Here is a 939,056-nt window from a genome sequence, read left to right on the forward strand (position 1 = left end):
TATGCAGAATAGGTGCGGCAAGTGATAGCAGGTAAAGGGCATGTGGGGAAGATGTCTTTGCCCGGCTTTCGCGTCTAGGACACACCGGTACTTAAGTGGGGAAACAATACCAGACATGAACCGACTTAGGGTCGTAGAAGCGAGAACAACTAGGGATTTTGTTGGTAGTATGGAATCCTTTGTTTAGATTTTTTGAGATTAAAAAAATTTCTAAATATTGTCTTTAGAAAAAATGTCATTAAAATTTTGTTTATAAAAAAATCATTACAATTTCATCTGTAAAAGTAAAATTATTGAAGTTTTGTCTTAAAAATATTTCAAGGGGGCTTGTGCCAAATTTTTTATTAGAAAAATTTACACTAAAATTTGTTCTTTTGAGAACATTTTATTGAAATTTTATCTTAAGAGAAAATTTCTTTGAAAATTTGTCTTAAGAGGAAATTTCCTTTAAAATTTGTCCTTAGAGAAGAGTTCATCAAAATTTTGTTTTTAATGAATATTTATTGAATTTTGCCTTAAAGAAAATTTCGTAACAATGTTGTCAGCAAAATTTAATAAAGTTTTTCTCTTAAGAGATAATTTAATTTAAACTTTTTCATTTATTAAGCATTCTTTAGAATATGATTTATGGCTACGTCGGTGGTCACCGGACTACGTTTTTGGTATGGTCCCTGAAGCCTAACCAGTCCACTTGGATTGGTTGCCGTATGTTCGGTCGTCAGAAACTACGAAGCGTTCGGTCGATAGAGCTCTATGATTATAGGAAGGTTGTTTAGATGTAGGTGACAGTCGTTCGCCATGTCGTGAAGTTTATCAGACTTGTGCCGACTGTCTTGATGTCCGGCGATCTAGAGAAATCTCCCATTATCTTTGCTGCGCTCTCTTCATTTAATGTACAGCAAAAGAAGTCATCAATTTATTCTGCAAGTTTGGCGCCTCTCTGCTTGTCCCTAAGACCCAAGTGCCAGAGGCCCTTTATTACTAGGGCTTGCTTGGTGTGATATGTAAAACAAAAATTTCTGGCGACATCTTTAACCAAGTGGTTTAAAAAATTTTCGTTTGGTGCTTCGCAATAGCCCTCTAGCGGTCAATAGCGACGGTGCCGTTGACGTTTATCATTGACACAAACCATATTATAATTCTCAAATACAGGGCAACATAAATTAGTTAAATTAATTAATTTTGAAAGAAAATGTCGCTGGCCGAACATATGACGACAAAAAATATATAAAGAGACACACTCATTCTGGAGTTGGCCTTTTTGAGAGCTACCAGTTATTTTGTGCGCAGTTTGGTTTGCCACTTCATAATGAATAAACGTACAACTGGCAAACGGCTGAATGCGATGCACAGTGGGATATAATCGAAAAAAAAACTAGTAAAAAATATGCTAATGAGAACAGATAGAGCTAATTGAAGTTTGAAATGGTTAGAGCTAAGGTGTTATCGAGATTTCAAGGCCCTAGGTGATTCGGTCAACTCTTGGCAGAGCCCTAAAGTTGGTCACCTCGGCATTTCGAAAAATTGTTCGGACTGCCACATTTTCATTTGCTGTCAAATTTTCAACATTTTTTTGCTGGATTGCAAATTTCAAATAGTTGTCTCTATCCGTTCTCAAATTACATAATTTTACTAATATTTTCGATTCTTTCCCACTGTGTGACCATTTGTTTGGTTGGTCTGTTAGCGCATTCTGTTTTGGTCTTCAAAATCTTCTTACGATTCCACGCAGGAAATTTGCAAGGCAAACCAATGCACTAAGCTCAAAGGTCTGGGCTACAGTAGCGGTGTAAGATATAACTGAAGCCAACTAGAGCCACCCTTTACCACAGACGAAGTTTCTCAAAAGTTTTACCATAAACAAGGTGACACTAACATCAAAAAGTAGAAATTTACGACCAATGTTAAACATTGCAAGAAAAATATTATTCGCCCCATTATTCGCTCCACCATAGTTCATTCCTTGTGCAACACATCTAAATATACATCTCCGGTCCTATAAAGTGTATATATTACTGATGGTCGAAAAAATCTAATACCATTTATCAACAAAGTCCGTTCATTCGACCACGATTGTTGGCATCCAAATTTCGGACCAGTCGAAATCATATAAATACTGGGTTATTTAAACTTTTGATGACAATTTAGGGAAATTTTTATTTTGTTTTTCTAGTATCCACCTGGGAATTGTTGTCTACAACTTTTTCTCAAAGTAAAATACAAATAAGGTAATTATTCAAATTTAAATCATAAGAATACTGATTAAAATAATTTGTGAATGTAATAAGCATAACAATAATACGTTTAAGGAAATTAATTGCATACATATACTAATATCTATAGTAATTTGGCTTGAATGGACCAGATCTGTTAAGACCCAAATATTTGGCTTGTTCATCGGACAGCTCCGTTAGATGGGCATCAAAGGTGGGCAAATGTAAACTGGCCACATATTCGTCTATTAGAGAAAGACAACAATGGTTAGCATTCATATATGTACATATGTATATTTTTGATTATGACCTACCCATTTTCTTTGGTAGCAGATAAACATCAGATTTATAACGTCCCTGGACGGCATTATAGAGCTCAATTAGAGCAAGGGCTTGTGTGGCAGCAGCCACAGATACCACAAACGATGGAACTGTTGAGCAAGACATATTGACCAACCTTCCCTCGGCCAGGAGGATAATCATGCGGCCATCTGGCCAGATAATGTGATCGACCTGCGACCTAACAGTTTCCCACCTCAATTCAGGGGTATGTATGCTATTCTAAAAAATAAAAGAATCACATTGGTTAAAATATTTGCAAAACAAAAAAATATTTGCCAGAAAATATATATAAAATATTATTAATAAAAAAATAATTAAAGGATTAAAATTAAACTACAGCCAATTAATTTTTTTATTTATGTGTTATTATTAAATAAATCTTAAAATGTTAGGGAAATAAGCAAACAGTTCGAAATTCATCAGTTTGCTCAATATATGATCACTTTTAAATTTACTAAAGTGTCAAAAGGACAATTGATCCTAGGACTCACTTTTGCCAATAGAATATCACAACTAAACCAATCTTATCATTTTAGAGCTTAGATACTCGAACTATAGAACTATATTTGGTGTTTGACATAATTGCTAAATAACTTACCACATCGATTTCTGAATTGGAATGTCCCATATTGCAGACAATACATCCATTTTTCATGCGATCCATATGCTCTCGAGTGACAACATTTTTATTTCCAGTTGCTGTAACAACAACATCAACACTACGAATCACTTCATTTAATGTTACAACGCGATGACCATCCATGCTGTAAAAATATAAAATGTTTATATACAGTACAAAGGCAACAATTGAAAATTTAATTGAATTGTAGCTTAACAAATGCATCTAAATTGATGTTTCATTACAAAATACAATTCATTGTAAGTACAAAACTGAAGCAGGTGACCACCACAGCATTTGATGCCCAAACATACATAAGTTCAAATGTGTAACTTCACTTTGTTTATGATAAACCCTTTAAGAACTTCGTCTGCGATAAAGGGTGAGAGAGCGTCTTTCAAGTGAAAATTCAAAACTTCTTCTAAACCAAATATGATTCATTTACAGCAAAAGATGCTATGTTACACGAAATAATGATTCGTTTGATTGGTTTATCCTCGAAATATTCCTCTTAGACCCCATAAAGTATATAAATTCTTGATCGTCTCGACGTTCTGACTCTAGCCATGTCCGTTCGTCCGTCTGTCCAAATCACGATAGTGGTCGAACGCGTAAAGCAAGCCGCTTGAAATTTTGCACAGATACTTAATATTAATATAGGTCGTTGGGGATTGCAAATGGGCCATATCGGTTCAGATATATATATAGCTCCCATATAAACCGATCTCCCGATTTGACTTCTTAAGTCCTTACAAACCGCAATTTTTGTCCAATTTGGCTGAAATTCAGCATGTAATGTTCCGTTATGACTTCCAATAACTGTGCTAAGTATGGTCAAAATCGGTCTATAACCTAATATAGCCTCCATTTAAATCGAATTACCGATTTGACTTCATGAGTCCTTCCAAGCCGCAATTTTTGTCCGATTTCGTTAAAATTTTGCATATAGCGTTCTGTTATGACTTCCAATAACTCTGCCAAGTACGGTCTTAATCGGTCTATAACCCATTGCCCGATTTGACACCTTGAGCCTTTACAAGCCGCAAGTTTTGTTCGATTTGGCTGAACTTTTGCATGTGATTTTCTGTTAACACTTCCAACAACTGTGTCAAGTAAAGTTTAAATCGGTTCATAACCTGATGTAGGTCTCATATAAACAGAGTTCCCGATTTGACTTCATGAGTCCTTACAGGCCGCAATTTTTGTCCAATTTGGCTGAAATTTAGCATGTAGGGTTCTATTATGACTTCCAACAACTGCGCTAAGTACAGTCCAAATCGGTTTATAACCTGATGTAGCTCCCATATAAACTGAGTTCTCAATTTGACTTCATGAGTCCTCACAAGCAGCAATTTTTATCCAATTTGACTGAAATTTAGCATTTAGTGTTCTGTTATGACCTCCAACATCTGTGCCAAGTACGGTCCAAATCAGTTTACAACCTGATATAGCTCCCATATAAACCTCTCTTTCTCGATCATCCTTGTTCGGTTCCTAGAAGCTTTATGTTTTTCTGGTTTGACAGAAGTTTGGTATGAGAATTAAATTATGCCCTTCAACTAAATTTATTTTCATTTTCAAGATAGCAACACACACCAACCACTATGGGACGCGCTTCGTCTTTGACTAGAAGACTTTTCAACCATATTAGGTGTAATGGCTTCAAGGGCCGTGCATTGGTATGTTGTATTTGAATCGTATTAATAGCGAAAACGCATTTATGATACAATTATCACATTAACCACGTTCGATAACCCTGTATATTAGCTGTACTTTTTCCCAACTTCAAACAGATGCACAAAATCATGTGTAGTACGGAAGAAGTGTAATTTGCCACAGACAGAATGTCTGTCATTACACAAAAATACATGCATTGGGAAAAAGTACAGCTAATAGACAGCGTTGTCGAGCGTGGTTAATGTGGTAATTGTATCATAGTTGCGTTTTTGTTATTAATACGATTCAAATCCAACATACCCACGCACGGCCCTTAAAACCTTCACACCTAATATGGTTGAAAAGTCTTCTAACTGAAGACTATTCTAGACATCCAACCTTTAGTATGAGGCACCCACTGCGGTATGAGACTCAAGGTGGTGGGAAAATGGACAGAAGAATGGAGCAATTCATACCATCACGGTATAATCGAGCCCACGATAGGAAATCTGGATGGATTGGAAGAGGTTTCAGATCGGACACCTATGACGACACTTGAGACCGAATGCGAAACACTGCTACCAGCGTCTCGGTCTTGGATTGACAGAATTCCAGTGTTGTCATTTGGTAAATCAAAGCTAGGTAGCAGAATGGGTCTGGGGCTCAGGGGAACCCAGGAACTGAGATCTGTATTCGCCTGCCTGACCATAACACGGCACTGGCATTTAAGCGAGCATGTCGAGTGTGAACATCATTTCGGAGAGTTAGGCTATCAGGGCTATAAGAACCAGGACGGTGAGGTCACGGACGGACTTGGATGTTAGAAGGAGATTAACGCCTTCTCTAAGGATGGCACAATCTGCATGGATTGCCGGGATATAGCGGTGTTAAGGGGAATAAATGGACCATTTAGTTATGAGTCTAGGGGACTGCCAACAGCAAACTTGGGGAATACGTAGCCTTTCGTAGCGACGAAGTCCGAGTTAAGGCCGTGGGAAACGAACGCTACATGCGCACTGTGGAAGAATGAAACGGTCGGTAAAGACAAAGCTAATTCTAAAAGAAAGTAAAAATGAGATCACTATAACTTTCGATATAATTACGGTACATATAGGACAAGGGGTGCACTTATACAAAATAGGAGCGAATAGTGAAAGCGTGTGTAGCAGGAACGTAGCCAGGATTTTATTTTGGAGGCCCATATATGAACTACAAAGCAATAAGTACGTGGTGCGATTTGAATATCATAAGGCGCCCTTCGCGTTTCTGTTCTTGGGATTGTACTGAGCAAAAAAGTCCCCTACACCAGACGTTTACGGTGAAAATCGAGTCTCCAGATTTTAACTTGCAGTTTTTTCTCAGACTTTTGTCTCATGTTTTTGGGTATTTTGCAAAGCAAAGATGCAAAAAAATGCCCACCTTTTATAAAAAAATCCTCATACCATATATTTTAAAGGCCTTATTCACAAAACTTTATGTAGCCTTAAAATAAGTTTATTTGTCAGTTCTATAAAGGAAATATGTCAAATAAACCTATTTCAAATCTACATTAAGTTTTCTGAATAAGGCCATAAAAGTGTAAATCGCAATCCAATATATTAGTTTCTTACCTTGCTTGCAGTGCGCAAATTGGATCAATCTCTGTAACATATACAATGCATCCTTGGGCCTTAAGACTTTTGGCGCAACCCTTTCCCACATCACCATAGCCACAAACAACTACTTGTTTGCCTCCAAACATAATGTCCGTAGTACGTTTAAGGCTGCAACAAATAAAAACCAATATAAGCCCAAAATAAAAAAAAAATCAAAAGAAAATTAACTCTTACCTATCTAATATAGCATCCTGCATACTGTAAAAGTTATCGAATTTCATTTTTGTCACCGAGTCATTTACGTTTATGGCTGGCACAGTCAATTTGCCATTTTTTGACATATGGTAAAGGCGATGAACTCCAGTCAGACTTTCTTCCACAATGCCTTTGATTTCCTTAAATAGTTCAGGATATTTTTTCCACATCAAGTGAGTGGCATCACCTCCATCATCGAGTATCAAATTGGGTTGCCAATTATTGGCACTGATACACTTATCCAAACACCACCAGAAATCTTCTTCGGTTTCACCGCGCCAAGCATAAATGGGTATGCCAGCTTCGGCCAAGGCAGCAGCCACAGCATTCTGAAAAATTTAAGACTGCATATGACATTTTACCTATCGAAATATAGGATTGTTTTATTACCTGTGTCGAGTAAATATTGCAAGCTGCCCAGCGCACTGATGCTCCCAATTCTACAAGCGTTTCAATGAGTACCGCAGTCTGGGCATTGATATGGGTGCAACCAACAATTTTCGCATTCCTCAAAGGTTTATCCTCGCGTGCCCTCTTTCTCAAAGTCATAATTCCTGGCATTTCCTGTTCGGCTATATCGATTTCCCTACGGCCAAATGCATATTGAGCGTTAATATTTTTAACGCAGAAATCGGTGAAACCCGTAGTGCTACGCTGTGTCTTGTCACGCGGCGAAATTTCCTCCTCATCAGAACTTCCAGTGAAACAAGCTAAAGGGTACACAGAAGAGGATATTAAAATGTTTTTTTTTTTATAAGTCACTTTATTTTTATTGTTACCTGAACTAAATGAGCATGTTGATGCTGCTGAGGAACGTCTTCGGGTATGTACAGCTTTCTTCAGAGCCTCCGGCTGGGCTGATTCTTGCTGCAATGATGTATAAACAAAATACGTAAATATGTATATGCAAATTTTTTTACAAACTTTTATTCATTTATTGACTTAAATGGTACATAGTGTGACTTTTCCTAACTCAAGTTTTGTAAAACGGTCAAAGCATAATATTTTCAATCTATTTTCATTAAGCGCAGATATTAAAAAAATAATTAAAATACGATGGAGGCCACCGTAGCGCAGCGGTTAGCATGTCCGCCTATGACACTTAGCGCCAGGGTTCGAATCCTGGCGAGACCATCAGAAAAAATTTTCAGCGGTGGTTTCCCCTCCTAATGCTGGCTACATTTGTGAGGTACTATGACATGTAAAACTTCTCTCACTGCGGCACGCCGTTCGGACTCGGCTATAAAAGCTTTAACTTGAATCGGACTGCAATCATTGATATGTGAGAAGTTTGCCCTTGTTCCTTAGTGAAATGTGTATGGGCAAAATTAGCAATTTTTGTTTAAACAAGTAAAAGTTCGGTCAGGCAGAATCTTGGGAACGGTTTCTATCAGAGCAACCACCCAACCACCTACATCTATAAGAAGTATCAGTGCAAAATTTCCATCACCTAGCTTTTTTGTAAATTGAACAGACGGGCGGACAAGGCTAGATCAACTTAGATTGTCAAGACGATCAAGAATATATATTTACTTTATGAGGTCGCAGATCAATATTTCGTTGTGTTACAAACTGAATGACGGGATTCAATGGTAGTTGATCCGTCCTTCTGGGGAAATCAAGATAGCATATAAGTGAACAAAACCAACTCACTTTATCGTTGGGGATTGTTAATGGGCAAAGTCGGTTGATAATTAGATATGGCTCACATATGCGGATATTGCGTTTATGATATCAAATCGAAGTACCGCTTTATATGGAAGCTAAATGAACCTATATGGCCCATATTCAGTCCCCAACGGCATTCATCATTAAGAAGTATTTGTGCAAATTTCAATTGGTATCTTTATTCGTCCTAACGCTATCATAATTTCTACAGACGGAGAGACTGACTGAATGGCTAGACCGACTAAGAATGGCAAGGCGATCAAGAATATGGAGACTTTATGGGGTCGCAGATCAATATTTCGAGGTGTTACAAACGGAATGACTTTATTAGTATATCGTCCTATGGCAGTGGGCATAAAACCGGATTTCAATTTATAAATATACATCCACCAGATGCAAATGCATTGATCACAAATGATTTAATGTTGTTGTTGTCCTTACTATCAGCAGTGGATAGTAAGCAAAATAATGTTGTTGCAGTCAGTGCGTTGTACACATACATATATATGTAGCCTATAAAAAGGAAAAAATGATGGCATAAGCAGATTTAAGGAAATTTTATGAATAAAACATTGATCAGAAGTCAAACGAAGATATATATTCCAGTGAATATTGCAGTCAATGCAATGCTCATATAGTCCGAAAAAGAATAAATTTTGGCAAAGGTAAATTATATGGAGTTTCATGACTGAGATATTGACCAGTAGGCAAATGAAGACATGGGTCCCAATGGATGTTTACACTCCAATTGTTTTTATATCCACCACCGAAGAATTGTTGAATATTCATTTTGCTATTCCGTTTGCCACACATCGAAATATCCATTCCCCACCATATAAAAAATATATATTCTTGATCGTCTTAAAAATCTAAGATGCCCTTCCGTCCGCTGAAATCACGCTATAGTCTTAAAAAAAACTAAGATATGGAGCTGAAACTTTGTACAGATCCTTTTTTTCATAGGCACATTAGATTCGAAGATGGACTATATTTCGATATGGCACCCATATTTACCGATCTTAGGTCTTAGGCAAATAGAAGGTACATTTGTTACTCGATTTCGTTGAAATTTTGAATAGTGAGTTGTGTTGGGCCCCTCGACATCCCTGTTCATTACGGTCTGTATTTGGATATAGCTGCCACATAGACCGATCTCCCGATTTATGGCATTAAGGCCAAAAAAGGCATTAATTATGCGACTTCGCTAAAATATGGCACGATGAGTTGCGTCAGGCCTCTCAATTTTCGCACCGAGTATAGTAAAGATGTTATATATACCGGTCTTCCCATTTAAGGTCTTAGGCGCATAAAAAATGCATTTATTATCTGATTTCGCTGAAATTTAGCATTATGAGTTGTGTTTGGCGCCTCGACATTCGTACCGAGTATGGTCTCGGTCGGGTTATATTTTGATATATCTGCCATAAATACCGATCTCCTTATCTAATTACTTGAGCCCATTAAAGTAGGGTTTATTATTTCGTTGAAAGTGTGCTCTACTAGCCTCTTCGACATCACTGGTCTAGATTGGTCTATATTTGGATCTAGCTCCCATATAGACGAGTTGGGCCCACAAAAGGCGCATTTATTAACTAATTTTGCTGTAATTAGAAACTATGAAATGTATAGGACCCTTGCATAACCTTCCCGAATACGGAGGAGATCGGACTATATTTAGATAAAGTTGCATTATAGACAAATATTCTGTTTTGCCGTATTCTACCCTCGACATCCGTGCCGAGTTTTTTCCAAATGTGATCAAATTTTGATAAATGTTATGGGTTCATAAATAATGCATTTTTTACCGGATTATGACGAAAGGTGGTTAATATTTATTTATCCGAGGTGGTGGGTATTCCAAGTTCGGCCCTGCCGATCTAAATGCCTTTTTACTTATTTTCTTATAACATAAAGCGTGACTTTTTAGCTATTATCTTTTTGGCAACACTGGTTTAAACATCTCACGCACGTTTCGTGTTTTGTTTCACTATCAAACATCTTCTGTTTGGTCTACAATTTAACCATGAATCATCTTACAATCGTACAACGCTTGCAAATTAATGAATTTTATCATCAAATTGCGCGATCTGTTAAGAAAGTTCATCGGGCGCTTCTTCCATTGAGCAACGAAGCTCATATTTGACTCAATAGGTAAGTAAATAAGCACAATTGTCGATTTTGGAGTGAAGGTCAGCCAGAAGCATTGCAAGAGCAATCAATGCATCCAGAAAAAGTCATAGTTTATGGGCTGGAGGCATCTTTGGACCGTACTTCTTCAAAGTTTGTCCGAATCGTAACATAACTGTGAATGGTGAGCGCAACAGTGAGATGATATCCAACTTCATTTCCAAAATGCAAGAGCTTGCATTACATGTGGTTTCAACAAGAGGGTGCCACATGCCTCATAGCTCGAGTAACAATGGACTTATTGAGAGGCGAGTTCGGTGAACATTTTATTTCACGTTCGGGGCCGCCTAGATTGTGCGATTTAACACCTTTAGACTATTTTCGGTGGGGCTATGTTAAATCCATGTCTATACAGATAAGCTAGCTTCAATTAACGCATTGGAAGACAACAATGATGCATTTATTCGTGAGATCTCAACCGAAATGTTGGAAAGAGTATGCCCAAATTGGACTAAGCGGATAGATCATTTGACGCGCAGTCACGGTCAACATTTTCACGAAATAGTCATCAAACATTAAATTATATGGACAATACTATCGATTTAAATAAAGATTTCATGCATTTTTCTGAATTCTATGCCTTTTTTTTCTATTGAAAAACTTTCCTATAACTCTTTAAAAATCACCCTTCAAAAAAAATTACAATAAAAATGAGCCCCAAAAGTGATAGTCATGACAGTAATTAGGATATTAGCAGAGCAATAAAACTGACGAGAGAGTTAAGCCACCTTTCGAAATGTATACCAACCCAGCGTAAAACTCGAGGGGGACTCACATTTGGAATCCTTCCATAAGACCTATAATTCAACTTCAAACAAAGAGAAACAAACTGTAAACGGCCTTCCAAATGTTGCCATTATTTAAGACCTTTGCATTCAATCTTTTCCAGTTTCCAAATTCAAATCTTTTGAATTATGGTCCGATTCGGATAAAAATTGCCCCCAAATCGGATAAGAATGGCCCCCTCTGGTGGCTCAAGAAGTCAAAATCCATGATCGGTTTTTATGGCAGCTATATCCAAACATAAACCGATATGGTCCATTTACAATTCCAACGGACCTACACTGATAAGAAGTATTTGTGGAAAATTTCGAGAGGCTAATTTTACTCCTTCGAAAGTTAGCGTGCTTTCGACAGACAGACGGACGGGCATGGCTAGATCGACTTAAAATGATGATCAAGAATATATATACTTTATGGGATCTTAGACATATATTTCGAGGAGTTACAAACAGAATGACGAAAATAGTATACCCCCATCTTATGGTGGAGAGTATAAAAAAGAATTGTCAGTTTAGCTGTAATACGTCTTCAGATTTTTTAATTTAAAACATTTTGTTAGTTGAAATTGCACACAAAAACGTATACTAAAGGAGTAGCCCTATATTTACTGAAACAGCAGTCATAGTTGTTTATTCTATGCTATTCTGCATTACTTCTCAAGATGTAGGAAAAGAACAAACTTTGTCGCTTTGTACAGAAAATTCTGTTCTTTTAGAATTCCTATTTAGTTTGCTGGGATGATAATTGACTATGTGACGAGATATACTTTAGACTGTTGGGATCATTTCAAACTTTTATTTTAAGTAAAATCGACGTAGAACTTTTTTGTTAGTGTGAAACTTAATAAAAATAATCACTATATTGGTCTTAAGATAATGGGGTGTTTTGATATCGTTGATATCGAAATGAGTCAATTTCGCATTGAAAACTTTGCTTAATACCTCCGCTTTATGAAAATGAAAGCGAAAAATCACAACTCACGAAAAAAATCACGACCCACGAGAAAAATCACGATTAACGAAAAACTTGAGGATCACAGTTGAAAAAATATTTTTCCATGAGGAGAATAATAATTTTTTGTGCAAACGTCGGCGAAAAGTAGGAGAAAAATAAGCGAAAAAGTTGTACTCACTCATAGTTAGGAAAGTGGCATAAAAAAAAATTATATTAGCAACCCTTAAAATCATTATGGCTACCATTGCCGGCATAATTTTTTTATTTTATTGGTTTCCGAAACAGAATAGAATTTTTTTGTGAGTCGTGAAATCTCGTGGTTCGTGATTTTCTAGAGAGTCGCGATTAGCGTTGTGAGTCGTCATTCACACAGGAAAAATTTTAATTTAATCACGCTCACGCACGATCACGTGATTAGATCTGAATTTCACTCACGAATCACGTGACTCACGCGTGAATCCCACGGCTACTCACGTGCGCACCTCTAATGTTACCGCTATTATATCCAAAGATTAGAAACCCTTCAGGGAAAAAGGAGTATATTTAATGGAAAACTTTGCCAATTTTGAAGTTGGCTCGAAATTTAAGATTTTTCCTGGAGTTTTGCAATAATTACTAGCCAAAGAACCAAAACTTTAAAATAAAAATGCTATCTTAAAATTTCAGTTGCCATGTACTTACGGACACAATTGTACACTTCGAATTTCGATAGCTCATTGATTATCATTTTACTTCACAGATGACTTCCAATTATTAATTTAAAAAAAACATGTTTTATATTTATTGAAAAACAACATTTAAGGACGTTCTTGTTTGTAAAGCAATTCCCCGTTTTTAACTAAGGTACCTCGTCGCTTTTCCCAAAGTTCATTTCCAAACCTTCAACGCATTCTTATCTTCATAGAAGGATTTGTGTCTTTAATAACAAGGCGAAAAGGTTAAGATCTATTAATCTAAAATTTGAAATAAAAAATTCTTAATATCAATATCAATTAATATCCTTAAAAATTGGAAAATTGGTATTCAAATATAGTTCTTAAACTTTGGCTCAAATTTATTTATTTTTATTTATTTATGGATCACGTGTTTAGATTTGGATCTCACTCACGAATCATGTGATTCACGCGTGAATCACACGTCTACTCATGACTCACGTGGGCACCTTTAATGATTACGCTTTGATAGCCAAAGGTTAGGGAAAAAGGAGTATCTTTCATGGAAAACTTAGCCGATTTTGAAGTTGGCTCGAAATATAAGATTTTTCCTTACTCGAAAGATTTTTGCAATAATTACTAGTTGGCATATACATACGGACACAATCATCCATTTAGTATTTCGATAGCTCATTGATTATCATTTTACTTCACAGATGACTTCCAATTATTAATTAAAAAAATACATGTTTTAAACTTACTATATTTACTAAAAAAACACAACATTTAAGGATGCTCCTATTTGTAAAGCAATTCTATGTTTTTAACTAAGGTACCACGTCGCCTTATGTTTCCTTAAAAAACTGGAAAATTGGTGTTCAAATTAAGTTCTTGATCTTTGACTCAGAACTTTAGAATTAAGCCAAATATTTTTGTCAGTGCACGCTTCAATTACTTCATTCTTCAACAACACATTGTTCAATCATAACAAAACAATTTATTTTTGATTTAACAATTTTGTCTCCACTCTACATTCTCATCAGAGAAGGATATCCATTATTGTGATATTCACACCCTTGTGTTATTTCCACCATGCCGCATTTAGGAAAATTTCGCTGGGTATTTATGGATAAATAGCAAAACAAATTTACATAAAGCATGACAATAAAAAATCTAGTTTAAATCTAGTTTTCACAAATTGTACATATCTAACATTTTGCAATTAGCCGATGTGCTATAAATTAATTAACATTGATCTGCTAATGGTCGTATTTGATGACAAACAAAAACCAATTCGAACAATGTGGCAGTATTTTGTTCGTACATGAATTGAATCACCATTGTTCAATATCTGATTAATAAATACTTTAGCATTGATTCTTAACACAGAAAATTTCCGATTTGCATTGAGGATTAATCACGTGCCTGTATCTTTAACTGACACTGTCATACACACTTAAGTTGTTATCTCTACATGTTAGAAGAAGTAAAAAAAAAAACTGAAAACAATATTTTAGGTGGTAAAAAATATTGTCGTCATTACTTTGGTTTTGTTATTACTATGTATAATTCCAAGTACTTTTTAGATTTGTATGTCTAGATTTGAAATTTTGTTTTTTTTTTGAGCGAAAGAGCTTCAATTTACAGTGACACATTTGTGCTACGCTGAGGTTCTACATTGTACTTCAAATCTATAAATTTAGGAGCATGTAAAGTGATAACTTGATTCCAGGAAATGCTCAAATGAACATACTTAGACATACTTATAGTAAGATACAAGGTGTACGAGTATTATTAATAATTCTCACGTGATAGTTGTATTACAATTGTACTCTGCCAAGTGATTCCCTTTTGTGCAGTATTGCCTAACCACAATTCATTTTGCATTTTGTTAACTAACATTTCGTCGATGTTCTGCAGCAATTTTAAAGTAAAGGGTGATTTTTTAACTATTATTTTTTGGCAAGACTGGTTTAAACAACTCGCGCATGTTTCGTGTTTTGTTTCAATGTCAAACAACTTAAGTTTGGTCTATAATTTAACTATGAATCGTCTTACAAACGAAAAACGCTTGCAGATTTGAATTTTATTATCAAAATGCGTGCTCTGCTAAGAATGTTCATCAGGCGCTTCATTCATTTTTTGGACGAAGCTCATTGTTGGCTTAATGGGTACTTGAATGAGCAGAATAATCGATTTTGGAGTGAAGATCAGCCAGAAGCATTGCAAGAGCTACCAATGCATCCAGAAAAAATCACAGTTTGGTGCTGTTTATGGGCTGGTGATATCGTTGGACCGTTCTTCTTCAAAGATGATGCGAATCGAAAGGTAACTATGAATGATGAGCGCTACCGTGAGGTGATATCCAACTTTTTTTGCCCAATATGCATGTCATATGGTTTCAACAAGACGGTGCAACATGTCACATAGCACGCGTAACAATGGACTTATAGAGAGGCGAGTTCGGTGAACATTTTATTTCACGTTCGGGACCGGTCAATTGACCTCCTAGATCGTGCGATTTAACGTCTTTAGACTATTTTTTGTGGGACTACGTTAAAGCTTATGTCTATGCAGACAATCCCGCCTTAATGTACGCATTAGAAGTCAACATTGAAGCATTTATTTATTTTTATGCCAAAATTGGACTGTAAAAAAATTACTATTCAAGATGTATAAAATGGTATAACATCCATTAAAAACAAGATGAAATTTCATTCGAAACGAAAGCGTACTCGATCTCATATGCGGTAATTCGGCCCTTGGAAATAGATTTTGAGAAAAGCCAAGGCTCCCACACAACCATAATGCAATCAACTACAGATATATGGTTTATAACCGCGACTTAAATTCATTTCCTATAGTTTACTGGAGTTTTAACTAGAACGAGGGTTGCTGGAGTCCAACAATAAAATTCACCCTGAAAATCAAAATATATTTTCACATGCCCAAACTTAGTTTTCAATCTTCGAAGAAATGCTTAGCTCGGTGAGATAGAATTGGAAAAACTAACTCGAAAAAAATTCGCTGTTTGTGATAACTCGTTGAACTGTTGAATGTTTAAAAGGTGTAAACGAGGTCATATGCAAATGGGCCTGGTGCCCCTTGGCAGAATGCCTTCATTTGTGGTCCGATTCAATCAGTTGATTGCGGTTTTTGAGGTCTCAAAAAGTCGTATCGGTTAAGCAATATTTAAGGGGCCTATATGTGTATGAAGACCGAGCCGGAAAAAGTCCATTTGAGGTCTACAATACATCTACCGGTTTCGGGAATATTGTACTTTTAACTTTGAGTTAAGTTTCATATTTTGCAATTTACGAAGGCATTTGTAGTTTGATTTTCATGTTGATGCATGATTTGGATTAGTGAAAAAATTTACAACGACTTTGCCACAAAAAAATGTGCACATCCGATTACTCAGTTAAAAGCTATACAGTTTGAAAATTAAAAATTTAAAATGAGGTCGGGACCCAAAATATTAACTTCAACCCTGGTATGTGAACAATATTGAGTCATATTAATTCATACAATTTCAGCATCAAACAAATGGCCACGAAATTGCCCAGTAACATATTGAAGGGCATGAGACGAATTTCTTACCGCCAAGTCAAGAAGTTTAATAAGATTTGGTTTACCCTTAATTTCCTCTCGATATTTTAGTGTACATCTAATAGTTACCTTAACACCAAATCCCAAGTCACAGATTGGCGTTTCTGAATTTTTCATCATATTTGTTTTCCAGAGTTAGCGACCTAGAATGATAAAAGATAATTGGCAAATTTTAATAACATTTTTTATGTTAATAAATTCATTTGAAAAAATTGGAAGTTTAAACCGCGGTCAGACATATAATGCTATATGGTGTCGTGGTCTGGTGGACGGCGCTTCAAAAGTCCAACTACTGTTCAATACTCAGCCGGATTCAAAAGATGACCTGTTTGTGCATCACAGCTGAACTAAAGACGACACCATCTGATGCACTGATTTGAAACAATGCCCGATGTTCCATGCAGTGTGCCGTCTTCATATTTCCCAATATTCCTATTGCAACTGATTGGAACTATAACAGTCATGGCAATTAAATGTACGTAGGCTTCCAAACTAGACAACCATGTGGGCTAAAATATAATATCATACCGTCGATTGACATAAATATCTTCTCAGACAGTCATTGAATCTCTAGGGAATGTATTTCTGAATTCAGAAACTGTCGGAGATCTATCAAGGAAAAGGCTGAACAGTTTAAAATGCACCTATTCTGGGTGCCGGGCCACAGAGATATACCAGGGAATTATATAGGAGACAAGCTCGCGAGAATAGGAACTTACTAACATACTTAAATTGGCTAGGACGGAACATTTGTCCCATTAGCCGAACGGTGAATAGCGCTCCAATCGCCTCGATCTTCTGCGCTCCTTCTAAAGTCTATGACACCAATTAACACATGCAGTTTTTCTGTTTCAGTCAAATTGGATAAAAGTAGCGCCCTTCAACTATATAAAAACATGGATTGATATTGTCCATTCGATCTATCCCAATAAGAAGAATTTGTGCAATATTTCAAGCGCTTAACTTTATTATTTTAAAAGTTTGGGTGCTTTTGATAAACAGAATGGCGGACGGGCAAGGCTAAATCGACTTAGAATGTCAACTTGTTGGATCTCAGATCAATATTTCTATGAGTTACACAAAAAAAGGACCAACTACCAAATTTTGTAAGTGAAACAGTTAATTCTCTACGAATTTTAGCATTGAATATAAGGCATTAATTGTTGAAGTGGGTTTGTAGAGTAGGGTTTCAACATCGCGCCATTCATGATTCGCAAAGCCAGCTTCAAATCCCCCGGTCGGTCACAACATTTATTATTCTTTTGACTTATTTTAGAGAATTCGGCTAAAAAAATTGTGCATTTGTATTAAAAGATGTTTTTAAATGTGGCTTTAATTTTTTTTTATAGTTGAATTTAATTGAGAAATTTATTACCGTCGAGTAATTCTTATTGAGTTATTTCATCATCAACAAAGTTATCATGAGTTAAAATCTCTGAGTCCAAATCTGAACCGTTTTTGATGAAGTTCAGCTTTAAGGTAGGCATTTAAACAATCCAAATCAAATTTTGTACAAATCGATTGAAAATTGTAGAAATTACGCCCTTATAAGCGTAAATTGGGCGATCTTTATATATAGCAGCTATTATAAAACTGAACTGATTTTTACCGTTTGTCTTTGGACAAAAAAAGTGATAAGTGCAAATTTCGTGATGATTGGGTAACAAATGTGATCTCTACCTCAATTTCACAAAAACGACAGACGGACTATCAGCACAGAAAAGATACGCTAACAGACGGACATAGATCAGCCTAATCAAAAGAAATTTTTGAGTCAAACTAAACATTTTACCACAGCCAGAGTAGTGGTGGAAGGCACAGATTGTATTTTTATAATGCACTAGCCGAATCGGGTTCGCTCCGCAGTCCTTTCTTTCATCCTCACCTTTTACTTGAGCCCTATATTGTAATGGTCGATACATAAGTCCTTTAGTAGAATTTTAAAATGGTTCAAAAAATCGAATGTGGATATCGAATTCGTGTTATTGAAGCGCAGAGTAAGCAATGATGCTAAGCGCGTGAATTCAAATCCTGGCGACAACATTGGACACATTTTAAGTAGTGGTTATCCCTTCCTAATGTTGGCGACGTGAAAACTTCTCTCCATAGAGGTGTCGCACTGCGGGAAGCCGTTGGGACTCGGCTATAAAAGGGAGATCCTTTATCATTGAGATTAAATTTAAATCGGACAGCATTCATTGACATGTTTGCCCCCGTTCTTTAATGAAATGTTCATGGGCAAATTTTTGCTCTACTCCCTTATACCTTTCTTTGGACTCCTATATGGTAGTGGTTAAATACGTCCGGTTTGGGCTGTATTTTGGGAGTGAGGTGACCACCCAGACACTAGGCCTTAAAGTAAATATAAGCTTCGTACTATACTCTTAAATACTTTTTATATCAGCCCCATATAAGCATAGTCGGTAAATAAGTCCTGTTTCATTTGAACCCTATATTGTCATTAAAGGTCGTTATATCCATTTGACGGGGAGTGATTTTTGGGGGTGGAATGGTACCTCAAACATTTCTTCTATATATATATATATATATATATATATATATATATATATATATATATATATATATATATATATATATATATATATGTCAAATTCGTGCTCTACTCCCAAACACCTTTCATTTAGTTCCATAATTGGCATGGTCGAGAAATATGTACGGTTTGGAGGGCGTTTTGAGTATTAGGCTACCACTCCGTCACTTTGCCCTAAAAATAGGTATCAAAATCGTTCTTTACTCCAAACACCTTCTATATGAGCCCCACATTGATATGTTTGGGATATAAGTGCAAATTAGGTGGTGCTTTGGGGCTTACCCACAAACACTTGGCCCCAAAACTGGATTCCTGTTCTACTCTCAAATGCCATTCATTTGAGTCCCGTATTGTCATGATGGGTCATATAACCTATTTGAGGTGTTTTAAGAAGGTTAAACACCATCTTGGTTCTTTGACACACATTTAAATGTTATTTTCCGAATCTACTACCAAATTGCTTTCATTTGAGTCCTATGTAGCCATGGCCGGCTAATATGCCCACTTGGGCGGTTTTGGTGGTGCGAACACCTCCCATTACATGGACTCTATTTTTTTTTTTTTTGCCATATTCGTAATCTACTCCCGAATACCTTTCATTTGAGTCCCATATTGACATGAACGACCAATATGCCTGTTTGGGGGAGTTTTGGGGTTAGGCGGCCCGCTGGGTATTTAGACACAAATTTTAATACCATATTCGTATTCTACTCTCCAATACCTTACATTTAATACCCATATTATTCCGATCGGTTCACTTTCGATTTTGGGCGGCGTTTTTTGGGTATGGGGAAGGGTGCTCCCCCTTTATTATATTAAATTATATAGCCTATGTTGCTTTCCAGACCAACCTACACAATCTGTGAAAATTTTAAAAAGTCGGTTCTGTCGTTTTTGATTCTGTACGAATCAAACAAACGAACCGAATTCCATACAGTGATTATGATGATGCACATTTGGGGCGTTTGTTGGTGGGGTGGGGTGACCGCCTATACTTCGACCTGATTTTGAATGCCAAATGCGAAATCTACTAAAGAATAACTTTCGTTTGAGTCCCATATTGACATGAACGTCCAATATGCCTGTTTTTGGGGAAGTATTGGGCTTGGGCGGCCCGCTGGATATTAGGACTCAAATGTTAATACCATATTCCTATTCAATTCTCCAATACATTTCATTTGATACCCATATTGTTCCGAGTGGTCCACTTTTGATTTTGGGTGGTGTTTTTTGTGTAAAGGGAAGGGTGCTTCCCCTTCCGATATCAAAAAATTATATAGCCTATGTTTATTTCCAGACCAGCCTACACAATCTGTGAAAATTTCGAAAAATCGGTTCAGCCGATTTTTAATCTATACGAAACAAACAAACAAACAATACACCCTACACCACCACTGTGGTGCAGGGTATAATAAGTTTGTGCATTTGTTTGCAACGCTTAGAAGGAGGAGAGCTAGACCCACTGATAAGTATACCGATCGACTTAGAATCACTTTCTGATTCGATAGGATGAACGCTATTGATTTTGGTAAAAATCGGTTCAGATTTAGATATAGCTGCCAAATATATGTATGGCCCGATTTCCACTTAAATGACCATTGCAGCTACAATTTTCAACATATCCGCGGGATTTCATAAAAATCGGTTCAGATTTGGATATAGCTCCAATATATATGTATCGCCCGTTTTGCACTTACATGACCATAGTAGCTACAATTTTCAAACGATCTACACAAAATTTGGCATGAATCCTAATATATCTGCTGAATTTCATCAAAATCGGTTCAGATTTAGATATAGCTCTCATATATTGCCCGAATTTATAATTGTGGGGTAGGTGTAGGTTATTATAGTATAGTATATAGTCAGCTCCGCCCGAATTTTGAGCTTCCTTACCGGTTATATATAAGATTTCATGTAACTTAGTAGTCCGTTTGTAAATTTCATGCTAGTACCTAAAATACTCAACTGGATAGCTAAGAAATCACTACATACAACTTTGGAGGTCGTGGCGACACGGACTACGTTAACAGATCTCCATAATATTTCGTATTTTATTTATCGGGATCAAAAGGAATAAAAAATGGAGGATATGCTTTCAAGAAAATACTTTTTGTCAAGTAATGCTTGTAAGTAATGCTTGTTGACTGATAAGGATAAGACAGGTGTCAAATGAAAGGTTATTGGGAGTATAGTGTGTGTCTGACAGCCCAAAAATAGATATGTGTCGTGTAACCCTATCGGAGGGATTCTGACAATTCAAATTTGGTGTCAAGGCATGTACGGGTTAAAAATAAAAGTCATTGGTAGGTTTTTCCAATATATAAAAACCAAGATAATTACTGAAAAAATCGGCGGATATATCCGAAAATTATTTCACTTCTTGTCGTTTCTGTGTATTCGGTAACGTTAATTCCCTTTTATAATACTTTCAAATCCCATTTATCATCCCTGATAGAGAAACCAAATTCACCACGACGACTGAAAGAAATGCTTAAAGAAATTATTTCGCTCTTTTGGTTTTTGAAGACTTCCTGAATTGTCAAACCAAATGATTTATATCGCCACGACATAAGATAAAAAGACAACTTATAGTCCGATTCGGACCATAAATGAATGCTGGACATTGTTGAGGTCATTGTGTAATATTTCAGTTCATTCGGTTTGGAATTGCGCCTTGTAGGGGCTCTAGAAACAAAATCGGGAGATCGGTTTATATGGGAGCTGTATCAAGCTATTGATCGATTCAGACCACATTAGACACATATGTTAAAGGTCATGAAAGAAGCCGTTGTACGAAATTAGTATACCCCCATCCTATGGTAGAGGGTATAATAATTAAATTTCTTGCCCAAAAAATCATTGCTTCGTAAGTTGTGTGACAATCGGCACTACGCTGTCGGAACAATATATCATTCATGATCATATCCTTATTTCAAGTAATCATCAGACAAAAACTGTTTTTTTTTAATAACTTTTTTGCTATTTTCAAAAACGTATTCGTTAAGTGTAGTTAATTCGTCTTTGTACATCGGAACAATCAATGACTAATATACATTTTAGAATCTTAGACCAATATTTGGATGAGTTACAAATCAAATGATGCAGATGGTGAACACCACATCCTAAGATGAAGGGTAGGTACACAAATTTTCATATTTATAAGACAAATATGCAGTCCACTGATCCACTTTGATAATAGCCAAAGAATGACGGAAACGTTTAGCACTAATTTGATTTAAACTTGGAAAATTACATATCTCTTGTTTTACGCTCAATGTGGCAGACTGTAGAACTTTGCCAATTACATTGACATGCCATTACTGCCGTTTAAATCACTAGATTTCCTATTTAAACTTTTCATTCGTTATTCAGTAAGAGATTTTGGCGCCAAGTTTAATAAATTTAACTGACTTTCGGGGAAGTATGTCACCATTGACAAAAAAAAACATGCAGTCAATGTGATAACCAGTTTCTGAAAGCCGGACCTGTTCCAGCGCCAGATATTTATAAAAGTGTTTACATCAAAATAAAAGCCATAAAACATTACACCAGGATTTGCGCAATCGAATAATGTTCAGTTCAAAGACCTGTCTTAACGCTGACAGATGTTGGAAAACAATGATTTACAATGGGCAGCTAGCCATATGGGGATTGCCTTTATCCACTGATTGGTTATGAGAACAAAGCACTCCGGCCACAAAGTCACTTGTTGAGAGTTACATTTCCCTTCAAATGTGCACACGTACTACAAAAACCTTGATGATAAAGGTTTTTTTTTATCAGGATCAGCAATAAAAGGTGACGCGATTCCACGTACAAAGTGTGTATTACGTCAAAATTAATTTTTATTTTAAGAATATTTTGATATGGACGTCTTAAAAGCAATCAGTTGAACGAATAAATGCTGTGTTTATTTTTTACTCATGTTGATCATGTGAGAGAATCACAATCTTCTTTAGCCGCTCATAAGAAGACACAATTCACATAATGTTCATTTAATGAATAATTCACTTAAGTTATTGTTCTTTCAGAAATAATAAACAAAAAACGAAATCAGCAACTACAAAAAATTATTCAAGATTAATAGGCGACAATTGTTTGCTACGTTTGGAAAGCTAAATCAATACAGATAAGATGAAATTTTTTGTGACTTGCGTGGGTTTGCGAGGGGGCATAATTAAATTCCACTCTTCTGGCATTTAAAAGTACATTTGCAACATTGATGGAAGATTAATAACAAATTTATTGCCAAAAAAGGGTTATGCCACAAGCAATCAAAATTTAATTTACCCTGGTTTCAATATCTCTGCAGTCAACTTAGCAATATTGCGCGTGGTACGGTACTAATACTTTTAACATTTCCAAAATGGTATGCACAACCACCATAGATTAATGAAATGTGAATTAAGTAGCTATACAATTATACTTTATTATATAATTTTAGGCTATTGAAAACACCTTTAAACCTTCGTTTTCCACTCCCATGTAAACTGAAAAAAATGTTTTCATAGCCAATCCCATAAAAACGATGTTAAATATAAACTTTCGGACAAAATAAAATGCGATTGTGTACCCTTCTTCAATAATCCTCAATATTTGTATACCCACCACCGAAAGATGGGGGTACATCCATTTTGTCATTCCGTTTGCAACATATCGAAATATCCATTTCCGACCCTATGAAGTATATATAATCTTGAACCGCGTAAGAATCTAAGACGATTTAGCCATGTCCGTCCGTCGGTCCGCTTGTCTGTTGAAATCACGCTACAGTCTTTGAAAATAGAGATACTAAACTGCAACTTTGCACAGATTCTTTTTTTGTCCACAATCAGGTTAAGTTCGAAGATGGGCTATATCGGACTATATCTTGATATAGCCCCCATATAGACCGATCCGCCGAATAAGGGTCTTAGGCCCTTAAAAGCCACATTTATTATCCACATTATTTTGCTGAAATTTGGGACAGTGAGTTGTGTTAGGCCCTTCAACATCTTTCTTCAATTTGGCCTAGATCGGTCCAGATTTGGATATAGCTGCCATATAGACCGATCTCTCAATTTAAGGTTTTAGGCCCATAAAAGGCGCATTTATTGTCCAATGTCGCAGAAATTTGGGACAGTGGGTTGTGTTTGGCCCTTCGACATTTTTTTTGCAACTTGGCCCAAATTGATCCAGATTTGGATATAGCTGCTATATAGACCGATATCTCGATTTAAAGACTTGGCCCCATAAAAGACAGATTTATAATCCAATTTCACTGAAATTTGACACAATGACTTATGTTAAGCTTTTCGACATCCATGTCGTATATGGTTCAAATGAAATATAGCTACTAAAAACACCAATATTTTGTTATACACAATTTGGTTCGGTATAGCTGCTATGGGGCATAAGGTATGCATTTCTCACGTGATTTTGACGAAAGGTGGATTATATATACCGAGGAGGTGGGTATTCAAAGTTCGGCCCGGACAAACTTATCGTCTTTTCACTTCTTATAATATTTATTAGAGAAGTGTTACTTTATTTTGTCACTTGAAATTCCGTAGTTTGTATTATAAATAGAAAACAACAAATATATGTTTCAATAAAAAAAATTCAAAATATTTAAAACCGCATTTTTTTGTCCGACAGCAGACAAGTGGAACCACCGTAGCCGGGAAAGCGATGATGAACCCCTGCTAGTGTTGGCGACACATTTGATCTATTTGCCTTAGGTAATCCGCCTTGTAAACATCAATACAAAATGGTGTCGCTCTGCGGCACGCCGTTCGGACTCGGCAATAAAAAGGAGGTACCTTTCATTGAGTGTAAGCTGGCATCGGAAAAAATACATTAATGTTCAAGAAGCATGCCCGCTGTTCCGAAATGAAATGATCATGGGCAAATTTGCAATTTTTAGACAATGAAGTGTAATAAACAAGAGATGAATGCTATCTGCCAAATAATTTGTCGGATGTTTGTTTTTTTAGTACGGGGTCTCATCTGAAAACCTATGATTATTGAAACTAATAAAATTCGAAATAGAAACAAGTAAAGGCATGCTAAGTTCAGCCGGGCCATTGAATCGCAAATGTCAAGTTCTTTGAATGGCTTTTTAAAATATATATGAGCTATATCCAATTATTGACCCTATATCGATATGGACAATAAAATTAGAAGATCGGTCTATAAGACAGCTATATCTATATAGTCTGATCTGATTCATATTTGAGTCGGATGTCAAGAGGGTTAAAACAACTCACCATTTCAAATTTCAACGAAATCGGGTAATAAATAAAGCTTTTATGGGCTTCAGATCCTTAATCTGCATATCGGCCTATATGACAGGTATATCTAAATATCGTCTGATATTAACAATATCTGGGTCAGATGGCGGGAGGCTTAAAAAAAATCACTGGCTCAAATTTCAGTGAAATCGGGTAATTATTAAAGCTTTTATGGGCGTCAGGCCCTTAATCGGCATATCGGTCTATATGACAGCTATATCTAAATATCTGTACCATATTCAGGTCGGATGACGGGAGGCTTAAAACAATTCACTGATTCACATTTCAGTGAAATCGAGTAATAAATTAAGCTTTTATGGGCTTCAGACACTTTATCGGCAGATCGGTCTATATGGCAGCTATATCTAAATATAGTCCGATCTGAACCATATTAAGGTCAGATGTCGGGAGGCTTAAAATAATTCACTGTTTGAAATATCAGCGAAATTCGGAAATAAATGAAGCGTTTATGGACTTTAGACACTTTATCGGCAGATCGGTCTATATGGCAGCTATATCTAAATATATTCCGATCTGAACCATATTTGGGTCAGATGTCAAGAGGCCTAAGACTACACACTGCTTCAGCGAAATCGGATAAAAAATAAAGCTTTTATTGGCTACAGACGCTTTATCAGCAGATCGGTCTATATAGCAGCTATATTCAAATATAGTCCGTGTTGGCCTGTTCAAGAACTTAAACTATGTGCAGCAAAAAGACGTATCTGGCAAAATTCCAGCTCAATATCTCAATTTTTGAAGGCTGTGGAGACACACGGACATGGTTAAATCGTCTTGGAATTGTACGACCATCCGAAAATTGATATTCGATGTGTTGCAAACGGAATGACAAAATGAATATACCCCCTATCCTATGGTGGTGGGTATTCAAATAATGAGTAGGTGGAAGCATGTAATCTTTCGTTGACATCGCAATATCATGAGCCCCCTGGCAAAGGGCGAAATCGTGATCATTGCAGCCCGCTCCTTATACAATTAACACACCACAATTGCTTGGACTCTAAAGTGTTTTTGTTGTTTTTTTTTTGAAACAGAAGCAAGAAATAAAAACAAATTGGTCGAAGCTGGTTAATCCAACAACAATAAGAAGTATTTGTACAAAATTTCAAGCGGTTAGCTTTACTCCTTCGAAAGTTAGAAAGTTTCTACAGACGGTAGGACATGGCTAGATCGTTTTAAAATGTCATGACGATCAAGAATATATTGGGTTGCCCAAAAAGTAATTGTCGGTATTGTAGTCGGCGTTGACAAATGTTTTCAACGGCTTGTGACTTTGTAATTGCATTCTTTCTTCTGTCAGTTATCAGCCGTCACTTTTAGCTTGCTTTAGAAAAAAAGTGCGCGAAATTTTGTTTATATATGTTTGTTTGGCGTCAATTTTAATATGGGTACCACATGTATTGAAAGAAATTCATTTAACAAACCGAATCAACGCTTGTGATATCCATCTTAAACGCAATGAATTCGATTCGTTTTCAAAACGAATCATAACTGGAGATGAAAAATGGATTGTTTACAACAACGTTAGTCGAAAACGATCATGGTCCAAGCATGGTGAACCAGCTCAAACCACTTCAAAGGCTGATGTCCACCAAAAGAAGGTTATGCTGTCTGTTTGGTGGGATTGGAAGGGTGTGGTATATTTTGAGCTGCTTCCAAGGAACCAAACGATTAATTGGGATGTTTACTGTCAACAATTGGACAAATTGAATACAGCCATCAAGGAGAAGCGACCAGAATTGGTCAATCGTAAAGGTGTCATATTCCACCAGGACAACGCTAGACCGCACACATCTTTGGTCACTCGCCAAAAACTGAGTGAGCTTGGCTGGGAACTTTTGATGCATCCACCATATAGCCCTGACCTTGCAACATCAGACTACCATTTATTTCGATCTTTGCAGAACTCCTTAAATGGTAAAACTTTCGGCAATGATGAGGCTATAAAATCGCACTTGGTTCAGTTTTTTGTAGATAAAGGCCAGAAGTTCTATGAGCGTGGAATACTAAATTTGCCAGGAAGATGGCAAAAGGTTATCGAACAAAATGGCAATTATATATTTGATTAAAGTTCATTCTAAGTTTTATTAAAAATGCATTTACTTTCTTTTAAAAAATCCGCAATTACTTTTTGAGCAACCCGATATATATGTATATATTTTATGGGGTTTTCGATGAATATTTCGAGGAGTTACAAATAGGATGGCGAAATTAGTATACCCCCATCCTATGGTGGAGGGTATAATAATGGCACGTCGCCACCGAATGCACTTGTTTTGATCGTTCAGATGTTGATTTGGTTAACCAATAAAAACGCCTAGGTTCAAATCCCGGGTAGAGCTTCAGAAAAAATTGTCAGCGGACAATGTTTTGGACATTAACAATGACAAACGACCATTTGTTTGAAAGGTTCACATTTTAAAGACACGCCAATTTGTTATATCAAACCGTTAAAATTGAATAGTGAAAATAAAGAGTGATTTTTTTAGCTATTATCTTTTTGGCAACACTGGTTTAAACAGCTCGCGCACGTTTCGAGGTTTGTTTCACTGTCAAACATCTTCAGTTTGGTCTATAATTTAACCATGAATCGTCTTACAAACGAACAACGCCAGCAGATTATTTATGGGCTGGTGACATCATGGAACCGTACTTCTTCAAAGATGATGCGAACCGTAACATAACTGTGAATGGTGAGCGCCACCGTGAGATGATCTCAACCTTTTTGTTGTCCAAAATGCAAGAGCTTGACTTGCATTACATGTGGTTTCAACAAAAGGTGTCACATGCCACACAGCACGCGTAACAATGGACTTATTGAGAGACGAATTCGGTGAACATTTTATTTCACGTTCACGACCGGTCAATTGGCCGCCAAGATCGTGCGGTTTAACGCGTTTAGACTATTTTTAGGTGTTATGTTAAAGCTCGTGTCTATACAGACAAGCCCGCTTCAATAGACGCACTGGCAAACCACATTGAAGCATTTATTCGTGAGAAACCGGCCGAAATGTGCCAAAATTGAACCAAGTGGATGGACCAATTGGGGCGCAGTCACAATCATCATTTGCATGATATAATCTTCAAACTTTTTCTTTCTTTAATTGGCTATGACAGAATATTTGTTCCACTAGCCGAACGTAGAATAGCGTTCCAAGCGCCTCGATCTTCTGCGCTCATTCTAAAACCTCTGACAACAAGTTTCGAGGTGTCTTCCACAAAATAATCTTCAAACATTATAATATATTCACTGTACTGTCATTTCAAACAAAGATTTCATGCCTTTTTCTGAATTTTATGTTCTTAAAAAATCATCCTTTATTATAAAAACCCATCAAAATTTTTACGTTACCATATGGCTACACCAGGGCAAACTGGTTTAATGCTTGCAACATTTATGGTGTTATCAGCCATTTATGACTTTTCTACGGAGAGGTGTGGTTAAGCCGTTCGGACTCATAAGAAGTGATCCATGATCATTGGCCTGTTGATATGGACGACCAATTTGTCTGCTTTTCGATATTTTGGGGTTCTGGGTACTTGAACACAATTTTTAATATCATATCCGTATTCTACTCTTCAATACTGTTCATTTGATATCCATATTGTCTTTATCGGTCCAGTGATTTTGGGCGGTATTTTTGGGGTAACGGGGAGGGTCCGCCCCTTCCAATATCAACAATTTAAAAAGCATTTTTCTTCTTCCTGACCATATTCGTAATATACTCCCGAATACCTTTCATTTGAGTGCCATATTATCATGCTCGTCCAAGGAACCTATTTTGGAGTTGGGGCGGGCCCCCAGTTTTTTGGACCCAATTTTTAATATGAAATTCGTATTCTACTCCTGAATACCTTACATTTGAATCCCATATTGTTCCGATCGGTACACTTTTATTTTTGGGTGGTACTTTAGGGGTATGAGGGATGGTCCCAACCCTTCCGATATCAAAAAATTATAAAGACTAAGTTTCCTTCCAGACCAACCTACACAATCTGTGAAAATTTCAAGATAATCGATTCAGACGTTTTTGAGTCTATATGGAACAAACATACAAACTGACAAACAAATCGACAAACAAACACAGACAAATTAATTATTATGCATAAGATAAAATGTTTCCACAGTGGAACTTTACTGTAAATATTTATTTTAATATTCCCTTGACGTTTGCCATTAGATTAACGGAATTATCAATATGGGACTACTTAATAACAATGTTTTTTTTTTTTAATTTGAAAGTTTTGGAAAAGAACATTTTAGTTTACTCCTAAAATATTCAATTGAATGAATTGTGAAGGACAAAGCTTGAACAATAAGTTATTGAAAACTTCTAAAAACGCACTTTATTTGACCCGGCGGAATGTTATACACCATCTATCACGAATCAGAATTTTATTTACAGTTCAGTATGTTCAATTCATATGCTTTAGACCGATAGCAATAGCAATCAGGTTAAAGGCCGAATCGGACCATGCTTGGCATAATATTAAATTCATTGAAAGGTTCCTGTATATTTCCATACTTTTTATGTTTTGTTTTTGAACCACTATATGATTACGGGTAAACAACTTGAAAAAATTCCACGTGACACACTTTTTTTAAATGTTTCTTACAATACATTGAAATGGGCTCTCCAAATTATATTTTTTTTAATTATTCTATTGATATTGACGAGCAAAGGTGCTCCAATTGAAATTGTGTTCAATATACTCCAAGATAATATTTGTCACATAAGCCATAACCTGCTTCAAATATGAAATTAAAAATATAGATTGGCTGATTCAAATAGTTCAATTGAAAAACGTGTATAAAATGCACACAAAGTATCTATGAACATTAATGTGGGTCTGACGTAATACAACAAGCCAAGTTGAAGTGATATTTCAGTTCGGCTATCTCCATTTGATAGTCTCAGGCTTAGAATCGTCCACGCTGACTTTAGCTGTAATAAACTTGTGAACAATCACTTGGAACACCATCAACTGCCATAAACCCATTTCAATGTACAGCCTTCTATTTACATATAATTAATTGACAAGCGATAATCTAAATACATATCTCTGTTTGTTCGTCCATACTATGTATGTATGTATGTATGTATGTATGCATGTGGTTCCATGTGTACATTGTCATATCATCGAAGTGATAAAACGTTTAATTCTAACAAAATTCATGATGAAAATTGACGACAAATCTGTTGGAAGTGCCATACACAGCCATAACTAACAATTTAATAGCTCTGAATTGGTGGCTATTTAAATTTATTACACGCTCGATCATTGTTGGATGCATGGATCTGCGATTATAGCCAGTCAGTATATAATAAATTATTCGCTTATATAGTTTTGCGCTGTTTTTCTAAACGCCAAAAGTGTGTGCAGGCAAATTTTCTTTCGATGGCAATGCAAAAATTTACAGTGTGCAAATATTTGTAAGGCGTCCATTGCCAACGGTGAATAGAGCAGCTTCCAATCAAACGAGCTCGAAAACGTGCAAAATGTTAATATTTATTCAAATGTTATTATTTTTAATTTTAACTAATTATAAAAGTGTGTCGTTGTAGTGTGATAGGTAAAATGGACGTGTGCCACATTCAAAGTCCCAATGAAGGACTTATCGACTCTGGCTTCTAAACATTTTTAGTAAAATTGCTGAAAATCTATAATGTTAGTTAGTGGTTTTTGTGATTTGGCTATTTGGGCCATCTGGCTGTGGGTTACAAGTATTTAATGAAAAAAAAAACTTGACGTGAAGTTCATCTGTGCCACATCTTACAAATTCCTGTTTTGTGAAATCTGTGTGTGGGCAATGGAAGACGTAAAATACTTAGCTTGCATTTGGATCTGAGTTGTGACCTTCAAGGAATCCAGATGCGTCGGGATCACAGAGGCACTGAAATCCGTACCGCAGGCAGGTCTGGAGGCGATGCCGGAAATGAAGCCCATTGAGGCATATATTCGGAACTACGCCATTGCGGCTTGCCGAAGGAGGAAAGGGGCGGCCACAATTCCATTGGATTGGATGCAGAGAGTAGACTTAGGAGGATCTCCGACTGTTTGGCACCGGTGCCTGTTGTGATTAGTTCATTCAGGATTCGTTGTCTCAGGAGGGATGAATGGAGGACGAATTCAGCGTTTGAGGAAGATAAGACCTCGATCTTCATTTATAGCTCCTAGATGGAGCCAACCACCGGATTGGGCGTCTACTCCGACGCACTCAATATCGGTATGTCTCTGGGACTACCAGACGAGTGTACATTCTTTCAGGTAAAGGTCTGTGACATTGCAATAGCCGCAAGAGAAATTCTGGTAAGGGACTTACCACCCTCAAAACTGAGGATTTATGTGGACGGTATGGAGGCGACCAAGGCCTTGTGTTCGAGGACGATGAGGTGAAGGGGTTTGGTGGATTGTATAGGCTCCGGGTCCTCGATGTGACTCTGATATGGGTTCCCGGACAAGAAGGGATTACAGTAAACGAATACCCCAAGATGGGTTAGTCTGCGCCAGGCGAACCAGTCACCGGTCTTGCCTACGTGCCATGTAGTAGATGAGATGGGATCCAAAGCCAGGTTGGTGGCAAGATGGAACTCGGCGGATGGTTCCCGAACTGCCAAGGCGCTGTGCATTGTCATTGACCTGAGGAGGACGAAAGAGTGAAGGGCGTCCAATAAGAGGACGCTGAGCACCTTGACAGTGGTCATAACCGGACTCAGTGCCATAGAACGCATGGGAATACCGCAAAATGACTTCTGCAGGAGTTATATTGATGAGAATGTGAAGAAGACTATCGAGAAGGAGACGGACTCAGGCTCTCTTTTTCTGCGTGGGCGGATCTTCTGCGATCTGGGTGGTATTGTGAGTAGACCTCTGTGAGGTCTACTGATATTTGTTAACGGGTCGGGATGGTTCCGACGTAGGCTAAGATCCGGCGAAGGCACATGCGTGAGGCATAGGCCTTTAAATTCACTCCCCCCTCCCTCTTTGGATTACCATGCTTCCTGTTTATTTTATCCGTGTATAACCTCCACTCTTTCTTTCTGTCAATGGGCCAAACTGGCCTACGTGTAAACTTACCTATAGTGAGGAACCCAATCAACCTAACCTTACCTAGGAACTATATTAGGATATCATATTTAATTTATCCAATGGATGTCGCTTATGATGATGACGTGTTCGAAACTTGGCACGAACATTATAATTATTTATCATCTGCACGGTGGTTAAAAAATTAATTTTACTCAACACAACCATAATATTTCCTCATTACCTATATCAAAAACTTTAAACAATTAACGACGAATGGGTAGAAATATACCCAAAAATAGAGCTGTCTTAGAAAAATTCTAAATACATTTGAGGAATACAATTAAGAAATATTTTAAACAATTTTTTGTATACCCGTAAAAAAAACCTAGCACTGCGTTGACATATTGATCACTTTGCACTGTGGGCCACTACTTTGGTACAAGGTATTATAACTTAATGCATTTGTTTGTAACACGCAGAAGAAAGAGAGCTAGACCCATTGATAGGCATACAGATGGACTCAGAGCCACTTCCTGATTCGAGAAGCTGAGTACGTCTGTCTGTCTGTCCATGTTAATTTGTGTAGAAAATATAAATATTGAATAGTCGACAATAGGAAAGCTGGAAGGAAGGGAAAAGTTTACCTATCGAATACCTGAAATGAACCTTTAGGTCGAGTGCGAGGCACTGCTGCCAGCGGCACAGTCTTGGATTGACGGAACCCTAGTATTGCCATCTGGAAGATCATGTTACACGGATGGATCAAAGCTAGAGGACAGAGTGGGCTTGGGGGTCTACATAGAGAACCCAGGGACTGAGATCTGTTTTAGGCTACCTGACCATAATACGGTCCTGCAGGCGGAGATTCCGGCGACTTGGAGCTTTTACTTTGTCATTGCCCGGCTTTCGCGTCTAACAGACACCGGTACTTAGGTGGGGACACTATACCAGACATGAACCAACTTAGGGGAGTGGCATGGAAAACAATTAAGCATTTTGTAAGTAGAACGGAATTCCTTACTTAGATTTTTTCGAGGTTAAATTTTTGTATTTGGAGCGCACAACAAGCCGATTACTGGCTTAGGTGTATGCCCATAGTGGCATGGGGCACTTTTTTGGCATCTACTGCGATATCTTAAGAGTTTGATCAACATCGGTTTAGATTTAGATATAGCTCCCATACATATGTTCGTCAGATTTTGGGTAATTTACAATAATGTTGGCATTTGTTAACCGTAATTATTAAAGCGACGGAATTCTAGTTAAAAATTTCTAGTTAAAACTTAATAAAGGAACCCTTATCCAATTATGCTTCAACATACTATTCTGTGTATATAAGAAAGTAGGCACTTAAAGACTTTAGATCAATTGAGGAGGAATACAGTAGTTTTATTCCGAATGTTAAATAGAACTAAATTTTAGGAAGCAGAAGAAAGACATTTTAAGCCCTCCAAAAGTATGTAGCTTCCAGAGACAGGAAAACTCTTTTTATTGCAAGGCGACACTTATCACTGAAGTTCCTTATATCCCCAATTGTATGTGATTCAAGTCTGAATTGTAAATATATATATATATATATATATATATATATATATATATATATATATATATATATATATATATATATATATATATATAGAACTATATGCAAATTCCAATTTTACGGTTGTTCAACTAAAATTGCAATTTCTGATTTTTGCTTCAGTTTGAAACACTATTTATTTTATTGTACTTCAAGCTGTGTCCATTTTAATAATTTTTTTGAAAATCACATACTCAATAGTAAGCAAAATTCGTCCATATGTGCTCCAAAAAAAGGTGTTCTTTTACGCCTCTCTCTCCTTCTTCCTTCATTGCATGCATGGCCATATTCCCGCCTTGCGCTGTACATATACCAACAAATGTCTATTGGTCGATAAAGCGCTAAGATTTAAAGAAGTAATTGCCCCTGTCTCTCGTTCAGCAACCAAAATCTAATAGTCGATTTCTATCAGTAATTGGTAATGCCCTAACAACTGGTATTTTGTCTCTACTATTATAAATAAGCAGTTAATTTTTAAGGCGGTCTCGTGAAACATTTTCTGCCCAACCTATTGTTAATGCAAATTTCTTTACAAATTAGACCAACTCCGTCTTAAAATACGAACTAACTACCTAAAATGACGAGTGGATTCAAATTTTAACAAATAAATGCGGTTTTTATTGTGTCAACGATAAAGCAAAATGGTCAAAATTTCTAAAAAATCTCCAATGTAGACAAGAAACAAACAAATAAATACGATCTAAGTGAGACCGCGACGAATCTTGATTACCCACCAACATGAATTCTGCTAAAAATGTATACTAATTAATTAAGCCAATATTTAAATTAGTTTAAAGAAATTCAATTGGATACTGATTGAGGTGTCTAGGACCTGAAGAAGCCAATTTGTTGAATTGGATTAAATGGGGGCTATATCTTCTTATGGCAAAAAAACATGGTAGTTAGCAACACCAGATTTCAACATAAAACAAGTGAATGTGCGTTAAGTTCAGCTGGGCCGAATCTCTTTTACTCTCCACAATGGATGGCATGTGACAAGTTTTTTGAATGATTATTTCAAATATATAAGAGCTATATCAAGTTATCGACCGATATGGGCCGTCGTTGTCATGGCTGTTAGAAGTCTTTAAACATACCAACCTCAAAATTGCATGCAAAATGAATAATAATTTAATATGGGTGCTATATTAGTTATTGGAAGTCATGGTAGAACAATACGTGCAAAATATCAGTCAAATCGAGCGGTAATTGCGCCCTCTAGAGGCTCAAGAAGTCAAATCGGGAGATCGGTTTATATGGCAGTTATGTCAGATTATGGACCTATTTAGACCATACATGGTGTAGTTGTTGGGCTCAAGAATCAAAATCCGAAAATCGGTTACTGTGGCATCTGTATCCGATTTAGACCATCCTTACCACAGTTATTGGAAGTCGTAACAAAACACCACGTGCAAAATGTAAGCCAAATCGGATAATAATTGCGCTCTTTAGAGGCTCAAGATACTATACTTGGCACAGTTGTTAAAAGTCATAACAAAACACCACGTACAAAATTTCAGCTAAATCGGATAAAAATTGCGGCCACTAGAGACTCAAAAAGTCAAATCAGGAGATCGAGATATATTCATCCATAAATATATTTCCCCTTCAAAGTAATCCCCCCAGGAGCACCAAAACACGACTAACATTTTTATGTGTCAAAAACAAACTGACAGTCCAAAATGGCTGATATTACCTATATATATAAAAGACATGTGTACCCCCATAAAAAAATGCGAAAATCGAACACATGTAACTCACGGAATATGGGGTATAAAAATTCACAAAGCCACTTAGTTGTCCCCAGATCAAGAAGTAAGGAACCATATTTTATAATAGATGAGAGGCATTCATTCAGCGTTTAGATTTACAATCGGTACGAGTTGCAGCAAAGATTCACACCCGTTTAAGCGTGGCGAGAAAAATGCGATATGACACTGCACGGAAGCTGAACATTGATAGGCTGCAAACAATTCCTTGTACCGATGATGTAACGGCGCAGTGGCACACCATTGCCCACTTCATGGAAAATACCGCGAAATCCGGACTTAAGCGCCAGAAGCCTCCCACAAGAAACCCATGGTACGACTGAGAGTGTCGAAATGCAATGCAAATTTGCAAATTTTGCCCATGAACATTCCTTTAAGGAACAGGGACAAACTTCTCACATATCAATGAGTGCCGCAGTGCGACACCTCTTTGGAAAGAAGTTTTACATGGCATATTACCTCACAAATGTTGCCACCACTAGGAAGAGAAAACCACCGCTGAAAATTTTTTCTGATGGTCATACCAGGTTTCGAACCTTGGCGTTCAGCGTCATAGGCAGACATGCTAACCTCTGCGCTACGGTGGCCTCCGAAATGCTACTGAAGCCAAAAATACAGCATACAGAGCAACCCCCCAATCAGTATCAACCAGAGCCGGCCACATATTGATGGAACTATCGATATTTTATTTTTTGTCTGAAAATCGATTGATATTTTTTCGATTTTAATTTTTTTGACAAAATCTAGCAAAAATAAGCGATTTGACACAGAATATATCCTTTAAAATACATTGCGCCTATAGAGTGCGCAATTTTTATCCCATTGGTTCAAATTTTTTTACAATAATATCTCTCATGACTTCCAACTGACTTTATTAAATTTTGTTATATTTGGTCTGTGCATTGATAATTGATCTCCTGATTTGAACTTCTCATTTTCGTTTGATATATAGGCGATGGGAAATTAACGATTGTATCGATACTATGTAACGCATGAAGGAGAGGTATCGCAAAAAAGAAAAGGGGTGAAACATCAACTCCGCAGAAAGAAAAAGGAAATGGATAAACGTGAGTGTGAGCGAATTGAGATGTACAGGAGACAGAATGAAGTACGGAAATGGCTCCAAAGAATCAAATATCAAACCGATGGCTTTGATACAGCCACATCCTCCTACAGAGACAATGAAGGAAATCTGGTAACTGATGAAGATTGTGAGGCTACATGCTGATAAGGCATATGCGTCAGCTCCTCTGCGCAAACTGGCTAGAATAATGCATACCCGATGATTGGAACCTCAATATACTATGTGCCGTACTCAAGAAAGGAGACAAACAAGTCTCCTCCCCATCACATACGTGAGACTCGAGAGCGTACTACATGAAAGATTAAAATCTATAGCCAATGAGACAATTGGTCCCTATCAATGCGGCTTAAGAGCTGGTAAATCCTCCATAGACTAGATATTCACCCTGCGCCAAATTCTGGAAAAGACCAGAGAAGGACAGGTCGACTCTTGCCAACTCATTGTTGACTACAAAGCCGCTTTCGATTGTACTATACATCCAAATGGATGTATTTCAAGCCATGCCTGAGTTTAGTGTCCCTGCACATTTAATAAGACTGCAGGATGATGCTTGTTGATAAATGTTACTCTTACTGAGTAACATTTATCAGCAAGCGGAAAGAATCTTTCCTAACCATTCAATACCAAAGGAGGCAGCATATCGTGTGATCTCTACTCACAAGAGAATACATGCTCTTCGTCTATGCCGGCGACATCGTTATCATGGATCGGTCAGCGGAAAAGTAACTGCAGCCTTTGAAACAATCGAAATAGAATTATTGAAAGTGGGTCCGGCAATAAATGGAGATAAGACAAGATGGATGGTATCAACTACCACAACGTCTTGTACACCCGAGTAGATAAAGAAAATGGAGAAAGTTGGCAACCACAACTTTGAGATATGCAGAAGCTTAATTTATCTCGGCACCGTCGTAAACGAAACGAATGACACCTATTTTGAAATAAAGCAAATAGTATTTGCAAATAGATGCTACTTTGGATTAAGCAAGCAGTTTAGGAAAAAGACCACCTCTTGGCAGACGAAAATGACACAATACTCGTACATGACACTGATACTATCCGTGTTGTTATATGGTTCGTAAGCATGGGTATTTGTGAAAGCAGACGAAGCAATGCTTGGAATGTTTAAGAGAAAAATTATTCGATAAATTTAAGGACCAGTTTGCATTAATGGAGAACATCGACGTCGCACGGTGGGAAGAGAAAAAAAATATTCGAAAAAAATCTGCCATTTGTAAACGGATAAAGATATCTCCACAAAATTTTATATGTTAGCCAGATTTGTGCACAACTTCAGGGTAATTTTTTTTGTCAAAAAAACGTAATTTTATTATTTCGCCTCTATAAAGAAATTTTGCTTCTTGAGCCCCTACAAGGCGAATTTCTTATCCGAATGGGCTGAAATATTACACAAGGGCTCCTACTATGGCCTTCAACATTCAATTCACTTATGGTCCGAATCGGACTATAACTTGATATATCTCCAATAGCATAAAAATTCTTATCCATTATACTTTGCTTGCCTAAAAAGAGATACCGCGCAAAGAGCTCGACAAATGCGATCCATGGTGGAGGGTATATAAGATTCGGCCAACGATTGAAGTGGGTCAGTGAATCGCCTGTGAGACAAGAAACAGCACTGCGTCTTCTGTGCGTTAAAGTCTACTCTGTTCATTCTACCCCACTCGTAAATGGCCAACAAATCCTGGGAGATCGTCTCATCCATAATGCGCCCCCTGTCCACAATATTTTGAGGACTAGGCCTATGGTCGAATGAATATGAATGACACAGACTACTGTCATCGGCAAATGAGAAGACTGGATTCGAAGTCTGACCCAATAGATCGTCAATGAAAATAAGAAAAAGGGAAGGGGAAAGGACAAAGCCTTGTGGTACACCTGCGGTCAATGTATACTCATCTGATGACAACAACTCGTATAGTGCGATCTCTGAGAAAGCTCAATATAAATCGAACGAAGTTATTACCGACACCAAATACAATGCGACCCTTCACCTTTTTTTAAAGAAAGAAACAAACGGAACAGAAAGGAAGCATCGACAGGCGGACATGGTTAAACCGAATCTGGAAGAGTTTCTGAGTCGAGCAGTATACTACATCACTGTCACAGAAAGGGTACAGGGTTAAATGCCCTACATATGAATACTTTGTTTATAAGTGCTCTACGACCTAAAATCCTTAACTGGATTCCTTAGAAAGTCTACATGCAACTTTAGACACCGCGGCCACGGGTTATCGTTAACTGGTCGCCATATTTTTGCCTACACTGTTATTTTTGACGTTTAAAAAAACCCTTTTGGTTTTTTGTACAGTGACAAATTTTATTAATGAGACACAAAACAAGATATGCATTTTGTAGTTTAAATTAATTAAACAAAAGTTGACTACTGGTCTTGTGGGTCACCGAGGCACACCTAAACCTTCTGTCACTTGAAGTCATATTTTTCTTAATTTTATACTTTTGTATAAACATTGATTGTATGATTCATACGTTTGTTAATTTGTGTCCTTATTAAGCAACAGCTTTTGTTAAAGACTTCTCTCATAGTGTAGTTAGTATAACAATTCTTTTGTTCAGGTTAAATTCAGGACCATTGCTTAACTTAATAGTGTTTATTTTTTCCTCATTCCATATTTTTTTTTCATATTTATCACTAAACACTTTTTAGTATATTTCGTAAAAATTATGATAACTTGTTTATGACCAAATTGCTATATATGGGAACACATTGATGATAGGTTGCAGTTGTTTGATAAACAATTCAAGCCGAATATATTCGAATTCATGGTCACAAAATATCATTTTCTCACGTTGAAAAATATTGAAAAATGCATTTAATGTTTCCCAAAGCAAGTGAGTAAAATGTGTTATCGACATTTGCTACGATCACTCAATCTGTCCCACTTTCGCAGGATTGGCAGATAGCAGTTTTATTTAACTTTGTTTACATTTTTTTTTTCATTTCGTTTGCGGCACAACCGAAATTCAATTCAACTCACTTTGGAGGCAATAAAAAATTAAGCTTTATTCACGACAAACGTATATGGCCAGTCCCACTCAAAACGCTTTTAAGCACTCACGTCTGCACTCGTCTGGAGCGAGAACACAACTGATTAGTGGGCCATGGGAGAGTGATCATATGTATGTGGCGCATAGGCAAATACCGAATGAGCCGAATTTCGTTTTGCTGCCCGCCAGCACGCCTGGGGTGCTCTGTTTGATTGGAAATATTGGGGGGAAGACGAATGGCTGGCTGCATGGATGATGGCTAGAGATGGGTTTCTACCGGGTAAATACCCAATGCTTAGGTATTTATTGAGTATTTATAATTTTGCAGATATCTTAAGTATAAAAACATTTTCCAAACAATTTTTGATGATTTCGCATTCTTTGTATGTAAACCCGATCTTCTGATCTCATTAAATGGGAACTTAGTTATATATAAACGCAATATAGACCGATCTCCAGACTTAAAGATTTGAGGCAATAAATTGATAGTTTTTCATTCGATTTCGATGAAATTTGGCACAGTGAGTTCTGGTAGACCCTTACCCATTTGTGTGAAGTGCGGTACAGATTGGACCAGATTTGAATATAGCTGCCCTATAGATCGACTGCCCGATCTCCCGATATAATGCATGAGCCCATAATGGGAGCATTTTTTTCATTTGATTTGGATGCAATTTGAAACAACACGTTTTGGTACCCCTCTTAACCTTTTTGTTGAATATCGTCAAGATCGGACCATATTTGGATATAGCTGCCATATAGACCGATCTCCCTATAAAGAGTATTGAGCCCATAAAAGGAGCATTTGTCATTCGATGAAATTTAAAACAGTATTAGTAGACCTCTACACCTTTTTTTTAATGTGGCCCAGATCGGACCATATTTGTATATACAATAGCTCCCATAGAGACGGTCCATAATATGAGCATTTTCTGCCCGATTTCGAAGAAATTTGAAACAGTAAGTTTTGGTAGACCCCTACACATATTTTATTCATTAATCAACAATATCCATTAACAACTATATCCACACAGGGAAATATTTTATAAGCTCAAGAATTGAAATTGTAAAATCGACACGGTAATTCTGAAATAAGTTTCGTCAAAATCGAATGAAATGTGTTCTCGTTATGATCTCAATACTCTATATCGGGAGATCGATCTATATGGCAGCTATATCCAAATATGATCCGATCTGGACGATGTTCAACAGAAAGGTTTAGAGGGTACCCAAACGCACTGTTTCAAATTTCACCAAAATTGGATGAAAAATACATTTTTTAATGGGCCTAATACTATATATCTGGAGGTCGACTTATATGGCAGCTATATCCAAGTATGGTCCGATCTGGACGATATGCAACAAATAGGTGGAGGGGTCTTCCAGAACTCGCTGCGCCAGATTTTATTGAAATCGGATGAAAAATGCTCCTTTTATGGGCTCAATACACTATATCAGGAGATCGGTCTATATGGCAGCTATATCCAAATATGGTCCGATCTGAACCACATTTGACAGGAGTGGGTACGGGTCTATCAGAGCTCGCTGTTCCAAATTTCGTGTAATAAATGGATCTTTTACCCTATATTGGGATCACTCAATCTGTCCTATATTGGGAGATAGGGCGATTGGTCTATAGGGCAGCTACATCCAAACATAGTCCGATCTGGACCACACTTCACAGCTATGGGTGGGGATCTATCAGAACATACTGTGCCAAACTTCATCGAAATCAGATGAAAAATTAGCAATTTATTGCCTCAAGACTTTAAGTCTGGAGGTCGATCTATATTGCGGCTATATATAACTAAAATCCCATTTAATGAGACCAGAAGATCAGGTTTATATACAAAGAATACAAAATCATCAAAAATTGTTTTGGAAAATGTTTTTATACCCAAGATATCTGCAAAACTATAAATACCCACCGTTTGGATATAAATGGGTAAATACCCGGGTATTTAACCAATTTACCGGGTAAATACCTTTTGGGTATTTACACATCGCTCATCTCTAATGATGGCTGGATGGATGCGACGTGTTCGTACATATTTTGAACGTCAACGACGTCGACAACAATAACAACACAAATAATTTTACAATTCACAATTGTGATCGTTATCTCGCTGTTATCGCGCTTCTTTCTTGCCAATTTGTTTGAACACTTTTGGTGGAATTGCTTGTTAATGAACATTTTGACGCTGTATGGGATATGTTTGGCTTGATGAATAACTGGGTGAATGTGGCTCTTTACCAAAAGACCAGCATACGCAAGTGTTTGATTGTTTTCATGTACATCCACTTGCATACTTCTTATCATGGTTATCATTATTTTAGAGTAGGATTTATCATACCTGGAATCATGGGGGACGTATACGAATATATGAGCCTTTATGTGTGTATTATTGCCTTTGTTGTTTCCAGGTTAGAGATAAGCCGGCAGACGGTATGAACCCAATGACTCGATTTAGAGTGCCGAGAAGTCAAAAAAAGCTCATTTAACAGCTTCAATTAATCTTTTTTTTAATTTTGTAATTTTTATAGGGCTTAACAGCCCTATAATTTAATCGATGTGCTTTTATTTGACTAGTCGATTTATTGCAGATATAAAGTAAATAGGGTGAATTGAATTGGTTTTAACATTAAATAGTTCAGGCTATCATATAGTTATGATTTTTTTCCCGGGGCCTAGACCTTATTTTACTTTAGTTGGTCGTTACAGAATATTTATTCCTCTAGTCGAATGCATAATTGATTTCCAGGCGCCTCTATCTTCTGCCCTTATCCTCTCTGACCCGCAATTTCGAGGTATCTTTCTCCACTTAGTCATTCCATAGCAGTTTTTGTTTTCCCGTTTTACGTGTTCTATTATGGTCACCTTCAAGTGAATTCTTCGCTTCTTCATCCATTCTAACAATAGCACCTAACCAACGCAACTGTTGTATTTATTTTGATGCGTTTTACTATGCCATCGTCGTCGTACAGCTTCTCGTCCATACGACGCCTATATTCTCCATCAACACAGGCAGGTCCATATATTTTACGAAGGATTTTCCCTTATCTATTTTACCAAGTACCCATGCTTCGGAGGTATACAACAGGACGGGTAGTGTCAGTGTCCTGTTTAATGTGATTTTCGCCCCCGAACTGTTTATTTAATCGAAAGTAGCATCTGTTAGCCAACTGTGAAAATAGAGTAGTTTTTTCTCAGATTTTTGTCGCGTTTTTTTATACCCACCACCGAAGGATGGAGGTATATTCATTTTGTCATTTCGTTTGCAATACATCGAAATATCCCTTTCCGTCCCTATAAAGTATATACATTCTTGATCAGCGTAGAAATCTAAGACTATCTAGCTTGTCCGTCCGTCAGTCCATCTGTCTGTTGAAATCACTCTACAGTCTTTAAAAATAGAGATATTGAGCTGAAATTTTGCACAGATTCTTTTTTTGTCCATAGGCAGGTTCGAAGATGGGCTATATGGGACTATATCTTGATATAACCCCCATATAGACCGATCCGTCGATTAACGGTCTTAGGCCCATAAAAGCCACATATATTATCCGATTTTGCTGAAATTTGGGACAGTGAGTTGTGTTAGGCCCTTCGACAGCGAAAACGTATAGTCTTGTGGACTTTTTGCACAGTACAATCCCAAGAATCAGAAACGCGATTCTTTTTTTCCTTCCATACTAATCGCCTCACCCTAATGATTACTATTCATTTATTGGCAAATATTGAAACCTCATGATATGCTTAAATGGGATACACATTTTTCAATGAATTGCTCCTTCAAAAAGTATCTGTGAAAAATTTCAAGTCGATATCTCTCTCCCTTTTATGTTACTGTGATTTTATTTAAAGACGGACGGACATATTTTTGAAGCGGTTAAATCAGAAAAGTGACTATATCAGCCAAAAGTGCACAAATTCCTTTCGCTGTATGGTATAGGAGACTTTGCTGAAGATATTTAACTTAAATTTTAGTTAACGGTCGGTGACGCTAAGCGGCTACAGAAGAAATTTTTCAAGTTATTTTAGAATATCGGAGCAAAAACAAGTAAAAGCGTGCTAAGTTCGGTCCGGCCAAATCTTGTATAACCTCCATCATGGATCGCATTTGTCAAGTTCTTAATCCGGTATCATATTATGGATAAACAATTCAGACCAATTGGAGTGCATAGAAGAAGTCACTGCAAAATTTCAACCAATCGTATAAGAAATGCGCCCTTGAGGGAGTTAAGAAGTAAAGTGGGAAGATCGGTTTGCATAGGAACTACATCAAGTTATGGACCGATTCAAACCATATTTGGCACGTATATTAGAAAGCTTAGAAGAAATAACTGTGCAAAGTTTCAGCCCCTTCTAGGGGCTCAAAAAGTCAAATCGTGAGGTTGATTTATATGGGAGCTATTGTATATCAGGTTTAAGACCGAATCAAACCATATTTAGTACATCCATTAAATGTCATAGAAGACGTCATTGTACAAATTTTCAAATCCTATAAGAAATGCGCCCTCTAGAGAGTCAAATCGGGAGGTCGGTTTATATGGGAGATATATGAGGTATTGTGCCCATTTGAACCATACTTAGCACGTAAGTTGGAGGTGGAGGAGGTGAAAATCATTGGGCAAAATTTCAACAAAAACGGATAAGAATTGCGCCCTCTAGAGGCTCACGTAGTACAATCCGGAGATCAGTTTATATGGGAGCTATATCTAGATATGAACCGATATGACCCATTTACATTCCCAACCGACCTACACTAAAGTATTTTGTGTAAAATTTCAAGCGCCTAGCTTTACTCCTTCGAAAGTTAGCGTGCTTTCCACAGACAGACAGACGGACGGACATGGCTAGATCGACTTAAAATGTCAAGACGATCAAGAATGTATATTCTTTAAGGGGTCTAAAATCAAAATTTCGAAGTGTTACAAACGCGAAGTTAGTATACACCCATCCTTTGGTGGAGGGTATGAAAGGGGTTTTGAAAAAAACACCAATTTTTACCCCAAAGCAAATTTCTATATGAAAAATAAATTAAAAAAAAAATTCAAGATTAAGTGGAACAAAAGATGTAAAAATATTAATTATTAAAATTAATGTATAGCGACGTAAAATCCTCAGAATTTGTAAAGTTTTCAAAAAAAAATTTGGGGAATTTTCATGTTGAATTTTGGACTCTCATTGACCAAACTTACTGTCAATATATATCGTTCATATTTTGGAATAAGGAGCTCAATGTGTGCCTTATGCAATTTCATAAGCTAAATGACACATCCAAAACTTAAATTATTGGCCGTTTTTTTCTAAAGGGTGATTTTTTTGAGGTTAGGATTTTCATGCATTAGTATTTGACAGATCACGTGGGATTTCAGACATGGTGTCAAAGAGAAAGATGCTCAGTATGCTTTGACATTTCATCATGAATAGACTTACTAACGAGCAACGCTTGCAAATCATTGAATTTTATTACCAAAATCAGTGTTCGGTTCGAAATGTGTTCATTCACCGTAACGTTGCGTCCAACAGCATCTTTGAAAAAATACGGTCCAATGATTCCACCAGCGTACAAACCACACCAAACAGTGCATTTTTCGGGATGCATGGGCAGTTCTTGAACGGCTTCTGGTTGCTCTTCACTCCAAATGCGGCAATTTTGCTTATTTACGTAGCCATTCAACCAGAAATGAGCCTCATCGCTGAACAAAATTTGTCGATAAAAAAGCGGATTTTCTGCCAACTTTTCTAGGGCCCATTCACTGAAAATGATTTGCAAGCGTTGCTCGTTAGTAAGTCTATTCATGATGAAATGTCAAAGCATACCGAGCATCTTTCTCTTTGACACCATGTCTGAAATCCCAAGTGATCTGTCAAATACTAATGCATGAAAATCCTAACCTCAAAAAAATCACCCTTTATTTCCGCTCATAGTGCGGCGGTACCAAGGTAAATAAAATTGCTGACTATTTCATCTTTAAAGAAGTACGGTTCAATGATGCCACCTGCCCATAAACCGCACCAACCTGTGACTTTTTCTGGGTGCATTGATAGCTCTTGCAATGCTTCCGGCAGATCTTCGCTCCAAAATTGACAATTCTGCTTATTTACATACCCATTGAGCTTCGTCCATAAAATGGAAGAAGCGTTCTCTTACAAGAGCTCGCATTTTGATAATAAAATTCAATAATTTGTAAACGTTGTTTGTTTGTAAGACGATTCATGGTTAAATTATAGACCAAGCTGAAGATTTTTGACCGTGAAACAAAACACGAAACGAGCGTGAGCTGTTTTAACCAGTGTTTCCAAAAAGATAGTATCTAAAAAATTACCCTTTAGTTTCCAAATTTCTCAATTTCCTTCATCTGCTAGGATATACTGGGCTTTGTGGTAGTTGATACCATCCACTTTGTCTTAAGCCCATTTACTGTCAGACCGACATTTGTTGATTCCATTTCGTTACTTTCAAAGGATGCAACTGCTTCTTCCGGTGACCGACCATTGATGTGAAGGTCGTCGGCATAGGCGAGTAGCATGAGTTCTCTTGTGATTAGTGTGCTATATCTATTCACATCTGCATCTCGTATAATCTTCTCCAGCAGGATATTGAAGAGATCAGAGATCGGAGAGGTTCCTTCCTTTTTTTTTGTGGATCAGCAGCAAGCGTCACCCTGCAAAGTCGAATCAGTTTTACAGGGATACTGAACTCAGATATTGCTTGAAATACCCTTGAACGTATACGACAGTCGAAGCCGGTTTTGTAGTCATAGAAAAGATGGCAGGTGTTGATTTGTCCTACTCGGGTCGTTTCCAGGGTTTGTCGCAGTGTAAATATCTGGTCTATGGTGGATTAACCAGGTCTAAAGTCGCACTGATACGGGCTCAGTTATTTCGTTAACTTAAGACTTTAATCTTTCACAGTACGCTCGATAATATCTTGTATGCGATGGGGAGGGCCCTTATTCCTGTAATTGGCACATTACGTCTTGTCTCCTTTCTTGTGTGCGGGTCTTAGTATGCTGATGTTCCAATCATCGGGTTGCGTTCTTCTAGCCAGATTGCGTAGATAAGCTAATGCTTACGCCTGATCAGTGTGTCGCCTGCTGTCTTGAACAGTTCATCCGATTACACATCTGCTCCTGCTGCCTTATTGTTACTGCTACGTGGACCTCGTTCCGACTAGGTGGTACATATTCTATCATCAGGCATTGGTTTTGTTGTATGATACCAGCAGCTGATCATTAGATACCAGCAGCTGGGAAAAGTGTTATTTCCATATCCTCAGCACACTATCTGTGTCTGTTAACATATTTCCTTCCTTGTCTCTGCAGGAGGATAATTCTTTGGTAGAACTTTCGGATTTACTTCTGGCTCGTGAACAGGTATATACATTTCCTTCTTATTCTTCCCGAAGAGACGTTTCTGCAAACTGTAAAGTTACCCTTTAAGTCGCATTCTCGGCTTCAGTAGCCATTTTCGTACCATGGGTCTCTTGGGGAGGCTTTTGGTACCCAAGTGAGGATATAGCGGCTCTTTCCATGGAGTAGACAATCGTTTGCCATTGCCATGATAAACTATCGAAACAGGGAGTGTTTTCTTCAAACAATTTGGGGCAGCTGAGTGGAGTATGCCGTTGCCAACTTGTGTGTTTACAGCTTTTCAATGTCCAGCTTCCGTGCAGTGTCAGATCGTATTTTTCTCGCCACACTAATACGGTTGCGGACCTCTGCCGCAACGAGGTAATGATCCAAACCTATGTTCGCCCCTCGAATCGATCGTACATCTAACACGCCGATTGAATGTCTTCCATCTATCACAACACGATCTATTTGGTTTCTCGTGTTTAAATGTTGTTTTGTTTACAAATAAAAGGTTAGGGCCATTTGTAATCAGACTCGCTTAGATATTTAAGACAATTGTGAAATCACAAGAATAGAAGAAGGAATATGGCTTCTATTCCTACCGTTTAAGTATGCACATCGCTTTAAACCTAACAACTTGCGAAAGTTCACATCCGCTAACTCAGACACTTCTGCTTGTCTGTGCGGAATACACACACAGAAGATGTTCTATAATTTCCTCTTTTTTTCGCAATTCTCACAGCTTTTGCAGTGGTCGTCTTTCAGCATATTTTCCGATCAGACAGCGACCTGTTATGAAGAAACAATAAATGAGACCTCTGGTCTAGACAACGACAACAAAACGGCCGACCTCTTCAAATCTAGATTGGGTCGCATAATTTTATAGCGTTCACAACCCACACTTTGTGACCACCTGAGTGACCTACTTCACATTACGTTAGAGGCATTTTCACAGACTTCAGATTTCCTTTAATGTGAAAGGAAGCTCCTCATCTCGCAAACAATCTGCTCTACATTCCGTGGATATATCTGAGGCTCGGCACCCAGAACCAGGGATTTGGAGCAGAGCAGGTCTATTTTTGCGGAGCAGTTGCGAAATTTTTTAACCTGAGGCGGAACAGCTGCCAAGCTCAAAATCCGCTCCGCTCCGATAAAATTTGGTTTTCGAACTTGTTATTTGGCAAATGAAACAAAAATTTAAAATTATTGATTTAACACGAAATAACTTTAGGGTTAACTTTTGTTAAATCATTATTGAAATCATATTAGAGAACCGATTTCAACCAATTTTAAAAGTCTCATCTTAAACTCAAAACAAGTAAAACCGAGCTTAGTTCGGTCAGGCCGAATATTGTATACCATACACTAATTATCGCATTAATCAAGTGCTTTGCACGGGTTCTTTTCATACTAATTATCTTTGTACACTAATTATCGCATTAGTCAAGTGCTTTCCACGGCTTCTCTTTATAGGCAGAAACTTGACTGAATCAAGCAACAAACTCTATGGATTTTTTTTTATTATATTTTTATACCGACCGGAAATAGATATTTCAATATACTCCTATATTGAAATATCTATTTCCGGTGCTACAAAGTATATTCTAGATGGTCGTAAAATTCTAGGATGATTTAACGATGTCCGCTGTAATCACTCTAAATCCTTAAAAATGGAGATATGGAAGTTTGGAACAGATTCGCATTTTTTTGTAAGCAGGTTAAGAACGTGATATACGGACTATGTTTGGATATAGCTGCCATATAGACCGATCTCCCGATTAAGAGTCTAAAACCCATAAAAATCGCTTTTATTTTCCGATTTGGCTGGTTTCGCATATCCGAGCCGAATATGGTTCATATCGAGTCGTAAATAGATATTAACTGTCATATAGACCGATCTACCGATTTAGGGTCTTAAGCCCATAACGGGCGCATTTATCAGCCAATTTTATTGGCATTTAGAATGCGTATGGTTCAGATCAGACTATATTAAGATATAGTTGGCATATAGACCAGTCTGTCTATTAAGGATCTTAAGACCATAAAAGCCTCTTTTATTGTACAATTTCGCTAATATTTTGAGCCCGTCGACTTCAAACCGAATATGGTCCAAATCGGTTCATATTAGAATATTTCCGATTTCGCTGAAATTTAAAACAGTGAGCTGCACTAGGCTTCTCGTTGTCCGAACTAAACATGGTCCACATAGGACCATATTAGGATATCATATAGATCGATCGGATCGAATTAGGGTTTTAAGCCCATAAAAGCCCCATTTATTACGCTCTTTCGCTGTAATTTGGAACAGTGATTTGGACTAGGCCTCTCGTTATACGCATGCTCCATATCAGACCATATTAGTTGTAGCTGCCATCTAGACCGATCTGCCAATTTTGGCACTTAAGCAACTAAAAGCCGTATTTCCCTATTTCGCTGAAATTTATAATAGTAAGTTTAACTAGTTTTCCAGTTGTCCTAACCAAATTTTGTCCAGATCGGATCATATTTTGATATAAATTTGGAACATGGAGGTGCACTAGGCGGAACCGCGTGTGGTCCATAACAGACCATGTTTGGATATAGCTGTCATATGGACCGATATGTGATCTTAAGGCATATAGTCCTCAATTATAACACGATTTCTCTGAAATTTAAAACTGTGGCACCTGAATCGAATATTATCCAAATTGAGCCATACTTGGTCATTAATATGGACATAGTAGGTTTATAATTAAATAGGATAATAAATGAATGGTTATCCAAACTTCAGCACGGCGGAACTTAACGCGTTTCAAGAAGAAATTTGAAAAATAAAAAGTCAATTTAAATGTAAACAAGTGGGAGTAGAGCGAAAAAACTTGCCGGAGTGGAGCGTGGAGAGGAGCGGAAAAATTTTGCCGAAGCGGAGCATAAAAAAATACACCCGCTCCGGATCCCTGCCCCGAACAGGTGGATTTTGAACTGTCTCTATCTCTCTGAGATATCTTCGACAGTCGAGGGTGGTTTTTAAATTCAGAAGTACACATCCGGCTGTCTAAGAAGATATTTATCCCAATCGTCTTTAAGACATAACGGTCGTGTTACCTTCTTGATATAACCACAGTCTTGAACCCCATACAGAATGTATGTATATTGTAGTTCCAATCGGTCCTATCAGAATAGCGAGTAGCGGCTCTGGCAATATTTACGCCCGGAAATTGGGCATTGTATCAAATATAACACAATGTCCGTAGCCGCCTCATAAACAAAGAAAAAGCTCCTTTACCCTCATAAAAGTGGTCGCACCAGTGGTATAGCATTAAATTCAATGCACAAGATGGTGTCGTCGTTAGTTGGACTATAATGCAGAAACAAGTCATTCTTTAGATCCGACTGAGTATTGAACAGAAGGTGGACTTTTAAAGCATCGTCCACCAGATCACAATAGCATACAGCATTGAATGCCTGACAACTGCTGCCAGGAAACTTTCCCTTAGAAGAATATGACCAGGTCATCAGCATTAGCAACCACTTTATTTTACTAATGGCTACATTACAAACTCGTTGGAAACAAGCTCCTCCTTGAGGAGACCCTCTGCTGACCCATCTTTGCAGATCTACAGATCCCATGATTTTTTTAGTTAGTAAGTTATTAATGAACTCTCTAGTTATATTGATGCCTCGAGTCTTCCCGGTTCTCTCATGATTGACGTCGGCTTTACGTTATTGAAAATACCCTCAATGTCAAGAAATGCTACCCTTGTTTATTACTTTACAGCGAGAGAGCCCTCCTGTTCTGAGCCTTTTTAACTCACCCTTATATTTTCTTTGCCCAGGTTCCAGTCGTGTGGTGTCCTTATGGCTTTCGTCCTATTGAAGAATTTACTGCAACCCATCCTGGGTTTCACCATGGCGGTAGCTGTTTGCCCCTAGGTTTAGTTCTAGGACATGCAGGCTTATGCCAATTATTCAGAGCATTCGTGATCTGCCGACTATTATATCAATGTTCTCCGCAGTTTCCACTTCCTATTCAGTTCTACTAGGGTAAAAGGTATACAAATATATAACATTGAGAGAATAAAATACTTCATTAAACACTTCTCTTGAACAGTATACTAAAGCATTATGCCACCTATATGGAAAATTTACACATATTGAATATTTTCAATATAATAACTTCATTGTTCATTTGTATTAACTTTATGCAAACAAGAAATTCATTGGCAAAACTATGCACCCTCAAATGTTCACATGATTCGATTTATCACTCTCTTGTAGTAATTTCATAATGTCGTTCGAACTTCATTTAGTTCAGGCGAACTTGACAACATCTTTGTTTATTTTTTACATCCACAACGCCATGCAAAAATATACAACCAGCTTTATCAACAGACGATAACTGAAGGTATCCAAAACTAAGGAGGCAATAAAACAATTGCATTGAGGTCTCGTCAGCATTCGCGAATATAATCTTATCTGAACTTATGGAAAAACTATATTCATGACAAAAACACCACAGACTAGGAAAGATACTATTCAGGCAAATGTGATTGCATAATATACAAGAGATTCAGATCGATATATTAAAGTTGAAATTGTAACGCATAATTAATAATTTTTCTTATAAACTGCAACAAAACATATCTTCAATATGTTTTGAAAAATCGATGACAAAAATAATTTACATACATACATATATTTAAATTTTAGACATCTTTCCCGAGAACATTGGAAATTACTCAAAAACTCTCGCATGCCATAGAAAAACGATTTACGACTAGGACCATTAACCATTTTTCTCTCATTAGTTCGCCAATACGTCGAAATCAGCTGTTTTCACTAAATGAAGTCAGCTGATTTCGATAAATTGGCATGGGCTGCCTGAAGTTAGTGCAGATTAACCTGCAACACTCCGAGGCTGCCACAAATGAGTTGCTGAGAGCTGTGGGGAGAGATGGCACTAATCTGGCCCTCGTTCAGGAACCGTGGTTACGATGTAACAAGGTTAGTGGACTCAGATCACGAAATCTGAATCTCATCTCCCCCCCAGCAGAAGGTAAGATTAGAAGCTGTATCGTAACCAGTAGGGATCTAAACCTAAGTCTGATTTCTCGTTTTAGCGATGGAGGCTTAACGGTAATGGCCTTGGAACGACCGCTCAAACCATTACTGCTCCTGGCCTCCATATAACTGCCTTACAATGTAGAGAACCCCCCTACAGACACAGTCCGGTGCCTGGTCAGATGGTGCGAGGAGAAGGGCATGCGCTTCTGCTAGGGGGTGACGCCAATGCGCACCACAGTCTATGAGGAAGCACGGATGCCAACGAGAGAGATGAGTCACTTTTTGATTAAATTGTTTTCCAATAGGGGTAACGCCCCCACTTTCTACACCCGGATCAGGGAACAGGTTATAGACATAACGCTTGTGACGAACAGTGACTCGGTGAAGGTCTTGGACTGGAACGTCTCCACCTAGTGTTTCTTTTCGGATCACTACAGAATAGGTTTTCAGGTCGAGCACGATATGGAAAGGAGGATCGCATGTTGGACCCTCTAGGGGACCCCTAGAGTACACAAGGAAACTGGAGGCCGCAGTGGGTCTTGTAACGGGATGCCTTAACGAGGCAATTCCCGAATGAGTTCCGCCGCTTAAATCCAGCCATTCATGCTGGTCAGCGGAGCTGAAGATGCTCAGAAGGGGGTGTAGTAGGCTTTTTAATAAGGCCAAGAGGAAGAACACGGCAGGGCTGGAGCGAATATCGCCATGCTCTTAGCAAGTTCAAGAAGAAGACGAGGAGGGTGGAGTTCCTGGGCGTAATTCTGTGGAGAATTGGAATTGGGCAGTCCGCACTTTCCGGCCATTTAGGTCGACCGAACCTGACGGTGTTATCTCGGCACTGCAACAGGAGTTCCTTGGAGTCACACTGCCTTGGCTTAAATTGATTTTCCGTGCGAGTCTGCCATGGTTCTATATACCAAGGGCATGGAGTGAGATCAAGGTGGACTTTATCTCCAAGGCGGAAAAATAAATCACAGCACGACGAAGGATTACAGGCCTATTTGTCTGTCTTCGTTTTGGCTGAAAACACTGGATGTTGGATATGTAGACCATCGGGCTCTATATTCATACCTGCGCCGCCAAGGTCGCGCCATGGCTGAAGGAACTCGGCATGCTGAAGAAAGACAAGTGCGGCCACAGTTCAATTCTGGATGTTATGGATGCGAAGGGTAAGCTGAGGAGGATCTCCGACTAACTGGCACCAGCACCGACTGGGATATGGGCTTTGAGGATTAGTTTTCCTAGAAGGGATGAATGGAAGGCGAATGCTGTGTTCGATGAGGCCTCGATCTTCACCGATGGCTCCAAGATGGAGTCAAGGACTGAATTGGGGGTCCAACGCACTTAATATCTGTCGTCTTTGAGACTGCCGGACAAGTGTACAGTTTCTCAGGCAGAGCTCTGTGCCATTACAGTAGCCCCAAGATAAACTCTGGTAAGGGAATTTACCACCCTCAAAACTCAGGATTTATGTGGACAGTATGGCAGCGCTTAAGGCATTGGAACCGAGGACGGTTAGGTCACGGTGCGTAACGGATTGTTTGGAGACCATTGATAGGCTCGGAGTCCATGATGTTACGCTGACATTGGTTCTCGGACATGAGGAAATGAGGGGGTGGACGAATGCGCCAGGAGTACTTCGTCCGCGCCTGTCGAACCAGATAGCGGTCTTGCCTAGGTACTTTCATTTGTCTAGCTACTGAAGAGATGGTCAGAGCGGCTTCGGTGTCGAGTTTTGATTCGGCGGATGGTTGCCGGACCGCTGGGCGATCTGGCCTGTTATCGACCGGAGGAGGACGAGGGAGTTGCTGGCGTACATTAAGAAGTCGTTGAGTACCTTGACAGGGGTCACAATCGGACACTGTGCCATAGGCGCATGGCTGCTAGCATGGAAATACCGCATAATGACTTCTGCAGGAATTTCCTCGATGACAATGAGGAGGAGACTGTGGAGCACTTGCTATGTTCATGTCCGGGTCTGCAGGAAAGCAGGCTCTCTTCTCTGGGGAGCCGATTCTTCTGCGATCTGGGCGAACTTACGAACGTACCTCTGGGAGATCTCCTGAGATTTGTTGACACTATGGGATGCTTGCGTGCTTGCGTGGGGATGGGCGTTTTTCAGCCCCCGCTTCGACTTTCCACTCCTCCAGTTTCTTTTTCATTCGTGTATAACCTCTGGATTTAGTGCGTGGAATCACATCTTTTTTATTTTCCCTTTCTTTGTGATACCCCAAACAAAGGACCAAACTGGCCTCGGAGTGGACTAACCTATGGTGGGCTACCCATTCAAACTAACCTAACCTGGCTTAATATTATTAGTCCTGACATTTATTGTTATTTTCCTGTAGTTGACAAATACGCTTCTGTCAAAATTTGTTGGGATGGTACTATTATGCTCTGATTTCAATTATTGTTATGCAAACGCTTACCATTCCGCGTAACCAAAATATATTTAAATAGATCTGCTAGCAATAGCTCAGCGGCTCCTGCTATATAATTATCTTTATTGTTTTTGTTACCCCAATATTTAGCCTTATCTCGTTATTGTATATCTCCTTTAAAAGGCAAAGTTTCAAAAATTCTATAGATTTCTTATTTAAATTTTATTCAAAAATGCAACAAATTTGCTATGCTTCTACTATACTTTCAAAATGCTTAAAACAGCACTCAGAATCGAAAAAAAACACAATAGTCTCAATGTAAGTCTCGTAGTAATTATTGCTGAATAACTCCGGTTTGAATCACTTCTCCATTTAAAGATCATTTTGTCTCTTACTCATCTAAGTACTTAAATTTAAATACTCTTCCACTTAACACAATAACTTGTCTATGAAACGAAATGCTCAAGTGTAAGTAAACCATTTCCACTTGAAAAAATCCAAGTTCAAATAACTTTTATGTGAAATTTTCGGATGAAAGTTTGTATAAGTATTCCTCATTTTTAAATACTATCAATATCATGCGAATTTAGAAAAGTGTTCTTCAAATATTTCAAGTAACCATTTTCTATTTTAGGGAACAGGTTCTTTAAGAGCAACTCCAACTATGCTGCTGTTTTCATGAAACTAGCTACCATCAAACATTCAACCAAAAAAAGAACAGCTATGCGACTAGCTGGGAAAGTAATCCAAGTCAATTTCATATCCACCACCGAAAGATATTCATTTTGACATTCCGTGTGCAACACTTCGAAATATCCATTTCAAACCCTATAAAGTATACGAGGGTTGCCTTTTATATTTCGCGATTAGAGAAAAAAACAAACATTAATAATCGAAAATCGCTTTATTGTTTTTCAAAATAGTCCCCATTAAGATCCATACAATTTTGCATGCATTTGAACCAATCGTCGAAGTACTTTTGCCACTCTGATTGATGTATCTCCAAAACAAACATTCTGAACACATCAACGGCTTCTTCAGGTGTCGAAAAACGTTGACCTCTCGTTTTATTTTTTACGTTCGAGAATAAAAAGAAGTCATTCGGTGCTAATTCAGGACTATACGGCAGATGACTTATCAAATCGATGTTTAGATTCCTCAAAAAGTTGTTTGAGCTTATGTGTGAGAGCTCGCATTGTCGTGACAACTGGCAAACAACTGAGTCCAGTTTTTCCAAAAAATCTGGCAATCATTTGCTTGGAAATGCTCCGTTCGCGAGCAACTTTTGTTGAATTTGGATCATCTTGAAACACCTACAGCGGTCAAAAAAAGTATTCATCATTCAATGTTTTTTTTTAATAAGTCTACAAAAGACAATTGGAATAAAAACATATTAAACTAATGATGCAGTAGTGCTTGTGTGATATATATGTACACAATTTCATTGTTTTTAAAGAAAAAAATAGTATTTATTGGAACAAAAAGGGCCATTTTACAGCTGAACACAAAAAATTAAACAAAAAAAGTATTCATCATTGCAAAAAAAAACAAAAAAATAAATAACATAATTTAAAAAAATTAATACTTTGTTATTCGACCACCACGTCTTATAACTTCTTTTAAAGGGTTTGACATCGATTGGACTAATTTAGCGGTTATATTTTGGTCTATATTAGTCCATTCCTCCATTATCACCTGTTGCATTTGACTCTTGCTCGAAAAATTGCGCGTTCTCAATTTGCGTTCGAGATGTTCCCAAAGATGTTCAATTGGGTTCAAGTCGGGACTTTGAGGAGGAGTTTTAATGACTTTGGGGCAGTTATACAGCATCCACATCTTGGTATTTAAAGCAGAATGTTTGGGGTCATTATCTTGATAATATTGAAAGTTATTACCAAGCCCAAGTTTTACAGCACTATCTTTTAAATTCCTCTTTAAAATGTCAATGTAATACTTATGATCCATTACTCCATTAATAATTTCAAGATTTCCCGCTCCTGAAGCCGCCATACACCCCCAAACCATTAAACCACCTCCACCATGTTTTACAGTAGCAACTGTGTTTCGTTCTTCAAGCTCTGTATTTGGTTTTCTGTACACTATGACCTTTCCATCGCACCCAAAAAGATTAAACTTGCTCTCGTCTGCAAAAATGACTGTTTTCCAAAATGATTCGGGCTGTTTTACATACATTTTTGCGAAGTTTAGCCTTTTCACTCGGTTTATTTTATTTATAAAGGGCTTCTTACGTGCAGTTCTATGAAACGAAATGCTCAAGTGTAAGTAAACCATTTCCACTTGAAAAAATCCAAGTTCAAATAACTTTTATGTGAAATTTTCGGATGAAAGTTTGTATAAGTATTCCTCATTTTTAAATACTATCAATATCATGCGAATTTAGAAAAGTGTTCTTCAAATATTTCAAGTAACCATTTTCTATTTTAGGGAACAGGTTCTTTAAGAGCAACTCCAACTATGCTGCTGTTTTCATGAAACTAGCTACCATCAAACATTCAACCAAAAAAAGAACAGCTATGCGACTAGCTGGGAAAGTAATCCAAGTCAATTTCATATCCACCACCGAAAGATATTCATTTTGACATTCCGTGTGCAACACTTCGAAATATCCATTTCAAACCCTATAAAGTATACGAGGGTTGCCTTTTATATTTCGCGATTAGAGAAAAAAACAAACATTAATAATCGAAAATCGCTTTATTGTTTTTCAAAATAGTCCCCATTAAGATCCATACAATTTTGCATGCATTTGAACCAATCGTCGAAGTACTTTTGCCACTCTGATTGATGTATCTCCAAAACAAACATTCTGAACACATCAACGGCTTCTTCAGGTGTCGAAAAACGTTGACCTCTCGTTTTATTTTTTACGTTCGAGAATAAAAAGAAGTCATTCGGTGCTAATTCAGGACTATACGGCAGATGACTTATCAAATCGATGTTTAGATTCCTCAAAAAGTTGTTTGAGCTTATGTGTGAGAGCTCGCATTGTCGTGACAACTGGCAAACAACTGAGTCCAGTTTTTCCAAAAAATCTGGCAATCATTTGCTTGGAAATGCTCCGTTCGCGAGCAACTTTTGTTGAATTTGGATCATCTTGAAACACCTACAGCGGTCAAAAAAAGTATTCATCATTCAATGTTTTTTTTTAATAAGTCTACAAAAGACAATTGGAATAAAAACATATTAAACTAATGATGCAGTAGTGCTTGTGTGATATATATGTACACAATTTCATTGTTTTTAAAGAAAAAAATAGTATTTATTGGAACAAAAAGGGCCATTTTACAGCTGAACACAAAAAATTAAACAAAAAAAGTATTCATCATTGCAAAAAAAAACAAAAAAATAAATAACATAATTTAAAAAAATTAATACTTTGTTATTCGACCACCACGTCTTATAACTTCTTTTAAAGGGTTTGACATCGATTGGACTAATTTAGCGGTTATATTTTGGTCTATATTAGTCCATTCCTCCATTATCACCTGTTGCATTTGACTCTTGCTCGAAAAATTGCGCGTTCTCAATTTGCGTTCGAGATGTTCCCAAAGATGTTCAATTGGGTTCAAGTCGGGACTTTGAGGAGGAGTTTTAATGACTTTGGGGCAGTTATACAGCATCCACATCTTGGTATTTAAAGCAGAATGTTTGGGGTCATTATCTTGATAATATTGAAAGTTATTACCAAGCCCAAGTTTTACAGCACTATCTTTTAAATTCCTCTTTAAAATGTCAATGTAATACTTATGATCCATTACTCCATTAATAATTTCAAGATTTCCCGCTCCTGAAGCCGCCATACACCCCCAAACCATTAAACCACCTCCACCATGTTTTACAGTAGCAACTGTGTTTCGTTCTTCAAGCTCTGTATTTGGTTTTCTGTACACTATGACCTTTCCATCGCACCCAAAAAGATTAAACTTGCTCTCGTCTGCAAAAATGACTGTTTTCCAAAATGATTCGGGCTGTTTTACATACATTTTTGCGAAGTTTAGCCTTTTCACTCGGTTTATTTTATTTATAAAGGGCTTCTTACGTGCAGTTCTTCCTCTGTAACTATGCCTTTTGAGTGTATTTCGAATTGTTTGTGTAGTAACTTCCTTCCCTAAATATTCCATAGTGTTTTTACGAAGAATGGTCGCATTTGTCTTCGGAGTTTTCTGAACTTGCCGCACTAGCCAACGCACATCTCCAACTGAAAGTGCTTTTGGTCGACCAGATCTTGGTTTATTGTCAACAGTTTTCGTTTCTGTCCACTTTCTGATGATGGATTGTATAGTAGATCGTGGTCTATTTAATATTTCACTGATAGTTTTTTGAGTTAAACCATTCCTGTGGTGTTTTATTATCAAAACTTTTACCTCATCAGAAACCTCGTTTTGCTTACGACCCATTTTGACAAAAACTATATTTTCAATGAAATTAAATATTTGCTGTCAAGGGCAAAGCCTCCTTTACTAAATAAAACAGAAAAGGGGGATTCCCAAATAATATTTGAATTTGACTTTGATGATAGCACATCAATGATGAATACTTTTTTTGTTCTGTTTTTGGTGTTATTATATAAAATTGCATTTTTTGCGCTAATTAAATTTATTTTTTGAATTTATTTTAAAACATATTACGAAAAATAAACTATTGCATAAAACTGCATTATTTGTTTACTTTAAATTTTCTTCAATTACCCAAAATAAGTGAATTTATTATCAATTTTGCTAATGATGAATACTTTTTTTGACCGCTGTATACAGTCGACTGGTGTTTACTTTCGGGCTCATACACGTAAATCCACGGTTAATCACCTGTAACGATGTCATAGACGCGTTTCGAAGCACCGCGATCGTATTTTTGGGGAATGTCTTTCGACCAATCGAAACTAGCCTTTTTTGAGCGATTGATAAATTGTATGATATTCAACGCGAACAATTTTTGACTATTCATGCAATATTGAATGTATGCTGATCCCACTAATGCCTAAGGTTGTCTCAATCTCACGATAGCTCACATGACGATCTTGCAATATCAGTTGGCGCACAGCATCAATGGTTTTTGGAACAACAACTGATTTTGGACGGCCTTCACGAAATTCGGCTTGGAGTGAACTACGACCTCGGTTGAATGCACCTTACCATCGATAAACACTGGTCCTTGATGGAGCTTCATCGCCAAAAATTGAATTAAAAATTAAAATCTTTTAAGTTACTGTAAACAACACAAATAGCGCTCATATGTCAAAACGTTCTGTGTACGTATAATCTCAAAAATGTCAAGCTTTACGATAGAGCTGTCAATTGGCAGATTGCAACACCAGGGTTGTCCAATCCCGAAATAAAGGGTGATTTTTTGAGGTTAGGATTTTCATGCATTAGTATTTGACAGATCACGTGGGATTTCAGACATGGTGTCAAAGAGAAAGATGCTCAGTATGCTTTGACATTTCATCATGAATAGACTTACTAACGAGCAACGCTTGCAAATCATTGAATTTTATTACCAAAATCAGTGTTCGGTTCGAAATGTGTTCATTCACCGTAACGTTGCGTCCAACAGCATCCAATGATTCCACCAGCGTACAAACCACACCAAACAGTGCATTTTTCGGGATGCATGGGCAGTTCTTGAACGGCTTCTGGTTGCTCTTCACTCCAAATGCGGCAATTTTGCTTATTTACGTAGCCATTCAACCAGAAATGAGCCTCATCGCTGAACAAAATTTGTCAAAATTTGAACACATTTCGAACCGAACACTGATTTTGGTAATAAAATTCAATGATTTGCAAGCGTTGCTCGTTAGTAAGTCTATTCATGATGAAATGTCAAAGCATACTGAGCATCTTTCTCTTTGACACCATGTCTGAAATCCCACGTGATCTGTCAAATACTAATGCATGAAAATCCTAACCTCAAAAAAATCACCCTTTATAAAAGGCAACCCTCATATATGTACTGTTCGTCGTATGGCGATCTAACCATATCCGTTCGTCTGTTGAAATCACGCTACAGTTTTCAACAATAGAGATATTGAGTTGAAACTTTACACAGTTTTTTGTCCGTAGGCGAGCTAAGTTGGAAAATGAGCTATATCAGACTATATCTTGATATAGCCCCCATATATACCGATCTACAGATTTAAGGTCTTAGGCCCATAAAAGACACATTTATTATCCGATTTTGCTAAAATTTGAGACAGTGAGTTATGTTAGGTCACTCGACATCCTTACGAATGTTCACATCCACTTAATCAGAAAAGTTCTCAAAGAAATGAGAACCTTAACTGGAACTCCTTCTGACTGCCAGTGTGGGGCACACATACAGCCAATGTTCTATAGTCTCCTCTTTATCAATATCGATGGCACTTTCGAAATTTAATTTATTGACTAATCGCAAAATATAATTTTTTTTGCAAAACTAAACAAAAATTAACAATCCTACACTGAATGTATCCTTTAAGATACATTGCGCCTATAGAGGGCGCTATTTTCATCCGATTAGGCTAAAATTTTGTGCAATGATTTCACTCATGACTTCCAACTGACATTATTAACTTTGGTTCGTCATTTTCCTTTGAAATATATGTGATTATTAAAACAATCGAAAATATCGAATGTTGCGTTTTCGATAGTTTGCCAGCTCTATAAGATGATCGATATGTTAAGGCAAGTTATTGGCGCCGTTTAGTCCCAATTGTCATCATGTTCCCGCAAGCTTGCTTAATTATAGGAGCTTGACGCGGATCGCTACCTTCCTCACATGCAAATGTGGCTCCTTCAACAACAGGTTTACCGAATAATTTTTTTCAAAAAATCCCCGAATTTTTTATTTTTTTCTATTAAAAATTATAACTAATATTTAAAAAAAATCAACTTTTAGTATTATAGCATAAGAGTGTAAACTACTATGAGTTTTTTTTTATTGTCGAGCTCTTGCCACGGTATCTCTTTTTAGGCAAACAAAGGATATAAGAAAATAATTGCTACGTTATTGGAACAATATGAAGTTATGGTTCATTTCGTACCAAAAAATTAACTGAGAAGAAGTCATTGTGTAAAATTCAGCCAAATCTAGTAAGAATTGCGCACTTAAGGGGCTGAAGAAGTAAAATAGGGAGATCGGTTTATAGGGGATCTGTATTAGGCTATAAACCGATTCATGCCATATTCGACAAGTATGTTAAAGGTCATGAGAGAAGAAAATTTCAGCCAAATCGGATAATACTTGCGCCCTTTAGAGGCTCAAGAAGTCAAGACCCCAGATTGGTTTATAAGGCAGCTATATCAGGTTATGGACCGATTGGAACCATTTTTAATACAGTTGTTGGAAGTCATAACAAAACACGTCATGCAATATTTCAGCCAAATCGGATAGGAATTGCGCCCTCTATAGACTCAAGAAATCAAGACCCCAGAACGGTTTATATATTAGGTTATGGACCGATTTGAACTATTCTTAGAACAGTTGTTGAAAGTCATAAAAAAACATCTCATGCAAAATTTCAGCCAAATCGGATAATAACTGCGTCCTCTAGTGGCTCAAGAAGTCAAAACCCCAGATCGGTTTATATGGCAGCAAATTGGATAGGAATTGCACACTCTAGACGCTCAAGAAGTCAAGACCCTAGAGAGGTTTATATGACAGCTATATCAGGTTATGGACCGATTTCAACCATACTCAGTACAGTTGTTGGAAGTCATAATAAAACACCTCATGAAAAATTTCAGCCAAATCGGATAGGAATTGTGTCCTCTAGCGAATCAAGAAGTCAAGATCCCAGATCGGTTTATATATAGCCCATTTACAATCCCAACCGACCTACACTAATAAGAAGAATTTGTGCAAAATTTCAAGCGTCTAGCTTTACTCCTTCGAAAGTTAGAGTGCTTTCGACAGACAGAAGGACGGACGGACGGACATGGCTAGTTCGACTTAAAAAGTCATGACGATCAAGAATATATATATATGATGGGATCTTAGACGAATATTTCGAGTAGTTAAAAAACAGAATGACGAAATTAGTATACCCCCATCCTATGGTGGAGGGTATAAAAAAATGTGGAGGGTATATATAAAAAACTGTATTGAAAAAGATCAAATTGCATAAAGCCCACCCTACGGTAGAACACCATGCTACATTTAGATGGAAATTAAATATCTTGGTGACCACATAAGGGTTAAAGAGAATAATAAATCTGTTAGCGCCTAAAAGCATGCTACAAATTTTGAACAGCTTAAGTTAACTAGAAAAAATAAGCACTCGCTATATTCTTTGGAAGTGAGATAACTACAAATGCAAATTTGACCAAGAACATCCCATTAGGGAGCAGGAGATAAGTAAAACCAAAACGAATTCTACTGCTTAATTTCGGTCGCCATTGGTTTGGGCACCAAATAATCTCATATTAAGCTGCCTGATCGAAAGAGTGCTTTACATTGGAGGGGCTAGAACCTATGGAAATTTAATAACAGAAGCCAATTAAAAAAAAGGGTATTATTGATATCCTAGGGGTGGCTGAGCATTCCCACTCTTTATGAGACATTCGATGCTTATGACACATTGCCAGGGTTGTGAGTTGCTTGAAAAGCGAGAATCTATACACATTTTCAAGAAAAATGCTCTGCGGAATAAGTGATACTATAAGCACTTTCTAAAAAACAAAATTTTGGATTTGCAAACCTTTTTTGAGTTTTAACTGTATTTAACAAATTTCAAGTAGGGATATTTTAACTCCACAATTCACATTGACTTCAAAGCAGACTTTATATTCAAATTCGTTAAAAAAAAAACGAATAGTAAACGATAAAAAAGAAACAGTCCAAATCTTGCTAACGTAACAGTTAAAACGGTTGTAAATCGTTTTAAAATTTAATGACTCAATAAATTGTAAAATGACTTAATTGAATTTATTGTGCTTAAATTACCTATTTTGCCGCAAAATTAAAAGAAATTCTAATTTCCTACTTCTACTAAGGGCACCACATTTATAGCAGTGTAAATTTGTTAACAACATCGAAAGGCAATTTTAAAAATTCGTCATTTTAATGCAATGAACCATTTTGATTAGAATGGATATAAAATTTGTTTGACAAGCAATCATTTTGTGTCTACTAGGGATGATTATCATCAGGCTGTTGATGTCACAGCATCCAAGGGTGGTTGACGGTATCCAATGAAGGTGAAACGGAATATGACATGTCAGTACAAAAACAAAGAGTTGAACACAAAATGGAGGAAAGGAAAGGAGAAAAAACATGGTACATTGGTCTGTATCACCCTCTTTGCATTACTTTAAATTTATAGTTAAATTTTAAAACTAAAACAAATGTTTAAGACTATTCTATGAAAGTACTTCTGCACTATTCAATACGATATTTTTATACCCTCCACCATAGGATGGGGGTATACTAATTTCGTCATTCTGTTTGTAACACCTCGAAATATGCGTCTGAGACCCCATTAAGTATATATTGGGTTGCCCAAAAAGTAATTGCGGATTTTTCATATAGTCGGCGTTGACAAATTTTTTCACAGCTTGTGACTCTGTAATTGCATTCTTTCTTCTGTCAGTTATCAGCTGTTACTTTTAGCTTGCTTTAGAAAAAAAATGTAAAAAAAGTATACTTGATTAAAGTTCATTCTAAATTTTATTAAAAATGCATTTACTTTCTTTTAAAAAATCCGCAATTACTTTTTGGGCAACCCAATATATTCTTGATCATTTTAAGTCGATTTAGCCATGTCCGCCCGTCTGTCTGTCCAAAGCACGCTATCTTTCGAAGGAGTAAAGCTAGCCGCTTGAAATTTTGCACAAATACTTTTTATTAGTAGGTCTTTGATATAGCTGCCATATAAACCGATCTTGGGTCTTGACTTCTTGAGCCTCTTGAGGGCGCAACAACTGTGTTAAGTATGATTCAAATCGGTTGATAATCTGGTATAGCTGTCATATAAACCGATCTTGGATCTTGACTTCTTGAGCCAATAGAGGTCGCAATTCTCTTCCGATATGGCTGAAATTTTACATGAGGTGTTTTGTTTTGGCTTCCAATAACTGTCCTAAGTATTGAGCAAAACGGAACAAAACCGGATATAGCTCCAATAGCATAAAAGTTCTCGACAAATGCGATCCATGGTGGGGGTATATAAGATTCGGCCCGGCCGAACTAAGCACGTTCTTACTTGTTTTAATTGCTAACGAACAAGCATGTGCATAATGGTGATGCAAAAACCATGAATGGTATTTTCGTATTGCTTCTCGCAAGCGGTTCATAACTTACAAGATTATACTCCCTTTTATACCCTACACCACAACTGTGGTACAAGGTTTTTGTTTGTAACATCCAGAAGGAAGAGATAGACCCATTGATACGTATACCGATTAACTCAGAATCACTTTCTGATTCGATTTAGCTATGTCCGTCTGTCCATGTTAATTTGTGCACAAAGTACAGGTCACAGTTTTCGGCCGATCGTCTTAAAATTTGGTACAGGAATGTTTTTCGACCTAGAGGCGAAGCCTATTGAAATTGGAAAAAATCGGTTCAGATTTGGATACAGCTCTCACATATATGTTCGCCCGATTTGCAGTAATAATGCAATAAAATTGTCATTTGTTAATCGATTCTCTCGAAATTTGACAGGAAGGATCTCTTGACTCTCGACATTGCTAGTAAATTTCATGAAAATCGGTTCAGATTTAGATATAGCTCTCATATATATAAATCGCCCGATTTTAACTCCTAAAGTCACAGCAAACGCATTTAATGACCAATCTTGCCAAAATTTTACACATCGCTTTTCTCGACGCCTTCCACAATATCTGAGAAGTTTAGTCGAAATAGGTTCAGATTAAGATATAGCTCCCGTATATATGTTCGTCAAATTTTGGGTAAATTGCTATAACGTTATTTTTCAACCGAAGTTATTACAGTTTGAACATATTTACTCTGCTGTTTACTGTGAGGAATAGAAGCATTCAGGGATCAAACTGAAGTAAAACCAATTAAGAACGGGCTAAAGTTGGGCAAAGCAGACTTTTCGAAACCCTACACCACATTTGGTTTGCAGGTTGCTTAAATTTGAAATGTAGAATTTCGACCTAAATCCGGACACATTGTAGGAGTTATAGAAAAAATCGTTGTGTAAAATATTGAGAAGATCGGTTGATAAATGCGTCAGCAAAGGCCTTAAAAGTGAAAATTGGGAGATACACATATATGGCAGCTATTTCTAAATCTGAACAGATTTCTATGAAATTTACCAGTAGAAAAGTCATAAGAGAATCCTTAGTGACAATTATCGGTTAACATATGATTAAATTATTGCAATATTAGTTAAAATCGGACAAAAATATATATCAGAACTATATCTAACTCTTAACAGATTTTAACCAAAATCGGCATACATATTTAAAATTATAGAAAATAGACATTGTGCAAAATTTAGAGAAATAAATTTTAAGAAATACGCTGACAAAGGCTCTAGAAGTGAAAATCGGTTGATAAAGTAGTAAAGTGAGAGCGGTACCGAGGTGGTGGTTCCTGTGAAGGATTACTTTTTATAGTGCGCTATCATTGCGTATATTAAAAACAAGATAATACTGTGGAACCACTTCCGGGTCTATATCCATGTCATTTTTCATCATTCTTTTTTATTATTTATTTATTTTTTATAAAATTCACCAAACGAAGAACTTAACGTTGAATTTATCATGTTATTACGGACGAATATATATAAACGAGAGCTATATCCAAATCAGAACAGATTTCGACCAAAATCCGGACGTTTCGTGGTAGTCGTAGAAGAAGTTGAAATCGGGCGATAGATATACTTTACTTTACTGTAATTGGCATTTGTCCCATTAGCCGAACGTAGAATAGCGTTCCAAACGCCTCGATCTCCTGTGCTTATTCTAAAATCTCTGACATCAAGTTTCGAGGTGTTTGGTGGTGGTGTTTGGTCGTCCCGGTTTTACGTGTACCACCGTGATTGCCTTCAAAAGGCTTCTTTGCTGGAGCTTCTTTATCCATTCTGGCGACATGACCTAGCCAACAGTCTTATTTTGATCCGTGTAACTATCTCGTGATTCATACGTCGCCTATATTCTTCATTAACGCAAGCTAGTCCAAGCACTTCTTCGCTTCGCTTTCACAAGTACCCATGCCTCGGATGATGTGATGAGTGACTTGGGGATGTTGGAAACCAAGCAACGGTTTTAATTGGTTTTGAGTTGGAAAAGTCTAGGCTTATCTTGGACACAAACGTCCTCTCCTACCTCCCCACTACCTTAAACATCCGTTAAACTAAATGTGTCACGAGTTCACCTATAGAACGATAAAAAGATAGTTTGGGGTGTTGGGTTAGTAACCCATCACCCAGAATACCTAAAAGAATTATTTTGAAAAATCTAAGAAGAAACCAGTAAGGAAGGGCAAAAGTCGCGCCGTGCCGACTGTATAATAACCTACACCTACCCTATAAGTACAATGTGGGAGCTATATCCAATTCTGAACCAATTTTGATGGACCTCGGCGGATATTTTCAAATGGGTTATTAAACAATCCGTATCACATTTCGAGCAAATATGTTCAAACTGTAATAACTACGGTCGACAAATGACAACATTATTGCAAATAACTCAAAATCTGATGAACATATAAATAGAAGCTATATCTAAATCAGAACCGATTTCGAGCAAATTCTCAGATATTGTGGTAGTCGGCGAGGAAGGCGTTGTGCAAAATTTTGTCAAGATTGGTCAATAAATGCGCGTGCTGTGATATATATATGTGAAAGCTATATCTAAATCTGAACGGATTTCACAAGAAATGTCGAGTCAAGAGAAAATCCTTCTTGCCAAATTTCGAGAGAATCGGTTTACAAATGACAATTTTATTGCATTATTACTGCAAATCGGACGAACATATATATGGCAGCTATATACAAATCTGAACCGATTTTTTTCCAATTTCAATAGGCTTCGTCTCTTGGCCGAAAAACATGTCTGTACCAAATTTTAAACTGTAGTGTATAAAAGCGATAGATATATATGGGAGATATGTCTGTATTTGAACCGATTTCTATCAAATTCACCAGTGATATCGAGACTTATAAGAGAACCGATTTTTTCCAACTTCAATAGGCTTCGTCTCTAGGCCAAAAATGATGCCCGTTTGAAATTTAAATACGATCGGATGAAAAATACGAATGGGCCCAAGACCTTAAATCGAGAGATCTGTCTATATGGCAGCTATATTCAAATTTGGACCGATCTGGGCCAAATTGAAGAAGGATGTTGAAGAGCCTAACACAACTCACTGTGCCAACAGCAAAATCGGATAATAAATGTGGCTTTTATGGGCCTAAGACCCTAAATCGACGGATCGGTCTATATGGGGGCGTTATCAAGATATAGTCCGATATAGCCATCTTCGAACTTAACCTGCTTATGGACAAAAAAAAAATCGGTGCAAAGTTTCAGCTCAATATCTCTATTTTTAAAGACTGTAACGTGATTTCAAAAGACTGACGGACGGACATGGCTAGATCGTCTTAGATTTTTACGCTGATCAAGAATATATGTACTTTTTAGGGTAGGAAATGGATATTTCGATGTGTTGCAAACGGAATGACAAAATGAATATGCCCCCATCTTTCGGTGGAGGGTATAAAAATTTTATTGTTGCCAAATTTCGCTCGCGAAACAATTAAAAATGTTAGCGACTTTAGCAGAATAGAATACCAACTCTAACTAGTGATTTTCTTATAAGTCGAGATATGTATATCGTAGTTCGTGATTTTCTCGTGAGCTGTGATCAGCGTTGTGGGTCGTGATGCATGCTCACGCACGAAGAATTTTTATTGAATCACGCTCATGCAGGATCACGTGATTGGATTTGGATCTTACTCACGAATCACGTGTCTCACGCGTGACACGACTACTCACGTACACACCTCTAATATAACCGCCTTAAAATAAGATGCGCCCATTCATTAATACCTATTAGTAAAATATTGAAAAATACGAAGTATAAATAGGTGGTCATATATCGGTTTGTGTCATTCAACAAGTTCAGACAAACTTGAATAACGGCAATGCATTTTGCATTCAAGTTATTGAATACAATACAACACGTCATCCAAAAAAAGCTCTTTTAAAACTGAGAAGAACCAGGACACCTGGACAATGAAACTAGCCCAGTTTCAAGCACCATCAAGAAGATGACAGAGGCAATTGTAGATACCATTAAGTGAACGGAGTCGCATGCTACCAAAAAACCTAGACATTGGACACTCCAAATCTCTTAAGTCCACTAGGAAAGAACGGAGATAGAGGATCGATCTAATTGCTGTAGAGCTTTAATCCCTATGGAGCAAACCATTGAACTTCCCGCATAAATCTGATCAAGCTATTTTGCGAAACTAACAAAACTTCTGAAATGCAACGAGGGCTGCAGGAAAAAAACAAAACTTTCATTTATTAAAGGAATACTTTGATAACCAAGGTAAAAGCCAAATGGATGTGCAACGAAGGTGAGAACTTCTACAAACTACAAGTTGAGACCAAAGCCTGGGTTGGCTATTATAGCGGCAAACCTGCTGTTGCCAATACCATCCACCTATTCAAGCAAAAAGGGGGAAATTGGAGCGATTGTTTCCACACTTACATATTCAGCGATATTTGATTGCGCCGAAAATAGCACAGACTCATTCAACAACAGTACAGATGGTCTTTGGAAGGATTACAATGCAACATCAACGAGAAAAGGAAGCATAATCCAACAGGCATTGCAAAACGACTTGTTACAAGGTCAAAGATGTCGTCCCTCGGAGCAGCAACGGTCTGCCATCAGCTTTTCACTGAGGGCATTGCAATCCCAACTCCATGTCAGTCAGGAATCCACAAGGCTGCATACCAAGAAGCTGTTTGGGTTAATAGGTATTTGGTAAGTAGGTACTTACCAAATACCTATTCATGCATACTTATTTAGCCTTCAAAATGCGCATTAGTATGCTAGAATATTTTCATATTGCTTCCAAGACAGGAACAATTTTTTGCTGGGAGGCTTTATCTGGAGCATGCCCTTTGGCGGCAAACACTTTGAGACCTTTGAATATCAGGCCATAGTCCTCAAAAATTTAATCCAAAGAAATTAAGTTGACTGCGCTCAAATTAAAAGAAAGGCAGCTCAAACGATCGCAGAAGGACCACAGAATGTGTTAGATGTATCAATTGTGATGTTTGTTGCCGATACAACATGCGTGAATACCGGCAAAAAGACAGGTGTTTTAGTTCGAATGTGGCATATGTTCGAAGTGAAAGGTCAGCCCACACCAAAGTTCATCATTTGCCAGCATTATGTGCTGGATCGCGTTCTTCGCGTTGTAATGGAGGATGAGCTCTATGGATCAACTAAACATCTAGTACTTTTTTGTGCAGGAATTGATGGACAATTGTGATGAATTGAAAGCAACCTTCAGTTATGGATTAAGGGAACTGGCAGCTGAAGAGACGACATGAAGGTTCTCTTCCACCTCACTCGTGTCTTCCATCACTTCACCGAGAGGAGTGAATTCCCTTTTGTAAAGTTTAACCAGATCCCAAAACATCTACAATGCACGCCATTTTAGCTCGATTCACCTTTAATAAAAGATTTATCTCATCTTAAATAAAAAATGATCAAAATATGATAACAATACAAACATAATAAAAAATATGGAATACCCCATCTTATTGTTGATAGGGAACTTCTACAGGTGTTTCTCATATAATCCCACGTTTCTGTTCTGTAAACAATATTTTAAAAGACTTTGATTTGTATAAAAACAATTTCATACAGCAATATATGACTGTTCACAATCAGTTAAACAATTAAGTAATTCTAGGGATTAAACGAAATATAAAACAAAAATGTTTTAGTATATTAATTATTTAATATATTTACCTACGGCGTATGTTCCCCCTGTAGATAGCGATAACAATTATAAGCTCTTATTTTTTTGAGTCGCATATTGAACTTTAAAGCAACTTGTTGGAATATTTTTGTGAAGGTAAACAAATCATACGCACTAATAACATCATGATCCTTAAGAAAATGCTATATGCAAAATTGCGTGAATATCGGTTAACAAATATTCGCAATTTTATAGCACGTTTACATTGAAATATGTATGATATGGATTTAACTAATCCAAAAACAAATCCCCTTCGTTTACATTGCGTTTTGGGGGATTTAAGTGACACAGATGAATGTGCATATCACACACATCCATACACAACTCTTGAAAAAAGTTGCGTATTTTGGTACCTGTATCGATTATTCAGCCATGAAATCGGGTTTATTTGGGATTTAAAAATAGATCCTGCAAAAATGGGATTTATTTTTGCATGGTAAAATCTGAAAACTAAAACACAGGATTTATCACTTAAATCCCAAAAAGGTCATAAATCCAGAATTAGGAACAAATGTAAACATACTTTTAATCCAAATCGGACAAAAAATTATTTGGAGCTATATTTCCAAATACTTATTTATCTCCTTTTCTTTTCGGTGTTACAAAGAGATCAACAAAATTGTAATAACCAGTTCCATTTACTTAAGATTTGGAAGACAAGGATCCTAGTATTGAAATATCAGGCAGTACGGGGAATGGAAACTCGATAAAGCCATACGAAAAGGACCCGACGATGGACCATTACTGACTTTATAAAGATTGAAAGACTTGGATAGGCAAAGAACCTAATACGATGACATCAGGCAGTGCAGTGATAGGAAAGTCAATGCAGTTTAAAGAACAGACGATGAGAACATCACCTACTCCGAATAATTGAGGTAATCCAGATAAAAATCCACCGGAGCGAGACTGCTACACACGCTCTGATGGAAAAAATTAGCAAAGGCAAGATTCATATTGCCTTAATTCAGGAGCCATGTACGAACCGGAACAAAGTTTTTGGACTGAACCATATCAACTACCAATTATTATACCCTCCAGCATAAGATGTAACTCCTCGAAATATTCGTCTAAGACCTCATATAGTATATATATTCTTGATCGTCATGATATTTTAAGTCGATCTAGCCATGTCCGTCCGTCTGTCTGTCGAAAGCACGCTAGCTTTCGAAGGTGTAAAGCTAGCCGCTTGAAATTGTGCACAAATACTTCTTATTAGTGCAGGTCGGTTGGTATTAGAAATGGGTCATATCGGTCCATGTTTTGATATAGCTGCCATATAAACCGATCTTGTATCTTGACTTCTTAAAGTCACTAGAAGGCGCAAATCCTATCCGATTTGGCTGAAATTTTGCATGACGTGTTTTGTTATGACTTCCAACAACAGTGTAAAGAATGGTTCAAATCGGTTCATAACCTTATATAGCTGCCATATAATCCAATCTGGGATCTTAACTTCTTGAGCCTCTAAAGTGCGCAATTATTATCCGATTTAGCTGTTTTGTTATAACTTCCACCAACTGTGCTAAGTATGGTTCAAATCGGTATATAACCTGATATAGCTGCCATATAAACCCATCTGGGATCTTGACTTCTTGAGCCACTAGAGGGCGCAAGTATTATCCGATTTAGCTGAAGTTTTGTACAACGGCGTCTCCCACGACCTTTAACATACGTGTCGAATATGGTCTGAATCGGTTTAAAGCCTAATACAGCTCCCCTATAAACCGATATCCTATTTTACTACTTCAGCCCCTAAAGGCGTAATTCTTACAAGATTTGGCTGAAAGTTTACACAATGACTTCTATTATGGTATCCAATATTCAATTCAATTATGCTCCGAAATTAATAATAACTTGTTCCATGTTAACACTGGCACTCGGCCAAGGACCTGCGTTATTTGTCATAAAAATTTGAATTATATATTTATCCCAGAGTTGTCAACGTAGGATGCAACAGTGGTGAGACAGGGAGACGGTGGAGCATACCTGGCATCACTTTATCTGCCTTTCGACTCTCCCACACCGCCACGCGCATCGGAGCTGCAACGGCTGGTGAATAAAGCAAAACAAACGAGGTACTAATAGGGTGCAATGCGAACTCTCACCACATTTCGTGGGGTAGTACCAATCCCTGGCAGAGTTCTTGAATACTAACGACCTAATAACACTTTATATTGGTAACATCGCTACCTTTGTTTATGGGATTAGGGAGGAGGTATTAGATGTGACGATATGTTCGGAAAATCTATTCCATGAGGTTCAGGAATGAAGGGTCTCCATGGAACACTCTTTCTCTGACCATCGCTACATTAGGTTTAGAATAGCACGGCCAGCGCCGAATCCGATAAGCTTCCGGAAAAGGTTGAAAACCAACTGGACAAAATTCGGAAGGCTACTCCTAAGAAGGCTTGGGCAAGATAATTTAGATTGTCCAAGCATAGAAGACATTGACGAAAGTGTCAACAGGATTACGACTGCACTGGTGGGGTCCTTCGAAGATACTTTTCCTCTTCGGGAAAGGAAATCCGCCCAAGAAAAACCCTGGATGACCGGGGAGATTCGCAATATTGGGTAAGAGGTCCGCAGACTTTTTAACAGAGCACGTCGTAAAAAGGCGGAAGTTTATTGGGAATTGTATTATACACGGCTCAAGGAATACAATAAGATTACCGGAGCGGCAAAACGTGCCTACTGGAAGCTTTTCTGCGAACCGGTCGATAGCGTTAATGACGCCGCCAAGATAAAAAGTTTCTCTCAAAAACCCATGTGCAAACTGAAACTTTAGTAGACGGCATGGGAGTGAGAGCAGAGACAACGGAGGACATTTTGAGGCTTTTGATGAAACCCCATTTTCCAAAGGATACGATGGGACTCTCGGAGACACCGAAATCTTGGAATAATGATGTTGATCGAAGGTTTATAATTAAAGAATTTATGGTGAAGGAATCCATCACGTGCTTCAAACTATTTAAGTCACCCGGACCTGATGGAATATTTCCGGCGTTACTACAGAAGGAGGCAGACTATCTGGCGCCCCACCTTGGCAATATTTTCCCAGCGTGCCTGAGACTTGCATATACTCCGAAAGCCTGGCAGAAGGCAAGGGTGGTATTTATTCCCAAGCCCAGCAAGGCAAGTTATGCGACGCCTAAGGCCTACATACCCATAAGCCTTACGTCCTTTCTATTCAAAACCATGGAACGCATTGTGGACACCGTGATGAAGAGTAGGACATCCAGCGAACTGCTCAAATACAAACAGCATGCCCATGTCAAGGGAAGGTCGGCGGAGACTGCCCTACACGAGGTTGTGCATAAAAAAGAAGAATCCTTCGATGCCAAAACGTACACCCTGGTGGTATGCATTGACATCGAGAGGGCGCTTTTAACAATTTGCGGACCGACACACTGATCCAATCCTTAGACCAGTACCAGGTGGATCCGGTCCTTTAAGACTGGATAAACCATATGCTAAGGATCAGGTGGATAAATTGTGTGTCCCATGGCTTAAATATAAGGAAGAAAGTGGCTCATAGCACGCCACAGCGGGGCATTTTATCGCCACTACTATGAGTGACCACCATCAATGACCTATTACGGATGCTGACTGAGGAGGGATTTAAATCCGTCTGCTACGCAGACGATGTTATAAAACTTCTAAGCGGTAAGGATCCAAACGATCTATGGAGAAGGGCCGAAAGGGTCTTGCATATGGCCTGTGACTGGGCTTGACCCAAAGGTCTCAATGTTAACCCAGAAAAGACTGAAATATGCCTGTTCACGAGGAAGACGAAGGAGGGTCAATTTAACGCACCACGTTTCCTCAATAAGAAGATTTCGATATCTGACAAGTTCATATACTTAGGTGTAATCTTGGACAGAAAACTAATTTGGAAGTGTCACATTCAGAAGCGTACTGAGATGGCTCACAGAAGTTTGGCACTATGTAGACGGGCCGTAGGCTCGAAATGGGGTCTGAACCCGAGGATAGTCCACTGGCTCTACATGAGCGTGATTAGACCAATACTTACTTACGCCTCATTAGTCGGGTAGACTGCTATGGAGAAAAGGTACAACGTAAGGACCATACAACAAGTTCAGAGAACATATTGTCTCGGCGTAGGTGGAGCGATGAAGACCACGCTCACTAGATCATTGGAGACTATTCTAAATATCCGACCCATTGACATACTGATTAAGTATGAAGCAGCCACTACGGCGATGAGACTTAAGGCAATGGGAGAATGAATTGAGGATGGGAGCAACTCATACTATCGCGGTATAATCGAGGCGACGGTAGGAAACCTGAAAGGAAGGGAAGAGGTTTCCAATCGCATACCTGAGATGAACCTTGAGGTCGAGTGCGAGGCACTGCTGCCAGCGGCATATTCTTGGATTAACGGAACCCTAGTATTGCCATCTAGAAGATCATATTACACGGATGCATTAAAGCTAGAGAACAGAGTGGGCCTGAGGGTATACATTGAGAACCCAGGGACTGAGATCTGTTTTAGACTGCCTGACCATAATACGGTCCTGCAGGCGGACATCCGGGCGATCACGGAATGCGTAAGTGGTGTGGTGCAAACGCGAGAACGTCGAGTGTGAACATCTTTACGGGCAGTAAAATTGTCATAAAGGCAATAACAACCAGGACGGACGGTAAGGTCACGAACAGTCTTACAGTGTAAGAAGGACATTAACGCCTTCTCTGAGGATGGCAAAATCCGCACCGTTTTGGTGCCGGGCCATAACAGAGTAAGGGGGAATGAAAGGGCAGACGATTTGGCTATGAATTAACTTGGTTAACCCGAAGCCTTTCGGGTCGACGCAGTCCGAGTTTGGAGCGTGGGCGACGAATTCGCATGCGACCATGTGGAACAGCGAAACGGTCGGTAGGACGGCGAAAATCCAATGAAAGCATCCAGGTCATGAGAAGACGAGGTTATTACTAAAATGAAGTATGAAGGAGGTCAGTATGGCTATTGGTATCATAACGGTGCGGCAAGTGCATGCATGTGGGGAAGATGATGAGACGTTGGAGCATTTACTTTGTCATTGCCCGGCATTTGCGTCTAACAGATACCGGCTCTGAGATGTTCACACAATACCAGACATGAACCAACTAAGGGGCGTGGAATGGAAAACAGTTAAGGATTTTGTAAGTAGCACGAAATTCCTAACTTAGATTTTCTTTTTCGAGATTTCTTTTTAGAGCTCGCGACAAGCCGATTGCTGGTTTAGGTTTATGTCCATAGTGGCACGGAGCGGAATAACATCCGCACCTTCCTTTCAATCTAACCTAATCTATTCCATAGTAGTGGTGTGGAAATACTAAAGGGCGAAATTTTAGCTATTATCTTTCTGGCAACACTGGTTTAAACAGCACGCACGTTTCGTGATTTGTTTTACTGTCAAACATCTTCAGTTTGGTCTATAATTTAACCACAGATCGTCTTACAAACGAACAAAGCTTGCAAGTTATTGAATTGTGTTGTCAAAATGCTCGCGCGCTTCTTGCATTTTATGGACGAAGCTCATTTTTGGCTCAATGGGTACGTAAATAAGCAGAATTGTCGATTTTAGAGTGAAGATCAGCCAGAAGCATTACAAGAGCCACCAACGCATCCAGAAAAAGTCACAGTTTGGTGCGTTTTATGGGCTGGTGGTATCATTGGATCGTACTTCTTCAAAGATGATACGAATCGAAACGGAACTGTGAATGGTAAGCACTACCGTGAGATGATATCCAACTTATTTGCCCAAAAGGCAAGAGCTTGACTTGCATGACATGTGGTTTCAACAAGACGGTGCCACATGCCACACAGCAAGCGAAACAATGAACTTATTGAAAGGCGAGTTCGGTAAACTTTTATTTCACGTTCGGTACCGGTCAATTGGCCACCTAGATCGTGCGATTTAACGCCATTAGACTATTTTTTGTGGGGTTATGTTAAAGCTCGCATCCATACAGGCAATCCCGCCTTAATGTACACATTGGAAGACAAAATTAAAGCATTTATTCGTGAGATACCGGCCGAAATGTGGGAACGAGTATGCCAAAATTGGACTAAGCGGATGCATCATTTGAGACGCAGTCACGGTTAACATATGCATGACATAGTCTTCAAACATTAAATTATATGGACCGTACTATCGATTCAAATAAAGATTTCATGTATTTTTATACCCACCTTCGTAGGATAGGGGGTATATTCACTTAGTCATTTCGGTCCATATTTAGCTATAGCTACCATATAGACCGATCTCCCGATCAAGGGTCTGAAGCCAATAAAAGTTTTATTTATTACCCGAATTCGCTGAAATTTAAAACAGTGGGTTATTTAAAGCCTCCCGATGTCTGACCTTAATATAGATTAGATCGGTCTATATTTAGATATAGCTACCATATAGACCGATCTCCCGATAAAGTGTCTGATGACTATTAAAGCTGATTTCGCTGAAATTTAAAACAGTGGGTTATTTTGAGCCTCCCGACATCTAACGTAAATATGGTTCGGATTGGACTATATTTAGATATAGCTGTCATATAGACCGATCTCCCTATTAAGGGTCTGAAGGCCATAATAGTTTTATTTACTACCCGATTTCCCTGAAATTTAAAACAGTGAATAAACTATGAATAACTATTCAGATCGGACTATATTTAGATATAGCTGCGATATAGACCAATCTCCCGATAAAGGTCTGAAGGCCATAAAAGTTTTATTTTTATTTATTTATTTTTTTATTATTTGAAATAGTGCGCAGTTTTAAGCCCCCCAACATCCGACCCAAATATGGTACAGATCGGACTATATTTAGATACAGCTGTCATATAGACCGATCTGCCGATAAAAGGTGTTAAGCCCATAATAGCTTTTTTTACCGATTTCGCTAACATTTCAAACAATGAGTTATTTTTAGTGTCCTGATACCCAACCTAAATATGTTTCAGATCGGACTATATTTAGATATAGCTGCCATATAGACCGATCTGCCGATAAGTGGTCTGAAGCCAATAAAAGCTTTATTTATTACCCTGAAATTTGAAACAGTGAGTGGGTTAAGACCTCCCAACATCCGACCTAAATATGATTCAGATTGGACTATATTTAGATATAGCTGTCATATAGACCGATCTGCCAATAAGGGGACTGAAGCCCATAAAAGCTTTATTTATTACCCGGTTTTCTGAAATTTGAAACAGTGAGCTTTTCTGAGCCTCACGATATCCAATCTTAAAATGGTTCAGATCGGTTTTTTGGCAGATATATCCAATTATAATATATCTGCCAAAAAGACCAATATTTTGTTCTACAAAATTGAATAGTGACATATATATTAGACCCTTCAATGTCCGTGCCGATTTTGGTTGCTTAAGTTAGCCAATTTTCACCGGATTGTGACGAAATGGGATTTACATATATACCCGAGATGGTTCGGCCGGGTCGAACTTAATGCCTTTTTACTTGTTTTTTTTTTAATTTTATGTGTTTTTTTTCGAAAAACTTTGCTGTATCTCTTAAAGAATAAACCTTTATATCATTGGTGCTGGATAACCAAAGTACGAACTTGAAGCTACTTCACTAGTTACGCATGGTATATATTTTGTTAAATAAACTTCAATAAAGTACAACTCAGCCTTGTCTGCGAAACGCATTACAAAGTGTAAAACTTGCTGTCTAGAAGAGCTGTTAACACAGTTAGCAATTTGATAAAATACAGCATGGAAATTTTTTAATTACTCATTTCCTCTTGATAATTTCCATTCAATAGTTGCAAATAGCTACCTTCGCTGCCAATTTAAACTTTGCACAGAAAAGTCATATATAATGGGGTTTTTTATTTGTATTTATATAGGGATTTGTGAGCTTGTCATATTTTACAATTCTGGGCAGTTCGAACTTAAACTAATAATTAATTCTAAACTTTACTATCTTATACAAATAATAATGAAACAAAATACACAAATTATCAATTTGAGGTTTTGCAACATTGTTTGTTATTTACAAAACGGTTTAATAATATCCAGGAAAAATAGTAAGATAATAACGAAATTTATAAAACAAAAACAAAATTTGAATACCAAAATGCTTTAAGCGAATAGAATCAAATACTTATTTAGATTTTTAATAAAATACAACTGCAAATTATAAATTTTCATCAACATGTAGCCTAGAAGCAATGACTTTTGTATTAGAAAAACTGTTATAAAAATCGAGATATTATTCTTATTTTTTTTTTAATCTTTGTTTTCTTATTTACAGACTTAATAGTATAAATCTATCAAAAGTTTTTCTTTTACTTGCAATGTTGCCAAATTTATTCACAAGTTCGATTGATCATTGCAATGTGATCAAGACTTACCTTAAATCATTAAAGTCTCATACATACTCAGACGTATTTTATATACTAAGTTTTGTAAAATAGAAATACATACATATTTGGACATATATATATTTACAAACAGATATTTACATAACTAGGTTACTTCCATCACAGATACATCTCAATCTTTAATTATAGCTAATAAAAGTCACATAAACCTTAACTCTTCAAAGTAGTTGTCATGTTCCTTTTTTCCTAGACACCATATATGAAAATACGTATAAAATACTAAACTAAGCATATCTTTAAAAGATTAATATCTTGATGGGAAATCCATTGATCCTACCTATGGTGCTATTACATCTACTATATGCTAGTTTACCAGTTCTGATATTTCCATTTTTGGTTGCGTATTTCATGTTCTAAAAACTGCCTGCCTTCTCCATTAAATACCAGGGTAGAAATACACTAACTGCCACCGCTGCCACACAAGTGGCGCACATAACCACGGTGGATGATATATTTCCCAGTGATAGGCCACTCTCATGGAAATCGCAATCCTCATGTGGATGTTTTTCGAATTCCAAGACCTCTACGTCGAACCGAAATCTTATGCGGGATTTGGGTGATTCTTTGCGCCATACCAGATGACCGGAAGACTCACGGCGTTCCAGGCTCCATTTGGGATCATGTATTCCACCAGTCATATCCATTGTGTTGCAATTGGCAGATTTAAGGTTAGTTTGAGGAAAAGCAGGGTATGTGTCTGAAAATGAAAACAAATGTGCAAAATTTGTAAGAAATAAGAAGCATAGGCAAAACTTAATTTATAAGCACAACAATAAATGTCTTAGCTGCGTTGCAGTGCTTTGAAAAAAGGCAATAATCACTTTGTTTTTTTTTTTAATTAAAAGTCCTTTTTGGAAATATTCCTTGTTTTCAGTTTGAACTAAATATTGGGTTCTCTAACTAGATCACTAAATGTTTAAATCTTCCAATGTTTTTAATGAATAATAGCTATGGAGATAATGGAAGCTAAGAATCTAACCCCAGAGGAGAAGTTAGTATATCCGCCTATGACGCTAAACGCCTGGTTTCGCATTCCAGAGGAAATCATATCTGTCATTATGCCTCAAGCGACATACAAACGTTAACTTAGAGAAAAGGTCGGAACGGCAATGTATGATCACAAATTTCAACTCCGTGATCAAGACTTTTTGAATTATCCAATAAGAACATTCGAACGAAATTGCACTTCCTTAGCTGGTCTTATTAATTCAATGGTAGGAACTTGAGGACATCGTCAGTTTTGGTTGTTGTTGTAGAAGTTACTTGTGTTCTATCTTTCGTCTGCTTGATTCTGTTAAGTGTCAAGATCCAGGAACTCTGCGACTAAGATGGGGTGCGTCCAGAGGGATCTGTGTGTGAGTCGAGTCGGTCTGGCTGGGCAGTTAAACAGGTGACTTGTATCGCATGGCAGCCGGTTATACGCACCGGATTGGCACGTTGGCATCCGTCATCGGCAAAGGCAGCCGTGTTCGTGTTCGTCAGTTTTGGTGATGTGATATCGTAATGAACTCAGTTGACCAAGTAAATCTTTTTACAGACTGTCACTTTAATCTAACCCATACCCAACCTAAAATCAAACAGAGCAACAAGTTTTTTAGCTACTCCACTACCACTACAGCTTCAGAGAACATGTTGTCTTGGCATAGGCGGAGCGATGAGGAACACGCTCACTAGTGCACTTGAGAATATTCTAGATAACCGACCCATAGGCATACAGATTAAGTGTGAGGCAGCCACTTCGGCGATGGGGGAATGGATAGAGGATAGAAGCAGGTCATACCATCGAAGTTTAATCGAGGCAACGATAGGAAACCTGGAAGGAATGGAAAAGGTTTCCGATCCGATACCTGGGACGAAACTTGAGGTCGAGTGCAAGGCACTGCTGCCATCTGGAAGTTCATCCTACACAGATGGATCAAATCTGGTGGACAGAGTGGGGCTGGGAATCTACTTTGAGAATTCAGGAACTGAGATCTGTTTTCGACTGCCTGACTATAATACGGTCATGCAGGTGGAGATTCGAGCGATCACGAAATGCGTGAGGTGGTGTGGTACTAAAGCTAGTACGACGAATATGAGCATTTTTACTAACAGTAAAATGGTCATAAGAGCAATAACAACCAGGAAGTCTTGGAGTGTAAGAAGGAGATTAACGCCTTTTTGAGGATGGCACGATCCGCATTGATTGGTTGCCGGGTCATAGCGAAGTAAGGGGTATGAAAGAGCAGACCATTTGGCAGTGAGGGTCAGAGGACTGCCGTCAGTGAGGGTCGCAGGACTGCCGTCAATTAAGTTAGTTAAACCGAACCCTTTGGGTCGACGCAGTCTTAGTTAAGGGCGCATGCGATGAACCCACATGTTACACTATGGAACAGCGAAACGATCGGTAGGGCGATGAAAATTCTATGCGTAGATCCAGATCTTGAGAAAACTGAAAGGAAGTAAGAAGAAGGTCAGTATAGCTTTCGGTATCATAAAAGGATACATAGGACTACGAGCACACTAATGCAAAATCGCTGCGGCAAGTTATAGCATCTATGTTTTTTTTTCACGTAACCAACACGCAGTGGATGTCCCCTATATATGCAGTGCATTGCGTTGGCAATTGGGAATGTTTAGGGTTGGAGGGGTGAGAGAGGGAGTAGTGTGTTTTAATATTCGTTTTAAATTTCTGACCGTCAATGTCGGTGGGAAAGACATTAGCCGGAAGTCAATTCCACATACGAATGGTTCGTGCAAAAAAGGAATTTTCTCGGTAATGCATGGTTCGGTCGACTGGCCAATCAATTACAAACGAGCGAATGTTGGACCATTTCTTGTGTTATTACACGGATTTCGCGGCCAACAGACACCTGTACTTGGGTGGGGATAGAATGCCAGACATGAAACAACTTAGAGACGTGACATGGAAAAAACTTATGATTTTGTAAGTAGCACGCAATCCCATAGATTTTCTTTTCCATGCAAAATAAGTCGATTACTGACTTAGGTTTATGTCCATAGTTTCAACCCAACCTAGCCTTACCTCCTCCACTACCAGAATAACGAAAATCTCACCCAATGGTCCAGTGTTTCTTATAAAATTGTCAAGCTGTAATTTTGTAAATATAGAATTTTTCACCTTAAAATCTGGTACTATTTATGTTCGCTTTTTACGAAGAAAATCAATAGCTTTTCGCGATTCCTTTCTTTAAATAATAGGTTTTGAGGCAGAAAAACTTGCTGAGTTCATTTATTAGGACATTCATTACTTAATGAAATCGACAGTTTTTTTGCTTCAAAAAAGTAGTACCAGCCTTAAACAGAAAACATTGAAAGTGGGCAGTAAAAAGTGTCCTTAGAACTAGATCTCTGGGGTTATCTTTTTGAAGAACAAAAGCGTATTATTCTTCCAGTTTTATTTATTTTTTAATAAAATTAAACTTATTGTAAATATAAGAATAATGTTAAGATAGCAATGGCAACATGAGCCATCAGCTAGCTTCTACTTTTGATGAAATTAAATGTTGAAAATTGTGCACTCGTGGTGGTGTCATATTTTAGACATTTTTGGAGATAGACGATCTTTAACGATCGTTCTTAAAAAATGATTGCCCTGATGTTTTAACTCTTCTTATTCCACCAAATACATGTCTAACTCACATTCGGCGTAAGTAAAATCACCCAGTGGGAACAGGGACTTATTAGGTCTTTCACCAAAATAAAGGCAAAAAAAGAATAGCCGAATCAATATTTTTGTCTGGTGACGCTTACTAATGAATTTCCGCAAAATCTTGCGTAGGTTGTTTGCCAACCCCAATCATGTATGTTATACCTCTTTTCAGTCTTGTTTACATTTTCTTAAGTAACAGGTTAATTATTATATAGAGCACGTCGAAAAAGAAGACGAAGTTGCCCACTCTGGTATTCCGCTTTATGTTTTGACATGGTGCTACCAAATCAATTCAAATAATTGACCAACTATGTACATTTTGAGACACCAATAAGAATTCTAAGAATACATTTGAAGTGAATTTCTATACAATTACTTTCAGCCATTTCATATAATAAGGCTACTTATTGTATATTAACATACCAATCAAATACATTCAATGAATACTAAATAGTAAGGGCTTTAAATAGATCATGCAAATTAGGAAAATAATTTAAGCAATGGTACAATGGAAAGTAAATTTGCATAGACTTTGGACAACAGCGATATTGTTAAGGGCGGTTGGGGAAAATAAAAATAGAAAAAGTGAAATTCACGTGGAATTTAATTATTCTTAAATGCCTTTATCGGGTAAGTACAATAATTTAAGTAATGCGTAATTCGTAGTTGCAAGGTGGAAACAAGTAGATCTATCACTTTACAAGTTGTAAGCGATGGAGATATTATAAGGTATGTTTAGGATTGTTGATTGATAAATTCATGTATGTGGCATAATCTAAAAAAGGCCTAATTAGTCAGGTCAATTATAAATCCTAAAATGCTTTCAATTCCTTAAGACTCATAATATTTGGGCAAATTTGCGTTTGGTTTGCCTAATATTTGCAACACTTGATGTTAATTTGTTTACATTTTCATATCGTACTATTTTCATTAAAAAAATCCCAATTAATATTCAATATATATATATACGAGCAGTGATGTCGGTGATTCTTACTATAATGGCATTATCATCTCATTCGTTGTCAATAGCTATGTAACTGCTATTATTAAATAATTTTCAGCGACCCATTATTTAACTGGCATCCAAGTGAAATGGCATGATATGCGGTAATATTTTGTTGTTCCTCTTTTGTATTCCTTTTATCACTTGGCGTATTTATACATACGACAAAAGTTGTAAATATTTCTTGAACCTACCACAAATTTTTATCACACGCCAATTCTATTTGCCTTTGCATTTTCTTTTTCGGTTATAGTAGGTATAAAGTTTTTTTGCATTTAAATGCTTAAGGTTGCTCGCCAAGCACCTAAAAGGTTTAAATGTGTACTGCAAACGATTATATGTATATTAAATTTTTTTCAGAAAAAACCACATTAACTCTCATGAACTTGAAAGTATTCTACGTAGAATATATGCATATTATGATGGCAGAAAAGCCGCAAATGATTTTGCTTGACTTTGGCTTTATTGATTAAAAAAATTCAATTGCAAAATTGTATCAATTTACAGGGCTACTTTCTCAGTATCTTAATTAAGCTTGTGTGCGCAATACAAGGCGTAGAGCAGAGGTTATCATGTCCGTCTATGACACTGAACGCCTGGGTTCAAATACTGGCGAGACCATCAGAAAAAATTTTCTGCGGTGGTTTTCCCCTCTTAATGCTGACAACATTTGTGAGATACTATGCCATGTAAAACTTTTCTTCAAAGAGGTGTCCCACTGTGGCACACCGTTCGGACACGGCCATAAAAAGGAGGCCTCTTATCATTGAGCTTAAACTTGAATTGGACTGCACTCATTGATGTGAGAAGTTTGACCCTGTTCCTTAGTGGACTGTTCATGGGCAAAATTTGTATTTTGCTCAATATAAATAGATTCAAGACTAGCGTAAAATCGTTTAATATTAATATATTTGGACTACCACGGTGGCATTTAATCTAACCCTCTGAAATAATTTAGTCCACTTTCCTTACGCGTACCACTAAAGAAAAACGTAAATTCTACCATTTCAAACCTTTTTTCCTAGAAATTAGAAGTCGTAGTATGACTTCTATTGTCAACTTATAACGATACCTCGTGTTAAATAAAATGAACTGATAATGTGACTGGCGCGACTTGTTTCCCTATAATAAGGTCTTTTAGATGCTCTGCCGACTGCAAGATGTTACTGCTCAATAGTTTTAATATTAACGTGTGTTCATCCATTTATTTCCTAAAGGTGATAATTGCTAAATGATTCCCCACCATTTAAACTTTTCGCAACAGAAAAATCCCTTACATAAGTCACAATTTTGGTTTCGCAGAAATTGCAGTTTTGTATTTTATGGCAATTTGTTATTCAGTTGTTTTACTACAACAATAAGCACTTTAACACAATAGAAGGCAATTCTTACCTCGCAGCTTATGACATAAAAATGTATAATAATATAATTGCCTTATTTGTAATAATTCCCCTTTTAGTAATGAGTCATTTCCTAAGCCAATGTCCGTTTGACAAACCATTTTTCAAATTGAAGAACAACAACAATCATCTATCTACTACCTCCTTTTGACGCTGATTGGAAACCAATTAATGTCTCCTACTCCGAAAATGTTCGTTTCGAGGACGAGGTCAAAGTTTTATTGATTGTCCCATTTAGACAAGGTCACATACTGTCTGAACACGCAATGCGTTTGGTAATCCTGTCTAACATACAAATTCGACAGGTGTTCCCTGGCAAAAAAGCAAACATTTCAACAGCAACATTTGAATATCACTAATGAATATTTCGATGTGGAAATGGAAAGCAAAATGTGACACTGTTTGAAGACGTATTTTGAAAAACTGTACCCAAATGTTTACATAACATAAAACGGTTTCAAAAAATAATAAATACTAATTCTTAAGTTGAGTATGAGTTAAACGAAAAAAATAATAATGAGTGGAAATAATTTTTTTTTTCTAAGCCAATTCAAAGAAGTATGTGCATAATATTAAGGTTTGTTTATTGACCTAAAATTTTCCAATTACAATAACTATTAATCAAAATTGGTAAAGTGGCTTATTTTTCTTCAAATATACTAAGATATTAATAAGTCATGACATAGGACTTTCTAAAAAAATTCGTTGTATTATATGCTATGTTAGGTTCGTATTACTATATGCTTTTGAAACATATAAAAAAAAACAGCTGACGAAAAAATTGGAGACTTTTGTAAAATGGATGTACTTATGAATGTAGTAGATCCCATGGACTGCTCGAGTTCCTAACGACGACATACTACGAAGAATTAAATCTGACCGGCAGATAATGAGAAATATAAAAAAGAAAATATACCTACGACACATTATGAGGAACCATAAATATAGGATTTCCCAAGCAACTATCAAAGGTACAGTTGAAGAAAGACTATCCAGACGAAGAAGAGAAATCTTATGGTTGAGAAATATAGAGGAATGGACCGACTATACTGATAAAAAAAAGTCTCTTTAATTATAAAATAAGTGTCAATAACTTAAATTGTAAATTTTTTAATGAAAATGTATGACCGTGATTTGGCTAACTTTATACCACTTGACGAAGGAGCTACAGGCATACTTAGTTCTTTATATAGGATCACAAAGGAGATACAGACACTTTAAGTTATTTCAATGTGGTAAGGAATTAGCACTTTATGCTATCTACAACTAATAATTCACGTCAACGAAAAATTGGCAAAACCGCTGGGTTTGTGACAAAATTTTATCTCCCCTAAATAATCAAATTCGGTCAAACTTTGCGGGATATCTAACTAAACCTAAACCTTTTACGACTTTAATAGTTGAGTCAATTGTGATTCCACAGTAGCTACAGGCCAAAGCCTCTGGTTGAAACCCCCGCACTGGCAATCCGAGCATGGTATCAACTCCATTACCAGAGCGCTGAAGTTACGTACTAAGCGGTTCTACATTCAGGAAAGGTTATACGGCTTTAAACAGACTCTCTTAGATAATTTTAGTACAATGTTATACCACAGTAGCGACAGCCCAAAGCCTCTGGTGTAAATCAAACCCCTGCACTGGTGATCCGAGAATGACATCAACTCCGTTACCAGGGCGCTGAAGTTATATACTAAGCGGTACTGAATTCGGGAAAGGTTCTAGCACTCAACAAATGTGAAGTTAGACAATTTGTGATATAAGTTCAAAGAAGATTTTTAAGTATAAGCGCATGGCAGCTATGAGTACCACGCCATCTATAAATCGGTTATTAGTGAGTTTTTAAACTCACGAGTTTAGACTTACCTACAATGATTTAATATTTATATTTTACGACAATTTCTTGAATAACTATACTTTACTACAGTACAATCAAGAGTTAAGAATTTCGTTACATCATGGAGTAGAAATTGAACCACTTACTTCAATGCATTAATTATTTGCAGCAATTAATTTTTGCCAAACATACAGTCAACTGATACAGCGTACATCGGTACAAAGCACCATTTTTTTCTTCCTCATCCCCCAGCGTTCGGCCCGATTCCATCTCTGTAAACCCCAAGAGTGAGAGTTACAATAATAACGGATAACAAATATAAAAGTTTCTAATCTATTTTTTTCTATTTCAAACGAAAACGAGAAATAAAAATCAGGAAATCGATTTATATAGAAGCAATATCAATGCAAAGACCACATAAAACCAAGGTAAATAAAGTCATTTGGAAGTCATGAGAGAAATTGTTGTACAATATGTTAACCTAATCGGATGAAAATTGCGCCCTCTATCGGTGCAAAGTATCTTAAAGAATACACTCAGTGTCGTATTGCTTATTTTTGTATTTTTTTTTTTTTGAAAAAAAATTAATTAATATGCGATAGTTACCATCGGAAAAATATCAACCGATATTCGATAGTGCCATCAAAATTTTGCCAGCTCTAGTGTGATGTCGAATAGAAGAGATACAGTGGTCTGATGGATAAAGCCTGGCACAATTTCTATCTGGAAACTGCTGCTATTAGGCAGATGCCTCCAGACTAAGCATTATCTCGCGTAGTGGCTGGACTGGGTGACTGCACGGCAGATTGATCGAATTCCCAGATAGTCTGCCGGCTCTGCAAGTTGAGTAATCACAGAAAAAGCACACAGTCTAGCAATGAAAGCCAAAGAGTTTTGGACAATAATCTTTGAGAATGCGAAGCATTTCAAAATATAGGCAAGAAACCATCAGGATACCGCCGATGATCCTACGGGACTATCCGGGCTGTAACAAAACGAATCTTATACTGGGGAAATAATAGAAAGATGATGGGCCAAAGGTATGATTATGACAAGCGACAGTAAGTGTAGAGCATGCCGAAAAAACTGTAAGATCACTTCCTAACTTTCACAAGAGATAGATCCAACTAATTGGAATTGAACACTTCAAAGGTTTCCAAGCATTGGTTTTAAAAGAGGTTTCTTTGTTTTTTAGAGAGTTTAGCTGTAAGTAATCACATTCCATCTTTTTCGTTACAATTTTCCTAAATTTTTAATCGATTGAAAGTAACAGATAAAACATATTTTCGCTTCTATTCTTAAAGTAAGAACCGAAGGGTTATTGTTTTAATCTATGAGCGCAGTCTAATTCAAATTTCGGCTCCATTTTAGAGCCAAGCCCTAACAGCACACTGCAATGCGACACCGCTTAGTATGTCGAGAAGTTGAACAAGGCTCATGAACACTACCAGAATTAAATAGGTGATAACTACCGTTTTTCTGGAGCTCTCACATGGATTCGAACCTAGTCGTTCGACGTCTAGTTTCTTTTCAATTAGCAGCGAAGGGAATTCAGACATTTAAGGTTATTTTTTATTTGATCAAGCATGTATAGCAGAAGTTTGCATGTCCGCCTGTGGCGTTAAATGTGTGGGTTCGAATCCTGGCAAGAAAAAATTGTCGGCGATGGTTCACCCCCTCCTAATGATGGCAGCAATTACGAGGTACTTAAAATACTTCCTTAGATAAAATAACAGACAAAACTGCTATTTGGTTTTCCAAACTAAGGTTTTGTTTTTAATTGTTTTTTCATTTTTTTTAATATACCTATCTATTACAGTCATGTTGTCATGCCTTACGATTAAATAGCGTAATCGTAGGACATGACAACACCCTTTACTTGCACTATGATGCATATATTAATTAAATGCATTAATTAATTACCACTAATTACTCCTATTTTTAATTTTCAAATCTGAATAAAATTTTTGCGCTTCACCAAAATAATAAGCTTAGCGTACATCATTTGTAGTTTCTCGAAATTTCTGGTTTAATTCTAGATTGATATTCAAAATACGATTAAGTATAACCGGCTTTTTAAAATTTAACATTATTTAGAGGTGCGATAAAATAAGAAACTTTCAACACCAAAACACATGCAAGACAACCGGTTTCGAAAGCAGAACTCAGAATAGTCAACGTAATCTAAAATGCATTCAAGTTTTCAATTTACAAATCTACATACGAGTATTATACAAATGCCTACCAACATACTTAATATAAAAAACTCAACCTTTTGGAAGAAGTTCAACATGTCGCCTTGCCCTTTTGCTTGTTTACACAAAATAACCCAAGGTTTTGGCATGTTTACAAAGTTTTCCAAAAAAAATAGTATTTATTGCAGGTTCTACGTTGGATTTCAGTAATGTGTTTAGTTTACACTCATATATGTATGTATGTAAATAAGAAAACAGCAAACCTTTAAAATGTTCTGCCTTAATATTAAATTCATACAATTTAGGTTGAAACGTGCCTTCTTGTCACGAAAGAAGAGCGAACAACATAGGGATGACCAAATTTGATACAAATTTTCATAAATGGGATATAAGATCCACAATATGGAGCGTTTTCATATGAGCCCCATATTTACAGAGGACGACCCCCAAACACTTGGTCGCACATTTGGATATCAGATTCGTATTTTACTCTCAAGTACCTTTTAATAGAGCCCCATATCGCCATGTTCAGCAAATAAGTCCTATTTGGGGGTGTTTTGGGGAAGGGATGAAACCCCAGACACTTGGTCCCACATTGGGATATCAGATTCGTATTCTACTCGCAAATACCTTTCATTTGAGTCCCATATTGCAATGGTCGGTATATATGTCCGATTTTGAAGTGTTTTGGGGGATGGGGTGTTCCCCTCAACACTCTGTCGGCAATTGTACAGCAGATGAGTTTTGTAATCTTAAATATCTTTCATTTGTGTCGCATATTGTCGTGATTGGTGCATATATAAATTTGGTAGAATTTGGGGTGGAGTGTGGTACCCCCCAGGTACCCCATCCAAAATTTGGATTCCAAATTTTTGTTTTTAGGTTACCATAAGACAGCACAGAAAATTTCGCTTAAATCGCTCCACCATCTCCGAGATCTAGCGTTTCTGAAAAATAGGGTAAGGTGGAGGGAAAATGGGTTCAGCCATTTTCGATTTGTATATATAAGAAGAAGATTTTAGTAATATGATCATCGCTGAATGTTATAAAAACGCATATGAACTGTATGCTGTAGTTGTCAGATAGTATAGATAAGATGCACATGCAAATTTTCCCATGAACATTCCCTTGAGGAACAGGGTCAAATATGGATAATATGGCTTCTATATATCCAAATCCGCCTCTTCTTTTTTGCGTTGAGTCAATTTTTTAACATATTTTTCCGATTTTACATCTTAAGCCCCAAGAAGCTACAACTCTCATTCGATTTGTAATACTTAAATTAAATTTCTACTTATTATTTTTCTCATCCGTCATCTCTTGGCATTCATCTCAATGAATCATTAGAAAGTATACTCTGCTTTATTGCGCAGTACAACAAACTTTCTTATCACACATGATAAAAAACAATGCAAATGTTTCAGTTAATTTTATTTCCTTGTTTGGTCGGCGATGCTTTGGCATTTTACTGAACAATATACATTGTTGACATTTGCAAAAACTAGAACATACAAATGATTATCAATATGGAGCTTTAGTACAATGGCATTTATGAGATCTGCAGCATTAAAATTTGTAACACTTAGGAATAAATTCAAAGCAATTATCATATATATGTCAACATTTCATCTATACTTTGAATAATTGTTTTGAGGGCATTCCAAATAACAAAAAGAATATAGTTTAGTGGTGCAATAATATGAACCAATTTTTCGAGTTCGTCTTAAATTGAGCTTCACCCAAAAACACTCCACATACTTTCTAAGTGTCCTCATGATGATGTTAGTATTTTTTTTTTATATTAATCAGTCTTTTTGGGGTCTCCATTAATTTGTGTCAATGATTTGACGTCACAGCAAACTATTATTTTATTATTTGCGATTAGAATTGACAATGCTGATAACATTTCCACAAGCGAAAATATTCATGAAATATTACTTATTTGATGTGACGTTTTCCTATGTTTGTACTTTCCACCAAGGAAAGTGGAAGGAAGGTAGATCAATATAAGCAGTTATGCTTCATGAGAAACTTAATGTCTTGGCGAATATGTGAAATCAGTAAGCAGTTGGCTTTAATAACTGTTTTCCAATGGTAAAAAATCTTTAGAATATGCTATCTTTGAGACGCAAATGATATATTTAAAAGCGTAAATACGATTTTTGTAGTTTTTTGCATGCTATTAAAATTGTTACAAAATTATCAAATATGAAAATTTTATTCTTTAATTTACCCTAATTTAAATATAAATAAGATGCATTGTAAAAATGTTGATGTTTTATACATTTTTAAACAACTTTCAACTTTTTACAATCTGAAAACTGCAGAAAAGATTTGCTGTTTTATCAAAAATTAATGATGTTCTGCAGATTTTATTTTGTTAAGTTAGGTTAGTTTGAAAGGAGGTTGTACGCTTTAAATACTAGAAAGAAACCTCGAAAAAGAAAATCTAAGTTAGGAATTCCGTTCTACTTACAAAATCCTTAATTATTTTGCGTACCACACCCCTCAGTGGGCTCATGTCTAGTATTGTGCCCCCACCTACTTACCGCTGAACGCCCAGGTTCGAATTCTGGCATGACCATCAGAAAAATGTTCAGCGGTGGTTATCTCCCCTCCTAATGCTGGCAGCATTTGTGAGTTATTTTGCCATATAAAAACTTCTCCCCAAAGAGGTGTCGCTCTGTGGCACGACGTTCGGACTCGGCTTTAAAAAGGAGGTCCCTTATCATTAAGCTTAAAATTGAATCGGACAGCACTCATTGATTTGTATAAAGTTTGCCCCAGTTCCTTAATGGAATGTTGATGGGCAAATTTGCATTTGCACCTACTTGCCGGTGTCTGTTAGCCGCGAAAGCCGTGCTCCAACTTCTCATCATCTTCCCCACATGCCCTACATATGCTACACTTACCGCACCGATTTTGCATATTTGAGCTCGTACTCCTATGTGTCCCGATATAATACCAAAAACTATACGGAGCTGCTTCATCCTTCCTTTCAATAATAGCCTAGTTTCCTCACAATCCGGATCTCCCCATAGGTTTTTCGCCGTTCTATCGACCGTTGCGATGTTCCAAATGGTTGCATGCGCATTAGTCGAACACGCCCTTATCTCGAGCTGGGTCGACCCGAATGGTTTCGGGTTCACCAATTTTAACGACGGCAGTCCTCTGGCCTTCACTGCCAAATCGTCTACTCGTCGGAAGGCGTTAACCTCCTTCTTTCACTCCATGCAGTTTGAAATCTTACCGTCCTAGTAAGATGGACAGTTTACTATTCGTATAGATGTTCTTATACTCGAAGTCCTCCCGTGAACACCACACCACCTTACGCATTCCGTGATCGTCCGGATTTCTGCCTGCAGGATCGTATTATGGTCAGGTAGTCGAAAACAGATCTCAGTGCTTGGGTTCTCAATGGTGTCTACATTGAAAACCACTCTGCCATCTAGCTTAGATAGATATATAGCACGATCTCCCAAATGGCAATACCAGAGTTCCGTAAATGCAACATTGGCAACAGTGTCTCGAACTCGACCTCAAGTTTAATCTCAGGTATCCGCTCGGACACTTCTTCTAATCCCTCCGCGTTTCATATCGTCGCCTCGATTATACCACATGTTCCATGTCTCCGAGTAAATCCAAAGAACAGATTTTTTTCACAATGGTATCAATGCTTTGATCTGTCTGACAGACGGATGAACACCGGTACATCTTCTTGGGATTTCAGGACGATCATATTTCGAGGCACAACAAAAGAAATAACAAAGTAAGTACATCCCATCCTAATTTAGAGTGTAACAAAGTTGCAACATACTCAAAAGAAAACAAAATAAATTAAAAATTAATTTTTTTCATGAAACAAATTTTGAACATCAGCACAAGTAAAAAATATCTAAATTAGGTTCATTTAGCACTAAAGAACAATTTTCTCATTATGAGTTCAGCAATTAACTAGCATATCAATTAGAAACTGTTATTCCCTCCACCATTGGATATGGGTATACTTCCATAGTTATTTCGTTTGTAAATTGTCGAAATAATGATCTGAGCCACAACACAGTATATTTATTTTATTCTTGATCGTCTTGACATTCTAAGTCTATTTAGCCATGTCCGTCCGTCCATCTGTCTGTCTATCGAAAACACGCAAACTTTCGAAGGAGTAAGGCTAGGTGATTGACATTTTGCACAAATACTTCTTATTAGTGCAGGTCGCTTGGGATTGTAAATGGGTCATATTATGATATAAACTGATCTCGGATCTTGACTTCTTGAGCCTCTAGAGGGCCAATTCATATCCGATTTGGCTGTAATTTTTGTTTTAACTTCTCACAACTGTGGCAAGTGTAGTCCGAATCAGTATAAGCCCTGATATAGCTCCCATATAAACCGATCTCGGATCTTGACGACAAATTGTCCATTAAACCCATCAAAATTGCACTTTCATTCCATCACGCTCAACTATACTAGAGATGCGTAGGTAAGAATCGACCTTATCACCCCTTCGTAGGGCCAATCTTGGGATTCCATCCCCATTTCAAGCCGAGCTATAGACATAGTGAACAACATCGATGAACCTTCTTCTCCTCAATTTGGTAATGTACTTCCAGGAGGCCTGTTGAAGATAACTCAGGTTGATCTTGACCTGGCCTTTAGCTATATCCAATAGTGAGAACGCTCTATGTAAGAAGCGTGAATCCTCGTATTCACCAATTTTCATCTTTCTAGTGAATAGACAGATCTCGGTTTTCTCGGGGTTGACGTTGAGGCTCAAGGGTCTCAGCTTTCCCGCATAAAATGTTTGGATCCCTTCCCCTCAGAAGTATTATAACAATTTTTACGCCGTGGATTGGTTCAAATCCCTCGTAGACGAGGGTCCACAGCAGACAATTTATAGAATTTACCCTCATGAGCAGTAAGACCAGTAACGCGCATATTCTCAATTTTGCACAATTCACACAACAATACACACTTGACAACATAGTTGTTTAAGAAAATGCACTCTAAACTTGACTGGATTGCTGAATGGAATATAAAATCCTACAACATTCGATTTTAATGATTACAAATACAACCATAAATTGATTTCATAGAGATGGGTAGAGGCTACATGTATTTCTCAGAAAAAATGGCGCGAGGTGATCCGATTCATTGATGAGAACTTTTGTTTTTATTTTATTTGACTATCAAACTAATATGTGGCTATACCTTATCATTTAATTAGTGAAGAACCCAGGGGGAGTTTTTGTTTTTAAATTCTAACACACCCATCTATGTTTTTTACTAACGAGGTATGTACATACTTTATGAGAGGCTGATAGTTGACGGCACAGTTGGCAAATTCTAGAAAATAATCCACACAATGCTCTTGAAAATTCATACAATAAAAACCACCAAGGGGTCTACAATGTTACCAATGAAATCTAATCGTAATTTATGAAAGCCTCTACATACGTACATATAAAATACCCAGCGAACATTTGTACACAATTTTACTAGTTGCTTTATTTGTCTAATTATTGTATTATCATTGATAATTGTTGTTAGTATTATTGTTAATATTAGTTTTTGATAATATTTCTGTTATTTTTAAAAAACATTTGGACAAAGACATATTTGTCTTTACTCAGCAGTCTACGAATCGTATGACTGTGAATTTTTGCTTGGAAATGGGTTCTGTCTGTGATGTATGAGATGATAATTTTAGGTGCAATAGATGCACATCTAAATGATAAGTTTAATAATGACCATATTTTGAGATTCTGAAAATTATAAATCCATATGGGTACTGTATTGAAAATTGTAAATCAATCTTAGACAAGACAGTCGATTGTAGCACTATAAGAAAAATAAATGAATTATGCCTCCTAGCAAACAAATCAACAAAGAAATGGGAAGCTTATGTAAGGAATTCCCACAAAGCTTATGTTTAACAGCTTTATCCTGCTCGACGCCCTCCCATTTTCTGGAGTAATCTTTCCTTACCATATTCTCCCAGTTCTATGAACAACCATGGAGGTCGCTGTTTTGTTCTAGAACATCTAGGACATTCCCACTTTAACAAGCATTTACCAAAAAACCAACCAATTTTAACAATCAATCAATGTTTTCATGTGTTATAGAAATAATCACTATAATTATTTTACAGCTTTGGTCAAAACTGTCCTGGAAATACCACCAAATGTTGACAGCTGGGCCTTCGAAATAAATAGACAGCAAATAAATTTACCCCTCACCTATTTGGTTCAATAGCAACTAGTGCAGAAATCAATAAATTATAATGTATATTTTCACAAGTGATTCTTACGCCACGTTCAGAGAGTGTGGTGTGGTGTGGTGTGGTGCTATACTGTTATACTTTATCAATTATTCATTCCAATCGATTCCATTTGGTTCAATCAATTAAGGCAAAGAAAATGAAAAGTTCAAAATGAAATCAATTTAATTAAATTTAATCGAATAAAACAAAAACAAAACGCAATATGCGACTCAACAAAGAAAATGCTATCGTTTATGTGTTATTGTTGTTGTTAATGTTCTTGGCTTTCTTTAGTATATGCAGATAGTACATAGTAGTATTAAGAAAATACTTATTCATATTTGTGTATGTGAATAATGGCATATGTTAACATATGCAAAACTGTATAACAATGACACTAATTTCTTTCATTTGAATTATCAAAGCACATGACTTTACATTCCACGAAAATTAGCAATATTATGATAAAAGCAACATATTTGCTGTTAAAGTACTATACTCACGATAAAAACATGCGAAAGTATCTATTCCCAGTCGATGTGAAATATAACACAATTTTCAAAGTTGCGTAAAACAAGAACTAGAGAGAAAAAACCTAATACTTGAAGCTAGTGGATACAATAAAGTACGTATTAGGAAAAGCGAAAGCCTTTCTACTGCTACTTTAGAACAATATGCTTAGAAAACAAAATCAACATCAGAATTTACACTAATGGGATGAATAGAAAACACCAGGTCATATTTTATAGGCAACGGCATACTAAAGCCGAATTTTAGTCCAATATTAAGGATAGACTTGAGGATGTTGGACACCAAGCAACGATTCTGATTGGTTTTAACTTGGCAAAATCCAGGCTTATCACAAATGTGAACTCGGGCCTCCCCACGCTTTCAGCTAACTTTAACATCCGTTAATGGTATTGGAAAAATTCATCTCTAATACAAATTTGTCCATGAACATTCCATTAAGTTACTAACAGGGGCAAAGCGGCAAACGAGTTCACCTGTAGAACGATTAAAAGATGGGTTGCGGCATTGGGTTAGTAGCCCATCATCCGAAAAACGTAAACGTTTTAAGGACCATGATTTGCGTATCTGCACCTGAAATGTCCACACTCATAATAGGAAGGGCGCAGTATACGCACTGGTGTTCCCGATGGCTGGAGGTGATGCCATGAAACGAGCTAAGAATTTGGATGTGGATTTGTGGTTAGTCGTAGGCTGAGACAGCCACAATCCCCATAAAGGCCAAATTCATTAGGTTAGGATTTTCGTCGTCCTACCGACAGTTTCGCTATTCCACAGTATTACATGCGAATTCGTAGCCCACGCTCTTAACACGGACGGCATCGACCCGAACGATTTCGGGTTAACCAAGTTTATTGACAGCAGTCCTCTGGCCTTCATTGCCAAATCGTCTGCTTTTTCATTCCCCTTTACTCCGCTATGACCCGACACCCAAACGATGCGAATCGTACCATCCTCATAGAAGGCGTAAATCTTGGTAAATTCCACAGTATTACATTCGTATTCGTAGCCCACGCTCTTAACACGGACTTGCCTTGCCGGGCTTGGGTATAAATACCACCCTTGCCAGGCTTTCGGAGGTTAGGTTAGGTTGAAAAGAGGGTGCAGATATTAATCCGCTCCATGCCACTATGGACATACACCTAAGCCAGTAAGCCGATTACAGTTGTACGCTCTAAAAAGTAAACCTCCAAAAAGAAAATTTTAAGTTAGGAATTTCGTGCTACTTACAAAATCCTTAATTGTTGTCAATACCACTCCTCTAAGTTGGTTCATGTCTGGTATTGTGTCCCCACCTAAGTGCCAGTCTCTATTAGACGCGAAAGCCGGGCAATGACAAAGGAAATGCTCCAACGTCTCATCATTTGCCGCACCGATTTTACATATGTGAGCACGTAGTCCTATGTGTCCCGTTATAATACCAATAGCTATACTAACCTCCTTCTTACTTCCTTTCTGTAATAGCCTCGTCTTCTCACGATCTGGATCCGCCATAGGATCTTCGCCGCCCTACCGACCGTTTCGCTGTTGCTTGGGGTTAAGCAAGTTTATTGACAGCAGTCCTCTGGCCTTCACCGCCAAATCGTCTGCCCTTTCCCCCTTACTCCGTTATGGCCCGGCACCCAAACGATGCGGATTTTGCCATCCATAAAATGCAGCACCATAAAAATGCTTAATTACAAACTAGGAATAAAGGTTTTATGATGCCTTAACCCATTTCGTCAAATGTTCGCTTAACGCCATTATATAACAGGTAAACAAATTTCTTCGGGTTTTTATACCCTCCACCATAAGATGGGGGTATACTAATTTCGTCATTCTGTTTGTAACTCCTCGAAATATTCGTCTAAGACCCCATAAAGTATATATATTCTTGATCTTCATGACATTATGAGTCGATCTAGCTTTCTCCGTCCGTCCGTCTGTCTGTCGAAAGCACGCTAACTTTCGAAGGAGTAAAGCTAGCCGCTTCAAATTTTACACAAATACTTCTTATTAGTGTAGGTCGGTTGGGATTGTAAATGGGTCATATCGGTCCATGTTTTAATATAGCTGCCTTAAAAACCGATCTGGAGTCTTGATTTCTTGAGCCACTAGAGGGCAAAATTCCTATCGGATTTTGCTGAAATTTTGCAAGATGTATTTCATTATGACTTTCAACAACTGTGCTAAGTATTAGATCGGTCCATAATAGGTCCATAACCGTCATATAAACCGATCTAGGAACTTAACTACTTGAGCCTCGAGTTTTTACTTGTTAGATGTTAAAAGTGTCTTCTTCAAAGGCTACAAATTTGTAATTTAAAATCGGCAGACAGTGTTTGCATATATCAGCAAAGTTTAAAGGTCCTTCGGATGCCAGGAGGTTTTAGTTTTGTTCTTATCTAGGAACCATGGGATGCTTGGTTGATAGATTAAGAATTCCTGGATTCAAATTACTAAGTGTAGTATAGAATTTTCTTTAAGCAAGTGAAAGCTTGCGGATGAAGATTGAATTGTGCGGTATTCTATTCCGGCACTAATTGTTGTGTTTCGACGTCAATATACTTACTTAGCTTTTTATACAAAATGTTCACTATATTTAATAACTTCACTATTCTTTGTCAACACTATAGCCTCTCATATTCAACAAGCACAATAATATTATTTACCAAATTTTTTCACAGAAATCTTTTACGCTGTATTCTTGTTAATGTTTTCAAACTTATCCAGCTGCTTTGACTGCTGCAAATAAATAAACAAATTATGTTTTTTTAAACATTCTATAAGGTTGCCAAAATTCTAAATTTAATCTTTCAGCCACACAAAAACAGGTTTTAAATTGAATGCGCCATAAATCAAAAGCAAATTGAAAAATTTTATCTAAAACAAAACAAACAAAAAAACGCAATAGAACAAGCCTGATAGATATTTAATTAATGGCATGAAATCATCCAGACCAACAGTGATTTGGGGGAAACCGCCACTTGGACGTTTTTGGCAATATCCACGCAAAATTGATCGTTTTAGGGTTATACAAGCATACGAACACTCATTATTGCCAATGGCAATGTTCATTCACTCAATGTGATTGTGATTTTGAATTAAGATCGTTCGTTGTCTTCTATGGTAGAAAGACAAGCAGCACACCCACCCACCCATATCTAAAGTGTCTTATAATATGCATTAAAAAACACATGAGATGGGCATACGTAAGATGTGCTCTAAAAATAGTCTTTAAATTGGCGTTGTCCAGAGCAAAACAAAAAGTTCAAAGTATTCTAGTCATGATCATCGTTCGCATACATACAACAATTCATTCACAGTTCAATAGACTTTCAAAAGACAAATAATGCCGTTACATTCGATTTCCGGTTTGTTGTTGATTAATACCAACATATGTATTTGTATTTGAAACACAATTAAAAAAGTATGGCATTATTTTTGTGAATGGCAAAGCATGCTTCTATATTTTCCTAACAGAAATTCACACCTTCGTCATAGATATATGGCTTTTGTATCGCCCCATTATGAGATTTGCAGTTGTGTTTATTTTGAAAATATTCAAATGACATATGGAAGGTGTTTTGCTGTTTGCAAAAACATGCAATTATAAACAGTTCTTTTTTTGTCTTATTTTAAAACAAACAAAAAAAACCTCCACAGATAATAGATTTGAAATAAAATCTAGTCTAGACAGTTAACAACGATTAATAGGTATAGACCTTTTTTTATTCCTTTGCAGTTAGTCTGCAGATAGTCTTGATTACAATCTTTTTGTTTTATGCACAACAACAATGATCAATCGCATTGAGAAAATATAAAAAATAACACGTGATGTCGTAATGCCCATTCTGTGAAACAAATAGATTATCTATTATTTGCGGTAGTGATGAGGTTATTGAATTGTATCTCAAATGGAGGTGTCTGTTATTTGGAAATAAATGAGGAAGAGGAAGTGTTTAGCAGATCTACTGAATAAATTGTTCGGTAATTTTACAATAGAGTGAGTGTTTGCTTATATTCATCATTGAATTGTTGATATGCTAAACATCTGCAAAATAACTGTTATGGGTAGAACAAATCAAGGTTTTATTTTTAAGATGTTATTTAATAAGCGAATTAATTATTTCATTCATCAATAAGTGAATTAATTACATATTGAATAATTATTCCATTGTACGAACTCAAAGTTATATGAATTATAGCTAGTTGTTATTAGAGGGGTTTGACGTTCTGGACACTCCACGTTAGTTTGCAGTGTACAGATTTTAGATAAATACTTTGAAATCATCCTCTGACTAGAATATTTGTAAAGGTAATAGGTTAAGTTGAAAAGAGGGTGCAGATATTAATCCGCCCCATGTCACTATGGACATACACCTAAGCCAGAAATCGGCTATAAAGTAACCTCTAAAAAGAAAATTTTAAATTAGGAATTCCGTGCTACTTACAAAATCCTTAATTGTTTTCAATACCACTCCCCTAAGTTGGTTCATGTCAGGTATTGTGTCTCCACCTAAGTGCCGCTATCTGTTAGTTAGAAGGAAATGCTCCAACGTCTTATCATCTTCCCCGCTTGCTCTACACATACTATTACTTGCCGCACCAATTTACATAAGTGAGCTCGTAGTCCTATGTGTCCCGTTATGATACCAATAGCTATACTGACCTCTTTCATGCTTCCTTACAGTAATACCCTCTTCTTCTCACGATCTGGATCTTCCCATAGGATTTTCGTCGTCCTACCGATCGTTTCGCTTTTCCACAATGTTACATGCGCATTCGTCGCCCACTCCCTTAACGCGAACTGCGTCGACCCGAAAGGCTTCGGGTTAACCAAGTTTATTGATGGCAGTCCTCTGGCCTTCACCGTCAAATCGTCTACCCTTTAATTTCCCCTTACTCCGTTATGGCCCGGTACCCAAACGATGCGGATTTTGCCATTCTCAGAGAAGGCGTTAATCTCCTTTTTACACTGCAAGACGGTTCGTGACCTTATGGCAATTTTACTGTCGGTAAAGATGTTCACACTCGACTTCCTCGCGTTAGCACCACTCCACCACACGCATTCCGTGATCGTCCGGATCTCCCCTGCAGGACGGTATTGTGGTCAGGCAGTCTAAAACAGATTTGAGTCCCTGGGTCCTCAATGTAAACCCCTAGGCCCCCTCTGTCCTCTAGCTTTGATCCATCCGTGTAACATGACCTTCTAGATGGCAATACTAGGGTTCCGTCAATTCAAGACTGTGTCGATGGCAGCAGTGCCTCGCACTCCACTTCAAGGTTCATCTCAGGTATCCGATCGGAAACCTCTTCCCTTCCTTCCAGGTTTGCTATCGTCGCCTCGATTATGTCGCGATGGTATGAGCTGCTCCCATCCTCAATCCATTCTCCCATCGCCTTAAGTCTCATAGCCGCAGTGGCTGCCTCACACTTAATCTGTTTGTTAATGGGTCGGATATCTAGAATAGTCTCCAATGCCCTATTGGACGTGGTCCTCATTCAGGCCCGAATTCGAGCCTACGGCCCGTCTACATAGTACCCAACATCTGTGATCTGTAAAGATAATAAATCCATGCAGTTTGGGTTTTACACAGAAATTCTTCCTGATTTGGAAAAAAATTTGGGTATGTGTATCAAAAAAAGGCTGTTGGTTTTTTGAGACATTCTTGACTTGGATTAAGAGTTCAATCAGGAGATCAGTTTTTATGGAAGCTATATAGACCGATTCAGATCATACTTAGTATGGTTAGGATAGATTTAAGTGACAGTCTGCCGTCTTAGTGAGTCTAGACGTTTTCGTCCATTGTGATATAAAAGTCCAGATCCGTTGAACCATCCAGATTGCTTTAAAAAGCCCAACAACTTGCGAACGTTCACTTCCACTAAATCAGACAGATTCTCAAAAAAATGAGAACCTAAAGTGGAACTCCTTCTGACTGCCAGTGCGGGACATACGCACAGAAGGTGTTCTATAGTGTCTTCTTTTCGATGACCTCACAGCTTCTGCAAAAGTTGTTGCTGGCAACCTTCAGTCTGTCAGCATGTTTTCCGATTAGTCAGTGACCTGTCATGACGGACACAATGGCTGAGATGTCTGTTATAGCCAATGACAGCAAAGCGGTAGACCTCTTCAAATCTAGATTAGGCCACATAGTTTTGGAATTCTCACAGCCCCCTCTTTGTGACCATCTATCATTCGTTGTGCTTCGGGCCTGATCCTGAAAACTTAGCTTACATATCGCTAGAGGCATACTGTTCAGCCATCTCGTTCAGAGATGTACGACAGTCGAGGGCTGTTTTTGTGTTCAGAAATACGTTATCCAGGGATTTAATGGCTGTCTGAGAATATATTTATGCCAATCGTCGTTACGACATCATATCTTAGTCATTCCACCACTTCCTTAATTGCAAGGATCTCCGCTTTATACACACTGAAGTGGTCGGGTAAACTCTTCCATATGACCAGTTCTAGATCTTTTGAGTACAACCCAAAGCCCACCTGGTCGTTTAGTTCGGAACCATCCGCATAGAAGTATATGTCACTTCTGTAGCCAGGGATATCGTAGTTCCAATCGGTTCTATTAGGAATAGTGGTACTGTACATTTTATCAAATAGCGGCTCAGGTAGGATGTAATCCACACTGCCTGGAACATCGGATATTATATCAAGGATAGCACAGTATCCGTAGCCGCCACATGAACAAAGAGGAAGCTTTCTTAGTCTCACGGCAGTAGCCGCAGCAATTTGTCTAGCCACAATGTCCAGAGGAACTAGAGGTAGCATTTAATTCAGTGCATCAGATGGTGTCGTCCTCAATGCGGCTGTGATGCACAAACATGCCATCCTTTGGATCCGGTTGACTATTGAACGTAGGTGAACGTTTAAAGCGCCGTCCAAGAGACAACAACACCATATAGCATTATAGGTCTGACACGTGCAGTACATACCCAGGGCATGAGGCGCGGTCTAAACCCTCAACTTTTCCAATGGCTCTCTTGCAGGTGTATAGGGCAAGAGTTACCTTTATTGCCCTTTCCAAAATGTTGGATTTGAAGTTCAGTTTCCTGTCCACCAAAATACCCAGGTATTTTGCGCTTTCTGTAAATCGAAGGATACAGATGCCACTGCAGGTAATTTGTATTTCCTGGTGAAAAGAACTACTTCTATATTCTGTACCCCTTAAAACATTTTCTTTAGGCACCTTTAACATTCTGTGTGACCAAAACCACGCAATTCTTTGCCCAGTTACTAAGAGGCTTTGCATTTCATTAGGCCAGTATACAATTTATCAATTGCCACATTTAGCTACAGTGAAATGCATATGTCAAGTGAATGACATGCCATCAATACGTGTTCCAATGCCAGCTTTATTTTTAGACTGACTCACGTAATTGCAGCCCATATGCTTGTGGGGTTTCTTGAAATATTCATAATAATCTTTTTTCGCCTTTTTTATATGAAAAATTCACACAAGATAAGATTGTTTAAGTGGGTGGTATTTTTGCAATTCTTATCGTCAAGTGTCTCAGTTTTGCCAAATTACTTTGAAGCATGGAACCAAAGGTAAAGTTTCAGCTGGGATCTTAAAATCAAATGCTTGTTATTGATTTTTTCCTATGCTAATTAATCATATGATATTTATAAAATTTATTTAGATACACAAAAAAATACTTTGTGTGAAGGCCTTTCAAGTTTCATCAAATTTTTATGAGACTTGGCGTGTTCTTACGCTTCGCTTTGCTTCACTTTAATTTTTTATTCGATTCAATAGTGCGCATATATTGCTATTATTAACAACAATAAGTACTTCCAAAAATTCATAAGTAAATACTATGTGATTCTTTGCTTGAATACTAAGTGAAAAATCGCAAATGAATAATAATCGATACTAAATCGAAGTATGTTAATAATAGCTGAATGGAAATGTTAATACATTAGGGGTATTCACGTATTTTTGTATTAATAACTTATACATATTGCAAAGCGATCAAGTTCATTGACTTGAAGATTCCCCTAAGAAATATTGCTGCTGGCGGCAGACAGTTATCAAGTTATTCCAAAGGTGATGGGGCGAAAAAAATTGCTTCTACGTCTACAAATAAAATTATTGCAGTCTACCTTTTGTCAATTTCTAATCAGTTTGAATGATTGTAGTAAAACTGTTCTTGAATAATAAACTGCAAATGACGACTGTAGACGGGTTACAAGAAATTACAACCGAGCAATGATTAATGTCCCCGGAAGAGGATCGTTGGATTTTTTCCCAGCCGAAACCAACAGAGTTTTTGTTTCCATTAAGAACAGAAAAATGAAATAAAAACCCTTTTTTAAAAAAGTTTTAGCCAAAATGTGACCATAGGTATGTCAGTGGAAATAGTAACTGCAGCCTTTGAAAAAATCGAAAGAGTGTCAGTGAAAATAAGTCTGGCTATAAATGGAGGTTGGACGAAATGGGTGGTTTCAACTCACAAAACGCCTGGTACAACCGATCAGATAATGAAAATGGAGAAAGTTGGGAACCACAACTTTCAGATAGTCAGCATGAACGAATGACAACAGTTTTGAAATAGTGCGAAAAATAATACTGACAAACAGATGCTACTTTGAATTAAGTAAGCAGTTTAGAAACAAGGCCACCTCTCGACAGACGAAGATTACACTATACAAGACACTGATACTACCCTTGTTATTATTTGGTTCTGAGGCATTGGTATTTGTGAAAGCAGACGAGGCAGTGCTTGGAGTCAGGTTCAGCAGGTTCTTGACCGATTAAGACCGAACTTGGCACAGTTGTTTGAGTCACAGTCACAGCAAAACACTATGTGCACAATTTCAGCCAAATCGGATGAAAATTGAGGCTTCCAGGGACTCAAGAAGTCAAATCGGGTGATCGGTTTATATGGGAGCTATATCCAAATCTGAACCGATATAGCCCATTTGAAATCCCCTACATCAATATTAAGTATCTGTCCAAAATGTCAAGCGGCTAGTTTAGCGCGTTCGACCGCTATCGTGATTTCGACAGACGGACGGACGAGCATTGTGTGAGTGTCAGAAGTTATAAAACGAGCGCAGAAGATCGAGGCGCTTGGAACGCTATTGTACGTTCGGCTAGTCAAACAAATATTCTGTCATAGCCAATTAAAGTAATGTAAGCCATATCATTTTTTCAAATGACATAGTTCCTCACAAATGTCTTCAGCAATAACCACCGATGAAAATTTTTTTTCTGAAGTTCTGAGGTAATTTTTGAAATTAAAAAAATTGGATGTAACCGTTATTTCTTAAGAAAACTTTAACCCCTTTTTTAAATTTAGAAATAAATCTTTAATTGAAGAACAAATTCGATCTACATATGTCTATTTTCGATGCGGAGACCACATCGATATAGCGGTATAGAACTTTGGGTATCCAACACCTCGGGTGCATAAAAACAACAGTTCCTTGAAGGTTCCGGTTGAAAAATAAACGATTCTAAGCCTATAGCAGCTATATCGAAATATGGTCCGAACTGGACCAAAGTCGCCACAATTCAAATGAGTCTTATATGAGTTTAAGACCTTAATCAGGAGATCAATGTATAAAGCAGCTATATCCAAATATGATCCGATCTGGACTATATGTGTAGGGGTTTAACATAGCTCACTTTACTTAATTTCAGCAAAATCGGGTAATAAATACGATATTTGTTGGAGAAAGACCATAAATAGGGATCTCGTTGTATATAGGTGCTGTACCCAAAAAAGATCTGATGTAAGCTATACTCGACACGAACCTCGAAGGGCCGAACACAGCTCACTGTGTTAAATGACAACGAAATCGGACAATTAATGCGGTTTTTATTAGCCTGAGACCTTAAATCGGGAGATCGATTCCCTTCGACTAAGTTCTTGTGTATACATTTTTAGCGGAATCCATGGAGGTGGGTTCCCTTGATTCGGCCCGAACGAACTTAGAGCTCTCTACTTCTTTTAAATAATCCACATCAGTTCGTCAGTGTGAACTATTTGTATATGTTGTATGCAGAATCCATGGTGGTGGTTACCCAAGGTTCGACCAAGCCGAACTTGGCGCTATTTTGTTTTCTTTGTTTTTACCCTTATTTTTCAACTGAACAAAGATGATCTTTCGAATTCAACTTATGCCAGCATGAATGCGCCTATTTAATTTGTCACTCAACTATTATGCAGTAAATCATTGAATTATGAGCAGATTGTTGTAGGTATTTGTTTTGTGTTTATTGTAAATGCAAACATACATACACATACTTGAACAATAAATACAAAAGTATGTATGTATGTTGCTTTTTAAATTTGGTGGGTATATTTCATTGTATCTATTTTCAATTTGCCCGAGCACTTACTTGATTTGTATCCAAATGTTTACTGCTTAAAGGGGAGGTTGGGGGGTTGACGTATACTCCTGTTTTTATAGTGGTGTGGTTGTTTCACACTCGTTATCTGAAGTTTGGAATTTCGCACTAAAAGCTCAATGTCCAGTGTTATGAACGCAAACTATGAATAATTTTTGTTGTTTGAGTCTAATGACGAAGTGCCGCACGATGCGTTGTTTTTGGTTCTATTTATCGCTTAGAGCCAACGGATGGATGAAGAATATTGTTGTTGCAGCTGTTGTTGTTCAGCAGCAGTTGTAGTTTTATACCAGAAATGGACGATCGTAAAGTTAGTTGTTTAGTTTTTTCTATTGTTGTTGTGATATTGTTGCTTTAATATGTATTTTCAGAGCTAAACTTGCTTGGTCAGTCACTACAAGCTCACAGATTTTTTTTTTACCGTATTGTAGGTATTTTTCAAAAGTTAAGCACAATAAAATTGTATTTACAGCTTCAAATGATGTTGTTTCTTCATTTAAATGCCACCAAAATGAAACGCCACGACAATGACACTTGAAATAAGTTGTTTTGTTTATTTATTTAGTAATATTCGTCTTCTTCGTTTATGCCTTTCATTCACAACACTTCAAACTCACAGAGCAAACTAAAAGACGTAAAACCGTAGCTTAACGACCGTTAAATAAAATCGACAACTATCGTAGTCTAGGCATTAAAGCACACTAACTAGTTGTAGGTTTGCGAAAATCTAGCTGAGCTCCCCTTTCATTCAGAAGCGAACAGCAACGCGCACAGAACGACCTACTCTACTACCGAAGCTTTGTTGTTGTTTTCTTTATTGCCATATTGTATTGTATTGTATTGTGCTGGTCGTTTGTGTGTGTTGTGTCTTTTGGGGCATTTTCTACTACGATGTACATGAGTAAACAGTGGCAACGTACGGCTTTTGTATTTACTTGTCTAGTTGAAAACAAAAGCAACCGCTCACTTGGCTTGATTGTTGTACTCACACCAATACCGTCTCACACCCATCGCTGTGACTGACCGAGTTGTTAGTAATAACAGCAATTAAATAAGTGTGGAAAGCTTGATTTAGGCAATAACGAATCATACATACCCTACTATGTATTACGAAAAATAAACAATAGAAAATGTAATAAAGGGTGTTTTTTAAGCATACTTTTTTTCAACTCTTATAAAACACTTACAAAACTTAACGTAAATTTGAAAAAGGTTTCTTTGACAGATTTTCTTTATAGAACTGTCATTAAGGCTTCATTAAGTTTCCGGAATACGGTCGTCAAATTTTCATAATGTATTCAACATTTTTTTTGGAATCGATTATTTGGTCTTTGCCATTTACTTTTCAACAATAACTTCATGTAAATGTTTCCCGCTGCTCTCGTTCAAATTGAGCACCCACGTCTTTGAAGAAAAATGAATAAATGTTGCCACCAGCCAATAAACAACTGTCTTTTTTCGACATATATGGCATATGGCATTTCAACGTTGAATAAACATAATTTTTTTGTTCCACCTCGAATGCAAAATATCGTTATTTAAATAAAAAATTAGTTTACATAGGTATTCATTTTAATGAGTTTTTATTATGAAACAAATGGATTTAAAACAAGTAAAAACTAATGAAATCCTGTCGAGTCGAAATTTGGGTACTCGGATATAACATATTGATATTTCTTATAACATTGACCTATGGCCGTTAGTCTACTGTTGAAATATTATAATTCTGTGGTTGATTTTTATAGTTTAGAAGTTGAACTCGAGCAGCGATTGTTCTCTGTGTTAAACACAAATTTTTGTAAAGCTTGCTAAGGATTTCCAATCAGTTATGAAACCATTTAAAATGCAAATTAGATCATTCTTATCAAGCGAAACCTTTTGGAAGTATTGAATTCGAAATTCCCTTAAACCGGGACATCGACATAAAAAATTTTGCAAATTTTCATTTTCGTTTATGTTACACATTGTGCATCGAGGATTTGAGAAGTTTACATTCAGTTTTATTATGTTGCTACATCTTGGGTATAACAGTTGTTCAGGTATAACTGACCTACAGACGGATCAAGTTTACCAAAGAATCTTCTCGTTTCATTTGCCACCAATGTGTTTTGACCGAAGGTATTTTAATAAGCGCTCACTACCTTGGACCCAAGTATGACTTGAGTTGCAGTCCAAATGCTCCATATTGTATTCCAACATAAGTTCATTTATTTTCTTGGATATATATCTGAGGCCGAAGACATTAAGTCGAGAGGTGTATCTATATGGAAGTTCAATCCAAAAGCGAAATAAAAGGGAAATAAAAAACCTTTAACGGCAAAGGATCTTTAATAGGTAGATCCGCCTAATCTGGGCCATTGCTCTAAATTGAGGATTAATTGCGTAATAAATATGCTTTTTATGGACCCAACAACTTAAATAGCGATGCCTATATGGCAAATAATCCACCGTGGTCCTATCAGAACCATATTCAACAAGGGGTCTAGACCCCTTGACCACAACTCATAGTTCCATATTTCGGAGAAGTTGGTAAAATCGCCATATCAAAATATAATTCGCGCTGTAACTTATCCAACAAATAATACAAGTCATTGTTTCAAATTTATGCTAAATGGGGTCATAAATGCTCAGGAGATCGGTCAATCTGGCAGCTATATCCAAATATTATCCGATTTGGCCCGTTCAAGAACTTGGCTTGTGTATGAAAAAACATGAATTTGTACCAAATTTCACATGAATACATCATTTCATTATGTATTCATCAGATTAGTCAATAAATGGGCAGCATACATATTCGCACATAAATTTCTATGCGAATATAAGCATACGGACAGTGTAAACAACTTCGTGTGGTTTCGTTTGACTACCCCTATTTCATTTAGTTGATTCTTAATGAAACTTAAACAAACACAGTTTGACCTTTTCAACAGTGTTAGTGTGCCCTTCACTGGTTTAGTCACACTTCACTTCACATCCCATTTAGTAAACCCAATAATATTCATTCTGTAAAACTTCTTTCCAGAATCAAAACCATGTAATTTTCCCTTTCCATTGGTTTCAAACCCGTATGGGAGGTTTCCAATTAAATCCAAATCCATTCTAAAGAAATGTTAACTTTGAATAGAAATTGAGCACCTGGAACATGATAGCACTATCAATTTGTTTTGTCAAAATTATATGTAACTAGCTGAACCGGGCCCGCTCCGCTGCGCCTTCTTTTACTTTGTATGGAACAAAATTATCCTTTGAATATTTATTTTCGTCAATTAAAGAGCTTTTAGTGAAATACCATGCTATATCGCAAAAGCATAACAATATAAATGCCTTATCTGAATCCCATATGATCTTTACTGGTCTATGAATTCGCTCGCAGGGTTTAAGGTCACTAACGTTTGGGTGTTAGATAGACTTCTTTATTAAAAGTCTTAATTTCAGCTCGATATTGTCATTATGTCCTATTTAGGGGTGTTTTCGGGGGTGAGGTGGTTCCTTAGACTCTTGGCCCAGAAAAAAATACCAGCATCGTGCTCTTCTCTCAAATACCATTTATTTAAACCCCATATTGCCATTGGTTTAAGGGGAGTTCATGGGATGAGGCGTCCTCAAACATTTGTCCCCAAATTTGTACTCTTTGGGGGTTGTTTTGGGAAAGGCGCGGTGACCCAAATACATGGTCATATATTTGGATATCAGATTCGTATTTTACTCCGAAATTTGAGCCCCATATTGCGATGGTCAGTAAATAATTGTTGTTTGTGGGGTGTTTAATAAAAGGGGTAGACCCCCAATACCTTTCATTTGAGCCGCACATTGACGTGGTTGGTAAAATATGCCCCATTTAGGGGTGTTTTGGGGAGAAGGGTGGTCCCCCAAACAAATATAATTTATTTGAACCCCATTTTGCCGTTGGCCTCAAAATTGGATATCAAATTCGTTTTCTAATCTCAAATACCTTTAATTTAAACCCCTTATTGCAAAAGTCAGCAAATATGTCCGGTTTTGGGTATGGGCCCTTAAAACGATCAATATCGAGATCTACTCCCTTTAAGACCCAAATTGTCATGGAGAGCAAATACGTCCTATTTGGGGGATGTCCCCTAGGCAGCCCCATATTTCCATAGTCGGCAAACATGATCGGTTTGGGGGTATTTTGGGGGATGGGACGGCCGTTCTGTGACTTGGAGCTGAAAATATATATCAGATTCGTGTTCTATTCTAAAATACCTCTTATTACAGCCCCATATTGAAATGGTCAGCGAATATGTACCCCATACACACTTTTCCCGAATATTGATATAAGATTCGTGCTTTACTTCCAAATACCTTTCATTTGCGCCCCATATTGCTATTGTAGGTTTGGAGGTTGTTTTTGGAAGGGGCGGCCCCCCATAAACTTGGTCCCACATTTAGATATCAGATTCGTATTCTACTCTTATATATACACTATATATATATATTTGGTAGGTTTTGGGGGAGGGTGGTTTTTATTTTTATGTTACTTTAAGAGTGCACATAAAATTGGAACAAAATTCACAAATTTTTATTTAAAAAAAGATATGGAACAAACTTAGAACTCAATATCTCGAAAACTAAGGAACTTGCCTTAAAACCCTAAAAACTGGTCCTAACTCAAAAAGGGCGTATATATAACCTAAGGCCGGTACGTAGTGCCTTTTTCTCTCTTAGTAGTGCGTGTAATTCCAAACCGTGCCAAGCTTATACTAGATGTAGCTCCTTATCACTCATCTGCTTAGCGCGCTCGAATTTCCATGTCCTCCAGCGGAGTGCAACTTGCCTCGTAGCATCGAGATGTCTTCTTTTGCGCATTGTTGCAATTTTACATAGCTACATCCCTTAGTTGATCGTTCGTTAGTTTCTTAACTGTTCTAAATCATATTTGTGCTTCCTAAAAAGGAACGTCTTGAGTACGCAAACATTAATCTATACTCGTATATATAAAAGAGTTGAGTGACTGTCTGATTAGTAACTGAATGACAGACTGATCATAGGCTAAAGCTAGAATCATGAAATTTTGCACGAATGTTGGTATTGGGTCATAGGCAGTGATAAGGCTGGATTTTGTGATATTCGTCCGTTTAGGTACTAAAAAGTACTAAATGGTACATATTTGCCCAGCGCGAACGGAAAGGGCTAGAACTTTGTTCTTGAGCTCAAAAATACATCATAAAAAAATGAGGTTTGGTTAAAAGAATTTGGAAAATCGTACCGGAAGTGGGAGACATAGTACGTATAGTACCGCAGTTGGTACTATTTGGTACTTTCTTTCTAGATTGAATTTGAGCTCCGAATTTTGAAGCTTGGGTGCACTATGGCAACCTTAATTGGGTGACTATAAGAGTTTTTGGAAATTTGTACATCAAGGTACTTAAAAGTACCAAAAAGGTACGCAATGGGTGAACTTTGTCCAAGGCGAATGGATAGAGGCATGACATAATTACCAGGTAGTGTACCGTAAACAGCTGAGTAACTAATAATATACACAAAATCAGAGTTGCACTAATCACTCATTTTGACAGATAGTGCACTCAACATTTTGTTGTTGGGCAACTGCCACTACCTGTATATGAATATATCTTGGATAGAGGTAAAATTTCAAAATTTGACTTAAAAGATATCTGATGTAAAAGGATGAGGGTAAAAAGAAAAAAATGGAAAAATAGTACTGGTAACGTTTAGTACCGCAGTTGGTACCATTTGGTACTTTCTTTACAGATGGAGCTTGAGATCTGAAATTTGGCATGCAGGTACAACTAAGAAATATATGATGGGGTGACTATGATCTTTTTACAATTCGTACATTTTTATACCAATATTGGTACCATTTGGTATGTTCTGTGCAGATGAAGCTAGAGGTCTGAAATTTGGCATGTTGGTAAAACTTAAAAATATATGATATGATAAGTTCAAATATTTTGTATGGTTTCATAAAAAGTTCAAAATTTGCTGATATCAGTAGACTAATTTCTCTTGGTGCATATGTGTATAAACCCATCATCCCATTTATTGAGTTATAGACGCTCATTTTTAAACAATGTAACTGAAACTTAAACCAATCCCCTGATTTAACTTTTTAAAACTCCAAAGGCCTGAATTTTTTCCAATTTGGTAGAAGTTTGGTATGTAAAGAATGCTCAAGCCATCTAACACACACCAAGTGCATTCCAGATAGGTTCTTAAAACTGAAGCTTTAATGCGCAGGCGCCCCCCTAGCCGAGTTGGTAGCGTGCTTTGATTGCCAGTGCGGGTGTTGTGGGTTCGATTTCCACCAGAGGCCTTGGTATGTCGCTTCTGTTGTATCACAATGGACTTAAATTGTCTAAGTGAATCTGAAGGACTGCCACTTCAACTTAACCTAACCTAAACAAGCTTTAACCCTCTTATGAAATGATTCTCCGATTTGACTTCTTGAGTCACTTAAGGTCTGAATTTTTTCATGTTTGGATGAAATTCAGTATTTGGTACTCCATTGACTTCCAACACCTGCACCAAATGCAATGTATAACCACGCCATGGTTGTGATTTCTCAGGGTTCAGCCCCATCCACCTCATCCTCGTTTTTACTTTTTTTTTATTTTCACTTTTCTCACAACCATTAATACCAACATATGTAATTTAGAAACTAAACGAAAAAATTTTCTTTAATATACCTATTTCTGATGTTCAGCCGACTGCTACGCTCCAAGCGAATTGACGAATCTAACATACAGTCCTAAGTGTATCTGAATATGCGCTAATATGACAACACATGGTGAGTGACCTTAACCATAACGTGATTCTCTCATTTAAATACTCACATACTTGCTCACACAAAAATGTTTGGACACAAGTAAGAATTCCGCTCTCAATTGTGTGGTGGTATATGTCAAATGTATTCGCTGTGAATTTTCAAGTCTTCGTTGCTACGACCACTACCGCTACTACAACAAAACTATTATTCAAGTACATGGGGTGGTATGAATTATTAAAGTGGTCGTCACAAGCCCCCCGCAAACTTAGGACAAGTGACAAGCCCTATTAATTAAACATACGAACAAACACACACATAGCATGTTCATCATACTTTGAAATCGTATTTCAGTGAGCTTTTCAACGATCATTGCAATTTCTGTAAGAAAAACTGAGAGAGGGATTTAGTAAGTGTGAGTGTAAGTGCTGAGTTACTGTGGGGCCGCTACCGTATGGCATATTCATGATATTGTGTGGGAGCTTTATTTTGTTATTGTTTGGAAATGTGAAAAGAATTTTGTTTTGATTTATACAAAATGGTTTGGTTGTGGTTGCTGGTATTTATATTAGGGAGTTGCCATATGTTTGACCTATAACTGATTACTTACTTGTCGTGTTATAACGTATTTTTAAATCTTTTACGTATGTACATTTTGAAAATTTCTTCATACTGATGAAATACACACCCAGAGAAATATCTTGGAGAAACCTCTTTAAATTCTTTGACAATCAAAGCGACAATTAAAGTATTTGCTACAAGTACGATTTAACTCGTAAATTTTTAAATGAGAGGCACACATACTTATGCTTTTAGTAGTTATTTTATATGCTATTAATTGAAATCGTTAAAACGTTATCAAATTTTAGAGAACTAAAAACTGTAACGTTATATTCCTTTAAAATTAAATAGTAAAATCTAACAAACACCTTATCATTGGAAAATAGCAGAAAAATTTTGTGTTTTAGCAAAAAAAAATCTATTTTAATCATTTTCAACAAATACACAAAACCTTTTTGTGAGAGAATCAACGAAATATTTGGTACTTATCAATGTGACTTTAGACCTGATAAATCTACACTAGGCCAAATCCTGGAAAAGACCCAATCGAGGCAGATAGGCACCTACATTTTTTCTTCGGCAACAAATTCTCTTTCGACCACCCCATGGTTAGGTTAGGTTAAGAATAAGTTGCGGATTGCACTGAAAGACAAAATTGATACCGTGGGTATTGATAGCGAATTAACTCCGCTTTTTGTGAAAACCATACCGTATGGTATAAATGATGTAAAGCGTTCATCTATACCATATGCCCTTTACTCGGACTACATCGTCCTGAAAAACATCGTATTCGTGGAGGTCACTGATGGCAGACATCTGATTTGTCGACATTTGGCCAAGTCGTCTGCTTTATCATTTCCCCTTACTCCGCTTTGGGTCGGCACCCAAACAATGCGGATCCTGCCATTCTCAAAGCAGGCACTTATTTCCATCTAACTCTCCAAGACCGTCCGTGACTATGGTTGCTATCGCTCTATTGATCAACAGTGGTAGCTTTTCTTGACATTGAAAGTGCTTTCAAATGAGACGCCTTACGGCGGGCTTGGGATCCGTAGATCAAAAAAGATGGGAGTGCAGAGGAACACCTCAAGGAGGTGTACTGTCTCCTCTACTTTGGAATATAGCCATTAACAATATATTATTGTCTCTGGAAGAAAAGGGCGTAAAAGTGGTCGCGTGTGCTGATGACGTGGCAATTGGGGTTTAGGGAAAGTTTCCCAGCACTCTAAGAGATATACTTTAGATAGCTCTACCTGCGATAGCAATGTGGGCTACCGGAAGTGGTCTAGGCTAAATACTTGTAAGTCAGAAGTAGTTCTTTGCATCATTAGATGCAAGTTACCTAAATTGGCACTTGTCTCCTTAGAAGGGGAGAATGTTTCATTCACTGAAAACGCAAGCTAGACAGGGAATTGAACTTCAAATTAAACATTTTGGAAAGAGCAAGAAAGACAACTATTGCCTTATACACCTGCAACATAGCATTGGAATAAGTTGAGGGGTTTAAACCGCGTGTTATGCGCTGGGTATATACTGCAGTTGTCAGACCTACAATGCTTTATGGTGTTGTGGTCTCTTGGACGGCTCCTTAAACGTCCACCTATTGTTCAATACTCAGCCAGATCCAAAGGATGGCTTGTTTGTGCACCCATCTGATGCACTGAATATAATGCTATATCTTATGCCTCCGGACATTGTAGCTAGACAAATTGCTGCGCTGTGAGTCCAAGAGAACTTTCTCTTTGGTCATGTGGCGGCTACGAACTGTGTTATTTTTGATACAATGCCTGATGTTATCTGAGCCGCTTTTTGAACCGATTGGAACTATGATGTCCCTGGGAATAGAAGTTACATAGACTTCTAAGCGCATTGTTCCAAACTTAACGAGCAGGTGGGTTTTGGGGTGTAATCTAAAATCTAGAACTGCTCATATCGAAAGGGTTACCCCACCACTGCAGTGTGTATCAAGCGGAGATCCTTGCAAATAAGGAAGTGGTGGAATGGCTAAGCTATAATGTCATAACGACGATTGGCATAAATATCTTCTCAGACAGCCATTAAATCCCTGGAGAACGTATTTCTAAACACAAAAACAGCCCTCGACTGTCGCAAATCTCTCAATGAGATGGCTGAACAGTTCGAAGTTCACCTGTTTTGGGTGCCGGGCCACAGAGATATCCCAGGGTATTGTAAAGCGGACGAGCTTGCGAGACTAGGAACAACCCTACAAATCCACGGATACTGTAATCTGTGGGTAAACCTCTAGCGATATGTAAGCTAAGTTTTCAGGACCAGGCCCGAAGTACAAAGAATGATAGATGGTCGCAAAGAGGGGGCTGTGAGCACTGTGAAGCTGTGAACACATCGAAGAAGAAGAGACTCTAGAACACCTTCTGTGTATGTGTCCCGTACAAGCAGTCAGAATGAGTTTCCCATTTTTTTGAGCTTTTTAAAGCTATCTGGATGGTTCAACAGTAGGAACTAGAAGGCATCTTCCTTCTTTTGTCCCTGTGGTATCACAATGGACGAAAACGTCAAGCGATTCTGATGGCAGACTGCCACTTAAACCTAACCTAACCAACCAATGCATGATACGCGATTTAAACCACACGGAGATCCGGGCGATCACGGAATGCTTAGGTGGTGTGGTGCTAAAGCCAGGACATCGAGTGTAAACATCTTTACCGTCAGTAAACTGGCCATAACGGCAATAACAACAAGGACTGTAAAATCACTAACAGTCTTGGAGTGTAAGAAGGGGATTAACGCCTTCTATGAGAATGACACGATCTGTATCGTTTGGGTGCCAGGCCATAGCGGAGTAAGGGGAAATGAAAAAGCAGACGATTTGGCAGTGAAAGCCAGAGGACTGCCGTCAATAAACTTGGTTAAGCCGAAGCCTTTCGGGTCGACGGTCTCCGAGTAAAGAGCGTGGGCTACGAACGTAACACTGTGGAATCAAAACGGTCGGCAAGACGACGAAAATCCTATGGGAATATCCGTATTGTGAGAAGACGAGGCTATTACTGAAAGGAAGCAAGAAGGAGGTCGGTAAAGTTTTCGGTATCATTACAGGACACATAGGACTACAAGCCCACTTATACAAAATTGGCGCGACAAATGATAGCATGTGTAGGGAATGTGGAGAGATAGCATGTGTAGGGAATGTGGAGAGAATGATAAGACGTTGGAGCATTTCCTATGTCATTGTCCGGGCTTTGCGACTAACAGATATCAGTACTCAAGTGGGGACACAATACCACCAACCAAATTAGGGGCGTGGCATGGAAAACAATTAGCATTTTTTAAGTAGCACGAAATTCCTAACTAAAATTTTCTTTTTCGAGGTTACTTTTTAGTATTTAGAGCGCACAACAAGACGTTTACTGGTTTGAATGTATGTCCACAGTGGCATGGGACTGATTAATACCCGCATCCTCTTTTCAACCTAACCTAACCTAACCTAACTTAAGGCGGCATCTCTGAATCGTGTGTCATATATAAAGAAGCCAGCGTGTAATGAGACTTATGTATTTAAAGGCTGGCTACTACTAAATCTTCAGTGCTAGCGACGGAAGATGAAAAACATTTAGACTACTCTTTGCAAGAATACGGGCTATGTATCTCCCATTACCCGTACCCTTCAGTAGTTCAAATCCATGATGTCTTTGTTCATTGACCATTCCTCCACACACCCATGGTGCCTGGATAAGAACAATCAGATGGACCTTAGTGCCACCGAAGCGGTCTTACAATGGTGAGAATTTTCCACCACTCTGTAACTTTTTTCTGTTTCCTGAACGAAAGAGCGAGGCGTTAAGAAGTCCAAATCAACCCCATTATTGCATGTCAAAATCCGCTTCAAAGATTGAAAAAAGTGTACGAAATAATGTTAAGGGACAAATATAAATTAACTAGCTGAACCGGACCCGCTCCGCTGCGCCTTCTTTTACTTTTGTATGGAACAAAAATTTCCTTTGAATGTTTATTTTTGACACTTAAAGAGCTTTTAGTGAAATACCTTCCCAATACCTTTCATTTGAGTTCCACATTGACGTGGTCGGTAAATATGCCTGATTTAGGAGTGTTTTGGGGAGTTGGGTTATCCCCCACTTAGCCCTGAAAATATATCAACATCGTGCTGTATTCTCAAATATCGTTTATTTGAACCCCATACTACCATTGGCCTCAAAATTGAACATTTAATTCGTTTTCTAATCTCAAATAACTTTCATTTAAACCCCTTATTGCAAAAGTCAGCAAATATGTCCGGTTATGGGTATGGGCCCTAAAAACGATCAATATCGAGATCTACTCCCTTTAAGACCCAAATTGTCATGGAGAGCAAATACGTCCTATTTGGGGGATGTTTTGGGGTGGGATGTCCCCTAGGCAGCCCCATATTTCCATAGTCGGCAAACATGACCGGTTTGGGGGTGTTTTGGGGGATGGGACGGCCGTTCAGTGACTTGGAGCTGAAAATATATATCAGATTCGTTTTCTACTCTAAAATACCTCTTATTACAGCCCCATATTGGAACGGTCAGCAAAAACGTCATATATGGGTGATGTTATGGGGGTGGGATGGCCCCATAGACACTTTTTTCGGAATATTGATACCAATTTCGTGCTTTACTCCCAAAGTCCTTTCGTTTGAGCCCCATATTGCTACGGTCGTAAATTTGTCCTCTTTGGGGGTGTGTTTGGGGAGAGGCGGCCACCAAATACTTGGCCCCGTATTTGTATATCAGATTCGTATTCTACACTCAAATACCTTTTATTTAAGCCCCGTATTCCCATGGTCAGTAAATAAGTCCTGTTTGGGGGCTGTTTTGCGGAAGGCGTGGATCCCCTGAAACTTGGTCCCACATTTGGATATCTGATTCGTATTCTACTCGCAAATACCTTTCATTTGAGTCCCATATTGCCATGGTCGGTAAAAATGTCCGATTTCGGGGTGTTTTGGGGGTTGGGATGGTCCCCCTAACAGTTGGTCCCCCTAACAGTTGGTCCCCCTATCAGTTGGTCCAACAATTGGATATCAGATACGTTTTCTTATCCTAAATACAATTCATTTGAGTACCATATTGTCGTGATTGGTCTAAATATATATTTGGATACCAAATTTTTATTTTTAGGTAACTATAAGAGAGCACACACAATTCGCTTAAATTGCACCACCCATCACCGAGATCTGGCGTTTCGAAAATTAGGATAAGGGGGAGGAGATTTTTATATATTAGGGTGTGGGGGGGGGGGAGATTTTTATATACAAGATATGTATTTATGTATGCATATGTATTTCTGGAAATATTAAATTTGTCCTTTGGTATTGAACAGACCTCGCACATCTCTTCATTTTATATTGGAAAAACAACTTTAACAAACAAAAAATAGATATGCCTTAATAAGATCGATCAACATCCTCTACTATTGAATGTTATTATTTTTATTTTATTATTGACATTTACTTCCACTTAGTGAACAATCAAATAAATAAACAAATGAAAATAGTACATGCTAGATGCGTCTTACAAAAACAAAAATATCATAAAATTGTTTACATTGCGATAAGGAATGGATGTTTGGATTCGATTCAGATTTGAGTGCAATAAACGTCGTAACAGCCACACGCATCCAACATAACCGCTTACAATTATATTTTGCGATTTTATTCGTTTGGACATGCATATGCGTAAACACCTCAATAAACATCCTGAATTTGCAAATTAATTTCCTTTTTTAAACGTTCGGTCAAGTTGTTAAACACTCATTTGATTAGAAGGCAACTGTCAATAAATGCAGAATGCAATTTCCCTAGTATCTCGAATGTTTTATTACAGTCCAAGGCATTGCAAGTCATGATGCTCCACATTCTGCCGGTCGATCGACAGACAGACAGATGTGCTGCTTAGACTGACAAAGAGAATTCATGGACGGCGCAAAAATACTTGAGCTAAGTTGCTATATTGCTAAATGTATGGTATGGTTCACTTTGTTCTTCCTTCGGAGTTTTGATCTTCCACTTCTACGTTTGCCATCAATACTTCTTTCAAAAAACTTTCTACCAAGCCCCAGATAGATTTTACCAAGCCCCTGGTTATTTCTCTGATTCATAAATTTTACCAAAAATCTTTCTTTCGAACACTACTAGTAACGCCTCGCTGTCGTAAGTCCCCATGCTTTGGATATTACACAGAAAAAAAAAAATCATAGAAAAAACCAACTACCAAATTTGTATGTGAAACTTTAAAAATAAGCGTTCTACCATGTAGAGCACAAAACTCCCACGCCATTCATGACTTGCAAATTCAGGATAGAGTCCCCCGGCCGGCCAAAAAAAAAATGTTATTTTTTATACCCTCCACCATAGGATGGGGGTATACTAATTTCGTCATTCTGTTTGTAACACCTCGAAATATGCATCTGAGACCCCATAAAGTATATATATTCCTGATCGTCATGTCATTTTAAGTCGATCTAGCCATGTCCGTCCGTCTCTCTTTTGAAAGCACGCTAACTTTCGAAGGAGTAAAGCTTGCCGCTTGAAATTTTGCACGAATACTTTTATTAGTGTAGGTCGGTTGGGATTGTAAATGGGCCAAATCGGTCCTTATTTTGATATAGCTGCCATATAAACCAATTTTGGTTTATATGGCGCAATTCTCGTCCGATTTGACATAAATTTTGCACGTGGTGTTTTGGTATTACTTTCAACGCTATGTATGGTTCAAAACGGTCCATGTTTTGATATAGCTGCCATATAAACCGATCTTGGGTCTTGACTTCTTGAGCCTTTAGAGGGCGGAATTCCCATCCGATTTGTCTGAAATTTTGCGCGTTGTGTTTTGGTATCACTTCCAACAACTGTGTCGGTTCATAATCTGGTATAGCTGTCATATAAACCGATCTTGGATCTTGACTTCTTGAGCCAATAGAGCGCACAATTCTCATCAGATTAGGCTGAAATTTTGCATAAGGTGTTTTGTTATGACTTCCAATAACTGTACTTAGTATGGCGCAAATCAGTACATAACCTGATATAGCTGCCATATAAACCGATCTGGGATCTTGACTTCTTGAGCCTCTAGAGGGCGCAATTCTCATCCGATTTGGCAGAAATTTTTTACAACGGCTTCTATAGCCAATAGCAGCTCATATAAACCTATCTCCCATATAAACCTATCTCCCGATTTTGCTTCTTGAGCCCCTACAAGGCGCAATTCTTATCCGAATGAACTAAAATATTACACAATGACTTCTACAATGTTCAGCATTCCGAATCGGACTATAACTTGATATAGCTCCAATAGCATAGCAGTTCTTATTCAATATTTTTTGTTCGCTTAATAAGAGATACCGCGCATAGGACTAGACAAATGCGATCCATGGTGGAGGGTATATAAGATTCGGCCCGGCCGAACTTAGCACGCTCTTACTTGTTATTAATTAAACTTATTTTAAAAAATTCAGCATAAAAAAATATGAATTTCGTATTCAGAAAAAAAATTTAGAGTGATTTTTATGATTAATTTAATTAATTGAGACACTTATTACTGTGCAGCACTGCCAATTGATTTAGGAAGATGATGTCGGTAGGCTAGAGGATGCGTACAAGACTACCAACAAAACATGAGATCATAAGTTCAATACTCTGCGGCACCAAAATTATTAAAATTTGTTTTTAAGGGTAAAAGCAGAGAGTGACGGAGGAAACTAGAGAGCAGCAGTAAAACGAACGAGACAAAGCAGCGCGAGCCGAACAAAGAAAACAAAGCACCACCACCCGAAGTAAAGCATATGCGTTGCCTGGTTAGCTGGTTTTTTGTCTTGCTTATGTATATATTGTTGTTGTTGTTATATGCTGGCTTGCAAAGAGTGCCTTTCAACAAAAAATTTGTACTTTGGGTCGTTGAGATTCAAAATAAATTGTTGCAGGAAAATTAACAACTTTCGTAGTTGTTTTTTCGACCAAAGTTGTTGTTTTTCAAAATTATTTTTATCTGTGTATCAATGAATTGTATAGTGTAAATTTTGTCTGTTGAAAGATGGCTGAACTGCATGCACCTTTAGTCAATATAATTTCGTATCGTTTATGGTGATGCCAAGGTAAATAAAATTGTTGACTCTTTTATGTTTATAGTTCGCAAATTTTTTTTAACTGACTGTTTTTCGATCTTCTCAGTTTCTGATTTATATTTGTGACCCCATTTTGTGAATGTGTGCCCTCTCTATAATCTCCTCCAGCATAATATTAAATAGAGCACAAGGTATGTTATGTTACTGTCTAAAACGTAATATGTCAAGATTCCAAGATTCAAAATTATGTGGCCTCGTCTAGACTTGAAGAGGTCTAGCGCTTTGCTGTCGATGGCTAGAAAGGCCATCTCAGTCAAGGTGTCCGTCATGACAGGTCACTGTCTGATCGGAAAACATGTAAAAAGACTGAAGGTTGCCAGTTACGACTGAAGATGTGAGGACGCCGAGGAAGAAGACACTATAGAACATCTGCTGTGCGCGTGTTCCGCACTGGCAGTCAGGCGAAGTTCCACTTTAGTTTCCCATTCCTTTGAGAATTGTCTGTGATTGTATGAACATTGGCAAGTTGCTGGCCTTTTTAAAGCGATTTGGATGCTTTAACGGTAGGAACTAGAAGACTTCTTCCTTCTCCTGTTCCAGTGGTATCACAATGGATGAAAACGTCTAAGTGAGTCAGACGACAGACTACCACTTAAACCTAACATTCCAAGGCGTATTGCCATGGAGCTATTTGACGTCATTTATGGAGCTATTGAAACTTGTTGACGAAATTGCCAATATTCAGTATTCGAACGTTTGAAGAATTCTACTTACTCGATAGTTCTCTATAGATTTCCATTTTAACCTCGCTTCCTTACTGGTTGTTGTAGCACTATTTTGTGTCTTTATCCTTAATTCGTTTGCAAAGGTAGGTTGCCAATCGCTTCACTCGGAGACCCCTGTTCCATCTTGTACGTCCTAGAAAGAAAAGAAAAAGGAGAGAAGAGAGAAATGAAAGCCTTTCGAAATATATGATTAGAAACTAAAAGCCGGCATAAAGGGCTGAAGAAGTCTCACCGACTAGAGGGCCATCAGACATCACAAACACTTGCAGAATTCCAGAATTTCTCGGGGGTCGAGAGAATGTAGAGAGCTCAGTGAAGAGAAGAGGTGTTCACCCATATTCCTACACCTTCTCTCCGTCATCGCGGGGCACCGGCACAGCAGAAGCTCAACCTTCTCATCCCCAAAGACCCTGCAGAAACCCTTATCTTCCTAAACCCATTGCCTCGACCTGACATTACAGTGGCCGGTCATAACTCTCACCAACAATCCAAAGTCACGCTTCTCCAGCTCAAGAACAATCGACGTCCTCGTTCCGGAGAACGTCGGTCACACCGCCTTGGCAACCCTATAGCCTACAACGCTAGCCCACGCCGAGTCAGCACGTTCGTTAGCCGTTTCGTTACCCATAACACCTCGATGGCCCAAAACCCAGCACAATCTGACAGCAGCCCCAAAACGTCCGAGAGGCTCCTTGCATCTCCCGACAAATCTCGCTTTTATGAGATCCGCAGCCAGGGCCTTTAGCACCGCCTGACTATCCACATAAATCGAGACAGTCGAAGAAGGCCGCCGCTACTGACTCAGAATCACATCCAAGGCCCTCATGATCGCGAAAATTTCTGCTTGAAAGACACTGCATCCACCCACAAGTCTAGGTGACTCCCAATCCCTAGGAATTCAATAAAAACTCGTGCCCTGGTGCCCGCATCCAGCTTGGACCCATCCGTGTAAACAGAGGGATCCTAGAATTGCGGGACAAGACCAAAGCTCCCTCCCAAGAAGACAACCTTCAGGTCGCCATCGAAGAACCATCTGTCCGGCACATAGTCCGTCGAGGCATCAATGTCACGTAGTCGTTCCACGCCAGCAGCGTGGGCGCAATCCTCCTCGCCCCCGATATCAGCACCGCCGCAAAACCCTTCACCTTCTCCAACATAGCTGGATCGGCCTAACCACAAAAGTGTAAACCCAGTGGACCGTACTCCGCGTTAAGTCCCCAACTAGCGTTTCGTTTGCTATGTTCTGCCAACATTCTAGATCCAGGAAGCTTCTGTTCGAACGGCGTGCCGCATAGCGACCCACTTGGCAGAGATGTTTTAACAAGGCAGGATACCTAACAAATGTAGCCAACATTAGAAAAATAATAACTACAGCTGAAAAATTTTCTGATGTTCACGCTGGGATTTGAACCCAGGCGTTCTGCCGGGAGAGGTTAACTACCAACCGTTATCCATAGCAACTGAATAACTATGGATAACGGTTGGTACCAATTCACTTCCCATTCACTCGGTAGCTTTTCACCGCTTCCACTACCATATCGTCGTGAATGCTTCTTAGATCCGCCTGCTACGCTGCTTGATCTAGTGATTCTCTAATAATGCTGAACTTCTCATTGTAGATTATGTAGCACCAACCGCATATCTCTGGGCGTTGAATGCCAATCAACAAGATGGTGAATTTAATGGCTGCTGTGGTAACAGCCAAGAAGATAGAGCTTAGATAGCATAGTCTATGCCCGAGCAGGATCTCTGGTTCCTTATGGAGGTAGCCAAAGTGAGAACCAAGGAGACAGATCATAACAGTTTGTAGAGCAGGATTCTGGCAGGTCTGAATCTGGTGAGTTCACTTCGCCGTTTCAAAGTCACGTCTGACAGACAATTGATTTTTATGTAGCCAACAAAGTTTCTTTGTAAGGACCGCAATAACGCCAGAAAGTGAGTTGAGGACCTGGTTTCTTACTTCTGACTTAATAATAAATTGCATTAGCATGTGCAAATGACATGTACAATGTGGTTGAAGATTTTTTTGGTGCATATCTTAAAGTTCTGAATTTAATGGCTGCTGTGGTAACAGCCCAGAAAATAGAGCTTAGATAGCATAGTCTATGCCCGAGCAGGATCCCTGGTTCCTTATGGAGGTAGCCAAAGTAAGAACCAAGGAGACAGATCATCACAGTTTCTAGAGCAGGATTCTGGCAGGTCTGAATCTGGGGAGTTCACTTCGCCGTTTCAAAGTCACGTCTGACAGACAATTGCTTTTTATGTAGCCAACAAAGTTTCTTTGTAAGGACCGCAATAACGCCAGAAAGTGAGTTGAGGACTTGGTTTCTTACTTCTGACTTAATCATGAATTGCATTAGCATGTGCGAATGACATGTGCAATGTGGTTGACGATTTTTTGGCGCATATCTTAAAATTCTGAACCATATATTTCGAGTTTGAACAACATAAGAACAGCTTTAAAGAAAAAAATTTTAATATAGACCTTAAAAGATGTTATATTCAACTTTGCTTTCAATCTCAATTGAGGTTTTTACCTCAGTTATTATGTTATTCCCTCACAAGCCCTTCCTATATACAGCCCTCCACCACACAACAGACCAATATGTCATTATTGGTAGTTAATCATCTATAGATCAACTCCCCACTTCTCACCTAACATTACTATCCTGCAGAAGTAGGTGTGCTTTCTTCTTCTTTCTTTCTTCCTCTTACTTCTTTCCTTGTTATTCCAAGTATAGAAGATACGCCGTATGCTTAGAGTTTTAGTAAAACCTTATTCACAGTGTCGTGGAACCCGGAGGATCCGGACTGTCTCGTCGGAGAAGGTGGGCACAATGTGCTGGCGGGCGCTGGCTGTTGGCGTTTAAAGCACCGGCTGTGGCTCAGTCTGGGCGAGGTTTTTGCCAACACACCATGTTCGGAGACAGCTGACAAAAAAATCAAATATAAACGAGCTCTGGATGAAACAGAAAAACAGGGTCACACACACTGATTAAGGCAGTTACATTGAAACTGTTCCCGCTCGTACTTACCGCCTTGATCTGCTCTTCATTGGGTAATGAGATACCCTTCACCAGGGCACTGGACGGCCCACCCCAACCATGGTATCCGATGTCCAACCGTTTTGGATACCCCGGAGTCGTCCCACTCATCCCCCTCTAAAGCATAGTGCACTAACCCTTTCTTACCTTAACAACTACTCTTCCATTGTGGAATGAGAACTATCCAAAGCTGAATTTCATTTCAACGTGAGTATTTATTAGGATAATGCAAAATTCATAGCTAAATTCCAATGACAAATAAAAGCAGGCAAAAAACAAAACAACTGATGGCATAACAATAGCAATTCAAAATTCCAATAATTCTAATCTCAATTTATAATAAAAACTACAAAGAAAATAATATTAATAAACTTCCGCTTCTTTCTTTGCAGGCCCAGGCGGTCTTCCTGGAATATTGATCTTCCTTTTGGCAACGGGTATTTCACCGGCGTCAGCACTGAAGCGGCTGATTGATGCCAACGCCTTCTCTCTTGTCTGTCCGTCCGCCTAGTTGTGGTAAGTATGTGTATTCCGTCTGTATTGTGTTTTCCGTAAATAAAAGTATTTCTCTTTCTGTTTTATATGTTCATACTTCTTCCTCCAAAGCAAGAAAGCGAACACCACATGCAGTAGGGGCTCCTTTTCGCCCAAAAGCTAGAACTGATACTCCCCTGGCCCTAGGTTGAGCTCGCCCTAACAGCTGAGAACAACGCATATTTACTCTCGCGACGTTTAAAAAAAAAAACTAAAGGTAAGTATATGGTGTTTGCCTGCCTAGCCGCATGATTAATAAATTTTCTTTTCTTTATTTTATTCGAAGGAAATTAAACTGTCTACAAGTCCTGTCCGCCCGTAAGAGTCTTCGTATATTTACCGTAAATGTATGTAAGAAGAAAGGGGTACCTGGCCCACTGTCGGTTGACCAGTGCCTTTGATGTCACCTAGTAGTCAGATGTTCCCACGATGGGCAGCGGAGGTGGATAATCTTATATTTTGGCGTTTGAGTTATTTAGCTTTTGGGTGTTTTCATAGGTTGAATTTTATTCAGCAGTCTTTGGCTTCAACTCTATTTGCTTAACATTTCAGTTTAATATCTTCTTAGTTTTTTGTTTCTTTTCAGGTTTTAATAACTTTCAGTTCTTTTTGATTGTTTTCGGGTTTTTTTTTTAATTTTTTTTAGACCTTTTACTTTCAACCACATAAGCTTTTATTGTTTTAACCTTTAAGGTTTTAAAACTGTTTGTAATTCTTACAAACAGTTGTAATCTTAAGCCTTTTTATTTTTACACATTTAACCACAAAAGTCTAATAAAACTATTTTAAACCTTTGATGTTCGTTTTTTCTGGGTTGTGTAGACACCAATTCCACCTCCTTTACTCTGCTGGGTACAAACCAAAAAAGGACGCTTCATCTAGAGGGCTCTAGCCAGCTTGGCTTTGGTTGACCTCCATCATGAAGTAGGTCTTCCAGTCGGCACCAACAAAACGTATGGGGCAGCCATAATGACAGGTTGGTGTCACCTGGTTATCTCCCTGAAGGGGCCAAACATAGCCAGCAGGTGTCGCTGGAGTCATATTAGTGACATAAAGGTGGCGCTGGGTATGTACATTAGGCCACACACTACAAGAAATTAAAGTTAACATTTTGAAACTTCATATCTGCGATTAAAAAGTATTAGTTCACTTCTTCATATTCGTATCTAGTTCGTTTATCGTTGGCCAACTGAAGACTATCCTCATATTTTAGATGTTACAAATCGTTAAGAAAAAATTTTCCTCTTTACGATGCCATCCGTATATTCGATAAATTTCCTGGTTACTGCTATTGTTTTAGCATAAAACCGTAAGTAATGAACTAACTGCTTGGAAATTATTGAAAATAAATGTGCTCTGGACATTCTCAAGTGAGTGACGACCAGCAAGCTTTCTATACTGTCCATGGTTGCAGATGGTTCAGAACTCTGTATCTCGAACAGTAAAGAAAGGAATTGTGATAATTTCTCAAATTTAAATAGAAGACAAATTAAAATAATAAAAAAAAAATCCACTTAGAGAGTTGGCCGAATGACACTTAGTGCATATGCTAAAATAAGACCTTTTGATTTACCATCTACCTATAATTCTGGTTTTTCCTAAACTGTCAATTTATCTCCTAATCTGCCGTTTATTGCAATTACCTTTAGAAACTGTTAGTTGTTGTTTATAACCATCTCATTGTTATTGTCAGGGGCATTGTCATTATCTTTTACCTGAACGAATAGAAATACAGTTACCCTGCACATGTGTATTTTCCTATCAGAAGAGATCAAATTTCAAACAATGTCTGCTCAACAGCCTCAATTCTCTTATTTTCATCTGTTAATGTCAAGAGTATGTGTGTGATATTGAAATGGCAAAAGCAAGGGGGATAAACAAACAAGAAACAAAGATCACAACGCACGAGCGCAAAAATTTTAAAAACAATGGGACATTCATCTCAATCTCTTTCGTATGGTAAGTATTCTGGTTAAATGCACTCAACACTTGATTAATAAAAAGCACCCCAATAGGAAAAGTTTTGATTCAGAGGGCTAGTATAATGCCAAAGAAGAATTTATATCTCAATTTTTCAACGGCTCATGCACAAGCATCTGTGATAAAAATAGCCAGACTCATAATGTTGTTGTTGTTCTGTGGCCCAGTGGCGATTATGGACTAGTCCGCCAAGGACACTTGTTCATCGCCAGTTACTTCGAGAGTTAAGGGCCATCACATTCCATTATGGGTAACTAAACTCTAGCACGAGATTTAATCAAGACTTCTGGGCCGGGATCAGTCTCAAGCCGATATCTTCCCACACATTGCAAACCTTCTCCAGAAAACGTTTTAAGAATTCATACAAGTATGTTTACAAATCCAACATTTTGGAAAGGGCAAGAAAGGTAACTCTTGCCCTATACACCTGCAAGAGACCCACTGGCAAAAGTTGGGGATTTAGACCGCGCTTCATGCATTGGGTATATACTGCAGATGTCAGACCTATAATGCTATATGGTTCTCTTCTCAATACTTTACCGGATCCAAAGGGTGACTTGTTTGTGAATAGCCGCACTAAGAACGACACCATCTGATGCACTAAATTTAATGCTACATCTTATGCCTCTGGATATTGTGGCTAGACAAATTGCTGCGACCACTGCCGTGAGTTTCAGGGAGCTTTCTCATTGGTCATGTGGCGGCTACGGATACAGCGTTATCCTTGATACAATATCCGATGTTCCAGGCAGTGTGGATTATATCCTACCTGAGCCACTTTTGATAAAAAGTACTGTAACACATAGGACCGGTTGGAACTACGATACCCCTGGTAACAGAAGTTACATAGACTTCTCTACGGATAGTTCTAAACTAAATGACCAGGTGGGCTTTGGAGTGTGCTCTAAAAATCTAGAACTGGTCATATCGAAAAGGTTACCCGACCAATGGAGTGTGTATCAAGCGGAGATACTTACAATCAAAGAAGTAGTGAAATGGCTAAGATATAACGTCATTACGAAGATTGATATAAATATCTTCTCAGCCAGCCAGGCAGCCATTAAATCCCTGGAGAACGTATTTCTGAACACAAAAACCGCACTCGACTGTCGCAGATCTTTCTACGAGATGGATGAATAGTTCAAAATTCTCCTATTCTGTGTGCCGGGCCACAGAGATATCCCAGGAAATTGTAAAGCGGATGAAAGCTTCGTTTGATATTCCGTACATAGGACGGACTTTGTATTAAAACCGTTGCAAACACCACTTTAGAGGTTGAAGGGCTTCGAGGTTCTGGATGATAAAAATTCATCCTCAGTTAAGTTGCAACCGAGGTATTCATATATTTGTTTCAATTGGTTTACTATTTTGCTTCATTTCGTTTCCACGAGTGACCCAAAAAGGTTTGAACCGTCGTAGGTAGAGGTGGCACTAGGCATTAAAATCTAGCACATGCCCTGAAAGAACCCAGCTTTTTCCAAAACCGGTTAATACTCAGCACAACTCTTTCCCCACCTTTATCAAAAATTCTGTGCCGATTGCCCTAGAATATAAAATTTCATTCGCCATTTCCGCGATTATAACCTCGTGAATATTATTTAGATCAGCCTGATACGCTGCTTGATCTAGATGTTCCCTTTTATAACACTGAACTTCTCGCTCCAAATTGTGAAGATTAAACCTGATGTCTCGGGGCGGTGGTTGCCTAGGCACAAGAAGATGATACGGAAGGCTGCAGGCATAATGATTCAGTGATAGTGAAATACAGGATACAGCACATAGGGATGAGTATAGTCACATTCTTGTAGGTGAGGGAAGCAATTTTTTGCAGCTACCTTTGGGGAACAAGCGTTGCATAGACCGGATCACTGAGGGAATCTCAAGCTTCCTAGCGAAAAAAATTAAATCAGTCTATACCATTCTTCCTTTCTTGAATCCTTTCCTGTCTACAGTAACGGGAACATTCTGCCCATTTTCAAGACATCGGGAACTGAACTTTAAGGGTGTCCAGAGTCAGTTGGAGGACCTTGGTTATGTACTCGATTCTTGGTACACCCAGGTTCTTAAGCACCTGTGCTGCGAAGATTCCGTCAGACAGTCTGTGCAAGTAAGAACTTCCGCTGAAGTTGTGAGGAAATTGTGGAAGAGGAGACTATAGAACATCTGCTGTGTGTACGTCCCGCACTGGCAGGCGGAAGGAGTTTCATTTTAGGTTCTGATTTCTTTCTGAATTAGCGTATGTGAAGATTCGCTAATTGTTTGGCTTTAAAAGCGATCTGTTCTAGAGTCAGGATGTGAAAAAAACTTGCAAAAAAATGTGTTTTTGCTTCACGGAAAAACATTATTTCAACCACGAGCCATGAGTTTTGTGTGAATCGCGATTTTCTTGTGCATCGCGATTTTCTAATAAGTCTTGTGACCGCGAGAGGAATATTTACTTGCTTCTAAATTAATAATTTTTGCTGAAAGGGATATCCTTACAATGCTTCGGTAAACATATTAACCAGATTTTCCCAAAATTGGAGTGACCCATGAAAATAGTAGCTAGAGGACATAAAAACCGAAAAGTTCAGAAAGCTCGAGCCAAAAGTAAAAAGCGATGGGAAGTTTAGTGAAAGGAACAAAATAGAACCAAATGAATTTATATTTGTGAATAACTGAACTGTGGTACAGGGTATTTTAACTCTGTGCATTTGTTTACAACTCTTAGAAGGAAAAGAACTAGACCCAATGATAAGCATACCGATGGGCTTAGAATCACTTCCTGATTCGATTTAACTATGTCTGTTTGTCTGTCCATGCATACTTGTGATCAAGGTACAGGTCGCATTTGTCATCCGATTGTCATGACATTTTACACAAGCCACTTTTTTGGTCTAAGGATGAACGCTATTGATTGCAAACACAATCGGATATCTATGTATTTATATATAGCTCCCATATACAACTTTCATTCGATATGGTCTTTTAAAGCAGTAATATGCATAATAGAGGACAGAGTGGGCCTGGGGTTATACATTGAGAACCCAGGGACCGAGATCTGTTTTAGACTGTCTGACCATAATACGGTTCTGCAGGCGGAGATCCGGGCGATCACGGAATGCGTGAAGTAGTGTTGTGCTAACGCGAGGACGTCGATTGAGAACATCTTTACCGACAGTAAAATTGCCACAAGGGCAATAACAACCAGGACGGCAAGGTCACGAACAGTCTTGCAGTGTAAGAAGGAGGTAAACGCCTTCTCTGAGGATGGCAAAATCGGCATCGTTTGGGTGCCGGGCCATAACGGAGAAAGGGGAAATGAAAGGGCAGACGATTTGGCGGTGAAGGCCAGACGACTGCCGTCAATAAACTTGGTTAACCCGAAGCCTTTCGGGTCGACGCAGTCCTAGTTAAGGGAGTGGGCGACGAATACGCATGCAACATTGTGGAACAGCGAAACGATCGGTAGGACGACGAAAATCCTATGGGTGGATCCAGATCGTGAGGAGACGAGGCTATTACTGAAAGGAAGCATGAAGAAGGTCAATATATTGGGTTGCCTAAAAAGTAATTGCGGATTTTTTAAAAGAAAGTAAATGCATTTTTAATAAGACTTAGAATGAACTTTAATCAAATATATAATTGCCATTTTGTTCGATAACCTTTTCCCATCTTCCTGGCAAATTTAGTATTCCACGCTCATAGAACTTCTGGCCTTTATCTGCAAAAAACTGAACCAAGTGCGATTTTATAGCCTCATCATTGCCGAAAGTTTTACCATTTAAGGAGTTCTGCAAAGATCGAAATAAATGGTAGTCTGATGGTGCAAGGTCAGGGCTATATGGCGGATGCATCAAAAGTTCCCAGCCAAGCTCACTCAATTCTGGTCGCTTCTCCTTGATGGCTGTATTCAATTTGTCCAATTGTTGACAGTAAACATCCGAATTAATCGTTTGGTTCCTTGGAAACAGCTCAAAAATATACCACACCCTTTCAATCTCACCAAACAGACAGCATAACCTTCTTTTGGTGGATATCAGCCTTTGAAGTGGTTTGAGCTGGTTCACCATGCTTGGACCATGATCGTTTTCGACTAACGTTGTTGTAAACAATCCATTTTTCATCTCCAGTTATGATTCGTTTTAAAAACGGATCGAATTCATTGCGTTTAAGGTGCATATCACAAGCGTTGATTCGGTTTGTTAAATGAATTTCTTTCAATACATGTGGTACCCATATTAAAATTGACGCCAAACAAACAAATGTAAACAAAATTTCGCGCACTTTTTTTCTAAAGCAAGCTAAAAGTAATAGCTGATAACTGACAGAAGAAAGAATGCAATTACAGAGTCACAAACCGTTGAAAAAATTTGTCAACGCCGACTATATTACTACTATTTTACCGACAATTACTTTTTGGGCAACCCAATAGCTATTGGTATCATAACGGGACACATAGGACTACGAGCTCATTTATGTAAAATCGGTGCGGCGAGTGATGGCATGTGTAGGGTATGCGGGGAAGATGATGAGACATTGGAGTATTTCCTTTGTCATTGCCCGGCTTTCGCCTCTAACAGATAGCGGCACTTAGGTGGAGACACAATACCAGACATGAACGAACTTAGGGAAGTGGTACTGAAAACAATTAAGAATTTTGTAAGTAGCACGGAATTTCTTACTTAAATTTTTGTTTTTAAAGGTTACTTTATAGTTTAGAGCGCACAACAAACGGATAACTGGCTTAGGTGTATGTCCAGTAACATGGGGCGGATTAATATCTGCACCCTCTTTTAAACCTTACCTAACATAATAGGCACAATAATTTTTATTTTATTCGACGTCCCAATAGGTGTTTATTCGACGTCCCAATAGGTGTACAAATTCTATACAAATCTGTCCAGATTTAGATATAGCTCCCATACATATATTTTATCTGATATGAACTTTTAAGGTTGTAGTAGCCAAAATTTTGGTCCGATCTTTACAAAATTTTGCATGAGATATTTTTTTGGGTGTCCCAATATATAGTCCAGATATAGTTCCCATATATATCTTTTCGATATTTTCTTTTTAAGGCAAGATTGTGTTGGTACCAAAAATTTCCTGTAATTATATTTAACAAAAAAAGGTTATTTTGTTAAAGTTTTTCAGAACTATTCCGAAAGCAGAACCGAGTACTCCTCTGCTTAACACTATTATTATCTATCTGCCTAGAAAAGGTTAATTGCCTTACTAGAGACTGGTGACAATTGACTACACTATGCACCGGTGGAGATGGCAGTACGCACACTAACTCACCGAAACGAAGAGATTAAAAATAAAAAACAAAACGCATTTCTCATTTCTTCCACTTAACTCCCTCCCAATTGACATTTCAGTTGACTATTCGATAGTGGCGAATGCAGACCTTTAGCACACACAACAGTTCTTCTTTTTTTTTAGCTCGCTCAGAGAAGATCTCTTGCAACGGCCAACAAGAAAACAACAATAATCACATTTAAAAGAAAAAATAAATAAATAAAAATCTCCGTGATAAGCTCTCGTGAAAATCTAGTATTCCATGTCACTTCTAGGCTTGTGTCAACAATTTCATCGTCAGTTGAGAAAATAATGCTGTCGCCTTAGCATCCAACCATCCATTCCTCTACACTAAGAAAATTACGCGTGTCCAGTTTTAAAACGAAAACAATCGCACAAAATTTCAACTTTAAATACAGCGGCGGGAAAACAAAAATTGGAAATAAGTTAAAAATAAAGCTAAGCTTTACAAACACCGCACAGTAAAATTTGTGATACTAGTGATACATTACATAAAAACCTGATACGCATTGCGTATGTCGACATTAACAAATTATGTCGGATTCTTTTGAGATAAACAATATTGAGGAAAATAGGTGAGTGTGAAAACAAAGTGCATAGTACATACATACACATATATATGGTTGTGTGTACATCCCATTGTGATTTAGTGAAGTGTTTCTAAAGTGCATATTAACTTAAAGAAAGATAATGATGTCCGTACATAAACATGCCATGTGTAGTTTTGTCATAAAATTTATTTAATTAAAAAAAAATAAAACATTGCAAACAGTATTTCAATGTTTGGGCAATATTATCTTCAAAAAACCAGTTTATATGTTGCACAGTGTGGTGAAATCGAATAAGTGAAAACAAATAAAAATGTGCTAAGTTCGGACGAGCCGAATTTTGGGAACCCACCACAATGGACTCTGCAAAAAATTCCACAAATGAAGACATATGTGTATTTTACGTACCAATTTTGCGAAAATCAGACACAAATTATTTCTACGAGCAGTAAAAGACTAATCGGGAGATCGGTTTATTTGGAAGCTGCATCAGGTTATAAGCCGATACTTGGCGTAATTGTTAGAAGTCTAACAAAGCACACCGTGCAAAATTTCATCCAAATCGAATAACAATTGCTGCTACTAGGGGCTCAAGATATCAAATCATACTTTGCAGAGTTGTTGGCAGTCATAACAAAATACTCCTTGCAAAATTTCAGCCAAATTGGATAACAATTGCGAATTCCAAGGGCTCAAGATGTCAAATTGGGAAATCGGTTTATATGGGAGTTACATATATCTTGTTATTGACCGGTTTAGACCGTACTTAACACAAATGTTGGAATTCATAACAAAACACAGAGCAAAATTTCAGCCAGCTCGGATAGCAATTGCCTCTATCATGGGCTCATGAACTCCACAACGACCTACATCAATAAGAAGTCTCTGTGCAAAATTTCAAACAGATATCTTTTTTCGTTAGACCGCTATCGTGATTCCGACGGACGGACAGGGCTAGATCAACTTAAAATGTCAAAACGATCCAGAATATAAATGGGTGAATTCTGCGTGACGAATGCTACATTCGTACGCGTTTTCGAATTCGATTTACATGAATAGTTTGATGATACGAAAGAGATTTCTTCGAAACCGTAGCGCAGAGGTTATCATGTCCGCCTATGAAGATGAACGCCTGGGTTCGAATCCTGGCGAGAATCCTCCTAATGCTGGTAAAATTTGTAAGGTACTATGCCACGTAAAACTTCTCTCCAAAGAGGTGTCGCACTGTGGCACGCCGTTCGGACTCGGCTATAAAAAGGAGGCACCTCATCATTGAGCTTAAACTTGAACCGGACTGCACTCATTGATATGTGGAAAGTTTGTCCCTGTTCCTTAGTGGAATGTTCATGAGCAAAATTTTCATTTCTTTACTTAAAGTGCAGAGAGGGGTTTATAACATGGAATGAAGATTAGAATACGATATTTCCAAATTTGCATAAATTACCTTAATATTTGTTTGTGGTTTCTTGTTAGAGCCGCGAACCCTAGGTGACGCCCGCTAAGTGACGAACGCTACACTATGTGCGCTTGATCATAAATGAAAAAAATAGTTGTTTTAACAGAATAATGTATCTATCGGAGGTCACCATAGCGTAGAGGTTAGTAAGTCCGCCTATGACGCTGAACGCATGGGTTCGAATCCTGGCAGGAACATCAGAAAAATTTCAGCAATGGCTGTCGACATTTGTGAAGTACTTTGCTATGTAAAAACTTCTCTCCAAAGAGGAGTCGTTATTAACTCCGATTTTGAGTATGTTAGTAGTTCGCGCCATTTTTCGTTGTTTGCGTGTATTGTTATTAACTATTGGGTTGCCCAAAAATTAATTGCGGATTTTTCATATAGTCGGCGTTGACAAATTTTTTCACAGCTTGTGACTCTGTAATTGCATTCTTTCTTCTGTCAGTTATCAGCTGTTACTTTTAACTTGCTTTAGAAAAAAAATGTAAAAAAAGTATATTTGATTAAAGTTCATTCTAAGTTTTATTAAAAATTCATTTACTTTCTTTTAAAAAATCCGCAATTAATTTTTGGGCAACCCAATATTTTTTTTTAATTGAAAGAGCACTTGAAGCGTGATTTTAAACAATATATAATTTGTAAAATACATTTTTTTGCACTCAAAAATTAAAAAAACAATTAAAAAGGCGTTTGGTTCGGTCGGGCCGAACTTTGGGTACCCACTTTTCGTCAATATCCGATGAAAAATGTATACCTTATGCCACATTGCAGTTGTTTCGAAATATGTTCCGATTTGGACCAAATACTAATAAGTACAAGTCATTGTTCAATTGTGTTTAACAAAATATTGATCTTTTTAGTAGCTATATTTAAATATAAATCGAACTGAACCATATACGACACGGATATCGAAATGCCTACCATAAGTCACTGTGTCAAATTTCAGTGAAATCGTATTATAAATGCGCCTTTTATGGGGCCAAGACTTTAAATCGTGATATCGGTCTATATGGCAGCTTTATCCAAATCGGACCGATATAGGTCAAATTACAGAAAATGACGAACAGCCTAACGCAACTCACTGTTCCAAATTTCGGCGAAATCGGACAATAAATGCGCCTTTTATGGCTCCAATGCCTTAAATCGAGAGACCGGTCTATATGGCAGCAATATCCAAATCTGGACCGATCTGAGCCAAATTGATAAAGAATGTTCAAGGGCCCAACACAACTCACTTTCCTAAATTTCGGCGAAATCGGAAAATAAATGCGCCTTTTATGGGCCCAAAACCTTAAATCGAGAGATCGGTCTATATGGCAGCTATATGCAAATCATGATCGATCTAAACCAAATTAAAGAAGGATGTCGAAGGTCCCAACACAACTCACAGTCCTAAACTTCGGCGACATCGGACAATAAATGCGCCTTTTATGGGCCCAAAATCTTAAATCGAGAGATCGGTCTATATGGCACCTATATCAATATCTTTATCGATCTGTGCCATATTGCAGAAGTATGTCGAGGGGCTTAACACAACTCACTTTCCAAAATTTCAGCGACATGGGACAATAAATGCGCCTTTTATGGGCCCAAAGCCTTAAATCGAGAGATCGGTCTATATGGGAGCTATATCCAAATCTGAAACGATCTGGTCCAAATTGAAGAAAGGTGTTAAATGCCTAACACAACTCACTGTCCCAAATTTCAGCAAAATCGGATAATAAATGTGGTTTTTATGGGCCTAAGAACCTAAATCGGCGGATCGGTCTATATGACAGCTATATCCAAATCTGGACCGATCTGAGCCAAATTGAAGAAGGATGTCGAAAAGCCTAACATTACTCACTGTCCCAAATTTTAGCAAAATCGGATAATAAATGTGGCTTTTATGTGCCTAAGACCCTAATCGACAGATCGGTCTCTATGGGGCTATATCAAGATATAGTCCATCTTCGAATTTAACCTGCTTATGGACAAAAAAAAAGAATCTGTGCAATGTTTCAGCTCAATATCTCTATTTTTAAAGACTAGCGTGATTTTAACCGACAGACGGGCGGAGATGGCTAGATCGTCTTAGATTTTTACGCTGATCAAGAATATATACACTTTATAGGGTCGAAAATAGATATTTCGATGTATTGCAAACAGAATGACAAAATGAATATACCCTCATCCTTTGGCAGTGGGTATAAAAAACGTATTTTACGTGACGCCCGCTACAATGCATAGTCCTAACTTTGCGTGTCTTATATTTATGTTTCTAAAATAATAAACTTATTTATTTTTTTACTAAACTGAAATATTTTTTTAAGTCTGGTCCATCTATGTTGACTTTATTAGAGTAAACGAACACGCAAAAACAGGTTAATTTTTGTAATAATATAGGACTTAAGGTAGGGTAGAATTAATTTGAACATGATTTCTGTATTAAAAATTATCAAAGTTAACATTTTTTTATAGATATTAAAGTTCAATATCTAGGCTAACATTGTGTTAACCAAAAAATTAATTTGAATTTATTTGAAATTTTTTGGCTGGTAATGGTTTCGCAGATTAATATTTCGAGGTGCTACAAACGGAAGGACTAGGTGGTAGATATAAAAGCAAATAAAATCGATATTCAATTCTCCAACGCCGAACCTTGGATGCAAGAATCCATGCATTTTACAAATAGCAAAGCTTATAGCAGTTGTCTTAAGGCTGTTGTCTAATGGGTCGATTTTTTTGGAGGCCACCGTAGCGCAGAATGCCTGGGTTCGAATCCTGGCGAGACCATCAGAAAAAAAATTTCAGCGGTGGTTTTGCCCTCCTAATTCTGGCAACATTTGTGAGTTACTATGCCATGTAAAACTTCTCTCCAAGGAAGTGTCGCACTGCGGCGCGCCGTTCGGACTCGGCTATAAAAAGGAGGCCCCTTATCATTTAAATTAAAGTTGAATCGGACTGCACTCATTGATATTTTTTCATTTTATTGCCGAGTCCGAACCGCGGAGAAGTTTTTACATGGCATAATTCCTCACAAATTTTGCCAGAAAATCGAGAGGAAAACCACCGCTGAAAATTTTCTGATTATCTCGCCAGGATTCGAACCCAGGCGTTTAGCGTCAGGTGGACATGCTAACCTCTGCGCTACGGTGGCCTCCCAAAATTTCTATTTATATTTATTTCATGGTTTTATTCATGTTGAGTTGCAATTCAAAATCCATCCTTAAGTCTATCATTCCAATCCAACCTATACATCTTCCTCTATGAATCCCATTCGGCAAGTTCCCATGATATAAGAGCCGCGCACTGTTAGAATGTTTAACTTGTATCCTTAAAGACGAGTTGGAACTTGCTTTGCATGAATGTTCGATGTTATAAATACCAGCCAAACAAACAATGGTGGCCTTTTCACACAAAGTTTGTTAAGTTTCAGCTTTAAATTAGGCAAAAGGGGAAAACGACTGACTGTTTTAGTCTAACAAGCTTCTAATTTATGCCAAATCCTATTCGTGCAACATAAACCCAATGTTAACCGTTTGAATGCAATTCTAATTTAACACATAAATTAGGTCGTTAAAATAACACTTCAATCGCCCGACCCTGTAAATATTAGTTAATCTGTAGTCACTGCAGTTTTAATACATAAAGACAATTTTTTTGATACCAAATCAACCCCCAACACCTTAAAGAAACACTGAGTGTGGCATGCATTGTTTTCACATGGGCAATAACTTTTACCAAATTCTCCCATGACGCCCACTTTTAGAAACTTTGCAAACAATAATGCTCGTTTATATGACCAGTTATTAGTGGTACTAAAAGTTTTATCTTAATTTTATATTAACTAATATACCATCATATACCATGACAAAATATACCATCATTTACCTATGGTCTTGCTGTCTGTTGATAAGAAAATCGGTTAACACTTAAAATATTCAAAATGAAATAGTTCTGCAACAGAAAATTTCAGGTAGGTACAAATTTCAGATAGGTACACATGCAAGACGAATGTGAGCCAATTTGACGTTTCATGTTTTCTCAACAGAACGTTTTTGATATCAAACAAGATCGAATATTTAGGAGTGATCTTGGACAGGAAGCTCTACAGGAGCGTGATTAGACTAATACTAAGTTACGCCTGAGTAGTTCGGTAGACTGCGATGTAGAAAAAGTACAACATAAGGACTATATAGCAATGCAGGCGGGGCGATTAACCCACCCGTCCATTGGACACTTTGGCACAGTCTTGGATAGACGGAACTCTGAGTTGTCCTCGGAAGTTCATGCTAGACGGATGGATCAAAGCTAGAGAACACAAAGAACCTAGGGGTCTATATTAAGGTCCGAGGGACTGAGATCTGGTTCCGACTACCTAACCGTTGTTGTTGTTGTAGCAGTGTGTTGTACACTGAGACGGCAGCCCTTGCCGATGGAGAATTCCATCGGGTCAAACCGGTACGTACAACTGGCTGCCATGGGATTGTTAACCGTAGTACGGTCTTGCGGGCAGAGATCCGGGCGATAGCCGAATGTGTGAGGTGGGTATAGCGATAACGCGAGGCCTTCGAGTCTGAACATATTACGGACATATTTCATTACAAGGCTGTCAGGGCTATAACAACTACTACGCTAGGGTCACGGACAGCCTTGGAGCGCCAATTAACGCCTTCTCTTAAAATAGCTCGACCAGTACCGGGCCACAGCATAGTAGGGAGAATTGAAAGGACAGACGAATTGGTCGGAGGTTTACTTTTCCGTTTTTGAGACGTGGTGGCAAATTTTGACGATGTAGACAGATCGTTAAAATTTGCCGCGTCTCAAAACAGAAAAATAAACCGTTAGAAATGATATGGGTCTCGAAAGAAAGGTAGTTGAAAACAGAATACAAATATATTATCAAAAATTTTCACCAAATATTAAAGCCCCGCCGCACCGGACGGGAAAAGGTGTTTGATCGGCGTAATATGGAACTCGATTTAAAACTCTTCGAGTAAAGACTAAAAATATGGTTTCTATATTCGAGACCTAATGTGGAGGATTACACAACTTTCAAATTAGATTTAGATTATTTATTCAAACATGTAATCGAAGCCATTTGGCCCAATTGAGCATTACAATTTTAAAGTACAAAGAGATCGTAATTACTCTCAGCACACTAGCTAAAACTTTAAGATCCGATCTCTGTAATGTTCATCGTTATCTTGAGAAGTTCAGCTGAAAGTTACTGGGCACATCCACAGGTTGTGGATAGTGTGGTGCTCCATACGGAGCAGCTGCAACTGCAGTCGCGGACAATCAGCGGTATCGAGTGCGAGTCCGGAAGGCAAAAGGCTTTGAGAGTAAAGTGCGAAACTCACAGACGAATTTGAGAACATGTACCCCCCTCACAGACATGCAGGCCGATCAGGGCAACATAAGACTCAATAATTGGGTTTTGAGAATAGAGTACGAATAATGGGACAAATGTTCTGTCGTAGTAAGTACGAATCATCGAAATCCAAATTTGGATAAGCCGGGAAGGGCGTGCGGAACTTTAAATCACGATAAAAATTTAAGAAATATTTATTTTTAAAATGCCACTCTAGGGTGTAGCGCAGCACACTGGACCAACTTGTACGATATATAACCTAATTCTCTTAATTCTTTATATGATTTCAGTGCTCTATACCAATTGTTAAAGAATTGTGTCAACCTTCAATCATACGATAGTCTACCAATTGAAGATTTCAACGACGTATGCGCAGCTGCCGATTACACAAGCACAATTTACTTGGATAACTACCCGAAAATGATATCGACTAATAATGTTTACTCAGTTAGCGGGAATCTTTCGAATGGCAGTAGTTATACCAGCGACGATTCATTGAGCGATAATATTCTGGAGGAGAACGGTAGAATATCACTGGCCTATGAAAATTTGCGCACCATACCGAGACGTATAGCGGAAAAATTCGCATTACAAACAAAATTTCTAGATTTAAGTTATAATAATTTTCAGAATCTATCATTTCTAACATTCTTCGAAGACCTACACACATTGATTTTGGATCGCAATAGTAATTTGGAAGTCAATTCGTTGCCCTATTTGCCTAATTTAAAAATATTGTGGTAAGTTAAGAGTCAGATAGATGATTTGGTAACGAATACATTCACATTAACCCTTTTCTTATTTTCACCAGGATCAATAACTGTGATATTAAAAACATTGTAGATTGGATACAACGAATACATTCACAATGTCCATCCTTGGAATATTTATCGCTTATGGGAAATCCTGGCGTTAAAGATTTCAATGGCTGCACTTTGCATAATATGTACACCATGGACTCACTGATATTGCCCACCGGCTTAATTACCGACTACAGAGAGTATATTTTGCAAATGCTACCCAATCTGCAATATCTGGATGGCATTCCCAGGGAAGGCTGTCATCAGCATCCCATGGTAAATGGTTGTGTCAACAACAACAATAATGATATACCCTCATCACCGGCCAGCTCTAGGGGGAATGGCTCCTCGTCACAAAGTCATGGCAATCGCAAAATTTCCCCCACCCTAAGTTTCAAGGATCTCTTTAGGTTAAACCTTCGCAAGAAGTCATACCCAAGTTCTTCAACCAACTGATGAACTTGAATGGATGGGAATGCAATGGAAAAGTTTTCTAGGAGTTTAATGACACCACATAGCCATCACACAAAACATCACATCACTTCGGAAAATAATTATAATAATAATGAGCCTTATCATGTCGTACATGATGAACTATTGTACGTACGTGCGTAGTATAGTTGCTTGGTACCTAGTAACTGCTGTATTTGTTACATAAAATGTTGATTTTCTTCTTTGCAAAGATTATAACTATTTTTAATGTTGTCCCACCATGCTTATCTTTTTTTATATTGTATTTTTTATGATCTTTCTCTACTCGTATATATGAATATAATTATTATTATTATTATTTTTATGTACTATTATTTTGTTTTAATGGTATTAAATGTAAATACTGTGATTGTTTCTTAAAATATGATGATAATAAATTTTGTTGTTGTTTCTTCAATCTTCAATTACTTTGACTTGGGCCATTGTGACTGCTGTTGATGGTGTTGGTGCTCCTACTGCTGACTGTTGCTCCTATCTATCTGTCTATAATAAATTAAAATTCATATTTGAAAAATTCGAAGTGTTTGCCTTCCTAAACACCAATGGAAAACGTTTGCATTGTCTATATTCAATACTAGACTGTCGCAAACAACGACTGACTGACTGGTGGACCGTACAATGTCCCCATCAATTTTAAAGTGAAAATCAAAAGTATTTCTGATTTCGTTTTTTTTTGTTCGTTCATTTATTTAAATAATAAAATTGTTGTTATATTTGATTTGTTTTCATCATATCATAATATACGAAATACACAAGCAGCTGTCTTCTCTAATACAAATAATATTCTTATACACATTGACCCAATAAATATTGGCCATTATTTTTATTATTATATATTTATAGACATCTTATCTCTGTGCAAGATTGTTTTTCCATAACTCTGTTCACCATGTCTCCCATAAACAAACAAATAAGGTACTAGACAAACCTGCCGAAAAAATAAATTCCTATACAAAATACAAATAATCCAAATAGATGAAAAACACCACCCATATATCATCGATCGTTCTAAACAATAATAAAAATCGAGAAATTTAACTATTGAACCAATTCAAAGAATTGGATATTGCTAATTACTTTATAATAACAATTTGACCATAAATATTGTTTTCTTTTGCTTCCGTTTCCGTATTACATTTATGTTGTATGTAGTATGTCTTACGTTTGTCGTCTTTGTCGCTTCTTTGGACTCTTTTTGTTTTATTTTGTTACGCTATAGACATGTACGTATATTTATATATATGTAGGTGTTTCAATGTATGTAGGTTGTAATTATACGTGAATGTATATATGTGTGTGTTTATGTGGGTGGGTGTAAATCTAACTTTACACCGATTCTTCTTGTTAACATTTTCTTTAATTTTTTTTGGGACATTCATTGACATAAAAGGCTTTTACAAATAAATGCTCTTGAGGTCGGTCATCGTTCTGGTCAATAGGATTTAATTTCCAAATGTCCAAACGCACTTTCGAGCGAGGCAATTATCTTATCATTGTTTTCTATTTTGGACACCTGTGAAGTTAGTTTGTTGGCCTGCTCCAAAGACCATTGGGCCATTTTATAGGCTTCTTTACGTTTTGAACCTAACGCTCTTGAATTGGCTATGCTGCTGCAACACTGTAAAGTATAAAAGTATACCACACTAGTTAAGCAGAAATAAAATGTATATCTTTAGGTAACTTACCAAATATATACCATAAAGTGCTCTCAAGTTGTTTGGATTAAGTTTTAATGCCTGTGAATAATAGGTTCGGGCAGCGTCTATATTTTCTGCTCCGCCCTGTAAAGAAAAACATGTGTGTTACTGGTAGGAATCAAAGTAAATCTTTAAGGGTTTAATAGCTTGTATCAGCATCTAGCCATTTAGGCCAAAATTCCAGAATGCCAAGTAAAGGGGTGGAAAGAAATCGAAGCAGGATATAAGTTATCGCCAGTATTCTATATCTCAATACTGGTAATTGATTTTTTCTGTTCTTTATCCTTGGGGAAGTCAATAAATCGGCACACCAGTAAATTGGCCAGGCAGGGGATAGCTGCTGGCAATACACAGGCTGGAACTTTTAGGTCCGATCTGTGTCGTGTTCATCGTTGTTATGAGAAGATAAGCTGCAAGCTACTGGGCGCGTCCACAGGTTGCGGATAGTGTTATGCTATATACGGAGTAGTTGCAACGGCAGTCGCGGGCAATCACCGGTATCGAGCGGAGTCTCAGTGAGAGGCCGAGTGGTTCCGGCTCCTGCATAAGTACTGAGTTTCTATGGTGCTCGATATGACAAAGCGAGTTATTGGCGCCTTTAACCAATGGCCACTCTGATCCCGCGGCGATCGGTCCTTTGGACCGGAACGAGATTGCTCATCTACAGGAGCTTGACGACGATCGGTTGGTTGGACATCAACAACCAGTAATTTGGCATGGGATGGCTGTGAGCATCACAAGGGATGGAACTCTGACCTCCGATTTGTGGGGTGTTCATCGTCATTACGAGAAGCTCAGCTGAAACCTACCAAGCGCATTTACAGGTTGCATTAAAGTGGGATGGTTCGTATGCGGAGTAGCTATAATGTTTCCACAGCGATCGGTCCAATGGACTTAAATGAGCTTGCTCACCTATGGATCTTGACAAAGACCTGGCAAACTATCGATAAACGCAACATTCGATATTTCTTATAATAAATATCGATAGTACCGATATTATCGTTAATTTGCCATCATCTATATTTCAAGCAGAAATGAGAAGTAATTATCAGGATATCGATTTTTTAAAACAAATAAATATCGATACTATCATTCGATTACAGAAAATAATAGCCAGTTACTTGTCATTTGAACTGTATAGTACTGAAATAAATGTTTATCAAAAATTACTATAAAAATATTAAAGGTAAAAAAAAATTTTGAACAGAAAATTGCTCCCCAAAAATCCCCAATTTTTAATCCGAATCCTTGAAAAAATCTCCAAGTCCCCAAGTTAATAATTTAGTCCTCATTTTCGTTTTTTCATTTCGTCATTTCCCAAATATTGTCAACACTGACCTTCACATACAGAAATGTGGCTACAACAACAACAAAAACAACCACCAGTAAGTTGAAAACAATCGCATAAAATATAGCTTTATAGTCTAAAAGTCCTAGATCGGTACAGAAATCGTACCTGCAAACGGCATATTTTTCTATATTATAGGTACATATGAGAAATCGTCATCTACGCTCAATCGTGTCATGCCGTCAAAACAAAACGGTATCCCATAAAACTCTGGGATCAAAAATCCAATTATTTGAATGATGCCCCGAAAATTTAATTTACTTAGTTTTTATTGAATCAAATGAACGTTCCATGAAATTTGCGTGGGCATTTCGAAATTACTTGAACGATGGCGCGGGCATCATAAAACCTTCTAAATTATTTTCGCCAGATGAAAGATGTACATAAGTAATAATAATCAAACGTTATATATTTGGAAGAGTAGAGTACGAATCGGGTGTTTAGATTCAGAGCTAAATATCTGAGGGGCGCCCCACCAATAAGCAACCCGCTAAAGGGACATATTGGTCGTTCGGGACAATATTGGACTCAAATGAATAGCCTTTGGCAGTACAGTTCGAATCTAATATTAAGAATTGAGTCCACCAAATAACCCCATGCGGACAAATGGACATCACATTTTCAAATTTATTCATTTATTTTACTGAAATTCAATACATAGAAAGCCAATCAAGGCCTATTATATATGTATTGCGGAAATAAACTATGCTCAACAGGAAAAAAAAATAAATTTAAGATATTGGTAAATAACTTAAACTAAAACAATGTAATTATTAAATGGAAGAAGGAATTTTGGGAATATCAATTTTAACATTTAGGGAAGAATTTAAAAATGAAAAATTATTTACTAAGATTGTAAGATTATTATTACAATTTGGAGATCAGTCTATACGACAGTTACATAAAAAAGCCCAACCTGGGCCATGTTCAGAAAGTGTGTCGAGAGTCCTAACAGAAATATGTTCCAAATTTCAGCGAAATCGGATAACAAATGCGCCCCGTATTGCCATCTGAGAGATCTTGCTACACAGAAAGATCAATGCTAAGGGAGAGAGTGGGCCTGGGGTCTACATTGAGAAAACAGGGAATGAGATCTTTTTTAGACTGCCTGACCATAATATGGTCCTGCAGGTGGAGATCTGGGATACTAAATCGGTAGCTCGGTCTATATGGCAGCTTTATCCAAGTATGGTCGGATATGAACGAAATTTAGCACAAATATACGTTTGATTTTGTGGTACACTGAGTCAGCTCTTGTTGATGAAGGATTCCGGTACGTACAACCGGCTGCCATGAAATTGCGTACGTTTGTAGTATGGCTCTCTGTTCCAAATCGCATTAAAATTAAGACTTTGGCACTTAACTACAAATTACTTAAAACGAGATCACCCACGTGATAGCGAAAAAGATGTAGTGACAAAAAACCGTTATCGTTATTTAAATGCACACAATTTTTTGAGGTGTAACCGGTACATGGAGTGGGTACATTTCCGATCTTGCTCTGGCCTAGATTCACTACGGGAGTATAGTCATACTGGCTATGTCGCAAGGTGCTGTGCGAACATAGCCAGCAGTGGGTCACAAGCGTCGTCGTCGTCGCCTTCGGCGTTCCCGTCGTCGGACTATGTGACCCCCCCGGCCTCTCCCGTACGGCAATTTATGCAACGGCAGCATCCTAGTCCTAATATTGCCAGGCCAGTGCCGGGAAATGTATCTTTCTTGCAGTTAAAATGCAACGGTCTTCGTGGCAAGATCGATGAGATCGTCGCATATTGGTCGCAGCGATCCAGGAGACAAAGCTGACCAACACCTGCAGCTTGCACAGTTGTCACGGTTACAATGTGCTACGTAAGGATCGCTCAAAGAATGGAGGTGGGGGGATTGGCCTTCGTTATACACCATTCCGTACAGTATAGACCTATATAGCCTGCGCTTGACGCTAGTGACCCCTACATGGAATGCATGGGGATAGCAGTCAGGTCTGGTATTGCCGAGATAGAGATATACAACGTGTATATACCGCCGATTGGTAGCTGTGTCCCGATTAATGGCCAGGCTTACAACCCCGACATAAGTGGGTTGCTATCTGGCCATAATCGTCTGGTTCTAGGGGACTTTAATGCGCATCACACGTCATGGCATTCTTCCCTAGGTAACGACCAGCGTGGCATAGCTTTGGCAGAGCAGATAGATAGCTCCACGTTTTTCAAGGGTGAATGAGGATGCCCCCACTAGGATTACGAGGAGGTACAGCAGCTCGCCAGACATCTCAATTTCATCCCCTGATCTCCTGAGTGACGTATCCTGGCACGCCGTCATGTCTTTGGGGTCAGACCACCTCCCCATAATTCTCACCATCGACCGACCACCCGACTTCATAACCTCTGAGCGCCGGACGTTTATCAATTATAAGAAGGCCGTTTGGACTGGCTTCAGAGAGTATACCAATCGCCGCTTCAGTGAACTGCCACCCCCCTCTGATGTGCTTGTGGCCGAGAGGAAATTCCGAGACATCATTAACGAAGCAGCCGCTCGCTTTATACCAGCCGGTCGGATACCCAAGTGCGGCCCAATTTCCCGGCGCAAGCAGTGGTACTCGCAGACGAGCGTGAAGGGATTCGTGCTATGGACCCCGCTAACCCCAGAATCAGCGAGCTGAATCTGGAAATAAATAGGGTAGTCAACGAACATAAGCGGAATTTGTGGCTGGAACACTTGGAGCAATGTAACTTAGGCACCGGTGTAGGAAAACTGTGGGCCACTGTTAAGTCACTCTCGAACCCCGGTAGACGGGATCACAGAACTTCAGTCACTTTTGGCGAGATAACCATGACTGATCCTAAGAGATGCGCCAGATGGTTCAACCGTCAATTTATTGTGCATCCCGAGAGAGACAGGGCAAGGAGGAGAGCCATTCGCCGTATTCGTGGTCTCCGAGCCGATGAACAGCCATCACAATTCACCGTGGGCGAAGTTACGAATGTCATCCGTGGCGCCAAATCTTCTAAGGCGTTGGGCCCCGACGGAATCTCTACATTGATGTTGAAGAATCTGGATTCACCTGGAGTTGAGTACCTTACCACTGTCCTCAACCTGTCATTGAACACTCTTATAGTTCTCGATGTCTGGAAAATGGCCAGAGTAACCCGCCACTGAAGCCTGGAAAAGACCCGAGTTTGGGGGAGTCGTACAGACCGATCTCCCTTCTCTCACCAGTGGCAAAGACGCTTGAGGCATTACTCATCCCGAGCCTCGTAGGAGAATTTCCATTCGCCGAGCATCAACATGGATTTCGGAGACTGCACAACAACATTTTTGCATGCCATCACCACACACAATTGCCGTGGCTTCAATCAGCCCAGGCCATTTGATAGGACGGTCCTCGTGGCACTGGACCTATCGAAGGCATTCGACACGGTCAGCCATGCCAAATTATTTGAGGACATCGCCAACACGTCCCTCCAGCCAGACCTGAAACGATGGGTCGCGAATTATCTGTGTGGTCGCCAGTCATTTGTGGAATTTAGGAATAAGAAGTCGAAACACCGTAGAATAAAACATGGAGTTCCCCAAGATGGGATGATATCTCCGGCACTGTTTAATCCCTACCTATCCTCCATTCCACCCCCTCCAGAGGGCATAGAGATTGTATCATATACGGACGATTATACGATCATGGCATCAGGGCCCCCACCCATTGTTGACATTTGCGATAGGTTGAACGTCTACCTCAACGAGCTTGCCTCATATTTCGCTGCAAGAAATCTGAAGATATCCGCCACCAAATCTTCAGCCACATTGTTCACTACAAATACGCGTGAGGTGAATACTGAGCTGACTGTGATGGTCGATGGAGAAATGATTCCGACAATCAAGTGTCCCAAAATACTTGGCGTCACATCTGACAGCTCTTACACATTCTCCCCACATGCCACAGCAATCTGCAATAGAGTCAAAAGTAGAAACAAGGTCCTCAAGTCACTTGCTGGAAGCACTTGGGGTGCAGACAAATAAACCTTGATGGTAAGTTATGCAGCGCCAGTGTGGTCTCGTCAACTTTGTGACACGCAGTGGAATAATATTCAGATCTGTCAGAATGCCGCCCTCCGAACTGCGACGGGCTGTCTCCTCAGTTCTCATGTGGACCACCTCCATCAGGAGACAAAGATCCTACCAGTACGAAGACATAACTACATGCTGTCCAAGCAATACCTTTTGGGCTGTTATCGCAAAAACCATCCAAATCATCATCTTGTGGATAGATATCCACCGCCCAGAAGCCTTAAGGTAGATCTACACGATCTAGAGCATGAGGTTCAGCGCTACAAGAGAGAACCTCTAGATAAAGCGGCACATCAAGCGGCTCTAAACAACAATGTAGTCCTTGGAGAACGACCGCCACCCATTGCACCCGAAGAAATCGACCTCCCCCGGCAAACCACAGTGGTTCTGGCTCAATTATGTTCCGGCAGATGCAGCCGCCTCAATTCCTACAGAGCTAGGATTGATGCCGACGTGCAAGATGTATGTCCCGGTTGTAACCAGGGACCGCACGATACACGTCACCTGTTTAACTGCTCGGCCAGACCAACTCGACTCACACCCAGATCCCTGTGGACGCACCCCATCTTAGTCGCAGAGTTCCTGGGTCTTGACACTCAACAGAAGCAAGCAGACGAAAGATAGAACACAATAAACTACTACATCAACAACAACTTTCCCGGCCGCTTAAACATGTTTATAGTTCTTATCGCGACACATGTTAGCTCACCAACTTTAGATTAGCTCACTGTCCTACTGTCCTTTATTATTAAATATCGAATTTAATTTCTTTCAGCCAACAAATAAGTTTACAATTCGTTAACCTTTCAAATATGCCTAATCATTGAATTTGATATCTTGTCATAACCTCATTTTCGATTTATTTGAAGTTAACCCATTAGTGCATAAAGCTCTCTAGCACAGTTTATTCAAAAATGTTACAATTCTTAAAATTATATTATGACCAATAAACGATTCTGAAAATTATTTTTTTCTATAAAAGCGGAAACTTAATTTTTAAGAGCGTTAGAATATGCCTAATCATTGAATTTGATATCTTGTCATAACCTCACTTTCGATTTATTTGAAGTTAACCCATTAGTGCATAAAGCTCTCTAGCACAGTTTATTCAAAAATTGTAAAATTCTTAAAATTATATTATGACCAATAAACGATTCTGAAAATTATTTTTTTCTATAAAAGCGGAAACTTAATTTTTAAGAGCGTTAGAATATGCCTAATCATTTAATTTGATATCTTGTCATAACCTCACTTTCGATTTATTTGAAGTTAACCCATTAGTGCATAAAGCTCTCTAGCACAGTTTATTCAAAAATTGTAAAATTCTTAGAATTATATTATGACCAATAAGCGATTCTGCAAATTATTTTTTTCAATAAAAGCAGAGTGCGCCTAATTAGAAGTCAAACTACTTAATATTCATCATAATTTGAAATCACATGTTGATAGGATTTGTCTCCAAATATTGGTCCGTTAACGTACCATGAGTTTCAAGTACGTTTTCCTTGCTTTCATTTACCTGCCACCTTGGTTTTTTGGTGTCTTTTTCAATTTTTTCTGTTTTTTTTTAGTAAACAAGAACTTTAAAGTTGAAACTTGATCATGGTTATAGAACAACCGTGAATTGTAATACGTTTCAACTTTTTTGCCACATGATTTTTCAAAATATTCATATAAATGAAAACCGATAAAACAGACACTATGCACTAATGGGTTAAGGTAATTTTAGAATGTCTTAAAGATTACAAATTTTATGGGATAAACCTGTTAATTACCTTATTATTGGCTAATTGTACCAAAGAAATGTAAATGCATATAAATAGTACTCACCATAGTGTAACGAATATCTGCGAGTCTTTGATGTATTAAATGGCTATGTGGATTGTGTAAAAGAACTTCTTCCATACAAAAGGCAGCTTTGGAATAATCACCTTCAGCCAGATACAGATTACACAACTCCTGCCAAGCTTCTTGATCTATCATGAATCTAAAAATTAACAGCATAAGTGCTAGAATGCACATTTTGGTAATGCAAGTATGGCTTACTTTTTCAGATATTCATTCAGTTCCTTAATGGCATCGATGCGACGACCTTTGGCTTTAAGTATGGCAATTTTGCGCTTTCTCGGTGCAGCGTTAGTCTCATCTTTGGCAATAATAGCATCTAAAACTTCAACAGCTTCTGTGTAGCGTTCCATGGCTTCAAGGCGCATTGCCTTAAACTTCATGACCCGCATACTGCCCGGAAACTCCACACTCAACTCCTTAATACACCTGCCAGCAACATCAAAGCGTGAGGTATCCAAGGCTGCCAAGATAACCTGTTCCAATATTAAATGTCTTTCATTGCCGGTTTTTGCCACTTTATCTTCTAGTATAGCTTCCCAAAGCTGAATAACATCATCGCTGCGCCTTTCATTGTCTTCCCTCCATTTGCGAAAATGATCGCGCACATCTAAAACAAATGTAGGGGAAGCAAATAAAATTTAAATTTAGGTCACATAGATAAATATTTCATTTTCCACATCCGGCATTCAATTATAATTTCTAATTCATATGGTGGTCACCGATTTGTGCCAGCCAATCGGGGTGAAAAATTCAACATTGTCTTCCCAAGGTTTCTCACCTCTCCAACTCATTTCTTCGTAATTTAAACTCATATCGACTGCCGATTTTACACTTATTGTCTGTCTATTTATATTCTTTCATTAATTTCAGAAAATTCTTCAAAAATTATTGTAAATGACCAAGAAATGTCCAATTGAAGAAACACGACAGAAAAATAATTTTTTTTACCAACTACTCAAATATAATTGTGATGAGAATGTATTTAGTAGTTGATTTGGGAGATACTTAGACTGCTATTACACGATATGTTTTCTTTCCAAGATAGCAACTCTTGAAAGCTTCACACATCGTGTGATACGTACGAAACATTAGCTGTATTCGGGAACTCTAAAATTTGTGCACAAATTTTTACTGGAAGTCGTTCGCGTACTTTATTTGCCAGCAGAAGAGAGCTCGATAGAGAGCAAATTTTGACAGTTAGAAAATAGAGAACTGCAAATTTCTACTGAGACTTTTTTTGCCATCAGAAATTTGCAACTTTAAACATATATTTTGTAAAGGTCAGCTGTTTTATGAAAAACAGCCGTTGCATAAAAATACAGAAGCTAACGCCAAAATGAATGAAAAAAGCAGAGGCAAGCAAAAAATATATATATTATTTATTGGTAATTATTGAATTTGTTTCATTTTTATTCACTTTTAATGAAGATTCATGGCACCAGCTAGTGTTCAGGTACAGAAAACTCGACAAATAAAGTCGTAATTTCAAGTCGGGTGTTCTCCATTAGAAGGTCAGTGCAAAATTTGCGGAATTATTTGGAATATCTAAAAAAAACGTTATATCCTTCCAGACACCAAGAAAGAGCAATTATCGGTTTCTTAAGTGTTTTGATGGAATCATCCTCCTGGGAGAGCTACGATGAAACCAAGCCCGTTTCTTTAAATTTCTTAAGGAGGGAAGATGCTGCCATGGGATTGAGTGAGTCTAGCTGATCAGTTTAAGTGACGCACAGTGCAAATTAGTCTGTCAATTGTGAACGGATACAGAAATCTTCAATGATAACAAAGTGTCCGTAGCCGCCACATGACCAAATAGAAAGCAATTTATCTGGAATTTTCACTGGAAGTCGTTCCTGTACTTTTGTTTGCAAATTTTTTAAAGAGGGTAAAGTGAATCTTACACTTCTGCAAATTTTTACTGGAAAATTACGCGAACAGATCTATTTACAGACTTGCACCAGGATGCACTTATAAGGTGAGGTCATGTGAACAGTTGAGTACAATTTTTTAACTTTTTGTTTTGATTTTGTAATAAATCTAAATGTCAAAGGTTTAATAACACAGCTGTGATTTTTTCTAAAATCTTGAAAAGATGTTCTATTTGATTCGATATTCCACACATAAGCAACAAAACAGTGTCAGAATTGCACTAATCACTGATTTTGGCAGATAGTGCACTCAATATTTGCATTCTCTTTGTTGTTATATTCTTTCTCGCATATTCTCTGCTCATTTGCGATCACGTATACACACACAAATTTATTTGTGTGTGTGTTGGCAAAACGTCGATCAGCTTGATGACAAGATGGCGGATTTCACCATATGATTTGTGGTTGTTTTACAAACAACCATTAATTGTTTCGCCATGCTACTAAAGGTAGTTTCATTTGGGGGAAGATTTTTGTTGTTGTGCTAAAGACGCTACCTCTTAGTTATACCATGACTGGTACTAAAGCTGGAGTTACATTCTACGCGAAGCACTTATGCTTGCTTAAGCAATCAGTTGCGCCCACATGCATTCTTTGGGTTGAGTAAAGGTCAGGATTCACTAGTAGAAGGTAAGGTCACTTTCGCAAACATAAAGTGGATAGGCCCCATGAACATAATTAAGGATGTCAAATCTGCCGATTGAAAATGTTATCAAATAGGAGAAAACGCAAACAATGAATTAATGTAAAAAGAGAACAAGTTGACATCCTCAATGCTAAGTACTGACAAAAAAATTATATCAGCTGATCCCTTGGCTAAACTTTATTCAGTGAATCCTGAGTTAAGGTGTAGTTACATACATAGCGCAGCACTTATGCGTACTTAAACCCCGTTAACACTGCTCTTTAGATCCGGATTTAATGGCTCGATCATCTGTTTTCCCTTTATGAAATCAGCTGGCGAGAGCCTTATCCGGATATAATTAGCAGTGTAAACGGGGTTTTACGAGTGCATGTCAGAAAAAACTATATGTTGTGCAAGTCAATCTCTTGCATTTTGGGCAAAAAAATCGTTGGATATCATCGCACGATAGCGGTAACCATTTACAGTTACCTTACGATTCGCATCATCTTTGAAAAAGTACTGTCGAATTATGCCACCAGCCCATAAACCGCACCAAACTTTTTTGAATGCATTGGCAGCTCTTGCAATGTTTCTGACTGATATTTCAAGATTAAAAATTCTGCTTATTTACGTACCCATTGAGCTTATTTACGTACCCACTGAATGAAATCAACAAGTTTTTTTGCTTTAATATTTATTATTTAAAAATAATAATCACGAAAAACTTCGCGAAAAGCGAACATAGTACCGCCCAAGATATATTCATTTACAGGTAGTGGCAGTTGCCCAAAAACAAAATATTTTGTGCACTATCTGTCAAAATAAGTGATTAGTGCAACTCTATTTACAGTTTACAAAGAAATGTGTAATCATTAACTTATAGATATGGAAAACACGTTCTGTTCCAAATAAAGTTATAAAATGAGAAATAAAGTATGAAAAATTAAAAAAAAAATCAATGGAAAGATAAAGTCGGTGTGCCGTGTTTAAAAGCTGTTATCAACACGTAACCACAATGAGTACGATCTTGATTTGCCGTCTAAAAGGATCATAAAAGCAATACGACACGAAACCAACTAATTTTGGCTAAAGTTGTCAGCATTGCGCCTTGACAGTTTTGCGCATTGTTATTTTCCCGCCAAACCGCCCATTGTATTGTTTGCTTTGCTTCAACGCAACGCTAGTGAATTTGTTTTGTGTGAATTATTTTTTTCCATTTGCCGTATTATTTTCCGTAAAACGCTTGAAGCGTGCACATCGCAGGAGCTGGTTTCTTTTTGTTTACATATTGCGTCAGTTATATTTTGGTTGGAGCTAAATGGCGGAAGCAGAACAATACATTAAAGACATACAACGCGAGTACGTTGATTTCTTGGACGATGAGGAGGATCAGGGCATTTACTCAGGGCATGTCAAAGACATGGTTGCAGAGAAAAGTAGGCGCCTCATAGTGAACATTAATGACTTGAAGAGAAAAAATCCCCAACGTGCCGTGGGATTGTTAAGCAATGCCGCTGATGAGCAATTGGCATTTGGCAGGGCGTTGAAGGAGTATGTTTCCACTGTGGATCCAAGCTACGCCAAGGAGCACGAGGAATTTTTTGTGGGGTTTGAGGGTTGTTTTGGAAATCGCCATGTAACCCCTCGTTCCCTTACATCAATGTAATTTTTTTTATATCGAAGATGTTTAGATGCCATTTATACATTTCTTCATTTTCAGGTACTTGGGAAATATGGTTTGCGTGGAGGGTATCGTGACAAAAGTTTCTCTCATCCACCCTAAAGTTGTGCGCTCTGTCCACTACTGTCCGACTACACGAAAAGTTTTGGAACGCAAATATACCGATTTTACTTCATTTGAGGCTATGCCTTCTAGCTCTGTGTATCCAACCAAAGACGAAGATGGCAATTTACTCGAAACTGAATATGGACTTTCGGTTTATAAGGATCATCAGTCATTGACCATACAAGAAATGCCAGAGAAGGCGCCTGCTGGCCAATTGCCGCGATCAGTGGATATAGTTTGTGACGATGATTTGGTAGACCGTTGTAAACCTGGTGATCGTGTGCAAATTGTTGGGAGCTACCGCTGCCTCCCTGGAAAGTATGGCGGTTATACTTCAGGCACTTTTCGCACCATCTTGCTGGCTAATAACATATCCCTCCTAAGTAAGGAAAACAATCTGGACATTAGTCGTGAAGACATTATTTTATGTAAGAAGTTGGCTAAAAACAATGACATTTACGAATTGCTTTCCAAAAGTTTGGCGCCTTCTATACATGGCCACACATTTGTGAAACAGGCAATTCTTTGCCTTTTACTCGGTGGAGTGGAGAAATTGTTGCCCAATGGCACACGTTTGCGTGGTGACATTAATGTCCTGCTGATCGGTGACCCTAGTGTAGCAAAATCACAATTGTTGCGTTACGTTCTGAATACAGCACCTCGAGCCATTCCTACTACTGGTCGCGGATCTAGTGGTGTGGGTCTGACAGCTGCCGTCACAACTGATCAAGAGACAGGAGAACGTCGTTTGGAAGCTGGTGCTATGGTTTTAGCTGATCGTGGTGTTGTTTGTATCGACGAATTTGACAAAATGAGCGACATTGATCGTACTGCCATTCACGAAGTTATGGAACAGGGGCGTGTAACTATTTCAAAAGCTGGTATCCATGCTTCGCTGAACGCTCGTTGCTCGGTGTTGGCTGCTGCCAATCCTGTCTATGGTCGCTATGACCAGTACAAGACGCCTATGGAAAATATCGGTCTTCAAGATTCTTTGCTTTCTCGTTTTGATTTGCTTTTTGTTATGTTGGATGTTATCGATAGTGACATTGATCAAATGATTTCCGATCACGTTGTGCGTATGCATCGATACCGCAATCCCAAGGAAGCTGATGGAGAGCCACTTTCCATGGGAAGCACCTATGCTGATTCACTATCGTTTAGCACCAATGGAAATGAGAAAAAAGAAACTGATGTTTATGAAAAGTATGATGCATTGCTTCATGGAAAGTCTCGTAAGCGACACGAGAAGATTCTATCTGTGGAATTTATGAGAAAGTACATACATATTGCCAAGTGCATGAAACCAAAATTGAGTGAGCAGGCTTGTGAAGCCATATCAAATGAATATTCTCGTTTGCGTTCGCAGGAAAGCGTCCAAAGTGATGTAGCCCGTACACAACCTGTAACAGCTCGTACTTTGGAAACTCTTATTCGTTTATCCACTGCCCATGCCAGAGCTCGCATGTCTAAGACAGTAACGGCCGATGACGCTCAAGCCGCAATCGAGCTGGTGCAGTTTGCATACTTCAAAAAAGTTTTGGAAAAAGAGAAGGGCAGTAAACGTAGACGAGCTGATGGTGGATCTTCGGATGAAGAGGCTGATACCGAGAATGCAAGCGAGAGATCACCATCTCGCCGCAGTAAACGCACGCGAGTAGAAACAACACAAGATCCCGGTGTAGACAGTGATGATGAAATTGAAACCCCACAACCGGATGCTGGTGATTTGACACGTCGCGATACTCGCCGGTCATTGCCTGCCAAAAAACCCGCCACAAATGGTATAACACAGTCCGAATCGCAAACTTCAATGGATACAACTTCTGCTTCTGCCTCCACTCCTGCATCTATAACGGATGCCCGGTTGGGCGTATTTAAGAATAACCTTCAACGCCTCTTCCGTGAAGCCCGCGAACAAAGTCTCTCCTTGGCTCGCATTACAGCTGCAATCAATGAGAACAATGTGGAGCCATTTACTGATGGTGAAATAGAGGCAGCTGTAACTCGTATGACAGACGATAATCAAATTATGGTAGCCGATGGCATTGTTTTCCTTATTTAAATTTAGAGCTTAAGAGGTTGCATTTTTTCATTCAATTTATATACATACACACAACTGTAAAGCCGAATACATTTGCCACAATTATTTTTAATATTACCACGTATTTTTATAATTACTCCGTTACTTGTTTTGAAGCAGTTATTCCCAATGGTTTTAATAAATGATAAAAAAAATTGGAAGCAAATGGAGGAAAAGTTTGCACATTTCTGTAATTGATATGCCTAAGGGTTGGCGTAATTTTCAGTTGGTTGTAGCAGTGCAGCTCTTTCCGATCAAAGAGTTCATCGGGTCAATCTGGTACCTACAACCGGCTGCCATGGGCTTGATATACATATTGTCCCCGGCACGGCACGGGATGGCTATGAACTCTGTGATCCGATTTGTGTGGTGTTCATTGTCATCACGAGAAGATCACCTGAGCGCTACCGGGCGCGTCCACAGGTTGCGGATAGTGAAATGCTTCATTTAAGGAGAAGCGGCAATTGCATTCTCGGATAGTCAGCGATATCGAGTGGAGGGTCTCAGTTAGAGGCCGGGCGGCACCGGCTCTTGCTTAAATACTAAGTGCCTTTGATTCTCGATGTGACAAGGCGAGTTATTGGCGTCTTTAAATAACCAATGGTCATAACATTCCCGCGGCGATCGGTCCTATGGATCGGATCGAGCTTGCTCACCTATGGAATTTGACAAGGTTCGCTACGTCTACATACCAATGTGGCTACAACAAGTTAGGGGTTTTTCGGGGGAGGCCCGACTACTGAGGTCTATCTGTACTCTTCTTATTGTTTGGATGGAGGTCCAAGTGGAACGACCAGGGACTGAGGTTTGCTAGACGGGTGCCTTCTACCTAATCTAACGCTTTACAAAATAAATATGTTTCTTCTCAAAAAGTGTTATTTTTATTAACTAAAAGTGATTCAATATAAATATGTACATACTATAAATATTACACAAAAAAAAAAAAAAATAATACGCTGCAAAGCAAAAAGTTTTCGACTTAATATCCCTTACGATTTTGCCACAGTTTCAGGTTCAACTGTGGTATAGATTTGCAAGGCACCAAAACATTTCTAGAAGTAAATAAAGAAACCTTTAGTATCACTCGCAAGAACAATTCTGGTCCATACTTACTCATCATCGGGGAAAACAAACACATTCGATTGTATACACTTTAAGTTGATAGTATTGGCACAAAATAATCCAGCTAAAGTTACTTTCCTAATTTCAGCCAATTGTTCTGTAAAGAAAAGGGCAGAAAGATGTTCAAATTATTATATTAACTCCTTTGGGATAAAGGTAGCATAACAATAAAAGATTCTAAAAACAAGTAAAAAAGCGTTAAGTTCGGTCAGGCCGAACTTTGGATACCCACCACCTCGGGTATATATGTAAACCGAACGAACATTGAGTGGTATAATAAATACAAGTAATTCTTCACTTTTGTAAAACAAAATATTGGTGTTTTTGGAAGCTATATACAAATAAAGACCCATCTGAAGCATATATGATACGAGTGTCGAAAAGCCTAGCATAAGTCACTGTGTCAAATTTTAGCGAAATCGGATTATAAATGCGCCTTTTATGGATTTAAGACTTTAAAGCGGGAGATCGGTCTATATGGCAATGGCGATGGCTATATCCAAATGTGAACCGATCTGGGCCAAAATCCAAAAAGATGTAAAAGGGCCCAACACACAACCCACTTTCCTAAATTTCGGCGAAATCAGACAATAAATGCGCCTTTTATGGGCCCAAGACCTTAAATCGAGACATCGGTTTATATTGCAACTATATCTAAATATGGACCGATTTGAGCCAAATTGAAGAGGGTCAAGTGGCCTAACGCAACTCACTGTCCCAAATTTCAGCAAAATCGGACGATAAATGTGGCTTTTATGGGTCTAAAACCTTAAATCGGAGGATCGGTCTATATGGGGGCTATAGCAAGATATATATTAGGGGCAAAAAAATAATCTGTCCAAAGTTTCAGGCCAATATCTCTATTTTTAAAGATTGTAGCGTGATTTCAACAGACAGACGGACGGATCGTATTAGATTTTTACGACGATCAAGAATATATATATACTTTATAGGGTCGGATATTGACATTTCGGTGTGTTGCAAAAGGAATGACAAAATGAATATACCCCTCGGTGGTGGGTATAATTAACGAACCTATAGGCCAATAAGTCAATCAGACTGAACATTATATATGATAAAGGCAGTAATAAAGAGCCACAGTGGCCCAGAAGTTAGCATGTCCGCCTATGACGCCGAACGCCTGGGTTCAAATCCCGGCGTGAACATCAGAAAATTTGTCATCGGCGGTTATCTAATGCCTTACTAATGCTGGCTTCATTTGTAAGGTATCCTCCCATGTTAAAACTTCTCTATCAGGCTAAAATACTGTGCATGGCGATTAAATCAGCAAACATTGCAAACAACGTTATATTGAAAATTCTGGGGGCGGGGATTCTAAAACTTTTCTGGGGTGCTAAGCCTACCCTCCACAGGCCTTTCTATGGTTATGATGGCTAGGTTAGGTTGGGTTTAAGTGGCAGTCTGCCATCAGACTCACTCATACGTTTTCGTCCATTATGATACCACAGGAACAGAAGAAGGAAGATGCCTTCTACAATAGTTCCTACCGTTGAACCCTCCGGATCGCTTTAACAAGCTCAACAATTTGCAAATGTTCACATCCTGCAAATCAGTCAGGTTCTCAAAGAAATGAGAACCTAAAGTGGAACTTCTTCTTCGATGTCCTCACAGCTTTTGCAAAAGTAGTTACTGGCAACCTTCAGTCTCTCAGCATGTTTCCGATTAGACAGTGACCTGTCATGACGGACACAATGACTGAGACGTCTGTTCCTGCCAGGAACAGTTGATAGTTGGTACCAACTAGTAAAAATTATAATGAGAAAGTAAAAACATCCTAAATTCGGCCGGGCCGAATCTTGGGAACCCACCACCATGGATTCTGCTAAAACTTTTTACCAAATCTACATTAGGTCATAAACGAATTCGAACCATACTTTGCACAATTGTTGGGAATCGTAACAGAACACTACGCGCAATTTCAGCTCAATCGGACATTAATTGCGGCTTTTAGGGCTCAAGAAGTCAAATCAGGAGATCGGTTTAGATAGAAGCTATATCCAAATCTGAACCGATATGGCCCATATGCAATCCCTACATCAATAAGAAGTATTTGTGCAAAATTTCAAGCCTCAAGCTTTACGCGTTCGACCACTATCGTGATTTCCACAGACGGACGGACATGGTAAGATCCACATAAAATATCAAGACGATCAAGAATATATATACTTTGTGGGGAATGAACTGCACTCATTGATATGTGAGAAGTTTGCCCCTGTTCCTTAGTGAAATGTTCGTGGGCAAAATTTGCAATTTTACCATACGACAATATCCAAGAAAGAAAGGCTGTTTTGTGTGCTTAAATAGCAGCATATACTTACCAGGTGTGAAACCACTATGCGCATCATCATGCTCAAAAAAGAAACGATCGGATACACGGGTCGTCAGAAATTGGCTCGTCATAATACATTGAAAGGTTGGTCCAAATATAGCTTCGGGGCTATGTCCCTCCAAGGAACCACCAACGTTTAAGTCCACATCATCTGGCGAAGCATAGAATTTTTGCATTAAAGAAATTTTCTAAAAAAAAATGAAATAAAAAGAAACCAATTTTAAAAAGGTGTTCGACAAAATCTTACATTGTTATATGTACCTCTTGGGAAATTTCAGTTGCAAAGTCGGACCATTTGTATGCCCTAGGTAAACCACAATATTCCCTATAATCATTGTAACTGGCCAGACCGAAATCTCGACCACGCTGAATATCTATAGCCTTCAGATCCATGCCAAACTCATGCAAAACATTTCGACCTAAATAATATTTTATCTTTTTTAGGAAAAATTGAGCCTCTATGAAGCACATGGCCTAGTACGTAGAGTTATTGCGCCTTACCTCCTTATCCATATTATCATCGGCTCGTTTTTGCAGCTGGGTTATTAAACCTCTTACCAAAGCATCAAAATTGCCGTCCATCTGCACCATATCCAGTATGCCTTGGCGCTGGAAATAATTGCTCAACCGCAGCGTCTTGTTATGTAAGCGGTCGGATGAAACTAACCTTGATGAAGAAATTGTTGAATACATTTAATAACACATCTTGAACATACAATACATAAATGCGTCCTCTGACTTTCGGGGTCAAACTTACGAAAACCATCCCGGAATTTGATTGTGCGCATATCGGAAGGCAGCTCCTGCATTTTCTGCAAGTGCTGCAGGGTCAGAGCTTTCGTCATAGTCATTCACATGATCACGAGGCTCAACATCATAGATTAAACCGCTTGAATAGCTGTGCATGCCACCCAAAAGCAGAGGCAACCAGTCGTAATAGGAAATTTTCTGGTACTGGGCTATATTGATTTTTCGTGCGAGTTGAAAGAGTTTCTCGTCCGTATATAGAGGATTTAACTGGGCCAATTCGGTAGCCAGGCGATTGTGTTCTCTCACCAAAATGGTGTGAATGACGGCAATAGTGGGTGTAAACTGATTCCGTTTGTCGGGAATGTCATAGCAATGGTCAACCTTCGACCGACATTCCCCATTAACATTGGGTGTTATGGGTAAGAATTGCTGATGATTGTACCAAACTGTTTTCAACAGTCCCCCTTGATATGTGCGAGTTTTTAGACTGTACTCCAGAGAATTGCCGTACAGAGATGATAAATCCATGTATGGTGTAGTTTTTGAGATTTTTTCGGCATATGGCAAATCACTTTTGGGACAGGAAATATCGGCATCACTTAAGCCACGTGCAAAGCTCATGCAGGTCTTACCCGTTGACAATGTAATGGGACCCTGGGCATGTAATGGTATGGAATAGCAAAGCTTGTGGTTGGGATTTTCGCAGCAGTCACCTATAAAAAGACGATTGGATTTAGGCTATAAAAATTTTTCTTCTCAAAATAAAATGTCGGGCCTTGAAGTCTAACACCGGTTGGTTAAAGTAGGTTTATTTGACAGTAAACATACATTAAAATATAGCTATAAAGAAGGTTTATAGTACTCCCAAATAAACCTGAGTTATGATATAAAAACTGAATTCACTAACGCCGAAATATTTACAACGGCTGAAAAATGTCGAAGAAAAACGAACAAAGCTTCTAAATGTTTGTTTAAATAAAAAGTAACAGTTGAGTAGAGCGAAAATGTTTCCATTTCGCTCCTCACATATATCTACATCACGGAAAAGGATTACATATTACGCATACATTTTAAAACCTTTCAGTTCAAAACCGACTCCAAAGACCCAACAGCTGCGGTGGTGGCGTAAGACCGTAGCATGTTGTCCGCCACTCTTATAGATGTGGGTGCCTTGGCACCTGTAGTTGAGAGCAATGCTTCAAGCGTTCAACCAGTCGGCAGACTAACGAATGAGGAGGAGACGGATAACCCAGAGGGACGCGAAGTTCGTCCTCAGTCTTAAGAAAAGTTGATGATTCCGATGAAGTCATCGCAGCCGAATCGAGAGATGAAGTCAGCTGGATGACGGCAGTAGTGAGCTAATTTCACAAGAAGACCGAAAAAGCAATCCGTACACGACGGAAGAGACAGAGGAGTATCCACCGACAGCACAATCGGGCGAAAGTGCAAGATGCTGGTAAAAAAAAAATTGACATTCCAACCACTTCTACGGAAGCTAGAAAGAGAGTTAGCTCTCCCGAAGAGCATAATAGTGCTAAAACGTTTTCAATAACTCTGAGAAAACCAAGTCAACCCCTCCTCAATGGAGACTCCACAAAGTCGGAACAGGAACGAAGGAAGCGCGCACGGACACTGAGTCTTCATGGAGGACTGTGACTTCCAAAGGGACCCCAAAGCCATCACGGAAGTGGAAGATAGTCGCTGAAAAAGGCAAGGAGCCGCCCTCTTGCTTGAGCACAGAAGAGACGAGCTTTCGTATGCAGTCATCGATATCAACAGTGATTCCGGTAGGATTTCACCAGACCATCGGTCCCAAGGAGACAATCTGGTTAACAAGCGTATTATGGAACATGTGTTGAACTCTAAGAAGGGTCCACACATACAATAAATGAGCTGCGAGTGTAGAGGTCACATTTTGATGCTGCGTCAAAAACCGCGTTGGAACTATCCACACTCTCTGGGAGGGATCAATTCTCGACCTGTTGTGAAAGACGGCGACGGTCTTCACCATAGGATGGGACAGGAAACTTGTGACGGAAAGCATTATGAAAGTCGAATAAGTTTGGTCATGTTGAAAAGAGTGTGCGGGTACTAATCCGCCCCATGCTACTATGGACATACATCTTAGCGAGTAATCAACTTTTTGTGTGGTCTAAATACTAAAAAGTAACCTCGGTACTTAGGTGGAGACACAATATCAGACATGAACCAACTTAGGGGAGTGGTATTGAAAACAATTAAGGATTTTGTAAGTAGCACGGAATTCCTAAATTAAAAGTTTCTTTTTAGAGGTTACTTTCTAGTTTTTAGAGCGCACAACAAGCCGATTACTGGCTTAGGTGTATGTCCATTGTAGCATGGGGCGGATTAATATCTGCACCCTCTTTTCGATCTAACCTAACCTCGAAAAAGAAATCTAAGTCAAGAATTCCGTGCTACTTACAAAATTCTTGTTTTCCATACCACGTCTCTAAGTAGGATCATATCTGCTATTGTTTCCTCACCTAAGTGCCGGTGTCTGCAAGCAATGACACAAGAAATGCTACGACGTCTCATAATCCTCCCCACATGCCCTACACATGCTATCAATTTACACAAGTGAGCTCGTAGCCCTATGTATCCCCTTATGATACCGAAAGCTATATTGACCTCCTTCTTACTTCCTTTCAGTAATAGCCTTGTCTTCCCACGATCCAGATCTCCCACATGTACACTGATCCCAAGTGTAACATGCATCTTTTACCAAGTCTCGATCTTATATTGCCCATCGTCAGAGCCGCCCATATACATAGTCCGATCACGCATCAGCTCCCGCACCGAAATAGATTTCAGTTTCTGCAGAACAACAAAGAGCTCCGACTGAAAGACGGTACAAACGTCCAGAAGCCTAATTACTCCCTGATTCCAAGAAACTCAATGAAGACTTCTGCCCCATGAAAATTAGGCCCTTTCTTGTATACAGAAGGTTCCGGTAAAGGTGGGGTATATATAATCAATCGTCTCTCTCGGGGCACCCAAAGATCAGCACCGCCGCGATACCCTGTATTTCCACCATCATCCTGAGGAGAGTAGAGTTAAACACAGTCCGCTGCCACAATAAACAATCATAGCTAAGAATCGGCAGAAAAATCGCCGCAAACACTTTGTTGTTGTTGTCACATTTTCATATGTAGGTGGCGATTGTCGTCAAGCTTCCGTAGATAAGCAAGCTCGTTCCGGTCCAAAGGAACGGTGGCCATTGGTCATTTAAAGGCGCCAATAAGTCGCATTTCATATCGAGCATCATAGGCACTCAGCATTTATGCAAGAACCGGTGCCGCCCGGCTTCTCACTGGGACTCTCCCCCCGATACAGCTAATTGTCCGCTACTGTCGTTGCAGCTACTCCGTATGGAACATTCCACTATCGGCAACCTGTGGACGCGCCCGGTATCTCGCAGCTAAGCTTCTCGTGACAGCGATGAACACCACACAGATCGACCTTCAAAGTTCCAGCCTGTGTGACGCTCACAGCTATCCCTTGCCGTAACCACCTTCAGTCTCATTTCAATCAATATTTACCAAATTTCAGAACTAGAGCTCCATCTGTAAAGAAAGTACCAAACGGTACCAAGTGCGGTACTTAACGTATGGTTTTCTCCCGTTACCAGTACTATTTTTTCATTTTTTCTTTTCACCCTCATCATTTTGCACCAGATGTCTTTTGAGTAAAATTTCAAAATTCTGCCTCTATTCATCCGCCCTGTACAAAGTTCATCCATCTCGTACCTTCTTGTCACTTTTTTTAGTACCTTAATGTACAAATTTCTAAAAACTCTTATAGCCCCATAATTTAGTTTGCCATAGTGTACAAAAGGTTCAATATTCAGAGCTCTAGTTCAATTAACAATGAAAGTACCAAATAGTATCAATTGCGGTACTAAACGTTCTTCCGTACTAAGATTTTCCAATTTTTTTTTTTACCAAACCTTATTTTTTTCGAGACGCCTTTTAATTTGAGAACATAGTTCTAGACCTATCCATTAGCGTTAGCAAATATGTACCATTTCGTATTTTTTAGTATCTAAACGTACGAATATCACCAAATCCAGCCTAATCTCGTGCCTACGACCCAAGAACAACATCCGTTTGGGCTGGGCGATGATCAGTCAATCAGTCAGTCACTCAACTTCGGGCGCACCTCTTCCGATTTGCAGACTTCCTAGATCTAGATATTTTAGCAGATCGCAGCAAGCAAATTAGGGATAAAAATAAAACACACTTTCTTTGAATTCAAGGCCATATAATACCTAAGTTTTAAGAATGTAGTGTTCCTTGCCAGGATGTCGATTACTTTATAGGATAGCCTCAACACTGTGTTGAGGTAGAGTACGCCAAAGAGACTTTTATGAAGATTGAGTTGTTAACATCTGCAAACTATATCCAGAAAAATACTGTCTGCTTTTTTTTAAATATTTTTTTTTAAACCATAGCAAATTTTTCAACTTCTAAACGAGAATTGTTACATATTTGCTATTATATGCTTTAATCAAAATTTAGGTTAGTGAAGATCATATCTGGCTTAGGGTTTGTCCGATATAGCCCACCTTCGAACTTAACCTGCCTACGGACAAAGAAAAAACCTGTGCCAACTTTCAGCTCAATATCTTAATTTTATATGATTATATTTATATTTAGTCATGTCCGTCCGTCCCTCTGTCCGTCTGTGAGTCCATGTATTCTTGTAATCAAAGTGCAGGTCGTAATTGTTGTTCAATCATCACGAAATTTTGGACATATCACAGCCCAAGGACGGACGCTATTGATTTTGGTAAAAATCGGTTCAGATTTAGATATAGCTCCCATATATATGTATCGCCCGATTTTTACTTAAATGGCCGTAGTAGCTAAAATTTTCAACCGATCTGCACAAAATTCAGCATTGACAGTTTTGTTATTGATCTTAACATATCTTCGAAATTTTATAAAAATCGGTTCAGATTTATATATAGCTCCCATATATATGTATAGCTCGATTTGCACTTAATGGCCGTAGTAGCTACAATTTTCAACCGACATGCACAAAATTTAGCAAGGACAGCTTTGTTTCAAATTTGGATGTAGCACCCATGCATATTTATCGCCGAAAGTACTCTTATATGGCCGTAGTAACAACAATTTTCAATCAATCTGTTTGAAAGCAGGTTCAGATTTAGATATAGCTCTCATATACATATATATTTATATACTGCCCTTATTTGTAATTGTAGGGTAGGTGTAGAGTATTATATAGTCGGCTCCATCCGACTTTTGCCTTTCCTTACTGGTTTAAAGTAAATTTTTTGAACTTTGGAAGGAAACCATAGAACATTTTATAGCCACCACCATTGGGTAGGGGTATACTAATCTAGTCATTCCGTTTGTAACACCTCGATATATTGATCTAGGACCTCATGAAGTATATGTATTCCTGATCGTCTTGACATTTTGGGTCTATCTAGCCATGTCCGTTCGTCCGTCCGTCTGCCGAAATCACGACAGTTTTCGAACGCGTAAAGCTAGCAACTTAAAATTTTGAACAGATACTCAATATTGGTGTAGGTCGTTGGATATTGCAAATGGGCCGTATCGGTTCAGATTCGGACATAGCTTCCTTATAAACCGATCTCCCGATTGGACTTCTTGAGCCCCTGGAAGCCGCAATTTTTGTCCGATTAGTCTTAAATTTAGAATGCATTGTTTTGTTATGTTTTCAACAACTGTGCCAAGTACGGTCCAAATCGGTCTATAACCTGATCCCTTACAAGCCGCAATTTTTGTCCGATTAGTCTTAAATTAAGAATGCATTGTTTTGTTATGTATTTCAACAACTGTACCAAGTACGCTCCGAATCGGTGTATAACCTGATATAGCTTCAATATAAACCGATCTACCGAGTTTACTTCCTGAGTCCTTACAAGCCGCAATTTTTCTCCGATTCGGCTGAAATTTTGCATGCGGTGTTCTGTTACGACTTCCAACAACTGTGCCAAATACGGTCCAAATCAGTCTATAACCTGATATATCCCTATGTAAACCGGTCGATCATCCTTGTTCGGTTCCTAGAAGCTTTAATTTTTGCTGGTTTGACAGAAGTTTGGTATGTAGAATAAAATTATGCCCTTCAACTAAATTGTGTAAATTTTTAGAAGAATTCATGGTGGTGGGTTCCCAAGATTCGGCCCGGCATAAACACGTTGTATAATAAATTTTTTGAATCTTGGAAGGAAACCATAGAGAATTGTTAAATGTTTGCTGTTTTAACTGTCTTTAACTGCTTTTATCAAAATTTAGGTCAATTTAGATCATATCTGGCATGGGGTTTGAAGGGTCTAACACAAATAACTTCCTCATGTTACAGCGAAACTCTACTCGACTAATAGTGCCGTTGCTAGGATATCGGTCAATAGCAGGCTTTTCACATCTCCTTTATGAGTCTCAATTACTCTTCAAAATAATGTTCGTTAAGATACACATATATTTTTCACTTACCCAAACGTGCGTGACTCATAAAATCACTTATGTCGTGGGCCACAAATTGACCCCACTGCATTGTTAGCACTGTTCGGAAGCTATCCAAATAGGTTTCATCACCATAAAGAGATAACGATAGAAGGTGAGCGTTTGGCAGTGCTTCGCCAGATGATGATTTAGGAGGTAGGTATTTGCCATCACTGTATTTCGGATTTAAAATTCTGGAATATCTCGAATTTGCCATACCATAGCCCGGATAAGCCAGATTATTACATGAACCATCGAAGCTCCGATAGGCCAGGGTTTCATTTGCACATGTCTTCGGTGGAAAAGCACATTCCAATCTTACACTTCTCTGAATGAAACTGTTAAGAGTCAACTCATCGTATCGATTATCGTCAGATGGTCTATAATTTTGGCCATTTTCAGGCAGTAAGTTTTGTGTGTGAAAGAGATCTTCCCCTGGCTTTGGCTTTATCAAATTTCGGCTATTTTCCAATTTGTCTAGGTATGGTCTGAGTTCGCCGCCAGCTTCATCTTCACTGATAGCATTTGTTGCCAACGCATGCAGTTCCCCTCCAGAGAATGGGCTGTGAGTGCATTAAATGTGGTTTAAATTTCAATTTCAATTTCGTATTAAGTGCTTACTTACCATCTTTGCTGATAGCTTAACTTTATTATAACTAACAACAATAAACAATTTGCTGGCCAATGCATAGTTTCAAGTTTACGCTCAATGTAAGACGAATGAAGACAATAATGCCGTTATCAGCAACCCACTCTTGTATTTTATATAGACTTTTGATCGTTTTGTCTTACCCTTCGTGTGCTTACAGTCCATAGTAGCTCAGTCTAAGATTCTACGGGAATAGTACTTACAGATCACGTTTTAAAATGTATGCGGAAAACAAGTTAATGGCTGGCGCATTTCTGGGAACCTTCAAAGAGTTCATAAGATTTGCACTGTTTTTTCTATAGAATATCTGTTTTGCAAACTTTTGTCATACACTAGTCGACTTGAAGTTCGCCGGCCGTATTTAAAAAACTTCCTGAAGCCTTAAAAAAGAGTTTATTTGAAAGTTCTATAATGGAAATCTGTCAAATAAACCTATTTCAAGGCTACATTAAGTTTTGTGAATACCAGTGTAAATTTCAACCACATGAAAAAATAATATAAAATCGGAATTATTAAACGAATAAAATCAGAGGAAAATTAATTTTAAACAATTTCTTCTTGTTAGGTATTTATTAATTTAAACATAACTTCTAACTAAACTAAATTTTCCCATGAACATTTCATTAAGGAATACTTCTGTCCTATTAATGACCCCAGTACGATTAATGTTTAAGCTGAATGATAAGGGGCCTCCTTTTTATTGCCGAGTCCAGGGAAAAACCACCGCTGAAAATATTTCCGATGTTCAACGTCATAGGCGGACATGCTAACCTCCGCGCCGTGATCCATTCTTTGAGAATTCTTAGGTTTAAGAAACACACCCTACCATGAAAAAGCACCCCAAAACCATTGTATAGCCTTCATAAGGCCTTTGGAGTATACCTAGGGTCAAGTTGGATGATAACAAATACATACGACGTCTCCAAAGAAGAAACATCAGTCTCAGTGCACTTTAAAGGCTACATAAAGGTGATGAAGGCTACATAAAGTTTTAGGGTGCATTTTCATCGTGTGGTATAGTCTAAACCTAAGAATTCTAATAATGATCCAAAACTTGCCGCTAGGGCCGTAAACCTTGGTTTTTTCTATTTAAAACATAGATTTATTGGTCTCATCGTATTAAAAACCATTAAAAAACTGTCGGAAGATTTCGAGAAAAATGTGGAAGATTTGATGAGTTTTCCAAAATGTATAACAAAATACTTATATATATCTCCCAGGTGTGTGGAGGCCACTGTGGCGCAGAGATTAGCATGTCCACCTACAATGAAAAAATGTTTGTCCTAATCTCAAAGATTCTAGCCAAAGAATAGCAAACTTATTTTGAAGATGATCCATTTTCTAAAGAGGGAACATTCTCTGTGGTGAAGAATATTTCCTTCATATTAAGGATTGTTTTTATTTTAAACTAGCTGGACAGGCCCGCTCCGCTGCGCATTTTTTCACTCTCTTATTTTATCCGAGCCTTATACTGGTACGGTCAGGAAATAAGTCTTGTTTTGGGGTGATGGTACGGCCTTTCAGATATTCGGCCTAATGTGGATATCATATTGGTGCTCTACTCCCAAAAGACCATTCATTTGACCCTTATATTTCTATGGTGAGTGAATATGTCAGGAATGGGGGTGTTTTTGGGTGTGAGGTGGACCTCCATGTATCAGATTCGAGCTCTAGTCTAAAATACCTTTTATATGAGCCTAATATTGTCATTATGGTTTAAATTTCCATTTGGCGGGTTTTGGAGGTGTGGTGGCTGCCCTAGACATCCCACCTTAAATAAGTATACCAAATTTCTGTTTTTGAGTTATTATAAACAAACTAAATTTCGCGTAAATAGACCCACCCATCTCCGACTCTGGTGTTTGTGAAAATAGGTTGAATAGGGAGGGTCCGCCCATTAAAGTTTGTTAGATCTATTTAATTCTCTTGGTTTTGTTGGTGGATTGAAGTTGTCAAACCCTTTGGCCCGAAAACCACATTTGAGCTCCATATTACCTTGAGCCTTGAGTTTAGAGGGCGGACCCTAAAATAATATCAGCATCTAGAGCACGATTTTGTTTGAGCCCCATAATGTCAAGCATTTTGAAGGTGGCGTTTAAGATATTCAGGGCTTCGGGTGTCGTTCAGATCCACACTAATTTTTTTTTTGTATTGGTTATCTACATTCAAGATCATATTTCGAAGCTACCACTTGGGATACTACATTTTTAATGATCCATAGGTCCTCCTGTATCTATCCCAATTTGAGGGTAAAAAGTGTACTCTCCTACCAAAGACTTTTTATTGCAGTCATATTCTATCCTGATCGGCCTTCATATACAATATTATTTTTAATTCCTTTTTTTGGGTAGGATGGGGGGAGGGCGATTGCGCTCTGAAACATCTTTTCGTTTGTTTTTATTGGGGGGAGAATGTCGAGATCTACATGTCCCGCTGAACTGCAGGACGGCAGGCCGTGAACCAAATACTTGAATCCTTAAACCAACATTAGTTATGAAAGCCCCTCACACCCCGAGGAATACGTTTTTATGTCAGATTTGTACTCCACTTTAAATACCTTTCATTTGATACCCTTATGCCCAAAGCAGTAAAAGAGTCCTGTTGGGTGGTGTTTTTGAGGGTGGGGAACCCCCTCGACACTTAAGGTGAGATTTTTATGCCAAGTTCGTACTCTTCTCTTAAATACCTCTCATTTGATACCCATGTTGCCCAAAGCGGAAAAAGTGTCCTGCTGGATGGTGTTTTTGGGGGTGGGGAACCTCCCGACGCTTAAGGTGACATTTTTATACCAAGTTCGTACTCAACTCTTGAATACCTCTCATTTGATACCCATATTGCCCAAAGCGGTAAAAGTGTCCTGTTGGATGGTGTTTTTGGGGGTGGGGAACCTCCCGACGCTTAAGGTGACATTTTTATACCAAGTTCGTACTCAACTCTTAAATACCTCTCATTTGATACCCATATTGCCCAAAGCAGTAAAAGTTTCCTGCAGGGTGGTGTATTTGGGGAGTGTCGGGGGGCACTTAGTGTGACATTTTTATGACAAGTTCGTATTATGCTCTTAAATACCTTTCATTTGATACCCATATTGTCGCAATCGGTAAACATGTCCACTCGCGTGGATTTTTGGGATGGAGCGTCCCCCAGGTTAATTGACCCCAAAATTGTATACCAATTTCGTTTCTTAGGTAACTATAAGGTGGCATACAAAATTATCAAGTAATAGAAAGTTGGAAAAATGTTGCTCTATGTCCTTAAAATTAAAAGATAAAATGCAATACAGATACAGATTTCTTAAGTATTTCTTACATTTGTAGGCTATTTTCAAATTTTTACCTTTCTAAAAACAATGTTTGCTGTTTTAGCAGAAAATTACCGCTGTCCCATTTTCAGCTAATTTTGTAAGAAATATCTAAAATATGGACTACGAACTGTATAAGCTATACGCCGACATTAACATGGTACACTCAGAAAAATGCTTTTAGTAAATAGGAGTCAATTACGTAATACTCGTTAGTTCATGATATTTATCCACATTAGTTAAAAATTCCTAAAGAGTGAGAACATAAACGCAGCACGAATAAAACAAACTACTGCGTAGAGCGTCTGCTTTGTAAACAAAAGGTTCTTGGTTCAATACTCGGCTGGGACAAAAGGTAAAGTTTTATTTAATTATACCCTCCACCATAGGATGGGGGTATACTAATTTCGTCATTCTGTTGGCAACATTTGAAATATGCGTCTGAGACCCCATAAAGAATATATATGCTTGATCGTCATGTCATTTAAAGTTGAACTGGCCATGTCCGTCCGTCTGTCTGTCGAAAGTACAATTTCGAAGGAGTAAAGCTAGGCGCTTGAAATTTTGCACAAATACTTTTTATTAGTGTAGGTCGTTTGGGATTGTAAATGGGCCAAATTGGTCCATATTTTGATATAGCTGCCATACAAACCGATCTTGGGTCTTGACTTCTTGAGCCTCTAGAGGGCGCAAATCTCGTTCGATTTGACTGAAATTTTGCACGTAGTATTTTGGTGTCACTTCCAATAACCGTGCTAAGTATGGTTTAAAACGGTCCATGTTTTGATATAAAGGGTGATTTTTTTGAGGTTAGGATTTTCATGCATTAGTATTTGACAGATCACGTGGGATTTCAGACATGGTGTCAAAGAGAAAGATGCTCAGTATGCTTTGACATTTCATCATGAATAGACTTACTAACGAGCAACGCTTGCAAATCATTGAATTTTATTACCAAAATCAGTGTTCGGTTCGATACCACGAATACATCCCTCATATCTGCCATTAAACCAATCTAGGGTATTGACTTCGTGAGCCTCTAGAGGGCGCAATTCTCGTCTGATTTGGCTGAAATTTTGCAGGTTGTGTTTTGGCATCACTTTTAACAACTGCATAAGGTATAATTCAAATCTGTTAATAGTCTGGTATAGCTTTCATATAAATCGATCTGGGATCTTGACTTCTTGAGCCTCTTCGGGCGCAATTCTTATCCGATTTGGAAGAAATTTTGTACAACGACTTCTCTCATGACCTTCAACATTCTAATATGGTCTGAATCGATTTATAGCTTGACACAGCTCCCATATAAACCAATCTCCCGATTTTGCTTCTTGAGCCCCTACAAGGCGTAATTCTTATCTGAATAAACTGAAATATTACACAATGACTTCTACAATGTTTAGCATTCATTTATGGTCCGAATCGGACTATAACACGATATAGCTCTAATAGCATAACAGTTCTAATTCAATATTCTTTGTTTGCGTAAAACAAGATACCGCGCATAGAACTCGACAAATGCAATCCATGGTGGAGGGTATATAAGATTCGATACGGCCGAATGTTTCATGTTTCAAATTAAATTTGTATTACTGAGCAATTGATAGCAAGGGATTTGAGACAGGCGGAAATAAATGGGTTTAGTAATTAAGATATGTCCAATTGGATGCTTCGGAATGTTTGGAAAAAGTGATTTTTTTCAATAATTTTATCTTTTATTTTCAATGCTCTTTAGTTCATATATTACCTGTGGGAAGTTGAAAGTGGACTAATACTATGTATAAACAATTTCGTAGCTATAAAGAAATTATTGAACTCGCAACGAGCATGTTATTCTTTAGCGCCATAGGAAGTTCAATATGTACCAACTTTAGTTCATACTAAATAGTGTTGAGGTTCAAAATTTTTTGAGTTTATTATGTCCCCAAAATTAACAGATAAAATGCAATATATACATTTTTGAAGTATTTCTCACATTTACAGGCTATTTTCAAATTTTTACCTTATGAAAACAGCAGAAAATGTTTGCAGTTTTAGCATAAAATTACTTCTGTCCCATTTTCAGCTCACTTTCTGTTCTGTGACAGCAAACAGTTTTTGCTATTTTTTACACCCTTCTCTTAGGGTGTAAGAAATGGTAAAGCGTAACTAAACTTGTTTTCATTGGTTCTTTATTTTGTTGTCTAGTGTTATAGTTGCAAAAAAAACTGATTTAAAGATATTTTAAATGGCGATATACAAAACTTTACGACTGTGTTATATTATCGCTTTGTTATAAAGATGTCTTTGTCATTTTAAATACGAGAAAATTTTTTATAGTTTCAAAGCGCCATGTTGTCTAGTTTGTTAGCATTCAAAAGTAAACTACTCATATTTTATAAACGTAAATTTTAAAAAAAAAAATTGTTTTTCCAAAATCTCATTTTCGGAGTTTTGTAAAAAATTTTGCCATTTTCTACACTAAGAGAAATTGATTTATTATTATAATCAAACAATGCCTGCTGATAAAAATTTGAATTTATTATCTTGTTTTTTTTTTTTTTAATTATTTAATTACTAAATGTAAAGGGTGATTTTTTTGAGGTTAGGATTTTCATGCATTAGTATTTGACAGATCACGTGGGATTTCAGACATGGTGTCAAAGAGAAAGATGCTCAGTATGCTTTGACATTTCATCATGAATAGACTTACTAACGAGCAACGCTTGCAAATCATTGAATTTTATTACCAAAATCAGTGTTCGGTTCGAAATGTGTTCAAATTTTGACAAATTTTGTTCAGCGATGAGGCTCATTTCTGGTTGAATGGCTACGTAAATAAGCAAAATTGCCGCATTTGGAGTGAAGAGCAACCAGAAGCCGTTCAAGAACTGCCCATGCATCCCGAAAAATGCACTGTTTGGTGTGGTTTGTACGCTGGTGGAATCATTGGACCGTATTTTTTCAAAGATGCTGTTGGACGCAACGTTACGGTGAATGAACACATTTCGAACCGAACACTGATTTTGGTAATAAAATTCAATGATTTGCAAGCGTTGCTCGTTAGTAAGTCTATTCATGATGAAATGTCAAAGCATACTGAGCATCTTTCTCTTTGACACCATGTCTGAAATCCCACGTGATCTGTCAAATACTAATGCATGAAAATCCTAACCTCAAAAAAATCACCCTTTATGTCAATGCATTTTTAATGTATTTGTATATATCTTTTTGGAAATGTTAAATATACACCCAACGATATTTGTTACACAATATGGCAAACAAAATTGTTAATGTATACAAAAGTTTCTTCAGCTCAAAAATGAGAACTGATTTAGCAAACATCATTTTTATCAGAAAACATTTTACTCTACGACATTGCAAATTTTCTCATGTATGTTCCATTAAGGAGTACCAGGAATACATCCCTCATATCAATGAACGCTATCCGATCCAAGTTTAAGCTTAATGATAAAGGACGCGTGCCGCAGAAAGCGTGCCGCAGAGCGACACCCAGTGTGTTCAGATTAGGGTAAATTACCCCAAACAGGGGATTTTTTTTCAAGATTGGGGAAAATTTTTTCTCATTTTAGGTACGAGGATTTTGATGAGGAAAAAGTTAAAATTGGGCAGCATAGATTTAAAAATAATGTTCTTGTTTATACGAATTTTCCTTATGTTTAGTGCTGGCCAATACGAGGGTTGCCTTTATATTTGGGGATTGGACAACCCTGGTGTTGCAATCTGCCAACTGACAGCTCTCTCGTAAAGCTTGATATTTTTGTGGTTATAAGTATTCAAAACGTTTTGACGCTTTTTGTGTTGTTTACAGTAACTTAAAAAAATCATCTCACCCAAAAAATGAAATTAAATCGTGAACATCGCAGTATAAACTATGATCGGATACCTGAGACGACACTTGAGGTCGAGTGCGGTGTAATGCTACCAGTAGCACAGTATTGGATTGGCGGAACCCTAGTATTGCCATCTGGAAGACAATGTTACACGGATGGATCAAAGCTAGAGAACAGAGTGGGCCTAGGGGTCTACACTGAGAACCCAGGAATTGAGATCTTTTTTAGACTGCCTGACCATAAAACGGTCCTGCAGGTCGAGATCCGATCACGGAATGTGCGAAGTGGTGTGGTGCTAACGCGAGGACGTTGAGTGTGAACTTCGTTATGGACAGTAAACTGGTCATAAGGCCAATAACAACCAGGACGGTATAATCACGAACAGTTTTAAAGTGTAGGAAGGAGAATAACGCTTTTTCTAAAAATGCCACGATCCGCATCGTTTGGGTGCCGGGCCATAGCGAAGTAAGAGGGAATGAAATAGTAGACGACTTGGCAGTGAAGGCCAAAGGTCTGCCGTCAACAAACTTGGTTTACCCAAAACCTTTCGGCGTGGGCTTCGAAGGCGCACGTAACGCCTGGAACAGCGAAACGGTCGGAAGAACGAAAAAATCCTATGGGGATTTTCGAAGTGTAGCCTATTACTGAAGAGAAGCAAACAGGAGGTCGAAGCGAAGCGAAGCTTTTGGTATCATAACAGAACACATAGGACTACGAGCTCCATTTTGTAAAATCGGTGCGGCAAGTGATAGCATGTGTAGGGCAAACGGGGGAGATGATGAGACGTTGGAGCATTACCAATGTCATTGTCTGGCTTTCGCGGCTAAAAGACACCGGCACTTAGGTGGGGACACAATACCAGACTTGAACCAACTAAGGGGCGTGGTATGGAAAACAATAAGGGATTTTGTAAGCAGCACGGAATTCCAGACATACATTTTCTTTTTAGAGGTTACTTTTTAGAGCGCACAAAAAGCCGATTATTGGCTTAGTTGTATGTCAATAGTGGCATGGGTCGGATTAATATCCGCATTCTCTTTTCAACTGATATTGCTGTACTATCAAAACCGTATGCCCATAAGGGCAATATAGCCCTTATGGCCATACCAAACGTGGAATGATCACGTTTGGTATCAATTTTCTCTGGGTGTATGTGGCTACAACAAAATCAAATTTATTTGAGTGTAATTAAATAAAAAAAAAACTTTGTACGTTTTAAAGAATTCTTAATTTAGATGTACCATGAGCATCAAATTAGAGTCAACACCCATTGAACTGTAAGATTGTGGTAGACATGGACATATTTACCTATTATACTTAGGCAAATGTGTATTTAATAATATTCTTGCAAACTTATAATATAAAAATAAAATAAATAATGTAATAGTAAAAACTGCTTTAGGACGTACAAGAATTGTACATAGGACGTACATTCTTGCAAAAATCCTAACAAAACCAAAAATTGCACATGTGTTGACACACTTTTGACACTCATTGTAGATTTCGGAAGCTTTGTAAAGTGTAATTAAGCACGAGACTTGGCTTAATTGTGCTATGCAAATACCGATCATAGGGCCATTTGTAAAGTCAAGAACAAATCTTAGCCATTGCCGTTCTTTTCCGCATGAACGTATGTGTAAAACGTGATGTTTGTAAAATGGTTTAATGCAGCTTCAAAAGAATTGGGTGGCAAAAGATAGCACAGCAAAAATGCATTGCTGTGCAATTAAAAATTGGACTATATAAGATATGTATACAGCTGTTTTAGGTATCATTTCCAATTCCCCGCTGTGGTTGGATATCGGCCAAATCATGCGCTGTCTAATAGGTTATACTTTGTTTTTGACAATTTTGAAATTGAGTCAATCGGGATGGTAAGTTGTAACTTGGCAATTGATAGGAATCCACAAGAAAATTAATGCTATTTTATCCTTCCATAGCCCTTATTCCGATATGATGGCTGCTGCAAGCACAAGTGCAGCTAGTGGGGCAGTTGCATCTAGCGGAAATGGCGGATATCCCATGCCAATGATGGATTCCGTTTACGGCCCACATCCCGAAGGCTATGATGGTGACCACGGTTATCCTCATCATGGCGATGAATATTCCGATCACTCCAGAAATAGCATTTTCCGTTCTTTTGAGGGAACAGCTAAAATGGAATGTGCTGTTCCTCCCATGACTTGTGGCAATGACTCGTCCCTAATTTATTATCGTTCCTTCGATGGCTCCTGCAACAATCTGGCCCATCCCGGTTACGGTATGGCAAATTCCAGATATGGCCGTCTTTTGAAACCACGTTATGGTGATGGCAAATACACCCCCACCAAATCTGTTACCGGAGCTGCTTTGCCCAATGCCCGCGTTCTTTCGTTGTCTTTGTTTGGTGAGATGACCCGTCCCGATTATGGTCGCACCATGATGACAATGCAATGGGGTCAACTTGTTGGTCACGACATGGGTCAATTAATGCAGCCCGATCAGGGTAAGTTGAAAACAGGATATGCTAACTTTTGTAACATTTGAACATTGAACATTTCTACCATCGCGGAAAATTTATTTGCCACTCTATAAAGTATATATGTATAAATGTGAGAGTGGTCAAATTCTTAGACGGTTTAGCGGCGTCTAAATGTTTGTCTATATGTCTGTCTGCTTGTTGTAAATAACGAGAGCGGCTAAATCATTCAGGAGCTATGGGCAGCGGAACGACATTCATTCGGTAGCTGCTCACTACTTCCACTACCATATTGTCGTAGAAGATTAGCATCAGTTGCTGTGTCTACGAACAGAAATGATCTTTATCTACAAGTGAAGAGAGAGAGAGAGAGGGGGGCAAGATCGACCTTGGACCTTGGACTCGGCTATAAAAAAGGTCCATTATCGTTGAGTTTAAACTTGAATCGGAATCAGGCGGCCACCGGCACTTGGAAATTACTGAAATTAGATACCAAATTCGTTCTTTATTCCCAACGAAAATGAAGTTCACTTAAGGGGGTGCTTTAGGGCGCAACCCCAAAACACTTGGTTCCAAAATTGGATATCAAACTCGTTTACTACTCTCAAATACCTTTCATTTGAGTCCCATATTGTCATAATGGATCAAATAACCCATTTGACATATCTTAAGGAGGAAAAGCGCCACCTAGACTTGAACGCAAATTTTAATGTAATATTCGTAATCTACTCCCTAATACCTATCGTTTGAGTCCCATATAGCCATGGTCGGCTAATATGCCCATTTGGGGGTATTTGGGGGTGGGCGACTTCCCATTACTTGGACCTAATTTTTTATGTCATATTTGTAATCTACTGTCGAATACTTTTCATTTGAGGCCCACATTGATGTGAACGTCCAATATGTCTGTTTGGGGGAATTTTGGGGTTGGGGCGGCCCGAAGAGTACTTAGACCCAAATTTTAATATCATATTTGTTTTCTACTTGCCAATACCTTTCATTTGATGTCCATATTGTCATGATACGTCCACTTTTGATTTTGGGTGGTGTTTTTGGATAATGTGGGAGGGTACGCCCCCTTCCGAAATCAACAAATTATAAAGCCCATTTTTCCTTCCTGACCATGTTTGCAATCTATTCCTGCGTACGTTGCATTGTCATGATCGTCTAAAAACCCTATTTTAGGGGGTATTGGGGTTGGGGCGGACCTCCAGTTACTTGGATCCAATTTTTAATATGAAATTCGTATTCTACTCCTGAATACATTTCATTTGAGTCCCATATTGTCCCGATCTGTTGACTTTTATTTTTGGGTAGTACTTTTGGGGTAGGGGGGAATGTCCACCCCCTTCCGATATCAAAAAATTATAAAGCCTATGTTTCCCTCCAGACCAACCTACACAATCTGTGAAAATTTCAAGGTAATCAGCCGTTTTTGAGTCTATACGGAACAAACCGATAAACGAACACAAATTGAATTTTATTGGGTTGCCCAAGAAGTAATTGCGGATTTTTTAAAAGAAAGTAAATGAATTTTTAATAAAACTTAGAATGAACTGTAATCAAATATACTTTTTTACACTTTTTTTCTAAAGCAAGCTAAAAGTAACAGCTGATAACTGACCGAAGAAAAAATGCAATTACAGAGTCACAAGCTGTGAAAAAATTTGTCAACGCCGACTATATGAAAAATCCGCAATTACTTTTTGGGCAACCCAATATATAAATGTATTAAGTGCTCCTAAAGTATAAACAACATTTTGTCTCTTGCGAAATTGGAACAAAACTGCTATTTATATTATTTTTTTTATTGTTTCTCTTCCCCAGATGACTGCTGTGAAAATCCCGATAGCAAATTCTGCTATAACATTCCATTGCACGTCTATGGCCCCATTACCTTAGGTACAGGTAAAACTTGTCAGAGTTTTACGCGTGCTGTAAGTGATGTGGATATCTCTTGCCCCTACAGCACCTTGGGCTATGCCGAAAAACTCTCCCGACAGACCTCATTCTTGGACATGGGATCCATGTACGGCAATTCTCTAGAGCAAAGCATTAAAGTGCGCTCATATCAAGGTGGTCTCTTGAAAACCGTTTGGAATGGTAATCAAGAATTATGTCCAGTCATAACCAACGAGCAAGGAGAATGCTCAAATGAAGTGGGAAGTTGCTTTGCCGTTCCAGATGCCCGTAATCAATTCACTCCTTCAGCTATTGCCGCACACACTCTGTTTGTTCGTGAACACAATCGTTTGGCCAAAATTTTGGCTAAATTGAATCCCCACTTCTCGGATGAGAAACTCTTCCAAGTTGCTAGAAAAATCAACGTTGCCCAATACCAGAAAATCTCCTATTACGAATGGTTGCCACTGCTTTTGGGTTCCTCCCATTGCTACGAAAATCACCTGACCCACAATGTAGGATCATACGATTATGTGAATGACTATAACGAAAACTGGCATCCTGCTACATATGCTGATTCTGCCATAGGCGCTCTACGTTACGGACACACCACTGTGCCCGGTTGGTTCACGTAAGTTTGATGAACATATTTATTTTTAATGAAAGTTATGAAATATTAAAGCTGCTGATTTTGAATTTTTTGCCCAAAAGGGACATCCGCTTTTAAAAAAATAACAAAAATAAACTTTCAGCAGACATTATTTACCACGCTTAGTTCCAACATTTTGTTTTACATTTTTTCACCTTTTTCACTTCCTATTTATAGACTGTTCGCTGCTGATCGTTACCACAATCAATCCCTGCGTCTTTCAGACTACTTCCAAAGAGAAGAAACCGTTCAATTCTTCCAGAATAGTAACTCTTTCGATCCTCTGGTAAGAGGCTTGGTAACACAAATGGAAAAACGTGCCGATGGCAACGTCGATAAGGAAGTGAGTACAATTCGTTTTATTTTAACAAAATTTTCTCAATTTCATATTATCATCTGTAAAAAAAATAGCTTAAACATTACTTGAATCGTCAAAATGTCGATGAATTTGGTGTTGATTTGAAAGCCATTGACATTCAACGTGGACGTGACTTTGGTCTTCCCAGCTACAACGATTACAGAGAATTTTGTGGTCTTCCCCGAGCTTATCATTGGTCTGATTTTGCTCATACTATGGATCCCCAGGTATGTATATACAAACTATTTGTTCTTTTTTTTCAATTTATTAAAAACAACGGCTAAATTCGTAATTGCATCTGTATTCCAGAAAATTGCCTTGCTTCAGAAATTCTACGCTTCCCCCAATGATGTGGATCTGAATGTTGGTGGTGCTTTGGAACATCATGTTGGCGATTCCTTGTTTGGACCCACATTCCAATGCTTGGTTACCAAACAATTCCAAACTGCTCGTAAATCTGATCGTTTCTTCTTTGAGCATAATAACATGAATGCCGGATTTACACCAGGTAAGTGTGATGAACATTAAAATCGTTTTATTTTTTTATTTTTCTAAAATCCCATCTGTGTCGCTTTTTCATTATGCATCTACAGAACAATTGGCCGAAATCCGTAAGGTTACTTTGTCCAGCGTTGTTTGCGCTAATTCTGGCTTAAAACAAATCCAACCAAATGCTTTCCGTTATCCCAACGAAGAGTGAGTATTAAACATTATTTTAAATTACAAAAAAAAAAAACATAACCCACTCATTGTCTTCCGTTTCAGAAATAATTTGGTTTCTTGCCAGTCCATTCCTCAGATGAACCTAAAAGTGTGGCAAGAGCATGGTGGATATTAATCCAAACAACATTTTCATTTATAAAAAACAAGAAACAAATATTTCATCACTTTCACTTGTTATGTTAAAAGAATTTTATACTTTTTTATATCTCTATATATTAAATAATTTTTGTATTTTTTTGTAATAAATAATCTTTCCAATTTATTTTTATTTTATTTTTATTTATTTCCCTATCGAGTTGGGTTGCTTTTTATATTTCTAGTCCATCAATAAAGCGTTGATTTTAATTAAACTTGATTCGAAAACCTAGTTAGACCAGTGCCCGCTAGGCTGCGCCTTCTACAAAATGTGTACTAAAACTTTCTTTGGTATATTTGAAATCTACGTTTCATTAAAGCGTCCGTCCATATTGCATAATACTTGAACGCAAAAAAAAAGATTAGAAAATCTTGGCATCAAACAAATCTGTTTTATTGGGGAAGTACTTTTGGAAACCTCATCTATGGTAAAAGATGTCTCTTTAAATCGAATATTTAAAAAACTGTTTGTGTTGTATAGAAAAAGCCGCTTTGTTACACGGGAAGCTGATTCATTTGATTTTTTATCTCTTGTGTCGCTCTTAATTTTTATATCCTCCACCATAGACTGGGAGTATACTAATTTCGCCATTCTGTTTGTAACTCCTCGAAATACTCGTCTAAGAGCGCATAAATTATATATATTCTTGATCGTCATGACATTTTAAGTCGATCTAGCCATGCCCGAAGGCGAAAGATAGAACACAACAATCTGCTACAAGAACTCCAGGTTCATCGAAATGGGTCACTGGATCCACAAACCCGTCAAAGCAGTTGCGACCCGTTTCATGGCTTTGAAAGCTATGACGAATTCTTTACCAACTCTCTGCAGCCACCGTGTAGTAAATGTTAGCATGACCGCCAATGACGCTAAACGCCTGTGTTCGAATCCTGGTGAAAACATCACAAAAATTTACAATGGTGGTTATGCCCTCCTAATGCAGGCGTCATTTGTGAGGTACTATGTCATGCATAGAAGCCGTGTAAAAACTTCACTCCCGATTTCATTTCTCTCCACAGCTTAAGGTGTTAATACACGACATGTTGTTGTTGTTGTTGTTGTTGTTGTTGTAACCCCATTTGTATGTGGTGGTGGCCACCGTCGTCAAACTCGCGTCCATAGGTTGCGCATAGTGGAATGCTCCATCCGAAGTAACTGTAACTGCAGTCGCGGACAATCAGCGGTATCGAGCGGAGAGTCTCAGTGAGAGGTAGGGTGGCACCGGCTCTTGCACAAATACTGAGTGCCTACGATGCTGGATATGACAAGACGAGTTATTGGCGCCTTTTAATAACCAATGGCCACACTGTTCACCCACAGGAGCTTGACGAGGATCGCCCCGTGTAGTGCGCACAGTCTTCCCGTGCCGGGATTACACGATATGTGTTTTACATATGTTCTGGCACTTTCTGTATCCAGAAAAGTTTTCTATAGTAAGTCAAATACAAATATTGGGTAGCCCAAAAAGTAATTGCGGATTTTTTAAAAGAAAGTAAATGCATTTTTAATAAAACTTAGAATGAACTTTAATCAAATATACTTTTTTTACACTTTTTTTCTAAAGCAAGCTAAAAGTAACAGCTGATAACTGACAGAAGAAAGAATGCAATTACAGAGTCATAAGCTGTGAAAAAATTTGTCAACGTCGACTATATGAAAAATCCGCAATTACTTTTTGGGCGACCCAATAGAACGCGCTTTAATCGGTATGTATTCTCATATGTATTGTATCTTTTTATATACATGTGCCAATATCGAAAGAAATCCATATTTTTTACTAAATCAATTTCGAACCACGGCGTTAACATCAGAAAAATTTTCAGCGATGGTTATCCCCTTACTAATGCTGACTACATTTGTGAGATATTCTGCCTTGTTAAAACTTCTGTACCAAGTGGTGTCACTATGTGGCACGCCGTTCGGACTTCCCATAAAAAGGAGGCCCCTTATCGTTGAGCTTAAAATTTAATCAGACTGCACTCATTAATATGAGAGAATTATTCCTTTTTCCTTAATGGAATATTCAGAGTTGCCATTTTTGAAAATACATATGAGAATATTATCTAATACCACCTTGAGTATTCAACCGATGACGTCGTCCTCTGAGACATATCCGCAAAAACAGCTAAGCGGTCTTCGTAGATCATTCGCTCTTCCCTTTTCTCTGTAAAAATTACATAAATTGTATATTTGAATTTGCATAATTATAATTCTCTCTTAAATGGTAATGGTTAGTCTTTTCTTTCTCCTTATTGGAATATTCAGAGAATTTCTACTCTTCGAAGGTATTACGTATACAAATTCAATTTTCGTATAAAAATGTCCTTTAATTTCAATAAATATTTTAATAACTAACAATATATATTATCATCATATATGTAAAAATGCGGTAAAATTTGTACATTAAAATTCTGTTAAAAATTAATTCGTATTTAATTTTGAAATATTTTAAAAATAATGTCCAAGACCTTTAGCAAATCTTTACCAAACTTGATTTTTGCATTGCTCTCTTCCATGAGACTTGTTAGTGCATCTCGTAGTAGTCGTAGCTGCTTTGCTAATTTCGTTCCTCGGATCATGGCCACAAATTTAGCACCGCCACATATGAGTTTCCATAGAGCAACACATATGGCTAGTTGTTCCTCAACAGAAGACTTGGCGGATAAAGTTTGTGAAACTATCTCGTTTGCAGTGTAGATAAAATCAGTTGAAGTTAATAGGATCGAACGATTGCTATTGAGGAAAGTCACATTTCGTAAAATTCGAAGGCACAAGATACGCGTTTCTCCCTTGCAACGGTTAATCACGGCACACAACGAATTCAAATGATGCACTTGAGCACCTTCTTCATAGCGCGACAGCGTTTCCCAGAATGTTAACCAAGCAATTACAATGTCCGACTTGAGACGTGCTGCTTTGTTGTTGAACGGATACAGACTGTCGAAAATATCCGTAACATGAGCTTTGTTTAAGGCATTTCGGCCTTCCACCGAACTGCAGCAATTTATTAAAACTCTCAGACCAGCTGAAATAACCGCATAACTGTCCGTGCTGGATGTTTTGATCTTTAATGTATCTGCCATCATAAGCTTGGTGGTCAACTGTAGGACGGAATGAGCAAAGGAGCTGTTGTTTATGGTAGAGAAACGTTTACACACTACCAGCGATCGTTCGCAGAAAAATGCTGTGGCTTGCAGAACAGCTAATTTCAGTTCTCCGGAATGTGCCATCCAAGGCCATATTTGTATAATCAGTTTACTGTATTCTATGGCCAAATTATCGTCGGTTATGACCATTGTCGGTGAAGAGTGCCAATTCAGTAGGAAATTAAACAAAAGTTGCATATTCTTGACAACCGCGGATTTCTTGTGTTCTCCATACCGTTTTACATATGTTGTACAAGAGGTTGTTGCAAACTCTTCGAAAAATGTTTTGAAAATATTCACCACTTGTTCGTTTAATTTGAGGTTGCGAGCAGTTTCTTGGGCATTTGGTGAAACTTTTAATATTAACGAGAGCGTTTCCACAACCTGCTGTTGATTTTCACTTGGCAACGTAGTGAATTTACAAACCTTCAAGGGATAAAGGTGTGTGAATAGGCGTATTAATAGAATACATATATGCTCCGATATGCTTGAAGTGGTAGTTGTTTTTGCTGCAAAGGATAAACAATTAAAAAATTAACACAATTTTTTTTCATAAGGCAAACTATTTTGCCTTTCCGTTAACATCAAAAAATTCTAGATGATTTGGCCAGAAATATGTTTAATTGCGGTAGTACAAGAGAAGCTACAATTGCACTAACTGGTCTTTAGAAAAAATTGCCTTGGAGTTCATCTCATATGTAAACACTACCTCCCCATAATGCATTGACCGAAGGTCGGATTTCATGACACCTCGGGTCAGAAAATACCAGACATAAGCGAACATAGAGGCGTGGTATGGAAAAAAATTGGGGATTTTGTAAGTAGCATGGAATTCCGAACATAGGAGGTTCTTTTTTGGAGCGGATAATATCCGCACATTCTTTTTAACCTATCCTAATATATTTGTGTGATCGCTATATGCTATCCATTGGGGTCATATCGTGTGCCGGCGATTCTATTATAATGGCATCAGACGCTCACGAGCTGCAAGAAATTGTAAAAAACTCGCCGCAAAATATTCAGTCGCATTCTTCTTCTATGTACTTCTGTTGTGCTCGCTGGCAGTTGAATGTAAGAGGCGATGGTGTCAAAATTTCGACCACCAACTATCCAAAAATACTAAATCCCGCACCAAACAAACTGGAATGTTGAGGTCCGATCTGTGTGGAGTTAATTGCTGTCACGAGATGCTTAGCTGCGAGATACCGGGCGCGCCCACAGGTGGAATGCCCCATACGGAGTAGGTGCAACGGCAGTCGGGGACAATCAGCGGTATCGAGCGGAGAGTCTCAATGAGAGGTCGGATGGCACCGGCTCTTGCACAAATACTGAGTGCATATGATGCTCGATATGACAAGGAGAGTTATTGGCGCCTTTAAATAATCAATGTCTACCTTTTTTCCGCGGCGATCGGTCCTTTGGACCGGAACGAGCTTGCTCACCTACAGAGCTTGACAAGGATCGCCCCCTCCACTTACAACAACAACAACTACATCTTAAATTGCATAACTTTTCCTCCGCCCACCCATTGCCATTTGTGAGGAGAGTGGATTCCTCTGGTCACTCTCCGGTAGCACTTGGGCAGAAACCTTTTTGACTACATGTAAGACAAGAGAAAGGTGAGTGGTAAACTGTGTAACGTCAGTGCAATGCAAATTTGCCCATGAATATTTGATTAAGAAATAGAGGCATTAAGGAAAGTAGTCCGATTCAAGTTTAAGCTCAATGATAAGGGGCCTACTTTCATTAGTCGAGTCCGAACGGTGTGTCACACTCCTTTGGGATAAAGTTTAACATAGCAAATAACCTCACAAATGTCGTCAACATTAGCAGGGGATAACAACCGCAGAAAAAATTGTTCTGATTTTTTGGCCAGGATTCGAACCCAGGCGTTAAGAGTCATTGGCGGACATGGTATCCTTTACGATACGGTGGCCTCCGCAAGTGAGGTTTCGCCAATTAAACGATTTTCAGTGCAATGAGATCCAGATCCTCTATGAACTGCTATAGGCTGTCTTGTTAGCAAAGATCCTTCTACTGCAATGACATATTTAATTGTTTACTAAGTGGTATATACTCGACTGGTTTACAGCAGCCATTCATTCACGACCTTGCTCACATATAGCAGCTACTACTACAAAGACAATAAATCCACCTAGTAGATAGGCAACTACCGCACAGAGACAAGTTCGATCTCCTTGATCTAAAGTTCGATTTTAAGCGCTGCAAAAGAGATGCTCGAGATCAAGTAGCGAATCAGACAGTTTCAAATAGATTCAATGAGGATACGGCAGGGGCAAACAAATATCGAATGACTTTTTTTAAAGGACATCCCTCGCACATCTGAAGAAGTTAATCTTGTAAGACAATCCAGAGCAAATGCAAATTTGCCCACGAATATTCCATTAAGGAACACGGGCGAACTTCTCACATATTAATTAGTGATGTCCGAATCAAGTTTAAGCACAATGAGTTTATAGCGGAGTTCGAACGGCGTGCCCCAGTGCGACAACTCTTTGGGAAGAAGTTTTTACATGGCATAGTACCTCACAAATGTCGCCAGCATTAGGAGGGGATAATCACCGCTGACATTTTTTTCTGATGTTATCGCCAGGATTCGAACCCAGGTGTTCAGCGTCATAGGCGGACATGCTAAACTGTACGCTATGGTACCTTCCAGACAATTGACGAGGATCGCTACATACAAATGTGGCTAAACAGGAAAAACAATATATCTGTCCAGCCAATCTTCCTCAACTTAAAATCAGATCACTCTTGACTCCACCAAAACTGAAAAGTTAGAAATTATGAATAAAGACAAATAATCACACAACATCAAATGTGTCCTTGAATAAACCCCGATAGTACCGATTTATGGGGGTTAATCCTTAGAGTTGACAGTTTTCTGTGAGGTTTTCCGTCGGTAGAGAGCTCGAAATGACAAAATATAGCAAATTTGGTTGAAATTTTGGGGGACTCTAATATTAACTATTATTTGCAACAAGGCGAGATAGGGACAAAAAATGCAAAAATTCGTACAATATGGTTTAGCGCGAGCTCCCAAGCGTGATTGATTGAAATCTGGGTTTTTATCTATCCCTACGGCCATAATACAGCCAAGACCTTCAAACTACATGAAACGATGTAGTAATTTTCTATGAGGGCTATACCAAAACATGGGTTAAAATTATAAAGGAGGTTTTCAGCTGCATAATGTGGCTTATACCTTCAAAACACATAAAAACTAGGAGGCACCCTTATATGGGAGGTATACCGAAACGAGGACCAATATGGCCTATTTTCATTATCATAAATTTCAGAAATAAAAATTAAACTAATTTTTGCAAAGGAATGTAAAAAGATTTTGGGGTTTGGCTTTACTGATCTTGTACATTCACCTTAAATTGCTAATCAAAACCAAGAGTTTTTAATATATTTGCCTTATAACACACAAAGTAAGGAAAATCGACTTTGAATATTTTTCACGAAAACCATTCTACAATACAAGCAGTATAAAGTTTTTGTACAATTTCCTACCTTTTTCATTAGACTTGTTGACTTTCTTTTTGATATTTCCATTTTGATTCTCCTTGTCTTCCCGTATAACTTCGGCGTAGGCCTCCGTGCAATTATCATTATCGATGTTAGAGCCATTAATAAGCAATAGGATATTACAACTAAGTTCTCCTCCTATTTCTGGCTGGGCTTTTATGCAAAGCAAACTCAGAAATGATAGCATACAGCGTTGCAGCATAGTTCCAAGACGAACAATGGCAATTGTGTATTGGTACAGCCTTACGATATCAGAACTGTACTCCAACATTTGGGTGGTGAGGTGCTCTAAGGCGGTGGGATCTTTAATTAAAACCATAAGCAGCTGCATAATATCGACAATTTTAAATGGTTCAATGCTGGAGTATTCTATTGAAAACATAATTTTACAAAAGCTATTTAACCACACGGGATCACGGCAAATCGTACGCTGTAGAAATATAAAATTATTGGTGTTGCATATGGCATAGAGGCGACAAATCATGGCAATCATATCAATGTAGCCGGTAGAGTTGTTGGTCATGGATGCTATGGGATGTTTGAATATTTCGTACAATTTAAACATAAATGGACGGGTGCAAATTTCTTCAAGAAACATGGGCGACCTCAAGGACATCTCAATGCATATGCGAGTGTAAGAGGTTAATAGATCGCAGGTGGTAATATTGGTATTAGAAGCATCTAGTCCTTGGGGCAATTCATCGCTTAAGACACAAACATCTTTATTAACAGCTTCACCGGCAGCATTTAAAAAGCCATATTGTTCCAACAATTGCTCAAGGGTTTCAGTGTTTTCTTGGCCGCGTTGTATTAAATTGGCAAACAATTGACCAGCCAATTGCCGGACCTGAACTATCTCGTTGTTATCCATAGCGGAGCTGATACAACAGGCCATAAAACCTCCAGGTAGGAAGGATAATTCATTCAATAATAATTGCGGTCCTGAGCAATCTGAACTCTTTGCTTCTTTTCCATCTTCGGGTGGCAGTGCAACTGTCTCCGAAATAACATACAATATACTCCACGCTAAACCCCTTACTTGACCATTTATGTGTGCGCAGAGTCCACTTATGTACTTTACTACACCTGCTGTTAAACGAAAACTGTGTTGCGGAGCTTCCATTTGGCGGCTTAATTGTAGGATGGATTTCAAACAGGCATAGTGCCATTGTGAGCCAGTTTGTGTAAAGGATTTCAAACCCAAGGAGAGTTGTAAAAATCGCCGACAGTAATAGAAAAGAATCTTGTCGGACATGTCCAAGTGGCACGAAGATAGGGCTAGCAGTAGAGATAGCAAACAACGGACTCTTTGCAAATCCCGTGCTTCAAAAAGCTGAAGACAACGCTCCATAAGCAAATCGAAAAGTTTGCTAAAGAAGTTACTTCTTTCCGATGCGGTTAAAATGTGTTCGAAAGCTTCCCGGCAATGCTCAACCAGATATTGCATTATTCGGGCTATTTGACAATAAATATTCAAAGGAATATCCTCTTGTTGGGTTGTAATCAGTGTAATGAAAGCATGCCGCACATCTTTGTGCAGCATTTTTATGAATTCCGAAGCCACATGGATCAAGGGAATTCTTAGGCAATTCATGAGAACGCCAACCAAATATCCATATAGCTCCAAATCATTGTTGTTACTTGGCTGCAATTGTAGATATTTATTAAGCATGTTACTTAACATTTCCATCGAGTCTGTGTCCACTGTAAATGTGTGCTGGAGCCTGGGTAAAAGAAGCTGTTGATTCAGCATGGAACATGCATGCATTAAAGACCTATGGTCAGTTGCGTTTGATGTAGCCCTGGCCAAGCGTTGCAAGGAAACACCAGGCTGTGTAGCTCGTATTAACCTGATGTCTTGACTTGTTAACTTAAGATCTTCCCTGATATCCAGCTGAGATTGTTTCCCCGCAGACTTTTGGTTAATGCTGTGAAGGCCGTTGCAGGAAGCTTCAGCTATGACAAAACGCCAGTACTGGATTTCTTTAGAGGCAGAGCCGAATATGGAGCATATGATCCGTAACTCGGCCTCGTCCTGGTTGTTACATGCGAAAGCTGAGCGCAAACTTACATCCAAAGGCATATGAATATTGCCCAATACCAAAGGACCTTCCACGCTCTTCTCGGTGACCACTAAATGGTGAGCGAATATCAGCTGGAATAAACACATTGTGGCATCCTGCCTCACTTGAATGTCATTATGGAACATCATTAGAGCTCGAAGAAGCAGAACGTAAATATTTGGCGTTTCCGACAGTTCACAGCGTAATGAGGTATCGTATAAAAGGATCTTGTTTAGAATACTTATGGCCGGTATGCAAGTGTCTGGATAGTCAACAAAGCAATTGTTTTGAAGAGAATTTTCCATCGCTTGCAGTATCAGATAGGAGGCACCAGCACTGCAAAGTTCGCCTGTAACGTGCCAGTTGGAACACAACACATTTATTTGCATAAGCGTAGTCTTGCGTATTAAGGGCTCCACATCGGGCGAATCCAGCAATTGAAAGAGGCTGTTCAGTGTGACAATGGCATCACTTCTCATAGGTGCTATATCGTTAAAAACATGCCGATATTCTCTGGGTGCGGTCAGCAAGCAGATATCATTGGGCAAAGTGTCACTTATCTGCATAAGTTTGGGCATATATTTGTCGGAGCAATTCAAAGAGTTCAGTGTATACAAAAGTCTTGTAAGAGCTTCCGATCGCCTATCTGCATTGGCATGCAAGAGGAAACAAACATTTCCTTGCAATACATTAACATATGGCAAGTGCCTGTTGTCGGGATCGTAGAGCTTCAATAGCAGTTCCATTATTCTTTTTGAATCAGTGCAACAGCTGAGAAGAGGCAATAAGGGAATTAACTTGGGTAAAAATTGACTCCATTCGCTACCAAATAAAGTCTCCGACTGCAGCAATAGCTCTAAAATTTTAAAGCAACAACTCTTTATCCTCTGCTCGGGACTTTCGAAACCCTTGTTCAGAATATGAAGCAATAACTTGGTGTTAAAAGGTACACCTATGATAGCGTTCGCCAAAAGGCACGCATTTGAACATACAGCCATGTAACTTTCGCCATTCATTAGACAACCTATGTGACGCTTAAAGGCACTAATTACTTGTTCATACATGTACATTTGCAATGGCATACATTCTATGTTAAGCAATTTAATCAGAAAATCTATGGCTTCCTCCTTTAGTTCAGCATTAGACACATACAAGGGTGTAGAATCTTGTAGAGCTTTGAATAAGGCATCCATCATCTGCCTACTTTGAAGCCTTTCTAGGACCAACGGTATTTCAGAACTTTGTTTTATGAGTTCCACACCACAGACGGGAGATCCACTTATCATTTGTATGGCTTCGCGAAATGAGTGCTCGAACTTATTCAGGGGTTTGTATTTCTCCTTCAAGCTACTGTCATTTCGAAATAAGGTATTTTCCAGTCTATGGTGACGTTCCGGATACAAACACTTCAATGGATAATCGCGTAAAATAGGTTCAAACACGGCCACTGAATACAGAGGCTTGTAACAGCCATTCATCTCAGCTATGTCCTGCAATAGGAATATTAGCTGCATTTGATATATTCGCAGACGAGTGCACTGGTCCGTTTCTGAATACCTTAGTTGTAGATGAGACACAACCCTTGCCAACATTTGCAAATGCACATCATGAATTTGTCTTTTGAGAATTCCATGTAAAAGCAACGTTTTAAAAACCATTTCCCACACTATTGGTGAGGCAATACCATGCTCCGATTTTATATCAAAGTAGGATATGCAAAGGCCAAATAAATCATTTAGAGCTTTTTCTACCCTGAGCTGGCAAGGTTTAGGCAATTCATTGTCATTTGTGGTGCTTGTGGGTGGATAGTTGCAAGACTTCTTTCTAAACTCCAAGCGAGTCTCTAGACATTTCAAAAATTCGCACAAAACCAATGCGGTCATATCAATTGAACATTGGTCATAATCCTGAGTGTGCTGAGCCTCGAACAATTTTAGAAGATTTCGAAAAATATTTGGAGCTTGTAACATATACTCGGCCGGATAGTCTTTCATGGTGATTTGCAAATGTTGCATTGCATGCAGCAATTCGACCGGTTTGGATGAAGGATTTTTTATAATATCTGCCAAAAACTTCATGGATGTATAGTCACTGCTGCTGGGAGTACTCCAGGGTACCTCATAGTGTTCAAGTTTGTAATCTTCTGGCGTGTCAGGTTCGCTTTTCAAGCTCAGGCGTTCTGTAGCTGCCATTAGCTCATCAATGGTGTTGTTACCTTCTTTTTGTTCAATAGCAGAGCTTATCTCATGTTTTTTAAGCACATCTATAATTTCCCTTACCACACTTATCTCCTGACTTTCATGTTCCAACAATATCTTCACTCTACGCAACTCCTTCCTCAAACGTTCGACTCCTAATCGTTTGATAACCTTCTCTCCGTAATTGTCCGAAAGGAGCAAACCTTTGAGCAGATTCAAGACCTTCATAGGTACCCTTATGGGCGAGAAACCGAACCACCGAATTAATTGCTTGCACAATTCGACAGGCTTAAATTCAACTTTTTCATTCAGCTCCAAGGCTCGTTCCAATTTATTGACAATTTGATCCAATGTCCTTAGACGTATTTCTGTCGACTCGTGGGTGAGTTTTTGCAGCATGCTGCTATTTATTTGGAGTGTTGACATGTTGGTTTTCTATGGATAAAAAATATATTATTCGTATACTTATATTTTTCAATATTTGGTAATGTTTTCAAAAATATTTACCACTGCGCTCACCCCGCGCTTTGTTAATGTAAACAATACAAAAAAATAGAGATGACACCCTTTCGATTGCTTTCGATAACAAAATCTTGCTAGCATTTATCGATAATTTCTCCTTGACCTAAATAAAAGCTTCGAACGGAAATTATTAGCTAGTCTTGAGGTATATCGTTCAACTTCGCTGAATAGCGGCCACACCAACAAAAGCCTAATACCAGGATGCACTTATAGTGCGAAGTGCATTATCTTTCAACGAGTTTTGGTTGTATGTGTGCATTATAGTTAAGTCCCATAACACTTACTTTACTTAAATTGGCTATGACAGAATATATGTTTCACTAGCCGAACCTAGAATAGCGTTCCAAGCGATTAGATCTTCTGCGCTCATTCTAAAATCTCTGACACCAAGTTTCGAGGTGTCTACCACCACTTGATCTTACCTTCGGGCTTTTGGTCTTCCCGGTTTGCGTGTACCACCGTGTTTGCCTTCAAAAGACTTTTTTGCTGGAGCTTCTTCATCCATTCTAACAACATGACCTAGCCAACGCAGCCGTTGTATTTTGATGCGTGTAACAATGCTATTGTCGTCATACAGCTCATGGTTCATACATCGTCTATATTCTCCATTAACGCAAACTGGTGCATATATTTTACGAAGAATCTTTCTCTCAAATACTCCAAGCACTGCCTCATCTGCTTTCACAAGTCCCATAACACATACAAAGAAAAATGGCGCGAACTAGTAACATTCTCAAAATCAGAGTTGCACTAAACACTGATTTTGACAGATAGTGCACTACCTGTAAATGAATATATCTTGCTCTATTCGGCTTTTTACGTGAACAACTGTAAAACTCCATAAAAAAAACGTACTTAAAAACAATTAATCCTGGTGTAATATGAATGTAAGATTGAGTAAGTGCACAAAATTACATATTATTATGTTCAAAAATTTTATGATTTTTTGTTAAAGTTTTTTTCGCAACAACTCCGAAAGCTGAACAGAATACTCTGCTAAGGCTTATACTTTTCACAGTTGAAAGCTCATGTTTTTCGTGTTTCTTTTTTTTTTTTAACTGCACAAATATCAATGATAAAATTAAAATTTTACCATAAGTACGAAAAAAATATAAACCTAAATTTGACCGATTAAACATGGCATTGACTTATAAAAATCCTTTCAAACAAAATGTTAACTGCTTTCATTATTTTTGATAAAAAAAATCTATATTTTTTTATCACGGCAATTGATTGGTAAAAAGGCATACGTTGAATATATTTTTAACTGTACGAATTAAATTGTTATTTAAAAGTATAAAAAAATTACATAATTACCAGGTAGTGTACCTTAAACAGCTGAGTAAAATTTTTTTCACGAAGTGCACTATTTGTCAACGAGTTTTGGTTGTGTATGTATTATAGTTTAGAACTATAACACACACAAACAACGAAAAATGACGCGAACTAGTAACATACACAAAATCAGATTTGGACTTATCACTGTAGCCGTCACATGACCAATGAGAAAGCTCCCTTAACCTCACGGCAGTGGTCGCTGCAATTTGGGTAGCCAGCCACAATGTCCAGATGCATAAGATGTAGCATTAAATTCAGTGCATCAGATGGTGTCGTCCTCAGTGCGGCTGTGATGCACAAACAAGCCAGCCTTTGGATCTGGTTAAGTATTTTGTAGGAGGTGGACTTTTGGAGCGCCGTCCACCAGACCACAACACCATATAGCATAATAGGTCTGACAACTGCAGTATCTACCCAATGCATGATACGTGGTCTAAACCCCCAACTTTTGCCAATGGCTCTCTTGCAGGTGTACAGGGCAAGAGTTGCTTTCTTGCCCTTTTCAAAATGTTGGATTTGAAGTTCAATTTCCTGTCCAGCAAAGCACCCAGGTATTTTGTAAGTACGTAAGTAAGTACGGCCTTTACTCTCTTTTGCTAATTATTTGAATTAAACACATGATTTTCATAAAACAGCTGTTCAATGTTGCGAATTTCTGATGGGAAAGAACCTCCAGTAGAAATTATCAAGCTGTCAATTACCAAACTCTCAAAATATAGCTTGCTCTCACGTGATAAAATACAACACAAAGGTATAGAGGGGTCTGATTCAACTCATTGTACCAAATTTCAAAAAAAATATGGGTTCTATAGGTTTAAAATCTCAAATCAGCAAATCGGTTTAGTCAGCTATATGCATATTTTGAATTTCAGCGAAATCGGATAATAAACGCTGCTCTTATGGGCTTAAGATCCTAAAACGACAGATCGGTCTATATCCAAATGTAGCCAATTTGAAACAAAATATGGGTCTGTTCCAACTTTCAGCTCAATAACATACAGACACACACACGGGCATCGTTAAATCGTCTAACAATTTTACGACGATCAAGAATATATGTATTTTCTAGGGTCGGAAATTAATATTTGAATGTGTTGCATTTGGAATGACTAAATGAAGTTGGTGGTGGGTATAAACATACAATTTCGCTAAAAATGTACCAAAAAATCTTACCAATTTTTTTAGAAACAGCCTACAACGGCAGCGCTGCTAGCAAATAAAGTACGCGAATGACTTCCAGCAACCATTTGTGTAAATTTGCAAAAATTATTGAGTGCACGAACACACTTAATAATAGTTCTACCTGTTACTAACGGAATGACGAAGTTTATGATTAACCATCCCTTAGAGGCCACCGTAGCCCAGAGGTTAGCATGTCCGCCTATGACGCTGAACGCCTGCGTTCGAATCCTGGCAAGACCTTTGAAACTTCTCTCCAAAGAGGCATCGCACTGTGGCACGCCGTTCGGACTCGGCTATAAAAAGGAGGCCCCATATCATTGAGCTTAAAACTTAAATCGGACTGCACTCATTGATATGTGAAAAGTTTGCCCCTGTTCCTTAGTGGAATGTTCATGGGCAAAATTTGCATTTGCATTCCTTATTATTGTATGAGGGGCATAAAAATACAGTTATTTATGAATTACATGATGAAGAAAAATAATGCTATTCTAGTGTACATCACTCTTTCCGTTCATTCGCCTTACGATAGACTTTAGTTTTTGTTAAAAAAAACCCATTCCCACTAGTTCATGCTACTTACCACTAGATGGCTTCGAGTATTGAATTTATTCAGACATCATCTATTTGTAATTAAGTTCAAGTTTTATTTGTTGAATTGCTATAAACGTTACAACTTACTTGACTAAAATATTAAATATTTGTGGTTGTTTTTATACATCCAGGGTTGGTAATAATACTTTTGTTAATACATTCATTTTATAAATACTTGATTATTTGTTTTTAAGTTTAAACAAAAACACATTTTAACATTCTCTTCTATTTAACAGTGTCTTTGGTTGGGTTTTATTTTAGTACTAAATAGGGCAGTGCAATGAAATTTGTATGAACATGACATCTATCCAGCACAATGAAGTTCTGTACTATATAGTACTAAAACAAAACACACCCTTTTTATTGAAGTTATTTTGGTTAATGGAAAATAAATGGTATGTAGATGAATGATGGTGATGAAAATGATGTTGTTAAAGGAGTAATTGGTTTGGAACATGAGATGTTGGTTTTGGCAACAATGAGCGATGTATTCATGTACAATGGTAAATGATTTTAGTTTTGTTGTTGAGTAGATAAATGGAAGTATGTGGATGTTGTAAGTTTGATTTATGAGATGTCGTAATGTTGAATGTTTTCTCGTAAATGTTTATGATATGCTAATGACTAAAATTGCTTTTTTTTCTTATATAAATTAAAATTTATTTGTTTTTTCAAAATATTTTTCTTGGAAGATAAATATGTATATATAGAAATCTTGTTTTTTTTTTTAATATCATGCTTATGTTGTCTTTCTTACTTGTTCTCTTTCTTCAAAAGTTTTAATTTTCGAAATTAGTTTTTTTCCCTTTTCGGATGGACGACTTTGAAGATATCTTGTTCTTTTTTTTTCTTGGGGGGTGGGGTGCCTTCCCTAAACAATTACATACTACAAATGGTTATATTTATGGCTTTGCATAAATTTAAAAAAAAATCAATTCCAAATATTTATGATATATAAAATGCAAATTTGGGTGAAATTCAAAGTGGTGTTGTGTGTGGTGATTTCTATAGTCTTCAATAATGTACTTTTTATATGTATGTTTGTTCTTAACCTTATATTGTGTATCTTCATATTGGTTAATATAAAATCGAATTGACTATTATATTTACACTATTTGAGAAATATTTGCTTTAATATCGTCTAAAGTTGTGTGTCTTATCTATTCAAGTTTTTTTTTTTAATTTCATGCCCATTCAGAGATTCAATTCAGTCTTTGTGTGTATGTGTGTTGTCCTTTTCGTTTGACTAAGATTGCAACAGAATTTTACTAAGAACAAATTTCGGTGTGGGAGAAGAGGGATATGCTGTGAATGAATAAATATTTATATATATATATGTTTTTTGGATGTTATTAATAGATGGAGCTTTAAGTTAACAAATTCAAACATTAAAATCAATGGCAAATAAAATGAGATAAAATACAAAAGGTTTTTGATTTTGGTCTTGCCGAATCCTATCCTTCATCATGAATTGTCTATTGCCAAATCCTTTGAATGATTTTATTCTATAGGCAGAGACTTAAAGTACATATTTGGAGGTAAAAAGAACCGAGTCCTGCAGATGTACAAGGGTTAATTGAGATGCTCGGTTTACAAGGGAGTTATACACGGCTGTGGAACGTTTTGGAATGGATAACAGAATTCATAACAAAACTCAACCTGCAAAGCTTCAACTGGATCGAATAGGAATTGCGTTTTCTAGGGGCTCAAGTTGTGAATTCTGTTGGTTGGTTGGTTTTAATGAAAGCTACTTCAGGTTTTGGATTTATTCAAATTATACTTAGCATAGATGAGCTATATCAGAACTAATGGATCTATTATGGATTGTATGAATTTGCCAATGGTCAAATTTGTAATAGAAATCTTCATTTCTGTAATGAATTGCATACTTTTTATACTTACAAATAACTTAGTAGTTGAACCTTCAAAACACTAATATTGATTGTTACAGATAAAAATTTCCTTCTTTATACTAAGTTTTTTTTAGATTTGCAATCCATAATCGCCCATGAATGTTTTTTTTACCATACTAGAAAACACCGCGGAATGTTAGATGTTTATTGTTGGATTTTTAAAACGATCTGGATGGTTCAATGGTAGGTACAAGACGGCATCTTCCTTCTCCTCTTCCTGTGGTATCACAGTAGACGAAAACGACTGAGTCTGATGGCAGACTGCTACTTAAACCTTACCTAGACTTGATACAGTAATGAATGTTTTTTTTACCATACTAATAAACACCGTGGAATGTTAGATGTATATTGTTGGATTTTTAAAACGATCTGGTTGGTTCAGCGGTAGTTACAAGGCGGCATCTTCCTTCTCCTCTTCCTGTGGCATCACAGTAGACGAAAACGACTAAGTGAGTCTGATGGCAGACTGCTACTTAAACCTTACCTAGAGGTTTATACGGCTTCCCCTTTTTTTATTAAACAAGTAAGAGCGTGCTAAGTTCGGCCAGGCCGAATCTTATATACCCTCCGCCATGGATCGCATCTGTCGAGTCCTTTGTGCAGTATCTCTTTTTAGGTATACAAATAAAATTGAGATAAAAAAAACAAAAAAAACTCAAATAATATTTTTAAATAAATCCTTTATTACTAAACATTTTTTCAGTGATGCAGAAAAAAATTAATTAGCAACTTTTCACAATGTTTAATAAAATTTAAACTTAAATAAAAGTTAAATAATAAATACATGTATATATAAATTTATCAAAAAAAAAAAAAAAAAAAAAGAATGGAAAATAATTCAACTTGTTTTCATAAAGCTCATCTGCAAGCTTTTGCATGTTGAAAAAAAAACTTTCTTCGAAAACAAATTTTCAAACTAAATCTAATGAACGAAAATTGTTAATATATACATAAAAAAAACTTAAAAATTATATATAAGTTGTTTTATACATTTTTCAAATTAAACAGTGTTGGTGTACATAATGTAAAGAAAATTAATTAGCAAATATACAGGGTGGCTGATGAATATTGCTACAATGATGAATATTGCTACATTTTTTTTTCGGTGTATGGAATACATTTTTCTTTTATTCATGTTAAATTAAATTATTAAATTAATTATTAAATTATTATTAATTAAATTAATTAATTAATTAATTAAATTAATTATTAAATTATTATTATTAAATAGAAAAAAAGTTATTACATTTTTTTTTGGTAGCGGCTTTCATCAGCCACCCTGTATATATATATATATGTTACTAATTATTATCGCTAAATATATATTTTATAATAAGCATATAAATGGTCAAAATATTTTGGGGTATATCCTTAAGATGGTTTTTTCTTCCTTCTTTTTTGAATCTTTAATCTTACAACCCCTTTTTGCTAATAATACTAAGATGAAGAAAAACTCAATTAAAAAAAATTAAGACTTATGGTTTTGCTTTAATTCTTGTTTCAATAATATAAATTAAGAGTACATTTACTCTGAACTAAAGTTCATATTTCATAATTTAATCGTCATCTTTTGTTGTTAAATTGTTATTTTTTCCATAATATACACATATAGTAATATTTTTGTTTAATTTAAAATTAATAAAGTATATATATGTATATACAGTTTTTTTCGTTATCAATAAAAAACAATGATTTACGCATATTTTAAGGATAATAAATAATTTTCCAATAGCTTTGCCATTATTTTCGTTTTTTTTTTGTTTTTATAAATTATAAGTTTTTTCAAAGTTACATGAATAAAGGAAAAAGTTTTTTAGTTTTCTTAGTTTTTTTTATTTAAATAATACATTTTTTTACTTATGTTTTGATAAACAATTAAGATTTTGTGTTGTAAAAAAGAAAGGACTAGTTTCCTAAAATATATATGTATATGTAGGCTTGCATGTTGACAAAGAAACTTTAATTTTATTTTTTTTTGCAAGTAATTAATTACATATTGGATTAATTTTAAGGGGATTTTAATAAATATTTTTTTTTTCTTTAATTTTGTTTTTACAAAATAAATAAATTTTGGCATTTTAGTTTAGTTATGAAACATATTATAAATTTTTAGAATTTTGCGATCTGTTTACATTTGGAAAGGGCCCAATAATCGAATTTTTCTTTGCTGTACTTCCATTTTAAATAAAATTTTCATTAATTTTTCTCCAAGTGATTTACCATATCTACATATGGTAATTACATTAATCGACGATGATTATAGATCGCAATCAATTGTTGTGTTTACTTCAGTACTGCTAAATTAGAAATCACGTGTTATTTGCTGTTATTACCTGACATTAAGAAGTATACTGCTCTACTTTGTACTGGAAATCTATCTAACTTTACCTCTGACTTGCACTAGATAGAGCTAAACAAGTAAGAGCGTGCTAAGTTCGGCCGGGCCGAATCTTATATACCCTCCACCATTGATCGTATCTGTCGAGTTCTATGCGCGGTATCTCTTTTTAGACAAACAAAGAATATTGAATAAGAACTGTTATGCTATTGGAGCTATATCAAGTTATAGTCCGATTCGGACCATAAATGAATGCTGAGCATTGTAGAAGTCATTGTGTAATATTTCAGTTCATTCGGATAAGAATTGCACCTTGTAGGAGCTGAAGAAGCAAAATCGGGAGATCGGGTTTGTATGGGAGCTGTATCAAGCTATTGATAGATTCAGACCATATTAGACAAGTATGTTGAAAGTCATGAGAGAAGCCGTTGTACAAAATTTCTGCCAAATTGGATGAGAATTGCGAACTCTAGAGATCAAGTCAAGATCACAGGTCGATTTATATGGCAGCTATATCAGGTTATATACCGATTTGCGCCATACTTAGCACAGTTATTGGAAGTCATAACAAAACACCTCATGAAAAATTTCAGCCAAATCGGATGAGAATTGAGCGCTCTATTGGCTCACGATCCAAGATCGGTTTATATAACAGCTATACCAGATTATGAACCGATTTGAATCATACTTAGTACAGTTGTTGAAAGTCAAAACCAAACACCTCATGAAAATTTTCAGCCAAATCGGATGAGAATTGCGCGCTCTATTGGCTTACGATCCAAGATCGGTTTATATAACAGCTTTACCAGATCATTATCCGATTTGAATCATACTTAGTACAGTCGTTGAAAGTGATACCAAAACACTACGTGCAAAGTTTCAGTCAAATCGGATGAGAATTGCGCCCTATAGAGGCTCAAGAAGTCAAGACCTAAGTTCATATGGCAGCTATATCAAAACATGAACCGATTTGGCCCATTTACAATCCCAACCGACCTACACTAATAAAAAGTATTTGCGTAAAATTTCAAGTGGCTAGCTTTACTTCTTCGAAAGTTAGCGTGTTTTTGAAAGACAGACGGTCGGACATGGCTAGATCGACTTCAAATGACATGACATGATCAAGAATATATATACTTTATGGGGTGCAAGATGCATATTTCGAGTTGTTACAAACAGAATGATGAAAATTGGTATACCCCCATCCTATGGTGGAGGGTGTAATAACAATGCTTTGTACTCTTTAAAGTTCGATAAAATAACTGCGACATTTCAAAATACGGTTTTGCTAATTTTCTTGATAACACAAATTTTTCCAAGTCCAGATGGTTTCCTATGGAAACATTTTTTTTTCACTTATGCGATTTCATGTTCCCAAAAAAAAGTAATTTGGGATGTAACAAACTTTTCAGTTTAGCGGTAGTTTCATTTAAACGATTTTTCACTAAAGCAAATTCAATTGCATTGAATACTACCAAAACTTTGGGGCTCTTTCCATCATGTTTCACTTAAGCGGGATTTTAACTTAAGCGACTTTTTTCACTTAAGCATATTGCAGTTATTTAGTGTAGTTCGGATAAGTGAAATTAGTTTCTACTTTAGCGATAAAAGCATCAATGCAAGCGAATTTTCACGTTGATGATGTATGAAATAACATGAGTAGAAAAAGAACAATGCTCTGTAGAACTCTTTGAAGTTCGATAAAATAACTAGCGACATTTTAAAATACGGTTAAGCGAATTTTCTTGATAACGCAAAAAAGTCCAGATGGTTTCCTATAGAAATAACTTTTTCACTTATGCGATTGAAGTTCCTAAAAAAAACGGAATTTGGGGTGTAAAAATGTGTTCAGTTTAGAGGTATTTTCAGTAAAACGATTTTTCACTTAAGCCAATTCAATTGCTTTGAAAACTACCAAAAATGTACGGCCCTTTCCATCATGTTTCACTTAAGCGGGATTTTCGCTTAAGCGACATTTTTCACTTAAGCGTATTGCATTTATTTAGCGTAGTTCTGATAAGTGAAATTAGTTTTTACTTTAGCGATAACAGCATAAATGCAAGCGAATTTCCACATTGATGTACTAATTATGTATGAAATAACATTAGTAGAAAAAGAACAATTCTCTGTAGAACACTTTAAAGTTTGAGAAAATACTAGCGACATTTAAGAATACGGTGCAGAGCATTTTCTTGATAACGCAAATTTTTTCAAATCCAGATGGTTTCCTATAAAAATAACTTTTTCACTTATGCGATTTCAAGTTCTTAAAAAAAACGGAATTTAGGGTGTAAAAACTTTTTCAGTTTAGCGGTATTTTTTGTTAAACGATTTGTCGCTTAAGCCAATTCAATTGCTTTGAAAACTACCAAAAATGTACGGCCCTTTCCATCATGTTTCACTTAAGCGGGATTTTTACTTAAGCGACAGTTTTCACTTAAGCGTATTGCAGTTATTTAGCGTAGTTCGCATAAGTGAAATTAGTTTTTACTTTAGCGATAAAAGCATAAATGCAAGAGAATTTCCACGTTGATGTACTTATTATTATCTTTTTAAAGTTCGATAAAATAACTAGCGACATTTCAAAATACGGTTTCGCGAATTTTCTTCATAACGCAAATTTTTGCATGTCCAGATGGTTTCCTATAGAAATTACGTTTTCATTGATGCGATTTCAAGTTCCCAAAAAAAAACGGAATTTGGGATGTAAAAACTTTTTCAGTTTGGCGTTAGTTTCATTTAAACAATTTTTTAACTAAGCGAATTCAATTGTACTGAATACTACCAAAAATGTACGGCTCTTTCCATCAAGTTTCACTTAAGCGAGATTTTTCAATTAAGCATATTGCAGCTTTCTTTGTTTCACTTAAGCGGGATTTTTCAATTAAGCGTATTGCAGCTATCCGTTTTCGGCTGTATATACTCGTTGATACGTTTTCCACTTCACATTCATCAATAGCCAAATATGGTATATGTAAGCAGATGATCATGTAATATTTTTCTATCAATGACACTTTGTAACACCAATCCACAAATTTTCTATAGAAAATTACTTTTTAGGACAAATCGTAGTAATCGATTGGTTTTTTTTTTAAATTTTATTGCTGCAGCAGAAATTATTATATATTGCTCTCATGATAGGACACTGATATCCTGTGCAAATATTCTTCAAATGTAAACAGTTCACTGTATTAGCCAGATAAAGGGACTTTCGATTTTGATTCAATATCCCGTTATATTTTTATAAAACATGTAAGAAAATATTTCTTTTTTTTTCCAAAATACAACTTTCGAAACTTTGTTTTATTTAGATATATGCCTTAAATTTAGATAAGCTACAAGTAACAAGTAAGTTATGATTACAGCAACAATGCAAAGAAGGGAGGAAAATAAATATTTTAAACAATTTGAAGAAATAATAATAAATAAAGAGCATGTGCCGTAGATAATGTTGTGAAATACTCGTATTTTAAGACCGAATCACACCTACATATGTATTTAGTTAGTTTAGTTGGGTAAAACATAAGGGAAGTGAAAGGAAAAAAACAAAACAAAACTTAACATTAATTCAATGTATATTTTTTTTAATTCTTCTTGATAAAACAAATTAAGGAAAGTATATCGAAGTTATTCATTTGTGTACATTACCAAATTTTTATTAAAAAAAAAACCGGATAAAGAAAAACATCAGAGGGCGGGCCGCCAAGGAATAAAGCTTATTGCCCAACAATTCAGTCGTCTCTGTGGCATAATAAGTGGGGGGGGATATATAGAGGGGGATATAGGAACAGAACAAGTTAACAACTGGGTAACTGTGAAGGGGAGTGCGAGCCGGGGACTTTAACCCCCACTGTTTGTTTGTGAACATATTGCTGTCGTTGCTGTTGTACTAGTAGGACTTTGAGTTGGGGTCACCGGTGAACCTGTGGAAGCCGTCACTGCGGACGAAGTCGTTGTTGTTGTGGCCGCTGTGGATGGCATCGTTGCCGATGCCATCATGGCATTGCTACAATTCGCGGCATGTATTGAACTTGTAGCCGTACATGTTGGCTGATGCTTGAGCTTGTCGAATATCTGCAATTTCGATTTAACCGCTCCTTCGCATACCATAAGACGGGCCTGCGATGGCTTCTTATCCAAATCGAAGCAGAAAGCTTCATAGTCAGAGTTAATAGCTGCATGTCTCTTAAAGTCCGAATAACGTCGCGACTCATAGGATAGATAGGAAGAGCCCAAGGCTGAGGCAGCCACTGCTGCGGCCATAGAGGAAGAGGATGACGTTGAGCCACTGCCCGTTGCCGAAGAATGTCCGCCACCAGCACTTCCAGCGGCCCCTCTGGGCGGCGGTATACTATCAGGTACTTGACGCTTACGTTCGAAATACTCGACAATTTTGGCAATTTGTGCTGAACGTGTACTGGGTGGATAGGCGAATGAGCGTTCATCCCACAGCAGAGAATCGGATCCGGCCAAGCTGCTGATGTCATCCGAACTATCGGTGTATATGGAGGAGGTACGATTTTTGCAATACAACAACTGATTGGTGGCAAACGGACTACATTGCATCAGCGCATGTAATTCGGAGTCCAAGGCCAGGCGATTGATAAGGCCTGTAGTGGCGGCCAAATTTGGATCATTTTGATTGCCAGCACTCAAAAGATGATGGTGACAGGTGTAACGTCTATGATTTCGCGCTGCATCGGGCAATTCCAGATCATCGAACGAGCGTAGAGCGGCTGCGCTTGACGAGGTATTTATGCCGCTACTGGTAGGTTCGTCGATCAATAGCACCGATGAGGATGTAGAAGAAGAATCGTTAAGTAGCTGGTGATGATGTCCGCCATTTGTCGAGGTTGAACCGTAATAGCAACAGCGACATAAACTGGCCAATTTATCACTAAAACAAATAGAGAGCAAGATTTCTAATTAAAATAAAAGCACACAATTTTTGAAAACAAAAAAAAAAAAAAAAAAAAACATCAACCTCTCTTACAACTATGTCAAATATCATGCAAAGTGGTCCACTTTTTGATATAAACTCCTTAAACGCTATTTTCTTAATATCACAAATATGCCCAAGCTATCCGTCGCCTCTCATTTTTTTTTTGGACGGTATGGTTGACACAATGGGAAAAGTCGTCCCTTAATCATAATTTTAACGACATATTCACGAACTTGGAACCTTTGTCTGGCGGTACTCCATCTACGCCATGTAAGAATACTACAACAGGTTCAGAGAACATGTTGTCTAGGAATAGGCGGAGCGATGAGGGCAACGCGCTATAATCGAGGCGTCTATTGGAAACCTGGCTGGAATAGAAGAGATTTCCTATCGGATACCTGAGACGAGACTTGTGGTTGAGTGTGAGACACTGATGCTAAAGGCACAGTTTTGGATTGACAGAACTCTGGTATTGCCATCTGGAAGATCATTCTACACAGATGGATCAAAGCTAGAGGACAGAGTGGGCCTCGAGGTCTACATTGAGAACTCAGAGACTGGGATCTGTTTTCGACTGCCTGACCATAATACGGTCCTGGAGGCGGAGATCCGGACGATCAGGGAAAGCGTGAGGTGGCGTGGTGTTAACGCGAGCACGTCTTTACGAACAGTAAACTGATCATCAGAGCAATAAAAACCAAGACCAAGAAGTAGATCAACGCACGAACCGCAACGGAGTAAGGGCGAATGAAAGAGCAGACGATTTGGCAGTGAAGGCCCGAGGACTGCCGTCAATAAACTTGGTTAACCCGAAACTTTTCGCATGTAACCCTGTGTAACAGCGAAACGGTCGGTAGGACAATGAAACCCCTATGGGGAGATCCGGATCGTGAAAAGACGAGGCTATTACTGAAAGGAAGTAAGAAGGGGCGCAGTAAAGCTTTCGGTATCATACCGGGACACATAGGACTACGAGATCATTTAAGAAAAATCAGTGCGGCAAGTGATAGAATGTGTAGGAGATCGTAGAACCGGAGAATCTATTGAGTTCTTACAGGATATTACAAGACTCTAGTGATCGTCAGGACATTTTGCAGATTCTCGAAAGACATTTGTCGGGATAGCTGTCAACCACACACGCTATATGTTGTTGCTGTTGTAGCAGTGTTGTACACTGAGGCTGCAGCCCTTGCCGAAGAAGCAATCCATCGGATCAATCCGGAACGTACAACCGGCTGCCATGGGATTGACAGATTGACTCCATGTGTCGGACAACACTGAAGGCTGAGGGTTTGGGTAAGGTGATATCAAAGCTCCTAGTGAATATAAAGTAGTATCTTCGAATTATTGCAAACGATATCAGGCTATGCTACTGCTCCGCAATTTCTAAGGCTGATAGGCAAAGAGATTTTCTGAGGAAGCACATAGGTAACTGATAGGGATACTGGCTGACTTATTGCAATGTTTTATTGCATACATTGCACTGGACGCACGAAACATTTCCAGGATTGGTGAGCATTAGTTGGAAGCGCCCCACCGGTTTTTATTTTCCCGGCCTGCCGGAAAGTAATCACAGAGAAAAGGCTTAACACCTGATTGGATTCGTTCCAGCCACTCAGTCCTCTTGTCATTCTTGACTACTACAGGCACCTAAAACAGTTTGTACGGGAAAACACAAAATAAAGTTGACAGGGGTTATCCTAGACAGCCAATCCTCTATTAATACTTACAAGCTGAATATTTTCCTATTATCAATTGGCATCAGACAGGCTGAAACTTTGAACTTCAATCTGTGTGGTGTTCTTCGTCATCACGAGAAGCTCAGCTGCGAGCTATCGGGCGCATCTACAGGTTGTGGATAGTGGAATGCTGCATATGGAGTAGCTGCAACTGCAGTCGCGGACAATCAGCGGCATCGAGTGGAGAATCTCAGTGAGAGGCTGGGAGACACCGGCTTTTCCTTGAATACTGAGTGCCTATGATGCTCGATACGACAAGATGAGCTATTGGTGCCTTCAAATAACTAATGGCCATCATGTTCCCGCACCCATCGGTGGTATAGACCGAAACGAGCATGCTCGCCTATAAGAGCTGAACGAGGATCGCCAACTTCAAATGCAAATGTGGCTGCAACCACAACACTATGATGCAAACTCTATTTCGTCACCTTTACTATTTGGGGCAATCATAATAGACCAATGATTTCTAGGTGGATCGGCTGACAATCGCTGTCGTTAAGAGCTTCTTCTTCAAGGTTTGGTTAATTGGCAGTCTGCCTTTAAACTCACTTAGACATTTTCGTCCATTGAGATACCACATGAACAGGAGAAGGAAAATGCCTTCTAGTTCCTACCGTTGAACCATCTAAAACGCTCTAAAAAGCCCAACAACTTACGAATGTTCACGTCCGCTAAATAAGACAAGTTTTCAAAGAAATGAGAACCTAATGTGGAACTCCTTCTGACTGCCAGTGCGAGACACACACACACAGCAAATCTTCTACGGTCTCTTCTTGCTCGACGTCCTCACAACTTCGGCAAATGTCGTTACTGACTACCTGCAGTCTGTCAGCATGTTTTTCGATCAGACAGTGACCTGTCATGATGGACACAATGACTGAGACGTCCGTTCTAGCAAGCGACAGTAAAATGGTAGACCTCTTCAAGTCTAGACCAGGTTACATAGTTTTGGAAAGCCCATGTCTATAACCATCTATCATGAGTTACCCATCGGGCCTGATCCTGAGGACTTAGCTTACATGTCGTTGTGCTCCATGTTTGTTCTTCAACCAAACCCCAACCTAGTTGTTGTTGATGTTATTGTAGCAGTTTCTAATACATTGAGTCGGCAGCCCTTGCCGGTGAAGAACTCCATCGGGTCAATCCGGTACGTACCACCGGCTGCCCAACTTAGTGATCCACAATGTTGAAAAAACGTCATCAAATTGTTTAAGTTTAACATTCAAGTAATCGAATTTTAAAATTTTATTCCAATAAAGACCCGTTATTTTTTTAATTTTTTTGAAAAAAAAAGTAGAAATGGACTTTTTGGATTGAATTTGAACCGATGATATCACTATTTTTCTTATATCAAAAAGTGGGCCCGTTCAAAGTTTCTATATACTCTTAGAGCTTCGAACTTGGACGTTCAGCTTAGGTATTTTAAGCTAGGAGAGCCTTGTGTTAAGTGTTAAATGCCACAATTAAGCACAAAATCTTCTCTTACCTCAATTCTCCATTGGCACCAACATCCAGCATTAGTTGTGACTTTAGCTGTTCAAAACAACAATTACTACCGCCACCACAGCCACCCAAGCCCAGCGACGATACACCAGCACCATTGAATTGACGAAATGTGGTAGCAGCATCTGACTCCTCATTAAAACACGAATAGAAACCACTCTCTATGGAGTCGCGACGTGTTAATGAACTTTTTGTGGGCAGAAAATCACTGGGTTTTATATCGTTCATATCGAAATCCGGACATGAAGACAATGAGGCGGGAGTAGCCACCATGGGCGCTGACTGTGTTACTGGCGGCGTGGGGGGCGAAGGTGTAGAAGCCGATATCGGTAGGTCCTTGGATGTTTTCAGTGCTCCATCGCAACCATCCTCGGAGGAGTTGCAATCATCTGCAGCTACCGGTGATGTCCCAGCACTTTGGGTGGCCATGGCCATTGTTGAACATGGTTCGTCGTTTGGTGTCTTGGCGCTACTACTGCTTCCATTGCCCCGAAACAGGGGGTGTGTAAACAATGAGTTGGCCCTATACTTTCTTGCCACTGGATTTGGGGCAGGCCGTTCGGCTGAATCATCGCTACTGGACTCGGCATCGGCACAGTTCCCACCCCCATCAGCATCTTGTTCTGCATCCGAGTCTTCAACACAATCATCGTCATCCACCTCTGCGGCACAGCAACGGGGTAGTGGCAAGGTAGGCGATAGTTTCAATTCAATTGCACTGTATTTTCGCGACAATTGAGGTGAAGTCGGTAGACTCTTTGGTTCATTGGGGGAAGTAGCTGCCATCGACGCCGCACCTACTGCTTTGCCACCCTCTTCGGCTGCCGCACCATTGATGGGCTTTTGCTGTAGCGCAGCCATTTCCTTAAAGAAGGGGGCACACATTTCAAAGCAAGAACTAAACAAGTCGCCCACTCCAGCGGCATAGGTTTTGGGATTAGCGCCAAGGATCTTTTTCACTCGTCTCAGCTGAGCCAAAGCGGTAAAGGGATTAGATTTCACTCCGTTGTGGTCAGCCCGTATGGGTTTGTACAGGGCATCTTTGAGGCACATCGTTTCCGCCACCTTCCTTAGCGTAAGCACTGGGGGCGGCGATTCACGAGCAATTTGGTTTTGTGCCGCCCCATTTGCGGTGGCACTTGCTGAAGAACCTCCAAATGGCGGTGGGGTAGGGGAATGGGTAGAGGATCGCTGGCGATTCATTTGATGACACCTGGCCTTGTCACTGGGTGTGGTGTGCAACGGAAAATGGATGATGTTCTCACTCAGAGAACGTCGATGTTGTTGCTGCATCAGAAGTTCCGCTGCAGCTTCGTATTTTTTGGTGGCTCTTTTGACGCGATTCGTGATAATGCGACTCTCATCCACATCCACCTGTGAGGAGGGAGAACCATTGGCTATGGAATTACTTCGATTCACCTGATCCGGAAACAGGAAACCATTCTCGCTGACTTCTCTCAAATGACGCGGCGTCAATTGGCCTGTTGGCGCCGTAGTAATACAGGGAATGGCCAATGACTTTTTTGTGGTCAGGTGGCGAGTGCAGCCATTTTTATGGTAACTCGCTTGGCACATGTTTTCCGCATCACTGCCATTGGGAGAACATGAGGACATCTCTAATGAACTCATAGGACTTGAACTACCACTAATGGCCGAGGAGGAGGAGCAGGAGGATGCTACATTATTACCATTTGCACCGTTTGGATCATGCTCATATTTTTCCAAAAGTAAGGTAAGTTTCTTGGATGCATCATGAAACGTGGGCCTACTTTTGGGATCATACTAAAAGAAAAACAAAGTGTCAATGTAATGTGTGTTAGCCGAGGTTGGACTGTTTGACTTACTATACAACAATAAAAAGCCAGTCTTAAAAATACAGGTGGTGTATCCATAGGACACAAATCAACAAACGCCAGATAATCTAGGCCAAAGGAATCACTACGTGGCATAATATCGGGATCTGCTTCGATGCGAGCAATGATCTCGCAACATATAATACCAAAGGAGAAGACATCGCTGCGCTCATCGTAAAATTGATTCTTCAAACACTCAGGACTGACCCAATACGGTGAGCCAACATAGTCCAAACGTGTTTTGACCCTGAAAGCACAAATAAAAATTTAATATTCAAATAGTTTGTAAATATAAAAAAAGGTATTGACTTACTTTTTATCTGGGATTTTTGTAGCTAAACCAAAATCTCCAACGACAGACTCAAATTTCCCACCAGGCAGATTTCGTATTAAAACGTTCTGAAACGAAAGATTTTAAATTATTTACTGTCATTTCATATTTTTTGGTAAGGTTTGTAGCTTACTTTGCTTGTTAGGTCTCGATGGAATATGCCTGCATCATGAACATAGGCCATACCTCTTGCTACGCCTAATGCCAGTCTTATTTTTGCCGCAGCTGTCAGCTCAACTTCCTTTTTGGCCAACAACTGTTCCAGTGAACCACCATTTATGTATTCGGTCAGCGCATGCAATTGGCCTTCTTGCACACATACACCCATAAAACTATAAGGAAAGTATAAAAATGATGTCATTTATTAATTTAAGTTTAAAAATATAAACTTAACTAACATTTGAGATAATTCATATTTGGGTAAAAACATAATAAATCAAGAAGTGTTGATTTCTTGAACGCATATTTATTGCTACGCAGCATTTGATACTATCTCTCTTTTTTTCAACAAATAAAAACCCTTACCGCAGCAAACTTTTTGCTATTTACCGACTAATTTCTTCGAGTGTACTACGTTTGTCAAGCTGACAGCGTACCACCTGAATCAAAATTGTTCCCGTCATTATGCCGATTGGATTGGCTATCCGGCTAAAATTTTATATTGGGTTGCCCAAAAAGTAACTGAGGATTTTTTAAAAGAAAGTAAATGCATTTTTAATAAAACTTAGAATGAACTTTAATCAAATATACTTTTTTTTACACTTTTTTTCTAAAGCAAGCTAAAAGTAACAGCTGATAACTGACAGAAGAAAGAATGCAATTATAGAGTCACAAGCCGTTGAAAAAATTTGTCAACGCCGACTATATGAAAAATCCGCAATTAATTTTTGGCCAACCCAATATATAAAAATCAATTTGTGTTTGTTTGTATGTTTGTGTGTTCCTTATAGACTCAGAAACGTCTGAACCGATTTTCTTGAAATTTTCACAGGTGGTCCATAATGGTCCCGTGGTGAAAATAAGTTACTACATTTTTGATATCTGAAGGGGGGCAGACCCCTTACCCTAATTTTCAGAAACGCCAGATCGGAGATGGGTGGTGCGATTTAAGCGAAATTTTGTGTGCTCTCATATAGTATCCTTAAAATTAAAATTTGGTATCCAAATTTCGGATGGGGTACCTAGGGGGGCTGCCCCAACCTAAAACCTACCAGACATATATTTAGACCAATCACGACAATATGGGACTCAAATGAAAGGTATTTAGGATAAGAAAACGTATCTAATATCCAACTGTCGGACCAAGTGCTAGGAGGACCACCCCAAGCCCCAAAACATCCCTCAATCGGACATATTTACCAACCATGGCAATATGGGACTCAAATGAAAGGTATTTACGAGTAGAATATGAATCTGATATCCAAATGTGGGACCACGTTTCTGGGGGTCCACCCCTTCCCCAAAACACCCCCAAACTGGACTTATTTACTGACCATGGGAATATGGGGCTTAAATAAAAGGTATTTGAATGTAGAATACGAATCTGATATCTAAATATGGGACCAAGTGTTTGGGTGGCCGCCTCTCCCCAAAAACATCCCCCAAAGGGCACAAATTTACGACCATAGCAATATGGGGCTCAAATGAAAGGTCTTTGGGAGTAAAGCACGAATGTGATATCAATATTCGGGAAAAGTGTCTATGGGACCACCCCACCCCGACAACACCACCCAAATAGGAAGTATTTGCTGACTATTGCAATATGAGGCTCAAATAAGAGGATTTTTAGAGTAGAACACGAATCCGATATACAATATATTTTGAAGGCCAACTCATTGAGTGGCCGCGCATCCCCCAAAACACCCCCCAAGCCGCTCATGTTTGCCGACTATGAAAATATGGGGCTCAAACTAAAGGTAAGTGGGAGTAGACCACGTATCTGCTATCAAAATTAGGGGCCAACTGTCTAGCGGACGCCCCACCACCATAACAACCCCAAAATAGGACGTATTTTATCACCAACACAATTTGGGTCTTAATGAGGAACTAAATATTTATAGTTTTAAGGGCCAATAACCCAATGGCTATATGGGGTTCAAATAAATGATATATAAATATATGAGAATAGAGCACGTTGCTGATATATTTTCCGGGCTTAGTGTTTGGGCGACCTCTCCAATCCCCAAAACACCCCTAAATCGGGCATATTTACCGACCATGTCAATGTGGAGCTTAAATTGCAAATTTTACAGCGTGCCAAGTCTACGGTGGAAATGTTGAACTTTAAATCAGCGGCTATAATTCAGCAAATTTTGTTTCAACAGAAGAGGAAAAAAACAAAATTTTTGAATGTTTCAAAAAAGTGAGAATCTTGGAAACCCATCATCATGGATTCTGCTAAAAACTTAGTTGAAGGGCATAATTTAATTCTACATATCAAACTTTGGGTCAAACCTGCAAAAGTTAAAGCTTCTAGGAACCGAAAAAGGATGATCGAGAAACTGGTTTATATGGGAGCTATATCAGATGAAAGACTGATTTGGACCGTAATTGGCACAGTTGTTGGAAGTCGTAACAGAATGCTACATGCAATATTTCAGTCAAATCAGAACATTGCGGCTTGTAAGGATTCAAGAAGTCAAATCGGGAGAGCGGTTTATATGGGAGCTATATTAGGTTATAGACAGATTTGGACCGTACGTGCCACAGTTGTTAAAAGTCATAACAAAGCATTACATGCTCAATTTCAGCCAAATCAGGCAAAAATTGTGGCTTTCGGGGCCTCAAGAAGTCAAATCGGGAGAACGGGGTTAATATGGGAGCTATATCACGTTATAGACCGATTTGGATCGCACGTGGCAGAGTTGTTGAAAGTCATAACAAAGCACTACATGCAAAATTTCAGCCAAATCGGACAAAAGCTGTGGCATCGAGGGGCTCAAGAAGTCGAATCGGGAGAACGGTTACTATGGGAGCTTCAAGTCTGAACCGATATGGCCACTCAATAGGAAGTATCTGCGCAAAATTTCAAGCGGTTAGCCGTAGTTTCGATCGCTATCGTGGTTTCGACGGACGGACGAACAGGGCTAGATCGACTCAGAATGTCGAAACGATCCGGAATACATATATTTTATGGGGTCGCAGATCAATATTTCAAGGTGTTACAAACGGAATGACTAGATTGGTGTACCCCATCCTATGATGGTGGGTATAAAAAGGTTACAATTCATCGAAAGTAAATAAATAAATAAAAAAAAAATAAAAAAAAATTAATAAACAAAATACCTAAAAGATCGCAGAGAGAGGGTAACAGAAAGCAAAACAAGAGTTAAGCCTGAATGCAGTGCATTGCGTTGGTGAGAGGAAATTAGGAATTGGAGGGGGGAAAAGGATGTAGTGCTTATTGACATTTGTCTTAAATCTTTGGTATCAAAGTGGGTGGGAAAAACATTAGCCGGAAGTCGATTCCACATACGAACGCTTCGGGCGAAAAAAGAATTCTCTACATAATGCATTGTGCGGTCCGCTTGCCAATCAATTACAAACGGGTGTGAGTTCCTGTAATGTCTAGTATCCCTGACATACATCCTTACATCAGGAATGAGAAGACGAATATCAGACGAACACACACCAAAAAAAAACAAAGGATTAATATGAGAATAAATAGTACATCTACAATTAAAAGAATTATGTCATGCGTGTTAGTTAAACTGAACGATGTATTAACACACAGTCAAAATTCGAACATTTTATTCCATCTATTGTATTGAGTTCAGTTCAAATTATCTTTCACTATTGTTCATCGTACATAGTGAAAAAAGACTAATTTAGTTACATTTATTTAACGTTGAACAATAACGAAGATCATGTGATGTAATTATATTTTCGAAATGCATTAACTAAAAACGAATAAAATTGTCCTTAGCGCTATATAAAAATCAACTTCATTAGAAAGGAGTTAATTTAACCCAACCATTCTTTTTGAGTGTAGATTCGAACCTACATAAATATGGATCTACTGAAGATACTTCCACCACGGAATATCCCGTTTCACTTTGAACAAAACCTAGTTTAACTCACTACTAGCTCATGGAGAGCTATTAGCAGTGTCTGAAAGGCCGCGTTACAATACACAGAAAACAAACTTACAAGAAAGGATCTTTCTCCAGGTGCCCTATATGTAAGATACTCAATGCTTTCTCGGTGATCCTAGTAATATGTGGTTTCGAATGGTAATTTGTAATCCAACATTACTCTTTAGTACTTAGGCTGTTTTCCTATGGCTATAGTATGTCTATCCATCTTTTTCCAAGGGTAGTCAAATCTACACCTCCGTGTTGATAGACATATTATCAGCATATCCTACCAGTTCGTGCCTTTTGGAAGGCTCTGATTTTTTACCACTTGTTTCATAATCTTATGTTATGTTGTACTTCCTTTGCCATAAATTGCACTAAATACATATTACAAAATTTATGCAATAACTCCACTTTGGAGAAACAATAATAACTTAAATTTACGCAATAATTCTTCTTTAGAATGCAGAAATTCCTCCACGTAATTTGGATATATTTATGTATTTGAAAATAAAGCATTTGTGAATGGCATATTAATTTGTAAGATTTTAAAAATAACACCTTTAAATGTCAAAATTTACAAAACATCTTGTGTTTCACACATTAAAGACATAAAAATAAAAAAAAAAACTTTTGCGAAAAAACGTGTTCAGCTTTAATTTTTTCGGTCAATAATCGTCAAACTAATCCGCCGGCAAGCAGTTTCATATGTTATGTAAACGATTAAAGCCCATTAATATTGCCGATTTGTATGTGGTTCTTTAATAGCGCAATATTCATTTCTGTTAATCGAAATCCCTGTCAATATTTTATTATCACAATAAAGAAGAAGTACAAGAACGCGTTATCACCATTTATGTGCTAGTGAATTAAGGTCCGCTCGACTTTACGCCTGTCGGCTAAGTTTTATGTCGGTAATTTGTGATTTACTCAAAGGCCGATAAGATACACTGGCACTATTTTCTTACTTTTTAAGGTTTTTTGTTTTCATAAAAATGGTAATAAAGTAAAGTACACATGTAGTTCAATACAGGCAAAACTCGAAAAAATGAATCTTCAAATAATTCACTAGTCTGTACATATTAAACTTGGATAAACCAATCTATTGATACATTATATAGTGCGTATCAGGGCAAGAAATTACATTCAAATGAAATCTTTTGGAAGCAACATATAAATCTGAAAGAATTTCCAGAAAATATCATCATGTATGTTACGATAGCTTCCTAAAATGGGTCATATCTGTTCATATTTGGATAATGCCCCCATAAAAACTATCCTCCGAATTGACTTTTATAACCGTTGGAAGTTCAAAAATGGTTTAAACAAATCCATGACTAGAAATGGTCCCCATATAATCCGATCTTCAGATTTGACACCTGAGACCATAGATGCTCTAGTTATCTCATTTTCAGAAATCTTGGATCGCGATATTCACAACTCAATTAAACCCTCCTCTGTGCGAGCTTCTTGGCAGGGTGAACTTTTTCTATGATAACCGCATGATGCATGATTGCTTATTGTTGCTTATTAGAGTTAAAGCCCTAGGGTTCCGCTGGCATGGGATTCGACCTCTTTTTTGGCGGAGTGGCGTCGCTCAAATTTGTTCATATAAAGAACTTTTAAAATTTTATATTAAACTAGCTGAACCGGGCCCGCTCCGCTGCGCCTTCTTTTACTTTATATGAAACAAAATTATCCTTCGAATATGAATTTTCGACAATTAAAGAGCTTTTAGTCAAATACCATGCTACGAAAATAGTATATGCATATCGCTTAACTAACAGTATAACAATATAATTGCCTTTACCTGAATCCCATATGATCATTATTGGACTACGAATTCGCTCGGAGGATTTATTGTCATTTAAGTTTGGATGTTAGATGTACTCCATTCTTAAAAAACTTTATTTCATCCCGATATTCTCATGATGTCCCATTTAGGGGTGTTTTCGAGGAACGGTGCCCCAAAAACATGGCCTCACATTTGAATATTCGTATTCTACTCCCAAATACCTTTATTTGAGCCCCATATTGCAATGGTTAGTAAATAATTGCTGTTTGTGAGATATTTTGGGAAAGGGGTAGACCCCCGGAAAACTGCTCTCGAAAATGGATATTTATTTCGTGCTCTACACCACAATACCTTTCATTTGAGCCCCACATTGACATGGTCGGTAAATATGCCCAATTTAGGGATGTTTTGGAGAGTGGGGTGGTCCCCGAAACACTTAGCCCTGAAAATATATCAGCATCGTGCTCTATTCTCATATATCTATATATCATTTATTTGAACCCCATATTGCCAGTGGCTTCGAAATTGAATATCAAATTCGTTTTCTAATCTCAAACCTCTTATTGCAAAAGTCAGCAAATAAGTCCAGTTTGGGGTATGGGCCCTAAAAACTATCAATATCGAGCTCCACTGTCTTGAAGACACAAATTGTCTTGGTGAGCAAATACGTCCTATTTGGGGATTGTTATGATATAATATTCCTGGTCTACTTCTAAATACCTTTCACTTGAGCCCCATATTCCCATAGTCGCCAAACATGACCGGTTTGCGGCTCTTATTACAACCAATATTGGAATGGTCAGCAAATACGTTCTATATGGGCGTCGAGGGAAAAGTCTTTGGGAGCAAAGCAAAAATGTGATATCAATATTCGGGAATAAGTGTCTATGAGGCCAAGACACTTTTTCCCGAATATTGATATCACATTTTTGCTTTGCTCCCAAAGATTTTTCCCTCGAGGCCCATATTGCTATGGTCGTAAATTTGTCCTCTTTGGGGAGCGTTTTTGGGAGGGTCGGCCCCCAAAACACTTGACCTCACACTTGGATATCAAAGTCGTATTCTACACTAATATATACCTTTTATTTAAGCCCCATATTGCCATGGTTAGTAAATAAGTCCAGTTTGGGGGTGTTTTGGGGAAGGGGTCGACCCCTAGAAATTTGGTCCCACATTTGGATATCAGATTTGTATTCTTCTCGCAAATACGTTTCATTTGAGTCCCATATTGCCATGGTCGGTTAATATGTCAGATTTAGGGGTGTTTTGGGGGTTTGGGATGGTACCCCTAACACTAGGTTCGACAATTGGATATCAGATACATTTTCCTGCCCTAAATACCTTTCCTTTGAATCCCATATTGTCGTGATTGGTTTAAATATATATTTGGTAGGTTTTAGGGTGGGGCGGCACCCCTAGGTACCCTATCCGAAATTTGGATACCAAATTTTTATTTTTGGGTTGCTATAAGACAGCACATAAAATTTCGCCCAAATCGCTCCACCCATCATCGAGATCTGGCCTTTCTGAAAATTAGGGTAAGGAGGAGGGTCCGCCCCTCCCTTCAGATATCAAAAAATATAGTACCCTATTTTCACCACGGTATCATTGTGCACTATCAGTGAAAATTTCATAAACAACAACACAAATTGATTTTTATATACAAAAATATTATTACAAATGCTAATTTGTCCATGAACACTCCTTTAAGGAACAGGGACAAACTTCTCGCATATCAATGAGTGCTGTCCGATTCAAATTAAGTTCAATGATAAGGGGCCTCATTTTTATAGCCGAGTCTGAACGGCGTGTCGCAGTCCGAAACCTATTTGGGGAGTTCCATGGCATAGTAACACACAAATGTCGCCAGCATTAGGAGGGGATAACCACCGCTGAAAATTAATTCTGAAATTCTCGCCAGGATTCGTACCTAGGCGTTCAGCGTCATAGGCGGACAAGCTAACCTCTGCGCTGCGGTGGTCTCCAATAGTAATAATAATTCAATTTCTTTTATTTTCTGAAGATTTTTGTTCATTTTATTGTTGATACAGGGTGGCTGATGAAAGCCGCTACCAAAAAAAAATGTAATAACTTTTTTTCTATTTAATAATAATAATTTAATAATTAATTTAATTAAATAATTAATTAATTTAATTAATAATAATTTAATAATTAATTTAATAATTTAATTTAACATGAATAAAAGAAAAATGTATTCCATACACCGAAAAAAAAATGTAGCAATATTCATCATTGTAGCAATATTCATCAGCCACCCTGTATAATTCTACTTTATTCAGTTTTCTAGACATAAGGAGGTTCTACTGTATTCCAGTTTATAAGCTTGCATATTGTTTTGGTGAAACCTCATTTTTGTTGTTATTACAGTTCAAGTAAAACAATTTTTACACACTGACAGCTACGGCGGCAACGGCAATGACAAGGATGATGATATCAATTATCACCCATATACATTCAATCACTCATGCATAATTCATTTAATTTATAAATTTTGGATATACTTCCTGCGTAGCTAGCAAAGTTGTGGTTGTTACATTGTATTTTGCGGAGCAATAAATCAATTAGACAAATGGGAGACACTTTAAATTAGCAATGAAGGTAACAAAAGACGATTCATGTAGAAAAATTGTGCGTTGAAGTACAGTTCATTTAAAATTTGAATATGACAATTATGAGTACAAATAAAGAAATGCGATGATTGAAAAGCAAAGTCCAACAACAAAAGGGTATAATATATTTTGCGAAAGTTCAAAAATGTATTTTGTAATTTTCTAACAAATTTCAAATATTTAACAAGTAAGTACAAACTAAACTCGAATATAGTCAATCTATTCTATTATGACGCCGAACGTCTGGGTTGAAATCGCGATGTGAACATCAGAAAAATTTTCAGCTGTGGTTATCCCCTTACTAATACTAGCTACATTTGTGAGGTATCCTGCCATGTTAAAACTTCACTACCAAGTGGTGTCTCTATGCGGTATGCCCTTCGGACTCGGCATAAAAAAGAGGCTCCTTATCATTGAGCTTGAACTTTAATCCGACTGCACTCATTGATATGAGAGAAGTATCCACTGCTACTTAGTGGAATGTTCATGGGAAATTTAGTAGCATTAGTATTTTACGCTACAATAGTATTATGGCATAATAATAAAATTAACACAAATAATGATTGTGCAAGATTCATATTGTATAATTCTGAAATAGTTTCTAGAAAAATTCATGTGCGTTACGATAACGTCCTAAAATATGCAATATTGATTCATTTTTGGATAAGACTCCCAAATAAACTATCCTCCGATTTGACTTTTTGAACCCATGGATCCCTCAAAAATGAGTAAAACATGAGCCCCTAGAAGCTCCATACATCTAAGCAGAAATTTAGTACCTAAAGTACGTTAATCCGCTCTAGTAGCAGTAGTAGATGGACAGAATGTAATATACATTCCATTATTGATTGCGTTCAGAAAGTTCTTTTGACATGACATTAATTTTGGTAATCAGTACAGAAGGTCAAATGCACAGTTCATTTAACATGTGTATGAATTATGAAACGTTTTGTTGAGATCGGTTTATAAAGGAAATAAATCAGGGCTGTACTTAGTATGGAGTATTATGGTTATGGCATTCCAGTTACAAATGGAATCTGATACGGAATACGAATAACAATCGCTCATTCAAGAGTGCTTCGTGGTTTATTTCTCAGTATTTTACTGTAAGCGAGCAATTGGCATCTGTCTTTATACCCTCCACCATTCCGTTTGTAACTCATTGAAATGTTGGCATAAGACTCCATAGAGTATGTATCGACAGCTTAATATGAAAAGGGCCTTACTCGATTTTTTGTTATTTTACAAGACAATGAAAACACTTGACTTTGAATATCGTCATCTTTTGAATATCTTTAGAAATCTATTATATCCACCAACAATGGCAAGGTGCGTCTGTCGTTTGTCTTCCAGAATAAACAAGAAAAGTTATTTTGGAAAAAATTGAGTAAGTCCCTTATTAAGCCATTAATCCCTGGAGAACGTATTTCTGAACACAAAAACCGACCTCGACTGTCGCAGATCTCTCAACGAGATGCGTGAACAGTTCACAATTCACCTGTTCTGGGCGCCAGGCCGAGCTTGCGAGACAAGGAACTCCCCTTCACATTACAGGGATACTGGAATCTGTCGGTATGCCTCTAGCGACATGTAAGCTAAGTTTTCAGGACCAGGCCCGAAGGACAACCAATGATAGATGGTTACAAAGAGGGGGATGTGAGCACTCCAAAACTAAGTGGCCTATCTAGACTCGAAGAGGTCTACCGCTTTTTTGTCATTGGCTAGAACCGATGTCTCAGTCATTGTGTCCGTCATGAAAGGTGACTGTCTAATCGGGAAACATGCTGACAGTTGCCAGAAACGACTTTTGCAGAAGCTGTGAGGACATCGAAGAAGAAGAGACTATAGAACACCTTCTGTGTGTGCGTCACGCACTACCAGTCAGAAGGGTTTCCACTTTAGGTTCTCATTTCTTTGAGAACCTGTCGCAAGTTATTGTGATTTTTAAAGCGATCTGGATGGTTCAACGGTAGGAACTAGAAGCCATATTTCTTCTTCTCTTCCTGTGGTATCACAATGGACGAAAACGTCTAAGTGAGTCTGATGGCAGACTGCCTAACCTCACCTAACCTAACCTATTAAGCCATCGAAGGGCGCCCCGGTAGCCGAGTTGGTAGCGGGCTTGGATTACCAGTATAGGGGTCGTGGGTTCGATTCCCGCCAAAACCCTTGGTCTGTCACTACTGTGGTATTACAATGGACTTAAAATTGTCTAAGTGAGTCCTGAAAAGACTGCCACTCTTACCTAATCTAAACTAAGCCATCGATATATTCTTGATCGCCATGACATTTTAAGTCGATCTTTGGAAAGCACACTAATTTTCGAAGGAGTAAAGCTAGGGTCTTGAAATTTTGTAAAAATATTTCCTATTAGTGTAGGTCGGTTAGGATTGTAAATGGGCCATATCGGTACATGTTTTGATGTAGCTCTCATATTAAACTGATCTTCCGATTATACTACTTGATCGTCTAGAAAGCGCTTTTCTTATCCGATTTGGCTGAAATTTTTGGACTCCGACTTTTCTATGGCATTAAATAGATGCGCCAAGTATGGTCCGAATCGGTCCCAAAGCTGACAAAGCTCCCATATAGACCAATCTCCTGATTATACTTCTTGAAATTCTATAAAGCGCAATTGCTATCCAATTTGTCTTAAATTTTCCTCATTTACTTTTCATATGTCCCCAACATAGGTGTTAAGTATGGTTTGAATCGACCTGAAACCTGGCATAGCTCTAAAATAAACCAATCTGCTGAATGCACCTCATGAACCCTTAGAGGGCGCAGTTCTTGTCTGATTTAGCTGAAATTTTGCACAACGACTTCTCCTCCGCCCTCCAACATAGAAGCCAAATATGGTCCAAATCGCTTCATAGCCTGACATAGCTCACATATAAACCGATCTCCCGATTTTACTTTTTAAGCCCCTTTGGGCGCAATTCTTATCCGATTTTGAGTTTCAAATTTTGCAAAATGACATCTACTAAGGTCTCGAGCATCCACGCCAAGTATGGCCCGAATCGGTCCATAACCTTATATAGCTCTAATAACATAGAGATACCGGGCAAAAAACTTGACAAATGCGATCCATGGTGGAGGGTATATAAGATAAAGGCTCAAGAAGTCAAGATCCCAGATCTGTTTACATGGCAGCTATATCAGGTTATAGACCAATTTAAAGCATATTTGGCACAACTGTTGGAAGTCATGACAAAACACTTCTTGCAAAATTTCAGCCAAATCGGATAGGAATTGCGCCCGTTAGAGGATCAATAAGTCAAGATCCCAGATCGGTTTATATGGCAGCTATATAAGGTTATGAACCAATTAAAACCATATTTGGCACAACTGTTCGAAGTCTTAACAAAACACTTCTTGCGCTCTCTAGTGTCTCAAGAAGTCAAGATTCAAGATCGGCCTGGGATAAAAACTTTGTTCAGCAGACAGATGCCAAGTTCAAATAAGAATAATGTACATATCCTTATACATTAAAAAAAAAAATAATAAATAAACAATGTCCAAATAAATGCAATTGCAATTTAACGTTAATTAGAAAGAAGCAAAAAACCTAGAAAAAAAGAAGAACAAAAAATGTATAACTTTCAAATTAGAATTTAACTCAAGGGAGTTCATACAGAAAAACTCAAGTTGCGCCTAACAACAGACAGCTGCAGACACAGGTATGAAACGAATGAACATACACATGAGGAGAAAAGTATGATAATAAAGAAATAACTTAAAACTTTTATAACAAGGGAAGAATATTAAATAAAAGTAATTGAAAACAGTTTGAATGTTCATGGGAAATTTGCATTCGCAAAAGTGTGTTGTGGTCTGGATAATTAAACCCATAACAAAATTCCACGCCAAAGAGATATCGGATGTCATAAAATCCATTAAAATATGACTTGAGTTCTATGGAATAAATACCAAGATATACAATACAAAACAGAAGGGGGAAACCCAATTAAATCAAAAAGAAGGCCTTGCGAAAATTAGTGTATATCGCATCGATCTTACATCCCTAACATAAGAACTTTAGTAGTCATTCACCTCCCTTTTAAAAAACCCCATGTTAAGATGTACAATATTTCGAACTAAGCATATGAACAATTTCTCAAACAGTTTTGAAATACCACTATGTTTTGTGACTGCTCTATAATTCATCCATACTTCTGAGGTTGTATAATATGACTATTATTCCACAATAAGAAATATATTTATAGACCAAGGAGGCCACCGTAGCGCAGAGGAAAGCATGTCCGCCTATGACGCTGAACGCCTGGATTCGAATCCTGGCGAGACCGTCAGCGGTGTTTTTCCCCTTCTATGTAAAACTTTTATCCAAAGAGGTGTCACACTGTGGCATGCCGTTCGGACTCAGATATAAAAAGGAGGCCCCTTGTCATTGAGCTTAAACTTGAATCGGACTGCACTCATTGATACGTGAGAAGTTTACCTCTGTTCCTTAGTGGAATGTTCATGGGAAAAATTTGCATTTGCATTTATAGACCAAAGAAAAGTTAGGCAAATCCTTCAGGAGAACATACAACAAAGGTGCACAGTTTCTCAAATTTTCCAAAGTTTAAATTTTCTCTTTGATGCATCACACTTTTACCCCCTACTGTATGTCTGCAGCAGGAAACTAAATGTAGCAAGCATGAAACGAAAACTTCTTTTTTCGTTTAACACCTGCCATCTTTATTGGTCATCGGAGCAAAATACGATACACCAGACAATTTTGCAGAAATATACTCGTAGAGGCAAAAACAAAGAGAAAAACTTTTCAGCAAACCAAATTAGAAGCAAACTGTAAAATGAAAATAAACGAAGACGCTAACGGATGAAAATATTGGTGGAGTAAACAGTAGCTATCTTTCATAAGGTGTATGAACGGATATACAAAATCAGCAGACAGAGATTGTAATCTCTAGAAAGCTTGGAATCTAGGAAGAAAAAGCAAACTAGTGAGTATAGAATGGAGAACAAAGCAACTGAAGTGGTCTGTCTGCCATGAGGAGTGATGAATGAGCCAATGGCCATAGGAAGTAGTTGATAGTATGTCGATATTTGGGAAACAAGTGAAAGACGTTTAAAAGGCGTTTAAATAAAAATTAAATACGAGATAGATACCAATTATTTTTATTTAGTTTAAAAAATACAACTAACACTAATCACAAAACATATACTGAGTCTTATATATGCAAATTTGCCCATGCATTAAAGAACAGGGTAAACTTCTCACAAATCTATGAGTGCTGTTTGATTCAATGCTATGGGACCTCCTTTTTTATAGCCGAGTCTGAACGGCGTGTCGCAGTGCGGCATTACAAAGGGTGTCCCTTATCATTGAGCTTAAACTTGTATTGGACAGCACTCATTAATATGAGAGAAGTATCCTCGCTGTTCCCTATTGGAATTTTCATGGGCAAATTTGCATAAATCAAATTAATATATCAAAATAAATACGAGGTAGATATTTTGAAAAATGTGATTTTATAATTTAATGTCACGTTTCATTGTTAGTGGATGTACGAATATGAATTTTGCGTACTGTATCTTCCTCAGTGGTTCAGAGTGTTATACAATATAATCGGCTCCGCAAAACTTTTACGTTGGATTATGTGTTTTTCCTATGGATGAAGATGGGCTGTATCAAAAAATATAGCAAAAATTGGAATCTTATGCTCAGTGTACAAGAAACACGGCAAGGCAATACATGATAAATAGAGAGAAACTAGTTGAACCGGGCCCGCTCCGCTGCGCATTCTTTTACTTTATTTGGAAGAAAATTATCCTTTGAATATTTATTTTCGACAAGAGCTTTAAGAGCTTTTAGTGAAATAATATGCTACGAAAATAGTATATGTATATCGCTGGACTAACAGTATAACAATATAAATGACTGTATCGAATCCCGTATGCTCTTTATTGGTCTATGAATTCGCTCCGAGGGCTTAGGGTCATTAACGTTTGGGTGTTAGATACCCTCCTTTCTTAAAAGTCTTTATTTCAGCTTTTATTTATTATCACGATTTAGGGTTGTTTTCGGGGGCGAGGTGGTTCCCTAGACACTTGGCCCTGGAAAAAATATCGGCATCGTGCTCTTAAGGGAGTTTATGGGATGGGGCGTCCTCAAACACTTGGCTCCAAAATTTTTACTCTTTGAGGAGTGTTTTAGAAAGGGGCGGTGCCCCAAATACATGGTCCCACATTTGGATATCAGATTCGTATCTACTCCCAAATACCTTTATTTGAGTCCCATATTGCTATAGTCAGTAAATAATTGCTGTATCTGGGTGGTTTGGGAAAGGGGTAAACATCCGAAAAATTGGTCCCAAAAGTGGGTATCAATTTCGTACTCATCTCCTCAATATCTTTCATTTGAAGCCCAAATTGACGTGGTCGGTAAATATGAGCGATTTAGGAGTGTTTTGTGATCCCACTCCACTCCCCCTAACATTTAGCCCTTAAAATATATCAGAATTGTGCTCTACTCTCAAATACCATTTTTTACCCCATATTGCCACTGGCCTCAAAATTGGATATCAAATTCGTTTTCTAATTTCAGATACCTCTCATTTAAACCCCTATTGCAAAAGTCAGCAAATATGTCCGGTTTGGGGTATGAGCACTAAAAACTATGAATATCGAGATCCACTCCCTTTAAAACTCAAATTGCCAGGGTGGGCAAATATGACCTATTTCGGGGTTGTTATGGGGGTGGGACGTTCCCTAGGCAGTTGGTCCCAAATATTGATATCAGATTCGTGGTCTACTCCCAAATACCTTTCATTTGAGCTCCATATTTCATAGTAGGCAAACGTAATCGGTTTGGAGGGTGTTTTGGGGGATGGGGCGGCCCCATGGACACTTCTTCCCGACTATTGATATCAAATTCGTGCTTAGCTTCCAAAGACCTTTCATTTGAGCCATATATTGCTATGGTCATAAATATGTCCTATTTTGGGGGATCTTCTAGGCGATGGTCAGTTAATAAGTCCTGTTCTTCGACGATGACGAAGCAAACCTCTATACTACTCACTAAAGTAGTTCTTCCCAAAAAGGATGCGGTATATTCAGCCACCTAAACTCCTTTTGCCAAGGGAAAACGCCAAGGTGCACGATGTGGGCCTCGCACGCAACCAGGGACAACACCACACAATTAATTTAACTATCTGTCCACCAGACCACTATGGAAGCAACTTATTTTGGCCAACAATTGTTGGATGAAAACGAAAAGTTGTTATCACCAGCGTTACCGTTGGCAAAATTTTGAGAAAGGGCCACAAAAAGTAGCACAATTTTTCTAGAAAGGTGGCACAAAAGTGGCATATTCAATATAGGCATAAAGTTCGATTAAGTCTATTCGTTTGCATCATCGACTATGCATTACAAGATTTCTGGACGATTTCTCTCACTCTGGAGAGCATTGCATGATTATTGAAAGCCATAATAGTACAGCATTTGGACAATTTAAGTCAAATTTAATAAGAATTTGCTCTCCTTTGCTCGGGATAGCGGCACTTAGGGGCCTATATCACCATATTGACCGATTCGTATAAAACTTGGTACTAATGTTGTAAGTCAAAAGATTGGGTTTTGTGCCAAATTTCAGACAAATCGGATGAAAATTGAGGCTTCTAAGGGCTCAAGAATTCAAATCCGGGGATCGGTTTATATCGGAGCTATATCTGTTTATAGACCGATTCGGATCATATTTGGCTTGGATGTTGAAAGTTATAACTCAAGTCTATGTTCCAAATTTCAGCCAAATCCGATGAAAATTGATGCTTCAAAGGGCTCAAAAGCCCAATCCGGGGTTCGGTTTATATGGGGGCTAAATCTATTTATAGACCGATTCGGATCATATTTGGCATGGATGTTAAAAGATATAACTCAAGTCTTTATTCCAAATTTCAGCCAAATCGAAAAAATTGAGGCCTAGGGGCTGAAGAAATCAAATCCGGGGATAGGTTTATATGGGGGCTAAATCTGTTTATAGATCTATTCGGATCAAACTGTGCATGGATGTTGAAAGTTATAACTCAAGTGTTTGTTCTAAATTTCAGTCAAATCGGAAGAAATTTGTGGCTTCAAAGGGCTCAAGAAGTCAAATCCGGGGATCGGTTTATATGGGGGCTATATCCAAATCTGGACCGATACAGCCCAAGTGCATGGCTAGATAGACTCAGAATGTCGAGATGATCCAGAATATATATTTATGGGGTCGCAGAGCAATATTTCGAGGTGTTACAAACGGAATGACTATACTATGGTGATGGGTATGAAAATTGATGCAGTTTCGGTAAACAGCTTTTAGCATACGGTCGGACAGCAACAAAATTTCTAAATGGATTGGTTTTTTCGACCATATTCGGCAAGAATGTAAAATGCAAATTTGCATCAAGGAACGGAGAGCAAACTTCTCATATTTCAATGAGTGCAAATTCTCGAGCAGCCTTTCTCGTGTTTCGAGATATTGACGGACGAATTGACGCCACTAAGCCTACTCAGAACGATCGACATAATATATACACGATCACTATTTCGATTAGCTACAAGCTCAAATATGAAAAGAGAACGATAAGAACGATCGACATAATATATACACGATCACTATTTCGATTAGCTACAAGCTCAATTATGAAATAAGAATGACCCCAATGGGTGGGTATGAATAGTTGCTAATGAAAGTATTCCTATGAACATTCATGGTTTAACCCAATAAAAGGGGACCTTCAATATATAGTCAAATCTGAACAACATGTCTCTAAGAGATACCTCTTCGTAAAAATCATTTTTTGAAGAGGTGTCGCCATCAATTGTGATGGGAGTACCATCTCTGGAAAAAAACTTTAGATACTTACGTCAAGATTCGAACTATATACCAAGGTTATTTGAGTGAAAACCAATAATAAAAGAATGATTTTTGAAAAGTGACACAGGGGAGTGGCCCAAAATAGGAAGATTTTATTTGAAGGAGAAATTAATTCCCTGCGAGTTTATTCCCAGAGAGTTTTAAGAATCTTTTACAATAAGCATAGTGCATCTCTAATTTAGTACAACAAATAGAACACTGATTTTTATTTATTTAAAATTTTTAACATTCTTCCACAGAACACAGCATTCTTTTCTTAAACAGTTGATTGCCAGTTGCTATTCATTTCCTAAAATAGAGTACAACGGCTGAGTGCTAACCCCAACTCCTTCAAATTGTGACCAGCCAGACAATTTCCTGTTTTACTTCAAAAGCACTCACAAGTACTTACGGTTAAGCTACAGGAAAACCCTAAATAGAGTCAACTGAAGATTTCATCTTGATGTTGGCAGTTGTTGTAGGAGTAGCAGCTCTAGCAAAGGATGGAGTAGGTGTTGAATCTTGTTCTAAGGTAGACTAGACATTTAAGGTATATTGCCTGCATAGGTATTTGCATGTCTGTATATAACTGTATGCAATTCTCATATAGGTGTTTTTAACCCTTTTGTAGTAATGTTAATAATAAGGTGGAAAGAAATGTGAAGTAAAGTATGAGTATTTAAAACAAAGTCAATCGCATGTTATGAAGGTGATGTGCACATATTTAAAATATTGCTTCAGAGTCGGTATACATGATGAAACAGTCAATCCATGTATAAAATTTATATACATCTTACAATCGGTTATAGTTGGGCTGCTATCATCCTGCAGGAGTAAAAAGAGCACAGTGCCTTACGGCTTCGGAGAGACGTCTCGACCTCCTGTACCACCTAGTGAGGGGCCGTCTCAACCGACCTGTCTTTGAGGTATGCATGTTGTGCCCTACTCAAGTTCTGCGGCGTCAGTATGACAGACTAATAGGCCTGTCTCAAAAGTTTTACTCAAAAGATTTCCATGGAAAATTTAGTGGAGTAGATGTAATAGAGAAATACATTCATTCGTCTAGCTTATAATATAGTTTAGTTTATAGTTTATACTGATAAAGTAAAAGTTGAACAACTTCCGTAGGTGATGTTAAACAATTATTGATCAACAAAATCGGTCCACCTTATATGAATTACACCCGCTAAACACAAAAAACGCACAAAAGTGACACGTGTATTTATATCTTCTTTATCTAAGTTCTATGGCCTTTGAATAGGTATTATGTTTCATATAGAGATAGGGCGGTTCACGTAAAAAATATATATTCTATAATTGAAATAAGGTTGTTGTGTCTCAACGAAAAAAATTCTACTATTTTTGCTCGTTTCACAGTTAAAATCATAAGTCCTTGTCTTTGAGTCTATTAAATATTGAATTGAATATTTCAATGGATTAATATTTCAAAAAAATAAAGAAAATTTTTATCATCCTGTCCCAAAAGTTTTCGATTTCTACATCTTTAAGGAAATATATTGAAACACTTCTAAGATTTATATATACAACAAAATGAGTACTCGTAACAATAGATTTTAATTCTGTGAAGCACATTATTATTAACTCTACTATGTTGGGAATATCACAATAAACAAACGACGAAAACAGCGATGCAACAACACCAACAGTAACACAATCTAACATAGAACTTCAAGTTGAAGTTCACATAAGTAAAATTTAGACTTTAGCTTGCGTATGGGAAGTAGAAATATAAAAGTACCATAAAAAATATTTTAAGAAGAACACATAAAAAACACCACAAAATCTAAACAACATTGAGCTGTGTAGGAGGAGGCGCAGTAAAATGAGCTGAAGGTGAAGGAGCCAAAGAAGAAGGGTCTGGGTGGACACTTTTGTGTGCAAGAAAAAAATTAACAACTTCCGCATTAAAAAAAGTATCACATGAATCGGGGAAACATATGCATATACCTATATTCAAAGCGATGGGGTATTAAGAGACAAACATACCCATACGACATGTTATTATATGGGAATATAGGTACAGAGAGCTCCATTAAAATATTTATAGCCAAATAATACTTGTATTATTATACAATAGAATACAATACTACAATACAATAGAATACAATACTTGTATTTAGGTATAATTTAGTGTAAGAAAACGAATTTTGTGTGCATATCTTAAAAATGCGAAATATATGCAAACTGTACGAACCAAAATAGATACATTTAGAATTTTAAAAAACTTAACGGTTACGTTTTTAAGTATTTTTATGGATATAAAAGTGATCTTTATGTCCGTTTCATCTAATTATCCTTCACGCCTCCTTCGGACCCGCCACGTCCAATTTTGTACTAAACTCCCGATTTAGTGTCTTAGGCATATAAAAGCCGCATTTTTTTTTTTGCCCGATTTCGCTGAAATTTGGCGTAAACCGTTGTATTAAGTGCATTGATATCAGTGCCGAATATGGTTCAGATCGGCCTATATCTTAATACAGCCCCAAATATAGCCCGATCTCCCAATTTAAGGTATAAGGCCAATAAAAGCCGCATTTTTTATCTGATTTCGTTGAGATTTGACACAACCCGTTCTATAAAATCCTTAATATAAGCGCCGAATATGGCGCCGATCGGTCTAACATTACCCCCATATAGACCGATCTCCCAATTTGAGGTATAAGGCAAACAAAAAGTTGAATTTTTTCGATAACGATGAAATTTGGCACAATCCGTTGTTTAAAAATCCCTAATATATGTGCCGAATGTGGTTGAGATCGGTCTATATCTTAATATAGCCCCCATATAGACCGATCTCCCGATTTGCGGTATTAGACCAATAATAGACGCATTTTGTATCCCATTGCGCTGAAATTTGGCACAAACCGTGGTATTAAGTTTTTTTATATATCTGTTGAATATGTTTCAAATCAGTCTATATCTTAATATAGCCGCCATATACACCGATATTACGATTTTAAGAATAAGGCCAATGAAAGCCGCATTTATTAACCGATTTCGCTGAAATTTGGCGCAACCCGTTGTATTTAGTTCCTTGATATCTGTGCCGAATATGTTTCAGATCGGTCCATATCTTAATAAGCCCCAAATATAGACCGATCTTCCGATTTGAGATACAAAGCCAATAAAAACCGCATTTTTTATCTGATTTCGTTGAGATTTGGCACAACCCGTTCTATAAAATCCTTAATATAAGCACCGAATATGATGCCGATCGGTCTACATCTTAATATTGCCCCCATACAGACTCCCGATTTGAGGTAAATGGGCAATAAACGCTGCATTTTTTAGTCCGATTACGATGAAATTTGGAACAATCCGTTGTTAAAGAGCCTTGATATATGTGACGAATGCGGTATTAGACCAATAATAGACGCATTTTTTATCTGATTGTGTTGAAATTTGGCACAACCCGTGGTATTAAGTTTTTTGATATCTTTGCTGAATTTGCTTCAGATCAGTCTATATCTTTATATAGCCACCTTATACACCGATCTACCGATATGAGGTATAAGGCCAATGAAAGCCGCATTTATAATCCGATTTCGCTGAAGTTCGGCACAACCCGTTATATTAAGTTCCTTGATAACTGTGCTGAATATGCTTCAGATAAGTCTATGTCTTAATATAGCATCCTTAAATTTCATGGTAAATATGGTCCAGTTACGGTCGATATCTTAATTTAACCCCCGAACTCAAAAAATTGTGAACCTCAACACTAGTTTAAATGAATTAAATTTGGGAAATGTTGAATTTCCTATGGCGCTAAAGAATAGTATGCTCGTTGCAAGTTCAACAATGTCTTTATAGCTACGAAATTGTTTATATAAAGTATTAGTCCACTTTCAACTTCCCACAGGTAAAATATGAACTAAAGAGCTTTGAAAATTAAAGACGAAAATATTGAAAAAATCGCTTTTTGCGATCACTCTGGACCAGTGCTTATTAAATTGTTCTTAATTTTAAGTATGTATTAGTGAACTCAAGAAGTGGGAATCTTTATTTCTTTCAGTAGTTCATTCAGTAATAAATTTCAGAAAAGGTATTGTCAACGATGATATGCTTTTGCCAATGTTAAGTAAAATTCTCGCTTATTTTAAAAATAATCGTTTAAGAAAAATTACTAACTCCACTATTTTGTAAGCATTGTAAGCTATTTTATCTATACTAACGAGTAGTTAGTTTTATTCGCAGAACGTTTATTTTCTCACTCCTTAGGAATTTTTAACTTATCGTGAATAAATATCATGGACTAACGAGTATTATGTAATTAACTTCTATTTACGAAAAGCATTTTTCTGAGTGCATATAGACCGATTTTCCGATTTAAGTTCTTAAGCCCATAAAAGCCGTAAAATTTTAAAGAATGAGTTATACTAGTTTACTCGACATCAAACGAATATGGTCCATATCAAACCTTTTTTCCAATTTCGCTGAAGTATTGTATTATTCCTCTCAACACCCAGTGTTCCAAATTTCACACAAATCGAGTAATAAATGATCCTTTTATGAACTGAAAACTTTAGTATAAAGTTGGAAATTTTTATCAATTTCATTCAATATCAGTGTTTTTTAAGTTCAGTTACTAAGAAATTTGTAGAAAAGTACGTAACTCAATAAAAAAATTAAAATTTTTGTTCCAAATTTGGCCGTTGCAAGTTGGGTTGCCATCCATAATCGTCGCATTATTAAGTTGAATGGACGCTTAAAAAATTTTGCGAAGGCGTTTTAAAAGTTTCAACTATTCTTTTTCTGTATTTGTGATACTTATAATACCTAATTAATTAAAATTTTAATCAAATGCTTCAACATATATTACCAAAATACTATCTATTTTAAAATTAAGTCGCTTTCATGCTTAATAGTCAAAAACCATAATTATTTCACTTTTAGTAAAACTTATAAATGTGGTTTATTCCCCACTTTTTATTTTTTTTTATACTTCGGTAATGTCCATACTTATCACTTATATGCAACCGTTTCGTTACAGAGCCAGTTCGCACAAGACATCAAACTAATGATAATTTATCTTTAAACTGTCCTTATTGTCGTGGACGTTTCCTATACGTCTTGCTCATTTACCTCATGGGAGGATTCAACATCAGTCAATGTATTTTTATACCCACCACCGTAGCATAGGGGGTATATTCATTTAGTCATTCCGTTTGCAACACATCGAAATATCAATTTCCGGCCCTACAAAGTATATATATTTCAGATCGTCGTAAAATTATAAGATGATTTAACGATGTCCGCGTGTCTGTCCGTCCGTCTGTTGTAACCACTCTACAGTTTAAGTTCTTGAACTGGCCAAATCGTACCATATCTGGATATAGCTGCCATATAGATCTATTTTCCGATAAAGGGTCTTATGCCCATCAAAACTTTACTTTATATGGTTTTATATGGTTCAGATCCGACTATATTTAGATACAGCTACCATATAGACCGATCTCCCGATAAAGGGTCTGAAGACCATAAAAGCTTTATTTAAAACAGTGGATTATTTCAAGCTTCCTGACATCTGAACCAAAAATGCTTCAGATCGGATTATATTTAGATATAGCTGCCATACAAACCGATCTCTCGATAAAGGGTATGAAACCCATAAAAGGTTTATTTTTATCCGATTTCGCTGAAATACAAAATTCAACAGTGACTTATATTTATTAGACCACTCAATATCCGTGCCGAATTTGGGTGCATAAGTTATCCAAATTTCACCAGATTGTGGCGAAAGGGGGTTTCCATATCCACCCGAGGTGGTGGGTATCCAAAGTTCGGCCTGGCCGAACTTAATGCCTTTTTACTTGTTTGTGTATCATATGCAGTGATGTCCGCTTATTTCACACAAATCACTCTACATTCAATTTGGCGTTTTCAAACCCTTAACATTAACAGATTAACAAATTATTGGGACACTTACTAAATTTGTTAAAACATATTATGTGTTTCAATTCAACATGTCCTCATTTTTGTCACTCTCTGTGTAAATCCTTATGAGAACTTCTAATGTTCTTGGCCAAAATACACATGTCTGTTAAATGTTAAACGACATACTGTGTACTGTGTGGTTCATTGTCATGGGTTCCCAAGTTGATTGTCTTGCTCCTTGTCCTCAATGGTGTTTTGTACTCTAGCTGATGTGTACTCGCAAACAAAGTTCTATGTGAAAAGATACTCTTGATTTAAGCAGCTTATTTTCCAGATACTTTAAAAAGGCTCACTTACATGCACTGAGATTTATACGATATGTGTGCGTTTCTTATTACGGCGTTGTAATGATAACAAAAACACTTCAGAGGCCTATATAAACAATGAACCCAATAAATGGATATGGGTCGTTCCGAATGAGAAAAGGGTTAAAGGCAATAGGTTACAGGCAACATCCCATTAGGGAGGAGGATTTAGTTACGCTCAATTACAAGAAGCCTCCTTTCCATAGCCAAATTCAAATGACTTGAGTAGAGATGCTTTACTTATTGAAATTCTTACTGTAGTAGGATCAAGCGAAGATCCTTGCAATAAAAGTGGGAAAATGACTACGGTATACTAATGCATTAATAACATTATGCCTTCAGAAATTCGTTTTTCATTAAATCTCTGGAGAACTTATTTCTGAATTTAAAAACCGCCCTCGACTTTTGTACATCCCTCAAATAGATGGGTGAACAGTCTAAAATGCCCATATCTTGATTGCAGGCTGCAAACTTGACGAAGTCTAACACTTTGCTGTCATCGGCTAGAACAGAAGTCTCACTCATTGTGACTGTCTGAATGGAAAATATGCTGAATGGACTAAAGGTTTCAAGTAAAGATATCCGCAAAAGTTGAGATGATAATGAGGATGAGAAAAATACAAAATATCTAATGTGTGCGTTATTTCTCTGGGGACTTGTTTGATTTGCGGATGTGAACCTTCGCAAGTTATAAGGCTATTTAAAGCCACCTGGCTGATTTAAGGGCAGAAATAAGAAGGCATCTTATTACCTTATTATACCCTCCGCCATAGGATGGCGGTATACTAATTTCGTCATTCTGTTTGTAACACCTTGAAATATGCGTCTAAGACCCCAAAAAGTATATATATTCTTGATCATTATGACATATTAAGTCGAAGTAACTATGCCCGTTCGTCTGTCCGTCCGTCCGTCTGTCTGTCGAAAGCACGCTAACTTTTGAAGGAGTAAAGTTAGCAGCTTGAAATTTTGCACAAATACTTCTTATTAGCGTAGGTCGGTTGGGATTGTAAATGGGCCAAATCGGTCCATGCTTTGGTATAGCTGGCATATAAACCGATCTTGGGTTTTGACTTCTTGAGCCTCAAGAGGGCGCAATTCTCGTCCGATTTGACTGAAAAATTTCTGTGCTAAGTATGGTCCAAATCGGTATATAATCTGATATAGCTGTCATATAAACCGATCTTGGGTCTTGACTTCTTGAGCCTCTAGAGAGCGCATCCGATTTGACACAAATTATGTACAACGGATTCTCCCATGGCCTTCAACATACGTGTGCAATACGGTCTGAATCGATCTATAGCTTGATACAGCTCCCATATAAACCGATCTACCGATTTTGCTTCTTGTGCCCCGAATCGGACTATAACTTGATATGGCTCCTCCTCCGTCCGTATTCATTATTTTGTGTTTTCCTACAAAAAGATACTGCGCAACAAACTCGACAGTTGCGAACCTTGGTAGAGGGTATATAAGATTCGGCCTGGCCGAACTTAGCACGCTCTTACTTGTTTCTCCCGTTCTTGTGGCATTTCAATTTACTAAAATGATGCAGACTGATATCAATATTTCGATGTATTTCGGACGTTGTACTCCCCGTCCTACGGAGTTGGGAGAACATACTATTAAAATAAATTGTAGTATAAAAGTGTGTAGTGGCTATAACTAAGTAACTATATTATATATTGAAAAGATAATAGTTAAAAATGTGCTAAGTTCGGCGGGCCAAATCTTACGGATATATACCCTCCACCATAGATCGTAACTGTCAAGTTCTTTCCACGGCTTCTCTTTATAGACAAAAGCCGAAAACGGAAAACTGTTAGGTCATGCAACAATTCCCATGGATTTTTTATGTATTTGGATAAGAATTGCACCCTTTAAAGGCTCAAGAAGTACAATCAATAAGGGAGTATAAGAAGTATAATCAGGAGATTAGTTTATACGGGAACCATATCAGGTTTCAGACCATACTGGGCACGGATGTTGGCAGATCGGTTTATATGGGGCATATTATGCTAGAAATGAGTGAGGTCAAAATATATCAGTATTCAGGTGGTTGACAATCTGATACTGCTAAAAGGGTAGTTTGGCATAAACAATTCCTTATTAAACAATCTATCCTTAAACCTTACAACCAAATTCCTTTAAGGTAAAACTTTCTGGCGTTAAAATAAAAGCAATTGATATTGATTATTTCATCATTAAATCCAAAACACTTTCGTTATTTACTTTTTTGCACTTTACAATGGAATTGTCCATATAAATACAATAGCAAACAAATCATGTTGTAGGAGTTGTTCCTTAGGAGTAACAAGACGAAAAGAAAAAGGATTTTTTTATACGCTTTTTACTGCTTCTGATATACCCTTTTGTTATAGACTTCGGTAGGTTCCGCTTCTGCTGCTTTGTGTTAACAATGCTGCTGTTGATTTAAGTGCGATCTTAAGTGACAGGAAAAGGAAGTGAATTGTGCATCGGAGCGGAGACGGTGTCATCATTGTCAGCATCGGTGTTATTTTCCAGATTAAATCTGAGATATTATCCAATAAGGACATCTGTCAAAGCTCATTAAATAAAATTATGCATGATTTATGTTTGTTCCTTTTGCTTTTGTTTGGAATTACTTTAACCATAAATTGCAAAGTGTATTTGTTTTGGAGAATCGTATCACTTTTAAATGGAAATGACAAATAAATTGAATGTTCTTGGCAGGCATAAAATGAAAAAAAAGGTTATAAAATGAATAACAACTAAATAATAAAAAATATTATAATAACTACATTTTGAGAAACCGCAATATTGTTTGAAAATGTAAAAATATAAAAACATGTATTTTTAAAATACGCAACGCAACACTTAGACAGGACATGAAGCCCGAGCAGGACAATATGGGATTCAGAATGAAGTTATGTAGGTGTAGAGAACAAATCTAACATCGAAATTTTGGAGCCAAATTTCCCTCAAAACATTCCAACAGTTTATATAGACCTATTAACTGGTTTAGCCCTGACCTTTGATTCCTTTTTCCGATTATGATGAAAATTAATATACATTAGCTATTTAAAGCAAAAAGTAAAACAATCTTCAAATTTTCTTAACATTATCGAAGGAAAGGGATAATGGGTGTCATAAAAACGTAGCTGTTGTCAAAGTAGTAGGCTTATCGCCATAAATTAGTTTTTAAATACAAGCAATCAAATGCAACAAGACTTCAAAACAGCTTCCAAAAATTTCAGATTTTTTTGTTTGAATTTTTGAGCTATAAAAAATGATGTGAACAATTTTATTTGACTAGTTTTATTTGTGCATTTTACGCTTATCCAAACTGCATTGAGATACCTCTTTCCTAACTTGAGCTAGAATAATTGAGCGATCATTATTTTTGAAGAGCCAGTCAGTATATTGAGCTGCTCGGAAATTAACAATTTCTGAAATTTTGCCTTAAGTAGAAAAATGCTTGTAAAGGGTGATTTTTTTGAGGTTAGGATTTTCATGCATTAGTATTTGACAGATCACGTGGGATTTCAGACATGGTGTCAAAGAGAAAGATGCTCAGTATGCTTTGACATTTCATCATGAATAGACTTACTAACGAGCAACGCTTGCAAATCATTGAATTTTATTACCAAAATCAGTGTTCGGTTCGAAATGTGTTCATTCACCGTAACGTTGCGTCCAACAGCATCTTTGAAAAAATACGGTTCAATGATTCCACCAGCGTACAAACCACACCAAACAGTGCATGGCTACGTAAATAAGCAAAATTGCCGCATTTGGAGTGAAGAGCAACCAGAAGCCGTTCAAGAACTGCCCATGCATCCCGAAAAATGCACTGTTTGGTGTGGTTTTTACGCTGGTGGAATCATTGGACCGTATTTTTTCAAAGATGCTGTTGGACGCAACGTTACGGTGAATGAACACATTTCGAACCGAACACTGATTTTGGTAATAAAATTCAATGATTTGCAAGCGTTGCTCGTTAGTAAGTCTATTCATGATGAAATGTCAAAGCATACTGAGCATCTTTCTCTTTGACACCATGTCTGAAATCCCACGTGATCTGTCAAATACTAATGCATGAAAATCCTAACCTCAAAAAAATTACCCTTTATATCCAAAACCAAAAGCCATTAGAGCAACAGACAAATGGCGTCAGATACAAGAATGCACAACAAGAATTTCTAAGGCGCATACATAGTATGTTAGGTATTTAAATGGGCGAGAGCAACAATTCCCATACGTAATTTTTTGTTTAACTTATAGAACAAGGAATACAGCAGATCATAAAACAAAGCAAAAATGGATCTATTTGGAAATTGAGTTTGAGCTACTGAAATCTGATTATAATTGGTAAAACTTTGATTTTGTAAAATAATTTAAATTCTGGTTGGTATAATCCTGATTCCACTACTTTGGAACATAGTCATTAACAACATATTATTGTCTCTGGAAGAAAAAGGTGTAAAAGAGGTCGCGTATGCAATTGTGGTTACGGGAAAAGTTTCCCGGTACTCTAAGAGAATACTTCAGGAAGCTCTACGTACCCCAGCAAAGTGGGCTACCTACAGTGGCACCTGTCTTCTTAGGAGGAGAGAATGTTCTGTGTGGGAGGAGAGAATGGTCCATTTACTGAAAGCGAAAAATACCTGGGTGTTTTGCTGGACAGGAAATTGAACTTCAAATCCAACATTTTGAAAAGGGCAAGAAAGGTAAATCTTGCCTATGTACCTGCAATAGAGCAATGGAAAAAAATAGGGCTTTAAATCGCGCGTCATGCATTGGGTATATATGGCAGTTGTCAGACCTATAATGCTATACGATGTTGTCTTCAAAAGTTCTCATACTGTTCAATACTAAACCGGATCCAAAGGATGGCTTGTTTGTGCATTACAGCCGCACTGGTGCACTGAATTTAATGTTACACATAATGCCATTAGATATTGTGGCGATACAAATTGCTGCGACCACTGCTGTGAGGCTAAGGGAGCTTTCTCTTTGGTCATGTGACGGCTAAGGACACTGTGTTATCCTTTGATACAATATCCGATGTTCCAAGCTGTGTGGATTACACCTTGCCTGAGCCGCTTTTTGATAAAAATAATAAAATACGATATACCTGGTAATAGAATTAACATAGACTTCTATACGGATGGTTCCAAACTAGACGACCAGGTGTGCTTTGGGGTTTACTCTGAAAAACTAGAACTGATCATATCGAGGGTGTATTCTGAAAAACTCTTAGGAGTGTACTCTGAAAAACTAGAACTGGTCATATCGAGAAGGGTTCCCGACCACTGCAGTGTGTATCGAGGAATTAAAAAAGTAGTGGAATGTCATAACCACAACTGGCATAAATATTTATACAGACAGCCAGGCGGTAGCCATTAAATCACTGGCGATCATGTTTCTGAATTCAAAAACCGCCCTCGACTGTCGCAGATCTTTCAACGAGCTGGCTGAACATTTCAATATTCACCTGTTCTGGGTGCCGAGCCACAGATATATCCCAGGGAATTGTAAAGCGGACGAGCTTGTTAGACTACGTTACACATTCTAGGGGAACTGTAATCCGAGGGTATGCCTTTAGCGATATGTACGCAAAGTCTTCAGGATCAGGCCCGAAGAGAAACGAATGGTAGATGGCTGTGGGCATTCAAAATTATGTGGCCTAATCTAGACTTGAGGATCAGGCCCGAAGAGCAATGACTGGTAGATGGCTGTGGGCATTCAAAATTATGTGGCCTAATCTAGACTTGAAGAGTTCTACCGCTTTGTTACCACTGGCTAGGATAGACGTCTCAGTCATTGTGTCCTTCATGACAGGTCACTGTCTGATCGGAAAACATGCTGACAGTCTGAAGGTTGCCAGTAACAACTTTTGCTGAAGCTGTAGGCACGTCCTGTGTGTATTCTGCGCTGGCAGTCAGAAGGAGTTCCACTTTAGGTTCTCATTTCTTTGAGAACTTGTCTGATTTGGCGGATGTGAACATTTGCAAGTTGAAGGCTTTTTTAAAGCAATGTGGATGGATCAAAGGTAGGAACTGGAAGGCATCTTCGTTCTCCTGTTCCTGTGGTATTACAATGGACGAAAGCGTCTAAGTCTTACGGCAGATTGCCACTTTAATTTAACATAACCTAATTCGGAATTGTGTCTACGTCAGCTGTTGTACCATTATAAAATCGGCTGATGTTAGCCATAAATCAAAAATTTTGGGAATTATACAAGATATTCGGACTGCTTGCAAATTGCAAAATTTGCCCATGAACATTCCATTAAGGAACTAAAGCAAATGTCTCACAAATCAATGAGTGCTGTCCGATTCAATTTTAAGCTCTATGATAAGGGACCTCCATTTTATAGCCGTGCCCAAACAACTTGCCGCAGAGCGACACCACTTCGGGGAGAAGTTTTTACATGACAAAGTACCTCACAAATGTCGCCAGCATTAGGAGGGGATAACCACCTCTGAAAAATGTTCTGATGTTTCTGCCAGGATTCGAACCCAGGCGTTTAGCGTCGTAGGCGGACATGCTAACCTCTGCGCTATGGTGGCCTCCAAGATTGCTTGGTCTTCCTAATATCGTAAAAGTGACAAAGTTTAGCTTCATGCAAGTTGGCATGCTGAATGCTTCATTTTTATTAATTCCTCTTTGGAATACAAAGAGGAATTGATAAATAAATGTCTTCTATATCTGTCGACATCGTTTATAGCAAGTTTAAAGGACCATTTTTTATTTAATGGAAAAATTGCAAAATGTGATCATCATACCACAAGTAAAACATGGCAGTTACCCACATGTTTGATCATAAGGGAAATTTTCATGAATTTTTTTAACACTTCCATTTTAAGGAACTTTTTAACTAAACCTTTAGTGAAATCTTTTAATTATTTTTCAATCTTAATACAGATATATTTAGGGCGATAAACTGAAACTCTTCTACTCCTGGCGCATTGAGACAAATTCATTTTACAATTTTGTTTTGTCAATCCCATGGCAGCCGGTTGTACGTACCGGATTGACCCGATGGAATATTCATCGGCAAGGGCTGCCGCCTCAGTGTACGTGTTCGTCTTTTTTCGTCATGGGAGAGGCACATCCCGGAGTGCCTTCTCCGTATGCTTTTGGTCCGTGCCGGGATTGAAAAGAACCCCGGACCCTGGTTCTGTTCCGTTTGCCAGAACCGCCTTCATCATCGGTCAGTGTCGGTGAGGTGTAACAGGTGCTTGGAGTGGGTACATTTCCGTTCTTGCTCTGGCCTAACTTCGCTACGGGAGTATAGTCATACTGGCTATGTCGCTAGGTGCTGTGCGAACACAGCCAGCAGTGGGTCACAAGCGTCGCCGTCGTCGCCTTCGGCGTCCTCGTCGTCGGACTATGTGACCCCCCCGACCTCTCCCGTACGGCAATTTATGCAAAGACAGCACCCTAGCCCTACTATTGCCAGGCCAGTGTCGGGAAATGTATCGTTCCTGCAGTTAAACTGCAATGGACTGCGAGGCAAGATTGATGAGATTGTGGATTTTATGAGTCGGAAGAGCATATCGGTCGCAGCGATCCAGGAGACAAAGCTGACTAACACCTGCAGCTTGCACAGTTGTCACGGCTACAATGTGCTACGTAAGGATCGCTCAAGGAATGGAGGTGGGGGATTGGCCTTCGTTATACACCATTCCGTGCAGTATAGACCTATCTCGCCTGCGCTTGACGCTAGTGACCCATACATGGAATGTATGGGGGTAGCAGTCAAGTCTGGTACTGCCGAGATAGAGATATACAACGTGTATATACCGCCGGTTGGCAGCTGTGTCCCGATTAATGGCCAGGCCTACAGCCCCGACATAAGTGGGTTGCTATCTGGCCATAGTCGTCTGGTTCTGGGGGATTTCAATGCACATCACTCGTCATGGCATTCTCCCCTAGGCAACGACCAGCGTGGCATAGCTTTGGCAGAGCAGATAGATAGCTCCACGTTTTGCACGGTGAATGAGGATGCCCCCACTAGGATTACGAGGAGGTGCAGCAGCTCGCCAGACATCTCAATCGCATCCCCTGATCTCCTGAGTGACGTATCCTGGCAAGCCGTCATCTCTTTGGGGTCAGACCACCTCCCCATAATCCTCACCATCGACCGACCACCCGACTTCATAACCTCTGAGCGCCGAACGTTCATCAACTATAAGAAGGCCAATTGGACTGGCTTCAGAGAGTATACCAATCGCCGCTTCAATGAACTGCCACCCCCCTCTGATGTGCTTGTGGCCGAGAGGAAATTCCGAGACATCATCAACGCAGCAGCCGCTCGCTTTATACCAGCCGGTCGAATACCGCAAGTGCGACCCAATTTCCCGGCGCAAGCAGTGGTACTCGCAGACGAGCGTGATGGGATTCGTGCTATGGACCCCGCTAACCCCAGAATCAGCGAGCTGAATCTGGAAATAAACAGGGTAGTCAACGAACATAAGCGGAATTTGTGGCTGGAACACTTGGAGCAATGTAACTTAGGCACCGGTGCAGGCAAATTGTGGGCCACTGTTAAGTCTCTCTCGAACCCCGGTAGACGGGACGACAGGACCTCAGTCACTTTTGGCGAGTTAACCGTGACTGATCCGAAGAGATGCGCCAGGTTGTTCAACCGTCAATTTATCGTGCATCCCGAGAGAGACAGGGCAAGGAGGAGAGCCATTCGCCGTATTCGTGGTCTCCGAGCCGATGAACAGCCATCACAATTTACCGTGGGCGAAGTTACAAATGTCATCCGTGGCGCCAAATCTTCCAAGGCGTTGGGCCCCGACGGAATCTCTACATTGATGCTGAAGAATCTGGATTTACCTGGAGTTGAGTACCTTACCACTGTCCTTAACCTGTCATTGAACACTCTTATAGTTCCCGATGTCTGGAAAATGGGCAGAGTGATCCCGCTACTGAAGCCTGGTAAAGACCCGAGTTTGGGGGAGTCGTACAGACCGATCTCCCTTCTCTCACCAGTGGCTAAGACGCTTGAGGCATTACTCCTCCCGAGCCTCGTAGGAGAATTTCCATTCGCCGAGCATCAACACGGATTTCGGAGACTGCACAGCACAACAACAGCTTTGCATGCCATCACCACACACATTTGCCGTGGCTTCAATCAACCCAGGCCATGTGATAGGACGGTCCTCGTGGCATTGGACCTATCGAAGGCATTCGACACGGTCAGCCATGCCAAATTATTTGAGGACATCGCCAACACGTCCCTCCAGCCAGGCCTTAAACGTTGGGTCGCGAATTATCTGTGTGGCCGCCAGTCATTTGTGGAATTTAGGGATAAGAAGTCAAAACACCGTAGAGTGAAACAGGGAGTTCCCCAAGGCGGGGTGATATCTCCGGCTCTGTTTAACCTCTACCTTTCCTCCATCCCACCTCCTCCAGACGGCATAGAGATCGTATCATATGCGGACGACTGTACGATCTTGGCATCAGGCCCCCCACCCATTGATGACATCTGCGATAGGCTGAACGTCTACCTCAACGAGCTTGCCTCATATTTCGCTGCAAGAAATCTGAAGATATCCGCCACCAAATCTTCAGCCACACTGTTCACTACAAATACGCGTGAGGTGAATTCTGAGCTGACTGTGATGGTCGATGGAGAATTGATTCCGACCATCAAGTGTCCCAAAATACTTGGCGTCACATTTGACAGCTCCTACACCTTCTCCCCACATGCCACAGCAATCTGCAATAAATTCAAAAGTAGAAACAAGGTCCTCAAGTCACTCGCCGGCAGCACTTGGGGTGCAGACAAAGAAACCTTGTTGACCACGTACAAAGCAATTGGCCGGTCTGTGGTAAGTTATGCAGCGCCAGTGTGGTCACGTCAGCTTTGTGACACGCAGTGGAATAATATTCAGATCTGTCAGAATGCCGCCCTCCGAACTGCGACGGGCTGCCTCCTTAGTTCTCATGTGGACCACCTCCACCAGGAGACAAAGATCCTACCAGTGCGAAGACATAACTACATGCTGTCTAAGCAATACCTTTTGGGCTGTTATCGCAGAAATCATCCAAATCATCATCTTGTGGATAGATACCCACCGCCCAGAAGCCTTAAGGTAGATCTACATGATCTAGAGCGTGAGGTCCAGCGCTACAAGAGAGAACCTCTAGATCAAGCGGCATATCAAGCGGGTCTGAACAACATTCATGCAGACACGGTAGCAGACGCGTTAACTGGCTACCGGGTGAATGTAGTCCTTGGAGTACGACCGCCACCCATTGCACCCGAAGAAATCGACCTCCCCCGGCAAACCAGAGTGATTCTGGCTCAATTACGTTCCGGCAGATGCAGCCGCCTCAATTCCCACAGAGCTAGGATTGATGCCGACGTGCAAGATGTATGTCCCGACTGTAACCAGGGACCGCACGATACACGTCACCTGTTTAACTGCCCGGCCAGACCCACTCGACTCAGACCCAGATCCCTGTGGACGCACCCCATCTTAGTCGCGGAGTTCCTGGGTCTTGACACTCAACAGAATCAAGCAGACGAAAGATAGTACACAATAAACTGCTACAACAACAACAACAACAACAACAATTTTGTTTTTGATGTTATCGCATAAAATCATCTTTAATTAAAGTAAACAATGTAAATATGATGGGAGATGTTTGGAAACAAAATCATTTTGCCAAGCTTTCACTTTCCTTTTATGTACAGTAAAAAAATTTTAAGAGGAGGAAAAGGAGATAAATTCCCTTTCGATGGCAATCTTTTTTGCTTTTTGGCTATGGGCCATGGAAAATGAATTTTTTTCATATCTCTCGTTACACCACACATGACAGCAAATGAAGTGAAATGAAACAAACCGACTGACTTCCAGAATAATCATAATAATCAAAAAACCAACTAAAATACACCAAGTCATCCACTCATGGTTTTATGGAACGGAACCCTTCCTATTGTGCCGCCAATGAAGTTTTAATGCGAAAATACTCGTATTGAGGCTAGGGATTTGATGAAATTAAGGCACCATGCAGTGCTTGGTAATATGATGCAGTGCCGCATCATAAAGTTTGTTTTTAGGATCGCATTTTTGGTGTGGCCATTTTTGGGTGAAAAATGTGCCAAATATCTAAGAGTTACACAATTTGCCCCACTTTTTATAATTTCATGGAATAGCAAACAATTGAGGACTGTCCAAAAACTAAGTAGATGAAGGATTTTCTAAAAACAAATACCCAATAAATACCTTTTTTGGTAATTTATAATTTTGAAGATATCTTGGGTATAAAAACATTTTGCAAACTATTTTTGATGATTTCATATTCTTTGTATATAAACCTGATCTTCTGATCGCATAAAATTGGATTTTAGTTATATATAGCCGCTATATAGACCGATCTCCAGACTTAAAGTCTTGAGACAATAAATTGGTAATTTTTATTCAGATTTCGATGAAATTTGGCACAGTGAGTTCTGGTAGACCTCAACGCAACAAAAAGGTTAAGAGGGGTACCGGAACTCATACCACGAGCTGTATGAAGATGATAGCATAGTTACACGCATCAAAATACAACGGCTGCGTTGGCTAGATCATATTGTCAGAATGGATGAAGAAGTCTTTTGAAGGCAAACACGGTGGTAAACGCAAACCGGGAAGACCAAAAACCCGATGGAAAGATCAAGTGGTGGGAGACACCTCGAAATTTGGTGTCAGAGATTTTAGAATGAGCGCAGAAGATGGAGGCGCTAGGAACGTTCGGCTAGCAGAACAAATATTCTGCCATAGCCAATTAATGTAAGTAAAGTAAGTTTACATTGTTTTGTAATATTTGTGCGATAATTAAATATCGATCCTAATGTAGGTTTTAAAATTTACGAAAAGAACAACTCCCATAAGTAATTTTTTGTTTTATTTATAGCATAATGAATACAGCAGATCATTATAAAAAACCATAGTACAGTTATGCGAAAACGGAAGGCTTTTAATATAATTGTGTACCATAATATCGCAATAAATCCAATTTAATTCTAAAAGAGTTGGGCTACCTGCGATCTGCTTATAATTGGTCAAATTATTTGAATTATTTTACAACATTAAATTGAACCTTTTCAATATGCAAAATATATTTTGAAATAAAAAAGTATTGGGTTGCCCAAAAAGTAATTGCGGATTTTTTAAAAGAAAGTAAATGCATTTTTAATAAAACTTAGAATGAACTTTAATCAAATATACTTTTTTTACACTTTTTTTCTAAAGCAAGCTAAAAGTAACAGCTGATAACTGATATGATGCAATTACAGAGTCATAAGCTGTGAAAAAATTTGTCAACGCCGACTATATGAAAAATCCGCAATTACTTTTTGGGTAACCCAATACATACATATACATAAGCATGACGTTAGGTTTGCTTGTCGAAAATTTCTTTATGTGAAACGAATTATTTTTTGCGTGTATATAAAAGCTGTATAAATTGTGGATCAATACAGTTTAGAAGTTCCAGGTGGACTTGATTTTTGTGATTTCAAGAAGTAAAATCGAAAGCTAGCGATACTCTTATATAAAAATATGAATCGGCAAAATATTGACAGACAATTCAGCTGGAAATGAATAAAAATGTCTGTTGGCCCAAGAAATAATACAGAAATAAATAAAATATAAAATAAAAAACCACTTAATGTCTTTTGGAAGATGAAAATGTGTTAAAGAAAAACAAGAAATAATAATATCCTACCATGGACAAGCCTTGGCCAAAGTCAGATAAATCAATGCAAATTGAAAGCTGTTCAAAATAAATCTCATATTAATCTCAAAAGCCGATGTAAGAGACCTTAACAACCAAACCACCAATGTATGTATGTAAAAGAAACAATATCAATTTAATACCATATTCTTATTGACAGCCAAAAATGTGTGTGGGTGTGTCCGTCTGTCTTTCTCAATCAGAACTCGGCAAGACAAAGCAACAAATGTTCCAAAATCTAAATTAAGTTGTTACAGGACCTCTGCTAGCATTTGTGGTCTGTTTTCATATGAAGTATATCATTGCGTATTGTTGCCAAGTTGTCAATGACAAACGTCGGAGGAGGTTTGTAGGTGATATTTAAAACTTACTTAAAGTATCCCATAACAAACATGTCTTAACAGCAGCCAACAGTGCTACAAGACAAATTCTCCTTTAGGGCACAAACTCAAAGTAATTGACCAGGCAGTCTGGCGACAGCAAAACTCAAAGCATCTGGCCACTGCTTTGTGTTTCCGTCCGTCAGTGCGACCATCCATTCTGCTGAAGCCTTTGTCTGTCCAACTGTGTATTTAGATATGTGTTAGCATATTTTTAGCACACACAGCCCACTGCACAACATATCGCTACGAATGCAGATTTATAGTCCTGAATGGAGAATTTTTGGTCCTCACATAGTTACACATATAGAGTGCTACATATGGTGATAATAAACATGCTCAAAAAAAGCAGTAGATCTCATTTTTTTTGTGCGCATGTTAATGGTCATGAGCATAATTCCGTAATATTAGAAAAATTGGGAAAATAGAGTAAAAACGAAAGTTATACAATTGATTTTAAGAAAAATTATTATGATTCTCAAAAAATTAAAACTAAGATTCGAAATGCTGAACGAGTTAGTTTGTGATCGGTAAAGGCATTTGTTGATAGATTTTTTTTAAACATGGATTTTTTCGGAATAGGAAAGAATCTCTCCGAACCATTTAATACCAAAAAAGGTTTCAGACAAGGAGACAGCCTATCGTGTGATCTCTTTAATATCCTGTTGGAGAAGATTATACGAGATGCAGATGTGAATAGATATGGCACACTAATCACAAGAGAACACATGCTACTCGCCGACGACATCGATATTATATTGGGTTGCCCATAAAGTAATTGCGGATTTTTCATAAAGTCGGCGTTGACAAATTTTTTCACAGCTTGTGACACTGTAATTGCATTCTTTCTTCTGTCAGTTATCAGCTGTTAGAAAAAAAGTGTAAAAAAAGTATATTTGATTAAAGTTTATTCTAAGTTTTATTAAAAATGCATTTACTTTCTTTTAAAAAATCCGCAATTACTTTTTGGGCATCCCAATAGCTCGGTCACCGGAAGTAGTAACTGCAGTCTTTAAAAGAATCAAAAGAGAGTCAGTGAAAATGGGTCTGGCAGTAAATGGAGATAAGACGAAAAGGATGGTTCCAACTCCCAAAAAGCCTTGCACAACCGAGCAGATAAAGAAAATGAAGAAAGTTGGGAACCACAATAGTCAGTAACTTTATCTACCTCGGCACCGCCGTAACCGAAACGAATGTCACCAGTTTTGAGATTAAGCGAAGAATAATGCTGGCAAACAGATGCTACTTTGGACTAAGTAAGCAGTTTAGAAACAAGGCCACCTCTCGATAGACGAAGATTACACTATACAAGACAAGATGATACTACCCGTGCTGTTATATGGTTCTGAAGCATGGTTACTTGTGAAAGCAGATGAGGCAGTGCTTGGAGTATTTGAGAGAAAGATTCTGCGTAAAATATATGCACCAGTTTGCGTTAATGGAGAATATAGGCGACGTATGAACCACGAGCTGTATGAGTTACACGCATTAAAATACAACGGCGGCGTTGGCTAGGTCATGTTGTCGGAATGGATGAAGAAGCTCCAGCAAAGAAGTCTTTTGAAGGCAAACACGGTCGTACATGCAAACCGGGAAGACCAAAAGCCCGATGGAAAGATCAAGTGGTGGGAGACACCTCGAAACTGGGTGTCATAGATTTTAGAATGAGCGCAAAAGATCGAGGCGCTTGGAACGCTATTCTACGTTCGGCTAGTGGAACAAATATTCTTTCATAGCCAATTAAAAGTACTTATTCGGTATGCTGATAAGACTGTACTAAATTTTAACCCCGCCATATGTCAATGCCTCATTCTCTAGATAAAGTTATGCGGCTTAGACTTAAACAAGTTAAAGTGTGTTAAGTTCGGTCGGACCGAAAATTATATATCCTCCAGCATAGATCGCATTTATCAGTTTTTCTTTATGGGCAGAAACTAAAAAGGATAAAGGGAGGTCATAACCAGAAAGCCCCATAGATATTTTTTGTATACGTACAAGAATTATTTCCCATAAATGCACAAGAAGTCAAAACGAAAGATTGGTTTATATGAGAGCTATATCAGTTCATGGACCGAATCGGGTAAGAAGTGCGCCCTCTAGATTAGGAATATTTGTGGTAAATTTCAATAGTGTTTATCGATGATATGGTGAATTCAACCGGGTCGTAGTTGACTCCAAGACGAATTTCGTGAAGGTCGTCCAAATTCAGTTGTTGTTCCAAAACCCTTTGCTGCTGAGCGCCAACTGATATTGAAAAGATCGTCATGTGACCTATCGTGAGATTGAGACAACCTTAGGCATTAGTGGGAGCAGCATATATTCGATATTGCATGAGCATTTGACCGCCATGCTCCAAAGATACGAAACAACTGCATTTTTGAGCCGTCAAAACAACGATTTGATGAGTTATCCGCCATATAGTCCTAACTTGGCACCGAATGACTTCTTTTTATTCCCGTAAGTAAAAAATAAAATAAGAGGTCAAAGTTTTTCGACACCTGAAGAAGCGGTTGATGCAATCAGAATGCATGTTTTGGAGTAACCTCAATCAGAGTGAAAAAAGTGCTTCGAAAATTGGTTCAAACCCATGCAAAAGTATATAGATCTTAATGGGAAATATTTTGAAAAACAATAAAGCAATTTTAGACGATTAATATTTGTTTTTGTGTTCTCTAATCCCGAAATACAAAAGGCTACCCTCGTACAAATATTTCACAGAATTCTCATACAATACTTTGTGGCTTTCGTCACATTTCGTTTGAAATTCTGCATATTCTGCATTTATTTTTCACTATGTGTGATTTCTCCAGGAGTCAAGTTAACATTCCTTCAACATACGTGCATTAAAGTCAAAAGTTTGAAACTTTTCCCAAGGGACAGCATATTATGATGTAGACTTTGTTGAAGCTTACTTTGTAGCCCATCAAATACATACCGCTGGCAATGGCTGTTAAGGTGCTATCAGACGATATATATTTGTCATATGACATGCCACTGTCAGATAAGAAGAATCTAGCGCATAAATCGGCATGTATCTGTCATATGTATTGTACTTTTTTTTATTCACATGTTCGTATGTTCAATGAAAATAGAGACATTCCGACGTCAGTTTTGCATATAAAATGTTTCATATGTACCAGACGATGTGTATAACTCAATTAGGCATGTCATATGAGAAATTCATTTCATCTGATAGCACTTTTAGTTAAGCTTTTAGACTGAATTAGGAAAGACTTTTTGCAAAAAAAAAAAAAAAATATATACAAATTTCACACATATCACACACCAACTGCCACTTAGGCTTTATGCTAAGTAAAATAACAAACTATGTGCATGGCAGCATAGCCAATTCGCAAGAATGAGATTTCCAAGTTACTTTTGTGTGCAATGAACGCGGCAAAGAGAGTGTGTTAGATGGGATTTGATACAATGTATGAATATAAACTTTTAAGTGCCTTTGTCAGATGGACGGAGGGAAGAATAAAACGGACAAAATGGCAGTGATTGTTACAGATGCTGGTAGAAAAGCTTGGGTTAGGTGTTAATTTTTATGCCCTACACCACCACTGTGGTACAGGGTATTATAAGTTGGTGCATTTGTTTGCAACGCTAAGGAGGAGAAGAACTAGACCCATTGATAAGTATACCGATCGGCTTATAATCACTTCCCGATTCGATGTAGCTATTTTCGCCTGCCAGTCCAAGTATTCTTGTGATCAAGGTACGGGTAGAGCTGGCAAAATATCGATGGGACTATCGATACTACCGATATTTAATATTTTGACTGAATATCGATTGATATTTTTCCGATGGATACTATTTTTGGGAAACTAAACAAAAATAAGCTATTCGACACTGTATCCTTTAAGATACATTGCGTCTATAGAGGGTGAAATTGCATCCGATTAGACTAACATTTTGTACAATGATTTCTCTCATGACTTCCAACTGACCAAATAAAACCAAAGTTAATAACTTTGGTTTTATTTGGTCTGTGCATTAATATTGCTTCTATCGAAATCGATCTCCTGATTTTTTTTTCATTTTCGTTTGAAATATAGGTGTTGGGAATTTAGCGATAGTATCGATATTTATTATTAAAACTATCGAAAATATCGAATGTTGCGATTATCGATTGTTCGCCAGCTCTAGGTAAAGGTCGCATTTATTGTCCGATTATCATGAAATTTCGCAAGTCTCTTTTTTGGCCCAAGGACAAACTCTTTTGATTTTGAACAAAATCGGTTCAGATTTAGATGTAGCTTCCATATATTAATGTTTCATCCGATATGGACTTTTAAGGCGACAGAAGACACAATTTTGTCAAATCTTTACGAAATTTGGCATGAAGTGTTTTATTTGACGTCCTCATACGTGTGCAAAATTTCGTTAAAATTGGTCCAGATTTAGATATATATAGCTTTCATACGATATGGAATTTTACGGCTGCAGCAGCCACAATTTTGGTCCGATCTTTAAGAAATTAGCATGAGCTATTTGATTTGACGTTCCAATTTGTGTACAAAATTTTTTAAAAATAGGTGTAGAATAAGATATAGCTCACATATATATCTTTTATCCGATATGGTCTCTTAAGGCTGTAGAAACCACAATTTTAGTCCGATCTTTAAAAAAATTTGGTATGAGGTGCTTTTTTTGACGTCGTCATATGTGGACAAAATTTCATAAAAATCGGTTCAAATTTCGATACACCTCCCATATATATCTTTCATCCGTTTAGGACTTTTAAGGCAGCAGTAGGCATAATTTTGATCCGATTTCTACAAAATGACGCGTGAGGTGTTTTAATTAAAGTTCCAATGCGAGTGCAAAATTTCATAGAAATCGGTCCAGATAAAGATATAGCTCCCATATGTATCTTTTATTCGATATGGTCTTTTAAGGCTGTAGAAGCCACAATTTTAGTCCGATCTTAAAAAAATTTAGTACGAGGTGTTTTATTTGGGGTCTTATTTCGTGTACAAAACTTTATAAAATTCGGTTAAGATAGGTCCCAGATATATCTTTAATCCATTATAGACTATAAGCCTGAAGAAGCTACAATTTTCGTTCGATTTTGCATGAGACGTTTTTTTTGACATTCCAATACGTGCGCAAAATGTCATTAAAATCGGTCCTGATTTAGATATAGCTCCCATATATTTATCATCCGATACGGATTTTAAGGCAGTAAAAATCATAATTTTGATCATATCTCTACAATATTGGGTGTGAGATATTCTATTTGACGTCCCAGTATGTGTTCAAAATTTCATCAAAATTGGCACAGGTTAAGATAATACTCTCCTACAATCTATTATCCGATATGGCTTTTTAAGGCTATAGAATTCCAAATATTGTGTCCTATCATAAGAAAATCTAACAAGGTTCTATTTCATATTTCAATAGGTATGCAAAATTAAAGTCTGACTAGATTTGGAGACAAGTTCTATATATTAAAGATACTATGTACACTAGGTGGTGTATGGTATTATATAGTCGGCTCCACCCGACTTTTGCCTTTCCTTACTGGCTTCTCTTAGATCTGGCGACATAAGGAAACATTTCTAAAAAAGCGGAATTGTATGAGTTCGTTACATTAAGCTCTAGGCTATAAGAAGAGAATTTCCATATGCGAATGTAGTTTTGTGGAAGCATTAAAGTTTTCCCTACACAGTCCATTCTTCGTTTTTTTGCTTTGAGGTGTAAATAAACGATTTCCTTGAAAATCAGATACGTGTCTTTCATTAGCTGTACTCGTATACTGCAGTTGTTAGACCTATAATGCTATTTGGTGTTGTGGTCTGGTGGACGGCGCTCCAAAAATCCACTTGCTTAGACAAAGTTTCTCTTTGGTAAAGCAGTGGCTTGAACACGTTGTTATTCATGTCAAGCTCATAACCTTGGAATTAAAGAAGTGTTCGATATATTGGATTAACAATAGTTGGCAAAAACATCTTCTCAGACACTCAGGCAGCCGTTAAATCTTTGGTAACTTCTTCAGTAACTTCTTTAGTAATTTTCATTCAACGATTATTTTTGAAATAAGCGAGATTTTTACTAAACATTGGCAAAAGCTAATCATCGTTGACAATACCTTTCTTAAATTTATTACTGAATGAACTACTTAAAGATATAAAGATTTTTAGTTCAATATAACTAAAACGTTCATTCCCATTTCCATTTCTTGACTTCACTAATACATGCTCGAAATTAAGAACAATTTAATAAACACACATCTAATGGTGAGACATTGTCATTGTGGCTGTTGACTGTCTTTAAATGGAACATGACAAACTGAACAAAAGTAAGCATGACCTTCTTTGAAGAAAAGAAGTAAGAAAATGTTTTGCTTTTGTGTTGTTAGTAAATGTTGAAAAGGGAAAATTATCGAAGACTAAAACAATACTGATGTGGATGAATGCGATTGTTCTGAAAAAGCGATTTTTTCAATAATTTTATCTCTCATTTTCAATGCGCTTTAGTTCATATTTTACTTGTGGGAAGTTGAAAGTGAACTAATACTATGTATAAACAATTTCGTAGCTATAAAGAAATTATTGAACTCACAACGAGCATGTTATTCTTTAGCGCTATAGGAAGTTCAATATTTCCCAAATTTAGTTCGTTTTAACTAATGTTGAGATTAAAATTTTTGAGAGTATAGAACAACAATTGTTTGCGTGTCCCGCACTGGTGGCAAGAAGAAGGTGTTCTACTTTAGGTTCCTATCTTTACGAAGACTTGTTTGAAATAACAGATGTGGTATGCAACTAAGTAAGTATACTTTAAAGGGTCATAACTCGAGGAATAACAAACGGAATTAGTATAACTCCGTCCTATGGTGGACGGTACAAATATCAGAAAAAATTTTCTATACACCTAAAATTTTGACGAAATTTTCTTTGCGGAACTCTAAAACTAGCCACTCTTCAAACTAGTTACACAAAAAGCTTGTTATTGTAATAAAAAAATACAAAATCCACACGCATTATTTAATAAAACTCACTGGCATTGCTGCTAATACTGGCGTAACCGGGCAACAAGTCATAGAGAAACACAATTTTATATCCTCAACGCTGCAAAATACATCATCGTTGGTGGGGATCTTCCAACTGTCAAAGCGAAAAGCAATTAACCTTATCACTAGCTGACTTTACCCTGCTGGCTTATGGGAGTCTTGCAGGCGGCACACAATTCCTCAAAGTGCAGGAGATACTGAGCTGTTGTCATTGTGGCTGTTGACTGACTTTGTGCCTCTAGTGTCTGTCGCCACTGACTTCTAGTAGCTCCTATTCATGCTCATGTGCGTGAGTTCACAGGATTTACTTTAGATTTTATTTGTAATTTGGTTGGCATTTTGAGTAAATTTAAAATTCAGCCATAGATGGCATGCTTTCCTATTATCCTCTCACATTATGTCAGAGCATCAAGCATGGAAAAAAAGACAAATGAAAAAAATCGATTTAAGCAACAGTAGACCTTGGGTGTCTGACGCCTAACCAAAGTCAACGAAGACAGTCAGGCGAGTCGTACATGTCCAATTGGCCAATTAAATGGATTACAACTATAATTCAAGGTAGACAACAAAGAGTTGCCATACTTATTGTTGCTTTAAGGTTTGTACATTTAAAATTGAAAATGCAGCGTTACATGTATATGAGTACAACATATAAATCTGAAACGATTTTTATAAAACTTATAAGTTGGAGAGTCTTAATTGCTTTGAATTTCAATAGGCTTTGACTTTAGTTGAAACTGGTGTTTGGGCCAAATTTCAAGTCAGTCTGATCAAAAATGTGACCTGTACATTGTACACAAATTAACTGACTGACAAACGGACATGCTTAAATAGAATCAGGAACTGAATCTAAATCCATTGGTATACTTAACATTGGGGTTATCTCTTCCACTTTTGGGTGTTACAAACAAATTCACTAAGCTACCTTGTAAGGTAGTAGTGATGAAGTGTATGAAAATGGCAACACTGGCCAAAACACATCTAAGCTGTGGCTAGACACAACAGACCAAATCCTAATTAAACGAAATTGAATTGTACTTTTAATGTCTGTTCGTGGTTTCGTTTATGCTTTAAAGCTGTGCTCCCTCCTTCGTCTAAACGCAATACCTCAAGAAGTGATAAATACGCACCTTAAGATTTATGAAAGAAATTATTCTTTAGAGTTGTTTTTCGCCCTCCATTTGCCTGTTTTACCTAATCCCTGTGGTTGCGTTTTGCCGCCTTCCATCTCATGGCAAAAGGCGTTTGCTTTAACTGAAGTTATTGTGCGCAAGGTAATGATTGTTGGTCTAGCTGAAGATGGGGATTTAGCAGGAATGAATGAGTCTTTTGATCTGCGACGTTGAGTGTAAAAACCCATTAAGAATCTAAGCCTTTAACACCTTTGAAGTTTGTCCAATTGCAGACGCTTAAGTCGTCGTCTAAAATTGCCTTAAATTCTCATAGGTAATTATTAGGGACTTTTTGTTATCATTTTGGATGGCAACAATGGGCCGTTGAACCGTAAAAAGGAATACATTTTAAAATTGCAGAATGATGGAGAAATTCAGTTGCTTTTATTTGAATTATTATGAACCGAGAGTACACAATTTGTTTGACAAGGGTTTTCGAAGAGATGAGGAACAAATAAAGAGTGATTTTTTAAGAGCTATAGGAAAGCTTTAAAAAACACATAAAATTCAGAAAAATGCATGAAAATCTTTATTTGAATTGATAGTACGGTCCATAGATTTTAAGGTTTGAAGATTATTTCAGGAAAATGTTGACCCTGACTGCGCCTCAAATGGTCCATCCGCTTAATCCAATTTTCGCATACTCTACATTTTGGCCGTTATCTCATGAATAAATGCTTCAATGTTGTCTTCCAATGCGTAGATTAAATCGGGCTTGTCTGTATAGACATGAGCTTTAACATAGCCCCACAAAAAATAGTCTAAAGTCGTTAAATATAGGCGGCCAATAGACCGGCCCGGAATGTGAAATAAAATGTTCACCGAACTCGCCTCTCAATAAGTCCATTGTTACGCGTGCTGTGTAGCATGTGGCACCGTTTTGTTGAAACCACATGTCGCACAGTGGGCCAAATGGCAAAAAAATTGGAAATAAGTCTACAACTTTTTATCTGTTGATTTTAGCCATACAAAATGTTCTAGACATTTGTAGAGGAGGACATAGGCTTTCAGAAAAGTGCTGTTGTTGGTCCATATCTTTAATACAGGGTGAGCTACAGGGTGTCAAAGTTGACCACTTTTGACTTCTCCAAGCTTCTGGGGGCCATAACTTTTGATCTACTCAACCGATTTACATGATTTAGGACTCTAGAGAAAGAGCTTGACAAGATCTAAAAAACTTATGCATAAAGTACCATGCCATCGTGTACTGTTAAGGAGTTATGAATTGTTTAATTTTAAAATATGAAAATTTGGCCTTGGTTTTTTTCAGTGTTTTTTAAATAACTCCGTCAATTTTAAAGCTATAAACTTCATACTTCACACAAATTATGCCAGCATATGTGTCCATAAAATACAAAAGGAATCACGTGAATATCTTTGGCGGTTTAAAAATGGCATCGTTTTCAATATGAAAAATATTTTTTTTGTCAAAAAATTGCAAAATTTTTCAAAAAAGATACTCCCATTTCCTTTAAGTTTTCGCAAACTTTGGCCATCAAAGCATTATCATTTCTTTCCATTTTCACAAAGTCGAGGTATTAAGAAAAGTTTTAAGTGCTAATTTGGCTAATTTCGATATCAAACAACACCGTTATCTTAAGACCAAAATGGCCAATTTTTTTACTAAACTTCAAAAGTTTCTCACTGGAAAAAAAGTTCCACGGGGATTTTTTCGCTTTTTTTGAACTTAAATGAAAGCTTAAAATGTTCCCAACATTTTAAGGTATGTCTCGCCATATCCTAGCCATAAATGAGATCGTAGCGATCAAAATACTGAAAAAAGTCAATTTTCAAGTAGTGCTATATTCATTGCTAAAAAACAAGTATTACGTCACATTTTATTGCAAAGATGTTAAATAAACTTTTATTTGGTAACACTTCTTCTACAAAACACAAAAAGAATCATGGAAATATCTCTATTCTATTCCATTTTATGGAACCGGCAATAAAAAAGTCAATTTTTCAAAAAAGTCGAATTTCCCAAATTTTGTTTTTGTTGTCCTAATTGCACATGACACACTATAGCCATATTTACGCAACATACCTTATCGTAAAGGAAATTTTCATACCTTTCCAACGATGTATAAAACATTTCTCAACTCGGATTCTATCTACTCTAAAATTCATTTACACTTCATTAAACTCTATATAAAAATGTCTATTTGTGAAATGGAACCTTATATGGGGCCTACACTAAAACATTGATAGATTTGCCCAGGGTTTACAATACAAATGTGTTAGAATAAAAAAAGGTCTCCTGCCAAAGTTTAAAAAAATTGGAATAAAAATATGTGTTTTAGAGCGAAAACACTTCGCATCGGCGTGCGTTTGTATAGTACCTACATCTATTTTTAATGTAAGCTGATGATTTTTGAATAAAAAGTAACCTAGAAATATACCTGCATATATATATATATTTGTGTTAAGATTTGATGCAGACAAATGTTACCTGTTTCGCTATGTCGAATTCCCAGGAAATCCACCGTATCAATGAATGTGAAAAAACCTACCCATAAAAAATTCATTGTCATTTTTTTTAACCAAATTCGAGTCCAGGTAAATAATTATAGAAGAGTAAGTAAAAAGAGGCACTTTGGACCCCTTTTTACGATTGCGTCTGATACCTGAAATGGGTCATTAATTGTGAATATATTGCATAAATATTTGAACAAAATCCAAATTTTCTTCATTATATTTTGTAGAGGCGTAAAGGACATTTATAAGTTATGGAAGTCATACTGAAGTATTCCACTCTTTCGAAAATTGTATGGGACATCAAAAATGATTCCAAATCATACACGGAGTCATTTAAGGAACTTGTTTACACTTTGGACCACATATATGGAATAAGGCTAAATAAAGACGCTTTAGACAAACTTGAAAAATTCTACAAATCATTTGAGAGAAGGTTGCCAGAATGTTCATTCGCAAAAATCAAGTTTTTCAAAATGTATGAGAAGTGGCTGAAATCGGATCTACTTATTGAAATTAAACCGCTGATTCCCGGCCGGCCTAGCAAAGCATACGACGAAGTTACGGAGAAAACCAAAAAGAAAAAACAAGAGGAACTATTGGCGGCACATCCGCCAAATTTAATAAAAGATACGTTCAAAACAGCATTGTTAAAAACACAACCAAAAAATGTTGGACGAATTGTCGATGTTTTACCATTAGCATCTCCGAAAAGGGTAAAGAGAATGGTAGAAAGTATTCCAACTCCAAAATCGACTACAGAATTCACGGAGGAAGATGCACTGGCCCTGATTTTGAACCTAGGCCTCTCAAGAAACAAATACTCAACAATGAGGAAGGCTCTTCGTGAAAAAGGATGGGGTTGTTTACCCTCAAAACATAAATTGTACAACACCAGGACGAAAATGGTGCCATCAAATATATACGTGGACGAATTAAAAGCAAGAGTGAAACTTGCTGATCTTGTTGAAAATACAGCTGTTAGAATTATTTCTAATTTTACTGAAGAACAGTTGAACACATGTAATAATTCCGAAGTGGTTTTGATCAGCAAATGGGGTTGTGATGGATCATCTGGATTTTCCGAATATAAGCAACAAACAGAAATAGATACCAACTTCGCATCAATTTTCATGGCATCATTAGTACCATTGAGAATGAGATTGTACAAGGACCAATCTTCATCATCGAAAGAAAATGCATTTCAAGATATATGGATAAATAGAACACCTGGGTCAAAATATTTATGTCGCCCAATTCGGTTTGAGTATACAAAGGAAGACCGGAACACAACACGATCTTTGGTGAACGAAATAAAGGAAGAAATTGCTGCATTACCCATGATTGTTATAAACCAATTGGGAAGAAATATAAAAGTTTCGTTTCAACTACAACTCACTATGATCGATGGAAAGGTGGCAAACGCATTAACTGGCGTTATGTCCAATTGGAGATGCAATATTTGTGGCAAGAAGAATGGGCAATTCGAGGACAAGTCTGATGAAAATTTAGTAAACGAAAATGCGCTCAATTTCGGTATTTCGCCCCTGCACTGTAGAATTCGATTCATGGAGTATTGTTTGCATTTATCGTATGACCTTAAATATCGGACTAGCCCTGGAAACCGCGATGTCTCTGCTAGAAACAACCAAGATCTTCACAAAATGAGGCAGGAAGAGAAGAATCGAATCCAGTTGGAGTTTAAACAAAAGGGACTTATAATAGATAAACCTCTTTACGGATACGGAAGCACAAATGATGGCAACTCGGCAAGGCGGTTTTTTGAGGACCCCGTATCGACATCTAAAATAACCGGTCTTGATGAACACTTGCTAAGACGATTCAAAGTGATTTTGGCTGTAATCAATAGCAAAAAGATGATAAATTCAACCAAATTTGAAGCTTATAGTAATGACACAAAAAAACATTTTATCTGATTTATATTCGTGGAAAGCTTTAACACCGACAGTACATAAAGTCTTACATCATGGCAAGGAAATTGTGGAATACAACATACTTCCGTTAGGAGAACTTACAGAAGAAGCTCAGGAATCCCGTAATAGAGATGTTAAACAGTTCCGGCTTTTCAATACCCGAAAGAGCACCAAATTTAACCAAAATTATGATTTACTTCAATATTTATTGTTATCGTCTGATCCGGTACTATACAGCATCAGAACTAAATGGCTACCAAAAATATGTGACGATATAGATAAGGACGATCCCGATGCCATTCAAATTAAAGAGCTTTTAAATTTTGATACCTTAGATTATTTGGTAGAGAATAAAATCAAATAATACAAAACTAAAATGCTTTTTTATTTTGGGAGTAGCTAATATACATATAAACGCACGCCGATGCGAAGTGTTTTCGCTCTAAAACACATATTTTTATTCCAATTTTTTTAAACTTTGGCAGGAGACCTTTTTTTATTCTAACACATTTGTATTGTAAACCCTGGGCAAATCTATCAATGTTTTAGTGTAGGCCCCATATAAGGTTCCATTTCACAAATAGACATTTTTATATAGAGTTTAATGAAGTGTAAATGAATTTTAGAGTAGATAGAATCCGAGTTGAGAAATGTTTTATACATCGTTGGAAAGGTATGAAAATTTCCTTTACGATAAGGTATGTTGCGTAAATATGGCTATAGTGTGTCATGTGCAATTAGGACAACAAAAACAAAATTTGGGAAATTCGACTTTTTTGAAAAATTGACTTTTTTATTGCCGGTTCCATAAAATGGAATAGAATAGAGATATTTCCATGATTCTTTTTGTGTTTTGTAGAAGAAGTGTTACCAAATAAAAGTTTATTTAACATCTTTGCAATAAAATGTGACGTAATACTTGTTTTTTAGCAATGAATATAGCACTACTTGAAAATTGACTTTTTTCAGTATTTTGATCGCTACGATCTCATTTATGGCTAGGATATGGCGAGACATACCTTAAAATGTTGGGAACATTTTAAGCTTTCATTTAAGTTCAAAAAAAGCGAAAAAATCCCCGTGGAACTTTTTTTCCAGTGAGAAACTTTTGAAGTTTAGTAAAAAAATTGGCCATTTTGGTCTTAAGATAACGGTGTTGTTTGATATCGAAATTAGCCAAATTAGCACTTAAAACTTTTCTTAATACCTCGACTTTGTGAAAATGGAAAGAAATGATAATGCTTTGATGGCCAAAGTTTGCGAAAACTTAAAGGAAATGGGAGTATCTTTTTTGAAAAATTTTGCAATTTTTTGACAAAAAAAATATTTTTCATATTGAAAACGATGCCATTTTTAAACCGCCAAAGATATTCACGTGATTCCTTTTGTATTTTATGGACACATATGCTGGCATAATTTGTGTGAAGTATGAAGTTTATAGCTTTAAAATTGACGGAGTTATTTAAAAAACACTGAAAAAAACCAAGGCCAAATTTTCATATTTTAAAATTAAACAATTCATAACTCCTTAACAGTACACGATGGCATGGTACTTTATGCATAAGTTTTTTAGATCTTGTCAAGCTCTTTCTCTAGAGTCCTAAATCATGTAAATCGGTTGAGTAGATCAAAAGTTATGGCCCCCAGAAGCTTGGAGAAGTCAAAAGTGGTCAACTTTGACACCCTGTAGCTCACCCTGTATTAAAGATATGGACCAACAACAGCACTTTTCTGAAAGCCTATGTCCTCCTCTACAAATGTCTAGAACATTTTGTATGGCTAAAATCAACAGATAAAAAGTTGTAGACTTATTTCCAATTTTTTTGCCATTTGGCCCACTGTGTGTCGTGCAAGTCAAACTCATGCATTTTGGGCCAAACAGTCTCACGGTAGCGCTCACCATTCACAGTCACGTTACGATTCGTATCATCTTTGAAGAAGTACGGTCCAATGATGCCACCAGCCCATAAACCGCACCAAGCTGTGACTTTTTCTGGATGCGTTGGTAGTTCTTGCAATGCTTATGGTTGATCTTCACTCCAAACTCGACAATTCTGCTTATGTACTTACACATTGAGCCAAAAATGAGCTTTGTCGATGGAATGGAAGAAGCGCGCGTAGAACTTTCTTAAAAGAGCACCTTTTTTGATATTAAAATTCATTAATTTGCAAGCGTTGTTCGTTTGTAGGACGATTCATGGTAAAATTATAGACCAAACTGAAGAAGTTGATGTGTTTTTTTTGAAAATCTTACCTATAGCTCTTAAAAAATCACCTTTTAAGAATATATTGTATATAAATATTCTTTTTTTTAGTAATCTTTTCAATTAATATTATAAAACAGTTCCATTGCGGAAAATTGTCCGGCTTTAGACCATTGTTTAATGCTTTCTAGTCAAAGAACAGTATATCAAAAAACAAGTAAAAGCGTGCTACGTTCGGCCGTACCGAATCTTTTATACCCTCCACCATGGATCGCATTTGTCGAGCTCTTTCCGCGGTATCTCTTTTTAGGCAAACAAAGGATAAAAAAAGAATTGCTATGTTATTGGAACAATATCAAGTTATGGTTCATAATTGAACTGAATATTGGAGACCATAGTAGAAGTCATTGAAAATGTCAGCCAAATCTAGTAAGAATTGCGCACTTTAGGGGCTGAAGAAATATAATAGGGAGATCGGTCTATAGGGGAGCTGTATTAGGCTATAAACCGATTCATGCCATATTCGACACGTATGTTAAAGGTCATGAGAGAAGCCGTTGTACAAAATTTCAGCTAAATCGGATAATAAAGTGGCTCAAGAAGTCGAGACCCCAGATAGGTTTATTTGACAGCTATACCAGGTTATGGACCGATTTCAACTATACCCAGCATAGTTGTTGGAAGTCATCATAAAACATCTCATGCAAAATTTCAGCCCAATCGGATAAGAATTGCGCCCTCTAGCGGCTCAACAAGTCAAGATCCCAGATCGGTTTATATGGCAGCTATATCAAAACGTGGACCGATATAGCCCATTTGCAATCCCAACCGATCTACACTAATAAGAAGTATTTGTGCAAGATTTCAAACGGCTAACTTTACTCCTTCGAAAGTTAGCGTGCTTTCGACAAACAGACGGACGGACGGATAGACGAACGGACATGGCTAGTTCGACTTAAAATGTCATGACGATTAATAATATATACTTTATGGGGTCTTAGACGAATATTTCGAGGAGTTACAAACAGAATGACGAAATTAGTATGCCCCCATCCTATGGTGGAGGGTATAAAAACATTTAAAATTAAACAAAAGTGTGTTGTTCCTAGAAGCATTTGACTGGTTATCCCGTATCTCGATTTCAATTTCGACCAAGAAATATCATCTGCAGAGGATGTCAAACAGATCATGGTGCTTTACAACCATCCTAATTAGAGTGTGTGATTTACAATATCCTCTAGTTGGTATGTTTGTAAAGCACCATAATCCATTTGACATCGCCCGCTTATGATATTTCTTGGTCGAATTTGAAATCGTGATACGAGGCCACCGTAGCGCAGAGGTTAGCATGTCCGCCTATGACGCTGAAAGCCTGGGTTCGAATCCTGGCGAGACCATCAGAAAAAAATTTGCAGCGGTGGTTTTCCCCTCCTAATGCTGGCAACATTTGTGAGGTACAATGCCATGTAAAACTTCTCTCCATAGAGGTGTCGCACTGAGGCACGCCGTTCCGACTCGGCTATAAAAAGGAGGCCCCTTATCATTGAGCTTAAACTTGAATCGGACTGCACTTATTGATATGTGAGAAGTTTGCCCCTGTTCCTTAGTGGAATGTTCATGGGCAAAATTAACATTTTGATATGAGATATCCAGTCGAATGCTTCTAGCAATAACACACTTTTGCTGACTTTTAAATGTTTTTTTTTTTGCTATACTATGCTTTTAATATAAGCATTAAACAAAGGTCTAAAGCTGGACAATATCCTGCAATGGAATCTCAATAATTTCAAAATTGTTAATCAATAATACAAATTCCTTTATTGGACCGATTTTAGCAAATTTGAATGTAGACATTTTTTAATTGAACTTAGTTTTAAATTTTTTGTGTACAGCTCACAATGTTTACAATTTAATTTTGTTGCTTTAGGCTTGGAAGCGCTCTTCTCTATTTTATCTGAGGAATATATATATATATATATATATATATATATATATATATATATATATATATATGAATTATATATGTCACTGGAATATCCCCCAATGAATTGTTTTCTGAGGTTCTTGCCTGTATTTAAATCCAGACGTTTATACGGACTTGCCAAATTTTGACATTATTCTGGTTCTTGTAGACTTTCAACAAGTATTCAACCATATTTTTACCAAAAAAAACATAGAATTACAAACAACTGGCAATAAGAACTCATTAGTTCTATACATTCAATAATTGTTGCTTTATTTATGGCCTTGCATTTGACTTAAAGTGATATTTTCTTCCGATTTAGATGTAGAAGAGTGCGACTTTGCATTTGCAGTCTATCATACTGCACTATACTATGTGAATAACGAAGAACATAATTGTAATAAAAATCTTACCGTTGCATATTTGAGGAATTGTAAGAATAGGTGACGTACCTGAAAAACATTAATTGAAAATTTTATTTAATACAAATCTTTTATTTTTTTGATAAATAAAACTTAAATAGGTTTATATAATGGATTAACAATATTAATTCCATCCATATATTTCAAAATTGTAACTACACTCTGCTCACTAGTTGTAGGCAGTGTTGCCACTCTGGAAAATTATTTCCTATCAAAATTTAAGGAAAATCCTACTAAAATTAACGAAATGTTCTACAAGCCGAAAATGCAGTATATGTTTTTATACCCATCACCAAAGAGTTCGCCATTTTGGAATTCTATTTGCAACACAGAAAATTTTCCATTTCAACTCTACAAGATCGTCGTCACATTCATAGACGTTATAGACATGTCCGTCCGTCTTCTGATTGAAATCACTCTACAGCCTGAAGCTCAAATATGACCTATATCTCGATATAGCGCCCTTTATAGCGATGTCCCAATAAGAAATCGCAATTTTGCCCCAATTTCAATGAACCACCGCGCCGAGTTTGAATAAGGGATCTCCCGATTTAAGTGTTTTAGCCCAGAAATGCGCTTTCGCAAATGCAAATTTTGCCCATAAACATTCCACTAAGGAACAGGGCAAACTTCTCACATATCAATGAGTGCAGTCCGATTCAAGTTTAAGCTCAATGACAAGGGACCTCCTTTTTATAGCCGAGTCCGAACGGCGTGCCGTAGTGCGACACCTATTTGGAGAGAAGTTTTACATGGCATAGTACCTCACAAATGTTGCCAGCATTAGGGGGGAAAACCAGCGCCGAAAATTTTTTTCTGATGGTCTCGCCAGGATTCAAAGCCAGGCTTTCAGCGTCATAGGCGGACATGCTAATCTCTGCGCTATGGTGGTCTGCGCTTTTACTACCCATTTTTGCCGTTACAGTGAGTTGCATTGACCCCCCCAGCATCTGAGTATGGACCAGATTTGACCATATTTGTATGCAGCTCCCACATAGCCCTGTTTTTCAATTGAAGCACCCCTTGTAGCAATATTTATTCCCTCAACATCCATTTTTTTAATCTGTCCTTTTCACGAATAAACCGAAACAACAAGAAGTAAATTAATTTTGAGTTATCTCCAGCGATTATTTAGTAATTAACTTGGTAATTATGTGTTGGAAAAATCTACCAAAAATTGTGGTCAGCCTACCAAGAGAATTTGGTAGGAAACTACCAAAAACGTTGTAGATATGACAAATCGTGAACATAGATTGGCAATCAAGAAATCGGGATCAGCGGAGAGCCATTCAAATGCTTTAAGAACAACACACTCTTGCCTTCGACGATCTAGCCATGTCCGTCCGTCTGTCGGTCTGTTCGTCTGTCTGTTGAAATCTTTCAGGTGACCAGTCGGGAACCGTTTTGGGTTCAACTGGTAGTAGCTTCGGCTACGAGGTCTGACCGGAGTCCTTAATCTGGTACCACGGGAGTCGGGGGCCACTGGGATTTCGATTCCAGCCCGACTATGGTGAGGCCCCAGTGGGGGGTAACGTGGTGGCGGTGGTTTGGACCCAAATCGCGGGTAGAGCGCAAACTCAATGTGGAGTTGCATTGCAACCGGGTGCCGCGACCCATAGATCGGAAGGAGTTTTAGATAGTGCTCCGCCCCTAACCAAGGGGGAGAACATGTCCAGACAACGTGAACACGAATTGATACCCATGCATAGCTTAGGCTATGTGTGGGGGCGTTGGTGGACGCATTATATTCACCCGTGGTTAAGAACCCTGCAGGATTAGGCCAACACGGCAGGTGCCTGCATTAAACACCACTAGTACTTGTCTGTTGAAATCATTCTACAGTCTTTAAAAATAAAGATATTGAGCCGAAATTTGTACTCATTCTTGTTTTGTCCATAGGCAGGTTAAGTTCGAAGATGGGCTATATTAGACTATATCTTGATATATCCCCTATATATACCTATCTGCCGATCTAAGGTCTTAAGCCAATTAAAGCCACATTTATTAGCTGATTTCGCTGAAATTTTTGACAGTGTGTTGTGTTAGGCCTCTCGACGGCCCAGATTTTAATAAAGCTGCGATATAGACCGATCTCTCGATTTAAGATTTTTGGCCCATAAAAGGCGCACTTATTGTCCGATTTCGCTGAAATTTGGTAGAGTAAGTTATATTAGACTCCTTGATTAGTTCAAATTTGAATTTAGCTGCCATATAGACCGATAAGTCGATTTAAGGTCTTGGGCCCATAATAAGAGGATTTATGGTCCCATTTCGCCGATATTTGACATAGCAAGTTGTATTAGGCTCCTCAACATCCCTGTTCAATACGGCCCTGATCGGTCCAGATTTGGATGTAGCCCTATATATCGACCTCCCAATTTAAGTTCTTGGGACAATAAAATCACGTTTAAATCGATTTCGTTGAAATTCGACACAGTGTGCTCTTCAACATTCGTGCTCAATATATTGGGTTGCCCAAAAAGTAATTGTGGATTTTTCATACAGTCGGCGTTGACAATTTTTTTCACAGCTTGTGACTCTGTAATTGCATTCTTTCTTCTGTCAGTTATCAGCTGTTACTTTTAGCTTGCTTTAGAAAAAAAAGTGTAAAAAAAGTATATTTGATTAAAGTTCATTCTAAGTTTTATTAAAAATGCATTTACTTTCTTTTAAAAAATCGGGCAACCCAATATTTCAGATCGGTCTATATTTTGTTATAGCTATCATATACATATCCCAATCTCCCGATTTAAGTTCTTAGGCCCATAATAGCTGTATTTTTTAACCGATGAATTTGGTACAATGAGTTGTGTTAGACCCTTACTCTCTGGAACGCTATTCTAGAAAATGGTGGAGATCGGACTATATTTAGATATAGTTAGCTATAGGTTTATAAAAATTATGCATTTTTCACCGAATTATGACGAAAGGTGGTTAATATACATATATATCTGTGGTGGTGGGCACCCAAAGTTCGGCCAAGTCGAAATTAATACCTTTTTACATGTTTAAGAGTTTTTTGAGTGGAAGCATTGAACTTGGTGCTGAATAATATTGGTTTGATATGCCGAAATAGACTAATAGAGTCAATCTCCAATAAGGCGTGTCAGGAGGTGGTGGATAGGGGTATGGGATCAGCAGGGTACTTCACCGCAGCTGGCTTTCGCAGAGATGAAGTGTCGCCCTTAACTTCTTACACAGATAAAAATAATTTTGAAAAACAACAACTTTGGTCGAAAAAACAACTACGAAATTTGTTAATTTTTCTGCAACAATTTATTTTGAATCCAACGAACCAAAGTACAAATTTGTTGTTGAAAGGCGCTCTTTGCAAGCCAACATATAATAACAACAATATATTCATAAGCAAGGCAAAAAACCATCTAACCAGCCAACACATTCGCTTTGCTTCGGGTGGATGTGTTTCATTTCCTTGGTTCGGCTCGCGCTCTTGGGTTTTCCTCTGTCACTCTCTACTATTACCCTTAATAACAAATTTTAATAATTTTTGTGCGGCAGAGTATTGGATGTCATGATCTTATGTTTGGTAGTCGTGCACGCATTCTCTAGCCTACCGGTATTATCTTCTTTATGATGAAATAAATCAATAAGTACTGCTGCACAGCAATAAGTGTCTCAATTAATTAATTTAAAAAAGGTTAAAACCACTCTAAAAAATGTTTTTCTGAATATGAAATTCATATTTTTTTATGCTGAATTTTCTAAAATAAAAAAAATTGAATTTGGGTTTCCAAGTCATGAATGGCATGGAGGTTTTGTGCTCTACATGGTAGTACGCCTATTTTAACAACTACCTCAACTATGGAATTTGTTGAAAGTCCACAAAATTCCAATAATTGTGTTTGTCAAGTCTCTTGTAGAGACTTACTTACGTACTTCAACAAATAATGTCTTCGATTCAATGATAAAATTCGTTGAGAATTTAAAATTTTACATACAAATTTGGTAGTTGGTTTTTTCTAAGAGTTATTTTTTTCTGCATAGGAAAACTTATTTCCCACGTTTACAAAACATGGCAAAAAAAACATCATAGAACATAAGCATGAGGAGGCTCATCCCACAAGTCGGAGAGATCGAGCTTCTGTAGGTGTAAGTGCCTTGGCACCGAAAATGGTCAATATATTTTTTCCTCCAATACTTTGGAGGTCGGTTAAAGCATTTCTGGAAAGTCCTTGGCCCTTATAATAAATGCACAAGCTGTGATGCATTTTTTAAGTCCGCCAGAGTAGGCTCATCATTCTCTAGAATATCACTCGTTACACATGTCGACAATATTTTCAACAACGCTTGTGTATGATGGCACCATTGGTGCATGAATTTGCAGCTTTTTTCTGTTAGTTTTGCTGTTTGCTTATCTGGCCAGCATTCTTAGCAACCCTTAAACAAGGTCCAGAATAACAGAGAGACAGCGGTCACCGTTCATGATGAAGACTTTCCACTTGACAAAGCAACAAAATAGGGGGTAATATCCCTAATTGCAGAGATCCTCTAGTCTAATCGAGCCCTTCACTAGCGATAAAATGATAATTCAATTCAACAGAAGAATGAGGATACTTATATCCAGCATAGAGCTATGTATAACAACTTCTAACACGGTATTCATAGCAACTTCTAACGCGGTGAAGGCCGCCAAAGTGAAGTCGCTCTTTTCCAAATTCTCTTCGATTTAGCAAATGATATCATTAATGGCACAATATCTGCATATTGAGTTATTTCTCCAGAGAATTTAAGGCGAAAGATGAGACACTAATTGACATTTAGTCTTTTTGAATGGCGTGGAGAATTTGTGTAAAGATTAGAATATGGCTGGGACCAGGATAGTATGAAAATTTTTTTTTTATATTTCAACTATTGCAATAAATTCAAATAATCAAGCTCACGGTGTCCGTGTTCATTTAATATTCGTTTATTTACTGATATTTCGCAAATTCATTGTTCCTTCTGAATAGGCTGAAAGGAAGTCAGAAACAACGGTTATACAGTGTTTTAATGAATTACAACTTTCAGTAGTAAAATACATTGAATGTTTGAATATTTTTAATTTAAACTTTTCATAGAGTTCATCGTACATATTTGTATACAAGGATAAGTCTAATTGAAATACAACCCGATTAATCCATTTTTTAGTGCAACTCAATACGATTGAAGTCAAAATGTATTCAAGGTGAGCCTGACTGTTACAATCCTGAAAACTGACTTCAATTGCGTCTTAAATACCATGTCTTCAGAACATAGAAAACGTCTCAAATTTCCTTCTATCCAGCTATACAAAATATTTCAAATCAAAGATTCCATCAACTGAGTCATTACATGAAATGAAGTGTAAAAATGCTTGTCACAATCAATGTCGACTCGGAATTGGTTCTATGGTGTTAATAAAGCTATTACCTGAGGTATGACAACCACTCGTGTGAGTGTGTGGAAATCCCTTCGGGGCCATAATTGCATGACTTTGCATTGCGACAAAAGTTCTAATCGAAGCATAGATGAAGGCGGACGGAGCCACAAGAGCAACAAAACACCACATCCAAGTCATATGGACAATTTTAACTCTGGACTGTTGGAACCCGTCAATGAACTAGAGAACAACAACAAGACAAATCCATGGCAAGTAAACGGGAGACGACGTGGCACACCTTATCGTTGTTGCTCAGGCATTTTTATACACTCCAATGGATAGATATATCTGCCCGCCCACACATGTTCACATTTGATCAATTATTATGGGGTACAAACATCAAAAGCAACCTCCAGCCACCGCCGTCATAGTTGGCGAAACGCAACACAGCACCATATACGATTCACACCTTATATTCGTTGTATGAATACTGCAGAATGCCATCAAATGGGAAACGTATGAGATATTCGTGTGTGTTTGTGTGTTAAAAACAACGCAAAATGCATTCCATCCGTCAATTCTGTCCATTCATCCATCCATCACATCACATTCTCGCTCTCACACACTACTCAGTGAGATTGGCTGCGGGCTGATGATGAGTGAGAAAAATATCGAGCTCATAAAGTCATGCTGTCAGAGATGGAAATGTTGGTATTTTAGTACTTTTATGCGCAGTACCATAGTATTTCCGCAAGCCATGAAGCACTTTTTTAGCCTTCACCTTCGGAGGATGTGTACAAGTTTGTACATTTTTTGATTAATCGAGCAGGAAATTTGGATTTCATTGTGACTAGTCTAAAAATTGATAAGCAGGTACACGGCTAAGATTTGCCCATAATAATAAATACAGTTCATCCTCGATTATCCGGTTCGCTCGGGACCGTGCTTAGCCCGGAAAATCGAAAACACGGTTAATAGAGGTTTTTTAAAATTTCATTATTTATGTAATTTTATGTATGTACATTGGCTTCATATGGCTCTGAATTTTCTAGACTACAATTGTTTTCAAAAATTCCAATAGAACACTGTATGACTCTATTGCTTGAGGTAATGCGGAGTTTCTGGGTCCTTCGTCAGAATTTTTGAAATTCCCAATTGCTCGTAGTCTTAGTTTTTGTTAGCCGTATGTATTATGGCATCAGATTCTATAGCACAGGATGCGACATCATCATCGCACTCCCTCTAATTTGAGAGCTCATGAATTGAACATCCAGGCTTTATTGCAATGTTTCAGAAGCATAATTCGCCTTTTCGTTATTTTGGAACAGCAGGTTGTTCCAAACATTACGTTTAACTTGTTGTTACATTGTCGCAAGATATACCAGCTATCCACAAAGCTGTCTTGATATTCAGAGACTTGATGAAATTAAGTTCGCTTTCTGAAGCCAAACGTTTTTGGATGATTAATTTACCGAGTTTGTAGCTTTGGATTGCTCCTTGATCCATAGGCTGAATTAAGCATGTGGAATTCGGTGGAAGAAATATCATTGTAACTTATTCAGATAATAAACTAATTATATCTGGTTGTGGTCTCATCAAGAAGCAAAAGCACATTGCGTTCATTAAGCCAATGATTTGTAGAATTTGTCGTACTCGCTTTTTTCAAACCATCAATAGATTCACTTCTAAAGGCATATTTGAAAATGTTTTCCCTCTTTTCCATTAAAATGCGTAAAGTTTGTTTGCCTACATCATATTTTTCTGATTACAAACCAACCGAGATTTGTATTTACTGTGATCTTGAATCAGTTCTAATTGTTCCTGAATTGAAAGAACTTCATGTGCTCTTCTTTTCTCTTTTGTTGTTGGAGCCATTTTCGAACAATCACTTTGACTTGCCATTTTTCAATTACAGACTGACAGATAGAACTTTTACTCTAAAGTGGAGTCTTAGAATTTTAAATCAATCATGTGTGTGGTGCACGGATAATAGAGGTAAGTACGAATTCATTGTCAAATGACCTTTGAATCCTATTGATAAGCAAAAGCCACAGAAGAATGGATAATATCCCTAATTGCAGAGGTCCTAGTCTAATCGAGCCCATCACAAGTCTAATCGAGCCCTTCACTAACGATGAACTGATAATCCAATTCAACAGAAGAATGAGCATCCTTATATCCAGCGTAGAGTAATAAATAGACCACACATTATTTATAGTCTCTTTTAAGAGGGAGAAGGCCGCCAAATGAAGTCGTTTTTTCCAAATTCTCTTCGATTTACCAAACGATACAATGAAGGGCACAGTATTTGCATATAGAGTAATTTCTCCAGTGAAATTAAGGGGAAAGATGAGAGGAAAGTGTGCTAAGTTCGCCCGACTGAATCTTTGGTATCCACCGTAATAGATTCTACTGAAACCTTAAATAATAAACTTAGTTGAAAGGCACATGTGTACTCTTGAGGTCATAGAAGACTATGGGAAGAACGGTTTATATAAGAGCTATATCAGGCTATAGGCCGATTCGAGCCATACTTACCACGGATACTGAAAGTCATAACAAAACACTACGTGAAGAAAATCAGCCAAATCAACAATTGCGGCTTTCAGGGGCTCAAGACCTTAAATCTTGAGATCCATGAATATAGAAACTATATCAAAGTATTGACCGATTTGGATTGTACTTGGCACGATTGTTGGAAGCCGCAAGAGTCGTAACACTGCGGGCAAATTTTCGCCAAGTCGGAAAACAATTCCAGGGGCTTAAGGGGCTCAAATCGGGAGATCGGCTTGTATGGGAGCTGTATAAGGTTATAGACCAATTTGGACCATACTTATCACGGATGTCGGAAGTCATGAAAAAACTACTACATACAAACCGGATAATAATTGGGGATTTTAGGGGCCCACGAACCCAGGTCAAATGAATGGGAGTGAAAGCTTTATTCAAATCTGGGCCGATATGGCCCATTTGCAATTCTCGCCAACTTACATCAAGAAGAAATAAACCGCAGATCTTGTTCTAATTACGTTATTTAATTTTTGTTTGTTTCTCTTTCGAGACGAGCTCAATGATCGGCGATTGAAAAAGGAAAGCCAAAGATAGCAACACACACCAAACACTATGGGACGCGTTTCGTCTTTGGTTAGAAGACTTTTTAACAATATTAGGTGTGATGGCTTCAAGTGCTATGCGTTCGTATGTTGTATTTGAATCGTATTAGTTGCGAAAACGCATATATGATACAATTACCACATTACCCAGGCTCTAAAACCCCTATCTATTAGCTGTACTTTTTCCCAATGCATGTATTTTTGTGTAATGACAGACTTTTTTTCTGTGGCAATTAAACTTCTTCCGTACTACACATGATTTTGAGCATCTGTTGGAAGTTGTATTGATGGCGTCGAACGCTAGACAATGGCAACGGCTCTCGCTGTTGCTCCGTGTCCTAAGGTTCGAATCCCAGCCGAGCTCTGCCGAATTTTTTAGTTTTTTGCCTGCTAGGGCGAAGATCATTATATTTTAAAATTTTTGTTTGTTTATCTTTCGAGACGAGCTCAATGATTGGAGATTGCAAAAGAAAAGCCAAAGATAGATTTTCTGTTATTCAAATAGCATATAAATATTATTGATCGAAATGTCTTCCAAGTCGGTCTAGTGATATGCGCTCATACGCCCACATGTTTTTCAAATCAAAAAAATAAAGATTTCTCTTTTAAATTTGGTTAAAATTTTGACCAAATTAAAATTTTCATTTTTCCATCTCTGTTACAGACCGAAGAAACAAAGGGAAAACTTTATATGTTTGAAAAATGTATAATAAAATGCATTAAATTGCGCTCTAATCACGCATTGTACATTCTCTTGTATTGGGTATATAATGAAAATGCAATGTAAACCTATGAAAAATTGCCACGGATTGGGAAAGAAGGGAGTAATAATTTATAATAATTTTGTGTAAGCCCCGACAAGAGAATTTCATTAAATTTAAACGGTGATCAAGTTAATTGTCATGACGACTAATGGATTTGTTGATGCACTTAATAATGAGAAATGATGAAAAGTATGACATATTGACTGGTAGAAACAAAGAGAACTATAAATTCAATATGGGAAATGTGATGTCATAGCAGTGTGACATTTTTGACAGAGTAGAGGTTAACGAATTGATTGGATAACAGCCATGAGGAAGAGAAGCCATGAGAATACATTCAAAGCCTTAAAATACCATATCGGATAAAATATATGGGAGCTATATCTAAATCTGAACCAATTTTATTGAAATTTTGCACATATACTGGGACGTCGAATAAAACATCTTATGCCCAATATTGTAAAGTCAAAATGGTGACTTCTACTGCCTTAAAATTCCATATCGGACGAAATATATATATGGGGGATATATCTAAAAAAGAATAGATTTAAATGAAATTTTACGCATGTACTGGGACGTTAAATAAAAAGTCTCATGCTTAATTTTGTAAAGATCTGACCAAAACTGTGGCTGACAAAAAATAAATATGTTGCTTCTACAGCCTTAAAAGGCTATATCGCATGAAAGATATATGTGGGAGCTATGTCTAAATCTGATACGATTTTAATGAAATTTCGCACACATATAAGGACGTCACAAATAACACTTCATGCCGAATTTTTTAAAGATCATATCAAAATTTTGGCTTCTACAGGAGCTTTATCTAAATCTAAATCGTTTTCTTTTAATCAATAGCGTTCGCTATTGGACCCAAAAAGTGAGTTGTGCAAAATTTTACGACAGTCGGATAACAAATGCGACCTGATGTGAGGTAAAGATAAATTCCGAATTTAACTAGTGGAGACACAAACCACTAATTAAAAGCCCTCTGTTCCTGACAATAGCAGATCACTGTTAAAAATTTTGACACATTTTTAAAATTAAATTAAATCTGAAAAAAATCATTTATTAATAAAAAATTTAATTTAAAGCGCAACAAAAAAGCCAAAATACTATATAGCAAATAATAAAAAAAAGCAAAATAAAAAAAACTTATTTCCCTTAATATCAATAATATGCTCTAACAAGACCAAGAATATTTCAAAAGTGGTTAAACCATTGCGAAAAAATGGAAAAAGTTGATACGTTGATGCATTGAGTTTCCCGTCAATGCACTGCTTGATGTGTTAATATTAGGATCTTTGCCTATTCCAGTATTATCTTGAGAAAGTCGGTAATGGTTCCATCATCGGGTCGCTATTCCTAAGGCTGTATTGAGTCTATCGTCCCTGCACTGCCTGATGTTTCAGCATTAGGATCTTTATCCATCCTAGTCTTCCTAATCTTGGGAAAGTCGTTGATGGTTCCGTTGTCGGGTCCCTGTTCGTTAGGCTGCATCAGGCCTCTGCACTGCCTGATATTTCAGTATTAGGATCTTTGCTTATCCTAGTCTTCCCAATATGGAAAATGTTAGTGATTATATCGTCGTCGGTCTCCTGTCAGTTAGGCATTATTGAGCGTCCCGCCACTGCACCGCCTGATGGCTCAATATGAGGATATTTGCCTATCCTTGTCTTCCCAATCTTGCTAAAGACGGTCATTGCCCCGTAGTACGCCATGCCTTTATTTTTAGCCAAACTTCTCACGGAGACTTGATCAATGCCCACTACAAGGAGAGTTCCATCGTCCTTCTCCTCCCATTTCTCCACGGTCAACTCTTGGATTTGTTTGTTTAAGACTTTAAGACGATTTCGCCGCCCAGATTCTTGATGAAGACCGTCGAGCTTAGCGCCCCAAGGAGTGTGTATACTTCCAATGAGCATTCGACGGTATCAATAAATTCCGATGACACATAGCGCGGTGTTAAGATGTCCCTCTATACTCACAGTTCATAATACGTATGGATGGACCCACTTCAGAGTACAATACAGTAGACTCCGCTTTACTGGAACTAAAAAAAAATCCATATTTTGTTTCAGTTATCCGATATTTTCTCTAAAACGAAGTTCGGATTACTGAAATTTATTTCAGTAAAGCAGTACATTACCCCAAAAAAAAACTCTTAACTTTTTTCACATAAAATCTATATACTTTTTAAGTATTTGTCATTGAATTAAAAAAAATTATAAATAAAAGTATTTTGTAAATGTAAAAATAAAACTTTAAAACAGAAATTAAAAGAACTCTGTCTTCAAAAAAAAAAATAAATAAAAAATAATAATAATAATAATAAATTAGCAATTCAGTCTCTCATTAATAAAAATAAAAAAATATATATAAAAATTCAGTCTCACAATACAGTCGATATTAAAAATCAAACATTATGTCCTTTAAAATAATCTTTAATTTGACTTTGAGTCATTTTTTTTAAATTTGTATGGGCTATTTTATTTTCAAGCTCATTAAGCAAGTTGCTTGCTTCAAAATTATCCGAAAAAAAATCTTTCAATTGGCATATTAACTTATACGCTTCTGGAACAGTTGGTTTCGGAAAAGCCTCATCCATTTCAATTTCTTCATTTTCTATAACAGCTTCACGACCAATTATTTGTTCAACTATTTGTTCTTCAGTCAAATCCTCGCAACACTCCAAATCCTTTTCTATTTCAATGAAGTTTTCTATTTCATTTCCGATTTCATTTAATATAGAATCCTCTTCTTCAACCGTTTCCAGTACTTCCCCAGTAACAAAGCCAGCCTTTCGGAAACAATTCTTAACTGTTTCGGAATGTACAGTTGACCATGCATTTTTTACCATGCTTAAGGCTTCAAAAGCGTCAATTTTCTTCCAAAAGTTTTCTAATGTGCCAGAGCATTCAAGATGTAAAAGTTGCTTCGAAATAATAAGCTTCCTATAGAAGCAATTGAATGACCTTATTATGCCTTGGTCCAATGGTTGAATAATTGACGTGGTGTTTGGAGGTAAATATTCAATTCTTATGTTTTTTAATGTAACGTCATCGGATATTTTATGACAGGCAGCATTGTCAATAAACAAAAGAATGTTTTTATTTTTTTTCTGAAACTTTAAGTCAAGTTCTTTGATAATTTCTGTCCATAAAATACTTGTCATCCAAGCTTTCTTATTAGCAGAATAATTTACAGGCAAGTTATTTCCTTTAAAGCATCTAGGGTTTGAAGATTTACCAACACTGAAGACGTATTTATCACTTCCCGTAGAGTTTGTTATAAAAAGAAGTGTGATTCGGTCTTTCGAAATTTTGCTGCCTGATGGCTGATCGGACCTGTTTGCTAAAGTTCCACCTGGTAGAGCTTTATATAAAAGAGCTGTTTCATCCGCATTATATATGTCATCTTCCGAGTAGTTTTTCAACAACTCGGGCAATATGTTCTTAATCCATTCCATTGCTGCAACAGTATTCGCTGAGTTTTTTTCTCCATGCAGCTTTTTAAAGTGAATGTTTTCTCTTTTCTTCTAACGCTCTAGCCACCTCTAGGTAAAAAATCTATATTCATAATATGAGCCAAGTCTTTCGCCTTATGCATAATAATAGGCCCTGATATTGTTGCTTCCTTTGAGCTCATATTAGTAAACCAGAGATGTAAAGCCTCTTCTACTTGCTTATTTGAACCTCCTCTAATGCGTTTCATAAGAATGTTCTTATTTGTTGTGGTAATGTTCGAAATTGATTTCTCATTTTTTAAAATTCTGCAAACCGTTGCTGCGCTACAATCAAACTGTTCGTAAATGATCTTTCTCGGCACTCCTGCTTTAATTTTCTCAATAATTTCAAGTTTCTTTTTCATAGTCAGGCATGTGTATTTTGAAGAATTTCTCTATTTAAAATATACAATAATAATAAAATAAATAAATTTGTGGTAAATAATTAAACTTGTTTCCTATTTCTACCTTTGTTCCAGACATTTTATTTATTCCGTTTTTATATCTGCAGTAAGCTTTATGCCAAAAATATAGGACACACATAAATTACGTCTGCTTCTGTTCGCATTTCAAAACCAACTAATATAACTTAATATGTACAAACACACAATACAAAGGCATACACATTGTATACGTTTTGTTGTTAGATGTTTATTCAGAATTTCTGTATATGTATTGTGTCAATGCATTTTTTAACGGACAAACATGCAAAATTTCTTCAGCCTAAAGTTATGTATCGATTTCCAAAAAATTAAGATTTTATTTTTTTTTTCACAAAAGCGAAGTAGGTTTCATGCAAAACGTAGATTTGAATGCACTTTTGTTTTTCAGTAATGCGATATTTTCAGTAAACAGATGTTTCACTAAAGCGAAGTGAATAAGACTAGATGATGTGAAAATTGGTGCGGGGATTTGTGTCGTTTTCAGTAATCCGAAATTTTTCAGTAAAGCGTGTTACGCTAAAGCGGATTCGACTGTACATGTTCGATAACCCGATCATTTACCAAATGCCAAAGGATGCCAGCCGATATCGATGATTGCATAAGTCAAACCGTCATAAGAGGTCGGCTCCTTACCTTTCTAAGCGACCATGTTCCTCTTCCGTGGTGGTTGTGGCATCCTTTTAGTCCTCCATGAAGACTGTGCGAGCTTATTTCATTGCTATTCCGACTTTGTCTCCCTCAACAGGACACTTTCTGGTGTCTCCATTGCAGGGAGACAGGCTTGGTCTTCTGAAGACTAGTTGTGCGCTTGAAGCATTACTCTCGACTATAGGTGCCAAGACACCCACACCTATAGGAGGGGAGGACAACAAGCTGTGGCCTGATGCCACCACCGCAGCTGTTGGGTCTTTGGAGTTCATTTTGAGCCTACTTAAAAAAAGGCTTTAACATTTTTCGTAATAGGTAGTACCTATTCCAATTTATGGATATTTTTCTTTGAGGAGCGAAATGAAAGCTCGTCGACTCCACTCAACGGCTACTTCCAGGATTCAAGTCAGAAATTTACATTACTATTTTATTTTTTTCTTCTAACATCCCTTTATAATTAAGCGGCAATCATTTTCAGCAAACAATGACTTTTCAGCAGTAAGCCTGCAGTACTACTGCTGTAATAGCAGAACTACTGCTACAATAGCAGCAAAATTAACTACTAATATCAGCAGACTGTGTTTGCTATCTTCAGTTAACTTTTTTCTATGAGTTTAGGCTATATCCAAATGTTAACCGATATGGCCCATTTGTAGAGATGGGCGATGGGTAAATTCCCAAAAAGGAATTAACCCGGCAAATGCCCAGAAGGTATCTACCCGGTAAATTGGGTAAATACCTGGGTATTTACCATTTATACCCAAAAGCTGGGTATTTATAATATTTTCCAAAATTTTTTGATGATTTCGTATTCTTTGTATACAAACCTGATATTCTGATCACATAAAATCGAATTTTAGTAATATAGCCGATATATAGACCGATTGGTGATTTTTTTCATTACATTGGTAATTTTTCATCCGATTTCGATGAAATTTGGCACAGTGAGTTCTGGTAGACCTCTACCCATTTTTTGTGAAGTGTGGTTCAGATCGGACTACATTTGATTACAGTTGCCCTTGGACCGACCGTCTGATCTCCCGATATATGGTATTGAGGCCATAAAAGATCCATTTTTTACCCGAATTCGATGAACAGTGTGTTCCAGTAGACCCTTACCCATTCCTGTCAAATGTGGTCCAGATCGGACCATATTTGGATATAGCTGCCATATAGACCGATCTTCCGATATAGTGTAGTGAGCCTATAAATTGAGCATTTTCTGGTACCCCTCTAAACCCTTATGTTGAATATCGTCCAGACCGGACCATATTTGGATATAGCTGCCATATAGACCGATATCCCGATATGGAGTATTGATCTTATAAAAGGAGCATTTTTCATCCGTTTTTGATTACCAAACGTTGGGTATTTACCCGGTAGAAATCCATCTCTACCCATTTGCAATCCCCCCTTGTATACATCATCTGTGTGCGCTTTTTACAGTGGTAAGATTTTGAAGATTTTTCTGAATTAGCAGATATTCGCTTTTGAAGGATGGAATATTTTTTCTCCTGTTCCTATCGTGCACAATTGATTTCAAGGTCTAAATGAATGAGTGTGATTGCAGACTGCTCCAAAAAATTTATATAGCTACCTTTTGGGCAGCTGAAATTCTCTTAAACATTTTCTACTTCAATATATCTTCACACCATCATATTTTCCATGCAACTAAGTGTTAAGCGCTCCTGTCAAACAAACATAAAACCCATTATGCATAACCTTTTTGATTTCTACGTGACATGATACAAATGACCTCAACTATGCCAGCCGTTTCCCATCTATATGGATCCCATCCAAATGAAGTGAATGCAAGAAAAGGGAGAAGCGCGTATCAATACATCTCCATAATAATAAGATCACGGACCGACAACAGCAACATGTCACTCAAAGACATCAAAGTGATGATGCGTGCCATCTTCCTTTTGTCTGGGCTGCTCTGCCTGTCATGTCGTGAGAATGTTACAACAATTAACACAGAATCCATTTCAAAGAGAAATGGAAATGCATTTTTTAGTTCCCAATTTTATTTGTAACGCCGCCTCAATCCATAATGCACCAGACCATTTCCATTATGCAATCACTGGTTGAGTTGTCTGCCTAGAACAATTCCATTCTTGTCGACGCATTAGAGTGCAGTGTGAATTTTTAATGAATTCATTCATAATTGTTGGAAGCATTGAGAAACTATGCCGAGAAAATTTCCTACATGTCTATGGAGTTTGTCTGTTGGCGAGATGATATAATTATTGTATGTTTGATTACACAAAGATGAAGTTTTAAAGGAATTTTTTTTGTTAAACGTTGGAAAAAGAAAAGTCTGCATTATTTTTGCTTTATTAATAGAAAAATGTTTAATTGATAAACGATAGAAAAACAATCAACAAGCGACATGCTTAAACAAAAGAAAATTGCTAAGATTTTTTGCTTTTTATGTGATTTCGGATAAACATGATTTTAATTGACCCACTACGATAAACGGAGGCACATAAATTTTAAAGCGGCAAAAACTTCAGCAGCCATTTGCGTTAATAGAAAAACGGCCAGCCATAGCCACAACCGTAGCGGCAATATTGTTCCGTGGTCAACAAAGCAGCGTACTGCAAGCAACTTCCTAAATTAGCCAGCCAGATCTCGGAGAAATATTGGTGTTGCTGATCCGCATTTGCAGCGGACTGCATCTACCATTGCTATAGAGGCATGCGTCGTTGCAGTTGCAAAAAGTTATACTCGACCTACATTTGCAGCTTTAACAAATATCAGCTAGCCATGCATTGATAGCAAAACGTTTTCAGAGACTTCATTTAGATACGTTCAAGTATCTTACCAATTGGCAAAGACACTTCAAAGGTTTTTTACATATGAGTAGTTAGATTTTATTTTGCTTTAAGATAAAAAATTGACAAATTTAATAAATATAACGATCCAATGGAATTTTAAATGAGTCATTAAAAGATCATAAAACTGCAAATTTGTGCAGTGGTGTTGAATTAAGAGACAAGCGTGATAAAATTCATAGTTATTGAATAAAATTCTAGTTGCACAACTCACATTTGTGCAGATTTTGCAACACTCAACTTCGTATTATTTCAACTTCATATAAATCATCTAAGCAGTATTATGCTTAGCTAAGGATAAACTAGATTCAAATGGTAGTCTGAAATCAGATTCACTTTTTTTCTTCAATGGAATGAACCTGAGAACGAATTAAAATCATACAGCCATAAATCCTTATTACCGATGATATCGAAAATCTTTGAAAAACTTCTGTTAAAAAGACTTCAGCCTATTATAACTCAAAAAAACTAAATCCCTGAACACCAATTTGGTTTCAGAAACCTGACCAGCCGTACAGCAAGTACATCGGATAATCGATATTGCAGAAAAGGCTATAGAAAACAAACAAATGTGCTCTTCTGTATTCCTTGCTATAGGACAAGCTTTCGATAAAGTATGACACACTGGATTGCTGTTTAAACTGTATAACGATTTCCCAAAAGAATTTTATGAAATACTGGAGTCCTAACTTAACTGAGTTCTCCAAACGCAAACCTATAAATGCAGGCGTACCACAAGGAGGTGTCCTTTGGGCCAGTTGTATATCCTTTATATACCAGAGATATTCCAATCCCTACCCACACTTCAATCATAGCTACATTCGCAGATGACACCGCAATCCTATGTACTGCAGATACTGAAAAAGAAGCTGTGCAAACCTTCAATCCACTTTGTCAGAGAATACATCTTAATGATAATAAATCAGTTCACATGATATTCACAAACAAACACATATCACCAATGCCTTATGCAAATACCGTAGCGCAGAGGTTAGCATGTCCGCCTATGACTATATGCTATGCTGCCAACATTTGTGAGGTACTCTGCCATGTAAAACTTCTCTCCAAGGAGGTGTCGCACTGCGCCACGCCGTTCGGACTCGGCTATAAAAAGGAGGCCCCTTATCATTGAGCTTAAACTTGAACCGGACTGCACTCATTGACATGTGCGAAGCTTACCCCTGTTCCTTAGTGAAATGTTCATGGGCAAAATTGCATTGCATTATGCAAATATAGCCAAATACCCTTGATACCAAAATTAGGTGGAAGAAACATGTAAAAAATTAATAAGTAAAAGGGTGCTAAGTTCGGCCGGGCCGAATCTTATATACCCTCCACCATGGATCGCATTTGTCGAATTCTTTTCCCGGCACCTTTTCTTAGGCAAAAAACAAAAGGATAAAATAAAGGATTTGCTCTGCTATTAGAGCGATATCAAGATATGGTAAAATGTTAGCCAATTCGAATAAGAATTGCTCTCTTTGGGGGCTCAAAAAGTAAAATAGAGAGATCGATTTATATGGAAGCTGTATCAGGCTATAGACCGATTTAGACCATAATAAACACGTATGAGAGTATCCGTCGTACAAAATTTCAGGCAAATCGGATAATAATTGCGACTTCAAGAGGCTCAAGAAGTCAAGATCTTAGATCGGTTTATATGGCAGCTATATCAGGTTATGAACCGATTTAAACCTTACGTCATGCAAAATTTTAGCCAAATCGGATAAGAATTGCGCCCCCTAGAAGCTCAAAAAGTCAAGTCCCCAGTCGGTTTATATGACAGCTATATCAGGTTATGGACCAATTTGAACCATACTTGGCACAGTTGTTGGATATCATAACAAAATATTTCGTGCAAAATTTCATTCCAATCGGATAAGAATTGCGCCCTCTAGTGGTTAAATTAGTTAAGATTAAAGATCTGTTTATATGGCAGCTATATCAGGTTATTGACCAATTTGAACCTAAGTAAGCATAGTTATTAGAAGTCATAGCGAAACACGTCGTGCAAAATTTCATTCCAATCGGATAAGAATTGCGCCCTTAAGAAGTCAAGACCCCAGATCGGTTTATATGACAGCTATATCAGGTTATGGAGTGAAAATCGGGCGATATATTTATATATGAGAGCTATATCCGATTTCCATGAAATTCACCAGTAATTTCGAGAGTCATTAGAAAATCCTTCCTGCCAAATTTGGAGAGAATCGGTTAACAAATGACCATTTTACCGCAGTATCACTGCAAATCGGACGAACATATATATGGCATCTATATCCAAATCTGAACTGATTTTTTCCAATTTCAACAGGTTTCGTCTCTAGTCCGAAAAACATGCCCATACCTAATTTGAAAACGATCGGATGAAAATTGTGACTCGTAGTTTGTACAGAAATTAACATAGACAGACAGACGGGCATAGCTAAATCGAATCTGAAAGTGATTCTGAGTCGATCAGTATACTTATCAATGGGTCTATCTCTCTTCCTTTTGGGTGTTACAAACCAAACTAATTCACTAAGTTATAATACCCTGTACCACAGTAGTAGTGTAGGGTATAATTATTGGATGATTATGACTCAGTTTTAATAAATAAAATGAAAAAAAAAGAACTGGAATACAATGACCCTTGCACTTGCAGTCCGAGCACACTACCAACTAAGCTACCGCCGAGGAGATTCATACAAATCCCTTTCATTAAAAAATCTAAAATTTCCCATGTACAACCAAACAAAACCCTAAAAATGCATATCTTTATAACGACTCTATTTTTTCCTGCTAAACGATGTAAATAATTGAAAAATTACTAACAATATAAAGCATAATTTCAGACAATTTTTCAATTTAACATGGCCAACAAATGGTAGGTCGTTTTTGTTTTGGTAATAAGGCCAGTGAAATGAACAAAAAATACAATTGAAAGTTATGCGAATTGAACTGAAAAGGAAAAGAAAACGACAGCGAAAAAGTTGGCAATGCATTATTTTGGCCCATTTGAGTGGCTGTAACACAGAGGCACTGTAATGGTACAGACACGACCTACCATCACCCCATCATAACAACGAGCCAATTGGGCACAATAACAAATGAAACTGAAAATATTGGAGATTTGTTTGTTTGTTTTGCTGCTAGAAAATTGTTAAATTTTCCATGGATGGTTAATAGGATTTCATGATTTTATGCTATTTGCAAAATATCATCATTCTTTGTGTGTTGCCTGGCTAAAGCCAAATTGGGGCCAGGAAGCATTGAACAGTGGTTGAATGAACAAAAAAAATGAAAAGTCATAGCTTAACATAAAGTGCAAATGTGTAGCTTGAAGTTTTAACAAAAAATGGACCAATATGAATTTTATTGATATGAATGGACATTAAATGATATGAGTTTTAGTTAAACGTCCTCAAGGGTGCAAAAGACACCAAAGATCAATATATGAGACAAGTATATCGAACTAAGCATTAATTAGTTAGTAGTTTAGAAGGTGTATTAGGGTCAGCAGCCACACTTTAACCCATTAGGGGCCTTACCACTTTTGGTAATGAATCTTAACAGCTAAATATTAATTAATAAGAACTAAAACTATGAACTATAGTTTCCGATATATCGAAAACAGATCTTCCGAAGGATTAATGGAATACAAATGGATTTTTTCACTTTCAAATACAATGCTGCTGCTGGCCAGAACTGCCTGGGAGGCCACCGTAGCGTATTAGCATTAGAATGCCATGCCATAACGCTGAACGCCTGGTTTCGAATATGGCGGAAACATCAGGTGTAGAGGTATGAACGTGAGTCATGAGTTATCGTGGGATCTAATGATGTGATTGTGCGTGACCGTGATTAATGTCTAATGCTGGCGACTCATGAGGTATTCACGAGAAAATCACGACTAACCGCTAAAAAATTCGAAAGTTTTTTGCATGTGTCTCAAATTATACGGTATTTTAACGTACGAATTCAGACATGCTGTCACTATTGGAAAATTATGGAAGAAGTAAAAAAATATTCTGTCTACAAATGCAAATAAATGGTTTTGCAGGGGTAAAATGTTTCACCCCATTATATAGGTACCGCATAATTTGAGACGCTTGGAAAGAAATATTATTCGTTTCTTATTTTTCTAGGGAGTGTCTCGTGAGTCGTACGTGTCTTGTGAGTCGTAAGTGTCTCGTGAGTCGTAAGTGTCTCGTGAGTCGTAAGTGTCTCGTGAGTCGTAAGTATGTCCTGAGTCGTATGTGTCTCGTGAGTCGTAAGTGTCTCGTGAGTCGTAAGTGTCTCGTGAGTCGTAAGTCTCGTGAGTGTTTCGTGAATCGTGAATGTTTCGTGAATCGTGATTTTTCTCGAAGGTCGTGATTTTTCTCGTGAGTGTTGCGTGAGTACAATTTATGGCTCATGAGCGTGCCTGAACATAAAAACAAAGAACGTCGACATAAAAAATCGTGCGTGAGTAACATTATTTCTCGTGAGCGTGCCTGAGCATGAGTGAAAATTCACTCATTTGTGAGGTACCATACTATGTTAAAAATTATCCCCAAAGAGGTGTCGCACTGCGAAGTTTGCCCCTATTCATTAGTGGAATGTTTATGGGCACGTTTGCAATTTGGTGCTCAAATCTTAGTAACATTAAACTGAGCGTTGATCTTGGCAAAAAAAAATCGTTTGAAATGCTGACACTGAATGATACATTGCGCCTACAGGGGGAGTTAATGATACATTGCGCCTACAGGGGGAGCAATTTTCATCAGATTGGGCTAAAATGTTGTGCAATGATTTCTCTCATGACTTCCAACTGACTTTATTAAACTTGGTTTTATTCGGTATGTACATTGGTTCTAAACTTGGTTTTATTCGGTATGTAAATGTTTTGAAGCTCCTCAAGTCTTTCTTTGCCATAAATTCTGTAATGAATTATTATTCCAAGATTCAAGTGTCTCTGTGAGTCCTGTCGTATCCTGTGGAAAATGGGTTTTCATCAAAAACCTCAAGTCCTCCTCCGTTGTCTCTGCTATCACTCCCATATCGTCTACCAAAGATTCAGTTTGGACATGGGTTTTTGAGAGAAACTTTTTATCTTGGCGGCGTCATTAATGCTAACGATCTGTTCGCAAAAGGTTCTGACAATTTTATTGTATTTCTTGAGCCGTGTGTAATGGATATCCCAAAAACTCTTACGACGTGCCCTGTTATACGACGTGCCCTGTTATAAAGTCTGCGACCTCTTTCCCGATGTTGCGAATCTTCTCGGTGATCCAGGGTTTTTCCTTGGCTTATTACCTTTATCGAAGAGGACAACTATCTTCGAAAGACCCCACTAGTGCAGTCGTAATCCTGTTGACAATGTCGTCAATGCTTGGACAATCTCAGTCAATTGATTTTAAAAGAATTAATATTTTCGGAGAATTCCCTAGATCGGCGTCGAAACTGCGGGATTGGAAAATGAGCGTCCATGTATTGGAGAATCCAACAAATCATTATTGATCGGACTCAACGTAGTACTATCTTTGCTTACATTTTATCATTATTATTCCACAATATTATTGTGCGCCTTCTTTTACTTTATATGGAACAAAATTTTTCTTGGAATATTTATTTTCGACAATTAAATAGCATTTTGTTAAATACCATGCTACGAAAATGGCATATCGCTTGACAAACAGTTTAACAATATAAGTGCCTTTATCTGAATCCCATATGATCCATATTGGTCTACCAATTTAAGTTTGGATGTAGGGTGTACTCCATTCTTAAAATACTTTATTTCAGTCCGATATTCTCATGATGTCTGATTTAGGGGTGTTTTCGGGGGTGAGGTGGTCCCCCAGACTCTCAAATTCCATTTATTCAAACCCTATATTGCAATTGGTTTTTAGGGCAGTTTACAGGATGAGGTGGCCCCCAAGATTGGTTATCAAATTCGTTTTATAATCTCAAATACCTTTCGTTTGAGCCACATATGGGCATGAACGAAAAATTTTTACTCTTTGGGGGGTGTTTTGGGGAAGGGGTGATGCCTTAAATACATGGTGTTACATTTTGATATCAAATTCGTATTCTACTCCCAAATACCTTCATTTGAGCCCCATATTGCGATCAGTAAAAAATTGCTTTTTGTGGGGTATTCCCCCAGGAAATTTGTCGCAAGAGTGGGTATCAATTTTTGGTCTACCCCCCAATTCGTTTCATTTAAGCCCCATATTGACATGGTCGGTAAATATGCCCGATTAAGGAGTGTTTTGGGGAGTGGGGTGGTCAGCCAAACACTAAGCCCTGAAAATATATCAGCAACGTGCTCTATTCTCATATATTTGAACCCCATGTTGCAATTGGCCTCAAAATTGGATATCAAATTCGTTTTCTAATCTCAAATACCATTCACTTAAACCCCTTATTGAAAAAGCCAGCAAGTATGTCCGGTTTGGGGTATGGGCCCTAAAAACTATGAATATCGTGTTATGGAGATGGGGTGGCCCCATAGACACTTTTCTCGAAAATTGCTATCAGATTTGTGCTTTACTTCCAAAGACCTTCCATTTGAGCCCCATATTACTATGGTCGTAAAGTTGTCTTCTTTGGGGGATGTTCTCGGGAATGGGCGGCTCCTCAAACACTTTTTCCCACATCTGGATATCAGATTCATATTCTACATTCAAATACCTTTCATTTAAGTCCCATATTGCCATGGTCAGTAAATAAGGCCTGTTTGGGAGTGTTTTGGGAAGGGGTGGACCCCCAGAAACTTTGTCCCAAATTTGGATATCAGATTCGTATTTTACTCGCAAATACCTTTCATTTGAGTCCTATATTGCCATGGTCGGTAAATATGTCCGATTAGGGGTGTTTTGGGGGTAGAGGTGGTCCCCCAAACATTTGGTCAGACAATTGGATATCAGATACGTTTTCTAATCTTAAACACCTTTCATGTGAGTCCCATATTATCGTGATTGGTGTATATATAATAAACCCCGCCAAAAGTACTACTGTGCATCTGGTGTATTCCGCTTAAACGAAATCAACATTGCTAACTTCATCATCGTCATTGGTATGGGGTTACCAAAGGTGGCAGCTGTATTGGCCTAAAAGAAACACCACTGAACGTGGTGCTAGTCTTATGTTGCACTTTTTTCCCCAGTATGACCCGACTGTTGACCTTTTTCCCTCCATCAACGCCATAATATTTCTGGGGTGGTAGGCTGGCTGCAGCAAACACTAATAAGATGTAGTTTACATTTTTCTTAAGACAATTGGAGCGCAGAAAAAACCTACCCAACTGCAAGTAGTTTTGAAGCACAACTACTACGATTTCTTAAGATTTTCAGGAAAATGAAGAAGCTTCATAGAAAACGGTGAAGTCAACTATGTAAATATGCAACTGAATGCAGGGAACTACGCTTGCATGCCAATCCCAACAAAAAAAAAGAGCTCAACTTCTTGGTGGCATATAAACGGACAAAGGTGTAAAACTGGAGTAGAATGATCTGTTATGCTATGTGAAAGGCAAAAGAGTCACAAACAACTCTTGAATGGAGTTTCTTTGGGTGAAAAACAAAAGAATAATAGAAACGAGAAGAGTGCTTTTGTTTAGTTTTTTTTCCTCAAAGGTTGTGGAATTTCTATTTATAGACATAAAAAGGAATTTAGAAGGGACTTAAAGAAACCACTTTGATAGAAAGCTGTAAGATGACGCCGTTTTTTCTCTAACACATCGAATTATTACTATGGGACTTAATAAAGTCTATATATATTCTCGTTCTTCATGACATTACAAGTCGATCTAGCCATGTCCGTCGTTGGTGCTCGGTATTTTCACACACCCACACTTCCTATTGCTATCGTATGGATGGCCTAAAAAAAATGGCCTAATCGGCTCACATTGAGTAAAAGCTCTCATATATAAAGATCTTTAGATTTAACCTCTCGACCATGTACACTAGGGGAATTCTTATCCGAGTATGAAAAAATTTTTCATGTGGACTGCCGTTATGACCTCCAGTTATTTTTTTTTTAGTTCCAGTTTATAGGAAACACCAATCCTGTGAACTTGATAGAAGTGATAACACATTATTACGGTTTATTTGATTGCATGTATCTTCTTCTTAAATTGGGTTGCCCAAAAAGTAATTGCGGATTTTTCATATAGTCGGCGTTGACAAATTTTTTCACAGCTTGTGACTCTGTAATTGCATTCTTTCTTCTGTCAGTTATCAGCTGTTACTTTTAGCTTGCTTTAGAAAAAAAGTGTAAAAAAAGGATAATTGATTAAAGTTCATTCTAAGTTTTATTAAAAATGCATTTACTTTCTTTTAAAAAATCCGCAATTATTTTTTGGGCAACCAATATATAAAAATTAATTTGTGTTTGCTTGTAGGTTTGTTTGTGTGTAGACTCAGAAACGGCTGAACCGATTTTCTTGAAACATCCACTGATGGCGCATAATGATCCCGTGGTGAAAATAGGGTCTACATTTTTTGATATCTGAAGGGGGAGCGGACCCTCCCCCTTACCCTAATTTTCAGAAACGCCAGATCTCGGAGATGGTAGGTGCGATTTAAGCGAAATTTTGTGTGCTCTCTTATAGTAACCTACTAACAAAAATTTGGTATTCAAATTTTGGATGGGGTACCAAGGGGGGACGACCCACCCCAAAACCTACCAAATATATAGATACAACAATCACGACAATATGGGACTCAAATGAAAGGTATTTAAGATTAGAAAACGTATCTGATATCCAATTGCCAGATCAAGTGTTTGGGAGGCCACCCCAATCCCCAAAACACCCCTAAATCGGACATATTTACCGACCATGGCAATATGGAACTCAAATGAAAGGTATTTGCGAGTAAAGTACGAATCTGATATCCAAATTTAGGAAAAAGTTTCTTGGGGTCCACCCCTTTCCCAAAACACCCCCCAAACAGGACTTATTTACAGACCATGGCAATATGGGGCTTAAATAAAAAGTATTTGAGTGTAGAATACGAATCTGATCTCCAGATGTGGGACCAAGTGTTTGGGGGGGCCGCCCATCCCCGAGAACATACCCCAAAGAAGACAAATTGACGACTATAGCAATATGGGACTCAAATGAAAGGTCTTTGGAAGTAAAGCACGAATCTGATATCAAAGTGCGGGAAAAGTGTCTATGGGGCTACTCCACCCCCATGAGTCTCAAATAAGAGGTACTTTAGAGTAGAACACAAATCCAGTCACTGAGTGGCCGCCCCATACCCCAAAACACCACCCAAACCGGTCATGTTTGCCGTCTATATAAAAATGGAGCTCAAATGAAGGATATTTGAGAGTAGACCATGAATCTGACATCAACATTCAGGAGCAACTGTCTGGGAGACGTCCCACCACCATAACAACCCCCAAGTAGGACGAATTTGCTAAACAATATAATTTGGATCCCACTCCCCAAAACACCCTTAAATCGGGCATATTTACCGACCATGTCAATGTGGGGCTTAAATGAAAGGTATTGGGGGGTAGGGGAAGAATTGATACCCACTTTCGGGACCAGTTTTCTGGTAATCTACCCCTTTGCCAAAATACCCCACAAACAGCAATTTTTTACTGACAATCGCAATATGGGGCTCAAATAAAGGTATTTGGGAGTAGAATACGAATTTGATATCCAAATGTAGGACCATGTATTGGGTGATGCCCTACCCTTCCCCAAAACACCCCCCAAAGGGTAAACATTTTTCGACCATGCCAATATGTGGCTCAAACGAAAGGTATTTTAGATTAGAAAACGAATTTGATAACCAATCTTGGCGCCATGTGTTTGGGGGCGCCTCATCCTGTAAACTCCCCCCAAAACTAATTGCAATATGGGGTTTAAAAAAAATGGTATTTGAGAGAAGAGCACGACGCTGATATTTTTTCAGAGCCAAGTATCTGGGCGACCACCTTACCCCCGAAACACCCCTAAATCAGACATCATGAGAATATCAGGCTAAAATAAAGTATTTAAAGAATGGAGTACACCTTACATCCAAACTTAAATTCCTAGACCAATAAAGATCTTATGGTATTCAGTTAAAGGCACTTATATTGTTAAACTGTTTGTCAAAAAAGTATATTTGATTAAAGTTCATTCTAAGTTTTATTAAAAATGCATTTACTTTCTTTTAAAAAATCCGCAATTACTTTTCGTAGCATGGTTTTTCACTAAAAGCTCTTTAATAGTCGAATATAAATATTCCAAGGAAAATTTTGTTCCATATAAAGTAAAAGAAGACGCGGCGGAGCGGGTCCGGTCCAGATAGTGATTATATTAAAAATCATTTTCTAATATTTCCGGCAATATGAAACTTAAAATACGACTTACCAAAGGCTAATGAAAAGCTTACCAGCTTGAACATTTTTTTTACAATATTTACCTGTAATGATAAAAAACAAAATAAAAAATATTATTAAAAAACTTGGTTGCAAATGTTTGAAGTTCATGTAAAATTAAACCTGTATTATCATCAATTATGTTGCTGTACTTCATTCATTTTAATTAAAATTTCCTTAAAAACAACTGACAATGCATATAAAACAAACAAATAAGAATAAATCATTTAATTAATACCATGGCACAGGCGGTAAACATTTTAATGAAGACATGAATGCAAAAAAAAAAGAAAAAACAGCACCATAAATAAAAAAGTAAACAAACACAAAAGGCAGCCAAACCGCAAAGGTAGTGAGGCACAAAAATGAACATTTTTAAAATTATTACGGCCAAATAAAAATGGGTGATGGATGGTGTTGCCAAATATGTGAACAGTTCAACGACTCTTTTAGCCCAAAAACTTGGTGGCAATCAAAGCCTATAGTCGAATGTTCTGTAACCAAAAACAAAATGGTGAACATTTAAATTTAGGCCATTGAGTAGTACACTTAAAAAAAAGTAGCCAAAACTGCGGCTCTATGAAAAAAGTCCCCATGAAATAACCCTCCAAAATCGAAAATTAAATAAGTCCCCAAAATGCGCTATGGAAAGCAAAAAAAACTATTTTTGGGGAGTTATTTAGATTTTTGGGTAATTATTTTTTATTCATTTTTGGGGAGTTATGTCATTATGGAATAACTTTAGCTTGTTTTATAACACTACAAAAAAAATTGGAGAAATTATTAGTGGTCGAAGGCGTAACAGTGAGCAACTGTACTTGATAGATCAAAAAAATGATTTATCAACGTGATAGGTCAAAAATTGATATTTCTCTCAACGTGATAGATCGAAAAATGATCAATCAACATAAGTTTTCTTACCAAGAAGTGGTTAAATATGAGTACAGATTGTAATCTTGCAAAGCCGGGGTGAATTAGATTCCTGACGTCAAGTGTGTTTTAGCAAAGATTACGAGGAGTACAACCAAGAAAATGAGGAAAATTATTCTTTAGAGTTAAAGCTCTGAAAGCAATCAAAGACGACCCCAAAATTCCGATAGTAGAACATTTGCGGCGTACCGCGGTATACTACTACATATCAAAGAAAGTATTTTTGACAGGAATCCAAAAGAGTTTATTACGCACTGCGACACGCCATTCGGACTCGGCTTAATAAGGAGACTCCTTATCATTGAGCCTAAACTTGAATCGGACTGCACTCATTGATATGTGAGAAGTTTGCCCCTGTTCCTTAGTGGAATGTTCATGGGCAAAATTTTCAATTTTACTTATAACAATGAACAGTTATAAATGGATTATTAAATTGAGATTTAGTGAAATCTTTTGAATTCGTAATGAGAGAAAGTGGACTGAAAGCTTTAAAAAAAGTTATATTAGTAGCTAAAAAAAGAATTGTTGAGTGTATAATACTAGAGATCTAAAAAATTCGCTAGAATGTTTGAGAAATTTCCCAAAATCTGTTTCAATCTTTAAAAAATGAAATAAGACCCCAAAAATTATTGGGGGGTTATTTCTTTAAAAAATGAAATAAGACCCCAAAAATTATTGGGGGGTTATTTCAATTGGGGACTTATTTCATTTATTCGGGAATTATTTATTTTTAATTTTAAAAATGAAAATTCCCAGTTTCGGGGTTTAATTTCATTTCCAGTTTTGGAGACTTATTTCATGGGAAAAATGCAGTAAACGTTCTAATTTTTTTTTTCTTCTTAATATTTAATTTTCTATTTAAAATAAAGGAATTGAAGGTGGTAAATGAAGTCAAATCGGGAAATTGTCGAGCGGAGCCGACTATATAATACCCTATCCAAATATTGTCAGACTTTATTTTTGCACATCGGGTAGAACCTTCTAGGATTTTCTTACGATGCACAGTGGGCCAAATGGCAAAAAAATTGGAAATAAGTCTACAACTTTTTATCTGTTGATTTTAGCCATACAAAATGTTCTAGACATTTGTAGAGGAGGACATAGGCTTTCAGAAAAGTGCTGTTGTTGGTCCATATCTTTAATACAGGGTGAGCTACAGGGTGTCAAAGTTGACCACTTTTGACTTCTCCAAGCTTCTGGGGGCCATAACTTTTGATCTACTCAACCGATTTACATGATTTAGGACTCTAGAGAAAGAGCTTGACAAGATCTAAAAAACTTATGCATAAAGTACCATGCCATCGTGTACTGTTAAGGAGTTATGAATTGTTTAATTTTAAAATATGAAAATTTGGCCTTGGTTTTTTTCAGTGTTTTTTAAATAACTCCGTCAATTTTAAAGCTATAAACTTCATACTTCACACAAATTATGCCAGCATATGTGTCCATAAAATACAAAAGGAATCACGTGAATATCTTTGGCGGTTTAAAAATGGCATCGTTTTCAATATGAAAAATATTTTTTTTGTCAAAAAATTGCAAAATTTTTCAAAAAAGATACTCCCATTTCCTTTAAGTTTTCGCAAACTTTGGCCATCAAAGCATTATCATTTCTTTCCATTTTCACAAAGTCGAGGTATTAAGAAAAGTTTTAAGTGCTAATTTGGCTAATTTCGATATCAAACAACACCGTTATCTTAAGACCAAAATGGCCAATTTTTTTACTAAACTTCAAAAGTTTCTCACTGGAAAAAAAGTTCCACGGGGATTTTTTCGCTTTTTTTGAACTTAAATGAAAGCTTAAAATGTTCCCAACATTTTAAGGTATGTCTCGCCATATCCTAGCCATAAATGAGATCGTAGCGAGCAAAATACTGAAAAAAGTCAATTTTCAAGTAGTGCTATATTCATTGCTAAAAAACAAGTATTACGTCACATTTTATTGCAAAGATGTTAAATAAACTTTTATTTGGTAACACTTCTTCTACAAAACACAAAAAGAATCATGGAAATATCTCTATTCTATTCCATTTTATGGAACCGGCAATAAAAAAGTCAATTTTTCAAAAAAGTCGAATTTCCCAAATTTTGTTTTTGTTGTCCTAATTGCACATGACACACTATAGCCATATTTACGCAACATACCTTATCGTAAAGGAAATTTTCATACCTTTCCAACGATGTATAAAACATTTCTCAACTCGGATTCTATCTACTCTAAAATTCATTTACACTTCATTAAACTCTATATAAAAATGTCTATTTGTGAAATGGAACCTTATATGGGGCCTACACTAAAACATTGATAGATTTGCCCAGGGTTTACAATACAAATGTGTTAGAATAAAAAAAGGTCTCCTGCCAAAGTTTAAAAAAATTGGAATAAAAATATGTGTTTTAGAGCGAAAACACTTCGCATCGGCGTGCGTTTATATGTATATTAGCTACTCCCAAAATAAAAAAGCATTTTAGTTTTGTATTATTTGATTTTATTCTCTACCAAATAATCTAAGGTATCAAAATTTAAAAGCTCTTTAATTTGAATGGCATCGGGATCGTCCTTATCTATATCGTCACATATTTTTGGTAGCCATTTAGTTCTGATGCTGTATAGTACCGGATCAGACGATAACAATAAATATTGAAGTAAATCATAATTTTGGTTAAATTTGGTGCTCTTTCGGGTATTGAAAAGCCGGAACTGTTTAACATCTCTATTACGGGATTCCTGAGCTTCTTCTGTAAGTTCTCCTAACGGAAGTATGTTGTATTCCACAATTTCCTTGCCATGATGTAAGACTTTATGTACTGTCGGTGTTAAAGCTTTCCACGAATATAAATCAGATAAAATGTTTTTTTGTGTCATTACTATAAGCTTCAAATTTGGTTGAATTTATCATCTTTTTGCTATTGATTACAGCCAAAATCACTTTGAATCGTCTTAGCAAGTGTTCATCAAGACCGGTTATTTTAGATGTCGATACGGGGTCCTCAAAAAACCGCCTTGCCGAGTTGCCATCATTTGTGCTTCCGTATCCGTAAAGAGGTTTATCTATTATAAGTCCCTTTTGTTTAAACTCCAACTGGATTCGATTCTTCTCTTCCTGCCTCATTTTGTGAAGATCTTGGTTGTTTCTAGCAGAGACATCGCGGTTTCCAGGGCTAGTCCGATATTTAAGGTCATACGATAAATGCAAACAATACTCCATGAATCGAATTCTACAGTGCAGGGGCGAAATACCGAAATTGAGCGCATTTTCGTTTACTAAATTTTCATCAGACTTGTCCTCGAATTGCCCATTCTTCTTGCCACAAATATTGCATCTCCAATTGGACATAACGCCAGTTAATGCGTTTGCCACCTTTCCATCGATCATAGTGAGTTGTAGTTGAAACGAAACTTTTATATTTCTTCCCAATTGGTTTATAACAATCATGGGTAATGCAGCAATTTCTTCCTTTATTTCGTTCACCAAAGATCGTGTTGTGTTCCGGTCTTCCTTTGTATACTCAAACCGAATTGGGCGACATAAATATTTTGACCCAGGTGTTCTATTTATCCATATATCTTGAAATGCATTTTCTTTCGATGATGAAGATTGGTCCTTGTACAATCTCATTCTCAATGGTACTAATGATGCCATGAAAATTGATGCGAAGTTGGTATCTATTTCTGTTTGTTGCTTATATTCGGAAAATCCAGATGATCCATCACAACCCCATTTGCTGATCAAAACCACTTCGGAATTATTACATGTGTTCAACTGTTCTTCAGTAAAATTAGAAATAATTCTAACAGCTGTATTTTCAACAAGATCAGCAAGTTTCACTCTTGCTTTTAATTCGTCCACGTATATATTTGATGGCACCATTTTCGTCCTGGTGTTGTACAATTTATGTTTTGAGGGTAAACAACCCCATCCTTTTTCACGAAGAGCCTTCCTCATTGTTGAGTATTTGTTTCTTGAGAGGCCTAGGTTCAAAATCAGGGCCAGTGCATCTTCCTCCGTGAATTCTGTAGTCGATTTTGGAGTTGGAATACTTTCTACCATTCTCTTTACCCTTTTCGGAGATGCTAATGGTAAAACATCGACAATTCGTCCAACATTTTTTGGTTGTGTTTTTAACAATGCTGTTTTGAACGTATCTTTTATTAAATTTGGCGGATGTGCCGCCAATAGTTCCTCTTGTTTTTTCTTTTTGGTTTTCTCCGTAACTTCGTCGTATGCTTTGCTAGGCCGGCCGGGAATCAGCGGTTTAATTTCAATAAGTAGATCCGATTTCAGCCACTTCTCATACATTTTGAAAAACTTGATTTTTGCGAATGAACATTCTGGCAACCTTCTCTCAAATGATTTGTAGAATTTTTCAAGTTTGTCTAAAGCGTCTTTATTTAGCCTTATTCCATATATGTGGTCCAAAGTGTAAACAAGTTCCTTAAATGACTCCGTGTATGATTTGGAATCATTTTTGATGTCCCATACAATTTTCGAAAGAGTGGAATACTTCAGTATGACTTCCATAACTTATAAATGTCCTTTACGCCTCTACAAAATATAATGAAGAAAATTTGGATTTTGTTCAAATATTTATGCAATATATTCACAATTAATGACCCATTTCAGGTATCAGACGCAATCGTAAAAAGGGGTCCAAAGTGCCTCTTTTTACTTACTCTTCTATAATTATTTACCTGGACTCGAATTTGGTTAAAAAAAATGACAATGAATTTTTTATGGGTAGGTTTTTTCACATTCATTGATACGGTGGATTTCCTGGGAATTCGACATAGCGAAACAGGTAACATTTGTCTGCATCAAATCTTAACACAAATATATATATATATGCAGGTATATTTCTAGGTTACTTTTTATTCAAAAATCATCAGCTTACATTAAAAATAGATATAGGTACTATACAAACGCACGCCGATGCGAAGTGTTTTCGCTCTAAAACACATATTTTTATTCCAATTTTTTTAAACTTTGGCAGGAGACCTTTTTTTATTCTAACACATTTGTATTGTAAACCCTGGGCAAATCTATCAATGTTTTAGTGTAGGCCCCATATAAGGTTCCATTTCACAAATAGACATTTTTATATAGAGTTTAATGAAGTGTAAATGAATTTTAGAGTAGATAGAATCCGAGTTGAGAAATGTTTTATACATCGTTGGAAAGGTATGAAAATTTCCTTTACGATAAGGTATGTTGCGTAAATATGGCTATAGTGTGTCATGTGCAATTAGGACAACAAAAACAAAATTTGGGAAATTCGACTTTTTTGAAAAATTGACTTTTTTATTGCCGGTTCCATAAAATGGAATAGAATAGAGATATTTCCATGATTCTTTTTGTGTTTTGTAGAAGAAGTGTTACCAAATAAAAGTTTATTTAACATCTTTGCAATAAAATGTGACGTAATACTTGTTTTTTAGCAATGAATATAGCACTACTTGAAAATTGACTTTTTTCAGTATTTTGATCGCTACGATCTCATTTATGGCTAGGATATGGCGAGACATACCTTAAAATGTTGGGAACATTTTAAGCTTTCATTTAAGTTCAAAAAAAGCGAAAAAATCCCCGTGGAACTTTTTTTCCAGTGAGAAACTTTTGAAGTTTAGTAAAAAAATTGGCCATTTTGGTCTTAAGATAACGGTGTTGTTTGATATCGAAATTAGCCAAATTAGCACTTAAAACTTTTCTTAATACCTCGACTTTGTGAAAATGGAAAGAAATGATAATGCTTTGATGGCCAAAGTTTGCGAAAACTTAAAGGAAATGGGAGTATCTTTTTTGAAAAATTTTGCAATTTTTTGACAAAAAAAATATTTTTCATATTGAAAACGATGCCATTTTTAAACCGCCAAAGATATTCACGTGATTCCTTTTGTATTTTATGGACACATATGCTGGCATAATTTGTGTGAAGTATGAAGTTTATAGCTTTAAAATTGACGGAGTTATTTAAAAAACACTGAAAAAAACCAAGGCCAAATTTTCATATTTTAAAATTAAACAATTCATAACTCCTTAACAGTACACGATGGCATGGTACTTTATGCATAAGTTTTTTAGATCTTGTCAAGCTCTTTCTCTAGAGTCCTAAATCATGTAAATCGGTTGAGTAGATCAAAAGTTATGGCCCCCAGAAGCTTGGAGAAGTCAAAAGTGGTCAACTTTGACACCCTGTAGCTCACCCTGTATTAAAGATATGGACCAACAACAGCACTTTTCTGAAAGCCTATGTCCTCCTCTACAAATGTCTAGAACATTTTGTATGGCTAAAATCAACAGATAAAAAGTTGTAGACTTATTTCCAATTTTTTTGCCATTTGGCCCACTGTGCGATGGTAGGAAAATTGTGACCTCTACAGACTTAAAAGTCGAAATGCATAAATGATATATATGGGAGTTTTATCTAAATCTGATTCGATTTTGATGACATTTTTTCATGAAGTGCGACGTCAAATAAAACATCTCCTGCAAAATTTTTTAAGGATGGGACCGAAATTGTTGCTGCTATAGCTTTAAAAGGGCATATTAGATGAAAGATATATATGGGAGCTGCATATAAATTTGATCCGATTCTGATGAAATTTTGCACACATACTAGGACGTCAAAAAAAGCACTTCGTGCCAAATTTGGTAAAGATCGGACCAAAATTGTGTCTTCTACAGCCTTAAATGACCATATCGGATGAGAGATATATATGGGAGCTATATATAAATCTGATCCGATTTCGATGAAATTTTGAACACACATTGGAATGTCACAAAAAGCACTTCGTGCCAAATTTGGTGAAGATCGGACCAAAATTTTGCCTTCTACAGCATTAATAGGTCAAATCGGGTGAAAGTTGTATATGAGAGCTATATCTAAATCTGAACCGATGAAATTGTACACACGTATTAAGACGTCACACGAAACATATCATGCTAAATTTAGTAAAGATCGGTCTAAAATTGTGGCTTTCACAGCTTTAAAAGTGCATATCGGATGAAAGATATATATGGGAGCTATATCTATCTAAATCTGGATCGATTCCAATGAAATTTTGCACAAATATTAGGACGTCCAAAAAAACACTCTGTGTCAAATTTTGTAAGGATCGAATTAAAATTGTGGCTTTTACAGCTTTAAAAGTGCACATCGGATGGGGGCTATATCTAAATCTGGACCGATTTTTCAAAATCAATAGCGTTCGTCCTTGGACCAAAAAAGAAAGCTGTGCAAAATTTTGTGAAAATCAGACAACAAATGTGACCTGTACCTTGATTACAAGAACACATGGACTGGCAGCCAGACGGACATGACTAAATCGAATCAGAAAGTGATTCACTGGAGATGGCACGATCCGCATTGTTTGGGTGCCGGGTCAAATGGGAGTAAGAGAGATTGAAAGTGCGGATGATTTGGCCAGAGGACTGCCGTCAGTAAACTTGGCTAATCCAAAGCCTTTCGGGGCGACGCAGTTCGAGTTATGGGCGTGGGCGACGAAAGCGCATGTAACACTGTTGAACAACAAAACGGTCGGTAAGACGACAAAAGTGAGAAGATCCGGATCGTGAGAAGACGAATCTATTACTGAAAAGGAAGTAAGAAGGAGGTCAGTACATCTTTCGGTATCGTAACGGGACGCATAGGACTACCATCCCACTTATGCAAAATCGGTTCGGCAAGCGATAGCATGTATGTGGAGAACACCGGCACTTAGGTGGCGACGCCAGGCATGAACCAACTTAGGAGCGTGGTATGGAAAACAATTGGGGATTTTGTAAGTAGCACGGAATACCTGACCTAGATTTTCATTTCGAGGTAACTTTTTATTATTGAGAGCAAACAACAAACCGTTTACTGGCTTGGGTGTATGTCCATAGTGACGCACCTATTTACCATAAATATACGCACCCTATTTTTAAACCTCGACTAAAACTTACCTAAAGCGTTATAAGTTTCACTGTGTTCTCTGATGAAAAAAAATCCTAACTGAGCAATTTGTAAACTCCAAAAATGATGGTGTTTACTTAACCCAGCGCACGTACGAGAATTTAAGCCTACGAACGGCCACCCAAAATAAAATTCCATCTCCAGTTATGGGTTATGAAACTGTGACCGTCGTTGCTCATTCTTCAACTGTTTTAATCGAGTCTGGCGCTAAAGTGAATGTAACTCACTATCGGGAAAACTTTTTGGAAGCAGCTATGAGCACACAAATATATCGGCCGTAGACCTTGGACTTACCAACAAGACTCATTACCTGCAGATAAAGAACGTGTCTTCCATTATTAATGGCTAAAAAATCATTTTCCGCACTTCATTTCGTCCACACGTTGGCTGTCCAATTTGTTTAATGCCAATCCGATGGACTTTTCCATTTGGGCGGAAATAGCGGAAAATTCAAGCAAAAGTGAATGAATTCTGAAATTTTAATTACTTACATTTTTGTCAAACGATAAAAATTATGTTCACAAAAAAGTGGTCATTTGAATTGGTAACACTTCGTGTCAGCCACCTGCTATAAAAAAATATAAGATTTTTCTGCCAGTGTAGCGCCTTTATGGCAAATGCATGCAAGTGCATAAAAATGGTCATACTAGGTCAGACCAATATTGTGTGGTGTTTGGTAGTTTTAGCCAACCATGGCAATTCAACAAACCACATATCTATATGGGCGGTGGCATTGGACTCAAGTCTTGGGATCGACTTCCTTTCTGTGAGTTCACATCATTAGAGTTTTAATTAACACCAATTAGGGAAGATGGCTAATGCGCACGTATGAATGAGCGGCGGCACCCTCTTGCTTAGTAAGTGACTTAAAAATAACTGCGATACCTGTTACACGACATTGCAAATATTTGCCCGTAAAATGAAATGAAATGAATTCAATTCAGGCGCACATTTTCAAGGCCACCATCACCACCGATGGTGCTGACGGGCGGTGATGGCAACGACCGTTGCTTGATGCTAGAAAGAAATGTGAAGGTGACAATTTCTGTAGAAACATTTCAGGGCTACACCAAAAGTTGCTAAGAAAGAAATTTCTAGTATATCGAAATCATTAAGTTTTTAAAAATTAAAAAAAGAATATATAAAAATTTTCTGAAATTCTGCCAAATTTAATAGAATGATATTGCGCAAACTTGGCTATTACAACATCTTGTAAGCAAATCTTATATATTTTGCATGCTCAATTAATAAATATTTGCATATGCAACGAAAAGTATATATGTTAGCGACATGATGAATAATCTAGACATTTAATTATTTTTATTCGCTTAGAAACTGAGAAAAAATGTTTCCACATGTAATGGAATAAGGAGCAAGTCAAATTAACAATAAAGCAATTCTCGAAAAATAATCATCAAATAGGCGAAAGGCACTTAACAATGTCACCTTTCCGATTCTAGCCTTTAAACATAGTACGAAAGGGGAAAGGGTAAGGGTAGAGGTTAACAAAAGTATGGACAATGGCTAGTAAGCCAACACTAGAACTACTTGTGGATACACATTTCCTGGGATACACTCCAACATACATCGAGGTATTTTTCCGTCGAAATTATCGAGAAATTGGTGTCAGAGTCTATAATCTTTGGGACGACCAAAGATTCTGAGCAAATTTGCTAGGACTAGACACATGTCACAAGCAGAACTACAAGCTGTATCCGATAGAGTGGCTCCTTGGCTTAGGAATTACTCTACTTGTAAAAGCATGTCGTATACACCTGCGGGATGAAGGGATAAAAAGGCAATTTTCATTCCAAAATCATTAAAACCGAATCATTAGGCTAGGTTAGGTTGAAAAGAGGGTGCAGATATTAATCCGCCCCATGCCACTATGGACATACATCTAAACCAATAATCGGCTTGTTGTGCGATATAAAAACTATAAAGTAGCCTTTAAAAAGAAAATTTTAATTTAGGAATTCGGTGCTACTTACAAAATCCTTAATTGTTTTCAATATCATTCCCCTAAGTTGGTTCATGTCTGGTATTGTGTCTCCACCTAAGTTCCGGTATCTGTTAGACGCGAATGCCGGGCAATGACAAAGGAAATGCTCCAACGTCTCATCATCTTCCCCGCATGCCCTACACATGCTATCATTTGCCGCACCGATTTTACATAAGTGAGCTCGTAGTCCTATGTGTTCCGTTATGATACCAATAGCTACACTGACCTCCTTCTTACTTTCTCGCCCCATAGGATTTTCGCCGTCCTTCCGATCGCTTCGCTGTTCCACAATGTTGCTTGCGCATTCGTCGCCCACGCCCTTAACTCGGACTACGTAGACCTGAAAGGCTTCGGGTTAACCAAGTTTATTGACGACAGTCTTCTGGCCTTCACCGTCAAATCGTTTGCCCTTTCATTTCCCCTTACTCTGTTATGGCCCGAAACACAAACGATCTGTTAGACGCGAATGACGGGCAATGACAAAGGAAACGCTCCAACGTCTCATCATCTTCGCCCTACACATGCTATCACTTGCCGCACCGATTTAACATAAGTGAGCTCGTAGTGCTATGTGTTCCGTTATGATACCAATAGCTATACTGACCTCCTTCTTGCTTCCTTTCAGTAATAATCTCGTCTTCTCATGATCTGGATCCCCCCAACAATGTTGCATGCGCATTCGTCGCCCACGCCACTAACTCGGACTATGTAGACCTGAAAGGCTTCGGGTTAACCAAGTTTATTGACGACAGTCTTCTGGCCTTCACCGCCAAATTCCCCCTTACTCCGTTGTGGCCCGGCTCCGATGCGGATTTTGCCATCCTCAGAGAAGGCGTTAATCTCCTTGTTACACTGCAATACCTGTTCGTGACCTTACCGTCCTGGTTGTTATTGCCCTTATGGCAATTTTACTGTCAGTAAAGATGTTTACATACGACGTCCTCTCGTTAGCACCACACTACTTCATGCAGTCCGTGATCGCCCGGATCTTCGCCTGCAGGACCATATTATGGTCAGGCTGTCTAAAACAGATCTCAGTCCATGGGTTCTCAATGTAGACCCCCAGGCTCACTCTGTCCTCTAGCTTTGATCCATCCGTGTAACATGATCTTCCAGATGGCAATACTATGGTTCCGTCAATCCAAGACTGTATCGATGGCAGCAGTGCCTCGCACTCGATTTCAAGGTTCGTCTCAGGTATCCGATCGGAAACCTCTTCCCTTCCTTCCAGGTTCCCTATCATCGCCTCGATTATACCGCGATGGTATGAGCTGCTCCCATCCTCAATCTATTTTCCCATCGCCTTAAGTCTCATAGCCGCTGTGGCCGCCTCACACTTAATTTGTATGTCAATGGGTCGGATATCTAGAATAGCCTACAGTGCCCTACTAGGCGTGGCCCTCATCGTGTTCTCTGAACCTGTTGTATGGTCTTTATGTTGCACTTTTTCTCCATAGCAGTCCATCAAACTACAGAGGCGTAAGTAAGTATTGGTCTTATCACGCTCCTGTAGAGCCAGTGGACTATCCTCGGATCTACATATTACCCAACATCTGTGAGTCTTCACAGTACGCTACTGAATGAAACCGAACCATTAGTCTTCCATCTTTAATGTGGAAACCTCTAGAGAGGTTGATGGAAACATAGAGGGCGACGATTTACAAGATCGACTATCTCGAAAACAACATGCTTTTGGTAAAGGGGAATATCTACTGAAACACCCCTTCAAAAGCTAGTTGGATACATAGACGGCTCACTGTCTCTCTCTCTCTCTCTCTGTCAAAGAATATTCAAGAAATGATTGGACCAATATTACGTGGCAGAATCTAAACTTGAAGAGGTCTAGCGCTTTGTAGCCGTTGTCTAGAACATAAGTCTCACTCATCGAGTTTATCATGTCAAGTCACTGTCTGATAACCGGACAATTGGTCTGTAAGCAGATAGGCAGTAAAGATTTTAAAAAGCCCAATTTGCCTACGAACATGTGTTCAAGGAAAAATACCTCACAAATGTTCGCAGCATTAGAAGGGGATAATCATCTCTGAAAAAATTTCTGATGTTCTCGCCAGGATTTGAACCAAGCGTCGTAGGCCAACATGCTAATCTCTACGCCACGGTAACCTTCTGAAGATTTTCCCGTTTCAAATTTCATTTAAAATCGGAAAATAAATAATTGTATGCGCTACTGACAAAAAGAGGAAATTCATATTTCGATATGTTACAACCGGAATGACAAGATGTATAAACCCCCATATTTTGTTTGTTGACATAAATCTATTAATTTAAATTTATTTGGGCTTATGGTATGGAACAAATGTATTTCACACATTTTTTATTATAATCATTGCTCTTATCTATGTCTAAGTCTAATAAATAAATTATTGGCAGATAAACCATTATAACACTTTATATGTATGCTCAGAAGTTCAATGATTCCAAAATATGGCCAAGGAACTGGTTCGGCCAGATTCCTGAGGCTATCAATGAGGTGTTCACAACTTAACTGGCGCTCACTTCTACAGTTAGTCACAGAAATCAAACTTATCTGCTAAAGTAAATAATCACTGTCAAAGTAAGTGATAGGCACAGTGGAATGATTGGGATAGCAAAGTCCATCTCTAATAAATCATGTGACTTAAAACAAGTAAAAGCGTGCTAAGTTCGGCCGGGCCGAATCTTATATACCCTCCACCATGGATCGCATTTGTCGAACTCTTGCCACGGTATCTCTTTTTAGGCAAACAAAGGATATAAGAAAAGAATTGCTATGTTATTGGAGCAATATCAAGTTATGGTTCATTTCGCACCATAATTGAACTGAATATTGGAAAGCATAGTAGAAGTCATTGTGTAAAACTTCAGCCAAATCTTGTAAGAATTGCGCACTTTAGGGGCTGAAGAAATAAAATAGGGAGATCGGTTTATAGGGGATCTGTATTAGGTTATAAACCGATTCATGCCATATTCGACACGTATGTTAGAGGTCATGAGAGAAGCCGTTGTAGAAAATTTCAGCCAAATCGGATAGGAATTGCGCTCTCTCGACGCTCATGAAGTCAAGACCCCAGATAGGTTTATATGACAGCTATTGTATATCAGGTTATGCACAGATTTGAACCATTCTTAATACAGTTGTTGGAAGTCGTAATAAAACACCTGATGTAAAATTTCAGCCAAATCGGATAAGAATTGTGGCCTCTAGCAGCTCAAGAAGTCAAGATCCCAGATCGGATAATATATGACAGCTATATCAGGTTATGGATCGATTTGAACTTTTCTTAACATAGTTGTTGAAAGTCATACCAAGACTCCTCATGCAAAATTTCAGCCAAATCGGATAATAATTGCGCCCTCTAGAGGCTCAAGAAGACCCCAAGACCCCAGATAGGTTTATATGACAGCTAATCCGGTTATGGAACGTTTTCAACCATACTCAGCACAGTTGTTGGAAGTCATAATAAAACACCTCATGCAAAATTTCAGCCAAATCGGATAAGAATTGTGGCCTCTAGCGGCTCAAGAAGTCAAGATCTCAGATCGGTTTATATGGCAGCTATATCAAAACGTGGACCGATATAGCCCATTTACAATCCCAACTGACCTACACTAATAAGAAGTATTTGCACAAATACAAATACAAATTTCAAGCGGCTAGCTTTACTCCTCCGAAAGTTAGCGTGCTTTCGACAGACAGACGGACGGACATGGCTAGTTCGACTTAAAATATCATGACGATCAAGAATATATATACTTTATGGGACCTTAGATGAATATTTCGAGGAGTTACAAACAGAATAACGAAACTAGTATACCCCCATACTATGGTGGAGAGTATAAAAAGAAACATGTTTTAGATGGCTGAACAGTTCAAGATTGACCTGTTCTGGGTGCCGGGCCACAGAGATATCCCAGGGAATTGTAAAGCGGACGAGCTCGCGAGACTAGAAACTACCCTACACATTCCAGGGAAACCGGAATCTGTGGGTATGCCTCTAGCGACATGTAAGCTAAGTTTTCAGGACCATGCCCGAAGGGCAACGAATGATAGATGGTCACAAAGATGGGGCTGTGAGCATTTCAAAACTATGTGGCCTTATCTAGACTTGAAGAGGTCTACCGCTATGCTATCGCTGGCTAGAACAGACGTCTCAGATTGAAGGTTGCCAGCAACGCCTTTTGCAGAAGCTGTAAGGACATCGAATAAGAAGAGACTATAGAACTTCTTCTGTGTGTGTGCCCCGCAATGGCAATCAGAAGGTGTCCCACTTTAGGTTCTCATTTCTTTAAGAACCTGTCTGATTTAGCGGATGTGAACATTTGCAAGTTGTTGGGCTTTCAAACGATCTGGATGGTTCAATGGTAGGAACTAGAAGGCATCTTCTGTTCCTGTAGTATCACAATGGACGGAAACGTCTAAGTTAGTCTGATGGCAGACTACCACTGCAACCTAACCTAGAAACAAATTAGAGTTGTCCCATTTTCAACAGACTTTTTGCTGTTACAGCAAACATTTTTGCTATTCTCCTAGCAATTTTCTCTTAGTGCGGATGGCTTAAAATAACGTGTCTTGTGGGAAACCCCTTTAAAATTAAGAGATATGAGGAATTTTCATGAATGTGATATTAACTAAATAGTACGTAAAAACTTGATATGTTCATGGGCAAAATTTACAAAATTTATTTGACCATGTCATTATTATTTTGAAAAAATGCAATTTGGAATGGCTTAAGTACTTTTCATGTCAAAATTTCTAAAAGTATATTTTTTGTTAGAATTCTGAAAAAATTAACTAAAACAATGGACGCCATTTAGGATATGATAGGACAAAGCGTGGACATGTTGCATATAACTGGTGGAGAAACTTGGTCCAAATGAATGGAAGAATGGATGAAAATAGAATATTAATACATTTTTAACTAAATTTCACATCCCTGTAGTGATAAGATTTATTGGCGACTCACTTATTTTACTATTAGGTTATGCCAAATTCATTAGACTGGTCGCCACCAAGTCCACATCTAAAATTTTTACAGGTCTAATTCAAGCATAAACGCTGCAATTTAGTGACAAACGCTTAAAAAGCTACAATGGCGGAATTGAAGCTTTGCGATAAAATATCGCAATTTATTTTAATAAAACTATCGTAAAATCCACTCCAAACAATCGTCTAAGACCACGCTCACTCTTCTAAGCTCTATTCAATTAATTTGATCATCATAAAATTAATTAAGGATGGTTTGAAAAAAGCCAGAAGTAAGACAAATTCTACAAAAAATTGGCTTCGAAAAGGAAGGCCAAGTGCTTTTGCTTCTAGATGAGATGTAAAAGTTACATTAATATTTCTTCCACCGAATTCCACATGCTTAGTTCAGCCTATGCATTAAGGAGCAATCCAAAGCTACAAACTCCGTAAATTAATCATCCAAAAACTTTCGGCTTCAAAAAGCAGACAAAGTCTCTGAATATCTAGACAGCTTTTTGTATAGCTCGAATATCTTGTGGCAATGCAACACAACAAGTTAAACGTAATGTTTGGAACAACCTGCTGTTTCAAGATAACGAAAAAGCCTGGAACGCCTGGAAGTTCCCGTAATGGCTTCTCAAATTGGAGGGAGCGCGATGATGATGTCGCATGCTGTGCTATAGAATCTGATGTCATATAATACACATGGCTAACAATAGCGAAGAATATGAGTAATTGGGAATTTCGAAGAACAAGACGAAGGACCCAGAAACTTCGCATTAGCTCAAGCAATAGAGACTATTAGTGTTCTATTGAAATTTTGGAAAACATTAGTAGTCCAGAAACTTCAGAGCCATATGTAGCCAGGTACATACATAAATAATGAAATTTGAAAAAAAAAACTCTCTAGTGCTTTCGATTTACCGTTCTAAGCTCGGGCCCGAGCGAACCGGATAATCGAGGTTTACTTGTATATATATTCCTGATCGTTGTTTACATTTCATGCCGATTTCCAGTCCATTCGTCTATCGAATTCACGATAGCGGTCGAACGAAAAAGATATCCCCTTGAAATTTTCCACAGATACTTTTTATTGATGTTGATGATTGGGGAATGCAAATGGGCAATATTGGTTTAGATTTGTATACAGCTCCGAAATTAACCGACCTTCCGATTTAAGCCCCTAGAAGCCGCAAATGTTATTCTAAATTTTGCACTAGTGTTTTGTTCTATTCCAGTATGCGTGGGAAGTATGGTTAAATCGGCCAAAGTTGATATAACTGGTTAGTCTCCTGCGGCCCCACGAAGCTTAAATTTTTTGTTGATTTGGCAGAAATTTCGAACGTGAAGTACATATGTGCCCCTCAACTAAATAAGTTTTTGTAAATTTTTAATTAGAATCCAAAGAAGTGGGTTCCCAAAATTCGGCTCGGCGGAACTTTGCATGTTTTTACTTGTTAATGTTATCCTAAGCCACTGTGCAACATTAGACAACAGTAAACAACACCATGCTTCAAAGTTCTCGTCTCATTAATCATATGTCAGCTAAAAGGACAGACACAAAAAAAACTTAATAAGAATTCAGCTTTGGGATGCGCCGAACGCTAGGAACTAAATATTTTGCCACACCGCGTGTGTTTATGTTGTTGTGTGCTTACATTCCATCAGCAATAAAAAAATTCGTGGCACGTTTTATGCGTCGTCTGGCAATAGCAGAAACATCATCACTCACATCAATAGGTTTCCCGATGCCTGTTGCCTAACATGTATGGCTTTTTCATGCCGCCTTCTTATGGCATAATTACTCGCCTAGCAATTACCAAGAAACTAAATGTGGCTTGAGATCATTTTGCACAGGGAAACAAGATAACCTGACAAGAAACGAGACCAAATTGGAATTTAATGGAAAAAGGCAATTAAATATTCCACTTCCACGGCTGACCGCTTGTGTTCCTTGATTTTATAATATCAGGCGGACAGAAATGTAATGATGTATTACTTAAGAACAACAAAAAGGAGTTGATAATTTTGAGCAGAGTTTCGTTAAATTAAACATCATAACTTTTATAGCACATCTCAATGATGATATGTTTATTAGGTGATTGTTAATTATGAAAAAAAATATGTAAGGTAATAGTAAAACTTTGTGTAAGATGTAAATTGTGATGCATATTTTATTGGAACACTACATCTTTGTCTTCTTGGTTAGGCTCGATGTCACTGAACAATTTACAAAAACAGGTTTTGGTGTTTTATTTGTAATTTTTACCAATATTTCGACCGCCGTCGGTGATCTTCGTCAGGGTTTTAACTATAAATTTAACAAACAAGTAATTTAATAAAAAATTAAAAAAAAATTTATAAATTTGAAAATAATTACATTTTTAAACAAAACAATCGACTTTTGCTTTACAGCGCACAAGTTTGATTAAAGCTCTCTCATTTTTGTTTGCATTTTTGTACCAAATTCCTGTAAATTTGTTCATACGTTTCTTTGTAGGGGTGTCAATAATATGTAAAATTTCTAAAATAAATCGGCTTTTCTGATTGGATTCTTGTGCTAGAATGTCTACGTCTTTAAAATTTGGTGTATGCCGTGTTAAAGTGCAATGTGCGGCAAGTGCAGTTTTTTGTTCTAAAGGTTTGTCTTTCATTTTCTGGTCAGATCTAGGAGATGATAGTTTTGTTTTTATACCATCCACCATAGGATGGGGTATACTAATTTCGTCATTCAGTTTGCAACTCCTCGAAATATTCGTCTAAGACCCCATAAAGTATATATATTCTGGATCGTCATGACATATCCGTCCGTCTGTCTGTCGAAAGCACTCTAACTTTCGAAGGAGTAAATTTTGCACAAATACTTCTTATTAGTGTAGGCCGGTTGGGATTGTAAATAGGCTATATCGGTCCACGTTTTGATATAACTGCCATATAAACCAATCTGGGATCTTGACTTCTTGAGCCGCTAGAGGGCACAATTCTTATCCGATTTGACTGAAATTCAGCATGAGGTGTTTTGTTGTGACTTCCAACAACTATGCTGAGTATGGTTGAAATCGATCCATAACCTGATATAGCTGTCATATAAACCGATCTGGGGTCTTGACTTCTGGAACCTCAACAGGGAGCAATTCCTATCCGAAATATGGCTGAAATATTGCATGACGTGTTTTGTTATGACTTCCAACAACTGTATTAAGAATGGTTCAAATCGGTCCATAACCTGATATAGCTGCCATATAAACCGATCTGGGGTTTTGACTTCTTGAGCCTCTAGAGGACGCAATTATTATCCGATTTGGCTGAAATTTTGCATGAGGTGTTTTGTTATGACTTTCAACAACCGTGCTAAAATCGATCCATATCCTGATATAGCTTCCATACAAACTAGAGGGCGCAATTATTATCCGATTTAGCTGAAATTCTGTACAACGGCTTCTCTTGTGACCTTTAACATACGTGTCGAATATGGCATGAATCGGTTTATAGCCCAATGCAGCTCCCTTATAAACCGATCTCCCTATTTTACTTCTTCAGCCCCTAGAGTGCGCAATTCTTACTAGATTTGGCTGAAATTTTACACAATGACTTCTACTATGGTCACCAATATTTAGTTCAATTATGATCCCACATGAACCATAACTTGATATTGTTCCAATAACATAGCAATTCTTTTCTTATATCCTTTGTTTGCCTAAAAAGAGATACCGTGGCAAGAGCTCGACAAATGCGATCCATGGTGGAGGGTATATAAGATTCGGCCCGGCCGAACTTAGCACGCTTTTACTTGTTAATTTTGTTTTGGTTGTTCCTACATATGTCATTTAATTTCAAAATATATCGTCCATGTATTTGGTCAGAAATCTTGGGTTTGTTGTAATTTTTTCAATTGAAGTGTCTAGTAAGGTTTTCATTACAATATCGGCGATAATCGGAGAGATGGGCGAATCCATTGGCATAACTTTTTTTTGCTCATACAATTTCTCATCATAAGTAAAATATCTAGAATCCTTTATGCATAGTGTCAACAATTCTATAAATTAATCCTTTGGTATCTTTGTGTGTTCCTGGATGTCATTCCACTTTTCGGTTATAGTGTTTATGGCTAAATTAACCGATATGCTTGGAAATAGAGACACAAAGTCGAAAGATATTAATACCTCATTGTCTCTAATTTCCTTGTTATTGATTTTTGATTTGAATTCTATCCCGTCTTTTATGTTGTATTGTGAATCTCTAGTCAAGTTATTTAATACGTCTGTTAGATATTTCGATAGTCCATATGTTGGAGAATTAATTGATGAACAAATCGGCCTGAGTGGTGTTCCCTCCTTGGGGATTTTGGGTAAGCCATAAATTCTTGGAGCAATAGCGGTATAATCAACAAATTCTTGTTCGTTATGCTAATTATATTCATATTGCATAGTTTGTCTGCTAATTTGTTGCTTTTGCCTCAAGTCCTGAAGTGGGATCCCTTTTCAGACGTTTGTATGAACATACAGGGTGGCTGATGAATATTGCTACAATGATGAATATTGCTACATTTTTTTTTCGGTGTATGGAATACATTTTTCTTTTATTCATGTTAAATTAAATTATTAAATTAATTATTAAATTATTATTAATTAAATTAATTAATTAATTAATTAAATTAATTATTAAATTATTATTATTAAATAGAAAAAAAGTTATTACATTTTTTTTTGGTAGCGGCTTTCATCAGCCACCCTGTATGTCCCCCAGTATACCTCGCTTTTTTGTATCGTAGTGATTTTTTCGCAATGCTACGGTTTTGCCTCCTTTACCTGCTGACAAAAATAAAATATCTTTATTTGCCTTTAAAGGAAGGAACTTCATATTGTGTTGCCCACTAATATAATTAGGTGATTAAAAGTTGTTCCCATATTTAGTGGTATGATTACATTTTATGATGCCTAACACTTTCAATATATGTGTGTTAGATATGACAAATCAAATACAATAAGATTTAAACAAAACAAATATAATTTAAACAATTTTTTTATTGTATTTAAGGAAAAAAAAAACTGAACAGCAAATAAAATATTAAATAAAATCATTTAGTCTCATTCATTTAAGTCTTATATTACAAGTACTTTTTAAATGCAAACAAAATGAAGCAATTATCTCTATCTATTCATTAATGCACCTTTTACAAATATAGCACTTCTTGTTTGCATTGTGGAAGAAGCAATCAAGGCTTAATATGATTTCATTTCGTAAATAATTATGTTATAGCTTCTCCGTCGTTGCATTACTCAAATGTTTTCATAGTCGATTAAATGGAGCATAATTTATTATTGTGCACATATTGCTGTAGGTGGCAGTGTCCATATCAGTGTCCTATTTTGTCTACATTATTGTTGCAAAGTGTGCCATATGCGCACTTTGTCTGTCTTATGTATTTACCGCTCCAATTAAAGAATACAATTTAATATTCAGGCCTCCGGCGGCCTTCGAAGAAGAAAAGGTTATACAAACATTCGAGACTTGTGCACTCAACTAATCAAATCGGGGCAAATGGTATATGTGGGTATTTTAAGGAATGACCAACGGTAAGTTTTTCCTACCAATAAGAGGAATAAATTATCTCTTACATAACGTTTGGTCTAATAAAAATGAAAATGAATAAATCATCTCTTATATAACGTTTGGTCTAATGAAAATTAAACTCTTTAGATGTGTATGAAAAGTATGTCGTAGAGAAATATAATACTTGAAAGTGTATAAGAACACAAAAACAAATATTAATCATCGAAAATCGCTTTATTGTTTTTCAAAATATTCTCCATTAAGATTTATACACTTTGAACCAATTGTCTAAGTACTAAATATATGAATGATTAATGTCTTGCAAAAGTAAACATACTTTGTCATGTAAAAACTTCTCCCCAAAGAGGTGTCGCTCTGCAGGCACGCCGTTCGGACTCGGCTATAAAAAGGATGTTCCTTGTCATTGAGCTTTAAATTGAATCGGACAGCACTCATTGATTTATGAAAAGTTTGCCCCAATTCCTTAATGGAATGTTCATGGGCGAATTTGCATTTGCAAAAGTAAAAATAATGTAAGAAATTTTAAAATTTTCTAAGGGTTTATTCAACAAAAATCATTGCTTTTTTAAATAAAAAACAGAACAATGATGTGTATACTCCTTCGGATTTCAAATGTTGCTGTTTCAACAATGACTGAAACAAAGAGCATAAGAATCCATGTGACTTGTCATCAACGCTGCCGTATAGCGCTGAACATCGCTGCTCTAGTATAACTGAGACAATAGAAACCCTATTTTGTTTCTCGTCTGAAGAAGAATACACTCAACTAAATTTGTTATTCAAAACAGCAAACATTTTTGTTAAAACAGCAGTTTTTGTTTCCTGAAAATGGGAAATCAGACCTTACTGCTGTTTTAGCAAGCACAGGGCTGCTGTATTAGCAAACATTTCTTACTGCTATTTCAACTAACGACATCTGCAGTTCTGAGTAAACAAGTCTGGTGGAAAAAAATTGTATGCTACTTTTTATGGTTTTATTTTAATTTGTGGAATATTAATATCAAGAAGCTAACTTATTCATCTACTGGTATAAACTTCGAAATGTGGATGAGCTAGCTCGCATTTTTATACCCTCCACCATAGGATGGGGGTATAGTGATTTCGACATTCTGTTTGTAACACCTCGAAATATGCGTCTGAGACCCCATAAAATATATATAGCTGTCATATAAACCGATCTTTGATCTTGACTTCTTGAGCCAATAGAGGGCACATTTCTCATCCGATTTGGCTGAAATTTTGCATTAGGTGTTTTATCATGACTTCCCATAATTGTGTTATGAATGACACAAATCGGTACATAACCTGATATAGCTGCCATATAAACCGATCTGGGATCTTCTTCTGGGATTTCTTGAGCCTCCAGACGGCGCAATTCTCATCCGATTTGGCAGAAATTTTGTACAACGGCTTCTCCCATGACCTTCAACAAACATGTCTAATATGGTCTGAATCGACCAATAGCTAGATACATCTCCCATATAAACCAATCTCCCGATTTTCCTTCTTGAGCCCCTACGAGGCGTAATTATTATCCGAATGAACTGAAATATTACACAATGACTTCTACAATGTTCAACATTCATTTATGGTCCGAATCGAACTATAACTTGATATAGCTCCAATAGCATAACAGTTCTTATTCAATATTCGTTGCTTGCCTTAATAGAGATACCGCGCATAGAACTTGACAAATGCGATTCATGGTGAAGGGTATATAAGATTCGCCCCGGCCAAACTTAGCACGCTCTTACTTGTTTGTTACTGCTCTGGTAAAGTGAGCATGACTGGCATGGCCTTTCGTATCCAAATTTAGAGAAAAAAACATTATGGCAAGTATACATTCAGTGGTGATTATAAGCATCCACTGAGACACACATTTAGGTTAGGTTAGTTTGAAAAGAGGGTGCAGATATTACTCTGCCCCATGCCACTATAGACATACACCTAAATCAATAACCGGCTTAGTGTGTTCTCTTAAAACTAAAAAAAAAACTCAAAAACAAAATTAAGTTAGGAACTCGTGCTACTTACAAATTCCTTCATTGTTTTCCATATCAATGAGTGTAGTCCGATTCAAGTTTAAGCTCAATGATAAGGGGCCTCCTTTTTATAGCCGAGTCCGAACGGCGTGCCGCAGTGCGACATCTCTATGGAGAGACGTTTTACATGGCATAGTACCTCACAAATGTTGCCAGCATTAGGAGGGGACAACCACCGCTAAAAATTTTTTCTGATGGTCTCGCCAGGATTCGAACCCAGGCGTTGAGCATTATAGGCGGACTTGCTAACCTCTCCGCTACGGTGGGGTGGTAGTGATTTGATATAGCTCCCATATAAACCGATCTTGGGTCTTGACATCTTGAGCATCTAGAGGGCGCAATTCTTATCCGATTTGGCTGAAATTTTGCACGTGGTGTTTTAGTATCACTTCCAAAAACTGTGCTAAGTATGATTGGTCCATAACCTGGTATAGCTGCCATATAAACCGATCTTGGGTCTTGACTTCTTGAGCCACTAGAGGGCGCAATTCTCTTCCGATTTGGCTGAAATTTTGCATGTAGTGTTTTGTTATGACTTCCAACAACTGTGGTAGGTATGGTTTAAATCGTTTTATAACCTGATATAGCTGCCTTATATACCGATCTTGAATCTTGACTACCTGTGCCGATAGAAGACATAATTCTCATCCGATTTGGCTGAAATTTAATTTAAGTTATTTATTAAGACTTCCAACACTTGTGTTAAGTATGGTTCAAATCGGTCTATAACCTGATAAAGTTGCCATATAAACTGATCTTGGATCTTGACTTCTTGAGCCACTAGAGGGCACAATTCTAATCCGATTTGGCTGAAATTTTGCATTAAGTACAATATTTTGTTGTGACATCCAACAACTTCGATAAATATGATTCAAATCGGTACATAACCTGATATAGCAGCCATATAAACCAATCTGGGATCTTGACTTCTTGAGCCTCTAGAGGGCGCAATTCTTATTCGATTTTGCTGACATTTTGTACAAGCTCCCATATAAACCGATCTCTCGATTATGCTTTTTAAACCCCTACAAGGCGCAATTCTTATCGGAATGGACTGAAATACTACCCAATGACGTCTACCATGGTCTTCAACATTCAATTCACTTATGGTCCAAATCGGACTATAACTTGATAGATCTGCAATAGCATAACAATTTTAATCCATTATTTTTTGTTTGCCTAAAAAGAGATACCGCGCAAAGAACTCGTCAAATGTGATCCATGGTGGAGGGTATATAAAATTAGACCCGGCCGAACTTAGCACGCTCTTACTTGTTAGTTTCTCTGAGCGAAGTTAAGTGGATGTTGATATCTTGTTGCTGACGCTTTTAGCAACAACATCAGTATTTTCGGGTGAGCGCACAGACTGCAACCATAGTCTTACCTAACCTAACACCATATAAACGTAATATTGCTCTTCCTGTATTTATTCTTGATCTTCGTAATAAAATTCTGTTTGACGAAAACACACCATAATGAATGCCACAATCTTCCAGAATCTTTAAATGGATAGTTTTTATTGATGCAGGTCGATTTTGGTTGAAGTTCTCTGAAATCGAAAATGTTTTTCCAAATCCAAAAATTCTAATTTAATTTTCTGAAATTATGCATATAGTCCATCGGCCTTATTTGCAAACTACATTTTCCGTGAAGAGGGTATTGGGTATGCATTTTAACAATATAGAGTTGTAAAATTCAACATAATGACAAAAAATAGGAAAAAGTTAAAAATAAAAACAAATTGAAAAAACAACAATCTATGAAGAACTCTGGAAGTATTACGTTAGATTGAATAGAACACAATCATGAAAATTTAGGTCAAGCCAATTACAGCTACACGTCGACTTGTATATTGTGAATGCAGCAACAGTAGTAGCAGCATTGTTTGCCACAGTTGCTATCATAGCGAAAATATTGTTGCATCGACAATGATAGTGTTGATGTGCTTGATATGCGGCGGTGACTACCAATGATGTATGTCTATGGTTGTTTGCACCATCTTTACACTGATTTACACTCATAAATGCAAGTAAACCTCCACGTCGGAGGTGGTACAGAGATTCACTGGAGTGCATACACCTCCATGATTAAGCTCGGCGGGAATGGGATGTTCATTAAAAGTTGACAGAATGACATGGTTTTTGTTATGAAAAAAATAAATAATTTTTATAGTTTTATATGCCAGACTAATGTTGTCAGCAGGCATTACTAAGTGCTGCTGCATGAAGAATATGACATAAAAATTGCACCGATAGGTCTATGACAAATACGTACGTATATATGTGGGGAGATTTATGCTGAGATACGGCATTCAAAGCCCTAGTTGAGATGATGGATTTAAATAAAATGAAAATTAAGCATGCATACTTAATAAGGAAAGACAAATTATGCCGAGATGAAAATGTGTTGAAAAATAGACTTCTATTTAAAGCAATGAGTAAAATTAGATAACATCATAACACAAGAAATTGGCATTTGAAAAATGAATTCTAAAATCGATTCAAAGTATCGGGATGTTATTTTATTTGAAACAAGTAAAAACGTGCTAAGTTCAGCTGGGTCGAATATTGGGTACCCACCACCATGGATTCCGCTAAAAATTTGACGATATCTGACAAGGTCACATACTTAGGGGTGATCTTGGACAGGAAACTAAATTGGAAGTGTCACATTCAGGAGCGCACTGAGAAGGCTCATAGATGTTGGGCACTATGTAGACGGGTGGTAGGCTCGAAATGGGGTCTGCATCCGAGGATAGTACACTGGTTCTACAGGAGCGTGATTAGACCAATACTTACTTACGCCTCCGTAGTTTAGTGGACTGCTTTAGAGAAAAAGTGCAACGAAAGCATCATACAACAGGTTCAGAGAACGCGCAGAATTCCTAACTTAGATTTTCTTTTGCGAGGTTACTATTTTTTGTAGTTAGAGTGCACAACAAGCCGATTACTGGTTTAGGTGTATGTCCATAGTGGTATGGGGCAGATTAATATCTGCACCCTCTTTTCAACCTAATCTAAGTCATTTTGTGTTGAGGGTTCTGAAGTTCAAGAAGTCACATCTGAGGGGCTATATCAGTTTATAGGCCGATTCGGATCATACTTGGATTTTGCAAGCCAGAATACAAGTTTTTGTGCTAAATTTTAACCAAATTAGGGGAAAATTGAGGCATATAGGGGCCTTCAAGAAATCAAATCCGGGGATCGGTTTATATGGGAGCTATATCAGTTTGTAGACCCATTCGGATCATACTTGGCACGGATAATGAAATTCATAACAGAATCAAATTTCTGCAAAATCAGATGAAAATTGAGGCTTCTAGGGGTTCAAAAAGTAAAACCCGGGGATCGCTTTATATGGGGGCTATATCCAAATCTGAACAGATATGGCCCATTTGCAATTTCCAATGACCTACACCAATAAGAATTATCTGGGCAAAATTTGGTGCTAGCTTTACGCGTTCGATCGCTATTGTGATTTCGACAAACGGAGGGAAGAACGGACTTGGCTAGATCGACTCAAAATATCGAGACGATCAATAACAATATACTTTATGGGGTCGCAAATAAATATTTCGAGGTGTTACAAACGGAATAATTAGATTAGTATACCTCCATCCTGTGGTGTATAGAAATGTTTTGCTTTACTAAATTGATTGGATTGATAGATCGGTCTATATGGAACCTATGGCTAAATATATATGCAGCTATATGTCAAATGGCCCGATTTGGTATATTTATTGTTAGAATATCGAAGGGTTTAGTGCATATCTAACAAAATTTTGCATGAACATTCCATTTAGGAACTGGAAATACTTCTCTCATATCAATGAGTGCAGGCCGATTATAGTTTTAGCTCAATGACAAGGGGCCTCCTTTTTTATGCCGAGACCGAACGGCGTGCCAATTTTTAGAGAAGTTTTAACATGGCAGGATACCTCACAATTAAAGCTAGCATTAGTTAGGGGCTAACCACCGCTGACATTTTTTCTGATATTCACGCTGGGAACATCTCACTGTTCTAAATTTTGATGAAAGCGACTTTTATGGGCTTAAGACCCTAAACCGGGAGATCGGTCTATATGGCACCTATTTCCAAATATGGACCGATATGGTCCGTTCAATCTAAATCTCAGTTTGAATTAAATAAGGATTCACATCTCCATTTTGAATGATTGTACCGTATTTACAACTTACAGACAGATACCGCTTAGTGGTCTCAGACGATCCGAAGTATATGATAAGGATCTAAAATCGGTATAAAGATATATTGCAAACGCAATATGCCCTTTCCGGGTATAAATGGAAAGTAGCCCTTTAAGTGAGTAAAGCATTTGTGATGTGGTGGGCTATGTTAGTCCAAATTTATACCCTACACCACCATATGATACAGGGTATTATAACGATGTGCATTTGTTTCCAACGCTAACAAGGATAAGAGCTAGACCCATTGATAAGTATACCGATCGACTTACAATCACTTTCTGATTCGATTTAGCTATGTCCTTCTGTACGTCTATCTGTCCATGTATTCATTTCATAAAAATCGGTCCAGATTTAGATATAGTTCCAGTATATATATCTTTCAGCTGATATGAACTTTTAAGGCTGTAGAAGACTAATTTTTGGTTCGATCTTCACAGAATTTAGCATGAGGTGTCTTACTTAACGTCTTCAAAGATGCGCAAAGTTTCGTTAACATCGGTCCAGATTTAGATATAGTTCCCATGTATTGTATATTTTTCATCCGATATGGAGCTTTAAAGTTGCAGCTGCCACAATTTTGTTCCGATCTTTACAAAAGTTTGCATGAGGTGTTCTAAAGGGTGATTTTTTTGAGGTTAGGATTTTCATGCATTAGTATTTGACAGATCACGTGGGATTTCAGACATGGTGTCAAAGAGAAAGATGCTCAGTATGCTTTGACATTTCATCATGAATAGACTTATTAACGAGCAACGCTTGCAAATCATTGAATTTTATTACCAAAATCAGTGTTCGGTTCGAAATGTGTTCATTCACCGTAACGTTGCGTCCAACAGCATCTTTGAAAAAATACGGTCCAATGATTCCACCAGCGTACAAACCACACCAAACAGTGCATTTTTCGGGATGCATGGGCAGTTCTTGAACGGCTTCTGGTTGCTCTTCACTCCAAATGCGGCAATTTTGCTTATTTACGTAGCCATTCAACCAGAAATGAGCCTCATCGCTGAACAAAATTTGTCAAAATTTGAACACATTTCGAACCGAACACTGATTTTGGTAATAAAATTCAATGATTTGCAAGCGTTGCTCGTTAGTAAGTCTATTCATGATGAAATGTCAAAGCATACTGAGCATCTTTCTCTTTGACACCATGTCTGAAATCCCACGTGATCTGTCAAATACTAATGCATGAAAATCCTAACCTCAAAAAAATCACCCTTTATTTGACATCCTAGTATGTGTGCGAAATTTAATAAAAAGCAGCACAGACTTAGATATTGCTTCCATATATATATTTTATCTGCTTTGGCCTTTAAAGGCTGTAGAAATACAAAATTTTTGTCCTATCTTCAGAAAATCTTACAAGTTTCTATTCGACATTTCAATATGTATGAAGAAACAAGTAATAACGTGCTAAAGTCGGGCGAAGCCTCGTGCAAAACTTCGAGAGAATCGGTTTTCAAATGAGTAGAGATGGGTAGATTTATCCAAATATGTTCTGATCTGGACGATATTCAACGAAAAAGTTTAGAGGGGTACCAGAACTCTTAAAAATCGGATGAAAAATGCTCCTTTTATAGGCTCATTACAATATATCGGGAGATCGGTCTATATGGCAGCTATATTCAAATATGGTCCGATCTGGACCACATTTGACAGGAATGGTTAGGGGTCTACCAGAACACACCGTGCCAAATTTCATCGAATTCGGGGAAAAATGGATCTTTTTTGGCCTCAATACCATATATCGGGAGATCGGGCGGTCGGTCAGATATATCCAAATATAGTCCCATCTGAACCACACTTCACAGAAATGGACAGGGGTCTACCAGAAACCACTGTGCCAAATTATATCGAAATGGTAAGAAAAATTACCAATTTATTGCCTCAAGTGATCGGAGGTCGGTCTATATAGCGGTTATATATAACTAAAATCCGATTTTATGAGATCAGAAGATCAGTTTTATATACAAAGAATAGAAATTAATCAAAAATTGCTTGGAAAATATTTTTATGTCCAATATTTCGGCGAAATTATAAATACCCAGCTTTTGGGTATAAATGGGTAAATACCTAGGAATTTACCCAATTTACCGGGTAAATACCTTATGAGTATTTACTCATCGCCCATCTCTACAAATGAGGTATAATTGCAATTTTAGTTCACATCGGACGAACATATATATGGAAGCTATATCCAAATCTGAACCGATTGTGCCAAATTTGAAGACGATCGGATGAAAATTGCGACCTGTACTGCTATGTACACAAATAAGCATGGACAGACGGACAGACAGACAGTTGGACATATTTAAATCGAATCAGAAAGTGATTCTGAGTCGATCGGTATACTTATAAATGGGTATATCTTTCTTCCTTGTGGTTTTTACAAACAAATTCACAAAGTATGTAGTAGTGGTGTAGGGCATACAAATGTTGGTAAGTCTGACTAGAATTGGAGATAAGCTCTATATATAAAAAGTATTGGGTTGCCCAAAAAGTAATTGCGGATTTAAAAAAAAAAGGAAATGCATTTTTAATAAAACTTAGAATGAACTTTAATCAAATATACTTTTTTTACACTTTTTTCTAAAGCAAGCTAAAATTAACAGCTGATAACTGACAGAAGAAAGAATGCAATTACAGAGTCACAAGCTGTGAAAAAATTTTTCAACGCCGACTATATGAAAAATGCGCAATTACTTTTTGGGCAACCATAGAATGTAGACTAGGTGGTGTAGGGAAATATATATTCGGCTTCGATCAACTTTTGCCTTTTCTTACTTGTCCAAATCAACACTTTTAGCACATGAATGTATGAACGCCATAGCACGGTGATATAATGACTTTTGATAGACAAAAAATATTGCAGTCCTCTAGACCTCTAAAGCCAAAAGTTTGAACTCTGGCATTTGGCACGACAGCCCGACACTCTAAGTTATGAATCAAGTTTGCTAACGATACAGAAGTATGGAATTTGTTTTACCAATCCTTGATGTGTCAATATAACCATGTTGTTCTAAGATCTCTGAGATTCATACTCTTTAAAGTAAAGGGTGATCCACTTGATCCCTTGTTATCCTTTTGTTACTATGGTATTCAGGGAGCTCCTTGAGATTTTAAGAAATTTCAGCTTTGCTCGTCTCCTTTTCATGGCATGCAAACAAGTCTCAATGCTTGGCAATGAATTGCATCTTTGCAAGGCTATTTCAGTTTGCAAGACAAAGTCATAATTTTTTAAGGGTCGCAATTTACATATCTCAACCACCATCCCATAAATCCCTTTTGGCGGCTGTTCAATAGTTAAAAGAAAATGGTGCATATACAAAACAACATTTCTTGTCAATTGTCAAGACTTTTTCTTTGTCGACATTGTCTTTTATTTTGAAAGTTTCCAGTAACATCATAATTCGCCATGAAGACAAAGGTTGAACACCTTTGAGAGGTATGATAATATCCGCATATGCATGTATTTATGTGCAAATAATGGCATGCCTTTCATTTTTCGCATTTTTGCAGCAAGACAAGTACCAAAAGTTGAACACTGAGGTGGGACGCAGAGCTGGAGAGTATACTTTTTTGGAACAGTGTAAGAGCTGTGTACTAGGGTTAAACCTGCTAAGGCGAAACTGGTACTACTCTTAAGAAGACATAAAGCCCTTACTGCAACAAACTACGGTTGAATCATATGATGGATCCAAGCCTTGGATAGAAGAGGGTTGGGGAATATATTCCTAAAAACTAAATTTGAACCTAACCATTAGACACACAATTATTCCAGCAGTTCCTTAGCATATGGTTTATCCAGTCTCTAAGGGCCGGGTAGACCAGTACCGGGTGGACCCAGTCCTTTGAGTTCAAATGTAGTTATTTGGAATATATTTCCCAACCTTCTTCTATACGAGGCTTGGCATAAATGTAAGGGAGCAAGTGGCACAGGGCACGCCACTCCTATGGGTGACCACCATAAATGACCTTTTACGGATGCTCACTGAGAAGGGATTTTAACCCGTTTCCACGCAGACGATGTTTTAATACTGCTAAGGGGTAAGGATCCAAACGAGCTATGCAGAAGGGCCGAAAGGGTCTTGCATATAGCATATGACTGGACTAGACCCAGAGGTCTGAATGTTAACTCAGAGAAGACTGAAAAATACCTGTTCACGAAAAAGACGAAGTTGGGCCAATTTAACACACCACGTTTCCTCAATAAGACGATTTCCATATCTGACAAGGTCAAATACTTATGTGTGATCTTGGACAGGAAACTGAATTGGAAGCGACACATTCAGGAGCGTACTGAGAAGGCTCATAGATGTTGGGCACTATGTAGACGGACCGTAGGCTCGAAATGGGGCTTCATTTCTAGGATAGTCCACTGGCTCTACAGGAGCGTGATTAGACCAATACTTACATACGCCTCAGAAGTTTGATGGACGGATTTGGAGAAAAAGTGCAACGAAACGACCATACAACAGGTTCAGATAACATGTTCGTCTTGGCATAGGGGGAGCGATGAGGGTCACGCTCACTAGGGCACTGGAGACTATTCTAGATATCCGACCCATTGACATATAGATTAAGTGTGAGGCAACCACTGCGGCTATGAGATTTAAGGCGATGGGAGAATGGATTGATGATGCGAGCAGCTCATACCATTGCAGTAAAATCGAGGCGACGATAGGAAACCTACAAGGAAGGGAAGAGGTTTCTGATCGCATACCTGAGACGACACTTGAGGTCGAGTGCGAAGCACTGCTGCCATTGGCACAGTATTGGATTGACAGAACCCTAGTATTGCCATCTGGAAGATCATGTTACACGGATGGATCAAAGCTAGAGGACAGAGTGGATCTGGGGGTTTACATTGAGAACCCAGGGACTGAGATCAGTTTTAGACTGCCTGATTACGGAATGCGTGAAGTGGTGTGGTGCTAAGACGAAGACGTCGAGTGTGAACATCTTTACCGACAGTAAAATTTGCCATAAGGGCAGCAACAACCAGGACGGTAAGGTCACGAGCATCGTTTGGGTGCCGTGCCATAACGGAGTAAGGGGAAATTAAAGGGCAGACGATTTAGCGGTGAAGGCCAGGGGACTGCCGTTAATAAACTTGGTTAACCCAAAGCCTTTCGGGTCGACGAAGTCCGACGAATGCGCATGCAACATTGTGGAACAGCGAAACGATCGGTAGGATGGCGAAAATCCTATGGGGGATCCAGATCGTGAGAAGACTAGGCTATTACTGAAAGGAAGCATGAAGGAGGTAAGTATAGCTATTGGTATCATAACGGGACACATAGGACTACGAGCTCATTTATTGGGTTGCCCAAAAAGTAATTGCGGATTTTTTAAAAGAAAGTAAATGCATTTTTAATATAACTTAGAATGAACTTTAATCAAATATACTTTTTTACACTTTTTTTCTAAAGCAAGCTAAAAGTAACAGCTGATAACTGACAGAAGAAAGAATGCAATTACAGAGTCACAAGCTGTGAAAAAATTTGTCAACGCCGACTATATGAAAAACCCGCAATTACTTTTTGGGCAACCCAATATGTTAAATCGGTGCGGCAAGTGATTGCATGTGTAGATGATGAGACTTTGGAGCATTTCCTTTGTTATTGCCCGGCTTTCGCGTCTAACAGATACCAGCACTTAGGTTGAGACACAATACCAGACATGAACCAACTTAGGGGAGTGGTATTGAAAACAATCAAGAATTTGGTAAGTAGCACGGAATTCCTAACTTAAAATTTTCTTTTTAGAGGTTACTTTATAGCTTTAAGAGCGCACAACAAGCCGATTACTGCCTTAGGTGGCATAGTGGCATTGGGCGGATTAATATCAGCACTCTTTTTTTAACCTAACCATTAGATTGACGAATTACTTAAGTGTCATTCAAGCAATATACGAAGACGTCATATACGATCTGCATTATGGAAGATACGATACAGGCATCTTGATTTTAAAGAGTATTACAGCATTATGATTGCTGGAGAACACATATGAACGAATAGCACGACGGAACCTTATCTTAGGACCCAAAGGAGCTTGGTATGGAAAGACTGCCAATTTAACTTTCTACCTCCAAAATTGTCAGCGCTCATTATCCGCTTGGTCTTCTTTATGAAGAAGTCTCGCTTGGACTGAAGCTATTCGGACTCGGCTATGAATTTCCAGCCCTCGTAAGTTCATCGTTAATGAATCGTTATAGGTTTTAACGTTGAATTTTCGATACAAGAATACTCCTAAGTATTTTCATTTTTTAAAATTAAGAAATTCTTGTTTTCACTGCTATGTATTAGCGACCCACTCTATTTCACTTTTCCATATCCATAAATTCCACCATGAAGAAAATGCATACATCAAGCAAACCGCAAAAGCCTCAAAGATATTTAACCTTAAACTTCTTTCCAAGCGTATATTACAAGTACCACACAATGCCAGACATTCAGTCAGGCATATAACCGCCGTTCCAGCCGATCAAAACCAATCAGCCTGTCAATATTTAACACAAGAAAAAATTCTTTCACTACCAAACAAAATAAAAGCAGCTCCATCAAGATGAAAACCCCATGAAGTGAACACAAAGACATTAAATAAATATGACAGACTTTGTGTGGCTACATGCCCAATGATAATTTCTTACGCAAATATATACGAAGAAAAAAGGATAATAAGGAAATCTCTTGTGAAAACAACGATAATATATGGAAAATTTGTGAATGTGAGCTCATGTGTAGCAACAAAACAAAATTTATCGATAATTTATGATAAACCAGCAGCCTTCAGTGGCATAAGCCAAAGAGACGTAACAAACACTCAATAGACTAGGTCTTCTTTGAATGCCAATAACAGAAGATGGCAAAGCAAAAAAATTGGCAACACTTTTAAGCGCCATTCTGGCGTCTAGAAAAAGTTAAAATAATATAAGCAACGATAGGAAAAAAAGGAAAAATTCTAAAGAAAAATAAAGAGAAAAACAAAGACCTGGCAATGATATCCTATGGAATTGCAGCAACGAAAAAAAAAACGAATCGAGTACTTAAAAGGGCAGACAATTATTCTTGAGCTTTCAGCGCCAGGCTAAATGAACGAGGGAGGTTAAAAAAATGTGGAAATAATTTTTTGTACCTTTCACAGTAGGAAGGAGTATACTATCTCATGGAAGTATTGACCTGAGACCCAATAAGATATATAAATTATTGATCGTCTTGATATCCTAACTCGTTTAAACCATGTCCCTCCATCTGCCTGTTTGTCAAATTCACGCTAACTTTCGAAGTAGTACAGCTAAGCACTTGAATGTTTGCACAAATACTTCTTATAAGTGTTGGTCAGTTGGAATAATAAATGGGCCTAACCCTCTGTGCAAAATATCAAGCGAATATGTTTATTCGTTCGACTACTATTGCGATTTCCGCAGTCGTGCGGACAGAAGGACGAACGGAAGGAGGTAATCTAAATTTCAGAATCCATTCACTATTGCTCGTCTGTTCCTCCGAATTGGTAAAAAAATTAAATGAGTTGCAAGCTGCACGAATGTAATCTGCTGGTATTTTGGTCCATTCCCGTACAATGGCTTTTTTTCAGCGCATATTGGAATGCTGGCATATTTCTTAATCTTTACCTTGCTCTCTAAAACGGCCCAAATACAATAGAAAAGTTCATCGGATTGGCATATAACGACTTAGACAGTAACTGTGAGAACCAAATGAAGAGCCGAACATGATTTTTTGGCATTCATGGTTGGTCCGACATCCAAATACAGGCTCCGAAACAGTTTCCAAAAAGTTTTCCAGATATTAAGTCGCATACATGTTGATGCCAGGCTTGAACAAAACGGCAACCGGCGGTCACAGTTGCCCATATCATCAGTTGAAATGGAAAATTACTTCGGATGGCCCTTAAAGGCTCACATATTCGTACGGGCGCTCGGTTATGTAAACACGATCATTGTGGGATATTACGAGTTGTTCTATTTGGAAATTTTTCGCGATGTACAGAAATTCATAACATCCGCGCAAGCGCCGCAAATCCTTTACTCTTTCAAAGCTAACTTTATATTGCTTTGGTGTAAGATCTTGTGCCTTTTGAAACTTGTAAGGCTTTACCTTGAACTCGTTTAACAACATACATATGTTGCATTCTTTAACGGTATAATTTCAGATTCTTCAACGGTATAATTTCAGATTTCCATTTGATTTCAACTACGGCGTGGATTTCGTAGAATTCGAGCCTTCATTAGCAGAGAGCTTCCACCATCACTATAACTATTTATGGTGCGATATCAAACATTTTGTTCACTTTGAGGTGTTTGAGTTTACCAACAATAGCCGGTTGTGGGTTTTCAATCAAATGATTAGGCTTGAACTCGATTACGAATAAATTTCTTTTAAAATAAACGTAAATAGCTGCCATTTTTAGTTTGACAAATATACCAAGTGAAGATGGTAACACTTTGCTACCTTGTAGATAACAAACCAGTTAGTGGATTTTTTTATTTTTAGAATAAAATGGATTTTATTAATTTCTTACTTACAATAATATTATAGACGACAGCGAAATAGATTTTTTTGCAATTACCTGTAATGAAAAGAGTAAAATTAGAAATTAGTTGCTATCAAATTTTTATTTAGAAAAAATTCCATAATGATTAACCTAAAATAATTTGAATCAATAAAAATACATTTGGGATGATAACGACTAGGTTAACATTAATTCACATCGAAATTGTGGCATGATTTCTAATTTAGGAAATGATTATAAGAAAATAATGTTAAGAAATCTAAACGATTTCATATAGAAATGGACAAAGGAGACAATTTAAGTTCGTTGAAGAATAGAAATAAACGTCGAAAAACAATATTCTAAATTCATCACAAAAATTAAGTAAAACCAGTAAGGAAGGACAAAACTCGGGCGGTGCCGACTGCATAATACCCTACACATAAATTTTAAGTACAATATTGGAACTATATTCAATATTGAACCAATTTTGATGGACCTCGGCGGATCTTTTCAGATGGGTTATTAAACAATCCCTATCAAATTTCGACCAAATATGTTCAAACTGTAATAACTACGGCCGACAAATGACAACATTATTGGTTATTACCCAAAATCTAACGAACATATATATGGGAGCTATAACTAAATCTGAACCGATTTCGAGCAAACTTCTCAGATATTGAGGTATTCGTCAAGGAAAGGGTTGTAAAAAATGTTGGCAAGATTGGTCAATAAATACGCTTGCAGTGGCTCCTGGAGTGAAAATCGGGCGATATACATATATGAAAGCTATATCTAAATCTGGGCCGATTTCTATGAAATTCATCAGTAATGTCGAGAGTCATAAGAAAATCATTCCTTCCAAATTTCGAGAAAATGGGTTAACAAACTAGCACTTTATTGCAATATTTCTCAAAATCGGATGAACATATATATGGAAGCTATATCTAAATCTGAACCGACTTGGAGCACACTTCTCAGATATTATGGTCGTTATCGAGGAAAGCGTTTGGTCAATAAATGCGCTCGCCGTGGCTCTAGAAATGAAAATCGGGCGATACACGTATAAGAAAGCTATATCTAAGTCTGAACCGATTTCTATGAAATTTACCAGTAATGTCGAAAGTCATTAGAAAATCCCTCCTGCCAAATTACGAGAGAATCGGTTAACAAATGAGCATTTTATAACAATGTTTCACAAAATCTGACGAAAATATATATGGGAGCTATATCTAAATCTGAACCGATTTCCATGAGAATCAACTGTATGTCGAGTGTCAAAAGAAAATCCTTCCTGCTGAAATTCGTGAGAATCGGTTAACAAATTACCATTTTATTGCATTATTTTTACCGAAAATCGTTAGTACATATATATTGGAGCCATATACAAATCTGAAGCGATTTTTCCAATTTCAATAGAATTCGTCTCTAGACCAAAAAACATGCCTGTACCAAATTTTTTGACCATCGGATGACCTGTCCACAAATTAACATGAACAGACGGACAGACAGACAGACGGACATAGCTAAATCGAATCAGAAAGTGATTCTGGATCGATAGGTATACTTATCAATGGGTCTATCTCTCTTCCTTCTGGGTGTTACAAACAAATACACTAAGTTATAATACCCTGTACCACAGCAGTGGTGTAGGGTATAAATATGTCAAGTTCGCTGGGACTTAATCTTAATACCATGCTGTAAAGTGGGGTGGATTTTGAAAATCAAAGCGGGGAAAATTTCAATCAAACCGGATAAGAATTGCGTACTTCCAAAAAGCCAAAGGAAACTATTTAGGGAGATGTTTTTTGATGGTGTTCTATAAAAATGACGAAATTATTTTCCCGATATGGTAATAAACATTTCTATTGTAATATAGTAATATAATGTTTTAGTAAAGATGTTTTTAACTTCAATTTCAATGAAACATATTTTTTATTGAAACAAATTCCCATTTTACCATCATTATCAGATTTTCTTATGAAAACAATAACTTTACAAAGCATTACTAAATAAAACGTGAAGCTAATATAACACTCCTTCAAAAAGAATGGTTCATCGTTGCCGGTAAAGTAAGTCAGCCTGTCTATCATTCTCTAAATTCGTCTGTGCCTCCAACCAACCATACATCGATAAGTGCACGTCTGTTGAAAGAAATATGGTGCACATGTGCAGCAATTGCGGGCCACCATCATCCCTCTCTGTTCTTCTTTGCTGAAGACTCGAATCTGAGCAAGTAGGAAAATAATTTGCAGATAATAAATACATAGGTCCTTCTTTTTCTCTGCACTCAATGAAATGGCTAAAATAAGTGTCTTGTTAACCCGATCAGTTTGTAGGCTGCTCTGGAATGTTGTTAGCAATGATGACGAAAGTGTATGCCGGTGTTGGTGTGGTGACCAAGATTAGTTGGAAGCCTATGACGATAATGATGATGTTGATGAAGGTAGAAAGAACATACCTCTGGATGAGCTGTTGCGGTTGATTTTTGCCTTTTGTTGCAAAACATGTCTAAAGTGTGGTTTTGCTTAAATGAATGAAATAGAAAAAAAAATTCCATTAACCACATAAAGACTACCAGACGAAAGACCTATGCACAGCTAGAAGAGTAAGAGGGTCTAAGGCATTTGCCGCCTATCGCTGGGATGGGAGAGGAAGCTGCCTCATCATCACAGCACAAATATTCACATAGACAACAAAAATGACAAGGTTGTTAACGTTGTTTGCCATCCATATGGCTTTGGCAAAGATTAAATAATCAGCACAGACTTAAGGCAAAGTCCATGAAGGAGAGAATGTAGTGTGTCACACTGTGACCAACCATAACAATGAAAGGCAAACTAGGCTGTCGCATGATTGGGGAGGGGTAATACGACTGACTGGTGGTCTTTCTGGCAGGCAGGCTGGCTGGTTAGTTGGCTAGCAATGGAATGCGTAAAAATGCATAACTCCGCATTGGCGCAATTTATCAGTGACATAATCTTCATGTTCACGGGTGGTCGTTTGACCAAGTGGAAACACACTCACTCACTCACTCACTCTCATAGACACATTTCAATGAGCATGGACACTCATCATAGAATACCAATTGAGGGAGTAAGTGAGCGAACGATTGTAACTGTCGAGTAGTGATTGTTTGCATACAATCAACATTCATAATTCATTGCCAATTTGAGGGGCTCAAATGCAATAACTGGCAACGGCCTAATAGACAAATTCGTTAACAACAATTGTTTGTAAATAACGAACAAGGTACAGTATCAGAGCAAAACATTGGAATTAGAACATGTTTTGGAGAAGTAATCAGATGTTTACAACATTTGGAACACTTTTAATGACGACGCAGTCATCAGAAAGCCCAAATATTTAGAAAAATAAGTAAGAGCGTAATAAGTTCGGCTGGGCAGAATCTTATGTCTTATATATCGAATCTTATATATATACCATGGATCGCATTTGTCGAGTTTTATGAGCGGTATCTCTCTTTTGAAAAAGGACTGTTATGCTATTGGAGCTATATCAAATTATAGTCCGATTCGGACGATAAATGAATGCTGAACATCGAGAAGTCATTGTGTAATATTTCAGTTCATTCGGATAAGAATTGCGCCTTGTAGGGGCTTAAGAAGCAAAATCGGATGATAGGTTTATATGGGAGCTGTATCAAGCTATTGATCGATTTAGACCATATTAGACACGTACGTTGAAGGTCGTGAGAGAAGCCGTTTCAGCCAAATCGAATGAGAATTGTGCCCTCTAGAGGCTCAAAAAGTCAAAATCCCAGATCGGTTTTTATGGCAGCTATATCAGGTTATGTTCCGATTTGCGCCATACTTAGTACGGAAGACATAACAAAACACCTCATAACAAAACACCTATTGGCTCAATAAGTCAAGATCCAAGATAGTTTTATATGACAGCTATACCATATAATGAACCGATTTGAATCATACTTAACATAGTTGTTGGAAGTGATACCAAAATACGTGCAAAATTTCAGTCAAATCGGATAGAAATTGCGCCCTCTAGAGGCTCAAGAAGTCAAGACCCAAGATCGGTTTATATGGCAGCTATATCAAAACATAGACCGATTTGAACCATACTAATCGCAGTTGTTGGAAATGATACCAAAACAAAACGTGGAAAATTGCATTCCAATCGGATAAGAATTGTGCCATCTACAAGCTCAAGAAGTCAAGATCCAAGATCGGTTTATATGGAGCTATATCAAAACATGGACCGATTTGGCCCATTTACAATCCCAAGCGACCTACACTAATAAAAAGGATTTGTGCAAAATTTTAAGCGCCTAGCTTTACTCCTTCGAAAGTTAGCGTGCTTTCGACAGACAGACAGACGGACACGGCTAGATCGGCTTAAAATGACATGACGATTGAGAATATTATTACTTTATAGGGCCTTAGACAAATATTTCGAGGAGTTACAAACAGAATAACGAAATTAGTATACCCCCATCCTATGGTGGAGGGTATAAAAATATGTAAATATATAAAAATATTTTAAAATATGCCCGAAAATTTCTCAATTTGGAGAGAGATTTTTCTGTACATTCTCGTCTAATCAAACATTCGGAAGACCTTAAAGAAGTGAAAATTAGTCTGAAAGTCGTTAAGTCCTTTTAACAGTACAATAAGCTTAAATGAAAGCTTTAGGTAAAATTATCTTTATAGAAACGAAACGATGAAATTGTCATTTTTAATAAAAAATGCCTAAAACTACATTTTTCACATTTTTTAATTTGAAACTTGAATAACATTTGACTGAAGAATCGGGCCTTAGCATATATTGCAGCATAAATATAGGAAAAATTTTCAGCTATCCAAATCAGTCAAAACAAAATTGTAAATCGGTTCAGATATGTCTTCCCAAACAACAAAATAAGGGAACAGCCTCTGCGATAATTAAACAAAATTAGTTGAATACTGGACTTTATAAAAGATATCCCACACACAATACGCTTTCCAATGCCAAAATTGTAAATCGGTTGCGATTTTGGCAGCCCGCACAAAATTTGTTATTTTGTTCTGAGTTCTAACAGACATTACAGGTAGGGTTTCTTAGCATGATATAAATGATAGACTTATTTGAAGAATTTAAACTCATTTAAATAATTTGCAAATTGGGCCTGGGCGAATATAGCGCTCTTTAACTTCTTTATACATGAACTTGCATAAATTCAAACATTAAACATAAGTCATATGTAATAATATTTCAATATTAAACCCACAATAAATGCCTCCGGAGTACTTATATCTCAGGTAGTCTACTGTATCTGTTAAAAACATAAACAGGGTCAGTACAAAATATTCCATGTTATTTTTTGTTTCAATGAAATGTGAATAGTAGCTGCAACAAATCAAACCACAGCAAATTCAAAAACTTGGCAACTAAATACCAGCAAGCGATGCCATGATGTGAAGGTATCTCGCTATAGCCCCCAGTTTGGCATTCCATTTTCGTCTATAGCATTTTTATTATCATTTAACGCCATCTCTCCTGCTCACTTAAGAGTGTTTCTCATTTTGTTTGGCCAGCAATTTCATCTGAGATCATTCATGCATTTCACGATCAGATCACTTACAAACAGCCAAGTTGCGCCTGCCTGCCTAAAGGGTTATTGATGTAATGTTATTCCAATGTGGACAGCAGTTACTGGTGATATGCTTGATGATGATATGCTTAGATGGAAACTTTCGATCGGATATTGTCAGTGATAGTCGTTGTAGCGAGACTGTTAATGTGTTTTCTTCTTGATTTGTTATTGCAATGCATGAGCTGTTAACAGATGCATTAGTTAAGCATCATTTAAGCTGTCTTTAGAACTTGGATTTTATTTCATTTGGTCATTGTGTTTACAATGTAAATAGAAGTAAGAGTATTGTTTTTATAAAATATACGATATAAGATGTAGACAATTTGATAAAGATGAAAATTTTGGTGACTTTTGTGAATTTGGAGTGGCATTAACTTAAAATCTGGAAGAGCTACAGGTCTCAAACTTATTATGAAATATTTGAAGATTTGAAGAATATATGTAGTTATCTTCTTATGTCCGAATTCCTAAAATTCTCCTCTACTTTAGCTGTTGTTTAATGAATAAAATATCACAGTAGTTGTTCTACGAATTCCCATCTTCATAAAAATGTGTTTATTTGGAAAAATAATAACAAACCGACAAATGGTCCACTTCCTTTTAAAACTTATTAGGAATTCTGGAGAAGAGCATCATGAGCTTCATGTTGCCAATTATGAAATGTTTTACACACAATATAAACATATTTCATAATACGAGTACCTACATATTTCATACAAATATATTTTCAATTCTCAGAAAGAAATAAACGAATCGTAGATAATTCCATTTGATGGGTCTGTCAATTAAGTCAACAACAAAAACACAAGAACAGAAGCGAATTAGAAACCATAAATGTTCTATTATTCGCAATCTCCAGCCTCCATTCATCACCATCATTCATTCATCAACCATTTGTGGGTAGCAGGAAAACAAAAGCAAACAAAAAAAAAAAGAATGCTGTGTGATGCCCCTTTCCCACCTCATATGGATGAACACCAGTGGACCTTTGCATGGGAACTTTTTCCGCAAAATAATTCTCTGTATGATCTCTGACATAGCCAGCAACTGTGTTGTGTGACATGATGGACTGTCCTCATCATCATCGCAACATTGCCGCCACTGCTTGGTCACTAAGCAGATGTCAAAATAAATTGTACCCAAGCGTGCCTTGCAAAGTTTCAATTTCATTGCCCTGCGAGTCCATCATTCCATTCTCAATGAAAGTTTTGTGGGCTTTGCCACTTTAAGATTAGACCTTGAACTAACACTAAACATTTATAACTTTTGGCTTGCCTTTGGAGTTGTGGTCGCATTAAATAGGGTCCATGGCATTCCCAACTAGATATCACACCCATGTTGAGCTGAGATGACATCATAAATTCTTAAAACGAATGAATTTTAAAGTTGCTCATGATGTAGGCACATAAAAGAATTCACCACATTGTAGTTGAAGTTCAAAATAATAAGGATTTAAAACGAGGGTGTTGTGATGAATTGGGAAATATTTTATAGTCACAACCATAGAAATAGGAGTTTTCACAAACATTGATGTGAGATCCTTAGAATTATCTACGTACATCATTGATCGTGGTATAACTCTAAAACTATTCAGCTATTTCCTTGTATCTGTGTCTATATGGCTGTTGTATTCTATTTACGCTACAGTTTTTAGAAATAAAACCATTTGGAAATTGGTACAGAGAATTGTCTTATGCATAGAAGATGGGCAATATCGATCTTTATTCTAATATTACCTTTACCGAGCCCGCTCCGAAGTGCCTTTTTTCAGTTTCTAATTTCTATTATTTGAGCCTTATATTGTTTTGGTGTGAAAACAAGTTCCACTCAGACATTTTGCTCGAATATGGATATAAGTTTCATGTAAGGCAGTGCCCCAAGCTATCCCATCCTAAATCCTAAGAGTGCAAAATTAATTTCCCTTTAATCACCTAACCCATCTCCAAGATCTGTCATTTTCGAAAATTATGGTAAGGGGGAAGGTCCGACCTCTTTAGATATCGAAAAGTTTAGTACCCCAGAAGAAAATAGGTTCAGTCGTTTACGAGTCTATTTGGAGCATACAAACACACAGATATAGATTGATTTGTATATATAAGAATCGCTGTACACGGCTAGATCTGCTGCGCCTTCATTAGCACTAAAAATATGTTTCTTACTTTCTTCCAAATGTTTCTCTCCAGTACAGTTTGTTTATCTACTATCAAATTGCTTTTATGGGACCATATAGCCATGATAGACAAATATTCATAATTTTGAGAGGTGTTTTAAGGAGTAGGCAACCTCCAGTGACTTGAACCTCATTTTTACACCCTCCTCCATAGGATGGGGGGTATACTAATTCCGTCATTCTGTTTGTAACTACTCGAAATATTCGTCAGAGACCCCATAAAGTATATATACTCTATATCGTCGCGACATTTTATGTCAATCTAGCCATGTCCGTCCGTCTGTCTGTCGAAAGCACGCTAACTTCCGAAGGAGTAAAGCTAGCCGCTTGAAATTTTGCACAAATACTTCTCATTAGTGTAGGTCGGTTGGTATTGTAAATGGGCGATATCGGTCCATGTTTTGATATAGCTGCCATATAAATCGATGTTGGGTCTTGACTTCTTGAGCCTCTAGAGTGCGCAATTCTTATCCGATTAAAATAATTATGCACCACGTGTTTTGTTATGATATCCAACAACTGTGCCAAGTATGGTTCAAATCGGTCCATAACCTGATATAGCTGCATATAAACCGATCTTGGGGCTTGACTTCTTGAGCCTCTAAAGTGCGCAATTCTTATCCGATTGAAATGAAATTTTGTACGAGGTGTTTTGTTATGATATTCAACAACTGTGCCAAGTATGATTCAAATTGGTTCATAGCCTGATATAGCTGCCATATGAACCGATCTGGGATCTTGACTTCTTGAGCCTCTAGAGGTCGCAATTATCATCAACATACGGGTTTATTATGGTCTGAATCGGTCTATAGCCCGATACAGCTCCCATATAACTCGATCTCTGTATTTTACTTCTTGTTTTTTGCCTAAGAAGAGATGCCGGGTATTCTAATTCCAAATACCTTTCATTAGAGTCCCATATCGCCGCGATCGGTTCACTTTTGATTTTGGGCGCAACTCTTGCGGCAGTTTTGGGGCTGGGGCGACCCCCTAGGTACTTGGACCCAATTTTTTATGTCATATTCGTATTCTACTTTCAAATTCCCTTCATTTAAGTCCCATATCGTTCCGATCCGTTCACTTCTGATTTTCGACGGTACTTCCCTACGTACTTAGACCCAATTTTTAATATCATTTTATACTCTTCTTCCGAATACCATTAATTTAAGTCCCATATTGTCCTCATCGGTCTACTTTTGATTTTTGGTTCGAGCGCGTTACTAGTTTACAAATTCCTAATTTGTCCATGAACATTCCATTACGGACAGGGGCAATCTTCTCAAATATCACTTCTTCTTCTTTTCTTCTTTTTCTGATGTTCTTCAGGATTCGAAAACAGGCGTTCGGTGTTGTAGGTGGACATGCTAACGTCTGCGTAACGGTGGCCTATAGGTTCGGCAAATTTTTTATGAGCCAAAGCCATTTATACATATTCGTCCATTGTGATACCACAGGAACAGGACAAGGAGGACGCTTAAAGCGACTACCGTCGACCTATCAGACCGCTTTAAAAAGCCCAATAAATAATGTTCACATCATCCAATTTAGACAAGTCCTTGAAGAAAGGAGAAGTGAAACTCTGTCTACCTGCCAGTGCGGGCATCCACAGAAAAGCTGTTCTAAAGTGACCCCTCCTTTGAAGTCCTTACAGCTTCTACAGAAGTTGTTACTTGCAATCTTCACTACATCAGCATGTTTTCAAAACAGACTATGACCCATAAAGACGGACACCATGACTAAGACTTCTGTTCTACCCAACGATAGCAAAGCGGAACCCTTCAGGTGTAGATTGGACCACCATAGTTTTGTAGTTTTCACAAACCACGTTTTTTTATCATCTGTCATCCGTTGCCCTTCGGTCCTCATCCTGAAGAATTTGCTTACTTGTCGCTAGAGGCATACCCACGTATTCCAGTTCCCCTAGAATGTGCAAGGTAGCATGATCTTCCAGATGAAAATACCAGACCATGCCGTTGGCAGCACTACCTCGCACTCCACCTTAAGTGTCGTCTGAGGTATCCGATCGGGAAGCTCTTCCTTTTCTTCGCGGTACGCTCCCGAATGTGATCACTTCTAAGTATTTCGTATTGAAATCGTTCTGTTGAGCAAACGTGGTGCTTCAAATTGGCCCAAATCCATCTTTTTCGTGAACAGGCAGATTTCAGACTTCTTGGGTTAGCATTGAGATCCCTAGGTCTAGCCCAGTCGTATGCCGTCTGCAAGAGCTTTTCGCCCTTCTGCATAGTTGTTCGGATATTTACCCCTTAGAAGTATCATAACATCGTCTGCGTAGCAGACGGATTCAATTCCCTCCTCAGTCAGCATCCGTAATGGGTTATTTATGGTGGTCACCCATAGGAGTAACGATAAAATTCCCTTGACATAGGCATGCTGTTTGTATTTGAGTAGTTCGCTGGATGTCCTACTCCTTACCATTGTGTCCAAAATACGTTCCATTGTTTTGAGTAGAAAGGGCTCAAGGCTTATAGGTCTGTAGACACTTAGTGTCGCATGGCTTGTTGGGCTTGGGTATAAATACCAAAATTGCTTCCTGCCAGGCTTTCGAAGTATATGCAAGTCCTAGGCACGCTTTGAAAACAGTGGTCAAAAGGGGCGGCAGATAGTCGAACTCCTTCTGTAGTAGCGTCGGAAATATTCTATCAGGTCCGGGTGACTTAAATGACGATACTATTAAGTAGAGAAGGTTCCATGACAATCTAACATATGTATGTACCACGGTGGTCCCATAATTTAGATATCCGTATGGAAACATTTTCGGAATCGGCCATAGTGATTTATACCAACCGATTCTACTTCTGTGCTTAGTACGACACATAAAGGATGCAGCGCCCTATATAAATAGATCTTCCAAGCTGATTTCTTGACACCATGGATAGTAAAATTTTCATCCAGCTAAGTATATGAGGGATGAATGAAGATTACTGCTGGTGTGTTTACCAATTTTTGATCTTACATTACTTTCCATTCAAAGCATTGATCGCTGTTTGGTAATTGGTAGTAGGCCACCGTAGCACAGAGGTTAGCATGTCCACATATCGAGAACATCGAAAAAAAATTTTTCAGATATAATTATCCTCTGCTTATGCTGGCGACATTTGTGAGGTACTATGCCATGTAAAAACTTCTCGCCAAAGAGGTGTCGCACTGCGGCACGGCGTTCGGACTCGGCTATAAACAGGAATTTTGAATCGGACAGCACTCATTGATATGAGAGAAGTTTGCTCCTGTTCCTTTATGAAATGTCCATGGGCTAATTTGTATTTGCAGTATTTGAAGAAATCTTGGTTTATACAATTTTAAAATATGTTTTAAAAATTTTTCTATCTTGAATAACTCTAAATTAACACTTCATCCTCATACTTTAATTTAAAGTTCATGGTAATTAATTTCGTTTTATTCGCGTTTAGCATGCAAAAGAAAATACAAACTTCGCTGGCCATTTGCTTAATGGACGCGAATAATTTAAAAGGGGAAAAAATTGTTTTGCAGTACAAAAATTTATTTAATAACGGCATTTTATGACCCGAGACGTTTCCGTCAAAGCAGCATGAAGTTGTTGTTGTTGACGACAACAAGAGCAACAGTAACTGCTTCAGCTACAATGGCAACATGCAATTCAACATGGAATGCAAAGGCTGACAGGCAGGCCAAGACGATGTGTTTGGCGACTTTGACACTTGAAGTTAAAACAAAGGTCAAGTTCACGACTAGAGGCTACAATAATAGCTACAATGTATGAAAATTACAAAAACAAAAACAACTTAATGTTGTTGGCTTAAGATAAGTTGTTTTGTGGCAACAGTGGGCATTGCATTTAAGGGTTGTGCAATTTTATGTATTTTGATACCCCTTACCATAGAATATGTCATACAGTTTGCAACATATATTAATATAGGTCTAAAATCCTTTAGGTCTATGGACCTATGTATTAAAGACTCGAAAGGTGAATGTGAGTTGGCCAAATTGTTAAATGTTTAGACATATCGTCCACCTCAATATATCTCTAGATTTCATTGAGAATCTAGAGAGCGCAATTTTTCTACTTTAGAGGTTGCAATTTTTATTCCCAAGAACACAGCTTTATATACTGGTCTACAACTTAGAAGGGCAATTTATATACAACTTGGCTGAAGTATTGCTCGGCGTCTATCGCTTTGATTTCCAATATAAACAACAAGTATAGCACGCATCGATCCACTGCTTGATATATTTTCAAATTTTGCCTGTGAACATTCCACTAAGGAACATGGGTAAACTTCTCACATATCAATGAGTGCAGTCCGATTCAAGTTTAAGCTCAATGATAAGGGGGCTCCTTTTAATAGCCAAGTCCGAACGGCGTGACGCAGTGCGACACCTCTTTGGAGAGAAGTTTTAGATGGATTAGTAACTCACAACTGGTGTCAGCATTAGGGGAGGAAAACCACCGCTGAAAATTTTTTCTGATGGTCTCGCCAGGATTCGAACTCAGGCGTTCAGCGTTATAGGCGGACATGCTAATATCTGCGCTACGGTGGCCTCCGGTGATGGCTTGATATATTTGGTGAAGAATATTTTATTGACTGCTGAAGGATCCCACACCGGGGACCATTTAGGAGAAAAGTTTATAATAGCTCTCCGCCACGGTCTGAAGTGGAATATTGAAGCTACCCAGGTATTGTGTTGTTTTTGGGGTTTCCTTAGCAATTGATGTCTTAGATGGGAGCAGCTCATACCATTGCGGTATAGTCGAGGCGACGATTGGAAACCTGGAAGGAAGGGAAAAGGTTTCCGATCGGATACCTGTGATTAACCTTGAAGTCGAGTGCGAGGCACTGGATTGACGGAACCCTAGTATTGCCATCTGGAAGATCTTGTTACACGGCTGGATCAAAGCTAGAGGACAAAGTGTGCCTTGGGGTTAACATTGAAAACCCAGCGACTGAGATCTCTTTTAGACTGCCTGACCATAATACGTTCCTGCAGGCGGAGATTCGGGCGATCACTGAATGCGTGAGGTGGTGTGGTGCTAACGCGAGGACGTCGAGTGTGAACATCTTTACCGACAGTAAAATTGAGAAGACGAGGCTATTACTGAAAGGAAGCAAGAAGGAGGTCGGTATAGCTATTGGTATCATAACGGGACAGATAGGACTACGAGTTCACTTATGTAAAATCGGTGCGGCAAGTGATAGCATGTGAAGGGCATGCGGGGAAGATGATAAGACGTTGGAGGATTTCCCTTGTCATTGCCCGGCTTTCGCGTCTTACAAATACCGGCACTAAGGTGGAGACACAATGCCAGACATGTGTTAACTTAGCGGAGTGATATTGAAAACAATTAAGGATTTTGTAAGTAGCACGGAATTCCTAACTTAAAATTTTCTTTCAAGCCGATTATTGACTTTGGTGTATGTCCAAAGTGGCATGGGGCGGGTGCAGAACCCTCTTTTCAACCTAACCTAATTGATTTCCTGGGTACGACACAACGTTGTATGAAAAGCTGTGTAATCATAGTGTATGTGGAGTTTGATGGGGATGGTAGGAAGGACGGGAGACTTCCTCTCCCGGGGAAGGAAGTTGGTGTGGCGATGACGGGAAATGTGTTGGAACGACGGTTGGATGAGCAGTTAGTAGGCTGCATCGAAAAGGTCGGTGAGCTGAAGGCGACTGGACCATGAAGTTTCGGAACTGGTCAAAAGAAAGTGGATGTGGTGATGTATGGGTGAAGCGATATGTCGATGGATGTATGAGTGGTTGGTAGGCCACATCGGCAAGGACAGTGAGCTGAAGAAGGCTGCACAATGAAGTATGTGAGGTGGTCGAGTGGGTTTGTGTGAAGTTCTGATGTTTTGAAAGTTTTAACACGTTGTCCCAGTTATTCCTTGTGAATAACATGCTATATGCCGTGTGTGTATATGTTTCGATGGCACTTCTGTTTAGGCTCAGACTTGTGCTGAGTCATTTTGGGTTATGCCACCTAATTTCTGACTGTTTCTGAATGACGTGTTGCTACGGAATGGAGCTTGCATCATCCCATTAGGTGACCAGTCTGGAACTGTCTGGAGTTCAAAAGGTAGTAGTTGGACTAAGTGGTCGAACCAGAGTCCATAATCTGGTACCACGGAAGTCAGGATCCCCTGGAACTTCGGTTCCAGCCTGACTATTGGTGTGGCCCCAGTTGGAATCAACGTGGTGGCTGTGGTTTAACACCTAAAAACGCAGGAAGGCATTTCGATGCACGGTGTAGAGTTGCATGTACTCCACCGGGTGCCGTGACCCATAGAACGGAAAGAGTTTGAATACCAGGGGGGAGGACACGTTCAGACAACGTAAACTCGAATTGGTACTCATGCCAGCTTCGGCTATGTATGGGGGCGTAGGTAGACGTATCGTTTTCACCCAGGATTAAGCCATCGTGGCAGGTGCCTGCATAAAACACCATTTGAACTTGACTGCTAGAGGATATTTTATAATTCATTTATTTGGGCTTATATTGCATTTTAAGCATTATTTTTTTTTTTTTTGAATAGTATGTTGTGTTCTTCCCAGTCGCAAATTAACCTTGTCCCACTGTTTATGTATTGTTTTGTGATAAACCCCAGGCGCCATTGTCATTGTACGAGTATGTCTTATTATATCTAAGTTGAGTTCATTTCTTTGCCAATGACTTCAATGACTGTGTTTCACCTCCTCCTATTAACCCTCTCTGTTAGTTCGACTCTCTCTCCCTATATCATTCACATTGTTCAGTTTAAAATTCAAGTGCATAATATGAATGAATGTTAAGTACGAGTCGATGTCATCGCAGTTGTAGCTGTATCTAAAGTTACGTTATAAGCCTAACGATCATATTTTGCAATTGAAAACCTGGTTCGGGGGGAAGTTGGTTGTCGCCTACCCTATCTCCTGTGTGTGTATGTGCTTATGTAGGCTTGCGTCTGGGATATGGGAGATGATGCCATAACTCCAACCATATTGCAGTTTTTTTTTTTTTTTTTTTTGTAAAATTTTTGCATAGTTTTTCAGGTGCATTTCAATCGATTTTCCCAAGGGGATGTATGCGGCTGGGAAGACATGAATGAAATAGTAATAGAATGTTACGAGGGAGGTGCCAAAAAAGCCTAAGCAACACAAAGGCGGAAACACACCTTTAGCAAAATGGTTCTGAGGTTTAAACTATGTATCAGATCGTGTAGGATAGTCTGAAAGGAATAATAGGTTGCAAAGAGTTCTAAAGGGTGATTTTTTTGAGGTTAGGATTTTCATGCATTAGTATTTGACAGATCACGTGGGATTTCAGACATGGTGTCAAAGAGAAAGATGCTCAGTATGCTTTGACCTTTCATCATGAATAGACTTACCAACGAGCAACGCTTGCAAATCATTGAATTTTATTACCAAAATCAGTGTTCGGTTCGAAATGTGTTCATTCACCGTTCAGCGATGAGGCTCATTTCTGGTTGAATGGCTACGTAAATAAGCAAAATTGCCGCATTTGGAGTGAAGAGCAACCAGAAGCCGTTCAAGAACTGCCCATGCATCCCGAAAAATGCACTGTTTGGTGTGGTTTGTACGCTGGTGGAATCATTGGACCGTATATTTTCAAAGATGCTGTTGGACGCAACGTTACGGTGAATGAACACATTTCGAACCGAACACTGATTTTGGTAATAAAATTCAATGATTTGCAAGCGTTGCTCGTTAGTAAGTCTATTCATGATGAAATGTCAAAGCATACTGAGCATCTTTCTCTTTGACACCATGTCTGAAATCCCACGTGATCTGTCAAATACTAATGCATGAAAATCCTAACCTCAAAAAAATCACCCTTTAGAACCAAAGGTGAAGCGAATCTATTAAAACTGCCTTTATACCCCAAAACAGCAATTGAAAATCTAAATGTGGGACAAGGCGAACGCTCCATCCCAAAACCCCTCTAAATAGATTTGCAGACCGATCGAAACTGCATGAGTCCAAAATAAGTAAGAGCTTACCAAATTCGGCCGGGCCGAATCTTCTATACCCTCCACAATGGATCGCGTTTGTCGAGTTCTTTTTCCGGTATCTCTTTTTAGGCACACAAAGGATAAAAGAAAAGAATTGCTATGCTATTGGAGATATATCAAGTTATGGTCCGATTTAGACAATAATTGAATTGAATGTTGGAGACCATAGTAGGGGTCAATCTGTAAAATTTCATCCAATTCGAATAAGAATAAGAATTCGAAGGGCGCACCCTTTAAGGGGTCATGAAGTAAAAAAGGGAGATCGTTTTGGAGCTGTATCAGGCTATAGACCGCTTCAGACCTTATGGACACGTATGTTGAAGGTCATGGGAGAAGCTGTTGTACAAAATTTCAGCCAAATCGGATAAGAATTGCGCACTCTAGTGCCTCAATAAGTCAAGATTCAAGATAGGTTTATTTGGCAGCTATATCATATTATCGACCGATTTGAACCATACATAGCTCAGTTGGAAGTCATAACGGAACACGACTTGCAACATTTCAGCCAAATCGTATAGAAATAGCGCCTTCTAGAGGCGCAAGAAGTCAAGACCCCAGATCGGTTTATTTGACAGCTATATCAGGTTACTGACCGATTTCAACTATACTTAGCAAAGCTGTTGGAAGTCATAACAAAACAGCTCATGCAAAATTTCAGCCAAATGGGATAAGAATTCCACACTATAGTGGCTCAAGAAGTCGTATGTGTAGGTAGTTTGATGTCTGGCGAAATCGTAACTCCTATAACGGGCAGAGCTGGGTGAAACTTTAGCTCAAACAAAGGGGTCTATCGACCTCGTTTCTTTAAAACGCCGCAGTTATTAGCTTGGGCGCTTGAGCAATTCTCTCTAAGGCAGTGGACACATAGGACACCATATAATGGATCTGCATAAAACCCCGTTAACAGTGATGATTGATGATTGATTGAGCCATTAAATCCGGATTTAAAGAGCAGTGTAGATGGGGTTTTGCCCTATTTTTTAGACCAGCAGAGCGAATTTCTTTTTAAAAAGTTCTTTCTTTTAAAAGTCTCTAGTGAATATGGCAAGCCATTCCTCCAAAAGTTATGTGATATTTTCCTTTCGAATACTTCCCTGAACCAGCAGAACCTCTGTCCATTTATTTCCTCCTCCCCACCACAACAAGTGTTGGGACATTTTCATATGATGAAGAAACTCGAGGAAAACTGATGTAATTGCCGTTGTGCTGCTTTGTTTGCTGTGTGATTTGTTCAGACGACACCGGCTTGGTGAGCTTGCTTCATTAGTTGTGTGCGCTGTTCTGTAAGACTTGCAGCTTTTAAAGGCAAAGGCAAATCATTTGGAACATACGCGGTCATGTATTAACCATTATGTATTCGGCAGCAGCCACCAAACAACCAACGACAACACCGGCCGGCAATGACGATGACGATGATGACGGTGATGGTGATGGTGGCGGCGCGGATGAAGGCAACCATTATTATGATGATGATGCTCTTTAAAATTTCCACATCACGTGATGTAAACAACTGTGGGGACAGCGACAGAGGCAGGACCAACAATCACAAAGGCATCAAGCCTTTAGCTCCTCCACTAGTTTATGGAATGATCACCTGGAATGGTGGACAGGTTTTTTGGGGTTGTTCAAATCCGCCGCATATTTCTCAAGTTAAATATACATTTTGACAATGATTCACATATAAATAAAAATAATGTGCGAAAATTTAAGTTTTTTTTTAGGGAGATAGAGAGAGAGCTACAACAAAATTGATGATGATGTAGCTTTGGGGAATTTACACAAAATACAGGTGCGTGAATCCATATATTTTTTTTTGCAAAGTTTTTGGAAATTTTAAATGTTTTCATTATTCATTGTTTCCCATATTTGTTTCTTATGGGACTTTGACTAGCTGAATTTTGTGACAATGTTGTAAGGTCTTTAATGATGCTGGACATTGGTGATTAAACACAATTATAACACCTGGCTTAAATTATACAAAAGAAATACCTAATAATAATATTTGCTGTTACATGTGGAAGCATTCATTACAAAGTTTTTTTCATTTAAATGTTGTGAAGAGTTGATCTAGAAGAAATCATAGGCTTTACCATTTTTCGAAATCCGAAACGGAGCGGAGCTTCTCCCAATACCTTAATTTTCAAAAACGCCATATCTTGGAGATGTATGGATAGTTTATGCAACATTTTGCAATGTGGTGATAACACAAAAACACGAATTCGTTAAAAAATTGTGGGGTCAAATGGTCGGGGAGGAACACATCACCCCAAAAACCCCACCCAAACGAACATGTTTACCGATGGAAAAAAATGGGTATCAAATAAAGGGTATTTAAAAGAAAACTACAAGTCTAATAAAAATTTTGACCCTAATGTCTGGGGGTCGGCCATCCTTGAAACCAAAGCTGCCAGACTTGAGGATTTTACGTCATATTGACGATTTTTTGGCCAAAATCTGGCTTTTTGACGCTTGACCATTTTTGCACGCAGTCCCTTTATGTTTCGAGGATTTTTTCTTACATAATAATGACATAATTATTTAAGTCACGAGGTCGATATTGAAAAACTGAGTGCGTTTTTTCTGAATATAGTAGTATATCTCGGTATTTGTGCCAAAAAGGCCCGTCTTTTTTTAACATTGAAATTGAAAAAAAAAAATTAGAATTTATTTTGCCTACCATTTTTAAAACTTTGCCTTTAATCAACATTTCATTGAAATTTTGTCCTTTGAGAAATTTATAAAAAATGTAATTGAAAATTTTAGTTAAATTTTGTCTTTGGAGAAAATTTCTATAAAATTTGACTCTACAGATGATTTCATTAATATTTTGTGCTTGAAGAAAAATTTAGATGTGACGATTTTATGACGTTTTTTCACAAATTTTTTTTAAAAATTTGACGTTTTTATACCCTCAACCATGAGATGGTGGAGGGAGTTCTGTTTGTAACTCCCCGAAATATTCGTCTAGACCCAATAAAGTATATATTCTTGATCGTCATGACATTCTAAGTCGATCTAACTATGTCCGTCCGTCTGTCTGTCGAAAGCATGCAAACTTTCGAAAGAATAAAGCTAGCCGCTTGAAATTTTGCACAAATACTTCTTATTGGCGTAGGTCGGTTGGGATTGTACATAGGCGTTATCGGTGCATGTTTAATATAGCTGCCATATAAACCGATCTTGGATCTTGACATTTTGAGCCACTAGAGGGCGCGATTCTTTTCCGATTTGGCTGAAATTTTGCATGAAGTGTTTTGCTATGACTTCCAACAACTTTGCCAAATATGGCTCAAATCGTTCCATAACCTGATATAGCTGCCACATAAACCGATCTGGGATCTTGACTTTTTGAGCCTCTAGAGGGCGCAATTATTATCCGATTTGCCTGAAATTTTGAACAACGGCTTCTCGTATGACCTTCAACATACGTATAAAATATGGTCTGAAGCGCTCTATAGCCTGATACAGCTCTTATATAAACCGATCACAATATATTTCTTCTAGAGCCCCTAAAGGGCGGAATTGTTATTATAATTGGTCGAAATTTTACACAATGACTTCTACTATGGTCTCCAACATTCACCATTCATCTGAATCGGACCATAACATGATATATCTTCAATAACATAGAAATTCTTTTCTTTTATCCTTTGTTTGCTATAAGAAAAAAACTTGACAAATGTTATCCATGGTGGAGGACATATAGGATTCAGCCCGGCCGAACTTAGCACGCGTTTACTTGTTTATACTCAATTTTTGACGATTTTTCGCGAAATAGACCTGACAGCACTGCTTGTAATCTCTCTTTCCAAATGAACATGTAGACCGATCAAGGCCGGATGGGTCTGAAATGGAAGGTCTTCGACGATAAGTTACGTATCTTGTTTTAAAGAATAAAGTATTTTGGGGGTTTTGCCCCATCCTCAAAAAAGACGCAACAGAACACGAATCCGACATTATTATTTAGAGCCAAGAGTGTGAAATATGTACTAAAGCGGCTGATCCAAACAAAATAGGAATCCTATGAAAGGCCTTCGGGAGAAGATTTCCAATTCTTGAATCAAGTTTGCGGTAACGTTGCCACAGGAAGGACCTATGACATGTAGGCCCATCGAAGCAAAATAGTTCTCCAATGAAGGGTATTTGAGAGTAGGTTTCAAAATTTGTACCAAATTTGCGGCAAAGTTACCGCAGGAAGGACCTATGAATTTTTTTTATAACGTTTCATTCGATGTGGTACCTTTATCATATGGCTTTGGAATAGATAGCAAATACGCCTATTATACGGTGGCCTGCGGCCTTAAATGTCTTAATAATTGTTGGCTCCAGACTCAAAATAAGGAATAATGAAGAATAATCTATTAGAGCCATTTACGCTAAAGCAAAGTACACTAACAAAATAAAATATGAAAAAAATTGGAACTTTGACGGATACTTAATTGAATACTCAGAATCTGATAGTAATCTTGGATTTATATTCTCCATCGCTCTTTCCTAGAATCGATATTAAGAGTCGATGATCGGTCAGGTTTACGGGATGCTAAGAAGCCTATGGCAATTACAACCCTTTACTTCTAAGCAAATATGTCGGCTAATTGGCAAGACTTACCTCATACCGAAACTCTTATATGGCTGTGAGTTTTCTCGAACTGTGACTAAGACCACAAGCAGAGGTTAAAGGTGTATGAAAATATCGGTATTGTTGTTGTGTAATTTTTTTATGAAAACAAGTTTGATTTTCTTGAACATAAAAAAATTACTTTTGGTTTTCTTCAGGGATCCGGAGCGAATAACTTTTTTCCGGTAATTTCTTTTTCGCTGCGCTCCGATCCACGTTCTCTTACATTTAAATTCGCTTTATTTTTCACTGCTCCATAGGGCAAGTGATATTCATATTAATGTTGTCATTACGTTTACAACATCAAGTAATATTCAAATCCAATTACATATATTCTTGAACGCCGTCTTCATGAGCCTCTAGAGGACGCAAAACTCGTCCGATTTGATTAAAAATGTACAAACCTGTTTCTTTTATAATCTTCAAGATTCTTGTCAGGTATAGTCTTCCATATTAACTGATCTAACGTTTATACTTCTTGAGCGTGTAGAGAGAGCAATTCCTATCTGGACAATATTATTATAAAGCCCCCATATAACCCAATCACTCAATTTGACTTCTTGAGCGATTCTCATCCGATTTGGTTAAATTTTGCAAACTAGTTTCTTTAATGACCTTCAACATTTTTGCCAGTTATACTCTGAAGCGGTCTTTAATCTGATACAACTCCAAAATAATCCGACCTCCCGATATGCCTGTTACATATCACTGTTACTTCTCCATAAAGTTGTGTATAGAAGTTATTTATTTATTGATTTTCTTATATTACAAATAGGGACTTGACAACTTTGAATTTAATTTGTGAACGCACTTTTTCATCTTGGTAAAGTTCACGAGCGAACAACGTCTGTAAATCATAAAAATTTACTACCGAAATTCAGAGTCGGTGACCGCTACTTTGAGAGCAAAATCATCTTTAGCGACAAAGCTCATTTTTGGCTTAATTGGTTCTTCAATAAGCAAAATTTGCATTATTGGTCAGATGAAAATCCACATGTGCTTCACAATCAATCCACAAAAAATAACTATTTTCGGTTCGGTTTGCATGCCGGCGGCTTCATTGGGCCATACTTCTTCATCGGCGATGCCAATCGTCAAGTTACCGATAATGGGTAACGCTACCACACAATGCTCACTGATTCATTTTTGCCTGAATTGAAAGATATGGACCTGGACGGCATGTGGTTTCAAAAGGACGGTGCCACAAGCCACACAGCACATGTTACAATCGATTTATTGAAGAGTAAGTTTGATGAAATTGTTATCTCAAGAAATGGCTAAGCCGATTGGCCGCCTCGCTCGTGCGATTTTACCCCTCTAGACTATTTTCTTTGGGGCTACGTCATACCAACAAGCCGACGACTTTGGAAGAACTCAGAACCAACATTGAACGGGAAATAGCGACCGTTTCGGTTGAAATGTGTGGCCGAGTCATCGAAAATTGGGTCCAACGTATTGACAGATGCAAACGTGCCGGCGATGGCCATATCAACGAAGTCGAGTTCCATTCTTAAATGTTTCGATAGTACTTCCAGCTGATAATAAAGCTTTTCAAATTGTTTGCGTTTTATATGAAAAAGTTGTCATCCATCCTTATTGAAAAACTCGATACATAAATATTTTCTAACCACTTTGCTAAGAAAGAACCGGTACATACAAAATCCCCTGACAGGTAGTCCGTCTACAAATCGGTCAAATACGGGTTTATCGTATACTGGCATGTCTTCGCCATTTATGTCATATATATCCTTGTGTGTTAAACAGTTGCAGAATAATCTCCAAGATTTTTCCATTTCGAAACACAGCGATCAGGTAAAAAGCCTTTCCCATTTTAGTGTAAACAATTTTTATACATTTTTGAATAGGTTTTGCATGCACAACAACTAATGAAGTAATTACATTGCGCAACTCTTTGCATTGTCTTTAACCAAAAAAAAAAAATATTTCCAAATTTATTCCTTCAAGATGTGGCTATAAATTTGAGCAATGAAAAAAATGCGACACCAAGCAAACATGAAAAAGTAGGTGTTACTTAATCCCACATCACACATGTTCCTTCCACTGCACTATCTCCAACTTGACAGGCAGGAAGATAAAGGCACGACCTGCAAAATGGCATATTTTTTTCCATCGTTTTGGAATGCCAGTTCGTACATCGTACAGCTTCGAACAGCTCAACTTACATCAACTAGACGCCTACCAATCTTCAACGCCAACTCCTTGTTTGCTTTATGCAGCCAAGTGAATTTTTTTTCGCTTTGCCAAAGGAATTTTAATCGACTGATGATCCATGAGAGCCATAAAATGTGATGGATTTATACAAAAACCAAGGTGGATTTATGTTCGAGTGAACACATATATGGTGGGAAGTTGAAAGGCTTTTAAAGGAAACGAATGTATAAAAAATGTTTATGGTTATCAATTCTATACGTTGAATTATTTTCATAAGAATTTCTAGTTCTAAATATTAATGAACGAAAGAAAAACCATTTATGTCAGCAATACAACTTAATCGAGAGTATCAGTTTCCCATGGCTTTGAAAATACTTTAAAGAAGAAGACTGAAGGTATTTGAAAAAGTCATGATACATTAGAGTTACATCCAGGGCTGCAGCGTCGAGTAATTTTGACTCGACTCCCACTCCAGGCAAATTGCTCGACTCCGACTCAGACTACGGAGTCGACTCCGTGCACTTAAAAATTCTATATTTTATACCCATCACTAAAGAATGGGGGGTGATAGCTAAACTATGCAATATGGGTATCAAATGAAAGGTATAAGCGAGTAGATTACGAATACGTAAAAACAAAGCAATAACAAATAAAAATGCATTAAGTTCAGCCGTTCCGAACTTTTCATACCCTCCACCATGAATATATATATTATCAAAGTTTATTATAACACTACTATATCCATATTAATATCCAAGTATAGTTCGATCATAATCATATTTCGTTCAGGTGCCGAGGCGCTATAAACAAATAACAGTTCGAAGTTTCAGCAAAATCGGGTAATAAGTGCACCGTCATGTGATTAAGCCCTAATTCGGATGATCGATCTATATGAGAGTTATATCCAAATATGGTCCGATTTGGACCATATTTGGGTTGGATGATGGGAGTCTAATGCAGCTCACTGTTTAAAATTTCAGCAAAATCGGAGCGCATTTCATCATGGTTAGAAGAACGCATACCCGATGATTGGAACCTCAGCATACTATGTCCCGTACACAAGAAAGGAGATAAGATGGAATGTGCCAATAAGTCTTTGCCCCATCGCATACAAGATACTCTCAAGCTTACTGTGTGAAAGATTAAAACCTCAAGTCAATGAGAAAATTGGCCCTATCAATGCGGCTTTAGACCTGGTAAATCCACCCTGGACCAGATATTCACACTGCGCCAAATCCTGGAAAAGACCCAAGAAGGACAAATCATCACCTACCATCTCTTTGTTGACTACAAAGCCGCCTTCGATACTCCTTTACGTTCAAAGGTATTTGGAGCCATGTCTGAGTTTGGTATCCCTGCAAAATTAATAAGACTATGCTGGATGACACTTGCTGATACGCGTTCCTCAGTAAGAATAGGAAAGAATCTCTCCGAACAATTTAATACCAAACGAGGTTTCAGACAAGGAGACAGCCTATCGTGTGATCTCTTTAATATCCTGCTGGAGAAGATTATACAAGATGCAGATGTGAATAGATATGGCACACTAATCACAAGGGAACAGATGCTACTCGCCTATGCCGACGACATCGATATCATAGCTCGGTCACCGGAAGTAGTAACTGCAGCCTTTGAAAGAATCGAAAGAGAATCAGTGAAAATGGGTCTAGCAGTAAATGGAGATAAGACGAAATGGATGGTTTCAACTCCCAAAAAGCCTTGCACAACCGAGCAGATAAAAAAAATGGTGAAAGTTGGGAACCACAACTTTGAGACAGTCAGTAATTTTATCTACCTCGGCACCGCCGTAACCGAAACGAGTGACACCAGTTTTGAGATAAAGCGAAGAATAATACTGGCAAACAGATGCTACTTTGGACTAAGTAAGCTGTTTAGAAACAAGGTCACCTCTCGACAGACGAAGATTACACTATACAAGACACTGATACTACCCGTGCTGTTATATGGTTCTGAAGCTTGAAGTATTTGAGAGAAAGATTCTTCGTAAAATATATGGACCAGTTTGCGTTAATGGAGAATATAGGCGACCTATGAACCACGAATTGTATGAAGAAGCTCCAGCAAAGAAGTCTTTTGAAGGCAAACACGGTGGTACACGCAAACCGAGGAGACCAAAAGCCCGATGGAAAGAACAAGTGGTGGGAGACACCTCGAAACGTTCGGCTAGTGGAACAAATATTCTGTCATAGCCAATTAAAGTAAAAGTAAGTAACCTATGATGGTGGGTATAAAAAATTGAGCCTTTGCCCCAGAAACGGACTTTAGAATCTTGTTAATGGGCTCAGAACTAGGGGGTATAAAGTCAATTTTTTCACCAAATCTCCAAGAATAAAGATTCTTAATTGTCCGAGTATTCAAAGTCAATCTAGCCATATCCGTCTGCTCGTTCAACAGGTAGACGAAATCACCTTACTGTCATAACGAATGAGACTTTCCCCATGAAATTTTACATAGATACTTCTTATTGTGGGTCCAATATTGATTACGAATATGGTCAGGAAGAAGGAATAGGCTTTATAATTTATTGATAATGGAAGGGGACGGACCCTCCACCGTTACTCCAAAAACACCACCCAAAATCAAAAGTGGACCGATAGAGACAATATGGGTATCAAATGAAATGTATGAGGCAGTAGATAACGAATATGGCATACAATTTCGTGTCGAAGTATAGGGGTCACCCCGCCCCCACAAAAACGCCCAAAATGGGCACAATAGCCTATCACGCATATGTGGGGTTCGGTTTGTTTGTTCCGTATAGACTGAAATACGGCAGAACCGATTCTCTCGAAATTTTCGCATATTATGTAGGTTGGTCTGGAAGGAAACATAGGCTATATAATTTTTCGGTATCGGAAGGGGGACGACGGACCCTCCCCCTTATGCCAAAAACACAATCCAAAATCAAAATTGGACCGATCGGGACAATATAAGTATCAAATGAAAGGTACTGGAGAATAGAATACGAATATGGTATTAAAATTTTAACCATCGGGCCGCCCCAAGCCTAAAACTCCCCCAAACATACATATTGGACGTTAATTTCAATATTGGGCTCAAATGAAAGGTATTCCGGAGTAGATTTCGAATCTGGCATACAAAATCAGACCGAAGTATAGGCCACCCTTTAAAGCCGCCATTAGACCCATTATGACTATATGATACTTGGATGAACCGATTTTCTTAAAATTTTCATAGATTGTGTACGTTTGTCTGGAAGGAAACATAAGCTATATAATTTTTAGATATCGGGTGGAGGCGGACCCTCCCCCTTACCCCCTAAACGCCACCCATATCCGAAAGTGGTTCGATGTGCACAATAACGATATCAAATGAAAGATATTGGAGACCAGAAAACGAATATGGTATTAGAATTTGGGTCCAAGTACCCAGCCAACATTAAGAGGGGATAAAAACCGCATTGTCCGATGTTCTCGCCGGGATTCGAACGCATTTGGCGTCATAGGCTACAATGGCACGAATTCGATAACCGCGAAGTGTCCCCTCCATTAGAGAGTTAAAGAAGGCGCAGCGGGGCGGGCCCGGTTCGGCTAGTACACGATAAAAGTAACCACCATTACATTCATTCAATTTATGCATATCAGCATGTAATTTACATCTATAGCAAAAAGTTTATCTATTAGAAGCCCTTATTTTAAGAATTTATTAATTTCAAGGGAACAATAACTACACAGAATTGCTGATGATTGTTATAACCTACTTTGCTTATGGAAATCATATATGCGCAATGAAATTATTAATAAAATAATTTAGAGCTACCTTGACCTGGTTTAAAGAAATTCCCACAACAAAATGCCATTACAACCATAAATAACAACAAAGAGTCCGATTTTCATTGTCCAAGGTCTTTAATTTTCATTTCGAAAATCCAATTATCAAATTTATCAATTATTTAGTGTCCTACTTGAATATGTCCCACATCAAGAAACACTTGTTCCACTTTCCCTAGGTCCTCCCACAAAAAGCACAAAGCTATTAGAGTGGTAAAACGCAAACAATCTTAATGCCTCATTCCATGAAAGTCAAACATACCAAACAAATATGTGTGGAAGCAGGGTGGCATGCCTAACACCAACTGACCCAATTTCTACAAAAAACATTCCGAATGTAGAACAAATGCACAAAATGTTTTTGTTTGTGGACTATTCTATGTCTCCCGCCTTCTGCCACATTCTCCTCCGTTCACCAAAGAAATAAACAAAACCATTTGATTTGTTTTCTAAACAAAGACAAAGAAAGTGCGTTGGATAGCAGCAAAAAGGGCCAAAGGAGGAATAAACAGTTTCAAAGTGAAACCCCCTCCGAGATTTATTGAAATTACACAAAACACACAAAAAATATGATGAAGAAATATATAAACGATTTATTTTTACTTAAGGTCTTTGTTAAACAAAAAGCATTTGTAATGTGTCCCCTCGGAAATCAGGTGTTTGTGTAATGGCATTAGTTTTTGTGTATGTTAGGAAATTCTGTGGCATTAGGAAATAGAAGATGTGATATAAAATCAAATTTTTATGGGGTCTTTGGTTTTGTGGTGTAATGAAATTTATTTTGTAAAATACTAAACCACCAATCCATCATAAATATAAACAATTTGCCGAACAGGGCCCGCTCCGCTGCGCCTTCTTTAACTTTCTAATGGAGGGGACACTTCGCACTGAATTCCTGCCATTGTACCCTATGAAGCTGAATGCGTTGGAATCCTGGCGAGAACATCGGACAAAACAGTGATTATCCCCTCTTTATGTTGGCTAGGTACTTGGACCCAAATTTTAATACCATATTCCTTTCCTGGTCCCCAATATCTTTCATTTGATACCCTTATTGTGCCCATCGGATCACTTTCGGATATGGGTGGCGTTTGCGGGGTAAGGGCGAGGGTCCACCTCCTTCCTTTATCAAAAAATTATATTGCCTATGTTTCCTTCCAGACAAACGTACACAATCTAAGAAAATTTTAAGAAAATCGGTTCATCTAAGTATCATAAATTCATAATGGGTCTAATGGCGGCTTTGAGGGGTGGCGTGACTCTCCAAACTTCGATCTGATTTTGTATGCCAGATTCGAAATCTACTCCCGAATACCTTTTATTTGAGCCCCTTATTGAAATTAACGTCCAATATGCCTGTTTGGGGGAGTTTTGAGGTTGAGCGGCCCGATGGGTACTTAGACTCAAATTTTAATATTCTACTCTCCAATACCTTTCCTTTGATATCTATATTGTCCCGATCGGACCGCTTTTGACTTTGGGTTGCGTTTTTGGCATTAGGGGGTGGGCAGGTGCCCCTTCCGATACCAAAAACTTATATAGCCTATGTTTCCTTCCAGACCAACCTACACAATATGCGAAAATTTCGAGAAAAACGCTTCTGCCGAATTTCAGTCTATACGGAACAAACAAATCGAACCCCATATATCCGTGATTGGCTATTGTGCCCATTTTGGGCGTTTTTTTGGTGTCGGGGTGACCCCTTATACTTCGACATGAAATTGTATGCCAGATTCGTTATCTACTTCCGCATAATTCTCATTTCATACCCATATTGTCCTTATCGGTCCACTTTTGATTTTGGGTGGTGTTTTTGGGGTAACGGTGGATGGTCTGCCCCCTTCCGTTATCAATAAATTATAAAGCCTATTCATACTTCCTGGCCATATTCGTAATCTACTCCCGAATACCCATCATTTGAGTCCCATATTGTCATGATCGTCAAATAAACCTATTTTAAAGGGTTTTGGGGCTGGAGCGGTGGAGCAGGTACTTGGACCCAACTTTAATTATAAAATTCGAACTCTTCTCGTGAATACCTTTCATGTGTCAGTTCGCTCAAGCGGTGATTGGTGTACTCTCTGAAGCCGACCAATCGGTCTTCTTTTGATTGATAAACGTAGGTCGATAGTGAGAATTATGGGGAGGTTGTCTGACCCCAAAGAGATGACGGCTTACTAGGATACGTGACTAAGGAGATCAGGGGATGCAATGGAAATGTCTGGCGAGCTGCTACACCTCCTCGTAATTCTAGTGGGGGCATCCTCATTCATCGTGCAAAACGTGGAGCCTTCAATCTGCTCTGCCAAAGCTATGCCTCGCTGGTCGTTACCTAGGAGAGTATGCCATGAAATGTGGAGCGCGGTGATGGGGAGGGGGTCTGGCCCCAAAAGAGATGACGGCTTACCAGGATGCGTCGCTAAGGAGATCAGGGGATGCAATGGAAACGTCTGCGAACTGCTACACCTCCTCGTAATCCTAGTGGGGGCATTCTCATTCATCGTGCAAAACGTGGAACCTTAAATCTGAACTTCCAAAACTATTCCTCGCTGGTCGTTACCTAGGGGAGAATGCCATAAAATGTGATGAGCATTAAAGACCCATATAACCAGACGATTATGGCAATATGTCACACACTTATGTCGGGTTTGTAGCTTGGCTATTAATTGGGACACAGCTACCAACCGGCGGTGTGTACACGTTGTATAACTCTATCTCGACAGTACCGAACCTGACTGCTATGCCCATGCACTCCATGTAGGAGTCACTAGCGCCAGGCGCAGGCGAGATGGGTCTATACAGCACGGAATGTTGTATCACGAAGGCCAATTCCCTACCTCCATTCCTTGAGCGATACTTACGTAGTACATTGTATCCGTGTATTGAGGCTGGTATGCTGCTTTTGCGTATTTTGGGGTACGGGAGAGGTCGGGGGGTCACACAGTCCGACGACGACGCTTGTGCTGCGCACTGCTGTCTATGTTCGCACAGCACCTTGCAACATATTCAGTATGACTATACTCCTGTGATGTGAATAGATATGACACACTAATCACAAGAGAACACATGCTACTCTTCTACGCCGATGACATCGACATCATAAGTCGGTCATTGCAGCCTTTGAAAGAGAGTCAGTGAAAATAGGTCTGGCAGTAAATGGAGATAAGACGAAATGGATGGTTTCAACTCCCAAAACACCTTGTACAACCGAGCAGATAAAGAAAATGGAGAAAGTTGGGAACAACATCTTTGAGATAGTCAGTAACTTTATCTACCTTCCACCGCCGTAACCGAAACGAATGACACCAGTTTTGAGATAAAGCGAATAATACTGGCAAAAAGATGCAACTTTAGACCAAGTAAGCGGTTAAGAAACAATGGCACCTCTCGATAGACGAAGATTGCACTATACAAGATACTTGATACTACCCGTGCTGTTATATGGTTCTGAAGCATGGGTACTTGTGAAAGCAGATGAGGCAGTGCTTGGAGTATTTGAGTGAAAGATTCTTCGTAAAATATATGGACCAGTTTGCGTTAAAGGAGAATATAGGCTACCTATGAACCACAAGTTGTATGACGACGATAGCATAGTTACACGCATTAAAATACAACGGCTGCGTTGGCTAGGTCATGTTGTCAGAATGGATGAAGAAGCTCCAGCAAAGAAGTCTTTTGAAGGCAAACACGGTGGTACACGCAAACCGGGAAGACCGAAAGCCCGATGGAAAGATCATGTCACTTGGTGTCAGAGATTTTAGAATGAGCGCAAAAGTTCGAGGCGCTTGGAACGCTGTTCTAAGCTCGGCTAGTGGAAAAAATGCTCTGTCATAGCCAATTAAAGTAAAAGTAATACTCCTGTAGTGATGTAAGGCCAGAGCTAGAACTGAAATGTACCACTCCGCGCACCGATTACACCTCACCGACACCGACCTATGATGGAGGCGGTTCTGACAAACATAATAGAACCAGGGTCCGGGGTTTTTTTTAATATCGGCACGGGCCAGAAGCGTGCGGAGAAGGCAATCGGGGATGTTCCTCTCCCAATGCGAATAAAGGACGAACACGTACACTGAGGGCAGCCCTTGTCAATGAAGGATTCCATCGGATCAATCCGGTGCGTACAACCGGCTGCCATGGAATTTTGGATTTGTAAAGTATATATATTATTTATCATTACGTCTATTTTATTCGGACCAGCGAAATGACCTTTTAGATATTCTAATTTAATATAAATATATTTTAAATAACTATATTCTTATGTTCGGTATATGTTCTAATGGTTGCCCAAAAAGTAATTGCGGATTTTTTAAAAGAAAGTAAATGCATTTTTAATAAAACTTAGAATGAACTTTAATCAAATATAATTTTTTTACCCTTTTTTCTAAAGCAAGCTAAAAGTAACAGCTGATAACTGACAGAAGAAAGAATGCAATTACAGAGTAACAAGCTGTGAAAAAATTTGTCAACGCCGACTATATGAAAAATTCGCAATTACTTTTTGGGGAACCCAATATACACTTTGCCATACCTTAAAGAAATTATGAAGCACTTGATTTGCATATTCTTTGGACATCCACCCTCTCATATAATAATACCAATTAATGCTAAAATATACGTTTGTGGTATTTTCTTGCTAGACTTTGGCAATATTTAATCATTTATTGTATTTTTATAGCCGAGTATGTGAAACCTATAATTAAAGAGATTTATCACAAAGAACAAATACTACAATGCCATTTCAAACTATAATTTTAAAGTCAAGTTTACATATTTGAAAACCATAAGCCATTAAAAGTACATTCATTTAATTATAGTACTGCAATTACTACACCATAATTAAGTAGTCGGAATTTTGAAAGAATGTGCCAAGTTTACCAAAGAATGAAAATTAAATACGAATTGGAGGAAGCAAATGAAAACTTACTAATATGCACATATTGCAATGAAGTATCACAAATATATAATGTAATAATTACAATGACAAACGTAGCTTATAGCTTAGTAACCAACATGACTGAATATCTGTTAGATTACCTGCAGATCAATATATGTAAAATTTTCTTTTAATAAGAATTGACTTAGTCGCTTTTACCTTTGCATGGACCGTTTGCAAAAAATATTTCTTCAATGGAATGTGCACCCGGTACAAAAACCATTTGTTAAATGATCTTTTAACTTTTGTAGTCAATTAAAAAGTTAATAGAGTGCGCCACCACATAACAGCGGCTACAGTTACCGAATATCATTGGCCGCACTGACTGACGGCAAACCCCATTGCCGGTCTACAGCTGGCATCAAAGCCATTCACAAGTGGATAAATGACATACTAAACCACATTAACAGTATTTTGAGATATTATTATAACATAAACTTAGACTAAAAAAAGCAACTAAAAAAAACCCTAATTAAACATACAAATATCTGTGGCATTCTTTACAGTTGCTAAGTTAAGCTTTAGTTATATATAAACTTAATAAATGTTGTTTTTTATACCCTCCACCATAGGATGGGGGTATACTAATTTCGTCATTCTGTTTGTAACACCTCGAAATATGCGTCTAAGACCCCATAATGTATATATATTCTTGATTGTCACGTCATTTTAAGTCGATCTAGCCATGTCCGTCCATCTGTCCATCCGTCCGTCTGCCTGTCGAAAGCACGCTAACTTTCGAAGAAGTAAAGCTAGCCGCTTGAAATTTTGTACAAATATTTTTTATTAGTGTAGGTCGGTTGGGATTGTAAATGAGCCAATGTCCATGTTTTGATATAGCTGCCATATAAACCGATCTGGGGTCTTGACTTCTTGAGCCTCTAGGGGTCGAAATTTCGGTCTGATTTGACTGCAATTTTTCTTGAGGTGTTTTGTTATGACTTCCAATAACTGTGCTATGTATTGCGCAAATCGGTACATAATTTGATATAGTTGCCATATAAACCGATCTGGGATCTTGACTTTTTGAGCCTCTAGATGGCGCAATTCCTATCCGATTTGGCAGAAATTTTGTACAACGGTTTCTCTCATGATCTTCAACATACGTGTTCAATGTGGTCTGAATCGATCAAAAGCTTGATACAGCTTCCATGTAAACCTATCTCCCGATCTTGCTTCTTGAGCCCCTACAAGGCGCATTGTAAATGGACTGTATTGGTCAATGTTTTGATATAGCTGCCATATAAAACGATCTTGGATCTTGACTTCTTGAGCCTCTAGAGGACGCAATGATTATCCGATTGGAATGAAATTTTGCATGAGGTGTTTTATTATGACTTCCAACATAACCTGTTATAGGTGTCATGTAAACCGATCCGGGGTCTTGACTTCTTGAGCGTCTAGAGGGCGCAATTCTTTTCTGATTTAGCTGAAATTTTGCGACGTGTTATGTTATGGCTTCCAACAACTGTGCTAAGAATGGTGTAAATCGATCCATAACCTGATATAGCTACCATATAAACCGATCTTGAATCTCCACTAGAGGGCGCAATTCTTATCCGATTTGGCTGAAATTTTGCATGACGTGTTTTGTTAGGACTTCTAATAACTGTGACAAAAATGGTTAAAATCGATTCATAACCTGATATAGTGTCCATATAAACCGATCTGGGATCTTGACTTCGCAAACATAATCCATTTTGTCTGAACAACGGCTTCTCCCATGACCTTCAACATACCCGTCAAATATGGTCCGAATCGGTTTATAGCCTGATACAGCTCCCATATAAACCTATCTCCCGATTTAACTTCTCGAGCCCCTAAAGGGCGCAATTCTTACTCGAATTGGCTGATATTTTACACAATGACTTCTACTATGATCTTCAACATTCAATTCATTCCGAATCGGACCATAATTTGATATAGCTCCAATATTACTTACTTTCTTTTACTTTAACTGGCTATGACAGAATATTTGTTCCACTAGACGAACGTAGAATAGCGTTCCAAACGCCTTGATCTTCTGCGCTCATTCTAAAATATCTGACACCAAGTTTCAAGGTGTCTCCCACGATTTGATCTTTCCATCGTTCTTTTGGTCTTCCCGGTTTGCGTGTACCACCGTGTTTGCCTTCAAAAGACTTCTTTGCTGGAGCTTCTTCATCCATTCTGACAACATGACCTAGCCAATGCAGACGTTATACTTTGATGCGTGTAACTATGCTATGCAGCTCATACAGCTCGTGGTTCATAGGTAGCCTATATTCTCCATTAACGCAAACTGGTATTTTACGAAGAATCTTTCTCTCAAATACTCCAAGCACTGCCTCATCTGTTTTCAGAACTACCCATGCCTCAGAACCATATAACAGCACGAGTAGTATCAGTGTCTTGTATAGTGTAATCTTCGTCTGTCGAGAGGTGGCCTTGTTTCTAAACTGCCTACTTAGTCCAAGGTACCATCTGTTTGCCAGTATTATTCTTCGCTTAATCTCAAAACTGGTGTCATTCGTTTCGGTTACGGCGGTGGAAGGTAGATAAAGCTACTGTCTATCGCAAAGTTGTGGTTCCCAACTTTCTCCATTTTCTTTATCTGCTCGGTTGTGCAAGGCTTTTTGGGAGTTGAAACCATCCATTTCGTTTTATCACCATTTACTGCCAGATCCATTTTCCCTGACTCTCTTCCGATTCTTTCAAAGGCTGCAGTTACTACTTCCGGTGACCGAGCTATGATATCGTAGTCGGCATAGGCGAGTAGTATGTGTTCCCTTGTGATTAGTGTGCCATATCTATTCACATCTGCATCTCGTATAATCTTCTCCAGCAGGTTATTAAAGAGAACACACGATAGGCTGTCTCCTTGTCTGAAACCTCGTTTGGTATCAAATGGTTCGGAGAGATTCTTTCCTATTCTTACTGAGGAACGCGTATCAGCAAGTGTCATCCTGCAGAGTCTCATTAATTTTGCAGGGAAACCAAACTCAGACATGGCTTCAAATACCTTTGAACGTAAAGGAGTATCGAAGGCGGCTTTGTAGTCAACAAAGATATGGTAGGTGTTGATTTGTTCTTCTCGGGTTTTTTCCAGGATTTGGCGCAGAGAGTATCTTGTATGCGATGGGGAGGAGACTTATTCCTCCGTAGTTGGCACATTCCGTCTCGTCTCCTTTCTTGTGTACGGGACATAGTATGCTGAGGTTCCAATCATCGGGTATGCGTTCTTCTAGCCAGATTGCGCAGATAAGCTGATTCATACGCCTTATCAGCGTGTCGCCTCCGGCCTTTAATAGTTCAGCGGGTAACCCGTCGGCTCCTGCTGCCTTGTTGTTCTATAGTCGGGTCACTGCTACTTTGACCTCATTCTGACTAGGAGAAAAACATTCTATACCATTATCAGGGATTGGTTCTGCGGTATCCTCTTCGCCGCCAACGTCGCACACTAGCAGTTGGGTAAAATGTTCTTTCCATATCCTCAGCATGTTACCTGTGTCAGTTACCAGATTTCCTTCTTTGTCTCTGTAGGAGGATGTGCCTGCACCAAAGCCATGGGTTTGATGTATAATTCTTTGGTAGAATTTCCGGACTTCATTCTGACTCCTGTATATCTCAATAGACGTTTCTCCTCTCTCCTTTTCTCCCGAAACCACCAAAATTATAGCAATTCTTTTCTTTTGTCATTTGCTTGCCTAAAAAGAAATATCGGGAAAAGAACTCGACAAATGCCATCTATAGTGGAGGGTATATAAGATTCGACCTGGCCGAACTTGGCCCGCTTTTACTTGTTTTTAATTCGAATTAATTTTTTTGTGAACTCTGAAACACTGATTTGTTGAATGTAAAATCACACGGAAAACACAATCAAAATCAATTTTGTTCACAATAATAACTGAGGCTAAGCTCCTATTTTGTCACCCTATTTTGTTTAAAATAGCCACTAGTCAATTGCAGTGGTATAATTAGCACACAGCGATCGTGTGCCCGTTTGTTTGTTTGCATGGATTTCTATTTTAGGTCACTTTAGTGTACACTGTCTGTATTGTTATTTGCCAAGTGTCTAATTGTATTTATCAATTGACATAATAAACAATAAAATGAGGTAATAAAATAAATAAAAAAAAAAACTGAAAAACTGATTAGATTTACAGTCAGAAATAAGATAATTATGGCTGAAAAAATTCAAGAAAATTTCATAGGTGAAATATTGAGGCGGGTGGTATTTATACCTAAGCCCGGCAAGGCAAGTCATGAGAAATCAAAGGCCTACAGACAACAGAAGGCCACCGTGGCGCAGAGGTTAGCATGTCAGCACATTACGCCGAACGCCTGGGTTCAAATCCCGGCGTGAAAATTTTCACCGGTGGATATCTTCTTAAAATGCTGGCAACATTTATGAGGTATCCTGCTATGTAAAAAACTTCTCTAGTAAGTGGTGTCGCTATGTGATACGCCGTTCGGATTCAGTATAAAAAAGGCGGCTCCTTATCATTGAGCTTAAACTTTAATCGGACTGCACTCATTGATAATCCCCCGTTCCCTAATGGGAACGGGGGATTATGGTCCATGGGAAATTTAGTATTTAGTAGTTAAGGTCCACAGACCTACAATTCGTTCGTCCTCTCTACTCAAAACCAAAACCAAAGGCTTTTAATAATGTGAGGAACGACACACTGATCCAACCCTTAGTAGAGCTGGCAAAATATCGATGGCACTATCGATATTTATTTTTTGAGAAAATAAGCAATTCGACACTAAATGTATCCCTTAAGATACAATGCGCATATAGAGGGCGCAATTTCCATCCGTTTAGACTAACATTTTGTACAATGATTTCTCTCACTACTTCCAACTGACTTTATTATAATTGGTTTTATATAAATCGATCTCCTGATTTATACCCTCCACCATAGGATGGGGGGTATACCAATTTCGTCATTCTGTTTGTAACTACTCGAAATATTCGTCTCAGATCCGATAAAGTATATATATTCTTGATCGTCGCGACATTTTATGTCGATCTAGCCATGTCCGTCCGTCCGTCTGTCTGTCGAAAGCACGCTAACTTCCGAAGGAGTAAAGCTAGCCACTTGAAATTTTGCACAAATACTTCTTATTAGTGTAGGTCGGTTGGTATTGTAAATGGGCCATATCGGTCCATGTTTTGATAAAGCTGCCACATAAACCGATCTTGGGTCTTGACTTCTTGAGCCTCTAGAGTGGGCAATTCTTATCCGATTGGAATGAAATGTTACACGTTGTATTTCGTTATGATATCCAACAACTGTGCCAAGTATGGTTCAAATCAGTCCATAACCTGATATGGCTGTCATATAAATAGATCTGGGGACTTGACTTCTTGAGCTTCTAGAAGGCGCAATTCCTATCCGATTTGGCTGAAATTTTGCATGACGTATTTTATTCTTACTTTCAACAACTGTGTCAAATAAGGTTCAAATCGGTTCATAACCCGATATATATATCCGATTTGCCTGAAATTTTGTACGACGGATTCTCTCATGACCATCAACATACGTGTTTATTATGGGCTGAATCGGTCTATAGCCTGATACAGCTCCCATATAAATCGATCTCTGTATTTTACTTCTTGAGCCCCAAAGGGCGCAATTCCTAATCGAGTTGGCTGACATTTTACACAGGTTTCCAACATATAATTTAATTGTGGTTCAACCCGGACCATATCTTGATATCGCTCTAATAGCAGAGCACATCTTTTCTTATATCCTTTTTTGCCAGGGTGGAGGGTATATAAGATTCGGCCCGGCCGAACTTAACGCCTTTTTACTTGTTAGTTCTCATTTTCGTTTGAAATATAGGTGATGGGAAATTAACGATAGTATCGATACTATCGATATTTATTATTAAATCTATCGAAAATATCGTATGTTGCGATTATCGATAGTTTGCCAGCTCTAATCCTTAGACCAGTTTCGGGTAAGCGAAAAAGAGGCACAAGGCACGCAACAGAGTGACATCTTATCGCCACTTCTAAAAAGCCTTTTATGGAGGCTAACTGAGAAGGGATTTGAGCCCGTCGATGATACAATACTTCTAAGGGGTTAGAATCCGAATCAGCTATGCACAAAGGCCGAAAGGGTCTTGGAGGTAGCATATTACTGGGATAGACCTAGGGGTCTCAATGTTAACCCAGAGAAGACTGAATATGACGAACCACGTTTCCTCAATAAAACTATTTTGATATCTGACAAGGTCGAATATATAAACGGGTCGTTGGCTCAAAGTGGAGCCTGAATCCGAGGAGAGTCTACTGGCTCTCGAGCAGCGTGATTAGATCAATATATACGGACGTCTCAGAAGTTTGGTGGACTGCGATGGAGAAAAAGAGCAAGGTAAGGATAATTTAACATGTTGCCTTGACATTGGCGGGACGATGAGAACCACTCCCGCTAGGACACTATTCATGATATCCAACCCGGGATAAACAGATTGATTTGAGGAAGTCACAGCGGCTCAAAGCGATGGGAGAAGAGATAGACGTTAGGAGCAGGTCCACCTGGAAATGAAAAAGACCTGGAAGAAATGAAAGAGGCTTGCGATGGGATTCATGAGACGGCACATGAGAGGGAGTGCGAGGCGCAGCTACCAGCGACACAGTCTCGGATTGGCGGAACCCTGGTATTGCCATCTGGAAGATCATGCTACACAGATGGATCAAAGCCAGAAGGCAGAGTGGGCCTGTGGGTCTACACTGGAAACACAGTGATTGAGATCTGTTGTCAATTGCCTGGCCATAGTATGGTCTTGCAGGCGGAGATTCGAGTGATCACGAAATGCATGAGGTCGTATAAACTGACCATTAGCGCAATAACAACCACGACTGTAAGGTCAAGAACAGTCATGGAGTGCAAGAAGGGGATTAACGCCTTTTCTGAGTATAGCACGTTCAGCATCGTATTTGTGTAGGGCCACAGCTGAGTAAGGGGGAATGAAAGAGCAGACGTTTTGGCATTGAAGGTCAGAGGACTGCCGTCAAAGGACCTGGTAAACCCGAAGCCTTTCGAGGCGACGCAGTCTGAGTTAAGGGCGCGGACAACGAAAGCGGTTCGGCGGAGCGACGAAATTCTATGGGCAGATCCGGATCGTGAGAGGATGAAGCTATTAGTGAAATGAAATAAGAAGAGGTCAGTATTGCTTTCGGTATCATAATAGGCCACATAGGACTACGAGCTCACTTATGCAAAACCGGTGCAACAAGTGATAGCATGTGTAGCTCATGTGGAGAAGATAATGAGATATTGAGTCATTTCATGGCTAACAGACACCGGTACTTAGATGAGGCACAATAGAAACCTTAAACCGACAAATACGGAAAAAATTTATGCAATCACGAAATTAATTGATCCAATTAATTTTTAAATTGATACTGCTTCAATCAAAATATCAATGATAATATCAATCACAGTTTTTGAAAAAGTAAATGAAAATTTTTTATTAAAAATATTGTATATGCTATTAAAAAAAATGATTGAAATTTTTGAAATTTTTAATTAATATTTTAATTGATCCACTTAAAAAAATTATTGAAATCTTCAATTTTTGATCCAATTAAAAAATGATTAAAATATTTTAAAAATTCCAATTAATTTCTATATTTGGTGCACTGATGTTTACCTGCTGAAACATGACCTTGAAGTGCGATGTTTGGGCAATAGTTCGTGGGCACACGTATGAAAAAAACTCCACTCGCGGGACTGGGACTGGGTTTTGTCTGACACGTAAAACCGGCTACCATGGTATTGCTATAAATTTGTCGAAATGTGGGACATATAGGCCTTTAAAATTGCCTTCTGTTTATACAATAAGGGACAAAATTGCCTTTAATTGAATTCACTTAAGCACCATATTTGAAAATTTTTTAAGATTCGATTTATAAATGATTGAATCAATAAATTTTTCACTTAAAAATTACAAAATTCTCAATCACGATTGTGATTGAAAAAATTTTCAGATTCCATTAAAAAAAATAATTGAATCAATTTTTTAATTGAAAATGGCAAAAATTTCAATCACGACTGTAATTGAAAATAATCATATTCAAATCAATTAATTTCTTAATTGAAAACGATTTAATTTTCTTGTTTGTTTCTCTTTCGAGACGAGCTCAATGATCGGAGATGCCAATGGAAAAGGAGAGCCAAAGATAGCAACACACACCAACCACTATGGGACGCGTTTCGTCTTTGGTTAGAAGACTTTTCAACCATATTAGGTGTGTTGTATTTGAATCGTATTAACTGCGAAAACGCATCTATGATACAATTACCACAATAACCAAGCTCGACAACCCTGCTTATTAGCTGTACTTTTCCCAATGCATGTATTTTTGTGTAATGACAGACATTCTGTCTGTGATGAATTACACTTCTTCCGTACCACACATGATTTTATTCATCTTTTGGAAGTTGTATTGATGGCTTCGAACGCTAAGACAACGGCAATGGATCTCGCTGTTGCTCCGTGTGCCCAGGTTCGAATCCTGGCCGGCCTCTGCCGAATTTTGAATTTTTAAAGTTTTTTGCCTGTTAGGGCGAGATCATTAAATTTTACATTTTTTTTTGTTTGTTTCTCTTTCGAGACGAGCTCAATGATCGGAGATGCAAATGGAGAAGGAATTTTCATTTAAATTGTTAACTGACATTTTTTTGCGATTTTTTTTTCTTTGTAGGGCGTTAAATGGAGAACAATCAGAGATTCCACAATAAGCCAATTACTGGCTTAACTCTATGTCCATGGTGGCATGGGATGGATTAATATCCGTACCCACTTTTGAACCTACTTTAACTTAAGTATAGGTGCATTCTATTAATTTCATGTAATGAAGGCATAATCAGACATGTAAAAGCGTCCTAAGTTCGGCCGGACCAATCTTATACATCATGGATCGCACTTGTCAAGTTTTTTGCCCGGTGTCTCTTTATAAGCAAATAAAGGATAATATTTAGATAAAAATTGCCTTGCTATTGGAGCTATATGAGATTATAAATACATTCGAACCACATTTGGCTTTCAGGGCTCGACTGTTTTGCTTTTTCCAAACTCGAAACCGCCACATAAAGCAGGTTTAAGCCAAGAATGTCTAAAAAATCTTGTTCCATACTTCATTTCGTCTACACAGTGGCTGTCCAATTTACCCATTTCTACCTTTTAGAGAACAATTTAAGGGCTCAAAAAAATATGCCAATATAGATGCGCTAAAGCAAGCCATTGTCCGGGTACGGAACAAAATGTCGTGAAACTCAGAGAAGTTTTCAAGGCAAATGGTGCTATATCGAGCAAAAGTGAACGGCTTCGGAAATTTAGAATACTTCCACTCATTTTTGTAATTTCAATCAATAAAAAAATATGGCCACAAAAAAAAGTGGTCGTTTTAATTGGTTACACTTGTGTCAGCCAACCTTTACATACATAAAATATTCCTTCTCTTACAAACCTTATAACATCCATAGTATCATAGTATTATTATACCCAAAATGACCTTAATATTAGGAAAATCATCAATTTTTCTTTTGTCTCTTCCAAATATCCGATTCCTGTTCAATACAATGTTAGCTAATGGCTCATGAATGGATTCAATATCGACCTCAATAAATATAACCGCATTATATATGACTTCACCATTACAGTTTAAATGTGGCAAAGCCAACACCTTAATGAAACAGAGCCTCATTTGTGGTTTCATTAATTTGTACTTTTCATTTTAATTGCATTGCATTGTTTGTAGTTAATTTCTTAATTTTCTCTAACTAACAAAATAATTATTCCAATTAATGTCTTTATTGTAGCAATCATTTGGCATCCCACTGTCTGCATGGATTTTCGAAAACCACAAAATTGGTTCAGCCTTTATGATTAGTCCCACTGTGTGGTGGTGGTGGTGGTGGCGGTAAACAACGGGAAACAATGTGAAATAAATAAATAAACAAAAAAAATTAAAATAGAATTTATTTGAATTAAATGTAAACATTGCTGTTGCTATTGTTGTAGGTCAGTGCCATTATTTTATTACTGGCTTTGATTATCGTTGCTGTTTGCTTTGTGTGGATGTGTATTTGGGATGCTCAGACTAGCTGATGCATGGATTAGTCAGCCAGATGGACAGACAGACAGGCTGATAGATGGCCAGATTCGAGAGACTCACGTTCACAATGGCCCACTTTGTGATCAATGTATTGAAATCCTATTTTAATACAAACTGACTTCTTTGGAATATGGGCAATACACACCAATGTATTTATTTATTTCGCAATCACTTCAAGAATGGAATATCTCAACATTGATTGGTTTCTTCATAAGTTATCTAGCTACAAACATAAGATTCGCAGCCAATGCTATTGGGTTGCCCAAAAAGTAATTGCGGATTTTTTAAAAGAAAGTAAATGCATTTTTAATAAAACTTAGAATGAACTTTAATCAAATATACTTTTTTTACACTTTTTTTCTAAAGCAAGCTAAAATTAACAGCTGATAATTAACAGAAGAAAGAATGCAATTACAGAGTCACAAGCTGTGAAAAAATTTGTCAACGCCGACTATATGAAAAATCCGCAATTACTTTTTGGGCAACCCAATATATATCTTATGCTATTCTTGTTTTTACTATAAGCTAAGTATCTATTAAATAAATAAGTAACATCATATAACTTTTTACAATATATAATTATTCAAAAATAGTTTTTGATTTTTTGCCAAAATCGTTTTACTAGTGTTTTTAAGTTTCCCCCAATTGTTTAAAAAAAACGCAATATTTTGAGTTATAGCACTTTTGCTATAAATGGTTAATACTTTTAATAGATACAAAATGGTTATTCGTAAGTTTTTAAAAAAAAATTTCAATCTATAGGAAACAATAGCCTTTGAATTTGTGTAAATATGTGATTATTATTTGTAGAGTCTGGATTCATTTCGAACAAATAAGTAAAAACAATCAAAGATTGCTGCACAAATGTCTGAGAATTGAATGATTCACCTCCTAGTAGGATTTAATTTTGGTGAAGAGTTCACAATAAATTTATGTATGTAATAAACCTGCTGGACAATAATTTGTTAAAAGACAAATAGATTTTAATAAAATATTAAATTAACAAGTTAAAAAAAAAAACTAAACAAACTAATTCAGAATATTGAAAAGCCCAAGAAGTCAAATCAGAGGATCCGTTTTAATGGGGGTTAAATCCATATGTTGTTTATAATGAAGTGTATTGTATGGTGAGGTCAAATCACGTCAAAGAATTTGAATTTTATTCTCTTTTTTATAATATTTTTTTTTGTTCGGGAACTTGCAAGGCAGCTCGCGAGTACTGTCCTCCGAATGGTGTATGCCACAATGACTGTATACATAATTTATTTTATTTTACGGTATATTTGATTTACTTTTACATCAGTGCCTTCCAAAAATGAAAACCAGATCAATGTTCCGCTAAGTGGCTTTATTAAAAAAGAGTTGGCGCAGAAATGAAAATTTTACAATAGTTGTTCTCATTTAAATAGGCTTTACAAGAGCCATAATATTGATCCACATTCATATTTCACAACAACAAAAAATGCATATATAAAACCACATGCATCACGTGTCTAACATTAAAATATATAACTAAGAACAGAGCATGCATTAAAACAGGTGAGTTAAAAGAGTTCCGACAGAACGGTGATCATTTGCATGGTGACAGCATTCTTACACGAATCTAGTTAAATATCACTGTATTTGTTAGATAGAAAGCTTAAACGATGGTGTGAGATAAGCATCTCCCGATGTCATTGACGTTGTTGTATAACAGTTTATAACTAGAGATGGTAAATACCCAAAAGTTATTTACCCGGTAAATTGAGAAAATACCCGGGTATTTACCCATTCATACCCAAAAGCTGGGTATTTATAATTTTGCAGATATCGTGGGTATAAAAACATTTTTCAAATTTTTTTTGATGATTCCGTTTTCTTTGTATATAAACCTGACCTTCTGATCTCATAAAACCAGAACACGCTTGGCACAGTGTCCATACATACAGATCGGACCATATTTGGATATAGCAGCCATATATACCGATCTCCTGATATTGTGTAATGAGCCTATGAAAGGAGCATTTTTAATCCTATTTCGATGAAGTTTGGCACAATGAGTTCCGAAAGACTTCTAAACCTTTTTGTTGAATATCATCCAGATCGGACGATATTCGGATATGGCTACCATATAGACCGATCTTCCGAAATAGAGTTTTGAGCCCATAAAAGGACCAGTTGATGAAATTTAAAACAGTGCGTTTTGACACCCCCCGGAATATCGTCCAGATTGGCCATATAAGGAATGTGCACCAGATACTCTACACAATATTCTATACAATACTCTATATTGCGAGAACGGTCTATATGGCAGCTATATCCAAATATGGTTCGATCTGAACAATGTTCAACAAAAAGGTGTAGAGGTCTTACTGTTTGGTGTAAAAAATTAATCTCAGCTTTGCATTTTGAGAATTCGGGGTTTTTACAATTTTTGAAGAAAAAAAATTGCCTATTTTGAACTTTACATACCACCTGCTTAAGTTGACTTCACTTAAAACGCATCTACAATATGTCTTCTTTGAAAAAGAAAAAAAAAGTAAAGATATTTAAGCAACTATTTTCAATAAAGACTTATAAATGAAAATCCTTTTTCTGACCAAAAAATGCAAAAAATACGCTTTTTCGCTTTTTTTAATTCCAAACTGTATAACTTTTAACTGAATTATCGTATGAAGACGCATACCGCAGCATAGTCATTGTAAATTTTGTCACCAATCCAAATCATGTACCAAAATTAAAATCGATGCACAAAGGCGATCTTGCCGTAATGCAAGATCGCCATGTGATACCATGAGACAGAGGCATCCTGAGGCATTTCTTCCACAAGCATAAATCTGATATTGTATGAACACTTTGCCGTTAAGGTTAAAAGTTTATTATCGTTGGATTCCGCACAATTTGACAACCGCTCAAACAGAGGATCGTGCAGACAAGAAATGTTAAAAAAATATGATCACGGTGCTTGAAAATACGTTTATAAGATCAACAAAGTTGGCGATCATAACGTAGAATTGTTGGCCGATCAAAACGTCGGATTAATGGGTCATCCGCTGTACAGCCCTGACTTGGCACCCAATTGGCCGCACATTAAAATAAGAATGCGTAGTCAACAATTTTCGTCGCTAGAAGATGCTGTCAAGGCATACAATACACATGTTTTGGAGGTGTCTCAATCGGAGTGGAAAAAGTGCTTCGATAATTGGTTTGAGTGCATGCAAAAGTATATAAATTGCTGGACCGAATCTTATATACCATCAACCATGGATCGCATTTGTCAAGTTTTTTAAATGACTTTTTCCAATAAAAAAACACCAGTCATAGAAAAACACCACCTCCAAAATTTTAGGCAAATCGAGTAATAAATGCTCCATTCAGAGTCTCAAAAAGTCAAACTGGGAGATCGGTTTATATGGCAGATATATCAGGTTATATACCGATTTAGATTTAACATACTTGGAACAGTTGTTGGAAGTCATACCAAAACGACATATGCAAAATTTGAACCATATTGGATAAGAATTGTGCCTAGCGCTTCTAGAGGCTAGAAGTCTAATCGAGAGATCGATTTATATGGTGGCTATATCAGGATATGGACTGATCTAGACCATACTTGACACAGTTGTTGGAATTCATAACGAAACACGTCATGGAAAATTTCAGCCAAATCGGATAAGAATTTCGCCCTCTAGAAGCTCAAGAAGTCAAGACTCAGCTCAATTGTTGGAAGTGATATTAAAACACTATGTGCAAAATTTCAGTCAAATCGGAAGAGAGTTGCGCCCTCTAGAGGCTCAAAACAAAATCCAAAAAGAACAAAACTAAAACAAATAATTGTCATTTTTTACATTGTCACAGCCGTTTTTTATGGTTTCGATGCATAGGTACTTGGAAAGGCAGTCGAGGGGATGATTTGAGTGTTTGAGAGAAAGATTCTTCGTAAAGTTTCTGGATTCATCTGCATTGGTGAAGAATATCGTCGTCGTATGAACGACGGGCTGTCTCTAGTGATGTAAATTGTTGGGGAGCGGTGTTAAAAAGGAAAAAGGTATCAAAAACCGATGACCTCCGGGAGACTGATAAATTTTAATACGACACATCCCCGGCGTATGAAGTTCACGAGAGAGGGAAATAGTTGGATGAGAAATTTGGTTTGGTACTCTGAAAATGACCCAACCGAAAATTGTCTATTGTTGTTAAACTACAAAGGTCATAAGGATAAATGGGTACGTCTTACTTATATCAGAGAATATCAATCATTTGAATTGTATTGATAACCGTATGGTGGACACCGTGGCGCAGAAGTGTGGATGTCCTCCTATGATGCTGAACGCCTGGGTCCAATTTGACTGTAGCCTCAACTTAAACATATACGCATTGGCGCTATGCCATTTGAATCGCTATAACGAGATTTTTTTATACAAAATATGTTTCACATTGTTACAATGTTGTTACTTAATCCTCATGTATGTCAATATGATTTCTTAAACCCCTAAAAGGTGCAGTAAAATAGTGGCCTTCTAGGTTCATTTATTTGTTTTCTAACACAAGACCAAGAAATCAATTGTACTAACTGAAATTAAAAGATTGAACCAATTATGGTGGCTGTAGCACGACACAATATTTCGTGCTTACAGTCGAAATCGCATAACTGTAATATGCTTTATTGAAAAGTACCACTCAACTGAAATTTGATGGAAAGAGCCATTCATTTTAAGTGTTATTCAATGCAAAGTGAAATATCGCTTAACTGAAAATGCCGCATAGCTGCAAAAGCTTTGACATCTCAAATTTTGTTTTAATATGAAACTAAATCGTACCAATGTGAAAGTTTTTTCTATGGGAAATTATCTGAAATTGGAAAAATTCACGTCTTCAATAAAAATTAAAAAAGAAAACATATCTCGTCATTTCGCTAATTATTTTGCATGACTTGAAAGAGTTTTACATAGCGTTGCTAATATCCATTTCAAGATATTTCCTACATAATTAGTAGAGAGCGGATATACAATATATGCACTTTTTGTTTATGGACCGATGTTGACCAAAATTTGTATTTAGGCATTATTTGGTGTAAGAAAACTAATTTTGTCGTCATATCTGATATATGCAAATTGTGTGCAAAATGTACGAGTCAAAATAGATACGTTTAGAACCTTAAATGATTTAATTGTTTGGGTTCTAAGTACTTTTGTGGGTATACATGTCCTCTTTAAACTCATTTTTCTCTAATTGTATCCTAAGAACCTACTAGGCCCAAATTTGTACCGGTCTTCCGATTTAGGCTCTTAGGCCTAAAAAAGCCACATTTATTATCCGATTCGGCTGAAATTTGGCACAACGAATTGTGTTAAAATCCCAGATATCTTTGCTAAATATGGTTCAGATCGGTTTATATCTTAGTATAGCTCCTATATAGACTGATCTTATTATTTAAGTTGATCAGATTTTTTAAAATTTGCGTTCCGCATTTGTAATGTATCGTGGTTTTGGTCCTACTTGGAGCAAATTTAAGGTTTTTAGACCATAAAAGCCGTATTTATTACCCGATTTGGCTGAAATTCGGCACAACGAGTTGTGTTTAGATATCTGTGCCGAATATGCTTTAGATCGATCTTTATCTTAGCATAGCTCCCATATAGACCGATCTCCCGATTTAAGGTATTTATTTTCCGATTTCGCTGTAAATTGGCACAACGAGTTGTGTTTAGATTGTTGATATCTGTGCCAAACATGGTATAGATCGGTCTATATCTTATCATAGCTCCCATATAGACCGATCTCCCGATTTAAGGTTTTAAGCCCATAAAAGCCGTATTTTTTACCCGCTACATACATTTTTGAACAAAAAAAAACATATTTGTACGACCTGTTGGTCTTTCTAGTGCTAAACAATATCTAAGTATTCTGTAGAGCCAAATTTTAGATACCCATCGGTCAAGTCTAGATGACATGTGTCCAAATACCTTACATTTGAATCAGATATTGTCCCAATATATCAAAGTCCTTTTGGGTTGGGCGGTTCACCTCAAACTTAACATCAGGTTCCTATTTTTGAGTTATTATAAGGCTTAAATCGGTTAAGCCATCTTCGATTACTGGCGTTTTTTAGTCAACAAATATGCACAAAATATGTGCAAAATATGCAAAATATATGCAAAATATGCAAATATATGCAAAATATGGAAACATATGCAGTTTGCATAAGATATGCAAACATTTTTTAGCGTTTTCTAAACCTACATTCGATGAAACGAATATCTGTGTTTTCAAATTTCTTTTCCGATTCTCCAAAAAATATATATGAATTTGCATATGTATTCGCACTCTAATAATTCTTCCGCATTATCGCTTAACCGGAAACTGCACTTATTTCTGGCAGTTAGCCCCGCTTCAATCTACGGTGGTGGTAATAATAACTATAAACTTTAAATAGCAAATAGAGAACGGTCAAGTCCCTAGATTTCCTCTTTTGCTAACAGTTTCTTGCAATTCTTTTGTTTTTCTTGTTATAAGAAAAATGATTGCGGGCAAGTATTACCAGATGTATTTTTAAAATTACTTGCACACATTGTGCATCATTTAAGCCTATAATAGTTATTATAGTAACATTAATTTAAAATTACGGCACAACAACTTGTAGATCAACTCAGTGATCAGATTAATAAGTATGTCCTTGGAATTATCACATATTCTGGCGGTTTCTTATCATAAAATTAAACTTGTAACAATTTTCTTCACCATATCAAGGATGACCTCAATACATTTTTAATATATGAACGTACTAAAATCTTATCTAGCATCCTCTTGCATCTTTCTACCACATATACCAATGATCCACTTGCAAATGCACTTATATTTGCAATTATTTGTTGTTATTTTGTTCATTTAATCCATATCAAATATAAACAACTGAGTCAGTGAAGAACACATCAATAAACTTGTGCCACTTACTTCAGCGCCTATAGGCAGCAAATAAACAAATCACATTTATTCATTATCAACATAAGTTAAAAAATAAATGAAAAAATAAAACTTTCGTTTAACACTTATGTGAGAATTTTAACATCAAATTTGAAAAATGTGATTATTTATTTGCATACAATTTGTATGCTCTAATTTTAGATAACCTTGAGCACGTCCAGCGTTGAGGAGATTTTAAATAGAGTGTAATGAGAGCATAATCAACAAAGGGGGTTTAATTTAACAGTTATTTAGTAAAAACGAAAGATAAAGGTCATGAAGGTAAACGATCTTCAATAAATAAAAGGATTTGTATTACCTTGAAGTTTTACGTGCACATAAAGGGTGAATTTGTAAGTTTTCATCTTATTGGCAACACTGGTTTGAACAGCTCACGCTGTTGTTTCACTGTCAAATATCTTCAGTTTGGTCTATAATTTAACCATGTATCATCTTACACACGCAGAATTTCTGATGGATGAGATCTTGGAAAGTTGACCGAAGATCCACTTTTTTTATCGAAAAATTGTGTTCAGCGACAAAGCTCATTTTTGGCTCTATGGGTACGTAAATAAGCAGAATTGTCGTTTTTGGAGTCAAGATCAGCCAGAAGCATTGCAAGAGCTGCCAATGCATCCAGAAAAAGTCACAGTTTGGTGCGGTTTATGGGCTGGTGGCATCATTGGACCGTACTTCTTCAAAGATGATGCGAATCTGTGAATGATCAGCACTATCGTGAGATGATATCAAACTTTTTGTTGCCCAAAATACAAGATCTTGACTTGCATGACATGTGGTTTGAACAAGACGGTGCTACATGCCACACAGCACTCGTAACAATGGACTCATTAAGAGGCGAGTTCAGTGAACATTTTATTTCACGTTCGGGACCGGCCGCCTAGATTATGCGATTTGACGCCTTTAGCCTTTTTCTGTGGGGCTATGTTAAAGCTCATGTCTATACAGACAAGCCCGCTTCAATTGACATATTGGAAGACAACATTGAAGCATTTATTCGTGAGATACCGGCCGAAATGTTGGAAAGAGTATGTCAAAATTGGACTAAGCGGATGAATCATTTAAGGCGCAGTCACGTTCAACATTTGCATGAAATAATCTTCCAACATTAATTACAGGACCGTGGTATCGACTCAAATAAAGATTTCTGCATTTTATGTGTTCCTCCGAAAAACTCGCCTATAGCTCTTAAAAAAATCAAACTTTATTTGCGCAAATGTTAGAGGGTGAAAGTCTTACAAATATTGTTAGAAGCCATTTCCTCGTTAAGTACGAGTTTTTGAAGTGATCGGATCAAGTAACAAAAGCAAAATCACTTTCTTAATATTTTTATTATTTTTTTTTTATGGACATTTTTGGATATTCAAGGTATACTGTGTAAAGAATATTTCTTCCGATTGGACTCAAGACGTACAAATTATAGATACATATAGCTCCCCTATAAACCAATCTCCCGAATATAATTCTTGAGCCTTTAAAGAGCACAATTCTTATCCAAGCATATAAAAAAATCATGGGGATTATTTGTAATGACCTCCCATTATTCTTTTTTAGTTTCTGCCTATAAAGAGAAAACGTCCAAAGAACTTGACTAAGCAATCCCTGATGGAGGGTATATAAGATTCGGCGCAGCCGAACTTAACACGCTTTTACTTGTTTTTTTTTATATTTTTTGTAACACCTCGAAATATGCGTCTGAGACCTCATACAGTATATATATTCTTGATCGTCATTTCGTTTTAAGTCGATCTAGCCATGTCCTTCCGTCCGTCCGTCTGTCTGCCGAAAGCACGCAAACTTTCGAAGGAGTACAGCTAGCCGCTTGAAATTTTGCACAAATACTTTTTATTAGTGTAGGTCGGTTGGGATTGTAAATGGGTCCATGTTTTGATATAGCTGCCATACAAACCGATCTTGGGTCTTGACTTCTTGAGCCTCTAGAGGGCGCAATTCTCGTCCAATTTGACTGAAATTTTGCACGAAGTGTTTACTGTGCTAAGTATGGTTTAAATCGGTCCATGTTTTGATATAGCTGCCATATAAACCGATCTTAAGTCTTGACTTCTTGAGCCTCTAGAGGGCGCAAGTCTCGTCCGATTTGACTGAAATTTTGCACATGGTGTTTTGGTACCATTTCCAACAACCGCGCTAATTATGGTTTAAATTCGTCCATGTTTTGATACAGCTGACAATAAACCGATCTTGGGTCTTGACTTCTTGAGCTTTTATAGGGCGCAATTCTCATCCGATTTAACTGAAATTTTGCACGTGGTGTTATGGTATCACTTCCAACAACTGTTCCAATTATGGTGTAAATCGGTCCATGTTTTGATATAGCTGCCATATAAACCGATCTTGGGTCTTGACTTCTCGAGCCTCTAGAGGGCGCAATTCTCGTCCGATTTGACTGAAATTTTGCATGTGGTGTTTTGGTATCACTTTCAACAACTGCTCCAATTATGGTGTAAATCGGTCCATGTTTTGATATAGCTGCCATATAAACCGATCTTGGGTCTTGACTTCTCGAGCCTCTAGAGGGCGCAATTCTCGTCCGATTCGACTGAAATTCTGCACGTAGTGTTTTGGTATCACTTCCAACAACTGCTCTAATTATGGTGTAAATCGGTCCATGTTTTGATATGGTTGCCGTATAAACCGATCTTGGGTTTTGAATTCTTGAGCCTCTAGAGGGCGTAATTCCAGTCCTATTTGGCTGAGATTTTGCACGTGGTTTTTTGGTATCACTTTCAACAACTGCTCTAATTATGGTGTAAATCGGTTCATAATCTGGTAGAGCTGCCATATAAACCGATCTTGAATCTTGAGCCGCTAGAGGGCGCAGTTCTTATCCGATTTGTCTGAAATTTTGCACGAAGTGTTTTGATATGACTTCCAAAAACAGTGCTTAGTGTGGTAAAAATAGGTTCATAACCTGGTCTAGCTGCCATATAAACCGATCTTGAGTTTTGAGTTCTTGAGCATCTAGAGGGCGCAGTTCTCATCCGATTTTGCTGAAATTTGGCATGAGGTGTTTTGTTATGACATCCAACAACTGTGTTGAGTATGGCGCAAATCGGTACCTAAACTAATATAGCTGCCTTATAACCGATCTTGGGTCTTGACTTCTTGAGCCTCTAGAGGGCGCAATTTTCGTCCGATTTGGCAGAAATTTTGTACAATGGCTTCTCTCATGACGTTCAACGTACGTGTCTAATATGGTCTGAATCGATCAATAGCTTGATGCATCTTCTTTATAAACCTATCTCCCGATTTTGCTTCTTGAGCCCCTACAAGGCGCAATTCTTACCCGAATGAACTGAAATATTCTTGAGCATCTAGAGGGCGCAGTTCTCATCCGATTTTGCTGAAATTTGGCATGAGGCGTTTTGTTATGACATCCAACAACTGTGTTGAGTATGGCGCAAATCGGTACCTAAACTAATATAGCTGCCTTATAACCGATCTTGGGTCTTGACTTCTTGAGCCTCTAGAGGGCGCAATTTTCGTCCGATTTGGCAGACATTTTGTACAATGGCTTCTCTCATGACGTTCAACGTACGTGTCTAATATGGTCTGAATCGATCAATAGCTTGATGCATCTTCTTTATAAACCTATCTCCCGATTTTGCTTCTTGAGCCCCTACAAGGCGCAATTCTTACCCGAATGAACTGAAATATTACACAATTACTTCTACGATGCTCAGCATTCTTTTATGGTTCGAATCGGACTATAACTTCTTTCTTTGTTTGCGTGAAAGGAGATACAGCGCATAGACAAATGCGATCCATGGTGGAGGGTATAGAAGATTCGGCCCGGCCGAACTTAGCACGCTCTTACTTGTTTTTTAATAAGCTAGTCAATTGATTTTTGTTTCCAACGCAAATACCTTTTTTGAGATTGCCATTACTAAAATTCCCATACGTTTTTTGTGAATGACTCATACCACGTATTTTTCCAAGTTAAATTTGTAATTATTTTTTGTTTTAACGTTTAACTTTATAACACTCACCTTAATACATTTGGATGTGACAATTTGTTGAGAAGTTGTACTTCTCTCAGCATATTTGGTCGATTCGCTCGTAATTGATTCATTTTCAAGACCATAACTTGCCCCGTTGTACGATGTGTGACCTAAAAAGACAAAATAATAATCATAATAATCGGTGAAAAAATTGAAAACTAACAAAAATCAAAAAAACAAAAAGTTAATTGTTTTAGTTATGAGAACTGCTTGTCATGAACAAATTCAAAAACTCAAAATAAAAACAAAAAACAATTTGAAAAACAACTTCACAGCCAGCAATTGTCAATGTCGAGGTCATTGAAACGCAACACTTGTTAAAATAAATAAACATTTAATAGACAATAAATGAAAGGTGGCGGCGGTGGTGTAGCACAAAATTTATGCAGAACTCACAAAAAAAAACACCATAAACATAGACAACATCGTGCTGTCTATGACAACAAAAAAGTTTACAAAAACAATTGTTTGATTATAAAATATAATTAACAAATGATTCATATCGCACATATGTCATAAGCGCAAAATTACGCGGACCATGATCATCGTTCGAAGAGAAAAAGATTGTTAAACGGCCAGTTTATCAAGTGAAAGTGTCAATGACATTGGCCTTCGAAAGGGAGACAAAATACTGGTTTGTATTAGAAAATTAAAAAAAGTTTTTAATAAAAAAGCTTTATCCAGAGTCGGAAATTTTTTGGGAAAAATTATTTAGCACATAATTTAATGTATTTATTACTTCAATATTCAATAAGATATACTTCAGAAAGCTCTATGTGAAACAGTAAAGTGGGCTACCGAAAGTGGTTTAGGTAAAAATCAGTGCAAGACAGAAGTAGTTCCTTTCAGTAGGAGATACAAGTTGCCTACAGTGGAACCTGTCTCCTTGGGTGGAGAGAATGTTCCATTTTCAGAAAGCACAAAATACCTGGATGTTTGACAGGAAATTGAACTTCAAATCCAACATTTTGGAAAAGGCAAGAAAGGCCACTCTTGCCCTATACGCCTGCAAGAGAGCCAATGGCAAAAGTTGAAGATTTAGACCGCGTGTCATGCATTTGGCATGTACTACAGTTGTCAGACCTCTAATGCTATATAGTTTTGTGGTCTGTTGGACGGCGCTTCAAAAGTCCATCTACTGCTTAATACTTAACCGGATCTAAAGGATGGCTTGTTTATGCATCAAAGGCGCACTGAGGACGATACTTGTCAGACCTATAATGCTATATGGTGTTGTGGTCTGGTGGACGGCGCTTCAAAAGTCCACCTACTGCTCAATACTTAACCGGATCCAAAGGATGACTTGATTATGCATCAAAGGCGGACTGAGGACTACACCATCTGATGCACTGAATTTTATGTCACATCTCATTGGCATAAATATCTTCTCAGACAGCCAGGCAGCCATTAAATCTCTGGAGAATGTATTTCTGAACACTTAAACCGCCCTCGACTGTCGCTGATCTCTCAACGAGCTGGCTGAACAGTTCAAAATTCACCAGTTCTGGGTGCCGCGCCACAGAAATATCCCAGGAAATTCAAAGCAGACGAGCTTGCGAGACTAGGAACTACAAATTGAAGGGACACTGGTATCTGTGGGTATGCCTCTAGCAACATGTAAGCTAAGTTTGCAGGACCAGTTCCTAAGGACAACGAATGATAGATGGTCACAAAGAGGGGGATGTGAGCATTCCAAAACTATGTGGCCTCATCTGGACTTGAAGATGTCTACTGCTATGCTGTCATTGGCTTGAACAGACGTCACAGTCATGGTTTCCGTCATGACAGGCGAAAGCGATATGGAACCTACAAAATCTTCCTTTCTTGTTCTAAGCAATTGCGCTCTGAGGGTTTAGACTAGTAACGTAGAAATATAGACCATATTAAATATTGAAACATTCATTAAAGGAAGATCTGCGTCTTCTGTATAATTGTTGACCACAAGAAAGTTTTCGAAGGTCCATTACGTTCAACGGAATTTTTTTATCATGTCTGAAGTTGGTATCCCTGCAAAATATGTAAGACTTTGGATAATAAACAGACAGATGTATGCTTTGCACATACATCGCAGTGATCGGGGACACTACTTGAACAGACAGATGTATGCTTTGCACATATATCGCAGCGATCGGGGACACTACTTGGCAGGTCTCAGCCAGTTCAAGTTGTGTTAGGACGGCCCTCGCGACTCTTCATATATGGAAGGCTTTCGGTATGGTTAGTCAGCCCAAGCGAAATAAACTAGAAAAATATATTCCATTGTAGAACGGATAGAGATAACGTTTTTAAATAACTAGAGCTGAGATGTTTTCGAGATCATGTTCCTAATTTCAAGGAACCAACTAGGTCCGCGCGCCTCTTGGCAGGTCTCTGAAGTTTGTCACCTCGTCATTTCGAAAAATTGTTGAGGCTGCCAAAGTAGATTTTTTGCATTTTTTTTTCAAAAAAAGGATTTTCATTGATTAGTCTTTATTAAAAAAACTAGCTTTAATACCGAAATTTTCTTTTTTTCTTGTAAAGCGGACATATCGTAGATGCGTTTTCATAGTGAAATTTGGACACGATATATCAATCTAAACGGTAAACGGTCAAATAGGTATTACAAAATTGAAAAAAGACCTCGAGTTCTCAAAACACAAAGCCCAGATCCCCAGTTAAGGCTTTTTTATACCCACCACCGAAGGATGGGAGTATATTCATTTTGTCATTCCGTTTGCAACACATCGAAAAATCAATTTACGAGCCTATAAAGTACATATATTCTTGATCGTCGGTAAAAATCTAAGACGATCTGGCCATGTCCGTCTGTCTGTCTGTTGAAAACACGCTACAGAAGATATATAGATACTCGGCTATAAAAAGGAGGCCGCTTATCATTGAGCTTAAACTTGAATCGGACTGCACTCATTGATATGTGAGAAGTTTATCTCTGTTCCTTAGTGGAATGTTCATGGGCAAAATTTGCATATCGGACTATATCTTGATATAGCCCCCATATAGACCGATTCGCCGATTTAGGATTTTAGGCCAATAAAAGCCACATTTATTATCCGATTTTCTGAAATTTTGGACAGTGAGTTGTGTTGGGCCAATCAACATCCTTCACCAATTTGGCCCTGATCGTTCCAGATTTGGATATAGCTGCCGTATAGGCCGATCTCTTCATTTGAGGTTTTGGGCCCATAAAAAGGTCATTTATTGTCTGATGTCGCCGAAATTTGGGACAGTGAGTTGTGCTAGGCCTTCTTTCTGCAACTTGGCCCAGATCGGTCCAGATTTAGATATAGCTGTCATATACACCAATCTCTCGTTTAAGGTCTTGGGCCCATAAAAGACGCATTTATAGTCCGATTTCGCCAAAATTTGGTACAGTGAGTTATGTTAGGACCTTCGACATCCTCTTCAATTTGACATAACTCCCAGATCGATCTATATTTGGATATAGCTACCAAAAAGACCAATATTTTACAATTAAAAATTGAACAATGACTTGCACTTATTCGTATTAGACCACTCAATGTCCGTGACGAATTTGGTCCAAATCGGATCATATTTCGATATAGCTGCTATGGGGGCATAAATTACGCATTTTTCATTGGATTATGACGAAATGTGGTTTACATATATACCCGAGGTAGTGGGTATCCAGAGTTCGGCCCGGTCGAACTTAATGCCTTTTTACTGGTTTTACTTTATGTGTAGAAAAATGCTGATATGTATTATAACAGATACCCGAACAAATAACAAGAATTTCTATGGCCCATACCTACATTGTTGGGTAGGTATTTAAATGTGCGAGAACAACTACTCCCACAAGAAATTTTTTTGTTTAACTTATAGCATAAGGAATACCTTCATTTGTTCATTTAACCAAGCGTACGTACAAGAATTTGAGTCTATAACCGCCCATCTGAAGTAATTTTCCATCTCAGTGATGGCATTAGAAGCTGTAACCGCTGATAATCTCTCCTCCAATCGCTTTTATCGAACCTAGCGTTAGAGATAATACAACTTATTATCGGGAAAATATTTTGGTAGCTGCTTTGGAGCCGTGGGCGTGGTGCCAACAAGACCCGGCATTGTCGTATAAAGCACGTATAAACGAAGAATGCCTAAAAAATCATGTTTTCCATTTCATTTCTTCATTTTGCAACTCGTTTTTTGACCGACTCAGATCAATAGTCAAGATAAAAGCAAATCGAACAAAAGTGAATTGATTATTATCATACATTTTTTACATTTAAATCATTCAAATAAATTTTCAGTTACGCTGCAGATGTTTGTCATGTCACACATTACATGTTCATCTGCCCAGCCAATTTTATTCGACCAAGTAGCAAGCTTTCTAGATCTGGATATTTAACAAAATCCGGCAAACAAATTAAGGATAAAGATAAGTATTATCCAAAAACCCTAGCCGAGAGTTACCAGCAAATGTTTCGCCATCTCTCTGGAGGACAGCAGAATCCATTGCAGAAGTAATAGGAGAAAAAAAGCTTAGCATCGTCGGCATACATTAAAACTCGGCAGGTGCTGATAGGTCATTAAGATATAGTGCGAATAGAATCGGCTCTATATGACTTCCCTTAGGAACACCACATGAGGCAAATATAGGATGGGATAAAATTCCTTTATAAACAACTTTTTAAATCCTTTAGGATATATATGATGATACCCAGTTCAAAAGGGAAGGTGTAAACCCCAATTTGTCAATTTTGAAAATCAGAAGGCCGTGACTTATCAAAGGCTTTTCTGAAATCGGTGAATATCGCATCGATTTGATACTGTATAGTGTCGCCGCGAAGAATTGCTAAAACATCCGCAAACACAATGGATTGCCCAATGATATCGTAGAAGAGTGTTTCACGACTCAAACGGAAGTTCAATTGCGTAAAAATCTTTCAGAAAATGTTGTTATTCATCGCGGACACCAAAGTTCTTCCAAAATTATGAAAATGTTTGTAGACAAGAATATTTTTTGAATAATGTATGTGTAAGTGTATTACGTATGAAACTAAACCAAATCTATTTATAGAATTTTTTAACTCATAATTTAAACCAACGCCAGAAAAACTTCCCTCCACGAGTTTTAAAACATATATGAAAACATGGAAAAATGAAACATAAAAATAAAAAAAAAACCGTGAAAATCATAAATTTTCCGTAAATGTTCATACCTGTCTGGGCACGAGTTCATGAATGAACGTTCACAGCAAACATTGGACATTGAACAAATGTGAGGGTCAGAGTAGCAAAATTTATAAAAGGAAAACAAAAACGTATATAAAAATAATAATGACCTTAGGCTGAAATCATAAATATGTGGTGCTTGGAAAGGAGTTTCGATGGAAAACGCAACAAAAACCATCAACTGATCTTTCAACATGTGTTGGCATGTATGTTTATAACAACAACAACAAAATATAAGCAATTTAGTCAAAACAAAGATTTGTTGTATTTCATTAAAAACAATAGCGAAAATACTCGTTGACGAACTTTCTAATAAATATAAAAAAAACGCCTGTGTGTGAAAAATGTTTCAGTGCCATAGAAATACTCAAGTCTTTCATCATCACAATTGTTATGGCTTTAAAACTGAAAATACGGATGCATTTCTATGGAATGCCGTAATCTATTGAATGTAGACATAATCTGCAATAGAAAGCAGCAGGAGTAAAATGTTGCAGACATACTGAGGCGAGAGATAATTGTAGTCAAATTTTCCATAGCAGAGATTTTACAGTCTACAAAGCAATTATCCTATCCATTCATCATATAAACATTAACAAATGTATTGAGAGAAATATTTGTTCAGTATTTTAAAACCATACAAAAATTCGTCTGTAACACAACATTTTTTCCGCAGGTGTAATTGCGGATTTTTCATATAGTCGGCGTTGACAAATTTTTTCACAGCTTGTGACTCTGTAATTGCATTCTTTCTTCTGTCAGTTATCAGCTGTTACTTTTAGCTTGCTTTAAAAAAAAGTGTAAAAAAAGTATATTTGATTAAAGTTAATTCTAAGTTTTATTAAAAATGCATTTACTTTCTTTTAAAAAATCCGCAAATACTTTTTGGGCAACCCAATATATGGTAGTCATGATGGCAAATGTCCCCTTAAGATGGGATGTAATTGTGTGCTTTGCTATACACCTGCAAGAATGTTATTGACAATCGTTGGAGGTTAAACTACATATCAGATCTTAGCTTTATACTGCAGTTTTCAGTCCCATTATGGTAAATGATGTTGTGGTCTGGTGGACGGCATCTCAAAAATCCATCTACAGATCAATACCTAGCAATACTCTACAGCCATACTGAGAAATACACCATCGATAAGTTAACATCAGAATTTTAGTATGTGAAGTCCATTTATGCCCTCCATCACCCATGCAAAATACGGTTCAGACGGTTCCATAAGTAAATATAAACCCTTATAGACCGATTTTACTTCTTGATCTCTCAGAAGATTTTAGAAGAATATTAGTATTGCTGAAAAGAGATATGTTTTTTTTTTAATACTAAATAATTTATATTTAAATCTGTGAAACATATATGAAAACAGAAGTAATGACACAAATATATGTATCCACAAATTTATATTTTTTACATAGGAGTACATTTCTTCAATGTATTCTCTAATGGATCTATCCACTGAGTCTTCCCGGGGAAGGGGTTAGCAGCTGTGGTTGCTATAGAGGCAGTCACATATTGTGTTCATATCGACCAAATCATCGACAAGTGCTTTCAATTTTGATTTTATCCAATCGAATGACAGCCAAACAAGCATGTGGCACATACCATCAGTCCATGATAGTGAGAGTGGGAGTAAGAGTTTAGGGGATAAAGGAACCAGTCTGGTACTGTCATTATTGGTTTTGAAGCCTTTACATTTTTTTCTATGACAATCGAAATGGTAGACAGTGAGTAAACACAATGGTCCAACAAAATAGAAAAAAAAGAAAAACGAAAGCGAAAAAACTAAAATTAAACATTTTGTCCAGACACTTAGTTCAATGCCAGTGGTCAACCAAACCAGATTGCTGTCTGTCAGTCTGGCTATTAAAAGCTATCACATGTGTACATTCACACTGAGGTTAAAATCCATCACATACACACATATATACATCATGATCCTTTGAGTCTATGGTCCAGCAAATTGATTTTAAATCCACTCGGCTACATCACAATAGTTGAAATTTTATCGATTTAAAAATCAGGTCTAGCCTTTGATGTTCATCTGTAAAAATATCAGCAGCAGCAACAGCAATAGCAACATTAAAATAAATATTTCATTAATCTCTAGACTGTGGCAAGCATTCACTGTCAATATTTGATGTTGTGCCAATTAAAATGTTATTGTATTTTATTAAACCAATTCAAAAATTCTACTAAATATGGCTAAATCGTACCAGGGAGAAACTCTATTTTTAAAAATTGCATATTAAAGAAAATGGAATGATTTTGTATTTTCGTATTGCAAATATCGAAGCAAGTAATACATGCATAGGGAACATCTCCAGGGTGTTGGTTGAATTCAAAAATAAGTGAACCATTATCAAAAACTTTTTAAATAGTTAAACAATATTTTTTTTTTTAATTCGAGAAATAAAACAAAACAAGAGAACGGCGACACTAAATATAATTCCCTAAATAGATATGAACCCTTATAGACTCAATACGGCTGAACAGATGGTTTAGAATGATCCCGTAGTGAAATTTTCTGAAGTTCTTTTTTTATATCTAAAAGGGGACGGAACCTCCCCCTTACTCTAATTTTAAAAAACGCCAGATCTTGGAGATTTTTTGGACGATTCTAGGGAAGGTTGAACTCTTATAATAACGAAAACCGCCCTACCTCCAAAACCCACCAAATGGATATATATAACATTTTCTACAATAGGGGGTTCAATGAAAGTTATTTGAGAGTATAAAATAAACCTGCCACCCATCCTAAAAACCCTCCAATCGTACATATTTACCTACCATGGTAATATGAAGTTCAAATGAAAGCACTTTAAGAGTAAACAGCGTAATTGATACCCACTTTTGGAATCAAGTCTCAAGAGTTCCAACTCACCCCCAAAACACCCCATAAACAGGAATTATTGTCTAACCATGGTAATATGGGGCTCAAATTCGAGGTATTTAAGAGTAGATCAAGATTTTTACATCTACTTTTATGCCAGGTGTCTGGGTGGCCACCCCACTACCAAAGTACTCCCAAACAAGGCATTATGTCATTATGTATGGATATATGAGGTTCAAAGGAAAGGAGGATTTAGGAGTAGGAAATGACGAAGTAACTGAGGGGCCGTGAAAGAAGAAGAGTGAAAGAAGGCACAGCGGAAAAGGTCCGGTCCAGCTAGTCTGTAAAGTAACTTAAGATATTAAACTCCGAAACCATAAAAATTACCATATGCACCACAAAAATTCACTATTTGCATTTTTGGGCCCCCAAAAAGTTTTCTTCAATTAAATAATTTGTAATATTTAAACCAATTAATATTTAATTCTGATTAAGCAATCGAAATAAACGGAAAGTTTCTGTATATAAACTATATACACCAGGAATGTCATTGTTTAACTGCCATCACGCCCTATATATGCAAGGCCCAAGGGTGAATACAATTCGTCTATCAACGCCCCGCAGTTATAGCAACCCGCATATGAATGTCAATTCGATAATAGAGGTTCATCTCTTTGTCGAGAAGTGGAGTACTAATTAAAACTCCTTTTGATCTATGTTTCATGGCGCGAGACCCACATCGAAGAAGTTGCGTCTAGTACTAAGATTAGCGGATCGCTACTCGCAGGAAATAGCACAGTGCTTAATCTTCGATAGATGCTAGTCAAGCAAAACTTTTCACAATCTCCATTCTACAAAAATGAAAACTCCATGCTGGCTACAGCTTCCCACGTGCCGCTTCTATCTACGATTATAACAAAATAAATCTGATATGTCAGGAAATACTCGCATCTACTCGGTAATTTGAGACACTATCATACACGGCATAGATTTCCTAAATCAGCGCGACCGAGCAATCAGTCCTCCGTCGCTCTTGCATTACAGCCTACTGTCAATTAGGTTAGGTTGAAAGTAGGTGCGGATATTAATCCGCTCCATGCCATTCTAAATACTAAAAATTAAGTTAGGTTCAGTTTAGTTTAGGTGCCAGTCTGTCATCAGACTCACTTAGACGTTTTTCGTCATTGTGATACAGCAGGAACAAGGGAAGAAAGATGTCTTCTAGTTCCTACCGTTGAACCATTCTAGATCGCTTTTAAAACCCAACTTGCGAATGTTCACATCCGCTAAATCTGAAAAGTTCTTAAAGAAATGAAAACCTAAAGTGGTACTCCTTCTGACTGCCAGTGCAGAACATGCACACAGCAGATTTTCTATGGTATCTTCTTCCTCGTTGTCCTCACAGCTTCTGCAGAAGTCGCTACTTGGAACCTTCAGTCTGTCAACAAGTTTTCCGATTAAACAGTGGCCTGTCATGACGGAGATTGGGCCACATAATTTTGGCCCAATCTCGGTCGTACTTTATGACCATCTGTCATTCGTTGACCTTCGGGCCTGATCCTGAAAACTTAGCTTTAAAGTCGCTAGAACCATATCCCCAGCCTTGTCTGCTTTACAATTCCCTGGGATGTCTCTGTGAATTCCAAAAATGTTTGCCATCTCGTTGAGAGATCTGCGATATTAGAGGGCGATTCTTGAATTCAGAATATGTTCCCCAGAGATTTAATAACCATGTTTTTTGACGACAGTGCTCTGACCTTCACTGCCAAGTTCATTCCTCCATATTCCGTATGTGGATCGTATCACTCTCAGAAAATGCGTTAATCTCTTTTTACGCTACAAGACTATTCGCGACCTTACCGTCCTGATTGTTACAGTCGGAATGACCAGTTAACTGGTTGTAAATATGTTTACTCTCAACGTCCTCGTGTTAACACCATACCATACCATGCATTCCATGATCGCCCGTACCTCCGCCTGCAGCGCCGTATTATGGTCAGGCAGTCGGAAACAAATCTCAGTTTCTTGGTTCTCAATATATACCCCAGGCCCACTTTGTCCTCTAGCTTTGATCCATCCGTATAGCATGGACTTTCAAACGGCAATATCAGAGTTCCGCCAATTCAAGACAGTGCCTCTGGCAGCACTGCCTCGCAATCGACCTCAAGTGCCATCTCAGTTATCCGTTCCGGACATTATCCAATTCTTTGCAGGATTCCTATTATCGCCTTGATTATTCAGCGATGGTGTAAGCAGGTACATGTAGTTAAATACGCGCGCGATCGCCTTAGCCAACAAACGCGAACATATCAGGCGCGAACTGGAGATTATTATATTGTCTCGCGGTAGAACTAGCCGTTCCCAAAATAAAGTGGGTTTGGACAACTCAAGGCCTAATGTCCACTAAACTACACCGACAGCAGATCCCGATATTGCAATCACGCTATCTATGGTCAAAGCCCATAGACCGAACACTGTGTTTGCTTGCGCTCCCTGAACCAAAACCACATGATATGGGCATCCTCTTCAAACAACTAATTCGTCATCCTCGAATTACACTTCAGGGTGCGTGAAGAGTATCAACTTTGGGCTTCCGTGCGCGCACTAATCAGCTGTACCGACTTCCTAAGCTGCTCGACGCTCATCGCCGTCTTCCCGTTGAGCTAATACGACTTCATCATGAACTCACCCGGCCTTAAATCCGAATGGAGAATGCGAAGTTTGCTGAGGTTGAGCTTGAGTTGGCGGTTAATAACAAGCCTGGTCCGCGGGTAGTTCTGCTGTGTAACCACCAAGGCAGGATCAAGCTTGTCGTCGACCACCACGTTAAACCCGACCTAAAGAAAATTTGCGTTCTGCTTCATATAATCCCTCTAAGCACACTTTGAGTCCTCACAAAAAGTATAGGGTCCACCTCCTCAACCACGTTCTTCATTACTTCAGCGGTCATCGACATCCCCCTTTTGTTGTCCATGCCAGCCCACGTGGCCACTGGTTTTGCAACCGGCAGAAGTGGAACAGCCTCTAAACATTTGTACCACCGACAACCCCATCAGCTATATTCATACCAGTTGTCACTCCACACTCATAGAAAAAAATCTGCTGATAATAGCAAACCGTATCTGCTGACTCTTCGTAGTTAATATTGCTTCTATTTCAGCAATGGTTGAGCTAGTATAGCTATAGCATTTAAGATCGATCGTTGTACCGAAGAAAGTTGATGTCGTGTGTAAACTTATAATGCAAGATCTTCATGTGACATACCGTAAAAAATAGGCATCCTTTGGCATTTCTTGCATATATTCGATATGGCATGAACACCTTGCCGTAAAAAAAGGTGTGTTTTCGTTGGATTCCGCATAATTGACAATCGCTCAAAAAAAGTGTCTAGGAACTTATCGCCACGATTAGTTCAAGGAAATGTTGAAACAATACGAGCGCGGTGCTACAAAATACGATAATAAGAACGTCACAGGTTGCGAATCGTGGATCTATACGTATGAGCACGAAACAAAACAACAATCGACCGTTTGGGTCTTCGAAGATGAAGCCTGCTTCTTCAGCAAAACTGGTGACTGGTACGCCTTATTTCGGTCGGTCAATTTTGAGCGGTGCACCACAATTTATTTTCCTGGAGTCTACCGATAAATTCGAATATCGAACAAGAGAAGATGAATCATTGCTCACCATGACAATACGAGCTCTCACACATCCGCACAATCCGCGCCTTTTTGACCGGTCAAAATGTCGAACCAATGAATCATACGGCGTACAGCCCTGACTTGGCACCCAATGACTTCTTTTTATTTCTGCACATTAAGATAAAAATGACTGATCAATGATTTTGGTTGCAGAAAAATGCTGTTGAAGCGTTCAAAACCCATATTTTGGAGGTGTCTCAATCGGAGTGGTAAAAGTGTTCAGAGAATTAAATTGAGCGCATGCAAAAGTGTCTTGCAAATATTTGCATTTTCATTATTAGACCAGCAACTTATATAGTAGCCCTCGTATACCTTTCAATGGTTGAATTTGTTTAACATTATATATTAGCAGAACAATTTGTTTGCTATCTTAGCAAATGTGGGTTGTCGGTTTAGCTGATATATTCGTTCGATTTGCCAAAACAGCAGTCAAATGTTTGCCAAAACAGCAGACATGTCTGCTTTCACACTTTCCCACATGCAAAAATAACAAATTTATTTAAGTGCAAAAGCGGATCCACCATCAACGCCACCAACAACTCCTGCCTTGCTCAATGGCACTAATGGACACCTCCAACTCAAAATGTCCAGCCTTCCAACAACTGCCTCCTGCACAAGTTGAAAAGTTTCATATTTTAATATTTTTTCATTCCTTGTTTATTCCCACCTCTGTGTTGGAATACTTTTTTCTTTCCTTACTAAATGAAATGCGTGAAAAGAAGACCCCGTTTCCCTTTATCCTTGCTGCACTATATATCATTCCTGAAATTGCACAATCTATGAAAATTTATTAGCATCTATTTGCAATGATTTGTTTATATGGTCAAATTAAATATTCCAATCACTTAGAAATACTTAACGCTGAAGGGGATATCTGCTCCTCCACCCACCAAGCAGCCAAAAAGGCATTAAATTTGAGAAATAAATACTTGAGTAGTTGCCTTAAAAGCTCCAACGTAGTACTGCACATGAGAAAGGCATAGCCAAAGATAGTGAGGTGGAGGGAGGTTCAATACAAGTGCCATACTTAACCCAAGTAAATATATCAATGTGAGATAGGCGTGGGCACTTGTGGAGGAGGGGGCATGCAACTTGGATATATATGAAGGAGTTGGCTCGTAAATTTTTCAATATTTGTTGTGGCAATATTTTTAACAACAATCTTGTGGGACTGGCGCCACAATTATTCATTGAATGGCGTTGAGTCGCGCAGTTTTCTTGTTGCCCATTGTCGTTTGTCGATGATGCGAAGAAATGCACAAAAATCCATAGAAATAGAAGTTGTTGCACAAAAACAAAAAAGAAGACTCCTGATTTGGCATTGCACAGTTTTCGTAATCGAATCTAGCCAAGGAGAGCTGGTGTTAAAACAAAAGAATCAGAAAATTTCGTTGTAAGTCCAGAGCAATAACGCCTAGCCAGAGGGTGTTGAATTTTCTATGGCAATCAGGGCGAGCATGCTTTTTTGTTTTTTTGGTTTGCTGTGCCACCAGACAGGTATGGTTTGCAAATTTCAACAACCTATGCTTTGAAAAATGTTGCATATATTTTGAGAATACTTGGAAGGTCAGTGATGGTCGTGTCAGGCTTGCAAAATATTTTGGGTTGATTAGTTGCTTTAAACCAACTGGCATGAAATCAATGGCTCAGGACTAAAATCTACAGTTATTTGCTGCTGGTTTTTATATCTACGGTGTTTCAACACCTACCCGATGGACGGGGCATATTCATAATATCGTCTCACTATAAAATACATATATTCCTGATCGATTTTAACGTCTAAGAAGATCTATCCATATCCATCTTATAGTCTATAGAAATAAAGATAGTGAGCTGAAATTTTGCACTAATATCTTTTACCATAGGCAAGTTAAATTCAAGAATGTGTTTTATAGGACTATATCTTGATAAAGCCCCAATATGAACCTATCTTCTTGAGCGTTAAAAAACACGCGATTATGTTCCGATTTCGCTGAAATTAGGATTGCATTAGACCTTCGACATCTGTGCCGAATATGTTCTATATCGCAACATATTTGGATATGTGTAGCTGCCATAGAGACCAAAATTTCAATTTAGGGTCTAACAGCAAATGACTATAGTACTTTTGGTTAAAATTTATCTTTCTGTAGTTATAATTCTAGTAGACACTGTTGTGGTTTAAATATCTCTTCCTGTGGTTACAACTCACGAGCATACTGCTGTACCCAAAACTTTACGTAGACATTTCAAGCAGCACCCAAGTGTTTATGCGTCAATAATTTGTGGTAGACAATACGAACGCCAAAAAACCGGCAACTCAAGTGCAGTTATATATCTGGCGAGGTTGTTGATGCAGAATTGTCACGCTTTAACGCCGCTATTGTTTTTGAGTAATTTACAGTATGATAACAGAAGAGATAATGAAGTGAAATAACACTGACATAACAAATAAGTCAAATTGATTAGGATGTACTCTAATGAACTAAACACTAAAAACATTAGAACACTGTTAAGCGGAACAGGAGATTAAATGCATGATAGGTTATGGCAGCTATTTGGAATCAAACTTGCGTTAACTTATTCGTTCATTGCGATACCCTAGCAACAACATTATATACACACACAAGACATTGGGGGTATGCATAGACATCTAGCGGCTTTCAACAATGTTCGGACAGACACACTGATCGAATCCATAGACCAGTACCGTGTGGACCGAGTCCTTAAAGACTGGATAAACCATACTCTAAAGGAACAGGTGAGAGAGGAGAGAAAGTGCCACTGTTAATGTCCGTGAAGACACAAACCTGTCATTTTAACAGAGATATGTTAAGTGTTTAACAGAGCACTGTTAACTAATTTTCTTTTATATTTTAAATAAAAAAAAATCATTTTTAGCATTTTCTCACCTAATATTTCCGAAAATCACTTGCTAAAGAATTTATCTACAACTATAAAATGCTTAATGATAACCAAACCCTCAAACCTCTAAGCCAAAAATATTTTTTGGAGACCTATATGACTCATTTTTAAAACGGTATTGCAGTGAAATTTCGCCACAAACGTTTTATGTTAATGGTTCACTGTGCTGGACTGGTCATTGATAGGTGACAGAAACTAATACCAGAATTAGCCTCTACCAAGAGCTTTAAGAATCAGAAGTACCCATATTCAAATTGTACTTCAGATCGGAGAAATTTCGCCCCAAAAGTTGTATTTGAATTTATCATAATGGCCTACGGTGCTGGACTGATTATAGGTAGGTGATACAAACTAATACCAGAATTAGACCCTACCAAGAGCTTTTAGAATCAGAAGTCCCCATATTCAAATTGTATTTCAGATCGGAGAAATTTCGCCTCAAAAGTTATATTTGAATTTAACATAATGGCCCACTGTGCTGGACTAGTCATAGATAGGTCATAGGTAACTTTTAGGGCGAAATTTGTCCGATCTGAAATACAATTTGAATACCTATTACTGATACTGTGTATTACTCTAGTTCGTTTCATACTCTGCATGTTTAATATATATTATACCCACCACCATAAGATGGGGGTATACAAATCTAGTCATTCCGTTAGTAACACCTCGAAATATTCGTCTAAGACCCCATAAAGTATGCATATTCTTCATCGTCTCGAAGTTCTGAGTCGATCTAGATATGTTCGTAAGACCGTCCGTCTCTCGAAATCACGATAGCGGTCGAACGCAAAAAGCTAGCCACTTGAAACTTTACACAGATACCTAATATTGATTTTGATTGTTGGGGATTGCAAATGGGCCATGTCAGTACAGATTTGGATTTAACTCCCATATAAACCAATCTCTCGATTTGCCTTCTTGAGCCGCTAAAAGCTGCAATTTTTGTCGGATTTGGCTAAAATTTTACATGTTGTATTCTGTTATGACTTCCAACAACTGTGCCAAGTACGGTCCAAATCAGTCAAGAACCCATATAAACAGATCTCCCGATTTGACTTCTTGAGCCCTTACAAGCCACAATTTTTGTCCGATTTGGATGCAACTTTTCACATAGTGTTCTGTTATGAATTTCAACAACTGTGTCAAGTACGTTTAAAATCGGTTAATAACCTGATATAGGTCCCATATAAACCGATCTCCCGATTTGACTTCTTGAGCCCCTGGAATCCTCAATTTTCATCCGATTTTGCTAAAACTTTTCACATAGTGTTCTGTAATTACTCTCAACAGGTACGGTCCAAATCGGTCAAAAACATGATATTGCTCCCATATAAACAAATTTCCCGATTTGGCTACTTAAGCCCCTGGAGGCCACAATTTTTGTCCAATTTGGCTAAAATCTTAAACATAGTATTCTGTTATGACTTCTAACAATTGTGCCAAGCACCAAGTACAAATCGGTTCGTAACCTGGTGTAGCTCCCATATAAACCGATCTCCCGATTTTACTTTTTGAGCCTTTATAAGCCGCAATTTTTGGTCCAATTTGGCTGAAATTTTGCATGTGGTGTTTCGTTATGTCTTCCAACAACTGTGTCAAGTACGATCCAAATCGGTGTATTACCTGGTATAGCTCCCATATAAACCGATTTGATTTCTTCAGTCCTTACAAGCGGCAATTTTTGTCCGATTTGGCAGAAATTTTGCATATAGTGTTCTTTTACGACTTTCAACAACTGAGTATGGACTAAAACGGTCTATAAACAGGCCCGGCCGAACTTTTCCTTTTTTTTACTTCATATGTCCCTTAAGAACAACAAATTTTACCCATGAACATTCCACTAAGGAACAGGGACAAACTTCTCACATATCAATGAGAAGTTTTACATGGCATAGTAACTCACAAATGTTGCCAGCATTAGGAGGGGAAAACCACTGTTAAAAAATTTTCTAATGGTTTCGCCAGGATTCGAACACAGGCGTTTAGCGTCAAAGTAAGCTTGATTTTGACAGACGGACGGACAAACGGCTAGATCGACTTAGAATGTCAAGACGATCAAGAATATATGCGAGATCTGATCAAATCATTATGTATCATTATGCATTATTAATTATCTTGTCCCCTTCAAAGTAATATTAACTTTGTCCTTCCATTTTTAAGTCATCAAAGTAATGATCTGAGATCCAACAAAGTATACGAGGTCTGATCCAAAAGAAATCGCAATTTGAAAAGTTTTCAAAAAGTATTTATTTATTCATCAAATACTACCTTATCCCCTTCAAAGTAATCCCCCTGAGATATTTTTCCGTTTTTTCCCATTTTTCCAATCCTCGAAACACTTCTGAAACGCGCTTTTTGGTTACACAAAACTTAATAAAGTTTCTTTGATCCCTATAATCGAATAGTAAAAAATCGAAGAACACATCAATCCACAACGAACCTTTTTATCTGTCAAAAACAAACTGACAATCCAAATGATTAATATTACCAACATATGTAATAGACATGTGTTTCAATATAACGGAAAAAAATCGAACATACTTAACTCAAGAAATTCGAAAATAACGGTTATTTTTTGATCAAGTGTTAAAAATGGAATGGTGGTGAATATACCAATTGGCCGTATAGACTAGAGCTGCCAAACTATCGATAATTGCAATATTCGATATTTTCGATAGTTTTAATAATAAAAATCGATAGTATCGGTACTATCGTTAATTTCCCATCACCTATATTTCTAACGAAAATGAGAAGCAAACATCGGGAGATCGATTTTAACAGTAGCAATATCGATTGCATAGACCGAACAAACCAAATCTAAAGTCGATTGGAAGTTATGAGAGAAATCATTGTACAAAATTTTAGCCCAATCGGATGAAAATTGCACCCTCTGTAGGCGAAATGTATCTTATAGGAAGTCAGATCGCTAATTTGTGTTCAATTTTGCAAAAAATTTTACTTTGCCAAAAGTATCGGTAGGGAAAAATTCAATTGATATTTAGACAAAAAATAATATATCGACAGTGTCATCGATATTTTGCCAGCTCTTATATAGACACACTATGATTTGTAAAATTCCTAATGTTTGAAGAAAATATGGTGTGCAGAATCACTTGAACACAATGCTCATCCACTTAGAGAAAATGTCAATATCGTCAAAGATTATCAAGTTCACTAACAAGAAATCAATAATTTTCTCACTCATATCTATTGGGTTGCCCAAAAAGTAATTGTCGGTAATAAAGTAGTAATATAGTCGGCGTTGACAAATTTTTTCAACGGCTTGTGACTCTGTAATTGCATTCTTTCTTCTGTCAGTTATCAGCTGTTACTTTTAGCTTGCTTTAGAAAAAAAGTGCGCGAAATTTTGTTTACATTTGTTTGTTTGGCGTCAATTTTAATATGGGTACCACATGTATTGAAAGAAATTCATTTAACAAACCGAATCAACGCTTGTGATATGCACCTTAAACGCAATGAATTCGATCCGTTTTTAAAACTAATCATAACTGGAGATGAAAAAAGGATTGTTTACAACAACGTTAGTCGAAAACGATCATGGTCCAAGCATGGTGAACCAGCTCAAACCAATTCAAAGGCTGATATCCACCAAAAGAAGGTTATGCTGTCTGTTTGGTGGGATTGGAAGGGTGTGGTATATTTTGAGCTGCTTCCTGTTTACTGTCAACAATTGGACAAATTGAATACAGCCATCAAGGAGAAGCGACCAGAATTGGTCAATCCTAAAAGTGTCATATTCCACCAGGACAACGCTAGACCGCACACATCTTTGGTCACTCGCCAAAAACTGAGTGAGCTTCGCTGGGAACTTTTGATGCATCCACCATATAGCCCTGACCTTGCACCATCAGACTACCATTTATTTCGATCTTTGCAGAACTCCTTAAATGGTAAAACTTTTGGCAATGATGAGGCTATAAAATCTCACTTGGTTCCGTTTTTTGCAGATAAAGGCCAGAAGTTCTATAAGCGTGGAGTACTAAATTTGCCAGGAAGATGGCAAAAGGTTATCGAACAAAATGGCAATTATATATAGGGTGATTTTTTTGAGGTTAGGATTTTCATGCATTAGTATTTGACAGATCACGTGGGATTTCAGACATGGTGTCAAAGAGAAAGATGCTCAGTATGCTTTGACATTTCATCATGAATAGACTTACTAACGAGCAACGCTTGCAAATCATTGAATTTTATTACCAAAATCAGTGTTCGGTTCGAAATGTGTTCATTCACCGTAACGTTGCGTCCAACAGCATCTTTGAAAAAATACGGTCCAATGATTCCACCAGCGTACAAACCACACCAAACAGTGTATTTTTCGGGATGCATGGGCAGTTCTTGAACGGCTTCTGGTTGCTCTTCACTCCAAATGCGGCAATTTTGCTTATTTACGTAGCCATTCAACCAGAAATGAGCCTCATCGCTGAACGGTGAATGAACACATTTCGAACCGAACACTGATTTTGGTAATAAAATTCAATGATTTGCAAGCGTTGCTCGTTAGTAAGTCTATTCATGATGAAATGTCAAAGCATACTGAGCATCTTTCTCTTTGACACCATGTCTGAAATCCCACGTGATCTGTCAAATACTAATGCATGAAAATCCTAACCTCAAAAAAATCACCCTTTATTTGATTAAAGTTAATTCTAAGTTTTATTAAAAATGCATTTACTTTCTTTTAAAAAATCCGCAATTACTTTTTACGCAACCCAATAGTTGGCGGCAAAATGTTGTTGTTGTAACAGTTTGTTGTGTTTTATCTTTCGTCTGCTTGATTCTGTTGATTATCCAGATCCAGGAACACTGCGTCTATGATGAGTTGATGTACAAGGGCTTTGCTAAATATCTAACAATTTGCATATGAATATTTTTCATGACAACATGTTTGAAGACTAATGGAGAAGTGAGTAAGTCAGATGAAGATATAACTTTTAGTCCAGCCCATTTTATACAACGAATATGTATAAAACCATACCATAAACATTTATTAAATCACATACCACATATTTAGTAATTCAAGAAAGGTAGGTCACTAAGTGCCACGGAAGTGGCAACAAAAAACCATAGCAAACAAATTTTGAAATATGGCTTTTAAAACTCATAGCAACAATCATAGGCATAAGACCTTATCATGATGAATAACAAATATTTATTAACGTTTAGGAACTTTCACAAGATTATTTTCGCTTAATCGAAAAAAGCTTTGAACTATACCAAGTTTTCATAACAAATCTGATTTTCGTTGTGGTTTTTTTTTATCGAATGCCAAATTGTTAAATTTTATGCAAACTGCGGTTATTATTTAAAATCGCCAAACGAGCAATGTTTGAGTGACTAATGCGATTATATTTTGAGAGCATGTTATCTAAAGTACTTAAAGGTTTTGCTTCATTTGATATAAACAATTCTTATAAAGAGGAAGTTATTCGTTTGGAGTGGCAGTTGTCAATTGGTACTACGTACTAAAAGCCATATTTACTATGAGTTATGAACTGTATTGGGGTATAATGAAAACTGTTTCTATAAGAAATAGTTTTTCATTGAAAACTTTCCATATCTAATCATCGTGCGTGTTAATATTCGACAACCTTCAAGGCATGCCGTATATTTAGCAACAAAGAATGAAATAAACCAATGGAGAAGATGGAGAATAAAAAATTGCGCAATTTGTGTGCTGGGTTTTATTTCAGGTTAGGTTAGGTTTAAGTGGCAGTCTGCCATCAGACTCACTTAAACGTTGGACGAACCATTGTGATACTACAGAAACAGAAGAAGGAAGATGCCTTCTAGTTCCTACCGATGAACCATCCAGATCGCTTTAAAAAGCCCAACAACGGGCGAACGTTCACATCCGCTAAATCAGACAGGTTCTCAATGAAATGAGAACCTAAAGTGGAACTCCCTCTAACTGCTAGTGCTGGACACACACACAGAAGGTGTTCTATAGTCTCTTCTTCTTCGATGTCCTCACAGCAAAAGTCGTTGCTGGCAACCTTCAGTCTGTCAGCATGTTTTCCGATTAGACAGTGATCTGTCATGACGGACACAATATCTGAAATGTCTGTTCTAGCCAATGACAGCAAAGCAGTAGACCTCTTCAGGTCTAGATTAGGCCACATAGTTTTGGAATGCTCACAGCCCCCTCTTTGTGTCCATCTATCATTCGTTGCCCTTAGGGCCTGGTCCTGAAAACTTAGCCTACATGTCGCTAGAGGCATACCCACCGATTTCAGTATCCCTGGAATGTGTAAGGTAGCTCCTAGTTTTACAAGCTCGTCTGCTTGGGAATTCCCAGGATATCTCTAAGGCCAGGTGAATTTCTGTTTTCTAAGTTTCATATCTCTAAAAATTTTGGTTTCTGCACTGAGTTCCTTGGCGATTTTATTTAAAAGTGTCTTGTATGACGGATATCTAGTTTGCTGCCATTTCTCACGTATTTTACAGTTCAGTTGAATTTAATATATACCGGGTAGCTGTTTTTCAGAAGCAGTGATTCGATAATTAAGAGTACTTTGCCATGTGGCTTTCTGAATAGTTGTAGTTAGTATTTCCACATCATTTTCCTAATCGTCTATAGAGATTGGTGCTTCGTCGTTTTAAATCTGCATTCCACAAGATTAAATTCAAATATTGCCAGTCGTAAATTTATTTATCAAAAAGGGTGGAGGTTCTCTTGTAGGAATTTTTTCAAAAAGTGTATAGAAAATTGGTTGTTGTTGTAGCAGTGTGTTGTACACTGAGGCGGCAGTCCTTGCCGATGAAGAACTTCATCAGGTCAATTAGGTACGTACAACCGGTTGACTTAGGATTGGTGAGTGGTCTGAGCTTGGATCAAAACCAAATGTCAAAATACCCATACACATTCCACTAAGAAACAGGGGCAAACTTCTTACATATCAATGAGTGCAGTCCGATTCAAATTTAAGCTCAATGATAAGGGGCCTCCTTTTTATAGCCGAGTCCGAACGGCGTGCCGCAGTGCGAAACCTCTTTGGAGAAAAGTTCAACATGGTATAGTACCTCACAAATGTTGCCAGCATTAGGAGGGGAAAACCACTGCTGACATTTTTATTTGATGGTCTCGCTAGGATTCGAACCCAGACGGACATGCGGCCTCTGCGCTACTGTGGCCTCCATCATTTTTATTCGTGAATTCGTTAATCGGGATCCCCAGTGGGTATGTTTGGCATTAAAGTTACCTCCATTTATATTGTGTTTTTAGGTAGCCTGAAAATTTTCCGTTCTTATGTCCTCTTCTTCTATATGCTCTTCTCTTCTTCTATATGGACTTCGTAACTATAACTGATTTTCGTTATGACATCCAGTTATATTTTTTTAGTTTTCGCTATGCTACGCGGCGCCTATGACAACGAACGCATGGGTTCAAGTCCCGGCGTAAACATCAGAAAAATGTTCAGATGTTTTTCCCCTTATTAATGCTGGCAATTTTTGTGAGGTATCCTGCCATGTTAAATCTTCTCTACCAAGTGATGTCGCTATGCGGCACGCCGTTCGGACTCGGCATAAAAAAGGAGACCCCTTATCAATGAGCTTAAACTTTCATCGGACTGCACTCATAGATATGAGAGAAGTATCCTTTGTTCTTTAATAGAATGTTCATGGGAAATTTAGTTTAGTATGCTACGCGGCTGAGCAAAGGTGAATAGCAGGTGACAGCCAAATACAATTATTCCTAGACTTCCAAATATAAAACCCAAAAGGTTTGATTTATTTTCTAAAAGACCTTTGCTTAGCTTTACAAAGCCACCAAAAGATAAACTTCTACTAAATACAGCTTCTTTGGCACATTCTAATAACCGCCCAATGTGGCCATTACCGTAGCGCGTGCCTCTAATATGTTTTAGCACTACGCCCATACTTTGACATTTTGGAATTTAAATCTTGTAGCTAAATCTGTTACTGGTTGTCATGTCGCATTATTGTTGTTGTCATGTTTCTGGTGTACACGAAGTACACAATTATGATTGACAGCCTTTAATTATTTCTAGAATATCGAGTTTTTCTTACAAACATCGCTGCCATTTTTTTGCGGCTGCGGCTGCGGCCTCCGCCTTCTCAGAGTTATCTGTTTTGCATTAACTGAGCGAGTGTTTTGTAAACAAATTAAATGTTACCATTTTGTGCTGTTTGTGAGTTGTTCCAATCGCTACGCATAATTTGTTGACTTTACAAATTGTCTAAGACACGCCAAAGGCAGGCATAACGAAAATGTTAACAAGTCTTTTGGTGAATATGACAACATAGAGAATGTTGGCTTGTTATGTGTTCTTTCATTTCGTGCGATTTTGACGAGGTTGATTGACAGGTGATGAAATGTCCATATATATATTTTTTTTAAATCGGCACGCAATGTAGACATTTTTCAAAAAAAAATATTGGCAACACTACATTTAAATATAGATTGCATTTGAATTAACAGACCTTTTCTCCTAGGCACAAGGATGAGGTGCTAGATGTTACCTTTGTGAAGGAGAATATATGCGCAAGAATATGTGAGTGGAATGTCTTGGATGCCAATAGCTTTTCTAATCATCGTTACATTAGCTTCAGCCTTGGTTGAAACACTGCTGAAGTAGTCCCTTGCAAAACGGGCGGAAGGCGTATGCTATAAGTTTCGGCACACATTTCCTCCCTTTTAAAGCTGAAAAGGAAGTGAAAACTGCTAAGGACCTTGATATGAAGGTAACTTTTCAGCTCCGCGAAAGATACCTCTGTGGTCTCTAAGCTACGGAAGATACTAGCATTCACACCTTTTGTGGTATGGTACATTCGGAAGACAGGTGAAAGGAAGATGTCTTGCAAGGTAACACCAGATCGAATCGCGAATACATATTTCCAGAGAAAACTTCCAACGATCAGCGTGGCGCCGTTGGATTCGTTGGGGATTGTTGATGACATTATGTCTGAGTTGAAGTTTCGGCTCCTTTATAAGTTTCGGCTTCTTCAAATTGTCAGATGAATTAAAAACTCTGATTTTCTGAGGCAGATATATTCTGCTTGGAACATGAGGGGCATTTTCAATCCAAAACCAGGAAAACGGTACCAAATGAAAGCAATATTGGGATACAACTCAAAGTGAACGAATTGTTTGTGTTTCGAACCATCGTTGATACTGGTGGCGATGTCAACCACCATGATTCGACCACCCAACCTCTGAGCGTTGTACGTTTATCGATCAAGACAATGCCGATTGGGTCGACTTCAGAGAGTACACTAGTCGCTGCTTCAGTGAGCTGACATCCCCTCAAATGCGCTAGTTGCCAAGAAGAGATTCCGAGAAATCATTAACGCAGCGCTCGCTTTATACCAGCAGTTCGAATACCCCAAGTGCGGCCCAATTTCCAGGCGCACACAGTGGCCCTCGCAGACGAGCGTGATGGAATTCGATGCGTGTACCTAACTAACCCCAGCATCGGCGAGCTGGATCTGGAAAAAAGGAGGGTAATCAACGAACATAAGCGGAATATGTGGCTGGAACGCTTGAAGCAATGGAACTCGGGTACAGGTTTAGGCAAGCTGTGGTCTACTATTAAGTCATTTTCGAACCCCGCTAGGTGGCATAAAAGAACCTCAGTTACTCTTGGCGACGTATCTGTGACTGGCTGAAGAGATGCGCCAGTTGTTCAACCGCCAATTTATTGACCATCCGGAGAGTGGCAAAGCTAAGAGGAGAGTCATTTGTCGTATCCGTGGTCTTCGAGCCGATGGACAGCCATCATATTTTACCGTGGACGAAGCTACGAGTGTCATCTCTGGCGGCAAGTCATCCAGGGCGTTTGACCCCGACGGAATATCGACGAGTCGAGTACCTTATAATTGTCCTCAACCTGTCTTTGAGCCCTCTTTTAGTACCCGATGTCTGAAAGATGGGCAGAGTGATGCCGCGACCGAGCAAAGGGGAGTCGTACAGACCGATCTCCCTTCTCTAACCAGTAACCAAGACGCTTGAAGAACTACTCCTCCCGTGCCTCGATGAAGAATTTCTATTCGCCGAGCATCAGCATTGATTCTTTGAAATCACATCACAGCACAACAACTGCTTTGAATGCCATCACCGCACATATTTGCCGTGGCTTCAATAAGCCCAGACCATGTGATAGGACGGTCCTCGTGACACTGGACCTCTCGAAAGCATTCGACACGGTCAGCCGTGCCAAATTTTTCGAGAGCATCACCAATACTGAACCTATCGAAAGCATTCGACTCGGGCAGACATGCCAAACTATTTAAAGGCCATCGCCAGTACGCCACTCCAGCCAGGCCTGAAACGCTTGATTACGAATTATCTGTGTGGTCGCCAGTCGTATTTGGAATTTAGGGATTCGAATTCGAAAGACCGTAGAGTGAAGAAAAAAGTTCCCCAATGCGGGATGATAACTCCGGCACTGTTACATTTCAACTTATCCTCTATTCCACCCAAACCAGCATAGAGGCCATGTATAGAGACAGATTTCTACAGGGTAAATACCCGAAGCTTAGTATTTATTGGGTAAATGCCCAATAAATACCTTCTTGGGTATAAAATAATTTTCCAAACAAATTTTGATGATTTCATATTCTTTGTATATAAACCTGACCTTCTGATCTCATAAAGTCGGATTTTAGTTTTATATAGCCGCTATATAGACCGATCTCCAGTCTTGAGGCAATACATTGGTAATTTTTCATATGATTTCGATGAAATTTGGCACAGTGAGTTCGGGACCTCTACCCATTTTTGTAAAGTGTGGTTCAGATCGGACTATATTTGATTACAGTTGCCCTTAGACCGACCATCCGATCTCCCGATATATGGCATTGAGGCCATAAAAGATCCATTTTTACCCGAATTCGATGAAATTTGGCACAGCGTGTTCTGGTAGACCCTTACCCATTCCTGTCAAATGTGATCCAGATCAGACCATATTTGGATATAGCTGCCATATAGACCGATCTCCCGATTTAATGTAATGAACCTATAAAAGGGGCATTTTTCATCCGATTTCAATGAAATTTGGCACAGCGAGTTCTCGTACTCGTCTAAACCCTTTTGTTGAATATCGTCCAGACTGGACCATATTTGGATATAGCTGCCATATTGACCGATATCCCGATATGGAGTATTGATCTCATAAAAGGAGCATTTTTCATCCGATTTTGATTACCAAGCGTTGGTTATTTACCCGGTAGAGTATGGAGCCCATAAAAGGAGTATTTTTCATCCGATATGGATGAAATTTGAAACAATGCGTCTTGGCACCTCTTCAAATCTTTTTGCTACCGGAACTCGCTGTGCCAAATTTCATCGAAATAGGATGAAAAATGCTCCTCATTACACAATATAGGGAGATCAGTATATATGGCAACTATATCCAAATATGGTCCGATCAGTACCACATTTCACAGGAATGGGTACGGGTCCACCAGAACACACTGTGCCAAATTTCATCGAATTCGGGTAATAAATGGATCTTTTATGGCCTCAATACCCCATAACGGGAGATCGGGTGGTCGGTCTAAGGGCACCTATATCCAAATGCAGTCCGATCAGAACCGCACTTCACAGAAATGAATAGGTGTCTACCAGAACTCACTGTGCCAAATTTCATCGAAATCGGATGAAAAATTACCAATTTATTGCCTCAAGACTTTAAGTCTGAGATCAGAAGATCAGCTTTATATACAAAAAATACGAAATCATCAAAAATTTTTTGAAAAATGTTGTTATACCCAAGATATTTGCAAAATTATAAATACTTAGCTTTTGGGTATAAATGGGTAAATACCCGGGTATTTATCCAATTAATGGGGTAAATACCTTTTGGGTATTTACCTATAGCCCATCTCTAGTCATATAATATGCGAATGATTGTAAGATCATAGCATCAGATCCCCACCCATGTGAAATGATATTCAGATCTGTCAGAATGCCGCCCTTCGAACTGCGACGGACTGTATCCTCAATTCTCGTGTGGATCACCTCCATCAGGAGACAAAGATCCCACGCGTGCGAAGAGACAACTACATGCTGAATATGCAATACCCTCCGGGCTGTTATTGCGGGGACCGTCCAAATCATCATCTTGTTGATAAATACCCCTCACCCAGAAGCCTTAAGGTGGATCTACATGATCTAGAGCGATAGGTTCAAAAGAGAACCTCTAGATCAAGCGGGTCTAGATGACATTCATGCAGCCACGATAGCAGATGCGGTGAATAGCTACCGGGTGAATGTGGTCCTTGGAAAACGACCACCTCGCATTGCACCTGTAGTAATTAACTTCCCAAGGTGGTTCTGGCTGAATAACAATCTGGCAGATGCGCCGCGTCAACTCCTACAGAGCAAGGATTGATGCCAACGTGCAGGATTTGTGTCCCGATTGTGATCTGGGACCACACGACATACGTCACCTGTTTAACTGGCCAGCCAGACCCACTTGACTCCGACCCATATTCCTCTGAACACACCAACCTTAGTTGCACATTTCCTGGATCTGCATATTCAACAGAACCAAGAACAACACACTTCTACAGCAACAACAACTCTCTATAATGTAATACATACTTACCGGTTTTCCTTTTTTTTAAATATTTAACATAGAAACATACCTGAAAATAAGGAAAAAAATTAAGATTAAAAATCAGCCAAACACAATATATTTTTAAAATATGTTATTTAATTACATATTGGGATATTTCTATACATTTGGGGTGGAAGTATTAAATTTAAAAACTTCTTCTACGATTTAATTAAACCTGATCTTTGTTTTATGTATTATTTAGGTATCTATCTTTATACCTTTGCCCATTATATATAAGACATTAATTTACTGATCTCAAATGTTTTGTCAACATTAGTTTAATGAAGCAATGACCCCAACATTGTTTACTCAGAAATTTGAGTTCCCTTTGTGTTGTAACAATGATGTATAAGGAGACAATTATTGCTCTTGACTTTGACTCTGCTGCATATTTTCCCATGTTCATTTCACCTAAGCATCAAGTAGTAATTTTTAATTATTACCAACATCATGTCTGGCCAAGTTTGTTAGTCCTCTTTAGGATTTATCGCAACTGGCAATGGTAGTGCAGAACATTTTTAAGCCATTATCCATAATTATTAGAAAGAACAACATTTATGTTTGTGCCATTTAAGAATTTGATTTGATTTAATTGCTCGGCTGATTTCCTCTCTCTTTTTTTTTGTTTCGTTTAGGTATAGCTTTCTCGGGAACAAGTGTTGTTCCCAATTGGTGACATTTATAACATTTCATCTTGATGTCATTGAAATATAGCCGCCACAATAATGTGGCACCATTCGATCCATTTGTTACAGCTGCTGCGGCTGCTCCTGCTTTTCTTTGATATTCGCTGACTGACTGACGGACTGACGTTCATTCAATCAAAGCATTCATCTATGTCCAGTATGTCGTCGTCGTCAAAGTAAAGTCCAGTTTGATTTAATCGAAATGGCGGTGACGGTGACGGTTCTTTCAATTATTTGTACGCGGAGATGTGTCAATAATTGATTTTCAGTTTCTTTAATGTTTGGCATGGTTTTGACTTTGTTTTTACGTATTAATGTGAGACGAAAATAGTTTCATATGAAATGCAATTTAATGGTGACACGATAATCTTGGGACGTATGGAAAGTTGGAAGGAGAAAGTGCCCAAAAGCGACTCATGAATGTGAGAACATTTTTGCATAAAAAAGAATATAGTGTTGTTCAAATTTATAATTGTACACAAAGCAAACTCCTTGCAATCTAGAGAAGGTTTTTTGAAGGAAGTTAGAAGGCAAGAGTCTCTTTAAGCCCAGCGAAAAAGGTTGAAACATTCCACATTAGGTCCATAAAGCTTAATACTTCTTTTACACCAGCTCGCTAGATTAGCTATAAGACTTCCAATTCTGGAAGTCTTATCTGTCGACATCCCATATAAGTATTAGTATATTGCTTCAAATTTTTTGAAAGACAGAACTTAGATTTGGAGACGACTTCAACTGGTACAAAGTCTGTAATCCAGACAAAACGTCTTTAGTAAGCTACCTCAAGAACGATAGGATTATATCGAGAAGATATCAAACAGTTATTATTCCTCTATGACTGGGTTATTGTAAATTCACATGAACACATCATACACTCAAAAAGATTTTAAACTCAACACTAGTTAAAATAAACTAAATTTGGGAAACATTGAACTTTCTATGGCGCTAAAGAATTATATGCTCGTTACGAGTTCAATGACTTCATAACAGCTACGAAATTTTTTTTAACAAACTGTTAGTTCAATTTTAACTTTCCGCTGGTAAAATATAAACTAACGAGTATTGGAAGTGGAAGGTAAATTATTGAAAAAATCGCTATTTTCGAACTCTTCGGACCATCCAATTGGAGGTTGGCGGACACACCTTAATTCCACAAACCATTTAGTTCCACATGTCTCCCACCCCCGCACTCTCAATCGCTGAGCTGTTTTGAAGAATATAAATTTAATATGAAATATTGCAATTATAAATTTACTAGCAGCCCGGTGGTCCGCTTCGCTACCCCCTTTTTGATACCCTCTTTTAAGTGCACTTCCGAAAACCTAGGTAATTACTCAGTAGATAAGAATAGTTCCGAAAACCTAGGTAATCACTCTCAGTTGATAAGAATTTAAATTTTTTTGTAATATTTGCTTATAAAGTGTCAGAAATCTGTCCCCCTTTTTCAAAAAAGTACCAAACAGTACCAGGACTTTTTTCGTACCTAAATGTACGACTTTGAAAAGAAAAATCTTCTGATCGTGCAAAATTTATAGTCCGGGTGTAGCTGTATCCCAATTTTAAGAGCTTAAAATCATTTCTATAGCATAGCTCAATATACCAAAAAAATATCTTCTTTTATATATACATTCATGATACCAATTACACCAAAATTGCAACGTTTTCTTCCATATGTTGTATTATTGTCAAGATTGCGATGATGTTTTTCAACTTGCTTGATTTTTTGTTGTTGTAGGCGAAGATAAGCTATTTCGTACTATTTTGCACTTTTTGGTACCAAAATGTTGAATCGATCCTGTAGTCATCCATGATTTACTTCTAAATTGTACATACATGCCAATTTTGGGACCTATCGCTCCATCTATAAAGAAAGTAGCAAATAGTACCAATTTTGGTACCAAAATATTCGAATTGTAAAAGTCCTTTAGTCGCCCATCATATATTGCTAAATTATGCAAAATTTCAGACCGCTTGCTCCATCTGTAAGGAAAGTACCAAATGGTACCAAAATGTATGCATTTTTAATAGATTATTTAGTCACCCATTATATACATCTTAGTTGTGCCAAATTTCATACCTCAAGCTCCATATGAACAGAAAATACAATATGGTACCAATTTTGGTACCAAAATGTACGAATTTTGAATAAACAATTTGGTCATTCATCATTTATTTCTTAGTTGTACCTACATGAGAAATTTCGGACCTCTAGCTCCACCTATAAAGAAAGTGCCAAATAGTACCAATTGATACTAAAATGATTGAATTGCGGAAAAACCATTTAGTCGCCCATCATATATTTCTAAGTTTTACCTACAAGCCAAATTTCAGATTTCTAGCTCCATCTGAACAGAAAGTACCAAATGGTACCAAAATGAACGGATTGTAAAAAGGTCATAGTCGCCCATCATACATTTCCCAGTTTTACCTGCCCGCCAAATTTCAGGCCTGTAAAAAAAGTACCAAATAGTAGCACAATGTACAAAATTTTGAATAGATCATTTAGTCACCTATCATATATTTCCTAGTTTTACCCACATGGCAAATTTCAGACCTCTAGATCCGTCTGTAAAGAAAGTACCAAACGGTACCAATTGCGGTACTAAACGAACGTTTTCTCAAGTTACCAGTACTATTTTTCCATTTTTTTCACCAATATCATTTTGCACCAGATATCTTTTAAGTCAAATTTCAAAATTCTACCTCGATCCATACACCTGTACAAGGTTTAGCCATTTCGTACCTTCTTGGTACTTTTTTTAGTAAATAGAGTTACAAATTTCCAAAAATCTTAAAGTTGCCATAGTGTACCTAATTTCTAAAATTAAGAGCTCTAGCTCATTTTACAAAGAAAGGACAAAATATTACCAATTGAGGTACCGAACGTACTATTGCTCTCACTTACGGTACGAACATTTCCAACATTTTTTTACCAAACTTTATTTTTTCGAGACGCTCTTTAATTTGAGCCCAATAACAAAATGTTGGGCCTTTTTTTTCGCGCTGGGCAAATATGTACCGTACTTTTTGGTACTTTTTAGTACTTAGACGTACGAACCCAGCCTTATCCCGTGCCAACATTCGTGCAAAACTTCATGATTCTAGCTTTAGCCGTTTGGGCTGGGCGATAATCAGTCAGTCACGCAACTCTTTTATAAATATAGATAAAACTTTACCTTTTGTCGAAGCCGAGAGTTGAATGAAGTAACTTTTGTTTACAAAGCAGACACTCTGCGACTTTATCCACATCACTTTTAGTTGAGTCTTCGACAATTTTCTCTTTCAATATTTGCTAACAACACAAAAGTAAAACATTTTCTAACTCTTTTCCATCAAAAGTGGCTAAGCTCTTTTGTTTAGGTTTGACATATTCAATTTATAACCACAATGTTATCAGCAGTGGAAGTGAGCATAACATTTAGCCAAAAAATGTGTAGAAGCTTTTGTGGCACAGAGCAAGTCATTCTGCTTCTCAGTACAAAGGTTCCAAGTTCGAGTCTCGAACCAGCAAAATATTTTTGAATTTTTTCATACTTTAAAATTAAGTCCCACATTGATTCCCGCGTTCATGTGGAGCCAAAAAAAAAAAAATAATAAAATATATTTTTGGAGTTGACTATGTCACAGCCACCAAATTCAATTTTAGTTCAATACTAACTAACAGTAATTATATTAGCCTTACTTCCAAACATGTTATTGTGAACTCAAGAAATAAAAATTGTTAACATTTTAGTTACAAATATTGAACTAAAACTCCAAATTTTTTTGAATAGTTCATTCAGTAATAAGTTTCAGAAGAGATATCTTCGATGATAATATGCTTTTACCCATGTTTGGTAAAGTGCTGGCTTGTTCCAAAGAAAATAGTTTAAGTAAAATTACTAACAATACCTGAGTTTTTAACTTAAGTGAATTTTTTAACCCTTTACGAATTTTTAATTAAACATAAGTAAGATTATGAACTAATGTGTATTATGTAATCACTCGTATTTACGATAAACAATTTTCTGACTGTAAACAGACAAAAAGAAAAATTCTGTGGCATGTGAAAGTCGATTACATTGAATATAAAAGTTCTCATTTTGTTGTGTCCCCCAAAAAAATTTACTTGAACAAAAACTCTTAACTGACGAAAGTTTACTCAACCTGTTGCAAAACTTAAATCATAATTCCAATAAAGGTTATAAGCTAAATTATAACTTAAATGAGAAAAAAGCTATGACTACAGAGGTCCTAAGCTTAAAAAAGTAAGTGGGGAAAAATACCTTAATATATAAAGATGTTTAAACATTTTGAAGATGAAATCGAAAGCAATGATGCAATTAAATATAATTATAAAGGTTTAAGTTAAATTTTGCAACAGGTCAAGTAAACCTTCGTCAGTTAAAAGTCAGCGTTCAAGTACCATTTTTCGGGGACACGACGAAATTAGGTATTTTATATTCAATGTAATCGACATGCATATGACACAGCATTTGTCTGTCTGTGGCGTGGTCATGTGTGAACTTAAAGATGTAATAAATAAAACAAATTAAAGAATTCTTTCACAATCGAAGGAAGTCCAAGCCCTCCTCAAAGTATTCTTTATCAGGTATAGTGCACTTTTTTCTTAGTTTTTCAATTCTCGGTGCCGTTCTGACAAGTACCTTGGTCTTGAACTTTTCAAAAAATTGCAACACAATTTCATTTTTATCTTAAATTTTTGGAATAGGCAAAATCGCATGGGAACAAATTTAACTAAAAGCGTTGTTATCCAAAGCCAATTTGAGCCAATGATAAAGAAATAAAGTAAATTTACAAATACAAATTTTGACGATGAACATTCCACTAAGGAACAGGGGCAAACTTCTCACATATCAATGAGTGCAGTCCGATTCAAGTTTTTAAGCTCAATGATAAGGGGCCTCCTTTGTATAGCCGAGTCCGAACGGCGTGCCGCAGTGCGACACCTCTTTGGAGAGAAGTTTTACATGGCATAGTACTTCGCAAATGTTGCCAGCTTCAGGAGGAGAAAACCTCCGCTGAAAATTTTTTCTGATGGTCCCGCCATGATTCGAACCCAGGCGTTCAGCGTCATAGGCGGACATGGTAACCTCTGCGCTACGGTGGCCTGCGTGAAGTAAAGTAAATTTACCTTTTCTCTAACTTTGGATGGAAATATTTCCTTTGCTGAAAGAATTTTTTTTTACTTGCTCTTTTTGACTCTGAGATTTCTCATTTTCTAAAAAGTAATGATGCATTTTCTCGAAAAGTTTATAATCTTTGTAAATACTTCTCTGACTTAGAGGACAATTTCAACATTGTAAGTGCTGTCTGTTTGTGCTTTATTTTTTCCGTCTTAAAATCTTATTGCCGGATATTGTTCGGCTTTAGACAATTGTTTAATGCTTTATATTCAAATAATAGTATGGCAAAAAATATTTAAAAGTCAGCAAAAGTGTGTTGTTACTAGAAGAACTGACTGGTTACCCGTATCGCGATTTCAATTTCGACCAAGAAATAGGATCAGTTGGCGATGTCAAACAGATCATGGTCTAAAGCCGGACAATATCCTGCCTTCTTTAAGTAGAAAGCATAAAGCCGGACAATATCCCGCAATGGAATCTCAATTTAAAGTACTTTGGAAATTTCAATTAAATTTCATCCAAATTGTTTGATCTATTTTATCGACAGCAAAGAAAAACGGCTAAAACATATATGTGGAAGAATGGTGGCAACACTTACATGTAATCCAGAAAATTACAAAAACACCTTGTATACTGTCTTGTCTCCCTGCTCCAGTTCCAATTCAAGTTGTACGAAAATCCAGAGATAAATGTTGTAAGGGTGAGGAATAAATGAAACCTGCGGTAAACCATCGGGTCTTGCTGCCCTATCACAGTTCAGCAAGGTTACTGATATTATTCTCCGTTCTAAATAATCTTCCAGACGTATCTCTATGAAGTCTTGTTCTATAGTCTCTTCTTCTTCGATGTCCTCACAGTTCTGCAAAAGTCGTTGCTGGCAACCTTCAATCCGTCAGCATGTTTTCCGATTAGACAGTACCTGTCATGACGGACACAATGACTGAGACATCTGTTCTAGCCCATGACAGCAAAGCGGTAGACCTCTTCAAATCTAGATTAGTTTTGGAATGCTCACAGCCCCCTCTTTGTGGTCATCTATCATTCGTTGTCCTTCGGTACTAATCCCGAGATTACATATGGCTAGAGGCATACCCACAGGTTCCAGTATCCCTGGAATGTGTAGTGTAGTTCCTAGACTCGCAAGCTCGTCCGCTTCCCTAGGATATCTCTGTGGCCCGGCACCCAGAACAGGTGAATTTTGAACTGTTCAGCCATCTCGTTGCGAGATCTGCGACAGTCGATGTCGTTTTTTGTATTCAGAAAGACATTCTCCAGGGATATCATAGTTCAGCATTGTAACTGATATTATTCTCCGATCTAGTAATCTTCCAGACGTATCTCTAAGAGGTCTATTTAGAAGAAGAAAAAAATATATTCTCCGAAAAAGACTTCGTCTTCTTATAAATGGCATATTCTTTTTTTATACAATGTAATGTTTGTTGGCAATTTTACCCGAGAGATTAAATGTCTGATGTCAGACAAATCTGAACAAATTCTGAAGTCTTCGGACAAGATCTTAACGTGCTCGTTCCGAATTCTGCTCGATATTTTGCTCGGAATTTTTGTTCCGACAGTTTTGAAAGAATTCTGAACGAATTCTTACCGTTTTTTCGTATGTTTTTTTCTAATTTTGAATTATTTCTGCACAGTTTGTCTTTAGGATTTATTTCCGACAGATTTGAAAGAATTTTGACCGTTTTTGCATTTTTTTTTTTAATTTTCTTCCGGTAGTTCGCAAGGAATTCTGAACGACGTTTAAACTCCGTGTCGGATATTTTTGTCTTTGTTGTGCTTGCTTTTTCACATATAAATTTGTTTAAAGCGTTAGGAATTTTTGTTCCCATAGTTCTAATGGGAATTGGATTTTATGGCACATTTTTTTACCGGTAGAAATTTTTTCCCGACAGTTCGGAAGAATTTCTAAATGATATCTGAATTCGTTGTCGAATGTCTTTGTCTCTTTTGTGCTTATTTTTGTTTGGAGACCACCGTAGATCAGAGGTTAACATATTCACGCTGAGTAACTGTGTTCGAATCCGAACGAGAACATCAGAACAAATTTTTAGTCGTTAGTCGTCATGACATTTTAAGTCGATCTAGCCATGTCCGTCTGTCTGTCGAAAGCACTCTAACTTTCGAAGGAGGCGCCTGAAATTTTACGCAAATACTTATTATAAGTGTAGGTCGGTTGGGATTGTAAATGGGCCAAATCGGTCCATATTTTGATGTAGCTGCCATATTTTTGTTATGACTTCCAACAACTGTGCTAAGTATGGTCTAAATCAGACTAGAACCTGATATAGCCGCCATATAAACCGATCTGCCGATTAGTCTTCTTGAGCCCCCAGAGGGCGCAATTATTATCCTATTTAGTTGAAATTTTGCACATGTCATTTTGGTATGACTTCCAACAACTTTGTCGAGTATGGTCCAAATTAGCCTATATCCTGATATAAACCGATTTCCCGGTTAGACTTCTCGAGCTTCTAGAGGGCACAATTCTTATCCGATTTGGCTGAAATTTTGCACACATCGTGTTGGTATGACTTTCAACAAATGTGTCAATTATGGTCCAAATCAGTCCATATCTTGATATAGGTGCCATATAAACCGATCTCCCGATTAGACTTATTGAGCCTCTAGAGGGCGCAATTATTATCCAATTTGGGTGAAATTTTGCACATGTCGTTTTGGAATGACTTCCAGCAACTGTGTTAAGTATGATTTAAATCTGTCTTTAACCTGATATAGCCGCCATATAAACCGATCTCCTAATTAGACTTATTGAGCCCCTAGAGGGCGCATTTATTATCCAATTTGGTTGAAATTTTGCACATGTCGCTTTGGTATGACTTCCAACAACTGTGCTAAGTATGATCTAAATCTGTCTATAACCTGATATTGCCGCCTTATAAATCAATCTCCTGATTAGACTTCTTGAGCTTCTAGAGGGCACAATTCTTATCCGATTTGGCTGAAGTTTTGTGTGAGGTGTTTTATTATGACCTCCAACAACTGCGCTAAGTATGGTCAAAATCAGTCCATAACCTGATATAGCTGCCATATAAACCAATCTCTCGATTTGACTTTCTGAGCCTCTTGAGCCTCTGAGAATCGAAAGGGAGTCAGTGAAAATGCGTCTGGCAATAAATGGAGATAAGACGAAATGGATGGTCTCCACTCCCAAAAAGCCTTGCACAACCGAGCAAATAAAGAACATGGAGAAAGTTGGGAACCACAACTTTGAGATCAGTAACTTTATCTACCTCGGTACCGCCGTAACCGAAACGAATGACACCAGTTTTGAGATAAAGCGAAGAATAATACTGGCAAGCAGATGCTACTTTGGACTAAGTAAGCAATTTAGAAACAAGGCTTGACAGACGAAGACTACGCTTTATAAGACACTGATACTATGGTTCTGAAGCATGGGTACTTCTGAAAGCAGATGAGGCAGTGCTTGGAGTATTTGAGAGAAAGATTCTTCGTAAAATATATGGACCAGTTTGCGTTAACGGAGAATATAGGCGACATATGAACCACGAGCTGTATGAGCTGTATGACGACGATAGCATAGTTACATGCATCAAAATACAACGGCTGCGTTGGCTAGGTCATGTTGTCAGAATGGATGAAGAAGCTCCAGCAAAGAAGTCTTTTGAAGGCAAACACGGTGGTACACGCACCGGGAAGACCAAAAGCCCAATGGAAAGATCAAGTTGTGGGAGACACCTCGAAACTTGGTGTCACAGATTTTAGAATGAGCGCAGAAGATCGAGGCGCTTGGAACGCTATTCTACGTTCGGCTAGTGGAAGAAATATTCTGTCATAGCCAATTAAAGAAAGAAGAAGAAAGAAAGAAAGCCTCTTGAGTGCGTAATTATTACTCAATTTGCCTGAAATTTTCGAGGTGATATTTTTCTATGACTTGTACGGCATGGCAAGTACGGTCCATATCAGTCAATAACTTGATATAGCTCATATATAGATTTGAAAAAGTAATTCAGGGAACTTGACAAATGCGATCCATGGTGGAGGGTATATAAGATTCGGCCCGACCGACCTTTCCACGCTTTTAGTTGTTTATTATTGTTTTTCATTTTTTAATTAGAGTTCATTTAGCTGATTTGAGTTTAATTAATATCACTTTTTTCTTTTTCATTTTTAATTGTCTTCAAAATTTTTTTTTTTTTATATATACTTCAACCATTTTTCTCATACCATCCTCGTAAGTAAACAGTTTTTGATAAATGCCGCCGCAGAAATAATTGTCTTCTTATACCGTGTATACAGCAAGTGTTTAATTACCCAGATCTTGGAACAGTAATCTTTAGAACAATTAATTAAAATGGCAAAAACACTATGCTGAATGAAACACAACACAAACAATTGTGTGTGTGTGTGTAAGGATGAAACCAATTTGTTTAAACAAATTTAAAAGAATTAAAAAAAAACATGACAAAACAACTTGGATCTAATTAAAATCGCCATACATTCGGTTAGCATGTACTCGTACATAGAACCTCATTTAAAGTGTGACAGCAGCGACACTTAAGTCGATATTGTTTTTTTATTGACTCGAATGAACTGAAACCTTGATTTCAATTTTTTTTTTGTGCACAAAAAAAACAGCGAGAACAATAACAACAACGGTATTAACGAAAATAAAAAATAACGAAAAAAACAGAACACCAGTAAATCCAATTAAAGGCACTTTTTTTACTAAAAGCCATTTCTGTGTTTCATTTTCTGAGGGGTCGTTTTTTAAAACCGCCAAAACCAACAACAAACGCTAAACCCCAAAAGCCGAAAGGTAAACAAACTTATAATGGCAAAAAACCAGAATAACAAAAACAAAGTGGCCAAATAAACAAACAAACGAACCCAGAAAATGGCCAAAATCAACAACTAACCTGGTTCACACGGTCTGGGGTGGCGGCGTCCACATTAGTGTCAGCCATTGCCGGCATTTACAAGAAAATACAAAGTCGTGATTTTGGAAAACCCTCTCTCTCTCACTTCACCGCCCATAAATCGGGTATAATAAACAAATTAAATTGATTTTATTATTTTAGTACGAGAATCAATGCCTAAGGCGCCCAATTCATTGTTTGCTTAACCATAAAAAAAAAATCATTTGGATTATCTAAGGCTTGTTAATGGCTTCGTTTTATCGTTAGTTAATCATTAATTATGCAGCAGCACCAGTCAATATGGGTGATTGATGGCGGTTACCGATTTTTCGATATTATTTTTTGGGTGCAACAACGCATAAAATGTTAATTAAAATATTTAAGGCAATGTTTTTGGTTAGCTTTTGATTTAATTTTATTTTTCTTTTTTTTTGGAAACTATAAGGCTTGGTGCGCATGCGCAAAACCATGTAAGCTGCTCCCATTGAACCACAACAAAAAGGGATTGGGCATATTTAATATCATTTAACAAGTTCAAAAGTCAATTGAAAGAACAATCGCTAAAGTTGATATATGAGCTGAGAGGTATTGCCAAAAAAAAAGAAACAAATATTTAAACTTTTATTTAGTTCAAGGTCTTTGAAGGCAATTTGTATCAATTAAGCAAGTGAAAGCAAAATCGCTTGAGATTTTAAGTTCCACTTTATTTGAAGTTACAGCATTTTATTCTGCAAATTTAATTCGTTGGGAGAAATCTCTGGAAAGATATTAAAAATTATACTTAAGCCTATTTCGAGAAAAAAGTATTCCCAAATGCAGGGTAATTTTTAAGCTATTTTCTTTTTGGCAACACTGATGCAGGGTAATTTTTAGCTATTTTTTTTGGCAACACTGATTCAAATAGCTCACACACGTTTCGTGTTTTGTCCCACGGTCAAACATTTTCAGTTTGGTTTATAATTTAACCATGTATCGTCTCACAAACGGATAACGCTTGCAAATGATTACATTTTATTAACAAAATGCGTGCTTTGCTAAGAGAGTTCATCGCGCGCTTCTTTCATTCAGCGACGAAGATCATTTTTGGCTCAATGGGTACGAAAATAAGCAGAATTGTCGATTTTGGAGTGAAGATCAGCCAGAAGCATTGCAAGAGCTACTAATGCACCGAGAAAAAGTCACAGTTTGGTGCGGTTTATGGGCTGGTGGGATCATTGGACCGTACTTCTTCAAAGATGAAGCGAATCGTAATCACCATTCACTATAAATAGTGAATGGTGAGCGCTGCCGTGAGATGATATCCAACTTTTTTTTGCCCAAAATGAAAGAGCTGGACTTGCATGATGGTTTTAACAAGTCGGTGCCACATGCCACACAGCACGCGTAACAATGGACTTATTGAGAGGCCAGTTCGGTGAATATTTCATTTTACGTTCGGGACCGGTCAATGGCCGCCTAGGTCGTGCGATTTAACGCCTTTAGACTATTTTTATGTGTTAAAACTCATTGTTGAAGACAACATTGAATCATTTATTCGTGAGATACCGGCCGAAATGTTGGAAAGTGCGAAATGTTGGAAAGTATGCACAACTTTGACTAAGCGGTATTTTATTTTTTTGAAAAACTTTCCTATAGCTCTTAAAAAATCACCCTTTATAGGCAGTGAGACTCGTAGATAAGCGTTATGGCTTTCTTGGACCAATCCAAATGACCACATTAACTAGAAACTGAATCTTAAAATTCCTAGGGTGGTAAACGACCATAGGTTTTAGTGGCAGTTTGAGGGTCTTGTAATCGGACTTTCTTAGACAATTTTGTCCATTGTGATATCATAGGAACAGGAGACGGAAGATGCTTTCTATCTCCTATTACTGAACCAGGCAAATCGATTTAAAAAAAAAAAAACAAAAGACAAACATAAGACAAATCTTCAAAGAAATAAGACAGTGCGAGACACGCATCACGAAAAATTTTAATATTAAAAATGTAAATGAAAATACAAATGTTTTCAATTAAAAAATTATTTTAATCAATCGTTTTTTAATTGAATCGTGAATCGTGAAAAAATTAACAATTTCAATCATATTTATACCCTGCACCACCACTGTGGTACAGGGTATTATAGATTTGTGCATTTATTTGCAACGCCAAGAAGGAGAAGAGCTAGACCCATTGATAAGTATACCGATCGACTCAGAATCACTTTCTGATTCGATTAAGCTATGTCCGTCTGTGAGTCCCTGTATTCTTGTAATCAAAGTGCAGGTCGTATTTGATATCCGATTGTCACGAAATTTTGCACATGTTACTTTTTCGGCCCAAGAACAAACGCTATTGATTTTGAAAAAAATTGGTTCAGATTTAGATATAGCTCCAATATATATCTTTCATCCGATAAGGCTTTTTAAGGCTGTAGAAGCCACAATTTTTGTCCGATCTTCACAAAATTTGGCATTGGGTATTTTATTTGAGGTTTCATAAACATCGGTTTGGATTTAGATATAGCTCCCATATATATATCTTTCATGCGACATGGACTTTTATGGCTGGGATGCCACAGTTTTAGTCCGATCTTTACAAAATTTGGCATGGAGTGTTTTACTTGACGTCTCCATATGAGTGCAAAATTTCATAAAAATCGGTCCAGATTTAGATATAGCTCCCATATATATGTATCGCCCGATTTGCACTTAAATGGCCGTGGTAGCTACAATTTTCAACCGACCTGCACAAAATTTGGCACGGACTGTTACTGATCTTAATATATCTGGAAAATTTCATTAAAATCAGTTCAGATTAAGATATAGCTCCCATAGATATCTTTCATCCGATTTGAACTATTAAACCTCTAGAAGCCACAATTTTGGTCCGATCTTTACCAAATTTGGTGTGGAGTGTGGTCTCAATGTATGTGCAAAATTTCATAAAAATCGGTTCAGATTTAGATATGGCCCCCATAGATATCTTTCATCCGATTTGAACTATTAAGGCTGTAGACGCCACAATTTTGGTCCAATCTTCACCAAATTTGGCGAGTCATTTTTGTGAAGTCTCAATGTATGTGCAAAATTTCATAAAAATCGGTTCAGATTTAGATAAAGTTCCCATATATATCTTTCATCCGATTTGGATGAAAGATATATATGGCTTCTGTAGAAGCCACAATTTTGGTCCGGTCTTTACAAAATTTTGCATGAGGTGCTTTATTTGACGTCTTTATATGTATGCAATTTCATAAAAAACGGTTTAGATTTAGATATAGCTCCCATATATATCGCTTATCCGATGTTGCTTCCATATATATCGTTCATCCGATATAGCTCCCATATATATCGTTCATCCGATATGGTTTTTAGGGTGTAGAATCCTCAATTTTCGTCCGATTTTGCATGAGACGTTTAAATTGACGTTCCAATACGTGCGCAAAATTTCATTGAAATCAGTCCTAATTTAGATATAGCTCCAATGTGTATATTTTATCCGATATGGACTTTTATGGCTGTAAAAACCACAGTTTTGGTCACATCTTAATGACACATACTGGGACGTCAATCTCTATTTGGCGCCCCAGTATGTGTCATTAAAATTGGCACAGGTTCCGATTTAACTCCCATATAATATTGTATCCAATATGGCTTTTTAAAGATGTAGAAATCCAAATCTTTTGTCCTATGGTAGGATAATCTTACAAGGTTCTAAATTGCTATTTCTATTGGTATCCAAATTAAAGTCTGACTAGATTTCGAGATAAGTTCTACATATAAAAAGTACTACATGCACTAGATGGTGTAGGGTATTATATAGTCGGTACCGCCCGACTTTTGCCTTTCCTTACTGGTTTTAATTGAACTTTTTCATTTACGACCGTGATTGAAATTTTTGTAATTTCCAATTAAAAAGTTAATATTTTTTTTAATTGAATCTAAATCTTTGTTTTTTTTGCGATTGTGATTGAAATTTTTGTCATTTTCAATTAAAAAATTAATTGATTCAATTATTTTTTTTTAATGAATCTTAAAAATTTTTATATGTAAATGTGATTGAGAATATTATCATTTTCAACTAAACAACAACGACCAAAACCACTAACTCTTTTTGTCAATCGATTCTTTCGCCAATTTATTGAAAACAGCTGATTTTATAAAGAAAAAAACAGCTATTGTCATTGAATTGGCGAACGAATCGAGTAACATTTCATATCTACAACATTGAGAATATGTAAAAGTAGATGATCGTTTGATCATGGATTCAAACTTCCAGGTAGTTTGAATTTTGCAGATTCAGCCATTTTGCAGATTCATCCATGTACAGCGGATGTAGTCCTGGACGAACTTATTCCATTTCTGAAAATTTAATTTTAAGGGTTTCAAAAAAAAAAAAAAATGAACGTATGCCAGGACCCAAGCTTTTAGGATCCGAAAATATGTATATTCAAAATTTACCACTTCTTTCAAAAACATTTTATTTTTTTTTGCATTTTTATATTTACATAAATTATTTAAAAAAAATCTATTCAAAATTGTAGACTAATTGTTTATAAAATTTAAAACGGATCAGATAATATACAACATTTCAGCACCCTACATAGTCAGAAGTCTATTGGTGGCCTTCACCTAAACTGAAACTTCGCTTCAGCTATTGTAGTGCATTTCCATAAGCGTTAGTCACTGTCTTAAAAAAGTTAAATAACTAAGTAAAAGAGCCTTGATTAAGCATCTTAATACAAAATTCAAATCTGTAGTAACGTAAGATTAGTCAAGTTATATAATTTACTATTAATGACTATTATCACTGCAGGCTGAAGCAATTAGACCAGCTCATTAAGTCCCATTAAATAAAAAAAGACAAAAACATCAGCAGTTCTTTGTCAATCAAGAAATGAAAATAAAAAGAAGAATACAAACAACCCAAACAACAATTATTGTAAAAACGGAAAAAGTGCACAAAAACTGGAGTCAGCTTGAAAAGAGCACCACGAATATGCATCCATCGATGAGTTTCCGTGTTGGTCAGGAAACATAAAGCGTCCAACCACCACAATGACAAGTCTACAACGAAACAGTGAGTAAAAAAAATTAAAAACGTTTTATTCAATAAAAACTAGGTTAATAACCAGCCAATACAAAGTAAACTGGGCAAAAAACAAAAATAAACTTACCTCTACTTTGAGTAGACCTGACTCTGAGCACCAACTTTATGGAAAATATGACATACTATAGAGAGCGACGCGACGCGACATGACGCGACTAAACTGCCAAATTGAAAAGAAAAAAAAAAAAACCCATGCACCAACTCTGTTACACTTTTCACATTCCATACTCCGGAGATGCAACATGAACAGGTGGTGACAAAAAGCCAACAAAAGTTGTAGCGAATAAAGCAAGTTTTGTATGCAGCATTCAAGTATTCTCTTTCTTTTTTTGCTTAACAGCAAACGAGCAGAAATAAAGCCATAGCTTTCAGTAGCAGTGTTTTGTTGACAAAACTGGAAGAGCTATAGTTTATCGAAGTGTCAAAAGATAGTGACATAAACCAGAGTACTACATTGCCTTACGATGTGGCTGTTGAAAGTTATTGGCGGTATAGTATTTTCTTCTCTTTTTCGGTCTTTTTTTGAGTTTTTTTGCATGCAATTGTTTTGTTTTACTCTCAGTTTGTCGTCCGATGCCTACAGTATTGGCATGTTTGTTATAATATGCCAAGCATTAACTGGAATCAAAGTTTTAACCAAATTAGCTACATACGCACTTCTCTCTAACGTAGCAGTAGGGGATCGATGAAATACTACGTTACAAAAAAATTTTACTATAGAGAAACTAACAAAAATTAGGTTAAGTGTAAAAATAGTGTAGTGCAAATAAAGTGCAAAAATAAACTAACATGCACGCAAACAAAAAATAAAACGTTTGGGAAATTTTTACGACAAACAAATTGCTTTTATCACGAACTTTTGCTTTTATTATAACCGTGTAACGTTTCGCTTCAACATATCAAACGTTAGCCGCAATCGTAGTACTATTGAACGTAACATACTTTGTTTATTGTAAATCCTTTAGCAGCTTCGTTTACTTTAATGTTAGACCTTCAAAAACACTATCTATGGACAGCGCAAACGATTATTAGTGTACCGAACCAATAATTATTCTCTTGTATCTCTCCTACTAGAGAAATGTGAAATGTGAAAATGTGAGTAATTGAGCGCATACACCAGTGATTGGAAAAATTCTCACTCTATTGCACATTGCACCCATAGACTTGCAAATAATTCGGAAAGAGGAAATTTTTAAAGTTTTGATACAAAAATGTTGGTATGTCCAATGACAAAAATCATTAGAGCAACATACAAATGGCTGCCAGGTACAAGAACTTCTAAGGCACATACATTGTTTGATAATATTTATGCGATAACGGAATATCCATAACAAAGTAGGTATTTAAATGTACGTAAACAACAACAACAATTTTTTGGTTTTATTTATAAATAATGGATTGTGCGAAAATGGAAAGCTTTCAATATAATTGTGTATCATAACCAATGTTTGCGTTTTTGGTAGGTTCCTACAAAAATTGGTAGGTTTTTATACTCTTGGTAGGTTGGTAGTCTGATCTCAATTTTTGGTAGGTTTTTCCAATACATATACGTACATACCAAGTTAATTACTGAAAACCCCGCCGGGAATAACTTAAAACTAATTAACTTTATGTCTTTTCTGTGTATTCGTTAGGAGTGCAGGAAATTTCAGGAAAAGGGCGTAAGTTTTATTGTAATATTTACCTTAACTGGTACGAGTGTTAAGGGATCTCTTCTAAATTTAGTAACTCTGGGGAGGAACTGCCGGTTTTGTGCGTTAAATGCCTTCAGTTGGAAAACAGGCATATGTGACAGCTGCATACAAATATGGCCAAATCTGGTCCATACTTAAGGTCATTCAACTCAGTGTAACGCCGAAAATGGGTAGTAAAAGCGCCTTTCTGGACTCAAACACTTAAATTGGGAGATCGAGAAAGTGGGGTAGATATATGACTTTATGATCAGTCTAAAGGGATTTATATCAAGATATAGACCAATTTTTGAACATAAGTCTGTAGAGTGATTTTAACAAACAGACGAACGCATATGTCTAGATCCTCTTTGAATAACGACGATCTAGTACTTTGTAGAGTTGAAAATGTATATAATGTCAGAATGATCAACTGTTCGGCGTTTACTAAAAAAAACACTTTAACACATTTTCATCTTGTAGAACATTTGGAAGGTTTTGGTCTGGTTTGGTAGGATTTTTCTTCAATTTTGGTAGGAAATAATTTTCTTGAGTGGCAACACTGATCATAACATCGAAATAAAATCGAATATACTTTGAAAGTATTTGAACTACCAACTGAGATCTGATTATAATTCTTAAAAATTTGAATTTTAATCGTGTTAAAACGTTAAATTGAATATGCAGAATTCATTTTAAACGTTTGACGTGAAATAACTTTATAAAAAAAAGAAGAACTAGTAAAAATCCCTAATAAGATGTTCTATATATCAAGAATGAAAGGTATTGTCAGGGTGAAAACTTTATATTTGTCACAAATTCCTGCAAGAATTTATCGTAAAAATCATGCACTTTTATCTCAAACAAAGCCCAACGTTTTCAGAAAATAAGTTTAGTTGGCGAAAATTTCCTTTATATCAAACGAAATATTTTTTTGCGTGTGTGTATATGAATAAACGAAATTGCATTCTTATTTGGCTGAGACCTATGAAGTGATTTTCATTTGTTTTTGCCAAGTTCGGACGGGCCGAAATATGGATCGCATTTGTTTAGTTCTTTTCCCGATATCTCTTTTTAGAAAAACAAAGGATAAAATATAAGAACTGTTATTCTATTGGAGCTACTTCAAGTAATTGTCTGAACCGGCCCATAATTGAATTGAAGGTTGGAGATCTACTATGGTCAATGTGTAAAATTTTAGCTAATTCGATAAGAATTGCGCCCTTTAGGGGCTCAAGAAGTAAAAAAGATAGATCGGTTTATATGGAAGGCAACAGGCTTATTCAGACCATACTTAACACGTATGTTGAAGGTCATGGGAGAAATTGTTGTACAAAATTTCAGCCAAATCGGATAATAGATACGCCCTCTAGATGCTCAAGAAATCAAGATCCCAGATCGGTTTATATGACGGCTATATCAGGTTATGGACCGATTTGAACTATATTTAGCACAGGAAATTCATAACAAAACACGTCATGCCAAATTTCAGCCAAATCGGATAGGAATTGCGCCCTCTAGGGCCTTAAAAAGTCAAGATTCCAAAATTTATATAACAGCTATATCAGATTATCAACCGATTTCGACTATACTTACCACAGTTGTTGGAAGTCATAACAAAACACGCCATGCCAAATTTCAGCCAAGTCGGATAGGAATTGCGCCCTACAGAGGGTTAAGAAGTCAAGATCCCAGTTCGGTTTATATGGCAGCTATATCACAGTTGTTGGAAGTCATAACGAAACACGACGTGCCAAATTTCAGCCAAATCGGATAGGAACTGCACCCTCTAGAGGCTCAAGACCCCAGATCGGTTTATATGACAGTTATATCAGGTTATGGACCGATTAACACAATTGTTGTAAGTCATAACAAAACATTTCACGCCAAAATTCAGCCAAATCGGATAGGAATCCAGAGGATTAGGAAGTCAAGATCCCAGATCTGTTTATATGGCAGCTATATCAGGTTATGGACCGACTTGAACCATACTTAGCATAGTTGTTGGAAGACATAACTTAACATGTCATGCCAAATTTCAGGTAAATCGGATAAGAATTGCGCCCCCTTGTGACTCAAGAAGCCAAAATCCAAGATCGGTTTATATGGCAGCTATATCAAAACATGGACCGATATGGCCCATTTACAATCCCAACCAACCTGCAATTATAAGAAGTATTTGTGCAAAATTTAAAGCGGCTAGCTTTATTCCTTCGAAAGTTAGCGTGCTTTCGACAGACATGGCTGTCCGGACGGACATGGCTAGATCGACTTAAAATGCCATTTCGATCAAGAATATATATACTTTATGGGGTCTTAGACAAATATTTCGAGGAGTTACAAACAGAATGACGAAACTAGTATACCCCCATCCTATGGTGGAGGGTATAAAAAGAGAAGAAAAACTATTAAGTGGCACACTGCTTCGAAACTGCATAAAAGTTTTGTAATAGCCAAAATTCCAAATTCCTGGGCCACATTTTTCTTTGAAAGCCTTCATCACCTTTGGATGTAATATGGCACTTTCTTCAATATTAAACCCTTTAAGTTTTTGCCATATTTTGTTTGTCGTCTGATCACTACACAACTTATTTTATCTGATATTTTTTAAAAAAATTTAAACTGATATTTTTCCTATGTTGTTTCCAATTTTCCAATCAACCTTCTGTGGAGATTATCGAAAATAGCCACCGAAGTTATGAATTGTAGTCTAATTAATTTGTTCTACATCTTAAACCAAGCAACTTATTTATATTTCCTTCACAATTAACATTTTAATAAGAAATTTTGCAGATGGAAAAATTCCCCTAAATAAAATCTCCATCTCTCAGAGGAGTGTTTTACAAAATTAACTATCCTCTCACTGTGGTCCAAAACAAAGTTAGCATAATCCAGAAAAAATGTTGCAGTTAATTGAGCATGGCTAAAAACACATAGCCAAGTGTGATTTTGCAGTTATTATCAACTCGAAAAATACCGTTTAGATTGTTTTTAACCAACCACTTAGCCATTATAAGTATTAGTTGTCAAACAACACTCCAGTGGGCTGGTCAAAGATGATAGACCACTTTTTATGTACGAAACTATGAATCGATTCATCGATCGATAGCAGGAACGTGTTGAGCTTTTGTCTATTGGTCGGTCCAACCATCCTACCATCCCACTTGATAAAAGGCGAATAGCAAGCCGTGTTTTGTTTCGTTGTGGCATTGTGGCGTTGCAACATTCATACCATTTAAATTAATGCAACAAGATTCTCTAAAAGGGGCTTAGAAAAGATAAAATTAAAATTGAATTTTGCAACAAATTCACAAAATGTCTATCATGTAATCCCCGATGTCTAATTATTTATGGCTTTTCTATATATGGTTAGGCAAAAAATTTAGGCATGCAATTGAATGTAGGCAAAAGAATGGGAATTGAAAGTCTATAGAAAATGTTTGGCTTACATTTAATCAAACATCTGCTTTGGTTTCTGATGCAATTAAATTTCGATAGGAAATGTGAATTTGTGGTTAGTTTGGAGGGCTTCAGCATTAATGAAAGTTCCCTGCAAACATTTTCGATTGCCAAACAATCTTCTGTGAATCTTCTAGATGTTGGTTATGATCGCGGACAAGCAAGTCTCAGAGTTGTAGACGGCTCCACAGTTGTGAGGAGTTGTGTCCTCAAGACAACTCTTCAGGAAGAGTATTCCGCGAATCTTCCATATGAATTGCTAACCAGTAAGACAGAAGAGTCTTGGAAGATCTAAGAATCGTATAACAAATGACGATGTAAATGTGATGAGTAACAAGTGAGTGTTTTGGAACATTTAGAAAATACTCTTCTAGAAGAATTGCGCATTACTCGCCTGGAGGAGAAACAAATAAGTGTTTTGTTGTTGTATTTTTTAAATATTATTTTTTAACAGTTGTCCGTTAATCGCTTGGAAGATCTAAAAATGCATATCAAGACTAGATTGTTAATCGAAAACGCAATAACTACGAAAAAAACTTTGAGCTGAGTAATAATCGTCTCGAAGGGTTGCTAGAGTTTCAACACTCATACATACGATTATAACGCAATGGATTGTAAAAGAATCGACGCGAAGAGTTGCCATAACTTCCGCACACGCAATGGATTGACCAATTACTTCCTAGAAGAAAAAAATCTTCCGACCATTCTTTTATTCATCGAGACGAGGAACGCACTTCCAAGATTATGAAAAATATTTGTAGGAGTATCCAATATCGTAAATGATGATAGCATTCATAAACTTTCGAAAATTTATTGGATTGAAGTTTTCCTCGGAAATATTCAGGAAATGCCCTCTACTATTTGTTCATCGATTGCTTGTTTAGATAGTTGACCCCAAATTTCCCATTCTTATCGAATGTTCTTCGTATTATAACTTTGTAGTAAATTTCCTTTTTTGATTGTTACAAAAATATATATGACACGTTTTATACATGTATGTATTGACTGATGTCCACTTTGCAGCATTTGATGTTGAAGTCAACACCGCCAGTAGCAAGAAAAAAGAGAACAGTGGGGTGTTTTGGATTTAAGTATACGATATAATGCCACATGCTATTCAGACCAACAATTTGGAAGTCACAATAGCGCATAAAAAGCTCCCATATAAACCGATCTCGTGATTTGATATCTTAAGCCCCGAGAAACCGTAATTTTTAATTCAATTATTTAGTTTCTGTTTTATTCCTTCCTCTAAATCCCCCAAGGTGTTGAGGCAATCACAATACCTGAATCATATGTAACACAATGGCCGCTCGTTTGTGTTGCGATCATGCATTGGGGCATAAATATTTATGGACTTTTGCCAAAAAATAATGGCAGCGGCAAGAAAATGCGCAATTTTTGTGGCATATTTCATTTAATTCGCGAATATCGCATATTTAAACCTGTTCCTCTTTCCTCATTTGGGGGCATAGCTTTTGGGCCAGGCCAAAAATGCAAAGCCGGTAATCATGTGTTAAATTTTTCTTTCTTTCGTTTCGATTTTTTCTTGCAACTAAAAAAAAACAACAAAATACCTGACGAATGGCAACAAAAAAGGATATATCGGCTGTTGAGGTACGTTTTTTACAAGTCCATTTAAAACAACAACGTTTGTTTTTGGGCAGGCGGCAGTTGGTCATTTTTCTTTACTTTTGGTTGCATCTGCAACACCAGACGTAGGTAGTATAGAGCCAAACAGATTTGGTCATTACAATTGAAAATAAAGAAAAGATGACTGTGCAAAACAAAAACTGTTTCGAAAGTGAATTGTTTGAAATTGGTGAGACCAACACAAAAATATACATATTCCCCATGTTGACATAACCACCATCACATGTCCATCCATCCATTTATTCATGCACTTGCCTCGCCACATCATTATCGCTAAATTCATTGCGCCACCATCATTCCATTAACTGATCATCAGTGAGTCTTGTTAGCTGAGATTCGTCATTACGATCAACACATGCCAACAGGTCGGCAAAACATTTCACCCAACTAGTCACGGAAATGCCCATCTCCGCTTTGCTGCAGATGATTAGGCGTATTCAGGAAAGAAATTTCTTTACCACTCATTTGGAAAAGACCTTGAGGGAAAATGGCCAATGTTGTAAAACTGCAGTAATGTGAGTAAAATTACACTCTAAAACAGGTGTGAAAGGATTAACCCATTAATGTCTGGCGATCGATTTCCTAAAGGTTGGCCCTGGACTTCTAAAACAAGTATGGTCCAGATAGGACCATAGAACTTTAATATAAAAGGGTCATAAATTACCCGATTTTATGGACATTTGGAACAATACGGGTAAATTCTATTAGGCTCCTCAACATGCATACCATTTATGGTTTAGTTCGGAATAAATTTGGATATAGCTTGCTACCATATAGACTAATCATCCGATTTAATATTTTTAGCTCGGAAAAGTCACAAAAAAGCCAAATTTGTTGCAGTGTGTTATATTGGACCATAAATGGGCAACAACACACAACCGCACATGGAAAAGTGTTAGCCAGCTCTTGTGCCTTCGTTCCGTCGATGCATTGTTGCTATTTGCATTGGGCCCCCATCAAAACAAATTCTGTTATTTTCAACTGTGTTAGTGTGCCCATCACTGTTTTGGACACTTTGACACCTTTGACTCATATGGTCTAGTAGAATACATTTTGATACAGAATATCAGGAAAATTTTTTCAGCGGATCTCAACCCTCCCTAATGCTGGCGACATTTGTGAGGTACTTTGCCATGCAAAAACTTCTCGGACTCGGCTGTAAATAGGAGGCACCTTATCATAGAGCTTAAACTTGAATCGGGCAGCACTCATTGATATGTGAGAAGTTTGCCCCCGTTCCTTATATGAATGTTTATGGCCTATAGACTAGCTCCTTGGCATAGGGAGCTTCAATCCTTCGAAAGTTAGCGTGCTTTCGACAGACAGACGGACGGACAGACGGACGGACATGGCTAGATCGACTTAAAATGACATGACGTTCAAGAATATATATACTTTATGGGGTCTCAGAAGGATATTTCGTGGTGTTACAAACAGAATGACGAAATTAGTATGGGTAGAAGGGTATGAAAAGTATATATCAGTTAGTCAATATTTGGATGTATTACAAATGGTACGACAAAATTAGAATATCCTGCACTGCCCCTAAAAATTCTGCGAACGAAAATGTGTCTTTTTTAATTGGATTTTTAATCAATGATGTTTACATGTCAACGTATTTATCAATAATCAATCAATAATTTGTTATTAGGTGATAACAAAACTTTGTTGTTAGAAATCAGAAGCTCGATTTTGATTTTGACCTCAAGGTTTCTTTGGCAAAAATTTCACCGAATTTGTCGTAGATTACGATTCTGATAACTGGCTGAACCTTCAGAACAATATAAAAGTAAAAAGAACGGTAGTTGAGTAAACTATGAAACTGATATCTGAATTTTTGGTAAGTGTCTGGAGAGAGAAGTTAAAAAGCCCCCAAAAAAACATTAAAGGAATTAGGTGAACCCGTGAACTGCCTGTTTTATGCTTTATGTCACTTTGACAAATACGCAAAATAACTGGAACAACGTAATAAAAGAAATGCTCAAAGTCTCTTACGCATCTTTTTAGGGCATATCGAAGCAAATCGTATTAGCTAGTTCTGCAAATTTAAAGTTTTATTTAAATCCGGTGTATAACTACAACAGTAAGGAAAGGCAAAAGTCGGGCGGTGCCGACTTTATAACACACTACACCTACCGTACAATTATAAATTCGGATAATATATAAATATATTTGGATATGAGAGCTGTATCTAAATGTGAACCGAATTTTAAACAGATCGTTTGAAAATTGTTATGCAAATCTGGCGATAAATATGTAGGGGTGCTACATCCAAATTTGATCCGATTTTGATGAAATCTCGCAGATATGTTAAGATCCGTAACAAAACAAACCGTGCCAATTTTTGTGCAGATCGGTTGCAAATTGTGTTTGTTACAGCCTTATAAGTGTAAATCGGGCGATACATATATATAGTGGAGCTATATCCAAATGTGAACCGATTATGGTGAAATTTTGCAGATATGTTAAGATCAGTAGCAAAACAATCCGTGCCAAATTCTGTGCAGATTGATTGAACATTTAAGCTACTATGGCCATTTAAGTAAAAATCGGACGATACATATATCCAAATGTGAACCGATTATGGTGAAATCTCGCAGATATGTTAAGATCAGTAGCAAAATAATACGTGCCAAATTTTGTGCAGATTGATGGAAAATTATAGCTATTACAGCCATTTAAGTGAAAATCGTGTGATATATAAATATGTATATATATATGGATATATATATATATATATATACACTTTGATTACAAGAATACATGGACTCACTGATGGACAGACGTACATGGCTATATCGACTCATATTCCAACGTAGAGGAGACAGTACACCTCCGTGAGGTGTTCCTCTGCTGACCCATCTTTTTAGATCCACAGATCCCAAGCCTGCCGTAACGCACCTTTTAGTAAGTAAGTTATTAATAAACTTTCATCCATGCGGGAAACTTCGGTGTGTAAAAAAATGTTGTGCAATCATTTTTAAGAGTATGGGCTGATAAATGTATTTTGAACGGCTCTTAAGGTGATTAAGGTTTGAGCGATACATCTATTGGGTTGCCCAAAAAGTAATTGCGGATTTTTCATATAGTCGGCGTTGACAAAATTTTTCACAACTTGTGACTCTGTAATTGCATTCTTTTTTCTGTCAGTTATCAGCTGTTACTTTTAGCTTGCTTTAGAAAAAAAGTGTAAAAAGTATATTTGATTAAAGTTCATTCTAAGTTTTATAAAAATGCATTTACTTCCTTTTAAAAAATCCGCAATTACTTTTTGGGCAATCTAATATAAACTATTTCAATCAAAATCCAGGAGTAATGTCATGAATCGTACGAGAATTTACACCTGTACCAAAGTGGTGGCGTAGGGTATGAAGAATGCTCATAAATATTTACAACATATTTAACAACCACTCAAATAAGTTTTCACAAAAAACATGCGTAAACTCTTGTTAATCGATTTAACTCTCTAACTTTTTTATTACTTTACATAGTCAACAATTCATATGCGTTAAATGCGAATAAGAAACTAATCGTAAATCAAAACCTGCTTAAGAAATTATCACAAAAAACTCTCTATTAACAACAACAATACCAACTGACTTATGCAGTGAATTACAATAGATACGCACGATTCCATTTGGTTGCAGATATTTGCGAATATTTGAAGACTACAGAAGTCGTTTCCAATGGCAATCGAAAACCATAACATTTATTATGTTAAAAAAAAATTACAAAATATTCAGCAATACAATAAATGAAAATAATGAAAGCGGATCATTAAAGCTTTAATTAAAAATGTATCAAAATTTTCCAGTTTGTTGCAAAAGGAAAGCACAACATTGTTACAACTATATTTTATTTACAATATACAAGGAAGATGGTTATAATGTTGCACATATTTATTATTCATAATTAGTAATGCAGAGAGACCATATTGTGATCAATTCGTCATGCATTATATATGAATATTGTGGTAATGAAAAATTTGCATTTTTATTGCCACAAAAAGTTCATTGACTAAATAAAATTTGCCGGAACAAACAAACATTTATTAGAGTTGTGATTAGCAATAGGAGCAAATCGTATTTGCGTAATTTTAAAAATTCAAGATAAGATACAACTTATCACTGAATTATACAATAAACTACAATGTGTTATAACCAAATTCAATGAATTGAAATCATTGACGAATTGGCTGAGTAATCATTAACATTTAACGTTGATAGGCATGTGATCCATATTAAACAAACAAACAAAAATTCAAATTCTAAAGTGTTTAAAACGCTAATATGTGCCAAAATAAAAAAACCTTGGGAATAAATTTTCACCATTTGCATTTAGCACATTTATTGTAAAATCGAGTGCTACGGAACAAACCTTGACATTTTAAATTTACATTTTGAATTCCCATATAAATGTATGAACAAGTGTTCTAAATTACCGTAATTTGTTATACCATTCATGCCAATATTACCTGCAATGAAAATGAAGAAAAAGAGTTTATTAGAATCGTACAATTTTTTGGCTATGAAACTAAACAAAATAGGTAAAGTTTTATATCTTGTGCTTAAAATCTAGAGAGGCCTTTTCAAATTTATCGGTAAGGCTTATCTTATCATAGGCGATGTCGACAGACCAGTAGATTCAATGTGTTTGGGTGGGTAACAACAGTATTGGTATTGCAATGCACGTGAAAAACGCTATACTTCATAACTGCAATGTTATCAAGTGCCTTGCATCAGTAACGTGACTCAAATTATAGTACGCACAATCATAGGATGTGGGATATACCAAAAAAATATTTACTTTAACTTTAATTAGCTATCATAAAACATTTGTACCTACAGCCGAACTTAGAATGGATTTACAAGCGCCTTGATCTTCTACACTCCTTCGCTAATCTCTGACACCAAGTTTCGAGATGTCTTTCATCACTTGATCTTTACATCAGAGCTTGATTTAAAAACACTTCATCGCTGGAGTTTCTTTATTCATTGTGACAACATGGCCTAGCCAAAGCAACAGTTGTATTTTGATAGGTTAGGTTAGGTAAAGTTAGGTTGAAGTGGCAGTCTGCTATCAGACTCACTTAGACGTTGGACGAATCATTGTGATACAACAGAAACAGAAAAAGGAAGATGCCTTCTAGTTCCTACCGTTGAACCATGCAGATCTCTTTAAAAAGCCCAATAACTTGCAAATCAGGCAGGTTCTCAAAGAAATGAGAATCTAAAGTGGAACTCCTTCTAACTGCTAGTGCGGGCTACACACACAATACTGATACTACAGAAACAGAAGAAGGAAGATGCCTTCTAGTTCCTACCGTTGAACCATGCAGATCTCTTTAAAAAGCCCAATAACTTCCAAATCAGGCAGGTTCTCAAAGAAATGAGAACCTAAAGTGGAACTCCTTCTAACTGCTAGTGCGGGACACACACACAGAAGGTGTTCTATAGCCTCTTCTTCCTCGATGTCCTCACAGTTACTGCAGAAGACGTTGCTGGCAACCTTCAGTCTGTCAGCATGTTTTCTGATTAGACAGTGACTTGTCACGACGGACACAATGACTAAGACGTCTGTTCTAGCCAATGACAGCAAAGCAGTAGACCTCTTCAAGTCTAGATTAGGCCACATAGGTTTGGAATGCTCACAGCCCCTCTTTGTGGCCATCTATCATTCGTTGTCCTTCGGGCTTGGTCGTGAAAACTTTGCTTACATGTCGCAAGAGGCATACCCGCAGATTCCAGTATCCGTGGAATTTGTAGTTCCTAGTCTCGCAAGCCTATCCCCTTTACAATTCCCTGGGATATATGTGTGGCCACCGTAGCGCATGTCTTAGCATGTCCGCCTATGACGCTGAACGCATGGGTTCGAATCCTGGCGAGATCATCAGAATAAAATTTTCAACGGTGGTTTTCCCCTCCTAATGCTGGCAACATTTGTGAGGTACTCTGCCATGTAAAACTTCTCTCCAAAGAGGTGTCGCACTGCGTCACGCCGTTCGGACTCGGCTATAAAAAGGAGGCCCCTTGTCATTGAGTTTAAAACTTGAATCGGACTACACTCATTGATATGTGAGAAGTTTGCCACTATGGAAAGTCTACATTCAGTGGTGATTATAAACATCCATTGAGACACACATTTACATTATTTACATTTATTTTTTCTTCTAACATCCCTTTCATAATTAAGCAGCAGTTATTTTCAGCAAACAACAGATTTTTCAGCAGTAAGTCTTCTGCTCTGAAATTGAATAAATACTGCTGTAATAGCAGAACTACTGCTACAATGGCAACAAAATTAACAACTAATATTCAGCAGAAAGTGTTTGCTATTTTCAGCAAACTTTTTTCTATGAGTGTATATTTGTGTTACAAACGAAATGACTAAATATATATGACCAAATATATCGGCAGACTTACCGAAATAGTCAAGAGAAAAGGTGGTCATATCAAGCAAACCTAAATAGATTCTGAATTTCAGATGACTTCCACTTTTTAAATTTTTTCACATTTAAGTCAATTAAAATATAATTTCACAGAAGAAAAGAAGTGGTTGTTTGAATTGGTAACATTTCGATTCAGCTGCACTGTAAATGAATTCACGCCAAATCAGTTTAGATTTATTATAAAATTATGAAAAAGCTTCAGCTAAGCAGTTTCAGCATATCACCAAATCAACTTCAGCATATTAAATTGCTTAAAAAAACATATGGAAATAAAAGAGTCATCCGGTATAGTCTTAATATATTTTTTTGTGGAAATATAATGGAAATGATTTACTATACACAATAAATTGCTTATATTCACGGTCAAGATGTTTAAATAGTAAACATATTTAAAACAATAGAAATTATTTCCCACATTGAATGACTTAACAATAAGGAAGAAAATTATAAACAAGTTGTTTTGAATGGTTGTAAAAATATAGTTTTGGCAAAAGAGTTTCAAAAACAATAATCCAGTCTGCTCCTGTTGCCACAATGGCACAGCTGCAAGGCCACTTATAATTTTAAAAATTCAAAATACTCATTTCCTATTTTAAAGTAATTTTAAAGAAAATTGGGTTTGCTTTTCTTGAATGAAATAATAACTTCAAATATGGAACAATAAAAGCAAAAGAAGCCTAAGCTATTGGAAACCCGAAAGCAAATAGTTTGAGGATTCCAAAACAACTTAATGTAGACATAAACCTTTGAGTTGAATTTTAGGAAGAAGTTTCCAGAACCAAAAGATACACTAGTATCTCCAAGAAAATAAATCGTATTCGCACTAATTTTGGGAACATGTCAGAATATCAGTATCTTTTTATAGGTAAACAAAGGATAATGGATAAGAATTGCTATGCTATTGGAGTTATATAAGATTATGGACGGATGAAGGCTGTAGGAGACCATAGTAGAAGTCATTGTGTAACATTGCCGGATCGGATAAGAATTGTGCCCGCTTGAGGCTTAAGAAGTAAAATCGGAAGATCGGATGATGATAGACCGATTCAGACCATATTTGGCACGTATATATGTTGAAGGTCATAGGTTAAAAAATAAAGTTTTTTGTTTTTCTATTTTAATAGAAACGGAAAGCCCCACGGTCTGCAACCGCACAATATCCGATTATATGTCATAGGAGAAGTAGTTATGGAAATTCATCCAAATCAGAAAATACCTAGGGGTTCAAGAAGTTCAATCGGGAAATCAGTTTATATAGGAGCTACCTTAAGTTTTAGACCGATTCAAGCCATATTTGCCACGTATGATGGATGTCATAGAAGTTGTTGTGCAAAATTTCGGCCAAATCGGATAAGAATATATTAAAACATTTAAAGATATGGCCCATTTAAAATCTCAACCGAATAGAAAGAATTTGTGCAAAAGTTGAGCCTAGCTTTACTTTTCGAAAGCTTGCGTGCTTTCGACAAACGGACGGACGGACATGGCTAGATCGGTATCAAATGCGATCAAGAATGTATATATATAGCGTACGATAGAGAAACCTTCTTATTTGAAAAGCTAATAAAAACAAAAAAAAAACTTGTTATTGTTTAAATTCTTTTTTTATTTGAGAATACTATATCCCAATATTTTTTTTCATGCTATTTTGAAAATGACATCGGATAAATTGCAACCCCAATAGCGTATACACCGATTAAGTCGATTTTTGAAATTTGTGTCCACTTTTGTAGAATATTAATCGGCAGCGTAAATGTTATTCTCCAGGTGTGCTATTGATCGATATAAACCAAGGACTTCAAATAACCCCGTAAAAATCCAAGACAATCTAGCCATGTCCGTCTGTCTGTCCGTTGAAATAGAGATATTGAGCTGAAACTTTGCAAAAATACTTTTTTTTTTGTCTATAGGCAGGTTAAGTTCGAAGATGGGCTATATTGGACTATATCTTGATATAGCCCCATAAAATCCACATTTATTATCCGATTTTGCTGAAATTTGAGACAGTGAGTTGTGTTATTCCCTTCGACATCCTTCTTCAACTTGGCCCAGATCGGTTCATATTTGGATATAGCTTCCATATAGACCGATCCGCCGATTTAAGGTCTTAGGCCCATAAAAGCCAAATTTATTATCCGATTTTGCTGAAATTTGGGACAGTGAGTTGCGTTAAGCCCTTCAACATTCTTCTTCAATTTGTCCCCGATTGGTCCAGATTTGGATATAACTGCCAAATAGACCGATCTCTCGAATTAAAGTCTTGGGCTCATACAAGGCTCATTTATTGTTCGATTTTGTCAAAAGTTGGGACAGTGAGCTGTGTTAGGCCCTTCAACATCTTTCTTCAATTTGGCTCAAATCGGTCTAGATTGGGGTATAACTGTCAAATAGACCGATCTCTCAATTTAAGGTTTTGGGCCCATAAAAGACGCATTTATAATTTGATTTCGCTGAAGTTCGACACAGACTTATGTTAGGTTTTTCGACATCCGTGTCGTATATGGTTCAGATCGGTCTATATTTGGATATAGCTGCCATATAGACCGATCTCTTAATTTAAGGTCTTGGGCCCATTAAAGACGCATTTATTGTCTGATTTCGCCGAAATTTGGGACAGTGAGTTGTTTAAGGCCCTTCGTTTTCCCTCTTCAATTCGGCCCAGATCGGTCAAGATTTGGATATAACTGCCATATAGAGCTATCTCACGATTTAAGGTTTTGGGCTCATAAAATACGCGTTTACTGTCCGATTTTGCCAAAAGTTGGGACAATGAGTTGTGTTAGCCTCTTCGACATCTTTCTACAATATGGCTCAGATCGGTTCAGAATTGAATATAGCCGTCATATAGACCGATCTCTCGATTTAAGGTCTTGGACCCATAAAAGACGCATTTATTTTTAGATTTCGCCAAAATTTGGAACAGTGAGTTATGTTAGGCCCTCCGTTGTGCCTCTTCAATTTGGCCCAGATCGGTTCAGATTTGGATATAGCTGTCATATAGACAATTCTCTTGATTTTAAATTTTTGGCTCCATAAATGGGGGTATTTATAATCCAATTCCGCTGAAATTTGACAGTGTGTTATGTTAGGCTTTTCGACAATCGTGTAGTATATGGCTCAGATTTGTCTGTATTTGGATATAGCTACCAAAAAGGCTAATATTTTGTTCTTTTGTTCTTACCTAAGCAAGATACATAGACGGAAAATCTATAGTTCGACAAATATTCTGCATGAAATCCCAAGAAGATAAAATTTTTATAAAATTTAAATTTCTGATTAAAAATGCTAGTAGGTTTTACTTGGAATAAGTCATTTATGCCCTCAACATCTATTTGTTGCAAGTCAAACATATATACTAGTGCCTGTTGCAGCAACATTTGTTATTTGCTGCCACACATTGAAAAACCATGACAAGCTAAAACAAAAGCTGTAAAATCAGTCTTCAGCTGCTACTTTCGTTTGAGGAATGGCATATTTTTTTACCATATTTTTTTTACAACAACAGAGTGCTACGAATATTCCTTAATTTGCAAATAAACGGGAAATTCAGCATATTTTTAACAATAAAATCAGGCAACCATTGCCACACTATCATCATCATCATCATAGCTATTCCCCCTTTTTACTGCATTGCATGCAACGGCACCAGCTACATAGACAGCCAAATGCAGAAGAAAAAAATCCACTTTTTGGGACGTACCATTTGAAAAATGATCGAACAACAACAATACTCAGCTTGGTTTCTGCATCAGCAATTGGAAGACATGAAATCATCGGCATTAAACTTGCACTTGAAATTGTTTTGTTGTAACATTTTTATAGTCGTTGCAACAGAAACTCCAGAGTTTAAAGAAAAACCAAATGTACCAAAAATTTTGTTTCAAGGAAACGATTTTATCGGTTTATTATTTATATCCTATTGATTGTTATACTGACGCAATAGACGGATTTATTTGTCTTTTGTTTAAAATTTTGTAATTTTTTATCCAGTGTTAGTAATATCCAAATTTCGTATGATTAATAACAAGTAATAAGGAGTTAAGTTCGGCCGGGCCGAACTTTGGATATCCACCACCTCGGGTATATATGTAAACCATCTTTCGTCATAATCCTGTGAAAAATGCATAATTTAATTTATGCCCCCATAGCAGCTTTATCGAAATATGTTCCGGTTTGGACCAAATTCGACACGGATATTGAGAGGACTAATAAGTAAAAGTCATTGTTCAATTTTGTAGAACAAAATATTGGTATTTTTGGTTGCCATATCCAAATATAAACCGATCTGAAACATATACGACACGGATGTCGAAAAGCCTGTGTCAAAGTTCAGCGAAATTGGATAATAAATGTGCTTTTTGCGGGGCCAAGACTTTAGATCGAGAGAACGGTCTATATGGTCTGAACCGATCTGGGCCAAATTGAAGAGAGACAACGGAGGGCCTAACACAACACACTGTCCCAAATTTCGGCGAAATCGGACAGTAAATGCGCCTTTTACGGGTCCAAAACCTTAAATCGAGAGATTGGTCTATATGGCAGCTATGTCACAATCTGGACCGATCTGGACCAAATTGCCGAAAGTTGTTGAAGAGCCTAACACAACTCACTGTTCCAATTTTCGACGAAATCGGACAATAAATGCGCCTTTTACGGGTCCAAAGCCTTATATCGAGAGACCGGTCTATATGGCAGTTATATCCAAATCTGGACCGATCTGGGCCGAATTGCAAAAAGATGTCAAGGGGCCTCACACAACTCACTGTCTCAAATTTTGGCAAAATCGGACAATAAATGCCCCTTTTATGGGCCCAAAACCCTAAATCGAGAGATCGGTCTGTATGGCAGCTATATCCAAATCTGGACCGATCCGGACCAAATTGAAGTGAGATGTCGACTGGCCTAACACAACTCAATGTCCCAAATTTTAGCCACAACATATGGGCCTAAGGCCCTAAATCGGCGGATCGGTCTATATAGGGGCTATATCCAGATATAGTCCGATATAGCCCTTCTTCGAATTTAACCTGCTTATGGAGAAAATAGAATCTGTGTCAGCTCAATATCTCTATTTTTAAAGTCTGTAGCATGATTTCAACAGACAGACGGACGGACATGGCTAGATCGTCTTAGATTTTTACGCTGATCAAGAATATATATACTTTATAGGGTCGGAAATGGATATTTCGATGTCTTGCAAACGGAATGACAAAATGAGTATACCCCGCATCTTTCGGTGGTGGGTATAAAAATACATTAAAATTTCCCACGCACATCCCATTCTGGTACAAAAGGAATTTTCTTTCACGGCAGAGAGAATGTGGTCCGATTCAACATGCCGATCGGGACAAAATGGGACTCATATGAACGTTGTTTCATAGTAGAGTACTACGCTGATATTATTGGGTTGCCCAAAAAGTAATTGCGGATTTTTCATAGTCGGCGTTGACAAATTTTTTCACAGCTTGTGACTCTGTAATTGCATTCTTTCTTCTGTCAGTTATCAGGTGTTACTTTTAGCTTGCTTTAGAAAAAAAGTGTAAAAAAGTATATTTGATTAAAGTTCATTCTAAGTTTTATTAAAAATGCATTTACTTTCTTTTAAAAAATCCGCAATTACTTTTTGGGCAACCCAATAATATTAGGAACCAGGTACCTGGGGCCGCTTGACATGCATAAAACGGCCCAAAACATATGGAACTGAAATGAGATAGTATGAGACTCAAATGAACGGGACATATAGGCTGGTAGGGACTATAAATGCTCAATTTGGTACAATGATCATGGTGTCGCCAGTCCCCCAAAAAAACCCTTAACGAACATGTAGGCCGATGAAAATACAAAAAGGACTTCAATAAAAGCTCTTTTGGCGTAGAGTCCTAAACTCTCGAAATTTTGTGTTAAAAAGGAGACGTGGGATATTCGTTTGGCTATTCACGAGTTGAATATGTCACATCGCTGCTGTAGACTTTTCAGGACGCCTGAGTTACATGATGCCTTTCGCTCAGCACGAGACCACGTCAATAAGTTGATTAAGATAGCCAAGAAAGACTACTATTACAAACACTTCACTTCTGCAATAGACTTCAAGAGAACTTGGAACGTTATTCGAGACCTAGGAATTGGGAAAGATACTAATAGATGTTCAACAAACTTGGACATCAATGGGCTTAATGATGCCTTTGTTAATGTCTCACAGATCCCAGTTGATCCCATTTTCTATGGCTTCAATATCTCCCCTCTCTCGATGACGACTCTGGTTTTGGCTTCAGCTGTATTGGTTCCGCCGATGTCATTGAGTGTGTCGCCTGTCGACTGTAAAGTCTAATGCTGTCGGATCTGATGCTATTGATCCTAGATTTGTAAGACTGTTGCTCCCCCTTATTATTCCTCATGTAACCTATGTTTTCATTAGGATTTTGACCACGAGTTATTTTCCATTACCGTGAAAGCATGCCAAGGTCATTCTAATGCCTAAGAATTCCAAAGAATATAGACCAATTGCGATTCTTTGTTACTTGTTAAAGATCTTTGAGAAATTGCTGTATTTGCAAGTAACGTCTATGGTCAACGAGAACTCTTTGTTATATGTGAGACAGTCCGGGTTTCGTCCTAACCACAGCTGCGTAACTGCCTTGGCAGAGGTCACTGAGAGGATCAGGGTCAATTTGGAGAAGGACAAGATAAATTTCCTTGTTCTTCTTGACCATTCTAAGGCATTTGACACTGTGGATCATTGCTTGTTATGTGATAAGATGAGACATCTTTACAATTTTTCTTCTATGTCAGTTTGTCTTATTTTGTCGTACCTGTCACACCGCCCTCAGTCCATCAGTTATAAATCTTCTGTATCGTTGCTTCTGTTTGTTTTAAAAGGTGTTCCTCAGGGATCAATTTTGGGTCCTCTCCTCTTTTCATTGTACAGTAATGACTTGGCGAGTCAATTATCTTATTGTGAGGTACATATGTACGCTGAAGATGTACAGATATATATCGGCAGTTCGAGGGATGAGATTGCTAAAAACATACGTCTGCTTAATCATGATCTGTCAAGAGTCAGCACGTGGGCAAAAGCCAATGGCCTGTGTCTCAACCCTGTAAAGTCCAAGTGTGTTGTTATCAGAAACAGGTTGTCTCGTTTTTCATGTGATGTCGGTATATTCATTAACGACGCTAGATTGGAAATCGTTCCTCATGCAAAGGACTTGGGCGTGGTTATTAATAGCACTCTGACTTGGAGTAATCATATCGACTCTGTCGTTGGTCGGGGATATTCAAAATTGTGTGTTCTCTGGGCCACTCAGTCGGTTAGGTCTGTCTTGGCAAAGACTTATCTTGTTCCTGAAATTCTCTACGGCTGTGAGTTGTTTGCTAATTGCGACTCGGTAAGTAGACGTAAGCTAAACAACTTTTTTAATAGCGTTACTCGTTGCGTATTTGGCTTGAGGCGCCGCGACTCCATCTCTGAATACCCTATATCCCTATATGGCGTCTCCTTACAGCACTTGTGGTACCTGAGGTCGCTTACTTTTCTGCATAAATTGATATACACGCAGGCACCACAATAGCTGTATGGATTCATTGATTTCGCCAGATCTATTAGAGGTAAAAAATCATTCCCAAAATTCATCGGAGGCTTGTTTCTGAATGGCATACGTTCATATTCGCTGTACGTCTCTGGAACTCACTTCCTAACGATCCAATTACTCAGTAACTCGGCAACATTTAAAACCAGACTTTGGAAACATTTTACTGCATTAAGTTGATGAATGTAAGACTCATTTATTTACATATTTTTATTCTTATATATTGGGTTGCCCAAAAAGTAATTGCGGATTTTTTAAAAGAAAGTAAATGCATTTTTAATAAAACTTAGAATGAACATTAATCTAATATACTTTTTTTACACTTTTTTTCTAAAGCAAACTAAAAGTCATAGCTGATAACTGATAACTTTTATCCTTTTTTGCCTAAGAAGAGATGCCGGGAAAAGAACTCGACAAATGCGATCCATGGTGGAGGGTATATATTGTAAGATTCGGCCCGGCCGAACTTAGCACGCTTTTACTTGTTTTACTTCACTTGCCTCTTCATGGTTAACGGAAGTTTGGGATTATGTAAAATGAAAAGTTTTGGCATTTTTATAAGCTTTAAAATTGCATTCCATTTAATACAAAGCCTGCATGTTAAACCAACCGAAATTTAACAAACGAATTGGGTGCGGATGTATGAAAATAACGTGTCGCTTTTCCCGCTTCTGAAAAAGTTAGGTAAAGTTTCCACTTTTTAAGTTTTGTGGCTTATGTGGATAATCGCAATACAAATAAGTGGAGATGGGCGATGGGTAAATACCCAAAAGGTATTTACCCGATAAATTGGGTAAATACACGGGTATTTACCTATTTATACCCAAAAGCTGGGTATTTATAATTTTGCAGATATATTGGGTATAAAAACATTTTTCGAAAATTTGTTGATGATTTCGTAATCTTTGTATATAAACCTGACCTTCTGATCCCATAAAATCAGATTTTAGTTATATATAGCCGCTATACAGATCGATCTCCAGACTTAAAGTCTTGAGGCAATAAATTGGTAATTTTTCATCCGATGAGATTTGACACAGCGAGTTCTGGTAGACCCCTATTCATTTCTGTGAAGTGCGGTTCAGATCGGACTATATTTGGATACAGCTGCCCTTAGACCGACCACCCGATCTCCCGATAGAGGGTAATGAGGCCATAAAAGATCCATTTATTACCCGAATTCGATGAAATTTGGCACTGTGTGTTCTGGTAGACCCCTAACCGTTTTTGTCAAATGTGGTACAGATCGGACCATATTAAGATATAGCTGCCATATATACCGATCTCTCGATATTGTGTAATGAGCCTATAAAAGGAGCATTTTTCATCCTTTTTCAATGAAATTTGGCGCAGAAAGTTCCGGTACCCCTCTAAACCCTTTTGTTGAATATCGTCCAGATCGGACAATATTTGGATATAGCTGGCATATAGACCGATCTCCCGAAATGGAGTATTGAGTCCATAAAACGAGCATTTTTTATCCGCTTTTGATGAAATTTGAAACAGAGCGTTTTGGTACCCCCCTAAATCTTTTGGTTGAATATCGTCCAGATTGGGCCATTTAGGGAATGTGGACCAGATACTCTACACAATATTCAATACACTACTCCATATTGGGAGATCGGTCTATATGGCAGCTATATCCAAATATGGTCCTATCTGGACGATATTCAACAAGCTAGTGTAGAGGTCTATCAAATCGCCCTGTTTCAAATTTCATCAAAATCGGATAAATAATGCTCGTTTTATGGACTCAATGCTCTATTTCGAGAGATCGGTCTATATGGCAGCTATATCCAAATATGGTCTGATCTCGACGATTTTCACAAAAAAAAGGTTTAGAGGGGTACCGGAACTCGTTGTGCCAAATTTCATCGATATCGATCAAAAGGTCAGGAAGAATACAAAATCATCACAAATTGTTTGGAAGATTTTTTCATACCCAAAATATCTGCAAAATTATAAATACCCAAAAAAGGTATTTATTGGGTATTTACCCATAAATACCCAAGCTTTGGGTATTTACCCTGTAGAAACCTATCTCTAAGAATAAGTAAAAGCGTGCTAAGTTCAGCTGGGCCGAATCTTATATAGCCATGGATCGCATTTGTCAGCTTTTTCCCTCGTCTTTCTTTACAGGGAAAAAAAGGTTATGTTAATGAAGCTATATCATGTTATGGACCCATTCGGGGCATACTTGGATTGGTAGACGTCTTTGTGCAAAATTAAGCCCTATATAGGAGCTATATCAGGTTGTGAACCGATTCGGACTATACTTGGCACAGTTGTTGGAAGTCACTACAAAACACCTTATAGAAGATTGTAGGCAAATCGGATTGCTACAGAACTGCGCCCTCTGGAGGCTCAAGAAGCGGCATCTTCAGTGCGCAAGTGTATGTGGTCCTCATCGCGCCGCACAGTGGGTTATTTAGTGTTCAAAATGGCTTAGAAACGAAAAATATTAAAATTAGAAAAAATCGGTTCAGATTTAGATATAACTCCCACGTATATATTTCATCCTATGTGTGCTTTTATGGCTGTGGTAGCCACAATTTTAGTCCAAGCATTACCAAAATTGGTAAGAGATGTACTATTTAATGGCCAAATACGTCGGTAAAATTTCATCGAAATCAGTTCATATTTAGCTATAGCTCCCATATATCCCATACCATGAATCGTTTTACAAGCAAAAAACGCTTGCAAATTATTGAATTGCTTTTATCAAATTAGGTGCTCTGTTAAGAAAGTTCATCGCGCGCTTCTTCCATTCAGCGACGAAGTAATTTTTGGCTCAATGAGTACTTAAAAAAGGAGAATTGTCAATTTTGGAGTGAAGATTAGCCAGAAGCATTGCAAGAGCTACCAAAGCATTCAGAAAATGTCACAGTTTGGTGCGGTTTATAGGCTGGTGGCATCATTGGAACGTACTTCTTCAAAGATGATGCGAATCGTAACGTAACCGTGAATGGTGAGCGCTATCGTGAGATGATATCCAATTTTTTTTTTTTGCCCAAAATACAAGAGCTTGACTTGCATGTGATATGGTTTCAACAAGACGGTGCCACATACCACACAACACGCGTACCAATGGACTTATTGAGAGGCGAGTTCGGTGAACATTTTATTTCACGTACGGGACCGCTCAATTGGCCGCCTAGATCGTGCGATTTAACGCCTTAAGACAATTTTTCTGGGTCTATGTTATAGCTCATGTCTACAGACAAGCCTGTTTCAATCGACGCATTGGAAGACAACATTGAATCATTTATTCGTGAGATTCCGGCCGAAATGTAAATTGGACTAAGCAAATGAACCATTTGAGTCACGATCAATATTTGCATGAAATAATCTTCAAACATTAAATTATATGGACCGTACTATCGATTCAAATAAATATTTTATCAATTTTTCTGAATTTTATGTGTTTTTTTTTTGAAAAACTTTCGTATAGCTCTTAAAAAATCACCCATTAGTATGCTGAGATTCCAATCCTCCGGTATGCATTCTTCTAGTCAGATCGCGCAGACAAGCTGATGCATACACCTCCGGTCTTAAATAGTTCAGTGGGCAAACCATCGGCTCCTGCTGCCTTATTATTTTTCGGCCGGGTTACGGATACGTGGGCCTCGTTCTTATTATGTGATACACATTTCAAAAATACTTAGCTTTTGACTTCCAGCAGTTTGTATTTGGATTTAAATTTTGTTGTTTCCCACCAAGACAATTTCGCACTTATTCGCAATACTTTAATAACCTTACCACTAAACTTTCAACAAGATCAAAGAATAAGAAATTCTTGTAAATCATGTGCTTCTTAAAAAGTTTCTATTCAAATCATTGTTGGTGCGATTTCAAAAGTTAAGTCATAAAATAAATTGGTTTCTTTTTGCCCAATTTCTTTAAAATCCCTTATGTTGCCGCCAAAAACAGTAAGAGCAATGGAAATTTTATTTTCGTCACAGTACACATTGTCACGATTCACGAATTCTAATCCTGCCGCATGAAAGCCCACCTCAAACTCCCACCAAAACAGAAAAAAAACCAAAGAAATTGCAACCATACAACCAAACCTCCTATGTGAGGAGGGGGCAAATGTCGTAGTAACACCGCATACAGCTACAGACTTTGAGCATAGAATTTGGCCATGTTCAAATGACAAAGCCCCAATACCAAAGTTTGCTTTAAAATGGCCAAGCCTTTGTAGCAACTCAACAGCAAAACAAGAAGTTGACATGTAAAGTTGTCCAAAAATGAAACACAAACGACACCGACTAAGGCAATGGAGACAGTGACGACGCCAAACTTCCCCAGTTTTTGGTTTGATCAAAACCGTCTGCAAATGTTGCAGAATCGCTATTTGGTTTTTTGTGTACAGACATAAGGTAGAATGGAGCACAATAAAATCCTTCGAGAGAATTGTGACCAAAACCATAAAAATTAAAATTAAAAATTGCCAACTACCAGCACAATTGTGTACCAGCAAATGCTACAGCCATAGCCATTGTATTGCCTTATTTTGTTGGAATATAATTTGCATTGTAAAGGGAAGTCCATCTCTTTGCCTACCTCCAGTCGACAACATCATTTGGATTGAATTGTGGTAGGATGAGCATTAATGTGGTTAGAGAAAGTGAAACCTTTGGATAAAGGTTTGTGACGTACACTGAAAGAAATTAATACAAAAATGATTTCTAAGATTGATGGTCGTTTTGTCTAGAAACCCAACAATTCGGCGGCGGTTATCCCCTCCTAGTGGAGACCCTTTACCTAAGGTAATCGGAAAGCACTTATTCATATGACAGAAGTATCATGGGAAAATTCGCATTTTTGACTATTACCACAGGAGATCCAAATCAAAAATTACGGAGAAATCCAAATTTTTTTTTTCTTTTTATATTTTCCGGAAATGCTAAGATTGTGGGTATCTAGTGCGTCCAACGATTGACAAAAACAAGTAAAAAGGCGTTAAGTTCGGCCGGGCCTAACTTTCGATACCCACCACCTCGAGTATATATGTAAACCACCTTTCATCAAAATCCGGCGAAAATGCTTGCCTTATGCCCCATAGCAGCTATAGCGAAATGTGTTCCAATTTGGCCCAAATACTAATAAGTAAAAGTCATTATTCAATTGTGTTTAACAATATATTGATCTTCTTAGTTGCTATATCTAAAAATAAACCGATCTGAACCATATACGACTCGAATGTCGAAAAGCCTAACATTAGTCTCTGTGTCAAATTTCAGTGAAATCGGATTATAAATGCGCCCTTTATTTGGCCAAGACTTTAAATCGAGATATCGGTCCATATGGCAGCTATATTCAAATCTGGACGGTTTTGGGCCAAGTTGCAGAAAAATGTCGAAGAGCCTAACACAACTCACTGTACCAAATTTCGGCGAAATCGGATTATAAATGCGTCTTGTATGGGCCCAAAAAAATCGAGAGATCGGTCTATATGGTAGCTATATCCAAATCTGCACCGATCTAGACCAAAATGAAGAAGGATGTGGAAGAGCCTAACACAAATCACTGCCCCAAATTTCAGCAATATCAGACAATAAATGTGGCTTTTATAGGCCTCAGACCCCAAATCGGCGGATCGGTCTATATGGCAGCTATATACAAATATAGACCGATCTGAGCCAAATTGAAGAAGGACATTGAAGGGCCTAACCCAACTTACTGTTCAAAATTTCAGCAAAATCGGATAATAAATGTGGCTTTTATGGGCCTAAGACCCCAAATCGGCGGATCGGTCTATATGGCAGCTATATACAAATATAGACCGATCTGAGCCAAATTGAAGAAGGACATTGAAGGGCCTAACGCAACTCACTGTCCCAAATTTCAGCAAAATCGGATAATAAATGTGGCTTTTATGGGCCTAAGACCCTAAATCAGCGAATCAGTCTATATTGGGGGCTATATGAAGATATAGTCCGATATAACCCATCTTCGAACTTAACCTGCTTATGGACAAAAAAAGAATCTGTGCAAAATTTCAGCTCAATATCTTTATTTTTAAAGACTGTAGAGTGATTTCAACAGACAGACGGACGAACATGGCTAGATCGTATCAGATTTTTACGCTGATCAAGAATTTATATATTCTTTATAGGGTCGGAAATGGATATTTCGATGTGTTGCAAACGGAATGACAAAATGAATATACCCCCATCCTTCGGTGGTGGGTATAAAAAATCGGGGAAATAATATATCTTGGGTGTATAAAACATTGCCCTACTTGCGGGCTATATCTCGATTAACAAAATTTTACTTAAAAAAATTTTACTAAAAAAAAATTTACAAAATTTTACAAAAAATAATCATGGCAAATAATGAAACAATAACTGTTTTTTTGGACAAATATTGTTTTTTAGGTGTACTTTATACACATAAAATTTTTCAGGGATGCAAAGTTGGTTAGATGCCGCAGTGAAATAAATTATGGATGAATTTTGCCGTTTAATTGAGTTTCCTTGCAATTAGAAGCTCCATAATCAAGGACTTCTTTAAATAGCACCGAAGCATAACTTTTGGATTGTGGTCAGATGAGTACTTTATTGATGACAAAAAAGTTTAAAATTTTTAAAAATTAAGCTGAACAAAATGATGCGTGCAGTAAAAACAAAGAAACAGAATTGATTCTTATACTTTGCGCTTATTATACCATTTATCATTGAAAGAGGAACACTAATTTCGTCATTCAGTTTGTAATTTTTTCGAAACATTGATCCAACAAGGTACATATATATATCCTTAGTGGTCTTGATATTCTAATTCGTCCGCCGGGCCAAATCGCTCCATTTTGTTATATAACTGTCATATAAACCGATCATCCGATTTGATTTCTTAGACCTCTAGGGGGCGCAATTGATATTCGGGGCTGAAATTTTCCAGGTGCCGTTTTATTATGACTTCCAACAACTGCGCCAATTATGGTCTAAATCGATCAATACCTTAAATAGCTCCCATAGTAACCGATCTTCCGATTTGACTTCTAGAGCCTATGAGGAGGCAATTCTTATCCGATTTTGAATTTTGAACGTGGCGTTTTGTTATGACCTGCAACAACTGTGCCAAGTATGGTCCAAATCGGCTCATAACTAGAGACGGCAGATTGGTCTATATGGCAGCTATATCCAAATATGTTCCGATCTGGACGATATTTGACAAAAAGGTTTAGAGGGGTATTAGAATTCGCTCTGTTCTGATCTGGATCACATTTGGCAGGAATAGGTAGGGGTCTTCCAGAACACGCTGTGCCAAATTTCATCGAATTCGGATAAAAAGTTTGATCTTTTATGGCCTCAATACCATATATCGGGAGATCGGGCGGTCGGTCTAAGGGCAACTATATTGAAATATAGTCCGATTTGAACCACACTTCACAGAAATGGGTAGAGGTCTACCAAAACTCACTGTGCCAAATTTCATCGAAATCGGATGAAAAATGACCAATTTATTGCCCCAAGACTTTAAGTCTGGAGATCAGAAATCCAATTTTAAGATATCAGAAGTTCTGGTTTATATACAAACAATATGAAATCGTCAAAAATTGTTTGGAAAATATTTTTATGTCCAAGATATCGGCAAAATTATAAATACCCCAATTAATTCCCAAAAAAGGCAAATATTTCTATGTCCTAGATATCTGCAAAATTATAAATACCCCAATTAATTCCAAAAAAAGGTATTGATTGGGTATTTACCCGGTAGAAACCCATCTCTACCCATAACCTATTATATGTGCCATAGTAGCCAAACTACCGAATTGACTTTTTGAGCCTGTAGTGGGCGTAACTCGTGCCCAATTGGGCTGAAATTGTGCGCGTAATGTTTCGTTATGACTTTCAACAACTGTGCCATGTTTGGTTTATATGGCAGATCGGTTTATATGGCAGCTATATCAAAACATGGACCGATAAGGCCCATTTACAATCCCAACCGACCTACACCAATAAGAACTGCGTCTCCTAGTGGCTCAAGAAGTCAAGATTCAAGATCGGTTTATATGGCAGCTATTTCAGGTTACGGACCGATTTGAGCCATACTTGACACAACTGTTGGAAGATGTAAAGAAACGCGTCATGCTAAATTTCAGCCAAATCGGATAAGAATTGCGTCCCCTAGTGGCTTAAGAAGTCAAGACCCCAGATCGGTTTACATGACAGCTATATCAGGTTATGGACCGGCTTGAACCATAGTTGGCATATTTGTTGGAAGTTGTGACGAAACGCGTCATGCAAAATGTCAGCCAAATCTGATAAGAATTGCGCCTTCTAGAGGCTCAAGAAGTCAAGACCCCAGATCGGTTTATATGGCAGCTATATCATGTTATGGACCGATTTGAGCCATACTTGGCACAGCTGTTGAAAGTTGTGACGAAACGCATCATGCAAAATTTCAGCAAAATCGGATACGAATTGCGCCTTCTAGTGGCTCCAGAAGTCAAGATTCAAGATCGGTTTATATGGCAGCTATATCAGGTTATGGACCGATTTAAACCATACTTGGCATAGTTGTTGGAAAATTTTAGCCAAACCGGATAAGAATTGCGCCTTCTAGAGGCTCAAGAAGTCAAGACCCCATATCGGTTTACATGACAGCTATATCAGGCTATGGACCGGCTTGTACCATAGTTGGCATAGTTGTTGGAAGTTGTGACGAAACGCGTCATGCAAAATGTCAGCCAAATCTGATAAGAATTGCGCCATCTAGAGGCTCAAGAAGTCAAGACAACAGATCGATTTATATATTATATCGATCGTGTTATGGATCGATTTAAGCCATACTTGGCACAGCTGTTGGAAGTTGTGACGAAACGCATCAAACGAAATTTCAGCTAAATCAGAATTGCGCCTTCTAGTGGCTCAAGAAGTCAAGATTGGTTAATATGGCAGCTATATCAGGTTATGGACCGATTTAAACCATACTTGGCATAGTTGTTGGAAGTGATACCAAAACACCACGTGCAAAATTTCAGTCAAATCGGAGTAAAATTGCGCCCTCTATTGGCTTAAGAAGTCAAGACTCAAGATCGGTTTATACGGCAGCTATATCAGGTTATGGACCGATTTGAACCATACTTGACATAGTTGTTGGAAATGATACTAAAACACCACGTGCAAAATTTCAGTCGGAGTAAAATTACGCCCCTCAAGAAGTCAAGACCCAAGATCGGTTTATGTGGCAGCTATATCAAAACATGGATCGATATGGCCCATTTACAATCCCAACCGACCTACACTCATAAGAAGTATTTGTGCAAAATTTCAAGCGGCTGGGTTTATTCGTTCGAAAGTAAGCGTGCTTTCGACAGACAGAAGGACGGACGAATGGGCGGACGGACATGGCCAGATCTATATAAAAGGTAATGACGATCAAGATCATACTTTATGGGGTCTGAGACGAATATTTCGAGGAGTTACAAACAGAATGACGAAATTAGTATACCTCCATGCTATGGTGGAGAGTAAAATGGCATAAACAATGTCAGTTTCTTCAAATGTAACCTTGATATTAATTTACACGATTTTACAAACCTAAAAAGCATTAAACGGGATTTTACCTTCCAAGGAAATTACTTAATTGACTTGTCGCACTAAATTGCACCCTATATGGAGAATTCTATTTTGATAGTCAATTGTTCTCTTTATTAACTTTTATTAGAAAATTTACAAAAGCTTCCTTTTTCCCACAACAATTAAAAGATATTTTTGCTGAAAGCAAAAAAGAACCCAATGACACAAAACATTTGAGATGATAACGAGCTAAAATTGATTTTCAATTTAACTCAATTGATAATTAAGGCGCGCGCTCAAGTGACTTCTTTATTAATTCCTAATAAAAATCGGAATTGTGTGAGTGTGTGTGTGTGTGAGTTGTGAAATGCATGATCAGAGCGCTTCCCTGAGAATAATCGATCGTCGTCACTATAAAAGTGAAAAAATGCCATAAAACGGAAGTGCCTTGTCGGCGACAATTTCTTTTTACACTTTTACCCAGGCACTGTGTGTTTCAGAGACGACTAGTTTAGCCCCAGCAACGCATAGAGAAATGCTGTTAATGGACAAATGTTTATGCTTAACACGTTGCGGGTAATAACATTTAATATTTGGAATTTAATTACTTTTATCGAATTTTAAACAAAACTCGCTGCTACTGCACGTGTAATAGATGACACACTTGAAGCTCCTCCACAACCAAAGACATGTTATATACACCCTGCCTACTCCTTGAAGTTATTGAGAGAGCAATGGCGAGTTAGTCAGCTGGTCATACTCATACTTGTCTGATTTCTAGCACTCCCTTTTGGGGTATTACGAAAAGAATTTTCCCTCTACACCACACACTCCTTTGATAGAGACACGGTGACAGTTTGAGGTGATGGTGGACTGTTCACCACATTTTGCTGCCGCCCCTATGCATTTTGCGTCTTATGCTTCCCCCTTCGGCCTGCGCCCTCAAGTACTTGAAGTCAATTTCATTGTCAATGTAGGAATGTGAAATAATAATAAAACCCAACGAAATGGCAAAACACATGATACGGGCCCATATAGCGAGGGACGGGTACGTCGGCAGCTACCTTCTCACATGCTTAGCCATCATTCATTGCCGTCAATTGCTTGGCTTAGATGGATGAAATGGACAGTCAGAGTCAGTCAGCTCCAACCATAAATTGATGTGTGCACACACACGTTCCATCGTTGTATGCCCCGCATTAATTGTATCGCCGCACTATACCTTCTACGTTGTTGTTTTGTTTTGTTTTTTTTTTGTTTGGAATTCTTTACCCTGTGTTCTGAAGGGCAGTTTTTAAATGGGCTTTAACAGTGTTAATATTTAATGGGGGATTTTCCTGCATAATTCGTTATCAGATACGCTTGGCGTTTTTATTACAACACTTGGAGTTAAACTTTGTTTAGAGGGTTACATTGATGTCTCGAAGGTAAGAGTGAGATTTTCAACGTGAAAAGGCTTTAATTAATATAAGTGAATTACCTCCCAAATTAGCTATTAAATGGATCTGAATATATTTTGTGGACAAACAAAAAAAAAAGAGTATATAAAAACATAGGAAGCTATTGGGTTGCCCAAAAAGTAATTGCGGATTTTTCATATAGTCGGCGTTGACAAATTTTTTCACAGCTTGTGACTCTGTAATTGCATTCTTTCTTCTGTCAGTTATCAGCTGGTACTTTTAGCTTGCTTTAGAAAAAAAGTGTAAAAAAGTATATTGTATTAAAATTCATTCTAAGTTCTATTAAAAATGCATTTACTTTCTTTTAAAAAATACGCAATTACTTTTTGGGCAACCCAATAAATAAAACAAATAAAAAGGTGTTAAGTTCGGCCGGGTCGAATTTTGGATACCCACCACCTCGGGTATATATGTAAACCACTTTTCATCAAAATCCGGTGAAATTTGCCGATTTGGACCAAATACTAATAAGTACAGTAGCTATATCTTAAAATAAACCGATCTGTACAATATACGACACGGATGTAGAAAAACCTAACATAAGTCACTATGCATGTTTGGGGTAGGGACCCTAGAAACTATCCATATCGAGCTTCACCCTCTTTAAGACCCAAATTGCCACGATGAGCAAATACGACCTGTTTGGGGGTGGGACGTCCCCTAGACAGTTGGTCTCAAATGTTGATATCAGATTCGTGGTCTACTCTCAAATAGCTTTCACATGTCCGTGACTTGGCCTAGAAAATATATATCAGATTAGTGTTCTTCTCTAAAATACCTCTTATTTGAACCCCATATTGCAATGGTCAGCAAATATGTCCTATTTGGGTGGTGTTATGGGGGTGGGGTGGTCCCATAGACACTTTTCCTGAATATTGATATCAGATCAAAGATCTTTCATTTGAGCCCCATATTGCTATAGTCGTAAATTTATCTTCTTTGGGGGGTGTGTTTGGAGAGGAGCGGCCCCCAAACGCTTGGTCGCACATTTGAATATCAGATTCTTTTCTACTCGCAAATACTTTTTATTTAAGCCCCATATTGCCATATACATATTTTTTTTTTGTAGGTTTTGGGGGTGGGGCGTCCCCCCCCCCCAGATACCTGTCACAAATTTAGATACCACCCATACCCATCCATCTCTGAGATCTGGTGTTTTTCAAAATTAGGGTAAGGGGGAAGGTCCGCCCCCCTTCATGTTTCAACAAATTTAGTACCCTATTTTCACCACGGGATCATTGTCCATCATCTGTGACAATCATTTGTAAAAATCGGTTCAGCCGTTTTGAATCTATATGGAACATACATACATTATATATACGATTAAAAATTGGAGGTCATTGTGGCGCAGAGGTTAGCATGCCCGCCTATGACGCCGAACGTCTGGGTTCAACCCATGCGTGAACATCAGAGAATATTTCAGCGGTGGTTATCCCCTTACTAATTCTGGCTGCATTTGTCATCTTAAAACTTTTCTACCAAGTGGTGTCGCTATACGGCACGCCGTTCGGACTCGGCATAAAATAGGAGACCTCTTATCATTGAGGTTTAATTTTAATCGGACTGGTCTCATTGATATGAGAGAAGTATCCCCTGTTTCTTAGTGAAGTGTTCATGGGAAATTTACTAATAGTATATAAAATTATGGTCCGATTTAAACAAACTCAGTATAGGTTTTGAAGGTTTTTTGAAACAAAACACTACGGCAAACTTTCAGCCAAAACGGATAATAACTGCGCTCTCTTGAAGTTTAAGAAGTAATCTCAGGCGATAGGTTCATATGGGAGCTATATTAGGTTATAAAACGATTTGGACCATATGCAATTAATTATACCCTCCATCATAGGGTGGAGAAAATAATTGAAACCACATGTCATGCAAGTCAAGTTCTTGCATTTTGGGCAAAAAATGTTGGATATCATCTCACGATAGCGCCCATAATTTACAGTTACGTTACGATTCGTGTCATCTTTGAAGAAGTACGGTCCAATGATGCCACTAGCCCATAAACCGCACCAAACTGTAACTTTTTCTGGATGCATTGGTAGCTTTTGGAATGCTTCTGGCTGATCTTCAGTTCAAAATCGACAATTCTGCTTATTACGTACCCATTGAGCCAAAAATGAGCTTCTCATAAACACAATTTTGACGCCTTGAACTTTCTTAATAATATATTCAATAATTTGCAAGCGTTGTCCATTTGTAAGGCGATTCATGGTTAGGTAAGGTTGAAAAGAGGGTGCAGATATCAATACGCCCCATGCCACTATGGACATACACCTAAGCCAGTAATCGGCTTGTTGTGCGCTCTAAAAACCATAAAGTAACCTCTGAAAAAAAATTTTAAGTTTGAAATTCCGTGCTACTTACAAAATCCTTAATTGTTTTCAATGTCACTCCCCTAAGTTGTTTCATGTCTGATATTGTGTCTCCATCCAAGTGCCGGTATCTGTTACGCGAAAGCCGGCAATGACAAAGGAAATGCTCCAACGTCTCATCATCTTCCCCGCAGGCCTCACACATGCTATCACTTGCCGCACCGATTTTATATAACTGAGCTCGTAGTCCTGTGTCCTGTTATGATACCAATAGATATTAATCCGCCCCATGTTACCATGGACATACACCTAAGCCAGTAATCGGCTTGTTGTGCGCTCTAAAAACTATAAAGTAACCTCTAAAAAGAACATTTTAAGTTGGGAATTCCGTGCTACTTACAAAATCATTAATTGTTTTCAATACAACTCCCCTAAATTGGTTCATATCTCATCATCTTCCCCGCAAGCCCTACACATGCCATCACTTGCCACACTGGTTTTACATAAGTGAGCTCGTTCTCGTATGTGTCCCGTTATTATACCAATAGCTATACTGACCTCCTTCTTGCTTCCTTTCAGTAATAGCCTCGTCTTCTCACGATCTGGACCTCCCCATAGGATTTTCACCGTCCTACCGACCGTTTCGCTGTTCCACAATGTTGCATGCGCATTCGTCGCCCACTCCCTTAACTCGGACTGCGTCGACCCAAAAGACTTAGGGTTAACCAAGTTTATTGACGACAGTCCTCTGGCCTTCAGCGCCAAATCGTCTGCCCTTTCATTTCCCCTTACTCCGTTATGGCCCGGCACCCAAACGATGCGGATTTTCCCATCCTCGATTCATGGTAAAATTATAGACCAAACCGAAAATGTTTGACAGTGAAACAAAACACGAAAAGTGCGTGAGCAGCCATTAAAACCAGTGTTGCCAAAAAGATAATAGCTAAAAAATCATCCATTAGAAACTTTTTATCGCCCAAAGCATTTATGACTTTTAAGCATCATTTGTAAAAAAAGAACGCTTCTTTTTTAGAAGGAACTTTTTTGAATTCCTATTGAAACCGTCATGGATTTGAAAAACCCAGTTGAAGGAAGATGCAAGTCACAACAATATTGCGTCGCTTGTTACATCAACTTTTCCATAAAAATACTTTAAGGAATATATGCATTAAAGTTGCTTTTTAAATTTCAAATCTATAACCTCGAAATATCCTATTGCTCCTTTGAATCTGTGCCCTTTATTTATTGAATAATGAACTTAGAATAGTAGGCCTTTTCTCGCTTTATACCCATTGGACACGAGTTTGCGATAATCAATCAATAATACCACAACTGACCATGAATTTGAAATTGAATACATGCCGGCAAATTACTGAGACCTTCCTTCATGCCATAACAATGTTGCCTTTTGCGACGCCATCATCGCCGCCGCCGCCATCAGGGCAATGTTGGTACTTCTTAGTCCACAAAGTCACGTGCCAATCATTAAGAGGAACACGTACACCATCAACTCTACCTTCTCCTGCTTCACCATGGGTTCGTTCGTACGATCAGCACAACGCTAAAATTCTCCAACATAAAATTGTGTTTTCAACGTTTAAATAACATTCAGAGGAATGAACGATTTTGTTAATACTTAAAGATCACGATCGCCGATCGTTACATCGCCGCAAATGCCAACAGAAGGCCCGTCCGTTTGTTCCTCTTTTCATGCGATTGAATCACAATTATGTTGAACAAAAATTCTGGAGCCGATTACACATTGTATGGAAGTAGTCATCATTCATTGAACTTTTATTCTATATCAACAAATGGTTTGTGAAGTAACAGCCATATGAGGTATGGGCGAGAGAGAGAAAGGGAGCCATGGGCAGATGATTACCAACTATGAATTCCATTCTCTGTTTCCCACCACATCTCTAAAGTTACACGGGGAATTGAATTTCATTAACTAAAGTATTAAATAACTACGATTTTTCTGTTGGCAATTAATGAACCTAGGCGAGACATCACCATTTAAGGCAAATAAAAAGCAGAGATTATTTTCAAGTTTCCGCTGGTTTAAGACTCAATTAAAATTACAATTATTACAGCCTACGCTGATAGTAAATCAAAAATAATATGCTTTTAATAAACCATAAAATTTGATTTAGCAATTTTTCAGCAAGTGTAGATTTACTTTTTAATTTTTCTCTAAATTCTTTGCAAAATGTAATGATGTCCATTCAATTTCAAGCATTTTTAGTTTTTATTTTTTTATTTTATCGTATATGAAGTGTCCCCAAAAAACCGTTAACAATCCATTCGGTATAGTCAGGTTTATATAAAATATCATATTAAAGTAGGTTAAGTAAACACAAAGTCATCATCAAAAACTTAACAAACAAACAAAAGATCCATCATCAGAGTCTCATTGTCATCGGCAATGATGATGGGGATGATGATGATGATGACCAAAAAAGCGAAGATCGATTAGTTACATTGTTGTCATCAGAAAGGAAACAACAATTTTTGGAACAAATGGATTTGCGCTTGCAAAGGTGTGTTGATCTTCCCGGAGAATTTTTTTATTAAAAGATTTTTTTGTATTGCTGAACCCGAAATATCAATAACAAACCTCGTACCACCTTATTTTATTGTTCATTGTGCTTAATAGATGTGATAATTGCAAAAATATGGATTCTTACAAATTTTTTTCTTAGAAACGATTGAATACGAAAATGGCTCGTGAAATTCCTTTATTAGCAGAAGATAAAGGAAAACAAGTTATAGTCCGATTCGCACGATAAATGAATGCTGAACATTGCAGAAGTCATTGTTGAAGGTCATGAGAGAAGCCGATGTACAAAATTTCTGTCAAATCGGATGAGAATTGCGCCCTCTAGAGGCTCAAGAAGTTAAGATCCCAGATCGGTTTATACGACAGCTATTCCAGACTATGAACCGATTTGAATCATACTTAGCACAGTTGTTGGAAGTGATATCAAAATATTACCTGCAAAATTTCAGTCAAATCGGATGAGAATTGCGTCCTCTAGAGGCTCAAGAATTAAAGACCCAATATCGGTTTATATGGCAGCTATATCAAAACATGGACCGATTTGAACCATACTTAGCGCAGCTATTGGAAGTAATACCAAAACACCACGTGCAGAATTTCAGTCAAATCGGATAAAAATTGCGCCCTTTAGAGGCTCAAGAAGTCAAGACCCAAGATAGGTTTATATGGCAGCTATATCAAAACATGGACCGATTTGGCCCATTTACAATCCCAACCGACCTACACTAATCAAAAGTGCATTCGTGCAAAATTTCAAGCGGCCAACTTTACTCCTTCGAAAGTTAACGTTCTTTCGACAGACAGATGGACGGACGGACACGACCAGATCGACTTAAAATGACGCTAACTTTCGAAGAAGTAAAGCTAACCGCTTGAAATTTTGCAGAAATACTTCCTATTACGGTAGACCGGTTGGGATTGTAAATGGGTCATATAAATCGACCTTGGATCTTGAATTCTTGGGCACAATTCCTATCCGATTTGGCTGAAATTTAGCATGAAGTGTTTTTTATGACTTCTAACAAATGTGCTAAGTATGGTCTAAATCGGTATATAACCTGATATAGCTGCCAAATAAACCGATCTTGAATCATGATCCTCTAAAGGGCTTAATTCTTATCCGATTTAACATGACATGCTTTGTTATAACTTCCAACAACTGTGTTAAGTATGGTTTAAATCGGTCCATAACCTGATATAACTGTCTCATAAACCGATCTGGGGTCTTGACTTCTTGAGCCTCTAGAGGGCGCAATTCTTATCCGATTTAGCATGACGTGGTTTGTTATGACTTCCAAGAATTGTGCCAAATATGGTTTAAATCGGTCAACAACCTAATATAGCTGCCATATGAAAGGATATGGGGTCTTGACTTCTTTAGCCTCTAGAGGGCTTACGGTCTGAATCGGTCTATACAAATGCAAATTTTGCCCATGAACATTCCATTAAGGAACAGGGCCAAACTTCTCACATATCAATGAGTGCAGTCCGATTAAAATTTTAAGCTCAATGATACGGGGCCTCCTTTTTATAGCCGAGACCGAACGGCGTGCCGCAGTGCGACACCTTTTTGGAGTTGCCAGCATTAGGAGGGGAAAAGAACAGCTGAAAATTTTTCTGATGGTCTCGCCAGGATTGGAACACAGGTGTTCAGCATCATAGGCGAATATGCTAACCTCTGCGCTGCGGTGGCCTCGGTCTATAGTAGAGTTGGCTAAATATCGATGGCACTATCGATATTTAATTTTTTGATTGAATATCGATTTTGATATTTTTCCAATCGATACTATTGCAAAGGTTGAATTTTTTGGAAAACTAAACAAAAATAAACAATCCGACACTGAATGTATTCTTTAGGATACATTTGGATGCGCCCTCTATAGACGCAATTTTCATCCGATTAGACTATCATTTTGTACAAGGATTTCTCTCATGGCTTCCAACTGACTTCATCCTAGCCAGAATTTACGAAATTTGGAAGAGATACCTTAACATTCGTATCAGTTACGTAAATTTCAGATTTTACTGCCTTTTTACCGAAATTTGAAGCAGTGAGACCCCTTGTAACTGTATTTGGCCCATGGTTTTGTTCTGCGCTCTTAACGAATACACAGAAACGAATTTTAAGTTATCATCGGTGATTTTTTCAGTAATTAACTGAGTATTTATATGTTGGAAAAACCTACCAAAAATTGAGATCAGCCTACTAACCTACCAGGACAATAAAAACCTACCAATTTTGGTAGGAACCTAGCAAAAGGGCAACACACACAATTTTGCATTTTAAATTCTTCCTAATAAATCCTTTTTTTGCAAATGCAAAGAAATGATTACAACTTCATCGCAAAATGTTAGGAAAACTCATAGGTAATAGATTATTATTAAGAAAATTTTGGACACCAAGTCGAAGCGTCTACTTTTTGCATAAATCGACTTTGATAAAGTCGAAAAGTCGACTTTTCCTATTTTGATTAAAGTCTCAAAGTCTAAAAGTCGACTTTTCGTGCCAACTTGGGATTCCGTAAATAAAAACCGAACGAAATAAGCCAACATTTTAGGTTCTCCTTTCCCCTGGCTTATATTACAACTAAAATTATCTTTGGAGGTTATGTAGAAATGTTGAAATTATCATTGTTGGAAATTGATGAAAAATTAATGGGCCCGGACATAATTTTTTAGCAGGATTATGCAAAATCTACAAGCATGCCACAAAAAACCGTGTCTTTCTTCCAAAAAATATTGAAGTTTAAATTGACCCACACTTAGTCCAGATATAAATCCCATCAGAGTCCTATGGGGAACGAAAACTTTTTACCAATGGAAAGCAGTACGAAATTACCTCCGAACTAAAACATGTCTTAAGAACCCCATAGGCCGAAATACCGACAGAAGTTTTTTAAATGTTGGTCCACTCGATAAAAAATTCTACATTCGATTAATCGACTAATTCTAAAATTTGTTCAGACCTTTGTCGAATTTCTTGAATTTATATTTATTTAACACCAAATCTTCTGAAATTAAGGTTATGTTTATGTAAATAACTAATACGCTCTTCAAAACTAAAGAATTGTAAATCAATTTCTTGCATTTTCGCTTTTTTCAGTGTATTTTTGGGTGAACCTATGTTCATTTCGCGCACTGTATTATTACCACCTTCCAACAGATTAGGGAAAAAATAACTATTTACCAATATGGTCCTCCAAAGTTAATATCAAGTTGTCTTGGCTTATGAAGGTTTTTTTTTTCTTTTTTTTTAATTTGGTTGAAAATACAGTCAGAAATATTCCACTTTATTGCCTTTTAATACATTTTTTAAATTGTTTCTTTTATTATTATTATTTTAAAGTTTTGTTTTCTTAAGCATTATTATTTTTGTTTATAACAACTGAAATTTGCAGTGATTTTTTTCTATTCCATCTTCACTATTTTAAAAAAATCGACACGGTTAAGTTGTTATTGTATTTTCAAGGCATTTCCGTGACTTTAATATCATATTTGAGCCTCATTCCCAAGAGCGGGAATTAGTTCGTTTGTTGTTGTTATTTTTTGCGCAATAATTTGCGGACCATTGAGTGTATTTAATAAGTTTGTATTTTTTTTCTTTTTCTCCGCACCACCTCACATATAACAGACATGAATTAACAGTTTTCTTTTTTTGCCGTTTCTTCTCTTTGATAACTCATTAACTTATTTTGTTGCCAATTGTTTATTTTTATAACAATCAAATGGAATTTTTTATATAAATATTTGGGGTGAATATGAAAATAAAAACTTTTAACAAAATGTTCGCAACTATACTGCGCCTATAATTTCGAAATTAATGTTATTGTTGTATTTTAAAGAAGATAGAATATAATTCAACTGATGTTTAACGAAATTTGAGATTTAATTGCAATAAACAATTAAATTATAAATTATAAAAAAATGCATTAAGTTTAAATTCGGCCGGGCCGAACTTTAAATACCCACCTGGAGTATATATAAACCACAATTCATTAAAATCCCGTGAAAAAGTATGATTCTAAACCTATAGCAGCTACAAGCAAAACATGATCCGATCTGGACTAAATTCGACGCAATTCACTTTCCAAATTTCAGCAAAATCTGGTAATAAAATAGTCTTATATGGGTTCAAGACTTTAAATCGGGAGATCGATACATATTTCAGCTATATCGAAATACGATCCGATCTGCGCCATATTCGAGGAGGATATGTAAGGGCTTAACATAGCTCTACCTAATTTCAGAAAAATCGCGGAATAAACACGCTATTTATGGTGAAAGACCTTCAATTCAAAAAATGATCCGATCTATACCATACTCGACACGTACGTCGAAGGGCTGAACACAGTTCACTGTGGTCAATTTCAGCCAACTAGGCCAATAAATGCGGTTTTTTGGCCTGAGGTCTTATATCGGCAGATCGGTCCTTATGGGGGCTATATTAAGATAAGCACCGATTTAATGTCGAGGATCCTAACACAAATAATTGTGCCAAATTTCTGCCAAATAGGGTAATAAATGCAGCCTTTATGAGCCTAAGACACTAAATCGGGAGATCGGTCTATACTAAGATATAGTCCCGCCTTCGAACTTAAACTGCCTTAAAAAAAGAATCTGTGCACTTTCAGCCCAATATCTTCGTTTTTAAAGACTTTGGTGTGATTTCAACTGACAGACGGACGGACGGACATAGCCAGATCGCCTTGAATTTTTACGAGGACCAAGAATTTATATACTTTATAGGGTCGAAAATTAATATTTCGATGTGGTGGGTATAACAATAGCTAACAAGAGTTTAAAGTTAATGTTTGGAAAGCAAACAAGTAAAAACGTGCAAAGCTCGGCCGGGACGAATCTTGGGTACAACCGCCACAATGAATTCCGCTAAAAATTTTTCTTTTGCACTCAGTTTGTATTAGAATTATTTTATTGTACAACAACAAAATCGGAAATTGTTTGCGGCTACTGTGGGCTCACGTAAGGGGCCTATATCAGTATACAGACCGAATCGGATCATACTTGGCATGGGCGCTGGAAGCCATAGCCGAAGTCTTTGGACAAATTGCAGTCAAATTAAATAAAGGACTTTTGGAGCTCCAAAGTCTATTCCAGGGATCGGTTTATATGGGATCTATATCAGTATATAGACCGATTCGGATTATACTTGCCATGGAAGTGTAAAGTTCAAGCAGAAGTCTTTGTAGCAATCCGGGAATCGGTTTATATGGGGATATAGCAGATTATTGGCCGATTTGGATTACATTCGGCAATGATGTTGGAAGTCCTTGTGCGAAGTTTCAGATAAATTGGATGACAACTGAGGCTTTTATGGGTTCAAGAAGTCCAATCTAATCGGTTTGTATGGGGTCTATACCTTTTTATAGACCGATCCAGATTATACTCAAAACTGATATTGGAAGTCAGAACCCAAGTCCTTAAGACAAATTTCATCCAAATTGGATAAAAATTAATGGCAATTACAATCCCGAACGATCTATATCTATAAGAAGTATCTGTACAAAATTTCCGTTCCGTGGCACTATAGAGATACGTCTAAGCCAATAATCGGCTTGTTGTGCGCTCTCAATACTAAAAAGTAAGTTCGAAAAAGAAAATTTAAGTCAGCAAAAACTCTATTATTGTTTTCCATACCAAGCCCCAAGTCGGTTCATGTCTTGCATTGGGTTTCCCAACTAAGTACTGGAATCCGTTAGCCGCGAAAGCCGGGAAAGGCTCCAACGTCTCATCATCTTCCGCACATGCCCTACACATGATATCAGTTGTCGCATCTTTTTGCATTAGTGAGCTCGTGACTACTATGTGTCCTATTATGATGTCGAAAGATGTACTAACCTCCTTCTTACTTCCTTTCAGTAATAGCATCACCTTCTCATGATCTGTATCTCCCCATAGTCCCCGAAGCCCTTAACTCGGACTGCGTCCTCCCGAAAGGTTTCGAGCCAACCAAGTTTACTGACAGCAAAAATTTTCAAAAATTCAAAAACTTTGATTGTATTTATTCAAAAGTTCAAAATTTTTAAATTTATCAGTGTTTGCTGGTATCAGCAGATTAATTTTTCTGCGTGTAGTCTTGCAAATTTTGTCTATTTGCTTTTCAACTTGTTACGGAAGCTTATCGCATTCGACGATGACCTAATACGGCAATGGTCTGAGAAGAAGTGCTTCACGACGACCCCAAATCATAAGCCTCATCGATTAGGTTTTCCGAACATATTGATAAATCTAAAAGCTTCTCCCTATTGTCAAATCAAAAACCTTCTCTCAAATCTAAAAGCTTCTCCCTAATGCTGGTAACAAAGGTAGCAGTGTTACCAAAATTAAGTTTTATTAGGTCATTACTATTCAAGAATTCGGACAGGACTTGATCCTGCTTATTAATGTTAATACTACCTCACGAAATGTAGAGGAAGTTCGCATCGCTTTCTTTTAGTACCAAAATTTCTGTCTGTTAGGCCTTCGTCACCAGTCGGTGCAGCCTTCTTTACCAGTCGATAGGCAGTCAAAGTGATGCCAGGTGTTCCACCCACTCCCTATCTTATCCGACGTTGACAACTCTGGGGAAAATATATTTCTTAAATGTTCATATCCAATAACGCAGGTCCTTGGCCGAGTTCCCGCGTTAGCTTAGAATAAATGTTAGTTGATATGGTTCATTCCATGGCTCGTGAATAAAGGCACTATCATTCGAACCCAGGCGTTCAGCGTCATAGGCGGACATGCTTACCTCTGCGCTACGGTGGTCTCCGTTTCGATATTAGTAAGATACTACTTTCGATATTAGTATCTTTGCCTTTCCTGGTCTACCGAATCTTGAGAAAATCGGTGATGGTTCCAACGTCGTCTTCAGTGCCGCCTAACGCACTGAGTCCACTGTCCCAGCACTGAGTTCGAATCCTGGCGAGAACATCAGAAAGAGAAATGTTTCTCTTCTGAAGCTGGCGACATTTGTGAGGTATTATACCATGTACAAATCTTCTCCCCAAAGAGGTGTGGGAGACTCGGCTTTAAAAATTAGGCCCCTTGTGATTGAGATGAAACATGAATTAGACAGCACTCAATGATGTATGAGAAGTTTGCCCCTCTTCCTTAATGGTATGTTCATTGGCAAATGAACCTACATTGAGAAAGTCGCTGATTGTCAAGTCGTCGATCTTTTGTTCGTTAGGTGGTATTAAGTCAATTTAAATGATAAAAATCAAATAATTCTATAAGTAAACTAAAGCAAATCCTAAACCTTTTTTTAAATATGAAACAAATTACGACAAACAAAAATTCCCATAAGTATGCAGAGGGTGCAGTTATTACTCAACATCAATATACACTTGAGGTAAATGCAATATTTCGAAAGTAAGCAAACTGCAGGCAATAGCATAAATGATTATTTTTTTTTTGCAAACAAATTTATCATATTTGACAAATTGCCCGCATAATATTGCATTATGGCCCGAAAATACAAATAATTTTCAGATCCGTTTTTTAGTTTTTTTCTTTGAGAAAATTGAATTTGCAAGCCACAAAGATAAGGCCGCCAGCAGGCCAACAACTTTGGCAGTAGCGGAATGAATAACAACAAAAGATTGTGTAATAAAAAGCGAAATCAAACAACACAAAACAGCACAGCAACACCATGGGGGCGACAGACACGACAACCAGCAACATAAAATCACACAATGATAAACATCAAAACAAGCAGCAACGTTTGTTGGCGGCCCTAACAACTTAACCCCAGTGCCAAGTTGGGTTCTTTTGCGCGTGCGTCGAGCACTTTTTTATTCAAAGCACAAAAGGCCAGAAAAAAAATAATTCAATAGCGGCAATTTAAACGACAGTCGGAAGAAAAAACTACTAAAATAATAACGCCGCCAATCCACAGAGAAAACGGAGGAAATTGTTTAAGTTTAACTAAAATGTAAGTTTGTATGTAAGATGCTGCCATCAACAAAAACAGGACCGTAGTGTAGGCTACATTTGAGAGAGGTAGTATCGCGTTTCTTGAGATAAAGCTCTCCCGCAAACCAGCGTATATTGCAAATGCAAATTTTGCCCATGAACACTAAGGAACAGAGGCGAACTTCTCACATATCAATGAGTGAAGTCCGATTCAAGTTTAAGCTCAATGATAAGGGGCCTTCTTTCTATAGCCGAGTCCGAACGGCGTGCCGCAGTGCGATACCTCTTTGCAGAGAAGTTTTACCTGGCATAGTACCTCACAAATGTTGCCAGCATTAGGAGGGGAAAACCACCGCTGACAATTTGTTCTGATGGACTCGCCAGGATTCGAACCCAGGCGTTCAGCGTCCTAGGCAAACATGCTAACCTCTGCGCTACGGTGGCCTCTTCTTGATATATAAAATGTTATTCGGAGTTTCAAATAGTTTTTCTTTATTTATAATATATGCATATTGAAAAGGATGCTAAGTTCAATCTTATGTTGTAACATAATTCAAACTCAAATTTTTACTAATTATAAGCCGATCTCAGTTGGTAATTCAAACTCTTTCAGAGTATATTTAGATTTATTTCAATGTTATGATACACAATTATATTAAAAACCCTTCATTTTTTCAAATCCCATTACTATTTTGTATTGTGATCTGCTGTATTCGTTACGCTATAAAGAAAGCAAAATAAATTGTTGTTGTTGTTTTCGCACATTTAAATACATACTTTTGGATGAACATTTCTCTATCGCGTATATATTACCAAACAATGTATGCGCACTCGTCCGAGCTACTCAATACGCTGACTGCTCTTGGCTCAAACAAAACAAAAAAAAAGAAAAAATGTTGTGCGTGAGAATGTGTCTATACTAGTGACGAGCACACGATTGCAATTATTTGCAAGCCTATGGGTCTGGTTGGGGTTATTTTCTTGTGTACGTACGAATTAATGTGCAAAAGAGAGAGTATTGCGAAACACTGGCCTATACCCTCAAATACTTATTCTTTCTCTCAAGTAGGTGAAATACAAGAGAATAATTATTGGTTCGTTGCACGAAAAATCGTTGCGCATATCGAATCACTTTTGAAATTAAAGAGTTTTCGGTTTTGCAACACCAGAAAGGTACTTTACCGTAGGCGAAGTTGCTAAAGGGTTTACAAAAAACAAAATTAGTTACATTCGATAATACTACGTTTATGGCAAAGTTTGATATGATGAAGCGAAACGTTACATAGTAACATAAAAAGAAAAACATAGTAATAAAAGTATTTTGTTTCTCGTAAAAATATCTCAAACGTTTTATTTTTTTGCGTGTACAAAATAAAAAAGGATAATATCAAGAAACCCTGTGGATTTTTTATATTCTTGGATAAGAATTGCGCTGTTTAGGAGCTTAAGAAGTATATACGGGGGATCGGTTTATATGGGAGCTATATTATGTTTTGGACCGATTGGAACCATACTCGGCACTTATGTTGGAGGTCATGGGAGAAGTCCTCGTGCAAATTCGGATAAGAATAGTCTCAAGAAGTATATTCGGGAGATAGGAGGTCATCAGCAAAGTCATCGTTAAAAATTTCGGTAAAATCGGATAAGAATTGCATCCTATATAGGCTTAAGAAGTATATTCGGTTTATATGGGAGCTGTATGGGAGAAGTCCTCGTGCAAAATTCTAGCCAAATCAAATCGGATAAGAATAGTCTCAAGAAGTATATTCGGGAGATCGGTTTCTATGGGTTCCTCTTGGTACATCTATTGGAGGTCATTGGTAAAGTCATCGTTCAAAATTTCAGCAAAATCGGATAAGATCGGTTTACTTGGGAGATGTATCAGGTTTTGACCGATTGGAACCATGTTCGGTACAATTGTTGAAGGTCATAGGAAAGGTCCTCGTGCAATATTTCAGCCAAATTGGATAAGATTTGCGTCCTCTATAGCCTTAAGAAGTATATTCGGGAGTCTGGTTTATATGGGAGCTATATCTGGTTTTGAATCGATTAGAACCATACGTGAACCGATTTGAACCATTTACAATCCCAACCGACCTTTGTTAACAAGAAGTAATTATGCAAAATTTCAAACACCTAGCTCTACTCCTTCGAAATTTAGCGTGCTTTCTACAGAAGGACGGCCGGACGGACGAACATAGCTAGATCGACTTAGAATGTCATGACGATCAAGAATATATATATACCTTATGAGATCTTAGACGAATATTTCGAGGTGTTACAAACGGAATGATGAAATGAGTATACCCCCATCCTATGGTGGAGGGTATAAAAACTGTTAGAACTCATAAAAATTTTTGGGTTGTCATATGGCAACACCAGGGTGAACTGAGTTAATAGGCACTTAGTTCTCTGTATTTACTTTGAGTGAATTCTGAAAAATCGCACACCCGACTGCTGTGGACATCGACTTACTTATTTGTCTTATCTTCCAGTGTATGCTTTTGTCGAACGACTTTACGCAGACGCAACAACATCAACGCACCAATTCATCCCATTACGCATCAACTTCATCTTTTGGCATGGAGCCAACGAACATGTCGCCAATGTTAATGTCTGCACAATTTTCAACTTGATGATATTTATCATCAACAACAAACCACTTTTATTCTTCAAGTTAGTACAGCGAGACATTCACTTTAACACAAGAGACAATGCAACAATTGTTATCCAGCACAAAGCGTTCACCCGACTGGTCATCTCATCTGATCTCATCTAGTCTGTTAATATATTAACTCTTTTTTATGTATATTTTTTTAACTTCTTTTGTTGTTGTTGTAATTCTTTATTAACATTTTCCAATGATTGATTTGAAAAATAAATAATGACAAACAAATGTCATAATCAATTAACAGCGAAGTATTTCCTCTAATAAGGTGTTGTAGAATTTTTACACTTCATTAGAGGAGAGTTCTCTGACATTCCTTTGTTCATGATGATGATGATGATGAGTTCATATTTCAAATATGTGTTTGTAATTTTTTATATTAATTCTAAAGGTTTGCAATGGCTTATTTTGGGAACTGAACAGTTGTTAACATTTCGGTGCTCATAAGGTACGGATGCATCCTCGGTTTATTACCGAAGATTTTCAGAAGGATTAAAAATAATACAATAAATAAATAAAATAATGGGACCTTGGAGTTTCAAAGCAAAATAATAAAATTTTATAAATTACGATTGGTGTCCAACATTTCAGGGTCCTTGATTTTCTGGGGTCTATAAGGAGAGAACTCTTGAGAACGCTGCTGAAATAGCAAAAATTTTTACTACTTACAGTCAGTAGCCAATGTCTGGTATTATCAGCAGTCTATTTTCTATGAGTATACTAAAAATTCCAAATAATGCTACTTATGGTATATCATATTAACATTATGTCATGACGGACACAATGACTGAGGCGATTGTTGTAGCCAGCGATGGCAAAGCGGTAGAAATTGTTAAGTCTAGATTGAACCGCATAATTTTGGAAAGTTCACAAAACGCACTTTTTGACCATCTGCTATTTGTTGCCCTTCGGGTCTGATCCTGAAGACTTAGCTTCTATGTCCTAAGAGGCATACCCACAAATTCCAGTTCCTCTGGAATGTGTTAGTTAGTTCCTTGTCTCGCATGCTCGTCTGCTTAACAATTTCTTGGGGTATCTCTGTGGCCCGGCGCCAAGAACAGGTGAATTTTGAACTGTTCAACCATCTCGTTGAGAGTTCTGCAAAAGTCGAGGGCAGTTTTTGTGTTCAGAAATCAAGAGATTTAATAGCTGCCTGGCTATCTGATATTATATATTAGCCATTCCATTATAAAGGATCTCCACTTGATACACACTGCAGTGGTCGATATGACCAGTCCTAGTTCTTCTTTTATTATCAGGGACATCGTGGTTCTAATCGGTTCTATCAGGAATAGTAGTACAGTATTTTTTTTATGACAAAGCGATTCAGGCAATGTGTAATCCACATCGGGCCTGGAACATAGGGCATTATATCATGGATAATCCAGTCTTTGTAACCGCCTCATGACCAAAGAGAAAGCTCCCATTTGCCAATGGCTCTCTTGCAGGTGTATAGCGCAAAGGTTGCCTTTCTTGGCCTTTTCAAAATGCTTGATTTTAAGTTCAATTTCCTGTCCAGCAAAACACCCAGGTATTTTGAGCTTTCTCTTCCCAAGGAGACAGGTGCCACTGTAGGAAACTTGTATTTCCTGCTGAAAAGAACTACCCTAACTTACCCGGATTCACGTCTAGACAACTTTTGATAGCCCAATTCGCTGTTGTACGTAGACCTTCCTGAAGTATCTTAGAGAGCTTGGAAACTTCTTCCTTAACAATATGCATGATTTTGCCGAGACCGGCGTTCCACAGGGATTTTTGGCCTGAGATATGTTTCTATCAACCTCTCTAGAGTCTTGAGCATAAAGTATGACAGACTAATAGGACGAAAATCTTTCGCCTTCGTGAGGTAAGTTTTTCCTGTTTTCGGAATGAAAATACCTTTGTGTCCCTCCATTCCACAGGTATAAATGAAATGCTGATAGAAGCAAAGTATATCTCTCTAAGCTAAGGAACCAGTCTATCAGACACAGATTGTAATTCAACCGGTGATACATCATCAGGACCTGGCGACTTAAAGGAGTCGAAACTTCTTATCGCCCATAGAATTTTCAGCTCAGACACAATTTCCGACGAATGCATACCTGTGACAACATCTTCTGTCGCCACATTGTCCATTGGAGAATTTCCCGGGAGATGTGTATCAACGGGTGGTTCTAGTGTTTCCTCACTAGACATTGTCCATACATTCTTTGACTTCTAAATATACCCCACTGTTAAAGGTCTAGAGGACAGAATCTTTCTTAACCTAGAGGGGTAAGATTAGATTTCTCCTCCACGAAGCTACAGAATTCCATCAAGGATTTGTTCTAAACCTTTTTCAACTTGCCCTTGTATTTTCTTAGTTCAGCCTTGGTATTCGCCTCATCGCAGTTTTCTGCACCCTTTCCTTACACCATCCAGTTCGGGGGTCACCATGGCGATCGCTGTTTGCCCCTTGTCTTAGCTCAAGACATGCCGTCCCAAGCAAGTCATTCAGGGCCTTCAGATTTGCTTGACCATTATGTCTATATCCTCTGCAGTTTCCACTTTCTTTTCAGGTCTAGAAGGGATAAACGTGCAGAATGTGTGCCGAAATCTATCCCAATTCGCCTTTCTTCTGTTTAGCCAAGGAACCACTTCTGCAGTATTTTTTCCAAGGCTGAAACTAATATAACCAAGATCAGAGAAGCTGTTATCATCCAACACTTCCCAGTCGCATATTCTTACGCCTATATCTTCCTCTGCGTCACCGTAGCGCAGAGTTTAGCGTGTTCGCCTATGACGTTGAACGCTTGGGTTCGAATCCTGGCGAGACCATGAGAAAAAATTTTTCAACGGTGGTTTCCCCTCCTAATGCTGGCAACATTTGTGAGGTACTATGCCATGTAAAACTTCTCTCCAAAGAGCTGTCGCACTGCGGCAAGCCGTTCGGACTCGGCTATCAAAAGGAGGCCCCTTATAAATGAGCTTAAACTTAAATCGAACTGCACTCATTGATATGTGAGAAGTTCGCCCCTGTTTCTTAGTGGAATGTTCTTGGGCAAAATTTGCAATTTGCAATGTTTTCCGATCCCTCTTTACAAATTGCAACTCTTTACAAATTGCAACTCTTTACAAATTTCAACTTATAATATATTCGATAAGCAGCTCACCCCTTTCGTTGACATCCGAACTTTCCCATATCTGATGATGTGCATTAGCATCACCTCTTCTTCAGACTCTTTTCCCTGCAGAAGCGGCCTCAACCAGCAACTCAAGGCTAGAAGGCGTCATCTTTGAACCGTGTGCCATATATAGGGAAGCCAACCAGTAATGAGACTTGTATATTTCAAGGCGGGGTACTATTGAATTTAAAGTGCTTAACGACGGTAGAAGAAAAATATTTACACCATTCTTTGAAAGAATACAGGATATGTGCCTTCCATTCCCCGTACTTTTGAGTAGTTCAAATCAAGGAATACTTAGTCCACGAATCATTCCTAGACACATATATGGTTCCTGGATAAGAACCACATCAAATCCTCCTGTCATCATAAGGACCTTTAGTGTTGCCGAAGCGGCCTTGCAATGGTGGAGATTTATCTGCAGAAAACGGACCATAGTCAGGATTCTGAATTTACACCACTGTTGCGTTAACCTCGTCGTATAGTCTGTGAGGACAATTTTATACTCTAAGCTCTAAGAAATCCCGTCATAGAGTCTTGGTCAGAGTCTAGCGAGTTCAATAGTTCAAAACTTTGTATTGCACAAAAATATTGACTAGTCTTTGAGTGTATCAGTGACAATTTATTTTGTTAAAACGTTGTATTTTGAAGAGTTTTCCGAGATACATACTTGTATCTAATGAATGATTGTCTATTGAAGATTTATGTAAGGTTTCCTTCACCAATCTGTTAAAAAGCAAGCACTAGAAGCTTAAGTTTAAGCAGATAAACTTGAAGTACAAAAAAAAAATAACATGCAGCAGGATTCTTAAAATGTATTAAACATTTTATATCTCCAAATTATTTGTAGTAGTTGTAAATGATTTCATATTTTAGCGATGAATTATAAAAATAAAAAATTAAGTAACAACAACTAAGGCAGATCTAGACATGACAGAACTCGTAATTTTTAACCCTTTTGAACATTTTAAAAACCTTTATACCATGTCAGTCATAACAAAATCTTTGACTTTTTGTTCTTCTCTGTTTGGTTCAGAGTTCCATTTTGTATCCCCTATAACCTTCAAATGTACTAAAACGGCACATTTTACTCAAAATACCTTTTTTCATATTTCTTTAAACTTGGATTTCGTTATGACTTCCCCTTCCAACGCCACACCACAAAGTAGTAACACAATGTTACTTCACAGGTTCTTGTTGAAGTAACTATCTTGATATTACAGTTGGTGAAGTAACTACTTGAAGTACTGTTAGACACCCATTGTGGTCAAAGCACACAAAAGACGATTAGTGAGTGCGACGTCTGCCCGCCTCTAAACAATCGCATCCGGATGATGGTGTTGTTGGAAGCGCCAACAGGTGGTGTTCTTTGTTTTATTTCAAGTACACGCTGGAGGTGATATGCGTGAGAATATTATTAGACCGCCGCTTTTTGTTCTACTCTCAGATTGTTTACTTTTTTTGTTGGTTTTTGAAACTTCTGGTGATATTTTGCTTTTATGTTTTTGTGTAGTTTATTAAGCTCCGAAGTATTTTGAATGAAATCGTTTATTTGTACAAAATGTATGGAAAAAAACTTGTTTTGATCTTTTCATAATTGAGGAATGTTGTTTTTTTGTGAGCCCCAGATTATGTGGCGTTGTTGAACTTAATTCACAATGAGGACTCTTAAAACGTGCTGACTTAAACTATAATAGAACTGTCGTTTCAATAAGAATAAAATAAAGAATGAATAAAAAATAGTTTAATATATCAACCTATGAGTAAAGCAGCTAAACTCTCATAATTTTGTTAAGTGTGTCTGGTGGTTAAGATATCGATGAAAGGAATTTTTGAGAAATAACATTTGTAGCTTCCTGAGAAAAATTTTTATTTCTATACACAGGAAAACAAATAAAAATCGGTTTCAATTACGAAAATAATTGATCCAATTAATGTTTTAGTTGAAACTGCTTCAATCACAAAAATGATAGTTTAATCACAGTTTTGAAAAAAGATGATTGAAACAAATTTCAATTAAAAAAATTGCATTTTTAATTAAAAAATTAATTTGTTAATAAATCAATTAAAAAAATGATTGAAAGTTTTGAAAATTTCAATTAAATTTTTAATTGTTCCAATTAAAACAAGTAAAAACGCATTAAATTCGGCCGAGCCGAATTTTTGATACTCATCAAATATAATCCGATTTCAATCATATTTGGTTCAGATGACGAGAAGCTCTATACAAGTAACAGTTCGAAATAAGTGCGCCGTTCATGTTATTAAGCTCTAAATCGGGTGATCAATCTATATGACAGCTATATCTGGGCCATATTTGGGTTAGATGTCGGAAGTTTTAAAGCAGCACACTATTTCAAATTTCAGCAACATCGGAGAATAAAGGCGCCTTTTACGGTCTTTAGGCTTAAAGCTGAAAATTGGTCTCTATTTCAGCTATGTATACTTAAATATATCCCGATCTGGACCATTTTCGGGACAGATGTTGGGAGTCTTGATACAACTCACTGTTTCAAATTTCAGAGAAGTCAGGTATTAAATGCGTCTGTTATAGGCCTCAGACTCAAAATCGGCAGATTGGTCTATATGGCAGCTATATCTAAATATGTTCCGATATTGACCATTTTTAGTTCGGATATGGGCGGGTCCACTAAATCTCACTTTGCCAAATTCCAGCGAAATCGGGTAATAATTGTACATGTTATAGGCTTCAGACCATAAATTGTCAGATCCGTCGGGTAATAAATGCGCCTGTTATAAGCCTAAGACCCAAACATCCGATTCATTCCGATCTGGACCATTTTTGATTCGGATATCGACGCGCCTAATAAAACTCAATGTTCTGAGTTTCAGCAAAATCGGATACTAAATGCCCCTGTTATAGGCTTAAGACCCTAAAACGGCATATCGGCAGCTATATGTAAATATGGTCAGATATACACCATATTTAGGTCGAATGTCGAGGACCCTAGTGAATATCACTGCTTCAAATTTCAGCAAAATCGGAGAATAAATGTGCCTTTTATGGTCTTTAGACCCTAAAGATCGGTCTCTATGGCAGCTATTTCTAAATATAGTTCGATCTGGACCATATTCGGGACAGATGTTGGGAGTTTTCATGCATAGTGTGATTTGGCCCATTCAAGAATTTAACCTGCGTATAGAAGAAATACGAGTCTGTGTAAAATTTCAACTCAATTTTTAAAGACTGTAGCGTGATTACACGCTTTATATGGAAGCCGTATTAAGCTATAGATCGATTCTGAACATATTGTACACGTGTTTTGCAGATCATAGGAGAAGTTGTTGTACAAAATTTCTGCCAAATCTGATGAGAATTGCGTCCTCTAGAGGTTCAAAAAGTCAAGATCCCAGATCGGTTTTTATGGCAGCTATATCAGGTTATGTACCGATTTGCGCCATACTAAGCACAGTTGTTGAAAGTCATAACAAAACACCTCATGCAAAAAATAGATATTTATGGCAAAAGAAAATTTTTTAACTCAAAAACCTTCAATTACCTGAAAACAAGTTCGCAAATTTTCCATATTTTATTGAAGATTTTTGTGTTAAATAATTTAGCCACGGTATGTTGTATTGCTTCATCTGACTAGATTCTCATTGTTTTTAAGTATTTTTTGAGGGAATTTTGTTTATGCCAAAGCTAGAATATACTTACACCTGCCTTTTATACACATACAAAACATTAATGTTGCATCCCAACACAAATCTCCTCTTGAGCTACATGCCAACCAAAACTCACCTGGAAAGAGATTAGAAGAAAAAAACTGATTAATGATATGCTCAGAAAATGTCAAAATGTTTACATAAATTCATACAAATATTTAACTTTCATTTACAACATAACGGTAAAGAAATGACAAACAAACAAAAATCGCAGCATCTATTTTTGGGGAGAATTTCACTCAAAATTGTAACTGACTGGCTGGCAGGCGGCTACCTTTCAGGCAATATTCAATATTTGAGGAACAATGCAAACATAACATGCAGCGGCAATTAGTAATACTTCAATTTAAATACATGGGACAAGCGGGCGCGATAAAGATGTTCAATGTGTGATTTGAACAATTTGTGTTTTTGTTTGATTTGGAAAAAAAAACTGTCAAAACTAGTCACAAAGACACAAAAATCCATTTAAATGTCAACACTGACACTTCGACTAATGAAGTTAACGAGCAAATAGACAGGTCAGCCAACATACATACATACAGACGGACGTGGAGATAGATGAAGAGTGAGAGAGGAAAAGTTAAATAAAACATAAACAACAAAACCATTGACTTGTCAAAACGACACAAAAATATTTGCAATTTGTCAAAATAGCAGAGCGAGCGAACTTTACACTCGAAGCGTTGGCAAAATGAATGACATGTTATCAGATTACAATGCAGAAAAGGCGACAACACCGACTTACGAATGGAAGAATGAACAAATATTTTTTTCTCGAGGGGAAAGAAGAAAAATACAGAAAACACCAAAGAGCGAAGAAAAGGTTCAATGAACTCTGCTGCCATCCATTGTATTGAAAAACTATGATAGTTATGAAGAAATAAACGCTGCAAGAAATGAACTTTGGCTTAGCTGCTGAACAGATGCGGGGGAGGAAGCATAAATGCAGAGTTGCCGTTGCCATTTTTTTAAAATGTAAAGAAAAAACATAACCGACTACAAATACTTTTACTCCAAATTATCTTTATGAAAAAGATTTTGGCATTTTCTATGAAAAAAAAAAAAATTTAAGGAAAAAAATTTTTGATAAAATTTTTTAGTCTTTCTTTCCAAAAAATTTTATATGGAGAAAAAATGATACGGAATATTTCATAGACAAAATTTTTACGAAAAACAAAATTTTTCAAAACCATCTATAGGAAAAATTTCAATAAAATTTTCTTTACCAACAAAAAAATCAACATATCTTTTGAAAAATGTTCATTGTTTTTTGAAGACAAAAATTTTGACAGTATATATTTCTTCTTTAGAAAATCTGTACGAATTTTCTTTTGGTAAAATTTATGAAATTTTTTTCTATAAAAAATATTGTCTGTTTGCGCTTCCTTTTCTGGTCTTAAGATCTTATTGAGATTCCATTGCAGGATATTATCCGGCTTTAGACCATTGTTTAATGCTTACTATTCATAGATTAGTATAGCAAAAAACATTTAAAAGTCAGCAAAAGTGTGTTGTTGCTAGAAGCATTTGACTGGTTTCCTTTATCGCGATTTCATTTTCGACCACGAAAAATCATCAGCAGGAGATGTCAAATGGATCAAGGTGCATTGCAACCATTCCAACTGGAGTAAGTTGTAAAGCACACATCTGAATTTGGACAGGGCTCTTTAAGACGACTTGATTCATAAGAGCCCTGTTCACAAAAAATAAATTCACTAAATCTTACATATAAAAAACCATATCGGAACGGGGCAGGACCCTCCCCCTTACCCCAAAAGTACTACACAAAAATAAAAGTGTGCCGATCGAGACAATATGAGAGTCAAATGAAAAGTTTTCAGGAGAAGTGCACGAATTTCATATTAAAAATTGGGTTAAAGTAGGGGGGGGGCCGCCCCGACCCCAAAACTATCTAAAATAGGTTTATTGCACTATCATGACAAAATGAGACTCAAATGAAAGGTTTTCCAGAGTAGATTACGAATATGGTTAGGAAGGAGGAAAAGACTTCAAATTTGCTGATATCGGAAGGGGGCGGACCCTCCCCCGTTAACCCAAAAACATTACCCAAAATCAAAAGTGGACCGATAAGGACAATATGGGTATCAAATTAAAAGTATTGAAGAGTAGAATACGAATATGTTCACAAAAAAAAATCCACTATATCTTTTATATAAAAAACCATATCGGAACGGGGAAGGACCCTCCCCCTTACCCCAAAAGTACTACACAAAAATAAAAGTGTGCCGATCGAGACAATATGAGACTCAAATGAAAGGTTTTCAGGAGAAGTGCACGAATTTCATATTAAAAATTGGGTCAAAGTAAGGGGGGGCCGTCCCGACCCCAAAACTACCTAAAATAGGTTTATTGGACTATCATGACAAAATGAGACTCAAATGAAAGGTTTTCCGGAGTAGATTACGAATATGGTTAGAAAGGAGGAAAAGACTTCAAATTTGTTGATATCGGAAGGGGGCGGACCCACCGATAAGGACAATATGGGTATCAAATTAAAAGTATTAAAGAGTAGAATACGAATATGGTATTAAAACTGGTTCCAAGTACCCAGGAAGTCGCTCCAAAACTCTTCTAACCAGACAAATTAAATGTTCATATCAATATAGGGCTCAAATGAAAGGTATCCGGGGGTATATTACGAATCACCCACCAAATGGGCATACTAGCCAATCACGACTATATGGAACTCGGTTTGTTTGTTTGTTCCGTATAGACTCAAAAACGGTAGAACCGATTCATGATGATTCATTGGCGGACTTGCGTTCCTCTGCGCTTCAATGATACGAATTCGATATCCACATTCGGGCTGAAATTTCCCCATCTTAAAACTACTAAAACAGGACCTATATATCGACCATTGCAATATAGGGCTCAAATAAAAGCAAACAAAACAAAAACAAAAAAAATCAATAAAAACAAGTTTTGAATAAAAATTCTATAAAAAATTTTAAGCGAAATTTCATACGACATTTTCTCTATATAAAATTTAGAAGAAATCCTCTGCAGAAAAAATTTCAACGAAAAAGAAACATATTTTGAAATTTTCTATTAAAAATTTGTTTTCTATAAAACATAATTTTCCACAGACAAAATTTGGGAGAAATTCTCTTCAGAAAAAAAATATCCAAAAAAAACAAAAAAAAAAAAAAAACAAAGACATTTCTTTAGTTTTTTTTTCTCCAAAGTAGAGGCGAGTCTTATGACCATGAGAATTATCTTAAGCACAAAGATCGGATTTTGAAAAGTTACTGAAAAGTAAATGCCTGATTAACAGATACTTGGACATAGACATAGCAGCCACTGGCATACGTTCCGTTTCTGCGAAATTTCTTATAGAAGAAAATTTTTACCAAATTTTCAGTAGAAAAAAAAACAAAATTGGGAATTTTTTATAGAAAAAATTAAAAAAAAAATTTAGGAAATTTTCTATAGAAAAAATTCTGTAACGAAAAAAAAATTATATGATTTTATTTTTTTAAATAAACAAAAAAAAAATTGGAAATTTTCACAATTTCCATAGAAAAAAATTTCTAAAACACAAATTTTCCTTTGCAATAAATAAAAAACGTCCCCGAAATTTTCTATAGGAAAAGTTTTGAAAAAATTCTTGATAGAAAAGTTTCAATGAAATTTATTAAAAAAAAAAAATCTCAACGACATTAAAAAAAAATATCTAAAAAATTTTTCAATAAAAAAAAATCTCGACAAAATTTTCTACAGAAACAAATTTCTTAAGAAAATAGACAAAAATTTCCTCAACGTTTTCTATGGAAAAAATAAAAGAAATCAAATGTTCCTAGAAAAAAATTAAAAAAAAGGAAATTCCACAAAATCAGAAATAAATTATAAGGATACTTTCTATAGAAAAAATCCCCCAAATTTTCGATGCATAAAAATATCTACAGCAAAAAAACAATATACAAAAGAAAAAATGAGGACAAAATTCTCTAAAGAAAATAATTTTGACAAAATTTTCTATAGCAATCAAATTTTGACATAACTTTCTTAAGAAATACAATATTGACGAAATTTTCAATAAAATGTTAATAAGAGAGACCACAAAATTTCTCCAATTATTATAACCACTGGCAATACTGGCGGCAGGGCGTGATGAAAAAACCTGCATACTTTCCCATATAATTTTCCTTTGCGGAAAATAAAACAACAATGTGATATTGGATTATTTTTATTTGTATAGTCGTTGATACATTAAGACAATAGAGTCCATAACATGACGAATTTAGTTTTGGCGCATTTCCACCCCCCCCAAAAAAAAAACAACACAAAGCCCTCTTCCCTCCACCATCCAACCAGACGACAGACAGCCACAACCCACTTAATTATGATAGCAGCAGCAGCAAAAAATGCAGACATTTTGGTGGTATTAAATGAGAAAAATCATGGCAAAAATATTTACTTAACAGACGAAGCGGCAGACATCTCCCCTCTGTCTTTCAAAACAATGTGGGCAAACGGACAGTTGGACGGACAAAACCAGCAAAATGGACGTACAATATAAAAGTGATTTCCATCGAAGCCAGCAATATCAACAATACGAAAACTACAACTAAAATAAGTTCATTCAACCCGTAAATAAATACAGCTGAATTGAAAAAACAAAAAAAAATGAGAAAATTTTTTGGAATGCATTTGGCATGACATGTTCAGAGATACACGCCATGCCTAGCCACCCCACTCACTCATTTATTCACTTATTGGTTTTACGCGGCGGGCCCGTTTCATTCACTCAGCTGCGCCGCACCAACTGCCAAATGCAAGACATTTCTGCTGTGATAAAAGTCCAAAGATTGGCATTAAAAAAAATGCCATTACATTAATAGTCATTCATGTGAAATGCAAAATGTTAAAAAATGCGAGAGTCGTTGCGAAAATTTTCGAAAACATATTTACCATATTTTTGGGGAGATACCTGGCATTCATTATGATTGAAAAGAAAGAACTACAAATGTAGTTCTTCCACACACATTCCCTTAAGGAATGGAGGGAAAAATTACCACATATCAATCAAGTTTTTCCATTCAAGTTTTTAAGCTGACAAGGGAGCTCCTTTTTATAACCGAGTCCAAACGCCGTGATGACTTTTCTTTCGGGAACATTTTTTTACATGGCTGCTATACCATTTTTTTGAATGGCATACCACCGCAGAATATATTTTCAGATGTTCTCTCCAAGATTCGAACCCAGACATGCTAACCTCTCCTCCACTAAGGTTTTTATGCCTACCACCATAATATTGGGGTATACTAATCTAGTTATTCCGTTTGTAACACCTCGAAATATTCGTCTAAGACCATATAAAGTATATATATTCTTGATCGTCATGACATTTTAAGTCGAACTAGCCATGTCCGACCGTCTGTCTGTCGGAAGCACGCTAACTTTCGAAGGAGTAAAGCTAGCCGCTTGAAATATTGCACAAATACTTCTTATTAGTGTAGGTCGGTTGGGATTGGTCCACGTTTTGATATAGCTGCCATATAAACCGATCTGGGATTTTGACTTTTTGAGCCGCTAGAGCCACAATTCTTGTCCGATTTGGCTGAAATATTGCACGACGTGTTTTGTTACGACTTCCAACAACTGTGCTAAGAATAGTTCAAATCGGTCCATAACCTGATATAGCTGTCTTATAAACCGATCTGGGGTCTTGACTTCTTGAGCCTCTACAGGGAGAAATTCTTATTCGATTTGGCTGAAATTTTGCAAGTCGTGTTTTGTTAGGACGTCCAATAACTGTGCTAAGAATAGTCCAAATCGGGCCATAATCTGATATAGCTGTCCTATTAACCAATCTGGGGTCTTAACTTCTTGAGCCTCTACAGGGAGAAATTCTTATCCGATTTGGCTGAAATATTGCATGATGTATTTTGTTATGACTTCCAACAACTGTATTAAGAATGGTTCAAATCGGTCCATAATCTGATATAGCTGCCATATAAACCAATATTGGATCTTGACTTCTTGAGCCTCTAAAGGGCGCAAGTATTACCCGATTTGGCTGAAATTTTGTATAACAGCCTTACTTATGACCTTTAACATACGTGTCGAATATGGCATGAATCGGTTTATAGCCTAATACAGCTCCCCTATAAACCGATCTCCCTATTTTACTTCTTCAAACTCTAAAGTGCGCAATTCTTACTAGATTTGGCTGAAATTTTACACAATGACTTCTACTATGGTCTCCAATATTCAATATTCAGTTCAGTTATGGTCCGAAATGAACCATTACTTGTTTATGTTATTGTTGTAGCCACATTTTCAATAGTGGCGGCGATCCTTGTAGATGCGGCGATCCTCGTAGAGGCGGCGATCTTCATAAAGGCGGCGATACGCGTAGAGTCGGCGATCCTCGTAAAGGCGGCGATCCTCGTAAAGGCGGCGATCCTCGTAGAGGCGGCGATCCTCGTGGAGGCGGCGATCCTCGTAGAGGCGGCGATCCTCGTAGAGGCGGCGATCCTCGTAGAGGCGGCAATCCTCGTAGAGACGGCGATCCTCGTAGAGGCGGCGATCCTCGTAGATGCGGCGATCCTCGTAGAGGCGGCAATCCTCGTAGAGACAGCGATCCTCGAGCATCATAGGCACTCAGTATTTGTGCAAGAGCCTGTGCCTCCCGATCTCTCACTGGGACTCTCCACTCGATATTGCAGCTACTCCGCAACCTGTGGACGAGCCCGGTAGCTCGCAGCTTAGCTTCTCGTGACAGCAATGTATATATTACATATTACATATATTACGAGCTCTGCTTAAATTACAGATACCAAGTCCTCCTGGAGTGCATCGAATCAAATGTTCAACTTCATACTTTCACTTCAACCCTCGTATTTTCTCAGCCACCACAAGTCACAAGATGTGGTCGAGCCTAGTTTTTGTTGTTTGTCATAAAGGTAATAGGGGCCGAATGCACTCGACTGACTAGTTAGGATGGATAAAATGCACATGGCTTCTTAGCCTTGAAAATTATTGCAACAAATGCAAAAAAAAACCATGCCAGCAGACAGGCAGCAGTCACGCAATTTAAGCTGCAGTAGTAGAAAAACCAAAGAAGAAAATAACGAAAAGAAATTTAGTTTAATATGCATTTAACAGCATACCAAAGTGTCATCATTGCATTACAAGCGAAAAGAGACACACTCAAAGTCGTCACAGCCATAATACCTCCACAAAATCTCCCCCATCCCCCCCCCATTACGTTATGGGAGGATTGTAAAGCGTTATTCATAAAAATGCAACAGTAGCTGAAATTGAGGATGACGCCGCCGCCGCCGCCGCTGTGCTTGTTGGCTTCATACAAGACATGAGTCTTCTCCAAGGCATTTAGCAGCAATGAATTCTAGAAATATTGTAGTAAAATATTTATTCCCTCCAAATCCTAGCTGTCTATCTCTGTATGTGCTTTACGGCCTGCTGGTAAAATTTGTGTCGCTGGCAAAGGGGATCCACTGCAGAAAAAAGAGGGACACATAAAAATTGAAATTGTTTTTACAGTTAAAGCCTTTGGCTATTTTTCCGCCTTCCGTTGTGTGTTTCATAAATGGTGTATTTTTGTGTGCTATTTTCCTTCCTTCAACAAATCATAAACAAATGACAGACAGATGTCTTCCTCCTCATTAGAAATCTTGCGAAAAACGATGCACACATCTAGAGACGAGAAACATTTTGCGTTTATTATTTTTTTGCTAGTTAAGAGGTGCAGAAGGAATTTTTTGGCAGACGGCACTATTATCAATGCTGTCAAATTCGCATTCTTAATATTTTTGTACACGGTGAAAAAGGCGAAAATGGTTGATTGCAAGGCGAATATATAAACAAGTAAAAGTGTGTTAAGTTCGGCCGGGCCGAATCTTTTATGCCCTTTACCATGGATCGCATCCGAGTTCTTTTCCCGGTATCTATTTATTCCCCGCACCACTACTGTGGTACAGGGTATTATAACTTAGTGCATTTGTTTGATAAGTATACCGATCGGCTCAGAATCACTTTCTGATTCGATTTAGCTCTGTCCGTCTGTCTCTCCGTCTGACCATGTAAATTCGTGTACAAACTACAGGTCGCAATTTTTATCCGATCGTCTTCAAATTTAGTACGGAAATGTTTTTCGGCCTGAAGACGAAATCTATTGAAATTGGGGAAAATCGGTTCAGATTTCCATATAGCTCCCATATATATGTTCGTCCGATTTGCAGAAATACAGCAATAAAATGGTCATTTGTAAACCGAATCTCTCGAAATTTGGCAGGAAGGATTTTCTTATGACTCTCGATATTACTGGTGAATTTTATAGAAATCGGTTCAGATTTGGATATAGCTCCCATATATATGTTCGTCCGATTTGCAGTAATACAGCAATTAAGTGGTCATTTGTAAACCGAATCTCTCGAAATTTGGCAGGAAGAATTTTTTTATGACTCTCGATATAAGTGGTGAATTTCATAGAATTCGGTTCAGATTTCGATATAGCTCCCATATATATGTTCGTCCGATTTTCAGTAATACAGCAATAAAATGGTAATTTGTTAACCGATTCTCTCGAAATTTGACAGGAACGATTTTCTTATGACTCTCGATATGTGTGGTGAATTTTATAGAAATCGGTTCAGATTCAGATATAGCTCTCATAAATACATATATATCCCCCGATTTTAACCAATCTTCCCAAAATTTTGTGCAACGCTTTCCTCGACGACTTCCACAATATCCATAAAGTTTGATCGAAATCGGTTCAAATTTAGATATAGCTCCCATCTATATGTTCGTCACAATTTGGGTAATTTTTGTCATTTGTCAACCGTAGTTATTACATTTTGAACATATTTGCTTTGCTCGAAATTTGATACAGTAATTTTAATAACCTATCTGAATACATCCGCCGAAGTCCATCAAAATTGGTTCAGAGTTAGATATAGCCCCACTTTTGTATTCATAGGGTAGGTGATGTAGGGTATTATAAAGTCAGCACCGTCCGACTTCTGTCTTTCCTTACTGGTTTTTAACAAACAACGGATAAAAGAAAGGAATTACTATGCTATTAGAGCTATATCAAGTTATAGTCCGATTCGGACCATAATTGAACTGGAGACCATGGTAGAAGTCATTGTGTAAAATTTCAGCCAATTCGAATAAAAATTGCGCCCTTTAGAGGCTCAAGAAGCAAAATAGGGAGATTGGTTCATATGGGAGCTGTATCAGGCTATATACCGATTCACACCATATAAGACATGTATGTTAAGGGTCATGGGAATAGTAGTTGTACAAAATTCAGCCAAATCGGATAAAAATTGCGCCCTCTAGAGGCTCAAGAAGTCAAGATCCCAGATCGGTTTATATGACAGCTATATCAGGTTATGGCCGACTTAGGTTAGGTTAGGTCGAAAAGAGGGTGCAGATATTAATCCGCCCCATGCCACTATGGACATACGCCTAAGCCAGTAATCGGCTTGTTGTACGCTCTAAAAAGAAAACAAACAAAATCCTTTATTGTTTTCAATACCACTCCCCGACTTAATACCTGGACAGACTTAAACAATATTTGGCACAGATGTTGGAAATCATACAAAAAACTAAGTGCAAAATTTTGATTTACGCCGAGGAATACATTTTTATATCAGATTCTTACTCTACCTTAAAAAACCTTTCATTTGATAACCATATTGTCCCAATTGGTAAATATGCCCTGCTGGGGGGTTTTGGGAGTTGGAGAGGCACCTCAGACACTAGGGAATAAATTTTTATATCAAATTCTTACTCTACTTTCATTTGATATCCATATTTTCCCAATTGATAAATACGCCCCCCTTAGGGGCGATTTGTGGGGTGGGGAGGCCCTTCAGATACCAAGGAATACATTTTTATGTGAAATTTGTACTCTACTTTTAAATGCCTTTCATTTGATACCCATGTTGCCCAAAGCGGTGAAAGTGTCCTGTTGGGGGATTTTTTGGGGATGGGGTACCCCCCCGAACACTTATGGTGAAATTTGTATACCAACTACGTACTCTACTCTTAAATAATATATAATATATTTCATTTGATATCCATTTTGTCCCAACCCACCGTTCGGGTGGGTTTTGGGATGGCGTTCCCCCCTCAGGTTATTGATCCAAAATTTTATACCAGCTTCGTGTTTTTGGGCTACCATTGTGGCATACAAAATTTCGCTTAAATCTGTGCCCACTTTTCCGAGATCTGGCGTTTTTGAAAATTGTGGTAAGTGTGAGGGTCCGCCCCCTTCGGATATCGAAAAATGTAGCATTCTATTTTCTCAAACCCTACCATCTGTGAAAATTTCATGAAAATCGGTTCAGCCGTTTTTGAGTCTTTATGGAACAGACAAACAAACTAACAAAGCGCAAGAGTTTAATTTTTAAAGAGTGATTTTTTAAGAACTATAGGAAAGTTAAAAAAAACACACACACACATTAAATTCAGAAAAATGCATGAAATCTTTATTTGTATCGATATTACATCAATGTTGTCTTCCAATGCGTCAATTGAAGCGGGCTTGTCTATATTAACATAACATTTTTAATTTTTTAATTGTTTCCATTAAAATTGCATTCTAAACGACGTTTCATTAACAATCGTCCACTTAAAAGCAACTAAAGGTTTTAAAACATCTTTGGTAAACGACATATTGATACTAACAAATCAATCGATAAAATACTTCTACACTTTACAATTGCTGATATACTCGTATTGAGTAAATAAATGACAATGGCCATTGTGTGTTACCAAAATTAGAACAAAATACTCCATGCGAATAAACGCTCCCCCATTTTGAGACTTTTTGTTCGACGCTTATTTTATTTGAGTTGCCATTGTAAAACATACTCAACATAAGACTTTTGTTGTATAGCACAATTGCGTTATACCATTGGGTTTTCTATGGAAATAATTTCATGGGTTGTGTTAAACAAATGTTGGAGAATGACAAAGTTTTGCAACAATTCTCCAAACAAATAAATCAACCGCAACAACAATAAAAAAAGTATAAGAAATATACATATTGAAAATCGAAATGTTGTTTTTAAAGTTGTAGCAAACAAACAACTCATCATGGGATCATGGGAATTCCTTCCGCATTAGTGTGTTAGAAACATGTAACAGATGAATATAGTCGCCTGAAAAACACTGGATGGCTTTGCAGCCTATGAATGAATTACGAGTATTAGTTATTCTGTTATTTTTTTGTTCCTCTAATTAAAAATAAAAATTATCCCAAAGAATAATAAAATAAAATTTAAGTTAAAGAGTTTAGTGTCCCACGTCAGAACCAATTGGTAAAGATTCGATTGCATAATGAGAATCGTTGTAATAGCAACAAGTAACAGCATGCTAAGTTCGGCCGGGCCGAATCTTGGGAACCTACCACCATGGATTCTACTAATAATTTTATTTCATAAATTTTATACATAACTGGCTGAGCCGGGCCCGCTCCGCTGCGCCTTCTCTTACTTTATATGAAAGAAAATTTTCCTTGGAATATTTATTTTCGACAATTAAAGCGCTTTAGTAAATACCATGCTACGAAAATAGTATATCGCTTGACTAACAGTTTAACAATATAATTATCTGAATCCCATATGATCTTTATGAATTTAAGTTTGAATGTAAGGTGTATTCCATTCTTAAGGTGTATTCCATACTTTATTTCAGCCCGATTTAGGGGTGTTTTCGGTGGTCGGTGAGGTGGTCCCCCAGACTCCCTGAAGAAATATCAGCATCGTGCTCTTCTCTCAAATATCATTTATTTAAATCCCATATTGCCATTGCTTTTGAGGGGTCCCAAATTTGGTAATCAAATGCATTTTCTAATCTCAAATACCTTTCATTTGAGTCACATATTGGCATGGCCGAAAAATTGTTAATCTTTGGGGGGTGTTTTGGGGAAGGGGTGATCCCCTAAATACATGGTCCTACATTTGGGCATCAAATTCGTATTTTACTCCCAAATACCTTTATTTGAGCCCCATATTGCGATGGTCTGTAAGAAATTGCTGTTTGTCTGGTATTTTGGGAAAGGGATAGACCCCCAGAAAATTGGTTCCGAAAATGGGTATCAATTCATTTAAGCCCCACATTGTCAAGGTCGGTTAATATACCCGATTTAGGGGTGTTTTGGGGAGTGGGGTGGCCCCACAAATTCTAAGCCCTGAAAATATATTAGCAACGTGCTCTATTCTCCTGTATCTATATATCATTTATTTGAACCCCATATTGCCATTGGCCTCAAAATTGGATATCAAATTCGTTTTCTGATCTCATTTAAACTCCTTATTGCAAAAGTCAGAAAATATGTTCGGTTTGGGGTATGGCCTAAAAACTATAAATATTTAGTTCCACTCTCCTGGTGAGCAAATACGTCCTATTTAGGGGTTGGTATGGTGGTGGGACATCCCCTAGACAGTTGGACCCTAATATTGATATCAGATACGTGGTCTCCTCCCAAATACTTTTAATTTAAGCCCCATATTTCTATAGTTGGCAAACATGACCAGTTTGGGGGGAGTTTTAGGGGATGCACGGCCACTCAGTTACTCGGCCTTGAAAATATATATCAGATTCGTTTCCTACTCTAAAATACCTCTTATTTGAGCCCCATATTGCAATGGTCAGCAAATACTTCTTATTTGGCTGGTGGGGCTGGGTTGGACCCATAGACACTTTTCCCGAATATTGATATTAGATTCGTGCTTTACTTCCAAATACCTTTCATTTGAGCCCCATATTGTTATGGTCTTAAATTTGTCCTCTTTGGGGGATGTTTTTGAGGAGAGGCGGACCCCAAACACTTGGTCCCATATATGGATATTAGATTCGAATTCTACACTCAAATACCTTTTACTTAAGCCCCATATTCCCATGGTCAGTAAATAAGTCCTGTTTGGGGGGTGTTTTGGGAAAGGGGTGGACCCCCAGAAACGTGGTCCCACATTTGGATATTAGATTCGTATTCTACTCGCAAATACCTTACATTTGAGTCCCACATTGCCATGGCCGATAAAAATGTCCGATTTAGGGGTGTTTTGGGGTTGGGGTGGTCTCACTAACACTTGGTCCGACAATCGGATATCAGATACATTTTCTTATCCTAAATACAATTCATTTGAGTCCCATATTGTCGTGATTGGTCTAAATATATGTTTGCTAGGTTTTGGGGTGGGGCGGGCCCCCTAGGTACCCCATCCGAAATTTGGATACGAAATTTTTATTTTTAGGGTACTATATGAGAACACACAAAATTTCGCTTAAATCGCACCACCCATCTCCAAGATCTGGCGTTTCTGAAAATTAGGGTAAGGGGGAAAAACGGAAAAACGGAATGAAAAACGGAAAGGCTAGATTAGTATACCCTCATCTCAAGGTGGTGGGTACAAAAATAATGATTAGCGGTTCTAAACTGATAACCACCGCGCATTCAATCAAAGGAAGTGGCGAATAGCTACGCCAGAGGCACGGAAAGTAAGAAAACATTCACTAAACATTTTTATACCCTCCTCCATAGGATGGCGGTCTAGCAGTGTCCGTCCGTCTGTCTGTCGAAAGCACGCTAACTTTCGAAGGAGTAAATCTAGTCGCTTAAAATTTTGCAAAAATACTTCCTATTAGTGTAGGTTGGTGGGGATTGTAAATGGGCCAAATCAGTTCATGTTTTGATATAGCTACCATATAAACCGATCTTGGGTCTTGACTTCTTGAGTCTCTAGAGGGAGCAATTCTCGTCCGATTTGATTGAAATTTTGCACGACGTGTTTTATTATGATATTCAACAATTGTGATAAGTATGGTTCAAATCGGTCCATAACCTAATATAGCTGCCATATAAACCGATCTTGGGTCCTGACTTCTTGAGCCTCTAGAGGGCGCAATACTCGTCCGATTTGTGTGAAAACGTGGTGTTTTGGTATCACTTCCAATAGCTGTGTTTAGTATGATTTAAATCGTTTCATAATCTGGTATAGCTGTCATATAAACCGATCTTGGAGCTTGACTTCTTGAGCCAATATAGCGCGCAATTCTCATCCGATTTGGCTGAAATTTTGCATGAGGTGTTTAGTTATGACTTCCAATAACTATGCTAAGTATGGTGCAAATCGGTACATAATCTGACATAGCTTTCATATTAACCGATCTGGTATCTTGACTCTTGAGCCTCTAAAAGCGCGATTCTCATCCGATTTGGCAGAAATTTTGTACAACGCCTTCTCTCATGACCCTCAACATACGTGTCTAATATGATCTGAATCGATCAATAGCTTTATACAGCTCATATATAAACCTATCTACCGATTCTGCTTCTTGAGCCCCTACAAGGCGCAATTCTTATCCGAATGAACTGAAATATTATACAATAACTTCTACAATATTCAGCATCCAATTGTGGCCCGAATCGGACTATAACTTGATAAAGCTCTAATAGCATAACAGTTCTTACTTATTATTCTGTTTGCCTAAAAAGAGATACCGCGCATAGAACTCGACAAATGCTATCCATGGTGGAGGGTATACAAGATTCGGCCCGGCCGAACTTACCACGCTCTTACTTGTTTTAGACTTTATCAAAGATCAATTTCAAATAGTCTAAAGGGATGAGTAACTCGAATTGTGAGTGAGTGATTATTGAACTATTGGAATGAAAAAATCAATGATGACTCGAAGTGCGTATTTAGATCACCAATTATATGTTGAAATATACCAAATGGAAATTGAGGTTATTGTGCGCTAAGAGGGCCATGCTGAGATCGATTTGTATGAGGCTAATCAAGTGGACACTGTTCGGTTCATTTCGCCAACTTACAACCCAAACGTGGTATAAGTAGCATTAGTAGTTCAAAACTTCAAGCAGCTAGCCCTACTTGTTCCAAAAGATAGATGGAAGTACCCGAAAGATCTAGATCAACTCAGAATGTAATGAGGATCAGGAATATATAGTCTAAAGGTTCTAAGATATAGCGAGGTATCACAAACGAAATAAAAGTTAGAATATTAAAAATTCCCTATTGCAATTTTCAGATCAATAGCTCACTGGCCAAGAGCATGATTTTAACATTGCTTACTTTCGTTCTTTCCCCCTAAATGCTCCTGAATCGTTCCTAAGCTGAACAAACTTTGAATAAAGGATAGGGCAAAAAATTTCTTATTTACGTTATTATTTTTTCTCAAAGGGGGAGAGATTGGAGCTAAAATTTCTGTTGTCGCAATTTCAGGTATTCTTTTCTCTATGTCAAGTCACAAGTTCTATTTTTCTCCGAATAAACGATCATATAAAACGCAAAATACCAACAATTCACTTGACGCCTATATTTTTCATGAACATCTGGATTGGCATAAAAGTTACAAAGTCACGTAAACGACAGCGCGCAAACATCAACGGCATGGCAATAAAATGCGTAAATATAAAAAAATTAATCATTTGAGAATAGAGAATAGCAAAAGGCAGCTTGGTCACACATAGTTCCATTACATGAATATGTGGCATGTGACACACTAAAATAAATTCAAAATAATTGACACAAAATAAGGTGCAGTTGAACTGTTGTCATTGGGTGTAGGTACACAGTACACTTTGCTATTACTGGAGTAACGTAACGTAGTAACGCAGCAATAGCCAATGAAATGTGTATGACAACAAATAAATTGTGTTGACTCAGTCATGTTATTGCATCGAATAACGGCTAAGGTTAGCCGACAAGGAAAAGCCGCCGAGGAAAAATTGGCGCTATATACAGTGGAGAGCAAAATATAGATAATTCGAAAAATCTGAGAAATTTTTGATAGAAAAGGCAATTAAAAACAATTTTCTTATGGGTCAAATAGGAGGTTTACTTGAGAACTATAAGAGGTTGTAGACCAATTTTGACCATACTTTGTAGTGAACATTGGAACTCTTAGGGCTCAAAAAATAAAATCGGAAGAACTATTTAAAGATTTATTTTGACCATATTTGGCAGAATAATGGAAGTCATTGTGCAAAATTTCATCCAAAATCAAAAAGATAATCTTTAAATATAATGACGTTCAAGAGAACACAGGGTAGCTAACACGAAGTTATACTAAGTTCACACTTGTCTTTCCGTCAAACTCCCAATGGCAACATTATTTTTACTTAATTAGGAGCGTATTATATTGTCTATAAGCCAACAACATTTGGCTGGCAAATCAAAACCGGCTATTGTTGGCGAACTCAAATACCTCAAAGTGACCAAAATGTTTGTGTATGGCCTCATAAATCTTTATAATCATATTGGTAGCGTTGTCAAACGCCATGGTGGTGGTCCAAACAAAGAAGCAACACTGCTGAAATGGTTCGTCATGTGAAGGTTCGAATTCAACGAAATCCACGACATAGTGTCAATCAAATGGCTCAAGATCTGAAAATACCCCAGGAAAGGGTTATTTTTTTACCAAGTTCCAAAAGGCACTCAGTCTTACGTCAAAGCAAAAAAGTTGGACTCCAAAATAAGTTGCTACAAACGTGGTGAATTTTCGAACAACTTGTTCTCTGACGAGAAAAATTTTCCAATTGAGCAATTTATAAACTCAAAAAGTGATCGTGTATACCAAACCGAATTTGAGCCTACGAACGCCGACCCGAAGTAATTTTCCATCTCCAGTGATGATATGCGCAGCTGTGAGCGACAATGGCCGCTCTTCAATCATTTTCATCGAGCCTGGCGTCGAGTTGAAAGCGACTTATTATTCGAAAAAACTTTTTTGTAGCTGCTTTTGAGACGTAGGCACGCAAACATTTTGGTCGTAGATTACAAATGCACTAACAAGACTTGAGCTCTGTCACATAAAGCTCTAATAAACCAAAAATGGCTAAAAATCATATTCTGCACTTCATTTCGTTCACACAGTGGTTCAATTCGCCAGATGCCAATCCGATGAACTTTTCTATTTACGCATTTTAGAGGGCAAGGTAATGACTACACAACTGCTAAGATCGGCCGGGCTGAATCTTGGCAACCCAGCCCTTGGATTTTACTAAAAAATTTATAAAAACTAACTTTGGTGAAGGACATATGTGCACATTGCGCACCAAATTTCTGCCAAAAACTAAAGCTTCTTTGGGCCTTAGATGACTTATCAGGAGATCGTTTTATATGGGAACTATATGACATTATACAACGGTTTGAACCATACATACCACTTATGTTGGAAGTAATAACACAATATTACGTGCAAAATTTCAAACAAAGCGGATAACAATTGCGGCTTCCGGAAGAAAACAAATTTCAAATCGGTGTAAATGAGAGCTATATCACATCGATTTGGACCGTACTAGGCACATTTGGTCGTAACAGAACCCTCTGTGTACAATTTCAGCCAAATCGGAGAACAGCTTAAATGTGAAATTGGTTTATATGGAAGCTTTATCAGTTTATATACCGATTTGGATCGTTGTTATCGTAACAGAACACTACATGCAAAATGTCAGCCAAATAGGACAACAATTGCGGCTTTCAGCAGCTCAATATTAAAAATCCGCATTTCGGTTTATATGAAAGCAATATCAAAATCTGAACCGATATGGCCAATTTGCAATATCCAAAGACCTACACCAAGCAGATATCATTACTCGTTCGGCCGCTATCGTGATATCGACAGACGAACGGACATTACTAAATCGACTTATAATGGGAAGACGAAAAAATAAACTTAATAGGTTTTCGACCCCATTTTATGGTTGTAGGTATAAAAATATGCCATATACATCAGTATAAGAATTGGGAATGGGTCAAAATAGGGAAAGGGTCAAAATACCGGCAGAATACTGCAGCTAGCAACTCATCTTTTGACGGACTCAGAGCAATAGGGGGAGGCAACGGTAGCGCAGAGATTAGCATGGCAGCCTTTGACACTGAAAGCCTGGGTTCAAATCCTGGCGAAAAAATCAGCAAACATTTTCAGCGGTGGTTATCCCCTCCTAATGCTGGCGACATTTGTGAAGATACTCTGCCATGTAAAAAACTTCTCCACAAAGATGTGTCGCACTGCCACACGCCGTTCGGACACGGCTATAAAAAGGAGGTCTTCTATCATTCGACTTTAAAACTTGAATTAGACAGCACTCATTGTGAGAAGTTTGCACTTGTTCTTTAATGGAATGTTCATCGGCAAATTTGCATTTGCAAAACCAGCAGAAACTAAGTAAGCTTATATCATTATCCATTGGATTACCAGTAATCAAAATCTTATTACTCGTTAGAATACATAAGTTTAAAAAATAATGAGTTACCTATAATAAAGTTAAATAATTTGTTGAAAATAGCAAACGCCGTGTGGTGAATATTAGTAGTTAATTTTGCTGTTATTGTAGCAGTAGTTCTGCTATTACAGCAGTGGTTTTGCTATTACAGCAGTAGTACTGCAATTTCAGAGCAGCAGGCTTACTACTCAAAAGTCAGTTGTTTGTTGAAAATGACTGCTGCGTAATTATGAAGGAGAGGTTAGAAGAAAAATTAGAACACATATGTAAAGGTGAGCCTCAGTAGATATTTATAATACCCACTAAATATATACTTTCCATAACAATTTTTCTTTCAATTTAGATACAAAAGGCCATGCCGGTCATGTGCACATTAGTATAGCAATTACAAAAAATGCGAGCTAGCTCAGTCACATTTCGAAATGTATACCAATTGATAGATCAGATAGCTCCTTTACATTAATATTCCACAAAACAAAATCATCTCTTGCAACAATATTTCTAAAAAATGCCAAAAGTAATCAAAACAAGTAACAGGCAAGCATTTTTTTTTTCAGCAAACTTGTGTTCTCCAAACAGCAGACTTTGTTAAGAAATGTTTGCTAATACAGCAGCCCTATGTTTGCTGAAAAAGCAGTAATGTCTGCTTTCCCATTTTCAGCAGACAAAAACTGCTGTTTTAGCAAACATTTTTGCTGTTTTGAATAACAAATTTGGTTGTGTGTACATGAGCCGGCCCCTACCCCTGATACTCTCCACTCGATACCGCTGATTGTCCGCGACTGCAATTGCCGCTGCTCCGTATGGAGCATTCCATTATGCGCAACCTGTGGATGCGCTCGGTAGCTCGCAGTTATGATTCTCGTGATACTTATGAACATCACATAGATCGGAGCTCAAAGTTACAGCTTTTGCGGTGCTCATAGTTAATCCGTGCCAGGAGCTACTCGATATGTCCAGTTTTTGTTTCTCAGTACATATCAAAGTCTATTTGATCGGCTAGTCTGGAATTAACCAAAGATTTCTTTGTATTTTCTATTAAGTAGCTCTGATCGGCTCGGGTATAGTGTAACAGTACTTTTAATCAAACAGCTGCTCAGACAACTTGTAATCCACACTTAAATTCCTGTCATTGCGTAAATGTTTACTTATTCATACTTTCGCTGCCTTAAAATTGTACTCCCAAGTAATCTATAATTTTTGCACATTTTCTCGTTAGCATCTCAGCCCTAACTTGGATTTGAAGTTCGTATGCCTGTCTAGCAAAACACCCAAGTGCGCTTTCAGTAAATGGGTAATTCTCTCTCAGGTGCTACCGTGCGTACTTTGTAGTAAAAACAAGACTGATTTATTCTTGTTGACTGACCAATATATTCTCAAAAAACTCAAATTTTCTAAACTTCCAACTTTTTTGAGTTAATATTACTCCGAAATGTGCATAACTAAATACTTATGCTCCTCACTGTATATCTCAAAAATTGCAATCGTTAGCAATCTAAAACTGTTGCTGGCGGCAAAAACAACGTCCAACGAGATTTAATGTGTGTAGCTGCAGTTTAGATCACTAAGGCTGTCCTGTTATTATTTTGTCTGTCTTTACTTTTCTCAAATATTACTCATATGTACGTTGAATATAAATTTGTTTTTATTACAGCAACAATTGTTGTTGCTGTCATATAGCAACAGCAACAGTTTAATGCTGTCATATCGTTGCAATTCACGTAAATATTTGTGATTTGAATATGCGAAATGTGCCGTCCGTGCCAATGGATGAATGGCTCATCTCAAGGCAGTGAGGAGAAGCATCAGCAACAGATAAAGTCATCAGGCTATGAATGCACGGTGCTGTAACTATTGCTGCTGTCATCCCCAGACCGTATGAATGAGTCCATCACGTATTCAGTGCAAGTAAATAATGGACCTCAAAGTATGAGTACTGTATATATGTGAGTGCACGCTGCAGCACTCTTTAATCAAAATTACAACGATTTAATGACTCTAAGATCAAGGCTGTGTCAGAATAGATTTATTTTCCACTTTTCAATGAAGAGAAATGGTTTCAATGAATGAAATTTGAAATACATGCACTTCAGCAGTTGCATGACGTTGATAGTGCAAAGAAACAGTGATTCAATATGTAGAGAGACAAAATAAAAAAGAATTAAAGGAATAATTAAAAAAAATGTAAAATATATATAATTGTTATTTCTTTAGATTTATTATATAACCCAGGGTAAACAAGTTAAAGAGTGCTAAGTTCGGCAGAGCCGAATCTTGGTAACCCACCACTACGGATTCTGCTAAAATATGGGAACTATATCTGCCTATAGACCGATTTGGACCGTACTTGGCATAGCTATTGGAAGTCATAACAGAACACTATTTCATTCAAATCGGACGAAAATTGTGGCTTTCAGGGGGTCAAGAAGTCAAATCGGGAGATCGGTTTATATGGGAGCTATATTAGGCTATAAACCGATTTGGACCGTACTTTGCACAGTTGTTGAGAGTCATAACAGAACACTATGTGCAAAATGTCAGTCAAATCGGATGAAAATTGAGGCTTGTAAGGGATCAAGAAATCAAATCGGGAGATCGGTTAATATGGGATCTTTATCAGTTTATAGGCCGATTTTGACCGTACTTAACACAGTTGTTGGAAATCATAACGGAACACAACGTGCAAAATTTCAGTTAAATCGGATGAAAATTGCGGTTTGTATGGGCTCAAGACTTCAAATTGGGAGATCGGTTTATATGGGAGCTATATCAGGTTATAGACTGATTTGGACCGTACTTGACACAGTTGTGGAATTATCGAGAGTTATAACAGAACACTTCATGCAAATTGGACAAAAATTGCGGCTTGTAAGGGCTCAAGAAGTCAAATCGGGAGATCGGTTTATATGGGAGCTAGATCCAAACCTGAGCCGATATGGCACATTTAAAATCCCCCACGACCTACATCAGTAGTTAGTATCTGTGCAAAACTTCCAACGGCTAGCTTTAGGCGTTCGACCGCCATTCTGATTTCGACAGACATTCGGACGAACAAGGCTAGATAGACTCAGAACCTCGAGACGATCAAGAATAGATATACTTCATATATATATAGTCAAATCGGGAGATAGGTTTATGTTATGTGGGAGCTTTATCATGTTCTTGACCAATTAGGACCGTTCTTGGCACAGTTGTTGGAAGTCGTAACAGAACACTATTTGCTAAATTTCAGCCAAATCGGATAAAAATCGCGGCTTGTAAGGGCTCAAGAAGTCAAATCGGGAGATCGGTTTGTATGGAAGCTATATCAGACTATAAACCGATTTGGACCGTACTTAGCACAGTTTTTGGAAGTTATAATAGAACACTATATGCAAAATTTCAGCCAAATTAGACACAAATTGCGGCTTGTAAGCGCTCAAAAAGTCAAATCGGGAGATCGGTTTATATGGAAGCTATATCCAAATCTGAACCGAGATAGCCCATTTGAAATCCCCAACGACCTATATCAGTAGTTAGTATCTGTGCAAGATTTCTGACTGACTGACATGGCTATATCGACTCAGAACGCCGAGACGATCAAGAATATATATACTCTATGTGGTCTTAGACGAATATTTCGATGTGTTACAAACGGAATGATTAGATTAGTATACCCCTAGTCCTAAGGTAGTGGGTATAACAAAATCAGCCTATGAAAAATAAAAAGCCAAAAGCTAACTTTCACATCTGTTTAGTCCACTTAGGAATAGGGGCAAAATTCTCACATATTAATGAGTGCTGTTCAATTCAAGTTTAAGTTCAGGGATAAGGATACTCCATTTTCTAGACAATAAAGAACTGCGTACCGCAGTGTTACACCTCTTTGGAGAGAAATTTTTACAAGGAATAGTACATCAAATTGATATGTTGTCCCCTACAAAACATCAATCTCAGATATAATGTAATTTTACAACATATCAATAAAGCAATTCTGATTATTTATCCCTAGGTTAGGTTAGGTTAAAGTGGTAGTCTGCCATCAGTCTCGCTTAGACGTTTTCGTCCATTGTGATACTACAGGGACAGAATAAGGAAAAAGCCTTCTAGTTCCTACGGTTGAACCATCCAGATTGCTTTGCAAAGCCCAACAACTGGCGATCGTTCACATCCGCCAAATCAGACAGATTTTCAAAGAAATGAGAACCTAATGTGGAACTTCTTCTGATTGCTAGTGCGGGACACACACACAGAAGGTATTCTAGTGGCAATCTGCCATCAGTCTCACTTAGACGTTTTCGTCCATTGTGATACTACAGGAACAGAATAAGGAAGATGCATTCTAGTTCCTGCGGTTGAATCATCCAAATTGCTTTGAAAAGCCCAACAACGGGCGAACGTTCACATCCGCCAAATCTGACAGGTTCTCATAGAAATGAGAACCTAAAGTGGAACTCCTTCTGATTGCTAGTGCAAGACACACACACAGAAGGTGTTCTATAGTCTCTTCTTCCTGGATGTACAGCTTCTGCAAAAGTCGTTGCTGGCAACCTTCAGTCTGTCAGCATATTTTCCGATTAGACAGTGACCTGTCATGATGGACACAATGACTGTGACGTCTGTTCCAGCTAATGACAGCAAAGCAGTAGACCTCTTCAAGTCTAGATTAGGCCACATAGTTTTGAAATGCTCACAGCCCCCTCTTTCTGACCATCTATCATTCGTTGCCCTTCGAGCCTGTTCCTGAGATTCCAGTGTCCCTGGAGTGTGTAAGGTCGTTCCTAGTCTCGCAAGCTCGCCCACCTTAGAATTCCCTGGGATATCTCTGTGGCCCGGCATCCAGAACAGGTGAATTTTGAACTGTTCAGCCATCTCGTTGAGAGATCTGCGACAGTAGAGGGCGATTTTTGTGTTTAGAAATACATTCTCTAGGGATTAAAGGGCTGCCTGGCTGTCTGAGAAAATATTATATCTTAGCCATTCCACCACTTCCTTAATTGCACGGATCTTTTCTTGATACACACTGCAGTGGTCGGGTAACCTCTTCGAAATGACCAGTTCTAGAACTTTAGAGTACACCCCAAAGCCCACCTGGTCATTTAGTTTGGAACCATCCGTATAGAAGTCTATGTTACTTCTGTTACCAGGGATATCGCAGTTGCAATCGGTTCTATCAGGAATAGTGGTACATGAATTTTTATCAAAAAGCGGCTCAGGTAGGGTGTAATACACACTGCCTGGAACATCAGATATTGTATCAAGTATAACACAATGTCCGTGGCCACTACATAATCAATGAGAAAGGTCCCTTAACCTCACGGCAGTGGTCGCTGCGATTTGGGTATCCACAATGTCCAGTGACATAAGATGGAGCATTAAATTCAGTGCATCAGATGGTGTCGTCCACAGTGCGTCTGTGATGCACAAACAAGCCTTTGGATCCGGTTAAGTATTGAGCAATAGATGGATTTTTGAAGCGCCGTCCACCAGACCACAACACCATATAGCATAATAGGTCAGACAACTGCAGTATATACCGAATGCATGACACGCGGTCTAAATCCCCAACTTTTGTCAATGGCTCTCTTGCAGGTATATAGGGCAAGAGGGGCCTTTCTTGCCCTTTCCAAAATGTTGGATTTGAAGTTCAATTTCCAGTCCAGCAAAACAACCAGGTATTTTGCGCTTTCTGTAAATGGAACAAGGAGACATGTGCCACTGTAGGCAACTTGTATGTCCTGCTGAAAAGAACTACTTCTGTCTTGCACGGATTTATACCCATACCACTTTCGGTAGCTGCTGGGCTACCCATCAAAGTGGGTATCCTTAAAACAAAGAAAAATTGTGGCATGAGTCAGCAGATATGGAAACATTCGCTACAACTTCTCTTACAGTAATTTTCTTCTGTTTGTAAACTTTTTTATTGGGGTATTTAAGTAATTTACCTTCCAGGACGTACATTGCCTTCTTCTTAAACTTTTTTGAAAAACTCCGGAAAATTGCAACATGGACCATCTCTTGTACATCATGCTTTTCTATCATTCTGTCTCCATGTATAACAAATTGATTTGCATCTCTTATAACTACTGTGCAACTTGTTGATTATTACAGCATGAGGGACAGGAAACAGTCAGCCAACTAGCCCGCCAGTCAGTCAATCAGCTATAGCTACAACTGTAAATGTTTTAAAATCTGAACTTTGGAATAGCTTCATTTATACTAAAACACATGGAAAGGGTAATGAATGGGGAGGAGTAGTAATTGTCTGCAACTAATGAATTAGTACTTATCTGTAGTTAGCGTAGAAAAAGATTTGCACAATTCTAGAATTGTGAGTGACTTGCTTTTATGTTTTAATTAAATTCTACTTTTATCTGCTCATCTATTAATCAATTATATTGATTTTAATTGCATTTTCCGTACAGACTAAAGTCTATGGTTCCTAAGGGAAATAATAAATAAAATGGCTATAAAAATACGCAAAAGCCCTGCCTACATTTTTTTAAGCAAGAAAAAAATAGAATGACGTATTTCTCTGTGCAAAGGTTACTTTATCCAATGTTTTTAATGTCAAATAGTGAAAATACTCCATAGTAAAAATAATTGATAACAAGAAATATATATAGGAGATACATCTGCAGATACAGTTGCCCCGTTGTCCATCATGACTATTAAAAGTCAAAAAAAAAAAAAAAAAAAATACCACGTTTAAAATTTCAGCCAAACATTTGCGCCCTCGGACGGTAAGGAAGTTATATCGGGCGATCGGTTTATATGGGAGCTACATTAGGATATAAACCTATTTAGACCAGAAATTTCGGCCAAATCGGATCAGAACTGAGCTTTATAGAGGCTCAATTTGGACCATTCTTGGCACAGTAATTGGAAGTCAAAACCAAACAGCTGATAAATTTCAGCCAAATCGAATAAGAATATATATGTTAAAACATGGACTGATATGGCCCATTAACAACCTCAAGCTACACTAATAGAAAGAATTATTGTAAACTTTTAAGCGTCTAGTTGTACTCCTTCGAAAGTTAGCGTGCTTTCGACAGACAGACGCACTCGCCTAAATCAACTTGGAATGAGAAGTCGATCAAATATATATTTAATTTGTGGATCAGATCAATACTTCTATGTGTTACAAACGGAATGGCCATATTAGTATACCCTCATCCTATGGAGGAGGGTATATAAATGTTAACTTAACGAATTGGACCGTGCTTGTCGGTGTCATAACAAAGTCGTTTCCAATCCGCAGCTACCGACATCAATGAGAATTATCCATTCAATATATATCTTTATACGTTCGAACACTATCGCTTTCGACAGACGGTCAAGATCATTATTCAGTAGTTTTACCAACGGAATGACTGTAAAAGATTTGCTTTGCTATTAGAGCGATATTAAGATATGGTCCGGTTTGGACCACAATTAAATTATATGTTGGAGACCTGTGTAAAATGTCAGCCAATTCGAATAAGAAATGCGCCCTTTGGGGGCTCAAGAAGTAAAATAGAGAGATCGATTTATATGGGAGCTGTATCAGGCTATAGACCGATTCAGACCATAATAAAAACGTATGTTGATGGTCATGAGAGGATCCGTCGTACAAAATTTAAGGCAAATCGGATAATAATTGCGACCTCTATAGATCAAGTCAAGAAGTCAAGATCCCAGATCGGTTTATATGGCAGCTATATCAGGTTATGAACCGATTTGTACCTTACTTGACACAATTATTGAAAGTAAGAATAAATTATGGAATGCAAAATTTCAGCCAAATCGGATAGGAATTGCGCCCTCTAGAAGCTCAAGAAGTCAAGTCCCCAGATCTGTTTATATGACAGCTATATCAGGTTATGAACCGATTTGAACCATACTTGGTGCAGTTGTAGGATATCAAAACAAAACACGTCGTGCAAAATTTCAGTCAAATCGGACCAGAATTGCGCTCTCTAGAGACTCAAGAAGTCAAGACCCAAGATCGGTCTATATGGCAGCAATATCAAAACATGGACCGATATGACCCATTTGACCGACCTACACAATAAGAAGTATTTGTGCAAAATTGCAAGCGGCTAGCTTTACTCTTTTGAAAGTTAGCGTGCTTTCGACAGACAGGCGGATGGACGGACGGACGCACATGGCTAGATCGACATAAAATGTTACGACGATCAAGAATATATATACTTTATGGGGTCTCAGACGAATATTAGTTTAGTTTAGTATACCCCCATCCTATGGTGGAGGGTATAAAAAGGAGCTCAAAGTAAAGCCTTATAAGTTACAATAGGCACACAGTCTTACACCAAACCTAAAAAGGTTTAATCAAAGCAGCAAAGGAGCTGCAGTGAGGTGAATGTTCGAACATCGTGTTCCCAGACAAGAAAAGTTTTTCAATTGTAATTGCACTCGGTTAAGTATACACCATCACTCCCAAAGTGATGGTGTATACTTAACGGAGTGCATGTAAGAAAAAATAGAGACTAGGAACGTCCATCTGAATTCATTTTTCATTTCAAGTGATGGTATGGGCAGCTGTGCCCGCCGATGGCTGTTCTTCAATCATTCGTTTTTGTCGAGCCTGGCGTCACTTATTATCTAGAAAACATTCTGATAATTGCTTTGGAGCCACATAAAGCACGTGTACCAAGAAAGGTTAAAAGCCAATCCGGCGGACTTTTCTATTTGGAGCATTTCATCTGAGCTGGCCTCAACAACAAGGTTATATTGCAGCATAATAATTCTCAGCCACATGCTGCGGCATCATGTAAAACTTACTTGGTAACAATTGGTAAGAGTGAGGGTTCACTATTTCTCCCCTCGGATATTAAAGGAGTAAAAACGTGGTAAGTTCGCCCGAGCCATATCTTGGGAACCCACCAAAACTTGTTAAAATAAAAAAATTCCACAAAATAAATTTAGTTAAAGCGCATAGTTTTACTCTACGTACCAAAATTCTGACAAACCGGGCTTCATTTTTACCTGGGCTAGGCGTCAGACAAGGATAATCGAAAGATGGGTTTATATGGGAGCTATATCAGGTTATAAACCAATTTGGACCGTACTTGGCACAGCTATTGGAAGAATATTGCGTGCAGGACAACAATCGCGACTTCCATGGGCTCAAGACGTGAAATCGCAAGACCGGTTTACAAGGGGGCTACATCAAGTTATAGACGGATTTGAACCGTACTTGATACGGTTGCAGAAAGTCGCAATAGATTACTACATTCTAAATCTTAGCCAAATCGGACAAAAATTACGGCTTCCAGGGTCTCAATATATCAAATAGGAAGATCGGTTATAAAATGAGCTACACTCATATCAACAGCAAAAATGTTTGCTAAAACAGCAGTTTTTGTCTGTTCAAAATGGGAAAGCAGAAATTATTGCTGCAAACCTATGCACCAACATAGGGCTGCTTTATTAGCGAACATTTCGGTCAGCTAAATAAGCAAACAACATCTGATGTTTTAAATACAAAAATCTACTGAAAAAAAAGTTATGCTATTTTTATGTTTGCCTGTTACTTGTTTTGATTATTTAGGCATTTTTTGACATTTCTTCAGAAATTTCGTTGGAAGAGATGATTTATTTTAATTTAGGGAATATTACTGTAAAGAAGCTACCTGATTTATATTTTATTTTTTTTCTAACATCCCCTTCACAATTAATCAGCAGTCATTTTCGGCAAACAACAGATTTTTCAGCAGTCAGCCTGCAGCTCTGAAATTGCAGAATTACTGCTGTAATAGCAGAATTACTGCTATAATAGCAGCAAAATTAAGTACTAATATTCAGCAGACAGTGTTTGCTATTTTCAGCAAACTTTATTCTAGTGTACTTTAGCTTATAGACCGATTTTTAACCGTACTGGACAAGGTTGTTGCGAGTCGTAACTAAACACTCCATCCAAAATTTTGGTGAAATTGAATAACAATTTCGGCTTTCAGAAGCTTAAGATATCAAATCGGGAGATCTGTTGATATGGGAGCTATATCAGGTTGTGGACCGATTTGGACCGTACTTGGGGCAGTTGTTGTAAGACATAGCAAAACACTCCGAGCCAAATCGTGTAACAATTGAGGCTTGCAGGGGCTCAATACGTCAAATCGGGAGATCGGTTAATATTAGAGCAACATCAGGTTATAGAGCGATTTAAACCACGCTTGGCACGTTAAATAGAATCCGTCGCAGAACCATCCATCCAAAATTTCAGCCTAATCGGATATTTGCTGCTTGTAGAGGCTCAAGAAATCAAGTTGAAGGACCACTTTATAAGGGAGATATGTCCAAATGGAAGCTATATCCAAGTTCATAAAAATGCTTTTATTTTTAAAACTCATTACACATAAATTATTTATGTTTTTTATTGTGTTTCCAGTCTTTTAGTAAAATCAAAAATTTTATATTTTCATTGTTTGCACCTTGCTCTTGAAATGTCAAACTTAGTAATTAACCGTTGAATGATTTCCATGATATATTTCGACAAAACAACAAAACCAGCAACAACTTTTAAGCATCATTAATAATGTATGAGAAAAAAAAAACAAATAATAAAACATGTATGTAAGTATAATAAGAAAAACATCAGCAACAACAATAACAATTAATAATAATTAATGCAATATTTCAAAAGGTATTGTGATAAAGTCATTCACCTTCAAAACAAGAAAAAAACAATCAGTGTGATCTTCACTTTGAAGACTCCCCCCTCGCTTTCACCTGTAACAAAAAGTGCATCATAATTGATGTAATTAATAGTCTTCGTCATAAAAATCTTAAAAATACTTGTGAGATGCCCAGCTTTTCTTTAGGCCTCTTTCTCACTCTCACACTCTCTCCTTGTATTTCATTCTCTCGAGTTATTAATTAATTACCTCCATAATTTTCAACAATATATTGTATGTATGTAAGCTTTTCTATACTTCATACTCTGTAGCTGCTACCATGGGATTTTCGAATTATTGGGAAAATGAAGAGAGAGAGAGGCCTGTGACTTGCCTTTGTGTTGGCTTGTGAAAATCGTGAATTATGAAAATGAAGTCATTACGCTGTAGATTTATTTGATAGTTATGCATGAAGCAATTTACTGGGTTTGAAAGATACAAGAGATTTAAAAAGAAAATTTTCGGATTTTCTTGATTACAAATTTTATGGCAAACATTAAAATATAACTTTAAAGTCTTATCATCATTTGAGCATATGCCTAAGGTGCATTGGAAAGCGGTGATAAAAGATTTTAGATAATCAAGCAAATAGGCATGAGGTTGCAATAAGGCAATTCACTAACATTGGTCAAAAGTTTCTACCAAGCTTTGAGTTCAAAGTAGAGAGATGTGTTCAAAATCAGGCAAACACTTTGCAACATTGAAATACAATGAAACCAATCCATTTTTTTGGAACTAAAATATCAGCATACGTATCCAATCGAGAATGTATACCAAAATTTGTAGGTTTTAGTGGCTGTTTGTAATCTGAGGAACTAGACGGAATTTTTCTTCTCCTACTCCAGTAGTCTCAGAAAGGACTAAATTCTTTCTGATTGAAGACTGCAACTAAAACCTACCTTAAAGTGTAAGTTAAATTACTTTAACATTTTAAGCCATTGTAAGACCGCAGTAACAGCAGATGGAAAATAATTTCTAGTTCTAAACATTGAACAAGCCAGATCGCATTAAAAAGCTTAAAACTTGCGAATGTTCACATCGAGGCTAGTCCTCGTATTCAAATTTTTATACTCTCCACCATAGGATGGGGGGTACACTAATTTTGTCGTTCCGTTTGCGACACATCGCAGCCGGTTGTACGTACCGGATTGACCCGATGGAGCTCTTCATCGCCTAGGGCTGTCGCCTCAGTGTACAACACACTGCTACAACAACAACAACACATTAAAATATTGAAGTGAGACCCAACAAAGTATATATATTCTTGATTGTCTTGACATTCTAAGTCGGTTTAGCCATGTCCGTCCGTCTGTCTCTCTGTCGAAAGCACGCTCACTTTTGAAGGAGTAAAACTAAGCGCTTGTAATTTTGCCGATTTGTCTGAAATTTTGCACGAGATGTTTTCTTATGACTTCCAACAACTGGGCAAGTGTGGTCAAAATCGGTTCACAACCTGATATAGCTGCCATACAAACCGATCTTGGATATTGAATTCTGGAGTCTCTGGAGTGCTTCTAAGTGGTGTGGCTTTGCGGCAAGTCATTCGGTTAAGCTCCCTTATCATTGAGCTTAACCTTATAACGGACAGCACTCATGGGTAAGAGATAATTTTGCCCGCAGTTTCTTAATGGCATTTTCATCAATACCAAGGTTATAATAATGATTTCTTTCTATTATTACAAATAAGTGCTTATTCTTGAGCTTCATCGAATGTTGTATGTAATGACATTTGTACTACCAGCAACACAGATGGCATTCCTGTTGATAACTCGTTATATTTTAGCAGCTATTAAATCTAATGATAATGAGTTATCCATTGCTTTACATGCCAAAAATAATGACATGTACTTACCAAGTTTTTGCTGAGTATCGGCTATACTTGAATGATGTTTATGTTAATTGACGTGGATTCCAAATTTTTTAAGCATTGTTCATTCTGTTTTAGGGACAAAGCCACTCACACGTTGTAATATATCATGTATGCATACATAAGCATGCCGTTAAATTAATTTGTAAATAAAGAAAAACAAGTGGAAGCCCCGAATACCATGTTTTGCATAGCAAGAACGAACGAACGAAATTTTTTGGGTTAAAAAAACTTTATCTTTGTCACAAACTCTTTAAAAGAATTTATTACAACAAAATGCATTTTCATCGTAAACAAAGTCCAACATTTTTCGCAATAAAAGTTTGCTTGTCGAAAATGTCGTTTATGTGAAACGAATGTGTATTTTGAAGATTCTATACTGAGATGATTGGAGGCCACCGTAGCGCAGAGGTAAGCATGTCCGCCTATGACGCTGAACGCCTGGGTTCGAATCCTGGCGAGACCATCGGAAAAAAAAATGTCAGCGGTGGTTTTCCCCTCCTAATGCTGGCAACATTTGTGAGATACTATGCCATGTAAAACTTCTCTCCAAAGAGGTGTCGCACTGGTGCAGAATTTATCACAACGAAATGCACTTTCATCGTAAACAAAGTGCAAAATTTTTCCCAATAGAAGTTTGCTTGTCGAAAATGTCTTTTATGTGAAACGAATGTGTATTTTGAATATTCTATAGTGAGATGATTGGAGGCCACCGTAGCGCAGAGGTTAGCATGTCCGCCTATGACGCGGAACGCCTGGGTTCGAATCCTGGCGAGACCATCAGAAAAAAAACTTCAGCGGTGGTTTTCCCCTCCTGATGCTGGCAACATTTGTGAGGTACTATGCCATGTAAAACTTCTCTCCAAAGAGGTGTCGCACTGCGGCACGCCGTTCGGACTCGGCTATAAAAACGAGGCCCCTTTTCATTGAGCTTAAAATTTAAATTGGATTGCACTCATTGATATGTAAGAAGTTTGCCCCTGTTCCTTAGTGGAATGTTCATGGGCAATATTTGCATACTGAGATGATAACGGCGTTAAGTAGTCTGAAATCTTCTATCTGTCACATTTAAGAAGGAAATATGGCCATATTGAGTTAAATTTTAAATTTTCTGTGAGCGGCAATTTGATTCAATTGGATTTAAAATATTAAATTGCAAATTGAACAGTTAAACCATAACTTTTTGCAGCTGAACATTCTTCCATAAAGTGTATAAATTTGAGCAATTTTTATATATAATGATTTATTGTTTTAATGCTGGTAAGTATCAAATTAATCTAAACAAAGACATGTTCCCAAGACTTTTTCTTAATTGTGATGCTAACAAATGTGTATGAGCGTTATTTTAACATGATTTAAGTTGTTGATAATATGAAAGGAGAAAACCATTTTTGTGGCAAATACAAGCGTCAGTAATAAGGTACCAAATAAAATTGTATTAAAACAAAATTCAAATGGTATAACTTTCATTTTCTTTTGTGGCAACGCAAAGCCAAAATAAAAACAAGACAATAATAATAACAAAAGAAAAACAATTTGCTTAGACAAAGATTTTTATCGCACAACGCTCTGAAGCTCCATCACCATCACCACCACCACTCACTGGAGGAGCGTGTTCAACAAACATAATTTACATACTTTCAAATGCGACTACACACAGTCAAGCAAACAATCAACCATATCTTATGGGCCAAGTATTGTTTTGAAACAAGCCATGGCACAAGTAACAAGGCTTAATTGTATTTTGTTTTACTTCGTCATATAGCGTTTTTTTTTTATACCCACCACCGAAGGATGAGAGTATATTCACTTCGTCATTCCGTTTGCAACACATCGTAATATCAATTTCCGACCCTATAAAGTATATATAGTCTTGATCAGCGTAAAAATCGAAGACGATTTAACGATGTCCGTGTGTCTGTCCGTCTATCCGTCTGTCTATTGTTATCACTTTACAGGCTTAAAAACTGAGGTATTGAGCTGAAATTTGGCACAGATACGTCTTTTTGAAGCATGCTGGTTAAGTTCTTGAACGGGCCAAATCGGTCCATGTTTTGATATAGCTGCCATATAAACCGATCTTGGGTCTTGACTTCTTGAGCCTCTAGAGGGGGCAATTCTCGTCCGATTTGACTGAAATTGCACGTGGTGTTTTGGTACTACTTCCAATAACTGCGCCAAGTATGATTCAAATCGATCCATGTTTTGATATAGCTTCTATATAAACCGATCTTGTTCGATTTTATTGAAATTTTACATGTACTGGTTTGGTAGCACTTCCAACAACTATGCTAAGTATGGATCAAATCGGTCCATAACCTGATATAGCTGCCATATAAACCGATCTTCGGTCTTGACTTCTTGAGCCTCTAGAGGGCGCAAATATCGCACGTGGTGTTTTGGTATCACTTCCAACAACTGTGTTAAGTATGAGTCAAATCGGTTCATAATCTGGTATAGCTGTCATATAAACCGATCTGCGTTCTTGACTTCTTGAGCCAATACAGCGCGCAATTCTCATCCAATTTGGTTGAAATTTAGCATGAGGTGTTTTGTTATGACTTCCAAAAACTGTGCTAAGTATGGCGCGAATCGGCACATAACCTGATATTGCTGACATATAAACCGATCTGGGATCTTGACTTCTAAAGCCTCCATAGAGCGCAATTCTCATCCGATTTGGCAGAAATTTTGTACAACGGCTTCTCTCATGACCTTCAACATACTTGTCTAATATGGTCTCAATCGATCAATAGCTTGATACAGCTCCCATATAAACCTAAATCCTGATTTTGCTTCTTGAGCCCCTACAAGGCACAATTCTTATCCGAATGAACTGAAATATTACGCAATGACTTCTACAATGTTTAGCATTCATTTATGGTCCGAATCGGACTATAACTTGAAATAGCTCCAATAGCATAACAGTTTTTATTCAATATTCTTTGATTGCCTAAAAAGATGTACCACGCATAGAACTCGACAAATGCGATCCATGGTGGAGGGTATATAAGATTCGTCTAGGCCGAACTTAGCACGCTCTTACTTGTTTTATATTTTTTTTTTTGGTAAAACTCCAAATCAAGTCAGCTGCTTGTAATGGCATAGGCGCGCATGCGCAAATGAAAACAAAAGCTGCGGCTTCTTGTTCATCCAATTACTTTGGAAAATAAATGAAATCTAACACTCAAATTAATCTTTCCAAAAGCTGCTCAACAAATGAATACCAAATTTATGGTGGGGGGTTTTTTGTTTTATCGCAAAAAACGAAAAAACAAACCTCCGCTGAAATTGAATTGCATTGTTTACAGATAGTCGCGTTGTTGTTAATTACGAATATAAACAATTCGAACAACGTCCAACACATATCCAAGCAATTGCTCGACAGCTTGCACGGTCTGCCTCAAATATCTGATTGCTGCTGTTGCAGGCATTCATCAGCTGCCCCCATCCAATGTGGTGCGAATCTTTTGGGCTGCAAATAATTTTTGTTTATTGCTTTTTGGCTCTTTCTGGCTCTCCTGTTTTGCAAACTTGGGCATTTGAATGCTGTGTTGTCTGCGGATATTTTCTTTGCTTAGGTCTTTAACATTTGCTCCACATTCTCCCACGAATATTAAATTATTACAAATATTATTTTACGCTTTATTGTTTGTTGTTCAAAACAAGCAACATACCCCACCACTTTGCTTGGTTATCAAAATGAGTGATGATGGTGTTGGTTGCACTTTTACATGCATGTAATGACAATGTAATTGTATTATGTGGCAGATTCGTAGATATACTGCAGATCCTTTTATTCGTTTTTATTTACAGATGAAGACTTAGATGAAATTCATTAAAATGTTGTTTCAAACCATTTTTTGCAGAACATTTTATTTTATGAGAAATGAATTTTTGTTTTTTTTTTCAAAATTTGATTTATCAAAATCAAAATTTGATATATGTAGAAATTTTTGTAAAAAGTTAATTGTATGCAAAACGTTTGGTAGAATTTATGAAAATATATTTTTCAGAATTCATTTCATATTTGAACCAAATATGACTTTCTGGACATCGTGACTAGACAAACTGTTGCGACAACTTATGTCAAGTTTCAGGTGTTATCCTCGATACTTTGATTGAAAAAAACTGCAATTTTTAGTCATTGCCCACAAGAACCGCTTAGAACTATGGGAGATTCTGGCATAAAGAAAACTTTTAGTGACAATATTTCCCATTGCTAATTTATCATCCCGATGATTGATTACCACTTGAAGTCTTGGTAATTTATTTTACATTTGAAATACTCAGTCTTGTCTTCACCTGGGATTATCACTGGTATATATAGTCATGCGAATATCATTTCCCATATTTTACGTACGATTAATAGAAACATTTGAGGAAAATATTTCCCAAGCCTTTTGCACAAACGGACGCAATAACATGTAAACCAAATAAAAAACAAGAAGGAGTTCATTACACCATGCGGTAGGTTTTTTGTCCATTTTTTTTTTTGTATTGTATTTTTTTTTTTTCAAATATCATTTCATACATGTTAATATCGTGTTTTTCTCTTTACATTCATATTTCCCATATTAATTTCACTGAAATCGAAAAGCGAATGGTTGCTGCTGTGAAGACAAGAAAACGCGATGAAATGCACGCCAAAACTATGGCTCAACAGCTTTTATCGCCCCAACTGGGGCTCTAGGTGTGCATGTGTGTGTGTGTGTTCAATATGACTCTAGTCAACCGTTCAAGAGTCATCCAAACCATTTTCAATGCGAAGTTCGGGACACAACAGCAACAACTTGGAAAAAAAAAGTAGGAAAATCAAATCAAGTTTACACTACTCGCTATTAATATACTACACAGGAAAAAACAACTGAAAATATGGGGTTAAAGTCTGGAGTATAAATGTTTCATGGAAAATTAGAATATTTTGTAAAAAATTTGCTTTTAGAGGAAATTTCTTGAAATTTTGTGTTTAGAAAAAATTTCTTGAAATTTTGTCTTTAGAGAAAATTTCTTGAAATTTTGTCTTTAGAGAAAATTTCTTGAAATTTTGTCTTTAGAGAAAATTTCTTGAAATTTTGTCTTTAGAGAAAATTTCTTGAAATTTTGTCTTTAGAGAAAATTTCTTGAAATTTTGTCTTTAGAGAAAATTTTTTGAAATTTTGTCTTTAGAAAAAATTTTGTGAAATTTTGTCTTTAGAAAAAATTTTGTGAAATTTTGTCTTTAGAAAAAATTTCTTGAAATTTTGTCTTTAGAGAAAATTTCGTGAAATTTTGTCTTTAGAGAAAATTTCGTGAAATTTTGTCTTTAGAGAAAATTTCGTGAAATTTTGTCTTTAGAGAAAATTTCGTGAAATTTTGTCTTTAGAGAAAATTTCGTGAAATTTTGTCTTTAGAGAAAATTTCGTGAAATTTTGTCTTTAGAGAAAATTTCGTGAAATTTTGTCTTTAGAGAAAATTTCGTGAAATTTTGTCTTTAGAGAAAATTTCGTGAAATTTTGTCTTTAGAGAAAATTTCATGAAATTTTGTCTTTAGAGAAAATTTCGTGAAATTTTGTCTTTAGAGAAAATTTCTTGAAATTTTGTCTTTAGAGAAAATTTCTTGAAATTTTGTCTTTAGAGAAAATTTCTTGAAATTTTGTCTTTAGAAAAAATTTCATGAAATTTTGTCTTTAGAAAAAATTTCGTGAAATTTTGTCTTTAGAAAAAATTTCGTGAAATTTTGTCTTTAGAGAAAATTTCTTGAAACTTTGTCTTTAGAGAAAATTTCGTGAAATTTTGTCTTTAGAGAAAATTTCGTGAAATTTTGTCTTTAGAGAAAATTTCGTGAAATTTTGTCTTTAGAGAAAATTTCGTGAAATTTTGTCTTTAGAGAAAATTTCGTGAAATTTTGTCTTTAGAGAAAATTTCGTGAAATTTTGTCTTTAGAGAAAATTTCGTGAAATTTTGTCTTTAGAGAAAATTTCGTGAAATTTTGTCTTTAGAAAAAATTTCGTGAAATTTTGTCTTTAGGGAAATTTTCTTGAAATTTTGTCTTTAGAGAAATTTTCTTGAAATTTTGTCTTTAGAGAAAATTTCTTGAAATTTTGTCTTTAGAGAAAATTTCTTGAAATTTTGTCTTTAGAGAAAATTTCTTGAAATTTTGTCTTTAGAGAAAATTTCGTGAAATTTTGTCTTTAGAGAAAATTTCTTGAAATTTTGTCTTCAGAGAAAATTTCTTGAAATTTTGTATTTAGAGAAAATTTCTTGAAATTTTGTCTTTAGAGAAAATTTCTTGAAATTTTGTCTTTAGAGAAAATTTCTTGAAATTTTGTCTTTAGAGAAAATTTCTTGAAATTTTGTCTTTAGAGAAAATTTCTTGAAATTTTGTCTTTAGAGAAAATTTCTTGAAATTTTGTCTTTAGAGAAAATTTCTTGAAATTTTGTCTTTAGAGAAAATTTCTTGAAATATTGTCTTTAGAGAAAATTTCTTGAAATTTTGTCTTTAGAGAAAATTTCTTGAAATTTTGTCTTTAGAAAAAATTTCTTGAAATTTAGAGAGAAATCTTTAGAGAAAATTTCTTGAAATTTTGTCTTTAGAGAAAATTTCTTAAAATTTTGTCTTTAGGGAAAATTTCTTGAAATTTTGTCTTTAGAGAAAATTTTGTTGAAATTTTGTCTTTTGAAAAAATTCTAAAGCTTTTTAAGGCCAAAAGCTATTTAAGGCCTATTCCTGATCTTATGACTGATTTCAATCATAGAAATTTGCTTAAAATTGTTTCCAGTGTAAGCAATAGTACCCATGAATCCAAGTCATTTTCAGTTGCACATTTTCAGTTCAGCTGCCGTTGCGAATGCAGATGTTGTTTGGCGCGTTAAGTCGTTTGAAGTTAATGACTTGTTTTCCCCTCCTCCATTTGATTTGGCCACAAAACTCTACGTTGGAGTTTTCAATTGTTTCTAAGATTTTCAATTCAATTGCTCATTGGCTTTTGTTTACATTTGCCATATGACGAGCATGGTTTTGTAGTTATTAACTAAGACCTTACAGCATGGCATGGCCAGGAAGGAAGGCAGATAGGTAGGTGGTCGCAGTTCACCTTACCCTCTAGAAATACAAACGAACCCAAGATGGCTGGTTGCTTTGCCAGAGATGTTGGTTCAAATGGAAGATCATTACACTGTTCACTGCAGTTTCGTGGCTTTCAAAGTCATCATCAAAAAAATATTACTTGGAATAAGTTTTGCTTTTTTGACAATGACTGCGGTGGTGGTGGTATTGATAACAGTCACGTTTAGGCCATCAACGTTTGGTGGGTTTTTTTTTTCGACGATTTTTCTTTCATATTTCTTGACTTTGGCTGGCAATTTATCCATTTCGTTGAGCATTCGTCGTACATGACTCTCTTATTGGATTTCTAAGGAATTTCAAATCGACAATGGCAACCGCCAAAGTCATCAAGCCAGCCAGTCAGCCAGTCAGCCAGCCAGCCAGCCACCTCCTACTTTACCAATCGCTGCACTCAAGTCATTTGTACTTGAGTTTGAAGATCATCTTTAGCGAGATTCGTGCAAATGCGTATTTTCCTCTTCTTCTGCTGCGTCTTCTTGCAGCATGCCATGTTATTATTAATAACATCGCTCAATACAATCCGTGAAAACCACAAATATCAGGAAGTAAAAACTATGCATTTTAATAAGTTAAGGAAAATGGGAAAAATATGGGAAGCAACAAAAAACCAAACAAAAACAGCCAAGGAAAACTCATTATCAGTGTTTAAGATAAATGAAGAGTCTGTACAAAATATGGGCAGGAAAATGCAAAAAGTTCAACCATTAACAAATAGCGGAGAGACTTATTTTAATGAACATTTGCAACGACAACATGGAGATTATCTCACCTGCCAATCATCAAAGGGAAAAAACCTTTGGGAGATAAAAAGTACGTTAGTAATTCTAGGAAGGCAATGTTGATAGATGGATCTCAACCGTTTTAGTAAGGAAAAGTCTTTTGAGTGGTCTCTTAAAAGTATTAAAAGAAAACCAAATAAAAACGCATGCAGTTCGGCCGAGCCGGGAGTTCGATATATATAATCAAATAATTAAATATAAATCGCTCTGAACCATAAAGGATACGGATGCGGATCTTGCCTTATACAGCTCTCTATGTCACATTTCAAGAAAATCTGTTAATAAATGCATCTGTTAAGGGTCCAAGAACTCAAAATGGGGGGATCGGTATATATGGCATCTATATCCAAATAAAGCCCGATGTGGGCTATATTCGTTACAAAAGTCAAGGGACTTGACACAACCCATTGTGCCGAATTTCAGCAAAATTGGTTAATAAATTCACTTTTAATGGGCCTAAAACCTTCATTCGGGAGATCGGCATAATGGCAGCCATATCTGAACTGATCTGGGCCGTATTCATCGGGGATGTCGAAGGGCCTAACACAACTAATTGTCCTAAATTTCAGCGTAATAGGATAATAAATGTGGCTAAAATGGCCCAAGACTTTAAATCAGCAGATCGGTCTATATGAGGGCTATATCAAGATAAAGTCAAGATAAACTGTCTATGGAAAAAAAAATCTGTGAAAGTTTCAGCTCAATATCTATATTCTTAAAGACTATAAAGTGATTTCAACAAACCGACGTACTGCATGGCTAGATCGTCTTAGATTTTTATACTTTATAGGGTCGGAAATGAATAAGTGTTACAAACGGAATGACAAAATGAATATACCCCCATCCTTCGGTGGATAGTATAAAAAGAAGTCAGCAAAAAAAAAAATTGGGAAAATTTTTTTTCAAATATTGAAATGTATGACCACTTATGAGCACTTATATTCACTTATAGGGCCAAAGTGTAAGAGATGGGCTAAGAGAAAATATGTAGTAGCATGCTATGATGGGTAGCCTTAGAAGGGAAATATCCTCTAGCGGAAGAGGTTATACTACTACTTATCGGCTCTACTTTTGAGAACCCAGGGACTGAGATCTGTTTTAGACTGCCTGACCATAATACGGCCCTGCAGGCGGAGATCCGGGCAATCACGGAATGCGTGAAGTGGTGTGGTGCTAACACGAGGGCGTCGAGTCTGAACATCTTTACCGACAGTAAAATTGCCATAAGGGCTATAACAACCAGGACGGTAAGGTCACGAACAGTCTTGCAGTGTAAGAAAGAGATTAACGCCTTCTCTAAGGATGGCTAAATCCGCATCGTATGGGTGCCAGGCTATAACGGAGTAAGGGGAAATGAAAGGGCAGACGATTTGGCGGTGTAGGCCAGGGGACTGCCGTCAATAAACTTGGTTAACCCGAAGCCTTTCGGGTCGACGCAGACCGAGTTAAGGGAGTGGGCGACGAATGCGCATGCAACATTGTGGAACAGCAAAACGGTCGGTAGGACGGCAAAAATCCTAAGGAGAGGGGATCCAGATCGTGAGAAGACGAGGCTCTTACTATTACCAATAGCTATCATAACGGAACACATAGGACTACAAGCTCACTTATGTAAAATCGGTGCGGCAAGTCATAGCATGTGTAGGGCATGCGGGGAAGATGATGAGACGTTGGAGCATTTCCTTTGTCATTGCCCCACTTTCGCGTCTAACAGATACCGGCACTTAGGTGGAGACACAATATCAGACATGAACCAACTTAGGAACTGGTATTGAAAACAATTAAGAATTTTGTAAGTAGCACGGAATTCCCAACTTAAAATTTTCTTTTTAGAGGTTATTTTATAGTTTTTAGAGCGCACAATAAGGCGATTACTGGCTTAGATGTGTCCATAGTGGCATGGGGCGGATTAATATCTGCACCCTCTTTTCAACCTAACCCTAACCTAACCTAACGGCTCTACTGCGTTAAAAAATAGGGTATTTTGACACTCAAATCAACGAAACATATATCATGTTGTGATACCCTTCTTCCCTACGAAGCACTATGGCATACAATCGAAACAAGTAAAAAATCTGCGGAAAAATGAGTAAAAAAACTGCTATTTGAGAACGGGTAGAGATTGGTTTTTTCCGATTCTATCCCACTGTGCGGCCCTATATATATTTGTATTGTTATTTCCACTTACTTTATTACTACTTTCAGCAATTTTGTTAAGTATAGATTTTAGAATTGTTCACTGCACTTTACATATAGAAGATCTTAGAGAACAACTTACCAGGTTTTATAAACCGCATTAATTATATAATTGTTCAAGTAAACGTACCTGGAAATGAGAAAAAATAAGGTTAATTCTTTTTAACTGGTTCTTAGGGTTGGTCTTATAAATTATAAATATAAAATAATACAAATGTTAAACATATACAAGTAAAAGCATGTTAAGTTCGGCTGGGTTAAATTTTATATATCCTCCATTATTGATCGAATTTGTCAAACGGTTTCTTTTTATAGGCAGAAACTAAAAAAGGATATGGGAGGTCATAACAAAAATCCCCATGGATTTTGTATGTATGTTTGGATGACAATTGCGCCCTCTAGAGGCTCAAGAAAAATATTCGGGAGATCGGTTCATATGGGAGCACCGATTGAAACCAAACTTGGTACTTCTTTTGGAGGTTATAGGAAAAGAATAAGAGTTGCGGGCTCTACAGGCTCAAAAAGTAAATTCGGGAAATAGGTTTACATGGGATATCAGTTCTTGGACCGATTGGAATCATACTTCGGATGTTTGTTGGAGTTCGTAGCAAAAGTCATATTGCAAATTTTCAGCCAAATCGAAAAGAGTTGCGGTCTCTAATGGCTCAATGTAATCTGGGGATTGGTTTCTATGGGAACTACTACATCTAACGTGGACCGCTTTACATACTTTACGGGGCCTTAGTGGAATATTTCGAGGTGTTACAAAAGGAATGACAAAATTAGCATACCACAAATTGAAGAAAATTGAACTCTCTTTGCGTACAGACGTGTTTTTGAAACGCTCCTCAAAAATAAATTATTTCAAATGTTTAAAAGTGTTTTTTAACTGACAAAGTTTAATTTTTGTTAATTTTTGTTCATACTGTTTGCTTGGCAAATCACCGTCGTGTTATTTACAAAAAAGAATACAACACAGGCTTCAAATACAAATTCAAAACAAAACAAAACCACATATCAAAGTGCTAAACTAGAAAAAAGTGAAGAACTAAAACAACAACAACAACAATTAACCCTGAGAAACATTAAAGTTAACTCATCATGTCTGAAGTGCCATCAGTGAAAATAATATCTTCATCCAACAACAATATTTCTCCTGGAGAGTCTCTGTTGTTGGCGCCAAAACGAATGAGAGAGGGGATGAGCATAAGTGAGGAAAGTGTCAACAAAACTCCGCGGCTTTCAAATTATGACTCTCCACACCGAATGCTTATGTTAATCGATAAGAGATTTGAGAAGCAAACAGAGCTTTTAAAATCTCTTTTATCTGAAACTGAGTCGCGTCTCTTAGCTGTCATAGATAAGAGTATGGCCGACATCAAGTGCGAGATATCTAAATTAAATGAAAAATATGTGAAACTCAATGAAAGGGTTGACAAAGTAACAACAGTCGTGGACAAAATTGATGGTATGGAAAATACAATGACTGAAATGAAAAATCAAATTCAATTACTGAAAGCAAATCAGCAAAAATTTGAAAACAACCAAGTGGCTTGCGATCTGAGAATAAATGGCATACCTTCCGAAAATGGGGAGAACCTGTACCAAATTTTTGCAAATATTTGTGACACAATTAACATAGCGATCCCAACGATTAGAGCTATGTACCGTCTGGACAACGTTCGTAACCAGAATAACTCTTCAGACTCTGTAATTATGGTTCATTTAGCAACGCCATTTGACAAAAACTTTGTCTTAAAAAATATTGCGAGGTTTAGAAAATCAATTAATTCAAACCTGGTATTGAGTCATGCAGGTTTTGACTCTAATAAACCGTTCTATATAAATGAGAACCTGACAAACCATAATTACAAAATTTTTCAAAATGCACTGAAGCTTAAGCGACAAAAACATCTGGAGTCTGTTTTTTCGCTTCGTGGCCTTGTTTATGTAAGACGGCCTGGATCTGATTCCCCTACGCTTGTTGAAAACATAGAGCAACTTACCAATCTCTTTCGTGAAACACCTGAAAGACCAGTTGCTCATATTGAGTCCTGAAATATTTTGGTGTCATATTAAATTTAATATAATAATTTTAATTGTATGTTACTATATATTCGCTTTACTATGCCTTTTTCTATGTTATCATATATATGTTTTGCCTCTATTTAAATCGAATTTCCTTAATACAGCTCAGCACTTAAGTCAACTATACATACTGTTAGCATTGCTTATGCGTATTACATATGACAAGTGACACTTCTTGCGGTTCCAGAGATAATCTCAAATTGATGCTGAAGATTTTTAAGAACCAAATGCCTGGGCTTACAATTGTTCATATAAATGCACAAAGTTTGAACAATAAAATGGATGAATTTCGAGATACTTTTGTGAATTCTGCTATAGATGCCATATGTGTATCTGAAACTTGGTTTCGCCCGGATATATGCGATAATATATATACCTTACCAGGATATAACATATTTAGAGCCGATAGGCAAAGTCATGGTGGCGGTGTTGCTATATTTTTGAAATCTGGACTACATGCGACTGTTAAATGTATGTCATCACAAGGTGACAGCATTGAATACCTATTTCTAGAAATAAACTGTTATTCAAATGAGAAGATGCTGATTGGCTGTGTTTACAGGCCCCACAACAATATACCATATGACATGCTCCTATCTTGTATCGAAACAATCTCGTTTTCTTACAACAATATAGCTATAGCTGGTGACTTTAATAGCAATATATTGTCTGAATCTCATTTTTCCAGTTCGATGGAGCTGTTGGGCTTAGTACCAACTAACACTTCTGTGCCCACCCATTTTACGAGTCATTCATCCAGCCTTCTGGATATATTTTTTGTTAACAATGTTGCAAATGTTTTGTTTTATGACCAACTTGCTGCACCTGGTTTTTCTAAACATGACCTACTGTTTCTAACATATAACTACGTCATGACCTATCAAGACAACAGAATTACCTACCGCGATTTTAAGAAAATAAACTACAATTTACTGAATCACCTTACTGATGAAGTACCGTGGGACTCAATTTATCATTTTGACTCTGCGGATGAACAAACATCATTTGTTCAAAATCATATCTGTTCAATATACAATCGATGTGTTCCAGAGAAAACAATAACAATTAAATATTCACAACCACCTTGGTTTAACCAGCGAATAAAAACTTTGATTGATGAAAGAAACTTTTCATATAGACGTTGGAAACGTTTTAGAACCTCACAACTACATGAACATTTTAAAAATGCTAGAAGAGCTGTTGGAAAGTGTATAACTGAGGCAAAGACATTGTATTTTCATAATAAATTTCAGAATGCTGTTAATAGTCGCTCTAAATGGAATGAGATACGAAAAATTGGCGTTGGAGAAAAACGCAATACTCAGCTGGAACCCAACATGAACAGAAATGAACTAAATGAGAATTTTGTTTCAATAAACACTGTCTATCCTACTGAAAATATATATGAAAATATGTGCATGGTAGCTGTTGAAAATCCTTTTTCCTTTCGCTGTGTAAATGAAACTGAGGTTCTACACAGCATTCTGTCCATTAAATCTAATGCGATCGGAACTGATGAAATAAATCCACGATTTATTAAAATAATTGTGCCAAAGATTCTGCCATATTTAACATATATATTTAACACTGTTCTAACTAAATCCACTTTTCCGCTTGAATGGAAACATGCAAAAATTGTACCTATTCGCAAATCAAAAAATGAGTACCGTCCCATCGCCATTTTACCATACCTGTCTAAAGCACTGGAACGCATAATGGCTAACCAAATTGAGCATTTTCTGAAATCTGAAAATTTGTTATCTAACTGGCAATCTGGATTTAGAAAGAAAAGAAGTTGTACCACTGTTCTGATTGATGTAATTGAAAACCTTCGTCAAAGTATGGATAACGGAATGATATCCTTTCTCCTTCTTTTGGATCACAGTAAGGCCTTTGACACTGTAAACCATAATATTCTTGTCCTAAAACTTATGAAATTATTTAATTTCTCCGAGACGTCTTGCAAGCTGATATCATCATATTTGACGCAAAGATCGCAGTCTGTTTTTTATAACAATAGTTGGTCTAACTCTCTGAATGTCCTTAAAGGAGTACCTCAAGGTTCTATCCTTGGCCCTCTTTTATTTTCCATGTATATAAATGATCTGCCTGATGTGCCTGCAACATCTAAAATCCAAATGTATGCTGACGATGTCCAACTTTACACATACTGCAAACTGAAAGATATCCAAACCTGTGTGTCTAACATAAATATTGATTTAGACTTAATACATTGTTGGGCTGTTAATAATGCATTATGTTTAAATCCATCCAAAACCAAACTGATTCTGATAAGTAAAAGAAATGTGACAATAACTGATGATCTCGTTGTGAAAATTGGTAACTCTGTAGTGAATCTTGTACAAGTAGCCACAAATTTAGGATTGACTTTTAATTCAACCCTAACGTGGACAAATCACATTAATGCAACAGTTGGCAAAGTACGTGGGATGCTGCGAAATTTATGGACTGTTCGCTTGTCAACTCCTTTTCACATCCGAATGTTACTTGCAAAAAGTTATTTAATTCCCACACTGTTATATGGATGCGAGATATTTGCGAATTGTGATGCAGACACCAGTAGAAAGCTTAATGTTGCTTACAATGATATTGCAAGATATGTGTTTAACAAAAGTCGACAAGCTCGTATATCACAATTTACATACCAAATATTTAACTTAACTTTTTCAAACTTACTGAATGTCAGATGTCTACTTCTTCTGCACAAGGTAATCTACACAAAAGAACCTGAATACCTACACAAACATCTGAAATTCGCCAGATCCAACCGTGGCCTAAAACTCATTCAACCACGATTTGCCACACAAACCTCTGAACGACAGTACATTGTACATAGTACGCGTCTCTGGAACAACCTACCTCCCAACATACAGAGCATAAGCAATGCAACTTCATTCAAAAATGAGCTATTTAAATTTTTTAAATGAACTACGAATTATTTTTCTTTAAATGTCCTTAATATTTACTACTATAATTTAAAATGTTAAGATTAGTTAATATCCTTTTAAAAAGAATAATCATTATTTTATATACTCTATTGCGAATCAGCACATTAACATATAAGATATAATCTTGTTGTGCTGGTGTTACACTCAATAAACAAACAAACAAACAAACCATTCTATGGTGGAGTCGATAACAAGTAAATATGAGCTACGTTCAGTCGGGCCGAATTTTGGGAACACACCAGAAGAAAGAGTAATGTCATTGTGATTTGTCTAAAATCTCAAGTTGTTCAAATGGGGGGGAAAATGTTGCGGAAGTTGATTCCCTATACGAACGGTTCGAGCGAAAAAAAATTCTGGAAAGTCTAGTTTTTCTGAAAAACATCCTTACATCAGGAATAAGAAGGGGAATATCCGATGAACATACGCCATAAAAGTACCGACAGAATAGCTGCAGGCAACCCACATTACGACGATGTAAAGGGTAATTTTTTTAAGAGCTACAGGAAAATTTTTCAAAAAAAAAAAAAAACACAAAATTCAGAAAAATGCATGAAATTCTTATTTGAATCGATAGTACGGTCCATATAATTTAATGTTTGAAGATTATTTCATGGAAATGTTAACCGTGACTGCGCCTCTAATGGTCCATCCGATTAGTCGAATTTTGGCATACTCTTTCCAAAATTTCGGCCCATATCTCACAAATAGATGCTTCAATGTTGTCTTCCAATGCGTCTATTAAAGCGGGGTTGTCTGTGTGGATATGAGCTTTAACATAGCCCCACAAAAAATATTCTAAAGTCGGCCAATTGATCAGTCCCGAACGTGAAATAAAATGTTCACCGAACTTGCCTCTCAATAAGTCCATTGTTACGCGTGCTGTGTGGCATGTGGCACCGTCTTGTTGAAACCACAAGTCATGCAAGTCAAGCTCTTGCATTTTGGGCAAAAAAAGTTGGATATCATCTCACGGTAGCGCTCATCCATTCACGGTTACGATTCGCATCATCTTTGAAGAAGTACGGTCCAATGATGCCACCAGTCCATAAACCTCACCAAACTGTGACTTTTTCTGGATGTCCAAAATAGACACTTCTGCTTATTTACGCACCCATTGAGCCAAAAATGCGCTTCGTCGCTGAACACAATTTTTCGATGAAAGTGCGCGATGAACTTTCTTGCAGAGCACGTATTATGATAATAAAATTCAATAATTTGGAAGCATTGTATTTTTGTAAGGCGATTCATGGTTTAATTATAGATCAAACAAAAGAGTTTTGACCGTGAAACAAAACACGAAACGTGCGTGAGCTGTTTAAACCAGTGTTGCCAAAAAGATAATATCTAAAAAATCACCCTTTATAAGAGAGGGAATAGAGTTGGATACTATACCATCTCCCATCAACGCCATTGATCTCGTCTGGACACGGTCAAGCAGCTATAAGGATGATTATGAAGCCTCAGTAAGTAACGCGCTGGTGCGCGTTATTATATAATTATATACCATCCGGACCCGGGGACCCAGGGATTTACATCGAGATCCTCAAGAGCCCTACTTTCCCTCGTTCGAAAGAATTTTTGGAGTACTAGAAACGCTTTTAACCATAGAGGGAGCGTGATTGCTTTCCGGCATCACCCAAGAAGAATTTTCTTTAAATATTTCAGCCAAGATGTTAGCCTTTTCAACCGGCTTAGTGAATATCTGGTCATATTTCACTAGAGTCGGGATTGTCGACCAATTTCCTTTTACTCTTTTTACAAAAGATAAAAAGGTCTTACTTCCCCTTAGAGAAGCAAAAACCTGGGTATGCATATAAGGGTGGTTTTATCTCAAAGGGAACAATTCGCTGTCGATTTGACTTTTTTTGGCTTCACCACCGTTTTTAATAAAAATTGGCAGAGGCATTCAGAATGGTAATACAACATTCCATACCAAATTTTATGCATATCCTTCCAAAATTATCATAACTACGCTCTTTTAAGTTTAAATCGGGCGAATTATGTAGATGCCACATGGTGATTACGCGACGTATGCTTTGGTAGAACATAGCTCTACCTTCTTTCCGTTTGAGCAACCCAAAACTTGGAAACGTGGTCTAGTACATGTAAACCTTTGTCGTTTTTCTTCGTCGTATTTTCCTATAGCAAAAATTGGCTAAGACTTTGTCTAAGGACACAAGCACTAGAGAATCCGTGGCAACCATAGTAATCCAAATCGATTTCCTTCTGTGTTGCGGTGATAAGACTTCGGTGTACCGAACTCCAACTCACCATCGGTTTCTTTTATGATCCACTACCACCCATTATCATCCTGGTATCTCACCTTTTCAGGCTGAAATGCAACAATCGTGGCAAATATGGTTCAGATCGGTCTATAACCTCACATAGCTCCCATATAAACCGATATCACGATTTGACGTCTTAAGTCCCTGAAAGCCGCAATTTTTATCGGATTTGGCTGAAATTTTGCACGTGTTGTTTATTATTTACAATGACAAAATTAAAATGAACCAATCCTTTGGTTATGGGCATAGAACCCAAATTTTTATAAAAAAATCTTTATTCAATAAATCTTTTTCTTTGCGGTGTTTTGAATAGGAGAAAAACATATAAATTATATAATCCAAGTAACTCTACCAATTCGAGTACCGGCAGCAACCCACTACTACAGAAGCCATCTTCATTAAAAAATGAAACAGTGGATTATTTTCAGCAACAAATGATACACATGACCCACTTTTGAATAAAGCCTTCATAAAACCCAATCTTCCGATTTGATTTATTGAGGCTACGGAGAAGTTAGCGTTCAAATTAATATAGTCTCCATATTAATATAGCCGTTATATAAAACATTCTTCTGATTTGGCATTCAAATAATTTTCGCTGAAGAAGGACGGTGATAAGTATAAAGAAATTCGGCTGGTCAAACTAACTTCATTTAACTCTTAAAACTCTTTTATTAAAAAAACAACAACATTTTAATGATTTTTTTTTCGTAATCCCTTATATTACTATAAATCTTGTTTACCCAGTGTTTGCTTATAATTTACACCGTCTGAATTGTTTCCTTGATTGAAATTAATTCCTGTTGGCTCACAAATTGTGCTCATCATTGTAATAATGAGAGGTCAAGTCATGAATAATGAGACCTTCCGTATGTTATTAACTGCCATTACAGCAACATTGTTCATGCTTTTCTATTAGAAAGAACATAACCTTCTGTGAGTTCGTGGCTAACTCCGCCAACTATCTTTTACAATTCTGTTTTTTTTTAGCTGTACATACCTCCCAACGCTGGTGTTTATTTGTTGCAAGGCGGCAATTATCATTTATCACTTGCGAATGTCATTGCCCCATGTTGGCTGAATGGCTGGCTAGCTAGCTAGTTGGCTATTTGGCTAGCTGACTGCCTGGTTGTCTTTCATTGGCTATTGACTGTGGTTCTACCGGGCGGTGTTACTGCGATTCTTAGCTTCAATGTTTAATCTGATGTTGTCTTAAACATGAATGTCAACGTTTATCGTCAGTGACTTAAAATAGGTATAGCACTTTACCATGGCCACCGCCACTGCCACCACCGAGGGACTATGCCAATTGGTAGCAGAAATGGCAGCAAGCAACCTAAGTAGTAGTAGTAGTCATCACAGAGTATAAAAGTCACGACAACAAACTGGCGAAATCGCAATAATACCCTTTTAACGATTATTGCCGAAGATGCCATAAGAAAAGCAGCAACACCACGGACAACTTCAATAGAATCTTCTTAATATGATCCTTTTGTAGTTTCTGGGTTTTTTTTATTTTTTATGTTGCTGTTAACAATACAATGCCACTTTTAAGTTCACCAACTCCCCCCTACTGCTCTCAACTAGCTATGGAGGATGAGGATGACGATACTGCTACCAAATATCCAGCATGATGATGCCAACTGAGTTTAAGGTGAAGGATATGATGAGCATGCCACCTTAGCATCATTTGGGCGGCTGCTGTCGCTGACTACCATGGGAAAATTCATCATGTTGTCGCAGCACACATTGCCACCCAAAATGCGGTAACAACATTTATGGCTGCCACCAAGATGGGGGCAGCAACATCATCACAGTCGGTAAACACTTCGCCGAAACACAAGTCTTCTCGGATTTCTACTTGTTGACCATTTGTCTATCTACTCTTTCAATTCTATACCCCCCACCCATTTGTTGCGCCTTCTCATGAATTTCAGAGGGCATAACATAGAGGACTAAGCATTTATTTTTTTTATGCTCATGTTTCGTTTGAGTATATTTTTCTGTTAAATCAGCTTTTGTTCATTTGATTTATCAATCTTTGGGGATTTTTTTGCAAAAAATACTTTGCAGCTATCCTTGTCGACTTTGTGGATATTGAATGGCGAATTCTTTTAGCTTTTGCTATATGCAATATCGTAAAACGTTAAAAAAGGAACATTTACAGATGGTTTATAGCAGGAAACCGTACATCAACATAGATTTTCGATCTGAAAACGGAATTGGCATTGAAATTTAAAATAATTATTTTAAAGACAATCTTAAAAAAGTAATGGTGAAGGATCTTTGCAATGGCAATAAAATTGAAGAAAATAATTATTTAAATGACCAAAGTAATGAATGGATGGATTTTATTACAGGCAAAAGTATGAAAAATTAAAAATAAAAAAAGTAAAAAGGCATTAAGTTCGGATGGGCTGAACATTGAATACCCACCACCTCGAGTATATATATTGGGTTGCCCAAAAAGTAATTGCGGATTTTTTAAAAGAAAGTTAATGAATTTTTAATAAAACTTAGAATGAACTTTAATCAAATATACTTTTTACACTTTTTTCTAAAGCAAGCTAAAAGTAGCAGCTGATAACTGACAGAAGAAAGAATGCAATTACAGAGTCGTGAAGATGTGAAAAAATTTGTCAACGCCGACTATATGAAAAATCCGCAATTACTTTTTGGGCAACCCAATATAAACAACATTTCGTTGGAATCCGGAAAAAATTCATGAATCTGAACCTATAGCAGCTATATCGAAATATAGTCCGAACTGCAACATACTTGCTACAATTCACTAATCCAAATATCAGCAAAATAGGGTAAAAAATGAGTCTTATATGAGTTCAAAACCTAAATCGGGAGACCGATATACATACCCAAATATGATCCGAAACGTCATATTCGAGGAGGATGTTTAACTTAATTTCATCAAAAGCTGGTAATAAATGCACTATTTATGGACGAAAGACCTTCCATCGGGAGATCGCTCTATAAGGGCGCTATATCCAAAAATAGTTCGATGTAAACTATACTCGATGACGGAATGCGTGAGGAGGTGTGGTGCTAACGCACCACACTCGAGTGTGAACATCTTAACGGACAGTAAAGTTGCCATAAGGGCAATAACAACCAGGACAGTGTAAGAAGGAGATTAATGCTTTCTCTGAGGATGGCTAAATCCGCATCGTTTGGATGCCGGACCATAACAGAGTAAGGGGAAATGAAAGGGCAGACGATTTGACGGCGAAGGCCAGAGGACTACCGTCAATAAACTTAACCCGAAGCTTTTCGGGTCGACGCAGTCCAAGTTAATGGAGTGGGCGACGAATGCGCATGCAAACCTGTGGAACAGCGAAACGGTTGGTAGGACGGCGATAATCCTATAGTTGGATCCATTACGAGGCTATTACTGAAAGGAAGTATGAGGGTGGTCAGTATAGCTATTGGTATCATAGCAGGACACATAGGACTACGAGCTCATTTATGTTAAATCGGTGCGGCAAATGATAGCATGTGTAGGGCATGCGGGGAGGATGATAAGACGATGAAGCATTTCCTTTGTCATTGTCCGGCTTTCGCGTCTAACAGACACCTACACTTAGGTGGGGACACTATACCAGACATGAACCAAATTAGGGGAGAGGCATGGAAAACAATTAGGGATTTTGTTAGTAGCAAGGAATTCCCAACGTAGATTTTCTTTATCGATGTTACTTTTTTCTGTATTTAGAGAGCACAACAAGCCGAATACTGGCTTAGGTGTATGTTCGTAGTGGCATGGGACACATTTATACCTGCGGTTTTATATCTTTTCAACCTTACCTAACCTAAACTATACTCGATAAGGAAGTCAAAGGGCCGAACACAGCTCGCTGTGTTAAACTTCAGCGAAATCAGATAATTAATGAGGCTTTTATAGGCCTACGACCATAAATCCGCCATATGGGGACCATATCAAAATAAGAATCTGTACAAAGTTTCAGCTCAATATGTTTATTTTTAAAAACTGTAGCGTGATCAACAGACAGACGGACGGACATAGCTAGATGATCTTAGATTTCTACGAAGACCAAGAATATACAAACTTCTTATCTATAACAAGTAAACGCGTGCCGAGTTCGGCCGGGCCGAATCTTATATGCCCTCCACCATGGATCGCATTTGTCGAGTTCTTTTCTCGGCATCCCATCTTAGGCAAAAAAAGAATAAAAGAAAAGATTTGCTCTGCTATTAGAGCGATATCAAGATATGACCCGGTTCGGACCACAATTAAATTATATGTTGGAGACCTGTGTAAAATGTCAGCCAATTCGAATAAGAATTGCGCCCTTTGGCGGCTCAAGAAGTAAAATAGAGAGATCGATTTATATGGGAGCTGTATCAGGCTATAGACCCCTACAGACCATAATAAACACGTATGTTGATGGTCATGAGAGGATCCGTCGTACAAAATTTCAGGCAAATCAGATAATAATTGCGACCTCGAGAGGCTCAAGAAGTCAAGATCCCAGATCGGTTTATATGGCAACTATATCAGGTTATGAACCAATTTGAACCTTATTTGGTACAGTTGTTGAAAGTTATAATAAAAAACGTCATACAAAATTTCAGCCAAATCGAATAAGAATGGCGCCCTCTAGAAGCTCAAGAAATCAAGTCCCCAGATCGGTTTATATGACAACTATATCAGGTTATAGGCCAATTTGAACTATACTTGGCACAGTTGTTTGATATCATAACAAAATACTGTTACAAAATTTCATTCAAATCGGATAAGAATTGCGCCCTCTAGTGGCTGAAGAAGACAAGATTCAACATCGGTTTATATGGCAGCTATATCAGGTTATGGACCGATTTGAACTTGGCGCAGTTATTGGATATCATAACATGTCGTGCAAAATTTCATTCCAATCGGATAAGAATTGCGCCCGCTAGAGGCTCAAGAAGTTATAGAGCAACATGGCCCATTTACAATCCCACCCGACCTACACTAATAAAAAAAAGTATTTGTGCAAAATTTCAAGCGGCTTGCTTTACTCCTTCGAAAATTAGCGTGCTTGCGACAGACAGACACGGCTAGATCGATATAAAATGTCACGATGATCAAGAATATATATACTTTATGGGACCTCAGACGAATAATGCGAGTAATTACAAACAGAATGAAGAAATTAGTATACCCCCATCCTATGGTGGAGGGTATACAAATCAATTTGTGTTTGTTTGCCGGTTTGTTTGTTTGTGTGTTTCTTATAGACTCAAAAACGGCTGAAAAGATTTTCTTGAAGTTTTCACAAATGCTGAATAATGACCCCGTGGTTAAAATAGGGTGCTAAATTTTTTGATATTTGAAGGGGGGATGGTGGGGTGGGGGGGGCAGACTCTCCCCCTTACCCTAATTTTAAGAAACGCCAGATCTCACAGATGGGTGGTGCGATTTAAGCAAAATTTTGTGTACTCTCTCATAGTAAACTAAAAACAAAAATTTGGTATCCAAATTTCGAATTGGGTACCCCACCCCCAAAACCTTCCATATATATATATATAGACCAATCACGACAATATGAGACTCAAATGAAAGATAATTAAGATGAGAAAACGTATCTGATATCCAATTGTCGGATCAAGTGTTTGGGGACTACCCCAACCCACAAATCTGACATATTCACCGACCATGGCAATATGGGACTGAAATGAAAGGTATTTGCGAGTAGAGTATGAATCTGATATCCGAATGTGGGACCAAGCTCCTAGGGGTCCACCCCTTCCCCAAAAACATCCCCCAAAAAGGACAAATTTACGACCATAGCAATATGGGGCTCAAATGAAACGTCTTTGGGAGTAAAGCACGAATCTGATATCAATTTTCGGGAAAACGTGTCTATGGGGCAACCCCACCCCCATAACACCACCCATATAGGAAGTATTTGTTGACCATTGCCATATAGGGTTTAAATAAGACTTATTTCATTTAAATGCTAATTTATATCATTTTTATTGTTTTTCAAAGTATTCTCCAGCATGATTAATGCACTTTTGTATGCGATCAAACCAATTGTCGAAGCACTATTTTCACTCCGTTGGAGACGCCTCCAAAACATGGTTATTGAACTCTTCAACAGCATTTTCTGGCGACCAAAATCATTGACCACACATTTTTATCCTAAGTACGGTAATCAAAAGAAGTCATTGGGTGCCAAGTCAAGTCTGTACGGCGGATGGCCCATCAATTCGACGTTTTGACCGGCCAAAAAGACGTTCGTCTGAGCCAATGTGTGAATTAAAAGAAGTCCTTGGTTGACAAGTCAGGGCTGTACGGCGAATGACCCATCAATTCGGTGTTTTGGTTGGTCAAAGAAGTACTGCACAGTGTTGCCAAATTTCTTTCGTTTAAGCCTTTTATTGCTATGGTCGGTATATATGTCCGGTATGAGGGTTTTTGGCGGTTAGGTGAACCCCCTGTATCAGATTCGTGCTCTAGTCTCAAATACCTTTCATTTGAGCCAAATATTATCATTATTGGTTTAAATGTCCATTTGATTGGCTTTGGGGTGGGGCCGCCGCTCTAGACATCCCAAATTTCGCGTAAATCGCCCCATCCATCTCCGAGATCTGGCGTTTTTGAAAAAAGGGTAAGGGGACGGTCCGCCCATTAGAATCTGGATGTTAGTTCTACTATATTCTCTTGGTTTTTTGTGGTGGATTGGACTAGCCAAACCCTTTACCCAGGAAGTGGACCTTATTGCCATAGTAGGCAAACATGGCCGGTTTGAAGGGAAATAATATCAGCATCGTGCTAGAGCACGATTTGGTTTGAGCCCCATAATGTCAAGCATTTTGAAGATGGCGATATTCAGGGCCACTGGTCTCTTTTAGATCCACACTAATTGTTTTTTTTTTCTATTGGTTATCTACATTGGGGTACCACATTTTTAAACATCCTGAGGTCCTCCTGTTTCTATGCCAATTTGAGGGTAAAAAGTGTACTCTCCTACCAAAGACTTTTTATTGATGTCCTACTCTATCCTGATCGGACTTCATTTGTTATTTTTAATTCCTTTTTGTTTTTGGTAGAATGGGGGAGGGGATTGCCCTCTGACACGTTCTATCCTTTGAATACAATATATTCTCAGTCGTCCCACATTACGCCAAGGAATACATTTTTTTATCACATTCTCACTCTACTTTTAAATACCTTTCATTTGATATCCAAATTGTACCAATTGGTAAATATGTCCAGCGGGGGGTTTTGGGTGGGTTAGTAGACCCCTCAGACACCAAAGAATACATTTCTATGGCAGATTTGTACTCTACTCTTAGATACCTCTCATTTGATACCCAAATTGCCCAAAACGGTAAGTGTGCTGTTAGGAGGGTAAAATTGTTTGCCAATGTCGTGCTCTACTCCTAGATACCTTTCATTTGCTACCCATAATGTTCCAGTCGGTAAACAAGTCCGTTCGGATGTGTTTTGAAATGGGGCGTCCCCCCGGTTTGTTGGCCTCAACATTTTATACCAATATCGTGTTTTTTGGGTACGATTAGGTGGCATGCAAAAGTTCGCTTAAATCGGTGCGCCCATCTCCGAGATCTGGCGTTTTTGAAAATGATGTTATGAGAAGCGTCCGCCCCCTTCCCATATATCCGTCGAACTAGAAATGACAACTTCATGATATTTGTTTTATTGGCAGCTCATTATATTATTTACAAGCCACCAAAAGCATTTGCTTTTCAGTTGGCGAACCCAAACAGCTTAAAGTGAACAAAATGTTTGTGTATTTAACCATAAATCGTTATAACGATACTGGTTACGTTGCCAAACACCATGGTGGTGGCCCAAAACACATCGTTTAAGTACTCTATATATGGTTAGCAGTCACATGAGTTAATGAAGGTCACACATGACCCAATGACGAAGTACAACCTCCTAATGCTCCCATGAATTATTTAATGAAATAACTTCTACCATGGCAAGAATCTTTTAACTTTGTACGATAATTGCTAATAAATAAACCATTCACATGTTCCCAAATTATAAGTTGTTCTCACAGAGTTCTTGATGCAGACGCCACCGCCATATCCATCGTCTTTGCCGTTCACGCCCCCAAAACGACAACAGTCATCAACGTCTTTCAAAAGTGAATTAAAATTCAATTCTTATGACACACCACAAAATTTCCAATTCTAATTTTTTGTATACTTTTTTTCCAAACCAAACCTTAAAAATCTAAAAAACATAAACAAAAAAATATTCTGGATTTACAAAGCTAATAAAAACAGATTGACAGATGGAGACGACAAGCCCATGAGTGCTCTCTCACCCCCATGCCGATTTCCTAAAACAAAACAAAAAGAAAAACCATTTGAAACAAGATGTTACCCTTAAAATAATGTCGATGTTGCCAATGTCGATATCAGTATCGATGTCGATGCGATGTTGTTGCAAAAATACGACTAAAGGGTGTGGGCGTGTGAATCATATGCTCGAGAATCCCAAACGAAACCATAGACAAACGAAATGGCAGCAGGCGTCTATGTTTTTGGATTCTTGCTGGGGAGGTTATGGGGAAAGGGAAAACACACAAAAGACTACTAAATTTGTAATATTGATTTCTGCCTTGGCAAATGTTCTTTTAATAGCATTTAGGTAGCAAGCTCAGTCTCATGCCACCTCATGACATGTTTCACCGAAATTTGCCTTTCATTCGCAATGATTTGCTAACAAGAGTATCTTTTGAAAACAAGTTAAGACCAAAACTAAACTAAAGGCAAAGTTAAAATTTCAATACCCTACACAGCATATACCCAAAGAACTTTGTTAGAAAAAAAGCAAATAAATTCCATGAACAGGTTTTGTCTGCTAAACATAAGGAAAGCAGTCGCCTTTTATTTTGTATCTTGCTGGTTACAATTTCAGCTCTCTGATGCATTGGATATTAATGATGGGCTTTTCTGTTCTGTTATTCTGTCCTAAAATATGTCGCTAGCCCGAATGGACTTGAAATCAATCCACAAAAGACAGAGCAGCCTATCATTTTGGTTAATTCTACAGGTCTGACTTTGCATGAGGTGAAATTGAGACTTGTCGCAAAGGCCAAATATCTTGGTGTTCTTCTGGAACTACTTCGGAATAGAAAAAGGAGCAGAGAGACATGCCCGCGCTGAAGAACTGGCAGCCTTGGTCAAGTACCATAAACTGGATACACAGCCAATGTACATCTTATTTTAACATATGACCCCATGGTATGGTGACAGACTACTGATAATGGTAGAGTAAGGTTGAAAAGAGGATGTGGATAGTAATCCAGCCCATGCCACTATGGACATAACCCTAAGCCAGTGTGATATCGAAAGTAATACTGATCTCCTTCTTACTTCCTTTCAGTAGTAGCCTCGTTTTCCCATGATCCAGATCTTCCCAATAGGATTTTATAACCCTATGCCAGTAATCGGTTCAAAACTAAAAAGTTACCTAAAAAAATGTAAGACAGGAATTTCGTGCTAATTCTAAAATCCTTCATTGTTTTCCATAAGGCGCCCATAAGTAAATTCATGTCTGGTATTGTGTCCCCACCATTGCCCCGAAAGCCCGGCAATGCTATAAGAAATGCCCTAACGTCTCATCATCTAACCCACATGCCCTCACTTGTCGCACCTATTTTGTATAAGTGAGCTCGTAGCGCTATGTGTCTCGTTTTGATACCGAAAGTTGTACTGACCTCCTTCTTACTTCCTCGATTTCCCATGATCCGGATCTTCATAATAGGATTTTCGTCGTCCATCGATCGTTTCGCCGTATTACATGCGCCGACCACGCATTGAGCTTTGTTTTTAAGCATCACGTTGCAAAAATGCAACTCTGCACACAAATCCCACAAAAGTAACGCGGAAAAGTAAAAACTTTTCAAATTTGCCGCTTGAAAGTGAGCGTAATTCTTTGCTGCCACACATGAAGTAGTGGTTTTAGTCGCCAAAGTTAAAATTTGTTAAACTTTTGCGACATGATTTTTTGACATTTGTTTGCAGACTTGCATTTTTCAAAGCGATGCTCCTCGGACTGCGTCGACCCGAAAGACTTCGTGTTAACCGAGTCCATTGACGGGTTTCCTCTGTCTTCACTGCCAAATCGTCTACTCCTTCATTCCCACTTACTCCGCTGTGGCTCGGCACCCAAATGATGAGGATCGTGCCATGTTCAATGTAGACCCCCAGGCCCACTCTGTCCTTTGGCTTTGATTCATCCGTCAATCAAGAATGTACCGCTGGCAGCAGTGCATCGCACTCATTCCCAAGTGTCGTCTCAGGTATCCGAAAGGAAGCTTCTTCAATTTCTTCCAGGTTTCTCATCATTACCTCGACTATCCGCGATGGTGTGGCCTGCTCCTATTCTCTATCCATTCTCCCATCGCCTTAAGTCTCATAGCCGCAGTGGTTGCTTCGCGCCTAATATGTATGTCTATGGGTCAGATATCTAGAATAGTCTCCAGTGCTCTAGTGGCCGTTATCCTCATAGCTCCGCCCATATCAAGACAACATGTTCTTTGAGCCTGTTATGTTATCCTTACGTTGCGCTTTTTCTCTACTGATTACTGATAATAGTTAGCGGATCAAGACTTTGAAGAAGCTCTAAGGCCTAGCCTAGCGATCTTTATGATGTATACAAGGAAAAATATACTACAATACATTAGGTGCAGGATCAGGAAGTGTGCGATTGTCCATTGAGAGGAAGACGACAAAGCAGGTTTGAATTTTCCCTACGTCAGGGGAAGTCTCTTGTGTCAAAGATTAGCTTTCAGTTGAGAGTGATTAGTCACCCTCTTTCTGCTTAAGGTCGGACTCGCTTTTCTCGACAAACCTTCGTAGATAAGACTAATCCCGTTGAAGGGCTGTCTTTTGGGTTTTTGATCTATGACTTGTTCATTGCACTCTGCCTTGCAAGAACAAATTCATTTTCCGATTGCTCGTTAATTCTCTTATCGGTTGCGGGTCCCTTTTGAGATGCCGGACCCGCGGCTCCCTTTTGAGATGCCGGACACGCCATGGCGGTAGCATGGAGAGGACTCCAGCTTCGCTAGTTTTGTAGATCCCTATTTTTCAGAAGAGAGGTACCGTAGCGCATAGGTTTGCATGTACTCATGACGCATGGGTTTAAATCCTGGCGAGAACTACAGAAACATTAGCAGCGGTGGTTATCAACTTTAAAGAAATATCGCCCGAAGACTCGCCGTTCTGACTTAAGTAGACAGCACTTGCTGATCTGTGAGAAGTTTGCCACTTATTCCTCAATAGAGTTTTCGTGGGCAAATTTGCAAATGTAAGCAAAGAAAGATCTAGGATCACAGTGAATTCCATATTCTTATCTGATAGGGTCAAATCCCCCATCACGCCTATTCGGACATTTCCTGAGTGAGCCCGAAGCATAACTCATGGTACCTAAAATCTATTAGACGCTTGTCAAGCTCATAGTACTGTTCGAGGAACAAGCAGGATCGATTTTTTACCTACTTCAGTCCTCTTGTGTCAAAGAATCACTACCCAGTTGAGACAAACCTTTGTATAGGTAAGACCAATTCCTTCGAAAGGTTGTCTTCGGTTTCTTGGTATATGACTTGTTCAGGGCGGGTGCTCTTCACTTGAAACCTCAAGATTCAATGTACTCTGCCTTGTGAGAATAAAGCCTCCATATTCCGATCGCTTGGTAATCCTCTGATCGGTTACCGACCCCTTTTGATGCCGGTCCATCCATGACAGTAGCATGTATCTACAAACACGGAGAGGATTTTCGCTTCGTGGCTAGCTTCCAGTTCAACGTTTCAAGGTCCTCCAGGATACGGGACTTCCTCTTTCAAGCAAACGAACCATGGATAGGGTGGGAATTATACCTTTAGATTAAATTTTTTCGGACGGAAGTGTCGGACGTCCACTGTGGGAAAAAATCAAAAAAAAGTAGTAAAAATATCCCGTATGAGAACGGGTGGAGATATCTCTATGCAAAAATTTTTTTCCACCAACAATAATACTAAAATTGCTTATTACTAAAAACGCCGATTTTGAAACCACAAAATTTGAAGTTGAAGTGGTTGAAGATTTTTGTAAAAAAATTTGGGCAGAATGTATTTCTAGTTTTTAAGGAAATCGAAGCACAAACGAAGATTTGGCAGCCCAACCAATTTTCGAAATATTGAGGTGGCCATCTTTAAGGGCCTGCCAAAATGCGCCCGAACAAATTAGGGCCTTTAAATCTCCCACGGCATATTTTTTACTAGTTTTTTCGATTTTCTTCCATTCTGCATTGTGAGACGATATCAGTGGTCTCCCCAGCACTACGTGCCTTCTCATAGACTTGTGTCTTTTCAAAAATCATAGATGTATCTAAATTCTCTTTATCTTCATAACAGCCACCATACGATATGGGGTGTTTAATCTAGTCATTCCGTTAGTAATACCTCGATATATTCATCGGAGACCCTATAGAGCATATATGTTCTTCAAAGTCTTAACTTTCTGAGTCGTTATAGACATATTCGTTCGTCTGTCTGTCGAAGATACGATAACGTTCACACGAATAAAATGCACCGATAATTCTTATTGATGAAGGTTGATGGGGATTGCATATGGGCCATATCGGTTCAGATTTGGATATAGCCGTCATATACACCGATTGCAGGTTATGACTTCTTGAGCCCTTAGAGGTTTCAAATTTCATCCGATTTGGCTAGAAAGACTTGTGTTTTGACTTTCAACAATGGTGCCAAGTATAATTCTAAACGGTCTATAGGCTGATATAGCCTCCATATAAACTACTCCCGGCATTTGAAATCTTGAGGCCCTAAGAGTCTCAGTTTTCCCCTGATTTGGCACAAAGACTTCTGTTGCGACTTGCCCAACGTGTGCCCTTTATGATCCGAATAGGTCTAAGCCTAAATTTTCAACCGATTTGGTTGAAATTTAGCACAAAGACTTCTGCTTTAACTTCCAACATCCGGACCAAATGTGTTTCGAAGCGGTTCTTAGATTGATATAGCTGATAGATTTTTTTCAGCCCCTATATGCCTCAATTTTCATCCGATTTGGATGAACTTTGGTAAATAGAGTATACATATGCCCCCCATTACTCACCTCAAATCCAACCCAGATAGGATCATAAATATATATAGCCACCATATAAACCGATCTCCGGTTTGACTTCTTGTGATCCTACAACCTGAGACTATATCATTTTTTTTTTTTTCATAAATAGATATAGTCTATTTAAAACCCGATGCCCCACGACATGACTCCTTGAGATCATGGAAGCCTAAATCCATACCCGATTTAATTGTTTCAAATACGGGTAAATATGGGTAAATTTTTAGTAGAATCCATTTTGGGAGATTCGTAAGAGTTGACCCGGCCGAATTTTGCACGTTTTTACTTATTATTGATGTTTTCGATATTTTGTTCCCTGGATGCCACCGTAGCGCAAAGGTTAGCATGTCCGCCTATGACTGAAAAAATTTTCAGCGCTGAAAAAATTTTCAGCGCTGGTTTTCCCCTCCTAATGCTGGCAACATTTGTGCGATACTATGCCATGTAAAACTTCTCTCCAAAGAGGTGTCGCACAACGGTACGCCGTTCAGACTCGGCTATAAAAAGGAGACTCCTTATCATTGAGCTTAAACTTGAATCGGACTGCACTAATTGATGTGTGAGAAGTTTGCCCCTGTTCCTTAGTGGAATGATCATGGGCAAAATTTGCAATTTGCATTTGCACTGAAAAGAAAAGTAGGTACATCGCAACATAGTCCCTTCTACCGGGACTGCCGCTCCGCTAAAAGCTGGCATAAACCATCAGCCGATAACAATATTGTAGCTATTCTCTAATCTGGAGGCAACTGTGGCGCTCAGGTTAGCATGTCCGCCAATGACGCCGAACGCCTGGTCAAATCCCAGCCAGAGCATCAGAAGAATTTTTAGTGGTGGTAGTCCCCTTACTAATGCTGGCTACATTTGCGAGGTATCCTCCCATGTTTAAACTATTCTATCAAGCGAGCGGCCCGTCCTACGGACTCGGTATAAAAAGGAGGACCCTTATCATTCAGCTTACCTTTAATCGGACTGCACTAATTGATATGGGAGAAGTATACCCAGTTCCTTAATGGAATGTTTGTTGAGAAATTTAGTTAGGTAGCTAACTAGGTACCTACTACGAGGTGCGCATATTCTTGCAGAGCTAAGTTAATATTCTCTCCGTTCAACGGTTCAAATAATCTGTTTCAGCTAAGAAAATAAAGGAATCTTGCTATCTTTTGTTGGTAGCAAAAAAACGCATCTATTACAACATACCATTGCAGTTTCACAGTAGTAAGGTAGGGTATAAAAACCAAAACAATGAAACACCCACCTAAGTATCTCGAAGCAACGCAAAAGGTCTGTACGGAACTCAATTCACAAGTAACATATGAGAAGGAGCAGCTTAGTTGGGCGTATAGTATGAACAGCAACATTAGTAAGGAAGCTCTGTCAACAACAATGCTGCTCATTGTCTGTTGCCCTTGAAGCGTGCTTGAGGGTGGTTTATGATGTTGTTAGTTGCAACAAATGTTGCAATCGTTATTTAGCCTGGTTTAGTTTTGACTTTAAGCTTTTTAGGTAAGAAAATGGAAAAATTAAAAAAAAAAACATAAGGAAGAATTTTTTTAAGGTTTGAAAGTAAAGATATTTTAAAAAATGGTCTGCTTATTAAGCTATGGAACAATTATAACAACTTGCAAGAAAATGCCCTTGGCTGCTAATCAAAATGAATGAGAGCAGTGTTGTTAAGGGCAATGTCAAATTACTTAAGTGAAATTATTTTTTCCCAATTACCATAAGAATTTGCTTAATAATCACAAATTTTAGCGCCCACATTTCTTTGCCTTCACGAGGGTGTAACCTTGCGTGACACAAGCACTAAAAATTAACTAGTGCCGTAGCTGCCGTCTCTGCCAACTCTATCACTTAGAATAACGAGCTAAACGAAAAGACACCTTTGACAAGCGAAAAAAAAGAAAAGCAATAACATTTTCATGTCAATTAACCACCAGAAACCAAATTAGAACATAAAACAATTACAACTAATCTCACAGTGTATGGTGCAAGGGTGCAGCACACAATGGAAGACACCAACTAGAATCAGAGCAGGGAATGGGAGCAAAGATAAATACGTGCAAATACCAATTATTGTTTCAAATAATGCCCCACGAAACGAAACGTGTTGAAATAATACCCCACGAAACACCGCCGCCGTCGTCGTCGTCATTACCGTTACCGCCTTCTATGTGGTGTTTGTTTTTTGATTAGCACTACAAGTTTTTGGGGAGAGTGCACAGAACAACCTGGCAATTAGTGTAAGACCAAACAAGCCTTAACATCTCAAATAACAAGTAACTAGTATCTAGAACCATTGTTGTTAGACATTAGTGAAGCTAAAATGTTATGTAAAAGAAATAATGTCCCTACAATTACAATTGAAGGATTTAATTGGACTAAACAACTTCCGTATTTCCCATCTAACAAAAAGAATTAGAGATTCTAGTTGCAAAAATAAATCCTTAGGCTTACATATGCAAATCAAGGGTGATCACCTTGAATGTTGTATAGTTGCAAGAGAAGAAGATGAAACATAAAAATCTCTAGATGTTCCTGGTTTGAGATGTTCAGGCACAACATGGCCCATATGTCATTTAACAGGTATGAACATCGAAGGGTTCTACACAAAGACTCAACAACTGTTGTTATAAGCTGAAGGAACTTTTGATTTTGAGTTCACTTAAAATAAAAATTATTCGTGAGTTCAAGTGTAATGGTGTGAATGGGTTATAAAGGATGATTTTTTGGCTACTATCTTTTTGGGAACAGCTCTCTCACGTTTCGTGTTTTGTTTCATTCTCAAACATTTTCTGTTTGGTCTAAAATTTAACCATGAATCGTTTTACAAACGAACAACGCTTGCAAATTATTGAATTTTAGTATCAAAAAGGCATGCTCCGTTAAGAAAGTTCAACGCGCGCTGCTTCTGTTCAGCGACGAAGCTCATTTTTAGCTCAACTGGTTCGTAAATAAGCACAATTGTCGATTTTGGAGTGAAATGGAATCAGCCAAAAGCATTGCAAGAGCTAACAATGCATCCAGAAAAAGTCACAGTTTGGTGCGGTTTATGGACTGGTGGCGTCATTGGACCGTACTTCTTCGAATCTTAATGTAACTGTGAATGGTAAGCGCTACCGTGAGATGATATCCAACTTTTTTTTTTGCCCAAAATGCAAGAGCTTGACTTGCATGATATGTGGTTTAAACAAAACTGTACCACATGCCACATAGCACGCATAACAAGGGACTTATTGAGTGGCGAGTACTTCTTCAAAGATGTTGCGAATCGTAATGTAACTGTGAATGGTGAGCGCTACCGTGAGATAATATCTAACTTTTTTTTGACCAAAATGCAAGGGCTTGACTTGCATGATATGTGGTTTGAACAAGACGGTACCACATGCCACACAGCACGCATAACAATGGACTTATTGAGAGGCGAGTTCGGTGAACATTTCAGTTCACGTTCAGGACCGGTCAACTGAACGCCTAGATTGTGCGATTTAACACCTTTAGACTATTTTTTGTGGGCCTATGTTAAAGCTCATGTCTATTGAACAATTGAAAAAATTATTCGTGAGATACCAACCGAAATGTTGGAAAGAATTTGCCAAAATTGGACTAAGCGGATGGACCATTTGAAGCGTCATGGTCACGGTGAACATTTGCATATAATATTCAAACCTTAAATTTTATGGAACGTTCTATCCATTCAAATAAAGATTTCACGCATTTTTCTCAATTTTCCTATAGCTCTTAAAAAATCACCCTCTATTTGGCTGGAAAATTATTGTAGCCGAACTCAAACACATCACACTGAACAAAATGTTTATGTATTACACCATAAATCAATATAATGCCAAACGCCGTGATAGGGGTCCAACTGCAACAACACCTGAAATGGTTCGGCGAGTAAATGCTAGAAGTCAACTAGTAAAGCCATTTGATTGGCTAGATATCTGGAACATCATTGTCAATGAGTAGAGAAGAGCGATGGATAAATAGCCGAAAGGTATTTACCCGGCAAAGGGTACCGGAAATCGCTGTGACAAATTTCATCGAAGTAGAATGAAAAATGCTCCTTTTATAGGCTCATTACACTATATCGGGGGATCGGTATATATGACAGCTATATCCGAATTTGACAGGAATGGGTAGGGATTTCCCAGAACATGCTGTGCCAAATTTCATCGAACTCGGTTAATAAATGGATCTTTTGTGACCTCAATACCTTATATCGGGAGATCGTGTGGTCGGGCAGCTATATCCAAATATAGTCCGATCTGAACCGCACTTCACAGGGGGATCACTTATTGTGCCAAATTTCATCGAAATCGGATGAAAAAATTACCAATTTATTGCTTCCAGACTTTAAGTCTGGAGATCGGTCTATATAGTGGCTATATATAACTAAAACCCGATTTTATGAGATCAGAAGGTCAGGTTTATATACAAAGAATACGAAATCGTCAAAAATTATTTGGAAAATTTTTTTATACCTGAGATATTTGCAAAATTATAAATACCCAAAAAAGGGGATTGGGTTTTTACCCAACAAATATCTAAGCGTTGGGTATTTTCCCGGTAGAAACCCATCTCTATCAATGAGCAATTCGTAATGGTGTATACTTAACCTAGCGCACATACTAGAATTTGATCCTACGAACGTCCACTTAAAGTACTATTCCATCTCAAGTGATGGTATGAAAGTGTGACTGCCGTTGGCAGCTCTCTTATCGTTTTCATCAAGTCGGGCATCAAAGAAAGCACTTGTAAACCATAAATGGCTAAAAGATCAAGTTCCGCACTTTATTTTGTCCACGTAGTAGGCTGGCAAAATATCGGTCTTTTCTTGCAAAATGTAATAAAAATAAGCCATCCGACACTGAATACATGAATAAGGTGCTTTGCGACTATAGAGGGCGCAAATTTCATCCGATTGTACCAAATTTTGGGCAATAATTTCTCTCATGTTTTACAACTTACTTTACTAAATTTGGTTTTTTCGGTCCGTGCATTGATATTGCTTCTATATAAATCGATTTCGGGATATTTACATCTCATTTTTGTTTGAGATATAGGTGACGGAAATTAGTAGAATTAGGATTTAGTAGAAATATTGAACGTTGCGATTATCGATAGTTTGCCAGCTCTACCAAACAGTAACTGTCGTATTCGCCAAATGTCAAGTCGATGGACTTTTCTATTTGGGTCATTTGAGAGAAATTTAAGGACTTAAAACTATGAATGCCAGTATGGATGCGCTGATGAAATCCATCGTACGGATATGGGCCAAAATAGCGGCAAATTACATTCATACAGCTTACAACTCGTATTTTGACCGACTCAGGGCAATATTCAAGGCAAATCGAGTAAAAGTGAATCATTTGAATCAATAAAAATTAAATTCACACAAAAAAATGTGGTTATTTGGATTTGGAATACATAGAGTCAGCTACTCTGTAGAGTACACGCAAATTTTGCCCATGAACATTCCACTAAGGAACAGGGGCAAACTTCTCACATATCAAAGAGTACAGTCCGATACAAGTTTAAGCTCAATGATAAGGGGCCTCCTTTTTATAGCCGAGTTCAAACGGCGTACCGCAGTGCGACACCTCCTTGGAGAGAAGTTTTACATGGCATAGTACCTCAAATTTTGCCAGCATTAGGAGGGGAAAACCACCGCTGAAATTTTTTTTCTGATGGTCTCGCGAGGATTTGAACCCAAGCGTTTAGCGTCATAGGCGGACATACTAATCTCTGCGCTACGGTGTCTACTCTGTAGAGAAGACATTCAAATATGAGCTTGGCATCAAGTAACACCCCTGAATCATTAAATAGGTCCATATTATCCAGATGGTGTCTGCCAATAAAATACGAGGTAGTCAAAGCAGGCCTTCTTTCTTTAATTTATTCAGGTTAAGACTTAGGGTATTCGTAAAGCTCCAAATTGCCAACTAGTCAAAATCCCTCTGAAGGAATGCAACAATTTATTAGTTAATTGCAAATTGTTTCCACAAACATTTCATTAAGGAACAGGGGGCAAACTTCTTACGTGCTGTCCGATTCAAGTTTATGCTCATTGATAAAAGAGCTCCTTTTTATGGCCGAGTCCGAAAGGAGTGTCTCAGTACGACACCTTTTGGCAGAAAAGTTCTTACATGGCTGCCATAGCAGAACATCAAAAATGTAGCCAGTATTAGGAGGGGATAACCAGCATTGACATTTTTTATTGTTTTTGATGTTCACATTTGGATTCGAACCCAGGCCAACGGCATCATTGGCAGACATGCAAACCTCCGCACCACGGTCCATCAAATGAATGAAATCACAGGGAAAAAAGCTTAAAATCATACGGATACATCATATTTGACTTCCCTGTGAGGAACCAGATGTAACAAATATTGGACAAGAAACCTATTTCTGAACACAAAAACCGCCCTCAACTGTCTCAGATCTCTTAACGAGATGACCGAACAGTTCAAAATTCACCTGTTCTGAGTGCCGCGCCACAGAGATATCCCAAGGAATTGTAAAGCGGATGAGCTTGCGAAACTAGGAACTACCCTACATTCCAGGGATACTGGAATCTGCTGGCATGCCTCTAGCGACATGTAAGCTAAGTTTTCAGGACCAGGCCCGAAGGGCAACGAATGATAGGTGGTCACAAAGAGGGGGCTGTGAGCATTCCAAAACTATGAGGCCTTATAGAGATTTGAAGAGGTCTACTGCTTTGCTGTATTTGCCTAGAACAGACGTCTCAGTCATAGTGTCCGTCATGAAAGGTCACTGTCTAATCGGAAAACATGATAACAGACTGAAGGTTGCCAACAACGACTTTTGCAGAAGCTGTGAGGACATCGAAGAAGAAGAGACTATAGAACACCTTCTGTGTGTATGTGTCCCGCACTAGCAGTTAGAGGGAGTTCCACTTTAGGTTCTCATTTCTTTGAGAACCTGTCTGATTTAGCTGATGTGAACATTCGCAAGTTATTGGGCTTTTTAAAGCGATCTGGATGGTTCAATGGCAGGAACTAGAAGGCATCTTTCTTCTTCTGTTCCTGTGGTATCACAATGGACGAAAACGTCTAAGTGAGTCTGATGGCAAACTGCCACTTTACCTAACCATAGCTTTTAAAAGATCGTCCTTTTTAAAAGGTCGCTGTGTCAGGTTGTGCTAGTTTTTAAAATATTATGGACATTTTGTCAAAAAATATAAACAATTCAAATTTGGAATTATTTCTCAGCTAATATTGTTACCATATGCATATGTAGTTCTATTGTATGAAAAAAGCCTTTCCCTCGCTCTACAACTTACAAAATTCGTTTATCACTTTTTTTCACGGAGATATTGACTTTTTTCTGACAACACCTTTCTTCTTCTTCTCTTTCAACGCTGAAAATGGACCGATATGTCTCATTTACATTCCCGACCGACCTACTCTAATAGGAAATGTTTGTTATAAATTTCAAGTGTCTAGCCTTACTCCTTTGAGAGATAGCGTCCTTTCGATAGACGGATAAACAGAAAGACGCACGGTCTTGATCTTGTGTTCAATATGCTTAAGACTAAATCGTGAAGATTCTTTTATATAAATATAGTATATAATAGTTTATGATGCTGAACTAAGAAATGACTTTCAAAAATGTACCAGTAAAGCAAGGGCGCTGCTTGCGAGTGTTTCAAGTATCAAGTCTTCAATTCGGACATTGTACTTCTTTTCAAGTCACAATTTTATGAAAGAGTTCGAGCAAAATACCACAACGAATACTCGAAAATCCAGACAGCACCAGACAGCTCCAAATCAGAAATAGAACAAGAACATAATGGATCAATGATCAACAATTTTTCATACTCAATCAACAAAGAAACCATCATTGAACTTTAAATTCGAATTACAAATATAACAAAGGATAGATCAAAATATATAGATAAAATAGCCATTGTTAAATCACATACCAGACTCATGTTCACTCAAGTAAGTTCAAATATTTATGTATTCATAATGAAAAAGATTTTTCCATGAAAAATGAGAGGAACAACCGAGCTTTTCCCTTCCTTATGCGTCAACAGATAATATGTTTATGCATTATACTTATATCATACATCACCATCATCTACGGTGTACATTACTGGTCAATGATCCAGGAACTTGAATATTCCCATTAAAATCAAAATCATCAATCAGTATAATTTATGAATATATAATATATATATAAAATAAAGACGAAATCATTTTGTCATTGTTTTATGAATGAAAACTGAGATTTTCAAGTGAAAGAGTTTAAAAAGCTCAAAAGTGAAAATAAAAAAGACAATATAACTAAGAGATCAACGATCCTGTGTGATTTATAAGATAACCTTTGCAAAATAAAGTGTTTTGTACAAAAATGTGGCGTTTTTGAGAGAAGACTATAAATCAAAAATTAAAAAAATATATATATATTGTAAAAAAAATCCTTTGTAATTTACATATGATAGTACAAAAAAATTTCCAAGATGTAAAGATATCCAAATACCCACAACATACATAATAATTATCATGGGCATTTCTTTAGATATAGTTTATGATCTATGTTATATATCACAAATGTTTTAAGAAAACCAAACCTCTCCAATTTTATTTTCACGGAAAAAAGAACGCTGGTACACAAATGGAGTCTACTATTTGTTCAACTCGTAAAGCAAAAGTGAATAAAGTAATATGGCTTCTTACAACTCAATTCTTTGATTTATTTTTTATTATTGCTGTAGTCTCTTAACATGTGATGAAGATAAACAAAAAAATCTACAAGACTTGGAGTGTTTATCCGATAAGAATACCCAAATTTATGATCTGCATTTGACTTTAGAACAATTGAAAATGTGTCGAAGAAGCTATATTGATAATCATGGACACTTAAGGCCACTTGACCGATAAGATCTTAAATAAATTGAAAATAAACTCGAAATATTTTTACATTGGGTTAATAATAAAATGTAATTAAACAAAAATAAAAAGTAATAATGGCACAAGGTAATGAAAAGATTATATAGGTTAACTCACGGATAAAATGCGCAATACATTCTCTAAATAACCAGACCTTAACAAATGTTGTCCAACCTTTTAAATGTTAGCCAAGATAATTAACTTAAACTAAATATGACCAATTACCTAATTTTTTAAAGAAGATTTATGTTTGTTTAAAAATTTTAGGAAATTGGCTAAGTATCGATGTTGGAATTCATAAAAGAAGTCATCGTGAAAATTTTAGTCCAATCGGATAAGAATTGCGTTCACTAGAGGCTCAAGAAATCAAGCCGATTAATTGATACACATTTATAGGAACTGTATCCGGCAAGGGCTTAGATTAGAGCCAAACTTGTATTGATGTCAGGGGTCTTAACAACAACAATCGTGCTAAATAAAGGTCAAATTAAATTACAATTTTGCCCTCTAGAGGCTCAAGAAGTCGAATTGTGATAACGGTTTAAATAGGAGCTTTATCTAAATATGAACCGATCTAAATATGAACCGATTGTACAGAATGCTCGATATTCTGATAGCTAGCGTGTTTTCGATATTCACATAGACAGACAGGACTACGCCGACTTATAATGTAATAGACATTAACAATATGTGACCAATACTTCGGGTAGGATCGCCTCATCCTACAGAGGAAAAAAGGGCAATTAACTTTTTATTTGGCCCAATTAAACTAATTTGTCTAAAGCGACACGAAATTGAACTTTAAACATTTTGGAAAGGGCAGAAAAGGCACTTGCAAAGACCCATAGCGAAAGTTGGCGTTTAAAATGAATGTCATGCACTGGCTATATACTGCAGTTTTCAGCCCTAAAAGATCACCAACGCACAGTGGAAGAAAATCGAAAAAAAACTTGTAAAAAACAAATGCTAAGGCCGAATCTTATATACTTTCCACCATGGATCGCATTCGTCACGTTCTTTGCTTGGTATCTCTCTATGGGCAAACAAAGAATAATGGATAAGAATTGCTATGCTATATCAAGTTATGATCCGATTCCACCACAGCTGGTTTGGATATTTGCGACCATAGTAAAAATCTTTGTGATAAATTTGAGCCAAATCGAATAAGATTTGCGCCCTATAGGAGCTTAAGAAGTAAAATCAGAATATCGGTTTATATATATATATATATATATATCAGATGGACTACATCTGGCACGTATGTTGAAGGCTATAAGAGAAGTCGTTGTACAAAATTTCAGCAAAATCGGATAAGAATTGCGCCCTCTAGAGGCTCAAGAAGTATAATAGGGAGATCGGTTTATATGGCAGCTATATCAGGTTGTGAACTGATTTAGACCATACTTGGCATAGTCGTTGGAAGCCCTAACAAAATACCTTGTACAAAATTTCAGGCAAATCGGATAATAATTGTGCACTCTAAAGGCTCAAGAAGTCAAGAGACCCAATATCGGTTTATATGACAGCTATATCAGGCTGTGGACAGATTTGAACCATACTTACCACAGTTGTTGGAAGCTGTAACAAAACACTTCATACAAAATTTCTGTCAAATCGGATAAGAATGGCCTTTAGCTATATGTAAGCTAAGTTTTTAGGATCAGGCCCGAAGAGCAATGCTGGCTAGAACAGACGTTTCAGTCATTGTGTCCATCGTTACTGATCACTGTCTGATCGTTAAATATGCCGACAGACCGAAAGTCGAGGGAGAGGTGACTTTTGAACATCAGCTGTTTGTGTGCTGCACTGATAGAAGGAAGAATTTTTTAGGTTCTTATTTCTTTGCGAGCTTGTCTAAAGCAATCTGGATGGTTGAACGGTAGGTGCCAGAAGGCATCTTTCTTCTTCTCTTCCTTTCCTATCATAATGGATGACAACGTATAAGTGTGTCTGATGACAGACTGCCATAAACTAAACCTAACTCTGCCTACTTCAATCACGAATATGAAAATTTTGCAAAAGTTAATTGAAAAAAAAAAATCAATCAATAGTTAGTAAATAGTAAAATTTTCAAAAGAAATAGTAAAACTCTCAATTACTTTTTTAAACAAAATAAATCATGTACTATTAAAATGTAATTGAATCAATTAATTTTGTAAAATTGTTTAATTTTCAATTAAATTTTAATTTGAGCAAATTTTTGTAAACATCTTATACCCACCACCATAGGATGGGACTTGAAAATATTGAGATGCGTCCCCATAAACTATGTATATATTCTTGATCGAGTTGACTTTTTTAGTCGATCTAGCCATGTCCGTCTGTGGAAATCACGGTAGCGGCCATATCGGTCCAGATTTGGAGACTCGTATAGCTCCCATATAAATCGCTCTCCCGATTTAAGATCTTCAGCCCCTTGAAGTCTCAATTGTTTGGCTGCAATTGTTATCCGATTTGGCTGACACATTGCACGAAATGTTTTATGACTTCCAACAACTTTACGTAGTACGGTCCAAATCGATCTATAACATGATATAACACCCATATAACCCGATTTGCCGATTTGACATCTCGAGCCCCTCGAAGCTGCAATGTTATCCGATTGGGCTGAAATATGACACAAGGGGTTTCGTTATGACTTCCAACAGCCGTGACAAGTACGGTCCAAATAGGTCAATAACATGATATAGCTCCCATGTCACACGGTCTCCCGATTTGACTTCTTGAGCCCTTGGAAACCGCAATTGTTATTCGATTTGGCTGAAATTTCGCACGGAGTGTTTTTTTTTTTTTTTTGACTTGCAACAACTGTACACAGTACGGTCCAAATCGGTCAATAACCTGATATAGCTCCCATATAAACCGATCTCCCGATTGGACATCTTGAGTCCCTAGAAGCCGCAATTGTTATACGATTGGATTGAAATTTGACACAAAGTGTTCCAATAATAATTCTGTGTCCGTCCTCTGCGGAAAGATTTCTCTTAAATATTTGCACGGTCACTTCTTATTGATGCAGGTCTTTGGGAATTGCAAATGGGTTAAATCGCTCTTTTATTTTGATATATTGGTTTGCCCAAAAAGTAATTGCGGATTTTTCATATAGTCGGCGTTGACAAATTTTTTCTTTCTTCTGTCAGTTATCAGCTGTTACTTTTAGCTTGCTTCAGAAAAAAAGTGTAAAAAAGTATATTTGATTAGAGTTCATACTAAGTTTTATTAAAAATGCATTTACTTTCTTTTAAAAAATCCGCAATTACAACAAATGCATTTACTTTCTTTTAAAAAATCCGCAATTACAACAACCCAATAGTTCCCATATAAAATGCTTCAACTTCAGCACTTGGAGGCCGCAATTGTGCTATGGCGACTTCCAACATCCATGGTAAGTATTGTCCAAATCACTCTATAATTTGATATAACTCGCAATATAAACCGATCTCCCAATTATTCTTCTATATCCCCTAAAAAGTTCAATAATTGGTTGATTTGATAGAAATTTGGTACGTAAACTACACATATGGTCATCAACCAAATTCATTGAAGTAAATTTTTAGCTCAATCTATGGTAGTAGATTTCCAAGATTCGGCCCGTCCAACTTAGCACATTTTCATTTGATTTTGCTTCTTTCACTCGATATCATTTCCAAAAGCCTTTGGACAAGGAAAACTCTGATATTTGTGGAAATATTTCCTTTTTGTACATGCGTTACTGTTATCATCCCAGAAGACCCCATTAAACAGAAATCTTGTAAAGATTTTTATAGTGTGGCTCACAAAAAATGGTTCAAACGCTGGATGGGACACCCCATATACTTTATAGTATCATAGATAGACATTTCGATAAAAAAATGTTATTTACCATAGTTTGGTTGGGTTTACCCCTAAATACAGTCTTTATGGAATAGTTACTATTCTCCAAGAATCTTTTCCTATGTTCCCCCTGAATTTCACCGTCAAATGTTTTTCAAAAGACTCCAGAAAAGGCTTCTTCTTCTGCTGGGTTGTTGTGTTTATTATCTCCCCATTTCCATACAATTTATGGCCATGATAGTACATGTAGTCATTGTAACAACTACGGACATGTTATAGATACCTAGCCGAGCCTCCATAACCAGCCGTCACCCTTCAGATAATAGCATGGCCATTTCAATGTTTTTCAAGTTTTAATTAACAGAAAACAAAAGTTTGAACGACAAACTCCTTCGAAGATTCGTGGTTGCTTAGCTTTCACATATTGTCGCAAGGCAAAAGGGAAGCATTGTGGAGCAAATGCAAATAAAAGAAGTGTCAACCCTACACTCTATGGCTTCGCCTTCATTAATGCTGACATTGTGTGCTAGTGAAAATTCACAAAACTGGGCTTAGGTTTTCTTGCAATGGTGGTTGCTCTTTTCCCCTTGCAATTTTGCATTTGAAAATGGCACAAATGATCAGCAACCAGAGGGGCTGACATTCTTGGATTCCGAAAAGGCGACTACATGCAATCCACAGCATAGATCCGCTCTTGGGGTCTGTGCCACACACCACACATTTGACGATAAGCGTGAAAAGCCAGCGAAATAAGAACATATGCAAGTTGTGATGATTGTATTCCAGAATTGAATGAATTGAATGGCCTCGTCGTCGTCGTCGTCGTCTCCTACAATTCAAGCAAGACACGCAAAGCGTTAAACAATTCACAGAGCTTTGCAATATACTACATGGTGGAAATGAACTCAATTCGGTGGCAACGAATTGAAAATTGATGATAACTTGCCACAGAATAGTAGTTGGTGAAGAGATGCCAATGAGATTTTTTCCCAAAAAGAACAACGAAATTTTTGAACCCAGGTGTGAAGAGTTTTAAAATTTTTTTAGGGCAATATATGGGCATTACATTCAGTGGTTACATCTTCCTGAGAACTTAGAATTTTTTATAATTTTCATATAAACAAATTTTAAATAAATGAGGGCTTTTGGCAACACTGGCTTAACAAATGTAGTGTTACTGTTAGTTTAGCTTTGGCAAAAATAAATGTACAGGAGATAAATTTACTACGACACCAATTCCCTTCAATAGAATTAATTTGGAACAAGCCAACAACATATCAGCGAATATTGAAGTGTACTACTACTCAAGCATGATGTGAAAGAGGAAATGTTGTAACCTCATAAAACCAGATAAAAACCAGAACTTCCTTGGATGGCACCCCATAAGATAGGCACAGCAATAAATAATAATACAATGAGTACTATTTATACCCTACACCATTACTGTGCTACAGGGTATTATAACTTAGTGAATTAGTTTGTAACACCCAAAAGGATGAGAGATAGACTCATTGATAAGTATACCGATCGACTCAGAATCACTTTCTGATTCGATTTAGCTATGTCCGTCTGTCCATGTTAATTTGTGTACAAAGCACAGGTCGCAGCTTTCATCCGATCGTCTTAAAATTTGGTATGGGCATGTTCTTCGGCCTAGAGACGAAGCCTACTGAAATTGTAAAAAATCGGTTCAGATCTCGATATAGCTCCCATATATATGTTCGTCCGATTTTCAGTAATAATGCATGTTCGTTCGATTTTCAGTAATGAAATTTGGCAGGAAGGAAGGATTTTTTTACGACTCTCGCAATTGCTAGTGAATTCCATAGAAATCGGTTCAGATTTAGATATAGCTCTCACTCCTAACGCCACTGCAAGAACATTTATTGACCTATCTTGCCAAAATATTGCACAACAATTTCATCGACGACTACCACAATATACATAGAGTGTGGTCAATATCGGTTCAGATTTAAATATAGCTCCCATATATAGGTTTGTCCGATTTTTAGTAATAATGCAATAAAATGGCCATTTGTTAACCGATTTTGTCGAAATTCGGCAGGAGGGATTTTCTCTTGACTCTCAATATTACTGGTGTATTTCATGGAAATCGGTTCAAATTTAGAAAAAGCTAATATAGTCACAGCAAGCGCATTTATTGACCCATCTTGTCATAATCTTGCAAAACTCTTTCCTCGACGACTGCCACAGTATCTGAGGAGTTTGCTCGTAATCGGTTCAGACTGAAGTATAGTTACCATATATTGGTTTGCCTAAAAAGTAATTGCCGATTTTTTAAAAGAAAGTAAATGCATTTTTAATAAAACTTAGAATGAACTTCAATCAAATATATAATTGCCATTTTGTTCGATAACCTTTTGCCATCTTCCTGGCAAATTTAGTATTCCACGCTCATAGAACTTCTGGCCTTTATCTGCAAAAAACTGAACCAAGTGCGATTTTATAGCCTCATCATTGCCGAAAGGTTTACCATTTAAGGAGTTCTGCAAAGATCGAAATAAATGGTAGTCTGATGGTGCAAGGTCAGGGCTATATGGTGGATGCATTAAAAGTTCCCAGCCAAGCTCACTCAGTTTTTGGCGAGTGACCAAAGATGTATGCGGTCTAGCGTTGTCCTGGTGGAATATAACACCTTTACGATTGACCAATTCTGGTCGCTTCTCCTTGATGGCTGTATTCAATTTGTCCAATTGTTGACAGTAAACATCCGAATTAATCGTTTGGTTCCTTGGAAGCAGCTCAATATATACCACACCCTTCCAATCCCACCAAACAGACAGCATAACCTTCTTTTGGTGGATATCAGCCTTTGAAGTGGTTTGAGCTGGTTCACCATGCTTGGACCATGATCGTTTTCGACTAACGTTGTTGTAAACAACCCATTTTTCATTTCCAGTTATGATTCGTTTTAAAAACGGATGGAATTCATTGCGTTTAAGGTGCATATCACAAGCGTTGATTCGGTTTGTTAAATGAATTTCTTTCAATATATGTGGTACCCAAATATCAAGCTTTTTCACCACTCCAAGACTTTTTATGTGATAATGAACGGTTGATTTTGGTATATTTAACTTCTCTCCTATCTCACGCTCAGTCACATGACGATCCAATTCGATTAATGCTTAAAATTTGCTTGAAATTTGTCAACGCCGACTATATGAAAAATCAGCAATTACTTTTTGGGCAACCCAATATATGTTTGTCCGCTTTTGAGAAATATTGCAAAAAAGTGCTCATTTGTTAATCGATTCTCTCGACATTTTGCAAGAAGAATTTTCTTATGACTCTCAATATAACTGGTGAATTTTGTAGAAATCGGCCCAGATTTAGATGTAGTTGTCATATATGTATATGGCCAGATTATCACCCCAAAAGACACTGCAAGCGCATTGTTTGACCAATCTCTGAGAAGTTTGCTCGGAGACGGTTTATAATTAGATATAGCTCCCATATATACGTTCGTCAGATTTTGGGTAATTTGCCATAATGTTCTCATTTGTCAACCGTAGTTATTACAGTTTCAACATATTTGCTCGCCGAGGTCCATCAAAATTGGTTCAGAATTGGATATGGGTCCCACATTGTTTTTACAGGGTAGGTGTAGGGTATTATACAGTCGGCACCGCCCGACTTTTGCCCTTCCTTACTGGTTTATACTTACAAAAGGCCATCAATAAATAATAGTTTGTATTTTCCAAACTTACCTGAAATAAGATAAACAAAAATTACAAGATTAGTGATATGCAATGAAAAAATTAAAAAAAAAGTCTAAGCACCACAAACCATCTGTAGCCTCAGCAAACTTTTTTCAGATATATTTATTGACAAAAAAAGTTACATAGATAATATTACCAGCGACAAAGTGAATGACCACAAAGCCATCAATCAAATTACATTCATCAATGAAAAAAAAAACCTGTGTATGTATATAAACAAGCATTTAAAAGAAAACGCATGAATGATTTGTTAAATGAAAATCTTTTTTTCTTCAAATGAAAAAGAAACCCAGCTCACCAAACACAATAGTTTGTGAATTCCATAACTTTAGTGAAGAGAAAATTATAGCCTAAACGCAATGAAGTGAAAACTACCCATCCCAAAAATTAAAAAAAAAAAATAAAACAAAAAAGACTAACGATCTTGAAATACGCAATCAAGCATAGTTTTTCACAAAATTTAACAAATTTGGTGACAATAAAAATGGATAAGCGAAACATAAAATTTTTAATTATTTTTATATTCACCACCATAGAATCGAAGGTATACTAATCTGGGCATTTTTTTTTTAATACCTCGAAATATTGATCTGTGACCCCATAAGGTAGATATATTCTTGGTCGTCTTGACTTTTTGAAACGATCTAAACGTGTCCATTCGTCCTTCTGTCGAAATCACGATAGCGGTGAAATGAATAAAATTATCCACTTGAAATTTTGCACATATGCTTCTTTTTGATCAAGATCGTTGGGGATTGCAAAAGTGTCACATTGGTTCAGATATTAATAGGCTCCCTTATAAAACGGTCCTTCGACTTGACTTCCTGAGACCCAAGAAGACGCAATTGTTATCCGATTTGAATGAAAAAATGTCTCTCAAAACCCCATGTCCAAACTGGAGCGACATGGGAGTGAGATAATGGAACCATTACCGACTTTCTCAAGATCCGGAAGACAACGATATGCAAAATCCTTATATTAAAACATCAGGCAGTGCAGTGATGGGAAACTCAATGCTGCCTAAAGAACAGAGAGCCAACGATGAGATCACAACCTACTCCCAAGAAGCCCATTTACTCAACATTTGGAAGACTAGTATAGGCAAAGATCCTAATGTTGGAACATCAGGCAGTGAAGGGACGGTAGACTCAATACAGCCTAACGAACACGGACCCGTTGATAAAACCATTATGAAAAGATCCTAATGCAGCCCAAAGAACAAAGAGCAGACGATAAGACCATCACCCACTTCCAAGAAGACCATCTAATGATGGACCAATGATTAAAGTCATCCAGATAAACCTCCATCGGAGCGAGACATCAACTCACACCCTGATGGAAAAAATCAGCAAGGGCAAGATTCATATTGCCTTAATTCAGAAGCCATGGACGACGCCCAACAAAGTTTCTGGACTGAACCAAATCAATTACCAATTTTTCTATGCTAACATTGGTACTCGGCCGAGGTCCTTCTTTTTTTTGTCATAAAATTTTGAATTATGCATTTTTCCCAGAGTTGTCAACGTCGGATGCGACAGTGATGGGAGAGGTGGAGCATACCTGGCATCATTTTATCTGCCTTTCGACTCTCCGACATCGTCATCTACGTCGGAGCTGCAACGGTTGGTGAGGAAGGCAAAATAGACAGGAAATGAGGTAGTAATAGGGTGCGATGCGAGCTCTCTCCACATCTCGTGTGGCAGTACAAACATTAATAAACGGGGCCAAGTCCTGGCAGAATTCTTGAATTCTAACCACCCAAATTCCAAATTTTGTCCATGAACACTCCACTAAGGAACAGGGGCAAACTTTTCACATATTAATGAGTGCAGTCCGATTCAAGTTTAAGCTCAATGAAAAAGGACCTCCTTTTTATACCCTCCACCATAAGATGGGGGATATACTAATTTCGTCATTCTGTTTGTGACTACTCGAAATATTCGTCTGAGACCCCATAAAGCATATATATTCTTGATCGTCGTGACATTTTATGTCGATCTAGCCATGTCCGTCCGTCTGTCCGTCCGTCTGTCCTTCCGTCCGTCTGTCTGTCTGTCGAAAGCACGCTAACTTCCGAAGGAGTAAAGCTAGCCGCTTGAAATTTTGCACAAATACTTCTTATTAGTGTAGGTCGGTTGGTATTGTAAATGGGCCATATCGGTCCATGTTTTGATATAGCTGTCATATAAACCGATCTTGGGTCTTGACTTCTTGAGCCTCTAGAGTGCGCAATTCTTATCCGATTTGAATGAATTTTGGCACGACGTGTTTTGTTATGATATCTAACAATTGTCCCAAGTATGGTTCAAATCGGTTCATAACCTGATATAGCTGCCATATAAACCGATCTTGGGTCTTGACTTCTTGAGCCTCTAGAGTGCGCAATTCTTATCCGATTTGAATGAATTTTGGCACGACGTGTTTTGTTATGATATCTAACAATTGTGCCAAGTATGGTTCAAATCGGTTCATAACCTGATATAGCTGCCATATAAACCGATCTTGGGTCTTGACTTCTAGAGCCTCTGGAGTGCGCAATTCTTATCCGATTGGAATGAAATTTTATACGACGGATTCTCTCATGACCATCAACATCGGTCTATAGCCTGATACAGCTCCCATATAAATCGATCTCTCTATTTTACTTCTTGAGCCCCCAAAGGGTGCAATTCTTATTCGAATTGGCTGACATTTTACACAGGTCTCCAACATATAATTTAATTGTGGTCCAAACCGGATCATATCTCGATATCGCTCTAATAGCAGAGCAAATATTTTCTTATATCCCGTTTTGCCTAAGAGATGCCGGGAAAAAAACTCGACAAATGCGATCCATGGTGGAGTGTATATAAGATTCGGCCCGGCCGAACTTAGCACGCTTATACTTGTTATAACTGAGTTAGAACGGTGTGCCGCTGTGCGACACCTTTTTGGAGAGAAATTTTACATGGCATAGTACCACACAAATGTTGCCAGCATTAGAAGGGGAAAATCACCGTTGAAAATTTTTACTGATGGTCTCGCCAGGACTCGAACCAAGGCGTTCAGCGTCATAGGCGGACATGCTAACCTCTGCGCTACGGTGGCCTCCGTAACCTTTTTAATTAAAAAAAAATTAATTGATTCAATCATTTTTTTATTGAATATGATTTTCCCCAATTAAAGTCATGTTTGAAATTTTTGCAATTTTTTATTTCTATCTGAAAGGATTTTCATTCACAATCGTGATTGAAATTTTTTTAATTTTCAATTAAAAATTCATTTAATTAATGATTTTTTTAATTGATTCGAAAAATGTTTGAATGACAAATTGGTCTTAGACCCGATATCCTTGCTTTTATGTTCTTGTTGCTGAAGCAGTGTTTTGTTCATTGAGGCGCCAGACCTTGCCGATGAAGGACCCCATCGGGTCAAACCGATACATAAAACCGGCTGCCAAGGGATTGTCTTCCTCTGTAATATCTGCACTGTCGCCTTTAATTGATTTTACTAAAGCACCATGTTACATATCGTTGCCCACAATATAACTGTAAGGAGATTTCAAAGGCTCATACGTCCCACATTTTTGTAAATTTGTAGCAATCCCATAGCAGCCGGTCCTACGAACCGGATTTCAAAGATAGTTGCAAAAAATTTAATCATTTTTTTAATGGATCAATTCAAAAATATAGAGAAAATTTTAATAATTTTTTTAATTGAATATGCATCGTTTTTAATTGAACATTTTTTCAATCACTCCTTCAAAACCGGTGATTATTATTATATTCGTGATTGAAGCGTTTTCAATTAAAAAATTAATTGGATCAATTAATTTCGTCATTAAACCGATGTTTATTTTTGTGTGATCAATTTGATTTGTCACTTCTTGATCTGGGGACAACCACGTGGCTTTGAGTTTTCTTTTTTATGTTGCAATCGTGTTTTTTGCCGCGGCGAAGTCTATTAGTCCCGACCCGTTATCGGACGTTATCTCGTTGGAGCTAAATTTTCCCACTCTTGGACCAAAGAAAGTTTTCCTTCCCTAGATTAGGTAAGGTTAGGTTGAAGAGAGGGTGCGGATAGTAATCCACCCCATGCCAATATGGGCATACACCTAAGCCAGTAATCCTTCCCTATCTTCGCAGTAAAAACTCTCAGAACGATTTTAATAAAGGGTGATTTTTTTGAGGTTAGGATTTTCATGCATTATTATTTGACAGATCACGTGGGATTTCAGACATGGTGTCAAAGAGAAAGATGCTCAGTATGCTTTGACATTTCATCATGAATAGACTTACTAACGAGCAACGCTTGCAAATCATTGAATTTTATTACCAAAATCAGTGTTCGAATCGAAATGTGTTCATTCACCGTAACGTTGCGTCCAACAGCATCTTTGAAAAAATACGGTCCAATGATTCCACCAGCGTACAAACCACACCAAACAGTGCATTTTTCGGGATGCATGGGCAGTTCTTGAACGGCTTCTGGTTGCTCTTCACTCCAAATGCGGCAATTTTGCTTATTTACGTAGCCATTCAACCAGAAATGAGCCTCATCGCTGAACAAAATTTGTCAAAATTTGAACACATTTCGAACCGAACACTGATTTTGGTAATAATATTCAATGATTTGCAAGCGTTGCTCGTTAGTAAGTCTATTCATGATAAAATGTCAAAGCATACTGAGCATCTTTCTCTTTGACACCATGTCTGAAATCCCACGTGATCTGTCAAATACTAATGCATGAAAATCCTAACCTCAAAAAAATCACCCTTTACCATGGTGGGGGCAGCGGTCGAATTCTCTCTCTAAGCGCTCGCAACAATTATCTGCTCGTCTGCTCGTCCTTTTCTTCCATCGAGGCATGGCCACAAATAAGGCTAATGTTGAAGAATTTAGACTTTATGCGGATAGTGGCTAGCCTCTCATCCACCGGAGTAAACTTTGAGACAAGGTGTTTCAGTCTTTGACTAACCACATATCCACAGCCAATTTCATGCATCGTGTCATGGCAGAGTTGGTATAGTTCGTCACTGTTTGGTTTTATTGTGGCGCCTTTCCCGTTACATCGCACTTCCTATAAGGCGGTAATATCTGCCTTGTACTTTTTTTCATGTGCGGGGGTAGTAAACGTTAGGGTGAGGGTTCCATGTTCACTATTTTTTTTTGTTTCTCATGGTAATCTTTTTAGTTTTCCGGGTGCGGTTTACTGCTCGGTATTGCGCATGTATCTCTCGATATCGCGAGCCGCTTGCTTCAAGATCCGACGCTAGGTTCCATCCGCTCCTAACCTGGGACCAGAATCTGATATGGGCCATTGGTTATGTGAAGTTGCCCATAACTCGCCTTGTCATTTCGAGTACCATTGGGACTCAATATTTTAGTAAGATTTAGTGCCACCTAACCCCTCACTGAGAATCTTCTCTCGAAATAGCTAACTGCCCGCGCCAACATTTGCAGCTACTCCGCATAAATACAAAGCTTTCCACTATCCTCAGCCTAGGAACGCTGGGTAGCTAAAAAATTAGCTTTGCGTAGTAACGATGAACACCACACAAATCGGAGCCCAAAGTTCCAGGGGATAATCTGATATAGCTCCCACATAAACCGATGTTCTGATTAGTTATCTACGACTTTTTCCAGATTTGTGCTAGCGACACTTGTGAGCTATTGGTTGCCCAAAAAGTAATTGCGGATTTTTCATATAGTCGGCGTTGACAAATTTTTCACAGCTTGTGACTCTGTAATTGCATTCTTTCTTCTGTCAGTTATCAGCTGTTACTTTTAGCTTGCTTTAGAAAAAAAGTGTAAAAAAAGTATATTTGACTAAAATTCATTCTAAGTTTTATTCAAAATGCATTTACTTTCTTTTAAAAAATCCGCAATTATTTTTTGGGCAACCCAATATTTACAAATACAAATACGAATATTGCCCATGAACATTCCACTATGGAACAGGGGCAACCCGTAACGCAGAGGTTAGCATGTCCGCCTACGACGCTGAACGTCTGGGTTCGAATCCTGGCGGGACCATCAGAAAAATTTTCAGCGGTGGTTTTCCCCTCCTAATGCTGGTAAAACTTGTGAGGGAATATGCCATGTAAAATTTCTCTGCAAAGAGGTGTCGCACTGCGGCACGCCGTTCGGACTCGGCTATAAAAAGGAGGCCCCTTATCATTGAGCTTAAACTTGAATCGGACTGCACTCATGGAAATGTGAGGAGTTTGCCCCTGTTCCTGAGCTATTTACCTTAAGGTAATCAGCCATGTAAACTACTCTACCAAGTAGTGTCGCTCTGCGGCACGCCGTTCGGAGTCGTCAATAAAAAGGAGAAGCCTTATCATTGAGCTTAAACTTGTAATGGACATCATTCATTGATATGAGAGAAGAATCCTCGCTGTTCCTTAATGGAATGTTCATGGGCAAATTTGAAAATTTAACATAAGAAGTCCTTCACGTTCTAATATCTTTAAAGTCTATTTCTCCAAGTGTAAGTAAGATAAGTTCCTTATCGCAACTTTGTATAAAATACGTTCACTCAATAGGTGTTACGAGTTAAGAGCCATGTACTCGTAAGTACTTTAATATCATAGCTCTTGGTTTTATTGTTGTTATCATTTCAGTTATCGTAGGCGCAACATTACTCTATAATCATAATAATGTACTCATTTCAATTGAGCTCCGCGTCTGCACATAACGTCTATCTGTCGATGGCGACAAAAAATAGAAGACAGCTCGAATTGTTTTCCTTCAGGCTATATGGCGTTTGAATATAGATCTTTATAGATTTTATGACAACACAAAGTAATTACATACATGTTTATGTCATCATCACCAAATCAGCAACGAACGAACAAGGCAACACTACTCCAGCAACCACATTCTTGAATTCACATTCTGATTATAGGCCAAAATCTTACAACCAGTCGAAGCAACGTAGAACGAAAATTTATTCAAATGTTTTTTTGGTTTTTTATTCCAATGGAAATTTTCTCGCCTTGTATTATAGCTGGAAGGAAGATAAAAGAGAAAAACAAATCTGGCATCTTTTGCAACAATGTTGCTGGAAAATCTTGTTTTTTTTATTTGGCGCATCAGCGATGGAGCCTTAAAGCCTTTGGGAGAAATAGAAACATAAAATAATGTTGTGTGGGTTGTTGTATTGCTGCTGATAGACAAACATGCACGAATAGTGAAAAGCCATAGAATAGGAAATATGTGCCTATATTGTGACAAAAAGATACCAAAATATTTTTTCTAAGGCTTGTCCAGGTTTTATAGGACGGTGGCGACATTCGAGGCAGGTTCTTAAATTCAGTAATATATTGAGATTTATTTAAACTAAACTATCGTCATGAAGACATTATGTCTTAGCTACACCCCCAAGAAGAGTTTGGTTTCTGGATCTACAATAAAGGCACTCACACCTCGTCATGAAGACATTGTCTTAGCTACACCCCCAAGAAGAGTTCGGTTTCTGGATCTACAATAAAGGCACCCACACCTGCTCTCTCTGATAATTTTCAACCATCTGTGTAGCAGAAGCTACAAGTTGGCATCTGTGCTCTGCATTAGCTTTGAACTTTGGTGTATATGCCAAGCATAGCCATGCTATGAATATGGCGACAGGATGAAGCTCTAGAAAGGCTACCTTCTTCTGTAGTAATGACGGAAATATTTCTACAGGACCTCGTGACTTAATGGCGAAATGCGTCTCTCTTTGCCTCTTTCACAATCACGTTCTTCACAACGAACTCTCAATTGGACCCACTGTCCACAAATCCGAAATTTCTCCTTGTGGCCTGCGGAGAGTGGGTGTTTATCGTGTCCTTCAAAGTCTAGGACTTTTCACCTATGTCGTCTTTCAATGTTTCGGGTTGGATATGAGTCATCGAGAGAATCATTTTAATCTTACCAGCATCATAGACGTTGTGGAACTGTTCGTAGAAAACTTCCAAAAGCAACAGAAATATTGGTCGAGGTCTTCCCATAGAATCTTCGCCTTCCTTAATTCCTTCTACCACGCTTCTCAACCATATACTTAACAAGAAAAGCCATACTGTGAAAGAATTTACGTTTACTAAGTTTATCGTGCAAACTTCCGCCTTTTTATTCCCTGTTACCCCTTTTTGCCATACATTTAAATAAGACAGATTTTCCTATACAAGTTTAGGTAAGGTCGCAAAGAGTATGCATATAATAATCCGTCCCATGCCACCATAGACATACACCAAAGCCAGTACTTGGATTGTTCTAAGCTCTAAAACTGAAAAGTGACTTCGAAAAAGAAAATCTAAGTTAGGAATTTCGTTAAAAAATCCGTTTCGTTAGTTCATGTCTGGTATTATGTCCCCACCTAAGTGCCGGTGTCTGTTAGCCGCGAAAGCCGGGCAAGGACATTGGAAATGCAACACCTTTCTCACGTGCCCGACCGTTTCGCTCTGGCCTTCATTGCCAAATCGTCTACTCTTTTAATCCGCCTTACTCCGTTAGGGCCCGGTACTTTAGCGATTCGGATCTTTTATTCCCCTTACTCTGCTATGACCCAGCACTTTAGCGATTCGGATCGTGCCCACAGGCGTTAATCTCCTTCTTACATTTCAAGACTGTTCGCGACCTTACCGTCCTGATTTTTATTGCCCTGATTGCCTATTTACTGTCCGTAAAGATGTTCACACTTGACGCTCTCGCGTTAGCACCACACCACCTCAAGCATTCCGTGATCGCCCGGATCTCCGCCTGCAGGACCGTAGTATGGTCTGACAGTAGGAAACAGACCTCAGTCCCTAGGTTATCAATGTAGATAACCAAGCCCACTCTCTATTCTAGCATTGACCCGTTTGTGTAGCACAAACTTCCAGATGGCAATATCAGAATCCTAGACTGTGATGCTGTCAGCAGTGTCTCGCTATCGACCTCCAGTATTTTCTTAGGTATCCGATCAGAAACCGCTTTCATTTCTTCCAAGTATCCTTTCGTCTCCTTGATTATGCCGTAATAGTGTGACCTGCTCCTATCCTCTGTCAATACTCCCATCGCCTCAAGCCCATCATAGCCGCAATGGCTGCATCAAACTTGATCTGTATGTCTATGGAAATCTAGGATATCTAGAAAAGTCTCCAGTGCCTAAGTGGGTGTGATGCTCATCGCTTCTACGCCTTATCTTAACGTTAGTAAGTTTTAGTCTTATCACGCTTAGTCTTATCTGAGGGCCTTCTCGGTAAGCTCCTGAATGTGACATTTTCAATTCAGTTTCCTGTCCTAAATCACTCCTAAGTATTTGACCTTGTCTAACGTTCCACTTTTTCTTCTTCGCACTGAGGCGTAAGTAAGTATTAGTCTTATCACGCTCCTGTAGAGACAGTGGACTATCCTCGGATTCAACCCCTATTTCGAGTCTACGGCCCGACTACATAGTGCCCAACATCTGAGAGCCTTCTCAGCACGCTTTTGAATGTGACACTTCCAATTCATTTTCCTGTCCTAAATCACTATCAAGTATTTGACCTTGTCAAATATCGAAATCGTGTTATTGAGGAAACGTGGTGTGTCAAATTGGCCCACCTTCGTCTGAACAGGTTAACATTGAGACCCATAGATCTAGCTCAGTCGCATGCCATCTCAAAGACCCTTTCTCGCCTTCTGCATAGCTGATTCGGGCACAAATCACTCCTCAGACAGCATAGGTTATTTATGGTGGACACCTATAGAAATTGCAATAAAATACCCCCATGTGGAATGCCCTGTGCCACTTTCTCCCTTATCTTCATGTCATGCGACCTACAATTTATCCACCTGTTCCTTAGCATATGGTTCGTCTAGTTTCTAAGGACCCGGTCCACTCGGTACTGGTCTAAGGATTGGATCAGTGCGTCGGTCCACACATTTTAAAAGTCCCCTCGATATCAATGCATACCGCCCATGTGTACGTCTTGGCATCGAAGAATTATTCTATTTTATGCAAAACCCAGGGAGGGAAGTCTCCTCTGACCTTCCCTTGACAAAGGCATTCTGTTTGTATTTGAGCAGTTCGCTGGATGACACTCTATGTCATGGCGTCCGCTATAGGTTCCATAGTATGGAGTGGAATAGACGTAATGCTTATAGATCTGTAGGCCTTTGGTGACCTATTACTTGCCTTGCCGGGCTTGGGAATAAATACCACCCTTGTCTTCTTTGAGGCTTTCGGAGTATATGTAAGTCCTAGGCAAATGCAAATTGCAAACTTCTCACATATCAATGAGTGCAGTCCAATTCAAGTTTGAAGCTCAATGATAAGGGGCCTACTTTTTATAGCCGAATCCGAACGTCGTGCCGCAGTGCTACACCTCTTTGGAGGGAAGTTTTAAATGGCATAGTACCTCACAAATGTTGCCAGCTATCCCTCCTAATGGATAAACCACCGTTGAAAAATTTTCCCGATGGTCTCGCCGGGATGCGAACCCAGGCGTGCAGCGTCATAAGTGGACATGCTAGCCTCTGCGCTACGGTGGCCTCCTAGGCAAGTCCTAGACACGCTGTGAAAATAGTGGCCGTATGGGGCTCCAGATAGTCGGCCTCTATCTGTAGTAACGCCGGGTTTATTCAATCAGATCCAGTGGATGGTTGGTAGCTCCTCAAATCTTCCTTTGCCATAAACTCGAATGATAAGCCTTCTATTAACCTTATTAGCTAGCAGCTAAGGTTTTCTTAACAACAATGAACATCACACAGATCGGAGCTGTGCGGTCTTGGGATTGCAGACTATCGATTCTTTCGAGCTGTTTATGATTTGAACGCTTGATTAGAATCTCAATGAGATCTACGGCTTCTGCTATATGTTCATGTATAGCACATTTAAAATTGTTTGTTTCATATTGACTCAGAAATTTTCTTAAATTGTCCCAGTATAAAATCAATTCTTTAAGGTTGGACGGAAATCGCGGAACGACTTATTGTTTTAATCTATATACACATGTATTTAGTAATAGAAAAGACAAATCTTATATCGAAACACATGTATTAAGTAACAGAAAAGACAGATCTTATATCGAAATATGTGGTCAAGTAGGGGGAGCGTCCCACCCAATCGGGCGAGTAGTCAGACGGGAATAAAATGAGCCTCAATGAAAGATATTTGGGAGTAAGGTACAAATACAAATTTGAAGCCTGTCTCACCACCATTAAAAAACGCACTAAGTAGTCAAATAGACTGATTGAGACAATATGACACTCAAATAAAAGATATTTCATACATAAACGAATAGTTGTTCTATTCCAAATTTTTTCTACCACTTTTGAGGTGCAGCAGTTGTTTCTGCGCCTAACACAAATTTTTTTTAAACCTCAGGTCCACAAATTGAAATTGCCTTCTTAATAATAATCCATTCGAAATTGTCACCAATAATCGGTTACCAGCACTCCCAAATAACCAACTGGTACTTTATATGCATATGCTAAGGAATAAAACGAAAGATCAGTTTGTTGGTTCGTTCGTAAAGGGTGATTTTTTTGAAGTTAGGATTTTCATGCATTAGTATTTGACAGATCACGTGGGATTTCAGACATGGTGTCAAAGAGAAAGATGCTCAGTATGCTTTGACATTTCATCATGAATAGACTTACTAACGAGCAACGCTTGCAAATCATCATCAATCATCAAATCATTTTATTACCAAAATCAGTGTTCGGTTCGAAATGTGTTCAAATTTTGACAAATTTTGTTCAGCGATGAGGCTCATTTCTGGTTGAATGGCTACGTAAATAAGCAAAATTGCCGCATTTGGAGTGAAGAGCAACCAGAAGCCGTTCAAGAACTGCCCATGCATCCCGAAAAATGCACTGTTTGGTGTGGTTTGTACGCTGGTGGAATCATTGGACCGTATTTTTTCAAAGATGCTGTTGGACGCAACGTTACGGTGAATGAACACATTTCGAACCGAACACTGATTTTGGTAATAAAATTCAATGATTTGCAAGCGTTGCTCGTTAGTAAGTCTATTCATGATGAAATGTCAAAGCATACTGAGCATCTTTCTCTTTGACACCATGTCTGAAATCCCACGTGATCTGTCAAATACTAATGCATGAAAATCCTAACCTCAAAAAAATCACCCTTTATTAAAAATGCATTTACTTTCTTTTAAAAGATCCGCAATTACTTTTTGGGCAACCCAATATATGTTCATGTATAGCACCTTTAAAATTGTTTGTTTCATATTGACTCAGAAATTTTCTTTAAATTGTCCCAGTATAAAATCAATTCTTTAAGATTGGACGGAAATCTCGGAACGACTGACTGTTTTAACCTATATACACATGTATTTAGTAACAGAAAAGACAAATCTTATTTATATTTAGTAACAGAAAAGACAAATTTGTGGTCAAGTAGGGAGAGCGTCCCACCCAATTGGGCGTGTAGTCCAACGTGAACAAAATGAGCCTCAATGAAAGATATTTCGGAATAAGGTACAAATCTGGCATACAAATTTGAAGCCTGCCTCACCACCATTAAAAATCGCACTAAGTAGTCAAATAGACTGATTGAGACAATATGACACTCAAATAAAAGATATTTCATACATAAACGAATAGTTGTTCTATTCCAAATTTTTTCTACCACTTTTGAGGTGCAGCAGTTGTTTCTGCGCCTAACACAAATTTTTTAATAATAATCCATGCGAAATTGTCACCAATAATCGGTTACCAGCACTCCCAAATAACCAACTGGTACTTTATATGCATATGCTAAGGAATAAAACGAAAGATCAGTTTGTATGGTTCGTTTATACGAATATGGAACCAATCTGGATGTTGGAAATGATAACTAAACATAATTGTCCAATTGCAACCCAATTATTTACTGTGCCCTTAATGTGCTTAAGAAGTCCAATGAGAAGATCTGGTTATACAGGAGCTATACAATGTCATGGACATCGTTTACTGTACTTGGGACAGATGATGGGAATCATCACGGAACATCATATGCTAAGTTGCAACTACATTGGATAGAAACTGCACTCTCCAGTTACTCAAGTAACATGGAGCGGTGGCTCTATGTTATTCCAAACGTTTTGTGCAAGATTCTAAGCGGTTAGTGTTGCTACTTTGCAAGTTAGTATGCTTTCGACTGACATACGCTTAAGGATATGCAACGGCACAGAAAAGTCTACATACGCTCAAACAATGTGTAACACAAAATTCTTGAACGATAACTTTATTCATCCAAATATTGAATATTGCTAAATTGATTTACCATGTTGAAAAAGTTACAATTAGTTGAAATTTATTAGGCAAAATTATATCCTAACAACGTAATTGTCAGTTTATTTAGCTGCCACTTGACATTTATGTGCCACTGTATATACACATATAAGGACAATATTGTGATTAGAAGTATTTGAGTTGAGTTCAATAAGAAGGAAAATCATTTTCATTATCTTAAGTGTTGAACGATTTTTTGATTTTTTCTATGCCAATTCAATTCTGAGAACAATTTTATCGAATACTAACATTTATAAGTATTTAGTTGACCAGTGTCATTCGTTCTTTATTTGGACATTGCGTGCAAGAAAGGCATTTGTCGTTTCCTTTTAAATTTCTATGCTACTGAAGTTGAAAATTTATAGCAAAAATTTAACTTCGTTTAGTGGATTTTTAAGTTCAATTTTAAACAAACCCTTTCCATCCTTGGTAAATTTGATAAAGAGTCCAATAATTTATCTAAGATTGCGTGTTTAATGGTACTTATTGGGAAATTAAAGTGGAATTTACCTTGGAGTTCTTGTAAAGCACCTACTTCAAATAGGTGCTACACAAGACATAAGAAAAGTTGGAAAAATTGTGTGCTTCGTGGATAAATTACACACCAAAAAAATCACTGAAATTACATAAATATACAGTAGCGTCGGTAGAGGGTGATCTAATTGCCAGGCCTGTTCTATTTATTTAGAAAGTTCACTTTACTCAGGTTGGAAGAAACGAAATCACCGTGGCGCGGAGGTTACCAAGCTTGGCGAGAACATCAAATGCTGTCGTCATTTGTGTGGTACTACGCCATGTAAAAACTTCATCCTAAAGAAGTGTCCTTTTGCGGAAAAATGTTAATAATATAATTTATGTATTTAAATGAGACCACCGTGGCGCATAGTTTAATTTGTATGCCTATGACGCCGAATGCCTAGTTCAAATCCCGGGTTGAACATCAGAAAAATTTTCAACGGTGTTTATCCCCTTTCTAATGCTTTCTTCATTTGTGAGGTATTCCACCATGTTAAAACTTATCTACAAAGTGGTGGCGCTATTCAACAAGCCGTTCGGAATCACCCATATCTAAAAACTTAAAAATGTAATCGGACTGCACTAAATGATATGAAAGAAGTATACTCTGTTCCTTAATGGAATGTTCATGGAAAATTTAGTTAGTTTAAGTAAATATTTTATTGAACTAAAACTATTTTGGTACGACTAAAGAACAACAAGGCAGCAGCAGCCGACGGGTTACTCGCTGAACTATTTAAGACCGGAGGCGACACGCTGATAAGGCGTATGCATCAGCTTATCTGCGCAATCTGGCTAGAAAAACGCTTACCCGATTATTGGATCCTCAGCATACTATGTCCCGAACACAAGAAAGTAGACAAGACGGAATCTGCTAACTACAGAGGAATAAGTTTCCTCCCCATCGCATACAAGATACTCTCGAGCGTACTGTGTAAAAGATTAAAACCTAAAGTCAATGAGGTAATTGGGCCCAATCAATGCGACTTTCGACCTGGTATATCCACACTGGACCAGATATTCACACTGCGCCAAATCCTGGAAAAGACCCGGCAAGGACAAATCAACACCTACCATCTCTTTGTTGACTACAAAGCCGCCTTCGATACTTCTTTACGTTCAAAGGTATTTCAAGCCATGTCTCAGTTTAGTATCCCTGCAAAATTAATAAGACTTTGCAGGATGACACTTGCTGATACGCGTTCCTCCGTAAGAATAGGAAATATTCTCTCCGAACCATTCATTACCAAACGAGGTTTCAGACAAGGAGACAGCCTATCGTGTGATCTCTTTAATATCCTGTTGGAGAATATTATACGAGATGCAGATGTGAATAGATATGGCACACTAATCACAAGAGATAACATGCTACTCGCCTATGCCGATGACATCGATATCATAGGTCGGTCACCGAAAGTAGTAACTTCAGCCTTTGAAAGAATCGAAAGAGAGTAAGTGAAAATGGGTCTGGCAATAAATGGAGATAAGACGAAATGGATGGTTTCAACTCCCAAAAAGCCTTGCACAACCGAGCAGATAAAGAAAATGGAGAAAGTTGGAAACCACAACTTTGAGATAGTCAACAACTTTATCTACCTCGGCACCGTAACGAATGACACCAGTTTTGAGATAGAGCGAAGAATAATACTAGCAAATAGATGCTAATTTCGACTAAGTAAGCAGTTTAGAAACAAGGCCTCCTCTCGACAAACGAAGATTACAAAATGCAAGACACTGATACTACCCTAGTTGTTATATGGTTTTGAGATGAGGCAGTGCTTGGAGTATTTGAGAGAAAGATTCTTCGTAAAATATATGGACCACTTTGTGTTAATGGAGAATATAGGCGACGTATGAACCACGAGCTGTATAGGCTGTATGACGACGATAGCGTAGTTACACGCATCAAAATACAACGACTGCGTTGGCTAGGTCATATTGTCAGAATGTATGAAGAAGCTCCAGCAAAGAAGTCTTTTGTCTTTCTTCCTTTTCAGACTGGGAAGACCAAAAGCCCGATGGAAAGATCAAGTGGTGGTGTATAAGCTGTATGATGACGATAGCGTAGTTACACGCATCAAAATACAACGACTGCGTTGGCTAGGTCATATTGTCAGAATGTATGAAGAAGCTCCAGCAAAGAAGTCTTTTGTCTTTCTTCCTTTTTAGACTGGGAAGACCAAAAGCCCGATGGAAAGATCAAGTGGTGGCAGTCACCTCGAAACTTGGTGTCAGAGATTTTAGAATGAGCGCAGAAGATCGAGGAACTTGGAATGCTATTCTACGTTCGGCTAGTGGAACAAATGTTCTGTCATAGCCTATTGAAGTAAAGTAAGTAAGTATCCCCTTACTCATGCTGGCTACATTTGTGAGGTATCCTACCATGTTTTAAACTTATCTACCAAGTGGTGTCGCTATGCAACAAGCCGTTCGGACTCATCTTAAAAAAAGAGGCCCAATAAGAGAGAAGTATTCCCTGCTACTTAATGGAAGGTTCATGAAAATTTTAGTTAGGTTTAGTAAATATTTAATTCAACTAAAAATATCATGATTTATGGAAATTCTTATGATTTTAATTTTATTTTCATTTACTTTTTCAATAAAAATATACAAAAAAAAATTATTAACATCCAAAAAATAGAATTGAAAAAATATACAATTTAACCCTCAAATCGTTCAACGAGTTTATTAAACCAATAAAAGTTCTTATCGAAATCGTTTTCATGTAACTTTTATTTTCCCCTGTAATTTTACCCCTCAATTAATCAATAATTTTCTAACTTCTTCGATAGGAAGTTTTATGGCTGTTGGTATCTCCCTAGTGTTTCATATGGAACCACAACCATGAAACATTGATAATGGCTTATAAAGCAAAAAACGCCACTGAATTTTTTTCTTCTGGTAATTACTGGTTATTCCTCTGTGTTTATTTTACTTTGTTCAGCTATGGTGGTAGCTCTACAGTAACCTTAAAATTTAATCTCAAGTATTTGCTATGTAGAACGACATATGAATGGATTATGTTAGGCCCGTCCGTAATTAACGATAGCTGTTAGAAGTGTTACATCTATCAAACACTCACCCTGAAAGTAAATACACGGGCATATTGTTCAGCTTGATATTAATTAATAAGGCCTGCATTAGAATCGTTGGAAAATTTAAACCCTGATATTTGTGTATTAGCTGAGAGATAATCAGACGGTTTTCTTAATTAAGAAACCGATGAATGACCAAAAGGGATGTTGCATGTTTGCTGAATAATGCTTTTCAGAGAAATGAAGATTAAAAGAGTTTGAAATGATAGTCTTTATTAATGTTAACTTTTTATTAGCAAAAGAGAAGATGCCCATAGTAGTGGTTATACTACTATGGCTCGCCTGTTTGGAAAACCTTACGAAAAATCTATGTGGAATAGGTCTACAAGGCCACCAAATTGGAGAATATTTAGATGGATGCTGATGGGGGATAAAAACTAAACGAAATATTTGACTTCAACAAAATGTCCAAAGACGAGTTATGTAAGAACATGACATTTAAACCATTACACCTAAACCATGTTTACTGATCGTGCATACAAATGGCGTTTTATGCCAAGCGGGTATATATACTGATCAGTCCAAAAAGGGACAAATCTCTTGATGGTCGTCACACTTGACCAAAATCATATTGCCAAAATCCTTCAGTGGAAAATTGAATCAATCAAGACAACATTGTCTTAATATGGAAGGTTTTTGGAATTAAAGTACGAGTCTGACAATCATACCACCCTAAAGTAAAATCATTCAGTTCGAAAACCAGAAAATTCATGGACTAAATCTAACCTAGAAAAAGCTGCAACAACATCTCAAAGATGTTTTTACTCCAAATTCCACTGAAGAAACTCCAATATAAATTTTTTTATTATTCTTAAGTCTATAGAAACATATTTCCTTACAGACTAATATAAATATACATATATACAAACAACATTGATATTTAACTAGGATTTAAGTATAATACAATTTTTCTTTTTAATGAGTATCTATCCTCAGTAAGATGAAAAAGGATGATAATATTTATTAAAATCTAAACAAATACGCCGAAAAGTATCATCATTAGCAAAATCGCTTTGATGATATTGAATATTAAGCAGTTGAAAATTTCTCATTGCTCTTGAAGGAACGTTAATATTAAGACGCTCTACAAAAATTCGGACTTCAAATTCCCGTGTAAAACATTTGAGATGAAAATGATGTTCAACATTTCCCTGATTCCAAATAACGGATCCATATTCAAGTGTACTTCGGACAAGAGAAATATATTGTATAAGTTCTTAGAAACTGAAGGATCTTCAAATTCTTTACTCCATCTTTTCATAAATCCCAGAGAGCTAAAAGATTTATTCACCATCATAGAAATTTAGTTTAGGATTCAAGAAATCCTCTCAGAGCCCCATCAACTTAAATTGTCTATCAAAAAGTTTACAAAGTTAAAAGTTCAGAACTCAATAAGATGTCTAACTATCAAGAAAACCCCAGAATATGATTTGATAACCCCAAAAATTCTAAAAGGAATTACCTAAAGAAGGGATAGATCTGATAACATTCATATTTAATGCTTGCCTTATACACAGCTTTGTTCCACCTCAATGGAAAGTGGCACAAATCAGAATGGAAAATATGATCTGATAACTCCAAAATTTCTAAAGGAATTCCCTAAAGAAGGCATAGATCTGATAACATTAATATTTAATGCATGCCTTATGCACAGCTTTGTTCCACCTTAATGGAAAGTAGCACAAATCCCAATGATTCTTATCCCAGGAAAATCAACCTAACAAGTAAAATCTTATCGGCAAATAAGTTTGTTACCCGTGCTTTCAAAAGTCCTAGAAACATTTTTCCCTGCTCGTATAACCCCAATTGTTGATCAAAAACACCGTTTAGTTGAACGGATTAATACATCCTTTGAGACAAATCAGTACTGCATGGCAGCCTTCATCGATATCTCTTAAGCTTAATGGATAGTATGGCATAAAGGCTTATTATATAAAATTAAAAAGCATCTTCCAATGTTCATTAAATCATGTATACTAAATCGGCATTTCTATGTGAAAGAGGCAGACGAAATAAGTCAAATGGAGAGTATTTCTGCCGGAGTCCCCCAAGGAAGTGTGCTCGGCCAATTACTTTATGTACAATATTATATACAGCGGATCTTCCCCTAAGTCAAACCAAACTAATAGGAACCATTGTAGACGACACAGCTGTACTAGCCGTTAACAAGAATGTCAAAACATCCAATGCCAAAACAGCAAAAGCTTGGTAAGTACATATCATTATTTTTGGCATGAAAAATAATGGATAACTCATAGTCCTTAGATTTACTACCTGCTAAAATATAACGAGTTATCAACAGGAATACCATCTGTGTTACTGGTAGTGTAAATGTCATTACATACACCGTTCAATGAAGCTCAAGAATAAGCACTTATTTGTAATAATAGAAAAAAATTATTATTATAACCTTGGTATTGATAAAAATTCCGTTAAGAAACTGCAGAAAAAAGTTATGTCATACTCATGAGTGCTGTCTGTTACAAGGTTAAACTCAATAAACGTTCAACTAAGATAACATGTCATTATTTTTTGACAACTTGTATGCTTGTTAAAGTAATTAGAACCAATGTCTAAAAATAAGTAGTTATTAGTTTTTGAATGAGCTTACCTTTCTGGTTATTTGGTAATGAGAGTTTTTGCTATGCTACGCTAGCATATATGCTTAATCGTCATTTTAATTGTTAAAAAATGTCGAATAAAGGCAAATGAAATGAAATCAACTCACGTAACTTTTAGTTTAAAGCAAACAATATGCCCCCGGTTCTTTTGAACCAAACTCGAATTTCCCAACATACGGATGTCTGGTATTCTAGGTAGGAAATTGAAAAGGTAAAAACACATCGAGACAAAAAGAAAGGCAAAGCTTTCTCTCGAAAACAAACTTCTCATCTACAAATGCATTATAAAACCAATGTGGACCTATGGCATATAACTATGGGGAATAGCTTCCAACACTAACATAAAAATTCTGCAACAATTCCAAAACAAAACTGAGAGAAATTGCCATGGCACCAAGCTACATAACAAACAGAACGTTTCACGAAGAACTTAACATCAGAACAGTAAAATAAGGAATAATATCTCTGAACCGATTTTCTTAAAATTATTGCAGATTGTATAAGTTTGTCTGGAAGGAAACATAGGCTATGTAATTTTTAGATATGGGAAGAGGGCGGTCTCTCCCCCTTACCCCAACAACGCCACCCAATACCAAAAGTTGACCGATAGGCACAATATGGGTATTGGTGACTGGAAATTAATATCGTATTTATCGTATTAAAATTTGGGTCCAAGTACCGAGTGGGCCTCCCCAACCTAAAAGCTCATCTAAACAGTTATATTCGACGTTCATGTCAATATGGGACTCAAATGAAAAGTATTCGACAGTAGATTACAAATATGGCATAAAAAATTAGGTCCAAGTAATGGGAGGTCGCCCCAACCCCAAGTACCCCCAAATGGGCGTATAAACCAACCATGTATAAATGGGATTCAAATGAAAGATATTTGGGAGTAAAATATGACATTAAAATTTGTGTTCAAGTCTAGGTGGCGCTATTCCTTCCAAAAATAAGTCAAATGGGTTGATTAACCCATTTTGACAATATGGGACTCAAATGAAAGGCATTTGAGAGTAGAAAACGAATTTGATATCCAATTTTGGAGCCAAGTGTTTGGGGGCACCCCCTTAACTGAACTTTCTTTCCGATTATGTTAATATGAAGCTCAAATCAACGGTATTTGGGAGTAAAGAACGAATTTGATATCTTTTTCAGGGCAAAGTGCCGGGGGCCCCCAGCCCCAAAACACACTGCAAACAGTTCATACGTACCGACCATGACAATTTGCGGCTCACATTAAATCGATTTGGGAGTGCAGCACGAATTTGATATCCATATTTGAGTCGAAATGTCTGAGTGCCATCCCTCCCCTAAAAAGCACTTCTCATTATCCTCATTTTCAAAACCACCTGATCTCGGATATTGGTAATGCGATTCGTTCGAAATTGTATTTGCACTCTCACAGACAAAACAAATCATGGTTTCTATTGTTGGGATCGGGGACCGTCCAAAACCTTTTAAATGGGTATATAGATCAATGACGACAATATAGAGCTCAAACGAAAGATGCTTGAGAGAAAAAACCAACTTGATATCCAATTGAAGAGCCATGTGTTTAGGGAACTGCTCCACCCGAAAACACCTCCCTATTATATAAAAGCTTTTTATACCCTCCACCATAGGATGGGGTATACTAATTTCGTCATTCGATTTGTAACGCCTCGAAAAATGCGTCTGAGACCCCATAAAGTATATATATTCTTGATCGTCATGTCATTTTAAGTCGATCTAGCCGTGTCCTTCCATCCTTCTGTCTGCCGAAAGCACCATACTTTCGAAGGAGTAAAGCTAGCAGCTTGAAATTTTGAACAAATACTTTTTATCGGTGTACCATATCAGTAAATGGGCCATATAAACCGATCTTGGGTCTTGACTTCTTGAGCCTTTAGAGTGCACAATTCTGGTCCGATTTGAGTGACATTTTGCACGTAGTGCTTTGGTATCACTTCCAACAACTGCGCTAAGTATGATTCAAATCGGTCCTTGTTTTGATATAGCTGCCATATAAACCGATTTTGGATCATGACTTCTCGAGCCTCTAGAGGGCGCAATTCTCGTCCGATTTGACTGAAATTTTGTGCGTAGTGTTTTGGTATCACTTCCAACCACTATGTTTAGTATGATTCAAATCGGTTCACAATTTGGTATTGCAAATTGCAAATTTTGCCCATGAACATTCCACTAAGGAACAGGGGCAAACTTCTCACATATCAATGAGTGCAGTCCGATTAAGCTCAATGATAAGGGGCCTGCTTTTTATAGCCGAGTCCGAACGGCGTGCCACGATGCGACATCTCTTTGGAGAGAAGTTTTACATGGCATAGTATCTCACAAATGTTGCCAGCATTAGGAGGAGAAAACCACCGCTGAAATTTTATTTTTTGAGGGTTCAGCGTCATAGGCGGACATGCTAACCTCTGCCATACGGTGGCCTCTACAATAGCTTTGGTATTTGGTAATTCGGTATAGCTGTCATATAAATCGATTTTGATTCTTGACTTCTTGAGCCTCTAGAGGCGCAATTCTTGTCCGATTTGGCTGAAATTTTGCATGAGGTGTTTTGTTATGACTTCCAATAACTGTGCTAGGTATGGCGCAAATCCTGATATAGCTGCCATATAAACCGATCTTGGGTCTTGACTTCTTGAGCCTCTAGAGGGCGCAATTCTTATCCGATTTGGAAGAAATTTTGTACAACAGTCTCTCTAATGACCTTCAACATACATGTCTAATATGGTCTGAATCGATCAATAGCTTGATACAGCTCCCATATAAACCGATCCCCCGATTTTTCTTCTTGAGCCCCAACAAGGCGCAATTCTTATTCGAATGAACTGAAATATTACACAATGACTTCTACAATGTTCAGCATTCTTTTATGATCCGAATCAGACTATAATTTGTTGATGTTAAAATTGGTTGATTTTCGGGAAATCAAACCTTCAGACAGAATTTATTTATCGATCATGCCATTATGGGGCTATTATAAGGAACCGAAAAGGGGCACACTTCTCACATATCAATGAAAGCTTTCCGTTTCAAATTTAGACTCAATGATAAGGGATTTTTTTTATAGCCGAGTCCGAATGGCGTGCTGCAATGCTACATCTCTTTGGGGAGAATTTATTACATGTAGAAAGCGCACAGAGCCTTACGGCTTTTTTCCTCGGTGTTCCTCTTCCAGGACTGTTTCGAATCGAGGACCATGCCTAAGTACTTGGCCCCCTTTGACAGCCCAGGACGGCAGTCTGAAATCCGGTATCTTATATCTACGCGTAAAGAGCACCAGCTCCGTCTTCCCTGGGTTGGTCCTCAACCCATTTCTGGTAGCCCATCGCAGGTTTGATATATAATTTGTTGATGTTAAAATTGATTGACTTTCGGGAAATCAAACCTTCAAACAGATTTTTTTTATCGATCATGCCATTATGGGGCTATTATAAGGAACCGAAAAGGGGCACACTTCTCACATATCAATGAAAGCTTTCCGTTTCAAATTTAGACTCAATGATAAGGGATTTTTTTTTATAGCCGAGTCCGAATGGCGTGCTGCAATGCTACATCTCTTTGGGGAGAATTTATTACATGTAGAAAGCGCACAGAGCCTTACGGCTTTTTTCCTCGGTGTTCCTCTTCCAGGACTGTTTCGAATCGAGGACCATGCCTAAGTACTTCGCCTCCTTTGACAGCCCAGGACGGCAGTCTGAAATCCGGTATCTTATATCTACGCGTAAAGAGCACCAGCTCCGTCTTCCCTGGGTTGGTCCTCAACCCATTTCTGGTAGCCCATCGCAACAACTTCCTCAGTGACCCTTTCATGATATCGCTGATCGTCGACAGATCGTCGACGTCTTGCTCTGATCAGGATTTCATTAATCATGAGGTTCCATAGAATCGGTGAGAACACACCTCCCTGGGGCGTTCCTCTGGTCACCCGCCTTCTGACCACACTATCACCCAGGTTCGCTTTAATAATCCTGCCATAAAGCATATTATTTGTCCATTGGGAGATTAAAGGGTGAATCCCCGTGCGGTCCAGTGCGGCGACTATCGCCCCAATCTCCACATTATTGAAAGCCGGAGAGAGGCTTCAACCTCCTTTTTGTCCGATGTTATGGCCAGGATTTGAACGCATGCGTTCAGCGTTATAGGCGGACATAGGCTACAGTGGTACGAATTCGATATACACATTCAGGGCGAAGTGTCCCAAGCCTAAAAAGATATTAGAGAGTTAAAGAAGGCACAGCGTAGCGGCCACGGTTCGGCAGGTAAGATCTTATAACAGGTGAAATGACGGTTGAAAAAAATCGGAAAGGACAAAATGCTATTTAGCTGGATGACATGAAAAGGTGTATTGATACGAATATTCTTGAACAACTATAGATCGAGTTCCAGTTAGCAATAATTGTTTTCGTTGCCCAACCAGAGAGTCGTAATAAAACTATTTTTATATCGCATGTAAACACTCACATTTGCAAAAACAAAAATTCCAAACGACATTCTCTAATAATTCTTTCAAAACGGCACAAGGCACATATTTTTGTAAAAACAATTTCAATAAGAAAAATATCATACTTAAAATTACTTTTCAAAACGAAGAATTTCCTAAGGGTCACATAGCGTTAGATTTTTTTTCACCTCGGCAGAACCAAACTACGCATTCATTCATACATTGCAATGTAATCACCACTTACATTTGCACTCTCCATGGCACAACAACTCGTTTAATAACAACTATCCAAAGTGAGTGTAAGGCGTAAGTACTTACTCACATACGTGCTTATTTGACTGCCCATATTAACTTTTCCACCCTAACAATGAGCGTTTACATTATTTGAAAGATAAACCCAAGGGGGGGTCGTTTCATTGGGGGAAAGAAATAATAAAGATAGACACCTAGTGTTCAGTGTTAAGTAAATATTTGTTACACAAAAAAAGAACACAACGAAGGAAAAGAATATCTCCATAAAAAGTGGATAATATGGAACGGTTAGAGTAGAGTTGTTTGTCTAGAGACGTTTAATTGAGGAGAAAAAAGTGGTTTACAATACTAAGAATAAAATGCTTAATAACAAATAAAGGGGGAGTAAAGGCAGCTTTGGACAATTTAGAGTAGACCTGAGTTGTTTTTTTTTTTTGGGTTTTATAAGTATTAAAAATCACAAAAGATTTTTACGTCACCAAAAAGTCTAATATTAAAAATAAATCTTCAAGAAAATATTTCAAACGTAATATAGCTGGATTTTGTTAAATTCTATACAACTTTCGTTATTGAAATTATCGGTTGAGTTAGAATCTTAAATCCAGAAGCCAAGTATGGTTTTTGTATGGATCAAAATGAAAGGAACTTTAGAATACGAATGCAACTGCATATTTTCCCATGAACATTCTATTGGGTTGCCCAACAAGTAATTGCGGACTTTTTATATAGTCGGCGTTGACAAATTTTTTCAACGGCTTGTGACTCTGTATTGCATTCTTTCTTCTGTCAGTTATCAGCTGTTACTTTTAGCTTGCTTTAGAAAAAAAGTGTAAAAAAGTATATTTGATTAAAGTTCATTCTAAGTTTTATTAAAAATGCATTTACTTTCTTTTAAAAAATCCGCAATTACTTTTTGGGCAACCCAATATATAGGAAGTGGTAAACTTCTCACATATCAATGAGTTCTGTCTGATTCAATGTTTAAGCTCAATGATAAGGGACCTCCTTTTCATAGCCGATACTGAACGGCGTGTCGCAGTGCGACACGTTTTTTGAGAAGTTGTACATGGCAAAGTTCTAAATAGCGCGCCTCGCTGTTCTTGGGCATAAACACCACCCTTGTTTCCTGCTAGGCATTTGGAGCATATGCAACTCCCAGGCTCGCTTTGAATGTAGCGGACAGATAAGGCGCCACGTAGTTCGCCTCCTTTGACCTCTTTAGACTTTGCGGCAATTTTGATATCTTATTCGTATAATTTCATGATGGTCCCGGCAGGATTCGAACCCAGGCGTTCAGCGTCATAGGCGGACACGATAACTTCTACGTTACGGTGGTGTCATGAATAAGATACCAACATTTGTCGCCAAGTTTAAGGAGGTCAAAGGAGTCGAACTACCTGGCGCCTTATTGGGCCGCTACAATCAAAGAGTGCCTGCGGCATGCATATACTCCGAAAGCCTGGCAGGAAACAAGGGTGGTGTTGATACCCAAGGCGCGCTACGGAGGCACAAAAGGCCTACAGACATATAAGATTTACGTTCTTTTTAATCTAAACCATGGAGCATATAGTGAATGCCATGCCAGTAGGACATCTGGCGAACTGTTCAGATGCAAACAGCATACCTATGTCAAGGAAAAGTCTGTGAAGACCGCCTTGCATGAAGTTGAGCATAAAATAGATGCTTTATTCGATGACAAAATGTACACTTTGTATGTATTGACAACGAAGGGGCTTTTAACAATGTGAAGATCGACTACTCATCCAATCCGTATATCAGATCCTTGGGGACTGGAAACTACATGTAGGGTCCACAATATAAAAATAAGGGATAGGGTGGCACAGGGCATGTCACAGAGGCGCATTTTATCGTGACTTCTATAGTTGATCACAATAAATAACCTATTACGGATCATGAATGAAGAGGGATTTGAACCCATCGAAAAAGTTGCAGCTCTTTTTAGAATAGGAGTTCGCATTAGCTATACAGAAGGGCTGAAAGACGAAGGTGGGCAAATTAAGTCGACATGTATTCTTAATGGAACGATTTCGACATCCCACAGTGATCGTGGATAGAAAATTGAATTGAACGTGCCACATCTAGCATCGTACTAGGAAGGCTCTTAGATATTGGGCACAATGTAGACAGATTATAAAAACCACGTCCACTAGAGCACTATTCTAGATATCCCATTCATAGACATAAGGTTTAAAAGTTAGGCAACCACTACGGTTATGGAACTTAATGCGGTGTGAGAATGGATAGAGTATCGGGGCAAGTCATCGCGGTATAATTGAGGCGACGTCAGGAAAGCTGAATGGAATGGATCGGATACCTGGGACAATACGTGCGAGGTACTCTTGCCAGCACGGTCTTCGATTGACGCAACTCTGGTATTGCCATCTGGAAGCTCATGCTGCAATAGATCAAAGCAAGAGGACAGAGTGGGTGTCAACATTGAGAACCGACTGCCTGACCATAATACCGTCCTGTAGGCGGAGATCCAGGCGATCACGGAATGTTGGAGGTGGAATGGTGTTAATGCGAGGACGATGAGTGTGAACATCATTGAGGTCATCAGGGTTTTAAAAATAAGGAGGGCAAGATCACGAACAGTCTTGGAGTGTAAGAAGTGGATTAGCGCCTTTTCTGAGGAAGGCACATTCCACAATGTTTGGGTGCCAGGTCATAGCCGAGTAGGGAGAATGAAAGGGCCGACAAACTGGTCTTAGGGAAACAAACGCGTAGACAGCACTGTGGTATAGAGAAACGGTATGTGAGAAGGCAAGGCTATTACTGAAAGAAAGTGGGAAGAAGGTCAGTACGAGCTTCGGAATCATGACGGGTCACATTGGCTACGGGCGCACTTTTGCAGGTTGCGGGTGGCAAGTGACATAGTGTGTAGGGCATGTGGGGAAGATGATGAAAAGTTGGAACATTTCCTATGTCAATGATCGACTTTTGCAGTGGACAGACTCCTGCACTTGGGTGCATATACGACACCAGATTTGAACCAGTTCAGTAACATGGATTTTATGAGCAGCGTCAAATTGCAGACATAGATCTTTTCGAGGTTATTATACCACCACCATAAAATGGGGATATACTAATATAGTCATTCCGTTTGTAACACCTTAAAATATTGATCTGCGAAACATAAAATATACATATTCTCGATCCTCTGGACATTTTGAGTCGATCTAGCCATGTCCATCCGTCAGTAGAAATCTCGATAGCAGTCGAACGCATATAGCTAGCCGCTTGAAATTTTGCACAGATACATGTTATGTTATTGATGCAGGTCGTTGGGGATTGCAAATAGGCCATATTGGCTCAGATTTGGATATAGCTCCCATATAAAATCATCTCCCGATTTGACATATTTAGCCTCTAGAAACCGCAATCGATATCTAATTAGTCTAAGATTTTGCATGTAGTGTTCTGTTACGACTTCCAACAACTGTGCAAAGTACGTTTGAAATCGGTCTATATCCTGACATAGCTCCCATATAACCCGATCTCCCGATTTGACATCTTGAGCCCCTGCAGTTCGTAATTTTTGTCCGAATTTTGTCCCCATATCCCGTTCCCCAATCCGTTGTTGAGTTATCCGTAAGTAATTGGAAATGTCATAATAAATTAAAATTCTGTCATGGTCTTGGTGCCGGGAAGCCAGTGTCTATTGTACCCAAAATGGAATCACGGCCGTACCTGTCTTCCCTGTAAGTCTTCAATGTGTCTTATATTCTGCATAGCTCCAATCCAGTTTGTGGAATAGACCTCCATTTCTTGTACTCGCAAAGCTCTGAGTGGATCTCCCGAACAACATAGCTTTTCGTCTTTTCTTTGTTTTTGTCACAGAAAATGTCACAGCAATTTATTTTAAAAGAAAATTTCATGCAAATTTTTACTTTGGAAGAAACTTTTTGGAAATTTTGGTTTACTGAAAATATTACGTCTGTTAGTAAGAATTTCATTTTATAGTTAGAAAAAATGTAATCGAAATTTTGTCTTTAGAGAAAATTTAATGGAAATTTTGTCTTTAGAGAAAATTTTTCATGGAAATTTTGTCTTTAGAGAAAATTTTATGGAAATTTTGTCTTTAGAGAAAATTTTATGGAAATTTTGTCTTTAGAGAAAATTTCATGGAAATTTTGTCTTTAGAGAAAATTTCATGGAAATTTTGTCTTTAGAGAAAATTTTATGGAAATTTTGTCTTTAGAGAAAATTTTATGGAAATTTTGTCTTTAGAAAAAATTTTTCATGGAAATTTTGTCTTTAGAAAAAATTGCATGGAAATTTTGTCTTTAGAAAAAATTTTATGGAAATTTTGTCTTTAGAAAAAATTTTATGGAAATTTTGTCTTTAGAGAAAATTTCATGGAAATTTTGTCTTTATGGAAATTTTGTCTTTAGAGAAAATTTCATGGAAATTTTGTCTTTAGAGAAAATTTCATGGAAATTTTGTCTTTAGAGAAAATTTCATGGAAATTTTATCTTTAGAGAAAATTTCATGGAAATTTTGTCTTTAGAGAAAATTTCATGGAAATTTTGTCTTTAGAGAAAATTTCATGGAAATTTTGTCTTTAGAGAAAATTTCATGGAAATTTTGTCTTTAGAGAAAATTTCATGGAAATTTTGTCTTTAGAGAAAATTTCATGGAAATTTTGTCTTTAGAGAAAATTTCATGGAAATTTTGTCTTTAGAGAAAACTTCATGGAAATTTTGTCTTTAGAGAAAATTTCATGGAAATTTTGCCTTTAGAGAAATTTTAATGGAAATTTTTCCTTTAGAGAAAACCCTAATCGAACCGTATGCTTGTATGCAATAAAAAACCAGAAATTGGCCAACAAGCATTATAACCCAAATTCATATCAGCACCCACCCTACTGCCTCCCTTTGGAAATGCAGTTTTCTGACAATTTAAATAAAATCTAATTTAATTAGATAGCAAACGAAACTAAATTAACTAACTTTCGCTGGGCAAGCAATTTTGTGGCGCAGACATCACACAATGCCAACCAACAAGAAAGAAAACGATCCAACACCAAAACAAAACTGCAGGAAAATTATGCACAAAAAAACTTAATGTGAACACGACATTCAAAATAAACTAAAAACCTAAAAAGGTAACTAGAAAACAAAAATTAAATTGCAGGCCAAAATGAAAAGAAAAAAACAAAAACAAACTCAACACTAAGAAAAATTCATCAGAAACAAAAAACCCTATGACTGCCACCAAAATAGATGGCAGACCCACAGCAACGAAGCGGAGCAATGGCTCAACTCAATGCAGTCAATGGCGAGGCGCCCGGCGGCGAAGGCATAAGTTTTAAGACTATTTGTTGATAATGCTCAGCCAACGAGCTAGCCATGGATATGCTGGGTGGAGGTGATGGAGGTGGTGCAACTCAAGTTGGGTGTCCACATGGAAGTGAGGCGCCCTAGAAACCTAGTGCTCTCCTCTAGAGTCTCAGGCGGAAAATTCATAAATAAAAACCACCATACAGTAAGAGTACACACACACACACACATAGACACACTCGTAGACGTGGTATTATAACGGGGAAAACAAATGAAAATGCAAGAGAAATGGAAAAACTAGTCAACAACTGCCAGCAGAAATCGAAATGAAATTTCCCTTCGTTAAATTGAAGAACCAAAACAACATTTAGGCCAATTTTCCTTTACAAATGAAAAAAAAGACAAAAACAAAAAGAAGTAACTCTGCATATAAAATGGGAAATATGTTACCACAATCAAGCCATGGCTGTGGACAAAGTTTTGCTGTAATCCCTAGGTTGGAGACCCCCCACCCCACCACCATTGCTGTCCCACTTTTCTCAAGTCTTCCTATGCGGAATGACCAACAATCGTTAGCATGGAGTTAACATTTCCCCAGGTCATAAAACACCACGGATTTGCTAGCATATCAAAACAACACCCATATATGTAACTAAATTCCATGGCACTAGACTTTTGACCAACAAAATGGAAACCCTGCAGAAGACCACTTTAGCTAAAAAGTTGTAAAAACTTACATTGTGGTTAACTTTGTAGCTTGGCAAACTACAACAACAACATAATTGTGTTTGTTTTTTATTGTTTAACTATTAAAATACTTTTCGAAAAAAAAACACCTTAGTGCCAGCCTTACCAACAACGTCTTGATTAACAAATGTGCTTTCGTTCATAACCTCGTACATGGAAAGTGTAATTTACGAGGCTCACTCCACTATTATTGTCGAATGATTTTTATCGGCCAACTGTCGTAGAACTACACAGAGGCGGTGGAAACCTCGAAACGGAAATGAAGCGAAATGGGATAATGAACAAGTGTTTTGTTATACGAGCAACACATAGCGGGAGTTTTTGTAGGAGTTAAATAAGAATACTGTTTTAATTAAAAACAAGTAAAAGCGTGCTAAGTTCGGCCGGGCCGAATCTTATATACCCTCCACCATGGATCGCATTTGTCGAGTCTGACAACTATATCAGGTTATAGACCGATTTGAACCACACTTTGCACAGTTGTTGGAAGTCATAGCGAAACACGTCGTCCAAAATTTCATTCAAATCGGATAAGAATTGCGCCCTCTTGAGGCTCAAGAAGTCAAGACCCAAGATCGGTTTATATGACAGCTATATCAGGTTATGGACCAGTTTGAACCATACTTGACACAGTTGTTGGATATCAGAACAAAACACGTCGTGCCAAATTTCATTCAAATCGAATACGAATTGCGCCCTCTTGAGGCTCAAGATGTAGAGACCCAAGATCGGTTTATATGAGAGCCATATCAGGTTATTGACCGATTTAAACCGTACTTAGCACAGTTGTTGGAAGTCATAGCGATACACGTCGTGCAAAATGTCATTCCAATCGGATAAGAATTGCGCCCTCTAGAGGCTCAAGAAGTCAAGATTCAATATCGGTTTATATGGCAGCTATATCAGGTTATAAACCAGTTTGAACCATACTTGACACAGTTGTTGGATATCATAACAAAACACGTCGTGCAAAATTACATTCCAATCGGATAAGAATTGCGCCTTCTTGAGACTCAAGATCGGTTTATATGGCAGCTATATCAGGATTGACCGATTTAAACCATACTTATCACAGTTGTTGGAAGTCATAGCGAAACATGTCGTGCAAAATTTCATTCCAATCGGATAAGTATTGAGCCCCCTAGAGGTTAAAAAAGTAAAGACCCAAGATCGGTTTATATGGTAGCTATATCAGGTTATTGACCGATTTGAACCATACATAGCACAGTTGTTGAAAGTCATAGCGAAATACGTCGCGCAAAATTTCATTCCAATCGGATAAGGATTGCGCCTTCTAGAGGCTAAAGAAGTCAATACACAAGATCGGTTTATATGGCAGCTATATCAGGATATGGACCAATTTGAACCATACTTGACACAGTTGTTGGATATCATAACAAAATTTCATTCCAATCGGATAAGAATTGCGCCCTCTAGAGGCTCAAGAAGTCGAGATCAAAGATCGGTTTATATGGCAGCTATATCAGGTTATTGACCGATTTGAATCGTACGTAGCACAGTTGTAGAAAGTCATAGTGAAAGACGTGCTTTTGACAGACAGACGGACAGACGTACGGACATGGCTAGATCGTCTTAAAATGACATGCAAATTGCAAATTTTGCCCATGAACATTCCACCAAGGAACAGGAGTAAACTTCTCAGATATCAATGAGTGCAGTCCGATTCAAGTTTAAGCTCAATGATAAGGGGCCTCCCGTTTATAGACGAGTCCGAACGGCGTGCCGCAGTGCGACACCTCTTTGAAGAGAAGTTTTACCTAGCATAGTACCTCACAAATGTTGCCAGCATTAGGAGGGGAAAACCACTACTGAAAATTGTTTCTGATGGTCTCGCCAGGATTCGAACCCAGGCGTTCAGCGTCATAGGCGGACATGATAACCTCTGAGCTACGGTGGCCTCCCTTTAAAATGACATGACGATCAAGAATATATATACTTAATGGGGTCTCAGATGCATGTTTCGAGGTGTTACAAACAGAATGACGAAATTAGTATACCCCCATCCTATGGTGGAGGGTAGAACAAGTAAAAGCGTTCCACTGGGCCGAATCTTGTATACCTTCCTCCATTGATCGCATTTGTCAACTTCTTTGGACGGTATCTCTTTATAGGCAAAAAAATCCCCATGGCTAAGAATTGCGCCGTTGAAAGACTCAAGAAGTATATACGGGAGATTGGTTTATATGGTAGCTAATTCAGGTTTTGGTCTGATTGAAACCATATTTGGTAAATCCGTTGGAGGTCATAGGAAAGGTTCTCGTGAAATATTTCAACCAAATCGGTTAAGAATTGAGTCCTCGAGTGGCTGAAGAAGCATATTCGGGAGACCTTTTTCTATGGGAACTTTATCAGGTTTTGAGCCGATTGAAACCATACTTGGCACATATATTGGAGGTAATATGCAAAGTCATCGTGCAAAATTTCAAAAACATCGGATAGGTTAGGTTAGGTTGAAAAGAGGGTGCAGATATTAAACTGTCCCATGCTACTATGGACATACAACTAAGCCAGTAATCGGCTTGTTGTGAGCTCTAAAAACTATAAAGTAACCTCTAAAAAGAAAATTTTAAGTTAGGAGTTCCGTGCTACTTACAAAATCTTTAATTGTTTTCAATACCACTCCCCTTAGTTGGTTTGTGTCTGGTAATGTGTCTCCACCTAAGTGCCGGTATCTGTTACTCTACCACTATTCCCGACAGAATCGATTGGACCTACGATATCCCTGGTAATGGAAGTTACATAGCCTTCTATACGGATGGTTCCAAACAAGACGACCAAGTGGGCTTTGGGATGTACTCTAAAGATCTAGAATTGGTCATATCGAAAAGGTTAGCCGACCACTGCAGTGTGCATCAGGGGGAGATCTTCTTAGACAGCCAGACAGCCATTAAATCCCTGGAGAACGTATTTCTGAGCACAAAAACCGCCTTCGACTGTCGCAGATCTCTCAATGAGATGGCTGAACACTTTAAAATTCACCTATGTCAAGCCACAGAAATATCTCAGGGAAATGTAAAGCGGAAGAGCTTGCGAGACTAGTAACAACCCTACACATTCCAGGGATACTGGAATCTATGGGTATGACTCTAGCGACATGTAAGATAAGTTTTCAGGACCAGGCCCGAAGGACAACGAATGATAGATGGTCACAAATAGGGGGCTATGAGCATTCCATAACTATGTGTTAAGCGAAAACGCCTAAATGAGTCTGTTGGAAGACTGCAACTTTAAACTAACCTAACCTAATAGTTCAAATAGTTGAGCAAATAGTAATTTTCCCATTTTCAACAGATAAAAAAAAATTGTTGTATTCTATGGAGGTCACCGTAGCGCAGAGGTTAGCATGTCCGCCTAAAACGCTGAACGCCTGGGTTCGAATCCTGGCGAGACCATCAGAAAAACAAATTTCAGCGGTGGTTTCCCCTCCTAATGCTGACAACTCCAAAGAGGTGTCGCACTGCGGCACGCCGTTCGGACTCGGCTTTAAGAAAAAAGGAGGCCCCTGATCATTGATCTTAAAACTTGAATCGGACTGCACTGCACATTGATGTGTGAGAAGTTTGCCCCTGTTCCTTAGTGGAGTGTTCATGGGCAAAATTTGCAATTTGCATTTATTTCTATTTTAAACAAAAAACCCCTCATAATAATTCCTGAAACTCTGTCCATAACTTATTTCGCCAAATAACACACGTAAATATTTGATCAAAAATAGCCGCTTGAAATTTTCTAATTCATACGAATTCTAGTTACAACATTTTTGATTAATGTGCCCCTTTTCTTTGACCTACAAAAAAAAAGGTTTCGAAACTCGTTAGTGATAAAATTCCATTTCTCATCGAGGTGTTATTCAAATTAGACAAAAATCCAGATATTAATTTACTATAAAATATTAATAATAATATTCTTGGGCGGTTGAGACATCCAAAAATAAACTTCTAAGCATTTGTAAGGCTTTCAAAAGTGGCACCGTTTCGCATTGGGTATTGTTGCTCCGCTTTGAAATGAAATACATTTTTAACTAAGCATCACTGGCAAGTGACGTTATAATTTATTCATAAATAAGAAACAATTCTACAAGTTGTCTGTCGCTCTGCTTTTGTTATTACGAGTGCTGTTCTGCGTCTCAATGGAATGACTAAGTAAATACCTATGGGCGATCATCGACCATCCCCACTAGAAGCGTGCTTGCTCCACAAAGACGACCGGCATTCTCTTATATTGAAATTTTGCCAAATCTTTTCACGGTATATTTATACTGTTATATCGTTAATAAAATAAATATGTGTTGTGTTTTTTTTTTTGCTTGACATTTCTTGTTATGCTTGGTTTGGACATCAACTGAGTTTGAGGAATATTCTATTATGAAATATACGAAAAATTGGGAAATTTTATTTAATACATTATAGTAAGACCAAAAAGATGGAATGGTACAAAAACAAAACCAAGAAATTTTATGGGAATTTTTAAAACAACAAATTAATGTGTATGCAGTCATCTCATATAGCATTAATTAAAATTTTACAGATTTCTATAGCATATATTAAAAAATGTCAATACTGACCAAAATAATATAAGCTAATCTTTAATAGGAGGCGTCCGGTCCCTTATTATTAAACTTGAATCGGAAATATCTCCCTGTTCCTTAATGGAATGTTCTTGTACCAATTTACTTTACTGAAATCTGCAACAGACGACACTTTGTCTCTTCCAATCCAATTTTGCTTTTATCTTTCATCTATTCAAACTATTTGACGTACTTTTATTACATATCGCTGTGAAAGTTTTCTAATTTCCTTAAAATATTTGCAAAATGTTGTCATCACATTGCACACAAATGTTTTCAATGCACATTTTTTGTACCGTATACTGCTGAAACCATATAATTTACAGTTGTTCGTTTATTTTTATACCCTCCACCATAGGATGGGGGTATACTTATTTCGTCATTCTGTTTGTAACTCCTCGAAATATTCGACTAGGACCTCATAAAGTATACATATTCTTGATCGTCATGACATTTCAAGTCGATTAAGCCATGTCCGTCCGTCCGTTAGTCTGTCTGTCGAAAGCACGCTAACTTTCGAAGGAGTAAAGCCGGCCGCTTGAAATTTTCCACAAATACTTCTTATTAGTGTAGGTCAGTTGGGATTGTAAATGAGTTATATCGGTCCATGTTTTAGTATAGCTGCCAAATAAACCGATCTCGCGTCTTGACTTCTTGTGCCACTAGAGGGCACAATTTTGCATGAGGTGTTTTGTTATGACTTCCAAAAACTTTGCTGAGTATGGTTGAAATCGGCCCATAACCTGATAAAGCTGCCATATAAACCGATCTCGGGTCTTGACTTCTTGAGCCACTAGAGGGCGTAATTCTAATTCGATTTGGCTGGAATTTTGCACGAGGTGTTCTATTATGACTTCCAACAACTGTGCGGAGTATGGTTGAAATCACTCCATAACCTGATAAAGCTGCCATATAAACCGATCTCGGGTCTTGACTTTTTTAGACCTTCAATTCTTATCCGATTTGGCTGAAATTTTGGATGAGGTGTTTTATTATTACTTCCAATAACTGTGCTGAGTATGGTTGAAATCAGTCCATAACCTGATATAGCTGCCATATAAACCGATCTCCGGTCTTGACTTTTTTAGCCACTAGAGGGCGCAATTCTTATCCGATTTGGCTGAAATTTTGAACGAGGTTTTCTATTATGACTTCCAACAACTGTGCGGAGTATGGTTGAAATCACTCCATAACCTGATAAAGCTGCCATATAAACCGATCTCGGGTCTTGACTTCTTGAGCCACTAGAGGGCGCAATTCTTATCCGATTTGAATGAAATTTTGCATGAGATGTTTTGTTATGACTTCCAACATCTGTGCTGAGTATGAATGAAATCAGTCCATAACCTGATATAGCTGTCATATATCCACTAAAGGGCACGATTCTTATCTAAATTGGCTGAAATTTTGCACGAGGTGTTTTATTATGACTTCCAACAACTGTGCTGAGTATGGTTGAAATCGGTCCATAACTTAATATTGCTGCCATATAAACCGATCTCGGGTCTTGAATTCTTGAGCCACTAGAGGGCGCAATTCTTATCCGATTTGAATGAAATTCTGCATGAGGTTTTTTATTATGACTTCCAACAACTATGCTGAGTATGATTGAAATCAGTCCATAACCTGATATAGCTGCCATATAAACCGATCTCGGGTCTTGACTTCTTAAGCCACTAGAGGGCGCAATTCTTATCCGATTTGGCTGAAATTTTGCACGAGGTGTTTTATTATGACTTCCAACAACTGTGCGGAGTATGGTTGAAATCAGTTTATAACCTGATATAGCTGATATATAAACCGATCTCGGGTCTTGACTTCTTGAGCCACTAGAGGGCGCAATTCTTATCCGATTTGGCTGAAATTTTGCATGAGGTGTTTTATTACTACTTCCAATAACTGTGCCAAATATGTTTCAATGCGGTCCATAACCTGATATAGCTGCCATTGAAACCGATCTGGGATCTTGACTTCTTCAGCCACCAGAGGGCGTAATTATTATCCGATTTGGCCGAAATTTAGTACAACGCCTACTCCCATGACCTTTAAAACGAGTGTCGAATATGGTACTAATCGGTCTATAGCATGATATAGTTCCCATATAAACCGATCTCTCTATATTACTTCTTGACACCCTTAAGGGCACAATTCTTACTCCAATTGGCTGAAATTTTACAAAATGACTTCTACTATGGTCTCCAACATTCAGTTCAGCCCGGACCATAACTTGACGTAGCTCTAATATTATAGCAATTCTTTTCTGTTATCCTATGTTTTCCTAAAACAGAAATATCGGGAAAAGAACTCGACAAATGCAAACCATGGTGGAGGGTATATAAGATTCGGCCAGGCCGAACTTAGCACACTTTTACCTGTTTTTTTTCTCTTTTTTTTGGAATAAGTATCTCTATCTTATCTTTCGTACTAGAACAACGTGAACGTTGTCATTGCCATGATTCATTTCCAGAATTTGGTATTTCTTTGGCAAATATACATCAGGCCAATGTTGTTTTTCATTTTCCTGCCTTCTATGTAAAATAATATTTAGTTAAAATTATACAATATAATTTCGCTTTAAGTAAAGGCGAAGAATAAAGGAAACAATTATCAAAGCAGATTCTTTCACTGAATGTTTATACAGCAAAAATTCCCAATGAATTGTTTGAATAAGGCTGTGCAAAAGTAAATCGTTGAAAGAGTTTAAATTGCCTTCCGCCAAAAAAGGGATTGTAATTCAAAGGAAATGGGTGACTTATTTAAAATATTTCAAAAGGTTTTACAATCGGTGAAAAAAATAATACATGTGTAGCAATGTCTTTGACATTAGGAAATGTTATAGTAAAGCTAGGGAATCAACGCGCGGACCCTCCCTCTTACCACAATTTTCTAAAACGCTAGATTTCGGATAAGCGAAATTTTGTTTACCACCTCATGGTACCCGAAAAACTCGAAATTGGTATAAAATTTTGGGGTCAACAAACCTGAGGGGGTGTCCAAAACCGACCCGAACGTACATGTTTACCAACTGGAATAATATGGGTATCAAATGAAATGTATTTAAGAGTAGAGTACGAACTTGGCATTAAAATTTTACATTTACTGTCGGGGGGTTGTATTCGGAATAACTCAGATCGGTCATATCGAGAAGGTCACTCGACCACTGCAGTATGTGGTGAATTGGCATAAATATCTTCTCACGCAGCCAGACAGTCATTAACTCTGGGGAACATATTTCTGAATTTAAAAACCGACCTCGACTGTTGCACATATCTGAACTCTGTCTTTGAATTTCTGTCTGAATAGTTGAAAATTCACCTGTTCTGGGTGCCTGGCCACAGAAGTTTAGACCAGACGAGCTTGCGAGACTAGGATCTACCTTACACATTACAGGGGAACTGGAATCTGTAGGTATGCCTATAGCGACATGTAAACTAAGTGACAGATAGTCACAAAGCGGGGGTTGTGAACAAGCCAAGATTATGTGACCCAAGGTCACAAATTATGTGACTTGAAAGGTCAACCACTTTGTTATCGCTGTTTAGAACAGTCGTCACAATCATTGTGTCCGTCATAACAGGTCACTGTCTGATCGGAAAACATGCTGACAGACTTAAGGTTGCCAGTAACAACTTTTGCAGAAGCTCGGAGGACGTCGAGGAAGGAGAGACTATAGAACATCTGCTTTGTGTGTGTCCCGCACTAACAGTCAAAAGGAGGCCCACTTTCTATTCTCATTTCTTTGAGAACTTCTCTGATTTAGCGAATGCGAACATTCGCAGTTATTGGACTTTTCAAAGCGATCTGGATGATTCAACGATAGGAACTAGAGGGCATCTTACTTCTCTTGTTCCTGTGCTATCACGTCTAGTGAGTCTGATGGCGGACTCTAAAGACGGCTTGTCGGTTTAAAAGTAATGCGCGTTCAATATTTGAGCAAATTTAATTAGTTCATATAGCTGAGCAAAAAGTTTGCTTAAACAACAGCCACATGTTTGCTAACATAGCAGTCATGTCTGCGTTCTCATTTCTACTAAACAAAAATTCTTGTGTTGGCAAACTTGTTTGCTCTTATGAATTTTATATTTCGTTGAGGTTGGAAGCGTTCTTAGGTTAATTTTTAGCACTTGCTTACCATTTTAACCATTGATTATTTAGTCCGAGTAATTTAACATACCTGAAAGAAAAAAATATAAAACACATTAAAAATATAAAAAACCGCAAGTTGTGATTATAAATTGTTTCAAGTTCTTTATTTCTTGTTTTTTAATTTAGTAGATTATAAATAAAAAATACCACATTTTGGCAAAGCCTTTTTGGTGAATTTAACCCTGTGAAGGGGTTTATCAGAAAGCTACACATTCAAGGTCACGAACGATAGAGGAATAACATATTTTTTATTTCGTTTGAAATACATTCAAATATTTATATAACATACATGTGTAAAAAATCCGCTGTTAAGTTAAGACGATGATAAATTCGTGATATACTTTCCACAACAACTAATTTTTATACACACCACCACTGTCATACAGGGTATGATTTTTGCATGAGATGCATTATTTTACGTCCCAATGCAAATGCAAATTTTGCCCATGAACATTCCACTAAGAACAGGTACAAACTTCTCATATATCAATGAGTGCAATCCAATTCAAGTTTAAGCTCAATGATTAGGGGCCTCCTTTCTATAGCCGAGTCCGAACGGCGTGCCGAAGTGCGACGCCTCTTTGGAGAGAAGTTTTACATGGTATAGTACCTCACAAATGTTACCAGCATTAGGAGGGGATAAGCACCGCTGAAAATTTTCCTGATGGTCTCGCCAGGATTTTAACTCAGGCGGACATGCTAACCTCTGTGCTAGTATGGTTCAAATCGGTTCATAACCTGGTATAGCTACCATATAAACCGATCTTGGTTTTTAACTTCTTGAGCTGATTTGGCTGAAATTTTGCATGAGGTGTTTCGTTATGGTTTCCAAATGTGCTAGGTATGGTGCAAATCGGTACATAACCTGATATAGCTGCCATATAAACCGATCTGGGGTTTTTACTTTTTGAGCCCCTAGAGGACGCAATTCTCATCCATGATATTCAAAATACGTGTCGAATAGACCCATATGAACCGATCTCCCGATTTTGCTTCTTGAGCCCCTACAAGGCGCAATTCTTATCCGAATGGACTAAAATATTGCGCAATGACTTTTGCGACTCTTCTATGGTCTTCAATATTCAATTCATTTATGGTCCGAATCGGACTAAAACTTGATATACAATAGGTCCAATTGCATAACAGTTCTTATTCATTATTCTTTGATTGCTAATATTTGTTTGTTTGATGCGTGTAGCCCTACTTGGTGATCTTTGGCATGAAGATCGGTCAGTAACTTAAGCAGCGGCTATGGACTATGACATTTGCTGTTTATTATGTTGGCAACGATCAAATACAACATTGGCAACGCACTTATTTAAAGATTGAAGTAAATATTAAAAGAAGTCAAAGTAACTAATTTTGTGGCCCCAAGATGCAAAACAGGTAATGGAAAGGGGGGGAAGAATTTGTTTACATTACGTGATGGGGTCCCATATGGTTTAAAGTAAAAAATAAAAATCGTTTTATATGTTTCTATGTTTGCATAGGCTTAGATTTACTTGCAATATTCTGATAGTTTAAAATGATCATGTGATGAAAATAGTGCACTTTATATTTCAAAATCAGGAGCGGGTTGTGTGAGGGAGTGCCCTGCCTTTGAACAATCCAGAGCGGCATTTAGCGCGATCTGGTAGTATGGAGTCTCGAATACGAAGCAGAACGAACCTGATATAAAAATATGACGTTAAGTGTTTGGAGATCACCCTTTATTCTTAAACTACCTATCATGGCACTGAGGGTTTAACAAGTAGAGTACGAACAATACTTTATATATGGATTCAATTTCCAGAGAGTTTTACCCCAAAAGGCACCAACGGACATGTAGCCTTGCTATGACAATATGAGGCTCAAATTCAAGGTATTTGAGAATAGATCAGGAATATGACAATCTCAAGGGCTTCTAAAACTGCACGAAAGGACATGTTGCCAATTTAAAAAAATCTGGGTCGAAATGAAAAGGTTTTAGGAGTAGAGTACGAACGTAACATTGATACATTTAACAAGCGACTGAGAGTCGCCCTTATACCTAGGTTAACATGCAGCCCAATAATGGCAATATGATATTCCATTCTTGATTCGGACTGCACTCATTCATATGTGAGAAGTTTGACCCTGTTCCTTGGTGGAATGTTCATGGGCAAAATTTGCAATTTGATATTCCAATGAAGGGAATATGTCAGTAGGGTAAAAATTAGATCCGTCCACTTATAAAAGCTCTAAACAAAAAATTAGGTATGCACCAGAAGCCTGCACAAAAACATTCATCGGTGACTGTTTCTGCTGAACTTGTGAACGCTGAACCCACATGATGTTGTACGAACAAGTTGCTCTTGAGTAGATAATATTGAAAAATAAGCACCATTCAGTATTTGGGAGTATTTTTATCTCGAATGCATCGCCGTTACAACGAGATATGAGAAATTACTCGCTGTGTATGAAAGCGTCTCGCTGCCGTTTTCAAAATATGAACTTGATGAAACTGTTTGTTTTCTCATATAAACAACAAACTAAGAGAGTGTGTGTTTACCCATCCTTTTTCCTTGCTTTAACCAAATCAACCACGTTGCCTTCATACAAATTTCGTACTACGAAAGCAGACGACAAGAAAAATAGCACTTTATCTGAAGCAAAATGTACTCGAATACATGCATTGTAAAACGTGCTCGCATTGAAATCCGAATCAATTTATCTTTTAGCTGAAGGGCTCATTTTATGCACTCACTCATCTCGTTACTTGATGTCTTGTTAATCAGTTTTACTCAGTTCTCAATTGTCTCATACAATGTTGTATTTTTAAACGAAGAGTTCAGTTCTTGAAATACTCTATGATTGTTACTGTGTCTTGAAGGCAGAAATTAATGGTCTTGCGCAGGCCTTTGGTAACACTTAAAATGGCTATATAAAGTCAAGTTTCTAGAGCTTGCCCCTCCTTCAGTTCATACCAAACCATGCCAACAATGGATATTATTTAAAGTGAAGATACGCCCATGAGACCTAGAAGTTAAGATCATATAAGTAAAATTCTATTCTGTATTATGTAAAGGGTGATATTTTAAGAGCTATAGGAAAGTTTTTCAAAAAAAAAAAACTGATAAAATTCAGAAAAATTCATTAAATCTTTATTTGAATCGATAGTACGGTCCATATAATTTAATGTTTGACGATTATTTCATGCAAAAGTTGACCGTGACTGCGCCTTAAATGGTCTATGCGCTTAGTCCAAATTTGGCATGCTCTTCGGACGTTATCTCAAAAATAAATGTTTCAATGTTGTCTTCCAATGCGTCAATTCAACTCTTGAGCAATAATAAGCCCCACAACAAATAGTCTAATGGCGTTAAATCGCACGATCTAGGCGGCCAATTGACCGGTCCCGGAAGTGAAATAAAATGTTCACCGAACTCACCACTCAGTAAGTCCATTGTTACGCGTGGTGTGTGGCATGTGGCACCGTCTTGTTGAAACCACATGTCATGCAAGTCAAACTCATACATTTTGGGGGAAAAAAAGTTGGATCTCACGGTAGCGCTCACCATTCACAGTTACGATACGATTCGCATAATCTTTGAAGAAGTACGGTCCAATGATGCCACAAGCCCATAAACCGCGCCAAACTGTGACTTTTTCTTGGTGCATTGGTAGCAATGCTGGCAATGTTTTTGGCTGATCTTTACTCCGAAATTGACAATTCTGAGTATTTACGTACCCGTTGAGCCAAAAATGAGCTTCGTGGCTGAAGAAGAAAAAGCGCGCATTTTGATAAAAAAAATCAATAATTTACAAACGTTGTTTGTTTGGAAGACGACTCATGGTTAAATTATATACTAAACTGAAGATGTTTGACAGTTATAAAAACACGAAACGTCCGTGAGCTGTTTAAACCGTTGTTGCCAAAAAGATAATAGCTAAAAAAGCATCCTTTAGAAGGCACAGCATGCTAGGGTGGGCTAGTATCCATTAAAATCGCAATACTACACTTAAAGATGGAAAGATTAAGTGGTTGGATACACCTCGAAACTTGGTTTCAGAGATTTTAAAATGAGCGCAGAAGATCGAGGCGGTTGGAACGCTATTCTACGTTCGGCTAGTGGAACAACTGTTCTGTCATAGCCAATTAAAGTAAAGTAAGTAAGTAAATAATTATCAAGCGTCACCATCACTAAGAAGTGATAATCGCCTCCGAAAATATTTTCTCATGTTCTCACTGGGATTTAAACCAAGGCGTTTTATGGTATCTTTTTGGCGTCCACCAAATTATGAAACATACGCGTCTTTACGGGCTATTTTGAAGTCAGCACAACAAGAAAACTTAATTGGTGCATCTAGGGAAACACTATCGATAGACCAGTCCGAAGAAATTTAATTAAACACGAAGTTAAGTTCTGTTCCATTATTTGAGAAAATGGAAAGTAGAGCCAATCACTCGAGACCTAATAATCGAACTGGTAAAAAACATCAACAAATGTCTTTGTAGAGGTAGATAGATAACAAAATAAACTACCATGAAATTGTACATATACTTTTCGATAATGAAAAAATTCCATAAATTTTTAAAGTCATTTCAGAGTTATGAAAAGATCTTAGGTTTCAGATTTAGTTGCACCTTCTTTTTTATATATAGAAATTGAAGCATAAAATGGTATAGTTTCGTTTGAACTATCAATTCAAACGCTAAAGATTTTAGAATTCACAAGTCTTTTTTTATAATTTGTAAAGAAAAGCATTGTCTTTAAGTATGTAGGTCATCCGCATTGATCTTCTCTTAGCAAAACAAAAATTCGGAAACATTTTAAGTTTTTAGCCTAACCAAAACAAAAACCAGCATTCACTTTTGCATTGATTAAAATAAAAGTCTATTGATCAGTAACATTTCTGGTCTTTAAAAAAAAAATCTTTTTTTAGAATAGTAATGTATTCAACATGGTGTGTGTAATACAAACACTTCTTCTTTCCTTCAGCATATATTTTAATTTTTTTTACACTCCCCTTTTATGAATGTGCAAACTTTGTGGCTCAAAATTTATTTCATTTTAATGTTATTTCTTAATCTTTTTGTTTATTGAAAAACATAATTTATTTGAGTCATTTTCTTATCTTCTCAATTTAAAGAAAAACAGCAAACCAAACAACAGGTTTGGAATTCTACCCACTTTTGAATTCCATACCATTCATACTTTAATCGGTTATTGTGTCATTGTCCCCCTGAACATTGTTTATATGATAAACGGCTTTTGTGCAGAGTAATTAAGACCCATTTATATTTCAAAATGATTCTTTTTCTATCGAAACCTGATTTGTGAGTATATAAAAAAAAAAATAAATAAGTCTTTTTTTCTTTATGGCTTAATTAATTTGGGCCAATCTTTTTTTGAAATGAATTCATAAGGAAATGATTTGAGATGATAAGAATGCAACGCAAAAATCAATGGACTACTTAGAAAGTTAGAAAGGAAGTAGTTTGGAAGTAAAGGTCTTATGTTGTATCAATGTGATAATAAGAATTTCACATCAGTTTATTCTTCAGTGTACAAAACCACCAATGACTGCATTATGCGGAAATATCATAACAATTGCATGTAATCTTTGAATACCTTTAAATGTTGCTTTTTAACACTCAGCCATTTACAATTTGCATATTTGCATGAGTATATCTTTAGCAAACACCACAATGAGAAGAGATTACATTTGAACTAATCTGTATGCCGGAATCCTTCATTTCCATAATGAAATGCATAACAATTTGCAGACAAATGGGCGGCAGAGGGAACGAATTGGAGAATACATAAAATATTGCATCAACAACAATTCTACTAGCTGTAGATCATCGTCTTTTGTTAAGGTGAATGAATTTTGAACGAGATAATAGTTCTTCATACATCTTCCCCACATATGCAAATATGGACTCGCCACATCATCATCATCATCAACACCACCATCATACTTCTCAGAAAAAAATATGCACATGGTTTGGATTTTCATAGTGTTTTCCGCTCATTTTTATTTTTTGCATTTGCAAATTTTTCTTGTAGTGTTGCGCTCTCTAAAACAATTTCACGCCACATGTTAAGGCGGTAAAATAAATTAACAACATCTTAACCCACATCTGTAAATGAAGTGCTTAGAAATGTAAGATCGTATATAGGTGTGTGCCAAAAGCTACAATCAGGGATGGGCAAATTGTACAGTGTAGGGTGTACAATGTTCAACCAAAAACCAAGTAAGGAAGGGCAAAAGTCGGGCGGTGCCGACTGTATAATACCCTACACCTACCCTATAAGTACAATGTGGGAGCTATATCCAATTCTGAACCAATTTTTATCGACCTCGGCTAGCAAAAATATCTTCAAACTGTAATAACTACGGTTGACAAATGACAACATTATTGGAAATTGCCCAAAATCTGACAAACATATATATGGGAGCTTTATCTAATTCTGAACCGATTTCCAACAAACTTCTCATATAATGTGGAATTCGTCGAGCAAGTCGTTGTAAAGGGTGATTTTTTTGAGGTTAGGATTTTCATGCATTAGTATTTGACAGATCACGTGGGATTTCAGACATGGTGTCAAAGAGAAAGATGCTCAGTATGCTTTGACATTTCATCATGAATAGACTTACTAACGAGCAACGCTTGCAAATCATTGAATTTTATTACCAAAATCAGTGTTCGGTTCGAAATGTGTTCATTCACCGTAACGTTGCGTCCAACAGCATCTTTGAAAAAATACGGTCCAATGATTCCACCAGCGTACAAACCACACCAAACAGTGCATTTTTCGGGATGCATGGGCAGTTCTTGAACGGCTTCTGGTTGCTCTTCACTCCAAATGCGGCAATTTTGCTTATTTACGTAGCCATTCAACCAGAAATGAGCCTCATCGCTGAACAAAATTTTTCGATAAAAAAGCGGATTTTCTGCCAACTTTTCTAGGGCCCATTCACTGAAAATGATTTGCAAGCGTTGCTCGTTAGTAAGTCTATTCATGATGAAATGTCAAAGCATACTGAGCATCTTTCTCTTTGACACCATGTCTGAAATCCCACGTGATCTGTCAAATACTAATGCATGAAAATCCTAACCTCAAAAAAATCACCCTTTACAAAGTTTTGGGAAAATTGGTTAATAAATGTGATTGCAATGGTTCTAGGAGTGAAAATCGGGCAATATATATATACGTCACCTATATCTAAATATGAACCGATTTCTATGAAATTCTTCAATAATGTCGATGGCCATAAGAAAATCCTTTCTGTCAAAATTTTGGAAAGAAAAGGTCAATAAATGCGCTTGCAATGGCTCTTGGTGTGAAAATCGGGCTATATATATATGAGAGCTATATCTAAATCTGAACCGATTGCTATGAAATTCACCAATAATGTCGATTGTCATAAAAAAATCCTTCCTGCCAAATTCCGAGAGAATCGGTTAACAAGTGACCATTTTATTGCATTATATATATGGGAGCTATATCCAAATCTGAACCGATTTCAAGCAAACTTCTCATATATTGTGATAGTCGTTGAGGAAGGCGTTGTACAACATTTTGGAAAGATTGGTCAATAAATGCGCTTGCAATGGCTCCAGGAGTGAAAATCGGTATATATATATATATATGAGAGCTATTTCTAAATCTGAACCGATTTCTATGAAATTCACCAATAATGTCGATAGTCATAAGAAAATCGTTCCTACCGAATTTCGAGAGAATCGGTTAACAAATGACCTTTTTATTGCATTATTACTGCAAATTGGACGAACATACATATGGGAGCTATATCCAAATCTGATCCGATTTTTTCCAATTTCAATAGGCTTCGTGTGTAGACCGAAAAACATGCCTGTATCAAATTTGAAGACGATCGGATGACAATTGCGACCTGCAGCTTGTACACAAATTAACAGACAGACTGACAGACAGACAGACGGACATAGCTAAATCGAATCAGAAAGTGATTCTGGATCGATAGTTGTATTTGTCAATGGGTCTATCACTCCTCCTTTTGGGTGTTACAAACTAATTCACTAAGTTATAATACCCTGTACTGCAGTAGTGGTGTAGGGTATACAAAAAGAGAGTCGTACTTAAAATTATTATTTCATTACCTTGTTTGTACCGTTGAGTGGAGCGGACATTTTAATACCCTCCACCATAGGATGAGGAAATACTAATTTAGTCATTCTGTTTGTTACTCCTCGAAATATTCCTCTGAGACCCCATAAAGTATATATGTTCTTGATCGTCATGCCATTTTAAGTCGATCTAGCCATGTCCGTCCGTCTGTCTGTCGAAAGCACACTAACTTTCGAAGGAGTACAGCTAGCCGCTTGGAATTTTGCAAGAATACTTCTTATTAGTGTAGGTCGGTTGGGATGGTAAATGGGTTATATCGCTCCATGTTTTGATATAGCCGATCGCGGATCTTGACTTCTTGAGTCACAAGAGGGCGCAATTCTTCTCCGATTTGGCTGAAATTTAGCATGACGTGTTTCGTTATGACTTCCAGCAACTGTGCTACGTATGGTTCAAATCGGTCCATAACCTGGTATAGCTGCCATATATTCCCATCTTGGATCTTGACCCAATAGAGGACGCAATTCTCATCCGATTTAGCATGAAGTTGTTTGTTATGACTTCCAACGACTGTGCCAAATATGGTTTAAATCGGTCAATAACCTGATATAGCCGCCATATAAACCGATCTTGAATCTTGACTTCTTGAACCACTGGAGGGCGCAATTCTTCTCCGATTTGGATGAAATTTGGCATGAAGTTGTTTATTATGACATCCAGCAATTGTGCCGAATATGGTATTGTAAATGGGTCATATCGGTCCATGTTTTGATATAGCTGCCATATAAACAGATCGTGGATCTTGACTTCTTGAGTCACAAGAGGCCGCACTTCTTATCCGATTTGGCTGAAATTTCGCATGACGTGTTTCGTTATGACTTCCAGCAACTGTGCTAAGTATGGTTCAAATCGGTCCATAACCTGATATAGCTGTCATATAAACCGATCATGGATCTTGACTTCTTGAGCCAATAGAGGGCGCAATTCTCATCCGATTTTGCATGAAGTTGTTTGTTATGACTTCCAACGACTGTGCCAAATATGGTTTAAATCAGTCAATAACCTGATATAGCTGCCATATAAACCGATCTTGGATCTTGACTTCTTGAGCCAATAGAGCGCGCAATTCTCATCCAATTCGGGTTTAATTTTGCATGAGGTGTTTTGTTATGACTTCCAATAACTGTGCTAAGTGCAAATCGGTACATAACCTGATATAGCTGCCATATAAACCGATGTGGGATCTTGACTTCTTAAGCCTCTATAGGGCGCAATTCTCACCCAATTTGGCAGAAATGTACAACGGCTTCTCTCATGACCTTCAACATACGTGTCAAATATGGTCTGAAACGATCAATAGTTTGATACAGATCCCATATAAACCTATCTTCCGAGTTTGCCTCTTGAGCCCTACAAGGCGCAATTCTTATCGGAATGAATTGAAATATTACACAATGACTTCTGCAATGTTCAGCTTTCATTTATGGTCCGAATCGGACTAAAACTTGTTTTTCATTGTCGAATGGGCCAAAACGTCTAAATGAGTCTGATGGCAGACTCTCCTAAAACTTAACCAAACCATACGCGAACAACCCTAATATTAGCCAATATTAATTACTCGTTTTGCAAAGAAACAAAAACAATATCCAAATAAAAATATGTGAAACAATTAACTCAACAACCTAAACAAATTATTTGCTTTTGAATGGACTTCGGACACGTGATAGTCTTTTTATTATCGAAACAATTTGTCTGTGGGACTTTTTCATTTGTCAAAATGATTGCCTTGCATTTTTTGCAAAGCCGCACGAAACAATAACAAAACTCACCAGCGAGCAACAAAACCCACAAATGAGCCGCAAAATATTTAAGAATTCCACTTGGGGATTTTTGTATAAAATTTACATAACTCCCGTTTCATATGCTTTGTGGGTCTTTTGCATACAATTAGCATTTGTGGTAATATGTCAAAAATGTCTGCAAAACTCCACTTGAGTGGGAGGTTATTCAAAAAGATTGTTGATTTCAAAAATTTGATTGCCTCAAAACACTGACAATTTATCAGGAACAAAACAAAAAAAAAACGTTGAAGATAAAATTACGCAAATTTACGTGATGACCAGAAGCTTGCTCACCCATGTTGATTGTTGATTGCTCCTTCTCTCTTTTTTTTTAAGTGAATAATTTATTGTTTTGTAAGTTTTGTTTCAAGTTTTTTTTTTTTTTTTTTGTGAAAATTTATTTCAAGGCCAACTGTAGTTTTGTGCGTATTTGCCATTTTAAGGCTAGCATTGATAAGATAATCCACATTTTGCCAGGAGGGTCAATGATTAATGAAGGCACCCAAGAGCTGAGTTTTTGATTTATTGTCCTTAAGTGGGGACATGTGCTGTATGGATAACCTGAAATACTATCGGGGTGATTTAAAGAAGACTATTGGAAAGTTTTGAAGGTAGTAGCTATCACAGATTTATTGTATATTCATCTACACGAAGGTTAAATTCTTGAAAGAGTGAAATTGAACCATATTTCGATATAGCTGACATATAGACCGATCCTCCGATCCGATTAAATCTTTTATATAAAAATCAATTTGTGTTTGTTTGTAGGTTTGTTAGTTGGTTTGTGTGTTCCTTACTTACTTTACTTTACTTTAATTGACTATGACAGAATATTTGTTCCACTAGCCATAGAATAGCGTTCCAAGCGCCTCGATCTTCTGCGCTCATTCTAAAATCTCTGACACCAAGTTTCGAGGTGACTCCCACCACATGATCTTTCAATCGTTCTTTTGGTCTTCCCGGTTTGCGTGTACCACCGTGTTTGCCTTTAAAAGACTTCTTTGCTGGAGCTTCTTCATCCATTCCGACAACATGACCTAGCCAACGCAGCCGTTGTATTTTGATGCATGTAACTATGCTATCGTCGTCATACAGCTCGTGGTTCATACGTCGCCTATATTCTTCGTTAACGGAAACTGGTCCATATATTTTACGAAGAATCTTTCTGTCAAATACTCCAAGCACTGCCTTATCTGCTTTAACAAGTACCCATGCTTTAGAACCATATAACAACACGGGTAATATCAGTGCCTTGTATAGTGAAATCTTTGTCTATCGAGAGGTGGCCTTGTTTCTAAACTGCTTACTTATTCCAAAGTAGCATTATCTCAAAACTGGAGTCATTCGTTACGGCGGTGCCGAGGCAGATAAAGTTACTGACTGTCTCAAAGTTGTGGTTCCCAACTTTCTCCATTTTCTTTATCTGCTCGGTTGTGCAAGGCTTTTTGGGAGTTGAAACCATCCTTTTCGTGTTATCTCCATTTACTGCCAGGCCCATTTTCACTGACTCTCTTTCGATTCCTTCAAAGGCTGCAGTAACTACTTCCGGTGACCGACCTATGATATCGATGTCGTCGGCATATGCTAGTATCATGTGTTCTCTTGTGATTAGTGTGGCAAATCTATTCACATCTGCATCTCGTATAATCTTCTCCAGCAGGATATTAAAGAGATCACAGGCTATCTCTTTGTCTGAAACCTCTTTTGGTATTAAATGGTTTGGAGAGATTCTTTTCTATTCTTACTGAGGAACGCGTATCAGCAAGTGTCATCCTGCAGAGTCTTATTAATTTTGCAGGGATACCAAACTCAGACTTTGGAGCAGTGTGAATATCTGGCCTAGGGTGGATTTACCAGGTCTAAAGTCGCATTGATAGGGGCCAATTATTTCATTAACTTGAAGTTTTAATCTTTCACACTGTACGCTTGAGAGTATCTTATATGCGATGGGGAGGAGACTTATTCCTCTGTAGTTGGCGCATTCCGTCTTGTCTCCTTTCTTGTGTACGGGACATAGTATGCTGAGGTTCCAATCATCGGGTATGCGTTCTTCTAGCCAGTTTGCGCAGATAAGCTGATGCATACGCCTTATCAGCGTGTCGCCTCCGGTCTTAAATAGTTCAGCGGGTAACCCGTCGGCTCCTGCTGCCTTGTTGTTCTTTATTCGGATCACTGCTACTTGGACCTCATTCTGACTAGGAGGTTAACCTTCTGTACCATCATCAGGGATTGGTTCTGCGGTATCCTCTTCGCCGCCAACGTCGGACACTAGCAGTTGGGTAAAATGTTCTTTCCATATCCTCAGCATGTTATCTGTGTCAGTTAGCAGATTTCCTTCTTTGTCTCTGCAGGAGGATGTGCCTGCACCAAAGCCTTCGGTTTGATGTTTAATTCTTTGGTAGAATTTCCGGACTTCATTCTGACTCCTGTACATCTCAATTCGGTCACACTCACGTCTTTCCATATTCTTTTCCTTTTTGCCAAATAGACGATTCTCCTCTTTCCTTTTCTCCCGATACCTCTCCTTCATCTGGCGTGTTGCTACTGATTGCAGGGTTGCTCTTTATGCCGCATTCTTGGCTTCAGTAGCATCTCGACACTCTTGGTCGTACCATGGGTTTCTTGGAGGAGGCTTCCGGTACCCAAGTACGGATTTCGCGGCAATTTCCATGGAGTGGGCAATAGTTTGCCACTGCGCCATTATATAATCGGAACAAGGAGTTCTTTCAACCAGCAGTTGGGTCAGTCGAGTGGAGTATGCCGCAGCCTTACCCTAATTTTCAAAAACGCCAGATCTCGAAGATGGGTGGTGCGATTTAAGCGAAATTTTGTTTGCTGTCATATAGTACCCTAAAAATAAAAATTTGGTATCCAAATTTCGGATGGGGTAACTAAGGTGGCCGCCTTACCCAAAACCTACCAAACATATATTTAGACCAATCACGACAATATGGGACTCAAATGAAAGGTATTTAGGATAAGAAAACGTATCTGATATCCACTTGTCGGACCAAGTGTTAGGGGGGACCACCCCAACCCCCAAAACAACCCTAAATCGGACATATTTACCGACCATAGTAATACGAGACTCAAATGAAAGGTATTTGCGAGTAGAATACGAATCTGATATCCAAACGTGGGACCACGTTTCTGGGGGTCCACCCCTTCCCCAAAATGCCCTCCAAACTGGACTTATTTACTGACCATGGGAATATGGGGCTTAAATAAAATGTATTTGAGTGTAGAATTCGAATCTGATATCCAATATGGACCAAGTGGTTTGGGGGCCGCCTCTCACCAAAAACATCCCCCCAAAGGGGACAAATTTACGACCATTGCAATATGGGGCTCAAATGAAAGGTCTTTGGGAGTAAAGCACGAATTTGATATCAATATTCGGAAAAAGTGTCTATGGGAACACCCCACCCCAACAACAACATACAAATAGCAAGTGTTTTCTGACTATTGCAATATGAGGCTCAAATAAGAGGGTTTTTAGAGTAGAACACCAATCTGATATATATTTTCAAGGCCAACTCACTGACTGGCCACCCATCCCCCAAAACACCCCCCAAGCCGATCATGTTTGCCGACTATGGAAATATGGGGCTCAAATTAAAGGTATTTGGAAGTAGACTACGTATCTGATATCAACATAAGGGACCAACTGTCTAGGGGACGTCCCACCACCATAACAATCCCCAAATAGGACTTATTTGCTCACAAAGACAATTTGTGTCTTAAAGAAAGTGGAACTAAATATTTATAGTTCTTAGGGCCAATACCTCAAACCGGGCATATTTTCTGACTTTTGCAATAAGAAGTTTAAATGAGATTAGAAAACGAATTTGATATCCAATTTAGAGGCCAATGGCAATATGGGGTTCAAATAAATGATATATAGATATATGAGAATAAAGAACTTTGCTGATATATTTTCCGGGCTAAGTGTTTGGGGGACCACCCCAATCCCCAAAACACCCCAAAAATGGGGCATATTTAGCGACCATGTCAATCTGGAGCCTAAATGTAAGGTATTGAGGGATAGAGCAAGAATTGAAAAAAAAAAAATACCCCACAAACAGCAATTCTTTACTGACCATCGCAATATGGGGCTCAAATAAAGCTATTTGGGAGTAGAATACGAATTTGATATCCAAATGTAGGAGCATCGATTTAAGGCATCACCTTTCCCCAAAACACTCTCCAAAGGGTTAAAATTTTTCGACCATTCCAATATATGAATTTTCCGACCATGCCAATATGTGGCTCACATGAAAGGTATTTGAGATTAGAAAATTAATTTGATAACCTATTTTCGGGCCATATGTTTGGGGGACGCCTCACCGTGTGAACTCCCCTCAAACGAATGGCAATATGAGGTTCAAAAAAATGGTATTTGGAAGAAGAGCACGATGCTGATATTTTTCAGGGCCAAGTGTCTGGGGGACCACCTCACCCCCGAAAACACCCCTAAATCAGATATCATGAGAATATCGGGCTGAAATAAAGTATTTTAAGAATGGGGTACACCTTACATCTAAATTTAAATTCGTACACCAATAAAGATCATATGGGGCACTTATATTGTTAAACTGTTTGTCAAGCTATATACTATTTTCGTAGCATTGTATTTCACTAAAAGCTTTTTAATTGTCGAAAATAAATATTCCAAGGAAAATTTTGTTCCATATAAAGTAAAAGAAGGCACAGCAGAGCGGGCACGGGTCAGCTAGTGTCTTATATATTTAAAAGAGAATTTTTTTACGATTTAACTTAAATTTGGTATATTGAGTTGTTTTCGTAGCCCACTTGACAACATCACTACCCAATATGGCCCCTATCCAATACTTCATTCTTGTTTCTGTACTTCCCAATATCCTTCCAAGTAAAAATTAACATTTCTAGCAACCATCGAAATATTGTTGAGATTTTACAACCTCAAAAATGTTCAATAAACCATTGTTAATGAATGGCAACAGTTTTCTGGCCTAGTCAGCAGTCTGCAAGGAAAGATGTTCGAAAAAGACAAAAAGAAAACACAAATGGACAGATGGTAGGTCGGGAGCTTACTTTTACACTCAAAGCTTGAAAAGTTGAAAAAGATTTATCCAATCGCTGACTGTTGCTGCTTTTGTTTAAGGTTAGTATTCAAGTCCATTAATGGCACGCAAATGGTTAGTTCACAAAAACATGAAGAAAAAGAAAATTTCAAATAAAAACAAAAAAAAAAGAACATTAACAAAAGCCAAAACTAAAGACTGAAACGTACTGATGTTCAGGATTAGAAGGCCCATAAGATTTGTTAAATGGAAAGCTAAGCAAAATGAAAATCTAACAAAGCCATTTCAAGGGTTCGCTTGGTATCCATTTCGTCTGGCCCGTCTGTTTAGATCCTCTTTTGTGTATTGGTTTAATTTGTTAGGTTTTTTTTTTTGGATTTCTTTCTGATGGCCATGCGTCGGCAAACTGCAAAATAAATAACACTTGGGGTGCCTTAAATTTGTCCAAACCAAACCTTTTTTCAAATAACCATCCATTTTCTGTGATTCGCTTACGAAGAAATTCCAGCTTTTTTTTTAGCGATGGTGATGGTTTATAAAATTTCAAGGAATTGCCATAAATCAATGATGACGGGAGGCATGTTCAGATAAATTCTGTGATTTTTCGTGATTCTGACTTTTCAATAAAAAATTAAACTATCAAAAATTAACATCACAGAGTAAAGATTGAAGTGAAAACATGAACAAAGTCAAATAGTCTGACAAATATGGTTTTACAAGGGTTTTTTTTTTCACAGAGGCCTAGTATACTTCAAAAAAAATTTTTACCAAATAAAATGAAGTTTTTTTGTTAGGAAAATTACATTTTGATTGTGTTGAAGACTATTTCAATTTAGTTACATTATAAACTGTTACACGCAAAAAATAATACTAATTAGACTTCATTCCTTGATAAGAGGATTTTGGTAACGATTTGTAAAGTATTACCAGCGTGGAGATTATTTGGTATTACCAGGTTGAAGATGGTCAAATGGAGGGTTTCCTTCAGCTCCTTTACTTACTTTACATATTTACTAGGTCCATTAGCATAGAGATTTTGACGGCTTGGCTGTCCTGCAAACCCTCCCTTTTGGGCCAAAAGATACTCAGATTGTCTTTATGTAGGAGATATGAAGAATTGAATGAAAATACATGAAATGTACACTGAAAAAAAAGTTGGTCCAAAACTTCATTTTTTTCCATATTTATATTATTTCGCTACTAACCAAGGGGTAACGAAGCGGACAGGCGAAATGTAAGAATACCGAAGCAATTTGACTTCTAAAGCCCTTAGTAGTCCCAATTTTTGCCAGATTTTTAATGTTGTAATACTTTTTGCTAATGTTATAATATTGTACTGCCAAGTGGCAAGCATCCGAACCAGCTTTGCAGAAAGGCCGAAATTGTCTTGCATACGGCATACGACTGGGGTAGACCCAGAGGTCTCAATGTTAACCCAGAGAAGACTGAAATATGCCTGTTCACGAGAAAGACGAAGGTGAGCCAAATTAACGCACCACGTATCTTCAATAGAACGATTTGGATATCTGACAAAGTCAAGATAGAAGCATATTTAGAAGGCTCACAGATGTTTGGCACTATGTAGACCAGAAATGGGGCCTGAATCTGAGGATAGTCCACTGGCTCCACAGGAGCGTGATTAGACCAATACTTGCTAAAGCCTCAGTAGTTTGGTGAACTGCTATGGAGAAAAAGTGCAACGTCAGGATTATACAACAGGTTCAGAGAACATGTTGCATTGGCCTAGGCGGAATAATGAGGACCACTCCTACTAGGGCAATGGAAACCATTCCAAATGAGCACTTTATTGCAATACTTCTCAAAATCGGACGAACCTATATATGGGAGCTATATCTCAATCGGAACCGATTTCGACTAACCTATATGGATATTGTGGTAGTCGTCGAGGAAAGCGTTGTACAGAATTTTGGGCAAGGTTGGACAAAATTGCGTTTGCTGTGACTATATAAGTGAAAAGCGGGCGATAAACATATATGTCAGCTATATCTAAATCTGAACCGATTTCTATGAAATTCACTAGTAATATCGAGTGTCAAGAAAAAATCCTTCCTGCCAAATTTCGAGAGATTCGATTAACAAATTACCATTTTATTGCAATATTAATGCAAATCGGACGAACATATATATGGGAGTTATATGCAAATCTGAACCGATTTTTCTAATTTCAGTAGGCTTTGTCTCTAGACCGAAAAACATGCCTGTACCAAATTTTAAGACGTTCGGACGTAAACTGCGACCTGTACTTCGTACACAAATTAACATGGACAGACGTACACACAGACAGACGGACCGACAGACAGACGGACATAGCGAAATCGAATCAGAAAGTGATTCTAGTCTATCGGTATACTCATCAATGGGTCTATCTCTCTTCCTTTTGGATGCTTCAAACAAATGCACTACGTTATAATACCCTGTACCACATTAGTGATGTAGGGTATAAAAATGGTGCATATTCCGCATATCCGACTTATGCCACTAAGAACATACACCTAAGCCAGTAATCGGCTTGTTGTGCGCTCCAAATACTAAAAAAATTAATATTGACCATGTTATCAAAATGAGTGCTACTAAACTCTGAAAGAGGTGTAGTTATCAAGTCTGCTTATAATTGTTTAAAGGGGTTTTCCATTATAAAATCAGCTGACGTGAGACATAAATTCGGATATAACCTTTAGTGTTAAGTAGAGCTGGCAAAATATCGATGGTACTATCGATATTTAATTTTTTTTGGCTAAATATCGATTCTTATTTTTTTCTATCGATATTTTGACAAAATTAAAAAAACAAAGCTGACAAAAGAATGCCAACTGTAGAACAGTGAACATCAGCAATTCAATACTAATTCCAATTAAAAAGTTTTTAAAAGAGTGGGGAAGTTTCACCTTCTGGCCATTTTTCTAAACATTCGGCTTGCGATAACTTGTAATCCTTTCATTTTAGGGTTATAGTCTATTGGGCAATACTACTGACAGTAATGCGAGCAAAATTATTTTAAAACACTAAAGCTTATACATAAATAAACCAATGTCTGAAGGTGAGATTTTGAGCGCCTAGATATATAGGGTAATAGGCCGATGGACCATGCTAAGCTAGGCAGTTAAAAGTTATAACAGAGCCCATTGTGATACCACAGTAGCGCCAGACCAAGGCCTCTGGTGGAAATAAAACTAACGATTCCCGCATTGGCAATACGAACACGCTACCAACTCGGCTACCGGGTAGCCAAGAGGGACTTAGTTATTTAATAAAAATTAAAAAAATGCTCTAAAAAAGTATCATAAAACTAAAAATAATGATACAAGTGTTACTACCATACTCTCTTCGATATTTTACTAATATATGTAATATAATATATAACACCAACAGACTTCGTTTCTTGGGGAACCTCTAGTAAAATTCGATTTGGAACATTTCTTTCATTGAGATCATCCTCTTTAAGTGAAGATTTTGGGGACACTATGCAAAACGAAATTTAACAAAATTTAAGATACTTATGTGAATTATATTGTAATTACAGATCTCATTTCTTTGGAGACTCATAGTTAAATTTGATGTGGGATATTTCTTCCTTTGACACTATGCCCCTTAAGTAGAATATTGCAGGAGATATTGGTAAAATTCGAACATATGCTAAGATAATACTTAAAGGTGTCAGCAAATAATTTTTGCATGAAATTTGCAAATTGTATTTTAATCTCCTTAAAAAGTTTTTTTTCAACATGAATGGACTATTTTAAAACTTTTAGTGAAATTTGATGGAGAATATATCTCCCTTTGAAACCATTTCTCAAATATGAAGTTTCATGTTACTTTTGGGCACAAACTTGAAAATATTAAGACAGAAATTCAAGCAAAAAAAGTAGAATTCAGTTTTGTATTTTTTGCCGAAATTAATAATGAGGTTTTCACTATATGGTTCATATATTGGGTTGCCTAAAAAGTAATTGCGGATTTTTTAAAAGAAAGTAAATGCATTTTTAATAAAACTTAGAATGAACTTTAATCAAATATATAATTGCCATTTGGTTCGATAAACTTTTGCCATCTTCCTGGCAAATTTAGTATTCCACGCTCATAGAACTTCTGGCCTTTATCTGCAAAAAACTGAACCAAGTGCGATTTTATAGCCTCATCATTGCCGAAAGTTTTACCATTTAAGGAGTTCTGCAAATATCGAAATAAATGGTAGTCTGATGGTGCAAGGTCAGGGCTATATGGTGGATGCATCAAAAGTTCCCAGCCAAGCTCACTCAGTTTTTGGCGAGTGACCAAAGATGTGTGCGGTCTAGCGTTGTCCTGGTGGAATATGACACCTTTACGATTGACCAATTCTGGTCGCTTCTCCGTGATGGCTGTATTCAATTTGTCCAATTGTTGGCAGTAAACATCCGAATTAATCGTTTGGTTCCTTGGAAGCAGCTCAATATATACCACACCCTTCCAATCCCACCAAACAGACAGCATAACCTTCTTTTGGTGGATATCAGCCTTTGAAGTGGTTTGAGCTGGTTCACCATGCTTGGACCATGATCGTTTTCGACTAACGTTGTTGTAAACAATCCATTTTTCATCTCCAGTTATGATTCGTTTTAAAAATGGATCGAATTCATTGCGTTTAAGGTGCATATCACAAGCGTTGATTCGGTTTGTTAAATGAATTTCTTTCAATACATGTGGTACCCAAATATCAAGCTTTTTCACCAGTCCAAGACTTTTTATGTGATAATGAACGGTTGATTTTGGTATATTTAACTTCTCTCCTATCTCAGTTACATGACGATCTAATCGATTAATGCTTTGATTTGGTCATCATCAACTTCATTTGGCCGACCGAAAAATCCGCAATTACTTTTTAGGCAACCCAATAGATAGATTTTTGTTGTTCTGTAACTTATAGTCAAATTTGGTAAGAAACATTTCTGACATCATCTTCCTAAAATGAAGTTTTATTGGCGTTTGGCGCCAATTTTCAAAAACTATTACTTTAAACCTAAAATGTACTTTACAATTTAAGTGATTGCTGGCGTTCATCTTAAGTTTTAGGTTTAGATGTAAATAAAGACCTATAGTCTAATTTTATGGCGAAACTTTTTGTAGAATATATTGATCAGCCAAAATTTAATTTAAAATGAGTTTTAATGCTTCTCCAAAAAGGGACCAAAAAGACCCCCTTAAGTGAGTCGATTGAGGGTTAAAAAGGGTTCCACAAAAATATTTCTCGCAGGCTTGCCAGTAATATTGCCGAAGACACTATACACCTAAAATGAAGGGGCTGCGAATAATATTTGAATAATTGTTCCCCTCCTAATGCTGGCAACATTTGTGAGGTACTATGCCATGTAAAACTTCTCTCCAAAAATGTGTCGCACTGTGGCACGCCGTTCGGACCCGGCTATAAAAAGGAGGCCCTTTATCATTGAGCTTAAACTTGAATCGGACTGCACTCATTGATATGTGAGAAGTTTGCCTCTGTTCCTTAGTGGAATGTTCATGGGCAAAATTTGCATTTTTGCGAATAATTGTAAACCCAATATTTAGAAGAAAAAAGTCCTTGAGGGGGAATTTTCCCCCTCTTGTTTGGTTACTATTCGATGTAATGTAACATGAATTTGCCGAAGTGTTTCCTTGGGGGCAAGGATTTTTGACACTCTTTACAAGCAAACTCATTGATTCTCTTTTGGCCCGATGTTATGTGGTTCTTTAGGATAACTTCTACAGAATCAAATCATTTGCCAGCAGTATGTATGAACTTGTGTCTGGTAAAGTCTGATTTACCTCTGAGTTCCTTCAGGCAGAAGGCCCACTTATAGCTTTTCCAAGGACGATTGCTTGACGGTTCGTTCGAACTCTTTTTCTTTTCTTGTTTCATTTTGCAAAAACTAGGAACTTGAGACTGAAATGTATGTTTTTTTTTGCTTTAAAGTTGCTGAAATCAACGATAGTATCGATAGTTATTATATAGTTATATATAGTTAGTTTGAAAAATATCGAAAATATCGAATGTTGCGAATATCGATTGTTTGTCAGCTCTAGTGTAAAATGGTTATAATGCTACAACATTAATTTGAATTTGGTATCCTTTTGGATATACTCAATCTATTTTAATATTAAAAGGAATATATATAAGCAAGTTAATACTAAATTAAATATAAAAGAAGAGCAAGCAATGATTTGTTTTTACGAAAAATGGTAGATTTTAATTGGATAAAAAATGTGTATTTGTCACAAATTCTTGCATGAATTTATAACAAAGTTTACTAGTTGAATATTTTCTTTATGGGAAACGAATTATTTTTTGCGTGCAGGTCAGTTCTTTGTCACTGAAAACCATTCCGGTCCTACAATCTACAGAGTTGTTATTGTGTACTATTGGAATTTTCGCCAATCGTACACAAAGATCTCCAGAGTTGAGTGAGAAACATATGTTTGTCTGCCAAATGATCTTTGTCTCTTTAATAAATTCTTTGTTGGTTAATTTGTAAAGGAATTAATTAATTCATTTAAATTATTGACTCTTTATTGTTGACATTGTTATTTATCATATTTTGCACAAGAAACGAAAGCAACGAAAATGAAACTCACACAAATATAAGCTATGGCAAATAATTAAATAAATTTATTAAAAATGTACAGCTGGCATTATGTTGACGCTTTTGTTTTATGTCGCTTTTACTCTTTTTTATGTGAATTTTACAAAAAAAAAAAAAAAAAAACGAATATGTCATACCACCCAGACGACAATGAAATACAATTTTCATTTGTTACTTAACGTTTTGGAAAAATATGACGGAAGCATAAAGAATTTAATTAATGAATTGAACTACAATGAACATGTGGTTTTTGTTTCAATGATTTTAAGGAATTTCTTAATTAACCAAAAGGCAGGAAAAATTCCAAGAATTGCCTAGAATCGAATGTTTGCCTAAATTAAATCTAAAGCGATAATAAAAAATTTTGACATTAATAGTTGGCATGTGGAGGAATTTAAGACAACTTCATGAACATACCAAAAAATTCAATTGTCATTGAAACTAGCACCCAAATCTTTATGTAAAAACCAGTTTTTTTCTTTAAAAATATTCCAATATGGAAATTTAATACCACAAATATTCGCTAAACTGACGGATAGTCGGTCACGTGCTGCTGTGAAACGTATTCGAAATGAATGTTTAACAAATTAGTTTATCCATTAATTAATGTGACAAGACAACACAGTTGACAAACAAGAAAAGCCATAAATTTTTTTTAATACTATCGTAAAGTAATGACATAAATTGTAGTTGACATTTGTAGATTAATTTTCAAATTTTTTATAATCTTGGAGAATTTTTAATGTCAAAGCAAAATATATAATCCATAATAGTTTCTGTGTCTACTATAAAAAAACAAGACATAGGCGTGGATAGCATGTTTCGCCAGGCGGACTACCCTCAATTATCACACCCTGCCCCAGTACAAGGGTATACTAATCCGCCGAGCTGTCCAAATTCTAAAGGTGATGTTCGCCAGTGGCGCTGAGCGAGCTGCCTTTTCCCCGCAGAGGCTAATTCTCAATTCTTCTTTAGAAATTCTTGTTTCAATACCCACCACCGAAGGATGGGGGTATATTGATTTTATCATTCCGTTTGCAACACATCGAAATATCCATTTTCGACCCTATTAAGTATATATATTCTTGATCTGCGTAAAAATCTAAGACGATCTAAGACGTCTGTCCGTCCGTCTGCCTGTTGAAATCACGCTACAGTCTTTAAAAATAGAGATATTGAGCTGAAACTCTGCACAGGTTCTTTTTTTGTCCATAAGCAAGTTAAGTTCGCAGATGGGCTATATCGGACCATATCTTGATATAGCCCCCATATAGACCGATCCGCCGATTTAGGATCTTAGGCCCATAAAAGCCACATTTATTATCCGATTTTGCTGAAATTTGGGAGAGTAAGTTGTATTAGGACAGTCAACATCCTTGTTCAATGTGGCCCAGATCGGTCCAGATTTGGATATAGGTGGCATATAGAACGAACTCTCGATTTAAGGTCTTGGGCTCATTAAATGCACTTTTATTGTCCGATTGTGCCAAAATTTGGGTTGTATTAGGACAGTCGACACCCTTCTTCAATATGGCCCAGATCGGCCCAGACATGGATATAGGTGACATATAGACCGATCTCTCGTTTTAAGGTTTTTGGCTCATAAAAGGTGCATTTATTGTTCGATTTTGCTGCAATTTGGGACAGTGAGTTGTGTTAGGCCCTTCGACATTCTTCTTCAATTTTACCCAGATCGGTCCAGACTTGGATATAGGTGCCATATAGACCGATCTCTCGATATAAGGTCTTGGACCCATAAAATGCGCATTTATTGTCCGATGTCGCCGAAATTTGGAACAGGGAGTTAAGTTAGGCCCCTTCGACTTCCTTTTTCAATTTGGCCCAGATCAGTCCAGATTTGGATATAGCTGCCATCTCTATAAACCGATCTCTCGATTTTAGGTCTTGGGCCCATAAAAAGGCGCATTTATTATCCCATCTCGCCGAAATTTGAGACTGTGAGTTATGTTAGGCCCTTCGACATCTTTATTCAATTTGACCCAGATCGGTTCAGTTCGATTATAGCTGCCATATAGACCAATTTCTCGATTTTAGGTCTTTGGCCCATAAAAAGAATTGTATTACGACAATCGACATCCTTCTTCAATGTGGCCCAGATCGGTTCAGATTTGGATTTAAGGTTTTGGGCCCATAAAAGGCGTATTTATTATCCCATCTCGCCGAAATTTGAGACTGTGTTTTATGTTGGCCCCTCAACATCTTCCTGGAATATGGCACAGATCGGACCAGATTTGGATATAGCTGCCTTATAGACCAATCTCTCGATTTTAGGTCTTGGGCCCATAAAAAGCGCATCCGATTTTGTCGAAATTTGGGACAGTGAGTTGTATTAGATCCTTCGACATTCCTCTTCAATTTGGCCCAGATCGGTTCAGATTTGAAGATAGCTGCCATATAGACCGATCTCTCGATTTATAGTCTTGGGCCCATAAAAAGCGCATTTATTGTCCGATTTTGTCGAAATTTGGAACATTGACTTATGTTAGGATGAACCAAATTAAGGGGGTGGTATTGAAAACAATTAAAGATTTTGTAAGTAGCACGGAATTCTTAACTTATAATTTCCCTTTTAGAGGTTACTTTATAGTTTTTCGAGCGCACAAGCCGATTACTGGTTTAGGTGTATGTCCATAGTGGCATGGGGCTGATTAATATCTGCACCCTCTTTTCAACTTAATCCTATGTTAGGCTTTTCGATATCCGTGTCGTATATGGTTCAGATCAGTCTATATTTAGATATAGCTACCAAAAAAGCAAATATTTTATTCTACAAAATTGAACAGTGACTTGTACTCATTAGACCTCTCAAAATCCGTGTCGAATTTGCTCCAGATCGAACCATATTTCGATAAAGCTGCTATGGGGGCATAAATTATGAAATTTTCACCATATTTTGACAAAAGGTGATTTACATATATACCCGAGGTGGGGGGTATGCAAAGTTCGGCCCGGCCGAACTTAACGCCTTTTTTCCATTTAAATGACAAAAAATATTATAAATGAAATATTTCAAATATTTTTCGCCAAAACTAAATCGTGGGAATTTCAATGGCTTTGTTTTCATCGCAAAAAACAGAACGCAAAATAAAATAATTTATTGCCGGTGGGTGAATGTATTTGGACAAACTTGTTTCACAACGTCTGTCGTTGGTGTTAAAGATTGAAAAAAAATAATCCCAATGGAAAAAATCTGTCGTATGACTCGTTCAACGTGGTGATTCGTTGCTGTCTTTCACAACTATAATCTTTAAAATAATTTGTTGACTCTTAATCATCGACCACAACAGACAGACTACGACAATAAATACGTGGGTGCTGTCGTCTTTCACATTTTGATATTGAGAAGCAAACAAGGTTTCTCATATTTGTTTCAACAAAAACATACAAGAAAATGTTAAACATTTTAACACCTTCCCAATTTGGTAAGGTGGCCAACAGAGTTCTATATGCACATATTTTTTTATTGATATTTTTATGACAATAAGAAACGTTATATTATTAATGATATCGCATTACTGTCACCTTAATATGGTTAAATAAAAGCGCCATATCCATATATATATAAATATGTAGATCATTATGAAAACATGTGATTTTTTAATCAGATTGTAATTAAGATAAAATGTTTGTACATATTAAATGTTGTGGTTTGAAATTCTGTTTTTGAATAACAAAAAAGCCGAAATGTTTCGGTTGTCTGTTTCGATATCGGTTTGTAAGTCTTTGATATTATTATCCTAGGTATTCTCTTGTTAAACGAAAAATTAATGGTTCTCCGCCATTCAAATAGCAAACAAATGATAAAATCAACAAATGATAACGTAATGTAAATTGTGAACAACAAAATGATATATCTTTCGCCTGTCTTGCGAAACGCTTATTATGAAAACATCGACTAATTGTAATATTATAATACTCGTACCCTGTACATTAGTAGTGGTAAGGGAAATTATAAAAGTTGGATTGACAGCTCCAATACTTAGTGCAGACGCCGCCGCGTATGTGCCTTAGATTGTGTATTAGAGCTGGCAAAATATCGATGCTACTAACGATATTTTATTTTTTGGCACAAGATACGATTTTTGCATTACTAGTGAAGTCAGGACTTCTTTTTTTTTTCATGGCAGATAATGGCAATGCTGGTCGGTTGTCGATTTCCTCGTGTTTTAAAACTTCCACCTTAGGACGGAGAAATACTAATCTAGTCATTATGTTTGCAACAACTAAGTATTAATCTGCGTCCACATGGAAAATTGTCCACGAAAATTCAAACTTCTCATGTATCAATGACTGCTATCCGATTCAAGTTTTAAGCTCAATGCTCTGGGCCTCCTTATACTATATATTCTTAATCGTAATGAGATTTTAAGTCTATCTAGCCAAGTCCGTCCATCAGTCTCTCTGTCTGCCCTTCTGTGAAAATCACGATGGATATGATAGTCTAAACGAATAGAGCAATTAGCTTGAAATTGTGAAGAGATGCTTCCTATTGATGTCATCGATGATTGTAAATGGGCATATCAGTTCATGTTTAGATATAACTCCCATAAAAGCTGATCTCCCGATGTTACTTTTTATCCGATTTGGCTGAAGTTTTGTACCATGATGATGATCTCCAATACCAATCCAATCTTTTAATTTCTGTTTAAAAAGAGAAACCGTGCAAAGAATTTACCAAATGTCTATGTAATGGGTGGAGGCTAAACTTATCAAGGTTTTACTTATTATACCCTACATCACTACTGTGGTACAGGGTATTATAACTAAGTGAATTTGTTTGTTACACCCAGAAGGAAGAGGGATGGGCCCGTTGATAAGAATATCGATCAACTCAGAGTCACTTTCTAATTCGATTTAGCAATGTCCGTCTGTCCATGTTAATTTGTGTACAAAGTACAGGTGGCAATTTTCATCCAATCGTCTTCAAATTAGGCAGAAGCATTTTCATTGGCCTAGAGATGAAGTTGGAAAAATTGGTTCAGATTTAGCTCCCATATATATGTTTGTCCGATTTGGACTAAAATTCCAATTATATCGTCATTTGTAAATCGATTCTAACGAAGTTTTACGCTATGGATTCTCTTATAAGTCTCAACATTATTGGTAAATTTCATAGAAATCGGCTCAGATTCAGATATAGCCCCTTAATGTGTTCATCCGATTTGGACTAGTATTGCAATAATTTGGTCTTTTGTTAATCGATTCACACGATTCAAATTGGCACAAAGGATTCCCTTATGACTCCCGGTATTGCTGTTCAATTTAATAGAAATCAATTCAGATTTACATATAGCTTCCAAATATATTTTCGTCCGATTTTTATATCCTCCACCATAGGAAGGGGGTATACTAATTTCGTCATTCTGTTTGAAACTCCTTGAAATTTTTGACCGACATGACATTTTAATCTAGCCATGTCCATCCGTCCGTCCGTCTGTCAAAATCACGCTAACTTTCGAAGGTGTAAAGCTAGTCTCTTGAAATTTTGCACAAATACTTTTTTTTTTAGTTTAGGTCGGTTGAGATTGTAAATGGGCTTTATCGGTCCATGTTTTGATATAGCTGCCATATAAACTGATTTTGGGACTTGACTTCTTGAGCCTCTAGAGGGCGCAATTCTCATCCGATTGAAATGAAATTTTGCACGACGTATTTTGCTTTGACTTTCAACAAGTGTGCTATGTATGGTTCAAATCAGTCAATAAACTGATATAGCTGCCATATAAACCGATCTGGGATCTTGACTTCTTAAGCCTCTAGAAGGCGTAATTATTATTCAATTTGGCTGAAATATTAAACAACGGCTTCTCCCATAACCTTTAACGTACGTGTCAAATGCGGTCCGAATCGGTCTATAGCCTGATACAGCTCCCATATAAGCCGATCTCCCTATTTTACTTCTTGGGCCTCTAGAGGGCGCAATTTCTATCCGATTTGGCTGAAATTTGGCATGACATGTTTTGTTATGACTTCCAACAACTGTAATAAGTTTTCGGTCCATAATCTGACATAGCTGTCATATAAACCGATCTGGGATCTTGACTTCTTAAGTCTCTAGAGGGCGCAATTATTATCCGATTTGACTGAAATTTTGTACAACGGTTTCATTCCTTCAACATACGTGTCAAATATGGTCTGAAACGGTCTATAGCCTGAAACAGCACAACAGAGATACCGGGAAAAGAACTCGACAAATTTGATCCATGGTGGAGGGTATATAAGATTCGGCCCGGCCGAACTTACCATGCTTTTAGTTGTTAATAATAGCCTGCATATCCAATGTGGTGTAGGTTATCAAAAGGCCGTCTTCGCCCGACTTTAGCGCGTCCTTATTTGTTTTATGTTGACAATGTGGCTTTCGTTAACTAGCGATAAAAAAGTATAGAGCTTTCTGTTTTTATACCCACCACCGAAGTAGGGGATAAATTCATTTTGTCATTCCGTTTGCAACACATCAACATATCGGCTGAAACTTTGCAGTTTCCTTTTTTTATCTATAGGCAGGTTCAATTCAATAATGGCCCCATACAGAACGATCTTAGGCGATATTACTAAAATTTGGCACAGTAAGGTCTATATGGCAGCTATACCAATCGCTAGATTAAACATCTTAAGCTTATAAAATGCGTATATTTTATTCGGTTTGGCTGAAATTTGGTACTGTCAGTTTCATAAGACCTATCTACAACTGCGCCGAATATAGTCCAGATTGGTGCAACTTTAAGTGTCCCGTACAAACGTACGCCCAATTTTTGGTATTTTAGCTCCAAAACCCACATTTTTACTTCGATTTTTCTAAAATTTGGCGTGGAAAAAGTATACTTCCCCCTTGGATAAATCAATCATTATTTCGACGAAGCTCCCATCTCGTGTCCATTTAAGAAAAAAGATTTATACTCCTACACCTTAAAATATTTCGTTTCACGTAAAGGAAATGTTGGCCAAGTAAACTTCTGCAAGACCTTATGATATAGTTTTTTACCCTGATAGTACCATTCGTTCTTGATATATGGAAGATGTTATTCGGGATTCCTGCTAGTTTTTCCTTATTTATATTGTAAATTAATTTAACGTCATGCTTATGTAAAAGTAAATTCTTTTAATTAAAAAAAAAATTGTGCTTATTGAAAAGGATGCCAAGTTTAATCCAAACACAATATTTCACCAATTATAAGCAGATCTCAGTTGGTTATTGAAAATCTTTCAGAGATTATTTGGATCTATTTTTTATGTTATAATACGCAATTATATTAAAAGACTTCCATTCTCGCACAACTCCGTTATGGCTTTGCATTTTGATCTGCTGTATTCGGTATGATATAAATAAATCAAACAATTACATATAGGAGTTGTTGTTTTCGCACATTTAAATACCAACTTTGGGATGGATATTTCTTTGTCGCATAAATTTTACCAAGCACACAGAAATTCTTGTTCTTTTTTTTTTTTTGTCATTGGACATACTAGAATTTTTGGACTTAAGGCGAAATTTTCAAAATCGTCACTTACCGAGTTTACCTTCGTACTCGAACAATCTGCTGAATATATTGGCTCAGTTAAAACAAAACAGAAAAACTACTTTCTTAACTTATATGTCATTCAATTTACGTGATGCTGCCGGTTACTTTGAATCGGATAGAACAGACATATTTTCTTAAATCTTTCTGGATTTTGTAGAAGAAATGACGCGAATTAAAAGTATCTTTGAAATGAGTGCAATAAAATGTGACCTAGTACTTGGTTTTTAACAATGAAAATAGCAGAACTTGAAAATTTACTTTTTTCAGTATTTTTACTGTCACGATCGCATTTATGGCCACGGTACAGGCCTATTTTGTGGCCTAGAGACGAAAACTAACGAAACCGTATTCATGCAAGATTTTATCGCAAAAAAAACATTTACATTTATCGTAAACCAAACTAAACGTTTTTCAGAAAACAAGTTTACTTGTCAAAAATTTCTTTTATGTGAAACGAATTTTTTTTGGGTGTACTACTACTGTGGTAAAGGTTATTATAACGTAGCGCATTTGTTTGAAGAGTGATAGACGAATTGATAAGTATACGGATCGACTCAAAACCTCTTTCTGCTCCTATTGATAAGTATACGTATCGACTCAGAACCACTTTCTGATTAGATGTAGTTATGTCCGTCTGTCTGTCCATGTTTATTTGTAAACAAAGAAAAGATCTCAATTTTCACAAAATTTGGCACAATCCTTTTTTTGTGGCCTGGAGACGAAAACTATCGAAACCGTAAGAAATCGGTTAGATTTTGATATAGCTCCCCTATATATGTTTGTCCGACTTTGAGTAATGTTGGAGGAATGTGGTAATATTTAAATAATTCTCATGAAATTTGGGATATAGTATTCGCCTATGACTGTTGACAAATTTTGCTCATCATTTCAACATCTGGGCAAAAATTTTGTACCGTCACTATATCTTGCATAATTTTATCATAAAACTCTTGTAATTTTGTCGTAAGCAAAGCTCCAATGTTTTTTTAACAAATGAAGTTAAGTTATCGAAAATTCCGGATGAATTATTTTTTTGCGTGTACTGAAAAATTGCAGAAAATATCTTTTCATATTTTTGGTAAGGTTCTTTGGAACACGTTAGACCCCATGATATAATAACTGCATAAACTGTAGCGCAAAGGTTAGCATGTCCGCCACACTGAACACCTGGGTTCGAATCTTGGCGAGAAGAACAGAAAAAGTTTTCAGCGGTGGTTATCCCTTCCTAATGCTGGCAACATATGTGCGGAACTATGCCATTTGAAAAAATGGTATGGCAACCATGTAAAAACTTGGATGGATTTAAGTAAACTCAATCAGCAGTATCGCACCAATTACCTAAAAATACTTTGGACCGTTAAAATTCTCTAATAGATCTCTGAGATCATAATAACTTATGCATATTTAAAAGCCTATAATCACAATTAATATCTTCAGAGCCCATACTAAAGATAAAAAGCTTTTGTAGAGTATTCCAAATATGGTGGCTTGTAAAATATACTACCTCCAATCTAGACGAACAAATTCTTGATAAGGAATTAAAAACAACACAAACTAAAAATCATTTAACACACTATAGAAAACCAATTCACCGTAATCATAATAATCTCAATTAAATTAACATGTTTCTAACATGACTATGGCGAAAAGAAAAGGAGTTTGCAGAAATTTCAATGGAAGACATACGATGACAGCTTACCAAGTTGGTAGCAGCAGAGATCCCCATTGTTAGACTTTATAAACAAACTCAAGTCGAAATTCAATGAATGAATCGAGCAACAACAAGTTTTTAGCAACTGAAATTTTTTGCATTTTCTACTTCAACAATGGTTAATGTACCCATATGCCGGTAAAACAGCCATCTGGAATACCAGTCCGCATCACCATGAAGTGCTGAGGAGATCGCCTCATCTTCTCATCTGTTTTGCCATGGAGTTTGCATAATTTATGGCTATCAGCAATGCAATGAACGCTGCGAAACTACACCACCAGCATCAGGTACGTTGTACTCGATGCATTCGAGATTCATTCCTGCCAAATTACAAAAAACCAACATCAACAACAACAACCAACACATTTTCATTCAATTTACGTGATGCTGCTGCTGTTAGTGACGTCGTTGTTATTTCTAATTTAGAATTTCATTCCAAATTTAGTTTGGTGTTGCTTTGCTGATTTGGCGTATAGGCTGCTGTTATACCAATGTGGTGTTGTAGAAATTTCAAACGGCATCAAACAAAACGTGTATGTTTCTATACTTGTAATTTACTACCAGATTTTCTATCTTTCTTTTACGCATTATACAGCCAAAGTATAATACCAGTGGTTATTAGGGTAGGTTCTGTTTAGCGGTTTTTAAAATCCTTCAAGAAATCAAATATATTTAAAGAGGTGACAATTTAACTCATTGAAAATTTAAAACGACCTGAAGAAATAAGGAATATTTTTGCAAAAAATCGAGCAGCTAGCTTTATTCATTCAAACAAGTAAAAGCGTGCTAAGTTCGGCCGGGCCGAATCTTATATACCCTCCACCATGGATCGCATATATCGAGTTCTTTTCCCGGCATCTCTTCTTAGGCAAAAAAAGGATATAAGAAAAGATTTGCTCTGCTATTAGAGCGATATCAAGATATGGTCCGGTTTGGACCACAATTAAATTATATGTTGGAGACCTGTGTAAAATGTCAGCCAATTCGAATAAGAATTGCGCCCTTTGTGGGCTCAAGAAGTTAAATAGAGAGATCGATTTATATGGGAGCTATATCAGGCTATAAACCGATTCAGACCATAAAAAACACGTATGTTAAAGGTCATGAGAGAATCCGTCGTACAAAATTTCAGGCAAATCGGATAATAATTGCGACCTCTAGAGGCTCAAGAAGTCAAGATCCTAGATCGGTTTATATGGCAGCTATATCAGGTTATGAACCGATTTGAACCATATTTGGCACAGTTGTTGGATATCATAACAAAATACTACGTGCCAAAATTCATTTAAATTGGATAAGAATTGCGCCCTCTAGAGGCTCAAGAAGTCAAGACCCAAGATCGGTTTATATGACAGCTATATCAGGTTATGGACCGATTTGAACCATACTTAGCACAGTTGTTGGTTGTCATAACAAAACACGTCGTGCAAAATTTCATCCCAATCGGATAAGAATTGCGCACTCTAGAGGCTCAAGAAGTCAAGACCCAAGATCGGTTTATATGGCAGCTATATCAGGTTATGGACCGATTTGAACCATACTTAGCACAGTTGTTGGATGTCATAACAAAACTCGTCGTGCAAAATTTCATTCCAATCGGATAAGAATTGCGCACTCTAGAGGCTCAAGAAGTCAAGACCCAAGATCGGTTTATATGGCAGCTATATCAGGTTATGGACCGATTTGAACCATACTTAGCACAGTTGTTGGATGTCATAACAAAACATGTCGTGCAAAATTTCATCCCAATCGGATAAGAATTGCGCACTCTAGAGGCTCAAGAAGTCAAGACCCAAGATCGGTTTATATGGCAGCTATATCAAAACATGGACCGATATGGCCCATTTACAATACCAACCGACCTACACTAATAAGAAGTATTTGTGCAAAATTTCAAGCGCCTAGCTTTACTCCTTCGGAAGTTAGCGTGCTTTCGACAGACAGACGGACGGACGGACGGACAGACGGACGGACATGGCTAGATCGACATAAAATGTCACGACGATCAAGAATATATATACTTTATGGGGTCTCAGACGAATATTTCGAGTAGTTACAAACAGAATGACGAAATTAGTATACCCCCCATCTTATGGTGGAGGGTATAAAAATAGCGTACAGAGGGACGGACATTGCTGTATGGTTCAGAATGTCAAAAAGATCAAGAATATAAAGGTATTAAATCAACATTTTGAGTCATTAACAATGAAATGAGAAAATTGATATATCTCCATACTATAATGGGGGGAATATAGCCCGAAAGTTACATATTGGCCAATGGAGTTTTTTAGCAATACTTCTCAGAATTTTTCTAATGCATGCCAGTCAATGACCCTTATTCCCGTTGCCGAAGGCGACAGCACATGCCGAAAAATAAAACGTTTGGGAAATTTTTACGACAAACAAAATACCTTTATCACTAAGTTTTGCTATTATTGTCACCATGTAACATTTCCCTTCAACATATGAAACGTTTGCCATAAACGTAATATCATTGAACGTAACTAACCTCGATTATTGGAAACACTTTAGAAGCTTCGTCTAGGGTAAAAGGACCTTCATTCTGTTGTAAAACCAAAAAACATTGCAAAAACGTTTCGATAGCCGCAAACGATTATTCGTGTACCGGACCTGTAATAATTTTCTTGGGTCTCTCCTATTAGAGAGAAAGGGTGAGTATTTGAGCGTAAAGACTAGTGTATATATTGTACATCACTTTGTACATAATCTCAAGCAGCCCCATAGGCTTGCAAATAATTGCAATTGTCTGTTCGTCAGGCATACACAACATTTTTTCATTTTTTGTTTTTACTGACCAAAAAGCAGTCAGTGTATTTAGTAACTTGGAAGAGCGCGGATGGTAATTTTTAAAGTTTCGGTATAAAAATGCTGGTATGTCTAATGAAAACAAGTAAAGAGGCGTTAAGTTCGACCGGGCCGAACTTTGGATACCCACCACCTCGGGTATATATGTAACCCACCTTTCGTCAAAATCCGGTGAAAAATTCACACCTTATGCCCCATAGGAGCTATATCGAAATATGTTCCGATTTTAAACAAATACTAATAAATATTGGCCTTTTAAGTAGCTATATCTAAAAATAAACCGATCTGAACCATATACGACGCGGATTTCGAAAAGTCTAACATACGTCACTGTGTCAAATGTCAGTGAAATCGGATTATTAATGCGCTTTTTATGGGGACAAAACCTTAAATTGAGATATCGGTCTGTATGGCAGCTATATCCATATATGGACCGATTTGGGTCAAGTTGCAGAAAAATGTCGATGAGTCTAACTCAACACACTGTCTCAAATTTCGGCGAAATCGGACAATAAATGCGCCTTTTATGGCCCCAAAACCTTAAATCGAGAGATCGATCTATATGGCAGCTATATCCATATCTGGACCGATCTGTGCCATATTGCAGAAGTATGTCTAGGGGCTTAACCCGACTCACTGTCCCAAATTTCGGCGACATCGGAAAATAAATGCTCCTTTTATGGGCCCAAAACCTTAAATCGAGATATCGGTCTATATGGGAGCTATATTCAAATCTGGACTGATCTGGGCCAAATTGAAGAAGAATGTCGAAGGCTCCAAATACTCCAAGCACTGCCCCATCTGCTTTCAAAAGTTCCCATGCTTCAGAACCATATAACAGCACGGGTAGTATCAGTGTCTTGTATAGTGTAATCTTCGTCTGACGAGAGGTGGGCTCGTTTGTAAACTGCTTACTTAGTCCAAAGTAGCATCTGTTTGCCTGTATTATTCTTCGCTTTATCTCAAAACTGGTGTCATTCGTTTCGGTTACGGCGGTGCCGAGGTAGATAAAGTTACTGACTGTCTCAAAGTTGTGGTTCCCAACTCTCTCCATTTTCTTTATCTGCTTGGTTGTTCAAGGCTTTTTGGGAGTTGAAACCATCCATTTCGTCTTATCTCCATTTGCTGCCAGACCCATTCCATCCCATGATCGGTATATGTGGCAGCTATATCCAAATCTGGACCGATCTGAACCAAACTGAAGAAGGATGTGCAAAGGCCTAACACAACTCACAACACAATCTGATAATAAATGTGGCTTTAATGGGCCTAAGACCCTAAATCGGGGGATCGGTCTATATGGAAGCTATATCAAGATATAGTCCGATATTAACCCGCCTATGAACAAAAAAATTATCTGTGCAAAGCTTCAGCTCAATATCTCTATTTTTAAAGACCGTAGCGTGATTTCAATAGACAGACGGACGGACATGGCTAGATCGTCTTAGATTTTTACGCTGGTCAAGAATATATAAACTGTATAGGGTCGGAAATGGATATTTCAATGTGTTGCAAACGGAATGAATATACCCCCATCTTTCGATGGTGGATATAAAAATCATTAGGTTAGGTTAGGTTGAAAAGAGGATGGAGAGAGATATTAATCTGCCCCATGCCACTATGGGCATACATCTTAGCCAGTAATCGGCTTGTTGTTCGCTCTAAATACTAAAAAGTAACCTCGATAAAGAAAATTTTAAATTATGAAATTCGTGCTTCTTACAAATAAACCTTAATTGTTTTCCATACCCCTCTCCTAAGTTGTCTCTGGTATCGTGTCCCCACCTAAGTACTGGTGTCTTTTAGCCAGGAAAGTCTGGCAATGACATAGAAAATGCTTCAACGTGTCATCATCTTCCCCATAACCCTTACACATGCTATCACTGATTTTGCATAAGTGTGCTCGTAGTCCTGTGTGTCCTGTTGTGATACCAATAGCTATACTGACCTCCTTCTTACTTCCTTTCAGTAATAGCCTCGTCCTCTCACGATCCGGATCAACCCATAGGATTTTCGCCATCCTATTCAACGTTACGTTGTTTCATGCGGCCACGCCCTTAAATCCCACCGCCTTAAATCGGATTGCGTCGACCCGAGAGGCTTCGGGTTAACCAAGTTTATCGACGTCAATTCTCTGTCTTTCACTGCCAAATCGTCTGCCCTTTCATTCCCCCTTACTACGTTATGGCCCGGCACCCAAACGATGCGGATTTTCCCATCCTCAGAGAAGGCGTTTTTCTCCTTCTTACATTCCAAGACTGTTCGTGACCTTATCGTCCTAGTTGTTACTGCCCTTATGGCCATTTTACTGTCCGTAAAGATGTTCACACACGACGTCCTGGCGTTAGAGCAACACACAAATGGCTGCGATAAAGATATATCCATCACAAAGTAGGTATTTTAATGTGCGAAAACAACAACAACCCTATTTTGTTTTATTTATGTCATAACGAATATAGCAGATCATAGTACAAAACCATAATGGAGTTATGGAAGGCTTTGAATATAATTTGGTATCATAAGCAGTGCTATCGTTTTTGGTAGGTTCCTACCAAAATTGGTAGGTTTTAATACTCTTGGTAGGTTGGCAGGCTGACCTCAATTTTTGGTAGGTTTTGCCAACAAATAAATACCAAGTTTATCGCATGGAATAACTCAAAATTAATTCACTTCTTGTCATTTCTGCGTATTCATTAAGTGCAGTGGAGAAGAAAACCATGGATGTCGAGAGACCAAACACTGTTACATGGGGCCTCACTGTTTTAAATTTACGTAAAAAGGATCTTAGGATCTCTTTCAAATTTGATAAATTCTGGGTGGGAAATTCAGCATTGAGCCTTCAAATGGCCTATGTGGCAGCCGCGTATAAAGGGGTCTATGCAACTCCCTGCAACGACGCAAATTGGTAGTGAAAGCGCATTTCTGGGCCCAAACAATTAAGTCGGGAGATAGCTTTATCAAACTCCATACGGGTTTCCATTGATACGGGTAAAATACGGGTATGCAAAATGCAAATTTTGCCCATGAACACACTGACTTCAACAAACAGACGGACGGACATGGTTAGGCTTGTAGAACATTTGATATGTTTTGGTCGAGTTTAGTAGGATTTTTGTTAAATTTTGGTAGGAAATAATTTTCTTGAGTGGCAACACTGATCATAACTTCGACTTATGTACAATCCATTTTAAAAGTTTTACGTTAAATTAATCTTATATATAAAATTGAATTTGTGTTTGTTTGTATGTTTGTTTGTTTGTCGGTTTGTTCCGTATAGTCTCAAAAACGGCTGAACCGATTACCTTGACATTTTCACAGATTGTGTAGGTTGGTCTGGAAGGAAACTTAGGCGGACCCTCCCCCTTTACCCAAAAACACCATCCAAAATCAAAAGTGGACCGATCAGGACAATATGGGTATCAAATGAAAGGTATTGGAAAGTATAATACGAATATGGTATTAAATTTTGGAACAAAGTACCCATCGGGCCGCCACAACCCTAAAATTCCTCCAAACAGACATATTAGGCGTTAATGCCAATATGGGCCTCAAATGAAAGGTATTTGAGAGTAGAAAACGAATTTGATATCCAATTTTGGAGTTAAGTTTTTGGGGGAACGCCCTAAAGCGCCCCCTAAACTTAACTTAATTTCCGATTATGCCAATATAGAGCTGAAATCAACGGTATTTGGGAGTCAAAATTAGTTTGATATCTATTTTCAGGCCAAAGTGCCAGTGGTGACCCCAGCCCCAAAACACCCTCTAAACATTTCATTTTTACTGACCATGACAATATGGGGCTCACATTAAATGGATTTGGGAGTGCAGCACGAATTTGATATCCATATTTGAGTCGAAATGTCTGAGTGCCATCCCTCCCCTAAATAGCACTTCTCATTATCCTAATTTTCAAAATCACCAGATCTCGGAGATTGGTAATGCGATTCCTTCGAATATTTTTTTTGCACTCTCACAGTCAAAACAAAACATGGATTCTATTATTGGGGTCGGGTGCGTCGGCGGCCGTTCAAACCCCGCCAAATGGGTATATAGACCAATCACGATAATATAGAGCTCAAACGAAATGTGCTTGAGAGAAATTTGATATTCAATTGAAGAGCCATGTGTTTGTGTCCCTATTATATATAAGCTATTTGATGTTCAAATTGATAGATTTTCGGAAAATTAATACTCATTTTCGGGACAAAGTCCCTGGAGTCCATCCCACCCTTAAACAGAATTTATTTACCGACCTTGCCATTATGGGACTCATATAAAATGTATTTAAAAGTAGAGCACGAAGCGTATATTTACATTAAGGCCCAAGTGTCTCTAAACTGGAAATATTTACTAATACGATAATAGAGGATCCAAAAGAAAGGTATTTGGAGTGGAATAAAAAGTTACCCAGGAAACAAGAAGGGGCACACTACTCACACATCAATGAAAGCTTTTCGATTCAAGTTTAAACTCAATGATAAGGAACTTTTTGTATAGCCGAGTCCGAATGCAGTGCCGCAGTGTGACATCTCTTTGGGGAGAATTTTTTACATGACCATGCATTGCAAAGCATTAAGAAGGGATCACCACCGCTTTAAATTTTGTCCGATGTTATCGCCACGATTTAACCGCAGGCGTTCAGCGTTATAGGCGGACATAGGCTACAGTGGCACGAATTCGACATACACATTTAGGGCAAAGTGTCCCAACCCTAAATGATATTAGAGGGTTAATGAAGGCGCAGCTGAGCGGGCCCGGTTCGGTTAGTTTATAAATAAAGAAAAACTAGTTTAAACGAAAAACCCGCTCTCAATATGAAGAATGAAAGGTATTGTCAGAGTAAATAAACTTTATATTCGCCACAAATTCTTGCAAGAATTCATCGCAAAATCCATGTGCTTTTATCGTAAAAAATTCCAACGATTATCAGAAAAGAAGTTTTTTGGCGAAAATTTCCTTTATGTCAAACGAATTATTTTTTTGCGAGGGGTCTGAAGCCAATAAAAGCTTAATTTATTACCCGATTTCGCTGAAATTTGAAACAGTGAGTGAGTTAAGGCCTCCTAACATCCAACCTAAATATGGTTCTGATCGGACTATATTTAAATATAGCTTTCATATAGACCGATCTGCCAATAAGAGGTCTGAAGCTAATAAAAGCTTAATTTATTACCCGACTTCGCTGAAATTTGAAGCAGTGAGTGGGTTAAGGACTCCCGACATTCAAACAAAATATGGTTCTGATCGGACTATATTTAAATATAGCTGCCATATAGACTAATCTGCCGATAAGGGGACTGAAGCCCATAAAAGCTTTATTTATTACCCGATTTCGCTGAAATTTGAAACAGTGATTTTTTCTGAGACTCCCGATATTCGACCTTAATATGATTCAGATAGGTTTATATTTGAACAATATATATCTGCCAAAAAGTCAAATATTTTATTACAAAATTGAATAGTGGCATATATTGGGTTGCCCAAAAAGTAATTGCGGATTTTTCATATAGTCGGCGTTGACAAATTTTTTCACAGCTTGTGACTCTGTAATTGCATTTTTTCTTCTGTCAATTATCAGCTGTTACTTTTAGCTTGCTCTAGAAAAAAAGTGTAAAAATTATATTTGATTAAAGTTCATTCTAAGTTTGATTAAAAATGCATTTACTTTCTTTTAAAAAATCCGCAATTACTTTTTGGGCAACCCAATATAATAGTAGGTTCCATACTCTTTCGACAAACAGACGCGATGTAGTTTAGAATGCAATTAACTTATATATCGATAGATTTCATCAAATTTGACAATCGAATTCAACTTATGTGATACCAAACATTTAAACGTCTTCGACAACCATAATACCATTTTGTAAAAATTTCGACATTCGACGGCGTGCCATCGCCAACCGCGATAAGGGGGAATATATCTCATTCTTTTCTTGAGTGTAATGATTAAACCACTATGTACGTCACAATGCAAGCAAGAGTTGTATGGGTTGCAATCTAGCCCACATTTGTGTTAATAAAAACATTTCTAATGCAACGCCATTATTTTGCAAATATTGCTGTGGGATTTTTCATTAATACCAAACGAAACAAAATAAGAATAATTGCCTATTAAGGAAAATTAAAATGTAATTTGAGTAAATGACAATTGTATTAACAAGAAAATTTAAAATTTTGTTGTTTTTTTTTCGTTGTTCATCAAATGCATCAACAACAAATAAATAAAACAAACAAACATCTTAATGAAAAAATTGTGCCATAAACCTGACTTTTATGCAGTGACTCGAAATTGCTTATAACGTCACAAAGTTTTTTTTTATTTGCTTATTGGTTCCCCAAGAAGACTACGTTTTTGCATTATTGTGGGGGCAAAAGCTATGACAATGAGGCAGATTAAATTGTCTTGACTTTGACCATCAACATTAATTCAAATGAATAGCATCAGCAAAAGTTTTGGTTTTATTTTAAAAAAAATTATAAATTTCTGCTAAATCACTAGTCTGGCAGAATCGTTTATCTTGTGGGAGGTGTGTCGTTTTTGACGTCATCGGAATTTTGTATGGAACGACAACTAAAAATTTATAAATAATAAAAACAATAAAATAAAAAAACTACTGGTCTTTTTGACAGCTATATCCAAATATAAACTGATATGAACCATAAAGAATACGGATGTCGAAAAGCCTCACATAAGTTACTGCGTCAACGAAATCGGATAATAAATGCGTTTTTTATAGGCCCAAGACTTTAAATCGAGAGTTCTTTCGATATGGCACCCTTAACACAATCTGGACCGATGTGGACCAAATTAAACAAGGATATAATAATCATCCCATTTTATTACAACTCCACTACTATGTACGTTATATCTTAATAGGGGCTGGTCTCGATCATATTTTATTCAGGTCCCGAGAACTCATTCACAAGTAAAATTTTCAGACAATAAATCTGCTTTTTATTGTATTAAGACCCTAAATTGGAAGATCGGTCTATAAGACAGCTTTATCTATATAGTCTGATCTGAGCCATATTTGGGGTGGACGTCGGGAGGCTTAAAACAACTCACTATTTCAAATTTCAGCGAAATCGGATAAAAATAAACCTTTTATGGGCTTTAGACCCTTTCTCGACCGATCGGTCTATATGACAGCTATATCTAAATATAGATCGATTTAAACCATATTTAGGTCGGATGTCGAAAGGTTTAAAAAAAAGTCATTGTTTCTAATTTCAGCGAAATCGGGTAATAAATAAAGCTTTTATAGGCTTCGGGCCCTTTTTCGGCAGATTGCTCTATAGGGCAGCTATATCTAAACCTTCTAAATTTGTTCAGTGACAGGTTTTGAGATGCTCTATCCAGTCATGTAATCTTTTAGTCCAAAAAGATCTTCCAACGAGGTCGAATATGGTAATTGATAGAAAAAAATTGCTCCTGGAGTGAAATGCGGTCACATTACTAGTATTAGACCAAGGTAATCAATCTGTCTTTGAGTACTCTCGAGTATCCGATGTTTGAAGAATAGGCAAACTGATCTCGACATTGAAGTCTGGAAAGGACGCGAACAAGGGAGAACCGTACGAACTGATTCCCTGGTAGCCAAGACACTCGAGGCATTATTCCTTCTGAGCCTCTTGGAGAATTCCTATAGAGTTTCGTAAACTATCGGTTTCCCCAAAGTGGAGTGATTTTTCCGCCAATGTTAAAATTCCACCTAACCCTTATTGTACTTCCTACAGACAGCATCGCGATCGTCTTATATGCGAAATATTTTCCGATCGAGGTATTATTCCTTCTAGGCCTCTTGGAGAAATCCTATAGGATTTCGTAAACCGTCGGTCTCCCCAAACTTTCCGCATGGATAAAATTCTACCTAGCCCTTATTGTACTTCCTACAGACAGCATCGCCATCATCTTATATGCGAAATATTTCCCGATCATTGATTCCGGCCCCTGCGTGGATAATTTTCCTATAGGTTACATTTTGACCTCATGATCTTGCTGCTTATTTCGCTGCACAAATTGATATCGGCCACCATATCGTTCATTACAGGGACAACGGAAGTACGTCGATAGTTGGATGTGAAAGTCGATTGCGACCACCAACTACTCCAAAAATACCTGGTGTCACGTTTGACAACCATCTCAGCTTCTCTGCACATGCTACTGCAATTTGTGACAGATTTAGAAATAGGGACAATGTCATCAAGTCACTTGCCGGCAGAACTTTGGTTGGCTAAAAAGAAACCTTCCTAATTCTGTTAGGCTGTATCTTAGGGAGGCCACCGTAGCGCAGAGGTTAGCATGTTTGCCTATGATGCTGAACGCCAGGGTTCGAATCCTGGCGAGACCATCAGAAAAAATTTTCAGCGTTGGTTTTCCCCTCCCCACTGGCAACATTTGTGAGGTACTACGCCATGTAAACTTCTCTCCAAACTGCGGCACGCCGTTCGGACTCGGCTAAAAAAGGAGGCCCCTTATCATTGAGCTTAAACTTGAATCAGACTGCACTCAATGATACGTGATAAGTTTGCCCCCGTTCCTTAGTGGAATGTTCATGGGCAAAATTTACAATTGTATCTTATCGATGGGATGCACCATCAAGAATCGTACATTTTGGACCTACTTAATGGAGCGAGAAGTTAAGCACTACAAGAGAGATCATTGAGATGAAACAGCGAATCTGGCGGAACTAAATAGTGAACTGAAGAGTTTAACCTCTCAGATCCTTCAGAACACATCCTACCCAAGTCGCAGAGCTCCTGGATCTAGTAGATAATATAAATCAATCGGCTAGTAATTGAGAAAATGAAGAGAATTCGATGAAAATTTTAATATAAGTTACTCACCAAAGAGAGGTTTTCATAGTGATATAGGCATATGTGGATTTTGTTTATCAGTTTATCACTTACGTACCTTAAAAAGAAAGAAAATGTATAAATTAATAAAAAATAGAACAAACAGTATACTTAATATTTTAGAGTTACAAAAACAAAACAGGTCTTAACTATGATTAGTTGTCTGAGAGAAAAACAAAATTTTCTTTTATGCATTGGTGCATTTCCTATGTCGTTGTCCGGCTCGCTTCTAACAGATACCAGTACTTAGCTGAGAACACAATACCAGAACCAACTTTGAGCGGGACATAAAAAATTATTAAGGATTTTGTAAGTAGCCCGGAATTCCTAACTTAGATTTTCTTTATCTATGTTACTTTTTCAGTATTTAGAGGGCACAACAAGCCGATTACTAGCTTCGGTGTATGTGGCATGGGGCGGATTAATATCCGCACCCTCTTTTCAACCTAACCTAACCTGACCTTTACGTATTAACGGACGTACTTCGTTAAGATGGTAAGCGGATCATTTAAACTTTTTTGTTTTAATGATCCGCTGAGTTTCGTCAAAATTCTATTTTATCATTCATTCCATTTTATTACCAAGAAAATTTTAATGTTTGATTTAATACACAGATAACCTATATTGAAAAAACAATTAAAAAGTTTTTTCTTTGAAATATGTCTACAATTAAATTGAAAATATACTTTGGAATTCTTTATAAACAAAACAATATTTGTATTCTTAATGGTCTTCTTTCATATTTTGAAGTTATTTTGCTCATAATTTTTCAAATGGCCAAAGGTAAACAAATTATTTCGCATTGAACATTGACGTGTATCCCCCAATACTTAAGACATTATTTTGTTAACACTTTGTTACTAAACATTTCATAAACCATAACATTAATAAAAATTTATAACAATGAGAGTGAAATTGAAATTTAATATAAAACAATTTTTAACTTTGTTTATATTGCAAAAAGTACAAAAAAAAACAACTAAGCCATAAATCAACCTCAAATCATTGGCCTCAAAATGTATGTTTGGTTTTCCTTTCAAAGCCTGAAAAAGTCATTGACAGTGAAAGGCCCAAGCAATGACTTACGATTCGTAAGTAACGCATAAAAGGCCATCTATCCAACCATCCATCCAATTACTTGGAAAATCCAATGTGCATGAATATGCCACTGAATCTATTCGAATGAGTAGATGAATGAATGCATGGATAGATGGATGATAGATGTAATTACAACTTATTAACAACAACAATGCTACATTAGGTGTTACAATGATTGGCATGTTTTTCATGGTGAGACCAACGAAGAAATTGTAAACAACATTAACCTAATCCCTCAGCTCAATAACTTAAATAATAATAAATTGTTTAATCCATGCTTAAAGCAAGCATTCATCCCCAACATGCTATGCAATCTAAGGCGAGAAATGCAATGTAGATCTAAAAGATCTACAATATCTCTTTGGCATTGTTGTTGTTTGGGTAATGCGATATTTAATTGTAATTATTGTTTGCGGCACTGGGTCAAATAAACGGTAAACGCCTTCTAGTTAGCAATATCGTATTCATCATCATCATCACTATTACCGTCATCACTATGGTTTTACATTTAACTGAATGCTGGCTAGAGTATTGCAAATGTTTTTTAGCTACCTTCAGCCGCTATAGAATCGTATAGGGCGTTTGGATATTGCTGTTCAATTGAACATTGAATGGTTAAAATGTTGCTGATGAATAATGAGACCATAATCAAATAGACCCAAGATATAATTTTCAGCTATTATTTAAAGGCCCCAAAAACGGAATCTGTAGCAAAGGGTAGACTCAATAATACCAAGAGGAGTGTTAGATATTGTTGGAAGAAAGGAAACAACTGTGGGGTACTATCTACATTAATAAGCGGATCCAAGCCCTGACAGATTTCTTGAATACTAACAACATTATAACACTTAATATTGGTAATACCACTGCCATTGTTAATAAGATTAGGGAAGAGGTTTCGATGTGACAATATGTCCAATCGATGAGGTTCTCGATTGGAGTCTCCACGGAGATTTAGAATAGGACGGCCAGTGCCGAATCCGACAAGCTTCCGTAATAAGTTGAAAACCAGCTGGATATATTTCGAAAACAACTCAGAGGAAGATTTGGGCAAGATACTTTCAATTGTGGGATCTTTCGAAATAGTTGTCCTCTTCGAGAAAGCAAATCATCTCAAGAAAAACCCTAGATGATCGGGGAAATTCTCAACATTGGGAAAATGGTCCGCAGACTTTATAACAGAAAACGTCGCAAAAAAGCGGAAGATTTTACTGGGATGTGTATAAGATACGGCTCAAATAATACAATAAGATTATCAGAGCGATTATTGACGCAAAATGTGCCTCCTGGAAGCTTTTCTGCGAATACGTCGATAGTGTTAATGACGCCGAAAAGAAGAAAAAGTTTCTCCCAAAAACCTATATCCAAACTGAAACGTTCGCAAACGACATGGGAGTGAGAAAAGGCAACGGAGAACATGTTGAGGCCTTTGATGAAAACCCATTTTCCACAGGATACGACGGGACTCACGGAGACAGCGGAATCTTGAAATAATGAAGTCGATCGGGGGCTTATCATTATAGAATTTATGGTAAAGGAAACCTTGAAAGCTTTCAACCTTTTGAGTCACCCATCAGATGATGGAGTATTTGCGGCCTTACTACAGAAGAAGGCCCACTATTTGATGCATCTTCTGGCCACTATTTTCACAGCATACCTAGGACTTGAATATACTCCGAAACCTGGCAGGAGGCAAGGGTGGTATTTATACCCAAGAAAATATGCAAAGTGAAAATAATACAGCAGGTTCAGAGAACATGTAGGATTGACATAGGCGGGGCGTTGAGAAAACGCCTGCTAAGGCACTGGAAAACATATCTAGATATATATCTAGATATCGATCCCAATAGATAGAGAATAGGAAGAGGTCACACCATCGCGTTATAATCGATGCCTGGCAGGAGGCAAGGCTGGTATTTATACCCCAGAAAAAAATGCAACGTAAAGATTAAACAAAGGTTCAAAAAACATGTTGGATTGACATAGGCGGGGCGTTGAGAACCACACCCACTAAGGGACTGGAGACTATTCTAGATATCCAACCCAAAAAATAGAGATAGAGAATAGGAAGAGGTCACACCATCGCGGTATTATCGATGCGACGGTAGGTAATCTGGATGGAATGGAAAAAGTTTCGGATACCAGACACGGTACTTGAGGTCGAGTACGAGGCACTGCTGCCAGCGGCACAGTCTTGGATTGACGGTATTACTATCTGGAAGTTTTTGCTACATGGATGGATCAAATCTAGAGAACAGAGTGGCATTGTAGATCTACATTGAGAAGCTGAGGATTGAAATATGTTTCCGACTACCTGACCATAATACGGTCCTGCAGGCGGAGATCTGGGCGATTGCGGAATGGGTGAGATGGTATGGTGTTTAAGCGAGGACGTCAAGTGAAAGAAACAGTAATCTAGCCATCAGCACAATAACAACCAGGATGGTAAGGTCATGAACAGTCTTGGAATCTAAGAATGGCACAATCCATATTGTTTGAGATCATAGTAAGTGGGCATGAAAGAGCAGGCGACTGCCGTCAGTAAATTTGGCTAATACGAAGACTTTCGGGGCTACTCAGTTTGAGTTAGCGGCGTAGGCAACGAACACAGGTAGCACTGTGGAATAGTGAAACTTTCGGTACAATAATAAAAATTCTATGGTGCTATCGGGATCGTGAGAACACGAGGCTATTACTGAAATTAAATAAGAAGGAGACCGATATAGCTTTCGGTATCATAAAACGACACATAAAACTGGGATCGCACTAGAGCAGAAAAGGTGCCGCAAGTGGCAGCGTGTGTAGGGCACATTGGAACATATCCTATGTTATTGCTAGGCTTTCGCAGCAAAGATACGGGGACTGAGGCGGGGACACAGTATCAGATTTAAACCAAATTAGAGGCGTGAAGGAATGAAAAACAAATAGGTATTTTGTTAATAGTAAAGAATTCCTGACTTAGATATTTTTCGAGGTTACCGATTTAGTTTTGGCTAGGTGTATTTCTTCTTCTTCTTAAACTTACCTAACCAAACCAAAAACTACGTTTTGTCGAATACAGACCCCAATTATTATTGGTTTGGAAAAGTATCACACGTAACCTATGCATCTTTGCGATTAACAAATGTATTTTATTGGAAAAGTGCTATTTTTATAGTAACTCTGCAATACTGTTGAATATTGTTCGTTAATTTTCCACATTTTGATGTAAAAGTCATTTCGGTTAAGGTAAAACATTTAGGAACTACCTTCATGGTAAAGTATGGTTATTTTACGCAAAAATTCAAAAATTCTTTTAAGCCAAAAAATTTATGTACGTTTACAGCAAAATATAATTTGTTACACGAATAGATGATTCGTTTTGTTTGTTTGTTTGTTTGGATAAAGCTCAATCAGCCAGGAGTCAATATTGGTAGGATCGCGATAGTGTGTGAATGTAAACTCGGAAAATTACAATTTTTTAAATTTTAATTTAGTTAGAAAATATGCTTGTATTTACAATATCACAAACAAACGGCGCCAGGCTGGAGGAAAAACAACGACAATATTTTGCGCCATAAACAAATTCGTATTCGTCACAAATTCTTGAAATTTTGTTGTAAATAAAGTCTTAAAGTTTTCTAAAAATTTAATTTATTAGTCGATAAGTTCATTATTATTGTACCCTCCACCGTAGTATGGGGGTATACTTATTTCGTCATTCTGTTTGTAATACCTTAAAATATGCGTCTAAGACCCTATAGAGTATATATATTCTTGATCGTCATGACATTTTAGGTCGATCTAGCCATGTCCGTCCTTTCGTCGAAAGCACGCTAACTTTCGAAGCAGTAAAGCTAGCCGCTTGAAATTTTGCACACATACTTCTTATTAGAGTAGGTCGGCTTGGATTTTAAATGGGCCAAATTGGTCCATGTTTTGATATAGCTGCCATATAAAGCGATCTTTGGTCTTGACTTCTTGAGCTTCAAGAGGGCGCAACTCTTATCCGATTTGGCTGATATTTTGCATATGATGTTTTGGTATCACTTCCAACAACTGTGACAAGTATGGTCCAAACCGGTTAATAACCTGATATAGCTGCCATATAAACTGATCCACCGATTTGACTTATTGAGCTTCTAGATGGCGCAATTCTTATCCGATTTAACTTTGCACATGATATTAAGAATTGACTTCCAACAACTGAGCCAAGTATGGTCTAAATAAATCCATAACCTGATATAGCCGCCATATAAACCGATCTCCCGATTAGACTGCTTGAACTTCTAGGGGCGCAATTCTTATCCAATATGGTTGAAATTTTGCATATGTCGTTTTGGTATGACTTCCAACAACTGCGCCAAGTATGGTATAAATCGGTTGATAAACTGTAGCTCATATATATTGTGAAAAAGTCATTCAAAGAACTTGACAAATGCGATTCATGGTGGAGGGTATGTAAGATTCGGCCCGGCCGTACTTAGTACGCTTTTACTTGTTTTATTATTTTCGTATATGCAAACATTTTGTGAAACCAACAAATCTCAAATTCTATCATTCCAAAGTAATCATAACAACGTTAATCCATAAATGCCTGCATAAGCTATTCAGGCGAATGCATTGCATTGCATTTACAACTCAATGTAGAAGGAATATAAGAGTGGAAAAACGTTTAGCCGTAAGTTGTGATTTCTTTGGCACAATGGAATATAGTAATTTTATTTAACGGAGCATTTCTTCGTCTTGACGGCTCAAGCGCTGCTCTGGTATTCGTGACGAGGTAAAATAATACATTTAGCCATACTACAAAACGGTAACCCGCAATGGTGAAAGAGTGGACGAACGATTGGATTGACTCGCTTGGACGGTGATGTATAAATGGATTGTATCTACGGCACTGGGTGAATGAGACGGTGGTAAACGATGGTGGCAGTAAATCTGCAGACAAAGCGCGTGCTAAAACTGTACCATTTCATAAACAGACAGGCAGCAAGAGGCAAAAATAAAAATCAAATATGAATAGAAAAAATCTCATTTCTAAAGAGTAGAAAAGAAAGAAAGACTTCACGAAGTAAAGGAGTTTTAAACTCTTCAAACTTTTTGAAGTAAGTAATGCGAGCACCACGATGACTAGAAACAAAATGGTTGGAAGTGTATTGTAATCTTGGTGAAATGTCCAGATTGGAGCTTGGTGTAAACACCATTCAGATGTACTCCACAAAATGCACCAAGGCGGCACACATATCATAACCAGCATATCTAAGTGTTTATTTTCTATAAGAGTTGCCATTTTAAACAATACAAACTCCAGTTGGTCCAACTTGTATTGGATTCTCAGGACAGTCGCACAAGCCGGCACTTGTACATTAAATAATCGAATAAATACAACAGGTGAAGGAGTTAAAACCCTCGAATGATTATGGTATGATTGCTGAAGTTATTTATGCAACGCTTCCTGTGTATGGATTAGTTGTCAACAAAGACTTGATGACAGAGTTGATTATCTTTAGCTAAACTTGAAACTTGAATTTGGAAAACCTCGATAAAAGATCATGCTATTGTTGAAACCAAGCTTTAAATGTTTAACATCTAGATAAGAATCATAGACTTCAAAGAGTTCTGAATATGTAGATCCTAAAATTTATTCCAATAAGTTTTCAAAGCAAAGTCTCGTTGACCAACAAATTTTTCTCATTTGGCAACACTGTTTAGTCTCTTAAAGTAGGTGTAGAAATAGCAACGTCAGGGGTGGGTTACTCTTAAAATCTTTCTTTGTGGGCCCTTTTACAAGAAGCAATTCGAATTCTATGATCACGAAAACAATACCGCCACTTGGAGTTAACCATTGTCTGGCCAAGGTAAAAAGAGTTTGTGTCAGACTCCATATGCTTTCATTTGGTGCGCTTTCAAACACCCCATCACGGGCTGTACATATGGGCCATGTAGAACAAAAGCTCGTTGCACTGGAGTTTCATATAAACAACATAAACGAATACAACGTGTATTGTTTTTCATCGCCTTTCTTTTGCATTTTCATTTTTTCTCGTAGTTGTTGTTGCTGTTTAAAATGCTTTTTCACCACATAAATTATTGTAGCCGGGTAATAAATCTGAATTTGAGTGGCTAGTTGGCTTGTTTTTAAATGGTCTCAAGTCGTACTCGCGATAAAGGTAAGTGCCATTTCTAGAGAATTGATTACAATATTTGAGTTTAATTTCATGGAAATAATACAAAAATCTACAGTTAAGATAATGGAGCGGAAAATTGCACCAAACGTTAAGAATTTGGATATTGTAAAAGGAAGTAGTACAAATATACATATATATCCAACACCACATGTATTTGTAGAAAGCAAATAAAGGGTGATATTTTAAGTGTAGTTTTTTGAATTATTTAAATTTGTATTATACTGTTGAAACCGCATAACTGTAATATGCTCTAGTGAGAAATTTCGCTTAAATGGAAAACTTGGCTTAAATGAAAAAATTTCGCTTAAATGAAAAATTTCACTTAAATGAAAAATTTCGCTTAACTGAAAAATTATGATGTTATTCAATGCAGTTGAATTCGCTTATGTGAAAATCGACTAATTGAAAATACCGCTAAACTAAACAAAAATTTTATCCTAAAATCAGTTTTTATAGGAAGCTGAAATCTCAAGACCATATTTTGTTACATTGCTTATGGAATGTATTATACATTAAAAACCGCATGTATGTAATACGCTTTAGTGAAAAATTTCGCTTAAAAGAAAAATTTCGCTTAAGTAAAAATCCCGCTTAAGTGAAAATTGATGGGAAAAAAACCATTCATTAATGGTGTTATTCAGTGCAATTGAATTCGCGTAAGTAAATCGCTTAACCAAAAATACCACTAAACTAAAAAAATTACATACTTAATTCCGTTTTTATAGGAAACAGCAATCGCATAAGTGAAAAAATTATATCTATGGGAAAATATCTGGAATTTTAGAAACTGGAGTCATCAATAAAATTCACAAGATCATGTTTTGTTATATCCCTTATGATTGTCTCTGACTTTAAAAAAGTTCTACTGAGCATCGCTCTTTTTCAAATCAACTTACTTCGTCCATTATTAGTACGTTGAAATGAAAATTCACTTGCACTTACGCTTATATTAGGCGCCCAAGTAGCCGAGTTAGTAGCGTGCTCGAATTGCCTTGCGAGGGTGATGGGTTCGATTTATACTAAAGGTCTTGGTCTGCTGCTGCAGTGGTATCACAATGGACTTAAAATTGTCTAAGTGAGTCTGTAAAAAGGCTGCCACTCTAACCTAATATAATGTCAACATAAACATAATCGCATCGAAAAAAGTCGCTAAGTATAAAAAATGCTAATTTTGCCCATGAACAGGGGCAAATTTCTCACATATCAATGAGTGCAGACCGATTAAAGTTTAAACTCAATGATAAGGGGCCTCCTTTTTATACCCGAGTCCGAACAGCGTGCCGCAGTGCGAACCGTCTTTACATGGCATAGTACCTCACAAATGGAGGAAAACCACCGCTGAAAATTTTTCTGATGGTCCCGCCAGGATTCGAACCAATACATTTATCTCGTCCCTATAACAGTACCAGATGGACCAGGTTTTTTGAGAAAGAATAAGACACATGCTAAAGAGAAGTTGGATGACATGTGACCCTAATTCAAAGAGGTGATAGACAAGGATACGCCACAGGACAAGTAGGACATGCCACAGGGGATATTGTATCAGCTCTTCTGTGGGTGACTCCTTATGTGAAATTCAAATCAGTCTGCAACGCTGACGATGTTATAAAGGATCCATATTCTATGTAGGAAAGACGAGAAGAGTTTGGGACGGAAATAAAACTAGACCAGGCCGATGGATCTCAACGACAATCCTAGGAAAACAACTATTTGACAGTTCACGGGAAAGGCAAAGTTTAATACAAAGTCCCTCGCTTCTTAAATTGAACGATCTCAATACCGGATACAGTTAATACCCGGAGGTGTTCTTATTTAGAAGCGTACGGAGAAACTTAATCGAACTCCAAGAAGGCCCTTTGTCTCTACGAATATGCACTCATGTGTTGGTGATGAACCGCAAAGGAGAGAAGGTGCAACGTAAGAATGTTACAACATGTTTATTTGGCATAGGGGAACCATGTCAAGAGAACCATGCCTACTAAGATGCTATAGACAATTTTGAACATCAGGCTCATGCAAATACAAATTTACCCATGAACATTCCATTAAGGGTCAGGAGCTAACTTCAAACATATCTATGACTACTGTCTGTTTCAAGTTTTAAGCTCAACGACCTCCTTTCTATAGCCGAATGGTGTGCCGCAGTGCGATACATTTTTGGGGAGAAATTTTTACATGGTTTCCAAGCATGGCATAGTACCTTACAAAAGTCGTCAACATTGGCAAGGAATAACCACCGCTGAAAACGTTTCTGATCTTATCGCCAGGATTCGAACAGAACGATTCGCCAGGATTCAACGTCATATGCGGACATGCTCACCTCTGGGCTACGAAGGCCTACCAAATAGGCCATCAGGCCCATAAACATACAGATAAAATATGAGACGGCACTGGCGGCTAAGAGACACTTAAGACGATGGGAGAATGAATTGAGGGTAGGAGCAGATCGCAACAAAGGATGGAACTGTTGTCCGGTTATCGTTGTAACCAAAGGGAAAGGATGGAACTTCAGAGTTTCGGAAGTCGAGTGTGAAATACGAATACCAAGAATGCAGGTATGGACGGGAAAAAATTTTAGAACAAATACCACCTGGTAGTTACTACACGGATGGCACTAAGCTTGGGGGAGAGAAAGGAAAGCAATAGGTTAAACCGTTTAAGATCAGCCGTTGTTGCGGACTTGAACACCAACTCGGATTGAATAAACTGGAAAAAGATAAGGGGTATTTGAAAAGCACGGATTCAATGCCGTAGGCTTTTCCAGGTTTCATTCAAGAATTCGTAAAGCACTCAACAAGACGATTGGGGATTAGGTTTATGTCCGCAGGGACATGGACGGTTAAACTTCTTACCCTCTACTCCAATTTAAACTAACTTTATAACTTTATGGAGAAAATCCGATTAATCCGAAACGTTTCGGGCCGACGCTGTCCGAGTTAAGGGCTTAGGCGACGAACGCGCATGTAACACTGTGGAATAGTGAAACGGCCTGAAAGACGAAGAAAATCCTATGGGGAGATCCGAATCGTCAAAAGACAAGGCTATTTCTAAAAGGACATAAGAAGGAGATCGTAAAGTTTTCGGTATAATAACGAGACACAATGGACTGCGAGCACACCTATGTTCAATAGATGCGGCAAGTAATAGCATGTGTAGGGCATGTGAGAAAGATGATGAACGTGATGAGATGATGATTTAGAGCGTGGTTTAGGGGTATGTCCATAGTGGCTTGGGCGGATAAATAACCGCATCCTCTATTCAAACCTACCTAACAGAACCTACGGAGAAAATTTTAAATCGGATCCACTCCAACCGTCACACAGTGGGAGAAAATGGAAAAAAATAGTAAAAAATATACCGTGTGAGAAATTTGGAATGGAAGCTACAAATATAGTTGGGTACAAAAAAATTTTTGCATGGATTTAGGGGGACATACGGTGTAAAAAAGGATGTGCCCAATGGGAGCATATGGGTATTGGAAATTTTGAACTCAAGTGATGTTTCGGCAAAACATTTATATTTTTATATACTTTGGCATTTGTTTATATTTATCTTTGACTTTTTATACCCTCCACAATAGGATAAGGGGTTTACTAATCTGGTCATTAAGTTTGTAACACCTCGATATATTGACCTGAGACCCTATAAGGTATATATATTCTTGATCGTCTTGACATTCTAAGTCGATCTATGCATGTCCATCAGTCTAAATCACGATAGCGTTCGAACGAACAATGATATCCGCTGGAAATTTTGCACCGATACCTCTTATCGATGTAGGTCGTTGCAATGCAAATGGGCCATATCGATTTAGATTGGGATATAGTCCCCATATAAATCGATACCCAGTTTTGACTTCTGGAGCCCCTACACTGATAGGAAAAATATGTTGCAAAATCATGCGCTATCGTTGTCATCATCATACACAGGCGTTGTTGGAAATATTGCCAACGAGTGTGGATGATTTTGTAAACACGCATTGTTGATTCATGAACCGACCGTTGTGAATATCTTCGAAATGTGTATGTATACCAACCTTAAGTTTAAATGACTCTTAAAACCTTGAATGTGCATAGCTGGCCGTGGTGCAATGTGGTAAGTGGTTTGTAAACACAGGAACACAGGTTCTATACTCATCGGCACACAAATTCTTTGTGTAATCTTTAAATAAACTGTGCACTAGAGGTTGTCAAAATGTGAACAGCTGCGCACGTTTTGTTCAACATAACTGTTGTTGGTCTATAAATATTTGTTGTTGATCTAATAACATCTGTGTGTTGATTCACTTTTATGAAAGAATGTGGCCACTTTGTCAACGCCGTGCTTGATTTTTTCTACGGGTTTAGAGACCTAAGTTTTCATCCGATTTGGCTGGAATTCGACACAAGGACTTTTGTTCTGACTTTAAATATCAGTGCCGGATTCTTGAGCCCCTAGAAGTCTCAGTTTTCATCCGATTAGATACAAATAATTCTACTATGACTTACAGCGTCCGTGCCAAGCATGATCCGAATCGGTATAGATACTGGTATGGGCCCCTTAAATACCGATTCCTCGATGTGACTACTTAAGACCATAGCAGCTGCAACCTATTGCGGTTTCGATTTATTGTAAAATAAATCAAATACGAACTGAGTTAAAAAAGGCAATTTTTAGCAGAACCCATGGTGGTGGGTACCCAAGATTCGGCCCGGCCGAACCTAGCATGTTTTCTCTTGTTTCTAAATATCTTTTCAATGGCGTATTTCATTCCCTGAGAATGTATACAAAATAAATTGGTTAATCATGCTAAATCATTTTTTATTGCTTTTCATAACACTTCAAGCGCCCAAAAGTGGTCTCGTCTAGGCACACACTGAAAAGCTCACTCCATTAACATCTAAATTCTAATTTGATAAAACAAATAAAAACAATCTACACATGTGTATATATGAATTGATTTCAATATCTGTATGGAATTATGTGTTAATGGTAGGAATCAATTATAAGCAAAAAAAAAAATATTGTTATTATTTTTATTACTTGGAATAAAGACACAAGCAATGGAGAAACATAAGTTTACCCCATTGAAGCTCGGGCAATATTAAATTGCAGATGTTTATATTAACACATCTCTACAAGTCAACTGCCTATTCATAGGGAATGGTTACAAAACTCCAAACATTCTATAGCTCAAATGAAGGGGGAAAAGTTATGCACTTACGTTTATACAGTTGGAAGAATAGATTTTTGAAAACTTCATCATCATCTTCGCCACATAGGCAAAAAATCAGTTCTTTTCAGCATTTCTATACTCGTAGAGATTTGTTTCCCCCTATTTTCCTAAAAGGGCTTTGATTCAATTTAATTGTAATTGCAGCTCTGTCCTTCCGCAAGTTTACCATTTGGTACATAGACTTCCCCAAAAGCATTGACTGTATAGTTGGACCGTGTGTGCGTTCAACTGTTTTGAACTTTGCTCGTTGAGGTTAAATGGAAATTTCAACAACTTTGAAATGATAGACTTTCCAAGACCAATTCAAGCTGAACACCCCATCGTGTATGCAGTACGCATCACGCACTAGGCGCAAGGGAAAAACGAAAGAGAAAAAACGGAATTTTCAATTGAATAAATGAAAACTATAGAAATGATGTTTGATGACGACGAGAATGAAGATCACCACAACCATCAGCGGCGCAATCATCGCCACAACTATCACCATCATCGTCATCATCATCATCATCAACACCACGATGGCCATCGTCATCTTTGTGGTCCACATGATGCTGCATATTTGAGTTAATGCGCCCCAATCTTCCTCAATATGTGGCAATAACTGTGAAATGAAAACAAACGCAGCAAAAATAAAAAAAGTAAAACGCAAAATTGATGGCTTGAGGAAAAGCGTACAAATACTTTGGAGAAGAAATAAAATCAACACGATTTTCACAGGAGAAAGAAAGAATTGAGCTCTACGCAGCAGTTTTACGGTTATGAAAATGTTGAACGTTGTTTGCACTTGTTTCCATTACACTCGAGCAAAAAAATACAGAAGCATTAAATAATCAATTTACATAAAATCATACACTTTTGGTAAAAACAAGAAAAACGGTTTAAGTTTGTTGGGGGTCGAATCTAATACGCATAAAAGTCGTTCTCAACTATTATCTGCTGTTGCAAACGATGGACTGTACCTCTCCACTAGTGCTCTCGAATATTTGATCAAAAGTGCTCTCGAATATTTGATCATAATTTGATTGCAGGCAAAGACTTAAAGTTTACACACCTCACAATATCGTAAAAACCAGCATTTTTCTACCTATGGCAAAACTTTAAAAGTTGTCACTTTCCAAGTTTACCATCTGTACTAGAATGATCTTTGCTCTGTAAAAAAAGGGGAAAAATGTTGTGTGTGTGTGTGAACCAGTAGCGAGCATACAATTGCAATTATGTGCTAACCCTTGGGCTTGCTTGATATCATTTTCTTGTGTAGGTAATACCATTATGGACATGAACCTAAGCCAGAATAGGCTTGTAGTGTGCTCTAAATAATAGATAGTAACCTCGACAAACAAAATCTAAGTTAGGAATTCTATGCTTCTTGCAAAATCCTTAATTGCTTTCCATACCACGCCCCTAAGATGGTTCATGTCTGGTATTGTGTTCCCGCCTAAGTACCGGTGTCTGCTAGCCACAAAAGCCGGGCAATGACATAGGAAATGCTCCAACGTCTCATCATTATCCCCACATGCTATCACTTGCCGTACCGATTTCGTTCATCGACCAATCCCTTAACTCAGACCGCATCGACCCGAAAGGCTTCACCGCCAAATCGTCTGCTCTTTCATTCCCCCTTACTACGCTATGACCGGCACCCAAAACGAAGCGGAATGTGCCATTCTCAGAGAAGACGTTTACCTCCTTCTTACACTGCAAGACTGTTCGTGACCTTAACATCCTGGTTGTTATTACCCTAATGACCAGTTTACTGTCCGTAAAGATGTTCATACTCAACCTACGCATTACCTGATCGACAGGATCTATGCCTGCAGGATCGTTTTATGGTCAGGCAGTCGAAAACAGTTCTCAGTGTTTGGATTCTTAATGTAGACCCTCTGCCCTCTGTCCTCTGGTGTTACATTGTCCCAAGATGTATATTTACATATGGCTACCAAGGAGACCACCTTAGCGCAAAGGTTAGCATGCCGTAGCGCAAAGGTTGTTAGCATGACGCTGAACGCCTGGATTCTAATGCCAGCGAGACCATCAGAAAAAATTTTCAGCGGTGGTTTTCCCCTCCTAATGCTGACAGCATTTGTGAGGTGCTATGCCATGTAAAACTTCTCTCCAAAGGGGTGTCGCACTGCGGCACGCCGTTCGGATTCGGCTATAAAAAGGAGCCCCCTTATAAACTTGAATCGGACTGCACTCATTGATATGTGAGAAGTTTGCCCCTGTTCCGCAGTGGAATGTTCATGGACAAAAATTTGCATTTACAAAGCTGTCCTGATATTCAAAGATTTGGTGAAATCATGTCTGCTGTCTGAAACCAAAAACCCTTGAAAAATAGGCTGAATTAAGCAAGTGGAAGGAATGTTACTATAACATTTTCAGATATCTCTGCTTACATATATCTAGAAGCAAAAGTACTTTGCACTCCTTATACAAGCAAATGTTTGTAAAATTTCTAGAGGCAAATTTGAAAATCCAATGGAGATGTGGATTTACTGGGAGATGTGTAATTTTTCCTGTATTAAAATAACGTTACGTTTTCTATTTTGTTGTAGTTTTAGAATTTTACATAAAATCCAGTAAGGAAGGTCAAAAGTCGGGAAGAGCCGGGATAGTACACCTACCCTATAAGTACAATGTAGGAGCTATATCCAATTCTGAACCAATTTTGTTGTGCCTCGGCGGATATTTCCATATGGGTTATTAAACAACCCGTATCACATTTCGAACAATTATGTTCAAACTGTTATACCTACGGTTGACAAATGACAAAAATTTTGCAAATTACCAAAAATCTGACGAACATATAAATGAGAGGTATATCTAAAGCTGAACCGATTTCGAGCAAACTTCTCAGATATTGCGGAAGTCGTAGAGGAAAGCGTTGTACAAAATTTTGGCCACATTGGTAAATAAATGCGCTTGCTTTGGCTCTTGGAGTAAAAATCCGCCGATATACATATATGACAGATATATCTAAATCTGAGCCGATATCTATGAAATTCACCAGTAATGTCGAAAGTCATAAGAAAATCCTTTCTGCCAAATTTCGAGAGAATCGGTTACCAAATTAGCAATTCATTGCAATATTTCTCATAATCGGACGAACATATATATATGAGAGCTATATCTAAATCTGAAGCGATTTGGAGCACACTTCTCAGATATTGTGGTAGTTGCTAAGGAAAGCGTTGTACAAAGTTTTGGCGGGATTGGCCAATAAATGCTCTTGCAGGCGCTCTTAAGTGAAAATCGGGCGATATAAGAAAAGAAAATCCTTCCTGCCAAATTTCGAGCGAATCGGTTAGCAAGTGAGCATTTTATTACAATATTTCTCAAATCGGACGAATATATATATTGGAGCTATATCTAAATCTGAACCGATTTCGAGCAAACTTCTCACATATTGTGGTAGTCGTCGAGGAAGGCGTTGTTCAAAATTTTGGCTAGATTGGTCAATAAATGCGCTTGATGTGGCTCTAGAAGTTGAAATCGGGCGATATATATATGTGAGAGCTACATCTTAATCTGAACCGATTTCCATGAAATTCACTTCTTATATAGAGAGTCAAGAGAAAATCCTTCTTGCCAAATTTCGAGAGAATCAGATAACAAATGGTCATTTTAATGAATTATTACTGCAAATCGGACGAGCATATATGTGGGAGCTATATCCAAATCTGATCCGATTTTTTCCAATTTCAATAGGCTTCGTCTCTGGGCCGGAAAACATGCCTGTACTAAATTTGTAGACAATCGGATGAAAACTGCGATCTGTACTTTGAACACAAAATTAATATGGACAGACAGACAGATGGACATAGCTAAATCGATTCAGAAAGTGATTCTGAGTCGATCGGAATACATATCAATGGGTTTATCTCTCTTCATTCCGGTTGTTACAAACAAATGCACTATGTTATAATACCCCGTACCACAGTAGTGGTGTAAGGTATAAAAATGTGAGAAGAAAGCATTTTTGAAGAACGGATAATAGAGGTAAACCACGGTTAATAGAGGTACAAAATCAAAACCACAGCATGGCAGATAAGAGGGATAACCGGTTAATAGAGGCCCGGATAATCGAGGTTCAACTGTATTACAAAGATAACTATGGATTGACCACATTTACATATAACGTTTAGAATGCCTTTTCAAATTTATATGTTACAGCATTTCTTCTAGGTGCCTTCCAGGCCATTGTTCTGTCCAGGATTTTTTTTTCGAGAAATTTAAATTATTTGAATACCTAGAGTACCACATTGGGTAGATTTAGATTAATAATATTTTCTGTAAACCATTTCTGCCTTCTATTTCCCAGCTGACCACAGTGAGACATTTACTCTATAAAATGGGACATCATAAGGAAAAATGTTGCCAAAAATTGCCATTGTCTTGGTATCTTTAATACAAAGGGTGCCAAATTGGGTAGATTCGAAAAGAGCGTGATCGTTCTTATATTTTCGGTAAACCGAAACCAAAACCAAAATTTTGCCAAAAATGGCCATTATCTTGGTTTCCTTAATACCTAGGATGTCAATGTTTCTAATGGTATGACTTACTTAATGACTTCTGTAAACGCTTTTAGACCACCATTTTGCAGTTGGCCTAAGTAGTCTATTCTTCATTTTAAGATAAATTCAATTATCCTAAATTGAGCTTTTAGAGGGCGCAAATCTTATCCGATTGGAATGAAAGTTTGCACGACGTGTTTCGCTATGACTTCCAATAACTGTGCCAAGTATGGTTCAAATCGATCCATCACCTGATATAGCTGCCATATAAACCGATCTGGGGATTTGACTTCTTGAGATTCTAGAGGACGCAATTCTCATTCGATTTGGCTGAAATTTGGATGAATTATTTTATTATGACTTTCAACAACTGTGCCGAATAAGGTTCAAATCGGCTCATAACCTGCTATAGCTGCCATATAAACCGATCTGGGATCTTGATTTCTTGAGCCTCTAGAGGTCGCAATTATTATCCGATGTGCCTGAAATTTTGTACGACGGATCCTCTCATGACCATCAACATACGTATTTATTATGGTCTGAATCGATCTATAGCCTGATACAGCTCCTATATAAATCGATCTCTCTATTTTATTCCTTGGGCCCCCAAATTCTTATTCGAATTGGCTGACATTTTTCACAGGTCTCCAACATATATATCGTGATGTCGCTCTAATAGCAGAGCAAATGTTTTCTTTTATCCTTTTTTTGCCTAAGAAGAGATGCCGGGAAAAGAACTCGACAAATGCGATCCATGGTGGAGGGTATATAAGATTCAGCCCGGCCGAACTTAACACACTTTTACTTGTTTTTGTATTAAGATTTTTGACATATTTACATATAGATGGCGCTTTGTCCTGAATTTTGAATTATAATATATTCACACATACATCTTTAAGCGCTATTTGTTCAAAAACATACTTAAATGTTTAACATTTTGCCAAAAACATTTTTGCTTGAGTTTAGAGCACATTAAGCATGTGTACCACCACTCCAACAGAAAAATCCATAAGATTGAAATGTACTTTGGATTTCTAGATTAATGCAGCTTTCATCACCTTCATCATCACAAGCACACAAGCCTTTACATAATAATCCTGCTATGTAAAAATGTAGAAAAAAACCAACGTAATGCTAAAGTCTGTAAAGGAGAACCTGGAGAAGGACTTTTGTTTGTTCGTTGAATGCCATTTCATGCTCACAAAAAAACAAAAAAAAAAAACTTTGAATGGGAAACAAGAAAAAGACAAGAAAAACAAATACTCACACACCAATAGTTCAATGGCCAAAAGAGGATTTTTCTGTTCCGGTTTCTGCACTTTTTTCTCTATTTGCCTATGTTCATGGGTAGGAAGGTACTTCCCATTCATAAATTCTCCAGTTGTCAAGATGTCAAAAGCATTCTTTGTCTGTGGCCTCTAAAAATTGCCCCGGTCTGGAGAGTAGTAAAAGCATCATTAGGGAATTTCCATAAAGGCAAATCAAGTGAGATATGATGCTCATTTTCAATGGCCTATAATGGCCCACAATGGTGTAGGCCTTCTTTTTCTTCTTGTCATTGCCCTCTCATCGTCGTAACCATTGTCGGCAATTGAAAATGTTTTCCGCTTTTGTAAGGTTTATTGACACATATTTTTCATTATTATTTAAAGAAAAAAAATATATATGGAAAACTTTGATTGGAAATTCTTATAGGTTTAGAAAAGCCAAAGCCACACTCCATAAGAGTTGATGGGTTCATTGCTTGCTTAAAGTTTCTTCTCACAAAAAAAACAAACTTTTCTTGTATAGTTTTGTCTCCTCCTACATTTCCCTACTTTTGCATGCTGGCTTCATTTTGCTTAGATATATTTTGACTATATAAATGAATGAATTAATTTAATGTAACAACTGTAATTATCGTGTGCTAAAAGCTATTAAATCACAAATGTTCAACATTGTTTCGGGGACCTTTAAAACACGTGAAGGAAATAAATGTCTCATTATGCAAATTAAAAACGCCAATTCGACAACTCAACGTAATTGGACACAAGCGCACCAGTGCCCACTATAAAATATGGGACAGAAGGGAATAAAATTGAAGAAGGGAGTTATATTTGATTTGGTGATGACAATGGTTTCATGGAGATTGCGATTTTATAAAAAAATTTGATAGTCATCCAGTTTAACTATAAAGAAGAAAAGTTAATTAATTGCAGAAGAGGGTCGAAAGAGTTTTTGGTAAAGGTAGGTGGCTTACAAAAATAAATATCTGAGGATGACGTTGGTGGCTGGTGCAGATGTTACCATGCCCGCGTTTGACGTCGAACACCTGAATTCAAACCCCGGCGTTAACACCGGAAAATTTTTCAGCCGTGGTCATCCCCTTACTAATGCTGGCTACATTTGTGAGGTATCCTGCCATGTCAAACTTCTTTACTAAGGGGTGTCACTAAGCGGCACGCCGTTCCGACTCGGCATAAAAAAGGAGACCCCTTATCATTGAGCTTTAACTCTAATCAGACTGCACTCATTGCTATAAACTTTAATCGGACTGCACTCAGTTCCAGACCGGAAGAAGTCGAGGTGGATATTGAAGAATCGAAGATGAAGAACGGCACCCAATGTGGGGTCCACTGCCGCGAGCACAGTATTGACGTCTCTCTCCGAATGCGCAATGAGTGCAGCATTTCCAAGCGGTGGTCAATGCAATGGCAAGGACAGCCAAGATCGTTTCGGTGATGGATACCGACGGAAGGAATATTTGCATATTCAGCAGCAGTCAGGCGGCACTGAAGGCTATTACTGGTACGGGTTCAAGATTCAAGGTGTTGCAGCAATGTAAAGTGGTATGAAACGAAAAAAAAAAACAAGTAAATGCGTGCTTAGTTCGGCCGAGCCGAATCTTTCATACCCTCCACCATGGATCGCATTTGTCGAGTTCTTTACTCGTATCTCTTTTTAAACAAAGAAAGGATAAAAGAAAAGAATTGCTTTGCTAGCCGAATTGCTAGTCCACTGGCTCTACAGGAGCGTGATTAGACCAATTATTACTTAATCCTCAGTAGTTTAGTGGACTGTTATGGAGAAAAAAGTGCAACATAAGGACCATACAACAGGTTCAGAGAACATGTTGTCTTGGCATAGGCGGAGCGATCAGGACCACACCCACTAGGTCACTGGAGACTATTCTAGATATCCGACCCATTGACATACAGATTAAGTTTGAGGCAGCCACTGCGGCTATGAGACTTAAGACGATGGGCGAATGGATTGAGGATGGGAGCAGCTCATATAATCGCGGTATAATCGACGCGACGATAGGAAAACTGGAAGTGAAGAGGTTTCCGATCGCATACCTGAGATGAACCTTGAGGTTCATGCGAGGCACTGCTGCCAGCGGCACTGTCGTAGATTGCCTGGGGGTCTACATTGAGGACCTAGGGACTGAGATCCGTTTTAGACTGCGTGACCATAATAGAGTCCTGCAGGCGGCGATCTGGGCGATCACGGAATGCGTGAAGTCGTGTGGTGTTAACGCGAGGACGTCAAGAATGAACATCTTTACCGACAGTAAAATTGCCATAAGGGCAATAACAACCAAGATGATAAGGTCACGAACAGTTTTGCAGTGTAAGAAGGAGATTAACGCCTTCTCTGAGGGTGGGAAAATCCGCATCGTTTGGGTGCCGGACCACAACGGAGTAAGGGGAAATGAAAGGGCAGACGATTTGGCGGTTAAGTCCAGAGGACTGCCGTCAATAAACTTGGTTAACCCGAAGCTTTTCGGGTCGACACAGTCCGAGTAAAGGGATTGGACGGCCAATGGGCATGCAACATTGTGGAACAGCGAAACGGTCGGTAGGACGGCAAAAATCCTATGGGGGGATCCAGATCGTGAGAAGACGAGGCTATTACTGTAAGGAAGTAAGAAGGAGGTCAGTATAGCTATTGGTATCATAACGGGACACATACGAGAACGAGCTCACTTATGTAAAACCGGTGTGGCAAGTGATGGCATGTGTAGGGCTTGCGTAGAAGATGATGAGATATGAACCAATTTAGGGGAGTTGTATTGAAAACAATTAATGATTTTGTAAGTAGCACAGAATTCCCAACTTAAAATGTTCTTTTTAGAGGTTACTTTATAGTTTTTAGAGCGCACAACAAGCCGATTACTGGCTTAGGTGTATGTCCATGGTAACATGGGGCGGATTAATATCTGCACCCTCTTTTCAACCTTACCTAGTCGAAATGATTGTTGGAGACCATAATAGAAGTCATTGTGTAAACTTCCAGCCAAATTGGATAAGAATTGCGGCCTTTAAGGGCTCAAGAAGTAAAATGGGGAGATGGGTTTATAGAGAAGCTATGGACCGATTTAGACCATATTTAACACGTATGTTGATGGTCATGGGGTATGTTGAAGGTCATGGGAGAAGCTGTTGTACAAAATCGTATAATAATTGCTCCCTCTAGGGGATCAAGAATTCAAGATCCATGATCGGTTTATATGACAGCCATATCAGGTTATGGACCGATTTGAACCATATTAGACACAGTTGTTGGAAGTCACAACGAAACACGTCAAGCAAAATTTCACACAAATCGGATAGGAATTGCGCCCTCTAGAGGCTTAAGAAGTCAAAACCCCATATCGGCTTAAATGACAGCTATATCAGGTTACTGGCCGAATTCAACCATGCTAAGCATAGTTGTTGGAAATTATAACAAAACGCCTCATGCAAAATGTAAGTCAAATCGAATAAGAATTGCGCCCTCTAGAGCCTCAAAAAGTCAAGATCCAAGATCGGTTTATATGACAGTTAAATCAAAACATGGACCGATGTGGCCCATTTAAATACAATCCCCATCGACCTACGCTAATAAAAAGTATTTGTGCAAAATTTCAAGCGCCTAGCTTTACTCCTTCGAAATTTAGCGAGCTTTCGACAGACAGACGGACGGACGGACATGGCTAGATCGACATAAAATGTCGCGACGATCAATAATATATATACTTGATGGGGTCTTAGACGAATATTTCGAGGAGTTACAAACAGAATGACGAAATTGGTATACCCCCATCCTATGGTGGAGGGTATAAAAACAATATTTTGTCCTACAAAATTGAACAATGACTTGTACTCAGTGTCCGGGCCGAATTTGGTCCAAATCGGACCACATTTCGATATTGCTGCTATGGGGGCATCAATTATGCATTTTTCACCGGATTATGACGAAAGGTGGTTTACATATATACCCTAGGTGGTGGATATATAAAGTTTGGCCGGCCGGCCTTTTTACTTTTTTCTTTTGAGGAGCGTGATAATTTCATTTATATTGGATTTTTCGAGAAAATTTCATTAAATCTTTGTCTTCAGATTCCATTGTATTCCTTTTTTCTTCTTTTGATGAAATTTCACTGAAATTTCGTTTTAGGAGAATGATTGTATAAGAAAATTTCATTAAAATTTGAATTTTTTGGGGATAATTACATCAAAATTTGGCCGTTGGGAAAAATTTCACTAAAATCTTTTAAGTAACAGAACATTTTATTGATGTTGTCTCGGTTTTTTACCTTAAGTTCTTACTAATTACACTTTGTATATCTTTACATCTTCTTTCAATGCTTCTCTCGGTTCTTTTTGTAATAAAACAACATGCACATTCTTAAATGAAAATTTGTATGTATTATTATCCTTTTGGCCAATCTGCATCGTAATCTCGCCTAGTCCAGACACATAAGAAAGAATTTCGATATATTCCCATATGCCCAACAACGACTTGCTAGTGGTCAGTCGTTATATAATGTGTATCATCTCATTAACATTTATAAATTATAATCATTATCGTTGCCATGTTATGATTATGAAGAATTTTTATGCACAATCAGGCAGACATTAAAATTATTACTTTCCACAACAATGTTTCGATAATGAAAATTGTAATCACTTATTGAGATTGCAAGCAAAAGTTTTGAGTATGCAGTGGATGGGAACAGCTGCCCTTAAAGTTCTGGATTCTCAGAGGCTTTAAATTTTATCAGGCAATGGCATCGAGGCGAGTCTTGGGGTATACAAGTATTTATATGTATGTAGGATTACAGTGATGGTGTTGCATGTTGCACATTGTTCATCATACACAGTGTGTCTGTCTGTAAGTCTGTCTGTCCTTATGTCCAATAACGTCTCATCATCATCATTTGTTTGTGCTACCCTAGCAACAAACTTGCAGAAAATCTAGTCACTTGGCAACAGCACTTCTCAACTCTTTATATGAGAGTTAAGGAAAATTTACAAAGAAGATGTATGTCCAGAGGCCAAATGACGGAAAGAAATGAGAAAAATCTTCATTTCAATGCAAAATTAAGATTTAAATCTATTAAAATAAAGTGACGCCGAATAACTCATGAAGTGACGACAATAATGAAGTGTATTAGCGCTATTGCAAGGACTCTTCTGTAGGAAGTGTTTGGGAAAAAGGGGTATGGAACATAGTTGTCAGAACACTCATGAAAATGCTTATCGTAAATAGGAGTTTATTACAAAACAATAGTTAGTCCACGATATTTATCCACGATTAGTTAAAAACTCCTATGGCGTTAGAAAATAAACATTGTACTAATAAAACTAACTACTCGTGAGTATAGATGTATATAGCTTACAATTCAGGTGGAGTTAGTAATTTTCCTTAAACAATTATTTTTGAAATAAAAGGGAATTTTACTAAACATTGGCAAAAGCATATCATCGTTGACAATACCTTTTCTGAAATTTATTACTGAATAAACTACAATACTTTAAGAAATAAAGATTTTTAGTTCAACATAACTAAAACGTTCATTCCCATATCTTGAGTCCAATAAATACATGCTCCAAATTAAGAACAATTGAATAAACAAACTTCTAATGGTGAGACATTGTGTCTATAAATAGAACATTACAAAGCTGAAAAACTTGAGCATGGCCTTATTTGTTAAAAGAAGTGAGAAAATCTTTTGCTTTTGTGTTATTAGTAAATATTGAAATGGGAAAATAGTCGAAGACTCAAACAATACTGATGTAGATGAATGCGTAGAGCGTCTGCTTTGCAAACCGAAAGTTCTTGGTTCAATACTCAGCTGGGACAAAAGGTAAAGTTTTATTTAATTTATAATTGCAATGTTTCATATTAAAATTGTATTCTTTACAATAGCTGAGCAATTAGCAGCGTCGGGATGGGAGACAGGCGGAAATAAATGGTCAACCCATTAATTAAGATGTGTCTAATTGGATGCTCCGGAGCGTCCAATTTGGAATAAACAATTTTGTAGCTAAAAAAAATATTGAACTCGCAACCACCATATTATTCTTAAGCGCCATAGGAAGTTCCATAGTTCATTTTAACTAGTGTGGGGGTTCAAAATTTTTTGAGTGTAGAAAGGAATGAAGTATTTTTTGGTATATACAAAAAAAACACTAGGACTCATATCTATTACTTTGGTTTGAGATTAAAATTTATTAAAGATAATTGAGAATTCGTAGATAATTTAATTTTAGAGAAAATATTGGTCAAAATTAATTTTTGAAATATTTTGGGATTTATTATTAATACTACATTAATTCTAATTTCAAGAAAAGTATATTTTTACAAGACATGTTATAACCGAAATGCTGGTCGGCAGCATTTCTCCTTACAAACCTGCTAATACAACTTCCGTGAAAAGGAGATAGACGATGGAATAAGATTTGCCATAGATTTTAAAACATGTTGTGTAATTACCTGAAAGGAGAAAAAAACGAAAATAATAAATTAAGATTTAAAAATTTTAAATTTAAACAATTAAAATATAGCATAGCCTATCTAACGATTTACATCATCAATGATACTTTAAGTGTGCTATATTTTCAATGCAAAAAAAAATAGTGTTCCATACTAAATCGGAATGTTGAAGCTTTTCAATACATCCAAAAAAATAGTCTGGTGATATCAGCAAACATTGTTTGCTGATATTAATTAAAAATTTTAAACTTTTGAATGAATCCAAAAACTTCTAAACAATAATTAAGGCATTTGCTATAGATTAATTAAAACAAGTAAAAGCGTGCTAAGTTCCGCCGGGACAAATCTTGGGAACCCACCACCATGGATTCTGCTAAAAATTTAAAAATAAATTTAGTTGAAGGGCATAATTTCATTCTACATACCAAACTACGAACCGAACAAGGATAATCTAGAGACCGGTTTATAGGGGAGCTAAAAAGTTTATAGACTGATTTGGACCGTAATTGGCACTGTTGTTGGAAGTCGTAACAGAACACCGCATGCAAAATTTCAGCCAGATCGGAAAAAATTACGGTTTGTAAAGGCTCAAGAAATCAAATCGGGGCATCGGTTTATATGGGAGCTATATCAGGTTATAGACCGATTTGGCACAGTTATTGGAAGTCATAACAGAACACCACATGCAAAACTTCAACCCAATCGGACAAAAATTGCGGTTTCCATTTGAAAACAACAGAAAATGTTTGCTGTTTTAGCAAAAAATTACTGCTGTCCCATTTTCAGCAGTAATTACAGCAAATATCATTGCTGTTTATACCCTACACCACTTCTGTGGTACAGGTTATTATAACTTAGTGAATTTGTTTGTAACACCCAAAAGGAAAAAAGATAGACCCATTGATAAATACCGATCGACTCAGAATCACTTTCTGATTCGATTTAGCTATGTCCGTCTGTCTGTCCATGTTAATTTGTGTACAAAGTACAGGTCGCAATTTTCATCCGATCGTCTTCAAATTTGGTAGGGACATGTTTTTCGGCCTACAGACGAAGCCTATTGAAATTGAAAAATATGGGTTCAGGTTTGGATATAGCCATATATATGTTCGTCCAATTTGCAGTAATAATGCAATAAAATGGTCATTTGTTAACCGATTCTCTCGAAATTCGACAGGAAGGATTTCCTTATGACTCTCGATGTTACTGGCGAATTTCATAAAAATCGGTTCAGATTTAGATATAGCTCCCATATATATGTTTGTCCGATTTGCAATAATACAGCAATAAAATAGTCCTTTGTTTTCCAGATTCTCTCGAAATTTTGCAGGAAAATTTTTCTTATAACTCTCGATATAGCTTTCATATATATATATACCGCCCGATTTTCAATCCTACACCCACCGCAAGAGCATTTATTGACCTCGACGACTTCGATCGAAATCGGTTTAGATTTAGATATAGCTCCCATCTATATGTTCGTCAGATTTTGGGTAATTTGTTGCTTTGCTCGAAATTTAATTTGATACAGGAATTTTAATAATCTATCTGGATACATCCACCGAGGTCCATTGTTTGTTTTTATTGGGTAGGTGTAGGGTATGATAAAGTCGACACCTCCCGACTTTTGCCTTTTTTTAGTGGTTTTACTATACAATTTCCTTGAGTGTAATTGGTTTGGATGATGTAGACCATAGTAGAAGTCATTGTACAAATTTCAACCAAATTACATATTTTTTAAATATTTATGACATTTGTGTGCTTTTTGTTGTTTTAGCAAAAAATTACTGCTGTCCCATTTTCAGCTGTTCCAGCAAACGTTATTGCTGTGTTTACTATACAATTTCTATCAGTATAATTGGTTTGGATGATGTAGACCATAGTAGAAGTCATTGTGCATATTTCATCCAAATTACATAAAAATTGCTCACTCTAGATAGAGGCTCAAGAAATGTAATTGAGAGATCGGTCTATATGGGAGCTTTATTAGGTAATGAACCGATTTAGAGCATACTTGGGACAGTTGTTGGAAGTCAAAACAAATCTTGCATAAAATTTCAGCCAAATCGGGTAAGAATTGCACCCTCTAGAGGCTCATGAAATCAAGATCCGAGATCGGTTTACAGGGCAGCTTAATTAGAGCATGGACCTATGTGTCCGATTTACAATCCCAAACGACCTACACTAATAGGAAGTATTTGTGCAAAATTTCAAGCGCCTAGCTTTACACCTTCGAAAGGTATCGTTCTTTTCACAGACGGACGGGCATGGCTAAATCGACTTAGAAAGTCAAGACAATGAAGAATATATGTACTATGTTGGGTCTCAGATCAATTTTTCGATGTGTTTTCAAACGGAATGACGAAATATGTATACACCCTTTCTATGGTGGAGAGTGTAATAAACGCCTAAAACTTGCAAATTTTTTATGAATGTATTGTATATCAAATACCTCAATTGTTATTAAAAAGTTCAAAATTTTATGTTTTTTGATGTAAAACAACAGTCATATTTTTACTAACACAGCAGCCATGTCTGCTTTTTCATTTTCAGCCGACAAGACCTGCTGTTTCACCAAAACTTTTTGGTATTTCGAATAATAAATTTCGTTGGATATAGGAAATAGATATGTAAAGACTTGTAGCCCGGAAACTTTACCAAAGAATCAAACATCAGCTGAACTTAAGACCGGAGGTGACACGCAAATAAGGCGTATTCTAGCCGGATCGCGCGGATGATCGTTCGCAGTTTCCGTCTACCAGATGTATGGACACAAGAAACGAGAAAGGAAAGGTGAGTATTTGTGGGTATAAACAAGTGATGGGCAAAAATACTCACACTATTGCACATAACTGTGTACATACATAAGAAAATAATCTCAAGCGAGGTCATGGGTTTGTAAATAATTGCAATTGTGTGCTCGTCTTTGGTATAGACACATTCTCACATACAATATTTTTTCTTTTTATCTTACTGAGCCAAGAAGCAGCGCGGTCGAGTGCGAATGGTAAACTCGGAAAGTGCAAATTTTTAAATTTTCGCCTTAGGTACAAATGGTACTATGTCCAATAATGAAAATCATTAGAGCAACAAGCAAACGGCTACCAGGTACAAGAAAACACAACAAGAATTTATAACGCACATTTACACGATAAAAAAAATCCATCCCAAAGTAGGTGTTTAAATATTCGAAAACAACAACGTACCGCCTCAAAAACCCGCTGGAGATGGGAACCAATATGGGAATCAAATATAAAATATTTTACAGTGGATTACGATACATATATCAAAATATAGGAAATGGTCTTAGGGAGACCGTGCGACCATAAAAAGCACCTGCAAAAACCATCTAAAGGGACATGTTAACCAATTGAGCCAATATGGGAGAAGAATACGAATTTTATATTAAAATTTGCCGCCACGTCTCAGGTGGGCCGCCCTACCCTATAAATCACTCCAAAAAATTTAAACGGTTATTCACTCAGAGAAATTTGTTAGTAAAAACCGCATAAATGTTTGCTGCAACGGCAGAAAGTGGGCTGAAAATGGGACAGCAGTAATTTTTTGCTAAAACGGTAAATATTTCCTACTGTTTTCAAATGGTAAAAAATTAAAAAAACTCAAGTGTCATAAATGTTATAAATATTTCAAAAATTTTTATATTGTAAAATCATTTCCAAATTTCTACAATTTGCAAATTTTTTAACGAATTTGAATAACAGCCGACAAAATAACTACTAGTATCATATTTATGTTTTTAAACAAAAAATTAAAGCCTAAAATTGTCAATTATTGTTATATATTTTTGTTGCATATTTATAAAGCAAATTCCTCAATTATGGTTTGCAAATGCAAATTTGCCCATGAACATTCCTTTGAGCAATAGTTCACAAATTTTGTATGGATTCATTCAAAAGTTTAAAAGTTTTAATTTAATATCAGCAGACATTGTTTGCTGATATCAGCACACTAATTTCTCTGGCAGTGGAGATCGATCAGATCAATATGGGACTTAAAAGTATTTGATGTAGAATGGGAATATGATATCAAAATTTGCCGTCACATCTCAGGTTCCGTCAAAAGCCCTCCAAATGGCCAAGTATGTCGATAGGAACAATATGGGACTCAAATAAAAGTTATTTAAGAATAGAATACGAATTTGACATAAAATTTCAGAGGACCACTACTGCCCCAAAATCTTCTCTCCCCTTATAATCCTCCTCCTTTAGAAGCCAACCGAAAGGAAATGTAGTCTGACCAGTGTAATATTGGACACTATTGAAAGGTATTCGGTTGTAGAGCGAAAATGTGGTTTCAACTTCAGAAGCAAGAGTGTGGCGGGGCCCAAAAGAACATGTGGGCCGATCGAGATAATATGGGGCTCAAATAAAATGTCATTGAAAGTGGAGTACCAACCTGATTCTAATTTTATACACCAAGTGTCTGGGGAGCCGCCCGACCCAACAATGCAACTCAAATGAAACGTCTTTGAAAGTAGAGTACGAATATTAGGGACAACGTGTCTGGGGTCCTCCAAATATCCTATAAATGTTCAAGCAGAACGACCGGGACAACGTAGGTCTTAAATGGAAGGACTTGGGAGAAATGTATTAATCTGATATACGAAATTGGGCTTGCATATCTCCTCTAATAGATATGCAAGCCGGTCGGAACAATATGAGACTTTAATTAGGGAACTTTTATAGTATGCTACTTTTAAATAAGGTTAAGGAAGGGCCTGCGGCAATTTAAAACAATTGTATCGGATATAGTATGTATTTAAACAATACATACGATAAACTTAAAAAGTAATGAACATCCGAGACATTACCGGCTTCATAACATTTAAGGAAACATTCAGTTTGTAAGAGGCATTTTAGGGCGTAGCGAACACGCCGGGCCTGCTAATTAGTTATAATCATTCTCCCAAAAGTACTTGTAACGTATAACTTTACTTTGTGATATAAAACCTGTTTAATGCGCTAAAAGACGGTGGTAAAAAACCTCTCACCATTGCCACTGTTATTTGTTCATATTTTTTAACAGTTTAACATTCCTTGGTTGGTGTTATTAATTATACTAAACAATTTGTTTCAAAAAACAATATTTTTCCAAAAAGAAAAACAGAAATAATTTACCCACAGTTTCACTCTCAAAGAAATTGTTAGCGTTAAAGTTTTTATCTTGTCCATTCAATTGTTTGCGAAACCATTTTGGGCTGGAACATGGCATTCGTTGGGGTTTCTTTCTTTCTCCCAACAACAATAAATGCAATAAAAAATTTTTATACTTTTAAATAGTTTTTGTTTCATTTCGAAGTTGTTATTCCCTCCAACTCCCTCTTACATAAACATGTGTGCAAGTGTGTTTGGTGCCACATTGTAAATTATATCAAAAAAAAAAAAATCTGAAAAAAATACCATCAACCACCATGTGTAATGTTTTCACTTTTATGCGAGAAATGCACTATGAAAAAACGTTAAAACTAAAAATAACCCAACTAAATAACAAACAAAAACAGCTCATAGTACTACCAAGTTGCCATTGTTTGCAAAGCTGCATCTGGAGAATTTGTAAGTATCTCTACTACCTACTCTTGAATGAAAGCTAACATGAATGAAAAACAGAGTTCCAAAAAAAACTTCGTAGTATCATATATGGTAGTTTTTTTATCCAAAAAAAAAACAACTCAACTCCAAGCCACATGATAATCTTTTTTAATTGTTTAAAAATGTATTTAAAAATCCAAATGTACGAAAATTAATGTGTGTCTTGCTGATCCCGCTTGTTAACGGTCTTGAAAATGAAACTGCAATTAAAAGAGAAAATATAGCTACATTGGTGGCTTAACAAGCCAGTGATGGGTGCATCAGCACCCAACACAACCTAAGGATGATAAGAAAGCCCCCTACCCTTAAGCACTCATTTATTTGGATAATCCATGCATGGCATTTAACCTAAACAGGTTTAATTGGATTCACCGCGTTTTTCTCCAATAACTTTCTTTGGATTAGTTCTGCTATTAATCATCAAATGGTATTCACTTACACAGCGCTTTGCCATGTGCACCATATAAAGATCTGATTTAAATTTAAAATCAAAAAGTTTCTACACCGAAGCATTGTGGTCTTTGACTCATTTGCTCCTAATGCATCATTTGCATAACGGCTTCACACCGTGCCAGTGCCATTCGGACGGCAACCCCTCACTTTTCAAAGTCACATTTCAAAATCAAATCGTTGTTGGAATTGATACAATTAATTAACTCAATTAATCAATCATCTATTGATTGCTACTTCGATGGTATCTCTAAGCAGCATTTGAAAGATTTTATGAATATATTATAAATGCTATAAATTATGCGCATGTTGCTGAGGCTCTTGTTAACAGATGTTTCTTTTCAAATTTTTAATTTAAATTGTATATTTTTTTATATTTCTTTTATATCAAAAGATTACCCTTAAATGAGAAAAAAATTATTGTACGACAAAAATACTATAGTATTAATATGTCAATATTCCACAATTGAGATTTACTTAGTTCTACATTTACTTGAGATTTACTTAGTTCTACAGCCTTCACAGTAGGATGAGTGCTAAGCTAATTTTGTCACTTTGTTTGTAGCACATCATTATATTGACCTCAAATCTCAAAAAGTTTATGGAAGTTCATTCATTACATCACAATAATATTTTATAACTGATTCAACGTTGTCAATCGAACGAATAAACAGTGTTCATATTTAAGAACAGTGTTCATATTTATGAACAGTATTCATATTTATGAACAGAGTTCATATTTATGAACAGTGTTCATATTTATGAACAGTGCTAATATTTATGTACAGTGTTCATATTTATGTACGTTGTAATACTTTTGAACAGTGTTCATATTTATGAACAATGTTCACATCAATGAACAGTGATGATATTTATGAAAAGTGTTCATATGTATGAACAGCGTTCATATTTATGAACAGTGTTCATATTTATGTACAGTGTTCATATTTATGTACAGTGTTGTTATTTACGTACAGTGTTAACATTTATGTACAGTGTTCTTATTTATGTACAGTGTTCTTATTTACGTACAGTGTTCATATTTATGCACAGTGTTCTTATTTATGAGCGCAGAAGACCGAGGCGCTTGGAACGCTATTCTACGTTCGGCTAATGGAACAAATAATCTATCATAGCCAATTAAAGTAAGTAAAGTAAGTTATTATTTATGAACAGTGATCATATTTATGAGCAATGTTCATATTTATGACCAGTACTCATATTTATAGAGAGTGGTCATATTTATGAAGAGTGGTTATTTGGTTATATTTATGGACAGTTGTCATCATTTATAAACAGTGTTTATATTTATGAACAGTGTTCATATTTATGAAAAGTCTTCACATCTAGTTTTCCGATTAGGAATTGACATCAGATTTTTGAGATACAAATCATATAAATATGAACACAGTTCTTAAATAAGAACTCTGTCGATAAATATGACCACTGTTCTTAGTTATAAACACTTTTCACTATTCATAAACATGACCACCGTTCTTAGTTATAAACACTTTTCAACACTGTTCTTTAATATGAACTGTGTTCATATTAATGAACAGTTTTCACATTAATGAACAGTGTTCATATTATTGAACAGTGGTCATATATAAGAACTGTGTTCATATCGAGCTTTCCGATTAGGACTTGACAAAATTTTTTTGTTTTGAGATATTTCAACAACTTTATTATCGGCTTAAAGTTCAACAAAACATTTATGAATGTTACTCTACTTTGTTCATACGGCCACCGCGGGCAGGTTTGTAACTGTCAATACGTTGGACCCAATTTTCAATGACTCGACCAAACATTTTAGAAGAAAAGATCGCTACTTCTCTTGGATCGGAATTCTTCCAAGGTCGACGGCTTGTAGTCCCAAAGAAAATAGTCGCGGCAGTGAACGTTACGAACAAGGCAGCCAATCGAATGGGCAATTTCTTGCGAAAACACAGTCATCAAACTTACTCTTCGATAAAACGACTGCCGGCATGCAAACGCCAACAAACAGTTTTTGTGTGTTAATTGGTGAAGCACATGTAGATTTGCACCTGAACATTAAGGCATATTATTTTGCTCTTAAAGTAGCGGTCACTGACTCCGAATATGAACACTGTACATGAATATGAGCAGTGATCATATCTGTAAACAGAATTCATATATATGAACAATTTTCATATTTATGAACAATGTTCATTTTCATGAACAATGTTCATATTCATGAACAATGTTTATATTCATGAACAATGTTCATATTCATGAACAACAATGTTCATATTCATGAACAACAATGTTCATATTCATGAACAACAATGTTCATATTCATGAACAATGTTCATATTAATGAACAAAGTATATATTCATGAACAATGTTCATATTCATAAACAATGTTCATATTCATGAACAGCGTTCATATTCACAAAAAATTGTCATATTTATGAACAGTGATCATATTTATGATCAGTGAGCACATTTATGAACAGTAAGCATATTTACGAACAGTGTTTATACTTATGAACAGTTTTAATTTTTATGAACAATGTTCATATTCATAGTTTTCATGTTTATGAACAGTGTTCATATTTATGATTTAGGAACAGTAAGCATATTTACGAACAGTGTTCATATGTATGAACAGGGAGTCTGCTACCGTGTCTATATGAATGTTGTCTGGGTCCGCTTAATCTAGAGGTTATCTCTTGTAGCGCTGGACCTCACGCTCTAGATCATGTAGATCTATCTTGAAGCTTTTGGGCGGTGAAAACCTATCCACAAGATGATTTGGATAGTCTCTGCGATAACTGCCCAGAAGGTATTGCATAGGCAGCATGTAGATATGTCTTCGCACGGGTAGGATCTTTGTCTCCTGATAGAGGTGGTTCAGTGCTCGTATTTATGAACAATGTTCATATTAACGATAAGTGTTCGTATTTATTGCCAGTGTTCTTATATATGAACAGCGCTCATATTTATGAACAATGTTCATATATATGAGCAGCGTTCATATTCATTAACAGTACATGAGGGGACAAAATTTTGAAACTATAGAAACCCTTGCATGGGATTCCGTCACCTTCAGAAATCTTCTTGAATGGATAAATATATTTTCTGGTACAAATTATTTTACACCTTTTCTATTGCCATTTTCTTAAAAGTCCTTTCATGATATATAAATTTTTTCAGCAAAAAAATTAGAAAGTACCATCACAACTATATCACCAATGACTGTCAACTCATTGACGTCATCAACTTGGGACAAATAAATTTGTTTAAGGCAAATTAAGAGGCGACTAAAGCCAAAGGCTATGAATTCACAAATTCATTCCCATAGTTGACAGACTATCGCAGGCAAAATAACAATCAACAAACCATGTGCGATTTTTTTTTCATTCACTTTTTAACTGTTGTCTAATGCGCAGAGTGTTAACAAACAATAAAATTGGAATTTAAACATATAAAATTAATTGCAGCATTTATTTATACCGCGTTCGTTCGAATAAATATATATGGAATATAAATGGTCAACGAAATGAAACTTTTTCCAAAACAATATGCCAAGATGGACAGACAAAAGAGATAACGGCCCAAGAGTGAGGCGCTCATGCGCATTTTATGACCATCACACGAACGGTAGTTTTTCTGTTTTTATTTTTTTTTTCTTATTTCAGATTAAAGCAAATGGAAAACAATTGGCAGCTTTGTTAATACTACTTTTTGGAAGATTTAAATTTAAATTGGTATCATTAAAATGAAATATTTAACTCACCAAAACCAGGGATCAAAAACAAAATGATAATGATAATGGTAAAAAATGTGTGCAGATGTTGCAAGACTTCCCCTTTTAAGTTTGAAAAAAAAGTTCTCAAATATTTTTGTTTGTTTTTTAATATTTATAACGAAAGTAAACCAATTACCATCTTTCCATGTTTACTTACAAGGAAATATGGTTATATCTTTAAACCATAACGCCAGAATTTTTTACTGATTCCATTATAAAAGATTAAACGAAATCTAATTATGCAGGCTGTATTTAAATCTCTGTAAATAATATTTTGAATAAAAGTTCAAGATTGCAAATTGAAAATTCGCTCTTCAGCATTTCATTAAGAAAAGACGTGAAGATTTCACTTAACTCAATGAGTGACAGTATCGACAGACCAGACCTCTGGTGGGTATCGAACCCACGCATTGGTAATGCGAGAACGCCACCAACTCGGCCGTCAGGGCGACCTCAAGTCGAGTCCTCCTATTAGAGGGGCGATAACCACCGATGCAATTTTTTTAATATTCTAGAGCCGTAATGACCGACTTTACTTTGAAGCCAGGCACGATGAAAACGATTGGAGAGCGGCCATCAGTAATCACAGCAGCCCAAATCATCAGGCTCTCGGCATGTCAAAATCATTTGACAGGATCGACCATACCATTCTGTTCCATGACATCATAGAGTCTGATCTCCCGAACTCGAGGTGGACTGTGAACTATATGTGCGGCCAAACAATCATATGTGGAGTTCAGAAATACTTAGTCGAAACGCCAAACTGTTAAACCCTCAAAAGGGTGTCCTCTTCCCAATTCAATATAAGCTCTATCTTTCCAAACTCCCTCCACCCCCACTGGCGTAGGGATAATATCATATGCGGATGACTGCTCTGTCCTGGCAAGGGGTATTAACATTAAGGGGCACTGTGAGTAAATAATTAATTACCTCCGGGACTTGGCAGAAATTTTCAGGGGCCGTAACCTAAAAATCTGCCCCACCTAATCATCAACAACATTGTTCGGCCACTGGACAGCTGATTACACCAGAGAGCTTGATACACAGGCCGATGGACAATCGAACCCAACGGTGAGGCGCCCAGAAATCTTGGGAGTAACCCTCGACAACTGTCATTCAATGTCAGTCCATGCTAACACAATCTGCGAGAAGGAAGGGAACAAGAGCAGAGTGCCCAAATCTCTGGTCGGCAGCACCTGGGTAGTGGAAAATAAATCCTGTTTATGACCTTTAAGGCGATCGGGCGACCGGTGATAAACTATGCGACTCCGATATGGAACGCGAAACACACTGGTGAACTCTACACAACTGTCAGAACGTTGCACTAAGGACCTTCACAGGAAGTCACCAAATGGTAGCAGCAAACATCTACACGGGAAGACTTAGATCCTTAGGATTAAACACCACTGTTAACTTCTAAACAGTTTCTCCTGGACTGTTACCGAAAGAACCAACCAAACTTCCGACTCAACGGGCTGAGGGGTTTGCAGCCGGAACTCCCGAAAACAAGAAGCATATCGGAATGTTTAAGAACGCAATCCGTCAGCTCTGCTCACAACTGCCTCACAAAAAGCGGGTCTAGAGCTACAGCAAACACATAGGAAAGGTACACACACCACATGTTTTCTCTATTATGGTAAAAGAAACCATAGCCGATTATTTGATTCTAGCATAAGAAATGAAACAAGACAGAGTGCTTAGAACATACAAGGAAAAAATCAAAAGTTAATTGATCCAATTTACTTTTTTAATTGAAAACATCTTCAATTAAAATATTATTGAATTTTTTTAAATTTTCAATTACCTTTTTAATACATTTTTTGATTGATCCAATTAAAAAAATAATTGCAATTTCCAATAAATGTTTTATATGGTTTAATAAAAAATTATTGCACTTTTTTTTTAATTCCAATTAATTTTTTAATTGGTTCAATTAACAAATTATTGCAATTTATTAAATTTTCAATTAATTGTTTATTGACCCAATTAAAAAAGTAATTGAAATATTTTGAAAATTTCAATTACTTTCCAATTAATTTTTTTATTGAAACTGCTTCAACAACGAAAATGATAATATCAACGGCAAAGGTCCGTGGACACCCTTATGAACAAAAACCTCTCCGCGGGGGTTTTCCAAATAGTGTCGGGTAGGGGTGCCCTATAGATTTGTTGTTGTTGGCGTAGTAGATTGTTGTACACTGAGGCGACAGACCTTGGCTGATGAAGGACTCCATCGGGTTAAAAGTGCAAGTCAGATGAATTGGATAGAATTTCAGTGCAATTTTATCCTGGATAGTTATCAATAACATGCAGATAATAATAACCGAATAATCGTGATTTTCGCTTTATAGTACTAAAATAAAACACAGCATTAATAAAAGATAACATATAGTTCCTAATTCAATTCTAAACCAATTCGTAATTCAAACATTTTTCGGTTTAATTATTTTAAAATAATGGTTGAAACAATTAATTTTTTATGTGGAGAAGATAAAATTTTCAATCATATCTTCTATTGAAAAACTTTTCAGAATCGATTAAAAAATGATTGAATAATTTTTTTTAATTGAAAATTACAAATTTTTTAATCACGATTGTGATTGAAAAATTTCAGATTTTATTCTAAAAATTATTCATTCAATAATTTTTTGATTGAAAATTAAAAAAACTCAATCAAGATTGTGATTGAAAATTATTTCAGATTCAATTAAAAAATTAATTGATTATTATTATTTTTTTTATCGGAAATGGAAAAAAATTCAATCACAACTGTAATTGAAAAAATAAAATAATATTCAACAAAAGAAATTATTAAATCAATTAATTTTTTAATTGAAAACGATTTTTCAAGTTTTTTTGCCCGTTAGAGCGAGATCATTAAATTTTACAATTTTTGTTTGTTTCTCTTTCGAGACGAGCTAAATGATCGAAGATGCAAATGGTTTTATTTTTAATTAAATTTTGAAATTTGATTTAATTGAGTTTTTTTTTTATTTTATTTTCTGTGTAAGTATATTTGTCTCCTCGTCGACTATTAACAAACTTATAAAATTGTTTAAGTAAAGAAAAAACATGCAGAAAAAAATAAAAAATTTTCAAACATTGATAAATGTCAAAGAAGTCAATTACCGAACTTATTTGTCGAATTTACAGAAGTACTAGTTTCAGGGTCAATTGGTTACTCCAATGGCAAACCCATGGTAAATTCACTAGTTGTTTACACTGAAAGTGGAACTAGTTCTGATTACTTTGGAACTAGTGTAAACAGGTTTGGAATTAGTGATCTTCGCTACTGGAGCTGCACAACTGTTGACATTTTTGTTAAATTTTATAGGAATTGGTTCAGTTTGAATATTAACTTCCATATACATATATACATGACCCCATTTGCACTTATAGCTCGAAATTCGATACGGATGCTATAACCCATTTGAAGCCTCCCACGATTCTGAATTAGATAAAGCTCCCAATTGGTACTTATGAGGTATGTGTAGGGTATTATATAGTTTGCACCGCCCGACTTTTGTCTTTCCTTACTGGTATTTAATAGAAACTTTCAAATGCAACAAGGCATTAAACGGTTTTCAGAAATCTTACTCATAAGAATTTTTAGAAAATTTTTAGTTTGATTTTTTGAGCTACACAAAATTGCCGACGTTAGACAAGCCAATAAACTTATATGAAGGGATAACTAGTTTCATTCGTCCACTTTACGCCAAACCAAATTTTATTAGGATACCTCTTTCCTAACTCGAGCTAAAAATTTTCTATGACAGTTCCATTCTAGGTTATTTTTCTAAACATTCATCGTTAATGGCTTAAGTCGTTTAAATCCAGAAATTCTTAACGAACCACGCCAGCAGACGAAGTGGCTTTACAATGTTGGAGATGTATCTGGTGAAACCGGACCAAGGTCAGTAGGATGGGTCAATTTGTAAGGACCAAAAAAAAAATCCACCAAGCGGTTATCAAAATCAAAATCTACGACGAATACTAAGCAAATGTACCCAACAAACCATAGGTCTAAAATCAAAATCGAGCTTCCAATTTTTAACGATTTAGCCGAACTTAACGCGTTTTACATGTTTTATTTTAACACTACTCCCAAATACCTTCCGTTTAAGTCCCATATTGTACCCATTGGTCTATATGCCCGTTAAACGGCTTTTTGGGTAAGGCGTTCCCCCTAGGTAATATTGTGAGTTTTTGGGTTAAGGTACAAACAACAATTCATCAATCCAACTATCTCTGATATACCGCAAAATATGGGGATCCTTCCTCTTTATCTAAGGTAATATACAAAAGGTCCTAAATCCATTTGCGACTTTGCTCTACTGACTTAATACAATCATCATAACTCTGCAATTGTTCAACAGGTTAATTTGTCTATTTCTGTTTGTCTATTTCGTATAACGATTTGAAAACGAAACCTTTCGTGCTTCTTAATGAGTAGTATGAGCTGTGCGAATACCACTTACCTTATAAACTTCCGAAAAGAATCCCGAACCGATTTTCTCCTTAACAAAATCATCCACTGAATACAAAGCTGAGACGGCGGTACGCAAAGCCTTGCAAGAGGGTCCGGTAACAAGACGATCTGAAGATATGGTACGCGACACTGGCGGTGGAGGGCCTACACTAAGCATTGTGGCCGATAAACAACCATTGGAAATGGCACTGCCATTATGATGGTTGCTCGCTGTAGTGGTGATGGTGGTGTTGGTGGAACTATCACCATTTACTGATGTGGGATTGGAAGGCGGCATCATTGGGCCACCACTAGCACCGTTTGGAGTTGCCGAAGTTGTAGAGCTGGTCATATTTGAAGTAACATAAGCACACATAGCTGGGCTGGAAGATGAAGCGGAGGACGAGGCTGGTTGTATTGTTGTATTGGAAGTATTGTTGGATTTATTGAAACTCGTTGTTTTTGTAGTTTTGGCACAATCAACTTGATCGTATGAAGACAATTTATTGTCATTTGCAATTAGTTTTGTGGGTGGTTTATTGCAACTGCCGCTGACGTTGCCGCTGCTGTTGCTGTTGGCATTTGAATTGGGAGGATTTGACACTTGTTGTAAGGTTTTCATGGCGTTGGACGACGACGACGATGACAATGGTGGACCGGGACCACTGTGTTGATATAAATTCATTATTATCACCGTTGAAAGACGCGAACCAGCGCGTTCAGATGTTTTGCGAACATAACCGTTTTACACGAGAGAATAACAATAATTGCTTTCAATAGCAGTTGTGAAACCGAAAAGGTACGGCTTATTGGGAACCAACAAAATTAACAAAAATTTCCTTGGGTATCTCAAGGAATTTAAGCAAATTTTGACTTATTTATAAATTTTGAGGTAAACCGAAATGCTTAAATGACAAACAATTTGTACTGGGTGATATAACTTTTTTTGTTAACAGGGTGATTATTATTTTTGTTAGAATTACACTCGAGCACAAAACTGATATACTTGTGAACACACAAAAATTCCGTTAAGCTATTTCATACGAATCTTCACAATGAATTTTCACATTTGTTACTCTTTTATATCGTGGTTGCTGTTGTTGATGTTTTAAGATTTTTATGTTTGATTTATCTATTATATTCTTAAACTTTTATTTATAATTTAATTAAGCGATTATAGAAGACTATGATGATGACAATGATTTTGCTTGACATTTGGGATGCCCATGGATGTGCTATTAAATTTGGCGGTTATTGACTTTGATGCTTATGAAATTTTTATTTGATTGGTTTCTCTCCTTCTTCTTCTTAATCTGTTGCTCCTAGAATTTCACATCAATGAATTCCGTTGTGGACGTTCTCCGCAAGCACCACTTAGATTCTGCAAAGAAATGATAAAAGTGAGAGAGTGAAAAACAGGAAAATAAACATTAATTAAAAATTGTTTATCTGATAAAATAAATGCAATAAATGACTTCTGTACACATGCACATCTGTATGTATGTAGGCATTTCTTTGGATAACAACGATGTGCAAATATTGACGAAACAAATTAACTTGACAAAAGCAAAGAATAACAATTGAACCATTACATACTCGAACCAACTACGGGAATATATTCTGCTCTGGTCTAAAACACACATAGTCTGGGTGCCTTTGAAGTAACAACATGTGAGTTAAACAAGGCTCAATTTTGAAAATCATTTTCAAATAAGATATAAGTTATTAACATCATTACAATGATCAATGTATGAGAGTGAACATACTCTTGATGTATACCATTTGATACTGAATAAGGTTAGCCATTCCAATATTTGAACAAACACTACTCATAAAAGATCCAAATGGCCAAAACATGTTTAAGATTTGGATATAGCTGCTGTAGAATTCAATATTCAAATTTTATTTCTTGAATTAAGGCCAAATTTGAATTGACTTACAATTTTAGCGCCCGGCAGCGAGCTCCCATTACCAGGGCAAGGGATCATGCATTCGAATCTCACCAAAAACTTTTAGTCTATGCTACCACAATGGACAAAAATTGTGTCTGAGAGTCTGATTTCAGAATGTCACAACAACCTACCTTTACCTAGTTGACATTTCCGATGCAATGTGGGTCGCCAATACTACAATAAAGCATGATTCGGCAAAAGTGCAGTTTAAGGGAAAATGGGAAAAAATATAATTTTTGCACACCCCCTAAAATGACCTTAGAAGCAAGAATATCATGTTTTTTGGACAGGGTTAACGGGCCCTTTCCTTACCCAAGTGAAATTGCACGATATATATGCAATATGTTACTCAAATAGTACGCATGAGTAGTTAATACAGTACGTAAGAGCTCATTTTGAAAAATTTACAAACAGATTTTTAAGGAAAAAGAAAACTAATGCGAAGTGGACATGTGAATAAAAAACAAGTAAAAGCGTGCTAAGTTCCGCCGGGCCGAATCTTATATACCCTCCACCATGGATCGCATTTGTCGAGTTCTTTTCCCGGCATCTCTTCTTAGGCAAAAAAGGATATAAGAAAAGATTTGCTCTGCTATTAGAGCGATATCAAGATATGGTCCAGTTTGGACCACAATTAAATAATATGTTGGAGACCTGTGAAAAATGTCAGGCAATTCGAATAAGAATTGCGCCCTTTGGGGGCTCAAGAAGTAAAATAGAGAGATCGATTTATATGGGAGCTATATCGGGCTATAGATAATAAACACGTATATTGATGGTCATGAGAGGATCCGTCGTACAAAATTTCAGGCAAATCGGATAATAATTGCGACCACTATAGGCTTAAGAAGATTCCAGATCGGTTTAAATGGCAGCTATATTGGGTTATGAACCGATTTTAACCTTATTTGACACAGTTGTTAAAAGTAAGAATAAAATACGTCATGCAAAATTTCAGCCAAATCGGATAGGAATTGCGCTGTCTAGAAGCTCAAGAAGTCAGGTCCCCATCTGCTTAAATGACAGCTATATCAGGTTATGAACCGATTTGAACCATACTTGGCACAGTTGTTGGATATCATAACAAAATACTTCGTGCAAAAATTCATTCAAATCGGAGAAGAATTGCGCCCTCTAGAGGCTCAAGAACTCAAGACCCAACATCGGTTTATATGACAGCTATATCAGGTTATGTACCGATTTGAACCATACTTGGCACAGTCGTTGGATGTCATAACAAAACACGTCGTGCAAAATTTTATTCCAATCGGATAAGAATTGGGCACTCTAGAGGCTCAAGAAGTCAAGACCCAAGATCGGTTTATATGGCAGCTATATCAAAACATGGACCGATATGGCCCATTTACAATACCACCCTACCTACACTAATAAGAAGTATTTGTGCAAAATTTCAAGCGGCTAGCTTTACTCCTTCGGAAGTTAGCGTGCTTTCGACAGATAGACGGACGGACATGGCTAGATCGACATAAAATGACATGACGATCAAAAATTTATATACTTTATGGGGTCTTAGACGCATATTACGAGGTGTTACAAACAGAATGACGAAATTAGTATACCCCCCATCCTATGGTGGAGGGTATAACAAGTAAAAGCGTACTAAGTTCGGCTGGGCCGAATCTTATATACACTCCATCGTGGATCGCATTTGTCAAGATTTTGGGAGATAAATCTTTATAGACAAACAAAGGATAATGGATAAGAACTGTTATGCTATTTCAGCTATACCAAGTTACGAACCGATTGGGACCATACTTATTTCAGCCAAACCGGATAAAGATGGCGCCCTATACTGGCTAAAGAATTAAAATCGGGAGATCTGTTTAAATGGAAACTATATCAGGTTATGGACGGATCTTGGCCGACCATACTTGTTACAGTTGTTGATGGTTAAACCAAAAAACTTCATGCTATATTTCAGCCAAATAGGATAATAATTGCGTCCTCTAGCAGCTCAAGAAGTCAAGATGCGAGATCGGTTTATATAGGAACTATATCAAGTTATGAACGAATTTGGACCAAACGTGGCAGAGTTGTTTGGAGTAAAAATAAAACACTTGGTGCTAAATATCAGCTAAATCGGATAAGAATTGCGCCCCCTAGAGGCTCAATAAGTCAAGACCGCTATGGGTTTATATGGCAGCTATACCAAAACATGGATCGATTTGGGCTATTTACAATCCCAACCGACCTGCACTAATAAGAAGAAGTACTGAGCTTTATTCTCTCGAAAGTTATGGAGCTTTCGACAGACGGACGGACATGGCTAAATCGACTAAGAATGTCAAGACGATCTGTGTTGTGTCTCAGATCAATATTTCAATGTGTTACAAACGAAACGACGAAATTCGTTTACCCCCAACCTATGGCGGAGGGTATAAAAAATCATACATTCCGATATTGTCCAGCCGCAGACGACAGGGTACTTTGTTTCTATTACAAATAGAAAAACCAAAATATTTTTTTTTTTAATTTAGCAGAATATGTGTTGCTTTAATAGCATTGACTGGGTAACTTGGGGATGTTGGAAACCAAACATCGATTCTAATTGGTTTTAACTTAGCAAATTCCAGGCATATCTTGGCCTTTCTCCATCGCAAATGTGGACACAAAGTTCTCCGCGGTGTCACTTAGGTAGCTACCTTTAACATCCGTAAAACACTCCCTGTCCCGATAGTAATACAGCGCAATGGCAAACCATTTCCCAATCCATGGAAAGAGGCGCAACATCCGTACTTGGGTACCAAATGTCTCTCCCAGGGAACCCATGGTACTACCAGAAGTGCCAAAAAGCTACTGAAGCCAAGAATGCGACCTACAGAGCAACACTGCAATCAGCAACAATGCGCCAGGCGAAGGAGAGGAATCGGGAGACAAGCAGAGAGAGAAATAGGTGTGAACGAATCGAGATGGTTAGGAGATAGATTGACGAACGACAATTCTACCAAAGAATTAAACATCAAATCGATGGCTTTGGTACAGGCACATCCTCCTGCAGAGACAAAAATGGGGAGTGGTAACAATTTGCCCAGCTGTTGGTATCCGATGATGGCGGCCATGAGTATACCGCAGAACCAATCCCTTGGTATCGAATATGTACCACATAGTCAAAACGAGGTCCACGTAGAAGTAACCCGCAAAGAATGAAACATAAAACTGATGGCTTTGGTAAAGGCACATCCTCCTGCAGAGACTAAGAAAGAAGTGTGGTTAGAACAGTTTGCCCAGCTGTTGGTATCCGATGATGGTGGTCATGAGTATACCGCAGAGCTATACCAAATTATTGACCGGTATGGACCGTATTTGCCTTGGCTGTTAGAAGTCGTAGAAATATATCAACTTAAAAATTTCAGGCAAATCGAGCAATAATTGCGCCCTCCAGAGGTTAAGAAAGTCTTATTGGGAGAACGGTTTATATGGAAGCTATTTCAGGTTATGAACGGATTTGAATCAAACTTAGCGCAATTGTTGGAAGTCATACCAAAACAACAGATGCAAAATTTCTTCGAAATCGGATAAGAATTGCGCCCTCTAGAAGCTCAAGAAGTCAATGCCCAAGATCGGTTTATATGGCAGCTATAGCAAAACATGGACCGATTTGGCCCATTTACAATCCCCGAACTACGCTAATAAGAAGAATTTGTGTAAAATTTCAAGTGCCTAGCTTTACTCCTTCGAAAGTTAGCGTACTTTCGACAGACAGACAGACGGATTGACAGATGGACGGACATGGCTAGATCGACTTAAAATGTTATGACGATTAAGAATATATGTATATACAATACTTTATGGATTCTAGACGAAAATTTCGAGGCGTTACAGGCGGAATGACGAAATTATTATACCCCCATCCCATGGTGGAGGGTCTAACAAACCCGATCCGGTTAAAAAAAGGTATCTTCGTCGGAAAATCGATTTGATTTACGACACATGGTTTCTTGGAAAAAATTCTAAGACCTAGTCCTAGTTTCGGATTTTTGTAGTATCATCATTGTTGGAAAAAAGGGTCCATCTAATGTGCATACAATATTGAGAGTCATTTTAACTTTGGGCTGATGTACGTACACATTATGTAGGGATGAATATGGTCTAGTGGCGGGCAAATACACGCACACTATTGCACTAATTTATGTACCACATGTGCCCAACAATGTTATAGTCCAATGTTAATAATGGCCGGTACGCAAAATCGGCAATGTGAGTTCACAAAATCAACACCGCATATTGTCCATATATTCAACAAAGTCTGACTATTGATGAATGAATATCTTTTTATATCAGAGTACAGCCATTTATTGTATAAATAAAAGCTAAGGCGTGACAAAACTTTTCATTATCTTTTCTTTTTTTTCTTAAACTTTTTTCTGAGCTATTTTATCTACTTTTCCCAATTTATTATTAAAATATTTTCCCAACTCTATAGATAGTATAGCTAATATATATAAATAGAATATATGTATGTGGATAATGCATATAATATTGATTAACGCTCATAATCACCTCTTATTTAGGTGTTTAGAATATACACCTTTACCTTCTAGACCTCCTTAAGTGTTTGCTAAAGCTCTTTAAAACACAAACAACTGAGACTTGTATTTAATTTTCAAAAACATTTCTTTCCCGTATGCGGGAGGGAGGAAACCAAAAAGTTTATTTTTTTCATTCTAAGCATTCAGCAAACCACTCAAGGTTAGATAAGGTGTTAAGCAAAGCGGTTTGTTGGGTTGGGTTAAGTGAGTGAGTGAGTTACTTACAAAAGATTACGAAATTAAACATGGTGGTGACCACATTCAAAGCACAAACATTTTAATAATATTTTCAAGTTTAACCACATGAATAACTGTTGAAAAACGTTAACATGTGATTTTCTTAGAATTTATATACCACACACTTGCATAAAAAGAGTGCTTAGGTTTATTTTTTTCAACACTAAAGAGATAAACTTTTTAATTTGTTTAAATTCAAAAAATGTCTTATTAGGAAATATTGATTTAATGATGCTATAACTTAGAAGTCATGGGGAACTTACGTTCAAAAACACTAATTTTTTCTAGTAGAATAGATACAAGGGAATAAATATTAGTTCAGCAAACGAATAATCATTTGCGGCTAACGAAACACTTTTGCAGTGTTTTGCAGGCGAAGCTGCTAAAGGGTTTATAATAAACAAAGTTAGTAAGGTTCGAAAATGCTACGTTTATAGCTAACGTTTGATAGGTTGAAGAGAAACGTTACAATAAAAGAAAAACTTTGTGATAAAAGTATTTTGTTTGTCCTAAAAACATCCCAAACGTTTTATTTTTTAGCGTGTAATAGAAGTTTGGGGTGTGAAAGGGTATGGGATAATGTTGTCCTCAGAGGTATGTGACGTATAAAGCTTTGATATCATATTCAAGCTGAGTCCTTCAGGATATGTGCATGCATATGGCAATGCGATTCAAGGTATACGCCTGCACTAAGAAATTTCGCTATGTACTGAAGGTTGGGGTAAGGTTTTAGTGGCAATCTCCAATTAGATTCACCTTGAAATTTTAGTCCATTATGATAGCTCTTTTTGAGACCCTGGGACTTTTTCTCGAATAATTAGCTTAACACAAATTACAATTCCCTGGGATATATCTGTGGACAGTTGAATTTGAAACCGTTTAGTCGCCTTATTAAGTTAACTGCTTGTCATCCACCAGAGAAAAAATTAAAAAAAAAATTAAACGACGACGAAAATCCTATAGGGAGATCCGGATCGTGACTAACTAACTTAAAGTAAGGCTATTACTGAAAGGAAGTAAGGAGGAGGTCAGTATAGCTATTTGTATCCTAACAACGAGATCACTTATGCAAAATAGGTGGGGCAAGTAGAGCTGGCAAAGTCTCGATGGCACTATCGATATAGGATGTGAATAGATATGGCAGACTTATCACAAGAGAGCACATGCTACTCGCCTATGCCGACGATATCGATATCATAGGTCGATCACCGGAAGTAGTAACTGCAGCCTTTGAAAGAATCGAAAGAGCGTCAGCGAAAATGAGTCTGGCAGTAAATGGAAATAAGACGAAATGGATGGTTTCAACTCCCAAAAAGCCTTGCACAACCGAGCAGATAAAGAAAATGGAGAAAGTTGGGAAGCACAACTTTGAGATAGTCAGTAACTTTATCTATCTCGGCACCGCCGTAACCGAAACGAATGACACCAGTTTTGAGATTAAGCGAAGAATAATACTGGCAAACAGATGCTACTTTGGACTAAGTAAGCAGTTTAGAAACAAGGCCACCTCTCGACGGTCGAAGACTACACTTTTCAAGACACTGATACTACCCGTGCTGTTATATGGTTCTGAAGCATGGATACTTGTGAAAGCAGATGAGGCAGTGCTTGGAGTATTTGAGAGAAAGATTCTTCGTAAAATATATGGACCAGTTTGCGTTAACGGAGAATATAGGCGACGTATGAACCACGAGCTGTATGACGACGATAGCATAGTTACACACATCAAAATACAACGGCTGCGTTGGCTAGGTCATGTTGTCCGAATGGATGAAGAAGCTCCAGCAAAGAAGTCTTTTGAAGGCAAACACGGTGGTACACGCAAACCTGGAAGACCAAAAGCCAGATGGAAAGATCAAGTTGTGGGAGACACCTCCACCACCATGAGCGCAGAAGATCGAGGCGCTTGGAACGCTATTCTACGTTCGGCTAGTGGAACAAATATTCTGTCATAGCCAATTAAAGCAAAGCAAAGCAAGCTATCGATATGTTATTTTTTGTCTGAATATCGATTGATATTATTCCTATCGATACTATCTATATCAACAAAATGAAACGATGTGACACAGAATGTAATCTGTAAGCTATATTGCGCCTATAGAGGGCTCAATTTTCATGTGATTGGGTTAACATTTTTTTCTCTCAGGACTCTCAACTAACTTTATTAAATTTGGTTTTATTTGGTCTGTTTATTAACATTTCTTCTATATAAATTAATTTCTTGATTTTCACTTCTCATTTTCGTATGAAATACAATTGATAAAAAATTAGCGATAGTATTGATATTTATTATTAAAATATAGAAAATATCGCATGTTGCGATTAGCGACAGTTTGCGAGCTCTAGCGGCAAGTGATTGCATGTATAGGGCATGTGAAGATGTTGAGTTGTTGGAGCATTGTCTTTGTCATTGCCTGGTTATTGCGTAAGAGACACCGACACTCAGGTGGGGACATTATACCAGATATGAACCAATTTAGGGACATGGTATAGAAGTAAGTAGGTCATGGTATGGTTCGTAAGTAGCACGAAATTCCTAAATTCGATTTTCTTTTTCGATATAACTTTTTACTATTTGAAGCGCACAACAAGCCGATTACTGGCTTAGGTATATGTCCTCTTTTCAACATAACCTAATCTTATTTAATAAAAAAAAAATTATCTGATCAACTCTCTTTCTCTCGTCAGTTTTATTGCGCTGTAATGTGGACTGCTATGGCTTCAGGCTTTGCAGCTAATTTTGGTGGTATTTATATTAGATGCAAATTTGTCCATTACCATTTCATTATGAAACTAGAACAAACTTCTCACATATCAATGAGTACAGGGCCCGCTTCACTGCGCCTTCTTTTGCTTTATATGGAACATATCGCTTGAATAATAGCATAATAATATAAATGCCTGTATCTGCATCCCATATTATCTTTATTGTACTACGATTTCGCTCGAAGGGTTTAGGGTCATTTAAGTTTGGATGTTACTCCACTCTTAAAATACACTATTTGAGCCCGATATTCCCACGGCGATTTTGGGAGTGGAAATGCCCTTAGGGTGGTGATAGGTGGGTTTAGAGGGTGGTGTGAACCCCCAATGTGGACTCCCGAAAGTGGGTATGAATTTCGTGCTCTATTCCCAAATGCCTCTCATTTGAGTCTCATATTGCCATGAACGTTAAATCATGGCCTTGAAAAAAATATAAAGTGCTCTTCTTTCAAACACCATTTGTTTAAACACAATATTGCCATTGGTTTAAGGGAAGTTTATGGGATGAAGCGTCCCCCAAACACTTGGCCTCAAAATTGGTTATCAAATTTGTTTTCTAATCTCAAATGCTTTTCGTTAGAGACCCATATTGCTATGGTCGGTAAATTTGTGCTCACTCTTTGGGGAAGGGTTGGAGACCCAAATACATGGTCCCACATTTGGATATCACATTCGTATTCTACTTCCAAATACCATTATTTGAGTCCAATATTTTTATAGTCGATAAATAATTGCTGTTTGTGGGGTGTTTTGGGGTAAGACCCCCAGCAAAGTGGGTATCAATTTCGTGCTCTACTCCCCAAAACCATTCATTTGACATGGTTAGTAAATATGTACGATTTGGGAGTGTTTTGGGGAGCAGCTGGTACCCCAAACACTTAGTCATGAAAATATATCAATATCGTGCTCTACTACAAAATATCGTTTATTTGATCCGCATATTGCCATTGGCCTTAAAATTGGGTATAAAATTTGTTTTCTTATTGCAAAAGTCAGCAAATATGAGCGGACTCCACTCTCTAAAGGTCCAAATTGTCATGGTGAGCAAATACGTCCTATTTAGGGGTTGGTATGGGGGATGGGGCGACCACTCAGTGACTTGGCCAAATATATATCAGATTCGTGTTACACTCTAAAATACCTCTTCCTCCCCATATTGCAATGGTCAGCAAATACGTTCTTCTTGGGTGGTGTTATGGCGGTGAGAGGACATAGACACTTTTCCCGAATATTGATATGAGACTCGTGCTTTACTTCCAAAGACCTTTCATTTGAGCCCTATATTGCTTGGGTTGTAAATTTAGTCCTCTCTGGGGGGTGATTTAAAAGACGGGCGGCCCCCCAAACACTTGGTCATTTGGGGTGGCATTCGTATTCTACACTCAAATACCTTTTGTTTGAGCCCCATATTGCCATGGTCAGTAAATAAGTCCTGTTTGGGGCGTGTTTTGGGGAAGGGGTGGACTCCAGAAACTTGGTCCCAGATTTCGATGTCAAATTCGTATTCTACTCGCAAACACCTCTCATTTGATTCCCATATTGCCATCGTAGGTAAATATGTCTGATTTAGGGGTGGGGTGGTTGGGGTAGTTTCCCAAACACTTGGTCAAAAAATTAGATATCAAATATGTTTTCTAATCTTAAATACCTTTCATTTGAGTCCCATATTATTGTGATTTCTCTATGTATATATTTGGTAGAATTTTGGGTGGGGGTCCCCCCTAGGTCTATATATATATTTGGTAGAATTTGGGGTGGGGCGTCCCCCCTAGGTATCCCAACCGGAATTTGAAGAGCAAAATTTTATTTTGTTTTTAGGTTACTATAAGAGATTGCATCACCCATCTCCGAGACCTGGCGTTTCTGAAAATGAGGGTAAGGGGGCTTTGGGCTTTTCATATCATTATTTTAATAATAAAGGGTGATTTTTTTGAGGTTAGGATTTTCATGCATTAGTATTTGACAGATCACGTGGGATTTCAGACATGGTGTCAAAGAGAAAGATGCTCAGTATGCTTTGACATTTCATCATGAATAGACTTACTAACGAGCAACGCTTGCAAATCATTGAATTTTATTACCAAAATCAGTGTTCGGTTCGAAATGTGTTCAAATTTTGACAAATTTTGTTCAGCGATGAGGCTCATTTCTGGTTGAATGGCTACGTAAATAAGCAAAATTGCCGCATTTGGAGTGAAGAGCAACCAGAAGCCGTTCAAGAACTGCCCATGCATCCCGAAAAATGCACTGTTTGGTGTGGTTTGTACGCTGGTGGAATCATTGGACCGTATTTTTTCAAAGATGCTGTTGGACGCAACGTTACGGTGAATGAACACATTTCGAACCGAACACTGATTTTGGTAATAAAATTCAATGATTTGCAAGCGTTGCTCGTTAGTAAGTCTATTCATGATGAAATGTCAAAGCATCTTTCTCTTTGACACCATGTCTGAAATCCCACGTGATCTGTCAAATACTAATGCATGAAAATCCTAACCTCAAAAAAATCACCCTTTATTTGCCCGTCTATGCCGGTCATGTGTTTGGACTAATTGATATATTTTTCTGGCTGCGGCCAGGCAGCTTTTTTCAATTTATTTCCAAAAATTAAAATCTTCTCTTTCATTATACCCTCCACCATAGGATGGGTAAGAAGTAGTAAGTAGTATAGATGGGTACACTAATTTCGTCATTCTGTTTGTAAATACTCGAAATATTCGTCTGAGACCCATAAAGTATATATATTCTTGATCGTCGCGACATTTTATGTTGATCTAGCCATGTCCGTGCGTCTGTCCGTCCGTCCGTCCGTCTGTCTGTCGAAAGCACGCTAACTTCCGAAGGAGTAAAGCTAGCCGCTTGAAATTTTACACAAATACTTTTTATTAGTGTAGGTCGGTTGGTATTGTAAATGGGCCATATCGGTCCATGTTTTGATATAGCTGCCATATAAACCGATCTTGGGTCTTGACTTCTTGGGTCTCTAGAGTGCGCAATTCTTATCCGATTGGAATGCAATTTTGCACGACGTGTTTTGTTATGATATCCAATAACTGTGCCAAGTATGGTTCAAATCGGTCCATAACCTGATATAGCTGTCATATAAACAGATCTGGGGACCTGACTTCTTGAGCTTCTAGAGGGCGCAATTCCTATCCGATTTGGCTGAAATTTTGCATGACGTATTTTATTCTTACTTTCAACAACTGTGTCAAATAAGGTTCAAATCGGTTCATAATCTGATATAGCTACCATATAAACCGATCTGGGATCTTGACTTCTTGAGCCTGTAGAGGTCGCAATTATTATCCGATTTGCCTGAAATTTTGTACGACGTATCCTCTCATGACCACCAAAATACGTGTTTATTATGGTCTGAATCGGTCTATAGCCAGATACAGCTCCCATATAAATCGATCTCTATATTATACTTCTTGTTTTCTTTTACCCTTTGTTTGTCCAAAAGGAGATACCGGGAAAGAACTCGACAAATGCGATCAATGGTGGAGGGTATATAAGATTCGGCCCGGCCGAACATAGCACGCTTTTACTTGTTTTATTTTATTTTAGTTTAGTTTTCTCTCATTTAGCTCACAACAACCTCATTATAAATTGAGCAGTGGCTATTTTCAGCAAACAACAGACTATTCAGCTGTCAGTCTGGTGTTCTGAAATTGCAAACATTCTGCTATAACAGCAGAACTACTACAGCAGTAGCAATAAAACAGAATTAACTACATACAGTCAGCAAACAGTGTTTGCTATTATCAGCAGACTTTATTCTAAGAGTGTAGGAGTGTATGTAATAAACAACCAACAAAATACTGAAAGCTTTAACTTTTCTCCAAAACGCCTGAGAAAGTTGTTGGTTATTCAGCTGTATAGTTAATAAAATTGCATTTTTATTTAATTTGTGGTTTTCTAAAGGTGCTAAACAATGACCACAGCATATGACATGCCACCCCATTCATTATTGAACACCAAGTTTGATTGATTCCCAAAATCGTTAACACCAACACCATAAAGTGAACATTGTTTTCAACAGCAAACACGACAAATTATCATTAACAACAATGCAAGGAAGTTATAGGTGTCGGTTTAACAAAAAAAAAAAAACAAAAATCTAAGGTGCATAATTAATTTGTGATTATATTCTAAAAATGAAAAAAAAAATAATTCAAAAATATCATTCACTATGCAAAAAAAAAGAAAAAGTTTTCAAAAACCACCTATCTAAACATCGAAGGCATAACCAACCGATGGGTATTTTTTCAAAAGTTTGCAAAACAAAGATAACAACCACATGTTGTGTATGCAGCTCTACCTACTTTCCTGGTTGGTATAATCATCAAATTGAAATTTGCCCATTTCTCGCTGAAATAATCTTATCACAGTCATACATTTTACTATTTGCGTTTTTTTTTTTCGGTTTACAAATGAAGGTAAAAAAAAGTTCGTATATTTCTGGTAAAATTCTATCGCTAGTGAAATAAAATTTGTTCGTATTCTTATCATCAAATATGTTGGGTTAATTTTTTATAGACTTTTTATTATCAGAACTCCATGACACCCCCACTTCATTGCTTTACACTTGATTTGCCAACTGTTATCGTCTCTTTTGATAATACAAAATTCTATGCTGTTGTTTGTAAGTCGAGACAGAAAAAGTCACATTTTGACAATAGAATTGTGGGCTAATTATTATTTATAGCCATAGATGTTGTAAATAATTTCGATCAATAAGAGATTCACCTACCCCCAAGGTAAAACGCAGAAAGTGTGTTTCGACATATTAACAACAACCTACCGGCTCGAAGCAGGTTACTTCGCCTTTGCGGGTAAAACCCAACTGATTCCTCATACACTGAAAGCAAAGAATTGTCAATGGAATGGGATTTGTAACCAATTTAAATTATACTCGGTGCCACCAATAACCTCTGATCGTACTGGAATCTATTCCTTGTTATGAACCAAATACCATATTTTTAGGGATTTTGAGGCAGTAACTAAACACAATGTGTCGTATTATTTAAAACCGTTCCAAAATCAAAGACTCTGGTTCGAAAAGTGCAAAATACTGGACTGGCAATTCTAGTGTAGTGCAGGCGTCTTCACGATTATGCTGACATGTCATACTGTCAGCATCAATGGAATAGTCAGAGGGCACTGAAGGCTGGGATTATCCGAGGTCGAGGCTTACTGAAAGATGCAAAGAACATCTATAGATCAGGGGGGAAGTCTGTTAGGCAATAGGGTAGTAGCCAGGATGAACGGTGGCCTCGCACAGGTTTTGGCTATTGTGTTTGTTGCTGATGCTAGATGTTCTTTTTGAGTAGAGATATTGGCGGATTGGCACCAGTTTCTTTTCTTACTGCGCTCGAAGAAGCGCATGAGTGTTGTACCCGAGTCCGAACGGTGTGCCGCAGTGCGACACCTCTTTAAGGAGAAGTTTTGTACCCCACAAATGTCGCCAGCATTAGGATAGAAAATCGTTTCCCATTTTCTCGCCAGGATTCGAATGCAGGCGTTCATTGCCATATGAGGACATGTTAACCTCTCACAGCAAAAACTTGGAAAGTACATGCCATTATTTTTGGCATGTAAAATAATACATAACTCATTATCCTTAGATTTACTAGTTGTTAAAATAAAACGAGTTATCATCAGGAATACCATCAGTGTTACCGGTAGTACAAATGTCATTACATACAACATTCCAGGAAGTTCAAGAATAAGCACTTATTTGTAATAATAGAAAAAAATCATTATTATAACCTTGGTATTGATAAAAATGCCATTAAGAAATTGCGAGCAAAATTATCTCATGCCAATGAGTGCTGATCTTGGACTGGTAACTGAATTGGAAGTGTCACATTCAGGAGCGTACTGAGAAGGCTCACATATGTTGGGCACTATGTAGACGGGCCGTAGGCTCGAAATGGGGCCTAAATCCGAGGATAGTCCACTGGTTCTACAGGAGCGTGATTGGATAAATTCCTAGTTACGCCTCAGTGTTTTGGTGGACTGCGATGGAGAAAAAGTCCATGGTAAGGATGATACAATAGCTTCAGAGAACATGTTGTCTTGGCATAGGCGGAGCGATGAGGACCACGCCCACTAGGGCACTGGAGACTATTCTAGATATCCCACCCATTGATATACAAATTAAGTGTGAGGCAGCCACTGCGGCTATGAGACTTAAGGCGATGGGAGAATGGATTGAGAATGGAAGCAGCTGATACCATCGCGGTATAATCGAAGCGACGACAGGAAACCTGGAAGGAAGGGAAGAGATTTTCGATCAGATACCTGTGATAAACCTTGAAGTCGAGTGCGAGGCACTGCTGCCATCGGCACAGTCTTGGATTGACGGAACCCTAGTATTGCTATTTGCAATATTCTGTTACACGGATGGAGCAAAGCTAGAGGACAGAGTGGGCCTGGGGGTCTGTTTTAGACTGCCTGACCACAATACGATCCTGCAGGCGGAGATCCGGGCGATCACGGAATGGGTGAAGTGGTGTGGTGCTAACGCGAGGATGTCGAGTATGAACATCTATACGGACAGTAAAATTGCCATAAGGGCAAAAACAACCAGGATGTTAAGGTCACGAATTGTCTTGCAGTGTAAGAAGGAGATTAACGCCTTCTCTGAGGATGGCAAAATCGGTTTGGGTGACGGGTCATAACGGAGCAAGGGCAATTGAAAGGGCAGACGATTTGGCGGTGGAGGCCAGAGGACTGTCGTCAATAAAATTATTTAACCCGAAGCCTTTCGGGTCGACGCAGTCCGAGTTAAGGGCGTGGGAGACGAATCCCCATGCAACATTGTGGAACAGGAAAACAATCGCTAGAGCGGCGAAAATCCTATGGGTGGATCCAGATTGTAAGAAGACAGGGCTATTATCGAAAGGAAGTAAGGAGGAGGTCAGTATAGCTATTGGTATCATAACGAGACACATTGGACTATGAGCTCACTTATGTAAAATCGGTGCGGCAAGTGATAGCATGTGTAGGGCATGCGGGGAAGATGATGAGACGTTGGAGCATTTCCTTTGTCCCTTAGGTGGAGACACAATACCAGACATGAATCGACTTAGGGGAGTGGCATTGAAAACAATTAAGGATTTTGTAAGTAGCAGGGAATTCCTTACTTAAAATTATCTTTGTAAAGGATTACTGGCCTAGATGTATGTATGTCCATAATGGCATGGGGCGGATAAATATCTGCACCTTCTTTTCAGCCTAACCTAACCTTATAATATGGGACCTCTATTTTATTGGCGAATCCGAATGGCTTGCCGCAAAGCGACACCACTTAGTAGCACTAGGAGGGAAATACTATGGCGTTATTATTAAAAAAAATATTTTTAATTTTTTTATCTCCCCACAAATCCGTCGATTGTTCCGCATGCTGTGGGCGTATTTTTAAAGAAAAAAAAATTGGAAAATCATTTTGCGAACTCGGGACCTTTGTATTGTAAATCTTCTGATGTATGCTCTTTGCTACAAAACAGCTAAAATCACTACCATGTGTTGGAATATTGGATCTTTAAATAGAATATGTCAAACATAACCGCAAAAGCATGGCCATCTTTGATAAAATAGAATTAAAGTTTACTTTTGTGTTGTTAGCTATTATAACTTATTCACACAATGGTAATGTGTATGAATGCGTAGAGCGTCTGCTTTGAAATCGGAAGGTTCTTGGTTCAACTCTCGGCTGCAGTAAAGTTTTAATTTCATTTATAATTTGAATTATTCAAAGAAACTGAGCATTGAGAATATAGTGGTGGGGAAAGGCGCGAATATGTTTGAGTCTAAGTAGTTATTTTTTAACAACGTTTAACTAAGATAATATGTCATTATTTTTCGACAACTTGTATGCTTAAGCATAAGCACTTATTTTTGAACTATTGGTATGCTTGTGCGGAAGGACATCGCCATGTAAAAGTAATTAGAAACGATGCCTAGAAACAAGTAGTTATTCGTTTTTAAATGAGCTTACCTTTCTGGTTGTTTGGTAATGAGAGTTTTTGCTGGGCTGCGCTAGGTTGGCCTTCTTCATTCATAACATTCAAAAGTTCAAAAAATGTTTCCCGTCTAATATATCATAGGCCATTGGCAAGATGAAAGTAATGTTGAGAAGAATAATCACTATAACCTATTAAAATATTTAATGCTGACAATAAACGAGACACTGATAATGCAAAATGCAATTCACATGCATAAATTTGGCGATAACACCAAACGGAAATTTAATGGTATCAACAGACTTTGACATGAGAGAAATTTCTCCCCTTTTCACTATTGCTATGGTCGACAGAGAAACATTAACCGTTTAAAACAAAAACTTAAAAAAAAGTTATTACATAAGATTGTTTGAATAGTATTCCTCTTTAGTATAAACCAAACTCTGATGACTTAAAATACATTTAAAATTAATGATTATTTTTACATCCTTCTTAATCGTAGTCTACTTAACAAAACTGCACAGCCAGCTGAATAATCGCTTAAAACGCTTCCCCTCATATGTTATTATGTTACCAAACTAATTGAAAATAACACAAGTTCCCATACAGATTTTCTGCATATCATTATTAAAATTCATACAAATTGCTGACTAATCATTATTACTATAAGCCAACGAAAATAGTTTTACAGTTTGTAACTTTTACTTTTCTCCTTATGAAAAGAGATTTACAGATTTGGACAGTTAAAGAGTCACTCGAGCAAAGTCATTATAATTTATCTCAATTAAATAAACTGCCACCATACATGAGTTTTCTGGGAACTTCATGCATTTGAAAAAAATACAAATATGAACCTATTTCATAATCGCCGATTATTTAACAGTTAACAGAAAACAGAAGAGTAATGAAGACAGACAGCGCAAGCCCCATAAACTGGAACAAACAAAATCATTACCAAAAGACAACTTTAAGAAGTTTTACTTTCCCAATGGTCATTTGTAAATGGCCACAGAGAAAGCCTTTTTTCGGCTGCACACATTTGAATGTTACGGTCATATTTGCTACTGGACGGTGAGTTTTGCGAAACTGTAAAAAAGATACATTTAACATGTCACCCCATGAAATTGCAAAAACAAAAACACATTCACATGGCTCCTTAAAACAACTTCTTAAATTTTTAGGTTAGGTTGAAAGAGGGTTCAGATATTAACCCCCGCCATGCCACTATGGACATACACCTAAGCCAGTAATCGGCTTGTTGTGCGCTCTAAAAACTAGAAAGTAACCTCTAAAAAGTTGTAGCCGTTGAGTGAAGCGAACGTGATTTTATTTCGCTCCTCAAAGGAAAATAAATATATATTCGTATCTCGGATTAGGTACTACCTATTACGAAAAAATTTTAAAGCCTATTGGAGTAGGCTAAAAATTGTCTCCAAAGACTCAACATCTGCGGTGGAGGCGTCAGACCGCAGCATGTTGTCCTCCGCTCCTATAGGTGTAGGTGGCTTGGCACCTGCAGTCGAGAGTACTGCTTCAATAATATATGAGGAAGAGACGGATAAACCAGAGGGATGCACATTTCGTCCCCAGCCTTTAAGTAAAGGTGGAGTTTCTGACTCGGATTCAGACAGCGACTGTGTCAATGGAACAGTCATCGCAGCCGAATCGAGAGATGAGGGCATCGGGATGACAGCAGAAGTGAGCGATGTCTTTGTTAAGCTCACAAGCAGACCGAGAAAGCGATTCGGTGCACGACGAAGGAGACAGAGGAGTATGTACCGGCAGCGTAATCGGGCAAAAGAGCAGGATGCTGGAAGGGATAGAACTGACATTCCAGGCACGGAAGCTGGAAAAAGAATCAGATCTCCCGAAGAGCATAACACTGCTAAAATACTGAAGAAGTGAAAGAGCTGCCCGCTTTCAAGTACTCTGGGAAAACCAAGCCAGCCAACCTGCAATGGAGACTCCAGACTGTGTCCTGCGGAGATGGACAAAGTTGGAACAGGAACCAAGGAAGAACGCACGGCCCCTGAGTCTTCATGGAGGACTTTGAAGACTCTTACGCCAGAGTGGCAAGGAAGCACAACAGAGTTGAGCTGACTTATGCTGTCATCAATATCAGCTGTGCATACGGTAGGATTCCACCAGATCATCGGTCCCAAGTGGAGGATCTGGTTAACGATTGGATTTTTGAACATGTGTGGAACTCTGTAGAGGGTCCACCCATACAAATGATGAGCTGCGAGTCAAACAGTACGTCAGAGGTATTCACGCTCCCTGGGAGGGCGCAAAGCTCGACCTTGTGAGAAAGGTGAATATCCCCCAGCTCACAAAGGCTACGGTCTCCATCAAGGGATGGGACAGTAAATTTGCGACGGAACGCATGTTGCGATTCTTGGGCAAGCAAAACCAAGGTTCGGTCGCAGAGAAGCTGAGCTGACTTATGCTGTCATCAATATCAGCTGTGCATACGGTAGGATTCCACCAGATCATCGGTCCCAAGTGGAGGATCTGGTTAACGATTGGATTTTTGAACATGTGTGGAACTCTGTAGAGGGTCCACCCATACAAATGATGAGCTGCGAGTCAAACAGCACGTCAGAGGTATTCACGCTCCCTGGGAGGGCGCAAAGCTCGACCTTGTGAGCTGGGGACAAAGGCTACGGTCTCCATCAAGGGATGGGACAGTAAATTTGCGACGGAACGCATGTTGCGATTCTTGGGCAAGCAAAACCAAGGTTCGGTCGCAGAGAAGTGGGATGTCTTCCACAGGGAGGATAAGGAGGAAGGAACTCTCTTTGTGGTTGGCATTGATCAAGTCTCCGTGACGAGTTTGGCCAAGACTAAGACTACGGGAACAAAACTGTCTTTTTCAAGATTGGGAAGACTGGGATAGGCAGAAATCTTCATTCTGCGACACCAGGCCGTTAAATGGTAGGTGACTCAACACCGCCCAACAAACAGGGGGCCGACAACGAGACGATCACGGCATCTCTCAATATTGAAAAGACTAGGAGAAGCAATGATCCTAATACTAAAATATCAGGCAGTGCAGTGGCGAGAGACCCAACACAGAGTAACAAACAGGAACCCGACGACGGCCCCATCACCGACTTAAAGATTCGGAATACTGGGATAGGTAAAGATCCTAATATTGAAACATTAGGCAGCGCAGCTACAGGAGACTCAATGCAACCCAACGAATAGGGAGCCGATGATGATACTATCACCTACTCCCAAGAAGCCCATTTACTTAAGATTTGGAAGGCAAAGATCCTAGTATTGAAACACCAGGCAGAACGGGGAATGAAAACCCAATAAAGCTTAACGAACAGAGACCCGACGATGAAACCATTACCGACTTTATAAAAAGTCGGAAGACTAGACTAGGCAATGAACCTAAAACGGTGACATCAGGCAGTGCAATTTCTTAACTTAAAAGAAAATTTTCTAACTCAAAAGAAAATTTGGCCTTCATCGCCAAATCGTCTGCCCTTTCTTTCCTTTTACTGCGTTATGGCCCGGCACCCAAACGATGCGGATTTTGCCATCCTCAGAGAAGATTTAATCTCCTTCTTACAGTGCAAGACTGTTCATGACCTTACCGTCCTGGTTGTTATTGCCCTTATGGCAATATTACTGTCGGTAAAGATTTGACACTCGACGTCCTCGCGTTAGCACCACTCCACATCACGCATTCCGTGATCGCCCGGATCTCCGCCTGCAGGACCGTATTATGGTCAGGCAGTCTAAAACAGATCTTAGTCCCAGGGGTCTCAATGTAAACCCCCAGGCCCACTCTGTCCTCTAGCTTTGATCCATACCTGTAACATTATCTTCCAGATGGCAATACTAGGGTTCCGGCAATCCAAGACTCTGCCGTTGGCAGCAGTGTCTCGCACTCGACTTCAAGATTCATCTCAGGTATCCGATCGGAAACCTTTTCCCTTCCTTCCAGGTTTTCTGTCGTCGCCTCGATTATACCGCGATGGTATGAGCTGCTCCCATCCTCAATCCAATCTCCCATCGCCTTAAATCTCATAGCCACAGTGGCTGTCTCACACTTAATCTGTAGGTCAATGGGTCGGATATCTAGGATAGTATCCAGTGCCCTAGTGGGCGTGGTCCTCATCGTTACGCATATGCCAAGACAACATGTTCTCTGAGCCTGATGTATGGTCCTTATGTTGCACTTTTTCTCCATCGCAGTCCACCAAACTACTGAGGCGTAAGTAAGTATTGGTCTAATCACCCTCCTGTAGAGCCAGGCAACTATCCTCGGATTCAGGCCCCATTTCGAGCCTACGGCCCGTCTACATATTGCCCAACATCTTAAATCTTTAACTTCAATACTTTTTGTGTGAGATTCTAGGGACAGAAATGCAATGTTCAATAGTACTAAGCAGGGATAATATAGGCAACTTGATAAAACGACTTATGTCTCAATACCTATTTTATTAGTAACCATCGAAAAGAGAAGAATAAATCTTTTATACAATCCCCTTTTTCGTCAAAACTGTCCATTAGGTTAATTAATGAAGCTAACAATCTCATCTTTTCTCCATATTCATGTTCACCTCTGGCTGATTTTCTCCACAGCAACCTAAAATTTGTAGGCCAATTAGATGAAGTGTAATGTATGAGCCTGTTACTAATTTCAAACTTAAAATAAGCCGTTAAGATAACAAGCCCCGCCAGAGGGGGTGACGAGTATCAGTCAAGGGTGTCTAACTAAATGAGAAAGCAGACAACAATGATTGCTGGGGCAATGGGAAACGAAAGGCCGTGTTGATAGGCACCAAGGCGGGCAATGTACTTAGCAAAGCGGATGGAAATCTATGAAATCAAAGTCTTTTGCACACTCTCACCCAATGGTCGGCGGAACATGCGGACAGACAGAGGAACAATGTATTTGTTTTCTTTTAATTACCCACCAGTATGTACGCATGCGCAGAAGACATAGGCAAGTCGGCGGTCTTTGTTATGGTTTGGCCAACCAATAAAAACAAAAACGGTTGAATTCCTTCATTTCACTGCGTTCACAGCCAATGCTAATAAAATTCACTCAGCCCATACGATTTTTGGTGTGAATTTATGTTTCCCTTCAATAATAAAAAATGTGCCATTTTTTACAAAAAAAAAAATCCAAACGATGTTTTGATTATGAAGAAAAAGAACAACAACAAGAAGCTATTTTGTTTATTTTATCACAAGTGATTTTTTTATCACCAGGGCATTAAGAATGACCAATACATTGAGTGTGGAACACCAGATGCTTTACGGTCTTTGCGTCTGTCAATTCAAATTTATTCCCATTCTTGTTTAATTTTCTTTGGAAAAATTTTAAGAATTCCACTGTGTGTTTGCCGCATTTGCCTTTTCTGATTGTGTTACATTTCTATTGATTCGTCTACGAATTTGGGTAGGTCGGTCATAGGTGTTGAGGTACTTGACCTTTAGTGCCGTTGTGACGCCTCTGTTTTGTTTGAGTAACCCAAATAAAATGAGGCCACTCTTGGTGTGAATTCATTATTTGTAGGGTGGTGTTTCGCTTCATTAATGGGAAAGTTATCACTTCATTCTCTTCTTGAAAATATGAATTTAATTATTTGCTTTTGATCACATTCAAGGAAGGTTACACTCATAGAAAAAAGTTTGCTGAAAATAGCAAACCCTGTCTGCTGAGACACTGAGCAGAACTACTGCTGTAATAGCAGTAGTTCTGCTATTACAGCAGTAGTATTGCAATTTCAGAGTAGCACACTTAAGCTGAGTAATCTGTTCAGCTTTTCAGGCGGAATTCTGCCAAACTCCATACAAAAAACGTCGGCGAAACGTTGTCTAAAAATAGGCGCAAAAGTAGTACTCTGCTTATAGCAAAGAAAATGGCAAAAAAACTAATATGGTGGCAACACTTAAAACTATTGCCGGCATCATTTTCGTTTGTTTTATTGGTTTCAGTGGTTCGTTTTTCTTTATTTATGTGCGAAAAAGTATATAAAATATAGAGAAAACAAAAAGTACATATAAAGAAACGCGTTTTGTCATGGAAGCAAAAACATTGGATTGCTATCAAATTTTGCTCGCGAAACAATTGAAAATTTCAACGGCTATTCCGAAAGCAGAATAGAATACCAACCCTTACTGCTGAAAAGATCAAGCGGCATAACCAACTGGTATAGACAACATTCATGCAGACACGGCGACCGCCTCCCATTTCACCTGAAGAAATTGACCTACCCCTGCAAACCAGAGTGATTCTGGCTCAATTACGATCTGGCAGATGCAGCTGCCTCAAGGGCAAGGATTGATGCCAAAGTGCAGGATGTGTGTCCCGATTGTGACCTGGGACTACAAGACACACGTCACCAGTTTAACTGCCCAGCCAGACCCACTTGTCTCAGACCCTGATCCCTCGGGACGCACCCCACCTAAGTTGCAGCGTTCCTGGTTCAAAACCAAGCAGACGAAAGACAGAACAAAATACATTGCTACAACAACAAAAATAACAATGTTGTTGTTGTAGCAGATGTTGCTTGCACTGTACGTGTGCTATGGTCGGTTTTGTGCGGTTGTTTGTTGTTGCCTTTCTATGCTCTAAAATCATGACCGACCTTCCGGTTTTTAAAGACAAACATTTGCTTACTCTTATATAAAGAAAAACTCTGATTTTATCGTGAAACCGGAAGAAATCTTTTAATTTCAGAACCTTGCTTTCTTGGGCAAAACTTTTTAGAATTTGTCGTAGTTTTCGATTTCACAAAATTAATTCACACTCATTTGTATAGCAACCATCGTGGCCCAGACGTTAGCATGTACGCCTTTGACGCCGAACGCCTGCGTTCAAATCCCGACGTGAATGTCAGAAAAACTTCTAGTGGTCATTATTCCTTTACTAATGCTGGCTACATTTCCGAGGTATCCTGCCATGTTAAAACTCCTATACGAAGTGCTGCCGCTATGCGGCACACCGTTTGGACTCGGCATAGAAAAAGGGGTCCTCATTTCATTGAGCTTAAACTTTAATTGGACTGCACTCATTGACATGAGAGAAGTATAACCTGTTCCTCATTGTAATGTCCATGGGAAATTTAGTAGTTAGTACAATAGTAATGTGTATCCTCCCCTCTCGCAAATTTTTTACAGGTTCAAAAAGCGCTAGAAGGAAATTTGGTTTATTAAATGAAATGCGAGGGAGGGCTATGAGCATACAAAGTTGATGTAGGCCAAAGGTTTGCTATTAATCTAAGGCGCTCTATTGACAATGGTGAAGATGCATTTAAGCGCAGTCCTTCGGATCATAAATGGAGACAATAAGTTATGTAAGCAGACATCTCGCATAACAATTTGACATCCTTAGGAAATTGAGACTGTTTTAGGATACTGGGTTTTTGTTACTTTTAGGCACTTAAAGAACTTATGCCAGGTTTCTCATTTTCCAGTTACAATTTTTATCGTATGGATATTCTTCTGGTCCTCTGAATATTTTTATGCTTATTGCTTACCCTAACGATAAATCTTAACCGGCAGATGGGTGCCCGTTAATATCTTATCGTCCCGATAAAAACAGCTGTGTTTTGTTTACCGATTGATGCATAACATAATCAGGGATGCCAACTTAGAGCATATCGCAATAGATTTATTGCTTGTTAGATTCCCAAAAACGCGAAAAGGTACTACCTGGTGGCAAAAATCACTAAGTGCTTCAAACTGATCGGTCCTTTGGACCGGAAAGACTTGTTCACCTACAGGAGCTGAACGAGGATCGCCCCCTCCAAATAAAAATGTGGCTACAACGACGACAACTGCTTCAAACTTGAAGAAAAATGCGTAAACTCAGATATTGACTGTAACTGGTACAAGTGTTAAGAGATCTCTTCCAAATTTCCTAAACTCTGAGCAACAAATGAGGCTTTTGTGCGTTCAGTACATGCAATCGGAAAACTGGGCTATATGGCACCTGCATACAAATATGGTCAGATCTGGTCTATACTCAGACGTTGTGGGGTCCATGCAACTCACTGGCATGGTGAAATAGGGCAGTAAAAGCTTATTTATGGGCTCAAATTGCTTTATTCTAACTAGGCACGGTTGTGTTCATTAAACTCAGGACAAAAATACGGCTTTTAAGAACTCAAGATTTCTTATCGGGAGATCGTTATAAATGGTGTTATATCAAGATATGGGTCATCTTTGATGTTAAGGTTGTAGGATGATTTCGGACGGACTGACAGGTTCAGATCGTCTATGTATATAATGACGGTCTAGCATACTTTGTAGAATTGAAAATTTCCAATTTAATGAATAACAAATGGAATGGCTGGCAAAATGGTTAACTCTTCGGTGGTAGGAAAAACACATATATGGCATTTGAAAGGATTCGGTAGGATTTTCCTTAAATTTTGGTAGGAAATAATTTTCTCGAATGAAAACACTGGCTACAAATTGCTTAAGTTGTCTTCTGACAACTGTAGTAGCTTTCATTTTTTTATTTTTGATTTTTTTATTTTTTTGTCAGAACGAACAGAGCGCCGCTCTAATCGAAAAAATTACATTGCTATTTTGAAAAATGATTTTCATGTGTTGTTTAAATTCGTATTTTAGTGCTTTTTATACCCTCCACCATAGCATGGGGGTATACAAATTTCGTCATTCTGTTTGTAACACCTCGTAATATGCGTTTGAGACCCCATAAAGTATATATGTATATTGTTGATCGAAAGCACGCTAACTTTCGAAGGAGTAAAGCTAGCCGCTTGAAATTTATCACAAATACTTTTTATTAGTGTAGGTCGATTGGAATTGTAAACGGGCCATATCGGTCCATGTTTTGATATAGCTGCCATATAAACCGATCTTGGGTCTTGACTTCTTGAGCCTCTAGAGGGCGCAATTCTCGTCCGATTTGACGGAAATTTTGCACGTAGTGTTTTGGTATCACTTCCAAAAATTGCGCTTAGTATGGTTCAAGTCGGTCCATGTTTTGATATAGCTGCCATATAAACCGATCTTGGGTCTTGACTTCTAGAGCCTCTAGAGGGCCAAATTCTCGTCCGATTGACTGAAATTTTGCACGTAGTGTTTTGGTATCACTTCCAAAAATTGCGCTTAGTATGGTTCAAGTCGGTTCATAACCTGGTATAGCTGTCAAATAAACCGATCTTTAATCTTGACTTCTTGATCCTCTAGAGGTCGCAATTCTCATCCGATTTGGCTAAAATTTTGCATGAGATGTTTTGTCTGTACGACTTCTAATAACTGTACTAAGTATGGCGCAAATAGGTACATGACATGATATAGCTGCCATATAAACCGATCTGGGATCTTGACTTCTTGAGCCTCTAGAGGGCGCAATTGCCATCCGATTTGGCAGAAATTTTGTACAACGGCTTCTCTCATGACCTTCAACATACGTGTCTAATATGGTCTAAATCGATCAATAGCTTGATACAGCTCCCATATAAACCTATCTCCCGATTTTGCTTCTTGCGCCCCTACAAGGCGCAATATTTATCCGAATGAGCTGAAATATTACACAATGACTTCTAAAATGTTCAGCATTCATTTATGGTCCGATCGGACTAATAGTTGATATAGCTCCAATAGCATAACAGTTCTTATTCAATATTCTTTGTTTGCCTAAAAAGAGATACCGCGCATAGAACTCGACAAATGCGATCCATGATGGAAGGTATGAAAGATTCGGCCCGGCCGAACTAAGCACGCTCTTCCTTGTTTACTCTTTTTTACACAAAATTTTACTGCTTTTTACTCTTATTACAGCTATTATTACGCTTTTTGTTGGTAAATTGTTGGCATCACTGAACATAACGGTGTGTTTGCGTACTTATCCAGCAACAATTGCCAATAAAAATTTGCAGAAGAGTAAGAAACTTCCGAGGGAAAAAATCATGCAGCAGAAATTTGCAACCTCTTATTTACAAAGCTCTCCAAATTTGTTTGCTCTCACACTCTCTTTTACTAAAAAAACTAACGACTTCCCGTAAAAATTGTGCAAATCTTTGATTACGCGAACACTCTAACTACTGATTGCTGCGTACTGTTGCCATATCTTCTAAATTACCTTTAAAGTGTACGAGAAATCCAAATTTTTTAACAGTAGGTTTATCACCGCGATAAATTGATGTTTCGGTTAGCTAACACGAACTTTATTTGTTCTACGAGAAACCCGCCCATAGAGTCGTAAATCCAGTCCATTTTTAAATAGCACAACGTTTAGGCTAGGTTGGAAAGAGGGTGCGGATATTAATCCGCCCCATGCCACTATGGACATACACCTAAGCCAGTAATCGGCTTGCTTTGCTCTCGAAAATTAGAAAGAAACCTCGAAAAAGAAAATTGTTAGTTAGGAATTTCTTGCTGCTTACAAAATGCCGAATTGTTTTCCATGCCACTCTCCTAAGTTGGTTCATGTCTAATATTGTGTCTCCACCTAAGTACCGGTGTCTTTTACTTTTTAACCTAACCTAACCCAAACCCAGTTAAATACAAGACATTAATTAAAGCGACAAAATGGTACGATAAAGTATCATCTTGTTTGTTTTCTTAGGCTGAATGTGCTCTCTTAGGACTCACTTAAAACTCCTTGTGCTTTAAAGGTACGAATCTTGTTCTCATCTTCAAACCAGAGTTATGTTTGTTTGTTTCACTGCGCGTCTCTGGATCAAATTCTCTGTTCTTCTCGGTATGTATTGGGTATTGCATAGAAACTACCACTTTAGCCAAAAGCATATTTTTCTGCTTCTGAAGCGACAAACCACATTTCAAAATCTTTGTAGATTTTCTCCCGGCATTTGATTTATTTATAGATCACTTTATACGAGTACACCTATTTTAAATTCCATGCTTTTGTCGAAAACAAAACAAAAAACATATTTGGCTATACCTATTCGCTTTTTGCCAACCACCAAGTTCATCTCACTCTTAGACCGCAGACAAGCCCCTTGATTTGTTTTAATTGCATTTGCCAAAAATACATTTTTATTTGTTGATTGCCTGTTTTTGGCTAACTGCAAACCGCAATAGTCAAGAACAATGACAAAAACCGAAACGAACAGCAATTGCGGTGCAAAAGGTGGTGGCGTAGGGTACACAACAACAGATAAAATTAATCGAAGTAGACATGGCGGCAAACATCGCATTTACCGCGCCACGCCAACCGGCCTTTTACTCTGCTCCCTTTCTCTTCTTGTGCCTCTTGTGTTTTAATTTAAAAGGAAATTTTTCTATTCTGCATTTGTATTCTATGCAAGAATTTAAAAAATTTCCTAAATTCGTCGCAGAATTGCCGAATCAAAATAAGATTCGTAAATAAAAAAATTAAACAAGAGACGTATGGCGCGATAATGCCAAGAACCAAAGTCAAACGAACAACAAAAAACGAGGTAGGTCAATGAATAAACTTAAATCTAATTTTGAATATGTTTTTATGGGATTTTTATAGGGAATTTTTGGTATATCCACACCTTTCTGAAGGCATACATACTAGTATATTGAATGATAGAATCCCAAAAATTATACCTTGAAGGCTGATCGGTCGTTTGCGGTTCATTGCAAAAGTGTACGGGCTGGTACTTGGAGTGTTGAAAAGTGCATCAGACTAGGATGAACTTCACACATTTCAGTTCTCTAGCCACATGAAAGTTAGGTTGGGTTGAAAAGAGGGTGCATATATTAATCTGCCCCATGCCACTACGGACATACACCTAAGCCAGTAATCGGCTTATTTTGCGTTCTAAAAACTATGAAGTAACCTCTAAAAAGAAAATTTTAAGTTAGGAATTCCGTGCTACTTACAAAATCCCTAATTGTTTTCAATACCACTCCCCTAAGTTGGTTCATGTCTGGTATTGTGTCTCCACCTAAGTTCCAGGATCTGTTAGACGCGAAAGCCGGGCAATGACAAAGGAAATGCTTAAACGTCTCCTCATCTTACCCGCATGCCCTACACATGCTATCACTTGCCTCACCGGTTTTACATAAGTGATCTCGTAGTCCTATGTGTCCCGTTATGATACCTATAGCTATACTAACCTCCTTCTTATTTCCTTTCAGTAATAGCCTCGTCTTCTCACGATCTGGATCCCCTCATAGGATTTTTGCCGTCCTACCGACCGTTTCGCTGTTCCACAATATTGCATGCGCATTCATCGCCCACTTCCTTAACTCCGACTGCGTCGACACGAAAGGCTTCGGGTTAACCAAGTTTATTGACGGCAGTCCTCTGAACCACACCGCCAAATCGTCTGCCCAAACGATGCGGATTTTGCCATCCTCAGAGAAGGCGTTAATCTTCTTCCTACACTGCAAGACTGTTCGTGACCTTACCGTCTTGCTTGTTATTGCCCTTATGGCAATTTTACTGTCGGTAAAGTTGTTCACACTCCACGTCCTCGCGTTAGCACCACACCACCTTACGCATATCGTGATCGACCCAATCTCCGCCTGCAAGACCGTATTATGGTCAGACAGTCTAAAACAGATCTCAGTCCCTGGGTTCTCAATGTAGACCCCCACTCTGTCCTCTAGCTTTGATCCATCCGTGTAACATGATATTCCAGATGGCAATACTAGGGTTTCGCCAATCCAAGACTGTGCCAATGGCAACAGTGCCTTGCACGCGACTTCAAGGTTCATCTCAGGTATCCGATCGGAAAGCTCTTCCCTTCCTTCCAGGTTTCCTATCGTCGTCTCTATTATACCGCGATGGTATAAGCTGCTCCCATCGCATTAAGTCTCATAGCCGCAGTGGCTGCCTCACACTCAATCTGTATGTCAATGGTTCGGATATCTAGAATAGTCTCCAATGCCCGAATGGGCGTGGTCCTCATCGCTCCGCCTATGCCAAGACAACATGTTCTTTGAACCTGTTGTATGGTCCTTATGTTGCACTTTTTCCATAGCAATCCACCAAACTACTAAAGCGTAAGTAAATATTGGTCTAATCACGCTCCTGTAGAGCCAATGAGCTATCCTTGGATTCATGCCGCATTTCGAGTCTACGGCCCGTCTACAAAGTGTCCAACATCTGTGAGCCTTCCTGAATGTGACACTTCCAATTCAGTTTCCGGTCCAAGATCACACCTAAATATTTGACCTTGTCAGTTATTGAAATCGTCTTATTGAGGAAGTGTGGGCTGGTACTTGAAGTGTTGGAAAATGCATCAGACTAGGATGAACTTCACACATTTCAGAGGCAATATAATCTGTGGGAATGCCTCAAGCCACATGTAAGTTAATTCTTCGAGAAAAGACCCAAAGATCAACCGTTGACAGATGGGCACGAATTTGAGGACTGTGAACGGCCAATCTTAACCTGGAGAGGTCTACAGTTTTGCTGTCATTCGCCTTAGAAGCCAAAGACATCCTGCAAGTAAAGATTTCTGCAGAAGCTGTTAGGATGTCGAGGAGCAGGAGGTACCTATAGAAGATTTACTGTAATTCACTGGAAAGTAGAAGTAGTTCCACTTTATATCCCCTTTTTTTTTGAAGACTTGTTTTTATACTGTCCAAGGGACAAAAGAAAAACCTTGAGTTTAACATTTTTTAAAAAAACTGATTAATATTTAATAATTTCAAACTTATTAAGATTCCATTGGAGGATATTATATGGCTTGAGACCATTGATTATTATAGTATAGTATAGCAAAAAACATTTAAAAGTCAGCAAAAAGTGAGTTGTTGTTAAAAGCATTTGGCTGGTTTCATGTATCGCGATTTCATTTTCGACCAAGAAAAATCATCAGCAGGAGATGTCAAATGGATCATGGTGCTTTACAACCATTCCAACTAGAGTTAGTTGTAAAGTTGAAATTGAATTGGCTGACTTCGCATTTTTTCGATCTAAGTTTCCAACATATTTATGTTAATCTTAAACCACGTTTTGAATATTTGACATATCAGGAACGTCATTTACGATGACAAAGCACAAATAAGCTGTAGTCTAAAAAGCAAACGCTGTATTGGCCACTCTATATTGAAATACAATAAAATAACTTATCAATCACGAAAGGCACCAAACCATATACAAATTTTAATATCATATATCAGTATAAACAATAGTATAACCATTTAAATTACAAAATAGCGTAACTATTTTTCACTTATAAATATGAGCGAAAGCTGCTATCGTTGTCTAGTATTCGAAGCTATCAATACAACTTCAAAAAGATTCACAATTAACAAGTGTATACCATGGAAGCAATTGTAGTCGTATGGAAAACAAACACAAGTCTAGTGTGAAAGGTGTCAAAATTTTGGTTAGTGTCCTACTCATATCGTAAATACGTTTTCGCGTTATAATCGATATAAGTACGACCTACCAATGTATAAATAATTCCCCTAAACAACACTTTCCACGGTGGTTGGTGTGTTGTGATCTCTGGCTTTCATTTTCGATTGCAAAAATCTTTGATCGCCGAGTTCGTCTAAGCTTAAAAAGAGGGTTGCGGATAATAATCCACACCATGCCACTATGGGCATACACCCAAGCCAGTATCGGCTTGTTGTGCGATCTAAAAAGTAGCCTTGAAAAAAATTTCTAAGCCAGGAATTACGTGCCCCTAAGATTGGTAATGCCTGGTATCACTCAGGGTTATCCGTCCCTTCCCTCCTCAGGGATAGAACTGACATTCCAAGCACTTCTACGGAAGCTGTAAAAAAAATTAGATCTCCCGAAGTGCGTAACACTGCTAAAATGATGAAGAAAAAAAAAGATCCCCGCTTTCAAGTACTCTGGGAAAAGCAAGCCAGCCTTGGAATGTCAGTTCTGTCCCTTCCTCATTATTAAGTCTGACGACGCTTGAAGCATAACTCTCCACTAAAAATATCAAGGCATTCACATCTGTAAGAGATGGGGAAACATGTTGCGGAGTAGCTGCAAATGCAGTCGCAAAATCAGTGATATCGAGTGGAGAATCTCAGTGAAAAGTCGGGCGCCACCTGCTTTTGCCTAAATACTGAGGGCCTATGATAATCAATATGACAACTCGAGTTATTGGTGTCTTCAAATAACCAATTGCCATGACGTTCCCGCGGCGATCGCTCTCATGGACCGGAATGAGCTTACTTACCATGGAGCTTGATGTGGATCACTGCCTCCACATGCAATGTGACTACAACAACAACCATTTCAGGTCTAGATTGGGCCACGGAAATGTGGCTAAAACAACAACAACACTACCCACCTATTGAAGGATCCAATAGTGGGTCTCTTTGATATGCTAAAAAAATTTTGGCGCAATAGGTAGTACCTACTCCGAGATACAGATATTTTTGAGAAGCGAAATGAAAACACGTCCATTCCACTCAATGGTGATTTCTTAACCCTTAAATGAACCTTAATCCTAAAGAAACGCCTATTTGTAATAAGTTAATCGCTTCCGGTTAATCAATCAAAATCTCTAAATAGAAATATTGTTATGTTACGCCGTTTTGCATTTTAGGTGATGATATATACATACATACACATTAAAAAACATTTTCATTCATTTGGTTTCCTTTTTGTAAAGGCAGCTGAAATAATCATTTTGCCCATGTATGTTTTTCTTTTCGAAAATTCAACAATTGGGTGCGTGTGTACAAGCGCGCGACAAAATCGCACCTACTTGTAAGATCAACCAAAATGAGGTACAATTTCAACAGCAGGCATAGCCACAGCGGCAGCAACGGCAGCCTCAACCATTAAAATCAACAAAAGCCGATGGTTGGACGACAGTCCAATGGCTGAATTGATAAACGAACGTATGGACAGACAATATATATGCTGCACACTTTACTAAACTCACAAAGACCCGGTCTAGACGACAACCAAAGTAAAAAAGGCGGAATGAATGTAAATGGGGTGCGCATAAGATTTTTGAATATCATTTCACAAAAATTCATTTGCATTTACTTAATAAAGAGAAAAGAAATGAATTCTTTGTATTGAAAAATGAAGAGAGTGGCATATTATTGATACCTAGTTTCTTTACAATATCACGCCTAGATTCTTTGGATGTTGGCAACGAAAAATTTGTTGGGAAATGTTGTAGATGAACTTTAGCACAGGATATTTTTTTGGCAAAAAGCACTTAAAAGCTAGGCAAACATGCGCTGTTGTTAAATATTTGAGTGGCTACTATGATGGTTACTAAAGCACGCCTATAGACTCATTAATGGATTTAAATCCTATACATGTCCCACAACTAGTGAGGAATTTATAGATTATACATCTGAGTTCGGAACCAGGCTCTTTAAGTTTACTACCTCTCAAGCGCAATAAGGTCGGCGAATTGTCCTCTTTAGTCAATCATCATGATTTCCAGAGCTGTCTTGACGAACATAAAGAGTGAGACTTCTATTCTAATCAACGACAGCAAAGTGGTAGACCGTTTCTGGCTGAAGTTTTGAGCTCCGATCTGTATGGTGATCATAGTTGTCATAAGAAGCTCAGCTGAGAGCTATCGGGCCCGTCCACAGGTTGCGGATAATGGGATGCTTCGTATACGGAGTAGCTGCATCTGCAGTCGCGGACAATCAGCGGTATCGAGTGGAGAGTCTCGGTGAGAGGCCTATGATGCTCTATATGAAAAGGCGAGTTCCAGCAGCGATCGGTCCTTTGGACCGGAACGAGCTTATTCATCTTTAGGAATTTGACGAGGATCACTACCTCCACATGCAATGTGACTATAAAAACAACCATTTCTGGTTTAGATTGGGCCACATAATTTTGGAGCGTTCACAGCTACTTCGGGCTTTACCTCAAAAATAATGTTCATACATGTCGCTAGAGGCATATCCACACATTCCAGTTTCCCTTCTAGTCTGCTTTACCATTCCTCGGCATAACTGGCCCGGTACACAGAACATGTGAAGTCTAATCTGTTCGGCTAACCCGTTGACGTCACTTTTTAGCCATGCCACAACATGGATCTCCAATTGATGCAAACTACTGTGATCGAGTATCCTTCTCGATATACACACGCTCAGTTCTTGAGCGTACATTCCAAAGCTCACATCGTCCCATCCGTATGGAATTCTGCGTACCTTTTATTGCAGTCGTCGTAGCCACAATGTGGAGGTAGCGATCCTAGTCAAGCTCCTATCTATAGCTAAGCAATGTAGTAACATGAGGGCCATCATCCCGCCTTGTTCCGATGATAGAATGGTGCAGTGGCAAACGCGAAATCCGTACTTGGGTACCGGAAGCCTCCTCCAAGAAACCCATGGTACGACAAAGAGTGTCGAGATGCTACTGAAGCCAAGGATGCGGCATATAAAGCAACTCTGCAATTAGTAGCAACGCGACAGATAAAGGAGAGGTATCGGGAGAAAAAGAGAGAGGAGAAACGTCTGTTCCGAAAAAAGAAAAAGGAAATGGAAAGGCGTGAGTGTGAGCGAATTGAGATGTACAGGAATCAGAATGAAGTCCGAAAATTTTACCAAAGAATTAAACATCAAACCGATGGCTTTGGTGCAGGCACATCCTTCTGCAGAGACAAAGAAGGAAATCTGGTAACTGGCACAGATAACATGCTGAGGATATGGAAAGAATATTTTACCCAACTTCTAGGGTCCGATGTTGGCGGCGAAGACGATACCGCAGAACCAATCAATGATGATGGTATAAAATGTTTACCTACTAGTCAGAATGAGGTCCAGGTAGCAGTGGCCCGACTAAAGAACAACAAGGCAGCAGAAGCCGACGGTTTAGCCGCTGAACTATATAAGACCGGAGGCGACACGCTGATAAGGCATATGCATCAGCTTATCTGCGCAATCTGGCTAGAAGAACGCATACCCGATAATTGGAACCTCAGCATACTATGTCCAAGGAGGAGACAAGAGGGAATGTGCCAACTACAGAGGAATAAGTCTCTTCCCATCGCATACAAGAAACTCTAGAGCTTACTGTGTGAATGATTAAAACCTAAAGTCAATGAGGTAATTGGACCCTATCAATGCGCCTTTAGACCTGGTAAATCCACCCTGGACTAGATATTCACACTGCGCCAAATACGCGTTCCTCAGTAAGAATAGGAAAGAATCTCTCCGAACCATTTAATACCAAACGAGGTTTCAGACAAGGAGACTGCCTATCGTGTGATCTCTTTAATAGCCTGTTGGAGAAGATTATACGAGATGCAGATGTGAATAGATATTGCACACTAATCACAAGAGAATACATGCTTCTGCCGACGACATCAAAATCATAGGTCGGTCACCGGAAGTAGTACCTGCATCCTTTAAAAGAAACGAAAGAGAGTCAGTGAAAATGGGTCTGGCAGTAAATGGAGATAAGACGAAATGGATGTTTTCTACTCCCAAAACGCCTTGTACAACCGAGCAGATAAAGAAATCGGAGAAAGTTGGGAACCACAACTTTGAGATAGTCAGTAACTTTATCTACCTCGGCACCGCCGTAACTGAATCGAGTGACACCAGTTTTGAGATAAAGCGAAGAATAATACTGGCAAACAGATGCAACTTTGGATTAAGTAAGCAGTTTAGAAACAAGGCCACCTCTCGACATACACTTCACTATACAAGACACTGATACTACCCGTACTGTTATATGGTTCAGAAGCATGGGTACTTGTGAAAGCAGATGAGGCAGTGCTTGGAGTATTTGAGAGAAAGATTCTTTATAAAATATATGGACCAGTTTGCGTTAATGAAGAATATGGACGACATATGAGCTGTATGACGACGATAGCATAATTACACGCATCAAAATAGAACGGCTACGTTGGCTAAGTCATGTTGTCAGAATGGATGGAGAAACTCCAGCAACGAAGTCTTTTGAAGGCAAACACGGTGGTACACGCAAACCGGGAAGACCAAAAGCCCGATGGAAAGATCAAGTGGCAGGAGTCACCTCGAAACTTGGTGTCAGAGTTTTCAGAATGAGCGCAGAAGATCGAGGCGCTTGGAACGCAATTCTATGTTCGGCTAGTGGAACAAATGTTCTGTCACGGCCAATTAAAGAAAGAAGAAAGAATGACTTACAGCTTTTGGAATGACCTCGTATTTTCATATGTTCCAAACTAAACAGTTTTAACAAATTTGATATATAGCTGTGTACATACTCATTTAGCCAATATGGGGTCCCATATAAAATTTAAATCACAATAAAATTTCCAAATTACCAGAAGCTGAAAATAAATAGAATAATAGTAATAGGTTAATTATTTTATTAAAAAAATTAAAAAAATAATCAAGTTAATGAGCGTTATGTTTGGCAGGGCCGAATCTTATATACCCTCCACCATGGATCACATAGGACTAGTTCTTTGAATGACTTTTTCAAATATATAGGAGCTATATCAATGGCTCTTAGAACTCATACATATATGAAACTTTTATAATTTCAGCCAAATCGGATGACGCCGAGCGCTTGGGTTTAAGTCCAGACACGAAATCAGAAAAATGTTCAGAATCAGTTATCCCCTTACCACATTTATGAGGTATCCCGCGGTGTTAAAATTTCTCTATCAAGTGGTGTCGCTATGTGGCACGCCATTCGGACATGGCAAAAGGAGGCCCCATATCTTAAACTTTAATCGGACTGCACTAAATGATATGAGAGAAGTATCCCCTGTTCCCCAATGGAATGTTCATGAGAAACTTAGTAATGTAGTTAGTGGCTCAAGAAGACAAGATCCAAGGTCAGTTTATATAGCAATTAGTTCAAAACATGGATTGATATGACCCATTTACAATCTCCGCCGACCTACACTATTTGTGCAAAATTTCAAGCCCATAGCTTCACCCCTTCGAAAGCTAGCATGCTTTTGACAGACGTTCAAGCGGACGGACATAGCTAAATCGACTTATAATGTCTAGACGATCATGAATATATATATACTTTGTTGGGTCTCAGATCAATATTGCGATGTGTTTCAACCTATGGTGGAGGATATAAAAATAATATCCTAAACAACTGATTTTTAACCATCTCTTAATACCACTATTCCTGATAGATAGAATAGAACCGATTGGAACTACGATATCCCTGGTAACAGAAGTTACATAGACTGCTATACGGATTCAAACTAAACGACCAGGTGGGCTTTGGAGTGTACTCTTAAGATCTAGAACTGGTCATATCGAAGAGGTTACCCGACCACTAAAGTGTGTATTAAGCAGAGATCCTTGCAATTAAGGAAGTGGTGGAATTTACTTTAACTTTAATTGGCTATGACAGAATATTTGTTCCACTAGCCGAACGTAGAATAGCGTTCCAAGCGTCTCGATCTTCTGCGCTCATTCTAAAATCTCTGACACCAAGTTTCGAGGTGTCTCCCACAACTTGATCTTTCCATCGGGCTTTTGGTCTTCCCGGTTTGCGTGTACCACCGTGTTTGCCTTCAAAAGACTTCTTTGCTGGAGCTTTTTCATCCATACTGACAACATGACCTAGCCAACGCAGCCGTTGCATTTTGATGCGTGTAACTATGCTATCGTCGTCATACAGCTCGTGGTTCATACGTCGCCTATATTCTCCGTTAACGCAAACTGGTCCATATATTTTATGAAGAATCTTTCTCTCAAATACTCCAAGCACTGCCTCATCTGCTTTCACAAGTACCCATGCTTCAGAACCATATAACAGCACGGGTAGTATCAGTGTCTTGAAAAGTGTAGTCTTCGTCTGTCAAGAGGTGGCCTTGTTTCTGAACTGCTTACTTAGTCCAAAGTAGCATCTGTTTGCCAGTATTATTCTTCGCTTTATCTCAAAACTGGTGTCATTCGTTTCGGTTTCGCCGGTGCCGAGGTAGATAAAGTTATTGACTATCTCCAAGTTGTGGTTCCCAACTTTCTCCATTTTCTTTATCTGCTCGGTTGCGCAAGGCTTTTTGGGAGTTGAAACCATCCATTTCGTCTTATCTCCATTTACTGCCAGACCCATTTTCACTAACTATCTTTCGATTCTTTCAAAGGCTGCAGTTACTACTTTCGGTGACCGACCTATGATATCGATATCGTCGGCATAGGCGAGTAGCATGTGTTCTCTTGTGATTAGTGTGCCATATCTATTCACATCTGCATCTCGTATAACCTTCTCCAGCAGGATATTAAAGAGATCACACGAAAGTCTCCTTGCCTGAAACCTCGTTTGGTATTAAATGGTTCAGACATGGCTTGAAATACCTTTGAACATAAAAGAAGTATCGAAGGCGGATTTGTAGTCAACAAAGAGATGGTAGGTGTTAATTTGTCCTTCTCGGGTATTTTCCAGGATTTGGCGCAGTGTGAATATCTGATCTAGGGTGGATTTACCCGGTTTAAAGCCGCATTGATAGGGCCCAATTATCTCATTGACTTTAGGTTTTAATCTTTCACACAGTACGCTCGAGAGTATCTTGTATGCGATGGGGAGACTTATTCCTCTGTAGTTGGCACATTCCGGCTTGTCTCCTTTCTTGTGTACGGGACGTAGTATGCTGAGGTTCCAATTATCGGGTATGCGTTCTTCTAGCCAGATTGCGCAGATAAGCTGATGCATACGCCTTATCAGCGTGTCGCCTCCGGTCTTAAATAGTTCAGCGGCTAACCCGTCGGCTCCTGCTGCCTTGTTGTTCTTTAGTCGGGTTACTGCTACTTGGACCTCATTCTGACTAGAATGTTTACCTATTCTATACCATCATCAGGGATTGGTTCTGCGGTATCCTCTTCGCCGCCAACATCGGACACTAGCAGTTGGGTAAAATGTTCTTTCCATATCCTCAGCATGTTATCTGTGTCAGTTACCAGATTTCCTTCTTTGTCTCTGCAGGAGGATGTGCTTGCACCAAAGCCATCGGTTTGGTGTTTAAGTGGTGGAATGGCTAAGATATAATGTCATTACGACGATTGGCATAAATATCTTCTCAGATAGCCAGACAGCCATTAAAACCCTGGATAACGTATTTCGAGATGGCTGCACAGTTCAAAATGCACCTGTTCTGGGTGCCGGGCCACAGAGATATCCCAGGGATATCTCTAGGAACTACCCTACACATTCCAGGGATACTGGAATCTGTGGGTATGCCTCTAGAGACATGTTAGCTAAGGACAACGAATGAAAGATGGTCACAAAGAGGGGGCTGTGAGCATTCCAAAACTATGTGGCCTCATCTAGACTTGAAGAGGTCGATTGCTTTACTGTCATTGGCTAGAACAGACGTCTCAGTCATTGTGTCCGTCATGACAGGTAACTGTCTAATCGGAAAACATGCTGACAGACTGAAGGTCGCCAGCAACGACTTTTGCAGAAGCTGTGAGGACATCGAAGAAGAAGAGACTATAGAACACCTTCTGTGTTTGGGTCCCGCACTAGAAGTTCGAAGGTGTCCCACTACATTTCTTTCAGAATCTGTCTGATTTAGCGGATGTGAACATTCGCAAGTTAGTGGACTTTTAAAAGCCATCTGGATGGTTCAACGATAGGAACTAGAAGGCATCTTCCTTCTTCTGTTCCTGTGGTGTCACAATGGACGAAAACGTCTAAGTGAGTCTGACGGCAGACTGCCACTTAAACCTAACCTAAGAGTAATACGAGTACCTTAAAAAGCAAAGCATATAAACCAACAACTAGCAAAAGGTCTATTCCAAGTTTTGTGACTTTCCTTCATGTCATTACACATTTGTAATCATGAGAAATAGGGATTAGTCTCAATTTCATTTCTATAGTTTTTTATTTGAAAAAAACCCAACGTTATTCCCACCCATCATATTTCGAAATGTGGGCCAAAAAGATTATTATTTACACTATTATAAATCAAAGTGAATGCATCAGACTCTCCGACAGACGGGGTCGGTCAGTCTGACAACATTGGAGACAACTCCTTTCATACAAATTCGGTCGCACTCGTGTATTTCCCAATTTCTGGGATTAAAGAATGAAACCTGATGAAGACAGCAACATTCACATCAACGTCATAAAACAAATTAAACAATACCTACAATGGTGTTGTCTGGCAAGAGACAATAGCCCATGCATACTCTGGTGTTGTAATTTTGTTTAAATAAGTAAAAAAAAAAAATCATTGCTTTCACGCTAAATTGATGTGCTTTTTATGCTGCTGCTGCTGCTGTTCTCTTTCCATTTTATTGAACTTGAAGAAGATCGACGGACGGACTGACAGAATAAAAGTAAAAGTGATCGCTTAATTGAGGAGAAAGAAATGAAAACAAAACAAAACCAATCAATCAATTGAAAGAAAAACCTTTACAAAGTAAGCGTCTTGTTTTCTAAATCTTTTTTTAGAGATCATTATAAAAATAAATTAACGTAAAAACAACATGTGCGCCTCAATAAACCGATTGCAGTACAAAGACGGAAGACCAGCAAATGGTACGAAACCCGCCAAAATAATAAAAATAAACAAAAGGGTATACATATATACGGTAAGGAAATGTGTTGAATCCCAGCTAAAATACAATGTGTACTAATGTAGGAAAATATGTAAATCGAAATGGGAACAATCATTTTTATGGAACTGCGCTACAAATATTTAGCTCTCTTAGGTGAGAAACCTAATAAAAATGAATCTTTACTCATACAATCGTGGTTAAACAGCAAACACAGTTGTTGTTGTAGCCACATTTTCATGTAGAGGTGGCAAACCTCGTCAAGCTCCTGTAGGTGAGCAGGCTCGTTCCGGTCCAAAGGACCAATCGCCGCGGGAACAGAGAGGCCTTTGATTATTTAAAGGCGCCAATAACTTGCCTTGTCATACATCATAAGCACTCAGTGTATATGCAAGACTCAGAACCAGACTCTCACTAAGACTCTCCGCACGATACCGCTGATTGTCCGCAACTGCCATTGCAGCTACCCCATATGGAGCGTTCCACTATCCCCAACCTGTTGTTGTACTAATGTGTTGTTGTTGTACACTATAGGGTCAATCCCGTATGTACAACCGGCTGGCAAACGCATCTGCAACCTGTATTCGGTAGCTCGCTACTAAGCTTCTTGTGACAACGGTGAACACAACACAGATCGAACCTCAAAGTTCCAGCCTGTGTGGAGGAAGCACAGTATTTTAGTATAGCAAAACTATTGCTGAAAAGTCTACGATTAATGAAAGTGGTAACTTTTCAGTAAAATGCAAATTTTTGCAATTTTTCCCCATGAACATTCCACTAAGGAGCAGGGGCTAAGTTCTCACATATCAATGAGTGCAGTCCGATTCAAGTTTTAAGATCAATGATAAGGGGCCTCCGTTTTATTCCCGAGTCCGAACGGCGTGCCGACACCTCTTTGGATAGAAGTTTAACAAGGCATAGTACCTCACAAATGTTGATAGCATTAGGAGGGGAAAACCACGGCTGAAAAATTTGTCTGATGGGCTCGCCAGGATTCGAACCCAGGCGTTCAGCGACATAGGCGGACATGCTAACCTCTAAGCTACGGTGACCTCCACCTTTTCAGTAACCTTCGAATAGTCACATCATGCTTCTTAACATATTTCTCATTAAACATAAAACCGATGGGTTTGGTACAGACACATCCTCCAGATACATGTAGCGTGCTTGGTATATGTATTTTCTCAGATGGAACCAATCTTCAATGATGATATAGAATATATATCGTCTGGTTAGAATAAGGTCAGCTTAGCCATAAACAAAATGAAAAACACAAGGTCCGAAAGAGATGGGTTACCATCTAAACTAAACCATTTAAAACTGAACTATTTAAAACCAAATAAGGCGTATGCATCAACTCGTGTGCTAGCCAGAAGAACGTATGCCTGATGATTGGAAACTCAGCATACTATGTCTCGTACACAAGAAAAGAGCAAGACATTATATGGCGAATACAGAGAAATAGGCCTCCTGCCCATCGGATACCAAATTGCGTCAACTGGATAAATGAGCCTTATCAATGCGGTCTTCGACCTAGTAATGATGGTATAAAATGTATACCGCCGTCTAAACAAAAATAGGGCAGCGTAGACGTTACACGCATAAAAAATGACAAGGCAGCTAAGCTCGATAAGTTTTCTGCAGAAAAATTTAAGACCAAAGTTGACAAACTGATTAGGCGTATGCATTAGTTCGCCTGGACAATATGGCTAGATGAACGCATACCCGTTAATTGGAATTTACTTCACTATGCCCTGCACGCAAGAAAGACAAGAAAAGGTAAGGCAGCATATGACAAGTACAGATTATTACTTAAATACAGAGTGCCTATGATGCTCGATATGACAAGGGGAGTTTTTGGCGCATTTAAATAACCAATCGCAATCTTGTTCACGCGGCGATCGTTCCTATGTACGAGATAGAGCTAACAAACCTATAGGAGCAAACCTATAGGAGCTTGACGAGGATCGCTACCTCCACTACCTACCACTCCCCTAAGTTGGTTCATGTGTGGTATTGTGTCCCCACCTAAGTGCCTATATCTGTTAGCGAAAGCCGGTCAATGACAAAGAAAATGCTCCAACGTCTCATCATCTTTCCCGCATACCCTACACATGCCATCACTTGCCGCACTGATTTTACTTAAGTTAGCTCGTAGTCTTATGTATCCCGTTATGATACCAATAGCTATACTGAAATCCTTCTTACTTCCTTTCAGTAATAGCCCCGTCTACTCACGATCTGGATTCCCCAAAGGATTTTCGCCGTCCTACCGACCGTTTCGCTGTTCCACAATGTTGCATGCTCATTCGTCGCCCACTCTTCGGGCTTCGGGTTAACCAAGTTTATTGACGGCAGTCCTCTGGCTTTCATCCCTAATTGTCTGCCTTTTCATTTCCCCTTACTCCATTATGGCCCACTCATCCTCAGAGAAGGCGTTAATCTCTTTCTTACACTGCAAGACTGTTCGTGACCATACCGACCTGGTTGTTATTGCCCTTATGGCAACTTTACTGTCGGTAAAGATGTTAACACCCGCGTTAGCACCACACCACTTCACGCATTCCGTGATCGCCGGAATCTCCGCGTGCAGGACAGTATTATGGTCAGGCAGTCTAAAACTGATCTCAGTCCCTTGGTTCTCTATGTAAACCCCCAGGCCCACTCTGTCCTCTAGCTTTGATCCATCCGTGTAACATGATCTTCCAGATGGCAATACTAGGGTTCTAGCAGTGCCTCGCACTCGACTTCAAGGTTCATCTCAGGTATCCGATCGGAAACCTCTTCCCTTCCTTCCAGATTTCCTATTGTCGCCTCGATTATACCGCAATGGTATGAGCTGCTCCCATCCTCGATCCATTTTCCCATCGCCTTAAGTCTCATAGTCGCAGTGGCTGCCTCACACTTAATCTGTATGTCAATGGGTCGGATATCTAGAATAGTCTCCAATGCCCTCATCGCTCCGCCTATGCCAAGACAACATGTTCTTTTTACCTGTTTTATGGTCCTTATGTTGCACTTTTTCTCCATAGCAGTCCACCAAACTACTGAGGCGTAAGTAAGTACAGTGGACTATCCTCGGTTTCAGGCCCCATTTCGAGCCTACGGTCCGTCTACATAGTACCCAACAGCTGTAAGCCTTCTCAGTACGCTCCTGAATGTGACACTTCCAATTCAGTTTCCTTTTCAAGATCACACCTAAGTATTTGACCTTTTCAGGGTGCGTTAGAAGGCTGTCGAGATGGGTGACGAACAATTGGCTTGGCATAAAGCCCAGGAAGATATAGCTGGTGTTGTTCATGAGAAGTAGGAGATATGGCGAGTTCAGGGGACCGGTAATTGATGGAGTGGAGCTGTTGCTCTCTCGAGAGGCTAAATACCTTGGCGTTATTCTTGACCATAACTGGAGATGAAACGTTTAGGAGATAGTCAAACGGGGGCAGAATGAACTCTACTCATATCGCACCTCGGTAGGCAGGAGTGGGGATTTAGGCCAAGTATGGAACACTAGATGTACACTGCTGTGCCAGGTGTAGTGGAAGTCTTAAGAAATTGTGTCTGCGCAATTAGATGGAGATGAAGTGGTGCTGGTATCAAGGGTAAGGAGGAGTACTCTGAGAGCAGCGCAGAATGCGATACTTAATAGAGGTATGCACGTAGTCATGTCATGTCGGTGGGCAGGAGTTGGGGACTCTCACCTACGGATGACTGGTGTACTACTGAAGTCTTAAGAAGTTGTGTGTTCGCATTATGATGGAGATAGAGGGTATTCCGGTCGTGCGGATGTCAGGGGCAAGAAGAAGTGCGCCGAGAGCAGCGCTGAATCCGTTACTTATTAGAGGTATGCACGTGAGTCGTGAGTAGTCATGCCACGTGTGAATCACACGTGAGTCACGTAATTCGCGAGTGATATCCATATCTTATCATCTGATCGTACCTCAGCGTGAATGAATAAAAATTCTTCGTGCGTGAGCGAGAACCACGAATCACAAGATATGACGACCTATAAGGAAATCACGACTTACGGTTGGTATTCTATTCTGCATACGGAAAAGTCGCTAAATTTTATTATTCGCTTTATTGAAAAATAATATTTCAACCGTGATTCGCAAATTTTTCGTGTGTCGTAATTTTTTCGTGAGTCGTGTGTGAGTGTGTGCGTGAGTAGAATTGTTGTCTTGTGAGAGTGCGTGAACGTGACTCGGCATAAACAAGTCGGGCGTGATTCTGCGTGAATAATTTGTTTCGTGAGCGTGTCTGAGTGAAAAATCACTCACTTGCACATCTCTAATATTTAACGTTGTTGTTGTAGCAGTATGCCTTGCACGGAGGCGGCAGCCCTTTACGATAAAGGACGTACAACCGGCAGCCATGGCATACTTAATCTCAAACCTTTGCACTTGCACTTGGAGTGTGCGGCGTTGAAGAGTGCTCTCAGATTGAGAAAATGGCGCCATTTGGATTTTGGGCATTCGTTTGTTCTGTGGAAAGACGGCGTGGGACGACTACGTGACATTGGCGACGCGACGGAATATGTGCTGGGCCGATCTTTCTTCGATGGTGATAAGGGGGTTGTCTTCCTTGCGAGGGAGCTTTGGTCTGGGGGCGGTTTCCTCTGTCTACACAGAAGGGTCCAAGCTGGATGGGGGCAGGGGTTTTTGTTTTGTACATAGACTTCTGGATGGATAGAGGCAGAGGGTTTTGATATCCTCAGAACCTTAAACCTCCCTAAGGCGGCAGCGGCGGCCCTCTCAGATTGTCACGATTTATGTGGACAGTCAGGCGGCGTAGAAGGCCCTGGCTGCGGGCCACGTGAGGGCGAGGCTTGTAGGGAGATCCAAGGAGCATCTCGGACGTTTGGAGGCTGCTGTTAGATTGTGCCGGCATCCGAACCATCAAGGTGTGGCGGGGAACGAAGCGGCTGAGGAGGTGGCCAGGTATGGGTTACGAATGAACTCTGAGAGTGCGACGCCGATTATGAACCCTCTTCTGTATTTTGACTGTTTGGGATGGTGGATTCCTACTATGACGAATGTGCTGCCTCAGCAGGGAATAGCGTTGTTAAGATTGTCAAAGCTTGGTGGCCGGTGTTCCCCGTAACGAAGACGTTGATTGTTCTCGAGATGGGGAATCGTGATCTTGGAGGAGTGGTGGGGGCCACTGCAATGTCAGCTCGCTAACATGGCGATGGGATCGAGACGATTTAGATTTCGCAGAGTGTGTGAGGATGAGGAGGAGTTGGAGAAGGTTGAGCATCAACTGTGTCAATGCCCCGCGATGACGGAGAGAAGGCGTTGGATTAGGGGTGAACACCTCCTCCTCTATTCACTGAGCTCTCTACAGTCTTTCGACCCCCCGAGTGATTTTATAATTTTGTTGGAATCTGGGATGGATAACGGCGTGGCCCTCTAGTCGGTGACAACAATAAACTTTGTAAGATTTCCAGCCATTTAAAAGTTCTGTACGAAGTGATTTAGTTTAGCTGCACCATGTTCGGATTCGGTGATCTGCGTTGATGGGGAATATCCGCGCATGAGTCATGGCCTGCATGACAATGTTGGTGTAATGAAACATAGCACAATAACGATTATGTTGGCTGAGTCATGTTGTCTGAATCCATGAAGAAGTTCCAGCTTATCAGTCTACTTATTCGGATGTTAAATGCAAAAGTAGAAAACTGAAGCTCCTATGGTTAGGCCAAGTGGAAAAATATATTTCGAAATTAGATGTCAGAAAAGGAGGGGCGTTTGCAAATCTATTGCATTTTCGACTAATGGACCAAACGGTTAATGAAAGCCAACTAACATGGAAACTGATAATACCCAGTTGTAAGCCCTAACGATGTACATCAATAAGAGGTATCAGTGCAAAATTTCTCAGGCAGAATTCGGGAATGTCAAAGTAATCATAAAAAAAATATTTTTAGTATATATACATTAAAAATGACCCCAAACAATGATGGGGGGGGGGGTTAAAAAAACCAAAGTAAAATATTAGTATATGTAAGCCCGTCGATCTCATATTCAAGTTTCGAATAAAAAGAAATTGTTGAAAGTAATTGTTGGTCATTTCATAATAAAGATTTATGAGCCCCTAATAACTAGATATGAGAAAAAATCATAACAATTCAATGGGCAGTCTCGAAAGTCGCAGAGACTTTGGAGCAAAATGTGAAAGACCGAAGATGTGCCATGATTTTTGATGGTCGCGTTACTGGTGCGTGCTTACGTAGGCGACCCCTTTCATTTCGATGAAGAAAAAAAAGAAACGCATCATTTTCTTTTTTTTTTTGTGTTCGGTTTGTTTATGTTTCTCTGGCCATTCGTTTCCATAGTGCACCACAAACTATGAACTTTAGTGTGCATGCTGCTGATCTGCAACAAGCGTTATTTTACTTTTTCTTCGCACAGATTATGGCTATGGAATTCTCTTTCGGAGCTTGATGCTGATGATGATGGTGGTGGTGGTGATGGTGGTTGTGCCGATCATGAGTTTGGGTCTATCTGTTATTGGTTTTCTTTTTATTATTACATGCAACGTCAACACTTGTGAAAATACCAGCAACATTCACCAGCGCAGCAGCAACAGCCACAACCACCATCAGCTTTGCCATTACCAAGACCAGTCCACTACTTGCCATTACGTCTGCCACACGGGGAGGAGACAAGAATCGAACAATAAATGTTTGGCCTAACTATATCATGATGGAACCATACCAGTACACTGTCGCCTGCCCGCCTGCCTATTGGCTTGGCTGAACCGAATTACCAAATGAGAGACGTTGCTCAGTCTTTGTTATTGTTTGTTTTGCTTCCGTGTTGGCAGATTTCTTCTTCTTTTATTATTTCTGTTATTTCATTCGATCTCTTTTTTTCTTCTGAGATGAATTCATATAGGCAGCAATTTTTTCATAAACACTTCATTAAATCATTGGAATTGCTCTTTGACTTTGCTTAAGCGATTTGTAATGGGATTTTTAACTTTCGTGCCAGATTTCTGGTGAGCCCCTTGCGGGTCATAAATACTTGCATATTCTGTCGCAATATTGTTTTTTTTTATGAGTTTTTGGTAATTTTTTGTTTATTTTTTTTTTTTTTTGGTTATTAAAAACAAAGTTTATGGCGATATTTAATGTGATCAGATCGGGCGTTAATTATGATGGGTTGGTTGCCATTTGTTTCGGGTATTTATGATGGCAGCTTTTTACCAAAAATATTTGCGTTGTGGTCGCAAGAGTCAAAAATGCTATTTTATATACACTGGCTAACAAAAGTTAGTATGCACCCATGTAACCTAAAAGTGTCTTTGTTAGAGATGGGTTTCTATCGGGCAAATACCCAACGCTTGGTTATTTATTGGGTAAATACCCAATAAATCTCTTTTTGGTCATTTATTATTTTGCATATATCTTGGGTATAAAAAAATTTCCCGAACAATATTGGATGATTTCGTATTCTTTGTATATAAACCTGATCTTCTGGTATCATAAAATTGGAGTTTAGTTATATATCGCCGCTATATAGACCAATCTGCAGACTTAAAGTTTTGATGAAATTTGGCACAGTGAGTTCTGGAAGTGCCCACTCTGGACGATATTCAACAAAAGATTCAGAGGGGTGCCAAAATGCGCTGTTTTAAATTTCATCAAAATCGGATGAAAAATTCTCCTTTTATGGGCTCAATACTCTATATCGGGAGATCGGTCTATATGGCAGATATATCCAAATATGGTCCAATCTGGACAATATTCAACAGACAAGTATAGAGGTCTATCAAAACGCACTGTCTCAAAATTCATTCAAATCGGGTTAAAAATGCTCCTTTTATAGGCTCAATACTCTATAACGGGAGATCGGTCATTATGGCAGTTATATCCAAATATGATCCGATCTGGGCGATGATCGATACAAAAGTATAGAGATCTATCAAAGCTCATTGTGCAAAATTTCATCGATATAGGATGAAAAATGCTCCTTTTATATGCACATTATACTATATCGGGAGATCGGTATATATGGCAGCTACATCCAAATATGAGCCGATCTTTATCACAGCTGACAGGAATGGGTAGGGGGTCTACCAGAACACACTGTGCCAAATGGCATCGAATTCGGGTAATAAATGGATCTTTTATGCCCTCAATACCCTATATCAGGAGATCGAATGGTCGGTCTATAGGGTAGCTATATCCAAATATAGTTCGATCTGAAACGCACTTCACAGAAATGGATAGAAATCAATGTGCCAAAAATCAGTGTGCCAAATTTCATCGAAATCGGATGAAAAATTATCAATTTATTGCCTCAGTTGTTGTTGTTGTTGTAGCAGTGTGTTAAACACTGAGACGACAGCCCTTGCCGATGAAGAACTCCATCGGGTCAATCCGGTGCGTACAACCGGCTGCCATGGGATTGCCTCAGATTTTTAAGCCTATATAGCGGCTATATATAACTAAAATCCGATTTTATGAAATCAGAAGGTCAGGTTTTTATACAAATAATACGGAATCATCAAAATTTGTTTGGAAAAGGTTTTTGTACCCAAGATATCCACAAAAGTATAAATACGCAGCTTTTGGGTATAAACGGGTAAATATTCGGGTATTTATCCAATTTACCGGGTAAAAACCTTTTGGGTATTTACCCATCGCCCATTTATTAAAAGAGCTAAAATGATTTTTTTTTTGATAAAAATAAAAGTAGTTTTCATTATGAACTACCAAAATTAATTATTATAACAATATTTTTTATTCGGTATGCTCCAAAGTTATAAAGGACTAAAATGTAAAAAAATTTAATTTTATAAAAATAAAATTAAAAAAAAATAAAATTTTTACAATCGGTTTTTGTCCGACTGCAAACCACGGGGTAATCTGTTTCTATTACAAATAAAAAACAGAAACCCTTGTTTTTTAAAGTTAGGCTGAAAAATGTGTTTTTATACCCTCCACCATAGTTCGTAACTACTCGAAATATTCGTCTGAGACCCCATAAAGTACATATATTTTTGATCGTCGTGACATTTTATGTCGATCTAGCTATGTCCGTCACTTCGTCCGTCCTAACTTTCGAAGGAGTAAAGCTAGCCGCTTGAAATTTTGCGCAAATACTTCTTATTAGTGAAGGTCGGCTTGTAAATAGGCCATATCGGTCCATGTTTTCATATAGCTGCCATATAAACCGTTCTTGGGTCTTGACTTCTTGAGACTCTAGAGGGCGCAATTCTTATCCGATTGGAATGAAATTTTGCACGACGTGTTTTGTTATGATACCAAAAAACTGCGCCAAGTATGGTTCAAATCGGTCCACAACCTGATACAGCTGCCATATACGCCGATCTTGGGTCTTAAGTTCTTGAGCCTCTAGAGAGCACAATTCTTATCCGATTGGAGTGAAATTTTGCATGATTTGCGTGTTTTGTTATGATATCCAATAACTGTGATATGTATGGTTGAAATCAGTCCATAAAATGATATAGCTGCCATATAAACATATCTTGGGTTTTGACTTCTTGAGCCTCTAGAGGGCGCAATTCTTATCCGATTGGAATGAAATTTTGCACGACGTGTTTTGCGATGACTACCAACAACTTTGCTAAATTCGGTTCAAATCGGTCGATAACCTGATATAGCTGCCATATAAACCAATCTTGAATCTTGACTTCTTGAGCCTCTAGAGGTCGCAATTCATATCCGATTGGAATAAAATTTTGCACGACGTGTTTTGCTATGACTTCCAACAACTGTGCTGAATAAGGTTCAAATCGGTAAATAACCTGATATAGCTGCCATATAAACCGATCTGGGATCTTGACTTCCTGAGCTTCTAGAGGTCGCAATTATTATCCTATTTGCGTGAAATTTTGTACAACGGATCCTCTCATGACCGGCAACATACCTGTTTATTATGGTCTGAATCGGTCTATAGCCTGATACAGCTCCCATATAAATCTTCTTGAGCCCCCGAAGGTCGCAATTCTTAATGAATTGGATGAATTTTTACACAGGTCTCCGACATATAATTTAATTGTGGTCCGAACCGGACCATATCTTGATATCGCTCTAATAGCCAAGCAAATCTTTTTTTATCCTTTTTTTGCTTAAGAAGAGATGCCGGGAAAAGAACTCGACAATTAAATTTGTGCACGAAATGAAAAGCCAATCAAGCGATTGTGAAAGTTCCTCATTATAAGGTGCCATTCCACAATACCTTTCATTTGAGTCCCATATTGACATAATCGTCCAAATTTGGGAAGTTTTGGGGTCGGGGCGGCCCCTAGCCAAATTTTTAACATCATACTCTTACTCCCTTTTTAAATACCTTTCATTCGAGTCCCATATTGTCTTAGTCGGTTCACCTTTGATTTTCGGTAATGTTTTGATGGTTAGGGGGCGGACCCTCCCCCTAACCATCAAACCAATATGAAATAATTACATAGCTTATATGTCTTCCCAGATCAACCTACGTAATCTGGAAAAATTTAAGAAAGTCTTTTAAGCCGTTCTTGAGTCTATACGGAACAAACAAATTTACAAACCCACAAAAAACACAAATTCATTTTTAATTTGAGCAAAGTCGTTCCAGTCCAAAGGACCGATCGCCGTGGGAACAGGGTGGCCATTGGTTATTTAAAGGCGCCAATAACTCGCCTTGTCATATCGAGCATCGTATGCACTCAGAATTTCTGCAAGAGCAAGTGCCACCCAACCTCTCACTGAGACTCTCCGCTCGATACCGCTGATTGTCCGCGACTGCTGTTACAGCTACACCGGATAGTGCATTCCACTATCCGCAACATGTGGACGCGCCCTGTAGCTCGCAGCTAAGCTCGGACCTCAATGTTCCACAGTATAGTAGTGTGTTATACACCGAGGTGGTACGAACAACGGCTGCCATGGGATTACTGCGATAAGTACTGTTAAAAGAACATAGTTTAAAAAAATCTTATTTTTTTCAGTTAAATATCAAACCGGTCATTTTGACCGATTTGGTCAGGTATAAAAGAACTAGGTATATAAGAAATCTTGGTATTTCTAGTGTTAAAAAACCATTGGTGCTTGGGTATGTTCTAAGAGACGAAAATATGTCTTGAGTGATTGAACCTCAAAACTATCATAGAGTTAGTAAATTATTTAAACACATTCAATATTAGTTCTTATCGTAGTGGTCTATCGCGCAGAATCGACCACAAGACGGGGAGAAAATCGAAAGAATTTGTAATCAGTATTAATCTTGTTTTGAGTGCGGAAGTCGTGGGTAAGTTCCTGTTTGGTGCTATTCTGGTATTTCAACGCATTATAAATTGTCCCCACCTAGTCTCATTCTGCCATATTTCGAGTCGTCCAAAGGATTTTCGCGTATACGGCGAACGCCCGGATTTCCATAGACCAGTTATTCATACGCGCCAAAAGAAAAACTCAAGAGAAATATCGGCATTAACCATCAACCACAAAGCCGCTTTCCACAACCCCATACGTTGAAAGGTATTGTATTTCAAGCCTTGTCATATTTTGGCACCACTGTAAAATTAATACAACCCAGGAAATAGGAAAGAAGCTTGCGAAATATTCAATATCAATTAAGTTTTTAAGCAGGAAGCTTATCGTCTGATCTATTTAAGGTCCTGCTGGAGGAGATTATTGGTCTGTTTGCGTACTTTCCCGCAAACATTTGCAGGAGATTAAGAACAGCCTTTACCCTATTTTGCCATTTATTTGAATTAAACAGGTGGTTTTTACAAAACAGCTGATTTTCGATGCTAGAAATTTATGATGGAAAAAAATCCTTCTTTAGATACTTGCAAGCTATCAATTACCAAACTCTCAAGCATCCCCTCTCTTTTTGCTGGGAAATAAAACACGTGAACGACTTCCAGTAAAAAATTGTTCAAATTTACACAAATATTTGAGTACACGAATGCGATTAATAGGTCTGTTCGCGTACTTTTCCAGTAAAAATTTGCCAGTACAAAATTTGCAGGAGAGTAAGCACAGCCTTTACTCTCTTTTACTCTTTTGCTTGCTCTCACTCTCCCGCTCTCTTCTGCTGGCAAATAAAGTACGCGAACGGCTTCCAGTAAAAATTTGCACAAAAATTATGGCAAGACACTAGCATTCATGGAAGAACATATGGTGATCACTTATCACCTACATATTGTAGGTGAGCTATTGGAGCTACGCCATCGTGCAAAATCTCAGCCAATTTGGATAGGAAATCGCCCTCCAGATGTTTGAGAGAGAATTGAGAGATCGGAACTTATGAAAATGAAACTAATAGGCCTATTTACAATTCCAACTGACCTATGTATATCAATAAGATGTATATGTGCGAAGTTTCTAGCGGCTTGCTTTACTCTTTCAAATGTTAGTTAGTTTTTTCAATAGACGGACAAACCAAGAGAAGGGCATGATTAGTTCGACTTAAAGTGATATGACGATCAGGAATACATGTATATACCTTATGGAGTCTTGGACCCATATTTTGGGTAACAAATGGAATGACAATATTTATAAACCCCTATACTATGATGGAGGATATAAAAATACAGTTTAGAGAAATCACTGATTTGACATTGAGGTAAATGTTGACTTCAAACAGTTGTGCCCGTTCGCCAAAAATTTCTCGAAATTTCTTTTACCACTAGGCTTTGATGTTGTTTGGGTGCCAATAAAAAAATAACTATAACAAATAAGACAAGGAAATGGCCCATCGGCAGCAATTGCCAAAAGCATGCAAAATATGCGCCAGCAACAAAATTTGTTGTTACAATTTGTTGTAGGTTTAGTCAGAAACTGCAGAAAAATTTAATAGAAAACCAACAACTAGTACTAATTAAAAATGAAATTAACAACTGCAATAAATTAAACAAAAACACCAGACATGGTTTACAAGTGAAATTATGTTTTTCAAATTCTTTCTAAAATGAATAGTAACGTCTACCGGCCAGTTCGCCCGCACGTACATGGTGTTGGTGGCAACAGAGGCCTCATTGAAAAGAAACGAAGAAGGAAAATCTAAAAGAAAATCGAAGGTGGTTAAAACAAAACAAAAAAAAAACTACAATACTACTACTACTACCACAACAACACAAACAAATGTTGTATAAAAAGTTATAAATAAATTAACAAACACCATTCTTCTTCTTCCTCTGCTATTTCACTTAAAGCGCAGTCAATCTTGTGGTTGTTGTTTTATTTGCTGTTATGTTATGCTTTCCATCTTCTGCTTCTTGTTCTTCGTTCAAAGTTATTTTTAAATATCCGGAACACGAAGAGATGTAAATTTATAGGAAAATACAAAATGAAACCTCATCACAAACTAGACCCACAAACAAATCGGGAAGCAAATATTGCTAGTGGTGTGGCAGATATGAAATGAAGCCACCACGACAGCAACAGCAAAAGCGACAGCGATTGTGACGGCAGCAACAGCAGCAGCAACGCATACGAATCAAATGCGAATGCAAGAGATAAAGAATCAATGAAAATACATATCTTGTATATGAGGGAAACAACAACAAAAACAACAAAGACGGGCAACGATACAACAAACACTTTTGCAAAGGGGATGCCGCAACCATCACAACCAACCAAGTGGGCGGCAGATAATGTTAGAAACATTGATACAAATATGGGTACGTTTACGCACAAAATATTACAAAAACGGTTGATGGTGGTGGTAGTTTTCTTTCCCTTAACCCCGAATCGAATTGTGTTTAAAATAAAGTCGATACAATTGTTAATAGCCAAATGAATTTAGACTGGCAGAACGATATACTTGGGTTTGCGGAACCTCATGTGAGATGTTGATGCACGTCGGCTTATATGCACATACATATGTACATTTTTACTAACGTACCTAGTTGCGTAAACATCTCTGATTTCCGTTTGAGTTGTTGTGGCATAGTGTTGGCTGAATACCATGCGAATATGTACACTCAATTTAAAAAGTTATAGCTAGGGTTCATATGTTTAATTATAGTCTCTGTGACATTGTGGCAGGCAACCCTAGGGTGCAGTCTAACACTACAGCCATATTTACTATGAATTTAAATATATTTTTGATCGTATAGGTCTCATACAGCTCATACAGGAGCCTCTTAAAAGATCTGAGTTAAACTCGAACTATTATCATCAAAAAAAAAAAGGGTACCCCTGCAGAAGTTATTCGTCAGATCTACAACAGAGAATTTAAAATATATAAATATTGTGGTTTCATGATTTTTGCCACTGATGCCTCAATTGCTGTGAACTCAACTGAATGTGGCGTTTTTGTGCCTACCTTAGGGTATTCCGTTTCAAACTTGATTTTAGATTGCCAGGAGCTGAATGCCTATGATGCTCGATATGACAAGGCGAGTTATTGGCGCTTTTAAATAACCAATGGCGATCTTGTTCCCGCGACAATCGGTCGTATAGACCGGAACGAACTTGCTCACCTATTAAAGCTTGATGAGGATCGATACTCAATACTCTTTATCGGGAGATCGGTCTATATGGCAGTTATATTCAAATATGGTCCGATCTGGACGATATTCAATAAAAAGGTTTATAGAGGTACCAGAACTCGCTGCGCCAAATTTCATTGAAATCGGAAAAAAATGTTATTTTAAATGTTCATTACACTATATCGGGAGATCGATCTATATGTTCCGATCTGGACCACATTTGACAGGAATGGGTAGGGGTCTACCAGAACACACTGTGTCAAATTTCATCATTCGGGTAAAAAATGGATCTTTTAGGGATATAGTCCGATCTGAAACGCACTTCACAGAAATGGGAAGGGATCTATCAGAAATCACTGTGCCAAATTTCATCGAAATGACCAATTTATTGCCTCAAGACTTTAAGTCTGGAGATCGGTCTATATAGCGGCTATATATAACTTTAATCGGATTTTAAGAGATCAGAAGATCAGATTTATATACAAAGAATACGAAATAATCAAAAATTGTTTGGAAAATATTCGTATGTCCAAGATATCGCCAAAATTATAAATACCCAAAAAAGGTATTAATTGGGTATTTACCCAATAAATACCCAAGCGTTGGGTGTTGGGGAAAAATTAGGCGTAAAAACGCTTTGGTATTATAGCACATGTTTAGATATAGTTGTGATATAAAAGATCTCCTGATTTGAATACTTCATTATCTAGAGCTCAATTTTTAACTGAAATTACTAAAATACCGCGTGTGATTTTCTAAGATGTCTCCTAACATGCTATTTTTTGGGTTAAATTATTCAATAACCTTATATACCTGGCCTTATGAAAGGAACCTGGCCATTCTTTATAACATTAGTCGCTCGTTAATTTCTACCATAGAATGGAGATGTACAAATAAAGTATTTCCATTCTTAAAGGGCATGACATTTTATGTACACCTAGCCATGTCCGTCCGTCTTCGAAAGCACCGTAACCTTTGGATTATTACCACTAGCCTCTCGAAATATTGCACAAATAGTTCTTATTACTGTACTCTGGTTGTTTAAATATAGCTCACATATAAACCGATTATACATCAACATCTAGAGGATACAATTCTTATCAAATTTGATTGAAAGTACGCTGTACGTGATGTTCTGGAACATCCTTAGCAAATAGGTTCATAACCTTAAATAGTTACGCTATAAATCGTTTGGCTCCCATATAAATCGATCTCCAGATTTTCTTAGACAGGCCAATAATTTTTCAAAAGCTATCCATGGAGAAGGGTTTATACGATTGAGCTCTTTGGCAATAAACCGCTTTTACTTTTTCAAACAAAAATTTTTCATAAAAAGTGTAGATAAGTGCAAAGTTTCGTTTCAATTTATGATATTGTAGCCACTAATTTTCATTTCAAGACCAGAAAGATGCTTTATTGAAAAAAGGGAGTCGAGCACCAAACTAAACAAAAGAAAATTCAAAGAAAATATCTCTTTCACATTTGAGTGGTGCTTAATTCAAGATTCATCTTAATGATAAAGAACCTCAGAGACATAACATGTTCGAACAAAACCTCTTTATAAAGTTGTTTTACATGTAAAATTAATTTAGCGCCATTATTCGAACCTAATCATTCAGCGTCAAAACTTCTCTGCAAATTGTTATCATTTGGCGCTACTCCTTTGGTACTCGGCAATAAAAAGGAGGGGGAGGAATCAGACAATACTCCTTGATATGAGAGAAGTACCTACGCTGTTGCTTAATGAAATCTTCATGGGAAAACTTTCTTGTAGTCGTTTCAAGTAATATGAGTTCTTACTAACCTATGAGCCGATGGCGCAGAGCCTACATACATACGTACATTACGTGTTTATAAACATTGTAAATAGGCATGGTTAATTTTAGTATTTATTTCCATGAAAACTATTCTTAAGAACAATGTGTAACATGTATAAATCCGTATCCATTATAAATTATTCCTTCATTGTAGAGCCATTTACAGACAATTCTTATTAGCCCTAGAACTAAACCGAAAAAAATTCTTCAGCACCTAGCGCTTAAAACACAAATGGTACAATGTGTAACATAAGTTCCATCACTGCTGTGTGGCTGCATAAAAGAAGGTGGAAAACAAATGGGCGCACAACACCGTACCAGTGAGTGAGAGAGACAGAGAAGAAGATTCAAAGAAGAGAAACGCCAAAAAAGAGAACAACGATAAACAACAATACACTGCATTTGTTAAACAAAATAAAACTATAGATTTTCCCCAGAATTCCCATAATATTTACTTTTTGTCAGCTCTGGAATCAAATGAAACTGCTACAAATTAATCCATGTAATCCAATGGGATAGAAGAAGCTGGGACGAGAGTGAGAATAATATCCGTGTCTTAAAGTTTTAAAGACTTTTCTTCTGTTGTTGGTTTTTCTTAGGTTCTCCCTCGAACTAACTTCTCAAGTTATTTTCACAGACATTTTATTTGTTTTGTATTCACTTCCACTTTAAAAGCAGCACAGATTCAAGATTCTCATTCGCACTTTAATTTTATTCCAATAAACACGTCTGCTTGTTTTTTTATCTTCTTTTTTTGCTGTATTCAATTTCTTCTTCGTCTGCTCTAAGACTTGTTAAACACTTTTTGTAATTTTTTGCTTCTCGGCGCAATCATAATTGAATTTTCTCATAAGATTTCACTGTATTCCATATTTGTAGCGATTGGCAATTGGTTATTTCTCAAAGCACTGTTTACATGTTTTATTTACTTTTCTACCTTGTGTATTACAATACTTTGCACTGTATCAGACATTTATTTAAATTCACACATGAAATTGAACCGTATTTCTTGCGGACATGGTTTTCCGATTTTCCTTGCCGGGCTTCGGAATTTTATATATTAGTTTGGGTATTTCGCTTTAATTTTTCGGGTTTCCGGGATTTCGGTTGACCGCGTTTAATTGTGGGTCTTTACAGCGAGCCGAACGTTTTGAGAGTGTTCAGCCAGTACAGCAAGCGGCGACGTCGACGTGTTGTTGTCAAAAATCCATGCCAAGCATATACTTTTAGCTGCGTCAAGCCGCCGTATTGCGATGGTCTTTGAGTTAGTGGCTATTTTCTTTTGTTTTTGACTTTCGTAAATATTAGAAAATTGTTATCGATTAAGTCGTCTTTTAGCTCGATTTTCGTAATAAGTAAATGAAAATTAAAATTTTATTAAAACAAAGTCTTAAAGCATTGTGGAAATATTGTATTTTGTTTATTTCTATGGCATTACATCAAATAATTCATTAGTTATAAAACATTAATATTCATTAGCGATTTTTTGTTATCGAAAACTTTACAAACACCGAGTTAGTAAATTTGTAACGTTTTGGAGATTTCGTTAAGGATTATTATCAAATCCAATATAAATCAGATTAGATTATATAATTCGAAATAGAAGTAGGACAATGTATTTCAAGGGAAGAACTCAATTCAAAAATTTAGCAGATGTACGCAGACAGGTTTCCCTGACTGTGTTGTTGTTGTGGTGCAGTGAGTTGTGTTTTATCTTTTGTCTGCTTGTTTCTGTCGAATATCCATATCCAGAAAATCTGCGTACTGACTGCGTGCTCATTGCAAATATTGCAAAGTTTGCCCGTGAAAATTCCACTAAGGAACAGGGGCAAACTTCTTAGTGCAGTCTTATTCAAGTTTTAAGTTCAATGGTAAGGGGCCTCCTTTTTATAGCCGAGCCCGAACGGCGTGCAGCAGTGCGACGCCTCTTTGGAAAGAAGTTTTACATGGCAAAGTACCTCACAAATGTTGCCAGCATTAGGGCGGGAAAACCACCGCTGAAATTTTCTGATGGTCTCGCCAGGATTCGAACCCAGGCGTTAAGCGTCATAGGTAAACATGCTAATTTTTGCGCTACGGTGGCCTGCATGCTCATTATACACCGATTTTTTCATCAAATTATTTATGTTTAACCGTCATATATGCATATTGCAAAGGATTTTCATCCCAAATATCTGAAGCACTGTCTAAACTTCATCAAAAGTGTAGTTTTTTAAAGAAAAAAATCTTTTAAAGATGTAAAGAAGCTTTTCTGGGCATTTTTTTTAATTTTTCATATTTTTCCAAATTGAGAGAGCCCGCCTTCCCTAAAAACTGGGGACGCACTTTTTTACTTTTCACGTCATAATCGAGTTTCACAAAATCTTTTCTTCAATTAGTATAACATATTCCACATATATTTGACATCATTTTGGTTGATTACAGCAAAATAGGGCTCCAATTTTTTAAAGTCCATCTCCTACCTGCAGGGGTCTCACTTTTTTAGTTTGTTTTCTCTCATGTTCGTGGTTTACACTAAATTTCCTTTAATTTAAGTATCATATTAACTTTATTCCGTATAATTTCACTTGGGTGTAAACTAATGACTTTTGCTGGCCACCGCCTACAACACTAAAACCATGCACAATCCTGATAAGAAAACCAAAAAATTGTAAGCGAAGGTTATCCCGTCACTAAAGTTGATTTTTGTGAGGCTTCAGCCGGTAAAACTTGCTCACATTGAACTTTGACTTCGATACCTTGTTTTAATGCAAGCAAAGATAACCCACAAGATAAAAAACGAAGGGAACCAGGTAAAACAGTAAGGACTACCATTATCAATCCGAGGTTATGCTTCTTCAGCACCAGGGTAAGTGATGTCGTTCCTACTAAGAAGCTCGCAGAGGGGTGTGTTCACTGAATCAGTAGCACAATCGGAGTTCAAAAGCTCTTAATTCTTGACAGGAACTGGAAAAATATTTGGCATATTAAGGACACTATACCAGCCACAATCATTTATGCCAAAAGACAAACACCTCCCTCTGGCTATGAAAGTAAACTGTTTAGCAAATATGACTCTAGGAGCACTAGGACCGATCACCGCGGGAACATGATGGCCATTGGTTATTAAAAGTCGCCAATAATTCGCCTTGTCATATCGAGCGTCATAGTTTAAGCAAAATCCGGTGCCACCCGTCCTCTCACTGACACTCTCCGCTCGATACCACAAATGCAATTGCAGCTACTCCGTATGGAGCACTCCACTATCCGCAACCTGTGAACGCGGCCGGTAGCTCGCAACTAAGCTTCTCGTGACAACAATGAGTACCACATAAATTGGACCTAAATGTTCCAGCCTTTGTGGTGCTCACAACTATCCCGTGCCGGGTAGAAACGTTTACCGCGTAGGTAATGTTTAACAGCCAGCAGCTCCAAGGTCTCAGAGCTAGTCTCCGTTCCGGTTCCATGTCAAAATGCTCCCAAGAGTTTCTGACTGAAGGACATGTTCAGACCCTCTTGTACTTGTTCATGTACAGGTACCAGCCCTCACGTAGCTTGGTTGAATTCCCCTATTGTGAGGCCTCCTTGTAGTGTGTCTAAGCTTTCTTGAGTCCCCGTTCCAACATGCAGGCTGCTATATCTCACCCAGGCTGTTAAGGATTCTGCCAGCTCCTTCTTATCATCTAGTGTTGTGCTTATGGTTCGAAGCTTAACGTTTTAAGGCATACTTCTAAGCGTACCAACCGATTTAAATTCACATCCTGATTTGATTTAGCCATGTCCTTTCGCGGGTCAACGCATTCTTGGTATTAGAGTACAGGCTTAGCTTATAATGGCTTTATGCTTTATAAAATGTATTTTACTATGCTTGTGTTTGAAGTATAAGCGTCTTCATTTCTTCCGGATTTGGAATTTAAGACCAGAAAATATTGTTTTTAAGATTAGGGGTTAACACATGTACAGCTAGGTTAATTTTTGTGCATAGCAAGTCCTTTTACGTTAAATTCTTGTTAATATTTTCAATGCCTTAAGGCATCATATCTGAGCAATCAGCTTATTTTTGACTCTCACAAGAACATCATAGAAAGATCTACGTCTTTATTAGGCTCTATAAAATGCTCCGAATTCTAGTAGATAAACATTGGAGCTCGAGTATACAAAGATTGGTGTAGTCTTAATTACCCAATGTATTGCTATTCCCCAATGTATGTTGCAGCTTATTAGGTTTCGACAAATAGCACCATTCCAGCTTTGGTTGAAACAGATATATATTGAGAATTATTAAAGTTCAAAGCCAATGCTAATGCTAAGTTTAACTATGTATTATTCTTTAATCGTTTTTCTTATTTTAATCTATTTCTTCTTAATATATTTCATGTATTTCTTGGCATTGAAATTATCTTCCACTTCTTCAACGATGTTAATTTTTCGACGCGGCTTACGAGCTTCCAAGCGAGCTTTACGTTCGGCTTCGGTAAGTGTACTTAAATCCAGTGGCAGCTAGAATTAAAAAAAAAAAAGAGAAAACATAATTTTTGGCCAAGTTAATTAGTTTCTTACAACAAATGAGAGACAATGAAAAGTACGTTAGAATACAAAATAGACAGGTATATGCTAATAAAAGATCTTTTTGCTAAGAGGCAGACAAATTTGGTTTCTCGAGGGGTTCGCTTTCTTCCCAACAAACCTTACACAAAAATGCAGTTTGATTTGGTTGAACCTATTTTACCTATTTTTACTGTATATTAGAGGCCAATGTAGGTATTACAGCCTATGGCGCTATAGTCATGAGTTTGGACCATCTCACTTATCGACCTTCTTTGCGAAGGTGCCGCTCAATGTTTTTGTGTTCGGACACCTCTTCAAAAATAGTTACCTCATTATTGAACAAATACTTGAAACAGCTTAAGGCTATCAGGATGTAAATTATCATGATTGAATTGACAAATAGAACCTGTACTCTAGCTAACAAGAACAAAGCGATGTGGGCCACATAAGCAGAATATAGTCCAACATAAAGCTTGGGACCTTTACATTCCTCATCGGACATTAGTGGCCATTCGGCTTTTTTTTATCAAAGTATTGCCATTCATATCGTACATTTCCCCTCGAATATCAGTGACAATTCCGCCCTTCTATTGAAGAACTGGCTTAATGTGGCAAGAGCTTATGTATACAAAAACCTAACCATTAGCTTAGAAAATTGGTGCACGAGACATGTGTGGCCATCTCTGCACTGGAGGCACTTCCAAAGCTCTCATAGAATGTGTAAGACGTTTCAAGTTTTGTCAGCTTATCTGCTCTTCAATTCTCTGTAATATCGCTGTAGTTTAGCAACAGCAACAGCTGAATTTTCCACTGTTCAGACATTTCGTTGATAAATCTGCGACAGTTAAAAGTGGCATTTTTTTTTAAAGATTCCCATTAAAAAATTTGATTACATTTTTAGGGCTCCATCCAAATGTTCAGTTAGAGAACATTCTTCCCGTGGGATTTAGCGTTTGGACAGCTACATGTATTAACTCCAAATATGGACTGCAGATGGTTATTTATTCGCCGCAAAATCTGCTTATCCTTGCGTGAACAAAAATGGAAACGCTAAGTAATATTTGTGCCTATGTCGACTAGTTATACCGGATTTTCATTTAAAACACCCGTCATGTTGTAGTTGTTTTAGGTGAAAAGAATATTTCTCACTAAATACTCACCTTAACAATCTTTCTTGGTTCTTCGTATCGTATATTAACTGTGGATCCATCCGGCAAAACAACAACTGTTGGATATTGTCGTGCGTAAATTGATCGATGAATCCTTGTTACAGCGGCAGATGAAGATGAAATCTGTCTCATATGTTGTTGAATAACTGGTGGGATGTACTTCAGTAACATCTTTTAAGAATTTTAATATAAAATTATCTTAAATCACAAATTTCTAAAAATTTTGTTACGAAATCGTATGAACAAGCATAACAGCTGGTTTGGAAAACGAGTAAAAAAGAATAAAACAAAATGGAATAGAAACACTGGAACTAATTAGTTAAAAACGTATCATGGTAACGCTATGTGAATTGGTATGTTACATGGGGTCACGTAACTATAAAACAGACTTCATTTGAAATTATAATATTATTTGAAAACCCTTTAATGGCTGATGCTACGTTCGTTTTTCACAGTTGAAAACATTACATTCGCAATTACGTTTTTAAAACACTACAAAAACTTCAATGATAATAATACAGTCGAAGCTCGATTATCCGAAATCAGAGGCATCAATTTTTTTTGCAGTTTTTACACATTTTTTGTCCATGAGCATTCCACTAAGGAACAGGGGCAAACTTCTCACATATCAATGAATGCAGTCCGATTTAAACTTTAAGCTCAATGATAAGAGTCCTCCTTTTTATAGCCGAGTCCGCACGGCGTGCCGCAGTGCGACACCTCTTTGGAGAGAATTTCTACATGGCATAGTACCCCACAAATGTTGCCAGCGTTAGGACGGGAAAGCCACCGCTGACAATTTTTTTCTGATGGTCTCGCCAGGATTCGAACCCAGACGGACATAGGCTAAGAATTTTATGCAAAAATAGTAATTTTTAATAGAAAATAATCAAATAAAATTTAAAGACATAAAGCTATGTTTGGGGCGAAATATCATCATCAGATTCACCTGAAATATCATCATCAGATTCATCTGAAATATCATCATCAGATTCATCTTATCTATGACATTTGTCATATCTATAATTCCACAATGAGACAATACAGCGTATCGGAAAGTATTGTTGTGATCTTTTTTTCTTCCTCAGTATTAAGATCGTTCATAACATTTAATATTTGTGTTACATTATCGGATGAATATGTAATTTCGACGTCTGAAAGAGGAATAGGTAAATTTTAAGTCTTTTTTAATTCTGGTTATATTAATTTTCTGGGCGGGGCAATTCATCCAAGACATTTTGTAAAACTGCAGAACTAAATTAATTAATAATTAATTCGCGACCCAGCGTTTCAGGCCTGGCTGGAGGGACGTGTTGGCGATGCCCTGAAATAATTTGCCATGGCTGACAGTGTGAATGTTTTCGATAGGTCAGGTGGCACGAGGACCGCCCTATCACATGGCCTGGGCTGATTGAAGCCACGGCAAATGTGTGCGGTGATAGCATACAAAGCAGTTGTTGTGCTATGCAGTCTTCGAAATCCATTCTGATGCTTGGCGAATGGGAATTCTCCGACGAGGTTCGAAAAGAGTAGTCCCTCAAGCGTCTTGGCTGCTGGTGAGAGAAGGGAGATCGATCTGTACGACTCCCTTTTACTCGGGTCCTTTCAAGGCTTCAGTAGCTGGATCACTTTGCCCATTTTCCAGACAACGGGTATTATAAGAGTGTTCAAAGACAGGTTGAGAACAGTAGTAAAGTACTCAACTCCAGGTGGATCCAGATTCTTCATTATCACTGTAGAGATTCCGTAGGGGCCTAGCGCCTAAGATGATTTGGCACCACGGACGACATTCGTAACTTCGCCCACTGTAAATTGTGATGGCTGTCCATTGGCTCGGAGACTACGGATACGACGAATGCTTCCCCTCCAGGCCCTGTCACTCTCGTGATGCACAGTTAATTGACGGTCGACCAACCTGGCGTATATCTTCGGATCAGTCATCCCGTCAACCGGGGCTCGAGAGAACTGTGGTCTACTGTTAACCACAGTTTGCCTAAACCGGTTACCTAAGTTATATAGCTCCAAGTGTTCCAGTCAAAAATTTCGCTTATGTTCGTTGACTACCCTGTTTATTTCCATATTCAGCTCGCTGATTCTGAAGTTAATGCGGTCCGAGCAACGAATCGCATCACGCTCGTCTGCGAGTACCACTACCTACGCCGGGAAATTGGACGGCACTTGGGGTATTAGACCGGCCGGTACAAAGCGAACGACTGCTGCGTTAATGATATCTCGGAATTTCCTCTTGGCAGCTAGCACATTTGAGAGGGGTGTCAGCTCTCTGAAGCCGATCCAATCGGCCTTCTTCAGACTGATAAACGTCCGGCGCTTAGAGGTTACGAAGTCGAATAATTGGTCGATGGCAAGTATTATAGGGATTTGGTCCGATCCCAAAGAAATTACGGCTTGCTAGGCTAGGTTGAGTTAGGTTTAAGTGGCAGTATGCCATAAAAATCACTTAGACGTTTTTGTGCATTGTCATACCACAGGAACAGAAGAAAGAAGATGCCTTCTAGTTCCTACCGTTGAATCATTAAGAACTCTTTAAAAAGCCCAACAACTTGCGGATGTTCACATCCATTAAATCAGACAGGTTCTCAAAGAAATTAGCACCTTAAGTGGAACACCATCTAACTGCTCGTGCGGGACACACACACAGAAGGTGTTCTATAGTCTCTGCAAAAGTCGTTGCTGGCAACCTTCAGTTTGGCAGAATGTTTTTCGATTAGACAGTGACCTGTTATGACGGACGCAATGACTGAGATGTCTGTTCTAGCTTGCGGCAGCAAAGCGGTAAACCTCTCCAAGTCAAGATTAGTCCACATAGTTTTGGAATACTCACAGCGACCTCTTTGTGACCATCTTTCATCCGTTGTCCTTTGGGCCTGGTCCTGAAAACTTAGCTTACATGTCGCTGGAGGCATACCATGCAAAACCTGGAGCCTTCAATCTGCTCTGCCAACGGGAGGTGGTGTATTAATTGAAACCAAACTTTGAATTTTTGCATTTGCTCTATTATTTTGAGAAAAAAATACTCTGGATGTAGGGCTGTTTAGGGCTGAGGTGCAATTTACGGGCAAAAACGCAAAAATTTTATTTCTTGCATACCTCCCTAAAATGACACCAGGAACATTGATATGTAGTACTCAAATAAAAGGACATTTTTCGCAGAACACGAATATGACATATTTTGAAAATGCAAATAGGCAAAAAAGATTTTCAAAAAAGTCGCGTTACTTTTTTTAATTTTTTTTTTTGAAAGTAGCGGTTAAAGGCGAATATTTTTTGTCTAAAAATAAATAGTGTGATTGTTTTTGAAACAAATTTTCGCCTGCAGCGTTTTTTTAGTTAATGAGAGGGAAGGCACGTTTTGGGTCCCCAGGTCCGAGCCCCAAAAATTGATTTCATATTCGTGTTCCTGGGGTCAATTTAGTGGGACGTGTACTTGCCACTTTCCCCGTAAACTGCACTTTGCCCATATTTTCCAATTAAGAAACATTGTCCAAATAGTATTTAAATGTAAACAGTATAATTGTTTCGGAGACATCGGTGAGGAACGAGGATATTGCAGTTGAACCAAACCGATCGTAGACATTAGGCGCTGTTGCGCTCGCAAAATGATTTAGGCTGATAGCGAGCAACCTACATCAAAAGCGGCGTAACGGCGTACTACAACATATCAGCTTTGGACTCTGTTGCAGTTGTCAGTGGTCTCTTCAAGTTGTGTGAGTGTAAAAAAACCTCTTCGGTAATAATTTATTGTGTTTTTTGATATTTTCTTTTACAACCCAGGCCAATTTTTACTGTTAAATATTCCACAAAACTTTCAAAAGAATAATAGGTGGCACACAAGAGTTTTTCTATAATGCTAGAAAAAGAAGGATTTTGCGGCAATGCAGCTGTCAAGTTCTTTCAGTTCCCTTGCGTAAAATTACATAATTGTCAACGGCTTCATAAGGAAATTAGGCAAATTGTACATTATTTTGTTGCCTAAAAGTTTTTGATAGGTTGGGGAATGTGTTTTGTTAGTGGGTTTATCTACATAAGCAATCCTAAAGTGGAGAATATATATATTTTTAATCTAATTACATAACCTCACTTATTTTGATGGAACTAAATTTGCCTTCTTCTTTTTCCTTTATAGCCTTTGAAATTTTGAAAAATGGCAGCACGTCGCGTTGCTCAATCCTCCATTAACTGGGCTGCTTTGGCCGAGCGTGTCCCTCCAAACCAAAAAGCCAACTTCGCTGCTTTCAAATCCAAGTCGGATGTTTACATGCGCGCTGTTTTGGCCAATCCAGAAAACCCACCAAAAATCGATTGGGCTCACTACAAGAAGTTGATCCCCATTCCCGGCTTAGTTGACAGCTTCCAAAAGCAATACGAAGCCGTCAAGGTTCCCTACCCAGCTGACAATGTCTCAGCCCAGGTTGATGCTCAGGCCAAAGAAACCAAATCGGAAATTGATAACTTCAAGAAGACCTCTGATCAACGCATCGCCCAATTGCAAAAGGAAATGAACCATTTGAAATCCTTGTTGCCATTCGATCAAATGACCATGGAAGATTACCGCGATGCATTCCCCGATTTGGCTTTGGATTCCGTCAATCGTCCCACATTCTGGCCCCACACCCCAGAGGACCAAGTTGGCTATGTCTCCAAGGAAATGGAAGCTGCCAGAGCCGCCCATGATCATTAACTTCAGCTTCGGCCAGTTTTTATCAAGTACTAATGCAAACATGGGTGTAGATTTTAAGTTCTATTGTTTCGATTTAGAGAGGAAATTGCTGCTCGTATAATTTTTAAAATTGAAAAAGTGATATACTCTCTATGTTTAGGAAAATATTCGATTTTTTGATGAGATGTAATTGAATCTACGATAATATAACATCCAAAATAAAATAACTCAAAACTCTATTTGATTAGATGGCTTGATAAAACATTTGAAGATGATTAATTGCAATTGTGTACATTTAAATTCAATGGCCGGCAGTGGCAAATACCAAAATAGATAATTGAAAAAGGATATTTAACTGTTTGAAAACCACGTTGGGACTAAAATTGTCTATATTCATAAAATTTCTAATACAAGAAAATATGAAAAAGTTTTTGCTGTCCCATCTTCATTTATACGGATAACGTAACTTAGCGATGAAATCGTATTTTGATTAGTTTACTTTTATTAAAGTCATACAGATCATGGTTCATACGAAGCTTATATTTTCTTTCCGTACACAGAAAAAAATAAACAGTAAGGAAAGGCAAAAGTCTGGCGGAGCCGACTATATTATACCCTACAATTATAAATTCGGGTAATTTATATATGTATATTAGAGCTTTATCTTAATCTTGCAGATATGTTTAGATCAGTAACAAAACAATTCATGCTAAATTTCGTGAATCAATTACTTTTTAATTGAAAATGACTAACATTTCAATCAAGATTCATATTCAACTAAAAATTTTTGAATCAATATTTTGATTGAAATTTTTAATCTATCAAGATTCAGATTCAACTAAAAATATTTTGATTGAAAAAATCCGGAACCAATAAAAAAATGATTAATTCAATAAATTTTTTAATTAAAAAAATTTTAATTTTAATTAAATTATTAGTTGAAACAATTTTCATTGTATTTTTTCCTGTGTACAGATTGGTTTATAATTTAAAAAAAATGTCTCTTGTTTTTTCTTCTGTTGAGAAAACAAAATCCTTGTATTGATAAGGAAAAATGTATATTGTTTACTAACTCAAAAGCCAAAATCTTGCCTAGTAAATTCCTCAGTTAAGAATTTGGCTAATTTTCATATCGCCTTAAAAGGACCATAAACTTGAGCATGTTTACATTTGCAGATCAGACAAGACCTCAAAGAATGACGATTTTTTCCAATCAGACAGTGACTTATCATGACGGACGTAATGACTGAGACTTCTGTTCTAGCCAACCACAGCAAAGCTGTAAACTTCTTCAAGTTTAGATTGGACTACAATCTGGTATTGTTGGCCTCGATTGCCCTCACCACATGACTATCTGTCATCCGATGCCTTTTGGGCTCCATCTCGAAAAATCATCGTACATGCCTCGCCTGAGGCACACCTACAGATTTCAGCGCCCTTAGAATGTGTAAGCTACAATTCCCTGGGATCTTTGTGTTTCAGTGCATTCAACAGGTGAATTTTTAACTACTGAGCCTAAGGTTGAGAATTTTGAATTCAGATATACGTCCTTTAGAGATGCGATGGTTTAAGTTATGGACTTACAACATTTTTTTTATTTCATCACTTTAAGAGGCTATAATTGCCTGGTAGCCGGTTGTACGTACCGGATTGGCCCGATGGAGTCTTTCATCGGCAAGGGCTGCCTCCTCAGAACAACAACTGCTAGAACAACAACATAAGCCTGTTATCCTCAGCCAGCTCGTAATCGGCTTGTTGTGCGCTCTAAATACTAAGAAGTAATATCGCTAAAGAAAATCTAAGTCAGGAATTCCGTGCTACTTACAAAATCCCTAATTGTTTTCCATACCACGTCTCTAAGTATGTTCATGTCAAAAACCGTGCAATCACATAAGAAATGCTGCAACGTCTCATCATCTTCCCCACATGCCCTACACATGCTACTACTTGCCGCACCTATTTTGCATAAGTGAGCTCGCAGTCCTTGTGTCCTGTTATGATACCGAACGCTATACTGACCTCCTGCTTGCTTCCATTCAGTAATAGACTCGTCTTCACGATCCGTTAACAGTTGTTCACGTGAAAAGACGAATAGAGTACCAACCCTCAGGTTTGAAGGAGGCATCTGTGAATAGTTTGACATATGGAAGAAGTTTGGCCTTTTAATTTCAAGACTGGCTGGTAAAATGCAATTTATATCGAGCACCTACTATTTCGCTGAAATTATATATATAAATGTAGATTGGCCCTAGGAACATGAATCTGATATCCGTGTGGGATGTCGAGTGCCCCAAAATCTAAATTCAGATTCGTATTTCTCGGGTCAATCCACATCTTCATACCAAATTTCATCTAAATCGGAGATGCCCCTATTTTTAACCACTAAGAATCGACTGCGACTTTTTACCGCAAAATATCGAATAATCGATTAGTGGAAAATCGACTTTTATATCCCTGTGCTCAACAGCTGTTCATTCGATCATTTTATTTTTTGGGTTTTATTTTTAATTTTATGTCGTGAAATCGAAAAATCTTTTGTTAAATGCTTTGTGTAGCAAGTGATGTTATTTTTATACCCATAATACCGATCAAGAGAAGTGCCTGACGAGAAGAAAGGGAAATTTCACTCGACAAAGATAGTTTTTAATTTGCCCTTCCGTCGCATCATTTTTGTTATTTTGGAACTCATCTCATTTTTTTTGGCAACTATTGTCCATTGGATTTATTTTCTCTGCGACTTCCATCACTGGATGTTGCATGAACTACTTAACAATTTTGCTGTGTAATCGAAAGCCGATGCTCTCTCGCCGAAACAAAGATAAGACAGCAGCAGCACACAAAGAGGGCGTTGTAGGGAAGTATGTGAAAAAGGACACGCCTCCCGAAATACCGGTCATAAATGTGTGGTCTTTCGATGAGAGAACGAAGCAAAAATCGAAAACCTTACAACGTTGTGCTTCGGCGTCGCCCAGCTGTGATGGTGGGGTGGGAGGTACGCTCTCGGGGCGCGGGCGTTCCGGTAGCGTAAGCAGAAACACCTATACGGACACCCAGCCCGACTACTATCATGCTAGGAGGGCAAAGTCCCAGTTGCCTCCATCGACCAATTCGATGCGTTCCACCTTGCCCCAACAGTCGCCTCAACCGATGCAAGCCACGCGCCTGCATCATAACATGCATCACCAGCAACAATACCAACATGCGCCCGTTGTTGCCTCTCATTCGTATTACTCTACGAACAGTTTGGACATGCCAAGCGGTCACAATAACTTTGTGAACAATAACAATAGTAATTATGTTAATATCGAGCAAATTGATCGAATGCGATCCTCCTCTCCGCTTCAGCACTCACAGTCGAGTTACTTTCAACGCAGCTATTCGTCCAATCAAAAACATGCCAACTCTTTTGATGGGCACGCCAATATGATGCGTGACCGTTTAGATTCTTTCCAATCGAACATGTTACAGTTGCCGCGTGGTGTTACGCCCAGACCTCATACACCTCCACACCACTATCAACATCAGCAACAAACGCAACAGCAACAGCAACATCAGCAGCAGCAACAGCAGCCTCATCATCCGCCTTTGGCCCAGAGCTACTCATCGGAGTCATATCCGATCTATGAGAATCCCTATAGGGTTTCGAACTCTTTAGTGCCTCCTGTTCATGCTATGTCGCAAATGTCATTGTCTACGCATGGAAATCGTTCCGAGTCTCCCATATACAGTAACACCACCTCAATGGCCAGTAATATTAATTATACGCATCAAAGCAATCATCAAATTCCGCATCATCAAACTTCGCAACACCTCTCTCCCACCTCAAGCAGTCACAGCCACAACCAAATGATGTCTTCATATGATCTCAGTACTAGCTCTCGTGCCACACCCCATAAACATAACCTTGCCCAAGCGAATTCATCATCATCAATGCAGTCATTGTATCAGAACACCGCAAATAACAATCATAATTCATCGAGCACACCAACGTCACAGCAGCTACACAAGCATCCTTCGCAACAATCTCTGGATGAAGAACTGCCATTGCCTCCCGGTTGGGCTACACACTACACGTTGCACGGGCGTAAGTATTGAAACCAAATTTAATATGGAAATACACTAATGTCCAATTTTTCTCTTTTTGCTAGGAAAATATTATGTAGACCATAATGCCCATACAACACATTGGTCCCATCCACTTGAACGTGAGGGTCTGCCTGTAGGTTGGCGCACCGTTGTTTCCAAGGTGCACGGTACTTACTATGAAAATCAATACACAGGCCAATGCCAACGGCAGCACCCCTGTCTTACATCATATTATGTGTACACCACATCAGCGGAACCTCCAAAGGCTATACGTCCTGAAACGTATACACCACCAACACATACTCATAATGCACTTGTTCCTGCAAACCCTTATCTATTGGAGGAGATACCCAAATGGCTGGTTGTTTACTCCGAAGCAGACTCGTCCAAAGACCATATGTTGCAGTTCAATATGTTTAGTCTTCAGGAATTGGAGTGCTTTGATGGCATGTTGGTTCGTTTGTTCAAACAAGAGTTGGGTACTATTGTTGGATTTTATGAGCGTTATAGGTGAGAAATATAACATTTATCATGCAATGTCAGTAAGATCACAATTACCATTGAACAATAGTAAAAACATTTTAAAAGGCGATATAAGAGTTGTCGCGTGAATCACGCGTGGGTCATGCTATACGTGAGTGAGATCCAAATCCAACCACGTGATTGTGCGTGACCGTGAAATAATTCTTCGTGCGTGAGCGTAAGTGAGTGAAATCATGCTCACGACACTAATCACGTCTTACGCGACACTCAGTGCCACGTAAGCAAATGCAAATTTGCCCATAAACATTCCATTAAGAAACTGGGGCAAACTTCTCACATATCAATCACATATCAGTGCTGTCCGGTTCAAGTTAAATTTCAATGATAAGGAACTTCCTTTATCTAGCCGAGTCCGAACAGCGAGCCGCAGTTTGAAACCTCTTTGGGGAGACCTCTCACAAATGTTCTCAGCATTAAAAGGAATAAGCCAACGCTGAAAATTCTTTCAGATGTTCTTGACAGTATTTAAGCCCAGGCGTCATATGCTGACATACTAACCTCTGGGCTACAATTGCCTCCAGTTATCGCGTATCGCCATTTCGCATTACTGGAGGATTAAAATAGTACACGAGTTCATTTTTAATATTTACTATTTTATTTTAGATGTAATTGTGAGTTTTTATATTTTTTAATATATAACTGTTTTATTCAATTTGTAGACGTGCTCTTATTTTGGAAAAGAATCGCCGGGAGGAACGTTATTTGCAAGAATTGCATGCTGCCTCTGTAAATGCCTCCAACATAAATCCCAATCCGAATGTTGCAAGCCACAACAATGTCGTCAGCCATCTTAGCCAACAGCAACAACAACATCAACAACAGCTGTAAAAGATTTTATATATATAAATATTTTTAAATAGATAAGACTTGAACCCCAGGTTCTTGGTGCCTTAACTTTTCGAAAGCAGAAGTTGAAAGACTCAGAACTGGAGCGATTTTAAACAATGCCACCGCATACACATCAATCAACACATCCTCGCTCACTTGCAGACTTCATTAATATTTACCTTAATATTATTTATTTTAATTTTTAGTTCATTTTTTCTTACAACCTATCGCTTAAGCTCTACATTGATTTTAATTTAATTTTTTTGTTAAAAATAAACCTACATATATTGCACCGAGTTTGCCTTAAACGAACATGTCTTAAATTTATGTAAATTATACATTTGTATTGTTCGATTATTATTAGTTCTAACGTTATTTAAGAAAACGTTGTTTTTATTCATTTTCATTAATCGTTTTTGGAATTTTAAATTTGTGTAAAATTATTGTCTTTATTTATATAATATTCATTGGAGTTAATATAAAACAGTATCATGTTTATCATATCAGTTCTATACGAAAAAAACCTACGAAAATAAAATTATTTTGAGAAAAATGTTTTTGCTAATGCAGTTGAAACGAAAATTGTGATCAAAGTTTTATTTCATGCCAAAGGGAATAAGTAATGCTCTCGTTCCGTTGTTAATACCTTAAAACATTGATCTGAAACCCTATAAAGTATTGAAATTCAAATGCGGTTTTGAAATTACGATCTGTGTTAGCATATCCGCCTATGATGATGAATGCCTAAGTTCGAATACTGGTGGGTACATCTGAAAAATTTAAAACGGTGGTTATCCCTTCTGATGCTGGAGCCTTTTGCGAGTTACTATGCCATGTAAATGGTATGTATTGTAGCTATGTATATTGCATAAAAGCAATGTAAAAACGTCGCCCCAAAAAATAGGCCTTTTACGAGGGTTGCCTTTTATATTTCGGGTTTGGACAATTCTTGTATTTCAATCTGCCAATTGACAGCTCTATCGTAAAGTTTGACATTTTTGAGGTTAACGTACTCAGAACGTTTTGACATACGAGCGCTATTTGTGTTGTTTAACAATAACCTAAAAGATTCATCTCGCCCAAAAAATTAAATTAAATCGTGAACATTTTCGTGCGATTATTTTTTTACAACTTATCTCAACAACCGTGCATCGATGAACTTGATTCAATTTTTGGCGATGAAGCTCCATCAAGGACCAGTGTTTATCGATGGTATGGCGAATTTTACCGAGGTCGTAGTTCACTCCAAGGCGAATTTCGTGAAGGTCATTCAAAATCGGTTCTTGTTCCAAAAACCATTGATGCTGTGCCCCAACTGATATTGCAAGCTCGTCAAGTGCTCTATCGTAAGATTGAATCAACCTTAGGCATTAGTGGGACCAGCATACATTCAATAATGCATGAACATTTGACCGTCAAAAAATTTGTTCGAGTTGGATCCCACACAATTTGTCAATCGCTCAATAAAAAAGGCTCGTGTCTATTGGTCGAAAGTAATACTTCAAAAATACGATAACGGTGCTTCGAAACACGTCTATGACATTGGGACAGGTGATAAATAGAAAGTAAACAGAAGTCGACCGTATGGGTGTCTCAAGATCAGCCAAATCCAACAAAAGTTGCTCGCGCACGAAGCACTTCCAAGCTAAGGATTGCCTGTTTTTTCGGAAAAACTGGACATGTCACAATCGCACCACTAGAACCACGCAGAACAGTCATTTCTAAGTGGTACACAACCATTTGTTTGCCACTTGTCTTTCAAGAAATTGGGAAAACCAACCGCCGAAGACGGATCACTCTTCACCACGACAAAGTGAACTCTCACATATTCGCTCAAACAACTGCATTTTTGAGCACTCAAAACATCGATTTGATGATTCATCCGCCGTATAGCCCTGACTTGGCCTTGAATGCCTTCTTATTATTCCCGTACGTAAAAAATAAAATGAGAGGTCAACGTTTTTCGACACCTGAGAAGCGGTTGATACATTCAAAATGCATGTTTTGGAGATACCTCACTCAGAGTGGCAAAAGTGCTTAAACAATTGGTTCAAAGGCATGCAAAAGTGTATAGATCCTAATGGGGAGTAGTTTTGTTTTCTAATCCCGAAATATAAAAGGCAACCCACGTATTATTGAGCTAAAAAAATTTAATTGGACATCGGTCATAAATTTGTAAGTAGTTTGTCCTCCGTTCCTTATTAGAATGTTTGTGGGAAAATTTGCAAATTTTTGGTTTACGAAAATGTGGGAATATTTTGGTCGACAGAATTGGCATTGTGGATAAGTAGCGTCGTTTTCGGGGATCTCAGAGCCGATGAAAAAACATTACATTTTACCGGGAGTTGAGTTAATGACCAAGGTCCTCCGCCTGTCTCTGGACACCCTTACAGTTCCTGCTGTCTGGAAAAAGGATGCCGCTACTGAAGGATTGAAGCGAGAGAGATTCGTACAGTTCGATTTCCCTTCTCTCGCCAGTTTAGTTTAGCTACGCTTGAGGCAATATTTCTTCCAAGTGTTGTTGCAGAAATTCCATGTGCCTTCGCAAAGTTCGAAAGTTTTTGTCCGATATCTCTTTATAGGCAAATAAAGGATATTGGATTTAAATTGCTATGGTATTGGAGCTACATCACGTTATGGACCGATTGGGACCATACTTGGTTTGGATGTTGAAGACCATAGAAGTCACTGTGCAAAATTTCAGTCAAATCGGAAAAAATTGTACCTAATGGGGGATCAAGAAGTGAATTCGTGAGATCAGTTATATGGAAGTTATATCCGGTTATGGACCGATTCATATCATGTTGTTGTTGTCGCCACATTTGCATGTGAAAATCACGATCCTCGCCATTCGTCAAATTCGTGGTCACCGAGCCGATGTATAGCCCAATTTACAGCCCACAATTTACCGTGGGCGATGTTATGAATATCATCCGTGGCGCCCAATCATCCAAGGCGTTGGGCCCCAACAGAGTCTCTACACTGATGCTGAAGAATCTGGATTTACCTGGAGTTGAGTACCTCACTACTGTCCTCAACCTGTCTTTGAACACTTTTATAGTAGCCGATGTCTGGAAAATGGGAAGAGTGATCCCGCTACTGAAGCCTGGAAAGGGCTCGAGTTTGGGGGAGTCGTACAGACGATCTCCCGTCTCCCACCAGTAGCCAAGACGCTTGAGGCATTACTCCTCCCAAGCCTCGTAGGAGAATTTCCCATCGCCGAGCATCAGAATGGATTTCGAAGACAGCATAGCACAACAACTGCTTTGCATGCCATCACCGCACACATTTGCCGTGGCTTCAATCAGCCCAGGCCATGTGATAGGACGGTCCTCGTGGCACTGGACCTATCGAAGGCATTCGACACGGTCAGCCATGCCAAATTATTTGAGGACATCGCCAACACGTCCCTCCAGCCAGGCTTGAAGCGATGGGTCACGAATTATCTGTGTGGTCACCAGTCATTTGTGGAATTTAGGGATAAGAAGTCGAAACACCGTAGAGTGAAACAGGTAGTTTCCCAAGGCGGGGTGATATACCCAGCACTTTTTAACCTCTACCTATCCTCCATTCCACCCCGCAGACATAGAGATCGTATCATATGCGGACTATTGTACGATTATGGCTTCAGGCCCCCATCCATTGATGACATCTGCGTTAGGTTGAGCGTCTACCTGAACGAACTTGCCTCATATTTCGCTGAAGATATCTGCCACCAAATCTACAGCCACATTGTTCACTACAAATACGAGTGAGGTTAATACTGAGCTGAAGTGATGGTCGATGGAGAAATTATTCCGACCACCAAGTTTCCCAAAAAACTTCACACATTTAACAGCTCTTATACATTCTCCCACATGCCACAGCAATTTGCGATAAAGTCAAAAGTAGAAACAAGATCCTCAAGTCACTTGCCGGCAGCACTTGGGGTGCTGAGAAAAAAAACCTTGACCATCTACATAGCAATTGGCCGGTCTGTGGTAAGTTATGCAGCGCCAGTGTGGTCTCGTCAGCTCTGTGACAAGCAGTGGAATAATACTCAGATCTGTCAGAATGCCGCTTTTCGAACTGCGACGGGCTGTCTACTAAGTTCTCATGTGAACCACCTCCATCAGAACACAAAGATCCTACCAGTACGAAGACATAACTACATGCTGTCTAAGCAATACCTTTTAGGTTGCCTTCGCAGATACCATCCAAATCAATATTTTGAGGATAGGTATCCACGGCCCAGAAACCCTAAGGTAAATCTACATGATCTAGAGTGTGAGGTTCTGCGCTACAACAGAGAACTTCTCGATCAAGCGGGTTTAGACAACATTCATGTAGACACGGTAGCAGTGTGGCAATTAGCTAAAAGGTGAATGTAGTTCTTGGAGAACGACACCCTCCTGTTGCACCTGAAGAAATTGATCTCCCCCGGCAAACCAGAGTAATTCTGGCTCAATAACATTCGGGCAGATGCAGTCGCCTCAACTCCTATAGAGCAAGGATTGATGCCGACGTCCAAGATGTATATCACGATTGTGACTATGGACCACATGGCACACTTCACCTGTTTAACTGCCCAGCCAGACCCACTCGACTCAGACCCAGATCCTTCTGGACGCAGAGTTCCTGGATCTGAACACTCAACAGAATCAAGCAGACGAAAGATAGAATACAACAAACTGCTATAACAACAACGATCCTCGTCAAGCTCTTACAGGTGAGCAACCTAGTTCCGGTCTATACGTACGATCGCCGCGGGAACATAATAACTGTTGGTTATTTAAAGGCGCCATTATCTCACCCTGTCGTATCGAGCATGATAGTCACTCAGTTGCCATCCGTCCTCTCCCTTAGGCTCTGCACTTGATACCGCTGATTGTCCGCGACTGCAGTTGCAGTGGACGCTATCCCGCTAAGCTTCTCGTGGTAACGAAGAACACCACACAGATTGGAGCTGAAAATTCCAGCCTGTGTGACGCTCATAGTTATCCCGTGCCAAGAACATATTTGACACGTATGTTGAAGGTCATGGAAGAAGCCGTTGTACAAAATCTCAGCCATATCGGCTTAGAATTGCGTTCTCTAGAGGCTCAAGAAATAAAAAACTTAGCTTTATTCCTTCGAAAGTGCTTCCGACAGACGGACGGACATGGCTAAATCGCCTTAGAATGTCAAGAGAATCAAGAATATATATACTTTGTTGGGTCTCAGATCAAAATTTCAATGCGTTACAAACGGAATAATGATATTAGTATACCCCCATCCTATGGTGGAGGGCATAAAAACATATGAGAATACATATCGTGTAATACTACCTCAAGGATTTTGTAAATTGCATAGCACGACGACTGCTTTGAGCACTATTCCTTTACATATTTGCCGAGATCTCAACCTGGTGAAGCTTTGCCATAAGACGGCTCTCGTGGCTTCTGACTTGACCAAGGCTTTTGATGCGGTCAGTAATCTCACGCTTTTTGAGGACATCAACAACACGTCCGTCTGGCTGGGCCTTAATCGATGGTTCGCGAGTTATTTTGTGGTCGTCAGTTGAAAGTAGAATTGAAAGATAGGAAGACGAAAGCCCGTGGAAAGAAACAGGGTGATCACCAAGGTGGGATAATATCCCCGGCACTGTTTAACCTCCACATATACTCTATTCTACATTATGCAGACAGCATCGAGATCGTATCGGATGCGGACTATTGTATGCTCATGGTTTCAGGCCCCCTCGTTGACGACATCTGCGCTGCGTCAAAGTCTACCAACTTGACATTGCCTCTTATTTGGTTAAAAAAATTTTAAGATATTTTGTCTATGTGTGAAAAAAATGTTACTGCTATCTTTGGCATTAACAAGGGATTACTGCGTGGAGGTGATAGCCAGATTTTAAGCCCATTTAGGACTTGTATTATCGTGAGTACCTTCAATCTCTCGGAACTGGCTATTTTTATATGAGTTGCCACTTCTCATGGGTTGGGGGACTCCTCCAAACCATCTGAATATTTTCCATAAAATCGCGCTTTTTTACACCCTCCACCATAGGAAGGGGGTATACTAATTTCGTCATTCTGTTTGTAACACCTCGAAATATGCGTCTGAGACCCCATAAAGTATATATATTCTTGATCGTCATGTCATTTTAAGTTGTCTTTCGAATGAGTAAAGCTAGCAGCTTGCAATTTTGGACAAATACTTTTTATTAGTGTAGGTCGGTGGGGACTATAAATGGGCCAAATCGGTCCATGTTTTGATATAGCTGCCATATAAACCGATCTTCACTTCTTGAGTCTCTAGAGGGCACAACTCTCGTCCGATTTGATTAAAATTTTGCTCGTGGTGTTTTGGTATCACTTCTAACAACAGCGCCATGTATGGTTCAAATCGGTTAATGTTTTGATATAGTTGCCACATAAAACGATCTTGGGTTTTGACTTCTTGAGTCTCTAGAGGGCGCAATTCTCGTCCGATTTGGCTGAAATTTTGCACGTGGTGTTTTGGTATCACTTTCAACAACTATGTTAAGTACGATTCAAATCGGTTCATTATCTGGTACATCTGTCATATAAACCAATCTTGGATCTTGACTTCTTGAGCCAATAGAGCGCGCAATTCTCATCCGATTTGGCTGAAATTTTGCACGAGGTGTTTTATTATGACTTCCAATGACTGTGCTAAGTATGGCACAAATCGGTACATAACCTGATATAGCTGTCATATAAATCGAACTGGGATCTTGACTTCTTGAGCCTTTAGAGGGCGCAATTCTCATCCGATTTGGAAGAAATTTTGAACAACGGCTTCCTTCATGACCTTCAACATACGTGTTCAATATGGTCTGAATCGATCAATAGCTTGATACAGCTCCCATATAAACCGATCTCCCGATTTTGCTTCTTGAGCTCCTACAAGGCGCAATTCTTATCCGCATGATCTGAAAAATTACACAATGACTTCTAAAATGTTCAGCATTTATTTACGATCCGAATCGGAATAAAACTTGATATAGCTCCAACAGCATAACAGTTGTTATTCAATATTCTTTGTTTGTCTAAAAAGAGATACCGCGCATAGAACTCGACAAATGCGATCCATGGTGGAGGGTATATGAGATTTGACCCGGCCGAACTTAGCAACCGTTTGCTTGTTTTTTTAAATTTTATATAAATTCTTCACAAATTTAAAAAGCTCGCTTCCCCAATCGTGAGTAGCGCTTTTTATACCCACCACCGAAGGATGGGGATATATTCATTTTGTCATTCCGTTTGCAACACATCGAAATATCCATTTCCGACCCTAAAAAGTATATATATTCTTGATCAGCGTAAAAATCTAAGACGATCTAGACATGTCCGTCCGTCTGTCCGTCTGTCTGTTGAAATCACGCTACAGCCTTTAAAAATAGAGATATTGAGCTGAAACTTTGCACAGAATCCTTTTTTGTCCATAAGCAGGTTAAGTTCGAAGATGGGATATTTCGGAATATATCTTGGTATAGCCCCCATATAGACCGATCGGCCGATTTAGGGTCTTAAGCCCGTAAAAGCCACATTTATTATCCGATTTCGCTGAAATTTGGGACAGTAGTGTTAGGCCCTTCGATAATCATCGCCAATTTGGCTCTGATCGGTTCAGATTTGGATATAGCTGCCATAAAGACCGATCCTCCGATTTAGGGTCATAGGCCCGTAAAAGCCACATTTATTATCCGATTTTGCTGAAATTTGGGACAGTCAGTAGTGTTAGGCTCTTCGACATTCATCGCCAATTTGGCTCTGATCGGTTCAGATTTGGATATAGCTGCCATATAGACCGATCCCCCGATTTAGGGTCTAAGGCCCATAAAAGCCACATTTAATATCCGATATTGCTGAAATTCGGGACTGTGAGTTGTTTTAGGCCCATCGACATCCCTCTTCAATTTGGCTCAGATCGGTCCACACTAAATATAGCTTCCATATAGACCGATCACTCGATTTTAGATTTTGGCCCTATAAAAGGCGCATTTATTGTCCAATATCGCCAAAATTTAGGAAAGTGAGTTAAGTTAAGCCTCTTGACATACTTCTGCAATATGGCAGAGATCGGTTCAGATTTGGATATAGCTGCCATATAGACCGATCTCACGTTTTTGGGTTTTGGGGCCATAAAAGGCGCATTTATTGTCCGATTTTGCCGAAATTTGGGACAATGAGTTGTGTTAAGTCCTTCTTCAATTTGGCTCAAATCGGTCCAGATTTGGATATAGCTTCCATATAGACCGATATCTCGATTTAAAGTCTTGGCCCCATAAAAGGCGCATTTATAATCCGATTTCACTGAAATTTGACACAGTGACTTATGTTAGGCTTTTCGATATCCGTATCGTATATGGTTGAGATCGGTTTATTTTTAGATATAGCTACTGAAAAGACCAATATTTTGTTATACACAATTGAACAAGGACTTGTACTTATTAGTATTTGATCCTAATTGGAACATATTTCGATATAACTGCTATGGGGCATGAGGTATGCAGTTTTCACCGGATTTGATGAAAGGTAGTTTACGTATGGGTGGGTGGTGCGTATCCAATGTTCGGCCCGGCCGAACTTAACGCTTTTTTACTTGTTTCTGTTTGATGTCATATTCGTATTTTCTAAAAACAAATTCCTTTAATTTGAGTATCATATTGCCTATATTCGGCGTTAATTCGCTTGATGAGGGGGAAGGCCCGTTTCGAGGTCCCCAGGCTCAAGTCCCAAAAACGGCGTTCCTGGAGTAATTTTACTGGATATGCAAAAAATGTGATTGCATTTCAGGCATTCTATGTAGAATTGCAACCCAACACTCCCATAAAAGCTGGCTAAGGATCGAAATCCCCTCACACAATTATCAATTGTCACTTCTATCATTTCGATTGGTTATTTAAAATGACTCAAACCATCAAAGCAAGTTTTTTTCGTATTTTGATTTATTTTTCAATAAAAAAACTTTGAAATGTTTGTGACTTACGAAAAAGAAATCAAAAAGTAGAGACTTTTGCATAAAAAAGATGTTCATTAAAAATTCGAAAGAAAAGTGAATCTGATATTTCACGTTGTGCCATTTTTTTGCGAATTTCGGCTCTTCGAAGTCTTAATACATTATGTGCCTCTTTCACTGGCGCTCGATAAATGTCTTTGAATTTTTCTTATTTATATATGCAGGCAATTTGTTTAACAAATTTAAATACTTTCTCCGCAGAAATAGCCATTCGTTGAACGCAAACATACGCTTGGTCAAAATAAGTTTGAGATCAAACGTAGGGCTATCCATACCCATTAAAAATCAGTTAGAAATAAAAAAACAAATGTTTTATAATAATGTAACAAGCCATGAAAATTAATAAATAACTTTTATAAAGCGCCGTTTGTTTGTTTTAAACCTCATCTAATAAAGTTCGTTTAAATGAATCTACTAAAGATTAGTTATTTATAATCGATAAATAGCGCTCGAGTACAACAAATCATTGAAAGCAATAAATTTTAATCAAATAAAGAAATGTTATCTATCAACGGGAAATTCAGTGCGGCTTTTTAAATGGCATTGGCAATAACCTGAGTAGGTTAACCAAAATCGCAAAAGATATACTTACTTATGTATATTATCGATCTATATCTATTGCATTTTTAAATGCTTTGCGTGCACACACCCATTGTGATAGGATGGCAACTTTGCTTTTAGAAAAATGTCCGTATTTAAACTTTATTTTGATAAAAAAAAAATTGACGGAATTTAATTTTTAAAAAATTTTTTGAAGATATTATTTTTTGAGACAAAATTCGGTCAAGTTTTGTAAAACAAAAGTCAAATTGGAAGCTACATATTTTGCATATATACGATATAAATATTTTGCTAAAAGTAGAACCAGGGATCCGGAGGGGGTATCTATTTTCCGCTACGCTACTGCAAAAAATTTTCGCTCCGCTCCAGGATTATTTTTTTCACTCCGCTCCCGCTCCGATCCTATCCGATGTTCCAGGCAGTGTAGATTACATCCTACCTGAGCCGCTTTTTGATTAAAATTACTGTACCGCAATTCCTGATAGAACCGATTGGAACTATTATATCCTTGGTAACAGAAGTTACATACACTTCTATACGGATGGTTCCAAACTAAACGACCAGGTGAGCTTTGGGGTGTACTCTAAAGATCTATTGGGTTGCCCAAAAAGTAATTGCGGATTTTTTAAAAGAAAGTAAACGCATTTTTAATAAAACTTAGAATGAACTTCAATCAAATATATAATTGGCATTTTGTTCGATAACCTTTTGCCATCTTCCTAGCAAATTTTGTATTCCACGCTCATAGAACTTCTGGCCTTTATCTGCAAAAAATTGAACCAAGTGCGATTTTATAGCCTCATCATTGCCGAAAGTTTTACCATTTAAGGAGTTCTGCAAAGATCGAAATAAATGGTAGTCTGATGGTGCAAGGTCAGGGCTATATGGTGGATGCATCAAAAGTTCCCAGCCAAGCTCACTCAGTTTTTGGCGAGTGACCAAAGATGTGTGCGGTCTAGCGTTGTCCTGGTGGAATATGACACCTTTACGATTGACCGATTCTGGTCGCTTCTCCCTGATGGCTGTATTCAATTTATCCAATTATTGACAGTAAACATCCGAATTAATCGTTTGGTTCCTTGGAAGCAGCTCAAAATATACCACACCCTTCCAATCCCACCAAACAGACAGCATAACCTTCTTTTGGTGGATATCAGCCTTTGAAGTGGTTTGAGCTGGTTCACTATGCTTGGACCATGATCGTTTTCGACTAACGTTGTTGTAAACAATCCATTTTTCATCTCCAGTTATGATTCGTTTTAAAAACGGATCGAATTCATTGCTTTTAAGATGCATATCATAAGCGTTGATTCGGTTTGTTAAATGAATTTCTTTCAATACATGTGGTACCCAAATATCAAGCTTTTTCACCAGTCCAAGACTTTTTATGTGATAATGAACGGTTGATTTTGGTATATTTAACTTCTCTCCTATCTCACGCTCAGTTACATGACGATCCAATTCGATTAATGCTTTGATTTGGTCATCATCAACTTCATTTGGCCGACCTGAACGTGGCTCATCTTTAAGTGAAAAATCTCCAGAACGGAATTTGCGAAACCAATTTTGACATTGTCTTCCTTTTAAGGCTTTATCACCATACACATCTCGTAACTTTTTAGCAACCTGCTCCGCGTTTTTTCCTTTACGGAAATAAAATATGACGAAAATGCTCCTTTGTGGGCTCCATATTAAAGTTGACGCCAAACAAACAAATGTAAACAAAATTTAGCGCACTTTTTTTCTAAATCGAGCTAAAAGTAACAGCTGATAACTGACAGAAGAAAGAATGCAATTACAGAGTCACAAGCCGTTGAAAAAATTTGTCAACGCCGACTATATGAAAAATCCGCAATTACTTTTTAGGCAACCCAATAGAACTGATCATATCGATAAGGTCACCCGACCACTGCAGTGTGTATCAAGCAGAGATCCTTGCAAGTGGTGGAATGGCTAAGATATAATGTCATTACGACGATTGGCATAAATATCTCCTCAGACAGCCAGGCAGACATTAAATCTCTGGAGAACGTATTTCTGAACACAAAAACCGCCCCCGACTGTCGAAGATCTCTTAACGAGATAGCTAAAAAGATCAAAATTCACCTGTTCTGGGTGCCGAGCCACAGAGATATTTCAGGGAATTGTAAAGCGGACGAACTTGCGAGACGAGGAACTACCCTACACATTCCAGGGATACTGGTATCAGTGGGTATGCCTCTAGCGATATGTAAGCAGAGTTTTCAGGACCAGGCCCGAAGGACAACGAATGATAGATGGTCACAAAGAGGGGGCTGTGAGCTTTCCAAAACTATGTGGCGTAATCTAGACTTGAAGAGGTCTATTGCTTTGCTGTTATTGGCTAGAACAGAGGCCTCGGTCATTGTGTCCGTCATGACAGGTCACTGTCTAATCGGAAAAAATGCTGACAGACTGAAAGTTGCCAGCAACGACTTATGCAGAAGCTGTGAGGACATCGAAGAAGAAGAGACTATAGAAAACCTTCTATGTGTGGATCCCGCACTAGAAGTCAAAAAGAGTTTCACTTTATGTTCTCATTTCTTTGAGAACCTGTCTGATTTAGCGGATGTGAACATTCGCAAGTTGTTGGGAACTAGAAGGCATCTTCCTTCTTCTGTTCCTGTGGTATCACAATGGACGAAAACGTCTAAGTGAGTCTGATGGAAGACTGCTACTTAAACCAAACCTAACCATACCCACCGCCATTGGACACATGGTATATTATTTTGCCATTACATTTTCAACATCTACCAATATTCAACTCCGATTATATATATTCTTGATCGCCATCTATATTGGACTATAAAGCCCCCATATATACCGATCTCCCTAGTTTACTTTTTATGTCCCTAGAGGGCGCAATTATTATCCGATTTGGCTGAAATTTTGCATATGGGTTTCATTTATTACCTTGTCAACTGTAGTCTGAATCGATCTCCCGATTATAATCCTTAAGCTACTAGAGGGCGCAATTCTTATTGGATGTGGCTGAGATTTTGCCTAATGATTTCTCCTTTAAGTCCGAATATTGCCCCCTAATTAACCAAGGTAAGAGGAAGCAGCCTGTTTGGCGGAATGGGGAGTTGAGGAAGCTGTTCCGGACTATGAGAAGGCTGTACAATTAGGCCAGTCGTACCAGGCTAGGTATTGATTGGGACCCCTATAAGGAGTCCCTGAACCAGAATTTGCTAGCAAGTGCTTCATGCGCGAGCAACTTTTGTTGGATTAGGCTCATCTTGAAACACGCATACAGTCGAATGGTGTTTAATTTCGGGCTCATACGCGATTCATTACCTGTCACGATGTCATAGACGTGTTTCGAAGCACCGCGGTCGTATTTTTGGAGCATTTCTTTCTTGAGCGATTGACAAATTGTGAGGGATCTAACGCGAATAAATTTTTTTGATGGTCAAATGTTTATGCAATATTGAATGTATGGTGGTCCCACTAATGCCTAAGGTTGCCTCAAACATTTAATCGGAAGGTTGCCTATATGTCTTACTAGCTGGACAGGACCCCCTACGCTGCGCATTTTTTCACTCACTTATTTTATCTGAGCCTTAAATTGGCACGGTCAGGAAATAAGTCCTGTTTGGGGATGCTGGTACGGCCTTCCATATATTTCGCTCCAATGTGGATATTATATTGGTGCTCTACTCCCGAATACCTTTCATTTGAGGGTGAGGTGGACGCTCATATATCAGGTGGGGGTGAGGTGGACGCCCATATATCAAATTCGTGTTGTAGTCTCAAATATCTTTCATTTGATCCCCTTTTTGCCATAATCCAAAAATATGTCCAGTTTGATAGATATGTATGGTGGAGCGGCCATCCACGAACTAAGCCTTGATAAAACACCAGCATCGTTTTCTACTCTCAAGTTTCCGTTATTTGAGCCCCAATTGCCTTTGGTTTAGGGGGAGAGACGACACCTAAACACTTGACCTCAAAATTGGATATCAAATTCGTTTTCTTCTATCAAATACCTGATATTTGAGCCCCCTATTGCCATAGTAGGCAAACATGGTCGGATTTAAGGGAGTTTCGGGGGCGGACCTGAAATAATATCAGTCTCGTGCTAGAGCACGATTTTGTTTGACCCCTATAATGTGAAGCATTTTGTAGGTTCCGATCAAGATATTCAGGGCTACGGGTTTCATTCAGATCCACACTAATTATTGATTTTTGTATTGGTTAACTACATTCAAAATTATATTTCAAAGCTGCCACTTGATACACTACATTTTTAAAGATCCGTAGGTCCTACTGCGTCTATCCCAATTTAGGGTAAAAAGTGTACTCTACTACCAAGGGCATTTATTGATGTCCTATTCTATCCCGATCGGTCTTCATATATTATTTTTAATTCCTTTTTTTTTGGGTAGAATAGGGGGAGGAGGATTGCCCTCTGACACATTCTTTCATTTGAGTACAATATATTCTCGGTCGTGCTACATGACAGTTTGGGGTTGTTTTTATAGAGAGGAGAGGGTCAGTCACCCCGACGCTAAGACCCAAAAGACAATTTATTTGAGTCATTTATTGTCGCGATCTTCATGTCCCGCTTAACGGCAGGACGTAACGCAGATAATTGAATCCTTATATCAGACACCAGGGAATACATTTTTATATCAGCCTTTTACTCTACTTTTAAATACCTATCATTTGATATCGATATTGGTAAATATGTCCTGGTGGGGGGTTTTGGGTGTGGGGAGGCATCCCAGACACGATGGAATAAATTTGAATGTCAGATTTGTAATCTACTTTTAAATACCTTTCATTTGAAACCCATATTGCCAAAAGTGTCCTGTTGCGTGGTGTTTTTGGTGGAGTCCCCCACCCCACTCTACTCTTAAATACCTTGCATTTGATACCCATATTGTCCCAATCGGTAAACATGTCCGTTCGGGTGGGTTTTGGGATAGGGCGTCCCCCCAAGTATGTGACCCTAAAATTTTATACCAATTTCGTGTTTTTGGTGTACCATACTGTGGTAAACAAAATTTCGCTTAAATCGGTGCACTCATCTCCGAGATCTTGAAAATTGGTGTAAGTGGGAGGGTCCGCCATCTGTTAACATTTCATGAAAATCGGTTCAGCCGTTTTGAAGTCTATACGGAACAGACAAACAAATTAACAAACAAACAAATTGCAACAATTTAATTTTATATAATAGAAGATTATTAAACAAGTAAGAAGGCGTTAAGTTCGGCCGGGCCGAACTTTGGAAACCCACCACCTCGGATACATATGTAAACCACATTTCGTCAAAATCCGATGAAAAATGCATACTTTATGCCCCATAGCAGCTATATCGAAATATGTTCCGATTTCGATCAAATACTAATGAGTACAAGTCATTGTTCAATTGTGTATAACAAAATATTGGTCTTTTTAGTAGCTATATCTAAAAACAAACCGTTCTGAAGCATATACAACACAGATGTCGAAAAGCCTAACATAAGTCACTGTGTCAAATTTCAGCGAAATCGGATTATAAATGCACCTTTTATGGCCCCAAAACCTTAAATCGAGAGATCGGTCTATATGGCAGCTATATCCAAATCTGGACCGATCCGGTATTGAAGAAGAATGTCGAAGGGCCTAACACAACTCACTGTCCCAAATTTCGGCGACATCGGACAATAAATGCACCTTTTACGGGCCCAAAACCTTAAATCGAGAGATCGGTCCATATGGCAGCAAATTAAAGAAAGATGTCGAAGGGCCTAACACAACTCACTGTATCATTTTTTTTTCAAAATCTGACAATTAATGCGCCTTTTATGGGCGCAAGACCTTAAATCCAGAAATCGGTCTATATGGCAGCTATATCCAAATCTGGAGCGTTCTGGGCCAAATTGAAGAAGGATGTCGAAGGGCCTAAACCAAACCCACTGTCCCAAAATTCAGCAATGTCGGATAATAAATGTGGCTTTTATGGGCCTACGACCCTAAATCATGAGATCGGTCTATATGGCAGCTATATCCAAATCTGGACCGATCTGTGCCATATTGAAGAAGGATGTCGAAGGGCCTAACACAACTCACTGTCCCAAATTTCACCAAAATCGGATAATAAATGTGGCTTTTATGGGCCTAAGACCAATCGGCGGATCGGTCTATATCAAGATATTGTCCGATATAGCCCATCTTCGAACTTAACCTGCTTATGGACAAAAAATGAATCTGTGCAAAGTTTCAGCTCAAAATCTCTATTTTTAAAGACTGTAGCGTGATTTTAACAGACGGTCGGAAATGAATTTTTCGATGTGTTGCAAACGGAATGACAAAATGAATATACCCCCATCCTTCGGTGGTGGGGTAAATTCGAGGATTTGTACTATGAGGGAAACAATTTTTTGTGAAAACATTCCACAGTGAACGAATAACTACTTTTAGAATGGAATGAAAAATTTACTTAAATTCTTCTATCCATCTTCGAGATATAGGTTTTTGAAAAATGGGGTAGGGGGAAAGTTCCACCCTTTGAATCATTACAAACACTATTCGAATTGCGACTTCCGTGGAAAATTTCGTCATAATTAGCTTTTATAGAAAAGTGCATTTCTAATTAGTTTTAACAGAAAACTTTGAAAAAATTGTGTTTACGTATAATCGTAAAGTATTTTTCCTTTTTGATAACCTTCTACACTGTGACAGCTTTTGAAGAACGTCGACATTATTACCCTATGTTTCATATCATAATTAACCATTAATGGAGGTGTGAGTTTGCTAAAGACGTAAAATCTTAAGATAACTCTCTTTGGATCATGAACTTTAAAGACACACAAGCGTCAATGGGAAGTGCAAACCAATGCAAAGGCGTTTAAAATGAGACCGGCATATCGAGTCTCTATGAGAGGTAGAGAGAAATCGGGAAAGTTTCATGATATATATGAGTGAGAAACATGAAACGCCATAAAAAGAGCTCAATAACTTTCAATGCTAGCTCAGTTTCTCCCAAAATTAGTTTATAAGGGTGGAACAGGTACATATTGCAAAATACTAAATTTGAATTTCGAAAAAGTATAACTATATGTTTTTTGCCTAAGAAGTATAAACAAGTAAAAGCGTGCTAAGTTCGGCCGGGACGAATCTTATGAACCCTCAAATCTTATGAACCCATGGATAGCATTTGTCAAGTTCTTTGAATGGCTTTTTTAATATATATGAGCAACATCTAGTTATTGATCGATATGTCATAAAACAATAACACATCCAAAATTTCAGCCAAATTCTGGCTATATCAGGTTATCAACCGATTTAGACCATACTTGTGGGAAGTCATGCCAAAACGACCTATGCAAAATTTCAACCTATTTGGCAGGTTTGGTGGAATCACACGTGCAAAATTTCAGCCAAAACGGATAAGAATTGCGTCCTCTAGAAGCTCAAGAAGTCTAATCGAGAGATCGGTTTATATGGCAGCTATATCAGGTTATGGGCTGATTTAGACCATACTTGGCACAGTTGTTAAAAGTTGTTCTTTAACAATATGTGCAAAATTTCAAACAAATCCGATAAGAAAGAATTGCGCCCACTGGAAGCTCAAGAAGTCTTAGCGGGAGAACGGTTTATATGACAGCTACACTAGCTTATAACCCGATTTGAAACATACTTAGCACCGATATTAGAAATGATACCAAAATACCATGTGCAATATTTCAGGCAAATCGGATAATAATTGCAAAGTTTCAGCTAAATCGGATAAGAATTGCGCCCTCTAGAAGCTCAGGAAGTCTAATAGGGAGATCAGTTTACTTGGCAGCTATGTCAGGTTATGAACCGATATTTGGCACAGATGTTTAAAATGGTACCAAAGCACCACGTGCAAAATTTAAGCCAAATCGGATGATAATTATCCCTCTAGAGGCTCAAGAAGTCAACACCCAAGGTCGGTTTATATGGCAGCAATATCGAAACATAGACCGATTTGGCCCATTCGTGCAAAATTTCTAGCGTCCAGCTTTACTTCTTCTAAAGTTTGCGTGATTTCGACAAACGAACGGACAGACATGGCTAGATCTAAGTCGATCTATCATAACGATCAAGAATATAGATACTTTATGGGGTCTTAGACGCATATTTCGAGGTGTTACAAACGGAATGACGAAATTATTGGGTTGCCCAAAAAGTAATTACGGATTTTTCATATAGCTGTTACCTTTAGCTTGCTTTAGAAAAAAGTGTAAAAAAAGTATATTTGATTAAAGTTCATTCTAAGTTTTATTAAAAATGCATTTACTTTCTTTTAAAAAATCCGCAATTACTTTTTGGGCAACCCAATAGTACACACCCATCCTATGGTGGAAGGTATAAACATAGAAGTTAAGTGCAAAGTGTTACCAATTTAAACGACCACATTTTTTGTATGAAAATATTTTTTATTGACTCAAATGACAAAAATGTGTGGAAGTAATCTTATTTTCAGAATCCATTCACTTGTGCACGATATGCCCACCTTTTGCTTTAACTATTTTTCTGAGTCGGCAAAAACCGAGTTGCAAGCTGCACTATTGTAATTTGTCGGCATTTTGGCCAATTCCCGTATAATGATTTTTTTCAGCGTATCCATACTGGCATTTTTTTTTAGTGCGGAACCAGAGATTCGGAGCGGAGCAGGCCCATTTTTGCCGTAGCGGGAGCAAAATTTTTAGAATCCGCAGCGTAGTGGTTTTTGATATTGGAAACCGACAAAATAAAAACTTTTAAATATACATTTTTATGATTTACGAACTAATTATGTTGGCGAATTGAAATTTAAAAAAATTTAAGTTTATTAAGTTAACACGATCGATAACAAAGTCAAAGTCATATTAAGTCGAAACAAAGTTTTCCAAGGCTAAGTTTAAAAATTTTTTTTCAATATGGAGCCACAGTGGGAAACTTTCTTGACAAATTTTGTGAGGATCGGTAGATCGGGAGCTATACCAAATTAAAAACTGATTCGGGCCATACTTGGGATGGATGTCATATGTCAAATTGGATAAAAATTTCGCACTCTAGGTGCTCAAAAAGTCAAATCGGAAGATAGTTTTATATGGGACCTATGTTTGAACATGAACCGATTTGAATCCATTTATCAGCCAAAAAGTCGAATACTTTGTTACAAAATTGAATAGTAACATATATATTAGATCACTCCGTCCGTGGAGAATTCGGGTGCTTAAGTTATCCAATTTTCACCCGATTGTGGCTAAAGGGGGTTTACATATATACCCGAGGATACCCACCCAAAGTTCGTCCCGGCCGAAATTAATGTCTTTTTATTTGTTTAAGTTTATTTATTTATTTCAAAATATTATATTAGATCTACAATAAACAATAGAATTATAGTATAAATATATACAACAATCCAAGTTTGGGTAACTCTAGTATAATCTATAATAAATTTTCTTCATCCATTGATGGATTATATAGAAATTGTTTGTAAAGAAAAAAATCAAAAAACATTACACATATGATTTGAAGCTTAAAAATGGTTGTAAGATGTTAAAAGAAAGAACTTATGAATGCTAACAAGTTTAGCAATATTCTATCTCTTTCAGAAATAGTCATAATAAATCGAATATTCTGCAGACCACTTCTCTCATAATCAATTATCTTATTGGTTGCCCTTCTGTAGAGATGGTTTAATATGGGTTCCCCACCTGTATTTTGGATATATTTATATCTGTCGAGGAATACAAAAGACTCCGCAGGGACATTTCTTTTCACAATTGAGCGCTTTATATGGTTTTCATCAGTGTGAAAAGGATCCATAAAAATACTGTACTTTGTACATCGACTGCATCTATCAATGCGTTTCCTGATTAGGCTTATGACGAAGTTGTCCAATCGACAGCCATATAAAGGCTGAATCCAAAGATTTCAATCTGCTTGGATTCAGCCTTCTTAATTCCTCTAATGCATGAAAGAAAAAAGAACCCAGTATCTTATTCCTACTATGGCTTAAGACCGAATATTGACAGATAAATGGATAACAATCTTCCACGGCGTCAGCTCCATGACACCAGCGACAGATATCTAGATGCATTCTTTCCATCGATAAAAGCGTATGTATCCTTTCCATCGACAACCTGCAGTTGTGTTTTATCTGCTGAACCACGTTTCCTTATAAGCAAATCCGCCTTCTCGTTACCTGTCACATTCTTTTGACCAGGAACACAATACAGTATTACCCTTATGTGTCGGTGTAGTTGCTTCATAGAGTGAAGACATCGATACAGCGTTTTTTAACCTATGCTCGCATCCATAAGAGCCTTAAGCGTCGCTTGACTATCGCTAAATAAGCAAATATCTGACCGGTCAATGTTCCTTGACAACACAGGACTGCGGACCTGGCAATCGCTAGGTATATACGTCAATTGGACCTAGTCACAGTAGTATTCATAGCCCCACCTATAAATCTCCAAGCCAACCTATTCACCCTATCCAGATGCCGTGCATGCGACACAACTCGACAGTCAGCGGCCACCATATATGTCATGCATACTTCAGGACTTCGTACCACTACTGAGTACAGCCAGTGCATCAATCTAGGTCGCAGACCCCATCTACTGCAAAAGCCGGCACGGGATAGCGGTGAGCACCACACAGGCTGGAACATTGAGATCTGATCTGTATGGTGCTCATTGCAGTCACGAGTTGCTTAGCTATGAGCTATCGCGCGCGTCCACAGATTGTGGTGGTAGTGGAATGCTCCATACGGAGTAGCTGCAATGGCAGTCGTGGACAATCAGCGGTTTCGAGCAGAGAGTCTCAGTGAGAGGAACCGAAACGAGCTTATTCACCTACAGGAGCTTGACGAGGATCGCCCCCTCCACATAAAAATGTGGCTACAATAACTACAATAACAAATGTGGAAGCCTTTCTTATCCTTGACCTAGGTCTCAATTCAACTTACTATACAGAATAACCCCAAGAAATGTAGCCGAACTGCACAGTATCAAAGTTGTCCCCTACAACCTCGCCAGTCTGAATTCGGGCACCTTCCTCTTTCTCCTGAACAACCCTAGATCGGTCTTCCTGGCATCAACCCTTAGAACACACCCAGGAATTTTGAAAGCAGGAGGTTTCCAATGGGATGAATAATTTGGTCGTCATACCCATACACGCATACCTTGATGCCTAGGGTCGCAAGGCTCCACAAAATCCCTTTGACCACGATTTCATGGCAGCCGGTTGTTAGTACCGGATTGACCGACGGAGTCCTTCATCGGCTAGGGCTGTCGCCTCAGTGTAAAACACACTGCTACAACAACAACAACACCACCCTGCGGCGTACCCTTGGTGGCATTCACTCTCACCTAAGTGGCCCCAATGTTGACCGTCACCTCCTTATACATAAGCATATTTATTATCCACCCAGTAATACCATTCTCCACACCAGCATTCTCTAAGTCTCCCCTATAGCAGATGGATGAACATAACTAAAATCACCTTCAATATCTCTGCAGATGATGCAATCCACCTGAGCTTAATATAAGCGTGCTGACATCTGAAAAAGTAATCTCCTCCTAACTCCTTATGCGAAAGTCCTGAATAAGCTCTAACGTTTTTACTAAGAAGAAATATACCACACGTAGGAGTACCTCATACTCGCCCGAAACAATGCGACGTACCTGTCATCTAGCTAGTCAAAGCCCACTTGTAACATCTTAGAGCGAATACCATCAGGACCACGAGACTTATGCTGTCCAAAGGTGTCCAATGTCCGATGAACACTCTCATGGAACAACTAATCCTCCGCACAGACATCTCAGCAAACGCCCTCACCCGCCTCTAATTCCCCTCCATCCTGGCCCGAAGCCAGGAAAGTGCGCCTCCAACAAGTCAATGTATCGCCGGGCGATTCGGTCCAATCCCCATCTGGCCGCTGCAAATTACCCATAAAAGGGACGTCGTTTGCCATCAGTTTCCTAAGCCTCGAAATGATTTTGATACTAGACAACTCCTATATCAACCTTACAAAGTATCCCATTTGAACCTTCTCAATTCCCTTAGTTTCTCGCCTCCTTTATTACTAGCCACCCAGAGATTGAGTACCTCTAAATGCTTCCGGTTAATAAAAACAATAACTTTGGGAGTATGCGAATTGATCAAATGGGAACTTTTTGTCATAGAACAACATTCGCAATAATCCACGTTCGTACGTTCGTGCAAGCGCAGCAAATCCCTTGTTCTTTCGAGCCTGAATTTTTTTGTCTTCGGTGTATCAAAATCACGGCAGCGATCGAACGAATTAAGATATCCGCCTGATATTGATGTATGTCGTTGGGTACTGCAAATGGGTAATAACGGTTCAGATTTGGATACAGTTCCCATATAATCCGATCTTGCACGTGGCCATGCCCGTCTGTGAGTCCATGTATTCTTGTAATCAAAGTGCAGGTCGTATTTGTTGTCCGATTGTCACGTGCCACTTTTTTGGCCCAAGGACAAATGTTATTGATTTTGAAAAAATCGGTTCAGATTTAGATAAAGCAAAATTTCATTAAAATCAGTCCTAATTTAGATATAGCTCCAATGTGTATATTTCACCCGATATGGGATTTTAAGGCAGTAAAATTCACAATTTTGGTCACATCTCTACAATATAGGGCGTGAGATGTTCTCTTCATGTCCCAGTATGTGTCATTAAAATCGGCACAGGTTTCGATATAACTTCCATATAATCTTTTATCCGATATGGCCTTTTATAAATGTGGAAATCCAAATCTTTTGTCCTATAGTAGGAAAATCTTACAAGGTTCTAAATTGCTATTTCAATTGGTATCCAAATTAAAGTCTGACTCGATTTCGAGATAAGTTCTACATATAAAAAGTACTACATGGACGAGGTGGTGTAGGGTATCATATAGTCGGCACCGCCCGACTTTTGCCTTTCCTTACTGGTTTTTAATACCGATCTCGTTATCACTGGTATATTCCACACCTTAATGAACCATAATAAAAACCCTTGGAAATCATTTTATTCATATTTTATTTCGATTATTGAATAAAAACCAGTAAGGAAAGGCAAAATTCGGACAGAGCCGACTATATAATACCCTACACCACCGAGTATACGTAATACTTTTAATAGATAGCACTTATATCCATATTAAGTCAGACTTTAATTTTGCATGCCTATTGATATATCGAATAGAACCCTATACGATTTTCTAACGATGGTACGAAAATTGTGACTTCTACGGCCTTAAAAGTCGAAACGCATAAAAGATATATGTGGGAGTTTTATCGATTTTGATGAAATTTTGCAGACGTATTGGGATGTCAATTAAACCATCTCATAAAAAATTTTGTAGAGATCGGACTAAAATTGTGGCTTCTACAGCTTTAAAAGGCCATATCGGATGAAAAATATATATGGGAGCTTTATCTAAATCTAGACCGATTTATATGAAATGCATAAGAGGATGTTGAATAAAACGACCCATGCCAAATTTTGTAAAGATCGGACAAAAATTGTGGCTCCTACAGCCTTAAAAGACCATATCGGATGAAAAATATATATGAGTGCTGTATATAAATCTGGACCGATTTTTATGGAACTTTGCACACATATGAGGATGTTGAATAAAACGGCCCATGCCAAATTTTGTAAGGATGGGACCAAAATTGTGCCTTCTATTGGGTTTGTAATTGCGGATTTTTTAAAAGAATGTAAATGCATTTTTAATAAAACTTAGAATGAACTTTAATCAAATATACTTTTTTACACTTTTTTTCTAAAGCAAGCTAAAAGTAACAGCTGATAACTGACAGAAGAAAGAATGCAATTACAGAGTCACAAGCTGTGAAAAAATTTGTCAACGCCGACTATATGAAAAATCCGCAATTACTTTTTGGGCAACCCAATACAACTTTAAAAGGACATATCGGATGAAAATATACATGGGAGCTATATATAAATCGAATCCGATTATGATGAAATTTTGAACACATATTGGGACGTCACACGAAACATTTCATGCCATATTTGGTAGAGATCGCACCAAAATTGCGGCTCCTACAGCTTTAAAAGGGCATATCGGATGAAAGTTATATATGGGAGCTATACCTAAATCTGGACCGATTTCAATAAAAAAAACTTCGTGCCAAATTTTTTAAGAATCGGACCAAAATTGTGACTTCTTCTGCTTTAAAAGGTTACATCGGATGAAAGATATATATTGGAGCTATATCTAAATCTGGACCGATTTTCAAATCGGAAATCAATAGCATTCGTCCTTGGACCAAAATAGACTCTTATGCAAAATTTTGTGAAAATCGGACAACAAATGCGACCTGTACCTTGATTACAAGAATACATGGACAGACAGACAGACATACAGACGGAGAGACAGACATAGTTAAATCGAATCAGGAAGTGATTCTAAGCCGATCCGTATACTTATCGATGGGTCTAGCTCTTCTCCTTCTTAGCGTTGCAAACAAATGCACACATCTATAAGACCCTGTACCACAGTGGTGGTGCAGGGTGTAAAAAGTTACACCATGACCAACTTCGATTCTTTATAGTCAGCAATTGGTTCCATATCTAAAAGTAGTTTTCATATGAACGGCATCATATAGCACACTTGAATTTGTATTATTTCCATTTTCACAGCTTTCGAGTATTTGAACACGTTTTTAGACACATTTTAAATCGGCGTCAACATTTTAAGTACAAAGATAAACAACACTTTTGCCGCGATGACACAAATGTGACACCCTCAATTCTTAAAAGCCTCCTTTGTCTGTCCTCTTCTTATAAGTAGAGTAAAAATCTGATAAAAATGTATTCGTTGGCGTCTGAGGCGCCTCCCCACCCCCCAAAACCCCTCAACAGGTCATATTTACCGATTGGGATAATATGGGTATCAAATGAACGGTGTTTGGAAGTTAAGTATACATCTGCTTTTACAATTTGGTCCAAGGTGTCAACGGAGCCTCCCCAATCCCAAAAACCCCCAAAGCTGGTATGAATGTCGAACGTCACAAAATGGATATCAAATAAGAGTTCTTTGGAAGTTGGCTACCAATCTTTTATCGTCATTTGGGACAGAGTCTGGGACCGGTCCACCCACTAAATACCCTTTAATACAACGTGCAGTTTGATCGGGATTATATGGCTTATTATCCCGAAGAAAGGTCTATGACAGCAGAGTTCGAATCTAATGTTGATATAAGGATTCAAGTAACTGGGTCACATGCTTCCGTTCAGCAGGATATGTAGGTCGCGACAATATAGGTCTAGAATAAATTATCTTTTGGGTCTTCCCATGGGCTCGTACGACCCTCTCCTCCCCCTATCCTACCCCAAAAAAAGGAATTAAAAAAAATACATGAAGGCCGATCAGGATAGAATAGGACATTAATAAAAGATGTTTGGTAGAAGAGTACACTTTTTGCCCTCAATATCTTGATCGGTACCTTCAAAATGCTTGACATTATGGGGCTCAAACAAAATCGTGCTCTAGCACAATGCTGATATTATTTCAGGGGCCTCCATAAACTCACTTCAAACCGGCGATGTTTGCCTACTATGGCAATAAGGGGCACAAATAATAGGTAATTGAAAGTAGAAAACGTATTTGATATAAAATTTTGAATCCAAGTGTTTGGGGGTCGTCTTACCCCATATACTTTTACTTACTTTAGTGTGATACGACAGAATATTGTTCCACTAGCCGAACGTAGAATAGCGTTCCAAGCGCCTCGATCTTCTGCGCTCATTCTAATATCTCTGATACCAAGTTTCCAGGTGTCTCCCACAACTTGATCTTTCCATCGGGTTTTGGTCTTCCCGGTTTACGTGTACCACCGTGTTTACCTTCAAAAGACTTCTTTGCTGGAGCTTCTTCATCCATTCTGACAACTTCACCTTGCCAACGCAGCCGTTGTATTTTGATACGTGTAACTATGCTATCGTCGTCATACAGCTCATACTGCTCGTGGTTCATACAACGCCTATACTCTCCGTTAACGCAAACTGGTCTATATATTTTACGAAGAATATTTCTCTCAAATACTTTAAGCACTGCCTCATTTGATTTCACAAGTAGATCATGTCCTGGGGGTCTACCATGAGATATCTGCACAAAAATATCTAATCAGCAAGCAATACAAAGCTAAGCTCTTGCTTTTTGACCAAATGTCACCACCGATGAGTCTCTCCCTGGCTACGTCGGTGATGGCAGCTATATCCAAATATAGACCGATCGAAACCATATAGGGCACGGATATCTGAAAGCCCAACATAGGACACTGTGCCAAATTTTAGGGAAATCGGATAATGCGCCTTTAATTGGTCCAAGATCTAAAATCGGGAGATCGGTCTACGTGTCAGCTATATCTAAATATACTCCGAGCTGGACCATACTCGGTACGAATTTCGAGGAGCCCTTCGCAACACATTGTGCCAAATTTCATCTAATTATCTCCATATTTAAAGAATGTAGCGTGAATTCAACAGACATCCGGACAGACGGATGGACATGGCTAGATGGTCTTAGAACTTTTCGACGCTCAAGAATTATGCTTTATAAGCTCGGAAATGGACATTTCTATGTGTTGCAAAAGGAATAACAAAATGAATATACCCCCATCCTTCGTTGGTGGGTATAAAAAAGGCGAAACACTTGCAGTCAGTTTGCAGAATTAAAAAGTTTTTGGGTCTTCGTTAAGCACTTTGTCCAACCGCAATACAACAAAATTGGCACATCTGGGGCTCGGAAAACCCAAGAGTATTGTTGAGGAGGCTCTCCATCCCCAACGTGTGACTATTTGATGCGGTTTATGGTCCAGGGAACCCCCCGGACCTTAATTTTTTGAAATTGAAGTCAAATCAACAGTAACGGTAAATGGATTGCGCTATCGAAATATAATTAATGATTTTTTATGGTTTTAGTTTGAAGGTATTAATCTAGACATACATACACAAGCAACGAAACCGTGTTATCTCTGCAAAAAGGGATCACAATTGACCACCAAGTCCTTAAGACTTCTTCCTCTGGGACCTCGTGAAAGATATGGTGTACGTCAAAAGCCCAGCATTGATTCTGGACCTCAATGATAGAATTCGTGAGGGTAGCGAAGAGATAGCCTCAGTTGTTATTGTCTTCGTCATCTTTTTTTCATTAAACTCATCACTAGTATCACCTGTTCCTTAATGGAACTATCATGGTAAATTTAGTATTTAGTTAGTCTCCTTATTATTATTCATCTTTTTTCTATGTGTCGGTAGTCTTCTCTAAATAGTAGCTTTCAGATCTCCTAATTGTGTTGCTGAAATGGCACTTGCTGGATCATAAAATTTGGATGGTTCTATAATCTCTCAATTTTATTTGTGTTGTTATATCATAGAGTCCAAAAAAGTAAATATTAGTCTGAAAAGATGCAAATTTTCCCATTAACATTTCATTAGGAAACAGGGGCAAATTTCTGACATATCAATGAGTGCTGTCCGATTCAAGTTTAATTGTATTTGTATGTTGTTCTATTACAGAGTCCAAAAAACTAAATTTTGGTCTTGAAAGATGCAAATTTGTCCATGAATATTTCATTAAGGAACAGAGGCAAATTTCTCACATATCAATGAGTGCTGTCCGATTGAAGTTTAAGCTCAATGGTAAAGGACCTCCTTTTTGTGGAGAAGTTTTTTTAAGTTTTTTTAAGGGCTCAAGAAGTCAAATCGGACGATCAGTTTATGTGGAGCTGTACCAGGTTATGGAGCGTACTTGGCACAGTTGTTGGATGTCGCAAAAGAATGCAAAATTTCAGCCAAATCGGACAAAAATTGCGGCTTCCAGGGGCTCAAGAAGTCAAATCGGTTTATATGGGAGCTATATCAGGTTATAGACCGATTTGGACCGTAGTTGACATATTTGTTGGAAGTCATAACGGAGCACCACATGCAAAATTTCAGCTAAATCGGACAAAAATTGCGGCTTCCAGGTGCTCAAGAAATCAAATCTAGAGATCGGTTTATATATATATATATATATCTTCCCGCGGCGATCAGTCCCTTGGATCGGAACGATCTTGCTTACCTACAGGAGCTTGAAGAGGATCGCCACCTCCACATGCAAATGTGGTTACAACAACAACAACCCCAGCCATAGTTCAGCCTCCGTCTCGTAGGTGATAGTGCCGTTCCACTACTCCGCAATAGAAGTCATAGCCCAGCTACAACACGCATTGGTCAGATCCGAAAAGTTGGCCCCCGACACGCGATGATTTTGAGCACCGCACGGGTTGGAACTCTGAGTTCCGAAATGTTTGGTGTTCATCGTTATCACAAAAAGCTCAGCTAAGAGCTACCGGATGTGACCACTTGTAGAGAGTACGGAGTAGCCTTAACTACAGTCGCAGACTATCAGCGGTATCGAGGTAAGCGTCTCAGTGAGAGGCGGGACGTCATCGGCTGCTGCAAAAATACTGATTGCCTGCGACACTCGACATGACAAGGCGAGTTATTTGCGCCTAAAAATAACGAATAATCTCGCAGCGATCGGTCCCATATATGGAGGCCACCGTAGCGCAGAGGTTAGCATGTCCGCCTATGACGCTAAACGCCTGGGTTCAAATCCTGGCGAAACCATGAGAAAAAAATTTTCAGCGGTGGTTTTCCCCTCCTTATGCTGGCAACATTTGTGAGGTACTATGCCATGTAAAACTTCTCTCCAAAGAGGTGTCGCACTGCGGCACGCCGTTCGGACTCGGGTATAAAAAGGAGGCCCCTTATCTTTGAGCTCTAACTTGAATCGGACTGCACTCACTGATATGTGAGAAGTTTGCCCCTGTTGTATATATATATATAAAGGGTGATTTTTTTGAGGTTAGGATTTTCATGCATTAGTATTTGACAGATCACGTGGGATTTCAGACATGGTGTCAAAGAGAAAGATGCTCAGTATGCTTTGACATTTCATCATGAATAGACTTACTAACGAGCAACGCTTGCAAATCATTGAATTTTATTACCAAAATCAGTGTTCGGTTCGAAATGTGTTCAAATTTTGACAAACTTTGTTCAGCGATGAGGCTCATTTCTGGTTGAATGGCTACGTAAATAAGCAAAATTGCCGCATTTGGAGTGAAGAGCAACCAGAAGCCGTTCAAGAACTGCCCATGCATCCCGAAAAATGCACTGTTTGGTGTGGTTTGTACGCTGGTGGAATCATTGGACCGTATTTTTTCAAAGATGCTGTTGGACGCAACGTTACGGTGAATGAACACATTTCGAACCGAACACTGATTTTGGTAATAAAATTCAATGATTTGCAAGCGTTGCTCGTTAGTAAGTCTATTCATGATGAAATGTCAAAGCATCTTTCTCTTTGACACCATGTCTGAAATCCCACGTGATCTGTCAAATACTAATGCATGAAAATCCTAACCTCAAAAAAATCACCCTTTATCATTTTATTATTCGGTTATGCGATTAACACATACAGACCATGTTTTGCGAAGCTATGCTAAAGCTCATGTCTATACAGACAAGCTCGCTGCAATTGACGCATTGGAAGACATTTATTCGTGAGATATCTGCCGAAATGTTGGCAGGAGTATGCCAAAAGTGGACTAAGCGGATGGACTATTTAAGGCGCAGTTACGGTCAACTTTTGCATGAAATAATCTTCAAACATCAAATTATATGGACCGTACTATCGATTTAAATAAAGATATTATGCATTTTTCTGAATTTTATGTTTTTTTTGGAAAACTGTCCTATAGCTCTTAAAAATCACTCTTTACATATACCGGACCAAAAAAATTCTGATATTTTATAAAAATGAAAACATTCATTAATCGAGTTTATTGACGCTGTTCGCATTTTTAGAAATTTATTAAAGATATTCTTAAATCAATTTCACATACTTTTTCGTATGTAAACTACAAAAGACCATATGTTGATACCGATAAAATCAAATTTGCCTAATTAAGTATTTGAAAGTGAAATTAGTTTCACAACAAAGTAAATATTCGTTTGTGAAACAATACTGACCTATGTCTGTGATATTTATTTTAATGCAAAATTCAATGTATTCGACTTTTGTGTTTTTACCCTTTGCAAGTCAAGTAGTCGCACTTCTGTTAAAGGGGATGGAGAAATATATCTATATGTTTTCTTTCGATATTGAGAATAAGATTATGGTTCCGTTGTTTGAAATATAAGTCATACTTCATGTGTGATGAAATATGAATGGTTTTGTACTTATAGTAAGCCAGCATACGGAGAGCTAGTCGAATTAAATAAATTGTCTCTATAAGAAGTTTAACATCTATTTGGGCGTATACCACCAATGTTATTCCGGTTTAAGCGAATATGAATTTTAATACTGAATGCTTTCGAAAGGGGTTGTTTCGGACCAAATATTTGTAAGATTCCATATAGACCAAACTCCATACTCTTTAGGAGTATATTATACATTTTTATCTGATTTGGGAAAGAGTACCTTAAAATAGGTACCTTATAGGTCGATCTTCTGTCTTAGTTCTTAATATTGTGCATCCAGTTCGAAATACAGAACCCTAAATTACCGATATGCTAATCTTTCTTCCTAACCTTAGAACCATAATGTACGTAAATTTTACGCATGTTCTACGTTAGTTAGGATTAAGATTCGATTACAATGAAATGTAAACCAGTTTGATTTATAAACTTTCCTACATTTCTCCTCAATCTGTGCCAATTATAATCATTGAGCTCGTCTCGAAAGAGAAACAGACAAAAATTGTGAAATTTAATGATCTTCGCTCTAACAGGCAAAAAAATATAAAGGTTATAGTTCTTATATAATTGGACATTCAGATTTGATATCCTTAGAGGGCTTCCGATTTTAATACAGTTTGCAACGGTGTGTTATATTAGTTCTTCTTAGATCTGTTACCTCTATAGACACCATATAACCAATCTTCCGATGCACGACAGGCTTATTCGATTTTGATGAATTTCGAAGCGATGACATATGTGGCATGCACCATCAATATCAATGCGAATAACGGTTTACGTATTTCTGTACTGATGTGAACCGCCATAATATTAAACAACCTTCTGACTTATTTATTTATTTAATGCATCCCTACACAACAACATTAAATCGTATAGTTATAGTGCAGACTTATAAGAATAGTTAGCGTTTACTTATTTGCTTAGTCCTCGCTATGATTGGTTTGGCCAAGTATTTTTATACCCACCACCATAGGATGAGGGTATACTAATCTAATCATTCCGTTTGTAACTCCTCGAAATATTGATCTGCGTCCTCATAAAGTATATATAATCTGGATCGTCTCGACATTCTGAGTAATTCTAGCCATGTCCGTCCGTCCCTCCATTTGTCTGTCGAAATTACGATAGCGGTCAAACGCGTAGATCTAGCCGCTTGAGATACTTCTCACTGATGTAGGTCGTTGGGGATTGCAAATGGATCATATCGGTTTAGATTTGGAAATAGCCCCCATATAACCCGATCCAACGATTTGATTTCTTGAGCCCCTAAGAACCTCAATTTTCATCCCATTTGGCTGAATTTTGGAACAAAGACTTATGTTATGGCTTCCAGCATCCATTCCAAGTATGAACCGAATCGGTCTATAAACAGATACAGCCCCCATATTAACCGATCCCAGGTTTTGAGTTTTTGAGCTTCTAGAAGCCCTAATTTTCATCCGATATAGCTGATATTGGGAAAAAAAGACTTGTGTTATGACTTCCAACATCCATGCCAAGTATGATCCTAGCCGGCCTATAAACTGATATAGCCCCCATATAAACCGATCCCCAGATTCGACTTCTTAAGCCAAATCGGATGCCTCAATTTTCATCCGATTTTGCTGAAATTTGGAATAAAGACTTGTTTTATGACTTCCAATATCGATGCTCAATATGAACTGAATCAGTTTATAAACAGATATAGCCCCTAACTAAATCGATCCCCTGGTTTGACTTCTTGAGCCGACAGAAGCATCAATTTTCATCCGATTTCGCTAAAATTTGGAACAAAGACTTGTGTTATGACTTCCAATATCCATGCTAAATATGATATGAATCAGTCTTTAAACAGATATAGCCCCCATATAAACCGATCCCCCGGTTTGACTTCTAGAGCCTCTAGGAGCCTCAATTTTCATCCGACTTGGCTGAACTTTGAAACAAAGACTTGTTTTATGACTTCCAGCATCCAAGTATGATCCAAATCAGTCTGTAAACAGATTAGCCGCGATACAAACCGATCTCCGGCTTTGAGTCCTTGACCTCCTAGAAGTCCCAATTTTCATACGATTTGGCTGAAATTGGGAAAAAAGACTTGTGTTATGACCAACATCTATGCCAAGACGATTCTTGTCGGTCTATAAACTGATATAGCCCCCATATAAAACGATCCCCGGATTTGATTTCTTAAGCCCCTAGAAACCTACATTTGCACCTGATTTGGGTGAAATTTGACCCAAAAACCTATTTTATGTCTTACAACATCAGTGCCAAGTTTTATCCGAATCGGTCAATATGGTGATATAGGCCCCCTTCACTCAAAGAAAAAAAGTTAGCTGAAAATAGCAAACACTGTTTACTGAATATTAGTAGTTAATTTTGTTGTTATTATATCAGTAGTTCTGTTATTACAGCAAAAGTTGTAAAATTTAAGAGCAGCAGGGTTACTGCTGAAAAGTCTATTGTTAGCTGAAAATGACTGCTGCTTAATTTGAAGGGAATGTTAAAAACAAGTAAAAGCGTGCTACGTTCGGTCGGACCGAACTTTGGATACCCACCACCTCGGGTACATATGTAAACCACTGTCATAATGCGGTGAAAATGCTTATTTTATTCCCCCATAGCAGCTCATATTTTGATATGAACCGATCGGTCTATATGGCGGCTATATTCAAATCTGGGCCGATCTGGGCCAAATTGCAGATGGATTTCGAAGGCCCTAACACAACTCACTTCGGCAACATCGGACAATAAATGCGCCTTTTATGGGTCCAAAACCTTAAATCGAGAGATTGCTCTATATGGGGCCTATAACAAGATATAGTCCGATATAGCCCCGAACTTAACCTGCTTATAGACAAAAAAAAAAAAGAATCTGTTCTGAAACTTTGAACAGATTTCAATATCTCTATTTTTAAAGACTGTAGCGTGATTTCAACAGACAGGCGGACATGGCTAGATAGTCTTAGATTTTTACTACGATCAAGAATATATATTCTTTATAGGGCCGGAAATGGATATTTTGATATGTTGCAAACGGAATGACAAAATGAATATACCCCCATCCTTCGGTGGTGGGTATAAAAATTAAATACAAAGGTCAATGTGTGTCTCAGTGGGTGCTTATAATCACCAATGAAAGTACACTTTCCATAATCTCTTTTCTTTAAATTTAGATATAAAAGCCATGCCAAAAGGTCATGTACACATTAGTCGGCCCGACCAAATTAAGACAATTGCGCTCTCTAGAAGCTCAAGAAGTCAAGGCTCAAGATCGGTTTATATGGCAGCTATATCAAAACATGGACTAATAGGGCCCATTTACAAACCCTACCGATCTACAGCCTAGATCCTTCCTAGCTTTATTCCTTCGAAAGTTTGCGTGCTTTCGACAGACGGACAGACATGGAGTCTTAGACAAATTTTTCGAGGTGTTACAAACGGAATGACAATATAAGTATACCCCTATCCTAAGGTGGAGGGTATAAAAATGCGAGTAACCTTAGCTACATTTCGAAATGTATATCAATGGATCAATCAGCTAGCTACTTTAAAGTTATAATCCACAATTTAATAGCATCTTTTCCAAAAAAATTTCTAACAAGTAAAAGCGTGCTAAGTTCGGCCGGGCCGAATCTTACATACCCTCCACCATGGATCGCATTTGTCGAGTTCTTTTCCCGGCATCTCTTCTTAGACAAAAAAGGATATAAGAAAAGAGTTGCTCTGCTATTAAAACGATATCAAGATATGGTCCGGTTCGGACCACAATTAATTATATGTTGGAGACCTGTGTAAAATTTCAGCCAATTCGTATAAGAATTGGGCCCATTGGGACTCATGAAGTAAAATAGAGAGAACGATTTATATGGGATCTGTATCGGGCTATAGACCGATTCAGACCATAATAAACACGTTTGTTGATGGTCATGAGAGGATCCGTCGTACAAAATTTCAGACAAATCGGATAATAATTGCGACCTCTAGGGGTCAAGAAGTCAAGATCCCAGATCGGTTTATATGGCAGCTATATCAGGTTATGAACCGATTTGAACCTTATTTGACACAGTTGTTGAAAGTAAAAATAAAATACGTCATGCAAAATTTCAGCCAAATCGGATAGGAATTGCGCCCTCTAAAAGCTCAAGAAGTCAAATCCCCAGATCTATTTATATGACAGCTATATCAGGTTATGGACCGATTTCAACCATACTTGGCACAGTTGATGGATATCATAACAAACCACCTCGTGCGAAATTCCATTCCATTCGGATAAGAATTGCGCCCTCTAGAGGCTCAAGAAATCAAGACCCCAGATCTGTTTATATGACAGCTATATCAGGTTATGGACCGATTTCAACCATACTTGGCACAGTTGATGGATATCATAACAAACCACGTCGTGCGAAATTCCATTCCAATCGGATAAGAATTGCGCACTCTAGAGGCTCAAGAAGTCAAGACCCAAGATCGGTTTATATGGCAGCTATATCAAAACATGAACCGATATGGCCCATTTACAATACCAACCGACCTACACTAATAAGAAGTATTTGTGCAAAATTTCAAGCGGCTAGCTTTACTCCTTCGGAAGTTAGCGTGCTTTCGACAGACAGACGGACGGACGAACGGACGGACAGACGTACGGACATGGCTAGATCGACATAAAATGTCACGACGATCAAGAATATATATACTTTATGGGGTCTCAGACGAATATTTCGAGTAGTTACAAACAGAATGACGTAATTAGTATACCCCCCATCTTATGGTGGAGGGTATAAAAAAATTCGAAGCTTAAAGTAATCAAAACAAGAAAACATATACTTTAGGTTAGGTTGAAAAGAGGGTGCAGATATGAATCCGCCCCATGCCACTATGGACATACACCTAAGCCAGTAATCGGCTTGTTATGGGCTCTAAAAACTATAAAATAACCTCTAAAAAAAAAGAAAATTTTAAGTTAGGAATTCCGTGCTACTTACAAGACCCAAACGATGCGGATTTTGCCATCCTCAGAGATGGCGTTAATCTCCTTCTTACACTGCAAGACTGTTCGTGACCTTACCGTCCTGGTTGTTATTGCCCTTATGGCAATTTTACTGTCGGTGAAGATTGCAATATCTTTTTGTACTTTAAACCGCAGATTTTGTTTGCTGATTTAGCTGACCAAAATGTCTGTTAATACAGCAGCCGTAAGTTTGCTGAATCAGCAGTAATGTCTGCTTTCCCATTTTCAGCAGGCAAAAACTGCTGTTTTAGCAAACATTTTGCTGTTTTGAATAACAAATTTTTGTTGAGTGTAAGTAAATGTTTAGCAGAATCCATGGTGGTGGATACTTTTTACTTGTTTATTCATATTTTTTAGTCAACTATGAGTTTACCATTCACCCTAATGTTGATCCAAACATTTGCTTGCTTACTCAGTTATTTATAAAGAAATCAAAGAGAGAATTGACTCTTTGGCAACAGGCGTAGCAATAGTCGTGCTTTACTCAAAGTTTGTTGTAATTATGAATGGTCTCCCATGTTTAGTTGTTTACAGTTCGCCAAAGTGCGCGGTTGCTGATTCGCGACTCATATCTCCACTTGTGTGTTGTCGTTTTGAATGTTTATTATAACGGATATCTTAATACAACATCACATCGGTTAATATTTTGTATGTGAAAGGAGAAAATAAAAAAGAATCGCCAATAAACGCACAATTTTGCACAATAAAGTTATTAAACTCTATTTACACAGAAATCCAAAAAAGGCTGGTGCATTTTTTCAACAACAAAAGAAAATAAGCAAACAGGAATTAAAAAAAAATCAAGTGTTTATTTTAAAGGTACATATCTTTTTAGCGCTTTTGTGTATTTAAATATTGGTGTTTGTTATTTTATAAGAAATAATAAAAATTGTATGAAATAAGTGCTGGTGTTATAAGAAGTGCTAATCTCTCAATACATGTATAACTATTTTTGTTTTTGAAGGAATTTGATAAATAAGTGATACATACGTATGTATGTATGAAAGTCAAATTTGGTATGCTGACATTGAAATTTGAAACAAAATCAAAAAGTCAATACAAATCCATTTAAGTTCATTCTTTGGATACCAAAAACAACAATGAATATCAACCAGGTTTAAATTATAAGTTTAAAATATAACGATTATGTGCTTTAATTAACAAAAAAAAAATTGTAATGTGATGCAAATAATGCAGGGAAAATTCACAAAACTTCCAAGTATTTCAACAAAAACTTTTTTGGGTGTTCAGTTTTTATGGAGTGAGATCATGTCTAAACTTAAATTCCCTCCATCATGGACCTCATTTGCCAAATTTGACTTTTTCCCCAGCAACATTTGGAGGAAAGACCACTGATCATAAACTATTTTTACATGCATTGGAATTATGACAACAAAAAGTTTAATCCGCCATTCGGGTTATATGAAAGCCGTATCTGAACCTGGACTGACTTGGAATACATAATGTTATATCTCCAGAGACCCAACAAATCAAAACGAAAGTTGAGTTGAGAGTTTGAGTTAGTACCAAATGTGCTCATTTCAGTACCAAATGGTATTGATAGTAAAACAAAACCGTATGGTAACAAAGCAATACCGCATAGTGTGGATGAAATACAAAACGACAAATACTGTTTGATACCAGCCGTACAACGGAACTAGTATCGGTTTTAATACCAATCTACTACTGGTTTTTGAACCACTATTGAATATTGAAAAAAACATTGGAAATAATTTTAATCTTATTTTATTTCGATTATTTATGTTAAAAGTTATAATTAAATAATTACAAAAAAGTTATAATTAAATAGTTACATTGTGGCCAACCTCTATTCTTTGTATTCAGCAATTGATTGCAAATCAATTGATTCCAAGAAGTGGTTTTCATAAGAACACACCAACTGATCGTTTACCACACAAGAGACTTTATCATGTTTTTGATATGGATAAGGTCCTTAGAGTGTGCTATTTCCATTTTCACCGCTGTCGAGTATTTGTTTTTAGACAGACAAATCGTAATAATAAATTAAATTAAAAAAAATATTTTATAATGGCTTCAATATTTTAAATACAAAGTTAAACAAGACTTTTGCCACGGGGTGACAAGAATAAAAATGTGACGCCGTCATTTCTAAATGGCCTTCTTCGTCTGGTATTGAATTGATACTAAATGGTATTATAAATATTTGCCAATAAGGGTGGCTTTTTGCTACATTTTTTTAGACAATAGATTTTGAAGCAAAAAGTCTTGCTGATTTCTTTCAGTAGGATAATCGGAAAACCGGTTTATATGGTAGCTATATCAGGTTATAAATCAATTAGCACCGTACTTGGCACAGTTGTTGGTAGTTATAACAGAACACTATATGCAAAGTTTCAGCCATATCGGACAAAAATTGCGACTTGTAAGGAATCAAGGAGTCAAATCGGGAGATCGATTTAAATGGGAGCTATATCAGACTATAGACCGATTTGGACCGCACTTGAAACATTTGTTGGTAGTAATATTAGACCATTATCTGCAAAATTTTAGACCAATCGGTCAAAATTGTGGCTTCTAGGAGCTCAAGTAGTCTAATCGCACGATCGGTTTATAGGAACGTACTTGGCACAGTTGTTGGAAGTCATAACAGAACACTATATGACAAATTTCAGCCAAATCGGACAAAAATTGCGGCTTGTAAGGACTCAAGGAGTCAAATCGGGAGATCGATTTAAATGGGAGCTATATCAGACTATAGACCGATTTGGACCGCACCTGAAACATTTGTTGGAAGAAATATCTGACCACTATCTTCAAAATTTTAGACCAATCGGTCTTAATTGTGGCTTCCAGGAGCTCTAGAAATAAAATTGGGCGGTCGGTTTATATGGGGGCTATGTAAAGAACACTATATGCAAAATTTCAGCTAAATCGGAAAATAATTGCGGCTTCCAGGGCTCAAGAAGTCAAACCGGAAGATTGGTTTATATGGGAGCTATATCTAAATCTGAACCGATATGGCCCATTTGCATGAGATGTTTTGTTATGACTTCCTATAACTGTGCTAAGTATGGCGTAAATCGGTATAGAACTTGATATAGCTGCCATATAAACCGATCTAAGATCTTGAGCCTCTAGAGGGCGCAATTGTATCTAAATTCAATCTAAATATAGTTTATATTCGAGAAGGCTATGAAAGGATCTATCACAACCCATTGTACCACATTAATCGGTTAAAAAAGTCACCTTTTATGTGCCTAAGAACTTAAATCGGGAGATTCGTATTATACAATATATGACAGCTATATCCAAATATTGCCCCATCTTGACCATATTCGGTATGAATAGAGTCTAACTTAAATCGGGAGATCGGTACATATGGCAGCTATATCCAAATATAGGCCGATATTGATGATACTCCGTTCGAATGTCGAGGAACATAACGTAATTTACTGTGCCTAATTTCAGCAAAATCGAATACTAAATTCACTTTTTAAATCGGGAGATCGGTTTTTATAGCAGCTATATCAAATTTAGGACCGATCTCAATTTCTCAAATTCTGCGAAAACGTACAATAAATTCGCCTATTATAGGTCCAATACCTTAAATCGAGAGATTGGTCTATATGGCAGCTTTATCCAAATCTGGACCTACCTTGGCCAAATTGAAAAAAAAGATGTAGAAGGACCTAACACATCTCAGTGTCTCAAATTTCAGCGAAATCGGATTGTAAATAAAGATTTAATGGGCCTAAGACCTTAAATCGGGAAATCGGTCTATATGGGGGTTATATCAAGATATAGTCTGATGTAGGCCATCTTTGAACTTAACCAGACTATGGACAAAAAAAAGAGTATGTGCAAAGTTTTAGCTCAATATCTCTATTTTTAAAGACTGTAGCGTGATTTCAACAGCCAGACAGACGGACATGGCTAGATCCTTTTAGATTTTTAATACTATCAAGAATATCGGAAATGGATATTTCGATGTGTTGCAAACGGAATAACAAAATGAATATACCCCCGTACTTCGATGGTGGGTATAAAAAAAAATACTACTGTGGTACGGGGTATAACACAATTGTCCATTAGTTTGCTACGCAAACTATATATCGATAGGCTTAGAATCATTCTTTGAATCATGGGACAAGTTAGGTCTAGATTTAACCCCTTATAAACAGAACCCCGATTTGAACTGTCTGACACACAGGCGCCTATAATGACATACAAAATGCTTTAACGTCTCATCCTCTCCCCGCATGCCCTACACATGGTATCGCTTGCCGCCCATAACTCGTTCCTGTCGCCCCAAAAGGCTTCGGGAAATACTTTGTGATGTAAAAATTTCTCTCCAAAAGGTGTAGCATTGTGACACTCCGTTCAGACTCGGCTATAAAAAGGAGACCCCTTATCATTAAGCTTAAAAATTTAATCGAACAGCACTCATTGATATGTAAGAAGTTTGCCCCTGAGGTTTAATGGAACGTTCATGGGCGAATTTGCATTTTTTTGATTTATACCAGCATGTCTGTTATAGCGAATGTGAATATGACACTTGATACATACATATATGATTTACGATACAGGTCAGGTTTTAATATATTGGGTTGCCCAAAAAGTAATTGCGGATTTTTCATATAGTCGGCGTTGACAAATTTTTTCACAGCTTGTGACTCTGTAATTGCATTCTTTCTTCTGTCAGTTATCAGCTGTTACTTTTAGCTAGCTTTAGAAAAAAAGTGTAAAAAAATATATTTGATTAAATTTCATTCTAAGCTTTATTAAAATGCATTTACTTTCTTTTAAAAAATCCGCAATTATTTTTTGGGCAACCAATAGCACCTTTATATACGGAAGCGAATTAATCAATTTTTTATCCGATTTGACCAAAATTAGAAAACAATGTGAGAATATAAGCACTGATCCAATCCTTAGACCTGTACCTGGTAGTTTTTAAACTCTGGATAAGCCTTATGCTTAGGAGCCGATTATTAAATGTGGACTCCATGACATAAGTGCAAGAAATAATGTGGCATAAGTCAGGTGGGCATTTTAACCCGTCCCCCTTGCAGTCGATGTTATAATACTTTTAAGGAGTAAAAATCCGAATCGGCGGTTCAAAATGGCCGAATGGATCTTCAGGAAAGCATACGACCGGACATAGGGGCCTGAACGTTAACGCAGTGTATACCGAAATTTTTTTGTTTAAGAGGAAGACGAAGGTGGGCGTTTTTGTCCATTGTGAAACCAAAGGAGCATGAAAAGATGAAGATCTGGTTGAACTACAGCTTGCGAATATTCACATCCGCTAAATCAGACAAGTTATCGAAGAAATAATAACCTAAAGTGGAACTTCTTCTATCCCACTAGTGCGGGGCACACGTACAGCAGATGTTCTATTGTATCTTCTTCCTCGACGTCCTCACAGCTTCGGCAAAAGTCGTTACTGGCAACCTTCATTTTGTCAGCATGTTTTCCGATCAGACAGATACTTATTATGACGGACACAATGACTGGGACGCCTGTTCTAGACAATGATAGCAAAGCGGTAGACCTTTTCAAGGCTAGATTAGGCCACATAATTTTGGAATGCTCACAGCTCAGAGTACACCCCAAAGCCCATCTGGTCGTCTAGTTTGGACCCATTCGTGTAGAAGTCTATGTAACTTATATTACGAGGGATTTCGTAGTTTCAATGGGTTCTATCGGGAATAGTGGTACAGTACTTTTGATGAAAAAGCGGCAGGGTGTAATCCTCACTGCCTGGAGCATCGGACATTGTATCAAGGATAACACAGAGTCCGTAGCCGCCACATGACCAAGGAGAAAGCTCCCTTAACCTCACATCAGTGATCGCAACAATTTGTCTCGCCACAATGCCCAGTGGCATGAGGTGTAGCATTAAATTCAGTACATCAAATCCGGTTAAGTATTGAACAGTAGGTGGACTTTTGAAGCGACGTCCACCAGACCACAACACCATATAACATTATAGGTCTGACAACTGCAGTATATACCCTGAACTGAACTGGTCTGGCAATTTACATTAAGGACCTAAAGCGTGATATCTGTTTCCGTTACCTGATCATAACACCATCCTGCAGGCCAAAATTCGGGTATGGTGGTGGTATGCTTTTAACGCGAGGATGGAGCTTGCGAATATCTTTACGGAGAGTAAGTTGGCCATAGGGAGAGGGCAGACGTCTTGGTTTTAAGCGTCAGCGGGGAGGATAATCACACGTTGTATCAATTCCTATATCAATGAACGGCTTTTGCGGCCAATAGACTCTGACATTTTGATGGGGATACAATACCAGGCTTGAACTACCTTAGAGCACAGAATCGACCTAGGTTTTGTTTAGTTTTTTTTTCGAGGTTACTTTTCAGTATGCATAGCGCACAATAGGTCGTTTACTGGTTTAGGCGTACGTACGTTGAGGCATGAGGATTTAAATTTTTCTCGTCTTTTCAACCTAACCCACAAAATATATATCATGTAATCCGCCATTTTAATTTCACATTTAGTTTCGAGTGAAAATTTAGTTTGGGATTCAAGAATCAAAATTTCGGGCTAATTATTATTTACTTTTACTTGGGATAATGTATAATACTTAAAATATCGGATATTTTTAAGGGATCAGTTTATATGCAGCAGTTACATATTTATTGACCCATGTTTATGCAAATTTGACCAAGAACGTTTCACTCAGAAACAACAGAACCATGTGGTAATGTGGAAGTTTAAAATATCTAAATCTTCAAGATATACAATTTTCCATAACAAACAGCGAAATATATTTTTATGGGCAATAAATTTAACCCAAATACAAGGTAGACAAAAAATTACAGATTAGATATTTGCTTAAAACGGAAAATGAGTGGTATACGAATAATAATAAAAATACTAATCAGTATTTATAATTAGACGTACATACTTTATGTGGACATGTTATTAAGATAACCCTTATTTTTTAATTTTGGAATGCCGGTTACAGTGGAGGACAAAATGAACACAACTTTTTTGAATAAAAAAATATTTGTTGTAATAATGATGAACTAATTCTCTTAGCACTTTTTTCGATCCGATTGAGACACCTCCAAAACATGTCATTGAACGCTTCAATATCATTTTTTGAAGACCAAAAACGGTGGATTGTAGTTTTTTTCGGGATCATACGCATGCGCATCTTATAGAAGTATTTTTAAGCACCGCGATCGTATTTTTTCAACATTTCTTCTCACATGTCGAAACGAGCCTTTTTTGAGCGATTTTTAAATTGTGCGAACTCCAATGTGAACAAACTTTTTTACAGCAAGGTGTTCATGCAATGTCGAAGGTATGCTGGTGGAAGAAATACTCAAGGATGCCTCTATCTCACGGTATGCCACATGACGATCTTGCATTATAAGCTTACGCACGGCATCAATGTTGTCTAACGAGAATGGTGCTACATCGCCATACAGTTACAATTTAAGTTAATCAATGCACTCTTGTCGTTATAACCCACGCCGAAAGTAGTAAAAATGGGTCCTACAAAAATGTTTACGAGTTAATTCCTTATTTTTTATCAAATTAATTTTTTCAAGTGACTGCAAACAACTCAAATGATGGTTGTATGTCAAAACGTTCCCTGTACGATAGTGGTAGAAAATGTCAAACTTTCCAATGAAATGTGAGATTGCACCTGTTAACACTTGGTGTTGCCAGAAACTTATATAGTAGCCTCCCTCCGCCATACTAATTTCGTCATTCTGTTTGTAACACCTCGAAATATGCGTCTAAGACTCCATGAAGTATATATATTCTTGATAGTCGTGACATTTTAAGTCGAACTAGCCATGTCCGTCCGTCCATCTGTCTGTCGAAAGCACGCTTATTCTTGAAGGAGTAAAGCTAACCGCTTAAAATTTTGCACAAATACTTTTTATTAGTGTAGGTCGGAAAAATGCACGTTCTATGGGTTCAAGGGCCTCAAATATCTAAATATAGTTTGATATGGACCATAGTCGGTTTAATGCGTGACGAGTGAACTAGTAAAACTATTTATTTAAAATTTTAGCGAAATCAAGCAATAAATGCGGTTTTTATGGGCTTAGACCTTAAATCGGAAGATCGGTAAGATATCGACAGATCTGGATCATATTTGCCATGGATGCTAAGAATCTCAAAGCAATTCAGTATTTTAATTATCAGCGGAATCGAGAACAAATTCTCCCCAAGAATTCGAATCGGTCGATCGGTATATATGTTAGCTGTATCCAAATATTGCCCGATATAAACCATACCTGGTATGTCTATTGAAAAGCGTTGTACAACTCAATGTGCCAAAATCAGATACAAAATTCGGTTTTTATTGACCTTATTTCTAAATCGAGAGATCGGTATATATGGGGGCTATATTAAGATATTGACCGATCTTAACCATATTCGACACATATATCAAGGAACTTTATAAAACGGTTTGTGCCAAATTTCTGGGAAATCGGGTAGTAAATGCGGCTTTATAGGCCTAGGACTCAATATCGGTACAAATTTGAACGTTGTAGGTCCTTAGGATACAATTAGAGGGAAACGGATTTGCAGAGCACAATTCCAACCAGAAAATAACTTAAAATCCTAATGATTAACTTTTTGTAACCACCGCCGTATGATAGGGGGTATATTCATTTCGTCATTCAATGTGTATATTTCGGATCGTCGCAAAATTCTAAGACGACTTAACGAAATCCGTGTGTCTGTCTGTCCGTCTGTTGTAATCACTCTACAGCCTTCAAAATTGGGATATTGAGCTGAAATATGGCACAGATTTGGATATAGCTGCTATATAGACCGATTTTCCAATAAAAGGTCTAATGCCCATAAATGCTTTATTTTTCATCCAATTTCTCTGAAATTTGAAACAGTGAGTAGTTTTAGGCCTACCAACATCTGACCCAAATATGGTTTCGATCGGATTATATTTAGATATAGCTGCCATATAGACCGGTCTGCCGATAAAGGGTCTGAAGCCCATAAGAGCTCTATTTATTACCTGATTTGGCTGAAATTTGAAACAGTGGATAGTTAGTTCTCCCGACATCCGTCCATAATATGGTTCGGATCAGACTATATTTAGACAAAGTTGCCATGCAGACCGATATCCTGATAAAGGGTCTGAAGCGAATAAAAGCTTTATTATACCCTCCACCATAGGATGGGGGTATACTAATTTCGTCATTCTGTTTGTAACACCTCGAAATATGCGTCTAAGACCCTATAAAGTATATATATTCTTGATCATCATGTCATTTTAAGTTGATCGAGCCATGTCCGTCCGTCTGTCTGTCGAAAACACGCTAACTTTCGAAGGAGTGAAGCTAGCTGCTTGAAATTTTGCACAAATACTTTTTATTAGTGTATGTCGGTTGGTATTGTAAATGGGCCAAATCGGTCTATGTTTTGATATAGCTGCCATATAATCCGATCTTGGATCTTGACTTCTTGAGCCTCTAGAAGGCGCAATTCTTATCCGATTTTATTGAAATTTTGCACGTAGTGTTTTGATATCACTCCCAACAACTGTGCTAAGTATGGCGGAAATCGGTATAGAACCTTATTTAAACCGATCTGGTTTCTTGAACCTCTAGAGGGCGCAATTCTCATCCGATTTGGCTGAAATTTTGTACAACGGCTTCTCCCATGGCCTTCAACATACGTGTGCAATGTGGTCTGAATCGATCAATAGCTTGATACAGCTCCCATATAAACCTATCTCCCGATTTTGCTTCTTGATGCCCTACAAGGCGCAATTCTTATCCGAATAAACAAAATATTACACAATGACTTCTATAATGTTCAGCATTCATTTATGGTCTGAATCGGACTATAACTTGATATAGCTTCAATAGCATAACAGTTCTTATTCAATAGAAATCGACAAATGCGATCAATGGTGGAGGGTATATAAGATTCGGTCCGGCCGAACTTAGCACGCTTACTTGTTTTTTATCTGATTTCGCTGAAATTTTTTAAGATTATAAAATCAACTATTTTGGCACGTACATTTTGCATATATTTTGCAAAAAAAAAGTCATATATCAAAATTCGTTTTCTTACGCCAAATTATGCCTAAATACAATTTTTGGTCAAAATCGGCCCGTAAACAAAAAGTGTATATATTTCTGCTCTCTGTATATCACACGCTATATATCAGGTTAGATTAGCTTGTCTACCTATGACGCTGATCGCCTGGATTCGAATCCTGGCACGAACATCAGAAAAATTTTCAGCGGTGGTTATCCCTTCCTAATGATGAATAAAGAGGCGTCGCTCTGGGGCACGCAATTAGCACTCGGCTTTAAAAAGGAGGTCCCTTATCATTGAGCTTAAAATTGAATCGGGCAGTACACATTAATTTGTGAGAAGTTTGCCCCAGTTCCTTAATGGAATGTTCATGGTAAAAATTGCATTTTTGCATATATCACAAATGGGCTAGAAGGTCCTTGAAAAGATACAACTTTCATACAAACCTGTTTTTCGATTTAACTTCTTAAGCCCTAGGGACCTCATTTTTTTTGGATTTGCTTGGTATAAAGAACTCACTTCTATGTGCTTAACCAACATTTTCTTTACCCACCACCATGGAATAGGGGGTGTACTAATCTAGTTATTCCGTAATAACTCGAAGTATTGATGTGGGGCCCTACTCTAAGTCAATGTAGACGTATCCGTTTGACGAAATCGCGATAGTGGTCGAACGAATAAAGATACCCAATTGAAATTTCTCCAAACCGGCAGAACTTGTTGAAAGGTAATAAATTACAACTAACATCTGTAGACTTTGTTTTAAATTCTCTATTACCCTTCCCGGTATTAATTATTCACATTTCCGGTTCCTAAAAATATTTCTGGCTCCATTAAACCTTTCAAATAAAACGGGATTTTCCAACTTCCTGGTTCTTTAAAGAATTTGCCATTTACCGAAGGCTTTCCAGAATTTTATAAGGTCTTTAAGATAACGTAGATAAATATAAATAAATGCTACACTAAACAAGAAATTTATCTGATTTATCTTTTAATTGTTGCCATCATATCATACTATTATTATAAATAATGCTGAAATAAATGCATGTCCGTGATCTTGTTGCTACATTGTTCTGGTTTAGTATTAATATTCTAAGAATTTTTTAATTGGTTTTTATTAGTCAAGTGCAATTGCACGGTGGCAAAACGTAGTTAAATTTTAACATGAAATACAGAATTGCAGCATCGCAGGTATTGTTACATCAGATTATGCACTTAACATGAAACATGCGCTAAAAATTATAAAGGTTTTTCCAATTATAAGTTGTGAAGCTTTTTTTTTATATATCTAAAATGTAGTAACAATGCTACTATATTTTAGATATTTGGAAAAGGTTTAATAAAAACTGTGGGCTGGAAATTTAATCAAATTATGGGGTTGTTAATATTTGAATTTTTAAACATGCAAATAATTTGTGGTAGTTTTTACATGCTTGTTTTCTCTTTTTTTATTATTTTGCAATTTAATAGAATGACATGCATGTTCCATAAGCAATTAATTTAGAGTAGGCATTTTCGTTTTACGTTGTGAACCGATTTGGATGTTGGAGCCAAATCGCATAAGAATTAAGGCCTATAAGGGCTCAAGAAGTAATATCGGAGATCGGTTTATATGGGAGCTATATCAGATTACCAACCGATGCAGACTGTACTGGGCACACATGTTGAAGACTGTAGGAGAAGTCGTTGTACAAAATTTCAGCCAAATCGGATAAGAATAACGCACTCTAAATGATCCAGGGCCTTGAAATTTTGCATATAAACTGAACCTCGGTTATTACCATGTAAAATTACATGAAGATATCTTTATCCGTTCCAAAATGGCAGACTTTTTTCTACTTATTTTTTCCCTCCATCCCACTGTGCGTCGATAGATATCGACGATTGAAGTGGGTCAGTGAATTGCTTGAGAGACAAGAAACAGCACTGGATCATCTGTTCGTTTAAAGCCTACTTTATTCATTCTAGGCCACTCGGAAATGCCCAACAAATCCTGGGAGATCGTTTCTCTATAATGCGCCTCCACAATTTCTTAAGGACTGGACCAATGGTCGAATGAATATGAATGACACAGACTACTGCCATCGGCAAATGAGTAGACTGGATTCGAAATCTGACCCAATAGATCGTCAATGAAAATAAGAACAAGTAAAAAGGTATTAAGTTCGGCCGGGCCGAACTTTGGATACCCACCACCTCGGGTATATATGTAAACCTCCTTTCGACACAATCCGATGAAAATTGGATGACCTATGCAAATTCGGCACTGACATTGAGTGGTTTTATAAATATAAGTCACTGTTGAATTTTGTATTTCAAATTTCAACAAAATCGGGTAATAAAAAAAGTTTTTATGAGCTTCAGACCCTTAACCGCATATCGGTCTATATTACAGCTATATCTAAATACAGTCTTATTTTTGGGTCGGATGGCGGGAGGCCTAAAACTACTCACTGTTTAAAATTTAAGCAAAATCGGATGAAAAATTAAGTGGTTATGGGCATATCCGACATAGAACCTTTGTCGGAAAATCGGTCTATAAAGCAGCTATATCCAAATATGGTCCGATTTGGCCCGTTCAAGAACTTAACCAGCGTGCATCAAAAATATGTATCTGTGCCAAATTTCAGCTCAACATATCAATTTTTGAAGCTTGTAGAGTGATTACAACAGACGAACGGACAGACGGATCATCGTTAAATCGGACACACGGACATTGTTAAATCGTCTTAGAATTTTACGACGATCCGAAATATACATATATGCTTTGTAGGGTCGGAAATTGATATTTCGATGTGTTGCAAACGGAATGACTAAATGAATGTACCCCCTATCCTACGGTGGTGGGTATAAAAAGGGAAGGGGAGAGGACAGAGTCTTGTGGCACACCTGCGGTCAATCTATACTCATCGGACGAGAACCCATCTACAACAACTCGTATAGTGCCATCTATGAGAAAGCTCAGTATAAATCAAATACAGTTAGTACCGACTCCAAAAGCAACTATTTTTTATATAAGTGTACCGTGTTAGACCTTATCAAATGCCTTGGAGCAATCCAGAGCCACGACCTTACTCTCACCAAACTGGTGGGTAAAGCGATTCCAACGTTCCGACAGAAATACCATTAGGTCTGCCGTAAAGCGATTTCTTCGGAATCCATACTGTCTATCGCTAAGAAGGCCATTGAACCTTAAGTATCTCACAAGATGATGGAATGGTTAACCATACTCTCCATAACGTTGGAGAGCGCGAAGCTACTCGGTAATTCGCAGGATTGTTCGCCCCACCTTTTTGGCGATGGGCTGAACGTTTGCCACGTTCCTGCACGGAAAGCAAGGTTAAAAAGGTTACGTAGTGAACGAGCAATCGTCGAAGAACACTAGGACACCAGGCCCGGAGATTTATTAACGTCGAGATCCGCAAGAACCCTTTTAACTCCACGTGTTCGAAAGAATATCTGAGGCATACAACTAGATATACTTTCAATCAAAAGGAGCGGCAAGGAAGAATTTCCTGCAAACGTTTCAGCCAGTAGGTTAGCCTTATCAACTGGGTCAGTGAATACCAGATCATCCTTAACAAGAGTTACGATTGCCGATGAGTTGCCCTTTACTCTTTTTGCGAATGACCAAAAACACTTGCTTCCCCGCGAAGAAGCAATAAATTTAGCACGTAGACGCTGTCCGTAAAGAATCTTTTCGTGTCTAAGTTCTCTGACACATGAAGTTCTTGCCTGTTTGTTTATAATTCATATTTCAAGTTTGCGACTCGCAGTTGTTGACACTGTTCGCTTAGTGCGCAATTTTGAACATAAAATTCAAGTATGTTTATAAACACTCGAAATTAAATACTACTTACTAAAACATGTATTTAAGAATAGGCGCAAGTTGGGCAAAGCCGACTTTTTCATACCCTCCAATATAGGGGACAAGTACAAATTAGTTTAAAAGAAGGCAGTGGAATGTGATTTTATAGGATTTGCATGTGGACTTAAGTTGGGCAAAGTCGACCTTTTAATATCCTCCAACAAAGTGGACAAGCAGATGAAAAGAAGTCAGTAGAAAATGTTTTTTAGGATTTAAATGGTCACCCCGACAGCCATGTTGGTTCTATTCCCAAAAGAGGCATGTTCTGTCGCTACTGTGGTATCCGATTCTTTGTGTCAAGTTTCAAGAAAATTAGACAAAATATGAGTTCTGCATTTTGTAAACAAGTACATAGACTGACATGACGAAATCGATCGATTAACTATTGATCTATGTTTTCTACTTTTTGGAATAACAAACAAATGCACTAAGTTATAATATCGTTTATCACAGTAGTGGTATGGAGTGCAAAAATACACTTCAGTCACAATTATTGTTCTTCAAAGATAAAAAAAAATAGTTGTATAAATATTGTGTTTAGTTTTATTACAATAAGTCATAGAGGTAGAAAAACGGTAGGATGGGACAGTCGATCTAAGTTATATTACTGTTATAACTAAAGGAATAAATAAATGATATATATTTATATATATATATATATATATATATATATATATATATATATATATATATATATATATATATATATATATATATATATATATATATATATATATATATATATATATATATATATATATATATATATATATATATATATATATAAATATATAAATATATATATATATTGTAATTTTAAGAGATCCGATCAAATTTTTTATCTGATTAAAAATTTATTTGAATCAACTTTTTCATTCAATACTGTCAAAAACTTCTATGATGTCAACATTGGGGAAGTTGATCGCACTACTAAACTGCATTAACCCAATAAAGGAAATAACATTTCGATTTCAGTTAAATGTCGGCATTCCATTGCAGCTATTAAGACTAAACCTTGTTTGTCACAGTATTGAGATTGTTATTACATTTCGAATCGATACTAATTTATGCATATTTGTATTGCAAATAAGTGCGTGTATATTTAAATTTTAGCATTTGAAATTCGCCAAAGACCTTAAGCTTTTGTTGACAATGAATGCTTCTGTGCTACCGATTTTGAAACCCCAAAATAATAAACGGTGCTAACAAGTTTGAGAGGTCTTCATGTTCCGGTGCTGAACGATTTAATGCGTATTTAGTAATTAGAAGTTAGATGCAATAATTTTGGGTTTAACCATTTTTTGGGGGAATTTTTTGTGTAAAATCAAATGTATTTAATAAGAAATAAATTAACTAACCAAATTAATTCACGAAACATTAGAATAAACTCGATTCCATGAAAATTTAAAAATCTGCACGTGTGTATATCGAACATTGCTAAATGTTTAAAATCCTTATCACATATATGTGAGTTATGTGCTCACATTGCATGGAATCGCAATTATGAAACCTATTATTCTCAATGTTGCGATAAGATTTCGGTAAGGTTAGGTCAGGTTTAAGTGGCAGTGTGCCATCAAATTTACTTAGGTGTTTTCTTCCATTGTGAAACCAAAAGAACAGGAGAAGGAATATGCCTTCTAGTTCCTACCGTTGAACCATCCAGATCGCTTTAAAAAGCCCAACAACTTTCGAACGTTCACATCTGCTGAATGGGACAAGTTCAAAGAAATAACTACCTAAAGTGGAACTCCCACAGACTGCCAGTGCGGGACAAACCCACAGCAGATACACATATTTGTGTATGCAAACAAGAACATATCCTGCAAACAGTTATGATCGCCAAACAATCTTCCGTGAATCTTCTAGAAGAAGGTTCCGATCGCGGACGAGCTCGTCTAAGAGCTGTAGATGATCCCCCGGCGTGAGGTGTTGTGTCATCAAGACAAATCTCCTTGAAGAGCGTTCCGCGAATCTTCCTTATGAGTTGCTAAAGAGTAAGTTAGAAGAGTTTTGGAAGAAGAATCTTGGCATCGTGTGGTGAGAAACAAATAAGTATTTTGGAAGATTAATAAAATAATCTTCACTAGAAGAGTTGCGTATTACTCACCTGGGCGAATAAGAAATAAGTGTTTTGGAATATTTATTAAATATTGCTTTAAAAGTGTTGCGCGTTTTTCGCTTAGATGATCCAAAAATGCATATTAAGATTAGTCGTTCATCAAAAACGTAAAAACTTAAAAAAAAGTTTTTTTACTCTTCTTATTTGTCGTAAACAGTTATGTACATTATATTGGGTTGGCCAAAAAGTAATTGCGGATTTTTCATATAGTCGGCATTGACAAATTTTTTCACAGCTTGTGACTCTGTAATTGCATTCTTTCTTCTGTCAGTTATCAGCTGTTACTTTTAGCTTGCTTTAGAAAAAAAGTGTAAAAAAAAGTATATTTGATTAAAGTTCATTCTAAGTTTTATTAAAAATGCATTTACTTTCTTTTCAAAAATCCGCAATTACTTTTTGGGCAACCCAATAGTAGGAGTGTGTTTTTTTTATAATTTTTTTTTATTAATTTTTTTACAAAAGATTCATTATTAACCATTTCTCCAAATAATGCCAATAAATCATTTATTTAAAGTTGCAATAATTTAAAATATTTCATTGAATAAATTTTTTTCCTAATAATTTACTGTTCAAAATAATAGGTGCATTGATACATAACCCAATAAATTTGGAGCAAATGGCACAAAAGTTGAAATTGTATTTATAAAAACTTTCTATGCAATTTTCAGAAAATGGAAATTTTTCCCAAATTTTTTGTTTCTCGGTCAAAATTCCAAAAAAATCTATAATTCTACTAAATGCTACGTGGGGGAAATTTTTGATGATCTGTCTCACAATAACTTCAATATACTTGAGGTCGGAGGCCATCGTAGCATGTCCGCCTATGACGCTGAAAAATTTACAGTGGTGGTTTTCCCCTCCTAATGCTGGTAACATTTGTGAGGTACTATGCCATGTAAAACTTCTCTCCAAAGAGGTGTCGCACTGCGTCACGCCGTTCTGACTCGGCTATAAAAAGGAGGCCTCTTATCATTGAACTTAAACTTGAATCGGACTGCACTCATTGATATGTGAGAAATTTGCCCCTGTTCCTTAGTGGAATGTTCATGGGCAAAATTTTGATTTGCATACTTTAGATTTTGCAGCAATACTTTACTTTAAGTTCAACTTTAAATTTTAAAACAACATTAGATGCATTCCTCTTCTTTTCTTTAAAAGCTTTAAAGAGACTTGCCTTTGTTTCCATCATGCTCTCGTTTGTCGAAGGTTCTTCAATTATTGCGGATAATTTTTGAAACTGGTAATTTTGGAAATGTCTAATGCAAATAAATCTGGGTCTTCAGTTAAACTGTCGTTTTATTTATCTTCGAAAAATTTTAAAACTCGGTTGAATTTTTCTTCCAATTTTACTATAAACATTCTTATATTTTCACTTTGATTTCATACCGTTCATTATCACTAGATTTGAATTCATAAATTATTTTGTTGAAAATATGCGTCTGCATAGACAAAAGTTTGTTGGAAGGCATATTTTGGTTTTACCATATTCTAAGCAGATGCCGCTTTGAAACTAACATTGTACCTAAAATTGCATATATATCAAAATATTGCAGTTTTCAGTTCAGATCACCCTACACCCTACCTAATGTACCTGATGGGAAGCTAAACCAACTACGAAACGTATGGTGGGTGTTTGATATCATCTGGCTTTTCTATTCATTGCCAAAAATCTTCAATCATATATATACTCCAAAAGATATTACGAAGTTATTAACGCCTTGACAGGCAAATACAGTCGGAATCCGATTATTCGGGAAACGATTATTCCGGAACCTCCATTATCCGGGATAGGAAATTGTATTTTTGCGATTAACTCAATTATCCGTGATTACCCCTATTGTCCGGGAGAATAAACACATTTTACGATAGCAAATTTGCACATTTTCCCATGAGCATTCCGTTTAGGAACTGGGGACAAACTTCTCACATTTTAATAAATCATGTCCTGTTCAACTTTAAGCTAAATGATAAGGGACCTCCTTTGCGAAACTTCTTTGGGGAAAAGTTTTTACATGGCTGCAAACTCACGAATGTTCTAATGCTCTCGCCAGGATCCAAATTCGAGCTTTCAGCGCGTCATAGGCGGACATGCTATCCTCTGAGCTTTGGTGGCTCCTATTTATTGATTACGTTTAAAAATTGAAACAAAATGAAGCTGGAAGTGTTTTCACCGGAAAACATTATGGTATGCCATGATGAAGCAGTCGTAGATGGCATAAGGTTTTAAAGAGAGGCCAGCTGCGTAACTAGTCTAAAAGACCATAGCAAAAACCTTTTGCTAATAGACAACTGGCTCATTCAGACTTAAATGGCTTCAAATCTGAAAATGATTTTGAAAAATTTGTTCCACCCAACTTGACTTCTTTAATTAATCCAATAGACCATGATGCACCATGGATCTTTAAATGATATTAGTAATAATAAATAATGGCTGAGAATGTGTTAGTTCTGCAGTTTTCTAAAGTGTGTTGCGTAAATTGCTTGATTTTAAAAAAAGTTTTAAAAACTTATCTACTCCCGTTTCAGATATCGGAATGACATGTGCATCCAAAAATATTAAATGTAATTAACGATTTAAACTCTGAGGAAATAAAAAGATGAGTCAGATTGTCAAATTGCTGCTTTGTCTCATGATGGAATTATATATATGTATGACAAATACTAAAGACAAAACTAAGGAGGAATATAATTCAAATGAATCTGATGATGATATTTCGCCCGAAGTATCTTTTAAGGAGGCTATCTATGCATGCCTTCTTTGAATTTTATGTATTTTGTTTTCATACCCTCCACCATGGGATGGGGGTTTACTAATTTGGTCATACTGTTTGTAACTCTACGAAATATTCGTCTAAGATCCCATAAAGTATATATTTATATTCTTACTCGTTATGACATTTTAAGTCGTGTAGTCACGTCCTTCCGTCCATCTATCTGTCGAAAGCATGCTAGCGTTCGAAGGAATAAAGCCGCCAGCCTATTGAAATTTTGCACAAATACTTCTTTTTAGTGTCGGTCGGTTGGGATTGTAAATGGGCCATATCGGTCCATGGTTTGATATAGCTGACATATAAACCGATCTGGGGTCTTGCCTTCTTCAGCACAATTCCTATCAGAATTTGGTGAAATTTGGCATGAGGTGTTTTGGTATGACTTTTAATAACTGTGCCAAGTATGGTAGTACCAAATGTGTCTATAACCGCCGTATAAACCGATCTCCCGATTAGACTTCTTAGGCTATTAGAGGGTTTAATTCATATCCGATTTGGCTGTTATTTTGGATGACGTGATTCGTTATGACTTCCAACAACTGTACTAAGTATGCTTGAAATCGGTACATAATTTGATATAGCTGCCATATAAACCGATCTGGGGTCTGGACTCCTTGAGCCTCTAGAGGGCATAATTCTTATCCGAATTGGCTGAAATTTGGCATGACGTGTTTCGTTATGACTTCCAACAACTGTACTAAGTATTGTTGAAATCGGTCCATAATCTGATATAGCTGTTTTGTAATGATTTCCAACAACTGTGCTCTTTAATCGATTGAAATTGGTATATAACCTTATATAGCTGTCATATAAACCAATCTGGGGTCTTGACTTCTTGAGCCTCTAGAGGGCGTAATTCTTATCAGAAATTTTGCACGATGTGTTTTGTTATCACTTCCAACAACTGTGTCATATATGGTTCAAATCGGTCCATAACCTGATATAGCTGCCATATAAACCGATCTTGGAACTTGACTTTTGATCCACTTGAGGGAGCAATTCGTATCCGGTTTGGCTGAAATTTAGCTTGAGGTATTTTGTAACGATTTCCAACAAAATCGGTACATAACCTGATATAGCTGTCATATCAGATCGGTATCTGTGGTCTTGACTTCTTGAGCCTATTTCATTCCCCTTACTCCGTTATGGCCCGGTACCCAAACGATTTGGATTTTGCCATCCTCAGAGAAGGCGTCAATCTCCTTCTTACACTGCAAGACTGTTCGTGACCTTACCGTCCTGGTTGTTATTGCCCTTATGGCAATTTTACTGTAGGTAAAGATGTTCACACTCGACGTCCTCGCGTTAGAACCACACGACTTCTTACAATTGTGTCAAATATGGAACAAATCGGCCCATAACCTGACATAGCTGCCATATAAACTGATTTGGGATCTTGACTTCTTGAGCCTCTAAAGGGCGAAATTATTATCCGATGTGTTAAATATGGTCTGAATCGATCTGTAGACTGATTCATCTCCGCTATAAACCGATCTACATATTTTACTTTTTAAGCCCCAATGGCTTTTACTGTGGTCTCCAACATTCAATTCAATTATCATAGCAATTCTTTTCTTTTAGACTTTGTTTGGTTAGAAGACAAATGCGATCCATGGTGGAGGGTATATAGGATTCGGCCTGGCCGAACTTAGCACGTTTTTACTTGTTTTTATTAAAAATTATACTGAATACTAAAAACATACATACCATAGTTAAACATTTTTGCGTAAAAGTGTAAACTAATATGTAATTTTTATTAAATAATATGTGTAAAAATTGTAAAAAAATGTGCTCCATTATCCGGGAAAATCGATTATCCGTAATGTCTCCGGTCCCTAGCATCCGAATAATCGAGGTCCGACTGTACTTGAACACCTATGTACGTTGGATTGGTAATTTTGTGATAATGAACAAAAAGATGTTTCAACCAGAAAGCCCTTCGAATCCTCGCCTGAGGATGTTGGAGACGGGAAATATATGTAGATTTGATTAGGTCTAATCAATATGATTTTGTACATTATATATAAACAACTTTGCTTTGGCGTTACTTAGACTTTTCAATAATTTAATGAAAACTTGAAGTGTATATGACACTTCACTGCTTTTTTCGTATCTATATTTAAGAATCAGTGTATCAGTAGAAGAAATAATTCGAGGAAAAGCTATTTAAAAGGAAACTTGTATGAATTAGTTTCAACTTAAATTTGTTCAATTAAAAAAAAATCATTTGCCTTAATTTTAATCTTGTCAAACTATTTATAAGTACATATTGCAATGTGAGACTAATTAAAATTACATTAGTGGCCTGTTGTTACAGACATGAAAGATTTCAAATCGCTAACAATCAAAAGCCAGTGTAGTCCCAATTGTCCAGCCAAGAACCAGTTGGCACCATCATCTAATTCTGTAGCAAATAATAGAGCTGCATGAAAATCAAAAATTAAAACTGACAGTTTTTTTCGAAGTTATGAGCAATAATGTTTTCTCATTAAGACTATTTTTGTCTAATCTCATAACATTGATAATTGACTGGGTAATGCGTCGAAGAATGCCGCTGATGAAGGGATGAAATCCCACAAACTGCAGTCCGGTTAACCTTTTGACCAAAAAAATTTTGAAAACATTTTTGATTTAAAGCCAAATGGTGATTCTATTCATAAATAACACCACCAACGGTTGTCAACTAATAAATAAGTTGGACAATCATTGGTTTAGTAGTTGTGATAAATGCCAGACAAAAATAAAAATTGATCTTGAACGCATAGACAGCAAAAAGAACTGTGAAGGGACAGATCAACAAAAGACATTTTTTTCAAATTCTAATTTATGCACTCTTACCAATTATGCAACTAACGCGAAGGACTCTTCTACGAACTAGGTTGTTAGATTTAGTAGAAGTACCAGATTCAGGCTCAATTGGTTACTGCAATGATAAACCCATGTTAAGTTCACCAGTTGCTTACACTGAAAGTAAATAAAGTGGAACCAGCTCCGATTATTTTGGAATTAGTGAATATATAGGTTTGGAACTAGCGGCCTGGACTACTGGGGTGGGAATATTGCTGGCTTATTTGTATGTATGTGTGTGTGGGGAAAAAATCAATTATTTTATAGAATCAATTGTCATCTTTGCCACAATTTGTCTCAGTGATAACGAATTATTCTTAATAAAATATATGACAATTGAGGATGCATATCAATTAAATGAAACACTTTGAAAAACCGCCCATGTTATTTTTAATTGAAAACACATGAAACCGAATGAATCTAGTGATTACAAATTAATGTGACAAAGTATGACGTTGGTTTTATTCAAACCGAATTGGATGAACATTAATATTTCCAAGTACGTGGCGTTAAAGGAGAACGTTTCTTAGAACAAAAATTGCAGATTGATTTTAATTTTTTTTATTCAGGTGTGTTAAAGCAGTTGTTGCTGAACACTTGCCTGAGGAACTATCGACCACATCGCTAAAGTCTGGGGAAGGCATCAAAACGGGACCGGAAAAGCCCTGTGTGGGTGGATCATCAGGTTGGACTGGGCTCAAGGTGTTCTCCAGCGGGGAAGTACGGAACTCAAAAAGTACTTCGACAGTAGCAGCTAGTAAAACATCTAAGGTGGAATCGTCCACACCGCAAGTGTCCAGTGTCCTGAGGAAGAGTGGTTCCACGGTTTTCTCACCTGCCCCCAGATGCGCATGGAAGCTCATCATGACAAGATCTTACAAATCTTTGTAAGGATAAACTCCTGGCGGAATCAGAAGACGAGGCTAAAAAACAGTGTTTGAAGTTCTGATCCTGACTATGGTCTGGTTTCTACAAATAAATCTCCAACATTGTAATGCCGCTTCGGCGGCACTAAAGGTCCACCTGATGGCAGGGGAATTTGTTGTGGTTCTTATCCAGGAACCATGGATGTGTGGAAGAATGGCTCGTGGACTAAGAATTCCGGGATTTTAACTACTCAAGGGTACGGGGAATGAGAAACAAAGAGCCTGTATGCTTGCAAAGAGTAGTCTAAATGTTTTTCTTTTTCCGCCGCTAAGCATTGAAGATTCAGTAGTAGCCAGCCTTGAAATAAATGAGTCTCATTACTGGCTGTATATGGCACATGATTCAGAGATGCCGCCTTCAAACCTTAAGTTGCTGGTTGAAGCCGCTTCCGCAGGGAGGAAGAGCCTCATTGTAGGATGTGATGCTAATTCACATCACCAGATGGGGAAGTTCGGATGTTAAGGAAAGGGGTGAACTGCTTATCGCATATATTATAAGTTGCAATCTGGCGATTTGTAATAAAGGGGCTAACCGACCTTTATTACCAGGGACAGGCGCAAGCCCAAGAACATGCGACTGGGAAGTGTAAGATGACCACAGCTTCTCTGATCGTCGTTACATTATTTTCAGCCTTGGAGAAAATACTGCAGTAGTGGTCCATAGGCTAAACAGAAGGAAGGCGAATTGGGATAAATTTCGGCACAAATTCTGCACATCTATCCCTTCTAGACCAGAAAAGGAAGTGCAAACTACGGAGGATATAGACATGGTGGTCAAGCGGATCACGAAGGCCCAGAATGACTCGCTTGTGTCAGCATGTTCTAGTGCCAAGCCAAAGGGCAAACAGCGACCGCCCTGGTGAACCCGAGAGCTGGTTTGTCTATGGAAGGACTGCAGAAAACTCTTCAACAGAGCAAACAAGAGCACCACACGATTGGGACATCTATAAGGCTGAGCTAAGAAAATATAAGGGCGAGTTGAGAAAGGCTCGGAACAAATCCTGGGTGGAATTCTGCCATTCCGTGGAGGATACATCTGAGGCCTCTAGGCTAAGGAAGATTGTGTACTCCAGACATATTACGGTGGGGTAAATTCAGAAGTTAGAGAATGTGAGGAAACACTAGAACTACTCATTAGTACACATTTCCCGGGAAATTCTCCAACGGACAACGCGACGCCAGAAGAGGTTGTCACTGGTATGCATTCGTCGGAAGTTATTAGGGAAATTGTGTCTAAACCGAAAATCCTTTGGGCCATTAGAAGTTACGACTCTTTTAAGTCGCCAGGCCCTAATGATATATCAACGGTTGAATTACAAGCTGTGTCTGACAGACTGGTTCCTTGGCTTAGGGAGATATACTCTGCTTGTATCAGAATATCATAAATGCCTGTGGGATGGAGGGACACGAAGGCTTAAGATTTTCGTCCATCAACCTTTATTTAGAAGACTTTTGAGAGGTTAAAAGAAACATATCGTTGGACAAAGGTCCCTGGAGATCGTGTGTCGCAGCAGCAACATGCATATAGTAAAGGCAAATCCACTGAAAAAGCCCTTCACGACCTAGTCGGCTATATTGAGGGTTCTCTCGCTTTCAAGGAATATACAATAGTAGCATTTCTTGACATTGAAGGTGCCTTCAATAAGGTAAAGCCGACGTCAATCATGAAGGAGTTGGGTTTTCTAGGTATCAACTCTACCGTAAGAATGTTATTAAGAGCTTACTTACTAAAAGATGCATAACGACAGGCAGAGGAACATCTCAAGGAGGTGTACTATCTCCTCTACTTTGGAATATAGCCATTAACAATGTATTATTGTCTCTGGAAGGAAAGGCATAAAAGTGGTCGCGTATGCTTATGACGTGGCAATTGTGGTTAAGATATACTTCAGGAAGCTCTACGTGCAGCAGCGAAGTGGTCAACCGAAAGTGGTCTCGCTGAAAATCCGTACAAGAAAAAAGTAGTACTCTTCAGCAGGAGATAGAAGTTGCCTACAGTGGCACCGGCCTCGTTGGGAGGAGGCAAAAAAAGCGCAAAATATCTATGTGTTTTTCTGGACAGGAAAGTGAACTCCAAGAAAGGAAACTCTTGCTCTATACCCCTGCAAGAGAGCCATTGGAAAAGTTGGGGATTTAGACCGCGCGTCATGCATTGGTTATATACTGTAGTTGTCAGATCTATAATGCTATATGGTGTTGTGGTCGGGTGGACGGAGCTTCAAAAGTCCACCTACTGTTCAATACTCAATCGGATCCAAAGGATGGTTTGTTTGTGCATCACAGCAGCACTGAGGATGACACCATTTTATGCACTGAATTTAATGCTACATCTAATGCCTCTAGACAAGTTGATGCGATTACTGCTGTGAGGTTAAGGGAGCTTTCTCTTTGGTCATGTGGCGGCTACGGACACTGTGTTATCCTTGATACAAAGTCCGATGTTCCAGACAGTGTGGATTACACCCTACCTGAGAAGCTTTTTGATAAAAATTACTGTATCACTTTTCCTGATAGAACTGATTAGAACTACGATATCCCTGGTAATAGAAGTTACATAGACTTCTATACGGACGGTTCCAAACTAGACGACCAGGTGGACCTTGGGTTGTACTCTAAAGATCTAGAACTGGTCATATCGAAGAGGTTACCCTCAGACAGCCAGGCAGCCATTAAATTCCTGGAGAACATGTTTCTGAACACAAAAACTGCCCTCGATTGTCGCAGATCTCTCAACGAGATGGATGAACAGTTTTAAATTCACCTTTTCTGGGTGCCGGGCCACAGAAATATCCCAGGGAATTGTAAAGCGGACGAGCTTGCGAGATCAGGAACTACCCTACACATTCCAGAGAAACTGAAATCTGTGTTTTCAGGACTAGGCCCGAAGGATAACGGATGATAGAGGGTCACAAAGAGGGGGATTTGAGCATTCCAAAACTATGTGGCCTAATCTAGACTTGACGATGTCTACCGCTTTGCTGTCACTGGCTAGAAGAGACGTCTCAGTCATTGTGTCCATCATGACAGGTCAATGTCTAATCGGAAAACATGCCGACAGACTGAAGGTTTTCAGTCACGCCTTTTGCAGAAGCTGTGAGGACATCGAAGAAGAAGAGACTATAGAACACCTTCTGTGTATGTGTTCCCCACTGGCAGTCAGAAGGAGTTCCACTTTAGGTTCTCATTTCTGTGAGAACCTGTCTGATTTAGCGGATGCGATTATTTGCAAGTTCTTTTTTAAATCGATCTGGATGGTTCAACGGTAGGAACTAAGTGAGTCTGATTGCCACTCTGGGACTGCCACTTAAACCTAATCTAAAGGAAGTTAACAAAGTGAACCCTTCAAATGTAAAGTTTGTCACAATTTTCGCATTTTTTTCCAACTGCCGTGATCATTTAATGCAACTTTGATTAATTTTACGATCATTCTCGATGTATGCATTTCTAGTCCATCCAAAGCAGTGCAACTACGAAACAAAAATCTGTTTAAAATTAAAGAAAAGAAATAAAGATTTTTTCATTTCCTTCAAATCTCAAAAAAATTATTACTATTCTCGTAGCAGGGTATGCACGTGATTTTTCGTAAAATCTACTTTTTTATTACTAATTGATAATACAAAACACAAAAACCTGTATGCTAAAATATAAATCATGATAAGGCTCATTTTTATGTCAACACTACAGTGCCACTAAATTTCCTATGAACATTCCATTAAGGAACAGGGGATACATCTATACAATACAATCTAGAAATCTCAGATTCATGAAAAAGAAAATGATTCATGACTATTGTGCAATTACTGAAGATCAAGTCTATGGAAACTTTTCGTTCGATATTATCAATGCAATGAAATAGTAATATTGATAACAATATTTTATAGGAAATTCATTTAAATTTACTTCGAATTTCTTGTATATAAATCAATTGGTGTGTGTTCTAATTGTTCTTTGTTTGAGAGGGACCTGACGTGTTTAAAACAATTGAGAGTTTCAGTACTAAAAATCGGTTCAAGATTCTAAGTTCGTTATTCAACATTGTCTTCGTGCGAAAAGTGATCCATTAGCAATAACTACATGAGTGTATGAACGTATTCATCGATTTTAATACTTAAATACTTGAGAAGACGAGGCAATTACGGAGGAAAAGGAGGTTAGCGTAGATTTCGGTATCATAACGGGACCCATAGGACTACGAGCTCACTTATGCAAAATATATGTGGCAAGGGATAGTATGTGTAGGGCATGTTAAAAAGATGATGAGACTTTGGAGCATTTCCTATGTCATTGCCTGGCTTTCTCGGCAAACAACACCGGCATTTAGGTTGGGACACAATACCAGACATATGGATATGCTATGGAAAACCATTAGGGATTTTGTGAGCACTGAATTCCTAACTTAGATTTTCTTTTTCGAGGTTTCGTTTTAGTATTTAGAAAGCAGAACTAGCTGATTGCTGGCTTAGGTGTATGTCCATTGTGGCACGGGTGGATTAATACCCGCATGTGTTTGTAATATCTGGGTTGTGGCATATTATAAGCAGAAACCGCTTTGAAACTGACATTGTAAAGGGTGATTTTTTTGAGGTTAGGATTTTCATGCATTAGTATTTGACAGATCACGTGGGATTTCAGACATGGTGTCAAAGAGAAAGATGCTCAGTATGCTTTGACATTTCATCATGAATAGACTTACTAACGAGCAACGCTTGCAAATCATTGAATTTTATTACCAAAATCAGTGTTCGGTTCGAAATGTGTTCAAATTTTGACAAATTTTGTTCAGCGATGAGGCTCATTTCTGGTTGAATGGCTACGTAAATAAGCAAAATTGCCGCATTTGGAGTGAAGAGCAACCAGAAGCCGTTCAAGAACTGCCCATGCATCCCGAAAAATGCACTGTTTGGTGTGGTTTGTACGCTGGTGGAATCATTTTCAAAGATGCTGTTGGACGCAACGTTACGGTGAATAAACACATTTCGAACCGAACACTGATTTTGGTAATAAAATTCAATGATTTGCAAGCGTTGCTCGTTAGTAAGTCTATTCATGATGAAATGTCAAAGCATACTGAGCATCTTTCTCTTTGATACCATGTCTGAAATCCCACGTGATCTGTCAAATACTAATGCATGAAAATCCTAACCTCAAAAAAATCACCCTTTACCTAAAATTGGCTTGTAGTCCTGACTAATATTTCCCAATTTCTTATTTTTTGAAAATCTGAATAATGAACTTAGCATCTTTACTAATTTTTATGACTTACATTTTATGACGCTCCTATTTGTAAGGGATTTCTGTGTCTGTTCTTGTTTCAATGTCACGATATTTTGACGTTCATTAATAAATTTGTATATCCTACATCACAACTGTGGTACAGTAGGGTGGTTTTATCTCAAAGGGAAAAATCGATGTAAATTTTTTGTTTTGGTGGCAACCCCGTAAAAGGTTTAATTTTGTTAGATTTTAAGATTCCCAAAATTGAAGCACAATTGGAAGATACTAACACATGCTGCTGGCGCCTCTAAGTTTTGAAAATCTAGATTTTTTGGCTTTTTTGGCGAGTTTGGGGACTTCGGCAACTGAAACGACTAAAGCTATTTGCCCGTGTCATACATCAAATTAAAGGCCATTTTTTTAAACTGAATAAGAGATAAGGTTTACTTTTGTTAGAATTTAAGATTCCTAAAATTTCGCATGCCTTCCTTTTGTTGTAAAACTAAAAACTCTCTAATTGCAAAAGTGCTTCGATAGCCGCAAACAATTCTTCGTGTATTGGACCAATAATTATTCTGTTGTGTCTCTTCTAATCGAGAGGAGGGGTTAAGTATTTGAGCATATACATACATAGATCAGTGGTTGGCAAAAATACTCACTGGTATAGACGCATTCTCACACACAAAAATTTTTACTTCTTTATTTTGACTGAGCAAGGAGCAGTCAGTATATTTTGGAGCACGGAGTGCGGATGGTAAACTCGGAAGTGATTATTTTTAAAATTTCGGTACAAAAATGCTGGTAGGTATAAGAAATGGCTGTCAGGTATAAGAAAATGCAACATAAATTTCTAAGGCACATATATTGCTTGTTAATATCTACGCGATAAAGAAATATCCATTGTAAAGTATGTATTTAAATGTGCGAAAACAACAACGACCCTAATCTGTTTTATTCATAGATTAACGAATACAGCAGATCATAATACAAAACCATAATGGTGTTGTTCGAAAATGGAAGATTTTAATATAATTGCGTATCATAACATCAAAAGAAATCCAAGTTAACTCCGAAAGAGTTTGAAATACCAACTGAGATCTGTTTATAATTTGTAAAAAATTTAGTTTGAATTATGTTACAACATTAAATTGAAAATGCCATCCTTTTCAATATATACAATCCATTTTGAACGTTGGACGCTAAATTAATTTATAAATAAATGAAACCCCGAATAGATATTGTCGGTATAAAAAAAACTTTATATTTGTTCAAATTCTTAGTGTTTGCTTTTGTTCTCTTTTCTTCTGGCTGTTCAAATGATGGGTGATTTCAAAATACATTCGGCCAATATACGAGGGTTGAGGCATTTTTCTTTGCGGTGCATGTACATATTCATTTTCACCTCCTAACATTCTAGCTCTTTGTGAGACCCAGGTGCGTGAGGATTCAGATCCACAGGATTTTCACATCCCTGGGTACCACACTCTGTCTCTTCCTATTTTGCACAGAGGCCTCGTGGTATATGTACGTAACGATGTAGTATTCCAAAGACGACAACACCTGGACCGACAGGATCCTGAATTTAACTCCCTTTGGGTTAGATTCGGGATTGGATTGCATATACTGCATTTCAGATTTTTATATAGAAGTCCAAACTCAGAAAGAGAGGCTTCCATGAACGGTTTTTACGCCCTTTCTGATTCCATTACAAATATTTTGGAGCATTTTCCGGGCAGTGAAATCGTTGTCGCTGGGGATTTCAATGTCCACAACTTCTCCTAGCTTTCCAATTCGAGTCATACGTTGAGCTTTTCGCTGCGCACAATGGTTTGGAGCAACTAGTGAACGAACCGACACATATCGCATGTGTCAAAGGGCCCCTTGACCTTTATTTAACTTCACACCCTGAAAAGCATGAAGTTAATACCCTTGCACCTCTTGGTAACTCCGATCACACCATTGTTTCAGCATCGTTTTCGTATTCTGCTATTCGTACTGTTTCCTCCCCAGTCCCAAAGCGGTCAATATTTTTATACGAAAAAGCACATTGGGCTGAGCTCAATGGATTCTTTCAGCATTTTAATTGGAAACAATGTTTTCTAGATGACTATATAAATACTACTGCTGAAATGATTGAAAAGATAATTTTAAATGGAATGAAGACATTTATTCCAGTTAAGACTATAACGGCTAAATCAGACGACAAAATTTGGTTTAACCAGTCATGCAGAGATGTTGTCAGATCGAAAGAGATGTCATTCAGGAATTGGCGTTTGGATAAAAATGCCAATACTGAACTGCAGCGCAAACAGGGAAGATCTTCTTGTGCCAATGTGCTTAGGCGCGTAAATTTTTTTTACGAACAGCGTCTGAGTACTAAGGTTCTTGCTTCTACACTAGGAAGTAAGAGCTTTTTGGTCGTTTGTGAAAAGAATAAAGGGTAGTTCTTCCTCTATTCCAACTCTTGTTAAGGACGATCAAACGTTCACTGACCCGGTTGAAAAATCTAACCTGTTGGCTGATAGCAATCAACCACTCCCCTCAATCGAAAATGTATATATTTCGAAATGTATATATTTTCGAACTCGTGGAGTAAAAAGGGTTTTTGAAAATTTAGAAGTAAATAAATCCCCGGGCCCGGATGGCATATCAGCACTTGTCTTACGCAAGTGTTCTTCGACGCTCGCTCGTCCATTGCGCAACCTTTTCAACCTTGCCTACCGTGCGGGAGTCTTCCCGGCGCGTTGGAAGGTTGCGAACGTTTAGCCAATACCCAAGAAGGGTGAGGCAAAAAACCCTGCGAATTATCGACCAATTGCGATATGCTCCGCCCTCTCCAAGGTCATGGAGAGCATGGTTAATTACCATCTTGTGAGGTATTTAGAGTCTAATGGCCTTCTTAGCGACCAACAGTATGGGCTCCGCAAAAATCGCTCTACAGTCGACCTCATGGCACTTCTGTCGGAACGTTGGATTTGCTAAATCCACTAGTTTGGTGAGAGTAAGGTTGTGTCTCTGGATATCTCCAAGGGATTTGATAGGGTCTGGCAGGGAGCACAACTATCAAAACTTATCGAATTTGGTGTCCGTAATGGCTTCGTTCGACTTACTTCGAGCTTTCTCAGAGATCGCACGATTCGAGTAGTTATTGATGGGTTCTCATCCAATGAGCATAAATTGACCGCAGGTGTACTCCAGGGCTCTGTACTTTCTTCTTTCGGAAGAATTAGTGCAGCTTGTTGTCACACAAACGATTCGCTGACCCATTACGATCATCTTTGTCTATCAACGGTCTAGATGTTGCCTCAGAAGCTCTTGATGTTCTGGGCATGAAAATACAAACTGATGTCCATTGTTGGGCTAAACATGCATTTAAATGTCGAAAGAAACATTCAAGTGTTTAGGCTTCCTTAAACGGTGTAAGAATTACTTCACTCCGTCTGATCTTCTTAACATCTACACCACTTCCATAAGGCCGAAAATGGAGTACAAATCACATGTATGGGCTGGAGCTTCAAAATCATTCCTGGAGCTACTGGACCGTGTACAGAGGAGAGCGATGGCGTTGATTGGGGACTATATTGCCTCCCTTCATCATCGTCGCAATGTGGGTTGTTTAGCGCTATTCTATCGGTACTTACATGGTGTGTGTTCGTCTGATATTAGTCTTCTTATTCTTGATGTAAGGATGTATGTCAGGGATACTAGACATTCCAGCTAATTCGGCTAACGTTTTTCCCACCCACTTTGACATCTAAGGATTTAAGACAAATGTCAATAAGCACTACATCCTTTCCCCCCACCCCTTCAATTCCTAATTTCCTCTCGCCAACGCAATGCACTGCTTTCATAGGAGACGTCCCCTGCGTGTTGACTGACAGAAAAAAATTCTTGCAAGAATGTATTGCATAAAACATGTACTTTTATCGTAAACAAATGCCAACGTTTGTCAGAAAAGAAGTATGCTTGCTGAAAATTTCCTTTATGTCAAACGAATTATTTTTTGCATGTATAAATGAGGTCATGGCCGGTCAGATCAACAGATAAAAAGTTATGGACCTATTTCCAAAATTTTCGTCATTTGGACCACTTTGCATCGCCCACAAAAATAAGCAGTTAATACGTACCATAATATTGAATACTTACGTCGTATGGGGTAAGTTGCGCCCTCTAGAGGCTCAAGAAGTCAAGACCCAAGATCGGTTTATATGGCAGCTATATCAAAACATGGACCGATTTGGCCATTTACAATCCCAACCGACCTACACCTATAAGAAGTATTTGTGCAAAATTTCAAGCGGCTAGCTTTACTCCTTCGAAAGTTAGCGTGCTTTCGACAGACAGACGGACGGACAGATGGACGAACAGACGGACGGACATGGCTAGTTCGACTTAAAATGTCACGACGATCAAGAATATATATACTTTATGGGATCTTAGACGCATATTTCGAGGTGTTACAAACAGAATGACACCCCCATCCTATGGTGGAGGGTATAACAAGGAGGAAATTTAATATAAGTTTGAACGGAAATTACGTTATATTAGCATTTTGATCTACGAAGCACTTGTAATGTTCGTTAATGTTGTTAAATGTCGATTTGTCAATTAGATAAAAATGATATATAATTTTATTGTGTTGTATGGATGTTCTTGAAATATTTTTTTGATTAAAAAGAAAAAACAAAACATAAAATTAACAACACCGATCTTTCTCTTTTTATTTTTTTTTTTTAATTTAATTGTCGTTTAATTTATTTCGTTCAATATAATGTCAACCTGGCCTGAGAACAAAAGTGAAATGATTTAAATGAGTTCAATACAATGAATGTCACTTTTTGTCGGCAGTTCATATGAAAAAACAATTGAATGGGCGACGCCGATAGGCCGTTTTTGTAAAAATTGCAATCACGTTTCATGTTTTTGTTTATTAATTAGCCAAGCGATTCAATGAAACGTGATTGCGACTACAATAAACGACGCGTCGTAAAGACTTGCCTACCTCTCGTCGACATTAAAATGTATGTGAGCTTGTGTGGCCATTTACTAATTGGAAAAAGTTAATAAAATTGTAAACATGTTGTAAAGTTCGATCGAATTGTTTCGCGTGTACCCTACGAGTAGAATGTTGATTTTTAGTTATCAACGGAAGTGTCAGGTGTACCAAGGTGTCAAAGATTTCAATTCCAACTCAAGGTTATTTAATTTTTTAGTAGGTGTTACATAAATTGTGTCTTAGAAGTTTGTAATAAGCAAAGAAATTATATAAATTATGTCTTAGATGTTTTTAATGAACATAGAAATGCATAATTGGTTGAGGCGCCAAGTTTTATCCCATGCAAATACTCAATACACTTATCATAATTTTTATTTTTTATCTATTGTTGAAAGTGGTTGTAGGAGGCCACCGTAGCGCAGAAGTTACATTCTCCGCCTACGACGCTCAACACGTAGGACGGGTTCAAATCCTGGCGAGACAATCAGAACAAAATTTTCAGCGGTGGTTTTCCCCTCCTAATGCTGGCAACATTTGTGAGGTACTATGCCATGTAAAACTTCTCTCCAAAGAGCTGTCGCACTGCGGCACGCTGTTCGGACTTGGCTGTAAAAAGGAGGCACCCTATCATTGAGCTTAAAACTTGAATCGGACTGCACTCATTGATATGTGAGAAGTTTGCAATTGTTCCTTAGTGAAATGCTCATGGGCAAAATTTGCATTTGCAAAGCTTGGCACCTGAAATTTTGCACAAATACTTATTTTTAATGGAGGTCGGTTGTGATTGTAAATGGGCCGAATCGGTTCATGTTTAGATATAGCCCCCCCCATATAAACCGATCTATCTATATGACTTCTTTAGCCCCTAAAGAGCGCAATTCTCAACCGATTTGGCTGAAATTTTGTGCAATGACTTTTCCTAGGACCTTCAACAGACGTATTAAGTATGGTCCAAATACAATAGGTCCAAACGTGATATAGCTCTCATAGAAAACGATCTCCAAATTTGAGAAGGCGTAATTCTTATCTAATTCGGCGGAAAAGTTTGCAGGATGACTTTCAACAGATGTACCGAATGTGATTCAAATCAGTTCAAGACCTGATATATCTGCCCCATAAACTTATCTTACGATTTTAATTTTTGAGCCTCTAGCGAGCGCAATTCTTATCCGAATTTGCTGCACGATGAATTCCATTTTGGCTTCTAACAGCCAAACCAAGTATGGCCACAATTGGTTCATAACTTGGTCCCATATAAACCTATTTCCCGATCTTACTCCTTGAGACTCTAAATTTCGCATGATAACCATGACCTCCAGCAATTATACCATAGATGGCCCAAATCAGTCCATCACATCATGTAATTCCCATTTTAACCGATCTCTTGATTTGAAATCTTAAGCACCTAAGTCTATTGGGAGCACCTAAGTCCATGGGAATTGTTATGACCTCCCATTTTATTTTAAAGAGAGTACGTACATAGAACTTGAGGGTACACAGCGGCCCAGCCAAACCTAACACGTTTTTACTTGTTTCTTACTTCAGATGCCCCCTAAAATCATGAAAAAAAAAAACAATTTGGCACAAAATTTGCAGCCTCCACAGCCAATTTGTTAAAAAATGACGATTTGGAAACTATCTTTGGTTAGTTTTTAAGAACACTTTATCTGCAAATGTCAACAAAAAGAGATATCGTTTTTATTTTTAAAAATTTTTCAATTTTAATTTTCGTTTTTGGAAAATTAACATCTCAGCTAATATCTTTGAGTATTCCAAAGAGTTATCTCTACCCGTTCTCAAAAGGCAAAGTTTTTACTAGCTGTCTTCGATTCTATCGCGATGAGCATCGCAATGGACACAGGGAGAGGCAGAATTCAGTAGGGTGTGCGGTAACGAGGAGAAGTTGAAGACAGTTGAGCACCTTCTGCGTTAATGACGCAATTTTGAGAAGGCACAGAATAATGGATGATTTCCTTTTTTGTGCCTGGATTCCCTCCAGGTACTTAGTCCTCTTGTTATCCCGGAGAGGTCTGCTTGAGTTGGCTGGACCATACTCTCACCGGTGAGAGTTTCTTCCCGCATAATCCTCTACTTGTGTTGTTTTGTGAGTTGGTTTTCCGTTTTTCTCTCGTTTCTTGCACCTTAATGTGTGTATTTTTAGCTGCGTTTCTCCATCTTCCATTTATACCCTCTACCGTTTTTATACCTTTACCAACAAAGTATATATATTCCTGATCGCAACACATCGAAATATCCATTTCCGACTCTATAAAGTATATATATTCTTGATCGTCATAAAAATCTAAGACGATCCTACCATGTCAGTCCGTCTGTCTGTTGAAATCACGCTACAGTCTTTAAAAATAGAGATATTGAGCTGAAACTTTGCACAGATTCTCTTTTTGTCCATAAGCTGGTTAAGTTCGAAGATTGGCTATATCGGACTATATCTTGATATAGACCCCATATAGACCGATCCACCGATTAAGCCACATTTATAATCCCATTCTGCTGAAATTTGGGACAGTGCGTTATGTTAAGCCACTCCATATCTTTCTTTAATTTGGCTCAGATCAATCCAGGTTTGGATATAGCTGCCATATAGATCGATCTCCCGATTTAAGGTTTTGGGGCCATAAAAGTAGCATTTATTGTCCGATTTCTTTGAAATTTGAGACTGTGAGTTGTGTTATGCTCTTCGACATTTTACTGCAATTTGGCCCAAATCGGTGCAGATTCGGATATAGCTGCAATATAGATCGATATCTCGATTTAAAGTCTTAGGCCCCATCAAAGGTGCATTTATTGTCCGATATTGCCGAAACTTGGGACTGTAAGTTGTGTTGGGCCCTTCGACATTCTTTTTCAATTTGGCTCAGATCGGTCCATATAGATTGATCTCCCGATTTAAGGTTTTGGGGCCACAAAAGCGCATTTCGATTATAGACCGATCTCTCGATTTAAAGTCTTGGCCCCATAAAAGGCGCATTTATAACGCGATTTTACTGAAATTTGACACAGTGACTTATAAAAGGCTTTTCGACATCAGTGTCGTATATGGTACAGATCGGTTTATTTTAAGATTTAGCTACTAAAAAGATCAATATTTTGTTATGCACAATTGAACAATGACTTGTACTTATTAGTATTTGGTCCAAATCGGAACATATTTCGATGTAGCTGCTATGGGGCGTAAGGTATGTATTTTTCACCGAATTTTGACGAAAGATGGCCGAACTTAACGCCTTTTTACATGTTGTTTGTCGTCTTGTCTTATTAAGTCTTTCTAGCCATGTCCGTCCTTTTGTTCGTTCGTCCTTGTGGTTGTCGAAAGCATTTTTATTTTCGAATAAGTTAAGCTAGATGCCCAAAATTTTGCAAAAATGCTTCTTATTAGTGCAGATCGGTTGGTATTGTAAATGGGCCAAATCGGTCTATTTTATATAAACCTTTCACCCGATTATACTTCTTGAGCCCTTAAAGGGAGCAGTTCTTATCCGATTTTGCTGAAATTTTGCACAACGACTTCTCCTAAGACCTTCAACCTACTTGCCAAATATGATCTGAAGCGGTCCATAACCTGATAAAGCTCCCATATAAACCGATCCCCCAATTTTACTTCTTGAGCCTCTATAGGACTACCTTGAAATTTTGCACAATGACTTTTACTATAATCTCCATCATCCAAATCAAGTATGGCCCAGATCGGCCTATAGCCTGATAAAGCTCCAATAGCATGGTAATTCTTATCCATTATCCTTTGTTTGCTTAAAAAGAGATACTGGACAAATAACTTGACAATTACTATCCATGGTGTAAGCACGGCCGATTTTAGCACGCTTTTTACTCTTCTATTTTCTTCTAGGTCGCACATAAATGACCTAAGGTCTCCGGTCATCTAGTCGCGTACCCTCCAACCTAACGTAACCTTGTTTGGTTTGTATATTTTATAGACTAAATCGGTTCCGCATTGAATATAACACCCATACAAACCGTTCCTCCAATTTGTGGTCTTTAGACCTTAGGAGCCTTGATTGTTTGGCGCTCTGGTTGAAATTAGGTACATAACTATAGTTTTTCATCCCTACATCTACGCCAAATGCCGCCTATATGTATACATAGATATGTAAATCCCCACATATGATTCTTTGAGCGTCTAGATGCTTCAATTTTAGCTCGATTTGGCTGGTATTTAGTACGTGAAGTCAGCTGAAGTTTTGCACCTGAATGCTTCCAACTTTATATGATTTGATATTTTAATAATTATTCCTTTCAAATCTGATAGAGTTCATACCGCCACGCCGAACTTAGCCCATTTAAACTTGTCTTGGTCTAACTAACAGCCGTGTTTTATTTTGTCCTATTAGCAATGCTAATGGAAAATACGTCTCAAAATACTATCAAAGCCCACCTAATGTTTATATATTTTTTAATTTCATTTCAATTGAATAGCTTGGTTCAAATTTTCAATTGCAACAATTTATAGAAATTGTTTCAGCGATTGCATTTTTTTTTCGAAATTAGATCTTCCTAACGGTTACAATTGTTATCAATTAACGAACACACCTTCTAACTAAATGTGAGTTGGAGTGGCTGGTAACAATTGTGAAATGGGTTTGGTGTCACATTCTACATGTTCCATTTGCTTCTACGCTGGCATATGTGCATTTCTTTTGTTATTCATTACCTGCAATTATCAAAGTATAGCCAACAAAAGTTAACGCAATTGTGGGTTACTGGACTTTTTCTTCAATAGTTGTTTTTTTGCCATTGTTTAAGGTTCGTTAGTTGGGGTCAGTAACTGGAGAATCCATTTGAATTTCAGTTGGCATTTCAATGTGTTACCGTTTTTGTCGAAAAACTAATTCACAGAGTAATGGGTGTCTTTTTTATTATTATTGTATCGGTAGTATGTACAGATAAGTAATTAATTGCTATTATGTCTGTAGATAAGTGTCATACGTAAGCAACGCATAATTGCAGCAGGTGGATCAGTAAAGTAGACAAGTTTATTATATACCGACTAAGAATGTGGAAATAATTTGTAATCAATACATTGTGGAATGTAGGCAAACTTATTTCACTCATTTCAAACAGGTATGTGATTGATTAGAAATGCTTAAAAATGTATTTGATAGGGAATAGTGACTAATCATGTTTCATGGTATTAAAAAATAAGTTGAAGTATTTTAGAAATTTCTATAGAAACTTTGTAGCAAGCATCTAAAATCATCGAGATTATTGGACTTTATCAATGACTCTCTAGACCTAGAAAATCCAACACAAACCAAGTATTTACACTAAGGCAAAATTTTGGAAATTAACCAAACAGGATAGATAGACACCTACCATTATTCAATGGCAACATTGAAATAAAGATTATGATTACGGGTTAAGAAAACAATATAGGAGCAAAGTCAATTTTCCGCGGACAAAAATTACACTATTGAAGACACTTATACAACCTGTGTTGTTTTATGGTTCCGTACCATGAATACTTGCCAAAGTAGACGAAGCAGTAGTTGGGGTTTTTAAGAGAAATACTCCTCAAAAGATGTATGGACTTATCTGAATACATGAAGATGACGACGCACAGTGGGCCAAACGTCGAAAAAAATTAGAAATAAGTCCAAATTTTTGTTGTTGGTCTATATCTTTAATACAGTGAGAGATACAGGGTATCAAAGTTATCCACTTTCCACTTCTTCGACCTTAAAGCACTCGGGAGAAAGAACTTGACTTCTTGTGTGATTTAACAAAAAAATATTGGATCCAAAAATGAAACACAAATTTCACATGCAATCAAATGTAGGGAAAATAAAAAGACTTTTTGATCTAATGGTTAACGCTATTTGAATTCTTTTTGAACGAACAAAATGTGTAAGATAAATGTTTCTAATGTGGAATGTTCATGGGCAAAAAAAAATGCGAATATAAAATCAAGAATGTACGAATTGACATATTTTGCCCAAATTGATAAAATTATTTGGACCAAATATTTGATTAATCTGAACGTACCTTAAATTGTTGGGAAACTTTTCACGCTTTAAGCCAAGTACTTACTTCGATTTTTCACACGAACAACTGTCAAAACACACTATAAAAAATACAAATATAATGCGGACACATTCCATACAAGTGGTACTGTAAAAATTGCCGTGGACCTTTTTGTCAGTGTAAAACTTTTGAAATTTTGTATAACAATTAACCATATTGGTCTTGAGATAACGGTGTTGTTTGATATCGAAATGAGTCAGATTAGCTTTTAAAATGTTCCTTAATAACTCCGCTTTATTAAAATTGAAATAAATAATAATGCTGGAAAATAAAGCTTGAAGTTTACGAAAATTTAAAGAAGATAGAAATATCTTATTAGGAAAATTTGCAAATTTTTGACAAAAAAAATATTTTTCATATTGAAAACCATGCCATTTTTAAATTGCTTAAGATATTGATAGATACTTTTAATATTGTCCATACATGTACTGTATAATTTGTATTAAATTTCCGGTATATAGCATAAAAATTGGCGAAGTTATTAACAGAACAGCGAAGAAAAACCAAGGCGAAATTTTTATATTTTTATTATTTTTTTATTATTTTTTTTATATTTTTATACTTAACCTGCTTATGGACAAAAAAAGAATCTGTGCAAAGTTTCAGCTCAATACCTCTATTTTTAAAGACTGTAGCGTGAATTCAACAGACAGACGTACGGACATGTTTAGATCGTCTTAGATTTTTACGCTGATCAAGAATATATATTCTTTATAGGGTCGGAAATGGATATTTCAATATGTTGCAAACGGAATGACAAAATGAATATACCCCCATCCTTCGGTGGTGGGTATAATAAACTATTCATATCAACTTTACGGTATACGATGGCATGGTTCATCAAGCTTTTCTCCTGAGTCCTTAATCAAGCCAATCGGTTTAGTAGATCAAAAGTTATTGCCCCTTGAAGGTTGAAAAAGTGAGAAGTGGTCAACTTTGAAACCCTGTATCTCAGCCTGTACTAAAGATATGGACCAATAACGCCAATTTTTCTATGTCTATGTCCTCCATTACAAACGTTTAGAACATCTTTTATCGCTCAGATCAGCAGGTAAAAAGACGTGGACTCATTTCCAAGTGTTTCGCTGTTTGATCCATTGTTCGACATTAGTATAGTTAAGAGTATACAAAAACAACGATTACCTGGTCTAGATCATGTTCTGCGAACGAATGAAGAAGCGCCTGGTAAAAAGTAGTTTGAAAAGAAACCCGATTGTGAACACAGAAGGAGAAGACGAAAGCTTCGAAAAAATTTGATAAAATAAATCCATTCTGTATTTTGTACACACAAATACATCGACCGAAGGAAGAGATGCTGAGCTGATCATTAAACTTAACAAGTAACAAGTAAAAGCATGCTAAGTTCGGCTGGGCCGAATATTGGGAACCCACCGCCATGGATTCTGCTAAAAATTTATTCAAAATAATATTATTTTAAGACCAAAAAAAAAGAAAGCGCAAACTTCTATCAAACCAGCAAAAATTAAAGCTTCTAGGAACCGACCAAGGATAATCGAAAGACGAAAACGGTTTACATGAGAGCTACCTCAGGTTATAGACAGGTTTGGACCGTATTTGTTGTCGAAAGACATAACAACTCACTACATGCTTAATTTCAGCCAAATCGGACAAAAAATACGGCTTGTAAGGGTTCAAGAAGAATAGTGGAGAGATCGGTTTATATGGGAGCTATATGAGGTTATAGACCGATTTGAACCGTACTTGGCACAGTTGTTGGAAGTCAGAACACTACATGCTCAATTTCAGCCAAATCGGACAAAAATTGCGGCTTGTAAGCACTCAAGAAGTCAAATCGGGAGATCGGTTTATATGGGAGCTATATCAGGTTATAGACCGATTAAGACCGTACTTAGTAAAGCGGTTGGAAGTCATAACGGAAACCCACATGAAAAATTTCAGCCAAATCGGACAAAATCGGGAGTTTGGTTTATATGGAAGCTATATCAGATTATAGACCGATTTGAACCGTATTTGGCACAATTGTTGGAAGCCATAACAAAACACTACATGCAAAATTCCAGCCAAATCGACAAAAATTGCGGCTTCCAGGGGCTCGAGCAGTCAAATTGCGAGATTGGTTTATATGGGAGCTATATCTAAATCTGAACCGATATAGCCCATTTGCAATCCCCAAAGACCTACATCAATAATAAGTATATATGCAAAATTTCAAGCGGCTAGCTTTACGCGTTCGACCACTATCGTGATTTTGACAGACAGACGGACGGACAAGGCTAGATCGACTCAGAATGTCGAGACGATCAAGAATATATATACTTTGTGGGGTCTTAGATGAATATTTCGAGGTGTTACAAACGGAATGACCAGATTTGTATACCCCCATCCTATGGTGGTGGGTATGAATAGGCATTAAGTTGGGCTGCGCTGAATACCCACCACCTCGGGTATATATGTAAATCAGTTTTCGTCGTCATAATTCGGTGAAAATGCATTATTTATGCACCTATAGCAGTTATATCAAAATATGGTCATATTTGGACCAAATTCGGCACAAACAGTGTGTGGTCTAATAACTACAAGCCATTGTTTAATTTTGGTTCAATATTGGTCTTTTTGGCAGCTATATCCAAACCAACCGATATGAACCATATAGGACACGGTTGTCGAAAAGACCAACGTAAGTTACTGTGTCAAATTTCAGCGAAATCGGATCGATAGATCGGTCTATATGATAGCTGTATCCAAATCTGGACCGATCTGGGCCGTCTACAAGAAGGATATCGAGAGGCCTAATAAAACTCACTATCCTAAATTGCAGCGAAAACAGACAATAATGTGTCTTTTATGGGCCCGAGACCTTTCAATCGAGAGTTCCAATTATATGGCAGCTATATCCAAATCTGGACATATCTAGACCAAATTGAAAGAAGTTGCAGAAGGGCCTTACACAACTCACTGTCCCAAATTTCAGCGAAATCGGACAATAAATGCGCCTTTTATGGGCCCAAGTCCTTAAATCGAGAGATCGGTCTATATGGCAGCTATATCCAAATCTGGACGATTCAAAGTGAAGAAGGATACCTGTCTCAATTTTCAGCAAAATCGGAAAATAAATATGGCTTTTATGGGCCTAAGACCTTATATCGGCAAATCGGTCTATATGGGGGATATATCTTCGAACTTAACCTGACTATGCAAAAAGAAAGAAACTGTGTAGCGTGATTTCAATAGTCAGACAGACGGACGGACGGACAGACATGGCAAGATCGTCTTAGATTTTTACGACGATCAAGAATATATATACTTTATAGGGTCGCAAATGGATATTTCGATGTGTTGCAAACGGAATGATAAAATGAATACACTCCCATCCTTCGGTTGTGGGTATAAAAAGGAGATGACATTTTGGACATTAAAAAAGACTCAATAATCATTTGGCTTTTCTGTAGTGAAATATCTATTACACACCCATTTATTCCCAATAACTGATAACTGTATCTATGTCACCATCTTCAGAAGCACTTCTTATCAATAACTTGCAACACGTCGGTTTTTGCACGGACTGATAAATATATATTTATATATCACGGAAACACCCCTTATCGATCACATGTAACACGTGCCTGTATCTGTTGACACTACATTTCTTCGCTGATATGTAATAACTGTTTCGAAATAAGCTACTGTAAAACATTCAACTGATATTTACAATTGGTAAATTGAAGTTGAAGAAGAACTGCTAAAGAGCGTTAGGTTTGGTACTTTCGAAACAACACTATGGATCTTTTGAAAGTCTTATACTGACTGCAAATCAGAAGGTTGGGTAATAGGATGGATGAATCCGAAGTTGAACCTTGTAATTGATCCTTCACCGTCATGGAGATTGAAAGAGCTTATATAAGATAAGAAGACCAATTGTGAAAATTGTCTTGAAAGATATTAGGTAAGGTTGAAAGAGGATGATATCAAAGCATTGTCTTTATATATGATGCTGAGGCCCTTGCGTGGCTCATAGTGGTTCCCTATCTTCGCTCTCCTTCAGCTGCTGGTTTTGCACCGAATTTCTTCTTTCAGAGTATTTTGTCATACCATTTAGATGACAACATGAAATCCTTGAGTTTGATTGGATTCATCCCTCCTAGCTCCTCTAGCACTTGAAAGAGGAAATATTGAAGTACCTTATTTCTGCTATGTTATAAAGCCGGACACTGGCAATTGAAATCTTTCGGAACGTTAGTGCCACCAGGCAATCGAGTAATAAGTGAGCCCTACAGAGGCTCAGGCAGTCAAATTGGGAGAACGGTTTATATGGCAGCTATATCAGACTGTTTGAGACACAGTTATTAGAAGACATAACAAAACGCAACATGCAAAATGTTAGCCAATTCGTATAAGAATTGGGCCCTGTAGAAGTTCAAGAAGTCAAATGGGAGGATCGGTTTATATGATAGCTATGTCGAAACATGTGTCGATTTGGTTCATTTACAATCTCAACCGGCCCACATTTTATGTAAAATTTCAGCCAAATCGGATATGAATTGGGCCCCGTAGAAGCTCAAGAAATCAAACGGTGGGATGAAAACATGGTCCGATTTGGCTCATTTACAATTTATACCGACCCACACTAATAAGAATTGTTAACGGAAAACTTCAAGCGCCTAGCTTAACTCCTTCAAAAGTAATCTTGCTTTCGACAGAAAGACGGAATAATGGGCAGACGGACGGACATGGCTAGATTGACTTAAAATGTCATGACAATCAAGAACATATAGACGAATATTTCGAGATGTTACAAGCGGAATGACGAAATAAGTAAAAAGGGTGTAAAAGTTATCTGCGCTGGTTATCCTCACCTAATGCGATATTCGGTTTTAATACCCACCACCATAAGATCGAGGTATACTAATCTAGTCATTCCGTTCGTAACACTTCGAAATATTGATTTGCGACCCCATAAACTACATAAAGACGGAAGCTATTCTTTTCAGTTGGAGATACAAGTTGCCTTCAGTGGCACTAGGAGTGGCAAAATACCTGTGTTTTTTTGGACGGGAAATGGAACTTTAAATAAAACATTTTGGAAAGCGCAAGAAAGGCAACTCTTGCCTTATACACCTGCAAGTGAGCCGTTGGCAAAAAACTGGTGGTTTAAACCACGTGTCATGCACTGGGTATATACTGCATTTGTCAGACCTTTAATGCTATATGGCGTTGTGGTTTGGTGGACGGCGGTGAATTTTGAACTGTTCAGCGATCTCGTTGAGAGATCAACGACAGTCGAGGCCAGTTTTTGTGTTCAGAAATACGTTGTCCGGGAATTTAATGGCTGTCTGAGAAGATATTTATGCCAATCGTCGTTATGACATTATATCTTAGCCTTTCTACCACTTCTTTGATTGCAAGGATCTCCGCTTGATACACACTGCAGTGGTCGGGTAACCTTTTTGATATGACCAGTTCTAGATCTTTAGAGTACACCCCAAACCCAACCATGTCGTCTAGTTTGGAACCATCCGTATAGAAGTCTATGTAACTTCTATTGCCAGGGATATCGTAGTTCCGATCGATTCTATTAGGAAAAGTGGTACAGTGCTTTTTATCAAAAAGCGGCTCAGGTAGGGAACACTGCCTGGAACATCGGGCAATGTATCAAAGATAACACACTGTCCGTAGCCGCCACATGAACAAAGAGAAAGCTCCCTTAATTTGGGTAGCCTCAATGTCCACAGGCATTAGATGTAGCATTAAATTCAGTGCATCAGATGGTGTCGTCCTCAGTGCACCTATGATGCCCAAGCAAGCCATCCTTAGGATCAGGTTGTTAATTGGAAAGTAGGTCCCAATCCATAGCGACATTAGCAAAGGTTCTTGGACAAATCTTACTAATTTTCGCTCTAGTTCTCTTTGGCAAGGAGTGCCCTCCAGGTGATCGCAGCCTTTTGGATGACTGCGGTGCAGTTTCCGAATCTAGACATGTGGTTGTTGAGGTAACCTGTGAAGCGAATCCCCGAGCCCAATTTAGAGGATTATTCGGCTAGTAGAGCCTGGAGCAGCCGCTCCACCTGTCGAGGTTTCAGTAGCAGACAACATGCTACGTCCTGATACCACCACTGCAGCTGTTGGATCTTTGGAGTCCATTCTAAGCTTATTCTCGGGCTCTAGATCTGCCGCTCCACTGGATACAGACGCAGATCAGCAACCGCCTAATGGATAACACTTCCATACCTACCCTTGAGTGACTTAAATTTTTTTCTAAATATAATGACTCATTACGAGTTACAGAAAAATTCCTGCGGAGCAAAATAACAAAACATCCGCCCTATACAACGACTCAAACAAGAAAACCCGTAGAACTTCGTTAGCATACCTTTTTGTTCACTTGCAACCGTTGTAATGGTAAGACTAGAAAAATAAATCTTCTTAAATGCAACCAATCCTAATTCGTTTACATTTTTCGATTTCTTATCTTCCATTATTATTGCACTGGAGCTACAAAGTCCCATATACTCTAACCATTTGAGATTTGGTATTATTTTGGCGCATATCATGTCTCATTTCTCCTCCAAGTAGACTTCAGAGGTTCCATCTCATCAGGGGTAGGTTAGGTTAGGTTGAAAAGAGACATGCACCTAAGCCAGTAATCGGTTTGTTGTGCGTTCTAAAAACTAAAAAGTAACCTCGGAAAGAAAATTTTAAGTTAGAAATTCCGTGCTACTTACAAAATCCTTAATTGTTTCTCCCCTAAGTTGGCTCATGTCTGGTATCGTGTCACCACCTAAGTAACGGTGTTTGTTAGTCGCGAAAGCCGGGCAATGACATAGGAAATGCTCCAATGTCTCATCATCTTCCCCATATGCCCCACACATGCTATCACTTTCCGCACCGATTTTGTATAAGTGAGCTCATAGTCCTATGTGTCCCGTTATGACACTAAAAGCTATACGACCTCCTTCTTACTTCCTTTCAGTAATAGCCTCGTCCTCTCCCGATCCGGATCACCCCATGGGGGTAACTAAGTACAAGAGCGTAAGTTGTAAACTACTTGTAAATATCGGCTAATATATCGCTTTTGAACATTCCCAAGTAAATGAAGGTCTGTAAGATTTGCGTACCTAACAACAAAAATACTCTATGGCAAATTCCTCCATTTAAAAAAAAAAACAAGTAAGAGCATGCTCCACCATGGATCGCATCTGTCGAGTTCTATACGCAGAATCTCTTTTTAGGCAAACATAGAAAGTTGAATAAGAATATGCTATTGTGTAATATTTTATTTCAGTTCATTCGGATAAGAATTGCGCCTTGTAGGGGCTCAAGAAGCAAAATCGGGAGATCGGTTTATATGGGAGCTGTATCAAGCTATTGATCGATTCAGACCATATTAGACACGTATGTTGGAGGTCATGAGAGAAGCCGTTGTACAAAATTTCTTTCAAATCGTATGAAAATTGCGCCATCTAGAAGCTCAAGAAGTCAAGATCCCAGATGGGTTTATATGGCAGCTATATCAGCTTATGTACCGATTTGCGTCATACTTAGCGCAGTTGTTAGAAGTGATCGGTTTATATGGGAGCTGTATCAAGCTTTTGATCGATTCCGACCATATTGAATACGTATGTTGGAGGTCATGTGAGAATCCGTGGTACAACATTTTTTTCAAATCGTATGAGAATTGCGCCTTCTCGGTTTATATGGCAGGTATATCAGGTTATGTTCCTATTTGCGTCATACTTAGCACAGATATTGGAAGTCATAACAAAACACCACGTGCTACATTTCAGTCAAGTCGGACAAGAAATGCGCCCTCTAGAGGCTCAAGAAGTCAAGAACGAGGATCGGTTTATATGGTAGCTATATCAAAACATGGACCAATTTGGCCCATTTACAATTCCAACCGACCTACACTAATAAAAAGTATTTGTGCAAGATTTCAAGAGGCTAGCTTAACTCCTTCGAAAGTTAGCGTGCTTTCGACAGACGGACAGACAGACGGACGGAGAAGGCTAGATCGACGTAAAATGACATAACGATCAAGAATATATGTATTTACTTTATGGGGTCTCAGACTCATATTTCGAGGTGTTACAAACAGAATGACGAAATTGGTATACCCCCATCCTATGGTGGAGGGTATAATAAATTAGTTTTCATTTTTAAATGTGTTTGCCAACAGAATCAAAAGGTACTTCAACTTTCAATTTCACTTAACATTTACAACACAATCAACATTCAGCCAAAAATAAAAACGTTTCGCCTTTGAAGGTATGTCTGGGGGCTACAAAAACAATCACACAGTCATTATCATAGAAACTGAAGTGTGTCTAGCATAACTGGCAAATATTTGACTACCATAAATTAAGATCGCCAATAAGCGGAGCAGTATGATGTAAAGCTGAAATGAAGTACACATAGATTTCTCTATGAATCTAAGTTAAGACTCGACGCACTCATAGTAGGTTTTGTACAATTTCTTCAATGAATTATAAGGCAATTAATGTTTTTGCGTGAAGAATTTATTGAATGGTAACGAACCATGATTGATTATCGCCCCACACTTCACAGATAACGATTAGATTTCAAACGATATCATTGGCAAATAGACCAGTGATTTATTAGCAATTGCTTACAATTCCATTGTCCAATTTATTAAAGTGTAAGGAAGCGAATGCTTGTGTGAATCGGCTCGATTCTAATAAATGCCAATTGTTGCTTTTGCTTTTTTTTCAGACCCTGTAGGTACTGTCTGCATCTGGAAACTGAAATTTACGAATAACACATAGTCATTAACAAGCGGCAGCCTAAGGGGAGAAGAAAGCAGCCGAGGCCGAAACAGTGCCACTTAATAGAAATCACATGATGGCTCTATGCATTGCAAGAACCCATCGAAATTTAGGCTATGCCTTGATTTCAATATTCGCAAGTTAGTATCCAGCGCTCAATGCAATGAAAATGAAATGGAGTCGAACAATTGGTGTTCAATTGGTATAATTGAAATTTTGATTTCTGTCTTTTCTTACAGTTTTTTCACAAGCCTGGGCGCAGGCGCCAGTTGGCTTGACAGTATCCTCACATGATGTTACAGTTTTAGTTAATAAAACAGAATCGTTTGATGTTCTTGTAAGGTATGTGGACAAGTATTTGGTTATTTTAGCAACTGCTTTGCATTGAACTAACCATTAAAATACTATTTTTATTTTACTGCATTTTGCAAAATTTTCAGGGACCCCTTTACACAAGATTTTAGAATTACTTTGATTAAGCAACATGACAATATGGTCGACTTGGACCCAATGGAATTCAGCATTATGGCTGGTTCCACACAAAATCAAACAATTTTGATAAATGGCCTTAAACCAGGGCACTTGGAGGTCACAGCCGAAAGTCAACCCAACGAAAAATGGGTGTAAGTTATTGCAACACTTAACACAATTCTATTGATGTATATGCTGTATGTTTTATTTTTGTAGCGTTGAAGATATATACCTGCGCATTACTGTAGCCAATTCGGAAGCTATTATCTACACTTCGCTGATATTTGGTTGGATATATTTTGTGGCCTGGTCTGTTTCATTTTATCCCCAGATTTGGACTAATTTCAAAAGGAAATCCGTTGTTGGTCTTAATTTTGATTTTGTATTCCTGAACATTGTGGGTTTTACACTTTATTCCATATTCAACTGTGGCCTCTATTGGGTGCCGGGAATACAGGATGAATACTTTGAACGCTATCCACGAGGTTTGAATCCGGTGATGCTGAACGATGTGGTGTTCTCTTTACATGCCATGTTTGCCACCTGCATAACCATTTACCAATGTTTTGCCTATGAGGTTCGATTAAATTTTTCCTTGGTTTTACTTTTTTAATTAATTTATTTTTTTTATTAAAAACCGTAGAGAGCAGAGCAACGTGTATCAAAGATAGCCTCCGGACTTGTGGGTTTATTTGCTGCCTTTGTAATTATTTCGGCGGGCTTGGCGGCTGGCAATGTTATTCATTGGTTGGACTTTTTGTACTACTGCAGTTATGTTAAACTAACCATCACAATTATAAAATATGTTCCACAAGTAAGTAATTATTTTACAGAATTCCATAAAAGCGTTTTTGAAATATTTCTTTTAATGTCTATTACTTACTTTACTTCAATTGGCTATGACAGAACATTTGTTCAACTAGACGAACATAGATTAGTGTGCCAAGCGCCTCGATCTTCTGTGCTCATTCTAAAATCTTTGACACCAAGTTTTGAGGTGTCTCCTGCCACTTGATCTTTCCATCGGGCTTTTGGTCTTCCCGGTTTGCGTGTACCACAGTGTTTGCCTTCAAAAGACTTCTTTGCTGGAGCTTCTTCATCCATTCTGACAACATGACCAAGCCAACACAGACGTTGTATTTTGATGCGAGTTAATGACATCGTCGTCGTGCAGCTCACACAGCTCGTGGTTCATACGTCGCCTATATTCTCCATTAGTGCAAATTGTTTCATATATTTTTCGAAGAATCTTTCTCGCAAATACTCCAAGCACTGCCTCATCTGCTTTCACAAGTACCCATGCCTCAGCACCATATAATAACACGACATCTAGCATCTGTTTGCCAGTATTATTCTTTGCTTTATCTCAAAACTGGTGTCATTCATTTCGGTTACGGCGGTGTCGATGTAGATAAAGTTACTGACTGCTGCCAGACCCATTTTCACTGACTCTCTTTTGATTCTTTCAAAGGCACCAGTTTCTACTTCCGACCGACCTATGATGTCGATGTCGTCGGCATAGGTTTTTTTCTTTCTCTAGTCTTTTCCAGGATTTGGCGCAGTGTGAATATCTGGTCCAGGGTGGATTTACCAGGTCTAAAGCCGCATTGATAGGGCCCAATTATCTCTATGACTTTAGGTTTCAATCTTTCACACAGTACGCTCGAGAGTATCTTGTATGCGATGGGGAGGAGACTTATTGCTCTGTAGTTGGCACATTCCGTCTTGTCTCCTTTCTTGTGTACGGGACATAGTATGCTGAGGTTCCAATTATCGGGTATGGGTTCTTCTAGCCAGATAAGCTGATGCATACGCCTTATCACCGTGTCGCTTCCGGTCTCAAATTGTTCAGCGGGTAACCTGTCGGCTCCTGCTGCCTTGTTGTACTTTAATCGGGTTACTGTTACTTGGACCTCATTCTAACTAGGAGGTAAACATTCTATACCATCATCAGGGATTGGTTCTGCGGTATCCTCTTCGCCCCCAACGTCGGACAGATATCCTTCTTTGTCTCTGCAGGAGGATGTGCCTTGGTGCAGACACATCCTCATGGAGAGAGCCATCGGTTTGATGTTTAATTCCATGGTAGGATTTCCGGACTTCATTCTGACTCCTGTACATTTCAATTCTTTTACACTCAGGTATTTCGATGTTTATTATGAATTCCAAATCTTAACTGTATTAAATATAGTTAAAACTTTGAAAATAAGTTTTAGAAAAAACAATAGATAATCAGAATTTTGTTTGATTTTCCCATTTAGTGGTTGATTTTGGAAAAATCAATCAAATCATATTTTTTTTTGATTTTGCGGTTGCTTTGTAGCTTTAGCTTAGTTGAGTGTTGCTAACCGCGGTATAGAAAATCATAAGTTCTTATGTTAGATAAAAGATGATACAAAATATTAGATGTCTATGTATCCGTTGAGGTTCAAAGTGTGGCCCGCTGTGACTTCTGAATCGCCTATCTCTTTTAGATGCGGGTAGTTTAATGGATACGGCTCTTTGATGTTCCTTCTCGTTCAACTCGAAAAAAAGCTTTAATCTTTCCGGATTCAGCTGCTTCAATTGCTTCCAGAATCTTTTCCACAAAGCCCTGATGTTGGCTGAAAAGTGATAACTATCTGCCGCGGCGTCTTCTCCAATTATAGTAGGGCATCTTTTTTATGTTTCCATTCTAGTGTTCGTTCCATAGTTGTTTCTTATACCCACAACCTGCTGTTCAGTTCAACCTTTAAGATCACGTTTATTTATTTTGTTGTTGTTGAAGCAGAGTGTTGTCTTTCATCCATTCGTCTGTTGGGTTCTGTTAATTATCAAGATCTTGGAACTTTATTTCTAAGTTGGGGTGCGTCTAGAGAGATTTGGTCCTAAGCCCTGATACCACAGGGACAGAAGAAGGAAGATGCCTTCTAGTTCCTACCGTTGAACCATTCAGATCGCTTTAAAAATCCAACAACTTGCGAACGTTCACATTCGCTAAATCAGACAGGTTCTCAAAAAAATTAGAACCTAATGTGGAACTCTTTTTGGGTGCCAGTGCAGGACACACACACAGCAGATATTCCATAGTCTCTTCTTCTTCGATGTCTTCACAGCTTCTGCTAAAGGCATGACAGGCAACCTTCAGTCTGTCAGCATGTTTTCCGATTAGACAGTGACCTGTCATGACGGACACAATGACTGAGATATCTGTTCTAGCCAGCGACAGTAAAGCGGTAGACTTCTTCAAGTCTAGATTACGCCACATAATTAAGGAATGCCTACAACCCCCCTATCTATCTATCACCCGTTGCCCTTTGGGCCTAATCCTGAACGCTTAGTCTACATGTCGCTCGAGGCATACCCACAGATTCAAGTTCCCCTGAAATGTGTAAGGTTGTTCCTAGTCTCGCAAGCTCATCCGCTCTATAATTCCCTGTGATATCTCTGTGGTCTGGCTACCAGAACAGGTGAATCTCTCGTTGAGAGATCTGCGACAGTGTAGGGCGGTTTTTGTGTTCAGAAATACGTTCTCCAGGGATTTATTGGGTGCCAGGCTGTCTGAGAAGATATTTATGCCAATTATTATTACATTATATCTTAGCCATTCCACCACTTCCTAAATTGCAAGGATCTCCGTTTGATTGGTAATATTTTCACTATGATCAGTCCAAATTCTTCAGATGATCAGTCCAAATTCTTCAGAGAACCCACCTTACCATCTAGTTTGGAACCATCCGTAAAGAAGTCTTTGTAACTTCTATTTCCAGGAATATTGTAGTTCCAATGGGTTCTTTCATCAAAAAGCGGCTCAGGCAATGTGTAATCAACACTGCCTACAAAGTCGGACTTTTTTTTAAAAAGGAAAATCAGTGTCCATGGCCGCCACATGACCAAAGAGAAAGCTCCCTTAGACTCATAGCAGTGGTCGCAGCAATTGGTCTCGCCACAATGTCCAGAGGCATTAGATGTAGCATCAAATTCAGTGCCATCCTTTGGACCTGGTTGAGTATTTAACTGTAGTTAGAGTTTTGAAGAGCCGTCCACCTGATTACAACACCATATAGCACAGGATAACTGTGAGCACCACACAGGCTGGAAATTTTATCTCCAATTTGTGTGGTGTTCATTGCTGTCACGAGAAGCTTAGCTGCGAGCTAAGGGCGCGTCCACAGGTTGCGGATAGTGGAATGCTCCATACGGGGTAGCGGCAACGACAATCAGCGGTATCGAGCTGAGGGTCTCAGTGAGAGGCCGGGCGGCACCGGCTCTTCCACAAATACTAAGTGCCCATGATGCTCGATATGACAAGGCGAGTTTTTGGCGCCAACTCGTTGTGTTTTTACTTAAAGATAGATGGGGACAGTAGGAATCCCGTCATTCAATTCATATGCGTCACTAATTTTGCAACTAGTTACAAGGATGTCGTATTTAAAGTCTTACACCGCTATTTACAAAACTTAATGAAGATTTGTTATAGATTTATTTTACAGCTCCAATATTTTAAAACTTCGTTAAGTTTCCTGAATACGGCCGTTATATTTTTGAATTGTATATTTATTTTATATTTCCAATTCTTATTATACTGATTCTTAATATTACGTTATAAATTATTTTGAAAACCATTTTATTGAAGAAGCTGTAGTTATAGCATAAAATTATATATTTATTGTGTTTTGATTTTAGGCTTTAATGAACTATCGCCGCAAGAGTACAGTTGGTTGGAGTATTGGAAACATTCTGTTGGATTTCACTGGTGGTACCCTGAGCATGCTGCAAATGATCTTAAATGCCTACAATTATGGTATTGATTTTAGAAATATTTTAAAAATTATTTCAAATTTACCAAGAATTCTGTTTGTATTTACAGATGACTGGGTATCAATATTTGGCGATCCTACTAAATTTGGATTGGGTCTATTCTCAGTATTATTTGATATATTCTTTATGTTACAGCACTATGTATTCTACAGGTATGTTGAGAAAGACTTATTTAACTTATAGTAAATTGAATCGCTTTACTTTGGGTTTAAGAATGGCAAAATTCATCAAATAATTGAATAAAATTAATAGAAGCTGTTAATACGTAATGCAAATTTGACTATAAACATTCCATTATACAGCTTTTGTAAATCTTAACAAGCCAAATTCCATTACAGATCTTACTCCATCTTTATTGATTGAAGTATACATTTTTCATTTTAATGCATTTTCACTTTATTTAAGAGATACATTTTTCATTTGTGGTACATATGAATTGGCGGCTAAATTGGAGATCTATTAAATCAATAAATTGGCAAAATATTCACCTTATTAGATAACGGATTCATTTCATTACAACATCATTGACATACGCATACATCAGTTGGTGTCAGCATTATTTGTAAGCACAATTTGTGAGTTTGCACTAGCATAACTTTATACTTTGCATATCTTGCAAGTCCATTTAACATCCTGTGTTTTCCCAGCTTGACCTTGCATAATTCTATACCCTTTATTCCCTTTGATTCTCTTCCAAACTCAACTCAACTCTTTTTGCAAATTTTCCTCACCATTGACCATTTTAGGCACGCGGTTGATGTTTCCAAATCCAGTGAAACTGTGGAATCCCAAGTCAGTGATCACAAAGAAAAGCCTTAAGTTTAAGCACAAAAAGAAAGAAGCCTTTCTACATTCCATATTTGTTTTTAAGTATTTAAGTTTTAGTTTTACTCTATACGATCTGTTAGGGAACCTGTACATTAATTTGATTTTTTGTAGATTTACATGAAGTGTGTTCTGTACATAGTTATGTCCGAAAATATAGTTTTATAAAAAACTTGAATATATGTACAGGGTGGCTGATGAATATTGCTACAATGATGAATATTGCTACATTTTTTTTTCGGTGTATGGAATACATTTTTCTTTTATTCATGTTAAATTAAATTATTAAATTAATTATTAAATTATTATTAATTAAATTAATTAATTAATTAATTAAATTAATTATTAAATTATTATTATTAAATAGAAAAAAAGTTATTACATTTTTTTTTGGTAGCGGCTTTCATCAGCCACCCTGTATATGTATTTATTACTTTTGCACCTAGACCTCTGGAGAGTTTTCTGTGTTTCTATTTCAAGATGATTTTGTAAACTTCGCTTGGTTTTGTCGACTTGAAGAGCACTTGTAATAGAATTTGTATTTTCAGTTTTTGTTTGTTTCTCAATCATTTTTTGATGTTTTGTAATGAATTTTATTTTAAATATAGCATCAGTCATTCATCAGTTGCCGTCAATTGTCGTTGCTCGAATTTCGACATTGTTTTCAGAGAAGGTGTCTGCAAATGTGATTTAGATCGAAATGCTCCCAATGAGTCAGTTAACGTTGACATGCCCGATAGGGAATCTAGAAGAATTTACAAAGGATTCTATTACTACAAACTATTTAAATAAAAATAAAAAACAATTAAAGCGTGTTATCTTTTATGTTTGGTCTAAATTTGTATTCTTAAGCCCAGGTAAAGTACATTTGAAGATATTGTTATGTTCATTAATATTAACCATAAGGTGATGTTACATACCATGCAAATAGTGCGCTTTGTTTTAGATGAATTACATAGCATACGTCAGATACTGAATTCAATGTTATAAAATCTGCTTCTTATTTTATTGTCAACATTCACATCAATGGAAATTACAATAGTTAAATAAAAGATTTTTGATGGGTATCGAACTTAACCCCCCCCCCCCATGCTACCAAATGGTCCCCGTTTTAATGCCTAAGGAACTATGTATGTAAGACTACCTTATCACTTCCAAGCATTTGAACTTCATGGGCACACAGAAAAAAATCGGTTTGAATGACGAAATAAATTGATCCAATTGATTATACCCTACACCACTACTGTGGTACAGGGTATTATAATTTAGTGAATTAGTTTGTGACACCCAAAAGGATAAGAGATAGACCCGTTGATAAGTATACCGATCGACTCAGAATCACTTTCTGAGTCGATTAAGCTTTGTCTGTCTGCCCGTCCGTCTGTCCATGTTAATTTGTGTACAAAGTACAGGTCGCAGTTTTCATCCGATCGTCTTAGAATTTGGTACAGGCATATTTTTCGGCCTAAAGACGAAGCCTATTGAAATTGGAAAAAATCGGATCAGATCTGGATATAGCTCCCATATACATGTTCGTCCGATTTTCAGTAATAATGCAATAAAATGGTCGTTTGTTAACCGATTCTCTCGAAATTTGGCAAGAAGGATTTTATTTACGACTTTCGACATTACTGGCGAATTTCATTGAAATCGGTTCAGATTTAGATATAGCTTTCATATATATGCTCATCCGATTTTGAGAAATATTGCAAAAAAGTGCTCATTTGTTAACCGATTCTGTCGAAATTTTGCAGGAAGGATTTTCGTATGACTCTCAATATAACTGGTGAATTTCATAGAAGTCGGCCTGGATTTAGATGTAGCTGTCATGTATATGTATGTGGCCAGATTTTCACCTCAAGAGCCACTGCAAGCGCATTGTTTGACCAAGGTCGGTGTAAGGTATTATACAGTCGGCACCACCCGACTTTTGCCCTTCCTTACTGGGTTTTTCATTGAAACTGCTTTAATCACGAAAATGATAATATCAACTAAAGTTTTTGAAAAGGTGATTGATATTCAAGTAAATAAGTGATTGAAATTGTTTGAAAATTCCAAGAAAATATGATTGAAATTTTTTAAAAATTTTCTGGTTGTCAGAATGGAAGATATGTTTAAAGGCCTGGTTATGCTCTCATAAACATACCGTTAATGTAGGAAAATGTGTCAGCTGTTTGGTTTCGGTAATGAATACACATACAAATGATTACCGAACGTCTGTCTACCGTAACCGGAATGAAAAATTCAGTAGAAATTTTAAAACCAAAAATGTATATTTAGAAAACTTCTGTTTTCCTGTTTTATAATTTTTTTGTGGAATTTCTTACAATTTATTGTTAATAGTGGCTAGTCTGACCCGTGGTGGAAAGAAAATAAAAATGTGTGAAATATGTGATAAGAAGAAATTAGAAGAAGAGAGTAGGGGTAATCGCCAAAATGACTCCGGTGCATGAAGTTTGTCCAAGCATTCCACATACTCCGCCACACACTTCGACCTCATTGGCTAGAACCCACGGACTTGAGGCCGCCATATATACTGATTTCGAAAACTGTAAATTCCCTCCCAGAATTTCTTTTACGTCCATCATTATGACACAGAGCTCTGCCTGAAATGTTGTGTGTGTCGTAGTACAGCCCCAATTCAGTCCCAGTCTCGATTTCAGATTCATCTATAAAGACCGAGGTATGATTCTCGGTATTCGCTTCCTGCCTCCCGGGAAAGCGAATCCCGAAAATCCAAGTAGTCCGAAATCCTCCTCAGTCTGCCCAACTCATCCATAGTGGCCTAAATGGAACATTGGCCGTATCCTGTCTCCTCCAGGATGTCAAGTTCCCTTAACCTAAGTACAACCTTGACGGCACAGTTCGGAATATAGACATTGATATATTGCATACCTAGCATTGCGATCATTCTCACGCCACCCCTGTTTAGACCCAACATAAATTTGTTCCATAGAATTGGTGAGATCCTCCCTAGCTGAGGCGTTCCCATTATCACCCGCCTTCTGACCACACTATCTTCGAGGTCTGCGTTGATAGTGCTGTCAGGTAGCATACAATCCGTCCACAGGGAGAAACTAGGGTGGATCCCCGTGTGGCCCAGAGCGGTGGAACTCACGTACTTCACTGCACATTTTTATATAGAAGTCCAAACTCAGAAAGGGAGGCTTCCATGGACGGCTTTGACGACCAATCTGATTCGATCACGAGTATTTTGGAGGACTTTTCTGACAGGGAAGTCGTTGTCGCTAGGGACTGTACTGTCAGAACTCCTCTTGGCCTTCACAACTGGCCACACTTTCCAGAAGGGCCAATATGCTGAGCTCTTGGCCGCGCTTAAAGACTTAGCGCAACTAGTGAATGATCCAAAACAATATTTTTGCCCTATTCTTAACTTCGCACCCTGAAAAGTATGAAGTAAATATTCTTGCTCCTATTGGTAGTTCGGATCACTGCGTAGTTTCAGCATCTCTTTCGTATTCTGCTATCCGCACCGCTTCTCACCGCACATTGAGCAGAGCTCGATGATTTCTTTCAGCACTTCAAATGAAAACTTTGCTTTCTTGTTGACGATATAAATGCTGAAGCTGAAATGATGAAGAAGATAATTCTGACTGGATTGAAATTATTTATACCAACCAAAGAAATATCGGTTATGCCCAGCGACAAAATTTGGTCAAACCAGGCATACAGAGCTGCTGTCAGATCAAAAGAGGAAGCCTTCAGTAATTGGCGTTTGAATAAAAATTCGAATACTGAACGGCTGCGCAAACAGGCAAGAACTTCGTGTGCCTGAATACTTAGGCGAGAAAAGTTTCTTCCCGAACAACGTTTATATTCCAAAGTCATTGCTTCTTCGAAGGAAATTAAGAGCTTTAGGTCATTTTAGGGTCTTTCCTAACTCTTGTTAAAGATGTCCGAACATTCACATACTCGGTTAATAAGGAAATTCTTCCTTGTCGGAAAGCACTCAACCACTCCCTGCAATCAAAAACATATCGATGCCTCAGAGACGAGATAGGGAGATGAAGAGATATACGACGGAGAGAGCTGTATAAAAACAAAATAAAATTTTGTCTAAAGACATAACTCTCTCATACCTAGTGGGAAAACTAGTAAGGTCTACTACAAGCAGGCCTGATAACAACGCTTTAAAGCATTCTTATAGAAAGACTGTATGCCTTCTAAAATGAAACTTCCAACAGGACTTCCTTGTACCTTCTAAAAGTTTGACAGGAGATGCCTATACCGTCTTTATGAATTCTTGTTGAAGTACTTCATAAACTATATGGGACTCATTTGAGTCTATTGATCTTCTGATGGTTAAAAGCAGCCATTCTCTCCTTTTAAAGGTCATGTTTTACCGTAAAAGGTAAGTTCTAACCTAGCAATGTCACTCAAACATGGAATTCGGTGACCAGACTTCGCGGATGCAAAACAAGGAATAATATCAGTCCTCGAAGTCGCCGGCTCTTCCCGCCAGGTATCAATAAGTACCGTCCCATTCAGTTTTAAGCTTTTGCGGATCTGGATGTAAATGAGTACTCCTGCCGGTGTCGGCCGGCCTCTCGCTGAGACTCTTCACTCAATCAGCGACTGTAATTGCAGCTACTCCGTATATGGAGGATCCCACTATCCGCAACTTGTCGACACGCCCGGTAGCTCCCAGATGAGGTTCTCGTAATGACGATGACGTAATGAATGACCCGTGTAGCGCTCATAGTCACTTCCTGCCGGGGGTGATTTGTCCTATGCAAGTGTTCTTCGACTCTTCGATATGCTCTGGAAACATTATAGAGAGCAAGGTTAACCACCATCTAGCGAGATACTTAGAGTCAGTTTGTTGCTTTTGGTGTTGACAATAAAATCGTTCGTTTTATATCGAGCCTTTTAGAAATCGAACTTTAAGAGTTGTTGCAGATGGATTCTTATCTGTTCCGCAATAAATCGAAGACCATTTGTTAGCTACATCCAAACAAGGAACGACATGGTCTTCATACTATTTTTTATTCTAAAATTTATCGAAATTGGATCAAAAATAAACTTTTTGTAAGATTAATAACTCAAGTCGGAAGATCGGTCTATCTAGATATGGATCGATCTTAACTATATTCAAGATCATTCCAGTGACCATATCACTGGAATGATATTGATAGCAGAAAATAAATTGCCAGACACACAGGAGAATCAGACATAGATCAAATACACGTTTCGGAGGTTGGTAAGGCCCACATCTTTGGCACTATCGTGTTTTCTGGTTTATAAGCTTAGAACACACAGGGAACTCCTGTGGAATTTAAGACTACCACAGCAAACTCACAATTGCAGCCTGCTGTACTACATCTCTTCATTTGTCAATTTTCAATCCAGTGACACTCAAGTTTCGACTTGGCTAATGATTGGTTGATTTCCACCACAATGTTGGTGGAGATCGAAACCAGTTTGTTTCCTTTATTATGTTGGAATATGCAATGAGTATGAAATATTGGCAACATCTAATGTTTACATATTTTCATTGCAGATTCTAAAGCACTTTCCCACTCTATGCAAAGTCAAAGTCGTTGTATACAATTTCAGCCAATTTCTGTCATCTAGAGGCTCAGGAAGTGTAATAGGGAGATCGGTTTATATGGGAGCTAAATCAGGGTTAAGAACTCCATGTGCAAAATTTCAGTAAAATCTCATAAGGATTACGCCCTTTAGAGGCCCAGGAAGTCCAATCTGAAAATCTGTTTGTATGGCAGCTATATCAAAACATGGACTGAGATGGCCCATTTACAATCTCAACCGACCTACACTAATAGGAAGTACAGTTGCAAATTTGGAGGCCACCGTATCACAGAGGTTAGCATGTCCGCCTATGACGCTGAACGCCTGGGTCGAATCATGGCGTGACCATCAGAAAAATTTTTCAGCTATAAAAAGGAGGTCCCTTATCATTGAGCTTAAACTTGAATCGGACTGCTTTCATTGATATGTGAGAAGTTTGTCCCTGTTCCTTAGTGGAATGTTCAAATTTGCAACGGTAAAATTGCAAATTTTGCCCATGAAAATTCCTTTAAGGAACAGGGGGAGAGGCTGTCCGATGATAGGTTAGGTTAGTCCGGTGATAGGTTCCATGGCACTATGGATATACACCTAGGTCAAAGATCGGCTTTTTATGCGCTCTAATTACTGAAATGAAGCCTCCAAAAATAAATTCTAAGTTGGGAATTCCGTGCTACTTACAAATCCATTTTTTTTCGTACCACGCCCCTAAGTTGGTTCATGGCTATTATTGTGTCCGCATCTAAGTGCCGGTGTCAGTTAGCCGCGAAAGCCAGACAATGACATAGAAAATTCTCCAACGTCTTATCTTCTTCCCCAAAAGCTATACTGACCTCCTTCTTACTTCCATTCAGCAATAGCCTCGTCCTCTCGCAATTCGGATCTCCCCAAGGGATTTTCGTCCTCCTACCGACCGTTTCGCTGTTCCACAATTTACATGCGCGTTCGTCGCCCAAGTCTTTAACTCGGACAGCGTCTATCCGAAAGCCACCTTTTTATACCCTACACCACTAATGTGGTACAGGGTATTATAGCTTAGTACATTTGTTTGTAACACCCAAAAGGAAGAGAGATAGACCCATTGACAAGTATACCGATCGACTCAGAATCACTTTTTGATTCGATTTAGCTATGTCCGTCTATCCATGTTAATTTGTGTACAAACTACAGGTCGCAATTTTCATCCCATCGTCTTGAAATATGGTATGGGCAAGACGAAGCCTATTGAAATTGAAAAAATCGGTTCAGATTTGGCTATAGCTCACATATATATGTTCGTCCGATTTGCAGTAACGCAGCAATAAAATGGCCATTTGTTAACCGATTCTCTCGAAATTTTGCAGGAAATATTTTCTTATGACTCTCGATATAACAGGTGAATTTTATTGAAATCGGTTCAAATTTAGGTATACCTGCCATATATGTATGTAAAAAAAGTCTGATAGTGGGACAAATCGAAAAACAGACAAGTCGATTTGTACTTCTATATTTTTTTTTATTTCCACAGCATAATTTTAGGCAGTTCATGAAAATAAAGCTTACATTGAAATCCCTACTTTTTTTTGTTCTTTGCAGGAATAACCCACCTTATCAACCATTGCCAGGAGATGATAACACAAATGCAGAGTCTTCGATGTCGCCTCCACAAATTATCTCTAATTCCCTAAACGAGACTTTTTAAAAAAACATAAAATGCTTGCCTGCATGCATATGTGGTAAATTTATTATTAACATTAACAGTGCTAAGATATATTTAACATAAATATTGTTGCAAACTGTAACCAATATTAACGAGAAAACTATTTTTTTTTAATTTGAAAATATTTTATAAAGCTTTGAAATATTATGTGTATATCTTTATGGGACAACATTCCATGGGGTATATGAGCCATCAGCCGGTATATCGATCTGAAAGAATAAATATTATTGTATAACATACAGACATATAGAATTAAAAAAAAAATTAAAAATACGTTTTATACAATCAATAAACCATACACTTTTATAAAAACGTTAGAAATACTAAATTAGTTTTTTTCGAGTTTGGCCTGTTAGGGCGAAGATTATATCATTTCACAATTTTTCGTCTTTCTTTTCGAGACGAGCTCAATGATCGGAGATTTTTTGGAATTGAAAGGGAAAGCCAGAGATCACAACTTCCAGAAGATGCACAAATAGCATTGTATTAAGGTTGTCATATAGAAAAAATAAGCCTATCACTACAAGTGCGGTGGAAGAGAATAGCTAGTGTAAAAGGTGCTAGTGTCGTGTTTACATCGTGGACACGTTTTCGCGGTACATTGGATATAAATACGAACTACCACAATGTATGGCCTTTGAAGCCTTCACACCTAACATGGTTAAAAAGTCTTCTAACCAAAGACGAAACGCATTCCATTGTGCTTGGTGTGTTGTGATCTCTACCTCTCTTTTTCAATTGCAAAAAAAATCTCCGATCATTGAGCTCGTCACGAAAAGAAAAACAAATGAAAAATTACTAAATTAATTTTTCTAGCTTACGAGAGTTGCTATATATGTTGTTGGCCTAGGCAACACTAAGTGTTACCAACAATGATGCTAAAAATTTACCAGTAAAACGTGTGGCAAAAATTGTGAAGTTCATAAAAAGAGTAACATTTTGGAAAAAGGAGAAAAAAAAGCACTAACTTAAATTTTAAGAAAATTCATTTAAATAGTTATATAAAGGGTAATTTTTTAACTGTTATCTTTTTGGCACCACTGGTGTAAACAGCTCACGCACGATTCGTGTTTTGATTCACTATCAAACATTTCCAGTTTGGTTTTAAATTTATTATCAAAATGCGTGCTATGTTAAGAAAGTTCATCGCACGCTTCCTCCATTTCATCGGCGAAGCTCATTTTTGGCTCAATGGGTACGTAAATAAGCAGAATTGTCGAATTTGGAGTCAAGATCAGATAGAAGCATTGCAAGAGCTCATAATGCATCCAGAAAAAGTAACAGTTTGGTGCGGTTTATGGGCTGGTGGCAACATTGGACCGTACTTCTTCAATGATGATGCGAATCGTAACGTAACTGTGAATGGTTAGCGCACAGTGAAATGATATCCAACTTTATTTTGCAAGAGCTTGGCATGCGTGAATGAAATAATTTTGTCAATCGATTCAAATAAAGATCTCATGAATTTTTCTGAATTTTATGCGTTTTTTTGAAAAACATTCCCATAGCTCTTAAAAAATCAGCCTTTAGTTTCAACGAAAAATTTCATGGATAAGGGTTTGATTTGCTCTTGGACTAAGCCAAAAAAAGCACGAAAGTCACAATGTATATTGAATAGACGCGCATTAGTTTAGCATCGCCCTCGAAAGTTTTTCCTTCCATCGGCCAGCTGTCGTTCTGCTAGACGCATCAGAGCGCGTGTAATCAAATCCTAGCACGAACAAAAAAAAAATGTTGGCGGCAAAACCGCGGTAAAACGCAACCGCTCAATTGCGATTTCTAAAAAAACTCATACTGTCAAAAAGGGCAAAGGGCACTTACTGAAAATTCAAAAAGGGGCCACTTATTGTAATTTTTTCCTTTGGCACTAGGTGGAACTTTTTCGGTTTTTCCGTAACAAAAAAAATCACAAAATTTAGTGCGAAAATCACTAAGTTGGCATCCTTGGTTACCACGTGCAATTTGACATTTCCATTGGAAAGTTTAACAACTTCAAGCATATTCCTATTCAGAACATTTTGACAAAGGACCATCATTTGTGTCGTTTACAGTGACTTGAAAAAAAATTAATTTAACAAAATAATAATTGAATACAAGATCCATGAGATGGAGGCATTCTTGGGCTTTTCTTCCACCAGCATCATTCGATATTGCATGAAAACCTTGCCGTAAAAAGGTTTCTTTTCATTGGATTCCGCACAATTTAGCAATCGCTCAAAAAAGGCTCGTATCGATTACTGAAAAGGAATGTTGAAAAATTTTATTGCGGAGCTTGAAAATACGTTTATTATATTGTCACAGGTGGCGAATCGTGGATTTATATGTGTGAGCCCGACACAAAACAAAAATCGACCCCGTAGGTATTCGAAGTTGAGTCACATCCAACAAAAGTTGTTGGTGAAAACAGGTATGTATATATGTCAGAACAGGTAGATTTATCTTTTTGAAATTTGGAATGGTTAAAGTTGGGGTGTTATCGTAAGCCGACATCTTGTGCAAAATTTCAAGGTTCTAGGATGTCCGGGCGTTTTTTGGTAGGCCCCCAAAGTTGGTCAACTCGGTATTTCGAAAATTTGTTAGGGTTGCCAAATCTTCGTTTGTGGTCCGATTTCCAAATATTTTTTACTGGGTTGTGCTCAAAATCCCTCAGTCTGCTTGAAGTCTACAATATCTCATATTGTTTCGGGGATATTCGACTTTTAATTTTTTCTGCAATTTTGAAAAAATTTTCTAAAGAAATGCCGATTTTGAAACCATATTTGACCGAAAGGGGTATTTTTGTAAAAAAAATTGGGCAGAATTTATTTCCGTTTTTTAGAACACTTTTATGTGCAAAATTCAAAAAGAGTAATTAAGAAGTCTCAATTCGTTTCTATTCTTAATCGGAGTTGAAAAAGTGCTTTGACAATTTGTTTGATCGCTTTCAAAAGTGTACTTTGAAAAACATTAAAACCATTTTTGAAGATAAAAATTAGCATTTTCATGTTTAGGCTAGAAATTTATATAGCAGCCCTCGTATAACTTACCCATTAAAACCATTTTTGAAGATAAAAATTAGCATTTTCATGTTTAGGCTAAAAATTTATATAGCAGCCCTCGTATAACATACCTGTTCGCCCAGTATTTTTTTATTGCCCATTTCTTAGAGGAGAACTATTTTTGAAAATGGGCCTTAAGACATACATATAAAAGCAAAAAAATCCAAAATGATTGTACAGCCAAATTGATTGCGTGATTTTAAGTTAAATACCAATTCTCCGTTCACCTGTTCCTTAGTGGAATGTTCATGGACAAAATTTGCAAAAATTTGATTTACCTTTTCTCCGTCACTACTTTTTTGTGGAGATATTTTGTGAAATGAGAGTTTGGCCAAGTAATATATCAACATACTAACTATACAGTACACTCGCTGAACTTAGCGAAGGCTTGTTATACCCTCCACCATAGGATGGGGATATACTAATTTCGTCATTCTGTTTGTAACTCCTAGAAATGTTCGTCTAAGACCCCATTAAGTATATATATTCTTGATCGTCATGACATTTTAAGTCGATTTAGCCATGTCTGTCCGTCCGTCGAAAGCACGCTATCTTTCGAAAGAGTAAAGCTAGCCGCTTGAAATTTTGCACAAACACTTCTTGTTAGTGTAAGTCAGTTGGGATTGTAAATGGCCTATATCGGTCCATGTTTTGATATAGCTGCCATATAAACCGATCTTGGATCTTGACTTCTTGAGCCACTAGACGACATAATTCTTACCCAATTTGAAATTTTTCATTAGGTGTTTTATTATCACTTCCGACAACTGTGTTGAGTATGGCTGAAATCGGTCCATAAACTAATATAGCTGTCATATAAACCTATCTGGGGTCTTAACTTTTAGAGCGTCTAGAGGGCGCAATTCCTATCTGATTTGGTTGAAATTTTGCACGACGGGTTAAGGTATGACTTCCAACAACTGAGCTAAGTATGGTTTAAATCGGTCCATAACCTGACATAGCCGCCTTATAAACCGATCTTGGATCTTGACTTTTTGAGCCACTAGAGGTCGCAATTCTAGTCCAATTTGGCTAAAATTTCGCATGACGTGTTTTGTTATGACTTCTAACAACTGTGCCAAATATTGTTCAAATCGATCCATAGCCTGATATAGCTGCCATATAAACCTATCTGGGATTTTGACTTCTTGAGCCTCCAGAGGGCCTAATTATTATTCTATTTGACTGAAGCCCTTGTAAAAAACAAGGGCTTCTTCCATGACCTTCAACATACGTGTTAAATATGGTCCGAATTGGTCTATAGCCTGATACAGCTCTCATATAAACCGATCTCCCTATTTCACTTCTTGAGCCCCTAAAGGGCGCAATTCTTACTCATATTGTCTGAAATTTTACACACAATGACTTCTACTATGGTCTCCGATTCGGAATATAACTTGTTTTTTAACTTAAAATCTCCCAAGTCAAGTCATTGAAAGCAAAACTTTTTTTTTTCATCCTACAAAGTTATCTCACCTTCTCAGTTAATTGATCCTGGCAAGCTATACGAATTCGTGCCGCTGTAGCTGGAGATTCCAAAACAAAATGTCTGCTAAAACCATTCGATTCACGGGCGGCTGCTATGGCCTCTTTTATTGCAAAAAATGCCGAACAGCCGATAAAAAGAGGCGGTTCACCAACAGCCTAAAAACAAATAAAAAAATGCCATGCCATAAAAATTAAATTTTGTAATACGATGTTTTAGGAGGACCAACTCACCTTTGAAGAATAAACAGCTCTGGGATTTGGGGCCCCTGTCAGCAGGGTAACATTGAACTCTCCAGGTATATCAGCAAATGCCGGTATTTTGTACATTCCCGGACCTCTTGAGTACAACGTACCTTGAGGCGAATATATCAACTCTTCCAACGTGAATAGACCATAACCTTGCATAAATGCTCCTTCGATTTGACCAATGTCAATGGCAGGATTTAAGCTGGAGCCAATGTCCATAACAATGTCTGTACTCAATACCTGATGGTCGCCCGTCAAACAATCAATTTCTACAACAGCAACTCCCACACCATGGGTGAAGTAGCTATAAAGCTGGGAGTTGGGATTTTTCTCCGGATGATAGTCCACTGTTTCCAGATTATAATGACCCGTTGCTGATAGACTAACACTGCTCATGTAGGCCTGATGGATCCACTCTTTCCAGTTGCCTTTGGGATAGGCCTTTTTTATGGGCTCCAGGCGTTTGTTTAGCTTTGCACAAGCATTTACAATAGCCATGCCATTGAGATCGGAGGTCATGCTTGCTGCTGTAGGAGAGGTATTTGGCACTTTATCCGTCGCCGTCTCAGTTATGTGTATATATTCGAAGGGAATCCCCAGAGCTCGAGCGCAGCACTGGATCATTTTGGTGTATATACCTTGGCCTATCTCAACCCCACCGTGGGAAATGAGAACAGAGCCATCAGTGTAAATATTTACTAGGGCACCTCCCTGATTTAGATGCTTCACTCCAAAGGCAATGCCATATTTGGTGGGAACTATGGCTATGCCTCTTTTACGCCAACGATTATTGCGATTATATTCCTGGATTTCTGATTTCCTTTGGTGATATTTCGATTGCTTCAGGCAATCCTCAAAACACCTGCGCACTGGAAAGTCCTCCAACAGTTGGTTGTAGTGAGTTCTGTCACCTGGTTTATAGAAATTGATTCTCATGATGTCCAGCAGATCCCTATCCAGAATACGGGCCACATCGCGTATCATGTGTTCGGCGGCAAACATGCCCTGGGGAGATCCAAAGCCTCGAAAGGCCACATTGGTGGGTAAATTAGTTTTGCAGACCCAACCTATGGCTTTGATGTTGGGTATTTTGTAGCAGTTTTCAATGTGGTATATAGCCCTTTCCATAATGGAAAAGGAAAAATCCATGGACCAACCGGCATTACTAAAACATTCCACAAGACAGCCCGTGAGGCGTCCATTCCCATTGAAAGCTATTTTGTATTTAAACAGAAAGGGATGCCGGGTGCCAGTGAGCATCATGTCTTCATCCCTGTCTAGCATACACCTAATGGGTCTTCTCAAGCGATAGCAAGCCAAGGCCACGGGCAAAGCTACGGAATAAGGTCGAGTCTCCTTGCCACCAAATCCACCGCCTAGCCGTTTAGCACGACACACAACTTTGTGTTCGGGTAGCGATAGGACATGGGCCACCAGCTTTTGTATTTCCGTTGGATGTTGTGTGGAGGACAACACCTCGATTTCATCGGTATCTTTGGGGATGGCACAAGAGGCTTGTGTTTCCAAATAGAAATGTTCTTGGCCACCCAAGCGACAAGTGCCCTCATGAATATGCTCCGCTTCCCTGAAAGCTTTCTCAACATCTCCGGTCTGGGCGGTCCAAGGATATCCGGGAAAGAAAGATTTGAATTGTATGGCCTGTTCTATGGTGATTACGGCCGGATGTATATCTTCATAGTCCACTTTGATTGCGTGAGCAGCTCTTTGTGCCAAGGCTTTATTGTCAGCAACCACAGCTCCAATCACTTGTCCCTGGCAATAGACAACCTCAGAGGCGAAAACCTGTTCATCATAAAGCAGAGGTCCAACTTGATTTTCTTTTGCCGTCAGGTCTTTGCTTGAGAGGAAGCAATGTACTCCGGGCATAGACAAAGCCTCGGATGGATTGATATTTAAAATTTTGGCATGGGCTCTTGTGCTTAAGACCAGAGCCAGGTAGAGTTCATTTTCCATGTGTGGTGTGTCATCACAGTACATCGCTTCTCCGGTGACCTGTTTAAATGCCGAAGCATGAACCAAAGGTCTACCTATGGGATCGCATTTGGATTGTGAGGATGTCACCTTCTCAAACAATTGGGAACTTTTTAAGACGGGAGTGTGGAAAACTTCTGCGCCACTTAGTTCTTCTTGGGTCAAAAAATCTTTGGGCAATATCCCGTCTCTCATCAGTTGTTGGGTGATCTTCAAATAGGCCTTAAAGAACAGACTGACAACCAAGGAGCGACGATAAGCGATCATACCTCCTGGGGCTGAAGGAGCCAAAGGCAATTCCGCACAAAGATTTTCCATCACCTGTTCCATAAGTTTGCTATTCCATCTTTGATTAACCATCATGTTGCCAGAACGCTCCGCTAAAACCGTTGTGGGAGCCATGCCACCAAATGCCATACAAACTTTTTGAACGCTATCGGTGTTACCATCGAAAATGACATTTACAGCAGCATTGACTATGGCTATGTCATCATCACGACGTCGAGCTTGTTTGAAAGCTACCATATACTGATTGGTAAGGGTTTTGGGAAAATGAATTCCCAACAGGACTTCTTGGGGTTCCAAAATATTTTTACGGTATGCAGTAAAGAACTTGGAATCCATTACAACATCTCGGCATTGTATTGTATGGTCTCCCGCAATTTTGGCCACCTTCAATTTGACCTGGCCAGCCATGAGTACGGGGTTCATATCGGAAATGGGACTGCCAGTCATAATGTTGCCACCCAAGGAGGCTACGCTTCGTATCTGTTTGCTGGCAAAGAAGTGCAACATATCCAGCGTACATTGGAAGAAGCGAACTTCATGTTCAGGCAATTTGGTTATGCGTTCTCTCAAATACATTTCGATCTCCAGCAAACTGACAGAAGCACCAAAATAAATACTCTCAGCAAATTCCACCATTTCAGTCATCTCAGGTACTTTAGTGGGATTTATTAGGACAGGATATAGGAAATGTTTGAATTTCACCTCTACACCAACTTCTGTGTTGCCAACTACAAGTTTGGCTTGAGGGAATTGCGCCTTCAATTTCATCAATTCCTTCAATGATGTTGGTCTATACCAAGTAACGCGATCACTTTGGAAGATCAATGATTCCGTATCCCATTGTTTGTTCAAATGCAGTTCCGGGGGGAATATGGGTTCTTGGCTTGGATCCAAGGGAACAAATTCATTCGTTTCAAATAGTTTATCATCTATCAATCGGGAGCCATTATCATCTCCATTCTGCATAAACCCATTGACTTTGCAACATTTATCACCCATGCTACAGGAAAATTCTTTGGTAAATGTCTTGTAACCCTCCAAAATGGGGCGATAACCTGTGCAGCGACATAGATTTCCCTGGAATGTCACTTCCAATTCCTTCATGGACGGTTGCATCGAATTTCTAAGCAGAGTATACATCGACATTACAATGCCGGGTGTACAAAAACCACATTGACTGCCATGTGCCTTGGCCAAACGTTCTTGGACCGGATGTAAACGTGACCGTGAGTTTCCTATACCTTCAACTGTTGTTACTGCCAGTCCATGCATGGCACATACGGGAGTCAAACAAGCGTTTATCGCCAAATGCTTGACGGTATTGGTATGACGATCCAAGCGAGAAATCATCACAGTGCAAGCTCCGCATCCACCTTCTCCACAACCCAATTTTGTGCCACATAATCGAAGTTTATCCCGTAGATATGACAACAGGGTACATTCTGGATCAGGTTGGATATCCACAATCTAAAGGTGATAAAAAAAGTGTTTTTTTTTTAAAGAAACTTTGAGGAATTTGGTAAAAAATTTATTAAATAACAAATGGGTATCGATTTTCCAATAGTTTTAGGTTAAATAAATTGTACGAAGCTACTCATGAAGGGAAAACGATGGAATCATAGAAGCTTCAAAATGGGGGAATGAAAAACGAAAAGGAATTCGACCGAGGCCGTAGTTCACTCCAAGACGAATTTCGTGAAGGTCGTTGTTGTTCTCAAAACCATTGATGCTGATATTGCAAGATCGTCATGTGACCTATGGTGAGATTGAGCCAACCTTAGGCATTAGTGGGACCAGCATACGTTCAATGTTGCATTAACATTTGAGCGTCAAAAAATTTGTTCGCGTTCGATACCCACATAATTTGTTAATCGCTCAAAAAAGGGCTGGTGTAGATTGGTCGAAAGAAATTCTCCAAAATTACGAAACAACTGCATTTTTGAGCACTCAAAACATCGACTTGATGAGTCAACCGCCGTATAGTCCTGACTTGGCACCGAAGAAGCGGTTGATGCGTTCATAATGCATATTTTGGAAATACCTCAATCAGCGTGGCAATTGGAAATAAGTCCAATATCAATTCAATTCAATTTTTAACTGTTGATTTGAGAGCTACAAAATGCTTCAGATATTTGTAGAGGAGGATATAGAGATTCAGGAAAGTGTCGGTCCATATATTTAAGGATCTTACGTGGGCCCATAACTGGCCATCAAGGCAATAACCACTGGGGCGGTAAGGTCATGAACAGTTTTGGAATATCAAAAGGAGATTTACGCCTTCTCCGAGGATGCCACGATCGGCATCGTCTGAGTGTTGTCAGTGAAGGCCAGAGGACTGCCGTCAATAAACTTGGTTAACCCGAAGCCTTTCGAGGCGACGCAGCCCGCGTTAAGGGCGTGGGCGTCGAATACTGTGGAACAGCGAAACGATCGGTAGACAAAGAAAATCCTATGATGATCAAGAGAAGACGAGGCTATAACTGAAAGCAAGTAAGAAGTAGGTCATTATCATAACGGTATCATATCAGTATTATATCGGTATCATAACGGGACGCATTTCTTTTTCAAAATCAGTGCGGCAAGTGATAGCGTGTGTAGGGCATGTGGGAAAGATGATGAGACGTTGGAGCATATACTATGTCACTGCCTGACTTTCGCGGCTAACAGACATCGGCACTTAGGCTGGGGATAAATTAGCAGACATGAACCAACTGAGGGGCGTGGTATGGTAAGCAATTAAAGATTTTGTAAGTAGCACAGAATTCCTAACTTAGATTTTCTTTTCGAGGTTACTTTTTAATAATTAGCGCGCACAACAAATCGATTACTGGCTTAGGCGTATGTCCACAGTGAAATGAGGCGGATTAATATCCACACTCTTACACTCCTAACCCTAACGATTTCAGCAAGAGTTTTTAGAACGTCGAGGAAAACGAGGGTTGAAGAACAACTGTTGAGGTTGTGTCCCGCAATGGCAAGAAGAAAGAGTTTGCCTGAAGTAGAGGGTATTAAGATTCGCAAGTTGTCATGCTTTTTAAAGCCATCTGGCGAGTTCAATGGTATGAACTACAATACTCCTCCTCCGGTTCTTGTGATATTATAATAAACTAAAATATTAAAGTGAGTTTGATTGCAGACTGTCGCTAAAACCTAACCTATATTCTGCTCCAACAGAGAATTGATTAACTTGATTTACTCAGCTGTCATAAGATCTATATTGATATGGGACAGTACTATTTTAAGAAGCTGTAAACAGCAAGATTTATGTTTGCGTAATCGTAATCTATTTCGGATATTTTAGGTCTACATCAATAGAAGCGATGACGAATATATGGCCCGTTGAAGTCTGTATTAGAGGTCTGACTTAGGTTCCCAACCACATGTACATTATGGATAAAGGCTACTCAAGCAGGGTGAAAAGATACTTGCTTGAACTGAAGAAGCAAAGGATGTTCACCTTTTGAAGTCGATTCTTCATTGATCTCAGATTCAGGACGAGTTGGTTTTGGGTTCGAAACATAATAGGTATGTATAACGTAGGAAGGCTCATGGATTTCACTGTGAAGAGAAGTAATTCACGACATTACCCAATCGATCCAAACTATAAAATACTTTTATTACACATATTTAACTGAACAAAATATTAACTAATTTTAAATAATATCGATTCCAATGTAAATGACAAATGTCTCATTAATTCGAAGTTTCACTAAACCTAGGGATATTTGTGACGCCTAGCTGGTGTCGTTGCAGACTCAAATAAGGCTAAAACTTGAATCGGACAGCACTAATTGATATGAATTCGGAGTTATCCCACTATTCGTAGCTGTTCGTGAGAAATTTTGTATTTTTGTCTATATAAAATTTTGTCTATATAAAATCAAGTTTTTCCATCTTCCGGAAAACTTGAAGAGATTCCTTTGAAAAAAAGAAGAAACAAATGTTGACGGCCCCCGTAAACGTTTAAGGGCTAGCCACAATTCACATAAAGGCCAAATTCTTCAACATCAGCCTTATTTGCGCCCATGCCCCGACGGAAGACAAGGACGAACAGACCAAGGATGTTTTCTGCGAGCGAAGGATTCACACGGTCACATGGCTGTCACCCGAGAAACCAAATATATCATGTTGTGATAGATGGAAGGCATTCAACCATCGTGTTAACGAAGTACTACTTATGCCAAGAATGTGGCATACAGACAGATCTTTCAAACAGTAGCAATGCGCCAGATGAAGGAGAGGTATCGGGAGAAAAGGAGGGAGGAGAAACGTGTATTCCACAAAACAAAAGAGAAAGAAAAGGGCATGAGTCCGGAAATTCTACCAAAGAATTAGGTTAGGTTAAAAAGAGGGTGCGTATATTAATCCGCCCCATGCCATTACGGACATACACCTTAGACAGTAATAGGCTTGTGGTGAGCTCTAAAGAATTAAACATCATATCGATGGATTTGGTGCAGGCACATCCTTCTACAGAGGTAAAGAAGGACATCTGGTAAATGACACAGATAGTGTGCTGGGGCTATGGAAAGAAAACTTTACCCAACTGCTAGTATCCAACGATGGCGACGAAGAGGATACCGCAAAACCAATCCTTGATGATGATTTAGAATGTTTACCTGCTAGTCAGAAAGATGTCCAAGTAGCTGTGACCCGATTGAAAAACAACAAGGCGGCAGGAGCCGACGGGCTGCGTGTATATCACCTTGTCTGCTCAATCTGACTAGAAGAACGCATACCCGATGACACAAGACGGAATGTGCCAACTACAGAGGAATAAGTCTCCTCCCCAGTGCATGCAAGATACTTTCAAGCGTACTGTTTGAAAGATTAAAACCTAAAGTCAATGAGGTGATTGGGCCCTATCAATGCAGCTTTAGACCTTGTAAATCCACCCTAGACCATATATTTACAAATCTTGGAATAGAACCGAGAAGGGCAATTCAACACCTAACATCTCATTGTTGACTACAAAGCCGCTTTCGATACCCCTTTACGTTCAAAGGTATTTCAAGCCATGTCTGAGTATGGTATCCCTGGAAAATTAATGACTCTGCAGGATGACACTTGCTGATACTCGTTCTTCATTAAGAATAGGGAAGAAACTCTCGGACTTATTTAATACAAAATGAGGAGAAAGCCTATCGTGTGATCTCTTTAATATCCTGCTGGAGGAGATTATACGAGATGCAGATGTGAATAGATATGGCACACTAATCACAAGAGAACACATGCTACTCGCCTATGCCGACGACATCGATATCAGAGGTCGGTTACCGGAAGTAGTAACTGCAATCTTTGAAAGAATCGAAAGAGAGTCAGTGACAATGGGTCTGGCAGTGAATGGAGATAAGATAAACACCGATCAGATAAAGAAAATGGAGAAAGTTGGGAACCACAACTTTGAGATAGTCAGTAACTTTATCCACCTCGGCACCGCGGTAACCGAAACGAATGACACCGGTTTTGAGATCAAGCGAAGACTAATACTGGCAAACAGATGCTACTTTTGACTAAGTAAGCAGTTTAGAAACAAAACCACCCCTCTACAGACAAAGATTATGCTATACAAGATATTGATAGTACCAGTGTTGATATATGGCTCTACTACCCGTTCTTGTGAAAGCAGACGAGGCAGTGCTTGGAATGTTTAAGGGTAAGATTCTCCGTAAAATATATGGACCAGTTTGTGTTAATGGAAAATATAGGCGTCGTATGAACCACAAGTTGTATAAGCTGCATGACGACGATAGCATAGTTACATGCTTCAATATACAATGGATGAAGAAGCTGCAGCAAAGAAGTTTTTTTGAAGGTAAACACGCAAACCGGGACGAGTAAAGCCCGGTTGAAAGATCAAGTGGTGGGAGACACCACGAAACTTGGTGTCAGAGATTTTAGAATAAGCGCAAAAGATCGAGCCGCTTGCAACGCTATTCTATGTTCCTCTAATGGAACAAATGTTCTGTCATAGCCGTAGCGCAGAGGTTAGCATGTCCGTCTATGACGTTGAAAGCCTGGGTTCAAATCCTGGCAGGAACGTGAGAAAAATTTTCAGCAGTGGTTATCTCCTCTAAATGCTGGCGACATATGTGAGGAACTTTACCATGTAAGAACTTCTCCCCAAAGAGGTGTCGCTCTGCGGCACACCGTTCGGACTCGGCTATAAAAAGGAGGTCACTTATCATTGAGCTTCAAATTGAATCGGACAGCACTCATTGATTTGTGAGAAGTTTGCCCAGTGCCCTGTAGTGGAATGTTCATGGGCAAATTTGCATTTGCAAGTAAAATAGAGTGTAGCGAAAAAACAAAACCTGGCTTATCATACACTTTTTACCATAATATATCGTGCACTACTTATTGGGATCAAAAGGAAAAAAAATTAAGGTTATGCGTTTTTCTAATTGAAAGAAAAAATCTTCTTAATGGCATGGGTCAATCTAATGTAGAACCATATTATTGTTTAACTACTTTATAAGTAGAGTTCGGTTTTTTATGCAAAGTCGTTATTTTGACGTCCATTATTTTTCAAATGTGGTGGTATTTTGCAATTAAATTTAATTTTGTAAACATAAATTGGCTTCGGAACTTCTATTCCTCCAAACATTTGGAAGTGACTTCCCACTCCTTCCCAGAAAAGTCACTTTTTAGGTCCTTTTGTATGATTACTGTCGGAATTCTATCATTAATGTTTCCCTAATTAGTTTCTCATAATTAACTGTTATTGCTACAAATTTAAAAATAGATTTTTTGTTGTTGTTTTGGACGCTAACTCAAAAATCCCCACACAAGAGAATATATGTTTACTTAGCCTTCTGTAATGAAGAAAGGCCATTAGCACAGAGGGATAGCATTCGCATCACAATCGTAAGGTTGGCTGTTCAAATTCCCGTCAGGGAAAATCATTGCAAATGAAATCTTTGATTATTAATCTTGATTTGGAAAAGAAATAAATTAGGAAGAGAAATAAAAATAAACCCGGCTCTAAAAGGTAAAAAAATAACATAGGGCAAATAAAAATTTATTTTTATTAATGACGTTGATAATCGAATTTTAAACTTTTTTTAGTTCCTATATAGTCACTCATGGGTATATATCGCCAAGTGGCACGTTTTCTCCCGTATCGAGACACTAATTAGAGTAAAAAAAATTATATTGCCTGAGATTATTTTCAACTTCCTTGAGTGCAGATTTAGTGACTCGCACGATAGAAAATGTTTGCAGGGATCCTGCATGTATGTATTTAAAATACCACCGCATATTTCAAATAATTGAGGCCTCAATTTCGATTTTGCATTAAAAAACCGGATCCTGTTTAGAAGATATGATGTAGAATTGTTCGTTTTGGATATATGTTTGTTGCATATTGTACAATTTAATTCTTACCTTTTTGCCGTTTACAAAAAATATAAGCGTTGATGACATGTCTGAATTCTCCACATCTTTTAATCGTTTCTCCATTGAAATATTAATTTACTGCTTTTATGGGAGCAACACGAAAATATATTTAGGAAACCTTTTTTACTTTGGCAATTATTTTTATACCCTTCACCATTAGAGTTTGTAGCACCTAAAAATAACACTTATATATTGGTCTAATACACTATAATGTATATGCGTATATTATACTAAAAATATTAAATTTTTAATCGTCATGACAGTCTTTAGCAATATAGTCATATTTTTGAAGAGTTTCTATAATAAATATTTTTTCTCTGACATAAGTTTAACATGTAACAAAGATTTGTGTATTTAAAATAGCCAAAATTTTTTTTTTTTAATTTTTTGAATCGCATATTTTTTAATCAATAATTAAAAATTTTCTTTTTAATTGGTTTTTCACAGATGACTTAATGTAATCTGGCACACGGTAAATGATGCAAGTTCTTTTCCTCCTTCAATCGGTTTCAAATTTCACATAGTCATATTTATTTTGAATATTTCATCCACACAGCATTCGTTAAACAATAGACCAAGAATATGATTTTATTACACATTTTCACAAATTCTAATTAGATTTAACATATGCTTTTAGCCTACTATTTCGTTATCGAATGTCATATTGTAGTTTGGAATTTAGAATAATTTTTCAAATGCTTTTACTCGTTCACGTTTATGGTAATTTGGCCCTTATTTTTCTTTGTTTTAAATGATAGTTAAGCAGCTACTTCATAAAATTCCCGACTGATTGAAACCTATCGTTCTGTGTGTGTGTGTTTCTATTAACAAACTTGTATAGGTTCCTGAAGGTCGCTTTCATTTTGTGAATCAAAATATTATTGATAACGTAGAATTTTAGAACAACACCCACAAATAGCAAATAATTTGGCGTTTATATGTATTTACTATTTTGGACCAAACACTTACTACTTTATTTAACAATTTCACTGCGTAAACTGATGGCATCATAGCGAGTGTACCTCCTTTTAATGTTAAACTCTCGAGTTTTTAACCCTTTAAGCACCGACATGACCTCCAAAGTTGGATGTAGAACTTTCTAACTTACTAAGGAAACCAGTTGAGGATATTAAAAACGTGAACAAAGTTAATATTTATATAGAATCAACTGTACCCTGTGTCATCAACTGTACTACTGTTGCGCGATAAAATGTACAGGTTGACTCAGAACTTCTTCCTCATTCGGCTTAGCCATGTCCATCTGCCCGCACATATTTTTGTATAGTTTGTCTGTCCGTCTAAATCCGAAGCAATTTTGATGAAACTTAATTTAAAACATTCCATTCCAAACTTTGTGTATCGCGAATTATCTGTGTGGTCGCCAGTCAATTGTGGAATTCAGGGATAAGAAGTCGAAGCACCGTAGAGTGAAACAGGGAGTTCCCCAAGATGGGTTGATACCTCCGGCACTGTTTAAACTCTACCTATCCTCCATTTCACCCCCTCCAGACGGCATCGAGATCGTATCATATGCGGACGATTGTACGATCATGGCATCAGGCCTACGTCCTTATAAGTGTAAATCGGGCGAATTATACATATGGGAGCTGAATCTTAATTTGAACGAAAATTCATAGTGCTTGTCTTTGAAATGATATGCAGAAAATTTTGTGATGATTGGACAACAAATGCAATTTCCACATGGATTACAAAACAACAAGAAAAAAGACAATAAGTTCGGCCGGGCCGAACTTTGGATACCCACCACCTCGGGTATATATCTAAATCCCATTTCGTCACAATTCGGTGAGAATTGGATAACTTAAGCACCCAAATTCGGCACGGATATTGAGTTGTCTAATATTGGTCTTTTTTGCAGATATATCCAATTATAAAATGATCTGAACCATATTAAGGTCGAATATTGTGAGGCTTAGAAAAAATTACTGTTTCAAATTTCAGCGAAATCGGGCAATAAATAAAGCTTTTATGGGCCTCAATCCTCTTATCGGCAGATCGGTCTATATGGCAGCTTTATCGAAATATAGTCCGATCTGAACCATATTTAGGTCAGATGTTGGGAGGTCTTAAGCTACTCACTGTTTTAAATTTCAGGGAAATCTGGTAATAAATAAAGCTTTTATTGGCTTCAGACCCCTTATCGGCAGATCGGGCTATATGACAGCTATATCTTAATATAGTCCGATCTGTTCCATATTTGGTAGGGATGTTGGGAGGTTTAAAATTGCGTACTATTCCAAATTTCACCGAAATCGGATAAAAAATAAAGCTTTGATGGCCTTCAGACCCTTTATCGGGAGATCGATTCATATGGCAGCTATCTGAATACGAAACGATCTTATCCATATTTACGTCAAATGGCGGGAGGCTTAAAATAACTCTCTGTTTTAAATTTCAACGAAATCGTGTAATAAATAAAGCTTTTATGGTCTTCAGACCGTTTATCGGGATAGTATAGTCCGATTTGAACCATATTTGGGTCAGTTATCGGGAAGCCTTAAACTACTCACTGTTTGAAATTTCAGTAAAATCGGTTGAAAAATAAAGTTTTCATAGACATTAGACCCTTTATCGGAAACTCGGTCTTTATAGCAGCTATATCCAAATATGGTCCGATTTGGCACGTTCAAGAATTTAACCAGCGTGCATCAAAAAGACGTATCTGTGCCAAATTTCAGCTCAATATCTGAATTTTTGAAGGCTATAGAGTGATAACAACAGAAGGACGGACAGACACACGGACATCGTTAAATCGTCTTAGAATTTTACGACGATCCGAAATATACATACTTTATAGGGTCGGCAATTGATATTTCGATGTGTTGCAAACGGAATGACTAAATGAATATACCCCCTATCCTACGGTGGAAGACCCTTAAGCGGGAGATTGGTAAATACATCAGGTTCATTTTAACATGGTCCGATGTGGACTTGATTCGACACGGATTTCGGGAGCTATATTAAAATTCACTGATAAAGATTTCAGCGAGCAGTAAGCGGCCTCAAAATCTTAAATTGGGATATATGAGGTACGATTTGGCCCGTTCAAGAACTTAGCTTAATTTGCACTACAGCAGACGGAGATCACTAGGTCTAGCTTTTAGGATTTTTAGTGACCTAGGGTTAGGTTAGGTTAGGTTTAAGTGGCAGTCTGCCATCAGACTCACTTAGATAGATAGATACCACAGGAACAGAAAAAGGAAGATGACTTCTAATTCCTACCGTTGAACCATCCAGATCGCTTTAAAATGCCCAATAACTTGCGAATGTTCACATCCGCTAAATCAGACAGGTTCTCAAAGATATGAGAACTTTAAATGAAACTCCTTCTGACTTCTAATGCGGGACACACACACAGAAAGTGTTCTATAGTCTCTTCTTCGTTGATGTCATCACAGCTTCTGTCTGTCAGACCTTCAGTCTGCCAGTATGGCTGAGGCGTATTTTCTAGCCAATGACAGCAAAGCAGTAAACCTCTTCAAGTCTAGATGAGGCCACATAGTTTTGGAATGCTCACAGCCCCATCTTTGTGACCATCTATCATTCGTTGTCCTTCGGGGCTGGTCCTGAAAACTTTGCTTACATGTCGCTAGAAACATACCCACAGATTCCAGAAACTAGTAGTTCTTAGTCTCGCAAGCCCGTCCGCTTTAAAATTCCCTGAGACATCTCTGTAGACCGGCACCCATAACATGTGAATTGTGAACTGAACAGCCACCTCGTTGAGAGATCTGCGACAGTTGAGGGCGGTTTTTGTATTCAGAAACATGTTCTCCAGGGATTTAATGGCTACCTGGCTGTTATAGAAGATATTTATGCCAATCGCCGTAATGGATCCGCTTGATACACACTGCAGTGGTCGGGTAACCTTTTCGATATGACCAGTTCTAGATCTTTAGAGTACACCCCAAAGCCCACCTGGTCGTTTAGTTTGGAACCATTCGTATAGAAGTCTATGTAACTTCTGTTACCAGGGATATGGTAGTTCCAATCGGTTCTATCAGGAATAGGGGTACAGTACTTATTATCACAAAGCGGCTAAGCTAGGGTGTAATCCACACAGTGATCGTAGCCGCCACATGACCAATGAGAAATCACCTTTATACTATAGTTTATGCTGAATAAATAATGAAATAGAGCTGACTTGGGTATCCGGGCACGATGGTATACCGAGAAGTAAGTAGTGTATTAGAAAGAGTTTATCCCCTGTTCCTTAGTAGAATGTTCATGGGCAAAATTTGCATATATCCACGGCGAGCAAACCAGTCGAAAATTTTGCATTTGTGCCGAACTACTGAGCAGAGTTGAGGGTATGACCAGTGCGTACTCGATTTTGTCTGTAGATAGATGTCAAACAGTCTGGACACTCTGCCCTACCGTCGACCGAGGGAGGACAAAGGACTTGCTGGCTGTTGAAAAGAGCTGAAGTGAAGACTACTATTTTACAACCAGGCACAGTACGATAGACCACAAGGCGTCACATAACGTAATTTTTCATAATGATAACTGTAGAAGGTGCCTTGATAAGAATGAATAGCGGACGAGCAAACTCTTTGGTCATGCTCAGTTCTACATATAAACATTTTTGTACACCTAAAGCAAAATGGTGTAAGGATTGTATTCTGGAAAGGAAATTAAATGCGACTTTAGCAAGAGCCGCAGAGGCTAGCATGTCCGCCTATGACGCTGAACGCTTGGGTTCGAATCCTTGCGAGAACATCAGACGAATTTTTGGTTATCGCCTCCTAATGCTGGCGACATTTCTGAAGTACCATGCCAAGTAAAAACTTCTCTCTACAGTAAGCCGGTTGAACTTGAATATAAAAATGAGGTCACTTATCATTTAGCTTAAACTTGAATTGGGCAGCTCACATTGATATGAAGTCTGCCGCCTGTTCCCTAATTTGGATGTTCGTGGATAATTTTGAAATTTTAATGCTCACCACCATAGGATGCGGTTATACTAATCTGGTCATTCCACTTGTAACATCTTGAAATATTGATCGGACACCCTATGAAGTATATATATTCTTGATCGTCTTGACATTCTGAGTCCATCTAGCCATTTCCGTCCGTCCGTCTGTCGAAATCATGATAGCGTGGGAACGAATAAAGATGTCTTCTGGAAATTTTGCACCGATGCTTACTATCGATATAGGTCGTTGAGGATTGCAAAATGGGCTATATCGGTTCAGATTTGGTCATAACCCCAATACAAAACCGATCACCAGTTTTGAGTTATTGAGCCCGTAAAGGCCTCAATTTTTATTCGATTTGGCTAAAATAATAAGCGCTAAGACTTCTGTTCTAACTTCCATTAGCTGAACCAAGTATGCTACAAATCGGTCTATATATTGATATAGTAATGCAATTTTTGTCCATGAACATTCCACTAAGAAACAGGGGTAAACTTCTCACATATCAATGAGTGCAGTCCGATTGAAGTTTTAAGCTCAATAATAAGGGGCCTCCTTTTTATAGCCGAGTCCGAATGGCGTGCCGCAGTGCAACACCTCTTTGGAGAGAAGTTTTACCTCACAAATGTTGCCAGCATTAGGAGGGGAAAACCACCGTTGAAAATTTTTTTCTGGTGGTGTCGCCAGGTTTCGAACCCAGGCGTTTAGCATCATAGGCGGACATGCTAACCTCTGCGCTACGGTATATATTGATATAGTTCTCATATATACCGATCCACGGATTTGACTTTTTAAAATTTTTGAAGCCGCAATTTTTACTTGATTAAGCTTAAATGTGTTATAACTTCTAGCATCCGTGCCAAGTATAATCCAAATTGATCCATATACTAATATAGGCCTCCTTAAATACCTATATCTCAATATGACTTCTTAAGACCATAGAAGCACTTCCCATTTGGTTGTTGCAAATTCATTCAAATACGAACTCTTACATTTTTAGCGGAATTTATGTTGGTGGGTACCCAAGCTAGGGCCCAGCCGAACTTAGTACGTTTTTACTTCTTTCACTATACCTACCATCGTAGGATAGGGGGTATATTAATTTAGACATTCCGTTTGCAAGACATCGAAATATTAATTTCCAACCCTACAAAGTATATAAATTTCTGATCGTCGTAAAATTCTGGGTGTCAGTCCGTCAGTTGTAATCACGCTATAGTCTTTAAAAACTGAGATGTTGAGCTGATATTTCTTCAGACTCGTATTTCTTCTAAAATTTTACTATATTTGGATATAGCTTCAATATAGACCGATCTGGCGATTTAGGGTCTTAAGCCCGTAAAACCACAGTTCTTTCCCGATTTCGCTGAAATTTGAAGCAGGAAATTGTACTAGAGGCTTCGTTATTCAATCCGAATATGGCCCATATCGGACCATATCTACATAGGGTCTTCAGCCCGTAACAGGCGCATTTATTATCCGATTTAGATGAAATTTTAAATGGTGAGTTGTTATAAGTCTTCCGACCTGCGATTCAAATATGGTTCAGATCGGACTATAGTTAGATATAGCAGCCATAAAGACCGATCTGGCGACTTAGGGTCTTAAGCTTATAAAAACCGCAATTATTACCCGATTTCTCTGAAATAAGAAACAGTGGGTTGCTTTACGTCTCACGGCTTCCGACCCGAGAATGGTTCAAGTCGGACTATATTATATATAGCTGCCATATAGAACGATCTGCCAATTTAGGGTCTCAAGCCCATAAAAGCCGCAATTATTACCCGGTTTAACTAAAATGTTATGTTGTTCTAAGCCGCCCAACATCCGACTCAAATATGGTTCAGATCAGACTATATTTCGATATAGCTTTCGTATAGACAGATCTGCCGATTAAGGGTCCCGAGCCCATAAAAGCCGCAATTATTGCCCGATTTCGCTGGAAATTGACACATAATCCGACCAGCACATGGTCCAGATCAGACTTATTTAGATATAGCTGCCATATAGACCGAACTTCCAATTAAGGTTCTTAATCCCATAGAAAGCTGATTAGTTGCCAGATTTCGTTGAAACTGTGCCTTGTATAAGAGTTCCCGGGACCTGAATAAAATATGATCCAGATCAGCCCCGATTTGCATATCCCAATGGATATGGAGTGGAGTTGTTATAGAAGGATATGATTAATTTATTCATGGTGGTGGGTATCCAAAGTTCGGCACGGATGTACTTAATACGTTTTTACTTGTTTTATCTTCAAATAACCGCAATCCATGGCAGTGAACCCGCAGTTCTAAAATTACAAACATTTGATATAACAGCTAGCGTGCACACTCGGTCAATCGATTGTTCGTAACCTTTCAAATATCGAAATATCCGTATCCTATGGTGGCGGATATAAAAAGCTTAAAAACATACGAATTGTGGCATTTGCCTGCATTTTTTCGTTCATTTGAGCACTACTTTGGCAAAAATTTCATTCGATTGGCGTGAAAATTGTTTGCTTTAGTTGACAGAGGAAGATCAAATAAACCGGATTAATTTTCCCTATCTACAAATCAAATCGACATACATATATGAGAAATATTTGAAGGATAAAATCTCTCGTACTAGACACATTAATAGGATTAATCAACAACCTCTTTCGGTCTTGTTCGATTAATCGTTGGAACTTAATTATCAAATAAACGATTTATCGAATAATCCAAAAATAAAAGTAAATGTACACCTTAATAACAACACTCTAATTATTGAAATATCAGGTAAATGATAGTGTTTGCCATTATTGACAAACTTATGTTCTATGGGTTTAATTTCTATATTTCTTCGGCCTTTGTCGGTAAGACTATAAAAACTCAATTAGCTAATTACAATAAATAAAACAGACATACATTCATATGTATCGGTCCTGGATATTTTTGTTGGATATTTTTGAATGTAAAAAATTTCAGACTTTCGTCAAGCCTATTTCCCCCAAAACACGACCTTATATAACAGGAAAATTGTTTTCAACTAGTTTTAGTCGTCGCTTTGCGCCAATCTCAATTTCATTAGGATACCTCTTTCCAAGCACGAGCTGGAATTTTTCTAAGACATTATCTTGAATATTTTTCTACCCATTCGTATTTAATGGGTTAATGCCATTTTCTTTAAAGACCGAGGCATCCAGATCAATTTACATATGAAAATAATTATTTCAAATGAAACCATTTCGTTTTTTCCGTTGAATTTCATAACCCACAATACAGTATTTAAGGCAATTGATACGGAGCTCATAGTGAGTTTGGATCGAAATAATCCGTCAATTGGATACAGTGAAGTATTTAAAGAACAAATGTTAAAATTTACTTTTTGAATTATTGATTTTCTTTCAAAAAAAAAAAAATATTTCTACAACGAAAAGAACAAGTTTTATATTACACTTACGGTTGTTGCTAGGTCATTTGACATTTATTAATTTATTTATATCATCTACCGAGTAAAAATTAGTGGTCAACGGAAGAAAAATATTCACAACTGTAATAACGTGGAATTTTCTTTTTATTTCTGATTTCTAGTTCTTCCACCTATCCACCTTTTCTCCAATAAATTAGGAAAACTTAAGGACTTATAAAGCCATAATGCAAATTATATCCATTTACAGCAATCGTTGGATGCAATTTTTACCGGACATCCTTTCCTTCAAAATCGAATTTTCGATCGATTTTAACAAAGTTTGGAGGAGAACAAGGTTGATAAACAAAGGTGGTCTCACGCAAACAGCTAGCCATTTTGACGACATTAAGATGTCAGTTTTTTGTTTACATTCATAGCAAAGTACCCAATTTTTTTCCACTTTCTCTTTGTTGGAGTTTCTCTTTCTCTCATTTTACTTGCACACGTACACAAATGACCATAAGGCCCATGAAAACATTCATTTAGAGGACAAGTTTCTTTGATTGCGTTGAGAACAATGCCAATTTTGAAATGACATCTTCATGACTAGATGGCGGATCGCGCCATTGTCAGTTTAACGGCATTAAGATGCCAGTTCTGTGTTTTCATTCACAGCAAACTACACAATTTTTTGCACTTTCTCTCTGTTTGAATTTCCCTGTTTCTCTCTGTTTGAGTTTCTCTTTCTCTAATTTTACTTGCACGCGTATACAGACGAGAACAAGTTTCTTTGATTGCGTTGAGAACAATGACAATTTTGAAATGACATCTCGATGACGAGAGGGCGGATTGCACCATATGAGTTGTGGTTGTTGTAGAAATGAGACCACCTTTAATTGTTTCGCCATGTAAGGAGAAATTAGCGGCATCATTTAACGTAGATGGCTCATCGCAAAAATTGTACATTTTTTTTTTTTGCAAAAATTTTACATTTATAGTTGCTTAATTATACCCTCCACCATAGCATTGGGTATACTAATTTCGTCATTCCGTAGTAACACCTCGAAATATAGGTCTAAGACCCCATAAAGTATATATATTGTTGATCGTCATGACATTTTCAGTCGGTCTAGTCATGTCGGTCCGTCCATCTGATCGTCATGACATTTTCAGACGACCTAAGCACGCTAACTTTTGAAGGAGTTAAGCTAGGTGCTTGAAATTTTGCACAAATACTAATTTTTAGTTTAGGTCGGTTGGGATTATAAATGGGCCATATCGGTTCATGTTTTGATATAGCTGCCATATAAACCGATCTTGGGCCTTGACTTCATGAGACTCTATATGGCCAATTATTATCCGATTTGGCTGAAATTTTGCAGGTGCTGTTTTGATAAACTTCCAACAATTGTGTGAAGTATAGTCTAAATGAGTATATAACCTGATATAGCCGTCATATAAACCGATCTCTGAGATTAGACTTCTTGATCTTCTAGAGGGCGCAATACTTATCCGATTTGGATTTGCCATTATTATCCGATTTAAATGAAATTTTGTACATAGTGTTTTGGTATCACTTCCAACGACTGTATTATGTATGGTTCAAATTGGTTCATACCCTGATATAGCAGCCATATTAACCGATTTCCCGATTAGACTTCTTGAGCTCTTAGAGGGAGCAATTCTTATCCGATTTGCTGAAGTTTTGCACATATCGTTAAGGATGGACTTCTAACTGAGCTTAGTATGGTTTAAATCGGTTCATAACCTAATATAGCCGCTATTTAAAGCGATTTCCCGATTAGACTTCTTGAGCTTTAAGAGGGCGCAACACTTATCCGATTTGGCTGAAGTTTTGCACGTATCGTTAACGAATGGCTTCTAACAACTGTGCTAAGTATGGTTTAAATCAGTTCATAACCTGATATAGATACCATATAAACCTGATATAGCTGCCATATAAACCGATCTTGGGTCTTGACTTCTTGAGCCTATAGAGGCCGCCCCGGGAACTTTAATTCGTGAGCCCATAAAATCCTCAATTTCATCAGATTTGACTGAAATTTGGTACGTGATGCATACTAATGCCTTGCAACACAAACACTAAAATCCATACAGAAACATTGAGAAATATGTGTTATATAGCCTCACTCTAAACCGATGCTCGGAATTTACTTTTTGAACTCATAGAAGCTTGAGTTAATGCCCGAATTGGCTGAAATATAGTAAAACGAGAACAACATCCACACCCAAAAACTTGATTTGACTTCTTCTTCTGACCTTAACACCTCAGTCGTTACCAGATGTGATGATTCAAGAACAAACTATGATAGTGAGTGTAAATTCATAGCATAGCATAGCATGTTGCCGTTTTCCCAAGATCCGACCTGGACGCACTTAGACCGTTTTAAATTGTTTTTATACCCTCCACCATAGGAGGGGAGTACACTAATTTCGTCATTCTCTTTATAACACCTCGAAATATGCGTCTGAGACCCAATAAAGTATATATATTCTTGATCGTCATGTCATTTTAAGTCGATCTAGCCATGTCCGTCCGTCTCTTCGTCCGTCCGTCTGTCTGTCGAAGGCACGCTAACTTTCGAAGGAGCAAAGCTAGCCGCTTCAAATTTTGCACAAATACTTTCTACCAGTGTAGGTTGGTTGGGATTGTAAATGGGCCAAATTGGTCCATGTTTTGATATAGCTGCCATACAAACCGATCTTGGGTCTTGACTTCTTGAGCCTCTAGAGGGCGCAAATGTCATCCGAATTGATTGAAGTTTTGCATGTGGCATTTTGGTACTACAGCCAACAACTGCTCTAAGTATGGTTCAAATCGGTCCAAGTTTTGATATAGCTGCCATATAAACCGATCTTTGGTCTTGACTTCTTGAGCCTCTAGAGGACGCAATTCTTATTCGATTTGACCGAAACTTTGCACGTGGTGTTTGGTATCACTTTCAACAACTGCGCTAAGTATGGTTTAAATCGGTCCATGTTTTGATATAGCTGCCATACAAACCGATCTTGGGTCTTGACTTCTTGAGCCCCTAGAGGGCGCAAATGTCATCCGATTTGACCGAAATTTTGAACGTGGTGTTTGGTATCACTTCCAACAACTGTGTTAAGTATGATTAAAATCGGTTCATAATCTGGCATAGTTGTCATATAAACCGATCTGGGAGCTTGGCTTCTTGAGCCTCTAGAGGGCGCAGTTCTCAACCGATTTGGCAGAAATTTTGTACAACGGCTTCTTTCATGACCTTCAACATACGTGTCGAATATGGTCTGAATCGATCAATACAGCTCCCATATAAATCGATCTCCCGATTTTGCTTCTTGAGCCCCTATATAACACAATAAATTCTACAATGTTCAGCATTCATTTATGATCCGAATCGGACTATAACTTGATATAGCTCCAATAGTATATCAGATCTTATTCAATATTCTTTGTTCGCCTAAAAAGAGATAACGCGCATAGAATTCGATAAATGCGATCCATGGTGGGGGGTATATAAGATTCGGCCGGGTCGAACTTTGCACTCTTCTACTTGTTTCTGATGGTCTCGCCAGGATTCGAACCCAGGCGTTCAGCGTCACAGCCGGACATGCTCACTTCTGTGCTAGGGTGGCCTCCTAATTTTAGCTCTACCACCTAATATATTGTGGAGTTTTAAGTATCCCAAAAGCTTTGCATTTTCTCTATTTCTTCATTTGAAGCACCTATCTAATAATGCAAGAACACTATTCCTGTTATCGGAAACATAAATACCTCCGCATTGAATGGGTTAAAACAACACCAATCTATGATGTTTAGAGATAAAAGAACGAACAATATAATTTAATGAAAGTAATTTTAATTATTTATTACAAAAAGTACCAAATAATTCAAATTGTTGTTAAAAATAGAAAATGAGTATAGTAATTGTTTTAAATAAAAAAAAAAAGAACAAGACTTGCAAATAGATTATGGACTCGTGCCCAAAAATATTGACGTTGTTATTTTATCAACTATTAATGATAATAAATAGGTTTTAATTGTTTTTCCTACACATCATCATTAAGCTCTTAGGGCTAAAATAGTTTAGTTTATGGTGGAACTTATTGAGCAATTGGATCCGCACAAATTAAATATAAGACTCTACGTTTATGGTGAAATTGGATGATATGGGATTATATTGGAATATATATTTAATGGAATTAAAATATTAGCAAAAACAGAAAAATACAAGTTGCGGGTTACTACGACATTCGAGTCATTGATCAAATAAAAATTAAATGTTTTATATAATAATTCAATTATAATTCTATTTAAATCCAAAGCATATGTTTTTGCACTGTCATAAATTTGAATTCTGAGTTGTTATGAAATCTTTATCATAACAGTTTTCAGTTTATTATTTGTGTTCGAACCATCATGGAATGGGAAGGGATATAAAAGTTTATTTAATCTGCAACACAGATAAATATTCGTTTGCAAAATTTTGACTATAGTTACATTTTAAATTTTTCATAAATTTGTTTACTTAAAACAAGAAACCAGTAGAAGACAATTTGCTTTGGTCATAATTGTAATTGTTCATAGAAAAAGAGACAGTGTCCTTTGTTGGGAGGTGTCCTTTTTTAATCAATATCAAATGGTAAGACCATAAAGTTGTCTTTCAATGTATGTTGTAATTATTCTAAAGTCTTCTGTTCTGATCCAAATTTGGGTGTAGGAACAAGTAGGGATACCTGATACCCTACACTACATTGGAATTTTTATACCCTCCACCATAGGACATAGGGGGGTATACTAATTTCGTCATTCTGTTTGTGAGTACTCGAAATATTCGTCTGAGACCCCATAAAATATATATATTCTTGATCGTCGCGACATTTTATGTCGATGTAGCCATGTCCGTCCGTCTGTCTGTCGAAAGCACGCTTACTTCCGATGGAGTAAAGCTACCCGCTTGAAATTTTGCACAAAAACTTCTTGTTAGTGTAGGTCGGTTGGTATTGTAAATGGGCCATATCGGTCCATAACCTGATATAGCTGCCATATAAACCGATCTTGGGTACTGACTTCTTGAGCCTCTAGAGTGCGCAATTCTTATACGATTGGAATGAATTTTTGCCCGAAGTATTTTGTTATGATATCCAACAACTGTGCCAAGTATGGTTTAAATCGGTTCATAACCTGATATAGCTGTCATATAAACAGATCTGGGGACTTGACTTCTTGATCATCTAGAGGTCGTAAATATTATCCGATTTGCCTGAAATGTACGACGGATCCTCTCTTGACCATCAAGATACGTGTTTAATATGGTCTGAATCGGTGTATAGCCCGATATAGCTCCCATATAAATCGATCTCTCTATTTTACTTCTTGAGCCCCCAAAGAGCGCAATTCTTATTCGAATTCGCTGTCATTTTACACAGGTCTCCAAAATATAATTTAATTGTGGTCCAAACCGGACCATATCTTGATATCGCTCTAATAGCAGAGAAAATCTTTTCTTATATCCCTTTTTGCCTAAGAAGATGAGATGCCGGGAAAAGAGCTCGACAAATGCGATCCATGGTGGAGGTATATAAGATTCGGCCTGGCCGAACTTAGCACGCTCTTACTTGTTATTTTAAAATAAGGTACATGGAATAATTGGTGTTCTTTCAATAAAGAATTTCTATGGAAATTGGTACATATTGTGGGAGCTAAGCGTTGTGCAAAATTTTAAGCAAATCGGTTAATAAATTTGCTTGAAAAAGCTCTAAAAGTGAAAATCCGACGATATGTTACATACATTTGGAAGCAAAACTACATGCAAAATTTCAGCCAAATCGGACTAAAGTTGCGGCTCCCCGTGGCTTAAGAAGTCAAATCGGGAGATCGGTTTATATCGGAGCTATCTGATATAAACCGATTTGGACCGTACTTGGTACAGTTGTTGGAAGTCATAACAGAATACTATGTGGAAATGATTAGCTAAATCGAATAAAAATTGCGGCTTCTAGAGGCTCAAGAAGTCAAATCGGGAGATCGGTTTATATGGGAGCCAGCGACGTAGCCAGGATTTAATTTAGGAGGGGGGACCCATCCCACATATCTTCAAAATCGAAAATTGTCAAAATTCTTCTGTCACTGTGAAATTGGTAGAGATACCTCAAATTTTTATACCCACCTCCGAAGTATAAGGGTATATTCATTTTGTCATTCCGTTTGTAACACATCGAAATATCCATTTCCGACCCTATAAAGTTTATATATTCTTGATCAGCGTCAGTCATGTCATAGTCATGTCCGTCCGTCTGTGTGTTGAAATCACGCTACGGTCTTTAAAAATTGAGATATTGAGCTGAAATTTTGCACAGATTTTTTTTTGTCCATAAGCAGGTTAATTTCGAAGATGGGCTATATCGGACTATATCTTGATTTAGCCTTGGTTCAGATTTGGATATAGCAGCCATAAAGACCGATCTCTCGTTTTGTGGTTTTGAGCCCATAAACGAGGCATTTATTGTTCGATGTCACCAAAATTTGGGACAGTGAGTTAAGATAAGCCCCTCGACATACTTCTGCAATTTGGCCCCGATCGTATCAGACTTGGATATAGCTGCAATATAGACCTATCTTCGTTTTGAGGTTTTAGGCCCATAAAAGACACATTTATTGTCCGATTTTACCAAAATTTGGGACAGTGAGTTGTGTTAGGCCCTTCGACATCCTTCTTTAATTTGGCCTATATCGGGTCAGATTTGGATATAGCTGTCATATAGACCGATCTCTCGTTTTGAGGTTTTAGGCCCATAATAGACACATTTATTGTCCGATATCGCAGAAATTTGGGTCAGTGAGTTAAGTTGAGCCCCTCGACATACTTCTGCAATATGGCACATATGGGTCCAGATTTAAATATAGCTGCCATATAGACCGATCTCTCCATTTGAGGTTTTGGCGTCATAAAAGGCGCATTTATTGTCCGATGTCGCCGATATTTGGGATAGTGAGTTAGGTTAAGCCCTTCGACATTCCTCTTCAATTTGGCTCATATCGGTCCAGATTTTGGTTCAGATCGGTTAATTTTTAGATATAGCTACTTAAAATACCAATATTTTATTATATACAAGTGAATAATGATTTGTACTTATAAGTATTTGGTCCAAATCGGAACATATTTCGATACAGCTGCTATGGGGTATAAAGTATGCATTATTTGCCGAATTTTGACGAAAGGTGGTTTACCTATATACCCGAGGTGGTGGGTATCCAAAGTTCGGTCCGGCCGAACTTAACGCCTTTTTACCTGTTTTTTTTTTTTTGAAGATTCTAGTCCCTAGGACTGACCCATCGGCGGTGACATTTGGTCATAAAGGCAGAGCTGAATTTTGCTCTGATTGCCAACACACTATTAATAGGCCGATCCAAATCTTTCAAAGCCTTCAAAGTTTGGTTGTCTTTGCGAATATCTTAGTTTTATAGTGAAAGTGTCAGACTAGTATGAAAGGTGCCAGACTTCTAAGTGTCTGGCTTACATCGGCGGCATGTACGGCATAAGTACTACCTACCAATGTATGGCCCTTAAAGCCTCCTCTCTTAATATGACCGATGAGCTATTCTAACCAAATGACGAAACGCGTCCCATAGTGGTTGGGGTGTTTTGTGATCTCTGGCTTTGCTTTTCCATTGCCATAATCTTCGATCAGTGAGCTCGTCTCGAAAGAGAAACAAAACAAACAGTTACTAATTATTCTTTGGAAAAATGTTTTAAATAATATTTTTCTACAGATAAAATATCAATTAAAATAAAACGAAAATTAAGAGAAAATGCATATACAATTATGTCATACAAAATTTTTTATTAACTGCTTGTCTTTCGGAACAATTTTTATAAATTTTTTTTTTTGCAAATTTTGGCTTAAAGAAACTTTTTTACACACATAAAAAAATAAATCTAAATTTTCACAAAAATTTTATCTTTTGAAAAATTTACATTGCGATTCGGTCTTTCAAATAAATTGCATTAACCCATTAACGACGAAAAATACCCGCGAAGAGAGCTACCTTAGAAAAATTCTAGCTCGAGTTAGGAAAGAGGTATCGTAATGAAATTTGGATTGGCGTAAAGTGCACGACTGAAACCAGTTACAACGATTTTTCCCGTCATGTTTTGGGGGAAAATTTTCGTGTCGAAAATTTTTTATATCCCTCAAATCAAACAAAAAATTTCTTAAATTCTTAGCAGTGAGATTTCTGGAATCCATTTAAATGACTTGTTGCATTTGATGGTTTCTATATTAAATAAATAAATTTATGGGAGTTAGGGTAATAATCCTACTTCTTTTGACAACAGTTGCTGTTTAATGCCAAAATCATTAAATCCACCTTTCTTCCCTAAATGGTCAAAAATATAAAGAAAATGATTTTTTCGTTGAAGCGGCTTAGGAAATAAAAAGTTTTTTTTTTTAATTTTTAAAATTCTAAATATTCTAAAAAATTGCTACGTTAATATAAATTCTTTAATTATAAATATAAAGACAACGGAATCGAGGGTCAGGCGTAATGGGTTAAAATTTTGTCTGTAAAAATATTTATTGAAATTAATTAATAGAAAAAATTTAGGTATATAATGCTTGGTGCAATTTTGAGCATAATAAAATGACTTTTATGCCTAATGTAGCGTTGCACAATTTTGGCTTAATAAAAATATCGACTTTAAAAGATAACAATAATAATATCGAGCTTAAGTTGTCTTCAGAGTGTATTCACTGAAATTTTGTCCTTAAAAAATTTATTAAAATTTAGTCTTTAGAAAGAATATTAATAAAAATATTGTCTGAAGAAAAATTTTAAAAAAATGTTGGCTTAATAAGAAAGGTCCGGCCCGTGCTGAAGTTTTGTCATTGGAGAATGTTACGCTAAAATTTTGTCTTTAGAAAAATTTCATTAAAAGTTTGTTTTAGGTTAGGTTGAAAAGAGGGTGCAAATATTAATCCGCCCCATGCTACTATGGATATACACCTAAGCCAGAAATCGGCTTGTTGTGCACTCTAAAAACTATAATCTAACCTCTAAAAAGAAAATTTTAAGTTAGGAATTCGCCGTCCTACCGACCGCAAAAATCCTATGGGGGATCCAGTTTGTTTGTTTTAACTAAAAATTTCATTATAATTTTTTTCTTAAGAAAAATAACTTTAAGTCGGCCCTGGACTCAGCAAAATGTTGTTTTTGTAGAATATTATTAATTTATTTTGTGTTTAGAATAAATTTAATTTAAATTTTTTCTTCAGACAAAATCATTTTGGTGGGGGAGGGTCGGGGGCCCGAGGGCCCCCCTAGGCTACGTCCCTGATGGGACGTCTTTTCAACTCAAAACCATGGAACGTATTGCGGATATCATGACAAAGAGTAGGACATCCAGCGAACTGCTCAAACACAAACAGCATGCCTATGTCAAGGGATGGTCCGTGGAGACTGCCAAACACGAGGTTGTACATAAAATAGAAGAATCCTTCGATTCCTTCACATTGGCGGCGTGCATTGACATTGAGGAGGTGTTTAACAATGTGAGGAAGTGTTTAACTGGTCCAATTCTTAGACCAGTATCAGGTAGACCCGGTCCTTAGAGACTGGTTAAACCATATCCTAAGGAACAGGTGGATAAATTGAAGGTACCATGACATGAATATAAAGGGATTGTGGCACAAGGCATGCCACAGGGGGCATTCTATCGCCATTCTTTTCGGTGCCCAACATAAATGACCTATTACGGATGCTGACGGTGAAGGGATTTGAACCCGTCTGCTATACAGACGATGTTATAATACTTCTTTGGGGTAAGGATCCGAACCAGCTATACAGAAGGATCGAAAGGGTCTTGCATGTGGCATATGACTGGGCTAGAACCAGGGCTCCCAAGTTAACCCTGAGAAGACTGAAATATGCCTGTTCACGTGGAAGACGAGGGCGGGCCAATTTGACGCACCGCGTTTCCTCAATAAGACAATTTCGATATCTGACAAGGTCAAATACCTAGGAGTGATCTTGGATAGGAAACATAATTGGAAGTGTCACATTCAGGAGCGTACTGAGAAGGCTCACAAATATTGGACACTATGTAGACGGGCCGTAGGCTCGAAATGGGGCCTAAATCCGAGAATAGTCCTCTGGTTCTACAGCAGCGTGGAGAAAAAGTGCAACATAAAGACCATGCAGCAGGTTCAGATAATATATTGTCTTGGTATAGGCAGAACATTGGTATAGGTAGGCACTGAAGACTATTCTAGATATCCGACCCATTGACATACAGATTAAATGTAAGTCAGCCACTGCGGCTATGAGACTAAGGCGATGGGAGTATGGATTGAGTTTGGGAGCAGCTCATACCACCACGGTATAATCGAGGCGACGATATGAAACCTGCAAGGAAGGGAAGAGGTTTCCGATCGGAGTACAAGGCACTGCTGAGACGACACTTGAGGGGGTTACCTAAGACGACGCTTGTGGTCGAGTGCAAGGCATTGCTGCCAGCGGCGCAGCCTTAGACTGATGGAAATGCTATCTGGAAGATCATGTTACACAGATGGATCAAAGCTAGAGAACAAAGTGGGCCTGGGGGGTCTACATTGAGAACTGAAGGACTGAGATCTGTTGTAGACTGCCTCACAATAATACGGTCCTGCAGGAGGAGATCCGGGCGATTATAGAATGCGTGATGTGGTGTGGTGCTAACGCGAGGACGTCGAGTGTGAACATCTTTACGGAGAGTAAAATGGCTATTAGGGTAATAACAACCAGGATGGTAAGGTCACGAAAAGCCTGGCAGTGTAAGGAGAAGATTAACGCCTTCTCTGAGGATGGCAAAATCCGCATCGTTTGGGTGCCGGGCCATAACGGAGTAAGGGGGAATGAAAGGGTAGACGATTTGGCGGTGAAGGTGATGAAGACTGCCGTCAATAAACTTGGTTAAACCGAAGCCTTTCGGATTGACGCAGTCCGAGTTAAGGGTGTGGCCGAAGAACACTGTGGAACAGCGAAACAGTCGGTAGGGCGACGAAAATCATATGGGGTGATCCGGAACGTAAGAGGACCAAACTATTATTGAAAGGAAGTAAGAAGGAGGTCAGTATAGCTTTTGGTAAGAGGCCGCCTTCTATATTTCGGGATTGGACACTCCTTGTACTGCAATCTGTCAACTGAGAGCTCTATCGTAAGCTTGAAATTTTTGAGGTTATACGTACTCAGAACGTTTTACACATACGAGCGCTATTTGTTTTGTTTAAAGTAACTTAAAAGATTCATCTCGCCCAACAAATGGAATTAATTCATGAACATTTTCGTGCGATTATTTTTTACAGATTTCGACGTGGATTAGCTCAACAACAGTGCACCGATGAACTTAATTCAATTTTTGGCGATGAAGCTCCATCAAGGACCAGTGTCTATCGCTGGTATGGTGAATTCAACCGAGGTCGTAGTTCATTCCAAGAGGAATTTAGCTAAGGTCGTCCAAAATCAGTTGTTGTTCCAAAAACCATTGATGCTGTGCGCCAACTGATATTGCAAGATCGTCATGTGACCTATCGTGAGATTGAGACAACTTTAGGCATTGGTGGGACCAGCATACATTCAACATTGCATAAACATTTGACCGTCAAAAAAATTTGTTCGTATTCGATCCTTCACAATTGATCGAAAGAAATGCTCCAAAAATACGAAACAACTGCATTTTCGTGCACTCAAAACATCGATTTGATGAGTCATCCGCCGTATAGCCCTGACTTGGCACCGAAGGACTTCTTTTTATTCCAGTACGTAAAAAAGTAAAATCAGAGGTTAACGTTTTTCAACACCAGAAAAAGCGTTTGACGCCTCCAGAATGCATGTTTTTGAGATATCTCAATCAGAGTGGGAAAAGTGCTTCGATAATTGGTTCAAACGCATACAAAAGTGTACAGATCTTAATGGGGAATAATCCTACGGGTAGATCCAGAAGAAGACGAGGAAGTAAGAAGGAGATCAGTATACGTATTGGTATCATGACGGGACACAGGACTACGAGCTCATTTATGTAAAATCGGTGTGGCAAGTGATAGCATGTGTAGGACATGCGGGGATGATGATGAGACGTTGGAGCATTTCCTTTTTCATTGCCCGGATTTCGGGTCTTACACCCTGTACCCTCTTTTCAACCTAACCTAACCTAATGGGGAAAATATTTCTTTCAAGGTTACTTTATAGTTTTTAGAGCGGAAAACCAGCCGATTACTGGCTTAGGTGTATGTCCATAGTGGCATGGAGCGGATTAATATCCCCACCTTCTTTTCAACCTAACGTAACCTAACCTGTTCAAAGACTAAACGGTCTGGAATGGCAAAATTGCTTAGTATTTTAATAAAATCACATTTATGAACTAATATCATATTAAAATGACTAATTTTGTTTGTTCAACCAAACAAACAACATTTTTGATTATTATTTAATTATTTCAGATATGTGCTGCCAAACTTGAAGTAGTAAGCGGGAAGAGCGTTTTATTTATCCGAATCCGCCAGGCTGGCAATTAAACAATCCATATAATTGAAAGCATGAAATATTTTAATACTAGCGACGCCTAGGTATAAGTAGCATAAACTGTATCGTAGTTTACTTTGGTTGGCAATTGTTAATTTAAAAAAATCATTATATTATTGAAACATACTTTTGGGAGCGTGTGAAAAGTAAATGTTTAAAGATTATCCGATCTTGACATTAGACCGTTCCATGCTATAAAGGAGTTTTTATACTCAGCACCGAAAGACGGGGGTATATTCATTTTGTCATTCCGTTTGCAACTCATCGAAATATCAATTTCCGACCCTATAAAGTATATATACTCTTGATCAGCTTAAAAATCTAAGACGATCTAGCCATGTCCATCCGTCTGTCCGTCTGCCTGTTGAAAACACGCTACAGCCTTTAAAAATAGAGATATTGAGCTGAAACTTTGCACAGATTCTTTTTTGGCCATTAGCATGTAAAGTTCGAAATATATCTTGATATATATCGGACTATATCTTGATAAAGCCCCCATATAGATCGATCCGCCGTTTTTGGGTCTTAAGCCCATAAAAGCCACATTTATTATCCGATTGTGCTGAAATTTGGGACAGTGAGTTTCGTTAAGTCAGTCGACAATTTGGTCAGTCAATTTGGCTCCGATCGGTCCAGATTTGGATATAGCTGCCATATAGACCAATATCTCGATTTGAGGTCTTGGGCTCATAAAAGGCGCATTTATTGTCCGATTTCGCCAAAATTTGGGACAGTGAGTTGTGTTAGGCCCTTCAACCACCTTCTTCAATTTGGCCTAGATCGGTAGAGATTTGGATATAGCTGCCATATAGACCGATCTCTCGACTTAAGGTTTTGGGCCCATAAAAGGCAATGTTGCTGAAATTTAGGCCAGTGAATTAAATTGGGCCCCTCGACATCTTTCTGCAATATGGCCCAGACCGATTCAGCTTTGGATATAGCTGCCATATAGACCGATCTCTCGATATAGCGCACCCATTAAAGGCGCATTTTTTGTCCGATGTCGCTGAAATTTGGAACAGTGGGTTAAGTAAGACCCCTCGGCATCTTTCTGTAATATGGCCCAGATCAGTCCTGATTTGGATATAGCTGCCATTAGACCGATCTCTTGATTTAAAGTCTTGGCCCATAAAAGGCGCATTTTTTGTCCGATTTCGCCGAAATTTGGGACAGTGAGTTGTGTTAAGTCCTTCAACATTCTTCTTTAAATTGAGTTGCGTTAGGCTCTTCGACAACTTTCTGCAAATTGGTCCAGATCGGTTCAGATTTGGATATAACTTCCATATAGACCGATCTCTCGATTTATGGTTTTGGGCCTATAAAAGGACAATTTTTTGTTCTCCAAAATTGAACATAATAGACCAATGAGGGCACAAATTATGTATGAGTGCAATGAGGGCACAAATTATGTATTTTAAGGCGGATTATGAGGTGGTTTACATATATACACGAGGTGGTGGGTTCCCAGCCAAGCTCACTCAGTTTTTGGCGAGTGACCAAAGATGTGTGCGGTCTAGCGTTGTCCTGGTGGAATATGACATCTTTACGATTGACCAATTCTGGTCGCTTCTCCTTGATGGCTGTATTCAATTTGTCCAATTGTTGACAGTAAACATCCGAATTAATCGTTTGGTTCCTTGGAAGCAGCTCAAAAAATACCACACCCTTCCAATCCCACCAAACAGACAGCATAACCTTCTTTTGGTGGATATCAGCCTTTGATGTGGTTTGAGCTGGTTCACCATGCTTGGACCATGATCGTTTTCGACTAACGTTGTTGTAAACAATCCATTTTTCATCTCCAGTTATGATTCGTTTTAAAAACGGATCGAATTCATTGCGTTTAAGGTGCATATCACAAGCGTTGATTCGGTTTGTTAAATGAATTTCTTTCAATACATGTGGTACCCAAATATCAAGCTTTTTCACCAGTCCAATACTTTTTATGTGATAATGAACGGTTGATTTTGGTAAATTTAACTTCTCTCCTATCTCACGATCAGTTACATGACGATCCAATTCGATTAATGCTTTGATTTGGTCATCATCAACTTCATTTGGCCGACCTGAACGTGGCTCATCTTTAAGTGAAAAATCTCCAGAACGGAATTAGTGAAACCAATTTTGACACTGGCTTCCTTTTAAGGCTTTATCACCATACACATCTTGTAACTTTTTAGCAACCTGCTCCGCGTTTTTTTTTTCTTTACGGAAATAATAAAGTAAAATATGTCGAAAAGCTCCTTTGTGGGCTCCATATTGAAATTGACGCCAATGTAAACAAAATTTCGCGCACTTTTTCTAAAGCAAGCTAAAAGTAATAGCTGATAACTGACAGAAGAAAGAATGCAATTACAGAGTCACAAGCCGTTGAAAAAATTTGTCAACGCCGACTATATGAAAAATCCGCAATTACTTTTTGGGCAACCCAATAATAAGTGTAGAATTATCAAAAAAATAAATAATGATTTTATGTAAATTTTTAGCGGAATGGGGGCTGTGAGCATTTCATGTGGACTTAAAGAGGTCTACCACTTTGCTGTTATTGGCTAGAACAGACGTCTCAGTCATTGTGTCCGTCATGACAGGTCACTGTCTAATGGGAAATCATGCTGACATACTGAAGGTTGCCAGCAACTACTTTTACAGAAGCTGTGAGGACATCAAAGAAGAAGAGACTATAGAACACCTTCTGTGAGTGTGACCCGCACTAGCAGTTAAAAGGAGTTCCACTTTAGGTTCTCATTTCTTTGAGAACCTTGAGAACTTTCACAAGTTATTGGGCTTTTTAAAGCGATTTGGATGGTTCAACGGGACGAACTAGAGGGCATCTTCCTTCTTCTGTTCCTGTGGTATCACAATGGACGAAAATGTCTATGTGAGACTGATTGCAGACTGCCACTTAAACCTAACCTAACCTACATCTAAAATGAATTATAAATATTTTGATTGGTATCCCGTCTTAATCATTGTTCAAAAATACGAATCTATAAATTTTCCTAAAATTAATTGGACATTGTTACTAGAAATTGTGATAGATATTTAATATCCATTTATTAAATATTTGTTATTTAATTTTAATAGAATTCCTAAAATATACAAATGTTTCTATACAATAATATTGTTTTATATATATGGGATACAATTTAACATTAAATGCTGGCCAAGCCCAGGAATTTAAGGAACAAAGTGTGTGTTGTCACGTTATAGTTTATGGCACAACATTCCAAGGAGTATATGAACCGGGAGCAGGTATATCAATCTAAAAGAAATTAAAATTGAAAAAATATAAGGAGGAAAAAAACAACGACTTTTTTCTTCATACCAATTTAGTCAAATTATCTTGGCAAGCCATGCGAATGCGGGCTCCAGTGGCAGGCGATTCCAAATGAAAGTCTTTACTGCAACCATTCGCTTTGCGAGCATCGGCAATGGCATCCATGATGGCAAAGTAAGCGGCACTGCCAATAAATAGGGGTGGCTCGCCAACGGCCTAAAGGAGAATGAAAAACTTTGTAAGAAACCTTAACGAGAATCTTTTGATTTAGAAAATTTACCTTCGATGAATATACAGCTCTGGGATTGGGAGCTCCCGTCAATAGGGTTACATTGAATTCTCCGGGGATATCAGCGAATCCAGGTATTTTGTACATACCAGGTCCTCGAGAATAGACCATGCCTTGAGGCGAGTAAACCATTTCTTCCAGGGTAAATAGACCATAGCCCTGCATGTAGGCACCCTCAATTTGGCCAATATCTATGGCTGGATTCAATGACGAGCCAATGTCCATGACAATGTCGGTGCTTATGACTTGATGGTCGCCAGTCAAGCAGTCAATCTCTACAACAGTCACGCCCACACCGTTGGTGAAATAACTGTACAGTTGAGAATTGGGATTATTCACAGGATGATAGTCCACAGTGTCCAAGTTGTAGTAACCTGTAGCCGACAGACTAATGCTGTTCAAGTAGGCCTGCTGTATCCATTCTTGCCAAGTTCCCTTGGGATTGGCTTTCTTTATGGGCTCCAGACGTTTATTCAATTTCTCACAGGCATTCAAAATGGCCATTCCATTGAGATCGGATGTCATACTGGCTGCCGTTGGTGAGGTATTGGGCACCTTGTCTGTTGCCGTCTCGGATATGTGGACCAAATCGAAGGGAACTCCTAAAGCTCTGGCGCAACATTGGATCATTTTGGTATGTAAACCTTGGCCAATTTCTACACCACCGTGGGCCAAGAGCACAGAGCCGTCGGTGTAAATGTGTATTAAGGCTCCAGACTGATTCAAGTGCTTAACACCAAAAGCCACACCATATTTGGTGGGGATGACGGTAATGCCACGCTTGCGGTAGCGATTATTGCGATTGAATTCTTGCACTTCTTGCTTCTTCTTGTGATAGTTCGACTGTTTAAGGCAATCCTCGAAGCATCTTTCAATTGGGAAATTGTCCAGTGTCTGGTTGTAGTGAGTCTTGTCGCCAGGTTTGTAGAAGTTGAGTCTCATTACATCCAGCAGATCCTTATTCAGTATACGAGCCACGTCACGTATGATATGCTCAGCGGCAAACATGCCTTGGGGTCCTCCAAAGCCACGGAAAGCAGTGTTGGAGGGCAGGTTGGTTTTGCACACCCAGCCAATGGCTTTAATGTTGGGAATTTTGTAACAGTTCTCAATGTGATAGATGGCTCTCTCCATAACCGAGAAAGATAGATCCATAGACCAACCAGCATTGTTGTAGCATTCCACATATAAAGCGGTCAAACGGCCCTCGGAGGTGAAGCCGATTTTGTATTTGAATAGGAAGGGATGTCGGGTGCCGGTGATCATCATGTCTTCATCGCGATCTAACATGCATCGGATGGGTCTTCTCAAACGATAGCAGGCCAAGGCTACGGGCAATGCCACCGAGATGGAGCGAGATTCCTTGCCGCCAAAGCCTCCTCCCAAACGCTTGGCGCGGCACACGACCTTATGGGCTGGCAGAGAGAGCACATGGGACACCAGTTTCTGCACCTCGGCAGGATGCTGAGTGGAAGAGAACAATTCGATTTCATCGGAATCTTTGGGCATGGCAAATGAGGCATGGGTCTCTAAATAGAAATGTTCCTGGCCGCCCATGCGGCAGGTTCCCTCATGAATATGATCAGCTTCTTTAAATGCCTTCTCCACGTCGCCTGTTTGGGCAGTCCAAGGATAGCCAGGGAAGTAGGATTTGTGTTCTATGGCCTGTTCTATGGTGATAATGGCTGGTGTTATGTCCTCATACTCCACTTTAACTTTGCGAGATGCCCTCTGGGCCAAGGCTTGGTTATCGGCTACAATTGCGCCCACCACTTGTCCTTGACAGTGCACAACATCGGTGGCAAAGACCACTTCATCGTGGAAGACAGGACCCACTTCATTCTGATGGGCTGTTATGTCTTTGCTCGAGTAAAAGGCATGAACTCCGGGCATAGCCAAAGCCTCCGAGGGGTCGATGTTAAGAATTTTGGCATGGGCTTTGGTGCTTAAAACTAGAGCCAAATATAATTCACCCTCGGTGCGGGGTATATCATCGCAGTAAATGGCCTCTCCGGTAACTTGTTTGTAAGCCGAGGCGTGGACTTGAGGTCTACCCACAGGATCGCAGTTGGCTTGTGTAGACACCACCTTCTCAAATAGCTGTGAGCTCTTCAACACCGGAGTATGGAAAACTTCGCCACCACTCAGCTCATCCTTGGCCAAGAAATCCTTGGGCAATACCCCATCCCTCATGAGTTGTTGTGTTATTTTCAAATAGGCCTTGAAGAAAAGACTTACTACCAGGGATCGACGATAGGCAATCATACCTCCTGGGGCCGAAGGAGCCAAAGGCAATTCGGCACATAGATTCTCCATCACCCGCTCCATTAGGACACGATTCCATTTCTGTTGTACCATCATTTCACAAGAACGCACCGCTATAACGGTGGTGGGAGCCATGCCACCAAAGGCCATACAAACTTTTTGCACTCGATCCGTTTTCCCCTCAAAGGTGACATCCACAGCTGCATTGACAATGGCAATGTCATCATCGCGGCGACGAGCTTGCTTGAAAGCTACCACATACTGATTGGGTAGAGTCTTAGGGAAGTGAATTCCCATCAAGACTTCCTGGGGTTCCAAGACATTTCTACGATATCCGGTAAAGAATTTGGAGTCCATAATGACATCACGGTATTGAATTTTGTCCCCAACAAACTTGGCCACCTTCAATTTAACCAAACCAGCCATCAGCACGGGATTCATGTCGGAGATGGGACTGCCAGTCATAATGTTGCCACCCAGGGAGGCTACACTGCGGATTTGCTTGCCGGCAAAGTAGTGCAACATGTCCACAGCACATTGGAAGAAGCGAACTTCATGTTCGGGCAATTTGGCCATGCGTTCACGTAAATACTTCTCAATGTCCACTAAACTGACGGAGGCTCCGAAATAAACACTTTCAGGCGACTCCACCACTTCGGTCATTTGGGCCACTTTAGTGGGATTGATTAAGACGGGATATAGGAAATGTTTGAATTTCACCTCTACACCCACTTCGGTGTTGCCAACCACAAGTTTGGCTTGAGGAAATTGCGCCTTCAGTCTCAGCAATTCCTCCAATGTGGATGGTCTATACCAAGTTACCCGTTCACTTTTGAAGGTCAACGACTCAGTATCCCATTGTTTATTCAGTTGCAGTTCTGGGGGGAATATTGGCTCTTGGCTAGGATAAAGGGGAACAAATTCACTTTTTTCAAATAATTTATCATCGGACGCAGTGCCATTTTGGTCTGCACCACATTTAGTGCCATTCACTTTGCAACATTTATCTCCCATGGCACAAGCAAACTCTTGCGTAAAGGTCTTGTAACCTTCCAAAATTGGACGATATCCTGTACAACGGCACAAGTTACCCTGGAAGGCTACCTCTAAATCTTTCATTGAGGGTTGAGAGGAATTTCTGAGCAAAGTATACATGGACATTACAATGCCAGGTGTACAGAAGCCACATTGACTTCCATGGGCTTTGGCTATACGCTCCTGAGCAGGATGGAGTTTAGTGCGAGTGCTGCCAATACCTTCCACAGTAGTTACAGCATGTCCGTGCATGGCGCAAACGGGTGTTAGGCATGCATTTACCGCCAAATGTTTAACGGTATTCGTTTGGCGATCCATGCGAGATATCATTACGGTGCAAGCACCGCATCCACCTTCGCCACAACCCAATTTGGTGCCACATAACCGAAGTTTCTCGCGCAAGTACGTTAGCAGAGTGCATTCTGGATCGGGGTTTGGATCGACCACCTGCAATAAAGAAATGGAACCAATAAGAAATTGAATCATTATAAAGAGTTAAATATAATTTTTGAAATGTGGAATTCAGATATCGGAGGTGTATTTGGAATCCAGATATCCGAGGAAAACAATTATTTTATTCCATTTCCCTTTCAAAAGTTCCCTGCCCTAACTAGGAAGTAAATAACTGATTCTTTGCTACGTATATAGAGTAGCTTAACTGAAGTCACGGAACATCAGAGGCATCGAGTGGAAAGTCTCAATAAGAGGTCGAGCGGCACTGACTTTTGCGTTAATACTGAGTGACTATGATATTCGATATGACAATTGGCCTCTTTTTATAACCAATGCCCATAATGTTTCCGCGGTGATTGGTTCTATGAACGGCAACGAGCTTGACGGGTATGGCTACATCCTCATACAAATATGTGGTTATAACAACAACAACAACAACTATTCTATACCAATCATCAGAGATGGGATACATTGTATGTTAATGTTGCTCTTCAACACCGCAGCGTGGATGACATATCGACTAATTCTTTGACAATACAGAATAATTTTTATATTAGTTTCCATATAAACTGACTTTCCGATCTAACTATGTATATATGTTTGTGTGCTGTTCGGTTTGAAAATTTCACTTTTCGATCAGGGAATCAAGAAGGCCACCTAAAATTTTCCTAACTGTTCTTTATGGTTCTATTATCTAGAATACTGGTTTACTTTCAGAGATCTTAAGCATAAGAGCCCATTGGTTGAAATGTGAATTTGGGAGCAAAAACTGATAAAATATTTAAAGGCGTCACAACCAAGTGATGAAGCCCATTAAAAAATGATTGCAAAACTGATTATATGAAATTTTAGGTGTACCGTTTGATAACATTAGGCGCAATTGCTTAAGGGGGGCCGCTAAATAGGTTACGCAATTTTGTTGGCCTCCCATTAGCAATAGGTTACGCGAGATTTCAAATGGACTTCGTGATATTTACGATTGAACTCCTGTTTATATTTATACTATAAGGAACATTGGTATTAAAAATGTAGCTATTATAGTATATGTTTGTTATAGCCTACACCGCTACTGTGGTACAGGGTATTATAACATAGTGCATTTGTTTGTAACGCCCAGAAGGAAGAGAGATAGATCCATTGATAAGTATACTGATCGACTCTGAATCACATTCTAATTCGATTTTGCTATATGCGTCTGTCTGTCCGTCTGTCCATGTTAATTTGTGTACAAATAACAGGTCGCAATTTTCAACCGACCGTCTTCAAATTTGGTAAAGGCGTGTTATTTGGTCTGTGGGAAAAAATCTGTTCAGATTTGGATGTAGCTCCCATATATATGTTCCTCCGATTTGTAGTAATAATGCAATAAAATCGTCATTTATGAACCGATTCTCTTAAAATTTGGTTTTTTCAAAATCGAAAATTGTCAAAATTCATCTGTTACTGTGAAATTGGTAAAGATACGCCACTAACATTTATATACCCTCCACCATAGCATGGGGGGTATACTAATATATATTCTAATATATATTAATAATATAATATATATAATATATATTCTAATATATTCTTGATCGTTGCGACATTTTATGTCGATCTAGCCATGTCCGTCCGTCCGTCTGTCTGTCGAAAGCACGCTAACTTCCGAAGGAGTAAAGCTAGCCACTTGAAATTTTGCACAAATACTTCTTATTAGGGTAGGTCGGTTGGTATTGTAAATGGGCCATATCGGTCCATGTTTTGATATGGCTGCCATATAAACCGATCTTGGGTCTTGACTTCTTGAGCCTCTAGAGTGCGCAATTCTTATCCGATTGGAATGAAATTTTGCATGACGTATTTTATTATTATATCAAATAACTGTGCCAAGTATGGTTCAAATCGGTTCATAACCTGATATAGCAGCCATATAAACGGATCTGGGATCTTGACTTCTTGAGCTTCTAGAGGTCGCAATTATTATCCGATTTGCCTGAAATTTTTTGCGACGGATTCTCTCCTGACCTTTAACATACGTGTTTATTGTGGTCCGAATCGGTCTATAGCCCGATACAGCTCCCATATAAATCGATCTTTCTATTTTACTTCTTGAGCCCCTAAAGGGCGCAATTCTTATTCGAATTGGCTGACATTTTACACAGGTCTCCAATATATAATTTAATTGTGGTTCAAACCGGACCATATGTTGATATCGCTCTAATAGCAGAGCAAATCTTTTCTTATATCTTTTTTTTGCCTAAGAAGAGATGCCGGGAAAAGAACTCGACAAATGCGATCCTTGGTGGAGGGTATATAAGATTCGGCCCGTACGAACTTTGCATGCTCTTACTTGTTAATTTTTTTTAATTTTTTTATTGTGATAGCTATCAGGTTCACAAACTGACCCATCGGCGGTGACATTTGGTCATAAGGTCAGAGCTGAATTTTGTACTGATTGCCAATACACTATTTATAGGCCGATCCTAATATTTCAGAGCCTTTAAACGTTAAAGTTTTTAAGTGTGGTTGTCTTTGCGAATATCTAAGTTTGATAGTGAATGTTAAAAAAAAACAAGTAAAAAGGCCGGGCCGAACTTTGGATACCCACCACCTCGGGTATATATGTAAACCACCTTTCATCAAAATTCAGTGAAAATTGCATACAGTATGTCCCATAGCAGTTACATCGAAATATGATCCTTTTTGGACCAAATGCTAATAAGTACAAGTCAATGTTCAATTGTGTATAACAAAATATTGGTCTTTTTAGTAGCTATATCTAAAAATAAACCGTATAAATCGGATTATAAATGCGTTTTTTTGGGGCCAAGACTTTAAATCGAGATATCGGTCTATATGACAGCTATATGCAAATCTTGATCGATCTAGACCAAATTGCAGAAATATGTGGAGCGGCTTAACTTAACTCTCTGTCCCAAATTTCGGCATCATCGGACAATAAATGCGCCTTTTATGGGCCCAAAATATTAAATCGAGAGATCGGTCTATATGGCAGCTATATCCAAATCTGGACCGATCTGAGTGAAATTGACAAAGGATGTCGAGGGACCTAACACAACTCACTGTCCAAAATTTCAGCAAAATCGGATAATAAATGTGGGCCTTAGACCCTAAATCGGCGGATCGGTCTATATGGGGGTTATATTAAGATATAATCCGATATAGCCCATCTTCAAAATTTCAGCTATATCTCTATTTTTAAAGACTGAAGCGTGATTTCAACAGCCAGACGGACGGACATGTCTTGATCGTCTTAGATTTTTACGATGATCAAGAATATATATACTTTATAGGGTCGGAAATGGATATTTCGATGTGTTGCAAACGGAATGACAAAATGAATATACCCCCATCCTTCGGTGGTGGGTTTAAAAATAAATTGATGGCTATAATCCTACTTCTTTTGAAAGTAGGAGCGATTTTACGTCAAAATCATTAAATCCTGATTTCTTCGGTAAATGGTCATAAAAATTAAGAAAATTATTTTTTTTTTTTTTTTGTAGGGACTTATAAAATAATTTTTTTTTCCACAAATTTTTAAAATTCAAAATATTCTAAAAAAATTGCTACGTCAATATTCTCTAAATTATGAATATATAAAATTTCATCATAATCGGACAGCGAAATCGAGGATCAGGCGTAATGCGTTAAAATGTTGTCTTTAAAAATATTTATTAAAATTTGTCTATAGAAAAAATTTTAGGAAAATGTTGTTTGTGACAGATGAGCATAATAAAAAGACTAAAAATGTTTATGCAAAGTGTAGTGTCGCAAATTTAATTTTTCTCTGAAATTTAGTCCTTAAAAAAATTCTTTAAAATCTAGTGTTTAGAAAAAATTTTGTCTTTAGAAAAATTTTATTTAAATGTTGTCGTTAGAAAAAATTTCTAAGAAATTTTGTCTTTAAAAAATGATTTTGAGGGGTGTGTGTTACCCCCCCCCCACCCCCCCCCCCCCCCCCCCTTTGGGTACGTCCTTGACTGTCATATATGTGTATTACCCGATTTTTACTTCTAGAGCAAATGCAAGCGCATTTATTGACCAATATTCTCAAAATGTTATACAACGCTTTGCTCGACGACTACCACTACATCTAAGAAAGTTTGCTCGAAATCATTTTGAGATATATTGCCATAAAGTGCTCCTGAAATTGGAAAGAAAGGATTTTCTTATGACTCTTAATATTACTGGTGAATTTCATGCCTAGCAAAATATCTAAGAAGTTTGGTCTAAATCGTTTCAGATTTAGATGTAGTTCCCATATATATGTTCGTTAGATTTTGGCTAATTTGCAATAATTTTGTCATTTGTCAACCGTATAATACGGTTTGAACATATTTGCTCAAAATTTGATACGGATTTTTTAATAACCTATCTGAAAACATCCGCTGAGGTCCATCAAAATTGATTCAGATACCCTATACCTACTTATTGGGAAGGTGTATTTTAAAGTCGGCACCGCCCGACTTTTGCCTTTCCTTACTGGTTTTGATAAGCCTCCTTACAGTGGTAAATGGAAATTGCAAATTATGTTCGCCAAGGAACAGGGGCAAACTTCTCACAAACCAATGAGTGCTGTCCGACTCAAGTTTAAGCTCAATGATAAGGGGCCTCATTTTTATAGCCGAGTCCGAACGGCGTGCCTCAGTGCGCCATCACTTTGGAGGGAAGTTTTTATATGGCATAGTACCTCACAAATGTTACCAGGAAGGAAAGGAAGGGAAAAATACCGCTGATTGTTTCTCTGATGGTCTTGCTGCTCGGATTCTGTTGTAATAAAAGGTATTTGGGAGAAGAGTGCCAATCTGATATTAATATTTGAGAACAAGTAGCTGTGGAGCCTTCCAACCCCAAAAATAAACCTTATTACAATAAAATCTTTAATCCAAAGAGACTTATTTGTGAACAATGCCCAAGCATTTAATTGTTCTCATTGCGAGTTTACTTAACAATTGTTTTTAAGCAGGTAATGGATAATTTTCAATAAATTTTGATTATTTAAAATTTCTTTTTAGAGGTTACTTTATAGTTTTTAGAGCGACCAACAAGCCGATGCGGATTAATATCTGCACCCTCTTTTCAACCTAACCTAAAACCGCTTGGCTTATTGCTCAGACAGAAATGTAAAAAATTTGTACAGTGAGAAAGTTATCAAAATGTAAATATTGGGGGCCTACCCATTATCAAAAAAACCTCACGGCGGACATTTGGGGCGATCGGGACAATGTGGGTTTCAAATGTAAGGATTTGGAAAGTTGAGTACGAATTTAGTATCTACATTTAAGGGTCGTCAAATTCCGAAAAACCGACAAACAGTCATGTTGACCGGTTGAAAAAATTTGATATCAACTAAAAGCTATTTGTAACTAGTGCTTGATCTGAAATATAATCCTCCTCGCCTCAAACACCTCCCAAACGGACATGAAGGTCAATTCGCACAATGTGGAACTTTAAAGTAGAGATCGAATAAATCCCCACATTCTTGATCCCAAATATTACAATTTGGAATCAAGAATGTGGGAAGAGCCCTAGCTTAAAAATCCCAAGCGGATATGTATTTTTGTCTGGAATAGGGACAGAATAGAACTAAATTGAAAGGATTTGGAAGCAGCTTAAAATCTTCCATGCATTTTTGGAGTAAAGTTGACCCAGGGTTTTTTGTACAATATATAGACAATCTAAACTAAATAAATAAAGAGGATTTGGCTCGGAAAGTTTTGAGCCTCTGAGCACCGGCTTCAAAATATTTAAAGAACAATCAATTTACAAAACAATTTTTGGTGTAGTGTCAGCTACGAAAACTGGCAGTTACGAAATACGAATATGATTTTACTCAATAAATTTTATCTCATTATAATTCTGGCAACCAAGAACTTTAGAAAAGAACTTTATCATACAAAAATGATGCTTTTTAAAACGTATTTTTTGAGCTGAGTATGTCACCTAATGTATATAAAAGCAATTATTTTCCAAAGATTATTATTCGTCTTGATATTTTCGATTAATAAACATTTTCAAATTACTGTATTGCGCTGTATGACAATTACAAAACAGCATATAGGCATTACTTTCCTATGTATAGTTACTATACGAGTTTATATAAATGCAATTTCAGGCTGGTTGCTAAGAAGCTCTAAAAAAATCATTTATTAATGCGCCATGTATAGACTGCCGAAAGGTCCATTTCAACACGTCAGTCGTAGATAAGATTTGTTTTTCACTATTTTCGATTGGTGGGTCAAAATTAAAAACCTCATCACAGATTTTCATTGTTTACCAAATACAAATTTCAAACCGTTGATAATGATTGAAAACCTTAAAAATGTATAAAAAAATATTCTAATACAATAATGTTAACGTAGAGCTTAGATTTATAAGCATACATTCTAAGGCTGGCAAACTATCGATAATCGCAACATTCAATATTTTCGATATTTCTAATAATAAGTATCGACAGCATCGATACTATTGTTAATATCCCCTCACATATATTTCACACGAAAATGAGGAGTATAAATCTGGGATTCATTTATATCATAGTATTATCAATGCACAAACTAAATAAAACCAAATTTAATAAAGGGCAATTTTGAAAAAAGAAAATAACTTTGTCCATCGTATCGATAGGAAAAATATCATTCGATCGAGCTATGGATATTTTGCCAGCACTAATATTTTCTCTTCATTATACTAGTACGTGGAGGATGTCTCATTTGCAAAGTGCAACATACATTCATATCATGGGAGCCGCCTTAGTGCATGAGCAATGGCAATATATCTCTCCGAACTCCAACAGTTGGAAGAGAATGATCAAATGGCTTTATCAGCGGGTAGATATGCGGATGCTTTCCATTGGAATGAGGATTTGTTTACCTACTTCTTCGTATCAGTTGGATAAGAGGATCTAATTTGTTGAAATTCTCTTGAACTAATTCACCTTAGCTAAAGGGATTTTCCATTTAAAATTACGTTACGATTCCCATCATCTTTGAAGAAGTACGTTCCAATGATGCCCCCATAAACCGCACCAAACTGTGACATTTTCTGGATGCATTGGTAGCTCTGGCAATGCTCTTGGTTTATCTTCACTCCAAAATCGACAATTCTGCTTATTTATGTACCCATTGAGCCAAAAAGAGCTTCGTCGCTTAATAAAAGAAGGGCACGAAAATTCAATAATTTGCAAGCGTTGTTCATTTGTAAGACGATTCGTGGTTAAATTATAGACCAAACTGAAGATGTTTGACAGTGAAATAAAGACACGAACAGTTCGTGAGCTGTTTAAACCAGTGATGCCAAAAAAGATATTAGCTAAAAAATCACCCTTTAGTTATGTCTTTATAGGTAGGGTTAGGTTGAAAAGAAGGTGCAGATATTAATTAATCTGCCCCATGCCATTATAGACATACACCTAAGCTAGTAATCGGATTGTTGTGCGCTCTAAAAACTAAAAAGTAACCTCGAAAAAGAAAATATAAGTTAGGAATTCCGTGCTACTTACAAAATTCATAGTTGTTTACCATACTACGCCATTAAGATGATTCCTGTCTGGTATTGTGTCCCCACCTAAGTTTCTGTGTCTGTTAGCCTTGAAAGCTGGGCAATGACATAGGATATGCTCCAAAGTCTCATCGTCTTCCCCACATGCCCTACATATGCTATCCCCAGCCGCATTGATTTTCATAATTGAGCTCGTAGTCCTTTATGTCCCATTACGGTACAGAAAGCTATACTGATCTCGTTCTTACTTCCTTTCAGGAATAGACTCGTCTTCTCAAAAGTCTATTCATCTTAACCACACTCCCTACACATGCCATCGCTTGCCGCACCGATTTTGCATAAATGAGCTCGTAGTCCTATGTGTCCTGTTATGATACAGAAAGCTATACTGAATAGCTTTTGTCCTCTCACGATCCGGATCTCCCCATAGAATTTTTGTCTTCCTACCGACCGTTTCGCTTTTCCACCCGCAAAGCTTCGGGTAAACCAAGTTTTTGACGACAGTTCTCTAGCCTTTACTGCCAAATCGTCTGCTCTTTCATTCCCCCTTACTCCGCTATGGCCCGCCACCAAAACGATGCAGAAAGTGCCATTCTCAGAGAAGACATTAATCTCCTTCTTACACTCCAAGGCTGTTCGTGACTTTATCAGCCTGGTTGTTATGGCCCTTGTGGCCAGTGTTCTGTCCGTAAAGATGTTCACACTTGACATTTTCGCGTTAACACCACACCACCTTACCCTCGCCCGATCATGTAATGCGTGAGTAACATATTATGGTTAGGCAGTTGAAAACAGATCTCAGTCCTTGTAGACTCCCAAACCCATCTGTCCTCAAGCTTTGATCCATCTGTGTAGCATCATCTTCCAGATGACAATACCAGAGTTCTGCCAATCCAAGACTGAGAGGCTGACAGCTAGCACTCGACCTCAAATGTTGTCCCCAGTATTCGATCAGAAACCTTTTTTTTTCATTCAGGTTTCCTTTCGTTGCCTCTATTATACCGCGATAGTATAAACTGCTCCTATCCTTTATCTATTCGCCCATCGCCTTAAGTCTCATAACCGCAGTGGTTACCTCACACTTAATCTGTATGTGTATGGGTCGAATATCTATAATATTGGGTTGCCCAAAAAGTAATTGCGGATTTTTCATATAGTCGGCGTTGACAAATTTTTTCACAGCTTGTGACTCTGTAATTGCATTCTTTCTTCTGTCAGTTATCAGCTGTTACTTTTAGCTTGCTTTAGAAAAATAGTGTAAAAAAGTATATTTGATTAAAGTTCATTCTAAGTTTTATTAAAAATGCATTTACTTTCTTTTAAAAAATCCCCAATTACTTTTTGGGCAACCCAATAGTTTCCAGTGCCCTAGTCGGCGTGGTCCTCATCGCTCCGCCTATGCCAAGACAAACTACTACCTTATCCTGTTATCCAAGACCACTCCTAAGTATTTGACTTTTTCATTTATCGAAATCGTTCTAATGAGGAAACGTTTTGCATCAAATTAGCCCACCGTTGTCTTTCTCGTGATTTGTGTCTTAAGAGACCCCGAGGTCTGTCCAGTTGTATGCCATCTCTTTCGGCCCTTAGCATAGCTGATTCGGATCCTTACATCTTACGAGTTTTATAAAATCGTGTGCGTAGCAGAGGTGTTCTAATCCCTCCTCAGTCAACATCCGTAATAAGTTATTTATGGTGGTCGGCCATAGGAGTGGCGGTAAAAGCCCTCCTGCGGCGTGCCCTGTGCCACTTTCTCCTTATATTTATGTCACGGGATACACAATGTATCCACCTGTTCCTTAGCATATGGTTTATTCAGTCTCTAAGGACCCGATCCACCCAGTTCTGGTTAATGGATTGGATTAGTATGTCGGTCCGCACATTATTAAACGCCCCCTCGATGACAATTTGGAAGTCTCGAAGGATCTAATTTATGCACAATCTCGAGCAGCACAATCCCCACCGACCTTCCCTTGACATAGGCATGCTTTCTATATTTGAGCAGTTTGCTGGATGAATGTCTATATAAAGACACAAAAGCTTAGCCCGGGCTACTTCACCATATTTTCTTTAACAACTAGCTCAACAACATTTCTTTTGTCTCTGTATGTTTGATATCAACTTTTCAATATCTTTCGGTAAAATTCCATATTGTAAAAAAGTTACTTACTTACTTTAACTGGCTATGACAGAATATTTTTTCCCAAAATTTTTAACAAAATTGAACAGCCAGTTTGCTTAGTTCATTTTCATTTCACAAGTGTTGGTTTCGTTTGCTTGTGAATGAAAATTAGCCGATTTTTTTTTATTAGAAAACAAACGAGTGAGTCGGGTACTCACTGCAAGTGTCAGATTCGTTCAATTGGAGCCCAACATATTTCCCCATCATTATAAATGTGAGCTTAGGGAGTCTTTTGGGGTAAGATACTTGGTGCCAACATTTGGATGGCAGATGCGTATTGTACTCTTTTGCAACTCTACTCAGTCAGGATGTCAGTTTCCTGTTGCTGTGATATTTCAATTTTGAATCTTGTGGTTGGGGGAGGGTCCGCCCCACCCCTCCAACTGGGCCAATGGGCTTCGCTACACACTTAAAATATCTTTATACCCTGCACCACCACTGTGGTATAGGGTATTATAGATTGTTTGCAACGCTAAAAAGGAGAAGAGCTAGACCCATCGATAAGTATACAAATCGGCTTAGAATCACTTCTTGATTCGATTTAGCTATGTCTGTCCATGTATAATCAAGGTACAGGTGGCATTTGTTGTCCGATTTTCAAAAAATTTTGCTTAAATGTCTTTTTTGGTCCAAGGACTATTGATTTTGAAAAAAAAGCTGTAGAAGCCACAAATTTGGTTCGATCCTTACAAAATTTGGCACGGGCCGTTTTATTTATTTATATTATATTTTATTTATTTAGATATAGCTCCCATATATATTTTTCATCCGATATGGCCTTTTAAGGCTGTAGAAGCTACAATTTTCGTGTCATCGTAAGAAAATCGTATAAGGTTCTATTCGATATTTCAATAGGTATGCAAAATTAAAGTGTGACTAAATTTGGAAATAATTGCTATCTATTAAAAGTATTACGTATACTCGGTAGGGTAGGGTATTATATAGTCGGCTCCGCCCGATTTTTGCCTTTCCTTACTGGTTTGAAAATAGTTTTTTTAAATATTATGAAACCGGTGCCTACTGTTTTATGATCCTAGAAGGTCATGGGTCCTTCTAGGTTCTGAATTGTCAAGTTTGTTTACCGTATTTGTTGTTCACTTTCAAATACAAGTCTTATAAGCGCAAGATCCGACACAATGTTTTCAAAATACCTTTCAATTTAGTTTGGAAAGTAACTAGTAATTTGAGCCCGCTGTATCTCTATATATATATCATATTCATATTCTACTCTCCAATATCTTACGCCCAAACTACGCCATTTCTTGTATATTCGAGGTGATGAGATTTGACTCCAAATTTCATATTCTATTTCCAAATACCACTTAATTGGGGCCATATTGTCCTGATCGGTTATCCTTTCAATTTGGGTTGTGTTTCTGTGATAAGAGAAGTGTCCGCTTATCCACCCCAATATAGAATAAAATAAACCACCAATACAGAAATCGGTTCAACTGTATTAGTGTCTTTGCGGAAAGAACAAACCAACAAACAGCCATATGAACATTTTGACTTTTGTGTATAAGAAGATAAGGTCCACTAAAAGGTAATATTTACTTTCCAAATAAAAGTTATAAAGATTTACTAACTTTTATAAGAATTCCCCGCATCTTAAATACAATACTAGGTATGACAGATAAGAAACAAGATAGACCACAATTTGCCTATAGTTTTTATATACATATATTTTTAAGGTCATTTGGTCACTATAAATTACGCCACTTGAAGATAACATTGTGGAATACAAAACATACTTTAAAATAAATAAATAAATTATGAAGCTGGTAAGAAACGAAAGAGATTTGCTATCCCGATGTGACTTCTTGAGCAACTGCAGACCTCAATTCTATTCATACAAGGCTGATGTTTGCAACAAAGAATGAATATAAAAAGAGAACAAGTTGGCAAGTACCGTCAAAATCAAGTGAATCCTGAGCTTCTATGATAACTATGAGCACCACCCGGGCTGGAACTTTGAGCTACGATCTGTGTGGTGTTCATCGTTATCATAAGGAGGTGCCCCCACTAGGATTACGAGGATTTGTAGCAGCTCACCAGACATTTCCATTACATATCCTGATCTCCTGAGTGACCTATACTGGTAAGCCGACATCTCTTTGGGGTCAGACCATCTCCCCATAAATATCAACATCGACCAACTATCCGACTTCAAAGTCTCTGAGCGCCAGACGTTTATAAATCAGAAGAAGCCCGATTGGGCTGGCTTCAGTGAGCATACCAATCGCCACTTCAGTGAACTGGCACAGTGTAACTCAGGCACCGCATTAGGCAAGTTGTGGTCTACTGTTAAGTCACACTCGACGGGATGACAGGACCTCAGTCACCTTTGGCGACTTAACCGGGACTGATCCGAAGGGATGCGCCAGGTAGTTCAACCGTCAACTTATTGTGCATCCCAAGAGTGACAGGGGAAGGAGGAGAGCCATTCGCCGTATCCGTGGTCTGCGAGCCGATGGACAGCCATTACAATTTACGAATGTCATCCGTGGCGCCAAATCATCTAAGGCGTTGTGCCCCGACGGAATCTTTATATTGATGTTGAAGAATCTGGATTCACCTGGAGTTGAGTACATTACCACTGTCCTCAACCTGTCTTTGAACACTCTTATAGTTCCCGATGTCTGGAAAATGGGTAGAGTGGTCCCACTACTGAAGTCTAGAAAGGACCCGAGTTTGGGGGAGTCGTACAGACCGATCTCCCTTCTCTCACCAGTGGCAAAGACGCTTGAGGCATTACTCCGCCCGAGCCTCGTAGGAGAATTTCCATTCGCCAAGCATCAACATGGATTTTGAAGAATGCATAGCATAACAACAGCTTTGCATGCCATCACCGCACACATTTGATGTGGCTTCAATCAGCCCAGGCCATGTTATAGGACGGTCCTCGTGGCACTGCACCTATCGAAGGCATTCGACTCGGTTAGCCATGCCAAACTATTTGAGGACATCGCCAACACGTCAACATCAGCCAGGCCTGAAACGTTGAGTCGCGAATTATCTGTGTGGTTGCCAGACATTTGTGGAATTTAGGGATAAGAAATCAAAGCACCGTAAAGTGAAACAGGAAGTGACCCAAGGCGGGATGATAACTCCAGCAGTGTTTAACCTCTACCTATCTTCCATTCCACTCACTCCAGACGGGATAGAGATCGTATCATATGCGGACGATTGAACGATCATGGCATCAGGCACCCCACCCATTGTTGACATCTGCGATAGGTTGAACGTCGACCTCAACGAACTTGCCTCATATTTCGTTGCAAGAAATCTGAAGATATCTGCCACCAAATCTTCAGCCACATTGTTCACAACAAATACGCGTGAGGTGAATGGCGAACTGACTGTAATGGTCGATGGTGAAATAATTCCGACCCCCCAAATGTCCAAAAATACTTGACGTCATATTTGACAGCTCTTACACATTCTCCCAGATGCCACAGCAATTTGCAATAAAGACAAAAGTAGAAACAAGGCCCTCAAGTCATTTGTCGGCAGCACTTGGGGTGCAGACGGAGGCAACCGTAGCGCAGAGGTTAGCGTGTCCTCCTATGACGCTGAACGCCTGGGTTCGAATCCCGGCGAGACCATCAGAAAAATTTTTCAGCGGTGGTCTTCCCCTCGTAATGCTGGCAACATTTGTGAGGTACTAGGCCATGTAAAACTTCTTCCCAAAGAGGTGTCGCACTGCGGACAAAGAAACCTTATTGACCATAAACAAAGCAATTTTCCGGTCTGTGATAAGTAATGCAGCGCCAGTGTGGTCTAGCCAGCTCTGTGGCGCGCAGTGGAATAGTATTCAGATCTGTCAGAATGCCGCCCTCCGAATTCTCACGGGCCGTCTCCTCAGTTCTTATGTGAACAACTTCCATCAGGAGACAAATATTCTACCAGTGCGAAGATATAATTACATACTGTCTTAGCAATACCTTTTGGGCTGTTATCGCAGAGACATTCCAAATCCAAAGATATCCACCGCCCAGAAACCTTAAGGTAGATCTACATGATCTAGAGCGTGAGGTTCAGCGCTACAAGAGAGAACCTCTAGATCATATTAAGCAGTTCTATATAACATTCATGCAGAAACGGTAGCTGATGCGGTAAATGGCTACTGGGTGAATGTCGTCCTTGGAGAACGACCGCCTCCCATTGCACCTGAAGAAATTAACCTCCCCCGGCAAACCAGAGTAGTTCTGGCTCAATTACGTTCCGGCAGATGCAGCCGCCTCAACTCCTACAGAGCAAGGATTAATGCCGACATGCAAGATGTATGTCCCTATTGTGACCAGAGACCACACGATACACGTCAACTGTTTAACTGCCCAGCCAGACTCACTCGACTCAGACCCAGATCGCTTTGGAAGCACCGCATCTTAGGCGCAGAGTTCCTGGATCTTGACACTCAACAGAATCAAGCAGACGAAAGGTAGAACACAATAAACTGCTCCAACAACAACATGAAGCTTAGCTGGGAGAAAACGCACTCATCCACAAGTTGGGTATAGTGGAATGCTCTGTACGGCGTAAATGTAATTGCAGTCGCGGACAATCAGGGGTACCGAGTGTGGAGACTCAGTGAGAATCCGGGCGGCATCAACTCTTGCTTAAATACTTAGAGCCTATGTTGCTATGTTGCCTATATGGCGAATGGCCATAACTTTCCTGCGGCGATCGATCCTTTGGGCCGTAACGAGCTTGCCCTCTTATAGGAGCTTAACGAGGATTACTACCTCCACATGCAAATGTGGCAACGATAACTTGTCGTCAAAACAACAGTTTTTACCAGAATTTAATGAAATTTTGCATATGAAACTCTGTTCCAATCAACAATCAATGCAATACATTATTGAAAAATGCCTTCAACTTTGTAATGTTAAAAGGTGATAAATCGACAAGTAAGAAAAAATAGCTTATCAAATGATTCTACCATCATATTGAAAATCTCTGATTGACGAATGACTGAGATGACTATGGATGACTACAAAAGATGATTTTTTTCTACATAAACTAAACTATGTATTTAATGATTAATTTTATTACAGTCATATACTCGTTTAAAAATTGCAGCTATGCAGATGGTCATTCAAGGGAAGCTCTTAACGTGCAAACTTTTGTCAATTATTGACACTAAGAGATAGAGAATTGGTATTAAGGTTCGACCGGAAAATTGTGAGAAATAGGTTTTGTGAAGTTATAATCCATGATTCACTGATTTACTCGTACTAGCCTCGATTATTATTTTACGGCTATGGCCACCCTTTCAATATGAAAATATTTCCTCTTTTTGTGCGGTTTTTTTTTTCTAAGTGTAGTAGTGTTTATTTTCCTATCGAACTCAACAATTATTGTAGCATTGCTATAATGTCATTAAAGTAATAAGTAAATAGACAAATATATGAATGACAACTGCTTATCTATGAAGCATAGTTAAAGCAGGGGTAGCTCCTCTTAATCAATAGCAAGATATCTTTATTGCTATTTCAAAATGCGAATAGACTGGAACAATATGACACTCATATGAAAGGTCTGTGGGATAAGAATACGAATCGAATTTCCAATTTTTGTACAAGTGCCTGAGACGCCCAACCCAAACCGCTAAACGCACATGTACGATGATCGGGCTAAAATAGGACTCCAATGAAAGATCGTTGGAAGCATATGTTGCAACAAATTTACGATTAAATGGAAGGACCTGTAGGCCTTTAATAGTGTTATATGACATGGTATTAGAAGATAGGTTAGGTTTAAGTGGAAGTCTGCCATCAGACTTACTTAGACGTTTTCGCCCATTGTTATACCACAGGAACAGAAGACGGAAGATGTCTTCTTATTCCTACCGTTGAACCATCCAGATCGCTTAAAAAAGACCTAATAACTGGCGAATGTTACCAATTACCAATCCAACATACATAGGTGTTCAAATACAGTTGGTGCTCGATTATCCGAATGCTCGTGACCGGAGGCATTACGGATAATCGATTTTTCGGGATAGGTTAGGTTTAAGTGGCAGTCTGCGCTTTCGTCCATTGTTATACCACAGGAACAGGAAAAGGAAGATGTTTTCTTATACCTACCGTTATGCAGATCGCTTTAAAAAGCCCAATAACTTGTGAATGTTGACATTCTCTAAATCGGACAGGTTCTCAAAGAAATGACAACCTAAAATGGAACTCCTTCTAACTGCTAGTGCGGAACACACACACACAGAAGGTGTTCTATAGTCTCTTCTTCTTTGATGTCCTCACAGCTTCTGCAAAAGTCCTAGTTGGCAACCTTTAGTCTGTCAGCATGTCTTTCGATTAGACAGTGACCTGTCATGACGGACACAATGACTGAGAAGTTCTAGCCAGTGACAGCAAAGCGTTAGACCTCTTCAAGTCTATATCAGTCACATAGTCTTGGAGTGCTCACAGCTCCCTCTTTGTGACCATCTATCACTCGTTGTCCTTCGGGCTTGGTCCTGAAAACTTAGCTTACATGTCGCTAGAGGCATACCCAAAGATTCCAGTATCCCTGGAATGTGTAGGGTAGTTCCTAGTCTCGCAAGCTCGTCAGCCGTACAATTACCTGGGTTATCTCTGTGACCTGGCACCCAGAACAGGTGAATTTTGTACTGTTCTGCTATTTCGTTGAGAGATCTGCGACAGTCGAGGGCGGTTTTTGTGTTCAGAAAGTAGAAGATAACAAATAGACCAAACAAATTAAATAATGTGGATCTGAGAAAGACCTACGGCCCTGAAAGTCTCGAACCTTTTGGACACCACCTAGAGAAAAGTCAAGTATAATGTATGATGAATTTAGCGATAACAGCTGTAGCGTACTCATAGCACAAAGAATAGCCACACGCACAAGCCATTGTTAAATGAAATGAAAGTCGCGGCCACCACTTGCAATAAATTTTAACTCATTTCACTATTGTGGCCACAGAACTCTTTCTGCTGACATTGCTACATTTCTTGTACAAAGACATTGACCCTTTAATGCTATGGGCCTTATAAATGCACCAGATGCATATTTTGTACTAAAAACTTAAATGTAAGAAATATGTGTTTGTTTCATGTATAAGTGTATTGAAAATATTGATTTTGGGGAACCATCGAATGACGATCATTTTTTCCCCAAGAATGACATCAAACCAAGTTAGTTTGATTTTACTCAGCTATCTGTGGCCTTTTGATCGCTTAACTTGAAGACGAGTCTAAGATATATTCTTACTTTTTTATATATACTCTCACATCTTGTAATACCCTGTTCCACAGTAGTGGTTTGAATTGTTTTCTCAATTTTCATATAATATTTAATTCGTCGTACTTCAAACACTGGTTATCATCATTTATAAAAAATGTTAATAATCATTTCTACGAAAAGGCTTACGATGGACTTTTTTAAATAAAAAACATGCAATAAAATGATAAACTATTCTACACCTTAAACTTGTATATATATGAAAGATTAAAAAATAAATAGAATAGTTGTGATATCTTATTCAAATAATGTCATTAAACTGTGAAGTTTAGTTCTACTCATATGAGTATATACTGATGTTACGATTAAGTTCTATTAGGAAAAAGTTTTAAGACATATGTATGTATGGAGCAGCTTATTTATGTAGTCGTTATGTAGGTCGTTTATTGCTCACTGATAAGTGAATTGGAAAACAAACGTTAACTCTTAAAATAACAATGATTGAAATTTTAAATTGATCCAATTAAAAGTGATATAAGACATAATTTTTATACTCGCCACCGAAGGATGGGGGAATATTCATTTTGTCATTCCGTTTGCAACACATCGAAATATCCATTTCAAAGTATATATATTCTTGATCAGCGTAAAAATCTATGACGATCTAGCCATGTCCGTCTTTGCACAGATTCTTTTTTTTTTTGTCCATAAATAGGTTAAGTTCGAAGATGGGCCATATAGACCGATCCTCCGATTTAGGGTATTAGACCCATAAAACCACATTTATTATCCGATTTTGCTGAAATTTGGGACAGTAAGTTGTGTTACGCCCTTCGATATCCTTCTGCAATATGGCACAGATCGATCCAGATTTGGATATAGCTGCCATATAGGCCGATCCGGCGATTAAGGGTCTTGGGCCCATAAAAGCCACATTTATTATCTGATTGTGCTGAAATTTGGGACAGTGTGTTTTGTTAGGCCCTTCGACATATTTTTGCAATTCGGCCCAAATTGGTCCAGATTTGAATATAACTGCCATATAGACCGATCTCTCGATTTAAGGTTTTAGGGCCATAAAAGGCGCATTTATTGTCCGATGTAGCCGAAATATGGGACAGTGAGTTGTGTTGGGCCCTTCGACAACTTTCTTCAATTTGGCCTAGGTCGGTCCAGATTGGAAATAGCTGCCTTATAGACCTTTATCTCGATTTAAAGTCTTGAGCCCATAAGCGCATTTATAATCCGATTTCACTGAAATTCGATATCCGTGTCGTATACGGTTCAGATCGGTTATACACCAATATTTTGTTATACACAATTGAACGGTGACTTGTACTTATTAATATTTGGTCCACATCGGAACATATATCGATATAGCTGCTATGGGGCATAAGGTATGCATTTTTCACCGGATTTTGACGAAAGGTTGTTTACATATATATCCGAAGTGGTGGGTATCCAAAGTTCGGTCCGGCCGAACTTAACGCCTTTTACTTGTTATATTTAATACAAAGATGTGTACCTGGAACGTGAAAATGAGCTGCATTGTTGAGGCAAAGGTCCGAGGTCACCCGTATAAAAAAATTCACCAGAGGGGGTTCTTCAAAAAATTGCGTGCGTCGGGTAGGTGTGCCCTATAGATTTGTTATTGTTGTCGTAGCAGTAGTAGTAAAAGTATCTTTATTCAGATAAATTCAAAAGATAAATAAATTCAAATTCAATTCGCATAAATTCAAAAGCTAAACACAATTTCTAGATTCGGGAATATTAGTTTGAAAAAAGATTTTACGGCTGTGAGAATGTTGCCGTGAGCCGTTGCTAAGAACATTATGTAGTTCATAATATTATCGATATTCATTTATTATAATTTTGCGATACTGAGTCGCAGACTTCAGGTATGAGATAAGTTTTTGCCAGTCATCTATATGGTTCCCATCAAGTATTTAAAAATTTCAGTATGAGTAAGAACCGGTTTTCCAAACACCCGTTCTCTAATTTCTTTCAGAACAGGACAATTTCTAAGGAAGTGATTCAAGTTTTCCAGCTCCTGGAGATTGCAGAGTGAGCATAGTGCGTATTCTTCAGCAACTCTGTTTGTACTGCCGTTTAAGCAAATCAAATCGCTTTTAAAATCCATGTTATCTCTAATTGTGTAAAACAGCCATTCATGTACGGCAGGCATTGGGTATAATCTAGATATTTGTATATACTAGTAGCATTTTCTATTGCCCTTTCAATATTGCTGAGTTTACTTGCTTTATTCAGTTTTAAAGCGAGGCACATACAGTTTGATATCCACGTATGTTCTGTGGTGTCGTTCATAGTTGGAGTGTCCGCTATTTTAGCCAATAAATTTTTTGATAAAATTAAATTTGAAAATTTGGTAAACGATTGCTATTGTATTCAAACATTGTACTATTGGGTTGCCCAACAAGTAATTGCGGATTTTTCATATAGTCGGCGTTGACAAATTTTTTCACAGCTTGTGACTCTGTAATTGCATTCTTTCTTCTGTCAGTTATCAGCTGTTACTTTTAGCTTGCTTTAGAAAAAAAGTATATTTGATTAAATTTCATTCTAATTTTTATTAAAAATGCATTTACTTTCTTTTAAAAAATCCGCAATTACTTTTTGGGCAACCCAATATATATTTAAGATGTATTTGCAATATATACATATGGGCGCTTTCTTCGTTCGTTTCAATGTCAATTGCATAGTTTGAGGTGCATTCTAGTAAATTTAGAATTCGCTTCTTATTCTTGGGCTGCATATCCTTAAATAACCTTTCAAGGATTATTTTATTTTTATGAAGGAAATGTTTCCACTTAGAATTCATTCCCACCTTCGCTTGTGTAACTCGACTAGTATTGGCGTCAGCACGACTCCAAGATATGTATATTCGGAGATAACCTCAATCTCTTTTCCTTTGTCCCTGTCTGACAATCTCCCTCTATTTTTGAAAACCATTATCTTTGACTTGGACATATTTAAATCCATATTCCATAGTTTGCAGTATTCTTCCAGGTTGATGAACATATTTTGAAGGGAATTTATAACATCAGTTAATATTACAACATCACCCGCGTATATTAACAGACGCACGTTTTTTCCTTCTATATCAATACCTCCTTTTAGATGTTCATGCAGACCATTTAGGTATAGAGTACAGAGAAGTGGTAAAGAATGCACCCTTCCATAGCGCCAGATACTGTTTAGAAATCCTGTGGGAGTGTTTTGGTAAATAGCTTCTATCATATTTATAAACTTGAATGAGAATCGGTTATGGTAAAGCTTGTATATCAATGATTTTCTACAGACCTTGTCGAAAGCGGCTCGGTAGTCAACGAAAAATGCACAGACTTTTTTCTTTTCCTCCAGTTTTAGACTTAATATCGCAGCTTTGATATACACATTGTCCGCTATTGAGTAATTCTTCAAACCAGCTTGATATTCTTCCTTTATTTGGTTTTCTGCAACCTATGACGTGAGCCTATAATTCAGGACACCCATCAGAATTTTTGCAGCTGAGTTCATAAACAATATAGCTCTATAATTACAGGGATTTTTAAAATTCCTTTTTTATGAATTTGGAAAATTATAGATCTTATCAATAATGCTCTTTTTATATAAAATAATAAAAATGCTCGCCATTTCAATGAGGAATTGATCTGAAGCCTTCACATAGAATTCATATGGAATCCTAACGTCGCCGGGAGCTTTATGCGGTTTTACTCTACTCAATCCCCGTGATTGCTAGTGTAACTAGTTCGATGCCTCAGATATTCTTTCGAACACGTGGAGTTAAAAGGGCACTTGCGGATCTCGACGTTAATAAATCTCCGGCCCCGGACGTTATATCAACACTTGTCCTTTGTAAGTGTTCTTCGACGCTTGCTCGTCCACTACGCAACCCTTTCAACCTTGCTTAACGCGCGGGAGTTTTCCCGGCGTATTGGAAGGTTGCGAACATTCAGCCCATCCTCAAAAAAGGTGGGGTGAACTACCCGAATTACCGGTCAATTGCGATATTCTCCGCTCTCTCCAAGGTTAAGGAGAGTATGGTTAACCATCATCTTGTCAGAAACTTAGAATCCGCAGAAATCGCTCTATGGGAGACCTAATGGCACTTTTGTTGGAACGATGGAGTCGCTCTATCCACCAGTTTGGTGAGAGTAAGGTCGTGTCTCTGGATATCTCCAAGGCAATTGATAGGGTCTGGCTCGGAGCACTTTTATCAAAGCTTGTCGCTTTTGGAGTCGGTAATAACTTCGTACGATTTATATCGAGCTTTCTCAGAGATCGCACTATACAAAATGTTGTAGAATGATTCTCATCAGATGAGTATACATTGACCGCGGTGTGCCACAAGGCTCTGTCCATTCTCCTTCCCTTTTATTTATTTTGGGTCAGACTTCGAATCCAGTCTACTTACTCGCCGATGACAGTAGTCTGTGTCATTCATATACATTCGACCATAGGCCCAGTCTTCAAGAAATTGTGTACAGGAGGCACATTATGGATGAGACGCTCTCCCAGAATTTTTTGGCCTTTTCCGAGTGGGGTAGAATGAACAGAGTAGACATTAACGCACAGAAGACGCAGTGCTGTTTCTTGTCTCACACGCGATTCACTGGACCACTACAATTGTCGATATCTATCGACAGTATAGATACTGGGCAGTTAGATGTTCTTGATGTCCCGGGCATGAAGATACAATGTAATATCCGTATTCGAAGTGTCGAAGGAAGCATTCAAGTGTTTCTTAAGCGGTGCAAGAAATATTTCACCTCTTCGGATCTACTCAATATCTATACTACCTACATCAGGCCGAGGTTGGAATATAACTCTCATATATGGGTAGGAGCTCCAAAATTATCCTTGGAACTACTTGACCGGGTTCAACGGAGAGCGATGGTTTTGATTGGGGACAGTAGGGTATCCAACTCTATTGCTTCTTTTGAAGATCGTCGGAATGTGGGTAGCGTTGAATTGCTCTATCGTTATTTTCATGACGTGTTCCAGGGATATTCGTCTTCTTATCCCTGTCGTTAGACTTGCCAGGAACTCACACCTGTTTGTAATTGATTGGCCAGTCGACCGAACCATGCATTACCGAGATACTTAATTTTTCGCCCGAACCCTTCGTATGTGGAATCGACTTCCGAGTAATGTCTTTCCTACCGACATTGACGTTCAGAAATTAAGGACGAATATCAATCAACTCTACTCCCTCTTTCACCCTACAACCCTTAACTTTCCTAATTGCCAACGCAAAGCACTGCATATGAAAAAAAAATTAATGGGTTATGTCTTATATCTGTAACTGTAATGTCTCTATCTAAATAGTCATCCAAAGTTAGTGGTTTCGCATGTTGAATGTTTTGAGAAATTTGAGTAGGATTCAGAAGCTGAAGAAGGTGTTTTAGCGTTTCCGATTCTATGTTCCTTGTTTTTAAGTTTTTTTTTTCTAAATACCACCATTCCTTTTTTCAGTTGGTCCTTTGAATTTTGATTGGCTTTGAACGCTTGCCCGTCAAAATTATACTATTATTATATATGTACTTGCTTAGCCGAGAGATAATCCACTTTCGACGTCCATATTGCTGCTTTGCTGCAATTCTCCGATACTGGTATTAATATCTCCAATTACAATTAGAATGGTAGCTTCGACTTCATGTATGTTTTTTTATACCCACCACCGTAGGATAGGGGGTATATTCATTTCGTCATTCCGTTTGTAACACATCGGAATATCAATTTCCGACCCTACAAAGTATATATATTTCGGATCGTCGTAAAATTCTAATATGATTTAACGATTTCCGTGTGTCTGTCCGACTGTCTGTTGTAATCACTCTACAGCCTTCAAAAATTGAGATATTGAGCTTAAATTTGGCACAGATATGTATTATTGATGCACGCTGGTTAAGTTCTTGAACGGGCCAAATCGGACCATATTTGGATATAGCTGCTATATAGACCGATTTTCCGATAAAGGTTCTAATGCCCATAAATGTTGTATTTTTCATTCGATTCGCTGCAATTTGAGTAGTTAGTTTAGTAGTTTTAGGCCTCCCGACATCTGACCCAAATATGGTCTATATCGGACTATTTTTATATATAGCTGCCATATATACCGATCTGCCGATAAAAGGGGTCTGAAGCCCATAAAAGCTTTATTTATTACCCGATTTAGCTGAAATTTGAAACAGATGGTTATCTTAAGCCTACTCATATCTGACCTAAATATGGATCAAATCGGACCATATTTAGGTATAGCTGCTTTATGGACCGATCTTCAGATAAAGGGTCTAAAGCCCATAAAAGCTTTATTTTTTACCGATTTCGCTGAAATTTGAATAGTTTTACGTCTCCTAATATTGGACCCAAATATGGTTCAGATCGGACTATATTTAGATATAGCTGCCATATAGACCGATCTGCCGATAAAGGGTCTAAAGCCCAAAAGCCCGATTTCTCTGAAATTTGAAACAGCCTCCTGATATTTGACCCAAATGTGGTTCAAATCGGATTATATTTAGGTATAGCTGCCTTATAGACCGATTTCCAGATAAAGGGTTTTAAGCTCATAAAAGCTTTATATTTTAACCGATTTCGCTGAAATTGGAACATTGTATAGTTTTACGCCTCCTAACGTAGGACCCAAATGTGGTTCAGATCGGACTTTATTTAGATATAGCTGCCTGTATTGCCGATATCCCGATAAAGGGTCTGAAGCGAATAAAATCTTTATTTTTTTATCCGATTTCGCTGAGCCAACCGACCCAAATATGGTAAAGATCGGTCTGTATTTAGATATAGCTGTCATATAGACCGATGTGCCGATTAAGGGTCTGAGTCTCATAAAAGCTTTATCTATTACCCGATTTTGTTAAAATTTTAAATAAAAAATTGAACAGTGACTTATATTTATTAGCCCACTCAATATCCGTCTCGAATTTGGGTACATAAGTTGTCCAATTTTCACCGGATTGTGACTAAAGTGGGTTTTCATATATACCTGAGGTGGTGGGTATCCAATTTAATGATTTTTATTTATTTTTTAAGTTGGAAATTAATTTTCCCGATTTTCTGAGGTAAACTGGAATAAGAGTGGTTTATTAGCCCTTGGCCGATGAAGGACTACATCGGAATAATCCGGCCCATAGAACACGCTGCCATGGTATTGCTATAGATTTGTGGAAATGAGGGACGTATGGGACTTTGAAATCTCCTTCCCTTTATATTGTAGGGGACAAGGTAGCCTTAATTAAGCACCATACTTGAAAATTTTTTAAGAATCGATAAACAAAATTTTCAACCTTGTTTGTGATTGATAAAATTTTCAGATTCAAATAAAAAACAAGTAAAAGCGTGCTTAGTTCGGCCGGGCCGAGTTTTATATACCCTCCACCATGGATCACATCTGTCGAGTTCTTTTCCCGGCATCTCTTCTTAGGCAAAAAAAGGATATAAGAAAAGATTTGCTCTGCTATTAGAGCGATATCAAGATATGGTCCGGTTTGGACCACAATTAAATTATAAGTTGGAGACCTGTGTAAAATATCAGCCAATTCGAATAAGAATTGCGCCCTTTGTAGGCTCAAGAAGTAAAATAAAGAGATCGATTTATATGGGAGCTGTATCGGCCTATAGACCCATTCAGACCATAATAAACACGTATGTTAATGGTCATGAGAGAATCCGTCGTACAAAATTTCAGGCAAATCGAATAATAATTGCGACCTCTAGAGGCTCAAGAAGTCAAGATCCCACATCGGTTTATATGGCAGCTATATCAGGTTATGAACCGACTTGTACCTTATTTGACATAGTTGTTGAAAGTAACAATAAAAAACGTCTTGCAAAATTTCAGCCAAATCGGATAGAAATTGAGCCCTCTAGAAGCTCAAGAAGTCAAGTCCCCAGATCTGTTTATATGACAGCTATATCAGGTTATGAACCGATTTGAACCAAATTTGGCACAGTTGTTGGATATCATAACAAAATACTATGTGCAAAAATTCATTCAAATTGGATAAGAATTGCGCACTCTAGAGGCTCAAGAAGTCAAGACCCAAGATCGGTTTATATGACAGCTATATAAGGTCATGGACCGATTTGAACCATACTTCGCACAGTTGTTGGATATCGCAACAAAACACGTCGTGCAAAATTTCATTCCAATCGGATAAGAATTGCGCACTCTAGAGGCTCAAGAAGTCAAGACCCAAGATCGGTTTATATGGCAGCTATATCAGGTTATGAACCGATTTGAACCATACTTGGCACAGTTGTTGGATATAATAACAAAACACGTCGTGCAAAATTTCATTCCAATCGGATAAGAATTGCGCACTCTAGAGGCTCAAGAAGTCAAGATCCAAGATCGGTTTATATGGCAGCTATATCAGGTTATAAACCGATTTGAACCATACTTGGCATAGTTGTTGGATATCATAACAAAACACGTCGTGCAAAATTTCATCCCAATCGGATAAGAATTGCTCACTCTAGAGGCTCAAGAAGTCAAGACCCAAGATCGGTTTATATGGCAGCTATATCAAAACATGGACAAATATAGCCCATTTACAATACCAACCGACCTACACTAATAGGAAGTATTTGTGCAAAATTTCAAGCGGCTAGCTTTACTCCTTCGGAAGTTAGCGTGCTTTCGACAGACAGACGGACGGACGGACAGACGGACGGACATGGCTAGATCGACATAAAATTTCACGACGATCAAGAATATATATACTTTATGGGGTCTCAGACGAATATTTCGAGTAGTTACAATCAGAATGACGAAATTAGTATACCCCCCATCTTATGGTGGAGGGTATAATTAATCAAATCAAGTAACTTTTTAATTGAAAAAGGACAACAATTTCAATCATGACTGTAATTAAAAAAAAAAAAATATTTAATTAAAAAGTGATTGAATCAATTAAATTTTTAATTGAAAACGATTTTAATTTCAAACAAATTTTTAATTGAAAATTTGCTTGCCATTTTTTCTGTATATATTTCCTTTATACGTACGGAAATAAATATTCCAATGTTTTCCGAAAAAAAAACCAAAATATTTCATTAAGTAACAGCGAGTACATTTCTTTCCTATAAATGATATGTTGAAGAACCTCCTTTTTACAGCGTATGTAGCTCCAGCGGTGTGTCGCCGAGCTTAGGGCTTTGCAAATGTCATTACAATTAGTGAGGGTATAACAACCGCTGAAAATTACACACGTGGAAGTAAAGAAACTGATGCTGAATATGAACATGAGTTATCCTTTATAATAAGGATACCTCATCATATTATGATCGATTGATAATGACATTGGCCCTCTTGCTTTTAGACAAAACACATAAATGTAAGAAGTATAATATCAAAAATACTCTCCTATGGAAGATTCTTTGGGTGAAGTGCATGATGTTTATTCCGAACGATTAGTTCTGAATAATAACGCTGTAAATTTGTGAGTTACGCATTAAAAATACTCAGTCATTGTATGCCAATAAAACTGTTTGGGTAATATTTCGTACACTGTTCGTTTAGCGATTATTTTGCATTATGACGACCGTGTTACTGTTAAGTCACGTGGTCTTTTTATCTATCAAAATACAAAAGTTGTTTATAATGGATAATTGAACTTTAAGTTACCATAACACAAACACTATTAGGGAAGTTTATTTGTAAAACAAAAATTCGTTCAAGGTTATGCATATCAGGGTAAAACACATAAAAATGTGCTAAGTTTGGTCGGGCCGAATCTTAGGAACCTACCACCATGGATTCTCGAAAAAATTTTAAAATTCAATATAGTTAAAGACATATGTGTATTTAACGCACTAAATTTTAGCTAAAGAAGCACAAATTGAAGCTTCTAGGGGTCGTAGAAGACTAATCGGGAGATCGGTTTATATGGATTAAGGTTATAGACCTATGTGGACCGTATTTGTCACGGTTTATGGAAGTCATAACTCTTTGCAAATTTTCAACAAAATCGGCTAATAAAAATGCGGCTTCTAGGGAATCACGATGTCAAGTAGGGAGATCGGTTGATATGGGAGCTATATAAGGTTATAGACCGATTTTGACCGTACTTTGCATAGTAGTTGGAAGTCATAACAAAACACTCTTTTCAAATTTTCAGCCAAATCATATAACAATTACGGCTTCCAGGAGTCCAAAATGTCAAATTGGGAGATCGGTTTATATGGGAGCTGTATCAGGTTATAGATCGATTTGAAAAGCACCAAGCAAAATCTAGTGATATGAGGGGCTTTTACGGACTCACTATTTAATAGCGAAATATTGGTATGCAGGGACATTATCGTGGTGAAAAAGTAAATTTTTGTACTTCCACAAATTTGGTCTTTTCTGGTGGAGCGCTTCTCGTAACTTGCGTATAATTTAAAGGTATTATTCTAATTCGACCAATTGACACAATAATGTTTTCATTTGTTAACCGATTCTATTGAAAATTTTGTAGGAGCCTTCTCGTAAATGTTTTTGTTAAAAATAACATTATTATGAAGTTTTTTCTTAAGGTAAAATTGAAATGAAATTTTATCTATACACAAAATTTCAATGAAATTTTGTCTGCAGAGAAAATTTCTCTAAATACAAAATTTAATTGAAAATATGTCTTAAGGCAAAATTTTACCAGGGTCCCCTCGGAATTAAATTTTTATAGACACAGCTTGAACATTTTTTACTTTTGACAATGCTAAACAAATTTTTTTTGTAATCAATGAAATTGTTTTTAATGTCAATGTTATTTGTGTTGCCTAAAACAAAACAGGAAATAATTTTATCGAAAACAAATTTCCAATCAAATGTTCTTTTAATACAAAATTTCATCGAATTTTTTTTAAGAATACATTTCATAGAATTTTTTTAAAAACAAAATTCCAATATAATTTTTTTTTCGAAAAGCAAAATTTTAAACAACGATTATTTTAAAGGCACAATTTCAAAAAAAAAAAAAATTATTTGCAGCACAATTTAATACAGGCCAATTTTCAATTAAATTTTTATAAAGACCAAATTGCAAAGAAATTTTTTTTAAAGACAAAATGTTAATTAAATTATTTTTAAAATACATTTTATGCTTTTTGGTTATAGTTGACCTTTTTATTTTACACTTTACTGGTTGATTAGGCTCGAGGTTATGGAAACAATACATAAAACCCAATATATAGCAGTTTTTGAAAATTGTTTAATTTTGAAGAATATTGAAACTCTGATTAGTGGGCATTTTGGGCTATTGAATGAAAAAGCTCTCTATCGTTTTCTGCTGTTTTAGTATTTTCGAAAGCAATTTTTTCTTTTTTAAAATGATCACATTTTGTAAGATTGGCAGAGAAAGAGCGAATAAAAGCGTGCCAAGTTCGGCCGGTCCGAATCTTGGGAACCCCCACCACCACGGATTCTGCTAGAATATGAGGGCAAATGAGGCAAAATTTCAGCCAAATCGGTTAAAAATTGCGGCTTCCAGGGTCTCAAGAAGTCAAATCGGGAGATCGGTTTATATGGGAGCCATATCAGGTTATAGACAAATTTGGACGGTGATAGACACATTTATTGGAAGTTATAACAAAACACTACTACTTTATGGGGTCCTAGATCAATATTTCGAGGTGTTACAAACGGAATGAGATTAGTATACCCCCATCCTTTGGTCCTGTGTATAGTAAAGTTCACAACTGTAAGAACGTAGATATCTCTTCGTATAAAAAAAGTTTAGGACATGATGCAAATCATGGGTATATTGAGCAACTGTTGCATGCAATTTCAACCCAAAATCCTTCTAAGAAGTATTATTGATCGACTTTAGTGAAGTTCAAAGAATAATTTAAGCACATCATTTAAGCAGAATGTAGAGGACTTTTCGTAAAAAATGATCAAAATTTATTTTCTTGAAATATCAAAGAATTATTTTTGTATTGTTTGGAATATTTAACAAAAATAAAAGATCATCATTAAAATATTAACGATAATTTACCGATACTTGTCACAAAATAATTTAATAGCCCCCATCTTATTATAAAACTGAGATATCTCCACAGACAAACACCTTTTGACGGATTTTTGAAGGATCTAATCAGCCTCTTAAAAGTGTATCGGCAAGCAATAGCCCACACTTTATGACAAGTTGTCACCTCCAATGAATTATTTCCTAATCAAAATAAAACAGACTTTTTCCACTTCATAATTGTAAAAATATTTTGAGAACTTTTCGATTTGGGAAAGAATTGTGTTGAGTCGGTGATACAAGCATTTAAGATATTATTGACATTTTTAATCTATTTCCAACTTTTTTTCCCATCTGGAAATATCATAAAATTTTTGATGTTTTAACAAAAAAATCCTGCAGTCCATTTTTTGGCAGATTTTCTGTTGTTACAACGAACTATTTTGCTGTTTTTGTAATAAATTTCTCTGGGTGCACTGGGCGCAGAATTAGACAAAATCCTGCCCAAAAATAGGTCCATAGACATATATAGGATCAATTTTTATCCAATTTGGCAGAAATTCGGAACGTCAGTTACACTTACGACGTACAACACTTACAACAAATTCTCTCCAAATAGGGTTACAAATAATTTGTTTTTCATTGTTTTTCAAACAGACTCTACACAAATTTTCTTTTCAGCTGAACTCATATTGTTTATTTCTGAAAGTAGTCAACATTTTTACGACGCTAGAGCATAGATTAACTTCTACCACTGTTTGAAGTCATATTCATCTTCCACAAAAGCTATCTTTAATTTGAGTTCCATACAAAAAGTTCATATTCCAGTTCCAGGTCTCATTTTAGAGATTTATCAAAAAATAAGATTTTTTGCTATTGTTCCCAAAAACTGCACTTGTGCCATTTTTAAAACTTGGCAAAGCTATTTACGCATATTCTCATTTTTTTTTTTTGTAATAGACATGTTTTTGTAATCCTATTTGAAACTTGCGCTTATAACATAAGTATTTTTTCTACATTACAAAATTAATTTTAAATTTTAGGATATTAAACACGATGCCTTGATACAGGACAACATAATTTTAATACCACTTTTAAAGGAAATATAATCGCATTAATAATTTTTTGTTAAATTTTGCATATTAAAATTAAATTAAAAATCAATAATCGCTTCACATTTTATTTTTTCATACAACTGGAGCGATTAAAATGATAATAGCACCATAGAAATGTGTTTGCATTGGACGGTCGTGGACGACCACGTTATTTTTGTTTTTGTTTTTATTCACATGTTTTGTCCAACTTTATTTGGTTTCTTCATTGATGAAATAATGAAAGCACACACAATGAACAATTTCTTAGGCAGTTACACTTTTACACACCTTTTTGCCGTTGACAAAGAACACCAGAGTGGAATTCAAATTTCCATTCTGCATGTGTACTACACCATTACCATTTGCAAGTGACATGTTTTTTTTTTTGAATTTAATTAACAATTTTGTGTGTTTTTTTTATTCTGTTTTCGACCACCAATTCAAGTTCTAAAAACCTGATTTTTTTGTATTGTTTTTATTTTTTAACCAACTCTTTTATGTTTCTTATGAATTGGCTCGGCAAAGGCACCACCTCCGTAGGAATGTTGTTGTTGCTTTTTAATGTTGTCTATTTTTATTATCACAAATTATTTTAAATCTTTTCAAAAGCGGGGAAAGCGGCAACCAACCGCTTGAGTATTCCGAACGAGATCTTAACTGAACAGTGTCTAATCGAAGACTGAAGAAGAGACATTTAAGAGTATTCTTTAAATATAAGCAACATGTTTGTTATCAGCAATTTAAGAGTAAGATTACTGCCAGGGTTGCCAGCACCGCAATATGAGGAGGTGTTTGATAAGACACAAAAACGTAACAACAACAACAAATAATTTTTATATTTATTTACTTTTCTAATCGAAGCAAATAACAACAAATGGAGGTAATTTCGCGATTAGAATAAAAAATAGTACAAGTATGGCTACATAATATACAGATTTGCAGGAACGTTTTTCTTGTCTATAGCATGACAAAAGATGTAAGTGAAATCCCTTTGAGGCTCGTGGGCCCTAGGTTTTATTAAAAAAATTTGATACTGATAGTTTATTTATAGACGACTATCTGAACCGAGCCCGCTCCGCTGCGCCTTTTTTAATTAACATGGAACAAAATTATCCTTTGTATATTTATTTTCGACAATTAAAGAGCTTTTAGTGAAATACCATGCTACGAAAATAATATAAGTACATCGCAAAAGCATAACAATATAAATGTCTTTATCTGAATTCCATATGATCTTTACTGGTCTATGAATTCGCTCGCAGGGTTTAGGGTCATTAACGTTTGGGTATTAGATACACTCCATTATTAAAAGTCTTTATTTCAGCTCGATATTTTCATGATGTGCGATTTTGAGGTGTTTTCGGGGGTGAGGTGGTCCCTTAGACTCTTGGCCCAGAAAAAAAAATATCAGCATCGTGTTCTTCTCTCAAATACCATTTATTTAAATCCGATATTGCCATTGGTTTAAGGCGAGTTTATGCGATGATGGACATAAAATTTGTACTCTTTGGGGGGTGTTTTGGGAAAGGGCAATGCCCTGAATACATGGTTCCACATTTGGATATCAGATTCTATTCTACACCCAAATACCTTTATTTGAGGCCCATATTACGATGATCAGTAAATTATTGTTGTTTGTGGGGTGTTTTAGGGAAGGGGAAGACCCCCAATACCTTTCATTTGAGCCCCACATTGACGTAGTTGGTAAATATGCCCGATTTAGGGGAGTGGGGTTCCCCAAACACATAGCGCTGAATATATATTATCATCATACTCTACTCTCAATTATCATTTATTTGAACCCCATATTGCCATTGGCCGCAAAATTGGATATCATATTCGTTTTCTAATCTCAAATACCTATCATTTAAACCCCTTATTGCAAAAGTCGGCAAATATGTCCGGTTTAGGATATGGGCCCTAAAAACTATAAATATCGAGATCCACTCCCTTTAAGACCCAAAATTGTCATGGTGAGCAAATATGTCCCATTTGGCCTTTGTTATGGGGGTGGGACGTCCCCTAGGCAGTTGGTTCCGAATGTTGATATCAGATTCGTGGTCTACTTCCAAATACCTTTTATTTGAGACCCACATTTTCATAGTCGGCAAACATGACCGGGTGGGGGGGGGGGTGTTTTGGGGGATGGTGCGGCCGTTCAGTGACTTGGCCCTGAAAAGATCAGGCCCTGATCAGATTCGTGTTCTTCCTTAAAATACTTGTTATTACAGCCCCATATTGGAATGGTCAACCAAATACGTCCTATATGGGTTGTGTTATGGGGGTGGGGTGGCCCCATATACACTTTTGCCGAATATTGATATCAGATTGGTGCTTTACTCCCAAAGATCTTTCATTTGAGCCCCATATTGCTATTGTAGTAAATTTTTCCTCTTTGGGGGTTGTTTTTGGAAGGGGCGGCCCTCCATAAACTTGGACCCACATTTTGATTTCAGATTCGTATTCTACACTTAAATACCTTTTATTTGAGCCCCATATTGCCATGAACAGTAAATAAGTCCTGTTCGGGTGGCGTTTTGCGGAAGGGGTGCACCCCCAGAAACTTGGTCCCACATTTGTATACCAAATCCTTATTCTACTCGCAAACACCTCTCATTTGAATTCCATATTGCCTAGGTCGGTAAATATGTCCGATTTAGGGATGTTTAGGGGGTTTGGGGTGGTCCCCCAAACACTTAGTCAGACAATTGGATTGCAGATACGTTTTCTACTCTTAAATACCTTTCATTTGAGACCAATATTGTCACGATTGGTCTATATATATATTTGGTAGGTTTTGGGGGTGGTGCTGCCCCCCTAGGTACCCCATCCGAAATTTAGATACCAATTTTTTTTTAGGTTACTTTAAAAGAGTACACAAAATTGCCCTTAAATCGCACCACCTATCACCGAGATCTGGCGTTTCTGAAAATTAGGTTAAGATATCAAAAAATGTAGTTCCCTATTTTCACCACGGGTTCATTATGCACAATCTGTGAAAATTTCAAGAACATCGGTTCAGCCCTTTTTGAGTTTATAAGGAACACACAAACACGTGTGATTATTTTTTACAACTTTCGACGTGGATTAACACAACAACAGTGCATCGGTGAACTTAATTCATTTTTTGGCAATGAAGCTACATCAAGGATCAGTGTTTATCGATGGTATGGTGAATTCAACCGAGGTCGTAGTTCACTCCTAGACGAATTTCGTAGAGGTCGTTCAAAATCAGTTGTTGTTCCAAAAACCACTGATACTGTGCGCCAACTGATATTGACTAGAGGCAACTTTAGGCATTAGTGGGACCAGTATATATTCAATATTGCATGAACATTTGACCGTCAAAAAAAGTTTTTCGCATTGGATTCCACACAAACTGTCAATCGTTCAAAAGAGGCGCGTGTCGATTAGTCGAAATACTTCTTTTTATTCCCGTACGTAAAAATGAAATGAGAGGTCAACGTTTTTCAACACCTGAAGAAGCGGTTGATGCGTTCAAAATGCATGGTTTGGAGATACCCCAATCAGAGTGGCTAAAGTTCTTCGGCAATTGGTTCAGACGGATGCAAAAGTATATAGATCTTAACGGGGAATATTTTAAAAAACAATAATGATTAATTTTCGATGAATTATATTTGTTTTTGTGTTCCCTAATCCCGAAATATTAAAGGCAACCCTCATATACTGTACTTATTTCGAATTTATTGCGAAAACCCTTCTATGATATAAGCATTTCATTAACCATGCTCAACGACACTGTCTGTTAGTTGTACTTTTGTATATTTTTTGTGTAATGGCAGATTTTTTGTCTACACAATTACACTACTCCCATGGCATACGCATGATTCTGTGCATCTGATGGAAGTTGTATTTATGGCTTCGAACGCTCGACACCGGCAACGGCTTTCGCCACTGCTCCGGTTATCCAGCGTGGTTAACTTGATAAGCCTCTATGAGGTTTTTGCAATAAATTCGGTATAAGTACAACATACCAATGTACGGCCCTTGAAGCCTTCACACCTAATATGGCCGATGAGTTATTCTAAACAAATGATAAAACGCGTCCCATAGTGGTTGGCGTATGTTGCAATCTCTGACTTTCATTTTCTATTTGCAAAAAAAATTTCGTATTATTGAATCGTTTCGGAAGAGAAAAAAAGGGCGCTAGGTTCGGCCAGGCCGAATCTTGGGAACCCACCACCATGGATTATGATAAAAAATTTTACAAGATAAATCTAGTTGAATGGCATTATTTTATTCTACATACCAAACTCCTGTCAAACCAGCAAAAATTAAAGCTTCTGGGAACCGAATAAGGATGATCCAGAGACCGGTTTATATGGGAGCTTTATGAGGTTATAGAACGATTTGGAGCGTATTTGGCACAGTTTTTGGAAGTCGTAACAGAACACTACATGCAAAATTTCAGCCAAATCGGACAAATATTGCGGCTTGTAAGGACCTAAGGATTCAAATCGGGAGATCGGTTTATATGGGAGCTATATCAGGTTAAGGACCGTACTTGGCACAGTTGCTAGAAGTCATAACAGATCACTACATGCAAAACTTCAGCCAAATCGGCCAATAATTGTGGCTTCCAGGGTTTCAAGAAGTCAAATCGTGAGATCGGTTTATATGGGAGCTATATCAGGTTCTTAACCGATTTGAACCGCACTTGGTACAGTTGTTGGAAGTCATAACAGAACACTACATGCAAAATTTCAGGCTCAAGAAGTCAAATCGGGAGATCGGTTTATATGGGAGCTATATCTAAATCTGAACTTACATTGCTCATTTGCAATCCCCAATGACCTACATCGATATTAAGTAACTGTGAAAAATTTCAAGCGGCTAGCTTTACGCGTTCGACCTCTATCGTGATTTCATGGCTAGATCGACTCAGAATGTCGAGAGGATTAAGAATATATATACTTTATGGGGTCTTAGACGAATGTGTCGAAGTGTTATAAACGAAATGACTAGATTAGTACACCCCCATCCTATGGAGGTGGGCATTAAAACTGTAAAATTAAATGATCTTCGCCCCAACAGACAAAAATCTTAAAACGAAAGAATCAATGTATTGTGCAGTCTCGAAATAAGACAACTAATTTTAGTATTTAACGTAACTTTTACTAACCCATTCCATCGATATGAAAGGAACGGATACAATCAAAATTTTACATATACATACATTTATTTAATTCCATTCTTACTATAAAACCTTGATTTTTTTTCAAAAATTTACTTTCCAAAGTTTGCATTTCGAGTGCCAAATATCGTACCGAACTCTTATTGTACACATTTCCGAGCACACTGACCAACCCAATCTTTAACACCAAAAACACTCGTAGAAAAAAGTATGCCGAAAATAGCAATTACCGTCTGCTGTTCAAGCAAATGCTTGTTCTACTATTATAGCTAATGTTTGTACTTTCATAACAGCAGATTTTGTAGTTGTTGGTTAAAAGAGCACACTTAATATTTGCTTAAACAGAAGTCATGCTTGCTTTCGCATTCTCAGCGGAGTCAAATTGATATTTCAGCAAACGTTTTTGCTGATTTTGAATAGCAAATTTCGCTAAGAGTGGTAGTGCAAAACTTCAACATTTTTGCTTCAGCTTGTTTGCATATAGCCAGTGGTTCAATATTTAGAACTATTATTTAATGGGTACCATATTTAGTACTCGAAAAGTAAAATTTTCAAAACTAATTTTAATTCACCATTTAATTGCTTTATCTTATCAATGAGGTGAATCTGTCCATAACCTGATATATCCGCCCTTATAACCGACCTCTCGATTTTACTTCTTGTGCCCCTATAGGGAGCAATTTTTATCCGATTTGGCAGAAATTTGGCACAATGAAAGCTTGCGTTGACCAAAGATTCCTGATCATTTAATATGTTTTGCCACAAGCGGATTTGGTCCGACCAGTTCAGGCGTTCATTGATTATTATGCTCCGATTCTTGGCCTTATCAACAACCTCGATAGATGAAGTTCCTAGTTCTGGGGTAATGTTTTTAATTAACAGTGGCATTCCTATTTCGAATGATAATTACCTTCGATTTGCTCGGATTTAGTAAAAGACCGTTTGTTGTAGCCCAGTTATATATCCTGGAAAGATCAGTGTTGAGATTATATACGAAAACATCAAAGCGATCGGAGTTGGTTGATAAATACAGTTGTATTGTTATATCCTACACCACAACTGTGGTACAGGGTATTATAACTTAGTGCATATGTTTGTAATGCCCAGAAGGAAGAGAGATAGACCCATTGATAAGCATTCCAATCAACTCAGAATAACTTTCTGATTCAATTTAGCTATGTCCGTCTGTCCATGTTAATTTGTGTACAAAGTACAAGTCGCAGTTTCCATCTGATCGTCTTCAAATATGGCACAGGCATGTTTTTCGGCCTTGAGACGAAGCCTATTGAAATTGGAAAAAAATCGGTTCAGACTTTGATATAGCTCCCATATGTATGTTCGTCCGATTTGCAGTAATGATGCAATAAAATAGTCATTTGTTAACTGATTCTCTCGAAATTTGGCAAGAAGGATTTCCTCTTGACTCTCGACATTACTATCGAATTTCATGGAAATTGGTTCAGATTTAGACTTAGCTGTCATGTATATATATCGCCCGATTTTTATTTCTAGAGTCACAGCAAGCGCATTTATTTACCAATCTTGCCAAAATTTTGTACGCGCTTTCCACGAAGACTGATTGACCAATCCCTCCAAAACTTTGTAAAACGCTTTCCTTAGCAACTACCACAATATCTGAGATGTGTGCTCCAAATCGGTTCAGATTTACATATAGCTCCCATATATATATTCGTCCGATTATGGGAAATATTGCAATAAATTGCTGATTTGGTAACCCATTCTCTCGAAACTTGGCACGAAGGATTTTCTTATGACTCTTGACACTAATAGTGAATTTCATAGAAATCGGTTCAGATTTAGATATAGTTGTCATATATGTATATCGCCCGATTTTCACCCCAAGAGCCACTGCAAGCGCATTGATTGACCAATCCTGCCTAATCTTTGTACAACGCTTTCCTAAGTAACTACCACAATATCTGAGATGCGTGCTCCAAATCGGTTCAGATTTAGATATAGCTCCCATATATATATTCGTCCGATTATGAGACATATTGCAATAAATTGCTGAGTTGGTAACCGATTCTCTCGAAATTTGGCAGGAAAGATTTTCTTATGACTTTCGACATTACTGGTGAATTTCATAGATATCGGTCCAGATATAGCTGTCACATATGTACATCGCCCGATTTTCACTCCAAGAGGCAATGCAAGCGCATTTATTTACCAATCTTCCTCGACGACTACCTCAATATCTGAGAAGTTTGCTCGAATTAGGTTCAGATTTAGATATACCTCCCATTTATATGTTCGTCAGATTTTTGGTAATTTGTAAAAATGTTGTTATTTGTCAACCGTTGGTATTACAGTTTGAACATATTTGCTCGAAATGTGATACGGAGTGTTTAATAACCCATCTGAAAACATCCGCCGAGGTCCATCAAAATTGGTTTAGAATTGGATATAGCTCCCATATTGTACTTATAGGATAGGTGTAGGGTATTATACACTCGGCACCGCCCTACTTTTTTCCTTCCATGCTGATTTTAATTTATTATGATTCTTGTACATAAAAGCGTGTTTTTATTGGTGCGTATTTCTACCCCATATCATGTCGATAGTAAAGCAACCACGTTTGGGTTTTCTAAACAAATTCAATTTTTCTATTATTGTCCTGTATCAAATTCTCTGATTAGACTTTTGAAGCCCCTAGACATTTTAACTGATATTTGCTCTATATGTAAATTATACTTATAAGATCTTGAACTGCAAATAAGACTTTTTTGAGAGCTTTCTTCAACACAGAAGGCTTTAGAATGATCACGTCTACAGAACTCACAAAACCTTATTTACATCGTATGTTATTGTCTTTGTTAACATTTTTACATTATTTGAGTATGGTATTCATATGTTTTATTAAGTTGTAAGTTATTATTAGTTTCCCTTCTAGCTATATTATTGTTCTCCTTAAATTTTTCTAAAAAAAGAGAAAAGTTGAAAGGCTAATTCAGCGCGTCGTTGAGGCGACGTCGCAGTCAATTATGATATCTCTTGTTGCCGTTGTGTAGCTCATTTTCAATCTGAGCAATTTACAAGATATCTAACAGTAGTTCTCTGTGCACACATTTGAAGAGATTGTAACTCTTCTCAAATATGAAACTCTATGTTGGGCAAAGAGCCAAACAGATACATTTTGTTATTTTCCTCTAAATCTCTCATTTTATCTATGAGACTATTATGATTAGTTTGGGTAAATTAAATAAAAGCAAAATATTTTGTTTACTGCACACTGCCGTTCATTAGAGTAAATTAACGTTAATGAATGAAAACTAATATGTTATGCTAGTAGAATACAATGTGTAGATTTTCATAAACACCACCATAGGGTGGGGTATACTTATCTAGTCATTCCATTTTTAACGCCTCGAAATATTGACCTAAGACCCTATCTTATATATAAAATTGAATTTGTGTTTGTTTGTTTGTCGGTTTGATTGTTTGTTCCGTATAGACTCAAAAACGGCTGAACCGATTACCTTGACATTTTCACAGATTGTGTAGGTTGACTTTTTGATATCAGATATCCCCTTACCCCAAAAATAAAAGTGGACCGATCGGGACATTATGGGATTCAAATGAAAGGTATTCAAGAGTAGAGTACGAATTTTACAATAAAAGTTGGGTCCAAGTACTTGGAGGGCCGCCCCAGCCCCAAACCCCCTTAAAATTGGTTTATTTGACGATCATGAAAATATGGGACACAAATGAAAGGTATTCGGGAGTAGATTACGAATATGGTCAGGAAGCAGGAATAGGCTTTATAGTTTTGTTGATAACAGAAGGGGCGGACCCTCCACCATTACCCCAAAAACATCAACCAAAATCAAAAGTGGACCCATAAGGAGAATATGGATATCAAATCAAAAGTATGTGGGAGTAGATAACGAATCTGACATACAAATTCATCTCGAAGTATAGGGGGTCACGCCACCCCTCAAAAACCCCGTTATGACTATATGATACTTGGCTGAACCGTTTTTTTTTGAAATTTTCATAGATTGTGTACGTTTGTCTGGAAGGAAACATAGGCCATAAAATTATTATATATCAGAGGCGGACCCTCCCCCTTACCACAAAAACGCCACCCATATCCGAAAGTGGTCCGATGGCCACAATAAGGGTATCAAATAAATGATATTGGAGACCAGAAAACGAATATGGTATTAAAATTTGGGTCCAAGTATCCAGCACCGAGAAGGGGTAAATTCTCACACATCGACCTTTTTTTTATAGCCGAGTCCGAGCGGCGTCCCGCAGTGCGACACCTCTTTGGGGGAAATTTTTTAAATGACCATGCATGACATTGTACCTCGCAAATGTCGCCAACATAAAGAGGGGATAAACACCGCATAAAGTTAGCCGCTTGAAATTTTACACAGTTACTCAATATTGATGTAGGTCGTTGGGGATTGCAAATGGGCCATATCGGTTCAGACACAAATAAACCGATCTCCCGATTTGACTTCTTAAGCCCAAGGAAGCCACAATTTTCGTCCGATGTGGCTGAAATTTTGCACATAGTGTTCTGTTATGACTTCCAACAACTGTGCCAAGTAAAGGGTGATTTTTTTGAGGTTAGGATTTTCATGCATTAGTATTTGACAGATCACGTGGGATTTCAGACATGGTGTCAAAGAGAAAGATGCTCAGTATGCTTTGACATTTCATCATAAATAGACTTACTAACGAGCAACGCTTGCAAATCATTGAATTTTATTACCAAAATCAGTGTTCGGTTCGAAATGTGTTCAAATTTTGACAAATTTTGTTCAGCGATGAGGCTCATTTCTGGTTGAATGGCTACGTAAATAAGCAAAATTGCCGCATTTGGAGTGAAGAGCAACCAGAAGCCGTTCAAGAACTGCCCATGCATCCCGAAAAATGCACTGTTTGGTGTGGTTTGTACGCTGGTGGAATCATTGGACCGTATTTTTTCAAAGATGCTGTTGGACGCAACGTTACGGTGAATGAACACATTTCGAACCGAACACTGATTTTGGTAATAAAATTCAATGATTTGCAAGCGTTGCTCGTTAGTAAGTCTATTCATGATGAAATGTCAAAGCATACTGAGCATCTTTCTCTTTGACACTATGTCTGAAATCCCACGTGATCTGTCAAATACTAATGCATGAAAATCCTAACCTCAAAAAAATCACCCTTTATGTTAGAAATCGCTCAAGAACCTGATATTGCTCCCCTATAAACCGATCTCCCGATTTGACTTCTTGAACCCCTGGCAACCTCAATTTTCATCCAATTTGGCTGAAATTTTGCACAAAGTGTTCTGTTATGATTCCCAACAACGGAAACAAGTACTGTCAAAATCGGTCTATAACCTGATATAGCTCCCATATAAACCGATCTCACGATTTGACTTCCTAAGCCCCTGGAAGCCGCAATTTTCACCTGATTTGGCTGAAATTTTTCACAGAGTTCTATTTTGACTTCCAACAACTGTGCCAAGTACGGTTTAAATCTGTCTATAACCTGATATATATCCCATATAAACCGATCCCCCTGATTTGACTTCTTGAGCCCCTGGAATCCGCAATTTTCATCCGATGTGGCTGATATTTTGTAAATTATGTTCTGTTATGCTTCTTAACCCTGGCCAAGTACGGTCAAATTCGGTCTACAATATAAGTAGATATAGCTCCCATATTTTAGCAGAATCCATGGTGGTGGGTTCTCAAGATTCGTGCCGAACCGGACCGGCACGTTTTTACTTGTTTGATATCATATTTACATACTATCATTAAAACATAAAACAAGTTAGAGCGTGCCAAGTTCGGCCGGGTCGAATCTAATATACCCTCCACCATGGATCGCATTTGTCGAGTTTTTTGAACGATATCTCTTATAAGACAAACAAAGAATAATAAATAAGAACTTTTACGTTATTACGGATTCCCAATTGAAATTGCGGACCATAAATGAATTGAATGCTGAACATTGTAGAAGTCATTGTGTAATATTTCAGTCCATTCGGATAAAAATTCCGCCTTGTAGGGGGGCTCAAGAAGTAAAATCGGGAGATCGGTTTATATGGGAGCTGTATCAAGTTATAGATCGATTGAGGCCATATTGGACGTGTATGTTGAAGGTCATGGGCCATATTGGACGTGTATGTTGAAGGTGAAGCCGTTGAACAAAATTTCTGCCAAATCGGATAAGATTTGCGCCCTCAAGGGACTCAAGAAGTTACGATCCAAGATCAGTTTATATGGCAGCTATTCCAGGTTATGGACCGATTTGAATCATACATAGCACAACTGTTGGAAGTGATACCAAAACACTACGTGCAAAATTACAGCCAAATCGGATGCGAATTACGCCCTCTAAGAGCTGAAGAAGTCAAGACCCAAGATCGGTTTATATGGCAGCTACATCCGGGTATGAACCTATTTAAATCATACTTAGCACAGTGTTTGGAAGTGATACCAAAACACCATGTACAAAATTTTAGTCAAATCGGGCGATAATTGCTCCCTCTAGAGGCTCAAGAAATCAAAACCCAAGATCGGTTTAAAAGACAGCTATATCAAAACACGGACCGATATAGCCCATTTACAATCCCAAATGACCTACACTAATAAAAAATATTTGTGCAGAATTTCAAGCACCTAGCTTTACTCCTTCGAAAGTTAGCGTGTTTTTAACAGACAGACGGACGGATCGAGTTAAAATAGCATGACGATCAAGAATGTATATACAATACTTTATGGGGTCTTAGACGCATATTTCGAGGTGTTACAAACGGAGTGACGAAATTAGTATACGCCCATCCTGTGGTGGTGGGTATACTAATTAAAAGGTAAAACAAGGGATATGTCGGTTAAAAATAACTTTTAAATTGGAACAAGGATATAATAGTGTGTTAATGGTATTCTGGGAATCGTATAGTTTGTGTTCTTCAAAATTTTTACAAAATTTTTCCTCAAAAAATATAGAAAGTTGTGAAAATATTTGTAATGTTGGAGAAGACAAAATAAAAAATAAGATTGTGCCATTTCCGGTAAGGGAAAGTTTCCCAGCACTCTAAGATATATTCTTCAGGAAGCTCTGCGTGCAACAGTAAAGTGGGCTACTGAAATTTGTCTAGCAAGGTCGTGCAAAACAGAAGAAGATACAAGATGCCTACGGTGGTCTCATTGTCCCATTGGGAGGAGAGAATGTTCCATTTATAGAAAGCGCTAAATACCTGAGTGTTTGGCTGAACAGGAAATTGAACTTCAAATCCAACATTTTGAAAAGGGCAAGAAAGTCAACTTTTGCCCTATACACCTACAATAGAGCGACTGGCAAAAGTTGGGGGTTTAGACCGCGTATCATGCATTGGATATATACTGCAGTTGTCAGACCTATAATGCTATATGGTGTTGTGGTCTGATGGACGGCGCTTCAAAAGTCCACATATTGCTCAATACTTAACCGTACACAGCAGTACTTAGGACAACACCATCTGATGCACTGAATTTAATGCTACATCTTATGCCTCTGGACATTTTGGCTAGACAAATTGCAGCGACCAATGCCGTGAGGTAAAAACGGAGTGGTCATGTGGCAGCTATGGACACTGTGTTATCCTTGATTCAATATCCCTTGATCCTGGCAGTGTTGATTACGCCCTACCTGAGCCGCTTTTTGATTAAAAGTACTGTACCGATGGGAACTACGATATCCCTGGTAACAGAAGTTACATAGACTTCTATACGGATGGTTCCAAACTAATCGACCAGGTGGGCTTTGGGGTATACTCTAAGGATCTAGAACTGGTCATATCGAGCGGAGATCCTTGCAATTAAGGAAGTGGTGGAATGACTAAGATATAATGTCATTACGACGATTGACATAAATATCTTCACAGATAGCCAGGCAGCCTTTAAATCCCTGGAGAACGTATTTCTTTACACAAAAACCGCCCTCGGAAAAACATTTTACCCAACTGCTAGTGTACGACGATGGCGGCGAAGAGGATACCGCATAACTTATCCCTGATAATGGTATAGAATGTTTACCTCCTAGTCAGAATGAGGACCAAGTAGCTGTGACCCTACTGAAGAACAATAAGGCAGTGGGAGCGTACGCTGAACTATTTAAGACCGGAGGCGATACGATGATAAGGCGTACGCATCAAACTGTCTGAGAAATCTGAAAGGAGAAAAGACGGAATGTGCCAACTAGGAATAAGATCCTCTCGAGAGTACTGTGTCAAAGATTAAGATCTAAACTCAATGAGATAATTGGGCCCTATCAATGCGACTTTAGACCTGGTAAATCCACCCTGGACCAGTAATTCACACTGCGTCAAATCCTGAAAAAGATCCGAGAAGGACAAATCAACACCTACCATATCTTTGTTGACAACAAAGCCGCTTTCGATAGCCCTATACGTTCAAAGGTATTTCTAGCCATGTCTGAGCTTGGTATCACTGCAAAATTAATAAGAATCTTCAGGATGACTCTTGTAGGAATAGGAAGGAATCTCTGCGAACCATTAAATATCCATCGAGGTTTCAGGGAAGGATACACCTTATCGTGTGATCTCTTTAATATCCTGCTGGAGAAGATTATACGAGATGCAGATGTGAAAAGATATGACCCACTCATTACTACTTTTGGTCACTGGAAGTAGTTACTGCAGCCTTTGAAAAAATCGAAAAGGAATCAGTGAAAATGGGCCTAAACGTTGCGAAAGCAGACGAGGCAATGCTTGGAGTGTTTGAGAGAAAGATTCCTCGTAAAATATATGGAGCAGTTTGAGTTAATGGAGAATATAGGCGTCGTATGAACCACGAGCTGTATGACGACTAATGCTGGCAATATTGCCAGCCAATTCAGATAAGAATTGCGCCATATAGAAACTCAAGAAGTCAAGACCCAAGATTGGTTTATATGGCAGCTATATCAAAACATGGACCGAATTTGCGCATTTACAATCCCAACCGACCTACACTAATAGGAAGTATTTGTGCAAAATTTCAAGCGCCTAGCTCTACTCCTTCGAGAGTTGGCGTGCTTTCGACAGACGGAAGGACGGACGGACATGGCTAGATCGACTTAAAATGTCATGACGATCAAGAATATAAATACTTTATGAGGTCTTAGACGCATATTTCGAGGTGTTACAAACAGAATGACCAAATTAGTATACCCCCCATCCTATTGTGGAGGGTATAATAAAAGGTATTAACTACAACAACAAGCCGATTGCTGGCATAGGTGTATGTCCAAAGTGGCAAGGGGCGGAATAATATCCGCACCCTCTTTTCAACCTAACCTAACCCAACAAGTAGATTACACATTTGCAAAAATAAATTTTTTTTATCAGTCAGTCAGCTATTCAAACATTGGCAAAAGTACTGCTGCAAAAATAACTATGAACAGCCTACAGGCAATGTTTTCTATCTTTACCAGACTTTTTCTTTAAGAGAGGAAAAATAGAATTCAAAGTATTAATTGATACTTTTATTAATAACTAACTCTTTTATCAAGTATAAAGAGTCAATCATGTTAAAGCTAAGAAATTCTAGCCATCTAAAAATAATTGCATATCGCTAAAATGGAAATATTGACACACAAGTTTTGAACAGTGGGTGCAGTTGTTGGCTTGTGGTGACACCATTATTCTCTATAGGATTTTCTAGATGAGTTCTGGGTACATGCACCACAACTGTCAATCTATAAAAGTAATGCTATGTTTCTGGGACCATTTCCATTCAAGCGTTATTCATTCTTATTTATGTTCGCCTGACTTTCTAGCCTTTGGGAAACAAAACGAAGCAGGTCTGAGGGAAAGGAAATTTTGTATCTAACGACAGCACAGCAGAAATTATATCAAGAGATAGCTAGCCTTGCGGATGTCGCACAGTGGGATGTTTGGCATTTAAAATACAGATCAATTAAGTGTAAATTTATAAAAGTGTGCGTTTGTGGGCTACGAATTAAAATATTAAAAAAAGTCGGTTCAGATTTAGATATAGCTCCCATATATATCCTTCATCAGATATGCAATATAATGACTGCAGTGCCTTAAGTTTGCTTTGTTCGCAACAAAATTGTGCTGGAGATGTTTTATTTTATGGCGCAATATGTTCATTTTAATCGGTTCAGATATAGATATAACTCTCATATATATCTTTCACCAGATATGCGCTTTTATGGCTGTAGTAGCCACAATTTTGACTATACCAAATTGGATAAGAAATGTATTTGTATTTGATGTCTCAATTGCAAATTGAAAATTTACCCATGAACATTCCATCAAGGGTCAGGGGCAAACATCTCACATATCAATGTGTGCACTCCGATTCAAGTTTACGATCTATAATTAGAGGTCTCTTTTATAAAGGGTGATTTTTCAGCTATTATTATCAACACTGCTAAACATATACAGTTTGGTCTATAATTTAACCATGAATCGTCTTACAAACGAACAACGCTTGCAAATTATTGAATTTTATTATCAAAATGCGTGCTCTGTTAAAGAAAAAGTTCATCGCGGGCTTCTTTCATTTCACAAAAAAGCTCATTTTTGACAAAATAAGTACGTAAATATGCAAAATTGTCGATTTTGGAGTGAAGATCAGCCAGAAGCATTGGAAGAGCTACCTATGCACCCAGAAAAAGTCACAGTTTAGTGCGGGTTATGGGCTGGTGGGATCATTGGACCGTACTTCATCAAAGATGATGCGAATCGTAACGTAACTGTGAATGGTGAAAGCTACCGTTAGATGATATCCACTTATTTTTGCCCAAAATGCAAGAGCTTGACTTGCATGACGTGTGGTTTCAGCAAGACTGAGCTACATGCCACACAGTACGCATAACAATGGACTTATTGAGAGGCGAGTTCGGTAAACATTTTATTTCACGTTCCGAACCGGTTTAGACTATTTTTTGTGGGTTTATGTTAAAGTTCATATCAATACGGACAAGCCCGCTTAAATTGACGCATTGGAAGACAACATAGAAGCATTTATTCTTGAGATACCGGCCGAAATGTTGGAAATTGTATGCCAAAGGGTAGGTCGATTCGAAAGAGTATGTCAATATTTGAAATAATCTTCAAACATTATAATTCAAATAAAGATTTCATTAATTTTCTGAATCTTATGTGTTTATTTTTATGATGAACATTCCTGCAGCTCTTAAAAAATCACCCTATACATCCATTTTTGGAATGTTTACCGTTCGCCATGATATTCCTTATTTTGCTTATTGGGATCAAAAGGAGAGAAAATGTAAGATATGTGTTTCTCTATTAGCAAAAGCACTTTCTCCTTTAATAGCTTGGGACGGTCTAATGTTTGTGTTAATAAATTATTAATCAGCATTTATTTAATCAGTTGAATGTATGAAATCAGAATAATTTAACAAATTAACTCTCCCTATTTAATCTGTATTCAACCCTTAAAATTGTGGAATGCCAAAGCATTTATTTTATATACAGGGTGCGCTAGAGAAACTTACTTATTTGAGAAGAAAAAAAAAACACTCCCGAGCGATGAGTTGGGTGGGGAGGGTATCGAGAGGGGGTCGCATCTGAAGGGGGATGTCGCCAAGTTTATTTCGCTCTCCAGTCAGTTGCCATTATTCTCTGGTCTAAGAAACAGCGGGATTTAGCCGACAAGAGCTTATTTTCTAACGGTCGTTCACTTGTTGTTACGCTAAGTAAGGGTTATTTGAAATCCCTGATCTATGTCGATCGACCAAGGACCATAGCAGACCTCATGAACAACATTCGCGACGCCATTATCAACAAACGGATTGGTAAGCTGCATAGAGTGGGCACGAATTTCAAAAATTTACTTAATCGGTGTATGCGCAATGGTGGTCTTCATTTACCCGAAGTCATTTTCAAGACAGCATGAAAAAAATTGGGATATTGTATTCTTAAATAAAACCGGCCGGGCCGAAACTTATATACCCCCACCATGGATCGCATTTGTCGAGTTCTTCTACCGGCTTCTCTTCTTAGGCAAAAAAAAAAAAGAATAAAAGAAAGATTAGAGCGATATCAAGATATGGTCCAGTTTGGACCACAATTAAATTATATGTTGAAGACCTGTGTAAACTGTTTGCCAATTCGAATAAGAATTGCGCCCTTTGGGGGCTCAAGATGTTAAATAGAGAGATCGATTTATATGGGAGCTGTATCAGGCTAAAGACCGATTCAGATCATAATTGACACGTATGCTCATGAGAGGATCCGTCGTACAAAATTGCAGGACAATCTGATAATGATTGCGACCTCTAAAGGCTCAGGAAGTCAAGATCACAGATCGGTTTATGTGGCAGCTATAACAGGTTATGAACCGACTTGAACCTTATTTGGGACAGCTGTTGAAAGTCATAATAAAATACGTCGTGCAAAATTTCATTCAAATCGGATGAGAATTGCGACCTCTAGTGGCTCAAGAAGTCAAGACCCAAGATCGGTTTATATGGCAGCTATATCAGGTTATTGACCGATTTGAACCATACTTGGCACAGTTGTTGGATATCATAACAAAACAAGTCGTGCAAAATTTCATTCCAATCGGATAAGAATTGCGCCCTCTAGAGGCTCAAGAAATCAAGACCCAAGATCGGTTTATATGGCAGCTATATCAAAACATGGACCGATGTGGCCCATTTACAATCCCAACCGACCTACACCTAAAGAAGTATTTGTGCAAAATTTTAAATGGTTAGCTTTGATCCTTCGGAAGTTAGCGTGCTTTCGACAGACAGACAGACGGACGGACATGACTATATCGACATAAAATGTCACGACAATCAAGAATATATATGCTTCATGGGGTCCCATACGAATATTTCGATTAGACACAAACAGAATCACGAAATTAGTATACCCCCATCCTATGGTGGAGGGTATAAAAATAATTAAAACAATAACTGAAGTTCTTTTGTTCTTATTGACCTTTCAAATAAGTAAGTTTCTATGGCGCACCCTGTAGATAGGTGTAAAAATAAACCATACATGTTTGACAATTTATAGCCAATGTGAATTTCCCTCTCGTTATGATTGCTTAAGGGAATTGAATAAACCAAGTTTAACGTTCTTTTATTATAGCTTGATGGCAATTGTCTCTAATTCATATTTAATATTAATCGATACAACAACCCAATGAGCATATATGTGTATCACTCGCTATGGCATGACAAATTAGGTGGCATTTGTCAAAATGCTAAAATGTGTTTGTACGCAAATAAAGTTAAAAGTATCAGCCTTAATTGTCCCCAATAGAATTTAATTAAGTTCAAATGCTAACACATGACAACAAGTGAAAATTGTGATATTATGATTCAATAAAACTGCGAATACTAAATAAAAGTTATTTTTGCTTTCGGGTTTCCATATGTTTATACCCTACATCACCATTATGGTACAGGGTATCATAAGTTTGTGCATTTGTTTACAACGCTAAGAAGGAGTCCTAGACTCATTGATAAGTAAACGGATCGACTTAGAACTATTTCCTGATTCGATTTATCTATGTCCCTCTGTCCGTCTGTCTCTACTGTTCTTGCCATCACCTTACAGTTCGTATTTGTTGTCCGATTGTCATGAAATTTTGCACATGTAACTTCTTTGGCCAAGGAGGAACGCTATTGATCTTAAAAAAATCGGTCAGGATTTAAATATATCTCCCATATATATCTTTCATCCGATGTGGCCTTTTAAGGCTGTATAAGTCATAATTTTAGTCCGATCTTTACAAAATTTAGCAGAAGGTGTTTTATTTGATGGTTGCATCCGTATGCAAAATTTCAAAAAATCGGTCCAGATTTAATTATATCTCCCATATACATCTATCATCCGATGTGGCCTCTTAAGACTGTATAAGTCACAATTTTAGTCCGATCTTTAAAAGATATTGCGCGATATGTTTTATTTAATGTTCTAATATGGGTGGAACATTTCATGAAAATAGGTCTATATTAAGTTATAGCTCCCATATATATCTTTTATAGAAACTGCTTCCACATATATCTATTATCTGATATGGCTATAGAAATCCATAATTTTTGTTCTATCATAAGAAAATCTTACAAGGTTCTATTCCATAATTCAATAGGTATGGAAATTTAAAGTCTGGCTAGATTTAGAGATATGTTCTATATATTAAAAGTAATATGTAGACTAGGTGGTGTAGGGTATTATATAGTCGGCTCCGCCCTACTTTTGCCTTTCCTTAATGGTTTTAATAATTGGTTAGTTACAACAAATGCAAAGCAAGTAAAAACGGCATCAATTTTGACCGGGCCAAACTTTTGTGAAATGTATTGACGATCTTAAACTCCGAACGCGTCATAGTCGAGAAATAATTGTAGTCCTCATCCACTGGTTTGATTTTGCTTCAAATTTTTTGAAATAAAGCAAAGCGTGTTGTTATATGTTTTCGAGGCATGGATGAAAGTAGACTAGGCAGTGCCTGGAGTGTTTAAGAGAAAGATTTTTAGCAAAATTTATACGCTTCGTACACAGAAAAACATGATTCAATTAAGAAATTTGTGCATTAAATTAAAAAATTCGCTGAAATCGGACCAATAAACAAATTTGTATTTGTATAATGACAAGATCAAAAAAAACCATTTAAAGCAGTTATTAACTTAAAAGTTGTTCCTTCTCTCAAATAACATTTTTGCCAGTTAAAAAAAAAACAACTGTGCCAAGTACGGTCCAAATCGCCCTATAACCTGATATAGCGCCCATATAAACTGATCTTCCGATTTGACTTCTTGAGCCCTCACAATTTGCTGAAATTTTGCATGCTGTGTTCTGTTACAACTTCCAATAACTGTGCCAAATACGGTCCAAATCAGTTTATAAACTGATATTGCTCCCATGTAAACCGTTCTCTCGATAATACTTGTTCGGTTGCTAACAGCTTTAATTTTTGCTGGTTTGGCAGAAGTTTGGTATGTAAAATAAAATTACGCCCCTCAACTAAATTTTTAGCAGAATCCTTGGTGGTAGGTTAAATTAAAATATTGTTATACCCTCCACCATGGAATGGGGGCATACTGATTCATCATTCCGTTTGTAACACCTCGAAATATGCGTCTAAGACCACATAAAGTATAAATATTCAAAGTCGTCATGAAATTTTGAGTCGATCTAGCCATGTCCGTCCGTCTGTCAAAAGCACGCTAATTTTCGAAGGGGTAAAGCTAGCCGCTTGAAATTTTGCACAAATACTTTTAATTAGTGTAGGTCAGATGGGATTATAAATGGGCCAAATCGGTCCATGTTTTGATATTGCTGCCATATAAACCGATCTTGGATCTTGACTTTTTGAGCTTCTAGAGGGCGCCAATCTTATCTGATTTGACTGAAATTTTGCATATGTTGCTTTTGTATGATTGTCAACAACTGTGCAAAGTATGGTTCAAATCGGTCTTTATCCGACCTTGTGTCTTGACTTCTAGAGCTTATAGAGGGCGCAATTCTTATCCGATTTAGCTGAAATTTTGCATGAAGTGTTGTGGTATGACTCTCAACAACTGTATCGAGTATAGTTTAAATCAGTTCATAATCTGATATAGCCGCCATACAAACCGTTCTCCCGATTAGACTTCTTGAGCCACTAGAGGGCTCAATTCGTATCCGATTTGACAGAAATTTTGGGTATGTTGGTTTGGTATGACTTCGAACGATTCTCCTAAGTATGGTTTAAATCGGTTCATAACTTGATGTAGCTGCCATATAAACCGACCTTAGGTCTTGACTTCTTGAGCTTCTAGAGGGCGCAATTCTTATCTGATTTAGCTGAAATTTAGCATGAAGTGTTGTGGTATGACTTCCAACAACTGTGTCAAGTATGGTCTAAATCAGTCTATATCCTGATCAGTGCTGCCGTTTTTGGTAGGATCCTACCAAAATTGGTAGTTTTTTTGTCTCTTATTCTTTCAAATTTCGTAAATTCTGGGTAGGAATGAGTCAGGAGATAGCTTTATCCAAACTCGGCACGATTGTTCAAAGAAATCGGTGCAAAAATACGGGTATAAAGGATCTCTATCAAGATACAGGCCATCATTGAACGTAAGGCTATAGAGGAATTTCAACAAATAGACGGACGAACATCGCTGGATCCATCCTTTATGAACAACGACGGTACTACAATAGATCGTTTGTTGATCGTTGAATTGTATAATTTGATGTGTTTAAAATGGAATGGCGAAAGGGCTAGTCCCCGGTAGCGGGTATAAAAATATATACCGCATTTTTGGCTTGTAGAACATTTGGTAGGTTTTAACCGAGTTTGGTAGAATTTTTCTT

The 939,056-nt window shown here is 37.8% G+C and overlaps 15 protein-coding genes and 1 long non-coding RNA gene across 27 annotated transcripts; 6 read left to right on the forward strand and 10 right to left on the reverse strand.

Moving 5' to 3' along the window:
- Window positions 1–2,131: 2,131 nt before the first annotated feature.
- Window positions 2,132–138,039, reverse strand: LOC106082210 (adenosylhomocysteinase-like 2). 2 transcript variants are annotated; one of them, XM_059362237.1, is made up of 9 exons: window positions 138,029–138,039; window positions 16,604–16,677; window positions 7,460–7,547; window positions 7,071–7,390; window positions 6,660–7,009; window positions 6,441–6,593; window positions 3,154–3,319; window positions 2,528–2,774; window positions 2,132–2,458 (listed from the first exon to the last, which is right to left on the reverse strand). In XM_059362237.1, exons 2-9 carry the CDS (start codon window positions 16,652–16,654, stop codon window positions 2,331–2,333), a joined length of 1,503 nt encoding a protein of 500 aa, XP_059218220.1. In that variant the 5' UTR covers window positions 16,655–16,677; window positions 138,029–138,039; the 3' UTR covers window positions 2,132–2,330. The 2 variants fall into 2 exon arrangements, with proteins under 2 accessions (XP_059218220.1, XP_059218219.1); XM_059362236.1 differs by lacking the exon at window positions 138,029–138,039 and adding an exon at window positions 39,869–39,990.
- On the reverse strand, window positions 78,463–106,990 carry LOC106082386 (uncharacterized). The gene is made up of 2 exons (XM_013244859.2): window positions 106,260–106,990; window positions 78,463–79,733 (listed from the first exon to the last, which is right to left on the reverse strand). The coding sequence occupies exon 2, from the start codon at window positions 79,678–79,680 to the stop codon at window positions 79,390–79,392; it is 291 nt and encodes a 96-aa protein (XP_013100313.1). The 5' UTR covers window positions 79,681–79,733; window positions 106,260–106,990; the 3' UTR covers window positions 78,463–79,389.
- On the forward strand, window positions 133,382–142,217 carry LOC106082413 (uncharacterized). Its single transcript, XM_013244910.2, has 3 exons — window positions 133,382–133,875; window positions 140,954–141,403; window positions 141,475–142,217. Exons 1-3 carry the CDS (start codon window positions 133,835–133,837, stop codon window positions 141,917–141,919), a joined length of 936 nt encoding a protein of 311 aa, XP_013100364.1. The 5' UTR covers window positions 133,382–133,834; the 3' UTR covers window positions 141,920–142,217.
- A 771-nt stretch (window positions 142,218–142,988) lies between these two features.
- On the reverse strand, window positions 142,989–151,859 carry LOC106082420 (ER membrane protein complex subunit 2). The gene is made up of 5 exons (XM_013244919.2): window positions 151,689–151,859; window positions 151,109–151,517; window positions 150,893–151,049; window positions 143,641–143,736; window positions 142,989–143,573 (listed from the first exon to the last, which is right to left on the reverse strand). The coding sequence occupies exons 1-5, from the start codon at window positions 151,720–151,722 to the stop codon at window positions 143,388–143,390; spliced, it is 882 nt and encodes a 293-aa protein (XP_013100373.1). The 5' UTR covers window positions 151,723–151,859; the 3' UTR covers window positions 142,989–143,387.
- A 2,752-nt stretch (window positions 151,860–154,611) lies between these two features.
- LOC106082482 (DNA replication licensing factor Mcm3) lies at window positions 154,612–157,481 on the forward strand. The gene is made up of 2 exons (XM_013245031.2): window positions 154,612–155,125; window positions 155,184–157,481. Exons 1-2 carry the CDS (start codon window positions 154,782–154,784, stop codon window positions 157,312–157,314), a joined length of 2,475 nt encoding a protein of 824 aa, XP_013100485.2. The 5' UTR covers window positions 154,612–154,781; the 3' UTR covers window positions 157,315–157,481.
- Window positions 157,482–158,305: 824 nt separating this feature from the next.
- LOC106082255 (peroxidase) lies at window positions 158,306–168,804 on the reverse strand. 2 transcript variants are annotated; one of them, XM_013244649.2, is made up of 8 exons: window positions 168,698–168,804; window positions 168,064–168,635; window positions 161,562–162,267; window positions 161,306–161,471; window positions 161,066–161,239; window positions 160,794–160,992; window positions 158,446–158,551; window positions 158,306–158,384 (listed from the first exon to the last, which is right to left on the reverse strand). In XM_013244649.2, exons 1-8 carry the CDS (start codon window positions 168,760–168,762, stop codon window positions 158,312–158,314), a joined length of 2,061 nt encoding a protein of 686 aa, XP_013100103.2. In that variant the 5' UTR covers window positions 168,763–168,804; the 3' UTR covers window positions 158,306–158,311. The 2 variants fall into 2 exon arrangements, with proteins under 2 accessions (XP_013100103.2, XP_013100109.2); XM_013244655.2 differs by lacking the exons at window positions 158,306–158,384; window positions 158,446–158,551 and having other exon boundaries at window positions 160,908–160,992; window positions 161,052–161,239.
- An 8,850-nt stretch (window positions 168,805–177,654) lies between these two features.
- Window positions 177,655–182,194, forward strand: LOC106082238 (peroxidase). The gene is made up of 8 exons (XM_013244631.2): window positions 177,655–177,729; window positions 177,796–178,340; window positions 180,141–180,846; window positions 181,042–181,207; window positions 181,276–181,449; window positions 181,532–181,730; window positions 181,816–181,918; window positions 181,988–182,194. The coding sequence occupies exons 1-8, from the start codon at window positions 177,668–177,670 to the stop codon at window positions 182,058–182,060; spliced, it is 2,028 nt and encodes a 675-aa protein (XP_013100085.2). The 5' UTR covers window positions 177,655–177,667; the 3' UTR covers window positions 182,061–182,194.
- A 2,193-nt stretch (window positions 182,195–184,387) lies between these two features.
- Window positions 184,388–193,581, reverse strand: LOC106082395 (protein rotatin homolog). Of its 3 annotated transcripts, none has more exons than XM_059362234.1 (3): window positions 193,548–193,581; window positions 188,765–193,475; window positions 184,388–185,736 (listed from the first exon to the last, which is right to left on the reverse strand). In XM_059362234.1, exons 2-3 carry the CDS (start codon window positions 193,464–193,466, stop codon window positions 184,514–184,516), a joined length of 5,925 nt encoding a protein of 1,974 aa, XP_059218217.1. In that variant the 5' UTR covers window positions 193,467–193,475; window positions 193,548–193,581; the 3' UTR covers window positions 184,388–184,513. The 3 variants fall into 3 exon arrangements, with proteins under 3 accessions (XP_059218217.1, XP_013100341.2, XP_013100352.2); XM_013244887.2 differs by lacking the exon at window positions 193,548–193,581 and having other exon boundaries at window positions 188,765–193,060; window positions 193,122–193,212; XM_013244898.2 differs by lacking the exon at window positions 193,548–193,581 and having other exon boundaries at window positions 188,765–193,057; window positions 193,122–193,206.
- Window positions 193,582–204,481: 10,900 nt separating this feature from the next.
- On the reverse strand, window positions 204,482–734,529 carry LOC106082348 (serine-rich adhesin for platelets). Of its 2 annotated transcripts, XM_013244808.2 has the most exons (8): window positions 733,844–734,529; window positions 676,307–677,677; window positions 380,825–380,946; window positions 211,426–211,624; window positions 211,275–211,360; window positions 210,953–211,208; window positions 209,092–210,890; window positions 204,482–205,821 (listed from the first exon to the last, which is right to left on the reverse strand). In XM_013244808.2, the coding sequence occupies exons 2-8, from the start codon at window positions 676,979–676,981 to the stop codon at window positions 204,765–204,767; spliced, it is 4,194 nt and encodes a 1,397-aa protein (XP_013100262.2). In that variant the 5' UTR covers window positions 676,982–677,677; window positions 733,844–734,529; the 3' UTR covers window positions 204,482–204,764. The 2 variants fall into 2 exon arrangements, with proteins under 2 accessions (XP_013100262.2, XP_059218218.1); XM_059362235.1 differs by lacking the exons at window positions 676,307–677,677; window positions 733,844–734,529 and adding an exon at window positions 478,263–478,375.
- LOC106082361 (uncharacterized) lies at window positions 434,995–478,269 on the reverse strand. The gene is made up of 3 exons (XR_001220489.2): window positions 478,141–478,269; window positions 477,981–478,064; window positions 434,995–435,151 (listed from the first exon to the last, which is right to left on the reverse strand). It is a non-coding gene; the product is annotated as an uncharacterized LOC106082361 (long non-coding RNA).
- Window positions 734,530–737,674: 3,145 nt separating the features above from the next.
- Window positions 737,675–739,356, reverse strand: LOC106082227 (large ribosomal subunit protein mL55). Its single transcript, XM_013244622.2, has 2 exons — window positions 739,076–739,356; window positions 737,675–737,867 (listed from the first exon to the last, which is right to left on the reverse strand). Exons 1-2 carry the CDS (start codon window positions 739,253–739,255, stop codon window positions 737,721–737,723), a joined length of 327 nt encoding a protein of 108 aa, XP_013100076.1. The 5' UTR covers window positions 739,256–739,356; the 3' UTR covers window positions 737,675–737,720.
- A 3,374-nt stretch (window positions 739,357–742,730) lies between these two features.
- On the forward strand, window positions 742,731–744,001 carry LOC106082217 (ATP synthase subunit d, mitochondrial). 2 transcript variants are annotated; one of them, XM_013244609.2, is made up of 2 exons: window positions 742,731–742,809; window positions 743,229–744,001. In XM_013244609.2, exon 2 carries the CDS (start codon window positions 743,247–743,249, stop codon window positions 743,781–743,783), a length of 537 nt encoding a protein of 178 aa, XP_013100063.1. In that variant the 5' UTR covers window positions 742,731–742,809; window positions 743,229–743,246; the 3' UTR covers window positions 743,784–744,001. The 2 variants fall into 2 exon arrangements, with proteins under 2 accessions (XP_013100063.1, XP_013100056.1); XM_013244602.2 differs by having other exon boundaries at window positions 742,754–742,832.
- A 2,223-nt stretch (window positions 744,002–746,224) lies between these two features.
- On the forward strand, window positions 746,225–749,586 carry LOC106082437 (scaffold protein salvador). Its single transcript, XM_013244943.2, has 3 exons — window positions 746,225–747,846; window positions 747,911–748,358; window positions 749,051–749,586. Exons 1-3 carry the CDS (start codon window positions 746,520–746,522, stop codon window positions 749,217–749,219), a joined length of 1,944 nt encoding a protein of 647 aa, XP_013100397.2. The 5' UTR covers window positions 746,225–746,519; the 3' UTR covers window positions 749,220–749,586.
- A 34,981-nt stretch (window positions 749,587–784,567) lies between these two features.
- LOC106082457 (cystinosin homolog) lies at window positions 784,568–855,380 on the forward strand. Of its 6 annotated transcripts, none has more exons than XM_059363089.1 (10): window positions 784,568–784,855; window positions 831,592–831,784; window positions 831,884–831,986; window positions 832,085–832,267; window positions 832,332–832,692; window positions 832,759–832,929; window positions 836,781–836,898; window positions 836,965–837,067; window positions 844,863–845,002; window positions 855,340–855,380. In XM_059363089.1, exons 2-9 carry the CDS (start codon window positions 831,718–831,720, stop codon window positions 844,966–844,968), a joined length of 1,212 nt encoding a protein of 403 aa, XP_059219072.1. In that variant the 5' UTR covers window positions 784,568–784,855; window positions 831,592–831,717; the 3' UTR covers window positions 844,969–845,002; window positions 855,340–855,380. The 6 variants fall into 6 exon arrangements, with proteins under 6 accessions (XP_059219072.1, XP_059219070.1, XP_059219071.1 ...); XM_059363087.1 differs by lacking the exons at window positions 844,863–845,002; window positions 855,340–855,380 and adding an exon at window positions 838,349–838,558 and having other exon boundaries at window positions 784,568–784,684; window positions 784,768–784,855; XM_059363088.1 differs by lacking the exon at window positions 855,340–855,380 and having other exon boundaries at window positions 844,863–845,203.
- On the reverse strand, window positions 849,492–859,524 carry LOC106082452 (xanthine dehydrogenase-like). The gene is made up of 3 exons (XM_013244961.2): window positions 859,425–859,524; window positions 849,744–853,505; window positions 849,492–849,668 (listed from the first exon to the last, which is right to left on the reverse strand). Exons 1-3 carry the CDS (start codon window positions 859,497–859,499, stop codon window positions 849,492–849,494), a joined length of 4,014 nt encoding a protein of 1,337 aa, XP_013100415.2. The 5' UTR covers window positions 859,500–859,524.
- Window positions 859,525–883,339: 23,815 nt separating this feature from the next.
- Window positions 883,340–918,270, reverse strand: LOC106082379 (xanthine dehydrogenase). The gene is made up of 4 exons (XM_013244847.2): window positions 917,878–918,270; window positions 883,868–887,623; window positions 883,636–883,803; window positions 883,340–883,572 (listed from the first exon to the last, which is right to left on the reverse strand). Exons 1-4 carry the CDS (start codon window positions 917,962–917,964, stop codon window positions 883,522–883,524), a joined length of 4,062 nt encoding a protein of 1,353 aa, XP_013100301.2. The 5' UTR covers window positions 917,965–918,270; the 3' UTR covers window positions 883,340–883,521.
- Window positions 918,271–939,056: the final 20,786 nt, after the last annotated feature.

The sequence above is a fragment of the Stomoxys calcitrans genome, chromosome 2 (genome assembly GCF_963082655.1).
Source record: "Stomoxys calcitrans chromosome 2, idStoCalc2.1, whole genome shotgun sequence".
Lineage (NCBI taxonomy): Eukaryota > Metazoa > Arthropoda > Insecta > Diptera > Muscidae > Stomoxys > Stomoxys calcitrans.

Coding starts and splice junctions, on each gene's coding strand:
- LOC106082452 (XM_013244961.2), bottom strand. CDS start 859,499: ATGGAGAAACGATTAAAAGATGTGGAGAATTCAGACATGTCATCAACG. Junction 853,506..859,424: donor TTTTTGTAAACGGCAAAAAG/GTAAGAATTAAA, acceptor TATCACCTTTAG/ATTGTGGATATCCAACCTGA. Junction 849,669..849,743: donor GAGCTGTTTATTCTTCAAAG/GTGAGTTGGTCC, acceptor ATTTGTTTTTAG/GCTGTTGGTGAACCGCCTCT.
- LOC106082395 (XM_059362234.1), bottom strand. CDS start 193,466: ATGTCAACACTCCAAATAAATAGCAGCATGCTGCAAAAACTCACCCAC. Junction 185,737..188,764: donor CAACAAGTCTAATGAAAAAG/GTAGGAAATTGT, acceptor TATCCTTTGCAG/CAAAAACAACTACCACTTCA.
- LOC106082217 (XM_013244609.2), top strand. CDS start 743,247: ATGGCAGCACGTCGCGTTGCTCAATCCTCCATTAACTGGGCTGCTTTG.
- LOC106082379 (XM_013244847.2), bottom strand. CDS start 917,964: ATGTCACTTGCAAATGGTAATGGTGTAGTACACATGCAGAATGGAAAT. Junction 883,804..883,867: donor GAGCTGTATATTCATCGAAG/GTAAATTTTCTA, acceptor ATTCTCCTTTAG/GCCGTTGGCGAGCCACCCCT. Junction 883,573..883,635: donor AAGATAATTTGACTAAATTG/GTATGAAGAAAA, acceptor AATTTCTTTTAG/ATTGATATACCTGCTCCCGG.
- LOC106082482 (XM_013245031.2), top strand. CDS start 154,782: ATGGCGGAAGCAGAACAATACATTAAAGACATACAACGCGAGTACGTT. Junction 155,126..155,183: donor CCTCGTTCCCTTACATCAAT/GTAATTTTTTTT, acceptor CTTCATTTTCAG/GTACTTGGGAAATATGGTTT.
- LOC106082386 (XM_013244859.2), bottom strand. CDS start 79,680: ATGGATATGACTGGTGGAATACATGATCCCAAATGGAGCCTGGAACGC.
- LOC106082457 (XM_059363086.1), top strand. CDS start 831,718: ATGATGGCTCTATGCATTGCAAGAACCCATCGAAATTTAGGCTATGCC. Junction 832,268..832,331: donor CAACCCAACGAAAAATGGGT/GTAAGTTATTGC, acceptor TTATTTTTGTAG/CGTTGAAGATATATACCTGC. Junction 837,068..838,348: donor CAGCACTATGTATTCTACAG/GTATGTTGAGAA, acceptor TTTTAAATATAG/CATCAGTCATTCATCAGTTG.
- LOC106082238 (XM_013244631.2), top strand. CDS start 177,668: ATGCGCTGTCTAATAGGTTATACTTTGTTTTTGACAATTTTGAAATTG. Junction 177,730..177,795: donor AAATTGAGTCAATCGGGATG/GTAAGTTGTAAC, acceptor ATCCTTCCATAG/CCCTTATTCCGATATGATGG. Junction 181,731..181,815: donor GAATGCCGGATTTACACCAG/GTAAGTGTGATG, acceptor ATGCATCTACAG/AACAATTGGCCGAAATCCGT.
- LOC106082413 (XM_013244910.2), top strand. CDS start 133,835: ATGTCGGATTCTTTTGAGATAAACAATATTGAGGAAAATAG. Junction 133,876..140,953: donor AACAATATTGAGGAAAATAG/GTGAGTGTGAAA, acceptor ATATGATTTCAG/TGCTCTATACCAATTGTTAA. Junction 141,404..141,474: donor CCTAATTTAAAAATATTGTG/GTAAGTTAAGAG, acceptor TATTTTCACCAG/GATCAATAACTGTGATATTA.
- LOC106082420 (XM_013244919.2), bottom strand. CDS start 151,722: ATGAGTTTAAATTACGAAGAAATGAGTTGGAGAG. Junction 151,518..151,688: donor CGAAGAAATGAGTTGGAGAG/GTGAGAAACCTT, acceptor CATTTGTTTTAG/ATGTGCGCGATCATTTTCGC. Junction 143,574..143,640: donor CACTTTATGGTATATATTTG/GTAAGTTACCTA, acceptor TATACTTTACAG/TGTTGCAGCAGCATAGCCAA.
- LOC106082210 (XM_059362237.1), bottom strand. CDS start 16,654: ATGATGAAAAATTCAGAAACGCCAATCTGTGACTTGGGATTTGGTGTT. Junction 7,391..7,459: donor AACATGCTCATTTAGTTCAG/GTAACAATAAAA, acceptor TGTACCCTTTAG/CTTGTTTCACTGGAAGTTCT. Junction 3,320..6,440: donor ATTTGCGCACTGCAAGCAAG/GTAAGAAACTAA, acceptor ATATTTTTACAG/CATGGATGGTCATCGCGTTG.
- LOC106082437 (XM_013244943.2), top strand. CDS start 746,520: ATGAACTACTTAACAATTTTGCTGTGTAATCGAAAGCCGATGCTCTCT. Junction 747,847..747,910: donor ACACTACACGTTGCACGGGC/GTAAGTATTGAA, acceptor TCTTTTTGCTAG/GAAAATATTATGTAGACCAT. Junction 748,359..749,050: donor GGATTTTATGAGCGTTATAG/GTGAGAAATATA, acceptor TTCAATTTGTAG/ACGTGCTCTTATTTTGGAAA.
- LOC106082255 (XM_013244649.2), bottom strand. CDS start 168,762: ATGCATTGGCCAGCAAATTGTTTATTGTTGTTAGTTATAATAAAGTTA. Junction 161,472..161,561: donor CAAATTCCGGGATGGTTTTC/GTAAGTTTGACC, acceptor TTCTTCATCAAG/GTTAGTTTCATCCGACCGCT. Junction 161,240..161,305: donor ATGATAATATGGATAAGGAG/GTAAGGCGCAAT, acceptor TTCCTAAAAAAG/ATAAAATATTATTTAGGTCG.
- LOC106082348 (XM_013244808.2), bottom strand. CDS start 676,981: ATGAATTTATATCAACACAGTGGTCCCGGTCCACCATTGTCATCGTCG. Junction 211,209..211,274: donor ACAAAAATCCCAGATAAAAA/GTAAGTCAATAC, acceptor TTGTGCTTTCAG/GGTCAAAACACGTTTGGACT. Junction 205,822..209,091: donor GGTGCCAATGGAGAATTGAG/GTAAGAGAAGAT, acceptor TATTTGTTTTAG/TGATAAATTGGCCAGTTTAT.
- LOC106082227 (XM_013244622.2), bottom strand. CDS start 739,255: ATGTTACTGAAGTACATCCCACCAGTTATTCAACAACATATGAGACAG. Junction 737,868..739,075: donor AACCAAGAAAGATTGTTAAG/GTGAGTATTTAG, acceptor TTTTAATTCTAG/CTGCCACTGGATTTAAGTAC.